Source organism: Jaculus jaculus, chromosome 3, assembly GCF_020740685.1.
Source record: "Jaculus jaculus isolate mJacJac1 chromosome 3, mJacJac1.mat.Y.cur, whole genome shotgun sequence".
Lineage (NCBI taxonomy): Eukaryota > Metazoa > Chordata > Mammalia > Rodentia > Dipodidae > Jaculus > Jaculus jaculus.
Window position 1 is genome coordinate 9,865,925 of NC_059104.1, and position 1,153,433 is coordinate 11,019,357.

The 1,153,433-nt window shown below is 40.0% G+C and overlaps 4 protein-coding genes, 2 non-coding genes and 1 pseudogene across 10 annotated transcripts in view; 4 read left to right on the forward strand and 3 right to left on the reverse strand.

Moving 5' to 3' along the window:
* Nucleotides 1-107,048: 107,048 nt before the first annotated feature.
* Nucleotides 107,049-107,155, reverse strand: LOC123459694. Its single transcript, XR_006636452.1, has one exon. It is a non-coding gene; the product is annotated as a U6 spliceosomal RNA (small nuclear RNA).
* Nucleotides 107,156-140,322: 33,167 nt separating this feature from the next.
* On the reverse strand, nt 140,323-140,838 carry LOC101595562 (60S ribosomal protein L17-like). Its single transcript, XM_045146350.1, has one exon. The coding sequence runs from the start codon at nt 140,836-140,838 to the stop codon at nt 140,323-140,325; it is 516 nt and encodes a 171-aa protein (XP_045002285.1).
* Nucleotides 140,839-142,370: 1,532 nt separating this feature from the next.
* On the forward strand, nt 142,371-732,408 carry Fgf14 (fibroblast growth factor 14). 4 transcript variants are annotated; one of them, XM_045146349.1, is made up of 6 exons: nt 142,371-142,488; nt 143,181-143,809; nt 587,714-587,824; nt 593,743-593,846; nt 727,581-727,779; nt 732,201-732,408. In XM_045146349.1, the coding sequence occupies exons 2-6, from the start codon at nt 143,602-143,604 to the stop codon at nt 732,335-732,337; spliced, it is 759 nt and encodes a 252-aa protein (XP_045002284.1). In that variant the 5' UTR covers nt 142,371-142,488; nt 143,181-143,601; the 3' UTR covers nt 732,338-732,408. The 4 variants fall into 4 exon arrangements, with proteins under 4 accessions (XP_045002284.1, XP_045002283.1, XP_012805316.1 ...); XM_045146348.1 differs by lacking the exon at nt 142,371-142,488 and adding an exon at nt 142,827-142,909; XM_012949862.2 differs by lacking the exon at nt 142,371-142,488 and having other exon boundaries at nt 142,980-143,809.
* LOC123459954 lies at nt 152,258-152,386 on the forward strand. Its single transcript, XR_006636685.1, has one exon.
* Nucleotides 242,212-242,751, forward strand: LOC101595263 (annotated as a pseudogene).
* Nucleotides 732,409-737,662: 5,254 nt separating the features above from the next.
* Itgbl1 (integrin subunit beta like 1) lies at nt 737,663-960,042 on the reverse strand. The gene is made up of 11 exons (XM_004663391.2): nt 959,748-960,042; nt 958,620-958,837; nt 866,543-866,689; nt 861,985-862,107; nt 858,662-858,802; nt 855,850-855,990; nt 841,346-841,492; nt 761,253-761,369; nt 748,223-748,369; nt 740,764-740,877; nt 737,663-739,457 (listed from the first exon to the last, which is right to left on the reverse strand). The coding sequence occupies exons 1-11, from the start codon at nt 959,843-959,845 to the stop codon at nt 739,366-739,368; spliced, it is 1,485 nt and encodes a 494-aa protein (XP_004663448.2). The 5' UTR covers nt 959,846-960,042; the 3' UTR covers nt 737,663-739,365.
* Nucleotides 960,043-991,191: 31,149 nt separating this feature from the next.
* Nucleotides 991,192-1,153,433, forward strand: part of Nalcn (sodium leak channel, non-selective) — a 332,253-nt gene continuing 170,011 nt past the window's right edge. The window contains exons 1-12 of one of the 2 annotated variants that reach the window (XM_045146251.1): nt 991,192-991,868; nt 1,015,658-1,015,804; nt 1,018,059-1,018,241; nt 1,031,321-1,031,404; nt 1,032,890-1,033,029; nt 1,033,122-1,033,250; nt 1,054,842-1,054,996; nt 1,098,281-1,098,423; nt 1,098,543-1,098,647; nt 1,108,271-1,108,357; nt 1,131,885-1,132,016; nt 1,152,123-1,152,290. In XM_045146251.1, coding sequence (XP_045002186.1) covers nt 991,854-991,868; nt 1,015,658-1,015,804; nt 1,018,059-1,018,241; nt 1,031,321-1,031,404; nt 1,032,890-1,033,029; nt 1,033,122-1,033,250; nt 1,054,842-1,054,996; nt 1,098,281-1,098,423; nt 1,098,543-1,098,647; nt 1,108,271-1,108,357; nt 1,131,885-1,132,016; nt 1,152,123-1,152,290 — 1,488 coding nt within the window. In that variant the 5' untranslated portion in view covers nt 991,192-991,853. Of the gene's footprint in view, nt 991,869-992,001; nt 992,049-1,015,657; nt 1,015,805-1,018,058; nt 1,018,242-1,031,320; nt 1,031,405-1,032,889; nt 1,033,030-1,033,121; nt 1,033,251-1,054,841; nt 1,054,997-1,098,280; nt 1,098,424-1,098,542; nt 1,098,648-1,108,270; nt 1,108,358-1,131,884; nt 1,132,017-1,152,122; nt 1,152,291-1,153,433 lie in introns of those variants that run through there. The other variant, XM_045146252.1, reaches the window with a different exon arrangement.

Below are 1,153,433 nucleotides of genomic sequence, written 5' to 3' on the forward strand. Positions count from 1 at the left end.
AAGCAATCTCTCCAGCCCCTTCTTGATATTTAAAAAAAAATATTATTTATTTATATTTATTTATTTATTTGAGGGAGAGAGAGAGAGAAAGAGGCAGAGAGAGGGAGAGGGAGAGAGAGAGAGATCCAAGGCATCCAGCCACTGTAAACAAACTCCAGATGCAAGTGCCACCTTGTGTATCTGGCATATGTGGGTCCTGGGGAATCAAACCTGGATCCTTTGGCTTCACAGGCAAGCACCTTAACCGCGAATCCATCTCTCCGGCCCCCGTTTCTTAATTTCTATCCATAAAAATTATATCAGACATCTATTTTGTACATGTGTGCCCACATGTGAGTGAATTCTAAAATAAAATACACATTAAAACACAATTCATTTAGAATTTTCTTTTTAATTTGAGCATTGGTTTTGCACCAGTACCATCTTGTGGTCAGAGTCTGTCATCGCACACCAGCCCCTTGTCCAGACTGGTGCTGCAAATTTGTTCTTGCAGATAACTTGAATTACTGTGGCAAGCCACTCCTGCAGCCTACCCCTGACAATGCTGGCATGGAATATTCCAGAAGATGGAGAAAGCACACCGACTTCAGGAGCCCGCGAAGGAAAGAGAAGTAAGGTGCGTGTGGTAGCAGAGTCTAGGGACCTGCTTTGCTTTCCCTTGTTCATTTTCCCATCAGAAGGACACACGAGGAGACTGGGCAGGTGGCAGGAAAGGTCAAATAAAACGATTGTCCCCTAATGACTGTGTTTTAAAACATTCTGCTTTGTGATTTTTAGCATGCAGAGTTGGTGTGCAGCACCAAGTCACTGTGTTACTTTAATTTGTATTCCCGACAATTCATGCAAACCTTTCTTCCTAACTGCTGGGCTTGTTTCCTACCCAGGTCTTTTTGCTTCTTTGGTGGCTTGTGTAAGGTCTTGTTGTTTCTGCTTCTAGAGATGCAGGAAGTGACTTGATGAGGTCAGTCACCTCATCCAAGCTCACCAGAGTAAGCTGTGTGCAGTGGTTTGACTCAGGTGTTCCCCCGTAAACTGAGGTGTTCTGAATGCTAGTCTACCCAGGCGATGGCAATTGGAAATTAAAGCCTCCTGGAGGTGGTGTGTTGTTGGGGGCGGGCTTATGGGTGTTACAGCCAGTTTCCCCATGCCAGTGTTTGGCTCACTCTCCTGTTGCTATTGTCCACTTGATGTTGGCCAGGGGGTGATGTCTGCTCATGTTGTCATTTCCCCTAGCCATCCTGGAGCTTCCCCTCAAGTGTGTAAGCCCAAATAAACCTTTTCCCCATAAGCTGCTCTTGGCCAGGTGATTTCTGCCAGCAATGCGAACCTGACTGCAACATTGCATTTCAACCCACTTTTATGTCTGCAAAGCTGGGTGTTAGCTATTAATTTTAGCCTTTCTTCCTTTTGAAAAATATATTTATTTATTTGTTTGTTTGCAAGCAGAGAGATAGAAGAGAGACAGACAGGCAGAATGGGCGTGCCAGGGCCTCTAGCTTCTGAAAATGAACTCCAGATACTTTGTGCATCTGGCTTTATATAGGTACTGGAGAATCGAACCTGGGTCATTAGATTTTGCAAGCAAATGCCTTAACCACTGAGCAATCTCTCCAGTCCCTGTACCTGTCTTTCTTTGCTTATTTGTTTCTTTTTTTTTTTTTTTTTTTTGAGGTAGGGTCTCACTCTGGCTCAGGTTGACCTGGAATTAACTATGTAGTCTCAGAGTGGCCTCAAACTCACAGTGATCCTCCTATCTCTGCCTCCTGAGTGCTAGGATTAAAGGTGTGTGCCACCATGGCTGGCTTTTTTTTTTTTTTTTTTTTGAGGTAGGGTTTCATTCTAGCTCAGGATGACCTGGAATTCACTATGTAATCTCAGGCTGGCCTCGAACTCATGGCGATCTTCCTACCTCTGCCTCCTGAGTGCTGGGATTAAAGGCGTGCACTACCACTCCTGGCTATGTACCTGTCTTTCTTAACTTTGGTCATTAAATTAAGAAAAATCTAATGTAAAAAAAGAAATAGAAGGCTCTGGCCTCCATCTTTATTTTCTTATTTAATCTCCATGTGACATCAACAGATAGGAAACAGGCATCATTCTTCATACCATCAATAAGAACATCAAGGAATAAGGTCATTAAATAAGAAAGGCAATTCAAGTGAAGTGTGTGGCTCACACCTATAATCCTAGCACTTGGGAGGCTGAAACAAGAGGGTTACCATGAGTCTAGGGTATGGAGTGAGGCACTGAATAAAAAATTGAGAGAGGGGGCTGGAGTGAAGGCTCCTGCCTTGTTCAGTGATGTCAGTCTATTAAGGTACAAACTTGAGGCAGACCTCAAGCAGGATCAAGAGAATTCATGGGAAGAATCCAGGTTGTGATTTTCTGATATAAATGTCCCAAACTCAGTGACTATAGGTGCACTATTATTCTAATTTATTCAACCTTTCCATATACATTTAAAGCATCGCCATTCTTACATATTCAAAGATGTTAGAAAACTGTTGCTTACAAATTAATATGTTGGTGCATGGCATCTTTTAAGCAAGTAAATCAAAACAAAAGTACATCCCTATTCTCAATGATGGGAAACAAGACAGAGATATTTTCCAAGATAGAAATGAGGACCTGGAGAGATAACTGTCAACTTGTTTATTTATCAAATTGTCAAACTTCTCAACAGAAAACCTGTGTCTATTATTTTCCTTGTCAAGACAGATAACTTAAAATTTAGTCTTGTGTCATATGTGACTATTAAGAAATGCAGTCAGGAATGGTCATACCTACCTGTCATTCTAGTCCTCAGGGGGCCGAGGTAAAAGGATATTGAGTTCTACCTAGTGAGATCTTGTCTCAAGAAAAAACAAAAAACAAACCCACAAACCAAAAACCATGACACCATGGGGCTGGAGTTATATTGCAGTGAGAGAATGGTTTCCTCTTATGCGACAAGCTCTGAATTCAATTGCCAGTACTGCTCCTCAAAAGTGTCAAGCTAAAACAAAAACAACAAAAATCTCCACACCCCTCTCTAAAATCTGATAGCAAAACTGTTATCTTACATACATATGTTTACATTCACTTGTTAAAAGTGCTGATGATGGGAGCTGGGGAAATGGGTCAGTTGGTAAAGGAACTGGCTTGCAAAGCCTGCTGGCCCAGATTCAAATCTCCACCTATGTATGTAAAGCTAGATGGGTGTTTATTTGCAGTGGCAAGAGACCCTGGCATGACCTTACCCCCATGCAAGTAAATAAAGACAAACTTTTAAAAAACTGGGGCTGGAGACACGGCTTAGCAGTTAAGGCGCATGCCTGTGAAGCCTAAGGACCCAGGTCTAATTCTCCAGGTCCCACGTAAGCCAGATGCACAAAGTGGCACATGCATCTAGAGTTCGTTTGCAGTGCCTAGAGGCCCTGGCATGCCCATTCTCACACACTCTCTCCCTCTCTCTATCTCTAATAAATAAGTAAATATCTTTAAGAACAAAACTGCTCATGGCATCCTAAGGCCAGTCATTCATTCATGAAAACTAAAAGTATGACCAACCGATCTAAGGGTTCTTAACTAGAGCAAAGACCTGAGCTGTCTCCAAACAGGATAAAACCTGTAGTGGTCACATTCTAGTTTCTGGGATACAATGCCTGTCGGGATATGGAAGGAAAGGGTTCATTTTTGTCTTAGTTTTCTTTTTTTTTTTTTTTTAAAGATTTATTTATTTTTTTGTTTGGGACAGAGAGGGTGAGAATGTGTGAGAATGGGCGAGACAGGGCTGCAAATGAACTCCGGATACATGAGCCACTATGTGCATCTGGCTGACGTGGGACCTGGAGCATCGAACCTGGGTCCTTAGGTTTCACAGGCAAGCGCCTTAGCCCCTAAGCCATCTCTCCAGCCCTGTCTTGTGGTTTTGAAGGGACGCTTCATCATCGTGGGGAAAGCATGGCTAGAACAGACAGCAAGGCATCAGCGTCACCACTTGTCACATCAGCTGTGAGGAAGCAGCAAGAGTGAGCGAGCGGGCACTGGTGAGTGGGCTGGACAAAGAAACCTCGGGGTCTCTCCCAGCCATACACCTTCTTCAGGAACCCTCCACCTCATGAAGGCTCCACAACTCTCCCAAGTTGCCACCAGCTGGGGATGCTTTCAAAACACGTGAGTCTGTGGAAAACATTGTACAATTCAAAGCACCACGGAACTTAAACAGATTGCCTCTCCAGTTCATGATCTATCTGGATCATTGGTTAAAAACATAATAATAAAAAGTTGTGTCAAGGACTGTGGGAGCTTTCTCCAGTCAAGGCTGATCAGCCTTTATCACTTTCAATGAGTAGTTTCCAAAATGGTGGGCTGGAGAGATGGCTTGGCGGTTAAGCGCTTGCCTGTGAAGCCTAAGGACCCCGGTTCGAGGCTCGGTTCCCCAGGTCCCACGTTAGCCAGATGCACAAGGGGGCACACGCGTCTGGAGTTCTTTTGCAGAGGCTGGAAGCCCTGGCGCGCCCATTCTCTCTCTCTCCCTCTACCTGTCTTTCTCTCTGTGTCTGTCGCTCTCAAATAAATAAATAAATAATTAAAAAAAAAATGGTTAAGTCTCTGGGCGTGGTGGCGCACATCTTTAATCCCAGCACTTGGGAGGCAGAGGTAGGAGGATTGTTGTGAGTTCGGGGCCACTGTGAGACTACATAGTGAATTCCAGGTCAGCCTGGGATAGAGTGAGACCCTACCTTGAAAAACCAAAACAAACAAACAAACAAACAAACAAACAAACAACCCCTTCCCCAAATGCTTAACTTGGTGAAGCCCTGATTGTTGAAGAAAAGTTGATGAGTCCCTTTTCACTTATGAAAACCAGTGTCTGTATTTGCCCTCTTTTTATGATTATAACTATAAAAAAGGAGTAACAAAGAAACTTTTCTTCAAAGTCTACAGAAAGAACTACAGTTTAGCATATCATCATTTGTTAAAAAATGTGTTTTACTTTGTGTGTGTGTGTGTGTGTGTGTGTGTGTGTGTGTGTGTGTGCATACATGTGTGTGAATACATGCACATGCCAGGGTCTCTTGCTGCAAACAAATGTCTGTCTAGCTCTATGTGGAGGGCTGGGGAATCAAACCCCAGTCAGCCAGGCTTTGCAAGCAAGCACTTTTAACCACAGGCCCAGTGATTTATTTTCAGTGAAATACATTACTTATACTAGAGGAGAGATTTGTGTAGTAAGCCCCAATTTAACCTAAGACCAAGCGCTGTGTTTAGTATCATGGTGTTACTGCATAAGGTATCATGTACATGAGCATTTTATCCTGGACACAAACCACTTGTGGAAGCCAGCCCCAAGCTTCCAGGTGGCTCTGGTCCACCAAGTCCGGAGGCACTAAACTGCAATCTTTGCATTTCCTATTGTATTGGGGTGCTCATGGTCCAGGAAGGTTCTTAAACCCCAAACCCTATATTTGTTTCTAATTTTAATCAAAGAATTGAACAAAAAAGACTGAGAAGGATAATTCTTAAGTTATTATATTTATTGAAGAAGTACAGAGCCAAGGAAATGCATCTCTGTGGCTGGAGACCCCACATGGAAGGCCTGAGAAAAACCATGGAAAGAAAAGAGAGAGAGAGAGAGAGAGAGAGAGAGAAAGTTCAAGGAGCTCCTGCCATGTGGGGAGCTATAACAGATAAAGAACCCATGTAGAGAGTAAGGCGTAGGGGTCCTCTCCTGACCCACAGCTGCAAGTTCCCAGGTGTTCAGAGAGCCTGCTCTTTCCTTGCAAAGGTATTGATAACCTTATAGTGGTGAGCTGTCTTCCAGCTCAGGTGAACCAGAGGGACAGCTGGTTAGTTACATCTAGGGGACTGTGTTGGGAAGAGGCTAGCCCTGACACTAAGTTCCAGGAACTGAATTTGACCAATTACAATGTTTTCTTTTTTTCCAGAACCTACATAAAATGCCAGATGCTATAGCACTCATCTTTATTGTTTTTTTTTTTTTTTTTTTTTCCCCACAGTGTTTAAATTCTATGAAAGAACTCCCTCCCAGGAGGGGTCCTGGTTGTTTGTGGCAAAACAGGTCTAGGGAACTAGGCAAGGGTTACGAAGTCAGATCATGTTGATTTCTAGCAAGTGCTGACTTTTCCCGCCTTTTTTACTTACAGAGGTACAGTCGCCCTTACTGTACCCCCTTTCACCATGGTTACAATTTCATTTTCCTCCCTTGCATTGTTATCCTTCAATGTTACCGGTGTTAGTACGTTCACTACTTATCAATTTATGGTACAAATTATATGATCCAAACCTCTTGACTGTAAAGCAAATCATTCTAATTAGCTTCCTTTGCAGTGTCTTCTTAGGGCTTCCAGGACATTTTGGCTCCAATTGGCTGATTTCCATCTCTACCAAGGGCAGACAAGTCCTGGATTTGTGCCCTGGCCAAAGCAGTGCCATTTGCCTTCACCTTGGTTCTGCTCTACCCTGTCTCCAGCAGGTCTTTTTTAGGACCCTTTCTCGATTATCAACCATACAATAACAGAGAAGCATCAATATTGATATCTCTGTGGCAAGTCACGAGGTTTGCCTTAACTTATTTTCATTGGCCCTTGATTAGGTTTTCTCAAAACCCACTCCTTCCATTTAGATCCATTCTGACAGATGGCAAATGTTCTTACAACGTGAGCTTTATAAACGTTTTCCAGAAATACAGCTCAGGTAGAGTTCCCTTTCAGCATACTATCTCAAGAGAGTAGGTAGAATCTCATGGAACAGAGAGATGCATATGCATTATAGAGTAAGAGTTTCTTTGAAATACTTTCTAGCCCATATATATTTTAAAGTGGGGTCTCACTCTAGCCCAGACTGACCTGAAATTCACTGTGTAGTCTCAGAGTGGCCTTGAACTCACAGCAGTCCTTCTACCTCTGCTTCCCGAGTGCTAGGATTAAAGGCATGCACCACCATGGCTTCCGAGTATTTTTTTTTTGAGGTAGAGTTTCACTCTAGTCCAGGCTGACCTGGAATTCACTATGAAGTCTCAGGGTGGCCTCAAAGTCATGGCAATTCTCCTACCTCTGCCTCCTGAGTGCTGGGATTAAAGGTGTGCACCACCTTATGCAGATTGAACATCCCTAATCCAAAAATGTGAAATCTGAAGTGTGGTAGAAACCAAAACCTTTTTGAGTGTCATGTTCGTTTTTGGAATAAGGATTCTAGCTAACAAAACCTGTGCAAATATTCCAAAAAATTTGGAAAAATCCCCCAAATACAAAACTCTTCTGGTCCCACAGATATGGTTCATGCAATCTGTGTATGTAATGACTCCTTTGCAAGGCTAACAAGTAAAAATGTATGAATAAAATTCCTGGGCCATTTGTTTCATACATGAATAGGGATTTAAAATGGAAGGCCATACTTCTGATATGCTAAACAGATTAGGAGAGTATTCAAAGCTTTCCTTTCAAAGAACTCCAGACACTTGGAAGCCTGAGTCAAGTAAGTGGATGTGGGGGAGAGGGGAGCTGAAAGATGGAGAAGGAGTGTAAGGACGTGGGGGAGGGGGATGAGAGATGGAGAAGGAGTGTAAGGACGAGGGGGAGGGGATGAGAGATGGAGAAGGAGTGTAAGGACGTGGGGGAGGGGGATGAGAGATGGAGAAGGAGTGTAAGGACGTGGGGGAGGGGGATGAGAGATGGAGAAGGAGTGTAAGGATGTGGGGGAGGGGGATGAGAGATGGAGAAGGAGTGTAAGGACGTGGGGGAGGGGGATGAGAGATGGAGAAGGAATGTAAGGACCTGGGGGAGGGGATGAGAGATGGAGAAGGAGTGTAAGGACGTGGGGGAGGGGGATGAGAGATGGAGAAGGAGTGTAAGGATGTGGGGGAGGGAAATGAGAGATGGAGAAGGAATGTAAGGACCTGGGGAGGGGATGAGAGATGGAGAAGGAGTGTAAGGATGTGGGGGAGGGGGATGAGAGATGGAGAAGGAGTGTAAGGATGTGGGGGAGGGGAATGAGAGATGGAGAAGGAATGTAAGGACCTGGGGGAGGGGATGAGAGATGGAGAAGGAGTGTAAGGACGTGGGGGAGGGGGATGAGAGATGGAGAAGGAGTGTAAGGACGTGGGGGAGGGGATGAGAGATGGAGAAGGAGTGTAAGGACGTGGGGGAGGAGGATGAGAGATGGAGAAGGAGTGTAAGGACGTGGGGGAGGGGGATGAGAGATGGAGAAGGAGTGTAAGGACGTGGGGGAGGGGGATGAGAGAGGGAGAAGGAGTGTAAGGATGTGGGGGAGGGGGATGAGAGATGGAGAAGGAGTGTAAGGATGTGGGGGAGGGGGATGAGAGATGGAGAAGGAGTGTAAGGACGTGGGGGAGGGGGATGAGAGATGGAGAAGGAGTGTAAGGACCTGGGGGAGGGGGATGAGAGATGGAGAAGGAGTGTAAGGACGTGGGGGAGGGGGATGAGAGATGGAGAAGGAATGTAAGGACCTGGGGGAGGGGATGAGAGATGGAGAAGGAGTGTAAGGATGTGGGGGAGGGGGATGAGAGATGGAGAAGAAGTGTAAGGACGTGGGGGAGGGGGATGAGAGATGGAGAAGGAATGTAAGGACCTGGGGGAGGGGATGAGAGATGGAGAAGGAGTGTAAGGATGTGGGGGAGGGGGATGAGAGATGGAGAAGGAGTGTAAGGATGTGGGGGAGGGGAATGAGAGATGGAGAAGGAGTGTAAGGATGTGGAGGGGATGAGAGATGGAGAAGGAGTGTAAGGATGTGGGGGAGGGGGATGAGAGATGGAGAAGGAGTGTAAGGATGTGTTGAGGGGGATGAGAGATGGAGAAGGAGTGTAAGGATGTGGGGGAGGGGGATGAGAGATGGAGAAGGAGTGTAAGGATGTGGAGGGGATGAGAGATGGAGAAGGAGTGTAAGGATGTGGGGGAGGGGGATGAGAGATGGAGAAGGAGTGTAAGGATGTGGGGGAGGGGGATGAGAGATGGAGAAGGAGTGTAAGGATGTGGAGGGGATGAGAGATGGAGAAGGAGTGTAAGGATGTGGGGGAGGGGGATGAGAGATGGAGAAGGAGTGTAAGGATGTGGGGGAGGGGGATGAGAGATGGAGAAGGAGTGTAAGGACGTGGGGGAGGGGGATGAGAGATGGAGAAGGAGTGTAAGGATGTGGAGGGGATGAGAGATGGAGAAGGAGTGTAAGGACGTGGGGGAGGGGGATGAGAGATGGAGAAGGAATGTAAGGATGTGGGGGAGGGGGATGAGAGATGGAGAAGGAGTGTAAGGACGTGGGGGAGGGGATGAGAGATGGAGAAGGAGTTTAAGGATGTTTGGGGGATGAGAGATGGAGAAGGAGTGTAAGGACGTGGGGGAGGGGGATGAGAGATGGAGAAGGAGTGTAAGGACGTGGGGGAGGGGATGAGAGATGGAGAAGGAGTGTAAGGACGTGGGGGAGGGGGATGAGAGATGGAGAAGGAGTGTAAGGACGTGGGGGAGGGGGATGAGAGATGGAGAAGGAGTGTAAGGACGTGGGGGAGGGGATGAGAGATGGAGAAGGAGTGTAAGGACGTGGGGGAGGGGATGAGAGATGGAGAAGGAGTGTAAGGATGTGGGGGAGGGGATGAGAGATGGAGAAGGAGTGTAAGGACGTGGGGGAGGGGGATGAGAGATGGAGAAGGAGTGTAAGGACGTGGGGGAGGGGGATGAGAGATGGAGAAGGAGTGTAAGGACGTGGGGGAGGGGGATGAGAGATGGAGAAGGAATGTAAGGACCTGGGGGAGGGGATGAGAGATGGAGAAGGAGTGTAAGGATGTGGGGGAGGGGGATGAGAGATGGAGTAGAAGTGTAAGGACGTGGGGGAGGGGGATGAGAGATGGAGAAGGAATGTAAGGACCTGGGGGAGGGGATGAGAGATGGAGAAGGAGTGTAAGGACGTGGGGGAGGGGGATGAGAGATGGAGAAGGAGTGTAAGGATGTGGGGGAGGGGAATGAGAGATGGAGAAGGAGTGTAAGGATGTGGAGGGGATGAGAGATGGAGAAGGAGTGTAAGGATGTGGGGGAGGGGGATGAGAGATGGAGAAGGAGTGTAAGGATGTGTTGAGGGGGATGAGAGATGGAGAAGGAGTGTAAGGATGTGGAGGGGATGAGAGATGGAGAAGGAGTGTAAGGATGTGGGGGAGGGGGATGAGAGATGGAGAAGGAGTGTAAGGATGTGGGGGAGGGGGATGAGAGATGGAGAAGGAGTGTAAGGATGTGGAGGGGATGAGAGATGGAGAAGGAGTGTAAGGATGTGGGGGAGGGGGATGAGAGATGGAGAAGGAGTGTAAGGATGTGGGGGAGGGGGATGAGAGATGGAGAAGGAGTGTAAGGACGTGGGGGAGGGGGATGAGAGATGGAGAAGGAGTGTAAGGATGTGGAGGGGATGAGAGATGGAGAAGGAGTGTAAGGATGTGGAGGGGATGAGAGATGGAGAAGGAGTGTAAGGACGTGGGGGAGGGGGATGAGAGATGGAGAAGGAGTGTAAGGACGTGGGGGAGGGGGATGAGAGATGGAGAAGGAGTGTAAGGACGTGGGGGAGGGGATGAGAGATGGAGAAGGAGTGTAAGGACGTGGGGGAGGGGGATGAGAGATGGAGAAGGAGTGTAAGGATGTGGGGGAGGGGGATGAGAGATGGAGAAGGAGTGTAAGGACGTGGGGGAGGGGGATGAGAGATGGAGAAGGAGTGTAAGGACGTGGGGGAGGGGATGAGAGATGGAGAAGGAGTGTAAGGACGTGGGGGAGGGGGATGAGAGATGGAGAAGGAGTGTAAGGATGTGGGGGAGGGGGATGAGAGATGGAGAAGGAGTGTAAGGACGTGGGGGAGGGGGATGAGAGATGGAGAAGGAGTGTAAGGATGTGGGGGAGGGGATGAGAGATGGAGAAGGAGTGTAAGGACGTGGGGGAGGGGGATGAGAGATGGAGAAGGAGTGTAAGGACGTGGGGGAGGGGGATGAGAGATGGAGAAGGAGTGTAAGGACCTGGGGGAGGGGGATGAGAGATGGAGAAGGAGTGTAAGGACGTGGGGGAGGGGGATGAGAGATGGAGAAGGAGTGTAAGGACGTGGGGGAGGGGGATGAGAGATGGAGAAGGAGTGTAAGGACGTGGGGGAGGGGAATGAGAGATGGAGAAGGAGTGTAAGGACCTGGGGGAGGGGGATGAGAGATGGAGAAGGAGTGTAAGGATGTGGGGGAGGGGGATGAGAGATGGAGAAGGAGTGTAAGGACGTGGGGGAGGGGATGAGAGATGGAGAAGGAGTGTAAGGACGTGGGGGAGGGGATGAGAGATGGAGAAGGAATGTAAGGACGTGGGGGAGGGGGATGAGAGATGGAGAAGGAGTGTAAGGACGTGGGGGAGGGGGATGAGAGATGGAGAAGGAGTGTTAGGATGTGGGGGGGATGAGAGATGGAGAAGGAGTGTAAGGACGTGGGGGAGGGGGATGAGAGATGGAGAAGGAGTGTAAGGACGTGGGGGAGGGGGATGAGAGATGGAGAAGGAGTGTAAGGACCTGGGGGAGGGGGATGAGAGATGGAGAAGGAATGTAAGGACCTGGGGGAGGGGATGAGAGATGGAGAAGGAGTGTAAGGATGTGGGGGAGGGGGATGAGAGATGGAGAAGGAGTGTAAGGATGTGGGGGGGGATGAGAGATGGAGAAGGAGTGTAAGGACGTGGGGGAGGGGGATGAGAGATGGAGAAGGAGTGTAAGGACGTGGGGGAGGGGGATGAGAGATGGAGAAGGAGTGTAAGGATGTGGGGGGGATGAGAGATGGAGAAGGAGTGTAAGGACGTGGGGGAGGGGGAGGAGAGATGGAGAAGGAGTGTAAGGACGTGGGGGAGGGGGATGAGAGATGGAGAAGAAGTGTAAGGACCTGGGGGAGGGGGATGAGAGATGGAGAAGGAGTGTAAGGATGTGGGGGAGGGGGATGAGAGATGGAGAAGGAGTGTAAGGATGTGGGGGGGATGAGAGATGGAGAAGGAGTGTAAGGACGTGGGGGAGGGGGATGAGAGATGGAGAAGGAGTGTAAGGACGTGGGGGAGGGGGATGAGAGATGGAGAAGGAGTGTAAGGACGTGGGGGAGGGGGATGAGAGATGGAGAAGGAGTGTAAGGACCTGGGGGAGGGGGATGAGAGATGGAGAAGGAGTGTAAGGACGTGGGGGAGGGGGATGAGAGATGGAGAAGGAGTGTAAGGACGTGGGGGAGGGGGATGAGAGATGGAGAAGGAGTGTAAGGACGTGGGGGAGGGGGATGAGAGATGGAGAAGGAGTGTAAGGACCTGGGGGAGGGGATGAGAGATGGAGAAGGAGTGTAAGGATGTGGGGGAGGGGGATGAGAGATGGAGAAGGAGTGTAAGGACGTGGGGGAGGGGGATGAGAGATGGAGAAGGAGTGTAAGGATGTGGGGGGGGATGAGAGATGGAGAAGGAGTGTAAGGACGTGGGGGAGGGGGATGAGAGATGGAGAAGGAGTGTAAGGACGTGGGGGAGGGGGATGAGAGATGGAGAAGGAGTGTAAGGATGTGGGGGGGATGAGAGATGGAGAAGGAGTGTAAGGACGTGGGGGAGGAGGATGAGAGATGGAGAAGGAGTGTAAGGACGTGGGGGAGGGGGATGAGAGATGGAGAAGGAGTGTAAGGACGTGGGGGAGGGGGATGAGAGATGGAGAAGGAGTGTAAGGACCTGGGGGAGGGGGATGAGAGATGGAGAAGGAGTGTAAGGACGTGGGGGAGGGGGATGAGAGATGGAGAAGGAGTGTAAGGATGTGGGGGGGATGAGAGATGGAGAAGGAGTGTAAGGACGTGGGGGAGGGGGATGAGAGATGGAGAAGGAGTGTAAGGACGTGGGGGAGGGGGATGAGAGATGGAGAAGGAGTGTAAGGACGTGGGGGAGGGGGATGAGAGATGGAGAAGGAATGTAAGGACCTGGGGGAGGGGGATGAGAGATGGAGAAGGAGTGTAAGGATGTGGGGGAGGGGGATGAGAGATGGAGAAGGAGTGTAAGGATGTGGGGGGGATGAGAGATGGAGAAGGAGTGTAAGGACGTGGGGGAGGGGGATGAGAGATGGAGAAGGAGTGTAAGGACGTGGGGGAGGGGGATGAGAGATGGAGAAGGAGTGTAAGGACGTGGGGGAGGGGGATGAGAGATGGAGAAGGAGTGTAAGGACCTGGGGGAGGGGGATGAGAGATGGAGAAGGAGTGTAAGGACGTGGGGGAGGGGGATGAGAGATGGAGAAGGAGTGTAAGGATGTGGGGGGGATGAGAGATGGAGAAGGAGTGTAAGGACGTGGGGGAGGGGGATGAGAGATGGAGAAGGAGTGTAAGGACGTGGGGGAGGGGGATGAGAGATGGAGAAGAAGTGTAAGGACCTGGGGGAGGGGGATGAGAGATGGAGAAGGAGTGTAAGGATGTGGGGGAGGGGGATGAGAGATGGAGAAGGAGTGTAAGGATGTGGGGGGGATGAGAGATGGAGAAGGAGTGTAAGGACGTGGGGGAGGGGGATGAGAGATGGAGAAGGAGTGTAAGGACGTGGGGGAGGGGGATGAGAGATGGAGAAGGAGTGTAAGGACGTGGGGGAGGGGGATGAGAGATGGAGAAGGAGTGTAAGGACCTGGGGGAGGGGGATGAGAGATGGAGAAGGAGTGTAAGGACGTGGGGGAGGGGGATGAGAGATGGAGAAGGAGTGTAAGGACGTGGGGGAGGGGGATGAGAGATGGAGAAGGAGTGTAAGGACGTGGGGGAGGGGGATGAGAGATGGAGAAGGAGTGTAAGGACCTGGGGGAGGGGATGAGAGATGGAGAAGGAGTGTAAGGATGTGGGGGAGGGGGATGAGAGATGGAGAAGGAGTGTAAGGACGTGGGGGAGGGGAATGAGAGATGGAGAAGGAGTGTAAGGACGTGGGGGAGGGGATGAGAGATGGAGAAGGAGTGTAAGGATGTGGGGGAGGGGATGAGAGATGGAGAAGGAATGTAAGGACGTGGGGGAGGGGGATGAGAGATGGAGAAGGAGTGTAAGGACGTGGGGGAGGGGGATGAGAGATGGAGAAGGAGTGTAAGGATGTGGGGGAGGGGTATGAGAGATGGAGAAGGAGTGTAAGGACGTGGGGGAGGGGGATGAGAGATGGAGAAGGAGTGTAAGGATGCGGGGGAGGGGGATGAGAGATGGAGAAGGAGTGTAAGGACGTGGGGGAGGGGGATGAGAGATGGAGAAGGAGTGTAAGGACCTGGGGGAGGTGAGTTGAGACATGGGGAAGGAGTGTAAGGACCTGGGGGAGGTGAGTTGAGACATGGGGAAGGAGTACAAGCAGGAGACGGGCCAACTGTGCTTTCCTTTTAGCATTTTGTGCATCAAGCTACAGTGGCTGTGACTTCCCGCTGCCGAGCAGCAGAGGAGCACAGCCATCAGGCACAAGTCGGGGAGAATGGATGACATTTAATAAGATTTCATGTGTAGCTGGCACAGGACAGTTGCTGCATCCTTAGGAGCTCCTCCTTGTTGAGGGCTTGCTCCCCCTTGGACCCAAGTTTGAACATTCGACTGGATTCATGGGCTAGGCAGCTCCTCATTTGAAGGCTTCGTGCCTTCATTTATTGCACATGCCTTAACTGACAGATGTCATACAGAGCAAAGACTCTTTTTTTGGTTAAGGAAAGGCATGAACTGTAGTAATCAGTGCTATATAATATGATTAAGGTACAGGATTGTGTTCCCTATAGCATCACATGTTTGAATTCTTTTTTGGGGGGTGGGGAGGAAAGGATTTATTTTGGATTATAGTCTCAAGGGGAAGTTCCATGATGGCAAGGGAAAGCATCTCATAAGCAGAGGTGTTTGAATTCTTTCTTTCTTTCTTTATTTTAAAAAATATTTTATTTATTATTTCAGAGAGAGAGAGAGAGAGAGAGAAATTTTAAATTTTAAAAATATTTATTTATTTTATTTTATGTTTTTGGTTTTGTGAGTTAGGGTCTCACTCTGGTCCAGGCTGACCTGGAATTAACTCTGTAGTCTCAGGGTGGCCTTGAACTCACGGCAATCCTCCTACCTCTGCCTCCCAAGTGCTGGGATTAAAGGCGTGCGCCACCACGCCCGGCTTAAAAATATTTCAGATAGAGGGAGAGAGAGAATGGATGCATCAGGGTCTTTAGCCTCTGTAAACAAACTCAAACTCCAGATGTATGTGCCACCTTGTGCATCTGGCTTATATGGGTCCTGGAGAGTTGAACCTGTGTCCTTTGGCTTCACAGACAAATGCCTTAACTGTTAAGCCATCTCTCAAGCCCTGAGTTCCTAATCACCAGTTGGTGAAAATATTTGGGAAGGTTGTGGAACCTTTGGGAGGTGGAGACTTGCTAGAGGAATCGTGTCACTGGGGGGTGGGCCTTGAGATGTTACACCCCAGCTCTGCCTGCTCTCTTCCTCACTCCCCGAGGATGTGAAGATTTGACACTATCTGTCGTCTCTTGCTGGGCTTTCCCTGCCATGATAGGCTTTGCCTCCTGAAACTAAGCCAAACATAAACCCTTTCCTTCCTAAGCTACTTCTGATCAGCAATTGTGTCCCAGCAGTGAGAAAGCAGAAGAGGTCTTACTGGTTTCTAGGACTTGCCTTTTGGGCGCCATTATTTTGTCTGCTCTGTGGAACAGAAATTCAGGAAAAAAGAAATGTAAGCCACAACTTCCAAACGTGGCTGTACCTATGAAAGCGAGCTCTTCATCAGTTTCCCACCAGGCCGCGGTTCCCCAGTTGTCTCTGCTGGCTTCTGTTGTGTATACATGCGTGAAGACTGCTCAGATGATCCCCTGGGACACCCCCTCAAATGGAAAGGCATCTGTTTTATGTGTTGGGAAAGTCTACTAAAAATGTCTTCACTTTGGCATGAATTTAGCTCCCTGGAAGAGCGTGCATTCTCAAGTAGAAGTTTCTTACTTCGGTTTCTCAGGACAACGTGCCGCACGTACCCATCCCTTTCTGGACAGTTCAGGGACTTGGTGTTTCACCTAGGTGCTAAGGTGAGGAGCAGCTTCTGCCAGCTTTGACTAGCGGTTGTTTTCATTATAAAGTGACCAGGAAGAGGAGATTCTTAAGTGAATCTTTGGAAAGACTTACATGGAAATATTAGTTTAGCAGAGAGCTCACTTTTCGCCCTATATTAGACAGCCTCATGTTGCTGGGATGAACTTTCAAACCAGGCACAGCTTATGGGAGAGACAAGGGAGTTATTGAAGCTTACAGATCAAGAAGTTCCATAATGGAAAAAAGAGAAACCCCACCACCAAAAGCAAAAGAGTCTGTGGAAGGCTGGAGAGGGCTCAGTGGTTGAAGGCACTTCTTTGCACAGCCTGATGATCTGGCTTTGGCTCCCCAGGACCCACATAAACCCAGATACACCAAGTGGCCCTTCCACACCTGTTCTTTTTCTCCATCCTCTCTGTCTCTTTACTTGCAAGTAAATAAATATTATTTCTTGAAATATTCTTTTTATTTATTGACAATTTTATATATGTATATATATATTCATATTCACCTTTCTTTACCTTCTCTTGTCCTCCTACCATTGATACCCATCTTCCCAACTTGTCCCACTTCTGCTTTGATGCTTTTTACATACTTTTTTGTTTGTTGACCCAATGAGCTTAATTAAGGTTGTCTGCATAAGCATGGGGTGGTGCTATTTACTGGAACACAGACAGTTTACCAGTGGCTACACCACTGAAAAAAATGCCTCCCATATATATATTTTTAAAGTGTCTATGGAATAATCAGTCTTCCCAAGGTCAGTCAGGGAAGACGCATGGAGTTCAAGGATGGACTGGAACAAGGGACACCCGCGTGCCTCTGGATTTATATTCAAGTTCTTGTCCGGGCTTCCCTTCATCTGTTGGCATCAGTGTTGCTACCTCATGTCGTCTTGCCCATGGCGGGCATGTGGACTCAGAATTCTTGGTTTTTACATGTCACAGTTTGATCAGACTGCCTTTAATCCTCCAGTATGAAGTCAAAAAGGTTTTAATGGGCTGGAGAGATGGTGTAGTGGTCAAGGCACTTTCCAGCAAAGCCCAGGGACCCTGGCTCAGTTCCCCAGAACCCATAGAAGTCCAGATGCACAAAATGGTGCATTAACCTGGAATTCATTTGCATCAGCAGGAGGCCCTGGAATACCCATTGTCTCTCTATCTCTCTCTCTCCTTGCAAGTAAATCAATGAATGAATGAATAAATAAATAATAATAAAAATACAATAAATAAATTAAAAAAAGATTTTAATGCTGGAGAAGGGTTAATTTGGAGTTCTGGGTCTGTCAGTCCAAAATCGCAAGGAAATCCCAGGGACTGGATTGGTTCGCAGACCTGTCCTTGTGTAGATGCGCTGTGTCAGAGGGGTGGTGCCCGTAAGAACACACTGCAGATGCCCCTGCTGCGTGGTGGAGGAAGAGAGAGGGGAGCTGGCAAGACGGACTGTAAGTTCTCGTGGGAGGAGTCGGCTCATTCCTCCTAGGCCTGAGGGCAGGACGTTAATGCTTCCCCCCCCCTTTTCTTGTCATTATTGATATCTGAATCATTCTATGTTGGTTTCATAAATTCTTAGCTTCAAATACATAGCCTGTGGATAATAGGTGAATATTCTCACTTTGCCTTCAAAATCTGTCACACAATAAGCAGCCGTATTCTCTGCCCTTTCCGTTTGCGTCTGTGTACATCAGTGAAGTTCAGACACGTAGAGGCTGCTCAACCTACTTTCTGTTTCAAATTCACAACGAGGTAGTTGTCACAGTACAACGCGGCTGCTTTAGTTTTGGGTCAGCTACTGTCCCACAGTGGGAGACACTGTCATCACAGGGCGATATCAGATGACACTGGTTTTAAGAGAAAGGGAATACAATGCAGGGTCATCAAGTGGAGAGGACACGGGTGTCCCTGGCTTTAACCCCAGGAGAAGGGCGGTAGGGTCTACTGGACGTGCCATGTGGGGCTGAACTTCAGCAGGGAGACCATCCTGCTGGACTCTTCTTAGGGCGAGTGTGAGAGGGACCATTCTGGGGGAAATTCAGGAGCTGTTTGAAAGCCAGATCCTGTGGACTTGGGGGTCAGGTGATTATAGGGGTTTTCTTAGGACACCAGTGGCTTAGGACCTTTGACTTTGGAGGAGCTGGAGGGATGGAGCCACCACCCGTCACACTTCAGACAAGCCACAGCTGAAACCACAGAGGAACTGGAGAGACGAGCAAGAACGCTGCTTCCATGCTGAACCTGATAATCAGCGCCAGGGTGAAGGAGACAGACCCTGACGACACTCACACCTACCAAAGCAGAGATCCACAGGCTCCTAAGAGCTCATCACTGAAGTACATTTAAAACTCACCATGGCTCAGGGAATTTTGGTCAAGAGGGGGCAGAAAGATTGTAAGAGCCATAGGTTGAGCCACCATGCCCAGAGGCATTCCCTCCCCTCCAAAATAACTGACTGCTATTTCCACAATGCATAAACTACAACTCCATAGGGGATAATGGCAACCCCACTGAAGAGGGTCCCCAGAAGAATAGGGGCAGTGATGAGAGAAAAGAGGGTACCAACACATGATGTATCCATATAAAATGTGTTGTTAAAAATAATAAAGATAAAAAGAAACTAAAATTAGAAAATGTAAGAACTAACTAACTAAATTTCATGTCTGATTAAAAAAAACCCCAGAAACCAGACAAAATAACAAAGACATAACCGAGGGAGGGAGGGAGAGAGAAAGAGACAGACAGAGAGAGACAGAGACAGAGAGAGAGAGAGAGAGAGAGAGAGAGAGAGAGAGAGAGAGAGAATGGGCATACCAGGGCCTCCAGCCACTGTAAACGAACTCCAGACGCATGCGCCCCCTTGTGCACCTGGCTAATGTGGGTCCCGGGGAATCAAGCCTCAAATCGGGGTCCTCAGGCTTCATAGGCAATCGCTTAACTGCTAAGCCATCTCCCCTGCCTGCTCCACTAGCTTTTGAATGAAAAAAATATTCTGGGCTGGAGAGATGGCTTAGCAGTTAAGGTGCTTGTCTGTGAAGCCTAAGGACTCATGTTGGACTCTCCAGGTCCCATGTAAGCTATACACACAGGTCACACATGTTCAGAGGGGGCACACACATCTGGAGTTCAAGTGTGCTTGCTGGAGGTCCTGGCACACCAATTCTCTCCCCCCTTCTCTCTCTCTCTCACATGCCCTTTCACTCCCTTGCATAAAAAAAAGGCAGGGCTGGTGGTACATGCATCTGCAGCGGCTGAGGGCCCTGGTGTGCCCATTCGGTCTGTCTTTCTCTCAAGTAAATAAGTTAGTAAGTAAATAAATAAATGGCAGTCTGTTGGGCTTGCCTAAAAAAAAAAAAAAAAGAAGATTCCTCATGGAAGATGTGGTTTCTTTGGCCCTGATCTTGGCTACCGAATGTTGTCTTTGTGAAAATTAGGACATAGTTCTGAACTAAGTTCATGAGGAATCTTATTGGAAAATGGGGTCTTTGTAGATATAATTTGGTGGTAGAACTTGGGTTGAGGTAAGTCTGAATCTAGGATGGGCAGTAAAGTCAATGAGTGGCATCTTCCTCAGTGAGATCTGAAACAGAGAAACAGGGCAAGGCCATGTGAAGATGGGGCAGAGTCTGGAGTTAGGGAAGTGCAGGTCAAGGGTTGCCATGGGAACCCGGACGCCCCCTTCTGAATGGCCTGCAGCCCTCCGGTTCTAGACTGCCCAGTCTCTTCTTCTGCGCTGAGTAGTGCCGCGCACGCCAGCTCTGGTGGGTCGTAATGGCTAGTATTTCTTGATCAGCTAACATTTAATGAGCACTTAGCATAAGCCGTTTCTCAATTATCCAGCCATGCTGAAAAGTAAGAATTATTTATGTTTTATAAGTGAGGGTCCTGAGGTTTGGTGAAGTTAGCTAATATTTAACGTGGGGTAGAATTATAATTGAAAATTTTTGTCCCTCCAATTTTAGTTAGAAGCTTTTCTGCTGGATATGTGTCTTGGAAATTTCTGGAAGTCAGTAATATGCAACTTGAAATATTTTTTTTCCCATCGAAGCAATACCTATAGGTTTGTTTGACCTATAACATACTGTCTAATATGTAACATACGACGCAGCCATAAATATCCACATGAATTTCAGCTTGATTGACTTGAAAAAGTATTCTAGTTGGGATAGCAGAATTTGGGAAGTTTGTTCTTTCTTTTCTCTCTTTTCTCCTTTTCTCCCCTCCTCACCCCTCCCCTCCCCTTCCTTTTCTTTGTTGTTTTTTCAAGATAGAGTCTCATTCTAGCTCATGCTGACCTGAAATTCACTATGCAGTCTCAGGATGGCCTTGAACTCATGGTGATCCTCTTACCTCTGCCTCTTGAGTGCTGGGATTAAAGGTGTACATTACCATGACCAGCTGGGAAGTTTGTTTATAAAAAATTTTTTTTTTTGCTTATTTTTAATTTATTTATTTGAGAGCAACAGACAGAGAGAGAGGCAGATAGAGAGAGGGGGAATGGGCGCACCAGGGCCTCCAGCCACTGCAGTCGAACTTGGTAGGATGTGGTAAGATTTGGGAGCAAACCCTCTGCAGGGGAGGGGAGGGCGGGCGTGGAGGCCGAGGGAGCAGGATAGGAAGAGCATGTGACCTCAGAGTCAGGGCCTCCTCTTCCTCCTCCTCTAAGAGCGCTCTGGTGCACAGACCTGTGTGCAGAGGCTCACCCCTTCCTAGGCCATCGCACAGCTTGGTCTGGTTTGGCTTTTCTTCCCTCTGGCTTTTTACAAAGCAGAATAAAATCCACAGCCTTTCCTAGATAGAATGGCCTTCTTAGGTAAGCTTTGTCGTGGTCTCCCTCCTCCTCCTCTTCTCCCCCTCCTCTTCCCCCCCCTCCCTGGTGGGTGAAGTTTTTGTTTTTTGTTTGTTTGTGTTTTTGTTTTTGGCGATAGGGTCTCACTCTAGCTCTGGCTGACCTGGAATTCATTGTGTAGTCTAAGGGTGGCCTCGAACTCGCCAGCACGCCAGGGTTTTTTTTTTTTTTGGTGGGTGAATTTTAAGTCTGCTTCGGTGATGAGCTCCTAGGAGCCTGTGGATCTCTGCTTTGGTGGGTGTTGAGTGTCCTCAGGGTCTGTCTCCTTCACCCTGGCGCTGATGCACTGACGATCAGGTTCAGCATGGAAGCAGCACTCTTGCTCGTCTTCCCAAATCCTCTGTGGATTCAGCTGTGGCCTGACGGAAGTGCGAGGGGTGGTTTATCTTCTCCGGTTTCGCTACCGTCTGAAAAAGAACAGATTCTCCAGCTGAGGGTTAAGTCAGCATAGTTTAAATGGGATAAGCATTATTAATTTAGGGAGAATTCGATGTGTGTAACCCCTCTTTTTAAGCTTAGTGTTCTTTTTTAAACTTTATTTATATTTATTTATTTGAGAGAGAGAGAGAATGAGAGAGAGAGAATGGGTGCTCCAGGGCCTCCAGCCACTGCCGACAAACTTCAAATGTGTGCACTCCTTGTGCATCTGGCCTACATTGGTCCTGGGGAATAGAATAGAACCCAGATCCTTTGGCTTTGCAGGCAAATGCCTTAACTGCTAACTCATCTCTCCAGCCCAAGCTTTGTGATTTTTTTTAAAGTTTTTTTTTTAATATTTTATTTTTATTTAATTATTTAAGAGAGGGAAAGAGGCAGAGTGAGAGAGGGAGAGAAAGAGAGAATGGGCGTGCCAGGGCTTCTAGCCACTGCACACAAACTCCAGATGCGTGAGCCACCTTGTGCATCTAGCTTACGTGGGTGCTGGGGAATTGAATCGAGGTCCTTTGACTTTGCAGGCAAGTGCATTAACCGCTAAGCCATTTCTCCAGCCCCGTGTTGTTTTTTTTTTTTTTAACTTCTAATAGCTATGGAGAAGCATGGAGCAGAAATAAAAACAAAATTACAACTTACATACAAGTTAACCAGTCTCAAAAGCAACTGCCCCTGTTGTCCATTGATACCAGGGAGCAAGGGCTCTCTCTTATGTCTCCTTTGCCACAAATCCACCTTTACTTGTAGGGGCGCCAGGTAACCTTGTCTTCCTTTATTTCTTCTAGAATTAGTTGAGTCTCACTCAAACACCTAAAAACATATATCAGGCGACATCTCTTTCAATCACTTGGCTCTTAAAATTAAATGCCATCTTTTTTTTTTTTCTTTAAATTTTGAAAATTTTAAATTATCCTCTTGGGGGCAGCAATCCCTCAGTACTGAATGGCATTTTTTTCCCTATGGGCCTATGCTTTGTTCCAGATGAAAGCCTGACACTTGCTTTCTTTCTTCCAATGGCGGTTGTTATGACATCACTGTTTTAACTCTGTGCTGTAACCCATTGACAGAAGTTGTGATCCTGCGCCTCAAAGTCAGATGCCTTTTGCACGTTAACAAAGAAATTCACATGTCCCATGAAAGCAGTTATTGATAAATGGGTTCCTATCTTCCTTCTGCTCATTTTAATTTCCTTGAAAAGCCAGCATAAAAGTCATTTTGCCCATCAAATCACCCAAACAATTGGCGTGTTCTTTAATTACTTTGTGCTGGTTTCTGTACTTGCCTATAGCCTTCGACAGGGTTATGGGCTACAAGACACACTCTTCATTGCTTCTCTAGCCCAATACTCACGAATGTGTTCATGTCGGCACTCAATGGTCTGAAAGCTACTGGCTTGAATTAAATTATTTTAAAAAATATTTTTATTTATTTCCAAGTAGAGAGAGAGAGAGAATGGGTTCACCAGGGCCTCTAACCACTGCAAATGAACTCCAGATACATACACCCCTTTGTGCATCTGGCTTTACATGGGTACTAGGGAATTGTACCCAGGTCATTAGGTTTTGTAGGTGGGTACCTTAACCACTGAGCTATCTCTCCAGCTCGATTTAAATTAAAAAAAAAAATTTTTTTAAAAGATACTATTATTCCTGCGTGTGGTGGCACACACCTTTAATCCCAGCACTTGGGAGGCAGAGGTAGGAGGATTGCTGTGAATTTGAGCCCACTCTGAGACTACATAGTGAATTCCAGGTCAGCCCGGTTTAGAGAGAGAGAGAGAGACCCTGTCTCAAAAAAAAAACAAAACAAAAACAATTATAAATAAATAAATAAAATAATGAAAAAAAATCTAGCACGAAAAAAAACAATAAAATAAAATAAAAATAAAGAAAGGAAGAAAGAAAGAAGGAAAGAAAGAAAATTAGTATATAAACTATTCTGACCTTCTTTATGGTGCTCTAGAGATCATTTTATTATTTATTTATTTATTTTTTGTTTTTTGAGGTAGGATCTCACTCTAGCCCACGCTGACCTGGAGTTCACTATGTAGTCTCTATTTCTGCCTCCCAAGCTCAAAGGCACGTGCCCCCATGCCCGGCTGGGGGTCATTTTATATTTGTACATAGAGAATGCTCTTGAGCCCTCTTATGGTTGCATAATGTCTCATTGTGTGAAAGATAGTTTAATGCAGGAGTTTCTATCCTTGGCACCATTGAGATTTGGGCTGTCTGGTTTTCTTCCTTTTATTTTGTGGAGGCTGTCTTGCGCAATACGAGATACTCAGAATTCTTACATTCTTGAGAGGGGTGTGATGGGGAATCTCACTAAGATGAGTTGGCATTACTTTTGTGATGTAGGGGACACATGCTAACAGAAATGTGTCAGCAGGAGGGTTGTGCTTGACAAAGCTGATAACATGGGAGAATAAATAGACTTGGCAGGGACGTGCGGTCTGAACTTAGACAGCCCAGAGGTGATGCAGGAGAAGGCAAAAGAGGTGAGCGAAGGCCACGTGGGAGCTGGCCTCTCTGTAATGCCCCTGCTTTCTCCTCGAATCTGAAGTTGGAACACGCGTTAGATTGCCTGCATCAGCCCGTGTTCCCATCTCATTCTGCATAAAGCCTTCATTGCTTCTGACGGTCCACCAGGCCCCTCACGACTTTCTAGACCACGATTCCCAACAGAAGCAGCCTCCCAGAAAATAGGCCTGGAGCATAGGTTTGGTGTCTTCTCGCTTTCCGGGCACCTCCAGCTTCTGTTCTGTTGGGCGTCAAGGGGTGCTGAGTGGGGCAGGTTTGTGGACCCACCAGCATGGGGGCTCATGTGAACTTGTTGGCAGGAAAGGGACGTGGAAATTTGATGTTTTTTTTTTTTTTTTTTGGTGGTGGTGGTGTTTAAAGGTATGGTCTCATGGTGGCCTCGAACTCACAGCGATCCTCCAACCTCTGCCTCCCAAATGCTGGGATTACAGGTGTGTGGCACCATGCCTGGCTCTATGTATCTGACAGCTCCTACCCCAGCCTTTAACATAGGTGGTACTGATGAAGGCCCAGCCCAGAAGCAAACATTCAGACTCTGAAGGAGTTGAGCTACGGGATGACATGACACCTGGAAGCTTTCTTCCTATCGCTTCCGGCTCCGGTGGAGTCTCTCCCAAGGCTTGCTGTCAGGACTGTCTCCTAAGACGGATGGTCCTTGTGCTAGTTACTAAATAAAGAGAGACAAAGGAGGCTATGTTTTGATGTGAGAATAATGTAAAAATGTCAGGAAATAGTGAAGACAATTCGAGAGACATGAAAGCAAACCTCATTTTAGGATGTTATTCTGCAAAAATTTGATAGCAGTCTCAAACTATTTTCCATTTCTCTGTAGAGTGATTATTTAATCATAATAATTGAGATTTTCATTTCTAGGGCAATTTCAAGTGTTTTGTGAGGGTTTCACGTGGACTTGTTCTTGTTAACTTCAGACAGTGGAGAAATATGAAGAAACATTGTGAGGAGGGAGGGAGGGAGTGAGCGAGAGAGCAAGACAGTGAGAGCAAGAGAGAGAGAGAGAGAGAGAGAGAGAGAGAGAGAGAGAGAGAGAGGGAGGGAGGGAGGGAGGGAGGGAGGGAGGGAGGGAGGGAGGGAGGGAGGGAGGGAGAGAGAGAGAGAGAGAGAGAAAGAGAGAGAGAGAGAGAGGGAGGGAGGGAGAGAGAGAGAAAGAGAGAGGGAGAGAGGGAGAGAGGGAGGGAGGGAGAGCACCAGTGAGCACACTCTCTAAATCCCCAGGGACTTTAGCAGAGGACATCAGCTATTTTAATGATGACAAAGTGGATACCATGAAGAGCCTTGAGAGATTCACACATAGGATCTTTACACTAACCCGGCTGCTGACTTAGGCTTTAAATATTGAAGGAGTGAAATTAAGGTGTTTAAATACCGTTCAGCTTCAAGGGTGTCTTTAAATCACTTTATATGTAATTTTCATTTTTGAATATGAATTATCCATGTAAATGCATCAGTGATACCCCATTATATAGTCACAACTATGAAAACCCCAAGGCAAATTACAGTTTCTGTGTCATGCCACTAATCTTTCTCACTTCTCTTCTCAGTCCTAACCTCCCAGTTACCCCTTGCCAGGAGGCCTTTAAGACTCCTCAGATACCTGGGAATTTTTAATTTTTCTTAAAATTTTTTTTTTTTTTTTTAGAGAGAGAATTGGTGAGCCCGGCCTCACCCACTCAATTGAGTGCCAGACACTTGTGCCACCTAGTGGGCATGTGTGATCTTGCACTTGCCTCACCTTTGTACCTCTGGCTTATGTGGGACCAGGAGAGTCGAACAAGGGTCCTTAGGTTTCGCAGGCAAGCACCTTAACCACTAAGCCATCTCTCCAGACCCCTGGGAATTTTTTAAATTTATTTTTGTTTATCTTTATTTATTTATTTTGACAGTGACAGAGAGAGAAAGAGGCAGAGAGAGAGAGAGAGAAAGAATGGGCACACCAGGACCTCCAGGCACTGCAATTGAACTCCAGATGCATGTGCCCCCTTGTGCATCTGGCTAACGTAGGTCCTGGGGAATCGAGCCTTGAACCAGGGTCCTTAGGCTTCACAGGCAAACACTTAACCACTAAGCCACGTATCTCTCCAGCCTGCTCCACTAGATTTTGAATGAGAAAGAGATTTTGGGCTGGAGAGATGGCTTAGCAGTTAAGGCACTTGTCTGTGAAGCCAAAGGACTCATGTTCGACTCTCCAGGTCCTATGTAAACCAGACACACAGGTCACATATGTTCACAAGGGGGCACACACATCTGGAGTTCAAGTGGAGTGGCTGGAGGTCCTGGCACACCAATTCTCTCCCCCCTTCTCTCTCTCACACACAAGCACTTTCACTCCCTTGCACAAAAATAAGGCAGAGCTGGAGGGATGGCTTATTGGTTAAGGAACTTGCCTACAAAGCCAAAGGACCAAGTTTGATTCCCCACCCATGTAAGCCAGATGTATAAGGTGGCACATGAATCTGTAGCTCGTTTGCAGTGGCTAAAGGCCTTGGTGTGCCCATTCTGTCTGCCAAATAAACAAATAAATAAATAAATAGGCAGTCTGTTGGGCCATCTCTTCAGCCCCAGGCCCCTGGGAGTTTTTATATCTACTAGTTGATAACTATGATCATCAACCGCAGTGACGCAAGCCCTTCTGCACCTGTTGTTCCCAGTTAGTGTGAAGCATTCCAGGGCAAAGTGTCCCTTGCTCAAGTAGTCTGTCGTCACGAGCACAGTTTGTGCTGCATGGAGTTCCGTAACTGTGTTGAGAGGACACAAACTAAAAGCAGGTGTAGGGCTGGAGGGATGGCTTGGTGGTTAAGGCATTTGCCTGCAAAGCCAAAGGACCCAGGTTCAGTTCCCCAGGACCCACGTTAAGACAGATGCACAAGGGGCCGCACTTGTCTGGAGTTCGTTTGCAGTGGCTGCAGGCCCTCTCTCTCCCTCTTTCTCTGTCAAATAAATAAGAAAAGTAAAAAAATATATTTTAAAAAAAGCAGGTACAATAGCGTTTCCCAAGTCATTTTTGCTCCGTGTTCATTTTCATAGTTGCCTTTGCAATGTTTACGTGCTCAATAATGCTAGGAACGGCTGAGCATCTATCTTTATAGTGTGGAGTGATGAAGTCTCAGCAAGCGTCTCTAAGCACGCACGGGCGCGTCAGCGTTAATTTGGCCCCTCGTGTCACAAACATCCTTCTCTCTGTTCGCTTTATGTTTCCTTCTTGCTCCTTCCACTACCCGACTGTCAACTGCCTGCCCTGACTCAAACACAATTCCTTATACATTGCATAATGTACATTGCATTAGTTAATTTTATCATTGCTGTGATTAAAAAAAACGCTTGACAAGACATGGCATAAGGAAGGCAGGGTCCACTGTGGCCTGCCGAGGCAGGGGGACGAAGCAGCTGGGCACATTCATTCTGTAGTCAGGAAGCAGAGTTGAGGGCCGGTGCTCAGCTCCCTTTCTGCTCTGTGTTCAGCCTGGCACCCCATGGAATGGGGCCAACTCAGGGTGGGTCTCCCCACCTCAACTCACCTACTCTAGACAGTTCCTCAGAGACAGGCTCAAGAATTTGTTTCCACAGCAATTCTAAATCTTATCAAAGAACGATCACATCCGTATCATATGAAAGTTCTTGCAACCCTTTAATTTATCCTGAATGACTGTGTTCTGCTTTTAAACATAATTTTATATTTCATTTTGTTTATTTGCAAGTAGAGAGATATGGGGTTGGGGGAGGCGGAGAGAATGTCAGGGCCTCTAGCCACTACAAATAAACTCCAAATGCATGCGCCACTGGCTTATGTGGGAACTGGGGAATGAAACCTAGGTCATTAGGCTTTGCAGGCAAGCCATCTCTTCAGCTCCATGACAATGTTCTTTTGTATTTTTCCCTTCCTCCCTTCCTCCCTTCCTCCCTTCCTCCCTTCCTCCCTTCCTCCCTTCCTCCCTTCCTCCCTTCCTCCCTTCCTCCCTCCCTCCCTCCCTCCCTCCCTCCCTCCCTCCCTCCCTCCCTCCCTCCCTCCCTCTCTTACTCTCTTGGTTTTTCAAAGTAGGGTTTCACGCTAGCCCAGGCTGACCTGGAATTCACTATGTAGTCTCAGGGTGGCCTAGAACTCATGGCGATCCTCCTACCTCTGCCTCCCATGAACTGGTAATAAAGGTGTGTGCCACCATGCCTGGCTATTTATTTGTGTATGTGTGTGAGAGAAAGAGAGAGAGAGAGAGAAAGAGAGAGAGAGAGAGAGAGAGAGTGTATGGACACACTAGGGCCTCTTGCCATAGCAAATGAACTCCAGACACATGCGCCACCATGTGCATCTGGCTTACATGGGTCCTGTGGAATCGAACCTGGGTCCTTAGGCTTCACAGGCAAGTGCCTTTATTGTTAAGCCATCTCTCTAGCCCCCACGACCATGTTGTGATTCTACTACTTTGCATGGAGAAGAGAGTACATAATGTGGCTGGCAGTGGTACTGAATAAGAGTGCATTTATTGTCAAAACATAGTAGCAGGATTCCCATGGCACTTTATGAAGTGCTGACGCTGTGGCTGGCTGTTTACCTTGTTGAATTCAGTGTTGGAAAGGAGGCTATGTGTTCCATGACCCTTTCAGGCATTATGTGGTTGGTTTAAAACAGAACAGATTTTCCCTCATATTCAGATGATATATGAGTCTATTTAAACTGCTGTGTAGAGATGTAGGTTAAGTATAATTTATTTAATTTAGACTGAATGGCTAATTGAAGATAAAATACACTTTGTGTAATACCCAGATTTCTTTGTTATCAAATAATTGGTTTCCTCTTTGTCAGGCACAGTTAATACTGAAGACCTTGTTGTTCAAGTCACCCATTTTCATGTCCACACATGTCCCCTTCCTGAATTCATAAGTTTCAGGGAGTTAAGCGTCCCTTTGCATGACTAGAGATTACCAAATCAAAGTGTCAGTTGCTGGAGGCAAGGAGGAACTTTACAACAGGTTGGTGGAGGCAGCGGGAGAATTCTACAATGGTTAGCGGAGATAAGGGGAGAGTTCTACAATAGTTGGTGGAGGTAATGAAAGAGCTCTACAACAGGTATTTCTCTTCTTTTTAAAATTTTTGTTCATTTTTATTTATTTATTTGAGAGCAACAGACAGATACAGGGAGAGACAGACAGAGAGAGAGAGAGAGAGAGAGAGAGAGAGAGAGAGAGAGGAAGGGAGGGAGGGAGAAAATGAGCACACTAGGGCCTCCAACCACTGCAAGCAAACTCCAGACACATACACCTCCTTGTGCATCTGGCTTACGTGGGACCTGGGGAATCGAGCCTGGAACCAGGGCCCTTAGGCTTCACAGGCAAGCGCTTAACCGCTAAGCCATCTCTCCAGCCTACAACAGGTATTTCAAGACACTCAGAAGGGCTAGAGGTATGCTTTAGTAGAAGATCACTTGTCTAGCATTCGAGAGGCCTGGGTTGCCTCTCTAGCACTGATTTAAAAAAGAAAAAAGCTGGTGTGGTGGCGCACACATTTAATCCCAGCACACGGGAGGCAGAGGTAGGAGGATTGCCTGAGTTTGAGGCCACCCTGAGATTAGATAGTGAATTCCAGGTCAGCCTGAGCTAGAGTGAGACCCTACCTCAAAAACAAACAAACAAACAAACAAACAAACAAACAAACAAACAAACAAACAAGATAGTCAAGCTATCTGTGTGGAACCAATAGTGGTGAATCTGGTTTTTCTGCTATTTTTAAGACCCCTCCCCCCAACAACACTCTGTGCTCAGAAATCTCTGTGGGTCTTTCAACAGTGATCTGAAGCTCAGGTCTTCATCAGTGGTGCCAGGGGTGCCAGGGCAGTTGGAACTTGGGGCACAGAGCATGGAGGGCGGCCATGGCAGAGCGGGATTGTCTTGAAGAGACAGTGCTGCAGTGGGTGCGAGTCTCAGAGATCAACCACGCGCGCTGTGGGCATGTGCGGACGAACACTCTGAAGGAGATGGGAGCTGGTGAAATAAGTACTAATGTCCGATTTTACCTTTACTTTTTAAAAAACTCTTGGGCTTCACCTATCATCTAGAATTTTGAAGACAGCCCTTCTATCAAATAAACAAACTGCAAAACGCTTGTTCAAAATTTCCATCTCACATTCATATACTCGCTCAATGAAATATACAGTAAATTCATTTAAATAGTTTTGTTTATTTATTTTGAGAGAGAGAGAGAGAGAGAGGAGAAAGAGAGGGAATGAATGAATGAGAATGGGAATTCCAGGGCCTTTAGCCACTGCAAAAAAAAGAAAGAAAAAAAATCTTCAGATGCATGTGTCATTTTGTGTGTCTGGCTTTACATGGGTACTGGGGAATCAAACCCAGTGTGGTAGCTTTTCAGGCAAGCCTCTTGACTGCTGAGCATCTCTTCAGTCCTTAGAGTGAATTTATTTAAGAGACATAATTTTATAAATTTTGGGCTGGAGGGATGGCTTAGTGGTTAAGGTGTTTGCCTGTAAAACCAAAGGACACAGCTTCAGTTCCCCAGGACCCACGTTAGCCAGGTGTACAAGGGGGCACACACGTCTGGAGTTTGTTTGTGGTGGCTGGAGGCCCTGGCGTGCCCCCTCCCTCTTTTTCTGTCAAATAAATAAGTAAATAAAAAATAAAAAGAGGCAATCTTATAATTTTTCACATAAAACATTAATTAAAGGACATCTATTCTATGTTATTACTTATAAATCATTCAGACATACACAGATATAATTCCGTAATTATTGGCCGTTGAAATGTGGATGCTTAGTTTTGAAAATGTTGAATTCTAAAAGGGTGATGGGGGCTGGAGGGATGACTTAGTGACTAAGGTGCTTTCCTGCAAAGCCAAAGGACCCAAGTTTGATTCCCCAGGACCCACGTAAACCAGATACACAAGGTGGTGGCGCATGCATCTGGAGTTCATTTGCAGTGGCTGGAGGCCCTGGTGTACCCATTCTTTCTATCTCTCTCTCTGTGTCTCAAATAAATAAATAAATAAATAATAGTAAAAGAAAACAAAAGGCTGTTAGGCAATAGAAATGCACTTGTTATATTTTAACTAGCACAGCCAAAGTAAAATTATTTCTGTCCACATTTCATAAACACTGTGGTTCTTTTTCTTTTTCTTTTTAGTTTTTTGAGGTAGGGTCTTTGGCCCAGCCTGACCTAGAATTTACTATGTAGTCTCAGGGTGGCCTTGAACCCACAATGCCCCTCCTACCTCTGCCTCCCGAGTGCGGGGATTAAAGACATGTGCCACCACGCCCGGGCGTGGTTCTTTATCTTTATTAAGGTAGAAGAAACATTTTTTAAAAGTTTCAAAATTTTTATTTGTTTATTTTAAAGAGATAGAGATGGGGGGGGGAGAAAAAGAGGGAGAGAGAGAGAATGGGTGCACCAGAGCCTGAAATTAGCTGCTGCAAGTGAACTCCATACATTTGCGCCACTTTGTGTATCTGGTTTATGTGGGTCCTTAGAAATCAAACCAGGGTCCTTTGGCTTTGAAGGAAAATTTCTTAACTGCAGAGCCATCTGTCCACCCCCAGAAACAAGTTTGTTCTCATTATTCGCACACTGCACCATGAGGATTAAGGGTAGGGCAAGGAACAACCCTGAAGAATAGAGGAGAGGGAAAGGCCCTGTGGTACTTGTCTGTTAGAATGTGTCTAGTCAATTAAGGGCTCCAGGTTTTTAAAAACCTTTTTTATTGACAACTTCAATAACTATTAACAACAAACCATGATAATTCCCTCCACTTTCCCCTTCACAAATCCTCCCTCCATCATATCCCCTCCCCCACTCAATTCGTCTCTTATTTGTTTATCTATTTATTTATTTTTATTGGATTTCATAGTTGGTCTTGCACAGGAACATTGATAGCTGCAAGGACTAGCTTCTCATTTGTTTTAGTAATGAAAAGCCATTTAAGAAAATAGGATTTAAATCAGGAATAATTAAAATTTTTTTTTCAAACAATCTATATGTTTTATTTATTTGATAAAGAGAAAGAGGGGGGGAGGGCGGGAGGGAATGGGCGCGCCAGGGCCTGCAGCCACTGCAAACAAACTCCAGATGCATGCTTCCCCTTGTGCATCTGGCTTACGTGGGTTCTGGGGCGTCAAACCAGGGTCCTTTGGCTTTGCAGGCAAATGCCTTAACTGCTAAGCCGTCTCTCCAGCCCCTAATTCTTTTTCTTGTACTTTATTTATTTTTCTGCAAGTGCGTGAGGAACTGGGAGGACACTCAGGTGAAACAAGGCAGAAACAGAAAGGCAAATACGCAAACGCTCGTGTGGAAGCTGAGAAACACTAACTTTGGAGCCGGGCGTGGTGGTGCACGCCCTTAATCCCAGCACTCGGGAGGCAGAGGTAGGAGGATCACTGTGAGTTCAAGGCCACCCTGAGACTACATAATGAATTCCAGGTCAGCCTGGACCAGAATGAGACCCTACTTTGGAAAAAGAAAAGAAAAAGAAAAGAAACACTTGATTTAGAAGTCAAGGCCAGAATTGTGGTGATTAGGAGTGGGGGATGTGTGCTGGGGGTGAGGTTGGTCAAAGGATGCAGAAGCCTTGTTAGAAAGAAGCAATAGGCCCAGAGAGTCATTGTATAGCGTCGTGACTGTAACAGCAGAATGTGCTACTGAGTGGATTTTAAGTGTTGTCTCATTAGAGAAGGTTAATCATGGGGCTGGAGAGATGGCTCAGCAGTTAAAGGCTCTTGCTTGCAAAGCCTGAAGCTCTGGATTCACTTCCGCAGTACCCATGTAAAAATGGCACATGCCTCTGGAGTATGTTTACAGTAGCAAGAGGCCTGGCACACCTATTCTCCCCTTTTCCTTCTCTCTCCTTGCAAATAAATAAAAATATTCTTGGGGGGCTACAGATGGCTTAGTGGTTAAGGCGTTTGCCTGTAAAGGCAAAAGACCCCAGCTCAACTCTCCAGGACCCACGTAAGCCAGATGTACAAGGGGGTGCATGCATCTGGAGTTTGTTTGCAGCGGCTGGAGGCCCTGGTGCGCCCATTCTCTCTCTCTCTCTCTGCCTCTTTCTCTCTCTCAAATAGTAAATAAATAAAATAAAATATATTTAAAAATATTTTTGAGGGCTGGAGAGATGGCTTAGCGGTTAAGCGCTTGCCTGTGAAGCCTAAGGACCCCGGTTCGAGGCTCGGTTCCCCAGGTCCCACGTTAGCCAGATGCACAAGGGGGCGCACGCATCTGGAGTTCGTTTGCAGAGGCTGGAAGCCCTGGTGCGCCCATTCTCTCTCTCTCTCCCTCTATCTGTCTTTCTCTCTGTGTCTGTTGCTCTCAAATAAATAAATAAAAAATTAAAAAAATATTTTTGAGGAAGTTGTCATTAAAAAAAATTAAAAAAAATTTGAAAAGAAAAATGTTAATTATGTAGCAATGCATATGATAATTATCCCAATTTAGAGCCACCCCACCACCATACATTTCCAAACATGCAATTATTTTGTCAATTAAAGTTTAAAAATTTTCTCCAAATAAAGCTCCTTTACAACTGTCTGAGAAAACGTACTGTAACATTGAAAATTCTAAAAATGAATCTTTGTGTATAAGACAGAAATTCTTTAAAATATTTTCAGTATCTACTTTAAAAAGAGCCCAGGGAGGTAACCGAACTTGCACATATGAGGAGGGCAGTGCCCCCCTTGCTTAGCATGCAGGTAGTGGAGAAAGTGGATTCCTTATTCTCAGGAGTGGGTTTGTTTTGTTTCTGAACACCAGCATCTATCTAGTAAAGGTTCTCTCAAACCTCAGGGCCTCAGGGTTTTCATCTTTCCCAGAGCATTTTAAATTTTGTTATGAAGCAGGAACCTTGCCACAGCTGAGAGAGAAAGTACAGTTCATTGCACTCTTGATCTGGCCTGTAAACTAGAAAATACTGGTGTAAGGGAAAATGAACTAGAGAGACATCTTTCTTGTCTCCCCAAAGCCATCTAAGAGTCTCAGACATTTTCGAATTTCATAAAGAGACGTGAGAAAGAAGGAAGGATGAGGTACTGTTCACCAGCAAAGAGCACTGGTTTTTTTTTTTTTCAAGTAATATTCAAGGGCCATGTATTAAAAATGGAAACCCCATTTAGCCTTCAAAAAATGGCTTACAAATCCAACTTCAGGAAGAAGTGGTACAAAAAGTTGCTATGCTGGTCAAGGAAATCTTTGCTTAGTTATTATTTTGATTTTTCATTTTTTATTTTTATTTATTTATTTGAAAGTGACAGAGAGAGAGAGAGAGAGAGATAGAGGGAGAGAGGGAGAGAATGGGCATGCCAGGGCCTCCAGCCACTGCAAACGAACTCCAGACACGTGCGCCCCCTTTTGCATCTGGCTAACGTGGGTACTGGGGAATCAAGCCTCGAACCAGGGTCCTTAGGCTTCACAGGCAAGCGCTTAACAGCTAAGCCATCTCGCCAGCCCCATTACTTATTTATTTATTTTTATTTTTATTTTTTTTGGTTTTTTGAAGTAGAGTCTCATTCTGGTCCAGGCTGACCTGGAATTCACTATGTAGTCTCAGGGTGGCCTCGAACTCTCGATGATCCTCCCACCTCTGCCTCCCGAGTGCTGGGATTAAAGGCGTGCGCCACCACGCCCGGCCCATTTTTTATTTTTGTATGCGTGTATGTGTGTGCAACAAAGCAGTTGAAGCCGTAAAACATACCTTTCTTGGATATGCTTTGTGCTTGAACAATTGTTCAAACCTTTGTTCCCCAAACTTAGTTCTATAGGGGGAACTTTTCAGAGGTGCAGATCTCAGCTTCCTTCATCCGTCTACTAAAACAAAATCTTTGGGTGATTTCTGATGTGAGCTCAAGGCTGAGAATTACTAAGTTAAATTGAAGCAATTTCCACCCGGAGTGGTCCTTACTCCTTTCTGCCAACGGGTGTACTGCCACCTAGTGGTAGACGTGAGGAATTTTGTTTAATGTTTCATGTGCAACCTCACCTCCCGCCTCCCCTCTGCTTCCTCCCCTCAAAATAATGAATGAATGAATGAATGAATAAATAAATAAATAAAGCAAAAGAAAATAAATGAATGAACTACTCAAAATGTCAATAGTCTGTGGTTGAGAAACGCTGGAATTTTTTTTCAAAATTAGCTGAATATAGTCAACAGAAAACCGAGTTTGTATTACCCATGGTCTAGAATTCAAGTTCTGTAGTTGTGGGGTTTCATGTCCCTTCCTTAATGCCTCGGATCCAGTTGCCTCTTTTATAAAATGGGAGCGTCCCCTCCCCGTTGCAGGACCACCACCAGAACTCAGTCAGCTGCACAGTTAGTAAACTGTAACGCTAATCCCGTTGACCCGAGGGATTGTTCTAGCAGGAGGAAGATCGAGCCCAGGAGCCGGAGGAAGAGGCTGAGAGGGGTTACAGCTCCTGGCTTGGCCACCGGAAGATAGCCAGACTCCTTAGTGACAACCGGAGTGCGCTGCAGGTTTGCCTCCTTTCCCGTGACTGCTTAGGTTTTTTAAGTTTTCAGAGGTTGTCACCCTGGAGCCTGTGTCTGAATCTTCTCAGGGACACGTCTATGACTGGATCTCATTCCTAGAGTTCCTGACTCAGGAAGCCTGGAGGGAGTCTGGGAAGTTCCATTTTCTAACAAATTCTACTTTGAGAGGTGAAGCAGACAGCTTCAGGTTCGCTGAGGCGAACTTCCAGACCAGGCACAGGTATGGAGGAAGGGATTTATTGAAGCTTGCAGATCCAGGGGAAGTTCCATAATGGCATAAGAAGCTGGCCTGCCTTCAGAACAGTCCCAAGCAGGGAAAGAGAAAACACAAGCCAGAAGCCAAAATCCACACAGCACAGCACACATCAGGAGCTCCAGGTAGGCACACTTTGCATATCCTTAGATTGAACTCTCAAACCCACCACCACACCCTAGGATCCGCCCAGTGACACCGCCTCCAGCCATGTGGCAGCAGACGCAAACTACAAACTAATAAAACAGTGAATATATTTGGGGCCATGTATTCACACTACCACAAGGGGTTTATATGGCAATGCCTGTATTAGTTACCTCCTTGTTGCTGAGACAAAAATGCCTGACAGAGTTAGTTTAGGGAAGGACAGGCTTACTTCAGTTTATAGCTCCGGGTTACAATTCCATCATGGAATGCTGGAGGCAGCTGGTCACACTCAGCCCACAGTGAGCTGAGGGCAATGAATGTCCATACCCAGTTAGCTCTCTCAGTTTTGCATGGTCTTGGACCCCAGCCCATGGGACGGTGCAGCCCCCAGTTTAGGTGGGTCTTGGCACCTGCACCTCAATTAACCTAGTTGAGAAAATCCCCTTACAGGTGGTTCTAGGTCCTGTCAATTTGGTGATCAACATCAACCATCACAACCCCTAAAGGTGCCAACTACATCAGAATAAATCTCTGTAGATTTGTTCTGGCCTTTGGGCCCTCTCTTCCCTGAAGAGGTTACTGTCAAGGAACATGGCCCCTTGGAGCCTGACATGGCCATTGTTGTCATGAAATCAGTGCAGCTGTGGTGACGCAGGTGAGGTCTTCCCAGGCGGGAGAGAGGGTTCACCCTGCAGCGCAGAGCTTCTCACAAGGCAGCCGCAGGAGGCGGGGCATGAGACCCAGCCCCTCCCTGAGAAGTCGCCAGTGGTCCTGTGATTAAGCCCAGTTGCAGCCAAGTTAGGTGTAATAGTTTCTTAGGTGTGCTGTTGGTGACATCTCTGGGGGTGAACAGACATTTGTTGAAGTCTCCCCAGGAATAGCTAGCCCAGCAGTTGCTTATGAATCAGTAAGAACTGGGACTCTTGGATCCCCAGTGGGGGTGTGAAAGCCCCTTGCTGACGCTGCGGCTTTGGCAATGACACACACTGAAAATGACTTGTCCTGCTACTAACTGCAGGACGAGAGGTAATGGTTAGAGTGCTAATTTCCAGTCGTTACTGGCGAGCTCCAGCTACGCACATTTTAACAGTTCATTGCCAAATCTCTTTTGACATAAGGAATAGCTTTTACATTCCTGGCAAATGAAACCATCTCTCATTAATTCCTTGCCTAAAAAGGCCCATCTATTTTCTTTCCTACTCCTGATGATGTTAACAATGTTGGCAATTCAGAACTGATGATGGCTTTGCCTTGTTTTCCTTTACGTGAGAGCGTGAGAGCCTTTACTCAGCAATCACTTAGTGGCTGGGCGTTGCACACCGGGCATGAACACAGACTGTGGGGACGGCTTTCAGAAAGGAGAGTTCTGTTATTCAGCATTCATCATTCATTTAGGAATTTTTGCATCACCAAAATAGCAAAATCAGTGAAAATGAAGGGGCAGGTACCTAACCCCAAATTTTTGTATTTGAAATATCTAGGTATACAACATGGCTTATTGTAAAGTTTCTCTCAGAGCATAAACCAGGACATTTCTCTAAAAAGCAGTTTCCCAGGCCTCCCATGCTCCCTGAACACATGTGATGGAGTCACCAGCCAGGCGCGGTGGTCCATGCCTGCAACCCTAGTTCTCCGGAGGCTTTAAAAGAACTGCCATGGGCTCAAGACTGATCTGGACTGCCCCATGAGTTCTAGGCCAGCTTGGGCTACAGAATGAGACCTTGTCTTAAAAAAACACAAACAAAAATAATTACCATTTTTCAAAAATAATTTCTTTCTTTCTTTCTTTGACAGAGAAAGAGGGAGAGAGACAGAGACAGAGAGAGAGAGAGAGAGAGAGAGAGAGACGATGGTTGCACCAGGTCCCCCGGCCACTGCAAATGAACTCCGGATGTATGCGCCAACTTGTGCATCTGGCTTTATGTGGGTACTGGAGAATCAAACCTGGGTCCTTTGGGTTTGCAGGCAAACACCTTAACCACTAAGCCATCCCTCCAGCCCTTAATTATCTTTTTTTTTTTTTCGAGGTAGGGTCTCACTCCCATCCAGGCTGACCTGTAATTAACATATGTAGTCTCAGGGTGGCCTCGAACTCATGGCAATCCTCCTACCCCTGTCTCCCGAGTGCTGGGATTCAAAGGTGTGTGCCACCACGTCTGGCTTTAATCATCGTTTTTATCTGCATTTGAGTGACGTCAAAATGCCTGGGAGTACATGAAAATACAACCCACTGTCGCTTCTGGCCTTTGGCGGAGATCAGGAGGAAGTATAAGCAGGAGGAATCGAGCAGGCTCTCTGGGACCTGCCTGCCTGGAGATGAGTTCTGTGACTTCAGTCAGGCTCCAGCTGGGGCTTAGAGAGGAGGCGCTTCCAGGGGGGAGAGCCTGGACCTGGGTGTTCTTGTGTGTGGTTTCAGGAAAGACACTCCGTCCCTCCCATCTCTTTCTCTCAACTTCTCCTCATCTCGCAGTCTCTCTCCATCAGTGGCAGCTGGGATCTCTCTACATCTTCTCCATCATGAACCTCAGGGAGGCAGAGTTCTGCTCTGCAGACCCAGAAGTTCTGCTGGGCATAAGCATTTGACTGCCAATGGCCTTTGTGTTACCAGTCCTGTGGTGTGCTGAATCTCTGTGGGCAAACTCCTCCTTATTGTGACTCAGGTTCTAAAACTTAAATATAAGAGAACCGAGCTGATCTTAAGGTTTCCACATTTAGTCACCGTAGGTGCCAGTCAGATCTTTAGGCGGTGGAGATGATTAAATTGCTTGTTGTAAATTAGCTTTTTCCTTGAGGACAGGCTCTGTGAACTGCAGCTGTTTTGTCCCAGAACGTGTATCCCCAGTGCTTATGTCTGAACAAGTGATGAATACCTGTTGGTCTCAATAACTGCTGGACTTTTCTTCCTTCCTTTCCTTTCCTTTTCTTCCTTCCTTTCCTTTCCTTTTATTTATTTATTTAAGTTTTTGTTTTTCAAGGTAGGGTTTTACTCTAGTATAGGCTGATCTGGAATTCACTATGTGGTCTCAGGGTGGCCTCGAACTCATGGTGATCCTCCTACCTCTGCCTCCTGAGTGCTGGGATTAAAGGTGTGCACCACCACACCTGGCTTAACTGTTGGACTTTTCATAAAGGCAACATCTGTAGAGGTCTATATGATGGGATCTTTTTTTCTTTACTTGGGTTTCGTGGATAGTCACTACTATAGCTATTTATTTCTAGCTTTATTGATTATTGGTATATAAGCAGCTTTATGTACTTGGTATGTAGGATCTTCTTAGCGTGGGAGTGTGCAAACAAACAAGTGTGACAGGGCTGTCACAGGTAAGGGTCTGCCAGTACCTCTCAGAGGCTTTAGGTGTCTCTGAACATTTTGTTTGTGTGTTCTGTAAGGCGAGAACACTTAACGTGAGGTCTGCCCTCTCAGTAAGGTTTGACGTGCACGCTGTGTTAGGAGCAGACGTCTCATTTATTCCCCTGCAGTAACTGGGACTTCATAGCATTGAATAGCTACTGCCCTTTGTGTACGATGCACGTCACACAGCCATTCACAGAGCCCTTGTAAGATGCTTCACAGGCCTCCTAGATCACCCCAGCCCAAACCTTTAAGGAGGCTTGCTTGTAAATTAGCTTTTTCCTTGAGGACAGGCCCTGTGAACTGCAGCCGTTTTGTCCCAGAACGTATCCCCAGTGCTTATGTCTGAGCAAGCGATGAATACCTGTTGGTCTCAATAACTGCTGGAGGGCAGCATCTCTCTTGTGGCTGGCTTTGTAGGCTCAGGTCAAAATGTGGGACAGTAACCAACAGCGAAAAAGGTCCTCTCAAGAAGTTTGTAGTCTTAGAAACATGGTGCCTGGATTTCCACTGCTGCACAGGTGGGCCTGGCAAGATTGAAAAACCTGCTAAAAAACCCAGTGAACCCATGAAGAGGGTTTGGCCCAGGGCTTGGCCCATGGCAAGTGCTGTGTGTGAGAGGTCTCTTAATAAGGAAAGGCCTGTAACACTTCAGGTATCTCTGGGAGGAACCTTGCCACTCGCAACACAAGGTTCCTTGCTGTAATTCCCTCACAGCCATAGGGGAAGAGCATGAATGGCCCTATTTATTAACAAAAAATAATTGTGAGAGAGTGACTCAAAAGTTGTACCATACACATTGTCACCAGATTGTCCTCTCACAAAGGAGCTAGAACTCAGAGGATGACATAAACATTTTTTTAATTGATAATCGCTATAATTGTCTACAATAAACCATGATAATTCCCCCCTCACTTTCGCTTTTGCTACTCCACTCTCCATCATATCCCCTCCCCATCTCAATTAGTCTCTCTTTTATTTTGATGTCATCATCTTTTCAGAGGATGACTTTAAAAAAATTTATTTTTATGGACATACTATGTAAACAGCCCATGTTGGTACCATCCTTTCCCTCCTTCCTGCCGCTTTTCTGAAGAGACCTTCCTTGTGAGGATGCAGGTCAACCCCATGGGGGTGGTGGATCATGCATTATGGGGGCAACAGACAGTTATGGGGAAGAGGCAATGTTTCTGTGCAAAATGTTCCAACCTGTGGCTCTAACAATTTTTCCTCCCCCTCTTCCGCAAAATTCCTTGAGCCATGTTGAGTGCATTTTAAGTTTACTTCAGTGATGGGCCCTTAGGAGCCTCTGGACCTCTGCTTTGGTGGGTGTTGAGTGGCAGAGGATGACTTTTAACTTCAACTGTCTTCACGTGTCTTGGCGACAAAGCCAGGGAAAATGTAAATTTAAGAACAGTTACAAGTGTAAATTATATGAGGTGTAAGCTTCTCCTTTCTGGGAAGAGTCATGTTGATTTTATCCTTGTGTCTGACTGTGCTTTGTAGGTTTGACATAACCTGTCCAGGTGGGATGAGCATGTGGTATGTATTAATGTGAATCTTTCCTACCTGTGTCTCTAAGGATCACTGAGTCTTAAGCGTTGACTGCCACCTGTTTCTCTGTTGAAGGTCAGGACTGGGGTGCTCAGTGGGGAGGCTTGAGGGATTATTATTTTTTTTTTAAATTTTTATTTATTTATTTGAGAGCGACAGACACAGAGAGAAAGACAGATAGAGGGAGAGAGAGAGAATGGGCGCGCCAGTGCTTCGGGCCACTGCAAACGAACTCCAGACGCGTGCGCCCCCTTGTGCATCTGGCTAACGTGGGACCTGGGGAACCGAGCCTCGAACCGGGGTCCTTAGGCTTCACAGGCAAGCGCTTAACTGCTAAGCCATTTGAGGGATTATTGATACAGGTGGAAAAGCTCCCAAACATTGCTAGTTTCTATCACTTTGCACCATCGCTTCACACATCATCAGAATTTGCTTTGTTATTGTCTATTCCTTGCTTTTGCTTTGCATGAGCTGGTTTCCCAATACCAGAGTGACGTACAATTTCTTGCCCATCTGTTGCCTATCAGAGGCGTCACTTCTGGTCCCTAAACACGCAAACATCTGCACACCACTGTCTCTTTACTTGCAATGTTCCTCTTTGCTAAAATCTCTGACTGTTTCTTTTGTTTTTCCAGGTAGGGTCTTGTTTTAGCCCAGGTTGACCAGGAATTAGTCTCAAGCTAGCCTAGAGCTCACAACGATCCTCCTAACTCAGCCGCCCAGGCGCTGGGGTTAAAGGCGTGGCCACCACGCCTGGCTTTCCTAGAATGTCTTTGCTCTCTCCTGTCTCTCTCTCTGTGTTCTATGGTGTATTCACGTGTCTGTTTCCTTAAGGTACCTCCTGTGCTCGCCTGTGTAGGGACAGGAGGGAGTACTTCTCTGCCGAGACCAGAGCAGAACATCGGCTCTTGTTTCAGCAGGAGTCCTCTGGGCCTCCCTGACCAAAAGATAACTTGGGGGTATGTGTGACCCCTTTCTCGCATGGAGATTTGTCAGCAACAGCCTATGGTTTTAGGTAAAGTTTTCTTGGCCTCAGTAGGGTATTTCTGATCAATCTCTCTCTCTTAAAAGAGTTCTACTTTTTAATTACCTAACTAAGGAAGTGGGTTTCTACGGTGCTTATTATACTGTCTTTACTTTTGTGTGTGCCTTTCCTTTCTTCTCTCCCCTTCCCCTGTCCCCTCTAGACCTTCCTGCCCTCTGTATTCTGTTCCTCCACCCCCTGTCTACCATCCCCTCCACCAATATCTCCCAGTTCTTTTTCTTCTTTTTTTCTTTTTTGGATTTGTTTTTAGTTTTTTTTTGAGTTAGGGTCTCACTGTAGCCCAGGTGGACCTGGAATTCACTATGTAGTCTCAGGCTGGCCTCAATCTCACAGCAATCCTCCTCCTTTTGCCTCCCAAGTTCTGGGATTAAAGACATGCACCACCATGCCCGGCCTTTCTTTCTCTCTCTCTCTCTCTCTCTCTCTCTCTCTCTCTCTCTCTCTCTCTCTCTCCTTCCTTCCTTCCTTCCTTTCTTCTTCTTTCTTTTTTTTTTTCTTGCCAGTCCTCATTCTAGCTTCCTTTTCTATGAAGTCAAATGGTATTGAGCTCCTAAAAAATACAAGGAGTTTTTAAAAAACATTTTTTTACTTGAGAGTGACAGACAGAGAGAGAAAGAGGCAGAGAGAGAGAAAGAATGGGTGCACCAGGGCCTTCAGCCACTGCAAACGAACTCTAGATGCATGTGCCACCTTGTGCATCTGGCTTACATAGGTCCTGGGGAATTGAGCCTCGAACCAAGGTCCTTAGGCTTCACAGGCAAGTGCTTAACTGCTAAGCCATCTCTCCAGCCCCTACAAGGAGCTTCTTGATGAGGGGAACACAACAGAAACCACTTATGGGCTGTGGTGTGCTGTGTTTTACATGCTCTTTTTATCTACCCTTCATAAAATAGTTGTAGTGTTAGTTTGGCACAAATTCTTTGAGACATTAAATAACCCATGATTAACACGTTATTTACAAACGTGTTCAAATACACACTACATCCTTCTGTTTCAACAAAAGCATCCACACATTATACATCATTGAGAACCTTCTATGTGAAAGGTATGAAAGTATTCGTGCACCTTCTGGACATACAAGTGTTATATAACCTGGTTTAGTAAGTCACACATCCACACCCTTAGATGTTACAGGGAATTGTACCAGTGTTCTATCAACAATTCAAAGGAAGGAGAGATGCAGACAGGATTAGCTAATTTAGTTGGCTCTTGTCTCCAATTTTGACTGATGCACCATCTGGCACCTAATACTAAAGCTATAACCTGCCTAAGGCTTCTCTTCAGTTTTTTGAACAAGATAAACCTCACTTTTATTTTTAATCTGATTCGTAAGTCCATATGTTTCATCACTTGGCCCACCTGGCTTGTTTTAGCATTCAGACAGAAGCAGAGGACCAGAGAGTGTCCAGGTGGTAAGTGCTCACTTCTAACTTACTGGGTGGGGGGGAGCACAGCGTAAGTCTCACTTCTTATGGGGGGAGCACAGTGTAAGTCTCACTTCTTACAGGGGGGAGCAAAGCGTAAGTCTCACTTCTTACAGTGGGGAGCACAGTGTAAGTCTCACTTCTTATGGGGGGAGCACAGCGTAAGTCTCACTTCTTACATGGGGAGCACAGCATAAGTCTCACTGCTTACAGGGGGAGCACAGCGTAAGTCTCACTTCTTACATAGGGAGCATAGCATAAGTCTCACTTCTTACATAGGGAGCACAGTGTAAGTCTCACTTCTTACAGGGGGAGCACCGTGTAAGTCTCACTTCTTATGGGGGGAGCACAGCGTAAGTCTCACTTCTTGCGGGGTTCAGGAGCACAGCGTAAGTCTCTCTTCTCGGCAGCAATACCGGCAGCTGTCCTTTGCAGTAAGCGCACAGGCTTCAGCAGAGCATGGCGCGCAGTTTGCCTCCTGTGCCTGGCCGGAGTTCTGGAAGCTTATAGTTGTGAGTGTGTGCACGTGCACACTCACATGTGTGAGCATGTGTGTTTTCCATCAGCCACCCTAGTGACTCATCATGGCGTTGTCATGGGGAGAAGACGAAATGAGTCAGATTGGCCATCCCCTTTAAGGAGCAGCATTTCCCCCCAGAAGCTCGCCCTCTCTTTTCCATTCTCACTACCCTGCCACAGCAAGCGCCGCTGATCCTTAAAAGACTGCTCTGAGGGCTGGAGAGATGGTGTAGCGGTTAAGCGCTTGCCTGTGAAGCCTAAGGACCCCGGTTCGAGGCTCGGTTCCCCAGGTCCCACGTTAGCCAAATGCGCAAGGGGGCACACGCGTCTGGAGTTCGTTTGCAGAGGCTGGAAGCCCTGGCGCGCCCATTCTCTCTCTCTCCCTCTTTCTGTCTTTCTCTCTGTGTCTGTCGCTCTCAAATAAATAAAAAATTAAAAAAAAAAAAAAGACTGCTCTGAGATAGTCTGCACTTTAGATGTGGCTGATGGGGGATGGTTTTGGCAGAGAGAGTGAAGGAAATGAAAAAAAAGTTTCTTGACCCAGGGATGGACAGGGTCACATGCCACAGTGAGAAAAGGTTTTGAAAACTCGCTGACTTCCTGAAACCATGGCTTTACTAACTCTCTGTTCAGTTTAACATTATAGTAAGGGATAATGCAAGCATGTGATTCCCTTTTACAAAGTAGTCTCATACCAAGCTGTTGTAAAATTTTCTGTCAGCCTTTCTCTCTAGTTAGTTGTGTGTATATACATGTATAGTTAAAGATATTAGTGGCTTCTAGATACTCCTACAGAGGTTTTATATTTTAATATTTAATTAATTTATTTATTTGAGAATGAGAGAAGAAAGAGACAGAGAGAAAGACAGAATGGGTGTGCCAGAGCCTCCAGTCAGTGCAAATGAACTCCAGACACATGTGCCCCCTTGTGCATCTGGCTTATGTGGGTCTTGGGGAATCAAACCAGGGTCCTTAGGCTTTGCAGACAAATGCCTTAACTGCTAAGCCATCCCCCCCCCCCCCAGTTTTTATGTTATTTATTTATTTGTTTTGAGAGAGAGAGAGAGAAAGAGGGAGAATGGTCACTCCAGGGCCTTTAGCCACTGCAAATGAACTCTAGACACATGTGCTCCCTTGTGCACATGTGTGACATTGCACGCTTGTGTTACTGTGTGTCTGGCCTATGTGGGACCTGGTGATTTGAACATGGGTTCTTGGGCTTCTTAGGCAAGCACCTTAACCACTCAGCCATCTCTCCAGCCCTCTTACAGAGTTTTGAAACCTGAAGTTCATGACCAACTTGAATTTTTATATATAATCTTTTGAGAACATGCATTTAAAATTTATTTATTTATTACCTTTCTTGTGTGTGTGCATGAGTGAATGCACCATAAATCTTTCAGTGAATTTCCTGAAAATCATTTATCCCATGGTATTTTTAGTGGAAAATATTTGGTGAACCGATCCTGACCAATTCTGTCCTTTGAAGATGATCACAAGGCAACAAGCTTTCTCCATTTTAAAACATGAAAAGACTTAAACATGCTTGTTCAGCATCTGAGTTCCTAGTAGATTGCTGAGCCCTGTGCAGGATACTTCTCTACAACTGTAAGAGGAACTTAAAGGTGGACTAGGGCAAAAATGGTTCCACATTTCAATTTTTTGTCATGGAAGAGTACACATTTTAAAAAACTATTTTTATTAGATATGGACATATTTTATTATTTACATATTTAGTATGTAAACAACACATGTTGGCACCATCCTTTCCCTCCTCCCTGACCCTTTTCTAAAGAGGTCTTCTTCATTGGGCATGCAGGTCCACCCCATGGGGATTGTGGGTCATACATTATGGGGGCAACAGTCAGTTATGGGGGAGAGGTAATGTCTCTGGGCAAAATGTCCCAGCTTGTGGCTCTAACAATCTTTCTGCCCCCTCGTGTGCAAAATTCCCTGAGCCATGTTGGGTGCATTTTAAGTCTACTTCAGTGATGGGCACTTAGGAACCTCTGGATCTCTGGTTTGGTAGGTGTTGAGTAGAGGACATTTTTATTTTTAAAGAAGGCTGATAAATGAGGAGGGGGGAGGAAGAGAATGGGCATGCCAGGGCCTCTAGTCACTGCAAATCAACTCCAGACACATACACCACCTTGTGCATCTGGCTTTGTGTGGGTCCTGGGGAATCAAACCTAGATCCTTTGACTTTGCAGGCAAGCACCTTAACCACTAAGCAATCTCTCCAGCCCAGAAAGAGGACACTTTTTTTTTTTTTTCAAAGTAAGATCTTGCTCTATTCCAGGCTTACATGGAATTTGCTAGTAATGTCTGGGTGGCCTTGAATTCACAGTTATCTTCCTACCTCTGCCTCCCAAGTGCTGGAGTTAAAGGCGTGTGCCACTACACCTGGCTCACACTTTTATTTTACAGGAATTCTTCCCCTCTTAAGCATCCTAAGTCACAACATGGCTACTGGCAGCCCAGACAACCAGACCTTCCCATGAGGACTTAAGTCCCAACAAAGTCTATTACTTCAGGGTTTGCTGCTTGTAAGTTGATATTGGCGATTGCCAGAGCTCCTGCCTTCTTTTTAAATATTTTAATTTATTTATTTGACAAAGAGGGAGAGGGAGAAAGGGTAGGAGAGAGAATGGGCACGCCAGGGCCTCCAACCACTGCAACTGAACTCTAGAAACGTGCGCCCCCTTGTACATCTGGCTTATGTGGGTCCTGGGGAATCGAATCTTGGTCCTTTGACTTTGCAGGCAAGCGCCTTAATCACTAAGCCATCCCTCCAGCCCCAGAAATCCTACTTTTAATCCAATGAAAGAATGTCAAATGTATGAATGTGCAAGTAAAGACACTGGGAAGCTCATTTTGGAAAACATTTAGGCTAATCTTGTTTCCTGCCACTTTTCAAAATGGAACTTTAAGTCTAATAAAATAAAAGGTTTCTACCACATATAACAGACAGCCTCTCAGAGAGGACTTTGGAGTTGCCAGAAAGAGGGCTTTAAACTACAAAGGACCATTTTTGCCTTTGAGCAAGTCACCTAATCTACGCTACCATCTGTCAGACTGAAAAGTGGCAATGAGTAACATTTATGCCAAATGACTCTTGATTATTGACTTTACCTGGTCTATAGAAGAAACAGAACTCAGACTTAGGGCATGGTGGGTCACGCCAGCACTTGGGAGGTGGAGGCAGGAGGATTAGCATGAGTTCACAGCCATCCTGGGCTACCTTGTGAGTTCCAGGCAGAACTGCAGAGTGAGACCCTGTGCAAATGTGTGAGCATGCGTGGAGGCCCGGGGTGGGGTGGGGGACGGGGAGGGGGGGTGGTGGTGGTGGTGGTAGTGTGGTGGTCATTGTTGGATGTCTTCCTCCCTCCCTCCCTCCCTCCTTCCCTCCCTCCCTCCTTCCCTTCCTCTCACCCTCCCTCCCTCCCTCCCTTCCTTTTTTTTCTTCTTCTTCTGAACCAGTTGACTCTCTCATCAGACCTGGAACTCACCTATTTGGCTAGACTAGCTAGCCAGCAAGCCCCAGGAATCTTCCTGTCTCTGCCTCCCCAGCACTGGGATTTCAGGCCTGAGCCACTGTGCCTAGCTTTTATGTGAGCACTGAGGGTCCCCACGCAGGCCCCCATGCTTGCACACTCAGCAAGCCCTTTACCTACTAATCACCTTCCTGACCCCATGTTGGGCACTGCCAGGAATAGGCTGGAGCCCTCAGGAGACAGGCCTGAGCTGCCAGGCACAGCTCAGCCCCCCCTCCCCTACCTTCCCCACAGGAGGCCACTCCCTCTCCAAGCCCAGCACACGTGGACTTAGGCTTCGCTCACAGCCCCCCCGTGACCTTTGGCCAGTGGCCTAGGAAACTCCTTATGTGGTGTCAACCAGCAGCCTTCACTCACCCCTTCCCCCTGCAACTCTCCTCCCGCCAGAGTGTAGGTTGCCTGACTCTCTCCCTACATGATGGAATGCACGTTCCTAGGCATTGGCCAGCAACTTTTGAACCCACCAATCCCCTTAGGACCCTCTTCCTGCTATCGCTGAACTGCTGATCAACCCATCTCCCTGCAGAGTACAGAGGACCACTCTCTGCAGTCGCCTCCGCGCGTGTACATCCCGTGCGCTCACGGCCACTCAAGCCCTGCGCTCCACGGCTGCCTGGACACCTTCAGGGAACCACGGCTCCGAGGATCCGGGGACCCGCAGCCCCAGATTAGGCAGCTTTTATCCCTTTAATTTTCTCTTGTGCTATTTCTTCTGTATTTGTCACTGTAGGTACAGTTGAATTTTCATTTTCAATCCATACCATATATTTCATATATACACACATATTTTTTGATGTACTTCTGTCCTTACATGTGTATATTTACTTTTGATAGCTATATTAATCTCTGTCTCTCAAATGAATAAATAAATAAAATGTTAAAAAAAGAAACAGCCATCTTTAAGTCAAAATATCTTATGAAGTAGAATACTAAAATTCTGATGCAATTTTTGTGGCTTTTTTTTTATTAAGTTATTTTCAGGGAAAAATTGTGAAGGGTGAAGTCTTTTCTAATGTGAGTTAATTTTAGATAGTTTTCTTCCCACTGAAATCATCTTCAAATAGCTTCTATGCCACACCTACCTGATTCATTGGAATTGTAATCGGCTTCAAGTAATTAAACATGTCAATATATAATAAGGAAACTGAAAGGTTTTAGACATGACTTAATCCAGTTCATTAATCATAAAACTTATCTGGATGTTGGTATTTACTATTTATTTTTTGGGGGTAGATACAGCTAAATTAGTTTTAAACAATTGTCTTACAGGACATTTTGTTCTTGAGTCAACATTTGAGAAATATTATTTGAGAGTGGGCTTTGGCTTAGAGTTCACAAAGAAGGTGTAGGGGGCTGGAGGGATGGCTTAGCAGTTACGGAGCTTGCCTGGAAAGCCAAAAGACCTAGGTTTGATTCCCCAGGACCCATGTAAAGCCTGATACACAAGGTGGCACATGCGTCTGGAGTTTGTTTGCAGCTGCTGAAGGCCCCAGTGCGCCCATTCTCTCTCTTTAATTCTGTGTGTCTCTGTCTCTCTCAAGTAAGTACAATAAAATAAGTTTTTAAAAAAGAAAGGAGTAGGGCAGGCAACATGCTGACTCACCTTCTCAAATCAGGCATCTTGAAGGGAGCATGCATCAGCTGCTGCTCCTGCCGATCACGCTGAGTGCTGGGGCCGGGCACTGCACACTGTAGTTCACGTTGCTCTCCACTGCGGCCACTCATTTCTCAGTGTTCCAGAGGTTCACTATTTGGCCCTCTGCTTTTGCACCCTTACTATGCACATAAAGAATTATATTAAGACATAGCACCAGGCGTGGTGGGACATGTCTTTAATCCTAGCTCTTGGGAGGCAGAAGCAGGAGGGAGGATCACTGTGAGTTTGAGGCCAGTCTGGGACTACAAAGTTCCAAGTCAGCTTGGGCTAGAGTGAAACTCTACCTCGAAATAAAAACGAAAACAACCCCCCCCCCCACCAATAAAAACAAGCAAGCAAATAAACAAGCAAAAAAGAAATAAAATAAAAAGATTAAATGAGGATTATAGGACATAAATAGGATTACCACATGAATTAGTTATTTTACTCATTTCTGTGACCAAATAACTAGCAGGAAGTAACATAAGGCAGAAAGGATTTATTCCAACTTATATTTTTGAGGGACGTACTTCACAGAAGATGGAGCAGCAAGGAGTGGGAGACTGTGTGGCCACATGACGTTTAGTAACAGGACAAATGGACACAAAACCTCAGGGCCCGCCCTCAGTGACCCACTTCCTCCAGCAAGGCTCCAACCCCCTCAAGGGTCCACAACCTTGCCAGCCAGTGTTCCAGCACAGGAACCTAGGGCACCTTTCACGTTCGAACTACAGCATCATTTATTATGCAAAATTCAAAATGACAAGGTTGTCGGGTTAATATGTTTTCCTTCTACCAACACAAATTTGTACTAATGCCCCAAAATCACAGATTCAAAGAATACTGTAAGTGCAGTGGATTTTGGGGGAATTATTAGATTATTCAGGCAAGAAATCACAGCCACTCTTGGGTAACAAAGGTCCCCTCACCCTCTTGTTACTACCAAGTCTGCCTCCCGTGGGCTTTCCGTTATTCACTCCGATACCGAGTGAGTCTCTGGGTGACCCTGCAGGGCACAGTGTCCTTTTCTTCCAGGCTCTTGAGCATGTGTGACAAATACATTGCTGTACATTTCATCTGTCCACGGTTGGAAGATGTGTGTTTTGCCATGACTCTGGATAGGAATCCTTCTGTCACCACTGAGATGAAAAGGAGGTGATAAAAAAACAAAAACAAGAAAACCCTCCTGGGCTGGAGAGATGGCTCAGCGGTGAAGAGCACTTCCTGTGTAAGCATGAGGGCCCGAAAGACTGTGCACATTTGATCTCCAGGACCATAAACATGACCACACGCATCTGTAACTCCAGTTCCATAGGGAAGAGCGGAGACTTGAGAATTGAGAATCACCAGAGCTTGCAAAACAACAACAACAACAACAAAAAAGGCTAGCTCCTGGGATCCGTAAGAGACTCTGGCTAAAATAAGACTAGGCAGATGGCTGGAGAGACAGCTTAGCAGGTAAGGCACTTGCCTGCAAAACCTAAGGACCCAGGTTCAACTTCCCAGAACCCACATAAGCCAGACACACAAGGTCATACATGCACATGAGGTCATGTATGTACACGCAAGGTGGCTGCAAAAATCTGGAGTTCAATTGCAGTGGCTAGAGGTCTTGGTGTGCCAATTCTCTCTCCCCCATCTCCCACCCCATGAAAAAAGAAAGACTGGGTGGAAGAGTGATGGAGCCACTGCAAACAAACACACCATGCCACAGGTGTGTACACACCACACACACGGCATATACACCCTCTACCACACGCCTTGTCACACACACACAGAAGCAAAAAAATAAAAACAGAAAAGTGACTTTAGATATTGAGTTAAAATTCAGCTTCTTATTAATATCTACTCATTTCAAGGAAATAAATCATGACCTGGAGTTCAACAATGATTGACACTTGGATGGAGAGATGGCTTAGTGGTTAAGGTGCTTGTCTGCAGAGCCAAAGAACCCAGGTTCAACTCTCCAGGACCCGTGTAAGCCAGATGCACAAGGTGGTTCATGTGTCTGGAGTTTGTTTACAGCAGCTGGAGGCCCTGGGTGTGCCTGTTCTCTCTCTCTCCCTGCCTCCCTTTTTTCCTCAAATAAATAAAAATAAAATATTAAAAAAAAATGACTGGCACAAATCCAGACTACTCTTTGAAGCAATTGGACAGGAAACAAATATAGAATGATGGGAAGTTAATATTGTTACACACCTTCCCTCAAAAACTAATTTTCCTGAGCTGCGACATTGCTCATCAACATAGAAATGTGTTTGTTGAGTAGTTTCATTGATTTGAGCTCTTAACCAGTAGGGGAGTCTGATGAGTTTGAAAAGACCGAGGCTGAATTTTCATATTGCTTGGTGCCAATGTTTGGCCTACTCGGAGGTTCCATTTTTCACCTGTCAGGTTTTTTTTTTTTTGTAGTCCCAGCTTTGATCTAACAAATCTTGCAGAAAATTATTCGTCTCTGTGTCAGACATCTCCAGGGAGCGGCCGACACACCCATCTAATGCATTTGGTGGCTTGTGCATGTGGCTATACTTCCGCTTGTTTTCCTGAAGCAACACTTCCCTGACTCAGGACATACTCATCACTCATCTTCTCCTAATTAACTTATATTTTCATTTCAGTTTAAAGCAAACAAACGACAGTCTGGCAGCTCCGAAGGGATGAATGCTCTTCAAATCAGATACACGCTGGGATTGTTGGGCTGCGAGCCACGGCATCCGTGACGATGAGGGGTTGGGATTAGCCAGCCCAGTTTTTACTTAACAGGGCAATGAAGAGCGGACATATGCCAGTGCACAAGAAGCAATCAAAGTAGCCAATCAAAGTCAGATGGGGGTGCCCCTGTTATTGGCCTAGTACAAGATTCCCCAACTAAGGACCACTGTGTCGTTCAGAGACACTGGATGCTGCTTGGACTTCCAGCACGCCACCCTCTCGGGTGACGGAGTATCAAATTCTGCTTAGAATTTATTCTTTTTAACCTGATCGTTGGTTATGTAACTTTAGGGGTTTTGGATTGCTATTTTAAGTGCGTAGAAGGGGGGGTGGTAGGGAAATAAGCAGGAAAACCGGTATGCATCTGGGGACGCGGAGGCTTTGAAGTCATGTGTTAATTTATCACTGTCTGGAGATGTCCAGGCGAGGGGATGGGAAGGCCAGACAAGATGTGGAGAGAAGGACGTCACAGCCACAGTCTCCATCGGTGGGAGGCTGGTCAGTGCTCTCAGCGCTACACACGCTGGCCCCGCAGGGCTAACCGACTTGTCAGTACGTAAGGATTGAACTAAATCTGAGTCCTGCTTCAGAGATGCTTGTTTAAATTGTCCAGGGCTAGGCCTGAGAATCTGTTCTTTTTTTTTTTTTTTTTGGTAGGATGTCAGTTTAGCCCAGGCTGACCTGGAACTCTGTAGACCCAGGCTAGCCTCAAACTTCTAGAAATTCTCCTCCCTCTACCTCCTGAGTGCTGGGATTAAAGGCATTTGCCACCATGCCCACCTGAAAACACTGTTTGTTTTTTTTTTTAATTGCATGTGTGGGGCTGATTCACTGGTTAATTGTACTTGCCTGCAAAGCCTGTAACCCCAGTTCAGTCCCCTAGCCACACACGTGTAGCTGGATGGCTCATTTGTAGTGGCAAGAGACCCTGGCATGCATGTGTGTACACACACACATATTGAAATTCATAAAGACTTAAAACAATTGCATGTGAATGTGTATGTACACTTATGTGTGAGTGAGGCTATGCCAAGTATCTTCCTTAGTCATTCTCCACCTTACACTGAACCCAGGACTCCACAAGTTGTCTAGATTAGCTGGCCAGCAAGGCCCTGTGCTGGAATCGCAGGCACCTGCCATGATGGCTGGCATTTTATATGGGTTCTGAGATTTAAATTCAGGTCCTTATGCTTGTGCAACATGGACTTTACCCATTGAGCCATCGCTCCAGCCATAAGAATCTGGATTTTTAAAAGGTTCTCAAGTACAGTAAAGTTTCAAAGCCACATAGCTGAATTCTTGGTATAATGGTAGAAGCTAGGCATTGCAATCCAGTTTTAATAGTGGCACAAGATTCAAGAGTTAAATTATTGAAAATCATGCAGACAGGAGGTTTTAAAGCCATGACTGGAGCCCACATCTGCCCAGCCCTGGCTGGTGCTTTTCCAGAAGCTAATCTTCCGCTCTGGTTGTATTAAAGGACAGGGGGAGGAAGGAGCCCTGCCCTGGGTAAATGAGAGCTGACGAGGTCGCATCGCCATGCATTATTCATCTTCTACATTAGAAAAGGCCGTGCACGTGGAAACTGGGACTTGAACAGCTTAAAAATTCTACTAACATTTTACAGTCCCATGTTCCTGAGCTAAACTGATTTTTTCTATATTTAGACACATCAGGGTTGAGGTTGGCTCTCAGAGCTCCTTGACTATAAGAAAAGAAAGATTATATTAGAATTATGATTCAAAGGTTAAAATCAGTTCTCTTCTGTTTTATGAATGAATTGCTGTGAATATATTTGGCAGTTTATAATTTGTCTTACCTCCCTCATTATTTTTTTTTTTCTAGCTCACTTTTTAAGTGACAGAGTGACTTATTGGCTGTCTTTTAAAAGTTCCATTTCACTGGACAAATGGTGAATATAAAAACCTGCCACTTGACCTAACACTGACTCAGATATTTCAAAAGCATCATTTGATTAAATAGGACTCATGGAAATTGAGGCTAGTAAGGGTTAGAATCCAAGAAAGTTAAAAAAAAAAAAAAATTCCAGGTTTGTTCTTTCAGAAACCAGCAGGAATCCATCTGAACTACATTTTCTTTTAGAGGGTCAGAGAAGGGGTTTTCTTTTGATTTGTCAATTACATATTTTGTGTCTCATTTATCTGTTTCCCACTGACTCAGCAGTCATCTTTACCCAATGCCAAACTTGTGCCCACATTTCAGGAAACACCCTGAGTAAACATTTCTCCTTTTCTGCTGCCAAAACTCACAGCAGGTTACTTGCAGGAAAACTTAAATGAAGCCTTTTGAGCCAAGATCAGACAAACAGCTATATTATTTGACAAAGCATGCCATTATGGTCACAGCTTACCAGGGCAAAGAACTCGAAATAACCCATGTGAGAAATGACCCATAGGGACTGGTTATAATCTAGGGCTGGAGAGATGGATTAGTGATTAAAGCACTTGCCTGCAAAGCCTAAGGACTGAGGTTTGATTCCTCCATACCCAAGTAAGCCATATGCACAAGTTGGCACATGCATCTGGAGTTCGTTTGCAGTGGCTGGAGGCTCAGTTGTGCCCATTCTCTCTCCTTTGTCTGCCGCCCCCCCTCAAATAAGTAAATAAATAGGGATAGTCTATTCTTTACAAGGGTTATGCATGCACTGTGTTACCTGTTTTAGGTGTGGTAATGAGATTGTGATTATGTGAGACAACAGCATGCTTGAACTAAAACCTCATAAATAGGGAGTGTGTTTGGTTCTCTTCGTTTTGGGAAACTGTCACCCACAGTTGCCATTGCTTAAGGTTAGGCAAGCACTGTTTACCTGACAGATGTCTGTTTACATTGTCTGTCATTTTACCAAAACAAGGGCTTATTTAAATATGGCTCCTGATCTTGAGAAGGAGACTTAAATATCTGAAAGCTTCCAGTCAGGTCTTTTACCAGGTGTGCTCTGTGGTACAATTTGAAAGAATGTAGTGGTTTGCGACTTGTTTTCTTATTCTGCTTGCTCCTTGGCAGGGCTCCATGTGGGCATCTGGTCTACCTCTTCTGTAAGTTCTATGCACAGTTCTTAGCACTCTGGACTTCTGTCTGCTTTGCTCTGATCATCCTTCTTTACTTTTTCTGTTCACCTCTGCCCTAAAGATGTCTGCTATTGACTGGGAGGCCAGCTTGTGGAACAGGCGTAATTGATGGAGGATAGGATTCAAATTTTGAATTAAACTTGCGGACACCAGGAAGCAGCTATCAAGGCCATAGGCAAACAGCACCTCTGTGGTTTTTGCCAAAACACAAAGCAAATCATTTTTGAGGAAAACGACCCCTCAAATATGGTCCCCAGTTTTTCTGTGGGTTAACATCAACCAAATGTGAGCTAATAGTGATTACTTCATTAGATGTCTCCAGTACAGGTTGCCAAAACAAGCACAGTGAAGGTAACTTCCTTAAGAGGCTATGGCCCAGAGTGTGTGACAAACATACAACATAAAGACAGCCTCATGAGGTTCTGGCCAAGCACAGGGTCATTTAGAAACTAAAAGGAACAGTTGTCCACATAACTGGGATAGCTCAGTGTGGGAAGTCATGGTGCTGTGAAGAAAAATGGAGAGGATGTGACATTATTAACATGCAAAAGAACTGATCAAGTAAGTTTTTCCTGGTGTGGTTTTTCGAGGTAGGGTCTTGTTCTAGCCCAGGCTGACCTGGAATTCACTGTGCAGTCTCAGGGTGACCTGCAACTCACAATGATCTTCCTACCTCTGACTCCCAAGTTCTGGGATTAAAGGCGTATGTCACCATGCCCAGCCTCAAGTAAGTTTTTGTAATGAAAATAATGTGAGTCAAGTTACTTATATTGGAGGAGGAACCCTCAAATGTGGAAAAGGAGAAACCTAGATAGTAAACTGTGGTATAAGATTGGATTTAGAATTACAAGAGTGAACTTGTAGTTTTCAGTCAATGTAGATAAAATTATAATTTCATTGTAATGTGTTTTATATTTATAGACACATGTATTTATATGATTATATGTATATCTGTGCATTGCATTTACACATACACAATTATTGCACCTGAGAGAGACTGTAAGTAGCAAAATCCTAATAGATATTCAAACAAACCTATTGCTTAGATTTTAGCTACCACCCATTCTGCACGAATGGAAATTAAAATTCTGTGTAGGGGAGGATGACTTTTGGGCAGGGCTACGTAACTAAAGTTCCTGGAAAGGCTCTACATCTGCTGCATCTACTTCTAGCAAGGCTGAACGGACTGAGAAAACTCCTGTGACTACAGAGAGATGGAATGTTGCAAGGTTAGAGCCAAATTACCTTGAGTTCCTTCTAAGCCTCTCAGTAGCCATTATTGCCCACCTCTGTGTCTGACCTGATATCTTGGTGACTGTCAGTTGATTAGGGGTGAACTTTTTGGAATGGACTAACACACCCCCAGCTTCCACCAACCCAAGGGCTAAGAATGTCATCAGACAGCATCTGAGGCCTTTGGTGGAAAGTTCCTTGCTTTGTTATAACAAGCCTACCTGATGGTCAGCCAATGTATTTGAAAAGTGCCTTGTTATGGCTTTCTTCTGTTTTGTAGAGAGAATTTTTTAAAAAAGAAATTTGTTTATTTTTATTTTTTTGTTTTTTCAAGGTAGGATTTTATTCTAGCCCAGGCAGATCTGGAATTCACTATGGTAGCCTTGAACTCATGGCAATCCTCCTATCTCTGCCTCCCAGGTGCTGGGATTAAAGGCATGCACCATCATGCCTGGCTAGTTTAGAGAGAATTTAATAGGTGTCGGCCCTCTTGTAGCCTAAGAATGGTGGGAGCTTGATATTGGAGTGTGAACTTGTTATTTGTATATGATTCTGACTTGTTTCCCAGTTCCAGCTATGGGTTCTGTTCCACTGACTGGATCTGCTAGCCAATCTCAGAGCAGTTGGCTACCCACCATGGCCAAATGCCACTATTGCACTTGGTCACCCAGATTTTTGTATATAAACTTCACTCATGCTCCTTTAAGGAACCCAGAGAAACTCATTGGGAAGAATTATTCTTTGTTCTCTTGTGAGTGCCCTATGTAAAGTGAGATATGATTTCCTCCCCTCTCCCCAGCAATAGTTACACACAGACCTGTAATCTAAATTTAGTCTTGTGGGCACACAGTAAAAAATGATAACAGCAAACCAAAAGTTTCTGAAATGGGTGAATCCTAAATGGATTCTGTGAGGATACTAATCACCAAATATATCCTTAGAATAATGTAGATTGGGGAATAGGAATATGTCAGTGTTAATTTTCTGTTTTTCATGATGGAATTGTGCATAAATATGGAAATACCCTTATTTATAGGAAACAAGGTTTGAATTGTTCAGTGGGTTTGGGGCATATTAACCTACCAACAGCCCACTCTTTAATGACTCAAAAGAAAAAAAAAGTGGTTGTATTGTAAATGCCACTTCAAGTTTGACATTGGTTTAAATCACATTATTTTTAAACACAGCTACTCATTATCAGTGTTCTTAATGGAAGTATCAGGTTTAGTTTAATCTGCTGTTCCTGATATTTAGGATATGCAGACTCCTATTTGGTTTGAAGATGTTCAAGGCCCCAAGGGAGCAATTACTATCAATCTGGTGTTCACTTCAGCTGGCCACGTTTTCCTCAGGCTGAGTCAGATTGCTGACCCAATGAATAGAAGAGCCATTCCCAGGAGATGAGTTATAAACGACCATCTACCCAGGAGCAATTTTTTTTTTAATATTTTTTTGTCCATTATTTATTTATTTATTTGAGAGCGACAGACACAGAGAGAAAGACAGAGGGAGAGAGAGAGAATGGGCGCGCCAGGGCTTCCAGCCACTGCAAACAAACTCCAGATGCGTGCGCCCCCTTGTGCATCTGGCTAACGTGGAACCTGGGGAACTGAGCCTTGAACCGGGGTCCTTAGGCTTCACAGGTAAGCGCTTAACCGCTAAGCCATCTCTCCAGCCCCATTTTTTTTTTTGAAGGCTTCCATTTTCAGTGTTCTAAAATATAGCGATGTCAGATATAGTCATAAGGGCATTCATGGCCATCCCCAGGCAAAATTAACAGAGCTTCATATCCTCCTGATCTGGGCTTTGCCAGGCAGCCTCGTTCTCTGCTCCAACCACTCGATTTTGAGTGAGTAGTATCCTCACTTTCTAGAACCACTCCTGCTCTTCTGCCCAAAGCAGACATCCCATCCTTCTGAACAGCCAGGCCTCTGTGCCTGTCTTTGATTACCCACATTTGAGCTTTCCGATTTTCCTTTGGTCATCAAAATTTACCTGGTACTGTAGTTGACTGCTACTTTTTTTTTTTTTTTTAACTGAGTGTGCAGTTAGAGCAAGCTGATGTGCTTATTCTAAACTCCCCCACACTAACCTCCACCAGAAGAGACAAGGAAAACTAGATGCCCGTAGTCCCTATGAAGATTTTCTTAAGAATCCTGGGCTAGGGCTGGAGAGGCAGCTTAGCAGTTAAGGCACTTGCCTGCAAAGCCAAAGGACCCAGGTTCAATTCCCCAGGACCCAGTTAAGCCAGATGTATAAGGTGGCACATGTGTCTGGAGTTCATTTGCAGCAGCTGGATACCCTGACGTGCCCATTCTCTGTCTCTCTCCCTTTCTCTGCCTCTTTCTCTCTCTCACATAAATAAAAATAAAACATTAAAAAAATAATCCTGGGCTGTCTGGGGCATTTTTTCTTTTTCATGTGTGTGTGTGTGTGTGTGTGTGTGTAAGCATGTTCATATACATGTGCATGCATGTGTGTGCCTGTATATGTGTAGGCCAGAAGTCAATGTTGAGTGTCGTCCTCAACCACTCGCCACTTTGTTCCTTGAGGAAGGGTCTCTTGCTAAGTCTAGACCTCACTGATTTGGCTGGACTAGCCAGTGAACCCCAGCTATTTCCCGTGTCGTCCTCCCCAGCATTGGGATTACAGGTGCACATAACAAATGGCGTTGTATGTGGGCTTGAGGTTCTGAACTTAGGCCTCCCTCATTGTACAGCAAGCAACTCACTCACTGAGCGACCTACCAAGACCATTTCGGGTATTTGTAAGGCTATATATTATGGTTTTCTGGTTTGTGTTCTTAAAAACATAAATTATTCTTTTTAAATGGAAAAAAATATGCCTTGTAAGTATAAGTTGAATTTAATGGAAGCAATGATTAGAAACATGATTTAAAGGTGAAAATTTCTCTCGCCTGGAATTAAGTTAATAATTTTGGGGCTGGAAGGATGGCTTATGGGTTGAGGTGCTTGCCTGCAAAGCCAAAGGATGCAAGTTCAATTCCCCAGGATCCACATAAGCCAGATACACTAGTGAACCGTGAGTCCTGAGTTCTTTCGCAGTGGCTGGAGGCTCTTACCTGCCCGTTTTCTTTGTCTCTCACTGCCCCTTTATCTCTCTCTCTCTCAAATAAATACATAAATAAAAACCAATAATGTTGTAATCAAAAAAATAATAAAGAAATACACAGTGACTGGGTAAAATATGTCTCAATGATGAGAGGAATCGTGAAAGTTTTTGATCACCTAGTGCTCTGAAGTAAAGCTGCAGGAGGAGGCCAGCTGTAACTTCCGTTTTCTCATTTGTACTCTTTTCAAAAACAACAGATGTACAAACACTTTTCTCTTTTAAAAACATCAGACTGGGGCTGGAGAGATGGCTTAGCGGTTAAGTGCTTGCCTGTGAAGCCTAAGGACCCCGGTTCGAGGCTTGGTTCCCCAGGATCCATGTTAGCCAGATGCACAAGGGGGCGCACGCGTCTGGAGTTCGTTTGCAGCGGCTGGAGGCCCTGGCGTGCCCATTCTCATTCTCTCTCTATCCCTCTCTCCCTCTCTCTCTCTCTCTGCCTCTTTCTGTTTGTCGCTTTCAAATAAATAAATAAAAATAAACCAAAAAAAATTAAAAAAAACAAAACAAAACAACCAAACAAAAAACCCCCATCAGACTGGTGTGGTGGCACATGCCTTTAATCCCAGCATTTAGGTGGCAAAGGTAAGAGGATCGTCATGAGTTCGAGGCCACCCTGAGACTACATAGTAAATTCCAGTTCAGCCTGAGCTACAGTGAAACCATACCTTAAACAACCAAAAAAAAAAAAAAAAAAAAAAAAATCAGATCAAACTCATTCTATTTGCAATAGCAATGTCCACAGATGTCCATTTTAGGGTGCCAATGACAATAAAAAGTGAGTTTAATATGGCTTTAAAGATAATTTTGGTGAGAAATCATGTTTATCATTGTAAATATTACTACTGTACCAACAACATAATAAAAGCTTCCAGTTTCCTTCAAGCATATTTATTTTATTTAAAGTATACAGGCAGGCCACCATTTGTGAATTAATTTTGTAGCACTTTTACTTCATAGTTTTCATTTTTGGGTCAATCAAAAGTTAATCTTGGGGCTGGAGAGATCGGTTAAGGCACTTGCCCACAAAACCTAAGGACCTAAGTTCAATTCCCTAGTACCTATGTAAAGCCAGATGCACAAGATGGTGCATGCATCTGGAGTTTGCAGTGGCTACAGACCGTCACTCCCTCCTTATTTGCCCTTCTCTTTCTTTCTCTCTCTAGAAATAAATAAACAAAGCTAATCATATCCTTCACTTGGCACATTAATATTGGTTATGTTGACAGAGTATTTTGTAAATCTAATAGTTGTTTAACTCTTGAGATATGAGACTTATGAGGATTTATTTAGAGATAACTAAGCCTCATGGGGAGTCTTGTTTGAATATTTATTTTTTCTGAGGTAGGGTCTCACTCTAGCCCAGGCTGACCTGGACTTTACTACGTAGTCTCAGGGTGGCCTCGAACTTGTGGCGATCCTCCTACCTCTGCCTCCCAAGTGCAGGATTAAAGGTGTTTACCACCACACTCGGCTTTGAATGTTTTTTGATGCTGCAAAACAAAGAGAACCACTGGCATGTAAGAGATGCTCATTGAACAATTGTGATGCGTTCTGTTTCATTGTGACCATTCACAGCTATACATTGCTCGCACTAGAACAATGGCGTCACATGAAACATGCCTCAAGCCGTGCATGGTGGTGCATACCTCAAATCTTAGTGAACTACTTTCTTAGGCCCTACCAACTAAAGTGTAAAGTTATCCTCAGCTGCATATTCGAGGCCAGCTCGACCTATAGGAGACCCTGCAAACCAAACTGAAAGAAAACCCAAACTGAAAGCAAACACTCAATTTCTGAGTCATTGTAGGGTTCCTTGGTGGGAGGCAACTACTGTGGGTGATTTTGCTTTGAAGATCCAAATTCTCTATTGGATGTAATCAAAACCCTAAGATGTAGACATAAGTTCAGACAAAAGGCAGCCAGATACTGGCTACAAATCTGAGCTATATCAATTCAGAATTTCCAATAACACAAGCACTATAAGCCTTACCTGCATTTATCTCTCAACTCCAACCTCAGAGGCAGCTGAAATGGTAGACTAAATTATATCCTTACAACTCAGTACCATGACCTTGTGGAGCAAATCCATTTTTAGTCTTTTCTGAGAAAACATGCCTTTCTTAGTTGAGAGGTAACCTAATTCTTCCCCTACTTGAAAATGTTTGATAGCAGGAGCTATCAGTTATATAGTATTCAGCCTTTCCTTTCCCCAAGATGAGTATGGGATGTAAGCCACTGTTATTATTTATTTATTTATGAGAGATAAAGGGAGTAAGGAAGGGAGGGAGGGAGGGAAATAGAGAGAGAGAGAGAGAATGGGTAATCTAGGGCCTCTGCAAATAAACTCCAGACACATGCATCACCTTGTGCATCTGGCTTACATGGGTACTGGAGAATTGAACCTAGGTTCTTAGGCTTTGCAGGCAAGCGCCTTAACTGCTAAACCATCTCTCTAGCCCAAACCAGTGTTCTTAAATGGGTGCTAAGGAACGTAATCCTGCTTCTCTCTGGCACCATTATGATGTGTTGTGTATTACCTTTTTAAACATCTTGTATCAATTACTTTTCTTACTACTGTGTCCAAAATATGTAAGCAGCTTAAGGAAGATAAATTTCATTTTGGTTCATGGTTTCAGAGGTGTTTAATTCCTTCATATCTCAGTCTGTGACCGTGGGATCATTCAGCACAGCTCCTCATATGGCTGGCTAACCAGGAGCAGAGGGAACAAGACAGTAAGGAGTTAGGGATAACATGTCTACAGGGATCTATCCTGAGTGAACTACTTTCGTAAGCCCTACTAACTAAAGTCTCTGCAGCCTCCCAAAACAGTATCTGCCCCAGCTGGGGAAGAAATGCTCAAAACCTGAGCGTGTGGTGGACGTCTTGGATTCAAACTGTAACACGTTGTGACGGGGTCGCATTGTGTTAATTGTCCAGCTGTGTGGATACAGAATCATCATAGAAACCCACTTTGGGTATGTCTATGGTTTTCTTTTTCTCTTCCAGAATGATTTAGCTGAGAAGGAAAGACGCATTCCTGCACATGGGCAGTACCACTCCACTTCTTGGGGGGGTCACAGGCTGAATAAGTGGAATAAGTGAGTTGAGCACCAGCCTTCATCTCTCTGCGTCTTGACTGAAGCTTCAGTGTGACCCGCAGGCTCATGCTGTCGTGCTAACCTTCTCCACCATGGCGGGCTGCACCCTCCAGCTGTGAGTCTAAGCAGATGTCTCCTCCCTTCATTTGCTTTTGTCATGGATCTGTCTCAGCAACTAGAGAAGGCACGAGGACTCTGGTTGAGTGTGAAGCTGAAGGAGCAGAGGCACCCTGGCATGCTAAAGTGGAGCTTGTTCCCTAGAATGTTATATATAAGCAGAGCTCGATGTGCCATTCTGTTGGGAGTTTGGAAGACCTGAATGCCAAGAGAAACAGTCAGGGGAGGTTTCAGAGAGGAAATAGTTAAGAGATTAGCACCTTTGAAGAGAAAACTAGTGTTCTCTGAGACAATGGGAACTGTGTCCCAAGGGTAAAACCCCACTCTGTTGAAGGCTTCCGACTTGTAATAATTCAAATGCATTTGAAAAGAAAGAGCCAGAACCAAGAATGTCACTTGAGGGGTGTCCTCTTCCAAACTGACCAGGGAGGGAACTCTCCCCTCACCCAGGACTAGCTTTGAGGACGTATAGATAATGTTTCTGCTGTAGTCCAAGCTGAGGGGTGGAGGGGCAACAACCTCAAACTGGAGTCAGAACTTGCTTGGCCGAGTGTCCCACACAGTACTGGTTTTGTAGGCACGGAAGATGCAAGAGAAAGAGGACAAGGAGGCTCTCACCAGTGTTCTCAGCAGTTGCTGAGGCCTGGCAGCATGTGGCAGGGTAGGGTCAGATCATGTGCAAAGGAGGCTTGAAAGGTCACTGCATGAAGCTCATAAGGTGAACTCTGAGTTGTCACGGAGACCCCAGGATGTTGAAGGTGCCAGAACGGTGGGACATCCCCAAGGACAGCTGTGGGTCTGGAGTTGAGCTGTCCCCCACTCCAAAAAAAAATCTACGTGTTCCCAATGCTGTTGGAGCCCCAGTGATTCCATCACTAGCCCCAGGCATCAGATATAGAACTGCTGGGTTTGCCCTGCTGGATTTTGGTCTTGTTCTGGCCTTATTTTCCCTGGTTATCTGCTGATCCCTCCTGTTGGCAATGAGAATATTCTATGCCATTTCATATTGATAGTATGTAACTTGGCTTTTGATTTTATAAGGGCTTACAGTTAAAGAGATTGCCTTTGTGTCTCTGGAGAGACTTAGGACGATTGAAAATTTTTGGAACTGTTAGAAATGATGGCTTGGGACCAAGTATTAAAAGCACATGAGCTGGGCTGGAGAGATGGCTTAGCGGTTAAACGCTTGCCTGTGAAGCCTAAGGACCCCTGTTCAAGGCTCGGTTCCCCAGGTCCCACGTTAGCCAGATGCACAAGGCAGCGCACGTGTCTGGAGTTTGTTTGCAGAGGCTGGAAGTTCTGGCGCGCCCATTCTTTCTCTCTCCCTCTATCTGTCTTTCTCTCTGTGCCTGTTGCTGTCAAATAAAAATAAAAATAAAAAAATAAAAAAAAATAAAAAGCACATGAGCTTATGGAGGACATTCAGACCACTCAGGGCCCAAGGGTAGAATATTGTGATTTAAAGTGATGTGTTCTGGTGTTGTGATGGTTAATTTCTATAAGTTTGATAGGGCTTAGAATCATCATGGAAGCACCTCTCTGGAAATGTCTGTGAGGGGTTCTCTAGATTAGATTCGTTGAGGTGAGAAGACCTGCCTTAAATGTAGCTGCAACCATTCTGTGGACTCGGGGGTACTTGGATGTATGAACAAGAGAAGGGTAGCTGAACATCAGCATTCATGCTCTCTGCCCCCTGACTCTGGAGGCAGTGTAACCGGTTGGCCATGGGCTCTTGGTGCCATGCCTTCCCTGCTGTGGTGGATTGCATCCTTGATGCTGAAAACCAGAATGAGCCTTCCCTTCTTTAAACTGCTGGTTGTCATGCATGTGGTCACAGCAATGTGAAAAGTAACTAATACACGGGTCAAATAGACGAGAGTGGAGGTGCAGTGGCTAATCTTTATTGCCAACGTGATTAGACTTAAAATCACTGTGGCAATGCACCTATGGGTGTGTTTATGAGGGTAATTCTGGGAAGTTTTAGCTGAGGTGGGAAAGGCCCACTCTGAATGTGGGCAGTTGGGATCCTGGATTGTGTAAAAAAAAAAAAAAAAAAAAAAAAGGAGAAAAGTGAGTGAGTACTGTTTCCTGGCTACATGCGACCTCATGTTCCCCTCACTGCTTCTCCCCTGCTTCGATGTAACGTACTTTCCAACCACAAGCCCACATAAAGTTGCTTTTGTCATGTATAGTTTCACAGCAATGAGAAAAGTAACTAATATACATCTCCAATTCATAACAATTAAAAGGTTGTGATTAGGCCGGGCGTGGTGGTGACACATTCCTTTAATCCCAGCACTCGGGAGGTAGAGGTAGGAGAATCACCGTGAGTTCGAGGCTACTCTGAGACTACGTAGTGAATTCCAGGTCAGCCTGAGCTAGAGTGAGACTCTACCTCGAAAAACCAAAAAAAAAAAAAAAAAAAAAGGTAATTTAGTTTTCTGCAAAATTAATTATAAATTTGAGAAGGCCTCTGTAGGAAATAACATAGGGCATTGACTGAACATCTAGCTGGCACTGATTGAAGTGGCAAGTAACTGGTTCAAGAAGGCCCAGTATGAGCACTTGGGAAGTGTTCTTCAGTCATCTAGAGCTGTAAGTGCAGGGAAGGAGATTATGGAATGAAATAGGATGGGTGTTTTAACTTTTGAGTGGTTAGAGCAAGCCTGAACAATATGCCACTACCTACTGGAAAGTGAGCTCTTTAGGAGAATTATATGATGCTACTCCTTGCTTCTGTGTTCCAAAGCCCTGTTCCTTTCCTGCTCCCTCAGGTATATAACTTTGGCTACTAACTTTGGATGTGCCTCTGAGTGCCCAGCCTGTTTCTGATATTGTCCATCCTCTCTGTTCTCTTTTCTTGGTTCATAAGCTGAATCTGGTGCCCACTCAGCTGTTCCTTAATATCAACTCTTCAATCCATAAACCCTGCTGGGTACAATAATATCCAAGTACTTTTAGCAGACATAATATTACTTAGTTCTTTTAGTAGTTTAAATCTTTCAAATTGTTCTCTAGTAATAAAATAATGGGTTTTTTGTTTGGGAGAACATAAAGATTTATAGTCTTTTTGAAATATCGGGCTTGTCTTACTTTCATTCAATACAATGTTTATCACTGTTCATCATTAGAACACAATGTTCATCTCCAGGCAAGTCGATACTTTTATGTGCCTGTGAACATGAGGTGCTGTTAGATCCTAGAGCCAATTCCAGTAGACAAAAGAATGACTAAGCAATGCGAGCTTGCCTCTTACTTAAAAAAGTCTCCCACTTGTAGAAATTAGTGATTTATGAGCCAAGCTGAAAAGGTTTATTAATCTCCCTGGTAATCAGATAATTATAGCAAAGAGTAGAATTACTGAACACTTAGCTGAGGAATATTCAAAGTCAAATGTAGGGCAAAATAAAAGAAAACAAGATAGAATATTCAAATGTTTTGGATAGATGTGATAAAATTCCTTTTATTAAGACAGGAGACATTAAACTACTCCTTCCACTGTCTGGTACCCCTCCCTCTTCTGGTGTTTTGATGTTGGCATCCTTATCACCAGCTACATTGTTAAGGCAACACCATCCCTCATTTGTTGAATATTTGTTTGCTTGATCTCTGACAGAATACAAGCATCTATAGAAGGTTCTTTTTGAAGAAGAGTTCATTATGTTCTAAGGTAGAGCAGCATGACCTATGTAAGGAAGGTATTTAAGATAAGCATGACCAATATAAGGTGTGGAATAGTGAAGCTGGACAACTTAGACCAGCAGTTGTTAAGATATTATAAAGACAGAGGTGCAATCATGTGGAGTTGGTACAAGGATAAATCAGTGGATATATGAAACAAAATAGAGAATACAGAAATAGAACTACAATGCACAGCCACCTGCTTTCAGGACATAGGTGCCTTTGCAGTGCAGAGGGAGAAAAGATGCTTCTTTTAATAAACAGTGCTGAGACAATGCATATACATATGAGAAACTTTAATTTGGCATTGATTTGCAAATGGATTGCAGAGAGAATGATAAAGTTTTATTGAGGGGGGTTGGGGAGCTGGAGGGATGGCTCAACAGTTAAGGCTCTGATCTGCAATGCCTAATGATCCAGGTTTAGTTTCACAGCACCCTTGTAAAGCCAGATGTACAAAGTGGTGCACCCATTAGCACATGATCTCTCCTTGCAAACAAATCTGAATAAAATATTTAAAAAACTACATTATGGGATAGCTTTTGACCTCATCAAAAGAATGACTTTTAAATATGATGTAAAAAACATTAACTTCAGGGGTAAGCATGAAAAATTTTAATTGTATTAAGAATTTCTGATAAAAATGGTACAGTTGGGCTGGAGGTATGGCTTAGCGGGTAAGGCAATTGACTGCAAAGCCAAAGGATCCTGGTTGGATAATCCAGGACCCATGTAAGCCAGATGCACAAGGGGGTGTGTGCATCTGGAGTTTGTTTGCAGTGGATGGAGGCTCTGGTGTGCCTATTCTCTCTCCGCCCCCCACCTCTTTCTGTCTCTCAAATAAATAAGTAAAATATGTTATAAAGAATGGTACAGTTAAAGAACAGAAATCAACCCACATGAGGAGGCTGAATATCTGCGAGACATATAACATTGAGGGCTAAAGGACTCATGCCCACAATACGTTTTTTTTTTTAATAGAAATTGATCAAAGACAGACAATCCAATTTTAAACTGGGAAGTGGGAAGTGAAGGTTTGGATGGTACTTCACCAATGTGGACGTATAAGTGGTCAAATATGCTCATCAAATTTGAAATCGTAATGAGCTCTCACTAGTTAGCACATTTAGGCATATGGCTTAAACAGAGGAAGATAGCTGGTGAGGTTGGGGAGCTGCGTATGCTTCTGTTGAAAGAGCACATTACTGCAGTGACCCGTGACCACTTCAACATCAGCCGATCAGTGGAATATGTGCATGCCCTGTGATCAGAAATCCCACTTGTAGGCATCTACTCACCTTATGAAACATCTGTATATTAAAAAAAGACCTGTACAAGAATTGTTAGCAGTACGATTCCTGATACCCACAAACTAGAAATGGCCCCAATGCTAGTCGATAGGAGAATGAACAAAGGAAAATTTTATCCATACTATGGAAGACAGCTCAGTAATGTGAACAACGCATTTTTAACAACCGCCAAATAACGAGGACTGGGGGTAACAGTGGGCAGGAGAAAAGGGGGCGATGTTAGGGAGAGTGGCCTGTAAGGGAGTGCTTCGGTGGCAGCCGGAACTGTTCTTTCACAGTGGTTGCTCTGTGGATAGTTTATGATTTGTATGTTCCTCTCTATGTTACACTTCATTAAAGTAAATGTTCAAATAAGGAAAAATAGGAAGTCCTTGGTTCAAGTGCTGGCTATGGCTTTTATCAAGGTATCAGCTGGAGCACTGCTTTTTTTTCCAGGCTCATTTGGGGTGTATTTCCTTTCATCTTCTCAGTGATCATTGGGACAAGGCATCCTTCCCTCCTTGACATGTGTACCCACCCCTTCAACAAGGCAGCTTGCTTCATCAAGGCACGCAAGAGAAAACAAGAGAGAGAGAGAGAGAGAGAGAGAGAGAGAGAGAGAGAAAGAAAGAACTAGAAGTTACTGTCTTGAACAATTGTAATGGAAGGGACACCCCACACTTGCCATGTTATCTTCATCAGGTGCATATTACTGAAGTGAAAGCCAGGTATTAAACAAGAGGAGAGGGCTGGAGAGATGGCTTAGCGGTAAAGCGTGAGCCCTGGTTCGAGGCTTGATTCCCCAGAACCCACGTTAGCCGGATGCACAAGGGGGCGCACGTGTCTGGAGTTCCTTTGCAGTGGCTGGAGGTTCTGGCGCGCCCGTTCTCTCTCTCTCTCTCTATCTGCCTCTTTCTCTCTCTCTCTGTCTGTTGCTCTCAAGTAAATAAATAAATAAAAATAAACAACAACAACAAAAGCCTTTAAACAAGAGGAGAATAGTAGGAAATGGAACCTTCGGGGGTATTCTTGTTTAGTTGTAAGCATTTTTAAAAATATAGTCCAGATGCTGAACTTTCATGATGATTTGCAAATGCTTCCTTCCACTATGGGAGGTCATTTCCGTGTCTTTTCCTGCACACAACTCTTTGATACTAATCAGGTCCATTTTGATATTAATCAGATGTACATTTTGTTTGTCACTGTGCCTGTGTCATATCTAAGAATCCGTTGACAAATCTTAGGTCATGAATATTCAGCTCTATGTTAAGGGCTTTACTGCTTTAGCCTTATGTTTAGAGGTCTCCGATCCATTTTGTGGTGACGTTTCAAGTATGACATGAGACAGGGTCTGAACTCATTCAATTATCCGGCATAATTTGTTGTTCTTACCTCACAGAATAATTTTGGCATCTTGTTAAAAATTGCCTGAAAAAAGAAAAAAAAATTAAAAAGTGCTGGAGAGATGGCTTAGCAGCTAAAGCAGTTGCCTGCAAAGCCAAAGGACCCAGTTCCAATTCCCCAGGATCCACATAGGCCAGATGCCCAAGGTGGTGCATGCGTCTGGAGGTCTGGAGTTTGTTTGCAATGGCTATAGGCCACACCCATTCTCTCTCTTTCTCTCTGTCTCTCTCACAAATAAATTTTTAAAAATAAAAAAAAATTATTGCCTGGCCATACCTGTATATGTGTTTTCTAGACACAATTCTACTTCATTGATTTCTGTGCCAAAACTTATAGCACTATCACACTGTTTTAATTATTTTAGCTTTATACTAAGTTAAAAATTTTTTTTATTTATTTTTATTTATTTATTTGAGAGCGATAGACAGAGAGAGAAAGAGACAGACAGACAGACAGAGAGAGAGAGAGAGAGAGAGAAAGAGGGAGAGAATGGGTGTGCCAGGGCCTCCAGCCATTGCGAATGAACTCGAGACATGTGTGCCCCCTTGTGCATCTGGCTAACGTGGGTCCTGGGGAATTGAGCCTTGAACCGGGGTCCTTAGGCTTCACAGGCAAGTTCTTAATCGCTAAGCCATCTCTACAGCCCTATACTAAGTTTAAAATTCAGAAATGTGGAACCAACATTTTTTGTTTTTTGTTTTTTTACAAAATTAACTTTGTTATTTGAAGCTTATAGCAATTCCACATGAAGATGAGAACTAGATTTTCCATTTAAGGAAAAAAAGAAAACCCTGGAATTTTGATAGGCATTGCATTGAAACTGTTAGTTGTTTTGTTAGTTATAGACTTCTTAACAATGTTCAGTTTAATCCATGCAATAAACATGGGATGCCAATACATTTATTTAGATCTTAATTCTTTTCAGTAATGCTGCGTAGTTTTCAGTGAACAAGCCTTTCACTTTCTTGTTTAAATTTATAGCTAATAATTTTATTCCTTTGAGCCCATTATAAATGATATTATTTTCTTAATTTCTTTTCTGTTTTGTTCATTGTTTTTTGTTCTTTTGCCTTTCCAGTCACTTGAGGACTCCACTCAATTGGATCCTCTCATATATAGATTCCAGAACAATCAGCTGCCACTAAAGGAAAAGTGGTTCCATCGTTGGGCTCAGCATCCTGGACTTCCCCAATCCCTGGATACTGGCCCCTTAACCACACATGCAGGTAATGGACAATGTCGTAGGAGCCTGCATCCTACTTGATGCTGTTAAGTAAGACGTAAGCTCCATGGGAGTTACATGGGCCAATTAGAGTTCAAAGCACAAAGTCAGACAGAGACCATAAAAGTCTGAGTACAATCGGTGAAGCGGAGCAATAGACTTGCATCTGTGAAGACTTTCCTTCTCAATCCATGTGTCACTGAACAAGATGCTTTTGATTTGTCAAGTATGTTACTTGATTGGAAACAATCATAGTTACTTCACAGGGTTTTGCTTTTCAGCTTAATGAAGATAAAACGCTGATGATCTTCATAAACAATAGTATCACTCCTAATTGCTATGTAGAGACAAAAGATGAGGATAGGTCCACAAAGCCCTAAGTAGGATCTTTCAATACAATTTGTTACATATCCTTTATTATTTTGTAGTTATGTTCATCCTAAAGCATTTGACATTCTAAGCTTAAAAATTAAAACATGATAATGTTAATTAACATGTGAATTTGATCACATTCTAAAATAACTCTGAAGTGGAGCATTACCTTTTGAACAAAGCTGAATCCAAGCTTGTCTTCGTTTAGCCCTACAGAGCACATTGGGCATCATATTGGGGCTGTCCATGTCCATCAACCACGTGGGCACCCAAACGTTCTAAAAACAGCAACAAATATTTAAAATGGGACATAGAAAAATTAGGGACATACTAGCAGGTCAGTTATATAAGTGTGTATTTAATTTAATTTAATTTTAATTGTGATTTTTGAAATGTTCTGCACGTATGTTGTACACTGGGGCATTAGATGGCTTAGTGGTTAAAGCACTTGCTGCAAAGCCTAAGAACTCATGTTCAATTCTCCAGGTCCCACATAAGCCAGACACTCAGGGACACAAGTGCACAGGGTTGCACATGTGCACAAGGAGGCACACATGTTTGAAGTTCAAATTGCAGTGGCTGGAGGTCTTGGCATGTCAGTTCTCTTTCTGTCTCTCATCACGTTGAACAGGCAATCTAGAGTCGGGTATGGTGGTGCATGCCTTTAATCCCAGCACTCGGGAGAGAGAAGTAGGAGAATCACAGTGAGTTTGAGGCCACCCTGAGACTACAGAATGAATTCCAGGTCAGCCTGAGCTAGAGTGAGACCCTACCTCGAAAAAAAAAAAAAAAAAAAAAGGCAATCTGGTGGGCTTGCCTCAAAAAAAAAAAAAAAAGTAAGCAGGCAAACTTTGACAAACTAACAGGCTCTTACACATTTACTTGGCCCAATAAAATTATGAGAACATATAGATAATTTCTGCATATTTGATAAATTTTGATACAATTATATGAACAGTAAGTGAGGAAAGGCTTTGAGGTGTGTTCTTTGTGATTACTGATTAAAGTCTTAAAGATATTTGATGACACAGCATCTCTAGACCTCATGATCACGGTTGTTAATGGGCTGTCTACAAGCCAAATAAGTTTAAGGAACTCAAGAATTCAACCAAGGTAATATTTCTTTACTTCAGGACATTGAAAAATTTGAAATGTGATTGTGCTCATTACGGATCTCCAGGAAAATGGATTTAGGGCTCAACTTATTAAGCAATAGTTCTCAGAAATGCAGAGTATATTTCTCATCCTCTTTCTTTGGAACACTTAGGAAGATTCTTCGTAAGACTTGTCTTCCAACATTTGAATTTAAGAGAAACTTAAATTAGTAATCACACACAGATGGATTCACCTCCAAAACGTTGTCCTTCATGCTCTCGCACAGCTGTTATCTCGACATTTTAATTTGATTTGCTTCAACTATTGGATATGGTCATTTCCTGAACCTTCAGATCTCAGGATCTAGTTTAGTAATAAGCCTGTCATCAACATGTGATGAGATCATTTGCTAAAATGACTTTTTACTGAGAACATTGGTTATGAGTCTTGAGGTCAAACAAGTAACAAAATTTACTTTGCTGTGTAAAAAAAGAGGGATTTATTATAGAGGTGCAAAGTTTTTGTATAGAACCTATGGACAAGGATGGAGATGGTTGCCAGGTATACCTACCACAATAAATATTGCCCAGTGAAAAATAATGTGACCCACAGATAACCTTAATCTTTCTAAGAGCCAAATAGATTTAATTTTAACAATATTTACTATTTGCTGTGCTATATCCAAAATATCACCATTTCAATGATCATTAAATATTACTGAAATATTTAATAATTTTTAAAAGGAAATATGAGAAGTATTAGAGGTTGTAATTTTTATTTTATTTTATTTATTTATTTGAGAGAGAGAGAGAGAGAATAGGCACACCAGGACCTGTAGTCACTGCAAACAAACTCCAGATGCATGCAACACCTTATGCATCTGGCTTATGTGGGTCCTGGGGAATTGAATCTGGGTCCTTAGATTTCACAGTCAAGTGCCTTAACCGCTAAGCCATCTCTCTAGCCCTGCTTTTTTGATTTTGTTCTGTCTTTGAAATCTAGTAAATATTTTCACATTTATAGTACATTTTAAGTAGAACTAGTCACACTTTAAATGCTTAAAAAGTCTATGTGGCCAGACACTACTTCTGTATAATTACAGCCCCAAAATAAAAGAGTGGCAGAGATTTAGGAATGTGCCAAGCGCTTTTCTTTCAATTTTAAAACTTCAGAGTAATTAGTTGTTTTCTTCCTTCAAGCAGGGTCTCACTCTAACCAGGGCTGACCTGGCACCCAGTCTTGTAATCCAGGCTGGCCTTGCACTCAGCCACCCCAGTCTGCCAAGTGCTGGGACTGGAGGTGTGCACCACCATTTCCAGCTAAAGTAAATAATCTTGATAAAACAATTAAGTTTATTTCTTTTAAAAAATTTTTTTTGTTTTATTTATTTATTTGAGAGCGACAGACAGAGAGAGAAAGAGGCAGAGAGAGAGAGAGAGAGAGAGAGAGAATGGGCATGCCAGGCCCTCCAGCCACTGCAAACGAACTCCAGACGCGTGCGCCCCCTTGTGCATCTGGCTAACGTGGGTCCTGGGGAATTGAGCCTTGAACCGGGATCCTTCGGCTTCACAGGCAAGCGCTTAACCACTAAACCATTTCTCCAGCCCAATTAAGTTTATTTCAAACCCACTTAAAGACAAAGAATAGGATGCAGAATATAAAGATAAATGTATTTTATGCCACTTTCAAAGGTTGTACTTTGCATAGTGGATAAAGTTTGAAAAATAAGACTATAGGAAAGGTTTATCAGGAAAGTACTAATTAAGCAAAATATTGGACTCTCAAAGGCAAGGGTGTAATGAATAAGGAGATGTGTAACATAACTCTTAGATTTTCAATTTACTAGGATAATATAACATTTTCAAAATTGTGTACATAACATGGACTCAAAACCTACAGAGTATGAATTGGTAAAAACAAACAACTCCACAAACAATAGAATAATTTAAAACACATCTCATAGTAAGTGATAGATGAATCAAAAGCGATTACAGACACATAATTAAACATGAACTCAATGAGCAAACTTGATTTGTTGGAAGAATATGGAGCTTTGAATACTTGAAGGGTATGCATATTTCAAGCACGTACGTACAGACTTTATTGAAAGGAGCAACATTCTGGGTCATAGACTGTCCTGGACATAAATTAAGAAATGTTTTAAAAAAGAATGCACTTTCTAGCTGGGCGTGGTGGTGTACATCTTTAATCTCAGCACTTGGGAGGCAGAGGTAGGAGGATTGCCATGAGTTTGAGGCCACCCTGAGAGTACATAGTGAATTCCAGGTCAGCCTGGACTACAGTGAGACCCTACCTCAAAAAAACCATCTCTCTCTCTCTATTTTTTTCATAATCCAGTGGAATTCAGTCAAAATAAACAATAAGTAATAAAATGTAACTAAAACACTATGCACTTGAAAGTCTATATGTACATTTTAAAACAACACATGGAAAATAAAAGATAGTTTGAAGGAAAATAAAAATCTGGAACTGGTAACAAGCATTCCACAAACAAGCACATGTGTGATGAAGTTAAACTCATGCTTAATAAGATATTCATGTCCCTAACTTTTACTATGCACAGTGAAGAAACAGTTAATAAGATTTACCTCAAGGGATTAAAATAGAAAAGTAGAAATTCAAAGGATCATCAAAGTCAACTTAGGGAATTATCTCCCATTTCTTCTATTAATTTGTCACTTAATATTCTTTCTTAATTATTTATTTGTTTGAAAGAGAGAAAGAGGGAGAGATAGAAGGGAGAGAGAGAAGGGGGGGGGGGATGAGTATGCCAGGGTCTCTAGCTACTGCAAACAAACTCCAGATTCATGTGCACCTTTTGCATCTGGCTTGTGTGGGTACTTGGCAATTGAACCTGGGTCCTTAGGCTTTGCAGACAAGTACCTTAGCCACTAAGCCATCTCTCCAGCCCCGTCACTTAATAATCTTGATTCTGCTTTTACATTATCTTTTAAGTTCATCTTTCCTTCCATGTTTCCTATTCCTTAACATAGGTTCAGCATTCTCATTTCTTCCTTATTTTGGGGGTTTTCTAATGGCCTTCACTATCATCCACATGCCTGCGTCTTCAACCCATTCCCCACATCACCTCTTCAGGCATTAGAGAATCTCCACGGTTCCTCTATTTTGCTAAGAGTTGCTTTGGCATCTTTGCACTTCCATATAAATTTTGTTATTGTTTTTCTTCTTTCTGGGAAGGATGACATTGGAACTTTGACTGAGATGGCATAAAACCTACAAATCACTTTGAGTAATGTAGCCATTTTCACAGTATCAGTTCTACCTACCCATGACCCTGGAGGGTTCTTTCATCTTCTAGGGTCTTCAATTTCTTTTAAAATTGTGAATGAGACTTTCTCCTTATTCTTTCTTAGTGAGCTTTTTATTGTTCTATATAAAAGTTACTAACTTTTGTATGTTGACTTTGTATCCTGCTACTGAAAGTGTTTATCAGGTCGAAGAGTTTTCTGGTAGAGTATTTACGGTCTTTTAAGTAAAGGGTAATGTTATCTGCAATTAGGGTTAATTTGACTTCTTCCTTTCCTATTTATCCCTTTTCTTTCTTTCTGTTGTCTTACTGCCCTAGCTTTGACTTCAAGCACCACATAGAATAAGAGTCGAGACAATGGGTGCCCTCATGTCATTCCAGATTCTAGAGGAGATGCTGCCAGTTTCCCCCTATTTGGTATAACATTGGCTATAGGTTTCTTATGTATAGCCTTTGTAATGTGAAGGACTATTCCTTCTATCCCTAGCTTCTCCAGAGCTTTTATACTGAAGGCATGTTGGTTCCTGTCAAAGGCCTCTCTGCATTGATTGAAATGATCCTATAGTTTCTGTCCTTACATCTACTTATGTACTGATTTATATTAAAAAAACCCTTTTTATGTACAGCTTCCATTAATACAGACAATATACCATGATCATAATCCCCCCACTACTTCCCTTTTCGACATCCCAGTTTCCCCCTCCACTGGACTCAATTTTCTTTCAAATTAGTCTCTCCTTCATTTTGCTGTCATCATTTTTCCCTGCTGTTATGCTGGTTTTGTGTAGGTAATAACAGCTAGTATAAGGTCATAAAAATCAAGGCTATTTTGTGAATCGCACATATTTCTTTGCTTTTTTTTTTTTGTTGTTTTTTTGAGGTAGGGTCTCCCTCTAGCCCAGGCTGACCTGGAATTCACTACATGTTTTGAAGCAGTGTTGCATCCTTGGAATAAAACCAACCTTATTGTGATGTATGGCCTTAAAGCTGGGTCCCAGAATTTGATTTGTAAGAATTTTACTGAGAATTTTCACATCTATGGGCCCTAGGCCTAGGGTTTTCTTCTTGGTGGTGTCCTTATCTGGTATTGGTATCAAGGTAATGCTGGTTTCGTAGAGTAAGCTTGCCAGTGTTCCTTCTCTTTCTATTGTATGGACATTCCAAGGGTCTTTGTTTAAGGTTTTGTAGGTGTTGCTTTCAGACTTCTACATATGGTTTTCCATTTCCCTAGCATCACATGGAAGGAGGCTGCCTTCTAAAAAAAAAACTTGAATGTTATAGTTTTTCAGAGTATGGAGAGTTTTCTCAAAATCTTCACGATAGTTTAGTGAGCTGTTAAAAAAATATCATATTTTTATCATATGTGAAATAATCATGAGTTTGAACTGGAAGTCAATTCTCATTCATATCATATAGAAATGGATATAGAATATAGATATATCAAAAAAGATATTTTATTTTCAAGGTAGGGTCTCGCTCTAACCCAGGCTGACCTGGAATTCACTCTGTAGTCTCAGGGTGGCCTCAAGCTCATGGTGACCCTCCTACCTCTGCCTCCTTAGTCCTGGGATTAAAGGCATGTGCCACCATGCTCGGCGACAATGTACTTTTAAAATACGTTGCATTTTGCAATAGCAGTAAGTTTTAAGCAACAGCAACAAGTTTTTGATTCTGTCATTCTCTGTTTCTGTCTCTTTAAATGTGAAATTACTTCCTGCTTTCTGAATTAAAAAAATAGATAGTCATGGTTGTTCCAACAACTGCATGCACTATATCAGACTTTATTATTATTCTGTGGGTGTTAAAAAGGGAGGAAACATGAAAGAGAATCTGTAAGGAAAATAGGGGCTGAAATGTATGAAACTGTTTCATCAGTAGGCTAGAGTTGTACTGATAATTTCTTTAAAACTTACTGTTTAGTGGTACCTTATTGTGTTCCTGTATGTTTCATACTTGAACTTGGATTGGTTTTTTACTCTACTAAAGAGTGGCTTTCAAACAATGATAATCATGTAGAAAAGCATAGAGATCTTTCTCTTCTTTTTTTTTTTTTTTTTTTTTTGTCAAGGTAGCACCCTTAAGGGATATTAACGTTTTCAGAACCACAAGTGAAGGAGCCCCCTTTCTTATATATAAGATTCTCACAGTGAGACTAACAAGCACCATGATTCCATGTAGATTTTATTTCATAAATGTTAACAAATAGTTGAAAGTGAACCACTAATTAAAATAGGTAGAGTATTTGATTATTTTTCTGATTAGGTGGCTCAGTTTCCTCAGTGTGTGTTTTGACATTTTAAGCTTTAGTGGGAACTTGTCATGTATTGAGTGCAGATTTTATTGGTGAATGTGTAAATACATATTTTGCCTGCTTAGTTGTCAAGGGTGTATAATTAACAACTTTGTTGAGGTATAATTCATATACCATACAATTTGTCCACTTAAAGAATTCAGTTAATTAACTGTTTCATTGTAAAATATACATAACATCAAAGTAATCATTGCTCATTTTTGAGCGTACAGTTGAATGGCATTAAGTACTTTAACGTTATTATGCACCCCTACCATCCATTTCTATAGCTGTTTATATTGCGAAACTAAAACTCCAAATCCACAAAGCACTGCCTCCTCAACCCCTTGTCCAAGTCTCCAGCAACCACTTTTCTACTTCCTATCTTTATGAATCCGAATTACTCTAGGGACCTAGTATAAATATCTAGAACACAATAACTTTTTTAATGACTTGTTTTAGTTATTTTCCTTGCTGTGGAAACCAAATGTCTGCCAAGAAGCACCTTAAGGCAGGAAGGGCTTATTTTAGCTTATGGTTTGAAGAGCTCCAATTTTCTACCATGGGAGGAGCATAAGGTGGTTTGGCACATCGTAGCTATAGTCAGGAAGCAGAAGGCATACAGGAAACAGAGCTGTGCTGTGAACTCACAAAACCTGACCTCAATGACTCACTCCCATCAGTAAGACTCCATACCTCCAGCTAGGTACCATATTTTCATACTTAAGCCTATAAGGGATATTTCATATTTCAAAACACAACCCCCCTGGATAATTTTGTTTAGTTTGATGTTTGACATAGTCAACTGTGTCATAGGATGTGTCAGAGTGTCCTTCCTTTTAAGAACTGATAATATTGCATTGTGTAGAACACAGATTCTGTTTATCCATTCATATATCAAGGCAGTTGGACTGCCTTAATCTTTGGTTATTGTGATATAATGCTGCTATGAACACAAACATACAGATATTTCTTTAAATCTTTTGTGGATATACACAGAAATAGAACTACTGGATTAAATGTTGATTAGATTTATAAGGTTTTAATTTTTATTTTATTGTTATTTTTAATGTGTATGTATATACACTAAAGCCTTTTGCTATTGTAAATGATGCCAAGTGCTCATCCTACTTTTCCCCTCATATACATATATTTAATGAGAGTGTGCGAGGGAGAGAGAATTGGTATACCAGGGCATTGAGCCACTGCAGTCAAACTCTAGACGTGTGTGCCCCCTTGTGCACATGTGTGACCTTGCCCCCTTGTGCACATGTGTGACCTTGCCCCCTTGCATCACTGTGTGTCTTACATGGGACCTGGAGATTTGAACATAAGTCCTTAGGATTTTCAGGTAAGTGCCTTAACTGCCAAGCCATCTCTCCAGCTCCATCTTTAATATATTTTTTTAAATTTCTTTACAAGAGAGAGAGAGAGAGAGAGAGAGAGAGAGAGAGAGAGAGAGAGAGAGAGAAATGGGCATGCCAGGGCCTCCACCCACTGCAAACAGCCTGCAGAGGCATGTGCTGCCTCGTCACACCACTTTTGTGTCTGCCTTTGTGTGGGTGCTAGGGAAACCAAATCCAGTCTGGAAGCCTTTTCAAGCAAGCACCTTAAGAGTTACCTCCCCAGTCACTAGACTAGAAGCTTTCTAAGGAACTACTATATCGTTTTCTGTAGAGGCTGTGCTATCTTAACCCCTCCCCATGAGAATCAAGTTTTAATCACGGAAGATTCTATAGATCTCAGCCATCATTATGCGTTGACTTCTACATCTTCTCTGTTGGAATTTGGGATTGACTAGAGCAACATGTGATATATAAGATAGAATGAAAATCAACTGCAACAACTCAGGTTGTTCTTTTATTTTAATGTTTTATTTTTATTTATTTATTTATCTGACAGAGAAAGGGAGAAACAGACAGAGACAGAGAGAGGATGGGCATCCAGGGCCTCCAGCCACTGCAAACGAACTCCAGACGCATGTGCCCCTTGTGCATCTGGCTAATGTGGGTCTGAGGAATTGAACCAGGATCCTTTGGCTTTTCAGGCAAACGCCTTAACTGCTAAGCCATCTCTCCAGCCCTCAGCTTATTCTTTATTGAAGCAAAGAACAATGAGGGATGACAGCTCTTCCAGAATAGAACTGCCCAGCATGAGTGTGGTGGACTGGGCATTTAAAGGGCCAAGCCTTCAGAGTAGGGATGGAGGCAGAGTTTGGTTGTTTCCTTCTGCTGGATTTGTTTTACTTTTGGGAGTGAAGAATGGGAAAGATAAGCCCCCCCACTTTTTTTGTTTACTAATTGCCTGCTGAGAGAGCTAATGGAAGGATTAAGGCTATTCCCCAGGTGGCCTGATAGCTTTTGACTTCAGATTTGGCTATTTCATAGCTGGTTTTGCAACAAATATCCATTATCATGTTATGGTCCAGGAAATTTTCATGGTTCACCAAAATTTTCCACTGAGGTTAATGGTTCATAAACCCTTCATTCTTTTTTTTTTTCTTTATTAGATATGTACATACTCAGTGTGTAAACAGCATATGTTGCTACCATCCTTAGCCTCCTCCCTATCCTGCCCCCTCTGAAGGGACCCTTCTTGTTGGGGTTACCGGTTAGTAGTGATCAGTTACGGGGAAGGGGTAATGTCACTGTGCATAATACTGCAACTTTGGGCTCTAAAGATCTTTCTGCCCCCTCTTTTGCAAATTTTCCTGAGCCATGTTGGGTTCATTTTAGGTCTACTTCAGTGATGAGGTCTTGGGAGCCTCTGTATCTCTGTAACTCTGGTTTGGTACGAGTTGAGTGTTCCTGTGTCTATCTTCTTCATCCTTGTGCTGATACCAGGTTCACCAAGAAAGCAGCACTCTTGCTCATTTCCCCAGTTAGTCTATGGTTTTGGCTGGGGCCCTGGTGAGGTGTGATGGACTGATTCTCTCCACAGGTTCTGTGTCCATCTGAAAAAGAGAAGCAAATTCTCTAATGGAGAGTGAAGTCAGCTCCAGATAAATGGGACAGCCATTATTATTTTAGAGAGAATTTAATAGGCATAGGCCCTCTTGTAGCCCAAGATTGGTGGGAGCTTGATATTGGAGAGTGAACTCATTTTTTGGATATGATTCTGACTTGTTTCCTTGTTCCAGCTATGGGTTCTGTTCCACTGAGTGGATCCGTTAGCCAATTCAAGAGTGGTTGGTTACCCATCATGGCTGTGAGCCACTATTGCACTTGGTTGCTTGTCATGTCTGGCTTAAACCCTTCATTCTTGAAGTATCACATAGTCAGACTATCCAGGTGGTCCCGAGTCCACCACCTCTGTGATCACAGTAAATGTGTCCCCACGGATGCCTAGTACAAGCCTCCCAGAAGGACTGCACGGGGGGACAAATGGCTGAATATTGAATAAGTGAAGGGTATGTTTCTACTGATAAGGAGCTTGAAGCCAGATGACATATTATCTGTCCCCAGGGGTGTAGGACAGTGTCAAATATACCACTGCTGAAACCTGAGGGACATGGGACACTCTTGTCTCTCTTTGGTACAGGTTTGAGGTGAATGACGTGTTCAGGGTGATTGGCACCGGTTCATTTTGAGACTTCAACAGTGAAGAGTTGGCATTTCTGTCCCCCGAATGTCCAACTAGCTTATATTTTAGAGAAATAGCATTGTGGAGTTGTGGGGTTTGGGGGAAATGGTTCTGTAACTAACCAGGTATATGACTTTTAAAAACTATCCCATTTCTCCAGCACTATGCTGTCCCATGCAAAATACCTAGTCCTGGAGAGTGTTGAAAATTTAAGTTAATGTATTCCATATGTAGTGCATAGATATATAGGGTAGGCCTTATTATATGTATATCTTAATTATGTTTATGGGTGTGAAGCTACTGCATTAAAATCCATTGATAAAATGTGAAGGAATTCAATTGTAGGGAGTCTCTAGAGGTTTGTTTAGTACTTTCTCTCAAGTGCAGAAATTCTCAATAAAATCCTTTTATCTGAGAATAAAAACAGAGCTCTGATGTGTTCCTTTGGAGTCAATATTATATCAACTAAAGACTGAGAGAGATTGTGCATATTACTTTTACTCCAGCAAAGAAGGTAGTCATTAGAAGGTGATTGAGCCCATCATGATGAAAGCCTTTGGTTAGTATGATGGGGACATCATGTAGCTCCTTCAGCTTAACAAGCATCTTTACATCGCTAGCAAAATGGGCACTTCTTTGAAAGTCTGAGAAGTACTGAAGAAATCTCAATTTCCAAAAATTTGAAAGTAGTTTTCTCACTATGTATGCAGCAACATTTTATCCTTGTGGTTTAAGACTTAGTGCTGTTGATACCAGATTAACTGCAAGTTTAATGCATGTTATTGGTGTGTGGACAGGCTATTAAAATTAAATTAAGAAAATGAAGATTTAGGTGTTGATGGGTATGTTCTAGCATTCTTTACTATCTTACTGAGCAGATCCTAACTATATTTTCTGAGGACTTGAAATGTGTTTAGTATGGTTGACCAACTAAAATGTTTTAATTCATTTTTTTCTTTTACACACACACACACACACACACACACACACACACACACACACACACGGGCCTCGGCTACTGCAATTGAACTCCAAACAATTATACAACTTAGTGGGCACATGTGACCTTGTGCTTGCCTCACCTTTGTGTTCTGGCTGACGTGGTATCTGGAGAGTTGAACATGGGTCCTTAGGCTTATCAGGCAGGCAACTTAAGTACTAAGCCATCTCTTCAGCCCTAATTTTTATTTTTTTTATTAGCAGATTTTAATTGCACAAAATAGTGGGCTTTGTTAGGACATCACAGATGTGTATCATGTTTTGCTCATAGTTATGCCCATTACCCTTCATTGTGCCCCCTCATTCTGGTTTCCTTTTTCCAAATAGGCTTCCCCTTCTACTTTCATTTCTTATTTTTTTAAATCTAGATCCTGAATATTAGATAAAACATGTGTTCTTTTTCTTTGTGAGTCTGGCTTAATTCACTTAACATGATGATCTCCAGTTCCATCTACTGTCCTGAAAATGACATTGTTTTATTCTTGTTTATGTATGAGTAAAATTTTATTATATATAAGATTATATATATATATATATATATATATATATATATATATATATATATATATATATATTGTAATGTACATAAGTATAGATGGACAGGTATTTCTATTATCTACTAACTTTCATTCCTTTAGGTGTATATATTCACCAGTGGCATAGCTAGATCATATGATAGTTCTATTCTTAGTTTTTCTGAGGAACTTCAATAATGATTACCAAAGTAGATGCATTAATGTTCATTTTAAGCAATAACGCATAAGGGTTACTTTCTGTAACTACCCTCATATCCTCATCAGTGCTTGTTTGCTTTCTTGCTGTGGTGGTTTGAATTAGGTGTCTTGCATAAACTCTTGTGTTCTGAATGCTGGGTCTCCAGCTGGTGGCAATTTGGAAATTGGAGTCTACAATGGGCTCCCGAGGCTCCTTCAGTGACATTACTTATTCTCTGGGGAAAATAAAAATTCTAGCCAGGAGTGGTGGCACATGCCTTTAATCCCAGCACTTGGGAAGCAGAGGTAGGAGGATTGCTGTGAGTTCGAGGCCACTCTGAGAAAACATAGAGAATTCCAGGTCAGCCTGAGGTAGAGTGAGACCCTACCTTGAAAAGCCCAAAACAAACAAACAAACAAATAGGAATTCTCTTGCATGATAAATGCACTAGGGCTGGGCACATAGCTCACTTGGTCAGGTGCTTGTCTAGTATGCCCAAGGCCCTAGGTTCAACTCCTAGCACCTCATAAACCAAGTATAATGGAATATGCCTGTAATCCTAGTACTTAGAAGGTGGAGGCAGGAGGAATCAGAAGTTCAAAGTCATCTTGGCTATATAGCAAATTTGGGGCCAATCTGGGCTATTTGAGACTCTGCCTTACGGGAAAAAAATATTTGTAACCAGGGAAACAAAGATAAAATTCCTGAGCCCCAAAGTGAGTAACAGGAAGTTTCTGCTTCTGGGTGGTGAGATGGCCCATGCCTTTGACTATCGCTGACTGAGAAACACAGAAGCACCTATGAATTGATGGCTAGCGGTTCACCAGGTCTCCTGACAGAAAAAGTAGGTTAACCAGCCAAATGAGGATATTGTGAAATGACATGTTATCATGTAGACAACAGCTTCAATTTTCCTAGAACACTTAGCTTAAACTATAATTTGGTTTTCTAAGATGGTACAAAAAAAGTCTAAAGTAGGATGACATGCAGAGTGTTTTCCTAGAACTCTAATTGACTTGGATAATGGTTAACTCCCAAAGGAAAACCAAAAGAAACAGTTTCTGATCCATTACTCTCTCTGTGTGTGTGTGTGTACATGTGAGTGCAAGTGTGTGCATGCCACGGTACACATATGTGGCAGGATCTCTTGCTGTTGTTCACTGCTGTGTTCACTAGGCTCCTGATTCTGGGAGACTCTCTTATCCCAGTCATTTTTTTCCTCCAGCATCCACACTGGAATTATAGACACATTTAGCTTTCACATGGGTTCTGGGGACCCAAAGTCAGGTATACATGCTTGCATGTCAAGCGCTTTATCCACTGGGCCACCTGCAAACCCTTCCACAGTCTTCAATAGATATACCGTAATGAGTTTCAATATGAACCCTCATGTCAAATATGAAGTTCAGAGTCGTAGTTATACATGTATGTGAAGATGATGGAATGCCATAGGTTAAATGAAGCACTTAGTTCATCATAAATATCTCAGAGTCAAAGGGGGGTGGCTAGGAAATCTATTGCCACTGATCTGAATTTGTATCATCTATAAGATATAAATTAGTTTTTTTTTTTACATTTTAAATGAATTGGAAAAAGATTATATATGACCTTTAAAACTTAAAATATTTAGTAGGTGGCTTTTTACAGAGTGTGCTTGCTGATTGCTCATATAAAAAGGATGGTGTGCCCCAAAGCTGTAATTATCTGTTTAATCAAATATATATTTCAGAAGCATGAAATGAAAACTTAGAAACAGTTTGATTAAAGATGTTTCACTGGCAATGATCTTGTATCTCTGCCTTTAAAAATTTTATTTCATTTAATTGCCAAGTTGAATCAAATACTGAAATTTTATTAGTTCCTACCTGAGAATGGCGCAGCTTATGAGAAAGACACTTGTAATCTAATGAAGAGAAGCGTTAGCACAGGTCAAGGACATATCTAAGGTATCTGAGTGAAAGTAAGGCATATGCTGTCGTGGATTTGGTGCTCCTGTGGCTTGGCTGAACCATCTCTCCCAGATGTTCACCTGAGGTGGCCACTTTCCTAGCTCAGGTGGGATGCAGAAGTCAGCAGGTCTTTGCTTCCCTCCAGATGCCCACATATGAAAACTCCCTTTTCTAACTTACTTGGCAGCTTCCCATTGGTCCCTCCTCCCCCTCAAATGCTCTTAGCTTGTCTTCTCAACCCCACCAAACTCGGCTTTTCATACCTGTATCATTCTTAGGTGCTGGGAATTGCATTTCTTCTTTCCCATGACTTGCAGGCATGAGAGTCCATCAGCCCTCTGCTCTTCTCTTGTTCGTCTTCCTTGTTTGCACTGATGGGATCCAGCACAGTCGATACCTTCACCCTCTGTTTCTTGTCCAGTCTAACATTCTTAGCTGAGAGTCCTCTGGCTTTACTAACTCCAGTATCCAGGTCAAATGTGAGTCTATTCTTTCTTTCTTTTTTTTTTTTTTTTTGAGGTCGAGTCTCACTCTAGTCCAGGCTTCTATTTTTTCTTGGTTACCATTCACATATTTTTTTTTTCTGTTTCTAGTCTTTGTAAAATTTATGTTTATTTTTCATAGATTATTCCCCTTTATTCCTTCTCCCCAGTTCTCATTTCCATGGGGCCCTCCTCAGTGGAGTTATGGGATTCACTGTGAGGGTCATGAAGGCCTCAGTCTTCCCAAAGGGATAGTCGGAGGGGTTGTGCCTCTGGGTATTCACACTCACTCTGGCTCTTACAGTCTTTTCATTCCCAGTTCTGCAATGATCCTTGAGCTGTGGCAGGCATGTTGACAGTCTCATTCAGTGTTGAGTTCTTTGTAGCCTCTGGATTTCTGCTTTGTTAATCACTCTGTCTGCCACCATCACCCTGGAGCTGGTTGTCAGGCTAGCAGTGAGAGCAGTGGTCACAACGCTGATTCCCCTGCGAGTTCTCCTGGGCCCCTTCTGCATCTCCTGGCAGATGTGAAAGATGTGGCAAGTCTCATGGCAGGCAGTTGGTTATCTTCTTGGCTTATCAATGGATCTCGACTGTCCTCCTTTTCTCTGCCATCTGTAAAATATCTTGTGCATAAAGCATTGTGTATAGAGATGTTCAAACAAGGTATGGTGACCCATGGCTATAACTTTAGCACTCACAAAGCTGAGGCAGGAAAATTGTTGTGAGTTTGAGGACATTCTCATCTACATAGTGAGTTCCAAGACAATCAGAGCTGTGTGAGATCCTGTCTCTACAAAATAGTGACAAAAGCACACACACACACAAAGAATACATTATAGAGTCTCCAATCTCCAAAGGATACATATTATACAAGAGAAGTTCCTCCTTCTCTCTTGAGGTAGAGAAGTTGGTATATCACCTTTGTACCTTTGGGGACTGAAGACAGCTGGAGCTGGATTTTGGCAGTCTTCTTGCCTAAGTGGCTCTCTTAGACACAGTACAGAGAGCACCTCTGGCTTTCTCTGTTGTAGCTTCTTTTGCCTCACATTCCACATGACTCGAAAACTGGGAAATACCACAGTGCCAGACTCAGCGAACACTCTGTGGTCTATGCACTTGAGAATCTGCATGTTTCTAATTAGTTAATCCAGATAAGGTCATTGTTAAATGCTTTACTGGGGTCTGTCGCACAGCAGAGAGCTCCTCCTGGGCCATGCTCAGCACCCAGCACACATCCAGAATGAATGAGCATTTCCATCAGAGTTGGTGGGGAAGATATCTGGGATAGGTTAGCTGAACTTAAAGTAGTTCTCCCTCTCCGATGCACCTAACAGTGTGATCATGCGACTTCCCAGTGTGAACTGGTGTCCCTTATGGTATTCTTTATGGCCAACCTGATGGATTTCCAGATCCCAGTGGTTTTTTATCTTCTGATGGATTGTTACAACAGAAGATAAACCAGTTGGTTTATAATAATTGTCTCTTCAAAGTTTCCATCACCATCATGATGGCTGCCTTTTTATTATTAGGAAAAATAATGTGTCCTTTTTTTAATGACACCTTTATACATTTATACAACACATTTCAAGCCCACCGCTACTTACCCTCTCTCTTCTCCTTCCATCAGGACATTTCTTCATTCCGTTAGAGCCCCATCTTATTTCCATGCCTTGCCTAATTGTTTTGACCCACTGATTTAAATTAGGTCACTTGCTTCACCATCGGTGGCATGTTATTTACTAGGGAATGGGGAATCCCCAGTAGCTACAAAACTAAAGGACACGATGCCCCCTCTTCCAGCAGCCATGGTTTTTCACTATTTACTCTGGGAGGTGTGGGTCTCAGGACCCCTTTCTCATCTATGATAAGATGCTGACAGGCTCAACCACATGTGGGAAGCCCCACCTCCTGCAGGACCATGAGTATAGAGGCATATTCAGAAGGTATTCTGCAGCCTCACTTCCCACCTTTCTGCTCTTATCTTCTTTCCATACCCTCCTCTGAGAGGTTCCCTGAGCATTGGAAGGTGTAGTTTATATATATGCCATGTTTAGGCTGAGCACAAGCAAGTAACTTATTCTTGGTAACTTTGCCGTCTGATCATCTCTGTATTCACCTCTACCCTTTACAAAAAGAAACTGTCTATGTTTGAGGCTTCAAGCATAGTTTCTTTGTGTGATAGCTTGTCTATGGGAACAAACATAGGTATTTAGAAGGCAGTTTGACATGCTGTCCAACTAACGTAAGCATGGCATCGGGTTCCTCGCTAAGCTCTGGGTCTTTAGCCCAAGGCTGTTGGCCAGGTTTATAGTACCAGGCATGATTTCCCTCCTGTAGAACAGTACTCAAGCTCAATAAGTAATCAGTTAGTTGTTTCCATTAATTGTCTGTTTTGAGATATTTGTGTTCTAGGTTCTGGGGATTTTATTTTTGTGTGTAGCACAAGTGTTCATTGAATTATTTTCTGTGTTCTCAATTCCTCAAAAACGTGAGCTCACAGAAGATATTTATTCTTCAAATGAGAAGAAGGAATTCCTATATATGTGTATACACACACACACACACACACACACACACAGAGTATCCATGTGCCCTTTGATGAGAGGATGAGAGCACATGAAAAGAAAGGTTTCTTTTCATGTTGTATTACTTTTTTACTCATTGCTGTGACCATATACTTGATGGGAAGCAGCTGAAGGAAGGAAAAGGTCGTTCTGGTTTACAGTTCTGGGGGATACAGTCCAACATGGTGGAGAAGTCATGGCAGCAGGAGCAGGAGGCTGACTCACATTGCAGCGGCAGTCAGGAAGCAGAGGATGAACAGAAAGCAGGGCTGGATGATGATGCCCGAAAGCCCGCCCCCAGTGACCCCTTCCTCCAGCAAGGTTCCACTTCCTAGAGGCTCCACAATCCTTCTGAACATTGCCACAAGCTGGGATAAGGACTCAGAGACGTGAGACCATGGGGACCTTCTACATGTAAACCACAGCCCGTGTCAGTAGAGGAGTTTTCAGGGCACCGTGGGCTTTGTACAGTGTCACATCCCAGAAGGAGTCCCTTGCATGTAGCCACAGCAATGAAGAGGGCACGAGGTAGCAGTAACAGTTCTAGTTAGGACAGTGCAGGAATCATGGAAATTAAGGCATTCTTATCTTTTGTTTTCATAAAAGAAAGGATGTTTTTGAACTTGGGAAGTTCATGGCAGGCACTTGCTTGGGAATACATGAGGTAGCCCCCTATAGTGGGCAAGAATAGTTGGAGATTTGTGCAAGTAGCTTGCAAGTACATGGATTTATGCAAAAATGAGCTCTCTGATGGATGCTCTGAGGCAGAGTTTTTGTTTTTTTCATTTCTAATTTAGGAAAATAATAAATAAAGAGTAAAATTTAAATTATTTATATCATCTATCTACAAGACCCCAAATTAAATTTTATAGATCCCAGGACACTAACCCAATAACTATGGAGGCACTTTGCAGATGATATTTATGGGTTTCTCAACTTCTTGTGTGTGGTGTACATGTATGTGTGCTCATGCATGCATGCACATGTGTATAACAGAGTTCATCGTTTTTTTTTTTTTTTTTTTTTTTTTTTTGAGACAGGTTCCCTCTCTTTGCACCAAAAACTCATCAATTTGGTTAGCCTAACTAGCTTGTGATCCCTAGGTATTCTTTGTCTGTGCCTCCCCAGCACCAAGATTAAAGGCACATGCTACCATGTCTGGCACTTAATAAAAATATATTTATTTTGTTTTTACTTTATTTATTTGAGAGAGAGAGACAGAGACAGAAAGAGGGAGAGAGAGAATGGGTGCTCCAGGGTCTCTAGCCACTGTGCATCTGGCTAACGTGGGTCCTGGAGAATTGAACCTGGGTCTTTTGGCTTTGCAGGAAAACGCCTTTGTTGCTAAGCCATCCCTCCAGCCCATGTATGGCACTTTTATGTGAGTGCTCAGGATCCCAAACTCAGGTCCTCACACTTGTGTGTCAAGCACTTTAAGAACTGAGTCATGTGCCCAGCCCCTGATTGATTTCTCAAGTTTTTAAATATGTAATTACATTGGCTATGATGCCTCCTAAAGCTCAACAAAATATTAAACACTCACAAGTAAGAAAAATCATATAAAATTAAATGGATAAGCTGGAGAGATGGCCTAGCGGTTAAGCGCTTGCCTGTGAAGCCTAAGGACCCTGGTTCGAGGCTCGGTTCCCCAGGTCCCATGTTAGCCAGATGCACAAGGGGGCGCCCACGTCTGGAGTTCGTTTGCAGAGGCTGGAAGCCCTGGCACGCCCATTCTCTCTCTCTCCCTCTATCTGTCTTTCTCTCTGTGTCTGTCGTTCTCAAATAAATAAATAAAATAAAATTTAAAAAAAATTAAATGGATAAATACACTTAATATTTGGCAGGAATAAAAAAATACATTTGAATTGCATTTCTATGTCTTATCAACCTATGAAATGTTATAAATAAGAAACTTCAAGTAAAGTGAATAAAGACCCAGACTCTTTTATTACTCTTGTCTGGGTTTTGAATGTTTCAGATGTAGTCTCCTCACCCTTGGTGATTGGGCAGTGGGGGAACATTTAGGACATAGACCTAGAGGAAGGAAGTTAGTTGTTGGAGGCATAGCCTTGGAGGGGCTTTAGGACCCAGCTTCCCTCTTTCCTCTTTGGCTTGGTGGATGCTATGAGGTGAGCCATGTCACTTACCACCTGCTGCTGCTGGATCTACTGTGTTAGCACATGTCCAGGAATGCTGAGATTCATGGACTATAGTCTAGAGTTTTAAAATCATAGGTCATAAATAAAATAACACAGTCATTCAATTTGTGGCTTTGTGGGGCTATTAGTATTTAAAATATGGCTAATCCAAGGGAAAAAAATGTACTGAGAGTGGGAAATATGTGCCAAACCTCAAAATCTTATAAAAGGATAAAATATCTCATGAATCTCACAAATCATATTTTTGTATTGATTACACATCAAAAGTATGTTGTTTATATTAGATTAAATACAGTATTAAAGTTAATTTCATCTTTAAAATATATTATTTGGTAATGTGGCTAACGGATATTTAATGTAACTTATTGGCTTTAGTTGTATTTGTGGGGCAGGTTACTGTGAAAAAAAAATACCTCATGTTTGAAACATTAGAAATGGAGGGCACAGCAGGTGGTCATGACCCAGACATAGAGGCATCTGTGGGTCCTTCTGTCTCCACTCCTCAGTGGAGAGGACCTGCTTGCCAGATTATATCTGCCCAAACAGTAGATCAGGTTTTGTCCATGACTTTCTAGAAAGGACCAAGAGCACATTGATTCTACCCTAGTCCAGCAGGTCAGAAAAGGCAATCCCATGAAGATATCACTCTGCACCCGCTTAAGTTGCTTTCACAACCGTGAGACCGGCCTCCACATGCCCGTATCTAGAGAGTAGTCCCAAGACAGCAGTGGTCCAGGGACCCAGGAAACCCATGTCAACGTGAGACTCAGTCCCCAGTCCTCTCAATCCTCCATACTAAGGCTGTGGCAATCTTCATAAAGACTTCTGCCTACATGTTTCCTTCTACTTTTTTCTAATTTACCCTCTGCATTTTCACCACAACTATATTTTTCAAACAATTTAATTTTTTGTTTATTTTTATTTATTTGAGAGTGAGTGAGAGAGAGAGAGAGAGAGAGAGAGAGAGAGAGAGAGAGAATGGGCGCGCCAGAGCTTCCTGCCACTGCAAACGAACTCCAGATCTGTGCGCCCCCTTGTGCATCTGGCTAACGTGGGTCCTGGGGAATCAAGCCTTGAACCAGGGTCCTTAGGCTTCATAGGTGAGCGCTTAACCGCTAAGCCATCTCTCCAACCCCACAATTATATTTTTAACTGGAACAGCACTGCCTAAAAATATTTATTATTTCTCCTCTAGAGTACCTGATCTTATAAAAATACAGTGTTCAAAAGCCACGTGATAAATATTCTTTGTGGTGACACTTTCTGTATGGTCAGGAATAACAGACCCCAGAAATAATATGGATAACAAATGGTAAAGGAAACATAGATTTCACAGTTACTGAAATCTAATTTTAGCCACGATACCAGGGAGTGGTTATATTAGGATTTGTGTCATTTCCATGTGATTATCTACATTCCCTTTTGCTCACAAACTATGTACATACAGGATGTATTTGTTATATTTTGTCTGGTTTTTTTTTTTTTAACACTATGGTCCCTGTGGAGATAATCTACGTTTTAAGTATTAGTGTCAAAGGATGTTTCAGAAATGCACTGAGGAGTTAATGGGTGAGTCAGTGAGCAAATGATTTAATGTTGATCTCTCTGTAAACTCTGGATCTCTGCTTTGATGAGTTTTGAGTAACCACAATATCTTGTCACCATCTCCCTGGAGCTGGTTGTCAGGATAGAAGTGAGAGCAGTGTGAGAGATTAGCTTCATTAAGTTACTTGCGGTGGGACGATTCCATTTAACTGCGGGCAGCACCATTCTATGCTTTGGGATCCTGGACTATGTAACAAAGAGAGAACTGGCTGAGCCGCAGTGTTGGACTGAATAAGACCAGCTCTTGCTGCCATGTTGTCCCCACGGTGATGGACTCTACTCTGCTACCTGAAATAAACCTTTCCTCCTTTAAACTGATTTTTGTCAGCTGTTTTGTCCCACCAATGCAAAGTCGACTAATACAAGATCAAACCCAAGATTTCGTGCATGCTAAGTAAGCGCCAACTGAGCTACATCCAACACCCTGAAGTCAACTTTTTCTTTAAGTTGCTAAGACTTTGTCGTTGCTTGATGTGGTGTCTCGATTAATTCGGCAGTGAGGAACACAGTAGACAGAGCTAGAAGCCCTTGTTAAACAAGAACTCTTCTGGACAGAGCAACATCTTTGAGCTCACGAACACTTGCTGGAATCAAGTCTGCTGCACTACTTCCTGGCCTGTGGACCTAGGCTATGCTGCTGAAGCCTTCTGGGCTCATTTTCATGACAACACGCACCAACTTCTAGATCTCTCATGAGGATTTGAATCGTAGAGAGGTGCTTTTACAGCATATGTGCTACATCAGCGATGGCTACAGTTTCCACCCTTAGTGCTATTAAGAGTAGACATTCACTGGATCTGAGCTCACTGATTCCGCTAGACTTGCACCTGAAACATTTCACTTAGGCAAGCTCTGCAGCACTGGTCCCCACACCTTCTTGACTTTTTGAAAGGACGGAATTCAAACTCAAGCCAAACCTTTACTCTTTTCTGTTTTTTAATTTATTTTTCTGATTTATTTATATAAATTTGAGACCGAGAGAGAGAGAGAGAGAGAGAGAGAGAGAGAATGGGCACTCCAGGGCCTCTGGCCCCTGCAAATGAACTCCAGACGCATGCACCCCCTTGTGCATCTGGCTTACGTGGATCCTGGGGCATTGAGCCTTGAACCAGGGCCCTTAGGCTTCACAGGCCAGCGCTTAACCACTAAGCCATCTCTCCAGCCCAACCTTTACTCTTTTCTGAGTAAAATGTCATTTTATAGGGGAAGAAAGAAAAGAAACTCGGTTATAAGCTGCAAGCTGTGACTTGCTTAAAGGATTTGTGACACAACCTTTTAACAACCTGAGGGAGTCGAATTGAAATTTGAAATCCATTCTCAGTGGGGGGGAAAAACCCTGTTTCCCAGGCAGTGTTGTCTGTGCATACTCCTCAGGAATTTCGAGGAAAGGAAAGTTCTTTTGAGACAGAAGAGTGTTCTTCTTCCTCCTACTAAATACCACTTTTTTCAATTTTTAATCTGGCAATAATTTCAAACTTGTAAAATTACTTGAATAAGAATAGCACAGGTGCCAAAGAAATATCTCAGTCAATAAAGCATTTGCCAAACATGCATGTGGTAGTTTGAATAGACGTACCCCAATATATTCCGTATTTTAGTAGTTTGTAGTTTGGATCTACAGCCACCTGGCTGGAGGAGGAGTTACTGGGCAGAATTTAAGGTGTGGAGGTGGTTTTAAAATTCCAATCTAAAGATATGCAAAGTGGCTAGCTCCACCTGGGGTTTCTGAAGTGTGCTGTGTGGCTTTTGACTTTTTGCTTGTGGCTCTCTTTCTCTGGTTGCAACTGTGAAAGCAGGGCCAGCTTCTTCTGCCATTATGGAACTTCCCCTGGAACTATAAGCTTCAATAAATCCCTTCCTTCCATAACTTTGCCTGGTTTGGAAGTTCATCTCAGTGAACCTGAAGCTGTGTGCTACAGGCATTTGCTACAGAAGTCAGGTGAGATGAACATGACCATGTGGATTTTGGTGTTTTGGAACTTTTTTTTTTAATATATTTTTTTAAATTATTTATTTATTTATTTGAGAGCGACAGACAGAGAGAAAGACAGATAGAGGGAGAGAGAGAATGGGTGCGCCAGGGCTTTCAGCCTCTGCAAACGAACTCCAGACGCGTGCGCCCCCTTGTGCAACTGGCTAATGTGGGACCTGGGGAACCGAGCCTCGAACCGGGGTCCTTAGGCTTCACAGGCAAGCGCTTAACCGCTAAGCCATCTCTCCAGCCCTGTTTTGGAACTTTTGGTTTGGAGCAATGGGCCTGGACTTGGTGCTTGCAACTGAAGACACCTTCTGGAGGGGTAAGCCAAGTTTTATGGACTATTCTGATAAGAGTGTGAGAATGCTAAATTTATTTGTATTGGAGGCTTGGCTTATGAACTAGGAGGCTTGGTTTATGAACTTTCTAAGGAGAAGAAAAGACTGCAGTGGACTTTGTTGGAACTGGACTACTGGTTTAAGGGCTGGCTGCATTCTGCTGCCCAGGCCCAGAGAGTTTGAACAAGCTTAAATTTGTAATGGACTGATGTGCTTGGCTAAAGACATTGCACTGAGAGATTTAAAATTGTGAGCTGGAAAACCTCAAGCATGTTAAAGTAACTGTCACTGAGACTGGTTTTAGGTTATTGCAGCTGCTATTTTTGAGCACATTAGCAATCTTAAAGAAGATGGCCCAATTGTTTTACATTAAAATAATGAAGAGGATACCTGAGGAAAGACTTTCATAGAAATGCATGCCTTTTGGAAAGAGTTGACTGGAGAAGAAACCTGCTTTTGAAGGTTACAATTTATTTTATCCTTGAATTAAGAATATGGCTGTGTCCTGCACACCTCATATTGGCTTAGGAAGCATGAAAAAATCATGAAATGGTCATGAATTGCACACAGTTCCAGGAGCCACTGCTGCGATGTGGAATGAGGCAGGGTGTGATGACCCTGATAGGCTGGCAAAGCCATTGGAAGATGGACCGTGGTTTGCATGGAGACCTGAAGACGTTTTAGATATATCAGAACTGTGCAAGGGCTACCATGGTGTGCACTGTTGGCCTGGGATAGAAGTGTTTCCTGGCTACTCTGCTCATCTGGAGGGGGGAATTGGAAAATCTGGAGAATGTCACTCTCTGATTATACTGAACTTGAGTTGTAGAAGTTTGATGGTGGTTGAATTTGCATTGTTTTAATTTCTCTTTACTATACCTTATACTAGTTGAAAAGGTTTACTCTGTGCCCTTATATGTTGAAAGTATATAACTTGTTTGATTTTAAAGGACTCACAGCTAAGAGACAATATTAACTCTCTGATGAGACTTTGGACTTTGGAACTATTTCAAGTTGGTAAAGACTGTGGGGACTTTTGAAATTGGACTGAATACAATTTACAGTGTGTGATGGTTTTGAATCTATTGGGGGCCAGGAGCAGAATGTGGTAGTTTGAGTAGGTGGCCCCCAATCTTTTCAGTGTTTTGTTAGTTTTTTAGTTTGGATCTATAGCCACATGGCTGGAGGAGGTGCCAGTGGGCAGAATTTAAGGCACAGGGATGGGTTTGAAATTCCAATCTAAAGATAATGTAAAGTGGTTAGTTCCACCTGGAGTTCCTGAAGTGTGCTGTGTGGCTTTTGGCTTTCGGCTTGTGGCTTCTCTCTGTGTGTGTGTTTGGTCCTGTGAAATCAGGGCTAGCTTCTCCTGCCATTACGGAACTTCCCTTGGCTCTGTAAGTTTCAATCAACCCCTTCCTCCATAGCTGTGCTTGGCTTGGAAGTCCATCTCAGCAAACCTGAAGCTGTCTGCTGCACCACCTGGACACCTGAGTCCATGTAAGAGGCAGATGTGATGTGTGTACCTGCAGTCCTCACGCTGGGGATATGGTGACAGGAGGGTCCTTTCGATTTGCTGGCCAGATAATCTAGCTGAATCAATGACCTCCAGGTTTGGCAAGAGTCCCTGTCTCAGAAAACAAGGTAGAGAGCACCAAGGGAAGACATTCAGTGTCACCTTCAGGCCTCCACATGCACATGCTCATGTGTGCATGTGCACCCAAATATACACATGTGCCCACACACATGCAAACATGCATCAATACCACATACACACACAGACACACAGACACAAAAGAAATGGTTCAAAGGATAGATGGAATTCTATTTGGTTTTCTGTGTTTATGCACAGATCACAATGTGTTCATACACATGTAATACTCTGTTTATATTAAAGCATCAGCAGATGCCATCTTAAATGCATCTCATTTCTTAAAGGAGTCTGAGAAACAGAATAGGAAAAGTTTCTAAAATGGACTTGAAGATGCCCGTCATGTGGTAATAATCATGATCACACTGTATGGATCTCGGTAGAACGGACCATATCTCTTTTGCCAAAAGAACAATATTGTCATCAATTTTATAGTGGGAGAAACTGTCTCCAAGAATTCAAGTAGCTGCCTGAGGGGCCAAGCCAAGATTCGCTTCCCAATTTGTCTAATTTCATAATGTATGGGATTTCACTAACCTCACTATAAATGTGTGCTAAACTTAGGCATTGTCAAGTGGGTTTAAAAAACAAACACTGTGTAATTACTTGTAGCCTGCCTCATGTACATGAATTTACATGTTTACATGTGTGTACAGTTGTATATGTGTAGAGGGTCTGTTTGTACATTTTTTTGGCTTAGACTTTTTTTTGTCTTAGAATTGTTTTGAAGAAAAGTTGAGAGACGAATACCACCTACATCTATATATCACTATTTAGATAAGCCAGTTATTACTATTTTGCTACATATGCTTTATTTGTGTGCATAGAAATTTTTTTCTGGACTGTTTGAAAATAGGTCATGGGTATTATAACACTTCACCCCCTAAAATATTGAGAATGAGGGAATACTGATATATAACCATAATATCATCACTGCATCTTTTAATGGTATGTAGTGTGCTCATTTTGTGTGGTGGACATACTATGTTCAGACTTTGCATTGGGGATAACAAGTCCTTCTTCTAGTGTTTCATGCACTTACCCTCTGGACAATGACTGCCAGATAACAGATGCCTTTAGAGTAGATAATGTACCTGCAATGACAAAAGGACTACGTGGGCCTCTAGTAGCAGGAAGAGGGTTGCAACCCAGTAGCTGAGTCCTGTGTAGACAATGTTCCCAGAGCAGTGGAAGTCAGCAATGGGCCTGCCGTTTAAGTCTTCCAACAGCTGGGGCAAGAGAGGCAGTGGGATCTTGTAAGGCTGCCTGGTCAGCTTTCTTCTATCCTGAGTTTATTTATTTCACAGTGTCAGGCATGGTGCTAGAAGCTGGTAACACATACATTCATGGCACAATCCCAGCCCTTGAGAACCTGAGTATACTATACTGATGAGATAGATGTCAGTAAGTAACTAATCACGTATGCATTTCTCTGAGGAGCCAGCCAGACTCGAAGGAGTCCCAAAGCAATAAGCCTTCAACTTCCAGGAAATATGAGGCATCACAGTGGGTTCTGATATATGTTCCATGATGGGAAGTAGATGAGGATGTGTGGTGGAAACAGAGTTCAGAACCACAGCCAAGCGCATTTTCTGAAGTGGCTGTGCAGCGGGTAGGGGGTCCTAGGAACTTATGACCTTCTGGAAGGACGAGGGGACCAGATGGCAAATGATCAAAACTCTGATCATGGGGTTTTAGCATCAGAAGGTGTTGCTTCTCCATTCTGTCAGAGAACACACAGCCAGGCTTACCCTTCAAGAAAACAAGCAGAAACAGAACAAAAAAGCCTACACAGACAGACAAGCAAAACCACAGTCTGTCCTAAAACAGTTGACTGGACTGCAGAATTCCCAGGAGTCTAGTCTGATTGCCGGTGTCCTTCCTTGAACTGCCATCTCCATTATGCAGTAGGGCTACTTGGACTTAAAAAAACAAAGCAAAACAGACAAAGAAAGACAACAAACATTTGGGGATGGAAAGATTGCTCAATGGTTAAAGGCCTTTGCTTGCTTGAAAATCCAAGTGGCCTGGTTTTATTCCCCAGTCCTCCTATAAAGCCAGATGCACAAAGGGCTTCATGCATCTGGCGTAAACTTGCAGTGGCGGGAGACCCTAGTGCACTTATGGTCACTCTCTTCTCTCTCTCTCTCTCTCATATAAATAAAAACTTTTCTATGTGTGTGTCTTTACTGTGTGTGAGCGTGGGCACGCGTATGGAGGTCAGGGGACAAATTACAGTGTCAGTTCTGTACCTACCACCTTGTTTGAGTCAGGGTTTCTTCTGGTCACCCACCAGTGTATACGCCAGGCTAGCTGTCTGTGCGCTTTTGGGATTCTGCCATTTCCACTGTCTGTCTTACTGAAGGAGGGCTGGGGTTATAGATGTTCCCTACTGATCCAACTCAGGCTGTCACTTTTGCACGGCCGGCGCTCTGACTCACTGAGTCGTCTCCTCGGGCCTTGGACATTTTGATCACCTTTAATCCTTCTGCAAAGATGGAGAAATCCATCAATGTACATGCTCATGGGCATATAACCCTCCTCTGTACACAATGTGTATGGACACTTCCTCCATTCCCAGAGCAAACTTCAAAAACTTGGTAGATACAGAGGCACATAGACTTAACTAGCAACTGTCTGAAAAGCTAATCTGGGGACAGGAAGAGGGAGTTTAGGAAAGGTTGGTCATCTTTTATTATGATAGTGGTTATTCGTGTATTTTATTATTATTATTATTATTGGATTTGTGAGGTAGAGTCTCACTCTAGCCCAGGCTGACCTGGAATTCACTGTGTATTCTCAGGGTGGCCTCAAACTCACAACAATCCTCCTACCTCTGCCTCCCAAGTGCTGGAATTAAAGGCATGCACCACCAAGCCAGGCATATTCATATATTTTATTATTTAAAAATTTTTTGTTTGTTTAATTAATTAATTAATTAATTTGAGAGCGATAGACAGACAGAGAAAGATGCAGATAGAATGGGTGCGCCAGGGCCTCCAGCCACTGCAAATGAACTCCAGATGCGTGCATCCCCTTGTGCATCTGGCTAATGTGGATCCTGGGGAATTGAGCCTCGAACTAGGGTCCTTAGGCTTCATAGGCAAGTGCTTAACCGCTAAGCCATCTCTCCAGCCCATATTCGTATATTTTAAATAAACATGTATTAAGCTGTTTCCAACAGAACAGCATCCTTAACCAGTTAAGAAGAGAGTCTAAGCGCTGCTTTGTTTAGCATCACCAGTGCGTGAAATCCAAGGGGAGGAATGGAAATTTGTACAAGTTTCAGAAGCTAACAGTTTGACGTCTGCAGAAACATGGCCCAGCACAGCTAGAACGTGGCCAGTAGCGTGAGGTACCTGCTGCTTCTCCTTCCTCCCTCTTTTGCCAGTTCATCCTCTTCCTCTACATGTTTACCTGCACGTGGGAACCCAAACAAACAGGAGATGAAGGACTGGGAATGTTATCAAGCAGTGCTCTAAAAAGTAGAAAATTACATAAGAAATCTCATGAGAGGGATAAATTATGAGGTGTTTTGTATCTTTGAACCTGTATTTCAGTGCATCTATGAAGTCCATGTAGGTGTGTGTGTTCTATGTAAAGTAAGACTCTGATTAAATTGCACATGATGTGAAGTCTGACATGCTCCTCTTTTCACTTAATAATCATCTGACACCTTCTTGTTTATTTTTATTTATCTATTTATTAAAGACAGAGGGGGAGAGAAGGAGAGAGAAAGGGAGAATGGGTGCACCAGGGCCTTTAGCCACTGTGAACGAAGTCTAGATGCATGCACTCCACCCTTGTGTATCTGGCTTATGTGGGACTTGGAGCATCCAACCTGGGTCCTTAGGCTTCAGAGGCAAGTGCCTTAACCACTAAGCCACCTCTCCAGCCCTCATCTGACATTTTTCTCATGTCACTGGAAACATTTTTAAAGACTGCATTGCTTGTATTTATATGAATTTATTGTACAAGTTTAATCATCTGTAGCTTTCTAGTTCATCAGTGTATGAACAATTCAGAGTTGTAGCCAATTCTAACCTTGGCGGGAAACACTTAAACTGTCCACCACAGCACCACTTGAGCATCCAGAGAAGAACAGAGACTGTGGAATTTCTCACCACAGTGACAGGCAGTGACTGTGTCCAATTTGTGTTGGTAGGTGAGGAAAAGGAGGTTCAGATCATTGAAGCACACGTTTGTAATGAAGTGTGCCTGGAACCAAGGCCTACCTCACACCCAGACTCGCACCTCTTCCTCTGTGGTATGTTCCATTTTTTTTTCTGATGTAGGAGATCTTAATGGGTACTCTAGTGGTGGTGTGAAGTAACTCACAACTCGGGGTGAAGGCTGCACTTGGTATCCTCTGCTCACCAGCGCTCTAAAAATGGTTATGTCTTTGTTACCCTTCAAGTTCAATGGAGCTGCTCTTCTTAAAGCTTTTGAAGATCTTTCCTTGCCCCTGGCATCTTACTCTTATCCACTCCCACATCAAGGGCATGTGCACACATGCACTCACACACACACACACGCATGCACACACGTGTGTGCACACATGGCAGGTGTGAGAATCTCTGGGCCTATCCCAGTTGACCTGCCAATAGCCTTACAGGAACCAAGCAGAAGTCTAATGGTCTTCTGCTGTCCTTGTCACCGTGGCTGCCACAGGGTGTCACTGTTGAAGCACAGGCTGCCCAGCTGCCCAGTGCGCTCTCCTCTGCCCTGAGAACTGGGCCTCCTGACCACAGCATCTTTCTCCTACACGGCCTTACTAACCACCTGCTGACCTGAAAACCTGGTGCCACTGGCTGGGTGGCTCCCCTGTCAGGCACTTCTCTCCGTGGGGCCGTCACCAGCACTCACAACACATGTATACAAGACACACAGGTGCTTAAACTACCTGTCTCAGGTATGCCAACAGTCCACAGATGCTAGGACTTAATATATGCCAGCTAGCCAGGCTCACCTCCATTTGCTGATAATTCAATGTCTCAGGTTTAGGCAAGTAGTGAAGATGACATACTAAACATAGCTACATCTATTTTTAACTCCCTCAGCCAAGAAGGATTTTTTTTTTCCTGTTGGGTGTGTGAGAGCTGGTTTACTAATCCAGAAGGAATGGAGGATGGAGATTGCTCCTTCTAACCTCACTTTCAGAAGGAAGATCAAAAGCCTTCGTGCTTTCAAAGCTTAAGACTTCTTTACTTTCTTTCCTTTTTCTTTCTTTCTTTTTTCTGAAAGGAGGAAATTCTCCATGTTTCACAAATCCAGTGCCTTCTCTTGGGTAACACTTCCTCATACAGAGAGGAGGCTAGTGTTTTAGGGGTTGAAAAGAAAGGGGACTCGGACATAGGTCAGTCAGTAAAGTGCTTGCCTTTCGAGAATCAGGACCTGAGTTTGATCTTTATCACCCATGTGAAATGCCGGGGTGGTGCCTCATACCTATAGTCCCTGTGTTGGGGAAAGCAGAGACAGGTGGATTCCCAGAGCTCAATGCAGCTAGTCTGGCCTAAGTGGTGAACACCAGGCCCGTGAAAGACCCTGTGTCCAAGAAAGATGGGTGGGGGCTCGAGGGATGGCTTGGTGGGTAAGACGCTTGCCTGCAAAGCCAAAGGACCCTGGTTCAATTCCCCAGGATCCATGTAAGCCAGAAGCACAAGGGGGCGCATGTGTTTGCAGTTTGCATCTGTTTGCAGCGACTGGAGGCTCTGGCGTGCCCATTCTCTCTCTCTTTCTTTCTCTCAAGTAAATAAGTAAAAATAAAAAAAAAAATTTGGCTGGGTATGGTGGCGCACACCTTTAATTCCAGCACTCGGGAGGCAGAGGTTGGAGGATCACTGTGAGTTCAAGGCCACCCTGAGACTCCATAGTGAATTCCAGGTCAGCCTGAGCTAGAGTGAGACCCTACCTTGAAAAACCAAAATAATAATAATAATAATTAAAAGAAAGATGGTTGGCATATCTGAGAAACAATACCCGCAGTTGTCTGTCCTCTGACTTCTACATTCACATGCACATATATGTACATACATCTGCACACACATAAGCACTCATGCACATATGAATCTCCCCCCCACCACCACATGCACCTAAAAAACCCAAAACACCACGACACTGATCCTGCAGGTATTATCAAATGTGGAGGGAAAGGGGAGCGACTTTTATAACGGCAGGGGACTCGCAGGGTCTGGTGCAATGCACAGGAGGCTGAGGGGCTGCGGCTCAGGCACCCGGAACGCTTACTCCGTGGCAGAGGAGGTGCATGCCAGCTTTGAGAACACCTGGCTGGGTTGAGCCTACAGCTGGTGATAGCTCTCTGTTGTGGAGACTAGGAAGGCAAGGTGCGATAGCTGAGAGAGTGGACCAGGACCCCATGCGGCTGAACACCAGGACCCCCCTTTTCTACCAGTGGACATTCAGGTGAAGCCATCTTTTGTATATGGGAATACCAGGTGTACTGGTAGGATTTAGTCTATGTACTCGGTGTTTGCATCACTGGAAGGTAACATGAATATTCTCTCAGAATGGCAGCTCTGTCCTTGAGCCCTGACTCATGAAGGCTTTCTCGGAAGCCGTGGTATAATGTCAACAGCATTGATCTCAGAGGTCATTTTGAAACCGTCTGTTCTGTGCTTAGTGACGATGCCAGGCCTTTCCTGTCCCCTTACCTGCTGGCCTCTTCCACTGCCCCCTCTCTTCCAAAGCTATTATAAGTCTTCCTTTTCTCTCTCATGTGGGCACCTTGGATCATTCTTTTGTCCTTTCCTCACTTATGTTTCAATCATTTTATTTTATTTATTTAGTTTGTTTCTTTGAGGTAGGGTCTTGCTCAAGCCTGGACTGACCTGGACTTCGCTATGTAGTCTCAGGGTGGCTTTGGTCTTACCACAATCTTCCTACCTTTGCCTCCTGAGTGCTGGGATTAAAGGACTGTGCCACCATACCTGATGCACTCATTTATTATTATTATTATTATTATTATTATTATTATTATTATTATTTGTTTTTTTGAGGTAGGGTCTCACTCTGGACCAGGCTGACCTGGAATTAACTCTGTAGTCTCAGGGTGGCCTTGAACTCATGGCGATCCTCCTACCTCTGCCTCCTGAGTGCTGGGATTAAAGGCATGCGCCACCACGCCCGGCTTCACTCATTTATTTTTAAAATTATTTTGTTTATTTGAGACACACACACACACACACACACACACACAGAATGGGTGCACCAGGGTCTCCAGCTGTTGCAAACAAATTCCAGATGCATACGCCACCTTATGCATCTGCCTTACGTGGGTCCTGGGGAATGGGACCTGGGTCTTTTTGCTTTCCAGGCAAGTGCCTTAACTCCTTAACTGCTAAACCACCCCTCCAGCCCCACTCATTTATTTTTCACATCTCATGGGTTTCATTTTCCTTGTCCTGGATTCTGGAGTTCCTCAGGCCATATTTCTTGAGAGGCAGACCCTTCCTCCCTTGGAGCTTAAACTTAGGGGTGGGGTGTGTCTGGATATACTTTGGACTGGACTTCTGGACCCTGTAGGAGAATGTTACGACTTCTTACATTGCATCTGTTTCATCATTATGCTTGGGAATTTGACTTTTCTATCTTCTTTTTTTCTTGGTGCACCATGTGGCTAATGCTTTCCTGACGGCTAGTGTAGCTAGTAGCCTCCTCTGTTGATGGTGCCAGGTGATGCTTAATGGTTTTCTGTAAGAATCGCCAGTACACAATGTGTGAACTGCATGTGTCCAGGCTCCTCTCCCCTGAACAGAGCTTTCTAGCACACAGCCCCTTCACAGAGTGGAGAATCCTTGTACCTGGACTGCAGAGTGACTTGGGCCAGATGCACGTATTCTTTTTTTTTTTTTTTTCTTGTTTTTCAAGGTAGGGTCTCACTGTAGCTCAGGCTGACCTGGAATTCACTATGTAGTCTCAGGGTGGCCTTGAACTCAAGGTGATCCTCCTACCTCTGCCTCCCAAGTGCTGGGATGAAAGGCGTGTGCCACCACACCCGGCTCAGATGCACACACTGTAACTGAAGTGATCAGATTACTGTGAAGTCAGGCCATATGCACAGTTCTCCTCAGTTAAGAACCACTGGAAACACTCATAATCTCTCAAAGGAAGGAAATGGACATCTCAGGGCAAGTCAAATGGAGAATCAGTCAGCACAGAGCTTGTTCATTGTGAGTAGTTGATTGCACATAAGCCATTTATTTATTTTAGACAGAGTGAGAATGAGAGTGAGAGCAAGAGAGTGAGAACGAGAGAGAGAGAGAGAGAGAGAGAGAGAGAGAGAAAGAGAGAGAGAGAGAGGGAATTGAACTCCAGACACTTGCGCCACCTAGTGTACATGTGCAATCTTGCACTTGCACTTGCCTTACCTTTGTGCGTCTGGCTTATGTGGGATCTGAAGAGTTGAACATGGGTCCTTAAGCTTTACAGCCAAACACCTTAATCACGAAGCCATCTTCCCAGCCTACCTAAGCCATTGTTGACATGCATTACAGATTCGGTTTGTTATTATTGTTATTAACAACATATTTTATATGGATACATCATGTCATATTATCAAAATGCCACCTGTGTCAATGCAAGAGGCTGGCCTCATCACCGATGCTCGGGATGTCATCCTGTCTGTCTGCTTCTGTGATTTCTTGTCATGGGTCACTGTCTCCCTTCTGCTTTTGACCCTTGCATCATCCTGTGCTCTTTCTTGTCAACTCTGAAACACACTCCAGTCTTTCCTGTCTTAATAAGCTTTCTACCATTCATTAATTAATCTTTGCACAAACCTCTCTTCTAGCTAGAACATTGATCAAAACCTAAAGGAGTGACTTTGCTCTGTGGCTCTGAAAAACTGCCTATGACATAAACAGCCAGTAACAATATTAACACTGAAGTGCATGAGGCCATAATGTAATACTATTACCCAAAGCCCATCTGCCTCTAGAACAAAATTAGGCCTAATCCTATTATTCTCCAATACAACTGCTTGCTCCACCCATCCCCAGACTCCTAAACTCTGCAGGCACTCACTCCTACCCGAAACCCTTCTTACCAGCCTCTGTTCCCCAACCCATCCCAACTCTACAGCCCTTTCCTTCATCCCAAATCTTGTTTACTGGACATTCCAGAATTCCTGCTCTGTGACTGGCCAGTGCCTCTCCATCTTTTTCAGGTAAGGATGCTATCACAAAGTACCCAAGAGAGCAGGTGGGTTAAGCCACAGACGTTTATTTCTCACAGTTCTGGAGTCTGAGAAGTCCAAACTCCAAGTTTCTGGTGAGTCTTTTGGTCTGGCTCATGCAAATATCATCAAAACCAGACACAGTCCATCCTTGAGGCTTAATTTATCTTGAGAGTCAAATCCATCTCTCTAGCTGCGATAGTATTTAAAAGTAGTTAAGGGCTGGAGAGATGGCTTAGCAGTTAAGCGCTTGCCTGTGAAGCCTAAGGACCCTGGTTCGAGGCTCGATTCCCCAGGTCCCATGCTAGCCAGATGCACAAGGGGGCGCACGCGTCTGGAGTTTGTTCGCAGTGGCTGGAGGCCCTGGCGTGCCCAGTCTTTCCTCTCTCTATCTGCCTCTTTCTCTCTCTGTCGCTCTCAAATAAATAAATAAATAAAAATAAACAAAAAATTTAAAAGTAGTTAAGTTGCATGCCAGCCAGGCAGCATTGCACTGCACAGCATTGCACAAGGGTGGAGAATCGTCCTCTTTGGTACGGTGCTCTGCTCTCTGGCTCTTGTGTGATCGTAGTCCTGCCTTAGAACCGGTCGCGGCTGATGAGCTGCCTTTGCAGCTCTGTTGTTCCCCCACGACTCCTGACAGCCAGTCTTGACTGCTTGGCATTGGCACTGAGGCGGCGGTTCCTGTCCGGCATCCCTTGATGCTGAGGCACACAGAGCTCTCATATCTCAGAATAAGATTCCTGGTCATTCTTTTTCATTTCTTAAGGCAAGTTAGTAGCCAGTAGCTCTATGCTCAGGTCTTGTAGGATTTCGGAGGTTGGACAACCCTCTTCGTTTTTCTCCACTTATGCCACCCATCATCATTCTTTTTAGCATGTGCGGGTGACCATGTATGTGTGGGTGCTTGTGTGAGTGTCAGTGTGTGTGTGTGTGTGTGTGTGTGTGTGTAGGCCAGAGGACAATGTCAGGTGCCATTCATCAGGAATACCATTCATCATTATTCTTGAGAAAGGATGTCTCTCACTGACCTGCAGTTGCCAATAAGGCTAGCTGACTGGAAGTACCAATTGGCCAGCCAGTGGGCCCCATGGATCTGCCTAGCTGTGCTGCCTCAGAGCTCTTACTGGGCTCCAAGGGCTGCATGGCAAGTACTTTACTAACTGAGCCATCTTCTCAGCCTCTTTTTCTTTTTTTTCATCCTTTCTACTTGTGACTTTTAGCAGGAATCTTGATGGTCTCCCAGGATTTTATTTCTCCTACAGTCTTTTGATCGGAGGCATGTTTCATTTTTAATTTCTCTTGTGTGTCACAGGTTTCAAAGCCAGGTGGCAAGGTAGGTGAAATCTTATTTTTCATTTCTGGACCGTTAGAGTTCCCTTACCTTTCTGCTTACTCACAGAATCTGATTCTATTGGGCTGTCAGGCAGACTCTCTGAAAGCAGACAGACAGCACACTCAAAAAAGAGACCATTTGCAAAAGATACAAGCAGGATGTACAAAGATCCTAAGGCACAGTGGAAGAGCCCAAAGGTCGTGACAGCGATCCCCTCAGGGGAGGAACAGGGGTGATACCATGAAATTACAGAACAAGAAGGTCATGATAGATTGATTATCTTTAGCAGTCAGTGACCTTCAGCCAAGGGACACAACTTGATGCAATTTGGGGAATAAGTATGAAGTCTCTCCTCCCTTCAGCCTACTCAGAGGCTCCCCATTGGCTGAACCCTGCCAGAAGCTGGAGGACAAGGGGGTCTTTTGGGTTTTCTAGATGAGACACTGGGGGACACAGGAAGCACAGAGCTAACCTGATGGGGAGACACAGTGCACGACAGTCATTTTTGCTCTCTCTGTGGCAGTCGGCTGACCTCCTGGCTTCTCTCCGCCATTCAAGGAAAGTGTCTTCATCGTGGTCTTTTCTTCCCCCCAGTGCATTCCTTCCTTCTCTGTGACGTCAGCACCCCAGTCTTGTCCTTTCCAACATACTGACTTCAGGAGTCTTTGTCCCTTGTTTCTCCATCGATCCTTTCCTTCACTCCCCACCAGGCTTGCACACCCACAATGCACCCTGCAACTTGTCATTTGCAGAAACTGCACTGGCTTTGAAATCTTCCATTTATCCCAATTCGGCAACCACCTCCATCCCTAACAGTCACGGGCTCAAATAATCCTGCTGCAAAAATTCTTAACCCCAACTAAATCTTTCAAATGATCCACCTCAGTATCTTCTCACGGTCTTGCAGCCATTCCTGGTTTTCACCTTAATCCTTGTCTAACTCAGAACCCTCAGCTTTTTAATATTATTACTCTCTTGGGTTCTGTTGCCTTCTCTCTCCTGTCTTTCTTTTGCCTGGAAAAACCCTAGTCTGTGATGACTCAACCGTCCAAGCACATGTTCAGAGCTTACATACAGACAGCTGAACAGTACAGGAGGAAAGTCGTGTGGCCAAGCAGGCCGATTTCCCTTTAAATAAACCATGTAAAACTCCAAGGATTTCTCTCCAATTGGGCCCATTTCTGATGAACGTGAAGCATCCTTCCCCTTTGCAAGCTTGACTCAGACCTTACCCATGATTCCTTCTGTTATCACTGTGTTTCTTGACATCACTTCATCTCTCTTGGCTTGTTCCCTATGGGTCTGAATTCCTGCAACCCTTCTAGCAGCTTTTCTTTAGGCTCCTTTTCTGGAACCCATTGCTCTACCTGGCCCCATTCATGGATCAGTCCCAGGATTCCCCTTCTCCTTTGGAGCTCCCATCTGCTCTCTTAAACTTGGGAAATTGTCTATTATGGGAATAATCAGTTGGGTTTATCTTCTGTGCTAGATCAGGTCAAATTAAATGGAAGTGGATCACCTGACAGCTCTTAGCATTGGGTTAACCATGTGCTAGCAATCCTTTCATCATAGAGACTATGGTTTTCCATGAGACAGGAAGAAGAAGAGACCTCATGAACTCCCAGCTGATGACCCTGGTCCTTTTTGTTGTTGTTGGAGGAGAAAAAAAAAGTATGGAATGCTTCAAGAACTTACATGTCATCCTTGCAGAGGGACCATGTTACTTTTCTCTGTATCATTCCAATATTAGTATATGTGCTGTTGAAATGAGCACAAGTCATGTTTTTATATTTTTAATTTATTTGAGAGAGAAAGAAAGAGAGAGAGAGAGAGAGAGAGAGAGAGAGAGAGAGAGAGAGACAGAGACAGAGACAGAGAGAGACAGAGAGAGAGGGTTAGAGGGATGGCTCTGCAGTTAAGGTACTCACCTGCGAAGCCCAAGGACCCAGTTTCTATTTTCCAAGTCCCATGTAAGCCAGATGCACAAGGTGGAGTTTGTTTGCAGTGGCTGGAAGCCCTGGTGTTCCCATTCTCTGCTTCTAATAAATAAATAAAAATAGATCTTTAAAATGAGAGAGAGAGAGAGAGAGAGAGAATACATGCACCAGGGCCTTTAGCTACTGCAAACCAAATCCAGATGTATGCACCTCCTTGTGCATCTGGCTTACGTGGATCATGGGGACTCAAGCATGAGTCCTTTGGCTTCACAAACACCTTAACTGCTAAGCCATTTCCCCTGCCCCACTTTTTTTGAGGTAGTGCCTTCCTCTAGCCCAGGCTGGCCTGGAACTCACTCTGCAATTCCAGGCTGGTCTCAAACTCACAGCAAGTCTCCTGCCTCTGCCTCCTGAGTGCTCGGATTAAAGTTTTGTGCCACCACACTGGACTTGACCCTGTTTTTTTTTTTTTTTTTCATCCTTGCTACATCCTCCAAAGAGTCCTTGAGGATGGGAAGTCCTAATGCTTCCCCCAACCATCTTTCTGAGGGAATGTTCTGCACCCCTGACTGGATAATCCTCATGGCCTAGGGCACATAGGGCAGGCACAAGTCTTGCTTGCTCCCACTCCTTTCTCTGCTGATAACTAGCACATCTCTATCTCCTTGGAACCCAACACCATACACATGTCTACAGAGCTGTTGTCATCCACTTCCATTTAATTTTATCTGGGACAGAAGATAAGCCTAATTTTCTATCCTTGGTGTAAGCAATTTCCCAAATTTAATGATATTTTCACTAAAAAAATTCCCACTTCTCTAACACTTGGGAGTCTATTGAGATGATAAAACGTTTAATGTGAATCATTCCATAAAACATCTCTATTACCTCCATCAAATATCTGCTCTTCCTTTTTAGATTTATAATGTGATTTTCCTCCACATCTCTTCATTCATGAAGACTGAGTTCACAGATTATTTACAAAAGTCCATTGCCTTTTGTATCACAAAATTGGCCAGCCATACTAGCTTTGTTGATATATACTAGGCTTGTCCATTACTGGTCTTTCTAGGGCATTAAGGAAATAGGTCCATAAAACCAAAACTTCACAAAGGCAAGGAATCTTACTTGCTCTGCTCTGTTTCTTTAAGAACCTATGATCTCATAATATGGTGCAGAAATGAGTTTGAAGCACAAAGTTCAAACTGATATTGTTCTTTTAGATTATCAAAAATGATTCTAGACATGGAGTCTAAAAAATAACTTGCTTCACTTCTCAGCCTGAGATCATCTTTCTGGCTATACACAAAAGTACTTTTGGCAGAGATAGCATCGACTGTGCACATCAATTTCAGTAAAAATGTCCAAGAACCTACCATAGCAGTCCATCTCATACTAGAAAAAATGTTCTTTCCATTTGACTCAATTCTCCTTCCCCCATAAGATGGTCCTGTATTAGAGATCCCATTCCTACCAATTATACGTGGGTTGATTGTGTGTTTGATTATTTAATAACCCTCTAAGTACTCTATGTCTGAGAGTAAAAATGTTTGGAAACCCATGTATCAGAACAACAATGAATAGGCTTTTGGGAATTTTTAGGGGTCTTTATTTTACTTCCCGTCTTTCTGAAGTCATGTCATAGAAAATATATATATTTCCAAATCAACTTATGTTATTTATTTATGAGAGAGAGAGAATGGGCATGCCAGGGCCTCCAGCCACTGTAAATGAACTCCAGATGCATGTGACTCCAGGCATCTGGCTTACATAGGGCCTAGGGAATTGAACCTGGATCCCTATGCTTTATAGGTAAATGCCTTAACCTCTAAGCTATTTCCCCAGCCCAACTTGTGTTGTTGTTTTTTTTCTTTTAACAAAGACTTCTTTAGTATCTGTTAGGTTTAAGAATTTACTGGCAGTGTAATGTATAAAATAACCTCAGCTATCCATGCTATTCATGAGTATTCCCTTGGATATGAATCTTCCTTGGCTAATTACAATTTACTTTCTACACTTTTTTTTGTTTCTAGCCTTTAAACATGTCAGGTTTTCAATGTCAGACAAGCCATAATAAATCTAGTAGTCAGTAATCTTTAGTACCAGAAAGGTGGGGATTGCTTCGTTTGGTGGTGTTATGGATTGATCGATCTATCTATCTATCTATCTATCTATCTATCTATCTATCTATCTATCTATCTATCTACCTACCTATCATGTATCTACCTATCTATCATCTATCTATCTAATCTAATATCTCTCTCTCTCTCTCTCTCTCTTTCTCATCTACTAAGCAAGAACATTGAGCTGCATTTCTAGCCCTTGGTGTTTTGAGACAGGATCTCGTTACATAGCCTACGCTGGCCACACACTCAATCTTCCTGCATCTGCCTCCTCAGTGCTGTTATCAGAGGCAAACATCACCAGTGTTTAGACAGATTGCCTAACAGCACATTAGAGCACAGCTATTAGGTATGTAGGGAAAAAAAATGTCAATAAGAGAATGGCATTTTAATTCCTTTTTGATTTTGGCTTTCTTTAACCTTCCTTTCTTTTTAATTGATCTATAGTAATTGTACAGTATAAGAATTCAACATTTATTAATATTAAGTAATAATTACATCAGAGTAACTAGAATTTTAATGCCCTTATATATTTGTCATTTCTGATCCTTGTAGCCTTCAAACTCTTTTTGTCCTAGGTCTTCATACGGTATCTAATTATAATCTGCAGTCACCTTACGTTGCTTTAGAATGCTAGAACTTTCCTCTCCTATCTAGCTGTAGTTTGGTTCCCATTATCTGGTCTCTTTCTTCCTTCTTCCCCTCTACCTTTCTAACAGTTTTACTCTAGTGGTTTTATTCTCTTCTCCAGGATCAATTTCTTTTTAGCTTCTTCATGTGAGGACATGCAGTATTTGTCTTACATTTCTTTTACATTATTTTTATTTCCTTATTAGAGAAAGGCAGAGAGAAGAAGAGAGAGGTAGAGAGAATGGGCATGCCAGGACCTTCAGCCACTGCAAAAGATCTCCAGATGCATGCACCATCTTGTGCATCTGGCTTACATGGGATCTGGGGAATCCAACCTTGGTCTTTAGGTTTTGTAGACAAGTGCCTTAACCACCAAGCCATCTCTCCAATCCCCAGTATGTGTCTTTCTATGCCTGGATTATCTCATTCACATACTGTCTTGTACTTATGAACATTAGTTTTCAACACAAATAACAGAATTATCTTCTTTTTGTGATCAATATTCCATTGCATACGCATACCTCATTTTATTTTTTTATTTTTATTTATTTATTTGAGAGTGACAGAGAGAGAGAGAGAGAGAGAGAGGGAGAGAGAGAATGGGTGTGCCACTGCAAATGAACTCCAGACATGTGCACCCCCTTGTGCATCTGGCTTACATGGGCGTGGTTTCTGCAGAACTGAGCCTCGAACTGGGGTCCTTAGGCTTCACAGGCAATTGCTTAACTGCTAAGCCATATCTCCAGCCCATATACCTCATTTTAATCTACTGATATATTGATAGGCACTTTGCTTGATGCTATATCTTTATTATTAGGGAAACCAGTGCAATAAACATAGAAATGTAGTTATCTCTTTGGCATGATCATTTCATTTTATTTGAATATATACCCAGAACAACATCTATATTCTTCATCATGCTGATATCAATTTACATTCTCCAAGACAGCATATGAGAGTTTATTTTCCTCTGTATCCTCAATAGCATTTGTTCATATTCATTTTGAGAGGGCTGAGATGGTATCTCATCGTGGTTTTAACTTGCCTTTCATTGATGGTTGGTGGTTCTGAACATTTTGCCACGTGCTTGTTGGGCATTTGTTTGTGGATTTTCTCTTTGTTCTGTTATTTCTGTTGCTGTGCAGAAGCTTTGTGGCTTGGTGCAATTCCACTTGTTTGTTTTGGGGTCACTTCTCCTCTCTCTCTGTTTTAGTACTACATTTTACATTTAGGATGTTGGCTACTTTGTGTTTATTTTTGTGTATGATGAATGTGTGAGGTTTTATTTCATTTTTTTTCTGCACATGCATGTCCTGTTTATCCAACACCACTTAAGAGGATGTCTTTTCTCTAATGGATGTTTCTGTAGCCTTTGTTGGAAATTAGTTTGCTGTAGATATGTAAATTTGTTTGTGAATTCTCTAATCTGTTTCACCCCTCTGCGTTGGTTTTTAAGCCAATGTCACACTTCCTTGGCTTGGGAGGCCCTGTAGTATGCATCTAGATTAGGTGTTTAATGTTCCACCTTTGGTCCTTGTGCTTTTGCTTGGGTGGGTGGGGGGATCTTTTGTTGTTCTGTGTGAATTTTCAGATTTTTCTCCATTTCTGTGAAAAATGCCAGTAATGTTTTGATGAAATCTGCCACTGTGCAACATGAGTTTGTGTGTATGAATGAACAATCATATTTTTTATTTGATTCAATGAGCTGTAGCTTTGGTATAACATAGGAAGAAATAACCCCAGATTCCCTCCAGTGAAAGCTTTGGTCTTTAATAACAACATGAATTTGTTTAATTAGCTCTTTGGTTTTGGAAACAAATTAATGTGTTTTCCTTTTAGGAGAAAACAATAAAACATTTCAAGCTTTCAATAACACTACAGTCAGCATATTTTGAAATACTATTCTGTGAATTATTTTCTTTTTAAAAATATTTTTATTTTTATTTATTTATTTGACAGAGAGAAAGAGGGAGAGAGAGAAAGTGTGTGTGTGTGTGTGTGTTGGGGGAGGGGAGAATGGGAATGCCAGGGACTCTAGCCACTGTAAACAAACTCTAGACACATGTGCCACCTTGTGCATCTGGCTAATGTGGGTCCTTTGGCTTTATGGGCAAACACCTTAACTGCCAAGCCATCTCTTTATCCCTGAATTATTTTCTTGACCGTGGGATTCGAAAGGATGGTACTCTTAGGATTTTGGTATGAAATAGTCACCAAAAAGGTACAAGTAATTCACACTCTTCCCTCTCCTCTGACGCTACATGAGAAAATGCTTGGGTTATTTTGGAGGAGTAGAGTTTTACATCACACAGCACAGATGAGCGTGCAAGTAGACTTCTGGGCACCCAACAGGCCATGATGATATATGCAAGACATGACTTAACATAATGTTTGTCAAAGTAGCTTCCTGTCTGAATCAATTTAAATGGGAGTTTCTGATAGTTCTTATCTGTGTCTTACCTAAAGAAATGACTCACTGTTTGTTATAAGACAATTATAGTCTAAATTTTAGTTCTAGATTACTTCGAGATGCAAAAGCCATGGTCCATTTGTCCCTGAAGTCAGTAGGTCAGTGGCAGCTCCTCTAATTTCAGTTCCTCCATCTGTTCCAATGAATTTGTAATCATCTAATTGATTATATTAGATTCTTAATCCTCCTCAAGCCAGTTCTCTTTCTCAAATCAAACACTGGCTTTATCTTAGTGAGTTTACTTTTGCATGTACTTCAAAGTCATGGTAGAAATCTCCCCTTTTCCTTTCCAAGACTAGTATTGTCTTCTTTAGAAACACAAAGTTTACCTGTGATTTTAATGAGTGTTGTCATATTGATTCTCTAATAACCACTTCTGTTTGGTTCCGAGATAGTCAGCTGACCTAAACTGAATCAATCCCAGCATTTTCCTGGAGTTTCTAAAGGGGAGGCCTCCTAAACCTTCTCCGTTGGTAAAGTTGTGATATGCAGGACATAGGACCTTCCAGCAGCGAATTTTTCTAACACGTGGAAGAAGCTGTTCTGGTTGTGTAAAGCTGATACACACAACCGAATCCGAGGCAGCAAACCTTTCTCTTTCAGTCTTGACAATGAGTTAAGAGCTTGTTTTTCTCACACTTTATGGACTCACTACTTAGAATTCTATTTCTGTCATTCACAACTAAAAATGTCATATCTTGAAGGCAGACTTTAGGGAGACTCAAAACTCACAAAGTCCCAAAAACAAGTGGCTCTTGATACCTCAACATTCCATGTAGCAACTGTATCAGACCCCCCAGGCTCTGGACCACTGCAGAAGACAAGGAAGAAGGAATGTAAGAGCCAGAGAGAGAGAGGAGGAGTACTTTGAGACACTATCCTCCAGACATGAAGGCTCTGGTGCATTCAGGACCTCACAGTGGATGTTGCTGTCTCCAAAAGACCTGTACAGTATTGATCCCATGAACATTTTGACATAGATGATGGAGGGAGGGCAGAAGAAAGAAAGAATGAGACATCAAAGTTGAAGAGGGACTACTTGGAAAGAAGTATAATAAGTTCAATGGACAGGGACAGGAGAGAGAGACCGAAGTGGATAATGGGAGAGGATTATAGTCAATTTTCTATATGTTCATTCATGTATTAAGATTCTCAATTAAAAAAGAAAAAATAATCTCAGCTCCTATGAAGGTTTTCACTGACAACGTTTAGTTTGTTGTTAACAAATATTTGGATGTTGGACCTGCAGGAGAGGGAGCTGACAGTCACAACAATTACTAGAGCGGGCAGGAGTGACAATAGAACTGAGATTTCTTCCACCAGCTAGAAATAACAAGCACACGTTCCTTACTGTCTTCTCTCCAACCTTAACTGACAAATACTTACATTTAATGATTGATGAAATTTATATGGTTAGGGCTGGAGAGATTGCTTAGTGGTTAAGGTGCTTGCATACACAGCCAAAGGATCCAGGTTCAATTCCCCATGACCCACGTAAGCCAGATGCACAAGGGAGTGCATGCATCTGGAGTTCATATGCAGTGGCTGGAGGCCCTGGTGTACCCATTCTCTCACGTTTTCTCTCTCTACCTGCCTATTTATTTCCCTATCTCTCTCTCTCAAATAAGTAAAGAATAATAAAATATTTTTTTAAAAAAAGAAATTTAGATGGTTAAATTTGGAGCATTTAGGCCAGATGTGGTGATGCATGCCTTTAATCCCAGCACTCAGGAGGCAAAGGTAGGGGGATCACTGTGAGTTCAAGACCACCCTGAAGCTACATAGTAAATTTCAGGTCAGCCTGAACTAGAGTGAAACTCTACCTTGGATAACAAAACAAAACAAAACAAAAAACAAAAAACAAAAAAATAAAGGAGAGTTTATATACATGGCTGAGTGAAATGCATCTGAAGTGAACCTTTCTTTCCCAATTACATTACAATGATGGATGAAATTTAAGAAACAGAAACTGAAATGACATGGATAGGGACACAACTCAAGATTGATATTTTCCTGGAAGAGAAACTGTTGGCATAGGCAGCTGCTGCAGCCACAGTGATGCTCCCCTTGAGCAGGGGTAGCTGGGAGTTAGGAGCTTGAGTAGCAGAGCCTGAGGCCCATGTTCTGGGACAGTTGTCTTCCTTTTGTCATTGGACTCTGGACACAGTTGTACTTGTCACAACATGGGGCGGAGGTAGATACGGGTCTAGTGAGAAAACAAGATAAAGGCCAAACCTGATGCCTGGGCATTGCCTTGGGGATTTAATAAAGCTTGCACTGAGTCACAGCACTGCATGTTCTGGGAGCCCACAGTGCTGTAACTTTTCATTTAGAATGTGCTCCTGGAGTTGTTTGTGGAAGGCAGCTACTAGACAGAGAAGAGACAATAAGGGAGAGAGAAGCAACAGAAATAGAAAACTCAAAATTCTTCCTAGTTAAACATCCCCAGCCGGGCACAGTGGCACACACCTCTAATCCCAGCACTTGGGAGGCAGAGGTAGGAGGATTGCTGTGAGTTTGAGAATTTCAGGTCAGCCTGGGCCAAAGTGAGACCCTACCTTGAAACAAACAAACAAATAAACAAAAAATCCCCCAAAACATTTAAATCAAATGCTAAGAAGGACTTCTAAAAATAGAGCTGGTTTGCAAAGCTTGCTGGCCTGGCTTAAATTCTTCAGCAGGGCTGGAGAGATGGTTTAGCAGTTAAGGCTCTTGGCTGCGAAGCCTAAGGACCCATGTTGGCCTCTCCAGATCCCGTGTAAGCCAGACTCACAAAGGTGAGGCAAGCACAAAGTCACACATACCCACTAGGTGGTGCAAGTGTCTGGAGTGTAAATACAGTGGCTGAGGGCCTGGCATGCCAATTCTCTCTCCCTCTCTCTGTCTCTGTCTCAATCTTGCTCTCTCTAAAAATAACTAAGTAAATTCCTCAGCAACAACTTGAAGCAGAATGCAAGGTGGTACATGTATGTGTGTTCTCAATGTGCCTGCAATGAGGGGAGGCAAAGCTAGGAGAGTCCTAAAGTTGTGGTCATCTAGTTGTTTGTTTTCAATTTGGCAGTTCATTTGCAATGGCTGGGGGCCCCTGTTAAAAGAAGGTGGGGCACAGACACTTCAAAGTTGTCCTCTGACCCTCACACGTGTGCCATGGCATGTGCTGGCATGCACACACCACACACGCACACGCACACTAAAAATAAAAAAATAAAATAAAAAAGATAAACAGCTTTTAAAAAGACAATTAGGAATTCAGTAATCACAAAATGATTTCACTCCATAGCCTATTTATTGAAAGGAACAATGTGACAAGAGACACAAAACAAAATTTACATCAAACATTAGCAAGAAATCATGAACCCAAGATACCAAACATCAACATTTCTGTATTAGAATTTCCAGTAAAAGATAATGGAAATCAAAACAAAGAATTAATGTCTGAAAAGATAACAGATTTTCAGAACCGAGGAAGCATGTATACTGAATAGAATGTAGGTGTGGTTAAGATAAATCCACCTAAAAGCATGCCTTAGTGAAAGTGCAGATCATGAAAGAGAAAGAGAACAGTATACCAGAGAGCCAAAATAGATCACCTGCACAGGAATGATAGATCCTGAGAAGGCTCACCACTAGGGCTATAAAATAATATTCTCAAAGTCATTTAGATAAAATAGAGTCAACTTAAAGTTTTATACCTAGATAAACTATATCAAAGATTGAGAAATAATGTTAGTATTTTCCAACTGCAGCCCCTCAGTAAGATATTATTATAAAGTATCTTGTCACAATTAGAAGCAAATTCAAAAGGTAGATGTGTCATACAGAAGAGGTTGTACATAAAAACTAGTAAAAAAATGTTAAAAAGTAACTACTCACTATGCAGGTAATAATAATTTTCATTCAGCTAAGACTAAAACCCTTAAAATATTAGCAAGACCAGGGATAAGTAGCTCAGTTTCCAGAGAGTCTTTAAATTGTGTTGAGACTTGTGTTGTGATAAGAAACTTCTGATAAGATAAAGAACTTATGACCATAAAGTTCTTTATATAAATATCAAGTTACAGATTGAAAATTCCAATGACAGTTTTACAGAAATATAAAATTCTTAAATTAGCACACAGCCAGAAAAGGACATGAATAGTTGACTCACTCTTGAACAGAAAGAACAAAGCTAGAGGCATCGAAGTCCCTAACTTCAGAATAAACTGCAACATGGCAGTGACATGATCTTGGAGTAAAAACACATGAAAGGAGCCAGGCGTGGTGGTGCATGCCTTTAATCCCAGCACTTGGTAGGCAAAGGTGAGAGGATCGCCATGAGTTCAAGGCCACCCTGAGACTACATGGGGAATTCCAGGTCAGCCTGAGCTAGAGTGAGACCCTACCTCGAAGAATAACACAAAACAAGACAACCACCACCACCACCACAACAAAAATAGATGAAAGGAAGAAAACAGAAAGACATATGGAAGGAAATGGAAACATCAGTGGCAACACATCTGTGAATTTACAGCCATATGATTTTTGACAAAGGCACCAGGAACACACATTGGGTAAAGGGTAAAAAAAAAATCAAATTAGATTTATATATAAGATCTGAAGCTATAAAACTGTTAGAAGCAGCCATATTTGATAATCTCCACAAATGTGATCTGGACCATTACTTTCTACTTGTAACAAGAACAAAAATAGGAGGAAGGACTTACATCAAAATGTCTCTTTATACAAGAAAGCAATCAATGGAGTAAACAACCTATGAATTAGGAGGAAATATACATCAGTCACATATCTGGTGTTGTCGAAAGTACATTAAGTAAGTTCAACAACTCACAGGTAAATAAATATAAGATGGGAGTGGAGTGAGGGCACATGGACTCACAAGGATCAACTAGACTGGTGGAGAGAACAAATACCCCGAAGTTGTCCTCAGACTCTGCATGCATATGGTGGCAAACATACACACATGCATACACACACACACATTAAAAACAATAAATAGACAAGTGTTGGAAAGGATGTGGAGAAATGGCATACTTGTATACCACTATACCATGCTATAAATTAGTACAGCCATTACAGAAAGCAGTATGGAGAGTCTTCAGAAAATTAAAAGCTCAATTATCATATTGTCCAATAAGTGCATTGTTGGATACCTACACAAAGTAATAAAATCAGTATGTTGTAGAGATGACTGAAATTCCCATTTTGGCAAAGCATTTTTCACAAAAGCTGAGATATGCAGTCGATCAAGGTTCCATCACTTAGGTGTGTGTATAAAGAAAGTGTTATTCATATATGAAATGGAATATTAATTGGCTTTTCAAAGAGGGAACTCCAACCACTTACAACAACATACGTGAACCTAGAGGACGGTAGATCAAGAATAACAAGCTAGGAACAGAGAGAGAAGTAGACATGATTGTGATTGCTTTTACACAGAGAGTCTAAAAAATTTAACCCCAAAGTATAGAAAAAATATTGGTGGCTAGGAACTGTGGGTTTGATCAATAATATATATTTTATTTATATAAGAGGACTAAGTTGAGGAGCTGAGTTGAGAATATCATAGGGACTGGAGTTGATAATGATGTATTGCATTCTTAAAAAGTGCTGAAGAATATGATCAGCAATTGTACCAAAAAAGATAAGTATGTGTGGCAATTGGCACACATTTCAAAGTATCATTTTATATGTGATAAACATAAATAACTTTATTAATTAAAGTGAATGAAATACATGAATGAGAAAAAAGATTACAGTCACTGTATGAATCTAATAGAAGACAAGAAAAACCATATTAAAAGATAATGAAGCAATGCTAAATAATCTGATGGAAATAAATAAGTCAGTATTTCAGTATATCTGAACATATGAAATCAAATAATTAAAACAGTCATATCCCATAAAATAAAATACTATTATAAGATACATATACCTGATATAAAAAACCAAAAGTGAGATTTAAAAATAGAAATGCACTCAAAATATAAAATACTGAACTATACTTTAAAAATCTATTGAAGCAATATTAACATGGAGATGATAACACTTAAAAAAATCCTTAGTAGGGAAAAAGTGAGATACTATACACTACAAAGGAACAAATGTCCTGGAAATTATGTGAAAACCCTATATAAAAGTAATTATTGCTTGTTCAAATATGTTTAAGTTTTGTCTAAATACATATGAAGGACACACACTGTTTTAAATACACCTGTTTACAAAAATAACCATATGTTCTTTTTAGAATGGGGCGCTAAGCAGTAATGAGAATGAATGAACTACTAATTCACATAACCATGCAGTGGAGCCGTGCAAAACAGCTGCGACTCTGAGCAGCCGGGGAGGAGCGCATGGTGAGTGAGTTCATATATTGATTTTATAGTGAGGCCAAACTAATAATGAGGCGGGAATAAAAACAGTGCTTATCTCTGGGACTCTGCTGTGTAAGAGGGGATTTCTAGATGAGATTAATGTTCTGTTTCTTAATGAGGACACTAATTGTGAAAATTCATTGAAAAATTTATTTTATCATGTATGAATTTTTCTGTGGCTATTTTAAAAAAATATTTTATTTATTTGAGAGGGAGAAAGAGAGTGAGAGAGAAGAAGAGGTACATAGAGAGAATGGGCACACTAGGGCCTTCAGTCAATGCAGACAAACTCCAGATGCATGCACTACTTAATGCATCTGGCTTATGTGGGTACTGGACAATCCAATCTGGGTCCTTAGGCTTTACAGGCAAGCTTCTTAACTGCTAAGCCATATCTCCAGCCCCATAACAATTATTTATTAATAAAAAATAACACTTTAACTGGACATTCACTTCTAGTTCAAGTCCCAGCATACCATATTTCTGAGCAAAACACCTTAAAATGAAAATGATACACAATAAAATAATAAAATGATACCATTATCAAACACATTATCAAAGTATGAAAAGATAGGAACTATAATAACCTCATTAGAAGAGAGAATTTACAAATCATTAAGATGAATAGCTTAAGGTAAAAAAATATACCTTATGATTCCCCCCCAAATTAGTCTCATTTCATAGACAAATATAATGTTGGTGTGTGGAAAGGGTTAATGAAGCATTTTGTTCCTGACTTGCTGGTTAGCTTTTATATTTTCTTGAATTCTAATGTGGGTGGAGGGGTGGGAAATAAGAGAAGTGATTTGTTGGTCTTGGGCAAACTATATAAAAGCCAAACCACGGAGAGCTTTATGGCATTATTCCAAATCTGTACCCAGTCCTGACAACCCAGTGCTGTGAAAGATCTTCACACGAGTCCTTTCTGTAGGCAGCACACTGCCCCTTATTTTTTTTTTTTTTCTTTTAAGATGACAAAAAGCAAGTGATCAGTTTAGACCAAGTTTAGTTCAAGATCTGCAAGATCACAGTACCTGTTAGGGAAAAGAGAGAGAAAAAAAATTGGGATGGTCCGAAGTGTAGGAGGTTTTTTGGTTGATATTGTTGATTAGATGTCTGTGTCTCGCCAACATTTGTAGATTGAAGTCTTAGGCCCCGGAGTGAAGGTATTTGGAAGTGTGATCTTTTGGGGGAATCAAGAGGGTTAATGAGGTCATGCTGAGGGACCCATGATGGGATTTGTGTCCTTATAAGAACCAACACAAGAGAGCTGGCCTCCCTTACTCTCTCCATGCACTGAGGATAACACACAGAAAGTCGGAGACCTTATGTCAGGAAGAGAAACCTCACTAGAGAGAAAGCCACCTGATACTTTGATCTAGGACTTTCCAGCCTCTGGAAGTGGAATAAAATATTTCTGTGGCCTAACCCACCCCATCTGTTAAAGTATACCAAAATGAGCGAAAGTTTTCATATAACTGTGTGACGTATCTTTTTCAAGACATGTGGTGGTTTGATTCAGGTGTCCCCCATGAACTTAGGTGTTCTGAATGCCAGGTCCTCCTGGAGGTGGTGTATCGTTGGGTTAGCCTGTTTTCTCCTTGCCAGTGTTAGGCACACTCTCCTGCTGCTATTGTCCACCTTATTTTGGCCAGGGTGTGATGTCCACCCTCTGCTCATGCCATCGTTTTCCCTGCCTTCACAGAGCTTCCCTTTTGAGCCTGTAAGCCTAAATAAACCTTTTTTTTTTTTCCCCACGAGCTGCTCTTGGTTGGGTTGATGTCTGCCAGCCATGCGAACTTGACTGCAACACATTCATGTAATTGTCACACAAAGCAAGGAAGAGGACAGGACAGGCACCCTCAGATGCCCTCTTCCTAGTCAGTTCCTGTGTGGAGGGCAATGCTCCATTGCCCGCCTATGCACCCTGGGTCTTACTTTCTTCACACCCTATTCTGCAATGTTCCCTGAGCCTTGGAGGCTGTGGTAGAAATCCCCTTTAGTATGGAGCTTCCGACAGACTCTTATTTTCTACTTTCATGAGTTTTGAGTCCCATCTGCGTTTTCCAGCATCTCCGTAGAAGATAGCTCTCTGGCTCGTATGAGAGCAGCACTGTCTCCACACTGTTCTCTTGAGTCCTGGCGGGCAGCTGTGATAGAGACGGCTCAGCCAGTGTTAAGCCCTGGGCTCTATCTTCTTATGATTTTTTTAAAATATTTTTATTCACTTATTTGAGAGAGTGAGGCAGATAGATAGAATGGGTATGCCAGGGCCCCTAGCCACTGCAAACGACCTCCAGATGCATGCACCACCTTGTGCATCTGGTTTATGTGGGTACTGGGGAATTGAACCTGGGTCCTTTGGCTTAGCAGGCAAGAGCCTTAATGGCTAAGCCATCTCTCCAGCCCCTCTTCTTATGATTTTGATGGGTCTTCCCCATATTTGCCACCATCTGTAAAAAGCAGGCTCTCTAAGCAAAAGTGAGAACAGCATTGATCAAAGGGCTTAAACATGCTCACTTAGAAGGCTTTTGGATGAGCATAATGTCTCCATTTAGTCAAAGAACAGTGGAAACTTCCCCGTGGAGTCTAAGTTCGGTTCTTAGTCAGGCATGAATTCCTCCCAGTTGAGCAGGCCTCATAATCCAATTACAGTCATTGATTACCACCATAACTTCTGTGTCACTGTTGCGCCTGTGGGTACATCTTGCCTGGCTGGTTGATTTTGTAACTTGCAGCATCCATTGCTTGTTCAGACATTAGATGCCTTTTGTCCCCCAGAAGCCTGTGTAACATCTTTATGCATTATGGAAGCTATATATCAGGGAGATGTCTTCTATCTCACTTCCATCTTGATTTCTCAGTGTCCTGTGACTGCAGCTTATAACTTTTTTTAAAGGTTATTTTTTTAGTTTTATTTATTTCTTTATTAGAGACAGAGAGAGGGAGAGAGAGAGAGAGAGAGAGAGAGAGAGAGAGAGAGAGGGAGAGAGAGAGAGAGAATGGGCACACCAAGACCTCTATCCACTGCAAATGAACTCCAGATGCATGCGCCACCATGTGTATCTGGCTTATGTGGGACCTGGAGAATCAAACTGGGGTCCTTAGGCTTGCCAGGAGTGTGCCTTAACCGCTAAACCATCTCTGCAGCCCTGCAGATTATAACTTCTTGTTGTGTCCTGTTATGATCTGTGCTACTGACAATGCTCCTACACCTCTCTTTTGTGGGCCGTGTGATGCATTCTCCTGGGCATGTACTGAGGGTGGCTGGCTCATTAGTATGCCCATGTCCTAATGTGGTGGGCACTGCAGGGAGCTGCAACGCTATTCCAGCTTACATTCACATCCAATGCATGAATGCTCCACTTAGTAGTTTTCTTGATTTTCCTATCTTAATTTCACATTTATACATCATCTGAACTATTTTTTGGAGACAACTATGATATCTCAATGCACTTAAAATACTGAGTAATGACTTTGAGCACATTTTCAAAGGTTGACCATTTGAATGTCTTCTTATGTGGGGGGGGGTCTGCTCAAATCTTTAAATGAGCTTCTATTAGGTTGTCTAAATTTTCTTTGTTGCATATTTATTCTAGCTCTGAGACCCTTGTCAAGTATGTGTTTTTTCACACAGCCTTTCCAACTCTGTGGATTGCCTTTTTACTCTCTTTAAGATGGATTTTTTTTGTGCAGTTCTAATTACTCCCATATTTTCTTTTCTGTTCTGTTAAAGTTTTGTCCCTTCCAAAGTCCTAAAGGTGTTTTCTTGTTTTATTTAGAAAGCTTTATTATGTTACCTGTTACATTTAGGTCTGTTGGAAACCTGGAACTGGTTCTTCTTTTTTTTTTTTTGGCATATGGTGTGTTTTTTTTTCCCCCAAATTGATTCAACAAAATTGATTTAAATGTTCATCTTATTGTAGGACTAGTGCCATTTCTCATAAATGAGTAATAAAGAACTGTGGTTCTGTTTCTAGATCCTTTACCTTTTTTATTTTAATTTTTGTTCTTTGGAGGTAGTGTCTTGTTCTACCTCAGGCTGACCTGGAATTCACTATGTAGTCTCAAGCTGGCCTTGAACTCATGGCAATCCTTCTATCTCTACCTCCCGAGTGAGTGCTGGGATTAAAGGTGTGTACCACCACACCTAGATTAGACTATTTACTTTTTTATGTTGGTCTGTTTGGTTTATCACTCCATTGATATCACTTTGGCTTTAATTGCTGTGGTTTTTAGTGGGGCCTGATTTCTGGATGCCTAATTCTAGTTTTATTGTTCAGATTGTCCTCATTGTTTTTGGTATCTTATATTCTCTTATAAAATTTGGAATCAGCTTAATAATTTAAAAAAAAACATGCTGTAGTATAAAAATTTAGCCAGACAGCAGCAGACGTTATACCTCTAGGGCTACAACCCTGTTGTAGGTTTTCAGTATCAGGGATGGATTCCCTCCCATGGAGCAAGCCTCCAGTCAAATTAGAGGACAATTGTTTTCCCCTATAACAGACGTTCCACTATTGCACCTACTGGCTCATTTGACCTCCCTGGCCAAATGCAAGGCTTGCAGTGTACACTGTTGAGTATCTGAACTGGTGATGTCTCTTTCTCCAATAAACTGCATGCAGCATGGTTTTTTCCAAAAAAAAAAAAAAAAAAAAAAAAAACATGCTGAAGCTTTCATTTGGATTTCCATCAAATTTTATTTGGAACTGGCATGTTTACAAAACTGTCTTCAGATATATTACAGGTTAATTATGTCTTTAGAGTATCAATTTCTCAAAAATATTTTAATATGAGTCTCATATCTCATTATATTTATTCCTGGGTAAGTGAACTATGTGGACCTATTGGAAAGAGGTTTTTCAAAAAATTTTTTTGTTCATATTTATTTATTTATTTATTTGAGAGCAACAGACAGAGAGAGAAAGGGCCAGATGGGGGGGGGGAGGTGAGAATGAATGGATGCACCAGGGCCTCCAGCCACTGCAAACGAACTCCAGACGCGTGCGCCCCCTTGTGCATCTGGGTAACGTGGGACCTGGGGAATCGAGCCTCGAACCAGGGTCTTTATGCTTCACAGGCAAGCACTTAACCGCTAAGCCATCTCTCTGGCTCAGGTGGTTTTTTTTTTTTTTTTTTTACTAAATTTTATATTCATGTTTTTGCTATAGGCATCTTAAATTTAGGAATCTTGTTAAAATAATATATTAACTTTAATATTGTGAAAGTCCACTGACTATTACTTATGACTTCAATGCAAAATGACAGTTTTGATTCTTCTTTGTAAAAGCTTTTACACGCTAAACTTCTCTCTAGAAGTCCCACCTTTTTCAGCTCCCTCCCATCTACCACAGGAACCCACATCTCATAAAATTCAGCAGGTACATTCCATATAAATAGAGTAAAAATGAAACTTGCAATTGAATCTATGCTAGAAATTCAAAACTTTTTCTTAAATTCTGAATATTCTAAATTTACAATGCATATTCACAATTACTGACATAACTCCAGAGTGTACCAGCTTGTCTAGACTTCCTGTCACCAATAATATTGTTTATATTCTCCCCTGGGACTTTAATTAATAAATCATGTAAGATAATTAGGGTAGAAAGAACAGAAAAATAGCCTAACACAAAAGAGAGTGAAAGGCATTCCCGGGTAGCTCGCTCATTCTTTCTTTCTTTCTTTTTTTGTTTTTTTGAGGTAGGGTTTCACTCTAGTCCGGGCTGACCTGAAATTCACTATGAAGTCTCAGGGTGGCCTTGAACTCATGGCGATCCTCCTACCTCTGCCTCCCAAGTGCTGGGATTAAAGGCATGCGCCACCATGCCTGGCTCATGGGTACCACTTTCTACAGGTAAGGAACTAGAGTCTGATGCATGGCATGATGGAGTAGCTCGTACTGGATGCACCTTTCTGCCAAGGACTAATGTAAAAGAGAGATCTAATCAAATGCAAAGACAATTAAACTATTGGGAAATCATCAGAGTAGAGCACAGCCTCAAAAGAATACGATTTATATTTGCACAACTTTTCCCAGTACACTTTCTAGTTTGTCACGCTCAGTTGGTACAGCCCAAACAGAACAGAATCATGTGGACTGAAGTCACATAAATAGAAGGTCAGCGTAGTCATAGCAGTCATAATTGAATGTGAAATTGTATAGGACTGAAAGCTACAGAGACAGGAACATAACCATACAAATTCTCTGCTAGCCATGAATGATGTCAGAGATACTCAAACATAGGGAAAATACTTAAGAAAATCACAGTTGATCACATGAACTATAAGGCTAAATAGCTAACATTAGTTTTTTGTTTTTTTTTTTTTTTTTTTTGAGAGAGAGAGAGAGAATGAATTGGTATGCTAGGGCCTAAGCCACTGAAATCGAGCTCTAGATGCTTGTGCAACCTAGTGATCATATGTGACCTTGTGCTTGCCTCATCTTTGTGCAGCTGGCTATGTGGGATCTGGAGAGTCAAGCATGGGTCCTTAGGGTTTGCAGGCAAGTGCCTTAACTGCTAAGCCATCTCTCCAGCCCAAGATTAGGTTTTAATAACCTAATGTTTAATGCTTAATGTTGTAAGTATAAATTTCTTTGTGGTGGTATTGGGGGTTGGGGGTTAAGAAATCCCAAACCTTAGAGTTTTAGTTGTTATTTTAGAGTGTCCATACCTTTTAAGGGATTAAGATGTTCTCATTGTATTCCCTCTGCCCACCTGAGGGAAAAAAAAATGTACTTAGAGTTTCTTTTTTTATATATATAATTAAAAAGTAATTTCAAAATGCAGGCATGGTGGCACATGCTTTTAATCCCAGCACTCAGGGGGCAGAGGTAGGAGGATCGCTGTGAGTTTGAGGCCACCCTGAGACTACATAGTGAATTCCAGGTCAGTCTGGTCCAGAGTGAGATCCTACCTCAAAAAAACCAAAATAAAATAAAATAAAAATAATAATTTCAAGGTAGGGTCTTGCAGCAGCCCAGGCTGGCCTGGAATTCACTATGTAGTCTCAAGATGGCCTCAAACTATTAAAAGCATGTGCCACCATGTTTGGCTATTTAGAGTTTCTTAAAGTTTCCATACATAATGTAGGATCTGGTAAAAATACAAAGCATACTATGAAACATAAATGCCTAAATGGAAACCAAGAAAAATAAGATATCATACAAACAGTCCCACTGCAGTTTTAAGATTACAGGAAAGTCCCATTGGAGATTTTAGGCAGAAACTTTAGAATAACTATTAGGCTGTTCAGTAGAGCAGAGGATGAGAAATCTTAGCACAGCATTTATAAAGAGAACAAAGACCATGAACATAAAATAAGTGAATTTTAATGCATGGGATCAGTAGAGGTATGGAAACAGCAGAAACATTTTTGTGGTCTGGAAAATGGGACCATAGAAAATGTCCATAGACATGAAGAGGGAAAAAATATTGAAAACAGAAAAAAGTTTTAATGATGTTGGGAAATTGCCAGAAGGATAGGAAACATGAATTTAGAGTCCTAGAAGAAGAGGGGAAAATTGATAAAACAATCACTATTAAGATGTGCTTAAATAGAAATAAAATATTTTAAAAATATGTACTTGTGAGGAATTTTCCTAGTATGTTTAGACACATCAACATAAGGGTTCATCTAACTCAGCCAACTAAATAAACTGAGAGTTACATCTAGTCACATAATGTTCAAACTACAGAAAGTAAACATAATGATACAAAATATGAAAACAGTGACAAAAATATGATACATTTCTTCTGGGGGAACAGCATGAAGAATATTATTGTTCTGTGAAAAGAACTGGATGATCATAGTAGTGAAATATTTAAAACATTGAAAGAAAAACAACCTAGAATTATATCCCTACTCCAAATAGCCTTTAAAAATGAGTGTGAAATACAGACATTTTCAGATAAGAGAATTTAGAGAACAGCAAAGAAAAGAATGGAATAGCCCAAAAGATAAGCCTAAATAACTATTGATTATAATTCTGTATAAATATTAGTGCAGAGATGAATTATGTGCTGATTTTTGTAAACATAATATAACATTGCATCACTTTTGTCAATGTGGGCATAATTATTAAGAGACAATGAAAATCAAAAGAGAGAGGGGGGAAGAGAAGATGAATATTAGGTAGTTAATTCAGTTCTTGAGTATCCTGGGTATAAGAATGTGACATTTATTTATTTACTTACTTGTTTACTTATTTGGTTTTTTCAAGGCAGGGTTTCACCCTAGCCCAGGCTGACCCAGAATTCACTATATAATTGCAGGCTGGCCTGGAATTTGCAGAGTTCCTTCTACCTCTGCCCACCCCCCCAACCAAGTGGTGGTGTTAAAGCTGTTTGCCACCTTGTCCAGCCAGAATCTGCCTTTCAAACTGGAAAATTGTTTAAATCAACATATACCAAATAATTCAGATAAAAGTAAGCATTTTAACAGAGATATACTATATAAGAATAAAATTCACATTAGATTTTGAAGATAGTACAAAATTTTAAATATTTACTAATAATATTAAATGCTGAAATGATGGCATTTTAAATACATTAGTTAAGATAAAATGTGTAATTAAAATAAATTTCACATTATTAACTATTAGCATTGAAGTTTTAAAATTGTATGTGTATTGTATGTGTAGTAGGCATAGATCATTTAGATAATTCCTTTTAAAAAATGTTTTAAATATTTACTTATTTATCTGAGAGAGAGGGGAAGAGATAGAGAGAGAGAATAGGCATGCCAGGGTCTCCAACCACTGCAAACAAACTCAGATGCATGTGCCCCCTTGTGCATCTGACTTACATGGATCCTGAAGAATCAAATCTGGGTCCTTTGGCTTTGCAGGTAAACACCTTAACTGTTAAGCCATCTGTCCAGACCTCAGTTAGATAATTCCTATGACAGCTGTAAAGCATGCACTGAACTGACTTTAGGAGATCACTCCACCAGTGCTCACAGCACATTTACCAATTTAGGATATATTCGAGGCCACAAAGTCACCCTCAAATATTTTAAAATATTCAATTGTATAAATTTTTTTTTTTCCATTGACCAGAGTGGAATGAAAGAAGAAACCAGCATTGGTATTTAAACAGAAAATAAATGTATGATTATTAACTAATATCCATATCAAAAATTAAAGGTCTAAGAAATCACATGATAAATAAGCAAAAAGAAACACAAAAAAACCAAACCAACAAAAACCCAGCATCTCACACTGTAGCCCAGGCTGATTTCAGACTGTGGCATCCTCCTTCCTCAAATTCCCAAGTACTAGGATGTGTGTGCCACCATATTCAGAACATTTTTACATAAATAAAAAGAGTGGGCTGGAGGGATGGCTTAATGGTTAAGGCATTTGCCTGCAAAGCCAAAGGGGACCCAGGTTCAATTCCCCAGATTCCACGTTAGCTAGATGCACAAGGGGATGCACATGTCTGGAGTTCGTCTGCAAGGGCTGGAGTCATGGCATCCCCATTCTCTCTTTATCGCTCTCTCACTCTCCCTCCCTCTTTCTCTGTCAAATAAATAAATAAATAAAAATAAAGCATTATTTTTAAAAAAAGAGTGACATCAAAACATCTAGGTTGTAGTGAAAGTAATCCTCAAATGGGAATGCATGACTATCAATACTTATGTTAAAAAGGTCAAAAGTTTGCAGCTTCTGTCTCAAGAAATAGAATATCAAATCAAACTGAAAGAAACATAAATAAGCAAACAAATTGATGAAAAGTTGATCCCCAATAGGTACAATTAATAAAACTGAGTTGGAGTGTTCAACAATAGATTAAAAATTTAACAAACCTCTGATGAAATGGTTCTTAAAAAGACATTGCTTGGAATAAAAGGGGAAACATCATTGCAGATCTAATACAGATTGAAATTATAAACCTGTATGGCAACTCATATAGACTGTATGAAAAAAAAAATCCCTTGAAAATCACAATAAAACGGATACAAAAAGAAACAGAAAAGTCAGAAGTATTTTGTATGTTAAAAGAAGTGAATCTACAATGAATGATATATAGCTATATACATAGATCACATGGTATCCCACAAATGTATACAATCTTGTTCTGGCATATTAGTAAAAGAAAGTTAAATTTAAAAAAAAAAAAGCATTACACAGCCTTCCATAAAGAAAAACACCCACTCGGGAGGCTGTGTTGATGAATTTTTCTAATAACTTAGAGGTAGTATGGATTCTATTAGTGAGGCTCTCTAGAAGAACACATCTAATAGGAGTACTTGCTATAGATGGGATTTACTGGATTAGCTTACAGGGCGTGGGCAGCTCAACAGTAGCTGTCTGCAGGCTGGGAAGTAACACAACCTGGTAGCTTCTCCCTCCACAAGGATGGGAGCCTCAGCAGTCCCAGTCTGGCACTGAAGGCCTGGAGAGAGGTTGGTCCTCAGTCCACAGTTGGACAGTAGGTGAATCTGGGTGCTGATGTCTGCAAAGAGGAGCAGGAACAGGCAGCCAGGCCGAAGGCCCTGTGTCCTCCGAAGGCTTCTTCGAATACATGGTCCACCACCAGAAGGACCGTCCACTCTGGGGATGGGTCTTCCTGGAAATGCCCTCATAGATTTGCCCAAGAGGGCTTCTCTCACTGGATGCCTAATCTGACCACCTGACAGTCAACACTTAACCTCACAATCTGTACAAGCGCGCTCTGAAGGTATTTACCCTAATGCAACAAGATTGATGATAAAGAGCCACTATGCCACTGAGAACGAAGCTTCCCTGGTAACTAAAACACCCGTGGAAAACTGAAAAAGCAAGTCACAGACTGGGAACAATGTTTGCAACACAGAAAACACTGCAGGAGCATTTTGTATCGCAGTCCCGCTGTGTCGTGCCGTGAAGCTGCAGGGTTTGCTCAGCGCTGCCTTGTGGCTGGCATTCTGTGCACGCGCCCTTCAGGATCAGAAGGCCTTCTGTCTAAGGGTTCTCCTGAAGGATTACAACATATACTCAGCGCAGCGGCTGGCATGTACTAAATACTCAGTAAACGTTAGCCATTGCTAACATTTCGAAGGAGGCTAAATGATTAGGAACATTGAAATGCAGATACTCACTAAATGGATGAAAGAGTTACAGTCCAGAGCACTCATCTGTTGGGTTCGTGGATTATCATGAACTGCACATGAAACAGACAGCGAGACAAACAAAACCAAACAGAAAGTCACAATCAAAGCTGGTCTGTGCCCGGCATGGTGGCGCACACCTTTAATCCAAGCACTTGGGAGGCTGAGGTACGAGGATCGCTGTGAGTTCATGCTCAGCTTGGCACTCATTCTAATTCGAGGTCAGCCTGGGCTAGAGCAAGGCCCTACCTTAAAACAAACAAACAAACAAACAAACAAAAAAACACCACCACCACCACCAAAAAAACCCAAAAGAACAAAAACAAAAACAAACAAACGAAAAAAACAGGCTGATTTGTGATAATAAAAAGAATTCCTTAAAAGTCCTTTAGTTCCTGTTTGGGCCACTTAATGTAATTCCTATTCCTTCCTTCTTTCTTTCTTTTTTCATGTATGTTATTCCTTTAGAAACCATCTTGAACTGATTAAAAGGCAGACATCAATGACCCAAGACAATGTTGTGTTGCCTCATGAAAGGGGACACCCAGCTCTGTAGTTTTGTGCTACACTGTGTAACATGTGACCCAAAGCCATCCTTACTGGCTGTTGACCACAGCTGGCAGCTTACTTAGCTTTATTTGCTTCAATATTCTTGTTCTTAAAGAGAGATTGTTGAGGGTTGGAGGGATGCTTAGTGGTTAGTGTACTTGTCTGTGAAGCCCAAGGACTCAGGTTTGATTCCCCAGTACCCTATAAGACAGATGCACAAGGTGGGGCATACACTGAAGTTTGTTTGCAGTGGCCAGAGGCCTTGGCACATTCTCTTTTTCTCTATCTGCTTCTTTCTCTCCCAAATATATATAAAAATACATCATATGTTGGTACCATCATTTCCCTCCTCCCTGCCCCCCATATATATATATATATATATATATTAATTTTAAAATTTTTATAAAATTTAAAAAAACCTGTAGCTTTTAAAAAAAGAGAGTGATTGTTGAAAACAGTCACCTCATAAGGTTGTGGAGAATGCCTAGCTTGAATTGAGGGCTCAGCATATATCTCTATGTCCTCATTATTCTTGTTGCTATGATAATAAGAGACATCTTGCGGTAGTCATGTCCGATCTCGCAATCTTGTCCAGAACCTGGGTCCTCAAGGCTGCATCACCTGGCTTCTTCGGTCCTGTGTCGCAGACAGGTTTGGCCATAGGAAGTAGCAGCTGGAAACTGCAGGGCAGAAGGAGGGACTCTGCACATTGTTTTCTCCTCTGTCCTCTATAAAATCCTCCACATTGGTCTTGGACTGGCTCCTTTCCTTCACCAATAAGCTGTGTTTCAAACTTCAAACTCTTGTTCCTCTGGTCTGGCTCCCCCAGCAATACTCGGTGCTCCCTCGCCCACCTCAACAGAGTAGCGGCCTTGGTTTCACACTCTCGTGGGCGTCTGAGGGGCTTCGCTACTGCTTAGTACCTTTAGCCCCTGCCTGTCCTGCTGTAAATAACGTCTCCAGTGCATTCTCATTGTGAAACAGTGCTGAATGAAACACTTCTTACTGAGATTTTTACGAACATAGAGTTTGTTATTGTCAGTTTTCATGCTAGTGAGATGAACTTCCAAAGCAGACACAGTTTATGGGAGGAAGGGATTTCTTTGAAGCTTACAGTATGGCAGAAGAAGCTAGTTCCCTTTCACAGATCCAAGCAGACTGACACTGCTATAAGGTCAGCACCCCACACAAGCAGAGGCCATCAGCAAACAAGCAGGAACCTCCTGGAGTAAGAGCCCCAGAGCTCACACCTGTGGGCATACCTTGGGCTGGGATTCAGGTCCACCTCCAGTGGTGGGCCCGCCCCCTCCCTTAGCAGGAGTCTGTTTGCTAAGGGCAGAAGCTGCAAAGTCAGTTGTAACAATACCTAGTCTATTGGGGGACACACATTCAAACTACCACAGAGTTTAAAAAAAAATAGAAAAAGAAAGAAATCAACCTCTTGGGTGTCTCAGTTCATTCTTTCGGATTCCTGGGAAATGGGCCTCAGATAGCCAACTTGCTACTTCACACTGTGCCAGAAACTGCCATTCTCTCACGAACTGTCTGTGTTGATCTTCCTGGTTTGCGTGAATGCATCTTTGCATGGAGTTTATTTGGTTCTGTGGGCCTCCCAAGGGGTTCCTGTGCCCATAGGTGCAAAGGTAGGACGCCCAAGCACAATGCACCAGTTAGAAAAGAGGTAATTTCTCTAAGTAGTTTACCCATCAGGAAAAATATAGAAAAATCTCTTAAAGAAAAAAATAATAATAATAAAGTAAAAGAAAAACATAAATAAAAGAAAGAAAAAGAGAAATCTCTTGAAGAAATTAGAAGATAACCTGGAAGTAAATGAGTCAGAAAACCTTGCCCTTCCTGGTCTAGGATGCTTCTTCCCTGAGGGGCACTGGCTGGGAAATGGAAGACACACTGTGTTTGTGTCCTGGGTCAGCAGCTGGCTTTGGAGTTTCAGTGTTCAAGGAAGATGTTTTGATGCAAATGGTGATCTCACCCCTATATGTAGGGAAAAATAATGCAAAGATTATTGATTGAATTTTGAGCCTTAATTTCAGCGTTGTGTGCCCCAAATTTCACTTGCTATGTTGGTTCTTGTTGGTGTTAATATTCAGACTGTAATTTGAGAAAGATAGTGTAAGTTTTATCACAAAAGCATGCTCTGTAAAGTTTAATATTATGCCATTCCATGCTCACTGAGCACCTGACTTCTCATCTCCCAGTACATGAGCATATTTAAAACGCTACTTAAAAAGTTTAACTTAATACAGAAGTGTCAGATTCAATTTACCTAATGGACCTTCAAAACAGATGCATCCAAAAACTTGGGAAAACCTACATAAATCAATGCTTACTGTAAAAGGCCAACTAAAAGCGCACAAAAATATGCTAATATGTATAAGAGTTTGGGAAATAAGTATTGATTAAAATCATTTTGAAACTGAAAATTTTGGGGTATTTATTTAAGTTATCAATTTATTAAATATAACATAAAATAGTAGTCTGTATATGCTTGACTAAGTGTGCATTTTTGTTTTCATAATTGTTAAAAATACTGAACTGAGTTAGTGCTAAGTAGGAGATATGTTGAGCCATTCATTATACATGTGTGTGCATTCTATTATTAATTTCATTTAGGTAAGTAACCAAGTAAAAGTACATTATTGTCCAGATGCCAATAATGCATTAAACTAAATCAATATTAGAACACATTTTATACATTTTCACACCATGATAGACAGCAATTCAATTATGTGCACTTAAATCTAAAATATATATTCACATGGTTGTCTATGGAGGTAAAACATAACTTTTTCTTCATAATTTAATCTGCAGAGTTATGACTTTGTATGGAAATTAAAACTCAGAACATTAATAATTAAATATGTATGTAACTAAGGACAATAGGCTATTTAATTGAGTTAAATAACTTTAGGTTTTGAAAAAAAATTTTAAGTTATTTTTATTTAAGAGACAGAAGGAGAAGCAGATAGAGAGGAAATGGGCAAACCAGGGCCTCTAACCACTGCAAATGTACTCCAGATGCATGTGCCACCTTGTACATCTGGCTTAGGTGGGTACTGGGGAATTGAGCCTGGGTCCTTAGGCTTTTCAGGCAAGTGTAATTGCTAAGTCATCTCTCCAGCCCCAGTAAATTTAATTTTTGATCTCTGGCAACATGGAGTCTAGCAGATGTGGTATTTACTCTTTGGAATACAAATTTCTTCCAAGTTAGTTTTTTTCATTTTTTTTTTTTTTTTTTTGGTAAGCCACATGTAAGGATATATGACATATTTTTTAAAAAAATATTTTGTTTATATTTATTTATTTGAGAAAGAGAGACAGATAGATAGATACAAATAGAGAGAGAAGGAGAGAGATAGAGGGAAAGAGAGAGAGAGGGAGAGAATGGGTGTGCCAGGGTCCCTAGCCACTGCAAACGAACTCCAAATGCATGAGCCACCTACTGTATCTGGCTTATGTGGGTCCTGGGGAATTGAACCTGAGTTCTTTGGCTCTGTAGGCAGGTGCCTCTACCACTAAGCCATCTCTCCAGCCCATAAGTTTTGGATTGCAACTTTTACATTAATTGTGATAAATTAGCTTACAAATTATTCCTTTTAGCTTTATGGCAGGAAATTGCAGTTTATAAGCCCCCCTTTTTGAGAAAGTATGAGAAAGAAGGCCAACTAAGTCATTTTCATTCAGTTCAGAGAAAGGCTCAGATTCAACTTGATTCTCTCCAAAGTGTGGCCCATTGGAAGCACACGCTGAGTTGCTCAGTAAATGTTTTTAGCAAGAACTCATTAGTGTGTGTATCTGGGTATGATAAACATGTATGTGGATGCTGACCTGAGGTCTTATTGTTATATAGAAATGTAGGCATCATAAACACAAAGCAAATTCTTTTTCAAAAAGGTGCTTTGTAAACTGGGTGTGGTGGTACACACCTTTAATCCCAGCACTTGGAGGCAGAGGTAGGAGGATTGCCGTGAATGTAAATTTAAGACCACCCTGAGATTACATAGTGAATTTTAGGTCAGCCTGAGCTAGAGTGAAACCCCACCTCGAAAAACCAACCAACCAACCAACCAACCAACCAACCAACCAACCAACCAAGCAAACAAACAAACAAACAAACAAAACAAGTGCTTTGTCCCTGCAGTGGCTTAGAGCCTCAGCTGATGAAAGATTGTCCTTTTTATTTGGGTTCAGGAAAACCAAAGCCATTTAATGATTTCCCATAACAGTGTTTCGATGTAGGAGCTTAAGACTTAGGATGTTTGGGAAAGATGGGAAACAAGACTTCACTATCCATGAGCTCGGCTAGAAGCCGTGGAAATGAGTGCTGTGGAGACTTAGTTGGGAACAGCAGGGGTTTCCAGCAAGTTTAGTCTGTGGCAGCAATGATAGGATTCCTGAGGGAGTGTCATTGTCCACTATAAATCCCATGCCCCCTGTCAGGTAGGCTAAGAGCATGATGGTCTCTTCTCAACGTTGGCATCTGTCTGTCACCGAGAGGCTTCGTGTTGAAGAGAGTTCTCTATTAGCCATAGCAATAGTTGTTTTGAGAAGTCTACTTCCAATTTCTTCAGGTGAATTTGGAGTGGGGTGTTGGTGATGCCGAGCTGGCCACCATAAGGCCATCAAACCAAGGAATGTTCATTCATATAGAAGTCTATTCAATGCTGTTCTTATTCCCATGTCAAACCAGTTTTTAATGCTAATTTTCTGGGTGACTACTACTTTGAATTTAGAAATATAAAAAACCTGTCCACAAATTGAAAAAAAAGTTTAATGAACAAATTTCTCCTGTAAATTTAAATGTTATATCCAAAACTTGTTCCATTTGGTAGTGATAAAAATCAAGGAACTAGACTCTATTACTTCAAAGCAGAGAAAATACTGATTTTGGTTTGGCTAGTGGGGAAAGGTAGAGTATAGTTTGAAGTACTCTTAAAAAAATTACCATCGTTTTGCTGTTTCTTGTCAAGATATTTCATTCATATTAAAATTTCCATCAAATTAAAGAAGGTTTAATGTGTTTATTAGTAACTGGATTTTAAAGGTCTAGAGCTATTGCTAAAATGGGCCTTGTCTCATAGGTCTCCAATACCAGTAAGGCCAGTTGTACTGTGAACAGTTAATTCTCATCTGCCTGGGGGAACAGGTGGGACTTGGACTCTTGCTGGGTTGGATAGGAAATTTGGGCTTACTGTTAGTCACAGCTCTATAGCCTGGTATGCTGCTCATTCCAGTGAGAGATGAAGCCTAACGGCTCATTGCCAAGAGAAGCTCATATTTCTGAGGACTCAAGGGGATTCACCTGTGTAGTCTCTGAGTCTCTTGGCAGGTACTTCATGGTTTCGTCAGCACATCCTTTGAACATGACAGAAACAATGAAGAAAGTTTTCATTATATTATTTTTTAGCACTTGAGGGTCAGAAGAAATGTTAATTCTGCCTCTTTCTCCTCTACTTCTCAATTCAGATGCGATTAAGAAAAATGACCTCAAGAGTTAGAAAGGTGGAAAGCAACTATTGCTTATATTACTGATCAAGTTGTTTGAGGGAAGGTCACTTGGCCTGTGTAAAAGAACTAACTGGTCCTAAGTCCATCCCCCATATGGGAAAGTGTTCTTCCATGGCAGACTTTGTATCTACGAAGTAGGCACATGGACCCAAACTCTGATGTCCCTGTGAAGTATTGTCCTGTCTTGTCACCAGGAAACAAAGACTCTACTGAAAATATTTTACTTAGAAGAGCACTCAGCAAAGAGGAGAGAGCCCTGGCAGTGTGCTGATAAACCAACTACTCTCATGGGAGACTGTGTCTTGGTTCCACAGGGAAATTTTAGAAAGGATGTAGAACACATGTTTTATCATTATGCCTCCCAAGAGAGAAGGGAGCTGCAGTGTTTAGTTGTATGGAATTTCCTCTAATCCAGAGGGAGAACTGTGAGTGCCTAGGCAGAGGGAGGATCAAAGTCTTTCAGGCTAAGAGGCAGAGAAACTGGTAGCTAGAGGTGGACCACAGCACGCTGAGATGATGCAAGGGCTGTACGCAGGGTGTTTGAGCTAGACCCAGGGCCTGCTGCATACCGGAGAGTGGGGGAAGAGTCTGCAAGCTCCTTGCTGGCAGGCATGTCATGGAGAAAAAAAGGGGACCAGCCACACGGGTGAGTCATTCCTTCATCTTTAGGAAGTTAGGAAGGACTGAGAAAGCTTTTCTAGAGTGGACCCTCTAGGAGAGACGAATGATGGTTTTCTCTGCCATGGGTGGATGTGGGAACATGGGAAGAGGAACAGAGCCCTAAGGACTAGGGTGGAATGTGAGATTTACCTCATTAACAGATAATCGCTAACACCAACAATAGAAAAGGAACAAGCATGCAAGTGACACAAGACCCCATGTTTCTGAAAGAGGTCTGCAAGGTAAACAGATGCTGAAATCCTTGCATATACACTCATTATATATATATTTGAGAGGGAGAAAGAGGCAGATAGATAGAGAGAATGAGCCTACACCAGAGCCTACAGCCACTGCAAATGAACTCCAGATACATTTGTTACCTTGTGCATCTGGCTTAAGTGGGGCCTAGGGAATCGATCTTGGGTCCTTTGGCTTTGCAGGCAAATGCCTTAACCGCTAAGCCATCTCTCCAGCCTCCCTTCTTCCTCCTCCCCCTCGCCCTCCCCCTCCCCCTCCCCCTCCTCCTCCTCTTCCTCCTCCTCCACCTCCTCCTCCTCTTCTTCTTCTTTTTTGCATCTAGCCTATGACCAACTCTTTCTATCCTTTACCTTGCTGCTTTTCTCCCAGGATTCAAGGCTTTGCACATCACGACTATAAGTTCTAAACTGCCAGAGGTTACAGCTGGTGAGCTGGAGCAAGGCAGAGAAGACGGCAGGAGATGTGGGTCATTGGCGCTGCTCTGAGAGCAGCAAGCGTGTTAGGTGCGAGAGGTAGCGAAAGACAGGTGGGGGCTACCCGTGACGGCAACGGAGAATGGCAGGGTGTGGATAAAGCCATAGATTATTTGCTAAGTACTTCTGCTCTTTAATTTTTAAAAATAATCCACAGATATATGTGGATTATTAATATGTGCCATCCCACAAGAGAAGAGAAAAGATAAAACTACAGGAGCACATTTGCATAAAAATGTAATGTCTGGGCTGGGGGGATGGCTTAGTGGTCAAGGTGCTTGCCTGCAAAGCCAAAGGTCCCAGGTTCGACTTCCCAGGACCCACGTTAGCCAGATGCACAAGGGGGCACATGCATCTGGAATTTGTTTGCAGTGGCTGGAGGCCCTGGCGTGCCCATTCTCTCTCTCTCTCTCTCTCTCTCTCTCTCTCTTTCTCTCTCTCTCTCTACCTGCCTATTTCTGTGTCTCTCTCAAATAAATAAATTGAAAATAAAATATAAAAAAATAATGTAGTATCTCTGTTACGGCTAGAATGTTTGTGACCCCTTGAAATCCTTATGGTGAAGCTGAGGTGTGTGCAGTGTGCAGGGTGGGCCCTGTGGGAGGTGATGAGGTCCTGACGGTGATAAGTGCCCTTACACAAGAAGCCCAGAGGAGCTTGTGCCCTTTTGTTGTGTGAGGAAACGCAGAAGGCAGTGCCTGTAAGGAAGTAAGTCCACCCAGGTACTCGATCTTGGGCTTTTCAGCTCCATGAATGGTGGGGAACAAATTTGTGTTGTTACCCAGCTGATGGAATTTTGTTTCAGCAGAGTGAAGGGACCAAGGCATTCTTGAACAATATGAAAACTTCTTTTTTTTTTTTTCCTACCTCATCTAAAGATTCAGAGAGGGATGTGCTGTCCAGGTGAGTGGCTCTGTCCAAGGTCCCAGCTTGATGCTGGCTTACACTCTGCTGTTCTCAGTACGTTCCCATGCTCCGGGTCAAAGCTGCCAACACCATCCTTCCCAGTACAGTGGAAAAATGGAATAAAGACATGGGAGGCAAACCCTTCCTTGAAGAATGTGATGAGGAAGTTGAACATACCATTCCTGTCCAATCTGTTGTCTTTCTGGCTACTCATGTATTCTTCCAAAACTGTGGTGGAGGCCAGAGTTTTCTTACTAAAAGGAAGAGTGGAATAGAAGAGCAATGATTGGGGACAACTAGAAAAAGCACGCTATCTAAAACATAGTTCCATAGGTTTTTTTTTTTTGTTGACAAATATGAAAATTATGTCCTGTTTTTCAATGAAATGTGTATGTTGGGTTAAGATATTCTGCTCAGTATACTTTTAGATTGGCTTACTAAGATACACTGAGGGCAAATTTAATTTTTTAAGTGAACTTGATTATGGGTATTGGATTATTTTATTTTGGTCTTAAGAAAACAGCAATAACATGTTTCAAACCAATGCATTACATAATATTCTGTATCTCACAAGGTCTCCTTAGTTTTATTTATAAGCAGTTCAAAGTGTGTATTTGTTTTCTATTAGTTTTTATTTTATTCCATGTAACCTTGACTTGAATGTAGCATGGTTAAGCAAACATTTTCTTGTCTTCCAAAAGTGAAACTTAAATGATAGTCAAGAACTCAGGTCAACCTAAGAAATATCTGTGGATCATATCTAATGTAAGAACCTGACCAAGTTAACTCCTATGCCACCTCTGTCCCTGCAAACCTGGTTCAGTTTCATGACTCACTGTCTAAAGGGCACAATGGACACGGGTTGTTTGATTGAATTATACTAGTCAGAGCCCATTGGAAAATGTGGTCCCTTTGGACCAAAACCAACCTGAATTGGTGTTGATAATCTGTTCCAGACAAAAATAATGTTTTGTTCATGATTGTTCCATAGTGTGAACAATAGTTCATGTCCAAAGAATAAATAATGCATTATTAAATATCATCAAGAAATATGAACAATACCAACTCATTTCCATTTAAAAATCTCCTTTGAAACAGCATAAAATATGAGGAGTGACTAAGATAGTGCCTGCCATAAAGTAGTCTCAATAAGTAGGGCAACAAAATAACAGGTTTCCTACCAACTGGTAGCAAAGGAGAATGTAGCTGTCCAGCAATTATCCTTTACTTTAGTATGGGCAAAATGTCTCTTTCACAGTGCAGAGAAGAGGGTTTTGGAATTTCAGGGAGAGCTGGCTTGAAGAATGCTCTTTATACAACCATAGCAGTAAAAAAGATCCAGTATCCACAGCCCATCTCCTCAAATTGTACTCTACTTTTGAAATACCCCAGAGAACTCAGTAAGCTTATGGAACCATAGAGTCTTATGAGTTTTGGGAAGATCTTGATGGGAACTTATTTTTATCAAATTGTTTCTTTGGCATTTGCCCAGTGAGTATGCACTGGGGTGTTCTGGAATCCCTTAGAGAGGATGCCAGAATGCAATAGAAGCAGTAAATGGTATCTGGCTCTGATTGATATATAAATAATCTAATTGGAATTTCTATCTCATTTTCTTCTTTCTATCTCCATTTCCCTGTCCCCTCAGACTACTTCTTCACAGTAAATCACTTGGCTCCCATGTGTTCCCTCTTCCTTCCCAAACATTTTTAGATTGCATTTAATCTTAGCCGTTTCTTTAAGCTGTACAACATAATTCTTATGACATGTAGAGGCCATCACTATTCAATCTTCCAATTTCTTAACTTTAATAGAATTTACTTGTTTACAATTATTCTATCTTTTTTTTTAATATAAACACAACCAACAGTCCTTTTATTTCCATTTACTTTCATGCTGCATTTACTTCCGTGCCATAAGTTTTTGTTTCTTCAGTTTTTTCTAGGATATCTTTTTCTTCTGTGCAACCTCCTCTTCTGGTTTAGGAACAGTCTGTTCCTTTCCCATGAGGATCATCTCAGTGTGGCAAGGAGAGCTCATGTAAGGGTTAATCCGACCGTGAGCTCTGTAAGTACGGTGGTGCATCTTGGGTGCTTTGTTCAGCTGGATATGTTCAATGACCAAAGAATCCACATCTAAACCCTTAAGTTCAGCATTACCCTCTGCATTTTTAAGCATGTGCAGCAGAAATCCAGCACTCTTTTTGGGCCACCGACCCTGTGTCCAACCCCACTGTTTAGCCTGGGCACACCTACCAACTCCACCATCGTATTGCCGGAACGGCACACACTGCTTCTTTAAAGTGACGTCTTTCAGATACTTAGTGGCTTTTTGGATATGCCTACCCTTGATGGCCTGAGCAGTTTCACGGGTGTTCTTAAAGTGAACACGAAGATTTGAACCCCTTGACTTGCATGATTTTGTAGGGTTTTCTGGGTCGGGAGAGTAGCAAACCATTTTCACTGGTCACCTCAGGCCACTAACAGGAAGAGGAAGCCAATTATTCTATCTTAATGTGAAATTTATTGATATTTCCCAAAGGGATGCAAAGTTTAGCACGTAGAAATGCCCCTTAACTACTAGAACACTCTGGGGTTGGAGAGATGGCTTAGTGGTTAAAGGGCTTGTTTGTAAAGCCTGCTGGCCAGGGTTTGATTCCCTGGTACTCATGCCAGATGCACAAAGTAGCACCCGTGTCTGGCGTTGTCTTGCAGTCGCAGGAAGTTCTGGTGCGCTCATACTCCCCTGCCTCCGTGTCTCTCAAACAAACAAACAAACAAGATACTAGAACACTGTAGAGTAGGAAAAATGTTTTATTACTTTTCTTTTCTTTTCTGTTCTGTTCTTTTCTTTTCTTTTTTTTTGAGGTAGGGTCTCACTGTAGCTCAGGCTGACCTGGAAATCACTCTGTGGTCTCAAGGTTGGTCTGGAACTCATGGCAATCCTCTTACCTCTGCCTCCCCAGTGCTGGGATTAAAGAAAGGCGTGCGTCACCACGTCCAGCTGTTTATTACATTTAAGAGTTTAGCACTTTTAAGCAAGCACAAATCGAGGGAGGACTTTGCTTTAAAAAATGCAGCCTTGTTCATCAAAACTCAGCTATGAAAGTCTACATGTACTATGTCTATTATTTATGAGATAGTTTGATATGCCGTGTGGCAAAGGCCATGGTTTCAAACACTTAACCTGGGGTTTCTAAATGTCTAGGTAGAAATCAGAGTTAAATTTTCATTCAATTTTCCTATAAAAATGAAATCACACTAGTATAACTTTAATTCCTGAACCTAAAGCGAGTGAGTGGTCAATTTCCCTTGTAAGTCTTCAGCTCATGAAGTGATTAAATGCTGATTGTCATCAGTTTTGGTAGTAGGAACATTGGAGTTTGTCATGTTCTTTATTATAACCTTTACCAATTTGTGCCTTGTAATTTGTCCCCCATGAATAAAACAAACCAATAGTCTGCCCCAAATCTTTGATTTTTCTGGGTAAGCAGCAAGCTGGGTTAGATCTTGGTGAAAATAATGTGTCCATTTTTGTTGAACAATATTGTAGTGTGGGTGACATGCATAAATAAAATAAAAGTTAATCAGTGTGAATTCGTTAGCTCAACTAACAAGCAAAACCAAACACATGAGCAGGGCACTTCCTGTCTAGAAGTCATAAATGTTCTCCTGCATATATATATATATATATATATATATATATATATATATATATATATATAGAGAGAGAGAGAGAGAGAGAGAGAGAGAGAGAGAGAGAGAGAGAGAGAGAGAGATCCCCCCCTCACACAAAATATACTTTGCCTTACAGATTTTAGTGATTCCCCCCCCCTTCTAACAGACTGTTTGCCATACAGCTCGATGATATTTTTTCAAACCCCACCTAAAGTAGGAGTCACATCATAAGCATTAAAGAAACTTGAGGTTTTCCCTCTGTATCTGAGTCGCTTTGCATGCCGGTGCTGGAGCTGGGAAGGTGGTACTAATTTTGGCTCTGTGGAACGGTGTTGAACTCCTGCCTTGCCCCTGTATTCCTAAGGTTTACTCCTTCCTAATGGTTAAGCCTCCCTTTCAAATTTCACTTGGAACCGGAGGAGGCTGAGAGGTAGTCTTTGGGGCGGGCGGCAAGGCCCCGGGAGGGAGGGAGGGAGGGAGGGAGGGAGGGAGAGGGTCGCGGGGCTGCGCCCGGCAGGCTGGCGGCGGGGTGCGCTCGGTGCCCGGCGAGGGGAGGCCCAGACTGCAGTGACGGAGCCCTCCCCGGGCCGGTGACGGGTCTGAAAGCACGTGGCTACGTCATGGAAAGCCAGTCTTTTCAATGCAAACTTCAACTCCTCCTCCTCCCCCTCGGATGCCTGTAACTCGCGGCCGAGGCTGGGCGAGGGATCCGGAGGGGAGATTTCCCCCAGGCTCGGGGCGCAGGCGGAGCTCGCCGAGGGCGGCTGGCGGGGCCCGCGACCCACCGAGGGCGAGGCTGCGGGCGGGGGGCGCCTGCGGCGGCGCGGCTCCTTCGTGACCGAGGACTGCAGGTTCAAATCCGACCCCCGAGGAGCTCTGGAGATTGCTTACTTTGAAATATATACATCTATCTATCTATCTATATTTATTTGTCAACCCGGGAGAGGGGAGGCTCCGTCTTCGGCTGTCAGACCCAATCTCCGAGGTGGTATTGGTGTGTGAGTGTGTGTGGTGGTGGTTTTATTTATTTTTTTTCCCTTTTCTTTCTTTCTTTTTTTTTCTTTTCTCCCCCACCCCCCTTTTCTTTCCTTTTTTTTTTTTTTTCTTCTTCTTCTCTCCTAGGGCTACACAATGACAGTGTTCTCTCACTAAGATGAATCCCGCTTCGCCTTCCGCAGATCCGCCCATCCTCAGAGCCATCTAGTAAAAGGTTATGATTTTCTCTTCGGGGATCGTTTGTGTATCGCAGTTCTCACCGGCCAATTTTTTTTTTTTTTTTTTGGTCTCCGTTGGGATTTCTTTGCTTTTTTTTTTTTGTTGTTTGTTTGTTTGACTTCATGCTGAAAAAAGGATTTTTAAATTTTTATTTTTACCCCCCTCGTAACGTTTTGGTCACAATCACCTAGTGCTGATCTAGGCGAGGGGGGGGGGAACTAAATCATTCACCCTGGCCGAGAAAAAACAATCGCCAAGAAGTCTCAAAGAAATCCACCACGTGAGGGGAAAAAACTGGGAGAAGATCCGGAATATTATCGTCTTTCCTATGGTAAAACCGGTGCCCCTCTTCAGGAGAACTGATTTCAAATTATTATTATGCAACCGCAAGGACCTCTCCTTTCTCAGGGTGTCTAAGCTGCTGGATTGCTTTTCGCCCAAATCAATGTGGTTTCTTTGGGACATTTTCAGCAAAGGAACGCATATGCTGCAGTGTCTTTGTGGCAAGAGTCTCAAGAAAAACAAGAACCCAACTGGTAAGCAAGGCGCGTGCACCCGCGTTCCGCGCTGTGTCTCGCAGCCGGCCGTGCGCGGCTCGCGGGGCCGGGCAGGGCTGCGGCTCGGCGGGGCCCGAGGCCCGGGGCGGCGGGGTGCGGAGGGAGGGTGCCGCGCCGCGGGCCGGGACGGGGTTGCATCCCGGCGGAGGTGTTGCGCGGGTAAAACCAGCGGCCGCCGGGCATCTGCGGTCCGCGAACCCCTGGCTGTGGCACGGTCGATCACGAGGAGGGCAGAGGAAGAAACTTTCTTTCTTCTTTATTTTTTCCTCCTTACCCAACACCACCCCCCCCCCCACTCCCCTTTCTCCAGCTCCCCTCTTAGATGGATCTGGTTGCCTCTGTCTACTGGAAGATAGGCAGAAGGGGCTGTGGCTTCAGGCAGTGTGGCCCGCAGCAAGGAGCCTGCAAGGCTCGGTGGCTCGTTCTCCGTACTTCTCGCCGCTCCTTTGGGGGGGGGTGTGGGTGTGGGGGTGGGACCGGGCAGTCAACTTTCGGGCTAGCCTGTACCATCTCCACCCACCCCTGTCACCTCTAGCGAAGTCGAAGCGCGCCCCCTCCCTCGCGGCCCTCGCCTCCTCCTCCTCCTCTTCCTCCCCCACCCCACAGCTCCCCCCCAAGTCTGCCTCTGGGAACCCGAGCCCCGGCTTGCGCCGGGGGGGAACCCCAGACCCAGAAGATAGCCGGACTCTCTAGCGTGTGCCATTTAAGTCCCCAGCTCCCCCTCCCCCCCCTCCCTGACACACGCTTCCACAAGGATGTCAAAGCCCTGCTCTGGGCTCTGATCGCTGCTGCTGTTGCTGCTGCTGCTGCTGCTGGTGCTGGTGGTGGGTGGCGGTGAGCCTGGCCCTGAATCCCCCCGCCTGCCTCGCACCTCCTGGTCATCATGCGCCCCATTCGAAAGGGCTCCAACAGGGGGGAAAAACTTGCAGTACATTACATAAGAAATATGCAAATGTAGGTGATATGGAGAGCCGGGTCCCAGGGGTTCACTTTGCAACGTCTCAGTCTTGAAGCGTTTATTTTTTTTTGGGGGGGGGTGAGAGGTGGGGTGGGGGCGTGCACTGGAGAGAGAAGAGGGAGAGCCACCTCGGGGGCGGCCGGGCCCGAGGACTGCGCGGTGGCGGCGCTGTCAGTGGCGGCGGCGGGCAGTGACCACGCGGGCAGAGCGCAGCCTGTCTCTCCATCCAGGCGCGCCAGTCCCCCAAGATGGGAGTGTGTGTGTGTGTGTGTGTGTGTGTGTGTGTGTGGCGTCCCCGGCTGGAGTCAGGGTGGGAAAGGGACCCTGAGCTGATGTTGGTGTTTGGAGCTGTGTGGGAGGAGGGGCCGGGGAAGCGGCCGTCCCGCAGTGGCCGCCGGCTTGCCAGAGGCTGCTCTCCCCGAGGCTTGGCACTGGCCGGTGATCTGAATCATGGACGGCCCCTGACACCTCCGGCGCTCAGTCCCCGGCCCGCGCGGGCACCCGGACCTCCCACGCCTGGCAGCAAGTGGCCGCACGCTCCGCTGGCTGGCTCCAAGGGGAACGTGGGGGGAGGACTGCCGTCTGCGGGTGCGGCGCGAGCCCCGGAGGAGGGTGCGGGTGGGCGGGGATGGATGGATGGATGCATGGATGGATGGATGGATGGAGAGGCGGTGGGTGCGTCTGCAGCAAAAGGCGAACTAACTGCTAGTTGGTAGATGGTCCAGAGGGCAGATGCTGGCGTGCTCAGGCTGAGGAGGCGGGGGGGGGGGAGAGGAGGAAGAAGGAAGAGAAGGAGGAGGAGGCTGCCCCCGTCTGGGACGCTGGGGTGCGGGTGGAGGTTCTGGGAGTAGCCCTTGGCTGCCAGGAGGACTGGATGCTGCAGTCCTGGAACTCTAGTCGCTATCTGACCACCCTCTCCCACCGTCCCTTCTACCCTTCTCCCATTAAGTAACTCTGAAATGGCACCACCATCCTCAGACATGTCCAAGGCGACAGCAGTCACCTAGCCACCGGCATTTCGAGTGCAGCCTGGAGGTGTACCCCAGCCCCTGGCGCTGAGCCTGGCGTTTGCGGATGCCTGGTTGTACAAACCCTCTCCTGCACCTGCAGGCGGGCCTCAGGGCCAGGCATGAAATTCCTTCCTGCAGGACACGACTTCCCAAAGTGGGACAAGCCTCTGCAGTGGTGACGGAGGGGGCTACTACTCCATACAGCAAAAAATAGTGGCCTTTTGAAGCCTTCTTGTGTCCTTCCCTTAGCTCTCTTTTGAGACAGGAGCCCTGTAGAAGGCTTCTTTTACAGACTCGGCCATTTCTCTCGGGACCTTGAAGTCAGTCCTTCCATAGTTCTGGCGAGCAGGAAATAGCTTTGCACGAAAGAACAGTTGAGTTTATTGGAGGTCTTTATGCTTTTGTTGTAAACAGTTACACTGGAAATGCTGATTTCTTCCCATACACGATTCAAGATCTTTCTTATTTTCATTACACTTCCCCCACCCCACCCACTTTCATCTCTCTGGAATAGTTTCCCCCTTCAAAGGTGTTCTGGAAGGTGTTAAACAAATGATAATTTATTTTTATCACGATTTATTTTGTGGCCCATGAGTGCTAAAATACTTGGGTATGACACAATAGATTAATCCATGGTGTGGCTGAAAATATTACCAACTATTCTAGTAGGGTAGTTAAGTCGTTGGTTGTCACCATTAGAGTTGTGGCCTGCAAGTTGGAAGATTAAAAGAAAATAGGGCATTAATGTGTCAAGCCATCTCATCTTCTAAAAGTTTTGGTGTTTTAAACTGGATTTAAACTTTTGCCTAGCCATTTCCTTTGAGTGTTGTTCTTGGTGAGTTCCAGTCTCCTTATGCTATTAACACAATCATTTGCAGGATTTTGATCCCAGGATAGCAGTACCACTATGAAGTTAATTGGGTAATTAAAATAAAAGAAAGAGTAAAATCCTCTTAGCTGTTCAAAACAAAGAGAACAGATTGACTGCTACCTATTATGTTATCTTAAATCTAAAAGGAGAACAATTAACTAATGTCAAACGAAGAAACTTGGCAAAATATTGCCAAGGACCCAAGAACTGGGCGCAAAACATGCTTTATTATTTTGGAGACAAATCCTAGGTTGATTTTTCTTCCCAACTTCTGTAAGTTATGAAACAAGCTACTAATGATATCCAAATTCTTTAAATTGCAACAAGTGTGGGTAGATGTTTTGTGAGTTCCTGGGAAGAACTTTGGAAGAGGTTGGGGTGAAAATAAGCAGGTAATAGAAGCATGGATTTAAAGGCGAAATGTCTTCAGTAATCCTTAAGTCATTAATTAGTTTCAGTACTTACAATGTTATTTAGTTATTTTTATGTGTTAAAGAAATGGCAGAGTGTATTTGTGCTACACGTAGCTTTAAAACCTAAATTGCCATAGCTTAAAAACCCTGGATGTGAAGTAAATTTACTAACTTTGTAAAAATGCCCAATACCTCACAGTCCAGTGGTTACCAGGGAACATATCAGCATGCACACAGGCACGCTTAAATGTCCTACTTTCCCCTACTTTCCTAGCAGAGCAGTCACTGTGCATTTAGAATGAATGTTACCTGCTGCAACTTTCACTGTATGAGTCATGCAAGGTGACTGTATTTTAGGCAAATTATTAAATAGGGAATACTAAGTGGAGGCACTTACTTTGCCTGGAGGAAGCTTGATACGTGTCTTTGAACGAACATGATTGTTTGGACTGACCAGTGTATTTAGCAGCTTGGTTTAAGTACTGATCTGGGTCACAGCAAAGGGTAACCAAGGAACAAATGCAGTCTCAAGCACAAAATCCAGAGTAAGATCCAGACTAAGGTCCTGTCATTGTTGCCTCTTCAGACATATGACGGAAAACAAAGTAAGTCAGGGGCTCTCTCACATGTATATACTTGATAAACCTCATGGGATATGCCCAAAGCCACCTACCATGTTATGGTTTTGGAAAACAAAATCTGAGGATGTGATGCAATTCATGACTCTTCTACAGTGCAAGTGGCGGTGGTAGGGAGGCTCTGTAGGAAACCAATGCCCTAGACCTACTTCTGCAGAGCCCAGGGAGGGCATCCCACAGATGCTTGGCTCTGGGTATCTCACTGTGGAACAAGCAGCAGTTGGTAGGTAGCTGCCATTAGCATTTTCCACTTTCTGCTGGCCTGGGTGCCTTTCAGCTCTGCCTCTGCCTTCTTACTAAGCTGTCAAAACACCTGGAATGCCACCGTTACTCATTTAAATACATTTTTTAAAACACTACTTGCTTCATATGTAGGTCTGCCATGTCCTTTTGAAGTGAGAAAACAGGTAGAGAGGGAAGGAAAGAAAAAAGAGTAAATGCTTTTTATCCCTTCTTCTGAGCCTGCAGACACCCTGAGTTTCTGTAGAGCTGAGCGAGCCGCAGATGGGCAAACTCTACATTTTTAAACACTAAGCATGCAGCAAGTGAGGGCATCAATTTCTGACTGCATGGCTGGACACCATGCAGGTGTAAGGCCCTTCCTCTCACGTGCTTGGCTTTGGAGTGGAATTTCAGGGACGATGAGCTGGTCCTGAACTCCACCCAGGAAAGTTCATTGCAAAACGAGCTGTACAGAGCAGTGCCACTTTGTGAGTCAAAGGGTAGCATTTTCTACAGTCTTCCAAGTACTGATTCGTAGCAAGAGTGGATTGCTCTTGAAGTTTATATCCAAGTTAACAAGTACAGGGGGCAATGAATTACAACGTAAACTTAGCACTAGCAATGCAGGTGATGCAGCTTGTAGTCACACACTCCGTGTTTTCATCTTACATAATATCTTTCACTGAGAAAATCTGATCAAATGACACATTACTTTCAGAAGCTGCGAATCTAGTTCTATGTCACGCTTGGCACTTCTCACTCTGGGCCGTTCCGTCACTGTGTATGAACCCAGCCCTTCTGTGTTTCAGCAAGACACACGCTGGAGACTTTTGTGTTTTCATGATATGGCCATGAGGACAACATCCCATGTTCTCATTCCCTTGCACATCTTGGCACAATACTTCATTCACATCGACTCATAAATTTCCCATAAATATCATGTATGTGTCTCAAGATGAAAGCATTTTATTCCAAATAGTTTGTTATGCCTTGAGGGAAAACAGTTAGGACACTTGAATAGTTTAGCAGATATGCCTTTGCTGGGTTTTAAACCAGTCATTGCACAATGCCTGTATTTTAAATAAAAAACTTGAGCCCAGCTTCATTTTACCCTTCGGAAGAATGAGGTTGAGGGATCTGTCTCCCTATTCATCCTCTTGTCCAGTGCTTAAGTCTGTGTGCGTTTTCGTTTGTGTACCATGCATGGGATTCAGTTACAAGTTGAACCTGGGCACTGAAGAGCACAGAATGTTCTGAGGGAGATATCTCCGGATACATCTAGAGTTATGGTAGCATTTTTGCTATTGTTTTGGAAGGTCCAACTATACCCTGATGTTTTTTTGTGTGTGTTCCTCTAGTTTTTACAAAATAATTTTACATCAGTCAAAATGTAGGATGTTGAAGAGAAATACAAATGAGGAACTCTGAGGATGTCCTCAGCATGGAGGTCAGAAGGAGGAACAAGGAACACAGGTTTACAGAGAATATGTTTTATGGACAACATTGAAGTTTGCCTTTCTCTAATCAACTGACGCCGTCTAAGAGTCACCCAGCAATGTTAGGCACTATTTCCTTTGTCATCATCACCCAACAAAACTTCTGCTTGTTATGTTTGTATACTGAGTAACATGTATACATGATCTGTAAAATGTGTTTATATGTACTATGAGTGAATAGTGCCAAGTATCTCTTAAAAAAGTGAACTGTGGGACTATGTAGCTAGTAGTTAAATGCACTTAATACTTATTCCCACTAGGGCCAAGAATTTGGCTTCTGAACTACAAAATAATAATAATGAATAAAATAAAAAAAACCCACAAAACAACAAAAAGTGAAGGAAAAGGGCCAGCAGTGATCTTCCTAGTCCATGACAAGCAACGTGGCACACGCCCTTACTTACACCTGAGCCTTTTTTCAAAAATCTAAGCTGCGGGCGCCATAGCATTCCCCCTTTCTAGCTCCGCAGGTCCACCCTTAGTATCACAGATGAAAATGAGGGTCCAGTAGGCTTCCCTTCTGGCTTCTTTTTCCATTTCCTGTCTTTTTTAAATCTTTTTTTTTTTTTTTTGCAAAAGTTCAATAATTTTTTTTTTTCTTTTTGTAACACCTTTCTCTGAAGATAAATAGGACCCTATCTTGTGGCCATATATTTTTTTGTTGTTGTTGTTGAAACTTTTCCCAAAAGCACTCCCTCCCGTCTAGCATTCCGTTTGCAGTTCAGAAAGCATTTTCCCCAACTTTGCGGCTTTCAACCGCCGTAGTTTCTCTTCCTTTCTTGGAGCCACTGTGGGAGACGCAGGGCGCTGGGCTGCTGCGTTCCGGAGCTCGCGTCGGGGACCACCAAGTTTGCCAGAGGCGTAGGCCCCAGGTTTCCAGGGAGCTGTTGTCATTATTTGTTTTGTGCAAAGCCGCGGCTCGGAGGTGTGTGCAGCGGGGAGCCCCTAGCACAGCCCACTGAGCGCGGGCTTCCTCCCACGGTGCCCCCGGGGTACCCAGCCCCGCTACCGCCCTCACCTCACCTCACCGCCACCGGGGCCACCAGTGCCTTTCCCGCCGCTCGGCCCCCGAGGGGGCTCCGCTACGCAATGCGGCGGAAGCGGCCCATTGGAGCCTCCGTAGCGCGGGAAGTTCCTGTTGCCACGGAGATGACCTCTGACCGCCAGAGCGTCCCTGGTGGCCCCGCATCTCGCGCAGCTGTTGCTATGGGAACCACGGAGGCAGGGATGCTGCGCCGAGCCCCTGAGCGCTGGCGCCCGGGCCGCGGCCTCGGCGGTGACGGCGCCGCCGCCGCTCGGGGGCCCCCCGGGGCGGGACGGGGCGGGGCCGGGCGCGCCCGGGGCCCGCGGCCGGCGGCCTGGATGCGGGAGGCGGACCCCGAAAGTTCGCTGCGACCCACAGGTGGCTGCGGCCTCTCTCCAGGCGCGTCCGTGGCCCTGGCGTTGGAGAGAACGTGCCGGGGGAGAGGAGCCCCTGATTTCCTGGTCTCTGTGGGTCCCAGCCTGGGACTGGGAGCTGGAGAAGCGAAGTTCTAGTCTCAGTGTCCCCGCTTGCCCACCAGGAGTCCCCCGTGCAGGTTCTTGACGTTTCCCGGGGTCCCAGTCTCTTTGGCTGCAATGTGGCCTAAGTCCAATAAGTCTTGATTTCCATAGCTCTTGCTTGCTTTCCTAGTCCTGTCCCATCTCCCGTGTCTACCCTGCTGTGTGTTGACTGTGTTTAAGTTGTGTTTTAGGAACAGGGTTCCCTCAGAGACACACGACCCCTTTGAGGGTGGTGAACAGTTTGCTTGCTTCCTCAGCCTGGCAGCTACAGCCAGAGGAAGAAGTGACTGTTTCGAGCCTGTTTAGAACTGTAGTCACAAACACAGGCAGCCTCTTTGGGACCTCGAGGAAGCGACACTTGCTCTACCTGTAACACTGTTGACAAGTCCTGAAACATTTCTTCTTAATTGTGTGAGGCTGTGTGATTGGTGTGGAAATAGCTATCCACTGGATCCATTCTGTCCCCAGATGTCTTTTCTTTAGGAGAGATGAAGGGTCATACTGGCTTACTCTTCCTTGCCGTCATTAGGCAATTGAGAATCACTTCCATCTTAAATGCTGTATGTTTTTAAACCTCAGTCATCAATTCAGTGGAAAAGGATTTTTGCAAGAGCTGTTCCAATTTTGAAATTCATGAAGTCTTTCTTTAGGACCTTAAGTTCTTGTCAGCCATAATTATCTTTCTTCAGTTTTTTATTTTTTATTTTTTTTTCCCTAAGATATTGCCATGTGTCCCAAGCTGACCTTGACTTCGTCATCCTTTTGCCTCAGCATCCAAAGTACTGGGATTAAACGGACACACAGCTATGCCAAGTTCTTTGAAAAAAAAAAAAATGTAGTAGACACAACAACTGCTCCTGTATCCCAGCTGGAGGTGTGGAGTGAGTGAAGTAAAGTTCTTGCCTCAAGGCTTTTGCCTGTGAGACAAAGAACCCAGTCAGTTCTGCTGGCATGAAGTGTGCTGTGAGCTGGAGGTAGAGGAAGGCTAAGTAAGGGCCAAAGGAGAGAGCATGCAAACCTTGCCAAAGGGATCAAAAGAAAATCATGAAAATTGACTCGGGCTTAGTCACAGGAAGGGCACTGGGTAAGTAGCCAAGGAAAAACAGGCAGCATACTTCGACCTCGGGGAAGATGAAAGGACCGGAGGGTGTTGGTAGCAGTGGCAGGTGGCGGGGTTAGAAAATGGGAGCAGAGCTAGTGTTCTGTGTGACTTGATCAGGATTACACTTTAGACAGCCCTTAGACCACAGCTTTGAGTCAGGCAAGATTGAAGGTAGGCTGGAGGATCAAGAAGGCAGTGTCTGATGAAGCAAGACTCTGCTGATACACTCCTCCTAGAGAAACAGGGTTGGGGAGAGCAGCCCTTGTTAAAAAGAGCACTGCGGGGCTGACTGAAAAAAAAAAAAAAGATTGAAGGTAGGAAGGGTGTCGAGGATGCAACGAATGTAATGATGAGGTGAGGTCTAAAACGAGGCACAGGACAGGAAGCAGACTATCTGAGCATCTCTTTGAATTTGGAAAGGAAGACTGGATGTGGTGGCGCACGCCTTTAATCCCAGCACTGAGTAACAGTAATTTCGAGGCCACTGTTAGATTACATAGTGAATTCTAGATCAGGCTGGGCTAGAGCAAAACCCCACCTCACAAAACCAAAACAAACAAAAGAAAAAAAACTCTACATAACCTTCTACCTGAAGTTTTTTTTTTTTTTTTAATTTGGACAACTCCTGTTGGTAATATCATTTATAGCCATTAGTCAATCATTTATTCCCTTCATTGGAAACATAGAATAAAAACAGTGGATTCCATGCTGAGGAGCCAAGAAAATGAATAAGGAGCCAGAAACGTTAACAAGTTTTTAAATCAAAATTAAAATCATTCTATGGGAGTTTCCATGGGTTAATATCACTTTTCTTAACTTCTATCTGAAATACAAACCTTTGACAGGACATTGTCATTCTACACAGTTCTTGCAGGAGAACCATGCACAAAACAAAATCATGACAGTTTCAAGCATATTTCTGGTTTTGTGTTGGGCCACATCCATAGTTGTCCTTGGTTAGATCTTTGTGGCAAAGGTGATAAGTCTAAACTTCTTTTTAAGATTATAGTTCTTTGTCAATAACAGACATTTTTGTAAAAATTACATTGTTCAGTTTGAGGAATCAAGTCGTACCATTAAAAGGCCAATTTTCAGATTAACTGTTCTATTAAGCATATGCTCCTGCTTTTTAGAACAAATGAATTTAGTTGCAATTAAAACGACTTTTCCTCTCTGTAACATTTTGTTGTCTGCACAAATACAGAGGATTCCTGAAGTGTGCAGTAACCTTTTCTGCAATGCTGCCCCTTGTCTAAAATGTAGCTTGGAAGGGATTGTCATCTCTTCTTTGAGCTCCCTGTGTACCTCACACAGCATACGACTGTACTTTTGGAAAATTAGGAATGTGAAAATAGGAAGGCTTAAAGTCCCAAACAAAATCTTTATTGTGGGATTAAAAAATTAATTAATTAATTTATGCCTTAATTGTGGATTTAGAAAAACAACCAAAGTCTGAACTCATGTTGTTTAGTTGCATTACAGTTGTGCATTAGGCGTTGTAATTCTAAGCAAAGGAAGGGCCCTGTTTGCTAGGAGATGGGAGTCAGTTTGCTCATTAAACACTTAGTAGTCTCCATCATTCCATCTTACTGTTTTCCTGTTGGGCAGATTGAAAGAACAACCCACTATGCTCAGGTTTGTCCCATCATGATCAAATGGCTTGTTTCCTAGAGAGGGGTAGGGCGAGGGAGGGGGAGGGAGGCAGGAAGAGAGAGAATGGGTACACCAGGGCCCGCAGCCACTGCAAAGATGCATGCAGCACTGTGTGCATGTGGCTTACATGGGTACTAAGAAATCAAACTTTGGCCATTAGGCTTGGCAGGCAAGCACCTTAACCACCGAACCATCTCTCCAACCCTAGCTAAGACTTTTAAGAAAAGTTTAACTGATAAATAAAAACAAAATTATGTATAGGAGTGGGGTACCATGTGATGTTTGGATACATGGATATATCATACAATAATATGAATTTATTGGAATGGATATCAAATGCTGAAAATAGGACGCAGCACCCAGTTTGTTGTAGGGTGTGTTTCATTTTCTGTAGTTATAACAATGTTGAGATCCTGTAATTTATTTAGTTCATGGTTCTGGAGACTGGAGGCCCAAAGCCTTTAGCATCTGCTCAGCATCTGGCGAGCTTTCTTTCTATGTCACAACATGGAAGGCATTACATGAGGAGACAGAAAGCTCAGCAGGTGCTCAAATTTATAACTCAGCCACTCCCTAGATAACTTATTAATTCTTTCCTGTGGGATCCAACTTCATGAACTAATCACTTCTCAGAGGCCCTGTACTCCAACTCCCATTTTCCAAAAGTTTTCCTTAGTCAAGATACCAGTTCAGATGCAAAGGTTCCTAGTAAAAGATTGTTAAAATATATTAATGGAAAACCAAGATAATTGTGCTTCTTCATTTGCAAATTCCTGCATGAAATTCTGAAGGGACAGGCTATATTTCATCCAAAGAATTAAGTAAAAGTTTCGCATTATTATTGCCTATTTTCCTATTTCTGTTTCCTTTTGGGATATTGGGAATAGTTTTAGTGGTACAGCACTGAGATGACTGATGTTCACTTGTACCACACATGCTTTGGGGACACTAGCCGGTGACATGTCAGCCACAGGTAGAACATGGCCTGCTGTGAAGAAGGGTACAGTTCAGTCAATTATACCCTTTGACATTTGGACAGCAATGCACTTTTCCAAAAAGGATGAGAATGTACCCCCTTTCCCCCTCCCCCATGTTCACATTACCTTACTCTGGATTGTTTCTTAAAAAATATTTTGTCATTCCCTTGAAAAGTTTTGTCATGGCTATAGTTTTACCAAGGTCAAGATTATCATCCAACTGAATTATCACCTTTTCCTGTTATTGCCTTGGAGAAACAGGCAAAAATCACCCCAAACACCACAACATTGAAAGCCCCATAAAACAATGCAGCAGCTAGAAAATAGATCTGAACTTGACATTACCCAAGATAGCATCTCTTCATTTTATTCTTTCTCTCTCTGTACTTCAGATTAATATGCAAAATAACTGGGATGTGCTCTGTTGTTTTGTTAGATTATATATAATTGTGTAATTTGGGAACTGCAATAAGTAAACATCCCACTGTCAGTATTTGCATTCATGTACATTAAATTTACCAGATTTTAAAAGTAATATTATACTTTTGCTTTAATAGAAGTGTTCTAACTTTTTTTTTTGTTTGTTTGTTTTTGAGGTAGGGTCTCACTCTGGTCCAGGCTGACCTGGAATTAACTATGTAGTCTGAAGGTGGCCTCGAACTCTCGGTGATCCTCCTACCTCTGCCTCCCCAGTGCTGGGATTAAAGGTGTGTGCCACCACGTCCGGCTTAGAAGTATTCTAACTTATCATGCTGTCATTACTTGTCCTATAAGGAAGCAATAATCATAATTATGCTTTAGAGAATGTTTTCTATGTACTAGGTATTCTATTATAGTACCTAATATAACCTTCAACATCACAGGTAGGAACTTAAATTGTACTTCTGTTAAAAATTATAAAGCCCATACATAAAATGGGTGAGTCCCAGCCTGGTAATTGAAAGATTTTGTTATACATATGTAATATTACTCAGAGCCTCTACATGACAGTTGCTTCTTTAAAAAGGATATTCAGATGTATGGGTATAAAAGTGATCAATATTTGTCTTTGGGTTTCCGTAAATCATTTTGATCTGAAACTGTAAAGAACAGCAACAAAATTCAACATTTTGATGTCTGGAATTTTTCATACTTTCTTTTTGAGATGAGATTTACATGCATTAAAATGTGCTGCTCTTAACATTATATCTTGATGCATCTTTATAGCTGTGGTTATGGTTCTATTGCAACTATTAACCCAGTCAAGATGTAGACCATTTCCATACCCACAATGATAGTGTGTTAGTGGATCAATGTGCAGGCTCTTCATTTTGAGACCTACCCATGGCACTGTCCAAAGGATTGGTAGCTTGTTTTAGTTTTAAACCAGAACCTCCTAACTGAACAGACTTTTCATTAGCATCCAGAAGTCATCAAGAACTATCAATGAGCAGAGCCTAGAATTGCTAGTCTTCCACAAGTATATAGATGCTAGTAGAAGGTAACAAATTGACTTCATTACTCAGGAAGGGCAGGCAGCCCTCGCTTCCTGTTCTCATCACTATATATCGTCCCCTTGATTCCTCAGAGGAATTTCCCCATAGATGTTGGTACAAAGTGAGCCTGTGCAGCAGCTGAGAGCTATTGAAGGGGCTTCTAGTGAAGATGCTTGTTTCTGCAGGAAGGGCATTTGATATATTTTCCAGGTCAGGAAACAAATGCAACCCTCCCCATCCCAGGGAGACACTAGCCCTAGACTCCAAAGTTGTTTGCTGTGCAAATGTGCTTGCAAAAACAGTTAGGGATGGGCACCTTGTCATTTACCTCTGCTTCTGGACAGGAACTCATCCATTTACCAAAACATCTATTCTCATTGTGCCAAGAATTCACCTTGTCCTTAGAATGGTATCTCGTATTTGGATATTGTCTTAAAATGATTCTGTGGTTTTGAAAATGGATACAGTATGCAATACAATACAATATTAAAAAAAAACCTATCAGCATTTGTTTACTAACTAAACACACAATCCTGTAGGATAAACACATCATCATTTAAGTTATTAAAATGTGGATTGTTACATGTTAATTTCTGTGGGGGGGATTCAAAATAGGCCATAAGTACTTCGTCCTTGACCTAAAAGCCCTTGAGTCAAAGTTTTAGATAATACTAGTTATGAGACAATTCTACTAGATGACCTAAGAAGAAAGGGAAGTCTTTTGCAGCAGTGTGACCTTGTATGATACCAGAATGCATGTTTAAATTGGCAGGAGATACATATAAGCATGTTCTTGGCAATGGGACTATATAATATGTGTAAAAACTAAAGGCCAGAATCTCTTATGGATAGCATGAAAGGAATATTACTGAGGGTTTGTGGGGAAGCTAATGGAATCATAATTTGGAGGATTGGTGGAGTCATATTCTGGAGTCCAGCAGCATTTCACTGGAGAAGTAAAGATTAGTGAACCAGAGGGTCTTTCTGAGAAGGGGAGTGAAATGACTGAGACAAGTGAGATTATAGTTGGAAAGCATAGTTGTTCAAACTAATTGTGGGAAGAAAGCGGAGCATTCATGGTGGGAGAGCTGTTTTTGTAAGACAGAAGCCAGCAAATGAAACGCCCTGTCAGGTGGAGGCAGGAAACAGGAGATAGGTGAAAGAGTGGTTCTGTGTGCATAGTATGAACTGATAGGAAAGTCACCCAGCAGTCACAACTGGATGTATTGAAACACACATTGCAAAATTGTGCACCAGGAAGGGTACTGCCTCCTCTGAACTTGGAAAGACAGATGAAATAAACAGTGCAAAGGAGGGGTGTGGGTGGGAGTCCCTGTGAATGACCTCAGGAAGGTGGCCTCAGCTTAGGCTTTTTAAAAAAAAATTTTGTTCATTTTTATTTATTTGAGAGTGACAGAGAAAGAGGGAGGGAGAGAGAGAGAGAGAGAGAGAGAGAGAGAGAGAGAGAGAAAATGGGCATGCCAGGGCTTCCAGCCACTGCAAATGAACTCCAGACACATGCACCCCCTTGTGCATCTGGCTAACATGGGTCCTGGAGAATTGAGCCTCGAACCGGGGTCTTCAGGCTTCACAGGCAAGCACTTAACCGCTAAGCCATCTCTCCAGCCCTCAGCTTAGTCTTTGAAGTCATAGATGATTTGTTGAGAATGTGAGATAGGAAATATATGGAGTGGCTATCTTAGGCACTGGATAGTTTACAGAGAGGCGTGATCATATGCATTTTGTTATATAATTTGAAGGCATTCCTGTAGCTGTGCTGGCTTTTTTGGTTTTCTAGCTAAAAGGAGAATGGCTTTTGATACTCCCTTCCTGGTGCCATATGAAGCCGCAGTGTGGTCCTCCATCCTTTTCTGGCAGCACCTTGTTTCCCTGCCAGGTGCATCCTTCTCATGAAGTACTGCAACTGGGAAGGACTGAAATGTCACAGGCTATTTGGATCCAGGGACCACCAACTTGGACTGCATTGACTCCATTACTTTCCACACTATCGTGACCAAATATGTGACAGGAAGTAACAGGGGAGAAGAGGTTTATTTCGGCTCCAGTTTGAAGGTGCAGTTCTTCATGGCAAGGAAGGCACAGCAGCCGGTCACCGAGGCTGCTGGTCACATTCAGTCTGTAGTTAGGAGCAGAGAGCAGGACTGCCGTTTCCTTTTCATGTAGTCCAGGACTCCAGCCCATGCGGTGGTATGACCACATTCTGGGTGGGTCTTCCCTCTTCAGCTAAGCCTCTCTTGAAATGTGTGTGTGTGTGTGTGTGTGTGTGTGTGTGTGTGTGTGTGTGTGAAAGGGCACACACACACACACACACACACACACTCACACACTCACCATCACACCATGTCTCCTAGGCAATTCTCCACCCTGCCAAGTTGACAGTCAGAATTATTCATCATGCACATCTTTTTCTACAGGAATTTTAAAGTGCTGTTTCGGCTCCAGTAATGATCATAGGTTTTAGTAACCCTTAACAATCAGTGCTCAGTGCAGATATATACTAAGAAACTAATGGTGCATTGATTGCAATGTTGCTTTTGTATTTTTCTGTTACAAAACTGGACTTGTGTTTCATGAGGACAATATTGGTATCTTCAGTACTTTAGTATCAAGACCTTATCGTTAGTACTCACTTAAATTTTTTTTTTTTTTTTACCAGGTATGGTTTCTCTCTAGCCCAGGCTGACCTGGAACTCACTCGGTAGTTCCAGGTTGGAGTTGAACTCACAGTTATCTTTCTACCTCAGCAGCCCAAGTGCTGGGATTAAAGGTGTGCACCACCACGCCCGACAGCTTCTTTGATTTGGAGCTAGGATCATAGTTTCTGAGACTGACATACATGATAAGGCCACATACAGCATCCATGTGGGACTGAGAAGGGTCCTTTCAGGTGGTGACGGCGGTAGTAGGCACAATGTGGTGGAAACCAATGGGCAGACTAGCCTGACTTTTGTCATTTCAGTGGGTGAATGGTGATTTAATCAAACTTTTTTGAATATTAGGGTTTATGCAGATAGTTGCATCATGCCAAAGGTCTAGGTGTTGCAGCATTAAGTAAGGTATCTGAATGTTTTGAATTAGCATATTTTTGAATAAAATGAATATTCATCATTTACATGTAAAGGTGCCACATTAGAACTACAGTTCTGTCTATGTCATCTGGACGTGTGCATACTTCCTCACCCAGGCTCTGTTGTGCCCATGAATGTGGAGAGCCACCATGAAAGGAGATCATGGGACATCCAGTCAGCTCTGTGGCGTGCAACTTTCTGCTCTTATTATCATCCAAAGCAAAAGGAGGCATTATCTATCTCTGTACACCCTGATACTAGCTTTCACTTCAATGTTAGATTTAATGTAAGAAGACAAGCCTTTTTCCATTCCTCTCTTACATCCCTTAGCACACTTATAAATGCTGGAACTGCTCTTTTTTTTTTTTTTTTTTTTTGGTTTTTCGAGGTAGGGTCTCACTCTGGTCCAGGCTGACCTGGAAGTAACTCTGTAGTCTCAGGGTGGCCTTGAACTCACGGTGATCCTCCTACCTCTGCCTCCCGAGTGCTGGGATTAAAGGCGTGCGCCACCACGCCCGGCTTTGGAACTGCTCTTAAATATTATTGTATTTTTTTTTTTTGTTAGGAATCATAGAAATCTCACTTGAGAATTACATTATAGAATTACAAAAAATTAAAGGAAATGTTAGAAATTTGAATTGTTAATAAAGATATGGATGCAGGTGCAAGAAATTCTTAAATTATAGAAAAGTGATTTTCAGGTAATAATACAATGCTTGTTTCTAAATTACTCTATTACATTGTGGAAAATATTCATATTTTGAGCTGCTAAGTAGTGACATGTTGCTTTAACACAATATCTCAGGTTAAGTTATGGTTTTAACTTTTCCAATTTTCAGGACATATGCCAAGCAAATTGAATATATTTATGGGTGCGAACATTCACTAGACATTTTGCTTGGGGCTAAATCTTGAGCATTTGTGCTCTTACCCCATCTGTTGGCTATCAAAATCTTTTACCCAAGAGAGTCAATGAGGAAGGGTTCATTTGAACAATAAATATGAAAGCAGATAAAAAAGCTAAGAACAGGGCTGGAGAGATGGCTTAGTGGATAAGGCCTTTGCCTGCAAAGCCAGACGATCCCGATTTGATTCTCCAGGACCCACGTAAGCCAGATACACAAGGGGGCACATGCGTCTGGAGTTCATTTGCAGTGGCTGGAGGCCTTGGTGTGCTCATTCTCTTTTTCTGTGCCTCTCTTCTCTCTCTCAACTAAATAAATAAAAATATATTTAAAAAGCTAAGAAGTAGGTCCAGTGCAAAAGTAATATATATGTTTTGAAAATTGTGATTTTGAAATTAAAAGTATTTAATAGTCATGCCAATCCATTTCATGGTTGTCACTGAAACTTCTTTCTCTTCCCAAGTGCTGAGATTATAGATGTGTGCCACTATACCTGGCATCACTGAGATTGATGATGATGATTTTTTGGTTTTTCAAGGTAGGGTCTCACCCTAGTCCAGGCTGACTTGAATTTACTATGTAGTCTCAGGGTGGCCTTGTACTCACAGTGATCCTCCTATCTCTGCCTCCTAAGTGCTGGAATTAAAGGTGTGCACCACTACAACCAGCTCACTGAGATTATGTTATTATTATTACTATTTTAAAATTTTATTTTATTAGTTATGTACAGTGTGTGTCATCCATGTGGGTAATGTCATTAGCCTCCTCCCTGTCCTCCCCCCTCCGCAGGGACCTCCCTCCTCATTGGGGATTGTGGGTCATGCATTGTGTGGGTAGCCATCATAAGGGGAAGAGGCAATGTCTGTGGGTAATGCCCCAGCATATGGCTCTAACAGTCTTTCCGCCCCCTCTTCCATGAATTTCCCTGAGCTGATTTTGCTCACACCTGCCAGATGTTTAAAATTTATTATTATTTGTCATGCAAATTGTAGCCCTTTCCTTTCTTGTTATTGTTCTTCTTTTTTTGGTTTTTCGAGGTAGGGTTTCACTCTAGTCCAGGCTGACCTGGAATTCACTATATAGTCTCAGGGTAGCCTCGAACTCATGGTGATCCTCCTACCTCTACCTCCCGAGTGCTGGGATTAAAGGTATGCACCACCACACCTGCCTCCTTTCCTTTATTCTTACCTGACTGCTTTGGGCTCTGCCACTCATTTCTTTTCCTTAGCCAGAAGGATATGAAAATCTAGCTTGAGCTTGCCTCTTCTATAGGCTAGGTGGGAAAAGTTGCCTCAGAGAGGAGCATCCTATTTTGTTGGGAGACAGACTACTCTCTGAGCACACACCTTGCTCAGCCTCAGGTTGTTTGGGCTGTTTCTCACAGCTGACACTCCTGGGCTCCTGATGGATGCATGTTGCTTAGGAGTTATTGTGGACAAAGAAAGCCATGGGCTGGAGAGATGGCTTAGAGGTTAAGCACTTGCCTGTGAAGCCTAAGGACCCCGGTTCGAGGCTCGGTTCCCCAGGTCCCACGTTAGCCAGATGCACAAGGGGGCGCACACGTCTGGAGTTCGTTTGCAGAGGCTGGAGGCCCTGGCGCGCCCATTCTCTCTCTCTCCCTCTATCTGTCTTTCTCTCTGTGTCTGTCGCTCTCAAATAAATAAATAAAAACTTAAAAAAAAAGAAAATCATAAAATTATAATAATGGACTTCTTTTTCTTAGAAACATCATTGGAAAACATTCCATTAACTTCTCTGAAAATATGGTCTAGAGAATGCACGTGAGGATGATCTGATTGTGAATCTTAGCTAAGTAATTGTTTTACTATCAAATATTCAGTTATATATGTTTTAGCTGGCGGTATATGACTTTGAAGTATAGTAAGTTTTATTTACAATTACTTGTTACTGTCTTGACTATTTAATTACTTATTTAGAATTCTCTGGTATTGTTCCTCCCTCACATGGCCCAGGAGAGGCGTGAGTAGGTACAACTTAAGAGCGTTATAGACCAGGCAGTGGTGTATTCTACCCAGAAGAATCTTGGCTATCCAAGACAGGATAGAACCACCAGTGAAAACTTCAGAAAGAATGAGGACAAAGAGGAGAGCCAGTGAAGGGAAAAAAAGCTACAGAGTCCTTAGAATATTTAATAGTAACGACAACATAACCAGCTAACTTATTCCTTAAAACAAGGGCACCAGTGTGGGAACAGTCCTATAGATGCCACAGCTTTCGAACTGATAGGCGTTTTCATTTCAGACAGTTTTAAAGTCAATAAAGAAAATTCACATTACCACATCCTATTATTTTGGTCATAATTCTTGGCTTTTGGGGTAGAGTGTTAAATGTATTGTTGATCATTTTAAGGAGCAAGAATGAGAAAAGAAAGCTGATGGACTTTATTGACATTTGATTTGCTGATTTGAGGTTGGCTTTCCTCCAAACTAACAGTCATTTTGTATGGAGGAAACCTAGGTGACCGCTTTCCATGACTGAAATTTGGAAGACAATTCTAAGACAAAAACTGGAGTTTATACTAAAAGAAAAAGAAAAAAAGTCTTATGGTCTGAATTTCAAGTATTTGTTTTACTTAACTTAGAAGGTAGTTTGAATATGGCCAAATTGATTTTCTTTTCATTAATAAAACCTTGCTGCATCTCCTACATTATTATCATTAAGTAACTATAAGTTGTGACAGAGTTGATACTCCGGATGTTAATGTGCTCCAAAGCCTTTTGCCTTCACCTAACACAATTTATTATTTTCATCACAGCATATGCTGGCTCTGATTTAATTACAGCTGTGAATTGTACACCGTGTTAGAACTCAAGGACAGAGAGAGCCCCCAAAAAATTTAATCCTGCCCCCAGCTGAGCACCTACCTCAAGACTGGTCCTGCATGCAGTGCTGAAGGGTTAGCGAAGCCCACATGCATGTGGATGTTATGCGGGCATCACGGTGGCAGCAGAGGCATTGTTTCTCAGCAGTGCGAATGGCCTTGCCCTCCACTTTGTGTGTTCTCGTTCTGTTTGGGGGTGCTCAGCTAAAGCGGCTGGCCAGATGTTGTGTTTCACGGAGCCAAAGTCTCCCTTGACGCCTGGTCCTGTTGCACGGCTCTGTCTCTCTCGTTAAGGTTCAATAGAAGTTTAATTTCTTAAAGTAGAATTTAGCCAACAAATGTCTGTTGATCAGCATTCTCTCATGTCTCAAATATTCTCTATCCTGTGGAATCAGCGTGATTCACTGGGAAGCGTATATTTTGGGGAGTCCGACTCAAGTTATTGGGAATTCAAACTTTCATTAACAAACGAGGCAGAATTTCATCCTTTTCTTCTGAATTCTTGTCAGGACACCACAAAGGATGAAACAGACAGACAAGGAAGGGAGAGAGAAGGGAGACTGTTAGTGGAGTGGCAGGAATGACAGAGACTGGCTGTTGCATTCATAACCCCACAGGCAACACCAATAACCTTGCTGAAGAGGCTCCTCACTGCGATGGAAGTGGGGAGGAGACAACATAAGAGGATAACAAAAGGGAATGGGACAAACACAACTTGTCCCACAGAAAAGTTTCTAATTAATAAAACAAAAATTGAAGTGAAAGTTCTCAGCAGCCACAGGCTACCAGCAGATTGCTAGTGAAGGGGGAATCTACCTCTTCAGTGAAGAATCAGAACCTGGTGGAGAAGAAATGTAAATAAGCATGGTGCCTTCATGTTCTTTGAAATGCCATCTAGGAAAAAAAGTGGTAACAATGTTGCACACATACAGTGATACTTGAAGGCCTGTCTGGTGCAAATTATGCAAGGGTCCATGGACAATCCAACCAAAATTCTCAGCGTTGGAGGAATCTGAAATGCCACCCAGCCCAATTTTATTTTATTTTTGGTTTTTCGAGGTAGGGTCTCACTGTAGCCCAGGCTGACCTGGTATTCACTATGGAGTCTCAGGGTGGCCTCGAACTCACGGCAATCCTCCCACCTCTGCCTCCCGAGTGCTGGGATTAAAGGCGTGAGCCACCACACCCGGCAAAGCCCAATTTTCAATGCAATAGTCCCATAGTGATTTTTTAAAAGAATTACATTTATTTATTTATTTGAGAGAAAAAAGGAGAGAGAGAGAGAGAGGGAGAGAGAGAGAGAGGAGTGGGGGAGGCAGAGGGAGAGGGAAAGGGAGAATGTGCACCAGGACCTCTAGCCAATGCAAACAATGCCACCTTGTGCATCTGGCTTATGTGGATACTGGGGAATCGAACCTGGGTCCTTAGGCTTCGCAGGCAAGTGCCTTATCCACTAAGTAATCTCTCCAGCCCCATAGTAATGATTTTTTTTTTTTTTTTGTTTTTTGAGGTAGGGTCTCACTCTAGCCCAGGCTGACCCGGAATTCACTATATAGTCTCAGGGTGGCCTCAAACTCATGGCAATCCACCTACCTCTGCCTCTTGAGTGCTGGGATTAAAGTCATGCACCACCATGCCCAGCTCCATAGTAATGATTTTAAGTCTTAACCAAACATTGGAATGACTTAAAGGAAATAACCTCAGTTCTCAGGCCTCCCCCACTTCACTTACACAAGAGTTCCAGATGTGGGAGTCCAGCATTGTTGTCCTTTCAAGACCCTTGGTGACTGACTTAGGAGATTCCAATGTAAGGTCAAGGTTGGGAACCAATGTTCTAGCCTATCCTTATAAAATATTTTCCAACTCTGAGCTCCCATGGAGATTAGAAACTTACTATTAAACTTAGTTTTGTGTTTGTTTCATGTGTTAAAATGGTAACTTTATGAGTATTTAAATTATAAACTGGTTAAATTATGTAACACAAATCAAGCTCACTAATTTAATTCTCAACTGTTGATAAACAACACAGAAGTGGCATTTAGATATGAATTATCTCCTTGGAAGTAGAACTGTAGCAGTTTTGAATGCCTTCCAGAAGGTTGATCATAAAAATCACTTCAATCACTTTCAAATTTTACTTTAGCACTAATCAAGTTATTAGGTGTGACTCAGATGAACACTTTGCTCTATCTTAGAGTGATATGATCATTTCATTTTTAAGGACTGGGAGAAACAGAGAAATGATGAATAGATGATTTCTGTGTCTTACTGACAACGTGTAGAGTTAATAGTTCCGCTCTTTTGGCAATGGACTTTTATCACATCCATTGAAGACAACCATTCAGAGTTTATAAAACACATTGCCTTAATATACATAAAAAGTTCTTGATCATAGCAATATGCAAAACCTACATCCACTCCACAACAATATTCAATTTCAATTGGCCTCATCTTAAAATGTGACCCAGTTGTAGTAGAAGTGGAGGAATGGTGAGTGGGAGACATTCGCAAGTTAGAATTGATAGATTAGAATGACTCCTCCTTGTCTTTCTTCTCTTTGAGTGAAGTAGGAGACATGAGCATGAGAGTTGGAAATAGGTTATGTATGGGTGCATGTGTGCTTCTGCATGTTATTTCCCTGAGGTCTTAAATTCATTAGAGGTAGGTAATCTAACAAGCACATTCAATAAATTCTCCCCTTTCTCTCTCTCTCTCTCTCTCTCTCCTTCCTTCCTTCCTTCCTTCCTTCCTTCCTTCCTTCCTTCCTTCCTTCCTTCCTTTCTTTCTTTCTTTCTTTCTTTCTTTCTTTTTTTTTCATGGTAGGGTCTCACTCTAGCCCAGGCTGACCTGGAATTCATTATGGAGTCTCAGGGTGGCCTCGAACTCATGGCAATCTTCCTACCTCTGCCTCTCAAGTTCTGGGATTAAAGGCGTGCGCCACAATGTCTGGCACGTTCAATAAATTCTTCAGGTTAAACAAGAAATGTACAGTGTGTAATCTATGCTTGTACATTATTACTATTTTGATAAATCTATTGTGTATTGCAGAAATGATGTAGATGTGCAGTGATAAGTCCCGTTTTCATCCTATTTAGTAAAATAAGCCAGGTGTCTTGGCACATGAAAGTCTCGTCAAGCTAACCTCTGTCATTGGTCTCTTTTTGTACCTTGTTATTCCTACAATTTACTTCCAAGTGCAATTATCTGTAGTTGTTTAGTTCTTTCTTGTGTTGATAGAATTGTTCTTATTTTACTGTTCAGGAATTTAGCGCTGGGGAGGTCTGAGAAATTGTGGATTTTGAATTCATGGGTAAAGTTTTGGAGTTTAGAGTTTGAATCATCAAACCCAAGACAAGCCACAAAACTGACACTAATAGAAATATTTTATATTCCAAGAAGGGGCTTACTTATTACATAATATAATTATTATTTTATATTGTGATATAAATTTTATATTCTTATACTTTTGTGTGTGAGTGAGTATAGGAGATAGAAATAGCCTGTGTCTGGGTACATGTGTGTTTCTGTATGTTATTTCCCAAAGGTCTTAAATTTATTAGAGGGTGTGTGTGTGTGTGTGTGTGTATGTGGTGTGTATTTCTCTCTCTCTCTCTCCATATATGTGAGTGTGGGCATACATGTGGAAATCAGAGGACAGATTCTGGGATGGGTTCTTACCTTCTGACTTGTTTAGGGCAGACTCTCTCGTTCTTCACCATGGTATTTCTCAGGCTATATGGCCAATGAACTTCTGGGAAATTCTTCTGTCCCTGCCTTCCTTCCTGTGCTACTTACTCATGCTGGGATCACAGATGCCTGCCACAGCATCTGGCTTTTACTTGTGCTCTGGGAATCCAAACTCAAGTACTCAAGCTTCAGTGGCAAAGCTCTCTATCCATGGAGACATCTTCCCAACTCTTTTGACACAAATGCATATATGCTGGTCTCGTCCCCAGCGGGCAGGTAGTGCTGAGGAGGGACCAGGCCTGCTGGTTCCTCCCAAGGGGTTGAGGAAGAAGGGATGAACATTGACTCAGAACCTCTCCTAGTCACCGGAATAAAACCACATGGAGCCGGGAGTCTTGTCGAAGCAGGAACTCGCTTTATCGTTACAGGTGGTTGCCTACATAATGTTGAGAACAAAGGCAGGGATTTTGGGAGTGGGGGTAAGGGCCAATAGTAAACTACGACCTTTGAGATGATTGGTCCCAAACTCACACGCAGGAATTCCAACTCCTACGCGGAAGTACCAGGACAGAAGCCATTAGGCGTAGCTGGCCTGAGGCAGATCACCAAGCTTTAGCTAGGCTCAGGAAGTTCCACTAGGCCTCTCGCCTGGGCCTCTCAAGGCCCAACACATATAGATTTTTTTTTTTTTTACTTACATATCATTTAAAGCTGATTTAAAATGCTATTTGATTATGAATGAGTTCAATTTTGTTATGTGAGTACACTAAGACAGGCATACCAGTTGATGAGGTGTGCTCAGCTCCAAGCTCTTGAATGAGGAAAAACCTGCATGGCCACAGTGTAGAGAGCTTATGGCCTTGGCACATCCCATTGTACACTGTCTGCAGCAGCATGCTGCGTCATTATGACTCAGCGCCACTTACACATTGATTCCACAGCACAAGGGGTAGGCAAGGTAGCAAGCTGGGACACTACACATGTGTCCTAATAGTGCATGTCTCTCACTTCCCTGTATCTCTGGTTAACAGCAGGTATTACAAAATGGATCTTGGCAAGTTGTTTTCTCACTTGCATTAAAAAGAGAGAAGGTAGGAAAATATCTGATGTTCTACCTTTTCTGGGCCACAGCGGGCATACTGGTCATTGCTGCAAGCCTTTCCGTGGAGGTGGGTTACCACAGAGAAACTCAAGAGTGTTCTTTGAGCCTCTGTGTGGCCAAAAAGCCATATTCCATTGACACCAACACCTTTGTGCTAGGCTGTGTGACCTGGGCAGGTAATCCGGACCAGTGATTCCAGGGCTGACAATAAAGAGCACATGGTGGGTTTTTCCATGAGACTCAGACACTCTGTACTTGTCTGCTGATTGCTCATGGTGAAAGCTCTCTGGAGTGAGTTCTGTGGAAGCCTGTGATGATTACTTGTGTATGAACAGCTAGACTCCCTTAAAGAAAATATTTCTTCATAGCATTTCTTACATTCATTTAGCAGACCCAGCTTACACATCAGCTTTGATGCTATTGAATTTAGACACCACACAGGCCATTGCTTCTCACATAGTTTTCTCTTCATGAGTCAAAGATCCGACTGCACAAAGTGGCATTTACAGGTTTTCAACATCAGCATTCAAAAGAAAGCGTGTTGCATCTCTTTCTATGTGAGCAAGCAATGGACTTAGAGAAACCAAGAGATGACATCACTGTGTCATAGTCAGGATTGATAATCTTTTAATCATGCCACCATTATTATTGGCATGCATCTGCAGTTTATAGCCTAAGTAGAAAACATGTACCCCACCTCCCACTAGAACTACCAAATAAGCCCAGTCTATTTGTTTTTTAAGGATGCTGAGCTTTGAATGCAGAGGAAGTAAAGTTCTTATGGGAAGAAAAAACTCTTTCCAACCTACACCTATGGTCACAATTTAGGGGAGAGAAGAGAAACACATTCCTGAATATTTATTTGCTTCTTAACATGTGTTAAGCAGTTTCATGTGTTTCTTTTGCCTTTGGAAGAGTTCTATGAACTAAGTATAATTCTCTCTCTCTTTTTTTCTGATGAGAAAATTGGCTTAAGTGAGAAGAACATCAGGAATTGGTGGTCATCTGTTACCATCTTGCATGCAGTAGGTATTATGTTTAGCACTTGACATATATATATATATATGTTTGCATTTTATATTAAAAAGTGTCATTCTTTTACATATGGGTTAGAATAAACTGAGTCATATTGTGAGAGCAAAAGACCAATAATCCCTATGGCCTTATGCTGTAGAGGGATATTGCTTGCTTCACACCGAGGTCACCGTGGTGCCGGTGCCTTCCAAGGTGTTTCCTTCCTGCCACCACTCGGCAGGCAGTGCTGACTGCGGGAGGCACCATAGCATGGCAGTAAGAGTGATGTTCCTTGGAACGTGGGCTTCCTGGAGGTCATGCACATAAATTCAACAGGAAAACAGGGTGTACACTATCACTTTCCCTCACATCTTGGTGGCTGGAGTCCTCCCAACCTGGAGCCACCTCCCGCTAGTAGTGTGAGAAGTGTTAGTGACAAAGGGATAGTGAATATGATGGGGCCTATCACAATCTTCTGTTCTGTTTAAAAGAAATGGGAAGGCTGGGACTGGAGAGATCGTCAGTGGTTAACGTGCTTGCCTGCAAAGCCTAACAACCTGGATTCGATTCCCCAGTACTCATATAAAGCCAGATGCACAAAGTGGGGCACACATCTGGAGCTTGTTTACAGTGGCTGGAGGCCCTGGCATGCCCATTCCTTCTTGTCTTTCTATCTCTGACTGCTTGAAAATAAAACAAGAAAGGGAGCCAGGCATGGTGGTAAATGCCTTTAATCATAGCACTGGGGAGGCACAGGTAGGAGGATCACTCTGAATTTGAGGCCACCCTGAGACTACTGAGTAAATTCCAGGTCAGCCTGAGCTAGAGTGAGACCTTTCCTTGAAAAACAAAAACAAAAACAAACAAACAAACAAACAAACAAAAAAAAACCCCAAAACAAAAACAAAAACAAAAAGCTAAATGACCACAAAACTCAAGGAAGTTTGAAGTCAGAAAGTTTGTGTTGCTCCGTCACATATGGAGAAACTGTGTGATGTATTTCTTGAAGGCAGGCCCCTCTGAGTATCTCCTGACGCCCTCCAGCCACCCTCACTGGAGTTGTGCCTGTGATAGCCACTCTCCAAGGTGGCTTCCACCATCCAGATACAGGTAATCATGCCTTTGTAGAGCTTCTTTCCTTTGTGCAGGGGTTGGCCTGTGTGGTGAGTGTGACTTTGTGGAAGCAGTGGGGTGACTTTGGAGACTTGGTCAGCGGTTTAGCTTTCTGTGTCATCACTCACTCTGGGCAAAGCCGACTGCCACTAGGAGCATACTAAAGCAGCCCTGTGGAGCTGCCCACGTGGTTAGAACTGAAGGGCTCCTGCCAGCACGCACACTGCCCTTTGAGAGAGTGAGTCATCTTGGGAGCAGCTCTGTTGGCCTCCCGATGACTGAGCCCGGTCACTCTTGCCCAGCCAAATCTGGAGAGCCAGGCCACTCACCTAATCAACTCTCACTCAGTTTTGTCCTACAGAGACTGTGAGACGATCAGTGTCCACTGTTGTCATGACCTTTTCTATGCTTTCCCTGTCATAATGAACTGAAGTCATTTCGAAACAGTGAGTCAAAATGCGTCCATCCTTCCTCCCTTAAGCTGTTTCTGCCGGGTTTTTTTTTTTTTGTCACAGGCATGAGAAATGTAACTCATACAGCTTAGTCCTCAGAAGGTGCTATTGGGAGATGGTGGGACCTTTGTGAGGTGGGCCTGAGAGACCTTGGAGGGAGAATGTAGGGTTGTGGTCCCCTCCTTTTCTTCTCTTGTTTGCCAGCTGTGGGGCAGTGGTTTTCTGCTCTGCCATTGTAGCAGACAGCTTCAGGTTCACTGAGATGAACTTTCAGACCAGGCACAGTTATGGAGGAAGGGATTTATTGAAGCTTACAGATCCAGGGGAAGTTCCATAATGGCAGAAGAAGCTGGCCTGCCTCCACAGGACCAAGCAGAGAGAGAGAAGTACAAGCCTACTGGTCAAAAGCCACAGCACACTTCAGGAACTCCAGCTAGGCACACTTTGCATATCTTTAGATTGAAATCGGAAACCCACCACCACACCTTAAAATCACCCAATGACATTGCTTCCAGCCAGGTAGCCAACAGATGCAAACTACAAACAACAAAGAACTGAATATACTGGGGGCCATCTATTCTATTCAAACGACCACAGCCATGCACTTCTATCCCTATCTGCTGTCTTCCCAGAAGTCTCACACCAGCAAGGCCAATTGATGAGGTCCAGAACCTTCCAAATCTGTGAGCCAAAATGTTTGTTTTCTCTTCATACATGATTCACCGCAGGCATTTCTTGCAGTGACAGAAAGTTGGCAAATACATTTGGCAGTGGGTATCAATGCCAACATTTCCCCTATCTTTGTGCTTCTCCTACCTTCAGCTTCTTTCTCTTTATAACACTGGAATTTGAAATTCGCTGAATTGTCATGATACAGTTCCCAGTAATTGCCATATAATATAAATGTCCCTTGAATTGCAATGTGGTTACGGATCTCCCAATAAGTGACTTAAAAACACCCAAAGTAGAGAATGCTTTTCATATACCTAACCTATGAAACAGAGCCTTAGCTTAGCCTACCTCCAGCCTGCTCAGAATATTCACATTAGCCTATAAAATAAACTAACACACACATATCTTTTACCCAGTGTAGGCTTTCTCCATTTACTGAATACTGAGAGGGAAAAGCAGTATAAATCTCTACGGTCTTAAAGTCACAATATCCTAAATGGAGCCATAATTAGGAGAGGATCACCTAAGTATGTTAGGATATTTAAAGCTGAATAGGTCATTATTTGGTGTAGTAGTTGAAGGACAACTATGCATAAATCCATGTGCTAAGCTTTAAACAGTCTACTAGTTCAGAGCAGAGAATTTCTAAAATCCATTTTCTAACAAATGTGTATTTTTTTTTAGATATTTCCTATTTGAGACGATTTTATATTTGAAATGACATTGGCATTTTGAGAAAGAACAAGCCAAGGCCATTTTTATTAACAGTTTATTGTCAGATGAAGAAATACAAGGGTAACTTCTGTATCTGGGCATGGAGGAGTGTTTCCAGCATCTCAGTGCTTATCTTGCAGGCAGAGGGAGGATGGGATATATGAGAAACAGAATTCTCAAGTGAAGAACAGGTGGTCTCAGTGAGCCTCATTACCATTGCCTCACCATGGATCAAAATGTTCACTATGTTTAGATAATAAACTTCATTCCATGGTGTCTCAATATCGTCACGGGGAGAGCTGGGTGTGGTGGCACACGCCTTTAATCTCAGCACTCAGGAGGCCGAGGTAGGAGAATCACCATGAGTTTGAGGCCACCCTGAGACTACATAGTGAATTCCAGGTCAATCTGGACTAGAGTGAAACCCTACCTTGAAAAACCAATACCTACCTACCTATCTATCTATCTATCTATCTATCTATCTATCTATCTATCTATCTATCTATCTCTCTATCTATCTATCTCCATCTCTCTATCTACCTACCTACCTACCTATCATCTATGTTGTCACAGGGATGTGTATTGTTGGCGCTCAGGTTATTATGTTTATAAACATAATGGTTTTCTGAATTATTAAATTTAATCTCTAGGGTATATGGTAATATATTGTGCATTAAGTTTTTGTCGTGTTTTACTCTTTAATGTTACACTATCTTTCAGAAATGGGCTTTGAGCTAGATTCTTGTATTTTCTACTGCATCAGTAGGGCAAGGTAGGTTTGAGCCAGCTGCTGTCCAATCCAGTTGTATTGTGCATTCCAATTAAAGGGTATTGTTTAATATCAGCTTATTTGTTTCAAAATGTTTGTTGTAGTGGACATGAAATCATAGTATTTTTTTTTTCAACATAACAGCTTTTCATTGACTATTGCCTAATTTTTCCTTTTTCTCATTAGCAAATGCTCTGTGGAATATACTCTTAATTTGCTACCTTGGCTTAATTTTTGCCAGTGATGACAAAATGATAGAACATCGTTTAGACTAAACAATACGTTATTTCTGGAAACATGATTACTTCATGGAAACATCACCTAATAATGAATATATATCATATTCACATAAACAAATTTTGTGTGCTTATGTGTACAAAATCATAGACATGTGTAAATTTTCCATTTATTTGCAATAGGATGGAGGTCAGGAGACTTTTGAGAAAGTCTGAGGTTTAGACATGAGGAACTTAGCAAGGTGGGGAGAACAGAGAGAACTGAGGAGATGCTTTAAAGCAGCATCTAGCAGATGTGAGATGACTAAGAAAAATTAAGAATCAAGGACAGCTCCAAGGTTCTAATTACTAAAATACTTTAACTTGCAGAGTGAAATATAATTACACAATCATGATACATATAATAGTTATTTTACTGATAAGTCCTAGAGAGGTGGTATAGCAGGAATCATGAGAACCAGCTTTTAATTAATTACCAACAATTTCGCATACAATGTACTTTGATTATATTCATGTGTATTGTCTTTTCTTACTGCCCTTGCCACTGAACCCCATTCCTCTTCCCAACTTGTTCTTTTTTTTCCCACCTTTCTATCTGTCTGTCTTTCTGTCATCTGTCTGTCTCTCTGAACCAATGAATTTAATTAGGGTTGCTTACATGAGAATGGGTGGGGATTATTTACCAGAGCATGTGCAACTTACTGGTGAAAATGTCTCCACACCACTGGAGAAAATGTCTGTACTCTCTCCTAACAATGATCAACTGCTAATAGGAGCACCAATTTTAAATGAGAAGACTTCCCCAAAGATTTTTAATTGATTTACTAAAGGTTGCACAGTCAATAAATTACAAAACCAAGTTTGAATCTGGATGTTCTGGTTTCATACATGCTTAGAGGTCTTTCCCCTCCTAGGGGTCTCTCAGCTGTGGGATAAGCACATCTCCCTGCAGGACCCATATGTGCTAAGTATCATGGATATGTGTGTATATGAGTGAACTTTCCTGATCAAAGTATCAATATCTAAATTCTCAAAGGGATCAGGACTAACAGAGCCTAAGGATGTTGTGTCTCTTTGATGACAGCTTAACTTTTATGAGGAAAAGGATTGTGGGTAGGAGGGAAGGGTCTAACTTGAAAACTAGATCATGGGAAAAAAAATGTCTTCATGAAATGGAAGGACCCAATAGGGTGAAGAATACTGAAAGTAACATCAAGAAGTTGGAAGTTTCATAACTTTTGAAGGGGAAAACTTGACTTGGAGTTGGGCTAGCTCCGCACACATCAAGTTGACACAGTTGGCCAGACCTCAGGCTTAGGACCACAGATGGTGCTAAGACGCAAAGGACTTGCAGCACATCCATGTGCATTGGGGTCCTAGTTTATTCTGGCATTTCTGGACATCCGCTGTATGCTGATGACCAACTGCATGGAGAAGTGTGCAACGGCTGGGGGATCCTGGGTGCTTGCTGTGGTGCCGCTGTGGGGTCTTGTGGTGGGTACATGGGTACCTTTTGTGGAGAGCCAGCTTAGACATTGTCACCAAGCACCATCTCTGATATTTTATAACCGAAAGCCAGAGTGATCCCTTTCTACACTGCAAGTAAAATACTGTGCCGTTTCACCAGCAATATGTACACCTGTCAATGGAGGGCTGGAGAGATAGCTTAGTGGTTAAGGCACTTGCCTGAAAAACCTAAGGACCCAGGTTCAATTCCCCAGGACCCATGAAAGCCAGATGCACAAGGTGGTGCATGCATTTGGAGTTCATTTGCAGTGGCTGGAGACCCTGGCACGTCCATTTGTCTGTTTTTCTCTCGCAAATAAGTAAATAAAATATTTTAAAAAATTAAAAGAAGAAATGTCAATTGAGAAGTCCATCATTTGTCACTAATTCTGTTTGCCCCCAACCTTGGGAAGAATAGTAAATGGTCTTAAGTCTGAGACAGTGTTGAACTAATATAGAGGAGCTGGTCTGTGAACGCACCTGCTGGAAAACTAGCTCTGTGGCAGGTGGGTGCTGTGAATATGCTGGTGACTTTCTTATGCTGAGTTGAGTCTGTGAGGTTCTGACCTGTCATCAAAACTTTACAGATGGGCACATCGGTGCTATTGCCAGCTTTAAAAGTTGAGAGCAAAATCCAGTGGCAATGTCTAGCCCTACTCTTCTCTGACATAGTCTCATGTAGACCAGATTGGCTAGTAGGATGACCTTGAGCTTTAATCTTCCTACCCTTACCTCCTGAGTGCTGGGTTATCAGTGTGCACCACTATGCCCAGTGTTACATGGTTCTAGGGCTTTTGTCACTGCTAAGCACCTACTCTACTAAGTGAGCTACATCCCCACTCTTCACAATACCGTCTTTATCATAGCAGAGTGGCAGTAAGATATTTTCTTTTGATACACACCATGGACTAAGGTATCCAAATAGTCTAAAATTACTTCCTTAGCTCTGTCTCCGTGTGAGGTCAGACAAGGACGACGAATGTATGCTTTGGGTATGAGATATTTCACATGGGACCAAAAGACAGTAAAACCTTTTTTCAAAAGATTCACTGAGAGGCTCTTGTCAAGATCCTGCAGAGCACTGAGTGCCATTCCCCTGAAAAAATAAGAACCTGTCTGCTTCATGCTAAGCACCATAATAAAAAGTCTTTTCTAAGAATTTGAGGGGAAAAGTAGAGAAGTAATTCATCAAACTGTTCAAAATTATGATGGACAAATAAAATGTCCCCAACAGCTGCCACAAACACATGAGAGAAATGTTATGTTAAACAATAAAATCATATTTTATTTAGTTCAGGGAAATGCTTTTTGATTCTCCTTTTGGAATAATGATAAATGTTAATCTTAATGGCAGCATCACCTGCAGGTAAAGGTGCCGTGTGTAGCAGAATGTGGTAGAGATGTTCGTATGTGAGCATGCAGTACCTTAACCAAACGTTCACAGAACCTAGCCTGTGCGGCTTTTCCAAGTTTACAACTCTCTTTCAGCATTGATTACTCATCCAAATAGGCTGGACTCCAGTCTGTGATTTCCCACTTGACCATGCGAGATACAGAAAAGTGCCAGCCTTCTCAGACTCACTTTCTTTTTTCTTGCAAAGTGAGAAAATTAGTGCTACCCCAAAATGTGTGCTTTTTCCCCAATAAGTGAATAAAAGCACATTTTCTACATAAGGAAATGAGAAACCATTACAAATGAAGGTCACAACCAACTCATCTAAATACTCACCAGTTAACCATTTAATTTAGATTTCAGAGTGAGTTAATATTACCAATCATCAGAAGAGCCTAGTGTCAATTGCATTTCAGTTTTTCTGTTACTTAATTATTTTTCTTTCACATGTATATCTCTTAAAATAACTATCTTTATTGTATTTACATGTTATCACAGGAAGTAATATTAAAGTCAGAGCAATGTATAGTAGATTAAAATATCTTATGCCTTAATGCTTTCATATTCTTAATATATTCATTATTTTAAATTAAATTTCTTCTCTTGTAGAAAGTAAATCATTTTCTTTTTCAACAGTTTAAAGAGGTAATAGTTTTCACATGATTCAATTAACCTATTTTTATTTCCTTCATAATACAATTAAAGATAATTCAGTGTAATCATATAGGTTTAAAAATCTGTTTCTTTTTTTTTTTGAGGTAGGGTTTCACTCTAGCACAGGCTGACCTGGAATTCACTATGTAGTCTCACAGTGACCTCGAACTCATGTCAATTCTCCTACGTCTGCTTTCTGAGTGCTGGGATTAAAGATGTGCACCACTATGCTTGGAAAAATCTGGTTTTTAATCTAGTTTTCAAAATTTTATACTGCAACCCAGTTCTTTGAATTTTTCTGAACTTGCATGGGCTTTAGAAATGAGGTGGAAATGAGGTCCTTTTGCTGTCCTCTTTTGGCTTCAGATGAAATGGTGGTGTAGGGTTTCTGACCTTAAGGGACACGTTTAAAGTTAACTTTTCATCCATATACATTGCATTTTGATCACATGTACCCGGCATCACCCTCCAGGTGCCCTCAGTCTCACTGCGCTTCTCATCTCTGTCATTAGCTCAGCAGAGAGAGGATTGACCTCTCAAGCCCCTCCCTTATCTATCACAGAATGTCCTTTGACCCCATTGTGTATAGGTCTTGTGAAGGTGACCACAGCTGCTGTGACTTCATCAGTGTGATGGCCTTTTCATGTCTGGGTAACAGAGTTCCATGGCACTCTTCTTACCCACCCTCCACTCTTCACATTCTTTCTGTCTTCCTCTTCATAAGCTCTCAAGGGTGGGTGTGATGTATGACTGATGTAGGGCAAAGCACTCCTCAGTCACTTATTTTTAGCACTTGACCACTTATGATTCTTTGTATTAACCACCTAACACAGCTGAGAAAAGAAAAGCTGTTCTGACTGGGGCTGAGGTCAGAGCTGCTTTGTGGGTATGAAGTATACGTCTTTAGGGGGTAGCTTGACATCATTTCTGTTTAACAATACAATAGTAGATTCTTCCTTAGGCCTGTAGTCTCCCCAGCCGTGGGCTTTTGACCAGGTTTTTGTTTTTAATATTTTTAATTACTTATTTGCAAGAGAGGGAGAAGGAGAAAGGGAGATGGAAAGTACAGTAAGTGTGCCAGTGCCTCTTGCTTCAGACTCCAGACACATGTGCCACATTATGCATCTGGCTTTATGGGAACACTGTGAAATTGACCCCGAGCCAGCTGGCTTTGCAGGAAAGTGTCTTTGTTTGCTGATCCGTCTCTCTCCACCTCAACCTGGATTTCACTATCAGGCATAGTTCCTTCCTCAGTGGGCTTCAGATCTGACTAGAAGGCTGTGGATTACTCCCACAGCTGTCATCAGTATTATAAGAAGCAGTATTCTGTGCCGGGTAAAGTTGCTGGCTCTTCTCTGATAACAGTCATTTTTTCCCCTTCATAATTTATTGTTTATCATCATTAAACAAAAAAAACCACTTTCATTTACTTTTCATGTTTTCTTGACCCAGTTCTTGATGGTACTTCTAAAGTGCGCTACACTTGACATGACGAAGTGCTTTTAAGCAGCGTGGTTAAATGAACTTGGAGATACATTGTCAGCTACCCACATGCTCGTTACAGGTCTTTGGAAAACAGTTGTTACATTGATCATCTTCAAAATGTAGGGTTTGTGGTACAGAGGGTGAGCGAGGCGTCATGCTCTCTGGCATGCAGGTGGCCTTCATTTTCTGGTACCAGTCTTTATAGCACCTTCATGCACTCCAAAAAAGTAGAGAGCAGAAAGGAATCTTTTTGTTTGTTTTAAGACTATGATTTGTATTGACACAGGATGTGTTGGTACCATCATCTCCCTCCTCCCTACCCACAATCTACTGAAGTCCCATTGAGTGGGGTTGCTGTTATTCCCCATGGGGTTGTGGGCTATGCATTGAGAGCAGAAGTCAGTCATGGGGGCAGGGAGGAAATGCTTCTGGGATGCCCTCCTGACCTGTGGCTCTCCACAAAATTCCCTGAGCTGTGGTGGGTGTGTCTGAAGTGTACTTCAGTGTTGAACTCTCTGGAGCTTCTGGATTTCTGCTGTGTTATGTGTTGAGTATCCTCAGCATCTGTCTTCATCACCCTTGTGCAGATTGTCAGGCTCGCCATGGAACCAGACTCTTGCTCATCTCACCAAATCCTCTGTGGTTTCACCTAGGCCCTGGCTGATGTGTTTGGGGTGGTTTATGTCCTTGGGTCGTGCTACCTTCTGGAAAAGAATCGAATCTCCAAAGGAGAATGAAGTCAGCATAGTTAAATTGTTAATTTAGAGAGATTTTGGTGGACATCGTCCCTCTTTCTGGCCAAAGACTAGTGGGAGCTTGTTGTTGGAGACCATAGTCTTGCTCTCCACGGGATTCTAATCTGGTTCTCAGTTCCAGCCATGGGTTCCTTTCCACTGAGTGGAGCGGACGTCTTAGGCAATTAGAAAGCCATTGGTTACCCACCAAGGCTGTGTGCCACCATTGCACAGGTGCATACATTTTGCCAGGCTGGTTGCTTCTGAGTAGATGTGACCTCTGTTTGCTCACACCATTGTTGGCCACTTTGCCCTGGTAGCTCATATAGCACTTTCCAGCATTAAATGGGCTAACCGTCTGGGGACGGCCTGCCTTCTGGATTGCAGCTGGGTCACTGGGTGGTCTGTGACTGCAGCATATGGTGTCTTCAGCAGTAGGGTCTTACCTTTTACCTCATGGGTGCAATCAAGCGCTTTGACAGAAGCCTATGTGGTTTTGAGGACCTTGTAAGTCTCTCTGATCCCCAGCTCAATGTGGGGAGCAGCTAATTTCTGGTTCTGGAGGTTACAGGCCAGAGCCAAATATTTTAATATTCGGCTTCATCCCGCCCCCTCCAGGGCCAGGCAGGAAGCTTCTGCTCCAATAATGTGATTTCTCTGTCCCTGTATCCAGCCACTGTCACGTCTTCAGCAAGAGAGTCTTACCTCTCAGTTCTGGCGGGAAGTCAGCATGATTGTGAGGGAATGGGACATTGATGAGATATTTAGAAAATGCTGGAAATGGATAAGAATTGTTCAACTTAGGGCTGGAGAGATGGCTTAGCAGTTAAGTGCTTGCCTATGAAGCCTAAGGACCCCGGTTCAAGGCTCGATTTCCCAGGACCCACGTTAACCAGATGCACAAGGGGGCGCACGCGTCTGGAGTTTGTTTGCAGTGGCTGGAGGCCCTGGTGCGCCCATTTCCCTCCCTCCCTCTCTCTCTCTCTCTCTCTCTCTCTCTCTGTCACTCTGAAATAAATAAATAAAAATTAAAATTAAAAAAAAAAGAATTGGTCAACTTAGGCCAACATTAGAAGGGCCTTGACTATTATGGTCATAATTTAGACTCTTATGGAAGCAAGCAGATGAGACCATTTTTTGTTAGTACCAAGGAAGCTCCTAGCAGTATTGCCACAGAAAGGAAGGTGAGTACAAGATTCTCTACACAAGAAAAGGTAAAGTCCTAGATCAAGGTGGTGGCCATGGACATTCAGAAGAAAATATTTCAATCAACAGAAGCCTGAGCGTCCTGATACAAGGCAGCCATGTGTCAGCTCAGCTCTCGTACACAGTCATTCCCATTAGGAGATTAAAATTTTCTGTCTTCCTGAAATTAATGCTATGTGAGCTAAAGATGTGCTATGACCAGCATAAGCAAAACAGCCAAGGGCAAATGTGGAATCCGAAGTGGTTTCAGTTGTCTAGTGTTCAGGCTTGTATTCAGAGGAAAAGGAAAAATATCAGAAGCAAACTTCACGTGAGTTCGTAGTTGAAGTTCACGTGAAGTCCACGTGCATTCATAGTTGAAATCCATGAGTGTTTCTTGTGTGTTCATAGTCGAGGTCCATGTGTATTCCTAACTGAAGTCTCAAGAGTGAGTCTGGTTGGCATGAATGCATAAAACCGGAAGTACAGAGAACCAGAGGACAAATGAGAATATTGATCAGTACTTAAAGGAGAGGCACTTAAAATGAGGTGGCAAAGGGCACACAGAAGGCATTTGAGAAGAGAAACAGCATTTTATGGAGGGGCACGTGTTGGTGTCCATTGCTGCAGAATGTTCCAGAATGATGACTGAGAGAGGACACTGGACGGAAGAACATAGCACTCTCTCTCAGGCATTAGTCTTGGTCCACTATGTTGGGTGGGATTTAGCTTGTGATGAGTCACTGTAGAGTAAGTATGAGATAATAGTTGGAAACAAAAATAATCTTGTAATGTCAGGTTTTAGACTAAAAGAAAATTCTGAGTCATAGTAAACAGTAATATGAAGGCTTAGGTTGAACCCTGGCTTGAACAAGCCAGTAATAAAACGACATGTTAAGGAAATTAGTGAAGAGACCGGAAATTAGATAATATCATAAAAACTATTTATTTCTAATATAATATAGTTAAGTTGAATATGGAGATGAGTGGAGACCAGGTACTTATGTCCTGATTTCTGCTATTGGCTTCATCATGGTTCAGCGTAAGTAAAGAAGGCTGAGGCTGAGGGTAAAGCGCTTGCCTTACTTGTGCAAGAACCAGAGTTCAATCCCCAGAACACATATAAAAATGCTGGGCGGTCTGCATCGATGGCTTAGTGGTGAACGTGCTTGCTCGTGATGCCTAAGGACCCATGTTTAACTCTGCAGAACCCCCGTAAGCCAGACACACAAGGTGACGTAAGCGCACAACGTCACACATGCGTGCAAGGTGGCACACATGTCTGGAGTTCAATTGTAGTGGCTGGAGACCCGGGTGTGTGATAATTCTCTCCCTTTCTGTCTCGCTCATTAAAAAAAACCAAAATAACAATGATGACAAACAAACAAACAAACAAAAGAACGCTAGGTATAGTGTGGCCAGCACTTGGGTACATGGGGCTTCTGGCTAGCAAGTCTGTCTTAGTTGGTGCGTTCCAGCTCTCTGAATAAGCCTATCTTAAAGAAGGCGGATGGTGCTCCTGAGGAATGGCAACCGAGGCTGTCTTCTGGCCTTTACTCGCACACATACACATGCATGCACGCATCCCACGTGAACGTAAACACACGTATACGCATGCACACATGCACTTCCAAACGTGGAAAGATTAAGGAAATCAACTGGAACTTGCCAAGACTCCTCTCGGAGCTCTACATTAGTGAACACATCTTCTGAGGCCACCTGAGGAAGCATGTCCTCAGAAAGTCGTAAGTGGTGAATCAGGTGATAAGGTTGCTCTCTGTCTTGATACCGACCCTTAGGTCATCTCCACTTGTCCTCAACTTTCCAAACAGTTATTACCTGTGACTTAAAATTAATGCTAGTGGCTGCATTTTCTTTGTGTTCTTCCTCTGAGTATAATAAGTTCAACTAAGTAGTACCGAATGTAATACAATTTCATTAGTTTAAGGTTTTCTTCTTATTTTTAATAGGTATGTCCCTTTTACCCACTATACTTTATCCATGATGGGTAGAGTCTTTAGTTAAGATGCTGCCAATAAAGCACAATTTGCCTCCCAGGCACTCAGATGCTATCAGCCCATAATCATGGGAAAGTAATTTTGCAGGTTAGTTTTCAGACCTATAGAATGTTCTCAACAAGATTTCTTAGTAATTGCTTGTTATATCACAATTTAACAAAATATCCTTTCTTTGAAAAGCTTTCAAAAATCCAGACAACAATAGCCGGGCTTGGTGGTGAATGCCTTTAATCCCAGCACTTGGGAGGCAGAGATAGGAGGATCACCATGAGTTCGAGGCTACCCTGAGACTACACAGCGAATTTCAGGTTAGCTTGGGCTATAGCAAGGCCCTGCCTCAGAAAAAAAAAAAAAAAACACAGACAACATACTATGCTCATAATCCTTTCCCACCAACTCATTTTTCCCACTCTCAAATATCACCTCCACCGAATCCCTTTTTCTTTCAAACTAGTTTCTCTTCTATTTTGGTGTCATCTGGGTTTTCTTCCCCTCCTATTACGCAGGTCTTGTGTAGGTAGCATCAGCTGCTGTGAGCTCATGGATGTCAAGGCCACTTTGCATCTGAAAGACAGTATTGTAACAACTCCTCCCCTTCCTTCTGTTCTTCCATTCTTTGTACCACCTCTTCTGTAATGGACCCTGAGTCTTGGAGGGTATAATAGACATGTCTCACTCAGTATTGAACACTCTACTGTCACTTTCAGCCCATTAGTAAGTTCTGAGTCACCCCAGTGGTCACTGCCATGTGAAAAGAGAAGCTCCTCTGACCAAATGTGAGAGTAGCAGAAACATAAATATTTAGAGGCCAGGTTGGTGGCATAATATAGCCATTTATCCAGGCAGCAGTAGTGGTTTTCTCCCTAGGGCTTATGACCTCCCCAGCCACAGGCTTCTCATTAGGTTTTAAGTATCAGGCAGGATTTCCCTCCTGTGGAATAGGCCTCAAATCCAGTCACATAGCAGCTAGTTTTTCCCATAATAGACATGTCACCATTGCACCAGTTGACACCTGACTGGTCAGTTATAAAGTTTTCAGATCTTACCATCTGGTAGGCAACCAAGAACCTTGTATGCCACAGTTTTAAAATCACTACAACCAGACCAAAGGTATGATCTTGAGGATTTTGTACATTTCTTTTGTGTGACTGCAAAAATACTACTTTAAGTAGTATTAATTGTTGCTTCAGAAAAGTTAGGATGGATAAACAGGGAAATGGGTAGCCAATCAACATTTTATATGTTACAGCTAATTCTGATATCTCATAGCCTTTAGAACTTTATTTTAGCTGAGTTCTCAAGATAGTGGCATATGTTTGGTATTAAAGGTATTTTTTCCCCCCAAAATGCAATCTACTCATTCTGTGTGTGTTCTATGTGCTCTAACATTCTTTCCATATTTAGGTCCCAAGAAAAATTATAAATATAGAAAGCAAAGGATGGGTTGTGTTTTTCAACATAAAAGTAATTTTGGTTTATTTCTCTTCTAAACCACCATCACCATTTCCAATAGATGTATGTTTAGACTCTCAGAAAGCTAATGCATAAAGGCAGTGGATTTTCTTTATACAGTCTGCCTGATGCAGAAATTTCATTTTGTTGCAGAATTTCAGTGAAATAGGGAGGGTTAAAAATGAAACTTTTATTTGAAAAGGCATCTTTTAACTTTAAACCACTGTACATTTTCAGATGTATTTTTTACCAACTTCCAACTCATCATATTATTTTGCCTGAGGGATCAGGAGAGGTAACAGAACTTCTTTTTAGCTAGTAAAATATAGAAGACATGCAAAATGGAAAACCAACAAGAGATTTACAAATGTACATTCCATGGTGTTCAGAGTGAATCATCAAAATATAGCAAGAACTATATGTCTTTAAAAAACTAAGTGAACAGGGCTGGAGAGATGGCTTAGCAGTTAAGGCACTTGCCTGCAAAGCCTCATGTTTGATTTTCCAGATTCCACATAAGCCAGACACACAAGGTGATGTAGGCATGCAATGCCGCACATATGCGCACAAGATGGCGCACGTGTCTGGTGTTTGACTGCAGTGGCTGGAGGCCCTGGCATGCCAATTCTCACTCTCTTATGAAAAAAAAAATACACAAACAAAAAACTAAGTGCACATGGACAGGAAGATGTAGGTCCAACAGTAGTTTACTTATCTGTTCCGTATAAATTCGCCTCATGGTGCCTGGCATATGTCAAGTAGTTACAATCATATCTGGGTCTGACTGGTGGAGGTTTTTCTAGGGTTCTATGAGCATTTGTCACACAGTTGTATGTCAAGTGAACATTTACATTTGAAAACGGAAATTCTATTATCTAGTTCTCTCTCAGTACCTCCATTACCGCACCAGCACTCCATTACTATATGAACAGAGTAGAGAAAATCAACTCGGAAAGGTGAAAGGAAGATTCATTTTGACTCTGAGTTCGTTCTACTGTTAGTTGGCCTCATTGCTCTGTAAACTGTAGTGAGGCAGAGTGTCACAGCACAGAACAGATGACAGTACCAAGCTGATCACCTAGTGGGAGCCAGAGAAAGGAGGGGTTGATGGATTGTTCCAGTGTCCCCTTCCAGAGCACACCCTCAGTGATCTAACTTCACTCAGCTAGACTTCATATTCTAAAGGTTTCACCACCTCCTAATAGACCAGGCCTTCAACATATGGGATTTGAGAGACAATGACCCCAACCTTGGCAATTATAACAACATAACAGATTTGTGTTAGGAGATATATTTCTTTTTTTCTTAAGGCTACACCTTTTAATTTTTTTTGCTTATTTATTTGAGAGTGGCAGACAGAGACAAAGAGACAGATAGATAGAGAATGGGCATGCCAGGGCCTCCAGCCACTGCTAACCAACTCCAGATGCATGAGCCACCTTGTGCATCTGCCTCACATGGGTCCTGGGGAATCAAGCCTTGAACCGAGGTCCTTAGGTTTCACAGGCAAGCAGTAAACCGCTAAGTCATCTCTCCAGCCCAAGAGATATATTTCTATGTCCTATGCATAGAGTGGTTACTTGCCTGTTAAAATGATTCTTTAATATAGTACTTTGTATCATGGAAGGCATGTCAGTTACTTTCTTGTTCCTAGGGTAAAACAAACAAACAAACAAACAACAACAACAACAAAACCAACCAGAAGCAGTCTATGGAAGGAGAAAGGTTTAGTTTGTCTTACAGTTTCAGAGGGCAGAGCCCGTCGTGGCGGGAAGGCATTGAACGGGACTTTGAGACAGGCAGGCAGTCGCAGTCAGAGCGCTGATTTGCGCAGCTAGCTGTTCCCTGCGCGTTCGCGGTCCAGGAACCCAGCCCATGGCATGGTGCTGCACGCAGTAGGGTTAGATCCTCCCGCCTCCACTAATCTCATCTAGAAAATCCCTCACAGACAAGACCAGAGATTTGTTTCCATGGCGATTCTAAATGCTATCACACTGGCAACCAGAGATTCACTACCATGGAAGTGTACTTACTCATCCAAATATGCCTGTTGTGTTTTCGGGTGGAGGAGAGAGAAAAGCGCGCACACACACACAATGCTAGAAATAGATTGGTTGATAACCTCAAATTACAAACACACCAGACACTGAGAGCTCTTCACAGTCCTCTCTGTACCTTTGACCTTTGATAGTTAGCATCTGACTCTCTCTCTCTCTCTCTCTCTCTCTCCCTTCTTTCCTTCCTTCCTTCCTTCCTTCCTTCCTTCCTTCCTTCCTTCCTTCCTTCCTTCCTTCCTTCCTTCCTCCCTCCCTCCCTCCCTCCCTCCCTCCCTCCCTCCCTCCCTCCCTCCCTCCCTCCTTCTCTCTCTCTCTTTCTTTCTTTCTTTTTTTAACATTCCTGGCAAGATAGCATGTCGTTAAAGGCTGTGTAAGAAAATTCCATGAATTCTCTGGGGTATAGATCTCATTAGACATCAAGCCCTTATAGAGTTTATGATGTTAATGCCTAAAACTGGTTTAAAATGACCTTCATGAAGATGCAAGACACAAAGACAAGCACCCTTTGTTTCTCATACTGATGGTCCCTGACCCACATGGATGACTGACTGATGTGTTTTTTTTTTTTTTTTTTTTTTTTGGTTTTCCGGGGTAGGGTCTCACTGTATCCCAGGCTGACCTGAAATTCACTCTGTAGTCTCAGGGTGGCCTCGAACTCACAGCAATCCTCCTACCTCTGCCTCCCGAATGTTGGGATTAAAGGCGTGCGCCACCATGCCCGGCTGATGTGTGTTTTTTTTTTTTTTAAATATTTATTTGCAAGGAGAGGGAGAGAGAGAGAGAGAGAGAATGAAAATGGTTGCACCAAGATCTCTAGCCACTGAAAACAAACTCCGGATGCATGCACCACTTTGTGCAACTGGCTTTACATGGGTCCTAGGGAACCAAGCCCAGGTTGTTAGGCATTGCAGGCAAGCACCTTAACTGCAAAGCCATCTCTTTAGCCCTTAGTGCTGGCATGGAAGTAATAAGCTGTACGTAGAAACTGTACCTAGAGTTTGAATTTGAAGTTTCCTCTGGGCTGCTAACATGTGGAGGGAGACTGATGAAGTGGGATGGTTCTGTGATTGAGGGAAACAGCTGATTTGCCACCATGGACTGTGCCGTTAAGCTATGATATTCCAAAGGTCATGTGTATTCATTGTATGTTTGGCTTGTGATATTTTCACCTGAGTTTAGCAGGACAGTATTCTGCCATAAATAAAGGACCATCTTTGATTAATATATTCCTGAAAGCATACATTTGATGCAACTTTGTTAATGCTTTATATTTCTGCTATTTTATGTGAAACCACTATTTGTGGGAAACCAAAAGTGTTAAACGTTATGTTAAAGAATCCTTTCCAAAGGAAAACAACCAGTTTGATTTTTAAAAAGAAAGCTTCGGATTCGTGCAAAAGAAATTAGATTTTCCTGGTACTGCGAGATACTACTGTCAATATGGAAATAATTGGATTGCCCTTGGTGAAAACGACTTCCATTCTGGTATCTCTGCTCATCCAATTTCTTAGCCTATAATTGCCGATAAAATTACTGCCCACCCATAGAAATGTACACCTGCCTCCTGAAAATAACAAGCCAAGGCCTTGAGGACATATGTACATGTTTTGCTCTGAACTTGGCTAGCCCAAGACATTTATAAAGGGTGTACCACCATACTTAGTGAACCCATTTCCAGGAATGTCTACTCATGTAGGAACAAACACAGTAGCACAAAGTGGCATTTATTAAACCCGCATTATGCTGCTGGCACTGCCTCATTCAAGCTCGTCCACATCCTTGTTACTGCCCCCATTTTACAGGCTATGAAGCTGAAGCAAGAAGAAATAGCATGCTATCAATCCTGCAGCTACTAGCTGGTGAAGGCAGGGTTTGAGCTGGGGGTGTCTGGTTTCCAAATGTGCCATTTTAACTGATATGCAGAGGTTCCTCCCTCACAGGAACAACAAGGGTGCTAGAATTCAGCAGTGTATCGGATGGTGTGTGGTCCTCAGTTGCTGCTGGCAGCACCTGAGGGTAACCTGTCCTCAGATGCTCGGGCTGGATCTCGGCATTCCACCGTGGTAAGTTGTGTGGTGTGTGCGCTTGCGGCCCGCCCCTCCTACAGGAGGCCGATGTGCCTCACTGGAGGACTACATGGGGCATGGCTCCAGATACATGTATCTGGTATCTTTGATCAAAGTGAGGAATTGACTATAAGTAATAGCTAGAGCCACTCCCCTTTGTACAACACATTATAGTGAAAATAGTCAATTTATCATAAACAGCCCAGGTTTTATTATGATAGGGTTGTGTGCCAGTGGTGTGGTCACCGGGGTAGAGGAGAATCTCAGGGTTCAGAAGCGCCGCCTTGTCTGCCCATGCTCACGCTGCTGTGCATCTTGTCTCTTGGAATGCCAGGTCTCTACTCATCAAGCAAAATTTTGAGGTTTCCCATTAATAATGATAGATTTTTATGTAACATAGAGCTTTTGAGTGGCCAAGCTTAATGGAGTCTATGAGGATGACTGATTCACTAAACCTCCCTATCCTTTCGGCAGTCAAGAGGTAGCAATGAATTAGCTCATCGAATTCCGTGTTCTTAAAGATCAGGTTCTGAAGTTCAAGTGGCTTCAGTCACTCCTGTCTTGGAAGGAACTCTTACATTTTGTTGAAAACTGCTTGGTTGGATCTAAAAATACTTCACTTTCAGTAGAGCAAGGGTTGTGTTAAGGAAGAGACCATGTGTTCTGCCTCTGGGTTTGCATTCAGCTGAGACGACCAAGGCATATTCATCTCTTTCTTTACCTCCCTTTTCCACTTAAGTGTTTGTTATGACCTGTTAGCAAGGTTGTAGAACTATTTTATGTAAAGTTCTCTGAATAATAATCCTGAGCAAGTGGCTTCTAAATGACATTATGCTTGATTTGCCAGAGGGATGGGGGCTTCATGCCTACCCCAGTGTTACTCCTGTAAAGTGTATGAAGGCTTAGAAGTGGAGGTTGCAACTTAACCAACCAGCAGAAGTCCTAATGTAATTGACAATTGCATTGTTTTGTTTATTTGGTGTGAATACCTTATTGAAATTAATCTTGAGAATTAGTATAAATATATTCATTTATAATATTCAATGTATATTGTATAATGCTTTCAGAATATGAAAACACAAAGAATAATATATTGTCAATACACTTTGACTTTGTAGAAAGGAGAGTTGAACATGTATAGTTTCATTCCTTCTATAGAATAGCTCATGTTTGCCTAGTTTTGGTGGGATGTGCAAACTGTGAATTCACATATCCTGTCTTTTCAAAGGGTGGTGACATAAACTGGTATTAATGGAGCACTCCCTCTTTGTCAAAGCTCTTATACCAGTGATGCATAGGTGACTTGAGGGTTCTTTATCTGGGAGAGTTCTCAGTAAGGGAGCTGCACCCTGGATTTGGACTTATACCACTCCCTCAGTCTTCAGAATGTCACTAGAATCCAAGCAATTTTGCAGAGGCCCTTGTTATTGTGACTTCACTGATACCAGTGAAGTTTGAGGTCTGCAAGAAGTTCATTGAACATTTTGTTAATGGGACTAAAGATACCAAATATATTTATTTGCTCCTTTGTCATTAACCATGAAAGCCCTTGCATTGAGAGAATCTGTGCGAGAAAATACATGAGTCCGCTGTTCTGTTATTATGCCTGCAATTTGCTACTCCCATCATTCATCTCTCATTCAACAAACACTTATTTGTCCCTGTTGAGCAATAGGTCTTATGTACTGGGAATCAGAGGTGAAAAGGCATGTTTCTCTTCTCGAAGGCACTCATGAACGCAAAGAGCTGCCTTACCATGGGAACAAGCCTGCAGTCGATGTGGGACTTTAGGTCAGGATGGTGCCCAGATGGGCATGATTAGTAGCAGCTGGGATGTGCATCAATTTCACAGGATTTTTTTTCTTATAGATAGCATAACTCTTAAGTTAGATTCTGATGGATGAGCAGATTTTATAAATAAGTGAGAAGAAAGATTTTTTTTTCTATAGAGAGCAGGCACAGGTGTGTGTGTGTGTGTTCAGTACATTATGTTGACAACTGCAAATGATTCTTTGCACAATATTGAAGTGTGTATGCCACATGTGATTTGGATGCTATATCAAGGATGGGAAGCTGTTGGGAGAGAAGAAATTAGAAGGCATCAAGCTAGAATGATTAAAGTAGGTCTTAGGTAACTATGAAGGTGAATTAGGTTCTGCCTGGTGGTGGAAGTGGAACCTGAGAAGGGTTTGAAAGAGATGGCTAATAGAGTTAGGAAAAGCACTCCAGCTACAAAGTGCAGGAAGGAGCTGAAGTGTCAGAGTGTGGAAAGAGAACAGCTAATTAAATGCCTGTTGCAATCAATAATTCATGTGGGAGATGACAGGGCCCAGAAAGTGAGGATGGATTGAAGTGATCCATGAGCTTTGTTAAAAAAGAAAAGAAAAGTTGGGGGTGTACAGGTGACTTGTTCCATATGGGGGGATGGAGGAAGGAGAGGGAACTTATTTTTAACAATTTTTAAAATTTCGCTTATTGGAGAGAGAGAGAGAGAGAGAGAGAGAGAGAGAGAGAGAGAGAGAGAGAGAGAGAGACAGACACACACACACACACACACACACACACACACAAAGAGGAGGAGGAGGAGGAGGAGGAGAGAGAGAGAGAGATATAGAGAGAGAATGGGTGCACCTGGGCCTCCAGCCACTGCAAATGAACTCCAAACGTATGTACCACTTTGTGCATCTGGTTTTAAGTGGGGAATTTTAAGTGGGGTTTTAAGTGGGGTAGTAGGGAATCAAACCTGGGTCTTTGGCTTTCCAGGAAACCACCTTAACTATCAAGCCATTCCTTCAGGCCAGAAGAGGGAAGTTTTAACTCAGTGTAACGGTGTCTGAGGAGGAATTTGCCACGGGGTGGAGGTGGGGGAGAAGGCAATACTGTCAGTTTAGGACATTGAGAGTTTGAAGGACCTCTGGGAGTTTGAGGTGAAGGCTTGTTTGTAGGATAATTGTACTGGAGCCTAGGAGAAGGGATTGGCCTCGGGTCAGCCCTGGAATAATGACCGGCAGGCTGGTCCTGAAGCCTCAGGAGCTAACAAGTCCAAGTAGAGCACATGTCAGGTGCTGTGGGAGACTTGCACAACACAAAGTCCTTCATGACCATAATGGATACTCGGGTGGTGAATGAGACTCAGCACAGACCACAAGAAAAAAAATGTTTTAGTGAATCAAATGCCATATGAATTTTCATGCTTCTCTGCTTCCATGGGTTGTGTCTAATATCCTTTTTCAAGTGGATCAAATATATCTTCTTGCCAGATATAGTAATTTTATTTTCATATTATTATAATTACTAATGTTGATACTATTCCGTTTGGTTTTTTGAAAATATATTTTATTTATTTATGAGAGAGAGAGAGAGAGAGAGAGAAAGAATGGGTGCCCCAGGCCTCTAGCCACTGCAAACGAACTCCAGATGCATGTGCTCCTTTGGCTTTGCAGGCAAGTGCCTTAACCACTAAGCCATCTTCTCCAGCCATGATTTTTTAAAATGTGAAATAGGGTCTTACTATGTAGTGTTGAAAGGTTGGTTACTTGGTATGCCTTCCAAACTTGCCTCAGACTCACAGCATTCCTCCTGCCTCAGCCTCCTTGGTATTGGGATGATACCCAGTGATGTCTTTGAGTTAGAGGTCATATCTGTTAGTTCCTTATTAGCCATGCACTGGATTCTAATTACTTCTGGATTCTAATTACTTTAAAACATGGGTTGTATACTTCCACATGGTATCCACAGAAGAGAAAAGGAAATGTAAATTCTTTTGACTGAAGATACCTTCCTTTCAGGACAGCAGAGGAATTAAAGAAAGTATTTACAAGAGGATATTTTGAAGGAATAATTTCTCTCCTAAGGATTCATTGTTCTCTTCCTGCTTCTTTAGAGAAGCCCTAGATGGTGTGATTGCTCATGGCTGTGGATGGGTTTGTCTTAAGGTATGAGTTAGTGCACATATGGCTTATAAGGCACGGTAACACCTCTAATCAAGATGCCATGTATACTATCTAGGACCAATGAGAAGAAGGAGGAGGCATAGAGAAATGTGGGAGGAGAATATGAGCAAGGGATGATGATATATATTTATGAAAATGTCATCATGAAACCTCGTACTATGCATACTAACTAAAAAAGCCTCAAAAATTAAATAATAAAACCTCAAAACACTCAACTTGTGTCCTTAAATTTCTCCCATGTTTTCATCAATGAGTCTTCTAATCTTGTTATTTTTTAAAGATTTTATTTATTTTTACTTATTTACTTGAGAGTGATAGAGAGAAAGAGGCAGAGGAGGGGGGAGGGAGGAAATGGGCGCACCAGGGACTCCAGCCACTGCAAAGGAACTCCAGACGCATGTGCCCCCTTGTGCATCTGGCTAACGTGGGTCCTGGGGAATCGAGCCTTGAACCGGCGTCCTTAGGCTTCACAGGCAAGCGCTTAACTGCTAAGCCATCTCTCCAGCCCTTCTTTTTCCTTAAAAAAAATTTTTTTTTTGAGATAGGGTCTCATTCTAGACCCCCAGGCTGACGTGGGATTTACTGTATAGTCTTAGGCTGGCCTTGCCTCCCAAGTTCTAGGATTAAAGGTGTGTGCCACCATGCCTAGTAAGCCATGTTTTTTTCCCCCTGGTAATCCTGTCATTTTCTATAGAACTCTATAGATATTCTATGAGGAGTTTAAGTTTTTAATTAGTTGGTGATTGTGTGTGCGCGTGCACATGCATGCATGCATGATACATTCTGGCTATTTATAATGGTAAAATCCAGAATTCTATGCCTGTTAAAAAATGCTATAATCTCACAGATATTATTGGAAGTTTGGCAACTTCCCAGCCCTATTCCCACAGTATCTCCCTTACCAAAAAAAAAAAAAAATACATATATTTTAAGCATTTTTTTGTAGGTAGTCCCCCTCCTCTGGAAATATTCCATTAGTAGGACTCACATTGCTCTGGTGGTTTGAAATCTGTCCAGAAATTCTTTGACACATCCTTGAAACAGTGGAGCTAATTCTTCTTCGAATGTGGGCAGGAGTCAGTGACTTCTAGCAAACAGACTGAAAGAAAAGAAGTGGGGCTTCAGAGACTGGGTGACAGAGTGTGGCAGGCTCCCTTTTATCTTTCCTGAGATCACTGGCAGGAAAGGAGCCAAGTGCCATCTACTGAGGTCACTCAGGAAGCCTGGGCAATGGTCCACATGGTGGGGACCAGAGGCTTCTGGTCAGTAGGCATCTTGGACCTCCAGTTCCCACCAAGCTTTGACAAGTCTGCCCTTGTCAATAATCTAGTGTTAGAGCAGGACCACTCAGTTAAGCTGCTCTTGAATTTCTGACCTGCCCTCCACCCCCAAGATGAGGCTTTTCTGAAGTCTCTGAAGGGGGATTTTTTTTGTTGTTGTTTATTTGTTTATTTATTTATGAGCAACAGAGAGAGAGAGAGAGAGAGAGAGAGAGAGAAACACACACATACATATACAGAGAGAGAGAGAATGGGTGTGCCAGTGCCTCCAGCCACTGCAAACGAACTCCCAGATGCATGTGCCACTTTGTGCATCTGGCTTATGTGGATTCTAGGGATTTGAACCAGGGTCCATTGGCTATGTAGGCATGTGCATTAACTGCTAAGCCATCTCTCCATCCCTGAAGTCACCTTTTTTTTTTTTAATTTTTATTAACATTTTCCATGATTATAAAATATATCCCATGGTAATTCCCTCCCTCCTCACCCCCACACTTTCCCGTTTGAAATTCCATTCTTCATCATATTACCTCCCCATTACAATCATTGTAATTACATATATACAATATCAACCTATTAAGTATCCTCCTCCCTTCCTTTCTCCACACTTTATGTCTCCTTTTCAACTTACTAGCCTCTGCTACTAAGTATTTTCATTCTCACACAGAAGCCCAGTCATCTGTAGCTAGGAGCCACATATGAGAGAGAACATGTGGCGCTTGGCTTTCTGGGCCTGGGTTACCTGACTTAGTATAATACTTTCCAGGTCCATCCATTTTTCTGCAAATTTCATAACTTCATTTTTCTTTACCGCTGAGTAGAACTCCATTGTATAAATGAACCACATCTTCATTATCCACTCATCTGTTGAGGGACATCTAGGCTGGTTCCATTTCCCAGCTATTATAAATTGAGCAGCAATAAACATGGTTGAGTATGTACTTCTAAGGAAATGAGATGAGTCCTTTGGATATATGCCTAGGAGTGCTATAGCTGGGTCATATGGTAGATCAATCTCTAGCTGTTTTAGGAACCTCCACACTGTTTTCCACAATGGCTGGACCAGATTGCATTCCCACCAGCAGTGCAGAAGGGTTCCTTTTTTTCCACATCTCCGCCAACATTTATGATCATTTGTTTTCATGATGGTGGCCAATCTGACAGGAGTGAGATGGAATCTCAATGTAGTTTTAATCTGCATTTCCCTGATGACTAGTGACGTAGAACATTTTTTTAGATGCTTATATGCCATTCGTATTTCTTCCTTTGAGAACTCTCTATTTAGCTCCATAGCCCATTTTTTGATTGGCTTGTTTGATTCCTTATTATTTAACTTTTTGAGTTCTTTGTATATCCTAGATATTAATCCTCTATCAGATATATAGCTGGCGAAGATTTTTTCCCATTCTGTAGGTTGCCTCTTTGCTTTTTTCACTGTGTCCTTTGTGGTGCAAAATCTTTGTAATTTCATTAGGTCCCAGTGTTTAATCTGTGGTTTTATTGCCTGAGCAATTGGGGTTGTATTCAGAAAGTCTTTGCCAAGACCAATATGTTGAAGGGTTTCCCCTACTTTTTCCTCTAGCAGTTTCAAAGTTTCCTGTCTGATGTTAAGGTCTTTAATCCATTTGGACTTAATTCTTGTGCATGGTGAGAGAGAAGAATCTATTTTCATCCTTCTGCAGATATTTATCCAGTTTTCAAAACACCATTTGCTGAAGAGGCTGTCTCTTCTCCAATGAGTATTTTTGGCATTTTTATCGAATATCAGGTGGCTATAGCTACTTGGGCTTACATCTGGGTCCTCTATTCTGTTCCACTGATCTACATGTCTGTTTTTGTGCCAGTACCATGCTGTTTTTGTTACTATGGCTCTGTAGTATAGGTTAAAATCAGGTATGGTGATACCACCAGCCTCTTTTTTGTTGCTCAATATTATTTTAGATATTCGAGGTTTTTTGTGATTCCAAATGAATTTTTGGATTGTTTTTTCTATTTCCATGAAGAAAGCCTTTGGAATTTTGATAGAGATTGCATTAAATGTATAGATTGCTTTAGGTAAGATTGCCATTTTCACGATATTGATTCTTCCAATCCAGGAACAAGGGATGTTTCTCCACTTTCTAGTGTCTTCTGCAATTTCTCGCTTGAGTGTTTTAAAGTTCTCATTGTATAGATTCTTTACTTCCTTGGTTAGGTTTATTCCAAGGTATTTTATTTTTTTTTGATGCAATTGTGAATGGGAGTGATTCTCTGATTTCATCCTCTGTGTGTTTGTTGTTAGCATATATGAAGGCTACTGATTTCTGTGTATTTATTTTGTATCCTGCTACATTGCTGTAGGTTTTGATCAGCTCTAACAGTTTGCTAGTAGAGTCTTTAGGGTCCTTTATGTATAGAATCATGTCATCTGCAAATAATGGTAACTTGATCTCTTCCTTTCCAATTTGTATCCCTTTTATGTGTGTCTCTTGCCTTATTGCTATGGCTAAGACTTCCAAAACTATATTAAATAAAAGTGGGGACAGTGGACACCCTTGTCTTGTTCCTGATTTTAGTGGGAAAGCTTCCAGTTTTTCCCCATTTAGTAATATGTTGGCTGTAGGCTTGTCATAAATAGCCTTTATTATATTGAGATATGTTCCTTCTATTCCCAGTCTCTGTAGGACTTTTATCATGAAGGGATGTTGGATTTTGTCAAATGCTTTCTCTGCATCTAATGAGATGATCATGTGATTTTTGTCCTTCAACCCGTTTATGTAATGTATTACATTTATAGATTTGCGTATGTTGAACCTTCCCTGCATCTCTGGGATAAAGCCTACTTGGTCAGGGTGAATGATCTTTTTGATATACTCTTGTATTCTGTTTGCCAATATTTTGTTGAGAATTTTTGCATCTATGTTCATGAGGGAGATTGGTCTGTAATTTTCTTTTTTTGTTCTATCTTTGCCTGGTTTTGGTATCAGGGTGATGCTGGCCTCATAGAAGGAGTTTGTTTGACGTCAACTTTTGTCTGCAGTTAGCAAGTGGGAATTTCCAGAATTAAGCAACTCATAAGTTTTACATGGTAAGTTTTGAGAGACTTTTATGATCCTGGTACATTCTGGGACTTGTTAAGGAGGTCATGTAAGTAAACTTTGAGAGAGGAATTTAAAGTTGATAAAAATGATCTGCAGTCAGATTTCTGTTGGTTGCAGCACTTGTGAGATTAAATGCAGAAGGATTCAAGTTCAAGACGAGCTTAGGCTACATAGTGAGTTCCTAGGCCAGCTTGGGTTACAGAGTGAGACCCTGTCTTGAAAAAAAATTAAAAACCACACAAACCAACAACATAAAAGGAATTTCTAGTTGGTCTGGAAACAGGTGCAAACCTGCCTTTGTTTCAAATATGCTCTAAGTGTGATTTTTTTTTTGGGAGGCATGGAATCATCTCCTTTCAGCCATTTGGAGAGAGAACTTTTGAGTATGGTTTTGGGGACATACCCTATTTGAAGAAATATTCATGCGAAGACATTCATTAGTGCTAAATTAATACCATGCTGACCCAAGTTCTATGTGATGGCAACATGATCACAACAAATAATTTAACACATCAACACATGTTTTTCAACCAAACACATTGAATGTTGAGTCCTGTGGTGTCTTTTCATCGCTGTGTGATGTCTAGGTGACTTGTTTCCCAAGAGTGGACACTACAATTGTCAACCATCTAGGGTTTTTCGCATTTCATATACTTTTTTTTTATTAGAATTAACACATTTTGGGGGGAAATATCTGACATTCAGAGCCTTTTCTAAGCTTAAACTGATTTCTTGAACCTCATTTCTACAGGGGACATGTGAATTATTTTACATAAATGTATAATTTTACACTTGCCCACATCAAATCTTATCTGTGAATTTCCTGCCCACTCACACATCCTCATGTGATGTCCTTATCTGATTGTATTTCATTGCCCAGAAAAGCAAACTGAGGGTCATATGCCCTCCTAGAGATACTGCTGTATCTTAACTGGTCTTTCAGTCATTAATGCTTTTTAAAATTTTTCTGTTTATTTTTATTTATTTATTTGAGAGCGACAGAGAGAAAGAGGCAGAGAGACAGAGAGAGAGAGAGAGAGAGAGAGAGAGAGAGAGAGAGAGAGAGAGAGAGAGATTGAGGGAATATGAATGGGCTTCCAGCCACTGCAAACGAACTCCAGATGTGTGCGCCCCCTTGTGCATCTTGCTAACCTGGGTCCTGGGGAATCGAGCCTTGAACCAGGTCCTTAGGCTTCACAGGCAAGCACTTAACTGCTAAGCCATCTCTCCAGCACAAGTCATTAATGTTTTTATTTTTTTTTTCCCTTTCAGATAGTTGTATACTGACCTTGGAAGACCATTGCTGTTGAAAATGTGTCCATTGTCTAGCTGTATGAAGTCCCTATGCATGACAGAGCAGAATCGTATTCCAATTTGGGGTCAAAACTAGACTACTTCTTCTCTGTGTCACCTCATTTCCTGGGCCCAGTTGCCATTGGGAAACTGACCATGGTGAATTACCATGAAGTTATACCTGTTCTGTCACTTGGGATGGTTGCAACATCCTTACTTGTAAACACCCTTAGGAACAGCTGCTTTTCATGAAGTAGTCTGGCCCCGTCGGTTCCTGTAACAGGCCTTGTCCCTTGCACCCCGTTGAGTCTCTAGAGACCAACTTTGCAAACCCCACCCCTGGTCTTCTTCCCTAATCAGCACTCGGCACTCCTTCGAGTGCTCACCTTCTCAAGACCGAGGGTCTTCCACGACACTCAGGCCATGCCGTTGTGCCAACCTCTGTTCTCCTTCCAGATGCTTCTCCATAGTGTGATTAATTACCTTTACTAATGTGATGATTCACTGGTCTTTGAGTTCTCTGAGGACAGTTACTGCTTCTTGGGCAACTGTAAATCTGTGGTGCCTGGAAGGACCTCAATAATTCATGGTGGGTGGGTCCATCTATCCTGACTGCTCGCTTCAGTAACAATAGTTAAAAAAACAAATTCTGCTTCCAGGTTTTCCCGTTTCAGCTGACCATGGTCACATGTCTCCCTTTTGCTTTCCTCACTCCTTTCATTTCCTGCTCCTTAGTTTTGCTCCACAGGATGTAGTCTCCAGACCGTAGACCATCTTGGCCACCTATCTTCAGAAGTTTCCTTTGGATGTGCTGTTTTGAGTGTCAGCATAAAACCTGTGGAAGTATTCGCTCCACCTATCGGAGTCTGATCTTCCCCAGGACACTTCAGGCCTGCTTTGATGACTTTAGCACCAGAGTCACACTGCTGATTCACACCAAAACTCCACTGAGGGCAACAGCTTGGCTGTTTGCCTGGTACACTTTATACAAACAGTATGTGGTCATTATAGGAACTGGAAAGTTCAAGTGAAGAACTATTTAAAATTGCTAAATAATGCCATCTATCACCCAGCAACATCGTTTTCCCATGAGTCATCTGAATTCATATGTTTGTCTCTATATGAACACATTATCTATGTATATGACTATCATGAATGTATATCTTTCTGTCTACATATGGCTCTGTACTGTGTCATATACAGTGAAGTCACTTTCTATCAATACACAGTTCTATTCTGTCTTGGTAAGCAATGAAACATAGTGATGAAGAATTCAAGAGTTGAATTCAGGTGGGCTTGGGTTCTCTATCCCACTTATTAATCACTGCTTAACCTGGGATATGTTGCTTTTACTTATTTCATACATGGGGTTACATAGTTATATGACATATTTTAAGTAGTGACATAATATCCCACTTATGGGCATATTTATTTATAGCATCAAGGAATATATTTATACTTGGGAGGCAGAGGTAGGAGGATCACTGAGAGTTTGGGGCCACCCTGAGACTACATAGTGAATTTCAGGTCAGCTTGAGCTAGAGTAAGACCCTACCTTGAAAAAACAACAACACATATAGTTGTGAGTAGAGAATGAAAGAGAGAAAGAGGGAAAAGAAATAGAGCCAGAGAAAGAGAGAGAGAGAGAGAGAGAGAGAGAGAGAGAGAGAGAGAGAGAGCATGAGCACATGGGTATGCCAGGATCTCTTGTCATTGCCAATGAACTACAGATGAATGTACCACTTTGTGCATCTGGCTTTACATAGTAGGTACTGGGGAATTGAACCCAAGCAGGCAGGCTTTGCAAGCAAGTGCCTTTAATTGCTGAGTCATCTCCCCAGCCCTCATTTACAACATTTAAAATTTTTCTCTTCCCCATCCCCATCTACAATTTAACTTTATGAATTCTGCAGCTGAATTTGATATTTTTGTGCATGTTGAAATCTATCTTTCTGATTTCAACCTAATTATTTCAGAGTTTAAATTGGTTTTAAATATGACTCCATCTTCATCTCTTGGATCTCTGTGTGACATATGAGTTCTACAATTAGAAATTTAATGTAAATAATTAAGGTATTAAATGGAGGTAGAGACTGGCACAGCCTATCATTCTTACCATTAGAATAGCCTTGTGTCATTGTCCTAGGCATTTTAATCCACTGATAACCAACACACTTTGGCTAGAGTTATTAGTTATAGACTATCCAACTGATGGCTGTACTCCTAATAGTGTCCCTGTCTGGTCCCAAGGGAGAGAAAAAGAAATCCATCTAGAAGCTGTAATAGAGTCAGACTTTGCACTCTCTCCACAGTCCAGATAGAGTAAGACTGGACTTTTATCTCTCCAGTAGGAGTCTCACCAAAGTAAAGTATGATAAGTTTTAGTGAGCACACATTGGCTACTTGAGATCTCCGTGCATCTGACTTTAACTCCTTCCAGGAAGCCTCCTTGATCACCACACATTGACTGTCTGATGTGGCAATGATTTCTTTAAATGTATCTCCCCTACATTACTGTGAGTTCTTTGTACATCCAGAGCCCACCATGTAGTGAGTGCTCAAGTACTGTGAAAGTAGGTTAACGTGACACGTGTCAAAGAGCCCATGTAAGAAAACCTGAGTCAATGAACAAGTGATGACTCTTAGTCAGTATTTTATTCAAGAGGAAATTTCAATTTTGCCAATGTATACAATATTCAATTACTCTACTAACAGCCATTGTTTGTGTTGTTATATATCTAATTGTGGGAATTCTTTATAAGCAAGATGTGCTACAGTTTCAGTGGCCTGTGAGTTTGGTAATGTTCTCTAGGGAAGTGATTTTGTTTGAATTCAGATTAAGAGTTTGGAGGGATCATTTTTACTAGCAATTGCAGCATTTGGGCAAATACATATGTATATACCGATTCTGAGCTTTTAGGGTTGTTTTTAATAAGCATAAGTGAATTTGAAATATAGCTACAAGAAAAAAAGAACTATAGCTACAGTCTAGTATATTCATTCACTTATTATCTAATAAGTGATGAGACACATTCCTTTCTTTCTTGGCACAAGTAGAAAAAGGCATGTGTTCTTCTCTCTGTTGCTAACTTCATAACTCTGTTGACAACTAAGAATGGAACAGATCTTGCTTGCTGTGAGTTATATAATCAGCTTAGAAAACAGTGCTTATGCTCCACACGACAAAGCATGGAAGACGAGACCAAGAAGACGATGATTAGAAAAGTTCCCCAACGAAAGCTTAAGCATGTTGCATTTAATAGTGTAGTCAAAGGAAGATTGGGCTGGAATAATCAAAACAGCCACTTGAGAAGTATATCTTAATGTCAGCCTAGAGTGGCTTTTCTTTCCCCTGCTGAGAAAATCTAACAGGATATTAAAACACACACACACACACACACACACACACACACACACATTAACCATTGAAATATGTTTACATTTTGTTATGCTTCTAAAGAGGCAATATGAAATGCGAGCTATGTCTAGTAGATTGTTTGACCCATAGAACTTGTAGAAAGAGGCCACTTAAATTTAGAGCAAAAACCAACACTCTCGCACATGACTGTCTCGAAGATCACACCCCTCCAATCCATTCTCCACGCAGCCGCTGCAGTTCTCTTGCCAAGAGCAAGTCCGATTACGTGACCCCTCTGCTTAAAGCCCTGTGGTGATGGGACATAGATGCTTTACCTTGATGGCCCAGCTCCTCTGCGAGGAAGCCCTGGAGCATCTGCCCTCGATGCTAGTGCGGCGCCGTGCGGAGCAGCTCGCTGACCAGCGCGACTCTGCTTCTGGCTGCTTTCTGTCACCTTGCAGCCAGCTCTGTTGTCCTGGAGTGCACGGTGGCTCTCCATCTTTCTGAAACCGAACACTCCCTTCTTTGTCCCCACTGTCTGCCTCTGCCTCATTTGTCCTCTTTCAAGCCATCCTCATAAGTTTACGGGCCCAATTACTTGCCCCTCTTAGATGCTGTGCTTTCATCATCTCGGTGGGGCTCTTTCCTAAGGAGAGGTCCTGAGGTAGCCTTTGGTTGAGTAGATTTATAAATGTACTCACCAATACCTGTTAAATGTCCCAACTCTCCAAAGCAGTAACCTCCATGAAAAATTTTTGCCAGAAACTTCAAAGCAAGTTGTATTTTGGAATGTTTCTCTGAGCATTGCTTGTTCTATTAACTGATCTCGGATGAATGTTGTAGCTGAAAAAATTGGCGATAAGTTAAGTTGTCGTTTGGGTTCACATGTTTGTACATGTGCTGCACGTGGTTCATTTGTGCGCAGTGTGTCTATGTGTGTGTAGAGCAGAGACAAACCTCCAGTGTCATTTCTCAAGAGCACTACCTGCCTCTTGTTGAGCCACTGTCTGACTTTGGCCCGGATCTCAGCAATTAGGCTAGACTGGTTAGCCAGCGAGCTATAGGGATGTGCCAATCTCTGTCTCCTCAGTGCTTGGGTTCCTGGCGTATGCCACCACACCTGGTGCTTTCTGCGGGTATTGGGGTCAAACTCAGGTCCCCTCATACTTGTGAGGGTAGTGCTTCACTGACTGGACTATCTCTCTAGCCCCTTATAGTTTATAATTTTAACTTTTACTCAAATACTGGCATAGTGAGAAAAACATATCAATTCTGATCTTTTATTTATTTATCTTTTCTTTTTCTAAAATTATTTTATTTTTATTTATTTATTTGAGAGAGAGAGATATACAGAAATAGGCAGGTAGACGGAGAGAATGGGTGCGCTAGGGCTTCCAGCCACTGCAAATGAACTCTAGACACATGTGCCCCTGTGTGCATCTGGCTAATGTGAGTCCTGGGGAATTGAGCCTTGAACTGGGGTCCTTACTGATCTTTTTATTTTAATCCAGGAAAATGTGCCTTCTGGAATGTACCTATTTTGTGCTGAATGGGCTTAGGATTCTGTAGAGAGGAAAAACAGGAAAAACAAATTTTTTTTGGTTACATTCTTAAGCCTGGTTTCCTCAGGACAGTTTAAGTTGGTTTGATCCTTAAATGACCACAGTCTTGATTCTTGAGTTATTCTTATTTCTGACCTATCTAAACTACATAAAGTCATGTTAGCAAACTAGTCAGTACATATACACTATATATATAAATTAAACATTATTATATAGTATATATGCAGAACAAGTCATTATCTGCAAAGTTAAGAGTAAGCATTGAAGTAGGTAATCTCAAACACTTAACATATGCACTATATGTAGACATTATTATATATTATATATGCAGAACAAGTCATTATCTGCAAGGTTAAGAGTAAGTATTGAAGTAGGTAATCTCAAACACTTAATTTTGTCCATCATTCATGTTTTTTTGTTTGTTTTGTTTTGTTTCAGATAAGGCAATTGAAGCCTAGAATTTCAGTGACTTTCATAGGATTTCATGCCAACCCACAGTCTTCCTTGCTTTGAGTTTGAAATGGATTTCATCAAGGTCCTATTCAGGCAGCACTGGGTTGAAGCTCTGAATTATACCACAGCCCACTTTCCCTCATTTTTATTGTCCCTTTGAAGAGAATGTCACATGAATAGCTAGTCTTCAGTAAGTTTAAGGATTAAGGCAACTGCTTTCTAGGTTTTAGGCAGCATCTTAAAAGATCAGAAACACCGAGTTTCTATTGAATTAGTGAAAGCGTTCACTAGATGATGGAAGATTCCCTGTCTGTAATTAGTTCTGGGGGAATAAGTTGCTTTCTTGAAGTTTAGTGAGACTCCATATTGGGCAAATTCAGTTTGGATGGCAATGTGGAGCCACAGATAAAGTAACAACAAAACAAGGGAGAGTCAAGAGTCTCAGGAAAAATGCAAACAGTCTTGGGATTCACTTCTAAATGTCCACACACAAAAGCCTCCACATGGCTTCTCTTAGTATTCTTCCTCCATACGTCAGCTATTTCTGCTGGATTTATTCACTTTTAAATTTCAAGGTAAAGAAAAAAGAATGCCATTGCAGTATTTACTTTTGCGTTTCTATGATAACAGTACCTAACAGAAACAACTTATGGGAGGTGGGATTTATTTTGGCTTATTTCAAGCGGTTTTAAGTCTGTCATAGTAGACAGGACATCAGGGTGGTAGGTGTGGATAGGAGAAACCTATTCACATCCTGGAGGATCAGGAAAGCAGACATGGATGAAAAATAGGACCCTGGTGACTTGCCTCTTCGGCGTTGTGCCCTCTGAAATAGTGCCGCCAGCTGGGGAACAGGCATTCAGACCCGAGCCTCAAACCATACCCGCCATATCCACATGTCAGCTTCCTGTCTTTCATTCATAGCAAGAAGAACAAAGAAAAAAAAAAGGTGTTTCAAAGATGGCCTGTTTTGTAAACATTGCTGGAGAGTAGCTATTTAAATCACACACACACACACACACACAAACTATTTCACATGGTAGCTTGTGTAAGTTTATAATGGGGGCAGCAGAAGGGAGGAGAAGGGAAAGAAGAGGCTGAAATGACAGGTCCGCAGCACTCCCAGGGAAGGAGTGTGAGCTCTTGTGCTTGTGTTGGCCAGAGCCTGCTTTTATCTGAGACACTCTCAACGCTTCCAAGTGCTCCTTGAATCCAGGAGTGGCAGGATGGGCGGGTGGTGGATGATTAGTGTGCATTCACTTTTTTGTCATTGCGGATGACTTAGAATATCCAGAGTAAATTCATCTCCTCTTAGCAGAGGGCCCTTTCTTTCCTATTTCCACAGATAAGATAATTGCCTTCTTAGTATCCTCTGTTGTCCTGGGAAATGGTTTCTTTTTACTGTAACTCCACTTACCTTTGCTGTGCATGCATGCTGTCTTGCTTCTTTGGAACCCGGCATTGTGATAGCTTTCCTCATGGCTGCCCTATCGTAGGGGCTTGTGCCCGGCCACACTTTCTCTCTTCGTGGATGCTTCTCAGATTTGTCAAGGTTTGGGATGTACCTCCTGCCTTCTCTCTTTCTCCTCTTCTTCTCTGCAGCCTGGCTGAAACGCTTTGGATGTCACCACGTGTATGATTGAAATGAATTCATCATAGGAAAGTGGCTTTTACTATTCTCTTATGATCTGCACTTAATTGAGTGGCTTCAAAACACATAGTGACTTATCTAGATAATTTTCAGGAATGAAAGTTTTGTTTTTCCTTGGGTTGAGGAACCTTACTTTTCCCCCTTTGCTCTTTAAATTTTTTTCTTAAAGTCACAACAAAAGCACAGTTTCCTATAGGAAGCTTCTTATCAGGTATTTTGCCTTACCTCTTTCTAATGTACATATATATTTAGTTTTCCTACTATAATTACAAAAAGCAATGTCATAGTGCATATTTCACTTGAGAGTTTCAGAAAAATAATAGAATCTCAGAACCTAATTCAGTTCTGAGTACACAGTAGTAGTTAATTAACAAATACTTCTTGATTGATGAAACCATTATGTGTATACGAATAACCCATGTTATTTTGAGTCAGGTTGCCATTTTATTACAGACTCTAAATGCCCACACAATGCATTCACCACAGTAATGTAATTGACTGTCTTGTATTCTTTCATGAGCTTAGGCTATGGTAACAATGAGCCCTTTGCATCTTTATTACTGCCTTTTTGATCTACGTATTGATTTTAAAGTTTATTTGTTTAGCATTTTACTATATTCCTTTTCTTATATAAAAGGCTGCCTAGCCAGGAAACATGGTTGTCAGCCAAAAAGACAAATGAGATGATAGTACCTCACTGGTTATAAATGTAAGCTAAATTGACATACATACATGGCAGAAATTTCGGAATAAAATAAATGGTGACACTACATGTCTAAAAATGTTTTTTATTCCACCCTCTTGCTGGTGATTATTTTATCTGGTACAGATAGACTAAGTTACTTTGCTTCAAAATTTTCAAAGTCTCATTGCATTGTCGTCTAGTTTCCAGTGCTGGTTCTGAGAATATACACACACCCTTGTTCAGACTCTTTGCTAGAGTTCCTTCTCTCTCTTCCCCTGAAGTTTTTAAGTATATGATATGGATCATGACTGAAGTTTGTGAGTGAAACTTTTCAAATAAAAATTTTTCAGTTTGAGTCTCTCACATTTTACTCATCAGAAACATGCTTTTATTTTCTTTTAGATAATCCCCACATGAAATGATTTGTGTGGTCTTCGTTCGAAAATATCCCATTAGATGGCACTTGGACTTGGATCTTATATCTGAATATTAACTAATGGAAACATCTTTTTGTTTGTCTTTGTCTTTTTTCCTCTTTGGGCCAAATTTCCTTGTTTTTAATCTCCTAATCCTCTTGGATTATTTTGTCTATATTCCATTTTAAAGAAGTCTTCTTTTAAATAATCTTTTTATAATACCTTGTTCTTAACTCATGGATATGTAGTGTCTTACATTTCTGATGATATCAGTTATAGGATATGATAAATTTTCCTTTTTTCTATTTTCCTTTTTTCTCTGTGTTAAATTGGAGGTTTTTCCTCACATATGTGGTAATCCTTGCTTGTCTACTAATATTTATGCTTAAGCACTGAAGGGGAGAATTGTGAGAAAGTGGCCATTCTTCATTGATCCACTTCTCTGTGACCAGCCAGGTCATTTTTGGTCAAGGATGCCTAAAAATGTTAGCATGTGTTAATTTACCTTGCCACCCAAGATCTCTAAGCAGGATTCTCATACTTCCTCTTAAGGAAGCATAAATGTAGCCTACTTGACCTCTTGGAGCTGGCCAGAGTCAGGGCACTCTGCCTTAAAGTTTTCTCAACACACTGTCCAGTGCTCCTGAGGTCCTGATACAGCCAGCGCTCTGGTAGTTATTAGGATAGGTAATCATGAGATAGGTTATTGCATGAACTCAGTTGAGGGTACATCAGACACTGCCTGGTCCTTACAACCTTCTTCCCTTAGAACATTCTGTCCTTGCATTGGATCTAGTGCTGCTCCCAACCCCTGAAGTGCTGTTAAGGATAAGTTAAGAGTATTTTATTGGTGCTCTCCTTTAGTGTAGGTAATTATGTCCTTATTGATATTAGGTGGTTATTTTGTTGTTTTGTTAAATTTCAGTTTCGGGGCTCAAACTCTACTAGGAAAATGCTCTACTGTTCTGTATTAATCATAGTTTTTTTTTTCTTATTGGGGATAGGTTTGGGTTATATCTGCCAAAATATGTTTACTTGCTCTTCAAAACTACTCTTATTGAAAAGTGTTATGGATCTATATCTATATATATATATATCTACCTATATATACACATATACATGTATATGTATGCATGTATGTATAGATAGATAGATATATAGATATGATCAGTGCATAGAAATAGGTATGTAGAAAGCTCCATAGAATTAATTTATGAGGTCCACATCTATTAGGAATTTCAGAAGAAAGAAGAAAACCAGTGTTTATGAAAATGACTCAAGAATGGAAGTTAACATTGTCAGTAGCTTCAGATATTGGGACAAGGAGAGGAGGGAAACTTAACAGTAAAGGTGGATGTATAAACTGAGATATATGAAGGTGTTTACAGGTTGACATGAATTGCTTTTCATGTATACATGTATATTCCCAGAAGGGATGGATTATAGGTACATATTGATGGGAAATTAGGCTTAGTAGGGTGTGGAGAGGAAAGAGTGAAGTGATGATGGTTCTAAAACAGTGGCTTCAGTCAGAGAGGCATTGCCTCAGTCCCTGTGGGTCTCAGTATAGATTGAAAGCAGGTCTTTCCTTGCCAATGGGAGATGGTCCTTCATCCTTATTACCTTACAGGTTATTCTGAAAAGCATCTCGATGATCCTTTATGCTCTTAAAGATAAGTAGGAAGGCAACACACATTTCAGGGACCCAAAAGCAAAATTCAAAATATCTCAGGGCTAAATCACTTCCAGTTGGGTCGGTAAATGCTGTGTGTGTCTAACATGAAGTTGGAATTCTGTTCACAGAAGCCTTGTACAAATGTGTCCTTTTATTCCAACCTCATCTGTCGCGATGGGCAGTGCTCTGCAACCGGCCATGAATCTTTGTACAAGAAGGGTGATGTCAAAGCAAACGAGGACACCGCCCTTCACTGAGCGTCCATGACTCGGCTGTTTCTGGAGTGGCCGTCATTGGCATGCGTTGCTGGCTTTGAAGGGGCATTAGCATTCCACCAGGCAGGCCCGGGCCCTATGTCTTCCGAGGCGCGTTTCGTCTGGGAGGCTGTTCGACATGTGAATTGCTGCTGCCTCTCTGGCTCTACCTGCCTGCATGAGCACCATAACTAAGCAGAGATGCTCAAATCCCAGCTTTTCTGGGGAAATCAGTTTAAGAACAAACGTGCCAGCCCTGAATTGGTGACTCGACTGGTCCCGGCTGCTAGAAGAGCCTCCGAGCGGGCGGGCTGCCCTGCTGGCTCTTCAGATCCGCTTCAGGTGGCTCTCCCCTGGGGCTGGAGCCCACCCCTTTGACATCATCTTTCTGTGTGTGTTTGGTCCTGAACAGATGGCCTCCACATGGGCTCCCATGACTACCGGGCATGCCAAGCAGGCAGATGAGTGATCTGGCGTGTTCTTTCTCTTTTGAATTGCTGTCAGCCGGGGAAAAGTGGCGAAAATAAATCGATGGCTCCCTCCTCCAGACCCAGCATGTACCTTCAGTCATCAAAACAAGCAGCATCCTGTGGCAGCTGTTGGGTGATTTCTCTGAGAGGCAGGGTCCTTCACACGCTGGAAAGTCATGTAGCACATGACCAAGCCATGCCTCAGGAAGGCCACTGTGTGTGTCCGTGCATGTCAGGGACTGAATGTTGGCCCTGGATGAGAAAGCAGCAGGTTTACAGGAAGTAGTGTTTATTCACTCCAAGGCATTTTGTGGCCTTTGTTGCTGGACTTGGTATTTTTGGTAACTGGTTGGTAACTGTTCACATCTCCTATCATAAGAACCCAGGAAATCATAAACAAGAACCCTGTTGAATACCCTTGGAAATGTGCTCCTATCATCCCAAAAGTTCAAGGTCCTCTACTTTGGTGACACTCACAGCTTGTGCATGCATGCACACCCGCCCCCCACAGTATATAGCAAGGGGTTTGGTTTAAAATGAATGGAAGGGCATAAGCTTCAAGTCCTGTTTAATCTTAAAGAATAGGCTGATATAGCAATTGACTGTTTCATGGCCCAGTTGCCTTTTATTTGGGATGAAGACCCCCCCCTCCTACCTAGCTTACAAATCTATGACTCATCTTTTCACAAACAAACTGATTTTCTAGTTATAAGTCACAGACATCTGATGTGTTTTCAAACAATAAATATTTCACATATGTGAAAGCCATGGTGGGTTAAGATGGAAGAAAAAATTTACTTTTTGGAATGATTATATATATATGTATATTATATATTATATATATTTATTCAAGAGGTTTTTCAAATTTGGAAGTTTCATATGGCTTGTGGGTGGCAGTTGGATATCCCAAGATTTACTTAGCACAGTATGGTAATCTAGCTCCCAAATTTTCACAGAGCTTAACACATAGAATTTGTAATGTTTCTGGAAATACCATGTATAGAAATATCTTTCTAAGGGCTCTATGTTATGGTCTGCTTTCAGTTAATTCTCAGTTAATTATCGAGAAATGTCATAGGACAGTCAGGTTCAGGAACTAAAAGTCAGATTTCTGGTCTTATTTCTTCTTTGCCTATGACTGAGCTTTTCCTGTGAGAAATGTCACTTATCATGTCTCTTCACTGGTGATTAACAATATGTGCAATATAAAGCCATCTCACTCACAAGACTTTGGAGGCTTTTCCTTTATACATGCTAAGAAGCATGCACATAGAAATTGTTATTAATGAACCATCAAGAAGGATTGCAGCATTTCACCCAGCCCCACAGAGAAGACAGGTCTGCGGGAAGTTAGTCATCTTCTGAGGATGAGGTATTTGAGAACATGATGCACAGAAATTGAGTTTATAAAAAAAATGTTGGGAAAGCTCTCTTTTGGAGGAATCAGGGATTACAGCCTTGAATTCTGGGAAAATGGAATTTTCCCTCAGTTTTACAAATGTTGCAGAAGGGATCCTCACTCTTTTGCACTTTTGGATTCTTGTTAATATTTCTCTCACACACAAACAAGCAGCAAAATCTGTGGCAACTGAAACCCCCTTGTACATTTAATATGCATGTAAAGTATTACTGTATAGTAACATCTTAGAAAAGAAATAAGTATATTTTTTCCTGATGTTTATTTTTACTACTTAATTAATTAATTTATTATTTGTTTATTCTGAGGCATGGTTTCACTGTAGCCCAGGCTGACCTGGAACTCACTTTGTAGTCCCAAGATGGCCTCAGACTCACTATGATATTCCCAACTTTGCCTCCCAAGTGCTACTGATATTAAAGGCAAGAGCCACCATACCCAGCTAATGTTTCTTTTTAAAAAGTATTTTATTTCTGTGTGTGTGTGAGAGAGGGAGAGAGAGAGAAAAAATGGGTGTGCCACAGCTTCTTGCCACTTCAAATGAACTCCAGATACATGCACCCCCTTGTACACCTGACTTTACATGGTTATTGGGGTATCAAACTCCAGCTGTCAGGTTTTGCAAACAAATGCCTTTAGCTGCTGAGTCATCTCCTCAACCCTATTTCTGCTATTTCAAATCAGCATGTTTCTTTGGGAGAGATGAAACATTGACTCTTTGTTCTTACACTTTTGAAAATGTTTTTTTGTTTATTTAAATAGACTGTGAACCTTAGGTTCCAATGCTTTAAGAATAAACCTTGGGAACTTAGTATCAATGTCTTCAACATGGGTCTTCTTCTTTTTTTTAAAAAAATAGTCTTTGTTTTTTTTTTTGTTTTATTTTTATTTATTTATTTGAGAGCAACAGAGAGAGAGAAAGAGGCAGAGCGAAAGAGAGAGAGAGAGAGAGAGAGAGAGAGAGAGAGAGAGAATGAATGAGTGTGCCAGGGCCTCCAGCCACTGCAGTCCAACTCCAGACATATGTGCCCCCTTGTGCATCTGGCTATCTTGGGACCTGGGGAATTGAGCCTTGAACTGGGGTCTTTAGGCTTCACAGGCAAGCGCTTAACCACCAAGCCATCTCTCCAGCCCATGGGTCTTCTTCTACTCTTGCAAATTATAATTAGCCATTTAAAGTGCCTTCCATGAATGGACTGATGCTGGTATTCAATACACAAATGAAGAAAATGACACCAAAGAGATGAAGTAATTCAAGAGAGATGAGGCTGATCCACATCTGGAATGCAGGTCATATAGTCCCAATCCAAATCTTGCACGGGGCTTTATCTGGCTGGATGCTGTACTGATCGCTACTTTTGTGACTGTTTCTATTCTTTTGTGTTGACTGTTTCCCCATGGGAGCTTTCCTCTATGCCAGTTACTTTCCTGTTTAGGGAAGTATTTTCCCTAACATCCGGTCTTTTTTCAGAAACTCAGTCAACTGCTTCCGTTTCCTTCCTCATAGAGTGAGGAGGCTGGAAGACCAACTCCAAAGTTTGCGATTCTCTCATTCTTCGTCAAGCCGACACGGAAAGTGCTCTCAAACGCGGAGACCACTTCCCAGCTCATTCCGTGGAGCACATGTGCAACAAGCAGTGGTTTATTTTCACTGGCATGTATTCACTGCGTAGAACACTGTGTTTTGCAAGGACACTCCCATACTCAGATGATGTTCACCCCTGTGTCCCCAGAGTCCCTTTTCTTTCCCTGTCCCTCCTGTTAGTCCCTTTGTTCCACTAGACAATTGTGCTTCCACTTCTGTGCTTTTGTACGCATCCGTGTAAACCCTAGGATTCACAAATGAGAGAAAACATACTGTGTTGTTTTTTCACCCAGTGCCACGATCTCCGGTTACATCCACCTCCCCACAAATGACATAATTTCGTTCTTCCTTATGGGTGAATGAATTCCATTCTATCTTTCTGCCATGTTTTCTGTGTCCATTCCCCTGTTGATGGGCACATAGGCTGAGGTCATAACTTAACAGTTAAGAATGCTGCTCATGGTTATTCTTGCTTCACCAATTTACTTCTTAAAGTCGGCACCAGAATTAACTCCGTAAAAGCCCTTCATGCACTGACTTGGAGTAGGGGAGTGTTCAGTTCTTCTAATCTAAGGCTCTCCTTTGGCTTTCATTTCTATGCTGTGAATCTAGGAAACTTCAAGCAAGGGTGGTGATGTCCGATGCGCTGAGTGGTATACTCACCCATCCACACAGTGGCATCATGGGCTACTGTCCCCAGAGGCAGGCACAGTGATACGGTGGATGTTTAGTGAAGAAGTGCAGACAAATGATATAAGTATGTGATGGAGTTAAAAAAAAAAAGTGCTCAAAATGGGCCCACAGTATTGAGGACATAACAGTATCATGTTAATTTACTTAAACTGGAATCGTATAACTTCTGAAGGCTTGGGATATTAAAATAGTAAGTGGGGCATTTTGGTATATGATGTGATCCTTGCAACTGCTTGCTGTCTTTTGGACTGAGACAGTGGAGGACTGGCTACTCATTTCTTTTTTTCTCCCCAATATGCGCTTGTAGTTCAAGTTCAGGGGCGTGAACATACTGTTCCATCTAGGCTCAGGTTGCGTAAAATAGGTGGGGGACTTTAGTTTAACTGTGGCCTTCACATGGAATTTTATGTAATTATTTTAATAGTTTTATGCTAAAGTGCGTTATGGACATTTCACAGTGAGGGAAGTTGAGCTTTGTGGGGTTAAATGACCTACCAAGCTCTCAAGTTTCTATATACCTGGCAACTTCCTGATTCCCAAGCCCAAGTGTTAATAAAGCACTGTGCTGTGATTCTTCCAAATCCATCCATTCGTTCACTACACACTTATTAATGTGTTACTGCTTGATATGCTGGAAAAATAAGGAAGAAAAGTAGAAAGCTTGATCTCATGGAGAAGGAGAACTTGTAGGAGTGGCAGTGAGTGATGGCATGCGTAAGAAGTCCAGGTTGTCACCTCATGTTTGGGAGTTCAAAGGACAGTGAGGCAGAGAAGGGAGGAGTTGAGCAGAGTGATCAGGAAGGCTTTGTGAAGAAGGTAACAAGAAGGTAATGTTTCAGAAACGGCATGAGCATAAGCACGGTTGGGGTGGAATGAGTGGAATTGAAGTCTTATTGGAGATATTAAAAAGAAGCCCAGAGGAGGGGGATTGGAGAGCTCAAAGCCAGAGCCTGTTCTGTGGAGTCAGGTGTCAAATGATTTATTCACTATCAAGCAAGTCTAGGCCCTTTTGCTTTTTTTTTTTTTTTTTTGAAATTGTGAGATATTGCAGCATGATTAGTTGGTAATTGATAGAGAGGGAAAGTGGATGGTGCAAGAGAGAGGTGAGAAGTGCTGTAGTCAGGACCTGTGGCAGCAGAAGCAGAACCAGGGACCAGAGTGGAAGGAGGAGGGCTTGGTCTTAGAGAGGCAAGTAAGCAGGTGGTTCACTGTAAAAGGAGGGCAGCAGAGGGTCAGAGCACAAGGGCTGGTGGGTGAGGAACTGAGCTTGGGGACAGCCTTTTCTGGTGACTTCTGTGTTCTCATCGAGAAAGCAAATGCTGATCTTGAGCTGACAGTCAGACGGAAGAGGCAGTTTGGGGAATCTGGACAGAAGGCAGAATGGTGGTAGAGTGGCTGGAACACATCTCTGCGGTTTCCTGGCATTGAGGGTCTGCTTGGGTAGTTGTCCAGGACAGCGTGGGAACAGCATATGCGCTTGTAGTTCAAGTTCAGGGGCGTGAACATGCTGTTCCATCTAGGCTCAGGTTGCGTAAAATAGGTGGGGGACTTCAGTTTACTTGTGGTCAAGGTATTGCCGGAGGAGCATGATAATGAGATACTAATTGTGAAAACTGAGCTGGGAAGTTGGGGACAAAAAGGGGTAGGGAGACGATTTTGGAAAGAGCCATGAGAGTAATGGGTTGCATGTCAGAGCAGGGTGAAGAGTTGAGGGATTGAGGTCGGAATAAGAGATGGTGGCCAGAAAGTTGAGTATGCTTGACAACTTGGCAGCTCAGGGGAGAATGTTGAATATCCCTTAGGATAGGACCATGGGCAGCTCAGGGGAGAATGTTGAATATCCCTTAGGATAGGACCCTGGGCAGCTCAGGGGAGAATGTTGAATATCCCTTAGGATAGGACCATGGGCAGCTCAGGGGAGAATGTTGAATATCCCTTAGGATAGGACCATGGGCAGCTCAGGGGAGAATGTTGAATATCCCTTAGGATAGGACCATGGGCAGCTCAGGGGAGAATGTTGACTATCCCTTAGGATAGGACCATGGGCAGCTCAGGGGAGAATGTTGACTGTCCCTTAGGATAGGACCATGGGCAGCTCAGGGGAGAATGTTGACTGTCCCTTATGATAGGACCCTGGGCATGAGCAGCTGAGGTGGAAGAGAGAGCATTTTATTAGAGGACAGTTTTAAGATGCTGAAAGGTCACCATTTAACTGAAAAGTGAGCTCACTGAGACTATTTTAGTTATTCTTGGAGGAAAGGGTTTTCTTTTTCTTTTTCTTTTAGCAGATGTTTATAATACACCGCAAGTCAGAGATGGGTGGTAAGGGAATGAGTCTGTTGACAACACCTGTCACCCTCAGAAAGAATCGAGGCACCGAGGGTCTTTCTGGAGGGGGAAGGAAGAACGATCTGCCAAAGAGGATGAGGAGGACATCACCTCCGCTTTTGGTTCTGTTGTGTGGTTGATGTGGGAAGAACAGCTGCCTTCACTTCTGGGGTCAAGAAGAGGCTGAGAGCGCAGGGGAGAGCCTTGTAGATCGTAGCCTTGCAGCACATGGTTGAAGGTGAGAGGGAGGAAAGTGGCAGTGCCAATGGCAGTGGGTTTGCTGGGCACGGTGGGAGAGCTTTGGGACTTGGGACATGTGGGCAGGGCTGGAGAAGTGGATGTGCAGAGACAGATGGGTTGTCAGTCTGAGAATACATGAAGGAGGTGGAACTTTAGGCCTCTACGGAATGGAACGTAAGCTTAAACTTCATAATCTCTAGGCAAATAATGTTGTCAAAGTTAGTCATGCCAAGGGGAGAGGAGGGCGGTGGAGAGGTTTTAGAATATTCCTTCCTGCTTATGCTGTTGTCACTTCCGCCAAGAATACCAAAATATCTGGAATGCTCTTCTAATTCCTAGAATATGTGCAGTGTTAGGTCTAAAATTAAATGAGATATTTATGCCTAACAACTCATTTTCTTTATTTGAGACTGCTCAGCTATGGAACTAGGCTTTACCCCTTAATGGTCTATTGCTCCTCCCCGGTGGCATACCACACGGTTTAACTCATCTCCGAGTTCATCATGCAGGAGGCAGTGCCTTGAGCTCTGGAAGTGAGGGAGTGAGAAGGCGCTTCATGTGTGAATGGAGTTATCACTTAGCGGCATGTAGAGGGGCAGGAAAATATTCTGATAAGTATGAGGCAGATCGACACATGTGATTGGTACTGTGATCGCAACGAAACAAGTTTATGATGGGTAAAGGGAGTGAGAGCTGCATACAAAGAGTATTGATGAGCTAGGGTCCCATAGGAGGTTGTAGAGGTAGAGGTAGAGACCATCCCCACACACAATAAGGAGACATCAACATAGACTACTTGGTAAGAAGAAAGGGTTTGGAAAGAGCCAGAGGAGGGGGTCAAGAGAAGGTGATGAAGGGCTGGAGAGATGGCTTAGCGGTTAAGTGCTTGCCTGTGAAGCCTAAGGACAAGGGTTCAAGGTTAGATTTCCCAGGACCCACGTAAGCCAGGTGCACAAGGTGGCACATGCATCTGTATTTTGTTTGCAGTGGCTGGAGGCCCTGGTGTGCCCATTCTCTCTCTCTCTATCTGCCTCTTTCTCTCTCTGTCACTCTCAATTGCATAAATAAAAATAAACAAAAAAAGTATGATCAAAATACATTATATACAAATAAAAATTTGAAAGGAAGATAGAGCATCATATCTGGCAGCCAAATTTTATCCATCTTAGCCAGCTCAACAGAATTTTCCAGCGACTTGTGGGAAATGTTGGGGTTGTTACATAGTTCTTAGTCTGCAGCTTATGCAGAGTATGTGACAAAATTATTTTGATAAATGCATACGTAGCTGCAAAAGTAATGAATCTACTTAAGGGCTTTGGGCTTTGAGAGATCCACCTGAGTAAATTGTAAATGTTTCTTGTATGATACAATTCAAGCAAAGTGGAAGAGTTTGATTCCAATACCTTTAATTTAGAAGGAGGGGAAGGGAACCTTTGTGCTTTGGCTTGTGGTAAGAGGACACTCAAGAATTTCTTCATTTTCTCCCTCCAGTAGTAGTGAAGAAGAGCTCCTCTTGGGTTATAGACCCTCAGATCACATCCTCATATTTGTTACCAAACTTTTTGCTGATGCTTCCAGTTTCTATTATGTCCCTTTTGCTCACAATCACACATATATACATACAAATAGACATTCATGTGCATATACATATGCATATACATACACATTCAACATATTTTTGTTTACTTTCTGTAAATAATCCCTTTTTTTGTTGTTGTTTTTTTTTGTTTTCCAAGGTAGGGTCTTTCTCTAGCTCAGCCTGACCTGGAATTCATTATGTAGTCTCAGGGTGGCCTTGAATTCACGGTGAGGTGATCTTCGTACCTCTGCCTCCTGAGTGCTGGGATTAAGGTGTGCACCACCATGCCCAGAAATAGCCCCATTTTTGATCTCTTCTGTTTTCAGGCTAATGGGGCAGTTGTCTTCCATCTGATAAAAATGATTTACATAAGGGTTTTGGCAAGCTAGCTGAATCTACTTTACTTGAATTAAGAGAATTTCTTGGAGTTGGAGCCATTCCTTAGTGATTTCACACAGTTGGTTATATCATATAGACTGATGTAAGAGATGGTATAAGCTAACTGTATTGCCCAGTTGCTGACTTTTACATGGTCTTCTGTCGTTCTGGCACTTTACCTGGCCCCTGTGTCCTCTGAACAATTTGACCCTTGTACCTTAACAGGTGAGCCACGAAGAAGCTGCATGTATGCAATTGTGTGTATGAGTTTAGATTGGCATCAGTGTTACTAAACATAACAGGCCTAAGTACTTCAATGGGTCTGGTAATTCTAGAGGCCCAGGAAGCCTGTGCCAGGCTTAGCATGCCACTGTCCTGTGGTTTGGAACTTGTTTTTGATGAAGATGTCTTGAAATATGAGACCTAATGTTGGAGAGCTAGGCATCCCCTTCACTCCTCTGTCTTGAGGATTTGGGTTTGTATTATGTTTATCCTGGGATTGCTTGAACTATTTTTCTGGTTCCACATGGGAGCAAGATGGGACCTTCTCTCAAATCTGCCTCCTATGGGAGAAAGTGGGTTACCCTGACTTTTGGTGACTTTCATAGTCAACTGATGTTTATATATTTTAGTCTTCAGTCGTCGTTTTTATTTTTTTCATTCACAATCTTCACTGTCTGACATGCATGTTTTTGGCCTCTTTCCTATTTCCTTTAAATTTATTTATTATTTACCTAATGTAATATTAAAAAAGATTAAGTTTTAAGTAACTTGTAATTATTTTGAGCTATGTCTTGTATGTATGTCTTTCAAGTCCTCCAAATACTGTTTCGTAACTAACTTCAGAATTACACAGAGGCTGAGGAGGTGGCCCAGCTAGTAAGGTACTTGCCATGCAAGCATGAATACCTCTTTGGGTCACTAATACTCACTGGGTCCCACCACATGCGTGCTGAGGGAGTGGAGACAGGTGGATCCCTGAGGCCTGCTGGCTAGCTAGAGTAGCTATATTGGTGAGTTCCAGGTCCAGTGAGAGACCTTACCTCCAAGTGTAATGTGGGGAGTAATGCAAGAAGACACCCGAGGTTGTGCCCTGGCTCCCACATGCACACACACATGCATGTATCTGCACTCACACACATGGACATGCGTGCACATATGTGTCTATACCACACACATATATGCACATTCAGAAAAAGATAGTCCTCCACTTTGTTCTTTTTAAGTAATGAGGAAGAGGCCCTAAATATTTATGCTCTTCCTTATGTGTTTAATAATTAATTTGTGCCAAGAAAAGAGTTTATAAGGTCAAGGAAATCATAAGAATGAGGTCAACATTCCTCTTTTGGTTTTAATTTATTTAAATTGAACTTAGGCTATGGAGTAATTCTCCAAGTTTGGCCTAATTATTCTGAGTGTTACTTGGCATGGTGAAGTTTATACCTATGGGATATTTAATGGAATTTAAATAGTCTGACTGCCATGTTTCAGTGGGTAGACATTTTTTTTTTCCCCCTCTGGGTGCTTACATTTGACATTTGGTTATTATTGTTTCTGGGTTTCTTACTCTGTTTTCAGTTAGTTATTATTTGGGATTAGTATTTAAAACATGGTTAATATTCTCAGTGATAGTGACTCATCTCACATTTCACTTTTATCACTTTCTCTTCTCTCTTAAGGAGGCCCATACAGACATAGAAAGCTTTCTTTTTCTGTGAAGAAACCCACCAAGAAGCCGTTTTGTTTTGCTTTCTAGCATCACAGTCACTGGTGTACATTGGATGATGTGGGAAAAAAAATTATTGGCGTTTTTAATTTATTGAACAAACACATCTTGTTTGTTTTCAGCAATAGCTGTTTACACACACCCAGCCAATATCAATGAACCCCTGACCAAAGACAAATAAACCCATGCCTTCATTGAGCTTATAGTTGATTTTGGGCAGGCAAAAGAAACAAAAAATAAAAAATAACTGGGCATGACAGATTAAGTAGCTAACTTATCTATTGGTACAGGGAAGAGAAACAAAAAGAATGGGCTGCTCAGGAATGCTGGGGTTGGAAAAAAATTGAAAATTCAACAGAAGCTATAAGAATAAGTATAGCTTTTCTTACAACCTTATTCCAGGGCAGCAAGCTTCATTCTCCAAGGGTCCTCTCTATTTTCATGTCACATATATGCATACATATTGCTTTTTTTTTTTTTTTTTTTTGCTTTTTTGTTTTGAGGAAGGGTCTTGCTCTAGCCCAGGCGAACCTGGAATTCACCATGTAGTCTCAGGGTGGCCTCAAACTCACAGCAGTCCTACCTCTGCCTCCCAAGTGCTGTGATTAAAGGTGTACACCCCCACGCCTGGCTCACATATATTGTTTCATGTACCAACATACGATCTAGGATCCATAAATGACAGAAAACTTATGTCTGAGTCTGATTTATTGCATTTACTGTGATACTCTCCAGTTGCAGCCATGTTCTGGCAAACGAAATAATTCCTTTCCCCTCTATGGCCGAATAACACTCCATTGTGTCTTGGTACCACGTTTTCTTCATCCGCTCATCTGTTGTTACACTAGCCTTATGTAGGGGCACCAGAGAGCGGCGTCTCCCCCTCCACACTTTTGGTCCCCAGCTCCTGCTTCACTTCCCTCCACTGTGAGGGTGCGCCTATGTGGCTATGCACCCTGGGTAACAACTTACCTATGACTACTCTCCTCAGTTGTAAGACCATCATTTCTTGTCTTCTCCCCATAACATAAAACATGGAAATGTATGTCTGTGCTTCCAAATGTGTGCTGGTATGTACATTGTGCACATACAGTGTCATACAATATGAACACGATAACACACATGCACATGAACACACCTCTGCTCACTGGAAACCAGCCTCATTCAGCTCGTATTTATCTTTCTTAAAACCCATTAACAATTAACGTATGTACTTTTGGGTATCAATACCAATATGTAGAGTGACTAGACTGCTAGAGTGTTGGTATCTATGGGTAAGTACAATTTCAACACTGACAAAAAAGGAGTTGCAACATCAAACATAGAGTGAGAGAGATAGAGAGAAAGAAGGAGAGAGGAGATTGGGAATTAAACAACCAAACAAATTGTACTTGAAGATACCTAGAAAAAGCAACAAAAGCTCACCATGTTATGCATCAGTCTGAGGCTCAGTGATCACTGATTTGCACGGAATTTCTGGCAAGTGATTGCAGAACCAGAGTTTAACCCCCAGAGTATTGCATTGCCTTCCTGCTAGATCATTTATTCCACTCTTTCTTGGCTGGTAGAATGCTGGTTCTGAAGCATGTGTTCTTCCCGGTACTCAAACACTAAGGAAAGAAAAGGGATACTAGTGAGACCTTACTTTCGGTAGGCATGAAGAACCCAATAGAAGTTTTTTAAAGATATGATGACTCTTGGTTACTTTCATCTAGATGACTATAACAATACTATGATTTTAACTTCACACGAAGCGTTCAGTCTTTTCTAATGTCATGTCAATACCTTTTGAATGGTGAAACTGGCCTTTTATGCATTTATTTGATAGCTAACATGAAAATTTTGAAACAGACTTCGTTAGTCGTGTTGAGTTAGGCACTGAATATCAAAGACAGGGCAGCACAGTCGGTTAATAAACCGTGAAAATTCATCCATATAAGTCTTTTATACCTAGGTATAACATTGATTTCATTGAGGAATGACTTTGGAATTCTAGATATTTTTTAAACCAATCTGTGACTAATACAGCCCAAAAGGTGCCACACTGACATGTAGCATCTTTTCTTACTATTTCTTGTATACTGGGACATGTCCAGTGCTGACACAGTATTAACAATAACTTACAAAGTGACATCGCAGCAACCTTTCTAACTGCATGCTTGGGGAAAATAGGGGGAAAATAACCCAAGGGAGTAAATATTAACAGGTTTATGTTATGCTTGGAGTTACCTTTAAGCTGTTTCCAATTTCAGCATTATTGTCAAAGGGATCATTTTGTGGGAAAAGCAAGGGCCAAAGAGGTTAAGGCAGAACTTTTCTCAGCTTTATATTTGCTCTTAGTATCACATGGTAGAAATTTCTTTTAAGTGTGATCAACTGGAAGGAGACAGAGATTAGATAATGAGAATGTATGCACATTTATTTCTTTAATAAGGATGTGGAATCAGAACGTAGTCACCACATACACCTTAGAAATGATTTAGGCTCACTTTTGTATGGAAATTGAGATGTACTAAAACTTCTGAAGTTATTAGAGTTCCGTGTTGTCATCATATGCTTGACATTGCTTTTGTAAAGCTAATGATGGTAATTTTACTAAGAAGCTATTGCTCAGTAAGCAGGAAATGAAATATTGAACTAAACTTTTGTTTATAAGTATAAAAGGCCAATTTTAGCCAATTTTGAGTAATTATTTTTGTAAGCTTATGTGTATCACATGAGTCCAATCAGTAGTGACGGACATATTCCATCTTCATAAGTGCTGATGAGTCAACACCAGTCACTCAAATGACAGCACTTCAGGGAATCCCTAAAGCCACAGGGATAAATTATGCATTGGTGTTGTGATGGACAGTAGTGAATGTGATCTGGGTCCTGAGGGGAGGAATAGATTATCCACTTCCTCTATAACCACAAATGCTCCGCCTGTGGTAGAGGAGTTCTTGGGCAGTTACAGCTACATGTTGCTAAGTCGCAGCTATTAAGCTTCTGAGTTAACTGTTCAAGGTAATACTCTCCACATCTCAGATGACATTTATAAGGCAGCATGCAGGTGTGTTTGGTGTAGTACCACATGACTCTTCCTAGAAGGCACATCTTCATCCCATTAAATTTGTCTTTTTTTTTAAATTAAGAAAAATTATTTATGAGAGAGCGAGAGAGAGAGGGAGGAAGAGAGAGGGAGGGAGAGAATGGATGAGCTAGGGCCTTTAGCCACTGCAAATGAACTCCAGGCACACATGGGCCACCTTGTCTATCAAGCTTATGTGGGTCCTGGGGAATTGAACTTAGGTCCCCAGGTTTTATAGGCAAGCACCTCAACTACCACGCCATCTCTCCAGCCCTCCACTTCTTTTTATTATTCCAGTCAACGCTGGCAGGAAAAGTGCTTAGTAACATTTGTCTTTATGGGCTCTAGTGTTTGGTCACTGCCTTCTGATCCGACCCTGCCTTTTTTTAGGCTCAGTGGAGTCTGCACTGGATTGGACTACTCTAGTTTGGATCCACCTGCAGAAATTTGGTCTGTCTGGTACAGACTAGGCTACGAAAATGTAGAGATTGCTTTGAACCTTTGGATTAGAAAACAAAATGTAAGATAGTTGGGCATGTGTATGTAAATGAATCTGATCTAATAAAACAGGATGAACAGATCTCTCTCTCTCTCTGTGTGTTTATGTGGTGTATACAGTTTCATGCATGTGTGTGTGACTGCATGTGGAAGCCATAGGCTGACCTTGGAAATCTTTTTTTTTTTTTTAAAAATATTTTATTTATTCATTTAAGAGCAACAGAGAGAGAGAGAGAGAGGGAGAGAGGGAGAGAGGGAGAGAGAATGGGTATGCCAGGGCCTCCAGCCACTGCAAATGAACTCCAGATGCGTGTGCCCCCTTGTGCATCTGGCTAATGTGGGTCCTGGGGAATTGAGCCTTGAACTGGGGTCCTTAGGCTTCACAGGCAAGCGCTTAACTGCTAAGCCATCTCTCCAGCCCTGACCTTGGATATCCTCCTCACTAATTATTTATGACAGGGTCTGTCAATGGACTTAGAGCTCACTGGTTTGGCTAGCCTAGTTGGTCAACAAGCCCTAAGGATCTGTGTGTCTCTGCCTCTCAGCACTGGGATTATAGGCACGTGGTGCCGAGCTTGGCTTTTACGTATGTGCTGGTTTGGTTTACAACATAGTTCCTCATGCCTGGGCAGGAAGCACTTTACTGATTGAACCATCTTCCCAGCCCCATGACTTGTTGTGAATCACAAACTAGTAAGAATTTGAAGAATCATACAATTAGTGATACTGGTTGTGAGCATATGGGCTTTAAGTTTGTCGTGTTTTGATGCCCAAGTTTAGAAAGCACACTAAGGCCCAGTTAAACTGAGTGAAGTACAACTATATTTTGGCACTATTCCAAAGGTTCAGGTACCTTCATTAGTCATAATCTCATGTGAAAATATAGAAAAAGTGTAATCACTAGAATGTATCAAAAGTTTTTTACTAGCACATGAAGGCTTATTAGTAAATAAAATTTTTGCTTATAAATGAACTTGAGAAGTATTATACTTCAAGTTCATTAAAATATATTCTGTATGGTTACATTGTTAAGTATATATTTTTTCATTGATTTTTTTTGAAAATTGATTATTACTACATGATTCCATATATGAAGTTATATGGTAACTCCAAGTTAACTAAAAACCTATGTTGATTATTTTATTTATATGATACTATGGAAACTACAACAGTGCATATAACTTGAATTTTGGATTTAAGCTTTATCTTCTCTGTCTCCTTTATCACTTATCTATCATGTACCTATTATCTACGCATCCATCTTATGTATGTAAGCATGCACACATATAGTAAGCAGTCAGTGAAAGTCTGATTAAGCTGTTTGTTAGCATAGAATCCAGAATGTTAAAGCTGTGATTTCACTCCAGCAATTTTGCTGAAGAAAAACCACAACCCTTGACAAGGTCAGGCGGCTGCTCGTAGTCCAGGATGTAGTTCAGCCTTGTGACTTCAAAACTGGTGCACTTAGTTCTAAGGCTGTCCTATAAGAATCAGATATCATAATACTTTTGAATGGTCCAAATTTCTCTGCATTTGAAGTATCCAGATGACCCTGGATGTGGATTGACCCCTGTTCTCTAAGGTATGGCTGTACTGTTTCCATAGTGAATCTTATTCTTCCTAGTATCAGGTAAGAATTCAGTATGGACAGAAGGGGGGTAGGGAGTGAGATCACTCTCTAAGGTGGTCACAGTGAGAATCACGGTCCCTTCATGCACACACTGTGCACTTCCTGATGGGCATTGCCACCTTTAGCCCCATCGAAGGGGATAAGCTTATGTAGGTGTGGGACATGCAGGGGAGCAGAAGATGCTGTCGAGATAATGGTTCTTGTTTTCTCTAGCTCGTCCTTGCAGGTTTCCCTTCAAAGAGAACACCCGCGATATCTGCAGACGTGGGGGTGGGTGTGGTCAGATGTGTCTCCGCCTGGATAAATGCAAGGTGCTCTGCAGCCTTTATTGCATTCCATCTTCCTTTTCTGACCCGTGTCTCGTGGGTCTTATTTTTCAAATAGATTTAAAGGTGTTTTCGCACCATCTCTTCCATTTTTTGTTTGTGCTTTGGGTAGTAGAAGTAACCTCTTTCATTTTGTTTATTAATAACATAACTTGTATTCAAACCAAGGATTTATGGTTGATTCTTAAACCAATTCTCCTTGTGATACTCTCTTTGTGCATTTACACAGACCGCTGTACAACATACGTTTTGACAATGGGAGCTGTGTGGCTGTGTGTCAGCCCACAGAGACACTTTGGTTGGTACTCTCAGAAATATCCCAATATTATGCTTCATGAGCTGGGAAACCCTATTTCAACAGAAGTTTGGCGATTTCAGCAAAGAGGCTTTCATGAGTGTACACAGGTAGACTGGCACATGCACAGACATACACATGTGTACGTATTTAGCACATGTCTGTATACATCTCTGCTTACACTTCTTCTCTAACTTTTTAACAATTAAATGAATTCATTTATTTTATCTATTGGGGAGAGAGAGAGGGAAAGATGCAGATAGACGTAGAATGGGCATGGCAGGTCCTTTAGCCACTGCAGATCAGCTCCGGACACATGTGCCACCTTGTGCAGCTGGCTTATGTGGGTCCTGGGGAGTTGAACCTGTGTCGTTTGGCTTTGCAAGCAAGTGCCTTTATCGCTAAGCCATCTCCCCATTTGCTTCTGTGTCCTCATCTCTATGTCAGTCTCTATCCCTGTTGCCCAAGTGCCCTCCAGAATGATGAATAGTGTCCTTTAAGCATAAGCAGAGCAAGCTCATCGTTTCAGAGTTGAGGGAAGAACAGTGAAAAGCTTTTGGTGCATTCCCAGAACTTTCCTGCCCTTGCCTATGTTTAAGAAGCGATGGCATTCCATCAAGCCATGTTTGGCTAGCAGTGATGATAAAGTCACTGTGTTACCAGACTGTAAGGTTCCTCTGCAGGCTAGTGTCCCTCATACATGCTGCGTCACGTGTTTGCCTTGTGCTAGGAACGTTGAGGCTGAGTGGCATGACCATGAAACTTCGGAGCCAGGAAGCCTTGGCACGTACAGTGCTGAGTCTCGGCTTCTTTGTTTGCATGTGGAGCTCAAGTAGTCTTGTATGAGATTCCCGACGCTGTCTGAACATTCCATCCAGGCAGGTGGCATGCTCTTCAGTCCAAGGGTGTACCTTCCAACCTTTGCGAACGATGATTAGGCATGTAACTGTGTGGCTAAATTTAGCCTACTATTTGCATATGTAATTAGTTACATAGTTAGCTCTTTCTAGTTTCCCATTCCTACAAATCAAATTACTCAGGGACTCTTACATGACAGTAAAATCTTTTCTTTTTTAAAAGTATATGTGACATTTTGAAGGATAAAACTAAGTGCTATTTATAACACTTCAACCTCAAATTCAGAGCCGTCTGCTGTGCTCAGACAGCGAGGAGGGCTTCAATCTTCCAAGAAACAGCTCCAGAAAGGTTTCTACAACATCTGCTTCTCTTTTCAATTGTGGTTCATGGAACCACACCACCTCAAACAAATTACTTCTCTGTTGGCACTCAGGAAGGATTACCCACCCACGTATTCATTGATTTAACAAGTGCATTGAGTGCCAGCTACTGTGTGCCAGACCCTACCTGAACTTATCTTCAGGTGTCAATCGATTCATTCTGGTGTTACGGGTTGACTCATGTCCTTTTAAAATTCATGTGTTGACGCTCTAAGCCCCAGGATTTCACAGTATGACTTGATTTGGAAATCAAGTGGTGGTAGATTCAATTAGTTGAGATGGGTTAGGCAGGAGTAGGGTAAACAACCCAAAGTGACTGAGTCCTTCTACAGAGAGGAGGTTTGGGAACTGACACCTATGAATGCTGCATGCAGACAGAGACAAGGAGATAGCTCCATGAGCCAAGAAGCTAGGAAAGGCATGGGTCAGACTTTCCCCCTCAGCCCTCAGGAGCAACCAACCCATTGATACCTTGTCCCGATAGTTCCGCTTGGCAGAGCTGCGAGGTGATGGCACACTTCTGTTTCTGGATCCGCTCTGATGGTCCTTTTGTTACAAAGGCCCTAGCAAACCAGCAAACCAGGATGCCCATTGTGAATACATGGGCACTGTGTGACTGAGGCTGGGGATCGGGAAGCTTCTATGTCTGGCAGCTCCCATAGTACGTAGGTTATCTCCCTTTGTGCGTAAAGTCCGAACTGCATCCGGGCTCCTCCTGTTGGTTTAAGTTTTCCTCACCTCTGGACCCTAAGTGCTCAGGAGACGTCGAGGGGCTAATCTTCTCAGTCCTCAAGGTGACTAGGACTTCAAGCTTATTCCATTTACTGAAAATGCCAAGTGCTGCTCATGGTTTTTATGTATGACAGATGGTGAAATAATGAATAAATGCTTGAGAAATTACAAGTGAAGCATTGTAGTGTCCAGTTATAATTTCCAGGCACCCAGGATGAGGGCTGAGGTATATGATAGCGTTAAACCTTTTATGAAGCAATAGAGTGCAGCCCTGAAAGTGTAGGAGGAACCTTGACTGAGGAGAGGGAGGATTTATCTGAGTTGAGAAGATAAGATGTAAGTAGGGCAGTTTATTGGAAGGCTCTGGCAGGAACCAGGCAATGGTTTCCACTTGGTCACACTGGGATTTGGATTCTGGCAACTGCCCAGGCAATGTGGGAGTGGGATAGGAAATTAAGCACTCAACAGAAGGACAGGCAGGCAAGTGTCTATGTTTGGTAGAAGCCAGGAGAGATGGAACTGTACTTCTCTAGTAGTGAATGTGGGGCAAGTCTTTTATAGGTAGGAAGCCTGTGTATAGCTCTCAAGCTTACCATGTTCTCTTAAGGCTCTCATGTACAAGCGAATGTGGTCTTCTGGAAAGTGTGTGGAGGAAATAAACATCTCAGGGCTGTACAGAAAAAGTATATTGGTTTATTTTAAGATGATATCATTTGTAACAGTGAGAAAGGAACAGATAACCAGAAAATAAAAAAAGGATGAGACATTCTCAAGTCCTTCATAAGGTTGTATAAATGAGCAGGAGATATGACAAGTGATCCATCATATTTGTACGTGTATTTTAACCCTTTTACGTGGTTATAATTTTTCTAATACTTACCTCCACTGTACAAAACACAAGTAGGAATAAAGGGGAAACAGGAATATAAGTCGCTCACTGGAGGCTAAAATGTCCACACATTGCTCAAGCACTTCGCTCTGAGAAAGAGCTCTAGAACCTCAGTCAGAGCCAGGTGTGGTGGTGCACACCTTTATTCCTAGCACACAGGAGGCTGAGGTAGAAGGGTGTGGCGATGCAGGTCTTTAGTTCTAGAGCTCAGGGGGGAGGTAGGAGGATGGCTGTGAGATCAAGGCCAACCTGAGCTAGAGGGAGATCCTGCTTCAAAACAAAACAAAAGATTCCACTCACTTAGTCCTGTTCATTCTTACTTTAATCACAGACCAGTACATTGGGATGTCATGTTTATTACAGATTAGATGTAAGGCTTAGTGTACACTAAGCTCCTTCCTGCTGAAGCTAGCAAGAAACTTTTTGTATGTCACGTGTCCCAACTCAAAGCAGGAGATGATTGCATGAAACAGATTCACGAGTGGGAATGGCACACAGGTGATAAAACTCACACAGACCTTACACAAAGGAGTTGTTCTTTTACATCTCTGTCATCTTAAAAGATGCCGTCACCTGCAACCCCATGGGGAATATCTGCAATCCCGTTGAGGAGGGCCCTCACGGAATGGGGGCAGGAACGATGACAGAATGGTACCAACACATGATGTATCCATACCAAGTATGCCCACGATGACAGGATGGTACCAATACATGATGTATCCATACCAAGTATGCCCACGATGAAGAAAGAAATCAATTTAAAAAGATGGCAATGTGCAGTGTGGATGAGAAAGGGCTATATTGTTTTATTATAATCTCACCAGTGTCTCAGAGGTTGTATGATTAGCCCTAGGAGGGGAAAATGTAGAAAAGCTCTAAGGCTGTGATACAGCACTTGCCCAGTTAGTGTGAAGACTTAGGTTCAATCCCTAGCACCACGTAACGAATTGAAATCCTAATTCTTTTTTTTTTTTAAATAGGTTTATTTATATATTCATTCACTTATTTTTATTTTATTATTATTATTTATTAAGAACATACTTTACATGGATTCATCATGTGTTGATACCATCTTTTCCCTCTTCCCTGCCCCCATTCCACAGGGTATAAAATTCTGTTTCTTAATTAATTCTTTTCCAGAAATCTAGACAATGAAACAGCAAGTAATGGGGGTTGGAGAGATGGCTTAGTGGTTAAGCACTTGCCTGTGAAGCCTAAGGACCCTGGTTCAAGGCTTGATTACTCAGGACCCACATAAGCCAGATGCACAAGGTGGCGCATGCATCTGGAGTTTGTTTGCAGGGCTGGAGGCCCTGGCGCACCCATTCTCTCTCTATTTGCCTCTTTCTCTCTGTCTGTCTGTCACTCTCAAATAAATAAACAAAATGAAACCAAAACTATTTTTAAGAAGCAAGCAATGTAGCATCATGGCAGAACTAGAATGTGTGTGGCGTCTTAAATGGGAATGTTCACCCCGCACAGCCTTGGGGCTTTTTGATTAAGGTTAAGTTTCCTACTTAAGTCCTTAGCAGCCTGGAGGAGGAGGAGCCACTGGGGGTGGATCTCTCAGTCCTAGCCCTCCTGGGTGTGCAGAGAGCCTGGTTCAGCTGTGGCTGCTCTTGTTTGCTGGCTGTTGGTGGTTGCTGATGTCGGTTTTTCTGTCTCTGCTGAGGATGTATGATGAAGCAAGACAGCTTCTTCTGCCATGGTGAAGGTTCCCCTGTAACCAAGAAGTCTGAAATAAATCCCTTCCCTCCCATAAGCTGCTACTGTCTGATCAGGTTTTTGTTCCAGCAACGGGAGTAACTGTAACAGTACGTGACAACATTTCAAATTTTCATATAGACAAATAGCTCAAGAACGAGATTGCAGGCACATTGTAAAAGCAGTTTCCATTATCCTGAGTGGCTCTCAATTCCTTTGAGACAATGTCTCTCCGTGTATCTGTGGTCTAGCATTCCCAGTGTAGATCAGGCTGATCTAAAATCTAGGGCACTCCTCCTGCCTCTGCGTCCTAAGTGCTGACATCACACACGGGCATCAACACCCCTGGCTGTCAGTGTTTTCATGTGTTTAATTTCACAGGGAACAACTTAAGTGGTGCATGGACTTTGTATGTGAAAGATATTCCCTCCTGCATGTTCTACCCTCAGTGTGCGGGTTGGAGGGGAGAGTGTTGTCTCCTTTCTCCACGTAAGAAAACCTGTTGGCATGACAGTGACGTCAGCAAGGTTGACAAGCTAACACTGGATCTTCTTAAACTTAATACAAACATGGCGTTGCAAGATTATCAGTCACGCTGCGTTTGATACCTTCTACGACTGTCATGTAATGGTGCCGTGGCAACGTGGCTGAATACGAGGGATGTGGCCACATGATTGGTTAGGAGGTTAAGAGTTAAGAGTTTACCATCTGTCCTATGTTAAAAAAAAATTGAAGTAAAAAGTAGAAGCTAGAAGCTGTATTAATATGAAGCTACCCAGATACCTTGGAGGCCAAGATCAATCCCAGAACACTCCGGCGGGCTTCAGAGAGCAGCTGGAGGTGGGGAAGTCTGAAACTACTCGGAGAACACGGGACTTAGTTTGGACTCTATATGCAAAACTTATTAGGCACAAAACTTGCCCATCTGCCAAGTTTTGATGTGCTGTAATCCTCTGGCTTTACTGTTGGATTCCAGGGGGTTTTGTAGGTTAAACCCTTATCTATTGGTAGGGTATGATTTCCGCTAGTTGGTAGCCCTGGTCAGATGTTTTATTTGTTTGAAACAATGTAGCTATGGGCCTGCATGGTGTTCATTGTAACCCAAGCAGTTATGTCCTAGTTCCTACTGTCTCACTATACTGGTGTGTTCATGAACAAGCATAAAGTAAAATACAACAGGGGTTCTTTATATAGTTTCCTGGGATATGGTAAAAGGGAGTAATTTGCTTGAAAGGTAAGAAGTGGGAGATAAGTGGATCTGTGCTAGACTCACTGCATTTGAGGTCTTACCTAGTTTAATTCAGGCCCAAGGTTCTCCCTAAGGTACACAGTACCCAAGCTAATGTATTTTAGAGGCTGTTGTATTTGGGGCAGACATTTGGAGCTATAGTTTTGTGATATGCTAGGGGACCCTCAATTATTTCAAGGGACTACAGAATGGCTCAGAAAATATGACTTTTTCAAGGTACTTTCATAGACAAGCAGATCCCCTGAAGCTCTTTTTTCTGCAGCAGTGGCGCTTGACCTATGCTGTGCTAGTTCCCAGGCACTGTGGACAAAGAGGTCACAGCGCCAACGTGGTCAAGTTAAACAGACCTGAAGAACGCAGTGAAGTGTTACACGCTCTGCCTGTAAGTGAGGGTTTGTGGACCTACGGCCTCATGAGCCTTGGGGGTGCCAGGGATCATTAGTCTTCTCTGTGCAGGTGGGGCCAGACTGGGAAGCCTCTGGGAAGTGTTCTGTCAGGCCTGTGTAAGGGTTACTCATTCAGAGCAATTGGTGTTTCTTCTTTAAAAGATTCTTATGGTAAAAAGAAAGAATAGCAGTTGTTAAGGTATTTTCTATTTGCTACTCACTTTTAATTACTTATTAGGAAAGACATGCATGCATATATGATATATATCCACACAATGCACATATGTATGAATGTACCACACACCCAAACTTATACACACCCACACCCACCATGCACACACACACACACACACACACACACATTTGAATTTAGGTTTGTTCATGTAGTATATGTGTGTGTTGTGCAGACATTCATTTTATGTATTGATTTTTTTATTTTGAGAGAGAGAGAGAGAGAGAGAGAGAGAGAGAGAGAGAGAGAGAGAGAGAGAGAGAGAGAGAGGGAGGAACAGAGAAAGAGGCAGAGAGACTGAGATAGAGGATGGACACACAGGGACTTAGCCACTGTGAACTCCAGAGGCGTGCGCCCCCTTGTGTGCATGTGTAACATTGCATGCTTGCGATGCTGTGCTGCTGGCTGCTTGGGACCTGGAGATGCAAACGTGAGTTCTTAGGCTTTGCAGGCAAGTGCCTTAACTGTTAAACCATCTTTCCAGCCCTAGTTATTTATTAATATGTAAAATAGATGACATTTATATGCAAGCATGCATATAATTTGTATATACTATACATATGGCATATTTTAAAAATGTTTTAATACCTAAAGCTAGTAGAAATGAGATAAAAACATTATGTATTCTCCATTTCCCAAACACCTAACCTTTCTGGTAAGTGTGACCCCACACATAATTTCAGAGCCTCAAGTTGGGAAGTTCTTAAGAATCAATACACACAAGGCAATTCTTTCCTGTTAGCAGAAATCAAGAATTAAGATGGAAGCTCTTGTAAACATTTTGGGAAGAGTCGTTAGTATTTATTTGTCTGTATGCCTGTCCCTGTGCTCATTCAGCAAGTGTTTCTCAGGTACTTATGATGAATAACTATTTTACAAACGCCTGTGGTAATTCTAGAGCTAGGCTGCCAGTCCTTTAAGGGCAGGAATAGAGAGTTTTCCATGAGCTGGTGAAATTGCATCCATCCCAGTACCTGGAAAAGATAGGCTTCCATATGTGTTTTGGTGGATTGAAGTGCCCTGTGCTGTGAAGACACATGGCATGAAGAGAAGGAGTTTTAGTTGAGGGAACCTTGTTGACATTCTGTCTTGATGGCTTTTATGAACCACCACACTGGGCAACTCACAGCGTTGCTAATTGACTTAGGTTCAGTGTGTATTTTCTGCTGTTATAGAGAGAAATTTCTATCTCTTATTTTCTAACTGACATTTTAAAAATGAGTCATTTCTACTTAATACATAATGGTTCATGCACCCCCTCCCTCAGGATCCTGGAGTGCTTAGGTGTGTTTTCATGAAGAAAATAAATACCTTGGTAGTCTGTATTTTGACCAGGTTTTCAGGCCTCCATCTTGAAGACTGGTTACATAATTGGTTCTTTTTCTGTCAGAATGATGGAAAACAAGTGTGATGATTTCACAGCATTGGCATTTGAAAAAAAATCACTGCGTTTTGGTGTCTAAAGCTTATCTTAGTTCTGTACCTTGGGTAGTCATATATGAGTTTGCTTTTAGGAGTGTTTGGGAAATACTGTTATTCTTACATTTGGATCCTTTGAAGAAATTATAAGACTTGATGACTATGACTGATTTCTGTGGAATTTAATCTGAATATTTTGGTGAATATCTCTTTTAATTAAAAGAAAATTTGATTTTTCTCTGGGTTGAAGAGAAAAATTGACATTTTTGTTGTTATGGTTACTAATTTGAAAATCTATTGAAACCATGAATTTGAAATGCCTTGTCCATTTTCCTTGCAAGCTGCAACTCCATACTTCACTTCGCTTCCTCCCTTCTCTCTGCCCTTTCCCTCCCTCCCTTCCTGCAACTATTTACTCCTGATGGACTTGTACTACCCAGCCCAGGGTAGCTGCTAACTCCGGATCCTCCTCCCTTAGCCTTGCACGTGCTGAGATTATGGGTATCATATACAGGTGTATCTTTTGAGGTCACTCCCCCAGTCTTTTGTTCAGGTTGCTAATTGCAATATCTACATTAACCTTCTCACCATCTCCAGTGATGTGGAGCCTCCTTCGTGAGTAATGCGGTACGTCGCCATGCACCATTTCCTGTGGATAAAAAATGCCTTTTTCCCAGACTCAGTCATACACTCCGGCTTGTCTATCAACATGAAGCTCAAGCGTTGCCTTCTGAGATGCGACTTCTTAGTATGGTCAGTTGAGCAAAGCCCAAGCCTGTAATTGTAGTTTGACTTTGGGCATGCCTGTGCCCCCTGCGCACAAGTTCTTCCAGCCCCAGGATTGTGTTTTATGCTGCGTGATCCTGTCAAGGTGAAGGGCAGTGTTCAGAGCTGGAACATAGCTCAGGGTTGGATTGATCTCTGGGCTGATGAATATGAACCTGTCTTGGTCCTTCCCCCTCCTTCAGTACTGTAAGCCGCCCAGTTTCCCGTGGTACTCAACTGCCCTTGAGCTAGATGCACTCCTGTGGCCGAGGCTCAGGAGAGGAAGGCTGCCTTACAGGCTCCCTGACCAATGAGGTCCCGTCAGTATGGTTGTACCTGGTCTCTATCCACCTTCCTTTTCACACAGCCCTTGAATCTCCTTGGGTAGGGCAGGGAACCCACTGAGAGGACATGGAGGGCTACAGCCAGATCAGAACTTGTGCTTGGGTATAAGGACTAGTTTCTTGATTTTCTCCATGTATGAGGACGTGGGGGACAGCAGAAAAATATCAGTAAAAGCTTTCTGCTTAAGAAGTTTTCAACATGTACACACCAAAGGTCAATAAAACTTTCTTTTGTTTATGAGAGATAGAGAGAGAGAGAAAGAGAGAGAAAGAGAGAGAGAGAGAGAGAGAGAGAGAGAGAGAGAGAGAGAGAGGGAGAGAGAATGAGCAAACCAAGGTTTCCAGCCACTGTACACGAACCCCAGATGCAAACTCCACTTTGTGTATCTGGCTTTATGTGGATACTGGGGAGTTGAACTTGAGTTATTAGGCTTTGCAAACAAGTGCCTTAACCACTAAGTCGTATGTCCAGCCCCATCTTTTTAATTTTTAAGGAGTATTCAAGGAAGGGGATCTCTTATAGCTGTGTGTGGGTAAGGCTCCATTCTTTGCTGTTTTAAATATTCTGTTGTTCCTTTAAATCCCTTTGCTGGGCTAGGGAGATGTCTCAGTGGCTAAAGGCACTTGCTTGCAAAGACTACCACATTGGGTTTGATTCCCTAGAACCCACATAAAGCCAGATGCACAAAGTAGTGCATACATATGGATCTTATTTGCAGTGGCAAGAAGCCCCTGGCATTCCCATTCTCCATCTCTCCTTGCAAATAAATAAACAAACGACTAAATAAATAAAAACTATTCACTCTCTTTACTTTGCCTGACCCTCGCCTTCTTGCTTACCTTTTCACAGTTCTGGTTTTGGTTTTTGTTAGCGTGAAAGTATTTCTGAACTACTTGTTTTATTTGGTTGTTTGCTTCCTCATGTTTTTTATTTTTATTTTTATAATTAACAACTTCCATGATTGCAAACAATATCTCATGGTAATGCCCTCCCTCCCTCCACTTTCCCCTTAGAAACTCCACTCTCCATCATATCCCCTCTCCCTCTCATTCATTCTCTCTTTTATGCTGATGTCATGATGTTTTCTTCCTATTATGATGGTCTTGTGTAGGTAGTGTCAGGCACTGTGAGGTCATGGATATCGAGGCTGCTGTGTGTCTGGAAGAGCACGTTGTAAGGAGTCCTACACTTCCTTTGGCTGTTACATTCTTTCTACCACCTCTTCTACAATGGACCTGAGCCTTGGAAGGTGTGTTAGAGATGTTTCAGTGCTGAGCACTCTTCTGTCACTTCTTCCTCATAGTTTTTTTTTTTTTTTTTTTAGACAGCCTTACCATTTAACTCGGGCTGGCCTTAAACTCAAAGCAAACTTTCTGATGCAGACTCCTGAATGCTGAGATTATAGGCATGGGCCACCATGACTAGCTATAGTATAGTGTTTTTCCACAGCAACAACTTGTCTCAAATATATGGGTGACTTAAAACTCAGCCAGACTCAGCTCTGGAGAACACGGACAGTTGCCAGGTGAGGTACCGATGTACACACTGAGGATGCCATTCCTTCTTGGGAGCATTATTAACAAAACTTGCTTTGAAGAGCTCAGGAGATTTCAGCACTCATCAGATAACTGTACCCTGTAGATCATGGAGCTCAACTCCCTAGAGCCCAGAAACCAGGGCACAAGGAACTCCTAATGCAATGTGATCTGTTCATGACCTTCTTAGAAAAGTACATCTCAGTTCTCCCTTAGGAATGTGATTCGACATGCACCTGTCCTCCCATCCTGAAGAAATAACCTTATCCTTTGGACCGCATGGAATGTAATGAATGGAAGAACACTGAATGAGAGGATACAATCAGAGAAGCTGATCTTTTAATTGTGTGTGTGTGTGCACATGTGTACACATGCATGTGTATAAATGTGAACAGAAATGGGCCATATAGCCATATGGGACACAGCTAGGAATATCAACAGAGCTAATGCTGGCATTGTGGAGGGGCACAGGCTAGAATTAGGTCACACCTTGGATGCAGTTCTCAGCTCCTGAAGATGAGACCCTGGCAGTCACTTCTCACCCCCAGGGGGGAACAATCTGGTCTGAAATTTGGCTCCAAATGATCTGTTCATTCCTGAGATCAGGGACACGAGATCTCCTGCTTTATGCTTCTAGATTTTGAGGCCCTATTTCTCTATCTCCTAAGCATAAAGACAGTTTGGACAAATACTTATGGACAAATACTCTGAGGACAAAAGCAAAGATACATATCAAAGCTTTGCTCAAAGGGAAAGCCTGCATTTTAATTCAGGAAATGACTCTTTACTATTTATCAGCTCTGTTCATTCTCCCTCCTCCTCAAGGTCACTTCCACTTTTCAAGTTCTGGGATTCTGTTGGAATTTTTTTTTTTTTTTTTTTTTTTTTAAAGATAGGGTCTCACTCTAGCCCAGGCTCACCTGGAATTCACTATGTATACTTACTTAGGGTGGCCTCGAACTCATGGAGATCCTCCTACCTCTGCCTCCTGAGTGCTGGGATTAGAGATGCACCACCATGCCAGGCTCTGTTGAAATTTTTAACTTTCAGTAGTTAGAATTCAAATAAAGAAAAGAAATACACATAGACTAGTAAGGAAAGGAGTAAGAGATTCACGTGTGTGTGTTGTGTGTGTTTTGTGTGTGTGTGTGTGTGTGTGTTTCCCATTAGCCACCATCAAATATGACAAGAATTAAGCTTTCATCTTCCTTTCTTTTCATCCTCCAGGACTGATAGAATTAAAGCCCTTTCAAAATTTGCCCCATTCAAAAGCACACCACTTAAAGGTAACCTGATCCCAGAATCCCAGATCTAGAAGGAAATCTGCTTTCTCATTTTACATGGTAAGAAAACAATCCCTAACCAGGTAGAGTGACAGCTTAGAGTCACACAAAGGTGTGTGTGGACAGCACACGCCTGGTATTTCCTGTGAGAAGTGTGCACACGGATGTGGAACATGAGGTCACGAAGTCCCAGCAATGGTTTTTATCCCATTTGTCCAATGCATATTGAACTCAAGAATGACTGAGATTCAAAGACAGAAACAAATGTAGGCTGGAGATCCAGAGAGGCCCCTGCCGTCATATATGGAGAAGGAAGGGAACGGCAGCCCATCGGTGTGCATGTGCTGAAAACATGCTGCCCGCTCTGCAGGTTCCCTTCGGTGGGTGGATCTGTAGTGGCCTCCCTCTGCTGGGCTTCTGCAAGACAAGGCTAGTGGCTGTCTGCCTTTACTGAGCATTTCAGTGCGCACCCAACTTCTGCAGGTTGCTGTTGAATTTACTTTCTCGGGATGCTGTGCTTTGTGACCAGACCGCAGGATCCTTTTGTGTAAAGGAAAATATTTCAGAGGAACAAGAGGTTACTTCTTTGTCTCCTTGATTCTTTACTAGCAGGATCTAGGCCAGATCTCCTCCCCTCTCTGGTACCATGGCTAGAGAGGGCTACGGAACTGCCTTTTCCTGGGCTACCCTGTGCAGGCTGACTGTCATTTCAACCAGTTAGGTGAATGCCTTTACCTGGCTGATAATAACAGCATCGGAGTTTGGAAGAGTTCCAGGGATGCCGGTATGCTTGGAGAGAAGCGTGGCAGTGTCTGCAAGCATGCTGTGTGCTCTGGCAGCTTGCTGCAGTGCACCAAGCTTGTGTAACAGGACCTGCTGATCATCGCGCTGCTCCACGAGAAGAGTGGGCACACTGGCTGGTTGACGTATGAGGGGATGTGTGTGTGTGTTTGTGTGTGTGTGTGTGTGTGTGTGTATTATATGCATGCATGCATTTGTGTGGGTGCATGTTTACTTTTCTTTAAATCTCATTAACCAAGTGTCAGGTACATCTGCCATTACTTATTTAGCAAGGCTACTATTTCTGGTGTCCCATTTTTTATTCAGGTCTTCGAAAACTCTACCTTTTTGCTGACACTTTGGAGTGTTCTTTTTATGCTTCAGGGTCTTGTTTTGTTTCTGTATACATATATCCACAAATAGCTATAGGGTTTGGACATTTTCTGTCTTCTGCAGCTGGTACCACCACAGTAGTTCTGCTGTCTGACATCTGTCCATCCCACTGCCTAAAGCCTCCAGACCCCTCGTGCAAAAGAAGATTGTCAGATTTCAAAGAGAAGAATCATACAAATGAGAACTGGGAAAATATTGCCATCTTGTAGCCCAACCCTTTGGTTTTACAAATGAAGAAATGGAGACAGACAAATGGAGAGGTTTGTTCAGGACACTGAGGAACAGCCTATGCTTGCTAGGAAATTGGTGCAGTCGACTTTGTGTCAATCTTTTTTGTCTTTCAGATATAATTGAAAGGCATTAGTTGGAACATTTTGACAGATTGCTTGTGGTTTTTGAATTCTGGTCCCTGCATATGCTGTGGGTTTCTTTAGAGAGACTGCTGTTCTCCAGTAGTTTATGGGAGCTCTTTTGACTTCTCTTGATAGTCACAGTTAACATGCCAGACAAATTATACTTGTGCAAGGGTTCCGGAGTGCCTGACATATTGATCTGCACATAGTAGGTATTCAACCAATGTTGAGTTGGTTTTGTAAATCAGGCTGGTAGCTGGAAAGGGCAGAGGAGATCAGTGTTGCTAGATGCAAATATCCCGATACTGGGGGAGGGGGGATCCGTGTAGTCAGTTCTCCCGCTGACCATAGTGAGGGTCTCCAATATCCTTTGAGAGAACTGGCTCATTTCAAATGCTTAAACAGCCCTTGACTGACATATCCCTCTGAGGACTGTGCCAGCAAGGCCGCCCTGGTGCGCCGGTGTGCGCCTGCAGCTGACCTATCTGACTGGGTTTCTCTAGAACACAGTTCATTCTGATCTTATGGACCCAAGGGACACATTTACTTATTGATTACCCTTTTGGCAGAATTCCTGGAATGTAGTTCCATTTTGTAGAAATTACAAGTTTGCTGTGTTTGGTCTTTTCTTACCTTGTCCTTCAGATGACCTTTTTCTTAAAAGCAAAGTTCAAAGGTTATCATTTTCTGAGAGGCTTCCTCCTACTTTTTTTTTTTTTCAGAATGCCACTCTTAATGTTTCCTCAGCTGTGACACACTTTCCCCCTCCGCCTGTATCTGTGCGCGTATCAATGCTAATGGCTACCTGCAAGCCCTCTAGAGTTAGGAGGTTTTCTTTAAAGTGAGGCATGTCCTTGCAGCCTAAACACGTGCCTGACTGATAGACGGTGAGCAGTGTTCCTTGCATTTGAGCGTGTGAGTTAGAGAATGAGTGTTTGCCTCACCGTCTACTCTGTTGCTCAACGGTTATATCTGTTGGCCAAACACAGGATGCAAACCTTGTGGCCAGAGGTAGAGTCATAAATAGACAGTCACATTCCCCTAGGGGCTCACAGCCTAATTTCTAGGGAAGCATCAAAGTGACACACCTCTGACAAAATGAGTTGTTCGTCCCTCAGGAGGAGATGAATGCTAAGTGCTTTCTTTGAGGGCAGGGTAGGACAATGAAATTGTTCAACTTGAATCTCTTCAATGTTTCCCCAGAGCTTCAAAGGGAAGCCAGATATTATTCCAGGCCTTCCATTTCACAGATTTATAACCCTGTTTCCTATAACATATAATGTATCAAGATCAGAGTAAATACTGATATCAGATGCCCCTCTTAAGGTGGGCACACACCATTTATCTCTTCACTTGTAAATCTGAATATTGTGCTGGAGAGATGGCTTAGCGGTTAAGTGCTTGCCTGTGAAGGCTAAGGACACTGGTTCGAGGCTTGATTCCCCAGGACCCACGTTAGCCAGATGTCCAAGGGGGCGCACGTGTTTGGAGCTCCTTTGCAATGGCTGGAGGCCCTGGCACACCAATTCTCTCTCCTCTCTCTATCTACCTCTTTCTCTCTCTGTCACTCTCAAGTACATAAATAAAAATTTTAATTAAAAAAAAGAAAATCTGAAAATCGACTGAGATGGGCATTTGAGCTTCCTGACTCAAGTCACTTTTTTTTTTTTTAACAGCACTTCAAGGAGGGTGCTCTACGTCAGGAAAGAAAAGCACTAGTTGAAGGGGACTGACGTACAATGCATAATAGCTATGTCCAGATTTCCAACTGGCTTCTTTTTCATAAAATATTTTATTTTTATTTATTTATTTGAGGGAGAGAGAGATATACAGAAATAGGCAGGGAGGGAGGGAGAGAGAGAGAGAGAGAGAGAGAGAGAATGGGCACACCAGGGCTTCTAGCCACTGCAAACAGAGTCCAGATATGTGCGCCCTCTTATGCATCTGGCTTGTGTGGGTCCTGGGGAATTGAACCGGGATCCTTTGGCTTTGTAGGCAAACACCTTAACCGCTAAGCCATCTCTCCAGACCCTCTGACTGGCTTCTTAAAGCAAACATAGATAAGTACAAAAAAGATCTAATTACAATGGTATGATCACCAAGTGTTCAATCTTAATGCAAGTCTTTCTCCCTTCTTTCCTTCCTTCCTTCCTTCCTTCCTTCCTTCCTTCCTTCCTTCCTTTCTTCCTTCCCTCCCTCTCTCTCTCTCTTTCTTTCTCCCTCTTTCCCACTGTTCTTTCCTCCCTCCCTTCCTCTATTATATTTCTTCCTCTTTCTTCTCTTTTCGCATTACTGCCTTCTTTCTTTCCTCCCCCCATCCATCTTTCTCCTCTCCCCACATCCTGAGGCCTGGGATTATAGGTGGGTGTTACATACAGCACTGCTAGGATTGAAGCTGGGCTTCCTGCATGCTCGGCAGGCTCTGCACCTGAGCCGCATCCCAAACCCAAGGCGAGTGCTTCTGTGGTGGTCCTGACTCTGCTGTTGCGGTGTGGTGCTGTGACGGCCATTGGCTTGCACCTCTGCTGCACATTGCTGTATATCCTAGGCAGTCCACATTAACTTATATTTCTTAGTCTTTTCAGAGCTCAGAGTTCAAAGTTTTTACAGTGGTTTATTTTATAGTTTGTGCTATTTCACAACTTTTTCTTTTTCTGTTTTTTAAAAATTTTGCTTGTTTATTTATTTATTTGAGAGTGACAGATGGAGGGAGAAAGAGGCAGAGAGAGAGAAAGAGAGAGACAGACAGACAGAGAGAATGGGTGCACCAGGGCCCCCAGCTGCTGCAAACGAACTCCAGACGCATGTGCCCCCTTGTGCATCTGGCTAACATGGGTCCTGGGGAATTGGGCCTTGAACCAGGGTCCTTAGGCCTCATAGGCAAGCGCTTAACCACTAAGCCATCTCTCCAGCCCTCACAACTTTTTCAAAATACTGATATTTGGGAGCTGTACCGAAGATCAGAAAACAACTGGAAAACAACTGCCTTTGAAAAATTCTTATAATAAAGCCTCTATTTTTTGTAAAAAAAAAAAAAAAAGTTCTTTTTAATTTACTGTATGCCAAATATGCTTTTCTGTTTTGTTTGTTTATTTTCTGAGGTAGGGTCTCACAGTCTGACCTTGAATTTATCATGTAGGCCTAGGGTGGCCTCAAACTCACGGAGATCCTCCTACCTCTGCCCCCCGAGTGCTGGGACTAAAGGCGTGCGCCACCACACTTGGCTTATGCCAAATATGCTTTTAATGCTATGTTTAACTTTTCACATCATTTTTACTATTTTAAAGCTCATTTTAAAAAGATTAACTTTGTAACAGTGAACTTTGGTTGCATATACTTTTAGTACACAATGTATTATCCTGAAACTCAGTGGCATTAAGGAAGAAGAAAGCCTTATCATTTTATAGTCAGGAATTCAGGAGCATCTTAGCTGGGCAGTATGGTTCATGGTTCTTTTTCTTCCTGAGGATGGGGTGTGTTGCAGTCAGCTTCACATTGCTGGCAGAAAGCACCCAACCAAAAGCAGCTTGTGGGAGGAAAGTTTACTTTGGCTTATAGACTTGAGCAGAAGTGTCATGATGGCAGAGGAACACATGGCATGAGCGGAGGGGTGGACGTTGCCTCCTGGCCAGCATCAGGTGGACAATAGCAGCAGGAGAGTGTGGCCAACTCTGGCAAGGGGAAGCTGGCAAGAACACCCGTAAGCCCGCCCCAAACAATCGACCTCCAACAAGCTTCTACCATCACTGGGGTTCAAGCCTTCAGAACATGTAAGTTTATGGGAGACATCTGAATCAAACCTCCACAGGATCCAAATACAGGCTGAAGGCACGGTCCACTGTAGGTAGTCTGCATTGGAGAATTCTGTTCCACACAGCTCCTGCTCATGGGTAGCAAGTCTTTGTTGGCTGTTGGTAGGAAGCCCCCCTGTTTCTTGGGCTAAGCGGACTTTTCCACAGGGTTGCTTGGCGTTCTCATGGTGTGATTGCTGGCGTCCTACAGGAGGTTCCTGCAATGTCCCGTGGAGTTTAACCTCAGTTAAATGTCCATCCTGCTTGGTGGGTGTGATGGTTAAGGTGTTGTCAACTTGATCTGTTTAGTGATGCACAGGAATCCCTTTTGGGTGGGTCTCCACAGTTGCTCCCAGGAGGAAGTCCTTCCCCCAGAGGGAGCCCTTCCCTCAGGGTGGGTGGCTCCTCTCAGATGGGAACATTATATAAGGAAGCTTTGGATGAAAAGAGCCCTTTCCTTCAACTGGGCTGCAGGAGTAGTGTGAATTAAAGACCAGCATAAATTGAAGGCCTGGATAGGGACTGCTGAGGCATCTGGCCACGTGGACTGAGAAGCTACCAGGTTTCTTGATTCTCGGGCCTGTATCTGCTATTTGGACTGCGCATAAGCTAATCCAATAAATTCCCTTTTAAATATAATTCATTCTAGCCATTCTGTTCCTCTAGAGAACCCTGACTAATACAGTAGGGGAGGGCCCATCCTAGAACATAAACACTTAGTAGTGGAAATCTGGAAGGCTGCTGGTCAGCACTTGGCCCTTTTTCTTACTTCTTAATTACATCTGGCAGAATATCTTGTAATTCTGCACGTGCAGGGAGCAGGATTTTGATTTTTCCCTAGGCTTGATGAGAAAGTCGTGTCAAGTAAGTATGTGAGTTATCTTTCTGGTTGCTGTGAACAACATACCCTGCAGGAAGCAGCTTAAGGAAGGAAGCATTTGTTGAGGCTTACAGTTCAAAGGGTCCATGGCCCGTCGTGGCGGGGAAGCAGGTGGTGGCTACTGCATCACATTGCTCACAGCCAGGAAGTAGAGTGAACAGGAAGTGGCAAAGCTCACCCCCAGAACCCTACTTCCTCCGGTGAGTTTACACCTCCTCAAGATTTCACAGCTTTCACAAACAGTACCAGCAGCTGGAGACCAAGCGTTCAAGAACGTACGCCTGCCAGGGACAGTTAAAATTCAATGCATCACATTTGACACAGGAGCAAGCGGTCCATAGGGTCAGTAACACTGGGAGTCATAGAGGTGAGTTTGGGACGAGAACACTAATAGAAATCTGGGTCAGGAAGACAGATGCAAAGACAGAGCAGGTACTGAACCAAGAATCAACTGCCTTCTTGCTAGAAGGGTTTGTAGAGCCAAGAGACTTTGCTGGGTTTGATGTGAATATAAGCTCCTGGATAATGGCTTCCAAAGAGAGCCAGTCTCAATCTTGTTATAGATCCTTAGCAATGCTCGTACATGCTTAGGCTTTTCTGCTTTGTGAGTGTAGTCATGGTGAACTAGGCTCAGCACATAGATTCTAAAATCTTGAACATGAGCCTTCACCAACACCAAGCACTCGAGAGCTGCTCACTGAAGGATGTGCTTGTTTCCGATACAAGAGTGGCACCATCCACTTCTCAGCAACAAATGACGATCACTAAATGCCTCTGTTGGTGAATGTGATACCTTGGCAATCTATATGGGCTTTTGAATCTTTGGTTTTCATTCAGCATTTTGCCTACTGTGTGGAGTTGGAATTTTAATGAACTTAATTGCAAGAGCTCATTAAGTGTTTAAAATACATTAAGGCCATTAGCTAAGCTCACTGGTAGCATAATGAGGTTGCTGTCCATTTAGACAAGCAAAGGGTGCTTTCCTTTTGCTGTTGCTACTGGGGGCAGCCATGAGTATTCCCAGGCTTCAGAGGAGGCTTGCTTCCAGTGTCCTCTGCTGTGGCACAAAAGAAGGTGTGGTCGGATCCCATTGAGACCAGTGAAATCGCCAATGCCAACTTCCATCTGCAGATCAGAAGCTGATCAAGGATGGGCTGATCATCCGCATGCCTGTAACTGACCGTTCCCAGGCTCGAAGCCAGAGAAACACCCTGGCATGCAGGAAGGGGAGGCACCTGGGCACAGGTAAGTGGAAGGGTACTGCCAATGCTTGAACGCCTGAGAAGGTGACCTGGATGAGGAGGATGTGGCTCCTGCGCAGGCTGCTCAGGAGATGCGGCGACTCTAAGAAGACTGGACCATCACCGGTACCACAGCCTGTACTTGAAGGCACAGGGGACCATGTTCAGAAACAAGCGCGTTCTCATGGAGCTCAACCACAAGCTGAACCAGACAAGGCCGTCACGAAGCTCCTGGCTGACCAAACTGAAGCCCGACGTTTATCTAAGAGCTTGGGGGCGGGTGTTCAGTCACACAGATCACTGAAGTAAAGTAAGCTTTTATTAAAAAAAAAAAAAAAGAAAAAGAAAAAGGAAAAGAAAAGAAAAAAGAAAGCAAAGAGCTATGGGGTGAAACAGGCTCAAGGGGCTCCTGGCTCATCTCATGATCACAGCTGCTGTACATGTTGTTATTGGACTTCTCTTGCCTTAATTTTCTCTTCTGTAAAACTGGGGAATAAAAGAATTTACCTCAAAGACTATTTTGAGAGTTTGGTAAGATGACGCATGCAAAACACTTCCATGGCTTCACGGATGCTGAGCACCCAGCAAGGTGTTAGCTCTTAGGATCCACGTCGCGATCCTTGTCGGAGTTTTGGTTTCATCTCCCATTTGACAAGTATTCTGTGAGTTACCTTCATGTGCTAAGGTCTGTTTTGGAAAACAGACATGAAAAAGGCAGTCAGAATGCCTTGTCCCCATGGCGTAATGGTTATAGTCAAAAACTAAGAACATAAAGTGCATAAGATAGCGGCAGATTCTAGAAAGAAACACAGGAAACAAGAGTAGTTGTAGAATGAAAACTATTTTTCTATAAGTGAGTAAGGGAGTCCTTGGTGACTGCTGTCCAGAGGACTGGAAGGAGTGTGGCTAGAAGTCTGAGCATCCAGATTGCAGCGGGGACAGAAGCAGTATCGCCTGCCTGGTGCGCACATACAGGTCTTTATAAGATATGGTGGAGGGCCGGGCGTGGTGGCGCACGCCTTTAATCCCCTTGGGAGGCAGAGGTAGGAGGATCGCTGTGAGTTCAAGGCCACCCTGAGACGACAGAGTGAATTCCAGGTCAGCTTAAACTAGAGTGAGACCCTACCTCGAGAAACCAAAAAAAAAAAAAAAAAAAAAAAAAAAAAAAAAAAAAAGAAAAGAAAAGAAAAAAAAAAAAAGAAAACAATATGGTGGAGGGAAGGTGTAGTGTCCATTTAATGGGCTCTTTATTCTCAGTCAAATCAGAAGCAAAGCAGGAGCTCGATGGGAGTGACAAAGAAGGTGTAAAATATTCTCCAGGGAGATGGTACAATTGACTTCCAGCCACAAAGGCAGTAGGCATGGGTTTCAAGGGAAATGAGCCAGAGAGCCTGAGTGGTTTTTCTGTAGCCATGTGAGGGCAGATTGACCCCTAAGTCTAAGTGGGGGAGGGCTGAGGGAAGCAAGATGAGATGGCCAGAGACGGGAGCTTAGAACCAAAGCCTCCTGCTTTTCTCTCTTGTCACTGATTATAGAGTCTACCTCCCTGCTTACTTTACATATGTCCTTGTCTCACTTAATTGTTTATGAGTCTGGGTCTTATTCTTTGATATTCCAACATAGTTCGTAGCAGTTTTTATTTCCCTACCAAGTAGGGAATCAATAACTGTCATTGAATTATGTTTTCCTACTTTTATTAAGCCATTCTACATCAGTTACATTATGTAGAGTTTTATTGAAAATTCTTTTTTAAAAAGTCAGCTCCATATGAATATGTATAAAGAACTATTTTGTTCCAAAATGCCACTTTTGATTATAGATGTGACCACAAAGCTGAAGTAAATTAAAATGTTAACAATGTATTCAATTTTCTCAATTAAGTAGATGGATAAACAGAATATTTCAGTGGGAGATTTGGCTTGAGCTATTTGATTTGACTGTTTACATTTTGTCAAATTAACCTAGTGCTTGCCAATTTTCCATTTTATTTTGGGGAACCCCCCCAAAAAGTGTGATTATTTTTCACTCTTCTCCCTCTCCCTTTCCCTCTATCTCTCTTCTCCTCTCCTTTCCTCTCCTCTCCTTCTCTTCTCTCTTTTTGTTTTTGTGTTTGGGACCAAAACCAGAGTCTTATTCTTGCTGGGCAAGCTCTCTTCCACTGAGCTAAATCTTCATCTTTGTTTTTTTTTTTTTTTTTTTAAATCGACTTTTATGTTGATAACCAATTTGAAATTTCATATGGATGAGGTATGTGGATGTGAGGAGGTGGTCAGGAAGAGAACACGGACTACAATGGAAAGTCAAGTCTGGGCTTTTGATTGGCGGAGTCCCCCTAAACATAACACCTCATGAGTGACTAAGCTCAGCACAAAACACTTGACAACCAAAACATTGTCGTGATAGGCAGTAATAAGTAAATCAAGTCAGCAATATGTACCATGTGTCTCAGTGTGCCAGACACTGAAGGTATTAAAGCAGACATATAAATAAACAAATGCAAGATTCTTGCTATCATGGAGTTTAAAATCCAGTGGAGGTGGGTACTTGAGCCCCTGTGGACAGTGAATTGGCACACATTGGCAACTGCTTAGATGTATAGGGTCAGGGAGAAAAGGTGGCAGGTGATCATCATGCAGAAGTCTGGATTATGGATGATGCAGAAGATGATGATGGTGGCTCATGTAGGGATGATGGAGCGATACTGACTTGGATGTTGAATACAGAATTTGTTGGCCATCTATAAGGTACATGGAGCCATTTTCTAGGAAAGATCCAGCATGGGTTCAGAACTGTTATCAAGGCACAAAGAATGCTTAGTATAAGAAGGAAGAAGACAACACGCATGAGGGTGTTGAAATTCTCAGGTGGGAGGAAGGGAGAACTTGAAGAAGCAGCAAGAAGGTCTGTGGGAGAGGGGAGTTACGAGCCAGTTCTAAAGAAGAAGATGCTGGTTGCAGCTCATTGATAAAATAATCATAATTCATATGCATGTATGCAGTCAATTGTAATTTTTTGAATCTGAGGTTTGCATTTTCTTCGCACAGCAGATTTAAAATTATGAGATTGTAGCAGGAAATAGTATATGCTAAAATTTCAATTTCAGTGGTGGAACACATAGCTTTAAAATGTCAGTTAAAAAGCTAACTCAAACACATGAATGGTGGCACATCTATATGAAGAGAAGTTTGCTTCCGGATAAGGTCAATGGACTTCAAGGGCTCAGTTCAGGTTCCATGTATGTGCAGTGTGCATGTTTGTTTCTTCCCTCCCTCTTATTTCTAATATGTGTCTGGAGGAATACTCATTATTTGTGCTATCTATATTCTCAGAATTTAACCTTCCTCCAGCCTTAAGAAATTGTTCCCGTGCTGCCCATCTCATCTTCCTTTCTTTTCCCACCGTGTTAAACTTGGTTTCCTGGAGAATGCTTATAGAAAGCCAAGAAGACAGAGGTATGAAGCAAGGTTACTTTGTTATTCTGAAAATTTGCTCCTTTCCCTGGATCCACCTACTCTATTGGTTACTTTTCCGGTTTCTGTTACAACAGAAGCAATTTAGGGAGGAAGAATCTATTTCAGATTACAGTTTGAATGGATGTACTCCATTATGGTGGGAAAGACATGGTAGCCGGAGTGAGAAGCAGCTGGTCACATTCAGCACATGCTCAGGAAGGAGAGGGGGGCGGCGGAGGGAGGGAAACAGAGAGAGAGAAACAGAGAGAGGGAAATGTTGGATCTCAGTTTTTTTCCCCTTTTTATCCAGTCTAGGAGGACCTTCATTGGAGTGGCACTGCCCACATTCAGAGTGCATTTTCCCACTTCAGTGGATATAACCAGAAATTTGTTTCTATGGCAAATCTAATTCCTGTCAATTTGACAGCTGGAATTAACCATCACACCTGCCATCTTCCTTTTCCCCATCTAATACTTTCCACTCAGATATCTCACTTGTGCTGGGAAAGGTGAGACATGCCAGGGTGCAATAGAAACACAGGTATCTCCAGTTATTTCTGTCTTATTTAATTTTTCTCTTGATCCCATACATGCTTACCAACTCATACTCTTGGCAGTAGGATGCCCCTAACAGAACTGTGAACAGTTCAGCCAAACCTAAGCACAAACTCATGATTCCTCTAACCTTTACACGTGTACACTGGTTAATCCTAACGTGCGTTGATTTCACATTCTCACCTCTGTTTTATGTTCCTAAGGAATGACTAGTATCTATTTCCACTTCTTAGATTCATTCTCTCAAGTACAATTTTATAGACACCCTATTTAAAAAGCCACTCCTCCTAAACAGATTCTAGACTGACACACTCTAATTTATATAGGTTTAAAAAAAAAAACAACCTTGCAGTGAACAGTTAAATTTTCAAATAACATTCAATTCCACTTGTTATATCCTTAAAACATCTTGCTGTTCTCTCGTTTAGAAATGCTAACAGCTTGGTACTATTAAACTTCAGTGAGGATGAGTTTTCTATTTATGTAGAAAGAAACAGTTTTGTTTCTATTATTGAGAAAGATGCATTCTGTTGGAGAAGGTAGACTGTATCTTAGAGATCTTGCTTTCAACATAAAATAAGAAACAGACTTAGAGCTAGTGTGGTCTTTCTGGTGATAGAATTTATTATCAAGACAGAATTTAGTTTTCATCTTTGTTCCTTCTTAGAACGCTTTGAAAATACTTAATTTTCAGGAAATAATGTCTTCTTAGACAATGAAAATTTAAAAATGTCTTTTAGCTTTGTTCCCTGCAGACTTTTCCTACAGTTTCCACATTGTACTGTTCAAAGAAGCCACTTGAACAGTTGCTTCTTTTAAGCAACACGGTATAATTAGAAGGTCACTCTGTTTCTAGAGCATACCAGGGAGAAACGGTGACAGATTTATCCAGAAAATTCCTTATGAAACATTGTAAAAATAAAAATCCAAATTTACCAAATAAAATATTCTGAAAAAAAGCATACAATAGGATGTAATGCATAGGAGACAAAGGTGAAAATCACTTCTAATAGAATGTCTTGGTTAGTCCATTGGGATCAGTAGTAATTTGAAAGTTAACAGAAAATAAAAGAGAGCAAAGATTAAATGATTATATATATACATATATATATGTATGTATATATATATATATATATATTATGTAATTTTATTTTCTATTAAATCTATCAATGCACCATTATTTTGAGGTAGCCCCACAGTCTGTTCTTTGATTAAAGGTGAGCTCATTTGAATTCCTACAAAAATCATATCCATAGACTAGCATTTCTAATTTTGGTGTCTTTAAGTAGAGCAGAACTTAAAGGAAATAATCCAGCTCAGTATAACTCCTTGATTTTCGTGACATTTCCTACCTGTCCTCAATGGTACAAGAACACCTATATTCAAATACATATTTTTAGTCATTTGCCTTTATCAAGTTTTTTTTTTTTCAAATAATTCAGCCAATTTTTTTTTTTTTCCGAGGTAGGGTCTCACTTTAGCTCAGTCTAACCTGGAATTTGCTTTGTATTCTCAAGGTGGCCTTGAACTCATGGCAATCCTACTACTTCTGCTTCCCAAATGCTAGGATTAAAGGTGTGTGCCACCATGCCTGGCAACTCAACTAATTTTTTGTTTGTTTGTTTGTTTGAGGCAAGGTCTCACTCTAGCCCAGGCTGACCTGGAACTTACTATGTAGTCCCAAGGTGGCCTTGAACTCATGGCGATCCTCCTATTTCTGCCTCCCAGGTACTGGGATTAAAGGCATGCGCCACCATGCCCGGCCTTCAACCAATTTTTAACAGAAGTAACAACTCCCCTTGGCAATTATATTTGTCATTTCAAAAAATAATTATATCATTAAAACTACAAGTATAGCATCTATAAATAAGACTGGCAGCATATTTCAGGTTTATGAGAACATCACAAAGGCAGTATGGCTAAGAATAGAGCTCTCTTGCATGAATTGTCTATGAGGGCATCTCAGCTGCTAGCCTGGCTTTGTATGAATAGTACCACATTGTTGTATGAAACAGGAGAAACAAAGATAGTTTGGTTAATTAATTATTATTCTGGCATATGGAAATTAGTAATACAGAAGGAGTGATATTTTAACTAATCTATTATTTCAGAATGGTTTCAGGTTTATTTTATTTTTAAAATTTTTTTCAAGGTAGTGTCTCACTCTAGCCCAGGCTGGCCTGAAATTAACTATGTAGTCTCAGGGCAGACTCAAATTCATGGCGATCCACCTACATTTGCCTCCCAAGTGCTGAGATTAAAAGCATGTGCCACCGTGTCTGGTGGTTTCAGGTTTATGAGAACATCACAAAGATAGTGCACAAAGCTCCCATTTCACCCATGACCAATCCTCCCTCAGTTCATCTTACATATGCATGTGTATGTATGTATGTAAGTATGTATGTATGTATGTATGTATATATGTGTATATGTATGTACTATGTATGAGTGTTGTGTTTATTCCAACTAATGAATCAATAATGATAGATCATTACTAGCTAAACTCTATACTTTAATAATAAGAGCATCTTAGTTTTCACCTAATGTCCATTCTCTACCCCAGGACCTCATATAAGACAGCATGTTACATTTAGTTCTTTGTGTCCCACAGGACCTTTAGACAGATAGAATATGCATACTTTCCTTGTTTCTGATGGCCTTGACAACCTTGAAGCTCCCTGGGCAAGAATTTTGGAGGCTTGCCTTCAATTTTGTTTTTTTGGTCATTTTCTTTAAGGTTAGACTGAGATTATGAGTTCTGGGGAAAAGCTCACAGGGAAGCTGAGGTTCCCCACCCCATGCAGGGATGCCTAACTGTGAAATCAGCGGGGCTCACGGTGCAGGTGTTGGCTGTCACCTGGCTGAGGGAGTGTCGTCATTTCTTTACTGCAAACTTACTCCACTGTTTGGTTATTTTCCTTTAAATGAATCTAGTGAGCAGACCATAGTAAGAGAGCTTCTGCTGTCTTTTTGTGATTTTTGTAGTGAAATTGTTTACTACATTGAAATTAGGAACATGTGATTGCTTTCAACCATGCTCTCTTTGACATGCCATAGTTTAGCTTTTTAAAGGAGGATTTCATGAAAAACAAAACAAAACAAAAAAAAGTCACTTACTAGCATCCTGTTGAATTCTACTTTCCCTGTGTTTCTTGAGCTTTAATATGCAGCTGAAGGAAAGACAGGCTCCACGAGGTTCACCTAGCAGCAGTGAGGAGGAAAATGGAGAATGCATGCTTCTATCGCTGTGCGATTCAGGCCTCCTTTCCCTTTTCTGCAGACCTCCTCTCAGATGCAACACTAGTCCACGCCATACAAACAACAGCTCCTAAATGCATACTTTACAGGAGTTGTACAAAGCCTGTGAAATGTTTGTTTTTAAGAGAAAGAGTGGGGGGGGGGGGAGAGAGAGAGAGAGAGAGAGAGAGAGAGAGAGAGAGAGAGAGAGAGAGAGAGAGAGAGAGAGAGAATTGACATGCCAGGGCCTCAGCCACTGAAATCAAACTCCAGTTGATTTTGCAAACCTAGCATGTATGTGTGACCTTGTGCTTGCCTCACCTCTGTGCTTAGGTGGGATCTGGAGAGAGACAGAACCTGTGTCATTAAGCTTTGCAGGCAAGTGCCTTAACCACTAGAAACTTTCTTTTTTTTTTTTTCAATAAAGAGCCAGACTCCTACACTATGTCAAGTTAGTGGAAAACATTTTAATATAGAACACAAAAAGATCTTGAAAATCCAGAAACCATCTGTTGCCTTTGTGGGCCTGAGATGAGAGTATCACAGACGCTTCCTTATACCTACCTATGAAGGAGATATGAAAACTCTTTTCATTTTAAAACTGAAACCTACTGATCTTATTTAAATAGTAGTGATTTTTCTACCTCTCACCAACAGACAGATTAAGGGTCCTGATGGTTTAAACTTGGTCTGACATTATTAATATAAATGAAACCAAGTGAGGCCAGTTCTTTTGCCTTTCATTTTTGTGGTACAAAAAAGACTTTGTTTTTCCACTCCATCTTGGATGCATATAGATCTCATGTATCTATTTCTCTCGTATCTCCATTGTGTAGGTTGCCTCATGTGGGCATGACCTGGAGATGCTGAGCAGGAGGCCATACATATATATATACATACATATGTATATAGCTTTTTTATTTTATTTTTATTTACTTATTTGAAAGAGGAGAAAAAGAGGCAGAGGCAGAGAGAGGGAGAGAATGGGCACACCAGGCCCTTAACCTCTGCAAATGAACTCCAAACAATGTGCCACCATGTGCATCTGGCTTATGCGGGTACTGGGGAATCAAATCTGAGTCCCTTGCCTTTGCAGGCAAGCCCCTTAACCATCCAGCCATCATTTCAGCCAAGGCTGCATATACGTCTGAGATGGTGTTGAGAGTTGCTGTGCAGAATTGTCTTTGGTTCTCTGCCTGTTGCTGAGCTACTTGCTCAGACTAAGACAGTCCTATGAGGCAGCAGCTGTACCAGCAGCGTGCAACTGTGAGGATGCTTTGGAGGGGAAATCCTAGGAAGGGACTTTATCTATTTCTAGCATCTCCAATTCTCTGATCCCAAGCACGATCCTTGCTTTCAAGTCTTAGAGACAATTAGGTCTCCCTTTCTAAAGGTGGTTTTAGGATCCAGTGTAGAATGATAGTGTGAATGCATTACTAGCCACACAGTAGGGTAAAGGCCAAAGGGAAGAAGTCCCGGGTCATCACTGATTCTTTTTAACTTTGCTGGTGTTTATATGTAGCATAAACTGGCATCCTACCTGGTTCAAAGAAGGACAGAAAAGGTACAGAAAAGAGCGTGATGTTGTGGTTGCTGGGGAGAACACCATCAAATCCAAAGCTCAGATGATAGAGGCACATCAGTGCAGGAGCCATGAGAGTAACTAGCTGTTAAATGGCTGGTGGCAATTGCTGTGAAGATTGGGAGTCTCATTTAGAAGTGTAAAAGTTAGGGGCCTGGAAAGCAGGCTTAATAGTTAAGGCACTTGTCTGCAAAGCCCAGGATCCAGGTTTAATTCCCCAAATCCTGCATAAGACATGCACATGGTGGTGCATGTATCTCAAGTTCGTTCGCAGTGGCTAGAGGCCCTAGTATGCCCATTCTTTCCTCCCTCTTTCTCTCTCTCTCAAAAATAAAATATTATAAATATTAAAAATAGAAGTATAAAAGTTGGATAGCATGAATATTTTAGGGTATTTTGTATCTTCAAAAACCTATATATGACCAATGTGAAATGAGTCAATTCGCTGATACAATCTATGGACTAGGAAATAAAAAAAGTAACCAAAGAATAGGAAATTTCAGATATTTTCGATAATATTATGTTCACATTTAATCACTTTAGCTTTTGGAAAGAAAATATGGACACAGAGCAGCCCACTCTGGCTCTGTGTGTTATGATAACACAGTCAATGCTCACAAGACCCTTAGGAGGCAGACAAGGAAACTGAGGCACAGAAAGATATCATTTGATAGAGGTTATATGGTTGTATGGGTGCCAGCATTTGGGGCCAAAACAGTGGGGCATCTCTCAATGTTAAAGAAAGATTAATATAGGAAAATACCACTAACATAATCAAGAAAAAAAGCCCTAGCTTGGCATCTGGAAAAAGTGGAAATAAAATATGAAGGAATGGCAAAATATAATGAGTGCCCTTTAGTTAAAAGCATGTCCTTGGAATGAACATTTTTAATGTCCTTGGATTACAGGCAGGTCCTTGGGATGAACATTTGTAATGTATTCATTTTAAAAGGTAATACAAGAGAATTATCTGCCAATATGGAAGTATTTTAAGCAATGCTGTTTAACAGTATCATCATTCAAGATGTGTAGTTTTACAATATATTCTAGAGATAGACCAATGGAATTCATAAATGAATAGGGCCAAAAAGGGCCTATTACTCTAACATGAATCGCTAGAACTTAATTGGAAAGAGTTGGTGCTTGAGTATATGTTTTCTTTTTGTCTTGAGTATGTTAGTTGTCCCAGATCATTCATAGATTTTTTTTTTTTTTTTGTCACGACAGAAGCCACTTGTATTACGATTACATTAAACACTGCTGCCTCATTTAGGTTTGGCATGGTGTTTGTGCATATTATGGGTTTGTTTCTCCATATTTCAGGTTTCACCATGTACGTTACTTCTGAATACTTGTGAGAAATTGGGGTGCCTGTGACAGTTTGTATGTCCCCCAACCTAGCACACTTAATTTGTACATTATTGTATCATGTGGCATATTGTGTATTGTATCACATGGCAATTTGTGTGTTACTGTATCATGACATTTTCGAATCAAGTGCTGCTAGTACTAAGCTGCCAGCAGCAGCTGATGCCAAAAATATTCATTATAACTTCTCAGCATGCAAGCGAGAGCACTTCACATCACTGAGGAAGAATTTACAGGCATTGTTCTCTGCTGTTTCGCATATCACGCAGCCAAAGGAACGCAGCACAAAGGAAAATTTATTAGTAAACAATGCAGCAGAAATGTGGCAAAACATGAGATTGATTGCTTGTGAAGGCCATAAGGAATTCAGTGCTACATTAAAAATACCTTCTCAGAAGCCTGTTTTCTCTTTTCCTGTTTTTTTTTTTTTTTCTTCAGGCAGTAGTCCTTTAGTCTGATTCTATGAAGATGCACAAACTGCTTAGACATTTGAAAGTAAACAACACCTTCACTGGAGAGTCAGCAAGTGGAAGGTGCAGCGGGTAGTCCTTACGTAAGATTCCTTTATGCTGGAGCACTGAGCAGTGTTAGCTTAGCACTCAGAGAAGGAAGCAACAAGAACAAAGAGCTGGATCCGAGACAAGTTAATGAGTAAGATTTGTCATCTTTTAAGAGGAGAGTGCTGACCCTGCAACTCTTGGCCAATTTTATATAAATTAATTCAATTTACAAAGTGAGCTGAGAATTGGAAGCCAGCTGACAAGATGCCAGGAAATGCTGTGCCCCGGAGAGAACCTCCGGTGTGATTTTGGATACTGAACTCTCCCTGTCACCATCTTTTCTGGAGGATAAACCACAGAGCCTTTTGGGTGCAGGTGGGGAGTTGGGCTAGGTAAGGGAGATGGAAAGGCGAGGTCGGGGGAAGGAGTGAGCCAGTTGGCTGGATTTTTTTTTTTTTTTTTTTTTTTGAGTCAGGGTCTCACTCTAGCCCGGGATGACCTGGAATTTGCTATGTAGTCTCAGGGTGGCCTAGAAATCATGCTGATTCTCCTGCCTCTGCCTCCAAGTGCTGGGATTAAAGGCGTATGCTACCACACCCAGCTCTGGTTTATTGAGGTAGGGTCTTGCTCTAACCCAGGCTGACCTGACCTGGAATTCACTATGTAGTCTCAGGATAGACTTGAAGACATGGCAATTCTCCTGCCTCTGCCTCCCAAGTGCTGGGATTAAAGGCGTGCGCCACCACACTCTGCTGCTGGGTCTTTTTCTACTGTCTGAAAACTGGAGCTTCAGCAATGTTGCTTCTCTCCATCACTGATTCTGGAGAGGCTGTGTGCAAACAGTGGGTGAAGGTAACACAGGGTTCAGGCCTCAGTCTAACAGAAAGGGTGCATGTTGCATGTGCCAATCAAAAGGGCTGCCCCGCCTACTCAGTGGTGCCCACGGCTGTCTTTGCCTTTACCTGCCGGATGAGATTTGGCTCCACAGTTTTCATTGACATCTTTCTAGAAATGTTTTCATCTTGCTCAGTGCAGAGCCCACTGTGGTGAGGGAAGTGGGCTACCTCTGTCTGGTTTAGAACTTGGCCTGACACATAACACTTAACCTAAAACATAAAGGAAAAGCTGAGATTATGGTCGTTAGGCACTTATTGAAGGTCTTAGACTGTAGCGAACCTTCTCCATATAAGAGTCCAGAGCAATCTGAAGTGTATGCCTTAAAACTGTAATGGCGAAGCATCTGGGGAGACAGCTCAGTGGGGAAGTGTGCTTGTTGCAAGCATGAGGCTCTGAGAGGGCCTGAGGCCACCTGAGTTTGATATCTCAGGACCCATGTAAACAGCTGGACATGGATACATCTGTGTGTCCTCTCTGTCCTATGTGGCGTATCATACATATGTATATATGTATATTTATTAAACATATACATATACATATATATATATATATATATATATATATATATATATATATATATATGTATAATTTTCACCTAGTCTAATCCTTGAAAACTGTTGACGATTCAGACTTCACATTTTTCTATTACATTTGAAATTTCGGAGGATAATATTCTAAAAGATTTATGCGCTAAAATCTCTGGCTTTGAAACTGCTTTGAAATTTACATATGTATTTTGTTCCCGAGTGTCTGGAGATGTTTTGGCAGGTAAAATGTGACTTTTTCTGAAGTCTGTGAGCTTTCTCTCTTGTAATGACATCAAAGCATCTTCAGGACTCCTCTTGAGAATTGCTGGGACAATAGAGAGCGAAGGAAAACGTTCTGCTAGCCATAGGTTCCTGTGAAGTTGTTCAGTGGAAACTCAAAGGAGAAGATCACTCTGGACCATGCCACCCTGCCCTTCTGCAGTGGCTGGGATTGGACTGTGGGCTGTCCAGGCTGGAGACAAAGCCCGCTGGGAGATGGTAACTGTGGAGTCAGCATTAACGTGTTGGCTCACTGAGTATTTCTCTCATCGTCTAAATGCTTCTAAGGTTCTTGTGTGGAGATGTTGAGACAGCTGAGTGAGCAGCATGCAGGGTGTGCTGGGGTGTGTGGGTCAGAAGGACCCAAAGTCTCATTCCAGCTGGCCACAATTGGAGCATCACCTTCCAGGGACCAGGGACGTGTTGTGTCCCTTAAGATACACAGCAGCTGCTGATGTGTGACCTATGACCCACCCAGTCCCATTCTTAATATTTCCTTTTATTATTTTATTATTTTTTTTCCAGCTGTTTCCGGAAGATAGTTTGGGGTCATCTCAGCTTGTGGATGGGGTGTTTTTTTTTTTCTAGTTCTGAAACCTTTTATTTTTTTCACCCCATCAGTTTTAATTTATGCTTGTATAGTTATTTACCTTGATGAATGGTGAACGCATGCTTGATGCAGAGGCCGCATTGAGCTCCTGTTAGCACTGCCACACAGCATTTATACTTTTTTTCTTTCAAACTTTGTTAACACACTGGTGAGTTACATCAGCATTCCACTGAGAACTCAAACACAGCTCTTTTTTTTTTTAATTTAATTTTTTTGTTCACTTTTTAAAATTTATTTGTTTGAGAGCGACAGACACAGAGAGAAAGACAGATAGAGGGAGAGAGAGAGGATGGGCGCGCCAGGGATTCCAGCCTCTGCAAACGAACTCCAGACGCGTGCGCCCCCTTGTGCATCTGGCTAACGTGGGACCTGGGGAACCGAGCCTTGAACCGGGGTCCTTAGGCTTCACAGGCAAGCGCTTAACCGCTAAGCCATCTCTCCAGCCCTCAAACACAGCTCATCAAACCTGTGCATAAAGTACTCAGGGTGATAGTTGGAAAGACAGTTTCAAAAGAAGAAAATATCTACTTTTACCTTGCATGTGATGATTCAGCTAGGAATGTAGATAATTTGTAGGGTTTTACTGAGTTACTTGGTCGTTAAATAATTTTTGATTACAGCTGAAAAGTGAGTAAATCTGTATCAACTGTATTTTATAGTAAAGCATCTGTAGCAGACAGCTTCAGGTTCACTGAGATGAACTTTCAGACCAGACACAGTTATGGAGGAAGGGATATGTATTGAAGTTACAGATACAGGGGAAGTTGCATAATGGCAGAAGAAGCTGGCCTGCCTTCACAGGACCAAGCAGAGAGAGAGAAGTACAAGCCTAAAGCCCCAAAGCCAAAAGCCAAAAGCCAAATATCGCACTTTAGGAACTCCAGCTAGGCACACTTTGCATATCTTTAGATTGAAATCTGAAACCCACCATCACACCTTAAAATCCACCCAGTGACCCTGCCTCCAGCCAGGTGGCTACAGAATGCAAACTACAAACAAATAAACAACTGAATATATTGGGGGCCATGTATTCTATTCAAACCACCACAGCATCTGTTCACATGTTAGAACCATGTATAGGAGAAAGCACAGCTTACTACTCACAAAATGTTATTACTTAATTTTCTGAACTTAGTTTTCATCCATATATTTATATATATTGCATTTTAATCATTTGAACTCTTCCTTGTCCCCTTAAACCCCATTGCACTTCTTTCTTAAAGATTTTATTTATTTATTTATTTATTTATTTATTTATTTATTTATTTATTTGAGAGAGATATAAAGAGAGAGGGAGAGAGAGAGAGAGAGAGAGAGAGAGAGAGGGAGAATGGGAACTCCAGGGCCTCTAGCCACTGCAGACAAACTCCAGGTGCATGTGCCACTATGTGCACCTGACTTATGTGGGACCTGGAAAATTGAACCTGGGTCCTTAAACTTCACAGGCATGCACCTTAACCACTAAAGCCATCTCTCTAGCCCCTGGTGCACTTCTGATAGTCTCTTTTATTAGCTCATCAGGGATGGGAATAACCTCCCCACCCCTTCCCTACCGATAACAGAATGCTAACTGGCTCTGTCCTGTTCAGAAATTGTGTGCAGGTATCAGAACTGCTATAAATTCATGACTACAATGCTCGTGTTGTTTCCAATCAACAGAGTTCTATGGCATTCCTTCATACCCTCCAACTCTTTCTATCCCATCTTCTGCAATATTGTCTGAGCCCTGGAGGTAACGATTTTAATGTCTTTTTTTTTTTAATTTATTCCCTTAACTCCTTATCTTCAATCCTCTTCTCAGCATTTTGATGACTTTTTTAAAAATTTTTATTAACATTTTCCATGATTATAAAATATATCCCATGGTAATTCCCTCCCTCCCCACCCCCACACTTTCCCATTTGAAATTCCATTCTCCATCATATTACCTCCCCATTACAATCATTGTAATTACATATATACAATAACAACCTATTAAGTATCCTCCTCCCTTCCTTTCTCCACCCTTTATGTCTCCTTTTCAACTTACTGGCCTCTGCTACTAAGTATTTTCATTCTCACACAGAAGCCCAGTCATCTGTAGCTAGGATCCACATATGAGAGAGAACATGTGGCGCTTGGCTTTCTGGGCCTGGGTTACCTGACTTAGTATAATACTTTCCAGGTCCATCCATTTTTCTGCTAATTTCATAACTTCATTTTTCTTTACCACTGAGTAGAACTCCATTGAATAAATGAACCACATCTTCATTATCCACTCATCTGTTGAGGGACATCTAGGCTGGTTCCATTTCCCAGCTATTATAAATTGAGCAGCAATAAACATGGTTGAGTATGTACTTCTAAGGAAATGAGATGAGTCCTTTGGATATATGCCTAGGAGTGCTATAGCTGGGTCATATGGTAGATCAATCTCTAGCTGTTTTAGGAACCTCCACACTGTTTTCCACAATGGCTGGACCAGATTGCATTCCCACCAGCAGTGCAGAAGGGTTCCTTTTTTTCCACATCCCCGCCAACATTTATGATCATTTGTTTTCATGATGGTGGCCAATCTGACAGGAGTGAGATGGAATCTCAATGTAGTTTTAATCTGCATTTCCCTGATGACTAGTGATGTAGAACATTTTTTTAGATGCTTATATGCCATTCGTATTTCTTCCTTTGAGAACTCTCTATTTAGCTCCATAGCCCATTTTTTGATTGGCTTGTTTGATTCCTTATTATTTAACTTTTTGAGTTCTTTATATATCCTAGATATTAATCCTCTATCAGATATATAGCTGGCGAAGATTTTTTCCCATTCTGTAGGTTGCCTCTTTGCTTTTTTCACTGTGTCCTTTGCGGTGCAAAATCTTTGTAATTTCATTAGGTCCCAGTGGTTAATCTGTGGTTTTATTGCCTGAGCAATTGGGGTTGTATTCAGAAAGTCTTTGCCAAGACCAATATGTTGAAGGGTTTCCCCTACTTTTTCCTCTAGCAGTTTCAAAGTTTCCAGTTTGATGTTAAGGTCTTTAATCCATTTGGACTTAATTCTTGTGCATGGCGAGAGAGAAGAATCTATTTTCATCCTTCTGCAGATATTTATCCAGTTTTCAAAACACCATTTGCTGAAGAGGCTGTCTCTTCTCCAATGAGTATTTTTGGCATTTTTATCGAATATCAGGTGGCTATAGCTACTTGGGCTTACATCTGGGTCCTCTATTCTGTTCCACTGATCTACATGTCTGTTTTTGTGCCAGTACCATGCTGTTTTTGTTACTATGGCTCTGTAGTATAGGTTAAAATCAGGTATGGTGATACCACCAGCCTCTTTTTTGTTGCTCAGTATTATTTTAGATATTCGAGTTTTTTTGTGATTCCAAATGAATTTTTGGATTGTTTTTTCTATTTCCATGAAGAAAGCCTTTGGAATTTTGATAGGGATTGCATTAAATGTGTAGATTGCTTTAGGTAAGATTGCCATTTTCACGATATTGATTCTTCCAATCCAGGAACAAGGGATGTTTCTCCACTTTCTAGTGTCTTCTGCAATTTCTCGCTTGAGTGTTTTAAAGTTCTCATTGTATAGATTCTTTACTTCCTTGGTTAGGTTTATTCCAAGGTATTTTATTTTTTTTGATGCAATTGTGAATGGGAGTGATTCTCTGATTTCATCCTGTGTGTGTTTGTTGTTAGCATATATGAAGGCTACTGATTTCTGTGTATTTATTTTGTATCCTGCTACATTGCTGTAGGTTTTGATCAGCTCTAACAGTTTGCTAGTAGAGTCTTTAGGGTCCTTTATGTATAGAATCATGTCATCTGCAAATAATAATAACTTGATTTCTTCCTTTCCAATTTGTATCCCTTTTATGTGTGTCTCTTGCCTTATTGCTATGGCTAAGACTTCCAAAACTATATTAAATAGAAGTGGGGACAGTGGACACCCTTGTCTTGTTCCTGATTTTAGTGGAAAAGCTTCCAGTTTTTCCCCATTTAGTAATATGTTGGCTGTAGGCTTGTCATAAATAGCCTTTATTATATTGAGATATGTTCCTTGTATTCCCAGTCTCTGTAGGACTTTTATCATGAAGGGATGTTGGATTTTGTCAAATGCTTTCTCTGCATCTAATGAGATGATCATGTGATTTTTGTCCTTCAACCCGTTTATGTGGTGTATTACATTTATAGATTTGCGTATGTTGAACCATCCCTGCATCTCTGGGATAAAGCCTACTTGGTCAGGGTGAATGATCTTTTTGATATACTCTTGTATTCTGTTTGCCAATATTTTGTTGAGAATTTTTGCTTCTATGTTCATGAGGGAGATTGGTCTGTAATTTTCTTTTTTTGTTCTATCTTTGCCTGGTTTTGGTATCAGGGTGATGCTGGCCTCATAGAAGGAGTTTGGTAGAATTCCTTCTTTTTCTATTTCCTGGAAAAGCTTAAGAAGCAATGGTGTTAGCTCTTCCTTAAAAGTCTGGTAAAATTCAGCAGTGAATCCATCTGGGCCTGGGCTTTTTTTAGTTGGGAGATTATTGATAAGTGTTCGGATCTCCATGTTTGTTATAGGTCTATTTAAGTGATTAATCTCATTTTGGTTTAATTTAGGTAGGTCATATAGATCAAGGAAATCATCCATTTCTTTCAGATTTTCATATTTTGTGGAGTATATGCTTTTATAGTATGTCCCTATGATTTTTTGAATTTCTCTGGAATCTGTTGTGATGTTACCTTGTTCATCTCTGATTTTATTAATTTGTGTCTCTTCTCTCTTTCTTTTGGTCAGATTTGCTAAGGGTTTATCAATCTTGTTTGTCCTTTCAAAGAACCAACTCTTGGTTTCATTAATTCTTTGGATTGTTCTTTTTGTTTCTATTTCATTAATTTCTGCCCTAATCTTTATTATTTCTTCCCGTCTACTGATTTTTGGTTTGCCTTGTTCTTCTTTTTCCAAGGCTTTAAGGTGAAGCATTAGGTCGTTTACTTGCGACCTTTCTAATTTCTTAATATAGGCACTTAAGGCTATAAATTTACCTCTTAGAACTGCCTTCATTGTGTCCCAGAGATTTTGGTACGTTGTGTTCTCATTATCATTTATTTTTTTTATTTTTTTATTTTTCGAGGTAGGGTCTCACTGTAGCCCAGGCTGACCTGGAATTCACTATGGAGTCTCAGGGTGGCCTCGAACTCATGGCAATCCTCCTACCTCTGCCTCCCGAGTGCTGGGATTAAAGGCGTGCGCCACTACGCCCGGCTCTCATTATTATTTGAATGTCTTTGTTTTGAATTCTATATATGTGAAAGCTAAAAGAATGATATTTTCAAGATGCTGTAGGTTTGATAGCATCTATTTGAATTTGAAGCATCTGCAGCATTGTGCTTTCCTCTGAAGGTCAGACTAGAGGTAGCCCAGGCTCATAATGCAATGGTCGCCAGGGGAAGATGATTCTCAGCACAGAGTGGTGTGTAACTTTGAAGGCATAGTGGATGTGTCAAGAACTACATAGAGTGAAAGTAAGTATGTGCCTTAAAGGAAAGATTGTGGAGGGTCAAGGCAATAAAATGTCTCTGGCAAGGGTGACTGTAGCCTACCTAGCTCAGCGTTATCACCCGTTATTCCCTCCAGACTTAAGATGAAGTTAACAGCCTATATGGAGGCAACAGCGTGGAAGCATGTACACAGTGCTCTGTGGAGACCTGGCTTTCAGCACAGGAAAATGAAACGTTGGCACCAGGATAAAGTAGAACACATCCAGAGAGCAAAAGACTGAGACGTTTCTCTCTGTCTCAGTGACCAATGATGACTGCATTCGGAGGCTGTGCTGGGTGGGAACTAGTCGTGACACTTTTGATATTGTGCTTTGGAGCTTATCCCCACTTGTCTTCTGGGGCTAAATAAAAATAAAATAAAAATATACTGGGTTATTCTTTTTTAATTTTTAAAAGCATTTTATTTATCTATTTTATTTATTTATTTGAGAAAGAGAGAGGGAAAGAGAGAGACATAGAGAGAGAGTGAGACTGGGTGTGCCAGGGCCTCCAGCCACTGCAAACGAACTCCATATGCATGCGGGCACCTTGTGCATCTGGCTTATGTGGGACCTAGAGAATAGAACTGGAATCCTTAGGATTCGCAGGCATATGCCTTAACCACTAAGCCATCTCTCCTGTCTGGCAATGTATTTCTGATAGGTGTGGATACCAAGAATTCCAGGGTCAGGGTTCCAGAAGCCAGAGTGGTGAGGACTTCTTGCTGTGGTCTCCCATGATGTGATGGAAGTGACCTGTTGGCTGGTTGTCCCAGGCTCAGTCACTCTCGAGGCTCCACCCTCACGACCTAAATCACCTCCCACAGGCCCTGCCTTTTGATACCATCTCCTAGAGTGCTGGGATTTCAACAAATGAATGGAGGGCAGAAGTCTTCCACTCATTGCATCATTAACTTATCTAACTGAGCTTTCCTTTGACAACTAAGTTAAATTTTAAATAACATGAGCTTAATAGAAAATAACTGATTCCTTTTTAAGCTGAGAACACATTTTTTTAAAAAAAATTTCACTGAAGTATCAGAGAAAGAGACCATAAAAGAGGTACCAAATAATTCACTCCCAGAAAAGTAAGCTAACCACAGTATTAGGAGAACTGTAAAGAGTTTGCAATCATTCTTCCCGCAAGTATGTGTTGATGCCTGTAAGCATGCGCACCACCATGTAATGCTTGTGATTATGTTGTAGCTGAAAGAGGGCACATAATCTGCTGTTAAATGTCTTAAGTGGGTCAGTGCAGAGTTCATCACACCACACCACCTGTTTCTGTATACCCCACAAGTTAGCAGTAAAATGTTCAAAAGAATACTAGTATGGCTGGGAAGATTGCTCGGTGGTTAAGGAACTTGCCTGCAAAGCCAAAGGACCCAGGTTCGAGTCCCTAGGACCCACGTAAGCCAGATGCACAAGGTGGCACATGCATCTAGAGCTTGTTTGCAGTGGCTGAAGGTCCTGGCATCATGCCTATTCTCACTCTCTCTTCTCTGGGTCTCTCTCTGTGCTACCAAGTAAATAAATAAATAAACGTTAAGAGGAAGACTGATATTTTGTGATAGATGACCCATTACATAAATTTAGATGTTTCCTGAAATCAAGTTTTATTTTAATGTAGCCCTGTTTTACTCTTTTTTTTAAATGTATTACTGGTGACCATTTTCATGTTATAGTGGCCAGCCTAAATAACTCTACCACAGAGCTCTTGATCATAAAGGTTGAAGTATTTAATATTAACCCCTCAATGAAAGAGTTTTGCAATACGTTTTTCTGATGGGTTAGATTAAGTAGGTAAGTGTATGAATGTGTGTAGATTAAGGCACAGAAATGAAGACAAACATATACCAAAAGAGTGCTATCAATACCTTCCCCACTCTTTGTGGGCTCCTGAGAGGTGACAGTCAGAGAGTGAGAAAGTAACTGTAATTGGTGATATTGTCCAGCAATACCAAGTTTTGAGGATTTTGTCACTGGATCTGACTGCTCTATTGTGGGATATTTTTATTAAGGAAAAGTCCAGGAAGTAAATTTATAAGCCAGACATGGTACCACGTCCCTGTACTAGCAGCAGGAGGCTAAGCATATCACTAACGTTGTCGTTTCCACCCCCTGCCCATCACAGCCTCTGAATGCAGTATGTACAGCTATGCATATAAATTTACTAATATCTAGGCTGACATCAGCTAACCATGACCCTGAAGAGGACTGTGTGTCAGTTCCTTTCTCATTGCTGGGGCAGTATTCGTAAGCACCTTGGGAAAGGAAAGGGAGGATCTTCAGCTTACAGTCTGAAGGGAGCACTATCATCTCAGGGGAAGTGTGGAAGGAGCAGGGTGTCACACCGTCACATCTGCAGGACAAAACCGAGAGAGATGAATGCTATTGCTCAGCTATATTTCTCTATTTAACACAGTGCAGAATCCCAGCCTTTGGAATGGAGCTGCCCCAAATTAAGATGGCTCTGACTCTAGAAATTCCCTCATAGACATGACAGGAGATTTATTTGCTGAAGTTGACAACCAGAGATCAACCATCACATCACTGCAAACGACATAAACAAACATGAAACAACAACAAAAAACTGTTTACTCAATGTATAGATAAAAATGTCAAACACTATATAAGCAGCTAGAAATGAGAAAAAGATGCCACCTGCACAAACATGAGATACTGGAGGTAAATTATGGTTGATAAATATGCAGAAAGTATTTTATGTAATGAGGACTCAATTTAAAATTTAAGCAATAATTATGAAATATTCAGAGTACTTTTTGCTTAAATTCTTTGAATATTTTCATAAAGTTCAAAAAGCCAATTCTGCTGTCAGAACTAGTACAAAGCTGAACTTTGAACCAGTTTTCCTTATAATTACTGAGACTAAGACACTATGATGCCCAGAGCATCTCTCCCTGGTGGCAGCGTCCATGAGATTCATTATGCAGCATTATATGGTCATCAATATATTGTTATTTACTGATCATGCGTGAGAAGAGTGAAAAGCTAAGTAAGCTGAATTCTGTTTTGGAGTGGTATAAATAAAATGTCAATGTCAAGGTAGTATAGAGGAGCCTTTGAATTTTTAGAATTATAGACAGATTCAATATAAAAGACTATCCTGTAATGCAGATACAATTACCTACCCTTGAAAGATTTCAGTTGATTTGTGTAGCTTCAAAAGATTCTCATTTTATTCATTGACTAAACAATTTTTGGGTGCCTACCATGTGCCAGGCACTGTCTGTAAGAGGAAGAGACAGAGATGTAGCTCAGTTAGTAGAATCTTGATATAGCATGAGTTTAATTCCGAGTACAGCACAGACCAGGCATAGTGGTATATAATCCCAGCACATGGAAGGTGAAAGCAAGAGGATCAGAAGTTCAAGGTCATCTTCAGTCATAGAGTGAGTTCAAGGCCCGCATGACTAGATGAGACCCTGTCTGAAAAATGATACCACCAATAATAAAACCAATTGATAATGATTACTGAGGGCTTCTACAGTGCTCAAACAGTGAGTGGGAGACAAAAATAAACAGTTGGACTCTGATGACCAAAGCATTATCTTCACAAAGTTGAGTTTCTATAGTGGAGTTAAGGGTTCAGATTGGAGGTACTTAGTACAATATTTTATGCATAACAATTTTTGTCTCAATAAAAACTTCATTTAATATGTCTTCATAGGTCATTTACATTAAAAATGTTGAATTATATAAATTTAATAAAGATATTATCCCTTTGTAGCTATATAAATTACATGATGTACATTCCCATTTGGCCTGAAAGCTAAAACATAAGTCGGTAACACTGTCTACTTAAAAATAGGCCTCGGGCTGGAGAGATGGCTTAGCGGTTAAGCGTTTGTCTGTGAAGCCTAAGGACCCCAGTTCGAGGCTCGGTTCCCCAGGACCCACGTTAGCCAGATGCACAAGGGGGCGCACGTGTCTGGAGTTCGTTTGCAGAGGCTGGAAGCCCTGGCGCACCCATTCTCTCTCTCTCCCTCTATCTGTCTTTCTCTCTGTGTCTGTCACTCTCAAATAAATAAATAAAAAATTTAAAAAAATAGGCCTGACTTCAATGGAGATATTTTCATAAAGAATTACTTCATGGGATGGGGTAATCTTGTCAACTGGATTGGACTGAGACACACCTATGATATTAGTCAAGCTCACCTCTCTGTGCATGTCTGGGGCTGTTTCCAGAGAAAAGTAACAGGAAACAAGACCTGCCACTAGTGTGGCCAGAACCATCCCATAGGCTGTGGAGCTGGATGGAAACAAATGGAAAAAGCAGAAGGGCTGGTGCTCACTGCTTCCCGTCCACTGTGGCGTGAGCTGCTTTACTCCATCAAGCCTCTCCCACTACAGTTGGCTGAAACCTCTAATGTGTGAGTCAGAATGAATCCTTCTTCTCTTAACCTGTTTTCTTGGGCACTTGACAGTAACATAATATACCTCAGCACTGCACATTTGCTTTTAAAATAGTTCCTGTAAAGCAGGTTAACTAACAGTGATTATATCCCACACAATTTCATAAACTAAGGTGACTTTGATATCACACTTATGGTATAACAACAGATTGTACATGCAAATGGAACACACACACACACACACACACACACACACACACACACACGATTTACCGAAAGGCCAGAACAAACTGAAAATCTATTGATAGCAAGGACTTTAGGCTGAGTTTCTGGCCTTTCTACTGAGAGCTGTCACTGTGTGTCAAGGACTGGGGAAGGGGGCAGTGGCTTACCAGTATGAGTGAGATTCTCACCAGGCTTGAAGGAAAGAAGAAAATCTTCATTTTCTTTCAAAATGAATCCTAAGGATTATGTTCACTGGGCCATTTCTGGAAGATGGCACCAAATACCTTACATGCTATTATTGTTAATTTTAAGTAACATATTAACGTATGATATTGATCTTTTATGGGGATAGCACAAATGATTGAAATAATTTCTGACCTTCCCATAGAGCAACTAATGGAGATTTATAGAGTTCATACTACAAATGATGGGTCAATTGAAAAAGTAGCATAATACATCAACTATCCCCTTCCTTGCTGCATTGATGGACCGAGTATTTACCAGGTACTTTGTATGAGCAGAAACATGTTGGAGTTGTAGAAAGAAGTCACAGTATATGTATGGTAATTGGTACCCAAAGATGCTCAGGAGAGATACTCATACAGAAAAACAGAAAGTCTCAGTGAGCTGTTGGGCTGAGTAAAATATATTGATATTAAATGCTGAAGCTATCTCAGTCTTCAAGTGGAGCAGAGAGTAGAAAAGGAAGAACTTGGTGAGTTCCCATGTGACGGGCAGGCTCTCAGTGGCAGGGAACCTTTTGCGCAAATGGAAAGTGTGAGGACGCAATGGGGAGGGCAACGTCAAGGTGCAAGTGTGTAAAGTATATGGAGGAGCGAGGGCAAAGATACATCGGGTGAGAACATGCAATTGTTTGACGACCCTGTCCTCATACATTAGGACCGCTGTGGACGACATTACTAAGCTCCATGCATAGGTTTGTATCTGTCTTAAATGATGGAGCCACATTGCTTTCAATGAAAACATGTTTCAGGACTTATAGACCAGTGTGCGAGGACATAGGCTCAAGTTGCTTTCGCTCCCTTTTGCCATGGCATGGAGCCCTTCTCCACCAGGAGACCCCTTTACCTGACTCTTGTCACTAACCATTTGACAACCCCTGTGACTATACCATATTTTTCCTTGGCTTCAGGCCCTGTGTGATTGGATATTGTAACTGAGCAATAGGTCTTTTCCTACATTTTTTTTTTTTGTTTGTAAAATGAGGTTAAAAATAGTATCCATCCTATTGGCAGCTGTGTTTAGAATACTTAAAATAGTGTTGGGTACTAAATAAGTGCTATGAAAATATTAAAAGCATCAAAATATTACTCTAAGGCTGGAAAGATGTCTCAGAGGTTAAAGGCACTTGTTTACAATGCCCAACAATCTAGATTTTATTTCCTATTACCTACACAAAGCCAGGTGCATGAAGTGGCATGTGCACCTGGAGTTTGTCTGCAGTGCCAAACGGCCCTGGTGTGCCCAGACTCCTCTCTTTTTCTCTCTGCTTACAAATAAATATACAAAAAATACAAAATACTGTTTTAGATAGTTCACAAACATTGTTTGAATCTTTTAATGGACTCAAATATATAAGAATAGTTTGTGAAGTAAAATTATTAGAAATACTGGAATTTGGTGTTCTCTCAAATAGTCTAATATCAAAACAGAGAAGAATTCTGGAAAAAAATATTAGGTGATCTTAATTCTTCATGTATCCTGCCGGGTTAGTGGCGAAGCTTTGTGTTGATGTGATATGAAGGTCAGCCCGCATTCACTTCCCTCTGTTAGTTCTTCTTGATATCTTACACCCACTTATATGGTTTGTTCCAGCAACGTTAATTTTCTTTCTTTCTCTCTCTCTCTCTTTCTTTCTTTCCTTCCTTCTTTCTTTCTTTCTTTCTTTCTTTCTTTCTTTCTTTCTTTCTTTCTTTCTTTCTTTCTGTCTTTCTCTCTCTCTCTCTCTCTTTCTTTCTTCTCTTTTTTCTTTCCTTTTTCCTTTTCTTTTCTTTTCTTTTTCTTTTTCTTTTTCTTTTTTTTTTTTTTTTTGAGATAGGGTCTCTAGCTCAGGCTGACCAGGAATTCACTATGTAGTCTCAGGTTGGCCTTGAACTCCCAGCGATCCTCCTACCTCAGCCTCCCAAGTGCTGGGATTAAAGGCGCGCGCCACCACGTCCAGCTAAGGTTAATTTTCTATACTTTTATTACCTCCAGAAAAGGAGCTACCAGGAGTACATGTCACACTATGCACAAAAATTTGGGATGCTTCTTAATGAAGTAATGAAAACCAACTTGAAGGAGCATAAATAACCAAAGCAATAGAATCTATCTATGCACTAAGAACCTTCATCACATCACTGAAAGTCTTATTATGGAGTTATGAATATGGTCCTCTCTCTTTAAAAATCTCCTATGGCATGGGGGAGGTATGACTAGATGAGTTCTTGTAACAGTAACTTCTAAATGAATGAGAGTGTTCAATTATATGGTCTTCTGAGATTTCTTCTTTCATATTTCATTTCTCTCATGCCTTTGGTGACTCATTTTCCCTTTATCTTTATATAACATGTAAAATAAGATTGAGGACAGGGAGTGTTTGTGTTAAAGAGAGCTGTACTCAAATGTTGATTTCCTTGTATTCAGAAACCAATTATACTAGAACATTCTTTACTCGTGGGTTGGTGATAAATGTTACCTAGTTGTCTTAAGTACCATAGTTCGCATTAAAGCTGTGAATAAGTATTTAAGTTTGATACTCTAGCTGAAGTGATTCAGTTCTGTTATTATTTTATAGCTGACTCACTAGCTCAGATATGTTTCTAGCCTTGTACTTAATGTTTAGAGTTGTATTTAACCTAAAATGTGTTCAGACTGGAAATTATATCAAAACTCAGTTCCTTAAAATTTTAGAGCAGAAAACATCTGACAGAGCATCCAGTCCACTTACATTGTTTTCTGAGTGGGGAAATTGCAATAGGGCATTGTGTTATTTCCCATTGTTCACATTTTACAGAGATTTTACTTAAGCCAAAATATAGTTTGCTTATTTCTTAAAATTAGGAGTTTGCCACATTTATAATCTCACTTGATTCTCTTTCTTATAATCTCACTAGGGTCTGTCTTATTTACCCAGCCAGACTTAATTACTCTCTTAGCCAGCACATTTACTAAGGACTGACCACACAGAGTTCTTCATGAAGGGGTGGCTAATAGACTGAGGGCCATATGAAGGCATATAAGTATATTATTCTTTTTTTTAATTTATTTTTTATTTGAGAGCAACAGACACAGAGAGAAAGACAGAGAGGGAGAGAGAGAATGGGCGTGCCAGGGCTTCCAGCCACTGCAAACGAACTCCAGATGTGTGCGCCCCCTTGTGCATCTGGCTAACGTGGGTCCTGGGGAATGGAGCCTTGAACCGAGGTCCTTAGGCTTCACAGGCAAGTGCTTAACTGCTAAGCCATCTCTCCAGCCCATATTATTCTTTAGTTAACTTTTAGTTAGCATACAAAGTAATGTCTTTCATGGTGACATTTTGATGTTATTACACCTTGCTTTTATTAATTTTTTATTTATTTTGAGACCGAGTAAGACAGAAAAAGAGAGAAGAGAGGGAGAGAGAGAACTGGCACACCAGAACATCAGCCACTGGAATCAAACTCTAGACACTTGCACAACCTAGTGGGCATATGCGACCTTGCACTTGCCTCACTTTTGTGCATCTGGCTTTCATGGGTTCTGGAGAATCGAACTGGGTCCTTAGGCTTGGCAGGCAAGTGCCCTAACTGCTGAGCCATTTCTCCAGCACACGACACTTGATTTTTATTCCTTGTTCCTGTCCTTTCGGAGAAAGAGTGGTACTATCACCCTACTTTTATGTAGGCTTTGTGCCTTACCACCCTTTTCAGGTACTAAAAATTCCAACTGGCATAAAAGGATCTGTATGTGGAACATTTATCAATTACTGACATAACCAAACTGAAAGAGTTGTTTGCTTGAATTGCAGCACTTACCAGAAGTTTTTGCTTTCCGTGGGGTGAAACTCTGAGAGGAAACATAAGGATTATCTGATATTTGACCATAACTATTGTTATTTAAGGGGGACACCCTCTGGACTTGATTGCAGAGTGCGTTTTCATAACTGCTAATTCAGATGGCACACCACCCTTTGGAAACTCTTAGTGCTGGGTTCAGAGAAATGCTGAGGGGTAGCTGCGGGTGGAAGGAAGTTGTGGTATAAAACAATTATCACATTAGGATGAAGCAATAAGTTGAGGTGATCATGATACGTAATTAAAATATTATTTATTTATAAGAGAGAGAGAGAGAGAGAGAGAGAGAGAGAGAGAGAAACAGAGAGTCAGATTGGGCATGCCAGTGCATCTTGCTGTGACAAATGAACTCCAGACACATGTGCTACTTTGTGCATCTGGCTTTATGTGAGTCCTAGGGAATCAAACCTGAGCCAGCAAGCTTTGCAAGAAAGCACCTTTAATGGCGGAGCCATCTCTCCAACACATGGTGCATTTCTTTTTTAAGAAGAGAATATAAATTTGTTATTACAGGCATACAATTATAGTACTCACAGAGGTGAGGTGATTTTGAAATAAAAAGCATTGAGGTTGCTTATGAGAAGAAAGGAGGAGGGGCAAAGATGTCACAGTGTCACAGGATTTATATTTGGGAGGGGTCCTCGTTATTCCTGGGCTAGGAGGACGTACTTTATTCTCCATACAAACATGTGATTTCTTTCTCTGCTATAGTTGTAAGCAGTGATGGTGGAGTCAAGAGACGTCTTGACCCTCGTTGCTGCCACTACTAGCTTGCGAAGCAACCCAGTGGGTGGTGCGTCATGCTTTGGGAATAGGTGTTTAGAGTTGAAAGAGATGTGGAACATAGAGAAATCCTTCTGGGGGTCATCTTCGGTGCCAGTTGGAGCATGAAATCTATGTAGTGTAAATAGACCCCGGGGAAGACAAACCATGGAGAAAGACTGAACAGTTAGGGTAAAGTAAAAGTGATTCAAGAAGGATTGCAAAGTGAATGAACAGTTTTGTGATAGGACTGTGGGTATCAGTCAAGGGCTGAGGGTGAGCGGGGAGGGAAAGGTCTGAAATGCCTCATCAGGAGGTTGCTGGTGACCCTGAGGAGCCGATTCAGGGCTACTGAGAGGACAGCACTGAGGAGGGACCTGAGATGGGTGCAGAGCATGCTAGCTCATTGATAGTACATGTTCTCACAGTGCCTGCTGCAGCGCACCTTGGCCCCTCTTCACTGTACGCTTCTGAGTCCAGAAAAGTGTTTGGCTTAGTGATTATGGCGTTTGCTTGCAAAGCCAAAGGACACAGGTTCGATTCCCCAGGACCCACATTAGCCAGATGCACAAGGGGGCGCACATGTCTGGAGTTTATTTGCAGTGACTGGAGGCCCTGGTGTGCCAATTATCTCTCTCTCTCTCTGTGTGTATCAAATAAATAAATATAAAAATAAGATGTCTAATAAAGAGACATCTGCTTTGTCTTCTGAGCATAGTCAGGGGCTGCAACAATGAAGTTCAGGAGTTGAGCGTGTGTGCAGGGGCTCCCGTGCACGCATGTGTGTGTGTTTTGTTGTTTGAGACAGTGTGTCACTCTGAAGCCAAGGCTGGCCTCAAACTCACAATGACGTCAGTATCAGCCTCCCAAGTGTGAAATTATAGTCATGCGTCACCACGCCCAGCTCAGGAAGCTTGGTTTGGATGCTTCTCCATTTTACAGCCAATAAAGGTAATATGTTACTTTTTCATCACCATTGCCTGATTTTGGTTAGAAGGCTTTTAAAATTATTTAGTATTCTCCTTGGTGAATGTATTCCTCCTAAACTTCCAGCCTTCGAGGACCCGAGAGAAAAGTGCGCAGCATAGAAACACAAGCAGTCGAGTTCTCGAAGTCCCGAGGAAAGTGTCTACTTTTCCTCTTTGGTGCCACAGGCCTGGCCGCGTCACATCCTCTGTGGAATCCCCGAGGTGGCACCTCTGGAGCTTGAGGATCTGACGTGAGCTCTCCGGCCATGCTTTGCAGACGGCCTGGTGTCTTCTCACGGTTTGTGTTGTCTCCTGGGACTTGTTCAGGTTTCTGCTGATCCCTTTATCTTACCTTATCTCAGCTCCCAGACCTGGTCTAAGGCCCTGCTCACATGTGCTCCACAGTGAGATAAGCTAACCCATCGACCTGGTGTTGATGCTCACGTGGCTGCACCGACGGTCCCCAGCGATCCAGACGGTGGGTGTCCTGCCATCCCTGCTGGCTGGACTGCTGCCATCAACCTTGTCTCTAGGGCATAATCACTAGGTGTAGCCATGCCCACTCTTTCCTAGATTATTTCTCGTCTAGCCTTCTCCAAGCCTCCAGGCTCAATGAATACCTCATGGGTTTTACTCACTGGGTTTTATAGTCTTCATATTGCATTCATCCTTGGCTCAAACAACCCCACTTAATTCAACAACAACAACAACAACAACAACAGTCTGTTCAGGTATTTTCATAACCAAATACAGTCCCTCCCCCCACCTTAGAACAACCTTGATGGCCAGCTGTTAAAATGACATTTCCTCCTAACCTGCCATTTAAAGAAGATAAGTAGGGTATTTATTCCTGGTGATTGGCATTTCTGGATAATGCAGAAATAATTGCTTATGTTTCCTGCCACATGTGGTTTAAGTCAGGACTAGTATTTGACCAGAGTGATAAAAAGAAGCAATAATTATTTAATGTGTGCAGAGCTGCATCCATGATGTATTTCAATGTGCTTGTAGTTAATGTTCGCCATGGCTGTACAGCTTCCTCCTGATATATTCAGTGACTCATAGTCTGGAGCCCCAGGCTGGCCCTTGAGCCATGCACACCCAAGTCAGCATCACAGGAGGCATCTCATCATTTAGTGGGGTGAGTAGATGTCTAATAATATTCAGGGGGCACCTGGGCACCATTCTCATGAAGTTCTTAAAGGATCTTGTCCTAGAGAAGACATGAATAATGCCTCGGACTTTCAGACTGTGCTTATTCCCAAGAAGGATATTATTTTTACTTATTTGCTTGTTTGAGGGGAATAAAATTGAGCCAAGAAAACTGCCATTTTGTATCCTTTATGAACAGTGACAGTTTCCAGGTTTTTTAAAGGTTTATCTTTATTTATTTATTTATGAGAGAGAGAGAGAGAGAGAAAGAATGGGCACACCAGAGCCTCAAGTCACTGCAAACGTACTCGAGACATGTGTGCCACCATGTGCATTTGGCTTACATGGGACCTGGAGAATTGAACCTGGGGTCCTTGGGCTCTGCAAGCAAGGGCCTTAACTGGTAACCCATCTCTCCAGTCCCTGGTCTATTTTTTTAATATTTTATTTATTTGCAAAGGGGGGGGGGAGAAACAGAGAGTGAATGGATGTGTCAGGATCTCCAGCCTTTGCAAACAAACTCTAGATGCATGTGCCACTTTGTGCATCTGGCTTTACATGGGTACTGGGGGAATCCAACTCTTGTCATTAGGCTTTGCAGACATGCACCTAACCCCTAAACAATCTCTCCAACCCAGTGACAGTTATTTTGTACATGGTACTTGATTCCTTTCTGCCTATAACACTGAGAGATAGGCTAACATCTCTGTTTCAAATTAGTTGAGGCACCCAGAGAGGTATGCAATATACTATAGTAACAGGTTCAGACAGGTAAGGGAGGATTCACTCTGATCTTAACATGCTGCGGTGATTTAGAATGTGGAGATCACAATTTACCTGTATTCAATTCCTGAACAGAAGACTGTATTCTAGTACTTCTGTGAGAACTTAAAGAGGAGGAGTAAGAGAATGTGCTGGAGGGAGAGAGAACAGCATTGTTTCTATGGAAACTGAGTCACTAGGACTGTTTTCCTCTGACATTTCACCCCTTTTTGTATCCTCTTTCTATATGCAATTTAAGGATAGGAATTATATTTAAATAAAATGCTTAATAAACATGTGACCTTAACCTTGAAGGAATGATGCCCTTCAGGGTCACAGGTCACATTCCTGGGTTCAAATACCCTAGATACCCTGTTTGGGTGGGGTGACCCCAGAAGCACTGCAGTGTGTTTTCTCTGTGGCTTAGTGTTCTCTTCTTTTTGACAATAATGAAAGGTAATACTAGCACAAACGCATGAGATTATTATGAAGCTTGACATGTATAAATACGTGGAAAGTGCTTAGGATGCATTGTTACTTACAAGCTTATTATATGAATCACACAATGCATTGTAAATTGATTGTAATATTATAGTATATATATATGGTGTGTGTGTGTGTAGTATGTATATATATGTAGTACAGTATATAGTGTGTGAGGGATTATAGACAATAGATTCTCAGATGGTATAACTCAAAGTTGGAATGTTATGAAGAAAACCTTGCCAGCTGAGCTGGTGAAGCTTCACATGGACATTTTGTTAACGTTTCCAGTGGTAGTGCCATTTTGTCAGCCAAAAGCAATGGAAATAGCTAAGAGGGAAATAGTTAAAAAGTTATATGATGGAAACCACCAAAATATGATGCTTCACACATCAAAATATATGGAAAGGATAAAAATATTGCATAAACCTAACTAAAGGTATCATCTGCCCATGTCTGTCCGTTCCATTCACCTATCCACCCAACCATCCACCCAACCATCCATCCATCCACCCACCCACTCATCCATCCACACATGCATGCATGCATTCATGCATCCATCCATCCATCCACCCATCCATCCACACATGCATCCATATGGGACTAGAAAGAAATACATCTGTATGTTAATAATATCTTGCTAGAATGATCATGTGCAGTTTAATTTTTTATTATCTAAACTTCTTTCTATGATTTTCTATTACTTTTATAGTCATAATAGCATTGAAGATAAATTAATCCCATCAGCATGTATCCCAGAAAAAAAACCCATATTGTCCAATCATCTTTGCCTTGTAAAAAGTCACCATAAGAGGGCTTCAAGATGCCGTCTGTGTTTACATTGCTGAGCAGATGGTACTAGACCTTCAGTATTTGGGGCAATTTGATCTCTTTTACAAGTGCTGTTTGCTTTCCATCATTTAGTTTCCATCTTAAAGAATGAATGCTATGAGAGCAGAAGAGTAACCTTTTCAGAGAAATACATATTGTGGGCTTGAGTAAAATGTTTTATTTTCCTTCAGCTAAACGAATATAGGGCAGAATATATTTGCACACTCATGTGGCCAAAACCCTGACTTTTAGAGTGAATTTACTCTCTGAAGGAGGAATGGAGTTTGAACCTTTACTCAGTACCCCTGCTGAATTTACTGGTAGCTCAGAACAGAGTCACTTCGGGAACAGCAGTGGCTAATGTTACCACATGTCACTGTTTTGCTCCATCTTACCTAGTCAATTGCCTTTGTGGGTTTTTAAAATTTTTATTTATTTGAGAGAGAGGGTGCGAGGAAGGAGGGAGGGAGAAAGAGGGTGAGGGAGAGAGAGAGAGAGAGAGAGAGAGAGAGAGAGAGGGAGAAGGGGAGGGAGAAAGAGAGAATGGGCATGTCAGGGCCTCCAGCCACTGCAAATGAACTCCAGATGCATGCACCACCCTGTACATCTGGCTTTACATGGGTACTGGGGAATCAAACTTGGGTCTTTAAGTTTCAAAGGCAAGTGACTTAACCACCAAGCCATTTCTCCAGCCTGGATTTTTTTGTCATATATATATATATATATAATTAGTTATGTTCACAGTGTGTATGCAGTCATATTGGTACCATCGTCAGCTTCCTTCCTGGTAAACTCCACAGGGACCCTCCTTGTTGGGGACTGGGGGTCGTGCATTGTGGGATTAGCCATTAATTATGGGTAAAAGGCAATATCTCTGAGCATAATGACCCAATTGTGGCTCTAACAATCTTTCTGCCCTCTCTTCCGCAAATTTCCCTGAGCCATGTTGAGCTAATTTTAGGTCTACTTCAGTGATGAGGTCTTGGGTGCCTCAGTGTCTCTGGATATGTGGTTGGCTAGGAGTCGATTGTTCTTTGTGTCTATCTCCTTCTCCCTTGTGCTGGTACCAGGTTCACTAAGAAAGCAGAACTCTTGCTCATTTCCCCAATTACTGTTGGTTTCAGTTGGGGCCCTGTTGAGGTGCAATGGGCTGATTGTCTCCTCAGGATCTGCATCCATCTGAAAAAGCTAAACAAATTCTCCAACAGAGAGTGAAGTCAGCTCCAGATAGACCGGATAAACATTATTATTTTTAGAGAATTTAATAGGTGTAGGCCCTCTTGTAGCCCACGATTGGTGGAAGCTTGATAATGGAGAGTGGGCTTATGTTTTGGATATGATTCTGACTTGTTTCCCAGCTCCAGCTATGGGTTCTGTTCCAATGAGTGGATCAATTAGACAAATCAAGAGCAGTTGGTTGCCCACCATGACTGTGAGCCACTATTGCACTTGTGTGAGCATCACATCAGGCTGTTTGCTTTCAGCCTGGATTTTTAATGATTCTGCTACTTCCACTGTGATGGGAAAACCTGAGACTCAGGAGGCAGGTGGGGCATTTAGTTCTGTCACCTAGCACAAACCATCTCCCCTCACTGGGCCTCCTTCTTCTCGCCTGTGACCACGGGGATACTCTGGAACTCTTAGCCTGTCACTAAAGTGACCTCTCTTGATATGCTGTGGATGTCAATGGGGTCTTCTAAGTGATTCCTTGCTCAAGTCTATATTCTGTCATTCGAATTCTGCCATGGAATCTGGAATCTGCCATTTCTGTGGAGTGAGGGACTCCCATGTGGGCTTTAGTTACTAATAGGCTCTTCAAAGACCACCCCAGGCTAAGTAAAGCATTCATTTGGAGACTTGCAAAATGACTTGAGTAGTGTAAGGTGGGTTATTCACAGTTTGTAGCAGATGAAAGATAATGGCTTAGACAAGGATAAATTAATGAGGTCCAGTAAGCAAAATAATGCATTCAGTTGAACAGTCCCCTAAGTCAGTTGAGAGCTCACTTTTGTGTGAGGACCTCACCGTGGAGATCATGTCAGGGAAGGACAGAGGCAGCTGCGCCATTAGTGGAGAAGCACAGCTCAGAATTGAGCTGTGTTCCTCTTTCTCCACAGGGAGGTCCAGTAAATGGCTGGGTCTATGGCAGGTCTTCTCTCTCCCAGACACCTCTTGTTCTCGGGTTGTTTTCCTCAAGGGATTTCTCCCCCAGGTGGAAAGGTTCGAATGGCAAAGGAAGTTTATGGGGAACTTTTTCAATACCCCAGAGGCCACACAGACCAAATGGGTGCTCTTATATGTGACAAGAACTTTTTATGCATATTTCCTGTGGCAGGGTCAGAGTTTTTTTTTAATGTGTAATTATTATTCTTTCTGATTCAAGTCATTATTTATTTATTTTATTTGAGAGAGAGAGTGAAAGAGGCAGATAGAGAGAAAGAGAGAATGGGCATGCCAGAGCCTGTAGCCACTGCAAACCAACTCCAGACACATGTGCTCCCTTGTGCATCTGGCTTACGTGGGTTCTGGGGAATTGAACCATGGTCCTTAGGCTTCACAGACAAACACCTTAACCGCTAAGCCATTTTCCCAGTCCAGGGACAGAATTTTGATACTGAAAGTTGATTGCGATACATTTTCTCCTCTAGGACAATGAGTTGTGTTTTGAATCCTGAAATAACTTTCTCAAATTAATGAGGAATTTATAAATTTAAGCCAAAGAGATATTACATTGTTTTAAATAGGATATAAAGTCAATAATGATCTCTAAAATAGCTTTTCTTGACAGTCATTCTAAAATAGATTTTCTTCAATCATTATCTTTTCATTGTCTATAATCGGTTAAGAAAAAAGATAAGTGAAGCCAGGCATGGTGGTGAAACCTTAAATCCCACACTAGGGGGGAGAGGACAGAGGTAGGAAGATCACTGTGAGTTCCAAGTCAGCCTGGGCTAGAGTGAGACCCTACTTTGGAAAAGCAAACAAAAAATAATAAGATGTGTGAAGCTACTATATTTTGGTTGTGTAGCAATTGTCAAAAATCAATGTATAACATGAAATGGTTGAAAATTAAAATGGAAGAATTCAGACAAAAATGTTAACCCATCATCTATCATCTTCTTGGGTTGATAGGCTTGTAGCTTGACATATAATAGTTTCACCTTGAACTCTATGAATTATAGCATAGGTGCCAATCAGTGTAAATATTCACCAGCACACTCCAAATTAGTTACAGTCTTATTGTCCTGTTGTTAATGGAAACCCTGAGACCTTGCAACCTCTCATTCTTTCTATCGCTTACTGTCAACTTTAAAATGTCATATTAGTAATAGAACACATCATTTGTAGACTTCTGTGTGCTTATGTAAGATGTCACTTAAAGAAAAAAATTCTTTAAGAAACATTAATGCCCAAACACACACATCTCTACACTGTTTCAGAAGGAGGACAGGTCTATGCCACGACAGTTAATGTTTTTGTAGGCAGCTTGAATAATACACCAAAGGCTTCAAAACTCTTCTGAAGAAAGAGAAAGAACTCTTTGAACTGACAGTGAATAAATAATCTGCTCAGAGCTGCAGAGGTTTTGTTTGGCAGTTTGTGTCAAATGCAGCAAACTACCAGAAAGTTTCCTTGCTCTATATCTGCTAATACTTTGGGTAAGATGCAGAAATATTTGTTGAAGAGCTTCTGAGTTCAGTAGTGATGGACTAACATTATATGTAATCTGCAAGCGAGGCAGGCAGAACTTTGTAGAAACCCATAATTAGTATTATTAGTTAGTTAAATTAATGCAGCATTATTGAAATGTCATCTATGCAATGCTGTTCACTTGTTTCCCCATAAATTCTGAGGGCAATCTTTAGTCTCCTCGTTAATACTGAAAAGGCCAAGTCTCAGACTGAACACTTTACAGAAGTCCATTCCATGGGGCCCAACTCCACAGCTTACAGTTATTTCATATCCCAAAGTGATTCTTGAAAAAAGCATATACTCTTTAGCCTTTTCACAAAAGACAGTAGCCTAAGACATATGGTACATTCTTTTTTGTTAACATTTTTATAGTTATTATTCTTAATTCAGTTTAAGATGGTTACTTTTATGGAAGAGCAGTCAGCAGTCTCATCCTGGCTGCAATATATCTATATTTAAATAATTATTCTTTTTACTATTCTTAGAAATATTTTAGAGGGGATGAAATTGGAGTTAGAGTAGTCCACTGGGCCAGGCAGAAATGGAACTTGGGGAGAGAGATTTCCTTTCAGGATCTAAAACCCAGTAAACTTATGGTACTTGTAGAAGAAGACATTCGAGGTGCCACAGCTGTTCCAAAGCCCCTGTCTTCATCAAGAACAGAAGTGTGAGGTCAAAATTCCATGTCTAATATTCTCTGCAGATACCCATGTGATCCCTTTGGCTTACTGGTAAGTTACTTCTCAGTGAAACCGGTGCCTGTATAAAAGCCTTGATCATTCCTCTGAAATTTATTTATTTATTTTTTATTTAAACATTTTTATTTATTTATTTATTAGAGAAAGACAGACAGAAAGAGGCAGAGAGAAAGAGAGAGAGAATGGGCGCGCCAGGGCTTCCAGCCACTGCAAACGAACTCCAGACGCGTGCGCCCCCTTGTGCATCTGGCTAACGTGGGACCTGGGGAACCGAGCCTCGAACCGGGGTCCTTAGGCTTCACAGGCCAAGCGCTTAACCGCTAAGCCATCTCTCCAGCCCCTGAAATTTATTTTTACCCCTTAACTTTTCAAACATTTCAGAACTTATTTTGAATGTAAGATTTAGGAGAAATTTATTTTTACCCCTTAACTTTTCAAACATTTCAAAAGGTATTTTGAACGTAAGAATTAGGAGAGGAATCTCTCTAGGCTTTAATGAAAACTTTCAAAGATTGTGGGGAAAAAAAGTGTAACACCCCTTGTGCAGACATTGTGATTTAAATTCTTTGTTAAATAGTACTTTTTGCTTAAAAATGATAATTGGGGGCTGGAGAGATGGTTTAGTCGTTAAAACACTTGCCTGTGAAACATAAGGGCACATTTTTGATTCTCCAGATCCCCCTTAAGCCAGACATACCAGGTGACGCAGGCATGTAAGGTCGCACATGTGCCCAAGGTAGCACATGCATCTGCAGTTCAACTGCAGTGGCTGGAGGCCCTGGTGCACGAATTCTCTCTCTCATACACACAAAAAAAAAAAATGCAAAAAAAAAAAAATTAGAGAATCGGGATGAACTCTGAAGTTTAGAGTGCCAAAAGGGAGGTGTTGTCCCAAGGGGCAAATGAGGACCTTGTGTAGGACATTACAGGAAGTATTGCCCACAGTTCAAACTAGGAGGAAATAGTGAATCTTAAACAGAATCAAATAGACTCAGAAGAAAATGCTTCAAAGATGTACTAGGAGTTTGGTAGGAAATATGTAATCTTGATAGGCTCATATCTTAAATTATTGTGGATTTTGTGAATATTTATGAGATGGATGGCATCACCATTATCTAAACAATTTATTAAATGATGATAAGGAAAAGAAAAAAATCTGCATTGTGCACAGGGTGAATAGACATGGCTCATCCACTTCATAGCTTACAGTCAACGACTGCATGCTACGTCAGATAGATCTGGGATATAGACCTGATCAGTGATTTTCAACATTATCCCATGAAACAAAAGTTCTTTTATTATGTGTGTGTATGTGGGTGTGTGTGTGTGCATCACTGGATTGACAACAGATTTACATTTCTTCATTAGCTCTTTTCATACAAAAGAATCAACGAGAAGTGTTCATGGGGACTTCAGGGCACCATCAATAAATTGGCAGGTTCATCTTTATACTTATAACAACTTGTATTTTGTGGAAAGTTGCTCAGTGGTTGAATACTTGGCTAGTCTGCAGGAGGCCCAGGGTTTAATCCCCACCAAAGTGTGCACGCACGCGCACGCGCAGGCACACGCACATGCACACACACACACACATACACACACACACTCAATATCAACAAATATTCACTCATTGTTCTATTGCATATTATAGGGAGAAGTGTCAGTAAATAATGAGGTGTCAGTAAATAATGAAATAGAACTCCAGATCTACTAGAAAGAATGTTGGCATTTTAGTTATCTGGTATAAGGTTGCTTTAGACATATATGGTGTTTCTGTAACACTTTAGGAAATTGCTTATTTCTCACTCTCAGAAGTACAGTCACACATGAGGGGATTCATTGAGTCCCAGCAAGTACATATTCAGGGGTGTAAAAACGTACGCTTGTGGGAAGGGCAGAAGGAAGGGCCGCCCTCTGTGTAGACGAGTATGCGTCATGAAGCAACGGTAGACACAGTGTTGAGCCTTTATTACGCACTGGAGGCTTCTCACAAAGTTCCTCAAGCACAGCTCTGACAAAAATCCCACAAAGTGAGTATTCTTCACCATTTTCAAATGACAACGTGGAGCTGAGCAGTTGGTTAACTTGCCAATGGTCACATGATTAGAAGGGGTTGCAGCTGGGTTTGGGTTCAAGTCTAGCACCCCTTGACTGGATTTGATATTATGCAATGTCAAGGAATTGGAAAGTCAGAAATGAAGTAAAGCACAGAGAAAGAGCAAACTCGTTCAAACAAGCTTGTGAAAGAAAAGCTGGTTGCAGGCTTTTCAGGGAAGAATATTTACTATGGAAAAGAGCTTAACTGTCAAGCAGGCATCCAAAGCAATTACTAATTTTTTGCCGATTAAATGTCAGGTGTTCTAAATTAGGACCCATAAAAATAGGGTTCCAAAATTAAATTTGAGAAACGTGTCGATTTTTTTTTTTTTTACTGCATTCTTGAGCTCACAGAATTTACTTTGTGGCAGATGCAATGTTTATTTCTAATCGCGTGGCGCACACAGACGCCTTCAGTTACACTGGCAGTGGAGCCACCAAGAGCCTGATGGAAAGCAAACATCTGAACAGGTGGTGAGTGTTCAGGTTTCCTCTCGGTGAAGGGCATGAGCCGGGAAGGAAGTGGCATGTTGTGGATTAATTCTGTCCCATGCTGCTATTTCTTGTTTTCACGAATTCTATTTCCTATAAACACCATCAGCCGACGGATCACTGGTTGGCTATTTTTAACTAGGTTATTTTTTTTTAATTTTTATTTTTTAGTGTCACATCCAAAAGTCACTCAGCATGCTTTAACCCTGCCATATGTTCAGCAGTGTTAAATTTTTGTCAAGATGAGGCAAAGTCTCACAGATCCCCTTCAGGTCAGTGGAAAGAAAGTCTTTACCTTTTTTTTTTTTTTTTTTTTTTTTTTCCAAAGGAAAGACTGGATTTTGCTTGCACATCACTGGTTTTTACTTGACTCATATAAAGTAGTTTCATCAATGAAACAATAACATGCTTTATTAGTAAACATCTCCTTCTTGGGACCCTTGAAATATATAGTTTTATTAAATCAAAACGTGTTTAAAACTAGATTGGAGAATCTTAATGAATCAGGCAGCGTGATGCACTCCTGTAATTCCAGTCCTTAGGAGTTGGAGACAGGAGGATTGATGGTGAGCTCAAGACCAGCCTGAGCTACATAGTGAGATCCTGTCTCAAAAAACACAAAAACATCTTAGAGGTGAACTTCCTCCTTTGTTTGAAAATGAGAGGTCTATAGTTTGGTGATCCTGGTGGCTAATGGAGGGATCACCTGGTTCCTGTCTTGAGGAGCTCTTAGACTCATGTATGGTCATCTACAGCACGTCTGGTCATGCCTCTAGCTCACAGATATCACCATAACCTGGAAGTTCTACGTGGATGGAATCCATCCATGTGTTACAGATTTTGAGTGGTAAATTTGTTTTGTCAAAGAGTCTTATCCTCACTTTACTGAGTATGTCTGGGCAAAGTTCTCTATTATGTTGTCTGAACTTATTATTTTTTTTTCAAATCTTGTCTTCATAAGAGATGATAAAGTGTTGACCCAATTATTTACATAATAAACCATCTAATTTGGAAGGTATATTTACACGCTCTGCTTTTCCTTGGGTAATTCCTAATTCATAAGGTAGAATTATACTCTCTGCTCTTCACAGGGCAACTTTCAGATGCTGAGAGACATTGTTAGAGCAAGTAAAAGAAACTTTGCTTTCCAACTGTCTTCTGCTAACCATACAGTTACTGAGATATTCATGTATACTTCCTTTATTATCAAGTTCAAATATGTGCAATTGTTTACCTCCTAGCATTTGTTTTTTATAGACAGTGTCCAGACATTTTCACAATGTACCTGATCACAATCCCCTCCCCCCCCGTTGCTCCTCCTCCATTCCTCTCCACTGAACCCTTCTTCTTTCCAACTAGTTTTTCTATTTTGATGTTATCATTTTTTTTTTTTTTGGCCTTAATATTATGTGGGTCTTTTGTAGGTAACATCAACACTGTGAGGGCATGAATACAGTGTCTACCTTGTGTCTGGACAATAGTACTCCAAAACACTCCTCACCTCCTTCTCTGCCTCTTACATTCTGCCACCTCTTCTGCAGTAGCCCCTGACCCTTGAATGGAGTGTTGGAGATGTCGCCTCACTGCTCAATGCTCCACTGTCACTTCTTCTCGGCATTTTGATGAGTTTTCATTTTTACCCATATTGGTTCCAAACAATATTTTTACAGCTTTTCTCAGTACATTTTTTTTGTATAAACCAAACATTAGTTTTGAATTTTTTTCTCATTTGAATGTTGTTTGAACACTTGACAAGAGGGTTCTAGTCATCTAGATTTCTAATTATCAGGTGATATTTGACGAAAGAGAATGCCTATCACACCAGCACATAGAACATCTGTCTTCTCAGTGACATATTGAAGTGGCTTCTTGTGATAGAGGCAGATGAAATTGGTTGCTATGGTGAGTTTTTCATTAAATTTAATTGTAGGATGAGTCAGCCTTTGGATGTAAATATTTTCTGTATTTTGTGTCTATTTGAAAAATACCGCATGTTTTCCTCATATATTTTAATAATATAAAGGATTACCGCAAAGACTTCCAGAGGACTTGTGTAGGCTTTGTTTATTTTTAATGTAAATTATAAAATCAACACATTCACCACTGATAGTTAAGTCATAAGAGATAGGCCAGAAATGAGAAGTGACGCTCACCTTTTTCTGTCATTTTCCTTTCACTCATCAAAGGCTTCACTGAGATTTTATATGCCTTTGTATTATTCCACATAACCTCACTTTTTTGTGTAGTATATCTGTAGTTTGTTTTAACTCAAATCACAGCAGAGAATAATATCCAATGTTTCTGTTTAACAAAATATTATATAATAGTTTTCATGTCATCACTTTTGGATCTTGTGTTTGTTTCATAGCTACATATTATTCCTTTATATGGATGGCAGTGAATTAGTTCCCTAGCCCTGGAGTGTGAGCCTGTGAAACTGAGTTCCTTCCATGGGATCGTCCTTCAGCTAGGGTCCACAAAATGCATAGAAGGCAGACAGGGCCTGTTTGCAGAAGTCCCTTAGCGATGGCATCCTAGAAGGATGCTGTTCTCTTTTCTACTAGTGAGGCATTTTTTTCTATTAACAATTTATTTTGTTCCATTTACATATAATGATTTCAGAAATATGTGCGGACTATTTGGACATCATAGGCTAGAGTTGATAATAGTTTATTGCTTTCCTTTTTAAAATCTATTTCACCTAAATTGAATATATTATGTTTTGTGCTTTTTGACACATTAAAAAATGTCATCTGCACTAACCCAGTTTCTTTTAACAGTTTTCTTAATACCCTTAAATAGTACACTTGAAAAACTCTTTTTTATTACTGGATTCATACAATTTCTGACTTGTATGAAAAATTAGAAAATGAGTGTATTTCTATTTTCTTTTACTCCCTCACTTTAGTTTCTCACGTGGTTATTTTCATAGTATCACAGATTAAAACAGTTTCATTCTGCTCTAGACTCATAATCTCATTATTTCTTTAGGTGTAATTTTTTTTCATTTATACTGATTCAGCATTTATGTCTCATGTAGCACACATGATTTAATGTATCATCTGTTGGATATAGATACACACACACACACACACACATATATACACACACATATATATGTATATATATGTATACATATCAAAGAATAATTGGTACATTCCATATATTCTTGAGATATTTAAAAATGTAACTTTGGTCTATATTCTTGATTGAAAAATCTTGGCTGAGTTTATAATTTAAGGCTCGTATCTTTTAGAAATATTTTATTTATTTATTTGAGAGAGAAAGATAGAGAAAGAAGCACATTTCCTGCCAGAAGTCCTGTGACTGTAGGTTTGAATAACCTTTCCCTCTCTCGCTCTTCTGAGCTCAGGTGTCCATTGCTGTACCCTCACCTGCACCTTTACCTCCAGGACACTGGTGCTATCCCTTATAGCTCCTGTGCAGCCTCCATAGATTCTGATCAGTCATTCCTTCTTGAAACCCCTCGTAAGTTTAACCCCTTTAAGAATGCAGTCTTCTGCTGGAATCATACATGGCATAGGAGCACCTATAGCCTTTCCAGTTATGTGGTCAACAAGAGCAGTAGGTATTTCTCCCACTCAAGTCCTAACCATGTCCAGCTCTGCTTAACTTTCAACACTAGATGAAACTGGGTGTGTTTGGGGTAGAATAAACATAGATGGCCTACTAAGGAGATCACCCCATTGGCTGCAATGAGCAGAGCGGTTACTTTTGGTCATTTGTCATGTTTCCCAAGGGCTCAAGGTCAGCCATAGATGCTAATTTCGGGGAGTGAAAGAGATACAGACCTCTTCTGAGCATCCACTTTATGCTGGCGTCCGTGTTCATCACTTTATAACCATAGGTGGCTGCACTAAGAAACGGGGATTTTCCTTACTGTGTCATCTGACTATCATGACAGTTGACAGCCTGAAGTTGTTTCACATCTCACAGCTGCAAATGGCAAATCTATGATCATTTTTTCCATCAAAATTTGGTTCCTCAAGTTCATTGAACCTCAAAGTATATGGAAGCCCTTTTAAAAAAATATAGAACGCCAGGGCTACTCTGGATCTGTTAGAGAAAAACCTCAAAGGGTTCAACTTTGAATAGTTTTGATAGCCCCTTTCCCAGGTGATTCTGAAATGTAACCCATTTAGAAAGAATGAACTGGTATTTCTAATCGGTTCTGCTCCTGAATGGTAATGAAATTTCCCTGGCTTCTTAAATTTGGTCTTTTTATTACCTTCCACACAGAGAGACATATATCCGTAAGTGGGTTTCTTTGCTAAGAGCATTTTTAATGAATTTCTTTCTAGGTTGCTTTTTAAAAAGATTATGAATTTCAGCAATTGTTATTGAGTTCAAGGCAGTATGAATTATGTCCTGAACTACTGAGCTACAAATATTTTCCTCTCTATTAGAATTTATTGTCCACAAATAAACTGTTGTTTAAGACCTCATGAAAATACATTGAGACTGTTACTAATACTGACAAAATATTGTTTTTTTAAAAATAAAAGTATGTAGAAAATGAGAATATTAGTATTTAATAATATCTCCAAATTTTGTGAAAAGTCAGTGTTATCTTATGATGTGGGTGGTTTTATATTTTTGGAGTGAAGAAGAAACTATATTATATAAATCCTCCTCACTAGGGCATGATTCTTACATTTATCAAACCATAACAGCACATAATTATTAATTGCTCTCCATTCTATTTCCTGGTCTTCAATGCAGCATAAACCTACTTAAACTCAAAGGGGTAGCTGTCAAATATGCTCATTAAAAATGAATCATAGATTTCTAAGACACTAGGAAACAAAAGCACCAATAAAATACAGATTTAAAACAAACCACACAGGAGCTTATTAAAAAGAGTCAAAATACCAACAAAAATGTGTGTATGTGTTTTCCCTCAAAAGTTGCGAGTTCAGTGTTCAGCAATGCTTACCTAAATGTAGGGGGCTAAATTTGGCGTTGCTTAGCTATATTGGATCATTATTGCAAGATAGCACATATGGCTGTGCCGAGTACTCCTAGATGTGTAAATAAAAATGTCAGTCATGAATAATCGCCCCTAGGAGTTTAGGGAAGAGTATCTGAAGCAGGTACCTGCCCCTCCAGACATAATGGGCTGAGAGGGTCTCAGAGGTAAGAAGTACACAGTCATATCTCCTTAGAAAGCCCCTCTTAAGGGCAGTGTGAACATGAAATAAAAAGCCAAACATTTCCATCCTCAGCACTGGAAAACAGAGAACAATCCTGAGACTTTCTGTGTTTGCTTGAAAGGGACAGTCAAGCAAGAAAAGGTGGAAAACAATGACAGCTTCTGTTTCCATGGCCAGTAGTCTGTAAATAGTCCGTAACCCTAACCATTCATCTTAAGCTTTCATGATGTTTATTTCTAAGGGTAAAGATATTAAAATGCCCGATCTTGCACATTTATAATATTAAGTGGAATGCTGGTGTTTCCCATCTGATTTTCCACATGATGTGGTGTTAAAGTTTATTCTTTACTTTAGCCACAGCCCAAAGTGAATGAACAGCTGAGCCCACAACTTCTAGGGTATGGGATGTCCCTCTGATTCCCATCTCCTTTGCGAAGGAAGCCACTCAACTCATTTTAGATCATCACACCAGAGAGACAGTGGGCAAAAAGATTCCCAAGTAACCTGCTGCTTCTCCTCTCTGTTAGGCGGCAATCTCTTTATTTGAAATGCAACAGGAAAATCACTTTGTCTCTTAAGTGTTATGGGTTTAAAAATAGATGCAGGCTGATTTGAATTCTAGGAATATGCAGAGCTGATAGCCACCCTCTCTGGGAGAGAAGCATTTAGATATTATCATGGAAGCCTGCTGTCATTTCTCTGTCCCTGGTTTGGGGAAAAGAGGGTAGTATAACGGGTTATTTTGGAGTATGCAAGACATGTGCCGACGAGCTATAATTACACAGTGACATCTTGGGAAATGCTATTTGGGTTTCCTCTTCCCAGCTAATTTATAAGTCTTAAAAATGCTACATTCACATTGGATTGAGTTTACTTTCACCCTCTGGTCCCATTCCTTTAGAAGTTGAATTGATTTAAATGCCACAGAGTTTTCTTGACCAGCATGCCTTACTTCTTGTCTAGGCCAGTAAGACGGTAAATCTGCCTCAACATTCCCTAAGCCCTCCTGCTGCCTCCCTCCCCCAAACCCTCTGTTTTGTTTTTGGCACTTAAGCTGGTTCTGTTGTGAGGCGGTCAGGACGGATCTTACTGGCGGTGCTTGATGGAGGGTTTAGGCACTGCACTAAATAAAAACACCATGATGTTTATTTAGATAAAGCAAGTTGAATTACTCCTTTCTCAGATACCTGAGTGTCTCTGCTAGTAGGGAGCTCAAAGTTTGGGGGTGGGCAGGGAAAGAGCAGTTACACGGTGGGCATCCTAGGAACTAGTTGGGGGTTACTGGGGAAGTTCACACTCTCTTCAGGAGTAGAAAACACCTTGTGGGTGGCATCTTGACTGGGACTCATAGTGGACTTTTGCCCAGAGGAGGAGCAGGGCACGGTGGACAGCAGACCAAGGAGACAGAGGATGACCTGAGTCACTGTGCTGGCCTGGGTAGGCTGAAAGCGCCCCAAGTTCATCCAGCCCGTTTCTGAAATGTCTTACAGCATGACCAGTTACTTCTCCTTCTCCTTTGCCCTCCCCCCCCCCAGTGTGGGATCATGGGGTTGTGGCCACACAACTGGCCACATTCTGATCCGTTTCAGCATTATGTTTGCATGTGTGGGGGGCACAGTACGTTCACTCTACCAGGGTGTTGCCTTGACTCAGGTAAGAGGAGCAGCTGACGCCTTGCACAGACCATCAAACCATGCGACACCCATACTATCCCGAAAGAAAGCTCCCTGCACAGCAGCTCGGCCACTCAGCCGGGTCCCTGGAGCACCACCTCACTTCCACCTGAGCTCCCTCAGTCGTCATGGATGATGGGTTCTGTAACGAACTTTCTGCTTCCCAGAAAGTGTGCTTGAGCTTGCAAAATTGATGATTACTTGATCTCTTTTTTTAATGTTTTTGAAATGGGATAAGCTGGAGAGATAAATACAGGATTGGTGTCAGTGATCTGTTCAAAAGATAATTAGCCTTCAACTGTGTCTTAAAAGAAAGTCACATCAGATTGTTCTTGCTTCCTCTCTCCTCCTTACTTCATCTCTTCTTTTCTCTTGCCCTCCTTTTCATTCCCTCTTTCCCTCTCCTCCCTCAAAACTCAAAAGCCTTTCCTGTACTCTCTCCCTCTCTCTCTCTTTCAGGGCAGGGTCTCATTCTAGCCCAGGCTGACCTGGAATTCACTATGTCGTCTCAGGGTGGCCTCGAACTCAACAGTGATCCTCCTACCTCTGTCTCCAGAGGATTAAAGGTTTGTGCCCCACGCCTGGCTTCTCCTATACTCACTCTTAACCAGTATGCAAACCATGGGTTTCCTGAAAATGGCCAGGCAGAGAGAGTAAGCCTGGAGAAGATGAGGGATCAAGTCCTCTTGGCAGTGAGGTCTACCGAGGTAGTATTTATGATTATGGCTTAACAGAAAAACAAAGAAAGAGAAAAGAAATGCCACACATGCTGATTTTTTTTTTTTCCAAGCAGACATAATGAATATGAAGAAAGTGTCTTTGGAAACAGAAGCGGTTGTCTACTTCTCTGTGTCAAACTAGCTATGTGCCATCTTAGGCACATTGTTAGCCATGACTTATGATATTTGGACTACATTAATATAGACCAAACCAGGTTCATTACATGGGCTGGGAAGTGTGAAGGCAGAAAAACTTGACCTTGAAGAGACAGAGGGCAAATGGATGGGAGCGGGGGTGAGGGCACTTGCCCAGAAGTGATGTTTTCAGAGGTGAGCATGCAACTGTTGTGCTATGGGAGGTTTGCTGTCAGACCGGTACTAGGGTAGCCATAGAGACAAGCAGTGTCACCTCACAGAGACTGGGGCACCCGGACTGCATGGAGGGACGTTCTTAGAGGGCAATATCAGAGGGACCCAATTGTTAAAGTTATCTAGGCAGAAAAGTGGAGAAAGTGTGGGCTCACCAAGGGGCCATGGCACACTTAGGAATGGTGAGAAAATCGGATCGCTACACAGGGCATATGCATGGCTCTGTCTGCTGGGCATGGCACAGGAGAGCTGGTGAGGCCAGACCTCCTTGTATCGTGTATGTGAAACTTTGGATTTTGTCTGGATGGTGGTGGGAACATATTTAGAAAAAAATAGGCAGTTGATTGGGGCTTTTAACTTTTTTTTTTTTAACATTATGTTCTCTTGAGATTATGAAATTGCTATCTAGAACAAGGCACATGCAGGTAAAACTACACATAACATTACCAGGACCATAAAGAACCCTTGACATCCACACATGGATTAAAGATTGATAAACCCCTTCCACAGCACTCCACATTTATTTAGTTTCTTCTAGGATTCAGATCGAGGATATCTGTCCCAAACTGATGCTGATGGTTTTTCATTGTTGTTTGAAGACTCTTCCATTCAGTTAATGAGACTGAGAGTTCATCACTCACACGTTAATGTGTAGACACTCTGGCATTACCCACAGTTCAGAGCAGGCAGTATAAATAATTCATTAAGATAGCTGTCATTCTAGGACGTTGGACTCAGAACATGTGGGGTGTTGTCCGTCTGCTACCACCTGCTGCCTTGTTCTTCCCATAAGTTTCTGATCCTCAGTGTGAAGAGATATGGGCACGAGATGGCCACTTACAGAAGGGCTTTGTCAGGCAGTACCCGAGGAAGCCGTACCAGTGTCCAAGGAAGTTTGGAATGGAAGCTATGATAGGCTTCATGAGCTGAGATTGGGCTCAAGGAAGGGAAGGGGTGAATGCAGACACCATGGTTGTCTGGCAAGACACGTAAACCCAGACACAAAGTGGCACACACATCTGCAATCCCAACTTTCTCATGTCAGTGGGAAGTTGGGCCAGGAGAATCTGGAAGGGTCACAGGACAATCAGACTGATGTCTGTGCAGCAGCAACACAGTCAGGAACACTTGGCTTCAAGCAAGGCTGAAGGAGCAACAAACACCCTCAGGTGGTCTTCAAACCTCCACATGTGTTCCACAGTGTGTGTGCATGTACGTACACACACACACACACACACACACACACACACACACACTGCCCAAAATAAAAACAAATCGATATTATTTAAATGGATAAAAATAATTTTTTGTCAAAGTTTTAGTTAATATCCCATTGTTTGATCCAAAACTACGTACATTTTAAATAACAAACCTGAGAGTGCATGACATATAGAGTTCTACTATATAGACCAATGGAATAGCCTTTTTACCATCTAACTCTTAATTTTCAATCAAGCACTATCATGCATTTATTAAGTTTCCCTTATGTTTCAGTTTGAGTTGCGAGTGAGTGAGAGAATAGTTTAGGACATCCTCCAAAGTACCAAGCTCTGCCGTAGATGTGGGACATTCCAGAGGACGTGTTACTCCAGCTCAGCAGCACCCAAGGGAAGCCTGGGAACCTTCCAGCCAGTCTGACAAGTTGCTAGGAGGTTCTTGTGCCTGGCCTTTATGTTAGCTTCTCCTGTGGTATTTCCTGAATTTGTATATTCTAGGTTCTCAGTATTCTTTTCATAGTTCTCTCTGTCTCCATCTCATTCCATCCTTTCATGTTTCCAAATCACAACAATATTCTGTCAGTTGAGAGTTTGAGTGAGTGTTGTGCCCTACCTCTTGACAGGGGGAAATCTCTCTCTTGATTAACTGAATGCAGCTTAATAATATTTTCCTATCAGTATTTAATACTAAAGAACAACTGGACATTGGATTTGATTTTGGTCCCTTTTTTCCATTTAATTTTTTCCAAGTTCAAGTTTTCTCAAATTTAGTAAGAATTGAGTGGTCATAAGAGTTCTAGACTATTGAGCAAAAATTTATAATGAGTGAGGGGAATCATGATATGGCCTACAGTCCTGGTTGACAAGAGCCAGATTATTCAGTTGTGTCAATGGAATCAATAGTGAGAGAGAGAGAACAGAATACAAGTCATTAGAGTTTTAACTCTTTTTCCAAAGTAGAAGTAATCACAATGAATTTGAATGGAAATATCATCTCAGTGGCCAATGACTTGGAGGGATGAATTGCTCTGTGAAGAATTAATTAAGGAATGATGCAAGTTGGTAAGAGAAATTAGTAGCAGGCAATTGCTGTGGTATTTTATCCAGGATCTAAGCTACACCAGTGACTCTCCACTGGGAGGACTTGGTCCCCAGGGGACAATAGGTAACGTCTACAGAGATTTCTAGTTATTGTTATAATTTCACGATGGCGCTACAGGGTGGATATACTTCTAAACTTCCTTCCATGCCTAGGAAAAGCCCCTGCCACAGGGAATTGTCAATAGTTGCCACTGAGAAGCCTTTGTGCCAGGTGTCCCATTCCATTGTCTTCAAACAGCAGTCTTCTGACCATCAGAATTCTTAGCACCAATGTTATTTGGTGGGGAGAGGCTCCTGGGTTCTCCAGGAAGGTTTTATAATCTCAGCTATGAAGATCCTTCTGTGGCCTTTGGGATCCTCCTATAACTTATGTCCGACCATCACCTCAGGACTGATCTAGACTTTCAGTGGGTCCCTCAGGCTGATTTGTCTTCCTCCATTATCTTGGGACAAATCTAGGATATTTTTTAGGACACCCTTGATTAGAGTCAACCCCATCAGGGGCATCCTCCTCATGAAAGACTTAACAAAAATGTTGGCTGGATGTGAGGGCAACTATCCACAACATGTATTCAGAAGTTTGGGCTCAATGACTGAGTCAGCATTTTCTCCAAATACTGGAGAAAGTTTCCCAGGTCAGCATGGTTGTGTTCACCCTTGATGCTGAGGGTACACAGCCATATGACTGCTTGGTGTTATGAATGTTTGCTGTGCTCTGCAATGCATGTATCTTCATCCTAGCATCACGTGAAGTGGAGAAGAGAATCTGCATATCTCTTCCTTGGGTGTGGGATGGAGGTGGCAGGGCAGAGACCTGCTTTAAGGATACGGGCATTTTCCTATCACAGGTCACTTCTTATCATAAGGGTTCCTGGTTTAAGAGACTCACATGATACTTAAAGTTCATTTGTACATCTTACAAAGCTTTGGCCTCCATTATTTTGAGAGCCCCACCCTGTCAAATATCTTTATATTATTCCCATTTCATTGATGAGGGAACTAAAACTCAATGAAGCTATCCAGAACTTATCAGCAGCATCAGATCCTAAAGAGTTTCTTGCCCAAAACTAGCAAGCCTCCTACTTACAGAGTTAGGTGTAACCATGGTGACTTAGCTACCAGGCATCCTGCCTTACCTCTTCATCTGGCAAATCCCTTATCTTTCTGTCAGGTTGTAAAATGTGCATGCTGCCTTTCCGAGCTCTCTATTTTGCTAACATGGTCCAGATAGATTGTATTAGCTTCGAAAGTTTTCAGGTGTCTGTGGTCAGTAATGGTCAGTAATAGGTTGTGACTGGCTTGGCATAGCATTATGTGGACTAAATTAATTTTATTCAATTGAGGTTTATAGCCTTTGTATGCTGAAAGACTGTGGAACAAAGAAAATTTGTTTTGGGAGGGTTAGTAAATTTCATTTCAAAGTTATCAATGGCATTTAAATAATAGAGTGCTTTTGCCAATAAAGGAAGTATTACTTGGGAATTATGTTAGCCTTGATAAAAGAATGGGCTTAGCAATAGTATTTGGATGGTGAAATCTCTAATGAGGTGTCAGGGCCGCGGCATTAACACTAGTCCTGAAGTTGCTGCTGTGAAGATTTGGACCAGGTGCCCCTCTGTGTACCAGCATTCCAAAATGCATTTGGAGGGAAGAGATTTTGCAACATGTTGAATTCTAGAACAGTGCTTTTCAACATCTGTCCAATAAAACATTAGATTACATGGATGGTAAGTGTTCTCTGAAAGAAATGTGTTACTCATATAAATACTTGGGAAATAGCATTCAGAGAGCTTATTATAGAACTTTGTGGGGAAGTTAATACATTGTATATTAAAACTCCCCAGGAGAGGAATATTCTTTTTAATTGAATTTAATTCATTTATATTAGAGAGAGAGAGAGAGATACAGAAATAGGTAGAGAGAAGGAGGAGGGGGAGGGAGAGAGAGACTATGAGAATGGGCATGCCAGGGCTTCCAGCCACTGTAAATGAGAACTCCAGATGCATGCGCTTCTTTGTGCATCTAGCTTACGTGGGTCCTGGGGCATCAAACCAGGATCATTTGGCTTTGTAGGCAAGTGCTTTAACTGCTAAGCCATCTCTCTAGCCCTGAGAGGAATGTTCTTTGCAATGCCTGCCACACTTACATGCAGACTCATCATTAACCCTCCACTCTATCAGGTTCCTAGGGCCATGATAGTTGAGTACTCAGAGATGACAACACCCCTCTTGATATTATAAAATGACTGAATTCAGAAAAACACACACACAGCATATTATATAATAATTAAATTTCTATACAAGTACATTAGTTAAATCTTGTATTTCTCCTAGGTCAGAGGTGGCTCAAGTTGGAAGCTTATGTCCCAGGGAATGTTGGCTCCCCTATCCTGCTTGAATCTTCCTCTTGGCAGCTGTCGTTGAGCTCTCTGAGAAGATGGGGTGGAGGTAGGAAGATAGGTGAACAGCTGACCTCACTGTTGCTCATCCCCCATGTTGGCCAATGCCCAAGCTCCCCTTTCTCCTCTAGCCATTTTGTCTAAGACTTTCTCCTCCCTTGTTCCATAGACAGGGATTTTAACAAGGTCAGACTCCTGCCCTGAATGGCTCAGACCTGTTCCAGGGAGTTCTTTCCTACGTAATCCATGTACATAGATAGGCTCCTTTGGCTCTCACTTCAGGGAGGGTGGCCGACTTCTCTCAGGTTGTAGCAACTGGTTCTGGAATCCATGAGAGGTTTCTCATGAGGAGAAGTAAGGAAACAATGATGTTTTGTTATCCCAAGGAAACCTCTTTTGTGTCTTTTAATCTTACCAAGAGTTCAACAGATGTGTAACAGGCTTTCAGGATCATGCTTTTCCTAAATAGTGCTTGGCAACTGGGGAACATGGAATGGGATGCTCTCTTAGATCTCTGGGGGCCCAGATGGGTGACTTGATTGAACTAGATACAGGCAAAGACCCATCTAAACAACTGAATTGTTTCAAGACAGATTTCTCCTCACATACACATGAACTCATTTGGGTGCATATACTCACTATTCTCAGAGCCATATTACCATTTTCTGAATTTTGGTGAATCTCATGCTTAATTTTTATTATTCATTTCATTATTGAATAGAGACTCAATTTTCACCCTTCTACTACTTCTATTTTAATTACTCAAAATTACTATCTTTAAGGTCACAAATTGATCATTTTTCTAATCACATTACTGAAGAGCCATTATTGTGAGGTTATTTCACTCATGGTCCAGACACATTCAATCTTATATTTCCCTCTGGGCCCTTATGTATGAGCATGGAAGCATTGCTTCTTCCTTAGAATGGGATCCTAGGATATTCACAATAATAACCAGTCTCAGATCTGGTTGAGGATGAGGCTGTCTGCTTTTCATTGCAGTTAAATCATGCACACACTCTAGTATAAATTTCAGGTTCTTTCTTCTGTCAGGAAGATGGATTTGCTTCACAAAACTAATTGGGGCCAAATAATCACTGAGTGATCAGGTAGCCCCCCATTTTCACCCATGATTTTAATATATTAAGCTTGTTGCATATCATAGCACAAAGCCCTATGTACTGAGAAAATTAACATTGACTTACTTGATATTTTCACTCTCAGTTTTCTCACCCATTTTTTTTTTCACAAGATTTTAGTTTGAACTTATGACCAAATGTTAAACTGCAGAGTTAAGACCTATAACTGAGGTAAAATGCACAACAATAGCCTGGCAGACAGTCAGAATTACAAGTATCCCTCGGGATTTCACAGGACACACACACACACACACACACACACACACACACACACACACACACGAGAGGCAAAGATCCTCAGCAGCACTCTCATTGAATGCCTAGGATTTAGAAGGACCATTCAAGCACAAGCATGGAAAAAGTTAGCACCCGCTACGTAAAACAACGGTGCAGGCCTTCAACTGGATGGAAAACGTACTGTTGGGGTGAAGAGCATCCTAGCGTCAAACAGATAGGGTTGAGAGCAAGAGATACTGAAGAGCCTTTTCTGGTTCTGGAACATACCTGAGCAGAGGAACACGCAGGAGAACCAGTAGTGACTGCTGCCGTGCTTACTAATTTACAGGTCTAGTAGTTAAAACATACAGCGTCTAGTGTCTTGCTGGCCCTGTCAGTTGCTTTCTCATTGCTGGGAGAAAAATATCTGACTAGCAGCAACTTAGGGAAATTTATTTTGAATTAGAGTTCTAGAACCAAGAGTCCCTCATGGCAGGAGCCAGAAGTTTGCATCACATTGTCACCTCAACGGGGAGGCTGTGGCAACAGAGAGCAGCAAGTATGCCCAGGCTAAAATGCTTCATGTTCTGACCCTAGTGACACACTTCCTCCAGTGAGATTCTACCTCCTAAAGGTTCCATAACCTTCTAAAAATAGCACCACCGACTGTGGATTAAGTATTCAAACACACAATCCTATGGGGAATGTTTTACATTCAAACCACCATACTGAATAACATTGCTAGATTCAGTTAAATAATTTAGTTTTATTTTATATTAAATAAATGTCATATCTAGACATTTATTTATTATGTGACTTGGGTTTATAAATTTAAATGATCCATTTTGAATTTAATATTTAAAAAAAAATACCAGAGACCATTTTCAAATAGAATTACAGCTTGGAAAGTAAGCATTCTGAGAAAAAGAATTTGGTTGAACAAATTGATTTCTTCTGTATTTATTATGGTAAAAGCTAAGTTATTACAAAAGGGCCTCAAATGACAGTGGCTTAAAGAAAATGGAAGTTAATTTTTTTAAACATTTCATTTTTATTTATTTGAGAGAGAGACATATATATATATATATATATATATATATATATATATATATATAGAGAGAGAGAGAGAGAGAGAGAGAGAGAGAGAGAGAGAGAGAGAATGGGCATGCCAGGGCCTCCAGCCACTGCAAACAAACTCCAGATGCATGCGTCCCCTTGTGCCTCTGGCTTACATAGGTCCTAGGGAGTTGAACCTGGGTCCTTTGGCTTTGCAGGCAAGCACCTTGACCACTAAGCCATCTCTCCAGCCCCGAAAGTTAATTTTTATCTTATGTTATCAGTCCAATTTGATCTGACAGGGTAGACATCTCTGCTTTGTGAGGTCCGTCTTGTTGCTCTACTAGCTTCACTTCTACGGTGATAGTTTGTCATGCTACATCTCTTCAGCTTGTGGGAGATGAGAAAGAACAGTAGACTGCATGACCAGGGTTCTGTGGTCTAGCCATGGAAGTGGCGTACATCACTGACACTCACTTCCACTGATAAAACTCATGTCCTTGCTTAACAGCAGAGGAAGTGGGAAATTACGGACATCCATACTATAGTCAGGTACTTAATGCAAGAACGTGGAACTGACTTCGCAGAAAGTCTCTAGTACTGCATATCACATATTAGAAAAGATGGGACTGTAAAAAGAATCAATTGAGCACATGGATTCACAAGCCAAATACAGAGAAAAGAGTAAATGCTAGATATATAAATAGGCACAGAGGACACAATATCGCACACTGTAGTTTGAATGTGTCCCCTGGAAATCACTTCTTAGAAGCTTAATCTCTAATACAACAGCACTGGGGAGGCAGAGCTGCGTGAGACCTTGGCTTCTTGCCATATCAGGTGAGAAGCTTTGTTACTGTAGAAGTTCTTCCCTTTTCTCTTTTTTTTGTGATTGCATCATGGGATGCTGTAACAAGAAGGCCCTTAACAGATGCTGGCTCTAACGTTGACCTTCTGACTTCCAGAAACAAACACGAAGCACACATTTCTGTGTGATATGAATGACCCACACTGGGGGATTTTGCTGAAGTCTTTCACATGAACGAAGATGCCATTTCACTTCAGGCACAGCCAGGCCTTGGCCTTGCTTATGTGCCAGGTTCTTTTGGTCACAAGTACAAACATCAGTACAGTGTAAATGGACCATGTCCCCAAATGCCCGAGGAAAGCTTGAAAAGAGGAGACCACCGGGTCTTCTGAGAACTAATGTCTTATGCGTATAATTTAAAAATCTTTAACATGTGTTTTATTTCACTTTAGCCTTCCCAAGTAGGTTGTTCTGATGATGCTAACTCATCCGGATTTAGTCTATTTAATATCCAGACCACTGAGTGGAAGGGTCAAGGGTTAGTTTTCCATAATGAAAAGCTACTGGACCTCTCACCACCATGCTTTTGGGGTCTTAAAAGTCCAAAGAGGGCGTTTTGCTTATTCTTCATTTTCAGGTTGCCAAGAACAACGATTCTTTCAATCTTAAATACAGAGCAAGCAGAACTTGCGTGGCTGGTAGGAAATCATTTCCCAACTAAAAATAAAGACTTCCTGGCAGGAGCTATTTGCTGGATCAGAGCTCTAGGGCTTCTCATTGGCAGAACTTCGTCTCCAGTGGTTTTGTCTCTCCTTGTACTCTAAACAAACACTTTCTTTCTTCATTAAGTGGATGGCTCTGTAGGTAACGAGAGGACAGGTTGGCTGCTAATCCTAGGGAAGGATTTTTTAATAATGAAAAAAGAGACTCTTGATGTTGAAGTTCTTGAGCCCAAATTAGTAAGGCAGGTAGACAGATCATATTTTCTCTGAACCATAACTCCTAGGGGATTCTGAGCTGTTTTTGGTCATTGCCCTAGTTCCTTTTGACTGAGACTCAACAAAGAAAATATGCATCTTTTAACTTTATTGTTGTTTCTTCTAAAAGGTTCCTTTTATGGCGAGGGGGAAAAAAGTCATAGCTACTGATTTGTCCGCATGGATTGTATAGGGCACCATTCCAGGACAGCCTGAGAAAGTAAAGTTACCAAGTAGCACTTATCACGTGTTTAACAGGGTGAATGGATAGGGGACTCAGAGCTATGTTCCTCTTTTCGCAGGGTGTGCAATCCATGCAGGGAGTCCATCCTTTCTATGGGCAAGATAAAATAATAAGGAATTGGACTGCTGGTTACATGGATTCTTGTATGACATTGTATTCTTGTATTCCTGTGGGAAGTATGTGTAGAGATTCTTTATGCAGTCTTTGATCACTGTTAATGTCTTTATTTAGTGTTTATGGGACATTTGTCTTTTTCTCTGTCCCTGGGGGTTTCTTTTTTAAAAAAATATTTTATTTATTTATTAGAGAGAGCGAGAGAGAGAAAGAATGGGTACACTAGGGCCTTTAGCTTCTGCAAATGAACTCCACATGCATGCGCCCCCTTGTGCATCTGTCTTACGTGGGTCTTGGGGAAGTGTTCTGGGGTCCTTAGGCTTTTCAGGGAAACGTCGTTACTGATAAACCATTTCACCAGCCCATTATCCCTGGAGAATTCTCTATGGGATGCTTGCTCATTTTCATATGGGTCTCTGATTTGTAGCAGCACTGTACATGTTTTGGACATTATTTTTCTTCTCTCAATTTTGATATGCCCCCTAATTAAGCAGGTGAAAACTAATCCTTTGTATTGTTTCCCTTCATTTCATTTTTTTCCTTTACTATTTATGTTGCATTCCTCCTAAAATTTACATATCTGATTCAGTTGGAGGTGTTTATCATCCATTCCCTGAAGCTATTTCACCCAGCAGCACTTACTTCATGGGTCAAAGTAGGAGGAAGTCCAGACTGTGGATATTGCACTTATAAAACCATGTGTTTTCCATGATGATACTCTGGAGCAGAGGGGAATGGAGAGCAGACAGGGTGGGAAACAGTGAATAGGTCTGTATTTTACTCAAGATGTAAGTTTGGCTATTAGATGCAAGAAGAGATTTATTTCAGCTGGGCACTCTTACGGGAAGAGCGAGGAGTGGAAGCGAGCCTTGCGTCATCGTTATGTAAGGCGGTGAGCAAAGAGCGCTATGGCTTTGCAGAGCAGAGTGTAGCGGCGATGAGAAAGTGGCCGCGCTGGGCTGTCCATGGGCATCCTCTGCTGCCTTGCATTTAGATCACTCTGCACAGAGATATTTTATCTGAGCCCTTTAAGCTTCTGTTCCTAATCTTACTGAGAGTTATTTATACCATGTATAAGAAGGATTTTACTTTTATGATGTTGATAAAAATGAAATAATACTGGCACAAAGACATAGCCAGTGTTTCTGGTAATATCCTTGAGGTGGACTGTGTTAGGAAGTGATAAATGCATTGTGTTAAAACTGCCACCCTAAAACCATCAAATGACATATTTGAGGAGGGTTCCTTTTAAACAGTGTGGCTTCTAATCACAACAAAATTCTACTGGGTTCTTGGCATTTACTCTATGCCAGTTTATTGTGAATTTTTGATACTAATGGTTCATTTTGGATGATTTCTGATTTGCCTTAAACATGTTTTTGGTTTTTAGAAAATATTTTATTTTTGTTTATTTGAGAGGGAGAATGAGGCAGAGGGAGAGAGAGAAAATGAAAAAAAAAAAAAAGGGCATGCTAGGGCCTCCAGCCACTGCAAATGAACTCCAGATGCATGCACCATCCTGTGCATCTAACTTACGTGGGTCCTGGGGAATTGAACTGAAGTCCTTTGGCTTTGCAGGCAAGCACCTTCACCACTAAGCCATTTCTCCAGCTCCTTTTAATGTTTTTTAATGATATGTTTTCTTTTTCAAAAAATATTTGTATTTATTTATTAGAGAGAGAGAGAGAATGCACACACCAGGGTCTTCTGTCATCGAATGAACTCTAGATACATGTGCCGCTCTGTGGATCTGGCTTTATATGAATACTGGGGAGTTGAACCCAGGCCATTAGGCTTTGCAAGGGTGCACTCTTAGCAGCTGAGCCCTTTCTCCAGTCCATGGTATGTTTTCTTAAAGTTTGTGTCAAAGAAAATTACTTTCTGGTCCTCCAAGCAGAAGATGGCATACTCTGAGGATGTGACTGAAAATGATTGTTAAAGGAATTCCAGTAAGAAACAGAAAAACTGAGTTCTAGAAGCCAAGGAAATCATGTCTAGGTTTTGTTGGCCATTTAGTGGCTTCATTCATTTGCAGTGATTCTGGAAGTCTAAGAAACCATGTTTGTTTAGTAATAATCCTCAGCTTTTGTTTTTGTTAGCTTGCAAGTGATTGTGGGGCCAGATGAGGAGCTGATACTCGAATGCGTGCTTCCCTGCCATAGCTTCTTTGGCCTCATTCACATCCCGAAGCTCCACATCGGTCAACAGCTCTCCACACACCCTGTTCCTCAACCCTGAGAGTCAGGACCCATGTGGGTCACAGGATGCTGCCTGAAGGCCACTTTTCTTCAGCACTAACAGCAGGCATTACTTGGAACTTGATTTCTGTTATTTTCGGTTTATTTAATAAATTGTCCATCAGCTATTTCTTCGAACAGAACCAAGCAGGCAAGAACCAGATTGCAAACCCCGAGGATCAAAGAGTAAGAGCAACCTTCCGAAGCAGCTTGGCAGAGTGTTAGCAAAGGGAGACATCTGTATCGTCTCTGGACGAGAGAAATTCATCCTGTGTGGTTGCTGGTTCAGGGCTTAGGCCGGGAAGTACTCGGGTTCTGGAACTCGTCAGTTCTCTTGTCAGCAGGTGAACTTTCTTCCCCCGCAGCTGAAAGGAAGAGTTCTCATTCCCAGTCCCACAGCCTTTGGCGCCACTGTCCCTTTGCTCACTGCATGGGTTAGGAAAAAGTGGCTCAAAGATCCATGGGCCGATGTTCCGCCACCCTCTTCTCAGCGCCTTCTATCTGGGTTTGTATGCACTTCGCTTCGGAGGGCATAAAATAAGAACCAGACAATAAGACAATAAATTAGCTTAGGGAAGAAGAAAGGGAAGGGACAACTGAAAAGCCTTATTAGATTGTTTTGTTAGTTTGACTAACATTAATAAACATCTAATTACATTAAAGAAAGCCTACAGGTAAGAGGGGGCGAAAGATTGTAAGAGCCACAGGTTGAGACATGCTCAGAGGCATTCCCTTCTCCCCAAAGTAACTGACTACTGCTCCCACAATGCATAAACTACAACCCCATGGGTAATACCTGCAACCCCACTGAGGAGCGTCCCCAACAGAATAGGGGCAGAGATGAAGGAGAAAAGGGTACCAGCACATGATGTATCCATATAAAACCTCTTGTTAATAATAACAACAATAATAAACATTAGAAAAAACCCTCCATGGCTGGGGAAATGGCTTAACAGTTAAGGCGTTTGCCCACGAAACCAAAGGATGCCTGTTCAATTCCCCAGGACCCACATAAACCAGATGCACAAGGGGGCGCATGCGTCTGGAGTTTGTTTTCAGTGACTAAAGGCCCTGGCGTGTCCATTCTCTTTCTATCTGCTTCTTTCTTTCTCATTCTTTAATAAATAAATAAATAAATAAATAAATACATACATAAATAATTTTTTAAAGCCTCCAGCTAATTGGCTCTAAAACTGAATCAGTAGCCTTGGCTGGCAGCCTCACCATGATCTGTACTTCTAATCTGAACTCTCCATCATAACAGTGAGGCAATATTGCTGCTGATGGCATGGTGCTCTGACCTGCTGAAAATTTTATGCACCTAATTTTGGACAATGTACACAGATGCAGCTTAAGAGAGGCAAAGGGTGGTTCTGTTTCTCCCTGAAATAACATGTGAACATGCGAGCTATGCACATTGACTTTTTTAAAAATAATTTTTTATTTTTGTTTATTTATTTGCAAGCAGAGAATGAGAGAGATAGAGAGAAGAGAGACAGACAGGGAGAGAATGGGCACGCCAGGGCCTCTAGCCCCTGCAAACAAACTCCAGATGCATGTGCCCTCTTGTGCATCTGGCTTATGTGGGTCCTGGGGAATCGAACCTGGGTCCTTTGGCTTCACAAGCAAGGGCCTTAACTGCTAAGCTATCTCTCCAGCCCTAACTTGACTTTTAATTGAAAAAGATACAGTGGTGTATGCTGATGCAGTATGGATATTTTACAAGTTAGACAGAAGTGCAGGTAGAAAGTTGATATGAGATAGGACAGAAGATAGAAACATGCTTGTTTGTTTGTTTGTTTTTGAGTAGGCACTCACTCCAGCTCAGGTTGAACTGGGACTCATTCTGTATCCCAGGCTCGTCTCACATGCCTCACGATCCTCCTACCTCAACCTCCCTAGTGCTGGGATTAAACGTGTGCACCACCATGCCTGGCTCAAAACATTCTTCACAGTTTTCACACTTTAAGTCACATGCAAATGTGCTTCTGATCAGTTTCATCTTGAATTGTATGTTTTTTTTTAATATTGGATGGGCCTTCATTGTATTCTCCTATTGCTGTCTCCCTTTATATTTTCTTCATCTTGTATTTTTTGAAGCAAGGTCTAACATTGGACCAGGCTGGCCTGGAACTCATTTTGTAACTCAGGCTAGCCTTAAACTCACAGTGATCCTCTTACCTCAGCCTCCTGACAATGGGGATTAGAAGCATGTCCCACCACACCTGGCATTTTATATTTTATATTTATTGAATAGACTTTAGACTATTTTGATTCAGTGCAGCCTTTATGATACACACTTCTCATGTCTCACTTATTTCACTTAGTAAGCATGTCGATTGAGTTATAAGACAAAATTAGTGATGATAAAGAAAGTGTAACCTATTAAGCACATGCTGGGCACATGCATAGCAATTAACTCGATATAGGAGGACTATAAATGACTGCCTGATTAAAACTTCAGCAAATCTAAATACACGATTAATACATTGTAATATGTGTCCCGACTTCTGTCATGGTGGGATTTCTGTAAATGGTGGGACGCTTGTTTTGTCAGTAGATGTGGTCCAGATCTCTAACATGTGATTCTGCAACAGCACATTGCTTCCCTACTCAATTTAGCATTTCACTTTTAGGAGATGTTTTACACATGTTATTTAAGCAAACAATTGCTATTTGCTGACTTATGGACAGATATAGAGTTTTCAGGAGTCAATGCTGAAAGTCAGGTTTAAAAATTTTTTTGTTCATTTTTATTTATTTATTAGAGAGCAGCAGAGAGAAGGAGGCAGAGACACACACAGAGAGAGAATGGGCACGCCAGGGCCTCCAGCCGCTGCAAACGAACTCCAGATGCGTGCGCCCCCTTGTGTATCTGGCTAACGTGGGTCCTGGGGAATTGAGCCTCGAACCGGGGTCCTCAGGCTTCACAGGCAAGCGCTTAACCTCTAAGCCATCTCTCCAGCCCGTAAGTCAGGTTTTAAACGCCACCTCCAAGTTGAATTCTTGAGCACCACCTTGTTGCCCACAGATAGCAAGATGTTGACACTCTTCATCTTCCTCTGCACTCACTCATCCTCTGTTCATACTGCAGGATCTCTGGCTTTATCAAGGGTCGGGGGGAAGAAAGCATAGTAGTCCTGGTGACAGGTGTTTGGCTCTTTTGTGGCTTTGAGGCCACCAGGGTGAAAGCCATAGGTAGGGCTCTTCTGAACACATCCTGAAGTTCTCAGACCACTGCTCCCCTTCCTTCCCAAGAAGATGCACTATGCTGCACACTTTCCACTTGTCACACTTCTAACTGGTAGGGTCAGGCTTTCCATACAGTTATCGTACCGACGTGCACGGCCATCACTTACTATGAGAGTTTTCTCAGGGGCCTGAGGAGTGGGTGAGCCAGCACGGGTGTTTGTCACTGAGGATGGAGTTTTCCCAAGGCAGCTGCAGTATTTACCTGCTGGACAGGCCTGTCATTTCAGGCTATTCCCTGTTATTTTTCCTCCATTATTTTCTTTGATATGATGATCTAAAAACCTTGGAGAGAGGAATCCGTTTATCACAAAGAGAAAATGCATATCCAAGGCAACAGAAAGATGAGAAAATGGTCTGCTTTGATCCGTGCCCGCCCTCCTCATTGGCCACCATTTAGAAAACATGTTTATTGTAGCTCTTTACCTATCTACCTCTATTTTCAAACTTCAAGGCACACACAAATTGCCTGGAGGATGGCATGAAGCCTGGGGGAGCCCGAGGGTTCCCGTGGGTAGTAATTCACAGGTGGCCATGGACCCATGAACCAAACTTCGCGTAGCAAAGACCATAAGCAAGGATGTTTCAGTGAGTGATTTTATTTGGCTTTCTTGATAGCTGTGAGGAGATTAGATCTATGAATTATTAATGGATTTTAATTTATTCATTTGTGGAATTTTAATGACATGCTGGAATTTTAATACTATCCTGTATGGTTAATAAATCATATTATTTGGTGATTAAACAGTACAGAAAAATATAAATAAATCCCAAAATATAATTTCCAAAGGAATAAATGCTGCCAAATATTATTATTTTTTCTTTCTGAAATTCACTGAGTTTATATATATTTAATAGTATTGGCCAATTAACCAAATTTATGAGTCATATAATTTTTCAAATGATATGTTCATTTGAGCAGACAAGAGGTCCTGGCACTGTTGGGGTCTCCCTCAGTATGAATGTGGGTGGTCCACTGTTCTATTTGAATCTCACACATTTATATACATGGAACAAGGATGGTAGTCCTATGGTAAGAAAAATGACTTTGTTTCTCTCCAACAATGTTTAAACCTTCACTCACTCCTACCATGTTTTCTATATAATATCTCTCTATTTATAGAAAGTCAATGTGATTTTAGGTTTAAATGCATAACAATTCCTATAGACCACTGGAGAGAATCAAAAAGTTTAATTTCTTGGAGCCCATATATAATTTATTTATCATATATGCTTCATGAATCTGATATATATATCTGATATATATTTATATGTATAAATATATATCAGATATGTATATATCTTATATAAATATATACAGATAAATATATATAAATATATCATATATATATATTTGATATATATATATACAGATAAATATATATAAATATATCATATATATACACATATATCTATAATTATGGACAGAATTTGAGAGAATAATTCTGAACTTTTGTAAGATAATACTATATAGTAGGCATTTGAGGGGGAAAAGTCATTGAAAACTGCCTATTTTTTTTTAAGAAAATTAATTCATGTATGAGAGAGAGAGAGAGAGAGAGATAAGGGGCACACAAGGGCCTCTAGACACTGCAAACTAACTTCTGACACACATGACCCCATGTACATCTGGTTTACTTGGGTTCTGAGGAGTCAAACCTGGGTTCTTAGGCTTCACAGCAAGCATCTTAACCACGAAGCCATTGCTCTAGCCCTAAAAAAATACTGTTTATGTTTTTAAAATCATTATTTTCATTGTGGTACAATGAATGTTTCATAAGATTTACCATCGTGTTTGTAAGAGCGCAGTTCTGTCCTGTGCCATTATTATCTGCCCATGGTTGGGTGACCATCAACACCATCTACCTTCAAAGGTCATTTTGTCTCACAGACCAAAGTTATGTACCTACTAAAGAGCTCTTGAGTTTTCTCTCTCCTCAGGCCTTGGAGACCACCATTCTACTTTCTTTCTGTATAGTTTGGTGGAAGATAAAAAAAAGACCTGTATTTGACAATCAAATGCTGAAGATCATGCAGCATGATAAGAAATCAGTTAGACCCATTAACCTTTCGCACAACGCAAATGCAAGGATGCAGGACCCAGGGTGCCCAAGAACCAGTTCTCTAGGATGTCAACAGCATGAAGCATCCAGTTGCAGCTTTTTAGCGTCTCCTGAGTCACAGCAGCAGTGTGACATTTTAGAAGACCCCTCCACAGCAGTGTCTCCCTTTAGCTAAGGGAGTTCAGGTCTTTAATTTATAGAATGAGATTAGGGTATTACCAGACTGGAGGTGAACTCCCAAGGTCATGCATAATGTTCAACGGTTTAGTTTGAGCTCTGATTAAAGTCAGGCGGTTATGGGTGATGAGGGTCCAGCCGTGAAGGAAAAGCTTTCATCCCATCAGGAGACGAAATGAAAAATGAACTAAATAAAAGTGATGTAGCTTATCAGAGGACAAGAGATGCTTTGGTTAGAAAAAATGAAGCAGGAGCGCACGAGAGAGAGAGATTGAGAGAGGAGGGAGAGGTGGGACAGAGAGAGACTGCAGTGAGAAAATGAGAGCGTTAGGATATCAGGAGAGGAAGGGCTGAGTCGCCCCTACACTGCAGGCATGACAGCTCTGATTTGGAATTCACCTAGCACACCTACCTTTTTAAAGATATATTTTATTATTTCTATATTTACCAGAAAGAGGGGAGAAAGAGAGAGAGAGAAGAATGGAGAGAGAGAGAGAGAGAGAGAGAGAGAGAGAGAGAGAGAGAGAGAGAAAGAAACAGAAACAGGTGGTATACTAGGGCATCTTGCCACTACAAAGGAACTCCAGGTGCAACCTTGTGCATCTGGGTTATGTGGGTACTAGGGAGTTGAACCCAGGCCTGTAGGTCACAAGCAAGCACCTTTAACTGTGGTAAGCCATCTTCCCAGGGCTAGTAGACCTCTTTTGTTTTAAACCATACTATAATTTTCTGAATGCTCTCTGCCAATTCACTTAGCATATAACTCTCGTCTCACTTATTCTTTTTAAAATGAAATTCTACTGTCTATTACTATCAATTATAAAAACAATTCTTTAATGTTTAATAGTGTTCAGATATAAAAGCAAAATTTGTCCTGTTCTCGTGGGTTATATTGCATTTATTTTTGAAGTGTTTGTCAGAAGTATAAGTTAAAAAGCTTAAAAGGACATTGTATTGGATTATTTTGTGAATAAATGTATGCTAGAAGTATAGATTTGAAAATATTTCCAAGAAAGAACCAAATTGCTTTCATTATTTTATAATTTAGAAATTTTATACTTTTGTATAATTTGTAATTTTAGGATTTCTTTATGTCAAAATAAGAAAGAAGTGTTCAGATTGATCTTTCAAGCACTGTTTTGGAAAATAGTACTTTGTGGCTAAGGCAGTTTTCATTATCGTTACATGAAAAACCAACTGGATGCAATTGTTAGCAAGTGTCCTCGGAGCATTGTTTAAGTAATGTCTTGTAACATCATGATCATTTCTACAAAGCTGAAACCTCCTGTTTAGGGAACTTGATATTGAAATGAATATGAAAAATTTTTTACTCTTTTCATCACTTTGTATCTTACTATCACTGTGACCTTTTATTTCTGCCTATATTTATTTAACAACCAAAATTTTAACAATTTATAAATTGCATTTGAGCTGGGCATGGTGGCACACGCCTTTAATCCTAGCACTTGGGAGGCAGAGGTAGGAGGATCTCTGTGAGTTCAAGGCCATTCTGAGACTCCATAATGGATTTCAGGTTAGCCTGGGCTAGAGCGAGACCCTACCTTAAAAAAAAAAAAAACACAAAACAAAAACAAAAACAAAATTGCGTTCACTTTAGTCAGGCTCATGCATTCTTCTTGTCGTGTATGACTTGGGAGACTTTGCTGTGAAATCTCATGAGCTTCATTTGCTCAATTTTCCTACGCTTCTCAAAACAAGGGGCAGTGCCATGGAGGGGAAGGATTAGAAAAACAGTGAGAATCTTCACATATGAACCAGAACATGTTGAGGTTATAGTTCACATTTTGGTCTTAGAACATTTTTTTCTATTAAATTTTGCAACAGTAATAATAATACTAGTTTGTTGAGTATGTATCACACGATGTGCCAGAATTTTTTTTGCGTGTTTTATTTTGCTTAATCTTTGAAATTTTCCTAGATATTAGGAATTAGGGTCATAATCACTACCTTATCGATACAGAAACAGAGTTTTTACAGGGCATATTTAGTTTGTCTTTTGGCTTTCAGCCCGAAAGAAGTGAGGTCACATATCTTCTCCCAACATCACTGGACTGATCAGAACTTCCTCCACTATTCTCTGTGGGGCAGCCGGTTCTCGGGAGGAATGGCGTAGCTACTGGACAGAGCCCTGCAGGGAAAACACGGGTGTTCTATTTTTGCCTGAGTTGTCAGTTATTGGATCTTTAAGAAGTAGCACATTTCCAGACCAGCATAATTGGGGTAGTCATGCCTTCCCTTCAGTCTCAAGCAGTATGTCTTACAGTTCCCTCGCGCCTCACAAACTCTGCCTTCTGCTGGGGCTTCTTCTGTGCACATCTCCAAACATTTCCAGCTCTTTCCTACAGCCAGCCCTGCTGTTTACAGGGAAGGTTTCCCTGGCCTCACAGGGTGGGGCCAGGAACACTGCTTTTTAAAGAAGCACAAATGAAAATGTAAAGCTGGTTCCTTCTTTTATGTGACCTTGATAAGCTGTTAATTTGACTGCAGTTTCATGTACAGCTGTTTTGCCGTTTGTTTAGAATTCAGGACTTGAAAATGAAACTATATCCTATAATATATTAAATCTTCATCCTGAAGAAGAAAAAAAGAGATCAGTAACTTGAATTACCGGGTTAGCAGTCCCTGAACTATGATATCAAAGAAGAGAAGAAAGGAAAATAACCCAGTGGAATATTGCTTCTTGAATGAAGATGTTTAAGGTCAGATCCTGGCTTCTGCACTTACTACCTCTGAGACCTTGAGAAGGTCACTTTTATTGTTTAAGGCAGCTTCTTCACCAGGTGGATAAGGACATTTTCTTTTGGTCCCACAGTGGCTTGAATATTAATAAGATGTTTGTAAAAATATGGGTCTATCCAGTTTAGCTGTGCACGTATTTAATTCTTTTCAGCTATTAGCATTGTGAATCTAATCCAATGCTCTGTGTAAATGTTCTATTGGGTTACAAATAAATGCCTATGTTACTCCAGTCTGCTCATGCCCTCCCTCACTTAGACAAGTAGGGGTTCCAGGAATAAAACTAATGCAAGTCCTTTTTGAAATAAGTACCTTGATACTAGAACAATAAACAAAGACCATCTGCACCTCCTCGTCCTGGAACACCACCCTTCCACTTGCCACTGCCTACTCCTTCTCCTTGGCTTGTTACCTTCTCTGAGCTCCCTATTAAAGGAAGATAGGAGAAAGATAGTTTTTTTTTTTTTTTTTTTTTTTTTTTTAAAGACAGTTTCAGGTAGGGATTGAGGGCCAAAGAGAACCATGAGATGCCACCACACATGCCTCCTTGCCTGGCACAAGAATGGAACTCTTGACAAACATGGAACTCCCATCTGATCTAGATTGATTGACACTGCTAATTCTCCAGCCCAAGAGAATGATTTCTTTTGAGGCAAGGTCTTGCTGGAGCTTAGGCTGACCTGGGACTCACTGTAGTCCAGGTTGGCCTCAAACTCATGATGACCCTTCTATTTCAGCCTCCCAAATGATAGGATTAAAGGCATGTGCCACTATGCCTGACAGTGAAAATACATCTTCAGTTTATTTTTATTTTTGCTACTGCTGAACAAGAAGGAAACATTTGTGTTAGTCCAGAAGCAGAACTTACCAGCCTACCTGAGGATAAAGATAGTAGGATAAAATTAACATCATTCATTTTGATTCAAACAAACCTCTCAAATAAGCAGAGCTGCCACAAGGAAGGGAGTCACAAAAACATGTTTGCAGCCTGTCTTTTCACAGTGAATAAACAAAAGGAGAGAGTCGGTCAACATAAATGTTCAATAAGAAAAGTTGGCTGTTACTCAGGGAGGAATGGAGAGTGTCGTATGCAGTTCCCCTTTGTAGATGTGTTTCAAATAAAGAAATCTGGAAGTGTACATGAGTCAAAGATGTGGTACATGCAATAGCTGATGTAAAAAAGGCAGGTCTTGTATGTGGTTGAACAGACCAGGTTCCAGATGGCGTGTTTGCTTAATTAGATGGCACCTGATGTAGGTGGGCACCCACCTGTTATTCTGAGAACCCAGTGGCCAGAATCTGAGATGTTTCACATCCTCTTCCTTGACAAATCTTTATAGTTTGATACTTACCATTTCTATATTGCCTATACCTATAAGGCGGCACTGGTCTTATGTGGTGGAGTTACCTCTTGGCAAATATTGGGATTGGAGGTGTTTGAAGTGTGGATAGACGTGTGTGTTGTAGAATGGTGTCCACACTGCTATAGATACTAGCCTGTCCTTGCAAACATGAATGACTACTACATGTCAGGAATTTTATAAACATTAGATGGGGATGCAGAAGAGACAAAAGTATGAAATATTATTTCTGCCCTAAGAGATATTGTAAGGTAGAGGATGGTGACACAGCATAAAAATAAAATCACATGTCAAAATGGGTGAGATTAATTTCAAATGGAAGAGAGGTTTAATGAAGGGAGGGTGGGTAATTGGTAGGTGGCTAGTCTATGATATTCCAAGGTGACATGAAGCCATAGTTAAATTTCATGAGGCAAGATGGCTTGTGCCAGACCCAAGGAACAGCCTAGAGAACCCCTTGTGCTTTGTGGAAAATCCTATATATCCCAGCATAAGACTTCTTAGTGATGGGAAGGGAGTCAGAGAGTTATTGGCAGAGCTTAGATCTAAGAATTAAGGTATTCTTTTGAGAAATTGATCTGGTAAGTAGCAAATTAGGAGGAAAAGTGACCAAAGCTGGACTTTAGAAGTCACAGGCAGAAAACCATCCCCAGGAGCTTGACGTGGTATAAAAGAGGAAATAGCCAAACTGGTGCCTAGCTGTATATGGAGGATGGAATGCTAGTGACAAGACAGAGAACTAGGAGCCTATGTTTCCTGGCTTGGATGTCAAGGATTGGAATTGGCACCTTCACTGACAGAGGAAAAGCAGAAGGAGGAGCAGTTGGAGAAGGGGTGGAGGAGAGAAGATGAGATGTGTGGTTAAAACTACCATTTTATCATCCTGGTGGTTCTTCATGAGGGACCGTGCTGCCTGTATTAGAAACAAGGATTTGGTTTATGGCTGATCACGAAGGTTTGCGAGACATTGGAATCAAAGCAGTAATTACAAGCCTGGGGGTAGATGACGTTGCCTGGGGAGATCAGATTCAATGCGAACAAAAAGGTTAAAAAAAAAAAAAAGCCCTGAAAGAAAGTAGATTTCAGAGACAAGGATAGAATTTATAGAGGGAGAATGAATAATATTAAAGAGACACAGCAGAGGGGAACCGGAAACATCGCGGCTGGCATATTGCAGCTGAAATGTTGAGGAACATTTCAGAATTGCTACATTCCCAAATATTGTCTGTCGTCAGGAAATGAATAGGGTAGGAAACAAGAGGATCCTGAAGCCGAAACTATCAGCGAATAGCTCAGAGCAGCTGAGTGGGAGGAAAGCAAAGCCGGCGACTGCTTATCAGGAGGCTTCTTGATCCTGGGCCCGCCAACTCCGGTCCTTGCGACGGTCCAGGGAGACGGGACGCCTCGTTAGCTCATCCATCTTACCAGCCAAAGAAACAGAGGCTTGGGAAAGTTAAAGCGCATCTTTGAGAGCACATAGCTAGGGCCAGGGTTGCGGCGCAGCAGCAGAACGCTTGGGCAGCATCCGCGAGTTCTTGGGTTCTCTCGTGGGTACCACAAGAACATTACCCAGCGTCTTAGCCACCCAACATAGCGACTTGGGAAGAAAGGTTCAGTGCAACAGCGGAAGGGCTGTCTCAAGGAAAGGGCCTTGGAAAGCACGCAGCCGACTTCGTGCAGCCCACGCAGCATCATGTGTACGGGACCTGTAGAGGTGGGCGCGGACTTCAAGCGAACCTGGGGAAACACCTTCGTCTGGGCGCGGGGCCTGGAGCCTGCCATCCCAGCGCCGAGCACGCCCAGAAAGGAGCACTGCTGCGCCTCCCAGGCCAGCCGGAGGTACGTGGTGAGTGTCTGTCTGGTCAGGTTAGGCTGAGATTGTCTTAAAAAAAAAATAATAATACATGGGCTGGGAAGATAGCTCAGCATGTAAAGGTGCCGTTGGAAAAGACCCACGTAAACCAGTATCCTTGTGCCTGGAATTCATTTGCAGTAGCAGGTGACGTCAGCACTTCATACATACATACGTTTGTACCCATATGCATACATACATACATACATACACATAGAAGTGCACGTGAATAAATAAGTAAATAAAAATTGATGCAAAACTAAGGAGGCCAAAATACAGACATTTGGGGGAGGTGGCTCAGCAGCTGCTGACTGGATTGTGACTCTTCCTCAGCAGCCACATAAGGCCAGATGCAAGTGGCACATGTCTGATCCCAGCGCTCCTCGGGCAATGGGAGCTGGAGACAGCAGAATCCAGAGGTCATGCTCGGCTACGTAAACCGGCGCACACAAGAGAAGCAGCCCAAGCCAAATGATAAGGGAGACTATGTCTTAATCTGGGAGAGAGAGCAGCTACCCTGAGCATATCCTCATATAATGAGCATGTCCCCACACACATATAACAGATCTGCACAGAAATAACACAGCACACACACACGCACACGTGCACGCATGCACACACACACGTGCACACACGCACATGCACATGATTTTAGAAGGTCATAAAACATAGAAAAACAAAGTACAAAATTACTTTCAGGCATGCACACAAGTTGAAAAGTACCAATATTGAGCCATTCAGTAGGGAGGCTATGACAGTGGCCTGGTCCTCAAGTCATTTGTTACAACTTATTACTCCTATAAGAAAAAAAAAAATACATGGAAAATTGTTACTTTTAAAACATAAGGATTTGCTTTATTACTGAACTGTTCATTTCTTTACAAAACCTCCAAGAAATAGTCTGGTTTAAAACAAAACAAAACACAGCAAGTGAAAGCTAAAGAGAAGACATGAGTTACTGACCAGAGAATTGAGACAATTTCATAAGCATGGTGAATCTGCCTTTTAATCTGCAGTCCTCCTCCACCTTGAGTGTGTACTCAGGGAGACTGAAATTATCTACTTTGAGGTGATTGGAAAGAAGCAACATGAAAATCTGAAACCGGCTCACTGTAGTACAGGCTTAGTATTTGAGGTAAATCTCTTACTTATTTTGAAATGATGGAGAGTCATGTTGCTTGCTTTCATAGAAAGTTATTTTCTCTGCAGCATCATAAAATAATGGTTTGAAAGGGCTTGACTTCATTAGCCTGCCCAGTCTGATGTAGTCTGGATTGAGTGCAATTATAATTTGTTCACAATGTTTACAATGTTTCTGTGGAAAAAAAAAAAGAGAGAGAGACCAACTAGTGAAATAATTACTTCCTGCATTGTGGACCAAGTTTCAGCTGGAATGCATCAACTTGCACAACAGAGTGTTAATGAAATTTGTAGGGTCAGTGGAAAGCAAGGTATGATATAAATGATCCATTATTACTAGTGATTAAAAACACAGAACTGCCCAGATTGACATAAAATAGGCAGAGAGATATGAAGAATATGGTAAAGTTGAGCAAAAGCATTTGCTTTTAATGTCATATTTTAATATAACCATAATGACTGACCAATAATATATCTCCCCCAAGGAATGAAAATACAGTGAATGTTTGAGTAGTCAGCATATCTCAAGCCTGATGTGACTATATCATAAAGTAGAGTTTTGTTACATGCAATGGCACAGGATACTTAAAGCAACTTATCTACTGGCCTAAAACCCTCTTGGTGCATAGAACACGTTACTGTCTAGAACACTTTGCTCAGCAGGGCTTGGTTCTTTTTATAATTAATTTTCTGTCTATTTCAGTTGGAAAGAGGCCTGAATGCTGTCTTCCCCTTTTCCTGGGACCACCTGAGGAAGTGATAAATGGATTCCATTAACTCAACACAGTTGCATTTGAGTCTATCATATTGTGGTACACTAGAGTCAACACCTTTATAAACCCTGAGCACAGTACAATTAAAATAATTTATCATTTTCAGTAAGAGCCATCCTATAGAAGTGATTCTGCAGTAATATTTTGTCTGAAAACTTTTTACACACAGTGCAGAGCCCACTAATGGGATAGAGGATTAAATCCAGGGTTGTTGCGATGGCCAGTAATGCAGAAGAACATTCCTCTATCAATCATGAGAGGAAAAAGTTATAGAGTGAAAACAATTTTGATTACTTTTTTTTTTTTGTAACCAATGCCTTCATCCATTCAATATGCTTATGTATGAAATCCAAGGTGATTAAAACACCCGTTCAGTGGCTGTAAAAACTCTCTTCTCACCATGTCAGTTTAATCTCTAGATGAAACCAAGTCCTCATTACTGTTATGTTATTTTGTCACTTACAATGGAATGAAAAATAGAAGCCGTTTGAATATGATACATCTTAAGTCTGGACACTTTATGTCATGGTGGTGAGCTGCAGAAGGAGGACTTAGAGCACATGTTGGTAGAGGTAGAAAGCAGTCTCACTGGATTCGATGGTAGAGTTAAGAGATTCAGTGAAACCTTGAGGAACTTTAGACCTTTAAACCTGGGTAAAACTTGCTTGAGAAGAGAGAGACCATAATAGAGGGTTCTTACCATGCAAAGGGGAAAATGCAGAGTAAAATTAGTCTTTTCGATATAGAGAAGAGGAAAACTAACAAATTTTAGTTCTTCTTGGGTAGTGTTGAGGACAAAACCTCATTTTAGTGGACAACAAGGGTAGCCTTGGAAACAAAATTCATCTTGATGTTATAAAAACTGCAAATAATTCTGGTTTTCTGTGGATCTCAGTAGCCTTGATGATTTTCCTCCTGTGCTGGTTAGTGCCCAATGCTCTGTGTTCCCAGACTTGTCCCATGTCTGCTCAGAGGCCACTCCTTGCAGAGTCCTTAGCCACATTTCAAATGGTCTGGAATACACTCATACCCCATTTATACCGAATTATCTGAAGTCAGTTTGTGGGTTCATCATTTTCTAGGGTGGCTTTTCTCCAGATAATTTGAATCCTATATTTGGGATTGCAGAAAATGAGGTTTGAAGCAAAGTGAAAACTAGCATATCCCAGAACAGTTTAGCTGACCCAGATAGCACCCTGATAAATGAGGAAGAAGGCGTCTACTGAAAACTGGCGTCTAAATACCCACCTTAAAACATGGTTTCAGTGTCTCCCTTTTCTCCAAAGTGGGTCTCAGGTGTATTCACAGGGGGATTGGACCTGGGGTTGGTCAGACAGCCAACGCTGTGGCCTGGACAGATAACCCAGATGACATGGGTATTTCACCTGCTGTCTTTGAAGTATATTGTGAGAGTAAGGTTCACAGAGGGTGACCTGGCTAGTCACTAAGGCAATTCTAGACAAGTGACATGCTGCTGCTGCGGAATGAACGTCCTGAGTGATTGAAGGTGCCTGGGCTGCATCTTGGAAGTGCATCCAGACTGAGCACAAAGGGATGCTCAAGCTCTCTCCTTCTTGCTCTTTTAATCTGTTACTCATAAACTTTATTAATATAACCTGATTATATTTACAGAGAAAATACAATTTAAAAATGAGCAATTGAGTTAAGCTAATAACAAATCCATTAAGTAATATACCACATCAATACTTAAGTTTCAGTTTACTTGGAGAGAAAAACATGTTATGGTTTTTTTTTTTTTTTTTTTTTTTTTTTTTAGGTAGGGTCTCACTCTGGTCCAGGCTGATCTGGAATTAACTCTATAGTCTCAGGGTGGCCTTGAACTTATGGCGATCCTCCTACCTCTGCCTCCCGAGTACTGGGATTAAAGGCGTGCACCACCACGCCCAGCTTGTTTGTTTATTTTTTATTGACAACTTCTATACTTACAGAAAATATGCCACGATATTTCCCTCCCCTCCCTCATTTTCCTCTTCACAACTCCACTGTTCATCATATCCCCTCCATCTCTCTGTTAGTCTCTCTTTTATTTTGATGTTATCATCTTTTTCTTCTATTATGAGAGTATTGTGAAGGTATTACTAGGCACTGTGAGGTCATGGACATCAAAGCCAATTTCTGTCTGGGCAGTTGCATTGTAAGGAGAGGTACCCAGTTTCATCTCAAGGGGAGCTCTGAAACGCAGGCTGTCCTGATTTCCTACTTGTGAGTGTGGGCTTTCTTGGCTCTGTCCACTGAGATGGATTTGTACTGGGAAAGGCACATTATTGGCCAGAATTCCTCAACGTTTGGCACAGGGCATTGACGTACTTTTTAACTTTTTAATTTGCATACTTTGCTGAACAAACAATTGTTGACCATATGTATTTTCAGTCACTGTACTAGCATTGTAATTCTTATTATAAAATTAACCTAGGTAGGATGCTCAGCAACCAAATTAGAGGAAATGATATGTCTAAGGCTGAATTTAATGCAGTCTAAATAGTGGTATAAGCAGATTCCTTGATGAGCCCAGAAGGGCCTTGGGAGAAGCTGTTAATAAAATGGGAAATATTCATTGCATATGCACTGTGCTACAAATAGGCACTTTCCTATATTCTGTGCTTACAGTGTGTTTGGTCATGGTGATTCATGAACTGTCTGCATCGGGGTGCCAATATGATAAATTTCATAATTCTGTCAGTTATGGTGAGTACCAGAAAGTATCATTGTTGAATATAAAAGCTTTTGTTCATCCTCTCTTAATCTGTGAAAAAAGATCCTAGTCTCTACACACTTAACTGACTGAGCACCAATAATCACCAAATACTGGTTTATTAGATGTCAGATTATTCTAATTAATACTGAGAATATAACCCTGAAATGCAAGCATTCTTTAAGGAATCATGCAATGATAATAAATAAATTAAAAGCAATTACCATATTAACATAGAGTCACAATGCAATTTGACATTGTCAGTTGAAATATAATCATGACATGGATGACCAACATCTCATGAAAAGACTCTTCCAAAGAATGTGTCATATACCTGCACTCTTTCCAATGAAATGAACGTCAGTGCTATTGTATTCCATTTATAGAGTGCTCTTAAGCTGTTGGTAAGTTTTAAAAAATATATTTAATTAATTCATTTATTTGAGAGTGAGAGAGAGAGAAAGATGCCAAGCGAGAGGGAGAATGAAAGAGAGAGAGAATGGACACACCAGGGCTTCCAGCCACTGCAAGCAAACTCCATATACATGCACTACCCTGTGCATCTGGCTTCACATGGGTACTGGGGAGTAAAACTCAGGTCTTTAGGATTTGAAGGCAAGTGCCTTAACCACTGGGCCATCTCTCCAGCCCTGTTGTTAACTCTCATACCTGTTATCATATCCCACATGTCTAACATGTTTCCTGATTTTGTATATGAGAAGGATGAGGATTTAGTCATTTATCCAAGGTAACAGCCAAAGAGAATGCTACATGGGGACTGGCATGAACATTTCCGTACTCGGCTTGCTCCTACTTCATGCTCAAGTCAATTCCATGTATATGGCATGAAACCCACATTATTGAGTGAGCACATTAGCTGAAAACAGTGTGTTGGGTGGCTTTCATGCTAAAAGAGGTTGCAACAACCTACAAAATGGCATTTGGAGGATATATAGTACCTTGGAGAACTGTTTTAGAATGTGGTCAAATATTTTACTTAGGTATATTAGAGAAAGAGAAAGAGAAAGAAAGAGAGAGAGAGGGAGAGAGGGAGAGAGAGGGAGAGGGAGAGAGAGAGAGAGAGAGAGAGAGAGAGAGAGAGAGAGAGAGAGAGGAGGGCACTCTTTCAACCATGGCTAGTGAAATGGGTTGTGATTTGGTGACTACTTTAAGTAAAAAATGCTTGTACTATCTTGAAACTTTTGGAAATTTAACTTTCTCCTTTAAGTTTCTGTACCAATTTATAGGAATCATCAAAACAAAATATCTGGCTTTGGATTTGTTTATGCATATTTCTAGAGTTTGTTCCATTGATGAGTAAAATTGAAGCTGTTTCTTTTTCAGAATCTATTTTCTTGTTTGATCATTTCTCTTCTTACATGATAAATGTGGTCACATGTTTTTCTTTAAGAAAATCACTAAATTAAGGGTAAACTTGAATACCTCTTCCTAGGAGAAAATACTTCTTTTCATGTAGTATTGGTTCATAGAAGCAGAGACATTCGAATTAAGACTAAAGGTAGTAGAAAGTTAGAAAATGCAACTTTCTCCCAACACACAGGATTTCATAGAAGGGAAAAAGAAACAAGGGAGGAAATGGGAGCGCTCACTTGCTGGGAGATGTGCAAGTATTGTTTCCTGTGGTGATTACTTGTGTAAACAGTATTGTGAAGATCAAATTAAGCCGGTCACCAAGCTATAAAGCAGCAGGCGATGCCCCAGGGTTGTTAGTGTGGTAGATAAATACTTCCTGAAAACCACACAGCTTGTTGCTGGTTCAATAAAAAGGAAATATTTGACAGTGTATTTAATAAGCCAGCATATCAGTGTTCTTGAAAACACACATAGGTGGTAACACTGGGTGGGGGTGATTCGAGGGAAAGAGAAAAAGGACAAAGAAGGGACAGGGGCCTAGTGCTCAAGGTTAATTTGATGTCCTCTTCTCACAGACATGAGTATGTGCTCTGAAGGATTGGATTTTCTGCTTAGTGTATTTATTTCCCTTAAGTCAGCCATAATGTGGCATGTGCTTTAAAAATTTTGTTGTTGTTGTTGATTTTTTAAAACTTTTTATTGTCAAATTTCATACATGAACATGGTGTAACTTTATCATGATTACCTTCCATTGCCTTTTTTGCCCCCTTCCCATTCACACTTCCGATGAACCCCTTTCTCCCAACCAGTCTATTCATAATGTCTTTTTGTTTCTTCCTTCATCCATCATTCCTGTCAAAATATTGATGAGTTCAATATTGTATGGGTTTTGTGAAGGTAACAACAGCTGCTGTGAGGTCATATATGCAACATTTAACTTTTTATGAGAGAGAGAGAAAGAGAGAGAGAGAGAGAATTGGCACAGCAGGGCTATAGCCAGGGAAAACGAACTCCAGACGTGTGTGCCATCTTGTGCACATGTATCACCTGTGCACATGCGTGTCACCTTGTGCACCTGTCTTATGTGCGTTATGGGGAGTCAAACCTAGGTCCTTAGGCGTCGCAGGTGAGCACCTTAGCCACTAAGCCATCTCTCCAGCCTGGAATAAGCCTTTAACTATAGTATTTTGGAGGCTGAGACAGGAGGAATACCATAAGTTTGAGGCCCATATGGACTACTTAATGAATTGTAGGCTAAGCTGAGCTACAGAGATACAGTCTCACCAAATATTTATCTATCTATCTATCTATCTATCTATCTATCTATCTATCTATCTATCTATCTATAATATATGGTTATATATATTGTTATATATATATCATAGTTATATATATTTTATATATTATAACATATATGTATTATGATATACATCTTATAATTGCCCATAAAATTCTGTGTTCTCTAAAATTTGAGTAGGAAGCCTACATAGTCCACTTATAATTTGCAACCCAAAAGTTGTGATAAAAACCTTTAATTCTAGTTTCACACATGAAAATATGATCTACCAAACACTGTAGATCAGTTGTGAGCCTGGTAGGCTCTTCCACTTCTATGGTCAAGAGCCATTGTATTATTCTTGAAGCTGGCTTTTAGTAATACTTTCTGGATAAATCCAGTAGAGAGAAATCTGTGCTCAGTGGTTAGCAGTTTTTGTTCAAGCAGAGCTCTGGCTTTGGGGAGGGATGCTGGGGAATGATGGTGGATCTTATACTTCAAGCTGGGATTGATCTTGAGAAATCAATACTGCATTTTCAGAACTGAACAAAGCACAACCGATAAGGCTCCAAAGCAGACAATGCCACTAAGGAAGGACCATGTTGTTACTGGAAAGAACTCATTGAAATACGATCAGAACTTTGTGCAGGGAATTTGCAAAACTGCTTTCAGTGCTAATTCTTAGGCATTAGTGGTTTTCATTAGTTGCTTGTCATAGCCGTAAAGGCTGTGTCGGGCTGGTCCTGAAATGTGCCCTGGATCTTCTTGGCTCTCTCTGGATGACTAGTCATCGGGTCTCCATCCCTTCCTCACCAGCACTTCTTCAGACCCAGCCCCATGGTGCCACGCAGCCGGAGGACCGCTTCGTCACTGCAGATGGCGTGCCTTGTGTTTTCTGTGGAGCTGTGTCAGAGAGGGGATGACTTTTGCCATATTTATGAGCTGTCTTTCTTTCTTTGAGCGGCTAGCATGTTTTTATTTGAGTTTTATGTTTACTGCCATGCTGTGTACTAAATGCGAATTTTAAATCAACAGAGGAGAATTTTATTTAATTATCATTAATAAGTTGACATGTAACTTCTTGACTACTAAAAAGCCTACCTTTTTTTAGCAAGTGGTATTTTTTAAATTTAATTTTTATTTATTTATTTATGAGAGAGAGAGGAGAGAGAGAGAGAAGAGGGCATACAAGGGCCTCTAGCCAATACAAATGAACTCCAGATGCATTCGCCACCTTGTGCATCTGGCTTATGTGGTTTCTGAGGAATTGAACCTGGCTCCTTAGGCTTCGCAGGCAAGTACCTTAACTGATAAGCCATCCATCTCTCCAGCCCCAGTAAATGGCATTTAACAGGAAGAATGAATATATATTATATATATATGCTTGTAGTAAGAGGATGTATGCATGAAGCAATGGCTATAATACTGTTTGACCATCAATGTTTCTGGATTTCAATTTCCCTCAGAACTAAAGTACATTTCTCTGAAGGTTTTGGGAGTATCTTTTCTCTTTGCAGGTGGACAGCAACACAACTAACTCTCTCTTCCTCTTCTCTTTGTCTGTCCCTGTTATCTTTCTTTCTCTCCCATGCTTTCACTTCCGAATCACCTTAGAATTGCAGTACTCTTGTTCTTTTTTAAAATACTCTATCCATTTACTTATTTGTCAATGAGTGATGGAGAGTTGAGAGTGACTATGGGCATGCCAAAGCCTCCTGCTGCTGTAAACAAACTCCCGATGTATGTGCCACTTTGTGCATCTGGCTTTACAAGGGTACTGGGAAGTCAACTCTGGTTCACGAGGCTTGACAAATAAGTGCTTTTGACCACCGAGCAATCTTTCCAGCTAATGAAAGTATTCTTCAGTGAATAAATTTTCTCCTCAGGGAATTAGTGGTCAGTATTAAATTGCCGTTGTAGCAAATATGTTCATGATTTGATTTTGCTTTGACTGTTGCTAAGTGTTTTGTTGCTAGTGCACCTAACTCATGCCCTGAGAGCCCTTGCCTAAAGGACGAGGAAATGGAATTAGGGGAAATTTTAAATGTTTTGTTTAAGGTCATATAACCAGTGCCTGGAGAGGGCCAATGAAGTCCATTCTATGCGGCTCACTGGTGTCGGTTTCCCCAAATCCATCCTACTTTCTCTCAGAGCTCCCTTGAGACTTGGTGAGGTGCATCATACGTGAGCATTCTATATTGAGAGTTCAACATAGGACCTGATTATATCTCCTAGCAACCTGAACCCCTTTTCTTCTCTTGTCAGGCTTACATAGGCGTTATGGTTTTTCCTCCTCCCACCACTTAACTTTGTGCTCTTGTGACTTGCTCACATGCCTGGTCTAGCTGGAGTTCCATGTCTGACTTTCTTTCTCTGACCCCTTCTGCTTTAGGCACTGGAAAGTTTCATGTCAATTCCAGATCCAGAGTAAGTGAGAATCGAAACAGAGGAAGATGAGTTGTGTGTTGAAGATGCTATCCAGAGCATTCCTATTCACCCCCCAAATAAGAGTTATCAACCACCCTTAGAGGAGTATTGTGTATTTGTCCCATGCCTGAAAAAGTACAGCTCGAGTTAATTGAAAAACACAAAAAACCCTCACAGCATGCCCTTAAGATGAATACGATGGTTCTGTTTTATAGGCAGCCTAACTACATACCCACTCCTATGGATGGCATATTCATTGCTAGGCAAAGGGACTAAGATACATGTACATTGACTAAATCTGGCCATTGGGAGCACACACACAGAGGCTTAAGTAAGCATGGGGACTAGATGTGGTCTTTACTTGGGAGCGCTGCTTGTTTAGGAGAATTCCTCTTACCTTCACTGAATACTGAGCTAATCTGCCTGTAGATTCTGTTGCCTTTGTATTTTATTTTTAAGAAAGGCAGACAGAGGCACATAGTGGCACATGTGTCTGGAGTTCTTTTGCTGTGGCTAGAGGCCCTGGCACACACATTTTCTCTCTCTCTCTCTCTCTCTCTCTCTCTGTGTCTCAAATAAATATAAAAAAAGGAAGGGTAGGGGAAAATAAAGAAGTAAAAAAAACAAAACAGCACCAGCTTTTGCTTAAAAGGCTATTTTTAAAAGCTGGATCTGATCAGTGGACTTTATGTGCATGTGTTATGCTGTCAGCCATTCTCCCTCAGAACTCAGGCTAATGAGGCAGCCAGAGACTGGAAGCAGGCTCACCTCAGGGTCTCCTCCTGCCCTGAAATTCCTCAGCATCAGGTTCTTGCAGCTGGACCAGAGGAGTGGGAGCAATTAACCTGTTGGCATCTCTCATTTTTAGTATATTGTAATTTGCATGTGAAACCAAAAGATAAAAAAAGGTAAACTGAAATTTTATACTTAATTTTCCTCGAAGAGCGAATGAATACCTCTGCTCTTCATCACAGCATGTGGGTGGTGACATTCACTTGCTACCAAAAAAAGAATATCTGTTTCCCACCCCTTCATGCGCAGGTGAGTTGTTTTTTAGGATTCGTGGGAAAGCTGATGAGCAACAACAGTCTTTCCCCAGCAAATATGAACAAGAACATCTGGCATTATCCTTCTCAACTTTGACACTTTTGGCATTCAGAGCTGGAAAGTTCTTTGTTTGGGGAGGCTGTTCTGTGCATGATCAGATGTCTGCAGACACTCCTGTTATCAACCCTCTGCAGGCTAGTTGTGCTTTCTAAGTTGTGACAACCTAACATGTCCACAGCAGTAGGCAAATGTTCTCTGTGGAGACAGGTGAAGTCACTTCCAGCTGAGACCGTTGATCTAGAAATATAAAATGTGAATGATGAGCACGAACTCGGTGGGAAGAGACCACTGCAGATGGTTGTCTGTGGAGAGCAACAAGGACTGGACCTGAATGGTAATCCAGGGATTCGGACTTTAATGTGCGTCATGTTTGTGGAGTGATAGTCATTTTCTCACATGGTTTCAGAGAAGGCTGCAGATCCATCTTCAGGCTACCCAGTGATGTATTTCTAGGAAAGAGAACCTATTGTTCTTTTCTTTCTTTTTTTATACTTCTGAAGCTTTACATGACGGGTCAGACCCTCAAATTAAATGATGTGTAATAATTGCTTCAAACTGAACAGAACGTTTTCTCATAACAACACTCTACTATTTGGCAGTAAATAAGTAATCGTAAAGGAAGTGAACAACGGGGCAAGTCCAGCGTGTGGGAGAATCTCCCGCAAGTATGACAATAGAGTGATGCCATTAATACTGCTCCTTGCAGTAGCTCAAATTCCAGGCCTTGTGTAGCGTATTTGAAGATAGACGGGACAGTTGGGTTAAGGCAAAGTAACGCTCTGCAGGGGGTCGACACAATTCTGATTTCTCAGCTCCTACTTCATTTCAGCACTATGAGTCTGACTGATGAACTGAATTCTCACCCGGGATTATTTCTTCCCTCCAAATAGCATAGCCCTGCAGGCTGGAGAATTGTCTGTCCACAGAGACTTTTGGTGCCCGGGGTATACAGAGGAGAGCTCCCTTCCCTGGCTTGGTGAATGGTGGGCAGGGGGCACAGCGGAGCTTCCTTGTTGAGGAAAGGATGATTCCATTAAAACTGTCAAGTCTATTCCGTCTTACCTATCAGCGCCATGCCTCTGATTTATTGCTTTCCTTACCAACATTGACATTAGCAATAATTATCTAAATAGGCTCAATATATTTCAGGGTACCTAGAGAACATTCTCCTTTGAGCCTTACTTCACTGGAAAATGCTCTAACAGTCTTTACAGACTCTTGATTAATCTGTTACCACCCTCCTGAAAATCAGCTTGATCTGTTTGCTCTGACATCCCTATATCTGCCGTTTAAATGTGTCTTTGATCTATTCCCAGCCCTGCCGATAGCTGGGAAATGCAGAGCCATTTGAGACTCACAAGTGAAAGAATATTCTGGAAAGGGATGATATTATTTTCTAAGTACGAGGTTCTAAATTCTTTCATTTATATACATATTTTTTTTGCCCCAGAGTGAATTACTGTATTAACATATGGTATCTCTTAATGGAAAAATAAGTAAAACTCTGCTACTATTTGTGCTGTTTGTAAAAGGTAATGGCATACTCCCCCAGGGAGCTTACTTCATTCAATGTAGATGGTTCCTTAAATTGCAAAGCAGGCTGGGGGAGTGCTGGCCACAGGCAGGAATCGCCTGCCTACTGGGTTCCTAAGAGCCGGCTTCTGAGAACTCTCCATCTTTGCTGCTATTTCTTTGAAGGCGTTGAATAATTTCAAAAGTGGCAGTTGCAACAGTATGTTAAAAAAAATAAAAACACCTGACAACTGGCAGAATTTAGCTTCGTTTTCTGTCCCTTTCATTGAAAGTGAGGTGTGTTTTGCCCTGCGGGGGAAGTGGGACTTCAGACTTTATTTGGATTTAGGCTCTGGTTAGAGAGGTTTGTTAGAGTAAAAGCTTAGCAGAGCCAAACTTTCTGCAAGTCTTGCTTGGCAGTACGAGTGGAAACACGTCTTGCTTCAACTGTTTTGATGTGTGTTGTGAAGCTGTACTTCTCAGAGAATTTCTGCTCATGTGACGATCATCTTTTCCTTCCTCTAATGGTCTGCCATGAGACTCCTTCTTAGTAGTGCTTTTCTTCTCTTCTTCTGTCTTTTCCTTCCTTCCTTCCTTCCTCCCTCCCTCCCTCCCTCCCATCCTCCCTTCCTTCATTCCTTCCTTCCTTTATTTTTTTAAGTGACAGGGTTTCGGTTTCTCTACCCTAGGATGGTCTTATGCTCACAGCCTTACTTCTTCAGCCCCTAGAGTCATGTGATCCTGCAATGATACTCAGCAAGCACAATTGCCTATTTTCTTCATTCAGTGCATATTTTCAAAACTGTGCATATTATTTTGTATCCCTCATGGAGGCAGGAGCAGAAGGGAGAAAAATCCCTTCACCACTAGATCTTGGACATGGGGGAAGAGAAAGGCAAATGTGTAAAGGACCCAATTGCTAGATGGAGAGATGACAGGTACCCTCGGAACTCTTGGGATGGGGTAGGGCAGAATACAAGGTTGGGGAAGTTCTGAAATTTCATGGTGAGTCTCTAGGATTTGCGTTTGAGGCTTTATAGTGTTTTCTGGGTTTGAGACTCATTCTATTTGTTTGTGGTCTAGGACACATGGTTGGCCAAAATTAGTGCTTTAAAATGGTGTGTGATATCCAACAAACAAACAAGAAAAGGAGAAGGCATGAGGCAGCAGAAGAGAGTCAGGAACTGGTGGGAGAAACACACATGTACAAAGACCAAATGTTTGGAAAGGGAGCTGTATAGCTGGTCAGGGCACTTGAATCTGGACCATCTGTTCTCTCCCTACAATCCTCCCATAGAAGAAGGTCTGCTTAGGAAGACCCTTCAATGCCACCCTATAAAACAAGTGAGCCACGGTGAGAGGGAACTTTCAGCAAAATCAGAGAGCTTGAGTTAGCACAGGAATTTATGACTAAAATGAGAAAAGTAAGGCAAGATTACACTCACATCATGAAGCATTGTTCACAAAAATAAGTTTCAAAGTCAAGGTCTTACTTATGGAAATAATGTAGCACACAATCCCGATGGTGGCCACCTCTCCTCCAGCCCCTCAGCTCTGCTGAGTAAATTGTTCCATACGCTCATGTGTATTTTCATTCATCTGGAGGTCTTCTTGATATAGAGATGAAAAAGGCACACATATTTATTGAAAAACACTGAACAAAATTAAAGATGTAGAGTTGATCTCTCTGTGCATACCATATGACTATCATATTGGGATTCCACTCATGTCTGTTATATCCAAGGCACAAGGGAAGTAGTAAAGCGGGCAAATTTTCCTTCCGTCCATGCCTCTTCCTTCTTCCTCCTCTCCTACTCTTCTTTGTCTTCTAACTTCTAAAAGTTTTGTAAGCATATGAGCCTAAAATTAGATTCAAGCTAAATGGTAAATACAAAAATAATCTTTAAAATCAATAACGGTATCACATGGGCATAAACTATGTTTGGAACAAGGGACATAACAGTTTTACAGTCAGGGCAAGGCACTCTGGAAGTGTAACTACTTAATAACCACCGATGTAGGGATCTAAGGGACTTACCAACAGCGTGCTAATAAAATATTTTCTGCTGTAAGTTTATTTTGACCAATCTCACTCTTAGTGAAACAATGAACAATTTTCATGTTCGCATTATCATTGCATTATTTTCTCTCTTTCCTTCTCTTCCTTCTTGTTTCTAAAATAGTGGTCTCGAGTTAGAAACAGAGGAAGAGTGGTAATAAAGTAAAAGCCATGATCAGAAGCACGAACAAGGTACAGAGGGGAGAATTTAGGATCTCTGCTCCCTCAGAGACTGACCACCTGCCCCTGGCCCTGCTAATGCATGAGGAGGGTCACAGGCACGGGCTGGGGCGTGCAAGGCAGTTAAGGACCTGGCCGTCGTCCTGTTTGCTTCTTGATTCAGTGTAATCAGAGCGTCCTCTGCACATCACGCTCCTCATTCATACACCCCTCTCCTAGTTCATTTAAACGTATTCAGGGTTCAGCCTTTGACCAAACTGAATCAAATTCTTCTGACTTTTCCCAGACATGATACTAAGCATGTTGCATGGGCAGTCCTGTGGTGTCGGACCCGCAGAAGCTTTGGACTGGAGAGTAAACACTTTGTGATGGTGGGTGGTCTGACTGGGAGTGACTTTCCAACAGATGCTCTTGAAATTCTTTTGTTTTGAACAATTGCTGAATCCCAAAATAAAATTGCATATCCTATTGGTTGATTCTCTTACATATTTTCAAATAAAGCTGAAACATTTATGTCATGTTTACTGTACATAGCTATAAAGTATGTAGTTTTTTCTGTTTTGTTTTGTTTTTGTTTTTGTTTTTGTTTTTTTTTTTTTTTTTTTTTGAGGTAAGGTCTCAAACTAGCCCAGGCTGACCTGGAATTCACTCAGGGTGGCCTAGAACTCTTGGCGATCCTCCTACCTCTGCCTCTCAAGAGCTGTTCATATTTTAAGGGACAAAAGTAAAACATTGCAACTCTTTTTCTAAGAGCATGTGGTCATGTCTGGACATAACAGTGATTTGCCCTTCATAGTCACTTACTTTAAAAACAGTATAAGGATCTTCTCTTTCCCTCCTCACTCCCCCTCTGTGCATGTGTGTGTGTGTTTGTGGCATGTGTAATATGGTGTGGCGAGTGTGTGGTGGTATGCAGATGTGTGTGCAGATGCAAACACCACATGCACATGTGTGTAGAGGCCAGAGGAGAATGTCAGGTATCCTCCACTGGTCATCCATGTATTTCTATGAGACAGTGTCTCTCACTGACCCAAGAGCTGCCACTTTGGTTAGAATGGCTGATCTGTGATCCCTGGAATCCTTTGTCTTTGCTCTCTAGGATGGGGGTTTACAAGCATGTGGGGCTGTCCCTGGCTATGTGCTGGGAATTCAAACTCAGGATGGATCAGGCCCTCTCAGCTATTCATGATTTTGCAACATGAGTTTTTATCTGCTGAAACATCTCACTAGCCAATGGATCTCTTCTTTAACCTATGAAAAATTTCCTTTCCTCTCTGAACTTCAGTTTTCTTCTTACTTTGTTTACAGAATTTATAGTAATATATCTGTTCTCCAAAGTCTTACATTGTTAGCACTTTCACATCAATTTGTAAAAAAGAAGTAGCTATATGACTTATTTTTTTCTTATTTGGGTTGTATTGGCATCATAACTTTAGGTTCTGTTAATTGGTAAGTTTAAAAACTGAAATTGTTTTAAAGCATTTTCTTGGTGAAATAGATGGGGTCTTTCAAGTTAGTTCAGATACCTGGGGGTAAATATGATATTGTTGGAATGAAAAAATGCTTCAACATTAACATCATTTCAGTCTCTGTATTTTATAATTTTAAGTACAGAGAGCATTTGTTCATATAGATGAGCTCATGAGAAAAAGATTAGCCACACTGGAAAGATGGCTTGGCTGTTGAGGCACTTGCCTGAGAAACCTAAGGATCCAGATTCAATTCCCCAGAACCCAGGTAAGCCAGATGCACAAGGCAGTGCATGCATCTGGAGTTCATTTGCAGTGGCTGGATGTCCTGGTGTGCCCATTCTCTCCCTCTCTCTTTGCCTCTTTCTCTCCAGCATAAAAAGTAAGTTTTCTAAAAAGATAATTTTCATCAGGTTGGCCATGTAGTATATGTCTAAAATCTGAGCACTCAGGAAGCTGAGGCAGAAGAATTACACAAGAAAAACCCTGATTCCCCCACAAAAAATCCAACAAGACAAATCAAAAAAATAAATAAATAAATAAAATGTCTCCTCTCTCCCTTTTGTTCATTCAGTGGTTATCTTTAATTGTCTTGCTACCCATTTGGATTATCATAGATCTTCAAAGATCTGGGTCAAGATGTTAATGGTTTGAAATTAGACTGAATCATGCAATTACCAACCATCTTTGTGGGGGATGCTGTAGCCCTCTTCCAAAACTACCTCCCCAGATCCGAAGCTTCCTCCCTTGATGCTGGGGAGCTGAGAGAGAGCACTGGTTCTCAGGTGCCACCACACCAAGACTTACCTGCAGCCCTTGGGAATAGCCAGATGGCAAGATGCAGCCCTGTACCAGTATTCAGCTGGTACAGGGGCACAGATGCAGAACTCCAGCTGGGGTCAAAACTGAAGTACTGTCCTTTTCTCAAGCTCCCTGGAGAGTTGACTTGAGGATTCTGTTGTGACCACAATGAGGACTCAGTTTTCTTTCTGCACAAACTGCCCCTCTCAATCCTAGCAGGCATATTCCTGAGAGAAACTTCATGCCTCTCTCCACTTCAGTCTGTTCCCACAAGACCCACTGTTAAATATCCATTTATCCATTTATCCAACTGCATGTCTAGAGTGAGATTCATTGGAGGGAGTTAGAGTAAACACTCTTGAGGTAGAAACAATACAATAGGCCTATTTCGCTTATATTTTTTAAAGAGAGAGAGAGGATTTATGTGTCAAGGCCTCCAGCCATTTTAATCAAACTTGAGATGTATGTGCCACCTTGTGTGCATGTGTGACCCTGCATGGGTCACCTTGTGCATACGGCTATGTGGGATGTGGGGAGTCAAATATGGGTCCTTAGGCTTTGTAGCCAAGCACCTTAACTGCTAAGCCATCTCTCCAGCCCTCACTTATTTTTTTTATTAGTTATGTACACTGTGTATACAGTCATGTTGATACCATCGTCAGCCTCCTCCCTGCCCTCCCCCCTCTGCAGGGAATGTTGGGGAATATGGGCTGTGCATTGTGGGGTTAGTCATCATTTATGGGTAAGAGGCCATGTCTCTATGAATAATGACCCAACGTGTGGCTCTAACAATCTTTTCGCCCCCTCTTCCACAAATTTTCCTGAGCTGTGTTGGGTTCATTTTAGGTCTGCTTCAGTGATGAGGTCTTGGGAGCCTCTGTGTCTCTGGATATCTGGTTTGTAGGAGTTGAGTGTTCTCTGTGTCTATCTCCTTCACCCTTGTGCTGGTACCAGGTTTACTAAGAAAGCAGCACTCTTGCTCATTTCCCCAATTACTCTTAGTTTCAGCTGGGGCCCTTTTGAGGTGCAATGGGCTGGTTCTTTCTGTAGGAACTGTGTCCATCTGTAAAAGAGAAGCAAATCCTCCAACAGAGAGTAAAGTTAGATCCAGATAAATTGGATAGCCATTGTTTTTGTAGAGAGAATGTAATAGGTGTAGGCCCTTTGTAGCTCACAATTGGTGGGAGCTTGATAATGGAGAGTGGGCTCATTTTTGGATATGGTTCTGACTTGTTTCCCAGCCCTAATTATGGGTTCTGCTCCACTGTGCAGGTCAGTTAGCCAATTCAAGAGCAGTTGATTTCCCTCCATGGCTGTGCACCACTATTGCCACCATTACACTTGTGTGAGCATCATGTCAGGTTATTTATTTATTTATTTGCAAGGAGAGAGAGAGAGAGAGAGAGAGAGAGAGAGAGAGAGAGAGAGAGAGAGAGGGAGAGAGAGAGAGAGAAAGAAGAGAGAGAGATAGACTGGGCATGCCAGAGTGTCTGGCCACTGCAAACAAACTCCAGATACACATGCCACTTTATGCATCTGGCCTTATATGAATACTAGGGAATCAAATTTGGGGTCATTAAGCTTTGCAAGCAAGTGCCTTGACGTCTGAGGCATCTCTCCAGCTCTATTTCACTTATTGAAATTAATTTGTTTGGCATTTGTATTTGGCCGGTTGGTGTTATGACATGCCTACCTTCAATAGGGAAATAAGCTGCCCAGAACCCACTCTTGAGAAAGACTCTACCGGATTTTTTCCTAACAGGTCTGTATCAGTTTGGTTATACCTTGGGTGATTCGACTTTCACTCCAGTGTAAGAAGTAGGCTAAACTTGAGTGCATAATACATTCAAGTTTAATACTGCAATAGTCCTTTGATTTAAAATGCCTCCATAGCAATGGTGCTACAGTTGAAAATTGGATGTCTAACCAGGAGCATAGACACAAGCACAAATAGTCCTTAATATCACAGAGCCAAGGGAAAAGTGAACCACGATTCATGAATAATTCAGATTCTTGCTGTTTATGCCTTTTCCATCTGTTGTGTGTGTGGTATTTATGATATTCACAAGATAAACTGATAGGATTGTGTGATGTGCTAATATGTGTATTTTCTCAGGCATTAGTTATGGTTTTAATGGAAGAATGATGCCATATACTCTAACTCCAGGGATATGATAATTAGAAAAGAAACTAGCAACAAAAACAACACAAATACTTTTCAACATCCAGGTTTTTTATTTTTGATTTTGACTAGGGGAGAACTGACATATCTTATCATACATAGTCTAGGACCCTCAAGTATTGGCCAGCGCTGGCTTCTTACCACCTGTTTGATGACAACAGAGGACGGGAGAGGGATCTAAGTGTCTGAGGTTATCTACATCTCTACAACACACCAGCAACGCTTCTCCGTGACCGCGTGTCAACTCAGCTAGACAAGGGAGCATTGTTTAGATGTTTCACAAATGCTGTATAGACTTTGGAAGCTCTTGGAAATTAAATTTTGAACAAAGTGAGGTACCCTAGCAGAAATAGTTAAGAAACACATTTTGTGTCTCTGTAAGCCATAGGTACAATCTGGTTTATGTGCAACAAACAAGGTACCAGATAATTTTGCCCATGATTGATAGATCTTCTGAGTGTATATGGTTTAGTAGAAAGTTGTGTGGACAGAGAAACTGAAAAATCTTGCAAAAATTATGAAAATGTGGGCCAGGGCGATGGCTCCGCGTGCAAAAGTGCTTGCTGTGCAAGTGTGATAACCTGATTCAGAACCCACATAGAGCTGGATTTGGAACACATGTATATGACTCTACTGTGCCAATGGCAAGATGGGAAGGTGGCAGGTGGGCAGGTGAGTCCCAGAGAATATGTGGGCTGGCTAGCCTGCTGTAGGCAATCACAGTGAACCAGAGACCTGGCCTCCAAACAATGTGGAAGACAGGGCACAACTCCTGGAGTGTACTTGACTTCCACATATACACGGTGACATGCATGTTTCCACAGCATACCTACATGGTACACACATGCGCACACATACATACACACACACCACACATTAAAATATGTTTAAATCTGTTTTTTTTCCCTACAGCAATATTTTTTCAAATGCTTTTTGGATACTTTAATTTCCATGGTTTTTTTTTTTTTTTTTTTTTGGACAAGTTTCTGAAATAATTTGGACCCTTCCTCTCCCCCATTTCTAATGTCAGGTTTTTCAGTTTGCTGCTTAAAATAAACCCCCACATTTCTTTGATCACTGCCTGTTAACAGCATATAGGTTTGTTAAATGGCTTCTTAGGGGTCTCCATGTCGAGTGAAGGAAATATTGACTTAGGTGCTGGAGGGAAAATTTACTTCTGACAATGGACAAGTGACTCTCAATCTCTCCCTCTACTCGCCCCCTCCAGCTCTCACTCTCTTTCTCTATCTCTCTGTGTGTGTGTGGATGTGTGAATTAAAATTTCACTAATTACCGGACAAGGTTTACTTGAAACCCTAGCAATAAGAGTCCACTGTTTCTCTTTGCCATGGGGATAGCTTCATCTATTCTCTGGAGGAAGCAACTCACACAAACTGGTCCATGACCACCTGCTGAACCATGTAGTGGGTGCTGTTCCTTGTAGCTTCAGTGACAAGCTTTCTGGCCACTGATCGCCGGATACCCTCTTCCCACATCCATGTTGAATATGATTCTTCTGGGTTTTACAGAAACTGTGAGGCATGTGGGAGAAGAGAAGGCCATTTATCTGTGCCAGTTTATAATGTCTCTCAACTCTCATTTGAATGAAAGATGGCAATGTGCTTTCATATTAAGCTTATAGAAGTCAGTTGATAAATTTACTGTGTGTTTTTTTTTTTGAGAAAAGAATGTTCAGAGTAGAAATTTTTTCATCAGACTTATAAATTCTTCCCCTTCTGATCTGTGAAGACAGATTGAGATTGAATACCAAATATTATGTTTTTGTCTTTCACAGTGCAATATGTATTCCAAATATGATGTCTCATGTCTACATATGACATTTTCAGGTGATTTCATTGGCTCTAATAATAGTGATCATTTCTATTAAGGAGGATTGTGTGTGTGTGTGCAATGTCAGTATTCATACAACTTGTTTTTCATTTCACATGAATCATCTAATTTAGTTCTTAAATTACAAGGTCAGTACTAGAAATAATTTAGATCTTGTGAGTGAGGAAAACGGACTCATCAGAGTTAAGTAACATGCTTGGGTTATCACACACACATTAGTACACACACACAGGTACACTCTGTCTTCCTATGCCTCATCTTTCTCAGTCTGCTGCCTTTGTAAGCAGAAAGAAGAAAGCTACCCAAGGTTTCCTAAGGGTGGGGTGGAAGACATATACAGATATGGTTAATGTATCAACTGATTGCACTCATCTTCCCCTGGTTTACAAAACCAACCCAATTTGTACCTAGATGTTTCACTTCCTTTTGTCTAAATTACTTCCTCATGATAACACTGCTTCAAACATAGACTTTTTCATGATATAATCTAAGCCTTTTGTTTTTATTTTTTAATTTTTTTTAGGATAGAAAAGGCTTTGTATCTTTCTTGCTTCAATTATTGTTAGAAAGCTCCTTCTTTCAATTAAATAAAAATAGTGAGGCATTCACCAGCTGTATGCATTGTGGCATGTCCTGTCCAGGTTATTGTATTTTTTCTGAGCACCATAGAGAGGCTTGGCACCTATGGGTGTTTGTGCAAAGCAAGTGAGGAGGATGCTAAGTTCATATGAGGTCGTTTAGTCCATGTGGTCCAGTTATACTTGAGATATTAGAGATGGAGGTGTTCCTTCTTGGATTATGGGGACTATGGGCCAGGTGATTTTGGCCATCCGTCACATATTGTGGAAGATTAGATAAGTCTGAAAAAAGTGGGTCAGTGGTCAGAGTACCAAATGTAAAGGTTATCTGCCTCCTAATTTTCCCAGATAAGATAAAATCAGACTGATTTTGAAAGCTGAGTCAAATCACAGTGAATATGGCTGGAATGGATTCAGTTTTCATGGTTATAATCACATTTTTTTTTAAATTTTTATTTATTTATTTGAGAGCGACAGACACAGAGAGAGAAAGACAGATAGAGGGAGAGAGAGAGAATGGGCGCGCCAGGGCTTCCAGCCTCTGCAAACGAACTCCAGATGTGTGTGCCTCCTTGTGCATCTGGCTAACGTGGGACCTGGGGAACCGAGCCTCGAACCAGGGTCCTTAGGCTTCACAGGCAAGCGCTTAACCGCTAAGCCATCTCTCCAGCCCCATAATCACAAATTTTTAACATTATTTATTTATTTATTTGAGAATGACTGAGAGAGAAAGAGGCAGAGAGAGAGAGAGAGAATAGGTGCACCAGGGACTCCAGCCACTGCAAACGAACTCCAGATGCATGAGCCCCTTTGTGTATCTGACTTATGTGGGTCGTGGGGAATTGAGCCTTGAACCGGGGTCCTTAGGCTTCACAGGCAAGCACTTAACTGCTAAGCCATCTCTCCAACCCCTATAATTACAAACTTTAAAAATTTATTTTTATTTAAGAGAGAGAGAGAAAGAAAGAGAGAGAGAGAAAGAGAGGAGTGTTAGGGCCTCTAGCCGCTGCAAATGAATTCCAGACACATGTACCACCATGTGTATCTGGCTTATGTAGATTTTTGGGAATTGAACCTAGGTCCTTGGGCTTTTCAGGCAACTGTCTTAACCACTAAGCCATCTCTCCAGTCCCTTAGAAAATTTAATTGAGGCACAAATAAAAGCTACATTGTTTCCAAGATTGAAGTCCTCTCCTATACACAGTGGCTGACCAGGTAGTCTTTTCCACTGAGTATAGTTACATTAGATGTTCTTTCAGAAGCCACTTACCTAATTAAGTGAAAAGTACACAGTAGGTAACAATTAAGCTTTAATTAGCAGTTTTTTCCAATTGTACAGCCAAACTTCAATAGAGAAAGAGGTGAATGGTCTCATTGAGTTAAACTGTATTTTCTTTAGCGAAAGCTGGAAAAACAATAGGAAATTGTGATCTTGTTCCAAAGCAACAACAACAACAACAAGATTGGACTCCAGGATGTGTGCTTAATGGCAAAGAGGAAAAGTGTCTCAATGCTAACTTATTTTTCTTAATATGTGGTTCATATTTGAGACTGTTGGGTTTTAAGCATAATAAACACAATTGAAATTTACTAATTTCTATTGTCCTCATTTTGTATTAAAAAGTTATGTAATTTACTTTGAAGGAGGCACATCTCACTGAATTGTACTTTGAATATATAAAGAAAAGAAGGCCTTTTGTGGGTGCCTGGTCATAGCCCCTTTGTGTCTCTATGCAGAGACAATGTCTGCAGTTACTTTAATATCTCGGTTATCCAGAGAACTATTGTTTCTTGTCAAAAATGTTATGAAAATGTCTGCATATACATTACTGAATTCAAGATTCATAAGTGTGCACTTAAATACCGGATTTGCTCTGGTCACAGCCTTCTGGGGGACAGCCTTACTTCGTTTGCAGCTGCTAAATACACAGGAGATGCAAAGCAACTTATTGCAATATTTGCATATGCAAATCAATTCAGAAGGAAAGCGTACTACAATCATGCACAACTGTATTAAAATGTCAAACTGGAGGAAAATTTGCCACCTGTCTTGTGCCTGCATAACTCAATGCTGAGTGAGTGTACTATCTTACATGCTCAATCTCTGTCCCTGATTTATGTAAGGAAACTCTTGTCTGGTGATTAAAAAAAATTCTAGGGCTGGAAGGATGGCTTGGCAGTTAAGGCATTTGCCTGCAAAGCGAAAGGACCCAGGTTTAGTTCCCCAGGACCCATGTTAGCCAGATGCACAAGGGGGTGCACGTATGTGGAGTTCATTTGCAGGGGCTGGAGGTGTTGGCACACCTGTTCTCTCTCTCTCTCTCCTGTTTCCTCTGTCAAATAAGCAAATAAGAATTCTATGCTGAAATGGAAAGGTATCGGTGAGGTGGTGTGTGCTCATCTGTGTCCTCGCTGCCTGTAAGTCCCCCATGCATGGGCTTGTTGGTCCTTCCCTGCCACCTACTAGGAGATTTCGCATGGCGCGTGAAATCTGCAATATTCTTAGTCCGTGCTGTTTTCTTGCCGACAGTCAGAATAATGCGGTGGAATTTAGAAATGGAGATTTTGGTTAAATTGTCTGCTATGTCAGAAAAACACTTTTCTGCAACAGCTAATGAAAGGGCCTGCAAAGAAGAGCTAGAGGCCACAACTGTACACACACACACACACACACACACACACACACACACACACACACGGGGTCAGACCTTTGCTGAAATGAGCCTGGAAATCAGTAATACCTGCCTAGGATGCCAACATGTCATTATGTGCGATAGCTGCACGGTGTTTTTCCCTCCACATAGCAGCATGTGATCCAGCATCAACAGAACACTCCCTGTGTTATGTAAACGGTGAGTAGCGGTGATTCAGGATGCTCTGCCGCTCCTCCTTCTGCCCTGTGGCCCCTCGGGCTGGTTCTTCGCATCCCTTTGTGCGGTATCGTGACCTTGGCTTCTCATTCACGAGTACCCTTTTCTTGCAGAATGGGAAAGGAGCATTACCAACTTCTGCACCACCACCGAGAATCAGTGTCTCCATCCTGACAGGAGCTTTGCACTAACCAACCCCAGGGACCACAATAAATGTTCCCCGGGCATTGGCTCACGGGAAACGCAGCTGTTCCCTTGTCCCTCACCAGTCACAGACTGGGGGCTGTGCTGCTCTTCTGTTTTCAATCCTTGCCTCTCTCCAGAGGTTATTTGTTATCATTCCCATCGGGATCATAACCACCCTGGCTGAGTAGTTGTCTTTTCTTGTGTGCGTGTGTGATGCGTGTGTGATGTGTGTGTGGTATGCACGTATATATGCCCTCGCAGTGCCCCGTGCACCCGTGTGTCATGGAGAATGCTTGCCTGAGGTAGTCGGAGGAGGTCGTTGGCTGTCCTGCTCCACCACTCTTCCACTTGTTCTCACTTTGAGTGTAAGCGTCTTGCTGATTTTCATCCTGTAGTCCAGAGCCCAGCTGATCCCTGGTCTCTGCTCCCTTTTGAGAGACTGGGGATACAGCGTTCAGGACAACTCCCAGCTATAACTTGGGATCTGGAGACTAGAAATCTTGCAGTTTCTGGTCCTGTCAGGCCCTCTTGCTAAGTGCAGGAAGTGCACTTAACCTCTAAGCCCTCTCTCCAGCTTTTCATCTGCTTTTAAGCACTCTGCCTCTGCTTTTCTCTCCACTGGGTCTGCGCTCTGTTTCATAGTTCTTTGTTTAACTCCTGGGCCATGCCAGATTTAGCCTCCTCTGAACGCTTGCTCAACAATCAGGTACATGTGTTTAAAGAGACTTTATTGTCTGCCTCAGAGAAGATTTTCAGTGAAATAACGGAAGCATTAAGACAGTGGATTACATGTTGGAAATTGTTTCAGCCATTGTCTAAGGGAATTTGTAAATAGTTTTTAAACAGTTTATTTGTCTATTTTATTATTTACTTGAGGAAGAGAGAGGGAGAAAGAGAGTGAGAATGGGTGCCCCAGGGTCTCCAGCCACTGCAAACAAACTCTAGACTCATGCACCCCCTTGTGCATCTGGCTTACATTGGGGCATGGAGAATTGAACTTGGGTCCTTAGGCTTTGCGGGCATATGCCTTAACTGCTAAGCCATCTCTCCAGCCCTGAAATTTGTAAATTTTTTTCTGGTTTTTTTTTTTTGTATTTTTTTGTAAATATTTTGTAAGGAGATGAAAAATATGCTAGCTTCACTTTTTTTTTAATGAAAGAGAGAGAGAGGGAGAGAATTGGTGTTGCCAGGACCTCCAGTCAATGCAATAGAACTCCAGATGCATGAACCACCTTGTACGCATGTACAACCATGTGCACTTCTGTCACCTTGTGCATCTGGCTTACGTGGGTCCTGGAGGGCAGAACATGGGTCCTTGAGCTTTGCAGTCAAGCATTTTTACTGCTAAGACATCTCTCCAGCTCTGGTAAATTCTTTTAATACAATTACGTCATTTTCTACTATTTTAATGTAAATTATTCAGATATATTATACTAATTTCTTGGGCTACTTTATTATTATTTTTTCAATTCTTGCCTAAATTTAGTGCATATCAAATTAAGAGGGGTAGACTGAGAATGGCTCAAAGGTACCTAAGTGATATTTGCTACCACAGTAAGATTGCACACCACATCTTATGTGTCAGCATTTTCATTTTAAATTTGTTTTGAGGAGGCTTTTGATAAAGAAAGCATTAGATTATTTTCTCCCTACTGTTTTTTATTTTTGTTTTAAATCAGTGTTCTTGTTTATATCTGCCTGCGTCTTCAAGTTGTCAGGGCTGTTTTGAATTTTGGTGACACCCTCCAAATGTGGTTGGCACTCCACCCACTTTGTGCTATCCACAAATAGTGAGTGCATTTTCTAAATGTCATTAGTAACAAATGAAGTCAAATTTATCAGAGCATAAATTTGGTAGTACAGCCTGGTTGAAAAAAAATCCAATGAAAATTAGAGGATGTATTTGCTGGTGACTCTTTTCTTGTCAATTCATGAGCATGTTTTCCCAGCATTCACATTTTTATGATGTATACTATATAATAATGATTCCCTCTTTCCCTGTCATCAGAAACTTGGAAGCTTTTTTACCTAAGTATTTTCTGGCCATTCTTCATTGTTTATAACACTGTGCTCGAGCCTGAGAAGAAGTGTGTTAAGAGGTTGTTAATCTGTAGGAATCCAAGACCTAGTTGGATGATAAATTTATAGATATATAAACTAGTTGAAAATGGGAATTAGGGCTGGAGAGATGGCTTAGCAGTTAAGGCACTTGCCTGTGAAGCCTAAGGACTCATGTTCAACTCTCCAGGTCCCACACAAGCCAGACACGCAATATGACATAATTCCACAAGATGGTGCGCACATCTGGAGTTGGATTACAGTGGCTAGAGGCTGTGGCAAGAAAATTCACTCATGCTCTCTCTCTCTGTGTCTCACTCTCTCTCTTTGATAAAAAATGAGAATACTCTTTATAAGTGTGTGAAAAGTTCTATGTAAATAAAATGTATGAATAGTCCACAAATGGAATGCATATATGAAATTATCTCTATATAACAGGCATATGTATTTGTATGCACAGATGCATATGTGAGCATGTGTATTTATAAATGAATACAATCCTTTGGCCATCTCTAGAAGACAGATGGTAATGATTCTATATCAAATATAAAAGTGCTAAGGCTACAGGATATTAAGGAAAATTACAATTACTAGTTACACAAAGAGTTCAGTGCCAACTTCTGGAGTTCTGTTCTGTGGTTGTTCTATTACAGCAGGAATATTTTTTCTAAGCTCGTGTAGGATAAGTTCCAACTGTGCAATATAACTGATAAGCATGGTACCATGATTTCTTGGAGGAAGTGAGGCTTAAGGAAAACCTTCAGTAAAACCTCTCAGATGAAGAGAAAACGTTTGGTCAAGGTTTCTGTATGGAGATAGTTATCTTTCTGTCTATCTGTCTGTCTGTCTATATGATGCATGCACATGGTGACTGGATATGGAGGGTATGTGGATCTGGGGAATGTATGAATTTGGATTTTTTTTTTACCTGAAAGATTAGATTATAAGACTGAATACAACATAGTATAAGAAATGGTCAGCATGGTTGGGGCATTAGGGTGGAGTCTCTTTGGCATGAGTTACAGCCTTGGGTCAGAGAGCCCAGCGTGGAACACGTGGGCTCGTCAGGTACAGCTTGCCTGTGGGAAAACGTGAACCAGGAAAGCTTCAGGGAAGACTCTTGAATGGCTCGCCGATATGTTCGTTTGGTCCAGTTTCAGCAGTAGACTTCCCACTCCACCACTCACTGGCTTCACCATGGCATCATCAGCTTCTCTATTGTGACGATAAACAGAAAAGATCCACACAAGGCTGATCTTAATCTCATGGAACACTTGCAAATTGCCTTAAGTATTGTTAGAGATAAAGTGATAGGAGAAGCTTGAAAGGACCTATAAAAGTGTTTGAATTCCTTTGACAGGAAAAAATGATGTAGTAAAAGGAACTCACTAGGCTATTTCAACAAAGAAGGGGATAACATTTAGTTTAGTCTGGATGGGAGTTTTGACCATGGTGCACTATTAGTGTCTGAGAACCATCTACACATATGACAAACCTTAGAAACTATGGGGCAATGGGCAATGATTGCTCCCTGTCCTAATTTATGCCAGCTTGGGCCAGTTCTTTGCAATTAGCACTGCAACAGTTAGACATAGGAGAGCAACCTGGGCCTTTACCTAGTTGGTTTCAGCGTTAGACTTTGGCAGAGTGAGGAGTTTCTTCAATCAGTTCATAGGTTTTTATATTCGAGGTAGGGTTTCATTCTAGCTCAGGCTGACCTGGAATTCACTATGGAGTCTCAGGGTGGCCTTGAATTTATGGCAATCCTCCTACCTCTGCCTCCCGAGTGCTGGGATTAAAGGTGTGTGCCACCACACCTGGCCTCAGTTGGTATGTTTAAAGCCCTATCAGAAGTCAGGCTGTCTGTGAGCTCCATGGCCTAGGCCTGTGAGGTGGGAAAGCACTGAGTATTGGTGGAGAAGCTGCACTCATTCCACAGGGCTGCTATGTTAATGATTCTTTAAAGCATTTGAATAATCAAATCGCTTTGACAGATTTTCTTCTCAATATTTTAATGACAGTCAATTCCAAGAGCAATATTTAAAAAAAAAAAAAAAAAGGAATCAGAATTTTTCAGGCTGAGCAGAAATCTCTGGTCCCCAGAAAGAGGAACTAAAGCTACCACACCCCCATGTCCCCACTCAGAAGTGTGGCCTGTTCAATTTCAGCATGAATTGACTGGCTGCACTCACAGCTTGGGTTCTTATGACTTCTTAAAGACAAATTTAGGAATAGGCAGCTGCCATTGGATTAGAGTTTTGATGGAAGGTGAAAGGCCTCATTCTGGGGTTCATTGAAAGTGCCTAGTTAACCTTTCTAGCAAGCTATAGTCTAAAGTTGGAAGTGTTGGGTTTTTGCTTTGGTGTGCATTCGGTAAACTTGGAGGCCACTTTACGTAGTAGTCAGGCGCTGCAGTCTAACTTCCTCTTCCGGCTGGGATCATAGACTTAGAACACTTTTCAGTTCTGTGACTCTCTCTAGCAGCATCTCTGTTTCCTCTGCCTGCTGGACAAAACATCATTGTTCAATGCTTAGATAGCCTGCCGCAAATGGGGAGGACCTCAAAAGTTTCATTTAGAAGAAGAAAGCTGGTGTGGGTCAGGTGGGAAGAAGAGAGAGCTGGAAGAACAAGAAAGAGTTAGTGCACAAAAGGAATGGGAAGAGAAAACTGTGAATCACCCCGCTGGTGTCTGATGCTGTGTCTACCAAGATAGCTTGCTACGTCATAGTTCCACTGAGCGGTCCCCATGAATAAATGCCTCCTTGAATCAGGAGCAGACTGCTGCGAATCAGGAGTCTTCAGTGTTTTGACACTAAAAGAATTTTATCCTGAACTCAAACTGCTGTGTATGGGCTATTTAGAGACTTTCTAAAGCACTTTTATCATAAAAACTTTTGTCTGTATTGTATGTTTTATTATATATGTGTAGTAGACAGCTCCATGCTGGGATGAACATCCAGCCAAACACAGTTTTATGTGAGGAAGGGATTTACTTCAAGCTAACAGATCTGGGAGAAGTTCCCTCAATGTCAGAAGCTGGTTTTTATTCATAAATCCAAGCAGAAAGAGAAACCACCACCAGCCAGCAATCAACAAAAAACAGCAAACAGCAGGGACCCACCCAGAGCTCAACACTGCTCCCCATAATGGTGACATGCTCCCCTGGATCCCCTCATTACCCACCGTCTGTCTGTTAGGGTCTGAAGCTGCAAACTCAATTTTAAATAGAACACCTGAGTCTATGGGGACATACATTCAAACTACCACAATGCACTTATGTAATAAATATATACTCATTTGGAGAAGAGCCAAGAGGGGAAATTTAAGAAGCAATTCATTTTTGAATACCACAAAAACTTCAGTAGGAAAAGCTAGAGGAGGCTAATTTACTTAAAGTCCACATGAATGCCTGCTCTTCCCATTGAGTAAAGAACTCCTGTGGTCACGGGAAGCCTTCCCAGTCTGCAACACTCTTAGATGTATGTGAGCCTGCTCTATCTCTCTCCTCATCATAAAGCTATGGCCCCCATTGCTCTAAGGGATCAGAAAAAAACACGGCTCTCATCTCCAAGAGCATGAGAATCCATTCATTCTTGAGCCAAATATGAGAGACCATGGCCTGAAAACACAGATTCAGGTAATCCCAAGTAACGCATTCCAATCTGGAAAATTTCATAATGTTTTTGCAGTCATCATTAAAGAAGGTTATAAATCGAGACTTTTTTTTAAAAAAAAAATACAATTGGTGGAACTATCAGGTAGGCAGGTCCAGTAAAATAGGGGCATCTATGTTATAGCTTACAGATACAATCTGATGCCATTGTAGCTTTGGGGTTGGTGTTAGCTTGTGGCCTGTTAGTACCTTCCAAAAGCTTTTGCCTAATTGTCACAAGGATGTTAAGTGAGACATACAGGTAGGTGGTGACTGGCTCATAAAAGGACAATGAAGAGAGTATAAAATGGTTTCATTTTAGATCTGCAACATTCAAACTGTCCAGCGTCACAAAGTTCTAATCAGTCATTCACGCTTTTGACTGGGAATATCAGTTTATAAAATTTCAGCTGCCAGGGCAAGAGAAACAACATCTGAACTTACCTGTGGGGTCTTTTCAAGGGCAGTCCCTGGAATAATTATATTTTTCCTCACAAGTGTGGCTGGAAGTAGAACCGGGATGGGGAAGGAGAAGATGCTGGCCAAAGGATATGGAGTCTTGGTTAGGCAGGATGGACGTCTGTGGAAATCATTTACAATGAATGGCAATTGTAAGGACAAAGGCAGTATGTGTTTCAGAATTGTTAACTGGGGAGCTTTTCAATGTTTTCTCACCACACACACACATGAAATTTTGAGGTGATAGATTTGTTAATTAGCCTGATTTAATCATTCATTGTAAGCATATAGGAATGTTACGTTTTAATTCTATGTGTTGGGTGTATGCATATAATTATTTGCCAATTTAAAGTAACTTATTTTAAAGAAAAAGATAAACTTAGCAAGACTTTCCTTGGCCGGAGCTATTTCCCAGATAACATCCCTACATAGGTAAACCAAGACCCCTCCAGGGCAGAGCCCACTACTCTATATAAAAGAGGCCTTTTTGTTTCCTGGAGCCCATTTGCTGGAGTCCAGATTCCATTGTAATTGGCCCAGTTCCCGCTCCTGTTCTTGCTCCTGCCCACTTCCACTGGATCTTCTGGGGAAAACAACAAGAGTTTCACATTTGCAGCCACTGCCTGAAGGCCCATAGACCAGGACACTCAACTCAGTGTGATATGGTCAGCTTTGTTTCCAATTAAAATCAGTGCCAGTAATATCTTAATTCTCTTGTCTAGACTTTCTTCACGCTGTAAATTATCATCATAATAGCTACTGAGTGATTTCTAATGACCTTTCCAAGACACGATTTGCCAATCCTGTAAACTTTTTGAACATGCTGTTTAGTTTCTCATAATTACTCCATTAAGAGATGACATATGCATCCTGCTTCCTCCCTCCAAAGTGACATTTGTAGATTCAATTTCTTGCTGGTTGCTAATGCTATCTGTAATGCCACTACTGATTTAATTCTGTCTTCTGTCTGTCTGCAACAAATTTAATCAGAAGAAGCATGAACCAAATATAAGCTTGTGTGTGTGTGTGTGTGTGTGTGTGTGTGTGTGTGTGTGCGTGTGTGTGTTAGTACCTATTACCTTAATAGACATTTGGTATTGATGTTACGAGATTACCAGCTTCCTATATACATTTTCTGCAGGATAGAGATGTTAGCGCAATATGTAGGCTGCAAAGAACTCTCTGTATCCATGAGGGCAAACGAACTCTTTTAGAGCAGAACTTGAAGAGTTCAAAATATCCAGAAGATTCCATACTTAAAGGTCTGGAACTCACAAATTTCTTTTGCCAGATAACTGTTTGATAGCTTACGTTTCTATCAGCAGATGTGATCGCTGTGCTGGGGGCATTGTAACTGCTAGTGGCAAAATCATCAACACACCTGGAATTAAGTTTTATTTTCTGTGTTTTCCTAGTTGGATAACTTTGCAAGTTTCTTTGCCTTCCTAACCTTGATTTCTTTCACTCCAAACAGGGATAGTAATGGTCAACATCTCTGCTTCATAGGATCAAGGTGAAGGTTTAACTGATTGGAGCTATCACCATCATCATTACCTTCACCCCATCTTCGCTTTCATGGTCCTATTGCCATGATAAAACATACTCTTTTGACAAAATGATTTCTCCTCTTTAATTGTTGGTTACTGCTAGTGATTTGTATAGTTTGTTTTACTGAAACACCGTAAACCTTAGGCTTTCAGAGTGTGCTTTTGGGTGACATTGATATGATATTCACAAAGTTACACAAACATTATGAATAACTAATTCCATTTCCTCTTAAGTAGCTTCTGAATTCTGTTCTTTCCCCACTGCCTGCCAACCATGAGTCTGCTTTCTGTCAGAACTACCCGCAGTGGACATTTCACAGACATGGAAGCATGCAGGATGTGGCCTTTTGTCTCTGGCTTATTGCACCTGATAGTCATGTCTTCATGGGTAACAGACCATCTAGTAGCCTGTACAACTCTTCCATTTTCATAGCTAATAGTCCATCACATTGTACACCATACTTAATTTAGCTGTTTATCAAGTGACAGACATTTTGTGCCCCCCGTATTTCATCTTATGAATAATACTGCTATGGATATTTATATATGTTATCTGTGGGCATACCCTTTAATTATTTTGAGAGGAAGTGCTGAGTCATAGGGTAACTCCATCTTAACATTTATAGGAATTCCTAAATTATCTCCAAATTTGTCTTGCCCACTTTATATTTCCACCTGTACTATGCAGAATTCCCATTTTCTATAAGTTTTTTTTTTTTTTTTTCTGTTTCTCTTTTTAACTGGCGATCCTATAAGTGTGAAGTGGCTCTCACTGTGGTTTTGACCTGCATTGCTCTGATATCTAAGAATGTGTCTGTACATGTGCTTACTGATCATTTTCTGTTTCTGGCTTTGAGAAATGTCTATTTAAGTCATTTGCTCATTGATTTTTATGTTATTACTGCTATTTTTTATTGGTGTGTGCAGGTGTGTATTCCACTGTGCTCATGTTGAGGTTAAAAGGCAATCTTGGTGTTTCTCCTCTCTTTCCACCTTTCATATAGGGTCCCTCTTGCCTGGGCTGCTAGCCAGATCTTCTAGCTCTGACACCATTGCCACCACTTTGTATCCAGATTTACATGGGTTTTTAGGAGGATCAAACTAAGTCTGGCAGACTTGTAAACAAATATCTTTAAACACTGAGATGTTTCCCCAGATCCTATTTGTTCCTTTGCACCATTTATCCATCTTTTTATTTTTGAGATTATAAAAAGCTCTTTACATATCATTGATACAAGACCATAGAAATGTATATTTGTATTGATGTTTTCTCCAGTTCTATGGGGATGATGAAAATGAAACTGAAAAAATATTTTTTTTCATATTTGGCCTTTTCACTTTATTTTTATTTTTATTTTCTTTTCACAGTTTTTATTAGCATTTTCCATGATTATAAAAATATCCCATGGTAATACCCTCCCTCCCTCCCACACTTTCCCCTTTGAAATTCCATTCTCCATCATATTACCTCCCCATCTCAATCATTGTACTTACATATATACAATACCAACCTATTAAGTACCCTCCTCCCTTCCTTTCTCTTCCCTTTATATCTCCTTTTTAACTTACTGGCCTCTGCTACTAAGTATTTTCCTTCTCATGCAGAAACCCAATCATCTGTAGTTAGGAACCATATATGAGGGAGAACATGTGGCGCTTGGCTTTCTGGGCCTGGGTTACTTCACTTAGTATAATCCTTTCCAGATCCATCCAATTTTCTGCAAATTTCATAACTTCATTTTTCTTTACCACTGAGTAGAACTCCATTGTATAAATGTGCCACATCTTCATTATCCACTCATAAGTTGAGGGACATCAAGGCTGGTTCCATTTCCCAGCTATTATAAATTGAGCAGCAATAAACATGGTTGAGCACGTACTTCTAAGGAAATGAGATGAGTCCTTAGGATACATGCCTAGGAGTGCTATAGCTGGGTCATATGGTAGATCAATCTTTAGCTGTTTTAGGAACCTCCACACTGATTTCCACAATGGGAGTTTTATACTTTTTAAGACTATGTTCCTATCCCCAACTATTTTATTTTATTTTTGAAGTAAGGTTACAATATGTGGCCTATGCTCATATTGAACTCCTGATCCTCTTACCTTACACTCTTAAGATTATGAGCATGAATACCATAACTATGTTGTTCTTTACCACATTATTTTATTTATTTATTTATTTATTTATTTATTTATTTATTTATTTATTTATTTGAGGGAGGGAGGGAGGGAGAAAGAGAGAGAAAGAATGGGAACATCAAGGCTTCCAGCCACTGCAAATGAACTCCAGATACATGCGCCCCCTTGTACATCTGGGTTATGCAGGTCCCAGGGAGTTGAATCTGGGTCCTTTGGCTTTGTAGGTAAGCACCTTAATTACTAAGCCATCTCTGCAGTGTGAGCTCAATATTTTTGAGAAATGTCTTATGGCCTAATATATGAAATATCATAGATATCATAGAGAATGTTCAATTTGTATTTAAGAAAAATCTGCATTATGAAGTTGTGAGTTGTTTTGTACATATGGCTATTGAATCTAGCTATTTTCATTCTTTTTTCTTAAATCTTTTATTTCCTTGCTGATTTTTTTTGTCAAGTTATTGAAGCCGTTATTGAAAGTGAGGTCTTCTAGTCTCTAAGCACTACTGTTGTATTGCCCATTTCTCATTCTAATCCAGTCTAGTTTTGTTTTGTGTATTTTGATGTCTGTGATTATTATCTGTTCTTGATGGATGGGCACTTTTATCAACTGTAAAATGTCCTTTATGCGTCTGATAACTACTTTTTTTCTGCTACCTATCTTTCACTCAAAGTCTCCTTTGTTTGACACTTATACAGGGATTCGGATTCTCTTTGTGTTGCAGTTTTCCTTCCTTCAGTTTTCAAGCTACATGTGATGTAGATCTGAAATATGTCCCTTGTAGAACGATACAATTAGAAGATATTTTCCTGCTTATTCTTCCCATACCTCTCTTTGGATGAAGTGTCTGGTTTCGTTACCTCTAATCTGAACACTGATAGAGTGGGATTTACATCTGCCCCTTTGACACTTATGTTCAATGTCTTATTTATTTATTTTTGTTTCTCTGTTCTTTGGTTATCATGTAGTGTTTGTATTAAGTCAACCTTCTCTAGTACACTCTTTTAATTCTTTCTTTTTTATTATACCTTTAAAATTGTTTTCTTAATGGTTGTTCTGAGGATTGCAATTATTATCTTAATAATTTTGTTCAGTACCATCTTACTGCCTGCAGTATACAAAAACTTGCTTCTTGATAGCTCTACTCTTTTTCCTTTTTGTACAAAGTACAAATATTTATATAAGATCATCAGTACAGTTTTGTAGTTTTATCTTTTAAGTAAATAAGAGAACGAGTTCTGAAGCACAGGTGCCTTGATGTTGACCTTTTTACTTATCTATAGATTCTGTACCTGGTGGTTTTAACATTTTATCATGTGGATTCTACTTATTCTCATTTCACCCTAATGAATTAATTTAGTATCACTTGTGTGTAGGTGATAAATTATTTTTTATTAGGTAGCATATTAATTTCTCATTCTTTTTTGAAGATTAGTTTGACTAGCTGTAGAATTCTTACTTAATGCAAATCTTCTTTCAGTAAATGCTTAACTGCTACTTTATATATTGTGGTTTTTGTGCCAGAAATCAGTTATAACATTATGGAGGGTGGCTGGCTGTGATCAATCACTTTCTGTGTTCAACTTTCTCTCTTTATCTTTGACTTTAAAAAAAATTATCTATTTATTTATTTGAGCTTGACAGACAGACAGACAGACAGACAGACAGACAGGCAGAGAAAAAAGCAGATAGAGAGAATGGGCATGCCAGGGCCTCTAGCCACTGCAAACGAGCTCCAGACATGTGCACCCCCTTGTGCATCTGGCTAATGTGGGTCCTGGGGAGTCAAGCATTGAACTGGGGTCCATAGGCTTCACAAGCAAGTGCTTAATGGCTAAGCCATCTCTCCAGCCCTTATCTTTGACTTTTTATAAGAACTTTATTATATTTGTAAGTCTGAGCCATTGTAGTTTATATTACAAAAAAATTCAAACTTCTTGGATACATATAATGCCTTGAAATCATATTTGGGGGTTTGATTGTTATTTCTTAAATATCTCTCTATCCATTCTCTTCCATCTCTCCTGGATACTCTCATTGTATAGATGGTGATGTCACACAGTTTCTCTATCCTTCCCCTTCTGTCTCTCTTTGCAGACTCTCATCGTGTATGGTGGTGGTCACACAGTTGTTAGAGACTGTTCATTTTTCTTCAGTTTTTTTCTCCTTCTCTATCTCAGATTAGATAAAACCAGGCGGTCTAACGTTAAGTTCATTAATTATTTTGATAAATAAAATCTGTTATATCATTTCTAGTATTTTGAAAATTTTGGTTATTTTATTTATTCAGTTAGTTATTTTACTAAAACATTTATGTCCTTTTCTTGATACCACACATTGGCTGAAGTTATTTTCATATTTTCTTTTAGACTTTTACTTGAAGGTTTTTATTTTTCTTCTTTGAATGTAAAATCATGCTTTAAAGTCTTTTTTTTCTTTATTTGTTATGTAAATACTCACTGTGTAAACAGCCATGTTGGAACCATTGTTAGCCTCCTCCCAGTCTTCCCCCTCCAAAGGGACTCTCCTCCGAGATTGTGGGTTATGTAATGCTTCAAAATCTTTGACAAGGAGTCCAGTGTGTGTCTTTCTCAGAACACTTTGTATTGACTATTTTCTGCTTGCTTTGCGTCATGTTTTTCGGCTTCTTTGCATGTTTCATGATTCTTGTTGAAAAGTGTGTACTTTACATAACATAATGTGACAACTCTGGAAATCAGCCTTTTGCTCTCCATGGTTTATTATTCTTTTTTAGTTGTTCATATTCTTTGTTGGGTTTGTGACTTTATACTAAAATGCTGTAGTCTTTCTATGTACAGTGACTCATTGATTGTGGTATATGAATATGTAGCTACTTCCTTAAATATTTTGAACCAACATCTATCCCAGTTTCTATCTGAATGGTATATATGCTCTTAGGTATAATCATTCAATTTTCTGGTAGGCAATTGGAAACTCTGCATTAGCCTTCATTTCCTGCTTACTCAGAGCCTTAACTTCAGTAAACATTGAAAAAATTGTTGTTTTCAAGACTATCCAGGAATGAATGATTTTGCACCTCAAATATGATGGTATTTGAAAGTAGGACTTTTACAATATTATTAAGTATGGATGAGATCATGCTGATGAAGCTTTTATGATAGGACCTGTCCTTCCATGGTAAGAAAAGTCACCTGAAAAGACCACACTTGATCATTCTGGCTTCAATACCTGCGAGAAAATTACTTTAGTTGTGCAAATCACTCACTCTATGGTATTCTTTATGGCAATCTGAACAGACTGAGGCAGACAGACTCTGATCCTTCCTCAGTTTCCCATTAAGATGTTGAATGGCTTTCTTTTTATATAAAAAAATCATTATTTATTTTTGAGACAGAGAATGAGAGAAGCAGAGAAAGAGAGAGAATGAGCATGCCAGGGCCTCTAGCCACTGTGAACTCTAGACACATGCACCAACTTGTGCATGTGGCTTATCTGGGTGGTGGGGGAATTGAACCTGGGTCCTTTGGCTTTGCAGGCAAGTGCCTTAAACACTAAGCCATCTCTCCAGCCCTTGAATGGCTTTCTTACTTGCCTTCACACTCATACCTGATTCAGGATCTATGGTGTTTAAACCATTATGACTGATAATTAATGATGAATTTCCTGGGGAAAGGTTGCTTACAAGAATGTGATTCCTGAGCTAGAACAAATCAAGACGGTCTGCTAGCATAGTGGACATCCAGGAAACTTCTAGAGAAAAGGAAATAATGGCAGCATCTGGCCATGCTTTAGTGTGTGGAGGGGTAGGGGTTTCAAGCTTATTTTCTACTCTGTGCTTGCTGGTAGGCTGCGAGTTTCCTGGCTGTGGATATCCTGTTTGCCAAACTCTTGGTTCTCCAGGTTACCCTGGAGCTGCAAGGAGAGAGTATGTGAAAAGGGTGAGTTTAAACACCACCAAGCTCACTGCTGTCATGGAGATTCAGCTCTGAGGATGGGGCCAGCGCACTTCCACACATAACACACATAGAGATTCCAGGATCAATCCCACCCTACATCTCACAGGCCTTGTTCCAAAAACAGGTTTTATGACATCTTTAAACCTTGGATTCTTTTGCTTATCATGTGGCTTATCTACTGCAAACAAAGTCCAGACATGTGCATCTGGTTTATGTGGGTCCTGGAGAATTGAACCTGGGTCCTTTGGCTTTGAAGGCAAGCACCTTAACTGCTAAGCCATCTCTCTCCAGCCCCCCCATGTGGCTTATCTAAATTAAGTTTAAATGAAGTTTCTGGCAGGCATTTGATCACCTAGGGAAAGTATAATATTAACACATATAGGAATCTTGAAAAATAATATTTTCATAACTGATATGGTTTATGATACACACACATATATTGGGAGACACACAGAATTTAGATAAAACATAGTTCTTGGATTAAAAACAACCAAGTCAAGTAATAGAGCAAGAAGATGAAGAGAAAATAAATTTTAAAAGGTTTGAAAAAGTTAACCAGAGTATAATTTTTTTGCATTTAACAATAGCAAAACTTTAATAGTCTAATAAAATTAATATTTTTGTAATGATATAGTCTTTACTTCCTTTAACTTCTGAGACACATTTATTAGTAAAGAAATAACTTTAAGCAATACTTAGAAATGACCATAGTCAAGGCATGCTCTCAAGCATGAATTCTAGTATCTAATGATTTGATTAAGTTTGAAATTTAAAATGAATATGCCATGTTATATAACATATAATTTGAGGAAAGACTTTTCTAGAAATGGCTCCCACTTTAAGAATTTATACAAATCTCTTTTCTCTCCTCATATGACTTTGTGAAAGTTAACATGGTATAAAAATTACTTTTCCTGTGCATCTTATTTTTCTTCCCATGGACATAATGCCTTGGAATTATGAAGGAAGACAATTTTCTTGCTTTATTCATTTTTAATGCTAAATATGTTAGTTTTATGTTCTTTCTGAACTTTAATGATAGATATACAAGCTTTGCTAAACATTTGTAAACTTATGAAACATCAGGAAACATGTGTTCATTATCCTAGAAATTCAATATATGTTTTTTTATGTGAGAGCATAGGCTTTTTTTAACTTGACATTTTAAAATTATTTATTTATTGACTTATTTTTAGAAAGAGGCAGATAGAGCAAAAGAGAGAGAGAAAGAGAACGAGAGCAAGCGAGTGAGAGAGAGAGAGAGAGAGAATGGGTCTACCAGGGCTTCTATCCACTGCAAAGGAACTCCAGATGCATATGCCACCTTGTGCATCTTGCTTATGTGGGCACTGGGGAATCAAACTTGAGTCCTTAGGCTTTGCATGCAAGTGCCTAATCACTAAGCAATCTTTCTAGCATGACATTTTTTAATGGTATTAAATTTCACTCTGTTGCCAAAAAACCCCTGCATGTTCAATGGCTACAAAGAATTGCAACACATGGATAAACTCTGGCTTATTTGACACATACCTAAGATTGACAGGGAAAATTTTTCACTTCTTTCTGATACAAAATTGCATGTCAATCTGTACATAGCTTGCTGATTTTGGCTTGTTTCTCATGGAGGTTTCTGAGAAAAATTAGGATGCCAAAGATATATTCCGCATATTCAATATTATTTTGATAAATGTCCAAAATTATTTTCTTCTCTTGAAGCGGTTTTTTTGCTCCTGCTAGCTGTATCGGGGTGTGTTGTATTTTGCTTTTAGCTCATCCACACAGATGCTTTCCTGCTATCTTTTTTTTCTTTTGACAGGTAAGCACAGCATCACCTTGACTTAATTTGCATTATTCAAGAGGCTGAACTATTTTTGGTCATATTTTCTCATTTACTTTGTTCTTTAGAAACTCTCCCCAAATCTTCTTCTCATCCCTGCATTATTATCTATTGCCACACAGAAGACACAGAGTTAGAGAATTCAGTGGAAAACAAGGTATTGAAATTTCAGGACTAACCCCCATTAGACACAGCTAACCAGATACACATCTAAGACGTGCATGGAAGTGGCGCAGAGTTCATCTGTCCTAAGTGTGTCTTGCTATGCCATCCCGTCCAGTCACTGACATAGTTGCCCTGTTCACAGCAGCATGTCTAGGGGTGTACTAGGGATGGCATCACTTGGTTTCTTGCAGGGCAGAAACCTAGCAAGCCCGACCTAGTGATCCACGCAGAGAAGGCTTGGTGACCTTGCCGTGTCTTTATATTAGGTTTAGCTTCTCCAAGACTATGCATAGTCAAAAGTTGCTAAGTAATTTATATGGTAACGATGCATCCTTGAGTCCTCTCCGGCCTCATGAGGACACCACGTAGGAGATGCTATGATCCTTCTTTTGTTTCTGAACCCTATAGGAAGCTGTGCTCTACATGTCCGAGAATGTTTTCTCCTTTTTAATATTTTTATTTATGTGCATGGAGAGAGTGAGAGAGAATGGGTGTGCCAGATACACGTGCCACTTTGTGCATCTGCCTTTATGTGGATACTGGGGAACTGAATCCCAGGTCTTTAATCATTGCAGGCAAGTGCCGTAACCCCCGAGCAATTCTCTCCAGCCCTGAGCATATTTTCTTTCTGTCACATAGCTAAGAAGGGCGGCGGGGTTCATCTCTCTGATTCTGTAGCCTGGCACAGCGTCTTGTGTCATATCTCTTTGCTTCTTGGGTCATGGGTAAAGGCACTTTGGCTTGTGTCTCTTCCAGTGTGTCCCCGATGGAATCACATATGGTGAGGGCACTGGAAGGGGAAGTAATTAAATGTACCTTCAATTCTATGCTTATAGCGAAGGTCTGAGTTCACCAAGGAACAGGGACAAGTCTGGCTCATCAGGTCCCATTTCGTTTACCATGGTACAATACTCATAGGTGCAGGGAAGGATGTTGTGGTCATCTTTTGGACCTTTTTTTGTTTGTTTGTTTTGTCTACCACTCCTAAGAACACTGGTATTATTTTTCATACAATACCATTTGGTTTAATTTGGGTGTCAGAATAATATTTCCTATCTCAAATTACTTACAAGTCTGGAAAATGCAGTTTTTTATTCATCTTCTAACCTAAGCTTTATTTAGGGCAGCAGCTAGAAAAGTGATGCTTAAATACCATATAGCATAGTACAAATATGATTTTTAGAATAAAATAGAATCAGCCTTAGTTGGACTTGGAGATATACATATATGCCAGATGGTTCCTGAGATCCTCTTGTATCACTTGAGTACAGTTTTTTTTTTCAAATTTAGGACTCAATATTTATTACTTTAGTTCAAAGAAATATTAGCATCCTATTGCACGTGTGTATTTCTTTAGGCTGAACAACTTATGTGACATGAACAACCCAGCAACTAAATTTCATATACTATGGATGTTATTCCCACGTGGTTGGTAATAGACAGGAAAATATGATCAGCTGTAGCAGTTGCTTTATGATTGTTGGGAAAAAAAAATACCATACCAGAAGTAGCTTATGAGAGAGAGGAAAGGGTTTATTTTGGATGAGAGTTTCAAGCAGGCAGCTTTAGCTCGAAACTCTAAACTGGAAGGAAATCGTCTGAGTGAGCTATTTAGCATTGGCAAGGAGGCTGAATATCAAGTTCCAAGGTCCTTTCCCCACCACCAGGGACATACCTCCTCCAGCAAGGCTCCCAAAGGCTCTACAACTTTCTCAAATTGCCACAAGCTGGGTTCTAAGTATTCAAAACACATGAGGCTATAGACAACATGACACATTAAACAATCATACCAGCCCTCACACTTAGGAACGTTCTGCGTAATTGGCTAAAGCCCATATCTTTTATGTGAAATAGCTCACTTTAATTAGTACTGACAAATTTCACTGTGAGTGTGTGTGTGTGCGTGCGTGTACACACATGTGCAGGATTTCACACAGGAATGACAGTAAGGCATGCTAATGATTATCATTCATACTATCAAAAGGCAAACCTTGATTTCAAATACTTTGTATTTCAAATAATGAAATTATAGCTGCTGACATTTAAGTAGGTAGATTATAGTCTTGCCTTAGAAATCAGTTAACCTTTCCCCTGATTGATTTTTCTCAGAAACTCTATGACTGCCCAAAAAGTTGGAAAAAAACATACTTAAAACGTTAGTTGTACAATGTGAAGTTAGGGGTTACAACCAGTGACTAGGTAGGGATGAGGAAGTCATGCACCATACTTAAACATCTAACTTTCACTGGCCAATCTATTTCCGAAAGCCCACGGCTCTCAGAAGACTGTCAAGTCCCCAGCCATGGAGGTGACTAGCTAGCTGAGGGGCCCCAGCTTGTCACAATAACACTGAACCAGGACTGACGGGCACAGCTCACATGGAGTGTGTGTGTGTGTGTGTCGGGGGTAGGAGCCAGGTCTTCATCTGCAGCCATTGCTGGGTGAGGAGGAGGAAGGCCAGAGACCTTGTCATACTGCACAATCGCTGAGAAGGCACTGTTTTCTTATGGCGTCAACTTTTTCTTTTCTACCTGAACATCAGCCTAGGGGCAAGCTAGGTGTTCATGCTATGAATCTGCCACTGTGATGCTTGGCACATGACAGAACTATTGCAGCTGGCTGAGTAACTAAATTCTGTTCTACAAGCTACCTGTGGGATTTCTTATGGCTTTTCTTCTTTAACTTCCCATTTTATTTCTTTCATATGTTCTCATGTTTTCCTCAGCATCTCCTCTTGGCACTTTCACTGCTTCTCCAGTACCAGTTCCCTCCAGGGATATAAAGAGCCATGATTACAAAACCTGAGCCAGAGACAACTCTGTATTTGAGTTCAAACTCTAATAGTAAATGCAATTCTAAATTAAAGCTAAAGTAACTAATGGAGACGTTTAGTTGCCATGTGGTAGAGGTGGGGAGATGCTTTGAAACTGATTATCTATATTAGCAAAGCCCATCTTTAGTAGCCATTAGAGTAATTTTTTACAGGGCAAGAAGATTGTGATTCAGGTTTTCAAGATTTGCTTTTTCTAACCTGAGCAATCATCTTGTTTCACTGGTTTCCCCACTTGGCAGGGTGTGAGCTTGGCTCTACTTTTACACTGCACACCTGATTTTCCTTAAGTTTTTGCAGGAGAGCAGGGCCACTGGGATTTGGGCATTCTAGTTCTCAGGACCTGAGCTTTGGCATTCTAGAACTCAGAACCTGAGCTCTGGGCATTCTAGAAGTTAAACTCTGAGCTTGGGAATTCTAGAATTCAGGACCCAAGCTTTGGGCATTTTAGAATTCAGCACCCAAGCTTTGGGTATTCTAGAATTCAGCACCCAAGCTTTGGGCATTCTAGAATTCAGCACCCAAGCTTTGGGCATTCTAGAATTCAGCACCCAAGCTTTGGGCATTCTAGAACTCATATACCAAGCTTTGGGCATTCTAGAACCCAGATCCTAAGCTTTGGGCATTCTAGAACTCAGAAACCTGAGTTGGGTTGGAGTAATGGCTAATGGAAATGTCAGTGGTTGCAGAAGATGGTTTAGCAAACTTTGGTCCGCCTCTTTACTGGGGATGAGTGAGTGATATTGGGTAATTGTTGCTTTGATAGGTGCATGGGAGGTGCTTACCATGTGTGTTGTGATTGGACCACATGGGAAGTTCACAGAGAGGAGCAGGTGCTGGCTGAGGCAGGCTGATAGCATAGTTTAAAACATATAGGCATGATAAACAGAGATCCATTGGGAGTATAGTTATAGACCTCTATATTTTCATCTGCAAAATTTAAGGAGTGCAATAAAATCAGATTTTAGATAGAAATTATGCAACAAAGAGAACTTTTTCTGAGATAGGAGATTTATTTTTCTTCATGATTTCTTCTGTGTTCTACTTGCCTTAAATAGATCTTGGTAATAGATGTACTTTTGCACAAATACAAGATTTTAGTGAGCCATAAGGTTTCCAAGAAATACTCAATGAGGTTTTGAGAGTTTTGCTCCCTCCCTGAAAATAATTTGCCAACAAAATCGTGTAGTGTGTATTTGGTGCACCGACATGAACAGAAGCAAGATAAGAAATCAGAGGCAGTGCAGAAAAGGAATGGTGTTTCTGGAAAGTGTTAGGCATTGCGTGCATATAAATTAGAAAAGCTGGTGGTTTTCCTTCAGAAAAGGAGCATTGAACACGATTCTATTGTAAAGCAGAGTCTGCAATCTTAAGGAAATGTCGGCCCCACCAGGGGGCTATAGAAAGAGCACAAGGGTTTAAGCCATTTGAAGCCCATGTCATTTGAGTTTATTGGGGCTCCTTTCAGGTTGCATGACTTCCAGAGAGACCTAGCAACTTAGAGAAAGCTTCAGTTGTCTTCTGTTCACTACTGTTATATAAACAGCATAACGTTTTCACTGGACCAAGCCCTTCGTAAGAATTAATGATGAATTTTTAATTTAAGGTAAATAGGTCCACGTTCTTGCACGTCCTTCATTACACAATCATTCATTCTCCACCATAGCTTTGTCCCACTGTTTCTCTCATGAAGCAGTAAATATCCTGGCCTGGGCCGGTTGACTCTTCTTCCTTGAAGGCTGTCAGAGAAGTGGCATATGGTAAGTAAGCACTGGGCATGCTCAGTGCATTATAATTTGGTGTATTTGCAAACCATTTTTTTGAAATATAATTTTCATATATAAAACTGTCTATGGCCTGTTATGGTGGTGCACACCTTTAATTGCAGCACTCTGGAGGCAGAGGTAGGAAGATCACTGTGAGTTGGAGGCCAGCCTGGGACTATATAGTGAATTCCAGCTCAGCCCGGAATAGAGTGAGACCTTACCTCAAAAAGCAAGCAAACAAACAATACTTGCCCAAATATTTTCTATGTATATAATTTTATATTTTTGCATAGAAAATATTTGCATATGCAGATAGTCATAAATCATCACCACAAATAAGATACACACACTACTTCTGAATTTCCTGATGCCTTTTTTTATTTTTTGCTTTTGCTTTTGTTTTTGCCATTGCTATTGTAGATAAATATACGATACCTATCCTCCTACATTTTTTAAGTGTGTGATGCATTATTAACTGTAGATGCAGGAGCTCTTTCAGAGTTACTTATCTTGCATAAGTGAAACTTCTTACCTATTGACCATAAAAAAAAAAAAACAACTATTCATCTCCACCCCCCTAACCCATCAATCATCATTCTCTCCTCTGCTTCTAAGTAAGCCTGTTGGAGATGCTTATGTCAATGGAATTATACAGCGTGTGTTTATGTGGCTGGCTAATTTCACTTCACTTGATGCCTTGCAATTTTATTCTTTTTAAAGGCTGAATAATGTTTGATTGCATATATAAGCTACATTTTATGCATGTATTAATGGATACATGGTGGACATTTGAACTGTTTCCATGTTCTTACCATAACAGTGGACATGGGAGTTCAGGTCGTCTTCAAGAAAACCAAGTTCATTTCCCTCGGAATTCACGCCTCCAGGAGTGGATTGCTGCAGCACACTGTTGCATTTTGAGGAGGCTGCATGCTAGTTTTCAGAGACTTCAACGTTATACATTCCTGCCAATAGTTCATAGGTATTTCAGTTCGCAGTACCCTCCTCAGTGCTTATTTTGAGTGAATGTTTGGTTACATTTATTCTAATAAATGTGGAGAAATGGAGGTTTGATTCACATTTCCTTGATGATTGGTGGCATTGTTGTTTTCATATAGCTGTTGACTATGTGGACGTTTTTCATGTGTATTAAACTCCTTTGCCAATTTTGTTGTTGTTGTTTTGAGAATTTTTATTGCCTCAATAACTTGACTTATCCCAAATTTCGCAGGCAAAGGAAAACATCATGCTTTACATGATCATTCTCAACAGAATGAAAACAATTCTATTTTTTAAACTTTGTTCATTATAATAATCAGCACTGAGCTTGAATCTATGGGCAATAATAATCTGACATAGGCAGAAAATATTTGTGTATGCCATTCCTCCTCCTTATCTATAAAAAGAAATTTATAAAAATATCTTTTTTTAATACTCACTGGATCTCAGTCTTGTCCTTTCAAACAAAGTTATACACATATACTTCTCACACAAAGATTCAGAAACAACCTGGCAAGACATCTTGTAGAATTAATGTCCCTGTGTTAAGGACTAAGACATCCTGTTTTAATTTTTTTATTAGTTATATACACAGTATGCATACAACCATGTTAGTACCATCAGTTTTAAAAATGTGTTTGTGTACGTGTGTGTGCATGTGGAGCAGAAGATAAACTTGGGTGCTGTCCTTGAGAATGCTGTCCTTGAGAACCTCCTTCGCAGGTGGATTCTCTTGTTGGCTGGGAGCTCACCAGTTGGATGAGACTGTCCTGTCTGTGAGCCTCAAGGATCCTCCTGGCTCTTCCTCACTAGCAGGGCGATTACAGGTTCACACTACTGTGCCTGGCATTTTCGTGTGGATACAGAAAGTCAAACTTAGAACCTCATGCTTGCTTGGCAAACACTTTACTGATTTAACTATGTCCCCAGATTCTCATTTTTATATTTACTTTTTACTGGACTTTTAACATATACATGATACTTTCTTGAAATTAGACCCTTGCTGAACACATAGCAAACAACAGCTCCCTTCCAGTCCACGGGAGGCCCTTCATTTTGATGAAAGGCTCCTTTGCAATGAGGGACATTTTAGTTGGATTTAGCCACATGTACTTATTTTTTTTTAATTTTGTTTTTTGTGCTCTTTAAAAACATTTATTTGCACTGGCGTGTGTGTATGTGTGTAGTTGTGTGTATGTCTCTGTGTGTGAGTGTGTGTGTGTGTGTGTGTGTGTGCGTGTGTGTGTGTGTGTTTGAATGCACCAGGGCCTCTTACTGCTGCATGCATGCCAGTTGCCTGTACCACTTTTTGCCTCTAGCTTGCATGGATGGCTGGGGACTTCAATCTGGGCTGGCAGGCTTTGAAGGCAAGTGCCTTTAACTGCTGAGCTGTCTTCTCAGCCCTGTTTACTGTGCTTTTGATGCCACATCAAAGAAATCATTGTCTTCCATGAACAAAGAAGAAAATTTAAAAGTGTCACCTTTCAGATGCAGGCTGTACACATGTGAATCCACCCATCTCCTATGAAGAGAATGCTGGGTAGCGTGCAAACCTCCATCAAGCATTGCTCTGAGCAGAGGCATGAGACAACTTCAGAGTGTCTAAGGAGTCAGTCCCAGCCATATTGGGGCTTTTGGGACTCTTACAGAGTGACAAAATTCCTTTAACTGATCTAGGGTCAGACATGTGTCTTTGACATATTACATTTCCCTCTGCTGCTCTGCAGTGGGATGTGCCAAACTAACTGTTTAATCATGTCTTCCTCACTCTGTCCCTGAGGTACTCTCTCCAAATATTCTTCTAAGGGTCTATGTTTCTGCACATGCTCATAAAGCAGTCATGAAGGAAAATCATTCCAAATAGGATTAGGGAGAAGCTAGTTATTATCTTTCCATAATAATATGTTTTAAGTCACAGGAAAGAATCGACTTATAAACCTATATTTTCCCCTGAATTTTAACATAAATATTTTAGTAGAATCTATTAGAAACATATAGGCTTAACTTTAATGGGTAGTTAAGGTTTTCTGCAAAATTTACTTGGACATTTCTTTCATAACCTACAATGCCACAAAACAATACAAATCAGAGATTTCATATTTCTTACTTACTGAGGAATAATTGGAGGTGACCAGAGTCATATGAGAAGTACCTCATGGTGTTGTTTAGTATTATAAAATTCATAAAAAAATCTAGCATTAAAATGATTTGTTGAATGACATTATAAATATTTTCCAATATGAATAGTTTTATTCAAAAACATAATTCATTCAGAATAAATGAATAAACTTTTTGATGAATACCATGTGGCTTGAAATGATTTTCAGTTTTTCATACAGTGAATTAAAATTTTTCATTAAGAATAAAATGAGAAATGAAAGATATAACTTGCTAGTTTGTTTTCTTCTTCATGTGCTAAAAAGACAGATAAGCTTTTTGTCTCTTCTCAGAAAAGGTTTCTCAGCTAAGGAAAAATTAACCCAAAGAAAAAGACATCCCTTTCAACCTAGATTTTTTAAAAAATCTGACTTTATTTTTTAATTTTTTTTATTAATTAGTTTTGTATTCAGCAAATACAGTCAGTTTGGTACCATTATTAGGCTCATCCATGTCCAAACCCCTCCCTTGTCCCCTCCTTGTTGAGGTATATGGGTCATGCATTGTGGAGTTAGCCATCAGTTATGGGTAGGATAAATGTCTCTGCATATCATGACCCAACATGTGGCTCTGACATTCTTTCCGCCCCCTCTTCTGCAAAATTTCCCTGAGCCATGTTGGGTTCATTTTTGGTCTGTTTCAGTGATGAGGTTTTGGGGGCCTGTGGGTCTCTGGCTCTCTGATTTGGTAGGAGTTGACTTTTCTCTGCATTGGTCTCCTTCCCCTTTGAGCTGGTATCTGGTTCATCAGGAAAACAGCACCCTTGCTTGTTTCGCCAATTGTTCTTAGTTTCAGCTGGGGCCCTTTTTAGGTATGATGGGGTGGCTCTCTCATAAGGATCTACATCTATCTGAAAAAGAAAAGCACATTTTCCAACGGAGAGGGTGTTAGCACCAGGACAAATGAGATAACCCTTACTTTTTTTTATAGATAATTTAATAGCTGTAGGCCCTCTTGTAGCCCACGAATGATGGTAGCTTGATAATGGAGAGTGGGCTTATGTTTGGATATGGTTCTGACTTGTTTCCCAGCTATAGCTATGGGTCCCGTACCACTGAGGAGATCAGTTAGCGGAATCAAGAGCAGTTGGGTCCCCACCATGGCTGTGAGCCACTATTGCACTTGTGTGGGCATCACAACAGGTTATTTGCTGCTAAGTAGGTTAGACCATGAGTTGCTTGGACAAATATTAGTCATTTTCCCCCAGTTGCCCATGTAGCACCTTCTGGCACTAGATGCGCTGACTGTCTGGGGACTGACTCTCTTCCAGTTTCTAGCCATGCCATTCCATTTTATGTGTTGACCACATAACATAAGGTATCTTCAGCAGTTAGGTCTTACCACTAACCTTTCGTGGGTCATCAAGTACTTGGACAGAAATCTGTCTTTCTTTTAGGAAACCTTGTAGGTCTCTCTGATCAAAAGCTCACTGTGGATGATAGCCACATGCTGGTACTGGGAGTTACAGGTCAGTGCCCACTAAGAAAAGTAAAAGATAACTAATATACAAGAGTTAGAGAGAAGAGAGAGAGAGAGAGAGAGGGAGAGAGGGAGGGAGGGAAGCTATAGAAGATTAAGGTTAGTCTTCATCATACCCTCTCAAAATCTGACCTTACAATGTATAGTTACAGAGGAGGATGAAGGAAAGCAGAGGATAATGAAATATATGTAAGAAGAAGCCATCATGAAAACCCTTATGTTGTTTGCTGACAAAATTTTATTTTAAAAGTCCCATTATTAAGCTGGACATGGTGGCACATGCCTTTAATCCCAGCACTCATAAGGCAGAGGCAGGAGGATCGCCCTGAGTTCAAGGCCACCCTGAGACTACATAGTGAATTCCAGGTCAGCATGAGCTAAAGTGAGACCTTACCTCAAACAAACAAACAAACAAACAAACAAACGAAAAGACAGACAGACAAACAAACAAAAAAGTCCCATTATCATTTGTCCTCTCTGTTGAATATAGGTATATATGTACCTTGATTCTCATGAAAGACATTTTAATCAAATCTAATTTGTTTAACACATAATTCAACCATTCATCAACTGAAGATTTCTTTCTTGTTTTTAGGAAGCCACCCATGTCTGGGAGCTGACCTCCTCTTGTGAGACTGACAGATTATGGTCATATGGTAACCACTGGTAGAAAAGTGAGGTGCCAGTGAACATATTACATGGTTATTAATTATTTTTAAAAATGTTCGGGCCAGAGAGATGGCTTAGTGGTTAAGCACTTGCCTGTGAAGCCTAAGGACCCCAGTTCGAGGCTCGGTTCCCCAGGTCCCACGTTAGCCAGATGCACAAGTGGCACATGTGTCTGGAGTTCATTTGCAGAGGCTGGAGGCCCTGGCGTGCCCATTCTCTCTCTCTCTCCCTCTATCTGTCTTTCTCTCTGTGTCTGTCGCTCTCAAATAAATAAATAAAAAATAAAAAAAATAAAAAATAAGAATGTTCATATATACATTGTTCCTGATATTATATCACTAGTTTGTGATTATTTTGAACTCTGAGATGCTTCATATTGTCATTTTCCTCTAGTTTCCTCTTACCAAAATAACTTCAACAAAAAGCAATAGCTTTTAAAATTCCTGCTTAGGTTTATATTTTTAAGAATTCAATGGCTAGCATTATTAAAACAACATATTATATTGGTTTATGAGGCTTAATGTAGTTTGTTTTTGCTTGAGAAATGCTCAAAAATGTAGGTGCAGGTAGTGCAGAAATGAGAGAGTGAAAATACTGTAAGAGGTAAAGATGGATTAGCTGCTAGGATCATGGGAGAAACACAGTCAATACTTTTAGCCATGTAAAGGATATTTTTGTTGCTTTACAGGGACTAAAAGAATTGTTATCTAGTTAAATAATTTTTTCTTTATTTTTAAATTTCAATTCCGTTACTAAGAAGCATCATGCAAAGCTTGTAGTTTTTTGGGAACAAGAGCTGATCTGTCTTCTTGGTCATCATGGGTCTTTGGTATGGTAGCAGTGAACCAATTATAAAATACATGCCTTCATGATACAAGATATGCTGTTGTTTTCAAATTTTACTCAAACACTTTGAGCTTAGGGATCATCATGTTACAACGCTCTGTATTTTCTTATCACAGGACATGTATTAGTGTGGGTCTGTCTGTTGAGTGAAACAGTTTAGGTGGGGAACTCTGCCTGGGAGTCTCCTGTTTCTTCCCTGGGACTCTTGGCTGGGTTTGGTTGGCTTTTCCTCTTTGGAGACACCATTCTCCATGAATATCTCTTCTGTGGGGGGAGAGAGAGAGGGAGAGGTGCTGGTTTGAGCAGATATAAGATGTTGCTTATACTTTCAGCTACAATCAGAAGCCAAGAGATACATCTTTTGAGTAAGGGTGCAAGGAATAAATGGCCTCTACTACCTTGCTCCTCTATCCCCACCTTCCCCCTTCTTCCTTCCCAGTAGAAAAGTTGACTCCAGCTCAGGGGAACATTGCCATGGTCTCAAACATAAACATGTGGTGTTATGTCAATTCAGGTAAATTTCCCTCACAATCATATATTCATGTATGTGAAATAATTATGTGTGAGTCCATGGCTTGCCATAAACAAATCAAAGAGGAAAAAAAAATGAAAGAAAAAGAAATGCAACTGTCACTATGCTGTATGCATTGGATTACCAATGCAGTTCCTTGCTGTAGTTTTCAGTTCCTGCAGACTGCTTTCCCCACTGTCATCTAGGGTGGCTGGGCCTGTGCTTTAAGACCCATCGTGTAAGCTCAGCAGCACTGGCCTTCATGAAGCCTTGAGGAAAGAATGTAGTGACTTACACCTTCTCCTCCCCACCACACACTTAGAGGGCTTATCTGGTACTTGTTCATTGCTCCTAAAAACATAAAGTGAAAGTCATTCGGGGTTCCTCTTCACCCAGCTTTCTCTTTCCTTGCCTCCCTTCCTTCCTGAACCCATCATGATAATAACAGCAGCTTTCTAAATACTTTATTTATTTACTTGCAAGTGTCGAGAGACGGAGATGGGGGTGGGGAGAGAATGGGTGTACCAGGGCCTTTAGCTGCTGAAAAGGAACTTTAGGTACATGCACCAGTGGTTCATGCACATCAGGCTTTGTGTGGTTACTGGGGAACTGAACCCCAGTTGTTAGGCTTTGTACGCAGGCTCCTTAACTACTGCACAGTCTCTCCAGCCCCAGCTGCTCTTGCCTCATTGTGTTGTCTTCTGCCACTCATGTTTTGGCCTTAGCTTATTATCCAAGTTCCTTTTAAGTTATGAATGTTTCTATTGCTAGATTAAACAGTTCAGATTTTCAGACTATGTTTTGTGCAATCTCCTTGAACTGTGAGGCCGTCCTTTGTAGCATAATTCTAGAAGAGAATAAAATTGATTATTAGTTCTGAAGGCTGCAGTTCCACATTTAAAGTGATAGCCTCTATGCAAGGACAGGTGACATGCTGTGGAAAACTGGGTCACATTAAAAAAAAAGAAGAAGAAGAAAGGAAAAAAAGAAGAAAGAAGAAAAGAAGAAAGAAAATTAAAGAAAAAAGAAAAGAAAAAGTCAGATGTGGTGGCTCACCCCTTTATTTCCATCATTCTGAAAGCAGAGGGAGGAGGATTGCAGTGAGTTTGAGGCCACCCTGACACCACCTAGTGAGTGCCAAGTCAGCCTGGGCAAGAGTGGGACCCTACCTTCAAAAACAAACAAACAAGCAAAAATGAATAAAAACCCCTTTATATCTGCTCACACTGTATCTGAACAGGGTCCTGAGAGCTGTGATCTGATTGCAGAGGACCATAGCTGAGTTGCAGTTCATAGTTGTTTATGTCTTACTTCATTGGGCCCTGGGCACTAGAAAATAAAGCACGCTCATTCAAACAAGCTTATGGAATAAACATCAGATAATCTGCCTTTTATATAAGCTTTATAGAATATGTTTTTTAGAATGTTCAATTTGTTTATTTGCAAGAAGTAAGAGGAAGAGAGGGAGGGAAAGAGAGGGACAGAGAGAGAGAGAGAAAGAGGAGAGAAAGAGAGAGGGGGGGGGAGAGAGAAAGAGAGAGAGGGAGAGGGAGAGGGAGAGGGAGAGGGAGAAAGAGGAGAGAGAGAATGGGCATGCCAGGGCTTCTAGACATTGCAAACAAACTCCAGATGCATGCACCACGTCACCTGGCTTTACATGGGTACTGGGGAATCAAATCGGAGTTGTTAGGCTTTGCAGGCAAGTGCCGCAACCACTGTGCTATCTCTCCAGCCCCTACAGAAAATACTTAAAGGGTAACTTGTGGTGTACATGCAGTTTGATTGAGACCTGAGTTGCATCATCTGTGGCGATTCACATCATTGCTGAGGTCCAGACTTGGATGTAGCTGGTTTCTGGTGTATTTTGGGGGGCCATGTCTCTCTTCTGTCTGGCTGCCATGTACTGCCTTCACATTGTGGTTTGCTGGCTTTACCAGTTTAGTGATCTTAATCTAACCCAATAATTAAAACATAGACTTTGTTTTTGTGGGAAGTCTCAAAGTACAAGGATAGGAACTAAACCAAGAAAGGGCATTGTTGAAGGTGAGGCTTCATCAAAGCTATAAGATAGCTATAGGCAATCTCAAGTGTACATGCAGTTTACTAAGAGCTTACTGCGACCTTGACATTAACAGGAAAGTAGGGACTTTACTGAGGAGGTGTAAGGCTCAAACCTTGCTTTTTAAGACATTGCAATACTTGTTATAGTAGGCATGTCCTATACTTTCTTATGAGTGGTTTGATTTCCTGTACTATTCAAAACAGCAGATGAAGGCATCCAACAACCTAAAATTAGAGTGATTCACTAATTCAATGACTTAATTAAATGAGCCCAGTTATTTGTAATAATGGTTTCCTTGAATACGCACCTACTGTGTGGAAACATTAGGATAGCTACTAAAAGGAATATGTCAAGTGATACAGCAAACCTAAACCCTACATCTTTGAGAGCAGTATTTATTAATTAAAGCTATGCAACACTGTAAGCTCTGAAGCAGTTGGGAGAGCTTTGGTGGTGGTGGGGGGGGGGGGGGCTCAGGAAGCGGAGAATGACTGTGGTGATGGGCAGCTTATGTGGTATGATTGGAAATAGATCTTGAATTATGAGAGCAGTTTAAGATACTGGGGATTTGACATATCTGACTGGTTTCCAGGTACATTTTACTTTAATCTCCAGGAATTTATTACACACTAGGAGTGATTATTTTCCCTTTATACTATAATCAGCAACATTATGAAAACATAAACTTTCATGTTTAATGGAAGTCAGTGGAGGGTTTAAGGATTGGCTATATATAACTTACTTCACCTATTTCTCCTACTCTGTGTGAAAATGGCAGAAATACATCACTCAGGATTTTTGAAGCTATACTTTTCAAAGAGATTCTATGACTACATGCACCAAAAAAGCCATGTCAGAAAAAAAGAAAATTAAGTTAAAGACATGGTTGTACACAGACATGTGAAATACTGAGTTTTATTTATTGTTATTAATCCATCTCCTTAAGAATTATAATGCATGGAATTTTTCCTCTTACACATTGTGTCTTCCTTAAACCTTCAGCATCTTTTGATATATATTTCAAAATGTCTGGTATGCCAGCTTCTAATACCTCCATGAAGATATCCTAATGAAAATTTTAAAGCTCAAGGCTTTTAGGAACTAAAATTTTATGGTTAGCAGCTGATAACTCAGCAGGCTCTGAGTATCTCACATTTCACACTCCCCATTTGCTAACTATGGAGACTAACAGAGTAAAAAATATAATCCATGTGGAGAGGTTCATACAGAGACAGAGAAGTTATGTTGGGATGAATCTCTAAACCAGACACAGTTATGGTAGGAAGGGATATTTATTGAAGCTTACAGATCCAGGGGAAGTTACATAGGGATGAGAGAAGCAGGCCTCATTTCACAGGTCCACGCAGAGAGAAATACCACCATTAGCACCGCAAGCAAGCACCCTCCGGAAACACCAGGCACAGCCCAAGTGCTCTGCACATCTTAGCCTGGAATTCCAGATCAGCCCCCAAACACACTTGGGTCTGGTCCCTGGGATCTGCCCACAGTGACACCTAACTGCAAGCTTTAATAAAACTCCTGAATCTATTGGGGTATATCCATTCAAACTACCACAAAAAGTAAATTACTAAAAGTATTTCTTGGATCATCATTGGAGTAGATTGAAAGCAAATAGTCTGAGGATGCATGATGACAAAATGCCTAGCCGTCAGTGGCTTCTTTCTGGTGCTGTTGAGCAAATCTCATCCTATAATCAGAGAGCTTTGGGTCTGGAACTTGACCTATGGTATTCTGATAGATGCAAACTGAGGTGTATATTAACTTGTTCTGACCCTATCAGCCATTTAGTATCCAGGTTCGGTGGTTTCTTGCACACACTGTAGGCTCTCTGTATTCATGATAATTATGCTGTCTACATCAAAGACAGTGAGTTAGCAAATACTGAGCCATGGTTCCTACAGAAAATGCAAGATTAGGCTCCTGTTAGCTTCTGGTCCCACTTTCCTTACCAATCATTATATAACCTTGTTTTATACACAGTGTTAATCTATTAATGTTGAGGTTGTGGCCAGTGGCACTGTAGCATATGTCTGAATAATGCTTACCTACTATGTATGTTTTCTCCACAAGGCCCAAAACATTGCAGACTTAGGAACATCAGACAGCACTTCAGTAGCACAGGTTGGGACATTTTAAACAGAAAATCTACCAATAACAACTAAGACATAATGAAACAAACAACAGAAAACCCCTGGAGGTGTGAAATCAAATAGACCCCATAAGACACCTGGCTGTTGCATGTGAGCCACAGCAAGAAGACAGAAAAGCACTTGGCCAGCCTTCGAGGGTAACATGCTCATCTGTCAGTTAACTGAAACTTTTCTTGATTCTGCTAATGCCTATCAAAGAAGGAGAAAGCTATACAAGTATTGATTTGTGGGTTAGACATAAATTTTAGTGAGCATAAGCACAGATTCTTCAAATTATAAGAATATTTTTTTTCCTTTTCCCCCCTGTACTTACCATCATGCATTTTAGCATCAGCCTCCCTCATATCCACATTGCTGAAACTCTTCTCAATAGTCTCTTTATGCCCTTCCTAAAGGTTGAACTTTAAAAATTCTAGTGAAAGATGATGCAGGCATTGCCATAATCTGGTTCATCTCTACCACTGGCTCAGCATGCACCCACACCACCAGACATACAGAGGGACACATAGGTTTGGAACTGGGGCAAATCCTTTCACTGGTTTTACTTCTGTTTCTGGAAACGCACGCCTGCCTCTCTGCAGCATTTCATACTGCAGGCTATTCTTTGAGTAGCCTCCAAGAAGCTGTTCAGAGGTGTAGAGCTGATCACTTTATCATCTTAAATATAAGCCTCAGCCTTGCATACAAAAGGCGCGCACTGCTTGTTGAATCTTCCCAATGCAGCCAACTCTTGGTCACTTTCTAACCACACACTTCATGGTTTTTGCACCTCTGAATGGTATCGTTGGAACCAGCAGATCATCTGGAAAATATTGTTCCCTGCTTGTCATGCTGCAGGGACCCAGCGCTCTGAGAATTACTGCCATTGTCCTTGCAGGGACATTTTCATCCTCACTGGTCCTTCTGTGAGGCATATGATACACTCTGGTTGTAAATGACTTTTTAACTTCTTAATATTCATTGAGTTTCATGGAGGTACTCCTGCTTGCTCTGAAGGTCCTTAGTTGCAGAGCCTCAATATTGCTTTACCCATCTTTACAACCTTGTGTCCCAATACTATGCCTCAGATACCTATGTTTATATGCTGTAGGAATAGCAAATTTCCACCTAGTAAGACATCACACATTACACCAAATTTTTGCAAGGAGTTGCCAGAGGATAATTTATAAGATAAGAGGGACTCAGGCTATCATGTGAATGAGCTAACCAGTAAGCTCTCATTGCTTTGCTGAGAGTTATGCTATCAATCTACATGACACCGGTACAAAGAACAGAACTGAGGGGTGGTTGGCAGAATTCCATACTGATTTTTCAAAAACGAATTCAAACATCTTATGTATTTGAGGAAACTTGTGACTTCCTCTCTGTGAAATATGTAGATACACTTTGTACAACATAATTATTTATTTATAGGCATTTCCAAATCAGATGTTTCTTAATAAACCAGAAAATCAATTTATTTTCTTTATTGTCTTCACCCCTAACCCATACGTAAGTGTTGTAGTCAGCTCCATGTTGCTGGGATGAACTTCTAAACAGACAGTTTGTAGGGGGAAGAGTTTATTTCAGCTTACAGATCCAAAGAAAAGTCCCATCAATCGTGAAAGAAGCTGACTCACATACATAAACTCAAGCAGAGAGACACCACCAAAAGGCCACCACCACAAGCAAGCACAAACTGATAGCAAAACATCAGGGAGCCCTGGAAAGTAGCAGGAGGCCTGGCAGAACTCAGACAGTTCTTCATACCTTCAAGTTGGAGATCAGACCTCTTCCGAACACACCTCTTCCAGCCAGGTGGCTGGAAATCCAAGTTACAAGATTTGATAAAACATCTGAGTCTGTAGGCAAGGGGCATACATTCAAACTCATACAGGGAGTTACAGCAAAGTTACCCATAATATCATCCTGCCACCAAATCTGTACAAAGCATGCTTCTTATACAAAAGTCTGGATCACTTCAACAACCCTCTCAACAATCCTCTACCACAGGATAATCCCAGTGAACCACTGTGGTGACTCCTTAGACGGTTTGCTGTCTCACTTATCTCCAACTATCTCAGTTCATGGTCAGTAAACACCTAAGGATCTTTGGTCAAACAGGGAGGTTTCAAAACTTTATTGGTTATTTCTCAGCGTTAGAGCATCTTTCTAGTAAGGGCGATTACTCATTATTATTAGTACAAGCATTACTAATATTATAAACTTGATGTTTGCACAACCTTTCATTCAATACATCATGATAGTTTTAATGAAATCCTGGGAATGCATTTCATCACAAAGTACTGATCTTTAATGAAATATTCATTTGTATTAATTGCTTTGGAAATTTGCTCTGTGAACTTCATAATGCCAAAGACCAGAATAACTCATGGTGATTTTTTTGCCAAAAATCTGTTGTTCTAAAAGCTTTTTCTTCAGAGTGCTTTCCAGTAAATTTGCTTCTGTGAGCCATTCTTATAATTTATCACAAAATACCTAAAATAGTATCCTTTGTTCAGCTCAGACCAAAAGACTAAGCCCACTGGAACATCAGCTGCCACTGAAAGAGCATTGTTTGGAAGCACGCTGCCAGGCCCTCCCTGCATCAGCTATGGAATCTGCAAAGGCTTCTAGTCCCTTCTCTCAGCATCTCTTAAAAACCAGAGATAACACACTTCTACATGCTTTGTAAGTGGCCATATGTCTTCCATCTATGAGAGTTTAAAGCCACACAAATTTATTTATTTGAGAGATAAAGAGAGAGAGATTGAGAGAGAGAGAGGGAGAGAGAAGGAAGGAAATAAGTGAATGAGAATTAATGTACCAGGGCCTATTGCCACTGCAAATGAACTCCAGATACGTGTGACATTTTGTGTATCTGGCTTTGCATGGGTAATGGGGAATTGGACCGTGGCCATCAGGCACTGTAAGCAATGCCTTTAACCACTGAACAATCATCTCTCCAGGACCACATTTTTTGTTTTATATTTAGATTCTAAGTTACAGAGCAATATCAATACACTAGGCATGCCCATTGGGACATGTTTTCAACTGCGGCTCTTTACCTGTAGAATGGAGTAGAGGACAGATTTTGTTTACTTGTTGATAATAATATTAAAGTCAATGTCCATCGTGAACACTATCATTCATTCATTTTTTTTTATTCATTTGCTCTAAACATGTTTTTATTCTTTTAAAATGTCTTGTAATTACATCATGGTGGAACCACAAAGATCCGATACTTCCTGCCCTCATAGAGCTTGGTCTTACTGAGGAGGACTTTGTAAGCACTTTTCTGTGATCCATGTTTTCTTCTTGGGAGAATGTGACTGATACATTTTTGGTTGCCTAAATAACACTGATATTTACAACAAAAATATTAAAAACAAAAAAGAATTCTTGAAACTTCCTTCTGGCTTGTTCTCTCCCATTTCTAAGAACAAGCCTACATTGACTATAACTGTGGCCTGTTGTTGCCCTCTAGGTATACTTGCTGTTTTACATCTCTTTAGCCAACAGACATCCCAGAGGTGACAACCAAGTCACAGTTAAACTAACAGCAACTAAAATAACAAGGCTGATTTCTCCTTCATAATGTTAATTATTCTTGTTTAACATGAGGAAATCTTCCACAATGCATATAAGGAATTCTGGTGCTGTCCTTCCTGTCATTTGTTCCTGTATTTTAGTTTTTCTTTTACTCATACCTTCATCAAAATGTTGCTGATTGCCTAGTACACTGCATAAGTTTACATTATTAAACATAAGAATTGTATAAGAAACATTTTATCTTTACATGCAACCTTCATCCTTTTTCTAAGTAACACTTTCAATTTACTTTTTGTTAATTTAATTTTAATTTTATGTATGTCTTTGTGTAGTCTGTGTACATGTATGCATACATGTTAGTATGTGGATGCACACCTATGTGTGTGTGTTGTGCACTCATACATGTGTGCATGTGGAGGGCAGAAGCTGATATCAAGTGTCTTCCTCAGTTGCTCTCCACCTTACTTTTAAAAATTACTTATAAGCTTTATGGCATGAACAAATCACACGTTGGCCCCATTCCCCTCATGTTATCCATCTTAGCTTTTTGAAAAAAGAAATGTTTTGTGTGTGGTGAACAGGTCCCGGCACACATGTGGAGGTCAGAGTACGATTTTGATGTGTTCTCCCTTTATTGGCACAGAGTCTCTTGCAGGCAGCAAATGAACTGCCAGAGTGAAAAAACAAACAAACAAACAAACAAACAAAAAAACCCAGGTCAGACTAGCTTTGGACTCTCCTGGATTGCTGCCCCTTGTTATAGATATGTTAGGATCACATAAACATGGGCTACTTTGCATTACATTACATTACATTACATTACATTACATTACATTACATTACATTACATTACATGGGTATTGGGAAATCTAACCTGTGCCAAACAGGCTTTGCAAGCAAGCACTTTTAATTGTTGAGCTATATCTCCACAGCCTCCCCACCTTGTTGTTTGAGACATGGGTCTTCACAGAACCCAGAGGTCACTGATTTAGTTACGTTAACTAGCCAGCAGCTCTACAGATCCTCCTGTCTCAGCTTTCCCAGTACTGGGAGTATCGGTCTGGTTTTTAAGTAGGTACTAGGAGTTCAAGCTTATTTTCTCGTGAGCTGTGCAGCAAACACTTTACCCATAGAACCATCTTCCCTACCCACTTCTTTTTTTTTTTTTAACCTTGTATGGATATAAAATCTTTATTATAACAATTAGTGAATGCCCAATTCTTGAACTGGTAACATTTTATATATTAAAATGATATGAATAAATATATAAATAAAATTTCATAGCTATACCTGGCAGAGTCCAAGGAATGCTGGGAAGCACACTGTCTCACACTTCAGGATTCTGCACACAGCAGTCTCTCAGAAGATCACCTCTGTGTGCTGCCTGTGATTGTAGGTGATAGCCAACAAGGAAAGGACCAAAATGCACATGTCTGTCAATTCTTAGAATCCCATTATTAGTGCCCAGAAGAGTGAGAAAGAAGTTGTGCCAGGGCAGAGCATCTTGTGCAGGAAGAGGGACAGCTTTGAATAGACAAGAGTGTACATTTACAATGACCTACATACTGTTTAGTTTTTAGGACCAAACATTCTGCATAACATAAAAGGAAGTGGTGGCATAATGTACTTAGGTGCACTGAAGTCAAAACTATTTCAGTGGTGTACCTTATTGAGATGAGACATTAATAAACTAGTTACAAATGCTAATTTTTCTTGGCATCTGTTAGAAATATTTCATTTCAGAGAGAGAAAGAGAATGAAACTCCAGATGCATGCACCACCTTGTACCTCTGGCTTACATGGGTACTGAGGAATTGAACCTGGGTCCTTAGGCTTTACAGGCAAGCACCTTAACAGCTAAGCCATGTCGCCAGCCTGAGGTAACTTTCAGTTATGAGATGTTTTACAAAGAAGATTTAGAAGGAGGAAAAAAGCTTTCATAAAAATTAAGATGTCTGTATAATTTGGAACTTAATCCAATGTATAGGGGCTTCTATTGAGTGTGTTATGCAGGGTTCTTGGCATGCAAAGATAAATGAGATGGTAGCAATGGATAAGTGTGGTAAGAAATGTGCGCACAATGCGATCTGCCCTGATATTATTTCTGATTCTGAAAAAGCTAAAGTTCTGTGGTAGGAGTGCTTATCTGCAGACCCAATTAAGTTATAATCAGTGTGGGATTCTGCCAACCACACCTCCGTTCTGTCCTTCATATTGGTGTGATGTTCTTTCTGCTCTCCCTTGTCCTTGTTTCAAGAAACTATACTCATGCCCAAGTGCTAATGCTGTGATGCTTGCCCCAGTTTGTGTCAGGTTGAATCAGTGCCTTTGCTTAGTCTTTATGATATTTTGTTCCCAAGAATAGTGACCACATTTAATAAATTCTGTTAGGAACAGTTTTCATTGAAAGCATTATGGCTGAACACCTTGAATTTGTTAATAAAGGTAAATAACACAATGTTGATCACCAATGAGCGATTTATATCAGCTTCCTAGTCTGTTCACTCTGACATCACAGAATAGAACCTACAGTTCATATACCTTCAAATTCAATTTAGAAAATCATCAAAATGATGGCTCTGGCCAAAGTTGAGATTTATCTGCATTGATCTTGCTATCTTTCAAGAATGCCATACACCGTAAAAGATGTAAAAAGAGATACTAACTTCAGACCAAGAGATAAATTATGCTTTTCACTCTTATCTGCAGAGGCATGACTTTAGTTTCCCGTGTCTAGAAAAAAAGCACAAAGCCTGTCTCAAAGGATTTTGTCAAAATTAGATGAAGCAATATTTATACATTATAGAATATAGTACCCAGGCAAGAGAAAGAAGTTAGTAATTGGTAGTTCCTTTAGTTGCCGCTGCCATTACTTGTCATTTCTCTTATCTCTCTTTCTCTGAGGTAGATGGATTTCCATCTGGAGGAAGGAGAAATGGGCTCATTGTGTCTTGTAGACCCTAGATCCTGCCCTCTCCTTGCCCTCCTAGTCCTGTGACCTAAAAGGGAAATGGAAATACCGAGTGAGTTCAAACATGTCTCCACGTAGTGCTCATCTCATTGTTTCAGTAAGTGCCAAACATGCCCATCACGCTACTATGAATGTGAAAGTTTCATTTAAACTTTAGCTGAAGGTTGTGTCTGGGCTGCCTGTTAAATCTTGAGGTATATGGTTGATCTTTTAGGTGGTATTCATCTTCTGGAAGATGCATAGAAACCTAAAGAAAGTGAATTTGGTATTTTCTGAAAAACAAAATTGTGCACAAAAATTATTTTAAAATGGTTATAGCTGAGATTGGCATTTCACTTGTCTACCCCATTTGATCCACACAAAGCCTGAATAATGGACTGTTCCGAGGTCATCACGAAAAGTAGACTCCGGAAGGGACAGGCAATGTACCGAAGGGCACACAAGAAGCAAATGGTAGACTCCGGAATACAACCTAGACTCGGGGATCCAAGACTGAAGCTCTTTCTGTGTGTACGACTTGCTGCCATCATTGTTATTTCAGAGGAAAATGCACATGACTGTCAGGGCTATCTATGTATAAAGTACATATGAATTCAGAGGTGTCTGTATATGAAGTTCGAGTTCTTTCTCACTGTCCCTTGGCAGTGCAGCACCTAATCTTGGAGATGAGTTCCCGTCTCTGTGATTTTCTTTCTCTCTCCTCCAAACTCTCTCTGACTTTAGAACAGTACAGGTATGTCTAGAAAAGCTTTGACCTGCTTCAGGTGATTTGTAGTCAGCCAGTTGCTTCATTACCTAGGAGAGAGGAGGAGGAGAAGAAGAAGAAAAAGAAGAAGGAGAAGAAGGAGGAGGAGAAGAAGAGGAAAAATAAGAATAATAAGGAGAGCTGGGTCCTCTGAGCTCACAGAAGCTGCACACTGCCTGATGGGAACAGGGACTCGGGCCTGCCACCGTGTGGGAGGGAGAATGAAGTCACGTAGAAAGTCAAAAAGTAGCTTCCCAAGCAGCCAAAAACAGACCTCTAGTTCAGCCCCCTCACATCTTTAAAATTAAATGTTCAGCAGAACTTGAAACATTAGTAGATTAGCATGTCAATACATTCCACACATCACTGCACAGAGGTAAGCTCCCAGAATAAAATGTACTGTTTAAGCATTTTTAAAGAGATATAAAAATTATAGGTGAAAGCAGAGCATGGCATAGTTTGAAAAAGAGTTTTCTCTTTAAGAATCACCTTTTGGAAGGCAGCTGTGCTCACCACTCTACCACTGATGCTGCACCTAGAATTAACTTTTGGTTATTCACGGGATGCAGATCAGAGCTCTAGCAAATTCCTTGGCACCAGTTTTGAAGACTGGAAAGAGCTCCCTCTAAATTGATAGGTTGAAGTTTGAAATCAAAAAGCCACGTAATGTAAATATACTTGGAGATGGTTGCCACTAACTCAAAGTAGGTCCTCAGAATGAGGGTTAATCCGATTTGACTCGTTACCTCATGAGATCATTACCAGTACTGGATCAGGGCAGGCTATGAGGAGACCGAGGGTAAAGACTGTCTGCTAGAAGCTGAGGAGAGGACTCAGAAGAAGCCAAGCTTGATGGTGGACTTTAATCTCCATTTATGAGAAGCCTAGTCTCTGTGGTTTAATCTACTCACTCTTTGACATGGGTATGGTAGCCCTGGAAGACTACTGCATTATTTAAGACCCACTCTGATGACCTTTCTTTCTTTGTTTTTTTCAAGATAGGGTCTCACTGTAGCTCAGGCTGACCTGGAATTAACTATGGAGTCTCAGGGTGGCCTCAAACTCACAGCGATCCTCCTACCTCTGCTTCCAGAGTGCTGGGATTACAGGTATGTGCCACCATGCCCAGTTTATATGATGACCTTTCTTAATTTCATTACTTCTCATATTGCCTTTTCCAAAAGTTCAGCTGCATTCACAGAGTCCTAGCATTTGGGACTTTATTTTACGGATTTCGGGACAGGCAGAACTAGCATACAATGCTCATGTTAAAGAATTGGTTCAAAGTTAGTTCGAGATCCCATGAATAGCTAAAAACCTCAATCACAAAACAGAAAGCTCTTTTTAGTTACACCACGATGCTCTCATGACACAAGGAGCAAGTGTCAGGTCTTACACTTCCAATGAAACGATGACACAGAGCTATCAACACTTATGAACCAGACTCTGACAACAAGACCACTGTTTTTGTTTTTGGAAGTGGGCAACCAGCCTTTGTGTTTCTGTTCCTGAGTGGAGAAGATGGGATATAAGCATTGGCCCTGTGGTTTGCACCGAAAGTGCAAGCTTAAACCTTTTGTGCTTGCTAATTAGTAACACAGGCTGATGGTACATGGGAAGATTATTGGGAAGCATAAGTGAGCTAAAGCCTATGAAAACAAAACCATATATCATCCACACAAGTAACGTAAGCAGCACACACAAAATGAGTCACTGTTTCACTTGAGCCCTTTACTTGTGGGTAAAAGAGGAATTGATGGCATCTGGAACTCAATGTATTTTCAGCACATGACAATATTAGTATTAATTACCCTTCTTTTATGAAGTTATTTTTAAAATAAGCTTAAGTGAATATAGACTTTGCTCAGCAAAGATGACAAAAAGAGGGTGGTGGCTTTGCTGTCTGTGTGCTGGGCCCTTGGCATTTTATCATCAACCTAGTTCCAAACTGTTATTTCCATATGGGTTTAAGATTTATCTATCACATACAGATCTAATGAATTCAAAAGCTTGGAAACCAACACCATAGTGACCCTGTCTCTTGTCACTATATCATAATAAAACCTCAAAAGCAATTGAATTTCCTATTAGCATTTCTTTCTCTGCTCCATCAACCCATAGGGAAGAAACTTAAAAGCAATATAAACGCATTGAAAGACCTTTTAAGATACTAAAAAAAAAAAAGCTTTTAAAAGAAGCATAGCTCTCATCATCTTATGACCTACTTGTTGGTGCCTCTTCTCCTTAACACTCCCAGCACATCTTTGGTGAGTTACAAACTTCTACCCAGCCAGAACTTTATCATCTTCAATACTACTGATGTTTGGGGTTTGTATGCTTATTTGCTAGGGGACTGTCCTATGCCTTGCAGGTGGCTTATGTGGCACCCCTACTGTCTACTTACAAGATGCCAGTGGATGTCGTCCCTAACCTGTGACCACCACAAAACATCTTGAGGTTTCCAAATACTCCTCAGTGGGAAAAAAGCCCTCATACTTGAGTGCTGTGGACCTAGGCAGAGGACAGATGCTTGGAGGACAGCGGGATTGTTAACAGAATAGAATGAGTAAGTTTCTGTCAAGAAACCACCTTTTGGTTTCTACATTTCCTAATTCCTTATTTTTTAAAAAAATCTTTTTTTGAGGCAAACCCAACAGACTGGCCGTAGAGAGAAGGAAAGAGAGAGAGAGAGGGAGGGAGACTTAACACACCAGGGCCTCCAGCCACTGTCATTGAACTCCAGATGCATATGACATCTTGTGCACATGTGCAACCTTGTGCATGCCTCACCTTGTGTGTCTGGCTTCCGTGAGATCTGGAGGGTTGAATGTGGGTCCTTAGGGTTTTAAGACAAGTGCCTTACCTGCTAGCCAACTCTGCAGCCCACTTGCTTATTTTTTTAGTTAACATGTTTCTGGTGGAGGGAGAATTGGAAGTGATCGGGGGAATATGAGCACATAGCATACAGGAAAAGTTTTGACTTGAAGTCTGTGAGATAGATCTGAACATACAAAAGCCAGATCACAAGATGTCCTGCCTTAGAGAAAAAACATGGACCCACTTACATTTGTGTGAGTTTTTTACATACATTAATACTCCACATCTGCCCTGACATGTCAACATCACCTCCACTTTACATCACAATATTTTCTATTTTTTCATGGCAGAATCTCACTCTATCCCAGGCTTTCCTGGAACTCAACTATAGTCTTAGGATGACCTCAAACTCACTGATACCATCCTACCTCTACCTCCTGAGTACTGAGACTAAAGGCTTGTGCCACCATACCTGGCCCATCACAATATTTTCTGTTGAAAAGACAAAACAATAAGTATTCCAGAGAGCACAGACATCTAGGACTCTCTACTAGCTGCTGCTGCTGCTTCTCCTCCTTCTCCTTCTTCTTCTTCCTCTCCTCCTCCTCCTCCTCCTTCTTTTCTTTTGCACCACTGCTACAAAATATCTAACAGAACTTAAAAAGAGGAAGTGTTTATTTTGGTATATGGTTTCAGAGGGTTCATTCTATTATGTTTTGGAGGGAATATCAGAGCAGAACAATTCACATCACAAAGGACAAGGAAACGGAGAGTTTATGGAGCTAGAAACTACCTGGAAGGGGGGGGGGGATAATATATCAGTACGTGTCCCTCGCAGTGAAACACTTCCTCCTTCTAGGACTAACCCATCACTACATTTCCAGAGCCTCTCATAAAAGCACCGCCAGCTGAGGATCAAACATCCAGAACATGAGCCTACAGGAGACTTTCCATGTCCAAAGCACAACAGACTCTGTAGACTTTTACCACCCAGACCCATCGTAATTTTTGCTGACGAGCTCTGTGAGGTGGAGAAATCCTAAAGGACTTGCTTGTGGTTACAGATTTGGTTAAACTGAAACCAGAATCAAGTTCTTGGTTCCCTGGTCAGTTCTCATTCCATTATCTTATCCTGCTAAACCACAAAAGAAATTTCCACCTTGGTAGTGTAAGGCATGCAAAGACATATATCATAATGATCCTAGTTCTTCTGAGTGTTCTAAATACATGATGAAGTTTCTCTTTGACGTGGCTGACAAGCTTCTTTTCAATAAGGAGGACAGTTCTACCACAGCTAAACAGAGATTATACCACAGGGGCAAGCACAGACAAACAGAGATGTCTTAAAGGAGCCTGCTTGTCAGAGTAGGGCTCCCTCTCTAACACTGTCTAAGACTTGAGCTGAGGTACTCTCCCTGTTCCAGTTCTCTCCCTCTGTTTGCCATGCCTTACCTGTGTGTGTCTGGTCATGCCATCCAACCATACATAGATACTTCCTTCCTCTTTCACTAACCAAGTTGGACAGATTTCAAATCAAATCTCCTTTGTGAGCACTCCCCCCATCCTATCATCCTGAATCTCTGTGGAGTTATAAGACAAAGATGGGTACTGAGATATGGTGCGTCTTTGCAAGGATGGAAGTTGACATCTGTGATCTCATACATGATTAGCTGAGCTTGCTTTGGCTTAAATTTATCTCATTTTTAAAAGATAAATATTGTATTTATTGAGAGAGAGGTAGATACAGAAAAAGAGAAAGTGAGAGAATTGGTGTTCCAGGGCCTCTAGTCACTGCAAATGAACTCCAGATGTCTGTGCCACCTTGTGCATCTGGCTTACATGGGTACTAGGAAATTAAAACCACGTCCTTTGGCTTGTAGGCAAGTACCTTAACTGCTAAGCCTTCTCTCCTGTCCAGTTTTTCTTATTTTTAGTCCAAGTACTTAGTTGTCTTTTTAGAATTTCATGGAATGTACTACAAGAGATACCATTTTACATGAATATTGGCAACATTTATTTGTAATTATTTTAATAACCATAAAACAACTAATTTTATTAGTTTGATGAAATTGTCATTTTTAAAAATTATATTACTTTGGCTATCTGACTGTCACAGTGTCCTAGCTATTCCTAATTTGACCAAGTTTTATTCTTGTAAATCATGAGAAAGTCCAAGTGAACCATTTGGCACATAGCTGACACCTAATAGTTGTTCAATAAATGTGAGCTCCTGTAAATAGTAAGCTTCAGATTTCTATGCTTTCCTGATTGATTTATCCACACACTGATACACAAGGGTGGGTATGTGCTTATGAATGTAACTGAAGACATCACGTGCGGTCAGTGTTCACGTTGTTCACAGTCCACGGGGCATTTCACCATTCACAATTCAGTGCAGTCTCATCCAGATATCCAATGAGCACATATTTGTTTGAAATGGTATTGTAAAAACAGGATGCCTGTGAGACCTTGATGTGTTGCTGCGTTCCTAATGCCTATTTGACCTGTCACTCTGTAAAGTTGCTTTATGATTTCCAGTTTTTAAAAGATCAGCATTGATCCAAATCATAAGAAGGTAAGCACAGCGTGAGAAAGAGCCATACTAGGGTATGATTTGAAAATTCTTGCTTATAATCAGGAATATAAGGCAATTTATAACTTTTTTTTCAAAAAGTACTTTTGATAAATTAGCCAGATTTTTAGTAGGAAGTCTGAAAAATGATTCCCCACAAAAAGTATGTTGAATTTAAATATAAGATTTCAGAAATAAACTTGACAGGGAAGATAAATGAGCATTTTTTAAATAGGGTAAAATCTTCATTTTTTTGATGTGGGTACTATTGTTATATTATTTATTATAGCCCCAGAGCCTCTCAACTTGGCAAAGTACTTTCAAAATCTAGGTTTAATTAAATAAAGAATTTTCTAAAAATCACATGCCTTCCAGGTATGGAGATGTTGCTTCATGTTGGGCTTCAGCCAAATTTTGAAGAGTAATTATTACTTATATTGTGCATGCTCATAAGAAATTCTCTACAAGCATGGCCTAGCATAAAGAATAGGAAGAAATCTGCATGCTTTTTGCTTATTAAAATTCAACAATAGAACCAGTTTTAGCACACAAAGCCTTCCCCAGGGGGACAAACAGAAGACCACTGGACCCCAAAGTAAATTAGGTGCAGTTTGGCTCCCTCAGTGCTCTGGCCTCTTCTTTACCATTCACCTTTCAACGGACTGTTCCTCCCCACAGCAGCCACCCCCATGCCGAGGGACTCTGAGGGCCTACTTGTATTTCAAATATATGGATAGTTAATAAAAACAAACCAAACCATACACAAAAAAGGTTGGATCTTGTTACTTGGAGGAAATATCTGGCTAGAAGTTGCTTAGTGGGTTATTTCAGTGGGCAGTTTTGAGGGAAGTTTCCATCATGGCAGGGAAGTCATGGCAATAAAAGACAGCTGATATCACATCTTCACATCAGCTGGAAGCAAGTCGGAAATGCAAAAGCACAAAGCAAGGCTAGACTGCAATATTCCAGGGCTGGCCTCCAGTGACACAGCTTCTCCAGCAAGGCTCCACATCTGTAGATATCACCACCTGAGGACTAAATACTTAAACACATGAGTACATGGGGGACATTTTACATTCAATCCACCACAAAGACATTTCTCATAGCACTTTTTTTTTTAACATGCATTGGAAAGGTGTTTTTTTTTTAACTTTAAAAAATTTATTTATTGATTGATTAATTTATTTACTCATGAGTGAGAAAGACAGGGCACAGACAATGAGTGGGCATGGAAGGACCTCTTGCAAACAAAGTCTAGACATGTGCCACCATATGCATCTGGCTTACATGAGTTTTGTGGAATTGAACCTGTCAACTCAAAGACATTTATCTAGCTTGTGTTTTTCTGTATTACCACTCTGCTTCTATTTGCAAGTGGAGAGAGATATGGAGAGAATGGGCATGCCAAAGCTTCGAGCCACCGCAAACAAACTCCAGACACATGTGCCCCTTGTGCATCTGGCTTACGTGGGTCCTAGGGAATTGAACCTGGGTCCTTTGGCTTCACAGGCAAATGCCTTAACTGCTAAGCCATCTCTCTAGCTCTGACCACATGGTTTTAAGATGTTTGCAGCAGACACTCACATTGCCCAACAGTGGCAAAAGAACCCTCCTTCATTCCCATTGGGCTTTCTTATATAGCTAACTTATCATAATCAGGTCCCATGTTCATCTATAAATCAGACATTGACAAGGAAAAGCATTGATCATAATTGTCAGCACTCCATTTGGGTTTCCACAGTAGTGCTACGAAGAGTTCAAGTTCCTTCAAGTAGCATGATTCATGCTCCCACTCACAGCATCCGGAACAAAACCAAGGTTCTATTAGAAATGAAGAGAAATGACTGCTAGAAACCAAAGATTATCTGTCACACTAGCCAAAGAGGAATTATGCATCAAATATTATAAAAGAATTACTTGATAGTCCTGTATGCATTTTGCTTAAGAATAGGTAGATAGGCAGGTGCTAAATACATACTAAAAATGTTTTTGAAATAATCTGACTTTTCTTTTTAGATCATACTTACACAAATTCTTCATTTTGTCTTTCTTATGTCTGCTTATTGTTTTTAGGTAAAAATTGTTTGAAGAGCAGGTACATCTGATGCTTGAGTCGTTTTGAGCTGCAGCGTGTCACAGTGAAGTGATTCATGTTTTGTAGAGTAGTTCAGAAAGTGGAAGAATAACTGAGATGGGTGCTGCCTTTATGAAAACACATGACTCGTCTGCATGAACCTAAAATGTAGGCGTAGAAATTAGCACCACTCCCTGCTGACCGAATGATGATAAATGCAACCTTTTTACCCTCATGCAGAGGTATTTCAAATTATGCCTCAAGAAACAATAAAAGCTTGAGGTAATACTTTACGTGTTCAGGACACGATATTATATTTTGGACTTATTTTTCAAATTGTTCCTTAAAAGCTCCTAAAACTATTCTAAATATCACATAGCAACTTATAATATAGCCAATTTAGATACTTTGGAGACATGAACTTGTTAACGTTCTGGGGAATCTAACCAAATAAATTATCTCAGACATCACCACATATGGTTAATTTTCTTGTAAGCTGCGATTAATTTCAAGGGTTCGGATTCTAGGTACTGGTTTCATTATTCTTAGTATAGCTTTGCAAATGCTCACATATGTGTAATGTAGGATTGCTTCTTCAGTCTAAGGATGCCTTGCTTGATGGAATGCCGGGCAGTTTTCAGGGAATGCATGGCTTAGAACATCTTACGCGCACTCCATGCATGTTTCGCAGCTTAAACGTCTGGATGCTGATTTAAAAATTCAGGTACTTTCCTTATAGGATACCACACTGAGAATTTTAGGCCTGTTATAACAAATTACCACAGACTATGTGGATTTTTCCAACCCTGGAGTTCAAGTGCACATCCAGGTAGTCTGGTAAAAGGCTGCTTGCTTTCTTACTGGATCCTCACACTACGAGGGAAGGAAAACAAATTCTCCTAGGTCACTCCTTACAGAGCCACTAATGCTTTCAAAGGGTCCTTTCATGATGATTCTAGGGGATCCCACGCCTCCTCAAAGGCCTAGCCACAAATTAGACCTCTACACTGGAGGGTTAGAACTTCAACATATAAATATTGGATAGTAAAGACTTTTACCAGATAATAGATACTGTGATGGTTCAATTTTGTACAAAAAAGAAAGGTTCTATCAGTCTTCTCTAGAGCTCTTGAATTCATGTAATTGAAGAGAATTCTGATTGCATGGAAAATTAACATAGTTGTTATTCAAACTGCTTACTTGAATGGTGCAGGAATTTAAAGTTCATGTAATGTTTTGTTTTAAGACGTGAGAGCATTTCCCATGATAATCTGGATTGCCGGCTCTGTAGGAAACTGTATGGTCATAAGCACTTACATCTTAGATGGCCTAGCAATCCTGTGGAATATGTAACTTAAACCCTGCAGGTGTGACAGCCAAGATATGACAAAGAGGCACAAACATTGTCCAGACTATAGACTCAAAGATCTAGAAGGAACCATGTTGCCCTCTTGTAGGCTGGCCTCTGCAGAGACTTCCCCACTGTCTACCACACCTCCTGCCTCATTCTTTTCTCCTTTCTGTGGGATTTGACAACAAACATGTACCTAGTCCTTTGTCCTTGATGTTGCCAGACCCATCCTGAATATGCCAGTGTATATATCCTTAAATGATACATGTAAGATCCATGCTACCAAAAAGAAAAACATTTATTTTGTCTTTGTTTTTGCTTTGCAGAAATTTGAAACATGGTTATCTTTGGGACTAAAAGTACTAACCTCTAATAATGGGTTAAAACTTAAATATTTAATGCTGATTCTCAAATCCAAGAACTGCTGGAAAAATATAACCTTCCTCTGGTTCCCATACAGTGGGCTGCTTTCTTGCAATATTAATGTGTAAATGAAAACCAAATGTGTTAGCTTTTCTAGAAAAGGTAATTTGGCAATAAGTTAGTAGTTAACATGACCCGTTTCAGAATTTTCATCATATCCCTCATAGTTACTCTCAAAAGATTAGTTGATATTATAATTTATTAATTATTATAACTAATATACATAATATACATGTGCAAGTAAGAAAACTGAGACGAGCTAATTTTTTTTCTACATGGAAACAATTCACAGAACTCCTTTATCTGTGAGAACCATTAATATTAAAGAAATCCTGTGGGAGAAAGCCTTTGACACTGTTTGATGGAGTAAAGAATTTCTTAAGAAGGCTGCTGGCTGTAGTGTAGATGCCAATATCCAAGAGGATAAACGTGTATATGAGTCCCTAACTGCCCTTTCCTGTGGATTTGCTCATGAAGGATGATGCAGTGAGAAGGCATCTAGTACACGTCATGGCATGTTTAACAAACACGAACCAGGAAAGGAAACACGTTTTTAGTAGAAGAAAATTGTTTTTTTCTCAGAATGGGTGAGATTTGTTGCTATAGAAAGTATTCAGGCTTCAAGAAAGCATTTTATTAAAATAACTAAAATGAAACTTTTTAAAGAACGCATTGGAGGGAGACTAAGCTGAAGGAGTTTATGAAAACCTATGACTTCTGGTCTATAGCCTTTAAGATTTGCATTTTCGGAGCTAGAGATATGGCCTAGTGGGTAAATTATTTGCCATGCAAGCCATGAGAATATGAGTTTGATCTCAGCACCCACGTAGAAATGCTGTGTGTGGTGGCACGTGCTTTTAATGCCAGTGCTAGGGCAGCAGAGGCAGGCAGATTCCAGAGGCTCCTTGGCCAGACAGTCTAGCCTAACTGGTCAGCTCCAGGCCAGGGAGAGACACTGTTTCCAGAGCGTGGGTACTAAGTATTCTTGTGAAGGAACCCCAAGGTTGTACTCTCATCTCCACATGTACACACACACACACACACATACACACGCACGCACACGCACACGATTTGCATTTAAGGGGAGTCTCAAGACCTTGAAGGTAATCAGGCACTTGCTCATCCATGTTCTTTGTTGCTTTAGTCACAATTTCTATGAAATGGAATGATCCTAAATGTCCATCAACTGATGAATGCCTCATGAAAATGTGATACAGGGCTGGAGAGATGGCTTAGCGGTTAAGCGCTTGCCTGTGAAGCCTAAGGACCCCGGTTCGAGGCTCGGTTCCCCAGGTCCCACGTTAGCCAGATGCACAAGGGGGCGCATGCGTCTGGAGTTCGTTTGCAGAGGCTGGAAGCCCTGGCGCACCCATTCTCTCTCTCTCCCTCTACCTGTCTTTCTCTCTGCATCTGTCGCTCTCAAATAAATAAATAAAAATTTTAAAAAAAAGAAAAAAATGATTAAAAAAAAAAGAAAATGTGATACATATTAGAATATGGAATTTTACTCAGTGGAAAAAAAAAATGAAAGCGTGAAATTTTCAGGGAAATACACAGAGCCTGAAAAGATCTCACTTGATGAGATAACCCAGGTCCAGAAAGACACAAATCATATTGTTTGATGTGCTTTTAATCCCACTAAATTTGTGGTTGGTAAGACTGAGGGGAGTGATGACGTAACATGGATTACAATCTCCCAACATGCCTTTTTAAAAAATTCAATTCCCAGTTACTTTTTTTCACTTTCCTCACTGAAATCAAACTGCTCCTGCCTAGCAACCTTCCTTTTGCTTTTGAAAGCATTTCGAGCCAACTGTGCAGTCTGTTTTGGTTTTATTTCGGGTAGGATTGTTGACTCTCTGAAGGGCTTTACGAAATAGATGTAAACTAATCAAGGAAGAAATAAAACTTGATTGCAGGCCCCAGGACTTGTCAGACATCCGGTCTGACAAGATTCCGAATTGTTTACATGTTCTGAAGAAGTCTGGGCTTTCTCTTTTTTATTCTTTTAAGAAACGAAACAGCTGCTGGAGATGGAGGTGTGTCCCAGCCTGACTCAGGCACATTGCTGTGTGAGGAGAGCAGCTGAACTGCGCCCTAGCTGTACCGCAGAGCTGTATTTACCCAGACGAGGCACAATGTATACTTATCAAATGTAGAACCAGGTTTTTGGACTGAAAATAAAAGTTTTTAATAGTTTGATATGAAAATTATTCCAAAGATGCTGACTGTGGTCTAGGCAAATGTGAATGCCTTTGCCGCATTGCAGCACTTTGTAGCTAATTTATGTCTTGTCTTACCTTTCATAGCCAATGAACTTCAACGTTTTTATTTATGTCCACCTTCTTATGAATCATTGAGGTTTCTTATTCCTTTCAAGTATGTAGTCCTTCCTATTTTGTGAGCATGAGGGAGGAAATAGAGCCAAGTAGCACATGCCTACATAGTGATCTATTTGGATTTTTCTCCTCAGACTTAAAGAAAATGTGCATTTCTAATGTCTTAACTCAGTCACTAGTTCTGAGAGAATTTTGCCATTTTCAAAGCCCCAAACCTAGTCTTATTTGTGCCCTCTAGTGGTAGAAGCACAAATATATGGGGCAAGCTAGTGAAAGCTAACTCCCCATCCCTCACTTTTTGGTATATAATGATTCAGCATCCTCATAACTAACTAATAATGCCAGTCCACATATATGCGTAAAGAAAAATCTTACATAATGTGTTACAACATATTTTACAAAGGTATCAAAATTTTCTGTTAGGAACTTAAGCCTGACTCAGTTAGATAAAGTACATACATGGCAAAGGTATATTTCCTTAAAAGTTTAATGGTCCACTTGTCCAGCAAATTACTGCCAACCATTGATCAAAATAAGCACATTTTCCCACACATCCATTTCCCCCATTGGAATCCGTTTTCTGAAAGCTCTGCTAAGTTGCTGCAATGGTCCTCAAACCCTTTCTGCTTTTGTATTGACAAGTCTCAGTAACTGGATGGAAGAGAAGATTTCTGAATACCAAGAATTAGCTCCGACTGGGAATACCTAAAGAGATGAGTACGCTGGCCTGAAGGCAGCAATGGCATCTCTCAGCCTGAGACCCAACTGCTTTTCCTCTCACATCAGGCTCTGCTCTCATGGGACAAAGCTATGTTCGCATACGGACCAGGAATGGGCTCATCAAAGACTGGGCTGCCCACGAAGCTCTTTGGGAACTTTTGAAGTGGAATTCAGAGAGTAATCTCTTTCTAATATAGAAAACCCTAATATCTCTATTTCTATCTCCATTGATACCATCTCTATCTTATCTCTCTCTCCATCTGTATTATCCTCTGCCTTTCTCTCCCCATAGAACTTGGTTGTCATCGTTACTGCTAGACTTTAATAAGGCATATGAAATGAATTTGAGTTTGGAGTTGGTGTCAATTGCTTTCCTCCCCCGCCCAAGATATCATGAAAGTATTATAGGATGTGCTGTCTATTATCCTTAATTTTTTTTGGCCTTACTGATTTAAAAAATAGTTTAAAATTTATTTATTTATTATTTTATTATTAACAACATATTTTCTATGGATACATCATGTGTTGGTGCCCTCTTTTCCCTCATGCCTGCCCCTGTTCTGCTGAGGACCGTCCTCAGTGGGGTTGTAGGTATTCCCCATGAGGCGTGGTGTTATGCATTGTGGGAGCAGCAGTCAGATTTTTTTTGGGGGAGGGGACGGGTATGGAATGCCTCTGGGTATAATATCTCAACTTACGGCTCTTACAAACTTTCTGTCCCAACTTCCGCAAAATTCCCTGAGCCATGGTGGGTGAGTTTGAAGTTTACTTGAGTGAAGAGCTCTTAGCATTACCCACCTTACGGATGGAGCACTCACAGAGAAATTAGAGGCAGGATTTTTCTGCTGTGGAAGGTACTTTTCTTCCTAAAATGGCAACCTCTTTTATCTTTTCTGTGAAGGGTTTGCAACTCTAGTTTTCTGCTCCCTTATCACTCTTAGGGAACATCTCTTTCCACAGATGCCCCCTTACTGCTTATAAAAATTAGGGATAGTACCAAAAAGGGCACTATAACTAGCTCAATAAGGTACTTTTTTTTTTTCAGGTGATGGTCAATCTTTTGTCTTTCAGATTGTGGGATGCTAAACTTAGTCTTCATTTGTAGTAAGTTTGAAATATAGGTGGAGGAAGGAAAGTATAAAAATCTCTAGGGAGTTGAGCACATGTTTCTTTTCTGAAGTGATCCAGCATCTAAAATTGTGTCTAATGTACAGAAAGCTTCAGATATCAGTTCTAGTGAAACATAATAATAAAACCTATTAATATTTGTCATCTACTATATGTAAGCTACTGGGTACTCATTTAATTCATATCCAGTTTTAATTTCGGGGTAACTTTTAAAGATCTCCATTATTACCTCCCTGTAAATGAGAAAAGTTGGGGAGCTGATCCAAAACATGCAACGACTCAGGAGCTTGGCTTTAGATATTTATTCTCATTTGCCATTTTCCATCAAAATGCCATGCATGGGTATGTGATCATCGAGAGTAGTTTGACCAAATACTGACGTCAGAAACTTGATGTTGTTTTAAGACTTGCACAGAAAGAAAATTGTGTGACATTTTTACCAGGATCAATAAGAGGCATTTTCACTGGAAGGAACACTTTAAGTATGGTAGACACTCTTCCATGCTTCCCTGACGCGGTTGGTCAGGGGGTGTGAGGCTCAGAGATTGAACGAGTGACTAAGCACTTATAGCTTTTCTTCCATTGCCATAAACCTGCTGGGAGCCTTTGCCATGAGAGCTGACAGTCTTTCCATGTCTTCTGTCCCTTACTAGTCTCAGGCCTCCCTCCTCTGCCCTGCAAGCTCTCACTCTGGAGTGAAGAGCTCTAGGCCCGCCTCCTTCAGTTCTTGGCCCCACTGACTTGTCTGAGGCAGTAATGGAGTATTCATGCATGGCGTGTCTCCCTGTGGAAAACCATGGTGATGAAAGGGGATAGCTTTTCTGCATTAGTGATTATTTTAGCATCTGATAACTTGGCTAAGTGTTTTGCATATTCCATTGCTAATTTTCAAATCAGCCCTACAAGGCATGTGATGATTTCCATTTCACAGATGAGAAAGCCAAGATTCAGGAGCGTTATGAGCTTTCTGCCTTCTCCAGCCTCCAGTGTGAAAGAGCTGAGACTCATATAGGTCTGGGGAACACGGGGGTTGTATTTGTTTATAGCAATAACCACCTCTCCCTTCTGAAAGGCCATGGGGATGCTTAGCTGCATTGCATGTATGGAGCCCACAGTCCAGCTGTCAAAGGGATTCTGTATATTGGGCAAGAAGAACTATGACTTTTATTTCACAATGAGTATAGCCATCAATAATTTAAAAGCATACAATACTGAGGAAATTAGAGGTTTTAAATCTGATTACAGATCCCAGAACAATCTCACAGTGAGAACGAAAACACTGAGTGGTAGTTTCACTGTATAAAGACAATGCCAATTTAGTCATTTATGTTAGCTGCTAGCCATTTATGAATGACATTCATGCCGTACAACAAGTAAGCTCAGATAACGGCACAAACCATTCTTGTCTTGGTTGCTGGAAATCAGCACCCTCTGACGTATCCTCAACTACTTCTTTTTGGAAGCAAGCAGTGTTCCTGTCCTGTGCCCTGCTCAGGACAGGGAAGAGCTGACTCAGTTATGAGGCATCACAGAGCCCTTCCCACATGCTCAGCATTCCCTGGGGAGCACTCCTGTTACCAACACGCTAGCTTTGGACAGCTGGTATCCACCGTGCAATGAGCTTTCCAGGGAAATACGTGGGATCTTTCCTTTAATTCCCATATCCCGCCTAACAGTGAGGGAAGCGGGGTATGTCTGGTGCTGGTGGAGACAGGACCACACGAGGCTGCCTTCTTCACCTTAGACTGTGTCTTTATCTGGAAAGAGGTATGTTACTCTGCTATAAAGACTTCTCAGTTCATTGGTATTTAGGTCAACCTGAAATCCCCAACCCAGACAATCCTCTTCTTCCCAACCACCATGCATAGTATGGTCCTCCTCCTGGACTCACCTCCCATCATTCCTTTTAGGTGAAGCAGCATGCACCTAAATAATGTGACCTTATGCACGGAGTGCAGTGTGCACACTCCCTACGGTTTGTGTAGTCTGATATAAGGGTGTGTCCGAGGTGAAGCCATTAGCTTCTCTTTGTTAGTTGTGATACGGGACTTAAAGGAAAGTGCTCACAAGCTTCCATGTAAACCATGGTGCAGAGGTGGGTTCCTGCTTCCTAAGGCTAGAACAGCAACAGGTAGGGATGTATGGTGGCTAAATTTATTTGCCAAACCAAGGCATTTTGACTGTTAAATGAAGAGCTTTTCATAATTATGTCAAAAATAATAAGCAAAACAGAAAAAATGCTTTATACTTTATAAATCTGGTGTGTGTTTGCATTTCAGACCAAGTTGCACCAAATTTAGGTACATTCTTTTTGTTGTTGTTTTAAATGGTTCTTTAAGGTTAAAAAACATTGGAATCTAATTGTTTTGTTGTTGTAGAGGATACGGTACACATATGGTTAGACCTGTGAGATGCATATTATTTTATTATTGTGGGATAATCCAAAACTCATACATATAGACTGTCTGTCACCAACTACTCTTTTTGCTCATAAATTTTTATTAGTTTATTCAGCATTTGGCTCCAATGGACAATTAATTTTGTGATGATAATAAACACTATCTGGCATGGTTTTTGGCTTTTAACCTTTGTCATTTATCTGGATTTGGTTTTCAGAGATGTCTTGAAGACAGGTTTCTGGCTACTTACCTGTAAACATGCTGTAACCACTGGAAAAGCAATTTAAAATTCAAGTTTATTGAAGATTGCCTGACAGACATCCAATAGCACAGAGAAGCAACAATGAAAGCCTAAACCTTGGCGTAATTTAGAAGTGACCTCATTTTTGTCTCCGAATATAAGGAGCAGAGTGGCCTTGTCTCAGATTCTTATTATTGTCACATATTTTGTAAATGTCAACTACATTATAGTACTATCTCATTTTACATCCCTGTCTTGATTAAAAACTTCATCTGGTCCACTAGACTGATTGGCAGAGGGTAAGGGAATAGTTATAGATCATTCTTTTTTTTTCTCTCTCACTCACTGTGTGTGTGTGTGTGTGTGTTTGTTAAGCCAAATATGCATGAGCTAATTGAGCTCATGAACATGGAGATAGATAATTACCTTTGTTTTGCTAACTGGAAACCGTAAACTGCTATATTAATATGAATTATCTTTCCTTTGGATTATTCCATGTGTTCCCAGACTACAAACTCACTTTATCATTCTCAGTTAATTTCTTTTTTGAATTAGAATTTTTTAATTTAATCTGTGTGCTGAATTATAGCTAGACATGCTGCCTATGTTAATCCTAAGAGAATTAACTCTTCTAAGGGACCATTATGGTTGCTATAGTGCTTTTTGGCAATTAAAGCTTTTTTTAAAAAATCAAATCAATGGGTGGGTTTGTGTGTGGGAGATGATTGCCTTTGTGGCATTTTTAGTTATGGTGGTGACTATGAGAACATAGAAATAGCACAGTGGTCATGAGCTCAAAGTTGTCACGATACCACCTGAGGTCAGCCTCTAGTTCTGCCACCTGAGGCATGATCCTGGGCACATCCCTTGACCTGCCCGTGCCTCGGTTTACCCAGCTGTAAATTAGAGTCACAGTAGTACCTGTTTCACAAGGTTGCCATGAGGATTGTGTGATTGCAAACTCAATAGAGTAGTCAAGTCAGACCTGGAGAATTTAATTAATATACGATAAATATGCAGTTTCTTTCCTGCTAGAGGTGAACGGTGTTTTACTGTCCAGTGTAAAATGACATTTAATGGAGCTCAGCATGAACAGACACCATCATTGGCTAAAGCGTTCTGAGCATGACATATTTCATGTTTGCAAATCTTGCTTCTTTCCACTGGAGTATTCTCCATCTCGACAAAACAAATGTGTTGTGGCAAGCAAAGTATGGGGGGGGGAAGATATAGACAAATTCTTATTTAAAATCCCATTTGGATTAAGTTCAAAAACCCCGTGTACATAAATCTATGTATAGACAGTCTTCCAAGTCTCACACACTGCTACTGAGTTGTCATCCAAAGTCCTCGTGTCTTGTTCATTTTTAACTGCCTCCATGCAACTTGTAATAAAAACAACCCATTTAAGGAATTTTTAAAATGAAAACATTGAACTTCACTCAGATAAAGTTTTCTGATAAATGCTTTCATGCAAATTTTGTTTTTTCCCCATCTGGCATGTAAAAACTGAATGTAGTATAAATGGGCTTAGTTTTGCTTAAGTAGCTCAATCTAGGATTTCAGTTGGGTCAGAGGTAAAGAGTTTAAGAAGAGACAATGCCATACTTATCAAGAGAATTATTGCATTTTCCTAACGTGTATGTGGAGACAGTTTCTGGGAATTCTTTTCTGTGACTTGGTAGATCAAAGAAATGTGATACATTGCAGTAATTTCAGTTTAAGAATCTGGGTATGATTAATTCATTTGTACCAGTGGAGATTGTTTTTAAGTTTAATTTAAAAAAATCCTGAATTTAAATAATTTTGTAAATAAATAACTGGAATTTACTTACTTCAGATTTTTTTCTATGTCATAATGCCATTTTATTTACCATTAATGGGCATTGAGTATTTCTATTGTTGAGATTCAGCACAGTGCCCAAAGGCCCCTGTTAATCTGTTAATCCAACTTCTCACTGGAGATGAGCCCTATCAGTTTACACTGGAGAGCTCTTCCTCAGCTTCCATGCCAAGATAAATGTGATCAGCTCTACTCTGTTCAAAGTTACAAGCCTTAATATAGGGGAAATATTACTTGTTGCCCATAATTATTTTACCAACACACCCATGGTGTATGCCTATTTTCCCCTGCAGACTTGTATGATAATCATAACACCGCATTTCCATGGACTGTCTTTATTCAACTCAAAGTGGCCAGAAATATGTCTGCACATTGAGGAAAAACTCTCAGATCTAGACAAGTGATCTTGTTTGGGTTTCTTCTTCCTTGAGCATTAGAAAAACTAAGGAGGGCTGCAGAGATGGCTTGGTGTTTAAGGTGCTTGCCTGTGAAGCCTAAGGACCTACGTTTGACTCTCCAGGTCCCACATAAGCCAGACACACAAGGTGACCCAGGAGAGCAAGTTGCACATGAGCACAAGGGGGCTCAAGCATCTGGAGTTCGATTGCAGTGGCTGGAGGCCCTGGCATGCCAATTCTCTCTTTCTCTCTGTCTTCTTTTCATTTTTGCTCTCTCTCACATTAAAAGAAAAAAAAAAAAAGGCTGTTGGGCTTGCCTCAAAAAAAAAAAAGGAGAAAAATGGAAGATTCAGGAGACAAGGCAGGGCTATACTCACTCAGAGCCCAGTGGAACACGATCTCCTCTCATGGCTTTCTTGACAACACTTGGCTTCTGCTTTTGTTTGTACAATTTGATGCTCAGTGTGTAGCCCAGGGCCCTGGTCAAGGAATATATATAAAATACTGTATATGTTTTTTAAAAATTTAAATGTAATGCACACTGTATGAGGATAAAAAGCTGACAAAATAAGCTGGTTTTTCTTTTTTGTTTGTTTGTTTGTTTATTGTTTTGACTTTTTTTCAGATATTTGCTGGTTTTTTTTTTTTTCTTCTGTCTTTAAAAAGAATTCAAAGAAAGTTAAATGTAGCAATTTTCCCAGAATAGACTGCAGGGAAACATGGCAACAGTATACACCCCATGCATACAGAACAGACTCCTGATGGGCCATTGATCTCCGCAGGACAGATTCCAGAGAAGTTTTAGTCAGGCAGCCCGTGGCAAGCTCTGTTGTGTGCCGAAAGGAAGCCCCAATGAGGCTGTTTGCAAAGCACGGTACTTCACTGTAGTCCATTGTCAGTTGGTAGTTATTTAACTGATCAAAAAAATGTTAGGATTTTCATCTTAATGTATTAATTGTTGGTTAGAATAAATGTGTTCAGTTTTTTTGGGAAACATACTTTCTCAATTTATAATTGTAAGGGCCTTTATTTTATATGTTATACTTTGTAGAAGTTTTTCATAGTGTATATATATATATATATATATATATATATATATATATATATGAACAAGCTGGTATATATGTACATATATATCCGATAAATATTTATGTACATACCTATATATATATATATACATATACAGCTTGTCCATATATATATATATATACATACATACATACACATATATATATATATGGACAAGCTGGTATATATGTACATATATATCCAATAAATATTTATGTACATACCTAATCTGTATACCACATACATATATGTACACCCAGACAGGCATACATACAAATGCAAGTAATACAGAACTGGTAACATGGTGCACTTTAAGTAATAGCCTATTTGAAAGATAATTTTAAAAGTCTAATTCTTTTTGAGTACTTAAAATATAAATGGCCTCTTGGGCTGGAGAGATGGCTTAGCGGTTAAGCGCTTGCCTGTGAAGCCTAAGGACCCCGGTTCGAGGCTCGGTTCCCCAGGTCCCACGTTAGCCAGATGCACAAGGGGGCGCACGCGTCTGGAGTTCGTTTGCAGAGGCTGGAAGCCCTGGCGCGCCCATTCTCTGTCTCTCCCTCTATCTGTCTTTCTCTCTGTGTCTGTCACCCTCAAATAAATAAATTAAAAAAAATATAAATGGCCTCTTATTTCTACCTTTTATGTACATATCTGTTTAATTAGGACAAACAACTCCAATCTGGTCATATTATTCTATATTTACATGGTAATTATGGCCCAAGAACTATTAGAAATACTTTGCCAGATTAAAATCATCTCAGACATCAAATCACAATAGTAAAAATAATTATTTTAGAATAACTCTTCATTAAAATATTGTGGTGCTGTGTTGGTGACATTATTGATGAGAATAAATGTGTTGAGGGAAGAAAATAATGGTCCGTGTTTCATTCCAGTTATACTTGTAAGAATAGTGATAGGAAGCCTTGGATTCTGATGAGATAGGTGGCAGACATTTCAAGTTCCCTGTTGGCTATGTCTTCAGGGATAGAGATGACTGCTGAAATTGAGAAAAATTCAGGTCAACATGACACCTGAAAATCTTTTTAACACTTCCACAAAATTTTCACTGGTCTGTTTTAGATTTAATTAAGGAGAGGTAATATCACCTTAAGCAAAACAAAACAAAACAAAACAAAACAAAACAAAACAAAACAAAACAAAACCACCTTTTAAGAAATATAAGCAAAATAATTTTTCCTCTTATTAATTTACTAATTAAAATATTTTTATATAAGCATTTATGTTTACAAGGTACTGTATGATCATTCAATGCATGTATGAATTGCATAAGGTTCAAATCAGAATAGTTCAAATAAATAATCTCCTGGCCTCTTGTATCCTCAACTGTTTGTTATCGGCAGCTTTAGTTAGATGAAGTTAGTTATATTTCTAATCCAATAGTTGTTATGTAGACATCTTAAAGGTTCCAAGTCTCTTTCTCCACCTGTTTCTCCCTATTATGATTATTTTCGCCTATACCCATTAAATGTCCCAGAATGTGCCAACATGTAGTGTTTTGTATAGTTCCTAAATTTACACGCGCTATCATTCTATAAGTTTTGTTGTTGCTTTCCTCTTTCCATATTAGATGTTTCCCATATCCACGTGTGTTTGTACATGGCAGTTCTCCCCTTGTGATGTATTCTGGGCTCCACTCAACCCTCCAGTCCTGTGTGCAGAGACAAAACGGGTAATTATTCATGTCCTGTTTTCTGGTGGCTCTGTTGAGAATATCTCTGAGATGCATGTCTGAGAGTGAGATTCCTCCATCTCTGTAAATCCTCACACCTTGACCAAGAATGCTTTTGCATCCTTCCTTTCATCTGCTTGTATATTGGATTCCTCACATCTTAATACTGCCTTTCCTATTTTCTATAACCTTGATAGGTCTATCTGCCATTTTATCAAGTCCCATTGGAATTTATAAGTCTGCAATCACCAGTGAGTCTTGGATTTGGTGCTGGTCTTGAGATAGAAGTAGAAAACAGGTGTGAAACATCAGTTTTCTGAGCATATCACATGTTTGAAGTTCAAAGGCAATCCACATAAACAAATAAGGCAGCAATCTTTCTGACCTCTATTTAGTGTTACAGAAATTTAAAGTGTGTTATGTGTCTATTTAAAGTGTCAATTGCAGTTGACCAAGGTATGTACAGAAAAAATTGATTTGAACAGATCCCTTCAGGTTGGTTTTGGGGAAAGATATAATCAAAAGCCAAATAATGTGAAAGAGACAAGATGATAATGAGTTAAATATATGCCTGAAAGGAGCTCAGACTGGAAGGGTGGGGCGTCACTGCCCAGCGCCCTACGAGCGAGCCTTGAAAAGGCAAGGAAACCAGGTTACCTCAGAGGTGTGGACATTTTCATTTGGATGAATGTTAATCAGTAAGAGCTTTTATGTTTTCTTCACATAAAAATCATCATTTGAAAGAGAAGTTTACCTTGCACCGCCTCCTTGGTTCAAACAAACAACTAGTCCCGTGATGGACTTCATCGATGGCACAAGAGATATTTTACAAATAACAAGTCTTCCAGCCTCTGTCCATGTGTGCCAGCTGCTCATTCTTAGAGAAGATTTTAGAGGTCATTGCCTGCTGCTCTGGGCACACACTTAGAAACCAATGTAGGAATTCATACTTATGAGGGACATCATAAGGTATCAGTTGTAGATTTTCATTTTCACTTAAAAATTATTTTTATTTATTTACTTGAGAGCAATAGACAGAGAAATAGGCATATATATACATACACACACACACACACACACACACACACACACACACACATATATATGGAGAGAGAGAGAGAGAGAGAATGGGCATGCCAGGGCCTCCAGCCATTGCAAACAAACCCCAGATGCATGCACTACCTTGTGCATCTGGCCAACGTGGGTCCCGGGGAATCTAGCCCCAAACCTGGGTCCTTAGGCTTCACAGGCAAGCGCTTAACCACTAAGCCATCTCTCCAGCCCCTCTATTTTCTATTAAATCCTATATCTTTTGCTTTTTTTTTTCCTACATATGCTATGTAGAATGATGATTCACTGAACGCATTCGTGACCTAGTTCCCAAAATTTAGGAGGATGTGCAGTCACAGGGCAAAAGTGGATTAAATTTCCACTCAGAATTCAGGTTGCTAATCTGCTGGCCTGAAAATAGAGAGGCTATCCTGAAGTATTCATATCTTCCCAATGTGAGCACAGGATGCTTAGATGTAGAAGAGAGAGGCAGACAATTAGGTCAGAGTGAAATCATCGTGAAAGATAGGATGATACACCCCATTACAGGCCAAGATGGAGGAAGAGGGCAGAAACCAAAAACTGCAGGCAGCCTTTGAAAGCTAAAAAGTCTGTGGGGAGAAGATACTTTGATTTTAGCCCAGTGATATTTATTTTAGGTTGCTTTCCTCCAAAATAGTAAAGCAATAAATCCATGTGGTTTTTAAATCACTGTTTGTGGCAATTTGTTATAGGAGTGAACAAAAATGAATACAGATATTCAAGTCTGGTAACTGTTTTTTTTGAGGACCAAGTTTATCATGGTCTTTGATAGAATAGATCTGAAATGAGGATCTTTGCTCTACCAGATTTACCTTAATTCTTCATCAGCACTATTTTTGGCAGTAGAAGATATCATTCAAGGACATCATGTATGCAAGATGAAGCACTCTGCCATGGAAGGATGCTCCTAGCTAATAATTTTTTCTTTCATTTTGAGAATCTGTTTCACCAAGTTTCGAGGAAGGCCTTAAACTTACAATCTTCTTGCCTTCGCCTTCTGAGTAGCTTGGATTACAGGCTTGGACCACCAGGTCTGTCTAATACTTTTTTTTTTAACTGTACATACTGCTCAGCTAGTTTCCCAAAGAACAAAAAATGTGTATCTATTATAAAGGACTTATTCATGCAACATTTATTCTTTTCATTGTCAAATAGAGATAGGAATCTATTCAAATTGTGGAAGTTTTAATATTAACAATCCAGGTAGTAAAAGACAATAATTTATGCCAGGTTCAGTGCTCTTCTGCTCTGTGGAATTCTTTGGGACTCCATCAAGAGAAAAGTATTAATGGACCTCTCAGCTTCAATGTTTAATCACTGTCCCCAGAAGCCAATTCAACATGGAGTGAACAAGTTCTGTCAGCGACGGTTCTAATCTTCAGATCCTCAGAGAGCTCAGCAGTTACCAAAAGGCTGTCCATGGCCAGAGAGAATGTCATTAACCACTTCTGATGTAAGCCGCTTCTCTCTTATAGACAGCCCTTCCTTTCCCACTGAGCAGAGCTTCTGGAGCTCCGTTCTTTGGGTGTGTCATTTTCTATGCATGGATTTGGAGAATCTGCAGGTGCTCGTGGAGACTAAAGGTCGGGTGTTACTAAATCAGCACCCTAGTGGAGTGAGTCACGTGGCTTGTTTTGTTGAAAAGCTTGGTAAATTTGATGTGTTAAAACAAAGTCAAACTTCTTTTTCTTAGAAATTGGTTCATGACCAAATGAGAATTAGAAAAACACTTTGGCTTTCAGTTAATATGAAGAGGAAGAGTGTTCCTACCTCTGACCCCATAGGAATGCTTGTGCAGTATCTTGCAGAATCCAGTGTTCTCAGCCAGTGTTCCTTGTGAGATAGAAAATGTTGAAGATGTTGGTAATAGTAATTGCTAACAACTATTATGTTCTCCAGATGGGTTACCTGACAAGGAGTTTAACCTCTCAATACAATTAAATGCTCCTATAGCCATTCCCTTGATAACAAGGGGTGGAGTCAGGATATATTGTTGACTGTTTTAAAGGCTACACCATGACACTGAATTATGGTCTTATGAAGCCTGGGCTGGGTAGGCTCACAAGGACTCTTCTCCCTGATGAAGGGACAGGTGCTTCCCAGTATGAAAATGGGATGAAGGACGAAGCACAGTGGTAGTTAGCCTGCATATAACCGTACTGTCATTTACAGGTGGTCATTTGACAGCTGACAATAAAAGACCATGTAACTGGACAGAAAATCATTGCCATTCTCATTCTTGATTTCCACACCAAATCTCTTTCATGTCACAGTTCCTATTTCTTGTTCTTATTTTGTTGGTTTTCCCAGAGAATACCTTTTATTCTACTTATAATATTATTTTGTTCACACATGTAAATGTGGCTACTTTTCTAAAGATATTCTAAAGATTGCTCTTTGAAGAAGTGCTAACATACTGTGTTGTGAGACTTTTGTTAACTAAGGTCATTTCTGTGTTTTTATGTCCAAAATACTTCCACTTTAAAGCATTCCTGTAAATGAGTATTGCTTCTTTATGCCTTTTATGTGCATGGTCATAGCTCTCTAGAAATAAATACAGTATAAGTCATAGCATGCAAAAAACTAAAAATCTGGTTTGAGGGGAATGGATCTCATGCCCAGTTATTTACCTTTAAAACTATTGGTGACATCAGTTGTTTGTAAAACACAAAATTCTTTAATAATGTAGACTAATATGAAAGTTTAAAAAGAGTAACTGAAATGTTTGGAAAATGGCAGTGGTATATCTAGGGAGTTTAACATTTTCATTATATTTGAATTTGGAACATTGAGCAAAGGCTTGATCATATTCCTTTTAAAATATGTTTATTAGCACATCTCATTTTTTTTTCTACTCCTTGATATTCTGAGCATTAGTGTCTCTCAAGAAAAATCAATTTTTACTTAATCTTCCACTCTGGACTAAATTTCTATAGTAGCAGAACCATGTGCATTTTAATTAATCATTCTAATGCTTTTCTCTAATACCTTATATTCTAACTTAATTCAATTATTGATTAATCTTAAATTCTCCCCACTGCCATCTTTATAAATTTTACTTAGAAAAGTGCTTGCAAGAAATGTAGCATTTACTCAATTTAGTAGCAAGCATGGCTGGTTGTATATGATGTGGAAATTCCAAACTTAATTTGTTAACCTTCACTGACTTCTTTCATCTTTCCTTTCATTTTGATATAACCACCAGTAAGCTACGTCAGATGAAGGTGTCTTCTTCATTATTTTATTCTTTCTTCCTGGTATCTATCTATCTATCATCTATCTATAATCATTATCTATTTATCTATGTACCTATTATCTATCTATCTATCCATATCTATATCTATCATCAATCTGTCTATCATCTGTCATCTATCACCACCTCTTTACATAATCTAAAACATCTGTCCATCCATTCTATTATCTCTCTATGTAAATTCCTTGTAAATTCTGTTCACTTTAGGAACAATATGATTTTTCTGTTGTACAATAAGATGTTTGACCAAGTAAGTATTCTGTGTGACTTGGTATCATTTATCAGCACAGTGTGGGCTCTGGGTCTACACAGTCTATGTTCAAACACTTCACACTCCTGTGACCTTGAGCATTTTTGTTTTAGTTTTGGATTTTCAAGGTAGAGTGTTGCTCGTAGTCCAGGCTGACCTGGAATTTACTATGTAATCTCAGGGTGGCCTTGATCTCATGGCAATCCTCCTACCTCCACCTGCCGAGTGCTGGGATTAACGTGTGCACCACCACCCCCAGATACCTTCAGCATTTTTGCCAAACATTCTCTTTGGTTCTATGAATGGAAGCAATATGAGAATCTATGTTGTATAGTTATTTCTTTTCTTTTCTTCTCTCTCTCTCTCTTTTTTTTTTTTTTTTTTTGGTTTTTCGAGGTAGGGTCTCACACTAGTCCAGGCTGACCTGGAATTCAGTATGGAGTCTCCGGGTGGCCTTGAATACACAACAATCCTCCTACCTCTGCCTCCCGAGTGCTAGGATTAAAGGCGTGCACCATCACGCCTGGCTTTGATTTCTTTTTTAACTTTATATTGAACTTTTTCATAAGTATATGTAGGGTCATTTGTTTATAGTCTTCCTCTCCTCTTACCTTTTTGGGTCCCCTTCCACCGACCTCCTTCTTTCCAACTATTTTTATTTGGGATTTGTAACCCTTTAATAAACCTGAATAATTTAAAACAGGTAATCTAAACTGCCGATCGATTTTAGCTATTATTTTTAGAAATAGTTACATTTAAATTTCAGCACTCATTGTAATACCAAATCACTCTCTATCCTGTTAGAGCAAGTACAGGGGATATCATTGACTCTCTCTATCATGATCCAATACATATGAGAATCTGTGCTTTAAGTGTCAGTAGTGAAAAATGCTTCCTAAGAATCAGGGAGCTTAAGGATAAAGAACATCCTTCGTCTTTAACAGTAATGATGGATATCAAAGAAGGAAGCTAGCTAAAAGGACTTCCACCAGACAGCGTGTGACAGCTCACTGCATACTCCTGCTGGCAGAAGAACTGTGAAAGAGGAAATGGTGTGGTCAGTATAATCCAGGGGCTGGTAGGTAGGAAACCATGAAATAGAAATCAAAGATGCATACTGAAAGTTGGAGAGGTGTAGGGTATCTGGTAAAGAGTGACAGGGACTCTAAGACAAGTCTGAAGAGCCACTGAGACCACAGGAGAAAGTTCGAGCTAGAATCAGAAGCCCTAAGAATCAAAGGCCTTAATACTCCCACGACAGTAGATGTGGTAATTCCAGCCTGACAAACTACTGGGGGATGAGGAAATTGTCAGGTAAGTGCAAATTTCCAGTGTGTTGGATGACTTTTGCTTGTGTGGATTTGTGAGTAAATCCTTTTTTTTTTTAATAACTTGTTGCTTTTAAATACAGAACATCCCTGGAGAATAAAACCCATGCCCCTCATATATCCTGTGGGTTTACTGAAATCATAAACGATATTCTAGTCATGAATGGATTCTTATTTTGTCTTGGTAAAGTTGCATCTAATTTCTCTTGATTCAAATGTGTCTTTTGAATGCTAAATGTTGGTTTTCTTGAGTAGGAAGCCATTTGCTTCATCTACCCACCAAATGCTATACTGATATTTCTGCTTAAATTTTGACACCCTTGATCTAATGTTTAATTGCATTTAAGCCATATGGAGCAAACTTTGGTTATAAGCTCGATGACATTTATACTCCATTATCTGTGTAGTAAACAAAATTTCCATTACATGTTTACCTTTAGTTCAAAGAAATGGCCCCAAGTTTTATAGGATCACTTGGGCACTCACAATTTTGGTACTCTAGAATATAAGTACGCAAGTTAACATAAGAAAATATTTCCCAAGACATTTTAAGTGTATAGCACATAGTTCTCGGAAGCAAAATAAGATGGTGTATAAAAATGAATTAATATTCTTCTGCATCGAATTTTATCACAATCATTATGTATAAGCAGTTTATCAAAACAACAACTTTTTCCCGACATAGTAATTATTAACTATTGAGATCTAGGTTTTTTCAGTTACATATCCTTTACTGAGAAGGGTGAGTAGAAAATAGTAAAATATACAGACTTTGTGGCAAAGGAGACTGTCGTAAACACTAGATATTTTAAATTGTCCCTTCACAGAAGTTTCTACCCAAAACATTGTACAGTATAATTCATGATCAATGTGAGGTATGTTTTTCCTCATTTCTCAAAGCCCATTGCAATAAGAGGCTATCAGCAACAGGCTTTGAAAGATTAAGAGACCTTTGCCACCATGGCCAGAGAATTCACTGTAATGCTGAGGACTTGAGGAATCTGATCTCTTCAGCCATTCTGAGCACCTTAGACTGTGCTTTTATTTGCTCTGGAATTTACTTTAGAAATGAATGCATTCCTGACCCCACAGTGACTAAGATAACCCCCTAACCTCCGGGGAGGGCTCCCAGTGAATGGGAGTGGAGGAGAAAGGACCTAAGAGGTCCTAAGGGAGAGAGAGGACCCACTGGGGAGATGATCAACTTGCCATATGTTCATACATTAAAGTTCTCAATGAAAATTTAAAAAAAAACAGAAATCAATGAAATATTATACTGTCAACTCTCCTTCAGGTTTGCATCCTAACCAATTCATTGCAAAGTCACTTTTCATAAGCATACTGGAAGAAGTCTTGTGGGCAGTGTCCAGGGTAGAACATGTGGAGACACACATCTTGCTGTTTCCAACCCTCTGTGGCAGTGCTGTTCTTATACCAGTGTGTGCACTTGTACTCTGTTTCATAAGATCCAAGAGTTTGAATCCCTCAGACCTCACATCTCAACCATTCTTCTGGAATCACACCACACCAGCTTCCTGGTCTCTTTTCTGCTCTCCCTAAGGTTTAAACAACAACAGCAACAAACCTAGAAAGTTTACTGCTTTAATTCTAGAACTTTCCATATCTGCCTACATTTTCCTCTGCCTTTTACATTTGAATACACTATCAGAAACTGTTTCTTGATGAATGTCTTCCTGGTGGCGTTGTGTCTGGCTAGGCCAAAAAGCACTTTGAAGGGGAGAACTGGCTGCCCCCGAAGGGCAGAATAAAGAATTGACTAGGAGGCTCCAGGACCTCTGAGGAGATGAGGAAAGATGCCAGAGTACAGGGAGGTGAGGTGCTAACGGAGGGAGAAAGCTCAACCCCAGATGTACACTAATTTTACACAGTGTTTCATCAACTGTACGGATGCCCAAACCCCAGCCTGCCTTTTTGGAATCTCTGTGGGTAGGCTTTGCACCTGTTATTTTTCTGTTTTTTTTTTAAATTATTATGAAAATGTTCACACATACAGAAAACGTTTCAAAGTAAGATAATAAACTTTCTTATTCGCCACTCAGATTCAACGGTTGTGAACATATTGTTATATTCGTTGTGCATACCCACATGCATAGAAACACACACACACACACACACACACACACACACACAAACACACACACACATATATATAATATGTGAGGCAGATACACATATATGCTCCTTCTGATTCCAACCAGGACTTAGGCATTGCACTAGGATATGTGTCTCTTTATTCTCTCCCAGCCTAAGACAGTCTCTGATCTCCACTCCTCCTTAACCAATGATACAATCTGTTTAACAGATCCGGCCAGTTGTCTTAAGGAGTACCCACTTTCAGAGTTGGTTTAAGTTCTTGTTGCCTGGGTTAACTAATTTCTGTGCTTCCCTCATCCCATATGTTCTCCAGAACAAGGAAGTGAAGTCTAAGCACTTGTTAGATTTAACCCTAATCATTTTCTGCAAGAATATGTCATGCAGGATGCTATGGACTACGTACTGCAGCCCAGTTGAGTCCCAGAAGGTCAGCGTTATTGAACGCGAGGTGATGATGGATGGCTCTGCCTGCTTAAAGACCTTCATGTCTAGTGATGATGCCTGCCTTAGTTAGCTGCTATTGAATTCATCAGGGGTTGCAGAAGTGATTCAACTATAAGATTATCTACCTGCACTGGCAATGAGCTATACTTACTTTAGAAACAATGAGTGGATGCTTTATTGTTTTCTTTGCCAATTTTCATGGTTAAGGCTATATAAGCTCATATCAGCAGTTCCAAGTGAGGTTCTTTTTTTTTTCCCCTCAATTTCCTTTTATCTCTCTTATGATAGAATGAAATGACAGAAAGCAGAATAAAAAATTAAATAAAACCCCTTTTTCTTAAGGCAAATGGAAAATTTTTGTTACTTTTCAAGGGGAGAAAGCAGGTCGTGGTATTTTAGGAAAGGTCAAGTATTATTTTCACGTGGAAAGAAATTGCATAGGAATAAGAAAACAAGAAAGTGTTGCAATAATGCAGATCCAGGATGAAGGACAATTGAGCTAGAAATGAATGGAGAAAGATGGAGCCGTGGTTGACACTCTTCCAGGAAGGCGAAGGTGGCTGTGGGACCAGGGAACATTAGCTGAGGGCTTAAATGACAAGCGGCCATGACAGATACGTGAGAAGTCCATGGAAGGCTGCATCAGAATCTGGCAAACTTGTTCTTCAAGTTGCAACAAATATTGTCAACTTTGGGGGCTATAGGACTCTGTTGAATCTATTCTGCTTGGTCATCACGGCATGACAGCAGTTTCAGACAGAGGCAGCGTGAAAGAATTTGAATTATAAGATTAATGATTCTGACCAACCTCTGTCGGAACTGTCTTTAATATGCTTATCTGTCTCCAATATCTGTTGACCTTAATCATACACTAATTAGTAAGGAAGTTTTTGTTTTTGAATTTTCAAATGAATACTTGGAAGAAGTCTTAAAGTTTCTACTTTGAAAAATTACTAAAGTCTTATTTATTAATTTCTAAAGCAAATATTAATATTATACACATTTTTGGTATATATGGTATTGTGATATATGCATACATTGTTAAATGGATAAGTCACGATGATTAACATATATATCACCTCACACATTTTTCATCTTCGGGCATGGGAGAAGCACGTAGAAGGATATTTTATTAGCAGATTTCAGGCATGCACCGTGGTGGCGTCACTCCAGTCACCATCTGGCACAATGGCTCCTTGGGCTAACTCCTCTTAACTGAATTCAATTTTGTATTCTTTTTTTTTTTTTTTTTTTTTTGGTTTTTCGAGGTAGGGTCTCACTCTGGCTCAGGCTGACCTGGAATTCACTATGTAGTCTCAGGGTGACCTCAAACGCTCGGCAATCCTCCTACCTCTGCCTCCCAAGTGCTGGGATTAAAGGCGTGCGCCACCACGCACGGCTAATTTTGTATTCTTTTACCAACATCTCCCTGACGTGTCTTCCCCCGACCACACCACCACAAGTCCTCAGAACTGCTCCACTCTCTGCTTCTATGGCTTTGACTCAAAATCATTGAATTTGAGTCCGAGCTATCTAGAATTACCCATAGAGGACAGTCTCATGAGGGCCATAATGAAAGATCTCCTCCTTGGAAAAAATGTTGCATGTGCATAACTACACACATATACCCATATATATGCATATATACATACATGCATATTAAGGTAAATCCATACAAATAAAATCATTTTCAAGGGATTCAAGATGATCCATGGATTTAATTGAAGAGCCTCTGGATCTTTTTCCTTATGAGTGATCTTCAGATGAGTTACATTGACATGCCACTGACATTCTTCGCATGAAAGGGAATAAGCCCAATGTAAACAGTGTATTGCTGCAATATCTCATTGTATTATGTAGTCTGATTCAGACAGGCATGATTTAAAAGCCCAAGTGGGGCTTTTCTTTAAAATCCTTTACCCTATTTGTTTCTTGCTTGAATAGGCAAACCACAGTACAAGTTACATCATTTAAGGCCAGGAAATTGCCCACATCTCTAAACAATAATTAATTAACTATGAAATTTTACATGTATAATCCTGTGCATAAAGTTATACACATATGAACCTATGTAAATCCTCTGCATAGTGTTAGGTATGCATATACCATGGGATAGTTTGAGATATGGAACATGTCTTCAAGGATTAAGAATCTACAAAAAGCTGGCATGATGTCTTACATAGTTCACAGAAACAAATCTGATTCCATATCTGAGTTTCTGTGCACCAATATTTTCTTTGCAAGCATTTCTAATCCTTTAATTCCATGAGGCAAGTCACTGAGAGGTAAATGGACAAAGCCAACCACACCTCTTGTTGTAACAATTAGGAAAATTTGAGTAATTTATAAGGAAATAGTAGCACAAGGTTAGTGGCATGAAAAGGAAATAAAGGAAATTATACTCCTTTAAACTGATACAATTTAAAAATATCAATCTAGGAGCTGGGAAATGTCTCAGAAGTTAAGGTGCTTGCCTGCAAAGCCTAAGGACCCAGGTTCGATTCCCCAGTGCCCACTTAAGGCCAGATACACATGCAACTAGAGTTTGTTTGCAGTGACTAGGGATCCTGGTGATCCCATTCTCGTTCTTTCTGCTTGCAAACTAATAATTAAAAAAAAAACCCACAATTTAGGACATGGAGGTAATTTTGATTATTTTAAAAGACAAAAATATGATAGAAGCAATGTAATATGTATTTTGTGACTTCATATTTAATGAACTGTAATGCTATTTAATTGTGCCATTAGTTTAAGATTTATATATACATCGAAGCAATGCTATTAAATATAATAACAAATGCCATTAGCATCTTAGCATCACTGAGAATATGTTGTACATACAACGGATTCCAGAATAGGGTTAAATGCATTCTGACAATGACACAAAATGAGTCTGCGCTGGTAAGGAAGGAAAAGTTCCACTCTTTTCCATGCAGGTTTCTGACAATGTGACCTTCCCTTGTCTGCTCATGCACTGTCCTTTCTGGGCTGTGGGCCTTTGTTCAGCCACTTGGAAAGCTGTCCTTTCCTTCTTGGACTTTAGAATCATATGATCTTATTAGGGTGCAATTGTCAGCTAACTTTAAGTTTTTTAGTATTTTATTTTATTTATTTATTTATTGGGAGAGAGAGAATGGGGATGCCTGGGTTTCCAGCTGCTGCAAATGAACTCCAGACACATGTGCCACTTTGTGTATCTAACTGTACATCGGTACTGGGGAATTGAACCCAGGTCCTTTGGCTTTGTAAGCAAATGCCTTCACTGCTAAACCATCTCTTCTGCCCCTTGCCAGCTACTTTCTAAGGCTGTGTGGATGTTGTTCACAATCTGTGACAGTCCATCTGTGCATGACTTTCTCCAATGGTTCTGTGAACTGTCCTCAGTCCAGGCATGTGGCACCTTACTAATTTACTTCAATGACATGTGGGTTTAGTTTAAGTAAAGACCAAAGAAGCATCTCATTGACTATTTACTAAAATCCATAATGTATTTCTCCTGTATTCTCCATAAAACACATGCACATTTTTTCTTAAACCAACCTTGTTAAAAATATGGAAAGCTATAAAGATAAGTAGAAGTGCTTGTTTTTGATTACAGTGTGATCACATGCTTTAAGGGTAAAAGCTTTTCAGTTATTAAAAGTATATCCCCAATGAGTAAGGCTTCTTCAGAAAAGGGGAAGGGAGGAGGGAAAGCATGATACCAACATGTGATGTTCACATACAAAATACGTCCATATCTATAATAATAAAGAACCTACCTATGGGAAGCGTTTGAAGTTATCAATGGTTTCTACTAAATATTAAAATATTAATGTGAATTGCTTATTATAAAAGGTAGATGAAACTGCTATTATTATGACTGAAGAAATAAAATGCCAAGAAACATTTTGAAAAACAAGTGAATTGCTGTTAGATATTTTCTGTTCTTATCAGTACATGAAAGTTCATTTGGGTATTTTGGTATCTACCGCTCCATATTATATTGACTTGCTAAACAAAAAATATTCAACTTGGGCTGGAGAGATGGTTTAGCGGTTAATCTCTTGCCTCTGAAGCCTAAGGACTCTGGTTTGAGGCTCGGTTCCCCAGGACCTACGTTAGCCAGATGCACAAGGGGGCACATGTGTCTGTATTCATTTGCGGTGGCTGGAAGCCCTGGCACGCCCATTCTCTCTCTCTCTCTCCCTCTGTCTTTCTCTCTGTGTCTGTCGCTCTCAAATAAATAAAATAAATGAAAAAAAATATTTAAAAATATTCAACTCAAGTGTAATTTTATAGAAAAAAATCATATTCATTTTGGAAAAATATTTTTGTTAAAATTTGAGCCATTTTTTGGCTCCTTTGCTGGCCCTGTGTAAAGTCTATTGATATATTTGAATGGAAAATAAGTGTAGGCAAAGGATCTTTAATTAACAATGTCTTGCTGCAGTCTGAAGTCCATCATCATCATCATCATCATGAATAATTGATTATTGAGCATGTAAAAATTGTTTACAATGTTGCAATGTATATTGGTACTTGATAATAATGAATAGATGTTGGCATTGATTATAAAAAGACAAACCATATGATGCATTTAGTCCCTGATCTCATGTGATTCTAGCTGCCTATATGTTGACTGCACTGGAATAATCTGGAAATTCAGTTCATGAAAGATAGACAGTCCAGTTAAAATTTTTCTATTTATAAATTATTACTGGTTCTGGATCACTAAATACATTTGTAAGAACCATGTGTTGGCCAAGCCCTGTTAGAAAAACACAATAACTGAAATGGACTTCATGTCCCACCTAGCTGTATCTAATGTAATATTTCACACTTGTGGAAATCTTCACCAGTGCAAAGCCCATTTGTGAAAGGTAGTGATTCTCCGTAATGAAAATGCCTAAAGATGCCTTGGAATTTCTAGCAATTAGGAATTCATAAACATTTACGGCCAAATGAGGCTTTTTTTTCATCATCTTGTCAAATATTGGAAAAGACACGAAAATGGAATAAAATAGGTCACTGGTTCCTTGTGAAAAAGAAGAAACTTAATTGCCTCCAATAGAGGTCACCCATGGTCAATTAAATGATCAAGGGAACATATTTAATTATTCCTCTAGACCTACTTAATCCTGGCAGCAATTTTCTCCTTTTCTCTTATGAAAAATAAAGATTTTTGCCTGAAACAATAGTTAAAATCTTTATTTTCAACCAAAGTGTGGAATTGTAATTTCCAGTAGCAGATCACATGCTGCCTTCAGGGCACAATCATTACTTTACTTACATTAAGAAATGAACCAAATGGCCTCAATTTTCCAAGTTCCCTGGCAAATACCTCTCAGTCAAATCATTAGGCAGCAGTGTGTTGGAGCAGAACCACCTTATATTAGAAAATTGATATTTTCCTTGCAGACATGTTATCTTGCTGCTCACCGTGGATTAGGTCTGGACACAGTCCTTGCTATAACCTCATTTGGATTCTGAAAACATGTTTAACTTGATTTAACCTTTAAGGGTCCTTGCATGGTTGCAGTCAGGGCACTGTCACTGGGCTTGGGGTTTTAGTGGCTGGAGGAAGACCTTGGTGCTCCTGGCTTTCCCAGGAAGCCCCCCTTCTCTTCAGGCTTATGAGGTCTTCAGAATGCAAATGTCTTTGACAGTGAGACTTTGTTTTCTTTTTTTAAATTTTTTTTTCAAGGTAGGGTCTCACTGTAGCCTGGGCTGACCTAGAATTCACTCTGCATTCTCACTGAGGCCTTGAATTTATGGCAATCCTCCTCCTCCCTCTGCCTCCCGATTGCTGGGATTAAGGGCCTGTGCCACCACGCCCGACTGACAGTGAGAATTCTTAAACACTGATATCTAACAGCTGGGGATGAGCGAATGCTAGCAATTGTGACCTGCCACAAGTAACTGTGGCTTTCCACCTTTGGTTTTATTGACTATAAAATTGTATGATGATAGAATTCACTGTTTTACTATTTTCTGAAATACTGTTTTGGAGCTTGTAAGAAGGCTGGCTGAGTAAAGGGCCTAACTCAGTGCCTGGTGTGTGACATGTGCTTGGTGAACATTGGAGGTTGTTCTCTTCCTTGTTAGTGAAACCTTAGTGCAACTGAAGCTAGTGGAGAATTTAGTGTGCAGTAAATCTCTTCAGGGATTAAGTGCCTGGAGATAGCTGATTTAAGGGAAAGAATGGAACAAGAAGGATGGGTTCTCAGTCCTTGGGGATAAACAAGAGCTTATTGTTTTAGTACTTTTAACTTAGACCATCCTCTACTTGAGGTCTCTTATTTATGGGGGGGGGGTGTAAGTACGGGGAGACACATTCTAGGGAGTGGCAAACAACAAGGAGAAAGTAGTGAATGGGGTGACTGACCCCTTGATAGGGTACTGGAGAAATAAGGCTCAGCCCCAATCTCTGTCTCTAAGTTTCTCTATGACTAGTGTGAATGTTCCCAGAGCCTAATAAGACAGAACACACCCTGTGAGGTAAATAATGCTTAATGCTTCATTCCAAGATGGCTGGTGTCTTGAACATTACTCTGTGGCAGAAAATGGCAGAGAAAGCATAAGGCAGAGGGCCCTGGGATCAAATTCTGCCTACTCAGGTAGAGCCCAGAACAGTGTGGCTCACCCTTCCATGCATCCATGCTACCTAGTAGCCTTACTTTGGTGCAGGCTCCAATTGACTAGGTTTGGTTGGGTTTCAGTGCTCACATCTGGTGACTTCTCCGGTGATGTTGTCACTGCTTATGTAATGCTCACACCTGCAGGATCCAGGACTGCAAGACTTATGATTTGTGAAGGTGGTCCAATCAAGTCTGGGATGGAATCAAAACATGATTTCACTTATAGCCTGAAGCACTTTGCACTTTAGACAAAAAGAGCATGGATTTATTTAATAGCCAGCAAATCTTGTTAAAGTCCCTGCAGAATACAGAGCTCTGGTTACATGAGTTTTACAAAGGCAGTCAAATGCTTGGAGGACATCTTCAGGTAAGGTTTTTCCTACTATTCCTTGAGGCTGGTGACCTAAATGTATGCTGTTTGGACTATAAGAATTACCCCTTAGGAATGCTGACATTTCTTTACTTCTATAAGTTTGACTTCCTGAACAGAGGATCCTAGGCTATACATCCATGATTCACCACTGGCATACATGTTCTTGGTTGATTACTTCCCAGAGAGTTTAATCAGAGATCTTAACTCAGTCTTCCTATCATAGTGCCTGTCCTTCCCTCTACCCATCAGAAATTTTTATCTGCCCTTTAAGGACAACAAGTTGGCAGACCTTCAATGTTATCTCAAAAGAAAAAAAAAATCTGATTTTGGGGGGAATTTTTTTTTCCAAGCAGGAAATCTCACAGCGAATAGATCTCCCCTTGAAGTTCTTCCCTCTTGGCTTTGTGCAGGCATAAGGGCTTGTAATCCTGGGGACTCATCCAAAAATCCCCAAGAAAATATGAGAATCAAAGATACTGTGCCCGGTTCTCAGAAGGGACAGTATCATTGGAGGGACAGATGATAAAGATTGAGGAGCAAGGAGACCAGGTTATGAATCATTTCTCTGCTATTCAGTTACTCCTTTATTAAATGGATTACTAATACCTACTGTGGTAGTTTGAATAGATGGCCCCCAATATATTCAGTTGTTTATTTGTTTGTAGTTTGCATCTGCAGCCACCTGGCTGGAGGCAGAGTCACTGGATGGATCTTAAGGTGTGATGATGGGTTTCAGATTTCAATCTAAAGATATGCAAAGTGTGCCTAGCTAGAGACTTGACTGGACCACCTTCACAAATCATAAGTCTTGCAGTCCTGGATCCTGCAGGTGTGAGCATTACATAGGCAGTGACAACATCACCGGAGAAGTCAGCAGAAGTGAGCACTGAAACCCAACCAAACCTAGTCAATTGGAGCCTGCACCAAGGTGAGGCAACTAGTGTGCTGTGGCTTTTGCCTTTTAGGCTTGTGCTTCTCTCTCTCTCTATCTGTCTCACTCTCACCTTCTCTCCTTGGTCCTGTGAAGGCAAGCCAGCTTCTTCTGCCATTTATGGAACATCCTCTGGATCTGTAGTCTGGAAGTTCATCTCAGTGAACCTGAAACTGTCTGCTACACTTACTTTCACTTATACATTGGATAGAACACTGCATGTTTGTTATAAGAGCTATCTTTTTTGCACATGTGTATTTATGTGTGTGTGTGTGTGTGTGTGTGTGTGTGTGTGTGTGTGGTGTACATGTCTGTGTTTGTATATGTGTGTAGAGGCCAGATTCTTACAGTGGGAGTCAGCCTCAATAACTTTCCACCTTATTTGTCAAAACAAGGTCTCTCCCTGAACCCCAAGCTCACAAATTCAAGTAGGTTAGCTATCCAGAAAGCCCCAGGAATCCTTGGATTATAGGCACACAGAGCCAGGCCCAGCTTTTACTTGGGTGTGGAGGAGCTGAACTTAGGTTTTCAGGCTTGCATCTCCCCAGCTCACGACAGTTCTTCACCAACATGCACCCAGATTAGATGTCCTTTTAAATACTGAGCTGCACGGCATATTCCTTCACTGACTGGCCTTCCCCTTTCGATACTCACTGATAGTGGGGAGGCCTTCCTAGTACTCTCCGTTGATGATCAAGGATAAGGAAAGGTGGTCTTGTCCCTCATGATGCTCCCTGAAGGGGACAGAGCTAGACAAAGCTCCCACTTCCCAACTTTGCTGCTTACAACAAGGAAGTATGAAGCTTTCTAATTTTTGGTATGAAGTTGAAATACAGTTCTCAACGAAAGACATTTATTTCCCTTTTTCTGACTTCTATCACCATGGATGTTGGAGGGCCATAGCACGTTGTTAAACATCACCTCAACTAAGGAAGCAATATGGAACATCATTAAATATCTTGAAAGCTTTTGGCAAGAAAACACCCTTTGTTTGCTCGTCACCATTGTTACATTCTGAGATCAAAGATTAATTTTCTGTGACTTGGTTTTTGCTAAACTTACTATAGACAACAGGCCAATTGGCGATAACTCCAGCCTCAGGGGAGTATTTTACTGTCTCAAAAGCACACTAACAATGTCCTTCATAGATGGCCCCCCAAATGAGGGTGGGCACTGCTGAGTACATGGACTCTAGATTTAGGGCACCTCTGGATTCTGGTCTCCTATAGTCTTAACTCTATTTTTATTTGTGTGTGATATACATTCATGTGTATGACATGTTTGTGTGTTGGCATATGTGTGTCTGTGTGTGTATGCAGCTGTGTGCATGTGTGTGAGTATAAGGCAGAGGACAACTTCAGGTATATACTCAGGACCCCCATCCACTTCTTCTAGAGACAAGGTCTCTTACTGGCCTGGAGCTTACCAATTAGTATAAACTAGCTGGCCAGTGAGGATCCTCCTATGTCCACCTCTTCAGTGCTCAGATTACAGGTTTGGGCTGCCACGACCACCATTTCTTGTAGGTACAGGGGATTAAACTCAGGGCTTCATGCTTGCACAGCAAGCACTTTGCTATGTCCCCAGATCCCTCCTTAGACTTTATTTATTTATTTGTAAGCAGAGAGATAATGAGATACAGAGAAGACAGAGAGACAGACAGAATGGGCACTCCAGGGCCTCTGCCCACTGCAAATGAACTCCAGAACATGCACCACTTTGTGCATCTGGCTTATGTGGGTACTGGGGAATAGAACCTGAGTCCTTAGGCTTTGTAGGCAAGTTCCTTAACCATGAAGCTATCTCTCCAGCCCCTCCTTAGATATTTTAAATAACAACAATAATTTTTAACACTTCCTGCTTTCTGAGTAAATTCTAGCTTTTGTCTTTGTTCACTATCTATATGTAACCAAACCCACTATGACTTATGGTATAATCTCAATAAAATGTAGCAAAAATAAGTTCGTAGTTGCTGTCCATGGGATATCTGAGCTGTCAGGAGTACAAATTTCTTAGCATCACAACATGAAACATATATGAATTGCTTAAAATAGATACACTTGCCGGGCGTGGTGGTGTACGCCTTCAATCCCAGCACCTGGGAGGCAGAGGTAGGAGGATCGCCGTGAGTTCGAGGCCATCCTGAAACTACACAGTGAATTCCAGGGCAGTCTGGGCTAGAGTGAGACCCTGCTTCAAAAAATCAAAATAAATAAATAAATGCACTTAATTCTAAAGAGTTTGGGGTGTGGGGGCTGAAGGGATGGCTTAACGGTTAAGGTATTTGCCTGCAAAGCCAAAGGACCCAGGTTTGGTTCCCCAGGACCCACGCAAGCCAGATGCATAAGGTGGTGAATGCTTCTGGAGTTCATTTGCAGTGGCTAAAGGCCCTGGCAGTCCCATTCTCTCTCAAATAAATAAAAATAAAAATAATATTTTAAGGACTTTGGAGAAGAGCACAAGTATTTTTATGGTTAGGAAAAAAAACATTTTTGGGGATTATCTACTTGGTATATATATACTTGAAGGCAGGTCATATATAGTATCATTCTTGGTGTGCATATCCTGGGAAAAAGACTTTCTGTAGATGAGGAACGAAATAAAAGATCAAATTGGCGACAGCCTGACTGTTTTCTACACCGGGACTCTGGTGCATGGGGAGGAAGGGCACTCTTATTTAGAACCGGTGGTGGTTCTCACAGCCAGCCAGCGAGGTTTTGCGATGGCCTCTGCCATCATGCAGGACTAGACCACGTCCAGGCAGGAGAGGCCGGGCAGCATGTGAGTCTGGGTAACAGCGGAGATAGGGCCCAGCCCAGAAGAAACCAAACACTTGACCCGGGTGATGCGTTTGGGGATGCAACGCTTCACTGGGACTTCCAGTAAGTGGCAGTCTTCCAGGGTGGACTCAAGCATGTCAGTTTTCCACTGGACGAAGGCTCTTTGTTGAGAGCGGGAGTGGAGCAGAGGTCTCTCTTATGGCTTGCACACCCACGTGCTCTGCATCACACGTCCCAGCAGTGAGTGTTACACATTTGGCAGTTGACCGCTGCTCAGCCCAGCAACTTTCAAGGAGAGCAGCTTCAAACTCTGCTCAGGGTATTGTCTGCCAGATGCGCTGTAAGACAATAATAATAATAATAATAATAATAATAATAATAATAATAATAATAATAAATGAAAATAACACTGCCATGTGAAGGAGGTAACAGTACTGATTTGGAAATAAGGAAACAACAAAGCTGTTCAATCACTTGCCCCTCTAGGGAGTTTTTGTTGGCAGCGGTTTGGCTCTTTGCTCCCATGTGGCATGGGGACCAGCAGGCTGATGTTGTACTCTTTATCACTCAACTGATAAAGTATAGATGGAGACAAAACTGCTGCTAACCTCAGGGAGCAAGAAAAATATGTCTGATTTGGTCTAAGGATTAAGTAGACAGAAGAAGAATTCATTAAACTTGCCATGGATTTCTGGAAGCACATTAGGAAAGCACTTACCCCGGACTGATTCACTGAGAAGAGTGTGTTTCCAAAACAGCTTTCCATGAAATGCTTTAGCGAGTATGCCCCTCCCTGGAGATTTGGGCAGATGTTGACTTCTGACTCTTTCCTGCTCCACAGCCTCTGGCCTGTGGGGACAGAAGATGCTTGAATGTGTTTTGCAAGAAGCATGATACATCTTAGAGTCTGGCATAGCCACCATTGTGAAGAAAGAAAAGTTTGCCTTCAACTCTTTCATGACAGATGCTGGAAGGAAGTTCTTCAGAAGTACAGGGGTTTTTTTCTTCTTCTTCTAACAACCCACCCCTATATTCAGGAAAGCATTATATTCTCTACTTGCCTGCCTATGGTAGACAGAAGCCAAGTTATTGTAAGTAGGAGGTTTTTACAGGGAAATTTAAGGGAGTAGTGAACATAAAATTACTCTGGCTTGAAATGTGTCATACGATGATTTATATATGTTGAATTCCTGTTGTCCCACCGAGATCCTGTCTTATACTTGACCCAGGTCACTCTCTTCTTGGTTACCAAAGAACTCTGCATTTACAAGGTAGTTTCATTTTGTGATTATTCTACTCAAAGAAAAAAAAAAAGAATGAATAATAACAGCTCAAAATAAAATAGCAGGGGTTGAAATTGTAGATCCTAGGAAAAGTTACATTCCCGTTCTGAGTCTCCAAGAATCCTGAGGCATGAAACAAGGTATCTGTAACTCTCTTTGTTGTACGGAGGAAATTAAATCACATGTGGAGACCTGGGAATGGAGTCCGTGATGCAGCTTATGTTTTCAGTGAACGTACTTATTCTTACAGAACTTAATTTTTCTAAGTGTTGAAACTGGAGTAACTGACCACCACCCAAGCTGTTCCATGAGAATTAAACAGAGTGCTATTAAAAGACACCAAAAGACAGAATTAAGTTAGGAATCCCCTTTTTACAGCAGGATATTGATCATGACTTTTCAAGAAGGTCTAATCCCCAATTCTAATATCTCAATTGGGTCAGAACTTCACCATTCAGTTATCTTGGCTCCTCACCTAGACAGAAGTTTAAGCTGACTACCAGCATTTAAATTTTGCTACTTCCTTCTTCATCAAACCTTTGCTGTTTAGCATCATTTCTAATTTAGAGTCATTGTCTTTCATTTTGCACTCTGTTCTTAAGCCATAATTGCCTCCCTGGAGTCATATGTTAGGGCCCTCCAGAGTAATTAGATTGGTAATCATATTCATTTAGTATCTAACAGTTCTGCTTAAGCAATTCCTTAGTATCCAATTATTAAACACAAATATTAATACTGATTATAATATGCATTGATTTTCTTTCTTACTAAAATTGACATATTGGATTGACTTTAAAGTATGTTCACAGAGCCTCTAATCATTTCTTTCAGTGTGTTAACCTTCTCAGCAAAGCGTGTGTGTATTTCATCTCAGATGTTCAGACTTTAATCAAGTGGTCTGTGAGACAAGAGTAGGACAGTTCACAAAGCCATTGTTTGTGCGGGATTATTGTACAAGTAGTATAATTAGTTAATAAATTAACTGACATTGACTAGCCGAAAGATTCAATAATTCTCTAACATCAGTGCCTAATATGCACTAGAAGCTCAGGGCTCATGCCTTGTTTATCTGTTGTATATGTTTCCACAACAAATTTTTTGCCATCATGATAATTGTCAAGTTGACCCATGCTGACTGCGGGTGCACTCTTTAGTATTTTTCTGAAGGGCTGCCACATAGCATCAAGCTACACACAGTCCACGCTAGACAGTGCTTCTCCACCAGGATCTGTGTCATGTCAACTTCAGAAATGACATGGAATTTAACAACTCAAGAGAAACACAGACACGGTCCCATGAATGGCTACACTTTCCAGAGATTTCCCAAGTATGAACCTTGGACACAAAACATAGCACACTTTCAAACATATCAGAAGAGAAGTACTTTGAAGATAAAACTAGGAAATTCAAGGCCTGGAGGGATGGCTTAGTTGTTAAGGCATTTGCCTGCAAAGCCAAAGGACCCAGGTTCAATTCCCCAGATCCCATGTTAGCCACATGCACAAGGGGATGTATGTATCTGGAGTTTGTCTGCAATCTGCAATGGCTGGAGCCCTGGCATCCCCATTCTCACTCCCTCTCTCTCTCCCTCCCTCCCTCTTTCTCTGTCAAATAAATAAATAAATAAATACATAAATAAAACATTTTTAAAAACTAGGAATTCAAGTGTATTGAAACAATTGTGTGACTGCTCAGTACTTGTCTTGGCCACTCAGGAAATAAGACTTACCAGAACCACCTTGTTTTCTATGTCTATATCCCCTGAGATTCCATGAAGCAGTTTGTGTTTAAAGACTTCATGTCACGAGGAATAGTTTGCTCTCAAAGCAGATGCCACCAAGTTTGCTGCAAGTTTTAGTGGTCAGACAGAGTTGCCATCAGCTTTATGCTGCTGAACAAACACCTGAACAGATGCAGTTTACAGAAGGGAAGGATTTATCTCAGGCTTGCATATTCCAGGGGAACACTGTCAAAGGCAGAAGCAGCTAGCTCCCTTCCGTAGATCTAAGCAGAGAGTCATCACCGAACAGCCAGCAAACACAACTGCTCTCCACACACCTTAGAGCTGGACTCAGATCCACCTCGCAATGGCGTGCCTCTTGTAACGGATCTGCTTGCTAAAGGCTCAAGTTGCAAGCTCAGTTTTAATAAAACACCTGAGTCTATTGGGCCATACATTCAAACTATTGCACTCAAACTAACACAGATGCACTAAAATTACATTAATGCTTCTCTTATTCCCTTCCTTAATACTTCAGTTACTTTACACAGGGCCATATGCTGCTTTAGTTTCCACAATCTTCATGGCTCATCATGGTATAGAACTTTCTGAGCTGCCCAGTGATCTTCCAGAACTCCAATCGCATCAACATGTATCAGTCCTGTGTCCTGTTTCCTTTCCGGTCTCATCTGGTTATGGCTAGTGATTTTTGCATCTTGGTATTCCTCCTGGGAAATGACACATTTTCTAAGCATGGTTTCTTTTGTCTCTTAGCCCATTACTCAAGTCCTTAGAGGTTTAGCAAAGAAATCTTTGGGTGCCGTGATTTTCTTCTCACCTGCCTTCTGTCACAGTTGCTTTCATTTACCTTATTTAATGCTGGGGAGATTTTAATAATGCCCAGGTCCATAGGTGCAAACCCACCCACAAAAGTAGATACAACTTTACCTGTATGAATGAATTGTTCTCCTTTCCCAACTGTATAATTTCTTCCTGGAATACAAAATAAGAAGAATAAGTAAGCAATTATTTATTTTTATTCAAGTCAGTTCTAACACACAATCTATATAAAGTCTCAAATTTATAAAATGTTGTTTAACTTTTTTCGTGTTTCATTACATTTGTCTCATCTGCAAAGCAAAGGAAGGCTGTGATCAAAAACTGGCTGAAGCACTTCTTTAAGTGTCTACATTTAATTTGAGTTCAAATTGGCTAGCAAATTGCATTTATAGTTGAGATAAACCACAAATCATACATATTTGGTTGAAGGAAAGCATTTCCATTAGCTTAAATGGAGACTTGTCATTCAGTACAACTTACTAATAAGAGTCCTTCTAACTGATGATTAAGGCAAAGCGGCACCCTATCTTTGTGCTTGATTTAAGGACTGTGGGTATTAAGTACATGCTAAACAACCATTTACCTCAGCTACAACTTAAGACATCTGAGCAAATGTCAACTGCCTGAATTTTAAGACACCAGAATAGAAATATGCCTTATGTCTATATTTACTGTTATCTTTAGCTTTTATCCTCTACACAGGAGACAGAATGATTTTCCTTTCAAAAAAACTTTAATGTGCATCCTCCTTAAGGAGCACTTGAAAAATTCAGCTTTAGTACCTCTGATCTTCTAATGGCCAAAAGACATGAGGTAGTTGGTTTCATTGCTCATTTCTTTGAGTATTGAGCTTTTTGTCTCACCTGAGTATAGTAATTCTCACCTTAGTAATAGTGTGTTAGTGAACCCCAATGTAGTCAGAGAAACTAGTGGACTTACTGTCACTGTTCTGGATATCAAATTGGGAAATGGCCTATGCCTTCCATTCTTAAATACTGTCATTTAATCAAAGGTATCCTTTTAATACCTGATCAGAAAATAGACAGGTATCCTCAATTTTTTTTCTAACTGAAACAATAAAGTGGTTTTAATTACAAATCTTAGACCAAAATTCTAGCATTTTCCAGTTGAAAGAGTTTTGGGCCAGGGCAAATCCACAGTTCCTGGCACATAAAGGGTGCTAATTATCAGTAGCCCAGATCTTCCTTTTAAGAACACACACACACACACACACACACACACACACACACACACAGAGAGAGAGAGAGAGAGAGAGAGAGAGAGAGAGAGAGAGAGAGAGAGAGAGAGAGAAAGAGGAATTTGGGTTAGAGGAAGACAATATAAAAGAGAAATAAACTTAACTTTGTCTGAATTTAATCAGAAACCTGTTTAGAGACTGTACAACAGGGATGAACATGACGACAGGTGGAAAACTCGTGGGTAATCACAGACTTGTTAACTTCCTCCTTGAACTTTACTTTGTCTCAAATGTGGCTAAGGGTCGTTCCTGTGAGAATTTCAAATGGATTCACAGGAAAACTGTTGTGTATACTTTATAGGACATTTCCACTCACGAAATAAAGACCATCGTTTGTAACAGTGGGAGGCATTGGAAACCAATGTTCATGAGTGCTTTGGCAGGCCATTTGTGACCACTTAGCTCTTAAGTCAGTCCTAAGGACCATCCTGCACCTAAGAAAGCAAATATTTCATGTGCTAATGAGAGAGCACAAAGTTGTGGAAGGAAGTACTCCTGAAAACAAGTCCTGCGTACTGAATACCTTCAGAAGTACCTGGGGAAGACTCTAAAAACTTGCTGTTCCTCCCTGCTCCCCTGTGATTGCCTCAACAACTTCCTGCTTCTTCTGACTATATATAACTCATACTATTAATACAATGACATTTACCTCTCTGTGGCAAAGCAGACCTAAGTGTTCTGCCTTGGAATGATGAGCTGATAGCTCTAGGCATCTCAACTTTCAGTCTCTACCCAAATACTTCCCTTAAATCTATATTACAAAGTGTAAGTGGGGAACTAATAATGCACAGCCATTAGGAAAGAAGCAGGGACCAAAGTAAAGAGTATCAATAGGAAAATTATGGCAAGAGAAAAGTTAGGGAACATAGGAAAGTTACCTGTTTTTCACTCACTGATTTTTTTTAAACTAATGGTTACTATTAATAAGTGCTTTTTATTTTAAGGTATTTTATTTATTTGAGACACAGAGAAAGAACATAAGGGTAGATGGGGGAAAACAAACAAACTCTAGAGGCATGCACCACCATGTGTAACTGGCTTACATGGGTACTGAGGATTCAAACCTGGGTCCTTAGGCTTCACAGGCAAGCACCTGAAATGGTAAGCCATCTCTTTGGCCCTATTAATTAGTTTTTGGTGGTGGGAACACACCTATAAATTCAAATAGATCCAAACAACACTAAGGAATTTATATTCCAGTTAAGTAAGAAAAATCACAGCAAATTAGGTCAATATAGATTATATTTAAAATAATGAGTTCAAATGGAAACAGGGAATCATGTCAGGGATTAGATAATGGGGTGGAAGTTGTAATTTTAAATAAGTCTCACAAAGAAAATGATGTTTAGAGGTCAAGGGAGAGTTTACCTCAAAAGTATGAGGAAAATATCTTGGGATGTGAACACATTTTAAGCAAAGGCATGGAGTAGTGTGGTTTGTATGGGAAAAGTGACCCATTCCTAGAATAGAGAGGAGAGAGGCAGAAAATGAGCTCTGGGAAGTAAGGGATAAGGGAGACATATCCCTCAGGGCCATTAAGAATCAGGATTTTGATATTTATGTTGAATGCAATATGGAATTCTTTCATCTGAAACAGGAGCTGAGATATTTTCCCTTGCCTAAAAGGCTGAGGGTTGGGGGTAGTCTAGAGGAACACAAAGGTGCTTAGGGGTGCCACCCAGTACTTGCTTAGCTGCTCCATTTCTTACATTCCTTTCCCAGCTTGAGGGATGGGGAGCCACAGCACAAGAACACTGAAAAAAAAAAAAAATCCAGTCTTAGAAACTTTGTTAATAATCTAGCTAAAGGAGGACAGAACCTCAGAAGCAAGAGACATAGATGAGAAATAGCACTGACTATTTGAAGGTCAGCCGTAAAATGTATACATGACTAGGGTGTGGTATTGAAGGCTGAGAGAGCATCCAGGAAAATGCCCGATGTTCCATCTTTTCAGGACAAGTGATGGAATAGAGATTCGTGGGCTTGAAAGTGAACTCCTGAGGTGCCCTCTGAGAAGTGACCCATCAATTTGAATATTTCAATATTCAAATATTAGAATTTTAATATTTAAAATATAATATTTTACTTATCATCCAAGATATAAAGATTTCTATATCGACTTTCCAGTTGAATGTTGATCTCATTCCTATTTCTCTCTGTTTTGAATTGCACGAGGTTTAAAAGCCACTGTTTAAGTTGCTGCTTACCCGTTTCTGCTGCTGGGTTGACTTTCTGGTTTTGACACTGCTTCCCTCTGACCTATCAGTCAGCGAGAATAGACTTTGGGAGGAGGAGGGAGAGTCATGTGATGAATGCTAATTCTGAGCTACTTGCTATCATATCGTTCCCTTCATTTTTTTGTTTTTAACTTAATTTACTTTATTATTTTACATAGAGAGAGAATTGCAGCACCAGGGCCTCAGCCACTGAAATAAAACTCCAGATGCATGCACCACCTAGTGGGCATGTGCAACCTTGTGCTTGCCTCACCTTTGTGCGTCTGGGTTATATGGGATCTGGAGAGTCAAGCTTTGCAGGCAAGCACCTTGACAGCTAAGCCAACTTTCCAGCCCTTTTAAAATTTATTTTATTTTTGGGCTGGAGAGATGGCTTAGTGGTTAAGGGCTTGCCTCGGAAGCCTAAGGACCCCAGTTTGAGGCTCGACTCCCCAGGACCCATGTTAGCCATATGCACAAGAGGACGCACGCATCTGGAGTTCGTTTGCAGTGGCTAGAAGCCCTGGCTCACCCACTCTGCACTCTCTCTCTCTCTCTCTCTCTCTCTCTCTCTCTCTCTGCCTCTTTCTGTCTCTGTCTGTTGCTCTCAAATAAATAAATAAAAATTAAAAAAATTATTTTATTTTAGTGAGAGAGAGACACACACACAGAAAAAGAAAGAGCATTTTCTTCTATAATGAACACCTGTGAATGAAAAGATATAGCTTCAAATTTTATTTTATTTGTTGGGTGACTTCCTGTATTCCAACTAAAGTAAACTCTATTATTGGTTACTCTTTTAAATTTCTGCTCTGAGATAATAACATTTTGCCATAATGTTTCACACTTACCTGTATCTCAAGCTCTTTAGCATTCTGACAACAAGTTATACCCTTAAGTTGTTCCATTTTATTTTTCTAATTACACCCTGAATTTAAAAGTTATAATTATACTTATGCTAATATAGTGGATACATTCTAAGCTTCCTAGGATTTTTGGTTTTCCTGTTTGTATTGGCTGCTTACAGTGATTTTTTTTTTAAATTATGGCTAATCTTAAGTAAACAAATGCTATTATTACAGAGATTTCAGTTGAAACAAAAATATTATGATTTCAATTATAGAAATTAAATCTGACGCATTAGAATTTTGTAAATGCGTTTCATAAATGAATTCTACTTTGGCAGATTTTCCCATTCATTTTCTTTTTAATACTTATTTATTTATTTACGTGCAAGGGGAGAGAGATAGAGGCAGAGAGAAGAGATGGAAACAGAGTATGGGCATGTAAGGGTTTCTAGCCACTCTAAACGAACTCCAGATGCATATGCCACTTTGCACATCTGGCTTTCCATGGGTACTGGGGAATCAAACTTGGATTGTTAGGTTTTGCAGGCAAGCACATCAATGGCTGACCCATCTCTCCAGCGCACCGTTCATTTTCTTAATGTGAAGATCTAATAACACCCCTTAAATGTAGATAAGTTTTAGCAATCAGATATTGTCCCTACATATCTTCAGTTTGTAGTGTTACACTGGAGACAAAAACAGTTATTACTAGTAATATAGATAAATAAAAAATACATATGGAAGTTATTTTATATGCATATAAGTGTGTCACAATCATAATTTATAAGAACTAAATCATCTATTTAAATTGATAAATAGGCCATACTTTTCAAAAGGAGTGACGATGGGAAGACGTGCTCAGTGAAAGGTTGTGAAAGGCGAGGGGGGGGGTGTGAACAAATGCCAGCCGGATTCTTGGGATGTGATGAGCAATAACATACAACTAAATAATGTTCGTCAAAGATGCCCTGAACACCACAGCCAGAGTGAAGAAATAATGTAGAATACCCTGAACTCTTTTTTAAAAATATTTTTTATTTATTTACTAGAGAGAAAAAATAGGGAGAGAGAAAGAGAGAATGAGCACACCAAGGCCTCCAGCATATGGACTCCAGACACATGAGCCACCTTGTGCATCTGGCTTATGTGGGTCCTGGGGAATTGAACCTGGGTCAATCCTGGGTCCTTTGACTTTGAAGGCAAGCACCTTATGCTAAGTCATCCCTCCAGCCCCATCCTATATTCTTCTTGGTACCCTAAAGCCCTCCAACTTCTGAACTTAGATTATCATGCCTTTACCTGATTTCATTGGCACATGTATAAATATCAGGCCTCCACTCAGAGCTTTAAGGCATCTGAGCCAGAAGATAAGATGGAGAGATACTCTGTAGGTGGGTTGTTGTACTTTAGGTGAATGAATAGGCAAGAGAAGCAATGACTTCACTTCAGTTAAATAGCAGGTGAGACCTTCCTGATCCTCACCTCCATTCAGTTAGATTCTTTTAATGGTTTTTATTAAATTCTTCTCTATCTTATTCTTCTCTTCAAAATGTTTTTTTAAATATACTTTTATTTATTTCAGAGATAGAGACAGAGAAGCAGACAGAGAAAAATAATGGGCATGTCAGAGCCTTCAGCAAACAAATTGCAGATGCATGCACCACCTTGTGTATATGGCCTATGTGGGTCTGGGAGAATTGAACCTGGGTCCTTTGGCTTTCCAGGCAAGTGCCTTAACTGTTAAGCCACCTCTCCAGCCTATTCAAAATGGTTTTAATGGTCCTGGTAAGTGCAAAGAAGGTTTCAGGTGAAATAAAGTCAGTAGAACGTCCCAGAATCCCTCATAGGAAAGATGGGCTATTGCCTCCAAGCTGCAGGAACGTGGGTCTCGGATGTCTCCAAGCTTCCCCTGAGCAGTCTTTTGACACTTTCTGCTTCCCTAGTTTTCTACAGAGAGACAGATTTTATTCGATTTTCAGTTTAGAGGCCCTAAAGGTTAAATCAAGACATACTTTTAAAAAATATGATGAAATTAGGTCATTACCCATAGAACAATGTAACAAGCTCTTGTGGAAAGGCCAGCTGATTACTCACTCTGTGGTCTGTTCATTGAAAATAGGTTCTGGAGGGAGGAAAGAGGCCATGTAGACAGAATGTCTGGATTTATCCTTTTGGGTTATTACCACCTTGATTGTTTGTAAAATAGCTTAGACTTCCCAAATGATGTGTGCATTTGGAATGTGAATGGCTGGTAATGGGGAGGAAATGAGGTAGTGAACTGGAGAGTCACGCTAAGCCCTGTGACTGGGGAAACCAGCAACCATGGTGGAGGGAGAAGACAGTGGAAGGTCCCAGTTGGCTGGTCTGGAAAGTTTGTTCCAGACTTGTCTAAAACAATTGTAACATTAAAAATTAGTTCTGTCTTAATGACTTCCTTGGGGGCGAGAAACCCATTAATCCCCTTGAAAGGTTAGCATTTTTTAAAGCATATCTAAAAAGATGTTGACTTCTGAAAGACAGTAAGTGCTAAGGAACGTGTGAATACTGTAAGTTATCCTCTAGGGATAGAATGAACCACTGGAAAGTTAAGAGTACCACCAAGTCCTAGAAACGGGTGTCTGCTACCAGAAGTGGTGTCTTGAGCAGCCCAGGCTGCAAGGCAGGCCTCGTGCCTCACCTCTGGACGCTCACTATGACCAAGCAATGGAGGGCCAAGGATTTTCTTAGCCCTCAGCATTTCTTATGTTTTATGATGATAGTTCATTTAACTGGAAGCAGAGACATCCTTGAAGTGTTGTTTTTTGGCCATTGTTTTATGAGTCCTTGAAGGTTCTGTTAGTGATCTTCATTTTGGCCAAGGACAAGTTTTAAAATGCACAAGACTACTTAAAATCAGAGTGCTCTGCAACAAACTACCATTTTTTTTTTTTTTTAATGAACTCATTTAAAACAATGTTCTCTCGCATCTATGGTGTGGTTAAAGAGCCCAAAAGAATAGTTTTATCTTCAGTAGAACACTGAAATATTCAAAGTAAGATTCATCCATGCTGATGATCTGCGTCAGTGGTCACAGTCTCTTGCTCTCATTGTTAGATGATATGTGGTTTCATTGATATATCATTATAACAGTCATCATGCATTTTGTTTTTTCTTTCTTTCTTTCTTTCTTTCTTTCTTTCTTTCTTTCTTTCTTTCTTTTTTTCTTTCTTTCTCTCAAATCAGTTTTTTTCTGTGTTTTCCAGGATGACTTTAACTTTCTTGACACAAGCCATCTTCCTGCCTCAGCCTTCCAGTTGGCTAGTACTATGAATGTGTGCCCCTGCACCTGGCTTTTTTTTGTAATTTGAGTTGATTTTGTCATACTGCTAAATTGGTAAATGTTTAACTTAAAGACAACAAAATGAACTTTAGAGCAAACATCAAACCTAATATTAAATTCTATCTATACTTGGTACTCAGTATAAAGTGAATAAATGAATGAATGAATTCATGAAAAGATCTATCCCATTAAAGAAAGTCTTTCATAATGAAAGTTGTATGCATCATGTAAGTTAAGAATTAAAAAAATAGACCAATAAGCTGTTAGTAAGTGGAGATTTTGATACATTTGATTAAGTTATTGAAATTATCATAATCATATTTTTATCTGAACCATTTATTGTGTGAATTTTCCTATTACACTATTTTTTGAAAATATGATTTGGATGGCCATATACAATGTTATTATTTTTTTCCTGTATTTTATTTTATTTTATTTTGAGGTAGGTTCTCACTCTAGCCTAGGGTGATCTGGAACTCACTTTTTAGTCTCAATCTAGTCTCAAACTCACAGTGAACCTCCTACCTCTGTCCCCAGAGTGCTTGGATTAGAGGTATGTGCCACCACACCTAGGTGTGTGTACAATTTTAGTGTATAGCCTACCAGAATAAATCTAATTACTATGTAATTTTAGTGATTTTTTTTAGATCTTTAAAACTATGTATGGGCTGGGGAATGGCTGTGGCTAAGGCACTTACTTCACAACCTGAGGACTTTTAGCTTGTATGCCCAGAACCCATGTAAAAGCCAGATGATCTGCAGCCTCTGCATTACAAGCGTGTCTGCTGAGAAGGGAGGCAGAGGCAGGAAAGTGTCCTGGAAGCTTTCATGCCAGCGAGTCCGAAAAACATGGTGGTAAGCAACAATGAGAAACCCTCAACTGAACTGGAGGGGAAACACTGATTCCAGAAGTGGCTTAGACTTTTAATACTAAATTACTTTCATAAAAGTATAATTTTTGTATTATTAGAATAGAAATGCATCTCACTGCATTCTTAAGGCAATTAGAAATTAATTTTTACATTCTTTACCAGTTTTCCAGGATGCAGAAAGATGACTCTATAAGTGCTTACTTTGAATCTCTAATCAGCACATATTCACGCTCTTATGTCTCCTTTGTTCCTATGCACCTTACTGTTCTATAAAGACTTCTCACCATGATAGCAACAGGCTTCACATTCATTGCCCAGTGGTGTTTTCCCCTGACATACTTTCTTTTTAAAACATATTTTTATTTTTTTTTATTTTCAAGCAGAGAGAGAAAGATAGAGGGGGTAGAGGGAGAGAATGAGCACACCAGGGCCTCTGGTCACTGCATACGAACTCCAGATGCATGCGCCACTTTCTGCATCAGGCTTTATGTGGGTGCTGGGGAGTCAAATCTGGGTCACTAGGCTTTGCAAACAAGTATCTCAGCTGCTGAGCCATCTTTCCAGTCCACATGAATACTTTCATTTGCTTTAAAGTTAAGGATGTATGATTTGATCACATGTGCATTAACTGAGACACATTTTCTTAATGTACATTCATCATATTTGTATTGACAATTTAGAATTTATTTTGGCAAAGGGGAGCCAGCATGTACCTTACTTTTCTATGTCACTGGAGGCCTTTAGAAAACACTTTGAACACAGTCTTTCACTATATGAAGCGACAATCAGTTGATGGGGTATGTAAATTGAGCCATTATGTCAATAATCAAACCATCCTGAAACTGGTGTAAATACACATCAAATGATAAAACTAGAACTTTATTATACTATATTATTATATTACAAGTGATATGAACAAGTTATTTATAAGATAACTCTCCACGTTGGCTATCTATAGTTATTAACAAAATTTTAGGATGTTTAAATATTAACTGCTTTACATGTAATAAAACTGAATATGGCTTTAGAAATTTTGAGTGTAAATAACATTAATATAAAAAATCATGGAATTTTAAAAATATTTCCTAAATTTTCATAGATTTTCTTCCACTAATTTTAACACTGAGGTTCAAGTATTAAAATGAATCTTCTAAATTTGCTACAAAGTTCCAAGTATAAAAATGAAATTATCTTATAGAATTTTTGATACACATACTATTAAGATAAAATACCATAGAATTTTAAGAAGTGCTTTTCTAAATTTTCTTGATTTTTTTTTTGCCCCATTAATTTTCACACAATCTAGGTTTAAGTATGCCTGATTTTTTTTCTTTATCTTTTTCTTTTTCTTTTTTCTTAGTCTGGGTCTTGCTGTTTATCCCAGGCTAGTTATAAATTCACTTTGTAGACCAGGTTGGTCTCTGATCTATGATCCACTTGCCTCAGCCTCCTTAATGCAAGGATTATAGGCATATGCCACTATACTTGTATACACATTTAATTTACGTTTTAAACCTTTCATTGACAATTTTCATACATGTACCTAATGTAATTGATCATAACTCCCTCCCATTATTTTATTTTGTGCTTTTCCTCCATACCCCTTACACTGAATGCCTTCTTTTAGACCTTCTGTTTTAATGTCTTTCTTTTTGCTATCATTCATGGTGACAGGTTGAAGAGCTAACATTGGGCCCAATATTGTACAAGTCACAATAGCCACATAAAAATATTATATGGTAGTAATACGTGGCAGTAAAATCTCCCACTTCATAGGTATTTCTTTTTCCACTTAATATGAAAGATTTAGCAGATTAATATGAGGTTTCAGGAAACAATGAATCATGGATACTACATGTATTAAATTTCTTTTCCTTGCATCAAAATTGGCAAAAAGTCTTCCCTTGTGGCTTTGTGTGGTAAATTCCAGTCTCTTTTGAAAGTGTCCTGGTACTGTATGATGGGTGGGCTTGACTAGCTGGTATTGCAGTGGAACTGAGTTTGTGATTCTTTTAGCTTGTCATCCAAGGTGTAGCTAATGACAGGGAAACGCTGTGTGAAGGAGGTGGGCTTATTGCATGGTATATCCAGGGCCCTTGTAAATACCTCAGGCACAGAGTGTGAACCACTGACAGTATGAATATTGACCTTGGACCCAAAGGAATCCAAATAATCTGCTGAAATTTGAGTGTGAACCCAGGAAAGAGAAATTTACTTTTGCATATTAGAGATAGACTCACAGCTTCCCTCAAGGTGGGAAGAGATAGCTGATAGGCTGGTGCGTTTACATCTTACCTCACCTGGGGCCTGAGCTCTGAATTGCCACAGACAAGCCTACCTGATGTCACTCATCAGCCAATTCACACATTCATATTACAAGCCTCTTGAGACATTTGATTTTCAGACCTCAATTTACAACTATTGGATCTCCTTATTCCCCAAGTTGTTTGTTTTCATTTTTCTATTACCTGAGTGAACTGTTGGGCAAGTTCTTCATTGAATGATATGTAGGCCAGCCTTTGTTTGTTGCAATATATTTTTCTTTTTTTTTCTCACACATTAGAGCGAGTTGGCCAGGAGGAAATTAATGGGGTGTATAAGATTTTTTTTTTTCAATCTGCACATGTACTCCCTGGTCCCGTATGAGTTCTCTGCCAATGCTGGAGGGCTTGGGGAGAGGGAATAATTAACTGTGTAACATTTGTAGGAGGCCCTGTACCAAATAAGCTCTGCTAGCTCCGAAACATTTCCTTCCATGGACTATTCATGGCTGCTGCTGTTCCTGATGACTGCTCCTGAGGCTTGCAATCCTGAGAGCGACATTTCCTCACTCCACACCCTTCAGTTATCCTCTGGCTGCTCTTACAGTTATTAAGTTGATTTTCTTTGTTTTTCTATAGATTCTGTGGAATGTTCTGAAAGCCGCCTTCCGAGTGAATAATTCCATTTGTGTAGAGAGTATACCCTCCTGAGTTGTGTCTAATGAAATAGTGATTTTTTTCCCCCGTGTGTTATCAATTCCACCCTGTCTCTCCAACATATGCCTTTGTCTTATTCACATAACGTTGTTCTTCACCGTTTCCCACGCTATGGTTCATGGTTTATACTGACTTGTGTCCTTCGGTGAGTGCCCCAGGGCACTACCTGTGAATGTGTTACGATTTCCTCTTATTTAGGGGTAGGAGGAAAGTTTGTGGAGGCTCCGTTGTTTATGTTTTCCTGCAGGTGGGGGCATGGAGGAAGTAGGCTTAGTCCCATTTATACTTTTTTTCTAACAGCAAATTACAAGATTGTATTTCACAAGATTGTATTTCTCATTGCTCTCACAGTAAGCTTTAATCTGCTATTATCGGGAGGGACCAGCTTTGGACTCCCTTTTATCGCTGTTGCCTACCTCTCTCAGAGACTTTCATTTCAAGTAACAACACATTGGAAGCAATGGCTATTGTATTATTACCTTGTAGATAGCTTCTAAGGAGAACAGAAAAACAAACAAAAAAAGAGATAGGATGTGTCTGTGTCTAGTTATTTTCCATGGATATAAAAAACAAAAAAAAAAACAGCAGAAAACTTCCATTTCATGTGCTGCAAAAAGGGGGAAAGTAAATGGATCCTTTCCTATCATGTGGGAAAATTGTTCATACAAATATACACAGGGAAGAGAATGATGGAGCAGTTTTTGTTACATTTGGAGACAATGAATTTTGCTCTATTATTTCATCTTGACATGATGATTTGAGAAAAACAATCACACACAAACGAGAAAGAAACGCAGAACAAATAGTAAGCAAAAAGAAACTGGTAGAAAGCCAAAGGAAGTCAAGGACAATATCTGATAGATCACTGCAGTTAATTTAAAAGTACACCCAGGAAGGCAGTTGCAGCTTCTGTTCATCAGCTTCCTCAACCCCAAACCTCTGCCAGAGGCCTTACTAACAATGAGACATAAATTTGTTTTGGTGTTTTCTCTTTACTCAGCCACAGTGGCACCCCATTTAAACTTCTCCGGTGATACTGTTCTGCTTCCTCCTCACCCCGATATTGTTTTATTATTTCACTTTGTCACTGTCTCTCCCTGCATAAGTGCATAAGGGTAGCACAGAGATCTAGGAGTTTCTGTTTTCTTTCCTGACCGGTGAGGGCATCGGTTATCAATTGGAGTTAACACTTGCATGTGGCTTGTCCTTGTGATGTTCGACCTGAGGGACAAGACATTGCAGTAGGGTTTGTTATTGCGTACTTCAGAGGAGAACCCAAATCCATATTTGGAGTGTTTTATTTTACACAGATATATCACATTTTTTTCCATGATTTTTTTTTCTTCTAGCCCAGTTCCTTTCCTTTGCTAAAATATTGCTGTTAAAATTTAAATGGGGGCTGAAGAGATGGCTTAGCGGTTAAGCGCTTGCCTGTGAAGACTGAGGACCCTGTTTCGAGGCTCGATTCCCCAGTACCCAAGTTAGCCGGATGCACAAGGGGGCGCACGCGTCTGGAGTTCGTTTGCAGAGGCTGGAGGCCCTGGCGCGTCCATTCTCTCTCTCTCTCTTCTCTCTCTCTCTCTCTCTGCCTCTTTCTCTCTCTGTCTGTTGCTCTCAAATAAATAATTAATTTTTAAAAAGAAAAAAAAAAACTTAAATGGATGTTTCCTGTGCGATTATCTCACCTGCCGTTGAGAGAGTGGAAACCCAGCAGTGTTGCGGGACAGCGAAGGCTTGTCATTTCCAGCTTACCCACGGCCACCACCAGCATTTATTAGTGGCCCGTGTGACGTAAAATGACTGAACGGTGATGGATCAGGGAGGCAGAGTTCTGGCTGCGAGTCGCTGGGGTTTAGCTGGATGCTCATGCGCACTTCACTACTTGCTGCCTTTCCTGGCACCTGCGCATCTGTATTGACACGATGCTGGAATGAAACTAGATAATTTTCAAATGGCCTTTGGTTGACCTTCTCACGTGGAATGCATGGGAAGCTCATGTGCACGTGTCTTGTTTGTGCAAGGTTCAGCTGGAGAAAGATGAGCGGGGAGACAAGTGAGAATTTAAAGTGACCAGGTGCGCTCTGGAGACAGTTTTGGGAAGAGAGGTGAGCGCAGAGCTTCTGTTGGCAGGCGAAAGAACGCGGCGAGGGGCAAGGGCATGTCAAGCCTGCGGAAGGTGGCGCAGGAGACCGCCTTTCTGCCAGGCCTGGGCAGCCGGGCAGGCTTTGAGGAGGTGTGTTTCAATCACCAGCAATGTTCCGTGGGACTTGGAGTAAATGTTACCGTGCTCCATGTAAGGTGGCATACTCAGCAGTCACTTATTTTTTAAAAATTTTGTTTGTTTATTTTTATTTATTTATTTCAGAGCAAGAGGGGGGGGGGGTAGAATGGGCGTGCCAGGGCCTCCAGCCACTGCAAATGAACTCCAGACCCGTGCGCCCCCTTGTGCATCTGGCTAACGTGGATCCCGGGGAGTCAAGCCTCGAAGCGTGATCCTTAGGATTCACATGCAAGCGCTTAAGCTAAGCCATTTCTCCAGCCCAACAGTCACTTATTTATGACTCTGTATTTACTGCTACCATGGCAAAGAAGTCTTTTAGGACCAAGGCTAGGAGCAGCACGCAAGGTATAGACATATACATTTCAGAAGGCAGTTTGACAAAAACTGTTTAGGAAAACAATACTACATGTTCTACCTAGTCTGATGGCCTCCCCAGCCCGTGGTTTTTAAACTGGTTGACAGTATCATACATGAATTCATTCTTTCCGGATAGGCCTCAGGTCCAGTCAGAAAGCAGCTGGTCACAGCCAGACATAACACTCATGCCAATGTTGTGGGTCGGTATGGTTGCTCCCAGTGTGGGTCATCGAGTGGGACCGTGGATGACTTTTCTCCTGCAACAGCCTGCAGATCTTCTTCAACATTATGAAAACTAACCAACAGGGCAGAGGTTTCAAGCTCATTTCCAGCTGGATTTCTAGAGAAAAATTTTATTTTAATAAGGCAGAGTCTCACTCTAACCCAGGCTCATCTAGAACGCTTCCTGTATCCCTGGCTGGCCTTGAACTCACTGAAGCCCTCCTACCTCAGTTGCTGGAGTGCTTGTGTTATAGGTGTGCACTGCCATGCCTGGCTTCTAGAGAGATTTTTAACTGAATCCTGTGTTTCTATAATAATTCTTGCATAGTCAGAGAAGGACATCTGACACAGGAATCAAAAATTAAAGAGATAATTGTGTCAAGAGGAATATTTTCTTGTAAAAACTTCAGAAATACCGAATGTATCATTTGAAAACTCAGAAGAATATTGTAGGAAATAATTTGTTTGGGTCCACATAATTTTTTGAAACAAAACTTTGTAAACGTGAATTCACAGTAGCTAATCTTGATGGTGATATATTTATGTGTGAGAGGGTTCTTCTCGTTTGCAGTCTTTTGTAAGATCGTGTTGTTATTGATAATGTAATTTCCCTGAATCTTCTATTTCTGAGTACCTAATTTGTTTCCAGTTGAAAATTAAGACCCTGGGGCAAATTAGATGTCAGCAAAAGCAATAGCTTCTTAAGTCATCGTTGAGTCACAAACCACAGTAACAATAATAAAGAACACTCAGTGTATAGCAAAGCACTTATTAAGTATTGGACGAAGATAAATTTCTCAAAGTTACTATTATAAATTACCATCTATTTTAAATTCTGAGCATCCTACCATGATAATTAGCATGAATTCATAACACATTAATAACACCCTATTAAAAACCGGGGTATATTTTAAGCCAAATGTTCTTATTAATGCATTAATAATAGCCTTTTCTACTGACATTCATAACTAGTTACATCTGAAACATAGTTAAACAGAATCAAGAGCTGTATCTTCCATTCAGTGTACATCTGGAAAATGACATTTATATATGTCTGAACACTGTTATTTGATTCAATATCCATAGTTAATGATTAAAAATGATTGATGATTCATTACTCATATACTTAATAATAAGTATAACCCATTCAATTATACTTATTTGTTTTATTAGCACAGGCAATTGATTTTTCTATCAATTGTTTCTTAATTCCTTTTTTCCCCCTGTGTTTGCAGTGTTAGGGATCAAATCCTGGCTCTTGTGCATACATGTGAGGCGAGCACTGTGCTACTGAGTTATATTCCTATTTCTTGATTTTTCTTTTTTTTTTTTTTTTTTTTTGAGACAAGTCTCACTATGTTGCTCAGGGTCATGTCAAACCTGTGATTCTCTGGCTTCCCTCTTCTAAGTGCTGGGATAACAAAAAGTCTTACCCTGCCCATTTTTAAAATATATTTTAAAGTATGCTTATAACTTAAACATTTGGAATTAATTTTCATAATTTCAGACGAGCTAATGTGGATAAATGTTTTGAAGGTTTTTTTTTTTTTTTTTTAAGTGGGGTGACAATCTGCTCTGAGACTAGCCATTGTTGTTGAGTGAAGTAAGTTGTAATGGAGAACCTCAGATCCCAGAAGCACAGTACAGGAGACCATGCGGAAATGGCCTGCTTCCAGGTACAAGTTACTTATACTAAATCAACAGTGATGTTGCATCACCCCTGAGTAAAAAGAAGCACTATGCTGGATCTCGTGGAAACCTAGTCTTTTTTCTTCACAAGAAATACATCCAGGCCACTAGTGGATGCTGAACCTGTTAGTTCAGTACAGATGGGTAGTCTCAGTTATAATGGTTTTGTGTGTGTGTGTGTATGTGTGTTTTGACAAAGGACCATGCTTAAACTTTTGAAACAACATTTTATTAGTAAATTTTAAGGTAAAAGAGAATAATACCTCACCAAACACTTTTAAATTAACGCCCACTTATTTTTTTATGTTCCATACTGTAACAGACTCAATTACATATTTGATTTGCATGCTCTATTAGATGCCTTGATTTCAAGGCAAGTTTTTACTTTCATTTTGCTTCTATTGATATATACTAAAATTAATTTTTACACATAGCATTTTGAATCTTATTATATAATTTTCGTAATAGATTTTCCATGTTTTGAATTCTAGTTTCAGGATCCCTTGGCTAATAAAAGACTCTCTGTTCTTTCTTCATTTTTCAAAGTATTCTTTTTGCCTTTTTGTCCCTTTCTCTTTTCTATAAAGACACCAGACATATCGAAACAGGGGACTCACCTCCTCCACCATAACCCTCACTTAATTCAATTATATCTTCCTTGTACTCACTTTCAAATAAGGTTACATTTTAATTAGAGCAGATATGATGGTCAATGTATGAATATTAGGGGGACAAAATGCACTGCAAACCATTTAACCAAGGAACAAGTACATATTTAATGACTATGTGCATTTTTATTTGTTATTTTGTGTCTTTTATTTATTATTGTCTTTTGCTTATAAATGTGCACATTATTAGAACACTTATACAAAACAGAACTCAGGGTTTCATAGTGAAAGTGAGACCCAGGGACAATAGGTCTAGACACGTGCTCTGCTCTAGAGCAATAATCTAAAAGTCAATATGAAATTGTGTTTTTGAATCCACGTAGGCAGAGAACAAACACATTTATTGATAAATTAGAATCAACACTGTGGATTCACAATAAAAACTATTAAATTGTACAAGCCTAAGTTTGTGCCTTTCATTACAAAATTAAATATGGCCTCAGGATTTACTAGTGTGTCTGAGACTAATATCTTCTCAAATTTATATTGATTGTGTTTTTCTTCTATAAGGCTCTTTGTATTCTTAGATTTGACAAGGGTTTATTTAATTATTGATTTTTAACATTGCTTCCTCAGCATAAAGAATTTTCATCATTTTATCTGGTATCTGTTGCAGTTAGCTTCTCTTTGCTGGAACAAACAACCAAACAAAGTTCACAGGAGGAAATGATCTATTTCAGGCTTACAAATTCCAGGGGAGCACCATTGATGGTGGAAGAAGCTGGCTTTCTTCCACTCCTCTAAGAAGAGGGACACCACAAGCAGCCAGAACCACAGAACATTCAGAGTTTCATATCCTAAGGGTGGGACTCAAATCTGCCCCAAAACATACCTCAGGGCTGGGCTCCAAGATTGGCCCCCAGAGACACCTTCTCCCACTGGGTTGCTACAGACTCAAGTTATAAGCTCAATTCTTAATTAAAAAAAACAACCCTCAATCTATGGGCCATATATTCAAACTACCACATTCAACTCTTAGCCCCAATAGATTCATGATCATCTTACAATGAAAATGACTGATGTTATGGAGAGAATTTGTTCAGATTTAATCAATATGATGGATTAAAGTTTGAATCCAAGATAATGAATAGGAAAGCCGTGTTCTTCCTATACAATTAATAGAGCAAAGACTTTTATGATAACAAAACACTATGATAGTGCTCACATGGTGGATAACCTCAGTTTTGGAATTGAATGCCCACTATGGCTTCTGGAAGTTTCCATTCGCCAAACCTGCTACTTCTTGGCAGTGTCTTCCCATTGGATTATTTATTTAGTTTAGATTATTATTATTTAGTTAGCAATGCTGCTGCATGGTATTTATCACACAGAATGAGTGGTGGAATGTATGTCTGGATTTAGAATTAGAAACTTTTTGCTGATGAGTGCGACATGACAATTGCCTAGTTGTCAAACCTCGAATCCTCCTAACATAGTGATTTTGATTATCTCCCAAAGCAATGCTGGCTGCTCAGTTCTAGTATCAGAAGCTCCAAAATCTTCCCTGTGGCCACCCCTGGCCCATCCCCAAAATTTCTCACAGTAATGATGCAGGGCATACTGCTATCACTATCTCCATTTTCCAGAAGCAAAATAATATGGCTTATTTCTCAGGGTCACAATAGTTTATGCATGACAGAACCTGGGTATGGTATATATGCCATGAATTTTACAAGGCCTTCTGGATCCTTAAATAGTTTGTAGGGCATCCACACACCCAAACATCTGAGTCTGTGAGCACAAAGTAAGTCATTTCATGGCCAGAAATCTCTCTTAGTGTCTCAAGAGTAAACTTTGTTTAAGAAGAAACAAAAGTTATATCATAGGCTGTTTTATTCTTACCACTAGGATAATAAATCAAGCTTAAGAAACTTAATTTAATGTAGAGCACAGCATATTATCTAAAGGCATACCCTTTCTTTTCTTAAAAATATAGTTTTATTTCTAAATAGAAAGCAGAAAAGTCATGGGTTTAACTTTGTTTTGTGAGGAGGAAATAAATACTTACAATGACAAGGGCTAAAACATTTCAATTCCTATCACATCCTGAACAGGCCTCTGATTAATGAAAGAAAAAAGTATAGATTCAAATTTTTCCTTAGAATAGAATGATAAGAACTTTTGAGGCTTTACTTAGAGATTGAGGCCCAGAGAGCACCAGGAGATGCCAGCCCACATGACACCTCGCCCTGGCACAAGAATGGAACTCCTGGAAGAAATGGAACTCATATCTGATGGAGACTGATCCACAGTGGCCCCTGCTGCCCACAGTCTCTAGGCAGATGGCCCAAGTGGGCTGCCCTTGGATCCTCTCTCCAAATCTAGTAACCAGTCTGGTCTTCCCCTTGCCTATAAAGGCTCATGTCTTTTTCTTGTTGCCAACTCAGGCTCTGCTTGGCTCTGCCTGTCTTTGCTAGGCCTCAGGGACACACTGAGTCTAGCTTCCCCGTCACCTAGCCTCGCCGGGCTGGGTGTGATGGTGGAGCGTAAAACTGTTTCTCGGTGTGGGGGAATTTTTCTTCTGGCCTCTGCTTCTAGCACGGGGTCTCCTCTCACTTTGGTTACATGTATCATTTTCCTCTGGTCTTTAGGTTGCCACATGCAGGCTTTCCTTACACCCCCAGATCTGCCATGTTGGCGTTTCCACGAACTCACCCCATACGTGCTTTCACTCACTATAGGTCTGCTACCTGGGTAATTTCTTTACACTTGGAGTAACCATGAGTGTAACTCTCTTCATTACTTACTTCCCCTCTGAATCGCTTTGACATCTGCCCTCACATTTGCTTCCTTGCGTCTCACCCTCTTAGCTTCTGTAATAGCACATGGCAGACGCAGCTTCCTCCTAGGTCTCCCTGCACAAGCTCCTAGACTGTACTTTCTGTGTGCCAGCGGTTTTACTCTAATTCTTCTGTTTAAAAGCCTCGCTTTCCCTTAAATCCATGCGCTTGTAGTTTTACCCTAATCTGTCTTGAAATGCCTCAGTTTCTCTTATATATCAATCCCCTTTAAATAAGTCCTACAACTTGTTATTTTCTCCTCAGTCATTCATAATTATCCTTAAGTCCATCTTTATTAATTCTTTATTAAAAGTAGGGCAGAACCCAAAACTTGGGGTTAATAAGTTCTGGGAGACCCCTCCTGAACCCCCAAATCCCGCATCCGTGGTACCTCCAAGTATCTACCAACCATGCTGTCCTAGAAGTCAAGGAAAAGGTGTTTGAGAATGAATTGAGATGCTTTTATCAATTAGCTTAGCTTTGTCAACATAAAACACTGCCAACAGTTTCGGTGTGGGGACAGATAAATGCATGTTTTGCATATTAAACTGCAAATGACATCAAATACCATTACTTATCATGCCCAGTGGGTTTTCTAGCCCTCTTATCCTACCCCCTGTACGGCTCTAGCTTGCTAACAAACCTCCATGACAGCACAGTTACTACATAGTCATCAACACTGGAAAAATGAATTTTTCTGGAAGCTTGTTTTACATGCAAAGTGCGTCCTCATCCTTTTGCACCATTTTTTTTTATTATTCCTTATGAAATTCTAAAACCTTAACTTTTTTGGAGTAGCTCAAACATTCTCGTTTTAGGCATCCTGTGGGAAATTGGGAGCTGTGAGTATCTGTATATGGCTAAGTGTTTGGTCACTGACCTTCTTTTGCCTTCACAGAAACTTTTCCTTGAGACATATCTGAGACTCATGCATAGCTGATGCCATCACATGCTTCTTCTATCTGTGTGTCTGAGTTCACATGGGCTACCTAAATTGGATGTCAGCATTAACAGATGAACCAGAAGAACAATGCAAAGTCTCAGATTCCGATGCCATCTTAACAGATGTGAACCACAGAGGCTAAGGAGGCCATAGCCTCAGTTTCTTATTAGCCCTGCCCCTGGGTTCCTGCGTAGTTCATGATGAGAAGACAGCCTTTCAGCAGGCTGTTGGAGGAAATGGGAATGCACAGTGACATTTCTCCAGTATATCCTGGGATATTTTGCTTGACATGTTCCATTAGTATTTCCATTACTGAAAATGAACCACTTGTACCTGGTCACATAATCTTGAAATTCGGGTAGAAAGGTATATAAGGGGAAAACCAATGTCTTCTTCTCACCTTCTTCAATTCTGGAAGATATTTTTTGGTTACATTCTTTTCCTAACAAAACCTTGTGCAACAAACAAATGGCTTTAAGGAACCCAAGGGTTATACATAATGTATGTGATGGTAACTTTGTAGGCTTTTAAAACTGAGTTTAACTCAGTTTCATTAAGTATACCAATGCCACCTAAAAGCTACAGGATTTTTTTAAAAAGTTTTATTTATTCAAGAGAGAAAGAAAGAGATAGAATGGGCATGCTAGGGCCTAAAGCCACTGCAAATGAACTCCAGACGCATGTGCCATCTTGTGCATTTGGCTTGCGTGGGTCCTGAGGAATCAAACCAGGGTCCTTTGGCTTTGCAGACAAACACCTTAACCATTAAACCATCTCTCCAGCCCTGTTTTTTTTTTTTTTAATTAGTGCAAATGAACTCCAGATACATGTGCCACTTTGTGCATTTTTACAGAGGCAATTTTTTTTAAACAGGAAAAAGAGACTTTGTGTTCATTCACCATTCAGTACCTTGAAAGCAGTCACCACTCTGAGATGAACACACAACACAGCTTTCAGGGAACCTTTTTATGAACATCTGCTACTTTTCTCCTTTCCAAAAGCCAAGCAAGTTTCATAGTTAACAGTTGGGAGGAGGAGCAAGATAAGTGCTTTGATTAGATATTTTCTTCTATAATTGCATCTGCAGGAGGAGGCGAGTTCTTTTGCAAGGACAAAACTCATTAAAAGGCATCCCAAGTGCAACTCCCCATAGAGATGCTGGAGTGTCAGTTGGCCTTTGTGAACATGACCCAGGAGGGACACAGTGGGGAGAAGACCATTGTTGGGAAAATGTTCCCCATGGAAATGGAAGGGTTCAAAATCAGTTAGCACAGCTTGCTGAAGCTGGTCTGCCTTGGGCTTTGGCTTTCGGGGGATAGTGTTATTTCCCACAATTCACTGCTGGCATTCTGGAGTTGAGGCATCCCAGAATATGAGCTCTGCAGAACCAGCCAGAGATGCTTCAGATCACTGCACTCTGCAAGGATAGTCCAACAGCCATTTACCCATTCACTCATTCATCTCAAGTGTTACAAAATAAATCTACTGGACACCAGGACCTGTTGGTACACATCACTGAATTAAAATGGCAAAAACTTCTTGTCCGATTGGAATTTATATTCTAGTCATTCATCATTACTTACTATAAGGTATGACATTTAGACTAATATTAAATGCAAGAATAGACAAGGCCATAAAGGAACAATGATTGTGACCTTCTCAATTCACTGAGCTAGAGTGTGGTGATTAATAAGTGAGAAAGACATGAATAAATTGCTCTAATCCACCATTAATGAGATGAATTAGCACACATTTCACAGTTGAGTGTCATGCATGGAAGTGCCTGTTCTACTAAGTGAAACCATATTTTTATTAGTATCCCTTGTCTGCTGCTATGTGGCTGTGAATTATCTCATCATCATCACCTGTTGCTGCGTTTGGGGGTTCCTATCATGTGCTAGGTAGTAGGTCACCCAAAATTAATTCCTTCTTTAAAAGAAATATTTTATACGAGAGGATATGATTTAGGAAGATAAGCTTTGTCTTCTCTGAGTACGTTATATTAAACTATTAATTTTGTTGTCTTAGGTATAAGATGAATTTCCTAGCTGAGCTTTGTGTCCTGAAGTGAGAGAACACTGGAAGAAATGAGAGTAGTGTAGTGACAATGGAAGCATTGTGTCCATTATTGGTGTAAGAACACCCCTCCAGATAGATATTTTAAAATATTTTCTTTATGTATGTATTTGCAAGGAGAGAGAGAGAGAGATTGAGAGAAGAGAGAATGGGCATGCTAGGTCTTCCAGCTACTGCAAAAGAACTCCAGATATATGTCTCTTACAGATGAATGTGTCACTTTGTGCATTTGGCTTTATGTTGGTACTGGGAATTGAACCCAAGTCATCAGGCTTGGCAAGCAAACACCTCAACCACTGAGAAATCCAGCCCCAGATTAATATTTTTTTAAGTGAAAGACAGTTCTGCACACTGAAGAATAACTTACTCATTCTACCCCAACTTTCAAATTTTCTGTTATGCTTCAAGTGAGGAAACACTGATAATAACATTCAACTCCTTGTATATTTTAAAAAATTATTTATTTATGTGTGTGTGTGCATGCATGCATGCACATGTGTGTATGTCCATCTGGTTTTATGTAGGTGGCTGAAGAAGTGAACCCAGGCCAGCAGGTTTTGCAAGCAAGCTCCTTTAATTGCCAAGCCATCTCCCCAGCACCAAAATGTGTAGCACAGGCAGGACTTGAACTTTTGATTCTCTTGCCTCCAACTCTTCATCAACTTCCTACTTGTATGCAGCACCACAGCCAGCATCTTTAAAAATGTATAAACATAAGTGGTTTTTCAGTATTTAACATTAACCAAGGCTTCTCTCATGTAAATCAGAAGGTAGTATCATTTTGCGGAGACCTTTGAGGGTTCACCATTTTGGAAGCACCTCAGAATCTTCTAATTTCACTTCCAAGCGTCTGAGCTCAGTGCTGTCACTTTAGGGAAAAAAAAGCCTGAATGAATAGTTTCATGTGTAAATTTTGTTTGACCATTTGCATGTTGAGATGGGTGCTCTTTAAATAACTATCCTTTCATTGCCCCTTTCTCTTTTAGTAAAATCACTATGTTTACTTTTTGAAAAAAAATGTGAGGGGCAGTTATTTAAGTCTTGTATATAGGAACCATATTAAACATTCAATTTTAAAAGGAGGTCCTGGGACTAAATGAGGAACCCCAGAGTTAAATTGGGGGAGTTCAACTTAATTTACAATTGATTAAGCACCTTCTGAGTTTGTAATGAGGCTCAGTACATATTGTCTCTGTCTCAACAGTTCACCTATCTGTGGGTAGAGACAGGGGCTTTATTACCAAAGGTAGGCAATGAGATAGTCATAATGAGAAGCCACACTTGTCTAGCCTTTAGGAAATGAACTGGTATATAAATTCGTGAAAGGAACACCCATCAGACCCTACATAAGCAGCAAATGAGAACTTCAGTCTTCCCCAGTGAACCTGGACCGAATGCCAAGGAAGAAGGTGGAATGACCAGAACGGTTGCTGCAGCCCTTCATTCACGTGCCTCCGCCAAGACTCATGGCTTTTCTGAGTTTTCACAAACTGCTCAGAAATGAACGCATTGGCAGCTAGCAAATATCTGCTCAAAGTTCACCATGTGCAATCTAGTCTGTGGACGGCTTCCCAGCATTTCACTGCATTTTTGTGACATCTATATGAAGTAGTTTGGATTATTTACATTTTCCATATTTAGGTGCATCATCCACACTCAACAATATAGGCTGGCATTAGAGTCTTTCTTACCATCTGTTTATCTATCGTCTATCTACCTACCTATTTGTCTACCTACACATATATATGTTATAGCAACTATCACATAGAAACACAAAGCTTTCTGAAATCCTTGACAGTGCATCTGCCTGTCTGTGGAACATTAATCATCAAGAGTCTCTCTGTGAGAGGAATTGTACACCTGGAAATGTGGCAGAGACAACAACAGGTGTGGCTCCTCACTGTGTGCACAAAGCAGCAAAATCGGAGATAATATGGGAGCAGAATTTAATCACAGCAATGGTAGGCCAGAAAACAATGTGCCAAGGAGCATGATATAAGAGAAAGACTTTCAGAGAAGATAAGAACTTTACACAGAAAATCACAAATTAAAAGGAGTTTAGAAAGTATATAGGACTTTGACTAGGGAACAAGTGGGAGGCAACCCTTTCAGAGAGGCTAATGGTTTGGATTGGGTTTGGAGCTCCTGGAATGATAGGCTCTTCAAGAATTCTGGGAGAAGTGGCTCCCAGAGGACACCCTTTGTTGCAGAATGTTAAGGACTGGAATGATGTTGTAATGAAAGGACTTCTAGAATCCTTTGGGGAGGAAGAATATCTCTGCTTAGAGAAATCAGCAAAAGCTGTTAATCCCCCAAAGTGCCCCATTGTCTTTCCAAGGAATAAGAGACACTTGCCTACTGAAAAAGGTATACTGCAGTCCTCACTCCTGGTAACTGTTAATTCAAGCTTATTTGGAAATTGCAGATGTAGCCAATGTAGGATGAAATCATTAGTGTGGGCCAGTCTTCTTTTAAATTATTTTTTTATTTTTTGAGGTAGGGGCTTATTGTAGCCCAGACTGACCTGAAATACACTTGGTAGCCTCAGGTTGGCCTCAAACTCACAGCGATCTTCCTACCTCTGTCTCCCAAGGGAGTGCTGGCATCAAAGGTGTGTGCCACCATACCCAACTTGATGACTGTCTGTTTTTAAAAAGAGGTAGCTTGTAAAGATACCCTGTGGTGACATAAGAAGAGAAAGCAATGCCATGGACTGCTGTCACCACTGGAAGCTGGAAGAAAGACACAGGCTGGATGATACCACTAGAACCAGTCACCTGACACCTCAATTTGGAACTTCTCATTGTAGAAGCAAAACCGTGAATATTTCCTGTTCTTAGCTACCCTGTTTGTGGTCCTTCATTGCCATAGCACTAGGAAACTCATGTGCCAACTGTGAGGCCCCCTTCGCTCAGGATGAGATATGGCTTCAGGGATGCTATTCTCAACGAAAAGAGTTATCCTAAGATAGGAGAACTAAAAGGAGAATATGAGTGACTCAGAAACCTTCCCTTTCACAAAAGAGAGCTACCAAAATTGATGAAAATATCATACTTCCTGGACAAGAAGATGTGCTCAAATTCAAGATGTAGTTTGCCACTTTGTAGTATAAGGGATGTGCTTGTGTCGTCTATATAAATCTTGCACCTTCCCTCTTACATAACGAAGACAAAATGACCTGTACTTAGAATCTTTGGAATTAAACAAAGTAATTGATGCAAAGACAACACAGTACGGGTGTACGCACCAGACAACAGGTTCCGGTAGTGCTGGTTGCTATGAGGTCCGGTGTGACACAGTAAGACCATCAACTCACGGAATGTGAGGCAAACTTTTATTGAAAACATATTCATTCTATTGGAATTTGAAATAAATAAAAACTTCTTGGGGTTTTTGAAAAAAAAAAAAGATATAAGAGAAAAAGTAAAAAGAAAGAGACTGGTATACCAGGTCTGCATCTCAGGATGCAGCCTTGAACTGCTGGGAATGTTGTCAGCTTTTATTGGAGAAAACCACAAGATGTTCATTGTAAAAATAGGATTGAAGTTAAAATGCAAAGTTAGGTGGAACTGTGGAGAGAAACATTCTATGCTAGGTAATCATGAAGGTATTTAGAAACAGAGAGGTGTAGGAGAGTCATGGTGCATTGCACAGAGGGGTCATCCCATTTGTTAGATAACAAAAAATACCTGAATTTTGCAATAAGGCCTGTGATAACAATTCCTGGAACTTCTCCTTTATCTGTCATGAAGATCAGCTTGGGTGGCGAACTTCATTATGTGTGTCTAAAGGCCAGGGCTGCGCAGGATGATGTTTAACTGGGTCTGTTGTGTCCCTTTACATTCCATTTTCCACTGGTGGCCACATTTGAACCAATACAGCAGTGTGTACAGAGCAGTTTCCCAAGAAACTCAGGTAAAATTGACAGGGTTGAGTGACACAGACTCTATTTGGTTTGAAGTCCATGCAATGGAGTCTATGGCTCACATTGTTGTAATCAAGAATTACATGGCAGTGGACGCAGGGGTGTGGCTAATATAGCTATTCTGAGCTGCTCCTATGTGCGTGTCCTTCGCGTTCCTCTCTGAGGCTGATCTGCCCCAGGAGCAGGCATCCGACTGCTATTCTTCTGGAGGTAGCTAAAGAGCAGGGGATTACTTAACATGGTCTCAACATGGCTATACATACTAATAATGTATGTTCTAAAATAAGCTAGTACACTGGGTAAAATTATTTTCTTTTCTGCAATTTTTTTAAAAAAAGCAAAAGCTAGGAGACTTTCAGTAGTAGTAGATCAAATCCATTGGTATTTGTAGAATGAATTCATGGATATATGGTTCAATTCGGGCAGTTCTAAACTTTTAAAGTTATAAAGGTTGGGTATTATGTACTTCAGGCAAAAACAAAATCTTACGATGAAAGAAGCATTAAGTTGATTTCTCAGTCACCTCGCTGGATCTCCATTACCCTCAGCTACACCAACATCCTTTTATACTGATGCCAAGTTTAGTTTGATTCTTTTTTTTTTTTTAATTTTATTTATTTATTTATTTGAGAGCAACAGACACAGAGAGGCAGACAGATAGAGGGAGAAAGAGGGAATGGGCGCGCCAGGGCTTCCAGCCTCTGCAAACGAACTACAGATGTGTGCGCCCCCTTGTGCATCTGGCTAACGTGGGACCTGGGGAACCGAGCCTTGAACCGGGGTCCTTAGGCTTCACAGGCAAGCGCTTAACTGCTAAGCCATCTCTCCAGCCCAAGCCATCTCTCCAGCCCTAGTTTGATTCTTATTTCTGGCTCCTCACACTGTCTTTCATCTCACACTGGTCATATGACAGTAAGGAGTTAAATATCTGAAATAGTAGGAAGGAGATTTACTCTTTTCAGGGAAATACAAACACGTGTTGTTAGATAAGCATGTTGTGAGCCAAGCATTAGGGACATGACTACCCACTGTGAATGGGGTTTCAGCAGTGTGTTGGTGGTTGACATGCAGCTGAATTGCTTCAGTTACTTTTTTATGGAGAAGTTTTAGAGCATGACTTCATCCCTACTATGAACTTGAACTACTAACTTTTATTGAAGAGAGAATATGGCATGTTAAATATTTCTTTATTTGTAGCAATTAGGACCTTCTCCTCAGTTCTTTAATCTGCCTTTCTTTCCTTGGTGAATGCTCTTTATTCACCTTCTCTAATAGTTCTCCAATTACAAGATAAAATGTTTCTGGAACTTTCCATTTTTAGTATATTTTATATTTTGTTTATTTATTTGAGAGAGATAAGGGAGAGAGAGAGAGACAGAGAGAGAGAGGAAGAGGATGGGTACACCAGGGCCTCCAGCCACTGCAAATGAACTCCAGATGCGCGTTATACACATCAGGCTTACGTGGGTCCTGGAGAATTGAACTGGGATCCTTTAGCTTTGCAGGCAAATGCCTTAAGTGCTAAACCATCTCTCCAGCCCCAATTTTTAGTATTTTTAGATAGCTTTAGAAATATTTTATCCAGATTAAAGAGGTTCTTAACTAAAGGGGAAGGAAATAGTTTCTTGGCGCATCTAAAAGGAGTACATCCCTTGAGTTTACTCAGGAAAAATAAAACAAAACTGTGTGGAATTTTGGACCTACAGAATGAATTATGACATAATAAATTTTAATAAAAACCAGAAAAGATAAGAATGACATAGCTTTTTCTTTGATCCATAATAGTTATTAGTCACTAATAAACTTTTATGGTCTCAGGACACAATACTTCCTAAGTGCTGTTTGATCCACACAGTTGCCCCTCAGAGCAGAGGATATAAAGCATGGGCATCACAGGCTACTGAGAAAATGTGACTGTTGAGTGCCTTGCTGTGGGCTCATTCAGACATGGGGATTCAGAGGTAGGAAGGTGACCAAGTGTCCTTTGTCACCTTTCTGTTTCTGAGACCATTAAAGCATAAATTCTACATCAGTAAGTGAAGAATGTCTCAGTGGTAGAATGCTTGCTTAGCACACACAAGGGCCTTGGGTACTATGGGGGGAAAAGGGTAAACGTTGGCATTTCATTTTTTTTTTTTATTCAAGTTAATGGTTTCAGTGACCTTCAACTATGTTTGCGACATGGAATTCTGCGTTTCTCAGCAGCTGAAAGTCGACATCCATCCCGTTGACCTGTACCGCCTGTCAGTGCTGACTGCTGTCGGTGCAGAACCGTGGGAAAATGTTTTTCTTGTCTGCTTCCTATCTTTGATGTGAACTTTAACCGCTACTGCTCCCTTATCTCTCTAGGAACGTGGGATAAGCCTTTCAAGGTATAATATACATGGTTGTTTCCAAAATTGCCTCTTCTCACTCCACTGCCTCCACTGAGCCTCAGTCACAAACCATTTTCCCACTTGAGAACCATCAAGTGGCCGAACGTTACTTGTGCTCCTTCTGTGAAGAATCCCAGGCATGGGGAAGATCGGTGGCAGGTCTGCCTCTACTCCTTGGATGAGCAGGGGGTGCATCATACTTACTGCATGCTTAAGGACTTTCTGCATAGGTGTGGAGATTGCTGCCACATTACTATTTTCCACATACTCCTGCCATGATCTTCCCGCCTGTTCTTAGAGCTCCCTGACTTCCTTGCTAATCCTTTTGGTGTTGGTGCAAGTAATTGAACAGAATCATCTTCAGACAAAGACACTGGCCCTGAGCTTTTAAGCCAGGGGCTCCCAAGCTTCAGAGAGAATGAAGTACTTGATCTCATCTCTCTCTTTCCTTTTCCCGAGGTACTGGCCTGCAACCATTTTGTCCACCACTTCTATCTATAGTACATCTTCCTAGACATAAAGACATAGCATTTTAGAACTAGAAATTCTACTGCTGATCTTTACACCCATGTCCCTAAGAAGATTGTAAGATGTTGTAGGTTTTCATGTGTAGAACAATTTCATTCTTACCAGGGACACAGCTGGAGAGGAAAGATCAGTATCTACTCTGACTCAAGAGAAAAATTTATTAGGGTATTATTTTAAAGAGCGATTTTATGATCCATGCCCGGTGTCATAGATCTCTAATTCTAGCTATTCAGAAGGCCACCATGGAAGGATCACAAGTTCAAGACCTGCCTAGGCCACAGGAGGTGTTCAAAGCCAGCCAGGGCAACTTAAATCAGACACTGTCTCATAACAAAGACTTAAACATGGGCTAAGGGTTCAGCTTTAAGGTAGATTGCTTACGTAGCACGCGAGAGGCCCTGAGTTCAATCCTCAGGACTGCAAAACTGTGATAGTTTGCTCATGATGACAATTTTGGCATTAACATTGTTTTTATGTGAATATTAAATTAGAGTATTATCTTCATGACCGACATTTTGTGCCTAAGGGTAGAGGCAGCCCTTTCTGAAGCTGTGGTCGGGAAAGATTTTCGTGTATGACAGCCAGAAAGTCTACATGCAGTGAGCCTTGCTGCTACCACCAACCTGTCTCCTAGCCAGCCGGGGTTCTGAAGATGACAGCTGTACAAATCACCTGCCCCTCAGCTCAGATTCCAGCTGTCCAGAGCCTTCTCAGCCATTGTTCTTCCTACAGCAGCGAGGAAACGCTGTGTCTCCATCCGACATGGCGGCTGACTTGTAATGGGATGACTTGTCACACTCCATTGAGTCAGCTCTATCTCATTATGTCGGATCCCAGAGTCCTGGTCTCTTAGGGGAGGTGACGGTGGGGGGGGGGGCGGCGGCGAGGGGAGACAGGGAGGACACAGACCCTAGGGAAATTGAGTCACAGTCTTGACACGAACATTCCTTCCTTTTGTATTTGTTGCCATGATACACGGTCTTCTCCTTTTCCTGCTGTTAGATAAAGCAGCGCATCGATTGCAGAAGGAAGGAGGCACAGCTGTTGAAATCATGGGAAAAGTAATTCTTGCATTTTCCTCTGACATGTGGGCCTCACTTTCTCCTGGACTCATCCTCCTGAGATGCAGTATTTTGCTATGAATGGCTCTCTGTGCAGATGGCGTGCTGACATCCTACATTATACAGACCCCCTCCTCCCCAAACTGCCTATCTCTATGCTGGTGGGCAAAACTGATGGGAAGTGCTGGTGTCAATTGCAATTCAGTGAAATTATCTCAATGTCTGCATTCTGATGAATCCAAATGATTCTAAGCAAGAGTGATTCTTAGAAGCGCTTTAGCATTGACATAAATGCTTTAGAACTGGTGTGTTTTGCTGAACAGACATTTTCAATGTTGCTTTGTGCTAGATTCTGCTCTCATCATTTTATATATTTTATTTATTAGAGAGAGAGAAAGAAAGAGAGAGAATATGAATGCACCAGGGCCTCTAGCCACTGTGAACAGATTCCAGATGCATGTGCCCCCTTGTGCTTCTGGCTTTACGTGGCTATTGGGGAACTGAACCTGGGTCCTGTGACTTTGCAGGCAAGCTTCTTTACCACTAAGCAAGGTCTCCAGCCCTGTTCTCATTTTGAAACATATATCTTAGCATAGCTAGAACACATGTTGTCCTGAGAAGAGCTTCATAAGCCAGGGAAAAAAGTAATGCTGAGGTGGAAGGCATGAATATAGAGACTTTTAAGTTGTTCTGAATTTTACGTTATATATATATTGCCTGTGTGTGTCCATGCATGCACGCATGTGTACGCTCCTGAATATGAAGATAGGATGAAGTATTGATTGGCATTAATATGTTAAAATTATGTTATAATGCAAAATGTTTTTCTTTATCTCAGTAATTTGTCCAACTTAAACCTTCTTTCATGATGAACCCCATTATCCATACACTTCTTAGGATAACCCCACTGCAGACCTGCTTTCATTTGTGTTCCTTGATGTGGCTTGCTGCTGGGTGACATAGTGTAGTTTTACATGGTTGGTTATAATTAGACGTGATTCAAAATGTTCTATAAATCAGCATATGCTTGAAATGCAGTGGAGAGGTAATGTTGATCATGGAAAGACTATAAATACCCGCATATGTATTCATGGGAAGAGATCCCAATTTTTAAAGTCTATGCATAAAATATTAAAATTTTTGCTTATTGTGAGACATTTCACTAGTACATGAAGAAATTCCAGAAAGCAAATACGCAGTTGGAGTCACATAAGGTCTTGGTTGTTGTCCTTAAATATATATCTTTCTGAAGAGTTTTGGGCCAAATTGGCCTCAGTGAGCATCTAGTTGTGTTTCCTGCTTGTTTAATTTTGTCAACAGAATGCCTAAGGAATGAAATCTTGAATGAGATCACAGCTACTTAGTCTCAAAAGAAATGAGGAATTCACATATGGCATTTGGGATGCCTTCCTTTGAAACTGTTCCTTAAGGGTGACCTTGGCTTGTGCCATCCTGTTTTGTCTGGGACAGTGTAGCTTCAAGAGAGCATTGTTTCTGGAGAGAGAAAGAAGTCCATGACAGTCTCTCATACCTGGAGCTCCATGTCACTATGTATCTCTCTCTCTCTCTCCATATATATATATATATATATATATATATATATATATATATATATATATATATATATTCCTGTCATCATATTTTATACTTTATTTATTTGAGAGGCAGAAAGAGAGAGAGAGAGAATATGAATGCACTTAGGGCCCCTAACCACTGAAAACAAACTCCAAATACATGCACTACCTTGTGCATCTGGCTTTATGTGGGCCCTGAGGAATCCAACCTGGGTCCTTTGTGTGTGTGTGTGTATATATATATGGAGAGAGAGAATATATATACATATATATATATATATACATATGCATATATACTTTAAGTATATATGTATATGTATATTAATACATTAAGTATATATGTATATATATGCATTCATATGTGCATATAAGTATCTATCTCTGCTTACATGAAGACATACAAGTGATCAGCATAGTACAGTCCTACAGAGGTATGAATTTTAAAGATCACACACCAAATGCAGCCATGCAGCTAACACAGTAACTCAAGATCTATGTGGGACCTCGTCGCTCTTTTGCTGTGTTTGTGGGGGGGGGGCGGGCAGAGGTCAGAGGTTCACTTTCAGTGTTGGTTCTCACCTTCCTCCTCATTTGTCCGCTGCTCTGTTCCCTCAGCTTTGAGGATACTTCTCCTGTCTGTACCTCCTCTCTTGCTGTAGGTCTGCTATGATTACAAAAGCCCACCACAGCTTTCAGCATATAAATGGAGCCTGAGGATCCGAACTCAGGTATTCAACCTTGAGTGGCAAGTACTTTGTCCACCTAGCCATCTGCCCAGCCCCTCAAATATCTTAAGTAAAATGAAAGGAAAATAGAATGTATATACTTTCTCAAAATATCTTAATGTCGTATGTGCTCTCTCTGACCCACTGCCCATTTTTGTCTCTCATCTTTCTTACAAGGTTTTGGTTACCTTTTCCTGTACAACCCCTCCTGCACCATCTTTTCATCCTTCCCATTATTCTCTTTTTCTTATGCGACTTTCTTTCCAAGTTTCAGGCACAGAACACAGGAAGTGGTCAGTAACATCCGCCTCCTCCTTGGGAAGCCAAGAACCGAGCGGCTGAGGCAGCCATATAGAAGGGCTGTGGAGTGAAGTGTGTGAGGGAATCATGGAGAAGGGGCTGCGTTTCAGGCATGCTTATTCGGTCATTGCCTTGAGCTCTAGGCATGCAGGCCCCTGTGCTGCCCCTGCTTGGTGTGAAGGATCCTGTAGGGCAGATTGGGGACCTGCCAGAATGAGACAATAGTTACAAAGACTTAGCTTCACGTAGAATTCCAAGAGCAACACGCATCCCCACCCCCTTTATTTTTATGATGGTGGTGCCAAGAAGCTAAACTGAGTAGATTTGCAAATTTGGAAAAGTTGATTTCATCATTACTCTTAAAAATGTCAGTGAACAAATGAATGAAAATAACATCCTTACTTTTATTCTTTAAGTTGACATTTCATTTCTTCATAAAAGGGTTTATAAATATTACACAAACAGCTTCAGCTACAGATGTTTGTCATAGGCACACTTACTGCCTCAAAATTTTATTTTCTAAAGTTCATTTGAGACACATTCATGAACTTAAAAGTACAAAAATAAAACCAAAATGAAGTGCCAGTATTGGCATAGTTATCCCTTGATTGATATTTTATGCCTTCATTGTATCTTTCTGGGGCGTTTTAGACATAATTCAATCAAATATGAAAAATACCCTTTTTCAGTCTTTACTCTGGAGGGATATTTACAGCTCTATTTTTTTGATGACTTGAAAGTGTCAAAATTCATCAAACTATGATTACATTGAGTAGAAGAAGAACTTTTAGTGTTGAATGTGTGGGTCTCATAGTTTCTGACAGTGGCTATCTAATCCCAGCACTTAGCTATACACGTATGGAGAATAACTCACCAGTTTCGAACCTCAGAAGTAGAATAAGTACATGAGGATACCTACCTCATTGTGTTCAATAATGATATGAAATGTTCCACCCGGCTTAAGCCACACCTGCCTGATTCCAATATAACACAATTCTGTTTCTATTTTTACTACAGAAAATATTTTTGAATCTATTCTGGGACTCCAGTTATAAATGACTTAAAATGAATATGTTGAAGGCGAGGAAAATTAACCAGCATATAGATTCTTTGTGGGTGGTTACATAATATGACAATGCACAAAACATTTGGTAAACCATAAATGTAAAACATGAGCATTTTGCTCCTTTTATGATTTTTATGTAACTGTACAGGAGGCATGGAAACCAATTTTATTTTGACTTATGTTATAAGCTGCTGCCAAACATCCTGTGCTTAAGTCAGAGTCCATGTGGAGCTAGTAATGACGGGTGTGTTTGTACGAAATGTGTTTGCCTGTAAGAACAGAATTACAAAGCAATGGCAGTGAACACCACACTGAGCATTCACTGATACCATCGTTTTGATTGAGAATAACCTCGGTGGCCTGGATTGCTGTGGGAGAGAAAGTGAATCACGGATTGGGAGGAAAGGGATATGGGAAAGGAGGCAGATAGACTGGGGTTTGTCCCTGCTTCTCTATGGTCACCTTTCCTCCTGGCTTCTCCAAATGCCCTGTGCTAATCTTGGGCTGGCAATACCTCCATGATGTTATATGCCTGATCTCATCTTGAAATATATCTTACTATCATAAGTTATCAACTGTGGCATTTACGTTCACACTTGCTCTGAATACGTACATGTGAGCTCCCTCCCTCCCTCTCTTTCTCTTTGTCTCTCTTTTTGCCTCTCATTGTCTGGTGGCCATCCCATGTTAATGTTCCTTCCCTGAGTCTGTCGCCAACCTTTGCTTGGTGGCAGCTGTGTCTTGATGATGATACACATAGCTGTGTTTGCTTCAGCTGCTCTGGGTTTTGTTATTTCATTGATGAAGGTGTGTTGGGCATGTCTGTCTTCTTGGGGTCCCTGGTTTTCTCAAATCTAGAATGAACTGATTTTATATATATATATATACACACATAGTCTACCCAGAAGGCTTTATAAAAATGAAAGTGTACTTTTTCCCAGCTTCCAACAGGTTTGTCTGAAAATAATTTATCCATATACAATGGATAAGTTCCTTTTGCTAATATATATCATTTTTATAGAAATGATGGCACTCAATAAATAATGCAACTATAAATAAAAATCTTTTACATAGTTGATCTAGTATTGGTAAAATTATATTTAACATATAATACTCCTTTTTCCATTTAACTAGGAGAGATTATAAATCATGTAGACAGCAAATATTTAATAAATACTTGAGTCAGTTCAGGTCACTACAACATAATAGCGTAAACAGGATAGATTATAAGACACCTAAATTTGTTTGTCATAGTTCTTGAGGTTAAAATTTGACTTCAGGTTATTAATAGATTTTTTGTTTGATGAAGTCTTCCTTTCTGGATCACGAACAGTGTCTTCTCACTCAGTCATCACCTGGTGGAAGGAGAAGACAAGCTCCTTTGGGCTTCTTATAGAAAGACTCTAAACTCCAAAGACCTAATCAACATCCCATCTCAGTATACCTCTGGCTCACATTTGTGATTGTGCTTCAACATACGAAGGGTTGGATGGACATTCAGACCATAGCAAGAGGGATGGAGGGCACAGAAATGTATCTGCACTACTGTCCTTTGAAAGCCACTTTTCATTCCTTCATCCTTCTCTGAAGGAACTAATTGCAGAGTTGTGCACCATAGAGAACAGGCAGAGAAAACCTTAAGTGTCCTCGGGGTCAAGCCATACCAAATCAAGACCCATCACTAACCATGTTCTTTGTCAAATAAAGGGAAATGAGTAATTAGAGAATATAAGCTCCTATTAGTTTTTTCTATCAATAGAAGAAAAGCACTTGTAAGATTATTGCCTCCTTGGTGACACAGCATTAATAGTAAAACAACATTTCCATAGCAACATATAGCCACAGAAAATGATTCATAGGCCACATTGGTTAAGTAATGCAAGAGATAGTGATGTCCTGGACTGATAGATGCTCAAATCAATTCCAATTCACTTTCAGTTCTAATGGATGACCTGGAATAGGTTAATGCAAGGACAAAGTTTGACCAACTAAATATGTTCTCAAAACTGTCATGCCTGTGTCAGATGGACTCATCCTGCAGCTAAACATCTCTCCATAATGCCTTACTAAATGCCTTTTACTGAGTTAAAACCCAGAGTGCTTCTCTTATCATCTCGTATTTATAGAAGATAGCTGCTGCATCAAGAGGCGTTTGAATGCTGTAAATGATACTGGTACATCACTCAGCTTAGGCTCAGTGTGAGATTCATGGAGGGCATTCCTGAAATGCACATGCTATCGCTTCTCGGCCTTTTGGCTAAGATCAAGTGTCTAAAATGCACATGCCTGAGCCCAGTGTCAGAAGATCCGATGGTCTGTGGGCTGCACAGTGACTCGGAGATGCTGCAGTCAGAAGCAGCTGCCATGCTGGAAAGTGTATGACCTGAATGGAAACCTGGGTGATAGGCTCACACAGTTTTCAGGCCAACGGACTTGTGAAAATTTGGATTCCAGGATGAAGCCTTCTAACAAAATCAATGGTAGCAATGGACTTGTCTCAGCTCTCCTGTGCCACTCCCTATTTCTTCTTAGTGGCCTTCTTTCTCCTTAAAAAAAAAACAAAAATTGTTTTGAATTTCAAAGCATTTTCTAATGATCCTAGTAGCAGGGTAGTTGAAAGAAAATTCTAAAAACAGGTAGTTATATAGATTGCACTGTGAGAAGAGAAAATCTAGAGTTTTAATTCTGCTAAAACTTCCATTTTCTCATATGTAAAGTGGAAATTACATAGATCAAAAGTTGAACTGCTTTTTGGAATGATCTAGGTGATTATTTCAAACAAATTTTATTCTTTTATTGAAAAAGGTTATATTTTAATGCTAAAATTTAATGCTAAAATGCTAAAACAACTGTCTTCCAAGAAAACATTAGAATTAGGGACTAAAAGTTCCATGTTATATCGACTCAGTGTTTAATATATTTTTATTTATTTATTTGAGGGTGGAGGATGTAAATGGGTGCACCAGACCCTACAGCCACTGGAGACAAACTCCAGATGCCTTTGCCATCTTGTGCATCTGGCTTATGTGGGTCCTGGGGAATTGAACCTGGGTCCTTTGGCTTTGTAGGCAAGCACCTTAACTGCTCAGCCATCTCTCCAACCCTCAACTCAGTTTTGATGAATAGCAATATGTCAAAATTGAACGAATATTTCTATATATCTTAGTAATTTGTTTAACATCAGCACAGGAAATTAGATTGTCTATAGGTGAAGAAATACAAGCTGTACTTGCCTCATTATGTGTGCTTATATTCAGTATATATATTTAACAATTTTATATACTGTTCTTATTGTTTTAAATTACTTAAATGCACTCCTCTTCTATTTTCTGCTTTTTACTCATGTTCAAGCATTTAGATTACAGACTCAGATCTTGTCTCAACCATCACATTGTTTGAAAGTAGGTATGTTCCTTAACTTGCCCTGTGCTCCATTGTCTTCATATTTAAAATGATTTTTTCACAGTCTTAAAATTCTTATAAAGAGTAAATTCACTGCCACCTTAAAAGTGCATGGACTATAGGAAGCAAATTATAAACTCCAGTTGTCGATCTTCCTCTGTGCTGTTTCCATTTTAAGTCTCATATTTTTTTAAAAGTGTTTTATCTATTTATTTGCAAGCCGAGAGATACATGGATGGGAAGAGAGGAGGAAGAGAAGATAGAAAGAAAGAAAGGAAGGATAGGCTCACCAGAGCCTCCTGCCACTGCATTCGCCACTCTGTGCATCTGGCTGTATGTGGCACTGAGGACCCAGGCCATCAGGCTTTGCAAGCAAGTGCTGTTAGCCTCTCAACCACCTCTCTAGCTCTATAAGTCCCAATTTTAAACCCAGCCAGGTCTTCCAAGAGCTGTTAAGACTCTGAGTAAATCCTGTTAACCTCTTATCTAAAGGTATTTTTTTTTTTTTTGCTATAAAATAGAAGCAAGATGTTTATTTGGTATAATTGTCATAAGGATAAAATTAAAGGTCATCTGTGACGGTGATAGGAATGTAGTAGGAGAGTGTGGAACAAACAGATTTGAAAAGTAAGGCTTTCTAAGGAGCCTTGTCATTAAGTAGTGAGGATGGAAGGGAAGATGGTTGACATGTCAATTGTCATTTTATACAGCTAGTGGATTCTGTCATTCAAGGATTCCACAATTTCTTTGGGCTTAGGAATCTGTTTATTTAAAAGTCAATGTTTTAGTCAAATATTTCACTCCATAGCTAGATATGAGCATCTCAGACTTTACCACAAGAATTTACCCAACAATTTGAGACTGTATTTTTTTATTTTAATTAATTAACTGATTAATTAATTAATTTGGTTTTTTGAGGTAGGATCTTGCTCTAGCCCAGGCTGACCTGAAATTCACTATGTAGTCACAGGGTGGTCTTGAACTCATGGGGATCTCCTACCTCTGCCTCCCGAGTGCTGGGATCAAAGGCATGCACCACCCACCCCCCCCCCCCACCTGAGACTGTATTTTCACCCAAGGAAGTAATTCCTAGAAACTGTAATACCTAAAATAGGTAATCCTTTTTTTGTTTCTTTGTAGTGATAACATTTCTTTTTGGAAAATCCTGATTTATGATTAATCAAGTTTTTAAAATTAAAGTTTAGCAAGCCTAATTAGGAAATTACAGTTGTGAAAGTGAGCAGGGCTTTTAATCTTAGCATATTTTGTTTCTTATTTTCTTCTCTTCTCTGAGTGTGTTCTGTTTGATGCCTTTATTTCTTCACTAATAGGAATGTTAACATACTTTGGGGGGATAGCTTTCTTTGATTAATAGTTACTGATAATCATTAGTAGTCATCAATACAACATGAAGTCAATGTCTGGCATCACAGAACAATGAGCATAGAAGTGTTTGATAGCACACCAGACATCCAGTAGAAGCAGACGTCACAGGCACACGTCAGCAAAGAGAGGACTGCGCCCCTACCAGTCATGGCCACTTCCTTTACTTTCTTAGCTTAACTTGGTCACCTTTTGAAGGCCCATGACTTTAGAGTTCTCCTAGTTGGCTTCTTTTAGTTACTGTTGGAATGATTTTGTTTGCCTGTAAAGAGAAATCTGCTGCCACACTCCTGATGGCACCCAGCCATCCTTCCTCAACAGTCTCATCTTCCTCTATCTAGGTCTGGCCAATGACTAGAATGACTCTTCAAAGCCACCAACTTTGGCTAGAAGGGTGTGTCTGTGCACTCTATAGACAGACAAAATAATCCAGAGAACTGTTCTCGGAAGACTGGACAAGAGACACAGTGATTATCCCAGTGCGGCCCTGTGTTGTTACATACCGTCTCAGACTTCTGCTTCTTGTTCCCAACCCGGGCACAATGAGTCAGAAATAGGAAGTTTTAATTATTTTTCTACTACTATTCATAACACTCTAAAGGTGAAGCCTTCTTTCCTTCTATTTTCTTTGTGCATCTCTCAAGGCATGGTCAGGTCATTGGACAGGAAAACTGAAGAGGATTCACAAGCGAACTGAAAGTCTCTTCCAGACTGAAGAGTGACACGTCCTGTCATAGCAGTAAAGGGCATGCCAGGGTTTTCCTTCTGTCCCTAGCTTGGTCTCCAAGCTAAACCTAGAAGAGTCTTAACAAGCAATATTATTTGGGGGGATCCCAAGAAGCAAGCCATAAGTCACAAAGCCACAGGTGACAATTTGAGCTGGATGATTTGCTTCCTCTGCCCTTTTGAAAAGTGATTGTAGTAGTTACTTTCTCATCGCTGTGACAAAATACCCGACAAGAAGCAACTCAAGGGAGGAAGGTTTTGTTTTGGCTCACAGTTCAGGGGAAAACAGTCTGTAATGGCTGGGGAAGCATGGTGGCAGGAACAGGAGGATCTGGCCCCTAATTACATTCAGCTTGTAACCAGGAAGCAGAGAGTGAGAGTCTACTTGTTCGGCTCTCTCTTCTTCCTTTTTATTCAGCTTAGGACCCCAGCCCTGGAGACGGTACCACCCACAGTCTGAATGCATCTTCCCATCTCCGTTAATCTAATCTAGAAATTACCTCAATACATGCCCATAGATTTGTCCGGCTGAGTCTACATTCAGCCAAAAATGACAATGGAGATTAAACAATGTGTCTCTCCATTTAATTTAGGTGCAGAAAGAAATGCTTTCTAGTAGATGGGTAGATGACAGTTGGATTCTCATAGAGTTTCTGCACCTGTAACTGCAGACAGTGCTCTGAGAACTAGGTAGAAAGATACTCTTGCACTTCTGTGCCCTTTCAGGTACTGTGAGGATTGCCACCACCTATACATCAAAGTGTCTTATTGAAAGTTGGGCTGATCTTTAGGTCCTAGCCTATGGCTGAGGTAGATAGTGAAGAGTGAGGTGACTATGCATGTCTGCTTTCTTGTTGGCTATGTGAAGGTAAGAAAATGGAGGGAGTGTAGATTCCAGGCTGACCTGGAATTCACTATGTAGTCACAGGGTGGCCTTGAAATCACAGCCATCCACCTTACCTTTGCCTCCCAAGCCATCTCCACAGCCCTGTTTTCTTTCTTTCTTCCTTCCTTTCTTTCTTTCTTTCTTTCTTTCTTTCTTTCTTTCTTTCTTTCTTTCTTTCTTTTTTACTTGTTGGCATGTTGGGTGAATTGTACTGAAAGCTCTTTGAGAGAAGGGCGAAAACATGTTACCCTAGTAATTGTTTCCAAACAGTGTTTAGGAGAATATCTTTCAAAATTAGTCAATGAGTGAAAGATTATTATCACAATACCATCCTGAATGAATCTCAAAGCAATGAAATATAACCAAGACAATGTCTTTGTGTTTTTAAAATTATGTTCCCATGCAGATAGGACATATGTCTTTTCATAAAGGGCACAAAACTAAAATAATAATCTAAGGTGAACAATGCCATTATTAAAATAGGAAACCTAACTTAAGTATATAGATTTATTAAACTTAGCACCTTTATATGGGAAGTGATAAGAATTAAAGCCTACTTTGATGTTAAGTACATTTTCTCCACCTTCCCTTATTCCTCATCTTTACCCACTAATGATTGAAAGTGAATATGTGGTTGTCACTCTGATATATTGTTTATTTTTCACTATTGTACCATGTGTTGGACTCATTATATATGATATAATATTTTATTAATATTATTACTTAATATTATATAACCTGGCAAGGAGAGCTTGATTATCACCTTCATTCTTCATAAGACAAAGTTGAAATCAACAGATAATTTTTTTTCTAGGTATTAGAGTTGGCTAGTGGTTAAACTAAGTTTTGAAGTTAACTCTTCTTGCTGTTAAGACCTAGCTTTTTCAGAAACTGAGGTATGATCATTTCTCCAGGGTCTTATTTCCTGCTGATAATAAAAGTACGCACAGACATTTCCTCCTACCCATAGCTGATAGCTAACCCCACAATGCACGACTCATATACCCCAACAAGGAAGGTCCCTGTGAAGGGGGGAGGACAGGGAGGAGGTTAACAATAGTACCATCTTGACTGTATTCACTGAGTTCAAAACTAATATAAAAAAGTATTTAATTATCACTTACTGTTATAAACAAATGCATAGCCACTATTATAAAACAAAAACACTTTTCTTGTTTTTGTAGAGCTGGCTGTATTCACTTGTACTATTTGACATGCATGTCTCTACATTCCAAACTGAGGACTGAACCAGGATACATTTATCCTGGAGGCTTCTTCCCTTCCTCAGGAATAGCCCTTGCCTTCATGCCACCGGCACCATATGCTGTCATTTTAATGGCTTGGCTCAATGGCTTTACATCAACTTTATTTTCTGTTTCAAGCCAGTTACATAATATAAACCCACTGTGAGAGAATGTTCTGTTTCTAAACTGAAGTGAGGAGTTGTGCTATTTCAACCATGTACTTAGTAAAAAGAGAATGGTTCCTTTAAAGTGTGAAAGTAACTAAATAGAGCCCAGAGGTAGCAACAGAAGCATCTTCCGTTGTCTCTACTGACACAAGACTTGACTCTTTATCTCTCATATTTTTCTCTTAAATAAACTTCAAGAACTTAGGGATCATGACATTTTGTTGTTAACATTGGTGGGGCTTCTTTGGAACGTAAGAATTCCTTTCCTTTGCTTGGCTCTGCCTTTAGAAAGTTTGGGTGTAAACTCTGTTTCTGTAGGACATTGAATGTTCTATGAAAGGAAAGAAGAATGTGTGGGTACTGTGTTAGATAATGTCTTCCAAAAATATGGAATTTTAACTTAAGTGAAACTATATTTTAAGATAATAGCCCAAATCTGTGAAGTATGAAATAATTTTTGTTTGTTTGCTTGTTTTTCAAGGTAGGATCCCACTCTAGCTCACTCTGACCTGGACTTCACTATGTAGTCTCACGGTGGTCTTGAACTCAAGACGTTCATCCTATATCTGCCTCCCAAGTACTGGGATGAAAGGCATGCACCACCAAGCCCAGCTCAATAAAATTTAAGCTCATATCCTGGTGGTAGATGTTTGAATTGTGCATATTTTTGAAGGTAAATTTTGAAATCTCATGAAAATGTCTTTAAAAGTATATATGTTAATTCAAAATTTATGCTTCTCAAATTATATCCCAATAAAATACTTTGTAGAGCTGAAACAAGTGCCTTGGTAACAGTGAAGTGAAACGTCAAACTCATATACATCAAACTCATAAGCAATATATTTCAAATAATTGACAATAGGAGAGGGATTAGAAAGTTTACCAACAGAGGAAGATCCTATGTAGCTAACACAAATGACATAATAACTGTCACTAATTTATCCTACTATCCACCTAGACTACTAAAACAAAAAGATCTTTATGGCTGGGTGTGGTGGTTGCATGCCTTTAACCCCACCACTTGGGAGGTAGAGGTAGGAGGATCGCTGTGAGTTCAAGGTCACCCTGAAGCTACATAGTGAGCTCCAGGTCAGCCTGAGCTAGGGTGAGACCCTACAAAAAACCAAGATATATATATATATATATATATATATATATATATATATATATATATATGAGAAAAGGATGTGTATTATTTAACAAAGGGGACCAAAATGTGACTAAAACAATAAAGTTATAAAGATATAATACAGAATACATAAATGTATATGGCAAAGTCAGAAATAACACACCAGACAAAAATTATTAACATAATACTTTTTAAAAAATATATTTTTCTTCAAAAGGCATGTATGGTTTTTATACTTAGAATTTGTTTTTGAAATCCTCCTTTCATGACCAACAAACCTAGAATTTGCACTAAAATTTTAATTTTCTAGGAATCATGATGGACATTTTTGGTCCTCATTGAAGATATAATTTCGGTTTGTAATGGTCAAATTAGACCTAAGGAGAGAAGTAACTGAAAAATGTTTCTCAGTTTATTAGTGACTTTCTCATTGTTTTGACAAAATACCTGACCAGAGACAACGTGAGGAAGGATTGACTTCTGCATGCACTTAGATGTTATAGCTGACTGTAAAGGTAGGAAGGAAGGAACGATCACAGGAGTTTAAAGCAGCTGGCCACATTGCACCCACAGTAAGTAAGCAGAGAGCAATGAATGCTGGTGCTTAGCCTCCTTCTTTTCACACTGTCTAGGTCCCCATCCCATGGAATGGTACTGCCCACAGTTAAGGCGGCTCTTCTCACTTAAGTTAACTTAATGAAGACCATCCCTCACAAGTGTGCCCAGAGTCTAACCTAATCTATGACATCCCTTTTGGGCATTCCCAGAAGCTAACCAATTTGTAAAACAAACAACCAAAGAAAAACAAAAACAGGCTTGCCAAGAGGTTCATTTTCCAGTGGTCCTAGGCTCTTTCCAGTTGACAACAGATATAAATCATCAAATTAAATGCTTGCCATCCAGCAATTGTTTGGGGTTGAGATTTCATAATAGTTTCACTGGATATTTATTACTGGGGGTTTTTAAGCCTCCACTGAAAGTGTGTTTGATTTACATTGAAGAGGTTGACTAATAAATCTGAGCAAGCATCTGTTGCATACTATAAACACCTACACTTACATCCATATTCATATTGCTTTGCTTAAGAGAGCAGTCAACACGCCACATGGAGAGAACAGGGAAGTGCACCCATCATCTTGTTATTAAAGACAGTCACTTACCGAAAGTCTGGCCTGAGGAGAACAAGACACTCTGAGGAGTAAAATGAGTGAAACTGTCAATGTACTTTGTCTTGGTGCAGGATGTCTCATTTCTTCAGCACCCACTTCACAGTGCACACAGTGTAACAGAAAGACACAAGTAACCCAACATCATGAAAATGCCTTCAGGCGTGAAGAACAGCGTTATCCGTATCCTGAAGTCTGCTCACCGGATGGACAATCAGCATAAATCACCTTAGTAATGATGGGATGATTTGGATATATCATTTGCATTTAGAAATAATAAATTCAGCAACTGTGAGAAATGAGAAGTGAATTGATATGGTGGCTAGGCAGATGGAAAACTATTATATAGCTTTCAGCTAGGGCAAGGTTACCCTAGTCTCTAGCAGTAAATGCAAACATGATATATAGGTCAGTGAGAGCTATTCATCTGGTGTTCTTCAAATTCTCTCGGATGGTTGTGAGAATATTGTCCACAAAGGTAGAATTAGAGGATATGTAGACTTCTAGAACACTGGCTGGTTGTCAGTCTTGTGCTGGCTTCTATTTGAATCAGTAATGAAGATTCCGGGGTGAGAAAACCTCATCTGTTACCTGTACTCTGGGTCCCTGTAATCTCTGATACTCAGTGCAGTTTGAAACTCGTCACTTTATACTGAAATTCTGTGATTTCTTTTACTTCATCTGCCCCACTGTATTTAATGAAAAAGGAAATGTGTCAGAACACAGCAGAACCTCATCACAGCCTTCTCATTATATTAAACAGATCACCAAGAGAACCCCGTGTCCTCAAAACAGAACAACAGACAGAGAGAGTTCAATAAACCAAGTCATTATTTTGACGAAAACCACGGGTATTGTCAGAGCTCTGCCTGGTGCCAAGTGAGTTCTCAACAGGAATGAGCTTTGGCATTTCACCACTGCGCCACCTGATTGACAGGAAGAGTCTGAGTACCTTTGTTGGGCAGGTAGAGAAAAGGAGTGAGTCACAGGGTCCCATGCTGGGTAGTGTCAGAGCAGTGATGTGACTCACTTCCCTCTCTCCCTTCTTGGTAAATACCTGCTGCTTGCCAGGGTTCTGAAGCAAGCTGATAGTTCCATGATCTGCGCACTTCGCATAACATGCCATTTATCACAGAGCCATTATAAGTGTATTCATGACTTTCATGGCATTCGTTTGTTTGCTTTGAGGCTGGGCCTCACTATATAGACCAGGCTGACCTAGAACTTGCAGTGATCCTCAGGCCTCAGCCTCCCAAGTGCTGGAACTAAAGGCACTTGCCACTGAACCTGGCTACTTCTGGCCTTTTGATTACTGAACACATTTGCTTCAACATACTTGTTAATAATGTCTCTTTATTTAATCATGTGCACTGTACATTGGAATCACTTCAGATCATTTTGGAATTTAGCAGAAGGAAGACCTGAGGTCACTGTTATTCATGGAAATCCCAACTCCTTTCCTTTCCATTTTCTTTTCCCCTTTCTCCTTAACTTTTTTTCTTTCTTCTAGAACAATTGTTGTGGAGCCATCGAATGAAATACCTGCACTGTGATTTATAGTTAAACATTCTGTTTTAATATCATATACTCTCTTTTTAATAGAAAATAGATTTCTCTCTTCTCTTTTAGTATTTATCTACACTTTCAGAAGTAAGCTTTTGTGACTCCTGTTTCTGACTATGCCATTTTTCAAAGTTTCTGGTTGCTTATTTTTTGGATTAATTCTGGTACCGAAAGGGTCAGTGTATTTCAAAAGTCAGAGTGATACTTTTTTTTGTATGCATGTGTGTGTGTAGAGGAGGCATAGCATGGTATGTTACGTATAGTACATGCATGCAGATGTGACACAGATATGATCACCAAGTCCGTGTGTGCATTGGCCAGAGAAGAACTCTGGGTGCCCCTCTTGATTGCTCATCCATATACTTCCTTCAGCATGGTGCTGCCAGTTTTGGTCAGCAAGCCGCAAGAATTATCTGGTCCCCTACCCCATCCCACAGACTGGGATTACAAATATGTGTGACTACGCTCAGCCTTTTATATTGGTTCTGGGGAAATGGAGCTCACATCTGCGAAGCAATGTACTTGACCACTGAGCGATCTTCCCAGCCCTCATTGTGGGTACTTTAGTTTTGTCTCTAGGTTTGGTTAGAATGATAAGGGGTTATCACCTTTCATAAAACTTTGGAAATATATACAGTATTAGTAGTACTTGTAAAATTGGCTTGTTTTCAGGGTCCTATATAATTACAACAGATTGAAAATATATGGTTGCCTTCACCAAATCTCCCTGGTGGACACTAGACTGGCTTACCCTGAGCTCTACCCGGACCTCACATCAAGAATATTGATGGTAAGTGTTAATCCTCACGGTGACCTTGGTTAGATCAAAGCATGCCTAGAAGATTAGTAAAGTTCACCTGGGTGGTCAGTGAGGATACTTCCTGAGAGGATTAGATCATGAGGGCTCTAGCCTAATGGATGGATGAATCCCAAGATTGATTCATAATATGATGGAATTATTGGGAGATCTGGCCTTCTTTTCAACTAGCTTTGATACCTCTGAGAGTATGAGCCAAAATAACTGCTCAGGTATTTTAGTCACAACAGTATAAAAGCAAGAAATATATTGACTGCCATTTAAGTAAAACCATGAGGAGTTAATCTTTTAATGTGCTTTTACTTATGGTTTGTCTCATTATAATTACATAGGAATAGACTTTATTATACTAGTATGTTTTTTAATCCCACTAGTTATAACAATATTTTAGAGGAAATAATTTTAGAAAATGTACTAATGTACAGAAAATGTATCATTTTACTGAAAACAGTTCCTGTGCCCACTGTTCCTGGATTCCTCTATTGATAACATTTTGCACAATAAGATATTAAACACCTTAATGAGAATGTCTATTTAGCTCTATAGCCTTATATCCCTGCTTAAGAATTGTTCTTGTATCTAAGACTTACTCATTGGGTTTCAAGAAATTGGGGATTGATGGATGACAGAAAAAATACATTTTAGTGGATTTATTATCTCTATAACTAACAGTGGTGGTTATGTTTATTATAAGTATGTCATAAATACCTAATGCAATTGCAACTTCAGGAAAATCCATTATTTGTTTCCTTATTTATTTTCCAAATTATTTTAATGGTGGTTTACATCGTGCAAAGATTTTCCTGAATTTAATTCAGAAATGTATGAGAAATCAGTTGGTATATATCTCTGCATTTATTTAATCAGAATAATATTTCAGAAATAAGTGCCATTTATTTTGTGTGTAATATATATTGTGTTGATCTCTTTTAAAAGCTAGTTACATGAGATAAATTAATATCAACAGAATTTTCTACATTTTATTAGTGATGAGAAGTCCTTGCAAAGGGGTAGCACCCTTAAGTCTATTCTAGGTTGTCTTTGGAATTTACAGAACTCAGCTCTAAAAGAATTGTGTTTATCATGCCAGCTAGAGAGTGAATATCTGATATACACCGAACTTTCAAAACAAATAATAAAAACAGATAGGGCATATTGGAGATATCAGTGTACTAACATTGTTCCTACTCTGCATAAAGAAAGAGATGAAAAGAAATAAAACCCTGACTCTTGGGCCATATTGAGATTTGTTGAATAGGGCTGACATTGAATAGAGAAGGCTGGGCAAGTTAAAAAAGCTACTGTTTGCATAGAGAATGTCACAGTTAAAGAGCAAAATAGACTTCTCTGCTTATTTGCAAGTGATTATGCAGGTCAAGATTTTTGTAACAGCACCACTAAGAGGATAGAAGACCAAAAAGTTCTCTTTGTACAAAATAGACAGTAAATCAAAATGTGCATACTTTGTATTACACTTTAGATTACTTTCTTAGAATAAATCTCAGAAGTAAATTTAGTCAAATGTCCAAATATCACTCATTGCCTGACATTCCTTAGAACAGTCTCTTCTTTGCAAGGAGTTTAGTAGTTCCCTAAAGATGTTTATTTCTCAAAATGCAGATCAGCCATGACACTGAGGGATAAGGTAACATCATAGACAGGAGAAGAACTTAAACAAGTCAATGGTGCCTGGGTAGATGAGAATGAGAGAGAAGAATAATGTCATAGAAAGACAGAACTCACAGAAGTTGGCAAGCATTTGGTTCATAGAATTAAATTGTCTTTGTTACCTATAGAGATAACTTCAGCTGACAGTGTTCTGAAAGGATGTGTGATGGTGATGGTTTGATTGCATCATATTACTCATAGGTTCATGATTTGCATGTTGGTCTTCAGAGGGTGGTGCTAATATGGAATCCAGTAGAAGTCTAGAAGAGGAGACCAAATCAGGAGGATGTGGACTCCTTTGGGACATATTATCTCTGGTTGTTTTCTGCCTCAATCTCTTCTTCTTTATTGATTATGATTGAATGAATTTCCTCCAGCACACATTCCCACCATGATGATGTTCCACCCAAGTGCATGAGCCAAGCAACCACAGGTTGAACCCTCCAAAACAGTGAGCCAAAATAAAACATTCCTTTCTTGTTTCAGTGAAGCATTTGAATCAATGACACAAGTGTACCTAAGACAGCAGGTGTCAGGTAAACTTTCTGCACCTGCCAGGTCTTGCTCTGTAGGATGGTGAATATGGCATAGTAGAGGCTGATATGATGAAATTATTATGGTCTATTCCTACTCTGAATCATATAAACATAGCATTCTGAAATGAATCCTTTCTCTCTCTCTCGCTGCACATAACCAGGCTGAGAAAAATTATCTGGAATGAAGGTAGTTCTTTCTCAAGTATGAGCCTATTAGAAACATTTCTCATCTGCCTCTCTGCAGGGCTCTTTATCTTCCATCCTGACAGAGAAAATGCTGTTTTGCTTCATTTTTGCTCTCTTCCATGAATAATGCTAGTATGCAGAGAAGCATGGAATACCAGTTCCCTAATAAAGTCAGGGGCTCACATATACTTGCTTGCTCCTGACAACTCTTCTGACAAAGTGGCTCAGGAAACAGTCTGGGAGAACAATGAATAAGTTGAGGGGACATTTGTGACATGACAGCCCTAAACAATGATTTGAAATGCCATATGGTCACTAACTAGATAGAAATTATAATTTCCTGGCTAAATTTAATGTCTATTCATTCTGGCTCCATACATGAGCAGAAGAAGAAGTGAAGCACTTAAAATAGTTGTTTTTTTCCATGAAGAGTTATTTTTGAAGCAAGAAGAATGCTTGCAAAAAAATAATAGCAAAATCACCCTTTTAATTATTTACTCACCTATGCCTTTTTGTTTATTATACTTACTGATTTATTTAACACAAGGTTTCACTATGTACCCCTAGAGGCCTGGTGTTTACCGTGTTGACCAGGCTGGCTTTGAACTTGTGGTGATGTTTCTGCCTCTTCCTCCTGAGTGCTGTGACTACAAGCACATAAACCTATGCCTGCCATACTTTAACATTGGGTTGGTTTTCTATATAAATTATTCTTGTTCAGTTTATAGTACTCTTCTCCACCAGCTGAGCTATCAAAATGCATAACAAATTAGTCCTATGCCTATATCTTCCTTTAAATAAAAAAATTAAAATAATAGAAAGTTAATCCCTGACAACAAAAACAGGTAGTTGGCTGAAACATTGTCAAAATTTCTAAGTGTACCTGTGGCCTACAGTCTCAAGATATGAATGTGCTCAGTTTGACACTTTTTTTTTTTTTACTTCTTTTCATCAGAATGGAGACATAGCTCTTGGGCAAATTCACCTACTATAATCCCCTGTCCACCATCAAACATGCAAGCTCTTACCACTGTAACTGAGTCAGCTGCATCAACATTACTTCAGTCCCTCAAAATGAATTTATTATTTCACATTAACACTTGTTATTTTCTCATTAAAACTGTCACCATTAAGATGTACATAGAAATAAATTACTCTTTTCATTTTTATAATCATTCTTCCATGCACTGTATAGTTTATGCTTTTATAGACATGTTCTAAGGAATACATTTGTTAGCATCATACTTTCATTTGGGCAGCACTCACCACCAATAAGACATTAATTCATCACATATGACAGCAATAATCAAGGAATTCAATATCAGAGTTTTCAATTCTTCTGTTCTTTTGGCTATGATTACTTTAATTTCCAACTGACTGTTCATATAACACATTGAATTGAATGCCTGTATTAAACTTTGGAAGTTTGCCATGGATTCACATCCAAGCTTATCATTCTTTTACTTTTCTATTTCAGGAAATTGTGTCTCATCTGTTGGGCTTAATAATTTAATGTGATCACCAATTTCTGCATCAAATTGAAAGTTTGATTTGGTATCATAGCACTGGCATTTGTTAATACTTCACAGGTCAAAGTGGGAATTTTTCCAAAAGATAATAAATATGCTATTAGTATTGCTCCTAATTTTGGTAAGACCCTTTTTAGCAAAGTTTACAAGTAGGTTTTATGAGTACTAGGAAATCAAGGGCAGTGGTTATAAGTGATTGGCTAGTCAGAAACTGTTCTTAAAAATTCATTAATGTCCTCATATTGTCTTGAGAACAACTGGAAGTTACATGAGGCATTATGCTTCTAGCAATATTTTTCATTGTTTTCTGTTATGTCTTCAATGCTTTTGAAGGTGTATTTACTATTTTGAGCAGTACCGTCAGCTGAATGATATTTTGATGTAATTAAAAAAATCAAGATCTCTAAAGAGAAAATAATTCTAGACATTTTGTGAATAGATTATATTCAGTATATGTGATAAGTGAGTAAATTTTAACTTCTCTTGATAAATCAAACAAAAAGCTCATTATGAAAAGATGCCTATATCAGTTTGCCTATCTGTACTAACCAACTTACTATCTATAGGCTATTGATGGCATCATTATATAATCCTTTATATATACACACAGTAGAATTTATTGAATTCACAGCATATATGTTTTCCTGCACAAGACTGAACCTTTCAATACATCACCTTTGATGGGGAGACAGAATGGAGGATGCATGAGACCCCACACCTTCCCGTGTAGCTACTGGCAATCTATGATTGTAGGAAGAGGGGAGGTCAGGTTCATCAGTAGCATAGCTACTCTTTCCACAGTGAATAACCCATAATCATGAGAAAAAATGTAGTTTAACTCAGTAGGTTAAAAAAAAGCATGGACTATGTGAACCAATAGGCAAGAAGAGTGGGAATGAAAGGAGAGTGACAAGAGAGGATAATTGGGGGCATAAGATCAAATTCATCTGATGCATGTATAAAAATATTTAAAATGGGAAAAATCCATTTAAAAATTAAAACAAAAAAATAAAACCAAAGAGTCCCTAAAAAAAGTAGCTTTGAACACCACCAGGTTTGTGGACAGAGGAAAAGTGACTTCTTCTCTTTGTGGACTACACTTCCATCATCAATCCACTGAGACATCAAAACTCCATTAATAGGTAGACCGTACTCATGTTTTCACTGAAATTATGTTGTAGTTCATAGTTCCTTGATCCTGAGTGTCGACTTCTGACCAACAACATCAGTACCACTTGGGGTTTGGTTGGAATCTGATGATTTGGACTCTTTCCATATATGCAGAATCAGACATGCTATGACTGGGCTCCAGCCATCTGCTTTAATAAGTTCTCTGGTCCATGGTTAGGTTTATTAAAAAAAAAAAAAAAAACCAAAGCACATAACTCTCATATCACTAGTCTCCGTAGGTACTAGTATTTGTGGTTTCATTTAAATTTAGCAAATAAAAGCACAGAGTTATCACATGATTGACAGTCTATGTGGAACCTAGTCAAGTTGAGAACTTGTGAAACTCCAAGTCCAAAGAAAAGAAGTAGATTCATTTCATTTTTATTAAAGACCCAATGTGTGGCCAATGCTGTCTTAGAATTCATGGGCTTGGTTGTGAGCAAAGCAAAGACCCTGCTCTCAAGGAAAGGTTTTTTTTTTTTTTTTCACTGGCGATATTTCATACATGGTAAGTCGTGTGTCATATCATGACCATTGGCAGAACAACACAAGGAAGTGCTGTGGAGCTGAGTAAAAGGATGGAGTCCGCGACTCTGCAGCATCACTGTTTCAAAACAGAGGCCACATAAAGAAGTGAGGAACAAACCCTGAAGATACCTAGTGTGTTCCAAAAGAGGGGCCCGCAGGTGCTAATATCTGGAGGGAGAAAGTTGCTACACATCACAAAGAAAAAAAACCCATCTTTGGGCTGGAGAGATGGCTTAGCGGTTAAGCGCTTGCCTGTGAAGCCTAAGGACCCTGGTTCAAGGCTCAGTTCCCCAGGTCCCACGTTAGCCAGATGCACAAGGGGGCGCACGCGTCTGGAGTTCGTTTGCAGAGGCTGGAAGCCCTGGTGTGCCCATTCTCTCTCTCTCCCTCTGTCCTTCTCTCTGTGTCTGTCGCTCCCAAATAAATAAATAAATAAATAATTAAAAAGAAAAAAAACCATCTTTTATTATGCTTACCATGTAATTATGTATCTGGAAGATTGTGTTAGCCTGTGTTCCCTTTCTGAATTTGGGAGGCCAAGAAAATATGTTCACAAAATAGTAATTTTGTAAGCCAGCTTCTTCGTGTCACTCATAAGCTTCAGAAAAATTAGTAGTACATATCGAGGAGAAGATTGCTTGGGGAATCAGAAGTCCCTTCTTGCTATAGACTTACAATTTCTTATCCCCCATTGTCAATCTGACTTGTGAGGTAACTACAAGAGCTTTCACGGCTTATCTTCTTATTCTTGTATGTGCTTCCTCTGTGTTCCGTCTCAGGGACAAGATTTCAGCTGTACCATAAGCCTGGGATATCCCTAGGCTCATTTTGTCCTATGTTCCTGAGACTGTGCCATCTGTTTTCCTCATCACTTTTCATCTGGATTATTCCAAGATCCCCCCTGTTGTCCCTGCCATGTCCCTGCCCTGAGTCCCGACTCAAAAGATCATCTTTTCCATGAAGAAATCCCTAGTTTATTTATTTATCTAGTTATTTATTTATTACAAAAGAAGCTTGGTCTCTGCTCTGCTATGGGAAATTACTCTTAGATAGAATTCAGTCTTGTATTGTGTTCAGGTGACAACTTACCTAATGGACCCTCATTAGAGCTATGCTATTTGGAAACAGATTAGAGCTAATTGTTCCTTGGAATCAATTTAAGTCATGTTTATATAACTGCAGTTCTTTAAATAATGTGATTGATGCAAACACGTGTTAAATTGTATTTGATTAAAAGCGCTCCAAGTTACCCTGATTTGTGTTATAATCACACAAGTTATGTCCTTATTATGCAGAATATTTGACTCACTGCCACACCCCTGTTCCCATAAGATGGAAAACAACTATTTTCTTTTTAAAAGCATAAACTAATTTCCTGTTTCTAAACTTGTAGTAACAGAGAATGTTTCCTTCCCTTGAAACATAATCTTTTTATTTATTTAGGGCCATCCTTCCTAGAGAAATTCCACATCTATCCATCTTCTATCGAGTAGTACACATACAGTTGCAATGCTCTCAAAGAATGTGCAAAATCAACATCTAAGTGCTCTTTGGGTGATGTTTCAGGAAACTGCTGACCTGATAGCAGACAGTATGATTATCACTTTGACAAGAAGATTTTTTAATTCAAATTGCTGAAGTTGTTTTTACCTTATGATTACAATACCAGCACAAAGAGAATAAGGAAGAAAGATAGATGTTTATGATGACCTTGCAGTTTGATTATCCATCCATGTGTCATATCTTGTTACTCAGGTCATGATATTGCCATACAGTTATTCTCGCCATGTTGAAAGTATACCATACATACAGCCACATTTGACACAATTAGGAATTTGGCTCAAGGGGCTTAGGTTTTCAATAAGGAAAAATAAGATCTAATTGAAAATTTAGTGAAATGTGTTTATTAACTCGTTTTCAATTTCACATGCTACTAATTTTATTTCCTGCCATCCCTGTATACCTAAATTACTTCTTATTACACAATTATGTTACATAGGATGTGAAACAAAAGATACACAATTGTGACTTATAAATTCATGACAAGTAGCTATTTATTTCCTAATCTCCTGGGGCTAAAAACATTTTATTACAACTTTCAGGAAGTTAGAGTACAAATAAACAGCAGAATCCAATACAAACAGCTTTGCCGTTGATAAATCCATATTTTATAAGCACAGGCCCTCTAGATTTAGGAGGGTCACAAGTTCAAGACCTACCTTTGGTGAATTTACAAGAACCTGTCTGAAAAAAAAAATAAAAATAAAAAAAAAGAAGGAAGGAAGAAAAATGAAGGAAAGCAAGAAGGGAAGGAGGAAGGAGAAAGGAGAGAAAAAAGGAAGAAGGAGGAGATACATGGGAATAGCTGTTATGGTATTGATGTGTGTGTGTTGAGTGTGTGAGTGTGTTGTGTGTTAGTGTGTGTGTGAATGTATGTGACTGTGTGTGAGTGTATGAGTGTGCATGTGTGAATGTGAGTGTGTGTGTTCAGCTATCTGGTCATGCACTCATCTCTTTCTCTCTCCCTTCTCTTTCTTTCTTTTTTCTCTTTTGGTATTGTACAAATGTTTATGTTGCACCTTTTGTAATTGTTCCGCAATTCTTGGATATTCTGTTCCCTTTTACTTGTCCTTTATCTTTCTTTTCTTTTTTTAATTTTTGCTTTTCATGTTGAGAAACCTTTGCTGACTCATTTTCTAACTCAGTGATCTTGTCCTTGGCCACTTCAAATTTTCTAATGTTCCCTGCAGAGAGATTCTTACATGATTAGATGAAAAGGTGTTAGGGAAGCAACCTTCTGTGGTTATAGTTTAGGGCTGGTATTAGCAAACTCATGCTCATGACTTGTGATCTTTGACGTGCTCTTGTCCATATGAGAAGAGGAAGACAAGCTAGTGTTGGGCACTTGCCTTCCTCTACAAGATTTATTTTTATAAAATCTAAATCAGTTCTTGCTGGTAAAATCCTTTGCCTGGGTTTGGGGAGACTGCTCCATGGGTAAAGACACTTGTTTTCAAAGCCTGCTGGCTTGGGTTTGATTCCCTTGTACACAAGCGAAACCAAATGCACAAAGTGGCACGTGCATTTGGAGTAGCTTTGCAGCAGCAATAGACCCTGGTGTGCCCATATCCCATTCTCTCTCTCTCTCTCATGCTAATTTAAAAATTATTTGACTGAAAGTTAAACCTAGAACTAATTATAAAATAGGTTTTGGAAATAATTGACAACTAGTTACTTTTGTCTTCTTTGTTCTTGAACCTCAACTCTAGAATTTTCTCTGAGGACCAGATAAAGCTTTGAGGAGTAAAGTTCAAGCCAGTTTGAACCTTTTCTCTAAAACTGCTGGAGAACAGTGCCTCCAGCTTTCCATCATTTGGAATTCAATGCCCTTACTGGCACTAGCTTCACCTGTGGCATCCTGGTCCTTTCTGTCCCTATTACACTGTGATTCTCTGCACTCACCTGTCTTTCCAGTCTGTGAAAATACAATTGACCCTTTAGTCACAATTATCTGATGGGCATAAGAACAGTTGCTTTTGTTTCCCTGAGAGTTTTCTTAAGGGGGATAGGGGAGTGACAATGTCCAAGCTCCTTACGTGTCAGACTGTCAACTGGAAGTCTTTTTATATTTTTAACGCTGGAACAAGCCAAGCATTATGCATTTTAGTTGGTTTTTGTATCCCTGTGGTCTCCTTAAGGGGATATCTCTTGGGGGTTCTGTAAGAGTAATTCAAAAGCATACAATCAGGGGTGATAATGACACAATTCTGGGCACACTGAGAAAAGATAGAAAGACTCAATAGTATACAATAAATAAATAAAAATTTTATATTTATATCTCAATAAAATCATTCTCAAAGAATATGTTGGTCATTTAGGATCTAGAGGCATTAATCTGTGAAATATTCTGAACAAATTTTAGGTTAAGAAGTAGTTTACACTACTATTTTTTCCTTTTTCATCAAATTTAGATTTGACTGTTAGATTTGTTTTTCTTTTTTCCTGATTTTACTTACATTCCTCATTGATTATCAGGCATTTCAGTCTAATAAAGATAAGTGTGAAAAACTGAGACTTCAGAAATAATATAAGATCATTAGGCTCTTAGGAAACTGGGATTGGTTTTATCTATTTCCTATGATTATGAGATTATCAGCACATGATATGTGGCATTGCCTCCTTTCACTCCTGCAGTTAAAATGCTCTAGGTCAGAATTTCCAGAACACTATATACAATCCCATCCCTCAAGTCCCCCTTCTATGCTGTGACCAAGAATGTGAAGGTCAACTACATCTCAAGGTCAAACAACTTTGAGGTGGTCAATAAATAGAGAGGTTAATTCATAATTTGACATAGTTATAACTGAGCATTTCATTTTAAAACTAAACAGATAAAAGGCCTGTGACATTAAGCTCTCAAGAATAACAAGTAGAATTCAAATTCAATGGGAATCAAACTCATTCATTTGTAGCAGTTGCTTGTAGAGTTTCAGTATTGAGGGTGGTAAAGCCAAAGGTGTTGGTAATTGATGAGCTACATTTGTCACAAGTGGGGGTTCGACAGGGAGAACACTGGACCTTGTGTTTTCCAACCCCATGCAGAGGGAGGCCCCCTTTGTGAAATGTGAATGGTGTCTTTCATTTGTGTTCTGAGATCTGACTCATAATAGTTTATGAGCATCAAGACTCATAGAGTTTTTGAAAAATTGTTCTCCAATAAAAAGTTGACAAAAAATGTTTGCAAGAAAGTGTGTGACATAGCTCATTTAGGGGTAATTTATTAACCTCATAATAAATCTATCTGGTACTTGGGATGAGTAATAGGAGAATTTGGCAAGAATTTGTAGTTAGATGCTCTCAGTGAAATAACTTCAGGATGATGTCCACAGGGATGAAAACAACGTATGGCAGTGAAAGATGTTTAATTAGCCATCCAGGAGATGCCATACACAAGAACATAATCCAAGGGAGATCACGTGGGAAATCATGAAGTTTATTTACCTATTTACCAAGCAACTTAAGGTTATTTTTTTTTGTTATTCAAAGTTTACTCAATCTATAAACCTAATGGATATATTGTAAACTTCAAACTCAAAGATACATATTTATATATACACACGGAGATGCATACCCATGTGATATAGTCTGTGTAAGCTTTCTTTATTAGAGGCATAGCTGCTGTGAAATTTCCTTGTTGCATTATTTAGGTCTGTCAAATGGGTTGAGAAAAGAGTCTCTGTGAAATTGAGTAAATTGTTTTCTTACCAGTATTTGTGCAGTAGAAGAAATCATGTAATTATCCAGGAAACTAGATATATTTAATCTTCCATTACAATCAAGGTTAGATTCCTTATAATCTGTTAGAAAAGTAAAAACTCATGCAAAATTATTTTGCATAGGAAAGGGGAAGTTGGTGAACATGTAATCCACTTGACAATTATCTTTGTGAAGTGGAGCATTAACTAGCTGTCAACAGAGTTATCAATATTCAATAGATTTCATAAAACAAAACATAAATATTATATTCCCAGCAGAGGGGCCAGAACATTTCTTGATTGAATTTATGACTTTTAATTGTCTCGGGCACTACAGTTCCTTTGCAAGTGCACTTAAGAAATGAAATTTGTGATTACTAAAATTCTTTTAAAATCACTGTAGTGGCTGGTGGGGGGGGTGGTGGTGGTGGAAGGTCTAGCTGGGAAGTGATCTAATGGGAATTTCTGGAACAATCAGTGAAATTTTGGGCTCTGTCTGATAATAGAGAGTCAGATCCAATGTGATACATTTAGATTCTCCCTTTATCTTGAGTTGAAGCCTCTAGGACAAATGTCTTTCTGGAGGCAGCAGTCATTCATTTGTCTTGTATTGACTTTTTTGGGCAAATGTTTCCTTAGCTCTTTGCATGGCGTTAGGAACTCTCTGCATTCTCCTTTCTTATCTTTTTTACTGACCAGCCATTATCCTGTGCTTCATTGTTCTTGAATTCTACTCAAGCCTTCCTGGCTGTGGGCTCCACCTTTGCACCTACATTTTCCTCTTATTTTTTAAAATTTTTTTATTTATTTACGTGAGAGAGAGAGAGAAAGAAAGAAGCAGATGGAGAGCAAGAGAATTGGTGCTCCAGGACCTCTAGCCATTGCAAACAAACTCCAGATGCATGTGTTACCTTCTGCATCTGGCCTTACATGGGTAATGGGGAATCGAACCTGGGTCTTTAGGTTTCACAGGGAAATGTCTTATCCACTAAGCTATCTCTCCAGGCCGTCCTCTTACTTTCTTTAACAGAAAGATGAGAACCTGCTGGATTCTCTAACCATTTATTTCCATCTTTGTTACTATTATCTAAGACCCTGCAAACAGCCTGGAACATTTTCATCTCCTTAAATCTGAATTGTATTTTCACACGAAAGTTCAATATCTTTAAGAGAATTATACACAGCTTGTTGTGCAAGAAATATTATTTTTCTATATGTTTAATGTATGGTCCTAGAATAGGAATAAGAATAAATCCGAGCTACTTACATAACGTTTAACAAATGTGCAAGGCAGTTGCAGGCACTGGCAATACATCCAGGAACATGATAAAAAAAACCCTGCTGTTCTGATCTCATTGAAGGAGGTGATCATTTGGCCAATAAGTCTAATAATGTACACTGTGAATTTCTCCTAAAATTATAAGTATAAGCAGTTTTAAGAACTTCTTACAAAATAGATTAAATATTGTATAAACATTGTTTAACTCAGCAAGCCTTTGCTGAAACCCCAATTGCAAAGTATCACTTTGCAAAGTATCAGTCTAGTTTCTCAGCGTAACTGCGGAGCTCAAAAGCTGATGAAATCATGGCAGTACAGAACTTATATACTATAGGAGGGTACAAGAAAAAAAATATCAAAAGGTAAACTTGTAAAATTAGTGCTCAAACTTATTCTTCATAATTAAACCAGGTAATATTTGGACAGCAACCTAAAAGAACATTTAAGAGTTATAGAAACCTTGTGATAGAGTGCTCTAGACAGAGGCAGGTATTGGAAGCAACTTGGTGTTTTTGAGAAAGAGCAGGAATCCTAGTGTGCTCAGGTTGAAATACCAGTGGGGGTGGAGACACAGTTAGAGTCGTGGTGGGGATATAGGTTTTTTACTTAGACTGGAATAGCAACTATTGGTGTATTTTTACTCACAGGGTGATATAATTGGAATTACATTTTCAAAAATTGTAGAGCTGGAGAGATGGCTTAGCCGTTAAGGGACATGTCTACGAAGTCTAAGGACCCACGTTCTATTCTTCAGGTCCCATGTAAGCCAGATGCACATGATGGCACATGCGTCTAGAGTTCATTAGAAGCCATGGCATACCCATGCTCACTCTTTCATTATCTCCCTGTCTCTAGTAAATAACTAAAAGTAAACCTAAAAAAAAAATTGTAGAAAAGTGCACAGATTAAATTGCAGAGGCCAAGACTGGAATATGACCAACACATGATTTCTTCATGCAGCAAAGTTTATAATTAATAAAACCCAATTAAAAAATAAGTGGTAAAGTTCTAGACAGACAGTGAAGGTAGAGCTAACATGATAGACATAGACAGATAGGAGCAGGTATGTGCATGTGTGTGTTTGTGTTATGGGTGTGTTTTGCTTGGAAGAGAGACAGAGGGTGACAGAGAGATGTCATGAGAGAAAGATGTCTCTAAATCTCTTGGCTTGAGATGCTAAAAAAATGGTGTTGGTATCTAGGGAACTGAGGAAGCTTTGGACATTGATGGGTTTCAGAGGAAGAATATCAAGAGATTAGTTTTAGATAAGATTTACATGTCTGTCGCACATTCAGTAAAACCTTCACGGCCATTTGATGTATTCTATGTAAGTATCTCAATGATGCTACTTGCTTCTGAACAGTGAGCTAGATTTATCCTTGTGAAAATATTCTCTATGCTTTTAGAAATCAAACAATGAAACTACTAACGAGAAGACCTATTTAACTGGAGCTCATTGGTTTGCTTTCCCATTTGACTAGGACACACTTTTTCTTTGGGATGCCTGTAGACATTTCACAAAGTGCTAAGTATTCCATGGGGTATGTTGATTTAGGATGTTCATGGACAATGTTTGAAGATTCTAGCGTGGGATGGCCACAGGTTCAGGAAATGAAGGAATACTGAGGGATTGATACATCATAGCTCTCTGGTAGGTGGTGCCCAGACCCAGAGTAGATGAATGGAAAGGCTAGGAAGCATCATTCCATTTCCAGAAATGAGTCAAGGTGATACTCTGACAAAGAAGTAAGGGGAAAATGAGAGCAATGTCTCATAATGTTTTTACTGCCCCTGGGTAGTTGTGCATAATTGTTCCTATAATGGAGCTAAATGATAGCCAAGTTGGCATTAAAGGAACAAACCAGAATTTGTAAGTATCAAATCATATCCTTTTTTCTACCTTGAGGCCAAACAATGTCCTAGCCTTGAAGGTGTGTTTTTCTTGCTCTCGTCAGCTTTTTTGGACACATAGATCAATCATTAGGAAACGGGAGGCAAAGCCAAAGCACAGGCCACAGGTGGGGTTCTCTGGACCCCAGCGGACCTAGCACAGAGTGAACATGGCACAAAAGGACCAACTAGCTGCTTTGACAAAACTTAGGAGAAACATGAGAACTCGACATATCATTTTATCTACTTAGAAAAAGGCAAGCTATATCAAAGGCCCTGTGCTTTCTCTGCTTATGTTTTGAGTAATTCTATTATCTACTGACAGTGAAACAATCGAAAGAGGCATTTTACAGGATGCCGTGTGTGGAAGTGCAAACAAAGCCAGAAATAAAGATGAAAGCCATAGATTTTCAGGTTTTTCTGAAGCTCAGGTTTCTTTGTCAACAAAGAAGGAGCTATTTCCCTGGTAGCTGTTCTCCCACCATGAAGGACAACGCTAATGCATTAGGAGGATGTCATCTATGATTAATGCTGATGACTCGGTGTAACACAGCAAGACACCGAAATAACGAGAGCTCCCTGTATTTTAGGAATGCAGCCATCTTTACACGTGGTTCATAGAAGAGTAACTTTAATGTGTTAATGTATGTTAAAGTTTCAAAAGTTATTTAACATGATAAAATAATGAGTTCTGTGAAGGTAATGAAACGTGTTGTGGTGGTTTGATTCCAGCGTCGCCCATAAACTCAGGTGTTCTGAATGCTAGGTTCTCAGCTGATGGAGACTTGGGGATTAACGCCTCCTGGAGGCAGTGTATTGTTGGGGGAGGGCCTAAGGGTGTTATAGCCAATGTCCTGTTGACAGTGTTTGGCACACTCTCCTGTTGCTATTGTCCATCTGCTGTTGGTGAGGGGGTGATGTCCACCCTCTGCTCATGCCATCATTTTCCCTGCCATTGTGGAGCTTCCCCTTGAGCCTGTACACCGAAATAAACCTCTTTGTCCCACAAGCTGCTCTTAGTTGGGTAATTTCTACCAGCAGTATGAACCTGACTGCAACACATGCATACACACAACCCTTCTTCCTCTAAACAGAAATCACATGCACACATGGGACTTTAATTAGTTGACCCAATTAAACTAATTTGAAATTGCTGATAGGTTGAGGACTTCCTCCATACTTCAAGCATCCATCCACTGTTAAAGCCCTTTCAAAAGGTAATCAAATTAACCTAATTGGCTACCTTTACAAGATTATAAAACCTATTTTCTAAAACAGATTTCTGAGATAATTTAGTTGGTTGGCTGAAAGTCTTAAATATATGCGCAGTTTCTAACTGCTAACATAGCTTGTTGATGTAGTTATTATTTTAGCATTTAGGGGATTGTTTTGCTACTGTGTGTCTGTGTGTGTGTGTGTGTGTTCAGGTCAGCATTGTGTGTGTCTTCCTTAATCACTCCCTACCTCTTTTGGAGACAAGGCCTGTCATTGAATGTGGAGAGCCGTTAGGATTTCTCTTGGCTCTGCATCCTCAGCACTGGGATCAGAGGGACACATAGGGCACCTGGCTTTTCCCATAGGTGCAAAGGATCCAAACTCAGGTCCTCATGTTTGGGTGGAAAGTGCTTTACCAAATAAATTATCTCCCCAAGCCCAGTATTTCTTATTCTTATAAAACCACAGAGTTTACGCCTTAATATAAATAAAATAATTTATTTTAAAAATATTTCATTTTTTACTATAGATTATCCAAATTGTCTGATATTCCCTGTTTCTATGATGTAATGTTTCACAATTCAGGTTGTGTCCCCATAATATTGCTATTCTTTTTTTTTTTAATCTTTTATTTATTTATTTGAGAGCGACAGACACAGAGAGAAAAACAGATAGAGGGAGAGAGAGAATAGGTGTGCCAGGGCTTCCAGCCTCTGCAAACGAACTCCAGACGCGTGCGCCCCCTTGTGCATCTGGCTAACGTGGGACCTGGGGAACGGAGCCTCGAACTGGGGTCCTTAGGCTTCACAGGCAAGCGCTTAACCGCTAAGCCATCTCTCCAGCCCAATATTGCTATTCTTAAGATTTTATGACAATGTGGATTCAGTGCAATTTAGTTGTCATGAATTAGTTTTTGAAAACTTATTTAATTTATTTATTTTATTTTATTTTTTTGAGAGAGAAAGAGGCAGAGAGAGGGAGAGAGAGAGAGAGAGAGAGAGAGAGAGAGAGAGAGAGATCGAAAATGGGTGCACCAGGGCTTTCAGCCACTGCAAATGAACCCCAGACACATGCACCATCATGTGCATCTGGCTTACATGGTTCCTGGGGAATCGGACCTGTGTCCTTTGGCTTTGCAGACAAGCACCTTAATCTCTAAGCCACCTCAGCAGCCCCATGATTTACTTCTGTATTCAAGTGTACATCCTTGGTTAGAATAAATCCAGACTTCTAATATGAACCTCTGTCTATATGTGTCACATTTTATAGGAGTTGATAATTCTGATAGACTCAAACATCACATTGATTATCTTTGGTTAAATAGCAATGTAGTAATGTGAATTGAATGAAAATGTTTGTCACCTATGCTTAACAATGAAGTTACTCATCTAAGTCTACACAAGTAAGTGATAATCTTGGCTTTGAGTCAAAATCTCTCTGACTCCAAATTGCAGGTGGACACCCGTGACAGGCACTGAGCTCTGGCCATTAGGAAAGGTCACTGCTTGTGTGACCACCTGTCTTCATGTTCTCCTCTTACAGGGACCCCAGCTGCTAGGTGGCTATTTCGTGTGGATTAGGGACTGCCAGATCCTATCCTGATCCAAACCAATGTCCTCATTTAACTTTCCAGACATTTGGCGCCCAGCAATGGTGTAGGAGAGCCGTGGGGTTGAGTCCGTCAAAGGATGCCCTCTATCCGTGCAGCCTCAGAGACATACCAGGACGTACAATGATAATCTCTTTGGATCACAGACATAATATATTCCAAAAAATGAGGACACGATATGACTTTCCCCCAAAACATGCACTTAATGTGGGCCTGTTAATTTGACCTTACAGAGTAGATTCAGAGCTGATAGTCAACAACACGAATGTATTTTCAACTATCTTTGTTTTTACATTATTGGCTTCACTACTGATTATCTTATTATTAGCAGCAATCATATTTTGAACATTTAACATTTGTTTGTAACTAGTATTTGAAGACTGGCCAAAGACTTGCCCTTCAGATAAGTGGGGACTACATGTATGGATTTAGCCAGTACCTGATTGAAAATATCTTTATATCTGGACATTGTGGTGAATGACTTTAATCCCAGCACTCAGGAGGCAGAGGTAGGAGGACGGCTGTGACTGTGAGGCCAACCTGGAACTATAGAGTAAGTTCCAGGTCAGCCTAGGCTACAGTGAGACCCTACCTCCAACAAATATATTTTATGAGATGTGTAAAATGTCTCTATGGCTTGGGTAGATGACTCAGTCAATAGAGCGTTTCCATCACAAGCATGAGGACTTGAGTGTGGCATCCAGTCCTCATGTGAAAGAAACAACTGAAGCTGGGCATGGTGGCACACGCCTTTAATCCCAGCACTCAGGAGGCAGACGTAGGAGGATCACAGTGAGTTCAAGGCCACCCTGAGACTTCATAGTGAATTCCAGGTCAACCTAGGCTAGAGTGAGACCCTACCTTGAGCAGCAAAACAAAAACAAACAAACAAAAACAAGATTGAGCATGGTGGTGAATGCCTATAATTTTAGAACTAGAGAGGCAGAGACTGGGGGAATTCTGAAGCTCAGTGGCTAGCTAATGTAGCCTAACCAGTGAAGACAGATCAATGACAGTCCCTATCTCAAAGGGGTAGACATTTTTCCTGAGGATAGCACCCATTGTTTACCTCTGGACTCCACATAAACATGCACATATATGCACCCTCATGCAAGCAAACACATACAAACATGTGAATACATATACATACATGCACAAAGACAAATAAAATGTAAAAATATGTATGCATTGATTATATGCACTTTTTTCCTTGTCATTCATTATTCCCAAAATGACACACTATATCAATTATTTGTGTAATATTTACTTAGTGGCAGGAGGGGTAGGGGGTTACAAGTTATCTTAAAAGTGAAAAGTAAGAATGTGCATAGGTTATACATGGATACTACATCAGGAATCTTGAATCCAGTCCTCCAGGAATCTCAAGAGATGTATGTATCATGTACTTATGAAGAAAAACCTTCTTTCTGGATTTACCCTTCGCTTCCCGGAACCTTGACCTGTGGGAAACAATTCAAACACCTTAAGTCGAGCATATATATGCAAGACACAGTAGTTCTATAGAGAATAGATGGCATTTTATTTTGTCCAGTTGAACTTTCTGTTCCCCAAGTCAGAGAAGGGAAATAATAACCAGAGGGCGTGTCAGTGAAAATGAGTATCAGACTGTTTGTTTCTTTAACGCAGTTAAGCCCAACTTTTTTTTTCTGAGACTTAGCATGAATAATACTGAGACATATTTAAAATGCAGATTTGCACCTTAGATAATATAGGAATTGTTGTGATATATTTTCAAAAGCATATTCCATAAGCAAGACAAGAGTATAAAAGATGTCACCTTTAATTCATCACTTTGCAAGGTAGCAGGGTGCACATGCGCCTCCTGTATCCCAGTGTGTCGCAATATCAGTCCTCTGCCAGCACCGCTCTTTCGTAGCTCTGTCTTACACCTTGGCACTTTTTAAAAACATTCATAGTACCAAACATTGGGAATATTTTATAGTGCTTTAATACTGAACAGAAGAATTTTATTTTGAAAATAATCAAGTCTTTTACACCTAAACTATTGTAAGCAATGAGAGAACATAATTTTAAAAACACATGTTAACTAGAAATAAGAATTTGATGAAGCCCAATAGACATGGGCGAGGCAGAATTAAGCCAGTCCATAGTAGTGAGAAGAGTGGCTTAGTTTTGTCTGTGCCTGTGGTTCTTCGACCTTCATGATGACTACCAGTGCACCTCAAAAGGGTCCTTTCTGAAGGATGGAGGTTATGGTCACCTAACAAAGAGGAGAAAGCAGGTTTCCTATCCCTCACCCAGTGAATCTACTGACCTCTTACTCATTCTTCCCTATGCAAAGGCATCCTGTCTCCTTCTCAAGCATCTCTTTCTAAGATCTTCCAAAGAAGAAGTAGAAATGCTGAAGGTAGCTGAGTCTGTGAAACTCCAGGTGAGCAGCAAAGACCAGCTTCTTAACTCGGCCCAATGCTTTTCATCACATCCTGTTTGGCACTGCAGTTAATGAAGGTCTAGTCTGTGACTTCTCAGCCTCCCCGCACCCCCCCCCCAACCAAGAGTCTAAAATGGTCGGCTTATTTGGACTTTGAGAAGATGTCCTACCCTTCATTAAACCTCTGAAATACCTAATTAGAACTAAGCTTCCACTTCCAAATCATTTCATGTTAGTCCAGATGCATGTGCCACTTGGTGCAGCTATCTGGCTTTCCATGGGTACTGGGGAATTGAGCCTGGGTCACTAGGCTTTGCAGGCAAGTGCACTAACTGCTGAGCCATCTCTCCAGCCCAGTGGGCACTTTCTCTCTAAGCTCTCATGTGGTAGAAGGGGCAAGGCCACTCTGGGTAGACCTTTCTATAAAAGCACTAATCCCATTCCTGAGCACTATGCTCCCCCTGAACTAATTTCTTTCAATGGCCCTTCCTTCTAACACCATTGCATTGCTGATTAAGTATTCAACACAAGTGTTTTTGTTTTGCTCTGTGTTGTTTTAGACTTCTGCTGCTGCTTCTCCTTCTCTTTCTTTTCTTCCTCCTCGACCTTCCCCTGTCCCCTCCTTTCCTGGCCCCCTTTCCTTTCCCCTCTTCTTGCCTCTCCCCCTCCCCCTTTTTCTCTTCCTCCTCCTCTATGCTGTTCCTCCTCTTCCTCCTATTTGAGATGAGGATATCAGATGCACTCCTGACTAATGTGTGGTGTCAGGATTACAGGTATACACCATTATTCAGACCGTAACACATGTCCTCAGTAAGTTTTTGTTTGTTTGTTTGTTTGTTTTGTCTTTGGCCTGCTGCTTTAAGCTTTCCGTGTTGTTCAACTTAGATGTTCATTAGGAATTGTGAGATGGGACAGTCTACAGAAGACACTTTCATCGTTGACTGCAATCAATATATTGAAAAATGTTTGAGTCCCCAAAAGAATATATGTGTGTGTGTGTGTGTGTGTATCCATATATATATATACACATCTCTCCATATATATATATATATATATATATATATATATATATATATATATACACATCTCTCTCCATATATATATATATATATATATATATATATGGAGAGAGAGAGAGAGAGAGAGAGAGGGAGATATATATATATATGGAGAGATCCATATATATATGGACAGAGAGAGAGAGAGGGAGAGAGAGAGAGGGGATGGACACACCAGGGCCTTTAACTGCTGAAAACAAACTCCAGAAGGCTGTGCCCCCTTGTGGTGCATGTGAGATATTGCACATCTGCGTCACTGTGTATCTGGCTACGTGGGACCTGGACATTCAAACATGAGTTCTTAGGCTTCACAGGCAAGCACCTTAATGGTTAAGCTATCTCTCTAGCCCCTCAAGAGGTATTTTTTAAGGAAGCCTTGAAAATTTTTGACAAATCAAACCTAAAGCCATACTAATATCATTCCTCCATCAACATCTTTCCATTTGAAACCTTATTAAAATCATATAATTCTTCAGTTTTCTATATTATCAGGTTTTTTATTTATATTTCATATATGCACTTTTAAAAAATACTTCCATAATTGAAAATCTTAATGTATTTCTTATCCCTGTTTTTCATCATCATTTTAATAATGAAAAATATTACAAAACCTAACCCCCAAATCCATGTGAGAATAAAGTTGCTGCCCTCGGCTGCATCTATCCTTTCTGTTTTGGTGACTTAAATGCCTTACCTTTTTGCAATCTTAATGAAATTGAACTTTATTACATGTTTTTCTGTTTAGCAAATGACAGGTGTTTCTTGGCACTACAGAATGCCAGAAATAATGAGATGACATTACTCTCAGACAATTAAAACATTCCACTCTTCACAAAAAGTAGTAAAACCATGTAAGTCTTGCCCCTCTTAGGTTGTAAAAGGTCCTTCCTTTCACATGGCACTGGGGATTCTGATAGTGAAAGCTGTTGTTTTTTCTTTTCTTTTCTTTTCTGCAGCCAACATTAAATGTCTTATCTAATATCTTATATAGAATCTGAAAGATTCTGCATTTTTGATGTCTTTCTTGGTTCCATTTGTACTTTCCTTCAAGCAAGCAGACCTGCCATGGTGTGGAAGTGGATGGAGTACCAGGGTGTTTGCTCCTTGTCATCTTTTCATCCCAATAAGTTCCATGCATCAGTGCCCTTTGTTTTCCCATCGGGGGCCCTCTTTCTGAGAGGGACAATACAAATGAGAGACAGCCTGGGTGTCTGCCAGAACGTATTCCGCATTTATCTTCATCCCTTTCCTGTGTTTTCAAATCTGATGTGTCAACTTCAGTCCTTTATCTCCCAGGTCCAGATTCTAGATACAAGCCTTCTGTTGTGTAAAATAGGGATGGTAACAGCTTGCTTGAAGTCTGTTAGGGAAAACTAAAGATACCCGTTTCTTTCCCCTTTGTGGCAGCAATTAATGGAAAAATGGCAGTAGGTAGCCATAGGAAATTTTAGCCCCACGTTAAAAATAAGAAAAGAAAACTTTATGTTACTGTTTTATGAGTGCCGTGTTTGTGTATTGCGTTCATATCTGTGTAGGTGTGTGAGTGTGGGCACATGTGTACCGTGGCGTGCATGTGGAGATCAGGGGACAACTCTCTGGGTGGTCCTCACTGGCCCGCCTCATTTAAGGTAGGATTTTTCGCTTTGGGTTCTTACTCTGCTATTCTTTGCCAAATTCACCATGAGCTTCTTGAAAATTCCTTTGTCTCCACTCCCACCTTGTCCTCACTGTCAGAGTCAGTGTTAGCATGCTGGGAGTGTACAAGCCTGCTATAGCTTCCCACCTTTCACGTGCTTATCTGGGAATGGAGCCTGTGAACTTCAGTGGCGGGAATGGCAAATGCTTCTCCATTGAGCCATTTCTCCAGCCTCAGCCCTACTTTTTATTAAACATGTCGTTGATGCTTAAAATTGTAATTGTTGAAAGCATTTTGCAAGTATGAACTCCGTATCCGTGAGGGATCTCAGGAGGAACAGAACAGGTAGAATGGAGATACTCAACAAGATTGATCAGATTGGCTTACACAGTATGGGCCAGGGAGCTCAGCGATGGCTAGCCAACTGCAGCGGAAGAGCGACAGCATGGTCGCTGCTCAGTCCACAAGGCTGGATGCCTCAACAGAACTAGCCTGACGCTGAAGGCCCCGAGGCTTCTTGGATAACAGCTGGTCTTCTGTTTAGGTTGGAAGTTCATGTGTGCTGGGTGCAGCCTCTCCCTCAGACCTCTTTGCATCTGGGCTGCCACACAGTAAGGGCTGCGCACCCTGGGAGGTGCTTTTCCCCTCTCAATTAATACTTGCAGGAAATGCCCTCACATACTTACAGAGATGCATCTCGTGACTCTTGATCCAATCAAATCGACAATTGAGATGAGCCATCACCATTTTTTTTCTCATAACTACTCCCAAGAAACGGATGTGTAACTTTCACAGCTGAGTAAAACTGGACCTCTGAGCTGTGTATGGTGGCGCACACCTTTAATCCCAACACTTGGAAGGTAGAGGCAGGAAGATTGTTATGAGTTCAAGGCCACCCTGAGATTCCCATCGTGAATTCCAGGTCAGCCTGAGCTAGACCGAGACTGAGACCCTATCTTGAAAAACAAACAAACAAACAAACAAACAAAAAAATCCTGGACCTCTGACCAGTTAGGTATTATGGTGAAAGCCATATTAACTGGCCATTGTTCCAGGTACCTTTTAAATCAGGAGGCCGGGCCACTATGTCATATTCCTAACCCCACCATGACTGGCCTGTGCTGGACACTCTTTGGTACCTAAGAAAATGGGGTTTAAGGTGACAAGGACTTCTGTGTGGAATGTGGCCCTTGACCGTTTTCACTTCTAGATTGTCCCTTTGCTGCTCTGCTATGCTTTATTTCTTTCCAAAATTCCATCACACTTTTGTCATCATATTAGAAAAATCTCCATTTGGGGTGGGTGTGTTGTGATACAGAGTAAGAGCTTGCAGGGAGAGCAAATTAATGCCCTCCAGGGGGAAGGGGTCATCCAATGGAGGTACTATACCGCGTCGAGCACAGTACTCCTTGGAGGCCAGAGGAGCAGCAAAATACACGCTGTAGCAGAACGTTGAACATTTATCAGACTTATCGGTGTTTTCCATGCATGCCTGATGAATTCATAATGTTGTCCTCACAGTAATATGCAACCCAATTCTGCTTGATTTTATACTTATCCCATTTTAATGCTTAGAAATCCCACTTGGTATTACATTTGAAGAGCAGCCCTTTGTATTTTTCAGCCACTATGCATATGACCTCATGTGTTATCATTTACCTTGACCTTTTCAAATCATTGGCCAAAAAAAAAAAAAAAAAAAAAAAAAGGCTTTGGTAATAGTGTTTTCTGGATGCTGTTTTAGTGGTACTTATAAGCCGCATGGAATTGTGATTAAAATCAGAAGCCTAGAGGGAGTGTCAGCACTTCTATGTAGATGAGGCAAGGGCAATTAAGAGAGTGTGATTATCATAGGATAGAAATGTCAAGAAAATGCCACATCAAATATCTCCACTCTATGCAGATTATAGGTAAGTGTAAAACTCCATTAGTAAAGCAAGGAGAGCAAGGAAATAATGCCTGGACATGCGCATCCACTAGAAAAGGACTGTCAGTTACAGCTGCATAAGTACAGCTATTTGTTAACCTGTTTAAACCTCATTCTTTTACCAGACGTAGACATTGTACAGGGGAGTGGTGAATCATGTAGCCCTAGAAAAATGAAGTTATTACTCTAAAAGTTAGCTTGGCTGATTTTCTCTCAAATGAAAATTTTAGTGCAGGTACCATTTTTTTTTCCCGTTGGGAAAATTATATTCTAATCTCTTTCACATTGGAAATTTGGTTGTTTTATAGTCCTGGAATTTCTTCCTGACTAATGCTTAGCAGATCATAGGATTTAGTACTCATTGCGTACAAGTGGAATAAAATGCAAACTCAAACTGACAGATGGAAAAATCAGGACTCATTGGCTCACACAAATGCCCAGGATATTCCCGAGTCTAGGATCCCTGGGAATATTTTAATTTCCTTTGGTTAACTTACGGGGAATGTTCTTTCTGAGATGTAGGTTGTGTCGAAATCTTACAAGCTTGGTGCCTGAGGTTTCCAGGTTATCTGCCTTCCTGCTCAGCTCAGAACATAAAAATCAAGAAAAGGAAAGGAGGAAAGAGAAGGAAAAGGGAAGATGAGAGGGAGGGAAAACAAAGGAAAGAAAAGAAGAGAGGAGCAAAGGAGAAGGAAGGAAAAATAGGAAATGAGAAAAGGGGGAGAGGGGAAAGGTGAGAAAATTCTCGAACCTTTCTCTGGACTATCTTAGGTCACTTGTTCACCCTCACCAAGAAATTCTGTGAGATGATTGGTTTAGGTCCAGATAAAAAGTCACCCCTGAACCTTCAACGAATCTGAGATGAATTTATCATTACTACTTCACAATGGAGAGGTGGAAAGACAATCATTTATTCAATGAACTACAAAAAGGCTATGTTTCAAAAAGTGGTATATCACAGGCAGGCAAGTAACATCTCTGCTATCAGAAGTCAAGTTTGTGTCTGGGTTAGTGACTGGATGGGTTCATGTGGGATTCTCATGGGATATGCTAATGTTCACATCCTTGATCTAGTTAGTAGTTTCATGGATGTTGTCACTTTCTGAAAATTCATCTTGCTACATATTCATGAGTTAAACACCTTCTTCTATTAATTATGCTTTCATATGGAAATTTAAACAAAATCATAGCTGAGAATAGAAAAGATTGTCAAACTATTTGTATATACTAACTCACAGTAACTATGACAGTTATACACAGGAGTTACAGATTATGCACAGAGACACCTCAGGGTGCCACAGCAAGCTCATGGTGAAGCCAAGGGACACATGAAAAATGTGAAGGAAGCTGCCCTATGCAACATCTCTATGCATACTGTAACTGGGCCAGTTTATAGCTGTTTTTTTTTTTTCTTTTTTGTTCGAGGTAGGGTCTCACTCTAGCCCATGTTGACCTGGAATTCACTATGGAGTCTCAGGGTGGCCTCAAAATCATGGCAATCCTCCTACTTCTGCCTCCCGAGTTCTGGGATTAAAGGCGTGCGCCACCATGCCCGGCTAGTTTATAGTTTTATTTTTGTTTTGCCTTTTTGTATGTTTAGTTTTCCAAGGTAGGGTTTCACTCTAGTCCAGACTGACCTGGAATTTACTGTGTAGTCTCAGGGTGGCCTTGAGCTCATGGTGATCCTCCTGCATCTGTCTCCCAAGAGCTGTGAGTAAAGACATGCTTCACTAGTTTATAGCTTTTCTATGAGACCATGCGATCTCCAATTGGTTGTCTTACATTTCCAAACTTGGCTTTCTTCTGCAAGTGCTATAATAAAACTTAAAACCTGCATGAAAAATAAAGGGGGTTGGAGAAGCAAGTAGTATCTGATCTGATCTGACTCCAAGGTTTAAAAAGTTGTGCAATGGCCAACAGGAGCCTCTTTCTGTTGGTAGTTGTGGATCTTGATGAATGACATAAAAAAATGTTTTTCTATGAGTTTGGTTAATGGACTACAATGTTAGGACATCAATGCTTATTAAGTTATTTTGGCAGAATTATTTAATAAAGCCACTTTCCATGAGTCACTCTTGGTCTAGATGCAATGGAAAAGCAATTGAGATGTTGAGTGACATGAATTAAGAAAAAGTTTGGAAAGAACTGGTATGAAATCCTGCATTTGTCAATTATGAAAAGAAAAATTGCAGGGCAATGGTACCCTTTTCATCATTGTTTTCTCACTGTTAATTGGATCGTTTCTTGGCTGATGAGTTAGAATGACTTTGTTTCCAAGGTCATCATAGATCTATAGTGCATGGCACCAATCAGGGCCATTTCTTATATAAGATGATGGCGTTGAACAGTGAGGCAACCCCCTTTCACATAACAGGGTCATATTGTTTTAGGCTAATGCATCGAAAATGTCATTGTGCAGCATCACAGATTCATATCAACATTCTTTTTGGGATTGGCTTGTCTATTCCTATATTTTATATGTCTAGTTGTAGCTCTCTTCTCCCTAGGCTAAATAGATAATCCTACATCAACTAAAAATGGATAAGTTAGACTTGTGTTATTCTATTTATAACTAGGGTTATCAATAGCATAAGATGCCATGATGTCAATGAATGACCCTTGGGTGGGATCTCTTAAATTAATGACTAAAATAAAAATTCAGAACTTGTAAGGGGATTCCAAAGGAAGAAAGTCAGACCATAGCTAGAAAATGAGCTTAACAACCACTAACATCAAAGAGAGATTTATTTCTCAAGCATGAAAGCAAAAGTAAAATAATTAGCCTGGCTTAGGATCTTCAAGCCAACTTTTATTATTTCATAAAATAGCTATCTTTGCACAGTGTTGAAGTTTTCCTTTGAAAGAATGGATGCATTTTATTTAAAGGTATCTGAAGGTTTCCATGACTATCACCTCTGTAGGAAGGGACTGACATTTTTAAACATTCCTGTGTATCATTCACTTCTCATTATGTACCAAACCAGCTGGTTCAATGATTTTTCAAGAACTTGAAGCCCACAGACATAGAATAAAAATGAACTGTATCTTTGGGCGTAGTTTTTCCCTGGCAAAACATTTTTTTTTAATGTGAGTTTAAAAGCACTATAAAGTACCCTGAACTGAATTAAAACTAAATTTTGCATAGAAAATTTCTATTTGCAAAAAATTTAAAAGTAAAAAAATTTACATGCCTTAAGAATAAGATATATTACATTATGGCACAGGTTGTTGATCAGTGGTAGAGTGTGTGTTTGTTATGGACAAACCCCTAGGTTTGATCCTCGGCAAAAGAAAAATAAAATTCACACAGAGGAAGACTCCTTTTAAATATATGTTGAGAAAAAAACTGAACTGAAGGTAGGACTAGGATTTGAGTTCAAGGTCTAGGGCATCCCCCAGGTATAAAGTATGCAGGTCCTGTGAGCTCCAGTTCCCACATTTCCAAAATGTGAGACTCAAGTGGAGTCCTAAAGAGTCCATGGCCAGTGGGAAAGAGTTAGCCAATCTCACCATGCTCTTATCTGTTTTGAATAGAACATAGAGGGGTTAAGTGACAATAAAGCCAGAAGAAAAGGGATCCTATCTGCCCTTGTGTGTAAACAGTGAGTACCTCTCATGCCTGGATAATGGAGAGAACAAAGGAACACTCAGTGTGGAGGGTTTTGTACCCTAGAACAATGAGATAACCTTCTGGGCCCAGCCCTTCCACCTTCCATTATCACAAACTCATTGCTTATTGAATAGGGATTGCTTCTTCTTCTAGTCTGGTGTTATTTTCTACTCTATGTAGCATTTTGTAATACAAAACTTGTATAAAACACCATTTAACATCAGTAGAATTTTGCCAATTTTGAGTTTCTTTGTGATGAAAATAATTATTGTAATGGGCATATGAGCATAGCATATGCAGTGATGTAAGAAATGAAGTGATGTCACCATTATCCCATTAGGTTAGATTCTACAAACAAGTGCTTTGGTGCACAATACCTTCCTTGAATTTAGACAGAATGAGGGACCTTTAAAGGCAGGAAGGTTTTTGTTTTGTTTTGTTTTTTTAAACCATTTAAATGAGAACTCCCAGAAAGACTCTGCTATCCCATTTCTTATCCTTCAGACCAGAGCCACAGGATCTGATAAAATTGTTCTGTTATTTCGTTGTTATAAGATGTGGAGACCCTTGGTCAGACTTCTAGCATCTTCCCTTCTGTTGGCAGACCAAAATAGGAGAATTCTGTATTTAACTTTTGGCTCTAAGCACATCCTCTTCTTATGTCTAGACTAAAAGGTATCATAAATTAAAATTGTGGATAGAAAGATACTTGGCTACAGAAATTCATTTTCCAGTCTCACCTCCTAGAACTAAAGACAAAGATATCAAAAGGGAAGGAAAAGAAAAGAAGGAAGATAGAGAATAGGAGAAGGAAAGGAAGGCGGAAGTAGTGTAGGCGGAGATATCTATGTATCGCCTCACTTCTGACCTCCCAGCCATCTCCAACTCAATACCCCTGTCAGACACAATTGGTTGATGGGCTGAACAGGTACAGAGCAAAGGAGAGAAGAATAAACAGTTCCTGGAAGAAGACTACGTAGCTTAGCATCTGTGTGTTGTCTTTCTGGTCCTTGGAAAAATCTTAAAAACAAAATACTTAAAATCTTAAAATAGGAATCTTATAAACTTGTTAATTTCAAGCAAAAACAAATGTATCCAGTGGCATTTATGAGAGAAATGGATTTTAGCACTCAACAGTTAAAATAGTTTATTACTGCTTGGTAAGTAATAAAACAAAAGTCAGATACATCTTTTCCAAACTTCTTGTCAGGTTTATGATGACATGCTTAATAAATTGTAATTTGCCATTACATCACAATTTCACCTTTATTCATTTAGACTAATTCATCTCCATTTCTGAGACCATATTTGTCTCCTTATTGCTGCATTTTCATTTCAGTTGCAGACATTGGTTATAGAACATAAACAGTCAGTATTTCCCTTTCAAGCTATCAATCTTAGCTAATAAAATGCCATTGTTTATAATATTATCCAAAGCATCGACAGAGAGATACAAATTCACAAGATGGCCATTGACCCAGTGACTCACCTGAGTTACCATTGCAAGTGAGCTTCTAACTTGATGAAATAGGAAATGTTATCTCTTGACACCAGTATGCCTACATTTCTATCCTCCAAATATTCATCTATCAGATTTTATTCCTTTGAATTATGCTTTGAGAATTTACTGGCCTTTTAATGTGTCTAAGCCATGTGACAAGGGAGAAGATTCAAAGAGATACAAAGACATCATCTCTATGCCTACAAAAAAAATGGTCAGTGTCAGAGATGGTAAAGTTCAGACACATAAAAAATAAGATGTGTAGAAGTCTTAATTAAGGATAGAAAAGAAAAGAGAACATTTAAAGAACAGATTTGCTTACTCATGACTTTAATCATTTCCATTGTTTTTCTTGCGCTTTGTGTGTGCTATTCATGAGAATAAGAATAAGAGGTCCCAGGCTGGAGAAATGGCTTAACAGGTAAAGTGCTTGCCTATGAAGCCTAAGGACTCAGGCTCGATTCTCCAGGTCCCATGTATGCCAGATCCACAAGGTGGCACATGTGTCTGGAGTTTCTTTGCAGTGGCTAGAGGCCCTGGTGTGCCCATTCTCTCTCTCCCTCTTCCTCTCTCTCTCTGTCTCTAATACATAAATAAAAATAAAACTAAACTTTAAAAAAGACTAAGAGGTCACTCTACACAATACACATGTTCTTACTGCATGACCATGGAATAGGTTCACTTTGCCTGGACTTCCCAAACTGATATTGGCACACATTTAATTTAACAATATAGTTTCCCCACAACCCAAGGGAAACACTGTGAAAACTTCAAGTAAATCCAGAGCAGTGGTTCTCAAATGTGATGTGTACAAGGTTTAGCAAAGACTGGTAAAAAATAACTTTCAACCATTCTGATTTAGTAGGATACCACAGCCTTGGATGTCTTAACATATTTAGGTCAGGGAAATTAAATTTTAAGATTCATGCTAAGTGACTGAAACTCCAAGGCCACGCACTGAGGTGTTCTGCTCTGGAAAAACCTGTTGAATGTGATATTGGTGCAAGTTTCAAAGGGATGAACTTTGTATCAGTGCTTGCCTTGCTTAGTAAAAACCTGGGTTTGGAACCCTGGATACTGAATTTGAACTGAACAACCAAACTCTGGGTTGCTTGAGTAATTTCCCAAGTATGCCTTTAAGTTCCTTTTCTTCTCTGATCTAGAATGCTGCTTCAGTGGACTCTCTCCTGACACCTCTTCTTTCCTGTCCTAAGTCTGCACTTAAAGGGCAATGTGCTGTGTGAATTAAACAACAAAATACAAAATCAAGTGTCCATAGAAACATGTTCCCTCAAATTCTCCCTGGCCTCTTCTCTTCCTAAGCTTCTGGTGGTGGTCAGGGCTGGTCTTTGGCTTACCTTGAAAGTCATCTTCAGCATCACCTGGCATTCTCCTCATGCAGACAAACTTCCATTTCTAAAGAATACCAGTCATTTGGATAAACATCCACTTGTAGTGACCCCTATAAAAATCCAGGTTTCCCCAAAAAAGCTCATGTTTTTGATTCATGATGTTAATGAGGGAAATAATGTCACCCATGATGTCTGAGTTTCCCTTAATTTTGCTGGAGATCTATTTCAAGAGAAATACATAGGTAGAATAACAAAAAGGTTAACATGTAGTTCTAATGATGGTGATGGATATAGTTCTGTCTCACTCCTTAGAAAATTAAAGGGACAGCTTTTATTTTCTGGGGTAACACTTTTCAACCCTGCACTTGCTAGGACTGGGGTATGATAAATGAAAGGGAGTAGGTTTGGGCTTGTTCCTAGAGAAAAATCAGTCTTTTCAAATTGATGCTGTACACTTGGAGCATTTCTTCCCCCCCCCCATTAGAACAAATTGGCTTCTTCCCGCCCATATTTTATGTTGGAGAACTAGTTTTCTTTCTGTCACATTCCTTTAAAGAATCCAATGCGAAATCTTTTGTAAGATTTCCTGTTCATTTTAGCATTAGATCATAGGAAACAACATTGCATTCTCTCCTTAGTATTGAGTTAAAATGACACTTGCTAGATTGTTAAGTTTTAAAAGTGGATTATTTGACTATTCTGTCAGCTATATTTAATATTTTAGGTTATTAACACATTTTGAATCAAATCAAAGTCAGAATTGGCCAACTTAAATTTGTCCTATAAAAGTTATTCCACATTATAATTATTTGTGTAGCATTAAATTGTGTAGTTTTAGTGGCACCTGCTGCTTAGGATTGCATATGTTGGGTTTGTTTTAACTTCACACTGTGTAGAAGGGGATATTTGGAATGAGACAATATACAGAAAAGCCACATTGAGAACATTCTAGAAAATGCAAACAAAACAAAACATGCTAGCTATTGGGAGATTGTCTATCAGGGAAAAATAAACACCTATTTTTATCTTGAATAAATGGAAAATCATTGGCTTGTGAAGCTTGCCACTGAAAAGAAAAAAAAAAACCAAGAATATGAAAAAGGGAAGGCAATAATATTCGAAATTGCTGTAATTCTCTTTCTTTCTCCTCTGGCAGAGAAGATAGCCTTTATTGGATAATTAATTTTATTATTAATACACTGCTTCTTGGACCCCAAGCATGTGAAACAATTGCAATTAGTACTGTGGGAGAAAGCATATCATGGGATGGCAGCTTACACCATCAAATTTCTTTGTGCCTGTGTGTTGTGCTCCGGAGGATGAGGCTGGGCTCTGATGCTTTTTGCGTTTTGCTCAGAGAACAGGTGGCAGACAGTGCTACAATACAGGATTGAAGTCCCTTGTTGCTTACAAAGCAGGCTGCTCATGTGCTGATAGAATCAGGTTCCTGATTTACACATCAGATCAGAAATCCATACAGCAAGCTTCTTTTGGGCACCGTTTCTGGAGACATGTTTTCATTTCACATCTGGTTGTAGGACACACATTTATGAGTAGAAACAATATGGTTGCAGTCAGACAAGACTTGCAAATGTTTTTGTATTTTATTTTTATTTATTTGAAAGAGACAGAGAGAGAGAGAGAGAGAGAGAGAGAGAGAGAGAGAGAGAGAGAAGGAGAGAGAGAGAGAATGGACACGCCAGGGCCTCTAGCTGCTGCAAAGGAACTCCAGACATATGTGCCACCTGTACATCTGGCTTTACATGGGTACTAATGAATCAGTCCTGGGTCTTTTGGCTTTGCAGGCAAGTGCCTTAACTACTAAGCCATCTCTCCAGCCCCAAGACTTGCTAACTTTTAAATATCGTGCCAAAAAAAAAAAAAGAAAGAAAGAAAGAAAATGAAAAAGAAAAAGAAAAAAGAAAAAAGTTCTCCAAAAGCAAACAGTCATTGGGACAGCACTTAATATTTTAATATACTCAACCAAACTAGTACTTCTTTCCTAATTAATTTATGGGCTCTGTAAACCAGGTATCTTTTAACTTCAATTATCTTTCTGAAGTAATTGTGGTCTTAAGATGGTCATGTTTCATGGCAAATTCTCTTCTTATGTTGTGAATTACAAGCTAATCATCTTTGCTAAATGATGATATACTAAGGCATTTATCATTATAACTTATAATTGCTCTGTACTTTTTCTATTCTTACACAGGTGTTAATTCTTCCCATTCTGAGCATTCTATTTTACATAAAATTTGTAACACTTTTGCTGCATGCTAACGTAAAAACTCTATATAATCTCAGCCTTTTTTTGTTTGTTTGTTTGTTTGGTTTTTTGAGGTAGGGTCTCACTTTAGCTGAGGCTGATCTGGAATTCACTATGTAGTTTCAGGGTGCCTCAACTCACAGCGATCCTTCTGCCTCTACCTCCCAAGTGCTGGGATTAAAGGCATGCACCACCACGCCCAGCTTCAGACATTTTAAAGTTTGAAATTTCTCTGCATCCCAGTGACTAATACAGAACCTGGGGTGTGGTAGATGGTAATCAAATCTTAATGCACTAACAATTATTGGCCCACAGCATGTCTGCTGATGGCACAGAAGCCAAAATGGCTGCAGTAAACTCACTCTCGCTAGAGAGCAATAGCATCCAGGCACGTTCTCATTGTGGATGGCCTTGGAAGCAGAGCTCAGGGGTTCATGCACCTTAGTGCTATTGTAATTCAAATATCATTGAATATTGATGCTCTTACTATAACTTAGAATGTAAGGAACTTCAACAGATGAGGGGACAGTTAAAGAAAGATGAGTTTTGTGACACTGGTAAGAGATGAATCATCAGAAATACAAGAGTTACAGGGACCAAGGTAGGTCAAGAGAAAATGGATTAATCCACTGTATCTGATAGAGCCAAAGAACATAGTCCAGGATCATTTGAATTTAAACACATAGGGATGACTATGACCTTAGAGATGGGGCAGCAGATAAAGGTACTTGCTTGCAAAACCTGTTGCTTCAAATTGATTCCCCAAGTATCCACATAAAGCCAGACGCACAAAGCGGCATATGGTTCTGGAGTTCATTCACAGTGCTAAGAGGCCTTGATGTGCCCATGCTCTCTATCCTTCTCTTCCTTTTCTCTTGCTTAAATAAATAAGAATTAAAAACAATAAACACAAAAGAATGAAAAGGCAGTGGGTAACCTAGGTGGAAAATATTGTGAGCTGATATTCCTAACACAAAGCAGCCAGAAAGGCGAAGGCACAGTCGTACGAAACCGTTGTCACCAGGTCTAGGTTGGTTGGAGCAGGAATCAGTCACAAAGAGGTGTCAGCAACTATAATGGGCAGGGTTAAACTTAATGAAAATCACACTGAACTTAAACCTGATGGTCATCAGGAACCTTTGAATAGTTTTAAAACCACTGAAACATGAAGCCAGAAGAAAAGCTATGACATAGCTGTAAGAACAAGTGTCAGAATAAGAGTGAGTATGTATCTTCCAGAGCCTGTGTACAAGTTGCTGTTGGAAGAGTTTTTTTTTGCATATATTGGTTTTATTTTCATAGGAAGTAACAGAATTAGGTACTGCTTTTACCAGCATTTTTCAGATGGAGGTACTGAGACAAAGAGAGATTAAGTAATTTGCCAAAAATACAAGAAGGAGACAGCAGCATGTGATTCACACCCAGCATCCTGAGTCACCACTCAAAATTTCTCTGCTGTTTGCTTTCCTCTAAACAGCACGTGAAGAAACAGAACCATGCTACCTAGAGAGCCATGGCTATGTAATCATCACAAATGTTACAATCACAACATGAGAAATTTAATGGAAACTATTTGTAAAATATGTTTTGAATCATGTAACTTATTTTACTACCTTTTAAAAAATATTTATTTATGAGAGAGAGAAAGAGGCAGATATATATATATATATGAAGAGAATAGGCTTGCCAGGACCATTATTAGCCCTGCAAATGAACTCCAGATACATGCACCACCTTGGGCATCTGGCTTATATGGGTACTGGGGAATCAAACCTGGGTCCTTTGGCTTTGCAGGCAAGTGCCTTAATTGCAAAGCCATCTCTCCAGCCCTTATTTTACTACTTTCGAGAAAATTAATCTTATGGTTTCCCAAATTGATCTTTGGTTATTTCCCCTATGCCTCTCATTAGTTCTTATTTTCCTGGTTTACTCTGAAGTGTCTTTGATTTCCATCCCTAACTTGGCTATTTTATTTTAATTTTGTTTTTTCAAGGTAGGGTCTCACTCTAGCCTAGACTGACCTGGCCTTCACTGTGTAGTCTCAGGGTGGCCTTGAACTCACAGGGATTCTCCTACCTCTGCCTCCTTGAGTGCTGAGATTAAAGGCCTGCGCCACCATGCCCGGCTTGGTAATTTTGTATTAGCATATAAAGAATTGGGTTTCATTCTGCCTTTCAACTTTTGCTTTAGCTATTTTGTGGAATATTGGGGCTCAGAAATTCAGTTTGCATTTCACACTTTCATATCAAAATCAAGATGATGAACAGGAAAGGTAAACATTAATTTAAAAGTTCTCAAGATCAGTAATGTTTGTTAAGTAATCATTTTTAGTCCTTATTGAAATGAAAATAATGAAGAAGTGCCTTGAGTTGAGGCAAGTGAAACTCAACTGATTTTGGTCAATAAATAAATAATCAATAACATGATATTTTAAGTAAAACACTACATTGTTGCTATAATGTTGATTAAATATTTAGTTGCTTTGGCTGTGATTAATCAATAAAATTACTTCCCATAATTTTCAACTTCAATCCAATTCAGGAAAAATTGAATAAAATGTTGTCTTAGATGAGGGAGCTCAGCAACGCAATTGGAATTCCAAAGGAACTTTCAAATCTGCCATGCCTGGTGGCACACACCTTTAATCCCAGCACTCAAGAGGCAGAGGTAGTAGGATTTCTGTGAGTTTGAGGCCAGCCTGGTACTATAAAGTAAGTTCCAGGTCAACCTGGGCTAGAGTGAGACCCTATCTCAAAAAACAAAAAAAACAAGCCGGGCGTGGTGGCGCACGCCTTTAATCCCAGCACTCGGGAGGCAGAGGTAGGAGGATTGCCATGAGTTCAAGGCCACCCTGAGATGACAGAGTTAATTCCAGGTCAGCCTGGACCAGAGTGAGACCCTACCTCAAAAAACCAAACCAAACCAAACCAAACAAAACAAAACATCAAATCTGAAAAGAGGTGCATACATTACTACAGAACAAAACACAATAGAGCAAATGTGTAAAACAGTATGGGAACAGAACGTTAAGTAGAAAGAGATAGGCTCTGGTTACAGATGTTGGAGAAAAACGTGCTTAGAGAACTTAACCAGGGTTTTGAATTTAAACATGTTCTAATAGTTGGGGGCTGTAGGAAAGTTGAAATAGAAACTCTCCCACAGATCTGTGAATATAAACTGATGCAGAAAATTCAGGTCACCAAGGAGAGGGACAGGAGATTGGGAACCACAGCAGTGGCGCTGGGCGAGCATTCAACACAGCCACCTAAACTGCCAGTGACCCAACCACCCTCCCCAACCCCCAACAAATTAATTTGACATGTAAAATCAGGCATTTCCATTCATTCAGAAGTGCTCTGAATGAACCTCGAGGAAAGAGGTTAAGCAAAAACAGCCCGTGATTGACAGCTTTCCATGCAGGGGATTAGAAGATGCTAAGTGTAAGTGGGTGTTACCCACGTCCTTAAATAAGTTCTTTTCCACATGGTGCGCAGAAGGAGAAGGAGAAGGAATTGAGGGTGCCTCAGTAGGCAGGCGCTAGAAGGAAACTGTTATAGGATTTGGGTTCCTTCGCTTGGTTCATGAAAGGGTCTGAGAAATTGGAAATGTGGTCTTGATAGCATACTGTGAGAAGGTGAGGGCAGTAAGTCTTGTGCATGGAGAGAGACTAGGAAAGGGGATAAAACATACTGTTAAGGTCATGAGGCTTGCTCATTTGGGCTAAGAAAAGCAGCATGTAATATTGTTTGAGTAACTAGTGACTTGATTTTGTCATTGCACAGGCCTGGTTATGAAGTGCCCTTGTTTCGTTCTCTCTTGGCTATGGGCTCAAAGCGCCTTTTATCTGAGGTGTGTCCTCTGCAAGATTGCACATGCTCAGCTACCTGAGCACCAGCTTAGCTTTTGCATGTTAGAAATGCTCCTTTTGTTCTTTGTCAAGACTTATGATAGCACTCTTTAGGAAGTGAGGGTTCTGGAAGACCTGTGAGCTAAGACATAACCATTTTGCCTTGAAGAGTGACAAGGTGGGGGGAGGGGTGTGAGAAAGCCAGGACACCCATGGTGGGAGTTGAGTCAAGACAGCAGGAGGCTCAAACCGAACTCCCAGCAGCAGCGCTGGAGTGCAGCAGACGAGCGCAAGCGAGTCAGGACCTAGGAAAGGCAAACAGTGGCTCGATGGTGGAACCACTTCACAGCCGGCCGCGTCGGGAGCTGTCACTCGTGGGCGGCTCCACTGAGTGCGTCCAGGGCAAAGCTTGTGCAGGGATGGAAACACCTCATTTCACACTGTCAGCCTCACCACCAGAATAGGTTTGGGGAAGCTCCCAAGTTGTATGACAACTACATAGATGATACCTTTTCCAACTAGAGACATTTGGCTAAGAATTGCTTTTTTTTGACATGTTTGCCATAGCCCTGATTTTGCAGTTAAGTCATGATTTTGAACACATGCAGCAATTTTATTTCATGTCCTTTGCCTATTGTCTATTTTTTTTTTCCTTCCCATAGTTAGATGGAGAAGAAATGATCCCTGTATGTATGTGTGTATATGTTTAACATATACACAAATGAAAGACCAATGTTGAAGGATGCAAGTGTCTCTGGGGAGTGGTGGGAGGACAAGTTGAGCCCTGAGTCCCAGCATGCTGGGAAGGATAGATCTAATGTCGAGCTGTTGAAATGCTGACAGGCACATGGGTCTCCTGGACATCATCTCCTTGTTGACTCTTGAGTAAGGAGGTTGCTGGAACAGATCCTGTGTCCCCAAGTCACTGAATGATGCAGCGGGGCTGGTCTGTCACCACACTCTGAGTGTCTGCCTCAGTGCCTTTGTGACTGTCCTATTAACTATTTAGTACTCTGAGCTTGAGTTCGATTACTCCTACTTTTTTTGTCTCCATGTGTATTTTTATTTAAAATTTTTTTGTTTATTTTCATTTATTTATTTGAGAGAGATAAACACACAAAGAGGGGGAGGGGGAGAGAGAGAGAGAGAGAGACAGAGACAGAGACAGACAGAGAATGGGCACACCAGGACCTCCAGCCACTCAAACAAACTCCAGGTGCATGCGCCACCTTGTGCATATGGCTAATGTGGGTCCTGCGGAATTGAGCCTCAAACGGGGATCCTATCCTTAGGCTTCACAGTCAAGTGCTTAACTGCTAAGTCACCTCTGCAGCCTGACTCCATGTTTTTGTTTACTGTATATGCTCTTTCTTTATTCCTTTCTTTTATTCTCATCTCTGCTATCTTTGCTCCAAAACAACAATCCTAACACACTCAGTTACATCCGTACTTTGTTTTAAGGTGTACACTTACATTTTGGAAGGAGACCATAAAAGTTCAATATTCAAGGGACACGGGCCCACATCTGTTTCACGACTCCTTTTGCACACTGTACATCTTTCTTACCTACATGTAAATGTGAGCACCTAAAAAGAGAAGCCCTGAGAATATAGGTCCTCCTTTGAGCTTGGTATTTGCTTTGTAGCTTGGAACTCATTTCCATTCATAAATTAGACTCAATTGTGTTTCTATACCTTATAGTGATGATCTTGAATGTTTTGATTACATGTATATATGACCTCATTATTTTCCCAATTAAATGTCTCATTGTAGCAAGAGTTCAATTTTATACATCTAACATGAAATCACGAAATCTGTCTATAGAGGTAGAGGGAGGGAATGAACGAAGACCAAGGAAGAGTATTTTATCTTTCTTCTTCTTTTCTGGAAGCAACTCAGTGAGATGTTTCTTTCTTTATAGTACTGATAGTTGCCAGTAAAAATACTTAAAAAATTATTTTTATTCTTTCCTTTCTTTTCTTTGGTACACTGAATAATATATGAAATGCATTGGGGATCTTCCCATTAAGTACCATCAAACAGTGGCTCCTTTTGTGAAACAAGTCATAGTTCTACAGATTACTGTACACTGGGTTTTTACCATTTGAATGGTTGGCGTGTCTTATTTGTTATCTTATCAACTCTGCAGATATTTAAGCTGGGCTTTGTTTTTGCACTGAGCTGGCTGAGGACTCCTGTGAGTCCCTCCTGAGACTCCAGTAGGTTAGCAATACTAGCCAACAGCTACCACAGAACAGACCAGAAGGATTGTTCGTTTCCTCATGTAACTGCTGGAAAATACTGATATTTCTTTATGTATAATTTTTTATACATTTTAGAGCACATAGTTAATTGGCAAGCAGTGAATTAAAATTGGAGAGGAGTTAGATGATACAAGCTGCCATGAATATGTGTGCAGCTGTAATCCAAGATCCGTATCAGCAAGGTAACTTATGATGGGAATTTGTGAACCAGTGGGCCATGTGCTTTCCTTAGGTAAGATTTTCTAGGCGGCATTTTTCTTAAGTCTCGAAAGCTGGGAGAACTGCCTTGACCCCTTGGGGAGTTGCAGGGGCTACAGAGGAAAAAAAAATAAGTCTAAGGATGTAATCAAGTTATAATTGTATTACAAATGACCTTATTTATTTACTTATCTATTTATTTACTTATTTATTATGTATTTCCCTCTGGGTCTTCACCAGTGAACCTATTTCTCAAACACTTGAATGAAAACCAGAAAAGAAAATAAGAGATTTGCATACTCTCTTGCCACCTTGTCTGAGTAGCATGAAGAAGAAATTTTGGCTTAAATGGCAATCTGAGGTTGGCTTTTGTGTGGAAATTCCAGTTGATGAATAAAAGTTACATCTGTTTGTTTTGTGTAAATGTCCAATGTATGATATCTATTACTTATCCATTCTACTATTTCTTAATCTGGTGTCTTTCCATTCATGTAGGAGCAAATGATCTTGATTCTGAAGCAATCATTTCAGGGGTACATATGTGACCATTGCCATTTTTACTCTAGAAAGCAATGAAAGGAGCTGTACACACAGTTTCTGCTCAGTGTTGCATATACACATCTTGGACTTGAAGGTGATGTGGTATACACATTAGCACTGTCTCATCACAGCATATGATTCACCATTAAAATTCACCATTAAAGTTTACCATATAAAAATATGCATTTTATAATATGTTGTCATTTTATAATTTCATTGACATGAAACAGATGAGAAATTCACTTGGAATGCTAATTTTCATGACTTTATGAGATTATTTCCTTGCTACTGTATACTTTCGTAGTTTCACACAAAGCCAGCTTATCCATGCCTGAGAAAGCAAGCTATAAAACACAGTCGCAGTGGAAAAGCAGGCCAGGGGCCTGCTGTGTGAGGATAATTGAAGCTACCATAGATCTGCAATTTAGAAGCTAAACCTAATTGCAGTGTAGCACAGTTTCTGGGCAATTGCCTACCCACTTACGACAATTCCTGAAAAGTGAGTCCCATGTGGAAAAGAATTTTGCAGTATTGATGTAATTCTCAGACACCAAAAGATGAAAGTGGTCAGGCTGTAATGAACCCCAAGATTGTTAATTCTCGCTTGCTAGTTTTGCCTCCAGCTTCCAATGGGATGTACCCTATTAGCACCAACAAAGACTTGAGGCCTCTAGGCAGGTTTTGTTCAAAAGAAGGAACTGATAACCATAAGTCACAGTCAATGTATCTCATTTTTATTTATTCTTACTTTTTTTTTCGTTTTAGAGAGAGAGAAAAAGAAAGACAGAATGAATAGATGAAAAGATAAGTAGAAAACAAGTCAGCAGAAGATAAAACTGTGCACAGATGGACATGAAGAAGAAAAGATGACCTTGAGTCTGTTGAAACATAATAGGTGAAGGTAGGAAAAGGAGGAATGAGATGAGGGGACCTTCTCGAGTAACAGACCCCATGTGGCTCTTGTGAAGGGGATCGATCATTCAAGCAACTCTGACCAAGTCATGAACCGTTTCTGAAACATGGGACATTTACATAAGGTTTTGAGGAAATTATAAAATTTATTTGGACCCATTTGTCAGAAATTACTTGTAGCTAGTCTAGGTGAGGTTGGTTGTGCCAACAGGTTTGCTTTTTGGGACTGATTGAAATTGTTTCCTAAAGCTGGATGTTTGCAGAAGTGCTGTTCCTCCTGGTGATTAAGACTCAGGGCACTGGTGCCTCATAAAACATCAGCTGCTGGTTTGGGTGAAAGTTCTGTGTTTCATCACCACTCCTGACTGGGCAGCTGGAAGGGATAATCCTACTGTCAGGCATGGGTGTTCTACAGACCATTTCTTTTTTTAATTGTTAAAATAAAAAGATTACCTAGTTACCGACTCACATGAAAGAAAGACATCAGGATGGAGAGAAGGCTTAGCAGTCAAGGTGATTGCCTACAAAGCAAAAGGACTCCAGTACCCACATAAAGCCAAATGCACAAAGTGGCTCATGAATCTGGAGTTTGTTTGCAGCCGCTCGAGGCCCTGACGCTGCCGTGCTCTGCTGCCTATAGCAGGAGGAGCTACAGCTGGACAGGGGGCAGTGGTGCCCTTCATTCCTACACGATATATTACGAGAAGTGCTAACATTCCCAAGGCCTTCATTGATGTACTGTGAGGGCTAAGAGTGCTTGCACCAACATGTCAGGCCTCTCCTGCGCCTTCACATCTTTAATACCTTATTTATTATTTATTTCACCTCACATTTTTAAAAAGATCATAATTACATTTTGTTTTTCATAGGCCCATTTCTCTTTCTGTGAGATTGCCAAAAGACTAACTATTCTAACCCATCATCTCATTCCCAACTGTGCAGATCTATTCTTGTTTCAAACAGGTGCTAAGTAATCAGATTATCATTTAATATGATCATCAGGCAAAAAAAAAGTAAAAGTTGAATTTGATATTCCAAAGCACAAGCAAAGCCCAATGAGAGCAAAGAAATAGCTTTCCTGCTTTATTTTCCTTTTGAATGTAATGGTAGGGTGAGACTGTGACTGCATGAAAGATAACTCGGAGAGGCTTGGCCAGCGATCCTCAATCGTTTGATATAATACGTGCAGTTGCGAAAACAAACTGTGTGTGGGGGAATGCGGTAGACCGTGTGGTGTGGTGTGGTGTGTGATCTGACCGTCATATTGTACACGCATGATGTCAGAAGATGCACCTGTTCTGTGTGCACATGTGCAGACCCCAGAAAATGCCAAGTACCTTGTATTTTCACTCATCCACCCACTTCTTGGAAACAAGTCTCACTCAACCCAAGGCTGCTGTTTTTACCTTTTTTTTTTTTTTAAATTTTTTGGTGGGGTCAGGAAGTCCCAGTAATTCTCCAGCCTCTGCCTCGGGGAGTCTTGGAGTCACAGATGTGCATGGCCAAACAGCTGTTTAAAGTGAGTGCTGGAGAACTGAACTCAGGTGGTCTCAGTCCCTTTCAGGCCTTTATGATTGTGAAGCAAGCACTCTTTGCCACTGAACCACCTCTCCCGCCCATGTTACTCAAATTTTAATCATGTTTTCCTCAAATACCTCCCCTCTAGGTGTAGTGTTCAGAGACAGGTTTTCAGAAGATGGTAAAAGATATGTTTTCGGTCACGAAGGAATCCACTAAGCAAAAGAGATTAAAGCGGCACAAACACAAGCAAATAGTTGTTTCCTCCCAGGAGGTCCTGAGTTGTGCTTCTGTGTGCATAGTGAATGCACTATTTTAATCACACCTAAAAATGCCTAAGTGTGTCAATTAGGACTCAGTCAGCTACAAGCATCAGTATAATTAAGTACTAATAACTTAATCTGTAGCTATGTAGCAGTTTGTTTGGCTGTGAAACTTGGAATGTCTGACGAGAGCTCATGAGAAGCTTGCTCATGGGGTCACTAATGACTTAAAAACTTGGGCATTTCCTGTTTTTATTGGGTACATATTTCATTGGCACAGGATGGTTTTCCTGGCTTCAAATATCATTTTCTTATGCCAATATTACAAAGAGAAAAGAACAGAATGGGTAGAACTGAACTGTCATTTTATTAATGAGGAAAAGGAATATCTTTCCTAGCACTTTTTTTTCCCCCCTTTTCAAGGTAGGGTCTCACTCTAGCCCAGACTGATCTGGACTTCACTCTGTAGTCTCAGGGCAGTCTCGAACTCATGGTGATCCTCCTACCTCTGCCTCCCAGGTGCTGGGATTAAAGGCGTGCACCACCACGCCAGGCTCCTGGCACTTTTCTTATCTACCTCCTTCCCCTTATTACCATGGACCTGGTGCTGTGTCACATTGCCCTGTGTATCTGCAAGGAGAACAGAGGAAATGAGTTTCTAGAGAGTAAAAGTGTGTGTGATACCTGTGTTAGTGTTAGAAACTTTGCAAATGTGAAAATAGTATATCAACATCTTAGTTGTTTCTTAAAAAAAGAAAAAAAATAACCAAACACCACGTTTTGTTTGTCGCCATTAGTGAGGCTTGTGCATTGAGGATGCGTTTTGTATTTTTGCTAGTGATCTCATTTAAACATCTGATTTGTAATTAAGTCAACTTCATTAGATATATACTCTTCTTCCAATGAACACGTGGTGTAGCTGTATCAAGGAATCAGCTTCCTCCTCCCTCCCTTTTATTCTCCCTCTCTCCATCTTTCTTCTCTTTCTCTGTAGTTCCCATTCATTTGTTTAGCTACATAATCCTTAATTTGCAATTAGCATGCTGTATGTTTAACCATGAAACCTGAGATAGTTTTTAGTTCAAATGGATAACTGACAGCTAATAGTAAGAGTAGGCTCACTATATATCTATATGTATATTTATATCTATATCACATCTATATCTATCTATATAATCTATATCTATCTATCTAGATCTGGATCTATCTATATCATCTGTCTGTCTACCTATCAATCTAATCTATATTCCAAATACACGACTACATGTCCTTGCTTCATCTTGACTCTTACTCTGTATCCATCTTTGTTAAAGTTTTGCATATTGAAATAAATCTCTTCACTATAACTGTATGAGTTAGCAAGAGTTGAAATGGCAATGGAAATGCCTATGAATGTCCTACTTGGCCCTCATTTCTCTGAGTAAAACGTTCTTTTCCTTTTATTTTAAATATATAATTTATTTATTTATAAGCAGAAAGAGAGAGAGGATGGGCTTATAGCCACTGAAGATGAACTCTAGTGGCATGTGCCCCTGTGTGTTTCTGTCTTTGTGTGGGTACTGAGGAGTCAAACCCAAGTGATCAGGCAAGATGCCTCAGCCACTGAGAAATTTCTCCAGCCCCTCTTTTTAGTTTTTAAAACAATTTTAAAATTGCATTTGAATTAATATTCACTAATTGACCTGAATTTTCCTATTTTACCATTAATTTGCTCTCATATGTTATTAGCATTAGCTTTCACATACTACTTTAAATTTTTACATTCATTAACTATTTATTTTGGAGAGGGAGAGACAGAGAGAGAGAGTGAGGAAAAGACAGAGAGGGAGAGAGAGACAGACAGACAGACAGAGAATGGGCATGCCAGTGCCTTCAGCCAGGGCAAACAAAGTCTAGATGTATGTGCTCCCGTGTTCATCTGGCTTACGTGGATCCTGGGGAGTCGAACCTGGGTCCTTAGGCTTTGCAGGCAAGTGCTTCAGCCACTAAGTCATTTCTCCAGCCCCCAGTTTAATGTTTTTTGAGATAACTTATTTTAAAGCAAGAATCTCTTCTAGAATTTCTTCATTTCAGAATCTCAGCATTACACAGTTGGAAACTCTGGCCCCAGAAGAGTTCTTCCTGGATAAAAGTAGCTTATAACTTTGTTTATTGTATTATAGAAAAGTATTCTAAATTTAATTATCTAGACAAGGCAGTAGTGTCTCAACCATAAGTGATGGCATTTTGTCCCCTGAACATGAGCTGCAAAGTAGATTTTTTTTTTTAATCCCAGTGTACTTCACAGGAGCATAACAATGTTGTCATAACATGCATTAATTCTCATTTTTAACACTTTGTTGCAATTTGTTTCTTTAATGCAATGAATAGAAGTCAGACTAGAACAAGCATCCATTGCTTCATAAGAATATATGATTTGAGTTAATGGCAATAGTATTGTTATGGCAGAATGGAAAAGAAGTAACGTTACTCAGTGTGCTTGTTTGTCTTAGAATGCATGTGATTGTTGTGCACAGACATTATGAAGGCATGTGAAGGTATTTCCTACCATAGAATTACCTCTGCAAAGGAGATAGATGGCAGCTTGCTCCTGGGGTGGACCCAACTTGAGATAACATTATCAAGGCTATGTGCTAGTGAGCTGTTCCAGATAGCTATCTTTTTAACAATTTTTTTGTTTTATTTATTTATTTGAAAGTGACAGAGAGAGAAAGAGGTGTGTGTGTGTGTGTGTGTGTGTGTGTGTGTGTAAGAGAGAGAGAGAGAGAGAGAGAGAGAGAATGGGTGCTCCAGGGCCTCCAGCCACTGCAAACGAACTCCAGACGCATGCGCCCCCTTGTGCATCTGGCTAACGTGGGCCCTAGGGAATTGAGCCTCGAACCAGGGTACTTAGGCTTCACAGGCAAGTGCTTAACTGCTAAGCCATTTCTCCAGCCCCATATGGCTATCTTAGTGGGTATCTAGTGTTCTTGCAAGAAATGAAGACTGTAAGAAGTAACAGGTTCATCAGCTAGATTGAGTCATTCTACATATATTGTACATATATATATACTTCAAACAGCACATCCTGTACCACAAACATGCCATTTTATGTCAATTAAATTTCACCAAAAATAACATCGATTTTTTGAATACACAAATATTAAAATGTATTACAGAGAATATACAGTCTAGTGATCTCTGAAGATTTATTCCAAGTGACCAGTCTGAATATTAGGGGCTCTAAGAATGAAGAGATCCACCTGTCGTTGTCAATCACCCAGCACCACTTCCATGTGGCTCCTTCGGCCAGTTTAGACAATCATTTTAAAGCCAAGCAGACAGAAGCATGAAGAAGAACAAACGATCTCTCTCATGGCTGCTGTGATAGCATAATAGCTTGTCTGGAAAGCATCGACAGGGCACCTAGACTGCACTTGCTTTACCCATCTAGCGAGAAAGACTACGGCGTAGAAATTTCTCCCTTCCACATCTTAATAAATGAGGACGACTGGGCTAAGAGGTTTTAAGACCTCCTGCTCCTTTCCCTCCAAAGCTTTCTCATTTTCTGTTGTATGGAATGCCTCCCCCTCACCAAAACAGCCTCGGAGTTACAAAGTCTTTCATCTACCCTTTAACTACAATTGTCAGGCAGGGATGTGTGTGCACATATGCAAATCTGCGTACAGAGATGTATAAACTTTGACATTTTGGAGGTGAATCAGAGGCTCAAGGAATCCCACAAATGACCACAGTCGGCAGAGCCAAGGTTCAAAGGCCATTTGTCCCTTCCAGAACGGGGACTCTCAGCCTTGGCCCCTTGGGCATCGAGACCCGAACAGCTGTGGGATCAAGGGATGGTTTTCCTGAGCACTGCAGAAACTTTCTAGCATCCCTGGCTTCTTCCAAACATATATCCCAAGCATCCCTGTCCATTAGGATAAATAACCTAGAATGTCTCGAGACTGCTTAATGACCCCTTTTTGGGGTGGGAGCCCTGGGAACCAAGAACTACTGGTCTATGTCCATCTCTACCCCATAGGCTCTGATTTCCTACCTGGCAGCTCTGCAGTCTGGATCTGGGATCAGATGTGTATGGTCAAGCTGAACAGGAGAGAGTAGAAGATTGAAAGAGCAGGGAGCAAATCACGAGTCTTTAAACTAGATTATCAACTAACGATTTAAATACAACACCAGGGTGCTGTTGTACTTCAACGTGATATTGATATTCTATGCCTCAGTTCACCAATAAGATGAGAATAATAATACCATCTACTGGATACAGAATAAAGGCCCTGGCTGGGGAAACTGAGCTCTCCTGCAGTGCAGAGTACCCTGGGGAGGGGCCCGCTTTCTATTTCAAGCCACTGCCTGACTTTCATTAGTTCTGTAGGCTGATTTCCATAATGCTTGTCCTGAGGGCTGGCACTCCTATTCTGGCCTCATTAAGGAAGGGAGGGCTATTTTATGTGGTCATTGCTGGATGGAGATTTAAAAAAAAAAAAATAAGCTCCTTTCCTGATTATACAAGTGTAACCAACACTTTTAGCTCTGGTCTGTCCTGGGAGAGCCACTGAAACCCAGACATCTGCGTAGCAGCTCTTGGTGATTGTCTAGCTTTTGTATCTCCTTTACAGATGGGAGATCAGAGAAAATGGAGTTTCTGCCCAGGCTGCAGAACCATATTCTAGGACGCCAGCGCTGAGATCTGAGTCACCCAGCCTCAGTGCAGCGTGTCTCTGACACTGAATGTCAACATTCTCTTCAGGGGCTATATCCATGGTAGATGCATCAGGTATAGCTCAGAGTGATGATGACTGGCTATTCAGCAGCAGTTTCCCCATTGTCTTCCATAACAAAAAAAAAAATGCAAGTATGACATTTTGAAATGTAAATATCAGTTTCTTAATAAACTTTGAATGTCCAAGAATAGCATTGGCATTTTTCTAAAAGGTGGGTTTTTGTTTTTTATTTTTTATTATTTTTTTTAATCCCAGAATCATCACCTATGTCACTAATGTCTGCCCTATTTAAGATAATAAAGAACAGGCATTTCCTGAAACAGTACACAGGCTTTTCCTCTAGTTCTGTGCCAATAACTGGAGTAACAGTGTCCACTACTGGCCAATCTGATAATTGCACCAGACTCTGAAGAGAACAGTTTAACCAAGAATCTTTCAGGAGAGGTTTAAGACATGGAATCTGGATGAATACTATCATGGTGCAGAGAAATGTTTTATATTAGTCCAAAAAATCCACTGATGACTTATAAGTGAGCAGTTGACCTCTACAAACCCAAGTGTGCGTCACAGTGGCAGCACCTTTAAAATAACTGAGGTTTAAGCTGCAAACATCACAGAAAATGCTCTTTAGAAAAATTGCATTTAGTGCTCAGTTTCCCCAGCCAGGGCCTTTATTCTGTATCCAGTAGGTGCTGTTATTATTCTCATCTTATTGGTGAACTGAGGCACAGAATATCAACATCAAGTCGAAGTACAACAGCTCCCTGGTGTTGTATTTAATCAATGGCCACTTTGTGGTGATGTAACTGATTTTTTTTTTATTGGATCATATTAAACAACGTCGCCAAAAATTGGCCAGGTTTAATTGTGTAGGGATATTCATCACAAATTTGTAAAAAGAATAGATTAGTGGGAGGCCATGGAATTTTTACCCTACATTTAATCTGAATAATTGAGAATGTTTCTGTTTATTAAACTATTCAAACACTTTCTCTGTAGTCTAAGAATTTAATTGTTTTTAACCAGGTGCTTGGACAGAAGCCTAGAAATGGCTTCTTTCCCAAGATTTCATGTGCTTTAAGACAGCATGCTTATCTCAATGCCAATAATGGGCAGCAGAGGGCCCAGAAAATTTAACTGTCCAGAAACTTGCTGAAATGTAACAACATTTCTTAACTCCTTTTAATAATTCTTCCTATAATATGTGCCTGTAAGTGGGAAAGGTTAGCACATCTTACTTCGGGAACAAAACCATGGGGGATATGTGGATTGAATGGCCATATTATGTTGGTATAATTTATGGAAACCCACAAGTAGCAATTTATTCTACTCATAGACACCAAGCTTGGATAGGGAAGAGCTAGTGTGGAACTCCAGTGCTGATTAGCTTGAGATTGGGTAATTACAGCTCCCACCATGAGCATCCGCCATGTGTGAAATCCATGCATATGGATAAAGGTTGTTAAATATATGGAAATGCTGTAACTGGTCTCTGCTCAGTTTGTTCTGCCTTATCATGACTCTTATTATTTTTATTTCTTTTGAGGTTTAGAGCTGCAGTCCCTGTGGGTTTTTATCTGTCCTTAACATGTCCTGTTTCCAATGCCCATCTTCCATGCACATTATGTTTACTGGATTTCTTATGCATTTATTGACCTTTTCTTTTAACCAATATTTATTGAGCATGACTGGGTACCAGATGCAGGGGCCCTCGCTTTCAGAGAATTGATCTTTGAATGCAGGGAAATAAGTCAATAGATGCATAAAGACAAAACTGAAGAAAGACATCATGCAGAGAAAATATCTGAGCAGACAAAGAGAGCGTACGGTGGGTGTGCTGATAGTTACTTTAGGTTGACAGTTGCTTTCGAATGGCTGGGCAGAAACAGCTCTCTAAGGGAGTGAGATTGGAGGAGGAGCCTGAGTGACAGGAAGGGGTCTGCCCTATCAAGTACTGCATATGGTCGAGAGCAATTTGCGTAAAATTGCTTCAAGGCTGAATAGGCGTTTCATGTCTGGAGAGTGGAAACTAGGCCACCGTGTCTCTCTGCGCTGTCTTCCATCTCACCTTGAAAAAGGACAGGTGAGCGTGGCAGGGCTCTCTTCCTGCGTCTCTCACTGGAGACCTATGGCTGCAAGGAATGCCCAGACCTGTCTTCCTTTCTCCTGCGCTGCTACCTCCCAAATGCTCCCAGGCATCCTTCAAAAACACTCCCCTGCATTTTAGCCTAAATGTGAAAGCCTGTCTATTTAGATTGTCTGGGGGCTGAGATGCTCACTGGCCAATGTAAGACATGGATATGCCTACCCATCTACCGCTTGGAAAGATTTTAATTAAGATGATTCAAGTCTTGCATTTTCTACTTCCACAGAGAGCAGAGAAGCGACCAACACTTGTTTTGCCATTTTAAAGACAAAAGAGAAGAAACGGTGTACCCAGTTAAGATCTGTTTAATGACCTTGTTCTGTGTAATGTATTAATTCCCTCTGCAAAGGTTTTTTTTTTTTTTTTCTTTCTCTCTCTCCAGCCACTTTTCCTCCTCAACTCTTGGATCTCCTGGTTTTTACTTTCTGATCCTTCCCTTTATATTTATTTCCAAAGAGTGCCATTTAATGTAGTAGGGGCTTTTGGTAGCCTTTGGATCCTTGTTTGCCGCTCCCCCCCCCACAAACCAGACATAAAGCAAATAGGTTATTGAGTTGTATTGAGTCCTCTGCCTAGCAGGAAGTCTTCCGATGCAAAGCACACTGTCTTGTGCATTCTGTGAACCAGGAACAGGAAGAAGATGGAAGATTGTCTTCATGATGAGCTCTTTCCAAAGCGTCCTCCTCACGGTGTAAATGTACCCCTGATCAATGGTACATCTCAGAGCCTGAGTTAAGCATACTCCCTGGAGACTTCCTGGCCTAACTTTAACTTAACCCCACTCAAAAGGCACTGGATTTCCAATCAGGGATGAAGGATGTGCTTAGACTCTCAGGCACGTGGGTATCAAGGCACACTTTAAGTAGGGGATAAACAAGTTGCAGCTTACCAAAGCGATTTCTGGTCATCCTTTAAGTGACTGTGTGATGGTGCTGTTATTCAGTTCAGAAGAATTTCCAGGCTGGCTGGAGAAACCTTCCTGTGAATAATCTGGGGAAAACAGGCCAAAGCTAGAACAGCTATTCAATTCACAAAAACAGAAAATATTAAAAGTTATACGTAGCATAGAACCTGGAATCCACAGGGTTTATTCAGACATCCAGTGTTTTATGAAGTTATTATGCCACCCTAATGCTGGGAGTGTGCTATAGCTTTAGGGCAGCACCACACAAGCGTGGCTTTTGGTTCTTTTGAACTGGTTAATTCTGTGCTGTGGGAAGGCCTGTGCTATGTAATCAACAGTGTTTACCAGCATCTTGCTTCTACCCTCTAGATTCCCATAGTACCCTTCCCCCTTTACTGTAACTGAAACATGTTTACAGACTTTGCTAGTGGTATGCTGGGGAGCAAAATTGTCCTCAATGGAAACCGTTAATACTGTTTTGTTTTCTAAAGGATCAGTTTGTTATGTGTGCATATCCAGTCCTATAAAAGGATATACAGAACCTTATAAGGGACAAAATTATTTTTTGAAACATTTTCTCAGTTATATACTCAATATTAAAAGAAGTAGAGGGCTAGAGGGATGGCTTAATGTTTAACTCATTTGCCTGCAAAGCCAAAGGACCCAGGTTCGATTCCCCAGGACCCACATTAGCCAGATGCACAAGGTGGTGCATGTGTTTGGAGTTCATTTGCAGTGGCTGGAGGACCTGGTGCACCTATTCATTCTTTCTCTTCCTCTCTTTCTCTCTCTCTCTCTCTTGTTCTCTGTCAAATAAATAAATAAAAATAAAATATTTTAAAAAAGAAATATAGTGGTGATGGACATAAACACACTACATATCTACACTGAGGGTAGAAACAAGCGCCACATGTTCTCTCTCATATGTGGATCCTAGCTACAGATGATTGGGCTTCTGTGTGAGAATGAAAATACTTAGTAGCAGAGGCCAGTAAGGTAAAAAGGAGACATAAAGGGTAGAGAAAGGAAGGGAGGAGGATACTTAATAGGTTGATATTGTATATATGTAATTACAATGATTGTAATGGGGAGGTAATATGATGGAGAATGGAATTTCAAATGGGAAAGTGTGGGGATGGGGAGGGAGGGAATTACCATGGGATATATTTTATAATCATGGAAAATGTTAATAAAAAATAAAAAAAAACATTTATTTCTTGAAGAACTTAAGAGATCAAAGCAGAGAGAGTCGCTGTAAACATTACTTTCATAATGATGTTTTTATCAGATATTCAGGCTTACGGGTGTTATAGCCAGTTTCCCCTTGGCAGTGTTTGGCACACTCTCCTGTTGGCAATTGTCCACCTTTTCTTGGCTGGTGTGGGGGGGTGATGTCCACCCTCTGCTCATGCCATCGTTTTCCCTGCCATCTTGGAGCTTCCCCTAGAGTCTGTAAGGTACAATAAACCATTTTTTCCCCAAAAGCTGCTCTGGTGAGTCCTGCCAGAGATGTGAACCTGACTGCAACATATCCCATGACAGCCACATACTTTTAAATGTCCCTGAAGTGCCCAGACATTGAAGTGAACACTCTGCCACATCTCATGGCTACAAGATTGACACTGATGAAGAAGGCTCTTCACTGTGGAGGGAGGCCAGGCTTTCAGCATCTTGGAGACAAGTAGTGGCATTAATCCTCTACTAAAACTTAACCCCTCCCTTGAAATCACTTATGGGTCTACTGTGAAATTCCTCCATTGTGTGAGCACAGAGATGCAGTTTCAATTGGCCTCTGTGGACTTCACACGTCTATAGCACATTCACTTTTCTCATCTGGAGAGCAGAAAGGAGATTTTCTTCCGTATGATATTGTCTGAAAGGATTGCTACATTCTAGAGACCTGCTGCAATGCTTGGCATTCTATGGATGTTAAGCTTATACATGGATTTTGAGGTCATGGAAAATGTTTTCAATCACCATTCCAGTATTTTCCCACTTCGTTTACCTGCCACAAGACCATCAATATCTTATTGAGATTTACCCAGTTTTTTTTTTTAAAGATCTCTTGTTAAGAATAAGAAACATCTTACCTGAGCAGCAATCAGTAAAATGAGTTGAAAGCATTATTAGATTAATTGGTTGCTTGTAGCAATTACCTTCTCTTTTCTGGGACAAAACATCTGACCAGACGAAGCTCATGGGAAGAAAGTTTTATTTCAGCTTACAGTCTCAAAGGGAAGTTTTATCATGACAAGTAAAAGCATGATGGACCTGAACATGAGTCCTAGGTCTTATTTCCACATTCATCCAATAGGAATAGTCCATCTACTGGACTTTGAGCTGGGCTATTCCATGCCAAATCCCATCCACAGCAACACACCTCCTATCACAAGGCTCTGCCTGTCAAAGGTCTGACAACCTTCCCAAGTTGCCACCAGCTAGGAACCAAATATTCAAAACCCATGATCCTGTGGGCCACATTTTATTCAAACTTCAAACTACCATGTCACAGTAGACACAAGACAATTAGGAGCCTTGTGTAGAGAGAAGTCAATTTGATTGGCACAAGGCTCTGCCTATCAAAGGTCTGACAACCTTCCCAAATTGCCACCACTGGGAACCAAATATTCAAAATACATGATCCTACAGGACACATTTCATTCAGACTACCATGTCACAATAGACACAAGACAGTTAGGAGCCTTGTGGAGAGAGAAGTCAATTTGCTTGGCAGATAGTACATCTCTGTGTGTTTTGTTTTGTTAGTTATGTGCTAGTTGGAATTGGATTTGTGTTCTCAGGTGCAGAAGGATGACCAAAAGGTACTGCTTCTAGACTGTTGATAGGTTGGGAAACATTGTCCTTGGCTAGACAGTGTCCTCCCCTCGGAGACAGACTCTCTGTCAACTTCAGATGTCAGATTCCATTTTAAAAATGAAATCATGACTGTGCATCTCTGTGTCTGGCTTTTCGACTTCTCAAGTGTTTTTAAGGTTTATTCTTGCTATTGTGTATACCTGTGATTGTTTGTTGCCAAATAATATCAGTATGCATGAGTATGTCATGGTTCATTTTCCATCCTCTTATTGATGGATATACGTGTTATTTTCCTTTCTGCTGTGTTTCAAAGCTCCATAAAGCTTGGAAACTGTTTTCTGATGTTGTAGCCAACATATTTATTTACTAGTTCAAAGTCTCTCATCTTGTGACTCACTGGCTTGTTCAAGGTCCATTTCTTGCCTTTAGTAATGAGTCTAACAATAAGTTTGAAACTAACAAATACATAAAATATTTGTTAGCTTCACATTGTTTCTTGTGATTAGAAAAATCATCACTTGAGAATATTTACTGAGATATGGGACTCTATGGCTTCATGCTCTGCTTATCAGTATAATCAAAAATAAATTGTGAGGGTTGGAGAGATGGCTTAGCAGTTAAGGCATTTGCCTGAAAAGCTACAGGACCTTGGTTTATTTCCCCAGGACCCAACACAGAAGGTGGAGTTTGCAGTGGCTGGAGGCTTGGGTATGTCCAGTCTCTCTCTCTTTCTTTCTCTCTCTTTTTCCCTCTCTCAAACAAATAAATAAAATTAAAAAATAAATTGTGCAATTAACATTTGTTCCTTGCTTTGAGCGTGTATGTTTGTGCACCACTTAATGATAGGGATAAATGTTAAGAAATGTGTCACAAGGTGGGTCTGTGGTTGTGTGGACATCACAGAGGCTATGTACGGGAGCCAGTATGGTGGAGGGTCCAATATGTGTATGGTCTTTGGTAAAGTTAAGGAAGGCCATCTGTAAGAGAAGTGGGACACTGCCTCTAGCAAAACATGGATGACTGTTTTGCAGTAAACATGTGTTTTTAAATACATAAATGGAGCACATTGACAAATCATGGTTAAAGGTAGAGTATAATACATGCATAAGCCAGTTACACGCTCATTTCTTATGATCGAATACCATGTATAGCAGATAGTTAGGTACATTGCACGGTTACCTGACTGGCATGTAGCAGGTCTATCTACGCTGGTATCATGTCAGCCATGTGGTAGAATCATCTCCTTAGTGTGTTGTGACAGCCACAGTGTCACCTGGCTTTAGAAATATCTCATGAGACCAACATGACATGTGCTCCATCCTTGACCGCAACCTTATGCAGCTGATATCTAGGGAAGTGTGTCAAATTTCATATACACAACCATGTGTAGTTTTATGTATGTGAGTGTATGAGATCAATAATATTTAGATTAATATTCAATTCCTTAAGTTGAGTTTAGAGAGTCGAATAATGATATGCAAAAATGACTCACAAATTAGACAACACATTCTTGTGTTATTAATAACAGTAATCCGGTCTCATTCAACAAATAATGTATTCTCAGAAGTCATTCTAGAAACATTGTGCTGGAGAATTTAATGTTTATTATTAGTCAAGCATCTGTTTAATGAACAGTGAGAACTTAGGATTGGGTACATAATGGGTTCTGAATACAAACACACAAACTGGCTGGGAGATAGAGCAGGGATAAAATTGGGATTATTTTAATATATTTGTATGAACATACCTGGAGAAGCTAGGCTAAGTTAAGACAGCATCACTATACAGAGTATCATTAATGTCACCTGGGCGGGAGGAGCAGTCACCTCTGTATTGTCATCCGTGAGAAAGGGTGGAAGTCAACAGGCTGGAAAGAGATTTTTATTTTTACTTTTAAAAATTATTTTTATTTATTTATTTTTGCACAGACAGACAGAGAACAAGAGAGAGAGAATGGGCACTCCAAGGCCTCCAGCCACTGCAAACGAACTCCAGATGTGTGTGCCACTGTGGGCATCTGGCTTTACGTGGATGCTGGGGACTCAAACCCAGGTCATTAGACCTTGTGGGAAAGCACCTTAATAGCTCCAGTCCATGTAAAAATATTTTTAAATAAAAGGTTAGCGGAAGTAGAATTGAGAGAGAAAATAGGGCTCTGGGTGTCATTGTAGCTAATTAGCTGGCCTCACCTTCTTCTTCCATCTACCAAATCTAAACTCATATTATCTGGTTTAGGCTTTCTCTTCTCTTCCCTCTAAATGTAATCCCCCTATTAAGCACTGAGGGTAAAAAGAGTTTTTGTCTAAGATCTTAGAATCTTTGCCTTCCCCCTAAAATTCTCTCTAAGTGCTTTTGTTCTTTTTTAAATGAATGTGCTATAACTGGAAAGGGGAAGATAACAAAAGTGGGTAAACACAAATGACTGGCTTCTTCATTAACACACCACACACACACACACACACACACACACACAAACTTGTCTGCAGCCTAATTACATGTGGCTCAAGACCCACAGCTTCTACTGTATGACCCTGTGAAATTCTGAAGTGCAGTGACATTTTCTTATTTTTATGTTCATGGGGGTTTCCATTTTAGAAACAATAATAAAAGCTACAGTTTTTTTTTTTAATAGGCCCAAAGTAAGGACCATATTGTCTTCCATTAACACCTTCTGTTTTCCATATGCCAAGAGGGAAAATGTACAATGAGGTTATAGGCCAATAAATGGAAGATTTGTTCCCACAGAAATCTTTGAAGTGGTATGATTTTAAGATTAATGGAATTCTTGCTCATTTTTATATCTTTGTATAGGAAATGATATTAACTTTTTGAGAAGGTTTTATATCAGGATTTCCCCCACACACCAAGATTCTTCTAGAATACTTACTCTATGATCCTAGTGAGCAGTTCTATGGGACTGTGCTGGGCTCAAAGAATACACTAATTTACAGCAGGAAATAATCTGAAGGACTTAGAGATATGTTGGGACTTAACAGGTTTCAGGACAGTGAAGGGTCAGATCCATCAAAATCCTCTTCCGACTTGTCACTTCAGGCTTGCATTTCTTAAATTTCTGCTCTGATGCTTGACTGTGCACATCAGTACCATGTGCAGCTTTTCCAGAGCACTCCGACCTTTTCAAGTTATCCTTCATCTATTCATCAAATTGCTTCTGTATGCCAAGCACGATGCTAGTCTCTGGGGGGTGGATATTGTATCAGTGGGACAGCAAACAAAGTCTCCGAGTCAGTGAAGCTGAAAATCTCCATCCCCTCTCAAACACGGTACGGGGAAGGAGGGGTGGCAACCAGTGCTGCTGATTTTTGCTTTTTAAATCAATCTTTTTTTATTAATTAGTTTTGTATTCAGCAAATACAGTCAGTTTGGTACCATTATTAGGCTCATCCGTGACCTACCCCCTCCCCTTGGCCCCTCCTTGCTGAGGTATATGGCTCATGCATTGTGGAGTTAGCCCTCAGTTATGGGTAGGATAAATGTCTCTGCATATCATGACCCAACATGTGGCTCTGACATTCTTTCCGCCCCCTCTTCCACAAAATTTCCCTGAGCCATGTTGGGTTCATTTTTGGTCTGCTTCAGTGATGAGGTGTTGGGGGCTTCTGGGGCTCTGGATTTCTGATTTGGTAGGAGTTGATTTTTCTCTGTGTTGATCTCCTTCCCCCTTGAGCTGGTATCTGGTTCACCAGGAAAACAGCACCCTTGTTTGTTTCACCAGTTGTTCTTAGTTTCACCCGGGGCCCTTTTGAGGTATGATGGGGTGGCTATATCCTTAGAATTTACATCTATCTGAAAAAGAGAAGGAGATTTTCCAACAGAGAGTAAGTTAGCACCAGGACAAATGAGATAACCCTTGCTTTTTTATATAGAGAATTTAATAGGTGTAGGCTCACTTGTAGCCCATGATTGATGGTAGCTTGATAGTGGAGAGTGGGCTTATGTTTGGATATGGTTCTGACTTGTTTCCCAGCTCCAGCTATGGGTCCCGTACCACTGAGGGATCAGTTAAGTGCTGCTGATTTTAAGATGAAGAGAATCAGTGAAACCTCCTTTTGATGGTTTTTTTTTTTTTCTTACTGTGAGACTTAAGAACAGCTTAATGTGTTTCCTAAAGAATCTATGAATGAAAATGTGAACTCCTATCTGAATTGCTACTGAAATAGCCCAGAGACAAAAAAGGTAGGCAGCCTCATGAGGGTGGACACAATGACCTGGCAAGTCTAGAAGTTACAATAAAGAAGGCAAGAGAGCCAGGTGTGGTGGTGCACGCCTTTAATCCCAATGCTCGGGAGGCAGAGGTAGGAGGATCGCTGAGAGTTCGAGGCCACCCTGAGACTACATAGTGAATTCCAGGTCAGCCTGAGCCAGAGTGAGACCCTACCTTGAAAAAAAAAAAAAAAGAAGACAAGAGAGAAATGGCTTGTTGGGTTACTGGGGCTGGCAGAGAACACTTGTGGTTTGTATGGCTTTGATGACAGTTCTCTGGAGATCAATATCAGTGAAATGTTCACAGCTCAATAGAGTGAATGGTTTTTAGCAAAAAAAAAATATTTAAGGACTGTTATGTGGGAGAGGGAAAATATTTTATTCCAATGGTCATTGTGAAGTGGCAGATATGATTGGACATTTTGTAGAACCAAGCATCAGGCCCAGTTCTGGGAAGGGGGAAATCTACAGTTGGAGCAATCTGGCAAGGAGTGGTGCTGTCCTGCTAAAGCATGGGAGTGTTCAAGGAAAGAGCCCACAGCTCCTCCCTGGGTTGCTGCATTGGAGCAGGACCAGGATACCTGCTACAGCAGAGCTATTGTGAATTTCACAAAACAGCTTCTGGGCTGAGGTGTGGAAGCATTTGTTATCATTTCCCTTGACCAACACCGAGGGTTTAGCGATACTGGTTGGCTTCTGTGTATTTGTGTTGTTTTCATCGGCATGGAATGAGCCGAGGCTGTTACAGTGCAAAAATAATTTAGGTGTTTGAAGAAAATGAAGCAAACCTGTTGGTATCAACTAGCCAGGAAAGGAGATGGGAACACATGACAAGCGACTCCATCCCTCTAAACCAAAAAGGAAATCTCTGAATGACTTGTAACCAACCATTCAGGGAGCATCAAGAAAACCGAGTATCCCAGTGTCAGAGTTTTGTTTTAGTTTATCAATAAAGTATTAGGACTAAAACATGGGGACATGAATGTGATTGAAATGCAATGGAGTATGTTTACCAAGGAGCCAAGGTTTGAAGGCATAGAGAGCAGTATTTTAACCACAGGAAATTAATGTTTCTCTTTTTGACATGAGACTCTGTGAATACTCTCAACCATGAATTACACTGGTCATAACTCTTAGCAGTCATGCAGATGTGTATATCAAAAATCACAACCTTGGCATCATAGTCAGCACCATGATGCTGGGATAAGCCTCCAAACCACACACAGTTTATGGAAAGAATAGCATTTCTTTCAGGCTTATAGGTCCAGGGAAGTTCAACAATGGTAGAAGAAGCTGTCCGCCTTTACCAAATTCACAAAGTTAAGAAAACCACCAGCACTGAAAGCAAGGCCCCAGACCAACAATAAACCAGCAAGGAACCCAGGCAGAACTCACTCTGTTTATCTTAGGAGGGAAGAAGATCTGCCTCCACTGTCATCTTAGAGCTGAACCCTAGGACCCACCCATAGTGACACCTCTTCCAGCCAGGCAGCTGGAAATCTAAGTTACAAACTTTAACTAAACATTTGAGTCTATAGGGGGACAAAAATTCAAACTACCACAACAGTTCTGCAACAGTCATGTGGATGGGCAGAGATAGGAGAATCGCTGTGAGTTCGAGGCCACCCTGAGACTACATAGTGAATTCCAGGTCAGCCTGAGCTAGAGTGAGACCTTACCTTGAAAAACCAACCAACCAACCAAACAAACAAAAAATACAGCCTTGATCTAGAGAGATGGCTTAGCAGTTAAAGCGCTTGCCTTCAAAGCCTAAAAACCCAGGTTCAAATTACCAGTACTCATGTAAGCAAGATGCACATGGTGGCACATGGGTATGGAGTTCATTTGCAGTGGCTAGAAACCCTGGTGTGTCCTCATCCTCTGTCTTTCTCTCTAACAAATAAAATAAAATATAGGGGCTGGAGGGATGGCTTAGTAGTTAAGGTGTTTGCCTGCAAAGCCAAAAGACCTAGGTTTGATTCCCCAGGACCCATGTTAGCCAGATGCACAAAGGGGTGCATGCATCTGGAATTCATTTGCAATGGCTGGAAACCCTGGTGTACCCATTCTCTCTCTCCCCCTCTTTCCCTGTCAAATAAATAAAAATATAATATATTTTCAAAATTGCAACATTGGTATTTTGAGGATAAAAGATATTTCATTGTTTCCTTTGCCTTTTGTTTATCTGTGTGAGTGTGTGTGTTTTATGAGCTGTGTTATTGGGATAGTAATATTTTATGTCTCTAAAAGCAAACAGTACAAAGGAAAGAATTTTATGCTTAAGAATTCTCAACACAAGTCTTTCAATGCCATGTAAGTACACTATTCTCTCTTGTCAAAGGGATAATACTACCTTATAATATTTAGAAATATTTCTAGCCAGAGAATGGATATCCACAGCTTATTTCTCATACCTTATTTATGCATGGGTTTTCTTCTTTCTCCTCTAAACCAACACCTGCATTTAATGATTAGGTCACTCCCATGAAAGCCTTGTGGCAAAAAGAGCAACATGGGGGAAAACTTGCAAATAATAAAAAATATAGAGAGAGCAATAGTACACCACCCACTCATAAACACTATTTATGCTTCCCCTTCCTCATTAATATGTGTGTGTGTGTGTGTGTGTGTGTGTATACATATATGTGTGTGTGTGTGTATCCCATATGTATACACATGCATTAGGTCTTGTGTATATTTTAAGAGAAATAAATGTCCCTCAAATGTTAAGAGGAGTGTTCAGAAAGTATAACAGAAGAGTGAGATAACATGAAAATAAATGGTTAAACTTATAGGTCTTACTGTTAACCTATTGGGAAAAAATAGTCCTCTACAAATTATTACATATTTATTTTATTTTTTACAAAGATTATTTTCCCTCACTTTTAGAAAGCTGTGGGATTTCTTGAATTTGACATTTGATACCTTGAGTTCCCGTGTTCTCTTGTTTTTCTGGTGAATCCCTCTCATCTTTAACTCTATTCGCCAGGTGGTATTGTTTTCATGAATAGATTTCCTGGGGCCCAGCAGGGAGAAGTACCTCTCCACCATTTTTGCACACATATTGCATATTGTAACTCTAATTCTTCGTTACCTCTACCTGGGTATCCTCCTCCATTCTGCTTGTGAGTGAAACCGCTTGATTATTCAACTACTAGGCTAAGGAATGGAGACAGGGCATGACTCAGCACTCTACATAGTTCAGTGGATTAGTGAAATGATGAATAAAATGAAGATTGATCATCTAAGCTATTTAGCTTTATGACAATTACACTTTTATGAATGTATTGATTGAGGGAAGGCTGCTTTGCCTATGTCAGATACAGTCATTCTTGTTAACCTATAGTTATTTATGAATGGCATAGATATCTGCATGGGAAAAAATAAATAATATATAATGTTTTACAGAAAGGGAACCAGGCTACCTAGGATCCAGCATTGTTGCGAGAGCACAATGACCCCTCTTCCTAAGTGCAGTCAAAGTCTCCTGAGATGTTCACAGGTGTGTACAGATAGACACCAGGAAGATGAGACTCAGGACCAGGGCCACTTCCACTTGGCTGTCTGACCTTCATAGGCAAATATATAGATTAATAAGATAGGAACATTGGATCAGACAATCAGATGGGGAATATTACCAAAATGCAACCAATCAATATTTTAAATCAGAAACAAGTAATTAAAATTTAAAAAACCAGAATTTTGAAATGTGATGGTTTCCCTATATACTGAAAAAATGGAAAACACACAGATGTGTACACATACTTAGTTTTCACTGCATTAGTTATTATATTAAGACTTAGAAGATATTATTAGTGTTCAGTAATTTAAGTAGAAAAATGTCCATAGGTTATGATGATAATTAGATAATGAAATATGATCTTATGTTCAGCCTCAATGAAGCAGAAAGCTGGTGTGCAGGTGACTTATTTCCCCTGGTTTTGAATATGTCATTCATCCCATTTTGTTAAAATGTTATGAAATCCATGAGGCAATGGGGTCTCCAGATCTTCCTGTGCATATAGTAACCCATTTCATGGTCTGAAAATCTCCACAAACTCATGCCTCGTGGGTTTCTCCTAATGCCTTTGATAGTAAGAGAAGCTTATTTTAGACAGGATCTGTTATTGAAAACCTATTACTTTGTAGATCTGTTTTTTGTATTAGTTATGTACTCAGTGTATTCAGTCAAGTTGGTACCATCGTTAGCTTCCTCCCTGTCCTTCCCCCTCCGTAGGGACCCTCCTTGTTGAATATGGGTCATGCATTATGGAGTTAGCCATCAGTTATGGGTTGGAGGCAATGTCTCTGTGTATCATGACCCCATGTGTGGTTCTGACACTCTTTCCATCCCCTCTTCTGAAATTTCCCTGAGCCATGTTGGGTTCATTTTAGGCCTGCTTCCATGATGAGGTCTTGGGAGCCTCTGTGTCTCTGGATCTCTTGTTTGGTAGGAGTTGAGTGTTCACTGTGTTGATCTCCTTCACCCTTGTGCTGGTACCAGGTTCACCAAGAAAGCGGCACTCTTGCTCATTTCCCCAATTATTCCAAGTTTTGGCTTGGGCCTTTTGAGCTGCAGGTCTTTTGAAAAGTCATCGTGTTGTCTGAGATGAGAGGAGGAAAGAGAATCCAGAGGGGGTGTGCCTTAAGTGTAGGTAAGGCTTGCAGGGATCTGATGTCCAGCACAACAGTCTGTTCTTTACTCTTCCTACACGTGACAAATGTTGTTGGTACTCCATCTGAGCAGGCGAGAAAGAAGAGCTGGGTGTTGAAGGTGTGAATGTAATGAGAAAGGGTACAAATGACCAGCAACACTGGTCAGTCATGGATACTGGACCTGACAAGGGGCTGGGAAATCAGGCCACCTGACTCTCAGCAGAGTACCAGAGCCAAAATCCAAACTTTGTAATGAAAGACAAATGAGAGAGAGAGAGAGAAAAAAAAGGCAGTATGTAATGTTCCTGTCTCCTATTTGTACCTAAAAATCCTTGACAAAAATGAATCTGAAACTTGTCTTACCAGAACTCCATCCTCCTGAGAGGATCCGTAAGCCCATTTCATGGAGAAATGAGCACAAGCTGTGAGTGTGGCCAAGCTGTCTTCTTAGCACAGCTGAGTGAACCCATGAGGCAATCTTAGGAAAAAATCAGACAGTTTATCCCTGTCTATCAGGACAGACCTATTGACTGTCAGGTCTTAGAACTTTCAAATATTCATACATAAAACCTATATAGGAAAGAAAGCCAGGGGGAAAAATGAAATAATTGACACTCTCAACTCACAGGCAAAGCCTTCTTAACTACTGGCTACTCTTGTCTATGGAACCCAACTTCAGATGACTGTAGGACTCTGAAGAAAGAACAGGGATTGCCAATCCCAAAATGTCCAAGGGGCTACAAGGTGAACATGAGAGATAGACTGAGCTGCACTTTTCTTGCATTTTTCAATTGTGTTTGTTTAAAGTCTGTGCCTGAAATCATCCTTTCCTGAAGTTCCTGCTCCCCTACTCCAAAAAAAAAAAAAAAAAAAATCTCTAGGTAATATCTTTGATTTCTTTAAAAAGATCATTCACTGAAATGATACCAGATGGTTAAGGCAAATTCTTACCTAAGAGCTGGTATAAATTTTTAAGAAGGCAGAGCAATTAACTACTCCCATCCCTATAGCTATATTTATAAAAAAACTAAAATGAAATGAAAAGAGAATAGGGAAGAAAGACTTTCAGCATTGATGATTTCTTTCATTTTGTTATTGCCTTAGGCCCCAAATCTCATTTTGTGGAGAATCACATGTCTAGCTTTAGTTTTATTTAGCTTGACTCTATGGCCCTAAATCTCATGAAAGCCATGTTATAAACTCAAGAAATTAAATTTTTCATGGATTTGTGCACAGCTCAGAAAATGCATTCTCACAATCCATGGAGGAGCATAATGGTTTTTTTCCCCACAATTGTAGGGATTTTTTTTTCTGACACATGTGATAATTACAGTCATAAGATATTCAGGTAAGCAGGTATTATCAGAGCATTCTCTGCAAATGATCACTTGTCATTCTTAGCAGGAAGGAGAACACCCAGGGAGACCTAGGCAGAGTATAGTTAGGGGATCAACCAAATAAATGGCTGGTGTTTAAGAGAATTTACATTAGAAGGAAACAGGAATTGCATTTTTAAAAGCTGGCACTGTGAAGCTGTCTTTGGCAATGGGGCGGGTTGGGTGACTGTCATGTGCCAGAAGTTCTATTTCCATGTGTTTTAGATATGGATTTAGTGGAGATAGGTTGAGAAATAGCCTTCCAATGCTATGTACATCCTTGTCCATGCAACTTGTGAATTTTATAAGTTGTGTGGTAGAAGGAACTTTGTCAATATGATTGTGCGGAAGATCTTGAGTTGGGGAGCCTGGATTATCCAACTGAGAGCAATGAGATCCCCTGAAGGCCTTGCAGAAAAGGCAGGGGAATAAGTCACCAATAGATGTGACAGTGAAATGAAAAGGTTGCAAAGAGTGGTGCGTGAGCCACAGAATAATTTTTTGTTTATTTATTTATTTGACAAAGAAAGAGGCAGAGAGAGAGAGAGACACAGAGAGGGAAAATGGGTGTGCCAGGGCCTCCAGCCACTGCAAACAAACTCCAGATGCCTGTGCCCCTTCTGCATCTGGCTAACGTGGGTCCTGGGGAATTGAACCTGGGTCCTTAGGCTTTGAAGGTGAGCACTTTAACCACTATGCTATCCACCTAGCCACCCCCCTTTTTTACTGAAAACTAGTAAGACTTATACAAAACTTCCAGAAGCTACTACCAACATCTTTTTTCTCATATTTTTTTGAAATTTCATACATGTATGTAAGATGTATTTTTAAAATTTATTATTATTTATTTATATGAGAGAGAGAGAGAGAGAGATAGAGAGAGAGAGGGGAGAGAATCGGCATGCCAGGGCCTCCAGCTGCTGCAAACAAGCTCCAGACACATGTGCCACATTGTGTATCTGGCTTATGTGGGTCCTAGGGAATCTAACCTGGGTCCTTCAGCTTTGTAGGCAAGCACCTTAACTGCTAAGCCATTTCTCCAGCCCTGTACCAAATATTTTTTTTTATCATATTTTCTACTCTGTCTTGCCATTTCCATTCCTTCTGCTTCCTCTAAACAAGTCCCCTTCCACTACTTTCATGTCTTCTCCTTGTGACACACTGAGCTTACATAACATTGCTGGTATGTGCATGGGTGTTATGTCCTTGACCATGGGTTATTTACCAGTGTCAACACCACTGAAGAAATTCACCCTCCTGCCCCCATCAACCATTAACTGACACCAGCTCCCCAGGGAGGGCTGGTCTCCTCCCCCACTCATGTTGAACTGCCTGGTCTGAAGTTGGTCTTGTGAGAGTAACCATGTTTTGGAACTTCCTACCTTTAGGACTACAAGATAATAATTGTGTTTGTCTTTAAGCTGCTAAATTTGTGAGACTTTGAGACACTGGTAATAGGAATCCTGAACTTCAGATTACTAAAAGAAACAAGGGGGAAGGGACTTCAATTCTCCTTTTGTAAGTCATTACCTACAGTGTAGCAACTAGGTTCAGGAATAAGGCATCAATTTATAATTATAACATTTCCTAAGTGAATGTCCTTTGGAAACTGCTTTCACATGCATCTTTCAGAAGTAGCTTACAAGATCAAGATAGATTAATAGCCACTTTGCCAGAGCTCCAAGGCTTCTGGCATTTAGCTAGAATTTCTGAAATCCTGCAGGCTAAGACATGGATTAGTTCCAGAGATTAGAGCCTGAAAAGCATGACTTGGAGAGAAGGGATCTCGGAGCTGGAGAGAAGTTTTTAGAGAGCTGTGGAATATACTAGCCCCTGACGGACATCCATGTTATATAATGGAAGTATGTGATCTTTCATACACAGGATTTTGCCTCAGTTCTAACTTCCAGGTTGTGCCAAAAAACAAGACAGTAATTTTTTATATGAAATATGATGGGCCAGTCAACATTCTACTATAGATAAGGGAGGGGCTTGGAAGGCCACACCCCTCTCTAATGAGGTAATGACAGTTAGCAGGCTCAGGGGGAGGTGCCATTCCTTCTGTGGTATAGCCACTGGTAGGAAAAGGAGTTCAATGAGACTGGGGAGGATAAGGGAGAGCTATGTGTAAGCCATGTGTATATATCAAAAATGTTTAAAATGTTGCACCAAAAAAGTTTGATGTTGGTATTAGAGGTGTTTTGTATTTATCATTTATTATCGGATCCTAATTTTTTTCCTCAGTGAATATGTATTTCCGTCAAGGTCAGAAAACAGCATTAAGTGCTGTGTGTTCATTCTTTCTTCTGATCTCTCTCTCTCTGGCTATGGGATCCTATTCTTGTTTGCATCTTGGATTTCTCTAATAATTCAATGGAATTAATGAGTCCCAGTGCTCTAAAAATACACAACATATTTTTTTATTTTTTAAATATTTTATTTTATTTATTTATTCATTTGACATAGAAAGAGGGAGAGAGAGAGAGAGAGGAAAAGGGCATGCCAGGGCCTCCAGCCACTCCAGACACATATGGCTCCTTTGCATCTGGCTAACATGGGTCCTGGGGAATCAAACGTGGGTTCTTAGGCTTTGCAAGCAAACACCTTAACCTCTAAGCCATCCTTCCAGCCTAATTTTTTTTTCATATAAATTATAGACTGAATCACAGATAATGCCATCCATGAAGATAATCATGTGCCCTGGCTTTTAGATGGGAGTCCTTACTCTACCCCTGATTCTATGAGAGCTGGCTAGATTACAGGTAGTCAGTATGTGCCCTGTATGTATGTAATCTGGTACTTCCCAGCAGTGGGAATTTGACAATGACAGCATCATGTAATTTTCTTTCCTCTTACACAGAGCTCATGGCACCTACTTGACTAAAGCTAAAAGCTCATCACAAATTGTTACCCAGATATTATCTAGATATATAATTGGAGGCATAGTCTTAATTCAAGGTGAAAGAATTGTGGTTGATAATAAATTATACTCTACAATTTGTTACTAATTTATACTTATCCATAGAAACCTTTATTTTCTCTTTTTAACTGACAAATAATATTGGCACATATTAGTGAGATGCAATGTCATAGTTCAATAAATATAGGCAATGGGTATTGATCAAGTCAGAGTAATTAGCATTCTCATCTCCTTTTGTATTTGTGATTTGTCTGTCTTTGGACTCCATGAACTCCTCTCTTCTAGTTCTTCATACAATAAAACAAAAGCCTAAAGTGCTACATTCCCTTGTCCATTTTGAATTGATCTTTGTACAGGGTGAGAGGTGTGGATCTAACCCATTTTTCTACTAGTACATATCCAGTTTTGCCACAATCATCTCTTAAAATGGCTGGCATTTTGTTGTTGTTGTTGTTAGTGTTCGTTTTAACAGCTGTGTTGAAAATTGGATGACCATATCTTATTTCTGGGTTCTCCATTTCATTTCATTTGTTTATATGCTTACAGCCCACACCATGCTTTCTTTTTCATTATTGCTCTGTAGTATAATTTTATGCCAGGATTTGTGGTACCTTCAGCAGTGTTCTTTCTGCATTGGTTTGCTTTTGCTACATGTGGTCTTTTTATGTTTCTGTATGAATTATTGTTCCTTTTTTCTTTCTAGTTATGAGAAGGCTGTTATTGGAACTTAGCTGGGAATTACTTTGAATCTGTAGATTAATTTTGATATTATAGCCATTCTCACAATTTAAAAAATATTTTATTTTTATTTATTTATTTGAGAGAGCAAGGGGGGGGCAGATAGGGAGAAAAAGAGAGAATGAGCACATCAGGGCCTCCAGCCACTGCAAATGAATTCCATACACATGTACCACCTTGTGCATCTGCCTTACATGGGTCCTGGGGAATCAAACCTGGGTTCTTTGGCTTTCAAGGCAAGTGGCTTAACCACTAAGTCGTCTCTCCAGCCCCATTAACACAACATTGATTTTACTAATTGAGGAACATGGAAATTCTCTCCAATGTCTAGTCCATTATTTTATTTCATTTTTTGTACTGTCTTAAAGTTTGATTTCTGTTTTTGATGATAGTCATTCTTACTGGGCTGTGATAGCATATCATTGTGGCTTTTATTTGTATTTTCTGGGTAACTATTCGTGCTGGCATTATCTTCATATGCTTACAGTAATTTGTGTATCTTGTTTTGAGAAATATTTCTTTAAATAATTTTCTCACCTTGAATCATATTTCATTATTTTTATTATTATATATATATTTTATTTTCTTGTATATTGTAGGCCCAAAGCCTGCATTTTAAGGTACTAATGGAAGCACATTCATATATATCCAGCTAAAAGTTCCCAGATCACTTTACTTTTTAAATTTTCAAATTTATTTGCATGTGTATGTGTGTGTTTGTGTATGTGTGGGTGTGCTAGGGATTCTTGTCACTACAAACAAAAGCTAGACATTGCTCCACTTTTGCATCTAGCTTACCTGGGTAGCTTAGGAATTGAACCTAGTATGGCAAGCTTGGGAAGCAAGCACCTGTAAGTGCTGAGCTATCTCCCTAGCCTATAGATCACTTTTCTTTCAAATTAAGTTCTGCTTCAGAATCAGTAACTTAGCTGCATGTCTCAGCATGTCTGTCTCTGTGTGTGTTTTGCATATTTGTGTACACATATATGTGAATCAATTTCACTAATATATGTTAATGCAAGGAAGACAATATAAATCAGAAGGTGACCATTCCAGGATCATGCAACAAAAATTAGCTATAACTTTAATTATAATTGAGGTTGTATTGTATGGGCACACAGAGTCATTGCACTGACATTACAGCGGGCATTTTTTTTCTCAAACCTTTGAGACATTGAGTAATATGCTGTATTTTTTTCTGTTGAGATAATACATTTAGAAACCTACTGATCTATTATAAAATTGATGACATCATCTGCCACTACTGTTTTAGAGTAAGGGAAGATAAATTAATAATCATAGCTCTGGAATGAATGCTATGGGAATTTTAAACTTATTTAATATAGAAAGATGAGAAACATTGACAATTTTTTGTCTCCTCAACTTATTAGCCAGGTTTTAAAATATACTAGGTTTTTAAAAACTAGACCATCTGTTTGTATCAATCTGGTATTGCTTCTATAGGAAAAAAAAATTCACAAGCTTTGGTACCAGTAGTTTTCACTTTTTCTTTATTGACTCAAAATATTAAGCAACAATAAAATTCCTTCCAGGATTTTTAATAGATGAAAGTCTGTTGCCTACAAGAAACACAGATATCCAGCATCTCTAATTAACAAGATTGTTGTTACACAATTTAATACAATCATTTAATTCTTAAAATCCTAAAACATTTCCATTCTTTTACATTTTTATTCTTTTAATTTAAAATAACTTGCAGAAAAAAATAAAAAAGATATGACTTTAAACTTGAACCATAGCAAGTAAGCATTTAATCTTAAGAAATTGAAAAAATAGTCCCCAATACATACTAATACCTCTTGTGTTTAAATGTTCTTCCTAATAACTGAAAAAATGGAAATGTACACCTATATTAACTACATACTCAGAATATCTTAAACATTTACAATTAGAAAGCATTTATTTGGAACAGAATGTGAAAACAATAGCCAATATACCATCTAATCCTGTTCAAGGTCACTGAAAGTTATTTTAGGATAATTTGATTGTAAAAATAAAATGCTAGATTCATGTTTTATCCTCAACTTAAAAAATGCTTAAGACTTTTAAAGGTGAGGAAACTAAAGGCACTCATGTGAGAATGGAATGAACCACTCAATGAATGAAGATGGCCAAAGCCGTGCTTGGCAAATATTGTGGAATATTTAATTACACTCTATCTGCACTTTCAATCTAGAACCAGTCAGAGAGAAAGAAACTGGAATAATAACCACAGTGATAGTGAAAGACTTTAAACCTTTTCACCCCAAATTATATAGCATCTAACCAAGACAAAAACTCAAAAGGCAAGTTGGAAGCACCTTCAGTAATGAGGTTAGTATCAGTAAGGATGTTTTGATGCGTATCCTCTCTTCCTTAGGATCCAGCTACTTTTGCGTTTGCAGATAGTGCTAAAATGTATGTTTACATCATGAAAATCTCTAGGATGAGTATAACAAACTTGTAAAGAGACATATCTATTAGGCCATGTGCCATTTGAAAGGGGAGGACACAGAATGTGGAAGGAAGTGAGGGCTGAATCATCATGAGCAGTAAAAAGTCCTCCCGGCTTCAAAGGGGATCAGCCTCACATTCTCCATAAAGCCGGGCTGACATTCAGAATGCAAGTCACAAGCTCTGTTCAGTTGCACCTAAGCCATCAGATAAGTGCTCTCTATATCTCACATAAGGGGTTGAGAGTGTGTGTAATCCAATGGAACTGTAGAGGTCTTGAGGCTTTACCAGGGATCATTCATCCCTGAAAGACAAGGCTAAGCAGGATTTTCTATTCCTCCCACTTGGTATTAATGGTCTGTCTGTCTACATGCCCACCCTCTTCATCTTTAGTAAACAATCCTTGCTGAGCACCTATTCTGTGTGGCACCACTTAAGCACTGGAATGTGGCAGTAAACATAGAAAAATTCTGCTTCCTTCCAGGCTTGTGTTTTGAAAAGAAGCTGGGCGTGGTGGGGCACATCTTTGATCCCAGCACTCGGGAGGCAGAGGTAGGAGGATCGCCTGAGTTCGAAGCCACCCTGAGACTACATAGTGAATTCCAGGTCAGCCTGGGCTAGAGTGAGACCCTACCTTGAAAAAGAAAAAAAAAAAAAAAAAAAAGAGGAAATAGGTAAAATAGGCAAGACAAATACATGTGACTTTAAAAACTGTAGGTACCATGTAGATCCAGGAAGCAGGAAAGCAAGTGGATGTGGTCTGTGCTTAAGGGTTGTGATCTTAGATAACCTGCAGACAAGCATGTAATCTAAGGAGATGAGTCAGACATTATAGAAACCATAAAAGTCATGGCATGGAGCGAACCAGGTGGGCTGCGGGCCAGCAAGTGGTGAGTGAGGGAAGAGAAACAGGCTGCAGAAGAACAAATGAAGGGGATAGAAAGGCATGCATCGTGCAGGCACCCATTCTCTCTCTCTCTCCTCTTTCTCTCTTTCTCTGTGTGTCTGTCTGTCACTAGTAAATAAGTAAATAAACAAAAATTTTTAAAAATCCCAGCAGTCTAGCTTGCTGTATAATGTATAAATGGTGATATAAGTATTATGGAAATCTTTAGAAGGGCCACTTATTGCTGTTTTAGTTGGAAATCATGGTAGACTGAGTAGTGAAAAGGTTTTTGTTTTTTGCAGTGAAGATATCTATAGTTGTTACCTAAGTCAGACTCTTAGCTTCAAAAAGGAAGAGACCAAAACCCATGTCCTTTAATTTTTTATTTGAAATTATTTAAAAATTTACTTAAAAAGCTATTGCCTCACCTACTACTGTTTTTTAAAATATTTATTATTTATTTGAGAGAGAAAAAGAGAGGGAGAGAGAGTGAAAGAGAGAGGGAGAAAGAAATTGAGAATGAATAAACCAGGGTCTTTAGCCACTGCAAATGACACATGCACCACCTTGTGCATCAGGCTTACGTGGAATCAAACCTGGGTCCATAGGCTTCACTGGCAAGTGCCTTAACTGCTAGGCCTTCTCCCCTGCCCATATAAATTTTGTTTTATTTTGATTATTGTGTTTTTTTGAGATAAGGTCTTGCTCTAGCCCAGGCTGACCTGGAAATCACTATGTAGTCACATAGTGGTGGCCTCAAACTCAACTCATGATGATCCTCCTGCCTCTGCCTTCCAAGTGCTGGGCACTACCATACCCAGCTTTGGAATGATGTATGTATGGTACTTCCCAATATGAAGAATATGTGTTTTCATAGATACAATGACCTCTGAGAGGTAGGGTGATATTTTTACTGGTAGTATTTTGGAAGTGAGAATGAGCTTATAGGGGTAAGTTCACAAGTCTAGCCAATACTGAGTAAAGTATGAATCTGGACTTCTTTCACCAAGACTTAATTTCTTATGGTTTTGATTAAAAATCTTGCCATGTATCTATTAAGAGAAAAGAGGAAATGTACCGGAAGATACATATATTTTGATATTAGAAACATTGAAATTGGAAAAAATGACTAAGGTGCAAATGAATGATGTAGAATGGAATTATTAGTACCTGCTGTTTTTGAACACTTTAGAACGGGTTCAGGCACTGTGCTAGGACATTTCCCAGAGATGAACAGATTCTGTTAGCTCCAGTTAAGAAATATGAACCTGGGGCTGAGTGTAACTAAAGGATCTCAATGGAGGTTGCCATACATTCCAGAAGTTGTAGACCTTCAGAACCAAGGGCATATGAAGTCAATCATACTCCTAACAGCCTGGTCAGGAACTATATACTTCAAGGCTTGCCTCCCTCCCTCCCTTTGTTACTTCCTTCCTTCATTCTTTCCTTCCTTCTTTCTTTCCTATCTTCCTTCATTTCTCCTTCCTTCCTTCCTTCCTTCCTTCCTTCCTTCCTTCCTTCCCTCCCTCCCTCCCTCCCTCCCTCCCTCCCTCCCTCCCTCCTTCCTTCCTTCCTTCCTTCCTTCCTTCCTTCCTTCCTTCCTTCTCTCCCTCTCTCCTCCACTCCCTCCTTCTTTTTCTTCCTTGCGTTCTTTCCCTTTTCTCAATAAAGTCAAAGGTGAAATTAACAACTCCCAGGAACTTCCCACATGAGCTTGGTCAGGTTTGTGTTCGCCGTCCAGAATCACGTTTCACTGTAGCTCCGCTCTCTTTCATCACAGCATAAGACAGCAGATGGCTCTCTTGCTTTTCCTTTCACTTCACTCTATCTGTAAACAGCCAAACAGCCATTGGGAGAGGTAAGAGGAAAACGCCAGGATTAGGCTAAAAGACCTTGATTATCCCAGTGCTGCTCCCCCGCCCCACCCACCCCTCACACTCCCTGAAAGTAGGAAGCCACTGAGAATAGAAAGGACCGCTTGAGGTTTGTGAAATTTACAGTCTGAATAGATGTCCTGAGACTCGGCTGCTCCCGGTGATGCGCCAGGGGTCGGAATTCAGCAAGAAAACAAGCATAGAGCATTTCTCCTTTATGGAAAAGCTGAAAGGCTTCATGCCCCAAGGTGTGTCATTACTGTCAGTGGAAGCTGTGAGGATTAATTTTCTTTCCATCTTAAAGAAAAAGACAGGAAAAAAAAAAAAAAAAAAAGCAGGAAACTGCTTTTAAGGGAGAAGAGTATCTGCGACCCTCACAGCCAGCATTTCCGGAGACAGCCTGGGGCTTAGGCGAGGAACGGGCAGGCAGGAGTCCTGTCCGTGGTGCTGAACCTCCACCTCCACCTCCACCTCGCTGGCGTGTGTGGAACTGGAGGGAAGTTTCCAACAAACCCCAAATCAGACCTCCTGCAATCAGGTCTGCCTGGAAAGGACCCAATCAAAGATTGTGGATTAAGAATTCAGCCTAAGAAAATGTCTGGAAAAAAAGTAACACTATTATAATAACAATAAGCTCACCACACTCTTTTCAAATTCATATAGTCTGCACACACACCCAAGAGTTTAGGCGATCCTGAAAACAAACGTGTGTGTGTGTGTGTGTGTGTGTGTGTGTGGTGTGTGTGTGTGTTTCAGTTGAGTTAGAAGGTCATTACCTTTACATTTGACATATCTGCAAACGAGATCACTACAAGAAGCCCTAGGTGAAACTGTTTGCTTCACTCATATAGTCACTTAGAATTTACTAATGAGAACTTCTCAATATCCAAGTGGCTTCTTTTCAGTGATGGCAGTCGGGAGCAATGAGTTCAGCGGGACTTCTTTTGGTGAATTAGGAGAAGTATTGATGCTTTCCCTTGGTCATTTTATCCATCCTGCCCATCTGTCTGTCATTCACCTTCCCTTTGTGAGCGGTAGACTGGTGACATGACTTCAACACAGTACAAAGGAGTTAATGTGCCACTTTCCCGCACTTACTTGCTATCTCTTGGGTGATGAGGGACTACCAATTTTTGTTGTTGTTGTTAAACTAGCTCTAGTATCTCCCTCTTAATAATAATGATATTCTGAAGATGTGATAGCAAAGTGAACAAAATAAACTCACAGGGCCTACCATGTAACATTAAATGTGATATACCTCACCCTAATGGTCAATACTAATTGACTGGACTCAAATCTGCACACTTCCATTAGATCCAGTGCTCTTTTCCAAATCCTTAGTTACCGAGTGGGTAGGATATAAGTAACGGCAGCTGAGGGATAAGTACTGCCTTGCACAGCGATGGTGGGTAAGTTGTGTAGAGTAATTTCCAGCCTCCCTGGCATCCACCCTGGGCTGCATTTCTCCTACTTGCACGGTCGTGAGGCTGGGCAGTACTTTCTGCCTATTCCAGAGACAAAAAGGAAGTGTGTTTTGGTGGCACTGTGCACTGTGAAGCTGTGTGTCTTTGAACCTCTCCTGTTCTTCTCCAGAACAGTCACTAGGGAAGATTTTTTTTTTTTTTTTATGACTCTCTCAGTGACCAAATGATTTTTCCTCCTCTGCCTCCAAAGCTGGATGGTGAGAAGTCTAGTTTGCGCATTCCTTTTTCTTTACCTACCTGGGTAAAGAGGGGAGAGAAATAGGAAAAGAGAGAGGAGGGAGGGAGGGAGGGAGAGAGAGAGGGAAAGAGAGAAAGAGAGAGACGCACACACAGAGAGAGAGACTCTCTGCTTTCCCTGGGATGTATCCTAGAAACCATACTCCGTGTTCATTCCAGCATGAAGTGTTTCCCCCTCAACCTCTTCACCTCCCTTTCACAGGTGCCCTCCATGGCTCTTGGACCTTCACATTTTCATTCACCCAAGACCATCACTGTCAGGGCACAGACAGGAGACAGAATGGAGGAGGCAGCAATCGTTACATTTGAATTTCAGACCCAGTTCAAGTGGCTTTGCTCCCCGGCAGAGCTCAGGGACGCCGAAAGCAGGCAGCTCCTGGTGGCCTGTTCCCAGCCTGGCATTCTTTTTTTTTTTTTTTTTTTTTTTTGCTTGTTTGTTTGTATGTTTCTGTCGATAGAATCCTATGACACCCTCTCTCCACCTCGGTATTTCTGCCCTGACTTATTCAATAGCCCCCCCCCACACACACCCCCTCGAAGCCGTGTCCTACTCCAGCTTCTGTCTGGAATCAATCGCAGCGGCGGCTGTCTGTCTCCTCTTTCTTGGGCCAGGGAGGGTATTTGGAAACAGGCTTCTCCACAACACACTGGAAAGATTTCTCCTCCTTTCTTTTTCCTTCTAATTGCTCCGTGTTGACGGTTCAAAACGGCAAACCTGCCCTTCCTGGCAGCAGAAGGGAGAGTCCAACAAGTTTGGGTGACTAGGTGAGGAGTGGAGGCGCCTCCCTCCCTGGGACACACTCTCTTCCCGCCTCCTCTGTGGGGTGGGGGGCTTTGGTGCCGAAGGCATTAACGGGAGCGCAGAAAGCTCCTCGCCCTTTAAAGGTTTTTCGGAGTTTTGTTGGACTAGGAGCCACGTTACGGCTCCAGAAGCTCAGAAACCAAAGAGCTCATATCCTCGGAGACCAAAGAGCTCACCTGGGAAAGAGCGCACCAGTATTCTCTCAATGCCACCTGCTTTGGTGGTGAGGCTTCGCACCCCACCCCCTGCGATTCATTTTAGCGTTCTCCTTTTATTATTTTAAGTCATTAGTATATAGAGACTTTTTTTTTTATTTCCGAAGATATACAAGGGAGGGGTCCACATAGGTGGTGGGGTGTGGACGGAGCGCTTTGATTAGGGATCCTTCATGGGGAGAAGATCGCTCTTTCCAGATGCTGATCTCCAAAGCACTTGACAATCACCGGCAGAAGGCAAGATCGGGAGGCGGCGGCGGCGGTGGCACCTGCCCGCGGGCAGCGCGAGCCGGGCTCTGAGACCTTCCCACCATTGCGCCCCAGACCCGCGGATGCTCTGATCCAGCGCCGTGACCCCCGCCGTCCAGCCAGCGGCCAGGAAGGAAGCGGTCTGCTGTTCCACCTCCTGCCTGGGAGGCGGGCAGGGCAAGAACGCAGAGTCTGTGGCGGTGGCGACCCCAGAAAGGGCTCCGGCGACGCGGGCAGTGGGCAGCGGTGCCCTCGCCTCGACACAGCTGGGCGGCGGCCACGACCCGCGGCTCCGCTTGCTCGCCCCTCTGCGCCCTGGGCGCATCCGCGAGCCTGGTCCCGCCATGGGTCCTACTTGGGACTGAGTCTTTCCAGCCCGGGCCAGACCAGAGCGCTCCTCCTTTGGCTTCCCCCGGGGGGCCAGCGGTGATCTGCGCCGCTCCTTTCCTTTCCCGTGCCCCCCGGCTCCCCTTCCTTCCGTCCCTTCCTCCCTGGGACCGGTTCCCCGGGCCACCATGGCCGCGGCCATCGCCAGCGGCTTGATCCGCCAGAAGCGGCAGGCGCGGGAGCAGCACTGGGACCGGCCGTCTGCCAGCAGGAGGCGGAGCAGCCCCAGCAAGAACCGTGGGCTCTGCAACGGCAACCTGGTGGATATCTTCTCCAAAGTGCGCATCTTCGGCCTCAAGAAGCGCAGGTTGCGGCGCCAAGGTCTGTGTGGGTCACTGTTGTAGGGAGGTGCGTCTGGGATCACTCCCGTCCTTCTCGCCTGGCTGGAGCCGCCTCGTGGTTCCTCTCCTTCCTCCCCTCACTCATCTTTTGTCCATCCATCCCCAGTGATCCATCTCCCTCCGGAGCGCCTGCCCAGGAAGCTGGCAATCTGCTCTCAGGCAACCTGTAGCCAGCCACTGGGAACTCAGCCCGCCCAGAAGCCCTCAAGTTAGCAGGCTCCTAGCTAGCTGGCTGGCTCTTGCCTTCCCAGTCTCTGGCGCGCAGGGTTCTAGAAAATGTTTTCTCCTATGAGGCCATTGGTATCCCCTGAGCACAGCCTCCGGGGGAGGTCGTCTTCCCTGCAAATACCTCGGTTTGGGCGCTCTGCCCCCGAGTCTGATTGGTGTCAGGAATGGCTGTGCCTGTGTCTGGCCTCATGGAGCCTCCCTGGTCTCTTTAATCCTCCTTGGTTCTCAGCATTTGGCTAAGGGGCCTCTCAGCCAGGACTGATGTAGTGAAGTGAGCGGCTGGGGGGCGTGCAAAACAAGGTCTGTAGCCCCACTGAGATTTACCAGAAAGATATAGTGAGCAGTACTGAGATCTCCGTCAAATCTTGGGATGGGGACAGAGACACGGGGAATCGAATGGTTCCAAACTGGGGAGGTGTGTCGGGAGAAGTATAAATTCCTGGTGTGTATGTAGAGTTCAGCTGACAAACTAAAAAAAAAAAAAATTGCATGGAACAAAACACTGTAAATGATATTATGATTATTGTTATTTAATTTGAGAAGCAACTGGTTCTCAGGTCTGACCTTCTCTAGCTGCCTTTAAGATGTCAGGGGCTCCACTCAGGAGACGGAGAGAGTCTGGCCTCTCCTGCTTCCCTTCCCCTCTGCGCCACTCTCCACTCAGTTCCAAAGGGCGGTTGTTTTAAGAGATATAGAGTGTTCTGAGGGAGACATGGTGATCGTTAGCTTTTCATGACCAGGTGGGTTTAGTAGGAAACAGAATATATTTACATTAACGGGTGTCTGTGTTTGCCCAGCATAATATATTCTCGGGGACCAGCTGTGTTTATTTTCAATGTCCTGTTGTTCCAAAGACAAGAAAGGGAAGCCTATGGTCTGGGTTTCTGTGTAGGTGTGTGTGTGAGTGTGTGTGTGTGTGTGTGTGTGTACCCACACGTTTACCAACTTATGATCAAAAAGTTTTCACGCATGTTATGTTTCAAGAGAAAATATTTAAAAGCTGATGGTGACAATAAGAAATCGAAGAAGACTTGCTCGTTGTATGAAGCTGAAAAGCCAAATCTCTGGGAAAAGTCAGAGTGAATGTTCTAAGGGAAATCCAGTCATATACGTACAGTAAGAGAAACTTCTTGTTGAACACCCGGGGGGGGGGGGACACGGGACAATGATTTTTCATACCAAGTGTTCATGCTATTAGGAAAAATGAATGTATTCTCACCTTAGCCTGCACTAGTAGACCTTTAGCCGGCAGCCCTTTGTGTTATGAGAAGAGCTCAACGTGCCTCGTCACCGTTGACACATGGGGTGCCACCTTGGCACGATTAGTATCCATGCCTTTCCTTTCATTTCATCAAATAGATCATCCCGGGAATATGGGTGTCACCACAGAGAGCTCTGAAGTTGCCACGGAGTTAAGATCCAATGAATAAATTCTCTCCAAAATAGTGTATTCTCATGCAAACGCTGGTTAAAGGTCGTGGTGTGCACTCTTGATTAGTAACAAGTGGATGACTGCGTCAGCGCAGACAAGGGACACTGGGTGACAAACCGCTTCGCATCTGACGGACCTTAGGATGGGTGGGGCGTACTCTTCTTCAAGTGTAGATAGGTAACTATGATAGTCGATTTCTCTGTTTTCAACACTGACGGCTCCCTTAGTATATTCATGAATCTGAGATGATACACACACCTCAAAGGTCTATAATAAAAGTCCCTCAGGGTCATGTGCCACCTGATTTTGGTAGGGAAATGGAAGGAAAGGAGAGAGGAAATTTCATCAGAATCTTTTGTACTGTTTTTAATCCCATCATATAAAGAAGCACATTAATTTTTTTTAGTACAGAAAAGTATAGCCCTTTGGTATCAGACAGAAATTATTATTTAGTGTTACTATTTTAAGAAAAAAATCAAAACTTTATAGTATATAAATTAAATAGCAATATATAATATGACCATGAATATATGAAATTATATGTAATTATTACTTTATTTCTTAAATGCAATTTTGGGAAAATATTGGGCACATATTTGATCATATACTACTTGCATGCGAGATGCCCCCAGGAAGCTTTTAAAATCTGATTTATTAATAAAAGCATACAACTTTAAGTGTGGCAGTGTCATATATCTTGAAAATCATTAATTTGACAAATAATAATTAAAAGCTTGTTGTGTGACAGGCCCCATGAGAGGTTTACATAGATATATTGGTGATTATAACATATGAAGTTCCTCATACCCTGGAGCTCAAAAACACGGGCCAGAAGGTCACCTCACATGAGGCAGGACGGAAGTCAGAAAGGCACCAAATTGAAAGTTCTGCACACTTGCAGGTGTAGAACACTGGCCCATGGAGGACTGACAGGGGATACATCTAGTGATATGAAGTAGCAGATGGTTCATACTAGAGCCCCAGGTCTAGAACTGAAGCACAGATGAATGTCGTGGCTTCTGAAGAGGCAGAAAGTGCCATAGGTGTGTAACGACCTGCAGGTGGGAAAAATCAGTCCACTGGTAGAAGCAAATAGGATAGAAACCTGAAGAACGCCATCTAGTAGGATGCACATTGGCACATTTGCAAACAGGACAGAGAATAGCCCCACATCCTATGTTTTGGAGAAGGATAGCAAACATTTATTAATTTTCTTTCTCTTTAATACTTTATTTTCTGCACCTGGTTGCACATGCGTGTAACAGCACTAGGGAGGTGAAGGCAGGAGGATTAGTAGTTCAAGGCCAACTCAGACCATGCATGCGTAACCCTGTCTCAAAAATTAAAATAAATATTCCAGTAGGTAGTAATTTATTCCTTGCAAAGTGTTTCAAGTTGGTGCCCTAACCCTTACTTCCCACAGAGCAGTGATTTTTGGATCAGGTGACATGATCTTGTGAAAGATGGAAATCTGTAGCATGGCTACTAGTGGTGATGATATGAACCACAGTTCTACATCCCTGTTTTTCTTTCTCTACCCTTGGCCACAACTGCAGATTTCAAACACAACCTAGTATCCTGCCAATTAGCCTTAGGTTTCCAACTCCTTGCGTATGAGTGTGCATGTGTGTGCGTGCATGCTTGCTTTACTCTGTGCCTAGAATCTTCTTTCTACTTCTACGTTCACCTCTTGGGAATTAACTCTGCCTCTGAAAGCTCAGGGGAAATGCCATCTCCTTTGAGAAGTCTTGTTGCATGAGATTAAAATGACCCTACCATGGCATTTCAGAATTTGTTATTGCTGTGTGTACCTGATAACAGTTACTCAGCATTCACTGTCGTATAGCTATATACCAGAAACAAAGTCTCTGGTTTCTGAATCTTCATATTCTCTCAAATTTTGATAGAATATCACCCTAGTCTTGGGTGTTCATCACTGTCCTGGCACTAGAGGGAAAGTGTGGAATATCAAGAGGGCCTATGCTGAAGACCTGTCTTTGAACCTCAGTGTTCTAAGCATATCAAGCTAAATACAAAGGTGCTTTCCACATTTTTATGCCTTTGGACTTTCCCTTAGCAAGTCAGTTGTCCTTTTTAAAAATGGGGTTATAGTGTGAGTTTCTTTGAGTTATTCACTAGAAAGCAAGAATATCAACAACCTCATTTTAAGTCTATTTATAAATTAAAAACATTTAAAGAATATATTGTTTTGTCTAGAGAAAAGAAAACACAGGAGGAAGTCAACAGTTTGAACATAGTTTCATCATTTAGAATCTTAAAACAATAAAAACTAAAAAGTGAAGACAATTAGAAATAATTAACACCTTATCCTGAAGTATTACATCTTTATTATGAAACAATGAGAAACTTGACTCTGTAGAAGAATAATAGTCTTTCAAAATCTTTAGCGAAGCTCTTGTTATTTACTGTTGTGTTTTGCTGCTGAAGGTCACAGAAACCATGGAATTTGTGTATGCTTAGTGAGTGTGAGTTTCCTCCCAACACATCTTACCAAATATAAATTGCAGGATGCCATAAGAAATAAAGAATGAGAAAAGAGCTTCTTATTATATGTTTGCAAGTTGATATGTAATATTAATGAAACAGAAATGTATGCATTCTTATATGAACAAAGCTGTGTGGTAATGAAATAAATGCTCTTTTAGCTGTTTAGGTCAAACTAAGAAAAAAGAACATTTTCCCCTCAAAAATACATTCCTTTCAGGTATTTTTATCCTGATGTTTAAGACCATAGAAGTCTTCCTACACATATTAAAAAATATTTTTATTTATTTATTTGTAAGCAGACATAGAAGACAGAGAGAAAAAGAGAGAGGGAGAGAGAGAGAGAGAGCGAGAGAGAGAGAGAGAATGTGTATGCTGGGGCCTCCAGCCACTGCTACCAATGAACTGCAGATGCATGCACCACTGTGAATCTGGCTTTATGTGGGGGGAATTGAACCTGGTCATTAATCATTGAGACATCTCTCCAGCCCCAGAATGTGTAGCCTAGGGTGGCCTTGAACTCCTCATCCTCCTGCCTCTACCTCTTCAACACTTTCCAATTGGTGTGCGCTACCACAACTGGCCTCCTACATATATTTTGATAACACCTGTTTGCTAACTTTGATGATCCAAATTCTATTTTTGTTGTATTATGGCTGCATAAAATTATGCATTTTCTCACTGAAACATTTAGTTTTTCAAAAGAAAAAGAAATGTTTAGCAATACAGGGTCTAAATGAGAGATTTTATGGAAATAGTACTGAAACGATGAGAGAAACATTAAAGACATAAAAGGAATTCATTGTTTTCTTATGTACTTTTTGTGACTTAGGTGCTTTCTATAGGCTTCCAACAGGCATTATTGCTTTATTGATGCAGCTAAATGTAATGTAGCTTACTACTTAGGCTAGATGTCATTAAAATAAGATGGTTTTGGCCAGGGGGATGGCTTAGCCATTAAGGTTCTTGCCTGCAAAACCAAAGGACCTAGGTTCAATCCCCCAGGACCCCTGTAAGCCAGATGTACAAGGTGGCACATGTGTCTGGAATTCATCTGCAGCAATGGGAAGCCCTGCTCTGCCCATTCTGTTTCTTTCTTTCCTTGCTTCTCTCTCTGTGTCCCTCAAATAAATAAATAAGAATTAAAAAATAAGATTTTTTTTTTTTTCAGTTGACTTGTATTCCCAGAGGGACTTGAGTTTACATACACATAGTAAATAGCTAACTCATCATGGTCAACTATCTGGTTAAGAAATCCTATGCCTTTTTTTAAAATTTTTTAAAAAAATTTTTATTTATTTATTTATTTGAGAGTGACAGACACAGAGAGAAAGACAGATAGAGGGAGAGAGAGAGAATGGGCGCGCCAGGGCTTCCAACCTCTGCAAATGAACTCCAGACACATGCGCCCCCTTGTGCATCTGGCTAACATGGGACCTGGGGAACCGAGCCTTGAACCGGGGTCCTTAGGCTTCACAGGCAAGCACTTAACCGCTAAGCCATCTCTCCAGCCCGCCTTTTTTTTTTTTTTTTAAAGAATGGTTTGACAGATACTAAACCTTTTCATGTACCCACTCTCAATCTGAGTTTACCATAATGAGCTACATATTTCACTTTATTCATATATCAAGTTGGCATAATGTTTTAGGATTTTTGCATTCAATCCTAGTCTATTTTTAGGTTTAACATTCAGTTTTAAAATATTTTATTATTATTTTCAATTAAATTTATTTCTATAATTGATAAAAATATAGACTATACATGCTAATGGGGTACCACATGGTATACATGTGTTTGTGTATTTTTCTTGGTAATGCTGCGGATTGAACCCAGGGCCTTTCACGTGCTAGACAAGTGGACACTACTATGCTACCTACTCTGCCTTTTAATTATGTTTACTTTTGAGGCACAGTCTCATCAAGTGGCCCAGATTTGCCTGGAACTCACTCAAATATTCCTGGGAGATTTTCAAATTTCTGTTCTCCTGCCTCACTTTTCTTATGCTTATGCTTAAACTTGTGCTGCCAGGGCCCAGCCTGGGTAATATTTTTATGCGTATATACTTTTTGTCATGTTTAATTTAGAATAAGCCTATATAACTCCACAAATATGTATTCTTCCTTTATGATAGAAAAAAAAAAACCTTTCTGCTTAGTTTTTAAAATTCATAGCACACTACTGTATCATCTATAGTCAATTTACTCTGCAATGGCTCAGCAGAACTTCTTTCTCCTATCAAAACTAAATTAGTACCCATTGAGAAGCCTTCCACCACCCCGTCTCCTTATCTTCTTGTAAATGGCATTGTACTGTAAACTCCTAGGGAACTTTGGCATTTTTGCTTATATGAGTGAGACCCTATAGTAAGTACTAAACTTCCTGTGCTGGACTTACTGCATATAACATAATTACATCCTGTCCTTTATGTTGTCACAACTGACAGGGGTCCATTCATTTTTAAGGCTGAATAGTATTCCAGTGTGTATAAGTACCGGATTTTCTTTATTCACTCATCAGGGGATGGATACTTAAATTGTTTCCATTTCTTGACTATTGTTAACAATACAACAATGAACACGGGAATACAGATATCTTCCATTTCTTTCTAATGTTACTTTGAAAATAGTTTCTCTCAAGCTAGTTATGAACCTTCCCTTCCTCCATAAAAATTCTTCTAAATTATATTTGCTTAACTTTTGAACCTGACAGGAGTTGAAAAGAAATGTTTTGTTCATTAATGTACCCATTTAGTCGTGAAAAGCCTTGGTTTCTTCCTAGTTACACTCTTCCTAAATGATGAGCAAGTTTAGATAAAAAGAGCTACAACAGTTACTGTCTCATTGTAGGTACAAAATACCTGCCCAGAAGCAGTTGATTGGAGGAAAGGATTGATTTTGGCTTACAGTTTCAAGGAGAAGTTTAATCATGGTGGGAAAAGCCTCACCAAGAGACAGTTGGGGTACTGCATGTTGTCACAGCAACAAGAAAGAAGAATCCACAAGAACAAGCTGGGGCACTGAACACTTGGTAGGCTGGGCTAACCTACCTCAAGGTCACCCTCAGTGACCTACCTCTTCCAGTAAGGCTCCATCTTCCACAGGTTCCACCACTTTCCCAAATTGTCATTCCCTGGAGACCATGTATCCAAAATACATAAGGCTATGGTGTATATTTCAGATATTAAATTTCTACAGGGACTATTATGCATCATAACCTGTATATGATTCTAAAATATTGTTATTTTAACACACAAAGAAAAAAAAAACCCAGTAATGGCAACGGCCTCAAATATATGAGAGCACTATAGAGAGGTTAACGTATCTTAAAAGCCAGGGCTGTCGTAACTGGCACACAACTCTCTCAGGGGCTCCCTACAATGATCCCAGTATTCATATTAAGAAACTCAGATCACACGGCTTTGTCATCGTTTACTGTTTCATGGCGTGAGAGATCCACATAGGGGGCGGTGCAAAAGTAGACAAAGATTCTAAGCTATTTTTTTTTCAGTGTTGCTTACTTATTATTTAGGAAAATGTCTCCTTTAATAAGACTGTACCATTTTGTGAAAGACTCCTTTGTATGGAATGCATTTCAGCTTCTGCTTTGAGGGTTCTTTTATGATGGGATTGATAGGGAGTCATTCATGGGACTCCAGAGGACAGTCCGTTAGGAGTCAGTGCTTCACTGGCGTAGTACTAACCCATATCTGCCTTTCGGTGTCTTCTTATCCCCAAACATTTGCAATGTTTCGTTCATTTATGACATCATAAATGTTTTACTGATGGAAGTCACATTATTCCATTGGGTGATAACAAGTGCTTCACATATTCATCTGTCAATGAGATTAATAGTAATCCAATGGCCATTTGTATTGCAAAAGTGATCCAATTTCAATTGTGGTAATACCATATCATTAACTTTAAGAATGTTAAAAAGTTTGCCCCAAAGTAGAGAATATTTTGGGAACTCTGAGAAAGAATAGAAAAGAAATATACATCCTGTACAAAGCCATTGTTTTTGCATAGGCATGTAACTTTGATTTTTCAGAATATATGGGGACGACAGGTAATGGTGTGATCTATTTAATAAAATGAAGATTTTACTTGTTACATAATATATTCTGTGACAAATATTTTATTACCTTTCATTCATTCTTCTGAATATGTGTTCAAAATATTTTTCATTTCTAATAAGTTGCTTTGTTGATTATATTCTTTTTGGACTTATTTTACATGACAGGATGATATGAATCAGCATGAACATGGGGTCACAAATTACCATCAAAATTACATATGGTCAAAAATCTAGTTATCATGTATCACTCCATTTTTTGTAGTTATTACATTGTTTCATAAACCTTGTCTAATAAGTTCACATTATCTTATTCTTTATACTGATTCTAGAAAAACATAATCTAGACATGTCCAGCTGATTTCCAAATTGCATTATACACTTATAGAAAGTGCTCCTGACAAAGCTAGTTATATGCAAGGCTGAGGTCTCTTATTGAGTTATATTCTCCAACTCTTCTTGTTCCCGACCTGACATGGTAAACCTAGCAAGGTAGTCCAGTGACCCACTCACTTTGTACTGACAACCACACATCTGTTTGGCACTGAGGGGAAGTGTACAGACTCTGAATGGATCCTCCTTCAGACTCCAAGCAAATACCTTCAAGTGAACCCTTGTTCATGTTTTAAAAATCTATCTCCACTTGACTAAACCATATTTCCTAAGTTCTTTCTCTTCAAATTTATAAGTGCTCCCCATCCTCACTATCAATGACATCCTCACTTATACTTCTGTGAAAAAGTAGAAGTACCGGTAGTCAGAAGCTCATTACCACTTGCTCCACAATGGCTTGTAGAAGCCTGTCTCATAGTCCAGGTATCCGCTCCTCTTTTCTTATAGTGAACGTAGGGTTGAGTCCTTACTGCTGCAGTCTGAGGTCCTGTCTCCTGTGTGGGCTCATCACCACTATCATTTTATCTCTCATTCAGCCACACAATAGCCACAAGCTATTGCAAGATACTTACTACAATATAAAAGCATGTGATAACATATCCCAAATTCAAGAGAATGGTCTCATTGATCATATATTATTATGAATTTCATCAATTATGTCATTGGTAAAATATCCTGTAAGTGAAACCTCAACTCCTCTCCTCATTTTCTCTCTCCTTTCACCATTTCTCCTATTTGCACAGCATTGGACATTCAAATGTTCACAACAAAATTTTTACTTTTTATTGTAATGTATGTAAGATTAGCATCAAATACTTTTAACTTATCATTGATGACATAAAAACCCTTCATGTAATCAGATCTTCATAGTTAAGCTGAATGTGAATTCTTTGATTTGCTTATTTTTTTGACACAAGAGTTTTGCTTGTGGCCCTACCTGGCCTGTTACTGTTTATGAAACCCAGGCTTGCCTCGAATTTGTGGCAATCCTCCTACTCAGCCTCTCAAGTGCTGGATCATAGTTATGTACCAACATACCTGGGTGTAGGAGGTAGTTGAGTATCAAAGGATTATTAGGGTTATCAGTCTCCATGATGAGACTAGATCTTCCAAGCACTACTGTCACTTCAGGGCTGTCATTAAAAGGCAATGACTGGCGTTTCCTTAAGTGAGAAGAATATTCTTTTCAACGTAATCATTTGTGTTTGTCTCTGTAGTACATACAGAAAACTCTAAATGGTCTTTATAAATATCAGTCTTAATCTTTTGTCTTTGTATTGACATATAAAAGATTTGTTACCAGGAATAACATTTCCACTTTTATTTATTTATTTGAAAGCAGAGGGTGGGGGAGTAGAGTGATGGAGAGATATAGAGAATGGGCATGTCAGGGCCTCCAGCCACTGTAAACAAATTCCAGATGCATGTTACACTGTGCATCTGGCTTTACATGGGTCCTGGGGAATCAAACTCAGGTTGTTAGGCTTTGTCTCCAGTTTAGGAATAACATTTTTAAGCTCTTTAATTGCCATCACATCAAGTAATTATTTGTCAAATTAAAATATTTAATTTGTTCAATGATAAAGATCACTTAAATTCAAGCATTATATAGAAAGAAATGCTTTAGAATGAATCATTTAACACAGTTTGTTTTCATTATGTGGAATGTTTTCCATGATACAATTATTTTTTGTGTCTGAGGATTTCAACTAATGTAACCTTTCCTCATATCCATGTATTGTATGCAGATGCATAGTTACGTTCTCTATTGAAAAAGTTAAGGGAATATTTTTACTTTAATCTTCTTCTTTTCTTTTCTCTCTTTTTTTTTGGTCTGATTGACTAAAGAATTCTAGTGTAGAGAAATAACATTAAGCAGGTAAGTAGAGTTTGTATATCAACTCATAGTCAATTCTATTATTTCTTGTGAAGGGGAAACACTGGGTTGAGTTGCTACTCCACAAATATGGTGTCTTTTCTCAGGAAACTCTGAGTGTGGGGTAGGCAGCTGTTTCCTAATTTGCTTTCTCCCAACCCTGACAATCCTCTCTCTTTTTGTGAAGATCTTTAAAACAGACAGAATCTCATTGCTTAATGTCTTTTTATTCCACTGCATGCCTCATTTCATCTCTCTGAATTTCTGTAAATAATTCCTTCTTATCCTTGGATACATCATGCCCTTTAAATATTTGTTCATGGCTTTTCCATCTTTCTTACCATTTGGTCAAGTTGCAATTGTTTCACTCTGTTTATTTTTCTGCAATAAGTAAATGCCACCAGCATGTTAATCACTTACGCATCTTACATAGTTCAATAATGACCTCATCCATACTCCAGCAAATGAGGTGAGCGTTGTTTTCATGAAAGGAATTTCATGCAGAAACCTGACTTGGTGGAGAGAAGCATGAAGCATCTGTTGTCTTCCTCCTCTCTCAGATGGGGTTTGACCTGAATGGAGGGACGAGGGAATTAGAGGACAAATGTATGTAAGGCAAAAGCTGATGTCATGGCCTTGTGACTGAGAAACTTAAGGAAAAATGTAGGGAAAGTAACTGAATATCTTCTTTGCATCTGCTGGGATTAGATGTGCTGTACACCACAACTCATACTTCTTTCACCACAGGAAGTAGGTGGTGTTACTTTCATTTTCCTGGATAAGGAGAAATGAGGTACTTTTTTTTCCCCCAGGAATACATACTTGCATATTTGGCAGAAGTAGTCTTGGAAGGAAAGTCTGTCTGGTGCAGGATGTAGTATGAGAATTAATTCAAGGGATGCTAGATGGTAACAAAGGTCAGCATCATATGCCACATTTGTCTGATGAAGGATGGAGAGTGAGAATTGACTTAATGGACGTTCGATGACAACAATGGTCAGTGTCATACTCTACATCTCTGGAGATTTCCTAACTCTTGGCATGGTCTAAAATACCAACCACAAGCTCCTGTGTTTGACGTTATGGGTTCACTATGAGAGAACATGCATGTCGCTGCTATCACCGTGACTATTCATGTGGCAGCACATATATAAACATTTCACAGAGAAGTGCCATCTCCTCTGGCTCTGCGTCCACTCTTTCATTTCTTTCCAATGCTTTGGACAACAGGTCAATGCTTGGACCAGGCAACAGAGCCTGGACACAGCTGCTTCGTGCTTCATTTTCAGAGTAAGCCATCAGAGACCATTTTGGCGAGCTCGGAGTTTTCCTCCAAAGTAGGAATACTTCATGTTCATCCAACTTTTTACTTTTTCATTCTACATTCGTTGCATTTTGGGAAATTATAAAAGTTATTAGAGTTGTTGAAATTTCAAGGACATAGCTCTAATAACAGGACTTCTGTTCCCATTTGACTGCTGCAGAACTGATAAAAAGCTTATCATTAGAAATGTCCCTAGTGTTCAAATGTTCTCATAAATACTGAAAGATTTTACTTTCTGGTGTTTATTATTATTGGTTTACAACATAAATATTTCCATTTGTTTAATCACATCAGGAGTTTTAAGTACTAACAGAAGCACCACTATCATTGCCTTCACACTACTTATTGCTGTTCATTTTGAATGTTTGTACTTTGTACAAAATTGTCACCATCCCAGGCAGGTCTTAAGAATGAATGTAAGATTTCCACATCCTCTCTGTATTGCTTTTCTCATAGGCTTCCATCACATCTCAACCCTTTTGCCATCCAATGCTCCACAGATGACACCCTTTCTCCATGATAGAAGCTATGGTTATAGATGAAAAAGACCAGGCTTCACATTGCCATTACTGGCTGGACACTTGCAAATGGGCAAAGAGTGCATTTAATGAGCAGATCAGACAAGACAATATGAAAGATGCCTTCAGATCCTTTGTATACTTCTTTAAAATTTCTTATGAAATAATTCCTAGAAAATTGTCACAGTATCTTTGCAAGAGAAGGGCATTTATAGGTCAGAACTGTCTTATGACCAGGCCTACTCTTTCTGTTTCCTCTTTCCCCATACTTGGGGTATGACATGATGCTCCCTATTGGCTGTTCATCAAATATAGCCTGGAAGCCATTGATTTTCCTGTCTTAAACATATGTAGCATGCACACGTGCACATAGGTATGTGCATGCACACATACAGAGTCCAGCTTTAAGTTTATATAATCTAAACAGTTATAATCTGGCCGACTATATTTTACTGTTTGAGCATCTTGTCACTAATGCTCTCCTTATTTGCGTGTGCCTGTTATCTATATGTATATGTGAATATAAGTTTGAATTTGTTGCACCAAGACAGGCCCTCTTCCCCTTCAGTCTCCAGGCCTATCTTTCTGGCATGTATTCACAGATGTGACTACTCTGATTGAACAGCACAAAGATGCCTGCTCACATCTCCATGAAAAAGTCAGTGTAATGCTTCCCTTTATGGATAGAGCTTCATTTTCCCAGGCACCTTCATTTGTTTCACCTCAACAAACCTTGCTATGTTTCTTTGAGGTTGAAACTGTACAGAATCTAAGGAAACTATGACAACTCTCATACATAGGACCCAGTCATACTAGGTGATTGAAAATGTGCAAAGGGAAGAAAGCTTCAATTAGAAAAACAGAGTAACAATGACAAGCCTGTGGAAAAATGATTCATTCTCATTGTCATTCTCTCTCTTCCTCTCTATTTCCCTCCTTCCCTGCCTTTCTCCCTTCATCCCTCTTTTCTATAACCATGGTTTAAAGCTTCAGTGCATATCCAGAGTCTCACAAGATTTTCAAATCTCCAGTTTGAAGCACTTTTCATTATATTGGGCATAATCCTCAAGAACAGCATATTCAATTTCTAAGTAGCCATGAGAATGTATTTGAGTCAAGTGATAAAGATAAAAAAAAAAGACTATAAAACTGGCAAAAAGTCATCTAGATGGCAGCATTGGATGTGCTAGAAGTAGACCACTGGATGTCACCCAATTCGAGTTGGCAGCAGCAACAAGCTTATTTTGGAAGAGAGGGAGAAGCACTGAGTGAAGTTCTCAATTTTAATAAGTCAAATTAGTCAAACGCAGGACTCAAACCCTATTGGATTTGTACTAAAAGTGCTGTTTCTTGAAAGAAGGCCAGAAGAAAGTGCTTCTGATTAGCAGTCAGCCAGGACAACTTCAGAATCTCAAAACCATGACAGGGCTTCGAAACATACCCCTGGCAAGCTCAGGAAATGCTAATTTTCCTAGGTGAAGAAAATAATTATAAGTCAAGAGGGGTCCACTGTGGCCTCAGGGAGTTATTCTGTGGTTATTAGTGCTTGCATCCAAGGCAATTCCATTTAGAGTGCATTGCACACTGATGTTTGATTAAACATGTGGATTAATTGTGGCTGTATCAGTATTGGCTACAAGGACCTAGTTTCACAAGAAAAAAAAAAAAAGGTGAATGGGCCACACATTGCATATTCTGACATGGCATTTGAGGCAGGTAAGAATTATACATACCAAAAAGGAAGTTTTGATATTTTCCCATTGGGTTTTCCCTCAAGAGCAGTCAAATATGGGCTGGTGAAATGGCCTAGTGATTAAGGTGTTTGCCCGCAAAGCCTAAGGACCTTCGTTTGATTCCCCAAGACCCACATAAGCCAGATGTACAAGGGGACACATCTGTCTGGAGTTCATTTGCAGTGGCTAAATTCTCTCTTTCCCCCTACCTGCCCCCCTCTCTGAAATAAATGAACAAATAAATAAAATATTTTAAAAAATAGTCAAATATATCTAGTCACTACAAATAAACTTTAAATGAGAATATAGCATTCTTTTTTGTGGTAGAGATTATACTCGGGGCTTCCAATATGCTGTGTATTCATGAAACATCCAGAATCTTTATAAACAAAGAATACAGGGACAGAAAAATTATTCTAGAGAGCGAGAGAGGAACTTCACGGGGTTGGGGACCGGACCTTGCACATTCCCATGTCATTCTATGGCAGAGTGGTAAGACATCTCGGGCTGGAGAGACAGCTTAGCAGTTAAGTCACTTGGCTGCAAAGCCAAAGGACTCGAGTTTGATTCCCCAGTACCCATGTTAAGCCAGATGCAGAAGGTAGAGCATGCATCCAGAATTCATTTGCAGTGGCTACAGGCCCTGGCACACCCATTATTTCTCTCTCTCTCTCCTTCTATGCCCTTTTCTCTCTCTTAAACATCTAAAATATTAAAAAATCCATACCATGCAATAAACAACTGTGAAATGACACAAAATTGTTTATACAGGAAGAAAATTAGAATCATTTATTTCCATAATTAGTACAGTTAAATCATTTGTAGTAAATCCATATTTGTCAGATGGGATACAGCTGTTACAAAGAACGCCACCACATCTAGTGACCAAAGGTGAAATCCAGGAAAACCTGTGCAAAATAAAACAAAACCTGGGCAGAATCTTACCATTTTGGGAAAAGAAAAGAAAGAAAAGGAAAAAGCTTATGGGTGCAGATGTGTAAGGGGAATACACGTACTTGCAGCTGCTGTGGAGAGAAACTGGATGAGGCACTTATGTATTAAAGCACACTTGTGCACTTCAACAATCCACAAATACTCGTTAAAGTCTTGTGTTACAATGCACCTTGTCTTGCTTTCACTTTAAATGTAAGAAAGTGACGTGTTGTTGACTTAGGCATGAATGATGACCGTACTGATGGCATTGTGGTGTGTACGTGTGCCAAACAAAAGGGGACTTGTAATGTTTCCCAAAGATTGACAAAGAAAGTTCATTCTATTAGGTTGTACTCTGGATTTTATTGTCCTGCAAATTCTACAGAGCAAAGCAATATAAAGTCCTTTAAGGAAATGGTCTAAAATTGCCCACCATAAAATAGCAACATGTGGGAGAAAGGGGTGAGAGAGGATGAAGTGAAGCCATAATTCTTAACGTCTGCTTCCCGCTTCCTGCGGGGCACCATCCGGCTGTGAGTGTAGAAGCTCATCTTTCCCATCGGCCCTCAGCCCTTCTTCTCACTGACTCCAGATGAGCGAATAGTACTATGACCAGGAACTACTTAATCTCTCACCAGGTTTGTAAAAACACAGGATTACCATCCAGCTACAAATGTAGTCCAAGCTATGTGAACTGGGAAATAAGAAATGACTTAACATCCACAAACTTCTACTAGCTTGCTTGAAATTTGGGGGTAGTATTGTATACTTTAAAGGCTTAAATCATTTTATTTTTATTTTTCAACCATTTTTAAATTTTTTATTCACATATATATAATATATTTTGGTCTTATTCTCTCTCTCTTATCCCTCTTTTTTTTCCCATAAACATAGTTCTTCTTGCCCATTAATGCCCATTTTTACTTTCATACTTTAGTCCACTGAGTTTAAATCAGAGTTGCTTGCATGATCACGCTGGAAGGTTATTTACCAGGGAGAGTTTTAAAAGCATGATTGAGGGACACTTATACCACATACAACATTGTGCATGTTTAATATATGCATTTTAATGAGTTGAGGTACACGCACAAAGCTGTACATGAGTATTGGGGAATCAAACTTGGGTAGTTAGGTTTTGCAGGCAAGCACCCCAGCCACTGAGTCATCTCTCTAGCCTGTGATGATTGTTTTGCAATTTCAAATTTTCCATACCCTTACATAGTAAAAGCAAATGTCTCGTAAGCACGATTTTACCTATTTTAGTTTAGTATTTGTTTTAAAACCATCCTAAAAACCTTTGTCTTTGAGTTAAACCATTCAGTCTATGTATATTTAAGTTATGAGTGCAGTTGAATTTCAGTCCAACACCTCCACAGTTCTTCATGTATGACCCACCGCTCTTTGTTCCTTTCCTGTGCTTACCTATATTTGTCTTTTATTGATAGTTTTGTTTTCTTGTTCAGTTTTCTACCATTATGACCTTGTGGATTACAAGTAAATTACAAAAATTTTAACCATTATCTTGTTTATTGCCACATTGGATGTTGATTTAACAGACCTCGTGAAAATTCGAATGGATTTCATCTTTTCAAACATTACTGGGATCACACAGCAGCCAGACATGTAATGTGTGTAAAGGCATCTTCCTTATTACCATGCTTTTATTTCTACCCTTAAGACTGACAAGAATTTGTTTTGAACTTAATTCATTCAGTATTTACGTTTCTTTTTTGCTAAATATTAAATATGTTTTTTGTCCTCTGGGTATTTTAAAGATTTCTTTAATCTTTTATTCTAGCACTTTTGTAATGATGAGTATGGGTGTGGTTTGATTTGAATTTATTTCCTGGGCAGTGTTAAGCTCATCTAAGTTTCTGACAGGAGGTTTTATGCCGGCTTCAGAAATTATTACTTCAACATTCGTTCACGTCTGTCTCTGTAGACTTAAATCACCTGTATGCCAGTCCTTTCCCTTACGTCCACACATTTTTACACCCTCCGCTAACCTTTCCTCATGTACATATCCTACACCTAATTCTGATGATGTTCAGTTGAATTACTTTCCATTTGTTTAATTTGGTCTTTTGTGGTTGAACTCACCAATACAGTTGATTTTTCTCTTCTATTTTCAATTTTAGAACTCCTATTTGATTAACTCAAATATGTGTTTTGATCTCTGTTTCCTTGATTTTTAAAATGTTTTTAAAAGTACTTTATTTTATTTATTTGTAAGCAAATAGAGATAGAGAGACAAGACACAGACAGACAGAATGGGTGGACCAGAACCTCTAGCCACTGCATACACTCCTTTGTGCCTACAACGTTATGTGGGCACTGGGGATTTGAATCCAGATCATTAAGGCTTTGCAGACAAGCACCTTAACCACTGACAAATCTCACCAGCCTTCCTTGATTTTTTAAAAAATGTATTCATTGCAGTTATTGCAATGTCCTTATTATCTCAAGTGTGGACTACCTATGTATCTTTTATTATTTTCTGTTTTTCTCTGGGTCCTTTTGTATTTTCATTGGTAATTTTCATAATGTGTTGGATATTTACAAAAGTAAATAGTTCTGTATGATTTTGTCTTCCTTAGAGAGAAGATTACACATGTATATGCATATTATATGTTATAAAACATGGGGAGATAACTAAAGGCCATAGAAAATCCCAATTTACTTTAGTATGAAATATATTTGAACTTGTGTCTTAGATTTGTCAGTGTGTGTGTGTGTGTGTGTGTGTGTGTGTGTGTGTGTGTGTTAGTATGTCTGTATGAGTTAGCTTGTCTCTTTCTAATTTATTTTTTGACTAGAATTTGGCCTTCCAAACATCCAACAATAATCCTGAATCTTTGGTGAAGCTACTCTAAACTCCCAATTTCTGTCTCCTTAGCATTGTGGTATGACAAAATTTACTTTAATATTTTGTCTTTTGGTCTTCCTATACTTTTTGTTTTGTTTGGGTTTGTTAGATAGCTTCTCTCTAACCCTGACTGACCTGGAATTTGCTATGTAGACTCAGGGTGTCCTTGTGCTTATCCTCTTATAGCAAGTACTTGAAAGAGAAATGCCAGCATAGTAGCCACTTCCCCAAGTCTTCCTTTTTGTATGTGTTGACCCCTTAAGTACGGTTTGCCTGAGAGCTCTCTAGTTAACAATCAAATTTTGTCCTCTTCTGTTTCTTCTTCCCCTTCCTTCCTTCCTTCCTTCCTTCCTTCCTTCCTTCCTTCCTTCCTTCCTTCCTTCCTACCTTTCTTATCCCTCTTTGTATTTAGGAGATTTGTAATGTATTGTATTGGGATATTTGGTTTTATAGTGATAAAGTTGATTTTCTAAATTTATGGCTACCAGAAACTATCTTCCTCTGTGATACTTATATGCTGGGCATAGAAAGAAATCAATATAATAACAAAAATTTAGAGTTTTGTGACGTGGATGTCATGACCACATACATCTTCTGATCAAATTTTTAAAAATATTTGAAGTTTTACGAAGAAAGTTTTTTGGCTATATTTTTATTTGATTCAATCTTTGCTAATATTACCTACTAACTAAATCGATAGTCAATTCTAGTTTCTAATGAAATCTGGGGCAAGTGGGGATATTTTTGTTAATAATTGCATGTACATCTTTTGTGTATTATGTGTTTCCTGCCATTATTCTGCTTATACTGCCAGCTGAGATTATTTTAAGCCTTTTGTATTCTGTTGTAAAAAATGGGTTATTTTTCCACTCTTCAAATTCATTTCCTAGCTGTTGCTATTAGCAACAAAGTAGTAGATTATCAAACCACCCTCCAGAATGTTAAAAAAAAAAAACAAAAAACACAGGCTTACCTCAGAAACACTATGAAAAGAATGATGTGTGATCTAATTTTGACTTAGTTCTTGAGTTTACAAGAAAGAATAAATGACAAATTTCCTGTTATAAATCTAGGCAATGAATTTGTTCCAAGAAGCTGGACTAGTCCCTAAAAAGAAATGGGAGCTTTTTCACTTGAACTTTTGTGGTATATTTCGACAGTGATGCTAGTTTAAATCCAACCCCAAGTTACCTGTATCCTGCAGATCCCTATTTGCCCTAGGGTTCTGGGATCTTGTACCATTGATATGTTATTTTCCAAATCGTTTAGTATATATCTATTCAGTCTGCTTGCCTCACACGTATGAATCATGTGGGATGAAGTAATGGGGGGGGTGTTCTGGAAATTTTAAGACTCCATGTATATCACAAGAGGCAACCCCAGAACCCAGACAAATTGTTCAAGAAATCCATGTACAACAACCTTCTCTGTGATACTGATAACAGTGTAGCACCTTCACCTCGGTCCTCTAATTTCATCCTGAGAAATAATGGGAAATAAGTCAATGTGGAAGTCAGAAATCTGGGCTGAGAGGTAAAGGTCAAGCTTATTGCATATTTACCGGCCCCTTCTTTCTGCCATTACTTAAACTATATGGTTTACTTTGCCATAACTTCCTTTGAAATAATTACAAAAAAAAATCCCATTATCCTAGTCATCTTATTTTATACACATGCTAACCCCAAAGCAGAGAGAAAGCCTCAAAATGTCAGGTCCTTTTTTACACTCTAATGGCGAGGCACGGATGGTGTAGGCAATGCAAAGGACTCATTCCTCCTGACGTTTGACTGACGTAGGACACTGCCAGTCACTCCAGGAGAAGCCCACCCCACACAGATTCACCAGTGTGGCAGGCCACGTGACACATAGACACATGGGCAACAGCAAAGTGGCTTTTCTCGGGCTATTAGAAAAACATATCCAGGTTGGAGAGATGGTTTAGCAGTTAAGCACTTGCCTGTGAAGCCTAAGGACCCTGGTTCGAGGCTCGATTCCCCAGAACCCACGTCAGCCAGATGTGTGAAGTGGTGCATTGCATTTGCAGTGGCTAGAAGCCCTGGTGCGCCTATTCTCTCTGTCTGTGCCTCTTTCTTTCTCTGTCTGTCCGTTGCTCTCAAATAAATAAATAAATAAATAAGCCAGGCGTGGTGGCACACGCCTTTAATCCCAGAACTCGGGAGGCAGAGGTAGGAGGATTGCCGTAAGTTCAAGGCCACCCTGAGATGACAGAATTAATTTCAGGTTAGCCTGGACCAGAGTGAGACTCTACCTCGAAAAACCAAAAAAAAAAAAATAAATAAAATAAATAAATAAAATAAAATAAAATAAAATAAAATAAAATAAAAAATAAAATAAATAAATAAATAAATAAGTTTAAATGTCCAAATGCATTTCTCATCTCTTCCTTCGTGTCAAAAGATTTATTTCCCCCTTGTTAAGATGTTCCATATCTTGTTGGGATACTCAACTGGTTTTTGACTAGCAGACTTTTCTCCTCCATGGAGTCATATCATGTTATCTATATATTAGAAAGAACAGTCTGTGAACGTGGACCATGGAACTCCTGAGAATCGCGTATTAGCTATGAAGTAATGCTAGACAAACCTGCATTTGCATGAATACAGTGTGGATGTGGTAGTTTTGAACTTTGTACTCAGGGCTGCAGGAAAGATTGATGTGGAATGGAGGCAGGATATTTACATGAAGCTGACTTGTTGATATTAGTGCCAAATTAGAGAAATGGCCAGGAACCAAGGTTTTTAATTCAACAGCACATCAAAGGCATTATCCACCTGCACTTCAATTTTGTTTTTAAAAAGTGATTTCTGTTAACACACAGTTTGTGGGTGGGCATGCACATACTTAGAGAGGAGTAGTAGGTATGGGCTCTGGAGAATCTACACCACACATTTGTGCAGCGACAATACCGGTAGGTACTAAAATGTTTTGATATTTTATATCAAACACAAATCATTGAGTAGAACACCAATGTCCAAATTGTTGAGCAGAATTTAAGATTCTGAAGAATCTCTGCTTACTGAGTGATTTTGGAGGTTACATACCTTAGACTCTTGCGGCATATATGATGAGCTGTTCTGCACATAAAATGTGAAAACATGAGAATAAAGGAAGAATGGCATTATAGAACACACCTACACACCCTGTGTAATTCTCACCAATATTCTCCTTGGTATTCCTGTCTTCTAAATCTTGAATAACACCAAACATTTCTTTTGCTACTTCTCACTGCAAAATGTAGGAGGTTGCCTCTGCCCGATGGTACATTTCTGTCCCATACATTTTACTTTCCTAAAGTTATTTCCCTCAGTTTTGAATGTGCCTTCGCTGTGTGTTCGTGGAGGCATTGCTTTTTAATCTGGCTTTAAAAGATCTTACCATTTTGAATGAGTGTTTGCATAACATTTGACAACATTTTGTTGTTGGTTGTTTAGGAAAAGGACAAGGTCTTTCCTTTTCTTTTGCAAAGTCAACTTTGAATAAATGAACAAGACTGGGAATAAAGGGGAAAATGGAGACTCGATCAGGAAATGTCTATATCTGGTAGGATTATGCACCAGAATTAATGCCCTTGATCTATATTTTCAAATTATGCAAGGTTTTTGAAAAAAAAATCAAATGATCAGACTTTCAAAAATATTGAAAACCCCAGGTTTCCTTAGCATCATGACAATGGACTCTGTAAAAACAGCAAAATTATCATTCTCAAACTGTCATTAGAAAATTAATGGTATGTAAAAATCTCCAAAGCATATAGCCACATCAAAGACAACAGAAAATTCACTTAGACCCTGATTTAGAGCAATCTAAAGATGTATATTACTATTAACAAAGATCTATTGAACTCTCAGGGGTATATTAAAGAAGTAGTTTTTGAAACCCACATGCAATTATTTTAACCAAATTTCCATATTGGTTGAATTGATATTTTTTCGGGGGGGGGTGGTAGTTTTGAATTAAATGAAATTTCTTATGGTTTTCTTTCCTTCCTGTCTTTTTCTTTAGTTTTAAAGGAGATTTTGTTTTTTTTCATTTTCTCTTTAGGAGTTCAAACAGAACCTTAGAGTTCCATGGAGTCAAATTCTGATATGGTCTCTGGGGTTAACATCAAAGGGCCAGTGGGTGCAGTTCTATTCAGGAAGCTGTACAGGAAACATACCTTCTGCTTTTTCCCTCCTTCCAGATTCCGCTTCACTCCTTGGCATGTGTTTCCTACCTCCAAGTTCAGTCAGCACTGTTGCATCTCTGTAGTCCTGGCTCCCTGGCACTGTCCTTTCAAATACTCTGCGATGACTCTTGGAACCTTTCAGTAATCCAGAATATTTTCCCTAGTCTAGTCCTTTACTTCACCCTTTAAGGCTTGTGTCCATGAAATATCATGTGTTTATTGATATCAAAAATTAGGGTGTGGGACTGGAGAGATTGCTTAGTGGTTAAGCGCTTGCCTGTGAAGCTGAAGGACCCAGGTTCGAGGCTTGATTCCTCAGGACCCACGTTAGCCAGATGCACAAGGGGCGCACGGGTCTGGAGTTCATTTGCAGTGGTCTGAAGCACTAGCACGCCCATTCTCTCTCTCTCTCCTGTATGTTGCTATCAAATAAGTGAATAAAAATAAACAAAAAAATTAAAATAAAAACATTAGCATGTGGGCAACTTTGAGTACCCACTATTCTGGACACTGTACCAAAATGATCCCAGGAGGAAGAGATCACTGTACAACACAGTTAAGGCAATGTCAACAGTTGGCCTAATGCAGGATGGCTTCATGCAGCTCCAGGTGCAGGGGGCAGGAATTCCCCACGAGGTGAGATAATGGGCACACAGGTGATGCCAGGGTGAAGAGGAAGCGGCTATTTGAAGAGATATGCAGGCTGCCTGTACGCAGCAGGCAGCTAACGCAGGGAGCCATCCTATGTGAAAATCCATCTCAGCATTTCTCGCTGTAACGCAGCTCACGTCTATGCTTTTGCCACTGCCCCAAGGTCCCCAGCTCAGAAAGAGGTCGTGTTACCGACAGCACAGTCACAGGCGTCCTATCTTAGCTACATACACCACACCCAACAGCCTAGCATCCAGAACACGAGCTTGAAAAATGCGCGCAGGATCCTGCCACTGGCCTGTTTTAATTACTATATATTATATATTTAATTTAATTATTCTAATTATACCTGCCACCTTCTCAGTATAAAACTGCACTCATTTCCTGTCAACTAGGCATGGCCAAGACTGGGCTACTTGCCTACATTTTGTAGGATCATTCCTTGATGATTCTCCCCGCTCCTTTAAATTCCTGGGCCAGATCCCCATAGCATCCTGTGACGTTAGTTGGCAGGTATTTTTATGTCCACTGTAGAGAGGAATCAGAGAAACTGTGACTTACCTCGAACCACCCAGCTAGCGAGTGACTCAACGTCAGTGTTGTTCCCAGCACACTGCGGGGAGGCAGCCCACTGCCAAATGTTAGGTTTTGTTCCTGGAGATTTCAGGATGGATTTGAGACTGACTATCTCCCTCCTTGCTTTTTGCTCATTCATTTTCCCTGAAGCTAGTTAACATTGAGGCTGGGGTATTTCTGGAGCATGGTAGTGAGCCATAAGAGTTTAATTCCTTTCGCTTCTCATGTTCAATGGTCCATGTAATTATAAAGCATAGGGACCTCCTCCCAATTGTTTAGGGAATTACCATGTTAGGAATATCTTGGTCTTAATTAGGTTTTACTAGGCCTTTCTGATGCCCAAATAATATGTCTGCCTAAATGGTGAACGATGGGGGTAAAGAGCATTTTCCTTCGTTCTAAAACACTTTTGAAAGAATGTACAAAGAAAGCTCACATGGATGCATTTATGCCATGAAAAAAATGACATGTTGCTTTAGAGAACACTTAAGAGTTTATATTTGGGTCACATTAAAAAAAAAATAACCCAGACAGTATACATGCACACATATGTTGAAGAAAGTATTTCTTTTGAAACTGCATTTGAAGGTGTCCATTCTTTATTACTTCTTTTCCTTTACTACTCAAATTATAATTTCCTGGATCTCTTAAATGATTGCCATTGATCCCCTTATCAGTTATTCTCTAGACTGAGTACTCTTTTCTTTGACTCTGTCCAAGTATCCTTCCTGCTGAACTGCAAACTTGCACGCCGCCCTCACGCCCAGAGCATGTGTCGCTCACCTATCTTCTCTGTGTCTGTCACGTGAATGGTGCCCCAGAGAGCTCTCCTGGGACTGGTGGGATAAACTAAGCTAGTTAGTTACTACTACATTTAGCAGTCTTGGAAATAGAAATCAAAGCCAAGATTTATAAGTTACAAATGTTTGAACAATGTCAAATTCTTTATTGGTTTAAGTATCTCTCTCTCTCTCTGTCTGTCTCTGTCTCCATACAAGCATAAACAAACACATATGTATAAGAATAAAATTATAGCCAGGCGTGCTGGCGCACGGCTTTAATCCCAGCACTTGGGAGGCAGAGGTAGGAGGATTGCTGTGAGTTTCAGGCCACCCTGAGACTACAAAGTTAATTCCAGGTCAGCCTGGACCACAGTGAGACCCTACCTTGAAAAACAACAACAACAACAAAAAAAAAACCACAAAAAGTGAATAAAATAAAATTAGATTAATACAAATTGATTCACATGTTTCAAAGGGTGATTTCAAATCATGTTTACAAAATTTCTAGCAGGGTGCTTGTCACACAAAACTGCTAAACAATGGCTGCCATGTCACTATTAGTACTTTTACCTTTATAACTAGCACAATCCTTGTTTGTAGGATCATACTAGGTAGGGTGAGAGGACGGCAAGGAGGAGGGAACACTCTGGAATGAGTTCTAGGTATAGGGGTGCTTTGGGGAAGGAGACAGCTATGAGCTACCCTACTGATGTCCTCCTACCTGACTGCTGGGAGGCAAGGGACCCATGTGCCAAGGAACATCTGTAATGATGACAGGTGAGTGCCTTGTGGGATTCCAGGTGTCTGGAAGGTGGTCACTGAAGGGGATCTAGTAGATGTCTCCCCACACAAAATACCTACCTCGCTCCATCATTGCTGCTCATCTCATTAAAAAAAAAAAAAAAAAAAAAACACTTGAAGTTTGTTTTCCCTCATATGTGGAATTTAGATTTATATCCATACATACCTAACTACATACATACATATCTATCTGAGTGTGTGTGTGTGTGTGTGTGTTTGACATGCAAGTAGCATGGAGACAGTGAGGAGGGAGGAAGAGAACAGAGGGAAAGACAAAAGATTGTGTGTTTTTAATGGAGAATCTTGAGCTAAATGATATGTACTCTGAGATGACACGAAAGCAGAAGGAAGAGCATCTGAGGGAAAGAACAAGGAAAGGCAGTTGATGGATAAGGCAAACAAGAGCAAGCTACGCTGTGTGTATGAAAACGTCGCAGTGGAAACCATTATTTTACATGCTACTTGAAACAAATGTACCATAGCTGAACAACAGCAAAAAGAAGTAGAAAACAGTTCCACTTTAAATTCTACATGAAAGAAATGCAGTTACATGATAAAGGAGAAGGAAATCTAACCTCAGCCTAGCCTCTGCTAAGCTGCAGATAGGTTTCTCATCAGTATATGCCTGATCTCGTTAGGTGGTCTTGCCTTGGTTTAGTAATGCTCACCTCGAATATAGGTAATTCTCCTTTTGCATCTACAGATGAGAAATCAGGCTTGGAAAAGGTTAGGACACTATCCAATTTACCTAGCTGATGAGAGAGCATCTGTACTCCTACTTGAAACTCCTTTTTTTTTCTTTTCATCTTTGAGCTGCATCTGATCAAAGGTCAGTCCTGCAGTCACCTGAGCAGGTGTCTAAGCTACAAAGGTCTCTCGAAGTCTGGGCTTTTGCTGTGCCAGCCATCCACAGGGCAATGCTTGGTCCAGGGCCCACATTGCCTGTCTGCTCTCAGGAACTCATGGAAGTGTAAATTCTCTTCTCTGACTGGGAAACATTTTGTTCCATCACTGAGGCTATGTGGGCGCAGAGCATTGTTGCCACCAGTGTCATTGTAACCTATTTTATGCTGTCCTTTCTGAGATTGAAAGTTCTCTTAAGCTCCAGTGTTAGTTAAAATTCTGTCTTTCTGGAATGATCTTATGAGCACATCTCATCTTCATATGGGAAGATCCCCAGTCAGTGCATGGGTTTTTCTGAACTCTGGTGGCAGACACCGGAGATCTTAGGAAAAGTCTTCAGCACTCAGTATTAGTCCGTTTTTCCCCTGAAGTGGTCTTTAGTAATTCAAAAGAAGCCAGATGGTTCCGTTTACAAATGGAGGGTTTTGTTACACCACAGATATCCACAGGACACCCCACCATTACAGAAGAATCCCTTAAAGCTCCCAGAAAGGCCCTGGCATCTGCACGAGCATTTCCATGGCATAGACCTAGATTTATATCAGGACTTCACTGCAAATTTTCTCATTTTAGAGAAACCATGCCTGCTGTTTGTTTTTGCTTCTGCAGTATATTGCTTAAAACACTATAGGTTAGATAGAATGCAACAGAGATGGTTTATTGAAATCTCCAAATGAGGCCTTGTTTTTTCCTTTATAGAGATTATGAGAGACCACTTCAAAAATGGGGACATTGAAGCTGGTTGAGCAAGGCTGTGTTTTGGCAAGTGTGGGGACTTGGAGATAGTTTGAATAAAGACATGCACAGTAAATCAAGAGGCATATGTGTAGGCAAAAAAACAGACAGAGGGCCTTTAGATCCCCAAACATGTGGGGTTCAGATTCAGCCGTATCTGTCACTACCTAGGCAATCATAGGCAAATCTTACCTGTTCTGAAACTGAGGTCTTTTTCATATTTCATGTGCATCCGGCTACAGGTACTAACAAATAATATATATACCTTGAATGTTCTGAGCTTTAAAAGTGTATGTTAAAGTCTCCCCTTTCTTGTCCTTTTCCTGATGACGAAACATCAACTTGGTATTTAGCTTTTGAAAAGTGATGTGCAATTTATTTCCCTATATGAAAATGGATTTCTTCATGTGGTTCAATCAATATCTGTGAGTTTTTTTTTTCTGTTTTCATCTACACCTTATGAATGAACTTGAAAGCATAAATAATCATTCTGTAGTTCCTTTAAGCTTTTTTTTTTTTTTTTTTTTTTTTTTTTTTTTTTTTTTTGGTTTTTCGAGGTAGGGTCTCACTCTGGCTCAGGCTGACCTGGAATTCACTATGGAGTCTCAGGGTGGCCTCGAACTCTCGGCGATCCTCCTACCTCTGCCTCCCGAGTGCTGGGATTAAAGGCGTGCGTCACCAAGCCCGGCCCTTTAAGCTTTAACATCAGAAAAGTGTATGGCCATGCTGATGTTAGACAGAATACAGAATGCAGTTCTTCAGTTCTGATGGTACGTAAGAAAGGATGACAGCTACTGGGGAAGTGGGAACTACAGAACAGGTTTTCCTTGTCTTTAGTGTCAAAGGTTTTAAAAATGCCAGTTTTATCTCTGGATCACTAAGTGTGGAAAATGTTACTTTTTATATTTCACTTATGTATTTGAGAGACAGAGAACAAGGGAAAGAAGAGAAAGAGAAAGAAAGAGAGGGAATGAGAGAGAATGGACATGCTAGGGCCTCTAGCCACTGCAAACAACTCCAGATGCATGCACTACCTTGAGGATCTGGCTCATGTGGGTACTGGGGAATGGAACCTGGGTCCTTAGTCTTCTCAGGCAAGCACCTTAACTGTTAAGCCATCTCTCTAGATCAAGCACTATTTTTCATTGGAAGTTTCTATGACTCAATAGAATGTCAGAGGCCGAGAAAGCTTAAACCCTAATATGGTTTCTCATAGTTTTGGAGATCATAAGGCCAAGGTCATGGTGTTGACAGGGTGACTTTTCCCCCGCAAGTCTCTATCCATAACTTGTACATTGGAATTTTCCCTCTGTATCATTCTGCGCCCTAATATCCTCTTCTTCTACGTATATCATATCATATTGGATTAGGGTTTGCATTACATATCTCATTTCTATCTAAGGACCTCTTTAAAGGCTACTGTAGTCACATTCTGAACTACTGGGGACCAGGACAGAGGCTTCACACCATTATACAAAGGTAAAAATAAATCCTCTGAGACATATTGTTGTCCATCAGGAAATGAGCATGAAAAGAAGTGGTCTTTAGCGTTCTCCACCTTTTAGTGTATCGGGAAAGGCATGGTAGAACATGTCTCAATGTCAGCACTCAAGAGGCTGATATAGAAAGATCTCTGTGAGTTCCAGGTCAGCCTGGGCTAGAGTGAAACCCTACCTCAGAAACAAACAAACAAGCAAAAAGTTAAGTTTCTTTTTTGGACCAGGAGGCACTAATGTGTGCAGCTACCTGAGCTCAATCCAGAAACACACTGACAGGGATGTGCAGTCTTGCTGTTTCCTATGAATGATCCTGTTACCTCTTCTCTCATCATGAAACAACAGTGTGAGTTTGATTAACCCCCTGCTGGATTAATTTACATTAACCCTCTGTGGAAGTGACAGTAGGAATCATCTTGAATGAACCAAAGTCATAGAATTTTTAAATGATCTTCTCCATACTTTAACAAAAGCTATCAATTTCATACATTTTTGTGTATATATAGACATACACAATATCAACATATTCTACAGAATAATCTTAGAATTTTGGGTTTGAAAACTTGGTGACACCATCAACAACATTTTTTTCCCCCAAATTAAAACTTCAGGATTTATTTTGCCTAACATCTTTGTGATGGTTTGCATGTATATGTTCTCCATAGCCTTGGCTGTTTTTGATTTAACTTCCTATTTGGTCCCTAGCAGGCAAAGCCCTGCTGGAGGAATTGTGTCGTTGGAAGATCGTGAGTCCAGCTTAGTGTGTTTGCAGAGTCAGCTCCTTCTTGTTGTCGGGTCTGTGATACAGGCGTGTGATGCATGAGCTGTAGGCTCTGCCATGATGCCTTCAAGCTATAAACATGAAATAAACCTGTTCCTCCACAAGCTGCTACTGGTCAGAGATTTTTTTCCCCAGCAATGAGAAGATCACTGAAACAGTCTGTGATACGAAAAGCAGTGTACTCCCATCAGCAGTCACTAATATTCTCCAAAATAGGATTTTGGCGGGTTACTACTTAATGAGAAAAAAAAAAAAAAAGAAGAAGAAGAAGCAGATAACACATGTTTCTATGTCCCTGGTGTTCAAAGTACAAATCCTCAGTGTGCATTATATGGATGTCCAGAGTTGTTGAGTTCAGTCTGTCATGACTCACTAACTCTTATCCTGAAACCCTCTAAATCCATCATGCCAACCCAAATGACTTAAGAAAGAACATTAGACTTCCTCTCATGAGGACACCGCCTCACCTGGAAAGCCCTGGATCTTCACCATCCACATCCTGGCCAGGTCTGACCACATCCATACAAATTCCATTAACCACTTGGCTTGCAATGGCCAATTTCTAATATTAACATCTATACCAAACATTTCACAGTTAGCCGAAAAGAAAGGCCAATGCATTAACCAGTGACATGACATAAATGAATATGTAAGTATTTTTTGTCGACTTATTTTCTGTGTAATGTAACTTAATATCCATATAAATTGGATTTCTTAAAGATGAAATACTTTAACATCACTGGTAAACTCAGGTCTTAGTACTTTTTGATTTTGTAAAGAGCTGTAAATAAAGGGAAAGTCTTTAACTGTTTTTTTTTTTTTTTTTTTTTTTTTTTAATATCCACATGTTAAAGGATTGGGCTGGGATTAGAATTTCAAAAAGCAAAGGGAGGAGAAAGAGATAGCGTGTGCATAATGTAGTGGTATTTCAGAATGAAAGGCTTTGAAGTTTTGCTTTTTTTTTTTTTTCCTCTTGCATCTTTTCACTTTTTAAAACAAAGCTCTTTGAGTCTTCTCTGCAAATCTTTTGGATCATGCTTCAGATTCAGATTCAGGCTTTACTGGCCTACATGGTACTCCAGGACTGAAATATTTTTTTTCTAGTAGCCTTTATCGGCTCATTTATAGACCATAGAAAATGCTGAGGAAGAGGAACTGCATGTACTGACTGCCAGTGGAAGAATCCCCTAGAGATATGTAAGTGTGCCACTTCTAAGAAGTTAGCTAACATAGGTTCTTTGAGTGGCACCATTGGCAGACCATTTTTCATATTTAAAAATTAAAAGTATGGATCTGATGTAAAAGGTACAAATGGTAAATTAAATGTAAGCAGAGGATATCAAGACAGTGTAATCTGGAAGGTGGGGAAAGTGTAAGGAGGCCCTGTCTTTGAATTCGCCCTCCTTCTTCCGCCCCCTCCTGCATCCTGAAAACAACCTCAAACAGGGAGACTGCTTATCAGATAATCATAGGGTAAAGTGAAGGCAAACATATGAACTGCATAGTCTAAATTTAAACAAAAAGAGATATAAAAAATAGAGATTGGGTCCATAATCTTACTCAAATTTTCTCCCAGCTCTGCATAGAATTTACTCTGGTTAAAGTAGGCTTGGCTCACATCTCAAGATTGTTTTACGATGAATAAAACATTCTTAAACTTTTAACTGGTACAGATTTCCATATTTTGAAAATTTTGCTCTAACGAGTGAAGGCCTTTCTGTTGTTTCTTAGACAGCTTGTTAAGAAAAAGTTGCCTTTTCTTCACATTCCTGACCTTTCTTCACTCTTCCTCACTTCTGGACTTCTCGGTTCCTATCTTGGGATAGGAAAAATGGGCTATGTGTGTGTACATGTGTGTACAGATGTGAGCATGTATGTGCATGCATGTCATAGGTAACATGGTGATTAGTATTCTAAAAGTCTCAAACAACTATGGACTTTCCCCTTTTTACAAAAGGCTTCTTTTTCCTTGCTTTTTTCATCTCTATGTAAATGACTTTTTTTTTCAAAGCACACACACACACCCACCCCTTGAAATTAAAGTAGGCAAGGCAGTAAATTGCTCCCTTACTTCTTTGGTAGGGAGCTATCCAAACCTTTCTTGAATGCTTTCAAGACAAGGGAAGCTGAGTAGCTTCATGGAGACTGGCTCTTCACTGGCAGCTAAGAGTGTTGGTACTTTCACTTTACTATTGACATAATTGCTCGTGTATTTGTCGCGTGTTATTTGAGTGCCCACGATGTGACAGGCTCTGTCCCAGTACCTGGAGAGTAGCAGTGACCACCGAGATGATAGCCACTACCCATCTTGTCTTGATGTTCAGTCTTGATGCCCCTCTGTTCCTTTGTCCTAATTCTGTCTTCTCAAGCAACACCAAAAACTTCTACTCTTTTGGTGACAGTCTCACAAATGTCTTAAGATATTCTCTCACTATCTTCAGAATATATATTCTGTAATACAGTGTGTCCATGACCTGCCCTGTCAGTCACTTTCCTCTACTCTGTCATTACTTCTCACTGTGTGCTTCCACTAGTCTGATCTGAGAACCCTCAGATCGCATCCTTCTCTGGAGGAGGGATGAGTTGGCCAAGAGGGATATGGGATGGACAGAAGGCCGTATTTCCAGGATTTTAATACCAGTAGCATCATTTCCTTATTATGTTTCTCTTGGGCAAAGGAAACTCTGGCACTATGCCTTGGTTTTCTCATATGCAAAGCGAGCCTAACCATACTACCTTTCTCAAAATGCTACTATTAAATGCATTAATAAACAATAAAGCCATCAGTGTAGTTTCTGGCCCAAAGTAGGTGCTCAGGAAATGGCAGGTGTTGTTATTGCTGCTCAATTAATTTTAAATATAGCCTTTCTGCTTACTCTGCTTCACTGCTTTAGGGCCCACATTAAGCTGCTGCCTTACCAAGACTGGGACCAAGTGGCCATCATCTACCTTGCTTATAAATTCCTTTAGGCTCCTAGTAAACAGCCTCGAAAAACATAGATGCTCAGCAAATGTCTGCTAACTGAGCATGTTAAATAAATATCCTGGCTTTTGAAAATACCCACAAACAGAACATCAGAAGGGTTCCCCCATTGTTTTCTACTGTGAACCTATCTCTCTCTCAGCTGTACAGTACAAATTTAATGGTTGCTGTACTATGAGGGATTTCCTGAGAAAATTGTTATGACCTGCCATTCATGTTAAGCTTCAATAAATAAACTTGAAGGAAAGAACTCCTTCCTGACAATAAAACAGGCAGAGGCTTTGGTTTCTGATATGTATAAACCTGGCCATGGCTGACCTGCAAACTGAAGACCACATTGGACATCATCCTTCATGGAGCTTCACACTGACTTCTAGAGATTTTTGTTTCTCTTTTTAGTTGCAGGCTTAAATATTCACCCTTCTGCTACAGTGCCAATGTTTATTTTTTTAAAGTTTATTTTATTTTATTTATTGAGAGAGAAAGAGGGAGAGAGATAGAAAGAATGCGTATGCTGCAAATGAACTCCAGGAGCATGAGCCACCTTGTGCATCTGGCTTAAGTGGGTCCTGAAAGAATTGAACCTGGGTCTTTGGGCTTTGCAAACAAGCACCTTAACCGCTAAGCCATCCCTCCAGCCCCCGTTGTTTACTTTGATGAATGTTTTATGAATGCCTTCTCTTTGGCCCTCACCCTACTGCTCTCGTGGTTCTGTAGTTATCTCTGTCACCCTCTCTCCTCCCGGGACCAGGTGAAACAAAACTTGAGCAAGGAACAGACCTCAGCTGCTTGTGCCTTCCTTACATGGAAGCGGTCTTGAAGTGCTTGTCACTTAAAGATATCCACACCAGCCAACTCTGCCTGCTGAGTGGAGCGGTTCTAAGTTCTAGAGAGGAGCAGGCAAAATGAGCCTCGTGCTTTCTCAGGAATAGTATCTCAGACACATGAGCCTCAGATCTGAAGAATGGACTGATCAGTTCTTGTCATGGGCAGTTATGAATTCCAAACCCACTTTCCCACTTCTTTTCTTGACAAACATATTTAGGAATATGCTTGGCTCTAAAGAAAAATAATGAATGGGAAAAAATGCAAATGTCTTTCCCATCCATGTTTCTACTCTACTGCCCTACAACTTGCTCTTTAAAAACCTGATAACCAAAAGATGGTTCATGACAAGCCATGGAAAATATGGGCAGGACAACACCTGCCCATCACACTAGTGCTGAGGAGATAGAGGCAAGTGAATCTCTTGACCTTGCTGGTTATCTCTTGTTCAGCAAGCTAAACTGGTGAGCTCAAGGTTTGGTGTGAGATTGACTCCTTCTCAAAAAATAAGGTACAGAGCAATTGAAGAAGATACCTAAGGTTTGCCTCTGTCCTTTACGTGCAAACACACACACACACACACACACACACACACACACACACACACACACGAAACATTCACCTTAGATTTGATGACTCTTTCTTTGGCTTACCATTTGACAATGCCATCATTTCTTTTTTTCTTTCAAAACTCTCAATGTTGCTTTATTGTCCTTTTCTTTGAATTGCTACAAATAAGAAATCTCTTGTTTCTTTCTAAGGAAGTTTCTTACATACAGATTCTTCTGGCACCCTTTCAGGGAAAGATGAAAACAAATTTCCTCTTTCTTTCTTGTTTTGATAACTTTGTTTCCTTGGTGTTATTTTATTTTAGGTTCCTTAGTTTTAGTTCATTGAGTTGTTTGACTTCTTGGGCTTAATAAAATTTTTATCACTTTGGACATTATCCAGCCATGTTTTCTCCAACTACTCTTTCCTCCTCCCTCTTTCTCTTCCTTCCTTCTTTCGTTCCTTCCTCCCTTCCTTCCTTCCTTCCTTCCTTCCTTCCTTTCTTCCTTCCTTCCTTCCTTCCTTCCTTCCTTCCTTCCTTCCTTCCTTCCTTCTTCTTTCCCTCCTTCCCATCCCCTGCCTCTCTTTTCCTTTCTTTCTTCCCTTCATCTTTTCATCATGAGTCACTACATGCTCAGAATTAACCACAAAACTCACTGAGGCCTATTAATGTTTAATTCTTTTAAACCAACTTCCTTTTGGAATTTTTTTTCTAGCTCTGGATCTTCATATTTATTTTTCTTCTATTTTCAGCAATTACTACTGTGTCATTAAACACACACACACACACACACACACACACACACACACACGATCATACACACATCACAAATTGTAGTTTTTATCTAAGTTCCTTCAGGAACAGTTTCATATCCTGATAGTCAGTGCTTGGACGATAGTTATTCTGCTCGTATGCTTTGTTTAACATTCTACCATTTTGAGTGGCTCTAGATCAGTTTTGATTTCCCCCTGATTATTGATAATCTATTCCTGTACCTTGTATAGATGGTAATGATTTTTAATTGGATTCCAAATACAATGGCTGTTATAGTAAACTTCTTGTTGCTAGAACAAACACCTGGCCATAAACAGCTTATAGGAGGGAAGGGTTAATTTCAGGCTCACATATTCCAGAGGAAGCTTCATAATAAGCTAGCCCACTTCATCAGAGAGCAAGTGCCCAGCACCTCAAGCATGAGCTGACTCTCAACACCTTAGGGCTGGACTCAAGATGCACCCCCAGTGAAACACCTTCTCCAGCAGAGCTCTGTCTGCTGGAGACTTAAGTAGAAAGCTTAATCTTAATTTAAAAACTACCTGAGGTTATGGGTGACATTTGTAATCAAACTACCACAATGGCTTATTCTTTTGGGATGCTAGATATTTTTCTATGTGTCTCTAGCATGTTTGAGCTTGTTCTGGGATGAGTTAAGTTACTTATCAACTACATTCTTTTTAGATCTTGTTTTCAGGCTTGGCTACTTGAGACAGAATTAGAGCTTAGAATAATTTCCCCTTAATACTGCAGAAAAACATGTACATCTACTATTTCTTTGCTTTATGCCCCATGAATTATGGGTTCTTTCAATCTGAGAACAGTTTCTTGTCCTGTGCGTGTCTGAGACACCATTACCTCTAGTATGTGTAGACAGATCTTCCCCCAGTCCTGGGTTCCTCACTGACAGCACTCAGTTGAAGACTCAGGGAAGCTCCATAGACTTTGGAAGTTTTGAACTCTTCAGAACTCTCTCAGCTACCCTTATCTTCCTGGATGCTCAGTTTCAACTTCTCAATCTAGAAAGAGCCTGTCAAACACCCTTCCTGGGTATCAACCCTGTCACACAACATCCCCACAGACAACTGCAACCTAGAATCTTTCATTCAGGCAAGATGGAATCTCACATGTTTTCTTCCCCTTGTCTTGGACTAATGTTTTCCATTTCTGATATTCAGTGTCAAGTAGTGTTCATCTGGCAAGTCTGTCTGGAGGCAGAGGATATTTTCTGGACCCTATACCTCCATGGTCACAAGTACTTGCTCATAAAGAAAGTCAGTGTAGTTATCACATTGTCCCAAACTGGGTCTTAAAGCTCTTGCAGCATTCACATTCTTTTTCTTTCATATTTTGAGCACTAGGTTTTGAGAAATACTGTTCACTTCCTTAGGTCCTTTTTTCTCAAGCTATCCAGCTAATATTTGACTAGCCTCAAAATTTATGGAGAAAAAGTGAATAACAAGCATGGTACAATATACCAGTGATCCCAGCACTTGGAAGGTGGAGGCAGGATGGTCAGCAAAGAATTCAAGGCCATCCTTCACAAGTTTGAGACCAGGCTGCTGGGCTACATGCAGTACCACCACGAAAAAATTCAAGTAAGGGTGACAGAGATAATTTTTTTCTTTGTAGTTATATTTCATATTATAAAAAAGTCTGTAATATCTCATATTGAAAATCATGAAAGGAATGTCTTGTCTATTCGTTGTAAGATGTGATTTTGTCTGTCTATGTGTTTGACAAAGTAAAAGTTCCTCCCCTTTGTGCATTCTCTCTCTCTCTCTCTTTCTTTCACTATCTCTCTCTCTCCACACACAGTGTGGAAGGACCATGTCTCCATGATGTAGATGTAGAACATTGGAGGATTTCAAGATGACACCATGTCCTTTCAGGACCAGTCATCCCAAAGGAGGGCTGCAGCAACTAGCACATCAGCATTTTTTTTTTTGTCTCTTCCCTTCTTTCCCTTTTTTATTTTTCTTCCCTCCCTTCTTCCCTTCTTCCATATCTTCCTTGAATATATTCATTATACTGAGTTCTATAAGGATACACACACACACACACACACACACACATATATATATATATGTATGTATATACACATGTGAGTTAATAATCTCTTTGTGCTTATTTCTCCCCATTCTGCCTTGCTTGCCCCTTCCCCTCACCTCCCCCTTCCACCCATTCTTCACTCAGACTCTTGCTTCTATGTTCATGTTATATGCATGTATGTGACTTTGTCTATCTCTATAAAGTCTAGCATTGCCAGTGGCTTTCTTTGTACAACCTCCTATTCTGTGAAAATAGAAAAAGGCTACCAATAGTGGTTTAAAGGTTGTGTGGAGAGGTATGGAACATTCTGGTTAATGCAACTAGAATTACTTAGTGTGATCTACCAATGGCTAAGAGTTCGATCACCTATCTGAACTTTTATCTGAAATTGGTATTAGGGACACAAATACTGAAATGCATATCATGAGTTGAAAATAGCATCTAAATTGCAATTAAATGGAAGTATTTTACTTTCTAGTCTTCCTATGACATGAAAATTTGGAAATTTACATAAAATGCCTAGCTATTTTATTAATCACCTGGAATGTATTTAATGCTTTTAATTAGCTTGGAGCCTAGTCCTTGCTAAAATTTATGCTCATAGGAGAATGCATATAATTCCCTCAAAATATTCTTGTGTCCTTTTAGAATGTGGTGTCACTGAAGTACTTACGAGGAGGCTGAAGATGAGCGCATTGCTCCTGTCTGCCTGAGTGACACATCCTCACACTGAGGGAGACAGCACAATTCTTCTCCGCATGGGCACTCTCCTGCTTTGGCTGGGTGCAAGTAGAATTAGTAAAAAAATAGCAATTCTTGGCATAACATGGCATCAGGAAAGCTTTTCTCCAAATGTAGTAACAATAATGGGTTTACCTGGATCTTTAATGTCTGTCACTCAATGCACATGGTTTTTTTTTTGTTTGTTTGTTTGTTTTTTACTTAACTATACACTGGCATTTGTATTTTGGTATCTTTTTCAATCATGTAATTAGCAATGCATTTAAATATGTAATTGAAATTTAGAAAAAGTCAATTAGTGAGCCCAAACACAAAATATTTCATTATGCAATTTTTATTACCTCTTTGTAAATGGTATATAAGTTGGAAGGATCCAATATTAGGGCCAGTATAGATCCTAATTCTTGTTGATCTTAGGGTCTCTGGTATGTTAGGATAATGTAATTAGAGGCATTACTTAGGAAATTGCCTTGGAAAAAGATGTTTTTTATAAGATTTCATGTCCCATCGAGCTTCTAGGCACTGCATATTTTAAGAGCTGGTGAGAGTCGAACCTTGCAATGCTTAGTTGGGGTGATTCTTGGAGCTATGGGGCATGTGCTAAGAATGCTTCTTACTTTCCTTTAATGATTTTCACAAACATATTTTTCCAAGAAGGTTTTTACTTCCAGCTATTATGTTGATATAGTCTTTTCCAAGAGGGATTTTATTTATTCACACAATAGTTCCCTTTCCACCCCCACGTTAATCTTTATCATTAATGTTTTCCATTTGAACTCTTAAGTAAGAAATACAAAATAAGTCAAGCTATTTAGGGCTTATATAGGTGTTCTACAAAAAACAGGCAGTTAATAAGTTCGGTTCAGCAAATACTTATTAAACGCATGTCCCATGCAAACAGGTTTGGTGCACTGTCATGGGCTCCGTGCAAATACAGGGTGTTTGCCTGAGAAAAGGACCTCCTAATCTACTAATTTGACACAACAATTTAAGACTCTTTTAAAACTATTATTCAACAATATATTGATGGACAGCTTTGTTCTCTTACTCATCTATTTTTCATTTATATAATTTAAAATGTTTTTTCATTTTGTTTCATTTTGAGAGAGGGACAGAGAGAGAGAGAGAGAGAGAGAGAGAGAGAGAGAGAGAGAGAGAGAGAGAGAGAGAATTGGCACACCAGGGCCTCCGCCACTGCAACCAAACTCAGGATGCTTCTGCCACATACTGTACCTGTGCGACCTTACACTTGAATCACACTTGAGTCATTTATGTATCTGGCTTATGTGGAATCTGGAGAGAGATCGAACATGGGTCCTTAGGCTTCACAGACAATTGACTTAACTGCTATCTCTCTCTATCTCTCCAGCCCTCTTTCCCATCTATGAAAGGCTGTGACCAATACTCTTACAACAAAAGTCAGGCTATCAAGAGAAAAACATCACAAACTTACTTGACTAAAAGTTTAGTTGATATTAGCATCTTCTGAAATGACAACCTGGAAACACAGGAAAACCCTGTGAAGAACGGACCGTCATACAGCAACACAATTTTGCAAAAGGATGCAGTTGCATGACAATAGAATAAGGACACACTGAGGTCTGTTTAGATTCTTCCTGGCCTGTCTGTTCCTTGTGAGTGTGAGACAGACTTTTCTGGAATGACGGCACCCAGGGGAGAGGAGGAGCAACCTTTATCGGTTCAGTGGCTTTGGGAGAAATGAGTTCTTCTTTCTCTGACCCACTATAGGGGAGAAAAGTTCCATTTTCTGTGACTCACTTTGAGATAAGAGTACTAGAAGTCACCTGGACAAATAAGGCTAAAGAAATCTTGCTCTGAGGCCACTTGGTCTCTGTTACTTCAGAGTACTCTCCCTGTTAATGAACCGTATGTCGATTTACTAGGTACTGAGCCCCAACAGCAGGCCTTTGAGGGTAAAAGCTATTTCAAAGTTTGTGTTTATCTTAAGCCAGGGTCTTGCTATGAATCCCTGGCTGTCCTCAAACTCTCTGCGGAGCCCAGACTGGTCTGAAATTTACCATCTCGCTGAGTCAGCCTCTGGATTGCTGGGATTACAGGTGTAACACATACACTGATAAAACCAATATTTTTTTTGTTTGTTGACTTTTGGTTGTTGTTACTGTTGTGTGTGTGCTTTGCTTTAGCATGTGCAGGTTTAGAATCCTGAAGCTGTGGGAGTCATGCTCACAGTAGAAGCTGCGTTTAGACTGAACTCACCTGTTGGAACTACAGACTGAGGTGCAGGATGGGCAGGCCCTCCTGCATGGTCCCTAGAAGAATGGAGATTTCAAGGCTACTTTGAGTCAGTTCATAGAGAAATGTCATCCTCAGGGACGAGAGAAGATAGATTATGCAAACTTTTTGCATGCCTTCAGTTTTTAATTCTTTTGGTTTCTGTCCTTACCCATCCTTTTTGTTAGCCCCTTGGAAGATTTCCTGGTTTATTGCTATGATTGGACTCTATGGTAGTTTATAGCTTTGGGCTAACCATTCACCATACGATTTTCTGCTTCCAAGGTTGACAAAATGTAATTAAATCTGCCACATTTTCCTACAAAAATATATATTCTAGAAATTGTTTTCATATGGTTAAAAATGTGAGTCTTTATACCCAATAGAAGAGTGATACTTACAAGCACACACTGATATCTCAGTGTCATCCTGATGCAGCCAGTTTCTCATTGCTTGCAGAAAACACCCAACCAAGAGCATTTTATGTGAGAAAAGTGGTTTATTTTGGCTTATATACTTGAGGGGAAGCTCTATGATGGCAGGGAAAATGATGACATGAGCAGAGGGTGGACATGACCTCCTGGCCAACATCAGATGGGCAACAACAGAAGAATGTGCCAAACACTGGCAAGGGGAAGCTGGTTATAACACTCATAACCCCACCCCCAACAATACACCTCCTCAGGAGGTGTCAATTCTCAAATTGCCATCAGCTGGGGACCTAGTATTCAGAAGACCTAAGTTTATAGGGGACACTTAAATCAAACCACCACACATCTACTTATATCATGAATACAGGATCAGTGAAATGATATATTCGTGTATCTATTACATAAAATAGGCATTGTAGAATCTGTTTTCCAACTTAATAGTAATGAAAAATATGTACATTCTTCCATGGTTTGTCTTGACTAACTACTCTTTTGTCAGTCTGAACATTTCATGAAAACCATTTATGACAGTGATTGATTTAAATGAACCTACTCTGAATGAGTGATTGTTTGAATTGAAAATATTGCACATGTGTGTCTTCAGGCAGTTGAGCTGATTTGCATTTCTTTCTGAGTGTTGAAGGTAATACATTATGAAACATCATTTCTTGATGTGAACACCTACTAGCCTTTCAGTCTTTCTATTTTAATTGATGTGTAGAGTTTCTTGCAAGGAGTGCCTTCAAAACATTTTTAGTAAAATGTACTGGCACAGTAAATAGAAAATGGCACACAAAACTAGAGGAAAAGGGGAATTAAAAGAGGAAAGAAGAGACTAAGTTAACATATTTTGTTTTGTTGTATCATATCTTATTAATCAAAGTATATTTTGAAGGAGTTTTTTCTTTACTTTATTTTAATTAATTTATTTTAATTAATAACTTTATATTAATTAATAACTAATACCTAGTATGTAAACACCACATGTTGGGACCATCTTTTCCATCATCTCTGGCCCTTCTCTGAAGGGGCTCTCCTCATTGCAGATGCAGGTCATCCCCACAGTGATTGTGGGTCATGCATTATGGGATGTAGCAGTCAGTTACGGGGGAGAGGCTATGTCTCTGTGCATAATGTTCTAACTTGTGGCTCTAACAGTCTTTCTGTCCCTTGGAAGGAATTTTAAGGTGAACAAAGAACTTCAGCAATTTCATGAATTGAAAAGTACTTTGACATTTTCCTATTGATAGCTGTAGTGTAGAGGGTTTTTTTTTTTAAAGAAGTATTCTTTTATATTTATTTATTTATTAAATACAGAGAGAGAGAGAGAGAGAGACAGACAGAGAGAAATGGACATACCAGGGCTTCTGACCACTGTAAATGAACTCCAGATCCATATGCCACCTTGTGCATCTGGCTTACATGGTAACTGGAGAATCAAACCTGGATCCTTAGGATTCCCAGGCAAGTACCTTTACTGCTAAGCCATTTCTCTAGACCCTGAAGTACAGGTTTAAGACCACATATATTTATATTTCAGTTAGTAATTGTGGATCTGAGCTGCAAGAGTTTGTAATATATATACATGCATTGGAAACATACTTTTTGTCCTCATAGAGCTTACTTTATAAATTTATGAGAAAAATATCATCCACACATTCTTACTCCATCAGTTTAAAAAAATGTATGACTACACGTTTAAATATAAATATGTTTCACACAAGTAATATTTTCACTATGTTATATCTCAAAGTATAAAATTCATTTAGTGTGAGGATTTGTTGTCATAATACACATATTTCAATTTGTCTTAGCATGTCCATCACTTTTGTTACTTGCTGATGTATCCACTTTAATCACATGATCCCTATATGAGAAAATGACATCTCAGATAGTTGATGTTAGTGTTTTGCTAATTTTAGATTTTTCCTTCAATCTGTACTATCTCTGTGGGATCCCCCCAAACTATCCTAGCTTTAGTTAAAATACGTAATATTATATACAAATCTGCTGCATTACTATGAACACATGAACTGAAACATAAGGCAAAACACTCAATGGGAACATATAATTGAGTGTTTTTGTGTTGGTGCCTTGGAATAACAGGGCGTGTTGACCCGCTTCGTGTGCTATAAATTATTAAAGCTCCACTTATTCCTCAGTGTTAGAGATAATAAAAATATTGAAAACTTGCTATCATGCCTTTATATGCAAACACACACCCTGCCATGCGTACCATTGCTTCAGAGGTACGTACTACCTGAGAGGTGTTGCCTCCCTGCTGGCCGCTGTGTGAGATTTTCTTGGTCTCTCTTGGGCAGTTTATCTTTCACACTGATATGAAGGAACATGGAGACGTCTTATCCAGCACATGTTAGCCTAAGGTTAAGGTCCACTGCACAGTTGAGTGAGTGAGGGTCCATGCCCTCATTTTCACATTAGGTTTATGAACTCAATTCTCTCTTTATCTGATGGCACATAACTGATCAAGCTGTTTTTAGTCTCACTTTTTTTTTCCTCACTGTGGTGATTTGGTTATATGTTTCTGACCTTCTGGGAAATATTTTGTTTCATTTTTCTTTTTGTTTATTTGAAATTTCTCAAGCTTTAAATGGCTAATTACTAATGGCCAGTTTTATAAGTAATAAAAGTGACAAATGCTTATAATGGGTCCCATGTAACACAAAGTTAAACTAATAAATGAAAACTTTAAAAATTGGACCCATACATCATTTTACTAATTATTTATCAATCACAAATAGAATAATTAAAATATTCACATTTCCATTATAAATTTAACACAAACTCACTCTACAAAATTTGTTAAATAATGAAACATTGAATATTAACTATCCCAGTTACCCTAAAGTATGGTGTATTTAACATCTAAGTGTTTATCTCTTTCTTAATCTTTTTTCCTAATGGAAGTTGTTCTTATATTGCCTAGGTCTTCTTATGTATATTTATATTTCAGGCTAAGCTTTTTAACACAATTGATTTTTTTGTTATAGGTCTGGAAAGTACAAGTATGTGGATAATAGGCAATTTTAAAACTGATTGTGATTGCCATTTTGGGTTTTCATGTTGTTATAGTTGACTCTTACCAGTAGCATATGAGCTGACTGTATATTTTACTATATCCTTGTCTGGATTCAAGTAAGCACTATTAACCACAGTGATCATATTTGTCTAGGTTCTGGGAATAAAAAGTTGAATAGTAGTGGGCATTTCAACTATCTTCAAAGCATCTCAACTTTAGTTTGTGAGGTAGACATTTACGATAAAATTAACAAAAACAACACAGAATTATGAATATGAATCAGGCAATAAAATATTGACATTTAATAGTAGGTTCAAGGCTACTTGTATTTTTCCTGTTTTTTAAATATATGTAAAATGCTTCAAAAGTAAATATTGTTATATCACAATGACTATGAATAATAGCATAAAATCATTCCAGAGAAGTACTGGTCCTTACATACGTTGTCAGAAAAGTAAGCTTGAAAAACTTGAGTAATGTTGAACACAGACTTAGGAATGAGAAAAAAAAAAGTATTTAGGCAAAAAAGGTATGTACAAGTGAGTTTTCAGGGGATTCATATGAAAGTGGATGCATTTAGACAGGTGAGGAAAAAGGAACAGGAACAGTGTGGGAGATTGTTGATTGCTTGTAGACAAATGGAAGTGCCTCAGAAGATGATCCATGCAGGGTATGGGGGCAATTATATGCAAGGCCTGCAGAGAGGAGGCAGGCTAAGTCCACGGAGTGCATAGTATCTCATGGACACTGCCGATTCCCAGAATCTGATTGAGAATCTGATGGAGAAACAGGTGAGGAGCAGGTGGGAATCCCAACTTAGTGAGGTCATGAGGGGCTGGCAGTGAGCTCTCAGACAGGAGTGACAGGCATCGGGAAGAAGCATCCCTCAGAACTCGGGAGCTTATGGGGATATTAATTAAATAAGCCTGGTGGTGTGTGGATGGATGCTGTTCACACTGAGTAACCTCAGGGGAAGAAACAGCCTTTTTCTGGAGATGGTGGAGATGTTTAAACTGACAGGGATGGCTTTGCAATTTTGGTGAGGGTTTCAAGAGGACAGAAGTTTATTGAGAATGTGGTCAATGACATAGTGGGTGGGATATTAGACTTTCTAGAACTTCAAGCCTCTCAAAACTTTATTGTGGCTCACCCCTGAGAATGCAGGATTTGGGTTTTGTCATAGATGTGGCTAACCATTGAAATACTAGTGCCTTTTTTAAATGCCTCTTTTTTTTTATTAAAGAGTTTGACTTAACATTTACTGGAAGTTCATAAGACATTTTAGTTTCACTGTCCAGTGTATGGCCATGTATCCTGCTAAGAGGTCAGGCACGATGCCAAGAGTTCATGTTCAATCTGTAGCCTTGTACTTGCTAGACCTGTCTGTTTTGCCAGATCACTTAATTGCTCTCTGTCTCAATTCTCTCATCTTTGAACTTGACATTCTATTCAGCAGAGTCCTAATGTTAATTCAATGAACACATCATTGGGTTTTCTTAGGGGAATTCCTAGCATCAGAGGACACACTGTTATAAGTTTAAAAAAAAAATCAGTGCTAAAGGAGGCTTCCAATATGACCTCCGAGGCTCAGGCAACATTGGGGAAGATGAGGCAGAAAACTTTAAGAGCCCCAGGGCGGGAAGGTATACTCTGACATGCCAATTGCTCCACCACAGAGACTTACTGATGCATTCATAACCCTACAGTGAACACCCATAACCCCATTGAGGAGAACCTCAGTGAATGCGGGTGGGGGAGAGGGAACAAAAAAGTATAACCCAATGAGTACATGACCAATATGTAATATGTTCATGTAGTAAAACCTCAATGAAGATAAAAAAAAAAAGTGAAACAAGGTAAATTAAAACCAGTTTGGCTTTTTTTATTATTCGAAGGAAGCTAGAAAGCATGATTCTGTGTCTTATTTTGACTCTATGCTAGAAATAAGCCACGGTTCACAGGAGCTCGCAGTGTGTGAAGGAGGCTTGGAGCAGAGATGCGTCCTCTCATCTTGCTGTCTTAACTCAGCTCTGGCTGTAGTAGCTGACGTAAGAGATTATTTTTAAATGGTGATTGTTGGAACATAAAGGCTTTGCAGAAAAGTTGTCAATCCGTAAAATTCTCCATAAGTTCTCGTGGCACTCAAGAGCATCTCCCCTTTATAGTTTTGTTCTTGCCCATGCTACTTATTTGCAGAGCACAGCATAGATAAGACCCGGGAAACTTGGGAAAGGAGGCTTCTATGGGCAAAGAGTTCAGTGCCAGTAAGAAGGGCTGGACGATGAGCCCATGAGAGTGCAATAGTGATTTCATCTTGCATACCTTAGAATTAGATGACTTGGGAAGTTCTATACTACAGAGTAAGGTCTATATGTGACACATTCACAATGATCATTTAGATATTTCTTTTTAAAATCTTAAGTCATCTCAAAGTAGCTGTATCCTGACAAGTTTAGCCACACCCATGCTCTGATACTGTGGTTCTGGGACATGAACTTTCCGAAGGCTTTCTCCCAACAACATCCCATTTGTGAAGCAAATATGTACAATACAGGTACTGTGCATAGAAAGAGATTGTTGACCTCTTTTTAAATTCTCAAAAGCTGATCAAAAGCCCAAGGATATTTTGTGTTTGGAGCAGCTCTGCATGCTCTGTCTGTGTGCTATTTGTGTCTGCTTTTGGCAGGTCTGTAGTCATAAAGAGGCTGGGTTGTAGGCCATTGTTCAGTAATCCTGCTGTTTGAACAGCGCGATCAAATTTGCAAGTACCATTCAGTTACTATGAAGAGAGGCCTGTTGCCATAGTGAGAATTATGATGTCCTGTATAAAATCTACTCCTAAAGTGGGGATGGCTGTTGCAGAGCTACATGCAAATATTTATCTTTAAAGATGCAGCTGGCTTTTGAGGAAGCACTGGCTAACCAGGGTGGCCACCTTGGCTATGAGTCATCACATGATAATATGTCTGTGACTCATGACTTCCCCGTTTGTTACAATCAACTTCCACCGTCCTCCATACTGGTGTTTCTTTGTAAACCAAGAGGTGTGCTATCTCTGGGGCATTTTCTAAGAATGTATGCCAAATGTCAGCACAATTGTTAATAAATAATTTTTTTTTTCTATTTGTGGATTGTCAGTTTAAATGAAAAGGGAACTGTTTAAAAGCATAGAGTCATAACTTTCCCAAACTCCTGAACTACTATCCTGAGTGATAGCATTAGCTTTATTAATTATAGGTTAAATAATAGTTGAATGAATAACTTAATTAGTTTAATAGTTTTAATGAATAATTTAAACAGACATATTAGATTCATAAAATGGCCTGTTTCCTGTAGCTTCCTGTTTCCGTTCTTTGTTTTTCATAATTTGTATACTCCAGGCTTGATGAGCCTCAGACAAATCTCTGAGACAGAATACAAACGTGCTGCTTGTAGAAAACGTCCTCTTTCTCTTGTACGGTAAAGAGAAGGAAATAGAATAAAAAGGGGAAGTATACCTCACTCACCACACTGAGGCTAATGATGCTGTGTTTGCCTTTCAGATCCGCAGCTCAAGGGCATAGTGACCAGGTTATACTGCAGGCAAGGATACTACTTGCAAATGCACCCCGATGGAGCTCTCGATGGAACCAAGGATGACAGCACCAATTCTAGTAAGTACCAACCGCAGGCCACCTCGTGCATCAGTTCAGAGAAGACATGCTGTGACTTCAATGACACGATTACATGCACATGCCAATACCTGCTTATGTTCATGCTTATAAAAGTCACACACCAAAGTGAGTGTGTAACTTTACCAGGACCACATGGATGAGACCATTAGCAGAAACAAAAGACACCTGTGACTTTAAGGGAACTGTTAGCATTTCATTTTGTTTATGTACTGTCCTGCTCAGAAGATTAGTGACGCTTAGTCTCATTTATCCAATAGTCAAAATACACTACTACACTGGGATAAAAACTGCTACCATAGTTTCTCTGAACATATTATTTTGCCATCTTCTTAAGGAGGCCTGTGTACATTCAAGGGCTACATGGACTGGAATACGATTTTGCAGATAATATAAATGTAAAATTTTCAAATTCTGTGAGTTTAATACAAACAATAATATCTTTCTCATAGAGAGGGATTCAGGCTGTGCACCTCCACATACATTGCACAAAGGATTTTATTACTTCATAAAATTGAGTCTAAGATAACTTATACAAATTACACAACTTCCGTGATATTAATACCTGTCTTTTTTTGCCTATATCTTTTTCCTTTTCTTTTGGTAGAATTGAGCTTACTATCATTTTATGATTTTTCAAGCACATAATGTTTTCTGAAATTATCTAACAAAAAAATTAATTCAGTGTCCTAAAGATCACTTTATACCAATAAACAAAAATAAAGTATTAAATGCAAAGATAAACTTAAGGAATATAAAATAGAGCTGGAAGGGCCCTTGAAGTATTTTTTTTTTTTTTCTGTTTAAGAATGATCTTGTATTTTTTTTAATTAGGTCAAGTTTAATTGTTTTCTAATGGCAGCCCATCAAGACTTTGAATATTGCTTCTCTGACTTCTCAGTTTCATCATGTTGATGAAGCTTAATTCTTTCTCTCATGGATACCAATGTTCCTTTATTGTTAATATGTATCTTAGTTATATACATATTATGAATACGTGTGTAAGGTCCCAGTACCCTCCCTACCTTCATTCTCACCTTTGTGTGGTTTGGTCTACCTCCTTACTCAACTGTTGCTCTTTTCTGTTTACACTTACCACTGGCTTCTTTTAATTTGATATTAATTATAGATTAGACCCACCTTTTTCTGCCAGAATCTGTAGAATGAAAAGCCTGGCCTTAATAGAAATACTTAACCATAGGAAATATGAGTTCTTGACAAGGTTTTCATTGAAAGAAAAAACTAAGGCTGTAACAAAGACTTGCTTCTTTAGACTACCTAGGAAAATAATTCCCTTTAAAGATTTTATGCAAATTTCACTCGCTTTATTTTTCCTTTGAGAGGAAGGGAGAGGCAGGGAGAGGCCCTACCAAACATAACGGTATCTGTAATAATGAGACTATGTCTCAGTGAGAAATATCACTGCAGAGCACATAACATTGGAATCAAAACTAAAGCACAATATTTTATAAACTGTAAAAGCGTGGCAGACAGCGCATATATTAAACACACAGTTGAATCTGGTTGTCTGGAGGACTGTAAACCTTGAACTAGAAAGCTGAGAAGCTGAAAGTCACTCCTGCTGTTCTCTAAATGCCCACATGTTTTCTCCTGGCATTTGTCTGTCCAGTAAGGAGCAAGAAATATAGGACAACTCTTGAGATCCTCTTTGTCCTACCTGACCCCTCTTCTTCCAGTTGTACTAAGATAGACACAGAACCATAGCCTACCTAGTAGCAAATCAGACCTTGCTCCCACAGGAGGGACTTGAGTTCTTCTGCAAAGGTATGGCCCATAAATTCTTTACCTATATGTTATTTTGCATTTTATGCACACTATAAATCCAATTATTATTTTTTCATTAGTTTTGTGACCCCTTTCATCATTTGCAAAGATATAAGTAAAGCGAATTAAAAATTCCCTCCTCAGAAGTCTATTATACCAAAATGTACTAAAAAAGTGGCAGGTTATAGCAGGTTTTTAAATGCCATGGGAATTACTAATGAACTCCACTTTTGTTTACTATCTACCTTTTAAGTTGAAATGCACCATTTTGTTTTTAGGGTGAACTTCCAGATTGTTCCTCCTCTGGGTAATTATGGTAGTCTTTGGTATCTTGGGGGAATTGCTAACAATGGAAAGACTTTTAGTGCTAGGATCATGCCTCAGGAGTGCTGACCTTTCTGTATTGTCACAGCCCAAATTCAAACTCAGCAGTGTTTGCTCAAGAGGCAATCTTCCAAGAACAAGTTACCATACAGGTAATAATTAAGTCACTAGCCTAATTAGTCCTTTTAATTGAGGAGTATGGTATAAAAATTCCTAGATGTGTTAATTTTGCTAAGTCACTGAATACAGACTGAAGAGTAGTCACCAATAAATAGGAGAAAAGCATGAAAACCCGTGAATTAACCGGGTGTCACATTGAAAGTCCACCAAATGCAGAATGGATGGCACGTTCTGAGTGCATCACTTTTCTCACAAAATACGAGATCAAGAAGGAAAAATCAATACCACTCTGCTAAGCTGACTTTGTCTAAAGTTTTGGCATTGAGAAGTAGTTGGAAAGGCCCTGTGGCTGCTGAACCTTAAAAATACCCTCCAGGTTATCTGTCCCTCCCCTTTACCCAAGATATGGAGAACTCTTGGAAGGAGAAATGGCAAGAATATTAGTGAGGGGTAAATGGTCCCAGGGGAGAAGATCTGGTAGCAACTTGGTTGCTTATCACTGGTTACAATTTGCCTTAAACATATCTTCACAAAAGGAAGTGATCACCCAGGTGAAAAATTCATCACACTCATTTCCAGGGGTATAAATTCCCTTAAAATTCTATTAGCCATTGGCATTACCACGACTACTAAATTTCTTTGAGGAGTGGCCTTTCCTCCATTCTTATTTACTTTTGGGGATGCCAGGCATATTGTATTCTCATGCTCTCAAACCTCATTGTTCCGTGACCAGACTTAATAACTGCTAGATGTGGCTATGACCACACAGATAAATGTAGTCTGGTGGCTATAGCGTTGTTAAAATCTCAGTAACATTGTCTTTCACTCAAGAAATTCTGGACCACATAGGTTGATATGCAAATGTCATGACACTACCCCACAGGTTTTAGGTTGGCAGTTTTCATCTGAACTCCATACTGGGATCATTTCAGGAAGTTCTCAAAACAATTTTCTTGGTTTTAAAACCATTTCCCTAGGGATTCTAATTGACTTAGTCTGAGCCTGGTTATTTTTATTTTGTAAACATAGCCTGTTTTCATGTTCAGCCATGGTTGAAATCCCCTGTTGTATGGAGACTAGAGTATTCCATAACATAAACACAGTTGCAGGCACATCTTCCTTGTTCTTATTCCCATAACTTTGAGATATTGCTTTATAGTTATGTAAAATTCAAAGAGAGCATACAAATATAATATCTCAAGTTATCTATCTTTTCTGACTAGCAGCACACATCCACAATGGTCAGCTTCACTTGGCAATAGTTCTGTTGATTCTCTTTATTTTCTATAAATGTTAGTCATTATATGTTTTTATAATTTTTTAAAAAATTTATTTATTTGAGAGAGAGAGAGAGAGAGAACCAAGGCCTCCAGTCACTGGAAATGAACTTCAGATGCATGTGCCCCCTTGTGCATCTGGCTTATTTGGGTACTGGAGAATCAAACCAAGGTCCTTTGGCTTTGCAGGCAAGTGCCTTAACTGCTAAGCCAACACTCCAATCTGATAACCATTTTATTTTTTGTGATATACTTGCCTAAAAAATTCCTAATGGGTAATTATACTTTTGCTTATGGTCACTTTAGACATTTTCTAGGTCTTTTCAATTTCCTGTTTCATATTATTTTCAGATTTTTGTGTTGCACTCGCTTCACAGCATTAGACCAAATTGCTTATACAAAATATATGGCATCGCATCTTATGACCAGTACCTGAAGGCTAAAATAATTAGGATTGAATTGATTAGCTTAGCTAGTGACATAGCCAGGCTTATGATTATACTTGTATCTTAAGGTTTTGTACATAGGTCAGGAAGCGTCCCACAGCACTCACCCTTTCAGGCTGTAGGGAGATGATACGATGCAGGCACTCTAGGAAAGAGTGTGCATGGCCTTCTCCCTCAAGGAAGCAACACAGAACTACAAGTCACCACCTAGTACTCCACAGTATCACAGCATGTTTAATAGTAAGTAGAAACATGAGCAGCAACAAACCTCTTTCTTCCTCAGGATATCATCACCCTTTTGCCCCCTTTAGAAGAAAGCCCAGCGTGACATTGAACAGTAAAAACTAATACCCAGTTAGCCATGCATACATGCCCCAAGCCTTGTTCACAGGATGATTACAGTGGCTATGGCCTGTTATTTTAATTTCATGATCAATGAGGTGAGGACAACTTGTGATCCTGGGAACAGTAACATGTAATCACTGGAAGAGAGGGTGTGGCTTTCTCCACCCTCATAAGAGAAAAACATGTCTCCAAAAATAAAATAGAACACACACTAAGCAGTAGGTTTTAGGGCCCAAGAGATGGATTAATGGTTAAGGAGCTTGCCTGTGAAGCCTAAGGACCCATGCTTGACTCTCCAGATCCAACATTAGCCAGACACACAAAGGTGAGGCAAGTGCAAGGTCACACAGGGCCACTAGGTGGTGCAAGCATCTGGAGTTCAATTTCCATGGCTTAGGCCCTGGCATGCCAATTCTCTCTTCTCTCTGTCTCTAGAAAATAAAACAAACAAACAAAAAGTTAAAGAAAAGTTGGTTTTAGAGTACAACCAGAGAAATGAAATCAAATTGCCCATAATTTTCAAGTGAAATCTATTCTGTAAGATAGTTGAAGTCCTAAAGTTATTTAATTTAAACATTAATGGTGACATCTTAGTGCTTTTGATTCCCTGGCCCCATTGCTTAAGTAGATTCACGTAGTTAAGAGGGACTCTAATCAGTGCAAATAATCGCACTGTGAAAAATTAATAATTTTCTCATAAAGACATAAATCTATAATTGAAGCTCCAAATCAGTAAACACTTATTGTTAAGAATGATGCTGGAAGATTCCATTGATAAACCACACGTAATGAGAGCATGTGAATGTGTGATGGAGATAGAATGATAGTGGAGATGGACAGAAAGATAGAGACAGAAAGTGTTAAACTCTCAAGTGTAAGATTGCCATATGCATTATGTGAAAACTATATAGAAAATTTTATTACTAAGGGAACGAACACATGAAAACAAAAGTTTTATTTATTAAGGAGATGAAATCGATCATGTTCCCTTTGAGATTTTATTCATGATTGTGTAAAAATATTAATAAGGATAGTTATGTCCTTAAAGTCTGCATGTCATTCTGTCTGATTAATTTATCTCACTGACAGGTGCACTTTTTTTTTCTGTCATATCATGTTGATTCTGCAAAAGTAATTTAGTTTTGTGATTACTTTTGAAATTCTGGCCTGTAGTACATTGCAATGATAAATCACACTGTCTTTATGAAAGGTGAGAGTAAACTTTCAACTTGGACTTTTCAAATCCTGCTCTTAGACAAGCTTCACGGCTGACTTCATTTGGAGTCTGATGGGGTCTGAAAGTGTCATCCTGGAGCCACAGTGACAGGCCCAGTTCCATTTATTATCTCACCAGTCCCTGTGGAATGTGATGGGTGAGACTGTTAGGATATGTACAAGTTGAAGTTAAGTTGCTCATATTATCCATGGCAGAAAAAAAATTTTTTTTTCCTTACAAAGAGAGACTAAAGCTTTTTGATTGAACATTCTTGAAATATAGCAGCGAAGATGCTACTTCATAAATAAAAGAATCGAGGTGGGAAAACATTATGATGGTGCTCTGCTTCATCCTGCCGCTTGGTGACTGCTGTGTTTGCCTTCCCAGCTCTGTTCAACCTCATCCCAGTGGGACTGCGCGTCGTTGCCATCCAGGGAGTGAAGACGGGGTTGTATGTAGCCATGAACGGAGAAGGTTACCTCTACCCATCTGTAAGTGACTTGCTGATGATCCAAAAGTAACGCTGGAAGCCAAAACAAGGAGGGGCCAATGGGGAGGGGATAGGTCACAGATGAGCCTCATAATGGCACCAAACTGCCTGTACTTGCAGAATAGAAAACTAATGAGAAAAAAAAAAAAAGACCTGAGAATTCTGCTTCAGGATTTGATCTTCATTATCATGTTATAGGAGCTGCTTGTGCATTATTCACTAGTGTTTGACACAATGAGCATACCAGAAGGGAGAGTGACCTTACATCTTGAAATGTGCTTGTCATATTTAAAAAAAAAAAATGACTCAGCACACAGGAAGTTGGTTGGTTTGGAAGAGCTGGTGGTGTATATCTGAAATGTGAAATTTTAGTGTATGAGCACACAGTAATTCAGTAATTTGCGTTCCCATTCTATTACCTCATTTGTTCTCTCTCTACCATCCCCTCTCCTTGAGGACCCTCGCCTTCAAGGCAGCTCTTTCTCTGTTTCATTGCCTTGTTCTTTTTGTTCTCCCCCATACATGGCAAGATGTTGATGGTCTTCGAGCGGGTCTAGTCATGTGAGCATATTGGTAACCTCTGAAAGTTCATGAATGCACCAGCCAGTTCATGTCGGAAGGAGAGCTCCCTAAAAAATTCCTGTGCACTATTTGGTGCTTAAATTATTTCTGTTCTCTCTTCCCTAATGTTACCTGAGCCGGGAGGACGTGTTAGAAATATCATTTGGTGTAGAGCTCTAGGCTGCCTCTTACTTGTGGCTTTGATAAATTTTGAGTCTTCTGAGCACCTGGTTCTGTCTCCATAGAGAAAGATCTCAGGCTAGCAGTGGGATGTACATGTTTTAGAGAAGTTTTTATGAAAAGTGCATCATTTATGCACCTTTTCATTCTTATTAAATTATTTTTACTTTCCATGTGGGCTGCAGTGCAATGCTTTAAACATCTTTATCACACTGTAGATTCAGTCAAGTTAATCAAGTCTTCCAGGGCATCACCAGCAACAGTTTTTGTAGTACAGATATTAAGGCTATTCTTGTATTGATTTTAAAATGTATACTGTGACCACCATGTTGTGTGAGTATAACTGGGATGTATTCTTTTAGCAACCTGAAATTTCTACGTAATCAGTGTCTCCCCTCTCCCTATCACTCTGCTAGCAACCCTCTTTTTTTGTATGTCTTTGTATAAGATTTACCTTAGAATCTACATAGGCTGTATGACCTCACTTCCATGTTGAATCGAAAAATTGTTATGAGAAAGGAGACAATTAATGGAACTTCTGAGAGAGAGAGAGCGCAGTCATTCCTTGATGGATTCCTCCCCGATGGAGGGACTGGCTCTAGGGTCCTGTGTAGATGCCATAAGCCTGTAGCGTATGGATAGCACATCTTTTATGTAAAATGAAAGAGTTTCCACACAGCCTGCATATCCTCTTGTGTATGTCAGACCTCCCTGGATTATGTATAACACTGTTGTGTGAATGTTATTGTCAGTAGTTTTCATAATAATGTTTAGGTGATAATGGCATAAAAAAGCAGGTGCCTGGTCAGTAAAGACAAAATTCCTTAAATAATTTTTATGTAGTTGTTGGAACCTATAGATATTGAACTCATGGATAGATAATGGCAACTATGTATGTTTTATAATAATTCGTGGTTGGAGAGATGGCTCAGTCAGTAACAGGCTTGCTTTACAAGGATAAATTCCCAATTTTCCTTCCCAGATTCTGGGTCTAAAAGTCAGATGTGGTTGACATTTCTAATCCCAGCACTGGGGAGCCAGAGGAAGGTGAATTGCTGGAAACCACTGAGTAGTCAGTCTAGCCTACTTGGTGAGGTTGAGCCTAGTGTTCCTATATCAATTAAAGGTAAACCATGCCTGAGAGTAATGACATCAACATTGTTTGCTGGCCTGTATATATGAAAACATGTATATGTGAAAACACACACACACACAAACACATAGACATGTACACAAAAAAGAAATCCAAATGTGTATTTTAGTAGAAAAGTGGCTACTTCTAATACTGAAATGCATATTTCACATAAATCCCAGTATGAGTTTTTGTCTTGTTTTAATATTTATTAGAAATTGCAAGCTTTCTCAGAGGTATGACCTCTACTGTAATACTTTCTACTTGTAATTAATTCACACTTAGATATACTGAATGCATACATTATAATTCATTTGGAATTCACATCCACTGCAGGTTGACTTAAAGGCATAAAGATGTTCCTGTCTCGTAGTTCTTGGGCATAAATTAATAGTTTAAAGCTGTAAGTGGTAAAATACATTGTCCTTTGTGTTTGCTTCTCATTTTCACATAAATTCTTTGTAAAAGTGTCATTATTTAATATTACTAACAAAAACCAAAATGCTTATTTATAATATAATCACATATGGACCTATTAATGATTATGTATATTATAACTTAGGTAGACACATTCTCTAGGCCATTCAATGACAGGCAATCTACATTTCTCAGCACATCTAGGAAACCCTGTTAAAGAGAAATGAGATGTGTGGTTTGGATTCCCTTCCTGGGGAGCCTGAAAACAACAGAGCACTTATTTAAGTTCCCCAAAGGATATTCCTGCATGCGGAATTGTGTCTTACATTATGCAAATCATGCTATACTGCAGGACATGAATATGCAGCCTATTGTGAACAAGATGAAGCTCAAATTTCTTATGTCTTGTCTAAAGAAAAAAACATGAAAAAGACTATTTTTCTAGAAATAATTCATTTCAGATAGGACTCATTTTTATTGATTTGACATTTGTTTTGTTACTTTTGTTATTTTCTCCCAACTAATCTTTGAAAAATCTAAATCTCATTAGTTGTATCTCTCACAGCATCTACTTGTTTCTCCATGTTGTTGTCGTCTGGTATATATGTGTCTCTCTCTGAGGGAATTCATGCTTATTGTTTTGCTCTGATAGGAAATGCTTTTCACCTATTTATTTTTGGTCAGAAAATTATAAATATAATTTCTTCTTCTTTTTATTTTTTTTTTAATTTTACTTATTTATTAGAGAAAGAGAGAGAGAGGGAGAGAATGGTCACACCAGGGCCTCTAGCCACTGCAAACAAACTCCAGAACTCGAGACGTATGTGTCACCTCATGCAGCTGATTTATGTGGGTACTGAGGAATCAAACCTGGGTCCTTAGGCTTTGCAGGCAAGCGCCTTAACTCCCATGCCATCTTTCCAGTCCAATTCATTCTTCTTTGAAGGAAAGACATATGCTCTAGAATATGCATCTTAGCCTTGAGTAAAAACTCTAGTATGCCTAAAGCACCATCATAACAATGAAAATGAGGAAGAACCTTCCAGTCCTGCCCAGCCCCCAGCATAACTTTAAACATGGCTCCCCTGCTCAGGCTTCAGATGGCATGAAGGAGCGATGGCAGCTGCATTTACACAGGATGGGAGCCAGGGCTGTCGCAGGCCCTTGATGCACACCTCTACTGTCGAGACTCTGGCCGCTTGTCTCTGGGATCTCCCCGCTTAGTGGCATGCATCTCTGACCTATAAGAGCCACAAGAAGGGTAGAAATAACTTGAAGTACAGTGCTCGTGACCAGCACCCCCCCCCCCCCCCGCTCCGCCCGCAAAAACTGACAGAGGCCCTCATTTCCCCACAGCAAAACACCAACCACTCTACTAAGGAGGGCTCTCAGGGAAATGAAGACCACTTGGGATGAGAGAAGACAAGACTATTATGATCTATCATATATATATATATATATATATATATATATATATATATATATATATGGTATATATATCCTGATTTCTTTCCGTCTTGCCTTTGTCTCTGTGCTCTATACCCAGGCTCTGGTCATAGACACACTAGTTGCCCAGCCCTACTCTAAGCCATCTCTGCCCAGGTAGGAGCCTTGTCATACTAACCCATCCTCCAGGGAAAGGCCTTAAATAAAAATGGAATGCAATTTGAGCTCTTTTCTAGTATGCCACAGTTTAAGTATGCTTTACTTCAAATTAATAAAATTTGAACTTCAAATATTTACATGAGCAATTTTTCACAATTGCTTATTCCCCAATGAACTATTAGAAGCCTATTAAAATAATAACACAGAGGGCTGAAGAGATGGCTTAGTGGTTAAGCGCTTGCCTGTGAAGCCTAAGAACCTGAGTTGTTCAAGGTTTGATTTCCCATAAGCCGGATACATAAGGTGGCACATGCATCTGGAAGTTTGTTTGCAGCGGCTGGAGGCCCTGATGTGCCCATTCTTTCTCTCTCTCTCTCTCTCTCTCTTGCTGCCTCTTTCTCTCTCTGTCACTCTCAAATAAATAAATAAAAACAAACAAAAAATTTAAAAATAATAACAAATAGCACAATATAAAATTATTTTACTGTATAGAAACAACCATATTTGCATATTACTAGCAGTAATAATATTTACTTACTCTGTCTAGCACTGATTTTTAAAAAGGAGCTAATTCATTTTGTCCTCCCAGCAACCTTTCCAAATATAGTATAATATAATATTAACTAAAATAAGGACACAGGTATACAGATAGCTTAAACATCTACTTTAAGGAACTCAGGCAGTAAATGGAAACAATGGGGTTTCAGCATATTCTGATTCATTACCCTACATTTTCAACTGCTTTACTATAATGGCTCCATGTGAGATATTTTTCATAATATGGTCTGTCACCTATTATAACAAGAAGCTAAAACATACTGATATAATTTAAAACCTGTAGAGAATAGTCAAGTAGAAAATAAGCATCATTTCAGGGCAGCTATTAAGAAATATAATTTGAGCACATGCAACCAAACAGTGGGCACGCCATTGCAGAAAATGTCTCCTGTTCTTCCAGCAATCTCAGTGAGGGATGGGAGCTTCAAGCTCTCTGCATCCATGACAGAATATTGATGTGCTCAATGTTGTGTAGGTTTGTGTAGGCACTGGCTGTCACTGTGAGGTCATGAATGCAATAGCTATGCCACACCTAGAGGACAGCGCTCCACACCACACCTCCCTTTGCTGCACTATCACTTCTTCTGTAGTGGTATAGCCACTGGTGAAACATTCTCCTCCCATGTTCACTCAAGCAACCATAATTAAACTCAGTGGGACACACACACACACACCTACACACACACACACACACATATACACACACACACCATCAAAATGGAAGAGGAACTGCTTGAGAAGAAGGAGGTAATTTTAAGGCAGGGTTATGGACTGTGGTCAAGAATAAGGGCGGATTATGGATAGGTCAAGAGAATAAAATGGAAAGAGATTATGATCAAATATATTGTATACACTCATGCACATACACATATACATTAATTTACACATATACATTTATGCATATGTATAAAATCATCAGTAAAATTAAAGAAAATAACCTGTTAAACTAGAAAGGACATTAGAAACAATATAATTCTATGAATTCAGATGTTGGTGGACTAACTAAGGTTGTGTCTTTTTATAATGATATGCCATGCCATGGTTATCTATATCACTATGATATCATAACACAACTTTTACAAACCAATAGAACATCTATTTAAAAAAATAGAAGTATAACTTTTCTCAATAGATTTTCAAATGAAAAATAAAAACCATAGGAAATGATATTTTGGGGAAAATATGCTTGATAATATTTGGATGTCTAACATTAGTGAACTTTATGACACTTAACGTTTGAAATTTAAATGACAGACATTGTTAACTCCCATAAGAGTACTAGTTTTAAAGTAACAGATCTGAGTTAAGTTTGGATTTAAAGAAAAAAATAACAATAATTGACTTTTTGAAAGGAAATAGTCTGCTGTAAGCTTCTGTGGCTTTAAAGAAAGCTCAATTGATTTACTTGTATGCTAGTGTTTAATATGGGAACAATTTTGTTGAAATTCTATAGGCTTAGTTATAGGTCATTCAAAGTGAATTGTGTTTGAAAACTATTGCAAGGATGGGACTTTTGGTATATATTTCTTTGACTCAGGAACTAATTCCTTTTTGAAGATTATTTTTACTTTTTTATGTTGGCATGCCAGGGCCTCAGCCACTGCAGTCGAACTCTATGCTTGCACCTTTGTGCAGCCGGCTTACTTAGGATCTGGAGAGTCAAACCTGGGTCCTTAGGCTTTGCAGTCAAGCACCTTAGTTGCTAAGCCATTCCTACAGCCCAGGAAATAATTCTTATAAACATTTGCTATCCAGACAAAGATATTCCCTGTCAGATAATTCCTCCTTGGGGGAAAACCATTATTTTGACTGAGATGCCAATAATCATGTTGCTATTGCTGAAGACAGTTGTTTTCAACAGGATCTTTTCCTCAGAATGACATTATTTATTTCTTTTGTGCTCATAGTAATTGTGATGTGTTATTTAATATGTCTCAGGGGATTTAATTTAGTATAGACTATTTTTTTAGAGCTGCAATGCAAGCTTCAAGGTCACAGAACAACAATTGACAATTTTTTTTTTCAAGAATTAGGTTAAAATGATGCTTAAGGGGGAAAAAAGCATGTTTTTCTTCCTAGACTATGTATGCCTTTTTTGACAGTGTAAGCAGGAGTCACATGTCACATATGATTAACACAGTATTTGAGTTAGAAATAACTATAGATTTATTTAAACAGTGTGCTTTAATCAAATAAGAACTACTTATAGCGCTCAGAACAAAGTGTTTTGTTTTATTGTATTTTTCAAATAATCTAACTTTGAAAGACCAAGCACAACCCTGTCAAAAGCTAAGGAATAGAATGCGAATTCTAAATACTAGAGAAAAACTTAAAACAAATTGTCCCTCATTATTGGGAAGTAACAGGGAAGAATAGGAGTTCTCATATGTTTCTGGTAAAGGAAACCAGAGAAAGGGAGGAAGAAAAGACACGTAGCCACTGGTGTTACTAGTGGTGTTTTTTAAAATTAATTTATTATTATTATTATTATTATTATTATTATTATTATTTGAGGTAGAGTGTCTCTCTGATTTAGAATTCACTATGTAGTCTCAGGGTGGCCTTGAACTCACGAAGCTCCTCCTAGTTCTGCCTGCCAAGTACAGGAATTAAAGGCATGCCCCACCACCATGCCTAGCTTCTGGGATTTTTTTGTTGTTTGTTTGTTTGTTTGTTTGTTTTGGTGTCTTATTCAATGAATTGGAAAAGACACGCATAAAAGTAAAATAACAAGAAGTATTCTTTTTAATGTGTATTTGATTTGTTTGCAAGCGGAGAGAGATAGAAGAGTGACAGACAGAGAGAATGGGCATGCCTGGGCCTGCAGCTACTGTAAACGAACTTCAGATGCGCGTGCCGTTTTGTGCATGGGTTCTGGGGAATAGTCTCTGAAGGCAGTGCCTCAACTGCTGAGCCATTGCTCTAGCCCTGAAATTTTCTTAAGAGCAAAATGAAAGTACGAGTTTTGAATACACCACCAAGAAAGTCAGCAGTCCACCTGAGTGAGAGAGTTCTCAAGGGCAGTGAGTTTCTGGGTGATGAGGAAGACAATTTGCATAACATGCAAGACGATTCACTACTATTGTCTACTGCAGGTTGGCATTCGTAGGAATCTCATTTTCCTAGCAGTTCCATAATGCTGCTGTTTCTCACATGAGAGTAAATTAATCTCTTACCAAAATCTCCTAAGCAGAAGGTATAAGTGGAGAGGAAACAAGATCCTTTTTATACAGAGTGTTCAAATAAATCCAGTAAACGTACACATCTGGTATTTTGTGCTTTGGATCATGTTTCTCTGTATTTTTTAAAAAATATTTTATTTTTATTTGAGAAAGAAATACAGAACTAGGGAGGGAGAGAGAGAGAATGGGCACACCAGGCCCTCCAGCCACTGCAAACACACTCCAGATGCATGTGCCCCCTTGTGCATCTGGCTGACGTGGGCCCTGGGGATCCAAACCTTGGTCCTTTGGCTTTGCAGATAAGCACCCTAACTGCTAAGCCATTTCTCCAGCTCTCTCTATATGTTTAAAATCAATTGGTCTGATGAGGAACCTAGGGATCCACAGTTTACTAATAATTGTAACCTTCCTCCACACTGGCTACCATTCCAGCATTGTTATTCCAACTCTCAATGGCATTGCAGTTGTCCATGTAGAAGATGATAGTGACTTTTGATCTAGGTATTAAGGCAGTGTTGATGAGAAGAAAACCTTCAGGTGGGGCATAGAGTCTTTCAGTTCAACCACAGGGACAATCACACCTTACTTTTATAAAGGAAGAAGCTATGGGCACTGGTTTACCTTGTTTCCACACATGGGCTTGCTTTGTTTCTGTGTGTGGAGGCACTGATGTTTGCCACCCCTGGCACTAGGGGCCAGAAAAGACAAGAGGTCCATCAAAGTGTTTGGCAGGGTACTGTGTGGGGAACTCCGTGGCCATGTGAGTACGGTGGGGCAGAGGCATGGCTTTTTCTCCTATGCCTTGCCTTGCCGGTACAAGGCTGGACACGATGCTTCCTATGGTAGAAATGAGATCCAGGAGAAGGGAGTTGGATCGAGGGAGATGCTATACTTGGTTTAGGGCCTACTTGATCCGTTCACCTGATCCCTTGGGGATTATGACCCCTGTGAATGCCTGTTGGGTGCTCATGAAGCTCACTTACTCTGGAAGAGTGAAGGCTGCACATCTTCTTGAGCAGAGTGTGAAGGTGGAGTTGATCAGTGATAGATGACGCTTCATTTCCTTTTCTTCCTGTTTGCAAGCGACAGAATCGGTGGCACCATCGAGGTCAGATAAGAGATTAGACAGAATCTTATTAGATAATCCTACTCACTGAGAAAGCTTTCAAATGCATTTTACCTTATTCTTCAAAATATAGAATTAATGGAAGCTATCAGAGCAACTGAGCAGGGACCAAGTTGATTTCAATTCATAACTTGTGCCTTTGTGTGCATTTTAATATATGAGAAGTCAAGTTGATTTCAATTCACAACTTGTGACTTTGTGAGTATTTTAATATATGAGAAGTCGATATCAGGTTGTTGTATCAACTCATACTAGTTTATGTACATCAATCTACTCAAGGCTTATTCAAATGGCCATGTATGTGTCCAGATCTTATAATATTGATTCCAAGATTCCAAGGCTCCAATCCAGTGAGTTTAGGTGTGTCTCAGGAAGCACCTGTTTGAATATTCCTCTCAGGGATTTTTATGGAGCCGTTGCCTGTAGGAGGAGAGTTTGAAAAATGCAGGGCTCCATCACTGTCAGCCACCATGACTTTGGGATCCCATCCTTGGCTATTTACCATGGATGGTGATGATAATCATCATGGACTTTGAAGTCATTGCCCAGTTCAGACTCTTTTTCCATTGTCCAAAGGAGTTGGGCGGAGTGAAGTGGAGGAAGACCACTGAGACAAGTAGCTGTGAATACTCTACTGGACAAGGATTATGACCTTGAGCATTAAGATAACATAGAAAAAGTGAATGACTTTGCCGAGACTTTAACAAAATAAAGTAAAAACTAAAAAATGAAGTAAGACAATAAATTTTAAAATGACAATGGCTGGGCTAGACTCCTGAAAAGTTGATTCAGTCCATATTATGTAAAGCTCAAGAAAATTCAAACCATGAACAAGGGCCTGCCTGGCACCTGCTGGTTGAGGGGTGTGATTCAGGATCAGAACATCTTGTCAAAACACATTGTTAATGACAATAAAACTGAGTTGCTTCAGAAATTTATGTTAGTTTTATATATTAAGAAAATACAACTAATATAAGTAAAAAAATAAAATAAATATTTTTTTTTTTCTGAGGTAGGGTCTTACTCTAGCTCAGGCTGACCTGGAAATCACTATGTATTCTCAGGATGCCCTCAAACTCTCGGCGATCCTCCTATCTCTGCCTCCTGAATGCTAGGATTAAATGCATATGCGCCACACCTCACTAAAATAAGTATCTATATAACAAATTATTTTTTCTCAGTCCTTTACTTCCTATGAGACAGAATTTTCTTTATTTCTAAGCAAAACATTCCCATACAAATCCAATTTGTAGTGGAGGATCCTGATCCTGCCTCTTAGTTATAATTCCATGCCCTGTATCCGGAATTACTTCATAGATCCAAACTTATCTCTCTCTTTTTTTTTTATTACCTATACCCCAATCCAAAAAATGTATATTTTTAAAAGTTAAATGTAAAAGAAGTTGAAAATATGTGAAAAAAACTATTTTTAATCAATGTAATTCCAAAAATATATAGATTTTAAAAGTCAAGCTCTTGGTATGGACTGAGGAGTTCGTTGACTGGCATATTCAGCAAGTATCCATACTATATTGGCCCTTGACAGATGGCATGCTCTGCTTTCTGGAGCTGCAAAGACATGTGACAGCGATGGCTTTCAAACACAGCGAAAATCCCAAATGGTTCAAAAAAGGGGAGTTATATGGTTCAAAAATGCTTTGGTGAGATGACTCCTATAAGCCCTATATTTTCCCAGATCCTATGATTTCATTCATTATTTCAGAAACCATGGGTATGTAGGAAGTCATTATTGTTAAGTTGGAATAAATTCCCAGAGTGAATTATATTAAATTATCCATTAGGACTCTCACAGTCATATTCATCTTTTATCCGTTTCCTCAGTTAAAAATGAAGTGTTGGCTGGGTGTGGGAGCACACGTGTTTAATCCCAGCACCCGGGAAGCAGAGGTAGGAGGGCTGCTGTGAGTTTGAGGCCAGCCTGAGACTACTTAGTGAGTTACAGGTCACCCTGGACTAAAGCAAGACCCTATCTCAAAATACAAAAGAAAATTGTTAATGAAGAAGATATATCTATTTATCAAGTTATAACCACAGACATGTGGTAATTTTCAAATTTATTTCTTGATATTCATTATGTGTATATTCCACCAAGGGCATATTTACATGACTAGAGACTATCGTGTCTTCATTTGAAGTGAATATTTTTGTGAGATTACATATACGTGTGTGTGCACATAAATATTACCTGGACCATTTTCTACCACTTGAATATGAATATTCAAAATAAAGAGCATGAATAATGATAGAGAAGTACTTTATTACTTATTTGCTTATAAAATGGCACATAATACTTTTTAGGTATGTCTTACTTTTTAATTTGTGCTTATTTTCTTGATTTTGACATTTTCACATATGTATATATATATATATATATTTTTTTTTTTTTGGTCTTTTGAGGTAGGAACTCACACTGGCTCAAGGCTGACCTGGAATTCACTACGTAGTCTCAGGGTAGCCTAGAACTCTCGGCGATCCTCCTACCTCTGCCTCCCGAATGCTGAGATTAAAGGTGTGAGCCACCATGCCTGGCTAAGATGTATTTTTGATGTACCCTCTCTTATTCAGAATGTCCTCTTCCATCAACATCCTTCTTCTTCCCCATTAGTCTTCATCTTAACTTCATGCCTTCTTTTTAACCCATTGAGTTAAATCATGGTTGTTTGACTCATGGTCATGGGTGGAAGATTATTTACTATGGAATGGAAAACTTGCTAAAGGTTACACTACTGATGACTCCTCTCTGCTAGCAACTATTAGCTGCTGTTAGTTACTATGGGAAACCTTGAGTCTCATATATCCTTTCCCAATTAATTGTGAAGTATTGAATGACTCAGTCTTGGGCTGGGAACCACAGCTGCTGTGAGCTAAATATCACTGCAATTTACATTCTTGTCCTGATTTTGAGTAGGCTATAAACTCTAAAATACTATAAAGACAGAAATTATAAAATGAAGCCGGTCACGGTGGCACATGCCTTTAACCCCAGTTCTCAGGAGGCAGAGGTAGGAGGATTGCAGTGAATTTGAGGCCACCCCAAGAGTACAGAGTGAATTCCAGGTCAGCCTGGGCTAGAGTGAGATCCTACCTTAAAAAACCAACCACAAGCCGGGCGTGGTGGCGCACGCCTTTAATCCCAGCACTCAGGAGGCAGAGGTAGGAGGATCGCCGTGAGTTCAAGGCCACCCTGAGACTACAGAGTTAATTCTAGGTCAGCTTGGACCAGAGTGAGACCCTACCTCGAAAAAAACAAAAACAAAACAAAACAAAAAACCAACCACAAAAACAGAAATTATGAAATGTAAGTTGATCAAAATGTTTTAATTTATATCATCAAGGGTGTGTGTTAGGTAATAGATGGCTGAAGGGATTTTTATATATAAAGAATTTCAAAGATTGACAAAAAAAAGTTGAACCCTACAATGATAGATAAAACTATGTTTGTCAGTGAATTTCATTTGGCTTTCACTTGCTAGCCACAAATATTTAGAGTATATGAATGCAAATGCACCATACACAACATAATAGATCAGCTTTTGTATTAAAATGACGTTTAATTGGTAGTGAAAATTGGAAGAAGATATACTTCTTTAACAATTATTTGCATATGTTTGAGGTCTCACAACTGAAACTGCTACACACCATCTACCAACATTGAATTCTTAGATTCTTCCTTCAGAATGATTTATTTTCAGAAAATTTCTTCCTTTCTACTTCTGGGAATGGGTTGGTATGGAAGACACTGAATAGAGCCAATGAGAACATGGGGCTCTGAGAAAGGATTATATGTATTCTTAGGAACCTAGATGCAGTCTCTGTACCTTATATCTTTAATCTTAATGATTTTGAAATTATTAAAAAGCTACAATTCCCAAAATCATTTTCAAACTACTTTTATTTTCCCCCAGAAGAAGAACTATAACAAATCTTTCTTGAAAAACTAAACTGGCTTTTCTTCTCCACTTGTTATATAAACTATGGCAAAGTTAGTCCTTGGATATATTTTTTTTAAATTTTATTTGCTTATTTGAGAGAAAGAGGGAGAGAGAGACAGAGACAGAGAGAGAGAGTAAGAGAGAGGGAGAGAATGGACATGCCAGGGCATCCAGCCACTGCAAATGAACTCCAGACACATGCACCCCTTTGTGCATTTGATATTTTTTAACTGAATGAGTCAGTTTATTGAAATAATTAACTTAGGCATCTGAAATGGTGACTTAACCCTCCACTCCTGGCTCAGTGCTGATGGAAATAATCTGCTTAACAATCTCCAAAGGACTGTGCCTTCTGAATGCTTTCTGTTTATTTATGTGATTCTTAATTATACTGTTACTGAAAGTTCAGTGACCAGTGTCAATCACAGCCAGCCCTCCATTCTAACGTTATCTGATAGTGAACATGGGCCTCGCTAGCACACAAGGAGGACCTAAAGAAATGATCATGGAAAAGACAGAGACAGCTGTCACCTCAAGGAGCTTACGGTTCCTACATTAGTGAGTGCCAGGGACGCTGGCATTTACATGAATATCCAGTCTTCAGATTGTGGATGGCTAATGTTGGTTGTTGGTCTGTAGATAATCCATTCAAATTGGAGTGCAATTTCATGTTAAGGTACACAATGGACTCCTTAGCAGACCGTATTAGAGCTCAAAAGTGTGTTGTCTGCAGTTAGGTACTGGTCTTAAGATCTGAACACTGTGCTAAATGGAGAGAGATGAGTCACATGCTATTAGGCTGCCTCAGCCCATGCTAAGGCCTTATAATTGCATGCTACTTGTTGTTCCAGTAACACTTGTGATTGAATGGGGACAAGACATTCTTTAAGGTTTCAGAATCACCATATTTTTGTTCTCCGGCAAGATGGAAGTATGTTATTTGCCCATTTATACTGGATTGTGGCTGTTATTTAGCAGAAATAATTCTGTGGACAAATAGGAAACATTATTGTACTTTACTCTTAAGCTGGTACATCTAGTGCTTGATAGTACCAACCTGACTGATGATGAGTCTTGACTGATGTCACAAGAGATGTGTTTACTAATGGTATATAATAAGTTAACTGTGTATGCACTGATGACTGGATAATGATGGAGGTTTGGACCCTTGAGGGCTCTTCATTAATACAAATGTCTCCAATTAACCCATCTGTTTTACCTATGGACCATTCATAACACCGTTTCAACATTATCTCCTTTAGACTTCCTGCCTGTCACAGCAAATTGGCTGGTTAAAGATCCTGCTGTGCTATGGTTTAAGGGTGTTGATTTGCTGGGCTTTCACTAAGACATGAGATTAAATAAATCAATGTGTCTCTTATTTAGATAAAAGGAAGAATATAGTTTGCACATGATGACCTAATACCTTGAGAATTGCATATTTAGTATGGTAAGAAGAATGCCCATTTTATATTAGAAGTCTCCTAAAATGCTCACATTGCAATTATACAAATACATTTGCAAGTATCTCTCTAATCAAGTTTTTTTTTTTGCCCATATTAACTTTTTTATTTTACTAAATGGTAAAAGATGCAATGCTAGAAGTATGGACATTCACTGTCATTGGTTATTTAAATATTGATGTTTAACATTTTATTACAACCCTATGAGCATAAGTTAATTATCAATAGAAAAATAAAAATTCATTTCAGCTTTGATTTTTCTGTACAGACTCAGTCTCATATAGCCAAGTCGGCCTTGAACTGCATATAGCAAAGCTACATCTGAGCTCCCAGTCCTTCTGCCTCCACCACACATGCATGTGCCTCCATGCCAGGCTAGAAACTTTCCTATTAAGAATTATCAGCTGTCACTACTTTAAAAGAACTATTTCACATATAATGACAAATAAATACTATATACTGTAAAAATGCCAGGATATCTAGCTAACCCTTGCATATTTATTTTAAAGATTAATTATATATAGCAGAAAAAAAATCCAACTTTCAAAATTTTCCTAAGTTTTCAGAGCATTTCTACCTAGGGACTAAGTAAGAGGAATTCTTTTAATTGCCATGAAGAAATAAACACTAATGTAAAATATCATATTAAATTGAAGGAGAAAATTGCCAAGAAATTGTTTCACAGGTGCCATAAATGGTTTAGCTATTTACCTAATGCAGTTCGAGTCATTTGAAAGACTGTTTTATGGAATCAACAGAGCCAAATGGATACCTGGGAGAAATACCAGTGAGCTCTTTATTTAATTTGAAATTACATTACAAGAGAAGGTTTTCCACTGAAATGGACCGGCAGAATTACCTTGGGCAATAGTTCCTTCTTGTTTATCAAAAAAAAAAAAAAAATTAAACACCACATAGCAATTTGAATAAAGACAAAGTTAAGTTTAATTTTATGCATCATTTATAAAACAACAGCATCTAGCAAAGAAAGAAAAAAAGAAAGAAAAGAACTCTGCTAACAAATTGTGGCCATTTAAATACACAGGATGAGCCATCATACTTTGGTTTTCTGAGCCACAAAAGCCATTTTTGATTTAATTTAATGACTGCTGGTCAGTCTTTATACTAATTAGAAATTCCTTAGATGTGTTGAACCATGGCATACCAGGACCAAAATATGATGCTATTTTTAAACGTTATGAATGCAAACTTCATTAGACATTATGTTCCTCATAGTGATTAGGGAAATATCATATGTGGCACACTGTAACACTTAATTTCAATGATCAGATGTTCCAGTCATTTTGTTTACAAGTGACTTGCCCAGGGGTCTGCCAAGACATTACTTGACTAGAAAATATTTCCTTGGTGTAAGAGTTTTACCAGCAGAATGCAAGCCGTTCTGTTCCATACTTAGTTGCAGCTTTAATTGATGTCAGTGTTTTACTTAGAAGCATATGGTGTTTAAAAATATTTATTGAATTTGTAAAAAAGTGATAGACTACATTATCAGTTACCTGAGGCGACGTTGCCTTTGACACAGTCATTTGAGAACAGCAAGGCAAGAATGAAGATATACAATATCTGAATTTTTGTGGACTAGAAAGCCCCTAATTCTGTTTTCATGTGCTGTTAAATTATTGCTAATAATTACCCTTAAAATTGAGTTTTCTAGGTCTACTTCCATAACTTGAAGGAGAGAAACATCGCTATTTTCTTGCATGCACTGTGTGTATCTGTGTACACCATTTTTGTAATCACAAACTAGTAAGACATTATTTTTATATATAATGAAAAAGATACCCACAGGAGGATTCATATTCTAATGTATACATATAGATATTTTTCTTTTATCATTTGTGAAATACTATGATAGTAAAATCCATCTATTCTTACCATGATGGTGTCATATTTATAACTCATAACACCTGTTATTTGTCATTCTTCAAAGGCAAAGTATGCCAAAGTCACTTACTCGACTGACTGCTGAATTGAATTGACAGGTGAATAGTAATTATAATGGAGGAATGCTCCCTTCAATGAATGATCAATAAAGATGACATACTACATGGACAGAATGAAGGATAAAAGCTCAGTCGTCATCTCAATAGATGCAGAAAAGGCACTTGATAAAACACAACAACAGTTCATGATAAAAACACTAAATGAGTCAGGTCTAGCAAGAAAGCATTCAATATAAATAAAGGCCGTATATAATAGGCAAAGTGATGACATTATATCAAAGATGAAAATCTCAAAGACTTCTCCGTATGATCCTAGAACAGGAGAAGTATAATTACTTTCATCACTTTTGTTATATATTTTTAAATATTTAATATGTTTTTTTAAATTCAGAAAGAAAGAGACAGAGTCAAAGGCGGGGGGAGAGAGAGAGAGAGATTGAGAGAGAGGATGAGTTTGTTAGGGCCTCCAGTCACTACAAACAATCTCCAGATGCATGCATCACCTTGTGCATCTGGCTTACATGGGCCTTGGGGAATTGAGCCTGGGTCCTTTGTCTTTGCAGACAAGTGCCTTAACTGCTAGGCCAGCTTTCTAGCCGAACCCTCATCACTTTTATTTAACATAATACTGGCAGTATCATCCAGAGTAACCAGGCAACAAAAATAACTTCCTATTAGGAAAGAGGAAGTCAAATTTTCACTGTTTTAAGATGACCAGATTTTATATATTCAAAATCATAAATATTCCTCTAAAAACTTATTGGAATAAACAAATTTATAAATGGGACAAGACACAAACTCAACATGTGAAAATCAGTACCAATAATAAATTGCTTGATCCAGAAATCAAGAAAAAAATCACATTTATGGCAGCTGCAGACAAGATTCCAAGGAGTAAACTTAGTCAAAGTCATGAAAGATCTCTGGAAATAAAACTATAAAGACATTGATGGAAGCAATTGAAGATTATAAGAATCAGCATTGTTAAAAATGTCTCTACTTCCCAAAGTCATCTAAGGATTCAATGAATTCCACATCAAAATACTAGTAACATTCTTTAGAGAACTAGATGATCTTAAAATTTATATGAAATCACATAAAACCCTCAATAACCAAAGTAATCTTGAGCAAAAGAACAAAGCAGAGGTCATTGTACAACTCAAAACTATGCAATAAAGTTACAGCAATAAAACAGCCCAGTATTGGCATGAAAAGACACACAGACCAATAGAACAGAATAGAGCTTATTCAAGTACCACCACTGATACACAGTTCTCTTCATTTCAGTAAACGTGCTAAGAGCATTAATTGGAGAGGTGACAGTTTTCATTAAAAGATTCTGGGAAAATTGGATATCTACACGAATAAGAGTAAAAGAAACTCATCTCTCATCAGTTACAAAATCTTAAGTCTTGAATGTAAGACCTAAAACTATGAAAATAGTACAAAAATAATGATGGGCATACTGTAAGATAATGGAGGGGACAAGTATCATTTGTATGAAATTCCCCAAAGCATGGTTAACCAAGGAAAAACATATCACCAAGTAAAGTGGCAACTTACATAAAAAATATTTCTAAGTTATATGGTTTAATATCAAGACTGCACCAGGAGCTATAAACATCTCAATAACAATAAACAACTTGATTTAAAACTGAGTAATAGTGATGGAGAGATGGCTTAGTGTTCAGGTACTTGCCTGCAAAGCCTAAGAACTCATGTTCAAATCTCCAGATCCCTTGCAGCCAGATGCACAGTAATGTGAGTGTGCATTGTAGTACATGTGCACAAGGGAGTGCACATGTCTGGAGTTTGTTCGCAGAAGGCTGAATATCCTGGTGCACCCATTCTCTCTCTCTACCTCTTTCTCTCTCAAAATAAAAATAATAATAATAACAAATAAGTAATAGATACTTCCTTTTTTCGCTTGTGTACATCTCTCTCTCTCTCTCTCTCTCTCTTTATGTGGTATAGTGTATGTACATATACATATACTTGTGGCTCTCCACATGCCTGTCTGCAGTAGGGATCACTCGCCTTTTGTGGCCAAGGCGGAACAGAAGGTGTGAACTACCCTAACCCTGACCCTGACCCTTTCCTGATTGAGCTGGAGCCTTTTACTGATACCAGAGCTAGCTGATGCGCCTTGGTGATTTCCTGGTCTCTTCTCCCCTAAGTAGCACTGCAGTTATGGGCACACTGGCCACACCCAGCTATTCACATGGGTTCTAGAGATCTGAACTGTTAGAGAATCCCCTCAAGGTCTTACAGGAAATGCTCTTAAATACTGAGCCATTTTTTCAGGCTGCAATAGACATTTCTTTAAGGAAGACATAGCAGTAGCCGAACAATGCATGAAAAAAAAAATGCTCAAAATTCCAAAACTGCTATGGAAATTCAAATTCAAAGCAAAATCATAATGAGATATTGCCTTATTCCAGGAGGAATGATTATTATTTTTAAAGACTGAAGGAGACAAGTTATAATTAGGGGATGAAAAAGACAGAACCCTTGCATATATTTGAGAGAGAGTATAAATTAGTATAGAGCAAAAACATGTGGGCCCCTGAAAACTTAAAAATACAACTTGAGCATGGCTCTGTAATCTACTAGAGTATTTCCAAACAAAATAAAATCAGTATATCAATGACATCTGTAACCCCAAGTTTGTAGCTACACACAAGAAATGGAAATGACTCAAGCAATCCTCAATAGATGAATAAAATGCATAAACACACATAATAAAATGCTGTCTACCCACTAAATAGAACTAGATCCTGCCATTTGGGGTAACATGGACATGTCTGAAGATCATCATGTTAAGTGAAATAAGCCAAGCACAAAAAGACAAGCATAACATCATCTCACTCACCTATGGAGTATAAAAAAGGTGATTTCATAGAAATTAGAATTTGAGAATATAGCTTTTAATGGTTATCAAAGATAAGAGGAAGTTGGAGAAAAGAAAGACTGACCAATGTGTACAAGTTACAGTTAGCAAGTAGTTTCTGGTATGTTAAGAAATAATAAGGTAATCACATATAATGAAAATGGGCTATACATTTCAAAAGATGAGCAAAAATTTCTGAAGTGTTCTCCAAAAAGTGCTGATACATGTTTGAGGAGCTGATCGTGTTTATTCTTATTTCAACACTATATATCCATAAAAAATCACCACAAGATACCCATTAATATTATATGTAATTTTTATGTATTACATTCGTCATAATTAACTTTCAAAATAATTAGAAAACATGTAAAAAAATGTTTAAACCAAGGACAACTATCTGAAAGCCTACTACCAGTACTTACTAGCACTAATTTATCCTGTGGGCTTTTTTGGGTATCCTTCACAATTCCGACTGAGTTTCTTGTAACATGATGGTGATATTTAAAATGCCTTCTGAGAAAAAAAAAAAAGATGCACACAATTATGTTTCATTTAATCTTCAGATACTGTGGCTATGTTATGGCAGAGTAGTGACAGTCACATTAGGTCATCAAACACTGCCATGACTCTCACATCCATGAGAAGAGAAAGTCGAACTCTGAGCAGCCAATCTGATGGGCATCATGCCAGTGGCTGCACTTTCCTGTTTTGATGCTTTGTCTATTTGAGAGAGCAAGGAAACAGTGGATTTGTGGAAAATGACTGGGAAATATTCCTCTCGCCTCATCATACTCTGCAGCCACTCTGAGAAAGTTTATAAAAGCTTCAATAATCATTACTGCACTGTGATTTATATTCATATGTGAGTATATTGACATGATCTTTTATGACCTTAAGTAAAGATTTTATTATAATGCACAAACACATTCTTTAAAATAGTGCTCAAGTAATTTGAATATTTTTTTTTTCATTTTTTTTGGTTTTTTGAGGTAGGGTCTCACTCTAGCTCAGGCTGACCTGGAATTCACTATGTAGTCTCAGAGTGGCCTTGAACTCATGGTGATCCTTGTACCTCTGTCTCCTGACTGCTGGGATTAAAGGTATACGCCACCACGCCTGGCTTCTTGAATATTTCTTAGAAATTTGTCTGTGTGAACAGGTTCAATAATTTCTAACATTGCAATATAATTCAGCAGTAGTCAAACATAGCTTAGGTAGTTTAAATCATAGATTATTTTTCTTTAATATAACAGTGATTCAAAATATTCTTAGAAAACAGCAAATATTTTGGTGATGCAGAGATATTTGAGGCAAAATTTAAAATTGAGCCATCAATGTACAATGCATGTAACCATTTTGAAGTTGCATGATGAGCGTGAGACATAATTAAATGGGCAACCATTTTCTTTTGATGACAGATTAATTGCAATGGCCATTTCAACAGTGTTCGATGATTTCAACGGCTTTACACACACATCCAGAAGTAGACTTTACTAATTGTAGCACCTCTCCATCTAGTCCAGTTGACAGTCAAGGTTAACCATCACACTTAGATGACTTAGCAGTTAAGGTGTTTGCCTGCAAAGCCAAAGGATCCAGGTTGGATTCTCTAGGACCCACGTAAGCCAGATGTACAAAGGGGCACATGGCATCTGGAGGTCGTTTGCAGATACAGATTTTAGATGGCTCCTGGAAGATTTACCTCACAAACCTCAGAAAACTACTTTCCAAATCTAGAAGCTGGGTGAGCAAGAGGAGTCAGTGGGGGCTTCTCAAAGGTGCAATGTGATGAAAGTACACTCACGTGTGTTGGTTTGCCTACATGAAGAAATACAGCAATGAGAATTTGTAGCTTGTGCTAGTTCCAAATAACACTACAAATTTTGATTGGATTTTGCTCTTGATTTCAGCAAACGACTGAAAGAAGCAAAATAGGAAGGAAAGGGAGGGAGGACTAAAGTTACAAAACAGGACAAAGGAGGTGGAAAAAACAATTGCAATACACTGTACTTTGCACTTATTCCAAAAATTATGTCTTTTCTTTCCACTTGGCTTGCAAACAGACTATTAGTGGACTTTTTATTACATCTAGGGTGATTTCCTTTGATGTGAATCCCAAGCTGACCTCTTCTAAATTTTATATACCTTCACATTTCCAGAACAGTTGTAAAATAGTGAAAATAACTTCTAAATCCTTCATTCAAGTTTTAGCTGTTTTGCCACATTTATAAATACATCTACTCTCTCCTTCCCTCCCTCTCCTTTTGTATATATTACTATTATATTGAATACACTAACTCTTTGCTTACTTAATGCTACATCTCCTAGCATCCTTTCTAATTGTTATATCTCTCTTTTCCTTATGCTTACCAATTAAATTCCCTAAAATTAGCCCTCTCTAAAATGTGGAACAATTCTGAATCTCATTGTTATTGAAGAAACTCATTACTTGGATTTACTACTTTTTTTCTATCTCTTTCTTCCTTCTTCAAAATTTGCCCATGAAATGACATGGTTTTTGACTTTGGGACATCACATTTGGCTAGCAGAAATATAATAGAAGGACAGATAGGTTTGGAGTCCACAGTGTTATGTTCTAATTCTGATGGTATTATTGATTACTCTTGGGTTCTAACTATATTTTCACTTCCTTTTTTAATTAAGCCTCTAGGTTTTTAGTAGTATGATTAGTGATATAAAATATGAAATGCAGGTGGGCCTGATGACACACAATCATAATCTCAGTACTTGAGAGGTTATGAACATAGTTCAAAACTGGATTGGGCTACCTAGGAAGACCATATCTCACAAAATATAATGAAAATAGAGATAGTAAAATACCTTCTTAATCAGGATTAAAGAAAAGATGAAATGATATCATATAGTTAGTATGTATTATATATCTTTTATGTCCATGGATGTTTTCTTTGAAATGTGCTAAATCTTCTAAGGGTTATTAAGTGGCTAACTCCTAAAATGAAATTTTAGCTAAATTTAAAATGCTAGAATACTTTTCTGTCTGAACCATTTGGTAAGTTCTTAGTAAGTGGAGAGTCACTTGCTTCCTTTGGCCAACAGACATGTTTTTCTCCTATGTTTACTTGGGTCTATTTCTATCACTCTCCCAAAGGTAACTTACTTCTAGTTTATATGTTATGTTAGAGAAGTTTTTGTTTCAAAATTAACCCTAATTCTTTGCTTGGCATTGAATTCCACGGGGTTCATTCAGTCTGTGATGAACTGAATTCCAGTTTTTGCAATATGAGAGTGCGAGAGACATTTCTTCGTAAAACAAAGCCTGAAACATTCCTTAATAACTCCAGATTAGGGAATGCTTTGACAGAAATTAGGGTTTCTCTGAAAACGTGGAATTGTTTCCTTCCTTCATGTCACAGAGTGTGACATTTAGTTTTCAGCAGGAGCACCATTGTCATTAGTCACTCCAGCCCCTGCATTACCATATTTTTTGTCGCAAACAGACACTATCACCTTAGTAACAAATCCCTGGGGCTCATTGGCTGGACAGTTTTACTGAAATGCTGACCCCTAGGTTCAACAACAGACTCTGCCTGAAAGAGTAAAAAAAAATGGAGAGCAATTGACAAAGACACTTGATACCAATCTCTGTCCTCCATGCATAGCTACACACTGTGAACACACTCCCACAAACACGTGCATGTGAAAAAATAGATAAAATGAATTAAGTCTCTTGGGGAGGGAACGCATTTTCTCTTGTCTACAAAGTTAACTATATAGGATGTTTGAATTTCAGAGATGGGGGAAAGTCAGGATAAATGTTTCAACCTTATCTTAGAAATGTAAAATAAGCTGAGAAGGGTGAGAAATATGTCAAAAGACCACAGCAACAGGCAGTGCTAGGATTTTCCATTTTCCATTACATTGCGTAATTTCTTCCCAAAATTACTGACTATAGAAAATATACCTGTTATGTTTTGTCTCCACAATCCCTTCTGTCTTTCCTCTTAGGTCTATTCTAATGGTAATTTTGAGTCTCTGCTGAGCACACTGAAAGTTTCCTTGTGAGCTCATTGAATTTACACTGAACTAGAGCAGCCTCTGGGAATTTTGTTTTGTTTTGTTTTTCAAGGTAGAGTCTCACTCTAGCCCAGGCTGACCTGGAATTCACTATGGAGTCTCAGGGTGGCCTTGAACTCATGGCGATCCTCCTACCTCTGCCTCCCGAGTGTTGGGATTAAAGGCGTGCGCCACCAGGTCTGGCAGCCTCTAGGAAGTATTTGACTATGGCTGAAGACATTGGTATGATGGCAGTCTGTTGTTGCTCATGATGTGAAGACTGAAATGGTGTCATTTAACCAGAGAAATTCAGAGAAATCTAAAATTTAAAATTAACACCTTATATGTCGAGGCCAGTTTGTATGTCCTTCAGGCTCATTTCCAGTGTGGCCTCAGCACCACTGAAGTAATGAATTAGATTATATTTCAATTGGAAAGAGGGAAAGGTTTAAGTAGTTTCAGGAGCAAGGCAGTGAGCCCAGGAGGTAGTCAAGCATTCCAGAGAGGGACTTCCTTCACTTAGGTGGGAAATGCCTGCAATCTTAGTAATTCCTACTTGGCTCACAAGCAACTGAGTAATTCATAAAATTTTCTGGTTTTCTAAGTTTCATAAAGTCTAATGAGTTTTAAAGAGAGCTGAAATAATCCATCTTATGTAATACTACAATTAACAAAGTGGCATGCCTGCGGGAAAGAAAATCTGGGTCTTTTTGGTTAAAATCTCTTCTTTTCATTCTGCTGTTTAAAGATGTTTGAAAATAAATGGCGTTCACCTCATTGGTAGACCTGATGATTCACCTATTTTATGCTACAATTGGAATTATTGCTGCTATGAAATGGCTTCTACTCTGTCACTTCTATGATCTTAAATAATCCCTGCAGCAGATCTCATGAAAACCTCATTTTCCATGTTCTACAACTAACTAAAGTATTGACATAGTATAAATATGCAATAAAACTAAAAAAAAAGTTGGTGCTGGGTTTTAAGTGGTTCAAATTGCTTTTTAATTTTTATTAAATTTATAATTTATTTATTTGATCTGTGGTTTTCAAAATTTTGGAGTGAGAAGCATATCCTCACCATGATGATTAATGCAGTGAACCTTTACTTCAGCTTGTGCTCATAGATATCCCAAGTCAAATCCTGACACTGGTCACTGCGTCACACCTGGAGAAGACGGAGTTAGTTTTACGGAATGATATATGCTTTTTGCATGGTAGTGATTTTGAAAATTAAATTTATTTAATTCTGAGACATTTATGGCCACACCTAATAGTGATAATCTATAAAAAACATTACCACGGCTCTACTCATGGGTGCATGTAAAAGTACTGTAATGTTAACAGGGAAATTTCTAGTTTTCAACTAGCTAATCTGTGTGTATTATGAGAAAAATACTTATGAATATGTACCTATGAAATTGTTTTCAGTGTACTTTCCATTTAATGTTTATAATTCTGTTAGAATTCAATATATGTATATAAAATATGAATTTATATAAATTTATTTTCATATATATGTATATGTATATAGTAATTTCTGGAGGCTCCATCAAATGAAATGAAATATGCATGCTGTCTTTGTATAGGTTAGTAAAAAAAGTCAAGAAAAAATTGTATATTTAACTTGACTAAACTTATGGGGAATAGAAAATGATATTTCAGCACACTTCTATTTTTCTTCTCTCTAAAACCCTGTCTGAGGATGTCACACTTTTCACCTTTGTGAAAATTTATACTCATACAATTTGATCAATGGTTTTCCAAATGCTGATAAAATTTGAACAGATCATGCTATCACGTATACTCTTGTACTTTGCTTTGGTGTGTTTTACGGATAGTGTGTTTGGTGCAGATTGCAGATGTGTGGCAAGGCTGCATGCTGCAAGTTTATCAGCACTGTCTGTGTCAGATTTTGCCAATCATAATATTTCACACTGTTTCCTATTACTGCTGTGGTGACTGACCTGTGTGATCAATCATTGCTGGATAATTCAGGAGCACTCTAAGCTGTACTGTAAGACAGCTAACTCACTTGATAAATGTTGTGTGATTCCTCTACTGACTGGCTGCTCCCCCACCTTTTTACCCTACCCTTGGGCCTCCCTATTGCCTGACACACAGCACTTTGTAACCCTGCAGCAATGTCTAAGTGTTCATGGAAATGGAAGAGTTGTATATCTTTCACTTTAAGAAACATCTAGAAACAGTGAAGCTTTGTCAGGAAGGTGAGTAGAGAGCGGAAAAGGGTTGCGGCTCTGTGCCACTCTCACTTATCCAAGTTGTGAATGCAAGGGAAGGTTCCTCAAGGAAAGCAAAGGAATGGGGACTAGAAGAGGGTAACCAGAAGTGATGGGAAAGGGAGCCAATGGAAGCACTTAGAATGAAAGTAGAAAGGAGGCTATGGTAGAGAGGAAACATGCAAATTAAAATATTCAAATAAAATAACAATTTTATTTTAAAAAATTTACAAAATAGGATAACAACAGCAACAAAAAATGTTTCCCAGCAAATATGTGAATTACAAGAAAGAAAAGCAACACTATTTTTAATATGAAAAGGATGTTCAAAGAATATTTTATTTATCTGTTATTCTGGTGTCATTAATCACACATAATTCATGGGAAATCTCAAAATACCAAGATGAATATGAGAAATACTGATATTTTCCCCAAATAAGAAGATAAAGCACTAATTTTATGCTTTTACTTGATAGTTATCGGCTCATATATGCTCTCATGCATTTTTAAACTTTTACTTCAATGTTAGGTATCATCATAGTAGAGCTCTCAGTGAGTTATGTACATTGGACATTGTGACAAAACTATTAGATAAGGTCGACAGTAACAAAAGTTCACGTGAGGGACAGGATAACGACGAAGCTGGTAACATGCGTTTGGATCCTTAGAACCCACTTCAGTGTCAGATGTGGCTGTGTGTACCTGTAGCACCAGTGTGAGGGAGGTAGAGACAGGCGGACCCTAGGGCCAAGATTGGCCAGCTGAATTGGTGAGTACAGGATCAGTGAAAGATCCTGAATCAAATAAGGTGGGGAGAAATTGAAGAAGACGCCCAACATTGATCTCTAGTTCCCCATGGACACATGTAAAACTATATACACATGAACATGCACACATACAGGCATGCACACCACACTTATTTGCACATGCAAAAAGCTTCAGCGAGGTATATACAGCGATATGGTGAGATGTTGAAAAATATCTACACAATAGTGTTGATAACAATGTGTGAGATGCTGTTACACACTGACCTCTGCCACTCCCTCCCCATGTAGTACAGTCAAACATATTTTTGCCCTGGAATTCCAAGTTTTGTCCAGCATAACCTGTGAAAGGTTTCCTAGCTTCTACCGCTACTCTCCTTCCCGAAACAAAAAGTAATTTTTCTCTCTTCTTTAATCACCTGTAACCCGTTCTATTACTTGCTGAGTGACTCCAGTGTTGTTCTTTATAGGCACATAGGTATTTCTTTCTTTCTCATCCTCAAATTTGTCCGGTTTCTTTCATTCTATGCTTTGAGGTTTCTGGTATCCATAATGTGCTATGTTCCTATATGTTCCCTATATTCCTAATTTCTTGTAGTGTCTAACTAGTTATTTCTTTTTTTTTTAATTTTTTATTTATTTATTTGAGAGTGACAGACACAGAGAGAAAGACAGATAGAGGCAGAGAGAGAGAATGGGTGCGCCAGGGCTTCCAGCCTCTGCAAACGAACTCCAGACGCGTGCGCCCCCTTGTGCATCTGGCTAACGTGGGACCTGGGGAACCGAGCCTCGAACCGGGGTCCTTAGGCTTCACAGGCAAGCGCTTAACCGCTAAGCCATCTCTCCAGCCCCTAACTAGTTATTTCTAACGTCTAGTTAATTCTGGTTAGTTCTAGTTAGCGTGTGCCTGTAGTATGTCTTCAAGCTAACCATTCCTCTTTACCTTTGTCTTCAAAATGTTTTTGTCAGAAATTTGGTTTGTTCTCCCGTGTCAACAGATATTTTCTCTTTCCAGGTTCTTGATATAAAGGAAAAACATGCTTCCTAAGTTGTCAAATCAGATCAGAATTATTACTTGTTGTCTCATTTCTGTGCCAAAGGAGATGTGTTAGGCAAATAATTTATGATCTCAAGCTATGAATGTTCACATATAAACAAATGTAGCAATATCTATTTTTTGAGGAAACCCCAACAGACTGGCTTTTTTATTTATTGATTTAATCTTTTTTTTTTTTTTAATTTTAGAGAGAGTGAGTTGGCACACCAGGGCTTCCGGCCACTGTAGGCTAACTCCAGATGTGTGAGACACCTTGTGCGCATGTGCGACCTTGCACACTTGCATCACTCTTTGCTTCTGGCTTAAATGGGACCTGGAGAGTTCCACATTGATCCTTAGGCTTTTCAGGCAAGCACCTTAATCACTAAGTGATCTCTCCAGCCCAGCAATAGCTCTATTAGTGATTACTGAAAACTCCAATAGTTTTCTAAATTTCACCCAACTTTAAACATGTCAAGAGACCTCTTTCATCAATGAAGACATACTGTTACGACAGATACCATCATCTTTCTAATCCCAGATGTTTAAGTGGCCATATGTGTCATTAACTAACAGCTTCTTTTGTAGGGCATTGCATTCTCTTTTTCAGATGGTTTTCTGCGTTGCAGCCATGCTAGGACAACTACAAAATACTAGTGGATAAATAGATTGTGATAAGTGTCTCATAACTATTACTTCCCTTGAGGCCCTGAGTTTACATTTCAAGTGAGTCATGGGGATTTATAATGATTCTACCAAGTACAAGAGAGAAGCAACTCAACTCTGCCCGAGACTCAATCTGTCTGTAGAAGTTCCACTAAGGGATGTGGAGGGTTTTGTCTCTGACTCTCACCATACAGTCTTCTGTCTGTCAACCTGGTCAGGGCCTTGGGGTTGGTTGGGGTAAGTTTACATGCATTACCTGTATCTCTGTAAAAACTACCTCCTGAGCAAAGAGCTGTACATTATATGGAGGAATTAGACCTCTCTTGAATCAAAAGTCATTGGGAATGTACACTGAGAAGGTCTGTCATGATCATATTTTATCTCAGCATATGAGAATTATTAAAGGAGTAAAGCATACCTGTGTTATCTATGCTAAGCCAGTAATGTCATATTTTTTTAATATTTTTTTTCAATTATTTATTTATTTATTTATTTGAGAGCAACAGACACAGAGAGAAAGACAGATAGAGGGAGAGAGAGAGAGAATGGGCGTGCCAGGGCTTCCAGCCTCTGCAAACGAACTCCAGATGTGTGCACTCCCTTTTGCATCTGTTTTTTTTTTTAATTTTTTTTTGTCATAGTTTTTTTTAACATTGGTGATAAGTTTTACCATGGAGCAAAGAGTTAGACATCAGATGAAACTAAGCCATACTGAAAGAGATCTGTGAAGATGATTAAACATGTAATTAAATAAAAAGAGACCATTAATGTGTGATGATTATGATAAATGAGGTTTTGATTGTGTTCTTAATTCAGATGGTTTTGAACAAAAAAGCTTTCTATGGAAAGCAATGACATTATACATGGTATTAAAACCAATTCCAAGCTATGTTTTTTTTTTTTTTTTTTTGAAAGGGGATAGAAATGCAACAAACGAGCAATTTAGGGACAGTGTCTATAAGCATCAAGTGTCAACATCACTGATAATAGGAGTGTGGCTATATATCTGACCCTCCCATTTTAGCAAACTCCCTAAACTTCTAGTAGTTCACACATTTTCATTTCATGTGTTGCCATAATTTTGAGATTGTTTTATTTTATGTTTTAGTTTGCGTTCTGATGTTTGTAGTTAGAAGTATTACAAAGGCCTTTTCATAGTTGGCAAACTTATGACTTTGAAGTTAGTCATGCCCCTCAGCATTCACTTAAGGTGAATGACTGTAATATAAATGTATCCTACTGTGTTTATGCAGGTTCACAATGTGACTATATGTGAAGTTTTCATCTCCTGTTAGGATTCTTTTCATAATAATAAAAACCTGGAAGATGAGCTGGAGAGATGGTTTAGCAGTTAAGGTGCTTGCCTGCAAAGCCTAAGAACTCAGGTTCAATTTCCCAATACCCACATAAGCCAGATGCACAAGGTAGTGCATGTTCTGGAGTTTGTTTTCAGTGACTAGAGGTCCTGGCTTGCCCATTCTCTCTCTGTATATATGCCTCTCTCTCCTTCAAATAAATAAAGAAAGAAACCTGAAAGACACAAGGAATGGTTTTATTTATGTCTCAGGAAAACATGATAATTAGGAAGAGCTCTTTTACATTCACTTAACTCTTTCACTCACTGTCATTGCCCAAGCCTTCATTCATCCATTCTCAGAAAAACTTCAACTCGTTGTCAATAGATTGAGCCCAAGAACACCTTTGAGTTGAACTTCTCAGTTCAGTGTGTATTTCCAACATTGAGAATAGCTTCACACTAAACATAACTGAGGCTCAGCCACACCTATATTAAGTAATAGTTTCTAATAGCGTGTGGCAGAGCTCATAAGCTTGTAGACAAAGTGGGCAATGTCTCCCTTTTATCACTGTGGGCAGAGCAGCAGGATAGGAGGAAATGCCTCTCTGCCATTGTGGAGAGAGGAGTGTGGGAATGAGGCCATGTCTCTCTATCAGTTTGTGAGGTGCGGTCCTCAAGTCTCTCTAAGCAAATGTAACAATGTGAAATTATAATTCATGCTGGACCCTAGATGTATGGCTCTTATTTTTCCCAACATACAATGAGGTGGGAACAATGGGTGATTAGTTCCAATGCAGGAGGAAGAACTAGGTCTTTTAATTATAACGGCATGACACATTAATATCCCAAATACTGCATTAATCTCCAAAAATTCCATGGCCACAAGAAGTACTCAAGAATAATTCTTGCTAAAACTAACTTGTGCCTAGTCCAGGCAATCTAGTCACAACAGATTACACACTAATCATATTTTATACCCTGCAAATACTAGGTCCTCAGTATGTCCATGTTGTCAAAAGCCTCACTTGTGTGCCTGTCTCTATGAGGATGAGTGGAAACTGGACTGTCATTGGTGCTGCCTTGCCTAGAAGAAGGAGAGCCCTTCTTCACACAACTTTGCCTAGTACAGATGGTGCCTTCTTTCACTCCTCTCAAAGTCACTCCATGGTTATATTATATGATCACCTTAACCATAATTATATTTGAAATTACTTTTTGAATTAATTTTGGGGTTGATATGGAAATAATAAGTATGATGGAACATGTTAGAGGTGAGTCCTGTTGCTCATAAGTCATACTGGCATGGACCTGTTGGCTTGACACTTATTTTAAAACTTTCTTCTCATCTCTCTTCTTTACTGTCACTGTGACTTTTCACCCTAAAATTCTTTCAATGGCCATTTTTCCCTTGGGGCAGATTAAGCATTTCCATCCAGGTATCCAGAAGAACTGGCTCTTGACTTTCTCAACATGAATTCATATTTATTCATCCATCTTCTCTCCCGGCACTGAGCTTGACCTCTTTGATTATTGATCTACTATGCTGTGGGGTCTTGTGTCTAGACGCCTTGTATTGCTCCTTTTACCATTTGTAAAACAAACATTGTTCATGCAATTATGCTGACAAGTGACTTAACATTATAAAGAAGATCACTAATGTGCTGGTAAGCAAGAATAGAGAAAGGTCCTGAATGGCTGTTGTGAAGAAGAGATGAGAGAAAAACAGAAGAGCAGAAAATAGGAGAGGGGAAGATGATAGTCACCACAGATGGTCCTTTCTCAGTGGAGAGGAGACTATTGGAAAGGGACGGGGAGTCAGGTATCTGACGCCTAGACACCTGTGCTGTTCTCTATCGGTTGTCAACCTGAAAGGCCATAGACTCACTTGTGAGGAATTATGTTAATTAGACTGAGGTGGGAAGATTCACCTTAACTGTGAGTGGCACCATTCCATAGGCTAGGGCCCTGGACTTCATAAAAAGGAGAGGGCTAGCTGAGTCATAACATTCATCTTCCTCTGCTTCCTCACTGCCAACTGAATGTGACCTGCTGCCTCAGAAACCCGCTTCCATGCCTTTCCTGCCATGATGGATGGCAACCTATAACTTTCAGCTCACATAGACCATTCCTCAGTTAAACTGAGTTTTGAGAGAGATTTCGTCCCAGCAATGAGAGGGTGACTCATACAATAGCTTAATGGCTTTCCTTCAACTAACTGGCATCTGAGGTTGCCTTGTAAAGCTTACACACGAGCCCAAGTCTGCAATAAATGAGAAATAAACACCATAATTGAGTTCTCATTCACAGATCATAACATTACCAAAGAAACCTGGAAATGTTTAAAATTGATATATATTTAATTATGAGCATAATTAGTTTTATACTGCACAGACATCAGGTGGTTTGCATAAATGACGATGTTGAGCATTCTTTTCACATTCATTCACTTTCCTGTGAAAAGAATGCTTAATATTTGCTGTAGAGAAGCTGTAGGAAGCAGATGACAGCAGAGTGAAGCAGAGGTGTTATTTGTCACTTATAATCCAGGGAGTCTGATGATCAAACATTCCGTCCTTCCAACGGCAAGTCTGGTGATCCTGAGAGGGAATTGATAGTTGTGAGTCCTGCAAAGAGAGCAGTTGTGATAACCGGCTACTTTTGAGTCAATTGTGGGTTTCCTAGTTACTGATTCTAAAGATAATCTTTAACTACCTTCTACCTATGAACACTTCTACTACCAGCTCCGTATTTATGACTTCCTTGTTTTTTTTTTTTTTTTTTTTTTTTTTTGAGGTAGAGTCTCATTCTAGCCCAGGTTGATCTGGAGCTCTAATAGTCCCACACTAGCCTTAAAATACTCCTAATCTGCCTCCCACATTGTGAGATTAAAGGTGGGAGCCACTCTGCCTGACAAGGTGCTGAATTTATGTGTTGAGTGTGGGGTTGTGAATTATGTTTAGTGATATATAGTAGGCATGCTTAACAGTAATTTATGTTAGTAAATAAATCTGTTATCAATACAATAAAACTTTAAAATAGACAAAGTCATGGTTCCTTTGACACAGTAGCCAATCTGTATTCTGGGAAGGAAATATAGCTATGTTTGACCTGTAAAGCAGTAAAAGAATACATAAAAGATTAACATTTCCAGTTAAATTAGTGGCCCCTTGGGTATTCATATTCCCCTCTAACATGTTTATCATGCATTTTGAGTTAATAAGTCATGTGAATACAGAAGAAATTGAAACAGGCTTTTAATTTTGCTAGTAATATTAAATTTACAAATATTTTATTTATCTATTTGCAAGGAGAAAGAGACAGTAAGAGAGACTGAATGGGAGAGGCTGAATGAGTGTTCCAGAGCCTTCTGCAACTGCAAATGAATCCCAGATGAGTACAAACAAGCACCTTTAAATTCTTGGCAATCTCCTCAGCCCCTATTATTATTGTTAAATCACAGGACAGAGGAGAGCCTGATTATCTTTTTTTTTTCTTTTTTCTTTTTTTTATGACTTTGTTTTTAATTTTTATTAACATTTTCCATGATTATACAATATATCCCATGGTAATTCCCTCCCTCCCCACCCCCCCCCACTTTCCCATTTGAAATTCCATTCTCCATCATATTACCTCCCCATCTCAATCATTGTAATTACATATATACAATATCAACCTATTAAGTATCCTCCTCCCTTCCTTTCTCCACCCTTTATGTCTCCTTTTCAACTTACTGGCCTCTGCTACTAAGTATTTTCATTCTCACACAGAAGCCCAGTCATCTGTAGCTAGGATCCACATATGAGAGAGAACATGTGGCGCTTGGCTTTCCGGGCCTGGGTTACCTGACTTAGTATAATACTTTCCAGGTCCATCCAATTTTATGCAAATTTCATAACTTCATTTTTCTTTACCGCTGAGTAGAACTCCATTATATAAATGTGCCACATCTTAATTATCCACTCATCTGTTGAGGGACATCTAGGCTGGTTCCATTTCCCAGCTATTATAAATTGAGCAGCAATAAACATGGTTGAGCATGTACTTCTAAGGAAATGAGATGAGTCCTTTGGATATATGCCTAGGAGTGCTATAGCTGGGTCATATGGTAGATCAATCTCTAGCTGTTTTAGGAACCTCCACACTGTTTTCCACAATGGCTGGACCAGATTGCATTCCCACCAGCAGTGCAGAAGGGTTCCTTTTTTTCCACATCTCCGCCAACATTTATGATCATTTGTTTTCATGATGGTGGCCAATCTGACAGGAGTGAGATGGAATCTTAGTGTAGTTTTAATCTGCATTTCCCTGATGACTAGATGCTTATATGCCATTCGTATTTCTTCCTTTGAGAGCTCTCTATTTAGCTCCATAGCCCATTTTTTGATTGGCTTGTTTGATTCCTTATTATTTAACTTTTTGAGTTCTTTGTATATCCTAGATATTAATCCTCTATCAGATATATAGCTGGCGAAGATTTTTTCCCATTCTGTAGGTTGCCTCTTTGCTTTTTTCACTGTGCCCTTTGCGGTGCAAAATCTTTGTAATTTCATTAGGTCCCAGTGGTTAATCTGTGGTTTTATTGCCTGAGCAATTGGGGTTGTATTCAGAAAGTCTTTGCCAAGACCAATATGTTGAAGGGTTTCCCCTACTTTTTCCTCTAGTAGTTTCAAAGATTCCTGTCTGATGTTAAGGTCTTTAATCCATTTGGACTTAATTCTTGTGCATGGCGAGAGAGAAGAATCTATTTTCATCCTTCTGCAGATATTTATCCAGTTTTCAAAACACCATTTGCTGAAGAGGCTGTCTCTTCTCCAATGAGTATTTTTGGCATTTTTATCGAATATCAGGTGGCTATAGCTACTTGGGCTTACATCTGGGTCCTCTATTCTGTTCCATTGATCTACATGTCTGTTTTTGTGCCAGTACCATGCTGTTTTTGTTACTATGGCTCTGTAGTATAGGTTAAAATCAGGTATGGTGATACCACCAGCCTCTTTTTTGTTGCTCAGTATTATTTTAGATATTCGAGGTTTTTTGTGATTCCAAATGAATTTTTGGATTGTTTGTTCTATTTCCATGAAGAAAGCCTTTGGAATTTTGATAGGGATTACATTAAATGTGTAGATTGCTTTTGGTAAGATTGCCATTTTCACGATATTGATTCTTCCAAGCCAGGAACAAGGGATGTTTCTCCACTTTCTAGTGTCTTCTGCAATTTCTCGCATGAGTGTTTTAAAGTTCTCATTGTATAGATTCTTTACTTCCTTGGTTAGGTTTATTCCAAGGTATTTTATTTTTTTTGATGCAATTGTGAATGGGAGTGATTCTCTGATTTCATCCTCTGTGTGTTTGTTGTTAGCATATATGAAGGCTACTGATTTCTGTGTATTTATTTTGTATCCTGCTACATTGCTGTAGGTTTTGATCAGCTCTAACAGCTTGCTACTAGAGTCTTTAGGGTCCTTTATGTATAGAATCATGTCATCTGCAAATAATGATAACTTGATTTCTTCCTTTCCAATTTGTATCCCTTTTATGTGTGTCTCTTGCCTTATTGCTATGGCTAAGACTTCCAAAACTATATTAAATAAATGTGGGGACAGTGGACACCCTTGTCTTGTTCCTGATTTTAGTGGAAAAGCTTCCAGTTTTTCCCCATTTAGTAATATGTTGGCTGTAGGCTTGTCATAAATAGCCTTTATTATATTGAGATATGTTCCTTCTATTCCCAGTCTCTGTAGGACTTTTATCATGAAGGGATGTTGGATTTTGTCAAATGCTTTCTCTGCATCTAATGAGATGATCATGTGATTTTTGTCCTTCAACCCGTTTATGTGATGTATTACATTTATAGATTTGCGTATGTTGAACCATCCCTGCATCTCTGGGATAAAGCCTACTTGGTCAGGGTGAATGATCTTTTTGATATACTCTTGTATTATGTTTGCCAATATTTTGTTGAAAATTTTTGCATCTATGTTCATGAGGGAGATTGGTCTGTAATTTTCTTTTTTTGTTCTATCTTTGCCTGGTTTTGGTATCAGGGTGATGCTGGCCTCATAGAAGGAGTTTGGTAGAATTCCTTCTTTTTCTATTTCCTGGAAAAGCTTAAGAAGCAATGGTGTTAGCTCTTCCTTAAAAGTCTGGTAAAATTCAGCAGTGAATCCATCTGGGCCTGGGCTTTTTTTAGTTGGGAGATTATTGATAACTGTTCGGATCTCCATGTCTGTTATAGGTCTATTTAAGTGATTAATCTCATTTTGATTTAGTTTAGGTAGGTCATATAGATCAAGGAAATCATCCATTTCTTTCAGATTTTCATACTTTGTGGAGTATATGCTTTTATAGTATGTCCCTATGATTTTTTGAATTTCTCTGGAATCTGTTGTGATGTTACCTTGTTCATCTCTGATTTTATTAATTTGTGTCTCTTCTCTCTTTCTTTTGGTCAGATTTGCTAAGGGTTTATCAATCTTGTTTATCCTTTCAAAGATCCAACTCTTTGTTTCATTAATTCTTTGGATTGTTCTTTTTGTTTCTATTTCATTAATTTCTGCCCTAATCTTTATTATTTCTTCCTGTCTACTGATTTTTGGTTTGCCTTGTTCTTCTTTTTCCAAGGCTTTAAGGCGAAGCATTAGGTCGTTTACTTGCGACCTTTCTAATTTCTTAATATAGGCACTTAAGGCTATAAATTTACCTCTTAGAACTGCCTTAATTGTGTCCCAGAGATTTTGGTATGTTGTGTTCTCATTATCATTTGACTCTATATATTTTTTGATTTCCTTTTTGATTTCTTCATTGACCCACTCATCATTTAGTAGTGTATTGTTTAGTTTCCATGATTTTGTGTATGTTCTATAGCCTTTCTTGCTACTGATTTGTAGTTTAATTCCATTGTGGTCAGATAGAATGCAAGGAATTATTTCAATTTACTGAATTTGTTAAGATTTGCTTTGTGTCCTAATATATGGTCTATTTTAGAGAATGTTCCATGTGCTGCTGAAAAGAATGTATATTCTGCAGCCTTTGGATGAAATGTCCTGTATATATCTGTTAGGTCCATTCCTTCTATGACCTCATTTAGTCCAGATGCCTCTCTGTTTATTCTTTCCCTGGATGACCTGTCAATTGATGAGAGTGGGGTGTTAAAGTCACCCACCACCACTGTGTTTGGTGTTATCTGTGACCTTAGTTCTAATAGTGTTTGTGTGACGAATTTGGGAGCCCCCATGTTAGGTGCATATATGTTTAGGATTGTAATGTCCTCCTGTTGGAGTGTGCCCTTAATCAATATAAAGTGACCTTCCTTATCTTTCTTGACTAACGTCGGACTAAAGTCTACCCTGTCTGATATTAGGATAGCAACCCCTGCTTGTTTTCTAGGCCCATTTGCTTGAAACACCGTCTTCCAACCTTTCACCCTAAGATAATGTCTATCCTTTGTAGAAAGGTGAGTTTCTTGGAGACAACAAATTGTAGGATCCTGCTTTTTAACCCAGTCTGCAAATCTATGTCTTTTCGGTGGGGCATTGAGACCGTTGATATTAAGAGATATTATTGAAAGGTGTGTATTTATGTTTGCCATTTTTTTGTGTGTGTGTGTTTCTGGTTCTACCTGTGCTCTCTTCTGTTAACTGGTATTTGAGTATAGCTTGTTTTTTCTAGGTTCTTTATATGTGTGCTTTTCCTTTTGTTCAGCATGGAGGATTCTATCAAGTATTTTCTGTAGAGCTGGTTTTGTCTTCAAATACTCCTTTAACCTGCTTTTGTCATGGAATGTCTTTATTTCTCCATCTATTTGAATGGATAACTTTGCAGGATAAAGTAACCTTGGTTGACAGTTGTTATCTTTCAGAACTTGGAATATATCACTCCAAGCCCTTCTGGCTTTAAAAATTTGTGTTGAATAATCTGCTGTAATCCTGATGGGCTTACTTTTGTAGGTAACTTGATTTTTCTCTCTAACTGCTTTCAATATTTTTTCTTTGGTGTGTGTGTTTGGAAGTTTGATTATAATATGGCGAGGAGAGGTTCTTTCTGGGTTTTGTCTGGCTGGGGTTCTAAAGGCTTCCTGTATCTGTATTGGCACCTCTTTCCCAATTTGGGGGAAATTTTCCTCTATGATTTTGTTGAAGATGCCTACTATGCCTCTGGAGTGGAGTTCTTCTCCTTCTACTATGCCCTGAATTCTTATATTGGATCTTTTCATAGTGTCCCGAATATCTTGAAATTCCCACTCATACTTTTCTATAAGTTTGTCTTTCTCTTTGTTGGACTGCATTAGGTCTGCCACCTGGTCTTCTAGCTTAGATATTCTGTCCTCTCCCTCATCCATCCTACTGGTGAGATTTTCTACAGAGTTTTTTATTTCATTAACTGTGTTCTTCATTGCTAGTAATTCTGACTGGTTTTTCTTTATTATTTCTATTTCCCTATTTATGTCTTGTATTGCCTTCTTTATTTCATTAAATTGGTGTCCTGCCTCTTCTTTGATTCCTTTGATTTCCTCTTTGATTTCCTCTTTGATTTCTTCTTTGATTGTTTTCATGTGTTCTTTGACCTCTTTGAACATATTTATAATTATTCTTTTGAACTCTTTCTCAGGCATTTCCTCTAACTCTTTCTCACTGGAGGACATTTCTGATGCCTTAATACTTTTAGCTGGATTTATATCATCTTGCTTTTTAGTGTTTCTTGTGTTATAATGTATATATTTTTGCATCTTGGATTAAGTTAATGCTTGGATTTTCTAGCTAGCTGTGTATTCTTAGCTGTATCAATTGATTTGATGTAATATATTTTCAGGGTAGGACCTTAAGGTGTTAGGTGTGGCTCTTAAGACTCTCAGAGTATCTACAAAGATGTTCTTAGGGGTTGAGTTTCCCTGCTATAGGAGTATTCAAGCAGGCTGAGTGGAATAAAATACAGGTAGATTCTAAAATTTAACTAAACACTGTACACATTCAATCAAAAACAGCCCCGAGTATGTATGCAAGAGTAGTTATTATAATGACCAGATCCTCTATCAACAAAGAGGTTTAGATTTTTGGTCTGTTGAGGGATCCAAGTCAGCTTGTGACCAAGTGAGACCCTTCGCTGGTGCAATCCCAGTTACCTTGGGTGATTTTGGTCTCAGTCAAGTTGCTGCCTGGGTCGTTGGGCTGCTGTTCTGATTTCTGGTGCTGGGCACTTGCTTTTCCTACGGGGCAAACTGAGCCACTGCTGCTGCCTCTGCTGCTACTGTAGCTGCCACTGCTGGAGCCACCACTGCTGCTGAAGCTGCTGCTGCTGTGTCCACTGCTGCTGCTCCCCCTGAAGCTGCTGCTGCCGAGTCTGCCGCTGCTGCCACTCCTGGGTCTGCTGCTGCTGCTGGGGCCGCTGGTACCGGTGCTGGAGCCGCTGATGTTGCTGCCGAACTCTGCTCCTGCTTGGGTCCCATTGCCAGCCCAAGTTGGTGTGGCCGGGTCCCGGGCCGCTGCTCTGTTAGCTGGAGCTGGGCTCAGGCGGTGGGGGAGGGGAGGGAGCCGCGGCTGCTCTGGTTGTCTCGCTGCTCCATGTGTGCTTCTACCTCGCGGTCTGCTCCTCTGTTGCTCGCTGCCGCTCTCCCCTCACGTTTCCCGAGTTGCGGAGAGCGTGGTGTGAGGGGAAAATCCCGCACCTGGCTTTTCCTGTGGCTCGAGCCGAGTCTGGCGGTTTTCTGCTGCCCCACGGGCACGGTGGTTGTCCGAGCTGCCAGAGCCGCTTTTCCCGCCTGTGCAGGCTCTGGATGCTCTATAACTCTTCTACTTCCCTGCTGCGCTTCAATTTCCTATACACCTCACTTTTTAGTAAAAGTGTGTATTTTGCTGAGTTTTTTTGGTCTTTTTCCCCCCTAGGCTGCTTTGGTGTGGTACCTACGCCTCCATCTTAACCGGAAGTCTCGAGAGCCTGATTTTCATTCCCAACACACTGAGAATTCTTAACTCTGTATATCTGGACTGTTTGATTTCTGACTAGCCAATTTCTAAGCTCATACAGAAAAAATATAACTTTTCTGTTTAATCTCTGCATTTGACATCATAGGGAGCTCCATACTTTGTAGTGCAGATATCTCATTACAAGAGAAAGTAGAAGATAACTGCCCTCATTTTGACATGTCTTAACCAGTCCCATTTTAAGTAGAGAAACATATTAAGCCTACCGAGCTAAGATTAAAATATTTATTAAGTCATAGCAAAGGCATATATTCTTGATTTCTCTGTGAGACAGACAGGTTTTAATCATGAAAGTATAAGAGAAATGTTAAGCCAATTTTAGGGAAAAAAATGCTCTTAGGTGTGTGAGTAACTCCTTATGTGTTTTACATGTTTAAATATTATTCAGTTGCAAACACCACATTCATCAGTTTGAAAGAGGCATCTAAATGCAGGAAGCAATTATTTTGGTCTAAACCCATGCTTCTTTATAGCATTATTTCAACAATCCTGCAAATTTTTAGATATCAATAAATGAACATGTTATAATATTAAATTTACCTAATGGAAACAGTCACATTAGTAAATGCATATATTTATGCTAGCTGATAAGAGAGTTACATAGACATTTGTAAATGTTTTAAATTAATGAATGGAATAAGATAATTGGTACTGAAGGTGGCTATTTTCAACATTGGCAAGTAAGGACAAGTTGTGTATAAATAGTAAGTTATATAAAATTAAGAATTGCTTCTCCATATTGATTTTCAAGTGAAGAGACAAGTAGTATATACAAAATGATCACTTTATTTTTTTCTTTGAGAATTGAACACAATAAACTAGGGAAACTATAAATTATTTCATAATCTAAAACAAAATTATAATTCTTCTAAAGCAGAAGCAGCATTTCTTGTAGATGAGTAAATTTGAAATAACAGTGGGGATCCACTATGGAATTAATTGAACTGGCATTTATACTTCAAGGCATTTCTTTCTCATTTGCCAAGAAGATATTGAAGCTTAGTGTTTCTTCCATAATGACCTCACTGGGCACTGAATTACCCAAATTTATTAAACTGCAAGTGTGAAGGGGACATATCAGCCATTTTTCCTAAGCAGAAATAATTTTACTTTCTTCTCTCTATCTCTGGATGAAGCCAGTTTCTAATTGTACTTTTTAGAGATAAATACCACTAGAGTAAAGGTAAATAATATATTGATTTTTCAGTTTAATTTTTGTGTTTTTTCTTTAGTCTGAGTCTGTATGTTTGGAATAATACTCTACGTGATATGTTACTTAGGGCTGTTTAATATTCTTCAGTTATAATTTTAACTTAAGCCACCAAAACAGCAATTGGGATGACACAATACATAAAAATTATGACTTGTTCTACTCCATCCCTGTTACAATGATCTAATGTAAACGCCCCTTGTAAACTGAGAGCAACAGATTTCATCCAGTTTTACTCTTTTTGAAAGTCATAATTGGCCCAAAAGTCATCTGGCTCTGTATTTCTAAATATTATCTTCAAAAAAATCAATGTTCTCTTTCTTTAAAGCCAAAATTCAAACTATTTCTTGTACATAGGCAATAAGTTTAATTTTATATGTTTTTTGAGCTGCTATTGCTAGACAAAAATCAGAGCATCTAACTTTATATTTCATTTAAGTTTCACAAAAGGTCGTTGAATACTATTAATACTGGATATTTCATCGGACCTGAAGTAATGCAGGTCCATGTGTGTTCGATTACCAGCTTCTCGTTATTAGTAGATATTCACTATACTTAGTGCAGCATTACAACTTTCATATTATTTTAGAGCAGTGGAATACAGTCTAGCCTAAGTCATTTTGATATATAGGATACTGGTATAATTGTCTAATGGGGTACAAACATCTGTGTCAATTGTTTTGACAATTCCTAAATATTTAAATTGCTACCATAGGTTTCATATATTCACACTAATAGGAAAACATTTTTGATTTTTTTTAAATATAAGTTATTTTTTTCTTTTTTGACCATGGATTTCCTTGGAAATATCAATTGGGCATTATTTAAAATTATCAATGTCCTCATCACTTATGGGAGCATTAATTAGGTAAAAATTATGTTTCCATACCAGTTGTTTTTTTTTTCACTTGAAAACTGTTCTTTTCTGAGTTACTTTATTAGGTCAAGTTCATTTTATATCAAGGTCTATTTATGCAGTGACTTTTTTTTTGTCTACACTATGCAGAACTCCTTGTGCTTATTTACTTTAGATCTTTATAAGAGAAAAGGGGCAAAGAGTACATTTTTCTCAGAAGAATTCTCATGAAAGTTTTCCAGGTGACCATAGTGCTTTGCATAAGCACTCATTAGTTCTACCAGTCATTCTCTTTTAAATATAAATTTAATCTTTGAATAGTGATTTTCATGCATACTTGGCTGTAGGCTTCAAGATGAATTACTGTGCCTGAGGCAAGAGCTTTGACAAGGATAGAGCTGAAAATTTCTGGGGAGACCTCTGTTCCCAGGTCACCTCTGGGGGGACAAATAGAGCATCGCAGAGCAGAACTCCTGAGTTGCAAGAAGGGACCGGGATGGAGTTAAGCCCTCCCCTGCCCCACTTCCCTTTTCATTTCATTAATTATTTATTCATTTATGATTTTTCAATGTAGGGTCTCACTCTAGCTCAGGGTAACCTGGAATTCACTATGGAGTCTCAGGGTGGCTTCGAACTCATGGCAATTCTCCTGCCTCCCAAGTGCTGGGATTAAAAGCGTGCACCACCATGCCTGGTATAACTTTTTTCTTTCTTTCTTTCTTTCTTTCTTTCTTTCTTTCTTTCTTTCTTTCTTTCTTTCTTTCTTTCTTTCTTTCTTTCTCTCTCAGTCAGGCTGACTATGTAGTCTCAGGGTAGCCTCAAACTAACAGTGATCCTCCTACCTCTGCCTTCCAAGGACTGGGATGAAAGGCATGTGCTGCCATGCCCGGCTTCACTTATTTTCTGGATACAAACAGATTTGGAGGGAATTTCCTACTGAACATTATGAAAGTATATTTTACGGTATGTTTAGGACTGTGAAAGCTATCACAGTTTTTTGTTTTGTTCTGTTCTTTTAGGAAGTTTGACTAAAGAGTTTATTAGTTATAAACCTGGGAGTTATATACTGAGGGATCTTGGAGGTTATAAAACTGTCTTTCTTGAAAGAAGAAATACTCAATATAGGAGCATTTTATTAACAGCATGGTTGCTGCGTGCACTTTTCTCTTCCTATAGGAATGTGTTGGAAGCAGTTATGACATCACTGTTACATAGCGCATATGCATCAAACATTCTTACAGGTGCTTGCTACACATTTCTTCTTTATTCTCATCTTCCAGCAACCTGGGGCTAGTGAACATGAAGCCATAGCCTCTCATTTATGCACGTATACTAAGCTGCACAGCAGAAATGGCATTTAAACTCAGCTCGTGGGCTGGAGAGATGGCTTAGCGGTTAAGCGCTTGCCTGTGAAGCCTAAGGACCCCGGTTCGAGGCTCGGTTCCCCAGGTCCCACGTTAGCCAGATGCACAAGGGGGCGCACGCATCTGGAGTTCGTTTGCAGAGGCTGGGAGCCCTGGCGTGCCCATTCTCTCTCTCTCCCTCTATCTGTCTTTCTCTCTGTGTCTGTCGTTCTCAAATAAATAAATAAAAATTTAAACTCAGCTTGTCCACATAGTCTTCAGAAAAACAACATCTGGTCTGTTTTCTCATCTACCAAATCTAAGATAATGAAAAAATAACTAAGAAACTATTAAACAAAGCACATTTATTTTTTTAATGATAAGAATAGGGTGGAGAGATGCTTCAGTGATTAGAGGTGATGGCTTGAAAACCCTGACAGCCCAGGTTTGATTCCTCAGTGCTCATGTAAATCCAGATGTGTAAAGTGGCTCATGTGTCTGAATTTCAGTTGCAGCAGCAAGAGGAACTGGTGTATATATCCCTCTACCCCACTGTTGTCTCTTCCTCCCTCCCTTCCTCCCTAGAAGTAAATTTAAAAATATAAAGAAATAAATAATAAACACGGTAGGCCTTGGGCTAGAGAGACAATTTAGTGGTTAAGGCACTTGCCTGCAAAGACAAAAGATCCAGGTTTGGCTATTCAGTTCCCACGTAAACCAGATGCACAAAGGAGCACATGTGTCTGGAGTTTGTTTGCAGCAGCTGAAGGCCCTGGCATGCTCTCTTTCTCTCTCTCTCTCTCTCTCTCTCTCTCTCTCTTTCTTTCTCTCTCTCTCTCTGTCTTTCCTCTCTCCCTTTTCCATCTCCCTATCAAATAAATAAAAATATTTTAAAATAAAATGCTATGCCTATAAATATGTTGTACACTCACACATAGACCAGTTGCATTTGAAAATTTTAGCCAAAATTCTAATACCTAAGTATGGAATTATTTTCTACTTAGTAGCTCAACAGTATAGTAAAAATTAAAAAAAAAAATGATGTCCTGACATTACATTAATGGTTACTAACTGGCAGTATTAAATGAAAGTCAGTGATTGCTTCTAATAACAACTATAGGCTAAACTGAAGTATAAGCAATAGTAAATGTTATTAACTATTCATCCAAATAAACATTAAATCCTGTGATATTAAAACCATATCAGTCGTGTCTAAAATCATGAAGACTTTCCTACCATCTTTTGCAAATCTTGGCCATTTTAAATGTAATCTATGGTATAATAAAACAAAATAGTTATTAATAATTTTAGTCATTAAATTTTTATTGGACATGATACAGATTTCCACTTGACAAAATTAAAATCCTTAACAACTAGTAGATAATAGGATAATGTGATAAGGTCTATGAACACAAGACAAATAAGTAGAAATATATTTATGCTTTATTCTGCTATACAAGTTAGGCCCAAGAGGGTGAAGGCAAAAGATGAAACTTTGTTCTACTTCCATTTGGCTCTCAAAAGTACCCATTTACCATTTTGTTTATAATTTTAAGTAAGTCTTCATGTTTTAAAATATATTTATTTTATTTATTTATTTATTTGAGAGCAACAGACAGAGAAAGAGGCAGATAGACAGATAAATAATGGGCACGCCAGGGCCTCTAGCCACTGCAAAGGAACTCCAGATGCATGCGTCCCCTTGTGCATCTGGCCAACATGGGTCCTGGGGAATCGAGCCTCGAACCGGGGTCCTTAGGCTTGACAGGTAAGTGCTTAACCACTAAGCCATTTCTCCAGCCCTATTTTTATTTATTTATTTGCAAATACACAGAGAGAGAGACAGAGACAAAGACAGTGGAAAGACAGAAAGAGAGATGGAGAAAGAGAGAGAGAAGGGACGCACCAGGGCCTCCTGCCACAGCCAAGTCTAGATGCGTGTGCCACTCTGCGTCTGGCTTTACATAGGTACTGGGGAATTGAACCTAGGCCTTTAGGTTTTGCAAACAAATACATTAACTGCTGAGATAACTCTTCATCCCCAAGTCTTTACTTTTTAAAACCACTTTAGCTATAAACAATCACAATAAAAGTTCCCTAAAAACTGAAATTCTGGCTGAGTATTACTCAAGATTTAAAATTCTTATTTAAATGAAGGCAGTTTCCTTTATCTAGTTTGAAACTTTTCTTTCTTATAAAGTTATAGTATCTAGTTATTATTTTCTGCTCATAAAAAGATGAGAAGTTACAACCAAGAAAAAAAAAAAAACTTAGTTTGGACAGTTGAAATTCCAATTCTTTGGAAGTAGAGGGGGAATTATTTGGGGAAATATAAGGGACCAGCATCAGGAAGATAGGGAGAATGGAGAGGGAGATGAAAAGGGATGAGGAAAAACAAAGTACAAGGATAGGCAGAGAGAGAGAGAGAGGAAGAGATAAAGAAGGAAAGAGAGAGAGAGAGAAGGAAAGAGACAGAGAAAGAAAAAGGAGGAAGGGAGGAAAGAAGCAAGAAAGGAAGGAAGGAAGGGAGGCAGAAGTCAATATTTTGTTCTACCTCCATATGGCTCTCAAAAGTACCTGTTTACCATTTTGTGTATTATTTTAAGTAAGTCTTCACTTTTTATTTATTATTTATTTATTTATTTATTTGATTTTTTAAATTTTTCTTTTGGTTTATTTTTATTTATTTATTATTTTTTTAAATTTTTCTTTTGGTTTATTTTTATTTATTTATTTTTTAATTTTTCTTTTGGTTTATTTTTATTTATTTATTTATTTATTTTTAAATTTTTCTTTTGGTTTATTTTTATTTATTTATTTTTTTTAATTTTTTTTGGTTTATTTTTATTTATTTATTTATTTTTTAATTTTTCTTTTGGTTTATTTTTATTTATTTATTTATTTAAATTTTTGTTTTGGTTTATTTTTATTTATTTATTTTTGTTTTAAATTTTTCAAGTCTTCACTTTTTAAAAACTATTTTTATTTATTTATTTGCAAGCACACACACATAGAGACAGAGACAAAGATATTGAGAGAGATAGAGAAAGAAAGAGAGATGGAGAAAGACAGGAAGAAGAAATGAAGGAAGGAAGGAAAGAAACTTTTACATGAGGTGATAATATTGAGGGCAGGAAAGTTCACCCTTAAAATGCAAAGGCCTAGGGAGATGGCTGTTCAGGTACAATACTTAATAGTCACACGAGTACCTGAGCTCAGATCCCCAGGACATGGTTTAAAAGCTTACTCAGCACCATGGTGCGTGCGTACAATATCAGTTCTGTAGAGGCAGAGACAAGAGGCTTCCTACAGCTATCTGTTTAGTTAGCCCAGCAAAATCAAGGAACTCCAGGTTCAGCGAGTGACGGTGAAATACTAAGGTGGAGAGCCACTGAGGAAGAAACCTGACCCGCGTTCCCTGCCCTCTGCCTGTGCCCTCCACACACCCACGCGTGAATGCCCACTCACATATTCACTCGGGTACATGCCCTCACAGACACCACGCGCCTACACACAGACAATTGCCAATTAACAAACTAAAAGACAAGAAAAGAAGCAGGGATGTCTATGCGTTTAACGTCTGCCTTTGAAGCACATGCACTAGTTTTCACTTTCAGGATTCTGGTTGGTTCTCTGCGTGGGGAGCTCTCATTGCTTAACCTCTCACAACTAAGAGGACGCCCCGGCGGTTTCTGACCTATGGTCATCCACCTCGTACTACAGAAACCTACTTTTTCAAAGAGCACGGCACCACTGTTCAGTCCATTTCCTTTGCTTCTCTCATAGCCTAATGCTATCTTTTTTTATAAGCTGGGGGAGGGGGTACCTTTTAAGATCTCTATATCATTTACTTGGTTTTTCAATGATTTATGGTTTCCTTAGGGTCAGAAAAATTCGTTATTTAAATTGATGTAGTTGTGTTAATGGAGAAGTAGTATATTCCATTTTATCTATGAAAAGCAACATCGTTAAGTAACCTGTATGCCCAAATTCTTAGATGGTAGCAATACTTTGTTGCAAATATGGAAAGTATCCAGAAATCATTGCCCTTCATATGATATATGATGGCAAGCCTTTGCTATGAGGAATTTAGGAAATAATGAAATCAGAGAATCTGTATCAGTGAAAGTCATGCCATCCAAAGACTATATACTAGCAGCACGTTAGTGAGTCGTATCAAGTTCTACTGTGTTTCGTGTTTTTCAACCTGTGTTGTACTCCCACTTGGAGGTAATTGTTGGATCACTAGGGGATATAATATTATTGGTTTGAGACATGAAGGAGCTCTGGTGTTCTCTTGTGAATAAATTAGGGCTATGATGTTGTTGATGCAGAACATTCCATTAACTTTCATTAATTCATGTCAGGATATAACAAAGTGCATTCACCAACCTGAGAGGTTTGCTAAACTTCTGCATTCAAACACAAGTTTAGCTTCTCCAAGACTACAATTAAGCAACAAGACAACAACAGGTTTTGAATTTCAAAGAAAATTGGCAAGGTACTGAATTGTAATTAAGCCAGAGGAGATGAAGGATTACTGACAGATTTAAGATGTGTGTGGAATAGCCAATATCAAACAAACAGACCATAAATTTCTCTATTTATATGTGTATGCTCTCATGTGTATGTGTGTGTACACATAGAGATTTGTGCACACAAGTCTATGTATAGATGTATATAGGTATATATATACATATATATACATGTATATACACAAGATCTTATGAGCATGTATATGTATAGATATTCATGTATATGTATATACACATATGTATGTATATAGATGTCTAGATATATAGATAGATAGATAGATAGATAGATAGATAGATAGATAGATAGATATTCCATATACCTTATAAAGAATGCAGGCACCTGATGACCTGAAAAAATTTGTAAGAGAATATTTTCCAGTCTCCTAGTTATAAACTGACTTAATTGGAGACATTTTATTTGAGAACAAGAACTCATTTCATCATCAGATCAGAATTGATGAGACAACTGCAAGAAAAAAGCAACAGAAAAAATCTATAAATTCTTAAATGTGTAAATTAGAAACCCTTTTATGAATAATTCACATAATTTATCATAACTTTATGTGACAGACTCATCTAACACCACTCCTAGGACCTTCCTAAGGCTCTCTGGCTTCCTTTATATTCTAGTTGCTGTGTATTCTGCAGGCCAGCTCCCATTTCCAAGGTATGTGAAGATGAGGTTGTGTAGAATTACTGAGTTTCAGTTGTCACCTGAAGTCTACCTGCTTTTATTTCCTCTCCATTTTTTGATTCCTGCAATCTTTTTTTTTTTTTGGTAGAAAAATGTCAACTGTGTATAGCTCATTCATTTTCTTCTTGTTTTGTTTAATCCTCCACAAATTAGAACTGATATCAAAACATTTTTAAATTTTTTTTTGTTTATTTTAATTTATTTATTTGAGAGTGACAGAGAGAAAGAGGCAGAGAGAGATAGAGACAGAATGGGCGTACCAGGGCATCAGCCACTGCAAAGAAACTCCAGATGCATGCGCCACCGTGTGCATCTGGCTAACATGGGTCCTAGGGAACCGAGCCTCGAACCAGGGTCCTTAGGCTTCACAGGCAAGCGCTTAACCGCTAAGAAACCACTCCAGCCCTCAAAACATTTTTAATTTTAGGAGGGGATAAACTTAATTTTTTAAATGTTAAAAGCACAAATGTATTGATCCAAATTTATTGGGCTTTCCTAGATCTTCTGAAATCTCAGAGTTTGCTATAGTAAAACCAGTTTTACTTCTTGAAGTTAGTAGTAGAATACACTGATAACTACTTTTTTTAATCTCCAAAGTTCCTAGCTCATTACCAAATGACTTAAAGCACAACTGAAGAGCAAATCTCATAGGAAATGGGGAAAAGAAATACCCATTTAACTAGCAAATGAAGTTTTAAAAAAAAATCCTCAAATTCAGAAAATGCTTGGGATTCCAAATCCTTTTCATATCTCCTGGAGAAATTTATGTGGTGGTGGTCTATGCCGCCAGTTTTGGTCTCAGACAGATGGAATCACCTTGCCTGTGCCTAACAGAACCCAAAACCTGAGTGTCACAGGGTTAGCCTGGGCTTCTGCAGCGGTGAGGATTCATGAAGATTCTTGAAGGTCAATTCGTAGACCTCTTCTTCCAACTCTCTGGTGAGCACTTATTATTAGCTAAACATGCACAGCTGTCGTATATCTGGTGCTTTACTAAATACCTGGCATGTGTTATTCCAAAACTATATGAGAAGACGAGGTAGGTAGGACAATGTCTCCCCAGCACGTCTTCTTACTAATTTCCAAGGGGTGTTACTGTGTTCCCTTATGTAGTGAAATAACTTATGTGGCCTATGTAATTAAAGGCCTGAAGAGGAATTCATTCCAAATGAGCGCAGTGGTCTAAGTGCAGCCACGTGAGTTGTCAATACCAGAAGAGAGAAGGCGGTCAGAATCATTCAGTGTGATGGTCTTCATGGCTATTTGTGACTTTAGGCAGCCTATAGAAACTTGAAAACTTAAAGACAGAATCTTCTGTCAGGTCACCAAAGGAAAATATACCTTGACCTTAGCCAGGAAGATTCCAGTTAGGTAATCTGGATTTCAAATAAGAAGATGTTTCATCCCTGAGCTTATGTTAAAGTGGTGAAGTGGAGATTAATAATAAAGTCAAGGACTATTCTATTCCCAGTATTTAAAATTTTATTTATTTTTATATTTATGTGCAAACTCAGAGAAAGAGATAGAAGAGAGAGGGAGAGAGACAATGGGCATGTCAAGGCCTCCAGCTGCTGCAAATGCACTCCAGATGCATGTGCCACTTTGTGCATCTGACTTTATATGGGTAGTAGAGAGTCAAACTTGGGTCATTAACCTTTGCAGTCAAGTGCCTTAACTGCTGAGCCATCTCTTCAGCCCAGTTCCCAGTTTTCAAACCATGGCATAGAATTGAAAGAGTCTAAGTAACTTGCTTAGGGTAAAACAGCTATGCAGTGGGAGAGGAAGGATTTAAATTCAGATAAGATGTTTCTGGAAATGTTCATTCTGAACATCACGTTATTTTGACTCTACCTATCTGTAATTAAGAACTGAATTTGTCTCACAGTTCATTTGCAGTGCTTGTGAAATCCCTTTCCTCTAGGGGCCGCCCTTCCAGAGCTCTTGGGAAATGGTGAATCACCCCCTACTTAGTTGGAGCTTCTGATAAAATAATAATGATAATAATAATAGTAGTTAGTAATGATAACAATTCTGCTTCTTTCTCCTTCTATCCTTCATCACAGAAGCTTATTCCTTGGCGCCAGCCCTTTCATAGATGACGACAATGATTAGAAGAATAAAAAAGACATAGTAATACCATACATCTGTATATCCAGATGTATGGTTTCTAGAGCTTTTATGACCACTATTGTTTGCTTTCAGGGCTGGCTACTCTATTTAACAATCAGCAATGGCCTTTGTGATATATTTGATGTTTAAGAATACTGCTGCTTTAGGAGGCTGTCTAGCTTGCCTACAGTTTCCTGAGGAGTCAGTGTGGCCTGTTCTCTCCCAGTGCCTGTCTGCGAATCAGTGAGGAGGACCCAGGCTGTGAGGTCCGTGTTCTTTGTTTGGGTCTAAAGCGTAGTGCTGATCAACTTAAAAATCATAGAAACTTCACTCTACCCTAGGACCTTCACATAGAAGCACTTAGAAGGCAGGCGAAGATCACCTCATGTGTGTGTTCTAAAGATTAAATGAGATAATATGCACAATCTTTGTCTCTTTGTAGAAATCAAGTGAATGCTAACAGTGTTTGCCATTACTGGTCAATTTGAAGTAAAAGAAAAAGTTTTCATTATGTTAGGGGTGGAGTTCTTCTGCCAAAGAAGTTACTACTTGAAGTCACCCAGCCCTCACATCTACAGTTTTCCCTCAAATGTGGTCTTATTTTTGTCCTGTGTTTTAGTACCTGTGGTACACCATGATTTGAAGGATACTAAGTGGGAAATTCCAGAATGAAACAGTGCCTGGTGTTCAAATGGAGCAGCATGATGGGGTGTCACCGTATGCCACCATCAGCCTTGACAGAGCGTGTCTCTTCTGCGTGTGTGCTCTGTCTGCTAGTCACTTGGCAGTCATTGGGTTGTCAGAGCTCCTGCAGAAGTGGCGCATTGCTTGGTTTAAATTACCCTCATCCTAATAATGGAGAATCCATAAAGTGTTTGATTGAGTGGAAAAAGTGAGAGCATTTGACTTAATTGGGAAAGGGAAAGGGAAAGATCATATGCTGAGGTTGCTGAGGTCTATAGAGAGAATGAATCTTATCAGTGAAATAGTTGAGAAGCAAAAAGAAAGCATGTTGGGTTTTATTTTTTGAGAGGAGAGAGAGAAAGAGAAAAAGAGAGAGAGACAGAAAGAGAGAGAGAGAGAGAGAGAGAGAGGGAGAGTACGTGCATGCTAGGCCCTCTAGCCAGTGCAAATGAACTCCAGACACTTATGCCCCCTTGTGCATCTGGTTTTCTGGGGGAATTGAACCTAGGTGCTTAGGCTTTTCAGGTAAGTGTCTTAACTACTAAGCCATCTCTCTAGGCTGCATGTTGGTTTTGCTGACACACCTCAAACTGCAGAAGTGAGGGGCACCATGAATGACTCTTAGTCAGTGAAAATGAAAGGATTTACATTACAGGGCTCAGTACAGTCAACAGTTTCTGGCCTCCACTGCAAGTTTTAGAATGTGTCTGCCATGGATAAGTGTTTGCTTTACCTCTGGGTGTCATCAGTGTCCCTAATAAACGATGCTATTGTTGTTAAAGATGCTACTGGAGATGTGTTTTAGGTCAAATAAGCAGGGCAGATGTTTCTTTGTTCTACAACTCCAGAACAGGTGAAGAATGAATGTTTTGGATTGCTTGCTAGCAAGTGTTGTCTGTAATAACTCAGTTTTAATTCTCTTATTGTGGTTGGTATTTTTGTTTTTTGTAAATTTACAAAGGAGAGGCCCATGTAACACCTGGTGATATTTCCACAGCCTGGTTTCACACAGATTTAATCCAGGCTGATTTCACCTGGCTCCTCAACACCTGTATTTTAAATATGTTTTCCCCACAAAAAAAACATGCAAAAGAAAAAAAAAAGCTGGCTGTGAGCTAACAAATTTCTTTTCCATTTCATTTGTTGTGGCTTATTGGTGGGAAATGATCATTTCTCTTTTCTGCTCTCTGGATCTCCATGCTCTTGTGTATGAAATCTAGATCCCAGCTTGGAGGATAAACATTTTAAAAAGTTGAATTTAGAAGCAATGGGAACACAGCATATGTAGATCACGAGGCAGAAAGCTGCACAGGAGTCACCTAAGCTTGACTTAGATGGCCATAGGGATTTGTGTTAACCTTGTGTGGCATTCATAATGAGTGTCCAATGAGCCAACAGTGCAGGGGGAAAAGATCTAGGTGGTTCTTTTTCCTTTCCCTTCTTAAGTACATGTATAAAACTGAATGCCACCAAAGTAAATCAAGAGAGTTTTGTTTTGTAATGTCCTCATTCTGCTTCACATCTAGGGATATTATTTTTATCTCAACCAAGAAAACATAATTAAAAATAAAATTAGAGTATATAAGGGATTGAATTAATCCCTGGATTAAACTTATCTATTTGGGATAGAATGGTTATTTGTGGGTCTAATATCAACATCAATGTCACCCATGTGGGTAAGTGGAACTTGGTGGTGTTTGAACACTAGGATCAAGGTTGCCCTTTCTGTCCTCAATTTCAAAACATCACCATGATAAAAATTTATTAAGAGGTGAGCTCATTATCAGTTATATGAGGTATGTGTACCCTCGTCTTCTTGCCAAAAAATTTGGTATTATTTTTGAAGTATTTGCAATAGTTCTAATAATTGTCCACTAGTTAATTAGTATTTTCATGTAAATACTCATATACAGCTTTTATTTTGCACAAAGATTTGCTGTTTTAGTAGATGCTCATAAGATTAGGGTGGCTCTGCATCCACAGTGTGTTTTAGCTATTTCTGTTCATAAGGCTGGGGCCTGAACTTTGCTATGTACCAGCCAGTGCAAATCTTACTAACCTCACCTCATGAATGCTCCAGAAATGTTTACAGATGACTCTGCTACCTCAAAAATTCATACACACTTTCTTGAATGTTGGTTAAATCTAGAATAATTGAAAAATTACTGTTCACGTAAATTTTAAAGCATAGTTCTTCTCCTCAAATTATGCATGCCACTGTAGCTTAAACTACCATTGAATAGATTTTCCTATACAAACACATAAACTAATCTCATTTAGTTTCTTTTGAAATAATTACAACATGATTTGTTATTCTTTCTCTGTTCCATACTACACTTTCATGAAAAAAGAGAGAGAGAGCTATGTAAACAGGATACAGAAAGATTTTGGTTACTGATTGTTCTTAAATAGTCATTAATCAATGAAAGCTGAAGATTCAGATAAGAAAACTACCTCGTTGGTTATATACTAATGATCTGGTTGCTCAAATTTGGTTTAGGTCCATAAAGTTCAAGTCAAGGACAATAGTTAGGACTCTATATCACAAATGAAGTGAACTCGATCCAGTCAACTGAGTGTCCATGGGCTGAGCTTTAGAATGAAGTTTCACTGCTTGATATTGCCAAGAGAATGGAGTTATGAAAGAATGCTACATTGTTGGAATACTAAGGCAAAAGGGAAAGACTGAAAGATGGCTATTTTTATGACGCTGTGTCTTAACTGTTGAAAAGAGACTCCTCCTCCTATCTCATGCACATAATTTCCATTCTACTTCCTTACAAAGAGAATAGAAGTGTCTAAAAATGACAGGTGTAATTTACATATATATGCATGTATACATAAAACTGTATTATGACTTGGTAAACAGGATATGTGCTACAGATGTATGAAAAAGTCACTGCATCATTGAATAGCATACTCTTATAAATCAATTTTTACAGGATTCCTTAAATTGCCTTTTAGTGATACACATGGAATAATTCATGTTTTTAGAATTTTTATCATCATAGCAAGAAATACTAAATTCAACCTCCTTACATTTCTCATAGGATCCATCTAATCTGACTCAAGTTGCATGTTCTATTTCAGTGTGGGTCTTCCTTCAGGACTAACCATTGATGGCTGTGTAGTTATTACAACCTCTAACCTCTGCTAGTTTTTGCAATATTGGAAAAGATTAAGTTAGTCATATTTTAAGATGGTCCCTCTACTTCAACAGTGACAACTCTATAAAATTTGTAGCATTTTGTTTAAATTTTTGTGTAATTGGAAAAAATAAAAGAGCCTGTTTCTTCTCCAGGTATACTTTTAACCTTTTTCATATATCACTCCTGGCCCCTAATGTGAAGCTTTTCCAAACACATCAGTTCTCAGGTCATAAGCAGATAAACAATGAGGTATGTCTCCTATATAAATCACAAGCTTTAATTGACTACCTGAAATTAGTGTCTGATTCCACAGATTCAGTGTTTAGTCTCACAAGATTGCCCCCCCCCCCACACTTCAGATGCTACGTGCAAATTCGATTCTTTTGAATTTGTGACCACTGGCTAAGTACAAATTCTCATTCCCTTCCTTAGATTCAGTCCCATAGTTTAGTCCTGTACAGAACTCACAGAAGCGCTTTACTACTGATAGTTTTTTAGAACTATTTTAAAAAATGTAAATGGGGCTGGAGGGATGGCTTAGTGATTAAGGCATTTACATGCAAAGCCAAAGGATCCAGGTTCGATTCTGGAGGACCCACGTTAGCCAGAGGCAAAAGAGGGCACACGTGTCTGGAGTTAGTTAGCAGTGGCTGGAGGCCCTGGAGCGCCCATTCTCTCTCTCTTTCTCTCTCTGTCTGCTGTCTTCCTGTCTCTCTCTCTGCCTCTTTCTATGTCAAATAAATAAAATAAAAATAAATTTTAAAAATGCAACTAACCAGACAAGTAAATGACCCAAATGGAGAAGTTTCTATTTCTGTGGAGTAGAGCAGCACTGTCCTCCAGTATATAGATATATTTAGCAACCTAGAAGCTTCCTGTGCTGATGGGATTTTATACCAGCTTCATGATACAGGTATGATTGAATGAATCATTGACTGCTTGGTTGACTCAACCTTAAGTCCCTCACCTGTAACTGGAATCTGGGATGGGACTGTAAACTACACACCTATATCACATGGTTGGTTGCTATAACAGCCAGCCCCCACAGTAAGGGGTTAATTCCTCCCCCCCTCCAACCCACACATCAGTCACCTAAATACCATTCACAAAACAACACACTTCACTTTGTGGGATTCTGAGCATTTTAGTAGCTATGGGCTGGAAAACTGGGACTAAGACCACATATATTTATTACTATAATTCACAATTCCACAATTATATATGCACCACAGTCAGGTATTGTTTACTTTATGGTTTTAATATATTTATTTGAAAAAATCCATTTACTGCCGAGCACAACATAGTAATTTAAAAATCAAATAGAAATAGTGACATCGTCTCAAGAAAGGATGAAAGGATGAAGTCATAGTTGAGGAAATTGATCAACTGATAAGCAAACAAACACAACATTTTATTTTATATTTTAATTTTTTTGTTTATTTTTATTTATTTGAGAGTGACAGACAGAGAGAGAAAGAGGGAGAGAGAGAGAGACAGAGAGAGGGAGAATGGGTGCTCCAGGGCCTCCAGCCACTTCAAACGAACTCCAGATGTGTGCGCCCCCTTGTGCACCTGGCTAACGTGAGTCCTGGGGAATTGAGCCTCGAACCGGGGTCCTTAGGCTTCACAGGCAAGCACTTAACCACTAAGCCATTTCTCCAGCCTCAAACACAACATGTTAAAAGGTAGAAGTGTAAAGCTCATAGCATATTCACATTGTAGAGAAGTAAAACAAAGGAATTGCTAAAATGATCCCAACAAACGATGAATAATCAGCAGTAAGATTGACTGTGACCTTAAAGAGAAAATGGGACTCTTGAAAGTAAAAGAAAAATCATCACTAGGTGTGCAAAAAGTTTATTAATGTGGAAAAGTCCTCCAAAATTCAATTTTAACTATTTTGGCAAATAATACCTGAATAAATTCTTTACCCACAAAACAGTAAGGGAAAAGATATTGTAGAAAATTCTTCAAGGTGAGAAAAATGTTACCATTAAAGGGAGTACAGAACAGGAAAGCCATTTAAGGAAAGCCAGTGATGGGGAATGACAGTGTGGTAAATGAGTACACGAATATGACCAACTGTATAAAAACAGGAGTAGCAATACCTCATGGGACGTGCAACTTACATATGCATATTTCCGATGTGCTCTTCAATAATGACTTTGACATAAATTACAAATGTCTTCAAAAAATGTTGTCAACAGGGAGGAAAATAACAGGCTTTTATAGAAATTTTATGGAGTCGTTTTGGTGGAATGTGTACATAAGTATATATTGTTTATGTATACATTTGTCAGAGAGAGACAGAGACATGAGAAATAATGTAAAGAACAGCTACTTTTAAAACATCCTGCCAGTTCCTCAAATAATTAAATGTACAAGTATTGTATGCAACGGGTATTTCACTCCTAGGCTTTTGCTGGAGAGAAATGCAAACGTGTGTCTACACAAAATCATGTATGTGGATATTTCTAACAGCTTTACTTACAGTCACTGCAAGGTAGAAACAGACCAAACACCCATCGTGGGATGAGTGGGTAAAGAAAATATAGTGGTTATATAAAGTGGAACATGATGGTTGTAGTTCCTTCAAGTTGCTGATACAAAATACCTGACGAAAAGTAGGTTGCTGTGAGGGAAGGATTTATCTTCACTTACAGACTCAAGGGGAAGCTTCATGACAGCAGGGGTAAGCATGGCATGAACAGAGGCTGGAAATCTCTTCTGCCATGTCACAAGGGAGAGATGGCCACAACACTCCTGTATATTCCTCCCAAACTCCACCAGCTAGTTTTTTTTTTTTTTTGTGGGGGGGGATATCCAGTAGAAACCATAATAACGATTAAGTCCAAAGTAGAAGGAAATTCTGAGACATGAGACAACATGGGTGAAGCTAGGAATTTGAAACATCAAAGTCCCCAGTAGGGAAATTCAGATGTACAGAGAGTAGAGCAGTGGCTGCCTACAGGTGGAGTGAGAGAAATGAAGCTGGGAATGCCAAATGAAGAAAATAAACTCTTCTTTAGGTTAGGAAGACCTAAGTCTAAATATGACTCTCCTGATGTATGTATTTTTGAAAACATTAAAACTATTTAATTCTAAGTGAGTGAATTGGATGTTACTGGATAGAAATTCAAGCATATGAATTCTATCTAAAAGTTATTCTTAAAAATCAGTGAGGGGCTGGAGAGATGGCTTAGCGGTTAAGGCGCTTGCCTGCAAAGCCAAAGGATCCTGGTTCGACCGTCCAGGACTCACGTAAGCCAGATGCACAAGGGGGTGCACACATCTGGAGTTTCTTTACAGTGGCTGGAGGCCATGGTGTGCCCACTTTCTTTCCCCCGTGTCTCTTTCTCTCTCTCAAATAAATAAGTAAAATATATTTTAAAAAATATCAGTGAGGGGCTGGAGAAATGGCTCAGTGCTTAAGGCACTTCCATGCAATGACTGAGGTCCTGGGTTTGATTCCCTAGTACTCACGTAAAGCCAGATGCATAAAGTGGTACACAAACCTAGGGTTCATTTTCAGCCTCTAGAGGCCATGTGTATGTGTGTGTGTCGGGGCGGGGGGAGGAGGGTAATCTCTCTTCTGTCTCTCTCTACTTGCAAAAACTAAATAATTAGTGAAATGATCCCGAGGAGGTAGTTCAGTGGGTAACATGCTTGTTATACCACCATGAGTATCTGAATTCAGATCCTCAGCACCCAGGTGAAAATGTGGGCACTGGTGGCATGTGCCTGTAATATCATTGCTTCAGAGACAGGCAGGGGACTCCTGGCACTCACTGGCTAGCCATTCCAGCCAAATGAATGAGGCGCCGGTTTAGTGAGACACTCTGTCTCAGAGAATAAGGATTGAGCTGACAGAGGAAGACCCTCAATGAGGACCACTAGCTTCCACCTCTGCCACACACACGTGCTTATATACCTGCACACATATGCACCCCCACATGTGGTAAGATACATGCATACATGAACATCTGCTCTCTGCACATGGGAAAGAAAGTGGAGAAATGAAAAGCACACATAGTAGAAAATACTGATGAAGCCAAAGTATTATTAATTTACAATCGAAGTTCAGTGTACATAGAAATTGTACTGATATGTTGAAAAGTTTATACAGTAAAACCTAACAGCTAGCATCCCTGTCAACAAAGCATTCAGCACTTTCTGTTGGGACTAAAAAGATGAGTCCATCTAATATCATTACTTTTATTCAGTACTCTGCTGGTAGTTTTACCCTGTGTGGGAAGAAAATTCAAAAAACATTACAATATAAAAATTAGGAATCAGAAATAAGGCTGCCATTGTTTGTAGATGACATGGTGGTAAACATACAAAATCCAAGTAGATTTTGAACATGCTTTCACTACAACTAATTAGTAAGTTGAAGAATGTTGCGAGATAGACTATCATGACTGTGGTGGTTTGAGTTAGGTGTCACCCATAAACAAATGTTCTGAATTCTAGATTCTCAGCTGATGGAGATTTGGGAACTAATACCTCCTGGAGGCAGTGTATTGTTGGGAGTGGGCTTATGGATATTATAGCCAGTGTCTCTTGCCTGAATTTGGCATACTGTTGTCCACCTTATGTTGGCCAAGGGGTGATGTCCACCATCTGCTCATGCCATTGTTTCCCCTGTCATCATGAAGCTTCCCCTTGAACCTGTAAGCCAAAATAAACCCTTTTTTTTTCTCAAAGCTTTTCTTGGTTGGGTGATTTCTACCAGCAATGAGAATATGACTTGTAACAGTAATGTTGCTAAAAAGGAGTGGGATCATTTGCTGCTAGACACCTGAGTGTGTGGCTTTGGCCTTTTGGAGCTGATTTTCAAGAGGAATGTGGAAAGATTTGTCACCTTGGCCTAAGAAACTCTGTGTTGTGCTGTAAGTACAGCTTGATGGACTATTCTGGTCAGAGTTGAAAGACCTGAAAGGACTATGAACTGTGAGGTTTGGCTTATGAGGGTTAGAAAGAGCTTTGCCTGGACTGGGCTGGAAGCAGTTAGTCTGAGAGGCTTGCTGTTATACCCATGTCCTGAGAATTTGTGCAGAGTTGCTTTGTGTAGAAATGGACTGGTGTGAGCTTACAATGTTGCTCATGTGAAGAAGGGGGCATATGCATCTGGGGCTTGTTCACAGTGGCTGAAAGTCCCAGGATGCCTATTCTCTCTCTCTCTCCTTCTCTCTTTCTATCTCTCTCTTATACTCAAGACAAATTTAATAAAAAGAAATGATTGATCAATTTAGCCTTTTTAATTTTAGAGTTTCTGTTATGGGAAGGATAAACTAACCACAGAGCATATTTCTGCCACCCTTATATCTGATGAACTCAGAGTCAAGATATGGGAAGAACTCCCTTACATAAAACAAGGACAAAGTCTGGATTTTACTTAAACATAAGCAAACATTAAAATAGCACTTCATAAAATGAGATGTCCAAGGAGCCAATAAATTTATAGAAAGGGACTCAGCACATTACTCAGAAAAATCGTAGAATCACAAAGTGATGTCACCAGGCTCCTTGTAGAGTTGCTAACATTCAGCTGACCTGGAACTGATAGTGTTCACAGTGACAGAGGACAAAGAAGTCTTATATGTGACTATTGAATTCCAATGGGAATCATTATGTAGGAAAACATTTTATCAAGGTTTACTACTGCCAAGCTAACAAGCACATTGAAAGATGGTGTGTCCACTCCTGAGTAGAGAATGTTTACACCTACATTGTAAATAGCAGCTCTAACTGTAACAGCATATTGATCACCAGTTATAGTGTGGATAAATACATACGCTCTTCATACTCTGCACTAGCACACTGTAATGAAACTAGATTTATGGGCTGGAGAGATGGCTTAGCGGTTAAGCACTTGCCTGTGAAGCCTAAGGACCCATGTTTAACTCTCCAGATCTCACATAAACCAGAGGCACAAAGGTGAGGCAAATGGCAGGTTGTACATGCCCACTAGGTAGGACAAGCATCTGGAGTTTGATTTCAGTGGCTGAAGCCCTGACACCACAGCAATTCTCTATTTCTCTCTAAAACAAATATGTATATATGTGTGTGTATATATATATGCACACACATATATAGACATACATATATATACATATATATATGTATCTATCTATCTATCTATCTGTCTATATATATATAATGAGACACTTAAGAATACATGTGGGATAATCAATACATAATAAGCTGGAAACATAGGTAATTTAATTATTTATGATAGAGGTGAGATGGTGGCTGGCTTTGGGAAGTAAATTTTTTTAAAGACTGAATGATTATTAAGAGGAAGGAGAAGCAGTATGAAGCACTAGAATATTGTGATGTGAATGTCTATGTGCATCCACTGGAGCCTTAGCTGTCAACTTAGTATTTAGAAACTGTAATATGTGCAGGTTATACTTTGAGAACAGGAAAAAGAGGGTATAATCACAGCCTTTATAAAGCTCTGTCCAAGGCTGAACAGAAGGCATAGTGGTTAAGGCACTTAAGGACCCATATTTGATTCCCCAATACCCACATAAAGCTGAATGTACAATGTGGCACAAGCCACTGGAGTTCATTTGCATCAGCTGGAGGCCCTGGCATGCCCTGTCTCTCTTCTCTCTCTCTTTCTGCTTGCAAATAAATAAATAAAATATTAGACAAAGATGTTTGCATGTTCTTTTCAAACAATTATATTTGCATTACCATAGATACTTTCTCCCCTAATATGAACACCATGACATGAGCTGGTTTGATAATCTTTGAATTCAACTCAGAATCACAAACTGACTACAGAGTCTTAAACTTCCTATTGAATGTATTATTTTTTTGGATGTGTTATTTTTGGTTTCATTATACAATTAAAATTGTATTGCTCATTAATGCTTATTTTTTTCCAATCTGTCCTTTTATTATTTTAATAACAAAAATTGAGATTATGCAAGGCTAAAGTATTCACTGTTGTTGTCATATGTAATTAAACCTTGTTTTAGGTAGTGTATCTGCTAGAAATGATTTTGTTCATAAGAATACAGACAGCATCATGATAGAATACATTATTTTATGTATGTGATGTGTTTTGTCAAGCATATTATATTATATCAGAAACACTTGGTTCATTAATACATTGTGGTTGCTGTTTCTCTGATATTTTATATCTTTGGGGTCCAATGAACACTTCCACAGGCATGACCTTCAGCAGTTTCCCATCAGAGTAATTAATTTTCATCATGAATCTTTTCACCTAATGTCAGCCAAGGAATAGCTAGGCAAAGCTCATTTGCCAAGAGCTCATGGATCTGTTGACGGAAACAATGGGCGTGAAGTTGAAACTTAAGCACTTCCAGTTGTTTCTATTAAAATGGCTTATGTTCTAGGACATCAGGGAGGGGAATAAATCAAATGTCCCCCATAAACTCATGTACTTTAAATACTTGGTTCCTAGCTAGTGGCAATTTAGGAGGTAGAGCCTTGCTGGAGGAGGCGTATTGTTGGGGACAGGCTTATGACTGTTTTAGCCAGCTTCCCCTTCCTAGAGTTCAACTCATGGTCTTGCTGCTGTTTCTTACCCGCTGTGGCAAGGAGGTGATGTCCAGTGTCTGCTCAGCCATGTTGAAGCTTCTCCTAAAGACTGTAAGACAAAATAAATATTTCCCTCCCATGGGTTTTTATTTGGATCAGCTGTTTTGTCCCAGCAACATGGAGATAACAACAGCAACAGGGAAGTGAGGTCCTAAAGTCCCAAGACAGAAGACAAAAAGGCATGCTAGAAATGAAATCAACAACTTGCCTGCGATGTAGTTATTTTGAAGTAACTTAAGAGATTCAGTTTCTCATCCCAGTTGAAAAAGTATGAAACTCATCCTAGCATTTTCCTATTTTCTTTCACAAATTATGATTGTTATTAGTAGTTAGAAAGTAATGATAAAAATGACTTTTTAATGCTAAACAAGTTCTCCTTTTCACATTACATCCAGGGACCCAATTTTAATGCCAAATGCCGCACTATCAAATCTGGCAGTCATAATCGGCCTCTTGGGGAGTCATACTATGGTTTTAGGTTTTCCACTGAACATGTTTAATTTTTCATGAGGACATGGTGGCCTGAACCTGTCATTCTGGGTGCTGACTGGGAAAACAGCCCCCAGCACATGACAAGATTATAACCATAGGTCATCTCATCTACATTTATTTTGAAAACAGCTAGGTTTATTACGCTCTCAGAACAGTCTCACAAGAATGCCCTGAGACCTCTAACAGAATTCATTAAAGATGTAGAGAAAGGAAGAAACAAGTGTGATGTCTTACATGGTGTGTATGTGTGTGTGTGTGTGTGTGTGTGTGTGTGTGTATAAGAGAACACCCTCAATTGTATTTACTCAGGAATGCCATCCACCTTTTTGCTGAGACAGAGTTTCTCACTGGCCTGGATCTTGCCAAGTAGGTTAGACTGACTGGATAACAATGTCCGAGGGTCTTCCTGTCTCTTCTTCCCCAGTTCTGAGATTGCAAGTATAATCTACCATGCCAGTCACTTATATATGGGTTCTGTGTATCATATTCAGGTCCTCATGCTTGCAAAGCTAGAAATTTACCTACTGGGCCCTTAAATATTTCCCCAGCCATTAAATATTTCTTTTAATAAAAGAAAAAAATAGTTTACATACCTTTTAATACTTGCCTATTCAGTCAAAATTGGTAAAAAAAAAAAAAAGTTGAGTTCGGCAAAGTAACAATTACACGTTAGCTTGACAATAGAGAAATTTCTCTATTGTTAACAGTAATTATATTTGTCTCCTTGAAGTAGAGAGGTTTTAAAATATGTGTCTTATATGTGGAGGTGTTTAACTTATGTTCCAACAAGAATATTATAAACAATATGTTGGATTTCACTATATTTTAGCCTAATTTTATAATCAAGCATCTATTCAATGGAATGGGGCTTGTCTGTGAGAGTATAAGAAGGTTAATGAAGTACAAAAATAGAATATTTTCTTTTTTAACATATGTAAAGATTATGCTTAGATGCATTGAATTATTTTATCCAAAGTAAAGTACTGCTTATTATCTGTAATTTCTTTTCCATGTCTCTAGCCATAGGGTTTTTACATAATTTTTTAATTAAATGACTTAGATTAAAACAGTGACCTAGATAAATGTATTTTTAGGGAATGTGTATGTTATTTTACTTTTAGGTGATTTTTTAATCTCCTTCTTTCATCATGCTCTGTAAAGGAAAATGAGAAGCTTCAGATTCAATGAAGTAAAGGTTAAATAAAAATTTAAAGCCTCAAATATCCCTTTAGAGTTAATATTTAATAGCTTTCACAATAATGCCAGATTCATCAGGGCTCTAATTTAGTCCTGTGGATTTGGATGAGAGTTCTCTTGCTTCTGTCTGACAGGGTTTATCTTTTTTTTTTTTTTTTTTTCCTTTTCACCCATCCATCAGTTCTATACACCTAAGTTTCCCTCTGGTGATATTGTTGCACATTGTCCCGTCACTTGGAACCACCTCGTTAAGAAATTTGCTAGAGAAAGATTGCTCATAAAGATGGACTGACAGAAGAAGCACCATCTGACCAGATTAGAAGTGGGAAGACAAGACAGAAATATAAAGATGGAACAGAGCCAGTAAGAACGAGAGCTGAGGGAAGGGGCAGCGGGAAGTCAGCGTCTCTGTGCTCTGAGAAGGTGGCTAAGCCACATGGCATGCATGGTAGTAACGGTGTGGCAGCCGTGTCAACTCCCCAGTGAGCAGGCTTCTCGGCCGCACCCTGCCCAGTCCTCGTGTTCTGTGTATTCCAGCATGGCAATGTGACATCACTGTAGGAAAGACAGTGCTGCGTAATCGTTACTTTTCTATTACTGTTGCTGTATTTCTTACGTTGTCATTGCTGGGGCATAATATCCAAACACAAGCAGTTTATGAAAGGAAAAGGTTTATTTTTGGCGGCTTCTTCTTCTTCTTCTTCTTCTTCTTCTTCTTCTTCTTCTTCTTCTTCTTCTTCTTCTTCTTCTTCTTCTTCTTCTTCTTCTCCTCCTCCTCCTCCTCCTCCTCCTCCTCCTCCTCCTCCTCCTCCTCCTCCTCCTCCTCCTCCTCCTCCTCCTCCTCCTCCTCCTCCTCCTCCTCCTCCTCCTCCTCCTCCTCCTCCTCCTCCTCCTCCTCCTCCTTCTTCTTCTTCTTTTTTTTTTTTTTTCTTTTTTTGAGGTAGGGTCTCACTCTAGCTCAGGCTGACCTGGAATTCACTGTGTAGTCTCAGGCTGGCCTTGAACTCACAGTGATCCATTTACCTCTGCCTCCTGAGTGCTGGCATGAAAGGCGTGTGCCACCATGCCTGGCTTGGCTTCTACTTTTAGGGGAAAGTGTCCATTATTTCAGAAAAGGCATAGCAGAGCTGAGCAGAAAACCTGTGTCACATGTTTTATATCAGCAGGAAGGAAGTAAAGAGAAAGCCAGGGGAGGTGGTCTGTAATATCTCAACACCCGCCATCAATGGCACACTTCCACCAGCAAGGTTCTGCCTCTTAAAAGGTTTTACAACCTCTCAAAATACTACCTCCAGCTGGGGAGCAATTATTGAAATGCATGTGTCTATGGGGGGATATTTTGTGCACAAACCAAAATCTGACATAATAAGTGAGGAACAACTTAGATTTTGCTCACAATTTGAGGGGTGTTGTATTCAGCTCCATGGTGCTGGAATGAATATCCATCCAGTTTCTGAGAGAAAAGGGTTGATTTCAGCTTATAAATCCAAGGGAAGTTCCATCAATGGTGGAAAAAGCTGGCTCCCCTTCATAGATCCAAGTAGAGATCACACTTTACAGCCAGCGCCGTAAGCAAGCTCCACCACCAGAACTCAGATTACTCTCTGCACATACCTTTGGGCTGGAATTCAGATCTTCCCCCAAACCCACAGCCAGATGGTTGGAGACCCCAGTTACAAATTTAATTTTAATAAAATACCTGACTTACGGGGCTGTGCATTCACATTCAAACCACCACCAAAGGGTGTGAAACAGTCCATGAGGGTGTGTGTGGCATGATGAACTGCTGCATAGTGGTGGGAACACAGAGCAGAGTGTGGCCCATGTCCTGCTGGAATGTAGCAGAGTACAGACCTGCGTGTAGGGCTGAGATACAACACTCCAGGTCCTGCTTCCAGCGAGAGGCTCACTTCCACCACCTACGCCATCCAGAAACCACACCCTCCAAACCAGCACCAGCACCTTCAGTGGAGGACAAACTAGTCATTGAACACAGCAGTCGTGGGGAGCATTTCACCATGAGAAGCTGTGACGGTTACACTGTGCACCTTGAGAAGTCGTGGTGGAATGGGGACCTTGAAATAATGCGTGGAGACCAAAGACCTCAGTCTGAAAATAACATAGGATTAAAAAATAACTAAGGCACACATTCTATGCCCAAGAAGCAGACAACCCCACTTAAATAAGTGCTTCCAGTTCTACCTTTCAGTTCCTCATTACTTAGTCGTGTGGCCTTTGGAAGTCCCTTCTTCTAGACGATGTGGAAAATCACGAAGAAACTCTTTTCAGGGTCATTGTGAGAACTAAGTGAGTTCATGCATAACTTGCTCCATTGTATCAGTAGCTATCAATCGATACCATCACCCACTTAGCCAAGAGTTAAATCTGCACACTCATCAAAAAGAGCTAGACTTAAGAAACTTTCACAACACTGCATGGACGCTTTGTTCCCCGTCATATTGAAATCCTTTCTCAAGCATACTCACACAAATAGTATGTTGAATATATTTTCTACCACAGGTGAGGTAAATGCAACAGTTGTGAATGGTGAGTTGATTATGAAGGTGCCATTAATGAAAGTTCCATCTACGATGTACTTCTCATAAACCCAAAATAATTTTTGCTAATGTTTGGAAACAGTGTGTATTTAATTTGCATGGTAATTACATTTTACAAGTATTTATACGTATCACACATATTAATTGATATGTTGTATATAAATTCTGTGAGTACAATACATGACAGTTGTAAATGTACGTATGAGGCACAGTTTAATGCTAAGCATTTTTCATGTGTCCTGCACATGAGTACCTGCGTATATATGCTTGCATATGTCAGATGGAATCATGATTTGAGTTCAGATATGCGTAAATAGGTTTCTTATCTACATGAATGTCCTGTGGGCATTGGAGTTTGCACAAGCTGTGGAACGATCCTTTCTGGCCTGTGAGGTCCTCCTGACTACCTTGGGGCACAGCATCTGTGACTGCTCCGCAGTATCAGGGGCACCGACCTGTACCTCAACGTGCCTGCAAACACCCAAGATGCCTCTGTAAATCAGTACCCTTGCTGTCATAGTTATTTCTGACTCTACTTCATTCTGTCAACTTTCTGTACATTTTACAACTTACTTTTATCTGATTTCCACTGTCTTCTCACCTTCTCAGTGAACACTTGAGAAAACTGTAATTAAATCATTCCCTTAAAGGCCTTGGAGGACTTCAAGTTTTTAAGAGCTCCATATATCTGATTTAGAAGTAGCCTTAGCCATAGATTCCTTGCTTAGTCTATGTAGAAGAGCTCCATGCTAACTAACCCTTATGATGATTTTCTTTGCTCCCTTACACTTTTGTTTTCTGGCTCCTCCTTTAAGTAATCTTCAAATATTGTGGTTCTTAGGGCTGCACCTTGTGATTTTTATAATCATATTCACCAATTTCCATGTAAGAGTTTTGAAACTATGTGCAAATGGCTTCTCTACTTGTACTTCTATCTTAGATCCCTCTTCTGAGCTCTAAACTTGTATGATAATTCAAATTTCTATTCAAATAGTCTATATCTATGCCTCACATGCAGGAAAGATACCATGTATCTGAGACAGTTCATTTATTTAGGCCTCATACTGGCTTCTTGGCCCATTCCTGATGCAGTAAAAGCAGCCACATCTGCCCAGACACCTATGTGCCCGTCAGACAGCACCTACCCTGAAGTTCTCTGTTCTGTCCCACCCACACCCATCCACTCTGCTATTTCCACCATGAAGACCTGTCAAAGCCATTTGCTATTTCTACTGTTTGAAGGGTCAACACATTCTTAACCTTATTTTTCAGGTACTCTCACCTCTCCTAATTAAACTCTACGTAGGTCAGATTGAGCTTGTGGAAACACTCAAATCTCATCCTAGTGCCCTCTATGTTTATTTAATACAAAAGAGCAAAAATGTGCAGGATATGACCCTGGACCCACGTCTGCACCATCCCTTAGGTTTGTAAATAAAGTGCCCCTGGAACCGAGCTCACTAATTCACACGATCTGTGGCTACTTTCCAGTTGCAGTGTCAGAGTTGAGTAACTGCAAAGAGATAAATTCCTTCAATGCCTAAAATACTGTTTGTGACATTGTAGGAAAACACATCTGCCCACCCCAGCACTAAGACCATATTAAATATGGAATGAGCCTTTAATTAATTATGTCATATCATTTTTTAGTTAGCTATGTACCCCTGTAGGCTATCTTGATGCCATGATTGTACATTTTCCTTAGGCACAAAGACCCCATGCTTCATCCAGACATTGTGTTCTGTTCAGACTTCAATCATGTGAAGAAAAGAAATATGCATTTAGCACTGATGATAAAAGAGCTGAAAGAGTTATTTGAAGAGGCTTTCAAGTGTGTCCTCTTTGAGGGGAGCAACTTCTAACTGTCCCTCACTTACTTGGTCACTGGCTTGCTGCCTTACAGTTGTGAAATCCTTTTCAAAGGGAATGCCAGGATATTGTGTCACATTTTCTAAAACAGTTTAATAGTCTTCTCCAGGTAGACTCATCATTAAGTTAATATTTTTGAAGGTTCAGGATGTTCTGTTTTTTGATTGTGGCTATGTAAGATGTCCTACTAAGGAGCAGATTGTACTGAAAGCTTTCTAGAAGGGCATGGAAGCAGATTGCATGCATCCCAGCTGCACTTGGTCAAGTTGTCTTGCCTTTTACTTCAGCAACATAAATTATAGCAATGTGGATCAATTTGATGTTACTTTGAAAGTAGATGTCTATTGTAGGTGGAAGCCTTTATTCTATTATGTTCAGGAGCAATATTATGATTTATTGTTGTCGTTGGATTACTGAGGACCAATTTTCAGATTGACATACAAGACATGGATAAAGTCCCTTTTGATTTCATATATTTGGTGATTCTTTTAACATGCACCATTATTTCTATTATTATATACATATTTAAATAATTATATCTATCGATTAAACTTATAGATGATTCACTAATCATTATACTTCATTTCTCTGAATAGTGTTTAAGAAAATGAGATGGTATTTCAACTATAAATTATTTGATGGTAACTTGCTCTGCAAATGATTTAATCATCAAGGGGAAGATAGTCCTATAAGAACATAGAATGAATATTCAATCCATGATGATTTCTCAGATATCTAGTCTTCTTATTCAAGACATTTTTTTGGGTACAAAATTTCTATAAAATACTAATTCATTGAAAACAGAAGCTATTTTTGTACCAATTTTCCAGAATGAGCATCCATTAGCCTTCATTCAACATATGGATGATAAAATTCATGTACAGCCTTCTACGTAAGCTATCACATTGGCCTATAAAACTATTCCTATTGGCTGTGCTTAAGACCACTTTTAAGCATACTCGCCTTCAGTAATTCTTTTTTGAGCATTTTAATCATTTATTCAAGTTTAATTATGTCACTGCCCTCACAATGATTCCCCCCCCCCCAACGTTTGGATAGTGTTCCCCAAAATATTTAAAACTATCTGCATTGAGACGATTTCAGTCTGGGAAAGAGGACACGAGGTAGCGGGTGGAACAGGGTCAACGTAGAAAGCACAAGCAGTGTTGCTGAATCCCAGGTCTATGCATATCACATATTTACCAATCCCCCTGCAGCCTTTGCTCGGCCTCACTGCAACACATATCATCTAAATTGACCTGGAGGCATATTTCTCAGCCTTAAGATCACTTTCTCCCCCCTCTCAGTAACAAATGATGCTGGGAGATCCTTGGCGGCTTCAGTCACACAGCACTGGGTCTGCAGTGTCTGCTCCCAGGCGCCCTGTGCTTATCAGCAGAGCAGTGGCAAAGTCTGCAAAGGAGAGAGGAAAGCTTCCCAGCATCACATCAATGTCACAAGAAGGCATTGATGTGACTGCTCTATCCTCTGGGCGCATACAGCCTATGAAACTTCAGATTTGAAAGACACGGGGGTTATCAGAGGGAACATTTGAAATGAGAAAGATCAGACCAGGGGAATAAAAATATCTCCAACCTTCCTTCCCCAGATGGAGTTGAGTTTAAAGAAGCCAGGTAATATAAAGATTTCAATAGATGCATACCAATTTTGTATATTGGCTTCACACTAAAAATTCACAGAAGTCACTGGTGTGTAAAAAATAGTTATTTTTATGAAGATACATATATGTGTGTGTATGTGTATAAGGCAATTATCATTTCAAATCTACTCAATGCCAAGTGATTAATGCTCTAATTAATTATATACATCTCTAATAGATTACTATAAAAAAGGTTTAGGAGATGAAACTTTAAAAATGTACTTGGCTCATGATTCTGTAAATGTCAAACAGGGGTCATTAATGATGTTTTCTCTGTGCCTGTGACAACCCACTATTGTAAGTCCAACATGCACTCACATGTATGTGCATGCATGTGCACCCCCCCACACCCTTCTGAAGTTTACCCTCAAGTTTGTACACCAAAAATATATTTTTCTTCACATCCAAAAACTATCAGGCTGGAGATATGTCTTAGTGGTTAAGGTTCTTGCCTGCAAAGCCAAAGGACTCCGGTTCAATTGCCTATGATCCACTTATGCCAGATGCACAAGGTGGAATATGCATCTGAACTCCATTTGCACTGGCTTGGTGCCCTGGCATGCCCATTCTCTCTCTCTCCCTCTTTTTTTCCTCTCTGCCTCTTTCTCTCCCCCCTCTCTCTCTTTCAAATAAATAAATAAATAGTATTTTTTTTTAAGCCTGAGTTTCTCAGAACTTTCCTGGAACATGTGCCATATATCTATATCTTACTTTTTTTGTTAGTTTCCTTCAATATCAAAACACCTCTGTGGAACTGAATTGTTGATTATATGTTCTTAATATGTTTTTATACTTATTATTGCCTCAGGATAAAATTGAAAGACATTTTAAGAGTAAGTGTTTTTGTTGCTATTCAAAGGAAAAATAGAACTTCAAATTTACTTCTCTTCTTCATTATTATAAACAGTTTTTTAACAACAAAATGTGAAAACAGTCATGTGAAAGTTCTGAGAGGAGATAAAAGGAAGACACTTCAGGCCAATTTTTCTAACAGCAGCAAATGCTGTTAGCAAATGTTTCATAATTTATTTATTTTTAGTTTTCCAAAACAATCATGAATTCCACTAACCTTTTATCCCTACAGTTTTTTTCTTTAATTAAAACAACATTTTTTTGAACAAACTTCTGAACAATGGAAAGATTGATTGTTGAAGACTCTTAACATCTAAAAAGAATACCTTTCTTTGCTGATTTTAAGCACCTGTATTTTGCTTGACTTTGAATACACAGGAAAATAAGTACACTCACTAAATCATGACAGTCATTACTCTTTATCCTTTACCAGTTAGTAAATTTAAATGCAGAGAAACCTGACATTGAGAAGCATAGGTTGGAACCAAAGCTCGGTCTGTCTGCTCATGTAATGCACTCTCCCTGGATTAATCAATGATCAATAAATATGTGTTCAATGAACTATCACTGCATTTCCTCACCATATCCCAAATCTGTCATTCATATTCTATAGATATCTTATGGAAACTTACACATACATTGATCCTTTCGATCCAAATTCTAATTCCAAGCAAAGGAGAAAAGTTTCATGCATCAAAACATGAGTGGTCATTTCATTGATTCTCATCTACCAAGTAATGATTGAGAATACAGAACAAGAGCTGTGCTAGGAAGTCTGTCCAAAAATATGAGTGACCACATTATTGTATTTTATGACTTGGAAGGAAAGAGCAGAGCCATACACAGTAAAAGCTACTATGTAATAGGTTGTAAGTTAAAAAATATGCATTCAATAAACTTATCTATGAAGAAGAAGAAACTGTACTTACACGTACAGTCTCTCATTGTGAGGTGGGTTTTATTTTTGTCATCTTACAGATGAAAAATCTAAGGCCTTAGACAATAGCTTCCCAGTGGACAGTGGACGGACAAGCAGCAGAACTGGAGGATCTGATGCTCATGTTTCTAAGAACCAGGCCATGCATCACAGTAAAGATGGCATAGTGATGCCTTGTGAGAGCAGAATCTGGAATGGGGAGACCTCGATAAAGTTAGACCCAGAAGGTGGAACCTTAGCTTAAATGCCTCTGAATGTGGGAACAGGGTTAGGGGAGTATTAGTTTTCTATAGCTTCCATGACAGGTGACTTAAACAACAGAGAAATGTTCCCTCAACATACTATAGGCTGGAAGTCTGAGGACACAGTGATGAAGGATTCATTTGCTCTGTGGCTGCCCTTGGTTTATACATGGCCATTTTCTCCATGGTCCTACATGGCCATCTTTCTGTAGAGTCAGTGTCCCAACCTCTTCTTCTTATAAAGACACAACTTATCTTACATTAAGGCCATCCACGTGTCCTTATTTCTCTAAAATATTCATTTTATTGACTAATATAGTCACATTCTGAGGTACTAAAGGTTACAGGTCAATATTTGGATGTGGAGTGGGCAGGCTCAGAGTTAAGATCGTTACCACTGGTAAAGTCTGCAGGAACAAGGCGTTGTATGACACCAGGCATGCACAAGCTGAAATCTAGAACAAAGAAGACCCAGGACCAATGTGCAGAAGGTAAATAGGGATCCAGTAGAAAGGTCTTGATGATTTCCACAAGGTACTTATCTACAGAATGATTTCAGGTTTCCTCTTGAAAATGATAATTAAGAATTAAAGTAAATTTTTGAGAACGACTTTGACATAGTGAAGTCTAGACAGATGACCCATAGAGTTTAGTGTGACATTATATCTTACCATACCTAAAAATATTGATTTTTTGGTAGGAATTGTTGTTAGATTTAAACATTGGTAGTATTCCCTTTGGACATATTGTTTTTATTAATATTTTATAATTGCATTCAATTTCTGTATGCTATATAAGCTAACATATATTGGACTGGGCATTTTTGCCCTCAATCCAGTAATATTTTAAGATAAAGGCACATGGTGAGTAAAAGATAGCAAATGCAGGTTGAGGATATGGAAATACGGATTCCTTGCACACTGTTGGTGGGAATGTAAATTAGTAAATCCATTATGGAAATAAGTATGGAGGTTCTTCAAAAAACTAAAAATAAAACTACCATATGTCCCACAGCCTCAGTCTTGAGTAAATATCCAAAGAAATAAATCAATATGCTGAAAAGATATTTGCACTTTCAAGTTGACTATGGTGTTGTAAAACTATTGCTGTCCTTATAAAATAGATTTTTTTTTGAGGTAGGGTCTTGCTCTATCCCAAGCTGGGATTCACTATATAGTCTCAGGCTAGCCTCAGACTTACAGAGATCCTCCCACATTTGCCTCCTGAATGCTGGGATTGAATGCATGCACTACCATGTCCAGCATAAAACTAATTTTTAAATGACTGTTGTACTTAGTGAAATCCATTTTTATGGCCTATTTCTCATCACACATAAAACATGAACAAGTTTGTGGCCATTTTACCTGAATTTTATCTGTGCTCATATTACATGGAGTTATTGTATGAACACAGAGTAATTCCAGTTTGAACCAAGATGCTGAGTCAACATCGTGAACATCTTTGCAGATTCTCCACCCTAGTTGCCTTCTGGTTTGTTTTGTTCCATGGTGTTTCATTCATTTATTTATTTATTTATTTATTTATTTATTTATTTATATTTTGCCTTTATATAGTTTGTTGGTGATATTTTCTTTCTAGACTTTTGATGGTTTGGGACTTTTAGGGTGAAACCGATACAAGTGTTTGTTGCTTTGACACATTTCTTCCAGGGCAAGAATTTGGGGTGCAGGAAGTCTGTGAGCACACAGAAGTAGCAGTTTTCTTCTCCTACCCCCACATCCCAGGGACTTGAAGTCAGTAATTGAATGTAATAAATAATTCCAAATCACAATAGTCTTGTAAGAGAGACAAGTTCTACCTCTCCTTTTCAATACTCACACACAGCTGTAGCATCCCTCTCTTGTAGTTTAATAAAACAATTTAGAAGAATAAAACATTAGTGACACAGATTTGATGGGGGCATTTGTATGCACATATTGAACTGTTGCACTGTACTTCATAAATATGTGAGATTTTTACATGCTCATTAGTTATTTTTTTTCTAAGGTAGGGTTTCCCTCTATCCCAGGCTGACTTGGAATTCACTATGGAGTGTCAGGATGGCCTCAAACTCACGGTGATCCTCCTACTTCTGTCTCCCGAGTGCTGGGATTACAGGTGTGCACCACCACACCTGGCAGTTATGTATTTTAGTGTAAGCATAATGATAAACATATTAAAACACTTTGTGACTTTAGTCTACTTCAAAACAATAGTGACACCAGTGTAGAACAGGCCTGAGCACACGTTGGATGCTAGCTCACTCTGGCCTGCCTCTTCCTGAAAATGAAGTTTCATTGAGACCGTGCTATACCATGTCTGTTTACAAATGCTCTCCATAACCAGGCTTCTTGTGTATTTTGCTTGTTTCTTGAGCTCTTCCTGTTGATCAGCTCAGAGCCCCAGAGGCTGAAAGATGAAGAACAAAATAGAAACTCCAGGCTTTGAACTGCTGGGTTAAAAAAATAAAAAATAAAACAACAACTTAGAAACACTGTCCACATATTAGTTCATGTGTCACAATGTTTGCTGGTTGGCATGAGGGAAAGAGCCACAGGCAGCTCCTGGTACATGAGCTGTCATGTTCTGTTTGTAAGATGTAGCCATTTATCTTTGTCACTCCAATTGCTAGCTGAGCTGTGAGCAGCCTCTGATAGCCCCTCATTAATTGTCTTACAAAACATCCCCCTAACAACACTCAATGGTCAGAGCACCTACTAAAGACCACATCAGGTGCTTTCTCTGGTAGATATAAGAACTAGAGCGAGAGAGCAGGAAGATTTCACAGAGGGAGCAATGATCTGTGGGAGAGAACAGGTACCAAGGGGGGCTTACAAGTTGATATCAAGAAACAGAAATACGGAGTGAGAGAGGTCAGGGGAAGGGACAGAGAGGAGTTGGAAAGGAGGCAAGAGGCAGGGGTAAAAGGAGAATGGGACACTAGCTAAGTGTGGGTCAAAGGCTCAAAGTTACAATCACATGTCTATCGTACTTTGCCCCTTTTTTGCATATGTGTTTGTGGTGTGCATGCAAGCATGCATGTATGTTTGTATGTGTGTATATGTGGGTGCACATGCTTGTGGAAGACTGAGGTTGGTATCAAGTGACTTTCCCAATTGCCCTCCACCTTTCTTTTTGAGATAGGGTCTTTCAGTGAATCAAGTGATCCCAGATACAGCTAGAGTAGCTAACCAGCAAACGCGGGCATCCTCCTGTGTCTGGCACTCTAGTGCTGAGATTGTAAGTATGATGATGCCATAGTGCTGGGGACTCGGTGCCATGCCTGCATGGCTCTTTACCCACTGAGGCATCCCCTAGCTTCCAGTTCTTTGTAAAGCCAATTGATTAAAAAAAAAAAAAAAAAAAAAACAGCAGTTCCGGTCAAGATGGCGACCGCCTAGCTGCACTACAAACAACAAGGGGAAAAAAAGATAGATGCAGATCCTAAGAAGAGAGCTGCCCCAACATACCTCAAAAGGGGCCCAACTGAAACTAAGGACAACTGGCGAAATAAGCAAGGGTGATGTTTTCCTGTGAGCCGGATACCAGCACAAAGGGGAAGGAGATCAACGCAGAGAAAAATCAACTCCTACCAAATCAGAGAGCCAGAGCCTCAGAGGCCCCCAACACCTCAGCACTGAAGCAGACCAAAAATGAACCCAACATGGCTCAGGGAAATCTTGCGGAAGAGGGGGCGGAAAGAATGTCAGAGTTACATGTGGGGTCATGATTTGCAGAGACATTTATCATACTAATAACTGGGGGCTAACTCCACAATGCACGACCCATTTTCTTTAACAAGGAGGGTCTAATGGGAGGGGGTAGATCACAGATGAGCCTAAATAATGGTACCAAACTGCCTGTATTCACTGAAATGAAAACTAATAAATTAAATAAAAAAAAACAGTATGAGACAATGTTTGGGTTTTATGGTGTAGGGTTTATAGGTAATAGCAGGCTGAATTTAATAGCTTTCATGCAATGACAGTCTCTTCAGGACATAAATCAATAATTCTCTTCTGTGACTTTTCCCCCTTGATAAAAAAAAAATGGCCTTGATTCTAGCTCAGCTCATGAAATGAGATTTTATTGTGTTGTTTAGGCTTCTCATTTTTTTTTCTGGAAACTTCTGAGGTTCATATTTCAAGATAGCCATTGATGAGTTGTGACATGTATCCCATGCATCAACTGTCAACCTGAGTGATGGGAAAATGAAGAGCTGTCATCTTGTACCCAAAAACCTCCTGGCTATATTTCTTGTTCTTTCAACCATCCAGAGTGATGGTGGTAGTTGGGTATGGACCAGAAGGCAGAATTCTTTACCTCACGTTTAGGGATTTCATCTGAAAATAAGAAAATGGTTGCACTTCATTGCAGTTGCTAATATTGATGTTATACTCATCAATCTCTTTCTTTTCTCCCCTTTTACTTATTCTACTGGAATTTTTCTTAAACTGTACACTCAAAGCCAAGAATGTTTTCTGGTTGAACATGATTCTCTGTGAACACTGCAGTCTTTTTTACCATGACCATTTTGTTTTATTTCCTTATACATCACAGCATACAAATAAGGCTTTAGTACCATATTTTTATTCACCTTTGTGGCATATAGTGAATCATGCTCACTTTCAAGGGGAATCCAGCACTGCCTCACTTGTACATTTAAGCACTAACATATAACCACCTTGAACTTGTCACTTGAAATCCATGGAATTCTGCTGGTAGACAGTGATAGTCCTCTCATTGCCTAAATTCATATGCAAACATACAATATCAGACATTTTGTACTATAGATTTTTTTTTTGCATGTTTATAACCTTTACTTGAAATTGGCCATGAAAGAGTTGAAAATGAAAATGAAGAGAGGTAGCAAGTAAGCTCAATGGTGTTGACCAAGCTGAAATTTTTTGCCATTTTACCATTCTAATCATGACTTTCTACGGCAGGGGTAAAAGGAGCTCTCCTAGTAATACCAATCCACTTGCTGATTGGGAGGGCTTGGAGAAAAGGGTTGGGAAAAAAATATGAACCAGAAGGTGACTTTACTGAAGAGATGATATGCTTGTAAATCCTCTGACCTAACATTTATTGGACAGCTCTTTTCTGTAAAGTACTACCTATCAGGTGCTCTGAAGAGAAAGATGGAGTTGATGAACTTATAAAACAATGCAACTCAGAGGTAACAAGGAGATCAGAATCAGAGGCAGCAAAACTGGGAGCTCCTTGAGTTGGGGTTTATTGGCAATGGTACGGATTTGAAATGCGAGGATACTCTGGAAAAAAAGTAACACCTAAGAGCATGAGTGCAGGCTGCTCACGGAAGAGTCACGCTCTAGTACTCAGTGGTGACTATATCTAGGATTTTGGAAGTATTTGGAATTTCACTGTATCCTGGGCTTCTAAGGGACTCTTTTTATTTTTTTTAAACTCCTGTTCCCCTTTCTGACAATTCATACTATCTGGTGGTTCTGGGTGGGCCCTGGATATGATAACAACCCGATAAAGTAGAATGAGGAGTGGCTCCTCTTGAGAGTGAAACAATTACAGGCTTACAGCTGGTGTGGGAGAACAGCCGTAAACCGAAGTCTTTAGTTGTGCTGGATTCTGGCCTCTCGGCTGGTGGAAAACTTCCTCCAGACTTCTGGGTGAGAAGCTCCATTCCCTTTAAGTCAGTGTTCCCCATCTTCTGACCCTGCCTCACTCCGCTATAAGCTGGGAAGGAAAGGGGTTGAACAGAGCTCAGGAATGGCTTGCAAAACCTAGCGATCTTCAGAGCTGTAACCAGGCAGAGCTAACCTTTGTATTACTCACTGCAAAGGCTTCTCACTGGCTCCTCAAAATCCCTTACTTCGGTTGTTGTTTCTAAATGTGCCTTATGGATTTTTCCAAAAACAAAACAAAACAAAAATTTTCATTTGTATTGTAATATAACCATATATATACTGTGGCACCAATAATCAAGCACAAATTCCCATTGTAGCTTGTAAATATGAAAGTAAATTAGATGCTCTAGAGATTTACAGCTAATCACGCTTACCTAATTCCTTATTGGGATTCACCATGGAGTGTGCCGCAGTTAAGTCCCATCAAAACCACCTTTGGTCATGCAGGGAATCATATAGAAAATGCACTTGAAAAATCCAGATAAATGTGTGCCTTCCCTGCTTTTGGTTTTGAACTTGGTCACATTCAAAGAAAGCCAGGAAAGCAAGTATGTAATGTCCAAGTCACATTGAAGAAATTGATTTTGTCTCTCTAATAGCTACATGCTTTGGGTTCATAATAAGCTAATTTATCCTGCATTCAGTCCCAGGACTGCTGTTTTGTGGGTTTTTATAAATTTCTCCAGGAGATATTTCAGAATTTTCCTTTGTGTTTCCTTTCACATTCATCTCAATTTTCCTGGAGGAAGTCTGATAATTACAGGACCTCAATTAATTTTCCCATTCAGAGTCCTAATTACCAGTTAATTGCTCTAATCTGACAGAGGCATTCTGGACAGGAAGTCAGAAGGCAGACATTTCAACAGCTTCAAATCAGTTGGGTGGTTTACCCAAGTCACACAAGCATGAAAAGGCTGTACACTCTTCCATGCTACCAGAGACAACCTGATAATCTTCTAAACACAAAAAGGCAACTAGAACCAGCCAGCCATTTATGTATTTAAACATCTTCATAGGCAGAGGTGAGTCATAGGGTGAAAAGAAACAAAACCCATTAACAATCCCACTCAGTGTGTGGTCACAGTGCAAGGGCATTGGAACTATGTGTGGACAGAAGCTGTGAGGTATCTTGGGAGAACAGAAGGTTGGTGCAGAATGCCTTGGTATGAAAAGCGGACTGACATGCTCTGAGGAGAAACAGTCAGGAGTCTTAGAGCACAGCCTGTTTCTACTGAAAACCACATGTAGAAACTGGAGCTACTCACAAGCCATCATTCCGTTTTCCAGGGGATCATAACCCAGTGGGGAATCAGATGAATAAACAGACAATGAACATGTTGCATATTGAATGATATCATTAATAAAATTAAGTGGACAGAATTTAGGGAACACATGAGAAAAGCAATGAACTGGAGTTCAGTTACAACAGTGGCCTCCCCATTCCTTCATAGGGTAATAATCATAAAAGCGCATGATACTGGAATAGCATGCCTTTCATGTACATTCAAGTAGAGTCTTGCTTTCTATTTTTATTTTTTTTTTAACTTTTATTTAATTATTAGAAACAGCAAAAAAGAGAGAGTGAGAAAAAATGGGCATGCCAGGGCCTCTAGCCATTGCAAATGAACTCCAGACGCATGCTCCACCTTGTGCATCTGGCTTATGTGGGACCTGGAGAGTTGAACCTAGGTCCTTAGGCTTTGCAGGCAAATGCCTTAACCACTAAGCCATCTATCCAGGCCTTGCTTTCCTTTTTGAATACTATTAGAAAGAGAAAATGTAATTGACCTATTTTTACAGTAACCTTTAGGCAGCATGTTGAGGGATATATCATTAGTTAGTGGCTTGAGACATGTCACATTTTCTGGACTATAATCAAAAGCTATTTCCACACTATTTATTTTATACCTTAAATGATTAAGTAGATAATAAAGGATGGGATTATTCCTGGTTTCTGGCTTTTAGATACTATGTAACATAGAGGAACTGGAAAAGAAAGCTGATTGCATGCTATGAGGTTCAGCAGAATCCTTAGCAACAGGACGTGATCCTTGGCTGCTTATGGGATTGTCTGTGTATTCACAAAATCAAGACAGTAAATCAATTTTTAAGTTCCTAGAAAACACACACACACACACACACACACACACACACACACACTGTCTGTCTTCCAGAAAACATATATAATGCTAATTTGGTTTAAGATCAACTATAGGAAGGGAAATCCAAGTCCCAGACCAATTGCAAAACAAATGTGTTGTGGGTCAAGTTGTGTTCACTCTCCACCAAATTCACATGTTACAGGACCACCCCTCAGTGTGATTGTGTTTGGGGACAGAGCCTTTAAGGTGATAAATCAATTTAAAGCAGGTAATAGGATAAGCCCTAGCCCAATATGACTGTTATTCTGAAGGCAATGCCTTAGACCGCTCATCCATTTTGATGACGGGGACTATTTTTCTTCTAAGAAGACGAAATTAGAATGCAGACATCTTGAGGGAAACCCGTGTGAAGGCAGAGGGAGAGGAGGGACCACCATCCAAAAGGGAAGGCAACAGGCTCAGAGAGATTAGCCCCTGCCCCACCGTGATCTTGGACTTTGAGTCTCAAGAATTATAAAGACATATGCTTCCTCATTTTCAGCTGCCCAGCCTGTGGTATTTTGTTACAGCAGCCCTTGCAGACTAATTTGACAAGTATTTTCCTTTTATAGGTGAGAATGTCTGGAATCCTATGTGTAAGTGATCGTCTCTGACTACATGATACTCATGTCTGTCTAGTTCATAGTCCCAAGTGTGTTTAGAGAGCTCCTGGTACTTCTATTCTCCTGGGATGTGAGGTGGGCACCTGTGTCCTAAGCTGTAACCTTGGTACCAGCACATGCTACCAGCAATGAGCTTTCTAACGATGCTTTACTAGTAGATGGTCCTATTCCATTGGTGCAGAGTAAGAGTGACATCCAGTGGCCAGTTATATGAGCCAGGCTACCTGATACACACTCAGAAGAGTGCAGGGTGTTAAGGGGGATATTCAGTAGCACTGGCGTATTTCATGTCCAGTATAGATCTTGGGAAGTCATGAAATGTGAGCCAAAAAAAAAACTCTGTCACTGCTTGTCCCGAAGCATAAGGCATAGGATCCCACGGTGCCATTATAATACATTAGGATCATGCTGCTGGGGCGGGGGAGGGGGGAGGAATACTATGCATTAGTTTCATCTCTAAGATCATAATTCTATTGAGCCACCTACCTTGAGAGTGCAATAGCGCTGCCACATGCAGTGCATCTTACTTTGAAGTTAGATAATGTTAACTCATAGTTTTTAGTCACTAAACTCATGTCAAGTACAAGTGAAAGTGATGTTTAAAGCTGCAAAACCTGTACATCAAGCTGGGCGTGGTGGCATACGCCTTTTTTTTTTTGGCATACGCCTTTAATCACACACACGGGAGGCAGAGGTAGGAGGATCGCCATGAGTTCAATGCCAACCTGAGAGTACAAAGTTAATTCCAGGTGTACCTGGACTAGAGTGAAACCCTGCCTCAAAAACAAAACAAAACAAAACAAAAACAAAAACAAAAACCCAAAAAACAAAGCACACACACACACAAAAATAAAGCCTACTAGTCAAATAGTATGGTTTTACTTTTTTATCCTAGAACTTTTAACTCATTTTACTTCCTTTTTTTTTTTTTTTTTCTTTTGAGGGAAACTTGGCTTTGGAACTCTGGATATTTAAATTGAAGTTGTCACTGTCAGTTGAGCGCTGATTTCCTTGGAAACGTATCTTACAAAGCGGAGAGAAGGGACATCCCTTTCTTCTAGCAGTGTGCATGTCAATGTTGAATCCCAAAGCTATGCCAACTTCAGATTCATGTGCACATTTCAAGTGTGTATTGGAAGCAAGCGACTTTAACCATTGAGCTATTTTACTAGCCTCAAGTGTGGATTGGGAAGAGGACTATATTTCTCATTCTGATAAAATATAATTTCTCAGAGACAACCAGAAACATGGAGGTATGTGGGCTGTTGCGAAGTCTATTCCTCCATCCTTATAGGGAACCATATGACCAAAGTTGAGGTGCCCCTGGGGGATGGTTGTAAAGTACATGGCTACGGTCCAGCCTGAGCCTTCACAGCAATTCCAGGCCCACTGTCACAGCCCTGCACAGCAGCTCTAGCTCTGAGGTTTCAGCATTGCTCTCACAGGTTAGGTGTGGATATATAGTGGTGTGAGTTGTTCCTTTATTTGACACCACAACAAAGGTCAAATCTGACTTCCTCAACTCAGTATACCTACTTGTCTTGGGTTATCTGACACAGAAAATTTTAATATATAATGTTGAGGTCACAAAGCCAGGGGACAGGGAGTGGGGTTGAGAAGCAGGAGAAGAGGAAAATTTGATAAGAATGGAAAAGTAGATGAGAATGGGGATACTATAATCAGGACTTGGCATGATCCCAACGATGAAATGAAAACGAAGTGTCAGAGTGACATCAGTTACATATCACCCATCACACAAGGTTAAAGGCTAAAGATGAGCAAGGGTAGTGTCAACAAGCAAACAGGAAGTGTGAACATGGTGTCTTCTGGGCTTGAGCAATGTGATGACCCAATCGGAACTGTTCTATGAATGTAGGTCTTCGCATCCAGATAAAGTTCTGGCAGCAAAAACACATAAAGCATATTTGGAAGACTTCCTTGAATGGAGGAGTGTGGTGGAACAGTAGAAGTGAGGATCAACACGTCCATTGGGACCACACTGTAGTATGATGGAGCTCAAACCAAGCTGTGGGCAGTGATGTTTTGAGAGCACTTTAAGGAATATTAATTTGGCATGGTTTTCATAAGGAAGCATAGGAAACAGAACAATTAAGCAGCTGCTATAATCATCCAGGTGCAAACCCCCATGGATTTGAAATATAATATTGGAGGGGGGAAATATTAAAGATGAGCAGAGTGCAAGATACAGACATAATTTACGTAAGAACACATAGGACATAATGACTTTTTGATTAAGTAGTTGAATAGGGCTAATCCTTAGTGTCTGAGCTAAGAATGCCATTGGAAAAGAAAATCCAGGACAAAGAGCTAATTGAGGACACAGAGAAATACTGACTCTGTGGGGGGACATGATTACAAGAGCCCAAAGTGAGGGTGCTCGCCAGATACTCCGAGGCAGCCTTACAATTCAGATAGAATTTCTGTCACAGAAATAATAGAATAAAGGTTGCCAAACTATTTTAAAAAAAATCCCCCAAAGCCTTTGGGTTCTCTATGACCCCACAGAACACACATTGAATCTTAAAGTAGATGTACATTCAGGCTACACTGGAAAAGAGCCAGAGAAAAATGAAACGTGCTAAGTTGTTGGAAGTGGCGCTCAGGTATATAATCCCAGCACTTGAGAATGAGAAGCAGAGGGACCACCTTGAGTTCAAGGCTGGGATGGGTGGGTAGCAAGCTCCAAACAATGAGCCGGATCTATAAGTGAGTCCTGGCTAAAGAAAGCAAGAGAAGAAAGGCAAGAAAGGAAAAACAGAAGGGAAGAAGTGAAGAAGGAAGAAAGTAAGGAGAAAGCAAAAGGAAAGAAAGAAGGAATGAAACAGAAAGAGAAAGATGAGAAAAGGAAGCTTGGAGAAATGTTAGGTGTTGTCAATTTGATTTTTCAGTCCTTTGTTTACATAAAATTAATTACACTAGCTCTTCCATCAGCACTTATTATTCAGTTATGTTCTAATATAAACCACTTAACTGAAATTTAATAAAATTTGAATCGCTTTAACTTTATTTAAAAGTTTGTATCTGCATGATAAGCAGACAAGATTATTAATTTTTGAGGTTAAAATCATGGCTAATTCCCAGGAATCCATTGCTACATGCATAACTTTAAGTTGAGCAAGTTATTTAAATTCTAAAATTAGAGGCCTCATACATAAGTGTAGCAGAGAGTCCTCAGTGTTTTGCTTAAGGTGGAAATACAGAAAAGCGAGCTATGTCAGGCCCCCTTTGTGTGCAGCAAATCTTAGTCACTGACCCTTCCTTACTTTCTCAGCAAATGCATCAGAGAAAGTCAACTGTTAGAGCTGGGTGTAGTGGCTCACGCCCGTAATCCCAGCACTCGGGAGGCAGAGGTAGGAGGATCATCGTGAGTTCGAGGCCAACCTGAGACTACATAGTGTTCAGCCTGGGCCAGAGTAAGACCCTTCCTCAAAAAATAAATAAATAAATAAAATAAAAGGAAAGAAAGTCAACTGTTAATATTTACAAGTTGCACTCATATATGCATGGATTTGTTGAGTTTCTGTCATGATCGCTCACACTTCCTGATGCAGCTGAACAGTCAGATGGTTGTGATGAGGTCACAGTTTAGTGCAAGAAAAAAGAGAAAATAAGTCATCTGAAAGGGAATATATCAGGGAAGTGGCGAACACTTTTACACAAAACAAAGCAGAGTAACATTAAAAAATTGGTGTGGGTGAGGAGCTCCAGTTTGTATGGGATGCTTGGGGAGGAGTGGCTTCAAGGTTTGATTGAAATGATGAAGGGGAAGGAGAAGAAAGAGTGTGAGAGGGAGAGCAAGCATGCCAGGGGAGGGAATGTAGGGAGAAGCAACCTGTGGACTGATCACCAGGAGTAACACCCATGAGGTGGCAAGTCTGACTGCTCGCCAAAGGTCACCATGGGCAGCTGGAGTGGCCTGAGCAAGAAGTGGAGGTCAGGACTGTGGGTGGGACCTTCATGGTGATCTTGTGATGGACAACCACTGGGAAGTTCAAAAGGAGCAGTGAAAGTAGCATTCCCTGCTTGGGAAGAAACTCAGTTATAAATTTGGGTAAGTCTATGCTCCCTAGACCTCTGCTGCTCCCCACCCCTTACTTCCTCCCGTACCTCAGAGCACATGCATCACAGAGCCTACATGCCCACCCTGTGACCTTACTCTTACTGAAAATGAAGATCTACTAGTTTGAATTTGTCCATGAAAATGATTGGAGAAAAAATTTAGCTCATGCAGATCATCCCATTACCCCTTCCACAGCACTATACATTGATACATTGCTGGCTCCTTCTCCAGAGAAAATATAATGGCAAAATCACACTGCTATTGGGACATGTCAAACAAGCCAGATTACCACTGGATAATAAATGTGTACATGTGGGTTGATTCCAGTGCAATATGTAGATCAACAGCTTAAGCTCAGATAATTTATAGCTTCAGAGTAGATACATGCAAATTTACTAGCTCATATGTCTTTTATCGTTAGGTTTCTTTTAACATTTATGAGAAACAGTTGAAAAAAATCCCAAAATGCAGTTCATATTAATTTAAGCACAAAATTTCATTCCAAAATATTGTGGAGGTACATATTGCCCCTAATTATAACATTTAAATGTGTACTAGTAGCTGAAATAGACTGATACAATGAAAGCTTTTATCTCATCTAAGGCTTTGAATATTGACTGTTTTGAGTGATTGTTTTAAATTATTATAGTATTTATTATTATTATTATTATTATTATGCAGCTAGTAGTTTTATGATAGTGAAGCTATATTCTGATTTCTAAATCAGAGATTTTTTTCTTATTGTTAATCCATATAAATACCATCTTCATCTATACAAGTCTTAGGCCCTACTGAAGGCTCTAGCCTTTCACATGATTTTTAATGTCATAGACAGATGAGGGCAAGTGACCTGCTAGGGAAGGTGATTCAGGATTAAGGCTGTATCTTTGCTGTGACTACTATACTATGACGCTTTCAATCAGTTAGTTTGATGACTGGCAGAGCTCACTGGAGACGAGATAGCGCATAGATAGTCTGTGGTTATCACTGGGCATATTTCACATACAAATTTATCTCAGATACTTTGGTAGAAACAAAACCAGTGACCACTCTTTTGTTTAATAAGTTGTCATCTGTGTCTATGTGTAGGTGGACACATGTTGTCACATGTGCACAAACATATTCCCAGGCTTTAGAGGGATGGCCTCTAAGCATCTTAGACATAAGGGGAGGGTGTGAGGCCTGCAGGAGCTAAGCTTCGTAGATGAGGGGGAGGAAATTAAGTGGACCTTGAGAATGACAAGCATTTGATAGCGGGGAGCAGAGGATAGAAAAAGGATTTACAGTTGGAAAACACAGCATGAGTAAAATCAACGACACAGGGGTCAGTTATGTAGGCTGGTTGGCAAGTATGCCAGGAAGGCATTCCTGACCTGCAGGAGGAGACTGCATGGGACCGTTTGCAGAACACTGAGACCACGCTGAGGAAAGCTGATGAAGGCCTATGCTTGCTGTAAGAGGCTGTCTACACAGGAGAACCATAACCAAAATAGTGCCATCATATTCCCATGGAGTAGGAGGTATGAGTTACAAGGCTTGACCGACTGAGGGCCACCAGGAATCTTTAGATGAAAACAATAGCAAGCAAGATTTCAAAGGAAGGGCCAGTAAAATGGAACCCCGAGCATTGATGGAGATAGACAATTCCAATCAGAGATTAAAAACTATGTGATAGGCACCTCTCAGTAAATCATGTGGGCAGCCTGGACTCTCATTTGCCAAAGCATAACTGTCTGATTTATCTGCGCTGCCTGCATGCAGCTCAAGGACATGGTTCCCTCTACATATCTAATCACAATTTCATTGCAGCAGACACACAGAGATTTCCCCTCAGGGGCTTTAAAGGGCATTTGAGGTAAGGAGGAAGTTTAAAAATCTCTCTCTAACCTTGAGATTACATTAATGTGATTTTAGATTCAAAACTTTCTCCTGTGCATTGAAGATAATTAATGTAATTGAAAGAGATTTTGAATCCCAGATGTTTATGTATTTTTGGTCTCGAAGGCTTCCCCTGGGGGAGGGAGGAGCCATTCTCATTTTTCAGTAAGATGTACAATGGAAAGGCAGCCTCCTCGGAGCCAGCGAAATGTCACTTAAATTCAGATGTCAAGCTTGGCTCTGGGGTGACAGCCCTGGAGTGTAACATGGTTATGTAGTTATGCAAGGTCTCACATCAATTTCTGAATTCTACCAATTATGATGTTACAAAAACTGTCTTATAAAGGTTAGCATCTTAATGAATGACCAGTCTTAATGACTTTTTCCTTCTTTCACTGGTGGCGGAACAAAACCCTTTTTGTAACAAAGGTAATTTCCACTGACTGCTGTGTGGCCACATCTTAAGCAGAAGAGGGCCACCAAACAAGGTACTCAGAGTCAGAGATTTGGATAATAGAGACAGAAATGACACAAATACCAAATATTTTGCTGTAGGTCAGACCATCACCATGGTGATGAGGAATCAGCTTGTTTATGTTAGGAACACATCCAGACCGTAGCACTTCACAAAGCTGGAAAATATGCACCATTCCTCCTCGGGAAGTATCAGTCAGTGGAGACTAAAGAGAAAAAGATATTTTGGAAATTGGGTGGTTAGGCCATAAATGTTGAGGCTTCTCAAGAGGGATTAGCGACCTTATGACGGAGGCATGAGAGACACGTGCGCACTGTCACCTATATGAGGATTCCAGAAGCACTGTCTGTGAATCAGAGCCGTCACCCAGTACTGGACTTGCCAGTGTCTTGACTGGGGGCACCTCAGCCTCTAAAACTGTGAGGAACACATTTATGTTGTCTATAAATGAGCCAGCTTATGCATCGTTTTGTTACAGTTTCACAACCAGACTAAGAGTGCATAATAATTGTTAGAGGGTCCTAAATGTAGCTTTAGAAAATGGGCCATTGTGTGTGTGTGTGTGTGTGTGTGTGTGTGTGTGTGTGTGTGTGTGTATTTGTGTGTGTGAGAGAGTTTTGCTCAGTCCCTAGGATATTGCATGACTCCAGCCCCAGCTGAAGCCTTCTTCATGCTAACAAGACCAGCATAAAAAGCTGCTTTTTGACAGTGGATGTCTGATGCTCCTCTGTATAAATTGTAAAGAAATTTAATATATGATCCTAGGGCAAAAAAAGTGAGGTCCCCATTCTAAATGTTAATATCCTCACCTTCTGGCCAATTTGGTGGAACAAGAATGCATTCCCTCTGAGAAAGAAAATGTGAGTGAGAAGACTGCCCTCTGATATCTCTGCTGGCAGTGATAGGAAGCGCAGAAGGCCCAAGACATCTTTTCTGGGCCCTTTGGATAATTTTCATTTATACTGATGGAACTACTAAATGTGTCCTGTGAATTAGAAACTAGAGCTGTCTAAGGTAGTCCCTGTTGACCCTTCTGGTTAATTTCAGAAAGTTGTATGGCGCTTTCCTGAATGTTCCTCCTCCTGCTTGGAAAATCATAGCAATAAAATACATTTGATACTTACTTTTAAAATGGTGTTTCTAGTTGAAATATTTTCGAAGCTTTCTTTGCATGTTTGCTCATGTGTATAATTGGTAGCAATGAACATTTTTGAAGGGTAAAGATGTGTTTTTCCTTTGGCTAAGTAACCATTAATATCAAATGAGAGCACATTTTCATCACAGTATCTAGGGGAATACAGCTCCCTTGCCTGTTCAATTTCTTTTCCAGTTACCTGTGGGCTTTAAGGAAATCCTCTGGGTATACCTACATTTTCCCAAGGATCCCTCTCTTCCCCTAAGACGCCCATACTTAGCTATAGTCACTTGTAGGCACATGGGTGTGACTCTGAATACATCTTTGTTATTTTCTAAGTGATATTGCCAAAATGAAAAAAAAAACACTCTATTTAACAGCATGCATGTGTACACATGTTCATGCATACACCCACGCACAGGCACACACACATACACACATGCACACACACACAGCAGCAGCAGCAGCAGCTCTCTGAATTTCTCAGCTCTCATCAGATTGTGCTTTCTCCTTATGAAGAATTGGATATAGTCCCACTGCTAAAAATAGCAGCTACTTAAGTGGGAAGAGCTTTTCCATCTATCATCTTGGAGCCAAATGTTTTTCTAAAAAAACATGCATTCTTTTATATTCCTTTTTTTTTTAAGGCAGAGAAGACAGAGAAGTTCATCAATCTCTAATAAATCAGTGGGTTATTGCATTAAGTGCCATAATTGAAAACAAGTCAGTTAAGAACAACTCTGTGTATTTCTTTTACATGGGCTTGAGTAGATGCTCATGTTAGGGTTTATGTGTGAAAACTGATGTGTCTGTGGAGACCTTTACACAATTTTTTAAGGCAATGTGAATTGCTGCACAAGTTCTACTTTTCTTTATTTTGTAGAAGAGAAAGGAGGGCTACATATGTCTTCTTGCCCATACAATGCACACAAAGCTGTGGGCTTCATCATGTTATTTGCATATATTGCTCTTGTTGTTTCTCTCCCATTCCTCTCTCTCCAACCTTTCCTACACCATTATTCTTCCTGTCCCCAGAAGTCATCTTTCCATTTGCGTATCACATGGATTCTACTACCTACCCCCTTCTTTTTATCTGGAAACTTCTGTTTCCAATTTCATGGTTCCCATTTTAGTTTCCTAATCTACACTCATGAAGATATAAACACACAAATCCTTTTAAAGATACTTTGTTTATTTGTTATCAGCCTTAAAAGTCTCAGTTTATCTGCTTGATATTCATGGACATGAATGGAGTTAGATATGCCCTTGATGTGTCCAGAGATCCAGGCTCTATCCAATGTAAGAGATTCTCTGTCATCAATGTTTGCCTCTCCTTAAACATTTACATCAATAATGTGTCATATTGTATCCAGGAAAAGCATGGGATGAGAGTGTGGGAGGCAGGGCCTTAGAACCATCACAATCTCCTTCAGCGCCGCTGTCCATAGTGAACACAAATAAATGCTAAGTAGAGAGCCCAGCTTGCTATGTGATGAGCTGCAGCCTTCAGCCTCTGCCTGACAGCACACCAAGCTTCTCTAACCTGCTGGCCCCTCCAGTGGGAAATCCTAGAGCCTCAGTTCTGTTCTAAGAACAGAGACATACCACAACGCTGCCTAATGATGGTGGAATTTGTTCTTACCTTGAGATATGCCAACCTATCTGTCCCAATCAGCCCCACAGTCTACTCTTCTGGAACATTATGGAATTCTGTCCTCCCTGTCAATGAAATACTCAAATATTTGGAGAACAGCTATAAATGTTTGACTGTATTAATTTTAACAGGCTAAATACTTTCTACTCTTATCAGCATTAGTGGCTACATATACTAATAATAGCTGTGGTTGTTTATATGTGCATATGCATAAAATATGCATATCTATAAGTTTGTATATGTATAAAATATGTACACACTATATATAAAGTTCATTGACATTTCTAAAGCAATTTCATGCACTTTCTCATGTCTTCTTTTTGTATGTGGTGCCGGAGATGGAGCCTCATAGCTTACACATGCCCTGAAAACGCAAACACTGTGTCACTGAACTGAGTGATATCCCAGCTGTCTCTTTAACTTTTTTTTTTTTTGTTGTTGTTGTTGTTGTTTTTGAGGTAGGGTCTCACTGTAGTCCAGACTGACCTGGAACTCACTATGTAGTCTCAGGGTGGCCTTGAACTCATGGAGATCCTCCTACCTCTGCCTCCCACGTGCTGGGATTAAAGGTGTGTGCCACCACACCTGGCTCTTTTTCACTTTCGATAGGCCTCACTGAGGTACCCGGGCTGGTCTGAAGCTCATTCGGTGTTTCATATTTATCTTGAAGTTGTGACCCTTCTCTTTTAGCTTCCCAAGGAGCTTGGATTATAGGCCTGCACTGTTTGCTGTGGCAACTTTTTTAGTTCCAAAGCACATTCATAGGTTTGCACAACGACTACTTTAAATTCTTAATTTTATAGATTAGGAAACTGAGGCTTATAAAGGATAAGTCACATGCCTTAAAAACTGGTTCAGTAAGGACTTTTTAGATTCCTATTGTATGCTATGCATAGTGAAATGTGTTAAGATACAAGAGGGAGTGCAACAAGAATAAGGTTCTCATAGCCTTTGAAGTCTACCGAGAGAGACATAAGTTGCTTTTTATTGGCTTACTCTTAACCGATGTTACTCGGATAATAGTACAAATGTTGTTCAGTAAGTGTGGCACAAGTCTGCCTGCAAGTCAAACTCTGCAAGGCTGTTGTACTCGCTACAGTAAGCACCCCAACTGAATTAATGAGCCTATTGATGCTAATTGCTTAAGCAATAAGCTATGACGACCCAAGGCTTTCTCAAGGTGGATTTCACTTAGAGCAAAGATTTATTAGCTCCCATCAGATTTTATTTTCTTACATTGTTATCACTGTTCTTACCTGACAGTTTCCTTTTGAATTCCTCGCATCGTCTGTGCACACTGGCACTTCCTTTTGGAGTCTTCAATTTATCCAAGTGGGGCTAGTATCTATGAGAAAGGATTTCATTTGTCACTAATCACAAATTTGATTAGATATTCTTTCCCAGAGCTTCTGGGTACTTGTCCCTGTGATAATAATAATATTAAAAAATAAAAAACAGGTTGAAAAAAAGTCTGATTTCCGTGTACTAAACATATATGATCCAATATGTCTTAAGGTAGTATGCTGAGTTCCAAAATCCTTCTCTTCTGTCGGTAAAGAGAAGGAAGTAAAAAACACCCAGTGATGTGAACTGATGGGCAACACCTTTATTTAGACCACTGACCAAAGACACAGAGCAGCCTTGCTGGCCCAAAGTTTATACAAGATACTTACATAGCATAGTGTGTCCCAAGCCTTATCCTGTTCTAAAGTAACAAATCTACTGAGTCCATGACAGCCTCTGTATCTATCTCCATATTATTTAATATTTATAAACCAAGAATTATACATACGTGGTTATATATAGCTAAACCAAATTAGTTGTTTAGAAATATGCTATAATTTTTGTTCTCCATTGCTTTTCATATTTCTACTCTATGCCAGAATATGGTCTCTCCTTCTATAAGCAGTGATCCTCACAGACTTCTTCCAAAATTTTGTGTTATAAGAGTTCATTTAAAAAATATTTTATTTACTTGTTAATTTCTTTGATACAGAGAGAGAGAGAGAGGCAGAGACAGAAAGAGAGTGAATGGGTGCACCAGGGCCTCCAGTCCCTGCTAAGGAACTCCAGACACATGCGCCACCTTGGGCATCTGGCTGGGGAATTGAATCTTTGTCCTTTGGCTTTGTAGGCAAGTACCTTAACTGTTAAGCCATCTCTCCAACCCATCAAAAAGTTGTTATGCCACAGTTTAATGCTACATTTTATTTTTTTCTTTGAACTTGAGTAACTTATACTTTCTTTCTTAAAAATGTTTTGGGCTAGAGAGATGGCTTAGCAATTAAGCGCTTGCCTATGAAGCCTGAGGACCCCGTTTCAAGGCTCGGTTCCCCAGGTCCCACGTTAGCCAGATGCACAAGGGGGTGCACGCATCTGGAGTTCATTTGCAAAGGCTGGAAGCCCTGGCACGCCCATTGTCTCTCTCTTCCTCTATCTGTCTTTCTCTCTGTGTCTGTCACTCTCAAATAAATAAATTAATTAATTAAAAAAATGTTTCATTGTCAAATAGCTTATCTGTTTTGCATTGGTTCTATTTTGGTTGTAGTATGTGCTATATTTTATCCCTCTCATTGTCTGAAACGTCTCAATTAGAGAATTCAAACTTCATTAACAGAAAATTTCATCTACTCTCTACTAGGGATAAATTAGAAGTGATAATAGAAACTAAATCTTTCCTGTCTTGAGAGAAGAAAAATAATGCAATGCAGTGAATAAAATTTCTACATCAAAAATTCTGTTCCTTTACTGTGCCTCAAAGGCAGTCTACCCCAAATGAAGGCCTATCAAGAAAAATATTACAAATATTTGATTATTCAGAGATGACTAGATATTTAAAACCTTGTAGCTTAGCCAAGAGGCAGCGGGTTGACGTTTACATTACTCAGTTAGCATTTTGTACTGGCAGGTTTCAGTGTCTTAGCTCTGTCCTTGACTAGAGAGCTTCCCCAAGGCCCCTCTTGTTCTAGTCAGCTTTCCATTATTTGGGATCACAGCTTGAGAGGTTTTTATTAATGGTTGGATGATCCTGATGCTTCTGTCTCTATGATTGAGGTAACACATCAGGGAAGAAAGACATGGGGGACAAAAGCCACTTCCCTAAAGGGGAGAGAGAGAAAAAAGAGAGGAACAATGTAAAGTAGTAGCAATATCCACTTCAGTGGCATAACCCCCAGTGACCCCACCTTTTATAGGCCCAAGCTCTCGCTAGTGGCCTCACAAACCAAGGACAAAACCCCTTAACAAATAGTCTTTCAAGACATAATAAAGATAAATGTTTTAATGCCTTATAAACACAATAATCAATGCCCTATCATAGCATTGCATTTTCTTTCTTAAGAGTATGATAGCATACTGTGTTAATGGTTTTGTTATTTATTTGTTAGAAACAGAGGGAGAAAGACAGAGAGAATGGGCGTGTCAGTGCCTATAGCCACTGCAAACGAACTCCAAATGCATGCACCCCGATGTGCATCTGGCTAATGTGGGACCTGGAAAATCAAACCTGCGGCCTTAGGCTTTGCAGGCAAGACCCTTAATCACTAAGCCATCTCTCCAGCCTTGGTACTGTATTGAAATATGCTAACTACTTGCATGTCTACAAGGCCAGCAGCAGAGAGCATACAGTTGACAGAATCATATTTTTTGTACATATGTGCACAGATGGTACATAAGCTCTCAAACTGAAAGGGAAAATTTAAACACTATTTTATAAGGTGTGTGTATTTTCATTTTGAAGAACATCAAAATTTATTTTGAAAAACAAAGAAGTTGTAAAGAAATACATGGAAAGAAATTTCAGAGAGTTTTAACTAGAAATCATTTGCTTATCCATTCCCTAAATCCAAAGATCAGAAAATCAGGGTAATTCTAGACCAAGCAAATAACCAATGCACAGTAGCCCTAATTGGGACAGCACTCAGACACCTGTTAAAATCCAAAATTCTTTTTTAAATACAATTTCACTGAAGTTCTTTATGTCATTTCCAAAGTTCACTTGCTGCCTGAGAAAACTGGTCCCCATAAATAATAGTAATTTAATAATATTTTTATCTTTGTTTTCATCCTTGCTACAAGGAGAAATCTTCTCAGGTCAATATTTGGAATGAAAGCTGAGTCACTTTTCACCTTAAATAATTAAAACCCTCTAAGAAGTTTAATTGACCTTTCTGCATGTGTCTGGCCTCATGAGATTTTTGTTCTTTACCGTCTTTCTGCACATAAAGAAAGAAAGCTAATGAGCTCCAGGAAAACGCGTTACTACGGGGATTAAGAAGTCCTGGGCTTTGAGGCCTTTCCTGGTGGAGAAGAATGAGGAGCACAGTCTGAACCAAAGCCTACGTCTGCACAATAGGAATGTCTACAAGGTGTTTATCAATATGTTAGGATGTCTATGGGTATCTAAAAATGGTCATTTTGGAAACAACGTTATGAATGAGTTCATGGAGTTTCAATCCAATTTTATTTGTTTTGAATCTTTTTAAAAAATATTTTTACTAAAAACCTCTATATTTTCCCCTTCACAATCTTCCCCATTTTCCCTTTCACAACTCTGATTGCCATAATATCCCCTCCTGCTCTTTGTTAGTCTTTCTTTTATGTTGATGTCATGGTGTTTTTTTTTCTATTAGGAGAGTCATGTGAAGGTATTGCTAGGCACTGCAAGGTCATGGATATCCAGGCCATTTTGTGTCTGAAGAGCACGTTGTAAGGAGTCCTACCCTTCATTTGGCTGTTACATTATTTTCACCATCAACATACCCACCGTCAGATTAGATTGATGATACTTTGATTACAGCCTCATTGACATATTATTCAATCCCAAAATTCACATTTCAGCCGAGTACTCACTCACAGAGGTCTAGACATTTATAAAGTGAAGTGTACCCACTATAATAATATCAGACAGTATTTCTGCTGCCCTAAAAATCTCCATGTTCTTACAACTCAGTCCTTACTAAGCCTAGACAGACATGGATGTCTTTACTTTTCTCATAGCCTTTTCTTTCCCCAAAATGTTATGCAGTAGGAATCACATACTATGGAACCTCTCTCATTTTTCCCATATAAATATATATTTACTTATTTATTTTTAAATTTTATTTATTTATTTGCAAGCAGAGAGAAAGAAAGAGAAGAGAGACAGAGAGAGAATGGGCACGCCAGGGCATCTAGCCAGTGAAAATAAACTCCAAAAGCATGTGCTCCTTATGCATTTGGCTTATGTGAGTCCTGGGGACTCGAACCTGGGTCCTTTGGCTTTGCAGGCAAGTGCCTTAACTGCTCATCCATCCCTCCAGCCCTCATGTGCATTTTAAATCCCTGCTTCATGTCTCTTCATGACTTGATTAGCTCATTACTTTTTGGTGAAGAGTAATATTTCTTCCACTGATAGTTTCCCCATCCATTCACCTACTAAAACTCATGTTTGAAAATTGTGAATTCAGCTATTATAAACATCTGTGTAGAGATTTTGTATGGTTTTAAGTTTTCAACTCCCTTGTGTAAATGCCAAGAACATGATTGCTGGGTTGTTCAGTAAGAATATGTTCATTTTGTAAGAAACCACCAAACTGTCTTGCAAAGTGGCTGCACTGTTTTGCATTCCCACCAGCAGTGAACACACGTGCCTTTGCTGCACTCATATATAAACATTTGATTGCCGGATTTTGTGTCCTGGATTCTGGACACTCAAATAGATGTGTAACAGTAAACATCTTGTTTTAATATGTTATATACATTTCCCTGATAATATATGATATGGAGTATGTTTTCATATACTTATTTCTCATATATATATTTTTTCTTTGATAAACTATCTGTTAAAAATCTTTGACCCATGTTCAAATCAGGTTGTCTATTTCCTTGTTCTGGAGTTTGACAAATTCTTTGTATATTTTCAAAGGCAAACTTTTATGAGATATTTCTTTGTAAACACTTCCTCCAGCTGTGTGGCTTGTCTTTATGTGATGTTATGTTGTTACCATCTTTTATGGAGAAGTTTTTTTTATTTTTTAACTTTGTTTTTGTTTTTTTGAGGTAGGGTCTTGCTCTAGCCAGACTGACCTGGAATTCACTATGTAGTCTAAGGCTGGCCTCAAACTCAGAGTGATCCAACTACCTCAGTCTCCCAAGTGCTAGGATTAAAGGCGTGTCATGCCTGACAGAAGTTTTTAATTTTCATAAACTCTTGCTTGGCAATTATTTCTTTCAAGGACTATGCCCTTAGTGTCCTTTATAAAAAAGTGATAGACAAATTTCAGGGTATTCTGATATTCTCCTATTACACTCACTAGCGTTTGGGGTGTGTTTATGTTTTGGATGTGGATATCTGATCTTTTCAGCATCATTAGTTGAAATAATGGCATTTCTTAACTGAATTCTTGAATTGTCCTAGTTCGTTTGTCAAAGTTGGCTCTCCTGGTGTGGATTTACTCCTTTGCTCTGTACGACTCCCCCGCGGTAGACTGCGCTTTTCAGGTTTAGGAGCCGCACAGCATAGTGCCCTGTTGCAGCCCAGTGAGCACTGAAGTCAGGCAGGGCCGGTGCTCCCAACGCTCTCCCTCTTTCAATGACATGTTACCTTGTCTGGAACTACTTTTTCCTACCCACATACATGTTAGAACTTGTTTCTTAATATCCAACAAATGACCATTGGAATTTTGATTATGAATGCCTTAAGTCTCTAGGTCAATTCAATGGACACATTGAAAACATTTATTCCTCTCCATAAGAATGGAGTGTCTCTTCAGTAATTATTTCTTTTTCATTTCTTTCATTAGAGTGTTAGAGATGTCCTCATATAGGTTTGGGATATATTTTGGTTTTGCTTATTCCTGAATCATTATTTCTGGAGCATAATATATATGACTCCAATAACAGAGTTTTCATCTTTTTTAAATTAATTAATTAATTAATTTGAGAGTAACAGACAGAGAGAGAAAGAGGCAGAGAGAGAGAAAGAGAGAAAGAATGGGCATGCCAGGACCTCCAGCCTTTGCAAACGAACTCCAGACGCGTGCGCCCCCTTGTGCATCGGGCTAGCGTGGGTCCTGGGGAATGGAGCCTTGAACCAGGGTCCTTAGGCTTCAAGGCAAGCGTTTAACTGCTAAGCCATCTCTCCAGCCCAGTTGGAGTTTTCATCTTATGTGAGGTTGGAAACTTCTCTGTTACCAAAATGTATTTACATGCAGTTGATTTGTGGGATTTCTATTTTTTAACAGTTTATAAAACAATAAATCATGCCATTGACACAATACTGATATGAACATCAAAGACGGGAATCATAAAGTGACTCAGGCTGACGAGAATGTATTCTGTGCCCTGTTTTCAAAAGTACCTCATTTATGCAGAAGTGAAACGAGTGTGCTGGGCTCAACAGTGACTTCCCAAAATCCACGTCCTTGTGGAACTCAGAATGGGACTTTCTTCAGAAGGTTGATTGTCATGGATGAAATTAGATAAATCAGAATCTCAAATCTCATGACTGGTGCTCTCACAGAAGAGGGGGAAAGCGAGCTGAGGAGGGAGCAGACACACAAAGGACAGAGGCTGGGATTTGAGTCATCTTACTACACACCCACCACAGACTGCCAGCAACAGGAGATCACAGACAAACTGACCCAGTGGGATCTTGACTTTGGGTTTCTGACTTTCTGAACTGTGAGAAAATAGCTGTCTATTGGTTTGTTTGGGGCTTGTGATTAATGTGGTGTGCATGTGTGTGTGTACATGTGTGCATGTGTATGTGTTATGGTGTTTGTACATGTATGTAGGCATGTAGTACGCAAGTGTCCACCTGGAGTAACATGATGAAAACCTTGGTTGTCCTGCTCCATGGTTTTTTTTTTTTTTTCTGCCCACTATTATTTGAGCTGAATCTCTTACTGATCCTGGAGCTTGATATTTTTTTTTCAGAGGGCAGGGAGCTCCAGCCATTCTCTGGTCTCTGCTCCCCAAGGGAATGAGTTTACAGACTGGCATGGCCATGCCCAGCTATGCATGTGGGTCCTATGGATTGAACGCCAGCTGTCTCTCAGGTTCCTCAGGCTCCTATGCTTATGCAAGAAGTGCTCTTAACTGTTGAACCATCTTTCTCTGTGTATGGTGTTAAGTAGGCAATGTTGTAATAATTCTTCATAGAAGCTTTGCAAAACTGACAGAGGACTAAAAAGGACTCATTGGAGTATCTCTCCTCATCTATATGAGAGTATCATACACAAAGTGATAATGTTCCTGTGTTGTACATGACAGTTCTTACTTACTTGGGTAGTAAATAAAATTTATCGTTTTCCTGTAATTTTCATCCATTTATTCTTTCCACTTATACTGTCAGGGTGTAAAATAACAGTAAGAAATATAATAGTAGCTCTCCTTTGGTGGCTGAAATTATTGCAGGCATTTACTTAGTCCCGTGCTCAAAAAGTTCTTCTAGTCACCTATGTGATTTTGAATTAATACACACTGTGATTAATATTTACAAAGGAGCAGCCTTCTCTACTGCATGAGGCTGTTTTGCCTCCTCCAGCTCCTTTGAGAGTCACCTGGGGAGCTGTTTCAAGCCCTGATGCCAGAACACCAGCCCACAGAGACTCCGGTTTAATTGGTCGAGTGTGATCCTAGATCATACTTTTTTTTTTTCAAAGCTCTCCAGAGTTGCAGAAGTGTAACTCAGATTGAAAATGACCAAAATAGAGAAACACTTTATTGCAGGCAAAGAGGCTGAAGCAAAGCATATTAAATGGCTCCTGAAGGCATGAAACTGACAATGCAAAGAAAATTCAAGCCCAAGTGCTAAAGCTGTGCTTAGGTTTTAATAAAACTCTTTAATACAGGTATGAATATTTTACCTCATTATGATTATAATAAAAACTGGATGAGATTGAGAATAATGAAATGCATCCTATATTAGAGAGATGGCAGTATCTTGCTAATGTGGCGAAGATGGATCAAAGGCTGGGGGTAGAGAGATTGCTTCATCCAGAGTGGTCTCAGTAAAGAAGTAAGAATGTAAACACAAAGGAAAATAGGAACTTTCATAGGACTCTTGTTGGGGCAAAATTCTCCAAAATTTATATCTAATAGTTTTATTACTAGAATTCACTTCCTAGTTTGACGCTTGTCAACACACTTACAAGATAAGTGTATATTCATCAAATGCGTGCATAGTTCCTATCTTTGGTAGTTAGTGCTTTCTTCTGCTAAAATGCCCCTAAACATGTAAGTCTGGCCCTGTTTCCTAATATAATAGGTGAAATTCTAATGGACAGGCAAGTAACTTGTATATGAACACCCAGCATGGATGCTGACTGACGCAAGCACTCAGAAAGCACGAGAAGAGCAGAGGGTAAGAAGAAGGAGAATGAAGGAGCTATGGTCCCTCACCCGGAATGAGCAGCAAAGCCTCTCCGAAACCCACAGGACACATTTATAGGATTAGACTTAGCAGACCACTGCAAGTCAGCTGTTTAAATACTGCCATTTCCTTCTTGTTTTAAAGAAGTATTTTATTTATTTATTTGTTTGACAGAGAAAGAAGAAGGGAGAAAGAGAGAGAGAAGGGGTGCTATAGGACCTCCAGCCACTGCAAATGAACTCCAGACCTGTGTGCCCTCTTGTGCATCTGTTTAACGTGGGTCCTGGGGAATTGAACCTGGGTCCTTTTGACTTTGAGGCAAATGCCTTAACCACTAAACCATCCCTCCAGCCCTAAATACTGCCATTTCTTACCTATAGTGAACATCTTGTGTGTGAAGGATATGATATCCAAACTGATATATTTCTGTTTATGCAAAAGGGTCATTGACTTTGGAGCCCTCTTTCCTAATTACCAGTATAATATCTGTATTTGTTCAAGAAATTTCAAAGCTTCTATATGTGAACAAAAAGGATTTGTTTTGTATACTGATTCGCCTATGTAAGCTGCAATTCCATAACTTATGTATCCGTATTTACTTGGGAAATATAAATTTGTCAGGGTAGAGTAGGGAGGTATAAATACACAGTTCTTAGACTTCAACTAATGAAATAATGAGTCTGTATGTCTTAATGGGAGTGATTGCTAACCTTTAGTATAATTTTAGAATGGTAACAAGGCATCTTTTTTACTGCCATGGTAAAGTGTTTGGGTCACATTATATGGATTTACCCTTTGGGCCAAGTAAGACTCTACCTTTAATTAGTCATTGCATGGAAATTTCAACAAGCTTTTGTTTTAATTTTTTTCCATCATCAACTTTATTAACTTTATTAATTTTATTAACTCACTACCACCAATCTCTTGGAGTTAAAATGCGGAGCAGGGAGAATAGTTAAAATGTGGAACAGGGTACAGTAGTGTCACCTATATCCCTGTTAAGTTAGAATGGTCTTCTAGACCATTCTTTGCAGCTATTCTCACAAAAACGTTGTAGAATAAACAAATGAAATCCAATGAGAACTGTTTCAAGATAATGGTTCAACCAGAGAACCGTGCAAGCTGTTTGTTGCTTACAAGAGGCCTCAGTGCACCTAGCATGACTTTAGGGCAGGTTCATGGGGATGGCGGAGTAGGAAAGGACTGTCCAGGAGAGGTTTTCATGTTGAACCCTGGGGAATCACTAACAGTTCCTGGAATATTAACATGCTAATTCTTATTCAAGGGCAAACCCATTCAAACTTAACACCCCATCTGAAGTTTGAAAATGCAGAATCATCTGCTTGTTGAGAAGTTGGAAAATTTCTGACTTCCTTTAGTTCAGAAATTTTGCAATTTTTTTTTGTTCCCAAATACTGACATCATTTTAGAAAGGTTGCTTTCAGCCTGGTGTGATTCCCCTCCGCCCCCCAGAAGCGTTTAGGGAATATTTGAGATATTTAATGTCAAAATGTGGAGCAAAGGGAAAGGAGATACTTCCATGGTAGAGTACCAAAGATTCCACTAAATGTTTAATATTGAGGAAAATTTCTGAAACACAGAACAATCTGGCTCAAAATTCCAGTGGCAACAGAGTTAAGAAACTGTAGAAAAAGAGAAACAATGAAAAAGTTGAACAAGCTGGCCATTCTCTATCCTTTCCCCCACATACACTACTTTTTTTTTCTGCAACATTTATGAGTTAGAGAATTACCCTAAATCAGTGGAGTTGGGAAATACCAGTGATTTTTAATTTTCCCTCACCTTCACTTTGCTACACACTTCAGATAACCAAGGGCTTAGCTACAACAATTTGCTTGACAATTAAAAACAATTTCCCACCCATTATCACAATTGTGTGGAGTTGGAAGGGCAGGAGCTGAAATTGTCGTACGCGAACCAGAGAACTGAAGCTCAGACACTGACAGCTTGAACAGGTAAGGTTGGGGAGGTCACCAGGGGGTTCAATGGAAGTTGTCTCCACATCAGGTAGTAAGAGGGTACATAACCCTTAAAATGTTCCATAATTATAACACCAACTAAAATCTACTGTTCTGTTGCTTTTCTGTGCTGAGACAATTCTAAACAATGTCGATGATGAAACACTACTATAATCTTGGACAAACTCCTTGCCATCTCTTATGTTGACCAGCCACCTTTCAGAGGGAAGTTAAGTTCCTCCCAAAACTAGATAAGAAAAGGGGAATGCACACCTATAAAGCCAAGTCCTGCATCTGATGTGTTCCTGTACAAAGCTCGGTGTTACCATCTGAGTATCATGCTTTTCTAAGGAAAGTAAGCATGGGATCCTTAAAATGCTGTCAAATTTCATAAATTGAGTAGAATACATACCCACAGGGTCTTACTTCGTAAAAATGAGTCAGCAATGTCTTCACATTGCACAGAAAGCTTTTCCTGCTGGTCTGACCACTTCTGGGATGGACTGACTGGAGATTCGGGTGGTACCTTCTACTTTATCCATCCTTTGAATCCAGACCTTACCATGCCCATTTGCCCAAATGCTCTTAATTCTTTGTACCTTACATACTCCCATACACTGCATTTTCCTTGTGATGGGAAAGGAAAATGGCAGTTTGTGGTCTAAAAGATGCCCCTAACCTCTCTATGATGGGGTTGATGGCTGCAGTCTGGAGCCTAATGTGTGTTTGATGTAGCACTAAAAAAAAAAAAAAAAAAAAAAAATACTGCCTATGGCTGTTGTGTCCATTCATGCTGGTAATTTCAAAGCCTTTGAAATATAAACTGAATAGTTGCAGAAGAAAGCCTACCTTTTGCCTTTATGAACTTGAACAACACACCTTGAGAAGTATCTGTCTGCAATCAGCCCTTGTGCATACTAAGATGTGTTACAGTGGCTCATGTTCATATAGGTTCTGGGCTTGGTCTTTTCCTGGACAGCAAGGTCAAGGGGTCTCAGTGTTCTGAAGCTGTCGTTGATTTCCACAAGTCTACAAAAATCTGTAACAAAGTAATTATTAAATAGCAAAAGAAAATCTAACTTATTGTTATGAAACAGAAAATTATTAACATTAAATGATTATATTTGCTGAATTTTTTTCCAATTAAGACTTTACAGAATATAGTCACATGGAAAATAGGAATTAAACCATTAAAATACAAAATAAAATTTAATGTAGTATTGTCAATTGCTATTTTGGTGAATAGAATTTTGAAAAAAATGTTTCTAAATTCATTTACACAATCATTCTGACAAAAATACTACTACCCCTACTAACGATGATAATGATGATAATAATAACCACACAGAAGTAGGTTGGATGTCTTTGATCCTGATTTTGTGTGTGTATTCATTTTTTTATGGGTGATAAATATCTTGAGTTTCATTGATGGCAGTCATAATTTCCTTAAATGAACTCATAGTAATTTATTTTTTATCAATCCTTTACTACCTAATCTTAATATATGCAGAAAAATCAGAAGACAAAGCTGAATTGTGCACAAGAAGGAGCTTAGGACACAGAGAAACATATTTGGCCAGAGAGTGACAGTTTATTTAACTCTTTCCTAAGACTAAAGGGAATTTTTAAACATTTATTTTTTTAATTAAAAGGTTGCACACATAGAAGCCCCCTCCCCAATTCTGCTGGGGGTCTTTTGTGGATTATTGGCATTCACTGTGGGAACCAAGAGGCCTTGGTCTTTACAGGGATGGGAGAAACATGGTATCTCGGGCTGTTTGCACCCATCCTGAGGCTCTTAAAATCTCTCTGCCCCCTCTCAGCAATCTTCCCTGAGCCTTAGTGGGCAAGGTAGAGATATAATCTAATGCTGCTTTCTCTGTAGGCTCTGGATCTGTTCTTATGAGTTTTGACTAACCACAGTGTCTCTTGCCATTTCTCTGGAACTGGTTTTCAGGCTAGCTGTGAGGGCAGTATTTGTGTTACTGCTTCCCCTATAATGACTTCTGGGTTAGGGCAGATGATGTGGAGGTGATCCATCTCTTGGTAGACAGTCGGCTCTCTGTTCTTGATGTATTGATGTGCCTTTGTTCTCCCCTGGATTCTCCTACACCTGTAAAGTACAACAGATTCCCTGGCCAAAAGTGAGAACCATTTGAATTAAAGGGAATAAACCTAAACATTAGAAGGATATATTGATATGTATATTCTTCTTAGTTAGAGAGCAGTGGAGGTTCTCTCTGGAGCCTATTAGCTTCCTTTTCTAGGGAGTCTGGATTGTTTCCCATAGCCAGGTATGCATTAACCCCCAATGAGTGGGTACCATGTCCAATCCATGAGTAATTGGTTACCTACATCATCTGTTTGCCATTATTGCACAAATGAATACTTTTGGCTCAGCTGATTTTTTTTTTTTTTTTTTTTGGTAACTGTCCAGATCTCTTGCTTAATCAGTTGACAACTGTTATTCTCATTTTTTTAAGGCAAGCAGAAATAAAATGGATTTTGGAACATTGATGCAAAGCCCAACAATCTCATCACAAACTAGTCTTTGTAATCTAGATTCAGAAATCAGACATTTATATAATAAATATGACATCACTAAAAATATGGCTAGTTTTGTTATGATGAAACAGTAGTGCCATTTTTGGGAAATCAAGCACAACCATTTTTTTAGAGTTGGGACATTGTATGGGGATTGCTAGAGAAGAGGCTTTGAAGATAAAATTAACAAGAATGTTTTAATTGATGGAAACACAGTGGTGAAAAAGAATCTCAGGTTTTGTTGGAGAGTAACATAAGTACCAATTATATAAAATTGTAATAAATAGTACAAAGCAACTGACATGCAACAGATGCTCACTAAACTCATTAGCATTTAGATGAATACCTGGAAGCATTAAATAGTTGGTTGTGGCAATTTTGGCATATCACATGCCAAAAGAAATTAAAGTGTTTGGGAGCCATTGATTGCTTTTGATCAAAGAGACAGCATGCAGTGTTTTGAGCACCTGAAACATTGGAAAGATGCTTAAAAAAAACCTCTACATGCCTACTTTGCATCAGATTGTTATCACTTCATTTCTCCCTGTGACAGTGTTCATGACTCTGGAAAATATGTGATTCGTCAACATGTGACAATTAGTATTTGTGATTTTTTTAATAAGTTATTTGCATGCAGAAAGTAGATGATAGATAGATAGATAGATAGATAGATAGATAGATAGATAGATAACACCAGGAACTCTCACCAGTGAAGATGAACTTCAGATACACATGCCAGTTTGTGCTGTGGCTTTACATGGGTACTGGAGAATCAAGTCTGGTTCCTCAGGGTTTGCAGGCAAGCGCCTTAATGGCTGAGCCATCCTCCAGCCCAACAATTAGTATTAATGGAGTAAATATGATTATTAAATAAGTGGAGGTCTTAAACATGGGTTTTCTTTTTAATTACTTGGGACTTTTTAAAAAATTTTTATTAGCATTTTCCATGATTCCTTTGAAATTCCATTCTTCATCATATGTCCTCCCCATCACAATCATTGCACTTACATATATACATCATAATCATTGCACTTACATATATACAACATCAACTTATTAAGTACCCTCCTCCCTTCCTTTCTCTTCCCTTTATGTCTCCTTTTTAACTTACTGGCCTCTGCTACTAATTACTTGGAACTTTTACTGTCTGGACAAATCGTGTGTTGGCCCCATTCTCGTGTTCCCCTCTTATATGCCCTCGTTCTTGCCCCATTACACTGAAAGTCCTCCGTGAGGGTTATCTGTGGGGTTATAAATGCAGCAGTAGCTCTTTGCATGTGTATGTGGAGCTGGAGACAATGCCTCAGGATACTCCTTCCCACCTGTGGCTCTTACAATCTTTCTGTTCCCTCTTCTGTAATGTTCCCCGAGTCTTGGCACGTGTGTTAAAAGTCTACTTTAGGGTTGAGCTCACCACAACCTCTGGATTTCCTGCGGTGAGGAGTTTTGAGTGTCCCCAGCATCTACTGCATCTCCCTGGGGAACACTCCTAGGACTGCACTGAGAACGGCACTGGTGTTTGAATCCCCTCTTCTACAATGTCTGTTGGGCCCTGGCAAAAGTGCTCGAGGTGGCTCGCCTTGTGCTAGGCAATTATCTATCTTTTCTTGGCTCTCCCTGGTATTCACTGGTCCTTGTGAAAACAAAAACAAAACAATAGCAACAATGACAACAACTGAAAACAGCATGGATTAAAGGGGATAAAGCAGTTAAATTGAGAAACGTTTTGATAGGTGTTAACTGTTCTTTAGAGAGTTGAGCCTGGAAAGAGCCAATGAAAAGAGTCAGCCCCAAATTGATTCCCTTTTTTACTTTCAAGACTCTGGGGCCAGAAGTGCTTCTGAAGAATTTGATAGGGATAATATTGCCTTTCCTTCAGAGGCACTGGTTCATATTTTATTTGGGTTTATTTCTATCAAAAATAGTTTCCAGTGAGGCGGCTGTATTGCCCTACATGGTTTTAAAAAGTGATTTTTTTGTAGATGCTAGTACTGCATTTTGTGCAAAAAAAAAATATGGAGACACCGCTGTTTTAGGCTTAAGGGCTTGTATTAGGTGAAGAGACACAACATTTCTCTGTGAGCTGGGAAAGCATTTTTTCCCTCTTAGAAGCTTATTGGGTTATCTAGCTGCTCCTAACTTTAGCTTATATTTAAAAAAAAATGATAGAGACGGTCTTTGAAATATCCAGGCTGTTCCTTTCATTTATCTACACTCATTTTTACCTCTGCAGAGAAGGGCTTGATACTATATCCTATCCTATTTCCTTCACTATTATAGCTTACACCCAAGGGTGATTATAAGACTAAACAGAATAGGATCTTGTGGACTGAGTAGTGTGGAAGAGATTATTGTGTCCTCTTCTCAATTTTATAGCTGAGCAAAGAGACACCCAAAATATTATTTTCCCACAGTAACACCAGCTGAAAGATCATATCTAAAATTAAAGCAATTGAAAAAGTGTTATTTCTTGACTGATCTGCACCATTTCTCTAACCTAGAGTTCATGGGTTAAGAATTACAAGGGTATTTGCCAAGTCAGCGACCACTGGAGAATCTGCATGAATGTTGAGCAGAGCGCTGTGCCCAGATACAAGAAGCCTGCTTCCATGTCTGCTGACTACTTGTAATGCTGCGATGCCGCTGTGCCGCTTCAACCATAGTGCTAGGGCTCAGCACAGAGACGTGTCCTCCACCCTAGACCTCACAATCCACAGCGGTGGCTTTGCTTCTCTGCATTAAGATTCAGACTCCCCTTAGGAACATTCCCTCCCACACACTGCCCATGCAACCATTGTGCAGAGGATCCTAGTGGTGGAGCAGGCTGAGGGGGATGTGGATAACCAATGCTGCCTCTCACCTGTCTGGGAAGTCTGTTATCAGGAATGTGTTTGGATGAGAAGTCCCCACTACTGCTCTTTTATGCCATTTTGTGTCCGTTTTTAATCTCCGAACCAAAGCGATCAGAAACCAGGTCCTAAATAGAAAAATGTTATTATTTTATTATTACAGATGATATTATTGATCTGTTATGATTGCATAATTAACATTTCATTGTATAAGAAACAACGAAATGTATGGAAAGTTAAAGTCAAAGCACCTCTAGGTGTGTAGGATTGACTCTGAGAAATACACTCCTCCTACCCCAGCCCAGAGTTGCTAGTCACTATCCACAGGATCTAGAAAGAGGCGCACATGAACATTTGATAACCACAGCTCATCACATATATCCCTATAGGATATTACATCCTACCAATGAAGCCTTCAGATTATCTCCAGCCACAAAAAAAAAGTGCACAAAATGAGACACGGGGATGTGTTAGATTCAGATTCTATGGTAGGGGGCCTCTACAATGATTAAGTAGTCGTGTCTCCATAGCCACTGTCTTTATCATCAATCTATACGATTACTCTTATGACTACCAGGGCAGACAAGAAAAATGTGTTAACCTTCCGCTGAGGGCTCATCACGACCATGCTGAAGGAGTGCCTGTGAGGAACGGGGTAGCTGCCTGCTAACTTGGTGCAGAGGCCTCCGAGTGTCGCTCCCCAGGTGAGCAGTGCCCGGGAGCCTGGAAGGAGGGAGAGTTCTCATCCACCCCGTGCCCAGATATATGCTGTGGATTCCTTGCTATGGGATTCTGGTGTTTTAAAAACTACCAATATAGCCTTCCATTTCCTCATCTGTGGTGTAAAATAATAACCATTTCTACCACATAGTGATTCTTTCTTTCTTTTCCATTGTCAGGACAAAATGAAGGTAATTGGCAAAAATGTACTTTGCCACAAAACAATGAAACTATGATGAAACCTATGCTTAAATTTAAAGTCTGCTCTAACTACTTAATTTCAACTGACCCCATAGGTAGCCTATAGAATAAGTAGTCATGTGAAAAGTTTTATATAAAGGGTCTAGACAGGATCCAGATGTGCAATTGTGATACTTAACAAGGGGGAAAGGATAGTTTTTCTGTTTTTTAATGTTCTGTTTTTAAAGGTAGAACCAGGCTATCTAATTTTCTACTGTTGCTAGTGCCTTTTAAAGATTCATTCATAGGTGACCTTACCATGACATTAACAGGCTTAAGTTTCTTAATCCAAATTTCTTAGGGACAAGTATATCTTCATCTTGAACACCCAGATAAAAATCTCTGACTGCTGCTCATGCATTTGGTTTGCAAAATCCTTCCCCTTGGGACTCAGAGGCAGAGTCAGTGTCCTTTCTTTGTGGACAGAGTAAAGATTGGGAGTGATGCAGGGATCCGCCCCACTACAGGGTGACCTTTGTCTGAGTCCATGTGGAGATCACTTGGGCATCCTCCCATGTGTAGATCTCTCAGGGCTCCTTTCCAGGCATCTGCATATTGGATTGTGCTGGAATTTATTCAAGGTGAGGGACAGCTCACACCTAGATACCTTCCTAATTCTAAACAATCTAGTCATCTGGAGTGTGGGGTCGGGCGCCCACAGTCAAGCTGTGGTATCTTCAGGAATAATCATCTGTTCATAAATGTACTGCAGTTACCCTACATTGCTAGGATGAAATTACCAGACCCAAAGCAGCTGATGGAAGGAAAGTTTGATTTTGGCTTACAGTCTTGAGGGGAAGCTTTATGACTGCAGGGAGAAACGTGGCATGAGCAGAGGTAGGCCATCACCTGTGCCACAGCAGGTGGAAAAGAGCAGCAGTAAAGTGGCAATGCACTGCCCCCAGTAAGACACTGCCTCCCCAGCTGCCATTAGCTGGGGACCAAGACTTCAGAACACATGGGTTTATGGAGGCCATGTGATACAAACCACCACCAGCTGAATGTTTGAGTGGTTGGAATCTTTATAAACCTCGTAGGATATCCTCACAGGATCGTATCACAGCTTGAATCTTCCCCCAACACACATACACACATATGATCATTTTTTTACTGCTGGAATTGACATTACATGAGACTACTGAGAAGATAAATGTATAAATTTGCTTTTGATGTTGTTTATTGTTAAGTTACATGCTTTCAGTTTATTTTAATAGTTGTCACTTCTTTAAATACTGACTTAATAGAAATGCAGACTGACTGATATAAGTTAGTGTGTATTTAAAAACAATTTAATTACCAAGCTGATAAGCGAAGTTAAAATAGCCTATGGAGAGAAGAATGCTGTTCAGTCTTCTATATTATCAGATTATTTTAGTGAACCAATATGAGTACTGTTAGCCCTCTAGGCCAAATTGGCAAAATGCCTCCAAAATCATAGTCTCAGGTCTCAGACATTTTCGGAGGAATCTGCTCATGGGTGGAGTAGTTTTGTTTCATTGCCAGATAAGGTTTTCATGTTTCATTATGGTTGATTTCTAAAATGAGGGATTTTCTTGTGTGCTTTGCTTAGCTAGTCCCATGAATAATCTAGAGTAAGGACAGTATTGGAAGGAAAACTTTCTGGAAAGGGCCAGACTGATAATATGTTAGGCTAATGGATCCCCCGGTTCGGTTGCTGGTACAGGACTCTAGGAATAGTTTAAAAAGAAAAAAAAAAAAAACACAGCTCAAGGAATTGTGTAAATTAACAAACTTAGCTGTGCTCCAATAAAACTTTACATGAACAGAATACAAGTTGCACTGGCCTAAAAGCTGAAGTTAGCAGCTCTCTTATCTGCAGGTTCCATTATACTTCACCAATTTGGGCTTTCAAATATTGTTCTTCAGAACTGTTAACAAATGTGTCTTCCTAGATGAATAATTACAGGGAATTCCCACTGTGGAATTTATTAAGACATTAACCGGAGAGCTTGTGCAGAGATTGAGACATCTTTGCCTGAAGACCCTAATCTTCCTCCACTTTGAGTCATATTGACATACAGAGACATTTACCTTACCCATAACTGTGGGCTAACTTCATAATGTATGACCCATATACCTCAACAAGGAGGGGCCATGGAGAGGGGGTAGGTCACAGATGAGCCTAATAATGCTACCAAACTGACTGTGTTTGCTGAATACAAAAATAATTCATAAAAGAAAGACCAATGGAAGCATTACAACTTATCTATTAGATTAACACAAAACAAAACAAAAATAAAGTGAAACTATCAAATCCCCAAATAAATAAATAAATAAATAAATATATATATATATATATATATATATATATATGTATGTATGTATGTATACACACACACACACACATATGTATTTTGAATGAGTACAATTTTCAATCAACCTTTGGTTTGCAGGAACAATTGAGAACGAATTAGACTTACTACTACCCTATCCTGCCCACCTTACTAACTCCCACTCTGCCCATGTAACTAACGTCTACTGTTCTACTTTAGTAGTTGCCACCTTACTGCCTTCCTGCCCATTTTACTTTCACCTTACCTACCTTCAGCATCCTATTTATTTATTTATTTATTAGATTTTCAAGGTAGGGTCTCACTCTGGCCCAGGATGACCTGGAATTCACTATGTAGTCTCAGGGTGGCCTTGAACTCACAGCAGTCCTACTATGTCTGCCTGCCTAGTGCTGGGATTAAAGGTGTGCACACCATGCCCAGCTCAACATCCTTTTCTTGAGTGAAATCAGTTACAGAGACCAAAATCTGGACCTTTTCTCATTAACTTTCTTTGATTTCATTTGAGTAAGGCCCTTTGTAAATGGTGCCCTCTGAGATGCCTCACTTCCAGCCGTTGCCAATGACAGGGATATCTCCTTGTTCCAGGTGAGGCTGGCCTCCCTCTGGGAAGTTCCTGCTGATGCCTTGACTTCTCCTGGACCCTGTTACTCTTGGTCATTGTTTCCATTATTTGCATCTCAGCCTCAGCATCCTTTGCTATTCAGGACCTCCTTTGTCCGGACAGCAACACCCTCAGCTGAAGAGATGGTGGATAAGTAGCATCCATCCCCCAAATCTCACGCTATGCTCAAAATACTCAATTCTTTGTCACTGCAATTTGTTATCACTTTAAAGAAAATTGTCAGTTCATGCAAAAATTCATCATTCTGTGTTATATAGTGAAGTATAATCAGGTGCTCTGTGTAAGTAAATTTAGAATGTTCCACACAACAATGAATATTTAAGCCAGGCTAAGAGAAGAAGTCTGTATCTTGTTTGTTCTTTGTCCACAGATACAGTAGTCATCCACGAGCTAGTATAAAAAAATGCCATTAGCCGGGCATGGTGGCACACGCCGTTAATCCCAGCACTCGGGAGGCAGAGGTAGGAGGATCACTGTGAGTTTGAGGCCACCCTGAGACTCCATAGTGAATCCCAGTCAGCCTGGGCTAGAGTGAGACCCTACCTCGAAAAACAAAAAAAAAAAAAAAAAAAAAAAAAAGCCATTATACCTAGGTAGCAATAAGCAGTAGGAATTGATTACCCAGTCTTTTGGAGTATGCGAGTCAAGATCAAGACATTGGTAGGTTCACTGTGTTGAAGGCTTTCTTTTTTTTCTTTCTTTTTTTTTTTTAAATTTATTTGAGAGCGACAGACACAGAGAGAAAGACAGATAGAGGGAGAGAGAGAATGGGCGCACCAGGGCTTCCAGCCTCTGCAAACGAACTCCAGATGCGTGCGCCCCCTTGTGCATCTGGCTAACGTGGGACCTGGGGAACCGAGCCTCGAACTGGAGTCCTTAGGCTTCACAGGCAAGCGCTTAACCGCTAAGCCATCTCTCCAGCCCGGCTTTCTTAATTGAGGAACAAGCCTCCTTATAATTCTCTCCTGAAGACAGCTCTGGCCTTTTTAGCCTTTTATAAAAGGCTTCTAATTCCATAAGTTTCATCTTATGGCCTAGCCACCTCCCAAGTGTTTCTTCTCCAAATATCATTTTGAGGATTATATCTCAGCATGTGAATTTTTGGGACAAGCATAAGCATACATTATAAATTAGACATCAGCTTTAGTATTAATTTCTTTAGTCACTTAACCACAACTTACAATTTAAAAATGAGTTACATTAATAATTCTGCTTGGACAATCTTTGTTGGACTGTATTTACCACTAGGTATGTCGTATTTTATGTAACTCAGTAGCAGCATGTATTCCTACGCCGGTTATACAACAGATCTTTAAGACATTTTCCTCATGAAAATTTGAAACTCTGTACTCCACAAACACACCTTTCCTCTTTCGCCTGAACCCTTGACAACCGAATTCCACTTTGAATCCAACTATCTTGGGTTCCTCATATAAATAGATTCACATAGTATTTGATTTTGTGAATGGCACATTGCACTTAGCATAATGTCCTCAAGGCTCATCATTGTAGCCTGTGTCAGAATTCTCCCCCTTTAGAACTGAATTAGTTCATATAAATAACCTTCTCATCCATTCTCATCCACTGATGGGTGACTCCCACCTGTTTTATTGTGAATGATGTTGTTATTAAACATAGATGTAAAAATGCCATTTTGGGACTCAACTCTCAAGTGTTTTGTATACATAGAATGATGATTACATAGCAGGTTCATTTTTCACTTTTTAAGGAACCTCCATACTTTTCTCAATAATGAATGCATCATTTACAATTCCTCACACAATGATTACAATTCCTTACCATCTTTGTCAGCACTCGTAATTTTGTGCCTTTTGTTTTTTCCTTATAGCTGCCATTGTAATCAATGTGACATGAGTTTTCACTATAGTTTGACTTTGCATTCCCCAGGTGACCAGGCCCATTGTGCATTCTTGCTCCATTCCTCTTCATCAGACTCATGTAAGCGTATTACCCTACCTGCTGCCTTCACTTGCCTGTGGGCATTCAGAAAGAAAGAGTTGGCATTTAAAGACTTGCCAACTATAATTAAATACATCTATTTGAAAGTTCTAAATGGTCAAATTTCCCTCCTATAACATTTTATTTTCTTGCTATTTCCAAGTTTAAATTTCTCAGTAAAACATAACTTCCTTGAGGGCAGAAAGTTCTATCTTGTCAAGACTGAATCTCTGCCACATGACATATACCCTACAAAAGTTTGTGATGTGAATCAAAGGGTCTAGATACAAAAAAAAAAAAAACCCTCTTACCCACCAGCTGTTGTGTGTTCATTAGCAGAGTTCACTCAGCACATCACCATTCCCAGAGGGTTCTGCATTTATTTCTTCTGTAGGCTCTCATCTAGTCCTGACTTTGGACTCATTACCTAACAGGAAAGCACTTCAATGGTAGCAATGTTGAAACTATCACCTTGCTGCAACAAAATGCTTTCGATACTGTACAGACATTTGCTACCCGAACATTTGCTACCGAATTTAGGCAGCCTACCCCAAATGAAGCATGTTTCCTAGTCTAAAATATTTTACTTTTGAAGGTGGCTAGGTGTGTAATTCTGTTTATTGCTATAATTATTGTGATTGAAGTTTATAAAACACAATAGAATTTCTGCTAAAGAGTATATTACTGTACTTTTAAGGAGTTTACTGTATGAGTGTCATTGTATGGGAAGAAGTAACCAAAGTAACCACTCTATATTGGACAGCCCTTACTGTGCTTGCTTAAAATTTAAGTGATTGTTCAAGTTTAGTAGAGCCTGCATTGAGTTGAATATGAAACTTCTTTGAATTTTTTATTTGGACTTCCCATCACACAAATTCCTATGGGCATGTTATACAGTTGGCTTATTCCTGTAAGGAAGCATGAGAAAGTATGGTCCTTTGCCTAACTATACTTTACTGAACTCTCTAAAACTATATGAAAATGTTGCAAGCGAGTATGTACAACATTCTGTGAGTGTGAATATTTTCCTGGGGATAGCAGCACTATCCTACAGAGACAGAGCAAAGACTTCATAGGCATTTGACCAAGGAATGTTGCCTGGTGACTTAGAACAGCTTTTCCCTCTGGTCATTATATATCAGTACTTGAGAGATTTTCAATCTTAACTCGTTATCTCTTTCAGCCTAACCCAGTTCCTGCACTGTAATACTATACTATATATATATAATATATATATTAATCATAATATAGTATATTATAAATAATAATAATGTTATAATATATAATATACATTATATATAATACTATACTATACTATATATAGTATACTATAAAATTAAGTAGTTTCAGGGTCTAAGGAGATAGCTCTGTAGGTAAAATGCTTGCCACACCTCAATCACGAGGGGCTGAGTTCAGATTTATTTTCAGCCCTCATGTAAAAGCCGAAAGTTGGTGTTTATAATCCCAGGGTTGGGGAATGGGAGACAGGAAGCTGTCTGAGACCTGCTGGCTAACTAATCTAGCCAAATTGGTGGGGTCCAGGTTTGGTGAGGGACTTTGTTCCAAAAATAAAGTGGAGGGCTAGAGAGATGGCTTAACAGTTAAGGCACTTACCTGTGAAGTCTAGGGACCCAGGTTCGATTCCCTGGGACCCACATAAACCAGATAGATGGACAAAGTGGTGCACATGTCTGGAGTCCATTTGCAGTGGCTGGAGGTCCTGGTGTGCCCATTCTTTCTCTCAAATAAATAAGTATATAAAATATTTTTTTGAAAAATAAATAAAGTGGAAAGCAATTCCAGAAGACACTTGACATTGACCTTTGGTCTCCACATGTATACACATGCATGCACATATGTAAGCATGCATGTACGTCACACACATTTACATGTAAAGAGTCGGCAATTGTCACAGTATTTCATAAAGTCCAAGACTAAAAAACGAATCATGAAAGGCACTGATAATTATATGCTGTCGGTCACATTTGAAGTGGCTTGGGATTATAAAGACAGTTCTCTTGTAGAGAATATCAATTTTCTTCCATACTTTGGTAGTTTGAAGTGCTGTCCCCCAGCAGATTTATTAAAGGTTCTTGGATTTCCAGCTACCTGGAAGGAGGAGGTGTCATTTGGGTGGAATGATCTGAATTTCAGTCTAAGATATGCAGAGTGTTTGAATTCTGCCTGGAGTTCCCTGAAGTGTAATTGATTGCTTTTGTGGTGGTAGCTTCTCTGTCTCTCTGCTTGGTCCTGTGAGAGGGGGCCAAATTCTTCTGCCATTATGAAATTTTCCCTGGATCTGTAAGCTTCAAATAAAGATCCCTTCTTCCAGAATAGTGCCTGGATGGAGGTTCATCCCAGCGACCTGAAACTGTGTTCTACATATACCCAGGTTCATTTCTATGCCTTCTGTTCACAGTGTACTTTGAGTAAACTAATCTCAATGCCATCTCATGTTCCCACTGTTCAGTCACATACAATCCTGTGAATAACCAAACAAGAACGTTTAGTCACTGCTAGTCAATGCGCCTCTCAATATGCTCTTCAGTTGCTTCCACACACTTTGGTTCTCAGCCTGAACCCCTCCGTAAAGCTGCCCACTATTGCCTCCACAGCAAGTCTGACCAAACGTAGGAGATAACTATCTCCTACTAAAGCAGAGTCTACTGATGAGGAAGTCTTGTGTCAAACACCTTCTACTAATAAAGAACTGTGCAAATTGCTGTCTCGTTGCTGTGACCAAATGCTCAATTCTCAACAAGAAACAACTAAAGAAAGGGAGAGTTTATTTGGGCTCATAGTTTATGGACTATATAGTCCATCATGGCAAAGAAAGCTTTTTTTATTTTAAATTTTATTTTTAAATTCAAAATTTTAGATAAAATTTTAAATTTTAACTTTTTATTTTATTTTAAATTTAATTATTTAAAATTCTATTTTAATTTAAATTTTAAATTATTTTAAATTAAAAAAATATTCTATTTAAAACTTGGCAGTGGAAGGCAGTTGATGCATAGAGTTCTAACTGGTCAGGTGGTAAAAATTGGCTCATGAATATTTGGCCTTACATGAGAAACATCCGACATTTTCTTCAGGGTAAAGGAACCATTGCAGAAGGTAGGATGCAAACAATGTAAGGCCTGGAGAATAGGAAGGAGCTCTGTGTAATTCTGTCATCCAGATTTGACAAGGCCATTTGGCACTCATAAACTTACATCATTTGCAGTTACCTGCATGCGAGCTGCACATAATGGGGCCATTCAACGTCCTGTCTTAGACGCAGGGCTAATGAGTTAGTAAGAGCTAGTGGTTACTGGGGGAGGGGGAGGTATTCTCTTCCATGAAATAGCCTTAGGTAAGTGATGAGGCGGGGACAAGGAGTACCCAGAGACTGAGGGAAATAAGAGAGAGAATTGTGAAATACACGTGGTAACAATGTAATGCATACATGAGAAATGTCAAAAAGAGAAACCACCAGTTTTTATAAGCTAGCTGTAGCTGTTTGCACTATAGTTGTCTTCTCTTGCAAAAGAACTTCAAAGAGAATGTAAATATGGCTTTGTTTGTTACCTACATTTGAAGAATGTGTCTCCTGTTTCCGAGGGAGTGAAGGCAGCGTCTTAAATTGTTTGGAAGAGACAGTTGACTCGTGCCCTAGCGCTGGAATCAGGATCCACCCTCACTCATCTTTTCCTCCACGTTCCATTACAAATCAAACAATTAGGTGTTGGCACATTTCATATGTAGCCCCTTCTTGGAAATGAGAAGCAAGGTTTTTCACTTCATCCATGAAGAAGAGGTTTACTGTCCCCATTTGTGGAATTCCCATTGACACAGTTGCCTTCTCATTGCTGAGACAAAGCACCTGCCGGAAAGCAACTGATTAAAGCAAGGTTTTCTTGGGCTGACAGTCAGGATGGGAAGCTTCATGAGGGCAGGGGAAAGCACAGCATGGGAAGAGGCTAGACATGACTTATGCCACAGCAGGGGAATATAGCAACAGAGGAGTGAGCTGAACGCTTTAGTAAGGGAGCTGGCTATAACGACCCCTAAACCCTCCCCCAACAACACACTCACCTTAAGCAAGACTCCACCTCCAAAAGTGTCATTAGCTAAGGACCTAACCTTCAGAACACATGAATCTGTGGAGGGACATCTGATTCAACTCACCACATGCAAGATTGATAGTCACATCTGAATTCACCTTATTCATCTCCGTATGGTTACATGGCTACTGCTAGCCGTTATTCCAATTCTCTTCTTCCTTGTAGGTTCATAGCTAACACGTGTGGAGTATGCATTCCACTAAAAATTCAAGAATTCCAAGGGTCAGCCCCATGCCTGCTGCCAGCTGAATCCAGCGATCACTAGATTTTCTTCTGTAACTTTCTTGATGATTTCAGGACAATGACCTCCATGTCCATTGATCCCTTATTCCAACCACTTTACAACCTCTTCAGTGATTAGCTGTCTTTCTGAGCATGTTTACACACTGTCCACCCAGCGTAGGCCCTCAGGGCACAGACAGTTGAGTTGTGGAGGCGGGGTAACAAGGAGATGTGCTGAGACTTGCAAACTCAATTTCAGTTCCCAGTTGGCCTTTTATCTGGGTCAGCAAATGGGATGCATTGGAAATTTATTTTATTTTACAAAGCAAAATTAAAATTGATTAAGAATCAGTTTTCATCTAGATTTAAGAACAGGCGTCAAGGGTTGGAGAGATGTCTCGGTGGTCAAGGAGCTTGCCTGCAAAGCATAACAACCCTGATTTGATTCCCCAATGCCCACATATAGCTACCTGCACAAAATGGAGCATGCACCTGGAGGTCATTTACAGTGGCTGGTGGTCCTGGTATGCCCTTTCTGTCTGTCTCTCTTCTCTCTCTCTCTCTCTACCACCTCTCTCTCTGGTTGCAAACAAATAAATAAAATATTTTAAAATGACAAAAATATGAAATAAAATAAAAGAGTAGGCATCAAGAGGCAGAGGAAAAAAACTCTCTTGAAAACAGCATACACCCCAATGTAAGAATTTTTCAAAAGAACATTGTTCACTTGGATATTTTTCTAAGAAGATACCTCTAGGCTGGCATGTACTTTCTATGTAGCCAATGAAGATCATCCATGCTGCCATGTACTTCCTAAGTAGGTAAGAAAGATCTGAAACTTCTGATAGGTGATTACAGCTCTGTGGATGAAAGGCAAGGCCACATGTATGCTAGACAATCATTTTTCCCATTGAGCTCTGTCCCTAGCCTTCCACTTGGAAGCTTAAATGTGGCAAGTATAGGACCAAAGACTTATGAGATTCGTTTCCTCTTTAGTAATGTAATAAAGTATTAAAATAACAATTATATTTTAAAAGGGTTACATGAATTTGTTTGTCAGCTGGGACTTTATACTCCACATCATAAAAATTTAAAGAATGATCTCCACAAATTTCAGCAATATTTTTCTTGGAACTAGTAATTTTTCTTCAACTGATTTTTGTTGTTGTTGTTGTTGTTGTTTTTTAAATTTAATTTATTAGTTTTCATTTCAGTGAATACAGGCAGTTTGGTACCATTATTTAGGCTCATCTGTGATCTACCCCCTCCCATTAGACCCTCCTTGTTAATGAAAATGGGTCATGCATTGTGGAGTTAGCCCCCAGTTCTTGGTATGATAAATGTCTCTGCAAATCATGACCCAACATGTGACTCTGACATTCTTTCCGCCCCCTCTTCCGCAAGATTTCCCTGAGCCATGTTGGGTTCATTTTTGGTCTGCTTCAGTGCTGAGGTGTTGGGGGCCTCTGAGGCTTTGGCTCTCTGATTTGGTAGGAGTTGATTTTTCTCTGCGTTGATCTCCTTCCCCTTTGTGCTGGTATCTGGTTCACAGGAAAACATCACCCTTGCTAATTTCGCCAGTTGTCCTTAGTTTCAGTTGGGCCCCTTTTGAGGTATGTTGGGGCAGCTCTCTTCTTAGGATCTGCATCTATCTGGAAAAGAGAAGCAGATTCTCCAACGGAGAGTAAATTAGCACCCGGAAAATTGAGATAACACTTACTTTTTTGATAAAACAGTTTGATAGGTGTAGGCCTTCTTATACCCTGTGATTGATGGTAGCTTGATATTGTAGAGTGGGCTTGTGTTTGGGTATGGTTCTGACTTGTTTCCCAGCTCCAGCTATGGGTCTAGTACCACTGAGTGGATCAGTTAGCCAAATCAAGAGCAATTGATTCCTCACCATGGCTGTGTACCACTATTGCACTTCTGTGGGCATCACATCCGGTTATTTGTTGCTAATTAGGTTAAACAATGTGTTGCTTGGACAGATCTTGGTCATTTCCCCCAGTCGCCTATGTAGCGCCTTCTGGCACTAGACACGCTGACTGTCTGGGGACTGACTCTCTCCTGGCTTCCAGCCATGTCTTTCCATTTTACGCGTCAGCTGTGTATGGAGTCTTCAGCAATAGGGTCTTATCACTGGCCTTTGGTGGGTCATCAACTGATTTTTTTTTCTTTTTTCTTTCTTTATTTATTTGAGAGTGACAGACACAGAGAGAAAGACAGATAGAGGGAGAGAGAGAGAATGGGCGCACCAGGGCTTCCAGCCTCTGCAAACGAACTCCAGACGCGAGCGCCCTCTTGTGCATCTGGCTAACATGGGACCTGGGGAACCGAGCCTCGAACTGGGGTCCTTAGGCTTCACAGGCAAGCGCTCCGCTAAGCCATCTCTCCAGCCCTTCTTTTTTCTTTTATTTGCACATGTATGTATGACTGTGTGCGGAGAGGAATGCCACAATCTCTTGTTAGGCACATCTGGCATTTCATGAGCACTAGGGATTTGAACTCAGTTACACTCTCAAGCTGATAGGCTTTGTAAGCTAGCACCTTTAACCACTGAGTCATCTCTCCATCCTTAACTGTGATTTTTCTTTGCTTAGTGATGCATAGATTTTTTTAACTAATGTGTAATTGAAGGAAAAAAAACCACAACACAGGATGCATAAGGCAAAATTTAAATATAGCACTATGCTATCTATCATCTATCTATCTATCTGTCTATCTATCTATCTGTCTATCTATCTATCTATCTATCTATCTATCATCTATCTATCTATCTATCTATCTATCTATCTATCTATCTATCTATCTATCTATCTATGCTTTATAGATATTTGAAGTAGTGTTCAGCAAAATGATAGAAAACACAAGTTAAATTTATGTTGTACACTTCAGTTTTATTTTGTCTGAGAATACAATGCTTCAGTATTTAACCTTTCAGAAACAGCAGTAAACACATAGCAAATGTCATCCAGTCCCACAAGCAAGGACCCTGCACACTGTGGCTGACAGCCCTTCCCCCCCTTTGCTGCCACATGCTCTCAATGAGCACTGACGACTTGACCTCACAAATAATTCTGCAACCTCCTGAACATTTATCTCCTCCAACATTTCTCCCTGTCTCCTCCAGTGATGCCTGTTCTGCACAATAGGACCACTTTCCTGGTTTTGCAGTAGGCAAGTTGGAATCCTTGCATTCACTCTGTTCTCCATCCTGTTCTTCACACTTAGGACTGAAAATAGTGGTTGAATTTTAGAAGCCAATTAAAACATATTATTTATTTATTTATTTTCAAGCAGAAAGAAACAGAGAAAAGAGAGAGAGGGAGAGAAAGAATGGGCATGCCAGGGCCTCCAGCCATTGCAACCAAACTCCAGATGCATGGGATACCTTGTGCATCTGGCTTTACATGTATACTTGGGAACTGAACCTGGACCATTAGGTTTTGCAGGCAAGCACCTTTTTTTTTTTTTTTTAAATTTTCAGTACACACACACACACACACACACACACACAATTTTGTACTCAGTGAATACAGTCAAGTTGGTACTGTTGTTGGCCTCCTCCCTGCCCTCCCACTCCACAGGGAGCCTCCTTGGTGGGGTGTCTGGGTCATGCATTGTGGGGTTAGCCATCAGCTATGAGCAGGAGGAAATGTCTGTGTGTATCATGACCCAACGTGTGGCTCTGACATTCTTTCTGCCCCCTCTTCTGCAAATTTCCCTGAGCCATGTTGTGTTCATTTTAGGTCTGCTTCAGTAATGAGGTGTTGGGAGCCTCTGTGTCTCTGGATATCTGATTTGGTAGGAGTCAATTGTTCTCTGTGTTGATCTCCTTCACCCTTATGCTGATATGAGGTTCCCCAATTATTCTTAGTTTCAGCTGGGGCCCTTTTGAGCTATGATGGGGTGGCTCTTTCCTTAGGATCTGAGTCTATCTTAAAAAGAGAAGCAGATTCTCCCACAGAGGGTAAAGTTAGCACCAGATAAATGGGATAACCCTTATTTTTTAGAGAGAATTTAATAGGTGTAGGCCCTCTTGTAGCCCACGATTGGTGGTAGCTTGTTAGCAGAGAGCAGGCTCATTGTTGGATATGGCTCTGATTTGTTTCCCAGCCCAAGCTATGGGTTCCATTCCACTGAGCAGATCAGTTGGCCAAATCAAGAACAGTTAGTTTCCCACCAGGGCAGTGCACCACTATTGCACTTGTGCGAGCATCAAGACAGGTTATTTGCTGCTAAGTAGGTTAGACCATGAGTTGCTTGGGCAGATATTGGTCATTTTCCCTCAGTCACCCATGTAGCACCTTTTGGCACTAGATACACTGAGTATCTGGGGACAGACTCTCTTCCAGCTTCCAGCCATGTCACTACATGTTATGTGTCAACCACATATGGTGTCTTCAGTAGTAGGGCCATATCACTAACCTTTGGTGGGTCATCAAGTACTCTGACAGAAATCTGTAATTCTTTCAGGAAACCTGGTAGGTCTCTCTCATCAAAAGCTCATTGTGGATGATAGCTACCTGCTGGTACTGGGAATCACAGGCCAGTGCCCATGAAGAGAAGGAAGAAAAAGATAAGTAATATAAAAGAGTAAGAGAAAAGAGAGAGAAAGAGACAGAGAGAAAAAGAGAGAGAGAGAGAGAGAGAGAAGCAATAGAAGATTAAGGTCAGTCTTCATCATACCCTCTCCATGCAGGTGTTCCCTCTAAAGGCCTGGTGAAGGTTCAACCATTTGGCCTGTCTTTTAGGATGTAGAATTTCATGGTACCATTGCCATTTGGGTCCAGTTTTGTGTCCCCCACACCCTCTCTTACCCTCTCCTCTCTCCCCATCTACCCTATTGTCCGGTCCTCAATATGCTTGCTAGAATTTTAAATAATGATAATCCTTCCTAACTTCTGGTCTCAGTGAACATGAAAAATAAGGAAAAATAATGCCTTCATTCCCATACAATTTTAAAATATAAAAGTAAAGCAGGGCTAATTTAGGGAGAATTAAATCTATAGCTAAGTGAACCCTCCTAGTGTTTTAGCTTCAGCCAGCAGAAGTTGTTTATCCAAGAGTCTGACACTCTCCTTCTCAGGGCTTATTTTCCCTAGGATGTGGTATTCTTCCTACATATTCTCTTCAGTGTTGATGTTCGGCCTTTTGTGTTAACCTTTGAAAGTATCAAACAAGTTGTTACCAGAATCTGGGCAAACATTTCCAGGGTGTTCTGAGTTAAGAAAGCAAAAATCAAGGGGTGGGGAGCAGAAATCACCCTCAAGGCTTCCTTACAGCAATCCAAGGACTTCCTTTGTATTCTACACACTCAGTGTTGGTGAAAGTTTTCAGATGCTTATTTCTCTCTATTAAACTTAAAGTAAGACAAATTATCTGGCCCTGGGTAAAATTTATCTTTTTCATGTTTTCAGTAGGTCAATTTTGTCATTACAGTTATTGTTATTAACATTGGGGTAGTTACTGTTAAATATTGACAGATATGTGAGGTTGGCATATTATTGCCTCTGTACTTTCTTAAGTGAATATAATTTGTGATACTTGGCTAATTAATCATAAGCATGTAATAAATAGTACAAAATGCAGGCACAATTACATACACCCATCTTGAATCCTACTAATCCATTGTTACCCTGTATGATGCAAAATGAGCACTTATGGCTTAGAGACTATGAGGCTTTTTCTTTTCTGCTACAACATTTTAACAGTACTGCTGGCTGTGAAATTATATTTGTGAATATTTTTTGGAAAAACAAAAACTCAACTATAAATTCTAGAAATTATTATTTGATAAGCATGGAATTTTAAGAGTATTATAGATTCTACCTACAGATCTTTCATTAGTGATAGAACTTGGCATTATCTTTATTTCTTCTTTGTGTGTGTGTGCAGGGGCCCCCTCTTGTCTTGCTGCTACAGCCAAGCTAGCTCTCATGTCCTCTTGGCAGGGAGGAGGCAAAGGAGAAAGGTCATTTCCTTACTGAGCAACTGCACAGAAGCCTCCACTGTCTACCTTGCTTCACAGTGTGAGGGCACTGTTGGTTGCACATTAAAGGCCATTTGTTTGGGATAAGGGAGTGAAGAATTGGGACCAAATTTGCAAAACTAAAGAATTAACAGCAAATCTTTTCAGTGGAAAAAGTGAGAGTAAATACTCATATTTATTTATCTTGAAAATAAAGGCACAGAGGCAACTTACTTCACCTCACTGTATATGGGTCTCTTCTAAAGTGGGAGTGATATCATTACCAGTTCTATAAGGTCGGTTACAGATAGGATTAAATGAATTATTGTGTTAGGTTATCTTTATATTATCTTATCTGCAATAATGCCTGATATAAAATTATGTAAAATGTGGAGCCAGGGATATGGTCTAATGGGTAAAATACATGCTATAAAGACTGAGAATCTGAGTTTCGCTCACAATGGTAATCCTAGCAAACCTACGAAGAGAGAGAGTTAAGAAAGGAAAACCCCAGAGGCCCTTGGGCCACAAAGAACAATAAATAAGGTTGAAGGTGAAGACTGACACCGTGACCTACACATTTGTGCTATGTCATGCATGCACCCACATTTACACACTTCAACACATACATTATAAACACACACACACACATACACATACACATGCATACAACACAAATGCATACACATACACTGACAATATTTTTTAAAGTATATACAATGTTTAATTCTGAACAGTTATTGTTATTAACATTGGGGTAGTTACTGTTAAATATTGGCAGATATGTGAGGTTGGCATATTATTGCCTCTGTACTTTCTTAAGTGAATATAATTTGTGATACTTGGCTAATATTTATAGATAGGTGCCATCTGTTCATGTTATAAGAGCTACAGTTTAGGAAATTTATGTGTATATATGCTATAGAGGCAGATTAACATTATAGAACCATTTGGGATGTATTTTTATTTATGAGTTTCAATTTTCTCACTTGTAGATGTGCTGTGAATACTTCAGATTTTTTGTTTTCATTTTCCTGCTTTTATAAATTTTGCATTGACCTTAAGAAATGGATGGCAAGCTTCTGATTGATGATTTGAAGGATATGTCTCTAAATGTTGTGGGCATTTATTAATTTGTTCTGTATTATAATAAGAACATATGCCAAAGCTTTCCAAACTTTAATGTGCATACAAATCACTTGGCGTCCTGTCAAAATGAGGATTCTCACCCCTTAAATCTGTGGTAGGAGCAGGTTGTTGTATTTTTATTGGTCCCTGAATGCCACAATTTCAAAATATAAAATAGATACACACAATACTTATTTAGATATTTCATATGAAAGTGTATAGTATGTATTTTAAAGTACAAAACATATATTTATAATATATTAAACACTAATTTAAGTTATTTAATTTATTCCCTAAAATATATCATCAAATATGTTATATAATTAGATATAAATAATATAGTATTTAATAAAAAAAGGTATATGAAAATGAATTTATCTCTAAAAGCTGAACATCATCTATACAGACAATAAAGATGCCTTCAATTTTCTTCCTTGCAAACTGTTTAAGAAAAATCATTTGGACTTATAAACATAAGTATTTTTAGAGATATACTAAAATGTGCTAGGACCTTTTATTAAATTAAAGCTGCCTCTTAAACACAGTTGTATTATTGTTTAAAGTGCATATACAAGTTATACAATTTACTATTTTTTCTACAGATACTATTGACAACCTAACATTATAAATGTTTGACTATATAGGATTCGCAAAATTAAAATAAATTGGGTTACTTAATCATATTCTCTTTTATGGCGATTACAAATATTTTCTGTTTCAAACTTCATGTCTAAAAATCTTTCAGGAAGGTGAGGTTATTCTTTCCTTTATAAGTGATCTTAAGAGCATTCTTCACTTCTTTGTAAAGTAAGGTATGCCAGAAGAGTAGAATTAAATGATATAATTGACTGTCAACTGTGAAAGATAGAAGAGATTGAGATAAACAACTGCTGATCTATTAACCTTCAGTAGACCACACTCTAAGCATCAGAGAAAAACATAAGAATGCAAATGAAATGGGTCCTTAGGATCCTGTCTAATAAGAAGCCTGTTATGATTAAATTACACTCTTGTCCCTGATCACTATTACCATTGGAATGCATATTTTACTCAACTTATAGTTTATGAATACAAATATAGTTTGCAACTCAAATAATGATTTACTGTTTTTTCACTTTTATCATTTAATATAATAATATTAAAGGGCCCTTCAGTTTTGTTATTATTTTCCAAGTAAAAATTTAGACTCTGAAACACATTTCTTTTTAATCCTGAGGAGGAAATGCCTAAGACTCCCAGAACTGGGGTCATTATTTATCTTTTGGTCGAAGGAGACTGGATGTTTTGGTGACTATGGTAAATAGATGTAATATATTAATAGCTATTATTTATCATAAAATTATTAAATTACATTTCTTATCATATATTGAGTATAACTTACCTACTGTCTCTTTTTAATATGCTTCAAAATGTACTTATATTTTAGGAAATGAAATATCACAATACTTTTGGTATTTCTCCCTTGAAATGATGGTAAGCAAATGTGGATATATAAACAAACTCAATTTCCATTTAGTTGGATTCCACCAAGGTGACACACTAGCTAAATAGAATTTGTGTGCAAGGATTTCATACTCATATGAGGATATACAGGCTTTCCCAAGGAACCAAGCGTGCTGTAAATCTTATTTAAATCGTATGCATTTGCATACATGAATATCTATGTGCAATCTAAATATTGCTTAGGAACCCTTAGTTCCTTAGGAATGTGATAGTTAATCAACAACTCTTCCTCCAGTTACCTAGATTGAAGAATACTCAAATTTTACTTTAAACTAGGGCTGGCAAACATTTTAAGCAAAGGGCTTTGTAGTACAGATGCCACCTAACTCAGTCATCCACATCTGAACTTTGTAGCATAAATAAGATGCAGAGCAAGTGGAAATCCCTATTTTCAAGCAAACAAATAAAGTAAAACAAACAAACAAACAAATAAAAACCCTTATTTACAGGAACAGATATGAGCTGTGTACTAGGGTTACGTGCAAAATCCATGCCTGTGTTGGGAACTCTGCAGAATGAGTGACCCAGGAGACCTGTGATTGCAGAGTTAGAATGCTGCAGCAGTATCAGTAGCCAAAACTATCATGAGTCATCTTTATTCTCTAAATTACTGTTTGTGTGTATGTTATACTTGGTGTATATGCATATAGGTTTGTTTTTTTTTTAATTTATGTGAGCAAGTGTGTGTGGGGGGGGGGAGGTGGGTGAGGGTTACACTTGCATATTGCATGTCCTTGTATGTGGCAACCAAAGGTCAACAATGCTCCACAGTTTTCCTCAATTGGTATTCATCTTGTTTCATTGCAACAGGGTTTCTCAGTGGACAGGGAGCCCACCCATTTAAATAGACTAGCTAGGCAACAACCCTGAGGATCTTCCTGTCTCCACCTCCTCAGGACTGGGATTAAAAGCATATTCCACCTCACCCAGCTTCCCCTTCCACCATGGGTGCTGGGGATCTAAACACACATTCTCATGCACTGTAATCACCTTACCAACTAAATCATCTTTCTAGCCCTTAAGCTAGTAACTTAAATAACCATTTATCACTCACCTTTGTTTCCTACCTAGTATCTTTTTCTACCATCAGGAAAAAAAATTCTGGGATGTATTAACTTAGCAGTCTATTTCCACCAACCCAAAAGAGAACATCATCTCATAGAATCCAGAACTTATACCAGAGTTTGCTCCACACTGCTATAATCTACCTACACGACCCATATATTTGGTAAATGCATTTGTTACCAGAAACGTGCTCTGGCCTCCTCTTAGTTCCCCAGTTCCTGGGGTCTCTGTCAAATGGATTCAGGTGAGATGTAGAGAGTGTCCTGTAGAAGATAAGAGTTTATTACAGAGCAAAGTGAGGCACCCTCAAAGGATGAGGGTGAACCATGACTACAGAACCACTGTGGCGGAAGCATTTTCACAGTGTGAGAATGAACAACGTCTAGAGAGAGCATGGCTCAGAACTATGCATTTAGGGAGGCTTCATGCTATTCCCTGATGACCGTAGGCTTTCTTGAGGAAGGTGTGCGCCTGCTCAAGTCATTAAGAGGCTGTCTGTTTAACTCTTAAGGGAGAGGCACTGGCATGTGTTCGCTTTTGGACCAGAAGCCTCTCTGCTAGTTAGTGATGTAGTTGACCTACTGGGCAGTTTAGAATGCTATGCATACCCTGCCCCCCAACTGGACTGTACATGACTCAATGATCAAAAGCCTGTTTTACAAGAAACTGATTCAGAGGCAGGAACCCACCTTCAGTGGCCTTCAAGCATGTTGATATCTGACTAGCTACGCAGCATAATGACTCTGACTGCTTTTGTTCTGTGACAATGAGAGTTTGCATAATCATTTCCACTGTGGAATGATGCATTATCTCGCGGTGCGACCTGAATCCATGGCCCCGGGTCGGGTCATGATCAGAATGAACTTGTGCTTCCTTTGGAGCAGGAGCTGTATTTTGCATCAACAGAGCTGTGTGTGGTCTAATGACAACAGTATGCCTGGCCCCTGCTCATGTCTCAAGGTCACTTTCAGTGACGCAGTGCGTTTCTGCCCAGACATCTGGGTTTGTGGCTCATTCCTTCCTCCTGAGTTGTGAAACTTGGGCCACCTCCTCCCAGAATCCTCTCCTTTCATCCTGAACCCTGGAGCCTATCTTTGTCCATGCAAATAGTCCTGCCTGGTGGTTTCCTAAACAAAGACATTTCCCTGAGAAGAGGAATTCTGCTGCTCCCTATAAGATAATAAGTATGCCATGGGTGGTGTTTTTCCTTTGAAAAGCAGCCACAACAGAAAAGGCAGTGTACGATTTCTCTATTGTAGTGTTCTTTTCTTGGTCTTTTTTATTCCTATTCTGTGATTTGATGGTTTAGTTTGGCACCAATGCAAATTAATATTTGAGCCTCTGCAGGAACGCAACTGTTGGCTTTGTTGTGGAGGGGGTGTAGGTTCTAAATATATGCAGGCCAGAGAAGAAAAAAAAAAGACACTTCAAATTTCTTATCTATCATTTTGGCAGCTTCAAAGCCTTTATATTTAAGATTAAATTTAAATAAGCATTCCCAGATTATCACTGCCAACTTTAGAAAGCTTAGCTGTCACATCATTGCTTTAGCCCACCATATAATAAACATAAATTATGTTCCTTGTAAGATCTGTTCAAAATGCAGTGTTGCATTATATTGTACATACCTATCATTTATTCCATGTCTTTTGTGATGTGGGCATTTAAGTTCACAGGAAGGGAAATCCGAAATTTAAATATATCATGAAGGGAACAAAGGTACGTATGTGTGTGTGTGTGTGTGTGTGTGTGTGTGTGTGTGTGTGTGTGTGTGTTTCTGTGTCTGTGTTTAGATGAAATTGATATAATCTTTACTTTCCTTGACAGGAACAAATCCCTTAGGTTTGGACTTGTTTTCACAATAAAAGTGTAATTTCAACTTTTATTGTATAAGTCATTTCTTAAACACAATGCCTCTGAGATCTGTTTGTAGAGTAGGCTCATAGTCAAATGTTTTCTACCTTTCCTTAGGAATTCTACTGAGCAAATTTGCACACTAACATAGCTTGAAATATGGTGGTATTCTGCAGCTTGGATAATGTTATCTAACTACTAGTTTTTAAATCTGTTTTTAAAAGGTATCACTTTTCGTTGAAATACTAACCTCCAAATGTTTTGACCAAAGGAGCACAACTTGAGAAAAAAACGTCACAGATAGAAATTTCCATCCACTTTCAATGTTCAGGCATAATTGCTATATTGTGGTACTAGCCTTATTGTCCTCAGTTTGTAAGTAGCTTTACATAAGCTTTTTTTTTTCTATATGTATTATAAAAATGTACTCTCATGGAACAATCTTTTATATATTTTTCCTTTGAAAATTTGATATTATTCTTTGTATATACTCTGAATAATGCATAAAACAAATCCAGTATTGAAATACAATATTGTGTAAAAAGGCAAAAACCTGAAAAAAAATAAAATCAACCTGAAGTCCTTACTGTTAATATTCCATCGAAAGTTTCAAACTGGAGGCTCAGAGGTGATTGGGACACTTTTACCTCATCCAAGAAATACAAGGAGATAGATTAAACAAATGAACAGACAAAAAGCCCAAACTAAAGAAGATATTCTTCATATTTCCTTTAAGAAATAAGATCTTCTAAATATCTAAGGTATTTTTTTTTTAAATTTCCACAGGATCACTCACTGTTTCTTACTGCTGTTCCCTTTACTGTCTCTCCAGCACATAGCCAGGCCAGACCATTTATCCTCAGTCCTATGCGAGGATCATGCCATCTTCACTTCTGCTCACTATAACCCTGAATATCACATTGCTTACAAGTTATTTCTATTTTTCAATATTACATATTGGGCATTTTCAACACAATATGACCCTTGAAGCATTCTTCAGGGCTCAGCATTTTTTTTTAAATTGGTCAATGTCATTTTTACAAGTCCCTTGTAACAAAGTACCTTTAGAAGTTAGCATCAAAGAACACATTTTTTTCCTCTCTTGATTTTTTTAAATAATTGATTGTTATTCTCTCTCTCTCTCTCTGTCTCTCTCTCTCTCTCTCTCTCTCTCACTCACTCTCTCTCTCTCTTTTGTTGTTGTTTTTCAAGGTAGGGTCTCACTCTAGCCCAGGCTGACCAGGAATTTACTAGGGAGTTTCAGGGTGGCCTCAAACTCACAGTGATCCTCCTACCTCTGCCTCCCAAGTGGTGGGATTGAAGGCATGCACCACCATGCCAGGCAGTTGTCATTCTGTTTTTGTCTTGGCAACCAAAAGGTTTGGAGCTTAATTTAATAATGTGTTCTAATTTTGGTAGTCTTTTTCTCTTTGTGCTCTCTATATATCATATTAATGCTGTTGAAATGAACACACACATATGTTTTATATAAACAATTTTCTATTCCATTTTTCCAGAGCCTGGGAATTAATATATCTATCTAGAAATGTGACTAACTTTTTAAAACCATCTTCCACACTGACCACAGATTTATATTTATTAAATGCTAGTCAGGCCATTCAATTATTCTCTTGCTCATTCAAGAATATTCTCCTTGACATAAAGGGTAGAGAAAGGAAGGGAAGAGGAAACTTAATAGGTTGATATTGCATATATGTAATTACAATGATTGTAATGGGGAGGTAATATGATGGAGAATGGAATTTCAAATGGGAAAGTGTGGGGGTGGGGAGGGAGGGAATTACCATGGGATATATTTTATAATCATGGAAAATGTTAATAAAAATTAAAAAAATAAAATAAAAAATAAAATCTAGCTCAGAAAATAAAAAAAAAAGAATATTCTCCTTGTCTTCCACTCATTCATGAGAGGTCTAATAAGATTGGCAATGTATAAAAATCCTTTGCCAAGTATCTCTGACCTGCTTTTCTGTCCACACCAGTCTATACTTCTTCCCAGCGTGCCTATACCTCAATGGAATCTCGTCCTAGTTCTCCAAACGTGGCATAGCATTCTCATCTCTCCTCTTTTTTTGATGCCATTTGTTCCACGTATAACCCCTGTTATTATAAATCCCAGTGTACCACAACAAACACTACCTTCAAAAATGAAATAAAAAGACCAATTTTATTCATTTTGATATAGTTGGTGGTTAACACAATACTTAATATGCTTATTGATTAATTATTCAGTTTAATTTTCATTTGCTTAAATCTTTATTTAAATTAGTTGATGCCTACATACTATTTTTTCTACTGTAAATAATGAAAAATTCATTTTCAAATAATTAGTGTGCTTAGAATAAGCCTAGTACTCTTATTATAATATGGATAAATTCATTTAGTCTTCCCAACTGATTTACTTACCATATAATTTTATTATCACTGGAGATATGGAAGGACACATAGCTTTTAAGAACGGGACTCTGATTGAACCCTGGATGTCTGGCTCAACAGACAGTGTTCCTCTATTCTTTTGCCTTCCATTTACATATTGAAAATATATTTATTGCCCATGGATCCTTATAAATAATGACCTAACTCACCTTTAGTTCTATCTGTTATCCTGAAAATGCTGACATTCATTTGGGCTCCAATCTTTAAGGACTAGATTAAGTTCTTGAAAGGCTTGAGAAAAATGTGTAAGATAAAAGCATCTTTGAGTGTTGCTTGGGCATGTGTTCACATTGATGGGAATAAAATGACTGAAAATGTGCTGACCAGTGTCCACAGTTATTATGAAGAGTATGGTTCACATCTGGGGAAGACCAATTGATCATATATCCAGGAGTTACAGACAGAGTCCACACAAAGATATGAACCCACTGTAAAAATATGTAGCAAAATCCATGTTTTAGGTATTCACTGAGAATAAATGACTTCCTTTGCATTAAGTCTCATTCTCTTTCATGTCCAACGGAGTCAATTCAGATTGGTGATGTCAGAGTCTAAACTTGTGATAGTGATGTGAGCAGCTTATATCATATTTTTCACATTTTGGAAATGCTAGAGGGACGGGTCATTGCTGTGCTGCCTGGGACAAGATGTCCGGAGAGCAAAATCTCACTCGTGGTGTCAGTTTTCTATACTAGTTACCTTCTCCTCAGTTTGTGGAAGGCAGGGTTCATTTCAGCTTTTTGTTTCAGGTCAGTCCATAGTGTTGGGAAAAGCAAAGGGCAGGATCTTGAGGCAGCCGGTCCCACTCTGACCCAGTGAGGAAGCAAAGAGTGATGAATGCTGGCCCTTCCTTTTCTTGTACGGTCTAGGATGTCACTTCATGGCGTGGGGCAGCCCATAGTTAAGGTGGATTTGCCCACCTCCACTCACCAATAGTAATTCTTCACACATGTCAGCTAACCTACCTCATCTCTCTCAGGTGATCCCAGCTCTTGCCAAGTTGACACTAACATGAACCATCACAGATAGGAATGAGACTTAGAAGAACTTATGGGTCTGTATTTCCACAGCTGGAAGCCTTGGGATGCGTAGATACAGGACAACCATCAGAGGGCCAGGCCCTGGCCAGGGACCTAACGCCTCCACTGACAGGGGCTAACTTTCCTAAACCCTGATGGGTGACTGTCCAGACCAGCTCTTACCATCCAGTCTTAGCTGGTTTCGTGACAAGCTTTCACTAGTAAATAACATTCTTTGATGCCTTGGCCTACTCCAATAAAGACAATTGACAGGGCAAAGCTTAATTTTATTTTTCCTAGCAGGATTAGTCTCAACCAATATGATAAATTGGTTATTTTGTTTCATGATAAGCTTGGTTTGTGACATTCCATTTTGCTTTACTCTCTACGATGTGTGGACTGTTTTATCCATTTCCCTCTGAGTGTAGCTTGGACGCTGACTCAGCGAGACTATCACTTATTAGTGAGAGAACGTAGAGGAGCAAACTTAGAAAGGGAATTTAGTGATTTGGATGAAAGCTTATTCAAATCGTGAAGATCTACTTGTATTCCTACAGGATGGGCTTGCCCTGTCTTTTCAAATTGCTCAACCTATCTGCCATCTTCATCATGAAAGGCAATTTCCATTAGCAAAATCCATTTCTCTTGGGAAAAGTACAACCTTCTGGTGAATTAATTAGACACACTGAGTAAATTATATACAGGAAAAGACACAATTTGATAACTTATAATTGTGTGTGTGTGTGTGTGTGTGTGTGTGTGTGCATATGAGAGGGAGAGAGAGAAAGAGAGAGAGAGAGGAGATTAGAGGAAAACTTTCAGGTGTCTATCCCCTCACCAGGCTACCAGGACCACGGCCATCCAGCACATGATCTTGCCTTTGACTCCCTTCTTCACTGTCAGAGTTCTGGGGTTACAGATGCTAATGGGTCTAGTTCCTTGTGGGGTTTGGGTACCCAAGCTCAGGTACTTGCACTTGCTTGGCAAGCACGTTATCTATCACCCATCTCCCCATCTTGGTAACTAACGCTTTTATGGAAGATATAGTATGACATTTTTTACTTTACAATCGTGATGTCTTCCTTATAATTATCATACATTAGCCTCTTAGAGACTTGATTTTTTTTTTTTTTACTTTCTAAAAGATGTGTTTTTCAGGATGCACATAACATATGTGTATATATAATATTTTATTTAAGAGAGCTAAATAAAATTTATGAATATAATGATATATATCATATATACATATCATATGTATATATATATATATATACACATATATATATATGAAAGCCAACGTTTTCTGTAATAGTAAAAATTTTAAATTGAAATGAAAAACCTGTTTTTTTTTTTTTTTTGGTAAGTAGTTCCTAATACTAAGACAATATACATATTCTGTGTGTCTAGTATGTACAGAATGGTAAAATGCTGAGTCTATTTAAAGCAGCTCCAAAATCTAGTTAAGCAGCTTCTATAGCCTGTAACTGGCAAGGTTTGAATTTTAAAGTTGCATTTAATTGAGGACCATAAGAATACTTGTAAGCTGCACCCTTATGCATTTTAATGAATATGCATGTCATTGTATTCAATTTTATTCACTTTAAAGTAAGAAGTTTTATAAGGGTATAAGAATCCTTGGTGAATGCTTGTGATAGTGATGATAATACTAGAACAGTAAGCTCTGTACTATTCACCTATCCATGTGGAGCATGGCAACTGAACTCTCTCCAAATGTGTGGTGCGGTTTTTAGAAGAGCAGGTTTTGATGTTCACCTTTAAGTTTCCAGCAGGGCTCTGAGCCGTAGGGTCGGGTGATTATTTCTAGCTTCTCTCACTAAGACCAGGTAACATTACAGCTGGCCTCAGCTGGTCACCCAGCAATGGGTCTGGTGGCTTGAGATTTCAGTTTGTTCCTTTGTAGGAAAAAAAAAAAATGTGTCACCCTGTAATACTGTCTACAGGTAGAGCATGATATGTTTAGTCCCATGAGAAAATGTAAAACACATATCTTAAATTAGTTCATTTTTACCTCTTTTGAAAGTATATGATATAATTTAATGCTCTCTGTCTTATTATATCAGATCTGTACTGTGTTTAAGCAAAGGTAGTTTATCTTTCTTTTCATTCTTTCTTTCTCTCTTTGTTTCTTCCTTTCTTTCTTTGCTTATTTGTTTCTTTCTTTTTAAGACATAGTCTTGTTATATAGCTCTGGATGGGCTATAATTCACTATGGCTTCAAACTCATAACAGTCCCTCTGCACTAGCCTCCTGAGTGCTGAGATTATAGGTGTGTGAGCCACTATACTTTGCTTACATTGCTTTAATATAAAAAATATCAATCTTTTTGAAAATGTATATTCCCATGTGTTACAGACTGTTATGAAGCATTTTTGTATTGCAAAGACTGTATGAAAAATGACTATATATAGGAAAAAAGTTTGTGCAAACATCCTCTGACACACCTAGCCTGTTGGAAGCATTCTCAAGAACAAATATGAAATATCACACAGGTCTAGGGTGATGTTCAGTTGAGGGAGTGCTTACTGACCAAGCAGAAAGGCATAATTTCAGATGCTCAGACCCACATTAAAGCCAGGTGCAACATGCCTATAACCCAAGCCCTGGGAAGCAGCGACTGGAGGATCTCTAGGGCATGAGAGCTACCTGGTCTAGCAACATTAGTGAGCTCCTCCCTCATTTATATACTGTGTACATAACTAATAAAAAATATCAGTGAACTCCAGATTCACTGAGAGACCCTGTCTAACGAAGGAAGGTGGAAAGTGATTGAGGTAAACACCTGAGGTTAATCTCTGGCTTCCACACACATGCTCACACTCAAGTACACATGCCTATACACACACAAGGGTCCACAGACATAAATGACATAAATAAACATGCACATGTATGACAAACATACCCTCACATATGTACACATGCAAGTACACACACAAGGATACACAAACAAGAACACATATGCACATGCGGTGCACGCTGCTCTCACACATGTACACACACCTTGGACACAAATAAGAGCCCACAGACATGAACACACTTGCACATGTATGACACACACACACACACACACACACACACACAAAATGGAAAACACTATGAAATTTCAGTGACTTTTTCTAACTTTTTTCTCTTTCTCTCTCAACAGGAACTTTTTACCCCTGAATGCAAGTTTAAAGAATCTGTTTTTGAAAACTATTATGTAATCTACTCATCCATGCTGTACAGACAACAAGAATCTGGTAGAGCCTGGTTTTTGGGATTAAATAAGGAAGGGCAAGTTATGAAAGGGAACAGAGTAAAGAAAACCAAACCAGCAGCTCATTTTCTACCCAAGCCATTGGAAGGTGAGTAGCATGTGTGGGCTATCCTTATCTGCCTTAAGGTATTTAATTTTTCACATTACTAATTATGTCATTGGGGGGCTTCAGGGAACTGCCATGCTATGCTAGAATCTTCCGTTACCTTGATTGGAATGATATTATACAGATGTCTCCTAAAGTAGGTTGTTTGAGCTGTACAGAGATACAACATGTAGTTTTGCGGTAAAGCATGCATTTAGCATGTGCAAAACTTGTTGATTTTAGTCCATAGTGCCCCAAAACAAAAAAAAGTGTCCTGTATACGTGTGTGTGTGTGTGTGTGTGTGTGTGTGTGTGTGTGTGTGTGTCTCGCAGGGAATTTCTTCACACATCATGAATTTCACTGTCCCAAACACTCTAGCTCCTGGGAGATTATTAATTACTTTCTGTAATCATGTTATTACAAATATGTGATCATAAGTACATAAAACTTTTTTAATCTGACTCTAAAAGTATGTGCCCATTTTGTTATCTGGGTGAAGTAATTATTTGTGAGTTATAATTATGAAAAATACAGTTAAAATAAAGTGACCTTTAGGGGTTTGTTGGAAGTATGTATTCCCTTCCAAGCTGCATAAGTTGTTTTTCCTTTACTAAGTTATTTTTCTTTTAACATAGGAACTTATGAACATTCACTAGCAAGTTATCATGCTTGCTATCCTATCCCAAGGGATGGGCTACAGTGTTTTGTTAATTAATTATAAACATCTGTACCTTGCTAATTAATGACTGCCAGAAGGGTAATTTAATGTCATCTCTGTTAAGTTTGGGAGCTACTTTAAAAATTTGGATTTTGAAGCTATTTAATAAAAGTGTTTTCTTGGATCAGAGAGATGCCTTAGTGGTTAAGACATTTGCCTGTGAAGCCTAAGGATACAGGTTCAACTCCCCATAACCCACATAAGCCAGATGCTCATGGTGGCACATGTTTCTGGAGTTTATTTGCAGTGGCTAGAGATCCTGGAGTATCCATTCTCCCTCTCTCTCTTAAATAAATTAAAATTAAATATTAAAAAATGTTTTCTTAAGAATTAAAGTGAGAAAATAAACAAAGAACAAGAAAGTACCTTTACAGCCCAGTTTGCTCAACTACAAGAACCAAGATGCTAAGTCCCACCAAGGACTCACACAGGTGGTAGCAGTGACTCCACAAAAGGCCGTAGCAGGGCCGATCTACATGCATTTCTCACACTGGTCTTAAGACCCTTTCGATTGGATGTCTCAATATTTTTCCACCCATGGGCCCTGTTCTTGTGCCCATGATGTACTTAGAATAGAGCCCAGCAAAACACTGAAGCCCATTTTCTTCAACTGCAGTATTTCATGAGCAAAGCCAGCCTCTGCTACTTTAAAAAGCAAGCGTTTTCTAGTTATATACCCACATTTACTATTTTGATAAAGATCAGATCTACAGTAGCTGAATAAATAAATAAGATAAGTTTAGGCATGCCAGGTTTCTTTTTGGCATTTATTTCTACATTAGTCATCAGGAGAAAAATGACATTGATTTTATAATCTAAATTTTGTGTATAAGATGGGATAATATTAAATACCAAAGTCAATTAATTATTATCACTGAGTACAGAAGTTTGTTGACATTTGGAAAACTTTTTGGTTAATAATACCTTTAAATTTTCAGTGATATTAACTGCTGTCTTAACTGTAAGTTAAACTTCCCTCTTCAAAACAAACAAACAAACAAAAGCCCATACAATCAGTTTCCAGGATATGTTATGGCAATCTTAATATGAGAGGCTGATTGCAGTACAGTATAAGGAAATTTAGAGGTAAGAAGTGTTAGGAGTTTCTCTTTGTTCTTGCCAAATAACACGCCAGTGATATGGCCTTACTGATATATAAATTCCATTTGACCTTCTCTTAGTCAAATGCAAGTGAAAAATAAAGGGCTGGAGGTATAGCTTAGCGGTTCAGGCATTTGCCTGAAAAGCCAAAGGACCCAGGTTTGATTCCCCAGGACCCACATAAGTCAAATGCACAAAGGGGCGCATGTGTCTGGAGTTTGTTTGCAGTGGCTGGAGGTCCTGGCATGCCCATTCTCTCTCTGTGAAATAAATAGCTAAATAAAAATAAAATATTTTAAAAAATACATAGTCCAGTATAGCTACCTTAGTTTGTCTGTTTTTACTAAGTTTCTATGTTGTGACTGTAGATAGAAATTGTCTAAATTTCTAAAAGCTGACCTTCATAAATGTAATGAAAATCACAAGGGCCTTTATGGACCTCAAGGGAGAGAGAATCTGACAAGCAGTTCTTCTGCCTAAGGATGGGAAATTCCCACAGGCTGGAATGCTCTGGTGAGGTCCTCTCACTTGCAAGCTGACCTTGAACAGCTGTGTGGGCATCGTGTGCACATGTGAAGGAGAAAAAGCACAGCCTCCCCATGCTTTCAGCTGGTGGACAGAAGTATTTTAGCAAAAGCAAGACTTTTGCATTGTTTCTTTCTTTCTTTTTTAAAATTTTTATTTTGTAATAGCCTGCTTCTGAATACATAACCCTTAATGATTACTACACAGTTTTCCTAATCGAGGAAATTCAATTTCAAAAATGTAAAACCCATATAAGGTACAAATCGAATAGCTGAAATTGTTGGGACAAGGTCAGACATTTCCGCAGGTGCTGAATTAATTGCAGACACACTAGGGCGCTCGTGCCTCTCACACAGGTTCAGTACACACACAAGCAGAGACAGGGCTTGATATGATTGCTTTCTCATTGGATTAGAGTGGAAGTGAGAGACTGGGAAGTGCTTCAAGGATATAGATTTTTATTACCTTTCCCACTCATATAATACAGGCCCCATAGACTCTTAAAGCTTTAAGCATGCTGAAAACTCGCATGACTATAAGGGTAAGATTCTGCCACTGTGCGCATAGCAGGATCACATGAGCACCCATCCTGATTCAACACAAAAGCTCTTCAACACAGAGTGAAACTTTCAAAACCTAAACTCTGGTTGGCTAGCTCTTCTCCGCTTATATTTCTGATGGCAGATGACTCAACTAGTTTTGCCAAGTGTTGCATATTCTTAAGTTGGATATTCTAGGACTTTCTAAAATCCCTTGTTTAAAAAGATACAGGAGCTATGTGACCAGGTACTACACCGACAATTTCTAAGATTTCTCTTGGGCATTAAATCTAGTTGCTACTTTTCCATTTCTGTCACCTGTTTTACATATGGCATCAATTATTAACATTTGAAAATATATTTTTTTTATTTATTAAAAAAAATTTTTTTTGTTTTATTTATTTATTTGAGAGTGACAGACAGAGAGAGAAAGAGGCAGAGAGAGAGAGAATGGGCATCCAGCCACTGCAAACGAACTCCAGACGCGTGTGCCCCCTTGTGCAGCTGGTTAACGTGGGTCCTGGGGAATTGAGCCTTGAACCAGGGTCCTTAGGCTTCACAGGCAAGCGCTTAACCACTAAGCCATTTCTCCAGCCCATATTTTATTTATTTTTAATAAGAGTGGAGAGAGAGAGAGAGAGAGAGAGAGAGAGAGAGAGAGAGAGAGAGAGAGGGAGGGAGGGCAGGGCCTCTTGCCACTGCGAACCAGCTCTAGAGGCATGTGCCACTTTGTGCAATTGGCTTTACATGGATATTGCGAAAACCAATCCAGGCTGTCAGGCTTTACAAACAAGCATCTTTAACCACTCAATAGTCTCTCCAGCCTAATTGGTAGATTTTTAAATAATGTGTCAGACACAGATCTCAAAGTAGAGATGCCGCCCTGTTGTGTCAGTTGTGTGTTAGACTCCATAACTGTGGGGGAAACTGCAACGAATCCACAGAAGGCCCCGCACAAGGAAAAGGAGTTGATCATTGCCTCACGAGGCTTTCAAGTGGACACTAGTGTATGTTGTTTTTAAATTGCTTGAGAGAAAAAGATAATAACGATTTTAGATGGAAGTGGCTCAACTTGAGAAGATTAATTGGATTGACAAGTTCAGGGGTCGATATTAGGATGCATTGGGAGTATTAGTAGTTTCCTGTCTGTCTGGACAAAGAGAACTGAAATCAAATGCTTGTCTTGTGGTAATATGTGGTGTGGGGTCTGTGTGTGTGTGTGTGTGTGTGTGTGTGTGTGTGTGTGTGTGTGTGTGTGTGATTACACACTGGCAAAAAGGCCAAGACTCCCAATGAAATATTCCTGGGCAAAAATTTACAAGCATATTTTAGATATATAAACCAGAGAACGTACTGGAAGCCATGTACACAGTCCATGGATCTGGAATTGACTAATTCATGGGAGTCTCCCTGCCCTTGGGGATGGGGGTCCCTTCAGGGGACAGCGGGCCCACGTCTGTGCGTGCAAGGGTGGACCATTCTTGTGATGTAACCGGGGGCAACGTTTCCTTTCCCCTCCCCTTCTCTGCCCACCCCTTAGTTGCCATGTACCGAGAACCATCTTTGCATGACGTCGGCGAAACGGTCCCGAAGGCCGGGGTGACGCCCAGCAAAAGCACGAGCGCGTCGGCGATCATGAACGGAGGCAAGCCGGTGCACCCGAGCAAGGCCACATAGCCGGACCCGGGGCGCGTGACTGCCTCGTGCCGAGCCCCGGGGGGCGATCGATCCTCGGCCGGACCAGCCCTGCTCCCGAGGCCCGCGAGCGAGCCCCGCCCGCCCGCGATGCCCGCCCAGGCTCGCCCGCTCGGGGCCGGCTCCGAACTTATCGTGGGTCGATCCGAACCCGTGGTCCCGCCGCCCCCCGCCCCCCCCCAACCCCGACGCCAAGAAGACACCCGGACAAACCAGCTAAACTCTGACCATGGAATGCCCTACCAGATATGGAATGCCTTTTTAATATCTTTTCTGTGACTGTGACACTTCCTGTGAATGACTTCACGAGTACACTGGATACCTTCCTTGCCTGTTGTCAGCTGCCCATGATCCTTTTGTTTCTTTTTTTCTTTCTTTCTTCTTCTATTTTTTCTTTCTTTAAGTTTTGAGTCCTTGTTTTGGCCAAATTCATGTGTTTTCAGTTCGATTTCTTTTTTCTTTTTCTTTTTTTATTAAGTAGCACACAGACAATATTGAGTAATTTCCTGATTAGATGCTGTAAACCTGTGCTATTTGGAGTTCTCCTCCTCCTGTTTCTTTTTGTTTGTTTTTACAATCTAAACCGGGCTGCTCGCTCCGCTGTCTGTGACGTTTCAGCAGGGACTGTGTTCCAACTCCAACACTTTGCAGTTGGCTCAGTTTTGAAGAGCAACCAGGGGAATCAGGAATTCTAACCCCATTGTCACCAATCGCATCTACAAAGATTAAGATGGTTGATCTCTGGCTTACGTTACCTGCTAAACACACATAAACGCTCCATGCTGCCAAGGTGGGGCTTTTGCCTAAGGGTGTGGGACGAGAGTCAAACACAAGCCAGGAGAAGCTCTCTAATGATACGTGTTTGACATCCCTTCTAAGTTTCTCTGTGTGTGCGTGTGTGTTTTATACATATCACAAGCTTACTGGTTATGGTAACATTTGCCTTGCCCAGCGAGCAAGACCCACTGGTTTTTGAGAAAGTGGGTCCAAAGAATTTTGTGGGCCTTGTAGGCCTGATTAAGGTCCATTTTTCATCGAACTAATCTTCATTATTGGGGAGAAACAAATAAAAGGAAGATTTAAAAAAATAGATCATTACAACCTATAAGAAATGCGCTACCTAAATCCATTTCTGATCCACTCCTTCCTGTTTTTACAGAAGCAAAGGAAATGCCACCCCCATCCGGGCTGTTCCATTCATACGCAGCAGAGCATGGGCAAGGGGCTGTTGTGTTTCTTCCTGCAGCAGCAGTGCAACCGTTAGTTATAAATTAGACTTTAATATTTTTGGTGTTTAATGACAAGTTTTTAAACTGGACATATTAGAAAAATAAAAATATTTTTTTTAGCTCAGCATGCTGAGCCCTGTACTGTGGATCTCACCAGTACATACCTGTAACTCAGCCCTGTGGGGCTCACAGCGCCCAGAGGCTGCGTTAGAGGTGCCTTGCCAAGATTTCAGAATCCTGTCTGTGGAACACTCCATACAAGTCAAGGCGAACCAACACACTCAGATATTAGGGTCTGGGGCCATTTGATATGTTTACTTTCATTTCTTTTGTTATTCTTTTTTTTTTTTGTTTCTTTTTTGATTAATGCTACAATCTGAGTTTAGAGAAAATAACTGCCGAGAAAGGCCACGAGTGGTGGACGACACAGTAAGGATTCTATGTAAAATGTTCAATACTGGATATAAAGAGCTTCAACATGTTTGATACTGAACTGTCTGGAAACATATTTGTCAACTCTGTGTACACGTAATAAAGTTCTATGTTTTCTTCTCAGACAAGTTCATTGAGCCCATACTGAACCTTCTTTATGAAAAACAAGTGATGTGGAATCAGTGTACCGGCCTCTTGTTACTGTTTCCATTTGGAAGGATGATCCAATTGCCATCTCATTCAGTCCGCACTGTATCACTGGATCGTTATCTTGTTACTGCTTCCTTAAATCTACATGAGAGCCCTTGCCCGGCATTGAAAGTTTTTGGCCTGCTTAGCTAATTAAAGATTCAGTATAAATTTAACTGTTGATGCTTATTTCATTTTCATATCGGATTCCATTTTAATAAAGAGAAGGTCAGCATAATGCTTGAGTAGATTCATTGTCAACCATGATAAGTTTATAAATATTACAAAAATGATTCCTTTGGCCAGTCTTGATTTGCTGTTACGCATATTATTTAGGAAAGACATATATCCCATAATATGTGGTAAACTACAAATAAGTTACAATTCCTATTAGGTGGGTTTACATAGACATTGCTTACCCCACTCCACATGCACCATCCCCCAGCAAAGTAACACCACCTCTCTATTTTTGATAATCAGCCCTACTTGAGATTTCATTTTATCCTGCAGGCCTGTGTTAAAATTAAGACAAGATTTATTTTTGTAAATGACTAAGATTTATGTAAAAGTTTACCTGTTTTTTTTTTTTCTTTTCAGAGCTGTTTATAAGGGAGTTTATTGCTATGAATAGATGTTAAAGTAATTTGTGCTAATGTTTGTTTAGCTATGTTGCAAAGGGGTCCTTATTTGTCATTTAGACCATTTTCTTTGTGTCTGGTCTCACCTGTTGCATGGGAAGAGGAAAGCACCAGTGAACTGCATGTACTAGGGCCTGTGTATCAAGCACTGTCGGTATGTATGACTCAACTTACATACGGAGAGTTTGTCTGTAGTGTTTGCTTATGTCTATTATTACCAGTTGTTGTATTAGCAAATACAACATGTTAAATAAAGTATTTACATGAAGGCATATGAAAAAAATTTAAATAACTTTGTGTAACAAAATGGCATTGTATCACCCCAAAATATAGAGAAATATCATGTAAATAAGTTGGTAAACTCAATTTCCCCCTTTATCATGCCAAAGAAAATTTTAGCTATTTGATGATACCTCTCTTGCTATTTTTTTGGGATAAGACCATCATTTTTTTTCCCTCAGAAAATAAGTTTGCTATTATTAATTGCAATCTGTCATTATATATTTGATGTTCTGTATAGTAAACTTGATGGAACTCATTGGTATTTATAGACTGTGTGTTTTGTATCTCCCCATACTGTATGTCTATCGCACCCAGTCTCAGGTAGCTCCCGTTACTTCTGCACACACATTTGGTACAGGAGGACTATGACTGCCGATTCGTTATGGTAGCTGAGAGCTATACCAATCCATCAACGATACTCAGAAATGCAAATCTTTTTCCTATTTTAATTGACATGATTTTTTCCTAATAAGTTTATTTTCTAAAGTTGCTAACATTTTAGTTGGAAAAAATATAGAACACATACAATTATCTACCCTTTGTAAAGAGTGAAATGGAACTAAGCATCACTTCCTTATAAATGATGGAGAATTTCTAGATTCTTGCTATAAATGTTTGCTTGTTCTGAGTGTTTTCAGGTATAAGTGGCTGAAGAGATCTGCAGTGCACCCTAGGAATTTTGATCAAATCCAATTTCTGGCCTCCTATAAAATAATCAGGATTACTTTTAGCATAACTGCCCACATAGTTAAGTCTTTAGGCCCTAAACTACTATTCTTTTGTTTTTTCATAATGACAGATATCAGATTGAGTTCTCCTAAAATTTTCAAAATAAAACTTTCTTATTCTGTAAGCTAGATATGCATTACTTCATTTAATATTTTCTCCTTGTATTTAGTGTCTAATGGATGTTTGATGCCTTTCTATAGAGAGATCAGAATAAAAATTCAACTTAGAATAAGGTAAAGAGAGTTGGGAATTCTTTTCCAACCAGAGAAAGACTATACCAAGAGGAAATAGGCTAAATGCTGACATATTTCCTAGAGTAAAGGCATTGCCAAATCCAGAATATATGTGCTGGTTTGAGATGAAGATAAAGTACATCAGTAGCTTAGGGTTCTGAGCTTACAAGGTGATACAGGGCTTGGTGAGTGTGGAATAGTAAGTAGGATTTGAAAGTTGTGACCGTTGAGACTGCAAAGTGAGATAGAGCTATATTTCGGCTTCCTTGAGTTCATTTTCTTCATTGAGTTTAACCTGTCTTCTGGTGTTTGTGAGCTGGCAGAGGTGAGTCATTCCATCGCAAGTGCTGCTGGAATCCGAAAGAGCTTAGGAGCCCAGACCAGGAATAGGAAAATTGTTCTCTTCATGAGTGTGAGAACTTTGATTTGTATGAGTTCTGTGGAGAGGATTTCTGCAGATGGTTTGTCATACAACCAAAGTGTGTGCCAGCACGGTCCATGAACTCACTGCATCCTTTCAAAGTGACATGGATCCCACTCTGAGAAGCACAAGCAAGCCGGTGATATTTGTTTGAAGTTTCCCATTCAAGACAAACTTGTTGTGCCTTTTGAAAGAAGTTTCTGTCTTGGTCATTGAGCCAAAAGTCAAATACAGAATCACATTTTAAGAATGACAGGGGACTTCCTTTACATATTTACCATGTTTGTTCATAGTTTCAAATTGAAATCGTGTGAATTTGATCATTTCTTTATAGAGACATTGATATTACTCTAGAGCGCAAATAAGACCCCCCCCACACACACAGAAAGATGTGATTTTTTAAAAAAAATAATTCTATTTTCAAGGAAAAAGCGTCCATTAGAATTCAAGTAACTATGTGTTTTATGCCATAGTTTACTTTTTTTATTTTTAACTGAATGGGTCCTAGAACATGGTTAATTACAACATATCTTCATTGTCAGCCAAAACTTAGGACAAATCACACTTTGTCCTATATAGTATAATCATACAATTATTTCTCAGAAAATGTTTAGGATACATAAATACTGAGAGTATTTTTGGCACTCTTTCCTTAAAAATGTGAGAAGAACAACAGATATGTCTGTGGTAGTTGCTGTTGACAGAAAGGAAGAAGAATACAGAGGAAGGATTTTAACAACAGCATAAAAAGACACCTGAGGTTATGCATCAGGATTTGATGATAGTAATTCCATATCCGGCAGCGAGCTAAGGCCAGTTCTCAATCTCTTGTTGTATGGTGACCTGGTTAGCACTCTGAATAATTTTAAAAATTATTTTATAGTTTTAAAGTATCAAAGACAACCAATCAAAGATTATGCTAAAGTGATGTGTGTGGCCCACAACATCTGTCTGTCATATTTACTACCCAGTCCTTTGTAGCCTGCCCTGGGGGAATTTGAAGGTCATTGGCACCATGATAGGAAGATGATACAATCAATCTTACCTCTTGTGCATCACCCAGTATGTCATCAGAACTGCTACTGCATAATTACAATCCGGTTGTTTGTGGCTTTAAGTGTTTACACAGAGAAGAGAAAGAGTACAATCATCTGTAGTATTTCTTAAATGGTTATATTTCCCACATCTTACAAAACTGACTGACCAATTAATTTTTCATGCTCGGTGATAAGAAATACAAATAGTATGATTTTATTCCCTAATCTCAGGATAAAAATGACTACTTTATTAATTTGTTAAATGATGAGAATGCACTTATTTCTATAAAACCAGCATCAGTGAAATTATCTCTTCAAATAATTTTTCAATGTTAATCACTAGGAACACAGTAGTGGCATATTTTCTCTCTTTTTTGGTGACTTGATTTATGAAGTCTAAGAAATGAATCAAGAACACTTACATTATTAACATAAAACTTGAAAATAAAATGTTCATCTCAAAACAATACAGAGGTGATTTTGCTCTACTACTTTAGGATTTAACAAAAATGGTTTATAACGTATGTGGGGTTATTCCTTTTAGCCCTGACTTATTAATGGTTAGTGAAACTGAGGTGCATAAGGAGATCTGACTGCATACAGACAAAAATTTCATCAAGAAAATAAGCATTTTGTTTATTTCACTGAGTGAGAATATGTGAAATTCTGACTTAAACTATTTCATGGTTTTTGGGTCTTTCCGAGGTAGGTATCATTTAGTGAGGCTGGTTCTCTTTATATGACTTTGTTCTGTAGATAGAACTTTTTAAACCTTTTAAGAGCAATCAATGCATATCTGCAGCCCCACATATTCCAAATTAGCTACTGCCTCCTAAAAAAAAAGCCCATATCACATAGAATATTTTAAATACTGAAAACTCTTCTTGTTTCAGGCATAACCCATGCCTCCTTTAAAAACTGTGTTCTGTTAGTCCTTGGAAACTAAAGTGGATATCTCTGAATAACAATTCAAATTTTTTGCTGCTTTTAATTATCAGTGGGTTAATATATACCAACACAAGGTATGAAGTTATGTTACTATTTATTAACATGTTAAATTGTACATTTTTCATAATTTCTTTAAGAAACTCTTGTGAGTTTAAAGTGAGAACAGACAAATGGCTTAATGGTTAACAAGGACCAGTCTTTCATTTCTGGAAGCACTTTGGATCTGGGAAGCCGCAGCACAGCATCCCACCTCATATATGCTTGTCCTTATCATCCCCGCATGCAAATGCAGAGTCACACGGAATCCTGGGAAATATGAACAATGGATGTATGGAAGAGAAAATTTTATCCTTACATTCAAATATAGTGTTTTTTTTCTGGTATTGATGTGAAGTCCAAAGAAACTGTACATGTGTTTTTGGTTTTCCTTTTTTAATGATAGTTCTACAGATGTTGTACAAAAGGAAATTCTTTGCTGTGAGGTCCCATCTATGAACTACAGTGTGTTTAGCACCATCTGTGGCCTCCACCTCTGAGATGCCCATCATATACACCATCCTACCCCACCCAGTGTGAAAACTAAAGCTGTCTGTAAACTTGCCAAACATCTTGTGGGTAGCAAAACGGCCCCTCATCAACTAAGAAACACTGTTGCCAATTATGAACGGAGTATTCTTTACGATGTCATTTATATCAGAGTTTGATGGACTCACATCTCATGGGCATCCAGATTTCACTCAAGCAGTCAGATATAGAGAAACATGCCACTGTCTGTTAAATCTGTCCCATTGAAGGTTGTACACAGCCTCCCCTGCGTTTCTATGTTCTAAATGGCCTAGAAGATAAGAATCCAGTTGTCTCCTCAAGAATCATTAAGGAAATTCGGTGCCCAACCAGATTTCACACGCGTTTCCATTCCATCCGTCCCAGCACTCACAGTTTCCACAGCTGCAAATTCCATTCCCTGCAACAAAGCAAACATGCAGATCCCTGTCATGACAAAAACACACCATTAAAGTACACTACTATGAACCATGTCACCCATCCTCCATAGCTTGATTTATAGTGTGATGATATCATTGCATACTGTTAAGCACATGCGAGAACTCATTCAAATAATTAATGGATCTAATTGATGCTATCATTTATTTATTTCCCTATGTATTTGAGAGAGATAAAGAGGCAGATATATAGAGAGAATGGGCACGCCAGTATGCCAGGGCCTCTAGCCACTGCAATCAAACTCCAGATGCACATGCCACCTTGTGCATCCAGCTTATATGGGTACTGGGGAATCGAACCCGAGTCCTTGGGCTTTGCAGGCAAGTGCCTTAATTGCTAAGCCATTCCTCCAGCCTGATGCTATCGTTTATGAACCAAGATGTATCCATCCTGTATCACTCAGCTAAGGTACCATGCCACAATTCTGTTTTCCTTTCCAGAATAATTGTTTCTGACTTATAAATAAATACTGAACATATACAGGTCCTTGTCATAAGTTGAGACAGGAGACAGGCCAGGTTGCTAGAAATCCTCTTGTATAATAAAGTGAACAAAAACTGAATGTCTAATTTAGTGACATATAGAAATAGTCTTTTACCTAACTATAAAACTATCTTAGCATTAAAATACATTGTGTTACTGAAAAAGAAGTTATTAATGGTATGTTAATCAACTGCATTTTTATTAATTGAGGGTACATTTTATAATCAATAATTGCTGGAGAACACATCTAAGTGGTTTTATTTAATGTGCCGAATCAAATGAATTTTATACCTATTATTAGGACTCAGCAAATTAGGATTCAATGCCTATCACATAGCTAAGTCTTTCTTATCCCCTGCCCCTAAATCTCCCTTCTAACATGCATTCATCCATACACCCCATTCCCTGAAAAACAAATTATGCCAATGAGTGGCATGTGGGTGCTGCTAGAAGTGCCAGCCCTCTCTGTCCAAATGAAAATGGTTAGAATTTGTTTTCTTTTCAGCATATAAAGTCATTTGTGTGAGTTTCTAGGGCAGGTTATCTTTATAGAGGTTTCCCAACAATTATATCATCTGGCTTCAGGCTTTAGTGTTCTTCAGGAAAAAGTGTTAGTGCTTATTCCCAAATGCTCAATTCCTCTTTAGGGTTATTTTGTGTTGGCAATAATCCTTGGATTGTATGGAAGCTGCCCTGCCTGGCTGTCCAAAATGGTAAGTGGCGAGTGTCATTTGGCTCTCTTGTAATTTGTGGCCTAAAACAATCAGCAGAGCTCAATACTGCACCTGTGCAAATGAGACCATCATGTCTGTCACAGTCTCTGTCATCGCAGTCACAGAATTCCCCTGAAACATACCACTCTTCAGCAGAACAAATGCACTTTCCGCAATGACAAGAACCTGAAATCACAAAGGGCATTGCTCACCGTCACCGTGTAACTAAAGGTTTCCATCAAGAATAGAATATCGTTGACACACTGACAATAGGCTTGTAATAACCTATCTTCCAGAGGCGAAAGTTTATTGAATAGCTGGTTTCTCAGAGGGGAGTTTTACTTACTGTAATTCATAAAGGTCATCCAGGAAAGCCTTCATTATGGATCTAGACACTTGCAATTAGCCTTGAGCAAATGTTCTGTGGCCCAGTCTGGTTGAAATGTCAATGGGAACAGAATGTGGCTGATTCTTATAGATGCTCTCCCAAAAAGGTGTTGAAAACTAGATTATTTTGTTTCTGCATTTTTTTTTCTGAATTTAATCATGTTTTCAAAGTGCCTATTCTTCAAAGGAATTCCTTAGTAAATTCTATTAAATGAGGCTATATTTTCAAATTTTGTTTATATGATTTCCTTGAAAGAGATATACATAAATCTGCATATAAACTGGCATATTAAAATGCTAAAAGTACACACACAGTTACACACATTTCACTTCTCAGCTGTCACCTTCTTGGATTCGCTGTGATAATCAAAAAGATCACCCAAAGAGGGCTTAGTCCTTTATCATATCAGTTTACCAATTGCCTCTCTACCCCCCAGCTTAATAATTTCTTTAATTTTTTTTCTTTTACTACTAACATGATGGATCAACTAAGGGATTTATTAGTGGCATATTTAAAATTAAATAAAATGAGTCATATACCAAAGAGTACAAAGTTCTTTTAATATGAACATCATTCATGACAGGCTTGAAAAAACATCAAATGGAAAAAAAAAAAAAAAAACCTGCTTCCATTATTGCAAGAGATACAAGTTGAAAACTCAAAAGATCTTCATTGCCTGAGTTGGTTATTCTTTGTGAATAAAATTTCTTGGTACTAAAAGACAGTGATAGAGTGCTAAGGAGATAGCCAGTAGGTAAGAGCTTGCTGCACAAAGGTGAGGGCCTGAGTTTGGATCCCCAGCACCCATGTAGAAAAGCCAGGCATGACTGCTCATGCCTGTAGCACCAGAACTGAGGGTGTCTGGAAAAAGAAAGGTGGCTGGGGCTAGTTGATCAGCTAGTCAAGCCAAAAGACAGCTCCATGTTCAGTGAGGAGGCCCTGTCTCAAGGAGATGTGATGGATGAACTTAGAGGAACACACCGGTGTCCTCCATTGGACAGTGTGTGTGCATCTGCATGCACATTTGCACACATATTCATAGGCCATGCACACATACACACACACCAAAACATTAGGTGGCAGTAGTTATTACTAAAGTATTTGGGTCAAAAGTCACCTTGAGCAAATGTGAAATAGTAAAATTTTGTGACATAGTTGACAAAATTCCAAACTTGGTATCAGTTCAAAATATAATGAAATAGTCAGGAATCCATTCTGAGGTTTCTACTGAAATAGTAACCAAAAAATAATTAACAAATTTTGGGAAATAGAGATGATGAAACTTGTCAGTTAGGGAAATAGAGTTATATTTATTATGCATATCATGAAAGAATTCAAGTTAATGTGTACCAAGGAGTAAGTGCTTACTTGGTGGTATACATATAAGGGAAAATGATATTTTCAAAATGCATGTTACATTTCTGCCATTCTTTGACACCTATGTCAAGGAAATGATGTCGTCAGGACCATTTATAGTGTAAAAATTGTGTTTATACTTATACTTATTTTTACCTCATTGCTAACCTCAGCACATTCTCCTTTACTATTAATTTGTTTTCCTGAGGGGCTGACATGCAGACTCTCTGGCAATATGTGGTCATCATTCAGTTTTGATGAAGGGTTGATAGCCTAGTAGTTGGTGGCTGGCCCTCACAGGTCACTGTGCAAGAATCCCATGCGGGGGCTGGAGAGATGGCTTAGCGGTTAAGCGCTTGCCTGTGAAGCCTAAGGACCCCGGTTCGAGGCTCGGTTCCCCAGGTCCCACGTTAGCCAGATGCACAAGGGGGCGCATGCGTCTGGAGTTCGTTTGCAGAGGCTGGAAGCCCTGGCGCGCCCATTCTCTCTCTCCCTCTATCTGTCTTTCCCTCTATGTCTGTCGCTCTCAAATAAATAAATAAAAAATTAAAAAAAAAAAAAAAGAATCCCATGCGGCCACGGGAGTTCCTTATTTTAGATAGTTATTCATCCCAACTTCGATGGGTTTCAAAATCCTAGGCATGGTTGATGTTCCACACTCAACTGCTCTTTTAACAAATGGTTAAAGGAACACACAGGCATTACACTGACTATCAGAGAAATTTCCTCAAAAGGCTCCATGATTACTTCCATTAGAGAAGAAATATTACTTTAAAAATTTGTTACTAGTTTTTTTTTTCTTTAAACATAGCATCTCTTGCATCATAAAATTATGTCTACAAAGGAAAATAAATGATCTTAAATGCCCATTATATTCACTATGTCATACCTAGGATACCTTTCAATGTCACAATTGCTGCAAAGAGCTCGCACATTTCATCTTTAACCTTATTCCCTGGCCACAGAATTATTCATGTCGCTGCACTTGTTTCTGGAATGTTCAGCATCAGGCAAGTGCAAAGTATTTTCCCCAACACCTGTATGCTTACTAACATTCCTGTGGTGTGCAAGGATCAAGCATTTGTCAAGTAAATTCTAGTTCTCAAAGTAGACTAGTCACAGAATGTGTGAGATGGAAACGGAGGGTTGATTTTTGGGCGCACCATGAAGCAGCAGACCTGTGCAGCCCATGTACTCCAGCTGTGTCATTCCTCCCAGCTCTTGACAGTGCTCAGGGAGTCCTCATGGGGGAGGGGGGGGATTCTGCTTGCCTTACTAGGACCCGTGAAGCTTGCAATAGTGCAGCGTGAGTGGCTATTAGGAACTATTATAGCACCTTTCTCGTGCAGAACTCTGGCTCTTCTCATCAATCACTAATCACAGAGGTAGACTATACCACTCGGGAACTGAAAACAACAAACAAAAACCATAGGAAGAAGATTCATGCTGACAGATACAGGTCACCTAACTATTCAGACATGAGCAAGTGCTCAACTTGGCTGCGCAGGATCTATTCCTGTTGGAGAGCCAGCCTCATCATAGGGAGCAGCTTTCCATCTTGCCAGGAGCTATACCGTTATACCCATGAGTCTATTTGGTGTGTTGGTGATGTATTCTTTTTCTCCATACTAGGACCCTTAAGAAGGTTTCTATCTCCCTCTGTGCTTTTTTCTTTAAATATTTTATTTATTTTATTTTGAGAGAGAGAGAGAAAGACACAAGGAAAGAGAAAAAGAAAGAATGAGCTCACCAGGGCCTTCAGCCACTGCAAACAAATTCCAGATGCATGCGCCACCTTGTGCATATGGCTTACATGGGTGCTGGGGAATTGAGCCAAGGGTGCAGGCAAACACCTTAACTGCTAAGGCATCTCTCCAGCCCCTCCCTCTGTGCTTTTTGCTGGCTTTCCTCATGAGGTAATCAGTCACATTGCCTTACATGTGCTCATAGCATCCCTAGAATCTAAGGAGAGCAAATAAGTAAACTTCCGATGAGAATGAAGGGACTTCAGTGCAAGGGTACAACCACCAGGCAAGAAACGGCAGTTAACATAAGATGTCAGTCCGATTCAGTGTGTCCTTAAGCTCGCTCCCCCTACCTGCGATGACTGTCACAGCAAAACCTCCATGTAGCTTCAGAAATGTTGGCTTCGTTCCTATAGACCTGTAGCCATACCCAGCAGGCTGTCAACTAGAAAACTGGGTGGAGGCTGGTTTTGTGCCACACACCCATTCCCACTCCCACTTCTAGGAATCTGGCTTGGAGATGGCTGAGAGATAGGTAGGTGATGATGCTGTAGGATACACCAAGCATCACAGAGAATATAGACGTGTAATGGCATGTATTACTAGCCAACGTTCTACCATAGCATCTGTAAGGATATTACAGGTGATTACTTGGATCTAGGTTAAAGTTATTAAGGTAAAAATTATTTCATCTTGGATGCAAATAAGTTAGTCTCCAACTCAACAAATCATAAATAAATAAAACTATGAAATATACCACGTGTTCTACAAAAGGTAGCTAAACTTCGGGGAGATCTGGCCATTAAGCACATCTCTCTCAGTTATGAAAACAATTTGAGTCTAAGAGCAAGGTTCCTTTGTTAGTTACCCAATTCCACTACTAAATGGATTTTCTTTTTCATACATCAAGCCTGATAAAATGCTGCAACCTAACATCCTAGCAGGCAGTTCTCACTATTGTACTAACGACTCCATCTGTTATGAAGGTCACAACGATGTATCTTGTTTTAAATTTTTTCTATGGAGTGATTTATTGTCTTGGCTATAAATTTGTAAAGAAATAAAATGCTATTTCTTCATCGTCTCCTGAGGTGAGAGCTTTATTCACAGCTGGTGGTAAGGGCATGCTTCACACTTGTCACTGGGGTGGTGGTGGGCTGCTCAGGATAGCGCCTTGCACATCACAGGCTGGAGCATGGCTCTCGGAATCCTATCAGGCTGCCACGATGATGGGTTTCCTACATAAACTTTAGAAAAAATTATAGGGACTTCTGACAAGTCCATGAGATTTATCAGAAATGCATATATAAGCCTACTCAAATGACTCTGTTTTGCCATATGTTGAAATCCTTTTTGAATTTTTTGGGAAGCTTTACCTGGGGTCTAAGGATGGGGTATGGGATAGCACTCTTGAGGGGGGCCAGAAATAACTGCTACATTCTCATTAACCTTTGCCAATGAGACTACAGTTTCGTGACCTCAGTGTCAGCCCCTTTCTTCTTCTGCAACCCAGCATGGATGCCTCTAAAATGGGGGTTGGGGTGGAGGAAGGGGTTCTTTAACCATCCATGTGGTTAAAGTGATATTGTAATGACACATCACTAATATGAGTATCACAGTGAGAAGTTATGGCCTACTTTCACATTCCTCTTTAAATTGAATAACCTTAAATCTTTTTACCTGTTAAAATATACATGATTATACATATATATATAATTATACATTATACATATATATATTATACATATATATATAAACCGTAAATTGAATATATATATATATATATATATTATATATATATATATATATATATATATATTCAGTTTACGGTTGACCTCTGTTTACGCCTCCACCACCCAAAGCAAATAATTTGGCCAAGTATTAAGCAGAGGTTTTTTTTTAAGTTTCATGAAGATACCTTCATGTCAATATTTAAACAGCCTAATTTTGTCTTGTATTTTCTATGATGCTAAAAATGAGAATCTTCTTTAATGAATTTAATACTTTAAGAATTAATTAATATTAATTAATATTTTAAGAATTTAATACTTTAAGAATAATTTTTTCACATGCAAGTCAGTTTAGGGTATCACTGGGGGGCTCCTCTCTGCACTGGTGAGTATATCTTTGTGTGTTCATTTTACACTTGCAGCTGCACATGACTTAGCAAAGACTTGCTTATGGACCGTGTTAACCTCGCGATATTTTAAACAACGTAAACAAACCCATCAACATCTTCCTATACGTGGAGTTCGTGTTTGGTAAAACTTTTGTAAAAAATGTTTGTCCTTATTACAATGAAAATGTCATTAAGGAAAAACACAACTTTAAATCTTAGATACCTGTTTGCTGGTATGTTATGAAAAAGATCTCAATGAGAAAAAATTAATCTGGGAATTTTCATGTGTAAGGCATATACTGTGATTTGATGGCATATCTTTTTTTCTACTTCTCCCTCTCAGCTCTCTTCTATTTATTTCCTTTCTCTCTCTATCCCTCCCTCCCTCTCTCTCTCTTCTGTATGTTTGGTTTCTATGCCTTCCTTGATTCTCCCAACAGAGCTTGAATAAAAAAACAGATGTTTCCAGGAAGAGAGGCCCATGAGAATTCAAATGTTGGAAGATTTGTCTAAGGTTTGCATTTGGATCGAATTTAATAAGAGGAAAAAAAGACAGGAAAGGAGGCGTTTGCTCTCTAAAGTCATGTGAGGGCTGCATGCCTGGAGAAGCAGCGTGAGGGTGAAGGCATGTCTCCTTGCTTCAGAACTGGGGACACTGGTCAGTCGCAGACACAGCATGCCCGGAAATGAAGCCCTCCGACAGCTACTGAGATCAACACGTTTGCATGGAGCTTCAGCCTTGCTCCACACACCATAGCTGCTCCCAGCACGCACTGGGCTTTGTTTCTGAAGCTATATCCAAGAAGACTCTCACACTGGCCTTGCTTGATTGGTAAATCAGGGGCCGCCATCCAGGGGGAAACATGACTTATGGCACATCTTGCTCTCTGAGCCTCCCTCATGGCCTGTGGTGGCCTCTCTGCAGGGGCACCTGGGACCACTAGTCAGTGTCTCACTGCATTTTCTTCTCAACAGCGTGCACTGCTCACCACGCCCCAGCCTTGCTGTTGGTAAATGGCGTTTCAGCTGGAGAGCAGCATGTCTGAAAAGGGAGATGCTGGTCTGCATTTAGGCTGCAGAGCCAAGAGTGGGCCGGGAAGCTGTCAGTCACGCTTTTGTACGGGGGAAAATGCACTCCTTAGGTGGTGTAATATGTGCCACAAGTGCGGAACCTGCAGGTCTTTCCGAGAACATTGGAGAGAAACACCAAAAGGTGTCTAAAATGTAACCCACTGCAAGATGTTACTCAGGACAAATCTGCTTTGGTTTGCCTTTGAGTGTGTGGCAGAAGAGAGGCAGGGAAGGATCCAATTCCTGTGAATCTACTTCTGCAGCAAGTGTTTGACTGGTGTAGGGCTTCCATCCCATCAGCTTATAGGTTGTACCTATTCTCTCCAAACCCTACCCCCTCACTTCCCTATCATCCTGTCCCCTATATTAGAACACACGTGTTTGCTTGAAACAATTGGTGATTTCTAGGTTAAAGAAAGCTGCACCAGGATGATAAGACTCAACTACGTTTTCCTTTTTTTCCGGTAAACTCATTATTTGGTTTCCTCTCATACACCTTCCCATTGTATCTTCTACAAATGTACATCTCAGACGTTCCAAGAATTGTATTTTGGACACTTTTCTGCAGTTCTAGGGTGGACTACTTAAGACGTGAACTTCCTTATATTTTTCTGATTTGGGTCCTCACTTTTGTTTTATTTTTTTTGGTTAAATTATGCATCCTGTCATTCTTCATCCACAACTTTGCACACAAGTAGCCCACAGTCATTTTCATGAAAGCTCTCCCAGGCACTGCCATTATCTCGAATCATGGTGCCTCTCCGTAATGGAAAGTTCATCCTGAAAAGAATGACTGCTACTTGCTGAGGTACAGAACACAGGTCATTAAAGGGATCCAACAAGAACACTCACCCTTCCCCGAGCACAGTGTGCCATCTGCTGACTCACACAGACTCCTGCTTTGCTCCTCCGTCAGGTTGCACTTCCGCGGATGCTGGCACAGCTTGCCAAACCATCCCCTCGCGCAAACGCAGCGGCCACAGGAGCACCTGCCATGGCCTGTGACGGGTGATGGGGAGACATTTGTTAATCACCGGCGACTCTTGGTTTTCAACACAGAAAGGAGCAAACAGAAGGTCTCATTTCCTGACAAACATGCTTTCCCCATCGTGCGTAGTCATTTTGGTATGTCATTACTGAAAAGAACATCACCACGGATACCTAGCTCAGCATGATAAATTTGCACGTAATGTAAGAGATGGGTTGGAGAGAAAGCAACCTTGAAATAGTTGACATGGATTGATACCATCCTCTGGGACACCGAATCTTTACTCATTTGCATTGTCATCAGTATGGAGTCTCTGTGCCATTTTTCCCCATGTACACCACGACATCCAGAATGATTTACAAGGCTAGTCACATTACCATTGCTTGCAGCATTTAATTGCCCTCCAGTGACTTTCTAATGAAAGCAAAAGCCATCCCATATGACTGTAACTTTGTACCTCTCTCCTTATGAATAAGAACAGAGAGAGATAGTGAATACCCACGTCCCTACCAGAGCATAAGAGTTAAAACAATGTGAGACTTGTAGCCACATTCAGTCTTTTGTTTTCTCTTTTTGTTTCTGACATTGGCTTGTGTTTTTGGAAATGTTTATCTTTTGATATGCTACACTGTGTTTCTGACTGTTATACAGGGGCATGTATTCCTACTTAATTCCTTGCCACCTACACTGCTTTAGACTGCACTTTTTTTCCCCCAGTTAATTTCTTATTTCTACTCAGCATGTTATTTCTTTTCCTGATATGCACGCTGCCTTTGAGTCAATTACTTTCTGACTCAGCTATTTGCCTGGAAAAAGATTTCTTTTCCTTTTTATTTTTTTCCTTTGGTGTTTTGAGATAGGGTCTCACTCTAGCCCAGGCTGACCTGGAATTCACTATGTAGTCTCAGGGTGGCCTTGAACACATGGAAATCCTCCTACCTCTGCCTCCCAAGTGCTGGGATTAAAGGCATGCACCACCACGCTCGGTGGAAAGAATTTCTTGAGTGGATATTCTGAAGATGCTGTCGTGCTGGTCTCCTGGGTTATAAAGTGATTCATGAAGAACACAGTGACCCTACTCTTCTCCCAAAGACCAGTATTACTGACACTGGCAGCAGAGTCGGGGATAGGGACACCCTATCCAGCACAGGAAGTACCCTTTTCCTCAGGCAAGCCCATGGGGCACCACAAGGGCACACATACATGCAAGTACATACAACATACAAGTACATACAACACACACACACCATATTACATATATATGCAAAAAAAGGAAGAAAACTGTACTAAGAGGCAACTTCCAATAGCCTCCCTCACTATTAAATGTAGTTTGCCACCCATAGCCCTTTGACTTAGGTTTTGTCTCCAATTTACAGTTAGGAAACTGAGCCTCCACTGTAATCACACTTTGAATCCTGGAGCCCCAACACACAGGATCAGACATTGACTCGGGTCACTCTCATTCCCATGTCCACCCATATACCACTGTGTCACATCCCCTCTAGATTTCATCTTAGAATAGAAATGCCTCATACTGTTTTCTTAATCTATGTCTTTCACCAGATTTACCATTTATTGGTGTGCATTTGATGTTCATGTTTCTGTGTCCTAGTCTCTTCCTGACTGGCTTTCTCTTTGCCTTTTAAACACTCCTCTCTTGTCTAAAGTGTTCTAACTTTTGTAATGAAGAAATAAATATAGATATTCTTTATTGTCTACCTTTAATCATCTCAAGTTTTCTGGATAAATTTTCTCACAAAAATCCATTGAATATTCATTGTTTAGCTGGATGTGGTTGTACAACCTTTAATCCCAACACCTGGGAGACAGAGGCAGGAAGCCGGCCTGAGACTACAAAGTGAATTCCAGACCAGCCTGGGCTAGAGTTAGACCCTACCTTGAATCATCCTCCCCTGAGGGAAAAAAAAAAAAAAATCAAATCATGAGATTGTGAACAATCACAATTACTGCAGGTCCATATTTCTAACCTCTAATTCTCCCCCAAAGCCTCCACTTTTGTGATTCCCTACCCTGTTCTACTGGTATACAAATTAACACTATACAAATTTCTTTCCCAAGTCCACTCTTTGGTACCTCTCATTTCCCATAAAGACAAACCTCTGCTTCAAGCAACACACCAAAAAGGTTTTGGGTAACACTTGACTTTCTTGAATTCACTCCATCTGCCGAGCTGTCAAATCCTGTTAGAACGACCTCCACCAACCTCATCAGAACCCTTCCGACCATGTCGCTCTAGTATTCCTTCCGCTTCCCTGCGGTCTTGCTCTCCAGTCCTGTTGGACTCCCTGATGCTTATGGTATGAAGCTTATCTTCTCAACCTTGGTAAAATTTAGGTTCATAAAACAACAGGGTCCACCTAAGCCAGGCATAGTGGCTCATACTTAACAATCCCAGCACTCAAGAGGGAGGCTGAGGTAAAAGACTTGCTGTCATTTGGAGGCCAGCCTTGGCTACAGAGTAAGTTTCAGGGCAGCCTGAGCTGGAATAAAATCCTGACATACACACAAAAAAAGGAGAACAAAGGAAGAAACAAACAGGAAAGAAAGAAAAGAGAAAGACAACCGCAACTTATTTTTCCCCATTTTAATCCTACACTCTCTCTGAGCCATGTTTCCTGACTGGTTCTCACTCTTTTCCGATGGATGTTTTTGCCAAAGTAAGAACATCTTTTCCACTCAATGTATTTAGGTCGTGTTTAATTTGCAAATCCCAGTGGAAGTAACTTACCTCTATGAAGAGTTCCCTTACATCTACAAGTGGAACGTTTTGCCTCTTCTCTGAACTTATTTCTATTTGTTGATCCTGTGTGTATGGGACAAGCTCTGGGGTTCAAACCTAGGGTCAAATGCATGCTGGCCCACCCTCCTCAACTCCGGTCACATTCATGCTGGCCCGCCCTCCTCAACTCGGGTCACATTCATGCTGGCCCGCCCTCCTCAACTCGGGTCACATTCATGCTGGACCGCCCTCCTCAACTTGGGTCACATTCATGCTGGACCGCCCTCCTCAGCTCGGGTCACATTCATGTTGGACCGCCCTCCTCAACTCGGGTCACATTCATGCTGGACCACCCTCCTCAGCTCTGGTCACATTCATGCTGGACCGCCCTCCTCAACTCGGGTCACATTCGTGCTGGACCACCCTCCTCAGCTCTGGTCACATTCATGCTGGACCGCCCTCAACTCGGGTCACATTCATGCTGGACCACCCTCCTCAACTCGGGTCACATTCATGCTGGACTGCCCTCCTCAACTCGGGTCACATTCATGCTGGACCACCCTCCTCAGCTCTGGTCACATTCGTGCTGGACTGCCCTCCTCAGCTCTGGTCACATTCATGCTGGACCACCCTCCTCAAATCTGAGCATCAACATCACACTTTTTGTGATATTTTCACTTTCTGTGAAAATCCTTTCTGCCTTCTACTTTGTGATGTGTATTACTTGCCAGATGAATTCTTCACTTCATGGAGAATTCCTCGAGAGGACCTAGCACTGTAATCCTTGGAGGGCCAAGAGCAGTACCTTAGACACACTGAGTCCTCAAAAATATGGGTAGTAGATTGAGACTATCTTTATCAGAGTAATGCTGCAGTCACCTCCTTGCTGGGACAAAACACTCAACCAGAAGCAGCTGATGGGAGGGAAGGGTTAATTTGGTTTAACAGGATGTTTATCACGGTGGAGAAAGCATGGCCCACGTGAAAAGCTGGCTTATATTTTATCACATGTCTGGGTGTAAGTACTTGAGAGCAGAGATTCTCCTAGAGTGGCATAGAGACCTGCCAGAAGTAGACTGACTAAGTTCCTGGCCTAGAGCTGGTCTAATAAGCCTCAAAGCCTACCCAAGGGACACACCTCCTCCTGCAAGGCTCCATCTCCCAAAGGCTCTTCCAGCTGGGGAATGAGGATGAGGCTTACCTGCATACACATGTGGCTATAGTGAATAGTACCACACTATCCTTCTCATTTTGTTTTTCCATGACTGCAAGCAAACAACCCTAATCTGATTCCAGGACAGGTTTATGGGAGTTTTGGTGAGTGGATTGTGATTCAAGTACGGTGGGTGATCTGAGAGTTGCTGCATTGTCTCTACTTTCTATAAGAACACCACTTGCTTCAGGCCTATCTATTCAAAATTATTATAGATATTCTTTATAACTCAACTTCACTACTCAAACTAAAATGTGGTCATCTTTGGAGGAACAGAATCTGGGGTACAAACATAAACAAAGAGAAAGAAAGGTTTTTTGTACCTGTGCCATTGAATTGCCGACTCTTCAGATGTTCATGTTTCCTACTGGCCTTGGGATGGCAAGATCTGTCAACAGTTAGCTCTAGTTTGAAGAAAAGCTGTCTACCTCTTGTTAGAACATCATCAAGAGAGAGACGACTCTGTACTAACTTTCTGTTTATGTATTATGCGTGTGAGGGAGAAAGTGTGGGGGACTGGGGCTCAAGGCTAGTACGTTATGCATGCAAGGGTAGCACTTCTCCTGTCCAAACTATCTCCTCACAGAATATAAGTGAATGTGATATCTACATGCAAGGTAATAGGACAGTGTTTGCCATTTATTAGTTCATTAACCATATCCTTTCACAAGGTTAGGTTGGCAACTAGCCCAGACAATGATCACAGTGATTGGGTGTCTATGTGTGGCTTTTCTTTACTTAAAAAAATATGGAAAACAAACTCCCAATCATCTCTCCTTTATAAGCTACTATAATTTAACCAGTTCATAAAATACTTTTTATGTACCAGGTTAGCAGTTTAGAATGCAATAGTGAATAAAGAAGGAATTGGCCCTGTTTCATGGTACCTGAAATCTAGTAGGAGTAAAAACAAGCAACAGATATCAACAACCACTTTGGGTCATAGGAGATTTAAGAGCATGTTACTATATTCAACTGAGGAGCAGGGCAAATGAAGCTACTTACAGGAAAGCTCAGCACAACCCAGGGTGAAAGGGACCCACACAACCAGTGTTCTAGGAATACAGCCTAGAAACTAATGAAGAGTCCTTGAGGAAAGAAAGAGTTGGACACGTTTCAAGTAGTGAATGCCAATATGTGAAGAAAAATCGCTAAATACATAATAAAGTGTGACAGGTATTCAAGAGTAAGGACATTGTATCTGGCAGATTCAGGTTCACTGAGATGAACTTCCAAACCAGGCACAGTTATGGAGGAAGGGATATTTATTGAAGCCTACAGATCCAGGGGAAGTGCTATAAATGGCAGAAGAAGCTGGCCTGCCTTCACAGGACCAAGCAGAGAGAGAGAGAAGTACAAGCCTAAAGGTCAAAAGATACACAGCACACTTTCAGAACTCCAGCTATGCACACTTTACATATCTTTAGATTGAAATCTGAAACCCACCAACACACATTAAGATCCACCCAGTGACACAGCCTACAGCCAGGTGGCTGCAGACGCAAACTAAAAACAACTGAATATATTGTAGGCCATCTATTCAAACCACCACATTCTTCCCCTGGCCCCCAATAGGTTTACAGCCATCACACATTGTAAATTGTACTCAGTTCAATTTCAAAGGTCCACACAGTCTTGACCAATTTAAGATATTAAGACCTGTAAAACCAAACAAGTTAAACATTTCTAACATAGAAAGGCACAGAGTAAACATTTTCAACTGGTATAAGGCATAGCAAACAGAGACTAGAACAATGCAAACTCAACCACCATCAAACATCAAACTTTGGCAGTTCAAGTTCAATGTCACAAGAGACTGACAGTCTCCAGATTTTCCAATTCCACCCCTCCAGCTGGGCAGAGTAGTCAGGGAACAGTTCCATCTCTGGCCAACAATGCGCTCTATGGTAGCGCTTGCATAGTCCTGGTATATACAAAACATCTTGAGGTCTTCATGCAAACCAGGGTCCATCTTCCAAAGGCTCTTTCAGCCTATCAGGGCTTCATGCCCTGCCTCATGCCACATCTCAGCAGCAGCTCATGGAACCATGTGCAACTCATGATGACCATTCCTCACATCTTCCATGTTTCTGAAACCAATACCACGTGTGCAGGACACAGCCATATTCTTAATTCATAGACAAAATAAATCATAACCTTGAAAAGCAGGTTCCTTCTCCTGTCAACTCTTTCCAACACTTTTTGCATTTCTATGATAGTCTTTCCTCAGGCATCCTTTCTGTGGTAAAGCAACTGGACCATCTTCCTTTAAAATGCTAATGTGTTTGACAATATCAGATTCAGTAACCTAAAACCAGTCTCAATGCCTGTAATTTTAATTTGCTTGAGGTTTTCCAGCTTAAAATCTTAAATCTCTCAGTCCAATATCTTTAGCCAAGCACATCAGTCCATTTCAAATTTAACGTTGATCAAACTCTCTGGGCCTGGGAAACAGGACACAGCCAGCCCTTATGGCAGTAGCCCAGTCCAACAATGTCCTCTGCAGTCTTTCCTTCTCCTTAGAAAGCTCATAAGGCAAGCCTTGAAGTGCAATACTGTCTGCACTTAGCATTCTCAAACTCCCATCAGAATAGTACATAAAACTTGGCTTGCCACTCAAGAAGACACCTTCAGTTGCAAGCACAAAATCTATGCCTATTCCTCCAAAACCAAGATTCCAAAAGAACAACATCCACATGGCCAGGTACATCTCACCCCACTATTGGTACCAAGTTCTGTAGCAGACAGCTTCAGGTTCACTGAGATGAACTTCCAAACCAGGCACAGTTATGGAGGAAGGGATATTTATTGAAGTTACAGATCCAAGGGAAGTTCCATAATGGCAGAAGAAGTCAAGTAGGGTGGTAATAGTAGAAATCCAAGAAATGGATGTTTCAAGATCTACCAGAGGGGTAGAATTTACGCTTCAGTGATAGACTGTTGGATTGGAGGTTATAGAATGGACAAATTTTCTGACTAAATTCAAAAAGAAAAAAAAAAGCAGAGAAACAATGCAACTTACCATATATTTAAGCTTCAGGATTGGAAATGTTAGAGGAAGTTGGCTCAGTTTCAAACATCTCACAGTTAAGAGAATCTTTTTAACTATTTTAAATTAATTTATTTATTTGAGAGAGACAGAAGCAGTGAGATAGTCAGAGAATGGGCATGCCAGGGCCTCCAGCTGTTGCAAACAAATTCCAGACACATGTGCCACCTTGTGCATCTGGCTTACATGGGTCCTGGGGAATCAAAACTAGGTCCTCTGGCTTTGCAGGCAAGCATCTTAACCACTAAGTCATCTCCCCAGCCCAAGAGAATCTTTAATACACTGAACTGCATCACGAATTAAAAACCAACATAAGCTAATACTCAGAGCATGGATCTAGGCAAATAAAAGCTGGTGATTACAACAATAGAAGGCATTCTGAGATTTACAAGTAGGTGAGCCCTCTCAGGAGAAATAAGCCAGCAAACTCACATTTATTGCTAGAGTAAGGAAGAGAAGCAGACCAGGTAGGAACTCCAAAAAAGAAGGAAATGTGATGACAAAGACAAGAAGGGTATGAACTGCAGTGTTTCTAAAGTTTTGAGTTAAAAAGAGTAAAAGCATATGAAAGAGGGGGTTGAACAAGTGTAAGATCAGGAAGATGGGAGGAGCTGCAGAATGCTGTCTTTTGGATTCTAGGTGACCATTGAACACATGAACTTAGAGTAGTTGTGGTTCTGATGTATGATTGAACCTGTCATTTTTCCATCTTGGATAGGGAAAGAGTTCAGGAGACATGACACTTCCCAGAGTAGCTAATGGCAGATGGTAGTTGCTTGAGACGGGGAATCAAATTCTATAATGGTGTAGTCACTCATAAGTGGTCCATTATCTGGTAGCAACATCTCACCTGTGATTAAGCAAGCAGCCCGACTGCAGCTCAGTGAATCAAATGCTAAAAACAACAACAGCAACAAAAACAACAGACACCCAAAGAAGGCATGAATACAAGGTAGAGGTTAATGGGGAAGAAGAAGGGATTAAGTAGGAGGGGAATACAAGGACATCATTGGGAATGAGATCAAAACATATCATATGCCTGTATGAAAGTGTCAGAAATAAAAACAATTGAGAGGTAAAGCATATGAGCTTTACTCAGAACAGAAGAACTATGTTGCCACTGAAAGATATGAAGTACAACATACAAGGGTGGCAAGAGTATTAGAGTTACCTGTATGTACCCTAATGGTAAATATGGCTTTGTATGTATTATCATTGAGGCTAGACACCTGAATTTACCACAATAGAGAAAAACACCAACCATCACTGAGAATAATCTCCTGAACCCACCATCACTGAGAACAATCACCTGAACCCACCATCACTGAGGACAATCACCTGAACCCACCATCACTGAGAAGAATCACCTGAACCCAGCATTGCTGAGAACAATCACCTGAACCCACCATCACTGAGAACAATCACCTGAACCCACCATCACTGAGAAGAATCTCCTGAACCCACCATCACTGAGAAGAATCACCTGAACCCACCATCACTGAGAACAATCACCTGAACCCACCATCACTGAGAAGAATCACCGGAACCCAGCATTGCTGAGAACAATCACCTGAACCTACCATCACTGAGAAGAATCACCTGAACCCACCATCACTGAGAACAATCACCTGAACCCACCATCACTGAGAACAATCACCTGAACCCACCATCACTGAGAAGAATCACCGGAACCCAGCATTGCTGAGAACAATCACCTGAACCTACCATCACTGAGAACAACTGCCTGCACCTATCATTATAAGAACAATCTCTCTGCTCTTGGTCCCAGTGGATTTGATGTCATCCTGATAAAATATATCATTATGGAAAGATCTGATAAAGAGACTTGGCCTAATGAACTATTTACAGTTCATCCCACATTCAGTTCGTGGCATCTAGCAGTGCTGTCACTGGCTCTTTTTATCCCTTTCCCTTCCCTTCCTTACAACATGCATTAAAAGTCCTCTGAATATGCATTGTCCATTATGACCTGCCACAGGAGATTCGTCAAACTTAGAAAAATTATAAACATGTTTTAAACCTAAGTTTATGGCTCTTGATTGTCATAGGTCAGTACTCAACAGTCACACATGGATTGGTGGCTACTGTGGTAAATAATGCAAACATGGTATACTTCTTTGCAAGTTCTGTTGGATAGGGCGTCTCTAGATAAAGACTTTTCCCAGAGCAATGCATCCAGTCTCAGGGGTTTACCTTAAATCATGGCAATGATACTCCCAGTTGATAAAATGACATAAAAATGAGTATTTGATTTTACTATACACTGCCAACTCAATATTCTGTATCTTTTCTCCTTCTTAATATTAAGACAGCCTTCAATTTTTTTTTTCCAGGAAGGTAATAATACTTCCATCTGAAAAGTGTTTGATTGCCTCATCTTCTTTTGACCTAGAGATGATACTTTACAAAAAGATAAATAAAAGAAAAATCCCCTGGAAAAGTTTCTAGGAAAGTATTGTTTTCCAAAGAAAATGGAAAAGTTAGCCAGTGTCTGTTTCTTTTTTCTTTTTAGTTCTTATTTTTTTCCCCCCAGAAGATGGACAAAAATGAAAGTTGATGTGAGAATGACTATAAAACTTACACTTTGAGGGCTGGAAAGATGACTTAGCAGTTAAGGCACTTGCCTGCAAAGCCTCAGGACACAGGTTCAGCTCTGCAGAACCCATATAAGCCAGTTGCCCATGGTGACACACGCATACAAGGTCATGCATGCCCACGAGATTGTGCATGCATGTGGAATTCAAATGCAGTGACTAGAGGCCCTGGCATACCAATTCTCTTTCAATCTCTCTCTTGCTCTGTCTTATAAATAATAAAAAATAAAAACTTATAGTCATACTTTGAGAGCAGGGCAGAGCAGAAATAAAGACAGAAAGAGTTCAAGGAACAGATGGTGCTCAGGCGGTCACCTCCCATTATCCCTGGAGTGACAACCCACAGACTTAATATATCTATCACCTTCTGCCAAACACATTCCCAACTTACACCCTTACAAATTCAGGAAAGTGTTTGTGTTTTTGTTTAATATTTTTATTTATTTATGAAACAGAGAGAGAAAGAGAGAGGTAGATAGAGGGAGAGAATGTGCATGCCAGGGCCTCTAGCCACTGCAAATGAGCTGCAAATGCATGCTTCACCTTGTGCATCTGTCATTAAGTGGGTGCTGGGGAATTGAACCTGGGGTCTGAGACTTTCCAGGCAAGCACCGTAACTGCCCAGCCACCTCTCCAACACTGCATGTATGAGTTTAAGGTGTCACTACCAGGCGCCCTGTGCGGCTGTGCTGTCCATCTGAGGAAGCCTTGGCCAGAGTGATCTGAGGTTTCCCACTACCTGAACATAGGAAAACTCTTGGTGACCTGGCAACACTTAATAGGTGATCTCATACCATGTGACTTCCTTCAAACTTCAGTCATGAGCTAAGCAACTCCTAGAAGAAATGAGAGCTGATTGTATAATTAAGAGGGACTCTTCATTATCCTTTCTTGCTTTTTTTTTTTTTTTAAATTGGACTCCTGTGCAGCTCTTCCAGGAACATAGCAAAAGAAAAGCAGCAACAAGCAGTAACCTGCTTCCCTTTATCATCCCGAGTCTAGTGCATGTAAGAGGGAAGTCTCTGATTGAGCTCACATTGGGCTGAAATAATTAACTGTGTGTGAGTCAGCATGTAAACATATTTTATTATAGAATCTGAATGTTATATGTGACTGAAAATGAATAAATTTTAGGAATTATCATTTCAGACAAAGCATATTTTTTCAAGAGTGACTTACTTGATAAGAAAGACATGCCATTTATCAGTCAGTCACATACATTTTATTGGTTAATGAAAAGGTTTAAAGGAAAATCCACATGCAGTTTTATGGTGATTGAACATGACTCACCACCAAGCTAATTAGATGGATAATAGTTTTTACTTCACACTGATTTTCTTTTTGCCAGTCATTTTCGTGACTCCTTCTGAGGTTGTAATTTTAGTTTAATCAAAACTGAACTGCTGAAAATTATGAAATTAGCTACTTTCACCTTTAGGTATAATTGCTAATTTATCTCAACCTGCCGGAATGGGTTTAATCATCTTTAGTTTCATTGTTAGGAATCTGGGTAAACAATGTCGTGTCTTGGATCTTACATATTTGCTGATTAGGTAGGTGTAGGGATGATTTTGATTTTCCTTACTAATTTACGAAGATTCTCGATAACTGCCGATTTTAGAGTCAGGGGCTGTATTTTTCTCTCTGGCCATGAGTTGAATGTACAGATTTCAGAATCCTATGACTAGATGAAACTATGAACCAGAATCTGATGGCAAACTGAGCAAATGATCCTAAGTCATGATTTTCAATTTTGTGTTCTAAAGCCAAACCCAGGGGCATGGTATCCCTGTGCATTCTTTATGATACCCACCTCCACTGAGCTCTGGTAAAATGGATTCCCATGAACCAACCTAGTAAAACACCAATGTATTAACCAAACCAGCAGCGCTTATATGTCCGGTGAGAAATGGAGTTGTCCCAGCACTGAGAACTCCTTGCAATGGAATTAAAAAATCAGATTCTGAGGCAAGGAGTTCACTGTCGTTTGTTGAAAAGGTGAGGAAAATACAGTCAGGGAAACTGGAAGGTGTGGCAGGAAAGGAAAAAAAAAAGGCAGTTGATAAAAATTGATCTGAAGCAAGAACGATATGCATATAGATGGGTCATATATCTTAAAGTTAGTATTTTATGAGTAACCCAGACGAACAGAAAGGAATAAATTCTTTTAGAAAGTGAAGATAAGAATTGTGAGATCCTACAACCTAAGATGCAATAGTCATCTTTATATTCCTAATAAGTCTGATGCCCTTAAAAAAATTGTGAGCAAAGTTGTTGCTGTGGGCAATTGGTTTCTTCCAAGCCCAGGAAAGGATTCTCTAGAACACATGCACTACACCCTTCAGCTGTTCAAGATTCCCACTTTCGGGCTGGAGAGATGGCTTAGCGGTTAAGCGCTTGCCTGCGAAGCCTAAGGACCCTGGTTCGAGGCTCGATTCCCCAGGACCCACGTTAGCCAGATGCACAAGGGGGCGCACGCGTCTGCAGTTCATTTGCAGTGGCTGGAAGCCCTGCCGCGCCCATTCTCTGTCTGTCTCTCTCTACCTCCTTCTCTCTGTCTGTCACTCTCAAATAAATAAAAATAAACAAACAAAAAAAAATTAAAGAAAAAAATTAAAAAAAAAAAGATTCCCACTTTCAGCGTCACTTATTTGCCAGCTACCTCAGCATGCTTCACAAACTAGACACACCGCCCACATCCCCCCTGCTGACGCTCAGGTATTTCTTCCACCTCTGATTCCCACTTCTGCTGCGACTTCACTCCTGCCCTCTGGTCCCTGTATTCTATCTCTGAATAATTTATGATTTCCCAACACCTCTCTTCCTGGGGTCCAATGGGCATCACAGGAACAGTGCCCATCTCTTTGTCAGTCTACCATTCAACATAGAGTATAATCTTCCTGTGCTTTTCCCAAGCTTGTGAGTGGCACTGCCTTCTTCCTTCCACAAGTGTTCATTGGGAACGTGGGGAGTTCAATGCCAAATGCTGGATGATAGCAAAGCCTTCTATTGCCATAAGTATCACAGTACTTAGAATGCGGTTTAGACTAGATAATCTATGTGGGAAACTCACTGTAGCTTTTGCACACACCAAAATTAAGAGTTACAGGTAAAATGAAGTTAGTAACAATCCTAGCTATAGCTGCATTTAGGTCTGCTGATATTTTGTTCTATCTTACTTTCAACAGCACATTTCAAGAGGATAAGCCAAATGAGCAAGGGGAGCTGGGGCCAGCGCGTGCATGCAGATGGCATGGGGCTGAGGGAGCTGTATCACCTCCGCAGACCACTCCCTGCAGGTCCTCACAGTGGCGGTCGTCACACTCGCAGGTCTTGCTGTACACCCTGCTGTCCCCGGGAGGGTAGCAAGTGCATTTGCCACATTCACATTTGCCTGGAAAGTACCACAAAAGAGAGCGCACTGGTTAGTAGAGTCAGCCTCCAGAGATCCTTCAGGAAAACAAGCACTGTTCAAAAAGTCGAATCCCCTGAAGCCTTCAGAAAATCAATTTTCCAACCTCCCTGCAATATGCAGAAAGCCAAACATAGGTGCCAAAGGAGTGTGGGACCTGAAGTGACAGTGGCTGGCTCAGAGGTTATTGGCTTTTGATAGTCTACTTTTGCTTTACCTATCTGTGAAGAACTAATTCCATTATGAAACTGTCGTATTCAGTTTAGCTTGTTGGTACCATTTGAATCAATTCAAGCCATATGTCAATATAACAATAACGTGTAGCATATATAACAATACAATATTTATTCAGTATATATTTTGTCATTTAACATGCTCAAGCCGGTTTACAAATATTTTCATTTGGGATCCATCTCCACATGACTATCAGTCAGTTCTGATGCTTAAACTCTAATAGGAAGCATATGTCAATAAAATCTGACCAGATAATCTTTGTTATTTTTAACTTAAAATTTCAGAGCACATTCTCCAGAATGGATTTGGTTCGTATATAGGGTGAAACTCTTAACCAGTGAGATAATGACACTTTTTACTATTATTTCTTAAGCAGTAACTATATTGTGACCACTACAACGCCTCCCATTACAGAACTTTATGTTATCTTACCACACACTGAGTAGCAATATTTCTACTATTTTACAATGCAGCAAGTTTAGATGTTATTGAAGCTGAGTGTTTGGTGAGACAGCTAGTAAGGAACAGAATTAAAAGTACATCCGTTCTCACAAACCTTAATTTAAAGTGTGTAGCGATTCAGCCATATGGACTCTTGGTACACTCAAACGTCAGCATCACTCAGCCACATGAGAAAGAAAATTCCTTTTGTCTGAGGAATCAGACAGGTTTGCCAGAGATTCAGCTGGGTGCTAGTTCTCCAAGACATCTGTGATTCTCTGTCATTCGTCCTACCACAGTAATTACACCCCCGCTGACATGATACTAAGATGCTTCAGGGCTGACCGACAAGACGGTTAGTCATTCTGTTGCTGCACTGTGTCTTGTTAAAGAAATTTGGAGCTGGTAGATGACGGAGGCAAGAAAAATTAGTATTTAGAATCCTCTAATTTCAGAGCTGTAATTACAGATGATCTAATGTGGTGATTCATAATCTGCTGGCAAGAGGGGTACGACCAGCATCTCTGAGAACATGTAGAATAAGACACTACACATTGATTTTCTGTCTGTTTCTCAACAACCTGTCTTTCAGTTTGAAGGTAATTTCAAGTTAAGCATAAGAAGACCTCCCCCAGACCCTCAGGGGCATTCCTTCCTCTTTGTCCTAGGTGGCCAGAATGTGGACACCTCAGAGACTCTTATCTTGTCGGGACTATAATTCCTGAGGGTGAGAACAAGGGTACAGGCCACAAGGCTGATGGGAGAGGTCCACAGCACAGTGAGGACTGTTCAGAGGCCAAGCTCAGCTCAGCATGAAGCACCGGCATTCAGGGTGACTACAGCGGGGCCTGGTGACCCCACCACAATGCCTCCCCAGGTTGTTGCAGAGTCTGACGGTCTGAGCGCACACTGAGCTGAACTCCAGGTCCCACAGAGTAAATAGTAGAGCCTGATGACTGATGGGAAGGGAAGTCACACTCCTTTGTGAAGAGGGAAGCCACTGGAGGACTTCTCATTCTCCAGTAAGTAAGTTCCCACCCACGATTCTGCCTTCATCCTGAGTCAGTGGGTCAACAAAAGAGTGAGATAAGGGAGGCACAGGAGTAGGATGGAGTCTAATGGGAATAATGAGAGTTTTAGAAGGAGGGATAAAGGAAGATATAGGGCAAGTGAGGGAATGCATCATATACATGTATGAAATTATGAAAAATTAAAAAAACACAAATGTTTAAAATCCCAGTTTTTCCTGATTTATGTTGTTTGAAAACAAACATCTTAAGCTTGGGGTTGCTGGGGTACAGAAATGACGGCCACAGGCCCTAAAATAACCATGTGAAAGGGTAATAGGTTTAAGAGATGTGGTATCCAACATGGTTACTAGATTCAGTATTAATGCATTGTGTTTTTAAAGTTTAAAAAGTAAATTTTGGGGGCTGGAGAGATGGCTTGGTGGTTAAGCACTTTCCTGTGAAGCCTAAGGACCCCGGTTCGAGGCTCGGTTCCCCAGGACCCACGTTAGCCAGATGCACAGGGGGCGCACGCATCTGAAGTTCATTTGCAGTGGCTGGAAGCCCTGGAGCGCCCCTTCTCAATCTCTCTCTCTCTCTCTCTCTGTCTCTGTCACTCTCAAATAAATGAATAAATAATGAACAAAAAAAAATTTTAAAAAAGTAAATTTGGGGTGTTATTTTTTTATCATATACCATTAGTAATCATCAAAATATAGAATCAAAAAATATGTTTAAGGGCTGGAGAGATGGCTTAGCGGTTAAGCGCTTGCCTGTGAAGCCTAAGGACCCCGGTTCGAGGCTCGGTTCTCCTGGTCCCATGTTATCCAGATGCACAAGGGGGCGCACACATCTGGAGTTCGTTTGCAGAGGCTGGAAGCCCTGGCGTGCCCATTCTCTCTCTCTCCCTCTATCTGTCTTTCTCTCTGTGGCTGTTGCTCTCAAATAAATAAATAAAAATTTTTTTTTTAAAAATATGTTTAATTTTCTTGAACTAGCCATTCTATGATAAATGCACATGTACAAACATCATAATGTACACAATAAATGTATACAATGTCATCAAAAATATTGAATTTAACTGGTAAAAAAAGAACCTGTGTTGGTAGAACCAAGAACATTCTCTAGAAAGATTTTCAGTCAGTGCACGTTTCGTTTTGGGTAAAATGCTAGATGGACACATACCTCCCTCTCCTAATGGTTGAGGAGAGTCAAGCATTATGGGCTTAAATCATTTGCCTCAAGCATGTTAACTAGACACCAGCTAGTCTTTGGTGTCAGAACCTAGATTTCTCAGTGCATAAACCCTCTGGCCATCATTGTGGATGGCTCTGTGAATGATTCAAGTAACACAAACTGGAGAGAAAGAGCCAAACACCAGGATCCTCCGCTGCGTGGTCTAGCTAGCTCAGCTTTCTGTTGTGGGTGGATGCGGTAAACAGAGTCACCAGATGCACTGTTCCAGGGTGGCAATGCAGTCCAAGTTACAGATGGGATCTGTGCTTATGTTTCACATTATACATTTATGACAAAGTTCATTTGCTTTCTAACTTAATTAATTAATTCATTTATTTGAGAGAGGGAAAGAGGCAGAGAGAGAGAGGAATAAGAGAGAGAGAGAGAGAGACTGAGAGAGAGGGGGGAAGAGGAAGGGAGAGAAAGAGAGAGAATGGGGCATGCCACTGCAAATGAACTCCAGACGCATGTGCCACCTTGTGCATCTGACTTATGTGGGTCCTGGGGAATCAAACCTGGGTCCTTTGGCTTTGCAGGCAAACACCTTAACTGCTAAGCCATCCCTCCCATTCAAAGTTTATTCACTTTTTTAAGCCACATAGTAAGTAATTTGCCGGGAAATGCTTTATAGGACTATGAGCATCACTACAAATCGTGGGGCTGGAGAGATGACTGAGCAGTTACGGCCCTTACCTATGAAGCCCAAAGACCCATGTTTGACTCCCCAGATTCCAAGTAAGCCAGTGCACAAAGGTGCCACATGATCAAATTGTACATGTGCATCTGGTTACAGCAGCTGGAGGCCCTGGTGTGTCAGTTTTCTCTCTTTCTCTCTCTCTCTCTCTCTCTCTCTCATATATGCACTCTCACTATCTCTCAAAAAATAAAAAAAACAGTCTGTTTAGCTCTTGACTCAAAAAAAAGGTGAACTCAACATTGGCATCTGTGTTGACACACTGACGTCTCAACATTTTCACAGCACACAGAGTTGCATTTCTTGTATAAAGTTGGGAGTAAAATGTGAATGTTCTTCCCAAGGAACATCTTTCTCAAATATCAAAGAGTAACCATCTTGAAAGTCTTTTTTGGCTACACATTTACTGAAGCTTCTTTTTAAAAAAAATTATTAGTGAAATCAAATCAACTTTATGTGTGCAATCCTTATATGCTTTAGAGGGTGGAGTAGCTATCAATGTCAAGATATCAGGAAAGGCTGTTTTGGAGACATAAGTGAGAGTAAATTCCTCACTGAAAACACCATCTTTTGTGTTTGCTTTTTAGAGAGCTTTAATGTTTTTCTGTCTCTATTCACAACTTCTGTCACAACTTCTCAGTCAACACTGGTGTACATATCTCATTTCCACTATCATAATAACTTCCAAGTAAGTTTCCAACTATCCTTGAAGTCCTCCAATAAATTTTACCTAGTGTATGACACTTGAATCCTCACAAATATGGGAAAATGATCTGCACTTCTTTTTTTAATTTATTTTATTTTTTATAGAGAGAGAGAAAGAGAGGGAGGGAGGGAGAGAGAGAGAGAGAGAGAGAGAGAGAGAGAGAGAGGGTGTGCCAGTGCCTTCAGCCACTACAAATGGATTCTAAGCTCATGTTCCACCTTGTGCATCTGGCTTATGATGGATTCTGGGAAATTGATCCTTGATCCTTTGGCTTTGCAAGGAAGTACCTTAGCCACTAAGCCATCTCCCCAGCACATGATCTGTACTTATTACAGGTCAACATAATGTTCTGAATTGGTATTTGTGTGATTTCCATTCATAAATCCTTATAATGGCCCCATGTGATCTTCAAGGCAAAGATCCAATTCTGAGAGTTTTGTTCCATGGTTCTAACTTTCTGTGCACTCAGCAGACTTGACTGTGTGCTTTATTCACTTCTGCTGTGGTCCATTCTCTCTTCTCCTCTGAAAAATCCTACCAAGACCCAAGAGTCAGCTGAAATCTAAGCTGTGGTATGAACTCTTCTTTGGAAGTCCTGCTGGATTACCTGATAGTGTTCCTTCCTCTCACTCCCCTGTGACAATCTGTCTATACCACTAGTAAAGCACTGAGTACAATTTTATACTAGATAATTGGTGTCTGAACTTGTTCCTCACAGGGAGATCGTCACAATTGAGACTGAGATTATGTTCCCCCTCTGACCAGTCAGCAAATTCTCAGCTGATAAAATACAGACACTGATACACACATTTACTAGGTTTATTTTTAAATAATAAATTAAGTCCAAACTCTTTCCTTTACTTAATAACTGATATTATCATTTGGTATTATTATTTTCCTGATTATTTAGTACTATGGAGCTATGACTGTGGCTTCACAAATGACTCTAAAATTAAACTATCATAAATAAAAGCAAAGGACCATGAAAGTACATGTTTCTAGTACTGATAAATGCTATGTCACACAACATGTTGGAAAGAAAATCTAAAGCAAAAGATACCCAAATAAATAAAAGTAAGCCAATTTATTTGCAATATCATTCAGGAGAGAAAAGAAATAGCTATGGGATAGTAAATTAATTAAGCCAATATCATCACTATTGTCAAACAACAACGTAAGTAGAATTTACTCTATGCTTAGTTCACAAGCTCCTATTTAGTGACATAAACCTCAAGCACAAAGAGACTGTCCAGTGATCCCTTTTTATAAAGGGCAACAATTGCCATGAAGCAATGTCTTAAAGCTTTTTAGATACTAGCAGAAAATTATACTGAAGTAATGAAAAAATAGGAGTTCTGATGAAAGTAAATTTTCTTAGATATTTCACATATCAAACCTCACTCATGTCAAATACAGGAAAACTTTAGATAAAGCACTGACAAAATGCACAGCTTATAGCTTCATGTACAGCTAATCATTTTACAAATAAAATATATCTCATTGAAATTAAACTTTATATGCTCCCATAATCATTAAGATAGATGATGAAATTAATAGTTTCTTTCAAATATATATGTGTACACATATATTTGCCTAAGAGCAAATATTTTTACTAAATTATTTATTTAAAATTAATTTCAAATCATTTATTAAAATTTATTATATAGAACTAAACTAAAACCAAAATACCCTTACTTGGGCTGGGGAATGTGTTTTGGTGGGAAAATACTTAACACCCTAGATTTAACCCCCTACACCACGCCATGATAAAATGACATGAAAATGCATAAATACTCTCACTTGCTTTAAAATATTCCTAACATGACATTTATTTGAAGTTCTTGGTGAAATATGAGAGTATACATGAAATAAATATCTAATGTCTCAAATTTCTGTCTTCTCTACAGAGGTCATCTCACTCCACTAGATATTATGTACAAATAAAAGTGTTTGAGAACAATGACATTACCAAATTTTAAATACTTTTCTGATAATATTGCTGACTTCATCATAAAATAACTCAGCACAAAACTAATAGTTAGCACTAGCCTATGAGATGCTAAATATTTTAGTAATTATTTTGTAAAATATACAAACAGATGATACTTTTTAGGGTATTCGTTCTCTTTAATCTTAAGCCAAATCAATTACGTAAATATCTAAAACTGTAAAATAATTCATTAATAAATGGAACTTAAGACCTCAAATTTTATCAAATATTCTTGAGTAACATTACCTTTAATAGCTATTTTATTTGTGAAAATAATTCTGACAATAAATTCTGTTCTGTATTTATCAGTTAATCAGTATTCACAAATTTATTTCCATGCATCCCTGACATTGCCTGTACAGATCATGATATCCCATACCCATATCAGTGCATTGCTTTCAAACATCATCATCTTTGAAAAATGTTCCGCATATTTTTTCCCTAAACCAGCAAGCAGTCTATTACAAGGACTACATATAGAGGGCAGTGAGGAAAAGGAGGAGGCGAAGGGGGAGGAGGGGGAGAACGAGGCTTAGCAGTACCTGTGTCATCCTGGTCTGGGAAAGCAAACCTGAACGTGGTAGTCAGGTAGGAGTAACTTGGAACTAGGCGAACCATAGATGAGGGAGAAGGCAGAGAAAAGCGACGTGGTGTGACTGAGAGCTACAGTCTGACAAAGCGGTGTTTGTGGCTCTTGTAACTCCGTTCTCATATGCAGCCTCTGCATTTCCCTTGTCAGACCACTACAGCATGGTCTCCTCCAGTGGTCAGAGCCAGGGCACAATCTTCTGTGCCACCTGATATGGCAACTAGGAAGCCACTGAGAGTCAGTCCCTCCTATTGGAAACATCCTTCTATGGGTTACTTCTATTCAAATTTGTTTTCTGGTTGTTCATCATGATACAATTACCATATCATGGACATTCCAAAACCCATCTCTCAAACTTACTTTTTCAACACGCTGTAGGCTATCCTGCCCCACGGATTCTACAACTATATCCTACAGGTAAAGAATCACAAATGCAATCATCATTGCTCTAGACTCACCATCTGAACATGGGCTGCTTTAAAAAACTGATCAAGTAACAATCTGAGTTAGTACACACACAAAACCCTTTTGGTAATATACATTATCATGGTTAGCAGTGACTAATCTTATGAGAGGTGACAGAGAAATATGCTTGCAAAAACCATTGTTATTTTAAGTAGAGGTTAATAAAAAATAAGAAAATAAAATAGTGAAAGTGTTTATTTTATTATTAGCTAATAGTGTGTTTTATATACAAAATACAGAAATTGTAACTTCATTTAAAATAAGGCATTTAGCAAGGCATCTGCTAATGAAATATAATATACAAAAATTAATATCATTTTATGTACCAACAATAACCCAATCTAATATGATGGGAAAATGTTTCACATATAAGAGCATTAGAAATGTAAAATAAACGAACTTAAGCTGCATTATGCCATAAAGCCCTACTGAAGTCCATAAGAGATGACTTATGATTTTATGAGGAACACAATTTGTTATTGAACAGGAAGAAAATATGTTTTTTTCTTGACTTAATATATTAAATCCATATGGTGCCAAGAAAAATACCATTGAATTTATTTAAACTCTTTTTTAAAAAAATATTTTTATTCTTGTTTATTAAAGAGAGAGAGAAAGAGAAATAGGCAGATAGAGGGAGAAAGAATGGGTGCTCCAGGGCCTCCAGCCTCTGCAAACAAAGTCCAGATGCATGCACCACCTTGTATATCTGGTTTACATGGGTCCTGGGAAGCTGATCTGGGAGTCTTTGGCTTTGCAGGCAAGCACCTTAACTACTAAGCATCTCTTCAGTCCTAGTTAAATTCTTGAAATGACTCTCAAGTTAATATGTTGATGTATCATGAAAAAGCAATGTGTGTGCGTGCGCATGTGTGCACGTGCACACATGTGTGTGTGGTGCATAGAGCGATGTCCTGTGTTACAAATGAACCCTATGAAATGTTCTAATATGATCTATTCCAACAGAAATACAGTGTTCTCTCACTGTAGGAAATAACTGTGCTGGGTTGGTGAAATATCTCATTTAGAAAAGTGCTTGCCATGAATGCATGAGGAACTGAGCTGGATGCCCTGTACACGTGTAAATGCCAGCCATGTGGGTTTGAGCCTGTAACCTCAGCACTGGGAGATGAAAAGAAGAGGTTTTGTGGTGCACACTTGCCAGGCAGTCTAGACTACTTAGTGAGATCCAAAGATACTGTCTCAAAAAGGTATGGATTTTGGGCTGGAGAAATGGCTTAGCAGTTAAGCGCTTGCCTGTGAAGCCTAAGGACCCTGGTTCGAGGCTCGATTCCCCAGGACCCACGTGAGCCAGATGCACAAGGGGGCGCAGCATCTGGAGTTCGTTTGCAGTGGCTGGAGGCCCTGGCATGCTCATTCTCTCTCTCTACCTTTTCCTCTCTCTGTCTGTCATTCTCAAATATATAAATAAACAAAATAAGTTTTAAAAAGTATGGATGCCATACCTTTAGATAATACCTGAGATTGTTCTCTGACCTCTACTCTCACCTGTACATGCAGGTGCACCTGAACATACCCACAAGTATGCATGCACTTAGACAGGCCTGCCATACACACACACACAAAATAAAAACAAAAAAGTAACATAAAGTGTCACTAGTGAAAAGGAAAGGAAAGAATGAGAGAAAAATATTTAAACATTCCTTGCTTAATGAGAATGACTGCTGTATTATAATAGTAAAACTGAAAAGAAACTTTGAGATTAGGAATATAGTCTCATCAGTTTTGCTTAACTTTGTATAAGACAAATTTCTCAGTGGAGGATGGTATTAAAAATAACAAGACCAGGCGTGGTGGTGCACGCCTTTAATTCCAGTACTCAGGAGGCAGAGGTAGGAGGATTACCATGAGTTTGAGGACACCTGAGACTGCATAGTGAATTCCAGGTCAGCCTGGACTAGAGTGAGACCCTACGTTGAAAAACCAAACCAAACCAAAATAAAACAAAACAAAAAAAATGACAAGGAATATCAGGCTGGAGAGAGGGCTTAGCAGTCAAGGTGCTTGCCTGCAAAGCCCAAGGACTCATGTCCAACTCTCCAGGTCCCATGTAAGCCAGACACACAGTGACACAAGTGTACAATGGAGTTTAATTGCAGGAGCAATTGACTAATGTTGCAGTCAGGTTCACATTGCTGGTAGACATCACCCAACCAAGAGCAGCTTGTGGAAAAAAGAGGTTTATTTTGGCTTACAGACTCGAGGGGAAAGTTCCATATGGCAGGGAAAAATGATGGCATGAGCAGAGGGTGGACATCACCCCTGGTCAACATAAGGTGGACAATAGCAACAGGAAAGTGTGCTAAACACTGGCATGGGGAAACTGGCTATAATACCCATCAGCCCGCCCCCAACAATACACTGCCTCTAAGAGGCATTATTTTCCAAATCTCCATCAGCTGGGAACCTAGCATTTAGAACACCTAAGTTTATGGGGGACACCTGAATCAAACCACCACAAGTAACAAATAATTTTGATCATTAAGAATGTACTGCATGGGCTGGTGCAATGGCTTACTGGCCCAGGATGTGTATTCCAAATATGCATTTCAAAAATCACAATTGTATATTGACCCAATAACATTAAACAGTAATACAAAACACTAAGGAGATTTAAACAAATAAAGTGATATCAAATGCTATTCAGTATTATAAAAATTGCAAATAAATAGCCCCCAATTCAGACCAAATCTCACCAGGACTTCAGGGAAGGCCAGTTTTGGTATTTATATAGAAATGAGAGATATCAACAATCAAACTACCATTGAAAGAGAAAGTCAAACACCTTTCCCAATAAGTGTCAAATCATTACAAAGCAGGTGGGATTTTGGAGCAAGAAGGAACCTAGTGAGGCAGAGCAGAGACTGGAGAGGCAGATCCTTGCCTACATGAGCACAAGATGACCTTCAGCATACAGGAAAGACAATCTGTCATGTATATAGGACTTGGGTAAGTAAATGAAAAAGAAGATAATAGTAATTCAAATTATGAGTCTTCTATTCATTAAAAATATTAAGAGTGACAAGACAAGTCACAGATGAGGAAATTGTACCAACAACATGTATATCTGGCAACTGTCTGATATTGAAAATACGTAAAGGACCATGCAACACGAGAAATGCACACAATCCAGTAAAGATGTGGGCAAGTGATATAAACAGGAACTTCTGCAACTACTGTAGACAGGAGGACGATACGGCCAGGGAACTTCTGCAAAGATGCTCCTTCTACACATAGGGGAAATGCACCAAAAATGCTTGCATCCCAGACCAGTCACCAATCAGAATAAATATTTTAAAATGAACCAAAATAGCACTGGAATAGTTTTAGAGAAAGCTAGAGAGAGAGACAGATGGTTGAAGGGGGGGGGGGGGGGGGAAGAGAGAGAAAGGAAAGAATTGGCATACCCAAGGCCTCAAACACTGTAAACAAACTCCAGATTTTTGCGCCACCTAGTGGGCATGTATGACCTTGCACTTGCCTCACTTTTGTGCATTTGGCTAACAAGGGATCTGAAGAGTCAAACAAGGGTCCTCAGGCAACTGCTTTAAACACTAAGCCATCTCTCCAGGCCTGGAAACAGTTTTGAAATACAAGATGTACCTTCTATGGGGGTAGAAGTATAAATTGGTAGGATACTCAGAAGACCTGTTTGGCAGTATGGAGTACACTGATATGCATGATGACAAAGCCATCAATCCAACTTTTGGTTACATTCCCTGGAGGAAAGTATGCTCAAGTATACTCACATGTCCCAGCAGATACCCCAGAATGATGATACCAACTCTCCCTGAAAGTCTCAGAGGAGAAATGTCCCAAATACTCCATCCATTGTATAGAATACTTATGTATCAGAAACCACTGAGAAACTTACATGTATTACAGAATACATGCAACATGTGAATCTTCAAAACATAAGGGAAAGATGCCACCTACCAAATTATGCATGTTGTTTGTGGTAGTTTAAATGTAAAATGCTATTTATCTTGTGTTGGAGTCTCTCCTTATTATTCCTTCTCTTTTTTATGCAATGGGAATGTTTATTCTGTACATTATATGTTGTAAATACATAACTTGCATTTTGGTTTTGCAAGGCTGATAGGCAAGAGATGGTCTGAAATCTCAGATAGAACTTCGGTCTTTTCAGCAGTGTTGGGATTGATAAAGATGATAAAAATTCTTTTAAAATCAGACTGAGCGCTCATTGCATTGAGATGGTCATAAGTCTATGGAGGGCAGGAGTTGAACTTTGGTTTGAATGTAAAATAACCTCTGTATTCCCAAGTGTTTGTTTTGAAGCTTCCTACTTAGCTCCCAGCCAGTGTAGCTCTCACGATATTCAGGGCTAGCTTCTCAGATTGCTCCCATCCTGCGGCTGGGCTGGCTGCCGTGCTTTCTCACCATGATGAAGCTTCCTCTAGAAACTAAGGCTGAAATAAACCCTTTCCTCCCAAAAGTTGCTTCTGGTGGGGTGTTCTGTTCCAGAAATTAGTATGTGACTGCCACACTGTTGGATGGTGTTATGACAAAATAAGTAAGTACAAATTTTAAGAACATACATTCTGATGGGAAAACGTGAACATGATTATCATGAAAACAGGCAGAGATAGCATGCTGTTGGAGAGCAGAAAGAGCTAATGGGATTGGGTTTTCTCCTATTTCTGAGCCTAGGAATGCAACTACTTCGTAGTAATTCACAATGCTATAAGTATGCATAGTAAATACTTTTATAGGCTTAGTAGATTATTTAAAACCAAGTTTAATATAACTTGTGAGCCATGTTTCAAAGCTAATCAGTTCCTCTACTGAACATTTTATAGCTAAATAAATTCCCAGCAGATTTAACATTAAAATGTAAAAGTTTAGACCACAAGACAGTGATAGGAAAATAGATTGACATTTTTCTGAATCTTGCCTAGGAAATTCAGTTCTAAATATGGCACTAAACCAGAGGCAAAGAGGAAAATGTTGATAAACTGGATTTTTAAAGCTACTGTTTAATGTATTTAAAGCAATGCTTAATACTGAGATATAAACAATAAGTTAGAGAAAGTTCTATAAATAAAACATACACTAAATAAACATTATATGAAGTTAGCACTATGTATATGCTAATGTATATAAATTCATAAATAAATATATGAGCTCAAATATATATAAACAGGTATTAAGGAACAAATGCCGGCCTAGTACAATAGAAGTAATTCAAGTTGATCTTTATAGAAGGGTTGTTTTAATTTTTTCAGTAAAACTTCATGGAAATAAACTACAAACAATATAATTATATTTAGGAGAAGCTATGTCATTAAATAATGAAAGTAAAATTACTAGGAAAATCCTTCATTAAAATTTTATCTTTAAGTTGCTACAAGACATATGTAAACAAAATACCTATATTTTTATTTTAAGAGAAAGTAGCACTTCCATTCTACTTATAGGATCATTATCCTAAATATAAAAAATAAAATGAGTATCTTGATATCTTTATCAAATATAGATCATCTCATTTCTTCATTGAGATATCAAAACTTTACTGAGAAATTTCATTACTTTAGCCCCTGTTCACTGGAATACCGATGCAATACAAATAATCACTGAACTCTCACAAACTTAGAGACTGTTAAGACAGAAAAGACAAGTCCAAACCCAGACAAGGAACCTGAAACACTAAGAGGTGTATAATGTGCTATGTGTTCAAGGTCACATAATGAAGGAAGGCTATTGAGGACATCTCTCAAGGTCACAGAGACACAGAGGAGAGAAAAGCAGGTTATTATCCCTTCCTCAAATGTTTACATAATATGTGTTGTATGGATTTTTGATAGGACTTATTTTCCTGAGGCAAATGGAGATTTATCTTAAAGCCTGGCATGAGGTCAATTTTCTTAAAGTGATGTATTATTAACCATGGGCAACTATGAAGGTAACTCTAGCAATTGTTCCCTAGGCTATATATCTCCTCCTCATTTTCCCCTTCCTTCCTGCTTTCCCTGCTCCCTGTCTCTTTGGCGCTCTGTCCTCTCCCTTGCCGCCACAGCCACTTGCTCCATCACTGTTGCGCTCCCAGCCTCAGCCACACTGCATCAACCCTACACTTCACACGGAGGCGCTCGGGTGGGGAACATTAGCCTCCTTCAAACTTCACCACACAGACAGCATGTATGTGTTGTAACTTGAGTTATTCTCATTGCTCAGAATGACTCAACAATGTTGAATGTCGACATTAAATTTGGTCTTTGCTGTTATTCAGTCAACAGATTCACTGGGAATATCAACTACGGGTCTAGTATCAAGCCAGGTACTACAGATACAAAAATTATGAAGGCTGTTTAAAGAACATGAACCACCAGGAGAACAGAAGTAAGATACACATGCAGACACAGCCTCCAGGGCTAATGAAGTTTTCTAGTAATATGAGATTGACCCTGTTAAGACTTTAGTCAAGGGAGGAAAATCCATTTTTATGATACTGATAAAATTACAAACATGGACTTTCATTTTAAATGAATCTGGGCTTTAATATTGGCACATCCACCAGTAAATGTTATTTAAAAAAATAGACTTTGTTTACCATTGTTGTATAACAATAATAACACCTGTAACATGGGATTATTATAAATGCTGAAAGCTGTAATACACACAAAGCAGACGGCGGGACCAGCGCTCAACAAGAGCTCCTTAGATGCTAAGTCATCATCATTTATATTCTCATTATAGTAGTGCATTATGTTATCATTAGTTATATTTGTATGCAGAACGCAAGTTGAGAGGCATAGATTTCCATTGTTTGGATAAAATTTGTTTGCTTCCTTTCTCATTTCACTTTTCTATATAAGAAAGGGTGGGCCTGGAGAGGTGGCTTAGCGGTTAAGCGCTTGCCTCTGAAGCCTAAGGACCCCGGTTCCAGGCTCAATTCTCCAGGACCCACTTTAGCCAGATGCACAAGGGGGCGCACGCGTCTGGAGTTTGTTTGCAGTGGCTGGAGGCCCTGGCGCGCCCATTCTCTCTCTCTCTCTCTCTATGTGCTTCTTTCTCTCTCTGTCACTCTCAAATAAATTAAAATAAACAAAAAAAAGTTAAAAAAAAAAGCAAGGATGTACTTCATGCTTCAAGATGAGCTTATTTGAGAGGAGTGCCGTAACACCAAGTGTGCCTGCCAGTATGCTAACAGCAGGCACACTCTCTGAGACCTTATTTTTTTCTCACTTTTGAAAATGGTAAGAACCACACATGCAGTACAGGCTCAATAGTGGGAGAGTAATTAGAGGCTCACATAAAACAGAAAACAGATTAGCACTTTACGAACATAGTCCTGCTTTGCCTAAAATAATAGGTTTACCATAGCAACCTGATTGCACTAGGAAAAAAAGCGCCTGCCAAATGCATCCTAAGTTCCCTTGAAATTTCTATGAGAAGAAATTAAACACTCGAGCACTGTAATATTCTGTACCATTTCATCTAAGTACAAACATATATTTTTTTTTCTCTCAGAGAGAGAAGTAGTCTTGCCTCAGATATTTGAAAGCAAAGCCACACCTTCACCCTCCATCTCAGAACATACAGGGTGAAGTCCCTTAGGAGTCAAGCCACGACATCAGACACAGCTCTTGGATGGGAAAGGCTCTCCTGACTGTGAGCTACAAAGAAATGTCAGTCCTTTTATTTGTGCTTTCGTAGTACAAAAGAGTGAAAGTAAGCACGCATGCACGTGAAAAAAAAATTTCACATTTGAGTAAACGCTGTACTAACATGATTTTTGATGTCTGCCCTCCCATGACCATAACTGAACACTGGAAAAGGAACTGCAAACCTTCCTCAGCTCTGATGTTTTTTCAAGGCACCAAGCAAAACAGCCTAGAGGCAATTGTTTATTCATCCAAAAAGGAAATTAGCTTTCTTACTTAAAGATTAAGATAGTCAAAAATACACTAAACTTACTCAAGCCTCTTTTACTTCCTATGTATTGGGCAGAAATATCCCCCTCATATACAAATGTAAGCTCGGAAACCAACACATGCAAGGCTTAAAATGTCAGTGAATGATTAAAACAGGAAATGGAGGGTTTATGTAATTAACCAGCATGGCTCACCATGAAGCCACTGGTAGCATTAGAATGGTGACTATCACTAGGCAGAAGGCTTGCTGTGCGAGCTCAGAGTAGAAGCCACTCAATAAAGAGGCAAGATAGTGGTAGAGAAAAAAAAGAGAGTCAGAATGTAGGGAGTGGGAAGGGATTGGAAGGGTGGAAGAGCAGAGGGTAGGCAGGGTGGGCAGGGAATTACACACGAATTAAGACATCATTAAGAATCAGTTCCATGGAAACCCTCACTCTGACTAGCATTCTACAAGATATAATCATTGATAAAGGGGAGGGGAGACACTCTGGTGAGAAGTTAGAAAAAGCTTAACCATACGACCATGGACTCTGGCTGGTAAATCCAAGGCCCAGAACTCAGTTATCCCCCACAGTGACCTGTTGTTGGCCAGGGAGACCCATGAGGTTCTCAAAATAAGGTAGGCCATTGCCTAAACACTTCATTACCTGCCAGAGCTAAAAGGTAAGACCATACTGCTGATGCTACCACAGGCTGCAGTCACAGGACATCTGAATGAACACCATGGTGGAACAAAAAGGGAAACGAGCTCCCTCCTGGCTCATCCTCACAGTGCTAAAAATCCCTTCCAGAGCTGCTGGAGGACAAGTCATCAGCAGCATAGGTAAGCAGGGGACCCTGCAGACTATGACATCAACCAGCCAGGCATGATATACACACTTGTGCAGTAGTGACACGTAGCCTCTACAGGGAACCAGCTGTTCTCTGATTGAACACAAGGCCGGCTCAGTAGGAGGGAACTCATGTCTGGTACTGGACACCAAGTCAGAATCCCAGAGTCAGGAACAAGTGGGCTGGCACACCAAAAATTTCCTTAAAAACCTTGCATACTCCCTTTAACCCAAATTTCTCCATGTTTGGTTGGAGAATTTTCTTTCTTTCTTTCTTTCTTTCTTTTTTTAAAGAGATGGTAGAGTAAACAGAGGAGAGCCTAGATCCATCAATAAAAAAAATGTGACAGAAGACTGGCCACCACTAAATTGCACACCTATACCACATCTGCCAGGTCCCAGGAGAAATTGTAGAAGTGACATCATGACTGCTGCTCTTACTGTTAGGCTGACAACCAGCCTCAGAATGATGGTGACAGACACTTAGAATAATCAAATTCTATCCAATCAGAAAATCAGAGGCTACAGAAAACTCATATCTCAGGGAACGTTGCAGAAGAGGGGTTGGAAAGATTGTATGAGTCATAGAGTGGGTACAGATACCCTGAGGCATGGTTCCCACTACCCTGTTGGAACTAAGGCCTCTTGACCCCACAGTAACAACCATAACCCCACTGAAGAGGGCCCTCTGGGTAACTGGAGTTGGGATGATGGAATGTATAACATGTTATAATATATACATATATATGTATACATATATATACATATATATTATAATTTTTAAAAATTCTATTATTATATGCTTAGCCAGACTCATGCCTTTAGTCCCAGCACATAAGCTTAGCTCACTGGAAGGTGGCTAAGATTTATTTATAAAGAGATGGGTGATTGGAGACTGAAAGATGACTTCCCACAGGTGGTGGTTTGAAACCAAGTAATACATGTCACATAGTCATGGGATGTAACTCAGTTTCATAGATCTCAAAAGCAAACATCATTATTTCCTCAGACTACTCTTGTCACTGGTAATTCCCATGTGCAGTTACTAACATATTACCCAATGGACAAGCTGGGGGGAAGAGGGGTAGCTGCCCTCTTAGTCCTCTGGCTGATCACCAAACTCACAGAGATTGAACAGCACCTATTTCTCCTGATCATTGTTGAAGGTATGGATGAGCTGAGGTTAAACAGACCACCCAGTTCATTATCAGGTTTCCATGGTCAGTGTCAGAATTCCTTTCCTTAGCTGCTGTAGTTCACTGGGTATCAGGAAGGTTTCTGCTTCAGAAATAAAAGTTTTGGGATCTGCACACATTAGTTCTATAAGTCCTAGCTGATCTTTGGTGATTTGTACTAAAGATTCCATGTCATAAATAATACAATCAGCTGTGTCTGTTTCACAAAATATGGGATAAGTATCAAAGTATAGATACAGGTAACAAATGCTGTTTACCAGCGACAGAGATTCTGTGGTTGACAACACGAGACAAACACTTCCATAGAGGTTTTCTTGAAGATAGGTTTATTTGAGTGAAAAGAATGTGCCTTAAACTCAGGCCCGATTCACTTTTAAATTACTGTTTTTGACACTTCTGAAAAATTGACAAATATGAGTGAATTTATCATATCTTTAATAATAAACATTTCAGCCATGTTAACCTGATTTGAGACAAGTGTGACCTTTCTTTCCAAATTAGGGATATCTAGCAAATATATTTCAGGAATTGGACTCCATATAGCAATATTTTTACTGATAACTAATTTGGCTACTCTTTTGTTTCTGACTCTTATCTGCATTAACTCCTCCCAAAGCATAAAATATTAGAAAGAACATCGCTACATGCTAATGTGGACATACAGGGTAAGGTACATGCGTATGTACACCTAAATTTAGGAATGTGGGAAACTAAATCCCAAGAAATTCATGCCAAACATCTTTTTGTACTATTTTTAGACTTTTCAAAGTTTGCATTCATTTCAATATTTAAAAAAAAACACAATTTGAAAATATGTAAGTTTGGGCTGGGGAGATGGTTCAGAATTTACAAACTTTTGCTTGCAAAGCCTGTTGGACCAGGTTCAATTCAAAAGCCACCAATATGAGGCCAGAGGTAGTTGTTTGCAATGACAGGAGATCCTAGCATGTATGTATACACCCTCACACATGCATGCACACACACAAATAAATTAAAATTAAAATTTACATAAAGAAAACTTTATATATAATTTATCTATGCACCTAAGTAGCAATTAAAATTAATTCTTTTCAATTTTTGTTTTTTGAGGTAGAGTCTCACTCTAGCCTAGGTTGACCTGGAATTCACTATGTCGTCTGAGGGTGGCCTTAAACTCATGGTGATCCTCCTACTTCTGCCTCCTGAGTGCTGATATTAAAGGCATAAGCCACCACACCCAGCCAAAATTAATTCTTAGTGATTATGTTTACCTACCACAGTTTTGGAACCGTTATTCAGCATTATACTAGAGATTGAGGTTATATTTTTCCATAACACTGTCAAACATACCCCAAACCTTAGAATTATGAAGCTGAAAATGCCAAAGACAAGATAACCTTAGTGTTTCAGGATGTGTTAAATATGCTTTCAGGCATTCAGATGGGAAAAGTAGTCATCAAAAGTGGATGGAGAGGGTTCAGTAATACAATGTCCCTTTTGGATAGAATTTTTTATCCCTGGGCAATGCTGACTTTTCAAAATTTGTTGTTTCTCAAATACACACACACACACACACACACACACACACACACACACGTTTCCTATTCTCTGCACAAGAGATTGACTAAGTGACCACTACAGTGTCATCTGGGATATAATCAGAGTTTGAATCACCGAGCTGGGTATGAGGAGGCTACCGCTCTTGTTCTCCACGTAAATGTTCCAAGCAGATCTGATCAAGTTGGACATTAGTGAGGGAGACGACACTGCCCATGGTATTGTTTGTATGTTTCCTCAAGGACGATCACCATCTGAGGCAAATATAAAAACTGCATTACTTTATTCAACTTCTGTTTAGATACTGATATCCCGTCACAAATAATCAATCCCTTGTAGTTCCCTTTGAATCAATTTCTTTTCAAGAAAAAGTAAGAGAAAATTCTCCTGCCAAGGAGCATAGAATAGAATTTACCAGGGCCTATGTGGTAGTTTGAATAGAATAGTTGGCCCCCAATATATTCAGTTGTTTGTTTGTTTGTAGTTTGCATTCTGCAGCCCTCTGGCTACAGGCCAGCTTCTTCTGCCATTTATGGAACTTCCCCTGGATCTCTAGGCTTCAATAAATATCCCTTCCTCCATAACTGAGTCTGGTCTGGAAGTTCATCTCAGCAAACCTGAATCTGTCTGATACAGCCTGTATTAATATACATACTTTCTAAATATATTTAGTGAATATTTACTGTAAATTCGAAAGACCATAGTTTAAAAGGCATGACAACTGCTCAGAGAATTCAGGAAGTCAGGTGAGAATAATTTCTTGACTCTATTGTATTTATTATCCCAAGATGATTAAACATGGAGCCACAGACAGAGATCAGAGGAACTTTTGTACCCAGTTAAGCCAGAAAAGCTGAGTGATGGCTAAATAAATGAGCTGCTCCCCCTCTTACATTCATGTGGATAGGAGGAAACATTCCATTTAAAACAGAAAACAAACTGGGGTACATATGGAGGAAAATGGGCTTGAAATTAAAGGAAGGAGGAATGAAGGAGGGGTGCTGAAGGAGCAAAAGAACACTCCAAGGCATGGATTATCTATCTCTATTGGCAATGGAAATATGTCAGAAAATAAGGGTGTTTGCAATGCAGGTCCTGCAAGCAAGCGCTCTAATCTCACCAAGTGCAGACAGTCGATGGCAAATGGTCATTTGCCAGAAATAAAATCTGAGCTTACTTCGGGTCACATTGTACTGAGATAAACTGTATTCTCTCTTTCATGTCCTCTATAAAATCACAGGACTTAATACGGAAGAATGAAAACAAAACAAAATCAAATGTAAATGCTGTTTGTCAAAAAATAACAAAATTATGCCATTGTTTGAAAAGCAGTGTTTTCTTTGAAGTAACAGGAAATTGCAACATTGGCCCCTGGGTGAAACCACTTGCTCTCACCTGATGGTTATCGAAAGCAATAGATTATTCAATCAGTCTGAACAAAAACAGTTAATATCATGCTGTAAAAGCTCTTCAGGAAATGAAATGAAGGCAATAAAAGATAACAAAGAAAGGGTAAATGATTAGATGCTTGAAACAATGATAACTGTATACCACACAGAAAGCAATGGTGGAGAAAGCCTGGTCACTTTTGTTTGGAATTATGTTTAGCTTATACACATCTTAATCCTGAGAAGCAAGTGTTCTCCTCACCCCCAATGCTATGCAGTGAGTCATAACATTAATTCCACTGGGAAGTTTAATTTCCGATCCCCCTTTTTTTCAGTAGCAAACAAGAACTGCTTTGGTGGAAGCATAATTAATAAGCATTCTAAACATATTCCTTTCCCAACATGTTTCTTATTTATCTGCTACTTTCTTTTTTTAATATTTTGGTGTGAGGGGATGTAACTTTATTATTGTTATTGAGGGCAGTGTGTGTGTCACCCTGCAGCCCAGGCTGGCTTTGAACTCACTTCTCAGTCCTTAGATTATAGGTATGACCCACCATGAACAGCATAGATATGATTTATACGTGAGGTTTTAGTAATTGTCACTTTTTGTAATAATATTATAACGAAGACATATTATAATGAAGTGTGCAATACATAAGTTTTAACTTCCAGCAAGGGCAAAATGGAGAGCTATATTACATCTAAAACAGTTTCATTATTGCTCCCCTGGGAAGTAGTGCAATTCTTCACAAATCCATAAAAGCAAAAACTGAGCAGCAATGAACCATAAACTCACATGAAAGAGGCCCTGGAGGTAAAAATATCCTTGCCTGGGCACTCCTTGGGTGAGCCAGGAACCTTGAAGAAAAGAGCTCAACAGGCTCAATACCAATAATTTTCCTTTCAAAACAACCCAAGCATCCTCAAAGAAAAATGTATTGAGCACATTCTCCAGGATTTCTCAGCATTAAAGATGAACCATAGAAAGGCTTATAATCAAATACCCACAAATGCATACCAGGAAACAGACCCACCATTAGTGGAAGTCAGTAAATCCCGTTGCCGCTGCTCTCTGCGCTTTCAGCTGGGCTGTGTCTAATACTTTGTCTTGTAGTCTTTCCTCTTGACTTGTTTGTAACAGCTATTCAAATGCAATTATAACTAAGTAACTGAGATCTGGGCATAGTGGTTCATGCTTTTAATCCTAGCACTAGGGATCCTGAAGTATAATCATCATATGTTTGAGGCTAATCTCAAAGTGAGTTCCAAGTCAGTCTGGACAAGCATCACAAAAAAGAAAAGAAAAGAAAGGAAAGGAAAAGAAAAGAAAGAAAACAATGACGAAACCTAGGCAATTTACAAACCCATTTCTGCTGTCTGTTGCTATTTCTTAAGTCCTTACTCTGATTATTTTTTGGATGCCGGAAGTTGCATATGACAACATTATAAACCTTCTACATGAACTCCTTTTCTCCTAATATGGCTCATTTCTCAGGAACACAGTGTGCAGTGTTTCTCATCTAAGACATGCCGCTCTACCAGAGATGTCTCTCAGTGTCTGGAGACTATGTTGGACACAGCAATGAGGAGAGAGAGATGCTGCAGACATGTAATGACAGGGATGCCAACACTGGCAATGAACAATGAACATCCAACAACATACAGGACAGTTACTTCAAGAAGTAATTATCAGAACAAAAAAGCCAGAGATGAGTGACACCAGATTTTTCTTTTTTTAATCTAGAGAGTGATGGAAGCTGACTTATGTCTATCTCGTGTTTTCTTCTCCTTCCCCAGACACCCAAGCAGGTGGTCTGCACACTCATAAACATGAATACTACACATGAACACATATACAGGTCACATGAAAATTACCTCACTGCATCTACCCTTGGTTTTTCAAATTTATCACATTTACCTGGTGAACATGGTGGTTCAGATAAAATCATGGAAAATTGTTAGTGTTTTAGTCTAAGAAATAGGGGTGGATCTAAAGTCTACTTCACGCTGTCAAAGTCCATTTCATATACAAACATTATACATTAATACAGGTTATAGATGCATGTATTAAATCTGGGCTTTCTAATTATAGCCTGCCTTCAAGGCCTACACAGGTAATTAGCACTTTAATCCTACTTTTCCAAGACTCCCATCCACTATGTATATTTTAATAAGCATTCAAATTATCCTATGAAAATTGATTCCCTACTTGTCAAATCAAAATTTTAATACAAAATTTATAAAATATCTCCATGCACTAAAATTACTGAGTGTTTTATGCTGTTTAAATTATCACTCTGATTTTTAAAATTATCAAATCAATGCACAAATACTATAAAAGCAATACAGGATCATTGTAAATTTTAAAAAAATACAAAAGCAGAAGGCAGCAAAATACCCCTCTAAATATGGCTTCAGAGAAAAAAAAAACTATGAATTTGTCAATTAATGTTCTTCAAGTCTCTTTCCTATATCTATTTTTCCATATAAGCAAATAATACATTCTGAGCTAATGTAAGCCCATGGAAACTATTTTACTTAGGAGAACTTTTAAAATGGCTTATTTTAATTAATTCTTCCTCTATCCCTTTGCATGACACAAATTGCTAGGTTTAAACTCTGAAAACAAATTTTCTTGCTGGGCGTGGTGGTGCACGCCTTTAATTCCAGCACTCAGGAGTCAGAGGTAGGAGAATCATCATGAGTTCGAGGCCACCCTGAGACTACATAGTGAATTCCAAGTCAGCCTGGGCTAGAGCAAGACCCTACCTCAAAAAGCAAAGCAAAACAAAACCAAATTCTTAGAAGAATTAGACAAGTCTAGTACCAGCCCCAAAACTCTGCTAAACTTTTCTATTTTCTTCCTGCTACAGAATTTCAAGTGTTCCTTAATTTGCTTTTGCTTAACTAATTTGAAACTCTCTCCCACTGGAGATGATTTATACTCCCAAATCAAAACGTAGGCCATCTCTAGGAGATTAAAAGAAAATTTTCTACAGTAACATTCTTGAACTATTATTAGACTTTTAAGTCTTGTTTACTATCCATGACCTTTGTGGGTCAGGGGACTCTTACTGAGGACTGTGTAGGTCAAGGGACTCTTACTGAGCAATGTGTGGGTCAGGGGACGCTAACTTTGTCCCCTTCTCTCAGGATTGTAGTGATGTCAGATTAGCAGTGAATCACTGATTCTTCATTTTTTATTTATAGACAATCATTAACATTCACCCATGCAATCAAGTTATTTATAGAACATAGAGAAAGAATGTGTGCCTAAAATTTAAGTGAAACAGGCAGATAGGAGATAATGTCACTCTCTGATATAAAATAAAGTCTCAATGGAAAAAAACTCTATTTTATTGTAATAATCTTAACAGAAAAAAATCTCAATTTTTTGTAACTATGAAAACAAAAAAATCCCATATTATGGTTTAAATAAATTTATGTATGATTAGATAATCTGTATGGAAACCAAATCAAAAGTTAAAATGAAATAATACCTTGAGTACATTAGATCATTGACCTAAGGTCATCAAATCATTGATTCAGCAGGGAGAGGACAGGTTTGATAAAAGAGTAAAACAATGAAATGAACTATTAATAATAAATCACTTTATTAAAAAGAATTTATTGGGCTCTGCATAATTTTTAAAATTTGATTATCTTTACATAACAAAACCTATAGCAACCACATTTGAACTTGGATTTAAAACTTAACACACACTTTGTCAGCCTTACCATGTTTAAGGCCAAATCAGCCATGCTTTTCTTCTCTGAATGCAAATTAGTTTTCTACAGTAGTAATATGAGGAAGGAACATATTTTAGCCAACTGAAACAACCCTATGGAGCTAAAGAGAATACAAATATCAAAGATTATCTTTCACTAGAAGGAAAAGAATTATATGTGGATTAACCAAATCGGTTATTCAGATTTACAACTGCAATAGAAGTATTAAAATACAGAGCTGCAAGATTGCTCAGTGGCTAAGAGTGATTGTCACACAAGTAGGAAGGCCCTCGATTGATCCCCATTCCCATAAAGAAAAAGCAGGGAAGGGAGGAGGGTACTTAATAGGTTGGTATTGTATATATGTAAGTACAATGATTGAGATGAGGAGGTAATATGATGGAGAATGGAATTTCAAAGGGGAAAGTGCGGGGGGGAGGGAGGGAGGGTATTACTATGGGATATTTTTTATAATCATGGAAAATGTTAATAAAAATTTAGAAAAAAATAAGAAAGAAAGAAAGAAAGAAAGAAAGAAAGAAAGAAAGAAAGAAAGAAAGAAAGAAAGAAAGAAAGAAAAAGCAGGGAATGGCTATACCTGCTTGTAACTCCAGCACTGAGGGAGGTAGAGAAGGAGTATTTCCGGGGCTCACTGGTCACCCAGCCTCACTGAAAAAATGGTGAGCTCTAGGTTGAGTGAGAGAGCTTGTCTCAAAAAGTAATGTGGAAGCGTGATAGAGGAGGACACCTACTACCCTCCCCTGGCTTCTGCCTGTGTGCACATGAGTCAGTAAACACGTGTGCACTCACATGAGCCTGTGCATGTGTATACCACAACGCAGAACACATACTACACCACTATACCTCATATAAAACACATACACACACACACACACACAGTATTAAGATCCTCTCCAAATTCATGTTCAATAAGGGTGAGGATCACCTATAAAATAAAAGAAAAAAAAATTGTGTTGCATCTACTACAAAAGAAAGGGAAAGGAGTCGATTTTGGAAAAGTAGATTATTAAGTTGGAGACACATTTCTGTATGGAACTATATTAAAATTTTCTCGATATGTCTCTTGTAGGCATTGCCAGTTTTCACTTGTGACCACCCACGGCAAAAGATATGACCAGTCACTAGTCAGTTTAGGTCTCCTAATAGCACATGCCAATGAGAGGATGAGGCCACCTGATTTACCCACGCAGAGGGAAATGGATGTGGGTGCTAATGGTGAGTGTGTGACACATGTTTGAAGAGACGGGATCTAGCATAAGCCTCATAGGAGGGGAAATGAAAGTTAGGTTTAGAGACAGGAATAAAAAACAGAGGGGAGGAGAGCTTAAAACTATCTCCACTTCTTTCATTACACACCAGGTGACTCAGTTCCAACCTTGTGGTTTCTCTTCATTAACAATTCTGTAATTACATATGTGGGACTAAGAAAAGAACTACCACAGGAATTTGCATTTGCTGAGGATAAATTATTAGTGCATTAATTTGACTAAATTTATCTCGTCTACCAACTCACATTTTTTTTTTTTTTGCTGCATTTCCATAGGGATGTCTGACGACTTCTTTATTTTATTTTTATTTTTATTTATTTTTTTTTTTTGGTTACAATATGTCTACACCCTCCACATAAGAAAACAGATAACAGAAAGCAAACACCTCTCCTAGCCAGGATCCAACAGTGTGTTGACATTTCAAGGCAAGGTGCTTGGATGAATTGTCTCCAAGTCTTTGCCGTGGCCTGCCTCCACGTGGCACGCTTTGCTTTCAAACGAGCTCATTATTCTTTGCATCTCTTTGTCTGAAGCTATTTTCAGAAATGCAAGCTCACAGGCCACACAGCATAGAAGAAAAATGTACGGCTCTTCTGCTCTGTGCCTCGTGTCTGCCCGTCCCGTGCTTTCTTCCCTCACGGCTGAGGAACTTACTCTGCCACTCCTCTTCACCCCATGCCTGTATGTGCTGCTGAGCATTGCTTCTCCTTTGGCTCTAAATGTAACCGGACAAATCCAGAGGATGCCTCTGGTCTTTTCTTCCTCTTGCGCTTGCTTTCCTCTCCAAGCCTATCACCCTTGCTTTGCACGAGGTTTGTTCGCTTCATGTACACAGCCTCACCCAGCCTGGGGCCTTGTACTCACCCCGTAACTAAGGCACACAGGGACTTCCTCTCTCACTTCCAGACTCAGGCCATGGACATCCTCCCAATTTATATCATAAGCAATTGAACTTCCACAAGGTCCCAAGAGAACCAGAGACTCACCTACTCCTCCACCCAAACTGCTATCCAAAACCTTCCCTTCCCCTGTAGTTTATATGAATATACCCTGAGTTTCTCAGACCAACAGACTTTCAATCTTTTTGTTGTTGTTGTTGCTCAGATTGCACATCTAAACTTTTAGTGAAGCAGTTCACAGCCTTTCCACAACTCCTAGTCAGACACCATCTCCTTCCTGAGCACACATCAGTTGGTCGCTGTCCCCACTTGTGGATCACTAGACAGCATTCTGCACTGCAGCCACTGTGATCTTTCAACAGGCAGAAAGGGCAGGAGAGATGGCTTAGCTGTTACAGCACTTGCCTGAATAGAATGAGTTTAGCATTTTTTGGTTATCATCATTGAATTTATTTTAATATAATTATTTTTGTCATATTAAATTCTGAATAGGATTGGTTTCTTTCTTTTTTAGTTTTTAGTTTTGTTATTTTTTTTTCAAGGTAGGGTCTCACTCTAGCCCAGACTGACCTTGCAACTCATTATGTAGTCTCAGGGTGGCCTTGAACTCAGGGCAATCCTCGTATCTCTACCTCCCAAGTGCTGGGATTCAAGGTTAGCACATCACCATGTCCAGCTTTTATTGCTATTATTAAGTAGAAACTTTGTACAGACACATCATATGCTGGTACCATCATTTTCCTCCTCCACATCCCCATTCTGCTGAGGATGCTCTTCATTGGGCGTAATGGCATGTACCATGAGGTTGTGGGTTAGGAGTTGTGACAGCAGCATTCGGTCCTTGTGAGGAGGGAGGGCAATGTCTCTGGATATTCCCTGTTACCTTGTGTCTCTTACAATCTTTCTGCTAAATTCCCTGATCCTTGGGGTATGTTTTAAGCCAGCTTTAGACTGAACTCTCAGTAGCTTTGGGATTTTTGCTTTAATACATTTTGAGTATCCTAAGAGACAGAATTTCTATCTGGAGATGGAATAACTGAGGATGCCTGGTGCCATGCTAGAGTCTACTAGTGGACACTATCTCTGAAGCAACTGTGTGACTATGACCATTGGACTGTGTGACTATGACCATTGGACTGCTTCCTTGACATTGCACTAAGTGCCATCCACTGGTTGTCTGGCTCCTTCCCCAGCATGATCCTATTAAGGATGTCCTATTTTCTGTCTTCATTCTGATGGCAAGGCACATGGACTTCAGAGCTTAGGTGATTTTTCCACAAAGTCACACACCCAGTATGTGTTCAACCAAGATTTGACCTAATGTATTTCTTAAATCATAAGGTAGCATCAAGTTATTATTTTAGCAAATGAAAATTGTAAACAGTAAACATAGCCGTTAGCATAAGTACTTGTATGCTTTAAAAATGGTCATGGGCTGGAGAAATGGTTTAATGGTTAAGCCACTTGATTGCAAAGCCTAAGGATCCAGGTTCAATTGTCCAGGACCCAAGTAAGCCAGATGCATGAGGTGGAACATGCATCTGGAATTTGTCTGCAGTGGCTAGAGGCCCTAGCATTCTCATTCTGTCTCTTTCTCCCTCTCTCTGTCTTTAATAAATAAAAATAAAAGTTTTAAATATATGGTCATGAAATCAAACCTACTCTAAATCAAGGGAGGGTGACATGGAAAACTGTCCAATATAAACATCCAAGTATCTATTATCAAGTACAGAGTTTTTTAAAAAACCTACATATTGACTCCTTATTCACACAACTGTAAACCACTCAGTTCATTTTAAAGGCAAACTATTCTACCTGAAGGAAAGAGACTTAGACATGGATTAAGCTATTCATATGCATGCAACAAACCACAAAATGTGTTACAGGGATTCAGCTACATTGACTCTAATGGAAATTTTTGAGGCTTGAGGAGCTGATGAGAAAGGTGAGACTCAGCTTGCTGTGCACATCAGAGGATGTGCATTTTTAGAAAAAGTCAATGGTCTCTTGCACTCTCGTTCTCACCTTCTTCCTGAGTCAATGGACACTGTTAGTCTAAGTGGGTGATGAAGGAGGAACAGAGTCTGCACTTGTCTTAAGCTTTTATAAGAGTTAAGTTGGAAAATTAGAAAACCAAATTTGGATTTTGGCAAGATTAACTGGAAAGCAATTTAGCAATGATATAAATCAAAGTATAGGAGAGGTATAATATAAAGGTTGAACTTATAAGAAAAGCAGGAAGGTTCTTAGAACAATTGGGACTGAGAGCAATGAACTGTACTGAGGTTGTGTCAGAGATCAGCAACAGATCAGACATTAGCTCATTGACAGGAAGTGTTTAAACAAGCACCAATCCCCATGCGAAATACTGTGCACAAGGCCATAACCTTGAAAAATGTATTAAATTTCTTTCTAATTCTAAAGGCAACCCAATGTCTACTCTTTAATTTTTGCAACCATACGTTTGGAGACCCTCCTGACATCCATCCTCTTTAAGTGAGTAAGGGGCAATAAACCTGTTAAAAAGTAAATATTTAATATAATTTCCAACCTAAGCCAGCACTGATCCAAGTTGCTGACTTCAGAACTTTATTATATACTTTGCAATAATAACACAAAGACACACCCCTTGTACTTTGAACAACCTCTTTTTTCACAACTGTCTCATTGTAGAGTTCACAATAAAAACATGAATCACAGAAACAGATGTTTTCAGATCTGGATTTCAAATAAAAATTAAAAACCTGTGAACAACAAAACTGAACAGATGTTCAAAAGCCAGAAGAACTCCAAAACTGAAAAAAAAATCCACAATCTGGCCCATATGAATATACTTCTTTATTGGGAAGAAAAATATGTCAATCATGCTCTTAACTACGGTGATTTTCAGTATTTAAAATCTTAGGTAGGTGTCTCATTTCTAGTATGCTATTGAAAATGTGCATATAATTATAATGTGTACACATAGACATTTCAAAATCATGAATTATGGCCCAGTGAATTTTCACAAAGTGAGAAAATCCATGTATCTCCCACGTGAAGAAACAGGAAGCTACCAGCACTCCTAGATGTTCTTCCCCCGCCCACCAACTCCGACCTATCTTGTCTAGCTACAGACCAACTTCAGAAACTTATGTTAAGGAAATAATACAGAATATACTCTTCTGTATGCAGCATTCTTTCTTTTTGACATCCTAACAGTCTAGTGTGTTGAATTTTGGGGGGAGATATGATACAGAAATTAAGCATATCAGGACAAAGTGCTATACATGCTGATAGTAAATTTATCTTGCAGCTAACATTGATTTTTGCAGAACTTTCTAAGATGCTCATTATACATATTCAATCTGAACACTGAAACACAAAATCTTCAGATAAGCAGGGCAAATGATTTTTCTTCTATTCTTGTTTCTAGTAATATTACAGATTAATTTAATAATTTTAATCTTTTGCCTTAAATATTTTTAAAGTGGTATAATAATAAAAATTTCCCTCTGTATTCCTTGTGATGTCATAACTTTCTTGCCATTATATAGTTACTGACTAATTTTTCCAAAACAATTAGGAAAAGGAATGGCGTTATTAGGTTCCCTCATCTGAGTCCTATCTTTCTCTTGTCCCATTAAGTATTTTGTCATTGAACATGTCTTCCATTCTTTTTGACAGTTCTTTCTTAACCTGATTCTGAAACCATGATTGACTTCTCAGTATACTGGAAAACTTGTTACGTATTTATATTGGTCAGTTGAAACTCTGCACTTACAACACAAATACATCCCACAATTCCATCATCTCTGATACCTGTGGGTCTCTCAGCTGTGTTTCTTAACAGAATGTTTGGTTGCTTTGTCTGCATGGACATTTTTTTTTAATTCAGGTTATTGTAAAAGCTGTGGATGGGTTAGTAATTCTTTTGAAATAACTGGTCCCTTTTTCTGGCAGACACTATAATTAGGTCAACATCTTTGTGGTGGTTTGAATAAGATGTCCCTGATACATTTATGTGTTTTGAATGCTTGATTCTCAGCTAATGGTGATTTGGGAGGTGGAGCATTGCTGGAAGAAATGCATTGTTGGGGGTGGTCTTTGGGGTGTTATAGCCAGCTCCCACTTTCCCGAACTTGGCTCACTCTCTTGCTGCTATTTTCTGCCTTTTGTGACAGAAATAATGTCCAGTGTCTGCTCATACTAACCCTTTACCTCCTATAGTGAAGCTTCCCTATAGATTGCACGGCAAAATAAAAACCTTTCCTCCCATCAGTATTTTTGCCCCCCCCCCCTGCCTTGCCCCAGCAATGAGAAGTCAATAGCAATAATCTCTCTGGTACCATAAGGAAGTAGGTGACTCTTGAAGGGATTCCATCCTTATGAACATTGACCTGTCTCTGTGTCATCATTCTGTGACTCAGAGGATCTACACTCCTTACCAGTCAAAGAATTTTGAAGTTCTTTCTTTCATTTCTTATTGAAAATTTTTATATATTTCCACAATGCATTTCAATCATAATGCCCTCTTGTTATGCTCTCTTGACCACTTTTTCTCTGTCCTCCTTCATCTGAACCCATTCTTCATCCCAGTGAATTCTTCTTCTACTTTGATGACCTTTATTTTTCCTTTTGAATGTGTGTGACATAATGAGTTTACCTATGGTTGTATGAGCATGGATGGAAATTTATCAGTGCATTTTTGTCTCCCATGCGTCACAACATTCCCTGTAGTTCTAATCAATATATCAGTCATTTCTTCTTATAAGGAGTTTACATCACTCACTCTTCACAAAGTGCAAATCTCTTGCACAGAAAATGGGAGCAAAGTATTTGACTCAACATTCCCCTACTCACCTGACTCCAAGTTCATGGAATCTCTAATCCTCGTGCCTCCTGCAGCCTTAAGTCTCCATTTTCATTCTGTCACTCAAAACCCAAGTAATTAAATGCTTCTGTCCATCCAGCCAGATGCTCTACTGGTATTCTCACCCCATCTCCCCATCAAAGTGAAAACTGGCAAGAATCTTAAGAAGTTAGCATGGCACAACCTATAAGGTTCACATGAAATTATCTTCTTTTCTCAAGGAAATCACAGCTCCCCAAACCCTAGGAGACATAACCTCATGCAAATCCCTTCAGTTATATGGGAATTTTATCTCATGCACCTTATACAGACATTACGATAGCATTAGTCTACGGAAAGTATTACATCATATTGAAAAATGAAATCACATTTTATTTTTATAACGTATGTACAGTGAGCTTTACATAAATATCTTATATTGTATTATAAATAAGTATGAACAAATAGTTTATTCATAACAGAGGACTTAAGAAATAAAAAAAATTAATTGGGATAACTGATTCATTACTCCTGAATTAATTACTGGTAAAACAACTTGTATAATTTTGGTGAGCTAAGGTCTCAAAAACCTATTCACATAATCATGTGAACATTTGTTGTTATTTTCCTAGAAACTGGTTTCAAATTCTTCAGTGAATAATCAACACTATGCTAGCCAAGGTACTTAATTATTTTTTTAAATGATGAGCGTTGCTCATATACTTCCACTGTCTTTTAAAAAGGACTTTTCTATGTCATTAAACCATTTAATGTTATTGGTAAGTAACACTAATGTAAAATTTAAGAAATCCATCTTTACTCATAAAGTATTTCCAATCTCATTATTTGGTTAATTACATTTTGTGAATGCAATTAGATATTTAAGGCTTTTTAATTCACATTTTCTATCTATTCATAAAAACACAAATCATGTTCACCATACCAACACTGAATATCTTAAAAATTTCTTTCAATTCATATGTAAAGCATTTCAATCAGACATGCTTGAGGTGGAGGCAGGAAGAGGGCAAGTTCCAGGCCAGTCTGAGCTACATAATGAGGCTCCCTTCTAAAAAGTAAAGAAAAGAAAACAGTTTAAATTTTCAAGTAAATGGATTCAAAAAATAATTTTTTTAGAGAGAGAGAGAGACTTGGCACAACAGGGCTTCAGCCACTCCAGTCAAACTCGAGATGTTGCTTGTGCTACCTAATGGCCATGTGGCCATGTGTGACCTGTGCTTGCCTCACCTTTGTGCATCTGGCTTACATGGGATCTAGAGAGTAGAACACGGGTCCTTATGCATTGCAAGAAAAAGTCTTAACTTCTAAGCCACCTCTTCAGCCCAATAAATGAAAATAAATTAAATATATATATATATATATATATATATATATATATATATATACACATATATATATGTATGTATGTATGGCTTATTATTTCTTTTGGTTTAGTTATCTTGTTAAGGTCCTTTTATAATTCATTTTCATAATGTGCATCATGTATTTAATTTATATGTTTTTCATATTAAGAAGTATCTTTTCTTAGAATGCTTATTTATTTGAGACAGAGAGGAGGAAATAGACAGAAAGAGAGTGAGTATGGGTGCTTCAGGGACTCCTGCCACCGTGAACCAACTCCAGATACATACATCACTTTCTATCTCTGGGTTTAGGTGGATATTGGGGAATCAAGCCAGGGCAAACAGGTGCTTTATCCACTAAGCCAACTTTCCAGACTCAAAAGTATCATTTTTTTTTAAGTGAAATAGGATAAAAGAAAAATAATTATACTTAAAGAGAATGTTAATTATTCCCAGCTCTTTTTTTTTCATAAAAAGTTCAGTGACCCTGAGACTACATAGTGAATTCCAGATCAGCCTTGGCTAGAGTGAGACCCTACCTCAGAAAACTAAAAAAAAAAAAAAAAAAAAAAAAAATTAAAAACAGTTCAGTGTGGGGGGAGTATAATGCTGTGCATTCCCCACAATGAATACTGATAGTCCACTGGGGCGGGTTCTCTGTAGAATAGGCCTGGGGGGAAGTGGACATAAGAGTCTAAGCTAATGGGAATATGGCCTATATACACATGTTCATAAAGTTCTCAATAGAAAAGTAAAACTCAGTGAGGAGGATAAACGTAGACAAGACTAGGAGACTAGCTTAGAAGGTAGTCTCTCCTCACAACAGTGCTAACAGTTCATAATCCAGCCCACAAGGAAACCATGTCAGGGCCAAGGCAATGAAACACACTCACGCTAGTCTCATGGACAATGGAGTACATTAGCCAACCACGCTATCCCTTTCTCAGCATACACACACAATCATCTCAGTAGCTAGACTCCTTGCCCATGTCACGCACACCTAGTTATCTTAAAATGAAGATTAAAAAAAAAAAATCCCAGCTGGGCAGGAGAGATGGCTGAGTGGTTTAGGCACTTGCCTGCAAAAGGACCAAGATTCGATTCTCCAGGACCCATGAAAGCCAGATGCTCAAGGTGGAACATGTGTCTGGAGTTTGTTTGCAGTGGATGGATGCTGTGGCACACATACTACGTCTGTCTGTCTGTCTGTCTGTCTGTCTGTCTGTCTCTCTCTCTCTCTCTCTCTCTCTCTCTCTCTGTGTGTGTGTGTGTGTGCGTGTATCTCAAATAAAAAGAAATAAATAAAATTTTTTAATCCTAGCAAACAAAACAGGAGAAATTAAAGATCTACTTACAAGATACACTTTTTCAAAAAAAAAAAAAAAGACATCATTTCTCTCCTATTGCAGCTGCAGACTATATAATCCATGTGGCAGGCAAAACTTTTCCCATCCCAGAGCTACTCAGCTTCACTTCAAAGTGCCTGGGTCCAAATCGCACGCCTCTCTCACATGACTGCTGCAGACTACCACTTGATAATGCTCATGCATGGAATCTGCCAACTGTACATCAAGGTGTTATTATATTCAATTTCCCTAGAAGAAGGTTATGTCTACACTTCATTTGTAGAGATGCTCCCCTTATTTCTGAGGGAGAAAATTACTTCATTATAAGCTTACCTTACACAAAAATAAGGAGCTGTGCTGCATTCCAAAGCTTATTCACAGGAAGGTATCATTTGCATCATGTTCATGCAACCTAAGTCAATGAAATCGAAGCAATAGTTGAGGTGGCTCCTGGAAAGGTTTTAAGCACTTGTGTCCTTAAGAGGTGAGTGACTATTGTTTGTCCATAGTATTCCACCTTCCTCTTTCAGGGACCCAGTAGATAGCCTGACCCCATGATAAGTGTGTTGTCACCACAAGACCCATGATGAAGGGACACCAGAGCCCCAGACGACGGGTGGAACTCCCAAAGCAGTTTATCTACCTATCTTTCCAGGTTTGCAAAAATGCCACTCGGTCAAAATCTGTGCAATCTACTATCTGACTGAGAGAAGAGATGTCACTTTATTGGAGCCAAAACTTAATGCCAAGAATGCTATCCTCTGTTACTCATTTACCTAACTACTTCCCATTTCACTCATCCTCTCTACATTGATCACATTCTTCTGTCTAAAATCCTTTTACCTGCAACTGATTAATATTCTCTCCCAGAACTTCATGATACTACATGAGTTAGAAATACCCTCTATTTATGCAGTCTGATATTTTCTTCATGCCCTCTTCATTATCTAATTTGCTCCTTTGTCAGTTGCTTATTTACATAAGTGAGTAAGCACTGCTTATCTAAAAAGTTACTGAATTTTTATTAGCAATAATTCAGAGGTATGGTTATATTTCCTCACATTTTGCATAAAATGGTTACATACGCATTTTTGTAGAAGATGCAAATTGGCAAATAAAGATGATGTTGATTTCAAGTACTGACTGAATCCTTCGCAGAGAAACTTGAATCTCATTTTATCAGGTTTTGTTTACATGTTTTTCAATGTGAATTTGATGATTTTTTCCCCCTGCTGCAATCTTATTGTGAGTGTAGAGAAATGGGAAATCAAAGGAAACTACTTGCCTTTGAGGCTCCATCTGTATCCATATTGCCACAATGATTTGCTGGTACCATTGTATATAGTATATAATAGACATTGATGTTTCATTTATTAGGCACTACTTGTAATATTTAATCGCTTTGTTGTCCTCTCTGTCAATATCTCCAGCTTGCAGATGCAATCAAGGTATAAAATTAACCTAAACGTTTTCTTTTGATTTACACATGAGAGTCATGGCTGTGCATCTGTTGGTGTAAAAACAAACTCAAATATTTGCAACAATCAATTCTGTTAAGTATGTGAATGAGGGTGTGGAGAAACTGCTTTATTCTCCTCTCGTGGTCCAACACCAGGATGAAGACAACTGACCACAGCCACCAATGTTCATATGAGGAAGTCACAAGAGAAATTGGGGCAACAAGGCATGTGTCTTTCCCAGATGGTAGCTGCCATTCAACAGAGGTAGCAGTACGGTCAGGATCAGTGGCATCGCTGCCAGATCTTGTACTTTTTCAAGTGCCCCTAAATCTCCACAGGGATCTTCGTGCTCAAGAGGAGCTAGCATGGTGTGACCCAATCTTTTGGATTACAACCCCAGAAGAGGACAAAGGGTTTTTCATTGACTAAGCCATTGCCTCATTTTGCTCTGATAAACAACAAAGAGAAGTGCTGAGCAGCAGTCCCAGGTGAGAGTTCGGAGACCACCCAGGCACATAGGCACATGCAGGGGAGGGAGCAGCTCCCACGTACCCTTCTTTAGTCCTCCCCCCCCCCCCAGCAGCAGAGAGCAGGCTCACCACAGCAAAGCCTATGCCACAACTGGAGCTCCTATCTCCTGGCAGTAGAAACAAGGTAAGCTCTGGAGTGCACTCTTCTCCTCAGTAGACACTTTCTAACACTGCACCACATGACTAAAATTCTCTTGGAATTTTATATATGTGGGGTTGTTTATCTTGCCCACAGTTTGGCAGTTGTGTGGTCTGATTTTAGGGTCTGTGCATACTTTGTTGTGTTCTGCTACTAAACTACCACCTAGCCTCAATATTCCTCAGTTTTGATTTTTTCTTTTTTTAAGTTAAAATATTTTATTTTTATTTATTTGAGAGAGAGATACAGAAATAAGCAGGTGGAGAGAGAAAGCATGTGTGCATGTGTGTGTGTGTGTGTGTGTGTGTGTGTGTGTGTGTGAGAGAGAGAGAGAGAGAGAGAGAGAGAGAGAGAGAGAGAGAGAGAGAGAGAGGAGGCATGCCAGGGCCTCCAACCACTGCTAACTAACTCCAGATGCATGTGCCCCCTTATGCATCTGGCTTACGTGGGTCCTGGGGAGTTGAACCTAGGTCCTTTGGCTCTGCAGGCAAGCACCTTAGGCACTAAGACATCTCTCCAGGCCCTTATTTCTTTTTCTTACATTTATTTATATCTTATTTATTCCTTACATTACTAACATAGATGTTATTTTTTTTTTCATTACCCAGTTTATCACTTAATTTAACCTTTTTAACAAGTTTTCTAACTGTGTATCATGACAAAATATAACATTTATGGGCCCAGGTTCAACACCCAGTCCAGTACCCACCTAAATCCAGATGTACAAAGTGGCACATATTTCTGGAGTCCATTTGCAGTGAAAAGAGGTCCTGGTGCCATGCATATTCATATTCTCTCTCTTGTAATTAAATAAAAATATTTCTTTAGTTGGGCATGGTGGTACCTGCCTTTAATCCCAGAACTTGGGAGGCTGAAGTAGGAGAACCACCATGAGGTCAAGACTAGCCTGTGACTACAGAGTGAGTTCCAAGTATATGGCATTCATTTTTCTGTGGCCAGAGACCCTGGCACCCTTCTGCCAAACACACATTCATGCTCATGTGCAAATAAACAAGTAAAATTATTAAAAAATTTCTGGGTGTAGTGGCATATACCTTTAATCCCAGAACTAGGGAGACAGAGGTAGGAGGATCACTGTGAGTTTGAGGTCAGCATGCAGCTACAGAATGAGTTCCAGGTCAGCCTGGGCTAGTGTGATACACTGCCTTGAAAATATACAACAAAAGGGCTGGAGAGATGACTTAGTGGTTAAGTGCTTGCCTGTGAAGCCTAAGGACTCTGGTTTGAGGCTTAGTTCACCAAGACCCACATTAGCCAGATGCACAAGGGGGCACACTTGTCTGGAGTTCGTTTGCAGTGGCTGGAAGCCCTGGTGCACCCATTCTCTCTCTCTCTCTCTCTCTCTCTCTCTCTCTCTCTCTCTCTCTCTCTCTCTTTCTCTCTCTCTCTCTCTCTCTCTCTCTCTCTCTCTCTCTCTCTTTCTCTCTCTCCCCCTCCTTCTCTCTCTGTCTGTTGCTCCCAAATAAATAAAAATTTTAAAAAACACAACAAAAAATACATAGTTTATAAATATATATGTATACATGTTTATTCTTTCAATGTGTAAGTTATTTTAAAATAGAAAACAACTGTGTTATTTTTGCTTTCCTTTTATAGCTCATGTTGTATTAGCTCTTTAGACTTAATCTTGTTGATATTATTTAAAAACATAATTTTATATAATGTTATATGATATATATGCAAATAGTTGACATTTTTCCTATACAGTTATCTAACTAGACAAAAGTGTGGGGGGCAGTTCTTTGCAAATAAGTGCCTAACTGATTTCTAAATGAATGTTGTCTTCCTACATTGAACATACTATAACTCACCAAATCATGCATTATTTACAGCCCATGGTTGTAATTTTATATTACTATTGTTCACTGGATTGTTAGGTATAATTGAGACATACATGTGTGAAAAGAAGTGCTGTTATTGAGGTACTTCTCTAAATACTTTGTATTAGGTACTTTGATTTTTTACAACATCCCACTTAAAGGACAAGGCTGCATAATGTGAAGGCTCTGATGCAAAATGAAAACTTAAGGTTCATTGATCAAAAAGCACTAAGACCAAGGGCAGCCTCATGAACACGGGAGAATTGGCGACCACAAAGGGCTTGGGTTCCGGAATGTGACCACACCTGCAGTAACAGGGTGTTTCCCAGGCAAAGGAGTAGAGTCCTGTAGAGACGACATGACTCTCCCCACCCACGGCTTCCTCTGCTCTGGATCCGGAACCGAGAGAATGGAAGCTGCTCCTTCTGTCTGCTGACAAAACTCACATGTAAGTCATGTGTTAGACTTCCCTTAACCCATGTTCTATCCCTGTTCTGGACTATATTGAAATGTGGAAAATGGAATAGAGTGTAACAGCACTGAAAAGGATGCATATACACAGTGGAAAGTGAATGAGGAAGTGCTACTCCAAAATGAGGCTAAATGTATAATGCAATATAAAACCCATAATGTAAATAGGAGGCAGGAAAATTGGAGGGCCATAAGAAATCATCAGTTTTCACTCCTACAGCAAAGGAGATATAAAGAAAAATAACTGAGAGAATAAAAACAAAGAGAAATAGATTTTAACTTTATTCATGATCTGATAGGTCATTATCAAAGCCTTTACTTGATAATCATTTGGCACTTATGTACCCAGCCATCTTGTCATCACTCCCTCATTGGATATATGCACCCAAAAGCCCTAACCTAAGTCAGACATTATAAAATAAAAAGATGATAGCTTTAAAAATTCCCACCATCTACAGTGTTGTAGACAGCCTTATGATGCTGTGATGAACTTCCAAACAGACACAGTCTATGGGAGGAAGGAATTTACTTCAAGCTAACAGATCTACAGATGATAGAAGAAGCTGGTTCCCTTTTACAGATCACAAAGAAACCACAGGAAGCAAAAAACACCAACATCAGCACATACCCCCAAAAGCAACAACTACAAATAGGCAGCCAAAAGCAGGGAGCTTATCACAGATCAGAAGGTTCCACAAAACTTTGGGCTGGAAATCAGATCTGCCCCCAAATACAGCTAAGGGCAGGACCCCAATATCCACTCCCCCAGTGCTGGAGAAACAAGTTACAAGCTTTAAAAAAACACCTGAGTCAAGGGAGGCAGCATTCAAACTACCACATACATTTTAGTTTATAGAATTCACACAAACAAACAAACAAAAAACTAATGAAAAGTTATACTGGGGCGGGGTGGATAACAAAATATGTTGGCTAACATAAAAGATCATGGTGAAGTCCTATAGAATATACTTCAAAACATTTGGGTATTAATAACACATACTAAAAGTACTTGCAAACAAAATGGATGTAAATTCTAAATAAATGATGGCACACTCAATCTTTTTACTCATTCAACCAGCCACTAGCTGTTTATTAGGACAACAGAAAAGTTGATGCACCAGAAGACCACAGAGTTAAATAATAAGATCATGCATTATTCTGTAATTTCTGGTTGAAAAGTTAAAGGAGACATCTACAATAAATGAATAATTTTCAGGTAATGAAAATGCTACCAAAAAGTCTTCACCATGCTAAGGGATGAAGTAAGAGAGGGACTGATGCCATCTATATTTTCTGAGACTCTATTTGTTCTACTGAATCATCTTTATCCCCAAGAGAGTCCCTAAAATTTTGATTTGTTTCATCTGAAAAAACCTATGTGTGTAAATCAAAAAAATTATCACAATAAATTGATCTTATATACTTTACTCTTTAAAGAAAGTAATAGGTTTAATCCTTAATTTCCGAATGCTTTATTCTCTGAGGTGAGATTTTAAAAAGGAAGAACAACACACGGCCATCCATGGAGATGTTTTCTTTCTGAAAGTTGATCCAAAAATTAATGTGTGAGGTTCCTGCCTATAAGTATAATCATTTTCACTTGTAAATATGAGCAGAAAAGATTATAAGCTGTCAAGGATTTCCAGAGCTTCTGCCCATGGCTGAATGATGGGTCCACATGCTGTATTTAAAACCCCAGCTGAATGGATAAAAATAGTATTTAACTTTCACAGTCTTTATGATCTGAAGCAATTTATTGAACCCTTCAATCGGGAAAGGAAACAAAAGACGGGAAATGGGTGAATGACTCATTTCTTCAAGTGTTGTCTACATAGTGCTATTTTGATAATTAGATGATCTGAAGTTTAAATGAAATTGCACTGATGCATTTTAGAGAATAGACAACCACAAAATATTTCAAAAATGAAAACAAAATCCTACAAAAAGTTGAAAGAATAAAAACATGACATCTTATAATTAGAGACACAGGCTTTGTGTATGATGTAGAGAATAAAAACATTCTAAAATAAATTTAAAATTGAACACAGAAAAGTACACATTTAAAACCTCAATTGAAATCTTGCATCTATTTAGTGTAGTGAAACACTTTGTTTTAAACAAATTATCTTAAAATACTTACTACCTTTTAAAAACAATTGTAGGGGTAGTGATTGCTGAAATATCTGTGGGCTATAATTTATATAATTGACAAGATCATATTTCATATTAAATACTTTTGGAGGTAAGTTACCAACTCCAAACAATGTTAAAATGTGCATATTTTTGCTTCTTCTACAGCATCTATCAGTACCTTCAAATATTATTTGATAAAATAATTTTAACCCTTGAATTTCCGTGCAAAAGAAAATCTGGTTATAAGGATAGGCTGGTTATCAATAGTGAATATGATATAGAATATTCTATGATATAAATAAAATGTATTTAAAATTTGTCTCTTTTCCATTTCAAGGCAAGATGCTTTCACTAAATACTTAAAACACTATTTTCCCAGTGTAAACAGCAATTATATAAAGAAACTGGCCAAGCAAGGTGGCACATGCTTTTTATCTCAGCACTCTGAAGGCAGAGGTAGGAGGATCGCCATGAGTTTGAGGCTACCCTGAGACTATAGAGTGAATTCTAGGTCAGCCTGGGCTAGAATGATACCCTACCTCTAAAAAGCCAGAAAGAAAGAAAGAAAGAGAGAGAGAGAGAGAGAGAGAGACAGAGAAGGAAGGAAGGAAGGAAGGAAGGGAGGGAGGGAGGGAGGGAGGGAGGGAGGGAGGGAGGGAGGGAGGGAGGGAGAAAGCAAGCAAGCAGGCAAGCAAGCAACTGATACACACATGTGGGACCCTAGGGGTGGGTCCCCAGACTGTAAATAGATAATCTACTGACATACAGCACAGTCTTAAGTTTTTTTGTTTTTCTCTGGTTTGTCCTCTATATCCATTGTTATTTTTGAACATTTCAAAAAGTTAATAATAAATACAACCAGTTATCTAAAACACACAGTGCTATAAATTATTACCAAAATAAAATACATTTTACTCAAAACAAATCACTCTAGAAAGAGTTAATATCAGAATCAGGTGGATGTGATCATTTGGTATTCATTTCTCTTTTGTATCTCATAATAATTACTCCAAATAGCTACTATTTTGAGAAAGAAGATTAACAAACATTAGAAACCTGATGCATGCCAAGCATATAATCCTCTGGTCACACCTAGAGGTGACACGACGTGCCTTCCCTTTGTACATCAAATGCTGTCGCTTACGGGCAATAGCAAGTTGCAACCCACATAGCATGTGACAAACATAAATAGGTTGCTTTTGCTTTTATATGGCATTAAGGCACATTTCATTACATTCAATTACATTATATTCCTGTTGCATCATCTATTCAATAAGGCCGGCAGCCTGCTTTAATCAGGGGAACAGAATTTCTAAGGGGTCAGGAGTGCGCTCACATTGGAAGCACTTCCAGTTTAATGACAGACAAAACCTTATTTGTGGTGTTTCATTTACATATCCTGACTTTTTCTTCCCTTGCATTTATATATTTTGTAGTGTCCTACAAATTTTCATTTCAAAAAAGTCCATATTCTATCACATAACAACAAAAGCTATGGCAATCATAAAGTAGGGAGACACAAGTGAGTGTCTTTTGGTATAAATATAAGGCTTAGTACAGAAAATCTACTTAGTCAAGACACATCGATTTCTGTCCAATTAATTTATGCATCAGCAATGTTGGACAATGGGAGAGAGAAGGATTGATTCTCAGAAACTGTTTCTCCATATCCAGATATTGGATTTCTGTGTACACCAAGGGTAAGGAGGAATTTGTTTATACAATTATATAGAACTATTTCTGCATCTGAGATCTAGCCATTGTGATAACTGATCTGTTTTGATCATTTTTCTTTCTTTCTGTTGTTTTTTTTTTTTTGAGGTAGGGTCTTGTTCTAGCCCAGACTTACCTGGAATTCACTGTGTAGTCTCAGGGTGGCCTCGAACTCACAGCAATCCTCCTACCTCTGCCTCCTGAGTGCTGGGATTAAAGCTGTGTGCCACCACGCACAGCTGTTTTGATCTTTTTTTTTTTTTTTTTTTTCAAACAAAGGCAGACTGCCCCGTGCAGCGCCTCCTTGGGTGTGTCTGGAGTCTTGGAAGCCTGACTACCCTCCGGTCTCCTACAAGAGGACCATGGAGCTTGCTTGAAGGTTCTGCGGGGGAGCGCAGCTGCTCCTATACCTTGACCAAAGACCGGTCCTCCTCTATTCAGGGAAGGTCCTCCTCTTCAACTGACCCAGAGCAAGCATGCAGCTTTGGGAGGCGCACACATGGAGCGGTGGGGGAGGAAGGGGACCCCCGCCTAGCCAGCCAGACCAGCCGAATCAACCCTGGCAATCAATGAGGCAAAGGATGCCACAGCCAGATCACCTCACATTTGTTTTGATCTTTTATGACTTTGCTGCCTCACCTCCGACTTGATTTCAAAACCAATGTGCACAAACATTGTCAAGTGAAGCTATTTTACACACAAATGTACCTTTTGTACATATGGAACAAGTCTTAGGTTGATATGAATTTGTATTACTTTGTTTAAATATATCATTTTCTCTACCACATGAAAAATATCAACCTATATTGAAGATTCAGATGTAGCAAAATATGTTCTATGTGACTTTGACGCATTTTCCTATTTTGTTATTCTTTGGACATCAGTACATAAACTATGACTATAAAAAGGCAATTATCGAGATAGTACCTACAGATTTTCTACTTTTAGTAGATTTAAACTTCAACTTTAAAATGAGCTAATTTCAGAAATCATTCATGTGATTATTTGGTAAATCATATTTAATACTTATCTAATTAAATTTTCTTATAAAAACATGGTTGGTGTGATTAGTGAGGGTAAAATTTATTAAAGCAGTAGACTGAACATTTGACATCCCAACCTCATGCCGTATTTTTAGCATAAGATATGTCAGCTCATATTTTGAAAATATGTCTATTATTTATTTATTTATTATTTATTGGAAGGGCCTCATGAACACTTGAGCACACACTGAAAGTTAGCAATGATATTCTCTGGATTTCAGTTCCCATTTCTATGCAGCACATGCCAAGGTTACTGTCAAACATAAAATTATCTGCTTACCTATAACTAAAGTTCAGTGACTTCAAAGAAGTCATATAAAAGGACCTGTCTGCCTTAAATGGGTCTATTTATGAAAAATCCTGAGGGGGTATCAGTAATAAACTTAATAATATATTCAGTAATCTATCAATGACTAAATAGGCTCCTTGACAAATACAAGGAATGTGTATTTATTAATAGTTCCAGGACCCTGATAACCGTTGATTAAGCAATCTTTCATGTAAGTTTTAAATGTAGTCACATTGAGCCCTGCCACCCTGAACATGCCCAATCTCATTAACACTTCATTCACGCCGGGCATGGTGGCATATGCCTTTGATCCCGGCACCTGGGAGGCAGAAGTGGGAGGATTGCCATGCCATGAGTTCGAGGCCACCCTGAGACTCCATAGTGAATTATAGGTCAGTCTAGAATAGAGTGAGACCCTTCCTTAAAAAACCAAAACAACAAACAAAAAAATTCATTCACCTTGAAGATTAATCTTAAGGTGACATGTCAATACAACATGTCACCACTGTTCATGATATGTCTGACAAATAAAGGAGTAGCTGATTCCTTTGGAGTCTTGCCACTGGCTAATTAGGAACTTATTTTTTTCTCTCTCTCTCTGTGAAATTATCTGTACAATATTGCTGATGCTCAAAAATCATAGTTCTGGATTCAAATTCTGTATTTAGAATGCCCAGTATGAATTTCATAGCTAACTTAACTGGGGGGAAAAACTGCAAAAAGGAACACTGTCTGATGTTTTCAAAATGTATTGCACAAAAGAACAACATGGAAGGAAAAGCATCGTGCACTGTCTTTTACCCATGGGGAAATTTTTGTTCTAAATAAATTATTAGAATTCTACATGATTGGTAATTTTAGTACTTAATAGGAAGATAAGTCTTTTAAGTGATAGGTTAATTTTATAGTTATGGTTATATAAATAGTAATTGTTCTCAATGAGTAAACTTGAGATATATTTGTTGAGATGAAACCATGATGAATAAATCCATAGCGTGGCATAGCTTATAGGTTATTGTTTCATGTTGGTGTAGAAAATTACCTCAACAAATAATTAGAGCATTTTGAATAATTTAATCTGCCTGTTATTACACATGTGACTAGTATCATACTCTTCTTTGAGTAACTTCTGATTCAAAGATATCTTTTGCCTTCATCACATAATCAACAATGCATTTTACACCATTATTGAAATAAAGCCACATTGTACATATGTCTAAACCACTAAATAATTAAAATTATGTATTTCTTCATAAGCTTTAAGACTATTATCTTTATCTATTGAGCTAAGTGACATGGAATATTGTTGCAACTAACACAAGTAAGTTTCTTAAGACTAAAATAGAGCTTACTTCAACAGTATCATATTCTCAGTGATTCTCTAGAAATAAATGCTATTTTGGTTCATTTATTTGATTAATATATCTAGATTTTAAACAAGTGTTTCATTTTCTTTTGTCTGGGTTATTTTTGGTAGGAGGAAAGCGGGTGGAGAAAGCTGGTAACTCATCATTTCCTTCACAGAAGAAGAAAACAACTTGAGAAATTCTAATTTGCAAGGGGAGTACAGATAATTTATGCAACCAAAATCCTTCACAAAAAAGCATAGCCAGGCATAGCAACTCTGGAGATAGAGGTAGGAGGATCGCCATGAGTTCCAGGCCACCCTGAGACTTCATAGTGAATTCCAGGTCAGCCTGGGCTAGAGAGAGACCCTACTTTGAAAAACAAACAAGCAAAAAAAAAAAAAAAAAAAAAAAAAAAAAAAAAAGTATCTCTGAAAGATATAAAACATCTCAGGTAATTGCAAGATCTATTTTCACATCATATACATTTTAACAGTATAGTTGGCTAAGTGAAAGCTAAAATAAAGAACAAAAATGAAATAGGGAATGCTTGTCTATAAAACTAATTCTATAAAAGGGGCTTGACAGCAGCAACACACATACTCATGCTTTTTATACATTCCAAGAGATATCTGTGTTCCTTCATTCATTCACGTCTCAGATCAAGCGTCAGTTTGCCATGGCCATCACCGGGGTTCTGCTCACACAGTCTCCTTCCATTAGCAACCATCGGCTCTGCATTCTGCACACCATAACTCAAGGCCTTCTTCCCTCTTCATTTGCCTCCCTGCATTTATGATTTCTAAAAGGTGATTGCTTTGTTCATTGTCTGCTTCTCCACTGGGACACAGAAGATTTTCACCAGGCGTTTCATTTCCTGTTTACCGCCTACACCCCATCTGGGACTTGGCACAGAGCAGGAGCCTGTGAGCACTAGGAAGGGATGAATGGAAGATGAGAGGGAGGTAGTTCCAAATTACTACCAAAGGGCTCTCTAAACTTTCCTTATATAATTTGGTTTATCGTTACTTCCCGATCATATTTGAAAGCATCATTCTTTCATAACCCTCAATTTAATCTCTTCTTGCAGCCAAACCCCCTCAATCCAAACCTTGGACAGGATGGCACTGACTCTGTCCTGTGAAGTTTCCATTGAGGTCAGCAGCCTCCTCAGGTCCTGGTCTGACAGGATCCGCATTATTTGGGAAGGTGCTCAAATGGAGCCTGTAGGCTCTGCACCAGTCCTACTGAGTCTAAAGTCGATTGTCTCTGACAGACATTGAGTTTTGGGAACCACTGCCTTGACATTCGTATCAATTCTCAGATATCAGCAATATTGCCGGATGAACTTTAATTGGGGAGTGAACTTAGGACTCACAGGCCTGACTGTGAAAATGTTTCAGAAGAATAGCATTCCTATTTCCAAACATGGGAGCCTGATTTATAGAAAAATCTCAGGTTGGGTTGGTGTTCCTTTGTGGTGGCTATAGGCCCTGCCACACCCATTCTATCTTCCTCTTTCTCTATATATAAACAAATAAATAAAATATTTACTAAAAAATTTCTCAGGGGCTTGAGAGATGGCTTAGTGTTTAAGGTGCTACCCTACAAAGCCAAATGACCCAGGTTTGATTCTCCAGGACCCATATAAGCCAGATGCACAAAGTGGTGCATGCATCTGGAGTTCATTTACAGTAGTTGGAGGCCCTGGTGCACCCATTCTCTCCATCTGCCTCTCCCTCTCTCTAATAAGTAAATAAACTATTTTAAAAATAATTAGAAAAGAAAGATTTCAGGTAAAGAAAGAAAGCAGACATCTTTGTCCATAAAATTAGTACTTTTGGAAAAATGATAAAATAAAGGCTGTCTAAATAAATCTACATTGTCAGATATATGAGTGCTTTATTTCTGGCTATTGTTTAGTGATAGTTTTCCACATAGACGGTCAATTATTTCTTTTTTAAAAACAGACATTCGCCTTGGGTTCACTCCTAAGGGACTTGTTGGGTCCTGGAACAGGTGTAGAATTTTCAGAACAGGTGTTCATTTTATACTTCCAACAGGAACATGTGAGAATCCTGGGCTATATAATTTATGCAAATGATGTGTGTTTTATCCCTTTAATTTTTTTTTCCATTTAAGAGAATGTCCAGATAAAGCTTACTGAAGTTTAAGTCTGTATTTTCCTGAATAAGATATTAAGCAGTTCTATGTAGCTACTAACAAAGGATGCCTTCTTTGAGGACATCTGGTCCAATCCTTGTCCCATGTAATTATTATTATTACTATTATTATTATATAGTATATAGTATTTATATATATTATATCATACTGAACATATACTTACTTACAAGAAAAAGACATAAACTGAACCACAATATTTTTCCTTACATAGAAACAATTATTAAAAATAAAATCAAGCCAGTCATGGTAGTGCCTTTAAATCTAGCACTTGTGAAGCAGAGGTAGGAGGATCACTTTGAGTTTGAGGCCAGCCTGGTACTATCCAGTTCTATGTCAGCCTGGGCTAGAGTGAGATCCTACCTTGAAAAAAAAAAAAAAAAAAACACAAAATAATTTGCTCTGCAAAGGACACAGTGAAAAAAGCAAAAAGGCAACCTACAGAATGGGAAAAAAATCTTCACCAGCTATATATCTGATAGAGGATTAATATCTAGGATATACAAAGAACTCAAAAAGTTAAATAATAAGAAATCAAACAAGCCAATCAAAAAATGGGCTATGGAGCTAAATAGAGCATTCTCAAAGGAAGAAATACAAATGGCATATAAGCATCTAAAAAAATGTTCCACGTCACTAGCCATCAGGGAAATGCAGATTAAAACTACATTGAGATATCATCTCACTCCTGTCAGATTGGCCACCATCATGAAAACAAATGATCATAAATGTTGGTGGGGATGTGGAAAAAGATGAACCCTTCTACACTGCTGGTGGGAATGCAATCTGATGCAGCCATTGTGGAAATTAGTATGGAGGTTCCTAAAACAGCTAAAGATTGATCTACCATATGACCCAGCTATAGCACTCCTAGGCATATATCCAAAGGACTCATCTCATTTCCTTAGAAATACGTGCTCAACCATGTTTATTGCTGCTCAATTTATAATAGCTGGAAAATGTAACCGACCTAAATGTCCCTCAACTGATGAGTGGATAATGAAGATGTGGCACATTTATACAATGGAGTTCTACTCAGCGGTAAAGAAAAATGAAGTTATGAAATTTGCAGAAAAATGGATGGACCTGGAAAGGCTTATACTAGGTGAGGTAACCCAGGCCCAGAAAGCCAAGCACCACATGTTCTCTCTCATATGTGGATACTAGCTACAGATGATTGGGCGTGAGAATGAAAATACTTAGTAGCAGTGGCCAGTAAGTTAAAAAGGAGACATAAAGGGAAGAGCAAGGAAGGGAGGAGGGTACTTAATAGGTTGATATTGTATATATGTAAGTACAATGATTGTGATGGGGAGGTAATATGATGGAGAATGGGTAATAAACACAATTTATATCATTTGCAACATGTGAAATTTTAGAAAGCACATGTGACCTAGCTATTTCACAGAATCAGTTAATCTTTAATGATCACAGCAAAAGCTATCACTTCACCTAAATCACACACACACAAAAAAATACACAGCATTCAGAGATATAGAGAAAAAGAGAGAGCACATGCTAATATAAAGAGTGGTAAGAAATAAAAAAAAACAAAGAAAACAAATTTAGATTATTTTTTAAAATTTAAATTTCCATTGCAAACAATAGCAAGATCATATACAAGGGGCAATCCAGCCAGGGATGTGAAATAGAAAATTGATAGTATTTTCCAAACTCTTGCATAGGAAATGAATACAGACAAAATGTCATGAGATGATGATGACAAGTGTAGAAGTGTGACACCTAAGAATTCTGGGGCTCCCCTCTAGAAAATCAAAGTCAATAACGCCAGAAGCAATGCTGAGGAAATCACTTAAGTACACATCTCAGACTTCAGGGCAAAGCACAGTGTGAAGTTAGAAGCTACCGATAATGTTCCATGGAAAGATCAATTAGGAAAGATTCACAACCTGGCAGAATTAGAGGAAAAACAAACAAACAAGGAAAAACTTGTAGAAGACAATAAATGGACATCGTCCAGAAAGGATCAGATTCCTTAATCCAATTCTGATGAAGGTACAACACTTAGAGACAAAATTTCTTTGTTAAAATACTGGTTCCTAAAAATAAAATAAAATAAAATAAAATAATTTAAAAAAAAAGGGCTGGAGAGATGGCGTAGCGGTTAAGCGCTTGCCTGTGAAGCCTAAGGCCCCCGGTTCGAGGCTCGGTTCCCCAGGTCCCACGTTAGCCAGATGCACAAGGGGGCGCACGCGTCTGGAGTTCGTTTGCAGAGGCTGGAAGCCCTGGTGCGCCCATTCTCTCTCTCTCCCTCTACCTGTCTTTCTCTCTATGTCTGTCGCTCTCAAATAAATAAATAATAAAAAAAATACTGGTTCCTAAGTTGCTGCATCCTTGATAGATAAAGATCCAGTAATACATGGGATCTGAACAAAATAATCCATAGGAATAACTTAGTAAATACGTCAACACCCTCCCTACTCTATCCAGCCTTTAAAAAATTCCCACAGGACACCTGCCACAACTGGCGGTATCTATCTCTCTATGTAACTGTATACTTGTACATATTATATGCTGGATTACAAAATTTTCAAATATCAGGAGGACAAAAAGAGAAGGCATGAAAGGGTGAAATATATGTAAAAGATGTCTGATAAGATTGATACCCAACTCAAAACACAATAATTAAAAAAAAAATGGAGGGTTGAGAAGATGGTTTGGTGGGCAGAGTTGAGGATCTGAGTTGAGACCACCCTTGTAAAATGCAGGGCATGCTGGGAAGACAGAGCCAAGATACACTTTTAAGGCATACTGGCAAGGTTCAGCAACAGACCCTGTTTCAAAGAACAGAGTGGAAAACTGATTAAGGAAAACACCGCTGACCCCCATATGCACATGTATGCAAGTGCATCACACACGCTCACTCACACCCACACACATGTATGCAACACAAATTCACGCCCTCACGCACATAGTCAATGTTAAAATAAAACAAAACCAAAACAAGTTGTCACTGAATCAAGATACTCATCAAAGAAGACAGACATATGGCAAGGAGAAAGACATGAAAAATGACCCTTATCATACGCTATAAGTGAAATTCAAATTAAAACAATAAGTAGCACCATATAGTATTACAGTATTCGACTCTATCCAGTATTTTGATATCACCCAGTGCAAGTAAGGGTATAGAAGAACAGAAACTCAGACATTCAATTACAGGAGCAGTACAGCCAGTTTGAAAGTCAGTTTAGTGTTTTCCATTGTTGCTATTATTTCACAAAACTGAGCAACTGATACAATACAGAAATCGTGTTCCGTGGTGCTTTTACCAAAGAAGATGAAAACTCGTGACCACATAAAATCCCTGCACACACTGTCTATAGGAGATTTATTATTGTTGAAACATGGGAGCCACCATCATCTTCTTCATGAGAAAAATAGATAATGGGTGATGCATGTACACAGAACATGACCCAGAACCCCCCACCCCCTCACAAAAAATCAATGAATGATCAAACCAGGAAAATCCACACAAAGAAACTTGCACATATACTGCAAAGCAAAATAAACCAATCTGAAAAGGTCACATGCTGCATAATTCTAACTATATGATAACATGTCAAAGGTAAAGCTCTAAGGAGACAGTGAAAAGATTGGTGGGTTGTCAGGAGGAGGGAAGGATCAATGGAAGAACACAGAGAATTGCAAGGCGGTGAGTCTGCCCCGTACGACGCTTCTGTGGTGGATAGATATCACTGTGCATATACTATACAATACCCAGAGTGAACTCTAACGTAAGTGTGGACTTAGGGTGATAAAGATGCATCAGCAGAGCTTCATGGACTTAACAAATGGATCCACTGGTGAGGGATGTGGAAAGTAGGAGTGGTTATATATGCAGAAGGACACACAAGCTCCTTGTTATTGTCACGCACCCAAATCAAAGGTCTATTAAAAAGTACTGAAATGTTTTCACATATGACTTTTGTAAGCCATATTTAGTGATCATAATAACATAAATCTTTTTAAAATTAATTTATTTTTTATTGACAACTTCCATGATCGTAAACAATATCCCATGATAGTTCCCTCCCTCCCCGCACACAATAACATAAATCGTGAAAGGAATGTCACATTAATCTAAATTTAAGTGAAATAGAAATGCTGTAACCCAAACTTCCCTTTAGAAGCAGTAGAAAGGAAAGTAAAACACAAGACTTTTCTGCATGATTCATCGAACTCAGAGGTTTCTTCCTCAGTTAATCTTCACAAGCGTTTCATCCTCATCTACAGACACGTAAGTCTCTGAAAGGTTAAGTGGCCTGTGCAAAGTCACCTAGCAGAATAACCAAACTTGTGGTCAATTTTGTTCTTAATTTTGCACTACTAGAGATTGAACCCAAAGCCTTGCACATCCTAAGCAAGCACTCAGCCACTAAGAGAAAACCCTGGTCATTATTTTACCTTTGATTTTGAGACATTGCCTCGCTAAGTTGCCTAGGCTACACTTGAACTTGCAATCTTCCTTCTTCATCATCCCAAGGTTTCAGAGGCCTATACCACTAAGTCTGGCTGGCAGCTTGCAGGTCTAAGCACTCCAAAAGAACCTGTGTGAAAGCTTGGTCCTTACAGTGACATTGATGGAACATGAGGCCTTTAGGTGATTAAGCACTTACCCTCAAAAGAATTATGGGATCTGGCCCCTTGGTCATTTCATTTTATCTTCTTTCATAAGAAAGTACTGGGCTGGAGAGATGGCTTAGCGGTTAAGCGCTTGCCTGTGAAGCCTAAGGACCCCGGTTCAAGGCTCGGTTCCCCAGGTCCCATGTTAGCCAGATGCACAAGGGGACACACACGTCTGGAGTTCATTTGCAGTGGCTGGAAGCCCTGGCTCGCCCATTCTCTCTCTCTCTCTTTATCTGTCTTTCTCTCTGTCTGTCACTCTCAAATAAATAAATAAATAAAATGAACAAAAAATATTTAAAAAAAAAAAGAAAGTAAGTACTTTTCTTTGTGTCTCACTGTCACCTGGCATTAACACCAGGGTCCTTAAAGCAAAGGAATACAGTTTCTCCATAGTCATGTGCTAAAATAGACCTTTTCTCTTTATAACTTGAAAAACAGATCAAGAATCTATCATAGTCATGGAAAGTTGACTAACTCATCTATCTATTTTCAAGTCTATTTATAGTTATTTAGCCAAATACTTCAACCCAACTTGATTTTATTTTGACTGTTGTTATTAAACTTAGCTGGTACTATACAGGCTGAGATATAAATTTCATTTCCACGACTGGTCAAATAATTAAAGTTAACAACTAAAGTAATATATGAAGTATTATTAAAAGTAGTCCTATATTTAGGATTTAGTTTTTGGCCACTGATATTCAAACCCATATTATTATGTATCTCCTAGCATCTGCTCTAAATAACAAAATGAAACAGTATCTAATAATGGGAAAGTATTTAAAATATATTTCCTGGCCTCTCCAATAATTAATGCAACCTTTGAAACTAAAACAGTAACTTCCTTTTTTAATGTTGATTTTCAAATGAATAAATAAGAACTTTGTATGTTTGATATAGAGAAACTAATTTAGAATTTTCTTTTTTGTTCAATTTTATTTATTCATTTGAGAGCAACAGAGAAAGAGGCAGAGAGAGAGAGAGAGAGAGAGAGAGAGAGAGAGAGAGAGAGAGAGAGAGAGGGAGAGGGAGGGAGAAAAAGAGAGAGAGAGAATGGGTGCGCCAGTGCCTCCAGCCACTGCAAACGAACTCCAGACACATGAGGCCCCTTGTGCATCTGGCTTACATGGGTTTTGGGGAATCCAGCCTCGAACCAGGGTCCTTAGGCTTCACAGGCAAGCGCTTAACCGCTAAGCCATCTCTCCAGCCCTATTTTAGAATTTTCAAAGGTTACATGTATCATGAGCATATCTGCTACAAATTTAAATATCCTATACAAATTTGCTTTTCATTTTGGCACTAATTAATAATTTGTCCCTAAATATCAAGCTTTCATAATAATTTTGTGGAGAGGAGTCAAGGGCTAGCAATCAAGAGAGTGATCAAGAATCAAGATCCCATATGGTATCATGGGAGGAAATAATTTCTATTCTTACAAATGTTTCAGCGCTTCAAAATATCTCTCTGAATTTGTCACCATCAGTTGCATTGGGTTTCACAGAAGCACATGCTGACTTCCTTTTTGCCCCTGTCATTGGAGCCAGGTATGCTGTACTTCTACAAATGCTAAGGGAAAATTTTCATTCTGTAGGTGTTGCTATCAGTGTTCATGTGCCCTCCCAAAAAGTCTCTGCGGCTCATGCAATTCTCAAAGCCTTCAGTGTCCATAATCAGAGGCAAAATATATTGGCAAACTGTGAAATGCAGATTCTGATTAAGAAGGCCTGGGGATAAATTTAATTGTGCATTTTATTTTATTTTTATTTTTTAATTTTTTATTTATTTATTTAATTGAGAGCGACAGACACAGAGAGAAAGACAGATAGAGGAAGAGAGAGAGAATGGGCGCGCCAGGGCTTCCAGCCTCTGCAAATGAACTCCAGATGCATGTGCCCCCTTGTGCATCTGGCTAACATGGGACCTGGGGAACCGAGCCTTGAACCAGGGTCCTTAGGCTTCACAGGCAAGCGCTTAACCGCTAAGCCATCTCTCCAGCCCAAATTGTGCATTTTAATATTTGATAAATACCACCCAAAGCTGTACTTGGGATAGCAAGGATACACTCAATGCTTAAGAGTCAATGTCTTGTATAGTTGAGTCAAATCCCTATTCTTATTAGTCATACAGTCTTGCACTGGTCATTCCGCTGAGTTCTAATATCTTCCCAAGTTATGGGATTGATGAAAAATTATGTGAAGTCCTTAGAATAGTGTCTAACAGTACAAGTCCTGGACAAAAGTTATGACTTGCTTTCCTGTGTAAATAGAGTTGGGTCAGGGGCATTCTCTCAATACAGTGTGATCATATATCTACCTTCATGACAGGTAACTGTCTATAAATGAAGCAAGGTCATCAAATTAAACCTGTCATTTCTGGCTGGCTGATGTTTCACTGAGAAAGCAAGGGCATATTAAGTCTTCACAGGCAGGAATATAATTAATTGAAAGTTTGGAGCCTATAATCATAAATTTATAACCAAGCAACTCTTTGGTGGCCAAAGTTTGTGTTGAGAGTGTCTACTCGGCAAATTTCTATACATCAGGGCCATCATCACTCAGCTGTTCCTGCTGCTTTGTCACTCATGATCTTCACCAGGCATGACGACTAAATCTGCAGCCCATCCTTTGATAAACAGGGAAGGTGGCCACCAGGTTGTGACTGCATGAGCAGAGAGGCCTCTTGCTTTAAACATAAATATGCTTCCATTGTCTATGCATTCCTGGCAGTTGGCCTGAGGCAGTGACTGTGTTCTGTTTAAGAAGTACCATCTCTAACAATTACCTGGTTCCTCACTCCTTGGGATGCTGAACACACAGAACTTCCTTTAAGCTGGTGTATGGAAGGGTGTGTGTGTGTGTGTGTGTGTGTGTGTGTGTGTGTGTGTGTGTGTACGTTTCCTCTATAAAAATATACCCTTTTATGCACCCCTACAAGAACACAGTTAACTGTTAATCCCAGCCTCACTGGAGCTGAGGTTCAGTTCACTGACACCTACTAAGGAGGAAAGCTTCTCTTATCTTCCTTAGGGCTTATCCACAGAGAGAACCTAGGGGTGGCTAGAGCTGGTTTAGGGGTCTAGAATTTGAATGGAGAGGCAATCTCTGATGTTGGGATCCTCTGTCCAACTCTCATCAGGACACAGATTTCATAGGAATCAAATATAGAGGGACTGTGAGTGGTGGGCCAGGACGTTGAGAGCATGCAAGGACTGTGAGCAGTGTGAAAGGAAAGGGCAAAGCAGAAGGATGCAGACACACACCGATGTCCTCCTCGTCCACTTTGCTTTTACTGTCAGCGCATCATCAGCCCCAGGAAACTCCGCATTCAAGCCCTTCCCCTTTTGTGGACCCTCCCTTCACTGCCTTTGGAGCTATGGGCTCTCATCAGTACTTTCAGGTGAACACCCCAGAGCTCAAAGCAGAGAAAATAAATAGACTTGCAGTTAGTGGAGCGGAGAAATAAACACTTAGCTAGGGAGGAATGGTTAGAAGCGGGCATGTGAGTCAGTAAGTGATGGTTCTTCATTAAGGAAAAGGTTATGTTTTCTTATGTTTGGACAATTAGAAAAAGAAAACAGCAAAACCTTGTATTCCATATGGAATTATTCATAGATCCTTACTAATTAAAACACGCCTAAGTGAAATTTGCCTATAGGAAGCTAAGTCTCATCAGGGCCAGCTTCTCACTCTGAAAATACCTCTCTTGTATACCTCTAGAAACTGTTGTGGGCTGTTGAATGAAGATAAGGGATCATATATGTTGCAGTTTTACATAGATGGAGGGATGGTTTACCAGTCTAATCAAATGCTTACCAAACTTGTTTGGATAGTGCTTTTATTCAATATGGTATTTAAAAATGATTTAAGTGGCACATAAAGCTTGAGTAGATATAGCACACACACACACAGAGACTTTGGAAGAAGTACTTTGTGAGGGTGATAATGCTAGACCCAGAAGCCCACAGGTGTCACAGAAAAAAAAAAAAAAATCAGAGCCAGTGGTGTGATTCCCGCCAGTGAGTTACTGGTCAGGCTTCTGAAGCTCTTCTGAGGCTCCTCTCAGAAAACAGGCTCTTGCCAAGGCTCTTGGTTTCCCACCACAACTGGATGGCAAGACCCTATCGAAGATGCCATATGGTTCAGTTTCAGAACATAGATATCAAGCTGGAAGCTGGACGCCTCCTTCCTGGTGACTAGCATTCATAGTGCTGGAAAGTGCTATGCAGGCTGCTGGATGATAAAAGTCACTAGCAGTCTTAACCAGCCACAGATCCTTGAAGCCACACACTTGGCCAGCTAGACACACACTTGTGTAAACAGTGGCACGTCTGTCATGGAGCTTACTTACAGCTCTCACAGTAGATGTGAGGCCTGCTCCTCAGGAGGGAATTCATGCTTGATACTGAAAATCTAGTCAAAAGCCTATGGCTGTAAAGGTCATAAATCCTAGCGGCCTAGCTAATACGGTTACTTGGTTATATGGGCAAACTATGTCACCACACTGCTCTCACTGTTGGTTAGAGAAGTTTCTCTTTTCAGATAGTGGTGACTGCTGGGGAAACACCAAGCTCATCAAATTGTCGAGAAGTGACACTTGAATGTTCAGTACTCAATGAGCCATCTCTCTAGCCCATCTTCCAATTCCTTCATGTATGGATCAGGGACTGTAGGGGAAGGAGTAGTGGAAAGAATGTTAGAGCCAAAAGACATAAAGGAGTGCTTTTCAATGCTGTCTTCCAGAAACAAAGTGCTCATTGCAGTAATGCCTGTATAGCAACAGCACAAGACCTGCATAATATTGGCCCCATCTAGGGTTGTCATAGAGAAGGGAAAAAAATAAAAGTCACTATAATTGAAGGAGGACTAGTAAGAAAGAAGAGATTCAGAGTAAGGACGTGTACACAAAGGAAGGTGGAAGGAGGGGATTATGTAATTCCTTAATGAAGTTTTATTTTTATTTTAAAAAGAATAAATATTTATAAATTTTTATGTATGCATTATACAGACCAAGAAATGAAACATTTTCAATACCCCTGGAAGTTACATATCCCTTCTCAATGATGACTCATTGCTTTGATAACCACAAATCTGATTCTAATCACCATAAATTAGCTTGTTCCAAAAAAATTTAAAAATTAGTATCTTTGAAACAGTCTTGCAGGTTGATGATGATGTACTCAATGTTAGCTCATTCGGTTACAGGATTAAACTACATGAATAAACAACAGGTTACATTATTGCATTTTTTTAATAATTTGTGGTGAATTATTTTAATAGAAAAGGTAAACATACAATCGAAATGGAGAAGAAAATTCATTGCAAAGTTAACAAGCATCAGTGATTTACAAAAATTACAAATTACTAATGAGTTAAAACAATGTTTGCATGAAGAATGTGAATCTATTCACAATTAAAGAGAAGCATAAATAATGAAAAAACCCTATTCTCTGTAGTTGCCTTTGACATTTGGTCACAAATTCAGGAACACACACACATGACCTAATTCCAGATTAATTTTTTTCCCCTTTCCAGATCATTTCTAGAAAACCTAGAACCGAACTCATGGGAGGAGTCCTAGTTTCAGTGAAATAAATATTTTCTCCTCATGGCTTTCAAACAAGCTGGGAATACAAGCTGTGAACCAGTGTCTACAGATTCCTTGTACATCATAACTTATTTAAAAGGTTTCATCTATGTACTCAGTGGTCATTTAATAAATAGTCATAGTTCTTTAACCTGATTAAAGTTTCACATAGATTCTTAATTCTAGTATTAAAAGGGAAACATCACCGCTCGAGGCAAACAGTAAGAGGGGCCAACATAATCTGATAACTACAATAAAGTAGTATATATGCAAAGGCTAAGTGTACACAGGTTTATTTGTAACACACAAGAGAATGCGCTTACCTCTACATGTGAGGGTTGACATCTATGAACACACAAGTTGTCATGGGTATTCTACATGGACAAAAGGAAACTCTCAGAAACTCAGAGGGCAGCAGGGTCGATCAAGATGGAAATGGTTGTATTGTTACAGAGACAGGCAGATGTATAGCTGTCATGATTAGCTATGGGGGGCATGGATCATGATACCGCCACCATGACGGGGATGAGGAGTATGAGGAGATTTAGCAAGCATTTGGCACTGCTCCTAGCCCTGAACAAGAGCTCGTTAAGTGTGAACTACTATTACTTATGAAATCTTCAATTGGAAATAAGGAACACTGCATAAGAATAAAGATTTAGTCGTCTGTGCTATTGCATATGAGACATGCTAGCTCCATCAACAATAACTTCTGTACATCTAGGCAACCTGCAGCTAAGCAGACACAAGACACAGAAAGTAAACTGCCCATGCTTCTTGCTCATTGATGGATGAAAACATCCCTGCCCATTTCTTCAAGCTCTGTTCTATCTCTGTGCTCCCACACAGCCCCTGTTCTTTCCCTAAGGGCACACAGCTACAGTTAAACCTGTGCTGCCTCGGGGTTATTTCTTGTCTGATCCAGGATTTAGGTCTAATCTCCCAAACCATGCCACTTTCTTATTCCCTCAGACATTAATCTGTCATTGCCAGCACACTCATTCCCTCTTGACTAAGATGAAGGTTTGCCTTTTCCCAAGAGATGTCCTGGCGAGCACAAAACAATTTTTTTTTAAATAGCTTTCTTTTTACATTACCTTTATCTGGAAATCCCTTGCTCCCAGAGTCTTAAGGAGAAATGAACAATAGTGTTTTAAAGATGGATAAAGATACTAAAATGTGGGAACTCATTTTCAATGAGTACGTAAAGCTCACTTTGGGCTTTACAGAGGATCTCAAGTGGATCAGCTTCCTTAGTCCTTTTTAAGAGAGAAAAAGGCAGCCAGGAGCTCTCTAACTCTGACTTTAAACTATAAATAAAATTCTAGCTTTTACAGACCAAATCTAAGACTGAGGGCCATGATTTCATTTTGGTGGAATGTCTTCAAAGGGGAGCAGGAAGAAGAGACATCTCATATAGCAAATAGGCAAAGCTAGAAACACTGAAGCAATAAGCTATACACTTCCAGAATTTTTTTAAATGTATTTGGAACCTGATAATGTCACAAATATTTCTAACCCCACCCACACTCAGGGAGTGGACTGCAGGCACCCACCTGGACAAAGTTGTGGATCCCAGATAATTTCCTGTCAGGAGTTTGGACACTTGGTAATAATACATCAGGACACAATGTGTTAACATTTCCTTGAAGAATGATCATAAATAGCTGTAGAAAAGCTTCCCCTTGTACAGTGAAATAAATGGAGTCAGATCCACAGCGCCTACCCCACCTTCACAAATGGTTGGCTGACTGCTCAGGGGGAAGGCAAGTGATAGAGGACAGAAACTCGCTGCTCTCTGCAGTTGAGTATTGGCACTGGAATGATTTACCCATATAAGTCATGAAAGTCACAGAAGCACGTCTACCACGGAGGTGATTAGCAGTTAGTCTTGGGAGATCTTCCATGGCACTGGGGAGGAGCCTAACAAGAAGTCAAACATATTTTCAACATTTGTCAACAGTTGGAAGTGTGTACAAAATTGATTGTGACCACTGTCTCGTTTGATTCTAACTCTACCCTGCCATGTTACTCTAATGTCAAGGGACAGCACCTTTACTGAGATTAGTGGAGTGTAATCACTTTAATGACTTGGGATATAGGAGTGGCTGTAGTTAACACTCTTATAGCCCTGTGGTGTCATGACAAGGTAAAACTTTAAATTAAATTAAATCATGAAAGTTTATTTGTACAAAGTCTAGCCCATATCTGGATAATTGAAAATAAACAAGTTTATAGGGCTATAGAGACAGCTCTTTAATAGGTCAAGTACTTGCTTTGAAATCACAACAACTGATTTTTATCTCATTTCTGTAAAAGCTGGGCATGGTGGGACACATGTGTAATCCCAGCTCTGGGTAGGCAGTAAAGAAGGAAGGTCCCTGGAGCTAACTGATCAGCCAGTCAAGCCAACCGGAGACCTCCAGGCCATTGGGAAACCCTGTTGAAAAAATGCCATTCACTAGATGACACTAAAGTTTGTCCTTAGACCTCCACATGTGTGTGCATCCACATGCACTCACACACATGCATAAATAGGAAGCAAAGTTTTGCATACACAGCCATTGACAACAGAAGTACAAAACTGAAATTATGCCATTTTCTGGATCTTGGTAATAAATATTTGCTATGAAATTTTTAATTAATACTGATGGTTTTTGTCATCAGCATTCATTTCAAGTAATATTATATTTGTACTTTCAATGTTAAATTCATCTTATTGAAAAAAAATGACAGGCGTGGTGGCGCACGCCTTTAATCCCTGCACTCTGGAGGCAGAGGTAGGAGGAGCACCATGTGTTCGAGGCCACCCTGAGATTACATAGTGAATTCCAGGTCAGCCTGGACTAGAGTGAAACCCTACTTCGAAAAACCAATAATAATAATAATTATTATAATAATAATAAAATTTTAAGAAATTTTTAGAAGACTCCTAAATTTAGGCTATCTACTTATCCATATGATTAAGTCACTGTGATAAGATACCTGACAGAAACACCTTATGGGAAGAAAGGCTGAGTTTTGCTTACAGTTTCAGTTCATCGTAGTAGGGAAGGGTAGAGTACACAGCAGAAGGATGGCATGGCAGAGGCTCCTAACCTTTTGGATCAGGAAGCAGAGAGCTTGAGCTGTGCCATAAGACATTTCTGCCAGAGAGATATGGACAATCATTCTCTCCAGCTAGAGCTCAGACAAGACAGCAAAACACAATTGCCCCCAGATCAGTTTTGGTGAAGCAATGAGTATATAGTTTACTTACAGAGCTGGATTAGGGATTGATAATTATCGCTAGGAGTGACTCAAAGGTAGCTACACGGCCAAAAAGCCCACATCCGTAATGGGCGATGACTCCGGGAAGCTGAGCAGGCTGGAGCACTCTGCACAGCCCACAGGTGGCTCAGCTTGGGGAAGTCTCCTCCCAAGCAGGCATTTACCCTTCATAGGTCTTTTATATTTTAACTTTATTTTTATTTATTTGAGAGAGGGTGGGGAAAGAACAGGCTCCTTTAGGGCCGGCTCATACAGCCTTTCTCCCAGACTTATTAAGCTTCCTGAAGGTCCTTCCTCCCCTTCAGAGAAAACGGCTGGGCTGCACAACAGTGAGTCTGCCCCTCAAACTGTTGGTTACTGCTCCTGCAGCCTTGGGGAATAGAGGGGTGACCTTTTATAATCTCAGCTCTCCCAGAATTGACCTCTTGACTACCTCCTCTCTTTGGGAGGTAATATTTCAATTCAGAGGATTCTCTGTCTCTCTCTCTCTCTTAAAATATATTTTATTTATTTATTTGAGAGAGAGGGGGAGAGAATGGGCATGCCAGAGCCTCTAGCCACTGCAAAGGAACTCCAGACGTACGCCCCCTTGGGCGTCTGGCTTACATGGGTCCTGGAGAATCGAACCAGGATCCTTTGGCTTTGCAGGCAAATGCCTTAACTGCTAAGCCATCTCTGCAGCCTGAGAGGATTCTTTTATTCAACAAGCTGGAAATGGGGTGGGGCCATCAACCTCAAAGGCAGAACATGAATGACACATATTTGTGAGTCATGCTGTCCTCCCCAAAGGTTCCACAATCTCTCCAAAGAGTATTGCCAGCCAAGTGTTTAAACACAGGAGCCTGTGATGAACATTGCACACTCAGGCCACAGGGTTCAGAGAAAGATGTGCAGATGTGGACCTAACTGTGTGCAACCCATAATCATGACTTAAAAAGAACAAATTCAGATAATGGTGAAATCTTATAATTATGTTCACAAGCCAATTACATAGAATAATGAATTCAATGATGGAAAGATAATGCATATCATGCTTGCTGAAAATACCTTAATATAATATAAAATTGTTAAAAGCAACATATTGAGATCATATTACAATATGCAATAAATTACATGGTCTCAACCAAGTGCAGATGTAAAATGTAATTATGTTTAAAAACCAGTTTCCATTATTTTTAAATAATACAAAGATAAAATCAAGATGGAAATTAACAAACTCACTATTCTTTCTATATGTATTCCCAAGTTTTAAATATTAACAGCAAAAGAAATAATCTTTCAATGCCAATCCTTTTTTCATTGACTATAAAGTCTTTAGAAAACACAAAGAAATGCATAGTTTAAATTCTGTTTTACATTCTGACTATAGGCCATAGACACATCGTAGACGCCACCGTGTTTATTCCTGTCTGCTGCTAACACAAATTGCTACCATCTTTGCAGCTACAACAACACACATTTGTTATCTTAAGTTCTTCAAATCAGACACCTAAATAATTCTCATTGGGATAACTGCAAGGTGGGAACAGACCTGTGAATCTAGCATTCCTAGCTTTTTTTTTTTTTTTTTTTTTTTTGAGAGCAATAGACATAGAGAGAAAGAGGCAGAGAGAGAAAGAGAGAGAGAGAATGGGCGTGCCAGGGCCTCCAGCCACTGCAAACGAACTCCAGATGCATGTGTCACCTTGTGTATCTGGCTGATGTGGGTCCAGGGGAATCAAGCCTTGAACCAGGGTCCTTAGGCTTCACAGGCACGTGCTTAAGTGCTAAGCCATCTCTCCAGCCCAAGCATTCCTAGCTTTAGCAACTTCTACCTTCCTTGGCTCCCTTCCTCTGTCTTCAGAGGAAGCAATAGCTGGTTAAGACCTCATTGTTGTCACTCTGATTCATCTTTTTTTGTTTATTTGTTTCCAGATACTTGTGATTTTACTAGGCCCTCCAAAATAATCCAGTATACACTCCTGGGTAGCCATTGCAGTTACACTTTTCCATACAATCTAATATGTCACAGGATCAAGGAAGATACCTTTGGAGTGATGTCATTCTGTCTAGCATAATCCATGATAACTTAACCTTGGTTAATTCCCTGGTTCATATTCTCTTTTGTTTATACATCTGAAACAAGCTACAAATAGCCTTCCTATATGAAAGGAAGGTGCTATGTGTGTTCACAAGGAACTATGTCAATACTGATGCCAAAGCAGTTCCAACCAATAACACCATTTGTCTGAAGGGCTAGGGGCATGGCTCACTTATTAAATAAGCATGAACACCTCAGTTCTGATCCCCACAACTCAAGTGAATCAGTGTTTTTAATAACAACCACAGAAAGACAGGAGGTAAAGACAGGAGAACTGATCTGCTTGAAGCCATCAGGCCAGATGGTGAACAAGAAAGGAACAAAGAAACATCCTACATCAAGGTGATTAAAAACAAGGGCTGACAACTGATGTTTTCCTCTGACCTCACACATGTCCTGTGACACCTACACACACATCACATCACAAAAGCATTGTCTTCTTAGAGGAACCCTTTAAACTCTTATAAACATGCATCTTGCTACTCCAGCTTTGGCCCAAGGGTAGGTGGCAACAAGTTAGCACTCCATTATACCTCTGCTTAGGCACAGTTATTCGTTCAAACTTGATTACATGGTCCAAACTAAGCCAAAGTTCTCCCCTGCATTTGTTTTGTTTGCCTCCTTTGGCCTTCCAGAGCACAATGGAAACAGAACCTTTGAGGACATTAAATTCCCCATGGACAAGTACAGCAAGCAATCAATATGCTGTCAGAAACAGAAATGTGTGGGCTAGGCACTGTTGAATATGTGTGTGTGTGTGTGTGTGTGTGTGTGTGTGTGTGTGTGTGTGTATACAATGGAAAGAATTGAAGAGGATGATGGGAAGTCATTGTCACCTTCCTCTTTGTGGTGTGTGAGCCTATGAATCATGTGCTGGCTCAGGGCTGTTTCAGTCAGGAGTCTGCCAGTCCCATTCAAATGTCTGCTAGCTGAAATCGATGCTGTAGAGTTGTGTTTCAGGCTCGGCACTGTAATTAATGAGAGAGGAATTAAAACATAATTGAGGAAGCCAGAGTTCCTTTGGGTGATAGGAACCAAGGATAAATCCTGAGCATTCCCAAACCAGGTCTGTTATTCCTGTGACCCGGCACTGCCAAAGCCTCAGCTTTTTACTACCATCAAATGCTTCCTGACACTTTTCATGCTTATCAAACATTAAACATTTCCCTCGGTGTGGCCAGATTGCAGCATAGAAGCCAACTGTAGGGATTCAGTCAGAAGCCATCAGTAACATATATAGAGGTAACAGCCACTTAAATTGCCTCACTAAAAATAGACAGCATGGAGATTCTTATGACACGTAATATTGATAATGAGCTTCATTGCACTGAATGAATGAATGAGTAAATGACTTTATGATGAACCAGTGATTACAAGGCCAGGGAGAAGTCCTTGGATTGCTCATATTCAGTAATGACTTGTGAGGACTGCTTCATGAACTGTCAGTTCATCTGCACTATGATTTTGTAACATTAAATGCCTCATTTTAATGGGTCACTTGGTACTATCCAACACATTCCTGATATTTTTGTGGATATTCTCTGCCCAAAGTTAAAACAATAATACAGCTTGGCTTTGATTGGAAATAAGTTTATAGTTAACTAGTTCTCATAGTATATGGGGATTTCAAAACTCTGCTCGTTTTGCCTGTTAAATGTTTATATTTGCTAAAGACTTGATTTTTTACATCATGATGTGGACAATCTTAAAAATCCCAAATAAAATTTGATAAGCATACAAATTAGACTTCTTGTTATCTCTACATGGCCACATATATTCGTAAGAGGCCCCCAAACTTCTACTTTCATTCATAAGAACCAGAAATCTTCTCATCAGTAAAAAGTAAAACCTAAATGCATTAGAGAACAATGGACATTCTTTTTGTGAGAATAGAGCTGCAATGTACTTTATTTCTCTGTCTGAATTTTGCTTGTTTTCCCAAATACCATAATAAAAAAAAATTCCTTAGTGAAAAAATATCCTACGAGATCTTAATAAAATAATCTGGGACTTAATCTATGTTTTATCCTAAAATTGAATCTTAAAAAGCAGAAAAGCAATCTACACATAAATCTCAATTTTATGAAGTATTTTTATACTTGATTATTATTTGAATAATTTATTCAAATTTATTCAAACATTCTTATTGTTTCATCATAAGAGACTCTCATTGCCTGATACACCATCATCAAAGTTGAATGAATCTCAAGTTAAGGATCTTTGATATAGGATTATAAAAACTCCTTATTACAATACAAATTATTCTGTTTAACAAGGACTCACACCACATATCAGCAGTTGGAAAAATAGCTATAGTGGTTAAAATAATATCTAGGATTTCAAGCCATCAAAATCCATGGAGAGATATCCTGGCACCCTCAGTGATCATACCCCAATATTCCATAATCACTCTGGAGAGCTACTTAAAATACACACTCCCACCCTCACCTCACAGGCATATGCTGGGATGCAACAAGTATCCAAGTGACAGTCCACAGTTCTTCATCCTCCCATACCTCCCGATGTACTTTTCTTTCTGGGAAATTATGGTTCCTCTTTCCACAGGAGAAAATTTCTGGCCTCTGAAGACTTCCCTCCCCCCACTCTCTTAATTCTCCAGGAAGAGAGAGACCATTCACTCTTGGACCAAATATCTTAATAAACATAAAAAGAAAACAAGCTTAGTAAAAAATTCATAGAGACAATTCATTCTGGGTTTACATTGGTCCAAAAACATGACTAATTTCTTTATAAGAAGAAGGAACAGGGCTGAAGGGTGGCTTGGTGGTTAAGGGGCTTGCCTGTGAAACTTAAGGACCCAGGTTTGATTCCCCAGTGCCCTCATAAGCCAGATGCACAAGATGTTGCCCAAGTCTAGAGTTCATTTGCAGTGGCTGGAGGCCCTGATATGCTGTGTTCTCTCTCTCTCTAAATAAATAAATAAATAAATAAGAAGGAACATGAAATTTGGACAGAGAGAGGCAAGACGCATCCAGGTAGAAATAAAACTAGAGGTTGGATTTATATTTCCAGCCCACAAAGAATATGAGAAACCAACAGGAGCTAGGAAGAAGCAAGGTTGGGGGGGGCTATAAAGTCCGGTGGATGGACTGAGGCCCTGCTGAAGCCATGGTTTCAGAATCACTATTTCCTAAATTGTGAGGCAATAAATTTTATGTTACTTTTGGCCACTGAATGTGTGGCTATTTCCGCAGCCCTAGGACTGTCACACAGAGGTGGGGTGGGCTGCAAGCACCAAGCTACAGCTAAGAAGGATACTTTAGAGACAGGCAGTTCCGAGAGAATATGAACAGAAGGGGCTTCTGGAAAGGCATTTAAGGACAGTCATAGCCCCCAAGGACATTTCATCTCACTGGTCCCCAGCACCCTCTGAATAATGCACAGTGGTATCACTGCTGTCCTTATGTAGGCTGACTGCCTCCCTGGGCATAAGCATCACTTGTCATGATGTCTATGGAAACCAAACCCGAAGCATGGTTATGCAGCAGACAAGGCAGAGCCACAAAAAAAGTGCAAAGTATGGCCAGTGAAGATCCTCAGGAGATAATTCTCATAAGCTGGTCACTTCCTCTATTGAAAAATGCGAAATTGGGCTGGAGAGATGGCTTAGCAGTTAAGCATTTGCCTGTGAAGCCTAAGGACCCCAGATCGCGGCTCATTTCCCCAGGACACAATTTAGCCAGATGCACAAGAGGGAGGCACACATCTGGAGTTTGTTTGCAGTGGCTGGAGGCCCTGGCGCACCCATTCGCTCTCTCTCTCTCTATCTGCCTCTTTCTGTCTACGACTGTGGCTCTCAAATAAAAAAAATATATATATATAAAAAAATATTTAAAAAAGAGTGCAAAATGCATTCAAATCGGGCTTAATCTGAGCCATCCACAGAATCTTACTTCTATTAATAAAGATGGATCATGACTATCTTCAAAGAAAATACATACAGCGGAAAAACACAGGCATCAACGTGTGTGTGTGTGTGTGTATGTGTGTGTGTGTGTGTGTGCGCTTTTGTGAAAACAGAACCAAACAGTATGTTAAAAATAAACCTAAGCACGGCTATTCTATGGGAAAAAATACTTCAACCCAATCCTCCATATAATTGTTGGATTCTAAAATTATCTCTGATGAAGAACTGGCATTTCTGAGACATTCCTTTTCTGATTTCTTTGACAATCTATCAGCCTAATAATCTTTTATATCGAACAGAATGTCATTACCCTACATGTTTATTGTCAGCGTTAGTATGTACCTGACATACTAATGTTCAAGAGCCTCTCTCCCCCTCCCCCCGCCATGATTACTCGTTTCTTTCCTTCCTAACTACTCAACAGACCATGGGGAAAAAATTCTACCTGACAATAACTCTTTTGCTACTTTTAAGCACTCCCTTAAGCCTTGCTGGTTCAGCCACCAGCTCAGTCAAAGTAGGGCAAAAACTGCCAGATCCATCCTCAGGCAGCAGGCCTGGGAAAAGTGCAGAAGTCCGTGGAGCCAAGATTCTTAAGAGGGATTCACAGAACAGCTGCCCAGGGAACTTTTAACATCCTCGGTGCCCAGGCTTCAGAGCAGGCCTAGAAATCCAGGTGAGAACTCGGCAATGATGTTCTGCAAAAGCTGTGACCTCACATTCTCTAGACCTTCTTCAAAAAATAAATTAATTAATTTTAAAAGCCCATGTGACTGGAAACCTTTCTGTCAGCTGTCATCACTCAGGTCTGAAACTTACATAAATTGTCTGATTTCCTCTGGCCATCTTCCCTTGATTTTTCTTTGACTCTTTCCCAGCGTTCTAATCTGATAAAATATAACCTCCACAAAGGACCCCTGTCCACTGTACTGAAAACAGCCCTCAAATCCACCATGGTCACTTTAAGACATGCCCTTGATTTTCTTCAGTTCTTTGCTTCAGGTTCCATTTCTCTTACCAGAACAGTGGACATTCTGTGACATTAATTGCCTTCTGTGTTATTCTATCCTCACATATTAAGTAGTCCTGCCCACATAGGAGGACCCCAAGAACTATATGATGACCCACAGGATGAATGAAAGACTACTGATCTGATTTTCTATGTCAATTATATGTCCCTGTGGAATCTAATGCTTGTAATCATCTATAATCACAATGTTGTGCTAAAGAAATTTGAAAGGCACTTTCTAAATTGTCCTTTGCAGCTCCATCTTGGAGGAAAGGGTAATTATAATGACACTTTTACAAACAACAAAATCAAATACTCTAAATGTCAACTGTGAAAGAAAACTCTCTGGGGTCACACAAACACTGAGTGGGGACTATCTGTTCATAAAGGGTGTCACAGTTGTCCAGTGACCATTCTTGCCACCTCCGAGGTGCACCACATGCTTGCAAACAGGCCATCTAGATGGAGCAATGTTTGCCAAGAGAAGGCTCAATATTGGCAGCACTACAGAATCTCTACCCAAATGGGAGAATGATGCCTGCAGGCAGTGTTTGCAGGGACCGTCAGGTGAGAAGATGCACTCACTAAGACACTAATCGAAAGGGTCGAGCAATGTCAGCATGCCCTCTCTCTGTCACACCTCCAAAATCTTATTTACTGCTACGTCTGACCTCTTCAAACTGCCTTCCCTGTGGACTTCTCTCTTTATGTGATAGAACTCTACAGAAGAATGTGTCTAGACTGGAGCTTGAATTATGCCACTTGGGGTTTGCGCGGCCTCTTCTATAATTACAATAACTACACTTGAGAGTTTAAGTTCAGAGATTCTGTCTTCTCATAACAACTAACATTCAACAGTGACATGAACCGCGTCCAGCCTTCCTGCAGAGTGATCAAATGACGTAGGGCCTGAGGTCTTTCTGGGCAGCATTGCATATAGTATATTGCCTTGTATTTCACATTCCCAAGTCCTTCAGTTAACTATCTCACAAACAGAGCAATCAATATCCTTTTAAATGACTGTGTATCTGGCACAAGAATATTTGCTATGTCATTCTTGGGACTATCCCAGCCTCAGAAATTTCACCACTGTAGTATGCTATACAAACACCAGTTTCAGTATTATTTGTCTATTGACTAAACTCCACCTGGCATGAATATTTTGAATGGCAAGGAGGCTAAACTGTTTTAGAAATTTAACTATGGAGCCAAAGAATCTTGCTTTTCCCCCTTGACCTAGACAAAAGGCAGAAAATGAGAATAAATGGAAAACCAAAATCTCACCCCTCTTAGATGCTATTGCAAATGAAAGGAATATATGATGCTTTTTGTGAAACAAACATTTGGTAAAAAGCAGAGACTAGAAGATGAGGATGCTTGTCACACAGTTCCCCTGGGGAGGACTGAGCACTCATTCTCTGTAGCTAGCTATCTTTATCCAGGTTTCAAGTGGGATGAAGACGGATGAGTGAAAAGTGACAGGCACAGAGTCAATGGAAGCAAATATGTAATCTACTAATCCGAATGGGTCTGAGCAGAGTCCAGTTCACCTTGATAAGAAAGGTGAATGAGGAAGAAAGCGGACTTATGTACCTGTAACAGACAGCATCAGGTTCACTGAGATGAACTTCCAGACCAGGCATAGTTATGGAGGAAGGGATTTATTGAAACTTACAGATCCAGGGGAAGTTCCACAATGGCAGAAGAAGCTGGCCTTCCTTCACAGGCACAAGCCAAAAAGTCACACACACACACATACCACACACTTCAGGAACTCCAGGTTGGCCCACTTTGCATATCTTAAGATTGGAATCTCAAACCCACCACCACACCTGAGGGCTGGACCCTAAGATCCACCCAGTGACATTGCCTCTAGCCAGGTGGTTGCAGATCCAAACTACAAGCTAATAAAAACCGGAATATTTTGGGGGCCAGATATTTAAACTATCATAGTACCTAAGTTCATAATCACTGAGAAGAGTATAGCCAGTGGCTTGCTGTGTTCTGCAAGTGTCTATTGGAAGAACCCAGACTACATCATTTTATTTACCCTTATAACACTAGCCTATTGTCTCAACCAAAGGCTAGATATGCCAGCTAGGCAATATCTAGATAATGTGACTCTGAAAATAATATAGAACTGCCAAAAATAATTGTGTGGTGTGTGGGGGGTGTGTACAAGAGAGAGAGAGATTAGGAATTTAATGTATATCCTTGAACATCCTATGCAAACACTCTACCTCTGGGTCACATCCCTCACCATGTTAAAAAAAAAAAAAACTAATTTATTAGTTACTCCTCCTTTCAATATTCACTATGTTGCTCAGGTTGGCATTGAACTTTGTCTATAGTGTAGATGTTATACTACCAGGCCCAGCTAATAGCTGCCATTGTAATACTCTGAGGACTTGAATGCCTGAACAAAATACTTTGAATTTGTCCTTGCTCTCTCATGCTCTGTTAGCAGATCAGCAAACACAACTTGAAGTGCAGGAAGGAGGAAGGTGGTGATAGGCCACCCTTTTCATTCATGAGAGGATGTTGGCTTTGATAACTTTAGTTACTCTTGGCTTTCTGGCCCAGATGCAATGGATGGGGACTAAGCAAGGTTAATTTGGCATTTCCATGGGTACCATTTTAATCCAAAACTGCCATGAGTGATTTCTTACTAACAACCTCTTAAGACAATGATGAGAAAGAAAGCCATACAAGGAGCTCGCTGCCCTTGCCAGAGAGGGATCATAAAAAGGCTGGGTAGTTGTGGGCCAAGTAGACAAATTTGACCCAGGTAGGTTCTCTTTCATGAGGTTCTTCTTATCTCTCAAAAACAAGGGAACTTTGCAGAGCGTGGTGATACACGCCTTTAATCCCAGCACTCGGGAGGCTGAGATAGGAGGATCACTGTGAATTCCAGGCCAGCCTGACATGACAGAGTGGATTCCAGGCCAGCCCGGCCTACAGAAAGGCCCTCCCTCAAAACAAAAACAAAAAGAAGCAACTTTGCTTCCTCTTCTCTAGATGAATTTATCCCTCTCTGTTTTACTTCTCCTCTTCTTTTTGCCTTTTTCTTTTCTTTTCTTTTCTTTTTTTTGAGACAGGATCAGATTCTATGGCCCAGGCTGGCCTAAAACTCACTATTTTAACCTCAGATGACCCTTAACTCATGATAGTTTACTTGCTTTAACCCCTTAAGTTGCTGTAAGTAAAGCCTTGAGGCATCATGCCCAGGGTACCCTGCCTGAGTTCAGTGTTTTTGCCCATATTCTTCATTCTACCTTTGATGACTCTTTTCTAAATCACTGTCTTTATAAAGCCATCCATCCCTGGAGACCCGATGATGCTAGCTTCAGTTAATTAATGAAGCTAATCATCACCCAAACAGAGCAAATGTCTTCCTCCTCTGATTCTCAAAATAATCCTTTCTCTAAACATGTCCTGAATTCATCACAAACATTTAACACAGGCATCCAGTAAATATGTTCTAGAAAGGTCACAAGAATAAATACTTCAGGCTCTGTGTGCCATTGACTTTCTGTGTCAATTGCTCAATGTTTCCCATATAGCAAGAAGGCATCCATAGGTAAACAAGTCAGTGGCTGTTTCTAATAAAACTTTATTTACAAAACCACAATGTGGATTTACTAGTTATAGTGTCCTCACTACTGGCTTTAGCATTGAAAAAAAAAGTTAGAGTGATCTCCTATTATGTAGATGTGATAATCCACATAATTTATGAAAATATGATACATAAGTATCCTGTTCTATAAAGTAACTCATCTATTGAATTTTTGAATTCACTTTGACACTGTAACACAAGGACTGGATTATTTATTTGTAATAATATCTTCTGTATCAAAAAAAGTAAACATGGGGCTCAGACCAGGTATATGACCTGAAACTTAGATGAAGAGATGAAACTCTGCCTTGTTGATTTTCTATGAAAGAGAACATGCAATGAGGTTGTGGTTCTATGAAGACTGTAACAATCAGATGAGACTTTTATCCTCTGAAACTATCTGGTCTACTTGTTTATATTGAATATGATTATGTAAATATCTGCCAGAGACCCACACTACAGCTCCCACTGAAACCTTAGTGCTGTAATAGAAACAAATATATAAATATAGCAACAGAATTGTCATAGTTGTCACACATTTCATTTTAAACTTGCTTAAGGAAATTGGGATTGAATCCCTGTCCAATTTTCTATTTTCATTTCAAATAGGTTTTGACAATATTTGTTACAGCCTTTTTCTAGGAAGTTTTCTTAGCCAAAGAATTTCACTGGTTTTCAATTTATCCCATAAAAATGTTGCAAAATGTAATAAAAATAGTCTATTTATTTGGATCAATTCCTATCTTTGATACAAAATATTCTGTTGCTATCAATAAAACTTTTAAACAAGACTGCTGACTGGAACATTTTGACAGTGGTACAAGTTAATGGACTTGATTAGGAAAACCTCTGATCATTAAAAACATTTTATTTGTTGTCTATTAGGGATATTTGTGATGGTTTATCTTCATTGTCAATTGAATTTTAGAAGGAGAATGGAAAGAAAAAGTGGCATATATATGTCTGTGTGGATATTTCCAAAGAACCCTGATGATGTTGGGAAGCCATACCCTGAATGTAAGTGGGGGTGCAAATAAAGGAGGAGGAAGGAGAAAACCAGTCCAATACCAGAATTCTCCTTTCCCTACTTCCTGACCTACTATGAAGTAGTCAATACAACTCAATTCTACCTTGCCACCATCCCACCCCAGCCACAATAGACTGGACTCTCTGAAACTTTAAGCCAAATAAACCCTCACTCTCTTACATTGTTTCTGTCAACAGTAATGTGAAAATGAATACAGCATTATAGGCATGTTTAAAACACAAAAAAGATGTTAAATATAGCTTTTCTATATCCTCTTTTTCTCGGTGTTTGGTCGAGTATAAAAATATTAAGAAGAAAGGCAAGATAAAAGCCAAAGCAGGAAAGAAGAAACATAAAACATTACCTACTGGGCAGGGGAGTCTGAATAAATAACTTGGTTAGTATTTTAAATCATCCCTTTTTAAATGTATATAAATTATTCCTTCAGATTACTGAATGATGCTGCATCACACAGTAGAGAGAGTCAATGATGAATGTGACTAGATCCTTCAAGTAGACGACCAGTTATGGACTCCTACACTTTAGCAATCTTTGTAAAATTATAACCTGTCCCAAAGCAGAAATCCAAGCATATCAGAAAGATGTGGAGAGAAAATGCTATGTACTCCTTCTTTAGTTCTCTTTGAATCCTGGTCTTTTTCTCTCAGTAATATCTTTAATGAAGTCAACATAAACAACTATTTTGTCCCTGGGGTTTTGTGAAACTCAGAATGTAAACATGGAGTACAACATTTTAATGATTCTTCTCGGTACCCAGGAACAAATAATAAACAGGCTCCTCTCATCCCGTAAGTTGTGCCACGACATGGTAGTAGCATACACAGGAAAAAGTAGTAGTGACCATGAGCTCAGGATGGAAAAGAAGCCTCTGAGGTGGCTTCTCAGCATCTCTATGATATGAAAAAGGCAAAGCTGGCTTCTGACCACAATTCACCCATTTCCTTATTCTTCTCACCACTAGGTGTGCTAAAGGCACCAAATAAAAAGCAATCCATCCCCCCCCCACCCCCACCACCACCAAGAAAAAGAACATTGAGGAGTTGGTTTAACAGTGCGATTTGTTCCCCGTCCGTGTCCAAGGTTTATGTTGAACTGGCCCGATGGGTCTTCCTGCCATTCCCACACCCCTGAGCGTCTGTAGATGCAGCAGGTCAACCCACCAAAACCCTCTAATAAACCAGATCTTACATGTTCAGGAAAACACTAGAGCTCCCTCATCCCCTGGCCACTCGGCACACTTCCTGCTGCAGTTAACTTACGGAATCAGAGTTAATTATGCCACTAGGAATTTTAAAAATATAATCAAAATCACTACATGTGGTGTGGTGCTTAATTGAAAATGTTTGGAGGACTTCCAAGATTGTAACTTTCTTTCTGTTCCAAAAGCATCTCTGTTAACATGAATAAAAAGAAAATAATGACAGTGGTCCAAATCTACATAATGTAAAAAATCACATAAGCTAAAAAATATTCTCAAGTATACAGCAAGGAGATGACTTGGGAAAAAGACACAAGAAAATCTGAAGATGTATTTTGTTGATAAAAGGAAGATAAATTATGCCTTCATATGAAAAATCTACAGATGGTGAGAATCTGGCATGCTATTATTCTTTGAATGCATGTTCCCTAAGTGTGGGAATTGGAAAAAAAAACTTGCTTAATTCATTAATTAAAGCATGCTAACTGATAAAAATGAGGACATGGCTTCTATTTTTCCAATATCCAAAAGCTACACATTAAATAACTAATCTTTGACTTATCATTTTCCCCATCCCACACCTTCATATAGAGAAGAATGTTGATGAATGCTTAACATAAGGCATGTGCAGAAGCCCTACATACAAGTTTGCTGAAGAAAATGAAACTTCACAGAGGTCAGGGAAAGGCACATTAGACAGGTTCAAGGGCAAAGGGTAATCTGAAAAGGCAAACACCACAATGTGCTGTGGATAGTAACGATAGCAAGAGAAATTACTTAGTTTGATGCTGATAGAAATCAAAGAAAAAAATGTGATCCATGGCAAATGTTTATAAGACAAGGAGCAAAATATGTCATAAAGAAATATCTAAATTGTCACTCTGGGTAATACAGTGAGGACAGCCTCTCCTGTGCTCCTATAGGAGGATATGTTGATGTTATTATTGGGGAGAATTTTATTTAATTCCAAAGTCTTAACTTATTTTCTTTTCTTCAGACCTATGGACTTAATATTCCAGAAACATTGCTCAGGATTTATGTACAAAGTCTGTCACAAGATAGTAATTTATGGAAATAAATAAAGAGCAATATAAATTTCTAAGATTAAAGGATTAAATTATTTTGCTACAATCATATAATAGTTACTATGCAACCAGATAATGGAATGCTATGAAATCACCATAATAATGTTATTGAATTATACCTATAACAAAGAAATACATTAATTATGTATTGTTTCACAAATTAACATAATAAAAGAACCTGTATATTATCTAAAACAATAGCTTTGGAGTCAAGAACCTTGTGTTAAGAGCTTGACTTAAAACTTGCACCCTTGGAAATTACTATATAAGGTTCCAATTCTCATTTCATTTGTGTGAACCAAGAATACTTTCATTTAACCCAATTTTATTGAGTTTGAGCAAAAGTCAAAAGAAAATGCATTTAATGTCCTTAGCACTTACCTTGTTAAATAAATCCACATATTTAGCATTTAAAGATTCACTCACAAAATATACACGTTTGCATTTATTTTGATTTGATATTAATACTGATCACAAGTACATACAGTTTTAAACTTCAAGTATTTATTAATTTATATCTTTAGACTCATGTATATTTCTGATTGTTTTCTTGTTTGTTTGCATTGGCTTTCCCATCATTTCTAAAGTTTGAATACAGAAGATGGTGTCAGGTTGGTGTTTTTGCTTCAATAATAAACATTCTTAGTTACTTAAAACAACAAAAGTTCCTCTTTTGGACTGGAGAGATGGCTTAGTGGTCAAGGCGTTTGCCTGCAAAGCCAAAAGATCCTGGTTCAATTCTCCAGGACCCACTTAAGCCAGATGTACAAGGAGGTGCACACATCTGGAGTTGTTTGCAGTACCTGGAGGGTCTGGCACCCCCTTTTTCTCCCCCTCTCTTTCTCTCTCTCAAATAAATAAATTAATTAAATATATTTTTAAAAATTTCCTCTTTCCCTCATGTTATGCATCCTTGGTAGATCAGCAAAGATCTTCTGACAATGCTCATTCTGAGACCTAAACAGGGAACGAACATCGGTCTGTAAGGCTCACATCTTCAGTCTACGGGTAGAAGGATTATGGCAAACCTTTCCCAAGCATAAATCTTGCTTATATTTTTAAAACAAAGTCCAACTCATGCAGAGAAGAACCTTGGTAATAATAAAGACGTACTTTCAAATATTTTATTTACTTATTTGAGAAAAAGAAAGAAGGGGTAGAGAGAGAGAGAGAATGGGTGCAGCAGGGCCTCCAGCCACTGCAAATGAACTCCAAATGTGTGCACCCCTTGTGAATCTGGCTTATGTGGGTCCTGGAGAATTGAATCGGGATCCTTTGGCTTTGCAGGAAAATGCCTTAATGGCTAAGCCACCTCTCCAGCCCCCATAAAGATGTATTTTTTTTAAATATTTTTTTGTTCATTATTTATTTATTTATTTGAGAGTGACAGACACAGGGAAAAAGACAGATAGAGGGAGAGAGAGAGGATGGGCGCGCCAGGGCTTCCAGCCACTGCAAACGAACTCCAGATGTGTGCGCCCCCTTATGCATCTAGCTAACGTGGGACCTGGGGAACCGAGCCTCGAACCGGGGTTCTTAGCCTTCACAGGCAAGCGCTTAACCACTAAGCCATCTCTCCAGCCCAAAGATGTATTTTTAACTGAAGGATAATACACAGCTAATGGGTAAGCTATCATGAGATGCTATTGTTTTCTTTCTTTCTTTCTTTTCTTTTTTGAAAAACAATTTTAGAATCAGTGACAAGGTGATCCCCACTCCTAGACTCAGGAGTAGAGATTAGGATGAATGAGCATGTCTCTACATTAAGTATGGGTGATCCATCTAGTCAACTGAAGTGATTGTTAGACAGCATAGAAATCAAGGAATTGCAGAATTAACGGAGAACTTAAAGAGATCTCATAGGCTGTTCTCCTACTATTGAGGCATAAACATTTCACTTACACATCACTAGTAGAAGCAAGTGATAATTTAATTTCCAATGGGAGAAAATACCTTCACTCGGCTCCTAAGGAACATTCTACCAGGAGGTATTTTTAATTCTGCCCCAGGAGGTGAACTGGAGGCTTTCAGGCTTTGAAACCCACAGAGCTTGTAATTATTGACTGCTTCACTCATATAACCACAGCTGTGGTGTTTATTCAAAATTACAAAACTAATCTTTTTTCCCTTACAATCCATATATTTACTTGCTTCAGTGATGACAGGACCTATGTGCAGTTCACAGATGTAATGCTGTAAAGAAGCCAGATGATGCTGACCCCTGGGTCCAGGCAATAGTCTGGCTGCCATAAATCATTCTCAAAAACCGATTTTGTTCTAAAAATCCCTGGAGATCAATTCACCCACCAAAGCTCCATTTCTCTGTAAGGATACTAGTGATGTTGATTGTTTACAAACAATGTATTTCTATGGGCTTAAGTCAATGTTGTTTTTTTTTTTAAAATCAGGTTTTATTTTTAGTACATGATAGCTCATGGTGACTCTTGAGAAAGACGAGAAACCTATTTGTTTGAAGAACTAATCTAGTCAGAATTTAGCTGAGATTAATGTGTATAAGCTGATAACTTCCTTGTATGTTTAAATAAGTGAAAAGTTATTGAAACATTTGTATAAAGTAAATTTTTATGTATGAGAGGTAAATTATATTTTTCTCATTTTCCCATCATGCAACATGTGATTTTACTCTCATACATAAAATCTATGAAAACAGTTATAATTTTTTTTCTTTGAAACAAGGTTTCATGCACCCCAGGCTCAGGCTTTCCATGCAGCTGAAGATTACCTTGCACTTGTGCCACTCCCCCCTCCACCACTGAAGTGCTGGAACTACAGGTGTGCACAGTCACTCCTGGTTTATGCAGCACTGGAGATCACCAAACCCGGCTTCTGTGGGTGCAAAGCAAGCACTCTGCCAACTGGCACACGTGTCTGCTGGTTTCTATTATAGGTACTTCTCAAAGTGACAAAAACATTTGAGATTCTGATAACTTCACAGAAAGTAAAGAACATTAAAATACATTTATTTATTATTTATTTGCAAAGAGAGAGAATGAAAATAGTCATGCCAGATCCTAGTGCCACTGCAAACAAACCCCAGATACATATACCACTTTGCGATCTAACTTTATATGGGTACTGGGGAATTGAACCCAGGCCATCTGGCTTTGCAAGCAAGCACCTTTAACTACTAAGGAATCTCTCCAGCCTGAAACTGAATTCTTCAACATAAACAGTGTTTTAAGGTGCCAACCCCCCGCCCCCATCCTTTGTCATTTTAAGACAATTACAAAAATCACTGTATCTTAGCTCTTCTAAAGCGAAAACATCTGGAAAAAGATTGTCAAAAATAATCTATTTTGATATGTAGTTTAAAGATATCCTTGCAATACTTCAATAAGTGAAATGCATAGCTATCCTATGAGCCAGTATTTTCACTCATAAGGATACATCCAAAATAAATTCAAACCCATGATCATTCAGAGATCTTTTAAGTGAGTATTCATACCAAAACTTTTATAGTGGGCTGGGGATATGGCTTTGTGGTTAAGCGCTTGCCTGTGAAGCCTAAGGACCCCGGTTTGAGGCTCCATTCCCCAAGACCGACATTAGCCAGATACACAAGGGGGCACATGCGTCTGGAGTTCGTTTGCAGTGGCTGGAGGACCTGGCACACCCATTCTCCCTCTCTCTATCTGTCTCTTTCTCTCTCTGTGTCTGTCACTCTCAAATAAATAAATAAATAAACAAAAAAAATTATAGTGACCAATAAAACCAAATATAACCTATTTCCTAAATAGTCATCAGTTCATGAGTGGATGAACACCTGCAATATTTTATCCTATGGAATATTATTTATCCTCCAAAACAATAAGGCTTTAAGACAGTGAGAAATGAAAACTTCAGTTATGAAAATAATAGATGTTTTATGATTTAGTTTACATGAAATATTCCATAGACATTTCTGACATGGTCTGAAAGGGAGATTTGATGAATTCACCAATTAAGTCATGTGAAGGAGAGTGACAGGAAGTAGTAAATTAGTGGATTCAGGGGTTGAGCATAAACTTGGAACGGTGGTTATGGGTTAAAATTTTTTTGTGCTGATGAAAAATATCTGGAGGTAGTGTTTATGACCACACAGATCTCTGACTATATTTAAAACATTGAGTTTTCCAATACCAAAAAGCTAAATGTTCTCTTACCTGAATTACATATTACTAAGAATATATTTTAAAAGAATAATGCAATAGACTCAACAGTGGACACTGCAAACCCTATAATTGGCCAGCCAGGCCAACTGAGCCAACTGGTGCAATAGTGGCACATCTATCATGGTGGAAACCAACTGCCCTCCAATTGGACTGGAGGCCCACTCCATGGGAAGGAATACATCCCTGATACTTAAAACTTAAAACAGGGGTAGTCATGAGCCCCAGGGGTGTAACATCTGCTGATATCTGGATAAATGTATATATTATGCTTGTCAAACTGCCCAGTAAGCACTTTTCTTAATATTCATACCCTTACATTAATGCTACTCTCACTTTGGGTAGAGAACCTTCTCATTTCAAATTACAGTGACCTTGTGATGACTCAGAAGGTATCATGGTGCTCGAAAGAAGTGACTGGAGTACTGAGTAAAATCACAATCACACCTTCCAAGGCTCAGGGTCTAATGCAGGAGAGGTGGCAGAAAGAATGTAAGAGCCAAAGGAAGGGTAGGATTCCTTACAACATGCTCCTCCAGACACAAAATGGCCTGGATATCCATGACCTCATAGTGCCTGGATATACATGACCTCATAGTGCCTGACACTACCTACACAAGACCATCATAAGAGGAGGAAAAGATCATGGCATCGAAATAAAAGAGAGACTGATTGAGAGGGGGAGGGGATATGATGGAGAGTGGAGTTTCAAAGGGGAAAGTGGGGGGAGGGAGGGTATTACCATGGGTTATTTTTTATAATCATAGGAAATATTAATAAAAACTGAGAAAAAAATAATGCAATATAAAATAAAATGAACGTTCATGTCCATTCCACTGTCTTCTTTCATAAACAAAGTATTCAATAACTTCAGTAACAAGTTCATCTGAAAGCACATGTCCTGCTAACTTTGCTACTTTCATGTGAGAAATGAATTTGCATTTTTTATTTTGATAAATCTTAAAAGAATGTTCTCCTACATGAACTTTCACTTCTCCTGAAGTTCATCCTGATTCACTAGCAAGAACACACCCAAAGAAAAATATATTCTAAAGTAAGAAAAAAATTATTCTGTGCTCTTTATACACGGATTTTTTTCAAAGCCAGCAATATCCTCCAAATAATGATACTGAGTTTCATAGATGTCAGTGGGCAATTAGATGCTCTGATACAGGGAGCTTTAAACAAACATCCAAGTTGCTTTCTGTTTTATTTTTCTTCTTTTCTTTCAGTGTATCATTGAAGTGAATGAGACTAATAGGCCTCCAAACTAAAGTAGACACAATGAGATGTGAGAGAGAAGGAGAGGCAGAGGGAGGGAGAGAATTTCTTTGTCCAGATACTGCCACTGATTTGAATTGGCCTATTATCAGTTCTGAAAAGCCTAATTTTCCTCCATCAGAGTTATCTTTTATATAAGATATCACATTCATTTGAATCATACCATGAGGAGGAAGGGATGAGACGAGACGGGAGACCTCACTCACCCCTTCCAGAGCAGGGCAGACCCGAGCTTCCCTGGCACTTCCTGGCGCTCTCCTCGGAGGTCAGCTGGCAGGACAGCGGCTGCTCGCACTTTTCCCCATGCCAGCCCACTTTGCAGTCGCATCTTCCACAGTTACACTGCCCGTGACCTTCACAACGGGAGCACAGAGGGGAGAGGTTACATGGAGATAATGAAGCCAGCATGGATTTTTACCTTTTCCTCTAACAGTGTCAAAACTAAGTCAGGGGTCTTAATTTATACAGCATTAATTATTAAATCAAAGAAATTATTTTTTCTCAAATTTTGAAACAATCAATAAATGTTAATGGATCAGGAAGAGTGAAAGGACAGCAATGGCTACTGAAGAAATAAACTGTTTAGTAGGGCTATAAACCTGCATCTATCAATTTATAGATCAATGTGCTTGCACTGGTCTGAAAAGGAAAATTTGATGATTTCACAAATTAATTCATGTGAAGGAGACAGGAAATAGAAGACAAATTGATTCTGAAGTGCTATTATTTTTTCTTTCCAATGGATCATTGAGCTAATCTATATTTAGTTAATATTTGGAGCCAAAAGAACAGAGAAAAACAATGAAATCTAGAATTTTCCCTGTGCTTTATTAAGGTATAATGTACACATAAAAATGGCCAATATGGAAAACTCAGAAGATGATGCTATTCAACATAACACATGTTGTGAAATGATTATCACAATGAAAAAACTGAAACTGTCTCTCTTCCAATACAGGGGTGTTTGTGTGTGTGTGTCTGTGTGTAAGACTAGTCAAGAGCTACCTGACTCACACGTTTCAAGTAGGTGAAACATTATTGTAACTATAGTCACCATTCTGCACATTAGAATACCTAGACTTATGTGACTTAAAGTTTCTAAGTTTTGATCAACTTCTCGCAATTTCTCCCATCCTTCAGACCCTGATAACTACTTTTTGACCCTGTATATAGGAGTCCAACATTTTTATACTCCTATATATTTAAGGATTTATACAGTTACTTTCTGTGCTGGATTATTTCAGATAGTATAGTAACGGGACTATATCTCAAACACACAGACACAATTTTCCTTTAAACAGTCACAAAGACAATTAAGTTGCTTTTTATGAAAAATGGCACAATAAGCACAAGAATCTAAGTATCTCTACAAGATAGTGATTTTATTTCTTTGGTATATATTTCCAAAATATCTAGGTCACATGGAAATTCTATTTTTGTTTTGATTTGGTAATGTTAAAGAAACTTCCATAATGTTTTCCATAATGCTATAATTATTGAAATTCCCATCAACAACGTAAAAGGATTCCTTACCTCTTTGCCAATATGCATCTTTGGATCTTTTATAATAACCATCTTAACACATATGAAGAAATATTTAATTATTTTGATTTGCAACATCCTGTTGACTACTAATGTTGATTGCTATTCATTCATCATTGCATACTTGCATAAATTCTTAGCAAATAAATATCTGGGTCCTTGGTTCATTATTTAAAGCAGATTATTTGATCTTTGGTACGGGCTTCTATTTCTTATATATTTTGATTATTAATGTCTTATTTCATAGACAATCGGTAAGTTTCACCCACTATGGAGAAAGTCTTTTATTTATTTACTTTTTATTTTTAGAGAGAAAGAGAGAGCACCGGCATGCTTGGGCCTCAGCCACTGAAATCAAACTCAAGACAGTTTTACCACCTAGTGTGCATGTGTGACCTTGTGCTTGCCTCACCTTTATGTGTCTAGCTTATGTGGGATCTTTTTAAATTTATTATTTGTAGTTATGGACATAGCACGTTGGTACCATCCTTTCCCTCATCCCTTCCCCCTTTCTGAAGGACCCTCCACATTGGATTTGCAGGTCATCCTCATGCAGATTTTAGGTTGTACATTGTGGGGACAGTAGTAAGTTATGAAGAAGAGGTAATAGTTTTTTATTGTATCTTTTGCTATTATCTAGTTCTGTTTATGTTATTTTTCCTTTTTATGTGGGTCTCTGAGTTCATATTCAAAATATCATTGTCAAGACCAGTGCCATAGAATCTGCTTGTCTTCCATTTCCTGAGGTTATTTTTAAGTATGATGAAGATAAGGTTCAGATTCTGTTTTTTTTTTTTTTAAGTGTGGATATCAAGTCTCCATAACACAACTTAGTACAAATACTGTACTTCCCCCATTGTGCACTGTTGATACATTTACTGAAGATCAATTGATTATTTATACATGGGTTTCTTTGTGGATTTTCTTATCTTTCTCCTTAGTCAATGCTTTTGTTCTTATATGAATATTATACAGCTTGGATTATTACATTTATATAATATAATTTAAGTACCATGTGGTTCCATAAAAATTTTAAGCATTTCAATGAAAATATCATTTGAATTTTCATCATAATTGCACTGTATCTTACATCACTTTGGGTTATAGAGACCTTTTGACAATGCAGATTTCTTTAATCTGTGAACATGGAAAAATTTCCCATTGATTTTTACATTCAATTTCTTTCATCAGTATTTTATAATTTTTAGGACACAGCTTTTCCTTTCTTGATTCTTTTATGCTGAACTATTTTAGTTCTTGACACTGTTAGACAGTGCTGCAAATAAGATTGCTTTCTCAGTTTCTTCTGGAGACAGTTTGATAAAACAAGATCATATATTCTGGAGACTCCACACCTTATTTTCACTCAATTTTTACTTAGCTCCACATGCTTATTTTACATGTTCTTGGCCTAAAACCAGTAGTTGGAGTTCACTATTCTTAAAGATCATCCTTATATGTACAAAAGAAAATCAGGGACTCAGGAAATATATTAAATTGAAACATGAACACAGTTTATAAAGAACAGCTATAAGTAGTGTTATAATAGATTAAAAGCAACCTGTATTATCAATCAAACCAGGTTCAAAACTCAAGATTCAGCCATTGAATTTTGCTACCTATAGAGTTAGGCTATTCAAGTAGTAACTTTTATGGGGTTCGCTTCCTTCGTTCAGTTTTTTCTTTTTTTTCCCCTCACGGTAGAGTTACAGTCTAGTCTAGGCGGAGCTGGAATTCACTATGTAGTCTCAAACTGGCCTCAAACTCACAGTGCTTCTCCTACTTTGGCCTCCTAAGTGCTGGGATTAAAGGTATGCACCACCATGTTGGGCTGACTTCCCTCATTTGTGAAACAGACAATAATACATTATCTACACCTACTGAGAGTAACTAATGTATTTGAAACACACCGTGAAAGTAAGCTATTGTTATTTACTTGAGCCTATCCATGAAGTCAAGTAGACAAAAGCATGATAACTTAAAAAAAAATAAAAATAAAAAAGCTTCACTTCTAAGCCATCCAGATACTTATCATTACAGATGCACAAAAATTTCTACACTTGCTGCAAAAAAATGCTTAAGAATTTCAAAGAAAGTGAAATTAAAATTTTTATATTATTATTTCATTTATTACATTATGAGTATATGTATGTGCATATTTCTGTATGTTTCCATGCTATTCACTATAAGCCTCCTTTTTCGTGGGACAGATGATGAAATTGTAGGTAAAAGTGAAGCGACTTGTTTGGGGACTTTAGATGCAAATATCTCATTAAGTACAAATCCAATAGAATATCAATATGGTCAGTTAGAACTTCCAAGATGAGAATTATACCTTTTGTTTATAAATAGCTACATTTCATAGACCCTTTCCTTCCTGTGTCTTCTTAACACTTACCAAGCTTAAGAAGCTTCCACTATTCTCTCCCATTTTTATGGAAGTAGAACAAATTGCAGAGCCTCAATAGAAACTCGCATATAAATAGCTGCTTTTAAAACAGAAACCTTCCACAGTTAGGGAACAATTAACTCTCCTGTTTTATAGAAGCAAGTAGTTTTATTTTTTTTTTTTAAAAAAAAAGCACTTGGAGATAAGAGGTTTAGTTTCAGTGACACTTAGTTCTTCCAGGAGAAGACAAAAGAAAACACAGAACATGGTTTCTTTTGCAGACTAGTTGATACTTTACATTAAATCTGAAAGAACATTTTGATTGCAGGAGGAAAAAAAAAAAATCTTTACTCCTGAAAGTTTAAAACAAAAAGATTTAGTAGATGAGAATGTTAAGAAATCCCTAACTTACCCAAGAAAATGTCAGCTTCTTATGGTGACCCATGGGCAGCATCATCTCTCTCATAGAAAGATCTTGGACAAGTAAAAAAAAAAAAAAAAAAAAAAAAAAAAAAGCAGAAGCCTTGGAACCAAAGATGATTGGGTTGAAGACAGAGAGATCAAAGACCAGGAGTGGGGGTAGGAGGGTAATATTGCTGGACTATAGACTCGGAACACACATAGAAAAACGACGATTCCTTCCCATGTGTTTATTAACATGTCAACACTGAAAAAAAAAAAAAATCTATGGTGGAATTAAAGAAATCCTAAAGACAGTCAGAAGTTATTAAGAAGAACATTTTAGCATGAGACTCTTGTTTGGTTACTATGAAGGGCTGCTAATTTAACTGTGGAGGCCTTAGTGTTGTTTGACAATGTAAATGTTCCAAACCTGGAAGCAGAAATCTTTGGACTGTTTTGGCTTATAAGCTCTCATATTCACTTTGTTGCTCCCCCGACCCTGCAACTGATCTATTTCTGCAGTTAGTTTTTAACTTCTTTAAGCTTTTACACTGATTATTTTTCTTATTCCTTTTTAATGCTTAATGTTTTATTATTTATTTACCAGAAGAGAGAGAGACGGAAAGAAAGAGATTGAGTATGGGCATGCCAAGGCTTCTAGCCACTGCAAATGAACTCCAGTTCCATGTGCCACTTTGGGCATCTGGCTAATTTGGATACTGGGCAAGTGAACCTGGATCATTAGACCTCACAAGTGAATGCCTTAATTGCTGCTGAGCCTCCTCTAAAGCCTCTTTATTATAGTTAGGATTTTTCTATGTCTTTGTTTTTCCGCACTCCTCAAGGTGCAGGGGAAGGTGCGGTCTCTCCCACTCTGCTATTACATGTGTGTTTACCATGTGATGTCATGAGCACCCTTAAGGATTCTTTCCATGAATTCAGGCTTCAAGCCAAGTCATGCCAACTCTAAGCAAAGCGGAAATCTGTATCCTGTGTCCTTACTTCGTCATATGAGTGGTGACACTTAGCTTTCTGCCCAGCCTTGTACCTCAGGCCTTGCTTATTCATACACCTTCAATGAATTGTTTACTCATGGCTATGAGTTTACAAGATAGTGCCGTGGGTGTGACCGTCTAAGAGATGAAAGCTTTTTGCCCCTGAACGAGAAGGTGGTAAGATGAAAGAAGGCTGTGTGGTTCAGCACCTCCACAGGCACTCATCAGAGCACCCTGGGATGAATATGTCACTTTATGTGTCTTTTCTACTTTCAGTATCAATGGAATAAGTTCAAGCAGAGGGACGTTAACACAAAGAAGGCACTGTGTGAAGGCATGCATGGCGAGTGGTGTACGTGTGTGGCACCCGTGTGAATGATGAGATCAGAGTCTTCTGAAGTTTTCGTTCTGGGGAGACGTATCTCTTAAGTCAAATATCTCAATAAAGATCATAGAAGAAGGAAATTCAAAAAACCATGCCAAATTTTCTATAAATCTGGTTGACTATAATGAGGAAAACTACCAAGTCTGGGAATGAGCGTGGTGGTGGATGCCCACATTCCCAGCACTCCAAAGGTGGAGGCAGGTGGTGGAATCACACAACTGTAAGGCTACTGTGGGCTTCCTAGTAAGTTCTAGGCCAGCCTGGGCTTCAGAATGAGACACTTTTTCTAAATAAGTAAACAAATACAATTAAACAGCATTGCCTACTTTAAACATTAATGAATGACATAAGTTATAACACAGACATAATGTACTAGTTAACTAGTTACCCTCCTTTTTTTTTTTTTTTTCAGGTAAGGTCTGACCTGGAATTTACTCTGTAGTCTCAGGCTGGCCTTGAACTTACAAGGATCTTCCTGCCTCTGCCTCCTGAGTGCTGGGTTTAAAGGCATGCACCACCACCTTTCCTAGATACTTCCCTTGTTTCTGGGACAAAATATCTGACAAAGCTCAGTCTGCAAAAGAACAATTTACTTCAGCTTGCAAATTTCAGAGTAGAGCCCACCGTGGTCGGGAAAGCATGGTAGCAAGCTGTCACACTCAGCGCAAGCAATGAAGCCGGGAGTGGCAAGTGTGCACTGGTTCTCATCTCAGACAGCTCCTCACGTCCATACAATCACGATGCCAGCACATGGCACAGTGCTGCCCATGGTGAAGGTGAGTCTCCCCACCTCAGTCAACATAATTAACATAATTCTTCTAGATTGAACTAAACTAGATTATCTCTCATAGCATTCCCAGAGGCTCAGATCCTGAGTTAATCTAGGTCTTGTCAGTTTGACAACTTGAAACCCAAAAATAATACTTATAAAGCCCTAACCTTCCATGTTCTCTCCTTTATGGGTTTATGGCCACCTCATAATACAAAGCTCCAGCTTGAAAACTCTTCATTGTCCTTAACATCCTAACACTATTCAAAAGCCCAAAGTCGCTTGTGAGATTCATGTAAACCACATAAATGTGAGCTCCAAAACCAGAACAATATGTAGCCAGGAAAAACTGTAAGTCTTCAGGTCCATGTTTATTACCTGTGGCTCATGTTGAAATCCTCTGGGCTCCACAGATCACAGGTAGCCCTACCCCTCTAGCTACGTTGCCTATAGCACACATAGCTTCTCTCTTTGGCTGGCATCTGCCTGTAGCTTTCTTCAGCAGATCTCTGAGGTTCTGACATCTCCAGCATCCTGGGGTCTCCATGGCAACTCCTTCACAGTTTCATCCAGTGGCATCTCAGGGCCCCCTTTCAAAGACTCTGACTCTGCCACACATTGCCGGGCCTCAGTGGCTATGAACTGTGACATAAGACTGCATAACTGTGACACTCTTTCATCTTCTATGCCTCCAAATCCAATAGCTCACATTGTGCCACCTTGGATATAGCCTGGATTCCTTGGACCACTGTGGGCTTCAAATGGAGAAACACTTTACCAGACAGCTGTACAAGGAACTCCTTCAAGTTGGGATGTCTTCTTGCAGACAAATTTGGATCTTTGCAAGGTGGAAGCTCTGAAGGGTGGGTTTGCACACAGGATACATCTCCTGTTGTCCCAGTGAAGTCCAAGAGAGTTATCTTCAATGGCACCGTCTCTTTAATAATCATAGCGGTTTCCTCAGCCACAGGCTGGATTCAATTCTGTCTTGGAATTTTCTCCAACCAAAATATTACTGCATTACATTTGAGTTTTGCTTCATTCATCCACTATCTGTGTTTCTCTCGGCATTCTTGTCTTCCAAAATCCCTTCAGAATGTCTCATTAAGTTCTGTTTCCAGTATGCAAGGGGTTTTTCTATCCAAAAAATGGCAAACTCTTCCACACTCCTCTCCAAAACCATTTCCAAAGGTGTACATTCACAATAGTTATGTTTGTCACTGCAAAAGATTCCTTGTGACAAGTTTTTTTTGCAGTTAGCTTTCTCATTGCTGGGACAATATACCCAAAGGGAAGCAGGTTTATGAAGGAAAGTTTTATTTTTTTCTTATAATTCAAGGTTATTCTCCACAATGGTGGGGAAGACATAATACCAGTAACCCAAGGCAGCTGGCAAGTCAGCCCAAGGTAAGAAAGCAGAGATTGATTAATTCTGACACTCATCATAGCTGCCTCTCTCCTTTTAATGCAGTCCAGCTTCCAGCCCGTGGAATGTGCTAGGGCTTCTCTCTTGAATTAATATAATCAAGATAGTCACTCATAGGCATGGCCAGAGGCTCGTTTCCTATTTTATTCTAAATTGTATACAATTCACAATTATAAACCATCACACATTCCTTTTGTTTTATCTGTAATGAAAACTCATCTCACATATTTTAAGAAATTCATTATATCCAGTCAAAATAAATTTCAGAATGATTAGTTTAGGTAGAGCTGTGTATTTCCTACAAAATCCCTGATACTTAATCTGTACAGTCAAAAACTCAGTGAGAAATGCCAACTATTGATACCAGATTTCAAGGCAATTACTGAATCCAAAAACCACTTGGAAGTGCAAAAGATTTCTACCAGATTCTGAAGCAGTTACTGAACCTTTCACAGAGGACAGGAAATTATGAAATGATATTGTGAGTTTTTTTCCCAAGTTACTAGTTTTTCAAGTCTCATACAAAACTTATGCTAAAAAAGGAGAGAGGTATCATTTATTTTGGATAAAATTATGTAGATGAAATGGCTTGGTTTTATACAAGAAGAGTTGAGGATGAAAAGGTCTGCTTAGCAAGAAAACCCTTTAGATGACATATTGTGTCATAGCACTAGGTTTTTATAAGCAAATAGTGAAGAAATCAAAAAAGAAGAAATTAGGAGATATTTGTCCTTTACTTAGATGTGCCAGGACCCATTATGATCGTCATGTCAATTTAATGTATCTTCTAAACAGAAATAGAAAAAGAAAAGGGAAATTTCACTACATTGGTCTGCAATCTAACACCATGCTGGCTTGTCATATCTGTGAATATTTTAAGCCTGTAGGAGTTCATCTCATTGCTTCTAACAACTTTTCTTCACACTGTGTAGGCAGAAGATCAACAAAATTGAGATTGAAATATGTGGGATGTTGTTATTTATCCCTGATCTCAAACATCAGGAGAATTCAAATTAGAAAATTATTCTCAGAAGTAATCTGAGCGAGCACCACACACAAACACACAACAGCAAACAGAAAGTACAGAGTGTTCAGTGTTGGCTCCATCCACTTACTGTGCCTGTGATTTGTGCCCCAGCATGCCTCACATGATCACATGGACACGAAGTTCACAGCATGACAAGCCATCAAGAGGTACCATGGCCATTCCCAGAAGGCAGAAGTTAGAGAACCTCTCAGACTATTCCAGGAAGTGCTGACATCAAAGCATATGTTTTATTCACAATAATTGTGTACCTCTGAGTTAAGCTCTAAAATCTAGAAGCATCAGTCCAGGATAAATTTAGTTTAATTTGTTACAGACAAATACTTTTCATCTGGAGAGGATAGTTCCTTCCTCTTAAATGATCAGAAATGCCCATGAATTCAAATGTGATGCTTATAAAACTACATGAAGAACATCAATAGAGAAAAACTTCAGAGAATACTTTAGACCTAACTAATACTTGTTTATTTATTTTTTTAAATTTTTTGTTATTTTTGTTTATTTATTTGAGAGCAACAGAGCAGAGAGAGAGAGAGAGAGAGAGAGAATGGGCGTGCCAGGGCTTCCAGCCACTACAGACGAACTCCAGATGCGTGCGCCCCCTTGTGCATCTGGCTAACGTGGGTCCTGGGAAATTGAGCCTTGAACCGGGGTCCTTAGGCTTCACAGGCAAGCACTTAACCGCTAAGCCATCTCTCCAGCTCTTGTTTATTTTTTTTTAATCTATTCAATATATTGAGTTTACGTTCAAGACTAGGCAAACTGAATGTATTTAATAATTTCTTTCACTTTTTTCTCTTAATGTTTTAGTAACCTCTATGATGAATTTTCACACCTAATATATTCCTATGAAATGATTCCATTTACCAATCCAATGCAGCCATAAATCATGAAGATCCTTATGCTTTCACCATTTGGAAAGGCAAGGCAAGGGAAGATGAAATATAAATTTTAAGGTCACACTGCAGCATTCTGTTCTATTGTGGATTGGAGAAATGCAACATAATAGGAAGCAGCCACCAAGAATAAAGAAATTACTTCAATCAGGAAGATTTGAAATTGAAGGCACCTCACTTGTTGGGATCTCTACTTATAGCCTTGCCAATTCAAATACTGTCTTGTGGTATATTCTTTAAGGGTGTGTGTGTGTGTGTGTGTGTGTGTGAGAGAGAGAGAGAGAGAGAGAGAGAGAGAGAGAGAGAGAGTCATGCTTATGTGCAGGTGGAATAACGTGTACAAATCCACCATGTGCTTATAAATAATACCTAGGAATGAAAGAAGAAATAAAACTGATTAACTTGGTGGCAGATGCTATGTGTCAGCATATCTATACCCATGTTTCCAGGATATACTAAACAGAAAGTCATTATATTTGAGTGCACTGTCAATTAGATCAATGAATAAAATAAGAAAGTCAATTAAAAACACTGACTTAAGCTAATGCATTAGAGGGATTTCCCTTGAACTTAAATAAGACCAGTATTCTCAGGATGGCAAGAATGGGAGCTAAAAATAAAGCCACATTTCACCAGAACCTTATTACATTCTAGTCTTGCAGAAGTCGCTGGAGAATATTGATGTAGATGGGTTCCTCCTGTCTCATGACACAAAGGTATCAGCATACTCAAACTGTACAGCACCCTTCCTACAGCACAGCTTAGAGTGATAATTAGCAATCTTGTGAAGTCCAAAAAGTCTCAGCATAAGATGCAGTTTTAATGAGAATGCAGAAATCTTCCAGAGACTGATGCTGGCCCCAGAACATGTTGATGTTTTAAAAAGCTTAGTTTATTTCTTTTTTAAAGATTTATTTACAAGCACACACACAGACACACACACACACACACACACAGAGAGAGAGAGAGAGAGAGAGAGAGAATGAAAATGTGTGTGTATGGGAATGCCAGGGCATCTTACCACTGCAAATGAACTTCAAATTCTCATGCCACTTTGTGTATTTGGCTTTACGTGGGTACTGGGGAACTGGTTTTACAAGGTAGGGTAACACTCTGGCCCAGACTGACCTGGAATTCACTATGTAGTCTCAGGGTGGCCTCAAACTCATGGCAATCCTCCTACTGATGCCTCCTAAGTGCTGGGACTAAAGGTGTGTGCCACCAAGAAGAGAGTGAGAGATAAAGAGAGAATGAGAATAGGTGCTCCTCAGCCTTTCCACTGCAAACAAACTCTAGATGCATGTGCCACTGTGCAACTGGTTTCACCTAGCTACTGCGGAATTGAACCCTGGCCATCAGGTTTTGCAAGCACCTTTAACCATTAAACCATTATCCTAGCCTTTCTGCCTTATTTTTTGAAACAGGGTCTCTCACTGAACCCTAGGGACTCTCTTGTCCCTTCATGCTAGTATATGGGATCACACTACAGTACCCATCAGTTTACATGGGTCGTGGGGATCCAATCTCAGGTCATCGTGTTTGTGTGGGAAGCAATTAACCACTGAGACATCGCCCTAGGTGAAATTCCTTATTTTAAAGTGTTGCAGCCAGGCTGTGGAAAGCTGGCCACATTCTTCAACCAATGAAAAGTAAACTCTCATTTACACACTGACATCTCACTGGTCAAACTACAATGAACTGCCTTCACCAATTCATCCTACCTCAACCAATACTCACAGCATGAAATGTCCACATATTTTCTGATAACACCCCCCCCCCCAGCCAAGTAGCCATAACAACCCAATCATTTACTTTTCTGGGGGATATCAGAATAGGGACAAATGGGAAATAAAGAGAAGAGGAAAACAGGGCAGAAGGGAGAGAGGAGGAGGAACTGAAGGAGAATTAATTAATTCTTTGTTGACACTTCATCTGCTTGGCTTACAGTAGATCTCTAAATCTAAAGAGCATACCCCAAGAACTGTGTGTGAGTTTATTTAAAAAATAAGAATGTCAACAGAGGTATCATTTCTCATCTTCACTTTGTGGCTCCACACAATAAGATGAAACCCCTCACAGGACATTGGCTTATCACTACAATGAAGTAATTTTAAATGGTCATGCCTAGTCATGTAGCAGGAACAAAATCAAGATCATGAATGTAACAAAAGAGTGAATTCATGCCAAATGGAAAGAAGGAGTGGGGGCTGGAGAGATGGCTCAGTGGTTAAGGTGCCTGGCTACCAAACCTAATTACTTGAGTTCAATACCCCAGTACCCACATAAAGGCAGATGGACAGAGCTGCACATGCACCTGGAGTTTTCTTGCAATGGCTGGAGGTCCTGGTATGTGTCCATACTCTGTCTCTATCTGTCTCTCTTTGCTTGTAAGTAAATGAATAAATAAATAATCTAAAAAGGGGGGGCATAACATCAGTGAGTTACAATCTAGTGAATAACCTCCTTTACTCTTTCAGTTTTGAATTGTATGAATTCATGCTTCTCTCCAGACAGTTATTTGAACAGCATTCTTACATTGTGTTTCCAGAACCCTCATACAATTTTAAGTATCAAATTCAATATGTAAAACCCCAAACTCTCCTGTTTAATCCTTCTCATATTGACTAACCTACAAAAGATATCCCTTTAGCTTGCCACTGGACTTCATTAAGGTAATGTGTCTAAAAACAAGCTTGATAAATTACTCATTTATTTCTCAATTAGGTAAATTACCCCAATACTTTCCCAGACAGCTGGATTCAAACATAACAACTATATAAGTCTTCTGCCTAAAACCATCATGAATTTTCTATTGCCTGTAGGTCAGACTCTAACTCTATACAAAATGGAAAATCTGAAAGTTTCTCAACCATTTCCCCCTTCCTTCCCAATACATGTGGTTTGAATCAGATGCTTCTCCACAAATTTATGTGTGTTCTGAATGCTTGGTTCCAAACCTGTGGCAATTTGGGAGGTGGAGCCTTGCTGGAAAAAGTGTGTTGCTGGGGTGAACCTTTAAGTTTATTAACCCCTAACTTGCCAGTTTCCCAACTGGTGTGGCAGATGTGATGCCCAGCTTCTGTGCATGCTATGCTATCATTGTCATCATGGAGTTTCACCTTAAGAGTTTAAGCCAAAGTAAAAAAAAAAAAAAAAAAACAAAAAAAACAAAAAAACAACAACAAAAAAAAAACCTTCCTCCCATCATTAGCTTTTGGTCAGGTAGTTTATCCCAGAAACAAGGTGACTATAGCAACACTGGAGTCATGTCAAACTGATTCCTGTGTCCCTCAAGGATCATATCCTTCTTCCTGCCTGCGATCCCCTTCAGACCTCTCATTACTTTCAATCAAAATATCCTTCAATGCATAAGCTATATGCCCCTAACTTGTGAAGATCTATATTACCCTCATTAGAATGCTAAGCAAGCCACTATCACACCATCCTCAGTATATGTTTGTAATATAGAAGCAATTCAACAGGTCTTAATTCCTTTATTACCATTACATTGATAGCAGTGATGATGATGAAGAATGCTCAGATTATGTAATTTGTAATAGAAGAATTTCCTTAAAAAAAAAGTCCACAAAGTATGTTTCCTAAACAATACATAAGCCATCCTGTGAAGCACTGGGGACTATAAGAGGAAGGAATCCTTCTATAAGAGGAAGTTCCCTTGACCTTTGAAGTCACACAATACTAAATTAGTGGGGCAGAGCTCTCCTCTCTCTTTGCCTGAAGATTTTCAGGACCAGAGGAAGTTTCTTCCCATCTATATTCATCAGCCAAGAAGCCAGCCTAGAGAGATGAATACACATATGTCTCTGCTTCCTGGGTTGTCAAGCCTATGGACTCAAAATCTATAACAACCATCTTTCAGATAATTATTTTCCTTTATCATCAATGTTAGACTTTATTTTTCCTTTTGGCCTTTTACATGTGAGCTCCACATAGCCAAAGGACAAGCCTTTCTCCTTCACTGGTGGACTCCATGTTTCAAACACAGCCCAGATTCTGGCATACAGCATGCATTCCATAAATAATGACAGTTCAGAATTTTTGAATTCATTAATTGATAGTCAGTTCTTTACTGCACTACGGAGTTATTTTATCACTAATTCTATCAAAGAGTTAATGAATAAAATATCCCAAGAGCTCTATTTTCCTACATTTTGTGATATTTCTGTAGCTGCCATTATAGTAACAGGCCTGTTCACAGCCATTAGGTCCATTAATTTTGTACAACTAGATATTTAGACCTAATGTATCCCATCAGAGAGGAATCATGATAATTTTTAGAGTAGGTAGGCTCCCATCTCAAGCCTTCGCCAGATGTGTGAAATCTCTAGAGGTTTCCCATGCACTGGTAGGACCATTGAAAATATTGAATGCTTTAGGATGCTAATTCTATTTCTTTCATAATGTCTGTAAAAGTCAAAATAAATCTGGAAAACACAGAAATGTTTTTTGTTTTTTTGTTTTTTGAGAAAAGAAATTAGGGGTTGAGGAGATGGCATAGTGGATAAAGTGCTTCCCACACAGATGTGAGGACCTGAATGTACATGTGTTCTGGGAATGCTATGGCAAGTTTCTTTAATTCCAGTGTGCTTGTAAGGAGAAATAAATTTTTTTTTAAATGAAACTTCTCGAGAAGGTCACTGGAGAAAAAAGCAGAGAACACCACTTACAGTTGTCCTCTGACTTCCACAAGCATGCTGTGACATGTACACCTGGACTCATGACATGAAAATGCATAGATAACCCCTCCCACACATACACACACATACAGAAAGAGAGAAGAGAGAGAGACACGAAGAAACTAAAATGAAATAACAAAAGTTGGAATCAGGAACAACCTTACCTGAACAGAAATCATCAGAGTATCTGTCATAAACAGCTCTACAGTCCCTTTCGTCACATTCACAGGTGTCCCCGTGAATATCTCCCCAGTCACCAGTGGGATCAACGTCATGGCAAGAACATTCTCCACACACACAAGTCCCTAGATGGGAGAAGAATTTTATATGGATACACATAAGAACAACATCACACAAAATGTGAAAAACAAAACATCTTGCAGCTTTGTGTGCTTTTGAAAATATCATTTTCTGTGCATTTGGAAAAAAATATATATATATATATATATTCAGATTAAAGTATTCTAAAAAAGGAAAACTCTATCCAAAGGTGATAGCAGAGAGTCCATCATTAACAAAAGTTATACATAATAATTAATGGACAGACCATTAGCACCATGCTAATTTATATCTTTTTTGCCACCATGAAACTAACCACCTATCTGACAACGAAAAAAGAATAGTAAAAGAAGAAGAAGAAGAAGAAAACTCTAAAATTGTGACTACTGATATTTATAAACTAGCATTTAAATACTATATGAGTTTGAGCAGCATGAGTTCAGTATTATGAATAAATGACCTACCTATACTAGCACAAAGAAATGCCCTGTGAGACTTTAGAGATGCAATATAAGAAAACTGAGGAAAGTAATAAGGATGGTGACAGATGTGAGGATCCTGAGGTGCACATTAAGAAAGACCAGGTATTCTTTCTTAGATGGGCCCAGATTATGGAAGGTGTTGGAATGGGAGCTGAGAGGTATAACCTTAGCCAATGGGAGATTTTTGTTATAGGAAACACCTCACTGTAAATCAGTTTATTTTGCAAGGATTGTCAGAAATTATCTTTTGGGTAATTGCCTAATCATTCCTTCCTTACCTCCATATATCAAAATAAACATGGGTTGGATTAAGATTTAAACACACAAAATAAACTACAGATAATCAACAAAAATCATTTGTATTCAAAAACCCTAAACAATAAACTGAAAGTAAAAACAAACAATAATTAAACTATCACAGAAATAGATTTAACTACATAAACATTTAAATTTTGTATTGGGGCCAAAATGCTGTAAAAATACTCAGTAGACTGAAAAGAAGAGCTAAAACACAAACATAATATGTATATATGAAATAATATTTAAGGCAAAGAGCCCATTAACAAATATGTACCTAATTAATTGACATCAAAATGTAGAGGTTAGATATACTTAACATGAAATGGGCCAAAAGCAAGAGTAGGAACTGTCATAGAGTACCAAGGGTAAACATGACAAACGTGGACCTCACAGGCTATGTTATCATTACAGACTGGACTGAGAGAGCTTTACAATAGTAGTTAAGTAAATTTGGATGTTATGGTATCACAGATGAGAATGATGGCAAGCATGCAGAGCTGGTGAGAATATGGAACAATGGGTACTCTCTTGTTATAAAGTGAAGCGTGAAATGGCACATCTTTCTCAGTGGCAAATTCACAATATGCACTGCTTTGGTACTCATTACTGCTTAGTGTAAGTAAGTGTCTACTTCAAATGTGTCTAAAAGGAAGAAAGTACACCAAAGGACCTATTCTGGAATATAAAATATGATTGTGAGTATGTTATAGAAATCTACTAGCAGTACAAATATCAAACCACAGGGAACCAGTGTAGTACTGATCATGAATTATGTTGATTACTCAGTAGTTCTTAAGAATAATAATCAGATTTTTGCTCTGGGCACAGGGATAGACAAGTGAAACATGGTAAATGGGAAAACTAAATTACAGATAAATATATGCAGCAATTAGTACCTCTTCTATTTAGATGTTTCTTTTCTACTGGAGTGTAGGGGTATGGATTGGTTTATGCCAAGGTCAGGATGGCTATTTTTCTTTTTGATATATAGAAATGTGACATTTCTTGCTTTGGTATGTCAACACTTAACAGGATGTATGTTAAGTCTTCCCATGTCAGCATGGTCTATACAGATGACTCATTCCTTTGTACAAATGGAAAAATTGGTTCACCATATTTCTAGATGTTGGCAGTTTCAGAGAACCAAACATGGACACTCATCTATGTCATCAGGGAGGCAATTAGGGACAAGCACAAACTCTCTTTAGGCAGCCTCCACAGAAAGAGGAAAAGAAAAAGTATTTCCCAGGAGTTAAAAAATTATTTAAGCCATTTTATTTCTATCAGTCATTACTTTATATTACACTTTTATCAATGTGGATGTATGTTCAAATATCCAGGTTGAGGTCAGCCTAGGTCTCATAAGGCTATTAGGTTTCATATGATGTATAATTTTGTCTCCATTATGCTCAATATACAATATAAGTTGATTCTTATCATTTCTTCATGTCAGCCAGTACCCATGAGTAAGACATGATGGTTTCTGAACACTCTTGGTATGGTTGGATGCTCATTCTGACAAAGGGTCTGTTAGTCAAAAGACATTTAGCAGAAACATCTCTAAGAATTGCTATACCTGTGTTGGTCCCCTTCTGTATAAATAATAAAAACAAAAACAAACACACACACACACACACACACACACACACACACACACACAAAACACAATCCCAATCTCCTTGTTAACTCTTTGGTAAGTGAAGCTTAAAGAATGACAACTTCCTTATCTTTCTGTTTTTCTGCTCAGTCAATAACAAGAAACAAAAGATTGTTGGTGCAGTAGATGGTGTTTTACATCAAAGTAAATGACAATGACAAAGAAAGCCCTCCCACAGAAGGAAACACAGAGGGAAGTGTTAGCAACTAAGAGATGCATTTCCTCCCCGTGATGTTGTAACACGTACGAATGACACACCTCTGTTACTGCAGGTTTTTCCATCTGGAGATGTGCATCTTCCTTTGCTTTCCCAAGGGGTGATGTCGCACTGGAACTCACATTTATCTCCATGCCAACCAGCCTCACAGTAACAGTTTCCACAGTAACACTTCCCATGGCCTTTACCCAAAAGAATTTTAAGCAGTGAGGAAAGAAACAACTTTTCAAAGCAGCATTAACTTTCTACCTCTTCATGATCATCATTGCCTAATGAAATCATATCACTATCTTGCTTTCCTAAAAATAATCAAATTTTGTATTTACCCCCTAACATATCAGAGTTGAGTTTATACTTTTATAATTATACACATAAAGCTAGCCAATCTGTCAATTTACCTTGGCCCACACAGGAAGGTGAACAGGAACAAAATATCTTTTTACGGAAATGGCATCCATGATGATGGAGGTCAATCATTCAACACTACAAGTATCTACATCGAGTTCAAATGTGTGCAAACACTCATTTTATGGGCATTTCTTCAAATAAACATTAAAGTCCTTCATTTGAAATCAACTATTGAGAAAGCAATGGTGCATATGTACTTGGATACACATTATTACTGACTGAGCCACTTTCTAATCCAGAGGAAATATTTCATCTTTTTGTTCAACTGTATCCCCACAAGCTGTTGTGTTACTCCGTGTGGAAAAGAGGCTTTCAGCTAAGTCGACGTTTGGTCCTGATTTAGACCAATAAAATTTAGAACCCTTTTGGTTTCAAAATCAAGTTCACAGCACAGTGTCAAAGAATTATAGATGACAGTTTTGAAGGGTATCCATGATTTTGGAAATAAGTGAAATATAAGTTTAACAATATACAAAAGTAATTTACTTCACTTAAAGTGATTCTTACCTATTTCTATTTTTAATTCATCCTACCAGTCAGGACTGCAAATGGACTTACTGGGCAAGGGCTTGTGGATAGATCACCAGAAAGCAAACAACATGGTGGCCGTGGTAAGAAAGAGCTCTTTTCAGAAAGAAAGCTCAGCACTCCACGATATAGGTGCAGTTCTGAAAGGGATGGTATCAGACACACACACTCCATTCTGAAGTCTACCTTACAAGTGGAGTAGCCCTAGGTGTGTATATTGCTTAAGTGAGCTCAATTCCACATCTATCTAGATCAATAAAACTCTAGGGTAATTCTTTCAGAGTTAGACCCTAAAACTTAGTAAGTACAAGGAACTTGTTGCAGCCCCAGACACTAAGAGAGTAACAAACATTGATTCAAAATTAAAAAAAAAAATGGACCAATAAATGTGAAGCATAGAAAGAATCATAGAAAGCGTCATTTCAGTGGGGGGGAGGGGATAAGAAGGAAGGGAACTAACCTATCCATCCTCTCACAGGAAGTGTCTCAGCGTGGGGGAGGGGATGAGGAGGGAGGGAAGTAAGCTCTGCATCCTCTCACAGGAAGTGTCGTCTCAGCGTGGGGGAGGGGATGAGGAGGGAGGGAAGTAAGCTCTGCATCCTCTCACAGGAAGTGTCGTCTCAGCGTGGGGGAGGGGATGAGGAGGGAGGGAAGTAAGCTCTGCGTCCTCTCACAGGAAGTGCCGTCTCAGTGTGGGGGAGGGGATGAGGAGGGAGGGAAGTAAGCTCTCGTCCTCTCACAGGAAGTGTCCTCAGTGTGGGGGAGGGGATGAGGAGGGAGCAAAGTAAGCTCTCCATCCTCTCACAGGAAGTGTCCTCAGCGTGGGGGAGGGGATGAGGAGGGAGGGAAGTAAGCTCTCCATCCTCTCACAGGAAGTGTCCTCAGTGTGGGGGAGGGGATGAGGAGGGAGGGAAGTAAGCTCTCCGTCCTCTCACAGGAAGTGTCCTCAGCGTGGGGGAGGGGATGAGGAGGGAGGGAAGTAAGCTCTCCATCCTCTCACAGGAAGTGTCGTCTCAGCGTGGGGGAGGGGATGAGGAGGGAGGGAAGTAAGCTCTGCGTCCTCTCACAGGAAGTGTCGTCTCAGCGTGGGGGAGGGGCTGAGGAGGGAGGTAAGTAAGCTCTCCATCCTCTCACAGGAAGTGTCGTCTCAGCGTGGGGGAGGGGATGAGGAGGGAGGGAAGTAAGCTCTGCGTCCTCTCACAGGAAGTGCCGTCTCAGTGTGGGGGAGGGGATGAGGAGGGAGGGAAGTAAGCTCTCGTCCTCTCACAGGAAGTGTCCTCAGCGTGGGGGAGGGGATGAGGAGGGAGGGAAGTAAGCTCTCCGTCCTCTCACAGGAAGTGTCCTCAGTGTGGGGGAGGGGATGAGGAGGGAGGGAAGTAAGCTCTGCGTCATCTCACAGGAAGTGTCCTCAGTGTGGGGGAGGGGATGAGGAGGGAGGGAAGTAAGCTCTCCGTCCTCTCACAGGAAGTGTCCTCAGTGTGGGGGAGGGGATGAGGAGGGAGGGAAGTAAGCTCTGCGTCCTCTCACAGGAAGTGTCCTCAGTGTGGGGGAGGGGATGAGGAGGGAGGGAAGTAAGCTCTGCGTCCTCTCACAGGAAGTGTCCTCAGTGTGGGGGAGGGGATGAGGAGGGAGGGAAGTAAGCTCTCCGTCCTCTCACAGGAAGTGTCCTCAGTGTGGGGGAGGGGATGAGGAGGGAGGGAAGTAAGCTCTCCGTCCTCTCACAGGAAGTGTCCTCAGTGTGGGGGAGGGAATGAGGAGGGAGGGAAGTAAGCTCTCCATCCTCTCACAGGAAGTGTTCTCTCAGCGTGGGGGAGGGGATGAGGAGGGAGGGAAGTAAGCTCTCCATCCTCTCACAGGAAGTGTCTCAGTGTGGGGGAGGGGATGAGGAGGGAGGGAAGTAAGCTCTCCGTCCTCTCACAGGAAGTGTCCTCAGTGTGGGGGAGGGGCTGAGGAGGGAGGTAAGTAAGCTCTCCGTCCTCTCACAGGAAGTGTTGTCTCAGTGTGGGGGAGGGGCTGAGGAGGGAGGGAAGTAAGCTCTCCGTCCTCTCAATCAGAAATCTTTGTCCCCAGTAGAACTATCTGCAGGTTTGAATTTAGAAACATAATTAAAGCACAGTTAAGAAATAAGAAGAAAGAGAGGGAATAATAAAACTGAAGGTGCCCCACCAGGACTACTTCACAGTTCAGCTGTTCGCCTGTTCCCTAATGACGTGGCTCTCCTCTGGGGACAATGTAGTTTCTAATTGAAAAGGCACTAGTGTACTCTGGGGGCCTTCATTGAGCTCCTCTTACTAGAAGTGGTGAGAAAATTACAAACACAGTTCAAGCTGGTTTGTTTCATCAGTTCAGAAAGTTATAAAACATAAAAGTTCAATAACATAAGTGAAAAATAGATGCTTTTGTTAGTTTCAGCAACTAATATACATACCTCCGCATATCTCTTCTGTTTCCTCATCCATACATTCTCTATCATCACACTCACAAAATTTACCATAAACGAGTCCATTTCCATCTGAATTGTCACACTTACACCTGCCACAGTGGCATGTACCTAAACAATTGAAACAAGGGAAGGATTGTTACACACATATAAGTTATAATTAATGAAGGTTTTTTTTGCCTTTCAAGCGGATAGACAACTTGGACCATTAAAATTCCCATTATGCATTTTTGCAGGTATGATGAAATGGAGAATAAGTTAAAAATTTAGGACTATTGCCAGAAGGAAGAGAACAGATAGCATTTGGTGGCCAGGAGTGAAGGATGAAAGGATAAGGAACAATCAAGACCATGTGGCCTGAGTGGCAGGATACTAGCAATTCCTAATATGTGGTAAACTAGGAAGAGTCTGGTCTTAGTAGCCCTATGGTCGACCAGTTTGAAGTCGGACCAAGACTTTATTCCTCACTACCTACACTTGTTCTAGACTGAGAGTACCCCCACCTCTAGTTCTCAAACTCTGTATGTTCAAATAAAGTCTAGTTCCTAGAGTGGCTGTGAGGACTGTGTGAAAAATATATAATGATCTAGTTATCTTTCTGAAAGCATTGTTGTATCTAGTCCATAGAATCCTTTTAGAAAAGTTTCAGCTCATTTTCTTCTCTCATCAAAATTAAAAAAAAAAAAAATCAGTCATATTTTAAGTAAATCCTCCACTCTCACTTTATACTTCACACCCTCACAGTCTTCTTATTTTCATGCTTGCCACATGATTCTGTTAACCAGATCTCTTGCAACTTTTTCTTTACAATCTATAAGAGTTTCCATCTCACAAATTCACAAACAATTGGTGATTTTTCAAAATCTAAGTTTATTATCTATCTTGAGAATATGCCTATGAATTTGACAATAACCTCATTTTCTTTTGTGTTTTTCCTCTGAAAAATAATTTGACTTATAAATGTTATCTGAAATTTAATGCTAAATTCATGCTATTGCTTGTTTTTTCTAGTTATCACCTCTAATTTTTTTAATATTTATTTGTCTATTTGCAAGAAGAGAGAGAGAGAGAGAGAAAGGGTGTGGTAAGCAAACTCCAGATGGATGTGCCATTTCGTGTATCTGGCATTATGTGGATACTGAGGAATTGAACTCCCATCATTTGGCTTTGCAGGTAAGCACCTTAATTGCTAAACCATCTCTCCAGCCCTCACTTTCCTTTTTTTTTTACTTTCACATTTCTTCATCCTTTCTCTCAACCACCCACATATCTGGTCATTAAACTTTCTTGTGACCTAGTATATTTATTGACAAAAAACTATAGGAGATGATATGATAAAGGAAATTAAGTCAGAGATCAGGAAGCAAAATATAGAACATATAAATACATAACCAGTCTATAGCCATATATTATTAACCCACAGCACACACGTGTCTCTTGTGCACACATATGCACAATACGGCAAGATATACAACACAGATACTTGAAACCGCTGTGAGACAAATGCTATACAGAAGTGATAAACTTCATCCTGGTTCTATGTAGGACGAAAGGCATAATAAAGAAGTATGGACGAAATTTCAACACGTGGACATGCAGGGAAGATTTTTGTTGATGAGAAAAATGATCAAAATAAGAAATAAGGATTGAAAATGTCAGAACAGAGTCTGGATTGAGTATGGAAGAAAGTGTAGGCTGAATATATTTAGTAGAGCTCAGAATGTTGGTTAAGGATTTGAGACTATCTGTTGGAACACCAGGTGCCTGCTACCATTCGGGAGTGGAGAAGAACTTGGAGAAGGCTAGTATATACGGAAGTCATTTTCCCCTCAGAAAGATGGGAACTAGCAGCCTCTCTCTTCCAATTCTACCACTCCTCACTGACGTCTTCCACTGGCAAGCTCACTCCCATCCACACATGTGAACCATTCCTGGCTGGAGTGGGAAGTTTACAACAGCTCAGAGACTTCCTGTCTCACCATCCGGCAGAATCACATCTGAGCCTCCAAGACATGGCAGATGGGAACCCAGGCAAAAGTGCCAGACTCTTGTATTCATGCTGTGTCATCCTTCTTCTCATTCTTGGTTGTTAGTCAATCATGCACCAGGGCTGGTCTGCTTTACAGTCGATTGTCTCATCTCTGGTTTTTCATACTGTGGAACACAGCTGATTTTCTCTTTGGTAACTTCCACGACCTGACGCTCCTATACACCCCTGAGTCCTAGCTCTGGAGCCTCAACACCCCCTGTTCACTGTCACCTTTCTCGGTTCCCCTGCACAGTTAACATCTAGAACTGTGGTTTCCAGTTCACCTAATGAAAGTGACTGGCTATCCCCCATTCTGATTCCAGTTCCTTCCAGAGAACCACATTCATTAAAAGACTACTAGGATGGAGCAATGAGCTTTGGAGAGTGTGGTCCTGAACCGGGCTGGTGGGAATAGCTATTAGAAGAAAGAAATGTGAGTCTGAGATTGTCAAAGAAAATGTGAAATGACATTAGGTCAAAGTGAGAAAGTAGAGATCAAACATAACATTGAGTATGAATTTACTCTTTGACGAAACAATCTCATTCCAGATAGTTTACTCTAAAGATATAAAATCCAAAAATATGAAAACATAGATGATGAACCAGATTATATAATAAATTATCATGTGTAATTTCCAAATGCTGAAAGCTCTAACTGCCCAAGGATAAGAGTCATTGAATAAATAATGGCATATATATAGAATTCAGTACTATACTCTTAAATTAAGAATAAGAAAGATTTCTATGAGCCAATATGGAGAAGGTTCCAGGAAGTAATTTTCAGTGGGATGGGCAGAGTTTAATAGAGCATAGTGTGGTTCCTACCTTCTGTGTAGGGAGAAATGCAAGATAAATAACAAAGAAAGTTGTGTCTATTTAAATCTACAAAAAGAAGTACAGGAAAAGAGGAAATCAGCACCAGTGATTACTTGTGACGGTATGGGTAAGCAAGGGAGGGTTCTCTTTTGATGTAATGCTATGGGTGTTAAAGGAAGTTTGAGTATCTTAAAAGTATGTCTTTCACTTCATCCAAAATAGTTTGCTACCTATTATATTAATTTTGTATATATTTTTTTCCTTTAAGATAAGTTCATGTGTTGAGACACATTTCTTAATGTTAAAATATCTTCAAATGCCTAGGATAACCTTTAGGTGGTTATAATGTATATTGTTTAATGCCAAAACTTGATTAAAAATAAGGGAAAATAACAAAGACCTAAATTCCAAAATAAAATAAATTTAGTAAGTGTAAAGAATATTTTTCCTAAACAAAAGAGTCAGCAGGTTTTTGTGTGTATTTGTGTCTTTTTTAAGATTTAATTTTTATTTATGTATTTTTAATCATTTTCATTTATGTACTTATTAGAGACAGAGGGGTAGAGGGAGAGACAGAGAGAGAGAGAGAGAGAGAGAGAGAATGGGCATACCAGGGCCTCTAGCCCCTGCAAATGAACTGCAGATGTATGTGCAACAAGGTGCATCTGGCTAACGTGGGACCTGGAGAATCCAACCTGGGTCCGTAGGCTTCGTAGGCAAGTGCCTTAATGGCTAAACCATCTCTCCAATACAAGATTTATTTTTATTTATTTATGAGAGATAGACAAACAGAGAGAGAGAAATAGAGAGATAGTGAGAATGGGCACATCAGGGCCTCTAGCCGCTGCAAACAAACTCCAGACACATGAGCCACAATGTGTATCTGGCTTGTGTGGGACATGGAGAATTGAACCTGGGTACTTAGGCTTTGCAGGCATGTTCCTTAACTGCTATGCCATCTCTCCAACCCTGTGTGTGTATTTTGATCAGAGAATGAGAATAGAGTAAAGTCTAAAATGCTGGAGAGAAGTTGGAGAATATCATGCATACAGAAAGGGAACTTGCATCTTGTGACAGACACTTGTCTGGGTCAGACAGACCCTATCACACCTTGCTCTGGGTACAGCCCTGATTCCATTAGCAAAGCGCCCTGACTGAGCTTAATCTGCACCCAGCAATTTGTTGCAATCAGGCTGTGGAAAAGTCCTAGCTCTGATTGCAGAGAGATCTATCGACAAATGCAAGCTTCTGAGGTGGGTAGAGATTCATTTAAATAGTCAAAGCACTTCTGGGTCTATGTCAGCTTCATCCAGACAGTGGAAAGGAAAAAAAAAAAAAAACAAAAAAAAAACCAACCATCAAGCCGAAACGGCATGCATCCCAAAAGCAACTGCAGTTGAACCTCTGGGGTAGGACGTGAGCACTGACATTTCATTACCTTCTCTCTGGGACTCTCATGCTCAATCATGGCTGAGCACAAGTGACTCTGAGGTTACCATGCCCCAGTGTTAAAGCTATTTAATTGTAGTAATGATACTTAAATTCCATTACAAGCTAAACTTCAAGTGTGTTCCAGGTCAGTCTGGGCTAGAGTGAGACCTTACCTTGAAAAACCAAAAAATAAAAAAAATAAAAATAAAACCTAAGTAAAGGTAAAGTGTAAAACATTAAAACAGACATATGGAGGTATATACTTCTTACCTGCATTAGAGCAGATGACATCTTGAGAATTCTTGCACATCTGGTTGCTGGTCTTCTTGGTCAAGTCACACTTAGTAGGATACTGGCAAGCGTCCCCAAACCATCCTACGTCACATCGGCATTTACCACAGTCACAGGTGCCGTGACCTAAGGGTTTAAAAACATCTGGTTAATCTCAAAGAAAGTTCAACTGTAGCAAAATTTCTTAAAAGTGTCATTAGTTCAAAACTGAGAAATGACAAGTTTGCACACATGTACCTCAGAATATCTGAGGAATGCTAGTATAACAGATAATGGTAACTTCATTTTAATAACTAACTCTGATAAGTAATTGTACAAATATTACATAAATTCTGGAGACATCAGGATAAGGCAACAGAAGCCTAATAGACCACAGTCAAAAAGTATCAGTCCTTGGGCTGGAGAGATGGCATAGTTGTTAAGGCACTTGCCTGCAAAGTCATAAAACACACGTTCAATTCTCCAGTACCCATGCAAACCAGATGCACATGTGTCTGAAGTTTGCACTGACTGGAGGCTCTGGGGTGCCCATTCTCACTCTCTCTCTCTCTTAAATAACTAAATAAAAATATTTAAAAATTATGTTACAACAACAATATAGAAATATGATTGGACATGGGACTGGAGGGTTGGCTTGGCAGTTAAGGCATTTGCCTGCAAAGCCAAAGGACCCAGGTTCAATTCCCCAGGACCTCTGTTAGCCAGATGCACAAGGAGTGCACGTGTCTGGAGTTCATTTGCAGTGGCTGGAGGCCCTGGTGCACCCATTCTCTCTCTCTCTTTCTCTCTCCCCCTCTTTCTCTCTCAAATAAATAAATAAATAAAAATAAAATGAAGAAATATGATTGGACAAAAGGAAGTGAGAGTATTTAAAAAAAAATGTCAGTCCTCGGTTTGAGGAGATGGCTCTGGAGCTAAAGCACTTGGTATGCTAAAGATGAGGGCTCAAGTTCAGATTCCCAGCACCCTTGTGAATTCTAGGTGGGCATGGAAGCCCACCTGTAATCCTTGCACACAGGAAGCAGGGACAGCATCTCTGAGGCAGGCTGCCTAGCCAGACTGACAACATGGAGAGTTCTGGTTTCATGAGAGATTCTGTCTTGGGAAATAAAGTGAAAGGAGATCCAGGAAGACGCTCAATATTTTCCACATGTACACACATACCCTACATGCCCCCCCAAAATTCATACACACATACCACAACCACATATGAAAACATATCAGCCCTAAAACCAAAATAAGGTCTACTTACCAGTACAGAAATGAGCTAGAAGACCTAGAGAATATATTTCTATTTAATTGTATTTTACAACACCTAAAACCACAAACCCTGCATGAGAAACCTTGCATGAAACTCCACTAAATTAAATATTGGGCTTACATTATAAAAGTCAACAAGTAATGAATTTTCATGGCTAGGTTTAATATCATCATGAGATGGCACTGGCATAAAAAGTATTTATTTTATTTTTAAATGAGAAAGTTCTATTGTAACATGAAAAGGATGAGTCATATTATCTGTTCCCATCGAAGTTTTTGAATCCTTACTGCTCTAAGTTGTCATTTTGCTTGTAGGTGAAGCTATTTACAAGGTTATGATCATCCGTTTAAGCCCTATTTGACAAAGCACAGTTTTTATTCTGCAAACCAGGATTGGCTCTTCTCAAAGAACATACAACCTCCTAAGTCAAAATTGACACACAGTGTGGTTGCAGTGATCTGTTCATGTTAAGTTAAGCGGTATAATCTATGACCTATGTGAACAAAGCAGGTTCCTTGACCTTTTAGACTGGCCTTGGAAGTCGATCAGTGTGTAAGTAGTTCACAGGAGGCACATTTTTATATATTCAAAACAATGAAACTATGCTTCACTGTCAGAAGTTCATATGGAATGTCATTGTTGATCTCATGCCAACAGTCTTTGTTAAAATATATATCTTTCTAATTTCTTTATTTGAAAGAGAAATACGGAGGGAGAGAGAGAGAATGGGCATGCCAGGTTCTCCAGCCACTGCAAATGAACTGCAGATGCATGTACCTCCTTGTGCATCTGGCTGATGTGGGTCCTGGGGAATCAAACTGGAGTCCTTTGGCTTTGCAGGAAAATGCCTTAAACTCCTCTAAGCCATCTTGTCTAACCCACAACAGTCTTTTTTTTTTAAAAAAAAATTATTTATTTATTTGAGAGCTATAGACACAGAGAGAAAGACAGATAGAGGGAGAGAGAGAGAATGGGCGTGCCAGGGCTTCCAGCCTCTGCAAACGAACTCCAGTCACGTGCGCCCCCTTGTGCATCTGGCTAACGTGGGACCTGGGGAACCGAGCCTCGAACCGGGGTCCTTAGGCTTCACAGGCGAGCGCTTAACTGCTAAGCCATCTCTCCAGCCCCACAACAGTCTTTTGATATGGCAGAATGGGTATGTGGATGGTGGTTTACAGTGGGTGGCTCGGAGTCTGCCCATTGTCCTACGGCTCATCAGGTCCTGAATCTGGGGTTGGATGCAGCTTAATATTCCTCTTCATGTGGTCCAGTCCATGTTCATGTTTCTGTTTCTCTTCTTTGTGTCAACTAATTTTGCTTTACACACCAAAATTTGCAGCGCCCTAACTAGAATTCATTGTACTCATTCAAATCACCTTGCATTATGTTTGGGCCCATGTAATATTGCCAGTCTTGGTATCATTTACAAACACAAGTGACCTTGCCTGCCAACCATCAATCTAGCTACAAAAGTATGAAGCCAAATTCTTGAAGTGGCTAAGCCCTTTTTTGGTGACCAATTTAATGACACCAATGCATTAGGTGGATTGCATGGCTTTGAATGAACAACTCAGGGTGCTGGAGAATAAATCTGTCGACCTTCAAGTAAGATCCCAAGGAGTCAAGGGGGAAAAAAAGAAAACACATAAAACAAAACATCAGGGAAAATCAAAACAATTTCCCTACAACAGTGATGGAGATGAACAAGTGAGAGTGGTGGGGAAGAGAAAGCATTGGCGATGAAAACGTGAAAGTGGGGGAATGGAAATTGAGAGTGGTGGGGATAAAGAAGTGAAAGGGGTGAAAAGTAGAGGTGGAGGGGATCACAAGTAAACGTGGTGGGGTAAAAACTGAAAGTCATGTAGTGAGGGGAAAAGTAAAAGTGGTGGGGATGAAGGAGTGGAGCTGGTGGGAATGACGAAAGGAGAGCAGTGGGTATGAAGAAGTGAAGGTGGCAGCGATGAGGATGTGGAAGGTTATTGTCACTCTTTCCAGTCTCATCACTGATGTAACCTATCCCTGGGAAGAGGAGACGCCACAGTGGTGTACAAAATCTGCTTGATTCTCCTTCCCAGTGACAAGCTCGGAAGGCAGCCCTCCTAGGTGAGCTAACTTTCTCTTTCTGCTCTTATGAAGACATTTCCTATGGAGTAAAATGCTACAGCCCTTCCACCATTACTTTGCTGTGACTTTTAGACAAATTATGTAATGGAAGTACCCTCTTCCAGGTCCTGCTGATGAATCCCTTAGAACACATCAGGGAGCAAAGCCAAGAAAGCTAATGCCTTTAGAACCTAAAAAAAAAAAAAAAAAAAACTGCTTCCAAATGAAAATAACCATTCAATCCATATTAAAAATTTTTTTAATCAATTACTATTTCCTTATGCCAACAAAAATTTATGTATTTTCCACTGCCAAATAAAAGAAAGAAAAAATAATAATAGTCACTGGGGAGGTGGATCAGTGGTTAATACACTTGTCATGAAAACCTGAGTTTCAGTGGTTAGATCCCTAGCAACCACCTACATGCCAGGCACTGAAGTATCTTGCTTATGATCTCAATGTTTGGGAAGTGGATACAGTCTCTCTGAAACAAGCTGGCTAGCTGGACTCATAGACTTGGTGAGTTCTTGGTTCAATTGAGAGTCCAGGCCTCAGGCAGGAAGGAGTAGCACATTTGAGGAGAGTCCCAACGTCAACCTCTGGTTTCCAGTTCCCATACACAGGCAACATGCACACACACCACACACCACACCACACACACAAACACATGCAAAAATTAGTAATAACAAGTACAATAATAATGAAGATAGTACTTAATTCCTCTAAACTTATTGACACTATGGAAATAAAATGAGAAACAATGTGCTTATTAAATTATCCATATGTCTATGGTTTCAAATCTTTAAAGGGAGCAAAGTAGGGGGCTGGGTGGTATAGCTCAGTGGTGCCTAGAACATGTGGAATGCTGGGTGTGATCCTAAGCACAAAGATTTTTAAAAGAAAACACAAGAACTATCTAGCTAATTAGATGAAAATAATATGAAGTAGGTGGAAATGAATGTGGGTATGGATGTAAACATTATAGAATAAGTTGGGAGGATTCTTTGGGGCCAAAAGCCTGTGTAATTTCTCCATTAAGTTTAGCACTTATCAGAGGATCTTACTTGTAGAATATATTACTTTGAAGTTCTAAAGTCAATTTTCTATTTCTTTTATTCCTTCATTTGTCTGAGGTTCTCTGTAGCTAGATTTGAGTGGAACTGTTTCTTTCATCCAACTGATGACAAGCAGATGCTTGTTCAAGTCTCCTCAGGGAAGCTCAAACACCAGAACAGAAAATCATCTGAACAAAGGTGTGTATTTTTATTCGCTAGTTGATGTCTAAACACCTTCAGGAAAGGATGTATGAGAAATACCACATATAAAGGAACTCACTGCTTAGACAATGAGCTTTCCTCAGGAAAAGGGACACATCACTCTGAATTACTAAAATTTATGAAGCAAACACTGAATTTTTGGACACTACCCCTTTCCACAGATGGAATGAGGAAATAAATGTGTATTTATATATTAACCTATGAACACACAGTACATTTTGATATACGCATTTATGTATGCATAATCACATAGAAACATACAAGTACACTCTAAAACAATAAAAAATAGAGTTCATACTGACACTTCATCTCCCATGAAACATTATACAGTTCATTCTATTTTTTTTTTTTACTTTTAACTTCTCTCTCTTCAACAGTGAGAATTCTGATTCTTTTAAACTATAAGAATTATAGGTTTGTCTATAGTATCATACACATAAAATAGTTTTGGAATTGCTCAGAAATGAATGAATCGATTTATGTGCCCCTTAGTGGTTTCTACAGGGCAATAGCATCACTTCAAAAAGTGCCTCAGGCTGCCTCCAAGAAAACTCTCCTCTTACTCCTCAGTTCTTGGCAGCTGTTTCCTCTGTGTCTCTCTCCTTACAGTTATACCTGTTTTGCAATACTGTGTGAGTGGGATTATATAGTGTGCAGTTTTCTAGATTTGATTTCTTCCACATGAACTCCTCATTGAAAGTATGAATCAATACTTCAGTAGCACGTTCCTCTAAAGATGTAATAGAGTTTGTCTATTTGAAGGCTGAAGACCATTTATAGTAATTATTAGCAAACCTGTTATATACATGTGTCCTTTAAAAAAAACTATATATATATATAACTCAAATAATAATTCAAATATATATTTAATATATACATATATATAATACATGTATTATATGCATATATATACATGTACATATGTATACATATATATTTATACACACATGTATATACATATATATATGTAGAGAGAATGAATCATATAAAAATTGAAATTACATTATCCCTCAGAATTTGATAGAAATCTTCTGTGCCTATAATATTCTTTTTCTCAAATGTTTATTTATAATTCAGTTTCTGTAGTCAACATTGGAATATCCAGGTTATCCATTTATTTTTGTTATTTGCTTTTAATTTTTTTTTTTTTTTTTAGGTAAGGTCTCACTCTGGCCCAGGCTGACCTGTGAGGCAGAGGTAGAAGGACATTAGTAAGTTTGAAGCTACCCTCAGAATACATAGTGAATTTCAGATCAGCCTCAGCTAGAGCGAGATCCTACCTCATAAACAAACAAACAAACAAACAAACAAAAAACCTGTTTTTGAATTTTTTTTTGAAATTTCCTCTTTCAACTATGTGTAACATAAGAAAGTATATTGTTTAAATTTCAGTTACTTGGGGATTTGTCTGAATATTTGTGAGGATTTTAGTTTAAATGGATTATGATCTAATAATTCTATTTCTCTTTTGCATCTCAAGAGGCTTATTTTAAGCTTGAGAGTGACCTGTCTTGTTCACTTTCCCCTCTGTATTTTCTCTGATGTGTGTCAACCAGGTCAAGGTGAGAATACTTTCATTTAAGTGTGTTACTTGTCTCGTTAATATTCTAACTACCTCCTCTGTCAGTCACAGAGCAGAGCAGGGAATGTTGACGTCGCCAAGCCTCTGTCTTTTAACCAGCATACACGGAGAGATCACATATAAGATTACTTTTATATTGTTAGAGATTTTTACATGTCTACCATGTTTTAGTGGTTTTTATCAGCCTCTTTCTTATTGTTTTTTCCTCCCTTCTTTTCTTAGTTGTGCTATATTTATCACTGTAATGTTTCCTGTATTAAGTAATTACATATTTTAGCTTTTAGTAGCTCTCCTAGGTATATATTATACCTCTTTAATCAATCAGTCTACTTTCAAATGAATTACACTACTTTCGATGTGGTGTTTGAAATGTGAAACAGTAAATCCTCAATTCCTCCTTCACATCCTTTATACTATTTTACTTTTGCCTAAACATTCTTTTCATTTACTATGCCCACGCATTATGTTGCTCTTAGTTTACATTGCAGTTATCATTTAGAGCAGCAGAAAGATAAGGCAAATATGAATACACTAGAATTGTTTCCATTTCCATTTCTTTGTGTAGGTATATATGCAGTTTCATACTCCTTTTGCCTAAAGAAATGTACATATCTTTGAATCTTTCTTTTTGGTGTTTGAGATACTCTTTTGCTAGTTATAACCATCAAATATGTCAACTTTTGATTACTTTCAGTTCTTTGAAGACATTGCTCCAGTCTCCTCTTGCTTGCATGTTTTCTGACAAGAAGTCTCTGATAATTATTAACTCTGTCCCTAAACTTCTAATGAAACTTTTTTGATTCAGAGATTTTCTGTCTTTATTTTGAGCATGCTGGATCTACTTATTATGAGTATGTTCTTTGTTTGTTTTCTTATTTTCCCTCTTTTCCCCAGTGGCCTGTAGCTCACAGGTGCCCTAGAAAACAATGTCTATTGTCATTCCCTCAACAGAGGAAGGATTTTGTTGTATAGCAAACTAGATGCCATGTGTCTGGGATATTTCTTAGCCATTCACTGGGGAGGTGGGGAGCCAGATTGAAGGTCTCCCTGAGAGCTATACACCATAGATCAATTGAAAAGCATTCTCTAATCACTATGGCACTTGTAGAGAAAAGTGTGACAAAGTTGGGTACTCCCGGCTACTACACCCCTGGGTTTCCCACCCATTCACTGGAGCACAGTTAGGCTACACCTATTTTACCATATTTCCTTATGGGGCCTGGTTGTGACAACCAGGGTAACTACCAGGGCTCTCTTCTCATCTCTCCTTCTGGCTACCTATCCCAGATTTGGAGCCATCTTCTTGTCTTGTGACCTCAGAGGTCTTAGCAACTTGCCTGACTTGTTTCCAATGTGAGGGCAGGAATGGTACTTTCTAACTTCCTGCATCCTGAAGTGAAGCTTAAAACCTTACCTTTACTTTAGGAGTAAATTCATCAAGGGTACAGAACAGTTGCAGCTCAGATCCCAAATCACCAATCTCACATAGCCCTACATGGCAGGAAATTGGCAGGCAAACCCATACCAGACACGTTAAGTAGGAATGACGGCAACTGGAGTAAGTTATGTTCTTACATCATTCTTTAAAAGTGCTTGGAATGCTTGTCTTAAATTTTAAAAAGGATACAAAAGGGTATCATGGATATTCCTGACGTAAGTCAAGCTTCTTGTTCATGTATAAATTGATTAACTGAATTTTAGTAGTACGTTTAAAAATTAGAAACATTTTCATTTACCTCGTCACTTGCTTTAAGACTAAAGGAAAACAACAGATTTGGATTACTAACTATCTTCTCATGAGGTCTGCTGACAACATTTTTATAAAGATAAGAATGGGTGTTACAAACCAATCATCTGTAGGTATTAAGTAAATTAGGATAGCTCTGCCACAGCCTCACAGTGACCTTGAAGTAGGCATTTTACTCTGAGCACATAGTTAGCCCTGTCCTCTAAAACCCATTTGCTTTTGTTCAAATGTATAAATTCCCAAGACCTTCACAATGTCCTATTTTTCAACAGATTCAAACATGCCCACTTAATAATGGACACACTCAATTCCCTCCTAGTCTTTTTGAAGCAGTATTGATTTTCTTGCCTTCTCCAATGATAAAAACACAAGAATTAACTATGCTACATCTAGAATTCTAAGAGATTGTGAAAGGATTTATTATAATAATTTCATAGTTGGAGATACAAAATTGTCCATTTTCAACACAGGAGTGCTCATCCCTGGCTTGCTAACAAAAGATGGCCTTTTCTCTTCTGAGAACATTTCAATGTGAGCAATAGGAGACTCGCATGGAAAGGGGTTTATTGCCTTGAAGTTAGATGGTCTTGGTTTTAGTCTTTCCATATAACCTCGATGAGGAAAATGTAAAAGCAGAAAGAAGAGAAGAAATCTAATGCCATTGACTTCTGGCACTGTGATAAGAAGTCCTTCGTGCCTGCTACTACCTGACATGGACCACCTCTTTCAGACAAGAATATGCAGGACTCCATCCTAATTATTTTTAAGAGAGAAGGCTACTACTTGAAGAAGACCTGTGGTAAGGTCAGGTAGATGCATGCACATGGGCTGCTAACTACCAACCAACTGAAACTAGTGGACTAGGAGAACTAGGGATGAGCAGGAATACTGAGGCAGCAGAAAGGTCCAGTGAGCTCTGACCTATTGACTCCCAAGGGCTTGCCATGTCTCTGTTCAGTCTTGACTCCAGAAGAAACCCTGAATTGACTGAGTACTTCCTGAACAGAATCAAATAATGTTCGTATCCAGGTAGTAAAGATTGTTATGGGTTTCCTATGAATTCCACAAATCTATATGTTGAAACCCTTACTCTAAGTACTTCAAACTATGACATTAAATGGACCCAGAATAATTGCAGATATAGGGAAGACAAGAAGATGCTGCGGCAAGATATACTGCTTATCCAACCCAGGAAGTGTCTATATAAAGAGACAAAATCTGCACACAGGTAGGATACCATGGGACGATGAAGGCAGAGGACAGGGTGCTGTGTATTTATCCAACCCAGGAAGTGTCTATATAAAGAGACAAAATCTGCACACAGGTAGGATACCATGGGACGATGAAGGCAGAGGACAGGGTGCTGTGTACAGGAGACAAGGAGTCCCCCAGATTGCAAGTAAACTACAAACACTCGAGAGAGAAAGGCCTGAATCAGATATTCACTTATTCCTCTGAAAAAACCAATCCAGCCAACACTTTGCTCTCAGTCTTCTAGTCGCTAGAATAGTGAGACAGGAAAAAAAAAAAAAAAAAAAAAAACAGTTTTGATAGTGTACAACAATGCAGTGCGTGTGGGGACTTTGTGGGTAGGAGCCATAGAAAATGAATATAAAACTCACGGTTTTGAAGGACTCACAGGAAACGGAAATGCATTATTTTGTGCTTCTTAGTCTAAGGTTTCTAAAAGTCATTGTCCACCACTGACAAAGATAATAGAATATACTCTGTGTCCATAATGCAGAAAGGGTCCTTACCACACAAAGAAGACAGCTACATGTCTGTATGTTTGTAAGCAAGCTTGAAGCTCCAGTGTCTTAGAATGATAAGAAAACAAGAAACATCTGCAGCAGCTGGTCAGCAACCTTGAGCCTACCCTGCCCCCTTGTAACCCTGTCTTGCATAGCAACAGGAGAATTAACCAACCACCTCATGACAAATGTGTTCAATGCTACTGTGTGTTCTTTACTACAAACCCTTTGAAAACACCAAGGACTGGGGCTCAGGTTTTTATATAGATTATTCTGCCAGGGTCTTAGTTGGCTAATGAAGCCATTTTCTGGTGATCCCAGTGCCCTGGTCTTTACTCTCCCACTTCAATGTACTTACTTACACGATAGATTGGGTTTTCCTGCTTCTTGGGAGAATCATGAAATCTGAATGATGCACTACTATACCCAAGGTTATGGTGATGATCATGCTGCATGGTATTAAGTAGCTGTCTCCTTCTGACACGAGCGCCCCATCCTAGAAAGAGGGGAAGCTCAAAAGCCTGCTTCAGATACTGGAAAGTACAGGGATCAGGAAACTCACACTATGGAAGTCTCACAGGGCCCGCCCCTGAGGCAGACAGGTGGTCAGCAGTCACGGGAGAAGTGACAAGAATACAGTGATCGAGTGCCTGTTGGGGGAACAGGATCCACTGGGATGCAGCTTTTGTGAGTTCTCAGCCAGGGTTGGGGGGGGGCGCTGCAGGTGATGCAAGTGCATTTGACTCACTCACTGTCTTTCATGGAACCCCAACAAACCATTGTTTCACCAGGTTAGAATTGGGTGTGCTCAGTGTCAGGTTTAGGACAAACCATTGTTTGTTTGTTCAGCTTTCCTTAGCAAAAGCCCCACAACAAAAGGCAGAATCTTCAGAAGTGGTTAGGGGTGTGTGTGTGTGTGTGTGTGTGTGCGCATAAAATTAAGAGAGGAAAAATGCAAGAGAAGTCTGCCCTATAAAGAAACTCACTGCTTAGAAACTGCTAAGGAAAACGTCACTGGCTCTGTGTGGTTCACCATCCTAATCATTCTATTAATGCTTCTGTCTCTCCCCAAACCCTGTCTTCTATAAAACAACATTACCTTTGAAAGCAAAGCATGACCTCTCCAATCAACTCCATTTCCCTACTATTTATTCCTGTAGATTATGTGCCATGTGGTACCACATACAGAATTCATAAATTTTGCCTGAGAAGTAGGATTTGAGTAGAATATTTTATTACCCCTTAAATAAAACTTCTATAATAGCTAAATCAAAGATTATCATTAACTTATGCCAAACTAATACGATGTTCAATATACTCATTAGAACACTGTTTTCTCCATCCAATGAAAATGGACAGACAACAGCAATTTTTTCTTTTTCTCCTCTTTTAAAAAAATTAACAAACATTTCTATTTTACATTAACTATAATGTAGATTTTCTACTTTCAATGTCTTTTCTAGTAAATTCAACTCCTAGGGAACCCCTACTGCAGATTTTTATGAAGCATTTAATAAAAGATATCATCAGCTTGTCTGACTTGATGTAAAAATAAAGAAATCATTCTCTTGCATGTGCCTGAAAAGACTTCAAGGCATGATTGTGCAATGTGAAGTCAGTGACCGGAAAAAAAAAAAATAGATGCTTACAGTTGGCATGGAGACTAAACTGAGCTCATTACTTCTCATCCTTTAAACTTTTTAATAACTTATGAAGTATTTCCAAAAATTTTTAAAGTAATTCATGGACAAGATAAAATGTATCAAAAATGCATTGTTACTATTGTTTCTCTTCTTGAAAAAAAATATTTGAGACAACCAGATCAGTAGACAGAAACGTTAAATTAGGAAAACAAAACAGGGAAGCAGGCTGGAGAGAAGGCTTAGTGGCTAAGTTGCTTTCCTGCAAAGCCTAAGGATGGAGGATGGACTCCGCACAACCCACATAAGCCAGACACATAAGGAGATGCAAGCATACAAGGTGGTGCCTGCATCTGGACTTCCACTGCACTGGCTGGAGTCCCTCATGTGCCAAGTCGCTCTCTTGCTCTCTCATACTCACTCTTTCATAAAAAATGAAGGCAAGTACCACTTTCTTAGAGTGGATCATTCTTCCACTGTCTTCTGATATTCCTATGTTTTTGAGCACCAACAACAAAGATACAGTTCATTCAACAAGAAGAGGCCTTCCAGAGATTACATATGGGGGTAAACGGTACAGGCTACATACAGGAGAGTCTTCAATGATCAAAAGAAAGGACAGGGGCTTAGCTGTTAAGATGCTTGCCTGTGAAGCCTAAGGACCCAGGTTTCATTCCCCAGTACACACATAAGCTAGATGCACATGGTGGTTCATGTGTCTGTAGTTCATTAGCAGTGGCTTAGAGACCCTGGAGTATCCATTCTCTCTATCTGCCTCTCTGTCAAATAAATAAATGATGTATTTTTTTTTTAACAAAAGGATTGGGCTAGGGAGATGGCTCAGTGATTAAGAGCACTTGCCAAGCAAGCCTGAAAGGGCTTAATTCACTTGAATCTCATTCCCCAGCATCCATATAAATGCCTGGGTGCAACCATACATGCCTGGAACCCTGATTCTGTGGATAGTGGAGCCCAGAGAATAAGTTGGGCATGTAAAAAAGAAGTTGCAAGCTGATAGAAATATTTAGGACTCAAGAAAGCATGCCCAGAGGTAATGGGGGGACATCCAGTGTTCTACTGGGCCTCCTCACAGGTGATGCTGGAAGCACACATCAACATACACATGTGCAGATACTGTATGCCCCCCCACACACACTGCACATGTACACTGTGCAGCAGCAAAGGAGAGAAAGGAACATTTGACATAGTTGCCAGTGCACTCTGTCTAGAACCTATTGAAAGCCAGGGATCATAGACACACAGGGCAGAACATGTTGGTTGTTGGTGTAGAGAATAGGGACCCTTCACATGGAAATGTCATCTCAGCTCTCTAATCTTACAGCTTATAATAGATAACTCTTTAGATAGATTTGTTTTCTATTTTTTACATTAAAAAACCCAGATGTCCACTACTAGGAGAATGGATAACTAAGATGTGGTATATCTACACAATGGAATTCTATACAGCAGTAAGAAAAAATGACACAAAGAAATTTGAGGAAAAATGGTTGAACCTGGAACAGATCATTCTCAGTGAACTTACCCAATCACAGAAAGAAAATCGCCACATAGTCTCACTCATCTGCAACACCTAACCTGAATCTACCCAAGATACCTTACATACCCAGCAAGAATTTCATGGGCTAGACACTAAGATGGGTAGGGAGGGAGGGGAGGGCAATGGAGGGGTGGGAAACATAAATCTATACCCAAATGGCAATGGTACCATAAAATTCTACTTCCTAAAAGGCAGACCAAATGGCTGAACCCTCACCAGACCCTTAGAGGGAACACCTGAACCACAAGACACTGGAGAGGGTATGATGAAGACTAACCTTAATCTTCTACAGCTTCCCGCCTTCCCTCTCCCTCTCTCTCTCTCTCTTCTCTCTGCTCTTGTATATTAGTTATCTTTTCCTCCTTTTCTTAGTGGGTACTGACCTGTAACTCTCAGTACCAGCATGTGGCTATCATCCACAATGAGCTTTTGATCAGAGAGACCTACAAGGTTTCCTAAAAGATAGACAGATTTCTGTTAGAGTACTTGATGACCCACCAAAGGTTAGTGGTAAGACCCTACTGCTGAGGACACCTTCTGTGGTTGACACTTAAAATTGAATGGCATGGCTGGAAGTTGGAAGAGAGTCAGTCCCCAGACAGTCAGCACGTCTAGTGCCAGAAGGTGCTACATGGGAGACTGGAGGAAAATGACCAATATCTGTCCAAGCAACTCATGGTCTAACCTACTTAGCAGCAAATAACCTGTTGTGATGCCCACACAAGTGAAATAGTGGCACACAGCCATGGTGGGAAACCAACTGCTCTTGATTTGGCTAACTGATCACCTCAGTGGTACAGGACCCATAGCTGGAGCTGGGACATAAGTCAGAACCATATCCAAACATAAGCCCACTCTCCAATATCAAGCTACCATCAGTCATGGGCTACAAGAGGGCCTATACCTATTCAATTCTCTATAAAAAAAAAAAAGTAAGGGCTATCTCATTTGTCCTGGTGCTAACTTACTCTCTGTTGGCGAATCTGCTTCTCTTTTTCAGATAGATGTAGATCCTAAGGAGAGAGCCACCCCATCATACCTCAAAAGGGCCCCGGCTGAAACTAAGAAAAATTGGGGAAACAAGCAATGGTGCTGTTTGCCTGGTGAACTGGATACCAGCTCAAGGGGGAAGGAGATCAACACAGAGAAAAATCAACTCCTACCAAATCAGAGAGCCAGAGACCCTGAGGCCCCCAACACCTCATCACTGAAGCAGACCAAAAATGAAGCCAACATGGCTCAGTGAAATTGTGCAGAAGAGGGGGCAGAAAGAATGTCAAAGCCACATGTTGGGTCATGATATGCAGAAGGGGCCAAGGGGAGAGGGGTAGGTCACGGATGAGCCTAATAATGGTACCAGACTGACTGTATTTGCTGAATACAAAACTAATTAATAAAAAATTTAATAAATAAATAAATAAAATAATTTTTTTAAAGTCTCATCACTAATCTTTCTAGACAATGTTATCTTGGCTTTCGTTTCATAGTGGCACACCAATACGCCCTTTGGAAAATAGCTGTGCCAAATTTGTAGTGCATAAAATAACACAAATGCATGTCAAGCTTCTGAGTTACAAATAATTTTGATTTTCAGAATGATGTGAAAAATAGAAAACTTACTTAAGGAATAAATTCTTGGTGAGCATCTCTATGTGACTCATGAAAACATTTGTGCAATCTCTTATTACACACTGAGCTGAGGCAGCCCCAAGTGCAAAAATGACATCACTAGCGTGTGTATATCCCTCCTCCCTCTTACCTTTTTCCTTTCTGCTTCCCTCCTTTCTTTAGCCCCACAGCTCATTTGTAGGTATCTTGAATTATTTCAGGTCCTTTGAGGTTCCTGTTTTCTCTCCCTCTTTCCTCTACTTTATTCCCAATAGTTTCTGAGAACAATCCTCTTACATTATAAAGTTGAGCAAATGCCTCTTATTCTTTACTTAATACAAACAATTGCCTTTCTATAAAGATGTATCCCACCCTTAGCTTTATCTCAGTTTGGCCCTCTTTTTCTTATTTAAATTTCCAGGAGGGGCAGTTTTGACTCCTAATCTTACCTTTTACTTAGAATCAGAAATCAATCCCACCATTCCACTGACATTTTTGCTAAAATAGCTAAAGCGCTTTTTATTGCTTAATTCCATTGACATTTATCTCCTTACCTGATTGGCTATTTCTTATCCTGCAACATCCCCTCATCCTTCCATCCTCCTCCTACCCTGCATCCTGTTCACCCCCATCATGCCTATAAACAGCGCGGCAAACCAAGGTACTCCACTGCATCTCAGAAAGGGTGAAGCACGTTTATGTGGAGGAGAATTCATTAAATCTAAAGGTGCCATTTCATTGCTACATCCCATGGGACTTTAAACAGACTTGACCTAAGTTATGTTTTATTTTTGTCTCGGTATGCAGTGAGCAGCTCAGAGGAAAGGGTTTAAAAGAACATTACAAGCTTTATTTTCTTTGCATGTCAAAACATCAATTTCAAAACTATAAACTATGATTAGCCATATATATACATATACCATTTTTCTTAGATTTAGTAATGCACACAATTCTGGTTTGTTTTTCCACCTAAAATATAAGTTAGAGCATTTTATCAAGAATGGTGGAGGAAACTGAAAGGAGATTCAATCCATGCAAATTTCTTACTTATTCTTCCTCATTAAGTACAACATATATATATATATATATATATATATATATATATATATATATATATTTTTTTTTTTTTTCCCTAGAACAATTAATTCTGAAAGGGTAATGTGGTGAGAAACCGGGTAAGTCAACCTCTTCAGGATGATTACCTTGCAAATACATGGAAATATTTTACTACTAGATTGTAAAAGTAAATATTATGCCTCAAATATTATTGAATGTGTGAGTATAATAGATATGGTCATGATGTTTTCTAAAATGGCTATGAAAAATTTTCATTTCTAGCAACAACCAAGTTGCTACAACTTCTTGACTTTCTTTTATGCTTCCTTTCTACTGGAATCTTACCCAACATATCATATTCATTCTCATTACTAGTCCATAATTATGTGTATCATAGCTCCCCTCTCACTAAACTGATAATTTATCTAAGATGGAGAATGTGTCTTTTTAAAAAAATATTCTTGATTTCTAGTGAGTTTTCTGGTACATATTAACAAAATTTTCATACCAAGTAAGTAACTATGAAGACAACTTAGGATTGCTTGTCCTTTGGTTTGCCACTGATAAATTGCCAATGGGCTACTAACAACTGGGAATATAAATCTATGTCCCCTCTCTACAACTCATATTTTTGCAGTGTAACATTTTTAATTATAGTAATATAAGCTGAAAGACACAAGTCTGTGTCAAAAAACCATTTTTACATACTTTATAATTATCCAGCAAATGACTCTTATTCACCCTAATACTGGGGAAATTATGGTGAAGAGCTTGCACATACATTAATAATGGGTTTTAATTCATGTGAGATTTTAAAGCCTGACTCAAATGAAATGTCTATCCGTGTATCCAAAACTTGCCCTAGGATTAATAGACCCTCTTGAAAGCACTGCATAATGCTCTGACTTGTTGATTAACCAGCAACCATCCAATTAAACATGTTTATCACTAAAACTCAATCACCCATCAAGCAAGCAAGCCCTTGGTTTTGTTTCAAAATGAAGATATAGACAGCTTGTAGAGTCTAGTCTGAGGTGAAAGTGATGGGGAGTGATTTCATGAGGACTAACATGATAATTTTCAGCTGCTGACTTTACATGGAAAATGCAGATTTTAAAATCCATAATTTAGCTCAATTGGGATTACTGAATCCACCTTGATTCCAGGAAAAGCAGTGAGATCATCCTACTTCTGCATGTCAAGGAAAATAAATATGCAGTCAACAAATTATATTTCCCTATCAACTTGACTTTGCCTAAACCTCCATGTATCATCAACCTTGATGGCTGAGTTCAGAGCTTTGCTCCTAAATACTAGGTTTTGTACAAAACTATTTTCACCTAATGTGTCTCTCTCGCTTGTGACACGTGTTCTAATTTAAATACTGCCTGAGATCTTCAGCTAAACCTAGTTTCAGCTCCCAGTCTTCTTCACAGATTAAATAGAATAGCCTGGAGCATCAATCTAAGAACGTGTGTGCTGGGCACTTTGAATGGATTTAATTTCCATGTGTCAGGTCTGATAAAAACACAATCTTATTAGAATACTGTAAATTTCATGGCTCTCAGGTGTGTCTAATCATGGAGTAAAAGGAAAGGTAACATAGTTGCTTCCATTTCCTCAGTCACGTCTAACCACAGTCAGAGAGAAAAACATCGGAGGCCAGAATAGGTTTAGTAAAGAAGTCATTTTAAGTTGAAGATAGTGGTTTTTATTGTCAACAAGAGTGTCACTCCTCAAACTGCAGGTAAGTAAAGAACATCATATTTATGTACCAGTTAAGATGAATTTACCTAAAGAATAACATGTTGTCAATGCCACTGGTTAAATTATATACTTAAATGTCACTGGTTTCATGAACATGCACAAATATTATTTGTCCTAGATATTTTCCAAGAAACAGTTACTGTATGCATATGAGATTATCAACCTGACTGGAGCTCATCCTCTGTGCATTACTTCTCAGTGAGTTAATAATGCAAATTGAGTAGCAAGCTTGCACTGATTTATTCAAAAGTTTATATTAGGAAAATGAGGTTTGGAAAAACTAGCCTTAAAAAAATGATAAGACTACTATCCAGTGAGTGGTTATTATGGCTTTGACATTTCTTATCACAGTGAATTATTAACCACAACCTTGTGTAAAAGACAAAACAGATATGTAGAGTATGCACATCAACTGAATTACCTCAGATCATAGAGCTTGAGGTTGAATTAATTCTTAATACCCGAACCTCTTTTTTTCTGGCACATTTCTCAGCTCTAACAGTCTCTCTCTATTTCGTGCCTTTCTGATACAATTATCAATGAAGTCCATGGGTGTATGGTGAGTTATCATACACTTACATGCTTATGGGGCTGGAGAGATGGCTTAGATGTTAAAGGCACTTCCTTACACAGCCTACAGCCCAGGTTAGATTGTCTAGTACTACTTTCTTGCTATTGCAAACCAACTCCAGATGCACATGCTACTTTATGCATCTGGTTTTATGTGGGTAGTGGGGGATTGAACTCGGGTTGTTGGGCTTTGTAGGCAAACACCTTAACCACTGAGCATCTCTGCAGCCCCACCCCCAGTACTCTTATAAACTATTTGCACAAGTGATGCATGCAGCTGGAGTTCCTTTGCAGGTGAAAGAGGCCCTCGTTCATTCATTTCTTTTCCCTCTTTCCCTTCCCATCCTTCACTGCCTCCCCCCTGTATACAAATACTTTTAAAGAATTACATGTTTGGTAATCATATCCAGATTATTATGCTAAATAATACAGATACTACTCTGTGTATTTCTTCCTCTAGAAATGAAAAAAAAACCTAATCTTTTCATGTTAAAATGTCTAATTTTGGGGTGTGAGAATGGCAGCTGATACTGTCCTTAAAGGACAAAGGTATGGTCTGATATCCTGATTACTTACATTAAAAGGTTAAGAAAGCATTTAGAGGGATACTGAACATTTATACTGAATGGAACAAGGATGCCTTTGCCAATTAACATTATATTTTCTGAGGTACAGCATTAACACCAAGCATTCTCAGAAGGGCAAGCCCTCACTTCTTACCAAGTTCTAGGATTGCAGGAGCCTCACCACAAAGTAATGTGTGATATCATCAGCATATATACTCCTCACTCTTCTGTTCATTACATGGACCATCACCCCTTGAGCTAATGAAAAAGTGTGCAATATATATAAGATATGATTTGGGAGTATTTAGCTCTCCTATCTCTAACCATTTATACTATGCTTGAATATGAAATTTCCCTCACAGGCTTAGGAGTTGAATGCTTGGTGACCATGTATTTTGAGACACTGTGGAAACTTTAGAAGGTAGGATCTAACTAGAGGAAGTGGTCACAGAAGGTTTTGCATTATAGTATTATATACCTGGCTCCTGGTCATTTCCTCTCCCTCTTTCTCTCTCTCCATCCTGTCCACCGAAAAAACCTCCACCACTACTTGCTCCCACCACAATAATATACTGACAAAGTAGATGGAGCCAAACAAGCACGGACTTAACCCTCAAAAACTGTGCACCAAAATAATTCCCCTCTTTATGCTGATTCTTCCAATCTTTTTAGTCACAACAATGAGAAAATTAACCAAACGTAACTGTAAGAGACTGGACAGATACATACTAATGACAGTAATAAAGACAAGGCCTCCCTGACCTGTGGCTGCCAAATCAGGAAAACTCTTCCCACACAAATGAAGGAATTGATGCTTCTGTGAGCAAACTTTCAAGGCAGGGGGATGCCACAAAAAATGAAATCATATCAAGACAATGAGCATGATGGTGAAGACGATCTTCAAAAATGCCCCTCTGGATTTTGGGGTAAGATGGCTGCATAGGAGCCACACCAAATGAGCCTAAGGAGGGATTTAAGCAAACCACAGTAAAATATAATTTTCTTCTGAAAAGTGAAGGTGTACAGGTTTTTATCATCTGCAGCAGAGAAGCAGGAGAGACCAAGATCAACCAAAACGTAAAAACAAAAACAAACAAACAAAAAAAACAAACAAAAAAACAAACAGCCAGAATCCCGTGGAGGCACTTGTACCCCATACAGATCTATGCACCATCCCCAACCCCAGTGCCCAGCTGCAAGAGCAGAGACCAAACAAGGGGATTTTCCAACCTCATTAAACCTGAAGGAGAGACAGTGGAGATCAGCTAACGAGCTGCTGAAAGGGGTACAGATATATGCAAATCAATAAATGTAACACACTATATAAATGGATTGAAGGACAAAAATCACATGATCACCTCAATAGAGCCAGAAAAGGCATTCAACGAAATCCAACACCCCTTCATGATGAAAGTCCCAGAGAAACTCAAAATAGAAGAAACATATCTCAACATAATAAAAGCTATTTATAACAAACCTACAGCTAACATAATACTAAATGGTCAAAAACTTGAAGCTTTTCCACTAAATGCAGGAACAAGACAAAGATGTCCACAGTTCCCACTTTTATATAATATAGTACTGGAAGTCTAAGCTATAGCAATAAGGCAAGAGATGCTCATAAAAAGCAATACAACATGGAAAGGAAGAGATCAAATTATCATTATTTGCAGATGGTATGCTTCTATACATAAAGGAAGCTAAAGACTCTACCAGCAAACTGCTAGAGCTGATAAACACTTTTAGCAATGTAGAAAGATACCAAATAAGTACAAATAAATCAGCAGCTTTCCTATATGCTAACAACAAGCACACAGAGGATAAAATCTGGGAATCTCTCCCATTCACAATTTCTCAAAAACATAAAGTACCTTGGAATAAACCTAACCAAGGAAGTGAAGAATCTCTACAAAGAGAATTTTAAAACACTCAAGCAAAAAAAAAAAAAATTGCAGAAGACACTAGGAAATGGAAAGATATCACATGTTCTTGGATTGGAAGAATCAATATTGTGAAAACATCAATATTAACAAAAGCAATCTACCCATTTAATGCAATCCCCATTAAAGTTCCAATGGCATTCTTCACAGAAATAGAAAAATCAATCCTCAAATTAATTTGGAAGCACAAAAAACCTTGAATAGCCAAAACGATTTTGAGCTGCTGGTATCACCATATTCAATTTTAAGCTATACTAAAAAGCCATAGTAACAAAAACAGCACAAAGACAGAAACGTAGATCAATGGAACAGAACAGAGGACCCAGATGTTAATGCAGGCAGCTACAGCCATCTGATTTTTTGACAAAAATGCCAAAAATATTAATTGGAAAAATGACAGCCTCTTCAACAAGTGGTGCTAGGAAAATTGAATATCTATATGTATAAGGATAAAAATGGATTCTTATTTTTTACCCTATAAAAGAATCAAATCTAAATGTTTTAGGGACCTTAATATCAGACCTGAAACACTGAAACTGCTGGAGAAAAAATGTGGGGGAACTCCTTCAACATACTGGCATAGGCAATGACTTTCTGAATATAACCCCAATTGCTCAGGAAATAAAACCACTAATTAACCCCCAGGATCTCATGAAATTACAAAGCTTTTGTACAGCAAATGACCCTGTGAATAGAGCAAAGAGACAACCTACAGAATGGGGAAAAAAAATTTGTCAGCTATACATCTGACAGAGGATTAATATCCAGAATATACAAAGAACTCAAAAATCCAAACAATAAGATATCAAACAACCCAATTAAAAAAATGGGCTATGGATCTATGAGAGTTCTTAAAAGGAGAAATATAGATGGCATATGTGGTGGTTTAATTCAGATGTCCCCCATAAACATAGGCGTTTTGAATGCTAGGTTCCCAGCTGATAGAGATTTGGGAATTAACACCTTCTGTGGGGGGGGGTGCATTGTTGGAGGTGGGCTTATGAGTATTATAGCCAATTTCCCCTTGCCAGTTTTTGGCACACTCTCCTGTTGTTGTCCACCTGATGTTGGCCAAGCATGAAGTCCAGCCTCTGCTCATGCAATCATTTTCCCTGCCATCATGGAGGCTCCCCTCAAGTCTGTAAGCCAAAATAAGCTCTTTTTGTCCCCAGAAGCTTCTTTTGGTCGGGTGATTTCTACTAGCAATGTGTACCTGACTGCAACAGCATATAAACATGAAATGCAAATTAAAACTACTTTGAGATTCCATCTCACTCCTGTCAGAATGGGTATCATTAAGAAAACAAATCTAAGAGGATATAAGTAAGTCATATGGAAGCCTACTTTTTTGAACAATTAAAAACACAGGAGTCATAGATTGTTACTAGAAAATTTTCAGTGCCATGGATGGGATACCTTCCAGTGAGTTTTGGCAAGGGAGGTCCCTGATGCCCCCAACTATTACAGGCCATTGCTGAGGCCCTTGTTTTCACACCAGGAATAGATGGTAAGACCCTATTGCTGAAGACTCCACATACTTGGGCTGCAAAGCCACTGAGAAATCCTGCTGGAGCTGAGCTGAAAACTTTTTCCATGTAGACCAGCTGAAAGAAAGCTGAAAAAAGCTACACTGCATGCAGTTCAATGGGAGAGAGAGAAATCACCAGTGAAGGTACTCAACAGTAGACACTGCAAGCCTTATATTTGGCCAGCTAGGTCAAATGAGTAAACAGGTGCAATAGTTGCATGTCTGTTGTGGGGGAAACCAACCACCCTCTAATTTGACAGGAGGCCTGCTCCATGGGAGGGAATACATCCTTGATACTGAAAACCTACAACAGGCGTAGTCGTGAGCCCTAGGAGTGTAACATCTGCTGCTGTCTGGCTAAATATATGTACTATGTTCACCAAACTTCCCAGTATGCACTTCTTTTAATGTTCATACCCACATATTAATGCTACTCTCACTTTTGGTTAGAAAGCCTTCTTTTATCAGATGGTAGTGACCTTGGAATGACTAAGAAGGCACCATGCTGCTGAGAACAAGTGACAGAGTTGTGCTCAATACTGCAATATCTCTATCACAACTTCCAAGGCTCAGAGTCCATTGCAGAAGAAGTGGCACAAAGAACATAAAAGCCAAAGGAAGGGTAGGACTCCTTACAAGGTGCTCCTTCAGACACAAAATGGCCTGGATATCCATGACCTCACAGTGCCTGATATTACCTACATAAGACGATCATAATAGCAGAAAAAGATCATGACATCAAAATAAAAGAGAAACTGATTGAGAGCGGGAGGGGATATGATGTAGAGTGGAGTTTCAAAGGGGGAAGTGGGGAGAGGGAGTGAATTACCATGGGATATTATTTACAATTATACAGGTCATCAATAAAATAAAAATTAATATTTAAAAATAAATAAACAAATGTTGGTGAGGATGCAGAGAAAGGGGAACACTTCTACCCTGTTGGTGGGAATGTAGTCTGGTACAGCCATTGTGGAAATCAGTGTGGAGGTTCTTGAGATAGCTAAAAATAGATTTACCATATGATTCACCTATAGCTCTCCTAGGCAAATATCCTAATGACTCTTCTAACTACCTAAGAGATACTTTCACAACCAGATTTATTGCTGCTCTATTCATAATAGCTAGGAAATGGAACAAGCCTAGATGTCCCTCAACAGATAAATTGCTAATAAAGATGTGGTACATTTACAAAATGGAGTGCTATTCAGCAGTAAAGAAAAATGAAATTTGCATGGAAATGGATGGGTTGGGAAAGGATCATACTAAGTGAGGTAACCCAAGCCTAGAAAGCCAATGTCTCAGGTTCTCTTTCATATGTGTATCTTAACTACAAATGTATAGACTTGTGTGTGGTCTGAAATCGGTTGCAGAGGCCAGTAAGCTTGAAAAAGGCTATAAGGGAAGAAAGGGAAGGTCTTAAAGGGATGGTATTACATATATGTAAGTAGAAAAAGAGATTATAGGGAATGGAATGGTCTAAGTGAAGCCGGTGAAAGATATTGAGTAAAAGAAGGTTGAGGGAAGGGTCTATCAAAATTCAAGATATTCCAAGTAAGACATTATAACAACCTACTTTTTGGGATAATGGCATATCCAGAAGCCATAGATTGTTGCTAGAAAATTTTTAGTGCCAGTGAGTTGTTGGCCAGGTTGGTCCCTGTTGCCTCCAAAACATTAGAGGGTATTGTCAAGGTCCTTGGTTTCCCATGAGAAACAGATAGTAAGACCCTTTTGCTGAAGACTTCACATGCCTGGCTGCCAAGGTCACTGAGAAATCAAGGTGGGGCTGAGATGAAAATCTCCCTTCAGACTAGCTGACTGAAAGCTGGATAAAGCTGCCCTGCATGTAGCCCTGTGGGAGACAGGAAGTCATCAGCAATGAAAACAATGGACACTGGAAGTATGACTGAACAGGTACAGTAGTGGCATGTGTGCTCTAGGGGAAGCCAACTGCTCTCTAATTGGACTGGAGGCCCACTCTATGGGAGGGAATACATGCCTGGTACCGAAAACCTAATCAAAAGCCTATGGCAGGGGAGGCCATGAGCCTTAGGGATATAACCTGCTCTTGTCTGGATAAATGCATAAAGAAGAATTTCTCAAATTCATGATCAAAGCAGTAAATGCCTTCTTGTAAAACAAAATGTCATACAATAACTTTGTTTCTGAAAATAAAAAAAAGTCTTCTACAAACAATGAACAGAACTTGGCTTGGAGACAAGATCTCAAGCTTCATAGGGGCCAAAGGGGTGTCACCTGAATTATTATTATTTTTTTTTTGAGAAGAAAGGAAAAGAAATAATGGAATTGTAACCTGCCTACTAGCAGGAGCCAAGACCATGGAAAATGGGTCTGACTCTTCCATACACCCATGGTGAAAACCAAGATGTGTAAAATCAGATGTGTGGCAATATCATTACAGAAACATGAGTGACAAGGGATTGTCACCCCTGAATTACAAGCAAACTATTTTGAACTTTTGATGTTAAAATTAATATAAACTGCTGTTCAACTTTCCGATGTGTTCCCAACCCTAGAAATGTGTCCTATAAGGATTATATCTGGTCCTGGTCTAAGCTTAACAGATGTTGGTTTTGACACACAGCACTGGGAAATCACACCCAACTGTGCACTGTTAAGCTTTACTTTCAATGGGAGTTTCTATATGTTTTAATCCAAATAATCATAGTTCAGCTAAATTACAAGTCTTTAAATAATTGTGAATAAAAATTCAACATGTTGGGCTGGAGAGATGGCTTGGCAGTTAAGGAGTTTACCTGCAAAGCCAAAGGACCCAGGTTTGATTCACCATGACCCATGTTAGCCAGGTGCATGAAGGGGCACACACGTCTGAAATTTGTTTGCAGTGGCTGGAGGCCTTGGTACACCCACTGTTTCTCTCTTTCTCTTTCTGTGTCAAATGAATAAATAAATAAAAATAAAATATTTTTAAAAATCTCAACATGTTAGCAGTCAGGACTTCATGCTCGTAGGTTTCCAATGATGAAAACAATTGTCCTGAAAATGGTGAAACATTACTATTTAGACTCATTGGCTTGGTCAGTCTTTACACTTAATCAAAAGAGAGTTATGAAAAACAAAAATCTGTTGCAAAGTAATGGTTTGGAGACATTTGGCATCCATTATATTTACTTGCTAAGTCCATGTTCAGAGAAGAATTTTATATTCTTTAACTATCTTTCTTTCCTGTTTATAATCTGAAATATCAGGGACTGAAGAGACTTTGCCAACCCAAACACTGTTCAGAAAATCTTTAGTAGGCCTGCTGTATATAATCTGTGGTATTGTCATTGTAGAAAGAGATATCAATATGCAATTATCAACTAAATACATAGACACTGAATCCCCAAAATACACATCAACAGTCATTCTGAAATTGCTAAGATTTATTGATGTATATATTAAGCAGAACAATTCTGAACTTCCTCATTTTAATTTACAATGAATAAGCATACCACATGTCAAATAATGTAATGAGTGTACTCTCCATTTTCATAAAATAGAACTAGCTAAATAAAGAAGTTTTGAAGGGCTGGAGAGATGGCTTAGCAGTTAAGGTGCTTGGCTGCAAAGCCAAAGGACTCAAGTTCAATTCCCCAATACCCATGCAAGCCAGATGTACCAAGTGGTACATGCATTTGGAGTTCATTTACAGTGGCTGGAGGCCCTGGCACAGCCATTCTCTCTCTCTATCTGCCTATTCTCTCTCATACTTTCAAATAATTAAATAAAGATAAAATATGTTTTGAAAAAGGAGGCATTGAAAATTATTTACCTTTATGCTTTAAAAAAGACACTTGGATGACAGTCAGTTAATTAAAATCAGCATTGCATCAAATACCTTCTAGAGAACAACTTGGAAAAAAAAATGGTTCTTTAGATAGAAGCATGCCCCCTTTTAAAAAATATATATGTACATGTTGATTTGAATGTTGTAGAGCAAATGAAATAAGAAAACCTTGAGGAAAATCACTGAGAAAATATCTGTGTAGCGAAGGTGAATCTCAACAGGACTGTGCAGTGGGCTTGCCATATCCCAGCACTCCCCCCAACTCTTCCATTGCACCTCACTCACAATGTAGCCAGACAGACCTGCTCACTGCTCTTGTTGTCACAGTATGTGGTTTAGTTCTAATTCTCATCTCATATCTCTTCTAAACTATTTCTTTTAAACAGTTCCATGCCTAAGCCTCAAAAGTGGGAGGACTTTAATAAACACTTGGCAGCTGATCAACTGAATATTAATGATCATCAAAAGGTTAAACTGAGCCGGCTGTGGTGGTGTGCACTGGTAGGAAATTGTTGAAGAGGCGGAGGCCAGGAGGATTAGGAGTTTGAGGCCAGCCTGGGTTACACAAGTTGCAAGAAGATAATTTCACTCTAGAAGAGGAGGAGTAGATATGGCAGAATCTAAAATATATCTTATAAACCATGGCTTATTTTTCCCTCTTCAGTAAATTTTAAAATCACTTTTTAAAAGTTACAAGAAGTAATATTAAAGACCTCTGAATGAAAACAACTTAATATACAGTTTATACAATTTAGTTGAATTTAATGAACTTGGCCACCATTTACAGTTTATCCCATATGTATCTTAAAGTTTTTTGTTTTTTTTCCTAGAATGAACTGCAATTTCTCTAGTAGCTCCAATATGAAAATAAACAAAATGCAAACAAAGAACAATGCAATTAAGACATATAAACCTTCAGGGAACATCAAACATGTCATTTTATTTTTGTCATTTGTCTATTTTTGCTTGTAAAGTGTGTGTGTGTGTGTGTGTGTGTGTGTGTGTGTGTGTGCATGTGAAAGCATGCAGAAGTCGAAGAGAAACATCCAGTGTCCTTTCATTTTTATTACTCATTCCTATACTTTCCTTAAAATGCTCTCGCTCGCTCTCTCCTTCCCTCCCTTACTCCCTCCCTCCCTCTTTTACTCTCTCCTGCCCCTCTCCAGAGCTTCAGTTTTCATGAGCACCAATGATTCTCTGTTCTCTGTTCATCAGGACTCGGGTTACCAATGTGTGTGGCCATGCCCAGCTGTCTTTACATGGATGCTGGGGAATCAAACTTAGGTGGTCTCAGGCCCTAATATTTGAGGAAAGTGTCCTTAACCACCAAGAAATCTTGTGAGCCTCATTTGACTTTTACTAATCATTACTTATTTTTTTCACAGTAGCACAAGCACAACCATATATCAAGGAAATGTTCACTTTGTCCTCTTAGAACATGGCATTAATGATTAGATAAGGAAAAGTCATTAGAAACTGTTGCAGTTCACATACTACATACTACATACTACAAATGTGTTACTTTTGGCCAATAACCATCCATGGAGTCAAAAGTTCCTTCAGTATAATCCACAGTCCTAAATGACGAAAGACATGCATCCCCCACAACAACCTTACTGAAACCAGGCCACTCAGTATCCGGACTTATCATACATGCTGATTTGTAGACTAGAATAAGTTTAGACATGAAACAAGGTTGCATCCTTGTAGTAATTTTTGGCAAACTAAATGATGTAAGTAAAAATTTTCAGACATAGTCAAATAATATTAATTATTAAAAAAAGCAAGATGTGAAATAAAAATAATAGTTTCTAGTAATAAAAATGCCTTGGGAAAACATAGCAGCATAAGTGAATCATACTTTTAGTCCTGGGTTTTGAGTTCTAGCATCAGAAGGGAAGAGCCAGGGAACCAGGAAACAATGTCAGGTCCATTCTGAAGAGGTCCAAGGACAACCTCCTCAGAGGAGAAGGATATTAGGACTCACATTATCCCTGGCCTGTAATAATCATGACCATTTCTCAAGAATATGCGACACTAGTGGTCTTCACTATGCTTTAGTCTTCCAAAAGTACACGTCGACTTTGTTCTTATTACTGGACATTATATTCCACTGTATATTACCACTCTTTATTAAAGTGTATTTAACTAGTGTTGCATCACTTACTGCAACAATGTTGCCATAAATATTTTTTCTCCATGGATATTTTGTATAGAAGTGTAAATAGGTATCTAGAGAGGACTGCTGTAAGTGTAATTTATGAATGAGAGGGTATGCACATCATTACAATTTCAACAGATGTGTGCATGTCTAGATATGAATATGCCGTCGTATACTGTGCCCTATTCCTTTGATCCTCACTTAGACATAGTTCTATTTATTATGACTCATTCTAATCTGTTCTTAACCTAAAAATAAGATTTGTTCAAGACAAGTTACTGTACATACATATTTACCACCTGTAATTACTTTCTATTTGTATTGGTTTACTCAGACAGTCTGTGTGAAGCTGTTCAGTATTCTTGGAATCAATGCCCCATGAGTCCTTGTGAACGTATGGCATCAAGTCTGTAACTTCTAGATTGGAATGTCACATTTATTGACCTCGAAAATGCTGGCTCGTGAATTTTCCCTTGAATATCTTACCTAACAATTTTCTTCTAGAATGAAGAAATATTACAAAAAAACCTTGCTGATTACATAGATATTCTTAAACCAAATTCTATTTCCTAAGATTCTTTCCTTTTTCACTACATTCCAGTCAGTTTTACTAAGACTACCCAGTATTGTTATTTTGGTCAATAATGTTCAGAAACTTGGTGTGTTTTTTTAATGTTCATTGTGCATTCTTTTCTGTTTTCACTGTAGACTATGACTTTTTTCTTTTCTTTCTTTCTTTCTTTTTTTTTTTTTTTTTTTTGAGTTCTGGTGGTGATTTTGTTTTGTTTTGTATCTGACCTGTCCCTTTTTTTTGCTTTATTAGACATGCCCATCATTCACATTTTAGAACCTATTTATGTATCTCCTGATTGTTACTTTGCCTCAAATTATCTTCATCTCTTTTGTGATTTTTTTTTACTCATTCTCATTTTTCCTATTTTCACCTTTATTCCTCCTTAATGCATTTTCTTAATAAAACAAAGTGTTGACCAGATACAGAGTAACTATAACTCTCACACATCCTGGTAGATATAGAAAATTATTTATCAATTTCTTATAAAGTTAAGCATCCCCCCATTTATTCAAGAAAAGTAAGTACATGTACATGAACACTAGCAAGCAAATGTATCTTTTTCTTTATTCATCATAGATTTAACAGTCACTTGAGCATTCATAGTTGAATGGACAAGAAAATTGTGAAACATCTATACATGTAATACAATTGTAGCACTGGCTATGTTACCAGTAAATACATTATATATATTTTTGTCTTGTATAATATTATACGTCATGGGATACAATCAAGTCAGTAAGTACGTATTGCTAGGTGTTGTTAGGTATGCCTTTATATCTGCCCCTCACCCACCTACAGTGTCTCTGTGACTACCCTTGTCCTCTCTGTCACTGCCACCTTTGGATGACTGCAATGGTCCGTGTTCCCACTCTTCCTTCTATCTTTTCTTTTCCTTCCTTCCTCCTTTCCTTCCTTTCTTTTCCTTCTTTCTTTCTTCTCATTTCACAGATCCCATTCACTACACAAAAGTGAGAGTCATAGTCTTAAAATAAATCAGATTACAGATCAACATACTCTTTCTTACTTGAGAGAGATAGACAGAGAAGTAAGATAGACAGAATGGGTGCTGCAGGGCCTGTAGCCACTGCAAACTCCAAACACATGTGCCACCTTGTGCATCTGGTTTATGTGGGCACTAGGGAATCAAATCTAAGTCCCTAACTTCGCAGGCAAGTGCCTTCACCATTAAGCCATCACTCCAGCCCAACATACTCTTTCTTAAAATTGTTTGTTTCCTTAGTCTTATGATGTAGAATACTAAATACTCTCTGCTCACATGACCCAAGAAAGTAAGCCTTTTCTGACCGTAGGATCTCACATTCCAGCTCTAATCTCAATTTTCTTTCTACTCCTCAAACTCTCTATGCTTCACAGACATCCTGATATGCATTAGTATTGCTTTCGTGTTTTGTGCCAGTAGCTCACTACCTTTTTTTTTTTCAGAGCAAACCTCATTACCTTAAAGAGACCTGCTCAGTTTAACCAATCTGCAGCAGGTCACCTTGCCAGTCATATTTCTGCTTTGAAACTTCTCTGCGTCAGTCATGCAAATAAAATGTTATTCCTTAAAGAGGATTTCAAGTTTATCATTTCCATGTTAAACAATGAGAATATTTTTATGTGTGCTCATGTCACCTTTACCTATATTTTGAAAAGAAAATAAGCAGGATGAAAGGAGTAATAGTGAATGAGCATGGAAGTCAGTGATTTCTTTTGCCTTCTAAGAGAATGACAGAGTTCGCTTGTATTTAGACCACGTCTGGAATGATGGACCACTTAAAAAAAAAAAACAACAACTTATATTTTCTCAGTTATTTGTTTGTTTCCCACAGGCAAAGTTACCTTGCATTTGCAAAATTCTCTTGTTACCGAATTAGGTTTCCAAAGTAGATTATGAAAATATGTATATTTAAGCCAACCTCATTTATGTTGCAAAAGAGATGACCCTAACTGACTTTTTTTCCCTATAGTATCCACATTTCAAAAACAACAAAACCCTTAAAGTAGTTTTACCAACAGTAACTAACAAGGCTGTGAACTATATTTGAATTATGGTAATGTATACTAAACCATGAAATCTATTACCCATGTTACAAATTACAAAATGATTATTCTTTAATGCCAATAATTTCAGTCTACATAAAATACTATTTTATTTTTGAATTGTAAAATCTATATGTGAACATATTTCAGCCAATAGAAAAAAAAATTCTAACAACCTATACTTTGAAATGCATTGAGAAAGATTTTTCCTCTAGAGAGAAAATACTATCCATGTCCAAAGAAATTTGGAAAACCATTTTTTAAAAATGCTTTGGGAGAAATGGATAACAGATATTTAGTTCATTTGCTCATTTATACTGTAGCTTAACAAGTATTGAAATAGATGTAGTAAGTGTATGCTAGGCATTTTGAGTGTAATGGCCATATAGCAGTGGTAATTATCTCAACATACCATAGACTCTATTAGAGAAGACACACATTAACCAAGGAATTATACAAGTGCAAGATTACATCAGTGATCTTGGCTATAAATACATCAGTTTGCCAAATGACTACCAGTATCAAACTAAAAAAAAAAGTGCATTCATTTTTTTTTTGAATTTTTTTTATTCTAGGTACCTAGTGATTATATTATATTTCAAATACTTTAGTTAAATAGAAGAGTGACAGCTGAAGAGATGGCTTAGAGTTTAAGTTCTTGTCTATAAGGCCTAAGAACTCATGTTCAAATCTCCATATCCCATGTAAGCCAGATGCAGTGATACAAGCATGCAATATCGCACGGGTACACAAGGGGGCGCATGCACCTGGAGTTTGCAATAGCAAAAGGCCTTGGCATGCCCATTTTCTCTCTCTTTCTCTCTCTCAAAAAAAAAAAAAACATTAAAAACAGTTTTTAAAACATGAGAAGGAAAGTATATTAAATCTTAGAATCTCTCTCTTAAGAATAAACATAATACTCAGAGTTGCTTTTGATAAAATAAATCAAATAGGGCAATGTGAGGTAATTATATGAAATCTTAGGCATATGATTAATGACATTAATTGTATTTTGAAGGACAACTTATGTTCTTAAGTGTGAATAATTCTGTTAAGGGTGGAAAGCTATTCTTCTCCTGTCTAAAACGTCTGCAGGACAGGTTATTTAACTTGCATTGCAGAAATAGCTGGTTTAAAGATGGGAATTGTTTTTCCCCCTTAAGCTCATTAGGACGGCATAGATTAATCACACTTAGCTGCAGTGAAAATGGCTGTGTCATCACCTCGCCTTCGCCCACACTAGATCAGGGAGCGGCGGCTCATTTGGCCACAGTCCATAGGGCTTTCAGCCCTCACGCTCTGCCTGCCATGTCGGGGAATGAGGTTGGTGGAGGAGCCATGGTGGTCCACGTAGCAGTTGCTCACAGCAGCATGGCATGGCAGTCCCTCCCACAAGCTGGACCTGAGTCACTGGAAGTGACACCCAGACTCTAGGATGACACAGAGCATCACTGTGATGCTGTCATTCATGAGTCCATAGCGTTACTTCTTCTGACAGTTACAAACGCTCTAGAAAATGTCTGATGAACATCCATTTTAGGTTCAAGTATTGTCAAGCAAGAAAGTAAAACTAAAGGTTGCAGCTGACCTGTCATTCACTATGTAGTCTCAGGGTGGCCCTGAACTCATGGCAATCCTCCTACCTCTGCCTCCGGAGTGCTGGATTAAAGGCATGTGCCACCATGCCCGGCTTAAAATAAAGGATTCTTAAATGGAAACAGCACATACTACTTCAATGAATAAGCAAAGTGTATCATTTTAACATTTTGAAAGTTACCTTTGTTAATTACAAGCCAGTGGTGTTTTTTAGCCATGAAAAACAAGCGGCTTTGGTTCACATGACTCCAGAGCGAAAGATTCGCTGACACTAAGGTACATAGTATTTTGTCACAATATGCTATCTAGAGAGTAAAAGCTCATTAATTTGACATTCACTTAGCAAAAACATTTTCAGCTTCCAATACAGTGGGTGGCAAGCTGCACTCCAGGACATCATATGAGCCAACTCCAAGCTGAGCTCTTGTGAAGAGAACTCTGTTTGCCAAGGAAAGGAGGGAGTGTTCCTTGGGAAGAATGAAAAGGCTACTTTGTCATCCAAACCTAGCCTTCTCTTAGGAGTTGTTAGCTCCTGGCCACTTACAGATTACTAAACCCTTCCAGAAATAAAACCAGTTTCCTAAGAAATCCCAGATCTTTCACCAACAATTCATTTTAATGAGAAAGGAGCTAAGGATGGACGGCCAGTTTGGTTTTATAGGACCAATATGTTCTAAGAAAGATAGTTATGGGGCTGGAGCTGGATAGATGGCTCAGCAGTGAAAGGTGCTTGCTTGAAAGCCTGATGGCCTCGCTTCAATTCATAGTACCCATGTACAGCCAGATGCACAAAGTAGTGCATGTATCCAGAGTTCATTAGCAGTGACAAGAGGTCCTGACACACCCATTGTGTCTCTCTCTTTCTCTCCTCTCTCTCAAAATTTTTCAGAAAGATATCTACAGAGATGTTCAAAGATCCAGCATATTTTTTCGTTTTGTTTACATTTGTAGCTTACACTAAAGAAACCAAGATAAAGCCTATTTCTGGTTAATGTGCAGACATCCCCCTCAACTGTGTAACTGTCTGCAGCTCTTCTCCTTTGAAGACATTGCTTCACTTTCACTCAACACTACTCCATTACTGCTCATTGCTCTTGCTCTTTTCCACTTATCGACCTGAGTTAATAAAAGACAAGCCTTCCTGTGTCCGGGTTTAAATCTGCTCCCATCAGACTTTACCTTATTTTCATTAAGGGCAAACGTCATGAGTGCAAGGAGTCCTGATTAGCTCTGCCTGTTACAACTGTGCCGGAGACGGTAGCATGGAGCATAGCCTCAGGAAGTATTTACCGATCAAATGTACCTCTAGCCACGTCCCACTGAAGATAAACTATCGTCTTTTCCTCGGAAGATTCTAAAACCCAGATAAGGAGGGATCTCTACTCCACGTCCTCCGCCTCTTGACAAACTAGCTGTCCATGCCTACGGCTCTGAGCAACATGAATTTCTTGTCAAGAGGCTCCATTTGCTTCCCACAGATGGATTCGAACTCCTCCACCTATTAAGAGAACAGAAGCCATAATCCCCAAGGCTAGGATGATGGAAGCAAACCGGATGAAATAGCACTACTTCCCTTGCTTCCTGCACTTCTCTCCTCATCCCATCTTACATCCTCACCCTCTCCCTGACCCTTGTCCTCCTCCTTCTCTTTACCTTGTACAGTATCCAGGATGAAAAATATGAGGTCTGTCCCTGCATGATGTAGACAACTCTATTCTACAAGTTTGATGGTTCATAAACTAGATCAAGTTCCCACAACATTCCTATGTGGAAGTATGACTACCTCTGAAGATAGGCTTTAAGGGAGTGACTAAGATTAAATTAGGTCATAGAATGGGGTCTAATATGAAAGGTTCTTATATCCTTAAGACGGAAGGAAGATATCAGAGCTCTATCACCATGTGCACTGAGAAAGAACAAGGTAAGGACAAGAGGGGAGGTGTTATCTGCCAGCCAAGAAGAGAGGCCGCATCACAAACCAATCCTGCCTTCACCTTGGTCATTGAACTAGTAGGACATGATTTTATGTCACTTCAGCCAAAATATCTTTAGAAAGAAAGGTGACTAGTTGAGAAGGGCAGTTTTCACAGACAAGGAGTGGGATTGAACTTGAACTCATGACAGACAGATATTATGTTAAGAAAAGAGATGGGGGGGGGTCTCCAAATCCCTGTGGGATCACACGGACGGGAAGAAATCTAGGAGCTGCCCTCGGTGTATGGATCACCATCGCTGTGAGTTCTCAAGGCTAGCCTCTGGAAAGCACTGCATTCTCTGGAGAGCACTGCATTCTCTGGAGAGCACTGCATTCCCAGGCTGGGGTCATGCCCGCCTTGCGCTTATCTCCTCTCCTGCTCTCTTTGCAGCCCAGCCCTATCACTACTGTTCTGTTGTATTCTATCCATCTAATGCATTTTATTTTTTTTCACATTTCTATTTATTATTTCCCATACTTTCAATGAAAGTTAGAGATAGGTGACAGACTTACCAAATATTCTGCTACCCCTTCTGATCTAGAATGATTCCCAAATCCGAGGAAATAAAAGGATCAAAGACTAGGCAGATGAAGCCTAACTTGACAGTATTTTATCCAGTCTATGTCTCCAGACATAGCTCTTATAGGATCCACGTTCTGTCTTCTGGAGCCTACTTAAAGCGTCAATATGCTGCATACTGCTGCATCCTAACACTTACTGTTACCCCTCTTTGTAGCCACTCTTTCTTATTTTATTTCTTTTTAATGATGTCTTTCAAGTGACATGTTGATCCAAAACAGGAGTTGGCTACAAACGGATTCTGCCTGATTGTCTAAGTCAGGTGAGTTGACTACCTTACCCTATACTCACACACGGCCACTTCCTTCCCAGGCTCTTCTCCGCAGTGCGTTTGATCAGAAGCGCATCTTATCCACTAATATACTGTCCACAACTCCCTGAGGAGCCTCTGATGTTGCTGTACGTGTTTTGGCATTAAAGTAAGTCTCTTGCATTCTCAGTGTACATATGCTTTCCTTCCCAGCCACTAACTTAAGTCCCTCAGTTCCAAGTGGCTGCCTTGTGATGGCTCACATCCTGTCACATTCCCCGTGGAACAAACAGGCTGTCCTGAGCAGAGCCATAGTTTTCTGTCCAGAACATGATGAAATCACCTCACCTCGATGGAAGTATGACAAAAGTGGAAGATGGAAGCTTTTAATTGTTGACTGAATGAGTGTTTCCTTCATTTGTATCTCCTGAGAATACTGGGTTTTCTTTATCATTTCTGACAATTACATTCATTTCAAGGACTTAGGCTGAAATTTTCTTATTGCAAAATTGAAAAAGTTGAAAATGCTCAGTCAGGAGTTCTGCTAATGGCGAGCTTAGAAAGAGAAGACTTAGCTATTATCTAGATTTTTTTGATCTTATTAAACCACTGATTCCAATAGAATATTAGCTTGTTTCATGTCAAAAAGTTGTAATTAAATTCTAAAGAAAGGACGAAGATTGTTGCAGCTTAGTTTTCATATTATTAATGTAGAATTAATATATAGTTAGGGCAGAAACATAAGTAGGCAGAAAAAGAAAGGAAAATCTGAAAATTTTGAGTGGTGTACAGCAAGCACCTGCATCACCAGGTTTTTGATTTCACTACTAGTAATGTATATTTAATATTTATTTTCTTCTTCAAAAAACATTTGTACATGTTGATATATAGGTAGCTAGATAGATAGATGCTAGATAGATAAATAAATATAGATATATAGGTAATGATATAAATAGATGATACTAGATAATAGATGGTATAGAATGTGAGGAAAGGAAGGAAAAAAGAAAGGAGGAAAGAAAGAAAGAATAGAGAGAAAAAATTAAAGAAAGCTGTAGGAAGAGAAACATTGAGAATGTGGGGAAAGGCATGTTAGTGTGAATTCTTCACCGTACAATATAGTAGGCACTTACCACATATAAACACTTAAATTTAAGGTAAGTAAAGTAGGAGAAATTAAAAATTAAATGCCTTATTTGCAGTTTGTTTCCTCATTCACAGTGCTCAACAGGCAGTAAAAATGAAGACATTTCCATCATTGCCCATATGTGGTAGTTTGGATGTACAATGTCCTGAATAGCATCACGTGTTTTTGATGATGTCTCATACTGGATTGCCAGCTGATGGAAACTTTGGAGGTAGAGTCTTGCTGGAAGAGGTGTGCCACTGAGGACAGGACTTTAGGTTTTTTAGTTTAGCACACTGGCTATTCATAGCTCCATCTTTCTGCTTCCTAACTGCTGATGTGACAAGATGCCTGCCATGATGAAACTTCTTCTCAAAACTCTAAGCCAGAAATAAACCCTTTCCTCCCATGAGCTGCTTCTGGTTGAGGGTTTTCTCCTAACCAATAAAAGGTAATTGCTACAACGTAGTTGTAGCAGGCAGTGTGTAGCAGCTTATCACAGCATGTTGAGCCTGACATGGATGTCAAAACGTCTTGTGTGGAGATATTATTACAATTTCTTAAATCACCAACTGTTTGTTTACAGTGTGTACCAGAATTTTCTCTGCTATTCCACTACAAATCTTAGCATTTTGGAAGAGCATCAGTCCTTTCATTTTAGAAGCTTATTTTCCATTAGTACTTTGCACTGTGGGTGCTTGTGTATGTTTTCATGATCCTAACTAAAGTATCAAGATCTATCTTTTGTCAGGATGGCTCACTATAATAATTGCCTAGCATGCACAAGGACACATGTTTAATCCCCAGTTTCCTCAAAAACAAACCAATGTTAATAAGGAATATTGATACCTAGTATGAGAGCTGACACCTCATGGGCATGCAAATAATGCTATCATTGCCACCATTTTTTCATCTTGGAGTTTGTAAAGTTGAATATTTGTTAAGGGCAAACTTAAAAAGTTTGACAATCCCTAAATTAGCCCAACTGAGAAGATACATTTCATGATGGAACTCATCAATAAACTGTTCCTTTTCTCCTTTTGAATTCGCTTCAAGAGTTCACTAAAATGAAGCAATTAATCCAGATCAATAATGAAGAAGAGATTCTGAATGACAAGGAAGTCAGCACTAACAGAATAAAAGCAATATCTTGGAGGTGGCACACGTTGATACAATTATACACATGATTCATGGTGTTTAGACAGATGACAAAAGTACCAAGGGAAGATAGAGACAGTTTAGAATTCCCCAGCAAAACAATTTGGAGCTGAACAATTATATTAATATACTTTAGTAATAATGTATAATCAAACTGATGCTGAAAAGTCACTTCAAGACTAAAGGCATGAAAAGAAAGGAGAAAAGATGAGGAAGAACTCATTTTATGACCTCCCACTTCAGTTTCATAGCCAGCTCTTTTCTGAGCTTTTTCATTTAATTTAAGGTCACATTAATTTTTCTAGGAATACAAGCATGTAGCCATCTTCCTAAGAGTGGGGAAAATGAAAGAGGAGAAAATGTTATAGAAATAAAACCTTTCAGGATGAGTGTCAGACATAGGCGGGTCCCTGGGTTAAAGCAAACCTAAGCTGTCTGACATGAAGGCCCCAGGCTAGGGAGAGGTCGCAGCAGCCGGAACCACCACTGGTCATAACTCCTGGAGCAGACAAGCAGGGGAGCTCCTCACCCATCCTCGGGGGTTGCAGAGAACCAGGATCCTCCCATCATTCTTGGGGGTCACACTGAGCCTGGAACCCCAACAAAATCTCAGACCCTGGGATCAGCAGAAAGTAAGGCCACTCCCTCTACAAGCACAGGATACCTGGACATTCAGATAGGACTTAGGCTTTGCCCATAACCCTTTGGCCAGTTGCCTGGAAAACTCCTTATATGGTATCAGCCAGCACCTTCACACAGCCCCTTCCCGTCATTGCCTACCTGCTGGAATGAATGTCCCCATATGCTAATTCGGCATCGGCAAGCAACCTTGTACATCCAATCCCCTTAGGACACTCTTCCCACCCTCAGCTACTTATAAATCCATTTCCCTGACAATCAACTAAGAGCTATTCACAGAAATTGTCTCCCGAAAGTCTTGACTTTTATGCCCTCACCACCAAGGTTGCCTGTGATGCCTTGGGGGTTATGGCTGGCCCAGAACCCAGGAACCCACAGGTGAGCAGCAGGGACAGGGAGTGGGAAGCCCTAGGGATCAGTACCCCACCATGGACCCCTAGTGAGCCCAGCAAGTCTTGTTTGCACAGTAGCTAGGCAACTGGCAAAGAGCCTTCTCTCTAGACCTAAACCCAGCCCAGTGCTTTAGTTCCATATCAACCTGTTGGCATTCCCTTGCAGTCTTACAGCTGTCTCTCTCTCTCTCTCCCTCTCTCTCTTTCCCTCCCTCCCTCTCTCTCTCTCTCTCTCTGTGTGTTGGTTTACAAATAAATAAATGATTTTTTTAAAGGGTTATCTCATTTGTCCTGGTGCTAACTTACTCTCCATTGGAGAATCTGCTTCTCTTTTTCAGATATATGTAGTCCCTAAGGAGAGAGCCACCCCATTATACCTCAAAAGGGTCCCAGGTGAAACTAAGAAAAATTGGCAAAACAAGCAAGGGTGCTGTTTTCCTGATGAACCGGATACCAATACAAGGGTGAAGGAGATCAACATAGAGAAAATTCAACTCCTACCAAATGAGAGAGCCAGAGCCCCAGAAGCCCCCAACACTTCATCACTGAAGCAGAGCAAAATAGAACCCAACATGGTTCAGGGAAATTTTGCGGAAAGAGGGGGCGGAAAGAATGTCAGAGCCACATGTTGGGTCATGATATGCAGAGACATTTATCTTACCCATAACTGTGGGCTAACCCCACAATGCACGACCCATATACCTCAACAAGGAGGAGCCGGGGGTAGGGAGTAGGCCACGGATGAGCCTAATAATGGTACCAAACTGACTGTATTTGCTGAATACAAAACAAATAAATAAATAAATAAATAAATATATATATATATATATATATACACACACACATATATATGTATATATATAATATATAATGTAAATATTATATATATATACACACACACACACATATATATGTATATATATAATATATAATGTAAATATTATATATATATACATATATATACATATACATATACATATACATATATATATATATATATATATATTTTTTTTTTTTTTTTTAAAGAATCCTAACCTCCACCATTCTGCATGAACTTCAGACACTAGAGTATGTGCCTAGAAAACAATGTGTACCAACACAGAACATCTGGAACTGAAGACACATCCTCGTCCACTACCTATGTCAGATGAATAATGATGGTACTATTGGTCCACATTGGTTTATCAAAAAAAGATCCTTGAACTTGGCTCCAAAGATTAGTCACTAGGGAAGTTTATAATACTGCTGATGTCTAGTTCCAATCAGCCACTCTAATTTAGTTGGCCTGAGATGCAGTTTGAGTATTAGAAAAATGAAAAAAAAAAGCCGTCTGGTGAGTGCCAACTGATACTAAGATAGATGACAGTATATATATATATATATATTTAGTTTATTTTATATATATTTAGTTTATATATATATATACTAAAGCAGACCTAGCATCATGTGGGGGATAAGGAATGACATTCATGTACAATTTGAGAAAGACAGGTCTGTAAATAACATGGCCATAGGAACAGGTCCTTTTTAAAAAAAAAAAAAAAAACACGTTATTTTATTTATTTGCAAGCAAAGAGAGAGAAAGAGATAGAGAAAGGAGACAGATGGAGGGAGAGTGGATGCCCCAGGGCTTCTATCTACTGCAAACAAACTCCAGACACATGCCCCCCCCCTTTGTTAATGTGGCTCATGTGGGTCCTGAGGAATTGAACCTGGGTCCTTGGGTTTCGCAGGCAAGTGCCTTAGCCACTAAGCCATCCATCTCTCCAGCCCTTTTGTGGGTTCTGAGAGATGAAGATGCAACTCCTGTTTGTATCACTGTCTCTCCATGCTACTAATTCAAGGTTTTGTTCTTTTTGCTTGATATGCAGATATCAAATATTGCTAGGGGGAAGAAAGAGGCCAGGCAAGGTTGTCACACCCTCCAATTCTTTCCTTCCCTCTTACGCCCAGAACAAGTGAGAAGGAGAAAAGCCACATTTCTCCCTGGTGACCAGGGAGGGTTAATGTCACCTCTGCTGGAAGAATATTGGCCAGAGGAACCTTTGCAAATAAATGTCAGGAGATGCTTTTGAGCCAAAGTTCATTTTGTGCCAACTCAATTTCTAAGAGTTGGATAGGATAAAAAAAACATGTTCATGTTAAATGGTAAATATACACAACTGGAGTCATGCCTACACATCCTGAGGTTCAGAGCTGGCATAATTGTTTGAAAGCTTAGTGTCTCACCTCATTTACTTTAAAATGTTTAGATATAGCAATTAAAACATAAAATAGTTTTGTCTTTAAGTACTACAAGTTTTAAAATACTATTATGAAGTTGTCTCTGAAGCAAATGTATCTTATCCAAAAATTTCTCCTAGATTTTGAACTCACAGAATTCCATGAGAAGTAGAAAATAAAATACAATATCTTTGGGTGATAATAACATCCAGGCACACAAAGAATGCTTATTATTTATTTATTTATTTATTTATTTATTTATTTATGTACTAGAGAGAAAGAGTGGGAGAGAGAGAATATGGGCTTGCCAGCGCCTCCAGCCACTGCAAATGAACTCCAGACGCATGTGTCACTTTGTGCACCTGGCTTACATGGGTCCTGGGGAATCACACTGGGTCCTTTGGCTTTGGAAGTATGTGCCTTAACCACTAAGCCATCTCCAGTTGCCCCCCACCAAATTGCTTCTTAACAGCATATTTCTTTTGCTTGTGTATGTTTCAAACTAGAGATGAGGCATGGTCTTAAAAGGCTCCTCAGGGTGCCTGGCCTGCTAACTTCCTGCAGCAGGGAACTCTTACAATGCACTTAGGTCCTAGTTACAATATTGTGTGTTTCTCTTGACCACAAATGAACTACAAATACTGTGCAAACATCTTCAACTCAAAATCCCAATGACTCACAGAGACAAGTGGACTTGATGTGTTCCTGTGTGACTATGAATAAAAGAAGTCTACTTGAGTAACAGAATAGATTTTACACTATGATCATTTTATACTTGTGTTTCAATCAAACATGGTAAACTAAATGAAAGCATTGGAGGGCATTTGAATCACTATTATCTCGTAGAGGAAGTGAATGATAGTTGGGATATAAGATAAGTCAACAAAAGGAAGTCTCTACCAAGCAACCCCATTTTAAAACACAGATTATAAAACATAATTCAAACTTTGCTTTAAGGCAATTTCAAAGAATGCAAGATATACTAAAATTGGACTTAGCTCTAAAGAAAAGCACAGTCAATAATGCTCAGACCAGTAGAACATAATGGATAAAAGGCAGAACAGACTGTCTCATTTTCTTCTGAAACACAACGTTGCAGTCTTACAGCCAAAAGGCAACACCCAGGTGTGGGTGTATAATTGAGTTAATCAGGCTCTCCATGTTGTCATTCTCTTTGGTGCACATTTAAGTGCAGAAATAATAAATAATGCATTCTAGAAGAGAAGTAATTGGAAAAGGTAGAGCAGCTAAATACCATGTTCAGGTACAATGATAAATGAATTGCAGCTTAAAGCACATCCCAAAGATCGATCGGATGACTCATTTGAGTTGTTTCACCTGGACTTTAAGAATTTCTAAAGATACTGGGTTTGAAGTTTATTCTGTGAACTTACAACATCCCCCTTAACTGCTAACCCTTCCCTCTCCATATCCTAGTCACACTGCGCATGAAATGCTAGTTTATGCTATAGGACGTATCTGGGTTGCCAAGGCACATTTTCATCTGTAAAAGAAGCCAATCGCAGGTAGCTTTGCTGCTTCTGGTAATCCTTGGACCTGGGACTGCATTAACTGGTCGAGAGCCAGTTGAAAGGCTCACAGGGGAAGTCACCCTGCCGTTGATTTGTGGTGGAACAATCCACAGTTTGTTCTAGTCTCCTTACCAATGCTACCCACATAGAAAGAAACTTCCATCTACGTCTAAGACATTGTGTGAAGTGTCCCCCCAAATAAAGATATAGCTAAAGCTAACAAAATACTCGGATTTTAATTAAATATTACCTCACTTGTGATTGCATATACCTTAACTCTGATAATAAAAATGACTATACTTTCCTCACTAGAATCAGTTAGGTTTTCTACCATCACATCACTTGTTTATAAATCATGACATAGGTTCACTATTACTAATGTTAATAGTTGAAAGACAGTCATATCCCTAGGTATAATAACTTTCGACCACAGCCTCCAACCACAAAGATAAAAATCAAGCACACAAGAGAGGGAGGAAAGATTGTAAGACCACAGGTTGGGAGGGCGTACCAAAGGAACTGCTTCACCCCACCCCACAATGACAGCTCATAACCCACAACCCCATGAGAAATACCAGAAACCCCACTACGGAGCGCCCTCCAGTAATGGGGGCAGGGAGGAATAAAATGATGGTACCAACACGGGAAATAGTCATCCAAAGTGTATACTTAATAAAAACAAATAAACTAAATATATATATATATATATATCAACCACACAATGTATTTATGTTATTTTAGAGTTGTGATTCTAGAGTTTGTTCAGTAAAACTCCTGAAGTTTCATGTTTGAGTTCATTTAGAACGATAACACGGTAGTACCCCTGGGTAGCTTCCCCCATGGGTCACAATACTGTAAGTTGTTACAATACTTTCCATTCAATGGTGAACATTTATGTTACTTGCACGCAGTTTATATTTAGATGGAAGGATTATGAGCGCCCTCTGGTGGTCAATATTAAATCGCTTATTAGGACAGCCCAAACCCACCCCTAGCCTGGAGAGGGGGCGTTCTCAGGATCTAAGGTGGATGGAAAGAATAAAGTCACACTGGTCAAACAAAGAAGGGTATGTAAACAATACACTTCTTATAGTCTAGTTTTCAGGCGATGTATTCAGTGATCATTTCAGGATCAAAGTTAAAATTTCATATACAAGGGATATCAGAAGATGAAATTCAGATATTAAAGCAAAGTGGTTTTGACCAAACCTAGGGGAGAAAAGAGGTGCACTCATTATATTAACAGATATAATTATGAATAAACATTTAGTCTTATATTTATCATATCTTTGAAATATTTCCTTGATAATATCTCTCAAGAAAGAGTATTGGTGAACGTGATCCCAGTGCATCACGTGCATGTGTGAAAATGCCAAACAGAAGTCCATGACTTTGTGCAATTAGTATATACTAATAAAAAAAAACACAAATGAAAGAAACTTTAACAAAAAAATATGTCTCATGGCACAAAATAACACTAAAGAAAAACGAGAGACCTAGGGAAACAATTGTTGCCCAAAATGGATTTTAACTAAAAGTGTAATAATTAGATATGATTCGCTAAATAATACCTTGGGGACCTGGGCAACTTCATGTACATCCATAAGTGATTCGTCTCCCCAAGAGAGACATGAATACATCGTATGCTATTAGGTCACAGCAATCTTAGTGATGAAACCTAACAAGGTCTTAACAGATGCTGACGTTTGGACCATTTTGACATGTGTTTCTTTATACCAGCAACAAATGCACATCTGTTTATTAAGCTTCTATGAAACAAAACAGCACATTTCTTCACACAATGCAATAAGGATGCATATGATGTAATATTTAGTCATTTTGTCTCAACTTTTACATTGTGTCTTAACTTATATATCATTATATGAAAACTCAAAATATCTATTAGATGATAGAAATGTTTGAATCTCACAGCATAAATCATTGATTAATAATACACAATGGATTCAAATTTAAGGCATTAATTTTATATAAATAAATGCACATTAAAATTGAATACTGAATATATTTGTGTACATGCCCTTCATTCTCAGTTATGGCAGAAAAACAAATTACTTCTATATTAATCATTAGTAAGTTGTGCTTTGTGATCATATGTAGTCATTGCATGTAAGATAATTTCCAAGATTATTTGAAGCTAGAATATCATTAGTCCAAAATAAGTATGGTAGATGTGAATAATACATCCTTATTAAGGATTCATTACTTGTAGGTCAATTTCAGATCTTGATTTCACAGGGTCAATGATTCTTCATTAACTTGAAGTATAATTATGAATGACCATATTAAAGGCTTTAGATCTACAAGTACAAGGCAATTGTAAAGGCTGAGGATTCCAACTACACTCCAAGTGCTAATTTTGATTAATAAAAGTGGGTTTGAGAAATCTGTTTTCCCCTTTAAAAGCATAGCATTCTTCCAACAGGATAATAAGAAATATAGATGGGGTGGTATTTGCTAGCTTAGTAACAGCATTATTTTCACATCAGGTAATAAAATTCTTCATTTGTGAAGCTTGCTGGGTTCCTGGGCTCTGTACCTGGAACGCTGATTTAGTGAGTTCCCTGGGCTACAAATAGCTTTGCACGTGGCCAGACTGGACAGTGTCACCTTCTCAGTGTGCCCCACTGAGATGTATCACATCTGGGAGTCATTGCCTATGCACTGTGAAGGGAAGTCTTGTGCCCACATTTATGTCTTTAAAATTTATTCTTATTAGCATACTGTAGTAGTTACCTTCTTGTTGCTGGAACAAAACACCTTGTGGAAGGAAAGAATTTATTTTTTTGCTGACAGTCTTGAGGGCGAGTTTCAAAGCTCGAAGCCTGGATCGTATCTCCAGGGCAGCAGGCAGGAAGTAGTCTGAGGACCGGGCTCAGAAGCACCACTCACCCCTGTGACACATCTCTGCCAGCAAGACTCCTCTTCCCAAAGAGCCACAACAAGTTTCCCAAATTGCTACTAGCTAAAGATCAAGTAGGAGGCATACTCACAAACACATGAGGCTATGGGGGAAATTCTGCATTCAAACCAATGCACATAGAAGGAATAGGTTTCACTATGGTGCTTTCAAACATTTTCTTTTGTTTCCTTTACCCCTCCTCCCTACCCCAACTGTGCCCATCCCTCCATTTAGCCCCCTTTCCTGCTTCCACAGGACATAATTTCTTTTGTCACTACCCCACTGTTCATCACCTCTGCTTCCCCCTTGTGGTCTCTTTTCTCAAACAACCCTTTATTTACATACATGCAAGCATGAAAAGCTAGGATCCACATATAAGATTTGTTCTGAATGGGAAAAATTATAACCATTTTCTCTAAAATCTGGAACAAGACAGACCTACTGTGTCTACTCTTCTTTAATATAGATCTCCAAGTTTTAGTTAGAGCAGAAGACAAGAGGACATAAAGGGACAAGAATCTGGAAGGAAGAAATGAAATTATCACATTTTGTAGATAATGTAAATCTGGAACAAGACAGACCTACTGTGTCTACTCTTCTTTAATATAGATCTCCAAGTTTTAGTTAGAGCAGAAGACAAGAGGACATAAAGGGACAAGAATCTGGAAGGAAGAAATGAAATTATCACATTTTGTAGATAATGTAATTCTATATTTAAGTGACCCTACAGACTTTATCAGGTAACTCTCAAATTTATTGGGTACTTTCAGCGAAGTTGCAGGATACAAAATCAATACACACATTCAGGAGCTTCATGTGTTCCAACAATGAACTTGTTGAGGAAAAAAATAGGAAAAGAAACCCCACTCACAAAAGCTCCTCCCAAAATAAAACATCTAGTAATAAGCCTCAACAAGGATGCAAAAGTCCTCAACAAAGAAAAAAATTTAAGACACCATAAAAGAACTAAAAGATGTTCTTCCATGTTCCTGAATTGAAAGAATCGGTACTGTGAAAATGGGCATGCTACCAAAAGTAATCTATAGCTTCAACGTGATTCCCACCAAAGTTCCAAAGACATGATTCTAGAGCCAGACAAACAATCTAACAATTCACACAGAAACGCAAAAGGCTACACACAGCCAAAACAAACCCAAGTAGAAAGAAGACCGTTAGAGAAGTTGCAATTCTGGTTCTAAAATTATAAAGGGCACTACCACACACACATCCTTTTTATATGATTCCTGTAGTGACATTATTCATCGCCAAATGTGTTGAACGAAAGAATGCAAGAAATTTAGTGCAGGGAGGCATCCCAGACACAACAAATTTACCAGCACAAGCAAAAGTGTTTCCTGCCACAAGCAGGCAGAGTACCAAACCACTGCTATGTCCTGCTGCAGGCAGTACCCAGCAATCTTGAGTCTATGTTCTGTTGCAATACATCCTGAATCCCAGCTTTGGAGAAAGGGGCACAGATGTGAGGCCTGAGAGAGACCCTGACACAGATCTATTTAAAGGAAGGGAATCACAGATGATCAGTCCAACTGGGTTCAGAGCAGAGATGGGGCCTTTTGTCCAGCAAGCAGCCTGCAAACGTCCCATGCAAAGGACTGCAAGGAGGGGTTGCCATACCCACCCACAGCCCAGGACTGTGTTTAGAATGTGATCTGTGTCCAGTGACGACGAAACCCTGCAGATTCACTCAAACTTGCAGATTTGTTTTGCTTACTCTTTCTCAAGGTGAAGAGACAGGAATGGAACAAGGGAGCAATTCATAGCTCCACATGGTTAGATTTGAATCTTGCAATGCAGAAAAGGGAAAGTCAGATGTGGAAGTAAGCAGCCATGACTTGGATCCTCTGTGTCGGGGGAAGATGCGGGATGAGGAGGGAAGACTGGGCCCAGAATGAGAATGAAGGGAAGTGTCAGTTGGAAGGAGCAAGAAGACTAAGAGGCAAATGCATTCAGGATCAGCAAGTCAAGGCCAAGGAATGAAAAGCATGAGGAAAGCAGACCAGAAATACAATGGCAAGTGGAAGGCGAGGTGTTTGCTTAGGCAGGGAAGCAAAGTGCCTTGCCTGAGACATGAGGAAATTAGAAGAGTAATGGAACCATAAGTAAATGTAAAATTCTTAAGAAAGTATGTTACTGGGATGGAGAGATAGCTTAGTGGTTAAACGCTTGCCTGTGAAGCCTAATGACCCTAGTTCGAGGCTCGATTCCCCCAGGACCCACGTTAGCCAGATGCACAAGGGGACATATGCCTCTGGGGTTTGTTTGCAGGGACTGGAGGCTCTGGGGCGCCCATTCTGTCTCTCTATCTCTCTGCCTCTTTCTCTGTCTGCCCCTCTCAAATAAATAAATAAAAATAAACCAAAAAAAAATTTTTAAATAATGTATGTTACTATTTGAATAGGGTATTTCTGATTCCTTTGGGTATTTTTATCAGCATCAAATAATAAAAGTATTCCACCAAGAAAGACCTACAAGGAGTATGCCAATGCATCAGGGATGCACATAATTCAAGTTAGATTGACAGGATTCAAGCCGACTGCCGACTAAGAAAGGAACCACAGCACACACGCTTGTGCCTGCGAAAAGGAGAATTCTCCCTCCCATAGCTGAGGCCATCAAGGGGACAGCGTGATTTTGTTTTCTATTCCAGCATGACAAATCACCACAAATGTAAATGCCTAAAATAGCATCCATTTAGTGTCTCACAGATTGGTGGATCAGAAGTCTGGGCACAGCTTAGCTGGTGTCTGTACTTAGGAATGACAGCAATGTGCACGCCTGGCTGCATCCTCACCTGGAGGCTCAGGCCGCGAAAGCTCCATGGCTCCCATGGGATGCAGGTGGCACAGGCTTCTCGGTGACTGTAGGATGGACAGAAACTTGCTTAGGAGTCAGAAAAGCAGGAAAGGGTGTCTGTTGCTTTGAATCCCACTTTCTAGAAGGATGCGCACCTTTCTCCCTTGGGGCCACCTGCTTTGGTCTAGCCCACTCAGCCCATTCTCTCCCTTGACTAGCTCAAGGATACCAGCAAGGGGCTAAATACACTTGCAAATTCCTTTACTTCCTGTATGCAAATTAACAAAGTGTAGTAGTTTGAATAGATGGTCCCTAATACATGGCAGATTTTATTAGGGATTGTAACAGTGGCTGGAGGAGGTGTCACTGTGGGCAGATCTTACTGTCCAGCCCTAAGGTGGATCTGAATTTCAACCTAAGATATGCAGATTTCCCAGAACTTTGCCGGAAGTTTGAGGAGTGCACTTGCTTATGATGTTGGTCCTGGCTGTGGCTTTTGTCTCTAGGCGTGGACCTGTGAAAGGGGATGAGCTTCTGCCACCATGATGGATCTTCCCCTGGATCTGTAAGCTTCAATGAATATCCCTTCCTCCATTACTGTGCATGATTTGGAAGTTCATCCCAGTGACCTGAGGCTACTCAAAGTCACTGGAGTCAAATCCCATTACTCTTGTGTTCAAACAAACAAACAAAACAACACCACCAAATCCCCTCCAGGGAAAGGGATCTCACAAGGATATGACTTATTGGGAGCTTCTTAAAGGGTAGAGCTATAATATTTTGCATCAATGCTAACTCTTTACTAGTTTTCATTCATAATTCTTAAAATACATGAACCCACACTTTGTGCAATCTAAAACCATTTCCCGCTACATTCCTGAAAAGTTTTCAAAACAGAGTAAGATACTAAACAGTGGGTTTCATTTTTCTAATCTCCTTCTAATCTCTGAAAATCTTTTAAGATTACTGCATAAACTATGTATAGGTAGGCACAACATTTTATAGTAAAATTAAGTGGGTTTCTTAAAGTGAACAATCACAGTTATAAAACATCAGTAACGTGAATTCTGAGATGAATTTAGCAACAGGAATCTTGAGTACTTTGCAAGAAGATTAATCTAAGGAGGTGTCGGTGGATGAGTTAGAACTTTAAAGGGATCATAGGAGAGGACTTCTGGTCACTCTGAATCATACTGGAAAGACAACTGTCTTCCAGCTCTGTTAATGTGAAAGACTCCCATTTGTTCTTGCTTGTGGGAGCCCACTGGAATGGTTCCTAATCTGCAATTAGGCCCATGTGCAGATCTTACCATCCAATAACAATTACTAATATTAAAGCAATCATAACCTATCAAAAGCAAACCTGGCTTGGTAGCACCCTTGTGTTTACAACATGGATCTAATCTTAGCTTATGTTTATTAAAAAAAATTAAGGGCTGCAGAGATTGCTTAATGGTTAAGGCACTTGCCTGCAAAGCCTAAAGATCCATGTTTGATTACCCAGTACCCACATAAAGCCATATGCACAAAGTAGTTCATGCATCTGGAGTTCATTTGCAGTGCCATGCCCATCTCTCTCCTCTTTATTTTTTTTCTTTCTTTTTCCTTCTCTCTCTCTCTCCCCCTCTCTGTCTCTTTGCTTACCAATAAATAAATACTAAAGAATTTAAAAGTTAAGATGAAATGAGTATATCTGTGTGTATAGTTGTCTTTTGCATATGTGTACATGTTACTTACATGCTGGTATACATATATTGCATGCATGCATGTACCCAGGTATCCAGGTGTGTGTTCACATGTGTGTGTGTGTGTGTGTGTGTGTGTGTGTGTGTGTGTGTAGGTCAGAGGTCAACATTGGGTGCCTTCCTCAATCACTCTTCAGCATAATTTCTGAGAAAGACTCTCTCACTGAGCCCAGAACTCCCTAATTTGGCTAGTCTTACTAGGTAGCACGTGTCAGGAATCCTCTTGTCTCTAACCCTCTTCAGCTCCTGAGATTTCAGGTGCTCACCATCATGCCCAGCTTTTATGTGAGTGTGAGAGATCTGAACTCAGGCCCACCTTATGTAGCAAGCACTTTATATATTAAGCTTTTCCCTAGAGCCAAACATCAGTATTTGAATATGATTATAAGACATAAAGCATCAGCTTTTAGTTTTTCAAGTGCCTGTACTTAATTTTTGAATACATTCATTTTAAAATGTTTTATTGACACATAATATTTGTACATCTTTATGGTATACAGAGTGAAAACTCAGTACATACATACAGTGTTTAATGATCCAATCAGTCTGTTCAAGAGAAATCGATCTTTTTATATTGTCTGAGTTGTGCTCAGTTCCCTAGTCAATCTTTTACATTACCTACTAATAGAAGCCAGTTTAAAAGTTAGAAAAGAAGATAATTTTTAATCTCTCAAGATATAATTCATTAAAATAAATGTTATTAATGAAATATTTTGGAGATTTTAAATATTGAAAACATCAAAGAATCAAAAACAGTATATTCATCTTTTCCCTAGAAGAAGATTTACGTAAAGGAATCACAGAAGAACGAAACAACAGATTTGATGACACAGAAACTTAAGACATTCGTATAGTACACAACACTGGGGATTTCATTTCAAAAACATATAACCAATATGTGACTATCTATAAAAATAACAAAACTTGCTAAATGTTTATGAGAGAAAAATAACCTCTAAATGTCAGTAGGAAAACATCAGCAAATATTTAAACACAAAATGTCCAGCCCCAGTGATTGAATCACTTATTTACACCATACAATCATAAACCTCGAAACACTCGCTAGAGAATAAGGTCCTTGACTTTAGGATTAAAGCAGAGAACAAAACAGACTGTCTCCCTTTCCTTGCTGAACATGTGGTAGGAAGAGTGGAAAATAATTATCTCCAACTGCCAAAGCATCAATGAGAAGCCAATATCTGTCTGAAGATGCCATGGGGTACAAAGAGTTGGTTCCATCTGTGTTATGTAGGGAGAATTTTCGGGGGTGCATGGAGAAGAAGTGCACTTTAAACATACCCCTTTCCTCTGCTGTGTCCTATCCGCCAACCATGGTTTCTTTATATCCGCTTCTGTGGCCCACCGCTGGACGAAGTTCCTCTCCACGTCTTTGCATTTCCTTCTGTCATATAGGAAGGCTGAACTCTTCTAATTACATCCTCAATCCCATCATCTCTGCCGAACAACCCACTCTAAAGTCCACAGAAATTGGAAGCATGCAAGTCTTTCATGTCGTGCTCGATAAACAGTTCAGAGCCAAGGGAGCCCTCAGGAGACATGAAATCTTACATGTCACACAAGTCAAAGAAATAAAAAAAAAAAAAAAATCAAACATAAGTCTTGAGAAAAAGAGGAATTTATGCTAAAGCAAATTTTTATTTCAGTTTAAAAGACTCATTCTTCTTGCGAGGTCAGGAACCACTCCTTCCTTCAAAGTATTCTGTACAGGCAAAGGCCAAGGGTAAATGTGGGGTATGAAGGTTGGCCAGGGGCACTTCCTGTCTAAACATACCCTATCTGCACATTTTTTTTAAAAAAAATACTCTCAGGTGCATGTTGGCACACACCTTTATTTTTTTTTTAAAGCATTTTTATTTATTTATTTGAGAGCGACAGACACAGAGAGAAAGACAGATAGAGGGAGAGAGAGAATGGGCGCGCCAGGGCTTCCAGCCTCTGCAAACGAACTCCAGACACGAGCGCCCCCTTGTGCATCTGGCTAACGTGGGACCTGGGGAACCGAGCCTCCAACCGGGGTCCTTAGGCTTCACAGGCAAGCGCTTAACCTCTAAGCCATCTCTCCATCCCTCTGCACATTTTTTAAGCTACTATTTGACCCTGCATATTTAACACATCTTCCAAGTTGTATGTGGTTTTGATTCACATCTATGACTTTATTATGAAAAGGCCCGGGATAAAATTCTAGTATGCATAAGGCTTGATCCTTTGTGTTACAAAAAAAATAAGTATATAAGACAGTGGCAGGGCTGGAGAGGTGGCCTTGCGGTTAAGACACTTGCCTGTGAAGCCTACGGACCCAGGTTCAGTTCCCCAGTCCCCATGTAAGTCAGATACACAAGGTGGCACATACGTCTGTAGTTTGTTTGCAGTGGTTAGAGGCTCTGGTGTGCCCATTCTCTCCCTCTATCTGCCTCTTTCTCTCTCTCCTTTCAAATATTAGATACATAAATAATAAATAAAATAAGACAGTTACTGTGAAAATATGCCTCCCATACACACAGGCCTCTAGAAATACATTAATAAATTATCTCATTGTAACTGGCACAATTTAGTTTGTCTCTAACAGTAACATAGGTATGACTTTTCCTTTCTATTCAATGCCATAGACACTACACGAAAGCAGAAAGCTATTCCTCTTGGAATTTTGTTCAAACCAAGGTACAAAGCTCAATGCATCAGAACTGCCTTGTTGCGTTCAGCAGTGCACGATATCACATTTCAGGACACGTAAAGTATTCTCCAACGCCCTTAGGTTAGCTCCACAAGGAGCGCACTGCGTTTCCCAGCATCGAAGTAGTGTTCACTTGGCAGGAAAGCTGTCTTTCAGAGGCAGCTGAGCCCATTTCTAATAGAGCTCTTTCTCCTGTCACAGTTGTGCTGTCCACCATGGCTGCCAGTGGAGAAGCCACAAGAGGGAACTGGGACGCTGTTGCCAGGTAGTCCAAGAAGCTCTCTGTCTGACCAGCCAAGGCCCAGCAAGCGCACTTCCTCTTCTCTGGTCCGTGGCATCATCTCTGAAGAGCTTGGATACTGCTTCCTGGGCAAAGCTCCCCGGGGTTCACTTAGTCCAGGACTGGTTGAAGTCATGCTGTCACTGATCCGTAACAGTGCTCAAGCACAGGGAAGGGAAGGTCAGCTCCTGAGCCCTCTTCAGAGCCACGTAGCTGGCCAGGTGGGAATCACCTCGGATTAGGTGTCAGCACTGTTTGATCACCAGCCTGTGGCTTGCACCAAATCCAGTGCCAGACGAGTAAACACTAAAGCATTTAATAAAGACTGGCGATGACAAAAGTTCTGTTGGTGAACTTGGCTTGCTTGTTTTTCATTGTTGTTTTTGTTCCCTCCATCCTCTCCACAGTCTATGCTGGGTACCCAGAGCCAACATATCACCTTTCACCTTTCTTTCAAATACTTCATCACATCCTCATTGAATAACTTATTTTTCCTGCTAAACTATGAGTTCTTCAAGAACGTGGATATTAAGTACAATGGAGGCACCTAACAAGTGGTAATGGAATTGATAAAAAATGGTATTTAACTGAACACTTCTGTAAAACACCTTCCTGTTCTTCATTGCCAGAGCCAAATGACTACCACGGAGACATACAACTACCCTTTTTAAGACAATTTTACTGAGTCCATCTCACCATAGAGAAACCCAATTCAAGTACATTTTCTGTGTGTGAATGCACTCACGGTTAATTTGGGCCTTTTGTGAAGGTCCCGGCTTTAAGTGTTTATAATAAATAAGTAGGCAAGCTTAAGAGTGGGTCACAGTCTAGTGCCCAGCATGGACGCCTCAAATGTCTTAGCATTAAACAATTCATGGAGAAATGACCTGCTGAATGTTCTCTTTTGCCCTTACCTTCTCTCACTAAGGTAGAATTATTCCTAATTGTAGAAAAAGACTGTATGATGCTATTTTGTTTTTTTTTTTTGTTTTTTTTCCTTCCCTTGGACATTGTGTGAAGATGTCATTTTCTCCAAATATAGCACACAATGTGTATTAGAGGAACTTTCCAGGTATGTTTTTCTCCTTCACACAGACAACACAGAGTCAGCTACCAAAGCAAGTTAAAGCCACAAGTCAGCCTCCCAGCTATCACTTGCCAGGTACGATTTTAGCTTCCTTCAAGTGTCTTCCTGACAGACAGATTCAGAAGGCCTCCAGACAGTGTGGACTCTTCATTCAGCACGGGAGAACTCATGATTTGTGTTGTTAATACCTCCCTCTAGTGTAATACCTATCAACAATATATTACATGTGAAGGATATGATTAGATTTATGTATCAAAAATAATGCATTGTCAACGTGCTGATTATAAACATTAGTAATGCAAATTAATGGAAAGATAACAGCATCTTTATGTTACTGATAAATACTTTGACATATTCAAAAATATAAAGCACATTTGTGTATTGCTCATTAATGGAATTCAACATGTGTGTAATGTTATACTGCTTTTTGCGTATATATGTGTGTGTGTGTGTGTGTGTGTGTGTGTGTGTGTAAGTGTATGAGCATACATACATGTTTATGTATGTGCATTTGGTGGCCAGTCACCAACTTCAAGTGCCTTCTTCTATCCCTCTCTCTGAATTTGAAACTCATTCACTCAGATAGACTAGCTGGTCAGCAAGCCCCAGGAATTCCATGTTTCTGCCTCCCAGCGCTGAGACCGAAGGAGACAGCAGCTGCACCTGGACTTCACGCGTGCACAGAGGAACTGAACTTGGGTCCTCTGGTTGAGCCATCTCTCTAGTCCATGTGGTGCAACCTTAACATCTCATTGAATCTTCAAAGCTGAGTTGTGTGATCCAGAGTGTCAGATTGTCACCTGTCACCCTCACTGGACTGTGACAACAAGAGAGGACATGACTCCTCTCCATCCATTTTGTGTTAAGAAATGTATGACAAACATGGAAGAGATACAGTTTTAATGTAAAGCATATTTCTTTTTTTTTTTTTAATAAAATGGGTCTATCCTAACCCTCATGCTTTTTTACAGGCCATCTGAAAATACACTTTTATAAAGCAAATAAAAATTAATAATTTTTCTGGCATTTAGCTTTCATGATCTGGTTTGTAATGTCCCTTACTTGTTTCAGGTTTTGTTTTTTTTTTTTTTTTTCAGAGAGAGAGAGAGAATTGGCACCTCAGCCACTGCAATCAAACTCTAGCTGCTTGTGCCACCTAGTGGGCATGTGTAACATTGCACTTGCATTACCTTTGTGCATCTGGCTTACATGGGATCTGGACAGAGAGCAAACATGAGTCCTTAGGCTTCACAGGCAAGCACCTTAACCACTAGTCCATCTCTCCAGCCCTCATTTTTTTAAATGTAATCCTTCCTTTATCAGAGAGCATTGGCCTAAGATGACCATCATTGTTACAGTAAAAATGTCAGGACTAATAGACGCACAGACTCGAGTCCTCCTCATCTGCCGGAGAACATTGACCCCAGCTTAGGACGAACCAGTCTTTATCTGTTGGTTGCTTCAGCATCCATAGAGTTTAAGTGAACAGGGCAATATCAGCTCCGTCATGTGTCACGTCCTCAGTTTGTGCAACTGAGGCTGAGAGAGATTTTTTTTTTTTTTAATTTTCCTTTCAGGGGTTAAAGCTTCCCCAAAGAAAACAATAATCTCATCTTTAGTCATGCTTTGTTTTTTGAGCAGTTTGGATTGTCTCCTCCTAGGGGCTTGTTGGAGGCCATTTTCAAGCTGCCATCAAGGTCATGTTCAAAGGCAGACTATCTGTTAAGATGAACACAGCGTGGTTCCATCCCACGGGTAAGGGACTGACTCATCTAGACCCAAGGTAAGAACGTGTTATGTTTTCATTTAGGATTTCATCATACTGCATCCCATCACCAAAGCTTGACCTTCAGCCCATAATCACCATTCCTTTGCAGGCTCATCAGTGGACACCCTGGTTTATCCCAGGCTGTCTGAAGTGACCTTGAGGGTGTTTGCCTCAGCCATGACCCTAACTTCAAACAGCCTTAGGAAAGCTGCTCGTGACCACTTACTTAGATAATATTTTTGATATTTAAATAAAAATGTGCAATCAGATTACATCAAGGATTCCAGATTTTTCTGCCTAAATTCTGGCTTCTACCTCCCCAAGTCTCTCAAAATAGAAAAAACTCATGGATTATAAAATTGACTGTCTTACTCTTTTTATTTTATTTTATTTTTGTAACCTGTGTGGCATCTGGCTGATGGAAAATAAAACTTGCTCCAAAATTTGTGCCTTTTGAACAAACCACTATCAGATTAATGCTGTTTTATTGGGTCCACATAAAATAGGTTTCAAGGAGCACTGCATTTGAATTAGAGGAAGGAAGTGGTTAGAGGGCACAACTATAATGGAAAAAGGAAAAAGACTAATTCATTTTGCTTCATTCACTCTTTTCTCCATAGTACAGAAAAGAAACATTCCAAATGATTGTTCTCTTCTATCTCAACAACTAATAGACCTTAACAAAGTGAATGAGAATTGAGGAAATCTATAGCATCTATACTGCACGATACCTGCATAAAGTGTGAACACTGTAGAAAAAAGGACTGTAATTTATTGATATTCTTGTTTTTCCTAATTGCTAGCCAAAGATACCCAAAATATTAAAAGTTATTAGAGAAACTTTAATTTAAAAATATATCAATTATCCTACCTGTGCCCAAGTAACCACAACAGCCATGTAGACAGAACTTTTTGAAAATTAATTTATAATCCAGAAGAATCATATGCATTTAGAATGAGAGATATAAATATATATATATTGGTTTTTTGAGGAAGGGTCTCACTGTAGCTCAGGCTGACCTGGAATTCACTGTGTAGTTTCAGGGTGGCCTTGAACTCACAGCAATCCTCCTACCTTTGCCTCCCAAGTGCTGGGATTAAAGGCCTGAGCCACCACACCCAGCTAGAATGAGATCTTGTTATTTAATGTGCAATGATAAAGATAAAGATAGAGATAGAGATAAAGATAGAAGACTGATTCAGGTTGAGCACTTGAAGAACTTGCTGAATGAGTCAATCAGTAAATAAAAGGACAGGTACTCAGATAATTAAAACTTACAGGAAGGAAGAGGTTGTAATTTAAGAAGGGACCTGCGGTTTCTGGAATGGCCGGACACAGACTCTTAATTTCTTGGCTCTGAGTCATGACCGCAAGAGTTCAACTTTTGGAAACTCTTTATGCCATCATGCCCTAGACTGTGTTTTTTAACAGCACAAAACTGTCATTGGAGATTATGAGTACGAAAATTAATAGCTACTAATAGGTTTGAGTGTTTTTGATACTCCCATAAGGGTTAAACATTCATAGTGCATTAGTTTAAAAAAAAAGAAAAAAAGCACTTACTCCTATGATGGCTAATTGATCTCAGTGCACGGTTTTCTGGGGGCCAGTGCACAGTCCTCTTTCGCTTGCCTCTGCCCAGGGCGCCCTCTCTGGGTGTCTTTGGGAGAGAGAGTAGCTGCGCAGTAGTCACAACATAACTGGCTTGCCTTTACCCTCTGCGCCATATTGTCTTTATCTTTATGATAAGACATTTCCAAATATTCATCATGATCCACTTCAGAAAGCTAGCTGGGGGCTGGAGAGATGGTTTAGTGGCTAAGTACTTGCCTATGAAGCCTAAGGGCCCCGGTTCGAGGCTCGATTCCCCAGGACCCAAGTTAGCCAGATGCACAAGGAAGTGCACACGTCTGGGGTTCGTTTGCAGTGGCTGGAGGCTCTGGAATACCCATTCTCTCTCTCTCTCTCCCTCTGCCTCTTTCTCTCTCTGTCTGTCACTCTCAAGTAAATAAAAATAAACAAACAAACAAAAATTTTTAAAAAAGAAGAAAGCTAGCTGGGAAACAAGTATCCTGCCAGCTCGTGTTTGTCCATTACCTGTCCAGATTTGGTCCATCGAGACAGACGCTGGGGAAGTCTGGACCTCAGGATAGCATAATGGCAACAAAACATACTGTGTAAGAAACTGTCTTCACTGAAGCACACAGCTTTTACATATTGGCCAACCAGCTATTACATGTGGTTGAGAGACCTTAAGAGCTATTGTAGGACATTTTAAAACACTGGAATCAGAACCTACTGTGTTTTGCCTCCTAAGTAATCTGTAGGAGTCATTTGTCCTCTAACAAGACTTCATGTATGGTCTATGAAAACAAATATATTTCAAATGAGGAAGTTAATACCAGATAGCTGAATGCTCAGTGGAAAAGCTCTCCCTTGATTTTGTACAGAAACAAAAATGACTAGAAAAGTGACGGGACATACCATGCCACTGGGAGCTAGGGAATAAACTGGCAAAGCAAGCCGGCATCAGAGTGGACAATGAGAACACTCACTGACCACAGCCAGCCACTCCGTGAGTGCCCCAGTCCAGGAAATCTCGCTTGGATGGGCCATCACACAAAGACCAGGAATGCTGCAAGATCTCCCTACCATCTGCTCATGTCACCTTTCCTTTTCTCAACAAGAGTTATCAGATTTAGATCCCTTGAGTTCTCCCTGAGACTAACGGAACCTTAGGTAGATCGGACAGACCTGAGACACCAAGCCAAGTAAAGAGCGGGGGAGAAGTAAACCACGAGGAAGCAACAGTAACCCTTCTACCACAAAGACACTCAACCACAGGGCAGGGATGGAGAGATGGCTTAGCTGTTAAGGCACTTGCCTTCAAAGCCAAGGACTCAAGACTGATTCTCCAGGATCCACATAAACATACGCCCAAGTTAAAACATGCATCTGGACTTTGTTTGCAGTGGCTAGAGGCCCTGGTATTCCTTTCTCTCTCTCTCTCCCTCCCTCTTCCTCTCACTTTTTCTCTCATAAATAAATAAATAACATAACACCATGGCAAATACCAATAACCAGACTGAGGAGGGCCTTCACTGGAATAGGGAGTCAAAGAGGGTATATAAGAGGATAACATGAGGGGAATCAAACCAACACATGATTTGTCCATACAGTAAGTTTTTAATTAATATAAAATAAGAAATTATGTATATAGGCTTTTAAGCATCATCTGGGAGTCTTGCAATGTATCTCCCACAAATAAGGGTAGGAGAATTACTATGCTGTTTTTTCTTGGACATGCACACCTAGGATGAAGTTTAGCTTACAAATTGCATGCAATAGGAAATTAACAACAATTCATAATAAAATAGAATTCTGTAATAATAATAATAGTAATAAAAGCCCTGTATTCATTGGGAAACAGAGCAAGAGACATATCATATGACTTAGTAACAATCACTAAAAATAGATTAATGTGATATTAAGAAATAGTTTTTCATTATTATCTTACTGTTGAAAGGAAGTGGTAAGAATACTGAGGTTAGATACATGGCTAGCAACTCCAGCAGAGTAATCACATTGGAGTTGAATCTCAGGACAGATTTGTGCTTGCCCTGAAAGAACTCAAGTTAGTTGCAGACTAGATATCCAAGTTTACTCCGATATGTCTGCTAGAGACAGTGCGTGGAGTGTTGAACATGCATATTATCTATTTGACAAAAGCTGTTCAAAGGTGCTAAAATGTATCTCTCTTTCTTTCTTTCTTTTATTCTCTTCCAGGGTGTGTGAGATGGTTAATGTGGATTGTCAACATGATGGGATTTAGAATCACTGGACAATCCTCTGGGAAAGTCTGGGAGGGCATCTTTCAGAGAAGATTAACTGAGGTGGAAAGAGCCATCTGAAATGTGGGTGGCACCACTCCTTCCGATGGTATCCCAGAGTGAATGAAAACGGGGGAAGCAAGCTGAGCACCCACATTCATCTCTCTCTGCTTCTCAACTACAGAGGCAACGTGACCAGCTGACTCAAAGTCCTGGAAGCTAGGGGAAGATGTCGGCTCTCTTTCTGTGTCATTCTTCCACATTATTCCCCAGAGACAGAAACTTACTTAACCTGTGGTTCTGTCTATTATCAGGTGGGCTGACTGATAGGACTCTCCATTGCTCTCCTCTCTCAGCTCCCCTTATACTACCTTTACCATGGTTTTTGTCTCATAAATAAGAAAAGAAGCTACTATGCCCTGCTTCATCTATGACCAATGTACATAAAAATAAGTGCAATTGAGTGGTTATTAACCAGCCTACCACTGGGAAAGGGGCTGTCTCTTTTTACAGTGAGTAGATTTGCTGAAATTTTCCCTACTTCTGAGAAATTCAGAAGGATTAATTAACAAATGATTTTTCAATTCTATGTACTTTGAAGGAGTAATAATCTCACCAGGATTTTGTGGTGGTGCGTTAATATTCAGACAGAACATTAAGTTCCTTGAGAAAGGGTTCACACAAAAATGAGAATATAGCACAATAAACTCCCTGAAAAGAGCAATGTGACATTTTTAATGTAGTGAAGCCTTAATTGCTTCCCTATAAGGGAAACTTTGATTTCCAAAATTGGTTGGCAGGAATTTCACATTAATCTCAGCACTATATGAAAAGGAGTCCAGTGGAACCTGTCCACAACTACTCAAGAAGAAAATGAAGACATGCTTCCTGCTACATTTTATTGAACGTTTTGTTAGCTATAGTAAGCTAGCCATCATCAAAATCTACCCATCTCTATGAGGCTTCATACAACGGATTTTTTCAATATACAAGCCTCTATCCCCTGAAGATCCCAAACCCACAGATGCTCAAGAAATCTTTATGAGATGCCATTGTATTCAAATATGACTAAGGAACATCCTCTTGCATGCTTTTAATAATCTCTAGATTATTTATAATGGTTAATTGCTTCATTGAAGTTTTAGTTAAGAAGTTGGTACACCATGTTTGTTGCATAAGGCATAATGACAAAGAAGAAGAACAAAAAAAATCTACCTGAGATGTCTGGATCTCCAGGTATGCAGCCCATGGATACGGAGGCCATGGGGAATGGGAAAGATAAAAGTGCCAGTTTTCGTAAACCGAGTTGGTGCTGTAAGGCAAAGGTTAGCCTCCAAAGGCAATAGTCTTGGAGGATGAGGGCAGTGTGAGTGGCAAAAACTAGTGGCAAAACCTGGAATTGCAAAGCTAGGAGAAAGGCATCTAAGAGCCAAAAGGCAAACTTCAGAAGTCCATCTACACTTGGGACTCAGGACTCGGCGTGAGGAGCAAAGAATGAGCATGGCTACCCTAACCTTGAGTTTGGTTTTGTTACAGTCTCCCAATTACTAAATAAAATCACATGTGGGAATACCATTCGTTTATAAAAGGACAACCATTATTGATTTCTCCTGGGCCACCTGATTACCAGTGACAAGAAGGAATTGCCAGAGAAAGCCTGCTCGTGTCCTGAGTGACACACGCTCAGAAGACAGGGAAAACGTGAGAAAGGTCTTGCCTGAGCCTCAAGAGGCAGCTCCAGGCTTCTCCTGTTTTTCTCATTTAATTCCAAAATGAGGATAATGAATGTTGTGGTGCAAATCAGTGGGGGGGGGGGGATTAACAAAAAGAAAGGAGTACACGCATGCTAGCAAGTGGTCTTTTCTTTGTGGGGGTGGGGCTGTACTGACTCTGACTTCCACAGTAAACACTATTGCAGCCGTCTGTGCTGATGGCATAAAACACTGTACAACAAGGGCTTCTCTGTCATTTCAGACCTCCAGACCTGAGGAAGATCTTGACAGAGTTCAGGAGAAAACTAGGAGCCCAAGCTGTAATCTTTAGGCACCACTCAGAAAGCTCTTGTAGCACAAGAAGAGGGCATAAGACAGATGCAGGTGTCTGGTGGTCTAACGCGGAGATGGCCGGGGAACATGACAGTTGTGATGTCGGACGCCCGCCCGTAGGCAGCTGCTAAAGAGGCAGAGAGGGAGGACCAGAGGCCAGTGAGGGAACAGCTCCCTCACCGTTTTCACGGCAGACAGTACAGAGCAAGCTGGGCTGGAAGATGAGGTTTGGAGGTGAAGATGAGACCCTGTCAACTGCTGTTCTCCTCGTTGGCTCCAATAAGTAGGTTGGTGATGTAGTTATCTATGCGTTGCTGGGACGAAACCCCTGACCAAAAGCAGCTGATGGGAGGAAAGTGTTTATTTTGGCCTACAGTCTCGAGGGGAAGCTTCATGATGGTGAAGGACAGCCTGACATGAGCAGAGGCTGGACGCCACCTCTGTCGCAGCAGGTGGAAAACAGCAGCTGGAGACTGAGCTAAATTCTATCAAGGGGGAACTTGTTACAATACCCCTAAACCCAGCTCCAGGAACACAGCCCCCTTCAGCAAGACTCCACCTGCTAAATTGCTGCTAACTGGAGACCAAGCATTGCGAACAAATGAGTTTACAGGTGACATCTGATTCAAACCACCACTGGTGGAAATTTAATAAGCTGACAGACAGCACACCACTGCATACCAGTATAATGTTGAATGAATTACTTCTGCCACCTGTATATTTTTTCTTAAAAATTATGTTTTATATTATTATTATTATTGTTGTTGTTGTTGTTGTTTGTTTGTTTGTTTGTTTTTCAAGTTAGGGTTTCACTTCAGCCCAGGCTGACCTGGAATTCACTATGTAGTCTCAGGGTGACCTTGAACTCATGGAGATCCTCCTACCTCTGCCTCCCGAGTGCTAGGATTAAAGGTATGTACCACCACACCTGGCTTGTTTTACATTTTCTTAACTAATTTATTTATTTCTTGTGAAGTCCATTTAATGTCTTCTAAACTAAAATGACTTGAATCCTAAATGAATCCCATTATATATCTGTATGTATAAGCTGACATAAATAGCATCCCTTTCCAAATGTCTTGGGTAAGCAAGGCAGTTTGTGAAGATATTTCACAGTTACTCTCAAGTAATCTGCAAATAATTATTATAAAACATCTCTCTAAGGAAAACTCTGCCCCATATTTCTACCTTATGACACTAAATTACATAAAAATATTCTAGCTGGGCTGGATATGTATCTGCTTGAAAAGTTAAAAACAGAAAACTTGTTCATGTCTGTAAAGGAAAAAAAAAAAATAGAAAACAATGACCAAGCTAGAAGCAAGAGACTACTCCACAGCCCATGTGGAAACTCTGACCAACCACTGGAATTTCGAAGGAAATGCAACTTGACAGTGGTGACAACTTTCATCAAAGGCTATACAAGGTCTCAGGAGAGAGCTCCTATATTGTATTCTATTTACTTTATTTTAAATTACAAAATACAAGAAGAGAGTACACATTGCAATTGTAACATGGTCAGTGTGCTGTATTGAAATCCACATACCAGGAGTCCCCCCATCATAAGGTTGGCTGGAAACCCTTAGCAACCGAAACCCTAGTCAGCCTCAGGTGCTACCACTGGAGAAATACTGATCAAAGCCTGGCATCCAACTTCCCCACCTCCTTGGAAACCGTCCAAGTATCAGCCCCTGCCGTAGTGATTGTATCGTCTTTACTGGACAGACTTTATGCCTGTCTAGATGGGGAAAAGCACCTTGGCTAAATACCCTAGGAAAAAAGAAATGGATGCTGTTTGTCTCAAGGACTCCTCAGCATCAGACCCAATTTCCCGGCAATCTCCAGAGATCACAATGTCCTCCTCAGTGAGATTGGTCTAGAGGACAGCCCCGTGGCCACTCAGGAAGGCAGGGACACAATGAGCCCCTAGTTGAGGAGGATGAGAGCCAGGTCACTTGGGGGCATTGAGCTCTTTCATGCACAGATGCCGGGTGGCCCACTTAAGCTCAGACACAGCACCTGGAATGAGAGTTTGCCCTTTCTTTCCAGCTTCACTTTTCGACCAGCTTGTGCCATTTCAGGGAGCTTTTCAGTGATTCGGTGTGCTCCTGAATTACATGTTCCAGCAACACCAGGCTAAAAAAAAATAAATCAACACTGTAACTGCACATTGTAGGGAGGAGGTAACAAGGAAAAATAAATAAATAAATAAATAAAAGATCTCCTCACTATGTCTCCAAAGTTGGCTCTGTCCCCTGATGCCTGTGTGACTAGGAGCAGGTTGCCAAAACTCTCTGGGGTCTCGGAGTTCGAGGCTCATAAGGCTATTTACGTGTAAGGCATCAATGAGAAGTTAGTTAATACTCCAGGACTCATGCAGTGCCTTGCAGACATGCAGTGGTCAGCTAACGACAATAATAATCACGGTGACTGCACTGCCAGTTCACTGACTTGGGTGATTAGCTATTCCCGGTACGCTGGCTATAATGCAATAAATATAACTGGCCCTTTAAAAAACTTGCTGTTCTTTATGTTTATTTTATTTTATAACTAACCTCCCCACCCCCCCCAATAAAAAGATTTTAAAAAGGATATAAAAGGAAAAAGAAAAGAAAAGCTCTCTGAGATCTTGTATAACTCCTAATGGGTGGTGTCTCCACCATCAACTTACATGCCCTCTGAACTTCCAGTGGCTGGCCTGAGTTTCCACATGGACTGTGCAGAAGTCTCTTGCATCCAGTCTGATCATTTTTTTTTTTTCTTTTAGAGATGTGAGCAAAAATTAACTACAAAGCCAGAAAGCCTCAAGTCTAGTTTCTCCCATTCTTTTAAGCCAAGTCTCCATCTCTTCTCTCTCACATGAGCGCTCCCGGTCAGGAAGGCCAGCTTCATACTTTTTCTCACTGTGGGTTTTTTGTTTTTCTTCTCACAGCTACCTACCCCGGCGGCCTGGTTTCTGGACCCCGTAGAGCCAGGATCATGGTGCTGACATACCAGCTGTACCCAGTTGGCTGCAGACTCCTGAGTCATAGGTCCTGCTTTCTTACTGTTTCCACGTGAGCATCTGCATTGTAATCGACACCTTTATCAAGCCTAGAGCAGGACACAGTCACAAAAGATACCGTGCGATGGTGGGGTAAATGTCTCCCAAAGGTCTGTGAGCTGAAACCTTGGACCCTAGAATGGTGTCACAGTGGGAGATGAGAGGTGTCTTAAAGGGAGGGGCCTGCTGGTGGGTGATTTTGAAGTCCGTCATGGAACTCCATGCTCTGCCTTCTATTCTCTATGGCCTCCTGCTCATGAGGTACGTATGTGGCTGCACAGAGCCACGTGGTCAAGTTACCTTATGCTGCCTCGGGTCTAAATACAATGGCGTCTACCAATCATGGACTGCAAGTCCAAAATAATGAGCATTAGAAACCATTCTCTTACATGTTGAGAACCTCAAGAAAAAAATTTTTTATAGTAATAGAATGCTAACTAACACGAGGGCCTCACCTCAGTGTCAAAAGCAAGAATGTTCAGTTGAGATTTCAGACTGAAAACAATGATCTTTACCATATATGCGTGTCTGTGGATATGATCCCGTGACCTGAGAGAACAGTGTCAAAGAAAGAAGCTGGGGAATGTATCAAGAAAAGGATGCAGGGCTGGAGAGATGGCTTGGCGGTTAAGCGCTTGCCTGTGAAGCCTAAGGACCCCGGTTCGAGGCTCGGTTCCCCAGGTCCCACGTTAGCCAGATGCACAAGGGGGCGCACGCGTCTGGAGTTCGTTTGCAGAGGCTGGAAGCCCTGGCGTGCCCATTCTCTCTCTCTCCCTCTATCTGTCTTTCTCTCTCTGTCTGTCACTCTCAAATAAATAAATAAATAAATAAATAAATAAAATTAAAAGAAAAAAGAAAAGGATGCAAGGTTTCTAGGGAACATCAGACGCTATGGACACTGATTATGATTATGTGGGGAAAATGAACAAACTGAAGAGGAAAGAGTTAAAGTAGCTATTTTCTTCTTCGTAGGAATAAAATAAATCATAAGCATTCATCACAAGCCACTTATCATTCACACCTAGTTACTACCCAGTACAGGCACAATTATGTGTATTGTTCAACATTAAAATTGGAGAAAGGGAATTTCTTAATATTGAAGAGATTATCAGGAATACCTAGGTCAAGCTACTCCTGTGACTAACAGGGAGTTTGAAACATGAGGTAATAAGTGATTTAATGATGGTGACAGAACTGTAGTGTAATAGATGGAACCCCTGTCTAGGAAGGCCAGCCTAGGGCACAGTCTCTGTGGACACTGGTCTACTTACAAACTCATCTACCTACGCAGCTAAATGGCTTTAACTATAGTATGTGTCATGGACTGAATGTGAAATGATCCCCGTAGGCTCATGTGTATGAACATGTAGCCCTCAGCTGATAGGCTATTGGAATGGTTGTGGAACCTTTAGGGGGAGAAAGTGGGTCACTGAGAATGGGTATGAGGATTTTATAGCACAGTCCCACTTCCTGTTTGATCTCTGCTTCCTGACTGTGAAGGAATGTGGCCTGTTGGTCTGTTGCTTCTGCCAACATGCCTTCCGTACCATGGACTATAAACCCTGGAACTGTAAGAAAAAATAAATTCTTTCCTTAAGCTCTGCCTTGTTAAGTATTGGTATCTACACTATATGTTGTTTTGAAAAAGAAATCGTTTTCAACACTGTCTTCAATGTATTGTTTCCTCAGGTGTAGGCAAAGGAGATATATCCATGAAAAATAAGAACTCTGCAGTAATAGAGACTGGAAAATACAGATGTGTAGTGGGGAAAGTAAGAATGTATCCATATAAATTAATTGTAGAAATTGAAGCCAGTAGGTAAATGAAAGATTACTAAGAATACAAATATAAGACAAACACAGCCCTGAGTTTGTCCAGCTTATTATATGATATATGTTGTAAATCATATGATATTCTCTTTTATCTCCAAATGAATTTCAACTAAAATTATTTTATTGCTCCTAATGCAAAGTAAGAAAGAAGATGTTAATAGTAGGATGTCTCATAATATAAAGGTTATCATGATAGGGCTGGACAAATAGCTTAGCGGTTAAGGTGTTTGCCTGAAAAGCCAAGAGACTTCAGTTTGATTTCCTCAGACCCATGTAAGCCAAATGCACAAGGTGGTGCATGCATCTGGAGTTAGTTTGCCGTGGCTGGAGGCCCTGGTATGCCCAGTCTCTCTCTCTCTCTCCTCCCTCTCTCTCTCTCTCTCTGTCTCTCTCTCTCTCTCTCTCTCTCTCTCTCTCTCTTGCTCTGTCAAATAAATAAATAGAATTTTTTAAAAGACATGTTTACAAAAAAAGTTATCATGATAAAGGCAAATTGTCAATTCACATAAATTCTATAAGTTTACTTACAGATATTAGAAAGCTTGCTCCAACCCAAGTCCCAGATCAACATCATGAAATCATATATACCTTCCTGGAACACCCTTCTGGAAGTTCCAGGGAAAGCTTTGCTGCTCTTCTTCCTCCTCCAGTACCAAAGCCCAGCTTGCTGTGAGGCATGTCTGACAAAGCAACCCTCTGCTACTTCCTCTTCCAGCATGGAAATAGTCTAAAAGATTGTTGCACACCATCAGTACCACATAGAAAAGCAGCTCCTAGCTGTGCGCTTAGCTCTGGGAGTTAGCCATGTCCCACGGTCCAACCTTTAGAGACAGAGATAAGGATAGGACATACTCACCTTAGGGTGAACTCTAAAATGGGAACAAAGGATGTTGTCTGGAAAGATGGATGGCGTGTGATTTGTGTGTGGGCTGGGAAACAAATGTGGGTGTTCATAGTGATGCTAAAGGTGACCATACCAACCATGTCTGTTCACAAATGTGTGAGAGGCACATAATAGTCATCTCTTCTAGCGTTTATATAGCTTGGAGACCCTTACATATCTTTTTTTTTTTCTAAGAAAATAGTTTAGACTATTTATTGAACTTAATCATGAGGACCAAAAATAGCATTTTCTATGCTGCCATTGGTCAATATATAGACCCAGAGCCTCCACTGAGGATTAGAATTCCTTGTTGATCCATTAGGGACAGAAGAAGCAGGTCATCATTATGTAATCACCATTCGTCTTCAGCTAGGATGCTCCTGCTCCCTCACAGTGTGGGTGATGGAGACAGTCACTGAGGATACTCAAAATGCACCAAAGAAGAAATCCAGGAGCTGCTGAGAGCCCAACACAAAAGTAGGTCATGATATGCAGAGACATTTATCTTACCCATAACTGTGGGCTAACTCCAAAATGCACGACCCGTATACCTCAACAAGGAGGGGACAATGAGGAGGGGGTAGGTCACAGATGAGCCAAATAATGGTACCAAACTGACTGTATTTGCTGAATACAAAACTAATTAATAAAAAAAAAAAAGTAGACTTAAAGCACACCCATAAAGGCTCAGGGAGGAAGAAAGAAAGTAACAGCCACAGAGTGGGAGGAAATATCCAGAGACGTTGTCCTACCCCTTCCCACAATGACTGCTGCTCTTACAACTCGTAACCCACAATTCCATGGTGAGTACCAGCAATCCTTTAGGGCTAGCAAGGAGAGATAAGAGGATCCTAACACTTGATGTATCCACACAGTGTTTCAACTTAATTAAGAAAACTTTATCACATGTCATATTTACATGTACTAGACCACCATCCTTGATGCTTTAATGATTACAAATGATCATTTTAATAGGTTAACACTAACTTAATGCCATTGTGTAATTTTTTTTTTTTTTTTTACCACTTTTGCATTTTCTTTCTTCAGAATGATCTTAGGTAAATGTTCAATACTGTGAGTGTGAGTGTGTGTGTGTGTCTGTGTGTGTGTGTCTGTGAAGAATGCTTAATAGTACTATAGAAAATTTTCATTTGAATATATATCTGTGTATGAATGTTTCTGTATGATATGAATTCATATTTCAGTCGTATGTCTTTGTTTTTTAAAAAAAAACTTGAATTTTTAAATTTTTACACAATTGACCAAGAAGTTATAAACAAGATATTGCAAATAAATTATCATCAAACTTCTATTCCTGTAGTTGATCTGAAGATTAAAAATTGAAAGAAACTTCATCTGAAACATGAGCTATTTTTTTAGATTTTGATGGAGACACGTTTTCTTTAGTTCTCAGTGTATTTGTTTCAAAAAGGGACTTTTAAATGGCTGCTGTTTGGGGTTCTCTCTTTGTATGTGCTATTATTTTATGACACCAAATGAACAGATACCATATCTTATGTCTTATCCCAATAAGTTCCGTGTAAACATGTCCCCTAAAAATGGCTTAATAGAGCGCTCTGTAGATAAAAGATATTGAAAGGACAAATTTTATGTATGCGCTCTTGCGGTAATACAAAGAAATACAATTTGTTTAAATGTCTATATAAATCTAGCCTGACAAATAGATCTGAGATTACAAATCAGCAACAGATGGCAACTCACTTCACACAAAGCCAAGGTTCCCATAACCTTGAAATTCTGAAAGATCTCCAAAGAAGAAAAATCAGACAGGCTCTCTGCCTGGATTGTCCTCAAGACAGATGAAGCTAATGGAGTTGTGTCAAAAGAAAGAAAATGAGATCAATGTTTACAGGCTCCAGTCCCCCAAGGGGAGAACATACAGCTATCAGACCTGTGGAAAAAATCTTCAGGAGAATGGGAGGATAAAATTGAAGAGTATCCTGGCAGGAAATGCAGGCAGACACCTCACTCAGGAGGAACTTATGCAGTGGATGGGCATCCTGGATGAGGTGGACCTCCATCACCAATAGATCATTAGATTAATCATTGTAAACCATGAGTGAGAATGCCAAGTGCCACCTGAGCCACAGACTCTCAAAACGTCACTTACAGCTGTGCTTGGTGGCACACGCCTTTAATCCCAGCACTTGGGAGGCAGAGGTAGGAGGATCGTTGTGAGTTCAAGGCCACCCTGAGACTACATAGTGAATTCAAGGTCAGTCTGGGCTACAAGTAAAACCCTACCTCAGCAACAAAAACAACAAAAGAAAAAGAAAGAAAGAAAAAGAAAATGAAAACCGGGAAATTACTGCAATACTGAGATTCAAAATCAGTATGTGGCATAAAGACAATTAAAGCTGTTCAATGGAAATAGCTTTATTTCCTGCAGAAAAGTAAGTAACACTATTGATATCCCTCTAGAGCTTCCTGAGTTTTACAAACTCTTCTATTAACTTTTCTGAAGTCTTTGAAAAGTCTTTGGAAGGTAGCTATTCTTTTTTGTAATTTTTAAAAATTTATTTATTTGACAGAAAGAGGCAGGGAAAGAGAGAGGGAATGAGAGCGCCAGGGCCTCCATCCTCTGCAGACAAACTCCAGACACATATGTAACCTTGTTCATCTGGCTTACATGGGTTCTGGGGAATCAAACATGGGTCCTTTGGCTTTGCAGGCAAGCACCTTAACTGCTAAGTCATCCATCTAGCCCACAGGCATATATTCTCACCACAATACCATCAACATGAAGGCTTAGGAAAGGGAATTTGTTTCATTATGCCAGAAGTCATTCTTTTCATGGTTGAAGTTGTCTAAGCTCTAGATATCAACTTCCAGTGAGTAACATTGGCCAAACCCTGAAGATGACTTGAAATCGGTTTGTAGATCTGTACTTCCAGCTCTTCTTTCACCCATTATTTACTTATAACATTTATGTGATAAACATTATAGAACATCTCAAATGTCCTTTTTAAATAATATTATTATTTTAATTTATTTATTACAGACATACAGAGGGAGGGACAGAGAGAGATTGAGAGAGAGAGAGAATGGGTGTGCCAGGGCGTCTAGCCACTGCAAACAAACTTCACGCACACACACACGCACACACACACACACACACACACACACACACACACATGCACACACCACCACCATCTTGTGTATTGGGCTTACATGGTACCTGGAGAATCAAACCTGGGTCCTTAGGCTGACTAGGCAAGCACCTCAGCTGCCAAACTATCTCTCCCTCCCTCTAATATGTTCTTAACAAAAGATTTACTTCAAGAACCTGTCTGAACAGGGGTATTCTTTTTTTTTTTAATTTTTTATTTATTTATTTGAGAGCAACAGACACACAGAGAGAAGGACAGATAGAGGGAGAGAGAGAGAATGGGCATGCCAGGGCTTCCAGCCACTGCAAACGAACTCCAGACGCGTGGGCCCCCTTGTGCATCTGGCTAACGTGGGACCTGGGGAACCGAGCCTCGAACCGGGGTCCTTAGGCTTCACAGGCAAGCGTCTAGCCACTAAGCCATCTCTCCAGCCCACGGGTATTCTTTATCAACATATTTATGACGAGGCATCCTGAGGGTTCTTCACTGGAACTCAGAAGAAGAGAGAGGAGTATTGTAGAAGAAACTCAACAAGAGTTAATGTTCCTATTCTGAAATTCAAAAGATGATTACGGGGGAGAAACTTAAAAGCCAGGATTTACCAAACGATAAAGAATTAGATAGAGCAGTGAGCACCTGTAATCCCAGCCCTCCTATTGTGAGATGGAAAATGGAGACAGGAGAAGGTCAGAAGCGCACGAGCCTAGCCTGGTGGTGAGGAGCAAGACGCCCTGCTCCAAGCCAGGATAGCCATGTGAAGCTGTCCTGGGGCCACCACGAACATGCTCATGGCATACACACCTCCACACTCATAAAAAGAAACACACATAGACACACATTATACACACACACACAAAGATCCGACATTCCTCTTGTGTCTACCATTGCACCCACAGTAGCCAACAAGGGTGAATCACACCTTAGGGTTTTATCCAGTGACTTCCCAGGAGTGCTGGGGGCAGGAGGCAGAGAATATCTTCCCATTTTCAAACAGTGGAGAACTGGGGGAGAAGAAAAACAACGAGCAGAGGAAACAGGGTTTAGGCTGAGGCCCAGGGCAGCAGTGCTGGTCACCCTCTTTGGCCTTCCATGTGAGCTGTCCTGACCCAGCCGCATTTCACATTCTGCAGAAGCCGTTGTGAGAAACCTGAACAGGAAATTAGCCTTGTCTGCAAATTATAAGGCAGCTTTAAAAACTGCAATAAAGTCTGTCATCTTCGTTGAGCCAAATGTATTCCTGGACTATAAAAGCAAGCCTCCTTATACCATTTCCTTTCCCTAAATGAAACAACAATAACATGTCCTAAATGGATCACTGTGGAGCATGACCACAAATATTGTCATCTATTTATCTGAAGCATTTAAGATTCCAAAAGGAGGAACACATATCTAGAATTTTCTGTGAGAAGCAGTATCTACTCAGATGACAGACTATTCGGAATTTCGCATTTGGTAAATCAGCTGAACACCAAACAAAATACTTCAAATCAAATCAAAAGACTATACACGAACCGGCATACACAATATGGCACACAGAGCCTAGACTACTGTCACAAAATATTGTATTTAGGTGGCTCTGAACAACGGGCACTTCTTTCTCCCAGTTATGGGTACTGGGATAACAAATGAGCAAGGTTCTAGCAAATTTGGTCCTTGGTGAGGACCCTCTTCCTGTCTTGTAGATGGCCACCTTCTTGCTGTGTCCTCTTCTGCAAATCCACTAATCCCATCAGAAGATTTCTCTGATCGCAACCTCATCTGAACCTCACTGCTTCCCTAATGTCTCATCTCTGGATATCATCACATTGAGGATAAGGGATTTCACACTTAAATTTCAAGAGAACAGAAACATTCAGTCCATCACAAAGTGCTAACTAAATTGAATACTTAACACTGCTTAAACCTTAAGTGTTCCCATCACTACAATGAAGCTTGTGAGACAAAGTCAAAAATAAAAACATTGGGTTTTTTACTTGTACTAAGAGGTAGCAATCATTACACCAAGACCTGGAGTTTACCTCTCAACCATTTCTGTTTCTATTTTTTTCCACTATGAGTCAGACAAACTGAAGCTATTTTATCAGTGTGGACCAATATGACAGTGTTCTTTGATACGGCATTATCCCTAGCAGGATGGGAGACACTTTTTCTCCAGTAGGGGAAAAAAATAAAATTTTCTATAACTACTACCTTTTAGAATGCATCTTTATGAAGGTTACTTAAAAACATACTGCCCTAGTATTAGAGACATTCATACATTTAATAAATATATATTTTCTGCTAGGATATTGACTTGCATTGATGAAGGACTGTTCTACACATTGTCACTGAAGAGATATTTCATTTTAAATATTCCACAAATGTGTCCAACCCCGTGATGAAGCACTGACATGTTTTTTAATGGAATCTCCATAAAACCCCATGGGATGATGCCCATTCGTCCAGTAATAAGTAAACTTGGGGGCAATGGAATAATTAATTTAAGGAGGAGATATCAATGTAGCCCAAATAGGAGTCCATCACTACAGTACATCTTCTTACCTTAAACTTGACACATATACAATTATGTCAGCTGCTCTTTCCAAAAGGCATACCAAGGCCTTGGAGGGGAACCAAATGTATATTGAGCTCTTCCGGAAATGACTGTGTTAATCAATGAAGACAGTCACCATAGACAATGGGTATGATGGAGAACAGAAACTCATTTCAAACATGGATACAGTTTGTGTCTCAAAGGATATAGAAGTTGATCTCTATAAGATTTTTTTTTTATATTATTAAACTGCAAAGGTCAGCCAACCTTCCTCTTATCCATGTGCCCTTCCATCTATCTATCCTTTACTGGACTTAGTTACTTCAGAGTATCAGAGCTTTATAAAATAAAATGCAACTTCTGTACAATTTCAGGAGATGTTTTCAGTTTGTTTTTTTTTTTAATTTCTTGAACCTTTAGCTTGGTGTGACATATGTGGTCAGAGCACAATTTAAAGGAGCAACACTGTAATACATTCAGTCATTATGGTCTTCTTTCCTGAAAGATGTAGTATGGAGACTATAAAAATAAAATTTCTTCATTTGAAGATAAAAACTTTCAGGGATTCATCTCAGAGCACAGACAAAGTGTGCATACCTCCTACTTTCTTTGGTTTGCTATGGGGAAATATCCACAAAGATCTGATTATAGGTCTGTTCATTGGGTCATGAAAAGTGACTTCTTGAAGGTACTGTAAGATGTAACTGCTTAGCTATAATTAAGAGGAATGGAATGTAACTCACTTTCTTTGAGAACTCTGAAAATTAAAATCTAGCATTTCCATGTTCTCAGTCTTCCTAATCTCCCTACTAGAGTTTATTTCAGGGTGGGGGAAAAGTAAGGAAGATGAACCATATTGGCATCACTTATCAGTGACACCAATGTATGTCTTGAAAGCTGGGGGGTGTAGGGGAGTCCATGGATAATATGTGAGTAGCTGTGCCGAGGGCCCGAGTTCATGACATGCACTCTGGAAGCAGCCGTTACCATGCACTGTTTCTCATTGAGTCTCGGGAACGTGGCTTATTCAGGTACGCCTCTCAAAGATAGAGTTAAAAGTAAGCTAAGACCTTCCTGGCTTCAAAGTCTGTGATCAAGAAACTCTCACAGTGCCAACTCCTGAAAGCATCCCAGTTTTACTTATTTCAACACAATCAACATTTGCAGACCTAAGCATGCACACATCTTTAATCTTCAGGAAAAGCCCAAAATGAACCCTGACTGCTATGCAGTCTTCCCCACTATGATAAGGGACAGTTAGGCGTATGTGTCAAGCTAAAAACTGTAGTTCCTTTAAAACTACAATAACGGGTAGCTTGCTCAGAAATTCCTGAGCCCGGTGTGCTGCCTTATACCCAAGAATGGGAATAACTGGCTAAATGTAGTCATCTATGAAAGCTCTTCTCCAAATGGAAGTAAATCCTATGTTTACCCACTCTTGTAATGCAATGCTTTGTGGATAACTCTATATCCCAGAAACCATTTAGCTATATATCAAATTGGTTTGTTTTAAAAGAATGGTTTTATATATATATGTAATATATATATTTGTGTATATGTAGTTCTTAAGGGCACTTCTTCAGAGATGTGTCCTTAAAGGGATCAGAACACCCTGTCTACCTGAGTTCTTTCTTTGTCAAAAGATAGTGAAGAGACCATCTCACTTTTGAACCATGTAATGTTTGTTATTGTAAAAATAAAATAGCAAACTCTAATTGCTGTTTTCTGGCTTATGTCCTTAAGAACTCCATATATATATATATATATATATATATATATATATGCATACATACATACATACATATATATGTATATATATATATATACATACATATATATATATGTAATTTTTTATTGGAATTTCTCTTGTTGGTCACATCAATGTAAACCTCCAATATAGGCCTTGCAAACAGGTTGGTAATGTGGTAAGTTTGCTATTATTTCAGGTCATACATCAAGGACAAGCCATCATCAACAGGCTTCATATATAACTTCCTATGTTCCTTGATTTTCTCCTAGCAACTGACCTGACATGCTTGAAGACAATTTGACAGAATCACAACACCTGCCTTGATGACATAAGTGGATATGTTTCTTATGAAATTTCATGTACTAGTGAAATACACAATTGTGGGGATTTTTTTAGATAGTAAGAATGCAATAACAAAAATAGTATAGATTATCAAAATCACCTTGAGCATCTACAAAAAAAATTCAAGGCTTAAGAGAATAGTTTCATAAGTCTTATGAATTAAATTTGGCTATTTTAGTGACCTTAAGATTATATTTAAGTATTTTCATATTTTTGGAATATTTTCATTTGGGTTAAGCAATTCAATAACAATTTAAAATAATGTTTTCTGTACAGTATCCAGCAAAAATATGAGTGACCTAGGTATATGTTTATGTTCCTTATAATATTAAACAAATATATGCTGCCTGAATAAATGAATGGCATATAGCCAGAAAACAGCAATTAGAATTAATGATTAAATTTGCTATTTTATTTTTACAATGCCAAACATCACATGGTTCAAAAGTGAGATGGTCTCTTCACTATCTTTTGACAAAGAAAGAACTCAGGTAGACAGGGTGTTCTGATCCCTTTAAGGACACATCTCTGAAGAAGTGTCCTTAAGAACTCCAACAAGGCTCCTACAGGTTCCAACAACTCCCAAGCCCACCATCCTGGAGAACAAGACTTTAATATATTGGCTTTGGGAAACATTTGAGACTCAAGCTATAGCAAATGTCATCACAGCTACATGATTTACCCTGCGAAGGAGCAGATAATCTATCTGAGGGAAAAGTTTAAAGAAATACTTGAAAGCATTTCAAATTTAATGTAAACTGTGTACTCACAACCACAAGAAGCTCAATAAAATAACGGATAAATAAATCTGAATACACTCTGCAAGGCACACCATACACAGATTTATCAAAACTAGTAGTAAGGAGAATCTTTTTTAAAATTTTTTTCATTTATTTATTTGAGATATAGAGAGACAGACAGACAGAGAGCGAGAGAGAATGGGCATGCCATGGCCTCCAGGTGCTGCAAAAGAACTCCAGACACATGCACCCCTTGTGAATCTGTCTTACATGGGTCCTGGAGAATCAAACCTGCGTCCTTTGGCTTTGCAGGAAAGTGCCTTAACTACTAAGCCATACCTCCAGCCCAGTACGAAGAATCTTAGGAATCAGTTTCAGGAAAAATATATTCCAGATACCGATTAGCAAATTAGGCTATGCAGGGGTAGAACGACTCAGTTCTAAGTGAGACAGTTTCTCTGTCCATTGGACAAGGTGCTGTAATACAACGTAAATGAAGCTGTGTTAACCACCATGCACTGCCTTAAATGGGGCCCACCAATTAGTAGAGCTCATATTGAGATACTGGTGGTATCCTTTGGGTTATAATTTGATTTGTACCCGATGGTAGATTTAATGCTAGACAAACATGTCTCTAATTTTTCTATGAATCAGAACAAGCTGCAGACTACGAACATAGACTGTTGAGTCACACAGAGACTCTGAAGTAGTAAATCTGCCACAGACATTGAGAATCTATAAACCTAATGAGTCTCAGTTGACCCTGACGTGACAGACAGGATCACTGTGGGAAACATTGCCTTTGCTATTTTCATGAAGGTGGTTTGAGTGGGGAAGGTCCCAATCGCCTCATCTGTTTTGAATGGTTGGTCCCCAGTTGGTGGCAATTGGGGAGGTGGAGCCTTGCTAGAGAAGGCGTGTTGTTAGGGTTTTAGGTGTTAAAACCCAGCTTCTCCCAAAGGGCTCAGCACATTGTTGCTGCTTTCTACTGGTGCATGACACAAAGGACTGCCCAGCCTCTGCTGTCCTGTCCTTCTCCAGCTTGAAGAAACTTTCTCCTGATATTTTTTGTTGTTTTGTTTTTTGAGGTAAGGTGTCACTCTAGTCTGGGATGACCTGGAATTCACTCTGTATTCTCAGGGTGGCCTCGAACTCACGGCCTCGAACTCACAGCAATCCTCCTACCTCTGCCTCCCGGGTGCTGGGATTAAAAGTGTGCGCACCACGCCCAGCTTTTTTTTTTTTTTTTTTTTTCACAGAAGATCCTTTCCTTCCACCAACTGCTTTTTGTCAGGTGGCTTTGTCCCAGCAACACAAAGGTAGCTATAGCCATTGGCTAGTAAGTTGCATTTATTTACTTACACACACTTGTGCTAGGTTTTTCAATTGTTTGAACTCAAAAGCATTCTATCTGTAAATGTGATGCAGAGCATAATGTGGATTTCATATTGTACTTAAGGTATTTTACTTTATAATTATTACAACTATTCTTTGACATATCTTGTTATCAATTTCCCATTTCTGATTCCAGTATAGCCCCTATCCAGTCTCCCAATAAGAGACATTAAAAACATTCAACTAAAAATTATAAGCTGGCAGTTCTCAGTAACAAACAGAGGAAAGGTTTTCCAGTTATTAAGAAATTTAGAACTTTGTTTTTGAATCACAGGAAGAACCATGTATCTCTGAGGTGGAGAGGGGGATGGGGTGCAAAACTGGCCACATGTGTAAACATCAATAACAGCTGACATTTCTCCAATTATAGCCTTATCTTCAACTTCCCATGCCAATCTTCAAGTCCTGACAGCTCCATCGTATCAGCAGGGCTATTTGAAACTCAGACTGAATCGAACTTTAGGAATTTAGAGAAAACAAATGAGTAATATATACAGGATATTCTCAAACTTTTTTTCTACGGACCCAGAGCCCAACACACTGATCTCCAAGGCAGAAGGCACATTAAAATGATGATTTACTCAACAGTCTTCAGTTTTCTATAGACTTTTTTCCCTCATTCTGAACTTCCCGAGCTTCCCTTTGCTTTCTTCCCAACACTATATGTGTATCAAAAATTGCATATCTTAAATGGATAAATTACATTATTCATAGATTAAATCTCAAAACAGGGGTCTGAAATAAAAACAAAGCACACTGGAGGGATCTTTCCCCTTCAGTATATGGAATGAAATATGTTTAACACCATCCATTAGATGTAGTGAGATAGATGTACCATGAAATTTTAATTTCATTAGCCATGTTCAATGAAGGAAACTACATATAAACTATACACACACACACATATATGAGTTTTTATATAGTTTATATGTAGTTGGAGATATATATATATATATATATGTATGTATATATACACAAAACTGGGTAAATGTCTAATATCTAACTGTACGATAACAGTCTTTGTATTAATATTCACTCCCAACTCCCAAATAATGACCTGTACCTGTAATATCTACCACTGTTACTCTTTAGAAATCTACTTTGTTAAATTACATATGAGTGGGATGTGATGTGATATTTGCCTAGTCTATTTACTTAATATAAAGTTCTCCAGGTTCATCCATGTCATCACAAATAAAAAAGGTTTAAAAAAAATGCATATCTTTGAGCTTCTATTGTTCACTTTATGACAATTTGATTTATAAGAACAAAAGAGGGTATCTAATGTGACTTATTTACAAAAGCCAAAAGTACATACTACACAAAATAATGAAAGTTTCTTTCCATGGAAAGAAACATAACAATAAAAGAATAAAAGAAACATAACAGATATGTATTTTTTGCACTTTTCATAGACAAATTGTTGTGTGGGTCCTGAGGTGACTGAGGATCCTTCCTATTTGGATAATGATTGAAAGTACATGCATTCCTTGTAAGAATTTCAATTATGGCCAAGAAAATGTTCCTCCTTGGTATGAAAAGTAGTTTTGTCCTAGTAATTTCTCTTATCTTAAGTTCTTTTAACATTACATACAGAAAGGATTCTTTTGCCTGATAATTCCCGGTATTTAATCATTTATGGGCACTCACTGACACAAGAAAGAAACGATAATTAAAAAAAAAAAAAACAGCTTTTCTAAGAAAAAAATTCTCTATATTTTTTTAATTGTGGAAATGAAGTCCCTGAAACATGTTTTCTAAAATTCACAGAAAATATTTCCCCAAATATATGGTTTTTGGATGACTTTAATATTATGCTTGAAGATAAGCTTTATTTTGATTATATAAAGGGAAAATTTTTTTCTCAGGATTACTTAATATGGCATTGGAGAATAATAACTTTTTGAAAGCAATACTTTTGATTATTTCATAAAATTTATAATAATTGAATTGATTCATACAAATTAAAATATTTTCCAACAAAGCCTATAGAAGCATATGTTGATTATTTTCTCAATATTCTAATGTGGTGTTAAAGGCTCAAATGCATTCAATTAGAAAATTGAGAGTATTTTATCCACCATATCAAATATTTTATTTTTATTTCTTGAAACAAATGGACTTTTCAGGTCAACACTGCTCTTGAAGCTTACATAACTGATGGTGTTGACCAAGAAAATAAAAGTCTGTAACTTGTCTTTTGTATTTTGGAGAGAAAAAAAAAAAACACTTAAATGGCCAAGTTGTTTTGCTTAGAAAAATAACTAGTTTTGTCTAACTGTTCTGCACAGCAGAAAATGATAGCTTTTTAAGGAGCAGTAATGATCAATTAGGAGATGTATTTGCCATGTTTTGATTTCTGATTTTGGCTCCTTCCTCTACGCCCATGCACTTAGTCACAAATATATAGTTAATGCCTTGTTATAAGAGGGCTTTAAGCTACAGACAAACTCCTTGACCTTTAGAAAAAAAAAAATAGTCTGCTTTTCCCTAGGAAATTTCCTGATTAAAAAAGAAGAAGAAATAGGAAACTCTAATGTGTAACTATTCACTTGGAATAATTTAGAGTCTTGGACCAGTAGTCACAGTCATTCACAGACAACTACAATGATAAGACTTTTGGCAGGAAGTACATATTTTACTGTAAGAGGTAAGACTGGGGTAGTATGAGGTCAAGGCAGTCACTACCCTGATAAAATTCTTAATTTCCTTTTCCTTTTATAAAGCTATCATTCTTCTCACCCACCTTAAGTAAGATGGTTTGGAAGAGACAGAAGAGTGAGTTCTATTATAAGATATAGTTTCATATTTGCCAGGATATGTGTTTCTTGAAAAGACAAAGCACAATTTTTTTTCCAAAGAAAATGAGATTTGTAACCTTTTTGCAGTTTTCTATTTTTACCAATTTAAGAGTTAATGGAAAATAGCTTGAGAATTTACCCATGAAATGGTCAAAAACACCCCAGGAAATCCCCTTGGCACCTTCAGTCCCAGCAGTACTGGGCTTCTCACGGGCTCAGGTTTGATTTTTGTCCTTGAACCCCAACCAGCTTGAAAGCTAATTTCCCAAAGGACAAAGGCCTCAGCTCACCCATTTCTACTGAACTGAACAAAAAGCTTCCCTTTGCCAAGGTCAGAGATGTATAAAGAAAGCCTTATTGACACTTGTGCATGGATGGAGACTCCCCCAGGTGTGTCTGTGAAGCCAACACCACTGGAAGTATATAAAAGTCAGTGTGCCTGAGATCAGCGAGCACCTATGTGTTTGGGTTCAAGCACCTCGTGTGTAATTTTAAATTGAAATATCAAAAAAAGGACAGACAACAAGAACACAAACTATAAATCACCAACGATGACCACTAACATCTTAATAAAGAAATATGACTATAACAGACAGGTTCAGGTTCACTGAGATGAACTTCCAGAACAGGCACAGTTATGGAGGAAGGCATATTTATTGAAGCTTAGAGATCCAGAGGAAGTTCCATAATGGCAGAAGAAGCTGGCTGTGTTTCCACAGGCTCAAACCGAGAGAGAAGACCCACACAGCACACTTCAAGAACTTCAGCTGGAACTCAGCACTTTGCAGATGTTTAGATTGGAATTTCAAACCTACCACCACACCTTAAGATCTGCCCAGTGACATCTCTTCCAGCCAGGTGGCTGCAGATCCAAATTACAAATTAATAAAAACTGAATGTATTGAGGGGCATTTTTCAAACTGCCACATTAGACCCCTGCCCTCCAATAGATTCAAAAGCATCACATGTTGTAAATTGTATTCAGTCCAGTTTCAAAAGTCCCCACAGACTTTATCAACTTAAGATAGCTCCAAAGCCCCAATCCTCTGAGATTTAAGATTGTCTTTAGCTGTGAGACCTGAAAAATCAAACAAAGTTATATGCTTTCAACATATGAAGGCACAGAGTAAACATTTTCAACTAGTATAAGGCATACCAAGGAGAGACTAGAACAATGCAAATTTGTGGTGGTTTGATTGAGGTGTCCTCCATAAACTTAGGTATTCTTAATGCTACATTCCCAGCTGATAGACATTTGGGGATTAATGCCTCCTAGAGGCTGTGTATTGTTGGGGATGATGGGCTTATGGGTGTTATGGCCAGTTTTCCCTTGTCAGTGTTTGGCACACTCTCTTGTTGCTATTGTCCACCTTATGTTGGCCAGGGGGTGATGTCCACCCTCTGTTCATGTTGTTATTTTCCCTGCCATCATGGAGCTTCCTCTCAAGTCTGTAAGCCAAAATAAACCCTTTTCCCACAAGCTGCTCTTGGTTAGGTGATTTCTACCAGCAATGTGAACCCCACCACAACAGTAAGTGGTACCAACAGTAAGTGGGATTGCTGCTAAATAGCTGACTGTATGTCTTTGGCCTTTTAGAGTAATTTTCAAGAGGAATGTGGAAGGATTTGAAACCTTGGCCTAAGAGGTGCCTTGCAGTGCTGTAAGTACAGCTTGATGGACTATTCTGGGCAGAGTTGAAAGACCTGAATGCATTAAGAACTATGGACTGTGAGGTTTGGCTTATGAGGGTGAGGAAGAGCTTTGCTTGGACTGGGCTGGAGGCAGGTTTTGTGAAAAGCTTGCTGTTATGACCATGTCCTGAGAAGTTGTGCAGAGTTGCTTTGTGTAGGAATGAACTGATGTGAGCAGAAGGATATTGCTCAGAAGGAAAAATCCTTGGGTGAACTGCTGCCCATTCAGCTGCACCTGAGAGATTACAACCTTTGAGATTGGACCAGCTGACCTGCACTGGGGCAACAGGAAGACCAGGAACAATTATGGAGGAAGGGATTTATTGAAACTTACAGATCCAGGGGAAGTTCTACAATGGTGGAAGAAACAGGCCTGGTTTCACAGATCCAAGCAAAGAGAGAGAGAGAGAGAGAGAGAGAGAGAGAGAGAGAAGGCACACACCAAGCCAAAAGCCACAAAGCACACTTCAAGAATTCCAGGTGGAACTAGGCACTTTGCATATCTTTATATTGGAATTGCAACCTAACACCACACCTTAAATTCTGCCCAGTGGCACCTCCTCCAGCCAGGTGTCTGCAGATCCAAACTACAAACTAGTAAGGCACCGAATATATTGGGGGCCATTTATTCAAACTACCACAATGACAAACCACTGAATATTATGTACCTTGTAAAATTATGTTTCCTATATAGCTTTAGACTAGAGTGAGGACGATAAGATTCTTAAAATTCCCAATGAGCAAAAGAAGGAAAGAAAAAGACATGTGGGTATACAAATGATAGATGTTAGACAGATAAATAGATATATGATAAGTAGATAATGATATATAAATAGATGAAAGATAGATAATAGGGCCAGACATACATGTTTACCTTGTGTTAATGCAAGTACATAGGCTTAGGCACTAAAAGCAGATATTTGGTTTAAAGAAGTAAAAAAGATTGTCTGCAGAAATGGCTTAGAGGGTAAGGCACTTACCTGTGAAGCCTAAAGACCCATGCCCACGTTTGACTCTCCAAATCCCACATAAGCCAGACACACAAGGTGACACAAGTGTACAACGTCACACATGTACACAAGGTGGTGCATGCATCTGGAGTTCAACTATAGTGGCTGGAGATCCTGGAGTGCCAATTCTGTCTTTCTCTCTCCCTCTCTCTTGTTCTTGCTCTCTTACATAAAAACAGAGATAACACAGGGGGCATATAAATAACATGGGTAGTTTGTCACTGCATTCAGTGAGCACAGGTCCCAGGAAGGTGTAGAAGGGGATGGGAGGGACAGCAGACCTCGTTGACTGAGATTCCTGGCTTGCATCTCCTAGAGTAAGCGTGTCACTAGTTGGGTTAACACAAAAGAATAATCTGGCAAGATTCATCTACAACCCAGGGAAAAAATAAAAAAAAAAATTTACTAGATATAGAGAATATACTCATGATTTGTCAGGATGATATTTAACTTCAAAGGACAAGCTTGGGCTGTTCAAAACCTTTTCTCTGCATGAAATGTAACCCCTTCTGTTCTTTTTCTATTTATCTGTTTCAATTATTAGGTAAAATTGTATATATTTACTGTGCACAACACAATCTTTAGAAGTACAGATAATTTGTTCAAAGTAGCTACTAAACCTACAGGAACATTCTAGATAGGATGAGAGGTGGAGAGCAAGGCATACCGCCCTGCAGGTCCCCCCTGCTGGTCTACCCATACTCTCCTCACATGTCTTTAGACAGGACAGCAGAAGAGCATCCAGCAGACCAAGCACAACTCCAGTGACTTACCAGTCACACACTAGAGGACGCTGTTAATAATCCCACTGGGCAGTGCAATGTCCCCTTTGTCAGACAATGAAACAGAAGTAGTGACCATCTAAATTACACATGAGTCCATAGTTGACTATTGCCAGTGTTAAATACTGAAACCACAAACTCCTGTGCAGTAAGTCCCTCCTCAGATCTGTACTCGAAGACTGGTGTTTTCATGTTGCTTATAAGCAGAGGGTGGGAAAGACATGAGCCAGAGAACTGGGGTTACCCAGGAAATTTCCAGAAACAAGACACTCAGCACTCCTGACTAAGTCTATGAACAGTGGAAATTGATGGAGATGGAATCTCTCCCTGACCATTCAGACACAGCATTCGTGCATTTTATAAGGATATTATCAACCTAATGAGTGAACCCACAAGGTGCTCACATCACTATTCCTGGAACCTATACGTAGGTTATCTTACTTAAGGGAACCTTACAGAGGTGTTTATGGTTAAGGATCTTGAGATAGAAAGATTTCTGTAGGTTAAGGAGGCCCAGTGAAATCCCATGAGTCTTTCAAAGTGGAGAAGGGACATAGGTGTGGAGAGAAAGGAATATAAAAATGGAGTAAACTCTGAGATGGCAGCATGAGAAGGATGTAACATCCCATTACTGATTCTGAGACAGGAAAGGGGGCAGGCATAAGGACCAGCAAAAGGCCTCTCAGACACAAAGCAGGACTGGCTGAAAGCTAGGAGAAAAACAAGAAAACAAGAGTCTCAGTCATAAAGTTACAGGGAGAAAAACTGGGCACCAAGTACCCAGGAAGCGGGCTTTCTCCTAGAGCCTCCAGAAAGGAGGGTCAATCAATATCTCAACCTAGCAGACCCAGCTCTGGCCTTCGGACCTGCAGAAATATAGAGAATACATTTGTGTTCTTTAAACGCCAAGCCAGCCACACACACAAATAAGATACAAAGACACAACAATGAATGTAGGGAAAGATATTTCTTCATAACTTCTCGGACAGAACCCTCAAGAAAGATGACCATATGGTGGGGAGAGGGTCAGGGAAGTGTAGTCTCTGCTTCTATGGCATTGGTCACCTGCCTCAAGGCCATGACCACTGTGGGTAACAAGATCAGATGGAACAATCTAAGACTGAGAACAAAATGGCTGAACAGTTTGAGGAGGAGGGACTGATGACATTAAGAGTTAAGGGAAGTTGAGTTTTAGTTATTAGCATCATGTCTCAAAATACATTGAAGGCTTTTGAGAAACTTGTGGGAGAAGCATAAGGTGGCAAATTTAAGACACAGCATATGAATAAATTTGTTCTTGTATGTTATTTTTCTTTTCCAGAGAAATTTTACATGAAAACTAATGGCTGATCCTGTCACATTTATACTATTTGGTATAAATATGCTAAGATTGTAAATATGCTGTTGTAGATTGTGAAGAAGTGGTGCTGACCAAGGCTCAGATGTTGGTATCTCTATGGTATAGCTCCAGAGAAGTACCCAACATTGCCAGTAAAACTACATGGTAATGCCTAGCACTTTATTTGAAGGACAAAACTTTTAACTTTTATATGTTGCTTGGGGTAAGACAAGACACATTTATGTAAAACAGTATTCTGCACATGGTGGCACATACCTTTAGTCCCAGCTGAGGTAGGAGGATCTCTGTGAGTTCAAAGTCAGCCTAGGGGTGCAGAATGAGTTCCAGTTCAGCCTGGACTAGAGTGAGACCCTGTCTCCCCTGCCCCAACAAAAAAAGCCCATACCATTGATGGGTAAATCTAAATCTAAGAGACTAGGGTCCCCAAAGAGGCTCATGGGGAGTGGATGAGGTATTGGTAGTGAATTCCTTGACATGTTCTTCAAAATGAGAGGCAATGCCAAGACAGTGGAGGTCACGTGTGAAAGGAAGCAAAGTGAAAGCCAGCATGAGTATATCTGGTCAGTGTTGTTTTAGTGAAGTCGAGGGTTAATGAGTGGGAAGAGACACTACGGACTCCAGGCCTCTGACTCAGGGCAAAAGAAGGACAAGAGGGAGGGATGAAGGGAGAGAGAGAGAGAAGAGAAGAGGAGAGGAGAGGAGAGGAGAGGAGAGGAGAGGAGAGGAGAGGAGAGGAGAGGAGAGGAGAGGAGAGGAGAGGAGAGGAGAGGAGTCTAAACCCAAGTGGGGCTAGACAGAAGCAAAGGAATGAACAAAGGAGGATAAGATTTAAGAAAAGAAAAAAGTAAATAACAGAAATTATTAAAGAGGTCTGGAGAGATGGCTTAGCAGTTAAAGAGCTTGCCTGCAAAGCCTAAGGACCCATGTTTGATCAGTCTCCAGATCCCATGTAAACCAGATGCACAAAGATAAGGCAAGCACAAATTCACACATGCCCACTAGGTGATGCACATGTCTAGAGTTTGATTGCAGTGGCTGAGGCCTTGTTGTGCCCATTCTCTATCTCTCCTCTCTGTCTCTCGCCCTCTCTCTCTAAAAAAAGAAAGAAGGAAGGAAGGAAGGAAGGAAGGAAGGAAGGAAGGAAGGAAGGAAAGAAGGAAGGGAACTAATTACTAAGGAAAAACCAATGGATGATTTCTCAAAGTAGGCTTGTAAGGAAATTACTCAACAATGCTGAGAAAGCCAGTATTAAATAAGAAAGAAAAAACAAAACAAAACAGGTCAGTCTTCAGACTATGCAGAATTGCCTTGCCATCCCCATGCTAGATAGTTAAAGGTATAAAAGTCAGAAAATACCTATTTGTCATTCCCATGCTAGTTACCTAAAGACATAAAAGCAAGAGGAATTCATATTTTTATGCTAGGGGTGTCTCAAGATGTCCCCACTATTTATATTGTTCGTGTTTGTGCATAGTAACCAATGTAGATAAGAATGGTTTGTATGTAGTCTGAATAAATGTATAAATTATATGATTCAAATCTATTTGTACATAAAAACAGAAATGGTCTTGAGTATCATGCTTGATATAAGGTTCTTCATTGGCATAAGTGTGTTCTTCCCAAATGATGTTAACTACAGAAAAATCAAATAATTGCCTCAAGGTTAACAATGAAAGCAGTTACCACAGGTTAACTATTCAGACAGGCTTCCCTTCCAGCCCCAGATCTGTCAGTCAAAAAAGTATACAGTGTCATTCTGCTGGTAGGAATTCTGCATTTTACAATAATTCTACGTAAAACATGTGATTTTTTTTCTTTAATTTGAATGTGACAGACAGACAGAGAAAGAGGCGAATAGATAGAGTGAGAATGGGCGCTCCAGGGCTTCCAGCCACTGCAGACGAATTCCAGACACATACACCCCCTTGTGCATCTGGCTTACATGGGTCCTGGGAAATCGAGCCTCAAACTGAGGTCCTTAGGTTTCACAGGCAAGTGCTTAACCACTAAGCCATTTCTCCAGCCCAAAAACATGTGTTCTTTCATCAGGGTTGTAAGAACTATCTTTCTCCTGACATACATATTCCATTGAGTCTACCACACTCCATTCACTCAGAACTATAAAGAATATAATTCCTTCCTTTCTTTCTTTCTTTCTTTCTTTCTTTCTTTTCTTCTTATTATTTTTTTCAAGGTAGGGTCTTACTCTCATTCAGGTGACCTGGAATTCACTATGTAGGCTCAGGGTGACCTCAAACTCAGGGTGATCCTCCTACTTCTGCCTCCCAAGTGCTGGGATTAAAGGCCTGCACCACCACGCCAGGCTAGACAGCATATTTTAACTAACCATCTTCCTCATCCCTGGATATTAAATCACTTCCATAATAGTTTTTAAACACCTTTAAAATCCATCCTAGTTCTGTCTTATTCCCTCTCCTTTAGACCACAAGTGTACGCAGTGCACAGACTGTCCTCACCTCTTCTCTCCAGCCAGCACGCCCTTGGCCATCATGTCACCTCTCATGAGTCAGTACACGCCATCGCTTCCACCTGGAATAAGAACTAATTGGAAAGAGGAGGGTGCCTACTGGAACAGCGGTGAGGAGGTGGGCAAAGAAGGGTAATAGGATAGGAATGAGGTCAAACCTCAATATATTCATGTATCAAAGTCCCCAATAAAAAATATCACGCAAAAATAGAACTTAGTGGCTCACAGATTATGTTTAAAGGGCACGAGCTGAACTTAGACTCAGTGCTCTCCAGATGACATTCAACTCTGACTTTCAACGGATCTAACAAGCATGTCCAACCTTTTCACACTGTAGCGTGACATCATCACTGCTGTGGGTTAGGCTGCATGCATAGCTCTCCTGAATGTGGCCGTCTTCATATCACAGGTTGGCCACACTGACCACTTTGCCTAAGGTGATAAGATCCAGCCAAGCCAACTCCATGTCTGTAACTATTCCCTGAGCGTGTCCACATGCCTTCCTGGCCCCAACTCTTTCCTTGAGATTATCTTCACTTGGAATTCTAACAGTCCTTTGGATTAAACAACAAAAACTTGGCCTTAAATACTGACATCAGTGGCTACCTCTTTCTAAAGAAATTTTAGGGTGGTAGTTCAGCCAACATAGTGCTCACCTGACAAGGATGAGAATTTGAGGGTGATCCTTAACACCTATGTGAACGCCGCCTGTGGAGGTATGTGCTTGGAACATCAGTGCTGAGGAGACCTAGAAGGGCGTGTTCACGGGGAATGTAAGCTAGCTAGTCTAGCCTAACTGGTGGATTCTAGGGTAATGAGAGGCTCTTCCTGGAAACAAGATAGACAGCATTATTGAGAATGCTACCAAAATTGTCCTCTGAACTCCACAGTGACAGGCACCCTCATGCACACACACACACACACACACACACACACACACACACACACGCATATCCATAATATATCTCCTTCAAGGGACCCCTCATAGGAAATCCTATGCCACGCTGCATTTTAGGTCCTTGTTATTTCTCTTAACCTCTCTACTCAGGGGTGTCCTGACCTTCGTCTTTGTCCATCCCCGTCAACAGCAGATAGCCTAGCAAGTCTGCAGTGGTGTGTGATTGCTAACTTGAATGCAGTCAGCTCTTCCCAATGACTGGAACTGAAAATTTATAAGTGATAGAGTTCAAAAGCAATTTTAAATGATTTTTTAAGAAAGTAATGGGGTTTTTTGTTGTTGTTGTTGCTGTTTACTTTTATTTATTTATTTGAGAGTGACAGACAGAGAAGGAAAGAGGCAGAAAGAGAAAGAGAGAGAGAGAGAGAGAGAGAGAGAGAGAGAGAGAGAGAACGCACTGCAGCCTCCAGCCACAGCAAACGAACTCCAGATGCATGCACCACCATGTGTATTTGGCTTAGGTGGGTCCTGGGGAATTGAGCCTCAAACCAGAGTCCTTAGGCTTCACAGGCAAGTGCTTAACCACTAAGCCATCTCTCCAGCCCAAGAAATCAATGATTTATTTCAAGCATGATCATTGCTATCCATGGGCTATCCAGGGATACTTTGGAAATATTGATTTAAAATTTATTTTCCTTCAATCAAAGGTGTCACTGCTCTCAAAGACACAGCTTGCCAAAGTTAGTTTATGCCCGTAATCGACCACTACACCCACAAAGACAGTCACTGGACCAGTGCTGCACACTATAGAAGGTTAATTCAGACTCAAGTGGCATGAACACAGGACACGAAGAGAAACAGATTTTTGGTAGTGTGGACAAAATCACTTTCAGTGAGTCCAAACTAACGTAAGTCTGTCTCTTGTGATTCACAGTATAAGAATTGCAACTGACTGCACTTTGAGAAGGGCACAGTGTGTCTGAGACAGCTGTTCTGGGTCTGGGCCAAAATGGTTACCCTTGCTTGACCTTTAGAGCTCAAATCAACAACAGAACCAAAGGAAAACTCAACTGCTCTCCACGCCTCAAGAGCATCATCACTACCAGGCCAGGTCATGTACTTATCTTTCTTCTCTCTGTCCATTTCTCCTGCATCCACCTATTCATGTTGACCTACCTCTTGAACATCATTAAGTAATGCCATATAATTCGCACATTAGTATGCACTGACCAGTCACTTTGAGTAGGACACCATGCCAAATCTTACACATGTTAATTCTCACAACAGTTTCATGTATAATTACTGTTAAGATTTCCACTTTTCAGTGGAGAAAATGAAGGGTCAGGATGTTGAAGTAATGTCTCAAGTTCTCAAGGCAAGAAGGATTAGGATTGAAATGTTCTCGCAGATTCTGGGCTCTAGCCACTTTCTGATGTACTAGTGGAGCAGATTTTTCTTTGAGGCCTCTGGAAGTTATTCTATTACCAGTAAGGATTTGCAGGGCAACCTACAAATATACATTCAAACATCAGCAACAACAGAGCCTCTGCTGCTTCCACATGGATTACGAAATTCTAAACTTTTCTTGGAAACGGACTTAAGAAGCCCAGAAGCGAGTGAGCTGGCAAGTGTGGTGAGGGCAAGGATTTCTTCCTGGCCTGACAAACATGGTCCCAAGGCAGATGCCAGGAAAGACACTTCGGAAGTCTCCGTGGACATCCATCAGTGGGCATCCCTTTTGCAAGGTGAGGATGGCTAATGAACATAAGTATTTCACTCGGACCTGGAACAAAGAGAAATGTTTTGCCCTCTATAGAAAAGCATACAACCAAACCAAAGTATGCGTGTGACTCGGTATTGCACTTAGTATCAGGAAGGAAGGAATGCAGTGACTAAGATGCTACAAGTAAACAACCAGTGCCTGCTATGAAAGGATAGGACACTGGATGGCAAAGCATCACCCTGCCCAGCGTTGCAGTGAGGCGCTGGCAGTGGACAGGGTCCTGATCAGCAAAGGCAGCCTATCTACACTCAGCTAGTTTTGCCTGCTGAAGACTGCATCTTGTCACTATCTTCAACAGTGAAACAACAGAAAATAAGCTTGGGGAAATTTGTTCAAAACCCATAACACAGCAGCAGAGAAGTTGCCAGCGGCGGGAAAAGCCAGAATGGTTGAATTTGGAATGAAATGCTACATGAAACTCAGCTTCCACGCAAGAGTCTACCCGGAATGAGTCTAGCTGTGGGGCTGGTGAAGTTAAAATAACAAGTGTGGTGTTCCACATTTCCAAAGGTTTATCCAGTCTTCACAAGGTTGCACACATAAACCACACAGAGGCCCCCGTGCCTCTCTAAATCACTTCTAGAACTACATTTTTCCAATGTCAAAAGCCTAAACATTAAGAACTCTCGCGATGTGCTCCTGGGTCCAGGTGCGAAGGAAAAACATTTCGCTATAGGTTTCTTTCTGACCTCTATGTTGCTGTTGGGCACATCTTGGACTTAGCAGTATCAAGGGTAAAATAAGTTGCTATTACTTTTTTCCAACTAATTTGCCAGATCCTACCCTGAATGTATCATGTCATCTTTTGGCTAATGGAGATCCCTGTGCGGCACAGCTGGCTGAGCTGGCCTCAGTAAGTGATGCATTCACAAGGAACTGGAAAGGAGGCTAAGCATTCTCTACCAAGAAATACCAGAACTTGAATCACTTGTTAAAAATGTGCAAGGGAAAGAAATGCATTTCACCGTGCCCTTACAAAATACCACATTTCAATTTGGCTCAAAAATCCAAGCAAAGCCTGAGGAGAGAACCAGCCCATCGCACCTCACCAGGGCCCAAGCTGAAACCAAAGAAGAATAGGGGAAATGATCAAGAATGCTGTTTTCTTGGTGAACCTGGTACCAGCAACAAGGGTGAAGGAGATAGACACAGAGAACACTCAACTCCTACCAAACCAAAGATCCAGAGACCCAGAGGCTCCCAAGACTTCATCGCTGAAGCAGACCTAAAATGAACCCAACATGGCTCAGGGAAGTTTGCGGAAGGGGGGACGGAAAGAATGTTAGAGCCACATGTTGGGACATTATGCCCAGAGACACTGCCTCTTACCCATAACTGATGACTAACCCCACAATGCATGACCCACACTCCCCAAAGAGGAGGGTCCCTGCGGAGAGGGGGGGCGGATACCAACATGGCTATATACACACTGTACATAACTAATACATATATTTTTAAATCCAAGTAGTGAAAAGCATACAAGAACACATGCGGCTAGGTGAATGTGGTCCTGATGTTCTTTAAGCCTGTCAGTTTGGGGATGTGCACCTTTCTTTGTGAAATATAAGGGTAAAAGGGTTAATCAGAGCTCAAAGAGACAATAGCCAGGTCAGCATAAAACAGCAGCCCTGTGAATGTCTATAAAGTGAAGATTTATATATGATTAAACTTTAAAAAAAAAAAATTCACTCATTTGTGTGAGAGAGGATACCAGGACCAGGGCCTTTGTCGTTGCAAAAGAACTCCAGACACACAGTGTCCACCACTCTGTGCGTCTTGCTTTACATGGGTGCTGAGGAATAGAACCAAAGTGGACAGGCTTTGAAAACAAGCTCCTTTAACCCCTGAGCCATCTCCTCAGCCCTATAGTCAACGTCTTGACAGAGGTCAGGAAACCCTAAGATGACTCCCTCCGTTTGTTGAAGATGTTGGAAGCTCTCCTTTATGAAGTCCGTGGTAGGGAACATCACCACAGGCGACAGGTGTGTGATATTTAGAATTAGGTGTGTGGCCCATCGTTTAAGGGCGGACTCCAGAGGCGGAAGAAAGATTGCAATACGCAGTGTCAGAACCGACCAGTAGCACTGATTTTTAAAAAAAATTATTTTTATTTGTTTTGAGAGAGAAAAATAGACAGAGAGAGACAGAGAAAGAATGGGTGCGCCAGGGTCTCCAGCCACTGCAAACAAACTCCAGACGCGTGCGCCCCCTTGCGCTTACGCGGGAGCTGGGGAATCGAACCTGGGTCCTTTGGCTCTGCAGGCAAACCCCTTAACCGCTGAGCCTTCTGTCCAGCCCAGTAGCACTAATTTTGCAGGCCTGTGCGTCGTCGCCCCCCACTCCACTTCCCTGCAAAGCAGACGTCCCTGAGAGATGGCGGGCCGCCGCCTTACCTGCGCAGGTGTCGCCGTCGTAGGTCTGGCACACCCACTCGTGACACTCGCACAGCGGCCCGAAGAAGGTCCCAGGCTCGGTCACGTGACAGATGCAGACCCCGCACTCGCACCGGCCGCGGCCGTGGCACAGCGCGCCCCCTGGCGGCTGCCCGGGAGCACGGCAGCGGCGCTCCGACTCCGCCCGGGACAGCCTGCAGGGGGCGCCCGACCAGCTCCTGCGCGGAAAGGACACAGGCCGCGGTCAGACCGGACACTGACCACTCCTGCTCCCATCCCGCGCCTTCTCTTTCCTCCCTCTGAGTCCATCCACTCTGTGAAGGTGAAGCCATTGGCCTCATTCCTCTGTGGGCCAAGGAGCCCCTAGGAGTGTATTTCCCGCCCTCCCCCATCCCCCAAGACACTTGACAAATAACCGTGACCCCAAAATAGGACTTTTCTTACAGGTGGACTGGAGTGATCCCTTCTTGCTCCTTGGCAAGCTGTCACTAAGCCTTAAATACATATTTAGATAAAATACAAATGAATCCAAAATAGGACTCTGGGCTGACTTTTCATCTTTTTTTTTTTTTTTTTAATGCTTTGTTTTTAATCTGATGGCCTGGAGCCAGTTTATTTCACGAAAAAGAACAGAGGACTGTTTAGAAAAGTTATGCATCACCATAGTCATGGGGGTAATGTGGTCTGGATGTGCACGAAGCACGCTGAAGAGCTCTGCTTTGTAAAAGTTGGACTATGGTGGTGCGGCTTACTGACCCTTCAGAATGTAATACGAATTCAATGTCCACCCCCATGGAGATGCTATTGGAGGTGGGGGTGGGCGTAAATAATACTGTTTGCAGACTGTGGAGTGGTATAGGTATCTTTAACTCGTGGTAGAAATTCCTTCCGATACATAGTTGCAGAATGAGACGTGGTATTTTTATTCAACCAGTGAATTTTTTTTTTCCAAAGAAAAAGTGAAAGAACAGAAAAGAAGAACAAGAAGAAGAAGAAACAAAAACTCGGGTTGGTTGAAGGGAAGAAATTGGAACAGGTTGAAAACAGTTTATGTCTTCTCCAATTTAGTAACTGCTCTTGGCTGAGAAGCGGGAGCTCGGGGTTGAAGAATACAGAAATCTAGCTTACCTCAGAGAAGGCGAGAAGCTCTGGGGAGCTGCTGACAGCCCAGCGACAAGAAGAGCAGAGGACAACAGCAAGACGCCCATGACGCCTGGGAGAGGCATGCTGGGCTCCGGGCTGAGCGGGGAGCTGGCGTCTGCAAGGTGTGGCTCCCGGGAGGCCGGCAGGAGGGACAAGTGCCACCACCAGATGGCCAGGCAGAAGGACCCAGGACACCCAGGCTCACAGGTCCACAGGTCCCGGGGCTCCTCCTGCCTATGAGGACTTGGGCAGCGGCGCTGCTCTGGGCGGGGTGCTGGTGCCAAACCCCTCCAGTGGAGAATCTAGGCAGGGAAGTAATTAGAAACAGTTGTAAAAACAGATGGTTTATTTTGACATTATATTTTTTTAACCAAAAAAAAAAAAATATGTCCTGTTCACAGATTTGAGAAAAATCACTTCTTTCTTCAAGTACAGACCCCAGAAATATTTGATGAAAGAATATTTGGGCTGTCTGATATGAAAAGGCACTGAAAATAATCCCCTGGCTGTGAAAAGGAAGGGGAACATGGTGGGGAATAACTTTCACCACTTACTTTTAAAGTACATGTCCCATTTGAGGCGTAAGGGATGGGGATGGGCAAGCAAACTAGGAGAACACAATTTTGTACTGATGGTGCTGTTTTTAATTCTGGGTTTTTTTGTTTCTGAAGTCCTTACAAAGCATCTCAGTACAGTTGCCCAGGCTAGCTGCTTATCACCACATTCTTTTTGCCTAACCCAGTCAGTCAGAGGAACTGTTGTTCCAGATCCATCCCATTCCCTCCAGTGCATATATGTGGAGACAAAATAAAATGTGTTCACGGTGCACCTTGCAGAGGAAAAAAAAAAAAAAAAAAAAAAAACATCGTCATTACTTAATCACTTAGTAGGTGCCAGTCACTTATGGCACTTGTAATACATTTGTTAGTTGATTAAACTTCTATCAGGTGCCACACACTGTGACAGATGGATAGGACACACAGGGCAGTAAGGGGACATGCTCCTTTGTGACAATTCATGGGGCTGGTCAGCCACCAATGAAAACAGAAATGATGAGCACAAAAGGATGGGCAAGTGGAAAGAAGCTACTTCCTGACTAGATGCAGGCACCTGGTTTAAACCAAGGAGGCTGAAAGTGAGCTGAAGGCTGAAGAAAGACTCGAATTAAATTGGCTGATAATGGGGAGTGGAATGCAGATCAATTTTATTCCTCCCTTAATGACAAAAAAAAAAAAAAAATGAGGGGAAGGAAATGAGCTGACTGTCTCAAACCACCCATACAGAAGCTACAGTGGGATTTTCACTGAAATCTGAGGGCCTTCAGAGCACCCACACAATGCCATCTACATGATGTGGCATCTGGCAAAGGGTGTAGAGGGGTATATGAGGCGGAGAAGCAGTATTCATTCACCCAAGAAAGAACGCTTCGAATGTAATGGCTCCTCCTGAAATTGGGCCTTCCAAAAATCACCTAGGGCTTTGTACCCTTAACATGAGGCTGGGCCAAAACAGGGTAGAAGTCTCTCTAGAGTCTGTAGGATGGGATAGCAGAATGGCATGCCTCGACACTGCCTTCAGGATGAGGTCTTTCCAGTGTCTACCCCTGCTCCATCTGCGTCAAGAGGGGCTTTGCACAGATCTCCTCCAATCAGCTGATCTTTGCAGACCTTCCTCAGGCCAAGGTGTGTATATACTGGGGGAGAGTTCTTCCATGGGGGAAACAGACCAGAAACAGGTGAGCAGTCCCTGGACTGGTATTGGAGGATAACTGGACAGAGGTTTGTGAGGTACATAGTATATGCCTCAGAAGAAAGGACATGGACTCCAGGTCAAGACACCAGGCTCACATCCTATAGAAATGAGTCTGTTTGAAGGACAGGCACGATAGCTCCATGGGTGAAAGAATGAGTAAAATCTTGTTCCCCAAGTGTGGCTCTTAGACCAGCTGCATCAACATCACCTGGGAAATTGCTAGAAATAATAATAAAACAAATTTAGGCTCCTCCCAAAGATCTACATAATTGCAGGGTTTATTTAAATAACATCTAAAGTTGTGCAGCATAATTAGAGAAACCTTGCAATGTAATGTGCAGGATTGGGAGCCTAGGCTGAGGGTGTCTCACTGTAAGAGTGGGATTTATACTTTTACAAGTTCTAGAAACACGTCTTTTCCCACGCTTGCCTATAATCACAAGGCCATGTGGATAGTCTCTTATGCCAGCACCTAGAAATTTCAGTTACAAAGGAAGATGAGATAGAAGAGAAATGTGTAGGCCAGAGCTGGAGTATGAACTTGCAATGATAGCCTGGAGCTTTAATAGATTCGCCATGTATTATTTATTTTTTTGCATATTTAAAAGTATTTTTATTTATTTGTTTGAGAGAGAGAAAGACAAAGAGAAAGAGGAATAGAGAGCGAGAGCATGAGTATGAGCACGCAAGGGCTTCTTAACACTGCGAAGGAACTCCATATGCATGTGCCACTGTGTGCATCTGGCTTTACTGGGTACTGGGGAATTGAACGCAGGCCATCAGCCTTTGCAAGCAAGTGCCGTTAACCACTGAGCGATCTCTCTAGGCCCTATTTTTCATGTTTTCTAAGGAAAAAGGGAATATCAATGAAATAGAGACCTAATGTATTAACATCCCTTTTGTGCATTTAGTAATTTTTTTTTAGTCTGTATCTCCTCTCTCTCTCTCTCTCTCTCTCTCTCTCTCTCTCTCTCTCTCTCTCTCTGTGTGTGTGTGTGTGTGTGTGTGTGTGTGTGCCTGAAAGTGTGCAGTGTCTATGTAAGTTCATATGATTGTGTGCAGGTGCAAGTGCACATGAATGCACATGTGTGCATACATACATATGAAGACCAGAGTTTGATGTGTCGTCCACCAATTTACACCTTATGTCATGAGACAAGGTTTCACACTCAATCTGGGACTCTTTTTTTTTTAAAAAAAAAATATTTTATTTATTTATTTATTTGACATAGAAAGAGGAACACAGAGGCAGAGAGAATGGGCGTGCCAGGGCTTCCAGCCACTGCATACGAACTCCAGATGCATGGGCCCCCTTGTGCATCTGGTTTACATGGGTCCTGGGGAGTTGAACCTGACCTGGGTCCTTTGGCTTTGCAGGCAAACACCTTAACCACTAAGCCATCCCTCCAGCCTATGGAAACTCTTGAATTCAGCTAGCCTAGCTAGCAAGCAAGTCCCGGGTAGCGCTGTGTCCATCTCCCCAGCGCTGGACTGTAGCGCACAGCCGCACCCAACAATAGAGTAGGTGTTGGGGATACAAACCCAGATCCTCATGCTTATGTGACAAGCACTTCACTGGTGTAGAGAGATGACAGATAGAGATAGATAGATAGATAGATAGATAGATAGATAGATAGATAGATAGATAGATTAGTAGAACCTAGGCCTTTAAGCATGCTGCACAAGGGCTCTACCAGTAAGTCACTACATCTTTAGCCCATTTTTTTTTAAGTTTTCATTTTGAGTCACAATCTCTTTAAATTATCCAGGCTGGCCTTGAATTGTGCCTCAGACAGGCCTGGGACTTGTACCCCTCTTGCTTCAGCCTCTCAAGTAGAGAACTGTGCCATGTGGCCCAGCCTGCTTTTCAGAGCGCACACCTAGGAAGTAAAGGTGGCACGTACTCTGAGTGGGAGAATTTAAATGCTTGGGTTATTGTATTACTAGGATTCAGAAATCAATGTCCCAGGGAGCTGAAAAGCCTGTTTTGTGGTTGACTCGGTGACTCAGTAGAAAATCTGTCAAAATAAAAGGATAAATGTAAATTTGGTCATTTTAACGACTTTTTTTCTTCTAATGTATTAAATGCTTTAAAAAGACCCACTCCTTCCTGCTTCCTATAGTGTAGAAGCTGAAGGACACGTGTGTGACATGAAAACGTAAGAGTTTCCTTTTCATTACCATGAGAACCCCAAGTCTTGGAGGACAAATCAGTGAGTTGGAAGCACATTAAGCCCCACTCTGTGGAACCAGACCCAAAGAAGTGGAAAACATCTCAGCCCGTGAATGAAATCCTTAGACTTCAAGATCACAAAGTCAGATTTTCAGGATTCAAGCATTTTATTTAAAGACTGCTCACTTCAAAATTAAACTTGCTGACAACACATTTGCCAAATGATTAGGCAGATTCAAAGAGAAATGAAATAAAACAGGAACACACCTTTGATGAAAATTGGATCTTCACCCTTTGATTCCAGATCTACTCTAAGAGTCATTAAAAATAACACCCCTGCCAACTGGTTTGATTCAAAATATGTAGATATAATAATGTATTGCCCAGGGTGTCTATCCATTTACTCTCCAAATAACTCATTTCTTAAAAATAAGTATTTTCGGGCTGGAGAGATGGCTTAGTGGTTAAGCACTTGCCTGTGAAGCCTAAGGACCCCAGTTCGAGGCTCGGTTCCCCAGGTCCCACGTTAGCCAGATGCACAAGGGGGCGCACGCGTCTGGAGTTCGTTTGCAGAGGCTGGAAGCCCTGGCACGCCTATTCTCTCTCCCTCTATCTGTCTTTCTCTCTGTGTCTGTTGCTCTCAAATAAATAAATAATTAATTAAAAAAAAACTTAAAAAAAATAAGTATTTTCATTTCGTTCACTTCCTTGTTTGTAACGCCTGCACGTATCCTAACATCACCAAGTCTTGGGCTTAGCAGATGACTTCTATGAAGCCAGATATACACAACTGAAACCAGTAAAGGATGGGGGATGTGATACGTCAGGCCAGATCAGTACTTTCACAACACTTGTTTCACATACTATATTTCCTCTCATGAAAGTGACAATCACATTGGCTTTCTTGACTGCACAAATTTAGTTTTTCCCAAGCACGCACACACCATTGTGAAATGTGACCTAGCCTCTGCTCTTTTATCAAACACTAAAAATAATTGTCAGTGCCAGCTTCATATTTGTCTCGTCCATCCAAAAGTAAATATGATAAACACATCTGTATCATGATCCAAATAATACATAAGGTGGTGGGAAGAATTGGTTGGAGACCGTACTTAGATAAGACCTTTCTTCAAAACAACAGTACTCCCTCAGTCAGAACAGACGGAATAAGAAACTCCATCTCTTATGACTCTACTTATTTGGTCAGTATCAGTCTATTTATTTTATTTTATTTTATTTTATTTTATTTTATTTTATTTTATTTTATTTTATTTTATTTTATTTTATTGTCAGCACTTTCTAGAAAAAAGAAAGATACAGTAGATGCCTTGTTGTGTTTATTTTATCATGTAAAACTTGGTTTTCTACACTTTTTTCACCCTCATCAAAACTATCGTCCAATGCAACCTCCACACGTATTTGTGGGATGAGTAAAGTAGCATTGCATGATGTGCCTGGCTGATAGCTCGGAGTCAAAGAAGGCTGAGTGAGAGTGGAGACTCCAGGCCCAGATGTGGGGGCATTGGTGACCTCATTGTGGATCCAAGTTGAGTCCATGCAAAGCCATGCCTCTTCCTAGTTTCCTGCCGTTCGGCAGTTCCATAATTTTTACTTATCCCTTAGGTCACAATCTCAAGAGTTACTTTTGGCTCTCTCTACAATTTATCTGAACGACCTTTTGAAAACTGATACAAAAGTAAGCCCTTCTGTATCAATAACTTTCTTCATTGCTGGGACAAAAGACCTGGCCCAAAGCAGCTGAAGGAAGGATGGGGTTTTATTTATGGTTTACAGTTTCAAGAGGAAATCTATCCTTGTGGGGAAGGCATGGCAGGAGCAGAAAGCCAGTGTCACCTCATCACATCAGCACGGAGGACGTAGAGGGGAAGAAGAGCCAGCAGAGTGACGCTGCACACATCAAAGCACAGGGCCACACCCCACAGAGGTTTCACAAGCTTCCCAAAAAGTGCCATCAACTGTGGAGTGAGTTTCAGACACATGATTCTCTAAAGTATGTATTAACCTTCCAAAACACCACAGCATCTCCGTGTTAGCTATTTTTTTTATTATTATTACTAAGACCAGCTGACAAGAAGCAACTTAAGGGAGGAAGGATTTGCTCTGGCTCTTGGGCTGAGGGGTTACAGTCCATCATGGCAGCAGAAGCTTGTGGCAGCTGGATGCATTCTGTCTGCAGTAGCAAGCACAGAGAAAGGAAGGAAGACATTCACCAGGATTTCATGTTCCTTTGGCCCTTCGAGACAGTGTGGGAACCCAGCCCATGTTTGGGGTGGGTCTTCACTCCCCAGTTAAACCTGTCTGGAAACATTCCCACAGACAGACCCTGCGGTGGTTATCCTAGGTCGCTGCAAATCCAGTGCAGATGAGAGGGGAGATGAACACTCATCTTAGAGTTATGCCACTTAAGAGTAGTCGAACCTTCCTCTTTGTTACCTTTACCAGAGAATTTACATGTGGGACACTATTTCCACAGCATCTCAATTGGTCATTCAGAAGGGTTTTTGGCAAGGTCGGCAGCGTCAGGCAGTTCAAACAAATGCAAAGGGAGAGACGAGCTTTCCTCACACGGAAAGTGCCTCAGACCTGAGATGGTGCCAAGTGTGGGCTTCCCTTACCCAGCACAAAAAGATGGTAACCCTCTGGAAAAACTAATTTATTCTCTCTCTCTCCCTTTCTTTCTTTCTTTCTTTCTTTCTTTCTTTCTTTCTTTCTTTCTTTCTTTCTTTCCTTCTTTCTATCTCTCTTTCTCTCTGTCTCATCCATACTTCTCACTCCCCTCTCTCTCTTCTCCCCCCGCCCCCTGGCTGTAAGCATGCCAACCTGAGGTTTGAGGGAAAGGGTCCTATGGCTCCCCTTAAGTCCTCTGAAGCCTATCCAGTAGCTCTGAACCACCCAGCTTGGGCAAAACAGCTTTCTTCAGGTAAAAAGAGGCAGAACACACAGCCTCCAGGCCCCGCACCACATACCAAAGCAGCAGAACCAATTGGCTGGCTGCCTTTGCCCTTTGCTCATGCCTGGGCACCATCCCGAGCCAACCTCTGATCTGAAATCCCCCACCACACACACACACTCCAACTAGAAGTAGCTGCCAATATCCATCATGTTAACAAAGCATAGCTCAGGTAGGAGACAAGTGAAGATTGAATGGACTTACACACACACTGCTAGCGCACATGTGGAAACAGTACACCCTGCTACTGGCTAAAGCACTTTCAAATGCATGTATGTCTTCCCTTGAACTTGTTACTGCTTCCCAGCCCCTCTTCCCAGGCATATTACCAATGGCAGCTGGGACCAACCGAGATGCAGCATGCTCTGGCTATGACTGTCCTTCAGAAAGGCAGGATCTTCCACAAGTGTTAGGTTCTAGAAAACCACCTGGTAATGTCACTTCAAAATCCAGTCCTGCGGCTTCTTACATCCTATTCCTGCCTTCCTCCTTCTTTCCTTATCCTATGTCCCTCCCACTTTTATATTTCTCCACAGATTTCTTTGACTCTTAATGTCCCATATCCCACAGAGCCTTTCATGAGCCAGCTCCACCTGGCCCCCCTCTGACCTCATCTCACATTATTAATTCCTGCCTTTTTTTTTTTTTTCTATTTTCCAACCAAGTACCCTCTTTCTAATTTCTCACGTGTTCCTGGATGGTCTTGGATTGTTCCTTGCCTGTCTGCTTCCTGCTTCCTGTGATGCTTGGTGCCAGTCATCACTTTGAATGGATCAGGAAGTAAGAAAGAGTCATTCCTCTGGGCAGGACTAACCAAGGGGCAAGACCCTCCCCCACAGTTGTGGCACATTGTGGTGGTGTCCTAGCTATGAAAATGCCAGGGCCGGCAGTGTTATTTTCGCAATATTTCATTTTTACTAATTTATTTGAGTGATCAGACAGAGAGAATGAATGGTGTGCAAATGAACTCCAGATGCATGCATCCCCTTGTGCATATCTAGCTTAGGTGGGTCCTGGGGAATTGAACCTGGATTGTCTGGCTTTGCAGGCAAGTGCCTTCATCGCTAAGCCACCTCTCCAGCCTAAAGCATTGATTTTCATGCCCACCAGTGCTCCTTGCTGGTTACTGTGCTCTTACCCTCTGGCTGCCATCCTTTGCTGGCACTGTCTGACTTTCAAGTGTGGACTGAAAAGCAGCAGCTCTTCAGCAACTCTTCAGACTTTCAGGGCCAGGTGAGGCCCGCTGAGGTCTTCAGCCTGTAGATGGAGCAGCTACCAGGTTCTCAGCCTCTCCAGCCTGCTGAGAGCCATTGCTGGACCACCCAGCCCAAAGGGTGTATCTCAATGTCACGAATCCTCTTTCTAACACACATCAGTTCCATCAGTTCTGTTCCTCTAGAGAAGCCCGAGTAATTCTCTGTCTTTGTAACTATCCCTCTTCCTTAGAATATGCACTGATTGGATTTTCTTCAAATACCACCTCCTCAAACAGCCCTTTGCTGAGCACACAGGCTAAAGCCACACCCTCTGTCCTAGCACCCATTATCCTATTTCTCCTCTTTCTTCCCCTTTTCCTTCTTTCTTCTTTCACTTCCAAGGATCTAATATGATTGTTGGCATTTGTTTATCTGCTTGTATACCTCCATCCCATTTCATTGCAAGTTTCTATGAGAACTGGGGTCTTTTCTTTCTTACCCTTGCTGCACACACACACAGAACAGGATATAACAAGAGATTAACTTACAGAATGAATAACTTTTAAAGGCTGAATACACCTGGATTAAAATCAACACTGTGTACTAATTCAGAGTACTTCAAACTTAATAGAAGAAGCAAAGAGTGAACACATGACAATAAGATGAATTCAGGTAACTGCAATATGAAAACCAGTCAGAAAAATCTGTCATGAAAACACCAAGAAAGAAATAAAAACCTCAAATTTCACACAGATGGAACTTCTCAGCTATGCATAGCAGTAATGAGTAAAAGTTACAATCACTTATAGTGAAGTTCCAATATACTAAAACTGAAATATATATATATATATATCTTTATATATATATATATATATATATATATATATATATATATATATATATATATATATAAAGATATATATATCTTTAGTATATTTAACGAAAGATACCTTCCAGGTTTTCAAATAGCAAATTGTACACCAAAGTATTCAGAAAGACTAAATACTCCCAGGCAGTAATAAAAATATCTTGGTATTTCCAAGAAAAAGAACTTTATACTGGACCAGATCTATGAAATTGAAATAAAGGTGTGCAGTTAACATATTTTTTCCAGATGTGAGCATAGGACCAGAGGGCATTTTCCTCCTCCCTTCTCCCTTATGGCAAAAACACCTGGAAGTATTAGGAGTTTCTGGGATGAGAAACATTCTTTCTCTCTGCTGAATAATTTTACAGTTATACTTGATGCTGATAGGAAAATTTAGGAGAAAAAAATATATAACTAGAAGTCACTTTCATTGACTTCATGGGAAAGATCAGTTAAATGTACTTTATTTATCTTATCTTATGGATTTTTAATTCTTGATTGTTAATAAGTTGGTCAATGAGGAGAAGGTAATCAGAACAGAACTAATGAGTCAGAGATGGAGTCAGGGCAGGCTCTCTCTGACAGCCAGTGAACTTGACAGAACTCCTTCACCTGCTAGACTCCAGCTTTCATGACGCAAGTTGAAGGCAGCCCTGGTTACCTCTGATGGCAGAACTCTGTGAGGATATTTTCTACGTGCATTCATCCCAGGCTTTCAGTAGTAAAGGGAGAATACAGATAACTCTACATAACACCAACAAGTAAGACGCAGACATGGTAGGAACTAGTATTTAGACTAGGTAGCTGCAAGGGACCAGCAGTTTCTGCCCAGCATGGAATCCTCTAAGCAAAACCATGGTTCTAGGGCTTCCCACATGGCTGTCATGCAGGGAATTCCAGGCAGCACAGCAATCTAGAGGTGCCCTTGCCTGGTCTGCCTTTCTCCATTTGCCTTCCCTGGGGATTTACTCACAGCAAACTTTCTGTATGCCTTATTCAGCCCCAACATTTCCTTTGCAAGTATGAAAAATCCTGCTTTTCCATCCACTAAAACTGACTTCTCTTTAACACAGTTAAGCCTTCCATGTATTTTAAAGCCAGTTTAGACTCAATTTCCCTCACAAGTTTGGGTCATCTTGTAGTCTCAATTTATGCTGAACTTATAAAAACAACCATTAACTTAATTCTTGCATTCTACAGTAACTGTGTTGTCTATATTGTCCTATATCTTGAAGTCATTTTGAGTAAGTACCAGAAGTCAGTAATGTCCTTCTCAGGTTCCCTCAGGTTCACTTTTTTTTTTTTTTTTTTTTTTTTTTGATGTATGTGGGACAAAGAGTTTGACAAATTTTCAATAACCCATCTCCTTCTGAGCTTCATGTCATTGTCCTCAGACCATTGGGAGCACTTTGGCAGCAAGTAAAGGGAATCATCCACGGGTGTTTGTATAAGTTCTATCCTCTCCGTTCTTCCCTCCATAATCACTACACTTCCTCTTTTTAATCTGTTCAACAGATTAAAAACCCAGCAAATTTTCTGAGGCTGACATAGCTCTTATATGTAAGCTGTAATCAAGAATTCTCCTACATACTGCTCTACCTCCTGCTTCCTGTTGGTCTTGAAATAGATAAAATTTCACAGCTGCTCTTCACCTCTGTTATCTATCTGCTCCTATGGAGAGTCTTTGCTGGAACCAACTGGTTTTGTTTATATTTATATTTTTATTTATTTATTTGATAGAGAAACAGAAAGAGGCAGACAGAGATACCACGAGAGAATAAGCACACCAGGGCCTCTAGCCACTGCAAACAAACTCCAGATGCATGTGCCACCATGTGCATCTGGCTTATGTGGGTCCTGGGGAATCGAACCTGAGTCCTAAGGCAAGCACCTTAATCTCTAAGACATCTCTCCAGCCCTGAAGCCAAGTGTTTTAAAATATCTCAAAGATTAATATCAATATTTCTCTCTGAGTCTGAATCTAAGGACTCCAGACTATGAAAACATATCAAGTAAGAAAGCCATTACTTGCTTCTAAAAATGTAGTAATGGGCTGGAGGGATGGCTTAGCAGTTAAGGCACTTGCCTGCAAAGCCAATGGACAAAGGTTCGATTCACCAGGATCCACATAAGCCAGATGCACAAGAGGGTGCATGCATCTGGTGTTCGTTTGCAGTGGATGGGGGCCATGGCATACCCATTGTCTCTCTTTCTCTATCTCTCTCCATACACACACACACACACACACACACATTGGTTTTTTGAGGTAGTGTCTCACTCTAGCCCAGGCTGACCTGGAATTCACTATGGAGCCTCAGGGTGGCCTTGAACTCACAGCAATCTTCCTACTTCTACCACCCAAGTGCTTAAAGTGATTAAAGGCGTGCACCACCACGCCTGGCTAAAAATGTATTTATAAAGATCACTATTCTTAGGCTGGAGAAGAGATGGCTCAGCAGCTAAGGGTGCTTGTTTACAGAACCTAAAGACCCATGTTTGATTCCCCAGGATTCACATAAGGCAAGATGCACAAAGTGGCACATATACCTGGAGTTCCATTTGCAGTGGATAGAGGCCCTGGAAGACCTCTTTTCTCTGTCTGTCTCCCTTCTCTCCATCTCCCTCTGCTTGTAAATAAATAAAGATGTAACAAAGATGTCCTCCATCAAGAGTTTGTGTGTTATAAAGACACATAAAATCATGCACACCTTCCTTTTGTTTGATAACCACATATCTATAAAGTATTGTTTGATTCATTGACAATTTTATACAGATATAATATGTACTTTTATCATAATCTCCTCTTATTTTCTTCTCATGACCCCGTTCCACTGAATTTCTTTTTCTTCCTAACTAGTCCCTCTCCTATTTTGATGTGTCTCTCTTTTTTCTTATGTGTGAGTGTGACCCACTGAGCTTAATTAGGCTTACCTGCATGGGCACAGGGGAAAGATGATTTAAAAGAGCACTTGGGACTTCCAAGAGGCTAGTCACTGAAGAGTTGTACATAGGAAAGGCAACAGTATTTTTAGAAAATTTAGCATAATTTTCCTGGAAGTTAGTGACAAATCCAGTGGCCTCTTAAGACTTTTTCCAGTCCTGCCAAGTGAGACTGTCTTGATGACTAACAAGGACTTACTTATTCAACATCATGCTCCACTTTATTTTCATACTGAAATTGGAAGCTTCAGTCTCCTGGTGATTTTGTAATTAGACATTATCACGGCTGTGTTTTGAGACTGATTTTTGGTCAGAGAATGACTTTTTTCAGGCCTTAATACAAACATATGTTTTGCTGTCACTAAAATTGTATCAAAGGAAATGACAGTCATAAAAAGCATTTAAATTGTGAACAATGGAAGTTCAAACTAATTAGTGTTTAGCTAACTCCTTAAATAAATACTGATTGAGTGCTTGGAAGATCACTCAGTGGTTAAGGCTCTGGCCTACAAAGCCTAACAACCTGGGTTCAGTTCCCCAGCACTCATATAAAGCATATATGTGATTTCAAATATGTGTAGATAATCCAGAGGCATTGCCTCCCCACAACAACTGATAGCTTCCACAATACATAATCCACAAACCCATGGGGAATCCTAGCAACCTTGCTGAGGAGGGTACCCGACAGAATGGTACCAACACATGATGCATCCATACAAAGTATTTTCTTAATAGAAAATAAATAAAAATTACCCCCAAATAAAATAAAATAAAAGGATGCCTTTCCCTTCAATACAAACAAGAAGAAGAAGAGGAAGAAGAGGAGGAGGAGGAAGAGGAAGAGAAAGAAGGAAGACAAAACAGTCTTGTACTGTCAAGAAATCTTTAAGAGAAAGTTCATTAGCTCTCTTATCTCTTGGTGTTTATGACAATGAACAGCCAACATAGGTGCAATTAGGCTTACCTACTAGATGATTTTAAAGAAAATAAAAATTCTGTCCCCCCCATTTATATACATTGTAAAACCTGAGAAAATTAATGATTTGAACTCAATAAACTTTAGCAGGAGGCATTGCTGGGATGGTGGTGAACTTGGAGGTATGGGTTACTCCAGGCTAACCTGCTTTGGAACAGCAAATGGCAAATTCATTTGCTCACTCAATAAAGCTAGGAAATAAATGTGTCTGACTCAGTTTAAATTCATGACTAGTCTCAAGTGCATGCTACAGGTAACCTTGCCACATTTCTCTGATCAAGTCACTCCTCCATGGGCTCAGGTGGCTGTCACTGGGCATCTTACTGGCATCTGTGACCTCGTAACTAGGATCTCATAACTGCATGTGGAGGACACTGAAAATGTGGCAACAGATAAAAGGTTTCTGAACCTGCAATGACCAAAGATTAATTCAAAATTAAACGTGCGGTAAATCTGAGAATTTCTGGCACATTTTTCCAGTGTTATATCACACAATTTCGCTGCAGCCGTGGTCGTCGACATTCAACACGCATGGGTGTGTTGCACACACACAATCACGTCATGAAGTGGCTGCCAGCACTGCCTGAAATACCTTGGCTCAGATTTGAGATTATCATATGTTAGGACTCGGCAATAATTCTATATTCATAGAAGCTTTTCTGCTCTTTTAGAAACATAATGGCTTGGTGACAGAAAGCAAAGATTCATGTCATGTCACTATCAGATTGGTACATCTTTGGACTGTATTGCATTGGAATGTTGGACAATAAAGACTGATATTTCAGTTGCTGATTTGAGATTGAAAAATCATTCAATGAATTTTGGCTCGGGATTAAGAACATTTCCAAGCAGGCTCTAGATATGCTTTTGCCATCTTTACATGTATTCACGTGAAAGAGCAATCTCAGCTTTGACAATTTAAAAGACAAACACCGATAAACTCTGAGGAGTGTTGAAGTTCTACACCCCGCAGTATCTTAATTCAGTCAAGATCCAATTCTTTTTTTTTTTTTTTTGCAAAAAAATCAATGAACGCATTATCTCATTATTATGGAAAAAGAGTGCAAAGGCTAAGTAATATTTCATAGATAAGTCAATCTTTGGCTGGCCAACCTCTAATTTTTCACTTTGACAATGGTGCTCAGTTTCTGTGCTTCTATTCAGTAAATAAATATGTAACATTAAAAAGTAGGTAAGGGCTGGAGGGATGGCTTAGTTGTTAAGGTGTTTGCCTGCAAAGCCAAAGGACCCAAGTTTGAGTCCCCAGGACCCATGTAAGCCAGATACAGAGCACAAGAGGGGACATGTGTCTGGAGTTCATATGCAGTGGCTAGAGGCCCTGGCATGTCCATTCTCTCTCTCTCTCTCTCCCTCTTTCTCTGTCAAATAAATAAATAAATAAAAATACAGGCTAGATAGGGATAGCTTAGTGGTTAAGGCATTTGCCTACAAAGCCAAAGGACCCAGGTTTGATTCCCTAGGGCCCACATTAGCCAGATGCACAAGGGGCGCAGGTGTCTGGAGTTCATTTGCAGTGGCTGGAGGCGCTGGCACACCCATTCTCTCTCTCTCTTTCTCTCTCTGTTTCTCAGTCAAATAAATAAATAAATAAAAATAAAAATATAAAAAATAAAATATTTAAAAATAAAATAAATAAAAATTTTAAAAGAAAGTTTGCTTTTGTCTTTAATAAATGATAAAATTATATGTATAAGAAGTAATTGTTCTAAATACTATGATTTATTATCAGTAAATGTTTTATTTCCATCTTTTTTGTTTGGTTGGCTGTTTGTTTTTGAGGTAAGGTCTTGCTCTAGCTCAGGCTGACCTGGAATTCACTATGTAGTCTTAGGCTGACCTTGAACTCGCAAGAGATCCTCCCACCACTGCCTCCTGAGTGCTAGGGTTAAAGATGTGCACCATCAGGCCTGGATGCTTGTATATTTGGAATTGCATAAAAATGTAGCAGAAAAAAAAGAGATTACAAATGGAAAGTTTAAGAAGACTTGGATTATCACATAAATTACCTTCCCTCAAACCTCCAACATATTCTGGCTGCATCTCCCCGTGACTTGAAGAGTTTTCTCCAATTTCCTTGAAGTAAAATGAAGTAAATTAGAAGGTACTTTCTGTAAGCGATTTCTAGCAAACCTTGCTTACACTCTGCCTTCTTTCCAGTTAGTGTGATGAATGATGAATTGTAGATACTTCAAGGTTAGTCAGTCCTTTCTCCACTGCATTTTCATTATACTTTTCTGCACTAGGCCCATGAACTGTCCATCCTCTGTCTTTTCATCGTTGCTCTCTATCCACCAGACCAACATTAACTGGACTGTTGTGTCTCCTGTCTTTGAAAGACACTATCCTTTGCCCACCTCTCCTCTAGCCCCTCCACCATTTCTTTCTTCCTGTTTAAAAAAAAATGGGGGGCTGGAGAGATGGCTTAGCTGTTAAGGGACTTCCTTGCAAAGCCAAAGGACCCAGGTTCAGCTCTCCAGGATCCACATACCCACATAATCTAGATGAACAAGGTGACACTTGCATCTAAAGTTTGTTTGCAGCAGCTTGAGGCCCTAGTGTGCCCATCATCTCCCTCTCTCTCTTTCTTTCTCTCTCTCTCTCTTAAATAAATAAATACGAAAGATCTTTAAAAAAAGAACTTCTTGAAAGACACATAATACCTCCATAGGTGCCAGAATCAGCTTTCTATTATTTCTCTTTTATGTTTGCAAATAGAGGGGTCCTGCTAGGTGGTGTCATCCAACCTCATCTAATAGCTTGGCTTTTATTACTTTCTTTATGCCAAGGCTTATAACTCTAATAATCCTCTGGGGTACTATATATATATATATATAGATAGATAGATAGATATAGATATATATATATATGGAAAGAGAGAGAGAGAGAGAGAAAATACACACACACACACACACACACACACACACATAAACACATAACAAATGTTACTCATTGTTCTCTTGAAGGTCCAACACATATCAAATTTTCCATATCCAAAACCAAACATTACTTGTCTTTCCACCCAATACTTAAACCTACCTTTCTTACAGTTCTTTCATTTAAATAAATAGCAAATCCATTTTTCCAGATGCACAGCCACAAAACTTCAGTCATTTCTGACACCTTAACAGCCCATAATGATCCTACATAGACTACACATTTCCTGTCGATAAATCTTTTCAGGTCCTTAAAAACAAAAAACAAACAACAACAACAACAACAAAAAAAAAAAACCCAACATTTTTCGGAACCTGAGAGCATCTTACCATCTCTGTTGTTGTCACTGAAATACATGTCAGCCTCTTATCTGGCCTGAATTACAAAAGGCAGCTTGCTCATCATGCATGTTTCTTCTCTTATCCACCTTAGCTGGAACATTGATTAAAACTATAGATAGATAGATAGATGATAGATAGATAGATAGATAGATAGATAGATAGATAGATAGATAGATAGAAGATAGATAGATAGATAGATATAGATAGACATACAGCACTCTATTGCTGAAAAGCTTCTCATTTATTGAGTAAAAATGGTTATTTTGTGGCCCTTGAGAACTCAGTAACCTGTGTGCCATGTACCTGTCGGTTACAGTGCTTTCTCCTTTCTCCCTTGGTCATCTTTTCCCAGACACACGGCACTATTTGTTGTTCACTGCCATGTGCTCTTTGTTTCAAGCCTTTGGCCCTCCCTCTGTTCATGCCACACAGTATATTCATCTCCATACGTCGGAAGCATATGTCATTAAAAGCATGTGACGTCACTTGTTATTTTAAAGGAAAATAAAGGATCCAAACAAGGCAAAACTGCCCTTCCTGTTTTTGTAGCACTGCAGGCTGTTTTTCATTTGAGTGCGCTTCTAAATCTCGCAGCAATGCGATCCTGGTATGTGTCCAAATGTTGGTGTTTGAACACCTAATAAAAGGTCGCATAAACGCTATTGCAACAGAGAAGGTGCACGTTGGGAAATTTAAGGTTCCTGTCAGAAGCTCACTAGTAACATTCTTGAGGCCCAGATTCTACCTTTGTTTTTGTCCTTTTGACCTTGGGCTGTGGATTTTAACCCCAGACCTGTGTTCATAGTTAACATATGAATTAACTAGTCTTGCAAGCCTTATTGGACAGGAAAATGTCCCATGTCTGTATCTAAAGAAACAATTAGAGATGGAAATAGAATCAGCCAATTGCCAGTTCAGCAGGTGATTCATCCTTTTGCTGAGCATATGGTCCAGATGAGAGGGAACCAATCAGATAGTCAGTAGACTGATCCATGTTAAGAGAATTTTAGATGAGATGAACTCTAAAGTTGACATATTGGTATCAGATTATTTTTCTCTTATCGTCCAAGGTTCTACTCACCAGCTATAATGACCCACATGTTAAATATTTCCATTTTCTTATCTTGTTTTAGGTTCTGGGAATACAGAAATGAAGAAAATAGTCCTTAATGCCTGCTCTTAAGGAGTCAACACAAAATAAGTTGAGAACTAGTTTGCCCGAATTTCAGTTTACTTTTGATAGTCTTTGTATATTATAGGACTAAAACTTTCTAGAAATTTCTTCTGTGGAAACATTTTAGTTAATTCCTTCTCTGATACCCAGCAGTTCAAATAATTAAAACTGGACAAGAAGATGCTAAGTATAATTTCAGACAATCATTTCACATCCCTAAATATATGCAAGCTTCAGGAAAGCAACATGAGATAGCTCTTCATAGGAAGTATACCATCAGAAGGGTAACCCAAGATGAAGCAAAAATTATTCATCTGGGCATCACTTAAGCTGTTCCTAAGAACGAATACACAAGAAGCTGGAAAAAAATTCACAGGCTTTAGATATGCAGCTAAGTGCAAGATACACTTACAAAATCAACTATTTTTTCTAAAAGTAGCAACAATTCATTTTGGTTACATAATGGATACAATCAGAAAGCCAATGCTTATATGATATTTAAAGCTCCTCAGAAGGAAATCTGCATGAAATGTATCAAATCTTTCTAATAGGGAAACTTGGTATAAGCCATAAAATTAGACATCAATGAAAAGGCTGTGCATATTCCTGGATGGGATGATGGAATATCACAAAGATGTCAGCCAGTCACAAATTACAACCAATGTGTCTAATGGAGTGCCACTCAAACACTTAATATGTTACTTTTTTGGACAGTATAAGATGGCCCTAAAACTAATTCCCAAAGAAATAGAAAAGAACTTCAACAATGGTAGTTTGCAGGTAGAATTTTTCTTCCATCTATTTAATCATGTTTCATAGAGAAAACACTTAAAACGGAATGGATTTTGTGCAAGGGTAGACATTGCTAGCATGCCACAAAAAATGAAAGCTCCAACTCAGCTTCTTATACTAATTTCAATAAATGTTAATTAATAGGCTGAATATTTCAACAATCAGTTTTGAAAATGAATCAAAATGGCCTTTTACTATTTCTTTAAGTAATAAAACAAAATTATTGAACTTTTCATTTGAATCCTAACTACATTCTAGATGGATGACAGACAGCTGTAAATTAATCCTTTTTGGAAATGCCCACCCAGACCCTCTCAAGAGGCAAGCCCTTTACACAATACCTAATCTAATCATGCTGACAATAGAGTTTAACTCTCTCAAATAGATGATATAAAAATTACAAGAAAACATATTCTAAAGTTCAGTGGACATTTTTTTTTTAATTTTTATTTATTTATTTGAGAGCGACAGACACAGAGAGAAAGACAGATAGAGGGAGAGAGAGAGAATGGGCACGCCAGGGCTTCCAGCCTCTGCAAACGAACTCCAGAAGCGTGCGCCCCCTTGTGCATCTGGCTAACGTGGGACCTGGGGAACCGAGCCTCGAACCGGGGTCCTTAGGCTTCACAGGCAAGCGCTTAACCGCTAAGCCATCTCTCCAGGCCTCAGTGGACATTTTTGTACTTTTATGAGAGAGAGAGATTGAGAGAACCAGAGAGACAGAGACACAGAGAGAGAGAGAGAAATGAGAAAGAGTGGTTGAGAGAACAAGAGGGAGTGAGAGAAAGAGAGAGAATTGACATGCTAGGGCTTCCAGCCACACACTGTAGATGCATGTGCCATATTGTGCGCATATGTGACCTTCCACGCTTGTGTCACCTTGTGGGTCTGGCTTAGGTGGGATCTGAACATGGAGTCTTAGACTTTGCAGGCACGCGCCTAAACTACTAAGCCAGCTCCTCAGCCCATTTGCACTTCTTTTTTTGAAACACAATCTTACTACGTGGACTGTGTTGACCTCAAACTCATGATCCTCTTTCCACAAATCCCCAAGTGCTGGGGTGACAGATGTGTATCACCACATCTGGCTTCCTGACACTCTGATACAAAGTAAACACAAACCAGAGTAAGCTTGGGAAGTACTTATAAGATGTATGAAAGAAAGCAATGATAATTTCCAATTTTGGAGATTGTCCTATACTAATTGTCCTATACTAAGCACCTAGCAATGTTGGAATCAGTAAAAAGAAGGCATTTGTTCATATATATATATATATATATATATATATATATATATATATATATGAACAAATATATATATATATATATATATATATATATATATATATATATCTCCTGTCCAACTCAGCAAAATAGTAGTGACATATGTTATTTTATGTATAGCATAGCAGTATATATCATATTGTGCTTCACAAATTATAAGAAAATACTAATCTCCAATAAGTCTATTTAAATTATTAGAGAAAGTTACATCAAATTCAATATAAAATACAAGTATAGCTTAAAAGGGCAAGAACACTACGTTAGCCAAGAAGAGTAAAATAAAACAAAACAATTAAATATGGCATTCCAGTTTGCTCAAGGAAACTCTAGATAGTGATAAAAAGGCAGAGGTAGACTGGCAGGCTGCTTTAGCACTGATGATGGGTAGACAATCAAAATGCATCGAAGCAGCCCACATCTGCTGGTGCACCAAGGTCTCTGACATACACTGGATCATTGTCTCATAAAACAAGTACAATTTTCATCACATAAAACCTAAACTACTAGTGACTCTATCCAAACATATGCTGAGTGTACTATTTGTCACATTAGGTGATTTATAGGAACTAGTTCTGTGGTTTCCTCAGAGGCACACAGACACATAGATGCTTCCACACATGGACTTGCTCAGTAAGCCATTCTTATATCAATATCATAATTACTTCCACCATTTAATTTTTTCAACAATAATGGCACATTTATATTTGTAATAGTATTTGTACAGCAAATGAATACTGAACACAACCTACATAAGCTCTACTTCAGAGCTGGGCACATAGCAATGGACAATGGATATGTCTTTGAAATAATAACATTTGGCCAATTGTGCTTTCTTCTAGTGCCAAACACAGAACCTCTCCTGTAACTGATGACTGGTTGCTATCTAGTTTGACCTCTTTACTGAAGCAGTTAAGTGTCACATCCAAAGTATTACAAACCATTTACATTCAGTACTATTTCTAGTTATCATTACAAAAAAACTAGTTCATAATGATCCATTTTTACTAAATGAGGCATGTGTATTTCTATGATCAGTTGCACCAGTTTATTTCCATAGAAAAGGCATAGACTATCAGTACAAATATTCTTTCATTCATTCAGCAAATACTCTTGGGATATCTATGTGCTATAAAGCAGACAAAAATCCTGCTCTGATGGACAGGTGTTATAGACAGTGAGGAAGAAAAACAAACCAAACCACGGAGAATGTCAAAGTCATGTCATGTAAAAGGGCTAAGGAGCAGAAGTTTAAAAATAACAGTGCAATAGGGCTGGAGAGATGGCTTAGTGGTTAAGGCACTTACATGCAAAGCCTAAGAACCCATGTTCAATTCTGCAGATCCCACATGAGTCAGCCTCACGAAGGTGAGGCAAGTGCAAAGTCGCACACGCCCACTAGGTGGTGCAAGTGTCTGGAGTTCGATTACATTGGCTGAGGCCCTGGTGCACCAATTCTCTCTCTCTCTCTCTCTCATCTCTCTCTCTTTCTCTCTCTCATATGTGCATGTTCTCTCTCTAAAAAATAATTAAATTTAAAAACAGTGCCATAAAAAGCATGGGGCTGGGACAATGGAAATTTCCATAAGGTAATCTGAAGTTTCACTAGAAGGAGATACAGAGGCAGTGAGTGGGTACCTAACCCCAAATGTTTCCTGAGGCATAGGGAACTACCGAGCAAACATCAGACAGTGGCCCTGGGTGCATAAACACACGTGACACTCCAAAAAGTAGCAACGCATGCATGTGTGAAAGAAACCATGAAGGAAAATTTAGAGTGAGTGACAGAGATGTCAGATCGATTGTGGGGAGGGGCACGTCATGACACGGTAAGTCAGAGTAAGGACTGTGAGGATGATGGGAAGTTAATACTGCCTGTTGACACGAGGCGCGGCATGTTTAAATTTGTTGATTACATCTGTTCTAGTTCGTGGTGGCACCAGTAGATTGCAGATGACAGGAGGTCAGCAAGCAGAGAGAGACAAAAGAACATGCAAGTAATCCTGAGAGAGAGCGATGAGTGTAAAAGTAAGACATGATCAATGCATATGCTTATAATGACATCATATAAAGACATCAAGTATTAAAAAACAGTAAGAATTATACAACGCAATCACACAGACTCATGCGGCTTGATACTTCTGTTAGCAGTTGACTATTCTCATCCTATTTCAAATATATCAACTTCAACGTTCCTTATGAATCCATGCTACTTTCAGTGTATCTTAAATTGGTGACATCTGTCCACATCTGCCTAAATGAGTACTACATATGTCAACTACAGCTAAATATATTTTGGTTATTTTCTATAAAATCTCAGTGAACTAAATATTTTACATATGGAGAATACTACCATAATTTCCAAAAATCTCTTTAGTGCCTCTTCCCAGTTAATACCTGCTATGCTCGGTAGTCATTATTCTGACTTTTTTCCACCACATTTTTATTCTACTTTTAAACATATTTTGAATAAACTTGCAGCCTTATTATTTCTGCATAAGACTTCTCAGCATTTGAAGAAGCTCCACCTAGGATGTACATACCAGTAATTTATTATTTTTAGAGTTTTTTTTTCCAATTCATTGGACTAGCCTAACATAATATTTAGAGAAATATAATTCATTTTTTCCCAAGCAACATTGATACAACCAGCTGTCATGTATGAAATTGCATATAGTTTTATAAACAACTATAGTTAAATCCTAGAATAGTCATCATTTATTTAATAAACATCCCAGATTTTACAGCTTTACCTTATATTCCTCTACTGTCTAAACAGAATAGTACGCAACATTTTCTAAAACTAAACAACTCTGGTGACCATTAATATTCTTATTTCATTGGTTGTTTGATTTTTAACAATCTTGAAGCAATATGACGTTTATAAAAGGAGGAAGGGAGGATGGGTGATTAGATGACTAATATTTGAAACCAGTAGCAGAGTTGTGGAGGCACATTCACTTGGATACAGTTTGGGTAAATGCAGGGCCTGTTGTGGGCCAGAATTCTCCTTGTCTGGCTGGTCACTGACTTCTCACCTTCAGTATGACCAATTGCTTGAAAAACCTTTGTAAAAACCAGTGTGAGTGAACATTTGCATTCAGAAAATAACTCTGACTTTAGGAGAAGCCTACGTAGAAGCAAAGACAAGCCCCTGATGCTCCTGGAAACATTGCTCTTGGTATATACTTAGAATAGGTTTCAGTAAATTAGCAGAATAAAAGAATATAATCATCGCATCTGATTTCAAGGTCTATGATAAATAGCCCAAAATTCTGTGCTAACAAAGCTACACTGCTAAACTGTAGGAGGTTGGAAAGAGCTACACCAGCAAAGGGATAATTTCATAGTTTTTTTATTTTTATTTTTTCTTAAGTCCCTACAGTGACTTGCTTTCCCTGAATATAAATGCTTTGTTTCAGCTGACTTCTGAGTGGATCTCCCTACCTGATAATTACTCTTACGCAGCTAACTATAACATTTCACCTGGAAGAAAAGGAAAAGCATAATATTGTGTTTTGATCCAGCTGTGAAGGCACCGATAAATGAAACTCTTTTTTTGTCTACCTGTTTGCTCTAGGTGTCTATTTGTGCTTCACTGGAGACCAGATTTATTTATCTATGAAACTAAAGAGCTTTTGAAAATGAGTCAGACATTTTGTGCTTAGCCATGATCAGTTCCCTGTCATGAGGGTATGTTATTGCCAGGAGGATAAAAACCAGACAGAACACAGCACTGACTAGGAATATTACTCATTCCCTTTTCTTGTAAAAATATTAATTGACATATTAATTTTAAAAAGTTTTAACTAGCTCAACACCACTGTGTGAAAATAAAAACATTTTATTTGTATTTCATAGTTTACAAATCATGCATTTTGCTTTGAAACACATGCTTTTCCAATTATATGAAATGAATTTTCAAGATGTAAATACGCTTTTCATTTTGTGGTTATTATTGTTTGAAGTAGAGTCTCATGAATCCTAGATTGGCCTTGTGGGTTTCTGCTGTGCTGGGGAAACCCAGGGATTCATGCATTTTAGGAAAGCACACCACCAACTGAGCTACAATTCCAGTTCAAGCTTGTTTTTGTTTGTTTTGTTTTGTTTTCAAGACCTGGATTTCACTCTGTAGTCTCAGGTGGCCTGGAACACATGGTGATCTTCCTTCTTCTGTCTCCCAAGTGCTGGGATTAAAGGTGTGTACCACCACACCAGGCTTCAGACATGTTTCGATTGGCTAGGTTGATAGAGGTATTTAAGCACCATATTGCTTAAAAGGGAAAATTTAGCTGAGGATCTTGGAGACATGTTTTCATCTATCTTGTGAAAGATTCAAAGAAATATCCAATAACTGGTGTTTCTGGGGGAAAGAAGATCTAGTATTTTATTTTCTCCTTAAGTATTAAAGACAACTTTCTTTTGTGTTGTTTATTTGAGAGTGACAGACACAGAGAGAGAAAGAGACAGATGAGAGAGAAAATGGGTATGCCAGGACCTCCAGCCACTGCAAACAAACTCCAGACGTGTGTGCCCCCTTGTGTATCTGGCTAACGTGGGTCCTGGGGAATTGAGCCTTGAACCGGGGTCCTTAGGCTTCATAGGCAAGCGCTTAACCACTAAGCCATCTCTCCAGCCCAAGACAACTTTTCATTAGCTCATAAAATTGAACATATTTATGAGTATGGCATGATATTTCAATATGTATGTACATGTTGTGTTGATCAAATCAACTTTATCATCTCCCTACCACGGCTTTGTATTTAGAGTTCTTGCATTTATCCATAAAACACTGCATCAGAGAAAATGTAGGTAACAAGAAAGAACTCAAAGAGGCATCCAAGACTTTAGACAAAAGGTTTTTGTGAATGACAGCATGATAAACACAATCATCCGGGCCAGACCTGTACAATAGACTGCTAGTGTCTTTGGGTACCTCACAAAACCTAACAAATCCTTTCTTAAAAATTAACTTCAGGCTGGGTGTGGTGGCCCATACCTTTAATCCGAGCACTTGGGAGGCAGAGATGGAGGATTGCCATGAGTTCGAGGCCACCCTGAGACTACATAGTTTATTCCAGGTCAGCCTGGGCTAGACTGAGAACATACCTTGAATAACCAAAAAAAAAAAAAAAAAAAAAAAAGTTATATTTGGGGGCTGGAGAGATTGCTTAGTGGTTAAGGCACTTGCCTGCAAAGCCAAAGGACCTCCATTCAATTCCCCAAGACCCACATAAGCCAGATGCACAAGGAGGCACATGCATCTGGAATTCGTCTGCAGTGGCTGAAAGCCCTGGCATGCCCATTTCTCTCTCTCTCTCTCTCACTCTGCCTCTTTCCCTCTCTCAAATAAATAAATAAAAATAAATATTTTTTAAAAAAGGCATCTGCGTTGGACTGAAGAAATAGCTTAGAGTTTAAGGTGCTGTCTGCAAAGCCAAAGGAGCCAGGTTCAATTCTCCAGGACCAACGTAAGGCAGATGCACAAGGTGGTGCATGCATCTGGAGTTTGTTTGCAATGGCTGGATGTCCTGGAGCATCCATTCATTCTCTCTCTTTCTCTCCCTCTCATAAATAAAATAAAAAAGATTAAAAATATAAAAATAAAAGAAGTCATTGCCAGGCTAGAGAGATGAATCAGTGGTTAAGGTTCTCACCTGAAAAGCTTAATGACCAAAGTTCAATTTCTCAGTACTCACATAAAGCCAGATACACAAAGTGGTGCAAGCATCTTGAGTTTGTTTGCAGTGCCTTGATGCCATAGATCACCCATTTTCTCTGTCTTTCTCTCTGCCTGCAAAATAAATAAAATAAAATAAATAGAAATATTTTTTAAGTCATCTTCATCCTGAGCGTCAAGCAATTTCATGATGCCTTTTTTTTTTTCAGAGACTTTACAGTTTTAAAATATTCCAAACTAACCAGGAAAAAAAAAGATGCCTTTAAGAAAAATTTCCTAGTGATAACATAACCAGATCCACCAAATGTTTAGGCATTGTAATTAAAAATCATATATTACAAAATAAGAAAATTTCTTATGTTCAGAACATAAAAATGAAGAGCATGCTAAAAATACATGAGAAAACTATAACCACTTAGCTATATAAAAATAATTAAATAGCAATCAAAAAAAGAAATAGCTGAAATTAAGAACTTAAGATTTTGTTAATGGCTGATAACACACAGCCAGATAGATAAGTAAACTGGAAGATAATCAGAAGAAGTTTTCAGGACAGACCACAAGAAGTAAAGGGAGAATATAGGAAAATGTAGATTGGGAGATATGAATGAGACAGCACAACTTCAGGTATACATTTTAAAATTTTTTTTATTTATTTATTTGAGAGTGACAGACACAGAGAGAAAGACAGATAGAGGGAGAGAGAAAGAGAATGGGCGCACCAGGGCTTCCAGCCTCTGCAAACGAACTCCACACGCGAGCGCCCCCTTGTGCATCTGGCTAACGTGGGACCTGGGGAACTGAGCCACCAACCGGGGTCCTTAGGCTTCACAGGCAAGCGCTTAACCGCTAAGCCATCTCTCCAGCCCCAGGTATACATTTATACAGCGGCCTCAGTAACAGGGCTGGCTGGAGAGATTGCCTAGTGGTTAAGGCACTGCCCTGAAAAGCCTCAGGACCCATGTTCGATTCTCCACATCTCACATAAGCCATAGGCACAAAGGGGAGGCAAGCAGAAGGTTACACATTCCCACTAGGTGGCGTAAGCATCTGGAGTTTGATTTCAGTGGCTGAGGCCCTGGCATTCTCTCTCTCTCTCTCTCCCTTTCTCCCCACCTCCCACCATAAAAAAAGAAATAAATAAATAAAAAAGAAGGGTAGTATGATGAATTAATGCCAAAACCCATGAGTTTCAAACTTTGAATTACTCTCAAGTAAGTAAATAAAAAGACATCCATTAACAAATTCATTGTTAGTCTCCGTTCCTTCACTGTGACAAATCCCTGTGTATTATACACTCACATCACTACCACCATACCTGTCAGAAACAACTTGAGTGAGGAAAAAATTATATTGTTTTATAGCTCAGAGATATTTTTAGCCCATCAAGGAGGGAAAACACGCAGGCAGAGCAGTCCATTTCATGGCAGGAAGGCCACATGGTGGAGGCTGCTCAGATCACAGAAAAGCAGGAAGAAGAAAGGGTCGCAGGAGCCAGGGGAGGGCACAGCCTTCAAAGGGCTGCCAGGTTTGGTTCGGACCCACTTCCAGCAACCAGTCTCCACCTGGTGCAGGTGCCACAACCTTGCAAAACAGTGCCATCCGCTGGGGAGAAAATTTCCCACACGTGGGCGTGTGGGGGACATTTCAGATTCAAGCTATAACAACTTGAGGGAGACAGTTACAGAGAAGGGCGGCTTTATTGGAGATGGGGCTTCAGCGGTGTCGTGGCTGGCCCGCTGCACTGTGTGGGCTTGCAATGAAGCTGACCGTCATGGTGGCCGGAGCACGTGGCAAGGGAAGTTGCACACTTCCTGTGGCCCTGTGAAGGGAAAGTTGAACCTGGGCACGAGATATGGCCTTGAAAGCCTCAACTACTATCCTTCTCAGTCTCTATCACCTTCTGATAATGCCATCAGATCAGCATTCCGTTGGTGAATTAATGAATTCGTATGGAGTCCTTTTGATTTATAAAGATCTGTAAAGCCACATCCATAGATACCCACCAGCTGCCAATTAAGCTTTTCAGATGAGTCTTCAGGGAACATTCCATACTGAAACCATAACACTCATCACAGAGAACCAAAGATGAAGGAAAAAATATTCAAACAGTCAGAAGAAAGACAGATCAACTTCAACAGAGTAACATTTAGATTACGTACTGACTTGTTAAAGATAAACACACAATCAGATAGCAAAATTTTCTACTCAGTGTGTTATGATGACATAAATGCTAAGCCATATTGGAATTCAGCATTATCTCTAGTAGTGGCAGTATCAAGCAAAAAAAAAAAAAAAAAGGAATGAAACCTTTTGCCATCAGCAGGTTTTAACTAATGGAAGTTTGGAAAGCTATATAGATTGTCAAAACACAGAAAAGAGCAGCATTCCCAACCAGAATCACAAATAGTGGGATTTTTAGAAAGGTTGAAAGTAAAAAGATAAAAATGGAAAGCTGAAATTTAAATAATAGGAATAGAAAGGTTATTTCAGAGGATGGAAGGTATGTGCAAAATAAACCTGATATAGCTATGCTAATACTACTTTAAAGAAAAACATGTCACCAGATAGGAAGTCAATTTGGAATGGTAAACTTTTGTTAAGATGCACGGTTGTTTCAAATTTGTATGCACTTTGCTACATGGTCTCAGGATATACAAAACTCAGTTGATGGAAATATTAGAAAATAAATAACCCCCCCATCGCAGCGGGGACTTTTAATGCAACTGATAAATGAAGTAAAGAAAAGGAGTTAGAGATGTAAGATATTGAATAGCTATTTTGATCTACTTAATCCATACAAGCCTTTTAGAAATCTGTACGAAATGTACAGTGTGCTTTACTTTCAAACATCTCTAAAAATGTATATGAGCCCCAGCCTGGACCTTTGGGAAGCTCTCGAAAACAACTGAACTTTGGAGCTAGTCCACATGGGAGGGAGGGGTGGTGTTGTGAACAAACATATCCACTTGTCATTGACCTCAGCCCACGTCCAGTGAGAGGGGGAATGGATGTCTCCAGTAAATCGTCTTCCAGTCTGAATATGGCCATTCTCTGATGAAGGAGAGAAAGGAGAGTCCCAAGGTGGCTGCACTGACCTGTAAGCAGGGTACAGATGTGGGGGTAGGCTGGATTCAACACTGCCTTCCCACTCTCTCTCAGCCACTCAGATAAACTGATTTCTATTCAGTCTATTGCATCTCAGAAGCACTGGGTATGTGGGATTCTTATAGCGTTAGTAAGATGAACAACACCCCCCACTCCAGCTGTCACTGACTCAGTAAGTAATGTCCACCTCCTCTCTTCTCTGTTGTTGGTTCTAGATCCTTACCCCTAGAGCCACGCCTTGGGTGGCTTGCCCATGCATCTGAAGGTATCTGAGAACTGGGTCATCAAACCCTGGCTTAGGTACTTTGTACAATACGTGATGTTGTAATGTTTTGGAGGGCGCTCGCAGGTTGACTTCTATCTGGTAAGCAGCTATTCCAGAGTTGGGACATGCATTCGGGGGACTAGAGGCTAGCACAACAGTTAAGAGCGCTTTCTGTGCAAGTGCAAGGGCCTGAGGGAACTTGAGAGCACCAAGTCCCCTTAAATTCTGCAGCACCCATGTAAGCAGCTGAGTGGTGGTCATGTGCATCTGCACCCCCAGTCCCGCCCCTGTGAGAAGTGGAGATTTGAGAATCATTGAGGTTTACTGACAAAAAAAAAAAAAAAATGACAGCTCTGGCCATCTCAAGGAGGCAGGAGGATGAGCCAAAAGATGAGAGGACACCCAGCATTCTGATCTAGCCTCTGAATGCGTGAACAAAGGGCACACATCTGCACACATGTGTATGTACTACACACACAATCACATCACATCACACACCACACCGCAATAGTATATACACACATGCACATGCAACCCCCCCCCCATGTTTATGCTTTCATTTCTGAACCTTGTGCTTTAAACATGAGCTGTTTGCAGAATCCACCTGTTCCTTGGGTGGTTGCCTAGGTGGCTGCTTAACACATGAGGCTTGTTTTGCTCCCGACATAAGCATTAATTGATATCTCTATTGATTCCCTTTTACATGCTATCCTTTTGTTTTTCTTCTATAGCCCATTTTCCTCTAAAACTATAACGCTAAATTAGAATAAGATGGTGAAGAAGGGCTGGAGAGATAGCTTACCAGTTAAGTGATTGCCTGTGAAGTCTAAGTACCCCAGTTCGAGGCTCGGTTCCCCAGGACCCATATTAGCCAGATGCCCAACGGGGCACATGAAGTTTGTTCACAGTGGCTGGAGGCCCAGGGCATGCCCATTCTCTCTCTCTATCTACCTCTCTCTCTCTCTCTCTCTCTCTCAAATAAATAAATAAAAAATGAACAAAAAAAATTGAAAAAAGATGGCGAAGAAATAATTTTTTTCCAATTAACCTGTGTTCACAGGTAAAGATCACATTTCTGTCTATGCTACGTGATTCTGTAAGAGCAGTATGTACTCTGTAATCCCTTCTGTAGATTAGACAATTTTTATGTTTCTGTATGAGAGATCAGGTAATATTCCTTGACCTAGGTTATTTCTACCTAGCTTAAGAGTCACAGCTTCTTTGCCACTTTAATACCATCTTCAGATGGATTTCCCCCTCCTTGTGCTTTCTATTGAAGGGCATTTAAAGTCTATCTCCCACGTATGCCGCTTTGAACTCATGGTAATCCTCCCAGTACGTTCAGTTTTGCCATTTTTAATACAGATTTAACTCTCTACTTCACACATTCAAACACTTTCCAGGGCCAGGGGGCTGCAGCAGGCTAGACCAAGTATGCATGGGTAATAAGGAGCCACAAGGAGTGACCCAGCTCTTCCCAGACATGCAGAAAATTTTACACCTGGCCCAGACAGATCATCCAACTTCTCATTACGAAGAATCTCATGGCATTCAATGGTTGGTAATTCATCTTAATTTGTCAAAAATGTTCTGTAAGTCAGACGAACACATCTGAGAGTTACATATCCCAGAAACTGTGCAAAAGTTATTTGTCTATCTTTCCTCACTTTCACTGAAGGAAAATGAGAAGGGTGGTGAGCTTGTGGGAGCAGCAATGAGATCTTTTGAATTCAAGTACCAGATTTTCAGGATCATCATCACCTCCCACCCATATACAGTGAAGTCTGAGATTTCTGAATGGACGCATTGAACTTCTCCGTCCATTCCTTGAAATCTATGGACCTTCCTTGAAGCCCATTGGATTCTCCAAGATTGTCTCCTTGTCTGTGGAACTGCTTGTCTCCTAAGTACAGCTCATAGATCCGGAACTAGAGGTAGTCCCCTCACTGACAGGGAAGTGTCTGAAATGCCTGTTTATGAAGAAAAATTCTATAATGGGACTGGTAAAAAAAGTATTGCTTTTAACATACTATTCCAAATACTTGTATAAATATTGTTATATAATAATGTTATGCAGATAATTTTATAAACTGCTATTTCTCACTTATAATTCTAACTCCTAATAAGTTATTAGAATATAAGTTATTGGGCTGGAGAGATGGCTTAGCGATTAAGTGCTTGCCTGTGAAGCCTAAGGACCCCGGTTCGAGGCTTGATTCCCCAGGACCCACGTTAGCCAGATGCACAAGGGGGTGCATGCGTCTGGAATTCGTTTGCAGTGGCTGGAGGGCGTGGCACGCCCATTCTCTCTCTCTCTCTCTGCCTCTCTCTCTGTGTGTGTCTGTCGCTCTCAAATAAATAAATAAAAATTAAAAATTAAAAAAGAATATAAGCTATATATTTTAACATAAAACTATAGTAGACTAATATTTATGTCAACCAATTGATAACAATGGCATAAGATATTTAAAGCAATCATTGCATTTCTAAGCTTTGACATAAATGTATCAGTCTTGAAACTATATTTGTTTCAAATATAGCTTTTTATCTTACTGGCTTCCTGAGGTTTTCATAAATTTGGTGAAATAAACTTCCACCTGACCCTGAATATTATTGAACATCAATTATTTAAAATTTTCGTTTTGAAGCAGAAACTGCTAATATGGATGCTGGAAGCTTAGTGGAGTATGAGTATTTTTTTAAAAAGAGATAGCATCTTACTTAAATATGCCGGCCCGGAAACGCACTTTTAAAGCATCACTTCATGCAATTTTGCTTTCGTCCCTGTGGTTATCACACTTTTTGACAGGCCCTTTTCCTTTGTCTCTGTGGAGGATATCGAAACCGCAGGCCGGGAGTTCCTTGGTGGTTGTCATGTCTGACTGCTTTGCAAGAAGCAAACTCCTAAGCAAAGCTTCCCGGGTGGGTGGGGCACTGAGTGGGCAGACGTGCCCTCACCCTGCGCAGAGTGCTTACAAAGCCAGAGAGTCTCAAACCTGCTGCACGGAGCTCCCGGGAAGCCCTCAGCCCCAGCCATCTCCCCCGATGCTACAAACAGTTATGCTCCGTCCATTCGTGACCGGACTTTCAGGCACGTTCTACACGGCAACATAATTCAAGGGAAAATATCAATAGAGCTAAACGACCCCCAAGTGTGACGGACGCATGCCACTTGGAGTCGCAGTCTGCGCCCTCAAGACGGTCGTGCGTGAGATGGCATGCACGCTGGCTTTGCAGGCCTGACGGTGGAGGGGGCCTTGCGTTTACCCCACAGATGCCAGGGTTCCCGGGCACACAGGCGTGTTGGGTGAGCAGTAGAGACCTCAAAGGACCCCGTTAAGAGGAGCGCCCAGCTGTTGCTGAGAACAGTCCACGGCGGGGTGGTCACCAGAAAGAAGGCATCTGCAAGTACCAACCCCCGAGCTCGCCACCGGCGGCGGCGCAGCGTCCTCTCCCGTCCCCTCCCTCCGCCCGGAGCATCCTCTTAGCCCGGGGCAGCGAGGAGAACTTCCGAAAGCAAGCAAGCAAACAAACAAACAAAAGGCCACCCCCTCCCACGAGTCCCTCCAACTCTCGACCTTTGCGCTCCCCCACCCCGCGCGCCCGCTGCAGCTCGGGAATGTTCATGGACACGGTGAGCACCGAGCCCCGGCCCCGGGCGGGCGGCGCGCGCTGACGGAGCCGCCGTAGGTGGGGGGCCCCGCGTCCCCGCCCGCGCCCCGGCCCGGATCCCCGCCCGCAGCCGCCGCCGCCGCCGCCGCCGCCGCCCCGCAGCCCGCGGGCACCATGACCGCTGTGCGCGCTGGGGTTACAGGTTGGTCACTGCCGCTGGTGCCCGGGAGGCTGCGGTGCGGCCCGGCCCCGGGTGTCCTGCGCAGGAGGCCGGGTGCAGAGCCCGGGCTGGGCCCGGGGACACTGGGTGTCACCGGGGCTGAGGGCGACGAGCGAGGGAGCGCGCCCCAACCTCCGCGAGGGGCGCAGGGGAGGGGTACGCAGGGACCCGGAGCATCCTGGGGCGGGGGTTGGCCTCTGCGCGCGCCGCAGGGCTCTTGGCCTGGCTGGATGGATCTGGGGCCTTGCCCAGCCTGGGCATCAAGCAGGTGTTGGGGGTGGGGGAAGCAGGTGGCTGGATGGGGGACTTTAATGGCAGGGTGGCCTGCTCTGACCCCCCGACCTCTGCTCAGGTCAATCCCTGGATGAACAGAGAATTTAGGGGCAGTGCTTGGCTAACAGTTTACGAGGTGGGGGAGGGGCTCTGGCCTGGTCCCATTCCCCAAGACTGTCGCTTGCCTAATATCCCACGTTGTATTAACTGGTCCATTTGAGCGGCTGTCATTAGGGTGCTCACACTGCAAACAAAGTCGTGTCTTGCCAAGGTGACATCACCTCGTTACTGAACCTTTACAAGCCCAGCCTCAGTAGAGACCCCATCCCTGCCTAGAACCCGGATACTGGGATTATTTCCTTTTCTACAATGCTCCTTTGACGACCGGGTAATGCTTCTGAACTCAGATCCTAAATTCTCGAAATAAACATCACAGGAGAGGTTTTTAAGATCCAGGCACAAATTGTCAAGGACTGTATTGTGAAGGGTGTGTGAACATGAACACACGTGAACACACACGCACACACGCACGCGCGCGCGCCTTGGAAATTCCGAGTCTTAATCTTGTGTATGTGTGCTTATCCAAAGGGTTCATTGGTTCAATGTCTCTGCTGGGAAATGAGAATTAAAGACTCGTGATTTGTTCTTGTGTTGTAGTTCTTGGAGATGACCTCTCAAAGGGAGTCAAATATTTAACAGGTGGCTATGATTTTTTTTATATATTAAATATTATGATTTCTGTTTTCCTTGTCCCAGCTATGACTTGGTATCATTTGTGAGAGAAGTTTCTATTAGGAAAATATGCCACAGGAGTGTTTGTTTGTTTATTTCTTTATTTTTATTACACTCAAAGATTTGTTCAGTAATCTAAATAAGAAATATGGCTTCTCAAACCTCCAAGGCCTCGAACATCATTTCTGAGATGGTTCTTGCTATTATGTGTGACTTTCTGTGTTGGATTTTTTGATTTTTTTTTTTTTTTATGTGTGAGGATGTGAGTAGGCCCGTTGTGTAACACAGCACACGGATGGAGGCCAGAGTACAAAGTCAGGCCATTTGTCTTCTCCTCCACCTGCGCTGAGACTGTGTCTGCCTTGTTTTTGCCGACCTGCAGTTCCAGGTTCTCCTGGATCTGCCACCCATGCCACAGATGTATCCAGATCACAGGCGCATGAGTTGCTTTGCGCTGGGTTTATGTGGGTGCTGGGGAATCAAATTTGGTCTGGCAGGCTTGAGAGTATGCGCCTTTAACCGATGAGTCTTCTGTAGTATATTTTTGGACCTAGCCACAGCTAAAAATCAGATAGTGAGGGGGGAAAAAAAAAAGAGTCAGGCTTTGGAGAAAAACTATAAGGTTAAAAAGGGCTATTGGATTCCCTCACTTGTTCATAGAAGATGTGACATCTTTGTAGAATGGATGAGCTGTATTTTTTTAAAAAAGATTGTGCCAAAACCCCTATAAAAATTGAAATCATATTGAGAAATGGTGACAATATAACTTTGGATATAATTTGCAAAATACTTAAAACAGAAAAATGTCTACTAGGAAAAACATGCTCTTCTCAACAATATCATTTGCCCCCAGCTCAGTGAACTAGAGGTTCATGAAACATTTTCTTTTCCTTTGCTGGTGGCATTTTCTGTATGGTTTTCCAGTTGTTTCTTTCCTCTTGCCCGCACATACTGTTAGTGTGGAGTGTATGCGTGTCTGTATATGTATGTGTGCATCCCTGCAGATACAGAGACATATTTATTAGACCATTTATCATTGAGGCTAATATCATGTTAGAATTCATAGCCACATAGATTTAACATTGGGGAAAAGGGTCATATGTGGATTTCAAGTTTGTTACAACAAATTCACATCTCAACCATTGTTTCCTAATAAAATCCAGACAATGGATCAGGATGTGGGTATTCCTTGAGGAAAAGAGATGGGCCCAACTCCTAACAATGAATGTGAAAGACATCTATCTATATGAGCAGTTGCTCTCACAGTGAGAAGACCTATCTTCTTTTTTTTCTAGGGGGAGGGGCTGGAAATTATGATCACGAGAGTCAAAAGATTATGTTACCTCCTAAAACTGCATCAACCTTTCAGAGTTTGGCTGCCCTACTGTAAGATTCTTATCTTTCTGGAGTAATTTCCCAAGCAGTTTAAAACATTCAAAGCTTGTTCTAGGCCAACACTGTGATTTTTAAATATGTTTTGAAGTTTTAGTAATCAAAGAGGATGCTGGCCACAGAAGGAAGGGGGAAAGGTGAATAAATACCTATAGTCATTTTTACAAACCTATAACAAATGATGGAAATATCTGTGCTTTTTTTGCAGTCTTCTTAAAGATGGGACTTTATCTAGCTCTGATGATCATTATATCAAATATAATATTTATACTGTCTTCCATTAATGCTTTTCATGAGCACTTAAAGTGTTTTAAAGTGTTTCTATGCAGTTTTCTTACTTAAAAATTGTTTGATCCTATAATACTAGACTGAATGAATATAATCTCATTGACATAAGCACTGATGTCATAGAATATTTGATGTTTCTACTTTTTCATCACTATAAACAATGTTCTGATAGTCATAGTACATTAGGTTCAATTTCTATGTTATCTCTTTTATCATTCTTTTCTTAAAAATCCTTTACAATAGTATTCCTGAAAAAAGTAGTATCTGAATGTTTGAATGTTGATGAATATGTATATGTATACATATGTATTTATATATAATATAATTTTATATTATTTATATAATCTCCAGACCTAATACAAATATATCATTTTTTATTTATCCACATATACTTTTAGGTTATATTTCTAAAAAACTTAAAATTGTACTTTTGAAAAAGATACACCATATGATGTTGATGTAAACCTTACAGTTTTAAAGCACATGCAAATCTTTCCTCTTTTATGGGAATAAAAGAGAATAAAATAATAACTTGGGCTTATGACTTTTGCATTCCATGAAGTCTTGATCTTTAGCAAATTTAGCTGAAAGATATACAGTAAAAATGCACTTGTTATAGGAAACCCAAAGTGGTAGTACTATAAGCATTTAAATCTGGGGGGAAAAAAGTACATACATTCAAGGTCACTTAAGTAATACAGCTTTGGAGTTAGCTAATTTTGATTATGCTTTGCTATTCAAATATATGATGAAAGGAATTTATATGGTGAGAAAACAGCATCCATAGTTGAGGAATAGGAGGAATTTCATTCTTAGAGCATAACAACCAAGGTGGTTTGGATCAGTTTAGTAGAAAGTGTTTAGTATACAACATCTTTTCTAAAAGAATTGCAAAAAATCAAAGTTATGTGAGAACTTCCTAACATTGGAAGGATAAAGGCTAACATTGCAGCCAGAGTATTGGTAGGACAGACGCTGGACTTCTGAAGCAAGTACAGCTAGACCCAATGGAATATGCTCAGCTGGCAGGGCCTGACCTCAAGGCTCTGGAGTTGGAGCAGGTGCAGGGCTCCAGGGAGGGAATCAGGGTAGATTAGATGAACAAGAGGCCAGATCCCTGCAGCCAAAGAGACACTTATGGGGAGATCAAGAGGGAAAATTATCTCTAATTATGCAAAGGAAAGAGATGAAAGGAAGACTTTGTTTGTGGAGAGGATGGTATGTCTGGAAGACATCCAAAAGTGACATGCACATGTGTTCTTCCTGACCAAGAGAACAGCGTAAATGGAACACAGCCATGTTTCAAAGTGAAATAAGACCATTTTTTTTCCTTTTAGATTAAAAAAATCCAAATGTGCAGATTAAAATAGGTCATACATGCCAGGAAAAATAAAGCCCAGCCAACGTCTAGATAAAGTGTGGTGAATGATTTGAATTTGAAAATAAGAAGGAAAAAGACCCACCAGCATTCTGATCAAATTTTTAAACACTAACTAAGCACAAATTTTATAATCCTCTCCAAAATTATCAGCAACTAGTAAAATATGCTGAATATGTGTAGCCCTGAAAATTATCACAGGGCAATTCTCTTACAAGTCAAAATTTAAGACATAAAAATATACATAAGGCTATCAAAAGTAATGAGACTGAATTGTGTAAATATCAAAAAGTTAAATGAGGGGGCTGGAGAGATGGCGTGGTTGCTAAGGCACTTGCCTGAAAAGCCAAAGGACCTTGGTTTCATTCCTCAGGAACCCCGTAAGCCAGATGCACAAGGTCGCGCGTGCATCTGGAGTTTGTTTGCAGTGGCTGGAGGCCCTGGCACTTCCATTCTCTCCTCTCTCTCTCTCTCTCTCTCTCTCTGCCTCTTTTTCTCTCTCAAATAAGTAAGTAAAATAAAACATTTTGAAAAGTAAAATGAGGAAAAAATGTCTTAAATTAATAAAAGTTGCTATATTTAATTTAAAATATTTTATTTATTTATTTCAGACAGAGAAAGAGAGAGAGAGAGAGAGAGAGAGAGAGAGAGAGAGAGAGAGAGGAAGAGAGAAAGAATGAATGGGCACACCAGAGCCTCCAGCTATTGCAGATGTACTCCAGACATATGTACCTCCTTGTGCATCTGCCTTATGTGGGTCCTGGGGAATCAAACTGGCAACATTTAGCTTTGCAAGCAAATGCCTTCACTGCTGAGCCATCTCTTCAGCCCCAAAGTTACTATTTTTAATAAAATTCTAAGTACAGAATCCCTACATATTTTAATTATTATGACATTATAGAATGTGTATCTGAAAGCATTATTATAGTATATTGGGGTGGAGAAAGACATACTCTTAAAGATTTAGTGTCTTCTTTTGACTTTATGTGCCTAACAGGGCATTCAGAGTGAACATTACAGCTTAATAAGAGTGACAAAAGAGGGCTGGAAAAAAATGGCTCAGTGGTTAAGATGCTTGCCTGGAAAGCCTAGGGACCAGAGTTCCATTCCCCAGAACCCATGTAAATTCAAATGTAGCATACTCTTCAAGAGTTAGTTTGTAGTAGCAGGAAGCCCTAGCCTGCCCATACTCATTGTGTCTCTGACTGCCTCTTCCTTTCTTTCTTTCTCTCTCTCTCTCCCAAACAAATAAAATTAGATTTTTTTAAAATGTGACAAAAGAAAACTACATAGAAAAAGAAAAGATAAATCTCGAAAAGTGAAAACATGAGTGAATTAATAATGCTACAAATCAAAGAAGAAAACCAGGGACTACACTTCTGCAATCCATGTTTGATGGGCATATACTCAATGTATATAGTGACGGGTTCCAACTTCTTACAGACATACCATTCTTTGAACATATTCACCATCCATGCTATTTCCTTCTTCCATTTCCCCTCTTATTACTCTCACTAGTTTACTTCCTTTCCATGGTATCACTTCTACACACACACACACACACCTATCTATCTACCTATCTACCTATAGATATGATACAGATATGATTTTATGCATTGATGTACAATCTAGGATCCACAAACGAGAGAAAACATTGTCATGATGAATGCAGAATCTATTGTATTTTGTTTAATAAGATGAACTACATTTGCATCCATTTAAAAAAAACATAATTTCATTGTTTTTATGGTTCAATAAAACTCATATATATATATGTATGTATATATATATATATGTGTGTGTGTGTGTGTGTGTGTGTGTGTGTGTATATGTATATGTATATACACACACATATATTTGACATTTTCTGTATCTTTTTGACTATTACTCAACACATTGGCTGGTTTTATAACTGGCTATTCTGAACGGCACTGTGACAAATATTGATATGCAGGTATTTTTGTGGTATATTAACTTAGTATTCCTGGATTATATAGTAATTTTAGCTTTACATTTATGAGGAATTTTCAAACTGATTTTCATAATATTCCCACCAGTACTGTATAAGATTTCACAAAACTATCCTCCCCAGCATTTTGCTGCTGTTTTCTTAAAGACTGCCATTATGACCTGGGTGTGATAAAATCTTAATACAGGTTTAATTTCCATTTCTCTGATAGATAAGGATATTGAACAGATGTTCCTGTTTGTTTGTAACTTGTGATTTATCTTTTGATAATTATTTGTTTATAGACTGGGCTGTTTGGCTATTAGTATTTAGGTTATTTTTTTGTACTTTTGTATATATTCTAGGTACTCATCCTCTGTAGGATGTTTATTAATTAACAGTAATCTGTAGCCGATATCAGAATGATAAGCAATAAGAATGATGAACAGGGATACATGAAGGAAGGTGATGGAGAAACTGTATGATCAGATGAAAATGATGAGCTGCATTGCAAAAATATTTCAGCAAGAACAAAATGATAATACATTTTGTTGTTCAAAGGAAGAATATGTAACAGAAGGGTGGTATGTCAGTTACCTTCTTATTGCTGAGACAAGGCACCCGACCAGAGGCAGCTCACGGAAAGAAAAGGGTTTAATTCATCTTATAGTTCTGGAGGGCAGAGTCCAGCACGGCAGGCCAGAGCAAGAAGCCAGTCACAGTGCAAAACAGGGAGCAGAGAGGAAGAGTAGCGTCAGTGGCCCAGCTATAACAAACACCTCAAGGCCCTCCTCTCAGTGGCATACTTCCCCAAGGAAGTCTCCATCTCCTGAAGGTTCCATGATCTTTCCAACAGTACCACCTGCTAGGGACTGAGTATTCAGACACTGGATCCCTAAGTTCCCATTTCATATTCAGAGCATCACAGACGGGTTAAAACTTAATCTATGTCCACACTTGAGAGATTCTGGATAATTTTTTTCATGTTTTATTTTTGTCTAGCTAAAACTAATGAGGTTAAACAGTTCATTTTTTTCTGTGTTATTATTATTATTTTATTCACAAGTGCTTAAATCCACTTATCTCTTCTGGATTACAGAAAAAAATTAAATTGAATTACTTAATGTTTTTGAAAAGTATAAATTAGGTAAGCTTATATTAGATAAGATACAAATTTGTATTAGACAAGATATGTGATCGATGTCTTACAGTTGAACAGGCTATTATAAGATTTGCCTAAAACAAATAAACCAAAAAGCATAGATCATGTAAACTTGGGATTGATAGTAATATTTCAAACATGGGAAGATGGAAAGTTCTTTAATTCATCCCACCAAGAATCAAAGCACAGAGATGAAAAAAACATGTGCTGCAAATAAGAGATTAAAATAAACATAGAAATTTCTGGTTTGGGGGCATATCTCCATGAATTATCCTTGCCATTTCCCTCAGTTCAATACATGTCAATATTTTTTTATTTGATTTAATCTTTTTAGTGGGTGTGGTTGTTTGAATGTAAAATGGCCCTATAGCCTCAGGTGCTTTGATCCTGATTAAGCTTCCTATTAAAATCTCCAGCAGGCAGACTGTGCTGATAAAGGTGTCACTGGTGGAGATTTTCAGTCCTGTCCTAGGTGTGAGTTCAAAGTCCATTTCTGTTTGCTGCTGGTGACTGTTGTTTCTCTGCTATGGATTCACAAATGTTGTGAGTCAGTTTCTTCTGCCATGGTGATGCTTCACCAGAATCTGTGAGACTGAAATAAACCCTTTCCTCCCATAAGCTGCTTCTGGTCAGGTGTTTGTCTCAACAAGAAAAAAAGCATCTGCAACTGTTTGTATACAGATATTTAGGTATCCTTCCTTCTAGTATTTTCAAATGTAATTTATTTTAGTTGATTCTCATGAAGCTCCTTCTGTATCCCAAATTCCCTTTTGCCAAGCTTGGATACAGGGTGAGTTCCAGGTCAGCCTGGGATAGAGAGATCCTCAGAACAACAACAACAACAACAAAGCTAGGTGGTGTGGTGGTTCACAGCTTTAATCCTAGAACTCAGGAGGCAGAGGTTGGAGGATCGCTGTGAGTTCAAGGCCATCCAGAGACAACATAGTAAATTCCAGATCAGCCTGGGCTAGTGTGAGACTCTACCTTGAGAAAACAAAAATGAAAAAAAAAAAAAGAAGAAGGAAAACCATTTTGAGCTAGGGTTGTAGTTTAGAGGTAGAGTGTACAAGGTTCTGTGTTCAATTCCCAGTATCATGAACACACACATACACAAACATGCACGTATATAAAAGCATTTACTCAGTTTTTTCACAGTATCCTCTTGATAGTAGCAGCTAACTAGAATCTAACATCTGTCACTGGGCTAAATGGTAAGAAACCATGAAGGCTCTGGCATTTCATGAAGGGTAAAAGAAACTTTAGAAGCCATTCTGAAACAGGAAATTGAGGTTCTTATAAATCATATGATCAACTTATGATTTTTAGTGTTGGCATTCTTTCCTTTACATTTTTATACATTTACATTGTACTAAAAATAAATGTAAAAATATTTAAAAAAATAAAACTTAACTAAAAATATTTCCTTTTTAAGCATAGAGAGGTTGGCTGATTAAATATTCTGGGTAGAGGCTGAGAGAGGCTCTTTATTGTCAGTGTGCAGCCTTTCTCACTTTGTGATCAGTATGGGATTGAAAGTCCTTAACTTCATAGAAACAGTGAGTAAGATGGTGGCTTCCAGAGAGTGGACAGAGGTATTACTGATCACTGGAATAAAGTTTCAGTTTCAAGTAAGTTCTAAATGTCTGCTGTGTGACATTGTCCCTGTAGTTAATATTGGGTACCTAGAAATCTGTTAAAAGAAGAAGGCTCATGTTACATGTTCTTACCACCCTAAATATATATATTTAGACACCTGGGCCTTAAACATACTAGGTCAGTACTTGACTGCTGAGCTATGGCACCAGCAGTACTTTTACTTTCTACTTATTTGTTTAACAGGGAGAAGGAGGGAGAGAAAAAGAGAATGGGCACTCCAGAGCTCCAGCCACTGCAAATGAACTCCAGATGTATGCTCCCCCTTGGGCACCTGGCCTACATGGGTCCTGGGGAATTGAACTTGGGTCCTTTGGCTTTGTAGACAAACGCCTTAACTGCTAAGCCATCCCTCCAGCCTTATTTTTACTTTTTGTTTTGAGACAGGTTTCACTAATTCATCTATACTAGCTTTGAGCTGACTCTATAGGCAAGGCAGGCCTTGAATTTGCAATCCTTATGCCTCATCCCCTCTTCTTTTACTGTACTATTTTAGTTCAAGCACGTTTGGTGGCAAGATAAAGGGATGTTAGGACATATAGTTTATCCTTAATTGTTTTAACAGACCCAATGTTTTTAAATATCAAAGAAAATTTACTTTTCACAATTAAAAATATAACAATCCTTAATGAATAACCACATTGTTTTCGTATAGAAGAGCCAGGGGAAAAAATAATATACTGTCTTTTTTCAGAATTCAGAAATAGACTCAGCAAAAGAAGTCCAGATTCACTTTCTGCTTCTAATCAGAATATGGACAAAACACAAAGAGAAGAGTTTATCTTTGGAGGTGGCCCTTGGATATGTGTGGCTGTCTGTGTGGTCACTTACCTTGGGTGGCCTGGCAGTCCTTTTGGAACTGGCAGCATGTAACATTCTATTTTTGTAGAGCTACATCTGATTTAGTGAGTGTCAAGACACACATGAGTAAGTGTCCCCAGAGAAACTGCATTCAGAGGGGGGTGAGGAGGGAAAAAAAATGGGAGGGAGGGAAGAAGAAAGAGAGAGAGAAAAAAATAAGAAAAATCAAAGCATTTACTTTCCTACAATATTTGACTGAAAATCAACAGCAAGCCTCCTCAAAACACTCAGAAAACACGGGGAGAGAGAAGGGAAACAGTTCAGTGTGACCCTTGGGGATCAAAATTTCCAGTGTGTCTGAGCTCTTCTCTCATTCTGTCTGGCATGTAGCTTGGGTAACAGGACTCCAGGCTGTGTTTCTAAAGAGACCCTTCCTCTGCCGGCTGCCTGTCTTTCCCCCAAACACGGAGGGATAAGCAGGAGCGAGAAAGGTGCCTCCTGTTCCCAGAGCCTACTTGGAGGGAGCTGCAAAGGCATGGCGTTGCTGCTCTTGAGGCAGCCATGCTTCAGCTCAATTTTTCTGCATAGACCTGGGGGAGGCAGGAAGTCAGTTTCCCATCTCTGTTCACTCACCAAGGAATCCTGAAGGGTCCCACCGACAGAAGGCTTTGGAGGGCAAATTATCCAGAGGAGCAGAATTGAGTGGTAGCTTAGTGCATACTCTGCGACTCTTCCTGTCCAGCTGGGTGCTGACCTTCTCTAAACCTGTTTTATGATAACATAGAAATAAGAGGGAGGCTTGCCTCACTGGGACATAGAGAGAAGTCAATGAACTTTTCCAAACAAAGCACTGAGCCTCTTATACAGTAAGTTTTCAGCAAATGTTAGATGTAAATGGTTTAAACGTAGAATAATTTCGACTTGTTAATTAAAAACATTATAACAGCATCATTGCCAAACATTTAAAGGTATAGGAGTTCTTAATATTATTAGATAAAAAATTAACTCCTCCTTGGGCTGGAGAGATGGTCTAGTGGTTACAGCACTTGCTTGAGAAGCCTAAGGAGCCAGGTTTGATTCCCCAGTAAACACGTAAGCTGGATGCACAAGGTGGTACATGAGTCTGGAATTTATTTGTGGTGGCTGGAGGTCCTGGTACGCCATTTCTCTCTCTCTCTCTCTCTCTCTCTCTCTTTCTCTGCTTCTCTCCCTCTCAAATAAATGAGTAAATAAAATAATTTTAAAAACTGAAATCCTCTATTTGTTGTCTCTCTCTCTCTCTCTTCTCTCTTACCTCCTGCCTTTATTCTATCCAGTCCAAAATAGACATGTACTCGGACCCTAAATGACTGTAATTGCTGGGGGCCTGGGTATGTTTGGATCTACATTTTAATCAGTGCAGTGAAGGTAGCACTGAAGTCTACATCAGAGATGCTAAGAGCTGGAAAAGACAAAAATAGAATGAAAAAAAAGAAATCATTCTTAAGTTTGTTTCCCTTCTAAATTATGTGCTGGAGTTTATGGACCATTGCTTTCCTCGTGACATGATCAAATCCATAAACATTTTTGGAGCTTCAGGAATATTCATCCAATTTCATTGCCAGAGGTCACTTGAAATATTATCTGTTGCTGACACCTCCCAGGCTGCAGAAGTGCTTCCTGCAGACTCCTCACTGTGAGGTGATTCTCTCTCCTAGTTTACAGAGAGGAGCTTGCCACCTCCGGGAACCTTCCAACCCTTCATTACTTAAAACTTGTAAATGAGACAGTTTTATTTTATTTAATTTTATTTTGCTGTGGAATAGACAGCCACTTCTTAGTAACTGCTAACTGATACTTTTTTATTTACTCTGGACTTCTCTCAAGAACAAATTATAAAGACATTTTAGTATGCCTTCCTTGTATTTTCTCTAAATTTTAACCACAAAGGAAGGAAAGATTTAGCTACACATATTCCTCTGACAATCTCCTATCAAAGCTGGCGGGACAGAGAACATGACAGGAAAATGGCTCTGCCCTGGCCTCTGGGTTTTCAGTCTGAGCAGTGGAATGGACTTTTCTCAATAAATCCTAGTGCAACCTTTGCAGACAGACACACATTCCTTTTGCTCTGTATCATAAGGACAATCTATTTTCCAGGTCTATACTTCTAGCACATTCAGCTAAGAACTTATGAAATGAAAGCTAATTCTAAGAAAGAAATCTGTTACATTAAAAAGTGATATTATCAGACAGGTATAAGTAAATGTGTTTTCTCTCTCTTTTTTTTTTCTGAAATTTAGAGAAAATGTGATGAAATATACTAGAGCATTTCTATATGATTCATCTTAAAGTTAAAAAGTATAAATACCTGAGAAATGGTTTCAGAAACTAAAAAAAAAAAAACTCATTAGATCTCTTTGATGAGAAGTTTGGGCATTCTTTCAAGACATATAATTGACATTTCTAATAAAACTATGGTGGGAAGAACTATAAGGTAATCACATAGTAAAGGTGGATTTAATATCAGAAGAAGAGAAATGTCTTACAATTTTCACAAATAATTGATGCACAGAGAATATAAATCCCTGAGGTTGTGTGATTAAAGAATGTTCAAGAAATAGCTTTCATTTGCTGTCTGTATAGCATACTTAATTTTTAATTCTGTAGTTCTGCAAACTTCACTTTCTTGATCTACATTCTGGGTCATATTTACCAGTAAGTTCACTGGTTTGTAAAATAGTTCTTGTAAGAAGGGAATAAGATAATGTGATATATACTTAAGGCAGGAACTGGTGCATAATAAACCCTCAGTAAACAATCCTGTTTAAAATGGCCTGTTTTAGCACAAGAATAAACAAAATAATTTGGAAGGAAATCATCCAATGAGCTCTCATTTTACCATGGAAACGTTCATGTCTCCCATAACATTTCATTGTGTATGAGTTTGCATGTTTTTTTTTGTGTGTGTGTGTATCTGTTGGCATGTGTATATGCCATTGAAGCTACTTGCCTATAGATAATGCATTCTTACTGGGAAATAACTTGTAGTTTTACATCAAATTTGTCTTTAGTACTTTTCCTTAAATGATTTTGATTGTAAAAAAAAAAAAAAATCAAAGGTGATAATTGAGCTGAGATTGCTGGGATTCTGGCTTGGGAAAATGTTATGTCCCAGTAGCCAGATGTAGGGGTGTAAGAGGTAACATCATGAAGAGAAAGAGGGAGAGAGAGAGAGAGGACATGAGAGGGATCATGCAGGTCATGGTGGTGGTGCCCTGGCAAGACAAGCAGATGATCTGGACTAGAAGAGAAAGGACTGAGCCACTGAAGACACAGTAGTGGGACATGTCACCAAATAGGTGGAGGTGAAGGAATAGAGAGAGGTTCAGCTATTGTTTGGAGATGGGAGGAAGGTCCAGTGTGCACAATTCAGTAGGGAAGATGGATACTGGTTAATAGAAAATGAAACAAAGTCATGGGTGTTTACCCTAAGATAAATCGTGGCATAAAATTTCAGATGCTGTATGTATTCACTAGCAATGCACATGTCTTTTTGTCTAGAAGGCAAACTGGTAAAGAAAACAACTGTCTATTGTTTCAGAATCAGTGACTTTTTCCTATTCCAGCACCAGAAGCAACTGTTTCCTTTTGTCCAAGTGTTCACATGATGACTGACGTCCAGTTTGATAATGAAATATGTATGTGGGAGAAAAAGGTCTTACTCCAACATCATTCTTAATGGCTGGTTGTTTTGGGTCCTGTGATCATTTAAAAGTAAACAAGGGGGAAAGAGAGATATTTGAAATTATAACTGAGATTTCACAAATCAACCAACTAGTGACATCAGATTCAATTCTCTCTCCAAACACAAAATGACTCTTTCCTCATGTGTAAATTCAGCATATATATATATATATATATATATATTGACAACGAAAGTAACAATGTTTTAGGAGGGTAGGGGCTTGGGACAGGGTGACATCAAGAGCAACATGTAAAAAGAGGCGATGGGAGCCCAAATACCAGACACTTTCCAAGTGCTGGCTACATGTACCCGTTGAGCACATAAGATATGAAAGCCCATGAGCGGTAGATGACCAGAAAAGAGCCATGGGGCTTCTAGTCCAACACCTTTAGGGACTGTGCACCAGCTCACTAGCCTGCTCCCATTCTCTTTCACTGTTTTTCCATTATTTTACTAGGTGTCTCTGGTACAATTCCAAATTCGTTGCCCTGGGTCACAAGAACCTAAAATCTTCACCTGGTAGTGGGGAGTCTTCTAAACCCGGCCCTTTATCCACTATCAGGATACTTCTGGATGAAACAAACAAGAAAAAAGAGCAGATGATAGCACAGTGTGAAAGCAGCCATTAAAAAAATTTTTTTTGGTTAATTTTTATTTATTTATTTGAGAGAACAGACAGAGAAAGAGGCAGAGAGAGAGAGAGAATGGGTGCACCAGGGCTTCCAGCCACTGCAGACAAATTCCAGATGCGTGCACCCCCTTGTACATCTGGCTAACGTGGGTCCTGGGCAATCGAGCCTTGAACCGGAGTCCTTAGGCTTCACAGGCAAGCACTTAACCGCTAAGCCATCTCTCCAGCCCAGCCATTTTAAACTAATGATGCACAGAGAGCTATGTATACAGCAAGGTGTGGTAACACACCTTTCACGCCAGCACTTGTGAAGCTGAGGTAGGAGATCATCTTGAGTTTGAGGCCACCCTGGTCTTACAGAGTGAGCTCTGGGACAAACTGGGCTACAGTGAGACCCTGGCTTGAAAACCCAGATAGAAACACAATAATGTGTATGGAAAATAAAAGACCCGAAAGAGATCTAATTCACATTCTATTGACAAATGAACAGCTCAGTAAAGAAGACCCAGCGAGGCAGAACATACCTGACAGATGCCTTGTCTGCAGACCCTGGCTCAATAGCTGACAGTGTTGTACCCAGTCAACACTTGGAAAAAAAAAAAAGGGTTGAATCCCTAGAAATGGAATTCCTAGTAGCTTTCACATTTGTCTCTCAGTTTACACAATTTTTCTAATTTCCCCTCAACAAGCCCATCTTGTCTGTGTTGGTGGAAATACAATAAAAATGGAAGTGTCTTCTTCTAACTTAAGTTGAATTTTAAGTATTTGAAAAGTAGGAAGGGTCTAGACAGCGAGCTGTGCTGGCACATTGCATGAGTCTCATTTTGCCTGATAGCACAGAGGAATTCTGAGAATCCACTCTCCCATGAATCTTACCCAGGGCGGTTAGGTAGCACTAGTGGTAAGCTGTAGAGGAATGAGAGAACCACACGATAGAGGGATGGAGAGTAAATACACTGTGAAAGGGCCACTCTTTAATCAATCAACTGCCATAACTCTAAATTAAACATGTTGTGTTAGTTATGTGAGGAGCATGTAGCAACTGGGTGTTCTATGAGGGAAGAGACTGAGCATTTTAAAATATCATCCTATTTATTTATTTATTTGGTTATGATAGAGAAAGATCGAGAACGAGCACCCCAGGGTCTCTAGCCACTGCAAACAAACTTCAGACACGTGTACCATCATGTGCATCTGGTTCATCTGGGTTCTGGGGAATCAAACCTGGGTCATTAGGCTTTCTAGACAAGCACCTTAACTGCTTAGCCATCTCTCTAGCCTGAGACTGAGTGGTTTTTATTTTTAACTCAAAAATAAATCCAGTTTACTTACCAATGTTTGAGGTGTGTGTTTGTGTGTGTGCGTGCGTGTGCACGTGCACACACGTGCTCAATTGTGCAACAAGCGTGAAAGCACTTCAGATAACAACGATGGTTCCTCTATTGAAGACAGGAGTGTAGTCTGAGTACCCTATCGGAGGCTGTAATTCAACATTTGCTTTTCTGCATTTTCTCCACAAACTGTAACAAGGATGTTGAGTATCTCAAACCATTCCATGACCAGTGCAGCTGAAGTTGTGTACCTAAGTGATGCAAAGAGCAGTTGTTGGTGTTGATGGGCTGGCAGTCATAATGACCCCTAAGTGAATGCAAATAAACTAATGACTGCTGTCTTCTTTAAGGTGTTTTAGAATAACATAGGTGCCGTGAGTTTATTAGGGTGAGGTTTCCCTTATGTAGACCTTTCTTCTCAAATATTAAATCTTTCACTCACAAAAAATTTACATACAGACAAACACTGTGAGTTAAACTGGCTGATTAAGGATAACTAGGATGGACAGCAAGGAGGACACAGATGGATGAAAGACTTCAAGTGGCTAAGAAAGGATGAAGCATGGAGAGTTTTGGTGTAGTTAGCCGGTGGGCATGAGGATGAAGGGAAGTGCAGGTAGAAGCAGTGGGATTCACCTTGAGACAGAAGCTTAAAGGAGCAGGCGCCTCCCAAGTGCCAACGGTGCCTTTCTGCTACACAGTCTGTGGATGGGGCAATGGATGGTGAGAATGAGTGAGTGCATAAATAAGCAAAGGAAAAGCACGTTGAAATGTCCTGGGCTCAGGAGTGTTCATATCAATATTGCGAATTATTTTTTAAAACCACTGATAACCCATGCATATAGGATATATTTTATTTGTATCTTCTTCAATTTGTCAGTATTTAAACAGCCTATTTCCTCCAATAGAGATCATTCTTCGTCTTCTTGGATAAATATATTCTTAGGCATTTTATTGTTCAGTAGCTGTTGTAAATGGCATTGTTTTATGAGTATTTTTTTTTTCACATACGTGGCTGTTATCACATAGAAATGCTACTGGTTTTTAATCTGTTGACTTTTGCATATAATGGTTTTAGTGAATTTGTTTATGTCTGGCAAATTTTCATGGTGGAGTTGTTAGGACTCCCAATAGAATGTCATGCCAACTGGCTGGGCGTGATGGTACATGCCTTTAATCCCAGCACTCAGGAGGCAGAGGTAAAAGGATCACTACGAGTTCAAGGCCACCCTGAGACTACATAGTGAAATCCAGGTCAGCCTGAGCTAGAGTGAGACCCTACCTCAAACATAAACACACACACACACACACACACACACACACACAAATCATGCCATGCCATCTTGAAATCTCTCTTTTCTAACTTGGGCAGGCTTTTTTTTCTCTTTCCTAGTGTCTCAGGTGAGCAGTCCCAAAACTGTTGAATATTGATGTGTAGAGTGAACATCCTAGCCTTGTTCCAGACCTTACAAGCAAATGTTAGCTTTCCCCCATACAGTGTGATGTTAAGTGTGGGTTTATCATGGATGGTCTTAATCATGTTAAAGTGCATTCCTTCTATACCTAATTTTACAGTTTTATCATGTAAGGAAGTGAAATATTTTCTTCAGTTTTTGTCTATTGAAATGATTACATAATACTGACATGTGATTTTTTTTTTTTTGACAGATAGAATAGGGTGTTTTTAAAGTTGATAGAAGAGGGAGAGGCATTTTCTTCAGTGGTATATTCACAGGATATATATTCATGCCCCTGTAAACTACCCCTCAAACATTCTCTTATATAGAAAAAAGTAAACTTGTTGGGTCATCAAAAAGATAATAATAAGTCAGTCCAAGGGCTTAGGAGATAGAATAGTGGTAGCGCACTTGAGTTTGATCCTTGATACTGAAGTAAATCAATCAATAAATAAAGAAGTAAATAAATAAACAGAAGAAAGCTCAAAGATGAGATCCTATGGACAAAGAGGGTGCCTATTAATCAGAATGATCCACACAGAACAAAGATTAAGAAGAGGAAAACCTCATCACTGAGCAAAGGTGCAGTGTGAATGGGCGTGGTCCTTACGCTGCACGTGTGGGATCTGAAGCACTTATTGAGGGAGGACTTGGGACCTGAAAGAAATGAGTGAAGCAGAAGGAGGCACCATCCGGATCAAGCAGCCGGTTGAATTTTCAGTCACGGTGATGGGAGCCCCGGGTCGGAGGGATCATAAGGGAGAGGCAGCAATCACGCACGCCCCAGGCACATAGCCAGTCAGCAGGTAATGAAAACCCGAAAAACATGTAGACATTTAAGCTGCTATGTATGAAAAAGAGATGAACTGGAGGAAAACATGCTATACACCATCATTTAGAAGACAAAAAAAATAATCAAGATTTTAATACTGTGCCTGGGAATTCCAAGGAGAAAAGAAAAAAAAACAATGACCCACAACTCACAGTTTAAGAAAAGTGAATAATTTCATGTTTCCCCTTTATTTGGCATGTGTGGTGTATGTGTTTGGGGGTGGGGGTGCTGTGTATTTGTGGTGGGTGCGTGCACATGCCTCTGTCACCCTTTGTGTGCTCACCTGCTGAGGCTAGAGGCCACCCCATCTCTCTCCCACCTGCTTTTATCTGACACTGGTTTTCTTACTGATCACAGCACTTGCTGTTTTCCTCGGGTTTCTATGAATTTCAGGTCTCTGCTGTCTTATAGGACTGGGGTCACAGATACATGTGGCCATGCTGAGCTGTTTACGCAGGTCCTGGGGATCCAACTCAGTTGCTCTCTCAGGTGTCTTTAGGCTCGCATTTCTGCATAGGAAATGCTCTTAACAACTAAGCCACCTCTGCAGAGATGTAATTTCATTTTCATTTGCCAAGAGAGGGCAGAAATGAAATAAGACATGTATCTGCCTATATACATATATTAAAATTGCTATCACAGATCAAAATCTGGATTTTTGCCATTTATAGCAAAGAGCAATGAACCTGAGCTGCTGTATGCCATTTCTGAGGAAGATTTACCCATGAACATATTTTAACAATGCAACCTGTCCCGTTGTTGAGGTACTTAAATAGTAACTACTTCTAACAAGTGCGAAACAGCTGTTGGAGGTCATGCTTTTCAGACTCAGTCTTATGACAGGACCATTCTGGAAAGAGAAAAAAGAAAAACCAGTATTGGTTTATCCATACCTAATAATGAAAAGAAAAAGATACACAGAAGCAACTTCCGACCAAAACACAATGCTTACCTGGGATATTTAAATATCTCTTCTGGTTTTTCTCAGGGGGATAACATTCTGTTGTGTTCTGTAATACTGTGCCAACATCCATGAAGGTATCCAACACACAATGCACAGGAAAATTCTTACAACCACTGTCTCAACTGGACGTCAGCATTCCTCATAGGCTTTTAACTCAAATTCATTTTGTTGCTTGATTGTGTCACATAATATTTAATATTAGAAAGTTAGTCAAACTTTGGGTATTTCTGGAGCTACCTGGTAAGCTTTAATGTATGAGTGGGTTCTTGGGAGTTTGAACAGATCATTTTTGGGGCTCTGTCTGTTTCCATGGCACGTTGGCAGCAGGTAAAATGAGCATCAAAGTGAGTGACAGCTAATGTCATTCAATTATAGTTGCGCTGTTTTGAAGGATCAAATATAGCCAAAATGAGTGTCTTTTACACAATAAATTATGTATGTTTCTGTAGATAAGTCAATCAAAAGTTTATTTTGCTTCAGGTAGCATGTGGGTAATAAAAGGCACGTGGAATTCATTTGTCCACCAGCCCGTGCTGGCTCTTGGTTGACTATCTGCCTTCCACTGTGAGGCCACTTTTACTTCACCCTTTGTGTGTGTCATCTTGAAGGAGTTCCAAAAGATTTTTTGAAACGAGTCTTTAGAGGAGCAAGAGGGTGTCATTCAAGAGGCACCTCAAATTAAAGCTTCCAGATGCATCCCCCTCCCCAACACTAATAGGCTTCATTTGAATATCCTGCATGCATTTACATGGGATGTCAAGAGTTCCTAACTCCAATCATGTAAAATAAAATTAATTAGGGGGAACTACTGCAATAAATAAATAAATAAATAAAAATTCTGTGTTCGAGCAATGACAGTTTGGAAATACCTAGCACATTTCAAAAACAAGCACTTTGCTTTCTTATGGGAATAAGAAGGCTTGGAAGAGATCCCACGTCAAGTGCATTGAGGAGTTTATAGAGAAGTGGACCCTCAAACACAGAAATAAGGCAGTTTAATAGTGACAGGGCCCCAAAGTGGATAGCCTTCTCTTGGCTAAGGTCAAGAATTGCCCCTGAGCCTATTGGAGAAAAATCTAGGTCAATTACTGTTTATTACAGGTCAGAAACCTCTGGAGGATTCTAGCCTTTCCTTATCTGCGCTCCCTCAGGGAGTCCTTCCACTCCCTTCTGAGACCCCAGGCAGCTGAAGTCAAGACTATCTGGCTAAACCAGCTGCCCATCTATGGGACTCACATAAAAATTCCCAACCTGAGTCTTGAGGAGAGCTTCTCAAGCCCCCTTTCCCATTCTAGGCAAGAGCTCTGCCAGCCTTCCTTCATTTAAGTTTGTGGCTTCTCAAACCCTGTCTTGGCTACTTGGTCAAAAGCTACATCTTCCTTTCTCCTTCCCCTTTCCACCCCCTTCCCCTTCCTTCCCTCCCTCCTTCCTTCCTTCCTTCCTTCCTTCCTTCCTTCCTTCCTTCCTTCCTTCCTTCCTTCCTTCCTTCCTTTCTTCCTTCCTTTCTTCCTTCCTTCCTTCCTTCCTTCCTTCCTTCCTTCCTTCCTTCCTTCCTCCCTCTCTCCTTTCCTCCCTTCCTGCCTGCCTTTCTTCCTTAAGTTCCTTTTATCTAAAAGCTCTTCATTCATAAAGCCCTAAGTAATAATAATCTCTATGAATCTTTATCCTCTGGTCTGTAGATTTCATTCTTTCAATTCATAAGGCAAGGGTTGGAGGGATTGCTTAGTGGTTAAGGTGTTTGCCTGCAAAGCCAAAGGACCCAGGTTTTATTCCCCAAGACCCACGTTAGCCAGATGCACAAGGGTACACACACATCTGGAATTAATTTGCAGTGGCTGGAGGCCCTGGCATGCTCATTCTCAATCTCTCTCTCTTTCTCTCTCTCTCATTCTCTCTTTCTCTCTCCCCCTCTTTCTCTGTCAAATAAATAAAATAAAATAAAAAAGGCAAGATTCCAGAGACACCCCAAAATTATCTGTGTGTTGGCATACCATATCAGTGCATTGGCAAGGAATCTCAAAATTCCTGTTTTATTACCACATCTAGAATTTCTTTGCCCTGAGTTATGCCAGATTCCTTTTCCCAGGGAACATAACAAATACTCATCAATATACACAAAACAAACACAAACCTATCGTTCTGCTCCAAGGAAGACTGAGAGGCACTCACTGTCCTTAGGAAGGTTTCTTCCTCCAGCTCCATGGGGCTCCAAGCAGGAGAGCCAGTGATCCTTTGTGGTGGTAAATCAGTCACATTCTCATGTTTTGGCATCTCCACCACTGTCCACACTATGAATAGTGCTGTCCTCTGTCATCTGACTTTATTAAGAGCTCTCAACACCCACATGGCAAACTTTCCACACCTCAGGCTCAGTCATCAGACTAGGCTTATTTTCAATATCAACTTTGTTGAGATGGCTTGGGTTAAGTAGTACCCTGCCTTAAGGCTGGAATTTATTTATTTTTAATTTTTCATTGATAGCTTCCATAATTAAGGACAATAAACCATGGTAATTCCTTCCCCTCCCACTTTCCTTTTGCAACTCCATTCTCCATCCTATCCCCTCCTCTCCCCCTCTCTCATTCATTCTCTCTTTCATTTTGACATCATCATCTTTTCCTCCTTTTAAAGTGGCCTTATGTAGGTAGTGTCAGCACTGTGAGCTCATGGATATCCAGGCCATTTTGTGTCTGGAAGAGTGCATCGTAAGCAATTGTACCTTTCCTTTGGCTCTTACATTCTTTCTGCCACCTCTTTTGCAATGGACCCTGAGCCTTGGCAGGTGTGATAGAGATGTTTCAGTGTTGAATACTCCTCTATCACTTCTTCTCAGCACTATGGTGCCTTCTGAGTCATCCCAGAGGTCACTGCCATCTGCAAAGAGAAGCTTCTCTAACTAAATGTGAGAGTAGCCTTAATACATGGGTATGATCATTAACAGAAATGCTTAATGGGCAGTTTGGTGATCATAGTACATAGATTTAGCCAGACACCAGCAGATGTTACATTCCTAGGGCTCATGACTTTCCCATCACAGGTTTTCAGTATCAGGCATGTATTCCCTCTTGTGGAGTGGGCCTCCAGTCCAACTAGAGAGCAGTTGGTTTCCCCCATAACAGACATGTCACTATTGCTCCTTTGTCCTGGCTGGCAAAATTTTAGGCTTGCAGTGTCCACTGTTGAGCATTTCCACTGGTGATTTCTCTCTCTCTCATTAAGCTGCATGCAGAATGGCTTCTTCCAGCTTTCTGTCAGCTGGTCTACATGAAGGAGGTTTTCAGCCCAGCTCCAGCAGGATTTCTCAGTGGCCTTGCAGCCCAAGTATGTGGAGTCTTCAGAAATAGTGTCTTACCATCTATCCCTGGTGGGAAAGAAAGGTCCTCAGCAATGGCCTATAATGTTTTGGAGGGATCAGGGACCTCCTTGGCCAAAAACTCACTGGAAGATATCCCATCCCTGGCACTGAAAATTGTCTAGTAATAATCTATGGCTTCTTGGTGTGCCATTGTCCAAAAAAGTAGGTTTCCATATGACTTATTCTTAGATTTTGATTAGCCCTCCCCCCTTTTATTTTTACTCAATCTCTTCCCCTGACCTCACTTAGGCCTTCCCACCTCCATTGATCTCTTTTTCTAGGTACATATATACAACACCATCCTATTAAGTACCCCCTCCCTCCCTTTCTATTCCCTTTATATCCCCTTTCTAGCTTACTTGCCTCTGCTTCTGAGTTTTATTCCAAAGTAATATGGAAATCCAATCACTTGTAGCAAGGATCCACATATAAGAGAGAACATGCACCATTTGGTTTTCTGGGCCTGGAGAAATTTACTATGCATGCAGAAAAATATAAAATGTGTCTTCTATTAGCCATATCATAAGGATTTTCGAAAATGTACTAAGTGTCCCCAACAGAACACTAGAAACTTTCCCTCCTTTCAGGCTCAGTACAGGAGTCCAGTTTTCTCTACATAGCAAAGCAACTCCACCTCTGAGATCCATCCAGAGTCAACTCTGCTATCCCAGCACACGTCCATAAACCCAGCACATGGAAGACAGAGACAAAGGAATTGCTACAAGTTTCTAGCTAGGCTGGTTAGACCCTGTCCCCAAAGAGGAAAAGTAATCAATAAAAAAATGAAAAAAGGCTCAATGTTAATCATCTGGGAACCGCTTGTGAGCAAGACAATTAGTTCCCTACTACACCCCTTCTCCCATTATCTTACACTTACTGGCCATTTTACTTATACTAAGCTCCTTCCATAGCTACTAAATTGTGGAAAATGCTTTCAATGGCCATGGGGTGGTGACCTATGTTGCGGTGTATAGATCACTTGGTGGTATAGAAACAGGTGTCAAACACGATCTCATCTCTCACTTGAGGTATAATTGAAAAAGAATTGATTTCAGAAGAGCTAAATAAACTCAGACCATCAATGAATCTATAGGAAGAAATGCATCTCCATTTACAGAATCCTCTATCTCCATTCTCTCTGGTCTCCATCCTTTTTTATTTTTTTCTGAGAAGAAGAGTGAAAGATTGACTTGGGACTGGTGCTGAAAACTGATGTCTGTGCATGGCATATGAAAATCTCACAGGGGAAACCCCTAGGGAACAATGATGTAATTTCATTTGAATTAGTCAGCAGTGCTCTGGCGCTGGCTACCTTGAAGTGGTAGTATCTACGTGAACAGACGCATCACACACAAAAATGTCCCAGGAATATGGGTGCCCTAAGAAGCAAGCTACTTTACTCCAGCTGTCCTTCCCACACGAATGGTCTCTAAACTGCTTATGAAATAAGTCAGAAGATCTATTGATTTGGAAGAATAAACATCCCACTTTTACTAATACCAATTCTATCTTATCCTTCATCATGTCTGTTTGCATGTGTTTGCTAGACACAAGAGAATAGGGCATAGGAAGGATCTACAAATACAAAGACGTGTATGAAAGGCTACATGCTTCTGATGAGAAAAAGATGGATCAGGTGATGAATAAAACTCATTTTCTTTTCCCAGACCGTGGTTTTGTACCTGCCTCCCAATGCTAACTTCAGCATGCTAAAACGGAAGCAGAGTTCCAGGGTGGAAGCCCAGCCAGTTGCTGACTTTGGTCCTGATGAATCTCTGTCGGACAATGCTGACATACTCTGGATTAACAAACCAGTAAGTCACGTTGTGAATTCTGGAGAAACACATGCTAGTATAAAGGAAATTTGCTTCATAAATTCAAAATGTATATATGTGCCTTTGACTTGGAATAATCTGTTTGAGCTGCACGGCTCTATGAATGAGACAGGGAGTCTGGAAATTGGGAAGGAATCAAAAGGAAGGGTGAGGGGCTGCTGAAGTTACTCACATGGTTGTCAGCTTCCCTTCCCTGCGGTCCTGCTCTGGACATTGTTCTCACATAGCACACTGGAAGGATGATCCCACTTCCTAGGCTGGCCCATGATGAGCCACTATTAACTGATGTCATCTTCTTGAAATTCTCACCATGCATGAACCTGTGAGATATTAAGCACATGTTCTGAGTCATGAGCTTTTTGTCAAAGCAAAAACTAATGAGATAATCAATGATGTTGCAGTCAGGTTCACATTGCTGGTAGAAATCACCCAACCAAGAGCAGCTTGTGGGGGGGGGGGAAGGTTTATTTTGGCTTACAGGCTTGAGGGGGAAGCTCCATAATGGCAGGAAAAACGATGGCATGAGCAGAGGGTGGACATCACCCCCTTGCCAACATAAGGTAGACAACAGGAGAGAGTGTGCCAAACACTGGCAAGGGGAAACTGGCTAAAATACCCAAAAGCCTTCCCCCAATAATACACTGCCTCCAGGAGGCTTTAATTTCCAATTGCCATCAGCTGGGGACCTAGCATCCAGAACACCTAAGTTTATGGGGGACACCTGAATCAAACCACCACAGATGGTGATTCCACAGAACTCGGTCACCTCTGCTGAGTTAAGTCAAAGAGGTTGTGAGAAGAGCTGCCAAGCCAGAAACTGTGGCACTCTAGAAGGCACAGTGACTAGAACTAAGCCAGATGTTATAGATGTATCCATAGAGGCACTCACAAATTATAAATTATAAATGTTATGATTCTTCAAGCTCAAAGCAGATTTGTCGTGAACTAGCCGATCTTTTGCAACTCTTGGTAATTAGATCCTTTATGTTGAAAGTCCAGATAGGAACAAATATGATAATACTTACTGAGCGGTTTCCAAACTGCAGGAAAAGTACATCAATCTTTAAAATAAGTTGAATCATAAATGTATAGTGTGGTAAAGAATTACTGGCACTGTGTCTTCATGAAAATATTGTACTGGTCAAGCAAATGTTAGAATCCACTCAACACAGTGCACGTGTCTGAAAGGTCTAAAAGTACTGAAGTATCTCTCATCTTCAGAACTTGCTAGTTTGCATGGTTATAGTAGCTATCTGCTACCGAATAAAAAGATTTTTCACGAATAAATTGACATGACCATATATACCCAATAGTCAAGAAGAAACACTTGCGCTATTTTTAAAAGTTTTATGCTAAATATTTAACTAGCAATATGAATTCTGTGAAGTCAGCATGAAGATTAAAACAAGCATTGTCTCCCTAAGTGTTACTTTTTGTAATAAAAGATTGTATCTGAGGGAATATATTGAACACACAGATGTAAACATACATACATGTATATCTTAAATTCTTAATTTGGAATTAATTAAAATCTCCAGAGAGTGAATATGTGGCTAGAATTGCTTAGAAACTTAATTTATTTTAAACTTTGAGGAGATTATGGGCTTTTAACAGTGATTTTTCCTTAACAATGAAAACATTCAGAGAGGATTTTAAAATAGTTTTGTCATATTTTTTATACATGGAGATTGTGTACCATAAAAATAAAAAGAAAGCCCTATGTATATATAAGAAATGCTATGTATCAATTCATTTTAGAAATCATTTATTACTTGCTATGATAAGCAATTGTCTAGGAAGTTAGTAGGAAAGTTATAGTAAATAGAATATGGCGTCCAATTATAGGAGCCGTAATACAAGGGAACAAACTCAAGTCATGACTCATTAAGAGTAAATTGCCATCATATAATTCAACACAAACAGAATTTTCATACAAAGTGGTCTTGCACCTTGCAAATCAACTTCAAACCTTGGGTTTGGCTCGTACCATGGCAGGAGTTTTGTGTGTGCATGTGGAAAAATAAGCTGCTTTGAGAATCAGATGCTATAAAATGTGTGAAAACTCTGAGCAGACCACACCCACTTGGCAGATGCTGGTTTCCTCCTTCCTTACCTCCTCACACGGGTGAACTGTCCGAGCCTTAGCATCGTGTTTCCCAAATCCTAGCAGGCCTAACTCAAGTTAAAGTTGCTGGCTTGTGGGGTCACACAGTAACCCTGGCCCCTCTTGCAGTGGGTCCATTCTCTGCTGCGTATCTGTGCCATCATCAGCGTCATCTCGGTCTGCATGAACACGCCCATGACCTTCGAGCACTACCCTCCCCTTCAGTACGTGACGTTCACTTTGGATACTTTATTGATGTTCCTCTACACGGCAGAGATGATAGCAAAAATGCACATCCGGGGCATTGTCAGGGTGAGTACTTTCCAAGTTGTTTAAATTAATAAATGTACATCCGGGCCATCGTCAGGGTAAGCATGTCCATATTGTTTAAATTAATAAATCACATGTGTTGAACATCTTAATCACTTCAGTAATACCCTCATATTAATCTTCATAAAATAATGCAGTTTAATTTAATTCCGTTTAATTTGTGGTATGTATGTGTGTGCAGTGTGTGTGGTGCGTTTGTGTGTGTGGCATATGCACGTGTGTGTAGATGCACACCCCTTGTGTGCACATATGCAGAAGGCTATGGAAGACTTCTGGTGTACCTTTCATTCACTCTTCCACATGATTTCCCTGAGACAACTATTTTATCTTTATTTTTGTTTACTTTCAAGTGATAAAGATAAAAGAGTTCTGGAGAGAGAGAGAGAGAGAGAGAAGAACGGAGAGGGAGAGAGTGAATGGGTGCACTAGGGTCTCTAGCTGCTATATATATATATAAAATCCAGATGCATGTGACACTGTGCATCTGGCTTTATATGGGTATGTGGGTACTGGGAAATCAAACCATGGTCATTAGGCTTTACCTTAACCTCTAAGCCATCTCCCCAGCTCCTCTGTTTTGTTTTTTTCTTAGACTGGCTGACCAGGGAGCTCCAGTGATCTTTCTGTCTCTACTCCTTTCCCCACTGGGGTCACAGAGATGTATAGCCATGTCAAGCTTTTCTTAGATGGATGATATAGGTTGAAGTTAGGTCCTCATGCATGAACAGTGAGAACCCTTCCCTGCTGAGCCAATTCCAGCACCCATTATTTATTAAGATTAAAACATTCTTTTCAGAAGGGGCATTCCAGAAGTTGATAGAAATATGTTGAATACTTATACATAAACTTATATGAAAGCTTATACATAATAATATTAAAAGTGATATTTAAAAATTAATTACATTTTATATGGTACAAAGCCATAGGGTAGCTAGAAGGAATCTAGGATCAAGCATCTTCAGTCTGCTGTCCACAGGCCACACATATCCCAGGACAACTATGGATGCAGCCCAGCCCATTGTAGATTAAGATATCATGTCACAATAAGAAAAAAAGTTTGCCACCTCTGATAACTGGTCAAAATGCAGTGTTCATGAGCCCAGGGTGGGGCTTATCATATCTGCTGTGGATAAGCCCACAGTCCGATACAATGATGGCCCAGAGGAGGCACTTGAATACTGACCACAGGATAAATGTCACATGATAATGCCTGATCTTGGTGATCTTTAGCAGAATGATGTTATCTTGAGGAGCTGTGAAAACTAAAAGGATAAAATAAATGATGTGAGAGGCACTGGAATCTGAACTGTATGGAAAAGGATGTACAGCATGTAGTTAGCACCCTTGTATGACCAAAATTAAATAAATAAATAAAATTCTATCAGCTTTGAAAGAAAGAAAATAGAAAAGATTTCTACCACAGTTGGTTTTATTGAGTCAGAACTCATACAAGCTTCACACAACATACTGGATTATTATGTTTTAAAATATTTTTTAAAGCAACTTCAAATACAGGAATTCTTAGTCCTTACAAAAAGGTGATATTTTTAAATATCACTTTTAATATTATTATTTATAAGTTTTCATATAAGTTTATGTATTAGTATTCATGACATGGCTACACATCTCTGTGACCCCAGTGCTGAAAGGAGTAGAGACAGAAAGATCACTGGCGCTCCCTGGTCAGCCAGTCTAAGAAACATATTTTCCCATTTCATCTAACCATTGGGAGAAATGTGCCTGTTTCATGAAGCATTCTGCATTCTAAATTTAGCTGATTGCTTCCTAATTGTGTCACTTAATTATTTTTTATAAACTCCATATTCCCAAAATTGTTCTATATTTTCACCATCATTGGATTTGACACCTACATGGTCACCACAAGCTCTTTCAGAGAATAGTCAACAATCTGCTCTGTGGGAAATAGCAATTCAGCATAATTTTAACTTGCATTTCTCTTTTGGGAGCAAGATTGGATGTAATTCTATGCATCTGAGAACATATCTATGATTTGCCTACCTATGTGACCCAGACTGACTTCAAGCTTGTGATCCTCCTGCCAGCGTAGGAGGAGAGATGGTGTTCATGTCAAGTGGTTTGAGTCATTTTCAAACCCACCTTAATTGAAATTTTGTGCACTGTGAATAAGAGGAATGTTAGTCTTCACAATCATAGCTGCCTTTGGCCTGTTCATGGTTGAATTCATGCTCAGTTTTTCCTATCCCAGAGCACGGACACGCTTCCCATGTTATCAAGTCTGGGTTAGTATCGTACAGGAATGTTTTATTGTTTTCATCACATAGATTCCATACATTTTGGGCCATATATATGAAACTTCATCTCATCATGTAGTCTATCATTATTATTCTTGAAATAAAGGCTGTTAATTACATACAATATTATATACTGCTCCTCTACTAAACTTTTACCAAATCATTGCATTGTTTATAGCCATCATTATGTTACTTCTTTTGATATTTCCAAATCATCACATTATATGCAAATAAAGATAGTCTTGTATTTTGCTTTCTAATTCTTATAAATACTTGCCTGCATTTAATTGGATTGACTAATATTATGACAAAATTTTTCATACTGTTAGAGGCATGAATATCCTTGATTTAATACTTGTTTGCCTAAATCAATTCTAGTGTTTCCTCATTAAGAGGGTCTAGTGAAGGTTCAGCCATTTGGTCTGCCTTTTAGGAAGTAGAATTTTATGGTACCATTGCTGTTTGGGTCCAGATTAGTGTTTCCCACCCCTTCTATGCCCTCCCCTCCCTCCCCATCCATCCTAGTGTCTAGTCCATGAGATGCTTGCTGGATATGTAAGGTATCTTGGGTAGATTCAGGTTAGGTGTTGTAGATGAGTGAGACTATGTGTCAATTTTTTTTCTGTGATTGGGTAAGTTTACTGAGAATTAAACAATTTAATGAATTTAGGCTTGAATTATATATCAAGTTAATGAAATAAGAATTATTTTCTTACTGATTTCCTTATATTAAATTTAATATTTCCTTATGAATTTTATTATTTCTTCATTATTTTCCTTATTAAGTTAAACTAAATTATTTTAACTTAGATAACTTAAGTTTCATCAATAATTACTTTTCTCCTATAAAAGAAATGATTTCCTAATATTTTATCATCTTTTTTATTTGTTTGTTTGTTTGTTTTTCAAGGTAGGGTTTTGCTGTAGCCCAGGCTAAGCTGGAATTCACTGTATAGTCTCAGGGTGGCTTCAAACTCAGGACGATCCTCCTACCTCTGCCTCCTGAGTGCTGGGATTAAAGGTGTGCACCACCATGCCCAGCTAATCATCTTTATTAATCTGAAACAAGCCTCAATATATTACAGTAAATTTTATTCTGGCTTAATGTACCATTTAATTAGATTTCATATTATTTCCTTACTTTAAATTCTATGTCAGCGTTTGAAATGGTTTCTGCACGTTGTGAACTTCTGTGCTCTGAGGTCATCTGAATACTATGCCCTCTAAACATTTGGTCCTAGTGCTTTCCAAGTGGGGCTCCCTTTACAGTATCTCCTACTTCCTTCTTGGATTGCTGTGTTTACACTGATTTGATCTATTGGAATATGTTTTGTGTAGTATGTTTACTTGGGACATTACTCAGTATTTAGATTGTTTCATTTATTAATATGATTGTTTAAACTAATTTTAATTTCCTTGACTTGATAAGTATTTTGTCAAAAATTAAATATTCTTTGTTATTTTGCTCACAGATTCTTTTGGCTAGGATAGCTGGCAGTGTTATTTGTTTGGTTGATCCCATTTTGTTTGGCATGAGTCAGTTGGTTTACATATTCATTGGTTTTGAAAGAATTAGCTCATTTGTTTTTAATTCATTAATTTTACTTTTATATTTATTTGTTTCTTTCTCTGCTTTGGTTTGCTTTGTTGATCTATTTGTAGCTTCTTGAAGGTACTTGTCTCATTCAAATTTCTTGAAACTTTTAGGTAAGGTACTTTATTGACTTGTGGCATAAAATGTTAGTGCTGAAAATGTTCTTTGTTTAAACTTCTAAGTTATTTGATCTTTTTCTTTTCTGAATTCCCTCTATGTGTTAGTCAGTAATTCTGTGACAGCATATTTTTTTCTTTGATTGCTAAGGACATGGTTTATAAGGCACATCATTTGCTATTTATTTATTCCTTTATCTATTATTCATCAAGGTTTCTTTTATATTCTCATTATACTGGGGACCTATATTTCCATTGTAGGTTTCCATCATTTTCTTGAATGTGATTGCTTTCATTTTCATTTTCATGATAGATCTAAGTCACTCTACCTTACTCTTTCTGGTTTGGGGCCTGTTTATATATGTACTATATATGTGTGCATGTTTATATGTATGTGGGCACAACCCTGTGTACAGGTGTGTATGTGCCTGTTGAAGCCAGAGGCCAATGTTGGGTGTCTTCCTCTCAGCTGTTCTCCACTTTACCTTTTGGGACAGGGTCCCCTGCTGAACCTACAACTCTACAGCTCACTGAATCAACTAGACTACCTTGCCAGCAAGCCAACTCACCTCTCAAAATGATGAACTTTTCACTTATTTTAAATTATTTCTTTTTTAAAAAAAATATTTTTTGTTCATTTTTTATTTATTTATTTGAGAGTGACAGACACAGAGAGAAAGACAGATAAAGGGAGAGAGAGAGAATGGGCGAGCCAGGGCTTCCAGCCACTGCAAATGAACTCCAGATGCGTGCGCCCCCTTGTGCATCTGGCTAACGTGGGACCTGGGGAACCGAGCCTCGAACCGGGGTCCTTAGGCTTCACAGGCAAGCACTTAGCTGCTAAGCCATCTCTCCAGCCCTTAAATTATTTCTTGAATACCTTTCTTGCCTGTTTGTTATTATTATGTAGAGTCCAATTTTCTGCTGTCTTATTTTAGATATTATTATTAGTAATAATTATTATCAGATTTTTAAAAATCTCCCCTGGTCATTTTGATGTATTCCAATTTTCATCGGCTTATATACTTATTCTTTGCCTCTATGTTTATGCAGCATTTTAATCTATGACATACTGTAAGGGATACATCTAATCCTTTGTTTAGATCCAAGTCCATTCAAGCCAAACCGTTAGCGTGCTGCTCACTTGAAGTAGGAGGCTTCCATAGATCGACAGTAGGAGCCTCCCCACGGTTGCTACATGACGTATGAAAGAGCTTGTCTATTGTCTGCAAGCATTATTCAGACCACCTCTTCCTCCAAACAGCTGATCCATCCTCATCGATGGGCCTCACTCCCTCTGTCCTACCCAATTTGGATTCTGCCCCAGGACCTTTCCTTTACCATGACTCTTTTGTTGCCTCAAAAAGACTCTGTGTGCTTGTTAGAAGGTTGCTTTACCTTCTCTTTCACGCCTCCAGAAATATCCGCCATGCTGTATGCTTTCGTTTTCCTTTTGTGTGGCACTCACCTGAAATTTGTAGTTTACCAAGCTTCTATTCTTCCACCAGTTTTCTCATTTACCCTCAATTACTCTTTCTTGGGTTTTTACTTAGCATTGTAATGGTATTCTCTGGTAACTTCTCTGTTAGAGAATTCTATTGGTTCAGGAGAGGGTTGAGCACTTGCAATGACACTATGAATGGATTTTAGGATGACCGAATTGTCAGGGTTGGATGGAGAGAAGGGTTAGCGGTTAAGGCACTTACCTACAAAGCCAAAGGACACAGGTTCAATTCCCCAGAACATATGTAAGTCTGATGCACAAGGTGGCACATGTGTCTGGAGTTTGTTTGCAGTGGCTTGAGGTCCTGGTACACCCATATTCTCTCTCTCTCTCTCTCTCTTTCTCTCAAAGAAATAAATAAAAGTAAAACACTGAAAAAAATGTCCAGGGTCTTCCACAAAATTGCTAGCCAGGTTTACAAACCACTAGGTTTAGATTAATTTAGATGCAGAAAATCCATAGCTAGCAAAGGAGGTCAACTTGGAAGAATGCTGGTCATAAGTAAGGGCTAAAACATCCTTTCTAAAATTATAATTCTACTCCTCTGGGCATTTCTTGGCCCTGTTTTCTGTTGTGTGATCCAGTAGAGGGCCGTGGATGGCCCTGCTACTTATGTGCATGGTCATCCAGGACATAGCACCCTCTGTCCATGGTGGCTAAGTGACTTAATGTTCTTGGTGGAGTGCTTGCTGTCACCGTGTGCTGACTTCTGAACATTACAGCTTGACTGAACCAATGATATGATACTTCCATAGGTTAAAACTTTTGCTTCTTAGTTATTTATTAAGTCAGATGTCAATTTGCCATCACAAAAGTGAGAGAAAGGTACCATGGTGCTGAGAAGAAGTGACAGAGGAGTGCTCAGCACTGAATCATCTCTATCACACCTTCCATGGCTCAGGGTCCATTATGGAAGAGGTGGCGGCAAGAATGTAAGACCCAAAGGAAGGGTAGGATTCCTTACAATGAGCTCTTCCAGACACAGAATGGCCTGGATATCCATCACCTCACAGTGCCTGACACTACCTACACAAGACCAGTATAATAGGAGGAAAAGATGATGACATCAAAATAAAAGAGAGACTGATTTAGAGGGGCAGGGGATATGATGGAGAGTGGAGTTTCAAAGGGGAAAGTGGGGGGAGGGAAAGAATTACCATGGGATATTGTTTACAATTATGGAAGTTGTCAATTAAAAATATATTTTAAAAAAGAACTGTTGTGATTGTCATAGTTTAAGAATAAAAAGAACAGAGATGGGTATGATGCATAAATTACATACTAATTCCAAGGGAACAATGAATAGAAGTTTTGGTAATTTAACTTAGAAGTTTAATAAGTTCTTTAAGTTTTTTGGATCAAGTTGCTTTCAAAGTACTATGAACTAGCCATTCATATATATATATACATATATATATATATATATATATATATATATATGTATATATATATATATATATATACACATACACACACACACAATCACATATATATGGCAACATTATAAATGTTTGTGCTCTATTGTAATAACCAGGATAGTCGTGTTTTGGTAAGTTCTCATACTGTCACATAACCGTTCTTAGCATGTGGTGACTAGTGCATAAAACCTCAAGGCAAATCAGATTTATGTACTGAGCAGCAGCCATTCAGTATCTTCTGGAAGAATCCATATGGATTGATGCCCATGGGAAATCCTTCCTTTTATTTCTGAGACAACATTTTCCATGCATCAAATTATACTGGATCATATAGAGGAAAATTTCCATAATGTTACTCAGCAACCATACATAACTCTTTAAAATCATGTTTGATAATGTTATGGTACACCTAAAATATATACTTAATAATTAAGATACCATTACCTACAAACACTCAGTTTATAAAATTATGTACAACCAAATCAATCCCAGGAACTTGATTTTTATTTGCATTAGAGAAATAAACATGTAATTTGTTGAGTCTGAGAAGCCAAAACAGCAAACATACACAGTACGAAAGTTTGAAGAGTATAAAGAAATAAGGCAATTGAATATTTTTTAAATCGTCAATTTTAATCAAACTAATCACTCCAAGGTCTCCATCCATGTGAATTACAGAGATAAAATCATATGCAAAGTTTTTGCTGTAATTCTCTTTGGCAATGGTGACATGGGTTTTATATTTATATTTAGTTAATTTAAATAGGAAAACAATAATGTGTGAGGACATCTCCAACTAATTTTTACCAAATATCACTAAGTCACTAACCTCTTATCACCAACAGTGCACATGCATATTCATATGTCAAACATTTCAAGCACACCTTAGTCAATCGCTTCTATTTTGGCTGTTCTGTATGTGCCCTATAAACATGGAGCATGTTAAAATGCCGTCTACCTTATTTCACTGGATTGCTCATATCATCAGTCTTTTCCTCCACACTTCACAGATTCTTCACAAATCATAAGCTCTGCTGTTTACATTTGACTATGGGATCTTAAGTTGTCTACTGATTATTACACCATGCATCCTAATTCAGAAGTGTTCATCTGTCTGGGGATGGGGGGAAGCATACTTTAGGATTAAAGATGGCTTATGGCAAAATGGGCCTGGGTAGTAAAGTCGAGCCTGGGGTTTACATGAAAGGTTAAACTTCAGTGGATGGCCAGATCAAAGAAGGTAATGAGGCATGAATAATTTTAATTTTTATTTGTGAGTGTGTATGGTGCAGCATGTGTATGGTGTATGCATGAGGGTGTGCAGATGTGTGTGCCCTATACACGACTATGCAGATTATAGAGGGGAATATTGAGTGCCCTGCATTTCTCATCCCTGTGTTCCTTTGAGGCAGTGTGGCTCACTGAACCATGGGCTACCATTTTCCTTCAGACTGGCTGATGGGGAGCCCGAGAGAGTCTCTGGTCTCTCTACTCTACACAAGACAGGGGTTGCAGGTGGCCATGACTACATCCAGCTCTTTATGTGAGTGCTGGGAATTGAACTCATGACAAATGAGATCCTCCCAAGTCCTCATGTTTGTGTGGCAAATGCTCTTACCCCCTAAGCCATCTCCCTAGCCCCTGTAATGCACATAAATATAAATAAATAGCAATGTCAACACAAGACTTGTCCAAAAAGAACAGGAATATAGGGCTAGAGAGATTGCTCACTGCTTAAAGCACTTGCCTGCAAAGCCTAACAACCTAGGTTTGAGTCCCCAGTACCCACATAAAACCAGATGCCCAAGGTGACACAAAAGTCTAGAATTTGTTTACAATGGCTAGAGGGCCTGGCATTCCCATTCTCTCTCTCTGTCTCTGTCTCTCTCTCTCACATACACACACACCTCACATACACACACCTCTCTATTTCTCTGCATGCAAATAAATATTAATAATAATAATAAACAATAATAAATAAACAAGATTAAAATAAAAAAGAACAGAAATATAAATGCATTGTGCACTGTATCTCTGGCAGGTATTCATGGATAAGAATATTACCTCTATCGCCTGTAACGATTTGGGATTGTAGTTCATCTAGCTTCACAATGGTTTAGGGCTAAATATTTTTTGTAAATATTTATGCAGGGATACTCCACACGGGAAGAGGCAGAGCATCTGTGTTTTGTAGAAGTGTGTGCAGAATGGTTTGTGAAGCCAGAGGCTGGTAAAGCACACACTTAAGAGAGACACTGGAAAGTCTGCTTGGGGGAATACCAGAGAGGTCTTGAACAAAATTATGGGAAGACTGAGAGATGAAATAATTGGAAATCATGACAGAGTGAGGAAATTATTTCACAGAGTAGGAAGGGAGCCTCTGGGACACACAGTCATGGAGCTGCCTGGTACCTTGGAGAGCCATGAGGACTCAAAGTGACAGATGGGCTGTGCTCAGGCAGCAGCTGGTGAAGATTTGTGGCAGGGGACTGGTGGCCTCTTCTAGGAGCCTGTGTGCCCTGGAAGTTCCCACTTCATCCTCTGGCCAGTGAAGATACATGGGGCATTTTAATTCACTAGTGACTTGACCTGATTTGTTTCTGAGAAGTTCACTCTGAGGGAGGCGCACTCAATGCACTGCTGGAGAGAGGAAATTCAGCAGACGCTTCTGTCAAGAGCTGTCCTTTAAAATGACCATCAAGGCTTAGTGGTTAAGGCCTTTGCCTAAAAATCCAAAGGACCCAGGTTTTATTCCCCAGGACCCATGTTAGCCAGATGCACAAGGGGACGCAAGCATCTGGAGTTCGTTTGCAGTGGCTAGAGGCCCTGGCATGCCCACTCTCTCTCTCTCTTTCTCCCTCACTCCCTCTTTCTCTGTCAAATAAATAAATTAATTAAAATAAAATAAAATTACCATCACAAGATTAAGTTTGTTTGAAGAATTTTGCATCTGCTATAATAGCTCCCAAATTTAAAGGTGCCTGCCCATAAGTTCCTATTCCCTGATAAATATTTCTAATTGCCTATCTGCATCCCTAATTGTTCTACTTAGAATATATATATATATATATATATATATATATATATATATATATACACACACACACATACATACATCTGAGTTGCTAGCAAGAATTTCATGCATTGCAGACTGAATTCTTCAAACAATTCTCACTTGTCTACTTTTTCATCTGGCAATAGATCTCAGTAAAAGTAGCATGCATCCTTTGAGCATTGTGGAGGTAATAAATAATAATGCTAAGAACCAGTGACAGATGGGCCCAGAAGTGGGGACAATAAATCATATGCTCACAAAATTACCAGTGCATATCATTTTGTGACTGCAAAATATATCCCTCTAAATGTATTTGGTGTCTCTGCTTATTAAATATTTGCAAGGCACTTTTGATTACTTTGGTGTACTGGATAATTTATTGGCAGCCTTTAACTGTTTACCTTTGTACCAGCTTGCAGCAGGTGGTGAATTTCTCATCACCTCCCCCATCAGCATGCAGATTTTAGCTCATAGCTGCTGTACCCTCTGCTCTCTATTTTTGTTGATACTGCACACCAAAATCTTTAGTTTCATGTTTGAGGCATTCAAATGTCTCCTGTCATTCATGAGTGCTGAGTTCTAGTTACATATTTTGGAAGGAGTAGAGAGACATAGTTTGCTAATTTAAATACTTACAACCATGAAAATTAATGAAGCAGGATTCTAAAGGATTTAGATTGTAGAGACAAATTATGGTATGGCCTTTGCAAAGGAGTAGTTGCAGAAAGGTTGGTTGTTTGATGTGTCAGACACAAAACATAATTTGAGATACCCAAGTCTGCATTGTATTTATAAAAATTATTTTAGGTTTGTGGATCAGGGATATGGCTCAGTTGGAGAGAGTACTTACCTAGCATGCATGAACAGTTGGGTTCAAGTCCCAGCACCACAGTAACTGGGTGCAGGGACCCAAACCTGCAGCTTGAAGGGAGACAGGAGGAACAGAAAGGAAAGGTCATCCTTGGCTGCATAGCGAGCTTGAGGCCAGCTTGGGCTATATAAGAATCTGCCTTCAAAAATTTTAAGTGTGTTAAAACTTACTAACATTTGTTTATATTATTATTTATAATATATACATTATTGTTTATATTAGTATTATAATTTCAGTTCCCAGAAGATCAATTTTATTTACAATTTCATTGCCTTGGAAAACTTTGAAAATCTTGCCCAACTTTTTTTTTTTTTTTGCTCACTTCTGCTTAATCAGACACTATTAAATGAGAAACTATGCAAGTCCTTTTGATAATTTTATCTGTAGTCTTTCATGTTCACAATGGAGGAGCCTTAACTTTATATTAACTTGAAAAATATTACATTTTCTCTTTTGCCAGAAGGGATAATTTCTTAGAAGCAATATTGATAGTTCAGCAAATGGATAGCTAACTCCACTCGTTCCACACATTATTCATGTCTTGCTGTGTGTGTCATCATCTAAGCAAGGCTCCTAAAAGAGAGCGAGTGAGTCGATCTGATCATCGAGAGTTGGCTGTACGTCACAAACTGTGCTAGGTGGTGGAACAACCCCTAGATTATTGGATTGAAAGTCTCAAGTTACACTAATTGTTACAGTCCGGTTCGCATTGCTGGTAGAAATCACCCAACCAAGAGCAGCTTCTGGGAAAAAGAGATTTATTTTGGCTTACAGGCTTGAGGGGAAGCTCCCCGATGGCAGGGGAAAACGATGGCATGAGCAGAGGGTGGACATCACCCCCTGACCAACATAAGGTGGACAATAGCAACAGGAGAGTGTGCCAAACACTGGCATGGGGAAACTGGCTATAAAGCCCATAAGCCTGCCCCCAACAATACACTCCCTCCAGGAGATGTTAATTCCCGAATCTCCATCAGCTGGGAACCAAGCAGTCAGAACACCTAAGTTTATAGGGGACACCTGAGTCAAACCACCACACTAGTGCTCCAAACAAACTCGAAATTCACCAGAGGGTGTTGTCTTGTTTTAGTTTCATTTATTTATTTTCTTTTTGAATTTTCATGCTTTGTTATGTGTGTCTGTGTGTAGGCAGGTCCATGTTGCATGAGTGCTTGTGCATGTGTGTACGTGCATGTGGAAGCCGGAAGTTCACATGAGGTTTCTTTGTCAATCACCGCGCCCCCGCCCTTGCCGTTTGCTGAAGCAAGATCTCTTACTGAACCTGGAGTTCATCATTTTACTTGTAGCAGCCAGACAGTAAGTCCCAAGGATCCTCCTGTCTCAGTCTCCCCAGTTCTAAGATTATAGGAGTGCACACATGGTTTTTATATGGGTGCTGGAGATGTGAATTTAGGTCCTCAGTCTTGTACACCAAGCACTTTACCCACTGACCTCAGTTTAAGGTTCGATTCCCCAGAACCCACGTTAGCCAGATGCACAAGGGGGCGCACATGTCTGGAGTTCGTTTGCAGTGGCTGGAGGCCCTGGCGTGCCCATTCTACCTCTCCCTCTATCTCCCTCTTTCTATCTCGGTCTGTCTCTCTCAAATAAATAAATAAAAATGAACATTTTTTTTTTTTAAATCCCAGTTTATTATAGCACGTATTGGAACTTCAGAATGAACTCCTTGTAAAAGGTGGAAATAGCACATCTAATCTTTCTTTAACATACGTAATTTGATTAAGGTTAAAGGCAACAAATACTTTCTCTGAAAAATTAAGGTAAATATCTTCAATTTTACTTCACCTCAGTTAAATTCCTGGCTACTTTTCCCACTGGTGTTCATGGGTCAAGCAATTTTCAAGGCTCTGTATTGATTGTTGTGCATTCTGGTTCTTGGAGAAACGGCTGGCATAGGACCCGTGCAGTTCATTATAGGATAAAAACTCTGTTCCCAAAAGAAAAGGATTTGCATGGCTAAGAGAACAAAAGGTTATTTCCTTTTAACTTTTGGCCTCAAAGTTCTGCATTTCCTAATGTTTCATCAGCCATTTGCCTAATAAACAATGTCATTTAAAATGCTAAAAGTAACCTTTCTAAGAGTCTGTCCTACTGCAATACAAAAAACTGTGAATGGTTTTTATTGAATCAACACTTCAATGTTTCTTCCACAGAATTTTAAAATATATTTCCATCTTGCCTGACAGTGCTCTATGAAATTTATTTTTAGGGAGATAATTCCTATGTGAAAGATCGCTGGTGCGTTTTTGATGGATTTATGGTCTTTTGCCTTTGGGTTTCACTCGTGTTACAGGTAATTAAATATTTATAAATCAAAATTAGATATTTTTAAGTCGTAAGGGGTGTTTCCCACTTTGGGCATTGTTTTGCATTGAAAGCTCAATCTGAAACATTAAAGAATACCTATCAAATGTGATTGTAATTTCCTACAATATAGTTTATTTTAAAGATCTGTGAGTAGAAGTCTACAGGTAGCATTTCAATTATTGATATTGCATTTGGAATTGTTTTTCAGAAATTGGAAATCAGTACTAAATGACATTACTTCTTATGTATGTTATAAGAAATATATTAAAAAACAAAAATATAGCATGACTTTTATGTATTTGTAAAATCATTACTTGAATGAAAAATAAAAATTGTAGTCATTTGTTTTACTAAGTCATTAATAACATGCTTAAGATTATATTGAAAGGGCTGGAGAGATGGCGTAGCGGTTAAGCGCTTGCCTGTGAAGCCTAAGGACCCTGGTTCGAGGCTCGGTTCCCCAGGTCCCACGTTAGCCAGATGCACAAGGGGGCGCACGCGTCTGGAGTTCGTTTGCAGAGGCTGGAAGCCCTGGCGCGCCCATTCTCTCTCTCTCCCTCTATCTGTCTTTCTCTCTGTGTCTGTCGCTCTCAAATAAATAAATAAATAATTTAAAAAAAAGATTATATTGAAATAAATATTGGTCAAGACAAAATACTGCTCTGTAAACACAAATACTTTATCAGGATAAATAAAAAAGCATGTATGAAAATATTAACAAAATGGATGTTATTAGAAAATAGTACTCAGTCTCATACATTCTTTTACTATTTCTTTTATATTTAACTTAGCTAAAGTCTGTGTTCAGACCTAATTTGATTTGTTTTTTTTATTTGATTTTTAAGAAATGCCTTTGACTGTTAGTAAGATGATATAGGTCAGGTCACTTTTCATCTGTTCCTTAAAAATTCTTAATTAAACTCAGCCATCTTGTGAAAGCATTATAATGTTTGTTGATAACCTGACTTTCTTGATTTTTATGAAGTTTTCCTCTCCAACAACCTAATTTCATCTAGTATACTAATGGGTCATTTACTACTTAATAACTACTGTGTTGGCAAGCAAACACATTTTGCCTCTGCCAGAAACACATGGTTTTTTGATTTTTCTTTTTTGACCTTAGTAACTTAACATTCTTTACTCTTATGTTTTAGATGTTCAAATGCTTAAACCAAAGAGCATTATTGGTGAGAAGCACTTAACAACTTATTCTGTGTTCTAAGTTGGCAATTTCTTTTTTTTTTAATAAAACTGTCCCTAAAGAATTAGAGAAATGAAGATTAATGACATTTTAGTTACATTATGTATTTTTTTTTCTTAAGGTTATTTATATCTTCAAAATGTGCTCTTTGTTAGAAAACAAAGCAGGGCTAAAACTCAAGGCAGTGAGTGTAAGCCACTGTCTATAAACAATGACCGTGAGCAATGCTAAGGGAGAATATATGCTTGTTTCCCACCACTTATTCTACAGGTATTTGAAATTGCTGACATTGTGGATCAGATGTCACCTTGGGGTATGCTGCGGATACCACGTCCACTGATTATGATCCGAGCATTCCGGATTTATTTCCGCTTTGAACTGCCAAGGACCAGAATTACAAATATTTTAAAGTAAGCACAATTTGTTTCATAAGTGAAGGGGTAAGGTTTATGAAATTCTGGGTATATTTTATCTATTTTACCTACCTTTTCTTCCCCACTAGGCGATCAGGAGAACAAATATGGAGTGTTTCGATTTTCCTACTTTTCTTTCTGCTTCTTTATGGAATTTTAGGAGTTCAGATGTTTGGAACATTTACCTATCACTGTGTAGTGAATGACACAAAGCCAGGGTAAGTTTGTTGGCTACATTTTAAATCTAGACGGTTAAGAAGAATATTCCTATAACTGTAGTGAGACAAACCTGTCAATTAAAACACAGAGTTCCTATATTCTGTGTTATATATCTATGGATTCCCCAGCACAGAGTTGTCCAATCTTAGGGTAAATAATTCATACAAGCAGATTGAAAACTATTATCTAGTAGAATAGAAGAGGAAAGAACAAAGTTCACTTTTTGAAACTTGGGGTGTTCGCATGGTACCAACAACACTGCTTCAGCCCTTCATGTTATGGAAAAGGTAGTCCCTATTCTTTTTTAAAATATTTTATTTATTTATTAGAGAGAGAGAGAAAGAGGCAGATAGAGTGTAAAATACAGAATTGGCACGCCAGGGCTGTCAACCACTGCAGACAAACTCGAGATGCATGATCCACCTTGTGTATCTGACTCACATGGGTCCTGAAGAATCAAACCTGGGTCTCTAGACTTTGCAGGTAAGCACCTTAACCACTAAGCCATCTAACCAGCCCGAAGGTCCCCGTTCTTACAGTTAATAATTCTGGTCATTCTCTCCCAAAAACAGTTGTACCACAAGTTGTTTTATAGCATCATCTCTACATGAAACACTGTCATTTCTTGCACTCATATATTGTGGAGTTGGTGAGTAAGATACAAGGTGTGAATGTGAATGAGCTTTAGGGAGCCTGCCTCTTCTACTTGATAATCATTGCTAACCCCAGGCATCAGGAGTGTGCTGATGGGAGGGGAGAGCTGAGTGCATTGCTGGACTCTAGATCTACCTGACCTACAAGTGTCCTTGCACTGTTGAGTAGACATCAGAAATTGGGATTCCAAATTTATCCCATAGATGTACCTGACATATTGTTTTCTCCTTTAAAAAAATTATTTATATATCGATTTACCTATCTACTTGAGAGAAACAGGCAAGGGGAGAGAGAGAGAGAGAGAGAGAGAGAGAGAGAGAGAGAGAGAGAGAGAGGAGAGAAGGAAATGGTGGGGCCTCCAGCCACTGAAAACATACTCACTCCAGATACATGCACCAACCTATGCATTTGACTTAATTGGATACTGGGGAATTGAACCTGGGTCCTTAGACTTCACAGGCAAGCACCTTAACTGATAAGCCCTCTATTCAACCCCCTCCATTATTTTAATAGTGTGACATTGATGTAAAATTGACATGCCATTTTCCTTTCATGTTTGATGGAATTCATAGGTGAAACTCTTGGGCCTGATATATATGTATGTATGTATGTATGTATATGTATGTGTATATATATATATATATATATATATATGTATATGTATGTACGTATATGTATATATATGTGTGTGTGTGTGTGTTTTCAGAATAAGAGAATTTTGAAAAGTATTTCAGTATACAATTTATTTCATTTCATTTATTTATTTAAGAGAGAGAGAGACAGATAGATATAAAGAAACAATGGACACCATGGTCTCCAGCCACTGCAAACAAACTCCAGACACATGTGCCTCCTTCTGCATGTGGCTTATGTGGGTCGTGAGTAATCAAACCAGGATCCTTAGGCTGTGCAAGCAAACACCTTAACTGCTAAGCCATTTCCCCTGTACCTGTAAAATTTAGCCTCATAAGATATATTAAGAATCATTTTTTATAATTAAACTCTTCATTGGTATGTTATTATCAGAGGGAATTATTAGAGAATAATAAATTTATACAATCAAAAATTCACATTTTCTTTTATTATCCAGTAAAAACATTGTATGGACACATCATGTGTTGGTACCATAATTTCCTCCTCCCTGCCATCATTCTGATGAGGGCCCTTGTCAGTGGGATTGCTGGTATTTCTCCTGAGGTTGTGGCTTAGAGATATGACAGCATCAGTCAGTCATTGTAATTGGGGAGGGGATGCCTCTGGACTTTCCCTTCTACTCTTTGGTTCTTAGAATCTTTCTACCCCCTTTTCTGCAGAATTTCCTGAGTCGTGGTGGGTGGGCTTTAAGTCTACTTTAGTGTTGAGCTCTCAGCGGCTTCTGGATCTCTTCTTTGGTACATGTTGAGTGTCCTCAGTGTCTGTCCCCATCACCCTGGTGCTGGTTGTCAGGCTGTCCATGGAAGCAGCGCTCTTGCTCATCCACCAGTTCCTCTCTGGTGTCACCTGGGCTTGGGCCAAAGTGAGAGGGGTGCTCTATCTCCTTGTTTTTCGCTGCCTTCTGAAAAATAAAAACAAATTTTCCAATGGAGAATGAGGTCAGAATAGATTGGATAAGCATTGTGAATTATGAGAGAGTTTGATGGATATAGCCTCTCTTTTAGCCAAAGACTAGTGAAAGTTGCTCGTTGGAGTCCGTAGTTGCGGACTATGTCCGTAGTCCATTGGATTCTGACTCAGTCTCCAGTTCCAGCTGTGAGTTCTTTGCCACTGGGAAGATCATTGAGCCTATCGAGAGGCATTGAATACTCACCCAGGCTAGGTGCCACTATGGCACTAGTGTGGATATCTTGTCAGGCTGGTTGCTTTTGGACAGCACTGTCCCCTGCTATCTCACGACACTGTTGAACATTTTGCCCCCTGGAGCTCATGTAGCATTTCCAGCGCTGTATGTGCAGACGATCTGGGAACCGGCTTCCTTCCAGACTCCAGCTGCATCTTTTGATATTCTCTGTTGACAGTATGTGGTGTTCCCCAAACGCTACCATTCCTATTAAGAATCATTTTAAAGATTAAAAACTGGTAAAATTTGACATTTTGCCCTAAACTGATAAAATTTGAAATTCTGGAGCATTTAGAAATAATTTTAACAGCATTACTTTAACTAAGATAGTAACGTTGTTCTAGGTACTTTCCTATTTTTATTGTTTTTAAATTCTGTTTTTGTTCTACTAATACCAGAAAAAGCAGTGCATTTTTCACTTTAATTTTCTGTCTTAGTTCTAGCAGGTTTAAATATAAAATATAAAATTTGTGACACTACTTAGGTACATGAACATAGTCATTGCTGTTTTGATGACCTGACCTTTTCATTATAAATCTGAAACATTCTGAATTAGCTTCTGGGATGTCAGGCTAAGTGACAGATCAAGAACATGACCTTTCAAAGTTCCTTTTCATACTGGCAATTAGATTTTGAACCTCAAAATAATTTACTCTTAATTTAAGCAGCTTATTAACCAATTGATATTTTCCCACAGTTATTTTAAATTAGATCAACTTCATTCCATTCCTGTAGACTGGCAATAAAAGAAGGTCATTGATAACATCTCATTTCATTTCATGAGCCCTGTGGTAAGCTTTTGGGTTGAATTCTTGGTCCTTATCTGGTGGCAATTTGAGAGAATTTTAGGGTCTTTGGTAGGTGGATCCTTGCTGGAGGAGGTGTGTCGCATGAGGTTTATTATCTTCACTTGGGCCATCTTGTCAAAACATGAGATCTGGCATGGAGAGCTTTCCTCTTCTTCCTCACCCTGTTTATTTTTTCTTCTTCCTCTTCTTTCTTTTTCCTCCCTTCTTTCTTCCTCTTATTTTTCTTATTGTCATGTGAGGTCTATAAAGACACATATGTGGGCTGGAGACGGCTTTGCAGTTAAGGTGCTTGACTGTGAAGCCTAAGGACCCATGTTTAACTCTGCAGATCCCATATAAGCCAGACACATGAGGTGACACAAGCGTGTAAGGTTGCACATGTGCAGGAGATGGCACACGGGTCTGGAGCTTGATTGCACTGGCTGTGACCCTGACATGCCAATTTTCTCTCTCACTCTCTCTGTCTTTAAAACCAAAAGAAAAAAAAAAAATCTCAAAATAGACACCTATGAGAAAGGTTGGAAAGACTGTGTTACAATGTCCTTTTCCCCAAAATTGGTGTCCTAGCCAACAGCAAATGCTTAGTAATACTTATTGAAGGGATGGTTGGCAGAAGGTTGCATTAACACAGATAAGTTTATGGCTAAATATGAAATAGTAAATACAAATAAAGCAAGTTTAAGTCACTAAATGTGTGAAAATAGAAATGGTTAAAAAATAAGACTAACTGAAAGCAGAGAAAAGCTTTGAATTCTTATAGATGCCAGGTAAGAATATTGAAGAAATCAGCGAGTAGGAGAATTGTCCACAAGGATGATGGGAGAGACAAACTGGGAAGAAACTATGTAGGTAGTTTTTAATTTTTATATGTTTTTTTTTCAGTGTATGTAGGCTGTCAGATATGTCTGGATTGTTCCATGAGTGTATACAAAAATGGCAGAAAAATATTATATAGGTGGGAGGTAATAGCTACCAATCAGTAAAAGCCTCTGGAAGGAAGAGCAGGTGGGTTAGACTCAGGCGCATAGACAGATAGGTCAAAATGAGAACAGTAACACACCAAATCCCAGTGTGAGCACTGTAGAGCCTGCTGATAAAACTTGGAAGGTTAGGGCTGGAGAGATGGCTTAGCAGTTAAGGAATGTGCCTTCAAAGAACCCAGGTTTGATTCTCCAGGTCCCATGTAAGCCAGATGTACATGGTGGCACTAATCTGGAGTTTGTAGAGGCCCTGGAGTGTCCATTCACTCTCTCTTTTTCTCTCCCTCTCTAGCAAATTAATAAAATCTTTTATAAAAAAAGAACTTGGAAGGTCAGTCTCATGCTGGAGAACCAAAATGTTATAGCAGTAAATCCAGACATGTTTGGGTGGTGTCTGACATGGGCCCAGAGCTATAGTACTGAGAGAGGAGAGGTGTGCCAGCCTCTTCCAAGCCCTAGTCATTGAGTTACTTCACAGGCTCTCTGAGGCTGTCCCCCAGCTATGCTCCTACTCGAACTAAATGTCACTAAAAATAAATTAAGAGCCTGGGGAAATGGCTCAGCACTTGTTTGCAAAGCCTACTGGGCTGGGTTAAATTCCCAAGCCACTCATGTAAAGCTTGACAGGTGTTCATTAGTAGCAACCAGAGATCCTCAAACGCACACACACACACACACATGCACACCTTAATTATTATGAGCTGGTATTTTGCTCATCACATTATCCTAAATATAGAAATTTCATACATCCTGGAAAAAGTTTCAGCCACTAGAGATGGTGAGGTATGGTATATTGTCTGAATTCTGTTTCCCATACTAACAAAATCTGCCCAACAACATGACCTATACCCATGTTTTTCTCTTCTTTTGGTATGATTCTTAATTTACTTATCATAAATACCTGACTAGCCACATAGTAGCTCATAATCACAGTTTTCCTAGGCTGCCATGATTCATTTCAAGAACTAGTCCTTTATGATGATTTTCTTTTCTTTATTTAACTCTGCACTGAGTTTTGAAGTCCTATCCATAAACAGAAAACCTGTCAACCACATTTTACCATTGCCTCTATAAGAGACATAAATTTAATTTTATGTATAGATTCACACAAAAAAATCCTCACTCAAAATTAATTAAAGAAAAACTAAAATATTTGAAAAGTTTTCAACTTTTGTGCCCTTTTGTGATTTCTAAGCTATGAATTTTGAAACAAAATTCCATTGTTAGGAATGTGAGTGAACATATGTTAGTTAAGATAAAGTCAAGCATAGAAAGGCAAATGCTATATGACACTGTTCACATGTGGAGCCTACTAGAACTGTTTCATGGAAGAAGCCAGTGGGATGATGCTGATCAGAGGCTGGGAGTTGGCAGAGGGTGTAAGATAATAAGGAGCTGTTGATCAATGCGTACAAAGTTCCAGATAGACTGCGTGAATAAGCTGTGGGACCCCGTGCACCACAGGGTGACCACAGTTGTGGTGGTTTGATTCAGGTGTCCCCCATAAACTTAGGTGTTCTGAATGCTAGGTTCCCAGCTGATGGGTATTTGGGAACTAATGCCTCGTGGAGAGAGTGTATTGTTGGGGGCGGGCTTATGGGTATTAAAGCCAGTTTCCCCATGCCAGTGTTTGGCACACCCTCCTGTTGCTGTGGTCCACCTTCTGTTGGCCAGGGGGTGTTGTCCACCCTCTGCTCATGCCATCGTTTTCCCCTGCCATCGTGAAGCTTCCTCTCGAGCCTGTAAGCCAAAATAAATCTCTTTTTCCCAGAAGCTGCTCTTGGTTGGGTGATTTCTACCAGCAATGCGAACCGGACTGCAACAACAGTCAATCATAAAGTATTACAGTTTCAAAATACCAAAAGCAGCACATTTTAAATGTATCACCATTACCGACCTCTCCTTAAAGAGTGTGATAGAGGTGTCACTATGTGACACTATCCTGAGATCAAGAAGGGACTGGTTCCATGACCTCAAAGTAGAAATTGGTACCTCTTATATGACACATACAATATTGAGCCATAGACATTTTGACATAGATGATGAAGGAGGAGAAAAAAAAAATTGATATACCAAAATAGAAGGGCAACTGCATAGAAAGGTGAGTGGGTTAACTGGAACTGAGGTGGCCCAGAGGGACAAAGGAGGGTAATAAGAGAGTATTAGGATCAAATTACAGTGTACTTATGTATTAAAATTCTCAATATAAAGGCAGAAACCAAAAATTTCTAATTAACCTGATGGTTATGCTAGAGTTATTTAGTCACATGTTGAATAATTATATCAAAATATCATCTTGTGATCCAAGAAAACACAATTATTTATTTGTCAATTAAAACAACTTTGAAAATAATTAATAATAAACATAGATAAGCCAAGGAATGTAATGGTTACATTTTTTAAAAATCAGAGTTTCTAGGTTCTATGAGGACCTCAATTTGTATAATTATTGTTTATTAACTATTGTCCCAACTTTAAACTAATTCATTTATATTCACAATTGCTTCATAAGGGGGAGGCTTTCAAACCACCAGATTCTGGTGTGTCTTAGGTTTCACTGATGAACTGTACAACAGATTTTATTTAATTTTTGGAGCAAAGTAAACAAAGAACAAAATAATTCGTTGCATGCAGTTTGCTTTTTTTTTTTTTTTAAATTAGTTTTGTACTCAGTGAATACAGTCAAGTTGGTACCATTGTTAGCCTTCTCCCCGACCGCCCCCTCCACAGGGACCCTCCTTGTTGTGGAATATGGGTGGTGCTTTGTGGGGTTAGCTATCAGTCATGAGTAGGAGGCAATGTCTCTGTGTAAATTGTGTGTTCCTTTAAGTTACATAGAAGGGAGCCCTGGCTAAGTCTTCAATAGCATAACTAGTAAAGGTTTAGCTTCTTTGATAATGAACTGCCACTTAATGCAGTTATGGAGAGAGTAATGAGATTTGACTGAGCAAAGAAGTTCATTTCCTAAAGAAAGTTGAGAAGAGCAATGGCCCATGACAGAACCAGGTGCTGCAAAACAATGACAGCAATGCCAGACATCTCCTGGAGCTGAAAGAGGAACATGTGAAAATGAGCTGGTAGGTGAAATAAATAAAGATGAAGACTTACCTGACACCTTAGTATCATTCCTGAGAAAGCAGGCAAATGTGTTCATAGCTTGTTATCAAATAATGAAATCTTATTCTCGAGACTGAGATAATTAAAGTAACTTTAAGGAAAGTAAATGTAAATGTTAAACATGTAAAAGTTTGATATAGGGAGGACAGGATTGAACCCAGAGTTCACTTCACCATCTGTGATGGCTGGACCATTGGCTGAGAGGGGCAAAAGGACTAGGCATCCTAGTACAATTCCACTTTATCTCTGTTGTTTAAGAGTCGTTAAGAATCTATCCTCAGAAGTTTCTGGAAGAGCCACACATTGATGGCCACCTTCCGCAAGAGCAGATCATAAACTGAAGGGATTTCATAAAATATTATTAAAAAGTTGAAGTAGAGGGCTGGAGAGATGGCTTAGCGGTTAAGCGCTTGCCTGTGAAGCCTAAGGACCCCGGTTCGAGGCTCGGTTCCCCAGGTCCCACATTAGCCAGATGCACAAGGGGGCGCACGCGTCTGGAGTTTGCAGAGGCTGGAAGCCCTGATGTGCCCATTCTCTCTCTCTCTCTCCTTCTATCTGTCTTTCTCTCTGTGTCTGTCACTCTCAAATAAATAAATAAAATTTAAAAAAATTTTTTAAAAGTTGAAGTAGAGATATCGTAAAATACGATTTGGAATGATTTACTATTGCTGGCCAATAACATTTAAACACTCAAAAAGTAAACATAAATCTTATCTTAGAAACTCTATTCATGAAATGATTATTATTTTAATGTCCAGGTCGGAAGAGTAGAAATAGAAGTAAAACTCAGAGCATGATTTCTGCAGACTTTATCTAGAGACAGTTTTACAGAACATGAAAAACCAAAAATGCCTCAAATCCTTTCAAAGATCTGCAAAGTCTTCCACCTAACTTTGAAAAGAGAAAGGGTAGGGGTGAGGGCTGCATTAACTTTACAGGTTTATGCAGAAATGTCTGCCAAGAGGGGCATACAAGGGTATCTGGATAATTGCAATTAAGAAATTTGTATTTCAGACATTTAAATAAGAAGTAAAGTGCCTACAGCTTTGTTATTATTCTTGTGCTCAGGGAATATTTCTTGAACATTTATGGTTTTCATGTATTTTGATTTTACACTTTAGAAGAATTATGACTGTAAAACAATTCTGAACAGTTCCCCTATGTTGTCAATGAAGCTATAGACCAGAGAGGTTAAATCATCTTTCTAGCTGTTAAGTAACATTTGAACTTACATCTAACTTCCAAACACATTCATATTCTGTCATTTAAGCAACTTTCATATTGTAATTCCACATTATAAATCCCTATATGCCTGCAGAGCCATATCTATATATATAAGCTCTTTAAAAATATGAATTGTAGCTGGGTTTGGTTGTTCACACCAATAATCCCAGGACGTAGGAGGCAGAGGCAGGAGGATTGCTGTGAGTTTGAGGCCAACCTGAGACTACATAGTGAATTCCAGGTCAGCCTGAGCTACCTCATAAAAACCAAAAAAAAAAAAAAAAAAAGAATTGTACTTGCTACATACAAGGGAATTAAAATCCAAATATTTCAACAGGTCCATACATCTGTGTAGGTGTTATGTTACAGGAAATCCAGTCTTCTCTGAATCTATATAAAAATGAGAAGTAATATAGTTAAGGGTATCCCATATATCTCTATTAAAATGTTGTTTTAATTTTCAAAATATGGACCACCTGAGCTATCAATAAGATCACCTTTTCATAAAATAATAATTTAAGTAAATATAAGAAAACATTTCAGGGCTGGAGAGATGGCTTAGCGGTTAAGCGCTTGCCTGTGAAGCCTAAGGACCCCAGTTCGAGGCTCGGTTCCCCAGGTCCCACATTAGCCAGATGCACAAGGGGGCGCACGCGTCTGGAGTTTGTTTGCAGAGGCTGGAAGCCCTGGCGTGCCCATTCTCTCTCTCTCTCCCTCCATCTGTCTTTCTCTCTGTGTCTGTTGCTCTCAAATAAATGAATAAAAATTTAAAAAAAAAGAAAACATTTCAGAATAAACTGAACTTCTATGTGAAAATTAACATAAGCTTCATTTTCATCAGTAGTGTGTCTTCAGGTTATTTTATTTTTTTATGTTTTGTTTTTCAAGGTAGGGCCTCACTCTAGCTCAGGTCAGTTTTGTTTTTTTTTTTTTTTAAATCTACAGTTTTATAGTAGTCAAAAAGAAATTGAGTATTTTTTTCTTGTGTGTGTGTGTGTGTGTGTGTGTGTGTGATCAGTTCTAAAACACCTCTCTTTTTAGTTACCTATTTGCTTCACAAAAGAGAATAATGTAATTACAGAAATTACAAAATATATTGACAATTAGTGATAAACCTCCTTTGATAAAAGTTGATGTGTTCTATTTTCTCCTTTAATACTGATAACAACTTAGTAAGCCATGTTCCTTTACTATATCCTATGCCACAGCCAGGGAAATTAAAGTTCATTTGGTTAAATAAAATGGCTAAGACAAAACAAGTTGAAAGCATACTCTCCTTGAAACTGATTTCTGCCCTTAAAATTGTTTTTAATTCAATTCATGAGATGATCTTCAACATGGAATATGTGCAGTATTGTAATAAAATGTGTAGTGTCCCTTTGATTTCAAAGTCATATTCTTAGATAACAAGTTTGAAATGGGACAGATAAACAAGTGGAAAGTACAAATAAAAGGTGATTTTAGGACTGGAGTGATGGCTTAGTGATTAAGGCACTTGCCAGGGAAGCCTAAGGATACAGATTCAATTCCCCAGTACCCACATAAGCCAGATGTACAAGGGGGCACTCATCCTCCATCTCTCAAATAAATAGAAAATAACAAAAAAAAATGGTGATTCTAAAATATTGGGCTGGAATTTATGAATATGTTAATGAGAAAAGAGGAGCCCACCTGATTCTGTCCATCATAAGTCCAAGTCATGCCAATTTCCATGTAGAAATCCCATTATAATATCATTTTGATATCTTAGATGTGCTGAAACTCTCTTTGCCAAAAGATACATATCATAATAATATGCCATGACTCTAGCCTATCGCAAGTAATTTTGAGAATTAGTTTATAGGATAGATTATCTTTGGTAGAGAAAATCACCTGGAAATCTTTGTAAAAAGATTGATTATAAGCCATATTCATTAATTTATTTATTAATATTTTATTTATGTATTTGCAAGAGTGAAACAGAGAGAATATGAATCATGCCATGACTCTGAGCCACTGCAAATGAACTCCAGATGCATGAACCATACATTATATATACACCCCACTTTGTGCATCTGGCTTTACATGGGTGCTGGGGAATCAAACCTGGGTTGTTAGGCTTTTCATGCAAGCACCTTAACCTCTGAGCCATGTCTACAGCCCCAAGAATTCTTATTTATAGGTAAGTCTTTGACTCTCAGAATTACATGGGTTAGAAATCAGTGCTAATATATTTTCCAATAAAACTCTGAAGGAAATGTTATAAGTTAAAATGACAAAGTTGGATGGCTTTTCAAAGGATATACAAGTTGAGCTGTAACTCTAGCTGGCCTATGGGCAACTTGAATTTTCTCTTCCCAAGACTATTCCCCTAGAAGCCTCAGAATCAATGAACTCTTCTCATGAGGAAACAGATTTGCCCAGATCCTCTAGAAACGGCAGGGAGGCCATGTCAGTTTAATTCACTGGGCAAGTCTCACATGTTTTTATTCTAAGTGACTGAATTGGGTGGGTGTACTTGTTAGCTGAAGGTGGCTGTAACCAGGGGTTTGGCCCTTGCTGATTTTTTTTTTCACCTTCACTTTTCATCTTTTTCACATTTGTGGAGGCTGGAGATACTGTGTGGCTCGACTAAAACAATGGAAAACTAGTGTGGTGAGAAACATGGCTACTCTGCAGCCATAACTCAAGCAAATCCATCCAACAAGTACAATGGGGCCTTAAGCTTCTCACTTATTACAGGTGCTTTGGAATTGATCCAAGCTACTGCAAGCTCACAGGTGAGCTATTATGATCTTGATGAGAAGGAGGAGGAAATAGCTTCTTGCCACAGATGAATCAATTAGAATCTTTAACTCAGGTCCTATATGCTTTGGCACCACATTATGCTGACTTCATTCCACTAAGCCAAGTGGCCCACTGTGCCTACAGAGTCCCACTCTGGATCTCCAAGTTCCTAAAACAAAGGCAGAAGAGTAGCCCAACTCAATGCTTGACAAAGAGTACATGAACTGATTAACTCAAAACACCATAGGTATGTATTGCCAGCTTGGCGCCAGTCAGTTCATTGGCTCTATCCTGATGCTGTGCTTTTCTGGTACTGTTTTGAATATATTCACCTACATGTCTTTGCCTGATCCTGACTCACCTGAAACTTCACACACTGACTCTTATTCCGAACCAGCAACATAGTAAAAAAAAAAAAAAAAACAAAAAACAAACTGTAGTGAAGGGAGTAATGGCAGAATTTAAAAAAAAAACAAAAAAACTATTCAGGTGTAACAAGATAAGTAGCGCTGTCTTTAAAATAGATTTATGTATCACCATTTAAATTCTTAATAAAATATTACTTGAGAAAATGCGTAGCTTTAATCAGCCTTAAGTTTGATGTCCATAATTCTTATCACTTTCCCTACTGAGCCATTTAGAATGAGTGAAGAAATAGAAAATTCATAATCAGTTTTGTAGTGAAGTAAAATTTTTCCTTTCAAAAAATATGCCAGAGGGCTAGAGAGATGGCTTAGTGGTTAAGGCATTTGCTTGTGAAGCCAAAGGCCCCAGGTTCAATTCCCCAGGACCCACATAAGCCAGAAACCAGATGCACAAGTTGACACATGTATCTGGAGTTTGCTTACAGTGGCTGAAGGCCCTGGCATACCCATTCTCTCTCAATCTGCCTCTATCTCTCTCTCTTTCTCTCTGTGAAATAAATAAATAAAATATTTTAAAAATATGCCAGGACTGGAGAAATGGCTTAGTGGTTAAGGTGCTTGCTTGTGAAGCCTAAGAATGCATTTCAAATCTCCAAGTCCCAAGTAAGCCAAACACTGTGATCCAAGCGCACAAATATCACACGTGAGCCACAAGGGGCACACGTGTCCGGAGTTCATTCACAGGAGCTAAAAGGCCCTGGCATTCCCATTCTCTATCTCTCTGTCTCTCTCTAAAAAAGAAAAGAAAAGAATAATAAATAAAATTCAAACAAAAATATGCCATATTGACTTGTCTATTTAAAAAGGTATGATGTTGATATTTTTCTTATGTTCATTTATCTTACACTCCCACCAAAAGTCTAGCCAGCAGCATTAGAAGTTTTCAAAAATCAATAAACAATTTGTCTCTGCAAATAAGAGCCCTATTTTCCAGTGTGTGATTAGTTTTCCAAAGCAGCCAGCATAAGGATGAGCTAGACCAGTTCATAGCCACTTTGAATTAATCTTGAGACGGGACTAAAAGCTGAAACAATGCATGGGTATTATCATAATACATGGGTATTATTTGAGGCAGACTGAAAATGCAGGTAGCTGTTCTCTGTAGTGCATGCAAATGGCAGGAATAGCTTCCAAGTTCAGTAGCCTTGTTCAGTACTTTGGAAGGAAGGGACTTCAGAAGTGAGAGAGAGAAGGAAGGAAGAGAAGAGGGAGGGAAGAAGGAAGAAAATGGGAAAGACATTCCCTCCGATGCACGAAATTGGAATTGTGTTCTACTGTCTTCTCCTGGAACCTCCACCCAAAAGAGAAAAATAACAAAAAGATGTTAAGCTGCTCAGTGGTACCTACTGCATATGGATTCTATGTGCTCTAAATTTTCTCCTCTGCATCGTATTAGTTCTATTGGAAGACCTGTTTCAGTAATGCATTGTACTTCGTCCTCTGTCTGTGAATGTCTTCATTAAAGATATGAAGTAAATTTAGCCAGTGATGACATTGGAATGATCTGCCTTATCTTCAGGTCCTCAAGGAGCCATAGTAACTGCAAATTAAGCTAAAGCAAATTACCACCAGAGGCATATTTTTTTTTTAAAGAGAAAGACTTTTTTTTGATATATATTTTTTTTAGTATTTATTTATTTGAGAGCAACAGACACACAGAGAAAGACAGATAGAGGGAGAGAGACAGAATGGGCGCGCCAGGGCTTCCAGCCACTGCAAACAAACTCCAGACGCGTGCACCCCCTTGTGCATCTGGCTAACGTGGGACCTGGGGAACCAAGCCTCGAACCAAGGTCCATAGGCTTCACAGGTGAGCTCTTAACCGCTAAGCCATCTCTCCAGCCCACCAGAGGCATATTTTATAAATACTAGTAAGTAAACAGTAAGAATCTCTGAGAAAATAGATTTTTTTTTTTTTAACTTTGTAGGCCATTCTTTACAAATCATTTGGGGGATTGTGTGTGTACTTTTCTAGTTCCCCATTCTGGAATCTCTGAGTATGTGGATTAAGAATGATTTGGGCCTGATAACTGCTTTAGTGCAACCCTGCAAAGCCACTGAGGAACTCCCAGCGAATGACAGCCTCTCTCTCTGCTCCCTCTGATCTTGCCTCCTCCATATCACTGACTGCATCTGTCTCTCACTGTGGATTTATTTTCTCTCTCTCTCTCTCTCTCTTTCTCTCTCTCTTTTGTATGCACAGACTTTTCCATTCACACATCCCAGAATGCAATGTGTATTTCTTAGACCTAGTGCCTCATGATCCTTTCCTAACAGTGACTCCAACATTTCCCCAAGACTCGCCATGTCCTCAATCCCATCCTAATATGTGGTATTTCCAAACTGCACTCCAGAAACACCTCAGGCTCACCAGAGCTCTGCCCACAGCACTGTAGTGTTCAGTGCCATTTCTGTTCTACTCACACTGTGCACTGAAATTGCTTCCTAGGCATTTTCATTGCTAGCTTGCTGTATAGCCCAGTAGGCATTTCAAACATACTGATTTTGAATAAAGGAACATTCAAATGAAATATAGTGGCCCCACTGGAAATGTGAGATACATACTTTTTGAAGAAGCCTAAGGAGCATAAGCATATATAAGTTCACAGGAGACAATAACTACAAAAAGGCCAGAACTGAATGCCTGTGGCCAGCCATGCCAGTGATTTCACATCAGTAGAGGGAGATGCCATTGTGAATTAAGAAAGAGAAGAATTTGAACATATCGCCTTGTGCTACTGTGTTCAGCACTGATACCTCTTACAGATAGGAGGAGTTTGCGTCATTTGTGCTCCTAAGAGGCTCGTGTGGGCTTTGGAGGTAACATGGCTTCACTCTTTTACATGCAAGTATGATATAGTCATTCTGGAAGCCATATTTATAATAGCTAGAAATTGCTCACTTTGCAGATGAGAAAACTAGGCTCAAATAGTTAAAGTGGGTCGCCCAAAGTAATTAAGTTGGTTATTGGCCAAAATGATAGATGATAATTCTTAGTTTCCAAAATACTACTCCATGCTGTGCCACTAAAATTAATGGTTAATTTTAAGCTATAGAACTCAAAATTTCTGGTATTATTTGGGGCTCTTATTATAAACAATTTTAGCAACAGGCTTAGAACACATTTTCTTAGATCTCAAATTTCTACATAGTGTTATTTGTAAACAGGATATTTTGTTAAGAATTAAAATAAACATATCCCATGAGGATAATTAAAGCCTTTTGAAAAACAATTAAGTACTCAGAGGGATTCTAGTACTTGTTGTGAAATATGGAAATTACCAAAGCCAGAAATTTAAAATATTAAAATTCTTGCCAAAGTATAGGTATCACAATTTTTAAAAAGTCCAAATAACAATGCATTCACCAAAGATTTTTTTCCATAGTGACCTTGCAAATGAATAAATATACTTACCATAGATTTAAATAATGGTTGAAAGACACATCCATTCTTTCATTCATAAAATAATTATAAGTTCTATTGTTATCAGAGTCATCCTGAGAAATGTAATTATTTATTGTCTCAAATGGCATATATATATATAAACAGATGTTTTTTTAAAAAAAAAACTTTATTTGGGCTGGAGAGATGGCTTAGCGGTTAAGCGCTTGCCTGTGAAGCCTAAGGACGCCGGTTCGAGGCTCAGTTCCCCAGGTCCCACGTTAGCCAGATGCACAAGGGGGCGCACGCGTCTGGAGTTCATTTGCAGAGGCTGGAAGTCCTGGCGCGCCCATTCTCTCTCTCTCCCTCTATCTGTCTTTCTCTCTGTGTCTGTCGCTCTCAAATAAATAAATTAATTTAAAAAAACTATTTATTTATTTGAGAGAAAACAATATAAAAAGGGCAGACAGAGAGAAAAAGAGTATAGGCATGCTAGGACCTTCTGCCACTTCAAACAAACTCCGTATGCATGTGACACTATGTGCATCTGGCTTTACATGGGTACTGGGTAATTGAACCTGGCTGTTAAGCTTTGCTACCAAGCACCTTTAACCACTGAGAAATCTCTCCAGCCCTAAACAGATTTTTTCAAAGAAATTTTACATGTGCCATGCCAACATCTGAGCAGGCTGGCAGGTTATAAATCTAGGCAGGAGTTGATGCTTTGAGCTTGATTGCAAAGATGTAGGATGCCTTCTTCTTTGGGTCCTATGTCTTTTAAAGCCCTCAGTGGTAAGATGAGACCTGCTTGATTATTTTAATGGAGGTTGATGTGTTTTACTCAGAATCTACTGACTCCCATGTTAATCACATTTACCTGAGCTTTATCATCTAAAATTTAAACAAGCGAGCAGACCATAGTTGATACACTATCACATAAATATACTTACCACTGGCACTATGTCATTATATACAACTGGAAATTATGCTAGCACCCTGATTAAATTGGGAAGCATCCAATTAACCAACAGCCAGATGAGCATGAATTTCATTGTTCTAATGTGTTAAATAAAAGCAAGCATGCTTTCAGAAGTTATAGGAGAGAAAATTCAGTCCATCTTAGGGAATTGGTGGCCTGAGAAAGTAACATTTGGAATGGTGCCTGAAAACATAAAAATATAGCTAAACAAGCTGTAGAGGAAACATTTCCATGTAGAGGAGCTCTGAAGTAGGCAGGAGAAAGTAGTAGCTGGGAGGAATGGTTGTTTACACTGGATCCCTGGGAAGAATGGTTGTTACACTGGATCCCTGGGAGGAATGGTTGTTTACACTGGATGCCTGGGAATAATGGCTGTTTACACTGGATCCCTGGGAGGAATGGTTGTTTACACTGTATCCCTGGGAGGAATGTTGTATATGTTTATTTACATTGAATCCCTGGGAAGAGTGGTTGTATACACTGGGTCCCTTGAGGGGAATGGTAGTATAAACTGGATCCCTCAGGTTGTATACACTGGATCCAGTGGGGGCATGGTTGCATACACTTGATCCCTTGAGGACATGGTTGTATACATTGGACCCCTTGGGGAAATGGTTTTATATACTGAATCCCTTGGTGTAATGCTTGTATACACTAGATCCCTTGGGGACATGGTTGTATATATTGGATCCCTTGGGAGAAAATTAGGCAGAAGGATTCTTGAAGGATAGAACAATTCATATTCCCCAAGAGTTTGTTGTTCATGTTACATACAGATTTTCACTCTTAAGGTGAGGACGTTTGTATGAAGTCATTCTATCTGGTGTGTACCAAATGAATGGGAAAAGAATAAGACCAGGATGCAGGGGCAGTACAGATAATAGATGACTGTACCTGGATAGGAGAGATGGAAAGGACGGACTTATCTCTTCAGATACTTCATGGAGGGATGCCTCTGGAGAACAAAATAGCTAGATTTTAAAAATATTTATTTATTTTGAGAGAAAGAGAGAGAGAGAGAGGCAGATAGAGAGAATGGGCATGCCAGGGCCTCCAGTCACTGCAAATGAACTCCAAAGACAGGTGCCACCATGAGCATCAGGCTTATGTGGGTTCTGGGGAGTTGAGTCTGGGTCCTTTGGCTTTGCAGGCAGGTGCCTTTATTGCTAAACCATCTCCCGAGCCTCACAATGACTACCTTTAAGTCTTGAGGCAGAAGTTTTATTAAGGAAAATTCTAAGATAACCAACTCACTCAGTTGCTAGGACAATAGTGGCATTTGGGGAAGGAGGCAGAGTCCAGGATGGGCCACACTGAGCTGGAGGTTTTTATGGTATAACAAAGTGGAGAGGTCTAACAGGAAGATGGTCATGTAGCATTGAGAATCTAAGAAATGGAGGATCAGAGAAAATTAAGAAATGTAGAACTCACATCACTACTAAGAAGTCACAGAAGGCAAACACTAAAAATGCTCCAAGTGTATGTAGCACATTAATTTAAAGAACAGTGTTTTAGAGCTCATGAAAATGGGCTAACAAATCAAAAATAAACTGAAAATGCAACTAGATGCTTTTACAAAAGAGTCTATGAACAAGAAACACAAAACCCATTCAGGCATAAGTAGATATTTTGTATCTGTAGTGGTTTGAATGTAAGTGCCACAATCGTCTCATGTGTTTACAATAGGCTTATGTGTTTAAATAGTTAATTCTAAGTTGACGGCACTGTTCTGGAAGGTTGTGGAACCTTTACGGGGTGGAGTCTTGGTGGAGGATGTGTGTTACTGAGTAGCAGTTGCCTTATCCTGCCCTGCTACCTCTTTGATCTGCTTCCTCCCTGCCCATGCCACAACATGACACTGTTTTCCTGCTCCTGTGTTTCTTTCCCCACCATGCTGGACTCCACCCTGCAGAACTGTAAACTGAAATCAACTCTCTCCTTCACTAACAGGCCTCCGGTCCAAGATTCAGCCCCGGCAATGCAAAAGTAACTGACACATTATGACTAGGGGAATTATTGTCTATATCTACATTTTGCCTAGTGCCTCAAAAACTTAGCCCTCAATGTTTCAGAAAGCCTCTTTTCTCTCCAATGATCTATGAGGAGGAAACAAATCAATGAAAAATAATTAACATCAAATGAAAACATAATCAAGAAGATTCTGTTAGCTGAGAAAATGAAACTAAGATAAATAGCATGCATTCTCCAGATCTTTGTGTACATTTTGATTTTTAAAGATGATAGTTATCATGTGGTTTTAGGTAAATGTGTTCCAGAGTAGTTAGTCATCTCATAGATGTGTCTGTATTAAGACTTGCTAATAGTGTGGTGTTGGCAAAAATAAAGTGTTTCAAATCTGATGCTTCTGAAGCCAAAAGACTTCAAAGTAATAACTGTGCTGCGGAGGTTGTGCTAACATGAAAATCAATGCTAAGTGAAAAAAAGCAATAGAATCATAAAAGGAAAACAACAATATTTATAATTAATGACAACTAAATCATAACAGTTAACTATTATGGAGTGATCAACTTATTTCCAATGCTCTTCTGAATGGTGCACGTTGGCTCCTTTAATAATTGAAATGTACTTACAAAGGAGTAAGTACAGTCACTGTCCCCAGGATAGAAACGAAGCCACAGAGACAAGAGTCTCCAGAGACAAACTTGAATATAGTTCGTTTACAAATTAAAAGTAATCAGTAATAATATGTATTTATAATTAAACAGGTATTCATTTTATGTTCTATACAAATATACATTTTTAAGGCCAACCTGGTGAGGCAGGCATCTTACCATCATATTCCAAAGAAACTGAGCTATAAGGAGGTATATAACTAACAAATAATCATTGTGGAGTACATATTGATGTGGGCCTGAGAGCCTTGTGGGATTAGAACTCCAATGGCAATGGCTCTCACGTTTTGCTTTATCTAACTACCAGGGAATTGAGGACACAGACTCTTGGGTAGGATGCATTAGGAAATTTATTTTAGGGAGAGTTAGGATTGAGAGGGAAGGCAAAAGCCCAGGGTAAAAGAAGTAATTTCCCCCTTTCCAGACTGCCTGGAGACAAAGAAGGGTAAGAAGCTAAGGGAGTCAGGGAGACGGGGAGAGAGAGAGAGAGAGGTCAGAGAGAAGCAAACACACATGTCTTAGGTCCATTTATATGAGTCAAACATCCAGCTAGAGTGAGTCTCATCACCAGACTCAGGTGTGGAAGGGACGAGCCTAATTGGTTCATGACTCAGAAACACCGTCTCTGAACTTTACCTTGTCCTCCTAGAGTGTAAATGAAAAACGAGGTAACATAGAAAGTACCTTTCAGCTTCTCAGTTTTATAAATGAACAGCTTTCAGACTCATGTACAAATTTTCCCCCTTCTTTCCACAATTCTTTATTTGCCTTTTCATGATAGGACTTATGGTATACTTTATTATTATAATTAGTTTACTCATGCATAGTCATTTATAAAATGCATTTACCTGACTATTTGTATAATGTCATGAAAGATAGATTATTTGGTTGATGCTATGTAACCTTCATGCAGCTTTTTCATTGGAGGGCTTCTCCTATTTTACAGATAAGGTGACTGAGCTTCGGGGGAGGCTTTGCAGCATATTTAAATCATATAACCAGGAAAGGGAAAGCTGGTATCAAGCCCAGAAAGCTTGAAGCCCAGCTATCAGTTTGCTCAACCTTTTGTCCTAGATCTGAGAATGTGAAATATGAGAAATAAGTAATGTGTTTGTCTAAAACCATGTTTGTCAGGCCCACTCAAGTAGTAACTTTTATAATTAGAAGTTTTACTTTTGTTTTGACTAGAGGGGGCTCCCTGCAAAGTACATATAAGCTAGCCAGTTTGCAGCTCATGAAAAACCAAAACCCTAAAGAAATAACCAAATGGGGGCTAGAGAGATGACTAAGCAGTTAAAGTGCTTGTCTGGAAAACCTAAAGACCAGAGTTCGATTCCCCAATACCCACATAAAGCCAGATGCCCAAAGTGGTTCATGCATCTGGAGTTTGTTTGCAGGGGCTAGAAACTCTTGTGTATTCTCCCCCCAGCCCTCTCTCTCTCTCTCTCTCTCTCTCTCTCTGTCTGTCTATTGAAATGTGTGAGGTTTGTAAAACTTTGTTTATGACTGAGCTTGGGGCCACCATATCATCAGTAGACAGTGTGTGTGTGTGTGTGTGTGTGTGTGTGTGTGTGTGTGACCATTTATAACACAAACAGCTACAGGATTATACAGTTATACATTAAGCTTGAGTCTAAAGAGCTAAAGAGTGTCCTGTAAGGGGGAGGGTACAGCTAACAGAATTTAACTTATTAAAGAAAAGAAAATGTTGGGCTGGAGAGATGGCTTAGCGGTTAAGTGCTTGCCTGTGAAGCCTAAGGACCCCGGTTCGAGGCTCGCTTCCCCAGGTCCCACGTTAGCCAGATGCACAAGGGGGCGCACGCGTCTGGAGTTCGTTTGCAGAGGCTGGAAGCCCTGGCGCACCCATTCTCTCTCTCTCTCTCCCTCCCTCTGTCTTTCTCTCTGTGTCTGTTGCTCTCAAATAAATAAATAAATAAATAATTAAAAAAAAGAAAAGAAAAGAAAAGAAAATGTTACCCAACAAGAAATGTCTGCCTCAAGTGGGCCATAATCTGAAGGGGTGCAGGAAACCCGTAGAGACATTGGCATAGTGGGAAATGACTGCTAGGTAGTCTACACTGTGCCCCGTACACAATCCGAGTGGGTCAGCTCACACAGAAGTGGGACCCATTTTTGAGGTCATCACAGGATAAGATTCTTCTTGTGATAAATTGAATCACTGTCAAGAACTAACTCCACTGCATATCCAAATCCCTGTGCAGCTTCACTCTTCACCTAAAGGGCCTTAATATTCCTGGAGCCATAACCAAGTCGTCTACTGATTTCTCTCTTTCCACATTATACATGTAGTTCTTTCCATTTCTCCTTACTTGTCTGACTTATTTTATCACCTGCACATCCACACATGCACAGGTATCATTTATGAGATTTGACATTTGTAACAAACAGAAAAGAGACTCATTGCTTACTGTTGATTAGAAGTGGAGAAGTAAAATTTGTGCCTAGCAAGACAGAGAGTTTTTGAATGATACAATATTCTATAGAAGTTAACATTCTTTCAGGTGACTAAGGAAATCCTTCCCTTTGCTTACTGAAATCTTTTTTAATGACAATAGGAATATGGTAATCTTCTAAGGGACTCTTATGGGAATGAACTAAGTATTCTGTGAGAATATTTGATATGGCATTGCTGTTCAGAATGCCATTCATGAATTAGAAATTTAATCTATGTCTATATACAGCAGTTATTAATGCAGGGGGGTTACATTAAAGATTTCAGTCCATACTGTCGATTTGCCTAACACTTCTTTTCACTATTCACAGGAATGTAACCTGGAATAGCTTAGCTATTCCAGATACACACTGCTCGCCAGAGCTAGAGGAAGGCTACCAGTGCCCACCAGGATTTAAATGCATGGACCTGGAAGATCTGGGACTTAGCAGGCAAGAGCTGGGCTACAGTGGCTTTAATGAGATAGGTCTGTCTTACTTGTAACACACATTTCAGTTTCTATTTTGTCATGCTTATGAAATGGAAATAATAATTGTGTACTTAATATTTTATGTTATCTCTCACTGTACTATAAAAGAAATACAGGTGCAAATGTTAATTCTCTGCCTATATAGTAATATGCTACATTTAAGGTCCACAACATATACACTCTGTGTAGGCTACAATGTCTGCATAGGGCTAAAGAAGCTTTTATGTTGGGCATTTTGGAAGCTTAATTATAGCATTTAAAATATTCATTTGTTGAATTAGTTTCTTGCTAAGCTTAGCAAGAGTTGATGTCCTTCTATGTGTAGCTATACCTTAATAATCAAGGTAAGTCTTAAAAACTTTAACATTAGGCATTTAAGACTGTGGAGAATTCTGGGACAGAAAATTGTTAGTGAAATACTTACTGAGTATTCATACTCTGGGTGATTTATGGGAGAACTTACATGTTACTGTGAAGAGGCAAATTATATTATATTTATTATATTTATATTATATTATATTATATATAATACATAATTATAATTATATATTAATTATATATATAATATATGATATATATCCTTGCCTTTTCTAAGTGCTGAAATGGACACTAATATGCATAATGTAATTGTTACGCCATATGCATAATTGAATTACTATATAATGGAATAAGCATTTTGATTTAGCTGACATCAGGGTATTTTTTACAAGTCTAGTTGCACATATTTAATTACTAAAGCTGTGACTTATAGGGAACCCCACTATACTAAAGGTACAGTCTCTCAGAGAAAAAAGTCACCTTCTGAATGGTATTGGCTAGGGAACACCAGTTCTCCAAGAAATGACCCTTGGGGTGGTAGATGCCCATTAAAGCAATTATCTTACTGTAGTTGTCCTTGTTGCTTTGAACAAATGTCTCTGAAAGACTTAAATGTCTTAAAAATAGGAAGTACATTCTTTCATTTCATGTCTCCAGGGCCTATTCAATGTCTAGCTCATAGTGAGTCCTCTATAAATATTTACTAATGGGCTGACAAAAGTCTGTGTCCTTTTGAATTCACCAGTCACTTCAAGTTTATGTTAGGAGGTAGAACCACCATAGAGAGTAAAGATGTTTTCTAGCCTTTCTTGTCCCCAGCTTAGTGTTTGTGTTAGCAATTCTCACAATTATTCAAGACTTCTCTTTCTATACAAGTGTAATTTGGCCCATTTGCTTTTCTTAATGGGTGGTAGAAATCATTATCATTGCCTAACTAATGGAGAGTTAATGAAATATTGACTTTTTACTATGATCCAAAAAATTTAAATGGTCAGTATAATTTAGGTTGCAATGGATACCTTCTTTCTATGACACATCTCTTTAGATACAAGCTGCTATGTTTTAGCAGATAGTTTTTAAAGTTCATATAGAAACAAAAAATGGTGTTTCTTCTAAAATGAATCATTGTAATTATGAGACATGTGTGGGCATGTTTTATGTACTCAGCTCAATTTAAAACATAGTAGAGTGCCTGGTCAGTGCATTTGAATATGTAAGCAACAATTACTGAGTGAAAGAATTATATTTCCTTTTCTTGCTAATCAATTTATATAAACATGAAGTTTAAATTAATTTATAAGTTTCCGTTATAAGTGATTTTGTCATTAAAATTGATGATGTTCAAAACCTCACATTCACAAGCAAGAGGCATTAAGGAGAAAAAGATTACAAAGAGTTAAGATAGCTTGTTATTCCTAAAATCAACCCAAGCATCAGAGACAGTGTGAAACAAAAAATTCCACTTTTCAAGCTGAGCCTGATAGCATTGGCTGTAATACCAAAAACTCAAAGCCGAGGCAGTAAGATTACAAATTCAAGGTCATTCTTGGTTAAAAAAGTGTTTGAGGCCCAGCCTAGATGACTAGTGATACTGTCTCAAAATAAAAGTAAAATATAGCTGAGGTTGTAGTTTATGGTTAAGGGTTCCAACTTTGCTGATCTGTCTTGTCAAGGATGGACTAAAATCTAAACTGAGCTTTAAAAAATCTAGCTGAACTTTAGTGTAACATGGGGAACCTTAATTTGTTTGCTTCTGTATCTTTTGAAAAAAGAATGTCTCTTTTAAATAGTAATTTTATATGTTCCTGTAACAAAGTGTGATATTTCAATACACGTACACAAAAGAGGTGATAACCTGTATTGCTGTATCTGAACTTACGTGTACTGTCTTCTGCCATGTATTTGAAAAGGACATGAGCAGGTGACACCCTTGTGGTTGGATTTGGATGAAGTACAGTGGTTCAAAGAAATTAACCTAGGGTTTTGTTTTTTTAAAATATACTCTATTTATTTTCAAGGGGGGGGGGAGAGAGACAGAGAGAGAGAGAGAGAGAGAGAGAGAGAGAGAATGAGCATGATGCAAATAAAGCCACTGCAAACAAACTCCAGATGGATGCACCCTTTTGTGGACCTGGATTTGCATGGCTCCTGGGGGATTAGACCTGGGTCATTAGGCTTTGCAGGCAAGCACCTTAAACCAGTGAACAATCTCTTCAGCCTGAGTTTTTTAAATGTTCAATTATTAAGTTAATTTAGGGAGGAATCACAAATTGCTGGGTTTATTTAAGAGGAATTGGGATCTGGGAAGCAGGTTGGAACAGTCATAATAACATTGAAAGTAGGAGAGTTGCACTCATGTGGAGAACACAACATAGTCAGTGAGATGCATTCATGAGAAATGGCTGTGGAAGGAACACACACACACACACACACACACACACACACACACACACACACACACGGAAGATAACACCGTGGTGGAGTAATTTAGAAGAATCGCATGCGCAAAGCAAAGCATCCATCTCAAGCCTCCTCGTGGAAGAAAGTGAAAAAGTGGTGATGGTTTGAGGATAGGAGAAGGTCCCAGGCAATGACAAACAGGTGTTGATTGTACGATTGTAACCCGAGTTTATGGAAGTTGCACAGGTGACAAGCCCAGAGTTAGAGAAAGCACCATGAGGTTGATCTAGAGTGCCAGGGGAATTTGCCTGTGGCTGATTCGGAGACCAGAGGAAAATCATACCTGTGATTAAAGTGAGAAATTATCCCAAACTATAAAACAAAGGCATGTTGGAAATTACTCAGACCAAGAAACTGTTCTCTGCTCTCCCCCAACCCAGCCTGGGTGTGCGGGGCAGCCTGACTCACGTGTACCCCTGTGACCAGAGCGAGGACAGGAAGAAAAGACCCTAGGGTCTTCACCGTGGCCCCGCTGTATCACAGAGAGATGGCTTCAGAAGAGAATTACTTCAGTTGAAATGCCGTTCACAACAGACTTGTAGGGTTGCTATGAGAAGTAAGTGGGAAGCTACACTTAGGATGTTCTGTAGTATAGGTAACACAAAATAGCCAGAAATGATAGTGGCCATGGCAAAATATGTAGGGATACGTGTGTTACAAGAGGGAAAACAACTTTCATCAGGAAGGGCAGGGTATAGAAGGCTTCAGATAAGCACACCAATGCTTCTCTTAATTCCCTTTGGTTCACAGCAGTTCACTATTTGGGCTGTTTTTGGAACCTACAGCAGAAGGAGATGACAGGTTTAAGGGGACAAAGTATTCTTAACCTTGCACATGCCTATTTGATACCCCAAATTCACTCCATCCTAATCCTTAAATTGGAAGGCAGATACTTGGTATTGTTTAGTCTTCAATCATCCATAATTCCTCTCCTGTCACTCAAAATTCTTCTCATTCCTGTGGTTTGTTTGTCTCTTGAGAATCTTGTGGACACTTAGCTCAGACCACTGACTTATAAAATTGCTTCAACCCCATATATATATTTACTCTATCCCTAAGCATTTGAACTTGTGGCTCAGTCTTTCCAATAGATGTCCAACAGGCTTTCCTCCCACATAACTCAAAAAGAAACTGTTGCAGGACACTGAGAGAAGGACACAGCCATGCTGTGTTATTCATGGTCTCTAGAATGCAGTGTTTGGTTTTGTAGAACCCTTTAAAACCCAGGGTCACATGGTGGCTGAGATGCAGACACAGCCAGTTAAAACGCTTCCACCCAGTTAAACACTTTTTTTCTGTGGGCTTTTTCTTTTCTTTCTTTCTTTATTTTATTTATTTTTATTGACAGCCTCCATAATTGTAAACAATATCTCATGGTAATTGCCTCCCTCCCTGTCCTGGAGGCTGATGTGGAAGCTTTGGGCAGACTAATCATCAATGAACTCAGCTAAAAGAGACCCTGTTCTGGTGGCTGATCTGGACAGCTGGTCCATGGCAGAATCACATTTGATAACTGGCCAGACACATCCTCCAACATATTGATGCCTAGATATATCTGGCTTTATTTGCTCTGAAGTCTTCAGTAAAAGGGATACATGAGAATAAGAATGATTCCCACTGCAAATCAGTGGTCCCTGGAGGGTCATCTCTGGCCTTTGATCTAGTCCTTTGCATCCTGTGTGACAGAGTTCCAGTGGCCCCTCAGCATCTCACAGGATTGATTCCAGGACCCCCATGGATACTAACATCTGCAGATGCTCCAAGTCCCTGGATAAAATGGCATATTTGTATATAACCCATGCATACCCTCTATTCTACTTTAAATCTTCCCTACATAATCTATAATTCCTGATAAAATATAAATGTTATGTTAAGAGGTGATATGCTGCATTTTGGGAAAATAACAATTGGTGCCAAAAGTCTGCATTTTTTCATACATATGCATCTATATATGTATGTATGTATATATATACCAAATCCACACATAAGGAATCTGTGGCTATGAAAGACCCCTGTAACATGTAATATACATGAGTTAGGAGTAAGACTATATATAGGAAAATTGTTTTCCTGAAAGGCAATGCAGTTTTATGAGATAATCTATTGCTGTGTAATAGACATGGGCATATGGGCAAGTTCTGTAGACAATGGCAGTGCAAGTGAGTAAATTATGCTATGATAGACAATCAGATGGTAAATATACATTTTAGGGATGTGTGGGATAATGAACATAGAATTTGTGAGCTGACACAGTTTGTCCAGATTTGTTGTTATTAAAATTCAATTCAAAGACACACATACACATGCACACACACTTATACATGGGCTGGGTATTTAGTTTAACAGTAGATCACATCCATAGAATTTTCAAGACCCTATGTTTCATACTAAGAGCACAAAAATATTAAGAATTTACTATATATAATTTTAGCAAATCCATTAATTTTTGTATGAAATTTTAATTTTGCTTTCTAAATTATCACAAATTAACTAGTAATTTCCATCTAAAAATATTTTGAAACTGCATGTTCATTTCTAAATTAGACATGTTACATAAAGCATATTTATACTGTGAGTCCTCTCGATAAAAAGGCTCCAAGCCTTTTCATATATACATCCTCCTGGAAATATCAAGTAGATACACTACTAGGTATCAGTTCACAGGTGTTAAAGTATGCCTTTGGGATGCTTATGCAAATTTAATGTGATGACCTGTGATCTTTGTAAATTTTCACTTGCATCAAAAGATTAATTATGCCTTTCAATAAAATGCAGGGAATCAAAATGCAACTGTGTGTGTGAGATTCTCAGATTTCCAAGTCACTTCTGAAAAAGGCTATTATCAACATTGAAAAGATTATCCACCCCCAAAGGAAAATAAACTATGTATTTTAATTGTCATTACTGGTATTTCCCTTCTGTGACTTTAGGAAGTATTGACAATGAGATATGAACTCAGCTCCCCATGACAGTCATAAATCAGCTTTATTAAATATTGATGAAAAATTCAATGGCTACCTTTTATCGCTGGTAGTGTTTGGTTCTGCTAACTACCCCTGTATATTGCTGAATAAGATTGACAATCTTTCCCACAGGTAAAACATTTCAGTTAATACAGGATATAGTTGACTTTAAAATTCCCCATATATTTTTGTCATTCTATTATTTTGATAATTAATTCTATATTATATCTGATAATAAATATGGGCATAAATATGGCAAAAGCAATGTGCCTTGACGCAAATCATAATCGAATATAAATTGAACTGTCTTAGTGATGATGATAAAAATTGATTCCTCAGATTTAAATGCTTTTAAATTACATTTCAATGCTGCTATACATAATACCAGATGAAAACTTTACAAATGAGTGTAAAATAGAAATGTATTTCATAGCTATAACCATTATTTATTACGGAATGTACATGTTCTTGCAGTTGCTCAAAAAAGGCGCAGTCAAGATGAATTTGTAAAACATTAATTATGATTTATAATGTTTCCAGGAAAGGCACCGAAAGGTAGTTTCCCCTGTATTTGTCTTTATGCTTAGTGTTGCCACTGCAATTTATTATTGATTTTTATGAAAAATACATATGGAAGAGAGAACTAGGGCACTGGGATCGAACCAAAGCATGTGTGCTTATTTTAATGTGATATTTTGATCTAATTCTGTATTTACTCTCTAAGAAATTTTTTTCATGTAACAAGGAAAAACTGACATTTCTGTTGAATAAAAGACGAGACCACAAAACAAAAATAACTTTTCCTCAGAGTAGGCACTAAGGTAGAGACTTAAAAAAGAAAAAGACATTACGTCTGAGTTTCATGGTATTCTCAAATAGAACTATAGCCTTACTTTAGCTAGAATTTTATGTTCAGATGATATTCAAAATAGTAGAAAGAAAAAAATGCTTTATAGGTAAAAAAATGCAAATGTGATTAAGATGATGTGGCCCCTGGCTTCAACCAAGCAGCTGTGCAGGAATTCCTGCAAAACGGATTGAAAAAGATGGCCCCGAGAGGGAGTTTCCACCATACTGGGCAAAAGGAGATTCAGAAAGTAGCTATGAGAGCACAGAGTTGTGGTGTTCAGTTATTAAGCATGGAAAACAATGCATCTTGACAACATCTGGCAGTTTTAAGAAATTATGCTTTTAAGACCGGGAAGATGGTTCGGTGGTTAAAATCACTTTTTTGCAAAGCCTGACAGCTATAGCTCAGTTCCACACTACTCACACGAAGCCAGATACACAAAGTGGTGTATGTCTCTGGAGTTCACGTTCAGTGGCAAGAGGCTGTAGTAGTTTGTTCTGTCCCTCTCTCTCTTTCTTTCTCATAAATAAGTAAAAATATTTTAGAAAGAACTTAGCATTTTGTAGTCATATTGTACATATTTTTAAATTGTAAATATTTCAAGTAATACAATATTTAATGAAAGAAAGTAATAAAACCTGGATATATGATTTCTTTTCCCCCATCTCTTTCATTTTCTTCTTTCCTTTCTTTCTCTTATCCTTTTTTGTAAGTGTTAAAGAAATTAACAAAATACTTTCAATATCTCTTACTGAGAGTCATTTAGTAGATTTCAGAATTGATTATGTTGAACATATCAATACCCTTTTACACATGAATGAATATTTTTGGTATATGTATATAGAGTGTATATGTGTGTGTATTATATTGTCTTGATTTTTGTGTTTCTTGTATTATAATGTAGAGATTTTTGCATCTTGGGTAAATTTGATGCCTGAGTTTTGTAATTTGTAAATATTTGCAGTATTCTTAGATGCATAAATCTGACAATTAATATTTTCAGGCTAGAGCTTAAGGTGCTTAGTGTGACTCTTATATTACTCCCAGAGTAACATCGGAAGTAACTCTAAGTGTTGGGTTTGCCTGCTATGCAAGTATTCTAGTAGGATTGGTAGAGCAAAATACAAGCAAATTCTAAAATTCAACTGAGCAATATACACAATGAAAACCAGCAGGGAGTATTTGTGTAAGAGTGTAAATTTAAACAAACAGAGAATCTACCAAAGTCAAAGTTCCTAAGAGTGTGTGTTGGCCCACACCCTTAATCCTGTCAACTGGGAGGCTGAGATTTCTAGTTTTCAATGGGTTCCAGATCACACTGGGGCTCAGTGAAACCCTGCCCCCCAAGACTGACAAAATAAAACAACAAAGGCACTGTAAATCAGAAAGCAACAAAAGACAACCCCAAAATACATCTTATTTAAGGATGGTAAATCCAACCATCAATCAAGTCTAGCCCATAACTAGTCTTGACATGGCATGTGCAATTAGCACTTCCAGTGCAGGCCTATACACCAGGCTTTGGGGCATGTGCTGACCCAGTATAAGTGGGCTGTTACCTTTTGGAAAGGCCTTCTTCATTCTCCCCTATGTTGCGTGTCCACTTTGGTCCTTCTGTACTGCACTGTGGGCTCAGCTGAGCTGGCTGGGTTGGTGGATCTGCGGTTCTGATCAGATGTGCTGGATGCTGTGTGGCTGATCTTCCTTCCCCAGCTCTCCAGTGTTTGCTGGTGCTGGGTGTTGGGGGAGGGAAGGCCATGGAGGGCGCCTGAGGTAGTACTGGAGCCACAGAGCTGGTTCCATGTGTTTTCTTCTTCAGGTTTTTGACTTCACAAGGGGCTGACATGAGTGGAGGGGTTCTTCACCGTGCTTCTCCTGCTGTGGCACAGGCAGGGGCTGGTGCAGCGTAGCTCCTCCCAGAGCATCGGGACCAGCAGCACTGGGGCGGGAGCTGATTCTGGCCGCTTGTGTTGTTACTGGAAGCTCTGGGTCTCTCCTGCTTCTCTGTTGTGGTTGGCAATTCCTTATACCCCTTCTCTTTTGGGCAGAGCAATATATTGTCCTGTGTTACTGCTTACACCCCACTCCCCCAGGCTGCTTTGATGTGGCTACTGTGCAGCCATATTAACTAGAAGTTCTCTCACTCTCTTCTTGAATGCAGTCATCTCAACCTTCCTGGTCCTCCTCCTAGCAAGGAATGGTTCACTCTCCAGGGTGTTAGAAAGTTTGTGTCACACACGTTCTTGTGTAACAAGAAAGATGACATGAACCATGAAAGAAGAAGAAATATTTATATTGGCTCCTGAGTGAGCTCAGAGGTTTCAGTCCATCTTTTCATAGAGGGCACAGCAGGACACAGAGGCCCGCATCATGGTGGTCAGGAAGCAAAGCAAGAGGGTGAGCTAGCTGGGTTTCCCTTTCGTTACAAAGAAGCTCCAACCCCATACAAGATAATGAATCTCCTCTGAAAGTACACTCTGGTGCACACCTAAAGGAGAGACTTACCAGTCCACTATACATTTCTCAGTCTAACCAAGTTGACAGTCAAGCTTAGCCTTCATTCAAGGCTACTTATTCAGATTCCCCAAGTACAGCTCATCTTTCTTTCCATTTTGTCTGAATTATGTCAATGAGATTTAGGCATAAAAGGGAACATTTTATTATATCTGTGTCTATTTGGTTGTGTGTGTGTGTGTGTGTGTGTGTGTGTGTGTGTGTGTATTTAAAACATGTCTTTTCATTTAGCACATTAGACCTAGGTGTCTCAGGTAGGAGCAAAGAAGTTTCGGTATGTGTGTATAACTGTATTTTCTCTCTCTAAGCTTTACACATAACTAGCTGACCACCTTCCAGATAATTTTATATTGGACATTTGGCATTGGGACATAACTCTGTTGACATTCTGTGAAATTAAATTAATTTCGCCAAATGCCCCACTGGCACAAGAAGAAGTAATGTCATTGAAGGAAGTCCCAACACAGCTGCTACCTCAAAGCTGGGGAAGTTGGGAAATGATTCTACTAAGTCTCCCTCGTGGGAGACCTGCTAAGCCAACACTGCTGGGGAGGTGAGGGGAAAAAAGAAGATAGAACCTGCATTGAACAGACACCAGCCCATGGAAAATGGAACCCTTCTCTCTGTCTTCATCTTTCTCTACCCATCAATTCATACACTTAAAGCAAAATACACCATTTTAATATGTACTTAAGATACTAAAGTTAACATTGTAAATAAAGTCAAAGCCAAAGCTTTCATAAACTGAAGATAATCGTAAGTTGCTAATAAATATTAGATGTCCCTACTTTTTCAAACATAACAACAACCACCATCTCCGTGCTAATGATTATAGCTGAGGAGTAATAGACAGGTGGCTTAGCGGGTACGAGCACTTGCCAGGCAAGCATGAGGGCCTGAAGAAGCTTGAGATCATCTGAACTTGATGCCAATGCCCAGCACTCAGCTAAAAAGTTGGGCATAGCCACAATCCCCTGAAGCCCCAGATGTGTGGTGAACACAGAGAAGATGATCTCTGAGTCTTACTGGTCAGTCATTCTGACTAAAACCAATAGTTCCAGAGTCTCAAGGAAACAAGCAGAAGAGGGATAGAGGAAGACACCAGACATTCTCCTCTGGCCTCCACACTGATCAGCATGGGGCATGTGCATTTGTAAACATGTGCACACACACACACACACACACACACACACACACACACACGACATTATAATTCATCAGGCTTATTTTTAGATACTAAAGACAAAAGTTAATTGCTTTCCTGTTTTTGAGAATATAAGTTGCACATTCTTATAAGTACAAAATGAAATGTATTCAACATACCCATACAGTACTGAAAATATGATGATGCGAATATATAAATATATACAACTAAATAATATAATCAATTGAACTAGAAATAGAACACAAGGGCTGGAGGGATGGCTTAGTGGTTAAGGCGTTTGCCTGCAAAACCAAAGGACCCAGGTTCAATTTCCCAGGACCCACGTTAGCCAGATGCACAAGGGGGAACATGCATCTGTGAGTTCGCTTGCAGTGGCTGGAGGCCCTGGCGTGCCCATTCTCTCTCTCTCTCTCTCTCTCTCTCTCTCTCTCTCTCTCTCTCTCTCTCTGTTAAATAAATAAAAATAGAGTGTTTTAAAAATAAAGAAAATTTGGGCTGGAGAGATGGCTTAGTGGTTAAGTGCTTGCCTGTGAAGCCTAAGGACCCCGGTTCGAGGCTTGATTCCCCAGGACCCACGTTAGCCAGATGCACAAGGGGGTGCATGCGTCTGGAATTCGTTTGCAGTGGCTGGAGGACCTGGCACGCCCATTCTCTCTCTCTCTCTCTGCCTCTCTCTCTGTGTGTGTCTGTCGCTCTCAAATAAATAAATAAATAAAAATTTAAAAAAATAAAGAAAATTTTTTAAAAAAGAAATAGAACATAAATAGAAATACTAAAATAAAATAAGAAAATGAAGGTAAAATAACTTTTTCAAAAGGGTTGGTCTGTACCTGGTGGCTGACCTTAAGATGCAGGAGTGCGCATCGGAGTGTGAACACCTGCCCCCAAGTCACTTTCAGACTTGGGAAAATGGAATGTGTTAAGGCATGACTTCAGTTCACTCACAGTCTCCTGGTCCCCACTTGCAGGAGTTCTCATATTTTTGTGACCTGCCTGCCCTCCAGAAAAAGAAAGAAAGAAAGGAAAAAAAAAAAAAAAAAGCTCTTAGTAACTCTGGTAAAGAAAAACACCCTGAAGCATAATAACTTCGCTTTGGTTTTGGATGAACAAGATGTACAATGACAGTTACGTGGAATTTCTTCATTTTGCTCCTGGTCAAATATCTTTGCTTCCTAGGCAGTGTGTGAATAATTTGAAGGTATCTTATGTTTGGTGAATAATTTGAAAATAGTATTCCTAGTTAAGTTTTATTTTTTGAAAAGATGTTGAAATTGTTCTATGGTGTTCTAGAATCTGTTACTTCAGTAACGTCCATTTCACTCTTCTGTCTGTCGGGGCCCCTTTCGCAATGAATCTGAATTTGTTCTTCCTCATTGTCTTTGCTATCCTATGACCTCACCATAACAAAGTCAGATAGAAATCTTTTACCTTTTACTCATCTGTGGGTATCTCATATGTTTTTATCCTTATGTCCCCCATGCTTTTCTTCAATTCTTGATGGTTTTCAGATGTTATCAAATCACATGTCTTCTCTATTATCTGGATTCTTTTTTTTTTCTGGAATATTACTAGTGAAATATTTGCTAAATCATATTCTACCCTTAATGCTTCTCCATCTTGCTTTTTACTTGCTTCTGCTGTCTCAGTTTGTTCTCCGGACCTCTTGTTAGGGGCATGGTAAACCTCGGCTTATCCTCCAGGCCTCTTCAAGTTGTTTATATATTTCTACCTCAGTTTATTTGCTAAACTTAACAACTCCCCTTTGGTGTGTCTCCTGGGTTACTTGGCTCATATAACATTTACAAATCTAGACTTTTGCTTAGTCCTGGTTCAAACGTGTCTTTTCTTTAATTAAAAACAAATAAATCCTGGGCTGGAGAGATGGCTTAGCAGTTAAGTGCTTGCCTGTGAAGCCTAAGGACCCTTGTTCAAGGCTCGAGTCCCCAGGACCCATGTTAGCCAGATGCACAAGGGGGCGCACGCATCTGGAGTATGTTTGCAGTGGCTGGAAGCCCTGGTGTGCCCATTCTCTCTCTCTCTCTCTCTCTCTCTCTCTCTCTCTCTCTCTCTCTCTCTGTCTATAGCTCTCAAATAAATAAATAAAATAAACAAAAAAATAATAAATAAATAAATCCTGGTGCTAGGTTGATGGATCAGCTGTTAAAGGTGCTTGCTTGCAGTGCCTGCAGATTCCCCAGTACCCACATAAAGACAGATGCACAAAGTGGCTCATGTGTCTTGAGTTTACAATGGGAACAGGCTCACTCTCTCTTTCTCTCTCTCTCTCTCTCTCTCTCTGTCATAAATAAGTTTCTTTAAAATCCTGTTCTTGCAATTTTCTTTCTAATTTTTATCACATTCAATACTTTAAACATGCTCATTTTAGAATGCCTTAATTCTGTTTTAACAACAGTGTGTTTTTCTTGAGTGGATTATAACACTTGTTAGCAAGGCGTTGAGGGGGGTATGGCTTCAGCTAGCTCTTAGTGCTGTTTGCTGCAGTTTCATGGGTGGTGATTATTCTGGAAAATTCTCCAGCAGTATCAGGGATTGAGGAAGACAAAGCCCTTTAACTATTTGCTCTGTAATAGACAGCGCAAAATGTGAAGGAAGAAAGGGTCTAAGTGAACATAGTCTAGCACCATGACTTGTATTGCTTGTGAGTTATGTAATGAGGGCACCTGACTTTCTTTGATATGATTCATCTATGATTTATATGATGTACTTAATGAATTTTCAGGAGGATTAATTCCTAAAATTTTGCAAGTAAGTGAATATTTACAGTAATATTTAATTTGACAAGGATTCCATCTTAATATTTCCTTAGTGTTTTCTGTTGCTGCTGAGTCATGAAAGAAGCCAACAGACTGTTAAAAAACATAATTTAGCAGCTATTTTGTATAAAAACACATATTTATAGGTATATAAAATATACCTATAAATACTTTATATATAAATATATAAAAATGTAGATTTAATACATTAAATAATACATTTAATATGTAAAATATATATAAATATATAAAATGTATACTTTGGATAAAAACAATATATAAAATCAAGTAGGTAAAAAATAATCAAATAAAATAATCAAGTAGGTCTATACTATTAGGACAACAATGAAACTATATTAGAAATAAACTGGCTAATTTTGAGAATTGCAAACAATTTTGAGGAATTAAAAATTGAGGTGCTGAAATTTATTTTTCTTCTTTGGTTTTTTGAGGTAGGGTTTCATACTAGCCCAGGCTGACCTAGAATTCACAATGTAGTCTCAGGGTGGCCTCGAACTCTTGGTGACCCTCCTAACTCTGCCTCCAGAGTGCTGGGATTAAAGGTGTGCGCCATTAAATTTCTTAATATTAATTGCAACAAATATTCAAGTTCCTTCCACCCTCTTTTCAAGTGCTTAATAAATCAGCAAAACATTAAATGAAATAAAAACACTAATCCAGAACTACCTGATGACATATTAAGTTTTCTTAACAATTCTTTTTAATCTTTTAAAAAATGGTTTATTTATTTATTTAAGAAAGAGAGAGAGAGAGAAAGAGGAAAATAGATAGGGAGAATGGGCATGCCAGGGTCTCTAGCCACTGCATACAAATTCCTGATGCACGTGCATCTGGCTTATGTGGGTACTGGAGAATTGAACCAAGGTCCTTAGCCTTGGTAGGTAAATGCCTTAACCGCTAAGCCATCTCTTCAGCCTTCCTCGTGCATCCTTAATTTACTAGGTCAAGTAAAATAATTCATATTTGTGAGTAGTGACACATTATTTTACTTAGAAGCCAGTGGCTACAACAAATCTTGATACCAAACTGAGGTTACTCTGGAGGAGGCTTGTATATAAAGCATACTCGGGGTCCTGACTCAGTGTAGAAGCCATACTCTGTTCCTCACATCAAACAGGGTGACATGTTCTTTAAGTCCATTCTGATGAAATGAATCCAGGGGCGCAAAGGAGAAAGACAGTCCTAAGAATGGGGACACATCCCACTGACAGGATAACCACGTGATAGCGCCATGCCAGTGACTTTTCCTGAGTGTGCAAGCTTGAACTGTCACTCCCTTTCAGGACAGCCTGCGTCTTAGGATGGGGGCAGTACTGGGAAGGTCACCTAATCTCTCTAGTCTGTAAAATATGGATAAAAAATAAAAATAAAAAATAAAAAAATAGTGCATGGCTCAGAGAATAGTCCCATGACTGTGCCAATGAGTGTGTGGTGTAATGACCCTGTCTGAAATGTGGAGCAAGGATCTCAAGAGGTCTCCTGACTTATTTTGTTTGTTTGAGTACTGCCCTAAAATGATGCTGGATGGAGCTGTACTCTGGCCTTGAAGAGGTTAAGAAGCCATGGGGAGGAGAACAAAAAGCCCTCACTTGACAGCCAAGAACAAATGCCTGGTGACAGTTCTCTCCAAGTAGCGACCCCCTACTGGGAACTTTAATTTCTTTACCATTTTGTAGTCCTTAATAGGACTCTTCTGGAAAATCCTAGATGAACAGTTGCTATGAGGAAGTGTTTCAAGGTAAAGTCCATAGGTAGGTATTGAAAATCCATTTATTCATTCATTCATTCTGCAAAATATTTTAAATTTATTTATTATTCATTTATTTATGAATGAGAGAGAGAGTGAGGGGGGGGGAATAGAAAGAGAGAATGAGCACATCAGGGACTCTAGCCATGGCAAACATACTCCAGATGCATGCACCATCTTGAGCATCTGGCTTTACGTGGGTACTGGCAAATCAAAGCCAGATCCTTAGGCTTTTCAGGCAAGCACGTTTAACCACGGAGCCATCTCTCTAACCCACGTTCTGCAAGATACTTAATGAGCACTTGCTACAGGTCAGGTTCACCTCAGTGTCACTGAAAGGTGGGGAATAAGTGCTAATGTGGAACCAGGCACGGACAGATGGTGAGCATTACATTTTCATTAAACTAAATGTTCACTCTGGCTTACATGTTGATTTCCTAATTAAAGGTTGACTTGTTACAGGCTTTGAGCCTCTTATGTGCTTATGTTTTTGGCTGGGTTAAAACGTAGTGCTAGATTTCAAGAAATAAATTGTCAAAAGGATTTTCCTGTTAATTTTTTTTTTTATTAAAAGAGAAGCTTTAGGCAAAAAGAAAATCTGAGCTATAATGAATAATAAGAAAAAATTCATTTAGGTGTCAAGAGATTTTGATTAAACTTTCAAGTGTCAAGACAGTTTTCCAACACTACGCAGCTTTTTTTTGTTCTCTTTGTTTTAAAAGGAACGTCATGCACTAATTTTGTTGGTGGCGTACTGACTTTTATAAAGCTGTGTAAATGAAGCCAAGCTGAACAGAGGTTGAATCAAAATCACGAATGACACTTCTTATATACTCTTACTGTCTTGTGCCCTGGCCACATTGCATTTTTCACCTCCCAGAAGATACCTGGAGGGGATAATTAGTTTGCAGCTGTAGGTGATAAGTCCGCAAAGGTGTAGAAGAAAATCAGCCATCAGAAGGTGATGGCAGAGACTGTATATGCAGGCAGGACGGGAGGGAGCCGCTACAGGGAAAACGTGAGCTGTGATCATTACAGACGGGAACAGAGTCTGGCAGGACAGGACAGTCTTTGTGGCAGACTGTAAAGTCAAGAGCAGCAGCTGGCTATAGTTGAGTTAACAGGCATGATTCAAGAAGATGTGGCTGGAGATGGGCTGAGTGATTAAGGCTCCTGCCTATTGCCTACAAAGCCTAACACCCTGAGTTTGATTCCCCAGTACCAGCATGAGCGCATGACTCTGGAATTTTTTTTTTTTTTTTTTGCAGTGGCTGGAGGCCCTGGAGCACCCATTCTCTCTCTCCCCTCCCTCTCTCTCTCTCTCTCTCTTCCCTCTATCTCTCTCTGTCAACACCTAAATAAATAATTTTTTTTTAAAGTAAGATTTGAGCCAGATGTGGTAGCACATGCCTTTAATCCCAGTACATGGAAGGCAGAGGTAGGAGGACTGCTATGAGTTCAAGGCCAGCCTGAGACTACAGAATGCCTTCTAGGTCAGACTGGATTAAAGTGAGGCCCTACTTTGGAAACCAAATGAAGAGGAAAAAAAAAAAAAAAGATTTGGGACTTATCAGTAGCTGTGAGTTAGGTGACATTCACCATTGCATGAAGAGAGCAAAAGCAGTGTTTTTCTAGTGCCTGCACTGTGCCAAGCACAGGAAAGAAACTTCTGCCCAGGCACACTAAGAGGCAGGACGCCCAGCAGTGGGTGAGAGCCCACAGCTCACCTCCATGTGCACGTTTCAGTGATCTCTTGAAATCAACTAGCTTATTGGTCTGTCCATAGTGTGTACTGTTTTGAGTGGAAATTGTGTGTCTTTTGATAGTACAGTATCCAAAACTGATCAGTCCTGTAGCAGTTAGTGTCACCATGAAGCTAAAGACAAATGGGAAATTTTGGTGTAGCTAGGAACTGAGCTGACTACAGTTTCAGGGAAAAATAGACAGCAAAAAAAAAAAAAAAAAAGATAGTTGAAAAAAAAATAAAATGTTAATGAGGAACAAAAGGTACTTAAAATATATGTATTATATAACCTGATAAGATAAATTATGTACATAACAATCTGTTACTAAGTTATAATTTTCTTTGGCATATTTTCCACATGTAAACCCACTGACATTGATTTTATTCATTTGCATTAGAGTTGAATATTTGTTGCACAGTTATCATTTACTCATCTGCCAACCAACTGACCAGGAGTGTGAAGGATTTTCAACTTACTTGAATGAATGTTGAGCAAAAATTATAAAACTGTGACCTGCTATTGTCCTTTACATGTAAGATGTCCCCCATAAGCTCACGTGTTTGAATACTTGGTCCCCAGCCAGGGTGCTGGTGGGAATGTCGTGCAGTCTTAAGGGAGTGGAGCCTTCCTGGAACAAAAGGGGGGCCCTGGGAGTGAGTCTCAAGGTTTTATTGCCCAACCCCACTTCCTGTCTCCTTACTGTGGATGCAGTGTGGCCATCTTGCCTTCTACTCTTGACACCATGCCTTGTCCACCATGACAGATGCTTGTCCTATAACTAACTCAAATGAGACCCTTCCTCACTTAAGTGGTTTCTTCATCACAGCAATGGGAAATGTAACTAATCAACCTGCAAACCACTTTATTCTTTTTTTTACTCAATTTTTATTAACATTTTCCATGATTATAAAAAAATCCCATGGTAATACCCTCTCTCCCTTCCCTCCCACTTTCCCCTTTGAAATTCCATTCTCCATCATATTCCCTCCCCATCTCAATCAGTCTCTCTTTTATTTTGATGTCATGATCTTTTCCTCCTCTTATGATAGTCTTGTGTAGGTAGTGTCAGGCACTATGAGGTCATGGATATGCAGGCCATTTTGTGTCTGGAGGAGCATGTTGTAAGGAGTCCTACCCTTCCTTTGGCTCTTACATTTATTCTGCCACCTCTTCCACATTAGACCCTGAGCTTTGGAAGGTGTAATTGAGATGTTACTCAGTACTCCAGTCACTTCTTTCCAGTACTATGATACCTTCTGAGTCATCCCAAGTTCACTGCCATCTTAAAAGAGAAGATTCTCCAACCCAAAATGAGAGTAGCATTAATATAATGGTATAAATATTAAGAGAAGGGCTTACTGGGCAGTTTGATAAGCGTAGTATATAATTTATCCAGACATCAGCAGACCTTACACCCCTAGGGCTCATGACTACCCCTGTTTTAAGTTTTCAGTATCAGGGATGAATTCCCCCCCATGGAGTGGGCCTCCAGTCCAGTTGGAGGGCAGTTGGTTTCTACCATGACAGACATGCCACTATTGCACCCATTGGCTCATTTGGCCTGGCTGGCCAATTATAAGGCTTGCAGTGTCCAGTGTTGAGTATCTTCACTGGTGGTATCTCTTTCTCCCATTGAACTACATGTATAATGGCTTCTTTCAGCTTTCTGTCAGCTGGTCTACATGGAGGAGGTTAACAGCTCAGTTCCAGCAGGATTTTTTAGTGGCCTTGCAGCCCAAGTATGTGGAGTCTTTAGCAATAGGGTCTTACCATCGATTCCTGGTGGGAAACCAAGGCTCAAACAATTTTTGTTCACTTTTTATTTATTTGAGAGTGATAGACACAGAGAGAAAGACAGAGAGAGAGAGAGCGAGAAATTGGGCATGCCGGGGCCTCCAGCACTGCAAACGAACTCCAGATGTGTGCGCCCCCTTGTGCATCTGGCTAACGTGGGTCCTGTGGAATAGAGCCTCAAACCAGGGTCCTTAGGCTTCACAGGCAAGCGCTTAACCACTGAGCCATTTCTCCAGCCCACCACTTTATTCTTGATAGCAAAATTTTGACTCTAGTTTCATAATTAAATAGAATTAGATCAGTAATATGATCTCCTGACAACTAATATCATAATAAGTAATTAACTAGTTAAATTTCAGTTTCTCAGCTCATCTGGAATGGGGTATACTTGGCTAATTCAAGACACACATGTTCCTCATTGTCACAAAGCATCCTTAGCCACAACTTGAGCAGTTTACAATGATGTGCAGAAGAAAATGTTAGATATGTGGGTAAGCATTGTAGCTCCCCAGTACACGCCTTCAAACCACTACAGCGCCAGCATAACCAGGAAAGACATGGCATTGATACGTTATTGCAGAGTTATCGTTCCCTCTCGTATTCCTCCTGGACTCAGAAAATCCAGAGTTATATTCCCCATGTGAATCCATTACAAATGCTCAGGTTTCATAGGTCACAAGTTTTGATAACTAAGCTGACAATGATGAGGAAAACAGAGGCTAAGAGATCCATGGGAGGCTTTATGCTGTACTCTTCAGATTGCACTATTTTTTTTCATCCTTGGCTTCATCTGATGAAATATAATTTGCAGAAGATGGAATAATTTACAAAGAAACTATGGAACTTGAATCCAAGAACATTTTTTTTTTAATCAATGTGGAATCCTGTTGTTTACTTGGAGAACTGAGTAAAGATTGGTTGGTAATGTCAACAGATTATACTATTATATGTGAATTTTTTTGGCAAAGTTGGACGGCGCAAAGGCTTTTATCCTAGTCAAGACAAATGGCACAGTTTGTAATTCCTACCATTCCTTAAGTAGTTTTGCATTCTTCAAAGACATTTGGCAAGCTCACTGTTCATACATCACCACCCACTACTCCAACTTAATTATAAATGGACTGACATATAAGTACGGTTAACAGTAAACTTTTAATTAAGTATATATAAAATAAAATTTTAAAACCGAGTTGATAACCATTTATAAAGATAGTCATGATTGCTGTTTTTAATACATTTTTGGATTTTTTGTTGGTGGTGGTGGTTTTTTCTGAGATTGGGTCTCACTATAGCCCAGGCTGACCTGGAATTCACTAGGTAGTCTCAGGGTGGCCTCAAATTCATGGCGATCCAACTACCTCTGCCTCCTGAGTGTTGGGATTAAAGGCGTGTGCCACTACACATGGCCATTTTTGGATTTTTTAAAAGATTGATTCAATCAAACAAAATCATTTAATATACAAATATATACATAGGTATTTTAAAGAAATTATAGTAATTTTATAACAGTTTAAAAGTCTTCTACATAAATTATAAGTGATACACTCAGAGATGAAGTTAAATATATAAGTCCCAACCTTCTGTCAAAACACATTATGCCTCAAATAAAAACTTATGTCAAACATTAAACAGATAGAATTTTTGATATTTTTTAAAGATGCTAAATCAATGAACTGAAAATATTTTTTTCTTATCTATGTCTTGGGAATTAATATATTTTAAAATGCTTATTTTATGTCTTCAAATAATTTTCATATTATAATTTTTTACATTTGTATGTTTCCTTTGTTTTGCTTGGTATAGTATGTAGTTGTAAACTGTTGAATTGCATCCTGAGACCAAGTGTCATATATTTATATATACTTGGGTGAAATCTCCATATTTCACATGAATGTGTACAAGTGTACATACATAAACATCGTCCATGAAACTACATTCAGGAAACAAATACAAAGACAATGACATTTGCCTGGAACAGTGGTATATACTATAATCCCTACTCTGAGGAGGCTGCGGCAGGAGGACTATGAACTGGAAGCCAACCTGGGTACGTAGTGAGCTCAGGTCCAGCCTGGATCACTGAGCAAGGTTGGTCTCAAAACATAACATTGGCAATAGCATTCAAATAACTTTATGGATCTATATTTCCCTGATCATTTTTAAATTTTTAATTTTTATTTACTTAGTACAGAGAGAGAAAAAGAGGAAGAGAAACTGGGCATGCCTGAGCCTTTAGCCACTGCAAATGAACTCCAGATGCATGACCCACCATATGCTTATATGGGTTCTGGGGAATTGAACCTAGGTCCTTATTCTTCTCAGGAAAGCACTTTAACCGCTAACCCCTCTTTCCTGCCTGGAAGACTGTTTTTTGAACTTTTATTTATTTTATTTATTTTAAAGAGAGTAAGAGAAAGAGAAAAAGAGAGAAAGAGAGAGAATTGGCACTTCAGGGCCTCAGCCGCTGAAATCAAACTCCACATGCTTGTGCCACCTCGTGGACATGTGTGACCTTGCACTTGTCACATCTTTTTGCATCTGGTTTACATGGGATCTGGAGAGTTGAAAATAGATCCTTAGGCTATGCAGCAACCATTTATCTTGCCCTTTTTTTAAATAATATAGAAGTAGCATTAAAATTCTGTTCATTGTTGACATGTAAAGTAAAATATTAATATTAAAATATTAATATTAAGGAATGCCCTTCTTACAATCTATATGTTTCCTGAACTTTAAAACTGCAATTACATGTGAAAATTTTTATTTTCTTGTTTAAACTACTAAAATAGCAAGTTCTTTTTGATTACTGCCTCTAATTTTCATCCCTTCTATAGCATCTCTCAGATAATATTTCTTGCATGCATAAAATGATATATATTGAATTTATAGAAATACACTTAGACCATGCATCACCTAAGTTGTTTGTTTTTAAGATAAACCCCACAGACTGCCTTTTATAATGCAAGAGTGAAAGAGTGTGAGACACAGAGACAACATAAGCCTTAGGCTTTGCAGGGAAGCAATTTAACTGCTAAGCCATCTCTCAAGCACATATTTTTATTTCTCTTCTGCATACATAATTTTGTCTCTTTTATACTAAGGTTATAGTATGTTGTAGTTAACCAAAAATAAGATGCTAGGATCCCATAACTTAGAATTTTGTGTGGGATTCTAATCAAAAGGCATATTCTAAGTCAGGATTTACCTCAAGGAGAAAAGAGCATGGGCTTGCATAGATGAAGGGTGAAACATCCTCCAATGATCTTGCCTTGTCATTGCTGCTGAATGGTGTTAGCATTTATACCATGACTAGGAGATCTGCAGTATGGCTTTATAAAGTGAAAATTTCCAATGCACTTTTTGTTTGTTTGTTTGTTTTTCAAGAGAGGGTCTTGCTCTAGTCCAGGCTGTCCTGGAATTCACTATATAGTCTCTAGCTCATGGTAATTCTCCTATGTGTGTCTCCCAAGTGCTGGAATAAAAAGTATGTGCCACCACGCCCAGCTCAATGCACTTTCTTCTAAGCCTGAGAGAGTATTGAGTGTGAAGAAGATAGGTGGCAAGGGATGGTTTTTTAGGAATTACTTGGACACATGAAAGGAGGAGGAGTTGTACCAGGAGAACCAGACTGGATGACTATGTCCCTTCCAATAACAAAATGCAAAACTAGTTATAAGCAAGCTCACCATGTGCAGGAAGAAGGATGGAGCTCGGATAGCTGACTGCTGTCAATATCACACGATCTTTAGAGCGTAATTCCAAGAACCAGAAAGTCTTGTAATGCTCCGTCTCATGTAAATGGCATCTTGAAAGGCAATACAGCTTCTAATGGGACATAAAGGCAGGGACTTTCCTTCCTCACTCTAATATTCTGCTCTAAAATTCCTAAACTTTATTTGGCACTGGAAATAGTAGCATGGGTGAGAACTCTCTTATGTGGTTTTCAAGCATCTCAAGTGTCTAAAAGCTACAAAGCTAAAACACCAAATGTCTTAGGCATGCCAAATATCCCAGAATTGTGACTATTCTTTTTCTTCTCAAACCAAAATGCAGAGGAGAATGATGACCTTTACCTAAAAATCAAACCCAAAATGACAACTAGTTTATATTTTCTTTTGGAATGCTAAGAACTTGTCATTCTCTTACTTCTTATTAAGGTTAGTTAGTTGTAATTTGAGGAAACTAGAATTCCAAAAGGGGTTTTAAAACCCTTCATGGCTGGGAAGTTTTCATGTACAAAAGACTTCTTCAATTGTTGCTGTATGTTGAAGACCCAAAGGCAGGCTTTACTGTGTTAACGCATCATGATGTACCACCATACTAACAGGCAAGAAAAGAAAAACAGAAAATGTTGGGATGCCAAAAAGTGCCTTCATCACACAGGGATTTAGGTGCCAATGATTTCCATAAGAAATATAAACAGAAGCCAGGCATGGTGGTGCACACCTTTAATCCCAGCACTGGGGAGGCAGAGGTAGGAGGATCACCATGACTTTGAGGCCGCCCTGAGATTACGTAGTGAATTCCAGATCAGCCTGGTCCAGAGTGAGATCCTACCTTAGAAAACCAAAAAACTAAAAAACGAAAAATAAAAGTAAAAACGGAATTTGACTTTTGAGACTGTGTATTTGAGATCAATTTTATAGAAAAGTGCATGTCTACAAATCTACAGAGGCATTACATGAACTATATATTTGTATGAAACTATCTTTATGAAACCAGTTCTATACAATGAATTACAGCAATAAAAATTGACAGAAATATTTTTTAAGTTTGAGAAACTAGAACAGAGAACTTAATGGTCCTTGGGTTTCTACAGGCGAAATGGTTACATACAATTGGTGCATGAAAATTCTACAAGAAACAATGAAGATAAGTAAGTTCCTAAGTCATATACTAGGAAGTATAGGTTGTTCGAACTAAAAGAAAAATAAGGGAGGGAGGATACAAGCACAGATTGAAATAATTTTATTAGGAAAATGTGTGTTTGTTGGTACTGGTTAGGAGTAAGATGTCCTGTAATAGTTTAGCGTGGTTGAATTTTTCTAGAGACTAGAGAACATATCGTGATTGAACCGATCAGGCTGCAAAGCTGACACCATCAGCCACAGGAAGGTCAGCTCAGGCCGCCTGGTCCACATTGTCCTGCTGGGCCCCAAATGTCACATTTACTCTTACGTTCATGTTCTATTTCTTTGAGTCATGAAGCTATCTAATGACTAATGAGATTTTGTTTATATCCTCCATAGATTAATAATATTATATTATCTTGTGAACTTCTGAGTTTATTTTCAGTCTATCTGAATGTGTTTCTTTACTGCTTTTTTTTTTCTTTTAATTTGAGACTGACAGAAAGAGAGAGAGAGAGAGAGATTGGGCACAGCAGGGCCTCCAGCCACTGCAAATGAACTCCAGATGCATGCGAACCCTGGTGCATCTGGCTAACATTGGCACTGGGGAATCAATCCTCGAACCAGGGTCATTAGGCTCCACTGGCAAGTGCTTAACCGCCATCTCTGCAGCCCTCTTTACTGTTTTTTCTATGAGCTCCTTTCCTGGCCAGATAAGTGTGTCGGGAAGCATTTTTATTCATTCATCATTCAACAATAATTTATTAAGGACATATTCTACTATATGTTACATATTTGTTCACTGTAGGAAACAAATAGACAAAAGTCTGCAATTTCATGGTGCATACAAATTCTATAAGAAACAATGAAGTTTCTAACTACTAAGTATATCAAGAAATATAAGCAGTCAGGACCAAAAAAAAGTGAGGGAGAGAGGGTGAAACACAGATTGAAATAACTTCAGAGGAAAGTGTATAATTGTTGATACTGGAACAAATTATCTGGCAGAAGCATATTAAGGGAGAAAGAAATTATTTCAGCTAGGTTTGAGGGAACACAGTCCCATTCAGCAGGGAGCACATGGTGGCAAGAGCCTGGAGTGGCTAGTCACACTGTATCTAGACTCAGGAGGCAGAGTCATGATTGCTGGTGCTCAGCTGCCTCCCCCCCCCACCCCACCAATTCCTGGACGTGGATGATGCCACCCTCAGAAGGCTTTCCCTTCTCAGTTAAACTTCTCTGGAAATTCTCTTAAAAGCATGACCAATGATTTGATTCCTAGCTGATCCTAAATCCAGTCAAGTTGACCATGAAGATTCACCACCATAAGTAGCCGTGAACTGTAGTTTTAAATAAATGTCATGTGTAGGGGCAAGCCATATGGCTTTCAGGAGGACAAGTGTGAAAAACAGAGAGAACATTTAGCACTAGGGCCCTGGGAAAGAAGCATGGGGCAATAGGAGGAGGAAGTACAAGGCAAAGGAAAAAGGAGAGGGCATGGAGGCAGAGAGGCAGCAAGAGACATGTCAGGTTGAGCCATACAGATCAATATAGTGACTTTGACCTTTTCTTTCAAATACGATGGTATGCCACTGGAAGAGCTGGGGTAAAGGACAGACCAGGTTGTTCAGAATTAACTCAGTGTAAGATACTCTGTAGCGGGTACCAAGTTGGGAGGGAGGCACTATCAAAATCCAGACTGGGAACAGTGGTAGCTCAAAAAAAAAAAAAAAAAAAAAAAACAGTGGCAGAGGTCAGAAAAGATTCCCTATGCATTTGATATTTATGTTCTTTACTGATATATGGGCTGTGTGTGAGAATTAAAAGGTCACCCATAGGGCTGAACCTGAATGGTTACAATCATGATTCATTTCCTGAAGAGCGTGTGAGGCAAATGAAAATAATGGTTTTATAACGTCAAGCTATAGGAGTGTGTTTACATTGGAAATGCTACCTCTGGTGGATTTTTCCATTTGTCTTGTTATTTTCAAACAGTAAATGTGAGCAAATAAATAAAAATAACACATGCTTCATTTATTAAAAGTTACTTAGATTTAATAAGGGATTGGTGAGATGTATTTAATATGAACTCAGCAATGGTTGAGATGAAAATATTTCTTACAATATAAGATGATCAGATTTTCAAAAAAAAAAAAAATCTGCCTGATGAAAACTTTACTAAAGCCAAATGGCATTACTCTATAGTCTTGTTAAAAAACAAGACCGAGCTGCATTAGTCTATAGTTTTGCTGAAAAGCAAGATCATCGATCAATAGATAAGGAATTGGGTCTCTCCATTTCATCACACACTCATAACTCTGACAATGCCATCTAGATGACCATGCATGCACATTCAAAGTTCTTGCAGTAGTTTGCCAAGACACCTCTTGCTCCAGTTCTAAGTATCACTCATATTGGTTCTTGTTTGTTTGTTTGTTATAATAACAATGTGTAGGCATGGTCGTCCTTCCAAGTATGTGAATTCCTGACGCCATGTTTAACCACCATAATGTTGGATTTTGTGTACACAGGCAGGAGTGTGTGTGTGTGTATATATATCATTAGTCACCTACATAGTAAGTTGTTTTTTTTTTTTTTCTCAGTAAGAAATAAGACTTTTTTGGCAAGACTTTTAGAGTCTTGAAATGAGACAAATTTAAGTATACCTTGTTTTGAGAAGAAAAAAAAAATTGATGGCCTCATGTTGCTGAATCCTGCCATTAGTTACTAAAATAGAATAGAATAAATTAGAAACTAAAATACTGGATTTGAAAATTAATGATTTCATGTTTAAAAAATCTCTTTTGAACACTTCAAGACTTAAATCTTTATATGACATTATTTGTGAATTTTACCTTTTAGATCTACAGGAACAATTCATCTTGGGCTGAGTTTGTGTAGGATAGGCATGTCAGTAACATAGGGCAATGTTAATAGAGTTATTTAATAATTTTTTGTGGGGGGGAACAGCAGTTCTATGAAAAATACATTTTAACTTTGCCTTCCTTTGTTTTCCTGAGCTATCATAAACCATGTTCCATATATGTATATGAGATTCTTAAAGGTCAGTATACTAATTTTCAGTTATCATGCTTTTCCACACTGACATATCTACATTGATCAGCCATTTCTGAGAACTGAGCCATAGGTACTGGCTACTTTGCGTATCAGTGTGTGTAATAGCCGGGGCCAACTAAACCTGGCAGAGATCCCCAAGGATTTCTTTCTGAAGCCACAGCTGGATGCTGGTTAAGCTCTAAAGCACAGGCATGTGTGGCGACTCTGTGCATCCTTCACAAGATGGTCCTTGGCATCGTCACCATTCCAGGTATTAGAAGGGAAGAGAAAAATGAGTTCAGGGAAAAAAAAGATTTGTAGATGGTTTGGAAGATGACTGCTTGAAGAACTTTCTCTCACGGCCAATGCTGTACAAGGGAAATTCTAAAAACTATATCCCCTAGCTGAGTAGACATGTGTCCCATAAGAAAGAAAAAACGTGTCTAGAGGATTGTTGCAGTCAGGTTCACATTGCTGATAGTAATCACCCAACCAAGATCAGCTTGTGGGAGAAAGGGGTTTGTTTTGGCTTATAGACTTGAGGGGAAGCTCCATGATGGCAGTGTAAAACGATGGTATGAGCAGAGGGTGGACATCACCTCCTGGCCTACACAAGATGGAAAATAGCAACAGGAGAGTGTGCCAAACACTAGCAAGGGGTCGCTGTCTCCAACAGTCATAAACCAGACCCCAACAATACACTGTCTCCTGGAGGTGTTAATTCCCCAATCTCCATCAGCTGGGAACCTAGCATTCAGAACACCTGAGTTTATGGGGGACACCTGAATCAAACCACCACAAGGATTCAATCAGCAAATATCTGTCACAGGGTTAAATTCTTTTTTAAATGACAAAGTCATTTAAAATGACACAATCAGAAATATAGTTTGCCATTTTTTGTTAAAAATCACAACAAATTTACCTTAATAAAGTATTTTTGCTATTTAATATTCTACTTGTGAACATGACACAATAACTATAATTTTTTAATTAATTATTTATTTATTTGAGAGTGACAGACACAGAGAGAAAGACAGATGGAGAGAGAGAGAATGGGCGCGCCAGGGCTTCCAGCCTCTGCAAACGAACTCCAGACACGTGCGCCCCCTTGTGCATCTGGCTAACGTGGGACCTGGGGAACCAAGCCTCGACCCGGGGTCCTTAGGCTTCATAGGCAAGCGCTTAACCGCTAAGCCATCTCTCCAGCCCAATAACTATAATTTTAGTTGGTACTAGTGTGTCCGAAAGCTAAGGAAGAGTCAATTTTGAATTTCACATTGTCTTTTACCTAAGAGATGAGTTAAAACAATCATGTTGTTTTTGAGTTTTAAAACTGTAGTTTTGGTGAGAACTCAGAGGATAAATAAAATGCCTCTTATTGAGCAGTAATATGAGGAATGCTGAGAGAGTAGAGGAAGGGCAGACAAATGTTTTCCCCACCCCAAGGCAAATACAAAAGAACTATTGTTAATCCAAAATCACAAGGAAGAATTTTCTCCTGCCTTCCTCCTCTGCCCTTCCTATTTCTCGAGCTAGTCTGTCTAACTTTAAAAGCAGGATTTTGCTTTTGCAAAAATGTACCAGACAGGAATTTGTTCAAATTCCTCAAAACCAAGCCAGGAAAAGTTCAGAAGTTTCAGGCACGCATGGCCGTGGGGAGAGCCTGTCTCAGAGGGCAAGCGTGAGTCATGGTAACGCTGTCTCAGCTGTTCTCCTCTGGGCCACTGTAAACACGTGTCACAGCCTCCTTGAGCCACAGCCACCTCATTATTTTTGGGTATTTATGTATGTATTTACCACTTTTTTTTTTTTTAAGAAAAATAAGACACTGGTAAGCATGATCGTGACAGTGGGTTGATGCAAAATTAAACCACAGAAAGAGCTGATATGTTGTAGGAAGGTTCTCTGTACTGGCAAAATCTAAGGAATTCCTAGGGAGCTTAAAGTAATTATTCCACCAAGGTCATTACCAGGAATTTTTGCAGTTTGCTAGGGTTTACACTTTTTTTAAAAAATTTTATTAAGAACATACTTTGTATGGATACATCACGTATTGGTGGCATCTTTTCCCTTCTCCCTGCCCCCATCCCACTGGGGCCTGCGTGGGTGGGGTTGCAGAGATCCCCCAAATTGACTGGAACATAGATTACTATTGTTTGGCTAGCCTGAAGCATGGGTGCTTGTTTGCTTTTGTTTTGTTTTGTTTATTTTGTTTTTGTCTTTTTTTTTTTTTTTTTTTTTGTATAGCACAAGAAAGGTTCTTGATAAGAGGGCAAGACAAGAACTGTGCTGGGCATGGTGGTACTCGCCTTTAATCCCAGCACTCTGGAGGCAGAAGGAGGATCTCCATGCATTTGAGGCTACCCTGAGACTACATAGTGAGTTCCAGGTCAGCCTGAGCTACAGTGAGATCCTGTCTCAAAAAAGAAAGAGAAAAGCCTGAGATATTTCTCAGGCTGTGAAATTCAATATTGACCCACAGTCAGCTTCTCCTGTCAGCCAGATATTTGCCAACAGCAGGGACTCCAAGCCATGCTAGGCTCCCAGGTATTGAAGGCACCTCTTGTAAGCCTACCCCTTACCTCAGAAGCTTCAAAGAAGTGTCTTAGAGATGAAGAAAGCAGACCTCATTAAATAGCCCTAAAAACTATTATCACACAAGGAGGATCTGATAGGAAAAGGGGGTTAAAGCACAAATGGTAGAAATGGGATCTGTCCCTCAGGGCCACTTCCTACCCACTTGACCTTTGGAAACGACTTAAGCAAACTCAACCTTGGCTTCTTTCTCTGTAAAACAGGGTCAATAACATGATGGTGACTGAGGATGAAGCAAGCTAACTTCTGGCTCCCCCACTCACTTGTTGGAGCTCAGCCATTTTAATCTTTATTTTTTCTTTGATTTTTGAGGTAGGGTCTCACTCTTGCCCAGGCTGACCTGGAATTAACTATGTAGCCTCAGGGTGGCCTTGAACTCACGGTGATCCTCCTACTTTTACCTCCCAAGTAGGTCTGTGAGTTTTCCATCACCAGTGAAACGTGCAAATGCTGAAGCCATTGGATCATGAGCTTCAAGCACAGCAGCTTAAGGGAGCCATGAGGACAATTGCAAAGGCAGGGCAAGGCTGGAAACAACCCCTGCCTCACTGGCTCTGAGATGTATCACCAGGGAGAGTATCACAGTGGGTTTCTTCCGCCTTGTTGAAGACCAGTATAAAAGAAGGGTTGCATGAGGAAACGAAAGTTCTGCAGAGCAGATGGATGCCAGAGGGCTGGAGAAAAGGAGAGCCATGGGTTTAGCAAGCAGGGATACCAAACAAAGGAAGCCAAGGTGTGATAGTACCTCTCTGCAAGCTGGGCCATGTCTGGCACTTAGGTCCTGAAATGTACTCAGGCAGCAGAGAGCAGATCTACTACCGCGAGTGTCCAGGGTTCTGGCGGCAGCTGTTGGTCATCAACTAGCTTCAAGCACTGTCTCTTTATAGAAATCAGTGCAGCAGCCCCCTCCTGGAGCCCCTCCAAGATGACAGGTGAGCAGACTGGAATATGTTCAAAGCTGCTGACCTCTATAATTACAACTCTCTTCATTTTCCAGTACATTTTTCTTTTGGATATTACCACCAGCTCCTCTCCCTGACCTACTGCTCTCCACTACTTACTTTCATTTGCTTATTTCACTTTTATATCACATTTTTTTTCCAAATAAATGTACATTTGTGATATTTGCTAGGCAGTGTACTATGTCCTAGTAAGGTGAGGGTAGCCAAAACAAAATGTCTAGTCTTGTGACATTTACAATTTGCAGGGTACAGGAAACAGGAATAAGCTTTGAACTTTAAAAAATGGACAAACATAACATATATATATATATATATATATATATATATATATATATATATATAAATTTTTTATTTATTTATTTGAGAACGACAGACACAGAGAGAAAGACAGATAGAGGGAGAGAGAGAATGGGCGCGCCAGGGCTTCCAGCCTCTGCAAACGAACTCCAGACGCGTGCGCCCCCTTGTGCATCTGGCTAACATGGGACCTGGGGCACCGAGCCTGGAACCGGGGTCCTTAGGCTTCACAGGCAAGTGCTTAACTGCTACGCCATCTCTCCAGCCCAAAAAATATATTTTGCTAATAATGAAATAAATAATAGCACAACCTTCATTTAGAGGTCAGATTATACCTCAAATAGGGGCCTTTGTAGAAAAGAAGGCATTATTACATATGAATTTGTCATGAAGATTAAATCTTGAGCTTCAGTGTTTTGACTGTCATCTATTTTCAAGTCACAATCAGTCAAGGATTCTACAATAAAGCACAAGATTGAGAAACTACATGGACCACATGAAAAAGCTTCCTTACTAATGACCATATAGCTGATAAAATGTTCCTGTGCCCCTTTAAACTTCAATAATTTGTTCTGCATATTTGATATGCTTCTACAATTGCAATAACAAACATATTCAAGTGTAAGAGAATTATAAAATGCACCTGCCATAGTAATAGATTCTTTCCTTTTAGGATATTTTTGTTTGTTTATTTATTTCTTTGAGAGATACAGACAGAGACAGAGAGAGAGAGAAAAAAAGAGAATGGGTATGCCAGGGCCTCTTGCCCCTACAAATGAACACATGATCCATGCACCACTTTATGCATTCAGCTTTACCTGGGTACTGGGGAATGGAACCCAGGTCGTTAGACTTTGCAAGAAAGTGCCATTAACCACTCAAGCCCTAAGAGTTCATTTCTAATTCATAAGTGCCCATAAGTGATGAGAAGGCTGACAAGGATAAGCATGGCCAATTAAAAGGTCTCAGCAAACACCCAACAAAATAAACAGCTCCTCCTCAAAAAAGACATCTGATGACTTTATTGAATGAGTTTTCCAGGGAAGTTCGTAAAATTCTCCTGCCAAAGTCCAATTATGAGAAGTATAATATAACCTAAGATTATTAATAATCTTTCCTTTACAATCACTTTATATGTTTTCTTGTAAGTGTAAACAATACTTATTAATGCATGTAGCTTAAAATATATATGTGACACAATCCAAAAAGACTTATGAATACTGTATGATATTTCACCCTGCAAATATCTAGGGTCTTCCTTCATGACATTAGCCCGGATACTTGACAGAAAGGTAAGATTGCTGGCCAAATCATCAACCTTGCTGCAATATACTTGCCAACATGCCTAATGAGAGCATCAGAAGATAACTTCATTCCAGGCATAATCAGGCCAGTCCACAGCTTCCCAAAGCTCTCTGGCTTGTCTTAAAATTGTTGTGCTATAACATAATAGGCACTGGAACCACATTCCATAAGGGAGTGAGATTTTCTCTTCCTCCACACTGTTATAATTCACTATATTGTTATTATCTTTATAACTAGTTAAAATGGACAAATTTTGAAGCACAAGGTATAAAAGTTATTCCTGGGGGTGGGAGAGGAACATAAGGCATGTTAAAGAGTCTAATGCTGTAACAGAGATCAGCCAGGAAAGTTATCACAATTCAATCTTGGTATTAATGAGGACATCTCCAGCCCTGTGAGGCTACTAAGCAAAGCTATGACCAAGACGCCTGGACTGTTTAAACAGAGAGCCAAACTGTAATACACACACAGCCAAAGTTTTCAAGTGTCAATCGATGACAGTCATTTACCTGTGCTATTTATCATCTGTATTGTAAATCAGAAAAGATATTATTTTGACTTCTGGTTTTTGCCCCTTCATGTGAAGACTTCAGATATTATCAATATGATTCTCACAAGAACAAAGCTGTGCACACTGAAAGTCAACTCAGAAAATCAGAGCTGAGAGCCGGGCGTGGTGGCACACACCTTTAATCCCAGCACTTGGGGGCCAGAGGTAGGAGGATCACTGTGAGTTCGAGGCCACCCTGAGGCTACATAGTGAATTCCAGGTCAGCCTGAGCTAGAGTGAGACCCTACCTCGAAAAAACAAAAAATAAATACATAAATAATCAGAACTGCTTCTTAGATACACAGAGAACTTGTACTCCAGTGCACGCCATTTTAAAATTAACGTATTTTTATTTTTACTTATTTATTGATGGGGGAGGGGGGGAAAGAGAGAAAAATTGGGTGCACCAGGGCCTCTACCAACTGCAAACTGACTCCAGATGCATGTGCCATCATGTACATCTGGCTCACAGTGGGTTCTGGGGAGTTGAACCAGGGTCCTTGGGCTTCATAGGCAAGCACTTTAATTGCTAAACAATCTCTCCAGCCCTTAAACTCATTTTTTTTAATTAAAATACAAAGATTAGGTTTCTTTAAGCTATGTGCAAGTGAAATTTTGTCTCCCTTACCTCATTACCCCCCCCTTTTAAGGGGTTCAAAAATTCAGATTTATGTAAAGAACAGTAGAGAAAGAATAAAGTCAAATAAAACCACCTGGTTTTCTTGAAATTGACCTAATAATACTTTGTTCCGAATAGCAATACCAATAACTTATGCTGTAATCATAGCTGAGGGGTCAATTAGATGAATGAAGGAAAAGGGAGAAACTGGAAATACCCTGTGATCAGGTATCTGTACTGTTTTGAACTGTAGTCTGTCACCCCAAATTAACATGTTGAACCCTTACTAATATGATGGCATTGAGAAGCGGGACCTTTGGGAGGTCATTAGGATTACATGAGGTCACAAGAGTAGAGTCCTCATACACAGAATTACTGCCCTCCAGGAGCTACGAGATAATTGTTTCCTTACTCTGTTCTCCATGTGAAAATAGAGGCAGTTGGCAGTACACTACCCAGAGGAGAGCCTCACCACACTGGCACTATAATCTTGAGCTTCCACTGTCAATAACTCGAAGAAACCATCTTCTGTTCTGTATAATCCACCAGTTTATGGAGCTGCCCCATATACAGCATCCTAGACTAAGACACACTGTGAGGTGGTTGAATGCTATTGAAAGCAGACATAGATTAGCTGTAAATGCATATTGTCAATGCTATCGAAACAACTAAAGAATCTTATAAGAAATATAATCACTGTAGTAATAGAAGAACTAAAATGTAATCACACAAGATACTCAATTAAAACTAGGGAAGCTGGGCATCATGGTGCATGCCTTTAATCCCAGAACTTGGTAGGCAGAAGTAGGAAGATTGGCATGAGTTTGAGGCCACTTTGAGACTACAAAATGAATTCCAGGTCAGCCTGGAATACAGCAAAACCCTACATCAAGGAACAAAAAAATAGGAAAGGCAGAAAAAAAGAATACAGTATAAGAAACTAAAAACAAGTTCAATAAAAGTTATCAATATACAACGTATTAATCCATCTATATTAATAACAACTTTGGTATGAATGGGATTTATACACCAATAAAAACAGAAACTAAGAAAGCAGAATTAACGGAGAAAACTACATCTATTTTAACTACAAAGACACAGATAAAAAGTAATGTGGGGCTGGAGAACTGGCTTAGCAGATTAAGACACTTGCCTGTGAGGCCTAAGGATGCAGGTTTGATTCCCCAGAACCCGTATAAGCAAGATTGACCAGGCAGTACACGTGTCTGGAGTTTGTTTGCAGTGGCGAGAGACCCTGGCATGCCCATTCTCCCTGTGTGTATCTCTCTCTCTCATTTATCTGCATCTCTCTCTCTCTCTCACTTTCTCTCTCAAATAAATAAATAAATAAGAGTTTTTAAAAAGAATACGGTGGTAAAGTGCTAACTGCAAGGAAAATAACTCTGGAATTACTGTAGTAATTTTATCCAAAGCTAGTTTCAGAACAGTACAAATTACCCAGGAGAAAGATTATCACTTTATAACATGTGGGAGTTAATCTCTCAATAAATTAAGAACCCTTATCATCAACACAGCATCAGAGTGTCAGCCCCTCCCAACTCCATGTACAAATGCAATGTAGTCCCAACCAAATCACAGCTATTTGTATCATGGGCATTTAAAGACTGATTCTAATATTTCTATGCAAAGGCAGAATACTCAGAGTAACCAATATAGTGCTAAATAATAATGAATTTGGGAAACTGAAATAGCCCAAATTCAAGACTGGACTAGAAAGCTGTACCATCAATTTTATGTAAACCTAAAACTGCTATAAAATTGTCCATTAGATTAATATAAGAATTATTTATGACAATTCTCCATAATTTTTTTAAAAAGTTTCTGGTCTGCTTTTAAAATTTATTTATTTCCTTGCAAGCAGAGAGAGTGAGGAAGATATCAAGTTCTCTTGCTGTTACAAATAAACTTCAGATGCACACAGCACTTTGTGCATCTGGGTTTTATTTGAGTACTGGGGAATTGAACTTGGGCCAGCAGGTTTTGCAAGCAACTGCATTTAACCCACTGAACCATCTCCCCAACCAAATTCTATCATATTCTTATCTTGGTTATGTAGACTTCTTGTTTACACTGGAATACATCGACAAAAAGAATACATAGAATATTTCTCATCTGCTTTAGCAGCAAACCTTTTAATACCTGCAAAATACTTTTTCACCCTAGTATATAGTCATAAAAATATTAAATTAAATCCATTATACATTCAAAAGGAGATCTAGATGACTCGAAATGTACTTTAATATATGTTTCTGGGCTTTATGAGAAGAAAGCAGACAAAATATAAGAAACATTATATGAATGCTCTTGCATGCTTATATAAATGCAAAGCATTTGAAAAAGATTCTCGCTACATAAATTTAAATTTTAAACAATTAATGAGTGTTCCTTGCACTGTTTTAGTGATAAAAGTGAAGCTTCAGAATCAGTATTAATGATATTGAAACATACCTTTGTTTTAGTTATGTATTATCATGCTAATTTATAAACTGATAAAATTCAACCTCCTACCACACATTATAGAAACTTTATATATATCATAACACAAAAAAGCCTTAGTTTTGGTTGACTCCATACACTATTCGTATTTCTTACAGAATATTTATTGAAAACTGCATTTGGTCCCCATCACTCTCTTTGGATATGGATTGGATTTTAACAGTCATCTATGAACAATGTCAGTCCTTCATTACCAGTCATGATTGATTTTTTTTCTGAGCTTATTTAATTGTTCAGCAGCCTTATTATTAGAAAAAAAAAACAATAAATTCTTGCTATTATGGTTATTTTGAGGTCGTTTGACTAGGTTTTCTATTAGTCAATGTTTTATTTTTTTCCCTTTCATTGCTTGTGTGTGATAATGTTAATATGAACTTTAGTATTCCACAATGGGGGGAGGGAACGTCTTAGTGCTATTTTGCAAATACCTAGTTCTAATTTTTGAATTACAGTGAAACTCTTAATGTCATAACTACTAAATTCTGGCCTCCTTACCTGAGTTTATTTTGACTATAATTCCCAAGAATCCTTTCAAAAATGGTAGCAAATCTAATACCCTAAAAATAGCCACACTTGCCACAGTACATGTTCTGTGGGTTTTTTTGTTTGTTTTTGTGTGTATGTGTGAAATGTAAGATCTTCTAGTTAATGTCCATCATGATGGCCAAGTGCCAACTTTGCCCTAGGGACCCATGGCAAGCCCAGGCCCAGCACGGCGGCCTGCCTATCAAATATCATACAAATAAGAGATCATGACCACTAGAGAATGTTCAAGAGGGCAAATGAACGTTACCTCTGGTTATGTGAAGCTTTATGGAAGCAAACTGATGAAAGTAAGTTTCCAAGGAGCTCTTCTGGTCTGAAATCACTGCTCCTCAAAGACAGGCAAAGTGATGCCTGGCAGGACAGCTTTACTCCACAGGCTCTCTGTCTCCTGGAGAACACCCAGCCCCAGAAGGCGGGAAGTGTTTTCATTGGCATGTGGGACTGGTATCCCTGGAATGGTTCTAATTTAATCGCCAAACTTGCCTGCCAATGTCAGCACCCAGCATTGTCAACACCTCTTCTTCCATGTGTGAATGCTTCAGCTAAAGATTCTGTTCTTTTCCGCAAGCATTTCTATTCACAATGTGGAAGCTTAAATGTTTTCTAAGTTTAATGAAATACATTTCCACTGACAAGCTTTGGTACTTAGAAAAATTTAGCTTTGAAAATACAGTTAAGCATACACATGTATTTGACATTATGACTCTTCATCTGGTAATAAAATTTTAGTGCTGTGGGTTGTGGGATTTTGGGTGATTTAGTAATTTCAACTGTGAGACATAGTTGTACTGTTGTCAAAACGAAACTGAAGCTTAGGAATGTATGATTTATAAATATATTACAAAGTGCTTAGAATAAAATAAGCCCCTTTATGTTTTCTCCATATTTCAGAGTACAGTGTCTCCTTTTGCACTAGCCTATTTTTTATTTGATGGATGAGTGGTTGTTCTCACACTGAGTGGGGGAGGGGGGCTCATTAGATGAACATGTCATGTCGAGTAGTTGTGTTAATAAAGAAGATTGTCATTATAAGAATACATCAGTCTATAATGATGTTCCATGCTTTCGTGATTTAGTGAATTATATGGGCAATACTCTTTAGTAAATTTGAACATGATTTCAAGAAACAGAAAACACTATTCACAAAGGTTTTACTCAGGATAAGTTATTTGTTACAATAATTGAAAGGTGACATCATTACAAATAATCTGATTGTAGGTAGCATATTTTTCAATTTATGTCTGTAATTTAGGATGGGCCTTCCTTGTTTATATCCGACTTTAAGACTTTTATTTCCTGGAACTGGATGTATTCAGCCTTAGTAGTAAAGTTTACTGTATTTAATCCAGATATCTACTTTAAAAATAAACATCTACTGCCGTCTGGGTATAGGGTGCACACCTGTAATCACAGCACTTGTGAAGGCAGAATCACAAGTTCAGCATGGAGGCTCAGCTACATAGGGAATTTGAGGCCAGCTTGGGGCCAAATCGTGAGACCCTGCCTTAAAAAAAAATATGTAAAAGCATCTCACTTTTTAAAATTGTCTCATGGCAAATGATGATGGATATTGGGCAAAACTGACTATTACTATAGATCCAACTAATGTGAGTTTATGTTGAGTTCCTGTGAAGAAGTGAGGTGGTGAGAAGACAGTTTGCTGGGAGAAAACTCCAGTGCAAAGTGAATCTCACCATGCCCTTGCTGAAATCATCACTAAATCTGCAGGTGAAACCTCTAGGAGAGATGTGGGGTGATCATCCGAAGAAAACTGAGATTTCACAAAAACAGGGAAAATAATGTAACATAGATTTTTGTCACCAAGAAGTGACCTCAAACTTCTAACTACCATCTAGTTGTAAATGGAGTTGAGGAAACAGCCACCTTGCCCTACATCTGCATATGTCTGCCGAGGTTCTATCCTAGGCCTGCGCCTTCCAGGCCTGAAAGCTGATTACCACGTTGACATTCAGCACTGTGGGATTTCATGGTACAGACAGAATTCAACAGCATGAATGTAGATTTAGAGGAAAAGCTAGTCCATTTTCTCAATGTTTTTTCCAAGAAAATATTGAAGGACTCATATTAATTCCAAGAAAAACATCTTCAAAAACGAAGAGAGGCGTGTTCCTGGAATCATCCGTATTGTAGACAGCTCCACATTTCTAGGATGAGCCTCCAAAGCTGGTTCAGGGGAGAAAATGATTCATTTCAAGCTTACAGATCCAAGGGGTTGCTCCCTCAATGGCAAGAGAAGCTGCTCTATACATGCAAGCAGAGGGAAATAGCCAAATAGGCAGCAAACACCAAAAGCAGCATAGTACAACAGCAGGGAACCCCACCAGGCCTCAAGCCTCTCCACGTGCCTTTGGGCTGGAGTGCAGATCTCCCCCCAAACACATCTTTCCACTGGACCCCAGGATCCTTCCCTAGGGTCACCACCTTCAGCCAAGAGGCTGGAGACCCGAGTCACAAGCTTTAATAAAACCCCTTAGTCTGTTGGGGACACGCACTCTAACGACCATAGTCCAGATAGTATTGTGTTTGCCAAAATTTTGTGTCACTTATTCCACTGAAAGAATGTAAATCTTCATTTAAAATTTTAATTAAGATGCATTTTTAAAAATATAAATGTAGGGATCAAACTCAGGGCTTCATGCATACGAGGCAAGCACCCTCCCACTGGATTATACCACAGACCCCAATTAATATACCTCGATAATACCTCATTCTGTGGACACAGATGTTCTCCTCCTTGGATATATGTGGGAACAGTCATTAAATTAAAAGAACTTTAAAGAAAATAAGCTTTTTCTCCTTATGGATGGTGGTAGTAAATTCCAATGTAATGGTAGAGTTCTGATTATCTCAGTGTGGAGTCTGGGGTACCTCTGGAAACCAGTGGTAGAAGATGAGGACCGGGGGCCCCCCATGTATCCCACAAAGTCCAGGAGAGCCTTCCCAGCAAGCCTCAGTCTTCCCCAAAGCCTGCATTGGAGCCTCTAAACAACCCCAGTGAATTCAATCAAAATTCTGACAGGGCTGCTCATCTCTTGTGAAGTGGGCTTCAGTGACTTTCCCCTTTAAACTATTCAAAGCATGTTTTCTTTTTATCTCCTGGTTCCATGGTTTAATAAAACTGTACCCCAATGGAGCAGCGCTAGTGTTTGAAGTTGGAGTTTTCAAGAGCATGTAGAGAGGCACTGTATAGAAAGTTTCAAGGTCTCAGTATTTACCTTGCAGACACAGGCGATGGCTCTCCTCACATTATAAACTCAAACCAACAGTGGAGGAAACCAGAAAGAATGAATAAAATTAGAATTGATGAGCTGAGCATGATCATTGTAATTTTTTTGTTTGTTTGTTTCTTATACAACTTTAATTTGCACCTGGAGAATTGGGAGTCTAGGAAAGTATAGCTATTCCAGGAGCCCTGGAGTATTTTTGGAATGAGCCTAATTATTCTCCAATAAGAGAATGCATTATCTTCTCAGCTACAATTGTAAACTCTTTATTCACTTAACAAAAATATGGTCTTTTTATAAAGATACTATAGATCCAGATGAGCATGGACCAAAAATATCCTGAAGTTTATCTAGAGAAAATGTGTTCTGTGTATCAAGATATTTCCTACAGTGGATGCCCAACAATTGAGGAAGAGTTTTTTGTTTGCTTATTTTCAGCATGGACTTTTAAGATTATATATACAAGTATAAGTTTCAAATGATTTTTGAAAATCAGCAGAGTTCAAAATCAATTAATTATAAAATTGTTCCCTTTTCTTCCAAATTATCTATGCAGTTTTCACATTGAGGAAGAGTTTATCTTTTTTTTTTTTTTTTTTTTTTGGTTTTTTGAGGTAGGATCTCACTCTGGCCCATACTGACCTGGAATTCGCTATGGAGTCTCAGGGTGGCCTTGAATGCACAGCAATCCTCCTACCTCTGCCTCCTGAGTGCTGGGATTAAAGGCATGTGCCCCCACGCCTGGCTGAGTTTATCTTTTTTTAAAAAAAAAATATTTTTTTGAGAAATGCCATAACATGTATGTATGGAGATATATATATATATATATATATATATATATATATATATTATGATTGTGTGATACTTATGTGGTTTGGGAGGAGGTAGGGCTGAGCCCATCAGACAGGAGACAGGATAGGGAGTCTTCTGGGACCAGTGTGGGGCAGGCACACATCAGAAAGTGCACAGCCAGTAAGCAGCTCTGGGTTCTTTCTCCGGACTGTCCACTAGCCAGGGAACATGGGATCATACATTTGCATTGTTTCCATTTATGTCTTAGTCAATCCCCAGAAAGAATTTTTCACAAGTGAATTTCATCTCCCATGTTTTTTTTTTTGGTTTGTTTATTTATTTTTATTTATTTATTTGAGAGTGACAGACAGAAAGAGGGAGAAAGAAAGAGAGGAAGGGAGGGAAGGAGGGAGGGAGGGAGAAAATGGGTGTGCCAGGTCCACCAGCCACTGCAAATGAACTCCAGATGTGTGTGCCACTTCTAACCGGGATCCGTAGACTTCACACGCGAGTGCTTAAATGAAGCCATCTCTCCAGCCCATCATCTCCCATGTTTTGCAAAGCCAGGAGGAGGACTGCATTCACTCTCCCTGGTCCCTGCAACTAGTAGTGACATCTCCCCAGAGCTCAGTTACCTAACACAGTTCACCTGGGCCACAAACATTTCTTTCAAAAGTGGACATTTTCCTGCAGGTTTTTCATGTATTTTTCACAATTTCCTCCTCTCTTTGTATTATCCCACCCTGTACTTTGAGCTGCCCTGTGTGTCTCTTAAAACAGGAATAAATGCATCAAGATTACACATTGCACACATTATCTCTCCCTTAATTCAAAATAACATCTTCTCTGCAGATGTGATAAAGAAAGACCTGAGTAAGATCGTGGAGCATAATTTCCAGCGTTCCTTTTAGATTTAATCTTATATTGACAGTCCCCATATTTTTACCTGAAAATGCTCAATTGGTAAAGCTATTAACCTTTAATGGTGGTTCATAATGGATTTCTGTGGCCACTTTTCTGCTTTCACTCAATAATGAGAGGAGAAAAAGGGACATGCATTATTTGTTTTATGTTAAATGCACCCTTCACATGCAGTCCACAAAAGCAGACGTGTGGTGCATTTTCATGACATCGTGTTTCCTGCCTGCATTTTATGGCTTATCTATGCTTATGTTCCCTGAACCCTTGCTTTAAAAGTCAGCTCCTTAAATGAGCTCCTTAATGTACTGTAAATCTAGCCAAAGGTATCTTTTAGAAAAGAATTAATTTTGTTCAAATTGCAGGGAGCAAAAGAAAACAACCTCTTCTTAAAACCCTAGTACCAAGCCAAAAAATAAATAAATAAATAAATAAAAATAAAGCACAAAACAAAGCAAAACAAAACAAAAGAGAGAACCGGTGTGGTGGTCTTTAATCCCAGCACTGGGGCGGCAGAGGTAGGAGGATCGCCGTGAGTTCGAGGCCACCCTGAGACTACATAGTAAATTCCAGGTCAGCCTGAGCTAGAGTGAGACCCTACCTGGAAAAACCAAAATAAATAAATGAATTAAAAGAAGAAAGTTTCACATGTGTAACTTGATACGTTGAGTTCAATTTCTGGTTCTATCACTTGTCCACCTCAACACCCTTATTAACTTGCCCTCTCTGTAAAATGTGACCAATAACACTTGCTCACATCGCCCCCACCCGCACCTTCCTACCTAATGAGGCAAACATTTCCTTAGCTAAATATACTTTACAAGAGACGACTGTTATGTTAACGGCTTACCAACACAAAAACATAAAAGAGTCTGAAAATGTGAGTTTGCACAACCCATTATCCCTTGTTAGTAGAAGCTAAAAATGACCACAGAATAGAAGTAGAAAGTGAGAAACCTAGGAGAAAGAATGTGGGTGAGTGACAGATGGAGAGAGGATGGTGGATGGCAACAAGGGTATAATTGAATGGGAGAAAACGTTGAATGTTCTTTAGCATACTAGGATGACTGTGGCGAAAAACAATTTTATATTTCAACATAGCTAATCGAGGAGCGATAGAGAAGCCAGTTATCCTTACTTGATCATTGCATGTTGAATACAAGTGTTAAAGTGTCTCACTGCACCCTCTGCCAATTACATGTTAATTAATATTAAACGATATTTTAAAACAAATGTATTTTAGAAACAGAAAGCCAGTATATAATGAAAGCTCCATTGTACAGGAAGTGTATTCTCTATCAGGTGGATACCTAGTGGGCATTCACTAATAGGACTTTATTTTCCTTCTTTCAACTTTACCTTCAAGCATCTTTATTTCTCCATCTTTGCAATGGCTTTTCACATGCCTCTTAGGTGGTCCTTGATGCTCAGCCTTCTTTCTGCACACACGGGACAAGAAGGAGCGCCACCTGACAAATCCGGTCCCCTTCTTAGTCTGGTCATTTGTTTGTGTGCACATTGTAATGGTACAATTCCTTATAGTTAGACCACACATTGGTGGATATTGGATTATATTCCACCATAGTCAAACTCCTTTATAGCAGTAGAGTGCACAGGAGTCATATGTTTAATAGTTTTCTAAATAGCAACTAATGTAGGATTCATTTTATAAGCATCTTTAAGTAGATAACATTTTCATTTATATTTTCTCAAAAATGTATCTAAAAAAGTTAATTTCATAACAGTAATAATGATGATGGCTGAAAGGCTTTCCAAGCTCAAATGCATGGTCAAGGCTCTACAGGCATTGCTAATGAATCCTCACAGCACTAGGAGGGTTTTGCCAAAGCTCATCAGAAGGCAGAGGGCAGAGTATCATCAGTCAGATGTATAAGACCTTATTCCAGAATGGCAGGGCTAATTCTACTCTCCCTAACAATTTTTGTGCATCCTTGAATAAATTACTTCATCCTGATGTGCTTCACTTTCCCTGTATGTAAAAACATCTCATAGCATGGAGAGAACAAAACATGTCTTTTCCCCATATAACATTTCAGGTTATCTCAAACCACATGCTCAACACTCTGTCCATGTACTTGAAACTCACTTTTATTACCTTGAGTATTTCCAATGAGATAATGCTCCCTCAAGCCACCAAACACTGTCTAGGGATTGACCACCTTGCCTTAAAGCATCACGGAGACCAAGCAAGCTCTACCGTAGTGGTTTCTGGAGCCTGAAATAATTAAATGCTCAGAGATTAACTGATTCCAAATGTAACCTAATTCTCTGATTTATCTGATTTATCCCATGTTTATTGGCAGTCTTGACCCAACACACTCAAAGTGCTAAGCCCCAAGAAGGAAGTATATTTGGTACACACTCCTATCAAACCAATTCTTGGTTTGAGCATTCGCTTCCTCTTCCAATCAGCTGCACTTACCGTCTTAAGATATAAGAGTCTTTTGTTGGTGGAGATGTGGAAACCACCCTGGCTTGAATGCAGACACAACTATATCAAACTCCCAAGAATATGGCAGAATAAGTGTTACATGTAATTTTAATATGTCTCAAAGACATTTTGTCATGGATAAAATGAACATGGGTAAGTAGTTATTGTTTCTCAGAGGAATGCTTGCTAATGTGTAACTCAAGCTGCGGTCCCCTGTCTTGACAGGCACCAGTATATTCACGGTGTACGAAGCTGCCTCGCAGGAAGGCTGGGTGTTTCTCATGTACAGAGCAATCGACAGCTTCCCCCGCTGGCGTTCCTACTTCTATTTCATCACTCTAATCTTCTTCCTTGCCTGGCTTGTTAAGGTACTGGACAAAAAAAAACACAAAAACTTGTACCAATAGAGTGTAGATTTTATACAGGTCCTCGGGCCTTTTGTTTCATTCCCAGGGTTGGGTAATTGCGGTTTGTCATTTTCTTTCAGAATGTGTTCATTGCTGTCATCATCGAAACATTTGCAGAAATCAGGGTACAATTTCAACAGATGTGGGGATCGAGAAGCAGCACGACGTCCACTGCCACCACACAGGTATCAGTGAGGTGACGTCACAGCGCCACCTGAAAGGTGTATTAAAATGCAGCTGCCAGAGTCTACATCCAGAGCAATCACACCATACTTTCCTCCTGATAGATGGAGGTCATCTATTTTTCTAAAAGATTTATTTTTAGTTATGTATTAGAGACAGAGAGAGGGGTAGGGGAGAGAGAGAGAGAGAGAGAGAGAGGGAGGGAGGGAGGGAGGGAGGGAGGGAGGGAGGGAGGGAGGGAGGGAGGGAGAGAATGGGCGAGACAGAACCTCTATCCACTGCAAATGAATTTCATCAGATGCATGTGCCACCATGTGCACCTGGCTTATGTGGGACCTGGAGAATCAAACCTGGGTCCTTAGGCTTTGCAGGCATATGTCTTAACTGCTAAGCCATCTCTTCAGCCCTCATCTATTTTTGTTTTTTTTCAAATAGGTTCATGGGTTGTTCTTACATAAAACCAAAGTTGCCAACCATTTTTTTTTTATGGACCTTTGATTTGGTTCTTATACTGCAAGTCTTTGAACGGCTTGATGAGCAAATATAGCAACTGTGAAATTTCCTATTTTTATGAGTATTTATTCATGTCATTGCAAGCCTATGCCAGTCACAGTGCAATAAACCATGAAAATACCCCCAGCCTTCACTGAATGCCTGTGATTTGAAAAGGAATCGCCATATATTTAGGACTATTCCCATAAGCTCAAAGAAATTGGAAAAGGCCTATAATGTTACGAAAAGCAGCAGAGAAGCTCGTTACATAGGAGGGCAATCCCAATCCCATGTTTTGTTTTGTTTTTAATCTGTGTGTGTGTATGTGTGTGTATGTATGTGAATTGTTGTTGTTGTTATTATTATTTTGTTTTTGCTGGTTAAAAACAGGAAGGGTAGGTTCATATGTTTTTTTCTATGATGAATCCTTGAAAATGGAGAGTAAAGAATTCCAGAATTGTGAATAAAATGATTTAATGCCTCATAACTATTACTTTAAGATATATATATATATATATATATATATATATATATATATACATACATATACATATATATATATGGATATAGATAGATATAGATATATAAGACATAGATATATATATACACACACACACACACACACATACGTTTTGGTTTTTCGAGGTAGGGTCTCATTCTAGCCCAGGCTGACCTGGAATTCATTATGTATTCTCAGGGTGGCCTCCAACTAATGGTGATCCTCCCACCTCTGCTTCCTGAGTACTGGGATTAAAGGTGTGCACCACTCCGCCTAGCATTTAAGATAGAATTTTAATAGAATGCTAAGTTTGTGAATGTGTAGACCTGTTGGGATAAAGGTATCAACGAAAGTGTCAAAGATCAAATTTACTTTGAAAACACTGAAATTGAAATTTTAGTGACTACATGGTCTGATGTCCTGCAGATCTGACTTGTCCAGCCAAGCTGTTACAGGTGAAATGTACAGTTATTCAATTAGCCAGATGGCTACTCAAGTCACCATAAAAATGTGCCCACATTATGTCATAGAGACCATGTAGGAAAGCTTTCAATGAATCCATCCTGTCGCATCAAGATCTTGCTTTTTTATGGTCTCTTTTAGCTCATTGTGAAGAATAATAAAGCTCAGAGGTGACAACCTTGTGAAGGAATGTTTTCTGTTTCAGACATTGAGACCCAAATGGAACATAGAACTGTGAATGCAGCACTCTCGAGACATGGCCTAAAATGTCCCTAAAACCATATTTTGTTCATTAAGTAACTCTGACAGATAAAATCACAGCTGGAAAAGCAATGCTTGGAAGTGCCACGAAGCCAGCTCACAGTCATGATAGAAAATGAAATGCCAAAATTTTGAACAAAGTCGTACAAAATTATTTTGATGCAAAATTGTACTTAATCAGGAGGCACAAGTCTGTAATTCAAGAGGGAAGGCATCTCGATGTTCTGCAGAGGTAATCACACAGCGAACTGTGAAAAAACCTTCATTAAGAAAAACGCTGTGGCTGAGGACCCGGTTGCTAAGCGACCAGAGCTCCTGCCAGCAGCCTCTTGGTAAAACACCACTTAGGCAGCCTAGCAACAGAGCTCAGGCCCCTCCCACCCCTCAAACATCACTCACATGAGTGGCCTGATGCTTTCATGTGTATGTCTGTACACAGGACAGAAATCATTTATCACAGCAGTTCTGTTACATACATGAAAATCTGCCCAAAATCTGAAAACCTGAACTTCTTCAGTAGTTTAAAACACTATCACACGTCTGTAATTTTAATAAATCAGGCTTCTTTAAAGAAATGGCATAATAATGGATATTGCAATGTATACAGCTTTTCACACGTAAAGTCCATTCTTGCCTTTCTTGATTATGTGGAAAATTTAGTTTTGGGGTGTGTGTGTGTGTTTCTCATCAAAGGGCTAAGGAGACCTTGAGAACCTGAGAGTTTTGAGGTCTGTGAGTCTGTAAATTTACTATGACAGCCATGTGTATAGAAGTACACACACACACACACACACACACACACACACACACACACACACGTACATTAAGAAAATACAGAGCAGGCTTTTGGATCTTTTAATTCGCGAGGAATTACCTAGGATATGAACAATTTCAGAGGTAAGTAGGAATAAGTGGAATTACCTAGAATATGAACAATTTCAGAGGTAAATAGGAATAAGTGATGAGAACTTATTTAAAATATCAAAACATTTTTCATTTGGCTATCACTAAATGTCTCTGAGTCACATCACAGAAACAAAACACAGAAAACCCAGTGACAAGCTCTTATGCAGACCATAATACAACTTGTTAGAACAAAACAAAGGGAAAATGGTACAGAAACTCAGGTTCCTAATCTTTTGTCTGCTTGAACTCTGATGGGGCTTGTAGCTCTCAAGTTTGCCTATTTCTCAACATAGGTGTTCATTACCATATGTTCAGTGATGGACGCGGTTATAAAGTAAGTGGTTCATACTCCCAGAGTATAATGACCTCTACCATGGTCCACAATGAACTACTCATGCCACCTTTTATTGAGGAGCATGGTTCCCCCAGTGGATTTTAGAATATGCAGAAGTGGGGTAGGCAAGGCCCTGACCATAATATCTTCTTTTTATTTTTTTTTATTTATTTGAGAGCGACAGACACAGAGAGAAAGACAGATAGAGGGAGAGAGAGAATGGGCGCGCCACGGCTTCCAGCCTCTGCAAATGAACTCCAGACGCGTGCGCCCCCTTGTGCATCTGGCTAATGTGGGACCTGGGGAACCAAGCCTTGAACTGGGGTCCTTAGGCTTCACAGGCAAGCGCTTAACCACTAAGCCATCTCTCCAGCCCCCATAATATCTTCTTTATCCAGATCTCCACACCACTCACCAAACACTTCACTCTTCCATCATCTCACCGGAACCAGCTCATAATAGTGGTGAGTTTGGCTATGTTCTGTCCAGAGTAGGACTTACGGAACTGCTAAATCCCAAGGCTACCCAAGACTACTTTTCTGTTACATGTAATAAGTGAGGATAGAGCAGACAGTCCATGCATACCTTTGATAAGGGAGCCATGGTCCAGTGGAATTCATTCATTTTCTCTCTCTCTCTCTCTCTCTCTCTCTCTCTCTCTCTCTCTCTCTCTCTCTCTGTGTGTGTGTGTGTGTGTGTGTGTGTGTGTCTTCTCATTATCTCTTTTGCTTGCAAATAAATAAAAAAATTAAAGAGGGCAGTAACTTCTGTTAATTGCTGAGCACTCTTGAAGATACCTGCTATTGGAATTACTATTCTCTGCTTAAAATAAAAGGGTGATAAATGGTAGAGTTGATATGAGAAAAGGGGGTGATTTTGAATTCTTTCCCCTTTGCCTTTCCACCAGCATTCTTAGAATATGCCTACATCAACTTCTGTATAAACGTGCAGTGCTCAGTGAAAAAGGGAGAAAGGCATAAATGAAAAGGCACATGAGAAAAAATGGAATTTCTCCACCAAAGTAAACATTGCAGACTATATTATATAAAACTGAATGTGCAAAGACAGTAATGGAGGATAAACTTGCTTACTGTGTTCCAAGGCCACTGTTTTGCACATGAATATCCATCATTCAAATATGTGCAGTGGCAATGCAGTGAATGTCATTTAGGAAAAGGTTATTCCAGTATGGTACAGAAGTGAGTTTATTCCAGTAAGAAACCATAGGAAAAGAACAAGACTTTCTTCATAAGAGGCCATAAATGAAAATTACATTTTGTAAGACTGAGTGACTAAAGCTATTCTTTTTTATTTTAATTTTTGCTGAATTTTTGAGACAAGGTCTCCCTCTGTATCCCAGGCTGACCTTGAACATGTGGCAATTGTCCTAAATGTTGGGATTACAGGTGAGTGCCATTATGTCTGAACTAAATGCATTTGTTAATAATGAAACCAAAGGTATTCACTCTCATTTTTAAAAATTATTTATTTATTTATTTACTTGAGAGTGACAGACAGAGAAAGAGGAAGATAGAGAGAGAGGAAGAATGGGTGCGCCAGGGCCACCAGCCACTGCAAATGAACTCCAGATGCGTGTGTCCCTTTGTGCATCTGGCTGACATGGGTCCTGGGAAATCAAGCCTCGAACTGCAGTCCTTAGGCTTCATAGGCAAGTGCTTAACTGGTAACTCATCTCTCCAGCCCTTCACTCTTATTTTATATGTAATGAGTGCTGCCTATTTTAAAATGGTTTGTCTTGGAAGAACCCAATTAGCAGAAGAATTTCAAAATGGATTTAAAATTTTGTTCATAGTATTCATGTATTTATGTGTTTCTTGTGTTTGGAATTTAATTCACTTTTTCATGATTCCTCCTGCTCCTCATATTCTTTCTCTCACTACCTAATGGTAATGAGGGTATTTTACTCGTAAAAACAAAGGATTCTTAATAATTTTTAAACTAAGTGACCCATTACAAAATCTAGCAGTTGTAAATTGGACAAACAGGTAATTTACACCAGCAGGACTCTTTATTATTTCCAACTGTTTTTCTATCAAGAGGAGAGAACTCATGGGAGTCCATTATATTGTGGTGGGCACTGGCCCACTAAATGATAACGTCATTTGACAACTGCCAATGCATATGGAGAGCAGCATAGAGCACAAAGCAGTGACTTCACAATGTATTATTTAATATCCACAATAATGTTATAAAATGTGCGCTATTATTGTCCCTGCTTTATGGATTAAAATAACTGCAGTGGTTGGCAAATTAATTTACCTAATATTATATAACATGAGACTCAAAATCAGGTTGTACAGCCTTGGGTTGCACTCACTGTGAGATCCAGCTTCCTTTTCATCTAACCATTGCAGGCATGAGCGTCAGTATACTCTGCTGCTTTGGCCTTGTGCTAATTTTCCTTTACCTAAGATGATAGGGATATTTCTTTACTGTCTGGCAGGGACTTTCTCATATGTTGCTCTTATGAGTTTAAGCCGAAACATCTCTTTAAAAAACTGGCGCTATGGGTGTGGGGAGATGACTCCGTGGTTATAGGTGTTTGCTTATAAATCCCGCTGGCTTGATTTCCGTTCCTAAGCTCCACATATAAAGTCAGATGCAAAACTTGCATTGGCAAGAGACCTTGACATGTGTGCATGCATGTGCATGTGCACACGCACACACACCACATATGCAAATTAAGAATGTTACAGTAAAATAAAAGGAAAGAAAACTGAAAATATATATTAAAAGCCTTAAATCAGGCTAGAAAAATGGCTTAGTGGTTAAAGTTTTTTTTGTTTTTGTTTTTGTTTTTTTCCTGTCCAAGCCTGAAGAAGGGAGTTCAGGTCTTCTGACCTCCCCACTTAAAAAGTGGTCTGCACATGTCTATGCCTACACATTCATTATAAACATATCCACATAGACATATGCTTAAACATATCCACATGCGCACTCATGGCCTTAAAACATATATACCATTTGAGCAAGAGATTCAGCTTCCAGAAATTCATCCTCAAAACTTTAGACAAAAAAACACATTATAATTAAGAATGTTTTTGAATGTAAATTAAAAAAAAAACACAGGGCTGGCATGTAGCTCTGTGGCTGAATGCTTGTATGTGTGCATGACAGAGAAGTTTAGCATGTTAGCCGTGTTTGCCTCTGGAGGTTGGGTTAAGAGGGTTTTTTGTTTTTTTTTTTCACAACTTATCTACATTTTCTATGGGTTTAACCGTAAATGTGTTATGTGAAAACTTTGTTACAATTTATTGAGAAAAGCAAGCAAATTACATATTTTATTTTTAATAACTAATGCTTATGCACTATAACTATAGTACGTCATTCTAATTCATATGTTTCTATTAGTATATATTAAATGTACATAACAATGGTGTCATGGTGACATTTTCAACCATGTGCACAATGTGTGTTTATCACATTCACCCTGATCGTCCTCTCCTATTCCCCTTTCACTCCCTCTTTCCTCTCACTCTTTCCAACCAGTCCCGCTTCTACTTTCATGGCAGGCAGGCATGTGTGTGTGTGTTTGTGCATGTGTGTGTGTGTTTGTGCATGTGTGTGTGTTTGTGCATGTGTGTGTGTGTTTGTGCATATGTGTGTGTGTCCCAATGAGTTAAGGTTTCCAATGCATCCTGAATGAAGGATTATTTACAGTGGCCATATAACTAAAGCGAATCTTTCTCCCTCACTCAGTGTTCATTAACTATTAGTACCGAGGGCAGAGTGCTCTGCAAGCTACTCTTGCCTAGCTACCATGATGCCCGTAAGACCTCAGGGAGGGGTGAAGCCTCATGGGCCTGCAATCACAACTGCTGTGAGATCAAAAGTATAGCCAGATGTCATGCTGTAAAGACAGTCTGGCGCCTCACTCCTCTTAACAATATAATGAGAAAGGGAAAGTTATGCCCTAGAACATAGGAATTCGTTGAACATACTTTTTTCTTAACTTCTGACCTATTTTTTTTTTTAATTTTTACTTACAACATATATAGCATGGGTACATCATGTGTTGGTACCCTCTTTTGCTTCATTCCTGGCCATTGAACATTCTAACTAAATCAGTTACCAAGCTGTATCTGGTTAGGTTCAACTGCAGGGTCAAATGTTCAACATAAACCCATGATATAAGATGTACCTGTGTCCTCTGTGGTACGCTGACAGAGAACCTTTGGGGTTGGTACTGTGGCCTGTGTTGCCAAGGAGCCAGGTCCTTCCCACTTTGGTGTGCCGCCTTGTACAGTCTGGTGTTCCAATGTTACCTTGCAGACTAAGCTGTCTGCTGTACATGGAATTCTCCATCTGTAGTCCAGCAACAAGGAAGAGAAGGACAGAGAGAAAGAGAAGCCTTCCTGTATACATTCTAGGCTGGATGATCTTCCAGGAAAGGACAACTTTTTGCTGTTTATTTTTTCTTGGAAGCTTAGTGACCCCATGAAAATTCTCTGACTTTAGAAGTCTGGGAGAACAGAGACGGGCCAATGTGAGTTCCCACTGGCATTTGAGGATTTCTGGCCTCTGCTAGCTAACTAACTAACCCAGCTTCTATCTCAGAGACATACAGTTGTGTTTTTCTAAATGTTTTATAATTTATGATGTAAGAAAAATTGAACATACTTGCATTTCTTTCACTTTATTTCTTCCAAAGTAGTGACCTTCAGAGAGCTTTAGGGAAAAAAAAAAAAAACAGCAATTAAATTGATTCATTTGATTTCAGTCTGCTGGAAAAAAAATAATTTAACAGAAAAAATTAGTCTGCAACAGATGAAAAGAAATAGAGGCTGCAGGGGTGCTTTGTGTCCTGACAAGACAGTGCTGGATGAATCAACAGAGGGTTCTTAACTAGAGCCTGACAGCATTGGTTTTGTCGTTTTCCCTTAAAAGGAGAATCCCAAATTTTGACAGGAACGCTAAAAGGCACTTTAACAGGTTTGAATTTCCAAACATGTCTATACTCTTAGAATAAGCCCGTATGTGAAAGACATGCTTGTTTCCATCGCCAAAAATGGCGTTAAGGTTTTATTCTAAAGGGAAAATGAATCCTATAAATGGACAGCTGGGGTAGACTATTTACAGTGGCATCTTTGGTCAAAGACTCTTTGTGTAAATGTGCACTTCAGTTCCTTTCATTTCAGAACTTGATATATGGCCTGTGAGTTTCAGGGCCTGTTTGAAACTGTCTGACTTTTACAGAGAGGACAGGTTTCCTTTCTGCAAATTATTTATATCCTCGCCAGCTAGGGATTTAAAATGACAATTGTAAATCCTAGGTAATGTCCCTTGCGTCATCCCATTCAGCTTTCCATCAACAACTGCCCTTTTCAACATGGGGCCAGAACAGCATGAAGCCATAAATAGTGATGGCGAAGGAAATGAATGTCTGTGTGCACAAAACTGGAACCACAGGCAGGAGCACAGCATGGAGTTCTTGTTGTCGGTGTCTGAATTTACAAAAAACATAATAATAATAATAAGTTACATGCTATCTCACTAAGACTACCATGTACATACGTGTACACATGTATAGGTATACACACACACACACACACACACACACATTTCTAAGGAGCTGGTAAAGACTAGAAAAGTGGTATGTGTCTTCCAGCTTGGTGTACAAGTGATTGATAATGATTTCAGGGGTAGTGGGCTAAGCAGTAAGGTTGCCACTTAGGCACTCAAGTGAGTGGATCTCAGACTTTCGTAGGCCCCCAGCATCTTGCCTTTTATCACTTCGCTTTCTAAGCCAAAATAAACTACCTGTTCCCTTCATAAACATGTGTATGTAATCTCTATTGTGCAAATTAGTAATGGCCTAGTTTTAAGTATCTCTAATGATTTCACAAAGACAATTAAGTATGATGCCAATCTCTTAACATTAAAATAACATATCCCTTTCCCTTGACCATATGTATGTGCCTGATAATATTTGTCATGAGAATATTTTTAATTAGAGAATATCTTTAATTTTAACTCAGTAAGAAGTACCCACCTAATAAAGATAAAAATCCACTGCTTAGGGCTGAGAGATGGCTTAGCGGTTAAGTGCTTGCCTGTGAAGCCTAAGGACCCCAATTTGGTTCAAGGCTTGATTCCCCAGGATCTATATGAGCCAGATGTACGAGGGGCTGCACATGTCTGGAGTTTGTTTGCAGTGACCGGGGGCTCTGGCATGCCCCCTCTCCCTCTCTCTCTCTCTCTCTTTCCCTCCCTCTTTCTCTGTCTGTTGCTCTCAAATAAATAAGGAAATAAAAATAAACAAAAAAAAAATTAAAAATCTACTGCTTATACTGAAGCAGACCAGACACAATGCTTTGGAATTCTAGTTTAATTTGATACCAGATCAATTAATTATATAGAAGAATATTTAAGTGATTACATACATAAAGTCTAGGTAAGGTAGAAATAGTATGGCATAGAAAACATGGTCAATAAATGAAAAATTATCATTGCTCTTGTTAGCCTCATTATTCATTTGGTTTTCAGTGTTCAAAGGAACATAATTGGAATTATTGCTGTTCTAAATATAAATGTACCAGGAAAAAATATAATGGATAGCATGACAAAACATTGAAACTAGAAGCATAAAGGTGGAGTTTTCAGTGTTCTAAAGCAAGTGTCTCTGACTCATCTCCCTCTTTGTCTTGAAGATGTTTCACGAAGATGCTGCTGGTGGTTGGCAGCTCGTTGCTGTGGATGTCAACAAGCCCCAGGGACGTGCCCCAGCATGCCTCCAGGTACAATGACATTTTCCAAATCGCCCAGAAAACCTCTGTGGCTTTTACTTTATTCAGGGAAATCCCCAGCCTCCAAGCTCTAGACTTGCCCAGAGGACGTGTCACAAGTGATGTTTTATTCCATCCTGGATCTCAAGGTCCTGAAAGTGCTTTAGATCTGCGTGGTAGAGATTTGTTAAACTTCTTGATGGAAGGCACACGGGTAAAAGAATTTTAACAGTATCAAATCAATGCATCATGTTGTTGCCATATTAAAAATATTCTTTTAAAAGGCATAAATTGTCTAGTGGAGTTGGACCTGGTCACATTCCACATAGTCCTTCAAGTGAGTAACTAGGAATGAAATCTCTTAATGTGTAGTCAATTGTCTGTGTTTCCTGTCTCCATAGCAACATTATGTCAAGGTGTTTCTTTAACCCAACACACCAACAATAGGCATCAGGTGATGGAGAGAAGCACCCCCCACTCCCCACCCCCACCTAGTGAAGAGTCCCGGCAAGTTTCTCATGGGATTTACACACAGGGCCTCAGGTTCCACCTATGCACATTCAAGACTCAGCATTTCTTCAAAGTCCCTCAAAAGGTCCAAAAAACCTCCTGTTTCTTCTTCAGTGGGAAACACTGGCATTTTCTCCTGATTTGTTCTCCTCCTTGCCCCAAGTACTGGTGACTCAATAATCAGAAGGATGTGATGACTTGACATCCATTGACTTGAAACATTCCAACCAAGCTGGTAACAATTACCTCCATGTGAGCACAGGTATGCACATGTGCATGTGTGTGGCAGATCGCATAAAAGATCTGTAAAGAAATTTCAAGTACACACTACAACTGTTTGGAACATTAGATTCTGAAAAGTTAGTCTTCCTATAAAAATATTTGTATGTATTGACTGGCATCTATGTATTTCTGTCCCCCATGCCCTAACCCTCACCACTAGAATTCTATGCTCTGTTTCTGTAAACGTGACATTTCTAGATCTGACATGTAAGCAAAGTCTTAGGGTCTTTGTCTTTCTGTACCTGGCTCATTTCACTTAACATAATGTCCCCCAGGCTTATCCAAGTTGGTTCCAATGACAAGATATCCTTCTGTGTGGCTGAATACTGTTATTCTGTTGTGTATAATATACCACATTCTCTTTATCCTTTGTAAAATGTGTAATCAACTGTTGTAGCCTACCGTCTCCATACTGTGCTACAGAACATTAGGACTTCTTTCTCCTACATCCATATTCTGGTTCAACAAGCCTTTATTTCATTATCCTTTTCAGCCTCTCATGACCAACTATTCTACTCTCTTCTATGAAATCAACCTTTTTTTTGTCTTCACATATGAATTATATCATAAACCATTCATCCTTCTTTGCCAAGGCTTTCCAACATAATTTCTTCTAGTTCCATTCATGTTGCTGCAAGTGGTAGGATTTCGTTCTTTCCAGGCTTAATAAAAACCTTGTGTTTCATATATGTATTTTCTTGAGTCATCAATCAGGTGACCCTTTGGTTGGCTCGATACCTTGACAACTGTGACAAGCACCACCACAAACATGGGAGTTGCGGGTGTCCCTTTAACATGGTAAACTCTGTTGTGATTATGAACTATATGGTCTTTCCATCTTTGAATTTTTTTTTGAGGAATCATCATAGTGTTTTCAATAGTGATTGTGGAATTACCTTCTCACTACTGGGTCGAAACATCTGACCAGAATGAGCAGATTAAAAGAAAAGGTTCATCTCTGCTTAGAATTTTGAGAGGAAACTTCATCATGATGGAGAAAGCAAGGCTGAGCAGCTAGCTATGGTGTTTCATCTTCTCACACCAGTTATGAGGGAGAAACTAGAGTAAACACCCTGTACATCTAGTTGACTGAACTAATAAACCTTAAAGTCTGTCCTCAAAAGCACATCTCCAGCAAAGCTCCATCTCCCAAAGGCCCTACAGCTTTCCCAAATTACTGCCAACAGGAGACCAACTACTCAAAAGCACCTAGGTCATTTGGGGACATTTTATTCAAAACACCACAATGACAGCTGCAGTTTATGTGTGCATCAGTAGTGTATGAGGATTCCCTTTTCTCCACATCTTTGCCAGCGTTTGTCTTCATGTCTTTTATTTTAAAAAGTATTGATTTTTTTTTTAAAAAGATACTTCATGTATATATTTGGGATAGTGAAAGATAAAGAGGTAGAAAGAGAGAATGGGCACTCCAGGGCCTTCAGCCACTGAAAACAACTCCAGATACATGTACCACTTTGTGTATCTGGCTTATGTGGGTCCTGGAGAATCAAACCTGGGTCGTTAGATTTAACAGGCAAGTACCTTCACCACTAAATGATCTCTCCAGCATTTCATGTCTTTCTTATATTATCCATTGTCAGAAGCATGAGGTTATATATAATTATGTAATTGTAATTTAATTTACATTCCTGTGATGACAGTGATGGTGGCTACTTTTTGTTTGTTTGTTTGTTTTCCAAGGTAGGTTCTCACTCTAGCTCAGGCTGACCTGGAATTCACTATATATTCTCAGGGTGGCCTCAAACTCTCAGTAATCCTCCTGCCTCTGCTTGCTGAGGGTTGGAATTAAAGGTGAGCGTACCACGCCTAACTTACTTTTGTATGATTGTATGATTTTGTGTGATTGTATGATTGTTGGCCATCATTATTTCTTTTGAAGAAGTACCCACTGATTCTTTGCCTATTTTTTATGAGAGAGAAAAGAGAGAGAGAGAGAGAGAGAGAGAATCGGAATTGGTACACCAGGGCTTCCAGCTACTGCATCTAACATCACACCCAGCGCGCATGTGTAACCTTGCACACTTGCATCACTTTGTGCATCTGGCTTACATGGGAGTCGGAGAGTTGAACATGGTCCTTAGACTTCACAAGCAAGAGCTTTAACTGCTAAGGCATCTCTACAGCCCTCTTTGTCCATTCTGCTTTCTCTTCTGTTGTTCAGCCCCTTAAATATTTAAGATTTTTATCTTCTTTACAACATAAGAGTGAATATTTTCTCCTGTTATGTAGAGCAGCTTTTCATTTTATTTTATATTTCTTTGTTTCTACCATTCAAAGGGAAGAAAGTCAAATTAGTTATTCGGGTGTGATTACTATTGCTTTACTATTTTATTATTAATTAAATATTAATATATTGCAGTTTGCCTTCGGTCCAGTGTTTTATGGCAACGTGCTGCTATAGGCAGCCAGGACAACTATTTCTACCACTGTCATTATCATTACTGGTCGTCGTCCCAAGTTTTACCAAATTGAATTAATGCGCAAAGGGATCATAGATTTGTATTGGAAATAAACTGTCAGAATATCAAATCGGTCATATAGGACTTACAATTCATTGCCTTAAGAACTGTTGAATGCTTATTAATCGATTCCTCAAACTTGCACACTGGAACTAGAGGCAAGACAGCTTCCTGAGCACAGAGATTTGGGAGCAGAAAGGAATAAATAGAAATGTGAGTGTGATGAGAAGGGTGAGCAAGAACATATTAAGATGAACATTGGTGTAGTCAGAGCTTGAAGTATGTAAATACGCAATGTGAAGACAGATTTAATGACGGGAGACAGGCATGATGAACAGAGCAGCCTACGTGGTAAGTTTTTATGAATTTCATAGGGTAGGAACACAGCAAGAAGTCAAGTAATGAATCATGAAAGAAGTTCTGTTCAACTCAGCTTCACAAGTTTGTTCCCAAATCAAGCTTTCTAGAAGAGCTTTCCATTCCTAGAACAGTACAGGTGATGAATGGGGTAGCCAAGCCATTGTCTGTTTATAGTGAAGAAGAGTTAGGTATAGACAGAATATACTTACATATCTGAACAAAAACAAAACACCTTAACAGTCAATAGTTAAAAGAATTAAGTAGGGCTGGGGAGATGGGTTAGTGGTTAAGTGCTTGCCTGTGAAGCCTAAGAGCCCCAGTTCGAGGCACAATTCTCCAGGACCCACATTTGCCAGATGCACAAGGGCGTGCACGTCTGGAGTTTGCAGTGGCTAGAGGCTCTGGCGCAACCATTCTCTCTCTCTCCCTCCCTCCCTCCCTCCCTCCCTCCCTCCCTCCCTCCCTCCCTCCCTCCCTCCCTCCCTCCCTCTCTCTCTCTCTTTCTCTCTCTCTCTCTCTCTCTCTCTCTGTCACTTTCAAATAAATAAATTAAAATAAACAAAAAAATTTTAAAAAAAGAATTAACAAAGGAATGAACTGTCTTTTACTAATGGTGAGTTCCATCCACAACTGACTAACAAGAGCCCTACCATCTAAAACGTCCTCACCCTTGTAGAGAGAAGAACCTCACTCCCAAGGACAGACAGGAGTTTCTGCCACTGCTTTTGAAAACTGTATTGATTTACTGTCTGTGTGTGAGTGGGTGGGATGTGCATGATGCATGCATGGAGAGAGATCACAGGACAACGCCAAGGAATCTGTATAACACCTTCCTTGAAATTCTTGTTGTTGGAAACAAAATCCAGACTAAAAACAAGAGTTAAACTAGCCGGCCCATGAACTTCAGGTTCTCCTGGATCTGCCTCCCATGACTATAGGTGAATTGGGATCAAAGATGCATGTGCCACTTTGTATCTGGCTTTATGTGGGTGCTTGGGAATTGAACCCAGGCCAAAAGGTTTTCAGTACTATGCCATCTTCCCAACCTGCACCTCTCTTTATTTGTTGTTTTTTCATATTTTATTTTATTAGAGAGAAAAAGAGAAAGAGGCAGATGGACAGAGAGAACGGGGAGGCCAGGGCCTCCCGCCACTGCAGATGAACTCCAGACACATGTGCCACCTTTGCATCTGGCTTGCAAGTACTGGGGATTCGAATTTGGGTCCTTTGGTTTTGCCAACAAGTGTCTTAACCACTAAGCCATCACTCCAGCCTCTGTCTTTATTTATAAATAAGACAAATGTGACAGCTAGGCATGGTGATGCATGTCTTTAATACTAGCACTGTGGGGGCTGAGATTGAAGGATCACTGTGAATTTGAGGCTAACTTGAAGCTACAGAGTAAGTTTCAGATCAGTTTGGGCTACAGTGAGACAATGCCTTGAAAAAATGTGACTATAACTTCATTATTAAAAGTTTATTAGGGGATCGAGGGGTGGTTTAGCAGTTAAGGCATTTGCCTGCGAAGCCAGAGGATCCCAGTTCTATTCCCCAGGACCCATGTAAGCCAGATGCACAAGGGCCACATATGTCTGGAGTTCATTTGTAATGGCTAGAGGACCTGGTCTGCCCATTCTCTCTCTCTCGTTCTCCCTCTCTCTGCTTCTTTCTCCCTCTCAAATAAATAAATAAAAATATATCTTCAAAAAGTTATACAAGGCTGGAGAGATTGCTTAGTGGTTAAGGCGCATGCCTGACAAACCTAAGTACCCAGGGTTGGTTCTCCAGGTCCCTAGTAAGCCAGATGCACATGGTGGTGCATGTGTCTGGAGTTCATTTGCAGTGGCTAGAGGCCCAGGTGCACCTATTCTCACTTTCTCTTTCTCTCTCTCTATCTCTAATATATAAATAAATAAAAATAAAATCTAAAAAATGTTTATGAGAGAGAAAATAAGTGAAAAGGAAGCTGCTTTTCCAATATGCCTTCCTTCATTCCTCCCCTAGACGTCAATGCTCAGTGGAATAGGCCCAGCCCCCTTCCTCTCTTTGGTTTCACATTTATACATTTTGCCACCTGTGGGGTGAGGGACACATTTCTTCCTCTAAAAGACTTGATATTTTTTCTGGGTTTTCTTTTCCCAGACAGTTTCTGTTCCACTCATCCTTCAGGCAGATCTAAACTCAACTACCATGCCTGTTAGGAAGTCTTCCATATCTTAGAAAGGTCAGAAACCACTTGTGCTTTCATCTGTGTCCATAATGGCTTTCAAAAAGTAAATGTAATGGTTGAATTCATTACTGAAAGTCTGTTTGTCCAATCAGGAGACACTCCATGACAGTACAGGTCACAGTGGCATGATCACCGTTTGAGCTTGGTTATGCTCATGACCTTGGTTCAATTTCTGTCTGTTACATAAGAGAATGACTGAGAGAAAGAGCAATGTGGCATTTCACCTTGTAAAAGTCTTTCACTTGCCTGAAAAGCTACTCTATTTGCCTTCTTAGGTTTTATCTTCAGTAACTATAAATTGAAACAATCATGGGAATAACCATCATTCTGATAAAAAGCATTTATTTCGATGTTCATGTCCTTGGGGCTTAAAATGGACAGTATAATTGGAATATGCTTCTAGAACATGCTTCTTAAAGGCTGAAAGGCTGTGGACAATTTGGTATGGTTTTTCCAGCACTTCTTGTCTAAACCATGGTAGCAGAGCTTTCACAGGACGTGGCTGACTTCTCTCTCAACTCTGTCTTCATCAGCATGTGAAATGAGCACATCTGTGTTTACATGTGATGCAGTTGAAAGGAACCCGAACATATTCCTACCTTAACAGCAGTCTTTTATCAGAATGAAATTTTTAAATAGATACAATGAAATTGTGTTTGCATTTTTGTAGCTGTTGAAATAAATTAGAAAAATGAAGAATCAAAAGTATCTGATAGATGACAGAGACCCATTTTGATGTTAGGAGTCATTGCTTCTGTCTTTAGAATGAAACATTTTTCTTTGATTTCTGAAATACTTTATTTATTAATTTGATAGAGATAATGTTTTAGTATGGACATGTCAGGGCCTCTTGCCATAGTGAGCAAACTCCAGATACATGTGCCACTTTGTACATCTGGCTTCATGTGGTTACTGGGGAATCGAACCTGGGTAAGCAGGCTTTGCAACTATTCTTAACCACTGAGAAGTTTCTCCAGCCCCCATTTTTCTTTTAATGTGATCAAAAGTTTAGCACACTTTCAGCAAAAATCTACATAGTCAACTCCTGCAATGCAGAAAGTCCTGATAACAGATACTTCTCTTTCTACGTAGCTATGCTTAACTATCACTGGGTAGTGGCCAACACATGAACCTGCAAATAGACTCATCATTTTGCCTCAGTTTCTCAGCTCTTCACATCTTTGTCCACAGAGTAGAACTGCATATGTTTAAACACCACAGGTTTATGTTGTCTTTAACAGAGTAAAAAAGTAGTTTTCTTTCTCCAGTGATTCAAAGGAAAGAAAATAAATAATGAAGTTATGTGATAAGAGTATTAAACAAGTTCAAGTGCATGAATAGAAGCTATCTTAACACTGCTCTCTTTCTCTCTACCTACCTCTCTCTCTCTCAAATAAATAAATATTTTTTTAAGAAGATTCTGGGTTTCATTTAGAGCAATCAAGGTGTTTGCCTACAAAGCCTCTGGACCCCAGTTCAATTCCCCAGGACCCATGTAAGCCAGAGGCACAATGTGGCGCATACATCTGGAGTTCATTTGCCATAGCACACCCATTTTCTCATTCTCTATATCTCTCTCTCTGTCAAATAAATAAACAAAAAAATTTTTTTTTATAAAGAAGGTATCTTAACACTGAAGGAAATTCTTTTTTGTATTTTGTTTCTTTTTTTTGTATAAATGTGAAGGTCCTCAGCCATGTTTGTAACACATCTCTTGGGGTCAAGGTTTCTTATTTATATGTCCTGTTGGACTTCAGGGAAAGAGGCATTTGTTTGAGTGATTCATAAAAATAAGTTACAGCAATATGACCTTAGGTAACAGAGGTATGCAGTAACAAATAGTATATAGATTTCAAAAAATTATTTCAAAATATCTTTTCTATATATTTTATATTTTCAAAATTTTAAACTTATAACTCTGCATAAGTGAATACTGGCTCAACTCTCCTAAAAATGAAGGATATTAAAATATCATCACTCTCCTCTTTCAGGGTAGTTACTGTGGAGTTGTTAAAGTTCTTCATGGATATTATTTCATATTTTTCATATTCTTTTCATCTGTCTGTGTCTTGTCGAGTTTATTGGATTGAACATGTTTTCCCCACCAACTATAAGTAATTTAGATAATTTGTAAGATAAGATTAATTGATGTGGCTTAATCATCCCTAAACCTGTTAAATTCAGTACATAATATAATTGATGTTTCTGAGATATTGAGTGTTTTGTGCATAATAATTTCTCTCTCTCCCAAATTAATAAATCTGTTAGACTTTTGTATATCCCAATGAGCAATGATTATAGCAGAATAAGAGCAAGTATTTTTCATTTTTCTATATGCCTACCTAGATATATACATAATGTAACTGTGGTGGTTTGAGGCTCAAGTATTTTTGATTAAGATTAAGCTTCCTACTTAAGTCTTTAGAAGGCAGATCTCAGCCAGAGGTGTGTCACTGAGATGTTGGCTTTTGAGTCCATCCCTATTAGCTGTGTAGAGAACCAGCTCAAGAGCTCTAGATGTTCATGTTTATTGAAGTTGGCTGTTGTCTTTCTGCTATGGACGTATGGAAGTGAGCCAGCACTTTTCTCTGTTATGTTGTTTCCCCTGGAATCTGTAACCCTGAAATAAACCCTTTCTTCCTATAAGCTGCTTCTGGTTGGGTGCTTTTTATAGGCAACCACAACAGTACCCTACATCAAATGCCCCAAGTCTGATGGTCTTTCTGCCAATTGTGGAGTTGCTCAAGTGAATGGGGCTATGTTAACTCATAACTCTTCCATAAAATCACACACTCTAGAGCATCATCAGTAGAGGAACAATAAGTAGGGAACTCTGGTCTTTAAACTGTGAAAATTCATTCAAAATTATAAAGCTCAAATTATGATTGTAGTATTAGGTCTAATTATAAAGAGAATCATATGAACGCATGCTAGGAAAGGGTTTAGTTTGATTCCCCTAGAGCAGTCTTTTCTGCTTTATAATAAATGAAAAATCATGTGATTATAGTTTAATTTCCCAATTTCAGAGCCAGATTGGCAGACTAGAAGTATTGATCTGATAGAAGATTAAGGGCGATCTTTCAAATGTCATGTGTTGAAAATTTTAATCAACTTAACATTAAGTACACTGATTTCACAAGGATAGCACTTGTGTTGATCTATTTAATGAAATCCATGCCAGGTTTTATCAGCTAAGTTTAGTAACATATTTAGTCATGGTCAGTGCATGCAACTCCTAACAAATTTACTCCTGTATCAAGAACAAATAAATGAATGCCTTGTAGCTCATGAAAAATCCCCCTGGGATGCCTTTCTGCTCTGTCACCATGTACCTGGGCACAGCTGATGGGCTCGCCAGCAATGGAAATTCCCCTTTCTGCCTTTAGTTTATACTAAGGATGAGAATGGCTCCTGGAGAAAGAAGAAGGCTGGGACATGGAGACACCAAACCATGTATGTGATTTCTCATTGTGCTGTATCTGCCTCCAACACGCATTTCCTAACATGCTCTTCTTTGACTCCACCGCCTCAGTTACAGACAACCTGCACCTTATTCTTTGAACCAGTAGCCAGTCCAGCACCTTTTCTGAGGTAGGATAGGTCATGGCCTTGCAGCCTCTTAGAGTCAAAGCTCTGGGAACAGATGTATCACAGATATGCTACTTATAACACCCTGGAAACATTCATGCAATATAGGGATAATGATACCCTTTTCTGGATTTGGGATAATTATATAAGCATTAGGTGTTTCAGTTGTTGTTTATTTGCAAAGAACTGAAAAGGATCAGATGCTTAGAATGTATGTTGTAGATATAATCCAGCTCCTAGGTAATGATATTTTCTGGGCTTTTCTCTCCTTCAGTTTTTGGGCCACATGATTTTCCATTTTGTTTCTCTCTGTGCATCTATGTATGTGAGTTTGGTGATCTCTCAAATAAGTACTCTGAAGAGAATTATCAGAAAACTCCCAAAGGTGAAGATTAACCAATAGGAAGTAGAGTTTTATAATAGGCCACAAAATGTGGAAGACATTGACCTGAGGAAATGAGTCACAGGAATTGAAGTGGGTGTAGCTGGTTGTCCCTTTAACCAAGGCATGGGCATCTTTCCACATGAGTGGACTATCATTCCATATCAGGCTGCTCATAGATACTAAAATTCTGTGGATGCTCAAATCTGCAGATGCCATCACATTTGCATATAACCTATGCATATCTTCCCATATCTTTTAAAACATCTGTAGGTGATTTATACTACCCATTCATTACAAGCAATGAAAATAATTGTCATACTGTAGTATTCAGAGAATAATGACCAGGGGCAAAGTCTGCACATCCTTAGTAGATGAAATTTTGTTTTTTTTGCAAATACTTGAAATTAGTTGAGTTCACATATTTAGAACACATGAATACCAAGGGCTGTCCACACTAATATTCCTTATAATGTAAATTCAAAATAATATGAGGGTTCCCTTCATAATCTTGTCCAAATCCTTTGTCCATATCTCTGTCTACCTGAGTTACTGCTCAGCCACCCTCATCGGCACACTGAAGTGGCTAGAAAAAAAGACATACTTCAGTTGGAGAGATTGCTCAGTGGTTAGGGTGCTTTCCTGTGAAGCCTAAGGACCTATGTTTGACTCTCTAGATCCTATGTTAGCCAGATGCATAAAAGGTGAGGCAAGAGCAAGGTCGCACATGCCTACTAGGTGGTGCAAGTGTGTGGATTGGATTGCAATGGCTGAGGTCCCAGCACACCAATTCTCTCTCTCTCTCTCTCTAAAATAAAGAAACAAAATTTTTAAAAAACAGATATAATATATTGGTCACAGTAAGGGAGTAACTTGTAACTCTGGTACAATTTTTCCTACCAATTTTTTTAATGTCTACCTTAAGTCTTATGGGGCATGAGATATTGTATTAATGAGATTATTAATTTGTCTATTCTAATCTAATCTCAAATCATCCGTTTATATAAGATAGTTTCTTTTTTAATTAATTAATGTATTTATTTATTTGAAAGAGATAGAGAGAATGGGCACGCCAGGGCCTTTAACCATTGCAAATGCACTCCAGACACATGTGCCACCTTGTGCATATGGCTCACGTGGGTGCTGGGGAATCAAACCTGGGTCCTTAGGCTTTGCAGGAAAGTACCTTAACTGCTAAGCCATCTCTCTAGCCCTTAAGATTGTTTCTTTAGAGAAACAAAACATAGTTTCCATGCACCTATAAGTTAACAATTTATAATTGGATGCTAGTTTAGAATATAATAGCATCATTTCTTTGCATTTTAAAAAATTATGCATTATGAAATAATTTAGAAACACAGATATGAAGAATGTGTATGTATTATTAGTCACAATAATAATACAATAATAATAGCTAACATTTACTGGCCACTCATTATATATCAGTTGCATGGTGTTTGGCAGGCATTAAGTTATTTACTGCTCATCATTGCACCACACGTGAGGGTGATCACATGGTCCCTGTCTAATAGGAGAGAAGTGGGGGAAGCACAAGAAGAAGAAGTAGCCAGAGAAGGCCATGGAGCTGGCAGGAAGTGATCATTTCATCTTAGGCATTCTACATGACATTTTCCACCGTTGCCACTTGCTAACTCAACTGTCCTTTCATTCATTCTCCAACTGATGAACACAAGGTTTCTTTATTCTTGTTTTTCTATTGTAAACATTTTGAGATTCCCGCATCTCTATGCCACTTTGCACTCAGACGTGAAAATTGTTTTCGCTTATGTGGCTGAAATGCTAGCTAGAGGGTGTTAACACCTCCAACATTATGAGGAAAAACCGAGTGTCTTCCTAGATGACAATGTCACCTTTTAATGCCTATTAGCGTCTGATTAGAGCCCTCAGTATTTTACATCCTTGTCTGCACTCGTTATCAGAATTTTACACTTGATGGCATGAAATTGTATCATCTAATGGTAAATCTCTCTCCTTCTGATTACATCGCATAAATGTGACTATTTTCTCATTTATCCACAGGCCATTTATGAATTGCTACAGATTACTCACTCATGTCACTTGTCCACTTACCTACTGATTATTCTAAAGGGTTTCCAGAAATTCCGTGCATTTCTAACGAGTGCAGCTCTTCCGTGTACATAAGAAAAAAATTAAGATATCAAATATGAAGACAAATCTAAAATATGGACGCTTGATATATGGATGCACACTTTTTCCCTACACTGCTGTGAGGCAAGATGAGCCATTTAGAAAGTTTTTGAACCGTGTGATCATGTGTGAGCCTCAGAAAAGTGGAGAGTGATAATTGACTCATTTAGCATCATACCCACCCTTTAGGTAGCTATTTCAATGTTGCCTCCATATAGGTAACACCTGTGTGAAGGGGTCACTCTAATGCATGATAAGTAGAACTCAATTGAATGGGAATCTCGCTCCTAGGCTGCTGCTGTGACAAGCCATTTCCCCCTGCCTCTCAGGTAGGAGGTTTTATCCTTGACAATTTGACAGATGTGGCTGCACACTTGAAGCTGTCTTCCGACACGTACATACCCAGTGATGTATTATCATAAAGAAGGCCTCTGACAAGAAAATGAACATAGACATGAGGCCCGGCATGCTTCTGCTCAATTACTCTGGTAGCATTCTCTGGTTTGCCTCCTTCTGTAAAGAACAGGGGGAATCGGCTCTTCCCGTGAGTAGGTCAAATTGAGAGGAGGTTATTACAATAGTGTTTGAATGCTTTTTTTTTTTTTTTTTGAGAAAATTTCCATTTGAAAGTGAAGACTAAGAGGAGGCAAACTGTGTGATATGTGTATTTCAAGTGACAAAGTGTCATCCTAGGCACTCCTATCGCGTCTATCTTCTTAATGAACCTTCCCACAAACTGGCAGATCATTTCAAGATCCGATGGGGTCCATGAGAATTTAAATTCATTCTCCAAACTAATCTATTCTACACCCCTGGGCCAATGTGAGAAGACAGTGAGGAACAGCGAATACCACGCAGCCAGAAGACTTCATGACAGTTTGCTGACTTTCTCTGAGCCTACTTCCTTGCTTGAAAACACAGGGGGTATAGTTCCTCCAGGTTTTATAAGCATTAGAATTGATACAAATAGAACACTAAGCACGGGCTACAGGAAGCATGAGACCAGGCCATGCCATACAGTCTGGAGAAGTGACTACCATTGCCTTTAGCATACCCAAAGCCTGCTTCATCCCCTAAGGGTCTTTGTTCACTTCTGGCAAGTTCTTGTGCATCCCCATAGTCCAGTGATGTGCAGCCTCCAGTTCCAGCCTTTGTTCACTGGGTCTTAGAAGTCTATTTCTTATTTCTAAATTCATTCATTTGTTTGTTTCAGACAAAATGGACAGCATGTTGCCTTGAAGCACATATTCATTATGGGATGGTTAAGTATAGCTAATTAGTACACACACTCATGTACAGACACGCACAGAGTCACACCCATACACTCAGTTTCAAATATCAGAACATAATGGTACAGTGTTTAAGGTGCTAAGGACCTGTGTTCAATTCCTCAGTACCCACGTAAAGCTAGATACAATAAGTGGCACATGCATCTGGAGTTCATTTGCAGTGACTGGAGGCCATGGAAAACCCATTCTCTCTTTCTCTCTCTCTCTGTCTCTTAGCTTAGAGGATAAGTTGTGGGGCCTGAATAACAAAGACATACTTGAATTTTTCTTCGACTACTTGTTTTGTAGACACAGAGAAGATAGAAAAAATATGGGTAAAGAACTTCATTCATCGTTATTACCATCCGTAGCCAGAAAATCAAACAAGGTCAACAATTCACTTCTCAGATGCCAAGATTTTTGCATTTCATCTCTAATTGTTTTTTCCCCAAATGTCAATAGTGCAGTTGTATAGGGGCGTTGCATTTTAATCCTTAAATTACAGTTAAGCTGATCTGAAGGGCTTTTACAGGTCCTTATTTACTTCCCCTTTCGCCCACTAATCCCTGAATTTATAACCACAATGTGTGAGGAAACGAGGTGATATTAAGCAGTACTCTGAAAGATGGTTTAAATTGTGAATGTCCATAATGGCACTGTACTTTGGAAAAAGCATATTGTCCTAAATTGAAGCTTTTGTGAACAAGAAATCACCATGGCTTGAAACAGTTTAGGACAGATGATTTTATTGGGAAAAGTTCCATCTTGGGTATTCCTTCATTCTGTTAATGGATCCAGATCCGCATGATAGTGACATCCATGTTTGTGCTGAGGCCTGTGTGGGTCTCAGTGGGGCTCTGCATGGGAAAATAGTACTACTCAATACAATCCACCCTAGAATTGTGAACTGAGCACCCTCAACAAAGCCCACAAAAGGTCTTCTCTTTCCCCAAGGATCCGCCATTATTATTAGTGCATAAGTTTCCAAATTACAAATGTAGACCCCTGTTCCATGGAGGGGCAGCTGACTTGCTAACAATCAGGAAAGCTAAGCTGTTTATACTATGCCTCCTTGGGAAGGAGATACTAATTTTGTTTATGAATGTGTGTCTGGGCTCAGCAGACTGGCCAGCCTAAGCCAATCTCAGCTGAGTTCTTTAGACATCTGTGGTCAGCCAACTCATCGGCTTACTTCTCCGCCTCTGCATTTGGCTGGCTGAAAAGTGAAGTGAAGAGGATGTTAGGGTTCGTGACACACATTCAGCTGGCTAGGCCGTGGAACCAGTGTGGTAGCTTAGGGCTCCAAGAGCAGCATGAGTAAGTCCTAGAATTTGAGTGTTTTCCAAGTCTCCACTCGCTTCCTCTCTTATTCTTACCAACCAAAGCAAGCCGCATGATTGGGTCCGGAGGCGAAGTGAAGGATAAATGCCAAGGGCATGTAAACAAGTTGCTGAGCTCAACTGGAGGTCACCACACATTTGCCCACAGACACAATGATATTTGAAAATCGCTTGCTTAGTAAAACAGTCAACACAGCTTAGTTACTCCAGCTCACTAGGCACGTATTACTTCTTCTTGCTAAAATCCAATTTGTATTATCAGAAGCTGAAGGTGGGCGTATATTACCGGTATAAATAGTTGTGTCAATTTATAATTTAATGTCTAGCCTTACGCTTACAGATTACTGAAAGCTATGCATTCCTACTGAGCGAGAGACAAAAGAATCTGATAATAGTCTTCCTTTTTCTTCCTATCTTTTCACTTTGAGATGCTCAGCATTCTTTGCCTACTTATCTTCCAATACCAAGGGAAAGAGCACCTACTCTTAAGATGTTGCAGCTGGCAGGATGTCTGAGGGAACCAAAAACTCACGGTGCTCTTGTAGGAAGTTCATGGATCCCTTTCCCTTTCCATCCTAGATCTCCAAGGGAGGCAGATAAGAAAATCAGAATCTCCAAAGATATCACCTTATTGGTTTTTAGGTATTGATATAGTGCAAAAGTTCTTTACATTTTGCAGAATCACTTTGGATATTAATTATAGAAGCAATGAGCATATACTTGTAAATCAGAGATTTATTTTAGTTTTGTACAGTTGGTTTTATACATTATTATTTTCTCATTCTTGTGTTCGTGGCTCACATGCAAGGTGGTTTCTGAGAATTCCCTTTTAATTGCATTGTTCTCCAATTGTGTCTATTTTGATATCCAATTAAAACACAAACTATAGGACAAAAATGATGCCATGATATATATGTGTATATAGCATTGTTTTATACACACACACATACATACATACATAATGTTTCTCTAAGTCTATAAGTTAGATATTTATCTACAGACTCTTCGGAGTCTCTGAGGTACTATTTCATAGAAAAAAATACCTGAGAAATTTAATAGAAAGAGTGCCCACTTAAATATTAAGCTAGCCAAAATGACATAAGTTTAGACATTGAAAAATATGTAAATGCTCACAACCCAATTCAAGATTTGTTATTGCTTACATTTGATTTATCATGTTATAACTTCTCATTGTCTCCATAAACAACTTCATCTTCAATTTAAATCCCTCAAGTTTTCCAACACAATATGCAAGGTGCATACTAGGGGCTATGCATTACATCAAACAATCCCATTTGTGTTTCAAGATAGATAGGTAGCTATGGATCCTTTAAGTGAATATAAAATGAGTGGTGGAGGTTAATAGGAAGTAGAACCAAGATGCAGCTCAGTTTTTCTTCAAAGCCAAGTTTGGCTCATGCTGTAAGGATCTTATGCCCTTCTAGAAGGAACGGATTTTCTATGGATTCCGAATGGGGCTTCATGCAATTCTGCCTTACCTTCTACCACAAATGCCTGGTGTGGACTCTGCATCCAGTGCAGTGATTTATGACTACTTGAAAAGCAGGAAAGCCTCTGCTTTGCCCAAGACATCTCAGACCGCTTTCTAACCCAGTGTGCTTGGAAACTGATCATTTTATCCTCTTGTAGCATGCAAGAGATGAAGCTTGGCTCAAAACAGACATTCAAGTACACACAATGGCTCTTATTTTGATACCTTTTTAATGCGCATTTTACTTGCAGAGGGAAATCTGTCTGTGATAAGATTGGACTTTACAGTGCCTTTAGAGCTGTTCTTTGGCAGAAGAACTCCGAAGTGACCTTTCTCATTCTTCTTGAGGTGTGGTCACTGTCTCATACCCATCCTCTACTGGTATTTTCGAACGTGGAGCAAGATGGAAGAATGGTTGATATAATGTTTTTACATTTGTAGCAACAATATTTGTCTCCCCACTGGCTGCTATTGACAAGTCACCTTTTATAGAAAAAAAAAAAAAATGTTAGGGAGAATTTTGTACCCCTGGAAAAATGTCTTCAATCATTTGCCTAAAAGATGATTTGAGCTGATGTCTGTCAAAATCACTCACAGTGCTATGTAATTCCCTATTATGATTGGAACAAATTCTGGGGAAAAAAAAAAAAACTAGTTAGTGACTTAAAGCAGCATAAATTTATGATGTTCTGGAGATCAGTTCAAACTGGTTTTCACTGGGGAAAAAAAAAGTCAGGTATCTGCAAGGCTGCATTGCTTTTGGAAGCTCTAGGAGAAAACGCTGCTCCTCAGTCTTTCCTACCTCCTAGAAGACACCTGAGTCCCTGGACTTCATGTATGAGTCAAAGATGGAGGCCCCTTGGCTGGAGGGATGGCTTAGAAGTTAAGGTGTTTGCCTGCAATGCCAAAGGACCCAGGTTCTATTCCCCAGGACCCACGTTAGCCAACTGCACAAAGGAGCATATGCAGTGGCTGGAGGCGCCTGTTCTCTCTCTCTATCCCTCCCTCTTTCTCTGTCAAATAAATAAACAAATAATATATATATATATATATATATATATATATATATATATATATATATATATTTTAAAGATGGAGGCCCCTGAAATCCAAAACCCCACTTGGCTAAAAATCCAACACATACTTTAAAAAAAAAAAAAATTCTGTTTTATTTTTATTTATGTAAGAACGACAGACAGAGAAAGAGGTAGAGAGAGAAAGGGAGAGAGAATGGGCACACCAGGGCCTCCAGCCACTGCAGATGAACTCCAGATGCATGTGCTACTTTGTAAATCTGGCTTACATGGGTTCTGGGGAATCAAGCCTCAAACCGGGGCCCTCAGGCTTCACAGGCAAGTGCTTAACCACTAAGCCATCTCTCTACCCAACACATACTTTTATCTAACCTTTCGTTGATTCTTTGCCTTGGAGTTGGGTGGGAGGAAGTTACTATTCAGATTGGAGTGCCCGAATATAATCCCACAGCATTTGTCACATTCCAGTTTAGTCATCCCTAACTTTATAATCATGAAATCGAAGCAGCGCATACATTTGTAGGTCAGCCAGTTTATTCTCTTACTCAACAGGCATCACTGACAACAAACTTGACCATGCAGCATGGGTCCCCCGAGGCCTTGGGAGTCAGTAGGCCTTGGGATGTGGCCCAAGATCCTGCATTTCTAATTATCTGCAACTCTGCAGCTGGCCTAGAGACCACACTTTTTGAGTAGCAAGTCTCTCCAGCATTTCTGACAGATTTGCTGCCTTGGGGATGATTCTATTATAGTCTTTTCCACATATTTTCATAATTCCTACTGTCACATGCACAAATAAGTGTTTCTTGGAGCTAAGCCAAACTAAAATCATATTCAGAACTTGTCTTATTTTTTTTTGAAATCTAAATAAAATGGCATTGTAATTCAACTTCTAAAAATTTCATGCATATGTCTGAAAAAAATCTTATACTACCTTCATAAAAATAGAACTGTACCCATGCATGTAAATACATATGTATATAAACATCTATATTCATAGATATATTGTGTGTGAGTCTCTGTATAAATAAATAGATGAAAAGAACAGATCCTACATTTATGTTAAGTAATAAAATTATATTTGTATTATTTTTGTAGCACTAATTCAATACCTTTTATATTAATTTTTATAAGGAGGTAAAAGTTAGAGGTACAGATTTAGAATGTCCTGTAGATATAACCAAGAATCTAAGTGTAATTTGCCAGTCATTTTTCATTATAGAAACCAATAGTCAATTTCCAACCCCGGTTGAATTACATTCAGTTTGAGTGGCCCCTGTCACCAGCTATAGCATTAAAGCTGGAGTTATTTTTTTTAATATATAAATTTAGACACTACACATACTTACCACCTTCCTTCTTATTTAATATTTGAAAGTTGAAAGTCAGCTAAGCAATGGTGATTATAGCATATCAAAATCCATTTTAAGTGATTATTTTAATGACTCTGAACCAAGAGGGGCACGTAGACATTCAGACAAAAAAACAACCTAATTATAATGACAGCACCAAAGAGAAGCTGTGACAGTTACAAAACCAATTTAAAAGTTTTTTGACAGCCATGGCTAAAAGCTCTGTTTGGACCTTTCAGTAATAACAGTTTACTTAAGACATAAATCCACAGTGAAGGAAAATAGAAAGAGAAAGTTGTGGTTCTCCTGTCATGAAGATAAAATGGAAATCATTTGAAATGTTTTTAATAGAACATTATGTTGAAAAGAGTATAGAGGAGGCATAATCATTATGGAATTTCACTCTCACAATGAAAAAAAAAAAAGACTAATAACAATACAAATTCTAATGAGCATAGAAACTTGCCAAGTGATTTGCTTATCTATGCTATAGGTCAGTAGTTCCTGCAAGTAAATTTATGTGCATTCAAACATATCGATTGGCAGTTCTGGAATTTGTTTTTTTTTTATTACCTATGGAATAAAGTCAGAGGGAAACGCTATGAGAATATGTCAATCGCCATGGTGACATGAAGCCTCACTGAAAATCTATGTTTCCTATGGTGCAGGCATATCTCACATTATGAGACCTTTATCACTTTATTTCCTTTGGCTCAGGACTCATATGTTCAACATAATTAATTTTTTGACCTTGAGTAATTAATTTCTCATTCCTGAAAGAAAATTATGATTCCCCAAATTGCTTTTTTATATTTTACTGAAAACCCTTATAAGGGTATGTGTATTGTGCAAACATAGTTTGGAGGACTTCACAAATGTTGACTCATTTAAATTTTATAAAGTTCTCTTGCAGTAAACTGAGTCACAGAGAGGTGTTAGGGAAGCATTATCAGGAAGTGGTGGAGTTTCAATTCCAGAAAGCTGGTCCCAAGCCTACTCTGTTAAGAAAGATCGTGCAGTGGTGTAGATGCCCTGGAACTAGAGATCAGATGCTTAGAAGAGAATCCTTATTCCCCTAAGCCATTCACAGGCTGGGCTCTTTTATTTGCAAAGACTGAAGAATTTCTAAGCTGTCATACCATAGGGAAGGACACATAACATGTCCCAAAGTATAGTCAAGAAAGGAGGCTTCATAAGGAGGATATATGGTGGCATTGGCCCATACAGTTGGTCCTAATGATGTCCAGACCATTCTTCATTCTCTGTTTTCTCCTTTTAGACGGTCCCTGCCTCACAATGAGGTAAAGTCACAGAATGAACTCCAACCAACTTAATTGTGGAGTCTGGTTCTACTACATCTGTCATGCGGGACTTAGAATAAATCACTTAAGCTCTCTGAACTCTCTCTAAAGCATGAGTCGTACATCCCCCCACCTCCCAAGCAGAGCTATGGTGGAGGCTGATGGAAATGAACATAGCAGGCATTCCATCCCTGGCAGCTATCACAATAGTTTCATTTTCTGGATGCTTAGTTAACTCACTACAAGCTATGAACTTGGACCAGATTTAATTCCCAAGTCCACCCTCAGTACTGTGTGGCAGTATGGAAAGTTATTTATTTTCATGGAGCCTCAGTTTTTATATTCATGTAATGTGAGGAATATCCTAGGACTGTGATGGAACTTGAGATAATCTATATAAAGTACCAACTCAAGTCTTCAGCACATAATAAGCATGATGTATATCATCAGTAATACTTATAAAAGCAATAAATAAACATAAATCTTCGGTTTCTCTGTTTTTCGGTTTTGTGTCTATCCACAAAATATATCGTTCTTGGGCTTAAGAGTTGGCTTAGTGGTTAGGGTGCATGCCTACAAAGCCCAAGGACCCAGGTTTGATTCCCCAGTACACACATAAGCCAGATGCACAAAAGTGGCACATGCCTCTGGCCATGATGGCTCAACCTATGGCTCTTACAATCTTTCTGCCCCCTCTTCTACAAAAATTCCCTGAGCTATGGTGGGTGAGTTTTAAGTCTACTTCAGTGATGAGCTCTTAGCAGCCTCTGGATCTCTGCTTTGGTAGGTGCTGAGTATCTTCCGGGTGTGTCTCCTTCACCCTGGCACTGATTATCAGGTTCCGCATGGAAGCAGCACTCTTGCTTGTCTCCCCAGTTATTCTGTGGTAGTTTATCTCCTCCAGTCTTGCTACCTTCTGAAAAAGAAGAACAGATTCTCCAATGGAAAGTGAAGTCAACAGAGTGTAAATGGGATAAGCATTATTAATTTAGGGAGAATTTCATGTACGTAACCCCTCTTTTAGGCAAAGAGTAGTGAGATCTTGTTTCCATAGGATTCTGACCTGGTTCCCAACTCCAGATACGGGTTTCTTTCCACTGAGCGGATCTTTTAGCCAATCAGAAAGCTGATGGTCACCCACTGAGGCTGTGTGCCACTATTGCATTGGTGTTTTCATTATGTCAGGGTGTTTGCTTCGACCTCTGCTTGCTCAGACCATTGTTGGCCATTTTCCCTCGGGAGCTCAAGTGGTGCTTTCCAGCAGTAGACGGGCTATCTGAGGATTGGCTTTCTTCTGAATTCCAGCCAGATCTCTTTGTGCACTGTCAGGAGCACATGGTATCTTCAGCAATAGGGTCTTTGGCCTGAGGTGGGTAGTCAAGGGCTTTGACAGAAAGCTGGCTTGATTTGGAGACCTCATAGGTCTCTCCAATGAACAGTTCAATGTAGGTAGCAACCAATCTCTGGTACTGGGAATTACAGGCCAGAGACATATTTTTCTTTTTTTTCTTTTAAGCTTAGGCTTCATCCCACCTTCACCTACTGTTCATGTGCTCCTCACTTGCTCCTTTTGAGAGTTGTATCTTTTAGGCTATCTCCAATGATAAAGGTTTCTCTGGTATCTGCTCATTTTGGAGTTAATTTTGTGTTTGTTTCCTTCCCTCTTCTTCTCCTCCCCCACTCCAAACCCTCCATTTCTAGTGTCTGGGCCTTGAGTTGCCTAGCAGGTATGTCAACAACCCCACCACCCCCCCGCCCTGCCCCGAGCAGGTCCAGGTTAGGAACTGCAGATAAGTGACACCATGCAATGTTCTTCTTTCTATGACTATGTGAGTTTACTGAGTATGATCTGTTCCAAGCCTGTATATTTTTCTACAAATTTCATTGGTATCATGGTTTCTTACGGCTAGGTAGAATTCCATTGTGTAAAAGTACCATAACTTCGTTATCCATTCATCATATGATGGGCATCTGGGTTGATTCCAGTTCTTAGCTATAAGGAATTGAGTGGCTATAAGCATGGCTGAGCAGACTGGGTCTGTTGGTAGCTAGCTCTATGTTCATCCTTTTTAGGAATCTCCATATTGATTGGCACAGTTGTACAAGTTTACATTCCCACCAACAGTGGATGAGGGTTCCTCTTTCCCCACATCCTCAACAATATTTGTTGTCAGATTTTCTGTTTGCCATCCTTACTGGAGTAAGGCGGAATCTCATGGTCGCTCCATTTTGCATTTGCCAAATGCCTAGGGAGGTTGAACATTTTCTTAGGTGTGTGGCCACCACTTGTAATTTTTCCTCTCACAACTCCCTACTCAGTTCTCTGCACCATTTTTGGGCGTGGGTTGTTTATTTGAGTTGAGAACTTTAACATATGAATATACTATAGTTTGATCACACCCTCATCCTGTTACCCTCTTTCTTCCTCTCTCACCTGTCTCCATTCCACTGAGGATCTTCTTCCTAGGCAGCACTTCTTCTGTTTTGTTGTCTCATGCCTTTTGTCATCCTCCATCCACTATGTTCACACGGGCTCAGGACAATGTAGGCCTGATGAGGATATCAATAGCCACGGAGGGGAAACGAATGTGCCAATCAGCTCATGTGGGGAAGACAGTGCCTCAGAGCACTCCTTCCCACCCTTCTGCTCTCACAGTGTTTTCCTCCTCCTCTTTCTCAACATTCCTTGATCCTTGGAGGATTGACAGAAGTCATAGGTTTTTGCAAGCATCCGTGTTTTAAAAATTATTTCTCAGAGGCTCGAGAGATGGCTTAGCAGTGAAGGAGCTTGCCTGCAAAGCCAAAGGACCTCGGTTCGATTCCCCAGGACCCACATAAACCAGATGCACAAGAAGGCACATGAATCTGGAGTTCGTATGCAGTGGCTGGAAGCCCTGGCATGCCCATTCTCATTCCCTCTCTCCTTCTCTCTCTCCCTCTTCCCCTCTCTCAAATAAATACGTACAAATAAAATATTGTTTAAAAAATCATTTCTCAGGCTGGAGGGGTGACTTAGTGATTAAGGTGCTAAAGCTGCAAAGCTGAAGGTCCCAGGTTCAATTCCCCAGGACCCACATAAGCCACATGTACAAGGTGGCACATGAGTCTGGAGTTCATTTGCAGCAGCTGAAGACTGTGGCTCTCTCTTTCTATCTGTCTGCCCCCACTGTCTCTTTCTGCCTCTTTCTTTCTCAAATATAAGTAAAAATAAAATACTTTTAAAAATTACTTCCCCATATAGTCAGAATTCAGGGTAAAAACTATATAATCAACCAAGAAGGATGGAAATGCAAGCTGTGCGTAGAAGCATATTTTCTATTTTTTAATATTTTATTTTTATTTACTTGACAGAGAAAGAGGGGGAGAGAGAGAGAATGGGCCACCAGGGCCTCTAGCCACTGCAAATGAACTCCAGATGAGTGCACCCCCTGGTGCATCTGGCTAATGTGGGTCCTGGGAAATTGAACCTGGGTCCTTTGGCTTTGCAGGCAAACACCTTAATAGCTAAGCCATCCTTCCAGCCCATATTTTCCATTTTTAACTGATCACTGGGAACCTGTGTTCCTGGGTTTCTTTTAGGTGTTTTGAAGAAGGATTCTGCCAGTTTGCACACTACTCAGCAGAAAGGAACATTGGTCAGTCATCCTGGGGACTGTTGTGCACCGCAGTGGGTTGGGGCTGCTGTTTGTCAAGTAGACGTAATCATGAGATTGATGTCTTTATAAAGCATCTGTCGGTTTTGCCCCCTCAGAAAATGATGCGCTCGTCCGTGTTCCACATGTTTATCCTGAGCATGGTGACCGTGGACGTGATCGTCGCAGCCAGCAACTACTACAAAGGGGAAAACTTCAGGAGGCAGTACGATGAGTTCTACCTGGCAGAGGTAAGCGCCTTGCTGGATCACACAGCAATGGCCAAGGTAAAGGTGAGCCTTGGGCAGGGCCTTGTATGAACGGGAATATTCATTTCAATGCATTGGTTGCTCTGGTCACTGATTCATTTCCTGTCACCATGAACCTGGGCAGTCATCCCCACAGTATGCCAATTTCCAAGGCAGGCTTTTTAGTGCCTCAGTCTTATTCCAGATCTTGCTATTTTGCCATCCACCTCTCATTTTCTTTTCCCCTCTCGCTCTCTCTTGCATTAGTTTGTTTCCTATTAATGTAACGTAAGCAAGAAGAAATTTAATGATAAATAGGAAAGTCAGTTCAACAGCCCCAAGGAGGAGGCTGGAGAGAATTGAAAAGAGATCTCATAAGAATTCTTGCTGTGGGTTCTGAGGGGTTAGAACCTGGGCTGGGCGTCTGAAGTCATCAGAAAGAGAAGGTAAAAGTTGAAATGCTAATTACCCGGATTTTGCTGGAGGGATGCGAGCCTGGGCTCCCGATGAGCTTAGAACTCACTAAGCCAGTGGCATTCAAAGAACCCGCAAGTCACCAAGCCACTGTTGTTCAAGTTTTTTCTGATTAGCAAAGTATTGAAAAGCATAAACACAAAGAAGGGAAAATTCTGAAGAAAGCTCTGAAGCTGGCAGGTGTTGCTGTTTCTTTGTCTTGGCCAGAATAGCTCCCAAGAGGGAAAACCTAGGGAAATCCACTTAGCAGCTAGGATCAGGTCTTTTTTTTTATATAAATTAGGCATTAATGTGAACTCATTGCCAAACTTAAATGTATATGAAGGACCTTGACTGTTTTGTAAGCCCAGGTGGAGGGCAAGACTCACAAAGGACCTGTCCATGGTGGGGTGGAGGGGTGCTGCAGAGACCATGGTAAAGTTAAGGTGGAAAAACTAGGAAGCTGTTCTCATTCACCACCTTGGACCAGACTGGAGTTCCAGTCTCACCAGGACAGGGTGGCACCCATGTTATTTTGGGCCTGTGTCCCTAGGTGAGTACATGCAAAAAAAAAAAAAAAAAGGTAACTTGCTCCTAACCTGTATCAATTTGATCATTGCATAATGCTCCATGATTGTACAATAATTATATGCCAATTAAAAATAAAAGGCAACTAGAAAAGAAGATACCATATCAATAGTAAGTGAAGTATGCTGTAACCATTTTTCTACATCTAACATATTATATTAGAGTTTTGGAATAGTAATTATTACCCATTGAGTGATGTTAATATTTCATTTTTTAATTTTTATTTATTTATTTGGGAACAACAAAGGGACAGAGAGAGAATGGATGCACCAGGGCCTCTAGTCACTGCAAATGAACTCCAGATACATGTGCCACCTTGTGCATCTGGCTAACGTGGGTCCTGGGGAATCGAGCCTCGAACCAAGGTCTTTAGGCTTCACAAGCAAGCGTTTAACTGCTAAGCCATTTCTCCAGCCCTTCATTAATATTCTTAATCATTCCCAAAGACCATTGTTTTTTTCTTATTTTTTTATTTTATTTTTTGGTTTTTCGAGGTAGGGTCTCACTCTAGCCCAGGCTGACCTGGAATTCACTATGTAGTCTCAGGGTGGCCTTGAACTCATGGCAATCCTCCTACCTCTGCCTCCCAAGTACTGGGATTAAAGGCGTGTGCCATGGCAACCATTGTTTTTAATCATAAAAATTTTATGAGACTTCAGTGGCTGAATATTTGTGAAAAAGTAGATTGCCATATAAAAATCCATTCATTGTATAGCTGAAATATACAAACACAGCTGTGCTACACTGCACAAAATCTCATATGTAAAAGTGTAAATTGAAAAGGGCCAAGAAAATCATAAATCACAGTTCAATTACTTTTACTGCAAAAACATTTTCACATAAAAATCAATTTGTCATATGGTTGAGTTCTCTTGGCTGACCAGAATTCTCCTAACACGTTAAAAATGGATTAGGCTAATAAAACTTCAGTCCACCCACAAATAAACATCTCTTAATAAGAATTGATTGCACTGATGTATTGAGTGTAAACGTCTATGTGGATGTCAAGAAAGTTTTATGGAGTCACTCGTGAATTACTTCTTTATACAGCCTCGTTTCCTATAATTGAAGTGGCATCTCTATGATTTGACACTTACTTAGCAGCTACCTGTTCGTAAAGCTTATAATCAAGCAAGAAATGTGCAGAGTTAAGCTGAAGAGATGGCTTAGCCATTAAGGTGCTTGGCAATGAAGCCAGGGTACCCAGGTTCTGTTCTCCAGTACCCACATAAAGCCAGATGCACAAGGTGGCACATGTGTCTGAAGTTCATTTGCAGTGGCTAGAGGCCCTGGCATGCCCATTCTCTCTCTATCTTAGATAAATACATAAATGATTTGAAGAAAAGAAATATGGACAGTAAAAATGAGGTTTTTTATATTTTATTGACAAAATTTAAGCACATATATAATGTATTTTATCATAGTCCCCTCTCATCTCTTGATCATCTGCCTGTCACCTTGTACTGATCCCCTTCCTGTCTAAGGAAACCAGAGATACGAGATGCAGTGGTATAGGCACTGGCAGTACCCATGTGCTCTATTAAACAATTCCCAACTCCTGCCCAGACATATTTTTTTCCTTTTACAGTGAAAAACTAATGGTGGAAAATTAAATCCAAATCAGCACCTGAAAATGAGTTTATTTTTACTCCAAACACTGCACACAAATAATTGACTGTCACTAGCAGCAGAAAAATAAGTAAATAAAAACCAGGATGCTGTAGTGGGGACAGGAGATTTTGCTACTGATATCTGGTTTTATGTGATTTTTTTTTAAAATGTTTATTTTTATTTATTTGAGAGCAACGGAGAAAGAGAGAAAGACAAACAGACAGACAGACAGACAGACAGACAGAGAATGGACATACCAGGGCCTCCAGCCACTGCAAATGCACTCCAGATGCATGCACCCCCTTGTGCATCTGGCTTACGTGAGTACTGGAGAATCGAGCCTTGAACAGAGGTCCTTAGGCTTCAAAGGCAAGTGCTTAACCACTAAGCCATCTCTCCAGCCCTGGGTTTTTGTGATTTTTTAAGGCTGCCGATGAGACAGTAAAGTGGGAGGCCTGAGTAGAAATCAGAAAAGGAAGAAAGCAAAAGATAATAACTAGAGATACAGAAAACGCGCTGTTGAAGAGCCTGCTGGGACTTAAGATTAAGATTTATAGAGACATCACTGAGGAAGCCATGTGAGTTTGTTAGGTCTTGTGCAAGAAGAGAGAAGGACAAGGTTCAAGGTCATGCAGAGAATATACGCAACAATGAGCATAGATGATGGGGCTGTGCCAGTCTCTCTGCATCTTCTCCAGTGGGAGTTTTGGCATTAAGGGTTGTATCACATCACACTAGCCCAGAGAAGGTATCTGGTCCCTTCACCCTGGGAACACAAAGGAATAAACTTTTTCATGAAACTTGATGTAAACTTTTTTTGATGTACAAAATCCACTGATTTCCTAGAGTGTTCGTGTTTGTGGGATGTTGTTATTATTCTGTAAGAAATTCCAACAAAACATCAAAGACTTTTTTTAAATTATATTGCTTAAGTATGCTGGTAAAAGCCAAGGGGACTTGATAAGTCCTTGCCTACTTTAGGGGGCTGTTGTATCTTATCTTAAAACTATAAACAACAGGTAATTGCTCACAGACTCTCACTGCTGAGTCTTCCCACTTTACTGAGTTATACTTTAAAAGATAATTTTTGGTAATTTTGCCCTTTCCCCCTTTATTTCTCTTTGTGTGATGCCAGCTGAAATTCTAAACATGCTCACCCCAACACTTTGTGGCCTTACCATCTTTCTTCACTAAATCTCCTTTATGCGCGTGCACACACACACACACATACACATATGCTAAGCTAAAACAATGTAGATAGGATTGTATGGTAAAACCTGTTGTCCAACTTGTTCCTCCTGTTTGTTGACCCTTCCTAAAGCCACTAAAGTGGACTTGATTTTAATAACACAGATGGTGAGGCTGAGATAGAGTCCAAGGCTAACTGCACAGCATTGGCGTTGAATGTGTTCTTTTTCTTAGTGTATGTATGATGTGTTTGTGTGTATCCATGTGCACACACGTAGGTGTGAATGTAGAGGTCAGAAGACAAACTCAGGTATCGATCCTCACCTTCCACCATGTCTGAGACTGGGGTTGGTCCTCTCGTTCACTAGTGGGTACACCAGGCTAGACGGCCTTTGAGACTCTGGGGATGATCCTATCTCCACCTCCCATCTTGCTACAGTGTTCTGGAGTTTCGATGCTTGCCTGACTTCACCTGGGTTCTAGGGATCTTAATTCCAGTTGTAGGCTTGCCTATCAGGTGCTTTTAATGGCCGACCCATCTCCCCAACCCTAACTATGTAAAACTTACTAGCAACATAGCTCTCACGTGAAGTGCTGTTACGGCATGTGATTCTGTGATAACGACATGGGGAACAAGGACAACATTTTGGAAGGAACTGACTATGTCTATGGCATTAGTAGTGATGGTTTCTGGAACATGTGTTTCTCCCCAAACTCAGCAAGTCAATTCATTATATAAATACAGCTTTCTACATGTCAATTACATCTCAATAAATAGGTAAACAAGTAACTAACTAAATGAAACAGCTGAAATCCTGGAAGGAGAGAAAATAAACATAGTAGGTGGTAGTGAGCCTGTTCCCAAGCAGCAGCAGAGGTCATATCAGCTTATTCTTCAGTGATTTAGGCATTCAGAATTTGTTCAATGTGTAGATTAACACTGGGTGTTTGAGTTTCTCACATTATGTTTGGGCCTTTATTCAAATTGCAGTATCACTTCTCTTTGAATCAACAAGCTGTGAGTCACAGCGATTTATTTCACATAGATAAGTCATCTTAACGAAACTTATTTTTAACAGAATGCCAGCTTTTAAGAAAGTATAGAAATGGCTTAGTTTACGCCAAGGTCATTCCAACTTTCTTGAAGAGCCAGCTGAACATTTTGGATGCTGAAAAACAATCCACTCTCTGTCTCCATTCTTTTTTTTTAATATTTTTTTGTTCATTTTTTATTTATTTATTTGAGAGCGACAGACACAGAGAGAAAGACAGATAGAGGGAGAGAGAGAGAATGGGCGCGCCAGGGCTTCCAGCCACTGCAAACGAACTCCAGACGCGTGCGCCCCCTTGTGCATCTGGCTAACGTGGGACCTGGGGAACCGAACCTCGAACCGGGGTCCTTAGGCTTCACAGGCAAGCGCTTAACCACTAAGCCATCTCTCCAGCCCTCTGTCTCCATTCTTCAACTCTGATTCTTTTGTGCAAAAATGAGTGTGGCCTTGATGGTTGGGGTCCCATGAAACTGTACTTATAAGAGTAATCTGTAGAAAGAGAGAACATTTTAACTAACATTCTCATATATTAAATTCAAATATACTAGTCCTAGACCCAACAGTAAGTAGCACTTTTTTGGAGAGCTTTATATGTACTAAATGCTTTAAAGGAGTCCATCATCTCATTTAACCCTCAAAACATGTGTAATGACACTTTTGAAATTTTTGAGCTATAATGATGCTGGATTTGAAGAAACAGCATTATGTAGTAGTTTAGAAAGCTTTTTAAAAAACATGCCTCAAAAGGTCATGAGATTTTTAAAGAAGTAATTTATTTCTTAGATTTCTTCATGTTAAGGAATAAATTATTTAGAAAAACCAGAATACTTTATCCATTAAAAGTCAACTCACAGTCTAAAAACACACACTTTAAAAATAGATTAAACTAGGCTGGAGAGATGGCTTAGAGGTTAAGGCTCTTGCTTGCAAAGCCAAAGGACCTCGGTTCAACTCCCCATGACCCATGTAAGCCAGATGGAAAAGGTGACACAGTGTCTGTGTCTGGAGTTCATGTGCAGTGGCTAGAGGCCCTGGTATGCCCATTCTGCCCCCCCTTTATCTGCTTCTCCCTTTCAATCAAAATAAATAAATAAAAATATTAAAAATTCTTTGCCTAGAGACACAAAAAGCACGTAAGATGATCTAAAGGCTTCAAAAAGTAGTCATCAAACGTTAGCTTTCAGCCTCCTTCCAAATACATTCAGCTTCCCTGCAAAGAATTCACATAAGACTTTACATCTTTGCCTCATCTACCAAGAGAGAACAGAGAAGAAGGAGCTCCTCACACCCCTTACATGAACAAATTGTGCTTGGCAATGGGAAATTCAGAGAATAAAATAAAATAAAATAAAATAAAATAAAATAAAATAAAATAAAATAAAATAAAATAAAATAAAATAAAAGCAACATGATCACAACATTGTGATTCCAAGGACTTACCTTAGTTCTTGTTAGCTGTAGTTTTGCGATAACCTTCAGAGTATCTGACACAAACCTGGACCACATGTGTACCTAAAATTGACAGGACTTAATTAAGTGGTTTATCGAAGAATGCTGAGTGAATCAAGAGACAGAAACTAGATGGATTGCATCTCATGTTTGCATTGGTCTCAAGACATCACATCGATGTGGACAGTTTCAGGTGCCAAACCAATGATTCTAGCACATCTAAAACAGGTATCTATTGCAGTAAGAAACAAAAACGGATAGTAAGCTGACTTGCGTGAACATTTTCTGATAGCAAGTGAGCAAATGTCTACAAAACTCAGGGCACCGAGGACAGAACCAAGGAAATGGTTCCGCACAGGTGTAGCTTGGTGAGCCTATGAGGTTAACTGGGGTTACACCCTGGAGCAGGGGTGGGGGGAGGCTACTTAAGGAGCATGGGTGCTAAAGTTACACCACTGGAAAAATGCCTCTCTCTGTCCCTATGCATTCTGTCTCTACATGTGTTAGTGCCTATATATCTTGAAGAAGGGTGGATTTGTAATATGAGACTGTGAACTGGGGAGTGACATCGTTTCATGAGTCCCTTGCCCCTCCATAATAGAAAGTTCATGGTCCCAGTCTTGTGTAGGTCTTCTGTCAATCACAGCTACTGACATCAAGAGTGCGAGGCCATGAAATGCCCACAGAACCACGTTCCACACAGTCGTCAGAGGGGAAGTATTAATGTTGTCTCTAGCAAAAATTATTACTCAAGCAAAAAGGTGCTAATCCTAAATTAATCATTGCACTGATAGATTTGGCAGGAGTAGACTTATTTGTGTCAGACAGCTGAGATGCAACCATTAGCCTTCCTTCATGACATAAGGTTATTTGGTCATTTTTTTCTATATTTTTCTCTTTTCTGTTACTTGAAATTTCTAGGGTTTGAAATATCTATAACTTTGTAGAAACTTCCTTTCTAATTATTAATCATTTTGTAAATATCACAGAGAGAGAATTGCAGAACCAGTTTTTATATGTTCAGTACCTAATTTTTTTTAAAGTTAAGGTTGTTTTTCCTGTTTGCTGTGTCATGTTTTCCTTTGAACACAAAATAACTAAACTACAAATTCCCTCAAATGCCCCTTCTTGATATTCTTCTCCCCAGTCCATGGTGAGCCTCATTCATCATTCCAATGCATGCCTTATTATAAAAGTAAAAGTCGTCCATAAACCTCTCTCAACCATTCTGTTGTTTTGAAAATAGATCCGTGTTGAGGTATGTATCCTTTCTTTACATTTTCCATGGGTAACAGCAGTGAATATTTTAATTGCTTTGCTTCTGATCTTAGCAAACATTCTTGCTGAGATTTTTATACTTCATTTTAGAGAGGTGATTTTTCTTCCCTCTGCAGCATACATCTAGACTAGAAACTATTATTTCATAAGATATTTTCATATGCAACTTTGTTAGACTTTGCTAAATTGTGCCTTGAAATTCTTGTGTTCATCTGAATTCCTACCAGAATGTGAGCGGCATATTGCATGCCAATTTTTATGTTCCTTCAGAAATTTTAATTTTATATCAGTATTATATAAGAAGTCATAGTTTAATGTACAGGTTTACTGCCATACTTTATTGTTCACATCCTACTGGCCCTGGGTTTTCAGGTCTGTGAGCTTGCCTATCTACCCTAATTGCTTTTCAGTTGTCTGGTGATAGGCAGTTCTCCCTGACATAGCTTGTCTCATAACTTTTATCTGCTATCTTGCTTCCCATTGAAGTTTTCAGTTCTGGTATTGTAATGTTAGCAGTCTTTAATTTTTGATTTGGTACTTTTAGGTCTGCACCAGAGTAAGGGCAGATACTCTCCTTTTAATAATAATATCAAAGCTGTACTTTATAGATTTCACTCTCCAGTGCATGAGAGGAAACATCACATGAACATTTATCCATTCAGAATTCTTTAAAACACCATACTTTCCCCACATGCATAGATTACACCTGTCCTATATCAAGTTGAGCCATGTACAAGATTCTGTCTTGGATGCCTCAGCCTGAGCGCCTGTGTTAGCTGAGGTAATACTGTAAGTCCGCCCCTACACTAATCTTTCTATCTGATCAGATACTGTAAATATGACTCCTTACATTAACATTTTTACCTGCTGAGCAAGCTCACTTGAAGTATCCTTTCCCAAATTTGTTTCACCAACTCTTGGCTTGTTTAGAGTAAACTCATACTCTGAATTTCAAAATTATGGGTTTTTTCCTTCTTTTTTTGAGGTAGGGGGTTTCACTGTAGCCCAGGCTGACCTAGATAGAACTCACTTTATGCCCCAAGCTGGCCTTGAACTCATAAGGGTCCTCCTACCTCAGACTCAAGAGTGCTGGGATTAAAGATGTTCACCAGCATGCCCTGTCCAGATGCTTTTCTTAATAGATGTGTTCATTCCTTTTACAACACTTTCACACTGCCTAGTTTTGCTTGGGAAATCTCTCTCTCTCTCTCTCTCTCTCTCTCTCTCTCTCTCTTCCATGCTCTCACTCTCGCTGTCACTCTCACTCTCTCTACCTCTACTTTTTAGTGATTCACTACTTTTCTTCACCTGCTGGTGGGTCCTCGCCATGTAGAACCAGGTATTTAAAATATCCCATGGAGACTGCTGCCCCCTTGATACTGTAAAACACGCATCTCCTGTCACCAGTCCATAGGGAGCTGGGCCTGATCCTTCATATGGGATGATGTTTCTGTGCGTTCACCTCCTGAGGCCTTTCTACAATAAGCTTTCTGCAATACCTTAGCCCTAGGCAACAGATCTTATTGCTCATTGAACAGCAGGAGAAAACTGTCTCAACTCCCATCTTCCAGCTGTGAAGAGCCTAGTTGCTCCCACTTTGCCTGTTATTGGGCCATCCTGTATCTCCATAACGTTTCTGGCCAACAAGGGGGTGTACCTTGTTTAGAATTCTATAATGTCTCTCAATCTTTCTAGGTCTTTTTTTTTTTTTTTCCTATGACGTCTGTTTTTCTATGATGAGAAATAGAGGGATTTTCCTAAATCATAGGCTCATTTTTCCACCATATAGGACAACATCCTTTATAAAATGGTGGTTTCTGTGTTACCTTGAAGAATTCGCTTTTGTGATATTTGTTCAAATGAAACTAAATAAAAGAGCCATTTACCTTAGTTCCAAAGCATTATCACCCCTATAGTCAAACTTATTAATTATAAGAAGTGATCAACTCAAGAAAGTAACCCATCTTGCCACAGCAGCAGTTTCTGACAATATCACTAAATATAATTTTACTTTTAGGAAAACTTATATAGATAGGTTTCTTCTGACAGTCACCTTTTGTACATTTGGGCATCCATCCCAAAGTTGTTCTTTAACTACACAGAGTGCTGACAGCACATCACAGACTCAGGACTAAGGTTACAGACAACTGCAGACTAATACAACAGCCACATTTGTTACTGAACGTGAATTTCACTTAAGACAACGGAGGTTACAGAATTTGTCATTACAGTTTTTTGAAACTGTAAAAGAGAGACTGCAACACAAATCTTGGGTGATATATTTCAAGTATCTTTACACATACAGGCAATATCTCCCCGTTTCATCTCACAGGAGTGTATGGTACAATCAGTTCATTTGTAATTTGTCACCTTTGAATGTTCATACATTATTCATTGAATTAAAAGGGCAGAACAATTTTCTTTGTTCCTTTTATATTAAGCATGTCATTTTCCAGTCAGTTATTTTTTTTCCTACCTTCAGAAATTTGGCAGTCATCTTGCTGTTTTACCTACTAGCCTCACGAATCCAGTTGCAAGTAAGTTTGGACAGTAAGCATTTTAAACTAATTGTTTATACTTTTCACTCTAAAAAAAAAAAACTTAACTTTTTTCACAAGGTATGTGGCACCCTGAGAACAAACATGATACTATTGATTTGAATAATAACTCATTTATTTTTTAACTCATTGATTTTTTAAAATCTGTACCCATTATTGATTATTTTTAAAGGCAAGATTTGTAATGGTATATACTAAATGACATATGGATTTTTAAAAATTATAAAAATGTACTTAAGTAATAAAATGTAGAGTTCAGTTCACAAAACTTATATTACTAAGAATATCTACCATGACCTGTAGAAATGGTTTGGTGGTTAAGGTACTTGCCTGCAAAGCCAAAGAATCCATGTTCAGTTCCCCAGGACCCATGTAAGCCAGATGCACAAAGTGGCGTGTGCCTCTGAAGTTCATTCACAGTGGTTAAAGGCCCTGACATGTCCATCCCCTCTCTCTCTCTCTCTCTCTCTCTCTCTCTCTCTTTCTCTCTCATTAATAAATATATTTTTTTAAAAAGAATGTCTACCAAACTCTGTTAGAATGATAGCAAGCCACAATCATCTTTTGGATGTGTGCTATGCTTAGAATACGGTTTTTCCCCTCCAAAACTCATGCAGAAACATAATTCCCATTTGAGGTATTGAGAGAGTTAAGTCTTGATCCAAATTTGGAGTTTGGAGGCAAGGTCTTTGGGAAGTGTTAAGATTAGATACTGGACACTTTATAAGAGGGAGGGAAGCTTGAAGAATAAATACACACATGGTCCCTATTTCTTGCCCCACCTTGGTATGCTGCCAACAAGAAGGCTATCAGTAGGTACCACCCTTAGATCTTGCAACAGAACTGTGAGCCAACATAACCTTCTTTCTTTATGACTCGCCCAGTTCTTGGCATTGTTCTTATCAATTGTAAATAGACCAGGGAAACATACATTCTTTTTGTTTTTTTTATTTTGTTTTGTTTTGTTTTTTGTTTTTCAAGGTAGGGTCTCACTCTGGTCCAGGCTGACCTGGAATTAACTGTCATCTCAGGGTGGCCTTGAACTCATGGCAATTCTCCTACCTCTGCCTCCCGAGTGCTGGGATTAAAGGCGTGCGCCACCACGCCCGGCTGAAACATACATTCTTAACAGACTTTGAAATCATAGCTGAAAATTTACTGGGTTGGGGAGAAGCCACAAAGAGAAAATAATACTCTTTGTTTTTGTAAAGCAGAGATAGAAACTCAGAAGAGAAAAACAGTTATATAGCAATCCATGGTGGTAAAATTTCAAATGAGAGGGTGATTCAAAACACCATTTCAAAAGACTCCTTGGAAGGGAGTGATAAAGGAAGAAGGAAAGGTTAGCCAAGACTGCATGAAGACAGAAATATTTTCTGTACAGATTGTTTCCAAGTGTTTTCAAATAATGTAAGAAAAAATACTTATGATAAATTACAGCAAGTTCTATCTTATCTCTCAAAAATAATTCAAACTTGAAGATATTCAGACATGGAGACTTATACAAAGATATAGTCTGAGAACATTTTCTGTTGCTAATAACACCATGCCACAGACAGGGTAAGTAATAAAGAAAACAAAACTTACTTTGGCTCATGGGTTGGGTCCAAGGTCTGGTGGCAGCTTCGTTGAACGAGTCCGAGGGCACTTCCAAACTGAAAAGACATGAGAAAACTAACCACACTAGCTTTGCTAGAAGACTAACAGACCCCTCTGAAGATAACGTATGAGTCCATCAGGCCATTGGGGGGCCGCAGAAATGGAGGGCTGCAGGCTGGAAGGTGACAGGTGGGTATCTACACTTCCATGGTATTGTTGTTGATTGCTTTGGATTTTCAGAAAGTCTCAAGATTGAACACCTGCTTAGGTGTTTTATTTCGCAGGGGGGTGGGTATCTGGCAGGTGATTTGGCTCTGCTGACAGCCCAACTACCTCCTCTTACTTCTGAGGCCAATGGCAAGGTCTTAGCAAGTTCATCTCTGGCCAGCTAACACCAGTGTTGAGTTCACTAAAATATTTTGGAATGGCCCATTGAGAAGGAGCAAATGTATCTTGACCCCTTGCCACTTTCTGCTTTGACTCTTATTCTTCTATATTAGTCTGAATTTAAGTCAACACCATGCCTTGTAACCTATGCTAAAGTACTCGGTGACCATTTAAATGAATTTAATTGTCCTAATCTCCTCCTGTCAATCTTGACGTATTTTTCTTATGGGAGGCTGACCTATAATTTCAAGGAAGCTCTGGTTTACATTTATTCCTTTTTCTATAAAATATTGAATTTTGGAGTTAATACTGCTTATCAGGAAGCTATGACTGTAGTTTTTAATGATTAAAAAAATATGTTAAAAGTGAGATATTTGATCCTAAGGGAATCTAGAATACAGAATTCTAGAAAGTCAACAACAGTAGAGGTATTTCAGTGTAATCACATAATAGTTTTATAAATATATTTTAGTATTGGTTAATGTCTTTAGATAAGGAATAGTTTTCCTTCCTATGGAGCAAATAATAATGCAAATGAATGCAGCTGCATATTTTACTATGAATTATGATCACTAAAACAGATCATTCCATCAGCCTTTTAAATAGCCAAAGCAAAGCTAGTAATATAATTGCACTCAGATAGTTGATTAGGATGTATTTCAGGGATTTAGCAGTAGAATCATACCTTGCCTTTAAGTCTGATCTGAAATGGATCCCCGCTTTAGAAAAATTCTTATTCTAGAATACAAGGGAAGAAAGCCTAGTGTTGCCTCCTCAGCGAATACAGAAGCCAGCTCTCGTACATGAGGGTGAAAGCTTCAGAACGTCCCTGAATTTGTTTCTTCTGAGACCCTCTATTACCTCTAGGAGAGAGAGCAAGTACAGGAACACTCTGAGGTTTTGCAAGGCCAGGACAAAGAAACCAATGCTAGAGAGAAGCTGCTTTTTGCTTGGTCTTGGAGCAAAGCCTTCAAGTTGTCTCCTTCCCATAAAGCCACTGCTTAGGGACAGAAAGTGTCTCATCTCCCACAGAAGGACTACTCCTGTTCAGCCTGACTCTTGTGGTGCAGCAGAGTCCACAGGATCTCACTGTCCTCGATAGACCAGGAAGGGAGGAAACCTGGCTATAGGCTACATAACTCAGCTTCACTAGCCACGGGAAATCCTGTTAGCAATACTCCTCCTTCAGCTCGGGTGTTGCTGTGGTCTTACTACATCCAAGACAATTAAGGTGCATAATGAGCTTTCTGAAACTTTTATAAAATGTTAAAGGACTGCCTTGAAAAATAAAGCATAGTCATTGAGAACTAACTATTAAAGACATGGATGAACTCATAAGGAAAAAGCAAAATTGAAGAGCTACCCAGATGCAAATTATTAATGAGACTGTGACAGATAAAGGGTGCAAACAGATGTGAGAGAACGTTTTCTGAACTGAATAAAAGCACAAAGCTTCAACATTAATCTACAAGAGCATGGAGGGACATAGGTATTCCTAAGCACGTTCTTAAGCCTTCACTCGCTTCCTGGCATAAGGACAGGACTTCTTTCAACCTCTCAACAGGATTGTGTAATCCACAAGAGCAAAATAAACTGTGAACCCGATGAGCTGTGGACAATATTGGAAAGCAGAAGCCAGTGAGCCAATATCTATGCACTACTGAGAGATGTACCACATCTTAGAATTCATACAGCCAAAATTTGCACGTCTATTAGCATGTATTTACATATGAATTACAAAAAGAGCATTAAGCCCTAGATACTTATTTATAATTCTTCTGTCAAGTATGCCAATCATAATATAAGTAAATCACAAACCAGATAACTAGATAGAATGTGGAAAGGCTCGAGAAGTGATGGATGTTAGAGCTGAATGCAAGATAAAAATTAATGAGCCAAATAAAAATTATGTAGGAGAAAAGAGAGAAACATATCCCATCATAATAATTTACGTTATAAATAAGTACAGATATAATAGCAATTAAAATATAATTAATATGCATGAATAACTTAATGATTAATAGAGATAATTTCAAATATAGTAATATTGATCTCAACACAGCCTTGAATTCTAAAATACCTAGTCTAGTAAAATAAATTTATTACAAACTAAACTTACTGTTACCAATTCTTATTTGAGAGCTATTAAGTATTAAGGAGAAAAACAGAAGAAATAAAAGTAACTATAACAATTGAGAAATCAACTTATTTTTCTAGCTTCAAGATATATCTTAAATACAAAAGATAAAAGTACAGGCCAGCCAGGCATGGTGGTGCACGCCTTTAATCCCAGCACTCGGGAGGCAAAGGTAGGAGGATTGCCATGAGTTCAAGGCCACCCTGAGACTACAGAGTTAATTCCAGGTCAGCCTGGACCAGAGTGAGACCCTACCTTGAAAAACAAAAAACAAAACAAAAAAAAAAAAAATACAGGCCAAAAAACAAAACCAGTAAACAAATAAAATACATTGTTAAAACAACCAAAAGGAAGAAAAAAGCTAGGATTAAGTCTACAAACTAGTAAAGCTGAGATACAGGAAGGGTGGAGGATCCAGAGAGTGTGTAGCAGGGATGACCATGAAGTACGCAGATTGGTCGCAGTGCAGGGGATGCGTAAATCCGTCAATCAGTCTTGAAGCAACAGTTAAAGGAAGTATGGGTTAATTTATGAACACTGGGAACTAAACAAAGGGATAGAAAAGCCAAATAACCCAGTTAAAATAAAGAAAATAAATAAACACTTGACCACACCAGGAAAGACAAGAAATTAAAAGATTAAAGAGCTGGGACAGAGATTGCTCAGCAGTTTAAAACACTTGCCTGAAAATCTTAATGGCCCATTTGATTGCCCAGTTCCCATGCAGAGCCAGATGTCCAAAATGGTACATGTGTCTAGAGTCCAGAGGTAGTGACTAGAGGCTATAAACATCAATTCTCTCTCTCTCTCTCTCTCTCTCTCTCTCTCTCTCTCTCTCTCTCTTTGGTTCCTTGTAAATAAATAAATAAAATTTTAAAACATGACATAAACAGGAATTAACAAATATTACTGTAGTTCATTAAACGTGATCAAATTGAAGTCTCTAATAAAGACATAGAAGATCTCATAATGTTTAAACACAACCAAACAGTGAAAGGCCTAGAAAAGAAAAGCACATACAAACTGGCTAAAAATATGGCTGAAAGTCATCTTTACAAAACATCCTAACTATTAATGTGGGGTGTGTATGTGTGTGTGTGTGTGTCTTTCTTAGGACAGATATATTGTGTTCAGCATGCTGGGATTACAAAAGTCCTTCATTGCATCTGGCTATTTACATGGTATCTGGATTGAATTTAGGAACTCAGATTTGAGTGGCAAGCTCTCTATCCACTGAGCAATTCCTCCAGCCCTGAAATTATTTTTTATTTTCACTAGAGTATTTCAACATCAATATATAAACCATTAGGGAAAATTCTCAAGCCGCAAACTTAGGTATGACGTGAGCTCAGAAAGCCACCAGGTATGCCCGAAAGCCTGTAGCTTCTGCAAGGATACTAATTGTTCTTGTCTCCAGAACTTGTAGTACATATGGGATTGAAGAGCTGAGAGCCTGTTCAAGAGAGGTATCAGGAGACCCCTCATCAAATAACACACGAGGTCGGTACTTCAATAGTGGCAAGAAAAAGCACATCTCTCAAAAGGAAATGAGGAGCCAGGTCATCTTCAACTTGACCACTGACAGATGTCCCTACTGAACTTAATAAGACAGTGTACCTTCATGCAAGGCTGGAGTTCAATATCACACTGCTGAAATCGCCTGGAAATTGGTTTAATAAGATGCTAGGTGTGTAAAATGTCCTGGCTCTCCAGAAAAACCAATTCTATAGCTCCAATCTTGACAATCTACAGGAAATGAATGAGTTCCTGGAAAAATATGAACAGTGAAAATAGTGGATGAAGTAATATCAGCCAAATCAGAATACTTTTGAAAATTTTTCGCCCTGTCATTGCTAGAGAGACTATCCAAATGGCTTTCCCAGTAGGGCCTACCTACTTTCAAAGATTTAATCAGTCTTTACTCAAAATATTACAGACTATGTGTGTGTGTATATATATATATATAAACAAATTATATGCATACATAATATATGTATATATATATATATATTTTATATATATATGTAGGTTTTTTTTTTGTTTGTTTGTTTGTTTGCTTTGGTTTTTCAAGGTAAGGTCTCACTCTAGCCCAGGCTGACCTGGAATTCACTATGGAGTCTCAGGGTGGCCTCGAACTCATAGTGATCCTCCTACCTCTACCTCCCAGTACTGGGATTAAAGGTGTGTGCCACCATGCCTGGCCAGATCATATTTTTTTTAAAAAGGAAACTCTACAGTGTAGCTGCCAAAACCAGCATCATATTGACAAAACCTGATTTAGATACAATAAATAAAATTATAAGCCAGGTTCATATGACATAGATGCAAAACTACAATTAAAATAATATCCATCCAATAAGGGCTGGAGAGATGCCATAGTGGCTTAAGACACTTGCCTGCAAAGCCTAAGGACACATGTTCGACTCTCCAGATCCCACTTAGCCAAACACACAGTGAAACAAGGTCACACGTGAGCACAAGGGGGCTGCACACACCTGGAGTTTGGAGTTTGATTGCTGTGGCTGGAGGCCCTGCCATGCCAAGTCTTTCTTTCTCTCTCTCTCTCTCCCTTCCTCTTTCTCTCTGTCTCACAAACTAAAGGCAGTCTTTTAGGCTTGCCTCAAAAAATAAAAAAAAAATAATAATAATAACCAATAAAACCCAACAGTTGATCTTACCAACTAGCATTTATTCCATGAATGAACAAGTACTTACTTTCAAAAGAGGCTCATGACGTATGTCATTGCCTTGATGAGTAAATAACAAAAAAGGGAATATGTAATGACATAACTTAATTGCTGAGACTCTCTTTAGCCACTGCATATGAACACTGAACATATTGAAAATAAGAAACAGGCTATTACTAATACCACTTAATCAGGCGATGGATATTATACAGCTATACCATTATAACCATTGCATTAGTATAATTAAGTATAAAATGAATTGTCTTTCTTAATTATTGAGGCAGGATCTCAATGTGTCTGTCAAGCTGGCTCCAACTTGCTGTGCTCCTCCTGCTTCTGCCCCAGGCCAAGTGCTGGATTACTGTTACCATACTCAAAAAGGTTAAAAAAAAAACTACATCAGCATTTTCAAAAAGTTGCATATGACAATGCAAAACTTATGACCCCAAAATTGAAAGGTCAACTATTGAGTAGGGCATAAATATCTTCAGTACATATAGCAGACAAAGATTAATGACTCTAATATCGACAACTCTGAAAACTGTCAAGACAGACAAAGGAATACCATAAGATATTAGCAAAGTTATAAACAGCAAGATATAATTACTTAAACAAATGAAGCCCAAGAGATCAATATACATATGAACAGATAATTAGGAATGAGTAAGTTTGCTTGTGCCATTTACAGAGCAAAGATTTGGGATGAGAGTGACTTTTCTACAATTCTTGGAGGCAAATGATTTAAGTATTTTGAAAGTGATCACTTAATAACTTTTAAAGTTTAAAACATACAAACTCGGTTTGTCCCCAGAAATGCCAAGTTTGGAGCCTATGAGGAAGGAAGATAGAAACATCAAGCCAGCCTGGGTTACAGAGTCTCAAAAAAAAAAAAAAAAAAAAACTCAGTAAATACAGATGTGCAGGAAATAGGGCTGCTTGTGTTTGAAGTGGCAAAATGTTTGAGCCTCTTTGGTGATTCCTTTACCGCCCATCAGTGAATTAGAATGGAGAATGGAGCACGAGAGTGAACGAAGTGATAAGCACTGTGGTAGAGCTGATAGGAAGAGTGAGTTTGACCTTGATCCTGACTCCGGATGGACAAGCGCTGAGGTGAACGAACGAGCAGAGCTAGAAGCAGAGTGTCCCAGCGAGGGCAAGCCTCTTCGGATGACAGCAAATCTGAGCATGAGCTTGAGAGACACCGGGCAGAGAATGTGCATTTGTTAACAGGATACCCCAGAGAAAGGAGAACAAAGGGACTTTACATTTGCTTGTGTATTTAAGTTTATTTCAAAATTACAGTGCCTTACTTTCCCTGGGTTGTCACAGAGAGGAAATGATCATTAGAATTCAAAACCTATAGAAATGGTAGGCGTAGCTGGTTCTGGTGGTGCACGCCCGTAGGATATTGCTGAAGAGGATGAGGCAGGAAGGTCAGAAATGGAAGACATCAAAAGTGATGCTACTTTCTTCCTCAGATCTAAATTAATCATTCTCACTGCTTTTAAAGTTTTATTTCTTGGGCTGGAGAGATGGCGTAGCGGTTAAACGCTTGCCTGTGAAGCCTAAGGACCCCGGTTCGAGGCTCGGTTCCCCAGGTCCCACGTTAGCCAGATGCACAAGGGGGCGCACGCATCTGGAGTTCGTTTTCAGAGGCTGGAAGCCCTGGCGCGCCCATTCTCTCTCTCTCACTCTACCTGTCTTTCTCTCTGTGTCTGTCACTCTCAAATAAATAAATAAATAAATAAAAATTTAAAGTTTTATTTCTTAATATGCTATTATTCTAATTCCATTTTCTTTACAGCTTCCAAATGGTGGGAAAATGGTATTCAATATTTACCTAGGAAAGGAGCAAACATTATTTTCTACTAAATTGTGTGATGGCTTCTAAGAGGGACATATTACAACTAATCTCAACACTTGCTGTATTCTATAATTATAATCTAATGTAATGTTACATATTATAGTTCCAGTTATAGTTTTTGCATAAGATTTATTACCCAGGAGCAGGTAAAAATAAAACGGGCTATCTTTATGGGATCATTTATATCTGTAATGTTATTTTATCTGTATATATTTTACCTGCAAATTTATTATCTGTAATAGTGAATTCATAGAATTTATATGAGAAACTAAAAGTGAGAATGCATATGAATTTAATAATATCTATTATGAATTCACTAGCTAATGATGTAGCATTATTAAAACATATATATTACATATATAAATACACAAATAACTTACTTGGCATAGAATCCTAATTTTTCTGTTGTCATGTACTTCAAAGTAAAAAAAAACTCATTGCTGTATTAAGTTTTTTTACTAGTCTAAGTCTAGGTAATAATATGTAAGTTATTACATTCTCCCAGAGTTCAGGTCTCCAGCACTCATCACCCACATAAGTACCAGGTGGATGTTGTGGCCCTCTTATAATTCCAGCCCTTACCCAGGACAAATTAGCTAGCTAGCCTAGTTGAACTGGAGAGCTCTAGGTTCAAGGACAGACCGTGCAATGAAGAGTGATCTACTAAGACACCCAATGTCAAATTCTGGCCTCCACATAATCCCATCCTCACCTTTCCCACGCACACATACATACCTGCACACAATTTTGATTTTTTTTCTAAACTACAATTTATATGAAAATACAAGTTTTCTGTAGGTATAGCAGCAGTTTTTAAATAATATAAAGTAATCAATAGCAAAATGAAATACCACTCACACACACTGGAAATTATGAGATGTCATTCTAATTATTTAAGATGCCTTGGTTCTATAATGTTTTAGGTGGTATGGTCCAATTGCGCCTTTATTTTTTTGGGGGGTGGTTACAAGTTAGGGTCTCACTCAAGCCCAGACTGACCTAGAATTCACTACATAGTGTCATACTGGTCCCAAACTCACAGCGATCCTACTTACTCTGCCTCTTGAATGCTTGGATTAAAGGCATGTTCCTCCATGCCCAGTCCCAATCCCATCTTTTTAATAAACTGTTGATTTGTGTGGCTCTTTAATGTATGTAACAGTCACTACAGCTCATGTACTGATACATCCATGAAATAGTATGTGAGAAATCCAGTCTTCAATGTGAATTTCAGTGTTTTATTTTTTCATTCCTCCAGGTGGCTTTTACAGTCCTTTTCGATTTGGAAGCACTTCTGAAGATATGGTGTTTGGGGTTCACTGGTTACATCAGTTCATCTCTTCACAAATTTGAGCTACTCCTTGTCATTGGAACCACACTGCACGTGTACCCAGACTTGTATCATTCTCAGTTCACGTACTTTCAGGTAATATGAATGACAAAATGACACCTACCTGTCTTCAATTTTTGCCCAGAGTAAACACCATTCATAGTATGACTCTGTGTGTATAATCATATTTATATACATGTACAAACATTAATATAAATCACAGTGAAAAATATCAGAAATAGTACATTAATCAATTGTCACAGTTGTGTTAAACTTCTGAAAATTCACAGTAAAAAGAGCATACTGTTTTTAACATACTGTTTCAAAATTAGAAGTATATAGAGATACAAAATATATAAAGATACTAGATTTAAATTAATAAATAGCAAAATTTATATGGCATAAGCTATTGGTTTATTGTCATCTCCCTTGTAAATACCTTTGTTCAACAATGACTTACAGTAGGAATAATAAGGATTTATAAAACTTACCCTCACAGATGTCAATTCATTATTATTCATTATTATTTTCAAACATGTATTTTATTTCATTGTGATGTTTAAACATTGGCACTTATAATTCTTATTTATAAGAGCTGAGTATCTATTTTCATGTAATACGTTGAATCATGTTGCTTTATAATTACTTAGTAAAAATTAGATATTAGTTACATTTAATGTAATAAGTAATGGTAATGTGCTTATTATATTGTTAAATTTTTGGTAAAAACATTAAATGTGTATAGGTAGTATCCTAATCAGAAACATTTCCAATATAGTTATATTTGTGACACACATTTGATGATTTGTATGATTTAACATGGAAGTACCAGGATGAACAGAGATTTTATCCAGTGAGTATCTTAAATAGTAGAAGTATGAAATATTCATTTAGAGATACAGGATTTGAACTCCTTAGGCAAAAGAAAACACATTCGAACTTCATTGATTTTTCTGACTGATTAATAACTGAGCTATCATAATTAGAATAATACTAACTGTAATTTCCAGATCAAAGTTTCTAATCTGACATAGGAAGGGAGGAAAGGATGTAAAAATGTAATCAACAAAAATGAAAACCAGATACCCCCCACACAAGACAGAAAGTTGAAACTCTACATATCAGAGCCTATGGAGACCACAGAGGACTTTAATGACACGAGCTCTTCACTCCCACAACATGTTTAGACATACATCCCTCCTCATTTACTTATGAGACTTAGTCACTGTTAAAGAAGGA

Excerpts from the sequence above, each read along its gene's own strand:
- LOC101595562 (XM_045146350.1), bottom strand. The coding sequence starts at position 140,838 with ATGGTTTGCTACTCTCCCGACCCAGAAAACCCTACAAAATCATGCAAG.
- Fgf14 (XM_045146349.1), top strand. The coding sequence starts at position 143,602 with ATGGTAAAACCGGTGCCCCTCTTCAGGAGAACTGATTTCAAATTATTA. Across the intron at positions 593,847-727,580 it reads AAGGTTACCTCTACCCATCT|GAACTTTTTACCCCTGAATG; the intron begins GTAAGTGACTTG and ends CTCTCTCAACAG. Across the intron at positions 727,780-732,200 it reads TCTACCCAAGCCATTGGAAG|TTGCCATGTACCGAGAACCA; the intron begins GTGAGTAGCATG and ends CCCACCCCTTAG.
- Itgbl1 (XM_004663391.2), bottom strand. The coding sequence starts at position 959,845 with ATGCCTCTCCCAGGCGTCATGGGCGTCTTGCTGTTGTCCTCTGCTCTT. Across the intron at positions 855,991-858,661 it reads AAAAACCTGCAGTAACAGAG|GGACTTGTGTGTGTGGAGAA; the intron begins GTGTGTCATTCG and ends TCTCCCATCTAG. Across the intron at positions 740,878-748,222 it reads CACACTGTGCTCGGGGAAGG|GTTCTTGTCATTGCGGAAAG; the intron begins GTGAGTGTTCTT and ends TTGTGATTTCAG.